General features: G+C 44.3%; 4 protein-coding genes across 13 annotated transcripts; 2 read left to right on the forward strand and 2 right to left on the reverse strand.

Annotated features, from left to right (window-relative positions):
* The first annotated feature begins 61,369 nt into the window (after positions 1–61,369).
* Positions 61,370–104,746, forward strand: CD151 (CD151 molecule (Raph blood group)). 2 transcript variants are annotated; one of them, XM_066583024.1, is made up of 8 exons: positions 61,370–61,525; positions 81,562–81,652; positions 82,808–82,999; positions 87,268–87,342; positions 98,194–98,298; positions 100,536–100,694; positions 101,659–101,745; positions 103,903–104,745. In XM_066583024.1, the coding sequence occupies exons 2-8, from the start codon at positions 81,569–81,571 to the stop codon at positions 103,960–103,962; spliced, it is 762 nt and encodes a 253-aa protein (XP_066439121.1). In that variant the 5' UTR covers positions 61,370–61,525; positions 81,562–81,568; the 3' UTR covers positions 103,963–104,745. The 2 variants fall into 2 exon arrangements, with proteins under 2 accessions (XP_066439121.1, XP_066439120.1); XM_066583023.1 differs by lacking the exon at positions 61,370–61,525 and having other exon boundaries at positions 81,551–81,652; positions 103,903–104,746.
* Positions 104,747–146,571: 41,825 nt separating this feature from the next.
* On the reverse strand, positions 146,572–157,890 carry POLR2L (RNA polymerase II, I and III subunit L). Its single transcript, XM_066583025.1, has 3 exons — positions 157,837–157,890; positions 154,363–154,467; positions 146,572–146,865 (listed from the first exon to the last, which is right to left on the reverse strand). Exons 2-3 carry the CDS (start codon positions 154,455–154,457, stop codon positions 146,757–146,759), a joined length of 204 nt encoding a protein of 67 aa, XP_066439122.1. The 5' UTR covers positions 154,458–154,467; positions 157,837–157,890; the 3' UTR covers positions 146,572–146,756.
* A 105-nt stretch (positions 157,891–157,995) lies between these two features.
* TSPAN4 (tetraspanin 4) lies at positions 157,996–687,906 on the forward strand. Of its 9 annotated transcripts, XM_066583029.1 has the most exons (11): positions 157,996–158,087; positions 180,940–181,082; positions 370,388–370,456; positions 382,748–382,811; positions 476,714–476,793; positions 619,282–619,473; positions 629,443–629,517; positions 677,281–677,382; positions 681,296–681,427; positions 684,808–684,891; positions 686,047–687,906. In XM_066583029.1, exons 5-11 carry the CDS (start codon positions 476,731–476,733, stop codon positions 686,113–686,115), a joined length of 717 nt encoding a protein of 238 aa, XP_066439126.1. In that variant the 5' UTR covers positions 157,996–158,087; positions 180,940–181,082; positions 370,388–370,456; positions 382,748–382,811; positions 476,714–476,730; the 3' UTR covers positions 686,116–687,906. The 9 variants fall into 9 exon arrangements, with proteins under 9 accessions (XP_066439126.1, XP_066439125.1, XP_066439132.1 ...); XM_066583028.1 differs by lacking the exon at positions 370,388–370,456; XM_066583035.1 differs by lacking the exons at positions 370,388–370,456; positions 382,748–382,811.
* Positions 687,907–722,572: 34,666 nt separating this feature from the next.
* On the reverse strand, positions 722,573–1,120,281 carry CHID1 (chitinase domain containing 1). Its single transcript, XM_066583038.1, has 13 exons — positions 1,120,176–1,120,281; positions 1,114,203–1,114,331; positions 1,106,873–1,107,022; positions 1,101,967–1,102,099; positions 1,092,973–1,093,017; positions 1,090,609–1,090,715; positions 1,075,577–1,075,638; positions 1,016,737–1,016,829; positions 929,306–929,407; positions 918,710–918,865; positions 727,172–727,252; positions 726,736–726,778; positions 722,573–723,713 (listed from the first exon to the last, which is right to left on the reverse strand). Exons 2-13 carry the CDS (start codon positions 1,114,311–1,114,313, stop codon positions 723,615–723,617), a joined length of 1,182 nt encoding a protein of 393 aa, XP_066439135.1. The 5' UTR covers positions 1,114,314–1,114,331; positions 1,120,176–1,120,281; the 3' UTR covers positions 722,573–723,614.
* Positions 1,120,282–1,153,433: the final 33,152 nt, after the last annotated feature.

The raw sequence follows: 1,153,433 nt of genomic DNA on the forward strand, positions 1-1,153,433 counted from the left end.
CTTCAATCCAAGCTAGAGGCAGTACAACAGGGTACTAGAGTCTCTATGCCCCCCATATCACATCTTATATCCAAGCTAGAGGCGGTACAACAGGGTATTAGAGTCTCCATGCCCGCCTATATCACAGTTTACATCCAAGCTAGAGGCAGTACAACAGCGTACTAGAGCCTCCATGCCCGCCCGTATCACAACTTGTAACCAACTTAGAGGCGGTACAACAGGGTACTAGAGCCTCTATGCCCCCCATATCATATCTTGTATCCAAGCTAGAGGCGGTACAACAGGGTACTTGAGCCTCCATGGCCACCTGTATCACATCTTCAATCCAAGCTAGAGACAGTACAACAGGGTACTAGAGTCTCTATGCCCCCCATATCACATCTTGTATCCAAGCTAGAGGCAGTACAACAGGGTATTAGAGTCTTCACGCCCGCCCGTATCACAATTTACATTCAAGCTAGAGGCAGTATAACAGGGTACTAGAGCTTCCATGTCCACCTGTATCACATCTTCAATCCAAGCTAGAGGCGGTACAACAGGGTACTAGAGCCTCTATGCCCCCCCATATCATATCTTGTATCCAAGCTAGAGGCGGTACAACAGGGTACGAGAGCTTCCATACCCCCCCCCGTATCATATCTTGTATCCAAGCTAGAGGCGGTACAACAGGGTACTAGAGCCTCCATGCCCATTCGTATCACATCTTGTATCCAAGCTAGAGGCCGTACAACAGGGTACTAGAGCTTCCATGCTTGCCCATATCACATCTTATATCCAAGCTAGAGGCGGTACAACAGGGTACTAGAGCCTCCATGCCCGCCTGTATCACATCTTGCATACAAGCTAGAGGCGGTACAACAGGGTACTAGAGCCTCCATGCCCACCCGTATCACATCTTGTATCCAACTTAGAGGCGGTATGCTTTTTTTTTCTTCTCATGCACGTATAAAACACAAGAAGGTCTGAATACGTTAATTTTTGGTCTGTGAAACCGCTGTGTATTTCATGGACCAAACCTGTATACTCCCGTGTGAATGAGCCCTAAATGTAACCATTCCCTAACTTGGCTATAGAGCTTAATGCACTATGATGAGGTTTTGCTGGATTGCATACAAAACGTGTAAATGGGCAGGAGTTACACAGGATGTATAATGCACCAAATGGCAGGGCCTCAGCAGACTTGTTATGGTTTATGTACCTTTTTGCCTGGGTAGGGCTGTCACAGTTGTGCCACCACTTGTGAGTTGCTGAACAGAGTGGTGTGGAGGTGTGTTCTAAAGCTTGGGAGCTGAGATGGCAACGGCCACCTCTGCCAAGCGCTGGCTGCATCTCCATCCTCTTGGGAAAGTGGGCTGGATTTGGCCCGCGGGCCTTGAGTTTGACACTTGGCTTAGAGTGTACCTGTTATGTGGCCAAGAAATGAAACATGAAAGTTGGCAGAATTTAAATAAAACTAACATTCCTCATTAAACGGCACACAAAAAGTAATTATCTCACCTAGGAGCCAAGTATCTGATCAGTGGGTATTCGACCCCTGAGGACTTCATCATAGGCGTAGCGTCAGGGGGTGCTGGGGTCGCCATGGCGACCCGGCCCCTGCGCTCAGGGGGCCCCAGGGCCGCCCTCTGCCATACCCACATGCACATTCAGTGCATATACCCGGCCCTTGAGCTGAGGGGGCCCAGGGGATAGGTGCTGTCGGCCGCATGATGGCTGAGAAGGGAGAGGAGAGAGACGGGAGGCAGCGCCGCAGGTCGGCAAGAGCAGAGGGGAGGGCTGTTACACTTGGAGCCGGCAGCCAGTTACAGGCTGCAGACTCCCACGGCGCGCGGCCCCCCCCACTGATAGGCTGCAGCTGTGAGTGGTCACAGCTGCAGTCTATCAGTCTCTGCCGACCAGCGATTACCAGGGGGAGGGGCTACTGCGGCTCTATTCACCTCCGGAGCGCTGGATGCACAGGACCTGGGAGAGGACCTGTTACGGCACTCTGTCCCCGAGCGCCAGGTGGGGTGCCCTGAACTTCCCGCACCCCACTGTCCCTGCCTACTTGCCTCGGCCCTGGCTAACCCACTAACTAACTGACAAGCAACTAGGGCAGACTGGAACAGACCTGACTAGAGGCTAGCAGAACCAATAACTGGCAGTGAGCTCAGGTCACTGCCAGCCTTTTAACTTAAAGCCTCCGCCCAGGGGCGGAGAGTGGGAGGAGCCGACTCTCCCACTGTTGCATATGGAAGGTGGAGGAGAGCGGGCAGCACCCTACGGGCGGACACACCCATGCCGCTGCACGCTGGCTGCTCCACGCCGTCGGGAGAGCCCCAACAGCACAGCTCCGGGACGCCGAAGCCGACCTCGGAGCGGCGCGCGCCTGCCGCGGGACCCAGCGCCGCCCTGCATGGTAACATTACCCCCCCTCTGACGGGGGACCTCCGGGCCCCCGGAAACTCGACCAGGCTTATCCGGAAAACGACGGTGGAACCGCCGTACCAACACGGGAGCGTGAACATCACGTGCGGCCACCCAGGAATGATCTTCTGGTCGAAACCCCTTCCAAGCCACCAAATATTGTAGGATTCCTCGACACTGACGAGAGTCCAGTGTCTCCTGGACCTCGTATTCAACTTCATCCCGGACCAGGGTGGGCGGAGGGGGACCGGAGGTGGGCATCACCGAAGGGACAAAAGGTTTCAGTAGCGACTTATGGAATACCCTGTGAATCCTCCATGTGGCTGGCAACCCCAGCTCGTAGGCGAGTGGGTTCACCACACGTGTGATGGCAAACGGCCCCACGTAACGTGGCGCCAACTTCAAGGACGGGACCCGCAATTTGAGATTTTTAGAAGACAGGTATACCTTCTGTCCCACCCTGTAAGGTTCAGACACAGACAGACTCTTCCCACTACGCAACTGCATACGGGCCCCCGCTGCCTCCAAGTTTCTCTGTACCTCTTTCCATACTCCCCGAAGCGTATCTGTGGCGTCATCAGCTGCCGGACAGACCGACGGAGTAGGGATTGCTGTGAGGAAGCGAGGATGCTGACCGTATACACTAAAAAATGGAGACACCCCAGTGAAAGAACAAAGGCGGTTGTTTAGTGCAAACTCTGCCAATGGCAGGAACTCTGCCCACTGATGAGCCTTTTCACTAGCAAACAACCGTAAATATTGCACCAAGTCTTGGTTCTTCCGCTCAGTCTGACCATTAGTCTGCGGGTGGAACGCCGAAGAAAAGGAAAGCGATGTTCCCAGGTTCCTGCAGAAGGCACGCCAAAACTGCGACAAACTGAACCCCGCGATCAGATACAATATTTTGGGGAACCCCATGTAGGCGAATTATTTCCTTTACAAAAATTGTGGTGAATTCTTTTGCCGAGGGTAGCTTTTTTAACGCCACAAAATGTGCCATCTTTGAGAACCGGTCGGCCACCACTAAGATAGTGGTGCACTTCTGGGATTCTGGTAGGTCCGTGATGAAATCTACTGATAAGTGCGACCATGGGCTGGAAGGAACCGGTAGCGGTCTCAGAGGACCCTCCGGAGGACGCCGCCGACTCTTATTGCGAGCACAGACCGAGCAACCCCTCACAAAGTTGCGGATCTCCTGAGACATGCCTGGCCACCAGAAGTGTCTGGAACAAAGCTCCAGGGTCCCCTGGAACCCTGGATGCCCGGCGAGAACCGACGAGTGAGACTCATCCATGACTCTAGGGCGTAGGGTCTCTGGCACAAACCATCTGCCCTCCGGCACCCCCGAAGGAGCGTCCTGCTGAGCATCCTGTAGTTGAGGGACGAAGTTAGACTCTACAGCAGCCACCACCACGCCGGGGCCCAAGATATTCTCGGGAGTCATGGTCTCACTATCCGGTACCCCGGAACTCCGTGACAGGGCGTCCGCCTTCACGTTCTTCTCTCCTGGGATATATGTCACGACGAAATTAAACCTGGCGAAGAACAATGCCCACCTGGCTTGACGGGCTGTGAGTCTTTTCGCATTGGCAAGATATACCAGATTCTTGTGATCAGTATATACGGTAATTGGGTGTCTAGCACCCTCAAGATGGTGTTGCCACTCTTCCAGAGCCCATTTGATAGCCAATAATTCCGGTTACCCACATCGTAGTTGCGCTCTGCTGAATTGAACTTTCGCGAAAAGAACGCACATGGGCTATAGCCAGACCTCCCACTGACTTCCTGCGACAATACTGCTCCTGTCCCCACTTCAGACGCGTCTACCTCAATAAAAAAGGGTAGTTGTGCGTCCGGCTGTATTAGCATCGGGGCAGTCGTGAATGCCTTTTTTAGACGGCTAAAGGCCTTAAGGGCTGCAGGCGACCACTTTACCAAGTCGGCTCTCTTCTTAGTCAGGTCGGTCAGAGGTTGAGCAATAACTGAGTAATTCCTAATGAATTTGCGGTAAAAATTTGCAAAACCTAGGAACCGCTGGAGAGCCTTGAGGTTGTCGGGTCTGACCCATTGGGAGATTGCTGCTACTTTATCAGACTCCATCTGAATCTCTGTGGGTGAGATCACATAACCAAGGAAGGATACTTGTTTAGAACCAAATGTGCATTTCTCTAACTTGACAAAAGGTTGATACTCGCGTAAACGGGTCAGGACCAACCTCAGGTGCCGCACATGTGAGTCCCAGTCAGGCGAGTATACCAGAATGTCGTCAAGATAGATGACCAGAAATACCCCCAGGAAGTCGTGGAAGACCGCGTTCATAAAACCCTGAAACACAGCGGGGGCATTACAAAGTCCAAAAGGCATGACCAGACATTCAAAATGTCCTAATGGGGTGTTGAACGCCGTCTTCCATTCATCTCCCTCTCTAATGCGAATTAAATTGTAAGCCCCCCGCAAGTCCAGTTTGGAGAACCAGTGGGCCCCTACCACCTGATTCAACAAGTCAGGAATTAGGGGCAAGGAGCACTGGTTCTTCACAGTGATTTTATTCAAGGCCCGATAATCCACACAAGGCCTTAGTGTCCCGTCCTTCTTCTCTACAAAGAAGAGACCTGCCCCGGCGGGGGACCTGGACTGCCGGATATGTCGGTTGGCCAGAGCCTCCGAGACATAGGACTTGAGGGCTTCATGCTCACGGCCTGACAAATTGAAAATGGCTCCCTTAGGGATGGGACTGTCGGGAACCAGATCAATCCCACAGTCCCACTCCCTATGAGGAGGTAGAGCCTTAGACAGTTTTTTGGAGAATACATCCTGAAAGTCTGACAAACACTCCGGAATGAGCACAGTATCTGCGGAGCACACAGCTATGGTAGACAGGTGATTATGACAGGATGATCCCCAATGAGTCAATTCCCGGGTGGACCAATCAAATTGGGGATTGTGCAGTGCCAACCAGGGCATACCAAGCACCACATCAACCGACATTTTTTCCATAACCAGGAAAGACAGTTCTTCCGAGTGGAGGATCCCCACCGTGAACTGTAATCTTGGGGTCCTCCATCGTACCAAGCCTGTAGAGAGAGGGGTAGCATCAATACTGGTAAAATGAATTGGCGTCTTCAGCGCCACAAATTCTGCCATCAGAGAACGGACAAAACACAGACTTATCAAGTTAGCGGCTGCTCCGGAATCAATAAACGCCTGCCCTGATCGGGAAAAATCCCGGAATCTAACATGACACGGTACCAAAAGTTTAGGAAGTACCTGAAGTCCTAGGCGATCCTCCCTGCAATCGCCTAGGACTCGGAGTTTTCCGCCGGTTCCGGCTGCAAGCGTTGAGACCTCAGTGGGCAGGTTTTCACCCGATGTCCAGCTTTCCCGCAGTAGAGGCAGAGACGATGCAACAAACGGATCCGGCGTCGCTCTTTGGGGTCCAGCGGATCCACCTCCATCGGCTCAGGCACAGAGACTGGTAAGGAGGAAGAGGGACCAGGGCAACCGACCTCCCTGACTCTACGGATCTGCCTGTCCTGCTTCCTAGATCTGAGCCTCCTATCTGCCTTCACCGCTAGCTCCATAGCCTCCCTTAAGGACCCGGGATGGGAAATTAACAGGTCTTTAACTGCATCCGAGAGGCCCTGCAGAAAAACGTCTTTCAGCGCGCTATCGTTCCATGTCGTATGCCCCGCATAGCGTCTGAAGTTGGAGCAATAATCCTCCACACAAGATGACCCCTGCCGCAGCGCCAACAACCGCGAAACCGCCAACCCCGCTCGGTCCGGTTCGTCGAAGATACCCCCGAGTTCCTGAAAAAAGGAGTCCGCAGACTGCAGGCAGGAGGAACCCTCGGGGATGGAAAAAGCCCCGCAGCAGGGACATTATCAGCCCGACCCTCTGAGCCTCCGACCCGGAAGAACGGGGACGCATCCGAAAAAACAGGCGACACGCCTGTCGGAAAACAAAAAAAACTTGTTCCTCTCCCCAGAAAATACCTCGGGAGAAGGGGACTTGGGATCGGGGCTGGTTGAGGCGTCCGACCCCTGCGACACCCCCCGCTGCTCCTGGGCCACCATGCGGGCAGATAAATCCTGGATCACAGGCACCAGGGCCTGCAGCTGGTTCGTGAGGGAACTGATCGCCTCCATGACAAACAGTTTTAAACGGCCAGGGCCAGTTATTATGTTACGGCACTCTGCCCCCGAGCGCCAGGTGGGGTGCCCTGAACTTCCCTCGGCCCTGGCTAACCCCAGGCGGACAACTGGGCGGCGGTCCCTGTACTAGCTAGGGACCTGGCCACTACCACGATGGAACTAACTAACGGGGGACAGAGTGCTGACAGAAGAGGCAGGTGTAACAGACCAACAAAACTTACTAGGTAAATCAAGGCTGGAGGTGGAGCTCACAGGCAAACGAAAGGATACTGACAAGCAACTAGGGCAGACTGGAACAGACCTGACTAGAGGCTAGCAGAACCAATAACTGGCAGTGAGCTCAGGTCACTGCCAGCCTTTTAACTTAAAGCCTCCGCCCAGGGGCGGAGAGTGGGAGGAGCCGACTCTCCCACTGTTGCATATGGAAGGTGGAGGAGAGCGGGCGGCACCCTACGGGCAGACACGCCCATGCCGCTGCACGCTGACTGCTCCACGCCGTCGGGAGAGCCCCGACAGCACAGCTCCGGGACGCTGAAGCCGACCTCAGAGCCGCGCGCGCCTGCCGCGGGACCCAGCACCGCCCTGCATGGTAACAGGACCTGTGGCTGCAGATCACATGACCAGGCTCTGGTCATGTGATAAACGACGGGGGACTTTCCATTACAGGCTGCCCAGAGACTGCTGCAGAGGTGAGTAGAGAAGGAATTATAATTATATATGTATAGCTGGTATAGGTTATACCAGCTGCACATATATAATTATATACAGGGAATACACAGGTTACACCAGCATGGGACATGCCACTATATACAGGGGGATACATATCCTGTATATAGCTATATGTAGCATGCTGGTGTAACCTGTGTATCTCCTGTATATAATTATATATGTGCAGCTGGTATGGGTTATACCTCTCCTGTATATAATTATATATGTACAGCTGGTATAGGTTATACCTCTCCTGTATATAATTATATATGTACAGTTGGTATAACCTGGGTATATACATGCATTATAATACAGCACGCCATGCTTTTTCCTCCGTGAGAGGAAAACCGCAATTGCTTTCCGCTCGTGTAAAGAAAAAAACGCTTTTCCATAACATGCTATGGCCGGTACATGCTGCGGAATCCGTAGGCGGACGCCCGCTCCATATTCCGCAATGCAAATCCAGCCGTGTGCAGCTGGCCTTACGCTAATTTTACACAAGTGAGTCTGATATTGGGCCGTGGAACTCTGCCCCCTATCACACTCGCCAATGTATGCCTTCCCCACGGATGTGAGGGGTTGTTGTGTTAAAACCAGCTCGCATCACATCATCAGATTCTCGTGCGATGCAGAGAAAACCAAAACATCGCTCCTGTGTATGATTGTATTCAAAAGAATTGGGTCATATTCATGTGCGATTTGTGGTTCTTGCAACGGACAAATCTCACGCAATTTTTGCGGCTGTGTGAAAGCAGCCTAAGACATTACCAACAGGTTTTTACGTAGTCAAGGAAAGGAGTCCTGATGAGAAGGCTTACGTCAAGGGGCTGCATCATGTTTGTAAATTAGCACATTTTAGGTATAGGTACGGGTACAGATGGAGGGGGGGGGGGCCCAGCTGAACTTTTGCACTCGGGCCCCTTAGGCTTTAGGTACGCCCCTGGCCTCCATCGTCATGAAAATTGGGATTCCAAGTGTGCCTGAATGAATGCAGCAGCAGTCATACTTGTGTCATTATTTCACCAGTTCTGCTGCCTGTGAAAGATACTAGAATGCAGCCAATCCTCTCAAAATCTGTGCTGCAGAATGTGATGAAAGTGGGCAGTAGCCGCCTCACACCTCACCCTCTTGGCATCACCTGTTTGACATTACATCTCTAGCCCCACTTAGACTATCATCTCATTTGTGCCATTATAGCGCATGACCTCGCTGACACCGCTTACAAAGTATCACTCACCTCATCGATGACACATGCAGCTCATTACCTTACAGCAAGAGTTCTTGCCAGTATTATACCATTGTTGCCAGGGGTAAGCTGTACTGGGGAAATGGCAGCAGCAGAGTCTCCCTGCCTCCTGGTCCACTACACAGACACACAATGTGGCAGTGACGTGCTCTATCTTGCTTTCTGACTTTAAAAAGTCCTGAATGTTCTAGAAATCTAGATAGGCAAGTGAAGAACTTGGACAATGCAAAAAATGCACATAAGGATGCAATGCCAAGTTTGGTTAGAGTCCGCTACCAAAAACAACCCTAGCGATGGTGTACCCTACATTTATGGTAGATATGCCCCCATGTGCCTTCTGTACAAGTGCCAGCGTTGTTCTAACATTACCTTGCATTATAACTGGTCATGCAGCTGTGAACTTGTATTTTCTAGGGAAATGAACAAAAAGCTTCGAGATGAGAAGGATGTGTTTGACTAAGAAAGCTGGATACCCTCCGGAAGGACCTGGCGGACCCCCTCCTGGTGCCCAGAAGTTGCTGCTGCTGTTGCCACTCCAGCTGTGCTGGCAGTGCCCATTGTGATGCTGCATTACGATACAGGGAGGGGAGCTGATGGGATTAGCAATGTGATTGTATAGCTGTAGTATATAGTAGTTGATGTGTATATGTAAATACGTTTTAGTATCTGTATATCTGCATGGAGACCCCTCTTCTCACACATGTATATGGAGAAGTGATGAAAACCTTTCTGTATTGTACATAATTAGGTCAAAGCTTTAGGCTGTAGATGGCAGCGAACGGACGTGCAAATGGCGGATAGAACAATTTACCCAAAGGGCCTGAGTTTGCAAACCGGAAAAAGACTCCATGTAATCCACCGCCCGCTGGACTATGTTTTACCTCAGAATCATATTGAACATGCTTCCATTACAACTAAGGGTTTTAAGAATTTTTTTATTATAAATAGTTTTTAATATTTTCATGTTTGCTTTTTATTCATTGAGGAGAAGTGTAAAAACGTAACCAAAAGGGCGGCATATGGCAAATACCGCTCTATACCCTTGTACACACAGAGCTGTTTGGGGGGGAGTGGGATGTTATTTACAGGGGTTCTCATGACGTAGATGGTTATAACCTATCCTTGGGATAAGTCGCCAATATCGCGTCCGTGGGGGTCCAACTCCTGACCACCTCACTGTATACCTATGTGACCTTTATACCACGCACAGTGCAGGTTATTTCGTAGTGGTGGTGCCCAGTTTTGCAGGTCGGTCCCATTCGCTTGGATGAGACTGAGCTGTGCTAAGTCTTTCTGACCAACGAGCGTGACGTCTCAGGCCAAGGAAGAGGCCGTGGTGTTCTCCTGAGTGGTGTGGCCATCTCAAATAGCTGATTGCCGAGGATGCTGGGAGTTGCATCCTTACTGATCTGATATTGATGACTTTCTGTATCTAAGTTCTGGAAAACCCTTTTCACAAAAAACAAATGGTGTCCTGTGTGATCAAGCTCTTGCACAGCATTCATGCTTGGAGCAATGGCTGGTGACAAATTATTACCTTTTCCACTTTTCTGACATTCATCTAAAGTAGTAAGTGTATCAGAAGTTGGAAGGATTTTGGACACCAGTATACAATTTAAAAAAGGAATACAATCATATAGATACAGAACTTTAGTTCTCCTGCAGAGACCTGGTTGAATGATGATATTCTGGCTGCTTGTTGCCACCACTAGGGGGAGCTTACTGTGTGTGGTTTTATTAACGAGACAGTATAGTATGCAGTAGGCTCATAAGGCTGCATGGCAATCAGAATGGCTATGGAATGGATCTAGAACAGAAAAACAGACTTCTGACTTCTATAAAGATCTACAAAATAAAATCAAAAGGGTGTTCAAAGATGGACGCTTCTCCTTTTCAAGCCTGCAGTATTTCAAGTAACAACAATAAAACCTAGTGATTGAACAATACATCTGTATTGTATTTGGGAATACTCAGCTGCGGTCAGACTGCTCATTCACATGTACACTGGACTTGGCCAAGTGTGTATATATACATGCATACGATTGTTATACATGTCAGCCCAGGCAGAATTCCTAGGAGTCTCCCGATTTCCTAAGCCTCTTTACCCAATCACCTCTCTGTTTCGCCCAGTGTCATACTACAGAGGCTGAGCATGTCCCCAGTCCTGGCATCCCCCACACACAAGCCCTCAGCGTGCCAACACTAGCTTCACTATGATGTTAGGACAGTGGTTTTTATTCAGTCTGGTGGTATTCATTCACTACTTGGTGGTCATGATGTGGAGGTATTGTTGGTTTTTATATACTGTTTTGTTCAATAGCCGTATATAGATACTGTATGATGGTAATATTTGTTCTTGGTGTAGCAGCAACAATGTTGTTCATCTTCTCTCTCATGTACTTTATTCTCCATTGTGTCTCCATGTACTACTCTTGCTGTAGGATAGCCATGCCCCTTATATAAGCCACGTCATGAAAAGGCCAATCACATTCTTGCTGTGACCAGAGACTCGTCCTGTGAAAGTCTCTCCCAGGTTGACATCTCTGGATTGTGCATATTGAAATCCGATATGCCTCATCCCTCAGTAGACATCATGGTGCTGTTTGGGTTCCCCCCACACACGGTAGATCATCCGCCGATCTTGTCCACTTCAATGTGTACAGCTGGTTTAAGTTTTAAAAACGCCTTTACCTGTTCAAAAGTGGACAACCCCTTTAACGAAGTATTGATGGCCTATTCTCAGAATAGATCAATAGTTTATCAGTAGCCGACTGTGTTCAGAGCGCTCTACTTCCAGCTCCATTCACTGACCCGTTGACTCTGCAGACATCCTGAGGATAGGACATGGTCTACTACCTGGGACTCCTACAGATCAGCTAAGTTGTCATGCCTTTGGCAGTCTCTGTTCAGTAAGATTGTCTGTACTGTATAAGGTATATGGTATTGCTTTATTTCTGGCATTACTAGATAGACTTTCTGTTAGGGCTCCATCTAGTGGGCATTTATATACTGAGCCTCAGTCTATTTTGTCCTCTGAGGGATTCTGTATCTTTACCCATGACCTCAGTGACATCATCAGCTCAGCCCACAGTAGCCATTTTCTGGCACATTCCCTCCATGTCTGGACTGCTCTAGAGACCCTCTGGAAACCTTTATTATCCAGGCTCACAGCGGCATCGTCAGTATGTCTGAACTTCTACCTGAAGTCATACTCTTAGCATCCAGTGTATATATGTTTGCAGTTCCATGATTATACCACTTTTATAGTTTCTAGTCTTATGTGTGTTATTCAGATAGCATAGCATGTGTCCTAGTGTATGCGCATGCACACTTACCATCTCTCATGGCTGTATTACATGCTTCCTGTCTTCTCACATGTATGTAATGTATTCTATGTACTGCTATGTTAGTGTACATTGCTAAGTGTATCATTTTCTTTGTTCTACAGTTTTACCTCTACCTTGCAATAAAGTTGAAAGCGGACATTGCTCCATCGTCATTGTGTTGCAGGGAAGGTTATCTGCCTGTCTACTTATGCTCCACTCATAGGGAGGACAGAACAGTAAAACGACGGCCCCTCACAGACTGGATACCAGTAAAACGACGGCCCCTCACAGACTGGATACCAGTAAAACGACGGCCCCTTCGCAGGCTGGATAGAGAAACAGGGACTTCTCACAGGCTGGACACAGGGCACCAGCAGTCTAGACAGCAGGATACTAAACCACGTTTTGTGCTATACGCAGAGATACTGCTACAGGACGCCCACTACAGCGGTAAGCACGTAAGCTCGTCCGGAGCGTCACCATGTCAACGTTAGAGACTGGACTGTATGAGACAAGGTCTCACATCTCAGCTAGCTCCAGAAGCTCAAAAGGGTCAGTGAGTAGCTCTACAGTCGCCATTGCTCGTGCAAAAGCGGAAGCCGCCAAAATGCGAGTGCATTATGCTGAGCAAGAAAGGCAATTAAAAGTAGAGAAAGCACGCATGGAAGCAGCACTGGAAAAACTATCAGTAGAGAAAGAAGCTGCAGCTGCTGTGGCCGAAGCAGAGGCTTTGGAAGAAGCAGTGATCTACGCAAGTGAGAGATTCAGCAACATGTCTAGGCACAGTTCTGGTCACCAAGACAATCTCCAGCGTACTTCAGACTATGTTCAGCTACATGCCAAGTCGGGTGACGACTCATGTTCCGATCCGGGAGAGGAGTCAAACCTCCAAAAAGAGCTCCGCCAGCAATCGGTAACACAGCAAGTGACCTCAGCACACCAAATGCCCAACATCAAATTAAATAGCAGTTTGATATTCAATCGGCCCTCAGTACAACCTAAGCTTGAACCAACAAATGTTTGGCGTACCATGGTCGCCACCAATAAGAATGAACCTTTAGACTGTGACTATTATCATAGCAGCATGTCAAAGAATCGCTGTAACTCAATAGGACCTCCACAAAGCAACTTACCTTCAGATCCACCACGCAGAGATCAAGGTATGACAGACCTCATCAAGTTCTTTGCACGACGTGAGCTAATAACTAAAGGACTCACAAAGTTTAATGACAGACCTGAAGGCTATAGAGCATGGCGTTCGTCATTCAGAAATATGATCAAAGATCTTGACCTGTCTGTAAGTGAAGAAGTTGACCTCCTAGTCAAATGGTTAGGCAACGAGTCAGCAGAACATGCAAAGCGAATTAGAGACATCAACATTAACTACCCAAGCAGAGGACTAAAAATGATATGGGAAAGACTGGAGGAGTGTTATGGCTCACCAGAAGTGGTAGAAAACGCACTCTTCAAAAGGATTGAGGATTTTCCTAAGATTCCCAATAAAGGATTTCAGAAGCTGAGAGAATTAAGTGACTTGCTGATTGAACTTGAAGTTGCTAAAGGTGAGGGAGACTTGCAAGGTCTCGCATTTTTAGACACAGCACGTGGTGTCAACCCCATTGTACAGAAATTACCTTACAGTCTACAAGAAAAGTGGATTACTCAAGGCTCCAAGTACAAACAACAGCACAATGTCTCATTCCCTCCATTCTCCTATTTTGTGGATTTCATACGCCAACAATCAAAGACTAGGAACGACCCAAGTTTTGACTTCTCAACATTTGAAACCACTTACACCAGAACTAACAAACCTGCTGCACTTCGTAACCCGAAAGCTACACCTGTTGCAGTACACAAAACCAGCGTATCTGCTGTGCATCCCTCAACAAGAGACCCTTGCAAAGACTGCCCTCTACATAAGAAGCCTCACCCATTGCAGAAATGTAGAGGATTCAGGGAAAAACCTCTTAAGGACCGGAAAGCCTTTCTCAAGGAAAACCAAATTTGCTACAAGTGTTGTGCCTCAACATCTCATCGGGCGAAAGACTGTACAGCAAACATCGAGTGTTCAGAATGTCAAAGTAAGGAGCATACCACGGCCTTACATCCCGAGCCCGCCCCATGGACTCTCACGCCTTCAGACCAGGCTACAGAGCATGGCGGGGAGGAGACAGTACTTACTGAAGTGTCACCCCAGTGTACCCAAGTCTGTGGAGAGGGCCTCAGAGGTAAATCCTGCTCTAAGATTTGTCTTGTTAAAGTTTATCCAATTGGACACAAAGAAATGGCTGTAAGGTTGTATACCATTCTTGACGATCAAAGCAACAGGTCCCTTGCCAGCTCTACTTTCTTCGACATCTTCAACATTGAAGGACATAGCTCTCCATATTCACTTAAGACTTGCACAGGCATGACTGAAGAAGCCGGGAGAAGAGCTACTGGTTTTCAAATAGAATCCATGGATGGTGAAACATCCCTGCCTCTACCTAAACTGATAGAATGTAATCAAATTCCAAACAACAGAGAGGAGATTCCAACGCCTGAAGCAGCATTACCACATAAGCACTTGAAGACCATGGCCCATCTCATCCCTGCTTTAGATCCTAAGGCTCAAATAGTGCTTCTGCTTGGAAGGGATATCATAAGAGTCCACAAGGTCAGAAAACAGGTAAATGGCCCTCACAATTCTCCATTTGCACAGAAACTAGACCTAGGATGGGTCATTGTAGGTGACGTCTGCCTAGGAAATGTCCACAAACCATCCACGGTAAATTCCTATTGCACTAATACACTGGAAAATGGACGTCCATCCTTTTTCCAGCCTTGTCCTAACAGGTTCCTTATAAGAGACACACCTAACAGTATTTCATACTCTGACTCTACGGAAATTGGGACCCATTTCTGTGACGAAGACAGAGACCACTTAGGATGCACAGTGTTCCAGAGGACAAAAGACGACCACAAAATCGCCCCCTCTATCGAAGACAAAGCCTTCTTGAACATAATGGAACAAGGCTTTTTCAAAGATGAAACAAACAATTGGGTGGCACCACTTCCTTTCAAAAATCAGAGACGCCATCTCCCCGACAACAGAGATCAAACACTGAAGCGCTTTTTCTCACTCAGACGCAACCTTCTAAGAAGACCAGATATGAGTGAACATTTCTTCACATTCATGGGGAAGATATTTCGAAACGGTCATGCGGAAGTTGCTCCACCTCTAAGAGAAAAGGAGGAACACTGGCACCTGCCAATCTTTGGTGTCTACCACCCTAGGAAGCCAGGACAGATCCGGGTAGTATTTGACTCCAGTTCACAGTGTGAAGTAGTCTCCCTCAATGATGTTCTCATGACCGGACCAGACCTCAATAACACACTATTAGGAGTGCTCATTAGGTTCCGTAAAGGATTAACTGCCATTGTTGCCGACATACAGCAGATGTTTCATTGTTTTCTAGTGAAAGAAGAACATAGTGTGAGGGTATATATATATATTGCCATATGTTCTTTATACTTTTATATCTATATGCAAGTTTTATTCAATTCCAAATGAGAAAAAACTTATATGTCGCCTTACATCAGATATTCCAAGGCTTTGCAAGGCTGAGAGATGTTCTAGAAATTCAGAGATGATACCGAACCAGACATGAAGGACGCGTGTACTTGGCCGTTTTCCCAGGAACAAGATATCAAGATGTTCAACCATGTACATAATTTTCACTGTCTTAGGCCAGAAATCCGGACTTCCCATATATGGAGAATGCATGCTTGGCCGTTTTCTTAGAATTGAGTGGGTGATTCTTTGTACTGGAGTTAATTGAATACGTGATTTTCTGTACATAAGCCAGAGGCGCCGTAGCAAGATAGCGGCTGTTTTCACTGTCTCAGGCCGGAAATCCGGACTGCCCATATATGGTTATAAGCCCATCACCCCTTGTTGGTGATGGGACAAAGGGTATAAGATCTCATGTAATCTGTAATAAAGCTCGGCAAAGCGCAGCCATGCCCCGTGTGAGGAATTATACCAGACCTCCCTGTGTGGTGTCTCTTCTTACCGCCGGCAACGGGGCAAGTGGGGTGGGCCCGATTGGTGCTGTACTTAGAATTTTATTACCCTGACAAATGGCGCAACCAACTGGGGCGGTAAAACCAGGAGCTTACAGCGCAATTCACCCGGATCCACGCCACGGGGAAGCCGTCCTGCTGCAAACCGAGCCTGATCAACTCACTTAGAACTCGTGTGGGCTCCGGGTTTGCCGTCATGGACCACTGACCATGATATGCGCACCAATCGGTCACCCAGAAATTAGTCTGTAGTCTATTTGTACTTTGAAGTTTTAACGTCTTAATAATAGTGGAGATTGTTCTATCTGCAGAAGTTTTTTTTTCTCTCTTTCTTTTCATTTAGTCTCACAAGAGAAGGGACCCTCAGTTTAGTTTAGTTAGTTGTTAATGGTTTAGCAGAGAGGGATGCATTTTGTGAGACAGGCTTCATAAGAGAAGGGACTCTCGGTCGTTTTGCCTTATATATGGGGCTAACGATTTGATTTCAGAGAGATGCATTTTATGGGGCTGGTTCCATAAGGAGAAGGGACCCTCGGTTGTTTTGCCGGTATATAAGGGGCTGACAATTTGAAAATTAAGAGGGATGCATTCAATGGAGCATGTTATTATTATTATTGTTGTTGATGTTCTAATATGCGTAAGATCTTATTAAAGAAGATAGAGCCCCTCAAGGGCTGCCGCCGTGTGGATGAATTTGTAAAATGTAAGAAAACTCTAATGAAAATGTGTGACACCGACCCGCACGGCAGATTACAAAATGGTGTCTGGGAGGGAGGTCTTTAGGACCGAGAGGTGCCTTGGAAGACCAAGGTTTGCTAGGAGAGAGAGAGACAGTCAGAGAAAGTATGTACACATTATTTGTTTAAGAAAGTATCCGTAAGTGAAATGTTGAAAAGTACAGTAAGTGATCAAGAGGGCGTCAGGAGAGTGTCTATTGAAGGTTATATTGGCAGTTAGGTAAGGGAGAGAAGTATGAGAAACAAGCAAGTCGATAAGAAAGTTACAATGCATGTGATTTGTTGGCAAAGAGAGATGAAAATGTGTATAATACAAGATAGATAATAGATATGGATATATATGTGTATATATGTATATACTGTATGTGCAAATAGTTAACTGAGCTTGCTTTTAGATGAGAAAGATTGTTGACATGTAGCTGCGAGCTTGTGTTCAGTCTGTCTAGTTTTCAAGGTCGGAAGATAACAGCGAGAGAGAAAATGCAATAACAACCTTGGTTAATATCTTTGCTTGCTTACAATGAATTGAAATGAATTTAATTAGTTATACTGTCTTAGTAGGCAGGGAAATATAGCAATTTCTAAGTTATATTCTTACTTATACAACGGTTGAAAATGAAGAACATTTTGCGCTGTAATTATGATTTCAAAATGCAGGCAATAGTTTAAGCTAAAACTTATTCAGTCTGTGTTTCATATTCGTAGAGAGATAACAGTTTGTTTTAAAAAGGTGGGGGCTTTCAGAATTCACTCCAAATTCAGGGTCACAGATTCTAAAATACTTCAGCGTTTAATACAGCATATAATAGCTTCAGTAGATAAGAAATATAGAATATCTCAGTCACTCAGCAAACTTTTTTCACATAATTTGTCAAAGATAGTGCTCATTGGGGGGGCGTGGCCAAGCCTGCAGAGCGGGAAGTCGCACGGAGCCATCAGGAGCTTATTGCGACTTTGGCGGCTTTTTGGGCTATCATTTGTGCCTAACAACTTCAGGATAAGCTTCCCTGCAGTGTGAGGAGCATTTTGAGACATCTCCCCGCAAAATCGGTGAGGCGGGAGTATCGGGACACAGCGCCTTCACGGAGCTCCGGTCTGGTCCCTGTGTGAGGAGGGTGAGCGGCAGAGCGGAGGAGCGCTCATCCGCCGTTAACTCTAATTGCCGGTTTGCTTTCTGCTGGGAACGGAGCCTGCAGAGAGGAACGGAGGTGAGCTCCGCTACAGTGACAGCTCACAGGGTGCCTCCTTCACAACCCCGCGTTCGGAAGCAGCGGCAGCCGGCTCGGTGAGGAGCATCAGTCAGCACACCGAACAGTGAGTAAAGGGGACCTCCGGGAACCCATCCACCTTGAATTAAACTGTTCCCGAGCCACAAGGAACACCATTCCCACTCTGTTCCCCTGCATCACTCCACAAGACCAGTCTTCCCGCCCGAATCTCCCGCCATTTCTCTCTCCCCCCCCTTCTCTCCCCCTACTAAGTCTGCAGCAGTGAAGGGGAGCAGAAGTACTAGCTGCAAGAAAGAACCCTCAGACAACGCTGAAACTACCACTTTGCAGTGTACAGGAATATAGAAGAGGGTGCTACCCTAATTTTTTCGGAGCTGGTTACCCAGCTCCACTATTAACACAATTTTTTCTCTCTGGGGAGTGTAGAAGCAATTTGCCTCCCATATCACCTTACAAACAATTTTTTGCCGCTACGCAGCACCATATCGTAGCCAAAGACAGCCTACTGACCCTCAGTACAGCAAAGCACTCTGCAGAGCTTCGCTCTAATTTTTTCAGAGCTGTTTCATGCAGGTCTCCCAATAATACAATTTCTAGGACGCTTTATACAAGTTGGCCGCATTATAAATTTTTTATTTATCCTGTTCGGACTCCTGAGTAGGATGGAGTGCTGAATGCAGAGCCCCATCTGAGCGGCACCCTCGGGACCTGACCTACAGCTGCTTCTAATCCAGGAATGGGGAAGATTGGCAGAGAAAGAGGGGGAGACATTCAGAGCACCCCTAGACCACACAAAAATCAGGCAGATATGCAAAGATACCTCAAAGACCGGAGCACCCGCTCTCCACGACCTCCCTCCAAGACGGCGCAGGCGCAGGAGAGCACTTCATACAACAACAGAGAGGGAGAGGATGAGGCATCCACAGATGGCGAAGAAGGAGAAAATGTCTCCAAAGGTTTTATGAGAGAGCTGTTCTCCCAAGCACTGCAACCCTTAAAAACAGATCTGGGAGAAATTAAAGAAGACCTCCGACTCATGGGCCGCAGGGTGGAGGAATTGGAGGCAACAACCACCTCTTTAACAACTCACTCGCTTGAACTGGAAAAAACGCTGAGAGAGCATCATGACCAGATCAACAAAGCCCTGTTACAACAAGAAGACATCGAAAACAGAAACAGACGCAGCAATATCCGTATCAAAGGGCTCCCAGAGTCCTGGGCGTCTGACTGCCTATTGAAAATAGCCAAAGAACTTTTCAGTCTACTACTGGGAGAGGAAAGAGCTTCCGGCATCGTTATTGAGCGCATTCAACGAGCACTCAGATCCCCTCCCCCGCCCTCGGACCCTCCCAGGGATGTCGTCTGTAAATTGCTCTCATTTCCTGACGCCGCGGCAATTTTAAAGGCAGCAAGGCAACACAAAGACCTTTGCTACGGTGACACCCCGCTTCAATTCTACCAAGATCTGGCCCCTTCCACCCTGCTCAAAAGGCGACTGATGCGCCCCCTTCTGGAGGCCCTCAAAGAAAAAGAAATAAGATACGCGTGGTTGTTCCCCTTTGGGTTGGGGATAACCCACGCGGGTCAAAAAATTAACATCCGCTCTCCTGGTGACCTCCAACAATGCTGGCAGTTGCTGGACATTTCGCCTATTGAAATTCCGAGCTGGTTGCCTCTACCCGACCTTCCTTCATTTTCCAGTCTACCTACTACTGGAGGCTGGACTCCGGTTTGCAACCAAAAATCACCCAAAGGGAGGAAAAAGAAGTCCAGAGAGGAAATGGACATGATGGACACCTGAATCCACATGAGGTTTGATAAAATTTCTCCCCCTGAGAGGAAGAGGGTTACCACCACCTGTGGACATTATCATATTCCCGACTCTATTTTACTGCTTGTTGCACCTGTTGAAGAGTCGACATTGTTGATTTGTGTGTGTTGGTGGAGCCTGACCCCTATGGCCGTTTTGAACTGTTCGGGCTACAAAGGAGGCGGTGGGCACGCTTAACTTTTCCCTGAGTATTTGAGGGGATGTCTTTCTCTAGCCCTTACAGTTCCATTCAAGACCTTTAAGGTCTCCGGCTATTTAAAACTTCTGCCATAGATATGGTATTATTCACTCCGTGATTGTGCTGCTTTTCTCTTTGGTACCTACTCATCTTCGCGGGTTGATATACCAGCCCCCTGCCTGATTCCCCACCATTAGCAAGGGTCCTTGACCGTGCTTATCGGACCAGGCCATAAATTCATTCTATTCAAGTACTTAGGTGCTGTGGGTGAGCTGCTTGTTGTAACCCATACACCTAACAACAAGAGTTTTATACAATTTTCTCTTATTATCATATACTGTATTGTATTAATTGTCTGTTTGTGTAACTATCATTTTTTCCTAGTGTCCTGCTCCCTAGTGTATAACTCCCTTTACACTTACCCTGGTTCCCACCCCCACCCCTCCATTTGTTCGCTCCTATATCTTGTCTGGTAAGAAGGTTTCAATATAAGACCGGAATCTCTACTAAGCAATCTTTCCTTTTTCCTACACCTCTTTCCAGTAAGTAGGGCGACATGAATGACCTGAAGATAACTTCTTTTAATGTGCGAGGCCTCAACACGCCAGAAAAACGACATCGAGTGTCTCTACTCCTCAAAAGATACGCCACAAAGATCCTTCTCCTCCAGGAGACCCACTACAAGGGGGACAGGTGCTTCGCGTTGCCAGGTAAGCAATTTGCTCAGAGCTTTCACAGCACTTGCACCACTTCATCCTCCAGGGGGGTCTCAGTATTTTTTCACAAAACCCTCAGTTTCATCTGCAACTCGCAGTACACTGACGGTGAGGGAAGGGTCATGTTTCTGAAAGGGACCATCAACAACAAACAAATCACAATTGCAAATTTATATGCCCCCAACACCGACCAGGTCCCCTGGTTAGTTTCCCAGTTAGAAGTACTTACACACTTCGCAGAGGGACATATTATATTGGGAGGAGATATTAACGCCACCCTCAATCCCATACTCGACTCTTCAACCGGGCGTTCTCACTTACCTAGATTGAGACTGAGAAGACTCAATAAATGCCTACATGATATGGGCTTGGTGGACGCTTGGAGACTTCTATACCCAACAACGAAGGATTATTCCTTCTTTTCCCATGTCCATCTATCCTATCAGAGACTTGATTACCTGTTCGTCTCATCTGGGCTTCTCAAGGATTTGGTGGGTGCCGAGGTGGGTTCGATAACAGTCTACGACCACGCACCGGTACACATAACCCTACACGCTCTTAGGCAAACCCCCAAGGAATGGAGATGGAGGCTTAATGCTACTCTATTCGACTCAAAGGAAGAGACTTTAAAACTAACCAGTCAAATTGAGGAATACTTCCAACTCAACGCGGGAGGAGAGGTAGAATTGCCCATGGTGTGGGAGGCCCATAAGGCTTACATTAGAGGCCTGCTCATCGCTTTGGGCTCTAGAACAAAAAAAATAAAACAAAAAGAAATAGATGATAAATTGGCGCCATTAGCTAGGATAGAACAGCTAGCAAAGCTTTCGCAAACCAATTCCCTCATAGATAAACTGTCCGAGCTAAGGAAAGATCTTCGACTGTGTTTGGATTCTAAATTTAATAAAAGGCACTTCTATAGGAAACATATTATTTACGCACAAGGCAATAAAGGCAGCAAATATACGTCTGCTTTAATTAAGAAAGCACGGGCCAAAAGTACAATCCATGCCATCAAAACTGGGGCTAATACAATAGTAGCTTCATCCAAAGCCATAGCCGATCAGTTCCAACTTTTTTATACGGATCTGTACAATCTGCAGAGACAACTCCCAGAGGACCCGACACACCAAATTAAAGAGCAAATTGACTCCTTCCTAAACCGCCTCACCTTGCCAAAACTAAAAAGAGAAGAAGCTAATGATCTACTTGAACCTGTGACACAGTCGGAGATAAAAGATCTAATAGCCTCCTGTCCACCCAATAAGAGCCCAGGACCTGACGGTTTAACCCTGACTTACTATAAGACTTTCGAGTCGGCTTTGACCCCCAGACTGACGGACCTGTTCAATGCACTTCTTTCAGGGTCCAAACTACCCAAACAGGCGCAGGAGGCACATATAGCATTAATTCCCAAAGAAGATAAGGATCCTGCGCTCTGTGGGAGTTACAGGCCCATATCTCTCATCAATCAGGACGTCAAGCTGTGGACGAAATTACTGGCTAGAAGGTTGGATAGATTCATACCTGCTCTGATCAGTGGAGAACAGGCGGGCTTTGTGGGGGGGAGAGAGGGTAAAGACAACTGCCACAGGCTCCTTTATGCGGCGAGATATGCACGGACCCAAAACATTCCGTTAGCCTTCGTAGGAACCGACGCCGAGAAGGCATTTGATAGAGTTAGCTGGAACTACATGAAAAGCACTCTACTTAACTACAATATCCCAGAGAAGTTTGTGTCCGCAATTTTGTCGCTGTATGAATCCCCTCACGCTAGACTTCGGGTTAACGAAGTTCTATCACTCCCGTTTGACATTAAAAACGGCACTCACCAGGGCTGCCCTCTCTCCCCCTCACTTTTCATACTGACACTTGAGCCGCTCCTGACACAGATCAGACAGGATCCGGATATTAAAGGCCTAAACATAGGAGAAGACGCTTTGTCCACTGCGGCTTTCGCGGATGACATAGTTTTTCTCATAACCAACCCCGAAAAAGGATTTGCCAGGCTAGTCGAGATACTAAATGCATTTGGAACTATTTCAAATTTTAAAATAAATTTCAATAAATCGACTGTTCTCAACATCTCCATCCCCGTTTCTCGTTGCGAAACACTTAGAACAACATTTCCCTTTGCATGGTCGGAGACTTCTTTGGACTACCTTGGTATAAAAATACCAAAGAAAACCAAAGACATATACGAGGTAAATTTCACTCCTCTATTGGATCAGGTAAAGAAGATACTGACCGAATACGATTTACCAATTATGTCCTGGTTCGGTAGGAGAAACATTTTGAAATCCTATGTCCTTCCTAAAATTCTCTACAAAATTAGGATGCTTCCTATACACCTTCCGAGCAGTTTTTTTAGGTCTCTACGCTCAGCCTTCGCGGCATATGTATGGAGGCATAAAAGACCAAGGCTGGCTTACAGCCTAATGATTAAGAGAAAATCGGAGGGTGGAATAGGACTCCCCAACATATTCGATTACTATAGGGCCTCGCAGCTGAGCCACTGGCTGGACCTAGTCCTTCCGGCTAAAAACAACCTGCTTCCTAAACTAGCCTTGACCAGGAATGGTGGGATGCTTCTGGAGGATCTTTGGTATCCGAGCAGAAACAACTATAGACAAAGGGACTTCTGCCCCCTTTTGAGAGGACCTTGCGAGGTGTGGGACACGGTTAAGAAGGAATTGGCCCCAAATCCATCCCCAATTTCCCCGTTAAGCACTATTCATAAACTGTTAGATTTACCATCTGACTCATGTAACGCCTCAATCTGGGAGAAATTCCGGGACCACAAAATTGGAGATCTGCAGGAGCTAGCTCACATACCCCCCTCGGAGATCCCACAAAGACTGCTTCCGAGCTGGTCCCCCTCCTTCCTTACTCTTGCCTCAGTGACCAAGACATTAGGAGACTTTCTTAAGAGCCATAGTACAGCTAGACCCTTGACCCCTTTCGAAAGTACACTTAAGCACATTATGCCAAGCAAAAGGAAAATCTCCCTGTTAAGGAAACACTTCATCACTCCCCATAATCCAACAAAACCTACATTTATCACCTCATGGGAAAAGGAACTGAACCTAACTCTCTCCCCTAATGAAATTAAAGCGGTCCTGAACACCTCACTCGGCTTATCTCCTTGCATTCTCGCTCAGGAATCCCACTATAAGCTCCTGGTCAGGTGGTACAGGACTCCGCAATGGCTCTCAGCTTACAAATTATCCTCTCAGGACTGCTGCTGGAGGTGTAAGAGGGAGGTGGGATCGTACCTTCACATATGGTGGGCGCGCGAAGGATTGAGACCCTTCTGGGAGGGAGTGGGGAAGGTCTTGGTAAAGATAAAACCGGGATTTTTACTCACGCCTGACATAGTGTTCCTCTGGAGGCCATCCTCATCATTTCACCCTAAAAGAGATAAGTTGATGGCCCTCCTGATAGACGCTGCAAAGGCTCTGATCCCTCTCCACTGGCAACGCGAGGCACCCCCCTCTCTGATACAATGGAGAGACAAAGTAGACACGATCTACAACCTGGAGGAGCTATTTAGCTGGCACAACAACACATATGATAAGTTCATTAAAACCTGGTTCTCCTGGCATGAGTTGAGACTCCTCGACATTTTTTCTACTTAGCCTAACTACGTATCTTCAAGATATAGGTACCGTCAGAGGCACCCTTACAAAATACCCAAATTCCCCCCCTGCTACCCTCTCCCCTCCACCCCTGTTTTCGTCTTGTCTCGTCATGTCTTTTCTTATTTTGATTTGTCTGTGTCTCTGTCCTGTCTGGATATGTTTGCCACAAGGTTTAGTTTTTTGGAGATACTCACTTATTGTTCTGACATGGCAGAGTTAAAACGTTTTCTCAGCCTATTAATCACCCTGTTATTTGTCAAAATGCTACACAGTCTCTTGATGTACCTAATACCCTATGAACCCAAAATTGCGTACTACGATTGTGATCAGCCCTTTGTTGTCTGAAGATGTTATACCGTATATTGTAAAATTGAAAAACTTAATAAAAATAGATTCAATAAAAAAAAAAAAAGATAGCGCTCATTCACAATCTCATCTCAATAGAATCATGTACTTTATAACTAGAGATGAGCGAACACGTTCGGCCCCGCCCCTTTTTCGCCCGAACACCGAACCTTGCGAACACTTCAGTGTTCGGGCGAAAAAGTTCGGGGGCCGCCGTGGCAGCGCGGGGGGGTGCGGCGGGGAGTGGGGGGGAGAGGGAGAGAGAGAGGGCTCCCCCCTGTTCCCCGCTACTGCCGCCCGCGCCGCCGCGCATCTCCCCGCCCCCCGGCGGCACCCGGACACTTACGCGCGAACACTGCAGTGTTCGGCAAAGCGGGTGTCCGGGTGCGGATGTGTCCGTAACGGACACGTTCGCTCATCTCTATTTATAACATTTATAACACTCACCTCAATGTTTTTCAACTGATGTATGTTTGTTTGTCAAACTTTTTTTGTCTGTGCATCTGTATGGACTGGTACACCTTCAATAGGGGGTGACGGAGCAGACTTGAGAGCATGGATGGATGAGAGTTAGTGACCCGTGTTCAAGCTGTGGTGGAATGTGTGATGCAGGTAATGACTGGGGATAAAAGTCCACCCCATGCATGGGACTTTGCTTGGTTGAGATGTGGACGTGTAGACTGTTAAGCTGAAATGAGCTGAGAAGACGGACGCACGGAGCCAATATCGAAGGGGTGGAGCTAGATGATGTAATAGTACGTAATGTTTCATCCCTCTTGCACAAGGGAGGGGTGAGGAGCTTGAGCAGCTAGTGAAAGTTTTTGTTTTGTTTTGTTTTGTTTTTTTCTCCTGTCTCAAATTTTGATAAGACATTGCATACAGGAACAGACTAATAATGAATTCACTTAAAGGGATCTCACATTTCAAATATTAGTAGATGTTTTGTAGGTTATTCTGCCCCGATGTAACTCATGTCTGCTATTGGTGCTAACATTTTACAAGCCTTATCTGCATCCATCAAATCTTTTTACAATGTTGTACTACCTTAAACCGGGTACTATTGTTCCAATTGAGTACCCTGTTTCAAAGGGTGGGAGGAGAAGGCATAGGTGATCTAGGTATTGCAAGTCAGCCATTTTTAAATTTTTTGCAAGCCATTTTTAAATTTTTTTAATTTTTTGCAACAAGATTCTGATCTATTTGAAATAGAATACCAGCCTGATTGTCTAGCAGTGATGCAACAAGAAAATTTAAGTTTTAAAAAGTTACTGAAAGCCCTTGTTAATAATGCATATTTTGAGTTGTTTTTTATAGATGGTACCAGGGTGATTGACGACTCCACACTGGATATACAGTGGTTACACAACAAGATGTCCTAAAAGCAGAATGTCTCCACTTGTCGCAGTACAAGAAGCGGAGCTAAAGGCACTCACTGAGGCGAGTAGAGTGACAGAAGGTAAGACGGCAAACATTTACACTGACTCCCGGTATGCATTTGGCATAGCTCATGATTACGGCCCAACATGGAAGGCCAGACAGTTTTTTACCACAGCAGGACAGCCAATTAAGAATGTTGCAGCGGTGCAGAGTCTCATAGAGGCCCTACTTCTACCTGACAAGGTGGAGAGCTCACACCAATTCCTACACCGGAGAAACAAGAGGCAACGCCATCACAGGCCACACAGCAAAAGCAGCGGCCCTCAATCCGTGGAAGAAAAGAAGAAAAGAAGAATTTGACAAAAACTTGGACTTTGATAAAAACTTGGACTTTGATAAAAATTTGAACTTTGATATACTAAGGACTTTTACAGTTACAAGCCAGCAAGGAAGAAAAGGAAAAATGGACTAAAAAGGGACGGCGTATGGTGAACAGTCAACAGAACTTGCTTACCATGGTCCCTGTGCCCCATGATGGCCCAGCTGACGCACGGAAAGACGCACCTCTCAAAGCAGTAATGATGTCGACGCTTGAACGAGGACGGGTGGTTTTCTGTAGCTGCTGCATCATTTGTCCAGTTTTGCATGATCTTTGCCGTAAGCAAAAGGGCAGAAGTAAAATTTGCCACATCACACTTGCCTAGACCACTCTACCCTTTTCAGGGATTGCAAATTGGCTACACTCAGCTCCCACTTGTTGGGAAGCATGAATATGTGCTTGTTGTTGATGTTTTTCAGGTTGGAGACCTACCCTGTTACTAAAGTAAATAAGCAGAAGCTCATGAATGAGGTAATCTGCAGATATGGGGCACCGGAAGTGATTGAGTCAAACAAAGGTACACACTTCACAGGTGAAATAATGCAACACATCATGTCTGTTTTGGGTATTTTCCAGGCTTTTCACACACCCTACCATCCGTGGAGTAGTGGGAAAGTAGATACAAAAGGCAATGAGAAAATGAGTAAATTTTGAATTGAGTGTCTTCTATTAGTTTTTCTTTTTCTCCAGGAGGGTACATGCCACAGTAGCAGAGTTTGGGGAATGATTTTCTTGTTAATGTTGTCATAGGTCTCCCCAAGGAATTGTCAATAATGCATTCTGCAGTCTCTGCTTTTCTCCCAGGTCCTACAGATGAGTGTCACAATCTAAAACCAGGTGACAGGGTCTATGTGAAAATGTTTGAGAGAGAGAAACCCGGTTTGAATGTCCCTACCAGATGTTGCTCACCACCCCAACTGCAGTCAAGCTTGAAAGAAAGTCCACTTGGATCCACACTTCGCACTGAAAAAACTAATGATCCTGCATATCCTTTACATGCTATAATGTGGTACAATTCCTCTAACACACACCTTTGACTACTGTACACTAGCCCCCTGTTTCAGAACAAATTAATACAAGCAAATGTGCAATAAGACTACACTGAGGGTGAGAATCCAACACCGCATTGTGCTAAGAGAGACGTTGACGCTCCAGGTGGTAACTTTGATCCACATGTATACATAGATACAATAGGAGTGCCAAGGGGGGTGCCAGATTAATTTAATACTAGAGATCATGTCTAAGCAGGTTTTGAGTCCTTATTTGCTATTGTCACTGTTAATAATAATGTAGATTGGATGAATTATATCTATTCCAATCAGCAGAGGTTTGTAAACTACACCAGGCATGCTTTGAAAGGGTTAGCTGACCAGTTAGGGCCAACTGCATCCATGGCGTTCCAAAATAGAGGGGCCCTGGATATGATTTTAGCAGAAAGAGGTGGGGTATGTAATTTCCTGTATGTGTATTATCCCTTTGATCAAAAAGAGTGTGAGTAAGGGACTGGACAATGTGACACCAACGTTTCCCTTGTTTGAAAAAGATGAAGAGCCAGTTCCGATAATGACAACCAGATACGTTACCAGAAGAATGGAGAAATGTACTAGTACTGTGTCTGCCCCGGTCTCATAAGATGGACTGTCAGTGGACTTCCCATATGCCTAGGGAAAGTGCAGAAGACCTTAGGTTCCGGCGAGGGCACACCCTGTGGGGTGTTAACTCGTACAGATAGAGGGTATGAATGCCCGGATATAAGCCCAGGGAATCCATGGCCTCCTTCTGAGGTGAGGTAGGGATCCCTCCCTTTTAGGAGTAGGGACTTACGGGCAGTGGAGAAACCCTGACGCAAGGGAGAGACGACCGAGGAAGAGTGCAAAGTCTGATGCTTGATCTCCATATTAAGTTTTTTAGGGGGGTTTGTGAGGGTATATATATATATTGCCATATATTCTTTATACTTTTATATCTATATGCAAGTTTTATTCAATTCCAAATGAGAAAAAACTTATATGTCGCCTTACATCAGATATTCCAAGGCTTTGCAAGGCTGAGAGATGTTCTAGAAATTCAGAGATGATACCGAACCAGACATGAAGGACGCGTGTACTTGGCCGTTTTCCCAGGAACAAGATATCAAGATGTTCAACCATGTACATAATTTTCACTGTCTTAGGCCAGAAATCCGGACTTCCCATATATGGAGAATGCATGCTTGGCCGTTTTCTTAGAATTGAGTGGGTGATTCTTTGTACTGGAGTTAATTGAATACGTGATTTTCTGTACATAAGCCAGAGGCGCCGTAGCAAGATAGCGGCTGTTTTCACTGTCTCAGGCCGGAAATCCGGACTGCCCATATATGGTTATAAGCCCATCACCCCTTGTTGGTGATGGGACAAAGGGTATAAGATCTCATGTAATCTGTAATAAAGCTCGGCAAAGCGCAGCCATGCCCCGCGTGAGGAATTATACCAGACCTCCCTGTGTGGTGTCTCTTCTTACCGCCGGCAACGGGGCAAGTGGGGTGGGCCCGATTGGTGCTGTACTTAGAATTTTATTACCCTGACAATAGGAACTTCTTGAGATTCTTCTGGTTTAAAGACAACGACCAAACCAAAGACATAATGGAATACCGAATGAAAGTACATGTTTTTGGCAACAGCCCATCTCCTGCAGTCGCCATCTATGGACTCAAAAGGTCTGCCCGAGAAGGTGAAGAAGAATATGGACAAGATGTCAGGCAGTTTGTAGAAAGAGACTTTTATGTGGACGATGGCCTGAAATCACTTCCATCACCAGATGCAGTCATCGACCTACTCAAAAGAACCCAAAGTATGCTTGCTTGTTCGAACCTCAAACTCCATAAGATAGCTTCAAACAGCAAGCTTGTCATGAAAGCCTTTCCCACTCAAGATCACGCCAATGACCTGAAGGATCTAGACTTGGCAACGGCCACAATACCCTTGCAGCGCAGCCTAGGACTCAACTGGGACCTCAACAACGACACCTTTACCTTTCAGGTGGATCAAAGGCCAAAACCATTCACACGATGCGGTGTCCTATCTACGATCAACAGTATCTACGACCCGCTTGGGTTTGCAGCTCCCGTGACCATTCAAGGTAAGATACTGCTCAGAGACTTAACTGCAGATACATGCGATTGGGACTCCCCCCTTTCCCCAGAGAAGGAGACATTGTGGGTAAAGTGGAGAGACTCCCTGGTAGCATTATCCGACCTACGCGTTCCTAGGCCGTATGCACACGTGCCTATTGCAGAGGTCAAGTCTAAAGAGCTGTGTGTATTTTGTGATGCCTCAGTGAAAGCAATTGCTGCAGTTGCCTACCTCAAAACGATTGACATTAAGGGCCAGACACATATTGGGTTTGTGATGGGAAAGGCAAAACTGGCACCATCTCCTGAGTCTACCATACCGAGGCTGGAGCTTTGTGCTGCCGTTCTGGCAGTAGAACTAGCTGAACTCATTGTGACAGAAATAGATATGACACTTGATGACACAGAATTTCATACAGATAGCAAAGTAGTGCTGGGCTACATTTACAATGAGTCTAGGAGATTCTATGTGTATGTGCATAACAGAGTCCACAGGATTAGAAAGTCGTCAAAACCTACTCAGTGGCACTATGTACCGACTGATCACAACCCAGCAGATCATGCTACAAGAGCTGTACCAGCACAACGCCTTAAAGACACCACATTGCTCACAGGGCCAACTTTCTTTTATAAACCAGTACTGGACGCTCACAAGAAAGGCACCTATGAACTGCTAGACCCAGATTCCGATGCAGAGGTTCGCCCTCAAGTTTCCACGCTTATTACGACACTTTCTAGCAAATGCTGGGCTGTCCTATTCACTTGTATGAGTATCAGGGCAGTGCATATAGAAGTTATTGAGTCTTTGGACACATCCAGCTTCATAAATGCATTAAGACGCTTCATTTCTATTAGAGGTCCAGTCAAGCAAATCCGTTCTGATAGAGGTACCAATTTCATTGGAGCGTCTAAAGAGTTGAATATCCCCTCAAACATTGACAGCGACCATGTAGGAAGATATCTTGCGAACCAAGGTTGCACATGGTCATTTAACCCTCCACATTCTTCTCACATGAACGGCTCATGGGAGCGTATGATCGGCATAGCACGTAGGATCCTTGATTCAATATTCCTCCACGAGGGCACTTCAAGACTCACCCATGAGACCCTCACAACTCTTATGGCTGAAGTAGTAGCTATCATAAATGCGAGACCATTAATGCCAATATCCAGAGATCCAGATGACCCTCCTTTGCTTACCCCTTCTACTCTACTCACGCAAAAGTTCGATGCAATTACAGCTCCTGTTGGTGAGTTTGATTCTAAAGACTTGTACAAGTGTCAATGGAGATGGGTACAAAGTTTGGCAAATGTGTTTTGGGGAAAGTGGAGGAAAAAATACATCTCAACTTTACAGACTAGGAATAAGTGGCATTCCAGTAAACCCAACATGGAAGTTGGCAATGTTGTTCTTGTCAAGGACTCTCAGTCAAAAAGAAACGAATGGCCTATGGGACTCATAACCAAGGCTTTTCCCAGTGAAGATGGCAAGGTCAGAAAGGTGGAAGTCAAATTGTGCAAACAAAATGAGCCTAAACTCTTCTTCAGACCTGTTACTGAACTAATTTTATTACTCACAACAAAGAGGTCCTAATGTGGTAACCTTGGGTTATCAGACGGGGAGTGTCATGCCTTTGGCAGTCTCTGTTCAGTAAGATTGTCTGTACTGTATAAGGTATATGGTATTGCTTTATTTCTGGCATTACTAGATAGACTTTCTGTTAGGGCTCCATCTAGTGGGCATTTATATACTGAGCCTCAGTCTATTTTGTCCTCTGAGGGATTCTGTATCTTTACCCATGACCTCAGTGACATCATCAGCTCAGCCCACAGTAGCCATTTTCTGGCACATTCCCTCCATGTCTGGACTGCTCTAGAGACCCTCTGGAAACCTTTATTATCCAGGCTCACAGCGGCATCGTCGGTATGTCTGAACTTCTACCTGAAGTCATACTCTTAGCATCCAGTGTATATATGTTTGCAGTTCCATGATTATACCACTTTTATAGTTTCTAGTCTTATGTGTGTTATTCAGATAGCATAGCATGTGTCCTAGTGTATGCACATGCACACTTACCATCTCTCATGGCTGTATTACATGCTTCCTGTCTTCTCACATGTATGTAATGTATTCTATGTACTGCTATGTTAGTGTACATTGCTAAGTGCATCATTTTCTTTGTTCTACAGTTTTACCTCTACCTTGCAATAAAGTTGAAAGCGGACATTGCTCCATCGTCATTGTGTTGCAGGGAAGGTTATCTGCCTGTCTACTTATGCTCCGCTCATAGGGAGGACAGAACATAAGTCGTTAATAGTTAATTGGCCATCAAAAGTTTAAAGGTAGATAATGCTTTCGCCCAGATACCAATGTGGCTCTGCCAATCATGCATTAATGTATTGTGGTCAGTAGGGATGATTTAGGTACAGATTTTGATATTGAGATTGTAGATTCACAGCAGATTTCACTCCATTCATCCCAAGGAGTGAAGTTCATCATGTATGAACATACCCTTATAATCGTAAAGCGGAAAAGTTGAGTAGTTGCTCATAGCAAACAATCAGGTTTTTCCATTTTTTGGCTATACTGTATTTATTAGGCTCTTTTACATTTACATTTTGCATAGTTTTTTTTCTGTTCTGTGTGTATCCATAGACCTCATTACCTTTTATGCATGCCAAAACACTATATTTATTCCATGTGTCAGTGCAATTCAAGTGTATTCCCTAACGAAAAGGAAATGTCACATGAGATGCAGGGGGATAAAACGAATCCCCAGCTACATATTGCATACCTAACACAGGAGGAAGTGCAGAGCCGGCTCCAAAGGATTAAAATCGATAAATCGCCGGGTCCAGATGAAACACACCCAAGGGTTCTAAGGAAACTAAGTGATTGGATGGCTAGACCACTATTTCCTATCCAAAAGAGAGCCTGGTAACTACAGGCTGGTAAGTCTCACTTCAATAACTGGAAAAATATTCAAGGGGTTTCTGAGAATCGCCATCCTAGAGAACAACGGAATAACTCCTCACCAGCACGGGTTCATGAGGGGTCGATCACATCAGACCAATTTGATCAGCTTCTACGATGAAGTAAGTTCTAGGCTGGACCTGGGAGAGTCTATTGATCTTGTATATCTGGACTTCTCTAAAGTATTTGACACCGTGCTGCAGAATAAGTTGGTATATAAAATGAGACAGCTTAGATTGGGTGAAAATGTGTCTATATGGGTAAACAATTGGCTCAGAGATAGAAAGCAGAGGGTGGTAATAAGTGGTACTCTGATTGATTGGGCCACCATCCCTAGTGGGGTGCCACAGGGCTCAGTACCAGGCCCCATTCTGTTCAACGGCCTGATAGAGGGGCTGCACAGTAAAATATCAGTATTTGCAGATGACACAAAATTATACAATATAATTAATGCAACGGAGGACAATGTGCGGCTTCAAAAGGACCTAGATAAGCTGGGGGCTTGGGCAGAAGAATGGCAAATGAAGTTCAATGTTGATAAATGTAAGGTTATGCACATGGGCAGGAGAAACATATGTCACCAATATACAATAAATGGGGTACTGCTAGGGAAAAATTAGATGGGAAAAGACCTCGGGGTACTAGTGGATTGTAGATTTAATTGGAGCAATCAATGCCAGTCAGCTGCTGCAAAAGCAAATAAAGTTTTGAGGTGCCTTAAAAAAGGTATAGGGACGAGGGACGAGAACATTATCCTCCCACTATATAAGGCACTTGTCAGGCCTCACATGGAATACTGTGTATAGTTCTGGACACCGCTGCTCAGGAAAGATGCTGGAGGGGGTTCAAAGAAGAGCAGCTAAACTAATACATGAGAGGACTGGAATACCCAGAGAGGCTATCCAAATTGGGATTATTTACCCTGGAAAAAAGATGGCTAATGGGTGATCAAATAACTATGTATAAATACATGAGGGGACAATACAAGGATCTCTCCCATGATCTATTTATACCCAGGACTGCGACGGTAACAAGAGGGCATCCTTTATGTCTAGAAGAAAGCGGGTTCTATCACCAACACATAAGGGGGTTCTTTACTGTAAGAGCAGTGAGACTGTGGAACTCTCTGCCTGAGGACGTGGTGATGGCAAAATCCATAGAGGAGTTTAAGAGGAGACTAGACATCTATCTACAGTGGAAGGATATTACAGGATATAGACATTAGGTGACCAGCAGGTTTGTAGTTCTGGGTCTTATATTTAGGTAGGAACTATGAAAGTTGATCCAGGGATTATTCTGATTGCCATTACGGAGTCTGGAAGGAATTTTTCCCCAAATGGGCTAATTGGCTTCTGCCTCTTGGGGTTCTTTGCCTTCCTCTGGATCAGTGTTTCCCAACTCCAGACCTCAAGGCACCTCAACAGGTCATGGTTTCAGGATCTCCTATAGTAAGAACACCTGTGGAAATGTCTGAGGTATTGACTATAATTACATCACCTGTGCAACACTGAGGAAATCCTGAAAACATGACCTGTTGGGGCTCCATGAGGACTGGAGTTGGGAAACACTACCCTGGATCAACTAGGGGTTGAAACAGGCTGAACTAGATGGACATTGTCTTCATTCAGCCTAACATACTATGTTACTATGTAATCCACTGCATTTCTGCATTGCTTACTAATAACCTGGTCTGAATGTTGCTTAAGGGCTCCCTCATACAGATATTTTTGTATAGCATTTAGCAGTGCCTTTTCAGCCCTGCGCTAAATGCTCTACAACTCTACCATTCATTTCAATGGGGCTGTTCACACACGCGTCAAAATGCAGCGTCTTCAACAGCAAGTTGTTCATGTTCTATCTTTGCCCATTTTCAGCCATTCATTGCCCATTGAAATGAATGGGCAGCAGTTTCAGATTGGCTGAAAATGATTTCACAGCTCTGATTGGCTGAGCCAGCGCTGAGAACCAATCACAGTAATCTATTGTTGGAGATGGGGTTCTCAAACCTCGCTCCCAACAATAGATGATCTGTCAGTGCAGAGGAAGCCCGGAGCAGCGCTGGAGACCAGCGGGAGGGACCCTGACGGCACTTCCTAGGTGAGTATTGCTTTTTTTTTTCTTTTCAGCTTCATTGGCTATGTTTTCAGCTGTGCTGAAAAGGTATCCAAAGCGCTGCCACAAGGCATGCCAGTGCTGCTGAAACCACAGTAAACAAACTGTTGAAAAAAAAAATGCGTTTCTGTATATACTTGTGTGAGGGAGGCCTCAGTCACATCATTTACATTGTATTTGTCTATAATTGTAACAAACAGTTGTTCCGTTCACGTCTTTTATTGAATGCATTGAGTAACCATCCACAGTGCAGGACTGGGGGCACCTTACCTTACTTATAGCTCGCTTACCTATAACCAAAAACATACAAACACACTTCTTGGTGAAAAAACGTGGGTTGGCCACAGCTTTATTAAATAATTCCAACATATAATTTTAACTTTACTATTTAATTTTAACTTTACTAACTTTATCTAACTCTAACCTCCCATGCCTAATTGAACTCTTGTTAATACTGTAACGGCCCAGAGGACGTTCGTAAGCCCCTATACATGGGCCTGTAAACCTTCCTTTGCGCCGTATTCCGCATGGGAAGCTCCCGGCCTTACCTCCTGCTGTGACAACTTCCTACCTACCCCTACTCCAAAAAACACCCCTCCTCCTACCCTCCACGGGGCGGGTGGGTGGGTGTTATCTTCTAACGCTCCTTCTCCCACGCTGGCTCCAACTCACACTGATTTTTTCCCGCTCCCCGCTCCCGTCTCTTCCTGCCTATAGCTCCTCCCCTTCCCCCCTAACCGCTCGCTATTCAACCTGTCTATCTCCTTCCCGCCCCGCCCCCAGTCCCACGCCGCCTCATTAATCATTTTGCGGCATACAAGGAGAGAAAGTAAGTGAACCTCTGCATTTGGTTTCTCTTAGGTTGCTCTCACACTCACCGTGGTAAAATGCATTTTCTGAACGCATGTGTGAGAATAACCTTAGGACTAATTTGATAGAATTGGTTCACGTGTGCTTTGCCCTTTCCTAAAAAAGGCACACAAAGCTTTTAAAAGTCCGGCTACCAGCAAATCTGTTCTTCCAATAAATGATTAGTTAGCATAAACTATGTTTCAATGCCAAAACACTTCCAGAAGACCAGCGGTAAAACAGCGGGGCGCAGAGCGGAGCCCGCCTCAGCTACCCACCGCCGGCGGAATAAAAGGCATCAGGGAGCCCTGCACCTCCCCCCGCGGTGGACAGCAGCCCGGTCCCCCTGGCATGGAGGAGGAAGATGGCGCCGGCAGCGTGCAGGAGCCGATACTACCGGCAAACAACACAGCCCACAGCCCCTCCCAACTGCTCGCCTCCGGAGCTGCAGATGAAGAAGAGGAGCCAGGCACCCCCTCCCACGGCAGACAGCTGTCCGGTCACAGCAGCAGTGAAGAGAAGGGAGCCGGCGGCATGCAGGTAATACAGTGCATGCTGATAAGGGACACTGAGACAGCACAGCGTACTGCAGACTGGAGCCCCCCCTCCCATCCCCCGCCGGCCACCGCACTTGTAGAGGACACTGGAGGCAGCAGGGAAGGCAGCCAGCAGACAAGAACAGCTGGAAGTGCTCCCAGCACCCCTATGCCTGACCCCACATGGCAGGCTGCAACAACAGCACAGGGGCAAGAAATGTGGAGCCACACAGCCCCCAGGCAGGAGAGACCGGGTATGAGGGTGGGGGCCGAGGAGAGAACCCCCCCGCAACCACTTGGAGGGGGACCCCACTCCAGGCACAGAACAACCCCCCATGAGCTCTTCCCAGAGACACCCACAGCATGTAGCCCAGGAGGACTACCACTCCCAACCTCCCCCACTCCACATGCTGCGCCTGAGGACAGTCTGGCTGCCCACACGCAGGCTACCCGAAGAAACCAGGAGCTCGCCTCACCCTCCCTAGAGGCAGGCACAGGCACTCCAAAACAAGAGCGAGAGATCCAGCCCCCGCGCGCAGCTGCCCCTCACCCGGGCAATTCCACACTGAGTGACCGAAGACAAGAGGCACAGCCACCAAACAGGCTGCCAGATTCGCCCCTTCCAACACCTCAGCAAGGGGATCAAGACCGCACAATGGCGGAGTTCCGCGAACTACGAGAGCAGCTACGGTCAATTCCCACTAGAGAAGACATGGAGGCATATATCTTACGTCTAGAGTCTGCATATAAATCAGAAATCTGCTCCGTTCGCCAAGACGTCCACCGCCTTGATGAGAGGACCGCGGCGACTGAGGGTGCTGTCTCGTCTCTCGCTGATAAGGTTGAACACCATGAATCCGCTCTGATCACCATGTCCCGCCAATTAAAGTATATGATGGATTCCATTGATGACGTGGAGAATCGGGGGCGCAGGAACAATATCCGTATCAGAGGCCTCGCTGAAGATATTGAACCCCCCCGCTTAGAAGAAACTGTGCGCCACATCTTCAATGACCTGCAGGGGGCTGCCCCAGATGCTCCCCTGGAATTTGACAGATGTCACAGAGCCCTCGGCCCTCGCTCCAGAGAACGGGAACACCCACGCGACGTGATCTGTAGGGTCCATCGATTCCAGCTCAAGGAAGCCATCATGAAGGGAGCACGCGAGCGGCGGGCAATACAGTACAAAGGGTCACAGCTGCAGATTTTACCTGATCTTTCCAGACTCACACTGGCCAAGAGGAGAGCTCTTCGCCCGCTGCTGGAAGAACTCCGCCGCCGGGATGTGGCCTACAGCTGGGGTTTCCCCTTCCGTTTACAAGTCCGTCATGGAGGGGCCACGAGGGAGCTGCGACACCCCGGTGAGGTCCCAGACTTTTGCAACGCGCTGGGTCTCCCTATGGTCGACATCGTTGATTGGCCCATCCTACCCACTTTACCCGCCAACGACCACCCCCAGATGCCACGCAGAGGGCCCAGAAGAAGACGTCGCCGCCGAGAGGCCAGAGAGGCTGCACGGTCCCCACCTGACTCTCCACGTGCTTGATCGGCTCAGGTTTGAGGAACTCTGCCCTTTCACTCCTCTTCAACGCTTGTAATGCTGCTGTTATTAATAATATGTTTACCATGCCTATTGGTGGTTTTTTTTGAGTAGACTGCATAAAGTTGCTGTTATTGATATGTGGCGGGCTGGGGGGCGCTCTTCGGGGGGAGACACTCTGCCTCTGGAAAGCGCGTCCCAGACCGGGGGGGGCTCGGGTTTGGCTTCTTTGTCACTCCACGGGCTGTTCTTTTTTGGTAGATTTACTACCCCCTTTTTTCTATAGGGGCGCAGGCGTCCCCCTCATTTCCGGAGGAGGGCGGGTGCGCCCAAGTTAAGTAGCGGCTTCCGCCGTTTTGGCTGTTAGTTGCTGCTTTGGTTTTTGATACAACTAAGTAATCGTTTGTTTATTGCATTAACTGTTGTGTTTAACTTTAATTTTTTTTATTTATTTATCATTATTTTTTTTTCTTTTCATTCTTTTTGCTGTTTTCTCTTTTCTCTGGTCGTTCTCTTCTTCCACTGGTCTCTTCCTTCTTTTTGTGTGTTCTTCCTACCCACCACCCCACACCCCCTTCCTCGTGTTTTGTTTTTTTTTTTCTTTTTCTTTCCTCCCCCTTTCTCCCCCCCTCTTCTATTTTTGGCTCTCCCTTCTTACTCTCCCCGAAACCTCTGGCGGCACATACTGCGCTAAGGATGTCACCCAACAAGGCTAAACTAATCTTCTGCACCCATAATGTGCGGGGTCTAAATGTGGCACAAAAGAGGAGCCAGGTTCTTTACCAAATGCACAAATTAAAAGCTCATGTTTTATTTCTCCAGGAGACACACTTCCGAGCGGGTCACGTTCCGACCATAAGGGATAGGCACTATGCGGCATGGTTTCACAGTACAAACCCGACAACTAAATCCAGAGGAGTGTCGATCGCCATTCACCGAACAGTGCCTCATGAGGTCTTGGGTACAGTGATCGACCCGGAGGGACGCTTTGTCTTCGTAAAGGTCAGAATGTGGGGCAAACTTTTTACCCTTGCGGCGTGGTACCTCCCCAATCAGAGCCCTGCACAGACGGGTGGAGTTTTGCTCGGTAAGCTGGCGGACTTCGCAGAGGGGGTGGTGGTACTAGGGGGCGATTTCAATTTCCCTTTGGACCCTGAAAAGGATAGTACGTCGAGGCGGGCGACAGTCTCAGCCACACAGCTACGTAGGTTCCACAAGGCTCTCAGACAGTTACAACTGGTGGACGTCTGGAGGGTGATTCACCCAGCAGACCGGGACTATTCTTACTTCTCCCCCGCCCACCACACACATAGCCGTATTGACCTGATCCTTACTAGCCACCATGCCCTAATGTGGGACCCGATTGCCTCCATTGGGTCAGCAATATGGTCGGACCACGCCCCTGTCCTCCTCACATTATCTGTCCCAGGGGCCCCGGAGAGGTCTGGGTCCTGGAGACTGAACGATAATCTCCTGAAGGACTCTGTGTGTTGTGATGATCTGCGCAGTACCATAGACAATTTCCTCAAAGACCATGCTGCGGACTCCACACCCAGACCAATCCAGTGGGAGGCCCTAAAGTGCGTCCTGAGAGGGGTCCTTATAAAACACGGGAGGCGCCTTAAACGCGAGAGGGCCGCCAAGGTGGTCTCCCTGCTGGCCAAGATCGAGTCCCTAGAGACGACATTCCGACGTTCGAACACAGCAGCCACTCAGAACGAGCTGTTAAATGCCAGAGAAGAGTTGAGGCACATCCTCGACCAGAAATATATGCGATTTCGCGACAGTTTGAAACGGTACTCGTACGAACACGCCAACAAATGTGGACGTTCCCTGGCGCGATATCTTCGCGGCAGGTCGAATCACACATACATCCCCCACATCCTAGACAGTACAGGCCACAAGAAACACGACCCCAAAGAGATTACAGAGGCATTCCGGGATTACTATCACGGGCTCTACAATATAAGAGGTCACTTGGCGGATATGGCCCATAACAACCGGGAAAATAAGATCGACGAATACATCGCCGAGACGGCCCTACCAAGCATATTAGAAGAGGACAGGGAAGCTTTAGAGACAGACTTTACCGCGGAGGAGATTAGTGAAGCCATATAGACCTCGCCATCGGGGAAGGCCCCTGGACCGGATGGGTTTACCTCCCTTTTTTTTAAGCAGTTTCGGGAAATCTTAACTCCTATTCTGAGAGATACATTCAACCAAATTTCTCCGTCGACCCCATTCCCTGCACAATCACTCACAGCCCATATTACCGTGCTTCCCAAACCGGGCAAAGATCCGGGGCTATGCCCCAGTTACCGCCCTATCTCGCTCATTAATCTAGACATTAAGTTGTTTTCCAAAATTCTGGCGAATAGGCTGACTCCAATCTTGCCAGCCCATATACATAACGATCAAGTGGGTTTCATAAAAGGTCGGGAAGCAAGAGACAACACCAATAAGACTCTCCTGCTGATTAGTCAGGCCAAACAACTATCACAGCCGTTTTGCCTCCTCTCGGTGGACGCGGTGAAGGCCTTCGACCGCGTTGGTTGGGACTTCTTACGTTCCTCACTGACGGGGTTGGGGTTGGGGCCTAAGTTCCTGAACAGGGTGTTCGCATTGTACCGGAACCCGTCGGCAAAGATTCGTGTGAATGGCCTCCTGTCCGATCCCGTTCCTATTAGGAACGGAACGAGACAGGGATGCCCGCTGTCCCCCCTTCTCTACGCCATCGTTATGGAGCACTTGGCTGTGGCACTGCGAGACAACCCCAACATACGCGGCTTGCAGGTTGGGACCCGGACTTGTAAGGCGGCTCTGTACGCAGATGACCTCTTATTGTTTGTCTCTCAGCCACGCGTCTCGTTCCCGGCGATCCTTCAGGAGTTTTCTAAATTTGGGCGTTTAAGTAATTTTAAAGTAAATTTCCACAAATCTGAAGCTATGAATGTATCCCTCCCGGCTACTGAGGTAGCCCATCTAGCTGACCAATTCGAATTCAAATGGCGAGCATCCTCCATCAAGTATTTAGGGGCACATATTGCGGCAGATATCTCTTCCTTATACCACCTTAACTACGTTCCCTTATTGGAGAAAGTGACACGTGAGCTGGATGGCTATGCTGCCAAGCAATTGAGTTGGTTCGGACGAGTTAACGTCTTGAAGATGGATGTGGCCCCCAAATTTTTATACCTCTTCCAGGCTCTGCCAATTAAACTCCCGGCACAGTTTTTCAAACTGGTTCAACGGGTGTTTCGCAGATTTGTGTGGGGGGGCCGGAATAGTCGTATCAGCTATCGGACCATGTCTCGCCCAAAGGCGAGGGGGTGTGTGGGCTTACCCGACCTTAAAATTTATTATTCAGCCGCAGTTCTTACTAGATTACTGGACTGGCATTATCACGCCGGTGCGAAACAATGGGTGGACCTAGAAAAAGCGATGGTATGGCCACACATACACCTGCTGCCATGGATCTCCTCAGAGGACAGGCCCGTGGCTCTTCCTCATACACCCCTGACCATGAACTGCCTTGACGTATGGGATAGACTGACGGCAAGAGGAGATGTTGTGACCCGTAGAGGAGCAATGACCCCCCTGTTCCACAATCCCGCATTCCCCCCAGGGCAGGACAAACAGAGCTTCCTTTGCTGGAGAGAGGAAGAGGATACACGGTGCTGTCAGATAATGGGACCAGCGGGCCTCCCATCATTTAATGATCTACAGGCGTCCCGACCTGACACAAAATTACAATGGTTGGAATACCTCCAGTTGTCCTCCTTCTGGAGGACTCGGATGGGGTCGTGTCGCCTCCGGGATCCCATGGAACCCATTGAAAAATTGTTTCTACAAACTACCCCCCCACCCGTGCCCTCTCAAGGATCCACGGCATTATGCTGGGGAAGCTCACCCAGGGTCTTCCCCAATACACCAAGGGGTGGGAGAGGGACCGGTCACTGGAGCTGCAGGACTCTGATTGGGAGAGAGCATTCACGTTCGCTCACAAACTACCCCTGGCCTGTGTGGCGCAAGAGAAAAACTTCAAGCTACTCTCCAGATGGTATAGATGCCCAGATCTGCTCCATCGCATATTCCCATCAGTGCCAGACACTTGCTGGAGATGCGGGTTCGCGCGTGGAACCATGCTGCACATCTGGTGGGAGTGCCCGCCCATCCAGTCCTTTTGGAGGACCGTTTTTGAACTGTTTGAGGGGGTGTCCCACAGCACGGTGGAGGTCACCCCACAACTGGCGCTGCTCTCTGTTATTCCTGGTCCCTTTGCTACGATCAAGAAGGGTCTCCTACGTCATTTCCTCACTGCAGCCAGGGCCGTTATTCCACGCCACTGGCGAAGCGGCATCACCCCCTCGATTCTGGAATTTATACAAGAGCTGAATCAGCTAATGTACATGGAGGAATTGGGAGATGAGGGCTCTGGTGTCGAGAGCACAGGCAGGCGGGCCTGGTCAATATGGAACGAATTTCGCGACTCAGCAGAGTTTCAGAATATCACAGGGTGGTGAGGAGACAAGCCTCCCCAGGGTTCCCACGAAGTCAGGCCGCAAACACGGTTCCTGGGTTGACAGCTGATTGGAGTAGAGCGGTCATACATTTATCCTGCATGCCACGTAAGGGCCACCCCCCTGCTTGTTTGGTTACCTACCCTTGGTAACTCCCCCCACCCCCCTTTTTATTTTATCATTATTTATTAATGGTTTTTTTTTCTCTTTCCTCTTTCCCCCCTATCCCCCATACTATCTCCCTTCCCATCTGCTTGTATTCTAGGTCTGTACGCTCCTGTGTTTTTTCTTTTTGGTGCTTTTTCTTCCCTTTTTTTTGTGGTCTTAACTACTCAATCTGTGGTGTTTTGTCTTAGTTTTCCTTTTTTTTTTTTTTTTCTTTTGTTTACAAGGGCTAAGCACATTGGCGGGTCCGGTTATGGAAAGACCCATGTCAAATGTATAACTACTGATGGGGCGCCAGCCAGGCACCGAGTATATGTGAGCTTCAATAGACTTTGGTATGATTGAACAGTTTTATAGCTCTTAGTTTAATGAAGCAGTCCTGCGAGACTAGCTACTTGTTATGTCTGTATTGTTTATTTTTATGTAAAGAATTTCTACAAAAGTCTTAATAAAAACATATTAAACATAATTACATGTTTAATGAACTTTGTGATTTTCATTATTTCTTGGCGCCATTATGATTGGTGTATAGGGATGACTGATACACACGGCGGCTTCTGCATCCGGTTACTGATACAATCTCCGCTGTCATACATCTAGATTGCGGATCCGTATTACATACATTTATAGACACACTTGTGTGAAAGTGGCCTAAAAGGTCATTTGTCACCTGATAGATCAGTCTTCAATAATCAGCTGATGGTGCCAGCGGCGGTCAGGATTTTATCATTTTCTCTATGTCCGTGCCGTGGGGAGCGAAGGATTTAGAGACCCAGAACGCGTGTGCACCAATTACAAGTAGAATTATTGAGGCACCTTGTAGAGAGATATCATCATTAATCACCATATCTATACAAGAGACCCGGCCTGGATATCAGCTATCATCATGTCATATGGGGAAAAATGGGGACATAATGAGAAATCTACTAAACAATGACACAACCGCAAAGTGGATGATTACAGATGTTCATCTCTATGAGCAGATTAATATGGTGGACGGATTCACGGATGATATTGTGTAGAATAATATCAAGGGCAGAAAGAAAGACAAACTGTAAGTATGTGAATGTCCCCCCCAAAATATCATCCCCCCGTAAGTCCTGGACGGCTTCAGCACACGGACATGACAAGTTCACACTTTATTAATAAAGATTGTCATTAGTTTGGGGAAAACAGTGAGAATATTCCTGTAAATGTCCTTCCTCACATCTCAGTACCTGCGGACATACGCTTTCAAACTTATCATGGTTGGCTGTGATTGGTCAGTTACTGATCACATGACTGCTGCCATGGTTACAGCCAGGGCAATTGTGTTGTCACGGCGGTTGGCAGTTAAGAGTGTTGGAGACTGGCGATGGAGAAGGAGGCGATGTCTGCTGGACCAGGGCAGAGCGATTTTATGGAGAAAATTCGTGGGAAGAAAGGAGAGAAAAGACCAAGACATGTCTTGGACGCATCGATGACTTCAAAGAAAAGCCAAAGGAGGAAGAGGAGGTGGACAACATCGAGGGCAATGAAGTCCATCGTTCCACCGACTCATTCAGTGAAGAAAGACCTCAGGGGGAAGAAACGACCCAAGAAGAGGCATCTGGATTCTTCAGAGGAAGAAAAGGATCCACCTGTAAAGATGAAGAAAGAAGACCCGGGAGGCTCAGGTACCGCCGGAGGTCTGGGAAGCGCTGCATGTGGTAGATGTTGGTGCAGATCCACACCAAACTCTGTGTCAGAGTCCGCGCCAATAGTACAGATTGTGAGGGGGGTTTTGGCATGTGATTGGACATGGATTTTGGTGTGGATTTTTGGCACCAGATCTGCTGGGTGTGAACGCTCCCTCAGGGTCCCACACACTGTACCCGCCATGTCTGATGGTTTATATGTTGTCTGCCGGGGAGAAAGAAGGGGGAAAGTGATAGAAATGTTACATTGTATTCCATTGTATTTATGTACATTGTATAATGTGAAATACCAAATGTTACTGTGATTATAGATGAGCTGCTGAAAAATACAGTTTTCTGGTTAGTTGTCTTTTTACAATTCATGTATGTTGTATTCCGGGGAGAAAGAAGGGGAAAGTGATAGAAATGTTACATTGTATTATATTGTATTTATGTACATTGTGTAATGTGAAATGTTACTGTGATTAATAGATGTGCTGCTGAAAAATACAGTTTTTGGCTTTCTTCCAGGTCGTGTTTAGATGATGTGTTTTTAGGATGCGTTCACAATTCGCTGATTTGCTGTGGATTTTGGCGCAGATCTGCTGCAGAATTCACCCATGCAATTTGAATTCAATTAAAAGGATGAAATCTGCTGCAGATCCACACAAAAATCTGTGACAAAATATGCATTAAATTAATGTGGGTTTAAGGAAATGTGTATATCCGGCCATTGCTCCTCAGCGGAGGTGATCACAGCGCCATCGCCGCCCGTCCTCTGTGTTACATGAAAGCCACAGAGATTAGTGTTTACAGACAAGCGATGAACCCGCTGTAAGTGCGGCAGGTCTGTGAATACCTCCACTGAGGAGCTACAGCAAAATACAGGCCGCTGTTTGCCAAAACAACTTCATGAACTCAAGCTGCAAAAGAGAGAAAATGTACCACAAAAATAAACACAACACACACCAGGTTTTTTGGCTTTTATTATTTACTATTCACTGACAGATAACATGTAGATGCAGCATTTTTTGCAACAAAAATGTGATTAAAAAACACCATAATTCAAAAAAGTGCAGTTTTTGAAAAAAAAAAGACTATGGGGCAGATTTACCACAGGCAACATGACGGTTCAGTGGGTAGCACTGTTGTCTTTAAAGGAGTGGTCCAGTTGCAAATTATTGATGAGCCTATCTGGAGGATAAGCCATAAATAGTAGATTGGTGGGGCTCCACCACCTAGGATCTCTGCCTATCAGCTGTTTTCTGGGCTGATGTGCTCGTGCATTTAACAGATTTCTGCAGGAAGCAAACAGCTCCATTACAACTGCAGAGGTCAGACGCGGTATTACAAGCAAAGCTACTTTAATGGCAACAAGGCCTGTAGTACCAAACCAGGCCACTGCAGTGGGAACGGAGCTGTCTGCTACCTGCAGAAATCTGTTCAGTGCAAAAGTGTACTGACAAAGAAGGCAACTGACTAACAGAGTTTTCACTAAGCAGATCCCTACTAATCTGCTGTCCTGCAGATGGATCCATCAATTGTTTGTAACTGGACAATACCTTTAAGCTCTGGGTCCAGGTATCATATCTGCCATCATGTTTTTGTGTACATCCTATAAAGACATCCTCATGTGTGCATATAGATTGTGAGCCCCTACGGGGACAAAGCCCAATGTAACTGATGAACTGTGTGCAGCGCTGTGGAGTATGTATGTGCTATATAAATGAGTGTAATAAATAAAACCATTTACTCCGGTGTGTTTTATCCAAAGTGCCCTTAACTTCTGGATGTTAGTAATGTATATTAAATAACGGCTCCTCTGACTGCTGGTGTGCCACAAAGGAAGTCTATGTCTATAAACTACATGATGGATATTGCTTCAAACACTGGAGAGACTACAAGAACCCCATTAACCCCTTGGCTCCTCCCTGTCACCCTTTACTTCTTCCTCCACCATGCCGTCCCTTTTACCTTTCACCCATTTGTTGCTTTTGGCCATGTAAACCCTCGTTAGGACAACTATCACTCCTAACCTCCCCATACAGGTACACGCTCAGCGGGGAGTGGAGGAGTTTCCATTGGGGAGAAGAACTTCGGGTCCTTTTACACAGAATGATTGTGTGTTTACTGGGAATGGGGGCGGCCGAAGCGATCTCCAGCCGCTCCACCTCCAGTCACTGACCGATCATCGCTCCTCTGGGAAAGCAAAGGAACAATTAGCGCTGGGACGACTGTGGGACGCTTCAGGACCTGGAAATCATCCCGTGTAGAAGTACCCTGAGCTACTACCAAACACCTCCGGCAGAGGCTTATCTCCGATGGGAACATACTCCAATAGAAACAAGATTACTTTATAAATACAGTAACAGAACCAAGCTGTTATAGATGTGATAACAGAAACAAGCTTAACACAGACACATTACCAGAACTGAGCTTACTACATAGATACCATAACAGAGCTAATCTTACTACATAAACTCCATACAAGAACCAAGCTTATTACCTATACGCTACCAGAACCAAACCTACTATATAGACACATTACCAGAACTGAGCTTACTACATAAATGTAATAACAGAAGTAATCTTACTGCATAAATACAAAGGAATCACAGAAATGGTGTTGCCTCAGGGATACCATCCTAAGGGCGCCTCCACACTTGCGATATTGCTGCATTTCTTTAACGCAAATGTCAATAGGACTTTCTAATGTTAAAAACGGATCGCACAAAAATCACAAAACACAAACTTACGATTTTTGTGTGATGCATTTTTAACATTAGAAAGTCCCATTGACGTTTGCGTTAAAAAAACGCATCGATATCGCGATCGCAAGTGTGAAGGCACCCAAAGGTGAAAAGGTAGAAGAGGATCTATTATGACCATTGAAGCATCAGATATTGTGTCTCCCAAAGGCCACTTTACTAGATTCCTCTAGATCAGGGTTTCCCATAGTGTGCTCCGCTGTAGCAGTGTCTGGATAGTCCGTACAGAGAAAATCAGCATGCAAGACCCGCGGTTGGCATAGCAACGTGGATCACATGAGCTGACTCTGGGACCAATGGAGGATTATAATAAGGGTGACCGCCCCAGGCCCAAGACTCCAAGTGAGCCCACGGCCATCCCAATCGCCCGTATTGTAATCCGCATTGCTAAACCCTATTACTACCGGGGCCGCTATCAATACTGAAGCTGCTATCACTACTGGGGCCACAATAGGGGTCACTATTACTACTGGGGCCACCAATATAGGGGGACACTATTACTACTGGGGTTACTAATATAAGGGGTCACTATTACTACTGGGGCTTCCAATATAGGGGTCACTATTACTACTGGGGGCCACCAATATAGGGGGACACTATTAATACTGAGACCACTGTGGGGGACACAATTACTACAGGGGCCAATATAGGGAACGCTATTACTACTAGGGCTACCAATATAGGAGGACACTATTACTACTGAGGCCACTGTTGGGGACACTATTAACCCTTTGCAATCCAATTTTGGATTCAGGGTCTCCCAGGGGGCTTTCTCTTTCTGCCATTACACAATGGCGCCATCTGCTGGCTAGAGCCATTACTGTGGTATGGGACATGCTGGAGAGGCCCCCCGACAATAGAGTGGCCAGTAATATACAGTAAGAATACCCTGCCGGACATTTTCCAACATCGGAGCTGTACAGCCTTCAATCAGAATGTCTTCAGACGTCAGACAGTGGATTGGATTGAAAAGGGTTAATACCGAGACCACTGTGGGGGACGCAATTACTACAGGGGCCAATATAGGGGACGCTATTACTACTAGGGCCACCAATATAGGGGGACACTATTACTACTAGGGCCACCAATATTGGGGAACACTATTACTACTGAGGCCACTGTTGGGGATGCAATTACTACAGGGGCCAATATAGGGGACGCTATTACTACTAGGGCCACCAATATGCGGGTCACTATTACTGCTAGGGCCACCAATATAAAGGTCACTATTACTAGTAGGGCCACCAATATAAAGGTCAGTATTACTACTAGGGCCACCAATATAGGGGGGTCACTATTACTACATGGGGTGGATTTGCTGCGGTATTTACAGTAGCTGTAGCAGCAAAGTTGATAAGATTTTGAAAATCTCTTCCACATGTTGTGGAAAAAATCTGCACAAAACCAGTGCAGATATTGACATGTGGTGCGAGATTTAATTCCGCAGCATATTAATTTAAAATATAATGTATATCAATAGCCCATCCAGTGCTCCAGCGTCCCTCTCTGTTTTTTTTAATGGCCCTGTCCTTTTTGTAAGGACAGAGGTAAAAAAATCATGTTGTGATAAGCCACGCCCCTAACCCCTCCCCTGGCCACACCCTCTGTCCCACTTTGGGGCTCCATGAGAAATTTTGCTTCAAAAAGGGCTCCATGGCGGAAAAAGTTTGGGAATCGTTGCTCTAGATTCTTGGTGGATACCTATGGTGGGTAATTTAGCTGCTAGTCAGATTAAATAATGACAAAGCATGATCCACCTTGCAAAGTACCACCATATGTCTATGGACCCTCTTATCCTGCATGGAGACCCAAAGTGAGTGTCAGCCCAACGAATACTAACTAGGCATGATGCTCACAAATGTGTTCCAATATTATGTCAAAGACTCTACCTACGGTGGGTGATCTGATTACTGGCCAGACTTAGTACTGACTTAGCATAGCCCAGGTTTTCCACTGGTGATTCAGTGTAAATCCATAGACACTAGGTATTCTATAGGTGGGCTATGCTACGCTCCCCTCACCTCCTCCAAAGGCTTCCCGTTGTCAGCGCTCCCTGGCTTCTGGTTCCCAGCGGCCTGTACTGGCCTCACCTAACCAGCGGCGTCCTGCCTGGCCAGGCCGCTGGGACCGGAAGCCGGGGGGCGCTGATGGCAGGAAGCCTACAAAGGAGGCGAGGGGGGCGCCGCATAGTACGAAATCAGCTGCGGATACACAGCTGATTTCCAGTCTGAATCTGCACCAATGGAGCAGATTTTTACTATTTTTTGGATGCGGAAATGCTATGGAATTTGGTGCAGAAATTTCCAATTCGGACATTCCGCAGCATTTCCACTATGTGTAAATATACTGTAAGTCAGGTTGAGTTTTGCTGCCACGTGCAGAGTGGCCTCAGTAGCAACAGTGTCACCTATAAGGGCCCAAGTAGTAATAGTGTCTCCTATATTAGCCCCAGTAGTAATAGTAACCTCCATAGTTGCCTCAGCAGTACGTTTCCCCTATATTAGCCCCAGTAGTAATAGTGTCCCCTATATTAGCCCCAGTAGTAATAGTGACTTCCACAGAGGCCTCATTAGTAATAGTGTCCCCTATATTAACTCTAGTTGTGATAGTGTCCCCTATATCAGGGGTCCCCAACTCCAGTCCTCAGGGACCACCAACAGGTCATATTTTCAGGATATCCTATGGTAAGAACACCGGTGGCAATGTCTGAGGCACTGACAATAATTACATCACCTGTGCAACACTGAGGAAATCCTGAAAACATGACCTGTTGGCGGTCCCTGAGGACTGGAGTTGGGGAACACTGCCCTATATTAACCCCAATAGTGATAGTGTGCCATATAATAAACTCCGTAGTTATAGTGTCCCTTGTATTAGGCCCAGTAGTAATAGTGTCCCCTATATTAGCCCCAATAGTAATAGTGTCTCCTATATTAGCCCCAGCAGTAATAGTAATCTCCATAGTGGCCTCATTAGTAATAGTGTCCCCTATATTAACCCTAGTTGTGATAGTGTCACCTATATTAACCCTAGCTGTGATAGTGTCCCCTATATTAAGCCCAGTAGTAATAGTGTGCCATATAGTAAACCCCGTAGTTATTGTGTCTCTTAGGGTGACTGCCCACTACAGTTTTTTTTCACTGCGAAACTCGCAGCGTTTTTTTTCTGCAGGGGTCTATGGGACTTGTAATATTAAAATCGCGACTTCGCGGTAAATTGCTATTTTGCACGATCGCGATTTTAACATTACAAGTCCCGTAGACCCCTGCGAAAAAATAAACGCTGCGAATTTCGCAGTGAAAAAAGACTGTAGTGGGTAGTCACCCTTATATTAGCCCCAGTAGTAATAGTGTCCCCTATATTAGCCACAGTAGTAATAGTGACTTCCACAGAGGACTCATTAGTAATAGTAACCCCTATATTAGCCCCAATAGGAATAATGTATTCTATATTAGCCACAGTAGTAATACTGACTTCCACAGAGGACTCATTAGTAATAGTGACCCCTATATTAGCCCCAATAATAATAGTGTTCCCTATATTAGCCCCAGTAGTAATAGTGACCTCAATAGTAAGTGTCCCCTATATTAGAGCCAGTTGTAACAGTAACCTCCACAGTGGCACCAGTAGCAATAGTGACCCACCCAGGGTGGCCTCAGTAGTAATAGTGTCGCCTATATTAGCCCCAGTAGTAATAGTGACCTCAGTAGTAATAGTGTCGCCTATATTAGCCCCAGTAGTAATAGTGACCTCAGTAGTAATAGTGTCGCCTATATTAGCCCCAGTAGTAATAGTGACCTCAGTAGTAATAGTGTCGCCTATATTAGCCCCAGTAGTAATAGTGATCTCAGTAGTAAAAGTGTCCCCTATATATAGCCCCAGTTGTAACAGTAACCTCCACAGTGGCACCAGTAGCAATAGCGACCCCCACAGTGGCCTCAGTAGTAATAGTGTCGCCTATATTAGCCCCAGTAGTAATAGTGTCCCCTATATTAGCCCCAGTAGTAATAGTGTCCCCTATATTAACCCCAGTAGTAATAGTGTCCCCTATTTGAAGCCTAGTAGTAATAGTGTCCCCTATATGAACCCCAGTAGTAATAGTGTCCCCTATATCAGCCCCAGTAGTAATAGTCTATATAGCCGCAGGAAAGTGCCTTGGGATATAAAGGATCAGGACTCACCTGGTGTGAAGACCTGGACCCAGTGTGGATCTCCAGGTGTCTCACCTGTGGTCCTGGTGATATGTCTAATAGGCTGTTTCCTACACCGGTTGTATCCACTGTAGAAGGGGAGAGCTATACGGATTACGGGGGAGCTCTCCAATGAGGGGACCTCCCTGACATATAGATTAGAAAAGAAACAGTCACTTATATAAACCCTGGCTGGTAGGACAGGTAATAACAATATCCAGCGGTCACTGGTGACAATATCCAGAGAAGTAATTGGCACTTTCTTTGAAGGAGGGGGATATGGTAACTACAGCAGCCCCCTCCTAGTGATGGTACATCAAGGTGATATAGAAGGTATAGATGCGATGTTCCGGACAGTATATAGATGAAGTTGGCAACACGTTTCTGTGCATAACAGTCCCTTTATTAAGCCATACATAAACAAACATAGTATAGTATTCATATTTACCCCATATGATTGTGTAGGTAGTTAGCACATGTTCCTGTATCTGCTCCAGGGGAGAGGGGCGGTTCTACTGGTACGTCACCTAGTAACGTCATTACATCCACACGTTGCTGTCATCGTTGTTAGTCTCCTGCAAGAACGCTCATTGCGCTCCATCCTGAGGTCATTCTTCCAGTGTATCCCCTGGTGACGTCATTACGTCCTCGCTGTCTCTACTGCTAATCTCCGGCTGCTACGCATATTGTGTTCCATTCGGAGGGCAGAGGACATAGTGTGCCGATGTCTGGGTATCGACGTCATTGTGGCTGCGCGTTCCTTCTCCATAGAAGTACTGGAGAGAGAACACGCTCAATGCAGCTGTGGGGTCACTACAGTGTTAAATTAACAATAACGCCTTCCATAACATGGGGGTGCGCTTCAATCAACTTTATTTATACACACATTATTCTCTTCTCATTTGGATATGAGGGTCCTTTTGGCTGGGCACTATTATACATTATTAGAGGGACCTTTGTTTATACCAATTTTCATATGTGTTAAAATCGTATATAACTACTCATATATTAACCTAGGTATGTCTAGCTAGTCCTGACTTCATAGATGGCCCACAATAAATTAAATATTATAGAAAAAAGGGGTAATTGCTAAAAATTCATATATAAATAATTCATTTTAGTACAAGAATGATAAAAATAAAAAAAATAATAAATATAAAATCCCTTAGTTTGAATGTTAAAAAGTCTGGATTAAATATCTGTATATTAGATTTTCTCTAATATCTCATTGAGTAAATGCCAGTTACTTCTCTGGATATTGTCACCAGTGACCGCTGAATATTGTTATTAGGCTGTCCTACCAGCGCAGGGTTTTTATAATTGACTTTTCTTATCCAGTAGTAATAGTGACTTCTATAGTGGCTTCAGTAGTAATAGTGACAGTAGTAATAGTGACAGTAGTAATAGTGACAGTAGTAATAGTGTCCCCTATATTAGCCCCAGTAGTAACAGTAACCTCCACAGTGGCAGCAGTAACAACAGGGACACCCACAGTGGTCTCAGTAGTAATAGTGTCGCCTATATTAGCCCCAGTAGTAATAGTGACCTCAGTAGTAATAGTGTCCCCTATATTAGCCCCAGTAGTAATAGTGACCTCAGTAGTAACAGTGTCCCCTATATTAGCCCCTGGAGTAACAGTAACCTCCACAGTGGCACCAGTAGCAATAGTGACCCCCCACAGTGGCCTCAGTAGTAATAGTGTCGCCTATATTAGCCCCAGTAGTAATAGTGACCTCAGTAGTAATAGTGTCCCCTATATTAGCCCCAGTTGTAATAGTGTCCCCTATATTAGATGTCTAAAACCAAACTTTGAGATACTATTAAAAACCAGGGCACTTGAACACACATAATCCACGTCAGACCCAGTAGATACTGGAATGAACGTGAAAGTGATTGACAGACAAAAATACAGTATTAATTTGAAACCCAAGACCTGGATACCACATATGCACAACTAGACAGGAATCCCTGAAGGCCGATTGTGGCCAAGAGGATCAGCGATCCTGAATAAGGATTTTTATGGATAGGAAAAAATATGCAACAACGTGGACTTTCAAGGGTACACCATGATATAAATGTGTTATCAGATAGCCCAAGGAAAAAGGGAGAAAAGGGATTCTGCATGAAGAACACTGGTTACAGCGTCCGCAGGGATTGATCTGCATTAAGTTTCAGTTTCTTTCCATAGTGCAGCCAGTGTAGCTGGTTTTCCACGGTATACCACATCCGTTAGGGCTCCCCACAGGTAGACATTAGGGGGGTTACATCAGGGGAACAGAGAGGGAATTCAACAGCACCTCTCCATCCTATTCAGCATCCTGGCAGACCGTCATGGAGATATGCTATCACGGCTCGGTTGGTAGTGTGGTGGTGCGCCATCTTGTTACACGCAAAAAATTAGGTCCTGCTCCATCAAGTCTAAAGTCATAGGTGCGCAAATATGCCAGGGGAATGCGTAAAACACTGTGCAAAACTGCTAAAAAACACATCTGGACTTTATTAGGATAAATACCCTTTTAATCCATGGAAGGGGGTGTCACGTGACCTGGCCCCGTGTGCACAAAAAGTACAGTACTAGGCATGACTGCAAGTCAACCTCAACAACCTTGTTATGTGCAAATACGTTGCATTGGAGAGAGCTTTTTCGTATACGCTCGTGTGAAGCGGCCCTTAAAGGGGTTGTCCCGCGGCAGCAAGTGGGTCTATACACTTCTGTATGGCCATATTAATGCACTTTGTAATATACATTGTGCATTAATTATGAGCCATACAGAAGTTATAAAAAGTTTTTTACTTACCTGCTCCGTTGCTGGCGTCCTCGTCTCCATGGTGCCGACTAATTTTCGCCCTCCGATGGCCAAATTAGCCGCGCTTGCGCAGTCCGGGTCTTCTGCTTTCTTCTATGGAGCCTTTCGTGCAGGATACCGGCTCCGTGTAGCTCCGCCCCGTCACGTGCCGATTCCAGCCAATCAGGAGGCTGGAATCGGCAATGGACCGCACAGAAGAGCTGCGGTCCACGGAGGAAGAGGATTCCGGCGGCCATCTTCACAGGTAAGTATAGAAGTCACCGGAGCGCGGGGATTAAGGTAAGCGCTCCGGTAAGCTTTCTGTACGTCCCTGCATCGGGGTTGTCTCGCGCCGAACGGGGGGGGGGTTGAAAAAAAAAAAAAACTGTTTCGGCGCGGGACAACCCCTTTAAGGTAATATTCACTGCTTCTGTATATACTGTATATTCGAAAATATCTATACCACATATACATTACAAATGTACATTATTCCCATCAGTGTGAATAATGTGCAGCAGATATAACAAACATCATCACTTCTACTATTCTGCTCCCTGTTATGAGGACCCAGCAGTGTTCGGCCAACTGGCTCAGGAAGCACCACCTCTACGACCATCCGAGAGAGACTGCAATTCCATCACGTACTCGGCCGGGGAGCCTACGGGGAAGTCGTGCTGGCAGAGGACACCGCTACCTGCCAGCAATTTGCAGTAAAGGTCATCAGGAAGAAAGCCCTGCTAGCAGAAGTGGAGATGGCGGATATGATGGTGGAGCACCGTGTTCTGCAGCTTACGATTGGGAGTCCCTTCCTCGTCCATGCAGAATTTGCATTTCAAACCAAGGTATAGTTGTTATCGCACATCTGCAAACTCCACCGCTATGTGCCCCGTAGATGTGGACTTTGTAGTATAACTCCATACTAACCAACCTCCTTATATGTCTCTTCTACATACCAGACGCACGTTCTACTCGGACTGGAGTATCTGAGCTGCGGGGACCTTGACCAACTCCTGCAGTCAAAGGGACGGCTCGATGTCAACAGCACCAGATTCTACGCTGCAGAGATGGTGTGCGGCATCCAGCACCTCCACGCCAAGGGGATCATCCACAGAGATCTGAAGCCCGAGAACATCCTGGTGGCTGAGACGGGCCATGTGAAGATCACAGATTTCGGTCTCGCCTTAGAGAACATGCACGGAGACCGAACGGCCACCGATCATGCTGGGACCGAAGGCTATATTGCTCCTGAGGTGAGAGGAATAGACTCTTTATACTATTTTTTGCCATAAGTGTATTAATGTTCTTGGGTCATGGATCCTGGAGACAGCAGTCCAGGGATGGTATAGAGGACTGCGGTCTCAGCGCTCGCCTAGTGCAGTGCCCAGATCCCATGTAATGATGTAAAACTTATGTCCCAACTTACTGTTTATGGCAGATGGACGCCGGAGAGGAATACAACGCCGCCGTCGACTGGTTTTCATTTGGAGTCATCATGAATAAAATGATTACTGGCGAGCGTGAGTATAAACCAAAACTCTTTAATGAGTCCACCTCCGGAGCGAAGAACATCATCTTACAGGTAAGAGTGTTACTTATATTTCTTTGTGTTCTAATGTTGTAAGAATAATTTGTGATGCTTTTATTGCCTTTTCTAGTCAGATTCTTGTAATTATAGTCAGTAATAACAGTGACATTTCTCATTTCAGCTCCTCAAAAAGAACCCAGCCAAGCGTCTCGGAGTCAACAGAAACATCCGAAAGCACCTGTTTTTCCAGCTGATCGACTGGGACTCTGGAATCCCTTAGAGTGCCCCCACCGCACATCCCTGAGGAAAGTAAATGAGCAGAATTGTACTAGATCCTGGATGGTGAGGGACTCCCTCCCTGATCTACTACTGATTGCCTATCTAGAGGATGGACCATCAATAGTTCAGAACTGGAAAAGCCCAAACTTTAAATATTGATGACTTATTCTTAGGATAGGTCATCAATATTAGCACAGTGGAAAGTGAGCGCTGCAGCATCTTCCTTGTATATCAGGCACAGCGCCATATATCGTTTAGTGGTTATGCCTCGTATTGCAGCTCAATCCCACTGATTCGAATGCAGTCAGCAAACAGGTCCGTAGTTTGTCTTACATGGGAAAACCCTTCTCACCATAATCAGAATAGTATTTTCTTTTCTTGCAGTCATCTAAACCTAAACATCTTCAGCCATTCCACCTGGACGCCGTGGAAGCAGCAGAGGCCAAGGACTTCCACCCGTCAGCTAAAGACCAGGCCATGTTCAGAGGGTTTTCATTCTCCAACTTGAAGACCCTCTTGGACTCCGGCTTTACAACCACCAGAGCGAGCGGTCCTCCTGAGCCCCCATGAGTACATCAGGAGAAAAGACACAGTGGGACCCCTTAGGAGTGTGCCAGCAGTACCACCCAGCTGGCGGTAAGTACCGGCGCCACAACATCTGCGCCATGTAGAATCATAGACATGTGCACTATACTAAAGACCTTAAAAATACCGTTTTTTTCTTACCAGTAGATGGATTTCCCCGAACCAATGACAGCAGCAGCTGATGGTGCTGCCACGGGTGAAGGGGAAACACATTGGTGCGCGATGGCCGGCTATTCAGGGGTGGAAGGAGGCCGGATTTTTTTTTTCTAGTTAATGACATCGTAGCACATGTCTATGATTATTTCACATTTACCGGTAATTGCATTTCCTCCCGTCCATCACAGTATTGTAATGAGCGTTGGGGAAATGAGGTGAGTGATGGCCGGCTATTAAGGGGTGGAGGAGGCCGGAATTTTTTTATTTTTTTTTTTAAACATCCTGGCAACATACACTGTACATGTTTGGCAGTTGTGTGCAGGGTTTGTATGGAGTGGGCTCGGGAGCGGAGCCTGCTCCATATATTGAGGGTGTCAGCTGTCTATAACATCTCACACCCAGCCACAACAACCCTGATTGGAGATAACTCTAATCGCTGTTAACTATTTAATTCTGACAGCGTCATTTAAATGGTCCAATCGACATTTACATTGCCTGAATGCCCCTCCCCTCCCAGTAATAAGATTGCAGCATTCCATTTGGATGTCTTATTGTTTAAGTGATCAAACGCTCACAAGTTTAAGTCTCCTTAGGAGCCTAAAAAAGGATTCAAAATCAGTTGAAAAAGTTTTTTTCAAATACTAAATATTAAAAGTAAAAAAAAAACCTTTATAATATTAATTTAAAAAAACTATTTTTAGTATTGCCACGCCTATAAAAGTCTGATCTATTAAAATAGTGTAATTTTTTTGCCTGCATGGTGAACAACACTAGAATTCCACTTTTTTGTTCACCCCATCTCCAAGAAAAAAGTGTAATAAAAAGTGATCAAAAAGTCATATGTACCCCAAACAGTAGAAATAGAAACCATCAAGTTATCTACAATAAACGAGCCTTCACCCAGCTGCATCAACGGGAAAATAAAAAACTCATGGCGGCAGAAAATAATTAGTTTAAGAAGATATTTCATTTTTTCAAAAGTCGCCCAACAAAAAGCTACTTAAATTTGGTATCACAATCATACCGACCCACAAAATAAAGTTATCTCATTTTTATGTAACGTGTGTAAAAAACATACTTGAAAAATAATATTATTGCTTTTTTTCCATTTAACGCCACTTAGAAATCTTCAGTAAGTTTTTCAGTACATCATATGGTCCACTAATTAAAAAAATAAAAATTGCCCTGCACAAAACAAGCCCTCAGACAGCTACAATGATGGGAAAAGGTCTTGCAATTCAGACCCCAAGCATCAGTCACACTACAATTTACCAAATATATCAGAATATTGTAATGGACTCCTCATAAATTCTAGCGCCCCCTGCAGGCATCCACTTGTCGCTTCTCCTAGGTTTTCCCTTGCCACAGGGAGAACTTACAGGGATTAGCCAAACAGGCCTAAAGAGAGGTTAGTGTAGTGTAGGGTCCCATCTACAAGAGGTCGCCTTGATGTGGCAGATGGGCTCACATGTTTTGATCAAAATGTGTGCTAAGAACCTCACAAGATTATGTGTCAGTAAATACAACAATAATGTCATGTAACTTCAGATATTGAGTGCTTGCAGTAGTGCTGCAGCTGCTTGTATTTGCTTGTATTGTTTCAGCCATGGTGTACATGAACCTGCGCATTCAATTTGTTTGTAGGAAGTGTGGACTACATTTGTTAATCGTTCAGTCTACAAAGATAATACTACAACTCCCAGCAATCAGCCAAGCTGTAATGACAGGACTGGAAAACGTGAATGTCATAGAAGAAGGGGACCGTTCAAATAAAGAAGCTATGCTTAAAAGGGTTGTCTGAGTTAAGGAAACCCCTGCCCCCGCGCCCCCGTTTATCATCCGGCTCTGATCTCCCTGTGACATCACTCTGCATGCTGAGCCCATCTACAAACAAGCTGCAGCAGCCAATGACAGTGCTTGGTGATCATGGCTGAGCGCTGTCATTGGCTGCTACAGCAGGTTTACGGGATATCACAGCTGCCTATAAACAGACAGCGGAGACCAGAGCTGACCACAAGGGACGAGCAGTGAAGGTGACTACTGATTTGTGGGGACCCAACACCTTGTAATCAGTGGGACCCCACCAATCAGGGGAGAAGTTTTAAACTTAGCACAGCCCCTCTACTCACTGAACAGTGACCAATTCTCTGTAAGATCTCCGCTTGCTGTCTGTGAATGGGAATCTCTCTCATGCCCTGATAGTTTGTTACAATGTATCAGTTTGGAGTTGAAGCTGTGAAGATCAGAGACTTTCTAGTAAACCCTCAGCTCTGAGAAGTATTTGCACCCCCTGAGGACATCGCAAGGTGAAACATATCAGGGTGGCTAAGGGTTAGATTTTAATAGGGTTTTTGTAGTGCTGAGTTTCTGATCTCTACATAGGTTTTTGAAAGTTGGCCATCCAGGCCTATGTTATAGGCCGAAAATCACGTAAACAAGATGTAGTCCTGACCAAATCACGTCTGTAACTCCCGTTTTAACGCCCGTTTAACCTAGGTTGCGGTGCATATACGCCGCAGCCCCGGGATACCATCAGCTGGGAGTTTAGCTCTGCTAAACTCCAACACCCTTCCCGCCCCATTTCTGCCCCCTGCTGGCTTACAACAAGGGGAGGGGGTGGGAACTTAGCAGATCTAGTCCCTCCCCCTCTCTGCTCCAGCCTATGGGAGCAGCCAGCAAAGGGATACTGCTAGACTCCCTCCCACCTCCCTTCTCCAGCAACTGTTATAGGCTCCCATAGGAGGCTATGGCAGTGGCTGCCGTTACAGAACTAACTTTTCTGGCTGGCGTAAAAACGTCTGGCAGGAATGCATACCATATGAGCTATATTTGCCGGCCAGATGTCTATATACATCGGGTATACGCCCATCTGAACTCCTACATTGGAAACCAATGCAACAGATGGGTAGCGTATATCGGGCCGCTGTGATATACGCTCGTGTGCAGGAGCCCTTAGTGTGTATATGCACAATTACACACATGATACTAATTGGTGACTGCTGGTCACATCTCATTGCTACCACCATTTGCCCCTTTATTTTAAATATCTTTCAATGTTGTCTTTGTTTTTTGAATAATAAAGTATTTAGATTATATTTCAGGGGATATGACCGATAAGTGTTCTCTGGGAAATGACCACGCTGACAATCAGAGGGTCATTTTTAAAACTTTTGTTGAACTCCTCCCCCGCGGCCGTCACTCCTCACAACTCCCATCCTCCACCTGTCATTAGTACCTTATCCTCTGCTTTCATCACTACTACTCCCATCCTCCACCTGTCATTAGTACCTTATCCTCTGCTGTCATCACTACTGCTCCCATCCTCCACCTGTCATTAGTACCTTATCCTCTGCTGTCATCACTACTGCTCCCATCCTCCACCTGTCATTAGTACCTTATCCTCTGCTGTCATCACTACTGCTCCCATCTTCCACCTGTCGTTAGTACTTCATCCTCTGCTGTCATCACTACTACTCCCATCCTCCAACTGTCATTAGTACTTCATCCTCTACTTTCATCACTACTATTCCCATCTTCCACCTGTCATTAGTACTTCATCCTCTGCTGTCATCACTACTACTCCCATCTTCCTCCTGTCATTAGTACTACATCCTCTTGCTGTCATCACTACTACTCCCATCCTCCACCTGTCATTAGTACTCCATCCTCTTGCTGTCATCACTACTACTCCCATCCTCCCCGTCATTAGATCCCAATCCTCTGCTGTCACTACTACTCCCATCCTCCACCTGTTATTAGTACTCCATCCTTTGCTGTCACCAGAGGCATAGCTAGGAGCTCTTGGGCCCCGATGCGAAATCTGTAAGAGGGCCCCCTATCTACCATGTGCCATTTATAACACTGGTCTCTTGGTATGTAACATGGGGCCTTTGGACCCCTAAGGCTCCTGGACCCGGTAGCAATTACTGCCTCTGTATCCCCTATAGTTACACCCCTGGCTGTCACTACTACTCCCAGCCTTCACCTGTCATTACTACTCCATCTTCTGCTGTCATCACTACTCCCACATCACATCTTGTACGCAAGCTAGAGGCGGTACAACAAGGTACTAAAGCCTCCATCCCCATCCGTATCACATCTTGTTTCCAAGCTAGAGGCGGTACGACAGGGTACTAGAGCCTCCATGCCTGCCTTTATCTCATCTTGTATCCAAGCTAGAGGCAGTACAACAGGGTACTAGAGCCCCCATGCCCGCCCATATCACATCTTGTATCCAAGCTACAGGCTGTACAACAGAGTACTAGAGCCTCCATGCCCCCCGTATCATATCTTGTATCCAAGCTAGAGGCGGTACAACAGGGTACTAGAGCCTCCATGCCCGCCTGTATCACATCGTGTATCCAAGCTAGAGCCAGTACAACAGGGTACTAGAGCCTCCATGCCTGCCTGTATCACATCGTGTATCCAAGCTAGAGGCGGTACAACAGGGTACTAGAGCCTCCATGCCTGCCTGTATCACATCTTGTATCCAAGCTAGAGGCGGTACAACAGAGTACTAGAGCTTCCATGCCTGCCTTTATCACATCTTGTATCCAAGTTAGAGCCAGTACAACAGGGTCCTAGAGCCCCCATGCCCGCCCATATCACATCTTGTATCCAAGCTACAGGTTGTACAACAGAGTACTAGAGCCTCCATGCCTGCCCGCATCACATCTTGTATCCAAGCTAGAGCCAGTACAACAGGGTACTAGAGCCTCTATGCCTGCCTGTATCACATCTTGTATCCAAGCTAGAGCCAGTACAACGGGGTACTAGAGCCTCTATGCCTGCCTGTATCACATCTTGTATCCAAGCTAGAGCCAGTACAACAGGGTACTAGAACTTCCCTACAAGGGGTCAGGTTCCCGCTATAATTTTTTTTTGAATTTGTAATCACTTACGTTACAATCACACAGGGAAAGTTTCACTATATTCCAAAAACTTCTAAGGGAGGGCTTGTATTTGAGGATGTGTGTGTATATATATATTAGCTCTTCTAGGTTAGGGCTTGTATTTGAGGATGTGTGTGTGTATATATATTAGTCCTTCTAGGTTAGGGTTTGTATTTGAGGATGTGTGTATATATATATTAGTTCTTCTAGGTTAGGGCTTGTATTTGGGGATGAGTGTACTCTCTCTTGTGTGTGATGTCAGTAATAGCCCCTGGGTGTATTACATTACATCACCACCCGCTCAGTCAGCACCTATAGCTGCCCATATCAGCGCAGTGCCGTCAGTGGCCTGCAGGTGTCGCCCTCTCCTTCGCTCTCCGTAAAGCAGTGCCGGGGCGGCGCGGTGGGGTTGGGTTAGTTAGTGGCCGCTGCCCTTCCTGTTCTCCGGGCCGTCCTGCTCTTCGTGTCCGGAGGATTTCCACTTCGGGGGTTTTCTAGCTGCTGTCAGACGTGATATCGGGACCGTAGAAGGAGCGGGAGACCGGGGTGAGTGCTGGGAGCGGCTGCGGTACGGATGTGCAACAGCTGAGCCTGGAGGGACCCTCTATATGTATGGCTGCTGCCTGCAGAGCGCTCCAGGAGGGTGCAGTGCGCTGCATGGTGTATACAGGTGGCACGTAGTACAGCCCTATATACTGCCACTACTGGGGTCTCCACGGACAACTACTTGTTAGTAGGGGTAGCAGACTAATCCCGGGGGTCCTCAGTAATCTGCGGCTTCCTCTCTTTGGCCGGGGTCACATCTGTGCTGAGACGTCCGGGCGGACTTTAATTGCAGAATCCGTGCCCGCTGTCCGCGCAGGAGATCCATATTAAAACGTGGGCGTTAAAAAGCGTGTATTTCAGTTTTTCGTTTACGCTCGCAGACAACAATAGCGTATTCTACAGTGCTATTGTAAGTCGCAGCAGGCTCTATTTTTGCACGCGTCCTGCGCGGACGGCCCCTGTTGGAGTAGATGGATGCGAGCGTTCTGTCGCCCGTACGCAATTGACATTGCGCAGCTCGCAACTTTAGTGGAAAATAAATAGAAAAGTTGGAAACCGGCTGGAGGGGAGAGAGAACTTTCTTCCGCGAGGATGACAAACTGTGGATGTGCGTATATCTGCGCGGAAAAACGCTCGCATTCGTGATCATTCGCAATTACTTTCTGCGAATGATTGCACATCTTCTGCTGCGGAAATTTGCATGTGTAATCCGCCATTTTTGTGCGAGCCCGGCCTAAAGGAATGGCGTTTTAGCATCACTTAGTACGCAGCCAAAATACTCCGGTGTGAGCCCCTGGGGTGCGTTCACACATTGCGCAAATGTTGTGGAATTTCGGCTGCAGAATGGGAGCCACAATTCCGTAAAAAAAAAGTACAGTACCGCGTAAACGAATGGAGTTTTAGCAAACTGCGTTAATTCACCGCTAATGAAATCTGTAGCGGAAAATGGCCGTGCCGTGGGTTTTCAAAACTGTCGTGGAAATGTGATTGAAATCCGCTGTGAAAATCTTTCATTGTCGCAGACTTTCACTGCATTGCAAAGTCCGTGTTCAGAAAATGTCCTCTCTATCTACTCATACCCTAAGCCTGCAGTGCCCCCGCAGGGGAAATACAGTATTACACGATACGCACTGAAATCCAGATAAGCCGCGTCTCTAGGATCAGTTTAGTGTTCCTGGAAGGACAAACTAAAGAAGTCTGAGGGTGCGTTTACACGGGCGATATTCCCGCGTGATTCTCATGTGTATTGTGAGAAAATCGCATCGCTCTTGCATTACTGCGCAGTTTTCACGTGCGTGAAAGTCGCCTATTATTCTCTATAAGTGCAGAAACCCATCGCATTTGCATGTTATATCACAGTTGCCCGTGTAAATGCCCCCTTACCGAGCAGACAGCCCCCTCAAGGGTTTAACTATCTGTGCTCTGCTAAAACGCCTGAAGCCCCGTTGAAATAAACGGAGGCTCAATATAGCATTTTTAGCGGGCATTACAAATGCCCGTTAAACGCTGTAAAAAAAACCGCCTGTGTGAGAGCGGCCCCATACCTGGAGCAGCCAGGAAGTTATGGCTAATCCTATAGCACTATGCCGTTACTCAGGATAGGTGACCAGTAGTTGACCGCCACCTGGGGGTCCCGCTGGGAAGCTGTCAGTGCTGTCAGTGTACGTGGCCGGCAGCAGACAGCTCTGTACATGGACACAGCAGCCTCAGAGAACAACGCTGTGAAGAGGTGCGTTTTTAGAGCACGCCTGAAGTTCTGCGAGTCCCGGATTGCTCGGGTGGCCTTTGGTAGTGCGTTCCAGAGGGACGGTGCTGCTCTGGAGAAGTCTTGGAGGAATGAGAAGTTCGGATTAAAGGGGCGCTCAATCTGGTTTCGTTAGCAGAGCGGAGAGTCTGGGCTGGGTGATGGATTGAGATGAGGGAGGCGATATAGGGGGGCGCTGCACTGTGGAGGGCTTTGTGGATGAAGGTAGTGAGTTTAAATTGAATTCTGTATTTAACGGGCAGCCAGTGCAGTGACCGGCACAGGGCAGAGGCGTCCGAGTAGCGGATGGACAGGAAGATGAGCCTGGCTGCCGCATTCAGGATGGATTGGAGAGGGTAGAGTCTGGTGCAGGGGAGGCCGATCAGCAACGCGTTGCAATAATCGAGCCGGGAGTGGATGAGGGCAACAGTAAGCGTTTTTAGCGTGTCCACAGTGAGAAAAGAGCGGATTCTTGCGATGTTCTTGAGGTGCAGCTGACATGTTCGGGCCAGAGATTGGATGTAGGGGGTAAATGATAGATCAGAGTAGAATATGACCCCAAGGCAGCGGGCATGTTGCCTAGGAGTTATGGTGGTGCCACACACTGAGATGGAGATGTCAGGAGGAGGTCGTTTAGTGGAGGGTGGAAACAGGAGAAGGTCAGTTTTAGGTAGAGAGAGGACATAGTGTTAGAGACAGCGGACAGACAGTCGGTGATGTTTTGGAGTAAAGGTGCAGAGATGTCACGGGAAGAGGTGTATAGCTGGGTGTCATCAGCATATAGGTGGTATTGGAGGCCAAATCTCCTGATGGTCTGTCCAATAGGGGCTGTGTAGATAGAGAAAAGAATGGGGCCGAGGACCGAGCCCTGGGGCACCCCAACAGCAAGGGGAAGAGGAGGAGAGGTAGAGCCAGCAAAGGAGATGCTGAGGGAGCGGTCAGATAGGTAGGAGGAGAACCAGGAGAGAGCAGTGTCCTTTAGGCCGATGGAGCGAAGCATACTGAGGATGGAGTTCATATTCGCAGCGCATAAAACTGCCGCTCATGTAAATGTAGTCTAAGATTGTGCTGTTGTATCAGTCATAAATGCTGTGAAGCGATGGATCCTCGCCGTACAGAGACCTCATTGGTCTCCCTTTACGTAATGGAAGACTACAGTTCCTTCCAGGTTTCTGCCTGGATGCCGTTTTTGGTGACCCAGATGGATCCCCGTGACGGAACTTGGGGACGGCGGCCGACTGTGATGTGAACGGGGTTGTCATACGGCTAAAGGCCAGAATGGTCTTGTTTATACAAGGGTGAGATGGCGACTGTGCTGCGTGTTCTAACTTGTGCGCCATTGCGATGGGTGATACGTTTCACTCTTCTGTGGGAATGGCACGTGACCTGCTTATATACATATAGATACAGCTGTGGAGGCATGCTAGGAATGCTGTGACTAGTGGCTGTCACTACAATGGCGGCTCCCCTCAGGGCTCCTCTGCAGCAGGTAAACATGTCGCCTCAGGAGACGCTGAAGTAGTGAGGAGCTAAATGCCTGTCCCACCCAGTCACTGGGCCGCTTATTACATGAGGTGGATATCATATAGTGACGTCACTCAGGAGGCTCGGCGTCTCCTGAGACGAGGTGTTACATGGGGTGTGGAAATGTAAAAATGGCCGCTCCATGCAATATGACCCTTGTATATACCGTAAGCTGTAGCTTATGGTCCGTGTGATATTTTGTGGAGGGGGTGGGGGTGGGGGTGGGGGTATTGCCTTACGACTTGTATTGATGAGGGTAAATGGTGGACTATCTGGATTCCGCATGCAGGAGCCCGCAGCAGAGTCCGACTCTGACTGGGATCATGCTGCGATTTTATTTTTTATTTTATTTTTTTCTTCCTTCCTTCCTCCGCTCACGGAAATCACAATTAGTTTCCGCAAGTGTGAAGGAAAACTCTATAGTACATATCTTTACATGCATGCTGTTTGCTGCGGATTTTCCAGTGACCAGGCTTGGAACTTCAGACTAAGTTCCCATTGAAGGGAATGGGAACTTCACCTGTAATACCAAGTTTGACCACTGCTCTAGGGACAGAGCTGTCTGCTTCCTACAGAAATCAGCTTAGTGCATTTATGCACTGGCCTTGCAAACAGCTGATTGGCAGGGGTCCCTGGCGACAAACTCCCTCTAACTATTGATAGCCTGCCCTAAGAATAGGCCATAAGTAGTTTACAACTGGACAACCGCTTCAATGGGAGCTTAAAGGGTAGTCAGAGACTTTTATTTCTAACCCACTTCTGAGAACAGATCTCACATACTAAAAAAAGCGTTTGCGATGTACTTAGTATTTCTGCGCCTAGCTTATTGCTGCTTCCAGTCCTGCTCTTCTTGCTGTTAAAGCAATGTGATAATGTGATATCCATGGCGGTATTACTTCGTGGAACTACAGTAGCGAATCACAGCTGGAGGTGCTGATGTGTCATCCATAGTGACAATTAGCAGATTGGTTCCTTCAAACTCATTAACCCCTTCCAGACTACTATATGGAGGAACATTTCACAAGTGCAAGGTACTGACCAACAACCACTCACACCTGCCACATTTCGGGTGGAGGGGGGAGGTTTGGCTGTATAGCAATATACTTGCAAATTGGTATAGTATACCAGTCCCATCAGCTCGTGTAGTGCACCATACAGGCTTACAACTTATTAATGACGCTACGCTATTTCAGCCTGGTGAACTGCTCTGGATCTTAACATGTAAAGCCAGACTGCGTACTGCAAAAAAAATGAGGTATTAGTTATTTTTTGGACCAAAATCCATAAGCTTGCAAGCCCACAACAAAGGTCCTCATTGTCTTGTGAGTCCCTAGACTAACATTTACAAACATATCACCGTAAAGGGTAAAGTCAACTCAAATATCACTGCCAGCGGCCATATTTACCTATACACTAACACAAAGATATCCAAGGGCAAGTACAAACACCAGCTCCCAGCAGAAGGCAGGCAGTATGTGGGCTGTAAGCCTGTATGCTATAGTGATCAATGGGACTTGGCACCCTTTGTATGCCTGCAAGTATAATACTAAGCAGCCCCCGCCCAATATGGTTTAGGTGTGAGCGGTTATTCATCAGTATCTTGCACTTGTACAATGCTCCTCAGTGTGGCAATCTGCATTCTGCTGGGAAGAGCTGTATTATACCTGCCCTTCTATATGTTTGTACCAGTATATAGGTAGATATGACCGCAGGCAGTGATCTTTCAGCTGATTTTATTCATTTATTTTTTATCAGTTCAGTGATTTTTATCTATTCAGTGATATAACATTTAATGTACTGAAACTTTAAAGTAGTGTGAAATAAAAAATACAATCCCCAGTATATACCCAACGTGTATACTTTAACTGCTTTTAAAGGGACGAGAACGTTATTCTTCCACTATATAAGGCACTAGTCAGGCCCCACATGGAATACTGCGCACAGTTCTGGACAATGGTGCTCAGGAAAGATGTTGCAGTGCTGGAGGGGGTTCAAAGAAGAGCAACTAAATTAATAAATGGGAATGAAGGGACTGGAATACCCAGAGAGGCTATCAAAATTGGGGTTATTTACCCTGGAAAAAATACGGCTAAGGGGTGACCAAATAACTATGTATAAGTACATGAGGGGACGATACAAGGATCTCTCTCATGATCTGTTTATACCCAGGACTGCGATGGTAACAAGAGGGCATATGCTACATCTAGAGGAAAGCAGGTTTCATCACCAACACAGAAAAGGGTTGTTTACTGTAAGAGCAGGGGAGCGGTGGGGAATCCGCCCTGTGTGAACCCAGCCTTATAGACGAGCGGGAGGATACTCGGCTAAGGCACTACTCGCTCGAGTAGTTGGCCTTAGTGAGTATACTCGCTCATCTCTAGATATTACAGGATATAAATCTTAGGTTAAAGGGGTTGTCCCGCGGCAGCAAGTGGGTCTATACACTTCTGTATGGCCATATTAATGCACTTTGTAATGTACATTGTGCATTAATTATGAGCCATACAGAAGTTATAAGAAGTTTTTCACTTACCTGCTCCGTTGCTAGCGTCCTCGTTTCCATGGAGCCCGCCTAATTTTCGGCGTCTAATGGCCAAATTAGACGCGCTTGCGCAGTCCGGGTCTTCTTCTTTTCTCAATGGGGCCGCTCGTGCAGGATGCCGACTCCGTGTAGCTCCGCCCCGTCACGTGCCGATTCCAGCCAATCAGGAGGCTGGAATCGGCAATGGACCGCACAGAAGCCCTGCGGTCCACCGAGGGAGAAGATCCCGGCGGCCATCTTCAGCCGGTAAGTAAGAAGTCACCGGAGCGCGGGGATTCAGGTAAGCGCTGTGCGGATTTTTCTTTAGGTCCCTGCATCGGGGTTGTCTCGCGCCGAACGGGGGGGTGGGTTGAAAAAAGAAAAAACCCGTTTCGGCGCGGGACAACCCCTTTAATTGTTAATCCGGGTATACAGGCAGGTAGGAACTATTAGGGAACAGTCTGATAGCCATTAGGGAGTCGGGAAGGAATTTTTCTCCCAAAAGGGCTAATTGGCTCCTGACTCTTGGGGTTTTTTGCCTTCCTCTGGATCAACAAGACAGGAGGATAACAGGCCAGACATTGTCTTCATTCGGCCTTACATACTATGTTACTATGTAAAAAGTAAAGAAACTTACTTTTTAAGTATCCTGAGAGACCAATAACTTTTTTTTTTTTGGTTGGGCTGTGAGAGGGTTCATTTCTATTGGGCAAGTGGAGTTTTTATTAGCACCTTTTTTTTTTTGTTGTTGTTGTACATACCGTGTTTCCCAGAAAATAAGACCCAAAAGTGGCGTTAGGTCTTATTTTAGGGTTATATCTTATACTTGCCTAGCAGGCTTGGTCCAGGTCCCTCCCACTGCTCTCCAGCGCTCCAATGCTCTTCTTGCTGTCCTTAGCCACTCACAGAAGATCACTTCCTGGTTACAGGATTCATAAATCCCGCCTCCAGGAAGCGATGGCTCTGATTGGCTGAGCAGCACTCAAATCCAATCAATGCAGTGCTTGATGAACCAATTTGATGGCTGTGATTGGTTCATCGCATGCTGCTTTGATTTGCTGAGCAGCGGTTGAAGAACCAATCCTATCCATCGGTTTGTGGAGGCAGGATTTATGAATTGGCCAATCAATGCCACGGCTCAGCCAATTCATAAATCCTGCATCCACAATGTGATCGCTGTGATTGGCTGAGCATTGGTCAAAGAACCAATGAAAGCCATCGCTTCCTGGAGGTAGGATTTATGAATCCCGTAACCAGGAAGTGATCTTCTGTGGGCGGCTGAGGACACCAAGAAGAGCGACGGAACTCCAGACAACAGCGGAAGGGACCTGGTCCGAGCCTGCTAGGTATTCTTCTTTTTTTTTTTTTTTAATGTAATGCAATTCCAGAATTCTCTACCTTATTTTCTTACCGTATTTTCCATGTGGGATAAATAGTGTGACATTTTCATACTTTGGATGTTTATGAACACAGCGATACCAAATATGTGGGGTTTTTTTCAGCAGAGGAGATCACATAATCAGCAGATGGGATGTTCTGCTGACACATTCTGGGTGAGGCGATGCTGGGGTACAACAGGGGTCTGAGTCTTGGGTCAAAAAAAGTGTAATTGGTGAGTTAATTATATAATGAGCACTAAAACATTGCTGTTTCTTTTATTGGAACAGACAACCCTTTAAAGGAAACTTAGTTGTTTCCCATCTCCTAAACAATTGCCTATGCGACCGCTCTGGCGAGGACGTATATGAGCGGCTCTCGGCTTCTGTCCTGCCCGGCGTGCTCCGGAAGTGTCTCCATACCAGACGGCAGAAGTGCTGGATTATAGGGGGCTGTAATCGCCTGGTACTGCTGTGCCCGGCCTGCCCAACGCAATGCTCTGCGCTAGTCTACAGGTGATTATGCCACTACGTCTCTGTTGTCCTGTTTGTTTGCTGCGGCACCGAGGCCGGTAGTTTGTAGGTGAGATTAATGTCCGGCGTTACTATATTCTACTTATCAGTATTTGTCTGCCTGTTAAGACAAGTTCGTTGCATGAATACTTCAGCGATATCCAAAGTCCACTCCGCTGTTATGTGGCATATGTGATGGGTGTGACGGGTAGCACTCGTGCCGATACTTGGGGTTTGATCACACATGGTGGACACCTTGTGGCTTTTCCACCGCCAATCTGCAAAAAATCTACAGCAGCAAACTCTGCATCTAACAGTACAGCGTTGGTGCAGATTTGTCACGCATTTCACCCTTAACATTACAAAAGGGGAACATTTGCAGGATAAATGGATGTTACAGATTTAAAATCCACCGGGCGGATCAAATTGTGGGGCACACAGTACTCATTGAATAAAAAGCATTGATTTCAGTGGGTTCGGTCACGTGCGTTATTTGTGCGCTTTTTGGTTGCGTAAAGAAAAGCTATTGTGTACGAAAATAGCACATATTATACTTGATTGTCCATTGAAATCAACAGGAGCGTGTGTCTTTTTGTGCGCACAAATACGCAGGCACGCACAAAACAAAGTAAAATACCCGTGTGCACAATAACGCGGTTTTTACCCCGGTTTCGTCCTGCAATCTGTGTGCGCGTCGCTCGCTGCCCTCCTCGGATTTCTTCAGCTTGAGCATTTAGTGCAGAAAGTATTTGCTGAGGTCAGAATTCCCAATTCTAATTAATTGCTGAAGACAGACAAGCTAACGGCGCTGTTTGTATAGCTGTAACCCCTTCCTAGCCAACGGGAGGGGGTGTGAAAAGAACAAGCAGGTGGCAGCTGCAGCGCTGAGGGGGCTGATGGAACACAATGGAGCTCCGTCTGTGACCGGAGCAGCTCAGCTGCTGAGTCTCTGAACTGTATGAGGTCTTGGGCATGATAATCATATGTGCAAAACCATTTCTTAATACAGCGCATTTAGTTTGACTTTACTCCTAGATTCCATGTGAATCTGGGAGGGAAAAATCCTGGCCTGCTGACTTGGATGCTGTATTACAGAGGCATCCTCCCTTGCTGGTTGAAGTACATCTCATACAACTGCATTGTACTAGAGTTTGTTGCATATTGTTAGTGTGGTGTCTACAATAAATACGCCACACATAAACTGAATCACTGAAACTCTTCTTCCTTCTGTAGCTTTATGTAGAAGACAATATATGGGGGTTAATCATAGGAAGCGGGATCCCGGTGAATCACCCGGAGAAGTGAATCATTACTGCAAGGTCATCGCTCTCGGAAAACTCTGTTTTCTTTTTGCCCTTTACTTTCTCGTAGAGACTACAGTAATGATCAAACATTTCACGGTCTCCAGGCATTTCTTGTACATTCATACAATGGGGCGTATTTACTTAGACCATTACACCATTGTAATCGTAATTAAGCAATGCGCTGGCATTCCTGTGACAAGTTCTGCCCCTTGATACATTAGTTGTATCTAGCAGCTCTCTGTGCACCAACCGGAAACGTACACCAGCTTCGAGCTATAATGTATGTAAATCTGGTGGACAGTGCATGGCCACACCCCTAAAGCTAGGCCCCTCCCACGTTTTGAAAAAGTGTCGGGGCCAGGTATAAATGCTCTAAAAAACTTGCAATTTTGTTACGCCAGAAAAGTGGCATACTAAGCTTAATAAATATGTCCCATTGTCCACACACAGAAAATACACGATTTCTCCAGGTCTGATCGGGGCCTGAAGGGGGCGCTCTTGTTTTTCTGGTTCCGGCAAATAGTTTATTTGATCAATGAAAATTTACGCAATTTTAAAATATCCTCCTTTGTAGGTCTTCCTCACAGTTCAAAATTTCACAGTTCAAAATCAGACATCCTTGTTTCAATAAGCCCCATGGTTGATTCAGATGTAACATCAGGTTGCTTTTTATTTTTTTTCACAAAAACTGCAGTACTTTGCTGCGGTTTTTGTGATGGTTGTGGTTAAAAACTGCATCCTGACATCTGAATATAGTCTTTTGGGTATGTTCGCACGACGCAATGAAATTGTGTGGTTTTGTTTGTTTGTTTGTTTGTTTTTTTGTTTGTTTTTGCTACAATTGGCACAACATTACAGCTCAGTGGTGTGGTATTGCCACAAGTTTGCAAGAATCATGGCACTTTGCTATGATTTTGCAGTAATCACAGGGATGAATCCGAATTTGACTGTATATATACTAATGAGTCGTGGACCTGTGATACACACCTCCTTCTGCGACAGACCTTCGTGTCATGTCACCTCAGCGGGTTGTTCAGTCATGTCACATTGTGAATTACTGGACCTCCTCACATGGACCCCTCGGAGGACCCAACCGCGGCAATTTAGTTTTTGGTATTTTTCTTTTGTTCTGTAATTTGCAGAAAATCTCTAAAATTCAGTGCTGGTTTTGTAGAAAAACTTTTGGTAACAGCAAAAGGTAAAGATGTTGGGCTTGTAAGTATGTCCTGATGAGCAAGCTTTGTCTACTTGTCTTACTTGTGATTCATTAACATGAGGCCCCATTAACTTCTCAGTGGCCTCAGCAGGGTTAGCAGAGGTGCTGATAGCTGTTACATTGTACATAGCGATGCTTTCCTGCCGTTCTCTTATATTCTGTATCTCTAGACATTGTTGTGCTTCTTCTCCGTCCTCCTCCCAGGATAAGAATGTGTAAGACGGTGCAGCAATGTTCTGTATTCCTGGGAAGTGGCGGATCTCCTCAGAATGCGGCAGACAGCTGTCCTGACAAGCCCGTACCTGCGCCGTATTGTCTGTCATGGGGGGTGCCAGCCTAAGAATACAAAGGCTCGTTATGTGGTTTTTCTGAATGTGCCCAGTGCTTCCTAACTTCTCTCCTTGCTGCTTTCCCCATTGAGTACCCGCCCCGCCCTGCGCTGCCAGCTCTCCAGCTGCCCTCGGATCTCCTCCTTGACTTTGCCCCTTTGCTGTCACCTCCTCCTATTTTCCAGTTTTCCTGTTTTTTCTCCACTTTCTCACCCCAGCTCTCACCATAGTAAATCTCCACACTGATCTGTGTACTCAGCACTGTGTACAACGGGGAGCAGCCAGAAAAGCAATTAGCATTCTGCCCATTATATCTAAGATGCGACTTTATCCTAAATTAGAAGCAGCATGAAAAAAGAATGTGTAAAGCGTCAGTATATGATCACCTTTCAGTCAAAATCATTGCTTTACATTTTGACTATGGCCGTCTTAGTGTCCTTCCAGATCCTTTCTCCCACCTGATGTGACAACAAGCGTGGAGAGGTGCAGGGTACATGATGGGAGTAACAGCTGAGGCTACTGGGGGAGTCTCCTCCATGGGTTCCATTCTAATCAATCTATTTAATGCATTGTTTTCAGAATACATTTCTGCTTCTTTTTCTGAACTTGAAAGAGTATTTCCAGTTGTAAACTATTAATGTCCTATCTTCAGCAAAGGTCATCAGTAGTACATTAGTCAGGGTCAACCAACAATCAGCTGTTAAATCAGTACTAGGCTGATTTCTGCAGGAAGCAGACAGCTCTGTTCCCACTGTAGTGATCAGACTTGGTATTGCAGGCCAAGTTTTCATTCATTTCAGTGCCTGCAATACCAAGCCTAACCACTGCAGTGTGAACGGAGCTGTCTGCTTCCTGCAGAAATAAGCTTGGTGCATGAATGTACAGGCTCAGCAACAGCTGTTCTCTGGGGATCCTGTTTAATGGGAGCTACTGATCTACTCCATAGCATAGGCCATCAATAGTTTACAACTAGACAACCCCTTTAATTCCTATATCTGTCCAAAAATTAAAATTTCCCAGGTTACTATATAGGGACTTGTCCTGACTGCTAATTCAGAAATAATGTTTTTCATTTTGAAAAAATCTTCAGTGCGTTACCCCAGCAAAATAATTTATCTTGTAACCTATGGAAATGATTGCTCATGATGGGTCCAACCACTGTGATTCGAGAATAGTCTCTTCCTTGAGTGAATGAAGCATCAGTATGCATGGACATCACCACCTCATTCATTTAGGGAACTACCCCCACCCCTCCCCATAATCAGTCTTTTCTACAGGATGAGTGATAAATGATTTTTGTGCGATAACTTCTGTCATGGAAGGACTGCTTGCTCCCTCATCCTCCAGAGCTGCACTCTGCTATTCCTCATCTTCTTTTTCTGCCAGTCCTCGTGTTCAGACCTCTGTTCATACTGGCATCACAGTGGGGTTTCCAGTTGCCCCTGAAAGGCAAGAATGCCGTCTCTACTGCATGGCTTTATCCAGTAAATTAGAGTCTAAAATTGAACGGACCCATTATAAGTCGGTACTGGTGTACCTTGATGCCACCGGAAGCTAGGGGTTTGTATGGTGGAACACCCCAATCTGTCCCAAAGGCTTCATATATCTTTCATGTGTCCTTTAAAAAGCCAAATTACCAGTATGACCAAAGGATGAGTGCCTTCACATGATCACAACTGCTAAGTTGTGACATTGCTGTGTGAAAGGTCCAGGCAGGGCTGTAGTGCAGCTTCTATTCTGGAGCATGTGGAAATATATTGCTCACATAAAGAAAGAGTCAGATGTCATGCAGAATTTTCACCAAGAAAACACTTCAGGGATGGAAGAATCACCTGGACATAACTTGTATATATGAAGCCAGCCTTATATTTCGTGGCGTGTTTTATGAAACCCTTCCCAAAATAAGCCTGGTGTCTACTACTGTAACATTTCTGGGCTGTGTCTTACATTCTCAAGTGTCAGAATGTCGGCAGCAGCCAGATGTAGCCGGGAGCCGAGATGTTATCTGCAGGCGGCACGACTGCTCAGGAAAAGCGGTTACATGGGTGTAGCTGCCCTGGCACAGAGATGTGGAGGATGCACAGACAGAGAATAATTTGGTACCATGTTAGGCTCTGTTCACATCTGCCTTAGGGAATTCAGTTTTTTTGCTCTGTTTTACGAATGAGGAAAACGGAATCCCCCGGCCGAGTGGATCCGTATTACAGCGCCAATTTTAAAAAAGTTGGGATGCTGTGTAAAATGTAAGGAAAAGAAGAAAGCACTGATTTTGAAAACTCCTATAACTATAAGTTCACAACCGAGCATAGAACACATATTGGAAGGTGAAAGTTGTTTGTTTTTTTTCTGTCTTAAAGCTCCTTTTACAAATTGATGGCTGCAACACACCTCAAAAAAAGTTGGGAGAGGGTTAAGCAAAGACTGGAAAATTAAGTGGTACTAATGAAAAACTCCAGCAATTGGTCTTCTCACCTCCCAGACATTTACAAATTGTTGCAAAAAGAGGGGATGCTACAAAATGGTAGACATGAAAAGAGATGAGCGAGCGTACGCACTAAGGCAAACTCCTCGAGCGAGTAGTGCCTTATGCGAGTACCTGCCCGCTCAATTTGGGTTGCGGCGGGGGAGAGCGGTGAGTTGCGGGAGGTAAGAGAGTGAGAGAGAGATCTCCCCGCCGGCCCCCGACTCTTTAGAGATGAGTGGGCAGGTACTCACATAAGGCACTGCTCGCTCGAGGAGTTTGCCTTAGTGCGTACGCTCGCTCATCTCTAGACATGACCCTTTCTCAACTTTTGTGAGATGTGTTGCTGCCATCAATTTCTAAGTGAATTCATTTTTTTTTAAATGAAATTCAAAAATGTCTTCCGTTCACTTTCGGATATGTTCTGTTGTGAATATAATGTGGTTATAGGAGATTTCAAAGTCCTTGCATTATCCTTTTCTTTGCATTTATTTTATACAGCATCCCAACTTTTTTGGAATTGGGGTTGTATGATGGAAACAAAAATGCTGAACGGATCCTGTTTGCTGAAATACATAAAATGCCTGACAAAAAAAGTTATGTATTCATTTTATGCCACATTGGCGCCGGAGGCTCTGAACAAAGCTTGCACTGCCGATATGAGCATAGCCATAGACTTCCAGCATACTGGAGTATCAGAGGCCTCGGCCTGTTCGTGTTCATTCACAGGCAGCACTCGGCCCATTATAGCCCTTATGGCTGTGCAGATGGACGGTTTTTCACAAAGACTAAACGCAATGCCCTTTTCCTGTCTATCACTGATAAGAAATAAGAATTGCGACTGCGTGTCAATGTGCAGTCTGCGTTTAAAGCGCCGAGCACACGGACAGAAGTCTGTGTGCTGCCCGTTGTGAGTTACACCCATGTGCCTCTCAGGTACCATTCGCAAACATGGGAAGTGTGCTGAAAGCTAGTAAAAAAAAGTTGTATTTGCAGATCGTCTGCGGCCATTGACTTTTCTAGAGCCAGTCCATAAGGAATCTGCACTAAAATGGAGCACGCTGCGATTTGTTTTCTGCACCAAACGGTCCGCAAATCAAATCCCTGTGCTTAAATTCACTTGTGAAAGCGAATGCTTCCCTGAGGGCGCTTTGAATTGTGGATCTTTTGTGCGGGTGACCAGTGCGGATAGAGTGTGGGATGCTATACACATAGACCATGGTCAGGCCGTATAGTGGCTGAATCGGTATGACTGCAAGGGTCAGTTGATGGCGGCTAGCAGGGATTGCAGTCAGTAGGTCAGGGAGCATGTTATCAGGCGGAGTACAGAGGGGTTTGGTTTAGGACATGTGGTATGCCTTCCTGAAGAGGTGCGTTTTTAGGTCAGGGATTGCCCAGATAGTTTGGGGTAGTGCATTCCAGAGGACTGGTGCTGCTCTGGAGAAGTCTTGGAGGCGGGAATGAGAGGTTTAGGTTAAAGGGGAGCTTAATCTGATTTTGTTAGCAGAGTGGAGGGTGCGGGCTTGGTGGTGGATTGAGATGAGGGAGGCAATATAGGGTGGCGCAATGCTATGGAGAGCTTTATGGATTAACCATTACAGCTTCATATCAGCGGGGTGTCTGTGGCGAGATAACGCCTTTAGTATTGGCAAATGTCTCTCATCCTGCATTACTGCTAATTAGATTCTCCTTTAAGCAGTCTCCCCGAGAGAGAAGAGAGGAAATGTTGTTTCTCTGCCCGGTTCCCATCCTGACTGTGCAGTTTTAATAATAACTTGGAAATCTAATTTTATAGAAATGACTAATATTGAGCTGAATTACTCCTTTTTTCCACTTGCACCATGGCTGAAATAGTTAAAGGGGTTGTCCCGAGGCAGCAAGTGGGTCTATACACTTCTGCATGGCCATAATAATGCACTTTGTAATGTACATTGTGCATTAATTATGAGCCATACAGAAGTTATAAAAAGTTTTATACTTACCTGCTCCGTTGCTGGCGTCCTCGTCTCCATGGTGCCGACTAATTTTCGCCCTCCGATGGCCAAATTAGCCGCGCTTGCGCAGTCCGGGTCTTCTTCTTTTCTGAATGGGGCTCCGTGTAGCTCCGTGTAGCTCCGCCCCGTCACGTGCCGATTCCAGCCAATCAGGAGGCTGGAATCGGCAATGGACCGCACAGAAGCCCTGCGGTCCATGAAGACAGAGGATCCCGGCGGCCATCTTCAGCAGGTGAGTATGAAGACGCCGGACCGCCGGGATTCAGGTAAGCGCTGTGCGGGTGGTTTTTTTAACCCCTGCATCGGGGTTGTCTCGCGCCGAACGGGGGGGGGGGGTTTAAAAAAAAAAAAACCCGTTTCGGCGCGGGACAACTCCTTTAAAGGGGTTGTCCCGCGGCAGCAAGTGGGTCTATACACTTCTGTATGGCCATATTAATGCACTTTGTAATGTACATTGTGCATTAATTATGAGCCATACAGAAGTTATAAGAAGTTTTTCACTTACCTGCTTCGCTGCTGGCGTCCTCGTCTCCATGGTTGCTGTCTAATTTTCGCCGTCTAAAATGGTCGAATGGCCAAATTAGCCGCGCTTGCGCAGTCCAGGTCTTCTGCTTTTCTGAATGGGGCTCCGTGTAGCTCCGCCCCGTCACGTGCCGATTCCAGCCAATCAGGAGGCTGGAATCGGCAATGGACCGCACAGAAGAGCTGCGGTCCACGGAGGAAGAAGATCCCGGCGGCCATCTTCAACGGTAAGTATAGAAGTCACCGGAGCGCGGGGATTCAGGTAAGCACTGAGCGGTTTTTTTTTAAGTCCCTGCATCGGGGTTGTCTCGCGCCGAACGGGGGAGTTGAAAAAAAAAAACCCGTTTCGGCGCGGGACAACCCCTTTAAAGGGTTATTCCGGGCAATTACTATTGATCACCTATTTTCAGACCTCAGTAGCTGATCGGCAGTGGTCTGATTAGCTGATCGGCCGCCCGCTGTCAGTGCAGCAAGGCTGGACTCCAATATTGGTGGTCAAAGCCTGAATAGATGGCTTCACTCCTGTTGAACTCAATGGAAGCACAGCCATCTATTACACTTCCCCCCCTGATTTTAATGGGGAGCTGGAAGTGTAATTGGAGGTATTAGCGGAGATCCTAATTGGGGGAACCCCACCGATCCACTACTGAAGACCCATCCTGAGAAGAGGTGGTATAATACTAATTGCCCGGAATACCCCTTTAATAGTGACCCCTGTGAGAAACGAGTCCATAGAATCGGAGAAGGAGAACTAAAACCGCTCAGAATCTGATAGTAACGTGCCGCACTACCAAACATTTGTTGGTGAGGAGGTATAAAGGTCACATGCCACAACGGGCTCCTCTCTATTTTGGCTTCTTATTGCTATTCCCATCGCGCACACGCTCCGGCGTTCCTATTTTTGCACTTCTCTTATGTCAGCGCTATTTTTTGGGGACACTATCAATCATAACAATTACACAAAGGAAAGTATTTGTGCAGAAGTAGAGAATTGCCTAATGTGGCAGGAAATATACATGCGTAGGTTGCACGCCATAGCGCCATTTATCCGTAGTAAACCAGCTGCAAGCACAGAAGTAGTCAGCATGTAGTAGCGGAAGCCTGACTTGTCATATCTCTGCCCTGCAGCACTGGTGGTACATGTCAGGGGTGTAGCTACATGTGATGGGGCACTGACACACCACTCTGCCCTGGGCAGACCTAGGGCATATCAACCAGCCAGTGACTGTTTCTCCTCTTCTGTAGCACTTACTAACTGTTTCCACACCAGCTTTACCTCCACAGAAGCACAAGTACTGTTAATTGTAATGGGCATGGAGTATTTGATCAGGCTTTTAACCCTTTCCAATCCACTGTCTGACATCTTAAGACATTATGATTTAAGGCTGTACAGCTCTGATGTTGGAAGACGTCCGTCTGGGTCCTCTTACTGTATAATGCCAGCCTCTCTGCTGTCGGAGCCTATCCAACATGTCAGCTCATGCAGTACTGGCTTTAGCCAGCAGATGGCGCCATTGTATAATTGCAGAAAAACAGTAAGCCCCCTAGGAAAACCAGGATACAAATTGGATTGGAAAGGGTTAAAGGGTGTCTGCCAGTTAAAATATGCCAACCAGATAACTCTCTGCATTTGGTACAGCACTTAGACACATGGGCACATACCATTTTGCAGTATGCAGCTAATTGATTGCAGAGCAAAGCCGTTTAATGTGATATGCAAACTATGTCACAAGCACTCCAAGCCAGCAGGGGCTGTTAAACCCCACCCAATACCCCCTTTGGCCCTTATGGACCTTGGATGACATTGCTGTCAGATAGTAGTGCAGCATGCTGCGATGTCACCATCAATCCAGGGGGGGGAGTTGGGCTGGATATCCTGAGCACCCGCTGGGCCTGGCACTGCCCTAGGGGCACTGGCGGTGCAATTTGCATACAACGTTAAACTCCTTCTTACTTCTGTAATCTATAACCTACAAACTGCCCAACTACAAAAAAAAGGGCAAGTGCCCTACCATGCATAGTGAGTTGTTTGTAATAGTTCACCCAAGAGATTCCTTTTAATGACTGATTTATATATGGAGCGCGGCACATGCACATAAGGGTCTAACCTCAGAGTGCGTGTGTGTGTGTGTGTGTGTGTATGTGTGTGTATATATATATATATATATATATAATGTGTGTGTGTATATATATATATATATATATATATATATATATATATATATATATATATATATATTATATTCTCTGCCACATAGATGGGTAAACCTGTTCGGTATTGATCCATTCCTTAAATATGCCCCTTTTGCATGTGCCAGTCCTATAGAATTGAGCCCCATCTGGCTGTGCCACTCTTCTACAACTCAGCCCATTCTTCGTGCCACTCTTCTACAACTGAGCCTTGTGCCAGTCCCTTGTACATGCTTGTCATATTATTGCCTTAGAACGTGGATATCTGTATGGGCACATCTAGGTTTAGAATGACGTATGTTTTTCTTTGTATGTCAGCATAATGCCAGGTCTGTGCCACGTTCTGAATAGGCAGCGCATTGTTATGTGATACTACATCACGGTACGCTGTACCCTCAACAATTCTCTTTCTGTATGCCCGTCTCTTGTGCCAGAGTTTCCATGTTGGCACACCAGGACCAGCACAACGGGCTTTGTTCTCTAAGAAATGTTTGTACTCGCTGGGAATGTATAGAACGTCTCTGGGGGATATTAAATGTCAGGAATGGGAAGGGGGAGGACAATGGCTTGTGTGACAATATTTACCACGCGGCGCCACATTCCCCAGTGCTACAAACCGCCTTCTGAGGATACCATGCAGCCTCTCATCAGCCGGGTGCACCATTAGTTTACTAGATCCTATACAAGTCACCCAGGACCCACAGGAGGGTCTATGAATCCTCTTGTTGCAGAGTTTAGTTGCAATGTATCTTAATGAAATGTTATACTGTATATGCACAGTGGGCGCCCGCTTTATAAGAGACGCCCATCTAGTAGCACATTGGACCCTCTTCAAAACTGTAGTAAGCCTACATGACAGCGCCCCCTGGGATACACCAAGGTCGGTGTGAAAGTGCTGCTCTAACCCCTGTGTAGCCACCGGTGCTTGTAATTGCAGGTGCAGCTCTCATTGAAATCATTAAGAACTGCGCCTGCAGTTACAAGTGCCAGCCACTACACAGAGGCCGGAGCAGTGCATTCTCTGACCCCGGTGTGGATGGTGCCTGACAAACCACTTTAGGCTGGGTTCGCATGGGGCAGGTTTGCGGCAGAATTTATGTTCCGACCATTCCCACGGAAATTCTGTGACATTTACATTAACAGCAGAGTGGATGAGATTTTGAAAATCTTGTCCACAAGCTGCTGAAAACGTTGGGAAACGCTGGTCTACATAGTAAAGGGACGGTTTAATTCCTTTTAGTCATCATTTGGTACAGAGAAGAGGTACAAGGTTGTTTTTAGCTGCCGGTGACGTGACGCAAGTATACATCCGCGAGGCTGGCTTCTGATGTTACAGTTAAATTAGATTTCTTCCCCCATGTGTTACGTTTGGATTAGATTAGGACTATAAATGCGCTATTCTGAGACAGTGGCGGCCACGTGCTGTCTCGTCTTGCATTGTGAATGTCTTATTGTAACAGATCGAGACAGCTGGAGTGACTCACAGGGGATGGAGTGACTCCAAACAGATGTTACTATATGATTAGACTTCTAAAATGTGATAATTACGCCTATCAGCAGTTTTCTATTAATCCACATAATCAAACTACAGACTGCTACTTGTCCGTCTGTTCGTAAGTGAGTTACATGCTCCGCCCCTAATCACATGATGATGACATCATCACAGATCCTTCACCCCGAGTCAGAGTTACAGACTCCGCCCTGATCACATGACAGTGATGTCATCAAAGATCCTTCATCCTGAGTCAGTGAAATACATGCTCTGCCCCTAATCACATGACGGTGATGTCATCACAGGTCCTTCATTCCGAGTCAGTTACATGCTCCGCCCTGATCACATGACGGTGATGTCATCACAGGTCCTTTTCCATAGCAACTGAATCCGCGGGGGTTTGCAGAAATTGTATTTTTTTTGGTCACCTCCCATCTCCTGCAATAAAAAGGCGATCAAAAAAATCACTTACTCTGAATGACTGCCGGATGAAGGACCTACGATTATGTCACTGTCATGTGATTAGTGACAGGGCATGTAACTCACTGGATTATCAGGGGCGGCGCAAGAATGAGGGAGTTACATGCTCCGCCCCTGATCACATGACGGGGCCTTCATCAAAAGTACTAGAATTTAATATTTTTTGACCTTCACTGGCCAAGTTGTCCTGAATTGGTTCATGTTTTGCTACCTTAGAGCCGGGCTTTGCTGCTTCTCCTTATTCTCTCTAGGGTCTGCATAGGGTACAAAGGCCTTGGAGCATCTGGAACCCCCTTGGGGTATGTAGAAGGGCACACGGCGATCGGTGAATTTGTATATTGTAACATTTCTTATCATTTATGTTTTTCAGAGTGACCATGGGCGAGTACAACGAGAAGAAAGAGACCTGCGGGACAATATGTCTGAAGTACCTGCTCTTCACTTTTAACTTCTTTTTCTGGGTAAGTGACTCTGCCTTGCTTTCCACAACATACATTCGCACGAAAAAAAAAAGTTATGGCTGTCAAAAAATGGCGGCAGAAAATAATTTTTCATTGTTTTTAAAAGATCGTACTCACCCATAAAATAAAGGTATTTTTGCTGCAGTGTATACACAGTAGAAATATGACTCCTCCCCAAAGATGGCGGAATTGCACTTTTATTTTTTTTTTCAATCACTCCTTTTTTAGAATTTTTTTACATTTTTTTTTTCTCTCAGTTTATTATATGCTACCATTTAAAAAGACAACCCTTCTCTTTAAAAAACAACACAAAAACAAAAAAAAAAAGCCCTCAGGCAGTCGCATTGACAGATAAATAAAAGATATGATTATTTTATTAGTAGGGAGGAAAAATGAGAATGGGAAGAAAACAAGGGCCCGTGTCCTTAAGGGGTTAAATTGGACTTGTGATGTTGTAAAGGCGGCTGGACTGACTTTATAGCTTGGCAGCTGCGGCCCCCTGTCTCTACTGCTGCCTGCCTTTTCTTGCTACTCTCTTTCGTACAGGCTCTTCTTATATCCGTCTCTCGGGACTGGTGAATCTGTCAACTGGGTGGTCCTCACTATCAATGGGTGACGTCGGACGTGATTGACATTCTATCATCACACACTGACAGCGACCGGACCACCCATTTGACAGATTAACAGATACAAGAGCCACATCTAAGAAGAACCTGTACGGGTGAACGGAGGAGAGTATCAAGAAAAGACGGCCAATGGTAGAGTTGGAGGCCGCAGAGCTTTACATCCAACCCCACTGCCTTGCCATATGACTGGTCCTCTTTAACCCTTTCCAATGCACTGTCTGACGTCTTCCTACATTCTGATTGAAGCTTGTACAGCTCCAATGACAGAAGACGTCTGACAGGGTATTCTTACCGTCTATTGCCAGCCACTCTGCTGTCGGAGCCTCTGTGGCGCGCACACACTGGCTTTAGCCAGCAGATGGCACCGTTGTATAACAGTAAAAAGAGAGAGTCTTTTAGGAAACCCTGAATCCAAAATTGGATTAGAAAGGGTTAATTTAAGTCTTTGGCTATATGCAAGCAGAGATTTGTTGTCATGTGTGATTATTTCTTCTGTTTCTCACTGCTTCTCCTTGTCTCTTGTATACAGCTGGCAGGCCTTGCCGTCATGGCTGTAGGAATATGGACGCTGGTCCAGAAAAGTGACTACATTAGCCTTCTACCGTCCAGCATGTATGCCGCCACTGCATACATCCTTGTCATCGCTGGCGCTGTGGTCATGGTGACTGGCTTCCTTGGATGCTGTGCAACCTTTAAGGAAAGGAAAAGTTTGCTTAAAGTGGTGAGTGTTCTTACTAGTGGAAACTGTGCAACATGTTCATTTTTATCATCCTTGAAGAATGGCTAGCTCATTACTTTAGAAGAGGGCAAAAGGGAATCAGTCAGACAGAAGAACTCCGCGCTGTTCCGTCCCAGTTGTCATTTTTTTCGTAAATGTCCAGGAGGAATAACAGAGGGACGGCACCATACAGAGCTTTAGAATTGTTCTCTTGTGTGCAATACAAGTATTTACTAAAAGTCAGAAGTCAGGTTCTCTATAAATACATTGCAAAGGTGCCAACGCTGTACCCACTCCACGCCTGGGTAGAGCTAAAGGGACGGAAAGGAAAGACATGGCCGACAAAGGGATCAAAATGCCAACTATGCTTCTGATTTGCTTTCGTCACAGTGTGACTGTGATCCATCCTGCCCGCCTTCACAGGGCACCAGTAACCGTCTTATTGAATAAAAGTTGTATTGTTTTTTATTACTACCTTACTAGTTTTACAAGAAGACAACTTGCACTGAAAACTACATGTAATGGGACCAGCTGGCCGTGTACAGTATTACTATGTAGCGGTGGTGTGGGCATGCGGTATTTGTTATAGCTAGAAGTGCGAGTGTTTACAGAGCCGGTCTGTATTGTGGGCAGGTCTGTGTAATGCCAGGAATGTGAACAGTGTGTGCCCGTCTCCCCTTCTCTCCCCCATAGACAGTCATTAGTCACTTCTTTCTTCTGGAAGCTATGTTAGCTGATTGCACTGCCACCTAGTGGTAGTAATGAGAGAAATGTGAGTCCACATTCCATTTACACTTTGTCAAAAAAAAAAAAAAAAAACAGCACCTAGGAGTTGTCATTTTGCTGTAAAACTCGGCATGCAGTTACATCTCAGGCAGATATGCAAATGATGAGAGTTGTGGTGATTAGATGAACGGTCTTGTCACCTGAGGCCCTAAAAGTCGTCCCCGCCTTGGCATATAAAAGGCTCTCAGAGGCCCCTTGTGTGTAGTGACCTCTTCTTCCGCTTGAGTGGAGCTTGTTGACCACTAGACCCTCTACGACACAGAGAAGAGATTTCACCCCGTTACCAGAGTCTGAGAGGGGCGGATTATTGGGATGGGAGAAGCTGGAGGGTCGTATCGATGATTTTCCACCACCGGGCCATTCTCACCAGACTGTTAGGAGGTGTTGGGACCAGTGGACGGCCATATTCGGGTCTGGAGACCTCAGGGTGAGCACCTCAATCCTGCCTTTGCTGTTGAGTGGCACACTGCCCCCTGCTGGTGTGATGGTCTAGGGGCCATCACATACGACAGTCACCCCTAGTAGTGGTATGAGGGACAATGACAGCTCAGCGATATGTTCAGGACATTCTGCAGCCACATGTGTTCCTCTCATAGCGGCTTCTAAGTGGCATCTTCCAGCAGGATAATGCCCGGCCGCACATACAAGGGGGTCACAGGAATGTCTCCACAACATTCTCACACTTCCATGACTGCCCGGTCACCACATTTATCTGCAATAGAACATGCATGGGACCATCTGGGAAGCCAACCCCAACAGCCTATGAGTTTGGATAATTTAGAGGCTCAGTTACAGCAAATGTGGACTGACATGCAGCAGGATACTATACGGAACCTGTATTGCTCCATACCCACCCGTATCACATCTTGTATCCAAGCTAGAGGCGGAACAACAGGGTACTAGAGCCTTCATGCCCGTCCGTATCACATCTTGTATCCAAGCTAGAGGCGGTAAAACAGGGTAATAGAGCCTCCATGCCACCTGTATCACACCTCGTTTGTTTGTTTTTTCTTACTACTCTCTGCCCTAATATTCTTCCTCTTCACCGATATCTTCCACCGTATCCCCGCTGGAGGTCATTATGTCCTCTATATATGGATGTCACACTATGCTGATGACTTTACTCATCGGTGTGAAGTCTGTGCTGCTCTTCACTATCTTTATAGGCGTGTGCATGTCGTCTGTTTCCGCCTCTTCTACATTTCCTACCAGTGTCCTGATGGTATTCGCAGTGACGCTCTCCAGCTTGATCTCACCACTCTGATCTTTTTATCCTTGTCTACAATGTGCAAAATAAATTCTGAGATGGAAATCATTATTTATAGGGGAAAGCCAAGAAAAAGTGATGTGTAATATACAATATAGACTATTCAGAGGGTTAGAATGGCGCGGGCCTGGGAGGGCACAAGGAGGAGGTTGCCCCGAAAGTGCCCAGAAACCCCAAGGATTTCCATGGCAGATTACTTATAAAGTTATGTTGGTACTTCTCATGGCACAGAATGACAGAGGGAGAAAACACCTTTCTGATGCAAATCTCTGAAGTTTCAGGCCCGTGGGCCACCCAAAAAATGATCTTAAAAGGGTTGTCCCGCGCCGAACGGGTTTTTTTTTTTTCAATAGCCCCCCTGTTCGGCGCGAGACAAACCCGATGCAGGGGTTTAAAAAAAAAAAAAAAAAAGGATAGTACTTACCCGAATCCCCGCGCTCCGGTGACTTCTTACATACCTTGCGAAGATGGCCGCCGGGATCTTCACCCTCGGTGGACCGCAGGTCTTCTGTGCAGTCCATTGCCTATTCCAGCCTCCTGATTGGCTGGAATCGGCACACGTGACGGGGCGGAGCTACGAGGAGCCGCTCTCCAGCACGAGCGGCCCCATTCAGAAGGGAGAAGACCGGACTGCGCAAGCGCGTCTAATCGGGCGATTAGACGCTGAAGATTAGACGGCACCATGGAGACGGGGACGCTAGCTACGGAACAGGTAAGTGAATAACTTCTGTTTGGCTCATAATTAATGCACAATGTACATTACAAAGTGCATTAATATGGCCATACAGAAGTGTATACCCCCACTTTGTTTCGCGGGACAACCCCTTTAACATTTTCATTATACAGACATATCAAAATCCTAGGGGTAACATGGAGCCCATGGGGGCTTTCAATGCAACATCTGTTACAAGACCCCAACTACCATGAACCTTTGTAAGAAAGAAACCTGTTTATCACACTTGTTATATACATTTATGGGGGAACTAAATAATATAAGCTACATTTATATGCAATCCTGGAGTAATTACTGGATGGAACCCCAGCAAATGGTTACCATGACGACCATAAGTACATAGAAGCAGGCCTATATTCTTGTATACAGACCCGACTGCCCTTCCAAGACATTTGAAAAGGTGACTTCAATCCATTTTCGGAAGAAATTGAAGCAAGAGTGGTTTGGTATTTTTCACGCTGCCTGCTGTATCATTAGCAACCTGTTATAGGCAAAATCACTCAAATACCAACAAAACAATTCCGGCAAACTTCACCTTTTATTTCAGTGTCCAAAAACACAGCATCGAAAATCCTGTTTTGTGGACAATTTGTTGGATTTTAGTCACGTTGGATTTGTCCTCCCATGTTTCAGCTCATCGGTTAGGTTTAGGACGGACCCAACGTGCTTTCTGTAGAGTTCTAGTACTTCCCCATCCTCTCTCGCTCGCCTTCACTGACCCTCAGAGGCTCCGGCGGCTGAACAGAACGAAGTGACTTGTGCCAACATTGCATCTAACGTCTCATGTTTTCATGCCACTTAATGAAGTTTTGTTGTTCTACATCTGCCACCTTGTGTCCTGCTTATAACTATTTGTTACCCTATTCAGGATAAACTGCTTATAAGTACATCCCCTGAAATACATGTCATTGCAATTATGTCTACACTTCTTTATTCTACTGTTAAGGAATCTGCACCCAAAACTCTGTAAAAAGCACAAATTTTGTCCAGAAATTAAAAAACTAACTTTTTTTTTGTAACAGTGAATTTTCAAGAAACTGTGACTCCTTACTACCAATAATGAAGAATAATGTTGTGATTTCACTTGGTGCACACGTTGTGTATGCCTCTGTTCACATCTGTGCAGAAGCCTGGTGCAGATCCATCACACAATACCGGATGAAGTAGCGCAGCACGCTGTGGTAGTTTGTCTTGTGAAAAAGCCAGGTGGCAGAATAGCCCAACAGACCCCATTACATCCCAGCGATGGGGTCTGTTGGGCTTCATTGTCTGTCAGTTGACAAGTGCAGCATTGCATTTTCCGGTTTCCGAAATTTTGTTCTCCTGCACAGTGATGGAAGAGGATAGCAAAATGGTGAATAAATATTTGTGAGGTGCTGACTCTAGTTATATAATAACCAAAACGATATTCAAAGACCTTTATGTGTAGAATTGTAAACAAGCCTATGATATAATATATATAATTTTATTTCTCTTTCTCCCCAGTATTTTATCCTGTTGCTCTGCATCTTCATCTTGGAGATTCTAGCAGGTATCCTGGCCTATATATACTACCAGCAGGTAAGTGCGGACTGATGATAAACCCGCATCTTAGCGGTTGTGTTATGTGATTGAGGATGTATTTTTATTAGTTTTTTTTTTTAATTTTAATTTTCTATAAAGTGGTTTTCTGCAAAGAAGAACCCCTTTCTGTATGTCCTGTTAGGACGTGTGGTAGTGGGCACTGATTGGTATCACCCAATCCCCTATTGGTTTGGGTAGAGAGCTGCTGCAAAAATAGCATTTATTTCTGAAGGTTTAGTGCCATCTGTCTATTAACCCTTTCCAATCCAATTTGTATTCTGGTTTTTCTAGGCGGCTTGCGCTTTTTCTGCTGTTATACAACAGCGCTATATGCTGGCTAAAGTCAGAACTGCATGAGGTGACACGTTGGATAGGCTCCAACAGCAAAGAGGCTGGCAATATAGAGTAAGAGAACCCCGACGGACATCTACCAACAGCGGAGCTGTACAGCCTTAAATCATAATGTCTTTAGACGTCGGACAGTGGATTGGAAAGGGTTAAAGGGTCTAATCTCGGACTTCTACAGCATATGCCATAAAAGTTCCAGATGGGAATATTCCTAGTTACAGCACTTTTTTTTAAGTTTTAAGAATTGGTTTCCTCAGTGGTAACATATTTTCACAGAAATGGAAAAGCAGTCCAAGCAACTGACTCACAGGGAACCGGTTTGCAGTCATTTACTTTAACCTGGATATTTGCTATATATTATCACGGGGTTACGCAGGAGGAGGGAAATACAGATTTTGAAATTTCCCTTAGCTCAATCACAAATTGCTGCTTCAGTTAAACTTGGTCGTCATAAGTGCTCCCGATCATCAGTTATTTTAGTGTATGTTCTTTAGTCTATATTGGTGTGTACACTGCTCATCTAAATACAAGGACGGCCCATCACTAGTAGCTGATGAGGATGTACCTCAACACTAAGGGCTCATGTCCACGGGCAAAATAAGAATTAAAATCCGCAGCAGATTTTAACTCTTCTCCTGCCCGCGGATCCGCACCCCATAGGGATGCATTGACCACCTGCGGGTAGATAAATACCCGCGGATGGCCAATAAAAGTGATTTTAAAAAAAATGGAGCATGAAAAAATCTGGACCATGCTCCATTTTCATGCGGGTCTCCCGCGGGGACGGCTCCCGCGGGCTTCTATTGAAGCCTATGGAAGCCGTCCGGATCCGCGGGAGACAAAAATCAGATTTTACTCACACGCTCCGGTTCTTCTCTTCGCCGCGGCGCCATCTTCTCTCAGTCGCGGCCGGATCATTTTGCTTCGGGCCGGCGCATGCGCGGGGCACGTCACCGACGTCATCATGCACATCCGCCGAGCCGAAGAAAGAAGATCCGGCCGCGACGAGAGAAGATGACGCGGCAGCGAAGGAAGTATCCGGAGCGGGCGGGAGGTGAGTTAATTCTGATTTATTCCTATTTTCAGCCCTCATGTCTGCGGGGCAGGAGGGACCCGCTGCAGATTCTCCATGGAGAATCCGTAGCGGGCCTGATTTTCCCCGTGGACATGAGGCCTAAGCCCTAAAGGCTCAGTGGACATGACATCCGTGAGTTCAGTGGATTTGACCGTGGGGGCACAGGACCTTAATCCGGATCAATGAAAGAGCACATTAATTCCTATGATGATTGGAATTTGAATCAGGAGACCCGTGGCAAGGCCGCAACACTCATCCATATTACAGACCCCTAAATGTGGCTACAAAATGCTTGTGTGTCTCCAGTCTAACTAAGCAGTCAGTTTCATTGATGGATCTGAAGTGAGATGCTCTCTGCAACTTGCTATACACAGTGATATGTAGAAGCTGCAGAAGCCAAGCAGTGCAAAACTGTTAAATAAACTTTCATCCACTTGTGTGCCATATTTTTTTTCTGGCCTGCAAGAGCGTCTCGTGAAGCAACTTTAGGGGTTCAAAGCATCCTAACAAGCGGAACTTAACTGCTCCTAGTATCCTTCTATATGTGTAGCGGCACTGCCAGATTAAGTGGTAAAAAACAAATGTCTCTTCTACCCGACACTATGGTGGATAGATGGGCTTGATGGAGAATGTACAGGTGTGTGGCGCGCTGAGAACACATCTGCCCGAGAAAGAGCAAATCTTTCTTGGGCACCGGCAGGATATCCTCCCACTTGTTGGAAATGTCTCTAAAAACTGCTTCCCATCTAGTCCTGCTGAAAGCTACATTTGTATTTTGACAATAGGTCAGAAGACCGTTATACATGGTAGAAATACTAGGGTCACCTTTCATTAACATGGTAGGGAGGTAAGTCGGGACACTTTAGGGGCTGAGCCTCGTATTGTGCATAAGAAGATCCTATTTCTTCTTAAGAATCTGAAAGGATTAAAATAAAGGCCTCCTTGGATTCATTGGCCATGATACTATATACTGTGCTAGAGCCGAAAGACAGGGAGATTAACCCTTTCCAATCCACTGTCTGACCTGTGAAGAAATTATGATTTAAGGCTTTACAGTTCTGATGTTGGAAGACGTCCGTCGGGGTTCTCTTACTGTATATTGTCAGCCTCTCTGCTGTCGGAGCCTATCCAATGTGTCACCTCATGCAGTACTGGCTTTAGCCAGCAGATAGTGCCATTGTATAACGGCAGAAAAAGAGTAAGCCCCCTAGGAAAACCAGGATACAAATTGGAGTGGAAAGGGTTAAGGAAATTGGGCAATGCGGTATAGAACCACAGAAGAATTTAAGCGTGAAAAGAGGGATACCTATGGTGCGTCAAAACCCGGCTCCAAACTGTAAGAGGGAGAGGAGACTCGTGCTTTTTAATGAAGATCGCATATCTAGGGTCAGAGCCTACCTCCCTATCAGTCACTAAAGCCTGAGTGCACTGGTGTGTGAAAGTTGCGCTGCAATGTAATATAGCCAGGTAACAGGGACTGCCATCACACATCAGTCCTATAGGCTCTGCGGGGTTCGCCAGGAGAGTTCAGCCCTGTTTGACTGCCATGTAACTAAATGATTGTCAGCCCAAAATACGTGCATTTAAAGAGTAACTGCGCTTTTAAATAACTTTTGACATATCTTACAGACATGTCATGTTTTGATGAGTGGGAGTCCGGCTGCCGAGAGCCCTGCTGATCACTACAACGAGGCGGCTGCAGCCTCAACCAAATGATTGGCCCTTTCAGCCATCTTTGCTGCTTTTCAGCTCCTCTGTTAGGAAGAGGGTCTGGATCGGAGTCCTCAGGTTGTGGCCCACTCAGGAGGGACAGTGTAGTCAATGCGAAGCCGGGGTCATACAAGGAGCAGCAGGTACGGCAAGGCACCAAGCAGATATGTAGTCAGTGGGAAGCTAGGGTCATACACAGAGCAGCAGGTACGGCAAGGCACCAGGCAGATATGTAGTCAGTGGGAAGCCGGGGTCATACACGGAGCAGCAGGTATGGCAAGGAGGCAGGCAGATACGTAGTCAGTGGGAAGCTAGGGTCATACAAGGAGCAGCAGGTACAGCAAGGCAACAGGCAGATATGTAGTCAGTGGGCAGCCTGGGTCATACACGGAGCAGCAGGTACGGCAAGGCAACAGGCAGATGCGTAGTCAGTAGGAAGCCGGGGGTCATACACGGAGCAGCAGGTTCAGCAAGGCAACAGGCAGATACGTAGTCAGTGGGAAGCTGGGGTCATACACGGAGCAGCAGGTACGGCAAGGCAGCAGGCAGATATGTAGTCAATGAGAAGCCAGGGTCATACACGGAGCAGCAGGTGCAGCAAGGAGGCAGGCAGATACGTAGTCAATAGGAAGTCGGGGTTATACACAGTGCAGCAGGTATGGCAAGGCAGCAGGCAGATACATAGTCAATGGGCAGCCGGGGTCATACATGGAGCAGCAGGTTCAGCTAGGCACCAGGCAGATACGTAGTCAGTGGGAAGTCGGGGTCATACACGGAGCAGCAGGTATGGTAAGGCACCAGGCAGATATGTAGTCAGTGGGAAGCTAGAGTCATACACGGAGAAGCAGGTATGCTAAGGCACCAGGCAGATATGTAGTCAGTGGGAAGCCAGGGTCATACACGGAGCAGCAGGTACAGCAAGGCGAATATGTAGTCAATGGGAAGCCGGAGTCATGCACAGAGCAGCAGGTACAGCAAGGAGGCAGGCAGATATGTAGTCAGTGGGAAGCCGGGGTCATACACAAAGCAGCAGGTACGGCAAGGAGGCAGGCAGATATGTAGTCAATGAGAAGCCAGGGTCATACACGGAGCAGCAGGTACGGCAAGGAGGCAGGCAGATACGTAGTCAGTGGGAAGCCGGGGTCATACACAAAGCAGCAGGTACAGCAAGGAGGCAGGCAGATATGTAGTCAATGAGAAGCCAGGGTCATACACGGAGCAGCAGGTATGGCAAGGCAGCAAGTAGATATGTAGTCAGTGAGAAGCCGGGGTCATACACGGAGCAGCAGGTACGGCAAGGCACCAGGCAGATATGTAGTCCGTGGGAAGCCGAGGTCATACACGGAGCAGCAGGCAGATACGTAGTCAGTGGGCAGCCGGGGTCATACACGGAGCAGCAGGTGTGGCAAGGAACCAGGCAGATACATAGTGAGTGAGCAGCCAGGGTCATACACAGAGCAGCCGATATGGCAAGGCAACAGGCAGATATGTACAGGAGCTTGACTAAAAGCTAAATGCTCAATAATCGCGCAAGGGAGGCGTGCCAGAACCAGGTTTAAATAGCCAGACTAATTAGGGAAAACTAAGTGGAGTCTCCTCAGGAACAGAAGCTGGAGCAAAGAACCAAGACAAAGTTCAGCAGGGAAGCTGTCCACAGGAGGAGTATCTCACCGGGAAGAGTCCTCGCCGGGGACACAGGAACTTGAGAGTTCCAGTCCTGGCAGTAGAAGACGGCTGCATAGATCTGTAGAAAATTATCTAGACAACTATGTGACCGCCTTTGGCTGGAAGGGCCAGGCACTTGAATGAGTGCTGCACCTCCCCCCTCGTTCCAGCAATGAGTAGGGATCTCGGCAGCAGGTCACCACTGAACAAAACTTTTGATATGTCTCTTTTTAAGGAGTTTTCGGACTTGACACACATTTGTGGCAGTGGGGGGATGTGACACATATGTATATATAAAAAAAAAAAGCACCTGCCACTGCTGTTTGAGTCTGTTGACTTCCTGCAGCATTGGTGACGTAGGTTGTTTACCCACACGACTGCTGCAGCCAATAGTGACGTCACCAGACCGTCTGAGCAGGTGACGTCATCTGTCAAATGCTGTGTTGGTGGACCGCCAAAACAGAGGTTTGGCATCATGATAAATATATCACAGCTATAAAGTTTGCGGCCCTGGGGCCCAAAACTATGACAGAAATGTCTCGGAATGCCCATTTTTCAATAATAAAAATAAAAAATGCCTCCAGAGAAGTCCGTAGCCTATAAATTCTGATCTCCTTTTTACGGTTTTGTTCTGTGCACATTTGAATGAGATTTTTTATTTTTGCAAAAAGGGAAGAATTGCGACTAGTCAGATGTTACTGTACTTGATGTGCCCATTTCGCTGAACTTTTCCTGCTTATTCTGTATGTTTTAGCACTTGAATTTAATTACCGGTTGGAGTCGTGGTTCTAGACAGCCATAGGGCAGCAGGGGGTGTAATTAAGTTTTATTTGATTAAGCAAAAGGGCACATGTGGCGGCACGCTCATGCATGGTAAATCAGTAATTACATAGCTTGAGATAGGCTTCCCTGATGGCAGACTGCACACCACCACACCTGCCGGGGATTAGGAGATGTCTGTCATGAGCAAATATGGAACTAAATTTACACATTGCTCATAAGGAGAAGCCCCATGGAGACCTTGGGATCATGCATTTCTTTCGATTAACTTGTGTGAAGGTACAAAGGGACAAAGAAAACGAAAGGAAAAAAAAAATGTGTGTGTGTGTGTGTGTATATGTATGTATGTATGTGTATATAATATTTTTTTTTTTTTCTGTTTCCCTTTTATACCTTCACACACGTTAAGGTGGATAGATGGATATAAATTTTAATATCCCACATTATAGGGAATAACTTGCTAATCGGTGAGGATATCACTGCTGAGACCCCTGCTGATCTCAAGAATGGGAGTCCCATGTCTCCCTCCACTGCTGGAGTTGCAGTAAGTCTGTAATGAGAAGAATAGGGGGAACAGGACCCCCTTTCTTGAGATCGGCAGTGGTCTCATTGTTGAGACCCCCATTATTCAGTCAGTTATTCCCTATCCTGTTGATGGGGGATCACTTATAATTTTGGTACAACCCATTTTAAGACCCCTTTGAACACTAATGAAGAGTTGGCCAAACTTGGCAATTTTGGTGGAAATGGCTAACCATTGTATGTATATAGTCGCCTCTTTATAATTAACACTTAAGGCCCATATACACACAACGATTATCGCTCAAAATTTGCGCAAAAGCCGTGTCTTGAGCGATAACCATTGCATCTAAACGCCTGCCCACTGTGCACTTTCTGTGCATTATTCGTTCATCACTCACTTCTAGTTTTCTAGAAATGAGCGATGACTCTTATTACTAGCACAGGCTGATATCTCAGCGGGCAGCACTGATAAGATTCTCTCAGCTGGTATCCCTCTGGCAGTTCTCAGCGGGGCTGTATACAGAAGACAGCGCTCCAGCTGTTTTCTGCATACCTCGCTTGGAGCGCTGTAAACCAGCTGAGTTCTCCAAGAACACAGCAGCTGTATACAGAGGACAGTGCTCTAGCTGTTTTCTGTATACCCTGCTTGGTGTTCTCAGCTGGATACCAGCTGAAAGCCCCGAGAAGAAAGGAGCTGTATACAGAAGACAGCACTCCAGCTGTCTGCTGTATACCCTGCTCAGAGCTCTCAGCTGGATACCAGCTGAAAGCCCCGAGAAGAAAGGAGCTGTATACAGAAGACAGCACTCCAGCTGTCTGCTGTATACCCTGCTCAGAGCTCTCAGCTGGATACCAGCTGAAAGCTCCAAAAAGAAAGAAGCTGTATACAGAAGACAGCGCTCCAGTTGTCTTCTGCATATCCCGCTCAGCTGGTATACAGCTAAGCGCTCTGAGAACACAGCAGCTGTATACAGAAGACAGCGCTTCCACTGTCTTGTGTATACAGCGGGAGCCTTCATTTACACACTAATAAGCTCTTATGTAGATAATTAGCTACTTAAGAGCTTAGGCAAAGTGAACGCTTAAAACTGTCACTCAAACTGTAAGCAAATGTTGAGCTTTCATCTTGCTGTGTATATGCACGCGACGATTATCGCTCAAAAGCTTGCTTTTGAACCAATTTTGAGCGATAATTGTTGTCTGAATGGGCCTGAAGCAGCGAACTGGAACTTACGGTGTGGTGTGGGGGTCTCCTGACTGGCTACAGATTTGTTCCTGAGCCTAATGAGTTGGGAGAGATGGCTGTCAGCCGAATGAGCGTTTGACCAAAAGATATCGAAGGCGTTGGACATTTTTACTGCTGTGCTGTTTTTGCACTAAACCCTGTCATGGGATACTTAAGAGTATCAAAAAAAAGATGGTAGGGGGTTCCAGCAGTCTGACCCCGCTGGTTCCATTTTTACAGTATCCCATGTTAATGATGATGAATATGGAGTCGGTGGGAGGTGCACTCATGTGGCAATGGCCCTACAGTCGGCAAAAATATTAGCGGTTTTAATCGTTCTGACGGTATTATAATTTGTAGACTCGTTGCTCAAATTATGGACGTATAATTAGTGTAATGTTTTATAATAGAATATCATTATGCTCAATTGGGTATTATTAACCCAAAATGCTCTTTCCCCGCACAGCATGCGCTTTTTAAATGGATTTTTATTAATTGGTCAAGAGAAATTAACTGAGATGGGATGAATTATGCAGGGTCACTACACTATTTGCCATTTAAAACGAGGGCTACACCGCTGACATGTCACCACATAGTGCCGTCACATCCTGACGGTAGCCTTACTATTGTGCATGGGACTACTCCGATTTAAAGGGAACCTGTCGCGTCTGCGGGAGATGTGAGACGCCCGTGCTCTACCATAGTTGTGTATAGGAGAACTCGAGTACTTGACTCGGAAAAGTCAGATTTTAAAGGGCGATGCCTCGGAAGCGCAGGAGTATAAAAAATACATCGCCCTGCTCTGTCATGTCCCATAACGGCGCTATAACTTAGTTTTATGGTGCTGAGGAGATGTGACAGATTCCCGTAACCCCAAAGGGTGCTTTCACACAGGTGTTAAAATCGTGAGACGGGGGAGAGAATAAATAAGCAGAATTAGGAAATTAGTAATTTTCAGTGGTTTCCTTCACATTTTCAATGTTTTCACTAATGCAATGTTGTGGGAGAAAAAACTCGCAGCATGCCCTATCTTTCTGCAGTATGCAATTTTTTTTTTTAGCGTGGATGGCAGTAATGTGATCAAAGATTCTCGAGAAAAGTGCATCACTGCCGCTCAAAAATTGTGCAAACAAAAACACGATTTTGCCACAAATTCCTCGCGGCAAAATTGCGATCACCCGTGTGAAACTAGCCTTAAGGACACAAACCCCCCCCCCCCCCCCCTCCTTTTTAGTTTTTCCTATACTATTTTTAAAAAATGATAACTTTTTTTTTTTTATCAATTGAGGTAGGTGTATGAGGGCTTGTTTTACACGGGTTGTATTTTTCAATGGTACTACCTAATGTACTGCAAAACTTTTAAAAAAATTATTAAAACTTTTGAAAAGTGGAGTGAAAAGAGAAAAAAAATTAAATTCTATCCTTATTTTTCTGTTGCCTTTTTTTATTTTGTTAATTTTTATTACCTCTTATTTTTTTAACCCCTTAAGGACCAGGTTGTTTTGTACCTTAAGGACCAGACACTTTTTAGGGATTTTACCCATGTGGCGGTTTTACTGCTCCATTTTTTTTCCTTTAGCTACCAAAATTATTTTTGCTGCGTTTTTTTTTCCGTGACATATTGGACTATTTTTTAATATCTTTTTCACTGACTTTTTTTTTCGTTTTTTAGTTTTATTGGGGGTAAAATGCTAAAAAAAATGATTTTTTTAACATTTATAGTTTTTTTTTAAATTTTTTTTTATATTTACACTAAAATAAAGTATGGGAATGGGTTCCTCTATTTGTTTCGGACATTTTGATATATAGTATGTATGGGTTTGGTTTACAGGGCGCATACGGCGACGGTTTTTGTTGGCGTCTGCTTTGTGTTATTCTCTTTCTTTTGTATGTATTGTTGTTTTATTCTGTTGTTTTGTTTTACTGATGTATGTAATTGTGTTTTTTACTATCTGTGTCCCCCATGACGTCATATAAGACCTCTGGGGGACACTCACTTTTTTTTTTTTTAACTTTATTTGACATTTTCTCACTGTAGCTGGGCAGTCCATAGGACCCTCAGTTACAGGGGAAAGCAACCCCTGTGGTGACATTAGTCACCTGCAGAGCTGCCAGGGTCTAAGTCTGACCCTCCAGCTCTGCAGTAGCAGGGAATCCCGGGAGGTCACGTGACCCCCCGAGGCTCCCGTAGTGAAAGAACTTCTTACTTTCACTTTGCCCCGACAGTGTTCATTGAGCACTGTATATCGGGGAAGCAGGAGGCAGGAAGGGTTAAAAACCCCTCCTGCCTTCTGCTCCAGTTTATCAGCTGTCACTAACAGCTGATAACCCGTACCTGTCTCTGACTGATTGCAGAGGCAGGAGGCTTAGAGCACCGCCGTATTTTTTACAATCGGTGGTCCTCAAAGCCCAGCACCAGCCGCCGTATATATACAGTGGCTGGTCCTTAATGGGTTAAATAGTTTAATTAATAAAACTTTTTTTTTAAACTTCTTTTTTTTTTTCCCTTTTCAAATTTTTTTCTTTTTTTTTTTTTTTTTAGCCTCCCATATGGGGCAAAAATTTGCAATGGTTTGATCGTTCCTGCAGTATGATGTAATGCCATTGCCTGTCGGATCGCTGTAGGATGTAATGCCAAGGCTGCCAACAGTCCCACTCCTGTAACCTATAAGATGTCCATTATTTGTATATAGCTCCAGAAGCCTTCTAGAAGTGTAAATCCCCACAGACCTGATGTGTCCTACTACACAAGTATATAAAGTAGTCCTGTCATGACTGATTGTAGCCATAGCATGGAAAGAAGGGGGGTGCTGAATGTGGGGAAGTTGTGGTGCCAAAAATTACATAATGAAAGCGACTGTAACTCTAGTTCCTAATTAGTACTTTGAGAATAGTTGTGTGTCCCGCCAGCCTGTAGACAAGCTTCTCCCCCCTCCGTCCCTCCGCTCGCATGCTGCTCATGTGCGTGTATACGGTATATAATTGTGTGTAACTCTTGCTCTGTCCCTGTCTCTCTCTCCATGCCGCAGTGTGCTCCATTCTGCTCACAGGTAACAAATGTCTTCTCCTCAATGGCTGCAGCCCCTGCCTTGTCTATAAAGCTGGGCCTTGTAAATGCATCGCTAACCTGTATTTGTAGTCGGGATTACCCATCTATCAAGGAAAAGGGTGTAATCGTTCCAGGTCTCATTTTTTTGTAAGCCCTTTTGAGAAAATAATGCAGTTTTCTAATTTGTTGGCATCCTATATCTATATACAGATTTCCTGGCTACAGACCATTTTTCTTTGGAAGATTGTATCATCGGAAATCTTTTCCTCTAAGAACCACAGGCGTAGCAGCTGGATTTGCTATGGGATGCTTGCATGTGATAGGAATAGATAATGCCGCCAGACCTTATAAATGTAAATGTGCTAACATCTTCTGTAGACTGAAGATTGAATGGCTTTAGCTGAGTGGGTTATGAGATTGTCATAAGCCGACATGCCGGCTATGATACTGAGCCGTGTTCTCTTGTCTCTTCAGCTGAACGATGAACTGAAGCAAAGTCTGAAGAACACCATGACCATGAAGTACAAACAGCCAGGAGAGGACAGAGTCACCAACGCAGTGGACAAGCTGCAACAGGAGGTAAGGAAAGTTCTGCGCTTTCCAGAATTGTGTGTGTGTGTGTGTGTGTGTGTGTGTGTGTATATATATATATAGCTATGAAATAACAAAACATGATGGTAGCTTTAATAGAACCAGAGCTGTAGCCATTCAGAGTATACCAAGTTTCGTTCTTCCAGAACTGTAATGTACTTTTCCTACAGAATGAACAGAGATCGTCCAAAACTGCTAGGGGTTTAATCTCTGAATGTTTAAAAGTTTCCATTAACTAAAAGCAAGCAGAAATCTTCAAAATAGCATAGAGTTGAAGTACAAAAAGTCGCATAACTAGATATGAAAAAAAAAAAAATATATATATATATATAATTTCTTTTTTTAAAGTACATTACAGAACGAAACTTGGTATACTTCAAATGGCAGAGATGATTTGTGATTCCCCTATATATTCCCTGTCATAGGTGAGGGGTGACATGAATTTTTGTTCATGTTATCACCTCCATCAATCAGAGAGTATATTTGCTCTCTGATTGTCACGTCCCCCCCCCCCCCCATAAAAGGAGTGAAATGATGAGGACTTTCTCACCTAATCATTCCTCTACACCATTTAACACCACAGAGGCTGCAGTCACTGCTGACCATGCCATCTAAATGTTTTCACAAAAATCAAATTTAAAAACTCCCCCCCCCCCCCCCCCCCCTCCTTACCCAAGGCTTTAAATATTGAAAAAGTGAAAAGAACAAAAAGTCCCCCTACACATAATTGATAATGCGACATCTAGAACTGTCCTATAAAATATTTTGTTTATGAAGCACGGAAATTTCTATGCAAAAAAATAAAAATAAAAAATTTGATTGTAAAAATAAAAAAATCATAAGCGTAATGACTCCCAGAATGTAGTTTACATAATATCTATACTACACTGTGGACGTGATAAAAAATTACAAAAAACTAGTGTAAAATAGCTTTTTCCCATTGCCCTCAGCAAAAAAAAATATAGTAATACAAGTTATTCAATATATTATATGTTTTTTTATGTTCCTATAAAAACCTAGAACTCCTGCAAAATAAAAGGTGTCCTGCAACTACATGGGGGGGGGGGGGGGGGGGGGAGAAACCTGTAGCACCTGCTAAGGCTAAAGCCGTGGTTCTCCTGATAGGTTCTCGAGCGCCGTGGCTCAGCAAATCAATGCAGCGCTCAATGAACCAATCACAACCATTGAATGCGATGGCTGTGATTGCTTAATCGAGCTCTGCATTGATTGGCTGAGCAGCGGCGCTTGAGAACAAATCGGAGCCATCGCTTCCTGTTGGTGGGGTTAAGAACTCGGTTACCAGAAAGCGATCTTCTGTTGGTGACTGTAAGCAAGCTGCCGGAACTCATCAGACCAGTGGGAGGGGATCCGAACCGTGTAAGTAGCGCACAGACTTCTTTACCGCGATTACCACGGCGTTTTGAATGCTGCAGTAATCGTGGTTTATCGCTCTCATTGATTTCAAAGGGAGTCTCCTAGTAATGCACTCGAACACAATTTGGAGCGCGGTTTGTTCTAATTTTTCGTGTAGCATACCTCCTCAATAATAGGATGTGCTAAAAAACTGCTGTCAGAGGCAGGGACGCGCCTCCTAAATCGAAAGTAAAGTCGCAGCGCTCTGCCACTGTTAGAAGACATCCCTCAAAAATAAGACCCTGTTCCTCTTTAGGGCAAAAATTAATATTACAGGTCTTATTTTTGGGGAAACGCAGAATTGGTTATGTCACAATTAAAAAAGGTTACATTTTCAGGAGGGTTTTTCCAATTTTAACGTGATTGTTGGGGGATTGAAACTGTGTCCCATCATTCGCTGCTCAGAGTGTCATGGCTCGTTTCGAGACAGATGTGACAGACTTAACAAGCCATTTCTTTTTATTTTTTCTTTTATATTAAGGGAGTCATCTGGTTTAGAAAACTCATTTCAAATACCCCATTATGGGTTTTTGATATAATACAGAGGTATTTCTCTTCTTCATAAACCTCCTCTGCCAGCCGCTATAACAATGGGCGTCTCTTACTCTGCATGCTGAAGCAGCAGGGTATAATGTGATCCGCATATTAGCAGGGGACCTCTCTATCAAAAGCTAAGGAACATCCTTCTAAGATTTAGTTGTGTAAAACTAGAAAGCCCCTTTAATGGTCTCAGACTCTTCATTTTACATTGTCCTGCCTTGTCGCCTCACATTGTTAATGACTTCCTGGCGTGTCGCTTTCTCCCATCTTAGTTTAAGTGTTGCGGCAGTAATAATTCCCAGGACTGGAGAGAAAGTGTTTGGATAAAGTCCCCAGAATCGGAGGGGCGCCTGGTGCCAGACAGCTGCTGCAAGACTGTTACTACCAGATGCGGGCTGCGGGAACATCCCTCAAACATCTACAGAGTCGAGGTGAGGAACCATTGCCAGAATGCTAATTGGCATCTGTTGGGCTTAGTCTGGTCTTTACCCCTATTGTTCTACATTATTATTAAGTATACCATGCTCAAGGAATTAACCCTCTCCAATCCACTGTCTGACGTCTAAAGACATTATGATTTAAAGGGGTTGTCCCGCGCCGAAACGGGTTTTTTTTTTTTTTAAACCCCCCCCCCCCCGTTCGGCGCGAGACAACCCCGATGCAGGGACCTAAGGAAAGCTTACCGGAGCGCTTACCTTAATCCCCGCGCTCCGGTGACTTCTATACTTACCGGTGAAGATGGCCGCCGGGATCCTCTACCTCCGTGGACCGCAGCTCTTCTGTGCGGTCCATTGCCGATTCCAGCCTCCTGATTGGCTGGAATCGGCACGTGACGGGGCGGAGCTACACGGAGCTACACGGAGCCCCATAGAGAACAGGAGAAGACCTGGACTGCGCAAGCGCGGCTAATTTGGCCATCGGAGGCCGAAAATTAGTCGGCACCATGGAGACGAGGACGCCAGCAACGGAGCAGGTAAGTATAAAACTTTTTATAACTTCTGTATGGCTCATAATTAATGCACAATGTACATTACAAAGTGCATTATTATGGCCATACAGAAGTGTATAGACCCACTTGCTGCCGCGGGACAACCCCTTTAAGGATGTACAGGCCCGATGTTGGAAGACGTCTGTCGGGGTTCTCTTACTGTATATTGCCAACCTCTCTGCTGTCAGAGCCTATCCGATGTGTCACCTCATTCAGTACTGGCTTTAGCTAGCATATAGCGCTGTTGTATAACAGCAGAAAAAGAGTAAGCCCCCTAGGAAAACCAGAATACAAATTGGATTGGAAAGGGTTAATGTGATCTTAGAATAGCTAGTAGGATGAGCTAATGACCTCCCCTCCAAGATATGTGGAAATGGATTAATGTGACTTTTGCCTCTTCTTCACAGGGTGGCTGCATCACCAAACTGGAAACCTTCATCAGGTCCCATCTTCTCATTATCGGAGCAGTGGGCTTAGGCATTGGCTTTGTACAGGTGACTTATAGCACTTAAGGGGTGGAAGGCTGATCTGTAACACTGGTTTGCGTTTCTCTTTTGCGTTCTAATAGCTAATGTGTGACTGTATATAGTGTATGTGTATTTTTTATATACACTGCTGGAATATCACGTAGTATGTTGGGCTGAAAGAAGACAATGTCCATCTAGTTCAGCCTGTTTCCACCCCCTTGTTGATCCAGAGCAAGGCAAAAAAAAACCAATGAGGCAGAAGCCAATTTAGCCCATTTGGGGGGAAAATCCCTTCTCGACTCCGTAATGGCAGTCAGAATAATCCCTTTTAAACGGTTTGAAAGTTCCTACCTGACTGTAAGAACCGGATAAACATCCCCCTGTTCACCTAATGTCTATGTCCTGTAATATCATAGCACTCTAGAAAGGCATCTAGTCACATCTTAAACTCCTCTATGGATTTTGCCATCACCACGTCCTCAGGCAGAGAGTTCCACAGTCTCACTGCTCTTACAGTAAAGAACCCCCTTCTATGTTGATGATGAAACCAGCTTTCTTCTAGATGTAGAGGATGCCCTCTTGTTACTGACGCAGTCCTGGGTATAAACAGATCATGGGAGAGATCCTTGTATTGTCCCCTAATGTATTTATAAATAGTTATTTGGTCGCCCCTTCGCCAACTTTTTTTTTTCAGGGTAAATCTTCTAAAGAAAAAGATAGAAGTAGGAAATGTGTATGGGTAGGGGACATTTTCTTGGCACTATGGTGGTCTCTGTTGGCCCTCCTGGCGGCAGCTCTCTTGGATTCAGCCCATGGAACTTTAATGGAAAGGGGGTCATGGGATACATAATGTAAGAGTAGAATTTAAGTAGGAATTGATAGGTGCAGTCACGTGACCATCAGGATGATCTCGGTTCTGTCTTGGATTGTTGACGGCATTTTCTGGAATTTGAAAAGAAAAGCAGTTAGTGGGGTGTTTTTACCACGGGGTTCAACAACTTTATTAATACTCAATATGACCTCATCCATAACTGGAACATGATTGCAGGTGTTGAAAAAAAATTACTGCACCTATCAAATTCTGATAATTCTATCCTTAACATCATGTATCCCTTGACCACTTTCCATTGAAGATTTTTGGCCAAATCCAAAATGGCGGTCACCAAGATGGCTGCCAGGCACCACCATAGTGCCAAAAAAGTTTCCCACACACATCTAAGTGTTCTGCCAAGTTTTTTTTTTCTACTTGTAACTCTCTTTATTTCGAGGATATTCCAGGTGGCTGTGACTTTTTTTGAATCGCCTTGTATAATGGTTTCCATTCTCCCGGCCGATCTGCCATTGGGTGTAGAGAGATGCAACTGCTCACTGTAGAGTACAATTACCAAGGCAATCCTATGACTCCCAAAGAGTTTGTTGCACAGATCCTATGGAATGCACCATTCTCTACATGAATCACAAAGTCGCCTTGGCCACTACACTACCCAGCAAGCAGTAACCTCTCTCTACACCCAATGTCTGATCAGGTGGGAGGAGGTACAGAATGTCCCCTACTTACGAACAGCTTTAGTTCCAGGAAGCTGTTTGTATGTCTGAACAAATGTTTGTATGGAGGGGGATCGCGTGTTAATACCCCTCTATACAATGTCAGGTGCAGGCTGATTCTTACAGCCTGCTCCTGCCTGCAACAGTTCCAGTAAGCCGTGACGCTCATCGAACCTGTTAACTCTTTAAATACCGCTGCTCACAGCAATATTTAAAAAGTTAACAGCTCCGAGGAGCGGCGTGGCTTATCGGAGCTGTTGCAGGCTGTAAGAAACAGCCTGCACTTGACGTTTTGGGGGGGGTCCCGTACAGTTGCCATGGCCCTTCTGAAAGGCCCCAGGTCTGCCTATGCAGAGTGCCTAGCAAGCTGTACTTATGGCACGACTTAATAGAATGCCTGTCCGATCGCCGTACAGTATGATGCAATGCTATAGCATTACATCCTACTTAGACAAGCTTGTTTGTAACTCGAACGTTCGAAGGAGGGGACTTACTGTATAGTATTTTTTTATGATTTTTACATTTGGTATTCTATTAACTGCATCTAATGTAACCTCGAACGTACATGCCGATCATGAGGTTATATCTAATTTTGTATTTCCTTGTAATTGGTTCTTCTCTCTTGACTTTGCTTCTTAGGTATTTGGAATGATTTTCACATGTTGCCTCTACAAGAGTCTGAAGTCTGAGCCGTACTAAAATGTCCATAGACTTCTATCGTTGCACTCTTCACATCCTGCTGACCTAATATGCTGCTGGTGCAGCAAAAACTCATGACCTAAATTGCTTACAACCTCCTATTATTCCTGGCTGCCGAGCTTTGAACTGTATATGTACAAAACATGTCGCCCACCGCTGCATCATCAGATTGCTACATTGTGCAAGGTAATCGGTGCCACATCAAAAGTTGTAGTTTCTCGTGGACATTCTCCTCGGCACCCGGTGCTTTGATCGATCCCGTGGGTCACCTTCACGTCTGAGAAACGTTCGTGCGGTGGCACTGTACTTTTGGGCAAGTTTTTAATTTGTACGCTAGTACTTCTACTAGAGATGCACTCTTCGTAGCCCCCTTGTGTTAAATCTGCCTTCTGAAAATCACCATCATTGCCTTAAAAAACCAAATTCCAAGCCAAATATGAAGCTATGCAGATGACTTTCACCATTATAGTCAGCAACCCATCAAAGCAGGAAGTATGATAAACCTATTATTCCATGACTAAGCATCACAAGTCACCGGATCTGTTTTTACAAGTACCGTATTTTCCGGACTATAAGGCGCACATAAAATGCTGAGAATTTCTCAGAAATAGAAAGTGCGCCTTATAATCCGGTGCGCCTTATATATGAACCCGACAGTCCAGGTGCTCCCCGACTTGCGAACAGGTTCCGTTCCGGGAGCCCGTTCGCAAGTCAAACAAGTAGTAGTATGGAGCGGGATCGCGGGTGGATCCTGCTCCATACAACGTCGGGTGCCGGCTGTTCTTACAGCGGGCACCCGGCGGCAGCAGTTCCGACGAGCCGCGCCGCTTGTCAGAACTGTTAACACTTTAAATACCACTCTGACAGCGGTATTTAAAGTGTTAACAGTCCTAACGAGCGGCGCGGCTCATCAGAACTGCTGCCGCCGGGTGCCCGCTGTAAGCACAGCCGGCAACCGATGTTCAGGGGGCCCGTACAGCGTCCCACGATGAGATCGTGGGACGCTGTGTGGTTGCTAGGCGGCCGGGGACCTCCTGAAAGGCCCCAGGGCTGTCTATGCAGAGTGCCCATCTAGCGCACGACTTGCTAGGCGCTCTGCATAGACAGCCCTAGGGCCTTTCAGAAGGCCCCTGGCTGCCTAGCAACCGCGATCTGACCGGACAGGCTTCTATCAGGCTTGATAGAAGCCTCTCCGGCCCCTGCACAGCACTAATGTGCTGCGCCTTATAATCCGGTGCGCCTTATATATGAAGCAAGATTGCTTATAAGGCGCTCATAGAAGGTGCGCCTTATAATCCGGTGCGCCTTATAGTCCGGAAAATACGGTAATAGGCATTTTTTAATCTGTTTTTTAATTTTGTTTTTCTTTTTGTCTAATTTTTCACCAGCTTATAAAATGTATCATGCTTTCTACTAGTTAAAGGGACATTAAACTTAATTTATGAGCTGTAAAGTAGATTATAACTGATAGCGGTTGTACGTGTTTGTTTTTAGTGCATAAGACATATACTGCAAGCTCCTCAAACAAACATTCGGAAGCTTAAAACATTGTTGCTCCTTGTCCCCTTCATCTTTGGTTGTACGGTAGAATGCTATGCATGTGCCCTTACACAGCTAATCTATGGAGTTTCACGTGAACACATGGAGGTTTCTTTTCCTCTGCGTATTGTAGACGTATATGGCGCTGTATTAGAGACGCCATACAGTAACGGAAGTAGTGTATTGGCTCTATAATGTAAAGCCATAGGGACTCTATACAGGCTTGGCTGTGTGCCTGTCTTCGGTTTTATTTTAGTTGGTCTCTACTTCACACACAGCTGTGGTAGAAGACTTTTCATACACAAAGCTTTCAGTAGAGACAAGTCTTTAACCCTTTCCAATCTACTGTCTGACCTCCTAAAGACATTATGATTTAAGGCTGTACAGCTCCGATATTTGAAGACGTCCGTCGGGGTTCTCTTACTGTATATTGCCAGCCTCTCTGCTGTCGGAGCCTATACAACGTGTCACCTCATGCAGTACTGGCTTTAGCCAGCAGATAGCGCCGTTGTATAACGGCAGAAAAAGGGTAAGCCCCCTAGGAAAACCAGGATACAAATTGGATTGGAAAGCGTTAAGGATCACCATTTTCCTTAAGGCGATTATCATCCAACGACTGACGGAACGGAAATCGTTCACTTTTTTTTTTTTTAATGTCTGCATATACTGAACAATTGTCACCTTGTTCGCTCATCGTTCCGTTCAAACAACAATCCTTCAGTCTTTTACATTCGCTTAAACAGCAAATGTGAAAAACTGTACGATTCTCGTTCAGGCAGGCAAATGCATCATTGACTCGTGCATGAGAGCGAACGAGTTAGCGGTAACGTCACACGCTCGTTCAAATGAGAATTGGCATATCTAAAAGTTTCGGGAAGGAACAATCGTTCACCCCTACGGTAGCCGTGATCTACCGCATGTAGACAGCAGTAACAAGCAGCAGTCGGCAATCATTGACAAGCAGAAAGTTTTCCTGTGTGAAACCACCCTTGCAGATTTAGGTGGTTGACTAGACCTTGGATACATGTAGATGCTTCCCCCTTTACACCCACATCTATATACATTTCAATATAAGATAGTACAGAATCAAGGAAAAGGAAAGCAAATGGCAACTAATCAAAGTGCTTTTGTATTTTCTACTAGGTGGAGTTAGTTGTTTTTTTTTTACCTTTTTACTACTGTAGCTTTAGTGTGCCTTTTAACTGATGCCTTGTCCTCGAAGCTGATCAGTCACATTGAAACTGTTGCCAACTTTATCTGCGTTTAACATTGCAGCAGGAGATGATCACATTGATATAATCTGTAGCTACGTATTCCGTATAACATTTGTGTTGATACAAATCTGCTCTCCCTGGCTCAGGAGTCCCAAAGGAGGGGTCACTGGATGATTGACAGCCTGTCATCCATACATGCTGCCACAGATATAGCTGCAGACTTGTACTCCCACAAGTTATATTGAATCTTCTCCCACAAAACTATAATATATATTATTGTATATCCGTTTGTTCGACTCCTCATGTTCAGTTAGACAGATCCGCTGTAATGTTATCTTATGACGGATTTGTGGTGTGTAGGCATCACAAATCCAGTAATTATAAAGGGAATAGCCAGAAACATGTATTTTATTTAGAACCACTAGCTAGGATACTTGTTGGAACTTCACGTTTTCTGTGTTGGGCTATAAGAGAGAAGCATGTAGAGTAATGCAGGTAATGCCTGAGCTTGGAAGCCATATCTTTCCTCGTTAATCTTTAGTATAAAGTTCTTTAAATGTCACCGAAAGGAAAACAGCGTTGCTGGCAAGATGAAATAAAAGCCTTTGCCAAGTAATTAACTTCACTTGGCCACGTACACTGTAGGCTTTCATCGGGCATTGATTCTGAGAGAAACAAAACTTTCAGCGCTGCTGTACTACAGATTATCATTAGGATTGGACCTGGCATTCTTAAACTGCTTCCTCTTCCATTATGTAACCGAATGTACTTTACTAGCAACTAAGCAGACACAATGTATATATGCACTGAGCAGCAGAGTTTACATGGACACATAGACATGGCACGCCTCCCAACTTTCAAATGGTGAGAAAGGGACAATACTTGCTCCATACATAGAATGCTATGCCAGAGTGTTGTGGGTTTTTTGTTGTTTTTTTAAAAATGTTTTTACATCAAGCCACGTCTCTAGCCCCATCAAGTACCCTTTGTGCCCTCGCACACTTTCATCATACCCTCCTTGTTTGGCCCAAAGTAATAGTGCTCCCTCACAGTACTGATGCCCCCTTAGTACCTGCCACACAGTAAGAATGCCCTCTTAGTGCCTCTCATAGTAGTAGTATCCTCCTACATAGTAAAGATGCCCCCTTAGTGCTCCCACACAGTAAAGTGCTGCTAATGGTTTATCTTTTAGTGCCCACCTCACAAAGAATGCCACCTTAGTACATCCACACACTTCGATTTCCCCCCCCCCCCCACACACACAATAAAGATTCCAACTTTAATGTCCCCATACAGAAAAACTGCTCCTAATGATGCACCTTTAGTGTCGTCTTCAACAAAGATGCTGCCATAGTGCTAAATTCCAAGTAGAGAAGTCAGTTTAGTAAAGAATATAAAACCAAAGCTCTATTACATAACTTTAAAAATAGTAAAATCGGGAAATCATGGTTAGCCTACTAGTTTCAAACCACACTGGGCTCTTACTCATGTGGTTTGAAACTAGTAGGCTAACCGGGATGTCCTGATTTTACTATTTTTAAAGTTATGTAATAAAGCTTAGTTTTATAGTTTTCACTGGACCGAATGCGTGAGTTTTTTTACTTAAAATTCAGTGCGACCACTCACTTCTGAAATGGGATCTTCTAGCATAATCCATTTTTAAAGACCTTCAAAGACTGACTGACTGGAGTAAAGTCTGGTTAGCAGTACTGCTGTCTAAATTGCTACTTGCTTCCTTACTACCTCCATACCGTTTGATGCTTCCCACTTAGTTCCCCCACACAGAAAAAGTGCCCGTAATGATGCCTCTTTAGTGCACCCACACTCTATGGTGCGACCCTTTTTAGTGCCTCGCTCTTATAACAGAACAAACACTCACTGGCCCAGCTCCCATTGAGGAAACAGTAGGCCTCTTGTCTTTCTATGGCTCAGGGCAGCAGGCTTGATATCATCACTGCATCACGCCTGCCTTCTCCGAGCCACCAATGACAGCGATGAGGGGCAACTGGTAGAGCAGGGAGTTGGGAGCTTGCCACTGCACAACTGTACCTGTTTTCTCAGGATGTAGATACAGTTGAACTTGGAGAAACATAAAAAGATGGTCAGGGAGGCGCTTCAACTGGTTATCTGGGGGGTGTGTCACTGGGTGATCCGAATAAGTGAATTTAAAAGGTATAATACTATAAAGTAAAATAAAATAAAATGGGACTTACCCGGTGTATGGTGGAAACCCCTGTGGAGAGGGGTCCCACCAACACCTCCTAGTCCAAGTTGGCTTGTCAGACCTCTAAAGGGTCTTACTCCTCTGGTGTCGTCCTGGTTCCTGAGTTGTTGGAGTCTGCTGCAGAGCCTCTGTGTCCAAATGGTGAATTGGACCCACGGAAACGTGACAGCGATGAAAAAAAGAAAAAATAGCTCTTGCGCCGTCTCAACAAACAACTGGAGTTGACAATTAGATATTGTCTAAAAGATTTAATGAAGTACACGTTGTACTTCATTAAATCTTTTAGACAATATCTAATTGTCAACTCCAGTTGTTTGTTGAGACGGCGCAAGAGCTATTTTTTCTTTTTTTCATCGCTGTTACAGTTGAACTTGGAACATTTGTCATGTCTCTTGGGTTGGCAGAACAACCTCCAAAATTTGGAACTGTTCTGCTGGACCCAGGATGTTTGGAGGCATTGACATATTATGGGAGGCTGGCACACTCTGCATTACTGAACACCACCGCTTGTCTGCATCCAAAGCCAAAGGTTTGTAGTAAGGCTGAGCTTACGTGGAGTGATTACTACATGTATAAGTGCTCTTTATGGTCAGACCCATTCCTTATTTAATTTACCCAACGACTTTTGTGGTCCTCTCTTAAATGTGTGGATATTGAAGAATTCAGATCCTTGGATTTCAGATTAATAGACTGTTAGGATGCATAATGGGAAATAGCCTTTTGTAATAAATCTGCCATGTGTGACCTTATCTAAAGACTTATTTTACATACTGTTCTTATACAGTATAGCCATAAACTAAGACTAACCTTCCAGTGCATCTTTAAGATGTATTAAACTACTGTTGCCCATACACCTTAATGTCAGCAGATCTTGACAAAATTTGCAAAAAGTATTTATTTAACAACGGTTAAGGAAAAACTAGTAACAAGGCAGTGTTCATATAGAGTAGTTACACTTATTCCGGTTGTTGGAAATCCAACAGCATTATAAGAGCCCTTTCATTCCTGAAATCGGAGATGGGCCGAGACCACAGGCTTCTTCTCACAAGTGCCTGCCAGCCATAGACTGCAGTATTTCATTACCATTGATGGAATTAACTGTGTATAGTAGAGCTGTACTACTGCTACCATTTCTTTACCGTATTGTGCCTATATGTATTTATAGTGTGGGTTTGAAGGAGTCTAAATACATGTTATATACACTCAGATGTATTTACAATGTAGCAGAGCCAAGCTTGGAATCCCATGGACTCATTTACATGAATGTGCTTAACCTTTGTCCTCCATTCTATTGTGTCTTACTTCCGGGGTGGCTGCTAGGCGGGTTTCACGAATTATGTAAAAATTACATCCGAGAAACGGACTAAAATTTCACATTGAACTCCATATGCATGCAGAAAACAGAACGTAATTGGCCCGTGTAAACAGGCAGTCATTAATCTATGAACGACTGGCTGTTTACTGCGAATGGAGGCGGGTGGGCCAGAATGATCACGGCCCTCTCTGCTTCCGTTCACTAGTGGTGATCATTACTCTGTAAGAGCCCATGAATGATCACTGCTGGGATGACCTGTTGGGCATCTGCATCCAACAGGTCATCCCATGTAAAAGAGCCCTAATGTACTTGGTGTGCCAGGCTCATACCCACTTACATGAGTGGCACTGCTACTGAGGAAATCTTGAAATTCACTTGCGTTTTACTTCAACGATCGCCTACAATCACATATAGCGGCAATGTTCTGGATTTTTCTTCCAAAGTTGCAGACACAGAATTCACATTATATTACAGTAGCTGCAAAGTAAGTGGATATTTTTTTGCTCCATTAAGATCAGATTTGTTAAAATCTCTCACGAAATTTGCCATGCGGTGCAGACTTTAAACACTCAGTATGTTCTTTGTGCAATTTCCGCTGTGGATTTTAACTTTGCAATGCATAGGTGACATCTGCAACAAACTCCAAATGTAAAATGTGGATTTTGCAAAGAATTTGCAGTGAACTCTGCAACAGATTTTATCCATCCCATGTGGACATTTTCAAGTCCTCCTGGCAGCTCAAGACTGCCCCATATAGCCGTATATAGTGCTATATAGGGCCTCCTTCAGCTGCCGGGAGCAGCCAACAGAGCAGAACCGCTCTGCAGTAAACGTGCAGGAGACAAGACCATAACGGACACCGAACCCAGCTCTGCCTCCATCACTTCACACATGAGCTGTGGGGAGAACGATAGACAATGTTATACAATATGACTTACTACTGATACAGAATCGACTACTGAAACATTTTGTATTTCAGCCATGAAGATGGAGACAATATATATCAATTCATTTAGTTTTGATTTCTCATTCTATATGGTGTACTGTATATTACAAATCGTTTGTGTTCTTTTAACTTGCACAGGTAATATTCCTCCTACAGTATTTAACCTTGAAGATATATACCACTGCTCAGTTATCCACCAAACGCTATAGTCGGTTTGGCTTTCTAGTGTATTAATATTTAAAAGAATTCATAGTTCAGATCCGGGCAGCACTTAGTATACATATGTGTATAAGTTAAGGGTTAAACAATTGGGATGGGATATGGGGTTATTAAAGTTGGCTATAGAAACCCTATATTATCTGCATTAACATGGACCGTCTGTTAATACGGGGGAGATAAATGGCTCTCGTTTGGTTGCCTGCAGGAAAAAAATAGAAGTCTATAGATAATGTCCAACCCGTCCAATTCCAGAAATGTTCACTTTCCAAATTGGGCACAACATTGGCAACATCTCTGCCCTATAGTGTAATATGAACAGGTTCACATCTGCATTGTAATTTCCAGTTTTGTGTTCTGACATAGGAGCAGAAAGCCAAAAATGATGGAGGGCCGGATCCATCACATGGCAGACAATAGATACCATTAACATATAATGGAGTCCATCATTTTACTGGAAAGAAATGGTCCATTACTTCCTTCAAATACTACAAAATCTGCAAAACGGTGCAGGTGTGAACAGACCCTGAACTATATGACCAGTCCGTAACCTATCAGTGCCCGACCTGCTGCTCACACAAAGCTGGCCATAGACAATGGACTTTTAGCAATAGATTGAAATCTGATCATAACAAGTCAGCTAAAACTACTGATTTTGCCAGAATTGCCCATTGTCCACTATCGTATGCGTATGGCCAACCCTAGGAGATAGTCCCCCAACGCCTGCTGTCAGGGGATTGAGGATTTTTAGCGGTCCGTCTTTTGTGCCATAAGAATAAGCAGTTCAAAATTCGTTACTATTTATGGCAAACTTTGAAAAAGTTTATTTCTGAAATTAGAAAAAAGTGCCCAGTTTTCTTGATTGAGGCTGAGCTGCTATCCCAGACACATCATCTGATAAAGACCCTTTTCTAATCTCCGACAATCCCTTTAACCCTTTCCAATCCACTGTCTGACCTCTGAAGACATCATTTAAGGCTGTACAGCTCCAATGTTGGAAGACGTCCGTCAGGGTTCTCTTACTGTATATTGCCAGCCTCTCTGCTGTCGGAGTCTATCCAACGTGTCACCTCATGCAGTACTGGCTTTGGCCAGCAGATAGCGCCGTTGTATAATGGCAGAAAAAGAGTAAGCCCCCTAGGAAAACCAGGATACAAATTGGATTGGAAAGGGTTAAACTTCCCATTTGTTTGCATACAAACCTAGACAAGAATCTGGAACATGTTACTATTTTATTTCGTTTTAATAAAATGATTGGTTGCGTTTTTCAAACTGCAAATGATTGTCCTTGTGGCTCTTAGCTTATGATATAGACTATGTATTCAGTGATACAGAAGGTAATATATAATGTACAGTTAGATACTGAACTATAACACCGCTGATATTCACATGAGCACTATGTGTACCTATATAGCATCACTGCCTTATATTAAAAAAAGTTATCTATTGCTTTTTATGCCAAGTTAATGTCTAGTTGTGAACCTGATATGTCTTGTTTTTAAAAATTGTTTTGTTTTTAGTGTTAATAAAATGTGTCATGGTGACCGTGCACTAAAATGGTATGTGATGTATCTGTTATTGAGGAGGGGGCATAGAGTGGGCCTAATAGGAACAGCTCTACTAGATCCTGGCACATGGAGCACCTAGACCTCCACACTGCTGAGCGGAGCCACCCCTTTTGCTGCCATCTAGTTCTCCATGCAATGCTGCAAGTGAATGAGGCTGAGCTGCAATACCAGATACAGCCTGTGGACAAGAGTGGTGCTCTTCTTAGTGCATGTTCACTCAATATCTGGAGAGTTCATATCTTGTAATGAACTCCGCACAGTGCCTTTTATGGTACGCACGACGTGTGAGCACAAGCTTCATAGTCTTGAGAATTATGGTCTGTGTCTACATCATTTAGTGATTCATCAAGCATAAGTGAGTGTGCCTGTGCAAATGTTTCCAGTGTTTTAATCACTCATTGTAATAGGTAATTAGCGATCCATCTGTAGACATGGGATTAAGAATATAGCATTGCCTGGCAGCTATGGTGTTTTACTATTACATCATGCCAGGATTGTTCATCTTTTGTATTGCAGTCTGTTTATACAGATTTCGGTGCACTTGGGATTTAAAGGGGCCAATTAATTTTTCTGTCACAGCCCAAGAGCCTAGCTTCGACTTCAAGAAAGTTGCTGGGTGAGTATATTCTATTTGCTTTATTTACAGTCCATTCTGGTGCACTACTTGTCAAAAGACCCTTTAAGTCTGTTTGCTCAAGTCTGTGTCCCGCTCCGGTTGCATATTCTATAGTAGCTAATTAGCTACTATAAAGTATGCAAAGACATGCGCTTAAAACCGTCACGCAAACTGTCCTTTGAGCGATCATCTATCAGCGTAAATGGGGCTTTACAGACCGGTTTGGCTGTGGGCTGAGGTGGCAGCACCTGGGTAACCCCCAGTTTTCACGCTTGACCCTTCCCAGCTGTGGTGTTCTCAAGCCGTTACACACATAGTCTTAGTTGTGTGGCTGCTGATGCTGCAGTGGGCCAAGGCGCGATACCTGAACAGGTGCATAGTGGAGAGACAGGTTAGAGTCGGGCTGGCAGTACAGGTGCGTAAATAAGGTCCAGGCTTTAGGTCAGGGCAGGTAGAAGACAACAGCAGAGTCCTAAATACAGAGCTGAGGTTCGGGACCATAGAAGTCAGAACTAGCACGGCTCAAAACACACAAGCTAAGGTTTTGCCAAAATGATGGTAGACCATTTGCTTAGGCATCCAACCTAGGATGTGGATGCCTAATATAAGAGATTTCGTACAAATCCATGGGAGAGCGCCTGCACGGGACTCGGAAAAGAGTCCGATTTTAGAGCACCATGAGATCTGTAGAGGGGGACAACAGGGTAGTGGGAGAGTATAAGAATGACATACCCCAGCTCCTTGGCACCTCCCCTTGCCATCACCATAACTTAGTTTATGGTGCTCTAGGGAGATGACTGGCTCCCTTTAACCCAGTCTCTGGGTAACCACCATTCCTTTTGCATGCAACTACAGTTACAGAACTGCTCCACATTGCTGGCATTACAATGTACTGCAATTCCATTAAAGTGTGCTTCTAATTATGAACTACTTTCCATAAATCGATAGTGCAAGTGAGGAGAGCAAGCTTTAATAGATCTTATTCAAGAAAAATGCCTCTCTGATGGTCTGTAGAGGCTATTGATTGTAGAGTGAAATGTGTTACCTGCACCCTCGCTGGGATATTTTACAATAAAGCCCTATAATTACATGTCTCGTTCCTGGCTGTACACCCACGGAGCTCCACTGATCATCTTCTATTTTCGCTGCCTGTCAAACATCTCTTCTGAACCGCCTCCTGTACTGTTCTCTCACTGCGCTGATAAAATCTGCACACTGGAAGCGGAAAGAAGATCGATTTGTAGCTTCCCTGAGGGATCAAATTAGAGCTGCTGCCCCTAGAAGTCTGATTCGAGAGTGCGGGAGACTAGCTACTAGGATGCCTTCCATACACAGAGTAGAGGACATCCTGCTCCCCTAGCTCTCTAGCACATCCTCAGAAGCAACAGTTTGGAAGACATTATACAGCAGTACTGAGCAGTGTAGCTGTGAATTCAGCACTGAGATGAGATAAAACACTACAAATAGCAGCTGTGTGCATCTGTCTCTCTCTGCAGCTGCTGCCTCCCCCCCTTCTACGGGGAATAGCTATAACTGGCTCCTTCAGTGAAGCTTACCCATGCATTGAGAGTGAAATACCCATGCACAAAGTATTGTAAAAGAGCAGAGGAGTTTGATGAGGGAGATTTTTCTGTCATAAGATTTATTTAAATATACTTATGATTCATGGCCTTAGCTGCCATCTTGTATCACTTATCCCTGCTGATGACGTTATACTCACCTGGTCTGCTGCGGCAAGTGTCCTCCCCGTCTGCCTGCTCAGCTTCTTTCTGGCTGCGGGGCTTTGAATACTCTGCCTCCAGCAAAGCGAGCGCTGTAATTGGCTAATCACAGCGACAGCAGCCAATCACAGACGGCGGTCGATGAGCCAATCACAGCCCTTCAGTGATGTCATCCACTGAATAGCTGTGATTGGCTCATCATGCGCCAGCTGTGATTAGCCAATCACAGGAGTTGCTCTACTGGAGGCAGGGTATTCAAAGCCCCATCACCAGCAGAAGCTAAGCAGGCTGACGGGGAGGACACTTGCCACAGCGCCGCTGGAGACCATCCGGACACTGCGGACCAGGTGAGTATTTATTTTTTTTTAATTTTTGGGGCACCTGAGCTAGGTCCTATTTTATATTTCAAGCCTCCCCCCAAAGCCCAATAGGTCTTACTATCAGGGTAGGACCTATTTTCGGACAAACACGGTATATAGCCCAGACAGCCATGAACATTTCTTAAAGCCTTGACTTGTCTCTGCACACTCTCCCCATCCTGCCGCTTCCCCTAATGCCCCTCACAGTGTCTCCTACAGTAATGGTGCCCCCTTTTGTGCCCCACAAAGTAATACTGCCCACACACAGTAACAATTGCCGCATATTTATCACTAGAAATAGTGCCCCTACCCTCTAATGATGACCTGTTATGCCCTACATAGTAGTAATTCCCCTCTGTTTCCCCCACAAAATAATAATGCCTACTTTTTGCCCCATATACACTTATATGTTCACAAAGTAATAGAGGTCTCTTTGTGCCCCTTAGAGTTGTCTAATGTGTTTTTTGATTATTTTTTTTTAACTTCTTGCTCCCCATGTATAAAAATAAAGTCGTAGACTCTTCTCTCCCAGCTCCAGCTCCGTTCTCTCCACCAGGTCTGTTTTGACAGCCAGCAGTTGGCCTATTTATGGGCTGTCATAGGCTGCTATAGCCAATCACAGACGTCAGTGCTGAGGTGCGTGATTGGCTGCAGCAGCCTGTGACGTGCAAAGGTGTGGTGAAGCAGCACAGCAATGTTAGTGGTAAGGCGGGGGTGGGCTCTGCCCCCCCCCCCCCCAGTTTAGGGGCCGGGTCACAATTGCGACCCCCTATCGCTATGACTGACCTGCAACAATGTCCTAGTACATTCCCTGAGTTTGTCAAGTTGCATAAAAAAATGTAAAACTATCATGAAAAAGATGCAAAAAGCACTTTTTATATTTTTACTATATACAAAATTCTACACCCCCCCCCCTCCCCCCATTGCACATTAGATTTATTTCTCAAATTTACAAACTTGAAGCAGTTTCCAAAAACACAATGGGACAAGAACAAATTAAATAACTAAACCAATCTAATCTAACAAGTGGTTTTTCCAAGTTAAACACAACTAATACCTAAGGCCAGTCCCGTCGCTCCCACCGTCCTGAGCAACTCCTTGGACCCTACGGATATTATATGATGTCAACTAGCCTGGCATAAAGCTGGATTGATCCCATTGCACAATATCCTGAATGGCCATGTGAATTCTATTAGCCAATAATGTATGTAATCTGTATTTAATAAGGAAATCTGTCTATATGTTCCACATTCCTCCAGACTCTTAGAAGAACCACTATTCAGGGGCGTAACTATAGAGGGTGCAGGGGATGCGGTTGCACCCGGGCCCAGGAGCCTTAGGGGGCCCATAAGGCCTATCTCCTCCATAAAGGGAGCCCAGTACTATGAATAAAGCATTATAGTTGGGGGCCCTGTTACAGATTTTGCATTGGAGCCCAGAAGCTTCAAGTTACGCCTCTGTCACTATTGTAGCATCATTTAAGGAGTCGATAAAGCACGCTGGCTAGAAGTTTTCTCCAACATCAGCAGAAGTTGAGGGGCTAAATGATCAGCATATTGCAAAAATACTTGCAAACATAAGGCATCAGGTACAGGAGCCCCACTATATACTACACTTTCTTGAATCTCCTCTAGTGTAAATGGGGCTTCCAATAGACGGATATGTTTTATCGAAAGCACCGAGAACTGGATGGTATTGAGGTATTCAACCAATTCCTCTAGAGAGTAATCAATACGAGGTCTATGTTGAACAATTCCTCAAGAGGATTTTGAAAAATCCTAAAATTTGAATGACAAATTATAACCTTCGTGCTTTTCCATTCGCCATCCTGTTTTCTCGGCAAACCTTTCATATTGTGTGCGGTTTCCTTACAGGGTATTAGTGAAGGATGCTTGACATTATTTAATAGTTTCTATAGCCATTAATCTCCAGCTTCCAGCTGTTCTCCAGGGAGTAGGCCAACCCTGATCACTTCTGTTAGTATTATATGTTTGTCCACAAGAGGGCGCCAGTGCTCCATTAATCACATTGCACCGTTGCTTTTCCTCTCCTTTCTACAAAGTTAAGAAAAACTGCAGCCAGATTCCATCTTTACCTCCATATAACCCTTGAATGATTGTGAGCATAGCCTCTACATCTGCTGCAACACAACAGCCTGTGTGCTATAACAATACATGATCATAAAATCATTTATTAGATATATATTATTTAACGGGTCACAACCATCTCCAATTGTGCTGCTGACGCACCTGTAGCAATGCTGCACCAGTCTTTCATTTTTTTTTTGCCTGAAGCAGCAGATCTCCTGGAGCTGCAGCTGTCGTGACCCAGATATCCTTAGAGTCTCCCATCACCCCTGCTGGGCACCTTAGGGGGCCTCATATAGATAAAAACTATTTGGGATTATTAAGGGACTTTGTTTGTGTTACTAGATCTGCACATTTGGGCTGAAAACGCAGGAGGGCTTGGTCTGAGGTGTAAAATAAAAAAAGCTTCTGGACCCCATGTAAAATCTGTAAACCCTGCCCCCCCCCCCCTCCCTTCCCACGCGCACACGTCATTTATAATATTGCAAGACATTGCCTTACTTATTTTAAAGCGCCATTACTTTCAGGGCATTGTACATGAGAAATAAGGTGGATTAAAACTTTGCATACAGAAAACGACAGAAACAATAAGCATAGACTAAATGGCTTACTAACTGATGCAGAGGGAGCAAGGACACAGCCCACAAGGGTTTACAATCTACAAGGGAAGTGGGTGGCAGAGGGATGTTTGGGCCCTTCAGGTACCAGGGCCCACATGTGACCGCTACCTTTGTATTTGCTATGGTCACACCTCTGTATGAGGTTATGTTTTCTTGTCGTTTTAAACCCTTAATGACCGCCGATACGCCTTTTGACTGCCTCATTGGCTGGGCCTTATTCCACATGGCCGTCAATTGACAGACTTACTGTGGAGTAAGGCCACGGGGTCTGTGTGGCTGACCGTTTCCTGCTATTGGCTACCGGAGGTAGCCGAGAGCCTGGAGCGGTCATGAGGGGCCATGGTATCCGACCCCTGATCATGCGATCGCATAAAAGTTTTTAAAAAGTGAAAAAAGTTAAACTTTCACCTCCCCTCACGGATCAGATCCATGAGGGGAGCTAAAAGTACTCACTTCTGCCCTCCATGATGTCCCAATGCATTCTGGTCCTTCCAGGACCTGACACCACCTTCTACGCATGTGCCAGATGTCAAATTTCAAGCGCATACGCAGAAGGCCTGGGAGCCCAGGGGATTAAAAATTTCTCTGCTCCCAGCTAGTATGTGTAGCCCAGAGCAGGGAGATGTCACCAGGAGCCACACGTAAAGTAAAAAAAAAAGTGCAAAATATTTTTTTTTTTAAAGTTTAATTTTCATCTCCCCGGATATAATCGTACCAAAGGCCCCCGGATCTGCGGATCATATCCTGCATTTTGTACACGTGCCTGTTGGAAAAATGGCGGACGCAAGCGCAAAATCTGCGGATTGCCAGGGTAATTTAAAATCTCCCTGCTCCTGGCTACCAAACGTATCCAAGAGCCTGGAGATTCAACGGGGAGGGGGAAGATACGTGGTCCCTGGTTACATGATCACCATTATCCAATAAATAACGACGATCATGTAAAAGTTTTAAAAAGTTGGCTTCACCCCCCCCCCCCGTTACGGTTCCGGCGATGTTCCCCCGACAGAATCTTTATCCGGAGATGTTTTCCCAACTTCTGCGCATGTGCCCGTCGGCAAAATGGTGGACGCAAGCGCAGAAGCTGCGGTGGGCCCGGTAAGTTTAACATCTCCTTGCTCCTGGTTATCAAAGGTAGCCAAGAGCCTGGAGCAGTGACCGAGGGCCACGGTGAGCGGTCCCCGGTCACATGATCGCCGTTATCCATTGGATAAAGGCGATCACAATAAAGTTTTAAAAAAGTGTAGTTCAATCTCCCCTCTTCGATGCGATCGGTGAGAGGAAATAAAACTTCTTACCAGAGACCTCCGCATTTGACATGCAGACATCCGCTCATTGTGCTCTATGATCACAGATACACCCGCAGCCCATACACATCTACATTGTGTACCGGCTGCGGGTACCTGCGTCATCGCTAAGCGAAATATAAACAAAAAAAGGTGTACTGCGCATGACCGCCTGTGTGAGTAGGCAGTTATGCGCAGTACATTACGCGGCCGTACGCAGGGTCACGGCCGGGCTCACAGCTGGGATCCGCTGCAGGCCTCCGCAAGCTGATTCCACATATGGCCGTGCGAGCCCGGCATTATTCAGATCGCCACCTGTAATCCGTAATTTACAAGAAGCCCCGGGAACGCTCGCCTTCCTGCAGTTCCAGGAGCAGCTTGTTGAGCGCCTTCTGTGTGAGACCGCCGCACTGCAGCAAGATTACAAAGCCTCACAGAGCGACAATTTTTACACCCCATTCCCACCACTGAGGTCACAAAATACCCCACAGAAAAGCATGGAAGGAGGAGGAATATCCGATTTTATTGCCCCATGTGCCCATCCCAACCAGGCCTTCTAATTACCCCTGTTTTCAGATATACCACACAGTTTATATTATTACTTTTATCTAAGATTTAGGGAATAATAAAAAGGGTGCAGGGGGATGAGGGGGATTATTTTTTAGGAGTTAATTCTTTTTTCCCGCACAAGTGAGCAATGGGGCCTGGAATGGGTATGTTTCTGAACACGGGACAAACAGTGATATTCATAGATGCAAGTCTTCATTCCTATGTATGCTGTACAAAAAAACTGGTTTTAAAATGATACAATTGCCAAAAAAATGAAAATCATAATTTTTTCCTTCTGCTTTGCTTAGATGCATTTAAAAACTGTAGAGTCAAAATATGCAGTACACCCCTAGATGAATTCATTAAGAGAAATAGTTTTGGGGTCATTTGTGGGGGGTTTTCATCATTTTGGCCGCTCAAGGGCTCTACAAGTGGGCAGTGGGGCCTAAAACACCTTCAAGCAAAATGTCTGTTCTGAAAGCCACCGGCTACTCCTTTTGGGTTGGGTCCCATTGTGCATACAGACAGAAGATTAGGGCCACAATAGGTATGTTTCTGAACACAGAACAAATAGGGGTATCCATTTTGGGCACAAATCCTCATTTTCATGTGCACTATAGAAAAAAGACTGTTTTTAAAATGACATATTTGCAAAAATATTAAATTTATTTTTTCTCCTCTAAATTGCATTAACTCCTGAAAAGAAATTTTGGGGTCAAAATACTCCTGACCCCCCTGGGTGAATACATTAAGATGTGTATTTTTTAAAATGTGGTAATTTGTGGGGATATCTATCATTCTGACACCTATGAGCCCTTGGCTTGGTGTAAGAAAACAAAATGATCCTCAAAATGTTAATAATTAGAGATGAGCGAACGTACTCGGATAAGCACTACTCGTCCGAGTAATGTGCCTTATCCGAGTACCGCTGTACGCGTGCTGAAAGATTCGGGGCGCTCCGCTGCTGACAGGTGAGTCGCAGCGGGGAGCGGGGCAGAGCGGGCGGGAGAGAAGGAGAGAAAGATCTCCCCTCCGTTCCTCCCCGCTCTCCCCTGCAGCTCCCCGCTCCGCAGCGCGTCCCGAATCTTTCAGCACGACCACAGCGGTACTCGGATAAGGCACATTACTCGGACGAATAGTGCTTATCCGAGTACGTTCGCTCATCTCTATTAATAATTAATGTTAAATCTGTACACCTCCTAAAAATAAATAAAGTTTTTCTAATGTGCTTCCAGAATAAAATAAACAGATAGAAATATATACCTCATCAAAAGTTGTCCAGTATGTTTGCACATATTTGACAAATTGCAGCTAAAAATCTAAAAAAATAATAATTTTTTTTCTAAATGTTCCCAATTTTGGCATTTTTAATAAATATACACAAATTCTATCGGTCTATTTTTACCATCTAAATGAGGTACAACATGTGGCGAAAAAAACAATGTCAGAATTACTTGGATATGCAAATACTTTACGGAGTTATTCTATGTCAGATTTCCAAAATTTGGCCTGGTCATTAAGGTGCAAACAAGCTTTGTCACTAAGGGGTTAAAAACAGAATAAGCCCTAAAACTGACAAAAATAAAAAGAATGCAAATTTAATTCAAACTGATGCAGCTTTTTTTAAATTGTGGCCTCAATGTGTATAGGAGACCCCGTATCTAGTCCAGTAAGCATGGACCATAAACAAACAATGGGACTCCAAGGAAACTTATCCCCAAACCATACATGGTCATTTGTATCAAGAATTAAAAATGAAAATCTTGTAATATATAGTATGGGGATATTTTGTTTCCTGATATTATTATGCTGCTGCATCTTCCAAATGAAACCATGTAAGGTCAGAGCTAGACAGCATCTTCTCTGTCTCTCTGCTATATGACAAGAGCAGTCAAGCAAATGACAGCCACAAAAATTGCAGTTAATGGACTTCCAGTTCTGGCAGCAGCATGTAGGCAGCAGGGGAAGAGCGCTCCCGCAACCAGAACGACTGCAAACTTCATATTTGACGTTAAGCCAGCACAGACCTGCAACTCATGGCCTTGGTTAATCCCTCAGCAGCGCAATTCTTCTGTTCACGGAAAGATACCCACTCAAGAGCGGGCAGAAAGGAAAGACCCGTGAAGCTACTGCAGCCGCAAATATGGTTCTTGCTACCTTTCCCTCACACAGCAATGAGCTCCTGACTGAAGGGAGGGCAGGTGCAATAGAAGAATCTGACTCCTGGGGGAAAACGGACCCTCTCTTGGATAACAGGAGATTGGTGATTGAAGTTGCCAAACAGATTGCTCCAGATATACAAAAACTCTGAGGCTCACATGTGAAGCATCCTAGAAGACAATAGACTGTAAGGGTGAATTCACACCTTTATCTGGCAATCAGTCTTTGTTTTCCTTTTTTTTAATTAAATTTAAAAAAACACAAGCAACTTGATTAAAAATTAAACCCATAGAAAGCAACAGTTTTTTTTTTGCTCTCAAATGATGTTCTTTTTTAATCTTTTCCACTTGTTTTTTTATGTATTTGAGTATAAAAAAGTACAGCTTGCAGCACTTTTGTTCTACTCCAAAAATGGAATAAAGAGGAAAGTACCTTCCATAGTTTTTTTTTTTGCATTGAAGTCTATTGCAGACAGAAGCAAATGGAAAGCTATCTGTTTTGGTTCCATTTGTCTTCTTTCTCTTTGGTACAGATCTGTTTTTAAGCAGACGTGCAGCCAGTGCTGGAAAGTATACATCATGTGATCGGACGGGGAGGGAGAAGCCCAACCACTGACAAGTTAAAAAAATGGATCTGTGTAAGAGCTTATTCACGTGTCTGTATATTGGCCGGGTTTCCACGCCCAGCCGATAAACAATGTCCTGCAGGGGGAGGAGGCGGGCCGGCCTGGGAGCAGTGCACTGAGCTTCCGCCCCTCTCCACTGTTTACAATGGGAGGGGTGGGGTGGAGCTAAGTTTCACCCCGCCTCCTCCACCTGCAGAAAGGGACACCATATATTAGCCGGGCGTGAAAACCCAGCCAATATACGAATGTGTGAATAAGCCCTAAAACTGACAAAAATTAAAAGAATGCAAATTTAAGTCAAACTTATGCAGCTTTTTTCAATGGATTTGTTTAAATGGAAATAGATGCATCAGTTCTACTTCAGTTTACAGTCACCCCTGATTCAGTTGAAAACGGATCTGTTTTAAAAGGACTCAAAACGCAGATGTGAATTTAGCCTAATCTAGGCCTCCTCCACACTGGCGAGTGCAATAACGGGCCATGATTCACAGTCCGATATCGCTCTCGCAGTCCATGGGAAACAGCTGGATGTGAGGCGTTTTCCTGTGAAAATAGCCTCACATCCCTGTGGGGGTTCCCTGCATCCCATTGCTTCCAATGGAGCAGCAGCAACACCGGCCCCATTGCAATTAATGGGAGAAGATCGCAACCCTCTGCCTCTGCTGTGACAGCTATGGCAGGGATTCCTTCATTCCCGCGGGGAGTCCTCTCATCGCTAAACACTGTGATGCGAGATCACGCAGAAAGATAGAACATACTGCAACATTTTCCCACATTACATTGCGGTACCATGCAGGAAAACATCGCCCATGTGTATGACCCCAATCAAAAGAATGGGGTTCATAATTGTGTGAGGTTTGTGCGTCCCGCAACACACAAATCTTGCATGACTTTCTTGGCTGTGTAAAGCTGGCCTCAGATGGAACTAGGCCATTGGGATTCCCCTTTCCTGCTCCCCAAATGGAGTAGGAAAGCATAACCCCAAATGCAGATGTGTAACCACCCATAACCCTCTCCACTCCACTGTCTGCCGTTTTCCTACATTCTGATTGAAGCTTGTACAGCTCCAATGTCAGAAGACGTCTGACAGGGTATTCTTACCGTCTATTGCCAGCCACTCCGCTGTTGGAGCCTCTCTGGCGCACACACACTGGCTTTGGCCAGCAGATGGCTTCGTTGTATAACAGCAAAAAGAGAAAGCCTTTTAGGAAACCCTGAATCCAAAATTAGATTGGAAAGGGTTAATAAACTTGACCCTTCTAAAAGATAATTAAACACTACACCTGACTATAAACTATAGCATAAGCATCTAGAAGAGCAAAGGGGAGGATTTAAGAATGCAGGAAACAACCAAGATCTCAGAGTGGCAGAACTTATATGAAAAGGAGCTACCTAGAGCCCTGGACTTAGACTGGAAGTGCTGAATAGGGAGGGCAGACCACAGCAGACCCCAATCTTCACCCCGGAGTAGATGCAACTGAAACAATCTTTAATAGCGCCCCTGACGCATCATGATGAAATGCTTAGATTTAGGTGACAAAACTGATATCTAAAGAGCATAAAGCAAAAGGGCCCAACCACTCCATTTTCATAACAAAGTCCTTCTCTTTGAGGATTTCTCAGCTGAGGGAGCCAGGAGGAAAACACTTTCAGCAAAGTCAGTTCATCATGATATAATCGCAAGACACATTTTGAACTTCAATACACAGCGTTACTAAAAGTGCTTTACAATAATGGAGCCCCAAAACCTGTAAGGTCAGCAACAGATGCAGAGGAAGCCTGGGAGAAAATGGGACCCTCTACCGATGCGAGATGAGACGACAACGCCAAACCAATGCAGTCTGGGCTATAGTGAAAGAAACTCCATCACCCCCATCAATGATGGCCTCATCTGCCCCAAAAGACAAGCGCCTGCCTAAACGCCAAGAGAGAGCTATGTCCCCAGAGGCTTGGTGATGGTACCATCCACAGGACCTACATCTGGTGTGGGAGTATGCCTTAATACACACCCTACATATTTCATTATAAGATAACCTATTTGACTACCCTGAACTGGGACACTTAAAGGGGTTTTCCAGGCACAAAATAGAAATTCTGAAAATGCTGAAATCTAGAAGGTACAGCTAAGTAGTGGCAACCGGTACCTTTTAACTGCCACTTTGGACTCTCTTCTTCATCCCGTGGGACCGCCTATCTGCAGTTGTGTTTACATGCAGTAAACACAGTAACGGACTCTTATCTACAACTCCCAGCATGCATAGAGTTTGTCTACCAGCCGCATATATTTATATTCCATAACACTTCTGCTCCATTCACCCCAAACAACCAATGACTGTGAATCAGCCAACCCAAACAACCAATGACTGTGAATCAGCCAACCCAAACAACCAATCACTGTGAATCAGCCAGCCCAAACAACCAATCAGGTTGTGAATCGAGCAGAAGTGTTGTGGATTATACATATATGCCTACCGGCCAGCACTGTAGCTCCACCCACAGCCTGCAGGTCCTGCAACTTACTAGCACCAACCTCCCTCTAAGTCACAGTGCCAGAGAAAGCCAGCTGAAGCAGACAATCAGGAGCTTCCGGCACTCCGAACTGCACATGAGCAATACAGCGCAGTACTCCTTCCCCTCTCCTCCCATCATGCACTGCTCACAGGATGTTGGAGGCTATGGACAGGGGAGGGCATATATTTATTTTCGGGAGGAAGTATCAAATTAATGCGGATAAGATTTTAGAGGAAGTGGAGGTATTTTTCAGATGGAGGGTCATGTGACATAGATAGAACATGAAGAAAGTAGTGAGATCAGCACAGTGAACTTATTACAAAGTGACTTATTGTGATGATGTACATTAGATTTTAAAATGTTAGTCCATGCCCAGAATACCCCCTCCGGTCCTGGACAAACAAAGATGGTGCACCACTTCTCTGACTACCTGATGCACACTGTGAATTAGTGTACTTTGGTAGTCTAAGGCACTACATGCTGCCCATGTGGACAGCACTGGTTAATTAAAGCAGGTGTAGTGTCTCTGACTACCTGATGCACGCTGTGTATTAGTATGTATCATTAGCCTAAGAAGCTCGTTGGCCATCTTTGTTTGTCCAGGCCCAGAGGGTCGCTTTAGCTTCGCTCACACTAAGTAGCCCTTCTATTAGCCCTAATTCTCTCTTTTTTCTTTTTCTCTCTCTATCTTTATCTCTTTCTCTCATTTTTCCTCTCTTTCTCTCTCTCTCCTTTTCTCTATTCCTTTCTCTCTCTTTTTCTCTCTCTCTCTTCCTCTCTCTTTCTCACTCTTTCTTTTTCCCCTAGCTCTCTTTCTTTCTCTTTCTTTTTCCCCCTAGCTCTTTCTTTCTCTCTTTCTTTTTCCCCCTAGCTCTCTTTCTTTCTCTCTCTCCCTCTCTTTCTATCTCTCTTGCTCTTTCTCTCCCTCTCTCTGACCTTCTCTCTTTCTCTCCCTCTGCCTCTCTTTCTCCTACTCTCTTTCGCCCTCTCTCTCTTCCTCACTCTCTCTGTCTCTCCCTCTCTCTTTTTCTCCCTCTCTCTTTCTTTCTCTCCCTCTTGCTCTCTCTTTCTTTATCTTCCTCTCTTTCTCCTACTCTCTTTCTCCCTCTCTTTCTCTCTCTCTCTCTTTCTCTTCTCCTCTCTCTTTTTCTCTTTATTTCTTTATCCCTTCCTTCCTTCCTGCCTGCCTGCCTTCCTCTCTTTCTTTCACGGAGTGGATCTCTTCTATGCTAGAAAAAGTTCTAGTTCCACTGTGATGTATAGATCTTGTCTCCATGTATTCCCAGGTGTGTTACCAGTCAAGCTTTGTGCTACACCTATTGTTACATCTTTACTTGCTTTGGTATATTTTGTTCATATTGCTAAAAGATTTTATTTTCTAGCTGAAAAGCAAAATAAAAAGAATGTTCCTTTTTAAATGAAGTTGCCTTTCTTTTACTGTTCAGAAATTTCTGAAGAGGAATGAAAAAAAAGTCACATCTGAGATTTGGCACTTTTACATGATGCAATGATACAAGAAATCTTCATTGGTGGTGAGATGACTCAATCAGTACAAGGTAAGGTCCTCAATAAGTCAGGGATTGTTTACTTTGGACTCCTTTATATGAGGATGCAGTCACACGGGCGTATTTGCACAGCATAATATATGTGGAATATGCAGTGAGGAGAACCAATTGATTTTTTCACGGAGTGTGCGATTGTGGAAAAAAATACGCTGCATGCCCATTCTTGGTGTGTATTATGCACTGTAGAAGCCCATCGCGTAAATACATACAAAATACGCAGAAAAAGTGTGTATACGCTGCATATATACCGTATGCACAAAATCAATGCAATTTTGTGTGTTCTTTTTTACGTGCATAAATACACTACGTATTCACACTAGTAAAAAGAGCCAAAAGGCAGAAAGATGCAGAGCAACAGCGTATTTCAGACTCTGAATACATTGCTTATTCATGGACCGCAATACACATATGTCCATGTAGACTGGCGTAACTATAGAGGATGCAGGGGATGCGGTTGCACCCGGGCCCAGGAGCCTTAGGGGGCCCATAAGGCCTCTCTTCTCCATATAGGGAGCCCAGTACTATGAATAAAGCATTATAGTTGGGGTCCTGTTACAGGTTTTGCATTGGGGCCCAGGAGCTTCAAGTTACGCCTCTGCCCATGTGAATGCACCCTTGTACAGATGTCCTAATAATTAGCAACGCTGTATGGAAAATAAATTCCTACATGATGCCCACGGAAATCTTGGACATGTGTATACTGCAGTGTAGGAGCTGCTCTCTATTGCTATTCTCTGGTCTGACTAGATGAGAAGTGAACCGGCCCTTTACATTTAGCAGACAATTTATTTGCATTGTTAGGGACAAATGCAGGATCCAAGACAGCTAGGTTCCCCTCTACTCACTCTGTCAACGTTCTGCATACACTACTGTACATCACACATTACTACATAGCGTGCTTCCTGTAATATCCCTGGGGGTCTACAGTGGCCTATCAGTTAATATCTAGTGTCTCTTGTGGTTTAGTGTCACAATCTAGAGTCACTGGGTGCTGAAACCATATTGGGCCCCATACTGCTAGAAGTATTTGTTCCATATATTTCCTCAGTATTTGTAAGCCAAAATTAGGAGTGGGTCCAAAACATGGAAGAGATGCAAATCTTTCCATTATATTATTCTCTGTCGGATTTATTCCTGGTTTTGGCTTACAAATACTGATGCAAAATACTTACCAAATACCGCCGTCTGAATGGGGCCTTATGCAGAGGTCAGGTGCACAGGATCCGCTGTAAAGGATTAGACATGCATGGTCAGTACTCAGCCAGAACATGGATAGTAGTAAAGGATTATCCAGGAGAATTTCAGCAGAGAGCAAAACTGAGGCCTCCGGAGTGCTAGCGTGTTGGATACAGGAGTCTCCACATTCAAATCCTGATATTTAGGGGGCGTTCACACATCACTGATTTGCTGCAGATTTCGGATCTGTAACTGATTTCACCCTTTCAATTGACTTCAAAACGAAGGTGTGATGTCAGCTGCAGATTATAGTGGATCATGAGGCAAAATGGGGCATTATTACTAGATAAGGCCATGAGGGGCATTATTACTTCATGGAGGCATTATTGCTGAAAGGAGAGCATTAAAAAGTCATTATTTCTTATCGGGGCACTTTATTTTTGTGGGGCCTATATGAAGCACAAAAAAGTGGATACTATTACTAGTATGGGGGGCACCATTGGTGGCATTATTATTATCTGGGCACTACTGATGGGGAGATTGTATAAACGTTTAAAAAACAAAGCCAGATGGCTGGGAAATTGAGGAGTTACAGATGTCTGTAACTAGGAGAAGTTGCCATTGTGGCCAGTAAGGATGGAAAAGAAAAGGGAGGGTGAATGACTGACATCAGAGAGGACGTCACCTGTAATCATTTAAGATAAAAATACTGTAATCACTTAACAGTCTGTAAAGTAGGTGCTTAGAGTTAGTATCTACTGCTATATGCTCACTGTATGGTGGGTAATATTGCTCCATGCACAGTGTTATTTCAGTATAGAAAATGAGAATGCTTGGTCTGGATGAGAATGTGTGTAAGTGGGTAAATAACTGGTCAGTGATAGAAAGCAGGGGGTACATACTCTGATTAGGTCACCATTACTAGTGGGGTATCATAGGGGTCGGTTTTGAACCCTATTCTTTTTAATATATTTAATAATGACCTGGTAGAAATCTTGTATAGTGAAATATCAATATTTGCAGATGATACAAAACTATGTAAAGATATAAACACAAGAGAGGACAGAATGCGGTAGCAAGAGGATCTGGATAAGTTGGGGACAGAAAAGTGGCAAATGAGGTTTAACACTGATATATGTAAGGTTCTGCACATGGGCAGGAAATACATGTCACCATTACACACTAAATTAGAAACCACTGGGTAAGGGTGACTACCCACTACAGTTTTTTTAACTGCGAAATTCGCAGCGTTTTTTTTTTCTGCAGGGGTCTATGGGACTTGTAATGTTAAAATCGCGATCGCGCAAAATCGCGATTTCGCTGTAAATTGCCATTTTGCGCGATCGCTATTTTAACATTACATGTCCCATAGACCCCTGCAGGAAAAAAAACGCTGCTAATTTCGCAGTGAAAAAAGAACTGTAGTGGGTAGTCACGCTAACACTGACATGGAAAAGAACTTGGGGGTTTAAACTGTAGAGCCTCGTGTGGTGCAGAGTGTAAGCTCTCGCCTTCGACCTGAAGGTTGAAACATTGAACATCCCCGCATGATTCAGGTAGCCGGCTCAAGGTTGACTCAGCCTTCCATCCTTCCGAGGTCGGTAAAATGAGAACCCAGCTTGGTGGGGGGGGGGTAATAAATAATAATTACCTGAAAGCGCTGCGGAATAAGTTGGCGCTATACAAATACCAAGATTTATTTTATTTATTTAAGCTTAACTGGAGCAACCAGTGTCAGGCAGCTGCTGCCAAGGAAAATAGGATCCTGGGGAGCATCAAAAGAGGTCTAGGCAGGGGCGTAACTAAAGGCTCAGGTTCCTGGTTGCAAAAAGTTCAGCTCGGGACCCCCCTCCACACACACACATACACCTGTACCTGCACCCATACCTAAACTGTGCTGCATACAGCTGCAAAACGAATTTACATACATTATCTAGCCCCCTGGCATAAGCTTTCCCAACATGACTTATTTCCTGGGCCTCATGAAAATTTGTTTGTAGCCCCTTAGACTAATTTCACACAGGCGAGTGCGATATCGGGCCATGAATCATGACCTGATATCACGCTTGCCAATATGTGAATTTACCACAGATGCAAGGCATTCTTGTATCAAAAACGTCTCGCATCACTCCGGGAAAGTAGCGATACTGCTTTACGGCTGATAACCGCGGCTTAGGATCGCAAAGTTTCTCCTATTGTTTTCAATGGGGAAACCTCGCATCACACCGCATGCACCTAGCACGTGGTATGATGCTGCCACCAGCCCCATTGAGATCAATAGGAGATGCGAAAGCATGCCAAACGATAGGGCTGCAGAGCTATCTTATCTCCTGTATATAATGAGATATGTACAGCTGGTATAAGTTATACATCTCCTGTATATTTTCCAGCAGGATAATAGTCATCCGCACACACAAGGGGGTCACAGCAATGTTCCCACAGCATTGTCACAGTTTCGTGGCTGCCCGGTCACCAGATTTATCAGCAATAGAACATGTATAGACCCATCTGGGAGCATACGCTGCTAGTGGCGCTGATCCCAGCACACACTGCGACGTCAGTGTGCAGCCAGGATCTTCCTCCCCCTCCCCTAATGTCTCCTCTTAGGTTCCGGAAGAGCAGAGGGAGGAGGCGTCCAGCAGCACACTGATGTCATAGTGTGCACCAGAATCAGCGCCGAGCAGCAATGTCGAGCAGAGGAGCAGCGGAGCTTCCACGAGGAGGAAGATGGGGTAAGTATGTGGGCCTCGGGGGGAGGATGGGGGCCGCTGTGGGATGTCACTATTACACTGGGGCCACTGTGGGGTGTCACTATGACACTGGGGCTGCTGTGGGGTGTCAATATTACTACTGGGGCCACTGTGGGGTGTCACTATTATACTGGGGCCTCTATGGGGTGTCATTATTACACTGGGGCTACGGTGAGGTGTCACTATTATACTGGGGGCCACTGTGGGGTGTCACTATTATACTAGGGGGCGCTGTGGGGTGTCAATATTACTACTGGGGCCGTTGTGGGATGTCACTATTATCGCTGGGGCCGCTGGGGGGGGCACTATTATCGCTGGGGCCGCTGGGGGCGTCACTATTACTGCTCGGGTATGTTTACATGTGGCGGAAATGGACAGGGCTGTTTCAAAATAGACTGGGTGCAGATTTTGACTGCTTTTTGAATGTGTTAATGGTGCAGAATTTTCTACAGAAATTTCCGCTGAGCACATTCTGCAGTATTTCCGCATCCAAAAAGCAGTCAAAATCTGCATGCTGTCTATTTTGAAACGGTCCTGTCTTTTTTAGAACACCGGGGTTGAAATCATCACCTGCTTCCGCGGCTCCGGCTGTTTAATGTGCCGGCTGCCGGGCAGTCGGCGCGTGCGCAGACCGGAGCCAGCGGCCGGGGAGTGCAGAGCCCCGCACAGAAATAGAGCATGCCACGATTTGTTTTCTGCGTGTGATTTCGCGCAGACAAATCGCAGCCGTCTGCCTAGGACTGCGTTTGCTAACGCAATCCTATGGCAGCTTCCACGGGCAGAAATTCTGCGGGAAATCCCGCCGCGGAATTTCCACCCGTGTGCAGGGGGCCTTTATCTTTTGTTTTATCTGCAGGTCTGTTGGTTGATCTCTCCAGTGACATCTCCTTGGCACTATACTATTGTTTTTTCTGGTGGCATTGCCTTTTCCCTTCCCTTCCTTTCTTTTGCTTCTATGATGGCAACTTCCATTGGATTGAGGACTACTGTTTCTAATAAAATGCATTATTAAAAACTCTTTTTTTCTCTGAAACCCAATCATTACCATCTGCAGGGTAACATATATATTGGCATATGCCAGTTTGTCTATAGATGGGATTTTTCTGTGACCGTTGTGTCTATTTGTGCACATGCACATATATGGGCATGACAATATGGAGTTTCCTTACAAAGACCGGGTGGGGATACCCCTTTAACATGTATATATGCATTTATCCTCTTTTTGGATAGCAGACATTGATCTGCTTGCATAGTTATCTTTCTTTCATTTTTTTATTAGGGATCACATCTTTTGACCCATCTGGTTAACTATACACGCATTTCCTATATATTGGGACAATGTAAAGATCATGATTCTTTTAATACACTTTTGCATTTTATGCACTGTGGTGATGATAGGGGTTTATTTCCCTACTACTACTAATTCTTTGCTAGTGTTATGACATGTTCCAACATATTAAACATGTAGGAATGACTTGTCATTATCTAAAATGGCGACCGTGAGCTCTGACTGGAATTTATGCACACTTGACCCGCGGACACGGAGCATGAACTGTTGACGCTACTCTGTGCTACTAGATGGACATCCAGTTCTAGCAACTGCGAGATATACGAAGGCTTGCGCGTGTGCACTGATTGCCACTTGATGCCAAGATCAGGCTATAGTCATCACACTCCGTGCAGGATCTCGCGCATGCACAGCCTCGTTTTCATGATGCCGCGATGTCGACACGGATTCCTTCTGATATCTGTCACCTTCTAATACTGTGCCACCATAGGAGGCGACTAGAGAGACCAAACCACACCTGATATGCGTGTATTCAACATGCATTGTATTGTGATTTGTTAGTTTGTGATTAACATTTTGTATATATATGAGGCATAAGTGTATTTGTGGTGGACTTGACAAAGATCTCGGTTGAGATCGAAATGTTGCCACCATGGACCAGGGGGAATAAAGTCGGCTTTATCTCATCTAGCGGTGTGGACGCTGACTTTCTTCTACATTGGAACAGTCTCCAAATTCATCTCACAATAAAAAAGTTTTCCATTTTGTGCATTTTAAATGAGATTTGGCCAAGAGAAAATGCTGTTCTTTCTGGATTGTGTTGGTATGTGGCCTCTTCTTTGCATGACACAGCTTTAACTTGCATTTGTGGATTGCAGGGTGAACTGTCTTCACAGACAATGATTTCTGGAAGTATTCCTGAGCCACTACAGCGATTTGCATTACAGAATCATGCCTGTTTTTAATGCAATGACGCCTGAGAGTCCGTAGATCTCAAGCATCCAATATTGATCGCCAGTCTTGTCCCTTGTGCACATGAAATTCTCCAGGTTCTCTGAATCTTTTGATGATATTATGTACTGTAGATGGTAGTCTTCGCAATTTTATATTGCAGAACATTTTTCTGAAATTGTTCCACAATTTATAGACACAGTTTTTCACAGATTAGTGAACCTCTAAGCAGCTTTGCTTCTGAGAGACTCTGCCCCTCTAACATGCTTGTTATGGTATACTACCCATGATACGCCAGCCCGGGTACCCTAGATCTCACCCACAACCCCTGTCCGCTTCCCTCCCCTCCTGGCTAACCCCAGGCGGGCAACTGGGCGGTCCATACTCTAACTAGGGACCGAAAAAGGGATGCTGGTGTACCTGGATGGAAAGGGTAGAATACAGACAGAAAAGGCAGATGTAAATAACCAACACGAACAATACTAAGCCGAACTGAGGCAGATGGAAAAACCTGGCGTATAATAGCAAGGTATAGCAGACAAGATGACAGAGGCAGGAGACGAACAGAGGCAGACTAGCTAGCACACTGAGGGAAACCAATAACTGGCAGTGATTGCAAGTCTCTGCCCAACCTTTAAACAAAAGCCTCTGCCCAGGGGCGGAGAGAGGGAGACAGCCAACTCCCAACAGAACATAATAAAAGGGAGCTCGTGCACGACAGCTGCACTCAGGGGTGCGTGTGCGCCACCAGCACACTGCTTGCCAGGCACCCGCGCACCTGGCAGCCGAACAACAAGCCGGGTGGATGCGCCCTGACTGCGGGACCCCGCACACCGCCGCCCCGGGAGGACCAGCAACCACCACATGGTAACAATGCTCTTTTTATACAGTCATGTTGCAGCGTCCGAGGAGCGGGCCCACAGCCGAGGAGATGACAGGGTAGATGAGGGCTTTGTCGCGGTGGCACTACCATCTCCTTCCCTGGGGGTAGCTCGGGACCAATCCAAGTTACTGCTGGGGGAGATTGCAGGGAAAATGTAACCGAAGGTTACCTGCAATTTTCTTGTCACTCGTGACACCACCATTCCATCCTCTGTGGGGAATCTTAATGAAGTAAATAACTTAGTCCACACACAAGGATACTTTCTGGACAAACCGGGAATGGTCAGTAATGTCCGTTTACTGTAACTTCAGCATAGTTTTAATGTACAACAGTCGTTTGGCACAAATGACACTTCTAGAAGTTGGTGTGACAGGGAGGACTTCTTGGGGTAATCCGGACAATCCACAGTCCCAGTTATCTCTCTTTCTCCCTCCAACACTCTACCAGTCAATCACTCATGCTTCTGGTGCCTTTCTCTCTCTGAAGCAGTGGTCCTTGTTTCTCTCTCTCTCAGTGCTTAGTGGTAGCACCGGCACATCCTGGGTAGAGTAGGCCCAGGCCATGCAGAAGGGCATCGCTCAGCTTTTTCCATTCTCACAAACCGATCAATGTCTGTGGGGTTCACTTGCTTGCAGACTTGCTAACTGACTCCCACTTTTTGCAAGCACTCCTTCCTACTTTTGCAAGAAGACGACTCCGACTTTCTACTTTGCACCTTGCGCACACACACACACATATATATTTCACAAGATACATTTTCCAGACAAAACCCAGACATTAACCCAGAGATGCAATACACATACCAAATGCACACTGCAATTAACACACGGACAGGACAATGGCACTAGACAGACACACAACATTATGGAGGGGCCCCACTAGTTCTGGGCCACTACAATGTGACTTGACTTAGTAAAAAATAGACCCCCAGCTGTTTTTCATTGGTACCATTTACTTTTCCAGCCTTTTGGTAATCTTGTCCCAACTTTTTTGAGATGTGTTGCTGCCATCAATTTCTAAATGAGTCAATTTTTTAAAAATGAAATGGAAAAAAAAACTTCCTGCAGAAATCATCTTAGTGTAAGAACGCATCGGTCATCAACACTTTCCAACAGGACAACCCCTTTAATTCTTTCTCACTATTTTATGCGTTCTGTGTGTAAAACAAAGCAGGTGTCCAGTCAAGGAGGCTCCAGATCTGCTTTAAGGATGCAGCCAGAACAGCGGCAGTTGTACTATAATAACATTAATAAAGTAACTGGTGTTATACAGGAACATAAATGGCTGGACACATCCTATTATTGCTCGATGTGGAATTCTAGCCTCGGCAATGAAGCGGATACTTACACGTAACCTTACGCTGACCGCGTCTCTTAAATCAATATCTTACATTCAGTTTCCTATTGAACAGTATGGAGTAGGGAGTCTAATTATTTACCAGCTGTTCTCTCTGGTGCCTTTGACAAATGAACTAAATTATGATTTCCTCGATTTTATAAGCCAATTGGTGCTTGCTTCTGCAATGTTTTGTAATTGTGTTAGCCACAGAGGAGTGATATATGGATCCGAATTGCCTTCCTATCCTTATCCTGGTCATTCACAATCTGTTACGGCTTCTATATAGGCTCATTTGCTGAATGTAATTGCTCAGCAATGAAAATATACAACAGAAAGAGAAATGATTATCTGTGAGTTATTAAATCCCTCCCTCTGTATGCATGCCATCTCTCCGGTGTCTCGCTGTAAGACGGCAATGCCATCCTAGCCTTATCCCTATACACTGATCATTTATTTCAACGTGTTGGGAGATGTAGTCCGGCTATAGTTGGTGATTCTAAATACATGAAACCTGAAAAACATCTGCAAACTCATGGGCTTCGTATGTAGAGTCAGCTGCAGACAAAAAGTGTAGCAGTGCACATACTAATGTTCCTTAGAACTGTAACCTGACTTGTTCCTATCATTGGCACCTTGTCTTCTACAAAGGAAATGTAATAAAATATATTAAAAAATGAAATAAAATAAATCTTGTTTTTTGTATAGTGACAACTTATTCTGCCGCGCTTTCAGGTAATTTATTTATTATCCTCCAGCAAGCTAGGTATTCATTTAACCGAAGGATGGAAGGCTGAGTCAACCTTGGGCCGGCTATCTGAACCATGCAGGGATTGAACTTGCAACCTTCAGGTCGTGAGTGAGAGCTTAGTTAAGGCTATACCATTTTTGCCCGCAGGATAGGATTGTTTAATTATCACTACCTTCTATAGTTCCATAAATGTTGTGTACAGGACTGTACACTCCATAATAAAATGTGGACTCTGATGTTATTTATGTATATGTCACTTTAAGGTTTCATTGTTGGTCAACTACACTTTGCTCCTGAAAGCTCAACCTAGTTTAGAGGTATGAGTCAGGTAGCCAGAAGATAGATCCTACGCACGCGTTGGTTGATAGGAGTTGGTATAAAATAGAGGGGAGGAGCTGAGTCTAAAAGAGATTACCAGAAGTCTGAGAGAGAAGGAGGACACAGGAGACAAGAGGAGTCAAAAATCAATCAGTGCGGTGGGAAGGAGATGAAAGTTGTTTAACCCATTCCAATCCACTGTCTGACCTCTGAGGACATTACGATTTAAGGCTGTACAGCTCCGATGTTGGAAGACGTCCGTCGGGGTTCTCTTACTGTATATTGCCAGCCTCTCTGCCGTCGGAGCCTATCCAACATGTCACCTCATGCAGTACTGGCTTTAGCCAGCATATAGTGCTCTTGTGTAACGGCAGAAAAAGAGTAAGCTGTACAGCTCCGATGTTGGAAGACGTCCGTCGGGGTTCTCTTACTGTATATTGCCAGCCTCTCTGCCGTCGGAGCCTATCCAACATGTCACCTCATGCAGTACTGGCTTTAGCCAGCATATAGTGCTCTTGTGTAACGGCAGAAAAAGAGTAAGCTGTACAGCTCCGATGTTGGAAGACGTCCGTCGGGGTTCTCTTACTGTATATTGCCAGCCTCTCTGCTGTCGGAGCCTATCCAACATGTCACCTCATGCAGTACTGGCTTTAGCCAGCATATAGTGCTCTTGTGTAACGGCAGAAAAAGAGTAAGCTGTACAGCTCCGATGTTGGAAGACGTCCGTCGGGGTTCTCTTACTATATATTGCCAGCCTCTCTGCTGTCGGAGCCTATCCAACATGTCACCTCATGCAGTACTGGCTTTAGCCAGCATATAGTGCTCTTGTGTAACGGCAGAAAAAGAGTAAGCCCCCCAGGGAAAACCAGGATACAAATTGGATTGGAGAGGGTTAATGACTACCCATAGGAGAAAAGGAAATAAAGTAAAGCAGGCGTTTCAGAAAGATAGAGAAAAAAAACAAAATTAGCAGAATCTAAAATGAACTAAAGTAACTGTAATGCCACAGATGTGCTTGCCGGAGCTCCGGCGCACATGAACAGTACAGAGGATACCGGCGTTGGGGCCGCTATAGCGAGGACGCGGCTCCAAAGCCCATTCTTCAATCATGATTGCACAATGGCCGCAGGATGGACGGCTTCCATTGACTTAAATGGAAGCCGGACGTGCGTAGCTCACACAAAATCGCAGCATGCTGCGAATTCTCCCCCGCGAGGGGAAAATTGCAATCAATTTCCGCTCGTGGGCAGGACATCGGGTATTCCCATAGCATGCTCTGGGCTGGATTTGCTGCAGAATCTGGAGGCGGAATCCCGCTCCAGATTTCGCAATGCAAATCTGCCCGTGTATAGGAATGCATAGTGTACCAAAAATGTTACCTGTCAGGTTGGAAAGTTTCGGGTATGGTCGGCTGAAAATAGAACTATATGGCATCATTAGCCAAATTTATTAGCTACTTTTACTAAAGTCCTGTGTGTCTATTTTACACTTTTTTTATTTTGTCCTTTGTCATCCAGTTTTTTGGGTCACAAAACACAGACACCAGACAAGTGCAAGTGCAATACGCAGTGAACAGAACCCACTGATTTCAATGCGTTTGTTCACATTGCGTGTATTTTGTGTGCTCCTTTTTGGTTGCACAAAAAAAATAGAACATGCTGTATTTTTCTGCGCATTTGTGCACCAAAGATCCCCATAGAGGTCAATGGGTAGTGCAAGAAGGTTCGTGAAAAACTGCGTAATTCCGCTGGAAAAAGAACACATCTGGGACTAATTAGCCATTTTAATCAGTGCATCTTGTTTGCTGTGCGTAAGTGAACAAGCCCTGAAGGCAGAAAAAGTACAGTGATGCGCACGCAAAAAAATCACATACATTGTGCAAAAAAGTTGCGCTAAGGCACACGCAGTTACGCTTATGCCTAAGAGAGAGTTCACAAAAAGCAGCCATTAACATGACTAGAAGGAAATACATCTCCTTTCAGCCTTAGGGCTTATTCACACGTCCGTATATCGGCTGGGTTTTCACGCCCGGCCAATATATATGGTGTCCCTCTCTGCAGGGGGAGGAGGCGGGCCGGGAGCATTGCACTGAGCTCCCGCCCCCTCTCCGACCTTCGCCGCTATTTGCAATGGGAGGGGGCGAAACATTGTAAACAGTGGAGAGGGGGTGGGAGCTCAGTGCACTGCTCCCGGCCCGGGGGCCTCCTCCTGCTGCAGAAAGGGACACCATATTTATCGGCCGGGCGTGAATATGGACGATATATGGACGTGTGAATAAGCCCTTACAGCCTATATTACTATCACATGCCGCCACACCCCGATGACGTGCAGTTTTACTATATATTGGCATGACTTTTAATTTGATTATCGATGGCCACACAGATTTGCAGGTTGACAGACATTTTACTTGTGAAATTGTGCGGCCATTAATTAAGGTGACCAGATTTTCCCAGGGTCAAAGCGGGACAGAGAGGTGTGGTCAGGGGCGGGGCTTATCACAATGTGTGATTTTACCTCTATTGTTACAAAAAGTACAGGACCGTTTCAAAAAGACGAGGCAAATTCACCAGCTTTTCTGCTTCCAAAACGCAGTCAAAATCTGTACCATTGATGCAGATTTTGACTGGAAATCAGCTGCGTATCCAGAGCTGATTTCATGCTATGTGGTGTTCCCCCTCACCTCCTCTGTAGGCTTCCTGACGTCAGCGCTCCCCGCTTCTGGTTCCCAGCAACCTGTAGTGGCCTCACCTGACCAGACCGCTGGGTACCGGAAGCCTTCGGAGGAGGTGAGGGGAGCACCATATAGTATGAAATCAGATGCGGATATGTAGCTGATTGCCAGTCAAAATCTGCACCAACAGTACAGATTTTGACTGCTTTTTGGATGTAGAAATGTACAATTCTACATCCAAAATACATTATGTAATTTGCAGTGGAAATTTCCACTGTGGACATTCCGCAGCATTTCTGCCATGTGTAAACATACCATAAGTCAGCTAGATGTATGCTGCCACGTGCAGATTGGCCTCAGTAGTAATAGTGACCCTGATATCGGCCCCAGTAGTAATAGTGTCCCTTATATTGTCCCTAGTAGTAACAGTGTCCCCTACGGTGGCCTCAGTAGTAATAGTGACCCCCCCACAGTGGCACCAGTACTTATAGTATCCTCCACAGTGGCACCAGTAGTAATAATATCCCCCACAATGGCCCCAGTAGTACTAGTGACCCCCCCCCCCCAACACACAGTGGCCTCAGTATTAATACTATTAACCCTTTGCAATCCAATTTTGGATTCAGGGTTTCCTAGGGGGCTTTCTCTTTTTGCCATTATACAATGGCGCCATCTGTTGGCTAGAGCCAGCACTGTGGTATGGGACATGCTGGAGAGGCCCCCGACAACAGAGCGGCCAGTAATCTACAGTAAGAATACCCTGCCGGACGTCTTCCGACATCGGAGCTGTACAGCCTTCAAATCAGAAGGTCTTCAGACGTCAGACAGTGGATTGGAAAGGGTTAATACTGGGGCTGATATAGAAGACACTATTACTAATAAGGTCTCCTATATCGACCCCAGTAGTAACAGTGACCCCCATATACTTACCTTCTCCTCGTCTTCAGAGCGCCGCTGTTCCTCTTCTCAGCGCTGCTGTGCGCAGAAGTGTGTGCACCTGCAGCAGTACCTCCTCCCCTCTCCTCTTGCGGAATCAAGGAGACAAGGTCAGGGTAGGAGGGGAGGAAGATACTGAATGCACGCACTGCCATCAGTGTGTGCATATGGTCATGGTGCAGTAGAGTGATTACCAGCCGGGGGAGCCACAGCACCCTGGCTGGTAATCACTTTCATGGTGACCCGATGTCCCGAAAGCGGGACAAATTGCTGTCCCGCTGGGGTCCTGGGGGACACAGCGTACCAAAGCGAGACTGTCCTGCCTAAATAGGGACATCTGGTCACCTTACATTAATAATTAATTTCAACCTGGTTTTCGTCCTCTACGTATCAGCTCGCCCACATTGGCTTAGCAGGAGTTGTAGCTTTGCTTTCAAACCCTGCCTGCCCTCATTCTTGTCATAGAAAGATTAAATACACATTGTGTAGCTCTGCGCGGCACAATCCTCCTAACACCTCATTAAATATCAGTTTGATGCATTATCTTATCTGACGTATTAAAGACCTAGGGGAATCCCTTTCAAACATATGACTGGAAAGGAATTAAACAATTAATCTCGGTGCTATAGAGAGTTTAATGCTCTAAAAGACCATTCCATTATCTGCTATAAAAAGATAGTTTCCCTATTACTCTGCTGGTTGTTTAAGCTCATCACATAAAGCCCTGCAGTGAGAGATGGCGGGCCTATATTTATCTGTCTTGTATAATAATACGTGAGAGCTCAGTCCATTGACCACTGAGACGATTCGGAAATATCCGCTTATACTTTTGATACTGAATGAACACTTTATTAGAGGCCCTCAGCTAGTAGCTCAATGGACCTCCATTGACTTTCAGAACCGGAGCAATTCCTCATGGTATAGATTCCACTTGGGCCAATATTTCTGCAGAATGAAGTCGTATGGGCACCTTTAAGGCGGCTATACACACTGGATAGTAGTAGAGTGATGGTTGAACAACCATCTGGTAAACAACGGTTTCGTAGACACAGCCATACACATTTTAGTCCATATTGGCTATCAAACGTTCCATACATATTCAATGACACTGGACGGCAGCCAAAATATCTCTCTGGGAAGTTTCTTTCAAATAAAGATCATTTGCAGACAAAAAAATCTATCATCTATTAGAGGACATTTTCAAAAATGGAAGATGGAACAATACCTCTGCAGCGCCACCTATGGGATGGCAGTATCCCTTCAAATCAATGGCTGACCCTTTAGACTGAGCAATGATTGGGAATTGGAAACCAAGCCAGAATCCATACACAGACAGCTGTTTCGGGGTGTTTGCCCCTCATCAGTGTGCTGTAGGATTCTGGCTTGGTTAGTGAGAGGCCTGTGATGTGAGTCAGGAGGGGTATTATCTCTCCTTGAGATGAGCACCCAGAAGGTGAGTGAAGAGACTTATAAGGCCATGCATGCTCCTCTGGGAGATATATGCAAATAAGGAAGATGGAACAATACCTCTGCAGTGCTACCTATTGGATGGTAGCATTCCTGCAAATCAATGTCCAACCGATTATACAGGTCTTAACAAAGATTAGGAATTGAAAACCAAGCCAGTATCTATACACATACAGCTGTTTCAGGAGGTGGGTGGGGGGTTTTCCCCTCAGCAGTATGCAGTAGGATTCTGACTTGGTTAGTCGGGAGGGGTCTTGTCTCACCTGAAATGTGAGTGAGGAGACTTGTAAGGCCACAAATGCTCCACTTGGAGATATATGCAAATAGGGGCTAATTCCCACGGACGGATTTCTGCCGCGTTTCCCGCAGCGGAATAACGCAGTTATTAGCTTCTATTGAACCTAATAGCTCAGTTCTTACATGCATGATTTTGCCGTGAGAAAAAAATTGTGGCATTTTCTAATTCAGCATGGGAGGTCTCCGTTAATATAGTATTAATGGAGACCTTGGGATTTCCGCTGTTAAATTACGCAATCGCTCGCAGGCACTCACGTTTTTATACGCGGTACTCCCACAGTGGAAATCCGCGGGTGTATCCCACTTTGTCCGTGGACATGAGCCTTAAGGAAGATGGAGCAATACCTCTGAAGCGCCACCTGTTGGATGGGAGCATTTCTGCAAATCAATGTCTGACCCTTTATACAGGTCTTTCGAACAAAGATTGGGAATTGAAAACAAAGCCAGAATTCATACACCGACAGCTGTTTCGGGGTGTCTCCCATTCATGAGTGTGCAGTAGGATTCTGGCTTAGTTAGTGAGAGGCCTGATATTTTCAAACGTGCTCTTTTTGACGGTGTGTCAGTGTTAAATTTCATCCAGCAAATGATTGTTTTGGTTGAAATTCTCTATTTTCATCAACTGGGGGCTGCATTCAGACGAACGTATATCGGCTCGGTTTTCACGCCGAGCCGATATACGTTGTCTTCGTGTGCGGGGGGGGGGGGGGGGGGGGAGGATGGAAGAGCCAGGAACAGGAACTGAGCTCCCGCCCCCTCTCCGCCCCTCTGCACTATTTGCAATGGGGAGAGGCGGGGCGGGGTTAAGTTCCCAAGAATAAGCTCCTCCCCTACCAAGCCTCTCCCCATTGCAAATAGTGCAGAGGGGCGGAGAGGAGGCAGACAGGGGGTGGGAGCTCAGTTCCTGCTCCTGGCTCTTCCATCCTCCCCCCCCCCCCCTGCAGATGAGGACGACGTATATCGGCTCGGCGTGAAAACCAAGCCGATATACGTTCGTGGGAATGCAGCCTCAATCTGAGGCCCCATTCAGAGGGCAGTATTTTGGATCAGCATTTCGAAGCCAACCGTAAGTGAGTCCAAAACAAGGAAGTGATGCAGATCTTTGTATTATAGTTTTTCTCTGTAGGTTCCAATCTTGATTGTGGCTGCCAAATACATCTGGCGCCTGATGTGTATGTTCACCTTCAGGCCTCATTCATATGGGCATATTTCAGATGTAATGCCCGGATCCCTCACAGTTTTACCAAACTTAAGGGGGCCGCCTGGTGAGGATAACCCAATTTTAAAATGAAACCCGCTGCTGTGCTGTCAGAGATCATTGACTGTAAGTGGTAGGTACCACCCACTTGACATATTGACAGCGCCAGGAGCCAAACCTAAGAGCTTGTTCAGACAAAGGAAAGCAAGTATGGAAAAACTGGGGCTAGTCTCAGCAAGGTCCTAAGCTCTGGAGCCATGCAGCCAGCACCATGTGTTTACCCAATCTATCTTCTTTGACTCTTTTGCTAGCCATGCCAATTTAGATGATAGCAGGACTCTCGGCTGTTTTGTGGCCAGAACCCAGCCATGTTTTAGCTGCTCTGTGGGACTCTTACCTTTAGGGCTCCTTCACACTGATGATTGCGAAATCGCATCAAAGTCGCAATTTCACTCATGAGATGTCTGAACGTCAGCGATGCTTTTTCTTGCAAAAATATTACTGCCGCTTGCGATTTTCTCACACGATAGACAATAAGAGTTTCTAATGTTCATCGCACGAAAATCACAAGTTCATGTGTTGCGATGCAATAAAAAGAAGGCTTCATAGGGAAACATGGTCGATAAAAAAAGCAAAATGCAGAAAGATATGACATGCGAATTACAAACCTCGCATGAGTGAAAACATCGCAGATGTGAATGAAGCCATTGAAAAGCATGAGTTTTAGAATTCTGTGCTTTCGCTCTCGTATTGCACTAAAGTCACACGATTTTCTCGCAAGTGTGAAGGCACCCTTAGGGATGCAATCATGCCACAGGAGGCAACGCAAGTTGTGATAAATCCCACATCAAAATCCACAGGCTACCTGCAGATTTTGATGCAGAATTGAAAATGGTATCCTGGTTTTCCTAGGGGGGCTTACTCTTTTTCTGCCGTTATACAATGGCGCTATCTGCTGGCTAAAGCCAGTACTGCATGAGGTGACACGTTGGATAGGCTCCGACAGCAGAGAGGCTGGCAATATACAGTAAGAGAACCCTGACGGACGTCTTCCAACATCGGAGCTGTATAGCCTTAAATCATAATGTCTTTAGACATCAGACAGTGGATTGGAAAGGGCTAAAACCTACCTGCACTTCTGCATCAAAATCCACCATTAGATCTGCAGATTTAGGTGCTGATTTGTCTGAGTCCTCCGACGCCATTCTTCCCCCGCGTTAAAGATCCCTTAGTTTACAGCTGGGCCGAATGCAAAATCTCTAAACTTCTATGGCAGCATGAAAGTTTTCTTTAGAACTAAAGCCTTACTTCATTCAAAAACGTAAAGTTCTGGTGACGCCCATCGAGGAAGAACTGCGGTAACGGCTAGATTTATTTACCTAATTAACTCTGCTGTCTGTTTTTGACACCCAACCTCAGAGAATGAATGTGTTCTCCTCTTCACTGCTGTCTGTGCGTTCAAATATTTCTTTCCCTATTTAATCTGCTGTATATAAGAACAGACCAACCCCGCATCAATAAGAAGCGGATCCGGTATCTGACATTAACAACTTGGAATGGTTACACCTCGCTGTACTCCATCACACTCACTGTATTCTCACTCAGCCACAACGGGCTGCCAGCTTGGGATTTTGACTTCTCCAGATGCAGCGAATGACAGCCCTGCAGATTGGTTGGGTAATATACCTGTTCATGTAGAGAATTCTACCCGAGCGCCTTAAATACCTGCACCCTCAGCTCTATAGGTGGTCACATCGGTGGGACGGGATAACACAAATATCAGCTCTGTAGGAGTATTAGAGATGTACAAGACAAAACTGAGGAATTTCTCCACTTAACAATGGTTTCAAATCCATATTGTTTTTGCTTTTTTAAAAAGTTTTCCAACCCCCCCCCAAAAAAGGAGATTCCAATACTGTAAGAAAAGGAAGGCCTTGAAAATACATAAAGATGGGATGAGGTTACCTTTAAACCCAAAATTAGCGTTGCAGGCGGGGTGCACTTGCCTGCAGATCGCCAACTCTCAGGCCGGAACGGGCAGCGACCATGTAGAAGTACTCTCTGGAGACGCGGATTTCCTTTAGAACCTGGCTCCTGCCAGTCTTTATTCACAGTAGAACCAACATATACAGAGTCCATATAGCGCTCAAGAACATAAAAGTCCACCGGCCAGCAGAAGCTTAGCTCTGCTGCACAGGTCCTCTCTGGCCCACTCAGCCAACATCTCCCTGGGTGTAGCAGGAATGTACCCTTATATCCAACTTCCTGACCACACCTATGGGCGGTTTCCCTTTTCTCAGGCACCAGAATGCCTGTATGTTGCCCCCTACAGGCCATTCTCTGTAGTGCACCTCTACAGTAGACAATAGGCCAAGTGCATGACTTCTATCTTCCCTATTCTTTGAATCTTTAGGGTAAGATATGTAGGGGTGAGGGCTATTTCAGACAACCGTATATCAGCCGGGTATTCACGCCGGCCAATATACGTTGTCTTTCTCTGCAGGGGGAGGAGGCTGGAAGAGTCGGGGAGGATTTGCTCTGAGCTCCCGCCCCTTCTCTCGCTCCCGCATTGTGGCATCTAGATCTTTTATCAGATGAGTTCTGGATCCTGTGAGGTCAGATGTGTTCGTTAAAACATTCCAAAAGCAGGATGACAAGGCGGCTGCCGCCTGCTACGACCTCATTCACCCGTTTAGCTGGTGCTTCACATGTCTGTAATACAGATAAGTGTGTAATATGTGGTTTCAGAGTCCTGGGAGCCGCTTGTGTTCTACATGCATAATGTCCTGCAGCGTTGTGTTACCCATCACATACAGACTATTCCAGGTACCTTGGGGAGTTATTAGGGTTGTAACTAGAGATGAGCGAGCGTAAGGCAAACTACTAAAGCGAGTAGTGCCTTATGAGAGTACCTGCCCGCTTGTCTCTAAAGATTCGGGTGCCGGAGGATCTCTCTCTCTCACCCCCCCCCCCCTGCCCCCCCACTCACTCCCGCAACTCACCACTCTCCCCCGCCGGCACCCGAATCCTTAGAGACAAGCGGGCAGGTACTCGCATAAGGCACTACTTGCTCGAGTAGTTTGCTCGCTCATCTCTAGTTATAAACACTTGTTTTTAATGACAACATCGTATTTCTGTATCCTCCTTTGCCCGCACTTTTGCCTGAAAAAAAAGAATTGAATTGCCACTTCAATATTTTCTCAGAATAGATCACCCCAAAATCATATCATTGGATACATGGAAGTAGACAGATTCTATATACATCCAGTGATATAATTTTGGGGTGACCGGTTCTGGAAAAATATTAAAATAATTCAATGTTTTTAGGCAAAAGTGCATCAAATTGGGATACAGGAATTAGAGTTTGCAAAAAAAAAAATGTTAAAACCCTGTTATACACCATAAACCCCACGGCTTCTGAGAGCCGACGAATGTAGCACAAGTCACCGCAGTAAACGGACGCCGTCAAATATAACAAAAATATCTTTATTACAATACAAAAGGAGTACATGTTGTGGATGTTCTAGGCGAATAGGAATGTCCTGGTTTACTTCATCTTTGTGACAAATCTCTGCGCCCAACTCTGGAATGAAGCACCTCCTCCCCCTCCTCTCAATGTGCACCAAGAGGAAATGTCACGCTCCCATATGTCCTCTCATTTCTCCAAGGGAGCGTAGTTTAAAAGCTTCTCTATGAGATCCACGTGAGCGAGGAGCATCCGGCGGCAGCAGTACCTCTTCAGACCCAAGGCATCCAGCGCATCACTAGAAAGAGAGGGAAGGCAGATGCCATCATTACCACCCAACAGGGCAAGGGCACTATGGGTTTTATCAATCTGAGGTGACGGCAAACTGTCATCACATCTGAGCTAACAGCTGAAGCAAACCTGGCCTGTAGATGTATTCTGCACTGTACCGCCAAACCATCCACAGGATCGGACGGCTGCGAACCTCATCGATACTTCCTACCATGTCAGGTCTACAGCTGCTTTTCAGACAAGGCCGTGTAGCCGGGTCCTGCAGTCATACTGCCACTTACCTCGAGGTACCTCCTTCACACGAGACAACTGTTGGGCACATAAGTGTCTGCCATTCTTCCCAGCGACTATTGTTCCTGCGCTTTCTTTCACACAGGAGCGATGGTCATCAGTGATTGGAGACGAAGCGCGTCAAGATCTCTTCCGCCTGACGCCATTCGCACTGAATGACTCCCGTTTAAAAAAAGCGACTAAAGAGCAATTTTTCCGCTCTGTGTAGTGGGCTGAAATGAAGCAACCAAGTAGTGATTTTTCGCTCAGCGCCCTTGGTTGTTGTGTGTTCACATGTACTACTATTGCCGAAAAGGGAGTGAATTTCTTACCGAAAATTCCTTTTTCCCGAGCCATCCTGACGGCAGACATGGAGGTTGCACCTTGACCTTGTAGGGACAGGAAGCAAGAGACTTCAAAAGGCTCCTCCTGCCTCCCATTCACCAGTGTCTTCTAAATTACTTACATGGACATGTCGTGGTTAACCAAGGAAGATTTTATTGCTCCGAGACAAAATTAACATGGTTAGTTCTTTTGAAAATAAACAATAAGAGGGTAAACTTACCCGGATTAACCAAAGAAATTATGCACAAATTTACCGCATAAACAAAACTGTCCAACATAGGAGCCTCTGGGCTACTGGTTCGTGCCCGCACAGGCGTAGGTACCACCGTGTGAATTTTCGGGAGGGAAATACGTGCCGTCAGGATGGCTCGGGAAAAAGGAATTTTCGGTAAGAAATTCACTCCCTTTTCCCAGCGCCATCCTGACGGCAGACATGGAGTATACCAAATTAACTCTCAGGGAGGGACCACTGCTTGCAGGACCTTTCTCCCGAAAGAGAGATCGGAGGAGAGGTCCGTATTCAGCCTGTAGTGTTTTGTGAAGGTATGCAGGTTGGACCATGTGGCTGCCTTACAGATTTGTTCTGGCGTGGCCATGGCCCTCTCTGCCCAGGAGCAGGAGACTGCCCTGGTTGAATGGGCCTTGAGTCCTTCAGGGATAGAACTGTTGCCGGAAGAGTAGGCCTGCTGGATGGTGGATTTTATCCAGCGGCTAATGGATCTTCTAGAAGCCGCTCTTCCTCTGCCCGGCCCCTGGAATTGGACAAAAAGACAATCAGCCTTCCTGAAAGATGAGGTCTGCTCTAGGTAGCATAAAATGGCCCTCCTTACATCCAGGCTATGGTAGTCTCTTTCCCTATCGGTTTGGGGATTTTGACAGAAGGATGGGAGAACAATTTCTTGCTGTCTATGGAATTTTGAGGCTACCTTTGGGAGAAAGAAGGGGTCTGTTTTTAGTATGACCCTATCGTCCTGGATTAATAGGTAGGGTGTCTTACAAGATAGGGCCTTAAGCTCGCTCACACGCCTTGCCGTTGTGATAGCTACTAAGAACACGGTTTTGAACGTGAGGAACCTAATTGGTATCTGCTCGATAGGCTCAAAGGGGGGTTTGCACAGGTTTTGGAGGACTAAGTTTAGATCCCATGGGGGAACCATACTGCGGATAACTGGCCTCATTCTCTCTGCTGCTTTCATAAACCTGCGGATTAGTCTATGCTCTGCTAGGGGCTGATCTAGGATGGCCGAGAGTGCTGACACCTGCACCTTCAGGGTTGCCGGCCTCAGGTTTTTGTCTAGACCCTCCTGGAGGAAATCCAAAATCTCCGCCACAGAAGTGTCGAGATTGGAGACTTCCAACCCCCTCCAGGAGGAGAATCTTTTCCAGATTTTATTATATATAGCAGAGGTGACGGGTTTACGGGACTGGCGTAACGTCGCGATGACCCTAGAGGACAGACCTTGACTTAGTAGCGTCTGTTCCTCAATATCCAGACCGCGAGGTTCAGTCTCTCTAAGTTGGGGCACCGAACTGGGCCCTGCGTTAGAAGATCCATCCTGGATGGAAGGCGGATTGGTTCCGTGATGGCGAGTTTTAGGAGTACCGGAAACCATGCCCTTTTTTCCCAGTGTGGAGCAATTAGGATCAGTGTGATGTTGCTCTGCTGGACCTTCTGGAGAACCCTCGGGATCAGGGGTATGGGGGGAAAGGCGTATGCCAGACTGAAGTCCCAACTCTGGGAAAAGGCGTCTAACCCCTCGGCCCTGTCCTTCGGATCTAGGGAAAAGAAGGCGGGGCATTTTGAGTTTTTCTGGTCGCGAACAAGTCCACCTGTGGACTGCCCCAGGTTTCTGCAATATGACGGAACTCCTCTCGATTCAGCGACCATTCTCCGGGGTCCAGGCGTCTTCGACTGAGGAAGTCGGCTGTCTGGTTCTGGGACCCCTTGAGGTGGACCGCTGTCAGGGATTGTACTGTGGCCTCGGCCCATCTGAAGATCCGGGCTGTTAGTTTCAGCAGATGCACGTTTCTGGTGCCCCCCTGGTGGCGAATAAGCGAAACGGCGGTCACATTATCAGAGAAGACTTTTATGTGCCTCTTCTTTAGAATATCCTGGGATCTGTGAAGCGCTTCCCAGATGGCCCTAAGTTCTCTGTAATTCGATGTCTGGGTACGCAGCGTCAGGCCCCACTCGCCCTGGAGCAGGCGCTGCCCTACTTGTGCTCCCCAGCCAGACTGGCTCGCATCGGTTACTATCGTGATGAAGGGTTCTGCCACCCATGGTGACTCAGCCTGTAGAGTGTGGGTTGACCGCCACCAGCGGAGGGACTTTAAGACAGATGATGACATGGGCATCCTCTTATCCAGGGAGATGGGTGTCCCATCCCAGTTACCCAGGATGGCTCTCTGTAGTGTTCTGGAGTGCGCCTGGGCCCAAGGGATAATGCCGATGCAGGAGGTCATGAGGCCCAGGAGCCTCATTGCGTCCCTAATTACCATTTGTTTTTTCCTGGCCGCCCTCCTGTGCTGCCAATCTAAGACTTTCCTGTCTGAGTGGAGGCAAGGACAAGGTCTGAGATACTGAGTCTAGCCGCACCCCCAGGAAGGTTTTCTGTGTTTCGGGGAGAAGACTAGACTTGGGGAAGTTGACTATCCACCCCAATCTTTGAAATAGAGAGATGACTCTGCTAGTGTTGTCTCTGAGGGTCTTGGATGAGGAGGCGATTACCAGGAAGTCGTCCAGGTACGGGATGATATTTATACCTGCTACATGGAGATGCGCCACCATCTCTGCCACTATTTTAGAGAATACTCGGGGTGCTGTAGAGATGCCAAAGGGTAGGCACTGAAACTGAAAATGGCGTACCCGACTCCCTATTCTGATGGCAAACCTCAGGTATTTATGGTGTTCTAGCAGGACTGGGACGTGGTAGTACGCGTCTTTTAAGTCGACGGTACTCATAAAGTCTCCTCTTTCGATCAGGGTTACCGCTGACCGAACTGTCTCCATTTTAAACCTTTTGTAGGTAATAAATTTATTCAGGCCCTTCAGATTCAGAATCATTCGAAAACTGCCGTTTGGCTTTTTTATCAGAAATAAAGGCGAGTAGAATCCCTGGCCCTGCTCTACTGTGGGGACCCGAACTACCGCCCCCATTTGCAGCAGTTTAAGGATTTCATTTTCAAAGATATCCTGCATGGCAGGGGATTGTGTGGGGGTGATTCTGAAGAAATTGGGGGGCCGGGTGAAGAATTCTATCCTGTACCCCTGGGCTATGAGCTGCAGGACCCACGGGTTATCCGTTATCTCCTGCCATTCTCGGGAAAAATTTAGTAACCTGCCCCCCACCTGGTATTTCTTCTATAGGGGTAGGGGTTGTTTTTATCTTACCCCTGCCTCCTTTGGGGTAGGACCAGCGCCCAGTTTTTCCTTTGCCCCGGTATGGCTTGAAGGATGGCTGGCGTTTGTAGGAAAATCCCGTTCTGGCTTGATCCGGGAAACTGTGAGTTTTGTCCGTGGCTCTTTTCAGGATCTCCTCTAAATCCGCGCCAAAAATGTGCTGGCCATGAAAGGGGATGGAACACAGTCTTCCTTTAGAGGCTGTATCTGCCTTCCAGGTTTTCAGCCAGACTGCCCGTCTGGCCATGTTGGATAATGCGGCGCTTCTGGCCGCCAGCCTCATGGACTCGGCAGATGCGTCTGCCAGGAAGCCTGTTGCGGACTTTAGTAAAGGCATACATTCCAGCAACGCCTCTCTGGGGGCCTTCTGTTTGATTTGGTCATCTAGTTCCCCTAACCAGAGGAACATAGACCTTGCTACGGAAGTCGCTGCGATGTTGGACTCTAGCGTGTAGGCCGTCGTTTGCCAGGCCCGTTTCATCAATGAATCAACCCTGTTGTCCATTGGGTCTCTAAGATGTGAGGAGTCCTCAAATGGCAGGGCTGTCTTCTTTGCCATTCTGGCCACCTGTGCGTCTACTTTAGGGACTTCTTCGTAGACGCTCACATCCTCCTCCGCGAAGCGGAGTCTTTGTTTGTACTCGCGGGACAGGAAGAGATGTCTGTCCGCAGTAGCCCATTCATGCATGATTACTTTTTTCAAAGTATCATTGACTGGGAACACGATGCGATTCCTTGGCCTGAGCCCGCCAAACATGTCGTCCTGTACGGACCTAGGCTCCACCGCATCTTCTAGCTTCATTGTATCCCTGACGGCTCTAATCAGGTCATCCAGGTCCCCGGATGAGAAAAAATACTTCTTATCCTCATCCTTGGTGTCAGAGGGACGGTCTGAGAGTTCGCCGTCTGACAGGTCGCCTGGGGATTGCTCAGAGTCTGAGCTCGACAGCCGTATGTGGCTTGCTCTCTTAGTGGCCTTTTTTTCCCGCTGGGCTGGGGGGAGGCTGGAGATCGATGCCCGGACCTCCTCCCTGACTAGGGATCTAATATCCTCCCTAAATGCGGCCTGTTCATCCGTGAGGATCTTTGAAGTACAGTCTTGACATAACGGTTTTTTGTACGCCTCATCTAACTTTTTGAGGCACAGGGCGCATTTCTTGCACTTTTTCCTAAGGTCTTGCTTAGACCGGGTGGATTCCCTGTCCTGCAAAAGACACATGCATGCACATAAGGGAAAAACACCTACACAATGTTAATCCCTGGGCATAACATTCCTGCAGCAAGTCACACTTACGGTTTGCAGGGCTTCCATCTCTGAATCCTTTGCAGTCATACTTGCCAAAAGTGTAGACAGGATCAGGCCGACAGATAAATCCTTCCCTGAAGGTGTACTGTCAGTGGAAGCTTGCCGGGGGGTCTCCATTTTTAAATCTCCCGCTGGGTCCGGTCAGCTGGCGGCGTCTGACGTCACCGCGTCACGCCGCGTCCTTAGCTCCGCCCCCCGACGTTGCGCGCGGCCGCGCCGGCGTCCTGGAGGAGAGAGGCTTCTGAGCCCATGGCCCGCCGCTCTCCCCGGCTGAAAGACGCTGCCGTACATGATGCAGGAGCGGACTCAAGGACCTCTGGTCCGCCGCTCCGATGCGCTGCGGTGGTGATCCCCGGGCGGTCAGACCCGTGGCCTGCCGTGCTCCCGGACCGCGCTGACTCTCCGGAGGTAAGCGGGGAAGCAGCCCCATGGACCGTCCGCCCCGCTGTCAGCAGATTCCTTCTGGAGAAGGTGAGAGGGGAAAACGGCCCGCCGATGTAATCCTGTGGCTCCCTGGAGGGAGCACCTCTTGCATGTCCCTGTAGGGACAGGAAGCACTGGTGAATGGGAGGCAGGAGGAGCCTTTTGAAGTCTCTTGCTTCCTGTCCCTACAAGGTCAAGGTGCAACCTCCATGTCTGCCGTCAGGATGGCGCTGGGAAAAGTGCCGATTCAGGCCTCTTTCACATGGGCAACAGCGATACTGCCACGAGAAAAATCGCAGAGATAACGCTGTGCTTTCCCGCGGCGATATCGCAATACTGTCGCTACAAAGTCACGCGAATCTGCAGTGCTCTTTTGACAGGGTTTGGGGGGGGGGGGGGGGGGGGCTTGAACTATAAGCCCTACCCTGAAAATTAGCCCTAGCTGCAGTAAAGTAAAAAAAATGAATCACCTAACAGTCGCTGTCAGATCCGCCGCACACCTCCTCATTGAATAGTTCATTGAGCGCTGCGATTCAGCCAATCAGAGCCAGCACTTCCTGGAGGCGGGGATTTCGAACCTTCAAGCCAGGAAGAGTTTGCTGAAAACTACAAGCAAGTCTGCTGGAGCTGAAGAGGAGACATGCGGCAGACCCGACAGCGGCGGTTAGGGGATTGTATTTTAATGCAGCTAGGGCTTATACAGTAGGACTTCCTACTGTAAAAGTTGCATCACACTACCCAAAAAACGTGATTTCCTGTGATGCAACAGAAAGGAAGGCTCCATAGGAAAACATGGGCTACAAAACATTGCAAATTGCGGCAATATTTAGCAACCTACAATTATTTATTCTCGCAATGTAGCCGGCTACAAAACATCGCTAATATGAAGGAACCCATTGAAAAGCATGGGCTTCATATACATGTGGGCTGTAGTGCTGTTGCAAAAAAACAAAAAACAAAAGACGATTTTGTTGCCGGCCTCAAGCAATTATTTGGGTGATAATCGCCCCATGTGAAAGATACCTTTACCTATATTTAGTACGTTAATAGGAAGTAGAAGAGGGAGAAGGATGACTGCAGGATCAGACTACACAGGACTCATTTGTTGTCTGTCACCATGGAGATGCATAGGTTTGCAGAGGAGCTACAGATACAAAACACTTGTCATTAAAAATGTCCTACTATTTGCATAGTTCATCCCCCCCCCCCTCCCCCTCCATAAAGTCAGACAAGGGCCGACACTGGATTGGGAAAAAAGTGTTAAGACATTGAAAAGCTATTGTCATCTTACCTAAACAGAACACAACCTATTGTAAACTAATTAGAAAGTGTAAACAAACTATGGCAAAGTTTTCATAACGTGTCATAAAAGTTTAAAGGGGTTTTCCAGGGAAATCTCTCCGGATGGGCCATCAATAGTTGATCAGCTGGGCTCCAATTTTAATAAATCATTGATTCTAATGAAAGCTACAATTCCAAGCGCCATCAACTACAAGGGCCTCGGAGCAGCAGCTTCTTCCGCTTCGTATGCATGTGTTGTGGCACTGACAGCGGCCGCCTGATCAGCCGGGACCAACGATCTAAGGATAGGTCATCGATAGCATTTCCCAGGAAGAATCCCTTTAAACTTTGCTGCGTCTTAAGTTTTTAGGACTGAAGAACTTTTATTTCTTCATTTTGCCTTTAAACAGCCTGCTGATCAGAGTAACAAGTAACTGCAGTAAAGTCCGCCGATGGAGCTATGAGGGCGGTGAACGTACCCTTCGGTGTACTCCGCCTGCAGCAGCCCGAGGTACGCCTCCCACTTGTTTCCAACGATCTTCCCGCATGTGAAGCATCTGACAGGGATAATCATTCTGGTGAATCTCTTGCGGAAAAGAGAAGACGTGAAATTAGGTCACAAGCCGTGATAAGATCCAGTTATATAACAAGAAACGCTCCGGCGGGACCTCTCCGTGCCCTCGCTGTGGGCTGAGGGGGGCGCCGGAGACATGACTGCGAGGAGATAAGCCAGTGTATCAGCCGGTAATATCATGATCTATGTACGGCGCTCGCTGCACGCCGTGTTCCATCATTCACCCGCGCCGACAGACCTGATTGGATTAAGTAGCGATTTCTCCAGAAGGAGATCCTGGCTGCAGGACGATAGGTAGCAGCAGATGCCCTTTACAAGATGGCATGTGATCCGTATCGGTCCCACGACAACTTCCGACTATCGCTAGTTGAATCATTGCAGCCGCGGAACCTCAGAGGTGACAGATTGCAGGGAAGACCTTGTTAGCCGAAGACCAGCTCATGGCGGATTGGACCAAGAGCATACTGAAGTTGACTGCACAAGCCGTGGTGATCGACAGAACCACATGCCAATACCGCCATCTGACAGGTGGCATCTGGATTTGCTATTGTATCAACGGGCACATCCAGACGCCACCCGGCCATCAGTAGCGAGTCTCATGCAGTTAGGCCTGGCTCACATGGGCGGATTCCAAATGCGGAATCCACGGCAAAATACGGGCATTGAAAAGCATGTGAATTAGCTTTTTTACTCACACCCTCGAATATGAATTGCGTAATTCGTGAGCGGAGGAGAAAAAAAAAACTATTTTGCTGCGGATTCTGTGTGAACGGCCTCCATTGATGTCTCTGGAGGCCGACCGACTAGCAGCCCATACACAATTAATATTGCGTAGGGGCCACAGGGTCGCCGGGCACACAGCTGGAATTCGCTGCGAAATTTGGTATAGTTGTGATCGTACTGACCCACCGAATAATTTAAAAAAAAAAACTATTTAGTTTTTGTCGCAGTATGTATGCTGCAAAAACAAAGATAGCAAAATTGCGGGTCCCCCCCCCATCCCCCTCCAGCTTCCCCTCTATTTCACTGCTAGAATTCTTTTTTTCTGTACGTTATAGGGTACAATAGCACCACTGAAAATTACAAGTCATCCCACAAAATAACAAGCCCTCAGACGGCGACGTCAATGGAGATAGAAGAGAGTTACGATCTTTTGGACAGTGGGGAGGAAAAAAAAAGACTAAAATCTGAAAAAAAAAAAAGAAACAAATGTAAGTGTGTCCTTAAGGGTTAATGATAGTCCCTATGCTGGACCGCCGAGGATGTTAGCACTAGGCCGGGCTCACAGGAACGGGTTGGATCCCGCAGAAGATCCTGACCCCGGCCGGTGACCCCGTGTGCGGCACTTACCTGTATTACATATGACCACGGAGGCGCGCAGGCAGCCACACACAGTACGGGTTTATTTATCCGCTTGTGTACGTCCCCCCACCATGTTAATGGCGGATGTGCTGCGGGCCGTCCGTGTAGATCCCGCAGTAACATAGAGCAAGCTGCGATTCTTCTTCCGCTCGCAGAATAAGCAAATTCATACCCGCGAGTGCGAAGGACCATTCAAAGATGCTAGCCTTTCAATGCCGCGTTTCACTGCGGATCATCTGCGTGGACGTCGATCGCGGAATCCGCAATTCTAATCCGATCGTGCGAGACCAGCCTTAACCCTTTCCAATACACTGTCTGACGTCTAAAGACATTTTGATTAAAGGCTGTACAGCTTCTGATGTCAGAAGACGTCCGGCAGGGTATTTTTACTGTAGATTACTGGCCGCTCTGTTGTCGGGGGCCTCTCCAGAATGTCCCATACCGCAGTACTGGCTCTAGCCAACAGATGGCGCTATTGTATAATGGCAGAAAGAGAAAGCCGCCTAGGAAACCCTGAACCCAAATTTGGATTGCAAAGGGTTAAAGCAAAAAAAAAAAAATGCGCCAAACTGCTTCTCTGACTATCTGATGCAAGCACCAGTATGCCGCTGGCAACCCATCTGTAACATGGGTTGTGCAGGGAACTGAGCCGCCAATACCAAACACAACCCATTGGCAAGGGTGGCGCTGTGTTTAGAATAAATTAGCCATACTTCTCTAACCTTGGACCACCCCTTTAAGGTTCTCCTGGGCGCACCGGATGGGCCCACATGTTTGGATCAAGTTGTGCTCTGAGAATCCTGCAGTTAGTATGTGCCGGTTTCCACCTCTCCGCAGATCTTGTGTGCGGGCGCTGTAGGCGTTTGTTACTGCGATCGTCGCGGCCATAACTCTTGGGCTCCTTCATAATATATTTGATGAATATTGACTTGTCTCATAGCATTACACACTGCACCAGCGTTGATTGGCCAGTGCAGGTCATGTGATCGGCGCCGGCCAGTAGGAGCAGCAGGTGTGCATACTAAGCACATTAGGTAGTGAGAAGTGGTGCCCAGCCCGGAGGGGCCTTAAAGAGTATACAAGACCGCCAGGGCCCCTGAACACGGTGTGGCACTATGGTAGATCCGGTATTGTGCTTCCATTATGGGCAGATGCGAGTGTGAACATAGCCTAATCAGAGTAGATGGAGGACCCGGCACGTCTACACGCCATCTGCGCAGCCCACTGATGCCCATAGGAGCCGTGTAATACTTCACTTATCCCTGCGCTGCAAAAACACTGCACACCGCCAATCCCCGGGGCGGCCGTCACTGCAGGGAGCGCCAATACAGCGCAACGGGCTGGGTGGGTATTGCAGGTGCAGCTCTTGTTGGAGTCAATGGGAGCTGAGCTGCAGTACCAAGCAGGGCCACTGCACTACGGTCAGCGCTACTGCTTCCTGCAGTGACAGCATAGCCCTGATTGGCAGCCGGACGATAACTCACCAGCACGGCCAAATTAAGCCCAAAGGCCGATATTTATTCTTCACCGACCATATTAATGATCAGTAAAAATAATAGTCTGCGGCCGGGCAGCAGCCCCGCGCCATCTGGGGGGCCCACAGGTGAGCGAGCGGGCCCTCCACTGTCACTAGAACACAGGTAAATATGCAGAGATAAGCCACGCCCCTAACCACACCCCCCTTTACCTTGGCTGGGGATAGAGGAGACAGCGCTAGCCGCTCATAGGACCCCATGTTAAAAACAATTGCCGTCCACCGCACAGCGCAGCCTCGAACAATGGGACCAGCTACTGAATGACAGCAAGCAGAGATCCTGAACACCGCGGGGGCTTCACGCAGGAAGCACGCGGGGAGATGGTCTTCTGCCTGTACAGTCCCCCATACAGCAATGACTTCTACAACCCCGGCCGCACGAGCTGGTAGAGATCTGCGACCTCCTGACTCCTCCGGCTCCCCGTAGTTGTGCTGATGTTACATGGCTGTCTGCTAACGCTATACAGTTACACGAGGTCTCACCTCTCCGGACCGCCGGCTGCTTCGCCACTACACACGCGCGACGTCCAAACATGTGACTCCTAAGGCCCGCCCCCTCAAGCGACGTCGGCGTCTTCTAGGTCTCTGCTACCTCCGTCGTTACGCCGGCTCACTAGGTTTAGTCGAGCGCCCTCTGGTGTACGGGAGGGGGTAGTGCGGTGCAAGCGGTGAGCGCAGCTGTGAGGGATGAGCAGAGCGTGAGGACCGGGGAGACAGACAGCTGCGGCCAGCAGGTACCGTCCAGTCTATACTGCTACATATATGTATACTGTGCTGTGTGTATACTGCCCTGTGTGCAGGGGGCAGCCGCGGGGGAGCGCAGCTACTGGCTGTCACTGAGCACAAGTCCCATCCTACAGCAAGCAACAAGTTCACACAGAGGGAGAGCAGCGGTCCGCAGCGATCAGATCCTGCCGGCGGTATCTAAGCTCCTCAGTCACTGCCTTAGATACAGTGTAGATACATGTGCTGGATGTAAGGTCTATGGGACCAGCAGTGTCATCTCTGATACCATATATATATATATATATATATATATATATATATATATATATATACTGCGAGGGAGGAAACAGCAGAAGTGTGTGTGTATGTATGTGTGTACACGTGTGTGTGTGTGTATGTGTATATATATATATATATATATGAGTAGCACCAGGCAGCTGCAGGTAAGGGGATGAGATCTGGTCAGTGGGGCGGTGGAGCCCATCTAGTTGGTGCTGATAAATGGATACAATGTATCAGTCCTGTCTTCCCTACTTCTCGCAGAGAGCCACCTTGTAGTCCTAAATTTGGAGAATCTGTTTCCGAGATGGACTCCTGAATTAGGGTCACCCCCCCCCCCCCCCTTCTCTCTCGATGTCCCATTTTTGGCAAAGGGGAGAAAAACCAGGTTTCCCCCTGTGGCCAATACACCCCAAATACGTGGCTGTAAAAACATTGAGCTTTCGACACAAAAATGGAATTCTTTTCTATTTCTTCCAGCCTTTTTGTTGCGGATGTAACCGAATGTGTCCAGAAACCTGTACCCCTCGCTTAGGGCGGCCGCACACGGGCGGGAGCGGATTCATGCACACATTTGCGCATTGCATTTTTCTCACTGATTTCAATGGAGTTTCAAAAAAATGAAATCCCAGACTTGCATAGTTTTGCGCACCTGCGTGTATTTTACCGCACTCTCGCACATGCACGCCCTGCACACTTACACAAGCCGCGCTCACTGATTTCAGAGGTCAGTTAATTAGTTTTATATGCGCTAGTTTCTTAACAATGCTTTTTCCCTTTTTTTTTCTACACCCGCGAGGCAAATAAAGAAGCGCCAATTCAATAGCTGATGTTCTTGTACGCCGTGTATCGCGCACTCTAAGGCCGCTTTCACACGACCGAGAAAATCGTGCGATATTTGTGCATTGTGAGATGCACGGATGTGAATCCCGCATGGAGGAAACAATTCCAGGAAAGTACGACCATGCTCCTTACCAAAAACTAGTAGGACACAGATAGCAAGGCGGATACACAACCTCCACAGGGTGCAGAAAGCCCAAATACTTCAAGGAGGAGCTTATAACAGGTGCAAAGTACTAATGAACAACCGATCACATGACCTACAGAGAGGGGAGGGGCCAGCCAGTGCTACACCTGCACACAGGTAAAGTGTGGGCAGGTCACTGTCACGGCCGTATGTAAATCCGCACAAAGTATGCAGAAAACCTGCGTATTTATGGAAGTACTTACACAGTGTATTTACGCACGCAAAAACCCACAGGAGCTGACTTCACCATTAGAGGTCCTACCCGCTAGCGATATGTTTTCTTGTGATGCGAGAGTGAGTGAAAACGCATGATTATTAAACCAATGATTTTTTCACTTGTTTTAATACTCACTTGCGTGATGTTTTCACTGAAGCCTCGCAGCGCTAAGAAAAATCTACACCATTGCCCATTGTTTTGAATAAAGGGCTGAGCACTGCCTGTGATTGGCTGAGTGCTGTGACCAATCACAGGCAGCGCTCAGCTGTCATTCAATGATGGCTAGGTGCTGCCTCTGATTGGTCACCGCGCTCAGCCAATCAGAGGCAGCGCTTTTTGAAGGAGGGGATTTTTCAATCCCTGGCCTCCAAAAGACTGGTGCTGGAGAGAAAAGCTGGACGGCTCTTCTAGGTGAGGACTGATTTTCAGTGAAGGGCTTATATTTCAAGCCCTTCCCCGAAAAAGCATCGCTGCGGGGGTTGCCTGCAACCTCTTGCTCTCGGTGGGGCGGCAGCAGCGCCCGGGGACACACTGGGTAGACTTTTGGATGTCGCCTAACCCCTAGACCCTTCCTAAACTACATCTTCCAAACAGCGTCCTGAGTAGAGAGGAGTGAGCGTACTCGCTAAGGCAAACTACTCGAGCGAGTATTGCCTTATGCGAGTACCTGCCCGCTCGTCTCTAAAGATTGCCGGCGGGGAGCGGCGGGGGAGAACGGGGGGAAGATCTCTCTCTCACTCTCCCCCCCCCCTCTCCTCCCTGCTCACTCCCGCAACTCATCGCTCTCCCCTGCCGGCACCTGAATCTTTTGAGACAAGTGGGCAGGTACTCACATAAGGCAGTACTCGCTCGAGTAGTTTGCCTTAGCGAGTACGCTTGCTCATCTCTAGTCCTGAGTCAAAGTCCGGTTGACATTGGAAAAGCCCTTCGCCAATTCTATAGCAATGTATATGCTAGGAAGCCCTTTTCTTACCAAACGTGTAAGAATTATTTGGACAGGCACTACCGCGGCTGAGGCCAGAACACCGTGACCTCCTGGAAAGGGAAATTATGTTAGATAAAACACAGAAAGCAATTAAATTGCTCAAACCAGCTGGGCCCCTAGACCCGATAGCTTTTCTAATATATATTCTAAGAAGTTCTTCTCCACTTTAGGGGAACCACTAATAGACTTTTTCAATTCTCTTCACCAGGAGCTGTACCTTTCCCTCATGGCTAATCGTGCTTAGATTCAAGTTATGCCCAAACCTAATAAAGCTCATACCTCCGGCAAATTCTATTGCCCCATGCCTTTAATAACGATTGGAAGATTCTCACTAAAATAATGGCCACTAGACTTCACTTCTAGAAGCCAATATGTCCGCCCTGATCAAGTAGGACTTATTCCAGGCCGCCAAATTACCAACCAGGCAGCAAACTGATGTCCCTTCAGCAATACATTCAAACTGAGATGAGGAAGGTCTTCTCCTTAGTTTAGACTTTAGGCCTTCGATTCGGTTTCCTGGCATTACTTATCTTTTGTTTTAGAGGGAATGGACTTTGGGACTACTTTTAGATCTACCATATACAATCTTTGTACTCTTCCTCATCAGCTTTTGTCAGAATTCGCAGCTTTGATTCCGACACCTGGAACAATTGAAAGTGGAACCAGGCAGAGCTCTCACCGTTGTTGTTCATGCTAGCAGTTCAACCTACACATGTTACGGGCTTCCATATTGGAGGGCAAGAACACAAACATGCTCTACCTGCTGACAATATCCTACTATTCTACTATCCTCCCTCCTCCATATTTAACATATCCTGGACAAGTTTGGCTCGGTCTCAGAGTTTATAATTCCAAATTTTTAGCTCTAAATCTAAATCTACCGCCCCTAAAGCTCAACTTGCTGTACTTGGTAATAAATCTTACTGACTCTTCATGGCTCTATACTGAGCTAATATCCCTCTCTGATCAAATGTCTGGAACAGGACCTTAGACTTGGTCCTCCTATAATATATCTTGGTTTAGCAGGATCCACTTGGTTTCCTAAAGTCTTATATATATATATTTTATGCTTTGCTTATCTCCCCATTGCAGTTTTGAAATGCCTTCAATCCAAGCGCTGGTCTTTTGTTTGGTTCAACAAGTTAGGCGCATCCACAAATCTATGTTATACGCACCCTGTAATGTGGGAAGCCTGGATGTCCCTAATCTTTAAAAATACCACCATGTGGTCCAACTGGCACAACTACTAGACTATATTTTCCCATCACTGTAGACTTATATGGGTTAATATAAAATCCCTTGCAGCCTTCCTTCACCCTCTTGAACAAATTCTTTGGTGTGGAACCAGGAACAGACCTGCAATTGTGTCCTGCCCTATGCTCTTCTATATATGTAATACAGTCTCATGTGGATTTAGAATCCTCTCCAAGGTCTACTCTAATTTCATTACACCTATAGATAAACGCGCTCATCATATGCAGAGATGGGAAGCAGACCTGGGTGAAGGTGTCCCATTGAGTAGAGCTGACTAACGGGACGAATGTTGGGCAAAGTATGCCTGACACTCGTCCCTGTGTGTCTTCACTCCCGTGCTGCTGCACAGGAGCTAGTATCGCTGGCTCGTGCACAAAGGGGCCACCAGGGGCCAGGGAGGCTGCAGGAGATTTCTCTCCTTACTCTCCCCCACCCCTCTCCATTCACTTAACACAGCAGGTGTTCAGTACTGAACAGCTGCTATTTACACTGAGCAATTAGTGATCAGCTCATCGTCCATCGTTTATGCAGCATAGACGATGAACAATGAGCTGAACACTCATCATTCAGTGTAGATAGCGGCAATTCAATACTGAACGGCTGCTATGTTATGTCAATGGAGAGGGGCGGGGGGAGAGTGAGGAGAGAAATCTCCTCCAGCCTCCCTGCTGTGAGCCAGCGATACTGGCTTCTGTGCAGCAGCTCGAGAGCGAGTATATGCGGGGAAGAGAGAGTTATAAGTTGGGAAGACACTATGGGAAAGTGTGAAGTTGGATGTGATAGTCAAAGTCAAGGAGAGAATCCTTTCTGACAAGGGTGTGCCACAGAAAACCTAGGATGGATTGCTGATGCTGGGGCCATCATTGGCGTCTGGCCTTGCACCCTATTCTTAGCAGAATGGTGCAGCGGAGTGGGTTGTGTTGAAGACTGAGGCGGGTCTGAAATGTTTGAGTGGCCAAATTGGTCCAGACTTTGTTTGGAGCCTCAGGCCACCAGTCTGTAAGGGCCCATTCACATCTCGTTATTCTTTACATCATGGCTTTCCATCAGGGGTTACAATGTCTGTTGCTGAAACGAACACCACATTTCTGTCACTTCTATAAAGAATACTTCTGTAAAGCATTACAATATGTGAATTGACCCTAACGGCGACGGAGACCACCGGCAGAGCACCGAGGGATTGGAAAGCATTGTATCGGGAATCAAGCAGAGCCATCACCCTACGAACCGCTGATCTCATCAGATTGTTGGGCCGCAGGAGCTGTGCCTATCCTACTGGAGAAAACTGTCTTCTGCTGCGTTGCGTGTGTATATGGTGTACAAAGACCGTCCCTAATGGTGTATTTACACGGGCGAGATTCACATGCGATCTCTGTGCATTGCAAGATTCACACTTGAATAGAACCCATTATTTTAACCCTTTCCAATCCACTGTCTGACGTCCAAAGACATTCTGATCGAAGGCTGCACAGCTCCGATGTCGGAAGACGTCTGGCAGGGTATTCTTACTGTATATTACTGGCCGCTCTGTTGTCGGGGGCCTCACCAGCATATCTCATATCGCATTACTGGCTCTAGCCAACAGATGGCACCATTGTATAGTGGCAGAAAGAGAAAGCCCACTAGGAAACCCTGAATCTAAAATTGGATTGCAAAGGGTTAAATGGATGCATTTACATGGGCGACTTTTCTCTTGCAGCGATGTTGCAAAATTGGAAAATTTCCCGCAAGTCATATCTTTGGGCGATTCTATGCAGGAATTGCCCAATATTTCCTATGGGAGGCAAAAAAAAGCGCATCGCACTGGAACGCACAGTGCTGTGTAAAAGTCCTTATGAACAAGCTTAAAGGGGTTGTCTCGCGAAAGCAAGTGGGGTTCAGCACTTCTGTATGGCCATATTAATGCACTTTGTAATATACATCGTGCATTAAATATGAGCCATACAGAAGTTATTCACTTACCCACTCCGTTGCTGGCGTCCTCGTCTCCATGGCTCCGTCTAACTTCAGCGTCTAATCGCCCGATTAGACGCGCTTGCGCAGAAGGGTCTTCTGCCTTCGGCTCTGTCCGGCAGCAGCGGCGTTCTGGCTCCGCCCCCGTCTAAGCGTCATCGCGTAGCTCCGCCCCGTCACGTGTGCTGATTCCAGCCTGCTGATTGGCTGGAATCGGCACACGTGACGGGGCGGAGCTACGCGTAGAAGGGGCGGAGCCAGAACGACGCTGCTGACGGACAGACCCGAAGGCAGAAGACCCTTCTGCGCAAGCGCGTCTAATCAGCCGATTAGACGCTGAAGTTAGACGGAGCCATAGAGACGGCATGCACTTTTTAATTTTCCTTCAGACTTGCGGATACAAATTGCATTTTCCGTGAGCGGTGGAAAAATTGCAGCATGCTTTTGCCATAAATTCGCGTGGACGGCCTCCATCGATGTCAGTGGAAGTGTCCGACCCACAGCCGATACGCAATTAACATTGCGTGTGGCCTGCGGGTACCCGTGTCATCGCCAAGCAATGGTGCAGGAAATACAAACAAACATAAAAAAACTGTACTGCGAATGACCGCCTGCGAGCCTCCGTGGCCATCTGCAATACAGTAGGGTGCCGTATTCAGAGTCACCTGCTAGGCTCGCTGCCGGAATCCGCTGCGGGCCTCTGACCCAGTCATGGTTTTGGTTGACGTCGGCTTTGGGTTATTTTCTTCTCTATGTGTATATTTTTATTTTATTCTGTAACTTTTTTTACTTATGTAATTATTTTTTTTTTTACTATCTATGTCCCACATGACGTCATAGAAGACCTCTAGCGGACATTAACATGTTGTGTTTTTTGTTTATGTTTTTTTATCTGATATCCATAGGAGCCCCAGTTATAGGGGAAAACATCCCCTGTAGTGACAGTAGTCACTGACAGAGCTGATCAGTTATACTTCCCCTTTTACTTCTTGGCACATAGCGCTCGTTGAACGCTGTGTACTAGGGAAAGGAGAAGACCTAAAGACTGCTTCTTCCTTCTCCTTCGGGTTCTCAGCTGTCACTAACAGCTGACAACTCGTCCTGCTTCTGCTTGATTGCAGAAGCAGAGGCTTTTTTTATTTTTTATCCCGAGCTGTATTTTTACTATCGGCCAGGATTACAGCCCTGGACCAAGTGCAGTAAATTTACAGCGCTTGGTCCTTTAATAGGTTATAAAGGAGACAAGCTACTACGTCTACTGTTATAGCTACAACTACTGATACCAGTGTGAAGGGCATTGTATTTCTTTTGTTTGCTGGATGAACCGTTTGTTCCTTTTTATTTTTGTTCGTGTGACTAAACCAACACAATTGGATGGTACCGCTTGTCTGGTGGTCAGTTCCTACAGTACCTTGAAGAACTGATGCTGTTATGAAGGCAGGGGGCGGTCACACCAAATATTGATATGATTTAGATTTCTCTTTGGTTCTTTCACTTTGTATTTTGCTAAGTGACCAAAAAACTATTAACCCTTCTATTTCTGAAAGCATTCTTACTTGGCAGCATTTTTCCCCACCTGTTGTAAACCTTCACACAGTACTGTAAATGCATTTTATTTTATTTTTTTTAGCAATGCGATTTTCCTAATTTTACTATTAAACAACATGCAATAATAGTTGCAGGAGAAATGTCAGGTTTAGGGTTCATTCACACAGTTGTGTTTGTGCAGCGTATTATATGTGCGGTGGCCGAACGCAGACCTTGCCGGGTGAGGGAGACAGCGGGGTTTAGTAGGTGGTTGTCACGGTTGGCTCTACTGCTCCACTCCATTGGTCGGCTGTGGCCTGGCTCAACCACTCGCCCGTTGCAAAATGACCATAGACAAATAGCTTGTGTCATCAATTCCCTTCTGGGTCAAGTTGACGATTACAGAAAACAGTCCAGCCAGAAATAGTTTGGTAAATAAAAGATACAAAGTTTACTCAACTCTTCAATAAAGTCCACAACAAATTTCAAACGATATTCTTACAGCGACAACGCTCAACATGAATTTAGTTGTCAGGCAGAGGTTACTACACACGGTCGCTCTTGCTATTCTGAGGGCATTCTTAATGGTGAAATAAAGGAACTTTTCATTAGTTTCTCCCGTGGCCACTATCCTTTCTGGTTGTTCAGCGGTGGCTTACTCATGGTTGTGTGCTGTCTCTTCAGGGTAAGGCCTTGGGTACTGGTGCATCTTGTCTCCACCGGAACTATGGGTGGAGACAAGGGTTTGTCCTGGCGTGGACTTAGGGAATGCCCCAAACTCCTGAGTGGCTGACGCAGTGCTGTGAACTTTCCGTGTGCAGGGCGCTCCCTTCTCCCCTGCCTGCTGCTCTGCCATTGTCAGTGGATTTCCGCTTGTGTACCATGTGAGTTACACGGGCGGCCGCTCCCATGCGAGGGTGTCAGTGCCAGCTCCGCCACGGATAACTACGCTCAGAGGCGGCGGTCCTTTCCCCAACTCTAGTGCTGTCACCCTCCAAATCTTCCGATCCGCATCCTGCAGCATCCAGGGCACTCTGTTTCGCTGTACTCGCTGATGCTGCTTCTTGGCCAGCTAGTAGCGCCACATATACTCCTTTAACCCTACCCCTAACACTAACTCTCACCCTAACCCTTCAGCCAGCACAAACCTCAGGCAATGCTACTCCTTTAACCGTACCAGTAACCCTAACTCTCCTGGCACGGCAAACCCCCCTGCTACAGCTGTCAGCGTAACCCTAACCCTACAGCCAGACAATCAGGAGCTTGGGGGCGTAAATAGGGTGGATACAGTCCATCACTATGTCTCCACCCATACTTCTGGTGGAGACAAGATACACCAGTACCGAGGCCTTGTCCCATCTGGGCATGACCATTCAAGCGGGAGTGAAATAGACTCTCTCTCTTCCCTGAGTAATTGCTACTTTCCCTTTAGGCCTCATGTCCACTTGCACAGATTCCACTTCTGAATCCCACACCGTAATCCAGCTGTGCCCGCAGACATGGACAGGAAAATACATTTTCTTACCTGTCCAGCTCCAGTACAGGTCTCCACTGTGCCGGCTAGGTCTTCTTTCTTCAGCACGGCAGATGCGTCCTGACACATCAGCAATGTGCCAGATGCATGCGCAGTGCATTTAAAAAAAAAAAAAAATCTCCTACTTTCCAGTGGATCCGCAGCACGCCCACAGTGACAGAGTGACAGCGGTGGCTGTGCCACAGATCAGACAGATTCCATTGACTTCAATAGAAGCCGTCCTGTGGGATCCCCAGAAAAATGGAGCATACTACGATTTCTTCCCGAGCGTGTGATTATGCCAGCAAAAGATCACATCCGCATGCTCTTAATTGTTTTGCAGATGCTAATGCATCCCTATTGGTGCAGGAGACTCGCATGGATTTTATAATTAAAATTATATTAGAGGGGGGACTCTCCCAAACTCATATTTATAAACTCCCCCCTGGCTAGACCCTAGGGATTCTGGGTGAACTATTTTAACCAATCCCAGGACTGCCTTTGGGTGTGACTCACAAGACACATGAGGGTAGGGTGCCTCACATCCCAACATATACAAGTTGGATATACACAACGCCAGACATTTAACCGGACAGTGAATCATCACCAGACCCCTCCATTACAGGTGACAGACAATAAAGGCCCTTTTACACACAACAATTATTGCTCAAAATTCGCTCAAAAGTCATCTTTTGAGCAATAATTGTTGTGTGTCAATGTGTCCATCTTTAACTTTTCTGCCGAACGATGATTTTATGTTCAGCATAAAATCCATCGTTCGGCAGAAGAGCTGATAGCAGGGACTTCACGCTGTGTTCTTCCCAGGCAGCGCTGATAACATTGTCTCAGCTGTCAGCCTCGCGGCAGAACAAAGGGAACATATTCAGAGAACAGACCACCCGCTGCTCTCTGAATACAGCTCCCAGCGGCTCACATGCATTAATAAGCTACTAATTGGCATTAGTACCAATTTGTAGTTTATGCAAAATGATCACTCAGAAGCCCCTCCTTGTATCTTTCCAGCTGTATCATGTCAGTGTATAACATATATCCATTACATCGCAGTGCGCATGAGGTCTATGACGATGGTGCTAAATGTCACGTATGTCAGATAATAAGAAATGTGAAAAGCTCCCGGAAGCTTCTGGTTCTGTTTGCTGTCATTTAGAATAAAGCCTTCTGATCGCGGCTCCTTCTAGTCTTTTGCATTTGCAGCTTGTATTTCTTAAACATCTTTCATGTTGATTTCAAGTGCGCGATCAGCATTTGTTTTTTGTAAATTAGCATAACCCTCTGATGGCGTAGTGCGCACCTGTGTGCCCGTCCTGACACCTGCAGCGCTCTGAGCACGTGCAGGCGGAGGCCGTTCTTACAGAGCTTACCAGCAGTCCATATACTAGCAGCAAGGACATAGTATGTACAGGGGTGGACCAAAATATGGAAACGCCATAAGAATGCATACCTGGGATTATAAATCCTTTCAATAAGACATGTAAATATGACAGACACTGCCGAAGTGAACATCTGCCCAAGCAACAGGTCCCATTGGTCAGGGGTTTGAACCACTCAGCTGCTGTTACCAGCTGGCTTCCAAAACGTACCAGAGCAGGGCAAGAGGTGAAATAAACACAAATTTGGCGGGAAAGCTATCAGCCAAGCAGGGGTCAATTCTAGTGCGGGCCTTACACGGATGGCTACTGTTAAAGTCAATGGAAGCCATCCTGCATTGCTTCTGCAGTGAGCACTGCAGAAGGGTCGCGGAATTCGTGTCCTACGTGGGTAACGCTGTACTGCGCATGTGCAACGGCTGGCACATCCGCAGCACAGAAGAAGAGAAAAAATGACCGGTACTCAGGGGTCGCCGCTGAGGCACAGGGTCAAATTCTGGTGCGGGATGCCACATCCGGAATCCAACTTGGTCGTGTGCGTGCAGCCTGAGGCTGAGTTTCCACGTCTTGACCAAGATGCATTCCAAATGGCTCCAATATGCAGACCAGAAGAGTTTTCAAACTAATTGCACTTAAAAGCAAGTTGGTTGATGACCGGGCGGTTAATGTTGCTGCAGAATTGTGCAGTCATTAAAGGAGTTTTCCAATAGTAAAATAACTTTTTCACAATGGCGTCCCCACACTCATTGCCTACCCAGATACCTGGTGACCCATCTTGATGCCCTTCTTAAGCCACCGCTGCACATAGACTGAAGCAGCTTCTAGGGCATCCTCTGTGCAAGCTCAGCTCTGCAGGCTATTCTTCTCATGCCTCATTTGTGGCCACAAGAGCTTCCAGGCCTCCTCTTCTGCACATGCTGAAGCATGCAATATCCGGTCTGGTCCCTAATTCCCCGTACTAAGATCAGTGACGGCGTCGCTGCACATGGGCAGAACCGGAAGGAAGCTCCGCAATCCAACGGACAGAATGTTGGTTTAGGAGTTGAATGCAGGCAGCACCAGATGACCGAGTAGGAGAAATGCTTATTGGGTACAGCCCTTGTACACCTTGTATGCTGTAAAGTTGCTGCGGCATGCGGCCTGGGTTTTGCACATTGAATGAGAGTACTTTATGCACATGCCCGTGTATTTGCGCAGGCAACACAAGTTCACATGGGCGAGGAAATCGCCCCTGCTCGGATTTAAGTGGCCAAAGGAGGTGTCGTTGTGCGCTGGTTTGCTCAGCGCATTATGCATACATGCGCGTGCTTTTGCGCACCTCCCGTAGACCTCTATGGGGCTCTTTGGTGTGCAGATTACACAAAATAGCGCAAGTCCTATTTTTTAGAAATAAGAATGAACAAATTGAAATCAATGGATTCCATTCTATTCTCTGCGTTTTGGTGGCGTGATTTCTCCGTGCACAAATACGGTCATTTGAAACAGAGGGATTTAGTCAAGAGTCCATAATACCCCTTAACAGTCAGACTTCTTTTAGCTGCAATCACATTGAAAACTCTTCTGATCTCTCTTGCCATCTTGGCCGCATCGTAGGCGCATTTCACAATATATGAATCCAGCCAGAAGCGGGCTATGCATTAAAACACATTACTAGTGTCACGCATTAAATAACGGTGCTGCTTCTTATATATGGGCCTGATAACGCCGCGCCGTATGTCCAGTACTTTACTCGTGTCTAAAGAGAATTTATTATGATCCCCAAGGATTATATCATAGTGGAGAATCAGATGAAGTTATCTAGAAGAAGCCACATCTAAGCATCCGTCCTGCCGCCGCCATAATGAGGCGCTTCCATCAGATCGGTATCGTTAAAGAGGAAAAGACCTTTATGAAGGGAAAAATCAATATCCTGCCCTCGTACTGCAATCCCCACGTCCCCGATCCCTGCAGGATAAAGACTGTAATATTGGAGAAGGTCAATTAGACTCTGTGGTCCTTGTTCTATGGAGATCGGAGGACCTGGTGATGGATTGAAGCCCCGCTCATTCATCTGAACATTCGCTCATTCAGTTATCACCCCACGGAAACAGGGAAGCAATGATCCGATTTTGTGCTGCTCCAAAACTCCTTCCGGCCAGCACCCCATCTCCCGATTTAAACAGGAATGCTGAACACGGTGAGATGCTAAGAGGGATGAATGATCACATGAACAATCATTCATCCACCATACTGTCTGAATCCCGATGTCGGCACCCAGATCGGAGGCTGTTAGTCATAGCTAGAACTTCCTTGAAACTGGAAGCCAGCTATGGTTAAAAAAGCAGGACCATAAATATATGGCAGCTCCGCAAACTGCAGCACTGCTGGCTGCCATATATTTACATGAGTTGGTTGGGAAGGGGTTAAACAATCACCGATTTCGTTCATCGGTGCTCATCATCTGCCTTATATTAAACTGTGTTATAGAATCCTAGGGTGCACCAAAGCAGAATTGGCAGAATTTTATTTCTTTTTTGCATCCCCCCCCCCCCCAAATTAATTTTTTTACAGTTAGGCACTAAGATATATGGAACCCAAAATGGTGCTATTGAATAATTAAAATTGTACCCCCAAAAAACAAACTCCCCTATATCTCTGAAAGCTAAAAAATCTATTCTAGCTGTCGGAAAGCAGTGAGGGAAAACTTAATAATTCTGTGCCCTCAACACCAAAATTGTCTGAATCCTAAGAGGTTCAAGACAAAGTTCTTTTGAGATTCCCCAAACCTCTTCCTCTATTTGGCGACTCATATTTGCAAATATTTCCCTGCTTTTTCTTGTAGTGTAAATTACAGGTCCACAAAATATGGTTGTAGGGGGAGGGGGTTGATCTGTGGGTGGCACCAGGCTAGTTCTTGACAACGACATTTAGTAGAAATTTTAGACTACCCTTGAATTTTATAACCTATAGTGTTCATCGCCTCCATCTAAAGTTTCCTGTAGCTGAAAATAAGGTTTGCCCAAATTGGAGGAGGATTTTTGGACCGTTCCTCTCTGAAAATGTGTCAGGCCATATTCACACAGCATAACTTCAGATACTGGGGAGAAATCTGCGCCATTTTAGCATTCTGTTGAATGCTATTGAGCTGGAGTTCGTATGACATGGACTTTTTGACACCTGGGTGTTATAATCCATGTTGTTGAAAAAAAAATAAAAAAATTTGACAATCCATTCTTTCTACTTTTTCAAATTGGAAACCACCCCTTGTAACGGAGACTAAATCCACATGTAAATCCCCGCGCAACTCTGAGGCTCCACTTCGGATTTCTGCCACTGACTAAAGTGTCAGAACTATGTTGGAAAAATCTGGCATGGATTCCAATGTGAAGAAGGCCTTACAGTTCATTAGTATTTCTGGGATGCCTTGCGTGCTTAGCCCTCTTAGCTGAATCAGCTGATAATTATCTCATGTGTATGATGTTAAAACCCTGCTGCCTACACCTGATTCTGTACAAATCCTGGCATCTCCTAACACCGCTTACAATCCAAATGTAGAAGAAACTGAAGTACAGACTCAAGTTCTGTTGCAGAATTGAATGTTCTTATATATAATAGGCTCAAACGGTACCGACCTTCAACATTGGTATGCGTATTCATATAAACACAATATCCACATTGAATGTGGGAGCATCAATGATATAGTGTGGCAAACCTTCATTTGGTTTCTTAAGCATTTTGGTCTGCAGACCCTTCATGGAGCAGCGTGTGAAGGTATCCTGTATGGTGCGTGTCCTTTTTATATATTGTATCTATCACACCAGCCGGCACTTTGGTGACTCGGACTTTTACCTTTCCAAAAAAACGTGTTCCTTTTTTTTTATGTAATCACAAACTTCTTCAAATACTCCAAATTTGGCAACCTTTCCCTGCATCCGTCCTTCTCTTCTCAGAGCCATTCATTAGCTGCCAGAAGTAAACATTTGTTTTACATAAAGCAAAGATCATTTGTATGTGAGGAGATATAATTACACATTTGTCAGAATCGCTCAGTGATGTTCTGCAGCCCACATTCTCAAAAAGCCCATTTATTCCTATTCGCTAATAACTGGCCATAAAATCTGGTAATTGAAATACATCGTTAGTCAATAGGCTGCTCCAGTGTATAAAACTAGATTTTAAAGTTAGGATTTATTTAGTGGCTTCTGAGTGTTTTATTTGCATAATATAATAGATTTGCCAATATTAAAACGGATACATTTGTAGAACGCTCCGATACATTAACCAACATTCGACGCCCTCGATGACCTTGAATACCATGGCTGATGAATATAATCAGTACGAGTCTCCTCAGTTCCATGTATGAGGCCACTTTTTTTAATCCAGTGCCGATTCCGTCTCCATCTTTCTAACTGATAACTGCATGGGGACAGAACCGGGATGGAAGCGGGGCTTAAAATGTGAAATGGAGACCTCGATGGTCTCAGGTGGTTTTCTGTCCCTGTCACTTTTTGTTTAGCTGGATAGAAAGGTGCTGACTCTTTTCTATCCAGAGATAGAGACTGACAGGGAAAGAAACCCACTGAAATGAAGACCAAAGATGTCTCCGTTTCACACATTAGGCTCTTTGTTTCCAATCTCATTTCCATCTTTATACCGTTCCCCACATAGTAACCTACAGTAGTATGTAAGGCTGAAAAAAGACACCTGTTCAGCCTACTGGTATTCCATCTCCCTCCCCCCCAACCCCCAATGTTGATCCAGAGGAAGGCAAAAAGCCCCAATGAGCTAGAAGCCAATTTTTGAAATTTTTTTTTAAGGTGGTAAATTCCTTCTGGACTCCAATCTGTCAATTGAAATAATCCCTGGATCAACAACCCTTTTAAATTGCTCACACACTTAACGGGGGCGTATGTGACCTGATGATAGGTTATCAATAGAATTTGCCCAGAAGACCGCTTTTTCCAAGTGTTGGAACATTTCTGATTGTCTAGAAAAAGTAATGGCAGAAATCTTCAAGTCTTAGTGAAAAAAGACTTCTCTTTAGACTGGTGTTTTGTTCTCAGTTTGTTGTTTTTTTTGGGGGGGGGAAGATCAAAGGCTTTTTCCAAAATCACAGCATTAGAGATGAGCGAGCATACTCGCTAAGGACAATTACTCGATCGAGCATTGTCCTTAGCGAGTATCTCCCCGCTCGGAAGAAAAGGTTCGTCGGCTGGTGCGGGTGACAGGTGGGTTGTGGCCATGAGCAGCTGGGGGGGGGGGGAGAGGGAGAGAGAGATCTCCCCTCTGTTCCTTCCCGCTCTCCCCCCGCCGCTCCCCGCCTGCCGCCGAATCTTTGCTCCCGAGTGGGCAGGTACTCGATAAGGACAATGCTCGATTGAGTAATTGTCCTTAGCGAGTATGCTCGCTCATCTCTACACAGCATACTTTGGCTTTTTTTTCTAAGACCTTTTTCCATAGACTTCTTACAACTGTGTTACCAATAAACGCCACCCCCCAAAAAAACCTTTAAAAAAAACAAAGGCATCATAAAATATAGACACCCACGCAAAAAACAATTCCCCCCACCTAAAATACTATGAATAAATGGGAGACTAATTATACTGTCCTTTTAATGACCAGCTGAAAGTTTTGTCTAACTTTTTGTGTTTTTATGTTTCTGCTCTTTATAATATTATCCTTACATGTTGTGCACTGCTTTTGTTTTCTCTTCGCCAATGACCATATGCCCCCCTCCCCCGGTCTCTCTTTACTTCTCCATCACTCGCATCAGTATACCAGAATGTTTTTATTACATATTTGGGCTTCTAGTCAATAGATTACAATGGACTTTATCTTTTGTACTCGGTTATCAGTTTTTTCATCGCAGGTTTTAATAGCTTGTTTCACTGCATAGGTGGTAATTGACTATTGGCACGTTACATGACGTGAATGCTCTTTCACTTGTAGCGATGTTCCAGTTATGTACGTGGCATTTTCCTTCTTGTAGTGAGTTGTTTGTTGGTATTCTGGCCACAGAATGGTAGCCCTTACTGTATGTGGTGCCCTGTCATTATCTGTGTGGTGGGGACCATCCCATATACCATGATAATAGGCTTTGTATTGCTATAGGGTTACTGTAGCTGGGAGGTAAGTAATAGAGCAGTATGAGTGGGTGCGTTAAATGTTCATAGATGTACAATATTTGAAGAAATGCATCCATTTATTGGTTAGACGCAAATTCCCATTTAAGAAACTTGTCATTCCTCCACAGAGGTAACCCTATATACAGTGCATGTGTCTAAGCTGGGATGCACGCTATAGAATATTGAATTCTTCTACTGTACGGATTGAGGCATGTGATATGTTTGAGTCGTGATGAATGAATTCGGGATAAGGGACCCTGATTCTTGGGATCAGTGGAGGGAGACTCTTATCGATTAGCAACTTATCCCCTATCTTTTGGACAGGGGATAGCTTGTAATTCTGGTGTAACCCCTTTAGAGGACCTGTCATCTCTCTTGAATTGTCTGCTTTAGTAAATACCTGTATTCTCCATGAAATAACAATTCTGGATCATCTTTTCCTACAAATCTGTTGTTCCGTTTCTCTATTATTCCTCTTAGAAATGTGTGAATAAATTGACAAATCGACCCATTGATGTTACCATCCTCTTTGTCAGAGAGTGAGGGTTCAGAGGTTAATAGAAGTTGGGGGGCCCAAGATAAACTTTTGTACCCCGGGCCCATGAGTGTTTAGCTACACCCCTGGGTGAAGACGTACAGTTTGGCTCTGTTAGCACTGAGTGGGCAGTACCAGACTGTCCGGGAACCCTCCATTCCAAATGGTAGCCCCCACTTCTCACTTTATGCATCCATTTCTAGGAGTAGCAACAGAGGAACAGCAAAACACAGAGATCTAATAAAAAGTGCCTAAAACGGTTATGCCATTTAGAGTACAACTCTTTACTAAATCAGCTTTCAAGAGCGCTGGCGGGCTCTTTTAAAAGGAGATTCCTTCTAAAATCAGCTTCTGACTCTTATATACACTTGTCTAAAGAGAACAGCGCGGAGGTTCTTCAGCTTTGACTCCCCATCTGTTTCCCAAGCTAGGGTACCAGGAGGCTATGTACCAAAACCAATACCCTTTAGGGCTGTTTGGAGGTTTCCATGACTACGAATCTCTTATACATCACTAACATGCAGAATATTTGTAACCAAGTTAGTTTTATCTATTCACCATAGAGATACTGGCTACTAATGTAAAATGGGAATCCTGACTCAAAGGAGAAACCAGAGATGCTACCATGGTTTAAGATAAGGCAACGTGCTCTCATATAATCCACAGCTATGCAGCGAGCTGCAGTTGGCCACCAGGGAGTAGGGAGGCACTGAAACTACACTAAACGCCACGTTTTGGTGTTGAGTCCTGGGTTCTATCTCCATCCTGGTTTTCTGAGATCCAGACAGAATCCTAGGTGATACCATAGACTTATTGCTTATTTTGAGCAGGTTTTCGGTCATTTTAGGCATTTATATTGAACAGAAGTGTGTTGTTGATTAATCTATTCTGTTTGGCACAGATGCCTGAAATAAACAGAAACCTCCACAAATGGGGGGACCTTATTGGTCGCCTGTACAAATGGGGGGACCTTATTGGTCGCCTGTACAAATGGGGGGACCTAATTGGTCGCCTGTACAAATGGGGGGACCTAATTGGTCGCCTGTACAAATCGGGGGACCTAATTGGTCGCCTGTACAAATGGGGGGACCTAATTGGTCGCCTGTACAAATGGGGGGACCTTATTGGTCGCCTGTGCAAATGGGGGGACCTTATTGGTCGCCTGTGCAAATGGGGGGACCTTATTGGTCGCCTGTGCAAATGGGGGGACCTTATTGGTCGCCTGCGCCAATGGGGGGACCTTATTGGTCGCCTGCGCCAATGGGGGGACCTTATTGGTCGCCTGCGCCAATGGGGGGACCTTATTGGTCGCCTGCGCCAATGGGGGGACCTTATTGGTCGCCTGCGCCAATGGGGGGACCTTATTGGTCGCCTGCGCCAATGGGGGGACCTTATTGGTCGCCTGCGCCAATGGGGGGACCTTATTGGTCGCCTGCGCCAATGGGGGGACCTAATTGGTCGCCTGCGCCAATGGGGGGACCTAATTGGTCGCCTGCGCAAATGGGGGGGACCTTATTGGTTGGTCGCCTGCGCAAATGGGGAGACCTTATTGGTCGCCATTCTCAGCAATGAAAGCCTATCGTTCCATCTAGGGTTCCATCTGAATCTTGTTTTCAGGGATGCAGACAAAACCAATGGATGTAGTGTTTATCATGGTGTGAAGGACTGTTTAAGGCCGGTTTCACATCTGCATTGGAACCTCCAGACGGAAATTCTGTCACAGATGTGGCTTAAAATACCGGAAGAAAAAGCCCTTTTCTTCCGCTCGAAAGCTGGATGGAAAGCAGACGGACCCCATTATATTCAAGAGATTCCCTTTTTCTGCTCCCCGAATGGAGCAGGAAAGCGGAACCTCCAGCACCAATGTGAAGGCAGCCTACCAAACTACAGTCCTCAGACCCCTGCTGCAGAATATAATTGCCCCCGGAGCACTGAGTAGCCCACTGCTGCTCTGCCGGGGTATTCTCTGTGTAGCAGGGCTCGTTGGATCTAGATGCAGATCCTGATAATCTTACAATTAGACTACATATGGGTTCTATACATTTACATTCCTATGGATCTGCTAGTTATTTGCCAGGGCTTGGAGGATCTTGGAGTTTTTGCTCCTGGTTCAAAGACTTCCAGCTATTCTTCCGGCTGCACAAATTGCTGCAGAGGCAGCAGAACAACTTGGCACACCCATGGCTGTAAATATAAAGGTATTAGATGCTGGGTGTAAAGCTCGCCCGCTAAGACAAGACTATAAATCTAGAAAGCTACAAGTTGCCTAGGCTGGAAGGAGTCTCCGTGTAACAGATGTGCCTGCGAGAAGCAACCTACAGCATATGAAGTCATTTTTATACTATTCTCCTAAAATTCCCACCTCTCTCCTGTTTTTCTCCCCGTTCAGTGCCGAGATTTCTGCAGTGCATAAAACAGCCATAAACTAGTTAATGCTTATATCATCTTCCCCAGCATCTTTACAGCTGGGGCTCGGAGCCAAACAAACCACACTGAACGCCTGTAACCGAGCCAAGCACAATCCTAATCATAGGCTGTTACTGTTAGTTATTCTGTGCGCCCGGCTCACACTACAACATTGTGCGTGCGACGCAGACCCAAGATTCGCTGGACTTGTTTACTGTCCCCTGGAGATCCTCCAGAAACACACAATTACACATGCAGCAGAGCCAATCCATAATGGGCAATCATTTAGATGGGCCCCACGGAAACGTCTGCAATTAAATCAACATGCAGTGGAGAGAAGTATGAAATATATTAATGTGTCTTTACACAATAAAAATTGGTGGTGCTCATTTCATGCCTTTCAATGAAGAATCGCGGAGCATGAATTACTACAGATCGCAGGTGGATACGTCATACGTTATTATATATGTGTATTGTCTTGATTAGATCTTGGAATGCCCTTTGTCCTTGACCGGATTTTTGCAAAAGGATCCCCCTTTTGGTTGCTTTTTCCTTGGATGTTCCCTTTTCTGGAGTTCAGTTGCCTTGGTCAACTATTAACGGGGTTCTCGAGACCATTTTGTGTTGCTCACATATCCTCAGGATAGGTCATCAGTAATTGGTTGGCTGAGGTTCGCCATTTGAGACCCTGACCAATCAGCTGTTCAGGCACCTGCTGTCAGCATTACAACACAGTTTACGGGGCGGAAGCAGATAGCTCCGACCCCTGTGTAGTGGCCGGCACTGGTAATTTCAAGTGCAGGTCCCATTAAAATCGATGAGATCTGCGCCTGCAATTACCAGCATCGGCCACTACACGTAGGTCAAAATGTCCTGCTTCTGTTCCGTACCCCTGTGTCTTGTGGCCCTGACATCGGCTACCCGATCGACTGGGCTCCGGAGCAGTGGATCCCAACTGATCGGGCAATTTCCATTGAAGACCCATTTTCAGGATTATGAATAGCTGGATAACCCATGTTAATGTGAATTTTCTCTGTCTTCACATTAGAGAACACAGTCAATCAACAAGATATATAGTTTCTGTGCTTACATTGAATGGACCTCTCTTCTACTACAAGACACTTTTTAGAAATGGCTTATAGATGTAGGTTTGTATACATTAATATAGGGGTGGTGGGAACCATAAAACCCTGTAATGTGGAAATGTATGAAATTCTCTTGGTCTGCTTCCTTTCAGAGGATACCCACAATCCTGCATGGCCTGAACCCCTGGATCCAACTAATCAACAGAACTTGAATGGGGCTGGACTGCATTATCAGGTACAGCCATAGGGATGGCAGCCAGCCCCTTCATTCTGCTGATTGGTAGGGGTCCCAGTGGTCAGCCCCCCAACGAATACATTTATTGCCTATCCTAAGGCTAGGCCATCAATTTATTTTGCTAGAAAGCCCCTGTGCCATACATGACGCCTCCATATGCTGATGCCTATTACCAGGGCTGTCGTCGGGGGCTCTGGCCAAAGTAAATATAATAAAAATGACCAACTACTGGCTCATTGGCTTCATGGGACTCCGAAGATCATAGTCCTGCCTGATGCTCATTATTTTATACAAATAGAGAATATACTTGTGTGCTCCTGTACCCCAAGGGCTCACACTCTAATTTCCTTACCTTAAGTTATGGTAAATATCACAGGATGCTAGCTGAGATATCGGTATACCTTTTTTCCAATGTTGGAGGGGACTGGAGTTCACTAGCAAAACTATTATGTGAAGAACATGTGTGACAGCACGGTGGTTAGTGATATTGCCTTGCAGCCTTGGGGTCCTGGGTTCACATTTGACCATAGGCAACATCTGCATGGGGCTTGTATGTTCTTCTTGCCCAACAAACGAGCTCTCATGTAGCTAAATCGACAAAGAAAAAAGTTATGGGTCTCCTAAAATGGCGATGGAAAGCAATTTTTGTTTAAAAAATGTACTTTACAGTAAAACATTTGAAAGCTATATGTTTGGTATCATCGTAATCATACTGACCCACAGAACCAAGTGAAAGCTATAAAAACAACCCCCCCCCCCATGGAGAAATTGCATTTTTTTAATTGCTCCCCACTTTTAAATTTTTTTGAAAAATGTCCCACAAAAAATATGGCCACATACAGCTTCATGTGAAAATAAAAAAGGGAAAAAACGTTGTGGCTCCTGGAAGGAGGGTATTTAAAAACAAAAATAGAAAAATCTCTGGTTTTAAAAGAACTAATGATGAGTTGATTATATTTCAGTTTTTAGTAGCTGATAGATATTTTTGTTAGTCCATGCTGTGTATGCCTTTTGTATGTTTTTGGTTAATCCTTTCCAATTTAACTTGCATTCTGGTTTTCCTAGGGTGCTTACTCTTTTTTTGCTGTTATACAACAGCGCTATATGCTGGCTAAAGTCAGTACTGCAGGTGACACTTTGGATAGGCTCCGACAGCAGAGAGGCTGGCAATATACAGTTAGAGAACCCCGATGGATGTCTTCCAACATCGGAGCTGTACAGCCTTAAATCATAATCTCTTTAGACATCAGACAGTGGATTGGAAAGGGTTAAACCTTGCACCTGATATCTAAGGAAGGATCACAGTTTGGACTTTCTCTCCTGTGCCTTAGGGCTCTTTCACGCGAGCGTATGCGTTTTTACGTTACCTCATCGGCGCCATAAATTCGCATGAATGAACGATTTTCTGCGATCACGGACAGAGATAATAGCGTTTTCTCTTCCATTCTCACAACTGTGAGCAACAGTTTGGGCGGAAAAAAAAATACGTCGCACCCCGGAAAACCCTCGCTGGGCATAAATCCTTAGGATGCCTTCAAAAGCCTAAATAGAGGCACCTGTAAGCTTTTCGCAATGTTGGACGTCTTTTTTTTTTTTTTTTCCCCCCAGCTCTCATAGGAGTCTATAGGAGCCACCCACCATATATTCGGCACCGTATTTCGGTCGCGTATGTTCCATTTTTTTACGCTGCTACGTTTTTACGCGCAGTATATTCGCCAATGTGAACGAATGCATTGGAAACCAATGCCTCAGATGGTCGTATATTAGTTGTATATGGTCATATATTAGTTGGCTGTAAAAGCGCGCCGTATATCCGCTCGTTTGAATGAAGCCTTACTATGAGATGAATGGCACAGTAGTGGTGTGGTGCCCCCTAGGACTCCCTGCAACTGTACGTATCTGACATTGCGCAGGATAAATGACCTTTAGGCCAATGGTCTATAACATGTGTATGGCCAAATACGGATTCCTTGTGACCGTTGATTGTCTAGTCTACCGCTATAGGCTGAATACATACTGGGCATCTCCCAAAATGCGGTATATTGTTGGGGAGATGTGTCCATGGCCAGTATAACCACAGCCTACTTACTGCTGTTCTCCATAGCACTGCATACTGTAATTGATCATTGAACACCCCCCATTGTTCTGCTCATCCTCCCCCATACTTGTATAAAGAGTCCCATTCTTGGTCTATTATAAGGAAATCTTGTAATTTGCGCGGGGAGCATCATCCTCCGAGAGACCAGTACAGCTGCTAGCATTTTGCACTACCTCGTTGGATTAACGCTGAAATCTGAGTTTTTTTGCCTTCCTTTTACATATTTTGAATTTCAGATTCCTGTTTTTTGATAGAATCTGTCAAACGTGGTGGATAAAGAAATCTAAATTTTGGTCTCTGACAACCTGAGAGAAAGCTGTAAGTGGATTTTGCATTTGATGTGAAGAGGCAGAGAGTGCCGGAGGAAAAGACATTCATCAAGGAGTAGAAGGAAAAGGTATGTAAAGTATCAATTTACTGCATGTTAATCTTTCTCTTCTTTCAAGTTTTATGCAGATTTAAGGAGTACTCTTATGATGAATAGATCTACTCCATTGTTCGTTCATTCATCGGCTCTTTAAAAACATATTTTTAGTCACTTTTCCAAGCACTTGCCTATTTCTTCTGGAGATGATAAAAAAGATGGCAGATCGAACTATCAAACTTCAATCTATGTTGGTTTCTGTTTCCTTAGAACAGGGAGAAATCTCTCAGAATTGTCTTTAGGCTTCATTCCCACGAGGGTATATCGGCCGCCGTTTTGCCGGCCGGCCAATGCACGCTACCATCTGGAGCACAAAAGCTCGTAAACGGGCGCACAAATCTAACTTTTGTGCACCCATTCACACGGCATGGGCCCCGTCGCATATACGCCATGGCTGCCTTGTCGTTGAGCCTTCCTCTTCCCTCTCTGGCTCACCACTTCTCTTCTCCTCTCTGGCTGATTCCAATGGGAGGAGGCAGGGTGATTCTGCCCCTTATCCGCAGCCAGCAATGGGAGGAGGCGGGATGAGGCAGTGCTTAGCTCCGCCCACGTCACACCCCCTTACATTGGAATCAGCCGGTGGGGAGGAGAGAAAAGGGAGTTTAGCAGTCACGCTGCTAAACTTCCACCCACTTCCCTTCTCCGGCCGCTGTAATTGACTCCCATATTCCGTCCCAAAAGATAGTTCCAGGACTATCTTTTGGACCCGACGTAAAAATGCCCAGCGTTATATTGGTCGGCCGGGCGCTTTTACTTCGGGGGAATACGGCCATGTGATCTGATGCATTTGAAACTAGTGCATCAGATTACAGCGTATATCAGCCGAATGTGAAAATGGCGGGCCGATATATGCTCATGGGAAAGAACGCTTAAAGGGGTTGTCCGGCCATAAACATTAGGTCTCATTACTTCTGTTTGCCCATTTCCATGCACTTTGTAATATACATTGTGCATGGAAAATGAAGCAAACAGAAGTTTTGGACTTACCTGAAGGGATGCCCCCCCCCTGTGTTGCTCCTCAGTCGTCCCTGGTTACCACAAGAATCTTCTCTCTTTCTTGTCGGGCCGCAGCAGCTCTTGTCGGCGCGGGAACGAGCCCCTTCTCATCCGCGCATGCGCAGTTCTTCTCTCTGCAGCCGGGACCGATATGCGATCTTCTTGTGTGCAGGGGGGGGGAGAGGATGGAAGAGCCTCAGAGCAGGAACTGAGCTCCCGCCCCCTCTCTGCCTCCTCTCCGCCCCTCTGCACTATTTGCAATGGGGAGAGCCGAGACGGGGGCGGGGCTAATTCTCGGACCTTAGCCCCGCCCCCGTCCCGCCAGGGACGACGGAGGAGCAACACAGGGGGGGAGGGGCACCCCTTCAGGTAAGTCCAAAACTTCTGTTTGCTTCATTTTCCATGCACAATGTATATTACAAAGTGCATGGAAATGGGCAAACAGAAGTAATGAGACCTAATGTTTATGGCCGGACAACCCCTTTAACACTTTCCAATCCAATTTGTATCCTATATGCTGGCTAAAGCCAGTACTGCATGAGGTGACACGTTGGATAGGCTCCGACAGCAGAGAGGCTGGCAATATACAGTAAGAGAACCCCAACGGACGTCTTCCAACATCGGAGCTTTAGATCCCTAAATCATAATGTCTTCAGACAGTGGATTGGAAAGCAATTGTCGTAGATTTTTCAAAATTGGCCAGAGGGTAGAGAAACATGTAAGAGAAAGACAGGAAACATTACTGTTAAGTGTTTTGGTGACGCCGATCTGAGCTGTGAATATCCTGCAGTGATGACATTGCAGTCATCATTCACATGACCGCTGCAGCCAATCACTTACCTCAGCAGTCATGCGCACTTGATTACGAAAGCCAGTGATTAGCTGCAATGATCAGGTGAATGATGTATGTCATGTGACTGCTGCAACAGAGCAGCGGTGCTGAAGGGACATTTAAAAAGTGGGTTGTGTTTATTTTTGTTTATCTCTGACAACCCATTTAAGGCTAGGGCTGTACAATGTCATGTGACATCAAGTGGCACGACCAAAAAAATGTATATATCTACACCTGTCTGCTACAACCAGTGATTAGCTGCACTGGTTACATTGATGATGAGTTATGTAGGGACTGGAGTGGCGGTGCTGAAGGGGCATTTTAAAGGTGGGTGATGGTTTTTTCTTTCTTTTTAATGGCTTTGAAATATCTCGAACAACCCCTTTAAGGCTAGGGCTATACAACGATATGCGCCATGTGACATCAAGCGTTAAGGCCTCTACACACAATGATTAGCATTCAAAAAATCGTTGGATGGGGCGACTTTTTACAATATTGTTCAGTGTTGACACAGCCAACAAATGAGAATTGGCAGCTAACGGGCAAATGATTTATGGTGCAAAAGTATTTTATTACAGAACCGTAAGATACAATTAGAAATGGTTTTCCATTCAATATGCTTTATAGCAGTATGATACATTTCTTTTTTCTCTAACTCAAACGGATTAATTCTTGTGGTTTAATCTATATAAACAGTCATAGGAAAACTAGGTCTGCGCTCACCAGGCGTGCTCATACCTTAACTATGTCAACGGGGAGGAGATAACTAGGAGTGAGCAAATGATTTAGCTGCCTATATAAATAGACTGCAGGAGTAAACTCTATCGTCGTTCGCTCATGGGATTGATAGATCGCTCCGTGTAGAAGAAGCCTTAAGCCTCATTCACGCGAGTGTATATCGGCCGCCGTTTTCATGGTTGGCCGATATGCGCTACCATCTGATACCATGGATTCCAATTACAGATGAGCGAGCATACTCGCTAAGGGCAATTACTCCATCGAGCATTGTCCTTAGCGAGTACCTGCCCGCTCGGAAGAAAAGATTTGGCCGCCGGCGGGGGAAAAGCGGGGAGGAACGGAGGGGAGAGCTCTCTCTCACTCTCTCTCCCCCCCGCTCATTGCCGCAACTCAACTCACCTCTCACCCGCTCCGGCAGTCGGACTTTTTCTTCCGAGCGGGCAGGTACTCGCTAAGGACAATGCTCGCTCGAGTAATTGTCCTTAGTGAGTATGCTTGCTCATCTCTAATTCCAATGCATCAGATCACACAGGTGTATTTCCACGGAGTAAAAGAGCCCAGCCAGCCAATAAAGCGCCAGGCACTTTTACACCAGCCAGGAAAGATAGTCCTGCAACTATCTTTCTGGCCGGAATACGTCGGCCGCTGCATAAACTCCTATGGGAGCCAATGACAGCTGCCGGAGAAGGGAGGTGGGAGCGATATTAGCAGCGTGACTCATGTGACTTGCAACCTGCGACTAAAAACCCAACAGGTTTACATTTCTTGCACTAGTCATGCCACCGGAGATCAATGTTGTGCGACGCATGTCACTGTGCAGTCCAAATTAGAAAAATACCAGCAGCACGGCAATAAACCCGTCCTTAGGGGAGCCGTAGAAGTGTGCGCTCACGAATAGATCCAGACTTCACCAATGTAGTAAAGAAGCAAAAATGTGGAGAAAGAGCAGCACACTGGAATCTACAATAGAGTCCTCTGCATCAGTATATTTCTACTTTTTGATTCTATTGTGGTCACTACTTACCCAGGATCTTGGGGATGGCCTATGCTGTTGTTTTGGTTCTTCAGAAAAAAAATTTCAGATCCCTGTAGATTGTAGGTGATACTACTACTGGGCCCTGTAGTCACTAGATCCCACTGCCACCTTCATAGTAACATTTGAAAGACTATTAGAGTCCAAAAAATTGTTGTAAACTTCCCTTTTCCCTGAAAATAAGACATACCCTGAAAATAAGACATAGCATGATTTTCCAGAATTTTTGAGGATGCAAAATGATTTTTCAGGCTTTTTGAGGATACTTGAAATATAAGCCCTACTCCAAAATTAAGCCCTGCTAACAGTAATTAAAAAAGTCAATTTAAATAGTGTCCAGGTAGCTATACATGTAACAAAGTTAAACCTTTTTGAACAAAAATTAATATAAGACACTGTCTTATTTTCGGGGAAACACGGTAAGACTACTTCCTATGGCTCATGCTAATTACTGATTGAGTAGAGTGCCAATGATTGATTTGCTAAGCACTTATGAGCCCCCTCACTCTCCTTAAAGTGATCCTCTGGTCTTGGGACAAAATTTGTCATGACACTGTAGGGGGGTAGTAATATTATCTGATGCCCTGAGATCCGCTGGTTCTGGGCCCCTTTTGTGTCTTACAAGATGTCTTCAGTCCATGCTATGTATTAGTAGTGCATCTGTAGTCCAAGACACTTCACTCTGCTTTTGGATTGGCCGGTTCTGCTCACGTGAGCAGCGCTAGCCAATCTGAATGAAGTGTCTCCGACTACCGATGCACCAGGTACAAAGAGGGGCACTTTGGCCATCTTTAAAAATATGAGAGGGGCCTGGGAACTAGTAGAATCATGACAGAAGTGTGCAAATGGAAGGTAACATGGCTGCCCTTAACCCTTGTCTAGCTTCAGACTTTACCAGAAGGTTTCTGCAAATTAGTAGTTGGAGAGCAAGGGGCTCATATATTGTTCTTGCAGATAGCCCTACTGTCTCAGTCTGGGGACTATTGGTGTACGGAAATTAGTGCAATCGGTTGGCTTGTATATACCGGGTGGGCCACAGAAAAGTAGCCTAGCGCCACACTCTTATGAAAGTGGTCTAAAAGAAAAGTTTTGTTGCCCATAGCAACCAATTACAGCGCATTTTTCATTTCTTACTGCGGAGGTAAAATGAGAGCTGTTCTGTGATTAGCTGCTGTGGGTAACCAAGATTTACTTTTAGACAACTTTCATAAGAGTGTGGCTAATTTTCCGTGGCCCACCCTGTATGTTTTAACTTCTCCCTCTTGAGTGTGTGTCTCACAAGAAACCATTCGTCTTTGTGTTAATATATAATCTGTGTAAAGTCGCTGTGCGGTTTGATCTGATAACGAGACATTTTAATATCCTCTTGCCGTAGCGCCCTTTATTTAGAACCATTCTGTACCGGGCTTGAGAATGACCATCTGTCACTGGTTTTCACAGAGCAATGCATCTTCTTCATACAGACCATTGCAGAGATACGCTGCCATTTTTGACTGACCTGAACCACTCAAATGAAGTGCTGCTGCCACAACTCTGACCTTATTCTGCCTTAGACAGTATCTCACCAGTTCCATAGACGCCATGCAGATTAACTGGGCAACGAACATGGAAGCGCTTGTTCTGCTCACAGCCTGCTAGGCTATAGCCTGATATATACTTAAGTATGCCACTGCATAGCCACAGAGTGATAATATGCCAGCCGTTGGCACAGGGGGGCTTGTCTGCTTACTTTTTAAAAATTTAATGGCAGGTGCAATTGTGAGAAAATAACATACACCGCAGTACTTACCCATCCTCAGCAATCCAGAGTTACAACCCTACCGTTGTCCTGGTCTCTGACAGCGGAGGTCAGGTGACCGCTGCCTGCCAGCCAGAGACCACAGCGTAACTACCTGGCATCACTGCTCACATCCTGGGCTCCATGATACCAGGAGGTCTGAACGATCATGCTATGGCCTCTAACTAGAAAGCAGTGGTCATCTGAATTTCGGTCGCATAAAAGACTGGGGCAACAGCAGAAGTGACGTACATTTATGACATATGAATGGTGCGAGTTCAGAATCTGAGCTCATGCCTTCCGCTAGCCGGAGCTGGTCATGACTGACAGCCGGTACTCCACTGCAACGGCTAGGATCAGCAACAAAATCGAAATTTTAATCCATGTTGACCGTGGTATGTACAGAGTTAACCAAGGGAGGGAGCTCCCTCTGCAACCTCACTGGCCCTCCACCATGAAATTGTTGAGGGCCATCGGGTTGCCATGGCGACCTTAGGCCTAACAGTGGCCTCCTGATATGCTGTAGCTTTCACTGTAAATGAATAGTAATAATACACTGCAGTACAGTACTACAGTGTCTTATCTGGGCGATTATAAGATCACAAGTCTGTCTTTTTGAAGGGGTTAAAAAGAACAATTTCTACCACTCGGTAGGTTTTTGGTTTTTTTGCGCATGCCGCTTTCTCCTGTAGATTAAAAAAAAAAAAAAAAAAAAGGGAGGGGGGGGGGGGAATGGACACTCTTTTGACCTCCCGTAGATATATTGGGGGATTAGGGGTGCCTGTGTATTGAGAGTTTCCATGCATATACACCAAACATGTTCCCTTAGCATAATGTGAAGATGGTCTAATGGAGGTCAGTGTGGCATTCGTGAAAACATAAGACCGCTATCCTAAGCTCGGTAGGTGGTAAATGGTACTGGGTAAGTTGTATCTAATAAGATGTGAGAGGAGTGCTTGCATCCGCAGGCCGCATTCATGGATAATTAGATTTCGTATTCTATTTCTCAAGATCGTGACAGCTGATTGTACATTAAAATTGACTTCAACATACTAATGTCTCATTTAAGATCTCCTTGAGATAATCTCTTATTTTTATGCCCGTATCCACAGCTGGCGCGCTGTTACGTCATTCGCTCTTGACATGGATCACATTGCATGACTACAGATAACACAAAGCAAGGCCAGCTTTAATGGTGTTAATTTGGCTGCGCGGTCTATTTGCACGCAAGGAAATGACAGTGTGAGTCCCTCCAGCCTTGTATAAATTGTGTTTGTTACTTTGTGTAAGTGGTTCGAAATCCATCATACAAAAGGTGTTTATATTGAAGATGCGTTTTCGTGTGCCGTGTGTTTTATTGAATGCAATGCTAAACACATAGAAGTTCATGAACTTGGATTTATATGGCTGAACTTCTCATTGTATTATCTATAGCTTTTCTGTAATATCTTCTCGTTGTGTATAACGGCTGCTCCATGTCCTTGACTGGGTTGCGCTATGATTAGATGGAGCTATTAGTGATGTATAGAGCTATTCAAACACAACTTGGGAGGTAAATATGCTCCATATTATCATGCACTATTGACGTCAATAGGATTAATGAAGACAAAGACGGTATTTAGTAAGTAGACTTAAAACTGTCAAACAACAGTTTGTATTAACAAAAAGTGTGAAATTGATACTTTTTTGCACTTTGCTTTAAAAGCGTTTAAAGAGGTTTACGGGACTTGAGAAAACATGGCCGCTCTTCGTTCAGCCTGAAAAACCAGTCATAGAAAATAACTAGAATGGGTTGAATGCATTTCTAGACTGGGGAGTGGAAAGGGGGTGCAGCCCATGGGTGGGTAAGTGGGGGGGCTGACAGAAACAGCGTGATGTTAGAGTCTAACTACGACCCCACCGCCTTCCCTCTCCAGCCTAGTAATGCATTCAGCCAATCCTAGTTACATTCTAGTATGTAAGGGTGAAAAAAGACATATGCCCATCAAGTTCAGCCTATTAACTCCCCCCAATGTTGATCCAAAGCAAGGCAAAAAAAAAAACCAATGAGGTAGAAGCCAATTTTCCCCATTTAAGGAAAAAAAATTCCTTGCCGACTTCGGCAATCAGAATAATCCCGGCTCACCGACTCTTCTGAAGTAATCGGTAACTATAACATGTAATCTTGTATCGCTCAAGAAAGGAATCTAGGGGCTACCTAAACTTTTAGCGAGTTCACCATCACAACGTCCTCCGACAGAGAGTTCCATAGTCTCACTGCTCTTACAGTAAAGAACCCCCCTCTATGTCGGTGTAGAAACCTTCTTTCCTTTAGATGTAGAAGATGTCCCTTTGTTACAGTTATGGGATGGGTTTGTCAGGTTACATAGATGATGGCCATATTTCCTCAATTCCTGTACAACCTATTTAAAGAGGTTGCCTCTTGAAAACATGCAAGAGGGTGGTTAAGTGTTAAGACACAGTCGCAGACTATATTGGCTAGAACAGAACGCTTATTTATTTATTTTTCATAAATCAGAGGCTCTAATACTGCATGCTTGATGGATACAGATCTCATACAAGGCAAATAAGTTTACTAGTTGCAATCTATTCTAGGAGGCATTATATGTGTGGCAGTTGCTATTCATCCACATTGACACCGAATACTTGAACTTTCTAGAACAGTGTTTCCCAACTCCAATTCTCATGGAGCCCCAACAGGTCATGTTTTTAGGATATCCTATAGTAAGAACACCTGTGGCAATGTGTGAGGCACGGACAATAATTACATCACCTGTGCAATACTGAGGAAATCCAGAAAACATGATCTGTTGGGGCTCCATGAAGACTGGAGTTGGGAAACACTGTTCTAGAAGATGACTTGGCAATGTTGTGGTTCTTGTATATTAGAGACTGTTCAAGTCATTATTAGCCTCACAAGGACCTCAGGTCAGTGTTGTTTAACTTTACAGCGCAAACATTTTCTACACAAATAGGAAGTGGGTCACTGCTACTTCTGGTCCTATTCCAAAGAGCTCTTCCATAACTAACTTCTCCTAACACTCCTGTCTAGTCCACCAGAGCACTGAACTGAACCAGCCAGACCACACTACGAGCCTCAGGATAGCCTACCTGCTGCTATACACTGATCACTTCCTACTAGTCTGTCATCCCACACAGCCCCTCCAAGACCCAGTTGTAGCCTTTCCCAGGATCGAGCATAGCACCACCTAACCTGTCTTGGTCCTTTCTGGGCTGACGTCTCTTACAACTCTAGGAGACTCCCCAGAACGGACCTCTCCTCAGGCTAACAATATGCTCAGCCTATGCCATTTCAGAGCATTGCAAGCTTTCCTTTTCTGCGGCTTAAACTATCTCAGCCGCACAACACTAAAGTGGCAACAGCTCGCCAGGTTGGCACATCGTCTGCTTCCAGTTACGTTCTTCAGTAATTCTTGGTGAATATCACATTGGCAACTCTCTGCATATGGGTCTCCCAAGAGCATAGCCAATATACTGCATCTCTACAGCCCCATCATTCACTCTGCTGTCCAGCCAACCTACCCCCTTGAGATAAACAAGCCCCTCTGACCTCTAGCCCACTGATGCTCCCAAGATGAAGAAGTCCATTCTGTCTTAAGGCTCAGCAACAAACCTCCAATGGACAAAATTTACAGAAGCTAACCACAAGTAGTCTTCACACTACAAGTGGACTATCCACACTCAGACCCTTAGTGCCAAAATACACCCTTTTATCAGCTTCCCTATGTCCGCTGTATCCGTGTTGAGGCACAGCACTCTAGTATCACAATACAAACATCAGCTACTGTGACTAGGTATGGTGGTGCTGCCAGGTACTGCAGCCAGCCAGTCTCAGCAACCCTGGACGCAAAGTTGCACAGTCAGTACATAATACAACTTCACATACAACCCCAATTCCAAAAAAGTTGGAATGCTGTATAAGATGTGAATACATTTCTTTGCTGGATTTTGTTTTTCATAATAGGCTAAATGTTTCCTATTGGTGGAAGATCTGAACTGCAGGCGGCCAGTTCAGCACCCAGTCTCTTCTTCTGCAAAGCCATGCTGTTGTCATGGTTTATCATTGTCTTGCTGAAATATGCAAGGCCTTCCCTGAAAGAGACGCTGTCTGGATGGGAGCATATGTTGTTCTACAACCTTTATGTACTGCTCAGCATTGATAGTGCCTTTCAAGATGTGTAAGCTGCCCATGCCATAGAGCTAATGTAACGCCTTTCCATTAGAGATGCAGGCTTTTGAACTGAGCGCTGATAACAAGCTTGATGGTCCATCTGCTCTTGAGTCTGTAGGGCATGGTGTCCGTGGTTTCCAAAGAGACGAATTTAAAATTTTGATTCATCTGACCACAGAACAGTTTTCCATTTTGCCTCAGTCCATTTTAAATGAGCTTTAGCCCAGATAATACAACAGTGTTTCTAGATTGTGTTGATATATGGCTTCTTCTTTGCATAATACAGCTGTAACTTACATTTTTGGATTTGATGACGAGCTGCCTTCAAAAACAATTATTTCTGTAGGTATTCCTGAGCCCATGCAGTGATTTGTATTACAGAATTATGCCTGTTTTTAATGCAGTGACGCCTGAGGTCCCATAGATCTCAAGCCTCCAATATGGACCGTCGGTCTTGTCAATGTACCCATGAATTTCACGACATTCGCTGAATCTTCTGATATTACTGTAAATGGTGGTATGTTCAAAGTCTTCACAATTTTTACGCTGAGGGCTTATTCAGACGACCGTATATCGGCTGGGTTTTCACGCCGGCCGATATACGGCATCCCTCTCTGCAGGGGAGGGGGCTGGAAGAGCCAGGAGCAGTGCACTGAGCTCCCGCCCCCTCTCTGCCTTCTCTCCACCCCCTCTCCGCCCCTCTGCACTATTTGCAATAAGAGGAGGCGGAGAGGCGGAAGACAGCATAGAAAAGGGCTCATCTCTATGAACCAGAAGACAGAGCAGCTTTATGTAACATTCTATAATGCTCTGTCAGAAGACTGCCTGCTGACTGTGGCTTTCCTCAGCAAAATAAGATGCAGGTCAGTTGATCGCCACTACAACTTCAAACTAAAAAGCATCATCTCTGATGAGACAATCCTTTGACACTCTTGATATGATTTTATAAAATATTAGACCTTTAATGGGGAGGGTGCAGCTGTGCTGGGGGAAAAGATGGCTAGAAGGCTGGAGGAGTGTTTAAACTAGGGACCGGGGGGTAGGGCAAAAAGTGGGGTAGTCAGTGTAGCTAGCGACCAGGGTCAAAGAAATCAGGGTCAAAGAAATGGGAATGGGGTTCGAGCGGGGGGGGGGGGGGGGAGGGGTTAGTACAGTTAGAACTGTGAGGTCAGCCATTAGTACGAATAGCAACAAAACAAATTTAAAAAACTATATAAATTGTATGACTACGAATGCAAGAAGTCTGATCGGTAAAGTGGGTGAGCTTGAAGCGAGAATGGCCGATGAAAATTATGATATAGTCGGAATAACGGAAACATGGCTTGATGATAAGTGTGATTGGGCGGCGACTTTGCAGGGGTACAATCTCTTCAGAAGAGACCGAAGGAACCAGAAAGGAGGTGGGGTATGTCTGTACATCAAATCGAACTTAAAGCCGAGACTACGGGAGGATATAGGAGTAGGAGATGAACAGTGGAATCTCCGTGGGTAGAAATAAAGGGAGAAAAAAATAACAAAATCCTGGTAGGGGTTTTCTATAGACCACCAAAAGCAACAGAAGAAACGGAAAACTTATTATTAAGGCAAATAGAAGAAGTGTCAAACCGCAATAAAGTAATTATCATGGGGGACTTTAATTATCCTGACATAACATGGGAGAACGAAACCTGCAAATCTCATAGGGGTGATAAGTTCTTGAGACTAATTAACGACAATTACCTGAACCAACTTGTGCAGGAACCAACAAGAGGGAAAGCCATTCTGGACCTAGTGCTAACTAACAAACCGGAACGTATAAAGGGGGTGCAGGTTGAGGGGCACTTGGGGAACAGCGACCACAATATAATTTACTTCCAGCTGTCATTCAATAAGAAGCCTTATCAGGGAGAGACAAAAAAAACTTTAGTAAAGCAAAATTTGATGAGCTTAGAACTACTATCGGTAACATTAATTGGTACAACATCCTCAAAAATATCAGTACGGAGGACAAATGGGAAACGTTTAAAAGGATCCTAATCACCTCATGTGAGCAGTACATTCCCTTTAAAAATAAAAGAATCTCAACTAAAAGGAAACTGATGTGGCTGGACAAGACGGTAAGAGGGGCAATAAACGAAAAAAAAGAAAGCGTTCAAGCTACTAAAGCAAGAAGGCAGCGAAGAAGCGCTAAAATCGTACAGGGAAAAAATAAAATATGCAAAGATAGGATCAAAATTGCTAAGGAGGAAGCAGAAAGACTAATCGCCAAAGAGAGCAAAAACAACCCGAAACTATTTTTCAACTATATTAACAGCAAAGGGATTTGCAGGGAGCGCACTGGCCCTTTAACAAATAATGCAGGGGAAATCATTGAAGATGATGGAGGGAAGGCAAATCTATTAAATAGTTTCTTTTCAAGTGTATTCACCAACGAAAAGGAAATGCCACACGAGATGCAGGGGAATAAAATGAACCCCTCACAAAATATGTCATCTCTCTATATAAAATTGAATGTATGCGTGTGTGTCTGTCTGTGTGTCTGTCTGTCTGTTTGTCCTTTATGCGCTACTACACCATTCATCCGATCGCCATGAAACTTTGGGAAGTTGTTGAGTACACTCCTGGGAAGATTATAGGCATAGTACATTTATGCTACAGTAAATGGCGCGCGTGCGTGCGTCGTCGACCGTTACGACCCCCCCCCCCCCACGTAGATCGTTCGATTTCCATCATTGCCACTAATTCTCTCACTTCCCGATGTTGTAGAAACATGAAATTTGGCACGAGCATTGATTATGTCATAAACAGGAAACGCTAATGGGTCCCAACTCGATTATTCAATTCTATGCGCCAAAGAATTAGCGTCCAGATTTTACGCACGGAATGTAATTTTCTCACATAGAAACTTGAAATTTGGTGCGGGCATTGAATATGTCATAAATAGGAAAAGCTTATGGGTCCCAACTCGATTATTTAATTCTATGCGCAAAAGAATTAGCGTCCAAAATTTACGGACGGAATGTAATTTTCTCACATAGAAACATGAAATTTGGCACGGGCATTGAATATGTCATAAATAGGAAAAGCTAATGGGTCCCAACTCGATTATTCAATTCTATGCGCAAAAGAATTAGCGTCCAACTTTTACGTACGGAATGTAATTTTCTCACATAGAAACTTGAAATTTGGCACGGGCATTGAATATGTCATAAATAGGAAAAGCTAATGGGTCCCAACTCGATTATTCAATTCTATGCACAAAAAAATTAGCGTCCAAATTTTACATACGTAATCTAATTCTCTCACTTCCTGATATATATAAATGAATGTATGTCTGTCTGTCTGTCTGTCCTTTTATGCATTACTACACCATTCATCCAATTGCCATGAGACTTTGGGAAGTTGCTGAGTACACTCCTGGGAAGACTATAGGCATAGTACATCTATCCTATGATAGGTGGCGCGCGTGCGAGCATTGTCGACAGTTATGCCCCCCAGACAAAGATCGTTTGATTTCCATCTCAAGCACGAAAGCAAAAGGCATTACGAGCAACGGGATGCGTGTTCAACTACAAAATGATGCATCCGCCGAACGTTTCGCAAGACAATTGCTGGATATTGAGAATGCTGAGGTAAAATGAAAGCTGTGCTGCGATTCGTTGTTATATATTATACCACTGAGGTAACATGAAAGCTGCGCTGTGATTGGTTGCTATATATAATACCGCAGAGGTAACATGAAAGCTGCACTGTGATTGGTTGCTATTTTTTATATTGCTGAGGCAGAATAAAAGTTGTGCTGTGATTGGTTGTTATTTCTCTTACTGCTGAGGTAACATGAAAGCTGCGCTGTGATTGGTTGTTATATTTTATACTGCTAAGGTAACATGAAAGCTGCGCAGTGATTGGTTGTTATCTAGATATATAAAAGCGAATGAATGTATGTCTGTCTGTCTTCGCAGCAACGCGCGACGGGTAAGCTAGTACCTAATACAAGAGGAAGTGCGGAAGCGATTAAAGAAGACTAAAATCGACAAATCACCAGGCCCAGATGGAATACACCCAAGGATACTAAGGGAACTAAGCGACGAGATAGCCAGGCCGCTATATCTAATATTTCTAGACACTATCAAGACCGGGGTTGTACCATTGGATTGGCGCATTGCCAATGTGGTTCCAATTTCCAAAAAGGGAAACAAAAGTGAGCCTGGTAACTACAGGCCAGTAAGTCTCACTTCCATAACGGGAAAACTTTTCGAGGGGATTCTGAGAGACGCCATCGATGAGTACCTCAAGGAGAACAAGGTAATAACTCCTCACCAGCATGGGTTCATGAAGGGTCGCTCATGTCAGACAAATCTAATCAATTTCTACGATGAAGTAAGCTCTAGGCTGGACCAGGGAGATTCTATTGATCTCGTATATCTGGACTTCTCTAAAGCCTTTAACACCGTGCCACATAATAGGCTAATATATAAAATGAGACAGCTCGGATTGGGTGAAAACGTGTGTAATTGGGTAAAGAATTGGCTCAATGATAGAAAGCAGAGGGTGGTAATAAATGGTTCGTACTCTGATTGGGCCACAGTCACTAGTGGGGTGCCACAGGACTCAGTATTAGGCCCCATTCTGTTCAATATATTTATCAACGACCTGATAGAGGGACTGCACAGTAAAATATCAATATTTGCAGATGACACTAAATTATACAATATAATCCATGCAACGGAGAACAATGTGCGGCTACAAACGGACCTAGATAAGCTGGGGGCTTGGGTAGAAAATGGCAAATGAAAATCAATGTTGATAAATGTAAGGTTATGCACATGGGCAGCAAAAACAGATGTGACCAATATTCACTTAATAGGGTACCGCTAGGGAAAAGTGATATGGAAAAGGACCTGGGGGTACTAGTGGATAGTAGGCTAAACTGGAGTAACCAATGCCAGTCAGCTGCTGCAAAGGCAAATAAGGTCTTGGGGTGTATTAAAAGAGGTATAGGGGCGAAGGATGAGAACATTATCCTTCCATTATATAAGGCACTAGCTGACCGGTCGCGCGTTGCTGCGAAGACAGACAGACATACATTCATTCGTTTTTATATATCTAGATAACAACCAATCACAGCGCAGCTTTCATGTTACCTCAGTGGTATAATATATAACAACCAATCACAGCGCAGCTTTCATGTTACCTTAGCATTATAAAATATAACAACCAATCACAGCGCAGCTTTCATGTTACCTGAGCAGTAAGAGAAATAACAACCAATCACAGCGCAACTTTTATTCTGCCTCAGCAATATAAAAAATAGCAACCAATCACAGCGCAGCTTTCATGTTACCTCTGCGATATCATATATAGCAACCAATCACAGCGCAGCTTTCATGTTACCTCAGTGGTATAATATATAACAACAAATCACAGCACAGCTTTCATTTTACCTCAGCATTCTCAATATCCAGCAATTGTCTTGCGAAACGTTCGGCGGATGCATCATTTTGTAGTTGAACACGCATCCCGTTACTCGTAATGCCTTTTGCTTTTGTGCTTGAGATGGAAATCAAACGATCTTTGTCTGGGGGGGCATAACTGTCGACGATGCTCGCACGCGCGCCACCTATCGTAGGATAGATGTACTATGCCTATAATCTTCCCAGGAGTGTACTCAGCAACTTCCCAAAGTTTCATGGCGATTGGATGAATGGTGTAGTAGTGCATAAAGGACAGACAGACAGACAGACATTCATTTATATATATCAGGAAGTGAGAGAATTAGATTACGTATGTAAAATTTGGACGCTAATTTTTTTGTGCATAGAATTGAATAATCGAGTTGGGACCCATTAGCTTTTCCTATTTATGACATAATCAATGCCCGTGCCAAATTTCACGTTTCTATGACACCGGAAAGTGAGAAAATTAGATTCCGTACGTAAAATTTGGACGCTAATTCTTTTGCGCTTAGAATTGAATAATCGAGTTTGGACCCATTAACTTTGCCTATTTATGACATAATCAATGCCCGTGCCAAATTTCACGTTTCTATGACATCGCGAAGTGAGAGAATTAGTGGCAATGATGGAAATCGAACGATCTACGTGGGGGGGGGGCGTAACTGTCGACGATGCTCACACGCGCGCCATTTATCGTAGGATAGTTTTACTATGCCTATAGTCTTCCCAGGAGTGTACTCAACAACTTCCCAAAGTTTCATGGCGATCGGATGAATGGTGTAGTAGTGCATAAAGGACAAACACACAGACAGACACACAGACAGACATACAGACACACACGCATACATTCAATTTTATATATATAGACTAGTCAGACCCCACATGGAATACTGTGTACAGTTCTGGTCACCGCTGCTCAGGAAAGATGTTATAGTGCTGGAGGGGGTTCAAAGAAGAGCAACTAAACTAATACATGAGAGGACTGGAATACCCAGAGAGGCTATCCAAATTGGGATTATTTACTCTAGAATAAAGAAGGTTAAGAGGCGACCAAATAACTATGTATAAATACATGAGGGGACAATACAAGGATCTCTCCCATGATCTGTTTATACCCAGGACTGCGACGGTAACAAGAGGGCATCCGCTACGTTTAGAGGAAAGCAGGTTTCATCACCAACATAGAAAGGGATTCTTTACTGTAAGAGCAGTTAGACTGTGGAACTCTCTGCCTAAGGAAGTGGTGATGGCAAAATCCATAGAGGAGTTTAAAAGGGGACTTGATGTCTTTCTGGAGAGGAAGCATATTGCAGGATATAATCTTAGGTTAATTGTTAATCCGGGTATACAGGCAGGTAGGAACTATTAGGGGTTGATCCAGGGAACAGTCTGATTGCCATTAGGGAGTCGGGAAGGAATTTTTCCCCCAAAAGGGCTAATTGGCTTCTGCTCTTGTTTTTTTTTTGCCTTCCTCTGGATCAACACAGGAGGATAGAAGGCTGGACTAGATGGACATTGTCTTCATTCGGCCTAACAAACTATGTTACTATATGTATGTGACTCCCAGAAAATGACAAATGGGGAAAATAGAATAATGCCTCTGCAGCACCACCTGTTGAAAGGCAGAATTCCTGCAAGTGAATGTTAGACCCTTTTAAGCACGTCTTGTAACAATGACTGGGAATTGTAAGCCAAAACTAGAAAACCTACACAGACAGCTATTTCAGGGTTATTGCCCCTCATCAGTGTGCAGTAGATTTCTGGCTTGGCTAGTAAGAGGCCTATAGATGTGGGTCATGAAGGGTATGGTTTCTTCTTAAGGAGAGCACCTAGAAGGTGTGTGAGGAGACTTATTATGCCATCCATGCTCCTCTGGGAAATATGCAAATAAGGAAGATAGAAATGCTGCCTTCCAATAGGTGGCGCTGTAGAGGTATTGTTCCATCTTGCTTATTTGCATATTACCCAGAGGAGAATGGATGGTCTTATAAGTCTGCTCACACACCATTCTAGGTGCTCTTTTTAAGGAGAAACCATTCCCGTCCTGCCCTAGAAAAGAAATGATACGCCTCATTTGCAATTACATGTGTAAGTAAAGCTTTGTACATTTGGTAACCTCACCATATAGTGCTAGTTGTGTCAATCACTTAGGCCTCCTCCACACCGCAGAGCCGGATTACACAGCAGAATCCGTCTATGGCAGCGACGCCGTCCGCGTGTACCTGCTCGGTCGCCGGAGAATCTGTACTGCGGATAGACTCGGCAGTTCGCCGTCCCACACGCACGGTACGGTTTCCCCACAGTCGCCACATTGACGACGCGGAATCCATGACCTGTTCATTGTGGACGCGCCGCGGATTGGACGGCTTCCATTGAATTCAGCAGTGATGGAGTTGGCCTATCTGTGGCTGCAGATGTAATCATCGTTTTCTGATCCTCGCAGTAATAACTTTCGATATCGGATTATTTCGTTGGGATGGTAATGCTTCCTCTGTCCCCGGCTGAGAATCTTCCAGTCTGCGTAAATATTAGTTTAGGTGAAAACTCATAAGTTTTTGAATCCTGCTGTCCTGCAAAGGGCTGATATTTAAAGGGCATTCGGGGCTGCAGTGAAAGTGTTAAGTTGCACAGCTAGTTGGCTTTAGCAGCGGATTACAGCGGCTCTGATGGATGTCCTGTCTCCCTCTGTACAGATGATGACTCTGTACTGTCTTTTGACTCTAAGCTTTAACGTCGGTAAGATAAATCAACAGGATCAAAGCGAGTTATGCGTTAACATGCAATGGAAATCCCTCCCGCCCCCTCCCCGCTGCGCTCACCAATACTCCACAACTCCTGGCATCGCTAGAATTGGGATATCTCCTTCCTAAATCCTTGCATTGTCCTCCACTGGAAGTACCAAGTAGCAGACATTCTTCCTGCTTATTATCTCTGACGCCCGCAAACATTTATTACCTGTGATCATTGGCTGGCAACTTCCTGGTGACCTTTTGGGTTTTATCTCTTGACTCTTCTACACGTTAGAAAATTTCTACTGAAGTGGGAAAAATTCTGCTTACTGGAATAAAGGTACCTGGTTGATGAATGAATGTGATAAAACTTGCTTTCTAAGCTGTCCTTGACACCTTTATGTGATTTAAAACTTTTTTTTCTCCTAGTTTTGCAGTTTTTATTTCATTTTGTTTCATTTATCTCATCCTCCGGCTGGCGGCACAAGAATGATGCAGTGTATGCTACCAGTTGGCATACATTTATGGGGATTGTCTCATGAAGTCAATCAGTTTACCTTATTAGGGCATATGACATCATAGAGGGTGGTAGTCTGAAATCAACCCCCTGCCTCATCCGAGGTTTAGGCTGCTACTTTTTTCACCCACCATGCTGTACACTGCACTTCTGCTTCTTCAGATCAAGTGCTGTACGAAAGTAGAAGCTCAGAAGAAAATTAGAGCTTGGAGAGATGATTTGCTTTATAGTAAAATAAACTACAAGCCACTAAACGTGGACCCATTTTACATCCGTTTTTTTTTTGTTTGGCATTTTTGTCCTTTGCCTCCAAGGATGGAACAGAAGTGCTGGATGGGCCATATGCCAGACATGAGCAGTGCCGGATGAACCCGTGGGGTCTGTCCAGTTACCGCCATTCTGTGCCTTTTCACTTGGGATTGGATGCCGGGTCTGCACCAAAGGCTCCGAAATGAGCCTCTAGCACGATGTGAACATAGCCTAATGCGTCATTGCAACACATATATTGACCTAATATAAGATAAGCGCTCATTCACGCGCACGTCTGCAATTTTGGTCTACGGAAAACGCACAGTTTCCATTATGTATGTGCTTATTGCAAGCGTTTTTGATGAGTCTGCATGTTTTTTATGTCTGTATTACATCCTTAGGGCTTATTCCGACGTGCGTATATCGGCTGGGTTTTCACGCCCGGCTGATATACGCTGTCTACTCTGCAGGGAGAGGAGGCGGGCTGGGGCAGGAGCAGTGCACTGAGCTGCCGCCCCCTCTCTGCCCCTCGCCACTGTTTGCGATCCACCTAGCACCAGGTGAGTGTCCTTCCACATCAGTAGTATACACTGACTGGTATACATAGTATTGAATATCCACTTTTCTGGAGGCGCTAATCTCATTATATAATTTCTTTGGCCGGCTTAAGAGGGTCTGTCAGGTTCTGCCATGTCCATCGCATCGTGAGGAATAATAACACTACATGTCGCGCCATTCTTCACATTTTAAAAGGGTATTCCTTGCCTTTTTTTACGGTTGCAAATGCGATCAGTAGTTCATGAGCGGGGGTCTGCTTCTTGAGACCCCTGTGCATCAGCTGACCGTCTAATCCGCTCTCACAACAGCGGGCAGAACGTGTGCCATCAGTGGTCAGAGGAATCTCTGGAAGCGCTGTGCTGCCCTTATATTTCCTACTCGGGACAGGATGTGATGTCGTGACCTTGGTCTTAAGCTGGAAGTTTAGGGGCAGCATGGCGCTCCCATTGATTTCTATGGGAGGGAAGCCAGTGCGCTGCCCCTGTTTTCCCTGACCATTGATGACGCACTTTCTGCCCACTGCAGTGACAGCAGGCCAACCGATCAACTGATGGACGGGGGGGGGGGGGGGGGGGGGGGTCAGTAGCGCATGAAGGATCTTTCCACGGAAGAACGTTCTTAGAACAATTGTTTGTCCTTTGCCTGGTATCGTGTTTGTGTGATGTATATAATCACTGTAGTCCGACGCAGTATAGTGGTGATTTTGGTATTTATGTAATGTTGTTTTGTTTTTTATTCGGCAAACAGGGGAGCAGGAGTGTTACAAGGCTGTCATATATTCCTGCCTATTAAGCCATGCCTTTGGCTTAATAGAATGCCTGCAGAAATGCAATATACTGCAAAACTGAAGTATTATAGAATATTGCATGGCTTGACAATAGTGACTTTGGATTCAGGTACTTTGGAAGAGTCACTTGCTTTTATTTACTGCTTATCTATTTTATTTTTCCATATATTACTTTTAGGTAATCTGTCTGTACAATCCCCATTTAGGATGTGCTCCATGATTGACAATGCCGTCCATTCTACATCTTGCGCCATGTATGCAGTCCTTAAAGAGCCACTGGGTGCAAACTGCTGAATGATACGTGAGTGTGTTGCACATTTGGAAGCCCAGATGCTGGATCTGAATGCACAGCTTGCAACACTGAGATGCATTGACAACATGGAAAGGAGTTTGCTGCTCACTGAGCAGGCACCCGCTGGGGCAGATGTGGGGGTGGATGGTAATATGCGAGTGCAGGATCCTCAGGCTGCTAGCTGGTTGACATTTAGAAGGCGGGCTGTGAAGAGTGCCAAGGAGGCTAGTACTAAACTGGCACACCCTAATAAGTTTGCAAAGTTGTCAGATGAGAGGGATGCCATTACAGGATTAGCGCTGCTGCAGCAGGACAAGGCCTCTGACCGCCAGGGGGGGGTGACTGCTCCAGAAAGAAGGGGAAGGGGAGCGCAGGGCAGGCTGGACAGATCCTGGTAGTTGAAGACTCAATTATAAGGGGGACAGACAGGGCAATCTGCCATAAAGACCAGGATCATCAAACAGTGTTGTCTTCCTGGTGCTCAGATTCAACACATCGCGGATTGGGTTGACAGATTGTGAGAAGCTGATGAGGTTTCAGCAGGCATGGTACACATGGGCAGTAATGACAAAGTTAGAGATTTGTGGAAGGGTCCTTGTAAAAACGATTTCAGGGAAGTAGGATGTGAGATTAGGGCAAGATCATCCAAAATGGTATTTTCTGAAATACTACCTGTACAAAGTGCCACACCAGAGAGGCATAGGAGGATTAGGGAGGTAAGCAAATGGCTCAAGACTTGGTATAGGAAGGAGTTCCTGGAGAACTGGTCTGACTATGCTGTTGGCTACAGGCTCTACCGTAGGGATGGGCTGCACCTCAATGGGGAGGGCGCAGCTGTGCTGGGGGAGAAGATGGCTAGAAGGTTGGAGGAGTGTTTAAACTAGGAACTGGGGGAAAGGGCAACCAGAGAGGTAGAGGGGAAGATGGTGTAGATCAGAGGTTTCCAAAATTTTTTGCCTCGTAGACCATTTGCCAATTTTTCTGTTTTCCGTAGACCCCCTGCCTGCCTAATATTAAATTTTCCTTAACCCCTTAATGCTATAGGACATACAGTTACGTCCTGCAGCGTCTGGGTATGTATTGAGAAGGATCATGCCGTGATTTCACTCCATATATTGCGGCTGCTGGCTGTTTCTTACAGCCGGCAGCCACCCCGCAACAGCTCCGATAAGCCACGCTGCTCATCAGAGCTGTTAGCCCTTTTAAATGACGCTGTTAATTCTGACAGCAGCATTTAAATCCCCCGACCAATGTTCAGGGTTCCCGTACGCCCCCCAGTGATGAGGTCGCAGGGAGCTGTGTAGGTGTTATGGCAGCCAGGGTCCTTCTGAAAGGCCCCAGGGCTGTTATATCTGAATGCGGCGTGGCTTGATAGAGTGCCTGTTAGATTGTAGTTTAATGTAATCTTATGGCATTACATCATACTGCAGGAGCGATCAAAGCATTGCATATTCTTGGGGACTAAAAAAAACAAAGTAAAAATAAAAAATGTACTAATTATTAAAAAAAAAAAAAAGTAATAAAAAAAAACTTTAGCCATATTTATAATACAATCTAAATAAAACAAAAAATACGTATTTGGTATCGCTGCGTCTGTAAAAGTCCAATCTATCAAAGTAACGCATAATTTTCTTTGCATTGCGAATGTCAACAGAGAAAATAAAATAAAAAATGATCAAAAAGATTTATGTATTCAAAAATGATACCAACCGAAACCACAGGCTATAGCACACACAACTATGTCGACGGAAAAATAAGTTATTGCAGTCTGAAGATGGCGACGGAAAATAATTTTTAAAGAAATTATCTTTAAAAAAATTTAATTAGTACAGCAAAAAAAAAAACCTATATAAGTTTGGTATTGGAGTAATCGTACTGACCCATTGAATAAAGTTATCATGCCATTTTTCTTGCAGTTTGTGCCCCATAGGAACAAGACGCACTCAAAGATGTCGAAATTTCATTTTTTTTTTCCATTTCACCCCACTTAGATTTTTTTAAAGTTTTTAAATTGTACCATTAAAAAATTTAAAGGCGTTGTCCCGCGAAAGCAAGTGGGTCTATACACTTCTGTATGGCCATATTAATGCACTTTGTAATGTACATTGTGCATTAATTATGAGCCATACAGAAGTTATCAAAAGTTATTCACTTACCTGTTCCGTTGCTGGCGTCCTCGTCTCCATGGTTACCGTCTAATTTTCGCCGTCTAATGGCCAAATTAGACGCGCTTGCGCAGTCCGGGTCTTCTCCTTTTCTCAATGGGGCTCCGTGTAGCTCCGTGTAGCTCCGCCCCGTCACGTGCCGATTCCAGCCAATCAGGAGGCTGAAATCGGCAATGGACCGCACAGAAGCCCTGCGGTCCACCGAGGGAGAAGATGCCGGCGGCCATCTTCACCGGGTAAGTAAGAAGTCACCGGAGCGCGGGGATTCAGGTAAGCGCTGTCCGGTGTTCTTTTTTAACCCCTGCATCGGGGTTGTCTCGCGCCGAATGGGGGGGGGGGGGGGTTTGAAAAAGAAAAAAAACACGTTTCGGCGCGGGACAACCCCTTTAACTCTTCCCGCAAAAAACAAGCCCTCAGACAGCTGCAGTGATGGATAAATAAGAGTTATCATTTTTTAAAAGGGGAGGAGGAAAAATCGAAAATGGGGGGGGGGGGGGGGGGAGGGGGAAGGCCATGTCCTTAAGGGGTTAAAAGGGGTTCTGTCATTAAAAAAAAAAGAATCAGCACTTACCTATTTCTCCCCCATCTGTCTTCCTACCGCATCTTCTTTTTGCCAATCTTCTTCTGGCTCCTGCAGTCCCCCAGGCCACCTCACCTCCAGCCGGCTGTTTTGTCTATTGCCAGAGCCAAAGAAGTTTGCGCAGCCTCTACATGAGCAATTTTAGGAAATATTAAAAAAGGTAAATAATTTCTATGTCTATTTTATGTACTATTTTATCATATACACAACCTGTGTAAGGGTGCATTCATATGAGTGTATGCATAAAACTGCGCACCCACTTACGTGCACAAACACGCATGAATGCAGGTCCATGCACATTGCCTTCAATGGAGCCGCGGATGCTAACGGCAGCCCCATTGAAAACAATTGGCTGCCAGCAACCCCTGCAGTGATTTTCAGGGAAGGCCTTGAAATATAAGCCCTTCCCTGAAAATCATCCCTGGTTTGTGTAAAAAAAAAAATAATAAAAAAAAAATATATATACACTCCCCTCTATGCTGCTGCCGTGTAATTTTTCCTCAATCACAGGCAGCACTCAGCTGTCATTTAATAAATGGCTGAGTGCTGTCTGTTATCGGGTGAGTGCTCAGCCAATCAGATACAACCCTTTCAGCAGGCAGGGATTTTAAATCCCCGCCTGCTAAAACAGATTCAGTGCAGGAAGAAGACAGGCTGGACGCATCTGAGCCCTGGCAGCTGAGGTGAGCACTTTTTTTTTTTTTTCATTTTTAACACATTCTAGCGATGATTTTCAGGTAAGGGCTTATATTTAAAGCTCTTCCCCAAAAATCCCTGCAAGGCTTGCGGCAGCCCATTGCTTTCAATGGGACTGCAGAAGCGGCGGTCCCACTGAAAACAATGGCTGTGGCAGGGGATTCTTTACTTCCCGTGGGGAGTCCCCTTGGCACTGATCACTGTGACGGTGCTGTCACAGTGTTCAGTGACAAGGGGACTCCCCGCTGGGGAATATTGACGCGCACCATGGACCTATATGGTACACGCATGTCCTATGTTTTGCAGGTAGGTGCGTTTGTACGGCTGTAAAACACGGACATGTGAACACCCCATAGGGAATGGTTCTAATAGGCGCGCTTTTTTGTGCGCTCAATTGTACTCACATAAACACGCTTGTGTGAATCCATCCTAAGGTGTATTATGGCATTTACAGAATGTTGATTATGACCTGCCTAAATGGAGTCTGTTCACATGGACCCCCATTTACATCTCGTGCAACCTCAAATTTTTTCTTGCTGACATAGACCCTCAGCAAGTCAAGGGGGTCCCCTGGGGGTCCATATAGACCACTTTGGGAGCCTCTGGTGTAGACAAAGATCTGGGCTAAGTAATGAGAATGGGGGTGGAGCGAGGGGAAGGGTTAGTACAGTTGGATCCCTTTTAGATGGCACGATTGTCGTTTGTATGGCAAAGACCCTGTGATTGTGAGGTCGAAAAGTTGCCGCTGTTGTAGTGTGCAATAAAGAATCCATCTAGCATAGATGTATTTTACACCGCACTTATGGATGCTGCCTTGCATGTTTTCATTGGAAGATTTGAGCTTGGATCGAGAGTCCTGACTCCTGATCCATTTCCTTGGCGTGCATCACAAGATACCTCCCTGTATGGGTGATGTGGGAGTGCTGCTGGACCAATTGCATTAGAGACCTGGCTAGATGAAAGCTGTGATTGGGCGGTGAACTTACAGGGTTACAGGCTGTTCAGAAGGAAAAACAATAATATCCTCATAGAGGTTTTCTATAGGCCACAAAATCTAACAAAAGCCACTGAAAATCTGTTACTGAGGCAAAGCAATGCAGCCGCAAATCCCAACGCGATTATTATGGGAGACTTTAACTATCTGGATATAAACCTCTTAAAGGTAATACGTTTCTGTCACTAACTAAAGATGATACTCTTATCCAACTTGTACAGGAACCAACTAGAGGGTCGTCCATTTTGGACTTCATATTACCCACAGGCCTGACCGAGTAACAGGGATGTTAGCTGAGGGCACCTTAGACCTATTCAATATATACATGGTTCCAGATTCTAGTACAATGTAGTGCCCCCCCCCCCCCCCCCCCCCACACCCTGTATTTCACAGGAGAGCACATAATTGTTTGCAAAAGATGGTCCACTGAACCCCAGAACTTGGCTGTGGACTAGGCAGCAATTCCTTATTGAAATGTTGTCATAAATTACATTTCTATTAACCCCTTCCAATCCACTGCCTGACGTCTTCAGACATTCTGATTGAAGGCTGTACAGCTCCGATGTCGGAAGATGTCTGGCAGGGTATTCTTACTGTATATTACTGGCCGCTCTGTTGTCGGGGACCTCTCCAGCATGTCCCATACTGCAGTACTGGCTCTAGCCAGCAAATGGTGCCATTGTATAGTGGCAGAAAGAGAGAAACCCCTAGGAAACCCTGAATCCAAAATTGGATTGCAAAGGGTTAATTGTGCCACTGATGATACTTTCTATGACCCACAGGCGAACACGATACCAGGCAAGTTTCACACATGACAGAAGATCGAAAGTGTTTCCCATTGATTTCAATGGGAAACTTCGCATCACACTCGAGAGCATGCGAGAGCCATGCAATGTATGAAAGTTCCCATTGAAATCAATGGGCGATGGGTTCCGAGGAACGCGGGAGATAGGACATGCTGTGATTTATTATTATTATTTTTTTCTTCCACCTGTTCATATTTGCACAAGTTTCTCGGCTTTGTTAAAGTGGCCTAACAGTTGCTGCTCAGTGATCGTGTGTATATATAATGTGTATATATACATCTTTTTACTGATCTTTACAATGTCAGAAACAAGCAAATCGTGAAAAGATTTGGTTAGTGTAAATGGACTTTTTTAATGAGGGCATGAATACATAGTGCCTAGGCCAGCTGGACCTGTAAATGATGCCCTGTGTAGTGTTTGTTTTATATATATATATGTGACAGTGCAGTAGCAAGAGTGGCCTGTAGAGGGTCTCTGAGCACAGTCACTGTGTTTGATTTAGTTAACCTGCACAGTGCAGCTACACAGTTTAAATTTCCCCTCCCTCACAAACTCAGGGTCCTTGAAGCTGTGGAGCTTAGGTCCATTGAGGCCTGTGGGGCCTGAGGTCTATGTAGACCTGCTGCTGGTCTGTGAGGGACCTGGAAACACGGGGGGGACAGGGGGTAGTCGGCCCCTCGCTCATCGCCTGTCTGGGGGTAGTCGGCCCCTCGCTCATCGCCTGTCGGGGCAAAGTCACCTTCCTGGAAGGTCCGCTGGAAGAAGCAGTGTGCGTTGCTGTGAGCACTGTGGTGGACAACAGTGTGCAGATGCATGTTGCATATGATATGCTGGACTGTTTGTAAACAATACCTATGCTGAAGTAAACACTGGAGGAACCAGCATTTGGACTTTACCCTGTTTCTGGACATCATTGCGGTGCTGCCACCCCTGGGCAGGGGAAAATAAGCAGGAGATCCCGGGCAAGTAACCCCAACTTGCCACTAATATATATATATATATAATATATATTGAATGACTCGTTGGTCCATGTGTGTCGCTTTTCCATTCATTTGCTAGAGTCTCAGGGGGGCACATTCAGGTGATCGTGGGGGGCTCAGTGGTTGGACTCAGCTGTTATCACCTATCTCGTGTACTGGAGATAACTTGACGTTACCAGAATACTACTTTAAGGGTTTTTTTTTTGATTAATCACAATGCCAGAATTGTACTTTTTCCATCACCTCATCTTCAAGAAAAAATGTGAAAAAAAAATAAAAGCAATCAAAAAGTTGTATGCATCCCAAATAGGAATAGAAACTATAAGTTGTCCTGCAAAAAAGCGAGTCTCCACACAAGCCCTTAGACTGAAGACGTTACGAAAGCATGGAGATGAAAACAAAAAGAGGAAAAAACACCCATAACATTATAGGGAAGGGGTTAAAACTGTGATATGAAAAATTAGCAGTCTGTGTCTACAGGATGCGTTCTACTGGTGTGACGGAAAGTAAAATCTCCCGCGGCCCTTCAGCTTATTGTCAGGACTTTCTTTTGCCCAAAGGATACATTTCTAGTCATGTTAGACAATTGTTATTTGAGCGATTTCCTTGTGTGTTTTAGACTGCTTCAAAGTAGTCTCTTCAACCAAAGGTCATTCTACACCATATACTTGGTCAGTAACCCGAACCTTCTAGTGTGGGCACTTAAATGGCCCTTTGTACTCACGCCCAGCGCAGTAACAGTTAATGTGATTACTTCAGTGCTTGGATGGTAATTACTATCCGGCGTTGGGCGTGGAACAAATGTGAAGCTGTCAGTCGGGCGAGGAAGTGAAGCAAAGTCTGCGTCTCACTTGTGTTAAGCTTTGTCAGTGAGATTATAGGGTAGCATGGCTTCATTTCCCAGCCAGCTGATCGGATTTGGTGCGGCGCGGCGCTGATGTTTATCGCGTCTCGTTGCTGGACTCTACATGCGTGTATGCCTCTGCAGCCATCTGTGTGTTTGTGTAGCTGGTTACCTCATTATGTTATGATTAGAGATGAGCGAACACCAAAATGTTCGGGTGTTCGTTATTCGTAACGAACTTCCCGTGATGCTCGAGGGTTCGTTTCGAACAACGAACCCCATTGAAGTCAATGGGCGACCAGAACATTTTTGTATTTTGCCGATGCTCGCTAAGGTTTTCATGTGTGAAAATCTGGGCAATTCAGGAAAGTGATGGGAATGACACAGTGACGGATAGGGCAGGCGAGGGGCTACATGTTGGGCTGCATCCTAAGTTCACAGGTCCCACTATTAAGCCACAATAGCGGCAAGAGTGGGCCCCCCCCCCCTCCCAACAACTTTTACTTCTGAAAAGCGCTCATTAGCATGGCATACCTTTGCTAAGCACCACACTACCTCCAACAAAGCACAATCACTGCCTGCATGACACTCCACTGCCACTTCTCCTGAGTTACATGCTGCCCAACCGCACCCCCTCCCCCCCACAGCGCACACCAAAGTGTCCCTGCGCAGCCTTCAGCTGCCCTCATGCCACACCACGCTCATGTCTATTTAGAATTGCGTCTGCCATGACGAGGGACCGCAGGCATACACTGCAGAGGTTGGCACGGCTAGGCAGCGACCCTCTTTAAAAGTGGCGGAGCGATAGCCCACAATGCTGTACAGAAGCAATGAGAAATAGAATCCTGTGCCACCGCCATCTGGAGCTGCACACGTGGGCATAGCAATGGGGAACCTATGTGCCACACACTATTCATTCTGTCAAGGTGTCTGCATGCCCCAGTCAGACCGGGCTTTTTAATTCATAGACACAGGCAGGTACAACTCCCTATTGTGAAGTCCCTGTCGACCCACAGCATGGGTGGCTCCCTGGAACCCACCGGCGGTACACAAAAATATCCCATTGCATTGCCCAACACAGCTGAGGTAGTAATGTCGTGCGTAATACAGGTGGGCTTCGGCCCACACTGCATGCCCCAGTCAGACTGGGATTCTTTACAAGTGGACACATGTAGGTTTAACTCCCTGTGGACCCACTGCCTGGGTGGGTGCCAGGAAGCCACCGGCGGTACATAGAAATATCCCATTGCATTGCCCAACACAGCTGAGGTAGTAATGTCGTGCGTAATACAGGTGTGCTTCGGCCCACACTGCATGCCCCAGTCAGACTGGGATTCTTTACAAGTGGACACATGTAGGTTTAACTCCCTGTGGACCCACTGCCTGGGTGGGTGCCAGGAAGCCACCGGCGGTACATAGAAATATCCCATTGCATTGCCCAACACAGCTGAGGTAGTAATGTCGTGCGTAATACAGGTGGGCTTCGGCCCACACTGCATGCCCCGGTCAGACGGGTTCTTTAGAAGTGTACAGATGTATTAAAAACTCAGTGTGCACCTACAGCATGGGTGGCTCCCTGGAACCCACCGGCGGTACACAAAAATATCCCATTGCATTGCCCAACACAGCTGAGGTAACGTCAGCTGTAATGCAGGTGGGCTAAAAATTAATTTGATTACACTGTAGGCGAGGGCCCACACAAATTGCTGTATCAACAGTACTAATGTACATCCCAAAAATTGGCCATGGCCAGCCAAGAGGGCAGGTGAAACCCATTAATCGCTTTGGTTAATGTGGCTTAAGTGGTAACTAGGCCTGGAGGCAGCCCAGTGTAACGAAAAATTGGTTCAAGTTAAAGTTCCAATGCTTTTAAGCGCATTGAAACTTATAAAAATTGTTCTGAAAAATTATTTGAGTGAGCCTTGTGGCCCTAAGAAAAATTGCCCGTTCAGCGTGATTACGTGAGGTTTCAGGAGGTGGAGCAGGAGGAGGAGGAGGAGGAATATTAGACACAGATTGATGAAGCAGAAATGTCCCCGTTTTGGATGGTGAGAGAGAACGTAGCTTCCATCCGCGGGTGCAGCCTACGTATTGCTTACGTATCGCTGCTGTCCGCTGGTGGAGAACAGAAGTCTGGGGAAATCCAGCCTTTGTTCATCTTGATGAGTGTTAGCCTGTCGGCACTGTCGGTTGACAAGCGGCTACGCTTATCTGTGATGATTCCCCCAGCCGCACTAAACACCCTCTCCGACAACACGCTAGCCGCAGGACAAGCAAGCACCTCAAGGGCATACAGGGCTAGTTCAGGCCACGTGTCCAGCTTCGACACCCAGTAGTTGTAGGGGGCAGAGGCGTCACCAAGGATGGTCGTGCGATCCGCTACGTACTCCCTCACCATCCTTTTGCAGTGCTCCCGCCGACTCAGCCGTGACTGGGGAGCGGTGACACAGTCTTGGTGGGGAGCCATAAAGCTGGCCAGGCCCTTAAAGACTGTTGCACTGCCTGGGATGTACATGCTGCTCGATCTACGCACATCCCCTGCAACATGGCCCTCGGAACTGCGCCTTCTGCCACTAGCGCTGTCGGCTGGGAATTTTACCATCAGCTTGTCCGCAAGGGTCCTGTGGTATAGCAACACTCTCGAACCCCTTTCCTCTTCGGGAATCAGAGTGGGCAGGTTCTCCTTATACCGTGGATCGAGCAGTGTGTACACCCAGTAATCCGTCGTGGCCAGAATGCGTGCAACGCGAGGGTCACGAGAAAGGCATCCTAACATGAAGTCAGCCATGTGTGCCAGGGTACCTGTACGCAACACATGGCTGTCTTCACTAGGAAGATCACTTTCAGGATCCTCCTCCTCCTCCTCCTCCTCCTCAGGCCATACACGCTGAAAGGATGACAGGCAATCAGCCGGTGTACCGTCAGCAGCGGGCCAAGCTGTCTCTTCCCCCTCCTCCTCATCCTCCTCATGCTCCTCCTCCTCCTCCTGTACGCGCTGAGAAATAGACAGGAGGGTGCCCTGACTATCCAGCGGCATACTGTCTTCCCCCGCCCCCGTTTCCGAGCGCAAAGCAGCTGCCTTTATGGTTTGCAGGGAATTTCTCAAGATGCATAGCAGAGGAATGGTGACGCTAATGATTGTAGCATCGCCGCTCACCACCTGGGTAGACTCCTCAAAATTACCAAGGACATGGCAGATGTCTGCCAACCAGGCCCACTCTTCTGAAAGGAATTGAGGAGGCTGACTCCCACTGCGCCGCCCATGTTGGAGTTGGTATTCGACTATAGCTCTCCGTTGTTCATAGAGCCTGGCCAACATGTGGAGCGTAGAGTTCCACCGTGTGGGCACGTCGCACAGCAGTCGGTGCACTGGCAGCTTAAAGTGATGTTGCAGGGTGCGCAGGGTGGCAGCGTCCGTGTGGGACTTGCGGAAATGTGCGCAGAGCCGGCGCGCCTTTACGAGCAGGTCTGACAAGCGTGGGTAGCTTTTCAGAAACCGCTGAACCACCAAATTAAAGACGTGGGCCAGGCATGGCACGTGCGTGAGGCTGCCAAGCTGCAGAGCCGCCACCAGGTTACGGCCGTTGTCACACACGACCATGCCCGGTTGGAGGCTCAGCGGCGCAAGCCAGCGGTCGGTCTGCTGTGTCAGACCCTGCAGCAGTTCGTGGGCCGTGTGCCTCTTATCGCCTAAGCTGAGTAGTTTCAGCACGGCCTGCTGACGCTTGCCCACCGCTGTGCTGCCACACCGCGCGACACCGACTGCTGGCGACATGCTGCTGCTAACACATCTTGATTGTGAGACAGAGGAGGAGGAGGAGGAGGAGGGTGCTTTAGTGGAGGAAGCATACACCTCCGCAGATACCAGCACCGAGCTGGGGCCCGCAATTCTGGGGGTGGGTAGGACGTGAGCGGTCCCAGGCTCTGACTCTGTCCCAGCCTCCACTAAATTCACCCAATGTGCCGTCAGGGAGATGTAGTGGCCCTGCCCGCCTGTGCTTGTCCACGTGTCCGTAGTTAAGTGGACCGTGGCAGTAACCGCGTTGGTGAGGGCGCGCACAATGTTGCGGGAGACGTGGTCGTGCAGGGCTGGGACGGCACATCGGGAAAAGTAGTGGCGACTGGGAACTGAGTAGCGCGGGGCCGCCGCCTCCATGATACTTTTGAAGGACTCCGTTTCCACAACCCTATACGGCAGCATCTCAAGGCTGATGAATTTTGCGATGCGGACGGTTAACGTTTGAGCGTGCGGGTGCGTGGCGGCGTACTTGCGCTTGCGCTCGAACACTTGCGCAAGCGACGGCTGAACGGTGCGCTGAACTACACTGCTGGATGGGGCCGAGGACAGCGGAGATGAGGGTGTGGGTGCAGGCCATGAGGCGGTAGTGCCTGTGTCCTGAGAGGGGGGTTGCATCTCAGTGGCAGGTTGGGGCACAGGGGGAGAGGCAGGGGTGCAAACCGGAGACGGTGAACGGCCTTTGTCCCACCTTGCGGGGTGCTTGGCCATCATATGTCTGCGCATGGTGGTGGTGGTGAGGCTGTTGGTGTTGGCTCCCCGGCTGAGCTTTGCGCGACAAAGGTTGCACACCACTGTTCGTCGGTCGTCAGGCGTCTCTGTGAAAAACTGCCAGACCTTAGAGCACCTCGGCCTACGCAGGGTGGCATGGCGCGAGGGGGCGCTTTGGGAAACACTTGGTGGATTATTCGGTCTGGCCCTGCCTCTACCCCTGGCCACCGCACTGCCTCTTGCAACCTGCCCTGCTGATGCCCTTGACTCCCCCTCTGAAGACCTGTCCTCCTGAGTAAGCGTTGCACACCAGGTGGGGTCAGTCACCTCATCGTCCTGCTGCTCTTCCTCCGAATCCTCTGTGCGCTGCTCCCTGGGACTTACTGCCCTTACTACTACCTCACTGCAAGACAACTGTGTCTGATCGTCATCGTCCTCCTCACCCACAGAAAGTTGTTGAGACAGTTGGCGGAAGTCCCCAGCCTCTTCCCCCGGACCCCGGGAACTTTCGAATGGTTGGGCATCAGTGACGATAAACTCCTCTGGTGGGAGAGGAACCGCTGCTGCCCAATCTAAGCAGGGGCCCGAGAACAGTTCCTGGGAGTGTTCCCGCTCCTGAGCAGGTGTCATTGTAGTGGACTGAGGAGGCTGGGAGGAAGGAGGAGCAGCAGACAGAGGATTCGGATTGGCAGCAGTGGACGGCGCAGAACTGCGGGTAGACGATAGGTTGCTCGAAGCACTTTCTGCCATCCAGGACAGGACCTGCTCACACTGCTCATTTTCTAATAACCGTCTCCCGCGTGGACCCATTAATTGGGCGATGAATGTGGGGACGCCAGAAACGTGCCTCTCTCCTAATCGCGCAGCAGACAGCTGCGACACACCTGGATCAGGAGCTTGGCCTGTGCCCACACCCTCACTTGGCCCTCCGCGTCCTCGGCCACGTCCACGTCCACGTCCTCTAGGCTTACCCCTACCCCTCAGCATGCTGTATTACCAGTGATTAGATTTCCCAGGCAGGAAATAAATTGGCGCAAGACTGCAGGCCAAATATAATTTTTGCCCTTTTTGGAAAACGAAAGGCCCCACTGCCTCTAGTGAATGAATTATCTAAGTTTAATAACTGTGCTGTGTCCCTGCTTATGTGTCACAGAACGTGAGGGTAGCAGAGTTATTATAACTCTTGGAGAGCAGGTATTTTTTTTCCCAATTAAGGAAAGCAAATGGCGAACCCAGCAGTAAAGCGTAGCTGGGTGCGTATGATTTAGCAATGTTTTTCACGCAGCTCACACGTCTACACAGGCGTAAGGACGGACACAGGCTGGACAAATAGATTTGTTTTCAGTTTTTTCCCACCAACAGGCAGCACTGCGTATATTCAATGAACCTGCGAAGTTTAATAACTGCGCTGTGTCCCTGCTTATGTGTCACAGAACGTGAGGGTAGCAGAGTTATTATAACTCTTGGAGAGCAGGTATTTTTTTTTCCCAATTAAGGAAAGCAAATGGCGAACCCAGCAGTAAAGCGTAGCTGGCTGCGTATGATTTAGCAATGTTTTTCACGCAGCTCACACGTCTACACAGGCGTAAGGACGGACACAGGCTGGACAAATAGATTTGTTTTCAGTTTTTTCCCACCAACAGGCAGCACTGCGTATATTCAATGAACCTGCGAAGTTTAATAACTGCGCTGTGTCCCTGCTTATGTGTCACAGAACGTGAGGGTAGCAGAGTTATTATAACTCTTGGAGAGCAGGTATTTTTTTTTCCCAATTAAGGAAAGCAAATGGCGAACCCAGCAGTAAAGCGTAGCTGGGTGCGTATGATTTAGCAATGTTTTTCACGCAGCTCACACGTCTACACAGGCGTAAGGACGGACACAGGCTGGACAAATAGATTTGTTTTCAGTTTTTTCCCACCAACAGGCAGCACTGCGTATATTCAATGAACCTGCGAAGTTTAATAACTGCGCTGTGTCCCTGCTTATGTGTCACAGAACGTGAGGGTAGCAGAGTTATTATAACTCTTGGAGAGCAGGTATTTTTTTTTCCCAATTAAGGAAAGCAAATGGCGAACCCAGCAGTAAAGCGTAGCTGGCTGCGTATGATTTAGCAATGTTTTTCACGCAGCTCACACGTCTACACAGGCGTAAGGACGGACACAGGCTGGACAAATAGATTTGTTTTCAGTTTTTTCCCACCAACAGGCAGCACTGCGTATATTCTATGAATAATAACTGTGTTGTGGCCCTGCCTATACAATTCTTTCCCTGCAGTATCAATGGAGGGTGCAATGCTCTGCAGAGGCGATTTTGAGAAGCCCAAAAAAAATGCAGCACAGCCAACAGCAGCCTGGACAGTACTGCACACGGATAAATATGGCCCTAGAAAGGACCGTTGAGGTTCTTGAAGGCTACACTCACTCCTAACACTCTCCCTGCCTATGCAGCACTTCTGTCCCTAATGCCAGGTGCAACGGTCTGCAGAGGCGATTTTGAGAAAAAAAAAAAAATCCCACTGCTAACAGCAGCCAACACACAGCTATCAGTGGCCCTAATAAGGACCTTTGGGGGGTCTTGAAGCCTACACTAACTACCAATTCTTTCCCTACAGCAGCTCCGGTATAAACAGCACTGTCCCTCATCTAACTCACACCGCATCTGAGGCGAGCCGCGGGAGGGGCCGACTTTTATATTAGGCGAACACCTGATCTCGCCAGCCACTCACAGCAGGGGGGTGGTATAGGGCTTAAACGTTGCAGGGGGAAGTTGTAATGCCTTCCCTGTCTTTCAATTGGCCAGAAAAGCGCGCTAACGTCTCAGGGAAGGAAGTGAAAGTAACCAGAACACCGCATGGTGTTCGTCACGAATAACGAACATCCCGAACACCCTAATATTCGCACGAATATCAAGCTCGGACGAACGCGTTCGCTCATCTCTAGTTATGATGGCTTTTACTGCATTCTGTGGCATGTTTACTTGTTATGTCTCTGCAAGTTGTGTAATACTGCAGAAAATACATTGGCTTTGTCCCAGCAATGTACTCAATAGAGATGAGCGAGCGTACTCGGTTCGGGTGTTTTTGCACTCGAGCACCACTTTTTCCGAGTAACCGACTGCTCGGACGAAAAGATTCCGGGGGCGCTGAGGGTGAGCGGGGGGTTGCAGAGGGGAGTGGGGGGGGGGGGGGGGGGGGGAGAGAGAGCTCCCCCCTGTTCTTCACTGCTACTCCCCGCTCCACCACGCCGCCCCCCCGAATCTTTTCGTCCGAGTAGTCAGTTACTCAGAAAAAGCGGTGCTCGAGTGCAAAAACACCCGAACCGAGTACGTTCGCTCATCTCTAGTACTCAACGCAAAGCATAGACTAAAAACTAATAGCGCTATTACTTCTGTAGAGGGAATGGCTACAGGGAAAGTAAGGACACCCCATGTAAAGTTTTAAAGTATGTAAACTGACTGGGAGGAAAGTTTTCCCACTCCTCTATGGAGAATTATTTTTGTTTAGCGGGGGCAATATTTGAGGGGCTTCTGGTATGCACAGTCCATATTAATGCCCTGACAGCATGGGATTTATATCCAAGCTTGGCCTTTTACGAACCCTCCCTTACTTTATTTTCTTCCATTTCATGATGGATTTAATGCCATATTTAGGGTCATTGTCATGTTCCTAGATCCACTTTCAGCTGATCTTCACTCTTTTAGCATTCTAACATCTTTTAAGCATCGTCTGGTATAACAAAGAATTTTTAGTCGGTTCTATGATGGTGAGCTGTCCTGCTTACCTTATAGTTGGCCGAACTATATAACTTCTAGAATAACCCCAAACCATAAAGTTTCCACTACTATGTTTTATTGGTAGTAAAAACAGCCAGGGCCTGATGGGACCAGTGTTGTTACATATAACCTCACACTGCAGCTTACCATGCAGAAAAGCCCCAGTCATTGATGAAAAATAGCTAAAAAGCAGCCAAAACCGAAGATCAATACATCACCCAATAGGGGGTAGCTTAAAATAGATTTTCCGTGTTAAAGGGGTTATCCCATGATAAATTTTTTTAAATTATCTATTCATAGGAAAGGAAATAAAAATGTGATTGTTCGGGGTCTCGCTGCTGAGACGGTCATTGATCCCTCACTGTGGGCTCACTGCATCCATCTACAGTGATGTGGAGGTTGAATGGAGTGGCGGTGGGGCTAATGGAAAGTACAAGCGCTCAGCTATCTCTAGCAGTACCATTGAAGATTAACGGAGCAGCACCGCACATGAACAGCCGCTTCTCCATTCGAGGTCCTACTTGCCGCAAGGATTGCGGTGAGCCCACAGTAAGGAGGAAGGGGGACATGGGACCCCCATTCTTAGGATCAGTGGGGATCTTAGCGGTAAGACAACCCCTGATCAGAGTTTTACCACCTATCCTATGGATAGGTGATGAAAGTTTATTTTGGGATAATCCCTTTCAAGCTGGTTTCACATATAGGTTGTTGTAGTAGATTTTGATGCAGCTTTTTTTTGTAAAAGTCAGAAGTGGATTCAAGAGATATGAGAAACCTTAAAGAAAAACCTAACCTTCTGACAATGAGGGTGATCAATAAGAGGAATAGGTTGCCACAGGAGGTGGTGAGTTCTCCTTCAATAGAAGTATTCAGAGGCTGGGCAGACATCTGTCTGGGGTGATTTAGTGCATGCAGCAGGAGGCCCCTTCTAACTCTATGATTTTATGATTTCTACAAATTTCTGCCAAAGGTGCATGAAAAGCTTCCCCAAAACCCTGTGTGCGAAGCACTTGAAGACCTGTTTCACACTATATATTGTAACTAGAGATGAGCGAGCACCCAAATGCTCGAGTCCGTGTTATTCGAGCCGAGCTTTTCGTAAAATTCGAGAGCTCTACTCGAGTAACGAGCCCCATTGACTACAACGGGAGACCCAAGCATTTTTGTATGTGTAACGCAGGGTCCAGAGCTTTTTTTTTTTTTCTTGTGTCCCCCTCTCCCTCTCTCTCTCTCCCTTCCCGCCAGACCAAAAATTTTCGAATGACGCGCGCTGCGTCGCAGCGGGGAGGGGCCAAGACAGGCATGTCACAGTGGGGAGGAGCCAAAAGCTGAGGGGCGGGGTCGAACACGATTTGATGCTCGTTCGAGTAACGAGCACCATCGAGTACGCTAATACTCGAATGAGCATCAAGCTTGCCAGAGTATGTTCGCTCAGCTCTAATTGTAACACATCTCTTATACAGATGTATTACAGATGAAATTGCAGCAGTACTTGATTGGTATTTTTCAAAAAGTGGGCGGCGGCTGCCATTAAGGGGTGTGGCCATGCTGTCTGTATTTACTATCATCTGCACCTGAAACTGGTGTAGAGTATATCCAGAAACCTAATCTAGATCCTAGCTGGGATAGGTTTTCATCTGGCATATGGAGTTGCCGCCAGATGAAATAAATGTATTGAGAGGCTTGCGCTTCCTAATATATTTGTTGCTTATAGCAGCGTGCAGGCTTAGACTGGTGTGTGAAATGTTAATAAACTCCATTGTGTTAAGTTCCCTAGTAGGATTACAAATTACATTTTATTCATTAAAAAAGAAGTGTTCACAGTAAAAAAAAACAAAAAATTTTTTCCCCACAAAAATGGTTTTGTTTTGCAAAAGCATTAAAAAATGAACAGATGTTCTCTTAACAAAACATATAATAAAGTTATATTTAAGTGGTATGGTAAACCTCATGTAAAAAATGCTAGAAAACAATAGTAGGATTGCCTCATTTTAAACGACGTAAAATTTAAATAATAAACCAATGGTTGCATTTTTTTCCATTCCCCTCTGAAACGGTGCTCTTGGAAAATACAACTTGTCCTGCAAGTACATGGCCACATACAGCTACAGAAAAAGGGCAAACTGTCTAAATATTAATGCTGATTGACTGTATCTGGGTAGCACATGACTGCTGTAGCCAATCAGAGGCTCTCTCTGAGGACACTCCTACCTATCACACAGACCAGTTACACCTAACAATTTACAGACTCCTTAGGTCATCGCTGTCCCCAACCTCTTCCTTATCTTGTCCCCATCTGGCTGCAGAACACTATAATAAACTCTCCTGATGTTGATAGCTCATGACTAGAGATGAGCGAGCACGCTCGGATAAGGCAGTTACTCGAGCATCGCTCTTCTCGAGTAACTGCATTCTTCTCCGATCAGGCTTAGGGGGGCGGCGGGGGGGCGGGTGGGGGGAGGTCTCTCACTCTCCCCTGCGCTACCCCCCGCCGCTCCCCCTGAGCCTGCTCGCTCATCTCTACTCGTGACTCAAACACCTACGGTTTTCTCCATCAGCATTTTGGAACAGATCGCACCCGGCACAAGTAGTAGATTTGAGACGCTAAAAAAGTTTCACTTGTTATGTATTTGCATATGTTTATGTGCATGTATATACACACATATGTTTGTGTTTTTATAAGTGTGGATCAATAGTATTTTTAGTTTCTTGATCTTTTTTTAATCCCCAAAATTTCTGAAATAAGAATGATTATATGCAAATTTAGATATATACTTTTTAGTTATGCACTTTCTAGATGAATATACACATTTTCTTGTGCTTTTTTGGGGACATATTTTGTGTTTCATTTCGCCATCATTTAACATTAAACTTGTCTAGTTTTTTATGTGTTCTATTTTTCTTTTTACCCCACAGTATTCTCTTCAGCCATAAACATTTATTTGGAATATTTATTTGTCCAAATACCTATGACTGTTGTGGTGATGTTTATTGCCTTGTATTGCTCTGTCTGATCATGCAGTATAATGTGGTTATTTATTGTTTGTTTGCTGTATATTTATATATATTTTGGGGGGGTTGTTTTCCTTTCCTCTTTTTTACACTTTCCTTCCCCCTACGCTATATACACACTGTATGTTGTATCTACCCTTCTTCTATATACTAGCTTCTCCCAGCATGAGCGATGATGGGATTGTTCAAACCGTAATGCGTATCTTTTACTGGCTTTTAATTCCCTAAATGAAAAGAGAAGTTGGATATTCCATCCTGTTGTCTCTCACAGCTTTCATTGGGAAGTCCTGCCAGGATACCAGCCTTGTTTTTCGTATCACTACAATATTTAACCTCTCTCTTTCTACTAGTATCTTTCCCTCCTCCTTTTACACATGGTCCTATCCCCATTACGAAAGAAACAGTCTGTTGACTTATCTTGTGCTGTCCTCTATCAGCCCATCTCTAATCTCCTGTTCACCTCCAAACTCCTGGAGCATCTGGTCTACTCCCGCCTAATAAGCCATCTCTCAGATGACTCTTGACCTCTTACAGTCTGGTTTTTGTCCTCCGCGTTCTACAGAAACTGCCCTTACTAAAGTGTCAAACTATCTCCTATGATGGCTAAATTAAACGGTGGTCACTCTCTACTGATCATCCTGGATCTCTCTGTGACGATCAACATGGTAGATCACCAAATTCTTCTTAGTATTCTTCGCTTAAGGTTGGCCTTACTTAGGCTGGGTTCCTACGGGGCGGAATCCTGGTGGAAATCTTGTGGTTTGGTCACAGCGAAAAAACGCGAGATTTCCGCCGGGAAAGCGCTGCTTCAAAACCCGCGGCACTTAGCCACGGGTTTTGGTGCAGCTTGGCTGCATGCTTCTCCATTGCGGCCAGCACTCCCATAGAGGAGAACGCAGCTGCAATGGAAAAAAAAAAAAGAATGGAAATGCTGCAGCCGGGGAATCCGCGTCGCGGCGATGGATTGGTCGTCCCGTGTTAATGAGATTTTTGACAAATCTCGTCCACATGGCTGGCTAATCCCGGAACTAGCTGCCGCAGGCAAATTTGCAGCGGCAAAATTCCGGACTGAATTTCCACAGCAAATCCGCCCTGTGTGAACCCAGCCTTAAAGGGGTTGTCTCACGCCGAAACGGGTTTTTTTTTTTTTATTCAATAGCCCCCCGTTCGGCGCGAGACAAACCCAAGGGATGGGTTTAAAAAAAAAAAAAAAAAAAAAGTTTATTACTTACCCGAATCCCGCGCTGCGGCGACTTCTTTCTTCCTTTACCAAGATGGCCGTCGGGATCTTCACCCACGATGCACCGTGGGTCTTCTCCCATGGTGCACCGTGGGCTCTGTGCGGTCCATTGCCGATTCCAGCCTCCTGATTGGCTGGAATCGGCACACGTGACGGGGCGGAGCTACGAGGACCAGCTCTCCGGCACGAGCGGCCCCATTCACCAGGGAGAAGACCGGACTGAGCAAGCACGTCTAAAAACGCCAGAAGACAGCGAATTTAGACGGATCCATGGCGACGGGGACGCTAGCAACGGAGCAGGTAAGTGAATAACTTCTGTATGGCTCATAATTAATGCACGATGTGCATTAATATGGCCATACAGAAGTGCTGAACCCCACTTGATTTCACGAGACAACCCCTTTAAGGATTCTGCTCTCATCTGGTTTTTCTCTTACTTCTGACTGTTTTTGACAATCCTATTTATTGGCTCAACTACTCCTCTTCCTTTTGGGTTCCTCAGGGGTTTGGTCTTAGTACTCTGTCTACAAAGACCCTATTGGGCAAACTGTTAGCAGATTTGGCTTTCGCTACCATCCCTACACTGACGACACCCAATTATATACTTCCCATGACATCACATCCTTGCTACTACAAAATTCAAGTGGTTGTCTGTCCGTTGTATCTAATAATATGTCGTCTCTCCAGCTAACACTGTTTCTCTCAGAAACTGAACAACTTTTTTTTCTGCCATCTACTACTTGACCTAATCATGTTCTCTCCATCTCAGTGTGTGGTACTACTATAACTCCTCAGCAGCACCCCCCCCCCCCCCCCCCCCCCCGGACTTGGAGTCATATTTGGCTCTGTTCTTTCCATCACCCATATATATAGTTGATCATCAAACACTCTTATTGTTGCTCTTTTCCACTCTCTGTTTGAGTACTGTAACTCGCTACTGATTGGTTTTCCTCGAACAACCTATCCTAAGGACAGCATCCATTGTTTTGTCCAGCCACATGATGCCTACCGCAGACAATCAGGTCAATTCCGAACACCCACAGTTTTAAGCACGCCTTAAAGATACATCTTTTTAGGGAGACCTGCCATATTCCCTAATCTTAACTGTTTTTCATTTACCTGTCTACTACACTTTCCCCTTGGAAACCTGAGTTCCTTCTTCCCACTGTGTTACTCACAGACCCTATTGCTCTTCTTTACCAGTTTATATGCAAATACTGCTGATGACTGGCTCATACAGCTTTTTTATGTGCATATATGTATAGCATCCTTTGTTTTTTTGGATTCTACATTTAAATGCCCCGATTTATTTTTTGGGCCCCCCGAACAACCCCCCTCGTAATGCGATCGGGGGTGGGTGAAGTTCCATTGTCATGGCAGCTTGCAGACTTCTGAATGACCCAGAACTGCCATGAATATATCAAAATACGGTATAATACAATACTGTTGTATTGTCTTTTACTGTATGAGCGAGTTCAAGGTCCCTGTGAAGACTTTAAAAAAAAAATTTTTAATTAGTCAAAAAAAACTTTTTATTAAATATTAGAAAAAATAAAAAGTGATTAACATAAAAAAAAAAATTCCCAGTCATCTTATATAAAAAAAATTAATACAAATTTGGTATCACTGCATCCACAGCCCGTACGAAATCGGAAAAATAGTTGGTATCACTGCATCCACAAAAGTCTAGATTACATTTAAAATGCATCAAAGCAAATGCAACGCAGTTGCATTTTTTTCCATTTCTCCCCACGTAGAAATTTTTTAAAGTTTTTCATCTCAGTACAAAAGGTGCCATTGGAAAATACAACCCGTATGGAACCGGAAAAATAGTTTTTTGCTTTTTTTTGTTTGTTTTTTTGTTTTAAAATGGGGAAGAAAAAAAGAAAACAAAGGGCTGCAGTGAAAAGGGGTTAAACATAATGATATCAGTATGGGCAGAGCCACAGTGCCCTGATGATAGCTAAAAAAGTGCTTTGTGGGTGTCAGTGGGAGCAGAAGCATCAGTGTGTTCTGCACAAGTGCAGCATTTACAGTTGAGTGTATTTTCGTTACCTACCAGCCTCTGTAACTTGCATTCTCTTGTCAAACAAATCGGTGTTAAACAGTTAAATGTAACTCCTGGAACCTCAGCATAAAAGAGCAACAAGTCTGCGTCTATCATAAGATGCTTCACCTATCGATCTGTGGGGAGGGAAGACGTGTGCTGAATTCCTTCATCTCCACCTGTCTGTAGTCTTGCAGAACTTCTTCCCCAGAGAGCCTGTTGCTGACAATTAGTAGCTTACCCTGCGTTATCAGTGCTGCCGGATCCATCCTGGCGTCTCCTAAATAACTCTGCTTGTACTGATGTGCATAATGGGTAATTTATCCCCAGCACCCTGCTCACCTAATCTAACCCGACTCGGAGCAGAGGCCGCTGCAGACAAGATGAAAAACCTCATGCAGGAGCTGCACAAAATTACTTTTTGTTGCTTAGACAAATACAACTTATTGTCTTCTGCTTCATCTTAGGCTTTGGGTATCCGCTGACCAGCTTGGCAATAGCCATGATTTATTTCCTTCCTTTTGTGTATTGACAACAAGGCAGATAAGCAGAAAACATGAGATTCTAGAAACTGCAATAGAAGATTAGAGTACATGTGCTTTAGAGGGAGAAGCGCTTACAAAATCCACTGCTTAGAAATGCAATGCCACAGTGTGTATACATGCTGCTTCCAGGGCTTCTTCGTGCCGCAGCTCGGGTGCTCATGATGTCTTTTCACTTTGGCTGGATTCTGAATAGTGGTTCCAATGGCTAAACAAGAAGTCTTACAAGTAATCATGGGGATCCATATTAAAATGTTGATATGGTCCCCTTCAGCGATAAATTACTTCAGGACATACAGAGCATATGAATATTTTGCTCATCTGGAGGTAATGTAATCGTAGTGCTACTGTATAATGTACGCAGTGATGTCATTGTAGGGCACGCAGTGATGTCACAGTCCCATTGTAGGACATGCAGTGATGTCACAGTCCCATTGTAGGGCACGCAGTGATGTCACAGTCCCATGGTAGGGCACGCAGTGATGTCCCAGTCCCATTGTAGGGCACGCAGTGATGTCCCAGTCCCATTGTAGGACACGCAGTGATGTCACAGTTCCATGGTAGGGCACGCAGTGATCTCACAGTTTCATGGTAGGGCACTCAAGGGTGTCAGAGTCCCATGGTAGGGCACGCAGGGTAGGTCACAAAAGAAAGATAATACACATAGTTCGTAGCATTACAGGGATTCGCATAATGCATGTTGTAACATCAAAACATAGAAATAATGCAAAAAATGATTTCACAGTTCAGGAATAATGCACAAGAGGATATTGCAGTATAGCAATAGTATCCTTTAGGCTCACAGTAATCTGCTTTTAATGGGCTATTCCATGGCTTTAAAAAATTTTTTTCAATTCATCAATGATGATCAACAAGAAACCGCCACTGGGATCCCTGTCGATCAGCTGATTCCTAGGGCTGCTGCCCAGGTTGGTATTGAAGGTGCAGCTCCCGTCAAATTCAGTGAGAGCTGCACTGCAGTACCAACTCGCACCACTGCGCTCTGGTCAGCGCTTTCTGCTTCCTGTGCTGACCACAGTGACTGCGGCCCAGGAATCCACTAACCATTGGGAATCCAAGTAGTGAGTCTCCGCCGATCATCTATTGATGACCTGATGGTTATAGAAAAGTTTTACAAGGTCCCAGAATACCCCTTTAATTTTCCATGTACCACTTCCATCATCTCTAGTAATCCTGAACCTCTGAGTGTTGGTGGGCCTCCCTATAGATGGACTGTTATGTCTGGTAGTTACTCATGAGTACAAGCACTATAAATTGTGCACTAATGAATAGGGTTGTCAACTGCATTAGCAAAAATGGGTATCCTAAGTCATGCGGTAGGCATGTCTCACTTCCCTCAGTCATTCATTGAATGCGTTTAGCATGTTGTTAATAGAGGGTGCACATTGTGAGAAATCAGTCAGCTGTATGGTAGAACCGGGGGCACTTATGGACATTTTGTCTTGACCTAATCATAAACCTTTACCCCCTATTCTGTGAGCAATGAATATTCAGTATGTTCACGTTCTGAAAGAACATATATGCAACAATGTTTTGTGACGTCTACATGTTTTGTTTTTTTCCTTGGGAGAATATTAATGGAGTTTTATGTAAATTGAAGGAGTAGTACCAAAGTGTAAAGCTGTTCCCTATCCATAGGATAGGGGAAATCTTTGGTGGAAGTCTAACTGCTGGGACCCCCACTGAACCTAAGAACAGAGGTCCCGCTGGTCCCAGCATGAGTGAAGAGGAGGTTGCTCATGTATGCTGCATTCAAGTGGGGACTGTTGGGAACCCCATTCTCTGGATCAGTAGTTGGACCCCCACCAATCAAAGAGTTATTTCCTTGTAAGCCCTGATGTATCTCAGAAACTAAAGTCTTGATCCTAGTTCCCCCTGCCGTGTTTCATCATTGTAACAGTTCTAATATTGGTTTCGCATTCTCCTCAAAAGGAGAGAAAAAAATCCTAAAACAAAGCAACAGAATTACCTGTAAGATTTCCTGTAAACGGAACCCTGTGTGGATGTTAATTGTTATGTTTTTATTGTGTAATTACATTATTGCACCCCCTGCAAGAGGAATTTTCTGGCTGATCAGCATGTAATAATTCGCTTATCTTTTTCCCAATCAAATCAGTTGAAACTAATGGCCCATTTAGACAGGATGAATATCGGGTAAACTATGCCCAACACTCATCCCCGCATACACTCACTTCCGTGCTGCTGCACAGGAGCTAGTATCGCTGGCTCACAGTGAGGAGGCTGCAGGAGATATCTCTCCTCTTGCTCCCCCGCCCCTCTCTATTGACTTAAAGGGGTTGTCCCGCGAAAGCAAGTGGGTCTATACACTTCTGTATGGCCATAATAATGCACTTTGTAATGTACATTGTGCATTAATTATGAGCCATACAGAAGTTATAAGAAGTTATTCACTTACCTGTTCCGTTGCTGGCGTCCTCGTCTCCATGGTGCCGTCTAATTTTCAGCGTCTAATCGCCCGATTAGACGCGCTTGCGCAGTCCGGGTCTTCTTCTTTTCTGAATGGGGCCGCTCGTGCCGGAGAGCGGCTCCTGGTAGCTCCGCCCCGTCACGTGCCGATTCCAGCCAATCAGGAGGCTGGAATCGGCAATGGACCGCACAGAAGCCCTGCGGTCCACCGAGGGAGAAGATCCCGGCGGCCATCTTCACCAGGTAAGTAAGAAGTCACCGGAGCGCGGGGATTCAGGTAAGCAGTGTCCGATTTTCTTCTTTAACCCCTGCATCAGGGTTGTCTCGCGCCGAACGGGGGGGCTGTTGAAAAAAAAAAAAAACAGTTTCGGCGCGGGACAACCCCTTTAACATAGCGGCAGTTCAATACTGAATGACTGCTATTTTACACTGAGCGGTCAGCTCATCGTCCATCGTTTATGCAGCATAAATGATGGATGATGAGCTGAACGATCATCGCTTGGTGTAAATAGCAGCCGTTCAGTACTGAACGGCCGCTGTGTTAAGTGAATGGAGAGCGGAGGGGAGAGTGAGGATAGAAATCTCCTCCAGCCTCCCCGCTGTGAGCCAGTGATACTAGCTCCTGTGCAGCAGCAAGGGAGCAAGTGTGTGCTGCGGTGAGTGTCTGGCATCGTTTGTCCGTCAGTCGTCCTGTCTAAATGGGCCTTAAAAAGTTATCCCCTTACCTTGTGGCCATCTCTGGATAGGCGATAACTTTAGATCTTGGCACAAACCCTTTAAGATTAACCACTATGTAAATAAATTCTAATATAAGCACTAATATACTTTGTGCTTCATTTCTTTACCTTTATGCTGCCTGTCCACGGCCGTGATGAAATATCGTCGCAGGGGAGGAGCACTGACAGGTCTCCGCGATGAGCCTATCTAATAGATAGACTCACCATGGAGAATCGCAACAAATCGTAGCATGCCGCGATTTGAATCCCACAAGCGGAGAATCGCTATGATTCTCTCCTCATGGACGTCAGGCTGCGTTTTCCATAGTTGGCCTATGGAAAGCATTCACTGCGTTACCCAGGGCCGGATTATTGCCGCAGATAACACAGTGACATATCGCTCGTGGACAGGCAGCCTTATTAAGATATGTTTGCTATCAGTGAGCAAGTACACTCCTTATATTCAGGCTATTTAGCTTACAGAGCATTGCCTAGACTGGATACATTTGTATCCACTAGAGCACTATGTATAGATTTACAAACTGAAAATCTGGGTGAGTTGAATTGTAGCAAATGTAGGGTTGGCTGTCGGAGTCCTCGCCATTGCTTGATTTCTCTTACTACTACTGCAGTGTTTCTTCCCATTACTGTAGTTGCAGAACATCTAGAAGGATGCTATTTACAGGTGATCTCTTTGGTATTCCACACTGAATGCACCTGGCACACATCATGTCCTGTTCTTGGTTCCACGTCCATCATAACCTTTTCCACCGGTGTCCTCCACTAGATGGACACATGTGACACTACTTGAATTTAAATAAACCACATGCACTTCTGGATATATATTGGAATTGCTCAAATAGCAATTTCCTAATATGAATTTAATAGAATTTGTCTTCATACCTGCAGGTACAAAATATAGGATAACTCAGAATTCCCCGCTTGTATCTGTAAATGGGGTGTAGACAGTTATTTACTGTACCCCGTTAATCCTTGATACTGTAACGGTATTCACATTGGGCATTTATCTCAAGGTCTTTATTTTGCAACATGGATCTAATTTTTAGCACTAACTGGTCAATATAACGTATATATATTCATGTTGGAAGTATAGCAATGAATAAGAGCTCTGTTCGAAACATGTAAGCGCAAAAAGAAAACACACATTTTTTGGAAATGTTTTTAACCATGATGTCAAAATAAAATACTGTTTTTAATCCTGGTATCCACGGACGTGCCAGAGGTTTTTTTTCTTCTAAACCTTTATATATGTTACAGGAGGAGAGAAGGGAGAGTTGGGCCATGATGGAAACCTTTATATATGTTACAGGAGGGAAGAAGGGAGAGGGGGGGGGGGGGGGGAGGGGCCATGATGGTAACCTTTATATATGTTTCAGGTGGAGAGAAGGGACGTGGTTGAAACATATATATATATATATATATATTACAGGAGGAGAGGGAGGGGCCGTAATGGAAGCCTTTTATATATGTTACAGGAGGAGAGAAGAGAGAAGGGGGCCATGATGGAAAATATAATATAGCAACATCAGGAAATATTCTTTTACTGAAGGAGTAGTAGATGCTTGGAAACATTTTCAGCAGATGCGGATGAAAAAGCAATAAATAGAAGTAAGCTGCAAGGGATAAGCATCTATCCTAAGGCCGCCTGGGAGCCTGCAGCGGAATCCAACCCTGTGCCCGACCGGCGGCCGCGTGTACCTGTATTTAATCTGCATGCGGATGGTCTGGGCGGCTACAGTACAATTAGCAGAGCGGTGCATTGTAAGGGCGCTTTCACAAGAGACAATATATTCTGCAGGATACTGTGCAATATTCTGCTGGCAAAATTTGCACCAAGATTTTGATGCGGAATTGCTGGCAGAATTCTGCCATTTTCAATCTTGCGTCAAAATCCAAATGTTAGATGTTCTACGCTGTGGAATATTTCTTCCTGTGTGAAGGCGCCTTAAGGCTGCCTGCCCACGGGTGTTACAAAATCCCGCAACAGAGCCGCCGCCTGGGAGCAGAAGCCAGCAGACGGATCTCGCGGTGAACCTATCTGACAGGCTCACCGCGGAGAATCACAGCAGTTCGCAGCATGCTGTAAATTGCCAGCCGCGAGCGGAGAATCGCTATGATTCTCCACTCATGGACATCGGGCTGCTCTTTCCATAGCAACACTATGGAAAGTGTTCACTGCGGTCCCAGCGGCCGGATTATCGCCACGGGGAATGCAGTGAAAATTCGCCCGTGGACAGGAACCCTAAAGAGTAGAGTGCCTCCGTGTCATCACATGGCCAGGACAGATGAAATGCTCCTTTTGAATGCCTGTTAGCAGAGATCTTGAAAACCTTGAGAAATTGATACAGAAGGTATATTAGAAAATAGAAGAACTTTTCACTATACAGTGAATAACATGAAATTGCTGAAATGAACGAATACCACTTTAAAGAAGAGTGCCGGATTTCTCGCGTCTGATCTGCATTTATGAGGTTTGCTCCAGACTCTGGTGTTATATATGACTATTCTCAGTGCTGCCGCAGCGCACCGACTTATTATATCGGCTACAGAATCAATGCTGACCTTCCTGTGTTATGCATGACTGTAAAATCCCAGATTGCAGAGAATAAAATGCTCAGAATTTTCTTTTATTCAACTTCCCATTTGAATAGAACGTCTTCCAGCAAGCTAGTTCCAGAAGATATATGTGACACTTTCATTTGCGCCGCACTAACCTTTATTGGATCATTGTCTGGTCATGATAATGTTAACCAAAAAGAAGGGAGACTTTTTTTCCCCATAAAGCAAGGCGCCTCAGCCGCTGCTCGGGTGGGGTTTATTCTGCCTGTTTTATGTTATTGCTATTAGAGGACACTAGCTCATTTGTTTAGCAGCAGAAGACAATTACTGCAGGGCCTTTTACAAGTTCCTATTTCGGATCTGCATCTGACCCCTTCCGTTCAGTGCTCTGGCATTAAACCGGGCGATGAACTCCTCTCTCTTCCGTTCTCCCCTCCTGAAAACCACACGCCTTTCACAGTCTTGTCTATTCATCTCACTGCTTCAGGACCATAAAGAGAATCTAACTTGCTGAGGGGTCAGTTGGCTTTTAGGATTATATACAGGCCCAACCAACACTTCCCAGGTGATTAGAAAGGTAAGTTCAATTAAAACAAAGGTGTTAAGATTGATTTATTAGCAAATAAGTTTCCTGAATGCATTGACTATTGTAAAAAAAAAAAAAAAAAAAGGCAAATTCTGCAGCAAAATTGGTGAATTTCTCTTGAATTTTGAAATAGTATTTCGCTAATGGTCCCAGCTAGGGTGAAGAGTATGCGGCACCCAGGGGACAAACCTCTGACATTACATCTCAACCATTGTGTAGAGTGGCTGATAATGCTTTAGGTATCGGGATATGGTGAACACTCAACCCTTTCCAACCCACTGTCTGACGTCTAATGACATTATGATTTAAGGCTGTACAGCTCTGATGTTGGCAGACGTCCGTTGGGGTTCTCTTACTGTATATTGCCAGCCTCTCTGCTGTCAGAGCCTATCCAACGTGTCACCACATGCAGTACTGGCTTTAGCCAGCATATAGCGCCATTGTATAACAGCAGAAAAAAAGTAAGCCTCCTAGGAAAACCAGGATTCAATTTGGATTGGAAAGGGTTAACAAATGATTGCCCATTTGACCACTGAAGGACTTCCAACGGTGGAGGAAATGCATTCTGAAAAGTAGAAGAGGTATTAAAAAAATGAACTTTTTAAGTTTCGAGTCCGTGACCTTGGAGTTCCTACTACCAGCAGCGAGACAACTATTTGGTCCTCTTCTACATGCAATAGCCCCCCCCCCCCCTATTTTTCCACCGTTCACTCCTGAGTCATAGGGCACTTGCTTCATTATGACATGAACATTCTGCCATTAATGTATCCTCTTTAAATCTCCATCACTTGTTTCCTATTGCAATGATATTGTTTTCTTGAGCCCAGCACAGTAATTCCAGAGTTTGTGTTCACGCTCTTGCGTTTTACTGCTCCGTTCTTTATACCACTCCAGCTGTACCTCCTTTCTTCATGAGTACTGTATTTTTTCACTTAGGTTTATTCCCTGTACCATAATTGTATATAATCATTTTAAGCATATGAAAGAGTACATTGCTATCGCAGTGCATGCAATTATAATAAGCATATAATTTCCTACCCATCTGTGATCTTTAAGTAGCGCTAAAGTTTGCTACTTTCACCAACTTTTCCTAGACTCTGCGAATGCAATTTACAAATGATTCACTTAAGTGTGCTCTATGTTGTTTGTCTGCTTTGCATTTCTCCCAAAGAATAAATGGGAAAGCCAAAAAGTTGTCACTTTTTCATAATTGCAAAGCGAAAACCTGCAGGCTGTAGCTCCTAGTGAAGCTCTGATTGACATGAGTTCTATTGTTAGTAAATGGGAAATCTGTCATCTTTGTGATACTTTGAAATACTTTTACTGTAATATAATAATCCTTAGTCATATAATACCCCGGTGCTTATAATGCAGAGCACTGTGCTGATTCCTAGGGGTACAATGCCTGCTGTACAGACTACAAGTTAGATAGAAGAAGAGTCTGCTTTGCTCACATACTGAACCTTCAGACTTTGCTGGGAGGCTTTGACTTACCAGCTTCCTTGAACACAGATTACATTAAAGTTTAAAGTGAAGCTTCAACTTTTCAGCAACTTTTTCATATAAAGTTAAAAAAATTGCTATGCGCATAGCCGATTTATATTTTACACTTAAAGGGGTGTTCCATGAAAAGAACATATCCCTTTTATACTGTGCATCTGATCGGTCAGGAGAACAGGAGTCCCCATTTGGGGTAACGTAAGTGTCGTGGCATGGTGGCCTCAACACAGGCCAAAGACCTGTTGTCTTGTTAAAGGGGTTGTCTCGCGGCTGCAAGTGGGGGTTATACACTTCTGTATGGCCATATTAATGCACTTTGTAATATACATCGTGCATTAATTATGAGCCATACAGAAGTTATTCACTTACCTGCTCCGTTGCTAGCGTCCCCGTCGCCATGGATCCGTCTAATTCTGATGTCTTCTTGCTTTTTTAGACGCGCTTGCGCTGTGCGGTCTTCTTCCTGGTGAATGGGGCCGCTCGTGCCGGAGAGCTGGTCCTCGTAGCTCCGCCCCGTCACGTGTGCCGATTCCAGCCAATCTGGAGGCTGGAATCGGCAATGGACCGCACAGAGCCCACGGTGCACCATGGGAGAAGACCCGCGGTGCATCGTGGGTGAAGATCCCGGCGGCCATCTTGGTGAAGGAAGAAGGAAGACGTCGCAGAGCGGGGATTCGGGTAAGTAATAAAAATTTTTAATTTTTTTTTAACACATCCTTTGGGGTTGTCCTGCGCCGAACGGGGGGGCCTATAGAAAAAAAAAAAAACCCTTTCGGCGTGAGACAACCCCTTTAAGCAGGTCAGGGGTTAAGAGTTCTGCTGGTGCTATCTTCCTTTGCTGCATGGATGCATGCTGGATTAGCCATGCCTGGGAGTAGGCTGGAGGTGTGGTTTTCTATTCATTCTGCCAGTTTTCAGGTGCAGGGGGGCTATATATTCCCACCCACCCCTGGTGACCAGTGCTGCTTATTCCGTTTCATGGTGGAGCTCTGCTGTGCTGGGTGTTTTTCCACGTGCGGATAAGTTGCTGTGGGTTATTTTCCAGTTGTATTGTTTGCTTTTCATTTCTCTTTTTGCTTTGTGTGTCACTTCATCCCCCGCAGATGTGAGGCATTTTTATATTAAAAGCACCTCTCATCACTTCGGGTAAGCAGCGATCAGCTGCCGCGGAGCATTGTTTTCAATGGGTATAATTCACGTCGCGTGCACAGAGCATGTAGTGCAGTTCTGCCACAAGCCCCATTGAAAACAATGGGAGATGCGTTGCCAGCGCATGCCCAAAGATAGGACGTGCTCTCGCTCATGGATTTTGATGTGAATCCACAGTGAAATCTGCAATAGATTTCATATATGTTACATGGAATTCACCTGTTCACTGAAAGACATGCTACAGACTTAAAAACCTCTGTTGTGGCATGTCGTGGGTCTTGGTTGACATCATGCCATCCGCCTCGGCCTGTGTGTCTGCTGACATGAACACTTCATCTGCCGGTGTGGGGTTTGATTGGTCAGTAAGTAGGTGGCTCCCCCAGCTGGCCAATCAACCATTACTGAAGTATATTGATTCAGCTGCCCTCTCAGAGGGCACCAGTTATTCGTCTTCATGTTGTAGTTCTGCTCCTGTCCGTTTCCTCCTGGTGTCGTCATGCCTTCAGATACGTCCCTGCTGTCTTTACATATACAGGGCCGCCCTTATCAGGGTTTCCGTATTAGTATGACCAGGCTGGCTTTCTCTTTCCCCACTTTCTAGTTTCTGTAAAAATAGTTTTAATGTGGATGTGGAGTTGGTCCAGGGTTTTGGTGTTTGTTTAAACCATAGGGCCGCTACTAAAAAGTGATTCCAGGATTAGTGAGTATTATTTAAGGTTGTCTGCCATGGCGCATAACACAATACCGAAATCTTACTGAAGTGTCTATTACTAGAGGCAAGTTAATAAAAACTTGGGGTGATCTTGGCAGTGTAAGCGTTTCCTGATTTTCTTTTGTATAGTATTTAGTTGCCAAAGAAAAGAATTAAGTGACAAATATCCAAGCCTTTCATATCTCGCCATTGCATCGGCTATGCCCTTCTTGCTGTAATGCAAAATATTAAAAAGATGCTGTCAGCAGGGCAGTGGCTTTGTTTCCTGACACTTTATTAAAATGTGAACCGTATTTCAGATTGTAATCTTCCATTGAGCAGAGAAGGAGATGAACACTTATTTTTCCCTTCTACTGCAGCTCATTTGTTATAGGAGTCTTCAGCAGAAAGAAAAGAGCTGGAGCCTCCAACACTTAATGTCATCTCTGAAGCAGATCTCCTGATGAGCAGTAACAATTTGTGATGTCAACATGACTTGAATTCAGACAATCTGCAGTTCTAATGTAATCTGTATTGCTGGGGTGGGGGGGGAGCAACGTTTACGTAATAGCCAACATTAGTCAAGTTGGGAAACCTCACTGAAGATATACATGATGTAGTCGGAATTGTGTAGGTAATATGTAGCATAGAAAGACATCGGAGACTGATTTATTTACAGCCTTATATCTTACATGTACGAGATGTGGGGGAGGACAGAATGAAAAGATGAGTATAGTCTAGTAGTATATTCTCAGTGTGCTGTAGAAACCTTTTTAATTGGACTGTTTTACAAAAAGCAATTTATAGATGGCGCTAGAGAGACCTTTTTTTTTTTTTTTTCTAATCTACCCCCCACCCCCCTTCCTTCCTCTGGGGGAGTGCTTACTTTTCCCCAGGAAACATTGTCCGCAAGACTCCCTTGTAGTTACATCTCCATAGGTAGAATCGGTAATTTTCAGCAGTACTACTAGGTTACTGTCATGGTGTGGCTATTGTAATATGTTTGTAACTCACATAATATGCCAAGTTGGCACACGGACATAGTTGTTTTGTGCTGGGAGACAAAGAGTTAACAGCTCCTTGCTATTAATTAGTTGATTGGCTGGCTGGGGTAATGGGCAAGCCAGCCAGTCAGGAACTTTGGTTATTTAAACCACCTCCTCTGAGCGGAGGATACCGGTTATACTATCCTGTACCCTGGTCTTGATTAGTAGTAGAATGGGTAGTGTGGAGTGGTGTGGTTATTCTGGGCATTTTAGATCTTCAACATTTTTCATCTCATGTCTATGCTTATTATTGCTCAATTATTGTATCTCCTCTCAGGTGTTCCTTGTGTGTTACTGGACTTATCTGACTTGGCCTGTACCTGGTTTTAATTTCTATCCCTTATGCCTTTTAGGGTCATTTCAGGAAAGACCCAGGTTCTTATTGTGGGGTCGCCCTTATCAGAGCGGGGGCACCAGTTGTTGGGCAGATGGTTCACTTTTACATAGGGAATAGGTCCCGTTCCTTGTCTTTTGTTCTGGTGTGTGTCTCATCTCTATCACTTTTCTAGTCTTTGTGGTCTCTGTCCTGGTCAGTCGTGACTGTAATAATTGTTGAGGCTTGTAATCAAGCAATCGAAATTTTTTGCTCTGTCATATCCTCTCCAATGTATAAATCCACCAAGTACATTAACTGACCATGTGAACATGAACCTATATCGCTTTTGTTCTTTCTTTTTACATGCCAGCATCCTACACATTACTTTTGGTACATTGTATGCAAGTCAACTTCTACTTTGCATTGATAATATTCCTTTGCTAAAGCAGCCTGTTACTACACTGATCTAACACTAGCTAATCAGAATGGACATGGTCAGACTGGCTTCTCATAGCGGGACTTCATTATTTTTCTCAGCATGTTGGAGCCAGAAGCAAGAAGGGTTCTGTTAAGTGAACTCTGTTGCTTCTGACTTTCCAACACTACAATGAAAGAGATGGCAAGGTACAGTATGTCAAAATAAAAAATGGTCCAGGTTCATGGGGACATTGCCAATTAAAAGTGTTTTCCCATCACATGCATTGATAGCATATCCACAAGATATGCCATAAATTTCTGATAGATGCAAATCTCACCCCTGGGATCCATGACTATGTCAAGAACCAATGTCCTGAAAGAGTACGTTGGTGTTTCCAGAAATCCCATAGAAGTGAATGGAGAGACCCCTGTGCGTGGCCACCTCTTCATTCATTCTTCACCTGGAACGTTTTGTGACCTGCATCTATCAGACCTTTATGGCATATGCTATGGATGTGGCAAACTTTAGGCTCCATACACTTTCATAACATGTAGATGCAATATAATTCTATTATTCCTCATCCCAACAAAAAAAAGGGAGGTAAACCTCATGGTGATATTCCTCAACTCTTTCTTTCTTGTTCTTGGCCTCCTTATTCTACTTCCGCTCCATGCAAAGATCTCTTTCAGATTTGCTGCTCCACCGCTCTACTCCTCTTGGTTCTATTAGGTAAGTTTTTAGTTCCTTGGTGTATCATGCAGTAGTTCTGGATGCCGTATATACTTAGTTGCGCTGTTATACTTGTTTATCCATTTCTGGTTTCTGCATTGGTTCATACCTGTCATACTTCTCACTCACTTTTGTATCTCTTATTTTGAATGGAAAGAGTGCTGAAGCCTTGTTCTTTTGATCTTTGTTTGACAATAATTCAGAAGGAAGCTAAATGATTTATTTACAGCTTAATTATTAAAGCTTCGTCAGTCTGCAATTGTTTAAAAATAAATGTCAAAGAAACTTTCTTTTACATACTCTGGAAGTTTTTATATTCTTTTTTTCAAGAAGTTAAAGCATACAGCATCAGATATAGTAAATCCGTACACCTTAGTGGACACTAAGCCCTATTTACACAGGACGATTTTCACTCAAAATCCACTCAAATGATGGCTTTTGAGCGATAATCGTTGCGTGTAAATGCTACCACCGTTTGTTTTTCGGACGAACGACGATTGTATGTTTGAGTTTAAAATCCAGCGTTCGGCTGGGCAGCTGACAGTAGGTACCACACACTGTGATTCTCCATGGGAGTGCTGATAACATTGTTTTCAGCTGCAGTCCACAGCTGTAAGCAGAGAGCAGACTACCTGCTATAATCTGCATACAGCAAAAGGAGGCTCATTTACATGCAAATGAAGGTAATAAGCTACTAATGGACATTAGCAACTTATGCAAAATTTTCACTCATACTGTCATTCTCCCGATATTTGGCCGAATTTTGAGCGATCATGTTTGTCTGTAAATGGGGCTTTAGCAATGTATTTTTTCCATAACGGTGTAGCCATTGTAAGTGTAATTTTTGGAAAAGCCATGTTCTACTGAGCCCTTGTTATATGATGGAAAGTGACTAGCAGCATTTTTAGTTTTTCTTAAAGAATAATTACCGTTGTTGCATACATTTATGATGACCCTCCAGTCCTCCTCATTTACAGTTGCCTGTTTTAAATGTTGTACCACTGGTAATTGTGTAGACCTGTTCCATCCATGTTTCCATAGGTAATGTATGGCGAATGGCATAATTCCTGGGTTAGTAATATTTGGTATCATGGAAATGACAACCCCCCGCTTAGCACAGCGCGTCTATTTTTTTTTTTTGCTTTTTTAACTAAAATATTTCTTCACCTTCATCTTTATTTGTTTCTTCTCAGTATCATACAAAAGGGAAGTTAGACTCTGAGGAAAAAAACACTGCATACAGTTGTGGCACATATTTCAATTTTTGACCTGCTCTTCCCAGGTGAGGACGGCTCCATGTTATTTTTCTGGTTGACAATGTAGTGTAGAAGCTTGTGTTATCACCGTAGAAAGTGCTTTTCATCTTCTACCAGCCCTTTCTGACATTAATGTGAGGACTTGCTTCATCTGTGTTACTTATTGTCATGGCAGCAGATTTGGATCTGCTGTATCACAAAACCAATTTGGCTTAAGGCTACACCCTTTAACCCCTCCAGTGGGGATCTGGTCTTCACTGCAGGGGACCCCAGACTGTTAGCCAAGAAATAGTCTGTTATGTAGGATGGATGTAGATAGGACATAGTCATAGGAAAGTGCTGGAGTCAGGGCAAGCACAATACCTTTAGGTCTCATTAACAATGGGTTCCTATAGAAGCGTTCACATGAAAGAATATTGGGCACGCTAAATTCGCACACCTAACAAAGTTAGGACATGCGACCTTGCGGTCGCCTCTAAGCTCCGTGGTGCACGTAAAGATAAGACCTGACCTATCTTTGGGGCGTGCTTTTCTTAACTCCTATGGAAACTGGAAAGCACGCAGCACACACCTCGAATTGTGTGAATGGGCTACTTCAAGTAGCAGGAATTAACCCATTCACGCTGTCTTTAGTGCAGTATAACCATGATCTTTGCACGCCGCTCTATTGCGCGGCTACATCGCTAGTGTGAACAAGCCCTTACAATGTAGATGGCCAGGGGTCAGAGCAGCCAGCAAAGAAGGAAAGCTTAGTGAAATAATGAGCCAAGGTCTGGAAAGCAGGGTGTTGGTGGTAAGGGACGCCACCAGCCATGACCAGCAAGTGTAAATTATTTGCATAATTTTTTAAAATCTTCCCTTTTTAATAATTCTGGTTGATATTTTGGGGGCTTTAGAGCCAATTATTAGTTGTTCATAGAATTATGGTCTCAAATTTTAAAATGCTTTTTTCAGCTATAAAGTGATTATCCCGAAACAAATTAATATTCTAATTTGAGGGACTAAATATATTTAAGACCGAGTAATTTGAAGATTATAAATGTAATAGTTGGCTGCTGTCTAAGGAAAACATTAGCTAGAGTCAGACAGCGGGAACATTCCTCACAGCAATTTAAGTGATGCTTCTGCTTGAATTGATCTGAAGAAAACGCCACAAAACTTAAAGGGGTATTCCCATTTTATGGATTTATATCCCAAAGGATATTGTTCCTTAACTCCCATAGGAGTTCACCGCTTTACTGAACTTCATAGAGGCTGCAACGGGCATGACTTGGCGGTTACTGGACACCCATTCACCAGAAGTAGGACCCTTAGCGATCAGATGTTTATGACTAGAGATGAGCGAGCATCCAAATGCTCGGGTCCGTGTTATTCAAGTCGAGCTTTTCGTTAAATTCGAGAGCTCTACTCGAGTAACAAACCCCATTGACTACAATGGGAGACTCGAGCATTTTTCTATGTGGGACGCCGGGTGCCGAGTTTTTTTCCTCTCTCGGTCCCCCCTCTCTCGGTCCCCCCTCTCTCGGTCTCCCCTCTCTCTGTCCCCCCTCTCTCTTCCCCTCCTGCCTGCCAGACAAAAAATTTGCCATTGGCGTGCTGCGGCGGGGAGGGGCCAAAACTGGCACGTCACAGCGGGGCGGGGTCGAACATGGCTTGATGCTCGTTCGAGTAACGAGCACCATCGAGAACGCTAATACTCGAACGAGCATCAAGCTCGGCAGAGTATGTTCGCTCAGCTCTATTTATGACCTATCCCATGCAGATATGATTACCCCTTTAAGGAGGTGAATAACTTCAAAATAGAACTTTGCCTTTTTCCTTTCACAGCTGAGAAGTGGATAAGGATCTCGTCTCTGTTAGGCTTGTATGCTGTTAAGAGTTACACAATCATCCTGCAACACTCACATTTTATTTCATTAGAAGATCTGCCAATGCTCTCCCGAGAAGCTAAAAGAAAAACATATATGTCCAAACATCTGGTGAGCTGTTTTTCCAAGAAGTTGGCTTTGTTTTTCCATGGTATTAAGGGCTTGGCGTCAGACAGATATAAAACAAAATCAGGTTGAGCCCAGGAAGGCACAAAAATGACCTGTGACCGGAGGCTTTCATTATTGCTTCTGCTTTTTATGAAAGAGTTTGTTAAACTTTGCTTTGTGGACAACTTAAAAGGTTGAAAGGATTGTCACAGAGTAATGAGCACCAGCCGTAGGTACCCGATTGAGGAGTAGCAGCAAGCCGAAAAGGCCTCATGCGCTGTTCTAACCATTCTTGACCTACTTTACATTTACATAAAGAACAAAAGAGAATTAAAGATTGAAGATTGGCAGTCGATACATTTGAGTGTTCATAAAAGTTTTAGTGCGACTTTTTACTCTTATCCGAAGTTTAGGGTAATGCAGTTGATGGATGAATTTACACTGTGCACTAGGAGCAATGGAGGGGTCTGGCATGAGGACTCTTCACCTTGATGCTCTTCTTTTAGAGAGGCTGACTCACAGCAGCAACTCCTTCTTTTAGATGATCTGGCCTCTCACACCCAAGGCAAATAAGATTTTTGCCAATGGAAGTTTCTGTTACCAAACAGTGCCCTCAATGGAGGAAATCTAGTATGACATGCAGCCATTATAATGTCTGACTGGCCAGGTAATATGTGAACATCTCAAGGTTGTTTATTAGCCACTCTGTGTTCTGGCTTGTAAAGGGTGATGCCACTCTGATGTCCGTTCTCCTAATACAGCATATTACAGTGGTTCTCTTTGGGGGACCAAGCCCTTTACAATATAAGTCAAATGAGGAGAGTGGTAACTTACATTATGCTGTATCTACCCTATGAGAAACTTATGTTACCGCAAATACCTATCATAAGGTTCAGTTGCAGTAATAAGTGGACCATTTGGAATGACCTGGATTTCTGCATTGTTTGTGAATTAGATAACAATCAGAGCACATTTCAATATCAATTATAGACAAATACAATGTAACTCGGCTAATAGCATATAAACACTTTGACCTATTCATGTCTTTTTTAAGCACTTTGCGTAAACATCCAGATTGCAGTCAGAAAAAGTCAGTGAACCTCTTTGTTAATGACTTCCCTGAGAGGATAAAGTGTTTCAATTGAGAAGATAAGATTGGAAGTGTGGGTATCACAGTACTCTGCCCACTAAATAAAGAAGCACAAAACCTGGTTACTGTAAAAATCTATTTGTTTTAGTAAAGATGGGCTAGTCTGAACTATACCTCAATGCAAACAAGTTTCAGAAGACATGTTAGAGAGTCACATGAAGCTGGTAAAAGCAAGGCTACAGACATCGGTGTAGATTAGTCTACGGTTAAACAAAAATTTCTATGAATGAAGAAAATTCACGATCAATGCTACTCTGTCTAGGAATGGGTGTCCTGTTAAGTTCACTTCAAGAGCACAATGGACAATTGTGAGAGGTGAGAAAGAACCCAAGTGTGACAGTGAAACAGCTACAGAGGACTCTACAAACTTCAAAAACGTCTGCTCATGTGTCCACTATTAGAAAAACACTAAACCAGAATGGTGGTCACACCATTGTGGCCCAAATTTCTCAAGTTTGCCTGAGAGCACATGGATGTTCCACAATGCTTTTTGGAAAGTACTATATGGACAGATGAAACAAAAGTGGAACTCTTTAGCACAGTGCTATGTTTGAAAAGAAAGAATACTGCACACCAACACCAAAACCTCATCCTGGTTGCAAAGCATAGTGAAGAAAGCATCATGGTTTGGGGCTGCCTTCCTGCATCAGGGACTGGACACTTTGTTATCATTGAAGGAAAATGAATTCCAATGTGAATCTAAACATTTTACAGGAGAATGTGATGCAAGACAGTTACCCAAACTACACAAATCAGTTAAGAATGGTTAAAGTCTCAATCTTATTGAGATGCTGTGGTGTGACCCGAAAAGAACCATGCATTCAGGGCATCCCAGAAATGTTGATGAACTGAAACACATTTGCAGGGAGATATGATTCAAAATTCCTCCTCACTGTTATGCAGACATGATTGACAGCTACGGTAAATGTGCGGTGGAAGTGATTGCTAAAGTGGGATATGTAGGTTATTAAATTCAAGGGTTCACTTTCTTACTTTTTCTTCTGCACTGTGTATTATTCTCAGTATTCTCAATAAAAGAGATGAATGGTACAATTGTTCGTGTATTAGACTGTCTAGAATTGTGACTTAGATAACAATCCAATTACCTTTTATTCGGGATCAATCCAGCAATATAAATACTGTAATTCCCAAAGGGATGATTTCTTTCCCTGAGTGAGTGGGGAACCCCATTCTTTAATGTCCATACAACATATTGATGCTTGTCTTTGTGGGACAAACCCTTTAATGTACAAGTCAAATGATGGCAGTGATAACCTAGTATGTGAGAACCTCACATACTACCCCAAGTCATAGGTATCCATACTATTACAAATGTGTTTAAAAGGGTTTCCTGGGACTCTGAAATTCATGACCTATCCTTAGCGTAAGTTATCGTTATCTGATCTGTGGGGTCTCTCGCTTGGAACCCCTGCTGATCTCTTGTTTGAGGAGACCGCTGTGCTCTACTCAGGCCAATAACGTCACATTCACTCGTCGCGTGACCAAAGAGCAGTTAAGTCTCGTGTAAGAGAATGGGACTGAACTGCTGTACCAGGCACCACTACTATGAAGTGTACAATGTTGTGCCTGGTATGCAGTGAAGAGGCCAGGGCACTCACCTGAGCCATGCAGCCTCTTCAAACAGCTGATCAGTGGGAATCCAGAGTGGTGGACCCACACTGATCTGATAATAATAACCTATCCTAAGGGTAGGTTGTCAAAATTTGATTCCCAGAAAACCCCTTAATATACACAAAACACAGAGGTAAATAATGCTAAAACTAACGTTATCTGTCTTAAAGGGTAGCTGCCCTGTCCTTTATGCTTCTCTTACTGTGGACAGCATAAGTAGAAGTGCAGAGATTTTTAAGAATTTACAGGTTGTTCCTGCAGCTTCCCAGCAAGAGAGGAGTCCAAATTATTCTTGCGGTTCTGCTGGCCCCACCCACCCACCTTGAATGACAATCTTCTAGCTACTGGGGTGCATGCCGACTTTCACCATACACTATTTTGGCATGTATGCGCGCCTAATATGCACCAAGATAGCGCATGCTGTGTTCTTTTTTTTTTTTTTTTTTTGTGCGTGCCTTTTTCACGGTGTCTGAGAGGCACAATTGAAAGCCAGTGTTTTGAATAGTACTGTGTATTACGCATGCAAAACCCACACGTGTAATACGCTGTAGCATACGCTCGTGTGAGAGAGCCCTTATACTTCTCCAGTCTGCTGAATTCACTTCTGGCTTTGGCTCAAAACACTGCATTAAAAACTGCAAGTGCGTTTTCCAAAAAATGTTGTGTGAAGCCGCCCCCACACTGCATACTAAAAAAGCTGTCAATTACAGAGTGTAAGCGGGGATAGCAGCTCCTCGTGAGTAAACTGGACTCTTTTCTTGCCGGGAGCTGCAGAAATAACTTGTAAGTTTTCAAAGGGAACCTGTCACCTCCGAAAAGCACCATAAAGTTATGTTGCTGTAAGGGAAGGTGGTGACAGGGAGGGTACTGGTGTATCTTGTGTACACCGGAAGTAGGGGTGAAGACGTGGGTTGGCCGGGTACAGTAGTAGGGAAGGGCCAGGCTGACAGCTGTACATGCCCCTCTGGCATGTACGCTTTTCACCGGACTGCAATCCGCGATCCTAGCGGCTGTTTTACAGTTGGCAGCTGCGGCATGCCATGTCAGCTGCTGCCAACCCTGTGAGTGTTCCCCGCCGGTCTACGACTTTTACAGCTGCCGGCTGCAGCATGTTATCTGCGCTCCTGCCGACCCTGTTGCTCTCCTGCCAGCGGGGTGCCATCTTCTCTCACCAGCTGCCTCTCAAATTTGCAGAGGTCTCCCATGCCGTTCTCCGTCCCCGCTGAAGCCGCTCACCCTTCTCACATGCTCCTATGCCGTCTTCCCGCTGCCATGCCGTTCTCTGTCCTCACTGAAGGCGCCACCCCCCATCCCCCTCACGTGTTCCCACGCCGTCGGTGCTCAGCTGCCTCCAAACTCCAGTGTTCGGGGCCCTGCTGCGCTGCCTCCTCGCCGCTGCCGCTGGCAATGCTGTCACTCTCCCCGTTCTCCCTGCGGCCGCTGCAGAGGGGGACCGCTGTCACTCTCCTCCCTCTCCCCTTCTCCCTGCGGCTGCTGCAGACGGGGGAACGCTGTCACAGGTGGCCAAGCAGCAGTAGCGGCCTTAGCTTCTCGGTTTCAGATGAGGCAGAAACGGTTCAGGAGAGCACACCTGCGGCAACCAATCAGGTGCTGGTGGTGTGTCCTTCAACTGAGGACTGCCAAACCATGTCTCCACCCATTATTCTGGTGGAGACATAATGCACCAGTACCGACAGTGAGCTGGGGAATGTTTTTCTTTACTCCCCTGCTCATCTATTTACGCGTTGGCTACCAGTGAAGTCCACGTGTGGTCCAAAAATCTAACTCTTTTCGGAACTCTCTGCTCGTGAACTCCCACAGAAATCCATAGGAGAGCGCATGCACAACAGTCTGAAAAAGAGTCAGATTTCCATGCCGTACGCGGACTTCAATGCATCCCCTGGCATCTCCCAGAACAGCACCATAGCTTAATTTATGGTGCTGTTTAGAGGTGACCGGTTCCCTTCAAAAAATCACTGCACACTACCCCAAAAAGTGGCAGAAATCAGCATGCCTGTCACTATGTCCTGCTGCCCAGTCAGAGCACTGGACAGGTTCCTTTTTAATGTATAATGCAATTTCTCCAAGAGACTGGCCGATCTAGACCATATTGTTCTGTGACAGTCGGAATATATATATTATATGTACAATATATACTTGTACAGGATACAGATTATCTGTCACTTTCTACATCTTCCTTTCCTTTAATTACCTCCTTGCAGTGTCATCCTTCTTCCCTCCCCTTCGTTTTGCCTCTTCATCTCCAACATTTCTCTTGTCATTCTCTACTTTCTTTTTCTAGAATCTTTAAGTCCTTCCTCTTTCGCAAGGAAAATCTGCCGCTAGACACCGTTAAACTCTCTGCATTCCCTTAGATTTGTGTCATTATAAAGGATGTCTCAGTGCTTTTTTTTTTTTTTTGCTTATTTCTTTTTAATTCTTCCTGGGAAGCATCCCCAAGACATCCATAAAGCGTGCTTGCAAAAGACCTTTAGTTTTACGCTCATTTGTGAGCTTGACGTCTGAAATGCAACAAAGCCTAATTAATGCTTCGTTTTCCATATGCTAAATGGGCTTTCAAATATCAATAAAATTAAAACTTCTCTCCACCCAGGACTGAAGTTCTTCCTGCATGATCAGTACCAGACAGTTTCATAACGACAGCTCTGGTCCCTCCGGGAGACGCCTGGGGGTGGGGAACTAAAGAAGTGACAAGCGCCGCTCTGATCAGAACACGCTGACAACTCGATGTTCGTTTAAATAATGTAGCACTGCTCGTGCGGGGAGTTTTAACCAGGCGATATATTGGAATGTTATATTACACATATTTTTTAATTTTCAGATAATTTCTCTTTACCCGTGTATAGACAACTAGGCTCCCCATCAAAATGACATTTGTGCTGCAGGCAGACATTTTCATATAGAAATAAGCAACATTAGATCACATTTTTTTTTTCACACGCTAAGGCAAAATATGAAACCGTCTTCAATCAAGAATGCAATAAAGTCTTGGCAGAGCACAACCTGAAATCTCAGCCTAGGTGGTTAAGTGTACCCTGATGCCTAGGTGGAAATATTTAGGAATTTGCATTATTTATCATAGACTGTGATCAGCCTAATATTTCCTGCAGCAGCAATGTGAATATAGAGCATGCCAGGGGAGTTCAGATTTCTTGTGGTCTTAAAGGGGTTTGGTCCTGAAAAAAAAAATAAAAAATCAATACTCACCTATTCCTCCCCAGGCAGTCTACTTACAGCACCTTCTCCCTGCCATTTTTCTCCTGGCTCCTGCCGTCCCCGTGTCACGTCACCTCCAGCCGTCTGGATTCTTCTTCCGGTGACGACGTGTACAATGTCGGCGTTTTCCTTCCTGCAAGGCAATGTATGCTACATCACTAGTGACGTAGCGTTCACTGCTTAGCGGGGAGTGCCGGGTGCTATTACAGGCTAATGCTGAGACTGCGCGAGACAGCGCGCACTCACAGTCTCTGCATTAGCCCAGCATAGCAATCTGCGCTCCCTGCTAGGCAGTGATTTAGCCTACACTGACCTGCAGGAAGAAGAAAGCCGCTGCATAACAGGAAGAGGAGAATCCAGCCAGCTTGCAGTGAGGTGACCCGTGGAACTGCAGGAGCCAGGAGGAGATCAGTGAGAAGATATGGTAAGTAGACTGCCTGGGGAGGAATAGGTAAGTATAGATTTTTTTCCCCCTTTTTTAATGACAAAACCCCTTTAAGTCCCTTCTGCCAATAACTGGAAGAGCATATTAATTACTATATAATGAGTGTTCTCTTTTGAGAGGTAGAAGTTGCATTTGGTGGTCTGTATATATTTAACCTCCAATTAGGGCGAAACAAGTATCAGTCAGTTTATTGCTGGATTGTGTGGAACTCAACGGTAATCAATCGGTGTTAGCCCTGCCAGCGACTGAACGAAGAAGGGTAGTTTGTTCACTTATTGTTTGTCTTAAAGTTTCTGCAGGCATAAAAATCGGCCCGTTTTAAACAGGCAGTCTTTCATCTATGAACGACTGTTTACTCTGAATGGAGGCGGGTGGGCGGAAGCCGTCTCTGGCGCTCTGCCTCCATTCACTGAAAGATTGTTCCCGTGCGAAAGCGCAGGACCGGTAATCTTTGGAATGACTGTCGGACCTGGAAATGGCTGATTGGAGGAGAGAAGAACTGCAGGTAATACTCCTCCAGCTCTATGGTTCCGGACAGAATTTTGTCATGAAACTGTAGGGTTGTTTTCATCTTACAAAATTTAGGTTATCTATATCAATGTTTCATGAAAGCCTTCAAGTTGAATTTGACTGCTGACAACTATATGGCATGTTCTTTATCCTTGAGATCTTATACATCCATCTTTTTCCTCTTTTCCCTCATCCAGTGCTGCATAATTGACTTTTCCAAACATCTTGGTTGCCTAATAACATGTCCAGAATAAAAACACATGAGTTTGTCCATCTTATTTTGTAAAAAGTTGGGCAGGATTTGGTGCGGGATTCACATTTGTATTCTTTGCTGATGAAAACTTTTCAATGGCCTCAAGTCATCGCGGAGAGTTCTAGCTTTTCTATCCTCCTTATCCTCTTTATGGTTTAACTTTTGGACATACAAAGAGTGGCTGAAAATATCATAGCCTGGACAATTATAATAATTGGTATTGACATGTCATTCTGTAAGTAGGTCTAACCTAAGTAGATTACCCCTGCTCTCCAAGGTGCATCTGTAAAGCTGTTGATTCAAGGGAACCTATCAGCAGTTTAAGCCCCATAATCTTTGTTATGGGGTTCAAAGCTGAGGGAATCGGTGGTTTAGAAGCCTCTGTTTCATATTCACTGGATCCCCCATTCCAGCACTGAAGCACCGAGTAATCGGCATGCGCACACAGCATGACTCTTGTCAGAAGACTGTGTACACGCTCTCTTCCATAGAGCTCAATGAGAGGCACACGGACAGCCTTCTGAAAAGAGTCGGTGTGCATGCGCTGATTGTCAAGGGCACAGCGCTGGAACGGGGCAGCCGGTAAGTATGAGACACAGCTCCCAGACTCCTTATTCCCACACCTTTGAGCCTCATAACCTAGTTTACGGGGTTCAAAAGTGCTGACATGTTCCATTTAAAGAAAATAGAGGTAAAAGTTTTAGCAGCGTAGCTGGCGTAGTGCCTCTGGGGTCCAAAACGTGTCTCTACCACACACACATGGCACATGGTAGGTAGGGCACCAGTTACAGATTTTGCCTAGACATTGCGGAGCTTCAAGTTAAGCCTATTAGCAAAAAACTATTTGACTTGCGCACGTCTGTTCCCCATGTGTCTCTATAGCAGCCAGTCGTAAGCCTCTTATTAGCCAAGCCAGGATCCTACTGCACACTGATGAGGGGCAAACAATCCGAAACAGCTGTCTGTGTATGGCTTGGGTTTCAATTCCCAATCATTGTTCTAAAGACCTGTATAAAGGGTCGGACATTGATTTGCAGAATCCAATAGGTGGCGCTGCAGAGGTATAGTTCCATCTTCCTTATTTGCATATATAGTGGCTAGGAAACAGCCACGTGACAAAACAGAGGTCTCTGCACAATAACAGACGGGAACAAAAAGGGACACCCGCCAGCTAAGCTGGGGTCCCATTGCAACTAACAGTAATGATATTTTGTCATACATTATATCTTATACATTCTCTGATATTCTTCCAGCGTTTATAGGCAATTTAGCCAGTGAACAATAAAGCTTCAATGTAGGGCAGCGGCATAGTAGGAATACCTCTGATTGGATGCATATAATAGAGCAATTTGCTTATTTTACTAGATGTTCTATTAGTTCTAATAGCTGCGGTCTTCCAGACTGGAGTAGGATATTCTATTACAAATTCAATATTTCATGTCACGGTTCCTTTTCATAATTCCACATGTAATTTTTACACTTTATGATTGAAAGTTTAAATAATACAATGGTTCATCTGCAGGCCGTGGTTCTTAGATTTTTACATGCATTAAATGGCTCATTAACTTGCAGGAGGGAAGCATATTTTTTGAAAAGAGAGCAAAATGTCAACTGTGCAGGTGCAGCAGAGATGTGAGCTTTTTATTCTCCGTACAGTGATCTGGATGAATTAATGCTCATGCCTCCTGCAAAAGTAGACAATCAAAAGACCGTTTTCCTAATTGGGAGCTGGCTGTATTTCTAGGAGGCTTCATACATGCTTACGTGTGGCAGACCTGTGTACTAGGCACTGGAGAGTCCTTCAGTTCTCTGGAGTAGTCTACACCACTCTATTATTACCTCTCACATGTATACTTAGAGAATTGTCTATCTTGTTAACTAGTGTAAAAGCCAATCTCCACTTTGTCATGCCTGCTTTGCCAAAAATTGTAAAAATGTTATTCTGTTTTTGGCAATTGCATCAGAAAATGATGGATGATTTAACCTCTTCCAGTCCACTGTCTGACGTCTAAAGACATTCTGATTGAAGGCTGTACAGCTCCAATGTCGGAAGACGTCCGGCAGGGTATTCTTACTGTATATTACTGGCTGCTCTGTTGTTGGGGGGCCTCTCCAGCATGTTCCATACTGCAGTACTGGCTCTAGCCAGCAGATGGCGCCATTGTATAATGGCAGAAAGAGAAAGCCCCCTAGGAAATCTTGAATCCGAAATTGGATTGCAAAGGGTTAAAGCACTTTTTAATTGTAAACCTTTTTTTTTTTAAATTTGACTATTCATATTAAAAGAACTCTTTAATAATCCAGCTTTAACATCAGCCACTGGATTAGACACGATTGGCTGATATTTCCTGTGGCTTTCTTTTTAGTTTTGCTGTTTAGGCTGGGACTTAGTCAGCAAAGTTATCTCATTATTGACAGCTGTTCACATGAGCGCCATGATTATCTTTTGAAGGAATTATGGTTGTGTCTAGAGATGAGCGAATGTACTCAATAAGGCCGATTTTCGCAATCGAGCACCACGATTTTCGAGTACTTCACTACTCAGGTGAAAAGATTCGGGGGTCGCCGGGGGGCGTGGCATGGTGGAGCTCTGCAACCCCCCGCTCACCCACGGCGCCCCCCGAATCTTTTCACCCGAGTAGTGAAGTACTCGAAAATCGCGGTGCTCGATTGCGAAATCGGCCTTACCGAGTACGTTCGCTCATCTCTAGTTGTGTCTTGAATATGATGTATTCATTATGATTTGTCTAATGGTGTTTGGTTTTTCTCTATTCACCTGTCATTTGTCAGGTTTGTCGTTTTTTTCCCATGATATAATACTGCGATATACAGAATTATTCTGACCGCCAAAAAACAGCTGAAGCACAAATGAAAAGAACGAATGCAAGTGTAACTTTGCAAAAAAACTGTAAGTTGTGGCAAGTTCACACATATCGTAAAGGTCTATGTTCACAGGTTCATGTGGAAAGACAAAAACTGAGGAATGTACCTACAAATCTTTACTTTCAAATAAAATTGGGGGGGGGGGGGGTTGTAGTAGGTGTAGAAAAAATTGGCCAATATTACGCCCATTTGAAAGTAGACAAATACTAGTTTTCTTTTTCATTCGTTTTCGTCTAGTTCCACAAAAATTATAATTTGTGGTAACAATTCTAGGTGAAAAGTGGAGATGTGTTTCCTGACTGGTGGAAATCTTTTCCATCCGTCAAAAATGTAATAATAGACATTCCTTTTTAGTGATATTCATTAGCACTATGACTGCGGAATGTAATGGGTATTGCTAGAAAAGTCGTCAGCATATTTTACGCAAGAGATCGGATGGGCAGGATGGGGACAATGTGATATGTATACATTTAATTACGTTCAGCATATGTGGTTTGACTATTTGCGCTACTTATTTGACACCACAATTCAGATGCTGGTAAATGTCTTAATTTGTGGAGTTAATAAATAGCCAAAGTTAGGTGAAGGGAGGTGATTAGATGGGCAAGTGCTCATCAACCTACTGCTTTTCTGAAGGAAAAAAAGACCTGCGTATGTGACCATCAGAGAGTAAGTATGCTCTCTCATGGAGAGGAGTGGGATGACAACATGATTAAGAGTCTATGTTACCATCTCCCCTGGGGTCATAAGGTAAAAATAAGACTGCTGTAGATCTCCTAGCTAGATCACCAAGTTTAGATTTTTTTTGTTTTAAAGCCAAGTTTCTTGAATCTAACACAATACCAAAATCAAAGCTGTAGCTGCAATATAGCCTGAGATATATCATTTGTAGCAAGGAGGTATTTTACATATCCTTGGCTACTGGTGCCCCTCTGCAGGGATGTATAAGATACGTTCTTGGCAAGTAAGAGTTAAAAGGGTTTTCTGACTTTTTTTTTTACTGTAATAATAATAATAATTCTTGGTATTTGTATAGCGCCAACTGATTCCACAGTGCTTTCAGGTCATTATTATCCCCCCACCAAGCTGGGTTCTCATTTTACCCACCTCGGAAGGATGGAAGGCTGAGTCAACCTTGAGTCGGCTACTTGAATCTTGCGGGGATTGAACTTGCAACCTTCAGGTCTTAGCTCCCATGCAGCTCACAGCAACTTTTCTGAATACTTACTCATCCAGTCATGTGTCTGTTTTTGGCTCCAGTGATGCTTCAGGTCATATAACGTCACCGCTGGCTCCTGGTCCAGTTTTGTCTCAGATACAGATCACATGGGATAGGAATATAGTCTGTCACTAGCCAGTTAGTGCAGACCGTATCAGACTGAAACTAATGCCCAGTTCTCAATTTATTCATAAGGTTCTGGGAGAAATGACAGAGGAACACCACAGATGATGCTCCAGAACTGATGTTTTGTGGGCCATTCAAATAGTCACTAAAATGGACATGTCAGCAGTGATGGTGACAGGTCCTCCTTAAAGGGGTTGTCTCGCGGCAGCAAGTGGGGTTATACACTTCTGTATGGCCATATTAATGCACTTTGTAATATACATCGTGCATTAAATATGAGCCATACAGAAGTTATTCACTTACCTGCTCCGTTGCTAGCGCCCCCGTCACCATGGATCCATCTAATTTCGCTGTCTTCTGGCGTTTTTAGACGCACTTGCGCTGTGCGGTCTTCTGCCTGGTGAATGGGGCCGCTCGTGCCGGAGAGCTGGTCACCGCGTCATCGTAGCTCCACCGCTTCATCGTAGCTTCGCCCCGTCACGTGTGCCGATTCCAGCCAATCAGGAGGCTGGAATCGGCAATGGAATGCACAGAGCCCATGGTGCACCATGGGAGAAGACCCGCGGTGCACCATGGGAGAAAACCGCAGTGCATCCCTCCATATTTCGTCGGATCAGTGAGTAGCAAGCGGTTTAAAAACCGCTTTAAATTGCTATTTTATGCCAGGGGGGTGACGGGGAATGGACTAATGTAAAATTTTGATGTTTGCTGCGAGACAACCCCTTTAAGTCTCAGATATATGTTGGGTAAGAGTACTCCCCAGCCTAAGGAGAAATAAATATTTCATCTGTTTCTTTGCAAGTCTTCTCTAGAGTGAAGAACTGTTATGTTAGAAAGCTGCCCATCTTTACTTCAGAAATATTACTTTTGCCCTAATCAGCCAAGACTTTAAGTAAACAGCATTCCAAAAAGTCGTCTTAAGCTGATCTACAAAAATATTTGCTGTTCCTATTTGGCAGGTACATAATACATTCATTTTTCATGTAATTTCCATGTTAATATTTTCTTTGCTTGTCTATAAAGCAGCAATTTATTAACATTTTAAAGTCAATTTTACAAAGAAGTTAGTATTTTTGGAACACTATATATAATATGTATAATCTAATATGTGCTTGTAGCACTGTATTGTTGATCTTATAGGGGTTGCCAATCCATGTGATTATAATATAATAGATAATTGTTCTATTTTTCTCTGTTTTGCTGCCTTTTTTTAAAACTCTCTTAGCTATAGGTTTCTTGTATCCTTATAACAGAGGCTATGTAGGGTGTTTTAACACATATATGTGGGCCAAGTGCAAGGGTTTCATGAGTGAGCATTTTGATGATTATCTTTCAATGTCTACATGGTCAATTAAACATCATAAAAAGAATTATATATACATTTAGAGGGCCAATTGTTTAGACAAATTAATAGAAAACGTTTTGTCTCCCAGATGCCGTATTTTCTGATTGCAGTCATTCATTTTACCTTCTCTTCTCCATCTGGTCGAGAATGTCATAATGATTTTTTTCGAGTCATGACTTCTGCCTACAGAGTTTGCTGCTCAGATATCTTTGGCTCCTCGCTTTTCCAGCACACTTTTCAACTATTATTCCTCGCCCTCTACACAGATTGCTACCTCCTGTTGTTGCCCCGTTTGTCCCATTATTGTACCTGCCGAGTTGTGCACCTCAATGCTTAAGAAATATTACAACAAATTCAAAAATTCGTCAAGAGAAATATTGGTGTCCACGACCATGGTTACTCCAAAATAATAGTGTCAGACAGTGTCCCCAAAGATCATACAGACGGTGCCACAAATGTTAATAGTGCCTTAGTAAAACTGCCCCCTTAACCCATTAAGGACCAGGCACAGTAAATATACGGCGCCTGGTCTTTGGCTTAAAACCAGCCGATAGTAAAATTACGGCAGCGCTTTAAAGGGGTTGTCCCGTGGCAGCAAGTGGGTCTATACACTTCTGTATGGCCATATTAATGCACTTTGTAATGTACATTGTGCATTAATTATGAGCCATACAGAAGTTATCAAAAGTTTTTCACTTACCTGCTCCGTTGCTGGCGTCCTCGTCTCCATGGTTGCCGTCTAATTTTCGCCGTCTAATGGCCAAATTAGACGCGCTTGCGCAGTCCGGGTCTTCTCCTCTTCTCAATGGGGCTCCGTGTAGCTCCGCCCCGTCACGTGCCGATTCCAGCCAATCAGGAGGCTGGAATCGGCAATGGACCGCACAGAAGCCCTGCGGTCCACCGAGGGAGAAGATGCCGGCGGCCATCTTAAGCAGGTAAGTAAGAAGTCACCGGAGCGCGGGGATTCAGGTAAGCGCTGTCCGGTGTTCTTTTTTAACCCCTGCATCGGGGTTGTCTCTCGCCGAACGGGGGGGGGGGGGGGGGGGGTTGAAAAAAAAAAAAAACCCGTTTCGGCGCGGGACAACCCCTTTTAAGCCTCCTGACTCTCCAGTCAATCAGAGACAGGACGGGTTGTCAGCTGTTAATAACAGCTTATAACCCGGAGGAGAAGGCAGGAGGAGCTTTAACCTTTTCTGCCTTTTCCTTCCCCAAGTACACAGTGCTCAATGAGTGCTGTGTAGTGAAAAGTAAAAGTGGAAGTGTAACTTACACTATGGGAGCCGGTGGGTCACGTGACTGCCAGGATTCCCTGCTTTAGCAGAGCTGCAGGGCCGTACTAGACCCTGACCAGCTCTGCTAGTGACTAATGTCACTACAGGGGATGTTTCTTACTGTAACTGCAGCTTCTATGGATGCCCAGCTGCAGTGGGAAAGTGTCAAATAAAAAAACAAACAAAAAAAAACCTGTGAATGTCCCCAGAGGTCTTATATGACATCATGGGGCACATAGATAGTAAAAAACATAATTGCATAAAGAAGTAAAACAAAATTACAGAATAAAACAACAATATATACATAAGAAAGAAAATAACACAAAACCAACGCTAACCAAAAGCATCGCTATAAGCGCCCTGTAATCCCAAACCATACATATTATATATCAGTATGTCCAAAACAAAATGAGGAACCCGTTCCCATACTTTTATTTTAGCTTAAATATACTAATTAAAAAAAATAACTAGAAATGTTAAAATCATTTTTTTTAGCTTTTTACCCCCAATAAAATTTTAAAAAATGGAAAAAAAAGTCAGTGAAAAAGATATTTAAAAAATCGCCCTATATGTCACGGAAAAAAAACACAGCAAAAATAATTTTGATAACTAAAGGGAAAAAAAAGGGCAGTAAAACCGCCACATGGGTAAAATCCCTAAGAAGTGTGTGGTCCTTAAGGTACAAAACAGCCTGGTCCTTAAGGGGTTAAAACAAGGCAAAAAGAAAAACTGAGTTGTATATATTGATCGATCACTGCATTAGTAACAGCTGGAGCGTGACATCTTGTGATCAGTAACGTGGTACCATTTGGTGACCACATCTTCATTTGCTCTCAGATAAAGTGCTGACCTCTTTGCTGTGCAGCAGAAGGCAACATTTGGCAGTCATGGGTAAACGTGGTCGCTTGAGTGATTGTTACCTGGATGTGTGGTGTTAGTATTTCACACTTGTTAGCTGTTCCTGAACCATGGTATCAAGAGCGTACCAAGACTCTTGAACCATGGATAGACATCCGACAGAAGATCACAGGGCAGCAGACAATGTGTAGTTGATCCTAGAGGCGAGCATTGGGTGGCATGTCTGGTATCTCAGCAATGATGTGCCAAAGTGGGTCAACTGCCCTAGCAGTACAACATTGGGGAAGATGGACAAATTTTCAAAATTACTGCATGGCATACCTTGCATCAACTGGCGTTCAATAATTGAAGACTAACAGGGACACCCCTGATGGCCCTGCATCATTGCCAAAACGCCTCACATGGGCCCAGGAAATACTTCAATAGACCTTGGCAAAATGTTATTTGGAGTAATGAGTCGTATGGATAGTCGGGTGAGTAGCTGGCGTAAACGGCATGAAGCCATATCTCAGTGGTAGCGTTGTCATAGTCTAGGGAACATTTTTCTGGTACGGCTTAGGATCATTGGTTATCATAGCACAACCCTTGAATGGTGAATACTACAGAGACCTGTTAGCTGACCATCTGTACCCATATTTTATTGACGTCTTCCCCGACTAAAGTGCAACAGGTTAACGCTCTGTGTCTTCGAGCTCGGATCACTAGGGAGTGGTTGGAGAAACGCAACAATGACTTCTCTATATTGCCTTGGCCCCCAATCTCACTGGACTGTAACGCCATTAAACGTTTAGGATATACTGAAAAGGGTATGAGCTCTTTTCTCACTTATCTGCGCAATGTTTCACCAACTGACAGAGCTGCTACAAGTGGCATGGGTCGTATTGAGTATTGCTGATGTTCACCACTTTCTAGATTCTGTTCCCTGACGTCTGAAAGCTGTGCTCATTTAAAAAGGTGGACGACCCTGTTATTGAGTAGGTGTTCTGAATGCAGTGATCATTCAGTGTATATTATATATGCATACTAGCTGATATACCCGGCTTCGCCCGAGCTAATTTGGTACTGGTGTTTATCTGGTGTTCACACGGAAATCTTATGAAGTCGTGGTTACTTTAGAGATACCGGAAAAACATATGTTCACCATTTTGCGTAGTTCTCTGTGTTACCCAGGAAACACCACGGGAGGTAACCATGCGACGTTTCCTTTATATAAAATGACATCAGGAAGTGAGAGAATTAGATTCCATACGTAAAATGTGGACGCTAATTCTTTTGCGCTTAGAATTGAATAATCAAGTTGGGACCCATTAACTTTTCCTATTTATGACATATTCAATGCCCGTGCCAAGTTTTAAGTTCCTATGACATTGGGAAGTGAGAGATTTAGATTATGTACGTTAAATTTTGACGCCAATTCTTTTGCGCTAGAATTGAATAATCAAGTTGGGACCCAATTACTTTTCCTATTTTGGAGATAATCTATGCTCGTGCCAAAATTCATGTTTCTACGACATCGGGAAGTTGGAGAACTTTTGGCGAGTCAGTCAGTCAGTCAGTCAGTGAGTCAGTGAGGGCTTTCAGCTTTATATATATATATATAGATGATCAACTCAGTATAATGGACCCGAAAACATGGTTTTTAAAAGTGGACTCTCCCCATAAAGAGGACCTATCTTGTGTCTACATCGGCGGGCTTGGCTTCTAAGCTCAGCTTAGCTTATGGCACTGTCATTGTGTCAAGTGGGCGGTCTCCACATCTCATTGTCAATGCATGACGTTAGTAGGCGAAGAAAACATCACCCATTGGGCACTAAGCAGAGCAAACCACCCACTTTACAGACTGACCATGCTGCAGATCAAAGAAGAGCCCTTACAGGCAAACTGAGAGGAGTATTCGGAAAACACAATAGTCAATGGGGCCGCGGCTAAAGATCTATGCAGCTAGCCTTTTCGACAGACACGTGACGGGTCTTCTTTAACCTCGCTCATGACAACCTTTCCTGTTGCTGAAAGTTAAGTTGCACTGACTAATTTTATCTAAAAATGTATTTGACTGATAGATTTATTAGATGCTAAACGATGATTTTCTCGATCCGAACAATTAGATAGAATTCCCTGGGTAATCCCCACGCTCTAAAGCGAGCAGACTAAAAGGATTCACTGCAAGCCCTTCAGACAGCTTGCTGCCTCTGTGTGTGGGGTCTCCAAGGTAGGCCAAAAAGGCTTTGAAATTCAAAATTGGTGTGTTTTTTCCCAGTGTAAATATAGGGAATGTTTGCTGATGGTTAACAGCAAAGAAATACCAGCAGCTGCAGACAGAAAGTAAAGACATGCATCTCCCCCTGCTCTTTGAAGTAAAGCAATGTTGTAATTTGTAAGTGCAGGGTTTATAATAAGGTGTTATTATGTTGTACCCACATGTACGGACACACTGGGGCCCGTTCTGTTTAGGCCCCCATCAGCGTAAACATGGAATGTAGTGTGAGTCTAGGTAATGCTGATGGTGGTGACCGTAGTCCTCTGCAGTGCTATTAGTGTAACAATGTAGCTAGATGTTCACACAGGATCTTATGAGGATTTTCCACAACATTTCTGCAGCTACTGTTGCAGATTTTGCAGCGGTTATCTGTGGATTTTCCATGTTGAAAGCTTTTCTCCAAATCTGCGGCTATTTGCTTCAGATTTTGGTGCAGATTTGGGCATTTTCATCGAAGTCTATGGCAGGAATCTGCAAGTTTTCTGTACCAAATGCCCTGCTAGGTAATATGAAAAAAGGTTTGGTACAGTGTTGGCCAGAAGAGTAAAGTGTGATCGTTCTCAGTGAGAAAACCAAGTAATCTTGTAGATATGATAGCTTTTAATGGCTAACAAAAGTACATGATGTTACAGCAAGCTTTCAGGGATATCTCACCCCCTTCGTCAGGCCAATGAATGAAACTAGTATTGGATGGCACATAATTATAACATACAGAAATTTGAGACTTGAAAAAAAACAGGACCGTCTGAGCAGAGAGACAAGCACTAAATCCGTTCACTAAGCTGAGGAATGCAACAGTTTTATGAGGTCTCTTATCACTAATGCACACATAAGAAGATAGAAATACTTCCTCAACAGCACCACCTATTGGATGAAAACATTCTTACAATCAATTTCTGAATTCTTATGAGAAAAACAAAAAAATATTGGGGAAGAGGACACCCGTCTTCACCTCCTTCAGACCTTTCATATTCCCCACTTATGCAAGAATCCCGGGCTGAGGTTCATTCCATTCTTGGCCAAGGCCAATATTTTGGCAGTTTTTGATTAAAATCAGATCGGGATGATTGATTTGATTTTAGCAAATATTAGCCCGATTTTATCGCTTGGCCAATCACGACGTGCAACACTATTTCTGACACAGCTTTTTGGAAAAAGGAATGTTTTTTGTGTTAGTTCTTCATGCATTTCTTTTCAGCCAAAGCCAGAAATAGACTCAGCAGGAGGGAGAAGTAGAAGTCGTTCCTTTATATTTCCCATATCCTTTAATCTACTTCTGACTTTTAGCTCAAAGAACTGCACGAAAAACTGAGGCAAAAATGTGGCTCTTTTCTTTTTTTTTAAAGGAAAAACCCATGTACCCATGTACGAAACTACACTAAGGCTGGCTACACACTGACGTATTTTAGCCTACGTTTTAAATGTTTACACGGAAACTCGTCCAGGCCTGACCATGGGTCTCCTACCTAAACTCTGAGCATCATAGATGCTCTGAGTTAGGCTCATGAGACTTGCGATGAGGCCAGCATGTAGTTCCATATTGCGGATGCAAATTGGAGGCTACAATATGGTAGTGTGTTACCAACTCAACAGAATCAAAATACGAACGACCTCTTGTCTGTCCGTGTGTGAATTAAATGCTCCGCCCCTGATCACATGACAGTGACATCATCGCAGGTCCTTCAACCCTGTGCAGATACAACCACGCACCTGTCTGTGAGTGAGTTACATGCTCCGTCCCTCATCACAGGTCCTTCAACCCTATGCACATTACGGGTGGACTTCATCCCTTACAAACCTCCGTGGCCTCAGTTGCTGTGGAAAACGAACAACCACCTGTGATGTCACTGTCATGTGATCAGTCACCTGAGTCGGAGGAGTCTGGCGTAACATGACCAGGGGGTTATCAGTGTGTGCAGGACCCTGCTGTGCTGCTTATAATCCCTGTTGTGTGTGATAAAAAAAATATACATAGCAGAGCTGTATGTGATGTACATGTAACAGAGCTGTTTGTGTGTGTCGTGCATGTAACAGAGCTGAGGGACGCATTGCGCCACCAGAAACACTGGTACTATAATTTCCTAATAATTACTAGTAATTTTGAAATGACTGGTCAGTAGTGGTCACAGATATGCCTTCATAACTGCCCCAGATACAAGTGCAACCACTTATGTCGCTTCATAGCCTGAGCCACAAGTGGCTTGTAAAGTGCTTGCTGCTGATGTGCCCTCCCAGTAATAGGCACAGTATATTCTAGCTTACAGGGCTTCTTAAACTGGCCGATGATCAAGTCAAACATTCATCTGAATGTACCTGATTATTGCCCCGTGTGAAGGTGGTCTCTAAACAAGGATGTGCTGCCGCCAACAATAAAACTCCAGCACATACAGTAAACACTCATTCGGGTGTATGTTGACCGCTTATTACGTATGTTATTTTCACATAATACGCAGTGCTAAAAGCCCATTGATTTCTAATGGGCCACTGTTTTAATCACGTTCATAGAGGAATAGAAGAAAAAGATGAAGTGAAGCAACCCCGGTGTGAAAAAGTCTGAAGTGAGGAACCTGGAGCTTGGTAGCAGGGATAGAGGGGAGGAGAGTTAAAAAATTTTTTTATAGGAAGGTGCAGCCCCCTTACAATACGTTCTATCCATATGGTAAATGTGTTTGATTGCAGACAAAGAAGGAAAAAACTTTTTGGAGGGGTGACTATGGCGCAACCTTTAGACACAGATGACGGTCATATATGTTTTTGCCAAGAGAAAACTTAGTTTGATAAGAACCTTCTTGTAAAGGTGTTTCGAGGTATATGACCCTCTTCCTCAGTACTTTCTGGATATACATATTACTTCCTACCCTATTATGTTTTTATACATAATCATGCAGTGTATCCCAGCAAGTACGGCGTTCATATACCTTGAAACGCGTTTACAAGAAGGTTCTTATCAATAAACTAAGATTTCTTTTGGCAAAAACATATGACAGTCATCTTTGTCTGAAGGTTATGCCATAATTGCCCCTCCAAAACTGTTTTTCCTCTTGTCTGTTAATCACGTGCTTGTCCTATTTTGATGTGTATTACGCACCAGTATAGGCTATGGGGATTTAACATGTATATTTGCTGTGTACTTCGTATTTTACACACATGAAATATGCCCATGTGCGTGAGCCCCAACACTGATTATGCCATGTTAATGGAGCCGAACGGGCACAGATAGCCCCTGTTTCCTGGCAGAAAATCCCCATTACATACTTATTATATTTCCACGTACAGAAATCTAAATATGATCTTCGACTTGTCGACTGTTTCTTTTAGCCACTACAGAAGAGAACATTTTTAATGGCTGGGTGTGGCATAAAATCTAAGAAGGCATACTCATCTGGCTTCGGCCCCCCGGGACACAGCTGGGCCCGGTACCCAGCGTGAACATATGCCAGAAGTTAGGTGACCGCGACAGCTAATCAGAGGCCACAATGTCACAATCCAAAGTTTGGCATCAGTGCTGACTTCCTGGGCGTCACGATGCCAGGAGTTTCGGACAGGGACACTGTGGCCTCTGGCTGCCGGAGTCGATCAGCTGTGACCCGAGGGGCTGAAGGCAGTTGAGTATGCTGTCTTTTTTATTTTATAACAGGCCCAGTTGTTACAAAACTATTTTTTGTTGTAGCGACATAACCCCTTTATTCCCATTATAGTCAGTAGAAAATTAGATTTCTTTCTAAATGTTCTGAGCACCAGAAGAGAATAGCGCAGTAATGACGGCCCAGTGCTACATTAGAACATAATAGAGCATTCCTTCTTGGTGAATGCAGCTTGTTAAATGTGCTTTATATCAGTGTGTCACATTACTTTTGCGCTGTAACATTTGTTGGCAGCCGTTCTACCAGTAAAGGGTAGAGAACACAGCCTGGAGGAGGGTGAAAGAGCGCACGATATAAAGCCGCGTCTATCCAAAAGTGATGAATATTCTGATGAGGAATAAGATAGACCAGATGAAAAACTTTCGCCGTCCTTAATAAAATGCATCTTGTGAATGATTCATTTCTTAATTAATATCGCTTTATCATTGTCACTGCACAGTAATATGCATGTGAATTACAATTAACCCTAGTGCTCCCATGTCTGACCATCTTATTAAAGGGAACCTGGCCCCTTCATACAGCATCATAAACTAAATTAGGCCTCCCTCACGCTTTGCCGCAACTTTACTTTTACTTTCGGACGTAGCTCCCTGCGGCCAACAGCCGAGTTTAGCCTTCCTAATCATGGATGAGGTGAGCTAAATATCAAAAGCAGAACAGACTCCGCTCCAAAATCAAGCGGCTGCCTGAGAGGCGCCATTGAAAACAATGGAAGCGTTATATTGCAATTAGCGCGGCACTGAAAACACCGCATTAATCGTGAAAAAAGCGGCTGTGTGAGGGGCGCCTTATGGTGCGGTAGGGGCCGTGACAGGGTGGCGGGTGATGTATTTTTTAAACTCCTCCACTCCCTTGTTCCTGCAGTGTCCTCCTGTGATCATGTGGCGTGCCATAATCTACAAGTCCATGAGAGAGCGTGCACACGGGACTCTGATAGTCAGGTTTTCGTGTAGCACGCCATCATTTACAATGAGGGTCACCTTGGGAATGAATAAGTATAAAAATACATCACCCAGCTCCTTGTCGCCTGCCATAACAGCACCATAAGACTCCCTTCACAGGGGTGTATTTGTGCACGTAATATACTAAGAATAGAACCCTAAGACTAGATTCACATGGGCGAGCACCATAATGGGCCAGATATTGGTGGCCAGAGCCGGAAGTGTAATAGACTACTTTGCTCATATTGGTTTCGTTGGTAGCGAAGCCATCTATTACACTTCCGGCCCTGACCAGTGGGTCCACATGTCACCAGCGGCAGTCAATGCTAGAAGTATAGTACACTGCTTTGCTTCCGTTGATTTCAGTGGGAGTGAAGCCATCTATTACAGTTACACTTCAGGTCGTGTCCATCGTTAAATACTTCTAGCCCTTCTTCACCTTAAGGCCCATTTAGACACATAATTATCGCCTTAGCGATAATTGTCTCTAAACACGCCGCCATTGTGCACTGTTCATGCACTATTCTTTCTTCATTGATTTCTAGCAAGCTAGAAATCACTGATGACTCTTATCAGCGCTGCATGCTGATAGTATTCTTTCAGCTGGTATCCCGCGGCGACTTCCCAGCGGGATACCAGCTGCAAGCTCCGAGAACAAAGGAGCTGTCAGCGCTCCTGCTGTTTCTTGGAGCTATCAACTCCACTGGACACCGCTGATAACTGTGAGAACAAAGCAGCTGTTTGCATATACAAAACAGCTGCTTTGTTCTGAGTTATCAGCGGTGTCCCGCTCCACCTGCATTTACCTCTTTAAGTAGCTAATTAGCTACGGAACAGTTATGCAAAGATGATCGCTCAAAACTGTCTCTCAAACTGCCGTTTTGAACGATTTTTGAGCAATCATTTTTCAGTCTAAATCACTCTAACAGTGAGGAGGATCATATGATCGGCAGGGATCCTGAGAAACGGACAACCCCCCCCCCCAATTTAACTATTGATGACCTGTCCTGAGGATAGATCAATAATAGTAATTGTGCGGAAGGCACATATCAATGTCCCCCAAGCACTTGCAGTCATGCAGGTATGACTATTCAATGTGTCTTGTGAATGGGTGCTACATTTTCAAAATGCAAAGGATCTTCCTTGAACCTCTTGTGAATAAATCATTAGATCTGTTCTTCATTTCAATGACTATAGAGGAGTTCAGATTGCTGTACCCTCCCTGTACCTCTCAAACTCTCTGGCCAAGTGATATTTAATCCATCTTTTCCTCTCCTCCAGGATAGCAGCGCAGATCAGGAGGCACATACCTCTTAATCATTGTTATTCTCAGCTTAGAAGTGGAAATGTGTAGCCGTTCTCTTCACAGCCAATTTACTCAATGGATGGAGTGTTACAGACTACCTAATTTAATCCATATGCATTTAACTGGAGGTCGGACTCCACTATTTTTATTTATTTTTCACAACCACAACTTCTCAAGTAATTCTATGTTAACCCTTTCATGACCAGTAGTCATCAGTGCTCCTGTATCTAGCTCAAATTCTGCAGTTCTGGTACTCCCACTTTAAAAAAAATAAATAATTTTTTTATATATATATATTATATTTAGATTTTTTTTGGGGGGGTGACATATCTCCATTAATGCTTAGTTTGTGAGACTTTTGAGGGGAGGGGTATTTTTATGGTGTTCATGGTGCAGTAAGGATGGCATCTTTTAATTTTGTGGATCAGTATAATTATAATGATACCACATTAATAGTGTTTTTTTATATAGTAATACTTTAAAAATATTTTACATAAAACAATTTGCTTTTTATCGCTGTTTTTTGACCCCTATAATTTTTCTGTTGATGGGGTTGTGTGAAGGCCCATTTCTTTGCAGGGTGACCTGTAGTTTGTATCCGTACCATTTTGGGGGAACATATGACTTTTTGATTGCTCGTTTTCAGTTTTTACTGGGAGGTCGGGTGACTAAAAAGCACATGTGTTATTTAAATACATTGGACATTGAGACGTTGCCAGGTGAATGGTGGCTTAGATCCTTGGCTCCTGGTTCCCTTCAGCTACAGAAGAGGCTTTCTGCAGCTTACCTGTGGTGATGATGGGCAAGGAGGCATCAGGAAAAAAAGCAGCAGTGGTGGGCTCCCAGGGGACCGCCTCACACACCCTGGATAGCTTTATACAAACCGGCTCCACATGTTTCTCCCTCCCAACGCGAGGACCTCTGGACTGCTCCCCTTCTTCTCTGATGACCTGTCTGGAGATGAGAGCTCCCCGTCAGACGTTGCCTCCCCGGGCTCTGTACCTAACCCAGCGCCTGTCTCTGTTCCTTGCAGCACCTGAGTTGTACCTGCCCTTCTCTGAGAAGAGAGTAGCAGGGGGCAGTCCTCTCATGGCAATGCAGTCCTGTACTGAAACTCAAGTGGACACTGGGGTAGTTTTGGCTGTCTTCTTGGCCTCTACATCACCGGGTCTCCTCAGCTACGTCTGGCATGGCTGACCCTGAGGTCTGCTGAAATGGAGTGGTTTGCAGCTCCTTATGAATTTGGCTGGTCCACCCTTCCGGCATACTGTAGGCAGATCAAAATTAAAAAGTAGCGTCTTGCTCCAGCACACCCCAACTCCCTCCTTTTTGGAGTGGTGCTTACAACCATCCACATGGTGTATTGCTAGGACCTATGACTTTGACTAGGGATATTTGGAGGACCTGTGTGCAACAAATTAGTCTATCTTCTAAGTTTCCAGTGCCCTCTTTTCTATTTCATTCTGCCTGCCCCATAGTTTCAAAACAGACTATTTTTATTTGCTGATCTTATTGACTTTCGAATTAGGTGGTTCTGCTCATTTGAGGAGTTGCAAGATAAATTTCCTCTTCCACCAAAGTTGGAAGGGTCATCTGTTCCAACCCCCTGCTCAATGCAGGATCACTGAATCATCCTAGACAGATGTCTGTCCAGTCTGTTTGAAGTAGAACTCACCACCTCCCATGGCAACCTGTTTCCCTCATTGATCACCCTCACTGTCTAATGTCCAATATGTTTCTCCTCCCTTTCAGTTTCATCCCATTGCTTCTAGTCTTTCCTTATACAAATGAGAATAGGGCTAATCCCTCTGCACTGTGACAGCCCTTCAGATATTTGTAGGCAGCTATTAAGTCATCTTTCAGCCTTCTTTTTTGCAAGCTAAACATTCCCAGATCCTTTAACCGTTCTTCATAGGACATTATTTTCAGACCACTCACCATTTTGGTAGCTCTTTTCTGAACTTGCTCCAGTTTGTCTTTTTATAAATAAGAGTGCCCAGAACTAGGCACAGTATACCAGATGAGGAAGAGTAGAGGGGGGTAATTACCTCACGTGATCTAGAGCAGGGGTCCCCAACTCCAGTCCTCAGGGACCCCCAACAGGTCATGTGTTCAGGATATCCTGCAGTAAGAACACCTGTGGCAATGTCTGAGGCACCAACAATAATTACATCACCTGTGCAATACTGAGGAAATCCTGAAAACATGACCCGTTGGCGTTTCCTGAGGACTGGAGTTGGGGAACACTGATCTAGATTCTATGCTTCTCCTAATATAGCCCGGAATTGTGTTTGCCTTTTTTGCTGCTGCATCACACTGTTGACTCATGTTCAGTCTATGATCTATTAGTATACCCAAGTCTTTTTCAGATGTACTGCTGCTTAGCCCAATTCCTCCCATTCCGTATGTGCTTCTTTCATTTTTCTTGCCCAGATGTAGGACTTTGCATTTCTCCTTGTAAAATACCATTCTGTTCAAGCTTTTCTAGATCTTTTTGAATCCTCTCTCTTTTCTCTAAAACCTGTGTCACTAATAAAGAATATCAGTACAAACTATTATGCCTTTTGGTATCATACCCAAGAGCCTCGTGCAGCGCAGAGTATTAAAGCAGAAGAAATGCAGTCCCAAGCTCATGACCTAAAGGTTGCGGATTCAATCCTCAGGTGGTTCAGGTAGCCGACTCAAGGTTGACCCAGCCTGCCATCCTTCCGAGGTCGGTAAAATGAGTACCCAGCTTGCGGGGGGTTAAAATATGACTGGGGAAGGCAATGGCAAGCCACCCCGCAAAAACAGTCTGCCAAGAAGATGTCACAATGTGATGTCACCCTAGGAGTCAGTCATGACACAGCGATTGCGAGTCTACTATGTACGTGTTCATATGCATTCACCCAAACGTAAACTGAACAATCTGTTAGCATTATTGCAGTTAACTTAAGTTACCTGGGTATAGGTACAGTGGATATGAAAAGTTTTCCCCTGTAAAATGTCATGTTCTTGTGTTTAAAAATCTGACAAAGATGAATCATTTTAGATTTATTTCCACGTTCAATATAACCCGTTATCTGTACAATTCCATTGGAAAAACAAGATCTTTTGGGGCGGGAAAATTTTAAAAAATTAATAAAAATGTAGAGACATAATTATGTACACCCTAAAACTAATGTTTTGTTGATGTATTCTTTGACTTTATAATAGACATCTACCCAAAAGACTGAATGCTATCAGCATGGCACATCTTAACTTGGCAATCTTTGCCCACTCTTCCTTGCAAAAGTGCTCTAAATCTGTCAGATTGCGAGGGCATCTCGTATGTAGCGCCCTTTTTAGTTCAACCCACAAATCTTCAATGGGATTCAGGTGTGGGCTCAGCTCTGCCATTCCAAAACTTTGATCTTTTGGAGAAGCCATTCTTTTGTTGATTTGGAGGGATGCTTTGGGTTGTTATTGTGCTGAAATGTGAAATTCCTCTTCACCTTCAGCTTTTTAGCATAAGCCTGAAGGTTTTGTGCCAAAATGGACTGATATCTTGAACTCTTCAGCAGCAAAACAGCCCCAAAGCATAATGCTGCCCCCACCCTCTTCACTGCAGGTTCGGTGTTCTTCTGGGAATGTGCAGTGTTGGCTTTGTGCCAAACATACCTTTTGGCATTATGGCCAAAAAGTCCCCCCTCGGTCTCCTCAGACCATGACATGTTCTCCCACATACGTTTGGCAGACCTGATGTAGGTTTTGACAAAACATAGCTGTGCTTGGATGCTTTTCTTTGTTAGAAAATACTTCGGTTTTGCCCCCCTACCCCTCAGCCCAGACATATGAATATGAGAGATGGTTGTCACCTGCACTATACAACCAGGACTTGCCAGAAATTGCTGTGGCTCCTGTAGTGTTGCTGTAGGACTCTTTGCAGCCTCCCAGACCAATCTTCTTCTGGTCTTTTCATCAATTTTTGAGGGATCTCCAGTTCTTGGTAATCTTACCGTTGTGCCAAATTTAAACCAATGTCAATTATTATTATTTTTTATTTTTTTGCTGCGGCCTCACTCCTCTCAATGGGGAGAGAAAGCCACAGAGGAATGCCGGCGGCCGAACCACTCCAAAACCCGTGGCGAAATGCCATGGGTTTTGAACCTGCCGTTCTCTTGCGGAAATCTTGTGTTTTTTCGGTGCGGTTAAGCTGCGAGATTTCCGTCCTGTGAGCACCCAGCCTTAGCCTTTCACTGTTTGCTCTGCTCATCTTTACTCCTATGCAATGTAGACCCTTTCAGAACACTATAAACGTGCAGAGAATTGTTTTAAAGGGGTTGTCCCACGAAAGCAAGTGGGGTTAAGCACTTCTGTATGGCCATATAAATGCACTTTGTAATATACATCGTGCATTAAAGATTGGCAATACAGAAGTTATATACTTACCCCCTCCGGTGTTTGCGTCCCCGTCTCCATGGCGCTGACCGAAGCCTTCTTCTGCCTGGATTAGACGCGCTTGCGCAGTCTGCCCTCTTCTGTCCCGCTCCGGTGTGCTCGCGCCGCAGAGGTCTTCTGCGCATGCACAGAAGACCTGTGTGGCACGAGCACGCCGGAGCGGCCCCTTCAGCAGGACAGAAGAAGCAGACTGCGCAAGCGCGTCTCATCCAGGCAGAAGAAGGCTTCGGTCGGCGCCATGGAGACGGGGACGCCAACACTGGAGGGGGTAAGTATATAACTTCTGTATGGCCAATATTTAATGCACGATGTATATTACAAAGTGCATTTATATGGCCATACAGAAGTGCTTAACCCCACTTGCTTGCGCGGAACAACCCCTTTAAGCGGTTTCTCAGGACTAAACTATGGATGACTTATCCTTGGGATAGGTCATCTTCAGTTGATCAGCAGAGATCCGCTGCTTGGGGTTCTCGCCAATTAGCTAATTGAGATGACATTAATGCGTTGGTGAGATGTCACTTCAGTCCATTGTATAGCAGCTGTCCCACTTGCTTGAATGTAATTGAGCTGCTCTCAGGCCATGTGACCAATGAACGTGACGTCATGTGCCCAAGAAGAGGCCACAGCCTCTTCAATCTGCTGATTGGTGGGGATCCCAAGTGCTGGACCCCTGACGATCAACTATTGATAACCTATGCTGAGGATAGGTTATCAATAGTTTAGTGCTGAAAAACCCCTTTAAGTCAAGTGGGACCAATATTCCTGTATAACAGGAACCTTTGCAATGGGCTATTTGAAAGGTTGTTCCCATAGACGTGTAAAGTGACCTAATAAAAGTAGATGAAATGTAATATAATCTCTCCAAAGTCACTAACTCCACATTGACAGGTTTATTTTATTACCTCCTGTATGACACATCGCGTTCAAACGCACTGCTCAGCGTGGACGTCTCTGTGACAGGTTAATATAGTCGTAGACTGGCTGAGAACATCTTGGCTTAGGAAGTTTATATCCTGCATTTTTGCTGTTGATCTCTCTCGGTCTCAGAAGCTTTTGACGTTTTTACCATGTAAGGCATCTGATTCCCCTGCCCCCCCCGCAGCCAAAGACGTAGGAGCCCCAGTTTATTGGTCCTAGAGAAAATAAACATTACCAGCCTGATTTCTGTTCTAGACAAAAAATGTTCCTTTTACGTTCAGATGAAATTTCACAACAGTGTTTTTCATTTCACATATTTTTGTAGCAATAGACATTGTAGATCGCATTAGGTGGGTTATTTTGGGACTTGGGAAAATGTTGAAAGGGGGGTTCCCAAACATAGAGATTTTTTTTATTGCATTTTTCTAGAATATGCCGCCGGCATTTCAATAGAGGGAGGACAATTATATATTTTTACTTAATGTCTCTTTTTTTAGCCCTAAAACAGAGCCACATTTGTCCATAGGTTGTGTCCGGTATTACAGCTCAGTCCTATTCATTTCAATGGAGCTGAGCTGCAATACCACACACAACCTGTAGACTGAGGTGATGCTGTTTCAGAAAGAAAGCAGCCATGTTTTTTTTTAATGCAGAATACCCTTTGAAGATGCATTGATGGCATCCAGGACAGTTGTAATATTAGGCTACTTTCACATAGTGTGCTTTTAAATCCAGCACCAGTTCAGTCTCAGATTTCCATCTTTAATGCAGGCAAGGGTATAAAAGTCGGACATCGGAACAGATCAATAAGGTTTGAAATGGAGACCTCTTTGGTCTCTGTTTCACAAAGTTGAAGGCATCCTTAGTCCTTTAGCTGGGTAGGAAAGCGGCATCCTTGGTTGAGTACTTGAACTAGGCGGTACTGGTGTATCTTGTCTCCACTGGAACTAGGGGTGGAGACATGGATTGGCCACTGTCAGCTAAAGGGGACGGCCAGGTGACGTCCACAGGTTGTGATTGGCTGCACTGCTGCTACTATGCCAAACCCGCAGCTGTCAGTGTGGCCTAGTGACGCCGGTGCTGGTAGGGCTGTGTCTCCCAAGTTTTCTGGGAGTGTGCCATCTGCGCTGCTGATCCCGGTCTCAGTGTGGCCGCAAGGTGTGACCTCAGCACCTGCTGTGCTCCTGTAAATATAGCCCTCTCCGCTCCCATCTCAGCACCTTGCCTTGATTTTACAGTCCCTGGTGTCCTCCCTTCTCTGCTGGTGGCCCCGCTCTCACAGTTAACGCCGCGCTGTCATGTGTCTCCACTGCTGGCAGTAGACAGGAAAGACAGCGGGGCTGGATACCTGGACACCAGAACTCAGGACAGATAGCTTGGCTGGATACCGTGACAGCGGCTCACGGTGATGGTGCAAGGAGAGACACACAGCGGGCCACGTCCGCTCCTGCTGCTCTCTGCCCTCACCCCTGATTGTTGGGGCATGCACTATTCTGGACGACCGATTTGGTTGCTCTCTGCCCTCACTCATGACTGATGGGTGTGGTGGGCGAGTATTTCCCACTTTCTTCTGCTGCCCCCACCGCTGCCGTGTGGCCGCTATCAGGCGCCAGCAGTGTCTTGCAGTAGCACTAATCCATGGAGTCTGGAGCTGTGGGGATGGGACAGCCGACAATGCAGCAGCCAATCGGAAGCTAGGGGCATGACAGGGGGCGAAAACTCCAACAAAGGCCGGTAGCCCCTATCTTCGGGTGTCGACAAGATACTCCAGTACCAAACTAGGCTATCTCCGGCAATTCCATTGAAATAAATGGAGCAGTAGTGCGCATGTTCGACTGCCACTGCCCGCACTTCAGGATGCACCAGAGCCTCCTGCTTCTGGATAGAGAAATACTTTCTATCATGGCACAGCTCCTTTAAACTCGGTGTTGTCTTCTGCAGAGCAAAGCATAATGCAAGAAGGGTGTGCAATGTTTTTTTGTGTTAAACTCAATAGAAGTCAATTCTCAACCAGATATAAACTAGATTCTAACTGTTGTGTAATCGGGCGGTCCACTCCAACGTTTTACTGCTGGACACATGGTGTGACTCAATACAAGCTTGTTTCAGTAACTATTCAGGAAGAATGGCTTTATATACAGTATAGACTATATATTATATGGTTTTGTTAGTGGAATGGTAAGCTTGGGGTGCAAGCTGTGATCCAGTAGAATTACTTTTGCCCACAGCAGTATAATTGCGAGAAAATGTATTTTTTTCCTGTTGCTAAATAATAAAGCCCAGAGCGCACATCAAGAATCTCTTCTAAATTACTAACTAAAGATGCAGATCATGCATAACATCTGTGAGAAACATTAACTGGACGATCTACCTTCTAGTCACAGATTGGGTCCGCAGATATTATGATCATTCCCTTGGTGATAAGAGCTGTTGTCTTACACTAATTTTGTTCATATTGTCTGCTGGACATTCTAAGCATAATCAGACATTTATCCGACTCTTGGCTGAGCGCCTGCGATATGCGAGTCATGTTCAAGAGTTACACAGGGTGCTGGTTTCATCTTATCTGCAAGAGGAGGAAGATGTCATGGAACTGCCTCTCTGTTCCTAAGTAGGTATGGGAAGTATTGCGTAGGATGTTACACTGGGAGACTCGCACGCTGATTGAAGTGTGTAACCCTTTAATTGTGAATTAATATTGAGTTTAATTTTTTTAAAGAATTTAAATATTTGGATATGGCGGTTTTTTAAGGGCAGCACATACCTTGTTGGATGCTTAGGCTTCTATTTTAAGTTGTACCACCTTTGTTATGCCACCTGTACCACATTTGTTATGCCACCTGTGCCAAATTTGTTATGCCACCTGTGCCAAATTTGTTATGCCACCTGTGCCAAATTTGGTACAGTCCTATGACAATTGATAAATCTCTCTCGAAGTTCCTTGGGAGCCACATGCGGCTCTTTAGGTCTCTTTTAGAGATGATTGAACTGTTATAAAGTTCAGCTTTGTCGGAATTAGTCAGCACTTCATCAATACCCCTAAAATTAGAGTGTATCACTGTCTGAGTCCTGCATAGTGGTCCAATGTGGTTAGGTTCAAATCTGACCAAGGGCAACCCATACATGGAGTTTGGATGTTTTCCTTGTGTTTCTTCTTCACCCGTGCCTGCGTGAATGGGCTCTAACAGAGGAACACCACAAACAGAGAAAATATGCTCCAAAGCTGGTGTTTTATAGGGAATACATGTATTTAACGAAATAGACAAGTTGGGTGAGATGAATGCAGCAGATGATTAACTGTTTTTAGGAATGACAGATTGTGAAGTGATTGTTCTAAACCCACAGGGACGTTTCCAACAAGTAAATTGAAGCTATTATTTCAGTATATAGTATGTCAAGTGTGAAGCAATCACATTCCGGATTTCTGCTTTCCTATATGTCCCTTTTCTTTTAATCAAAAGGAATGTAAGATTTTCGCACAAGGAAGAGAAGAAGTCTTTCCTAATATTTGCACATATAGGAGGATGGATGTTACAACCGTGAGGTTGAGTCTTGATCAGGCCATAGTTCTAATGAATCTGGTATTTTGTTATCAGTTCTTAGATTAACTTAGCATCCAATAAATGAATTATTTGTACTGGTTTAATTACACCTTCTGATCAACCACAACCAATAATCAATCAATGCACCCGCAGTTCGATGTCTTTCCCAGGTTCTCCAGTATCACAAATTTTTAACCATTTTGATCATTGACTCAGAGAACCAGTTTTTGTAATTAATTGTCCATTTTTAATTAATTATCCATTTATCTTGGTTCCAAAATGCAATGATAATTATCTTTATGCAAATTAATTACAGACCAAGCCACTTGGCTCTGTTTTGTATGGAGCCATAATAGGGCTTCCATAGTGGTTCTAGAGTCTTCTACTGTATCTCCGTATACGTCCAGGTTCATACAAAGGCATAGAGAGGGGGATTTCTGTCTGAATTGCTATTCGTTATGTAAAGAGGTGTTCTCCACCAGAAGCATTGCTCGTAGAAGAGGGCATTTGCATATCCACATAGTCCGATGGAACCTATATAGATGTGCACGGAGGCTGTACTAGAGGAGCCCTACATACTTGGTATTGGTGTGTACAAGTTCTTAGTCTAGTATTGCTTACCCTTTACTGTAGTATTCTGTGACGCATATAACATTGTGTGTATTCTAGAATTTAATTGTATGGGGACATACAATAAAATAGCAACATCTTGAGCCGGTAAGACGTGTGTGCATTCTCTATAGGTTGATCACGTCTCATGCAACCATTATTTATATGACCGGCAGGATCTCTCTGGGGGAAGCAAGAATCCATATAAAAGATACTGCACTTCAGACAGAGGGAACATCAGGTTCCTTCCATATTCCCCCAATGTCGCTACGTGTGGTGTTTACTTGTTCCCGTCTCGCTACATGCTCTGTGTTTTAACAGCTGTCTCTCCGCAGGCTGTAGCTTCTCAGCCAAAATGCTGACGGAAGTCTTTGACTGTCCTGTGAGAAGCAGTCTGGCCATATTACTACAACGGAGAGAAAATGAGCTCCTGCGTTACTTGTGGCAGGAGCCGCGCTGAGGTACAAAGTGAGACCTGGAACTCGCTTAACTCTTCCTGACGAGAGAGAACAGTATGTGAGCAACAGAGACGAGAGCTACCGGGGATTATACGGCAGCTATCACTCCATTGGGCTGGTTGGCAGGTCATAGGTCAGTCTTATCAAATTGGGTGCTGATGGACATGGCATATTACCAGTTTTCAATATATTTTTCTTTCTTTCTTTTTACATAAATGCTTTTATCATTTTTTTTTTTGGAACAAATAGATTGTAAATCGAAGCTGAGATGTTATGCATGCAGTGCAATCTACAGGCATCATGTTATAGAACAAGAGGCGCTGAGGAGATGGATATAATGGTTTGTAGGGAAAGATTCAGGATAACTTGTCTTTTGTTTCTTTAACCCTTTGCAATCCAATTTTGGATTCAGGGTTGTCCTAGGGGTTTTTCTCTTTCTGCCATTATACAATAGCACCATCTGCTGGCTAGAGCCAGTACTGCGGTATGGGACATGCTGGAGAGGCCCCGACAACAGAGTGGCCAGTAACATGCAGTAAGAATACCCTGCCGGACGTCTTCCGACATCGGAGCTGTACAGCCTTCAATCAGAATGCCTTTAGATGTCAGACAGTGGATTGGAAAGGGTTAAATCCTTGGTTTTTCTGTGCTTAGGAGTCCAGTGGGTGCTCCTACATGGTAAGTGACCGCCTTTGTTGTATAACTGTCCATATGTAGACATCTGTCAATCGCTAAGAGGGACCACCCACTGGACTCTAAATTCCTGCACTTTTTAGCGCTAATGCCCATGGACGGTATTCCAGCACGTTTCACTGCAGCTAATAGCGCAATGTTCACACTGCGGAATTCCACATCGTGAAATAACCCGCAGCATGTTCTATTTGCCACTAGAATGCGCACGGGCGGCTTTCATTGTGGTCAATGGAAGCTGGCCATCATGCTATACTTCCGCTGTAGCACACTGCTGGGGCGTCGTGCGGGAGCTGCAGAGCGGATCCCGAGGTTAGTATGGGGTCCTTGGGGGGGCGTCGTGACGGACTCCGCTGCGGCATTCTACTTGTGGAGCCCGTCATGGCCGTGGGCATGAGCCCTTACTCTTCAAAGGAAATAGTCATAATGAATCATTCCTACACCAATCTACTCTAAAGCTAGATGCCCACAGATAAAACCGCATATGCAATGGTGAGAGGCTCCACGTCTTACATGTTATGTTTTGATCAGTGGGGATTCTGATACTGATACCCCCCTGATCGCCAAAATGAAGCCCTCACCTGAACTCTGCATTGCTTCGGCTGTCAGTTTCTTCGCAGCTGTAGACAGACGTGTAGAAGTGTATATGCCAAGAAGAGCCAACAAGGAATGATGAAAGCCGAAGGGGCGCAACACGTTGGTGATTGCTTCGGCCCCTTCATTTCAGTGATCAGTGGGGGTCTCGGCCGCACTGATCAAAACTTTTGACATGTCTCTATAGCAATTCAAAAGTTTCTTAAAAGTTGTTATAAGGGCTATTAGATGTTATGGGGTTGTCTACGGATGGGGGGATTGGAAAGTTGGGGGAAGAAAAGGGAAAAAGAGGTTTGTTCTGAATCGCATCAGCTGATTATATGTGTGGTTTTCAAATGTTTACCTTAATTCACAGTTTCTAAGATACCCCCTGCGCGGGGAACTTGCTAAAGCTTCTCAGTTTGTTAAAAAGTGAATAATTCAATAAAACGATTTTGTAACGAGAAGTGCAGTTACTCCTTAAAGGGGTATTCTGGAGACGTTTTTCACAGTGCTGTGAACTCGTCAATCTCCGGCGCTCTCATTGGAAAGAATGGACTGGCAGTGCACCTATACAACATCTGCTCTGTTCCTTTGGAGACCAACCTGACCCCCGTTCTTGAGATCAGTGGATGTCCCAGCAGTCGGAAACTCGACTGATGTATCAGTTTTCACCTATCCAAGGGTTGGGTGAAAGCTTGAAAAAAGATGAAGTTTTCAGAATACGCCATTAAGGCTGGCTTCACACGGATGTATTTGTGTATGCAGTACACAGAGAATAGAACCCATTGATTTCAACGGGTTCACTCATAGTTCCATATTTTGCACACACGTTTTGGTCGCGCAAAAAAATAGTACATTCTATTTTTCATCGTATTTGCGCACCAAAGGTCCCCATAGAAGTCTATATGGGGTGCACAAATGTGCGCGCAATACACAAGGAGATGCGTGAAACACTGCATAATTGCGCTGGAAAAAACACATCTAATCGGCCTTTTTAATCAGTGCGTTTGCTTGTGAACATGCCAAAATGTATAGTAAAATACGCCGATGAGTACGAAAAAAAAAGCCTAGTTCATTCCGCAAAAATGCAGCCCCCAAGAATGGCAAATATGCTTACGCTTGTGTGAAGGCGACCTAAGTGTGAACTCCAAGTAAGAAGTCACATCTAGATCTGTCGGGCCTTATACGGTTAGTGCAGGTAGTTGGACTGACCATTAGATGCTTACGACCACTCTAATTAAACCAAAAATGCAGCAAAATCATGTTTGTACCGATGCACGCTTTTTATACTAAACCGACGCAACAGCAAATTCTGCTAACCGACTTTATTCCAAGTCAGTTCAATGTTCTGTATGTTTCTCTAAGCAAAACTGCTGGAAGTTGTTGAAGGGAACGTGGAATCCTGCGGCTTCCCCTGTACAGTCAGCTCCTCCATGCTGGATGCTGGGATAGGATGACACCCAGCTCTTCACACATCCGAATATCCACCATCAGCGCTGTCACAAGGTAATCTGCAATTCTCCTTATTGAAACGTGACGCCTTCCTGAGTTTCCGGATGATGAGCCGTGTACTCTTCACGATGACTGGGATTTAGTTGCTTTCAATTTTGCTGCAGTTTAATCATGAGATTTTCATATCCAAAGCAAATCAACCCTAACTAAATCTAATTTTTACCCAATTAGAAAAAGCTTATCCCGCTTGATGACTTTTGTAGGATCCTATATTCCGGAAAAGTAAATCTAGACATTAAAGGAACACTCCAGGCTAGATGGTACCGTGTTACGGCTGCTGCTTGTCAGGAGTTGCTTGCAGTATACTCTTGTGACATCCATTTCAGAAAAAAAGTCTAACAGTTTTTTTTGCATTTTTCTTTAGCATTGTTTTCTGGGATTTTGATTTGAAATCGGCTGCATACCCGCAAGTGATTTCATACAATGCGTCGCTCCCCCTCACCTCCACCAAAGGCTTTCTGCTCATTGTTCCCCGGCTTCTGGTTCCCAGCGGCCTGTAGTGGCCTCACCTAACCAGCATCCCCTGATCAGGCTGCTAGGATCCGGAAGCCGGGGAGCGCTGACGACGGGAAGCCTACAGAGGAGGTGAGGGGGAACACCACATAGTATGAAATAAGTTGCGGATACACGGTTGATTTTCAGTAAAAATATGCACCAATTGGTGCTAATTTTGACTGTTTTTCAATGCTGAAATGCTGCGGAATTTGTTGCAGACAATCTGCAGCAGTTCTGCCACATGTAAAACATACCCCAAGTCAGCTTGAGGTATGCTGTCATGTGCAGAATAGCCTCAGTAGTAATAGTGCCCTCTATATCAGCCTCAGTAGTAAGTGTCACCTATATCATCCCCAGTAGTAATAGCGACCCCACAGTGACCCTGGTAATATTAGTGTCCCCTATATTGGCCCCAGTAATATTAGTGTCCCCTATATCGGCCCCAGTAATATTAGTGTACCCTATATCGGCCCCAGTAGTATTAGGGTCCCCTATATCGGCCCCAGTAATATTAGTGTCCCCTATATCGGCCTCAGTAGTATTAGGGTCTCCTATATCTGCCCCAGTAGTATTAGTGTCCCCTATATCGACCCTAGTAGTATTAGGGTCCTTTATATCGGTCCCAGTAGTATTGGTGTCCCTTATATAGGCCCCAGTAGTATTGGGGTCCCTTATATAGGCCCCAGTAGTATTGGTGTCCCCTATATCGTCCCCAGTAGTATTGGTGTCCCCTATATCGGCCCCAGTAGTAATACTATTACTTCTGAAGCCGAAATAGTGGACACTATTACTATTGGTGTCCCCTATATTAGCTCCAGTAGTAATATTGACACTCGCAGTAGCCCCAATAGTAATAGTGCCCCCCTGAAACCAATATACTTACCTTCTTCTTGTCTTTAAAGTACCACTGCTCCTCTGCTAGGCGCTGCTGCGAGCAAAAGTGTGTCTCTTCCTCCCTTCTCTTCTCCTGTGGAACCAAGGAGGATAGCTCAGTGGAGGAAGAAACTGGGTGCACACACTGCCGTCATTTTGTGCACCCATAGCAGTGCCGCTGATTACCAGATATCGGTGCGCGTTCCCACAGAGAGGGCTCTAAATGCCCCGTCTAGCACTCGTGTCATAGAAGTATAGCATGTGGCATAATCGTGGAGTGCTATTTTTGTTACTCTCTCATTCTGTAGTCAGTTTGGTTCAGGTGCCCAACTTCAGAATAGGCACAGCACCTCATGGCTTAAATATTCAGTGTTACCTTTACTCACTGTGGCATCAAACTCTTCGTTTTGTATGAACATTTCTGGTGCTGCCGTTAATCTTGAACTTGGATGCATCAATACATTGGATTTGCTGTGAAATATGTGTTACTGTACATTATAGCCCATGCCAAGCAGTAGGTTACTTTTCCCTTGCTCGGAAATAGCTTAGCGCCTACTAGTTGTCCCTCGAGACCACAGTCTTTGTTTTACATTACTTTATGGTTATGGAGGCCCTCAATCTTTTTCCTGCACATTTTGCATCCGTGAAGAAGCTACTGTTCTTTCTTTCAGTGTGCAGCGCATTATGTTTTGGTCTTCTGATGTGGTCACCTTTTGGTCTGCCTGTTTGTGCTTTGAATGTAATTGATCCAGTCCCGTCAAAGGATTTTAGAGTGCCATGCACAGCCCCTTAGAGATGTTTCATTTTTTTCATGCTGAGAAAGTTCTTCTCCGCTTAGATAAACTTCTGACCCTTTCACTTAGTGGTGATGATGCTGTATTTTCTACTGTCACAATGCGACTTGGTGAAAAATGTTTTGTAGAACATCTAAGCCACTTGCGGCACTGGCTGCAAGTTGGATAACTTAAACGAGTTCCTGAGTACATCAAATCCACTTCAGAGGGTAATATGAACAAGTAGTAGGTCTCATGCACCTGACCAGTTGAAGTGCATGACGCTTTGAATTCACATGGTAGCATTCAGATTTTCCTTCTGTTGGGTTCCATAAGAATCTCTATGGAAAAAGTGCTACATGCTCCACTGGATGCCCTTATGTATTAATGCTGGTTCTACTTGGTTATAACCGTAAATTTACACCGTCCATGTCACTGTTATATTGGCTCCATGCCACAGTTTGAAGCCATTCCCAAATTTTCAATGCCATCCCTAGTCTAGCTCCACCACCTGCCTGCTCCTCTGAACCGAACTGCTACTACCATGTACTGACCTCTGACTTCCCCCAACTACATTACGTCCCTGCTCCTTTGTACCGCAACTTATATTACCTGTTACTGACCTCCAGCTTTCCTCTGACTGCACTCCGAACCCCCACCAGACCTGTTACAAACTCTGCATAAGGCCACTTTCATATGAGTGGCTGTGTTTTAAAAGCACAGCTCATTTTCTTTTGTCTCTGTATTTGCATTCATTGGTATTGGTATTTCTAGTAGGCAAATACAAATCTATATTTTCCCCTGTAGAAAAAAAAAGGGTCCTAATACGCCCGTATGGAACTGGCCTAACTAGAACCTTTTTATTTTTAGGAGGTATTGTACATTTCTGACTCGGCTTTAGTTAGACTTTCATCAAAAAACACATTTCTTTGCATTTGTTTTTACAAAACTACAATTTTGCATGAAGGTACTTATGACTATAAGGTGCTGGGTGGCATTTCCGCAATGCGTCAGGTGACTACTTGAAGTAAAGACGTGTAATATGATTTTTCAAAAGATTTTTTTTAATAACTCGATTTTTATATTTATTTGTCAAAAGCACAAAAATTTGTCTTGGCAGCACAAGAGTTAAACCATGGTTTAACCCTTTCCAGATAGAGCATTTGTGACCATACCTGCGGTTGTAATTGTGCAGCTTTTCATTTTAGGAAAGTAGAAACTAGAATAAGTAGTTGCTTGCCCTTGGAAAATAGGAGCAAAATGGCCAAGGGGTCATATATTACGTGTAATACTGGATAACCGCCGGGAAAACAGTAATCTGTTTGCCTCTTCAGCTATGAAACTTGTGTGGTATTAAAAAGTGAAGTCCCATAGATGGTTAAATGAAGAAAAGCCCATCTCTTATGTAACATGTTCCTTGTATAGTTCATCCTTCTCTGGCTGCTGTAACGTTGGCGCTTAGGAGTCTAAGCCGTCACATGTGGCCAGATGCATGACATAGCCGAGTCCTAAATCGCTTCATGATCCAGTAATCTGTTTTCAACCCAAGTCCGTCTGAAGATTTAATAAGTCGTGATGAATTCTGACTCTGTTACCTTAGTATTTGCTTCTTGTTTACCTAGAATAGCCAAGTCTCCTAGGAAAATCTGGTAATAAATATAAAGTACCTGCAGGCATTGGATATAACACGGCCGGTTAGACCTACAGGGATGTGGGAAAAAGACCTAAATTGGTTCAGTTGCACCTGTGAATGAAGCCTGTTACAAAGCGAGATAACTAGGACACAAACTATCGGATATAATTAAAGCAATTACAGCCCAAAGTAAGTAAATCCATAGATTATGGAGTGGGAAGTTTCAGCGCAGCCATAGAAGTTCTAAACTTTCTCCTACATTTAAGTAGTTAAGTATGATTTGCGCTGCCACCGTAATTACGCGATCAGTGTGCAGTTAGTTTCTGCTTTGCGACACGAAAACTTAAATATTTACCAGGTGTGCATTTCATTAACATATATTCATATACTACACTTTCAGTGCACCTGCCTAAAGTTGGGTAAACAGAGCTTATATTGGGGAAAACCTCTGGAAAGTGGCTCCAATTATTCCCATCAGACTTTGATTTTCAGTAGCTTTATGCCCTAAAAGCGCCAATAATTATTTTGCTTGTTGCAGATCTGTCACTAGGATAGACCTTTTACGTAAATGCATCCGTCGGGTACTTTATGGGAAATCTTGCGGTGGGCAACTCGCATTGACCCCTTAGGGTGCGATTTTAAAGCACCCGCTATGTGTTAAATAATGACATGTCCACAGCGCTCTAATACTCGAGGGACGTATGACTGTATGAGGGGCCACTTGTTGAATCGGGCAGGGAGGAATGTTAGGGACCGTTCACATGGGTGGAATTCTGCCAGGACGCACCGCAAGACTCCGTTTAAGCTGCCGCTGTGGAATTCTTCACCAAAGTCTACAGGTCTAACTGCAGATTTTGATGCATAATTGCAGACAGATTAAACAATTCCGCATCAAAATCCGCAGGTAGCCCTGTGAATTTTGGTGCAGAGTTTACTGTTTGTTGTAGTGCATCCTGCAGTCTAATTCAACCTTTGTGAAGGGTCTCTTAAATAATCTATAGGTATTTCCTGATCGGTAGGAGTCCAAGTGGTCAGACCTCTACTCGCCAGATACTTATCACCTACCCTGTGGATGAGTAACATAGTATGCTAGGCTGAAAAAAGGCAAATGTCAACCTAGTTCAGCCTGTTTCCCCCTCCTTCCTCCCGCCTTGTTGATCCAGAGGAAGGCAAAAAAAACACAATGAGGCAGAAGCTAATTTACCCCATAAAGTCAGAAGTAACATAGTCACATGGTATGTTAGGCTGAAGGGAGACCATGTCCATCTAGTTCAGCCTGTTTCCAACCCCCCTGCCTTATTGATCCAGAGAAAAAGGGGAAAAAAAAACAATGAGGCAGAAGCCAATTAGCCCTTTTGGGGGGGAAAATTTCTTCCTGACTCCATAACGGCAGTCAAAATAATCACTGGATGAACATTTAAAAAGTTCCTACCTGACTTAAAGACCGGCAGTCTGAAGATACCCGGATCAACAATCCATCTGGTTATTTAATGTCTATATCCTGAAATGTTGTAGTGCTCTGAAAAGACGTCTAGGCCCCTCCTTATTATGGAAAGAGAAGAAATTGAGCGTGGAGTAAAACCCAGTGACAGGTGCTAAACCAAAAAGGTTCTGAAATTGTAGGTGTTAGGAATGGTAGAGGTGCTGCCCGCCAGAAAACGCTCCACCTGTGTGGGCGTGAACATGATGAGGAAAAGGGGAAAAAAGGGTGGTCAAAAAGGTGCAACGCTCTAAGCTCGGTAGGAAATGAAGGTGATGGATAAGGTAGTGGGAGAACTTCTCTTTTATTGGACAACAAAGAAAAAGTAGACCTATACCAGCGCCTTGTTAAGCATCTATAGATTCACAGTGATGGTACACTCACCTGGTGCACGGTGGAATTCTTTTATGTCCCTGGAAATCCACCAGCACCCAGTGTCCAGGTCTGTGTGTCACAGTGTTCCTTGTCCCGAATCCAGGGGCATCCATATGAGCGGCTAGGAGAATTTAAATCCCCATACCAAGGTGGCTCACACAAGTATCCAATAAAGAAAAAAGATTTCTCGCGCTCGAAGGACTATAGGACATATAACCACGAGACCATTTGGTCTATATTAACCTTGCTTTATTTTGCCCTTTGCAATCCGTTTTGGCGTTTTTCAAATGCCTTTTTCAAGCATTAACCCTTTTCAATCCAATTTGTATCCTGGTTTTCCTAGGGGGCTTCCTCTTTTTCTGCCTTTATACAGCGGTGATATATGCTGGCTATATACAGTACGAGAACCCCAACTTACGTCTTTCAACATCAGAGCTGTACAGCCTTAATTAATAATGTCTTAAGATGTCAGACAGTGGATTGGAAAGGGTTAACAAGGTAACCCACACGATATACACTTATATCTATATATATAAAGACGAAAGCCCTCACTGACTCACTGACTCACTCGCCAAAAGTTCTCCAACTTCCCGATGTCGTAGAAACATGAAATTTGGCACAAGCATAGATTATCTCCAAAATAGGAAAATTAATTGGGTCCCAACTCGATTATTCAATTCTAGCGCAAAAGAATTGGCGTTGAAATTGTACATGCGGAATGTAATTTTCTCACTTTCCGGTGTCATAGAAATGGGAAATTTGGCACGAGCATTGATTATGTCATAAATAGGAAAAGCTAATTGGTCCCAACTCCATTATTCAATTCTATGCGCAAAAGAATTAGCGTCCAAATTTTACGTGCGGAATGTAATTTTATCACTTTCTGGTGTCATAGAAACGGGAAATTTGGCACGAGCATTGATTATGTCATAAATAGGAAAAGCTAATGGGTCCCAACTCGATTATTCAATTCTAAGCGCAAAAGAATTAGTGTCCAAATTTTATGTACGTAATCAAATTCTCTCTCACTTCCTGATGTCATTTTATATAAAGGAAACGTCGCATGGTTACCTCCCTGTGGTATTTCCTGGGTAACGCAGAGAACTATGCAAAATGGTGAACATATGTTTTTCCGGTATCTCTAAAGTAAGCACGACTTCATAAGATTTTCCGTGTGAACACCAGATAAATACCAGTACCAAATTAACTCGGGCGAAGCCGGGTATATCAGCTAGTCTATATATACAAACATCACTAACTTACCGTTCCGCAGTCCGTAGTAGACGCTGGTGTGGTGAGCCTGACGTGATTTGAGGGGCAGGATCCTCACCCTAGGTCGTCAGTCATCACGTGGTGCACGCCATGGAACACGAGACCCTTCGTCAGTCCAGCTGGGTAAGAGTGTACAAACATTTGGAGACCTGGGGGTAACATGGTTCCAAAACAGTGTTACCCTCAGGTCTCCAATTGTTTCTACACTTTTAGGCCTCATGTCCACTGACACGTGATCCGCACCCATAGGGATGCATTGGACACCTGCAGGTAAGTAAATACCTGTGCATGTCATTTTTCCCTGCTTCGCGGATCGCACGTTCAGGAAATCACCCGCAGCATGCTCCATTTTCTGCGGGTTTCCTGCACGGACAGCTCCTGTAGGCTTCCATTGAAGCCTATGGAAGTCGCCCGAATCCGCGGCACACCCACAGCTCAATTTCTGCTCTGCCGTGGGAGGGCAGGAGTTCAAGAAAAGAAAAAAGAGCACATCCGCCGGGCTGAAGAAAGAAGATCCGGCCACGACTGAGGGCAGATCCGTAGCATCCGGACTGGTAAGTAAAATCCTATTTTCAGGCCTCATGTTTGCGGGAAAGGAGGGACCCACTGCGGGATTCTGCATGGAGAATCCGCGCGAGCCCGAATTTCCCAGCGGACATGAGACCTTAGGGCTAATGCTGCCCACGGTCTGATTTCTGCCACGTGAAACGCGGCGGAAATTCGCAGCGTCTCACCACAGCTATTGAACCTAATAGCTCAAGGTACACGCTGCAGAATTCTGCAGTGTGAAATTATCCACGGCATGTAGTCAACGGAAGCCGCCCGTCACGCTATACTTACGCTGTAGCACAGCAGAAGTATAGTGTGCATACGCGACCTGCCCACCGCCAGCCGCGTCATGGGACACCACGAGCGTGTCATGTGCTGTACAGTATGCAGGTGAGGCACAACTAAATTAATAAAACTGCCCCATAGTGCGCAGTTTAAGTTAGCACCTAGATTGAGGATTTCGGGCACAACTGATCAGTTACCATAGCACCCTCCGATGTATTTCCTGTATGGCTTCTAATAAATGACCTTATTTACTGGTGATCTACCCTATTTGCATGTACTATTTCAATCATGGGTAGAGTTGTGTTCATAGAGTAATAAAATCGGGGACTAGTTGACATTCTTGTGTTTCTCGCCATGATTTCTGGTGGGTATGTAACATTGCAGTAGTACTTTTACTGCACATCTCTGATAGTTCATCTTACCGCATAACTTTATAAGGAATGAGGGTAGATGTTCCCGAAGTAAAATATTTTCTTGATATGCCATTAAAGAATATCTAAAAGGTATTGTTAAGGAAATAAAATGTAGGAATCACTTAAAAATAAACTTGGAAGCCAGAAAGCTGAGTGCCTGGCTAACCTCTCTAGAATCTCGAAGGAAGTTGCTAAAGCTACAGAAATTCTATGAAAAACTTTATTTCAAAAAGCTCAAAATTCTGCGTTCTATTCAAAGAAAATACATTTACAAGGCTGGAGGACCGTAAGTCTATTATCTAATATTGGGAAATGCAGTTGTTTTGTTGTTGCTGCTTATTCCAAAAACGAAACGATCTTAAAGTTTCAACTCAACTGCTTCCTAAAAGACATTGTGCCAAGTTTTAAAATACCTGATTGGTGGAGGGCCCTATCGCATGAGAATGTGAGTCCAATGTCCTTCTGTACAAATGGTGCAGCGATGAAGAATGTACACTACTGCTCTATTTATCTCAGAGACTGGTGGAGATACAGCAGTCCCACAGAGATGAAACAAGCTGCCACGTGCATACTCTACAAGTGCTCCACCTATAGGGGAGGGGGAGCTTCACAATACCCCCATAGACTGTTTCTTCCTTTCCCCCTCCCCTTCCTCCCCTCCCCTCAGTGCATGTTTGTTATAAATAGAGACCACTTGCCAATTGTTCCCTATGCTTGAAAAAGGCTTGACAGAAGCCGAAACGCGTTGCAGCGCCAATTCACCTGTTTTTTATGAAATAAACCGACCTATGAGGAATACGCCTGCTCCACTGGAGTTTTTCTGCCTTCTTGGATATTGGGGGTGCCAGGAGTCCAGGCACCCCATAACAAGTAAGATTTCTTTACACTGACACAGTCTGACGGAGCGCATGAAGTGAGTTTTTTCCTATTTTAAATATACAATACCCCCATTCTTGTGATTTACTGGAGCTTCCAGCAGTAGGACCCCTTATATCCTATCTTGTGCTCAGCCAACTCTTCTCACCATAATTTGTGCCAATTGGGAGGATTATGCGCCTGCCCCCGAGTAACAGTTTTTTAGTTTTGCTGAATGCGAAGGCTTTTAAGAAATTTTGTGGTATTTCACCTTTCAAAATGGATTTATGGGTTAAATTGACATCTACTTCTTTTCTGATATTGAATTCCTTTCCCATTCGGAGAGATACTTTCCTCTTCTGTTCACACTGATAGGAGTCTTTTGGCTATTGTATTTTAGAGTCAGCAGATAGGGTCTTTATGAGGGAATTTAATAATTCTTCTATGTATCAGGAACTCAGTGGTTACATTTAGAAGTTTCACAAAGTTAAAAATAAACTGGGACAAATCTATATTGATGGCGATCGATCATGCAGTGGTACAGTATCTCCTAGTATTCCTGGGCAACTGACTGACCGTTCATTATCTATTTAGCATCTTAGTATTAAAGTCTCAAAGAATGTAGAGGATTGTGTGACCTTGAATTGTGAAGGTGACTCAAGTTGTTGCACAAAATAAAGGGGCAAATGTTAAAATTGGGATACAATGTCCTCTATCAATGGTATATAGAACGCCTATCAATGGTAAATATGATATTAGTTTCACAAATACATATTTTAAGCAATAGCCCAATTTGGTTTCCATTCAGGTTTAACTTGTAGTTGCTGTGGTTTGAGATTTAGTATGGAGAGGCCGACAATATTGACTAAAGTTATGGAATCTGCATTCAGAATTAGATGACTTTTCTAAATTTGAAGTTTATATTTTGGGCTTCAAAAAATAGACTTTAGGCTCATTAATAGCCATTTGTGTGAACTTGATGAAAGTGAAAGTAACAAGGGGCATTCTCTACGTCTGGAGGAAAAAAGGTTTCTATACCAACATAGAAGGGGGTTCTTTAGGCTGCCTGCACACGGCCAGATTTGCATTGCAAAATCTGTAGCTGGTGCCCGGCTCCTGATTCCGCAGCAAATATTTGCCATAGCTTGCAACGTAAAAGCGGGTTTCCATGCCTATGAAGTCAATAGAAGCTGTCCGTCCCGCGGTCCTTCTGCAATCATTGTGGAAAGGCTGCGGGATGTGCATCATTGTCTAGCAATGGCCCGGTAACTTCTGTACTGCGCATCTGCAGTGCAGAAAAAAACTATCTGGACGGGTAGGCCGGGCATCGGGGCAGATTCCACTGCTGTATCCTGCATGCGGAATCCGAGCCGTTTGTGTGCATTTGGCCTTACTGTGAGAGCAGTGAGACTATGGAACTCTCTGCCTGAGGACGTGGTGATGGTGAACTCACTGAAATAGTTCAAAAACGGCATTGCCTTTCTTGAGTGCAACAATATTACGTGTTATAGTCACGGATGACTTCAGAAGGGTCGGTGATCCAAGGAGTTATTCTCACTGCCAGATTTGTAGTCATGGTGGATTTTTCTTCCTTAAAATGAGGAAAATTGGCTTCTACCTCACGGCATTTTTGGCCTTCCTCTAGATCAACATTGCAGAATCATGAGCTGAATTGGATGGATTTTTGAATTTCTTCACCCTAACTATGAAGTAGTGTTATTTCTTCATGTTATTCAGTAAGGCACTGCAGGTAATAGTGATGACTGAGGTCCCTCCTTTGGTTTGAGACTGTCATTCACAATGTACCGATAGCTGTAATTGGCTGGCAGCACAGTCTACTGAATGGAATGGGAGGGGTCTGCCCATTCTATCCGGTGACAGTGGGCTAGAAGAAAATAGCCACCAGATGAGTAAACCCAATATGTTCATGAATGTAACTGTGACCACTGATGTCTCCTGAGGGTCTGAGATGTTCCTCTATGCTGCGCTAATGCCTGGATCTAGCCGTCTGCTGAATGGCGCTGGGTCTCACCTCCACTCTGAGTCAACAGATTGACAGAGGAGCTCCGTAAAATGAAGGCCTCGATTAGTATTCTTTCTTTAAGCCCCAAAAGCATTTTACTATCCTTGTAAGTGTGAAATGTCAAACTATTATGATTTTATAGTCCATCATAAAGAGGAAATTAATTTCAAAATTGCATAATGTTGTGCTAAAATAATGGACTTTAAAGTTTTTCCTTTCAAATATCAAAATTCGTCTGTGGTGAAGAAAGATCTAGGCTCCATTCTACCCACACAATGAGAGATAATTTTTACTGCAATTCCAAAGTCATCTTTGTGTTCCATTTCTATTTTATCTCCATGTTTTTATAGTTCACAGGCTTTAGTGCGCTCTCGAAATTTTTGTATAAAGTGGGCAAACGAGAAACATCTAAGTGTCCTAAATGTTCACAGGATAACGCAGCTTTGATTCATTTCTATTGGAGATGTCCCAATCTTCACAGGCACTGGAAAATAATTGTGGGTAAATTAGGGGAGATGTGGAGATACACTTCTGTCATGATCTCTGCGTTTTAGGTGATTACAGCAGCTTAAGTGGTTCTTTAAGCAAAAAGCTTGTTATTGCTAAAGCACAATTTGTGGCTAGGAAATTGATAGCTAAGTATTGGATGTCTTCTATCCCCCCTACGGTTGAAGCTTGGCATGGACCCTTTGAACAAATTATTCAATTCCTAAATCACAGCTTAGATCCTTTTGTAGATAACAAGACATGGAGCTTCCAATTGGCGCTCTATCAAGTATTGAAGGAGAAGATTTCTGTTACTTTTGTCATTTTTCTCTTTCTTATACTCTATAGATAAGTGGTAGGTTCATCTTCAGAGGAGTTGTCTTGGGTTCGAAAAATATGGTTGCTTTCCTCCAAGCACAGCGCCACCCTTGTCTGTGGGTTGTGTCTGGTATTGCAGCTCAGCCACCGTTCACTTCAATGGAGCTGACCTGCAATATCACACAAAACCCTATAGACCAGGCTGATACTGTTTTTGAAAGAAAGCAGTGGTGTTTTTTGTAACTCTGGAGAACCCCTTCAAAGGAGTTGTACCAGAATCAACTTTTATTAGCTATCCAGAGGATAGGTGTTATGTGTGATCGGTGGGAGACTGAGATCTCTGCGATCCCAAGAACAAAGATCCTGTGTGCCCAATCTTTCTTACTGCTTGCTTACCACCGCCACAACCCACCCCTGTAGTGAGGAAGAGATTGAGAAGCAGGGCGTTTGTACATGCACAGTGCCACTCCATTCATTTTCAATGGGACTGCTGGAGACAGTTGAGTAGAAGCACTCGACTATTTCTGTCTGCCCCATTGAAATGAATGCAGTGGTGGCTACGCATGCGGGGCCACCACGTCATTCAATATGACATCACTGTGGGTGGGAGAAGTGACCCTGTAGTGATGAGAAGGAGATATGTGACCCCTGTTCTTAGGATTGGTGGGGGTTTGAGTGGTGAGACCCCCACCGATCAAACTTTTATCACCTAGCGTACCTGTCCTGCGTAAATATAGCCTTACATATTGTTACTACACCATACTGGGGGAGTAAATAATATTATGCCCCCCTTAGTGGCTAGAGCTGCACCAGTGGGCTAGTTGATGCCCGAAAATGAAGAAGTAAGTTCTGAATTGACGAAGGCCATCCTAAATAGGGGGGGTCTAAGCTGAGCTTTTTGCACCCAGACTCATGGACCTTTAGCTGCATCCCCGCTCGCATGTATATTTGATAAAGGCCGTTTAATTTATTCCTTAATTACCTGAGGTTAGGAAACATTTACAGAGTAATATTGTAAGAGTAGCATATGGGTAAGTGATAGGGAATCTCCAGTCCGATTGTCTCTACAAAGCCCTATCTGTGAATGATCTCTTGCTTTAATGTAGATACCTATTGTATTGGATACATTGATATAAAAATGCCATGCAAAGAACATGCTGGGATTTAAAAAAAAAAAGGCTATGGAATCAAAAATGCACCAGAAGTGGGGAAACATGGCACTACAAAAAAAATCAAGATTTGTAGTCCATTTCATATTTCTCTCTTGAACTACAGCTAATATCTGGACACTGACTTTTTTGCCAATAATAAAAGCAGCAAAACATACTTGCAGTAAAAATGCAGATTTTTGCAATAAAGACTGTGTGACACTAGCCTAAACAAGTATAAGCATGGGGCAGTTGTAGAAAAACAAAAGCCTTGGAAAGGTCAACAGTGGCACCCCTACAGACTCGCATGAAGGGATGGATAGGTCAGAATAGGTCATCAACTACAGATCAGTGAAGGTCTGCCGCCCAAGACTCCCAGTGATCATTTGTTCTACTGGCCTGGTGTCATTATATAAAGAGCGGTTTTGCTGCAGGAAGCAGACTGCTCCATCATAGCGCAGTGACCAGAGTTGGTACTGCAGGCCAAGTCCTCTTGAATGGGACTCAGCCTACACTAAAAACATGGCCACAGGGAATGTGCTCCTTCTGTAACCCATCGGACCCCCGTGCTGTGATCATGGGATCCTGCTGGGTTGCTGTGGCACCCGGACACTTGAATATAGGCTGCTGAGCTTCATAGGCTTTCTTATGCACTGCTATACTCGAGTATAGCAGTTTATTAGAAGATTGATAAAAGATGCTCCTATTCGAGTCCCCTAGTGGGACAAAAATAAAGATTGAGAAGTATTAAATTTAGGATGCCGCTTGTTAACTCAGAAATTTCTGCTGCATTGTTGGGCATCAAGTAACCCACTGATGCAGCTCTAAATGATAAAAGATGCTGATACTCATGTCCCCTAGTGGGACAAAAAATAAAGTTTGAAATCGTATAAAAAAAATAGTAAAAATGCCCACACTCCACCTTTTCCCCGATACTCTATCTGTCTGTCTGTCTGTCTGTCTATGAAGAAAGTTTAATTTGTGGGGGGAAAAACATGGTGAAAATAGCCAGCTTTACCTATCTCGCATTACTTTATAAAGTGCACTCCCCCACCCCCCCACACACTTTGGGGAGAAGAAAAGTGCATTTCTATAAAGCAAAAATACGTTGGTTGATTGTTAATGCGCAAACAGGTTTCGTCACTAAGGGGTTACATTTGACTACATTGGTATGTGTACGGAGCATATATCGCCAATAACCAGTGTAAAATAAATTAGAAGGAATTATACTATATGGTATATGTGTTATGTATATAATGTATAAGATGGTTTACTCCCATTATTGTAGCCCTTTAAGGGGCTGGTATATAGTTATTGGTAAGCAGCTGTATAACATTATACTGATATAGACTACATTTCAGGAAGCCATTGGAGGTTTCCTATAGTTAACATATATTAACCTTATCTCAGTAGTGATTAACTACATACAGTAGGCATTGATTCCAGCATTAGTCAGATATCTTTTAATTACCTGATCTTGAGCTGTTAGAAGGTGCTTTAACCAATTAAGGACCAAGCGCTGTAAATATACGGAGCGCGATCATGGGCTTTAATTCCAGCCAATAGTAGATATATGGCGCGGGATTAAAGCTCCTGCACTCTAGCAGGAGGAGGTCGAGATCTCGGTTGTCAGACGTTTTTAACCACTTTTGCCTTCCCCTTTATAAGCTACAAAGAGCTCAGTAAGTGCTATATAGAGAATGCAGGTAGTGGCAGCGCCGTTTCCTGCATGGGACCCGGTGATCACATGATCACCAGCGACCCCCCCCCTGCTTGTCAGAGCTACAAAAGGAAAACTACTCACTACTGACAACCACCTAAATTGTCACCGTATCTGCCCTGTTATCCACAATTAGATGGTCTCCTACTTATGAACAGGTTCCGTTCCAGGAAGCTGTTCGTAAGTTCATTTGTTCGTATGTCTGAACAAATGTTTGTATGAAGGGGGATCGCGAGTTGATCCCGCTCCATACAACACAGGTGCCGGCTGTTTCTTACAGCTGACACCCACCTGCAACGGCTCTGATAAGCCGTGCAACAGAGCTGTTAACCCTTTAAATGTCGCTGACTGCATTTAAAGGGTTAACACGCGGGTTGCCGTGTGGTTGCCATGGCAGCCGGGGGCCTTCTGAAAGGTCCCAGGGCTGCCTATGCAGAGTGCCGATCTAGCCGTTCCTATGGCTTGGCTTGATAGAATGGCTGTCCGATCGCTGTAGCAAAGTTTTCTAACTCGAACGTTCACAAGTTGGGCTCTGTCTGTATACAAATTATGTATCAAGACATCTAAAACAAAATGGCGAACCCATTCATGTCCTTTATTTTAATGTAAATATAATTTAAATAACAATTTTTTAAAAATATTTTTTTATTGTACACACTATCTCTAATAAAAAAAGGTATAAAAAAGCCCTATATGTGCTGAAAGACAAACTTAGCAAAAACTATTTTGGCAGGCCAGGAAAAAAAATGGGACCATAAAACCACCACATGGGTAAAATCACTAAAAAGAGTCTGATCCTTTAGGACCTAAACGCTCTTTGGTCCTTAAGGGGTTAAATCAGCGGTTTGGGTTGTCCCGAGGCAGCAAGTGGGTCTATACACTTCTGTATGGCCATAATAATGCACTTTGTAATGTACATTGTGCATTAATTATGAGCCATACAGAAGTTAAAAGTTTTTCACTTACCTGCTCCGTTGCTGGCGTCCTCGTCTCCATGGTTGCCGTCTAATTTTCGCCGTCTAAAATGGTCGAATGGCCAAATTAGACGCGCTTGCGCAGTCCGGGTCTTCTTATCTTCTCAATGGGGCTCCGTGTAGCTCCGCCCCGTCACGTGCCGATTCCAGCCAATCAGGAGGCTGGAATCGGCAATGGACCGCACAGAAGAGCTGCGGTCCACGGAGGTAGAAGATCCCGGCGGCCATCTTCAGCCGGTAAGTATAGAAGTCACCGGAGCGCGGGGATTCAGGTAAGCGCTGTGCTGTTCTTTTTTTCAGTCCCTGCATCGGGGTTGTCTCGCGCCGAACGGGGGGGGGGGGGGGGGGTTGGAAAAAAAAACAACCCGTTTCGACGCGGGACAACCCCTTTAAGCTCCTACTTCAATTCATGCAAGCAATGTTTGGGATGTTGTATGCAGTGATATAAAGATGTTGGAGCGCTATTTACAAAAACGGTAACGTCTCAAGTTTATCGCTTCAAAATATGTTGCTAATGGTCTCTAAACGTGGAGGCTTGGCCCAGGAGTCCCATGGAGGAAGCAGTGGCAGCTCCTCTTCCCCCTCTGGCAATCTGTTTAGATGTTACGGTCTGCATTGACCAAAACATTTAAGCAGTTAAACGGTCTCGATCGGATCTAGCTCAAACCATGACTGTTGCTGGCAGATATCAGAAAGCCACCGGATATGAAGCAAGTTCATCTCAAAGCCCACTTAATACAACCCCTTGCGACCTCTTACGGATATATCTGTGTTAGGCCATATAAGAGTTGTCCCATAAGAATATTTTTTTAGGCCCCCTGTCCATGGCAGTGATTTCACGCCAGCTACCACTTTCCATAGCATTGCTATGGAAAGCGCCGGCACCTGTCCACGAGCGGAGAATCATTGCGATTCTCCGCTCGCGGTGGGCAATTCGCAGCATGCTGCGAATTGCCCCGATTCTCCGCGGCCAGTCTATCTATCAGATAGGGCTGACCAGTGGAGATTCAGCGGCGGCTCCTGCTCCCGGGCGGCAGCTCCCGCAGCGGAGATGTGCTGCGGGACTTCGCATCACCCATGGACTCTCACCGCGGGACCCGACCCGAGCGCCTGCAGAGAGCGGCGCGTACTTACCCGTGGCTCTGGCTGTTTGATGTGCCGGCTTGGTGGGCAGCCGGTGCATGCGCAGAACGAAGCCGGCGGCCGGGCAGTGACGTTTCCGTGTGGGGCTCTGCGAGCCCTGCACAGAAATAGAGCATGCCGCGATATATTCCACAACGAATGCTAGAGTAATGTTTCTGTTGAATAGGCTTTATATGTACCCAAATTGTTCCAATTTCTCTTCCCAGATATTCCAGAAATGTTCGAATAGCGCCACCTGCTGCCTATATTCTGTGTGCACCTCAGTAGCTGCTCCACAGTGGTCACATGCTCAGTCCTGTTTCTCTTTCAGCTCCACTTCATATGTGAAGGGATCTCTGGTGTGGTGAATGTTGTTGCTGAAGCTAACTCCGTCTCACTTGTACCACTTGCTCAATATCTCGCCTGACAAGCAGAGAAGACGTGGGAGCTTCAGAAGTAGCCGCTCACCACACCAGTGATCTCTCCACGTATCCAATAGAGCAGATAGAGATGCAAGACTGAGCATGTGCGACCACCTCGGAACAATTACTGAGGTGGACGCAGAATAGGAACTAGAAGGGCTGCTATTCTAACATTAGTCCTAGAGTATCTGGGGATAGAAAGCTTCTTTTTCTATGAACACTTATTAAAAATTTTCTAATTATGGGCTGGATTATACTATAAACAATATTTTTGTGGCATATTCTTTTTAAGGCCAAAAATAAGCATTCACTAAGTGGTTTTGCTGTATCCCCCTCCCCATACCCTTAACGAATAAATAAAAAATATATGCAAAAACAATGTAGGGATGGCTTCCCCTATAGACTGTTTTAGAGATCTTCAGCAGTGAAGGAGTCACAGTGCAATATGAAATAGCGGCTGCCTGTTTTTTACTGTAAAAGTCATGACTTCGAAATGGCCACATATCATAGTGAAATCTGTAAACACATCTAAAATGAATCACATCATATTTTGGGAATTTCTGACTCATGATTCACTTTTATGATGTCCTTATAAATATTGAACCTATAAAAGTGACAGGCGCTGAATACATCGAGTACGTGACATTTACAGGGCTCAAGAATTTTTAAACAAGGTTCTAACTCACTTAAAACTATTTACACAATGGAAATCATTCCAGAATAAGTATTGTGTAATCGGGTTGATGGAGGCTCTTATGTACCGGTGAAGGAAGAAGTAAACCCTTCGGACCTACCTGCATTTCTTTCTGCATTGATTATTAATAAAATGTGGTCTGATTGTTATCGAAGTCCCAATTTTAGGCAAACAGAATCTAATAACCTACAGACAGTTGTACTGTTCATGCTTCTTATTGAGCATATTGTGTAAACATCCACAGTACAGGCAGAAAAAGTAAGTGAACCCATGAATTTAATAAAGTGTAGATTTCAGATTTGTACAGCTGCAGATAAGATTTGCGCAACATTGCGAAGAAATTTTGGACCATTCTCCCGTGCAAATGTGTTTAAGCTTATCATTATTTCTGGGATGCCTTGCATGAACAGCCCTCTTCAGGTCATGCCACAGCATGGGTTTGTGTGGGTGCATGCTGTGCTACAAAACTGGGGAGGAAGACAGCTGATTGGCTCTTAATGTAAAACCAATAAAATGCACTATGATGTAATATCCAGTCTGAGTGCCAAAAAACGTTACTTGTAGATTCAGAGATCCATTCAATTCTTGCCAGTTGGTATAGTACTTCCTATACGGCACATAAAAGTTGTGAACTTTTGCAATTCAAGGTGATGGATACATTGTAAGTAAGGTCTTGGGATGCTGGGGACTTGTCACTTGCCTAGATTGGATTTCTGGACCACGTGGCCCCCCACTATGATTAACTAGATTGACCCAATGTTTGCTATGCGAACATCAAGTGTTTCAAAAGTAGTTGTTGTAAAGTTCTAAATCTGCTTGGTTAGGTGATTATTTAGAGTGTCACTTTGTATTTGGAACAGATATCTAATATAAAAAAGTCTCCAGGTCTTGCTCTGTTCGTCTGTCTTTCGCTCTGTTCGTCTGTCTTTCGCTCTGTTCGTCTGTCTTTCGCTCTGTTCGTCTGTCTTTCGCTCTGTTCGTCTGTCTTTCGCTCTGTTCGTCTGTCTTTCGCTCTGTTCGTCTGTCTTTCGCTCTGTTCGTCTGTCTTGCGCTCTGTTTGTCTGTCTTGCGCTCTGTTTGTCTGTCTTGCGCTCTGTTTGTCTGTCTTGCGCTCTGTTTGTCTGTCTTGCGCTCTGTTTGTCTGTCTTGCGCTCTGTTTGTCTGTCTTGCGCTCTGTTTGTCTGTCTTGCGCTCTGTTTGTCTGTCTTGCGCTCTGTTTGTCTGTCTTGCGCTCTGTTTGTCTGTCTTGCGCTCTGTTTGTCTGTCTTGCGCTCTGTTTGTCTGTCTTGCGCTCTGTTAGTCTGTCTTGCGCTCTGTTAGTCTGTCTTGCGCTCTGTTAGTCTGTCTTGCGCTCTGTTAGTCTGTCTTGCGCTCTGTTAGTCTGTCTTGCGCTCTGTTAGTCTGTCTTTCGCTCTGTTAGTCTGTCTTTCGCTCTGTTAGTCTGTCTTTCGCTCTGTTAGTCTGTCTTTCGCTCTGTTAGTCTGTCTTTCGCTCTGTTAGTCTGTCTTTCGCTCTGTTAGTCTGTCTTTCGCTCTGTTAGTCTGTCTTGCGCTCTGTTAGTCTGTCTTGCGCTCTGTTAGTCTGTCTTGCGCTCTGTTAGTCTGTCTTGCGCTCTGTTAGTCTGTCTTGCGCTCTGCTCGTCTGTCTTGCGCTCTGCTCGTCTGTCTTGCGCTCTGCTCGTCTGTCTTGCGCTCTGCTCGTCTGTCTTGCGCTCTGCTCGTCTGTCTTGCGCTCTGCTCGTCTGTCTTGCGCTCTGCTCGTCTGTCTTGCGCTCTGCTCGTCTGTCTTGCGCTCTGCTCGTCTGTCTTGCGCTCTGCTCGTCTGTCTTTTGCTCTGCTCGTCTGTCTTGCGCTCTGTTTTGCTCTGTCTGTTTCTCTATTACTCTCCCTCTGTTTGTTTCTCTATCGCAACACTTCACTCATTCCAGTGCATGCCTGAAGCACAGCAGCGCCGCCCATAGACTTAACATCGTAACTGTCAACCCGCCTGACAGGTCCCTGAATGTATTAAACTCACATTTGATGATTTTACGGCATCGGTGAGCATGTGTGTCATCTAATATCACCAACATCATCCACCAAAGTTACAGCAAAGGGGTAAAAGTGCGGTGCAAGAGAAAGCATATAGACTTATTCATATTAGATGTCATGTATTATTATGTATATTCGTTCTTTATTGCTTTTTAAACATGTAATAAGGTGAAATGTAACATTACCTTCATGTACAATGTCACATATTATATGGGATATGATTGGGATAGTGTAGTTGGGAGTTTCATAAGATCCTCCTCTTAACAGAGGGTTTTTGACTTCTGCACCATTTGAGGCAACACAAGGCATTTGTATGAATGTGACCACTAGAGATGAGCGAGCATACTCGCTAAGGCAAACTACTCGAGTGAGTAGTGCCTTATGCGAGTACCTGCCCACTCGTCTCTAAAGATGCGGGTGCCGGTGGGGGAGAGCGGTGAGTCGCGGGAGTGAGCAGGGGGGAGAGAGTGAGAGAGAGATCTCCCCACCGCTGCCCGCCCCCCGCGGCACCCATCTTTTTTGAAACAAGCGGGCAGGTACTCGCATAAGGCACTACTCGCTTGAGTAATTTGCCTAAGCGAGTACGCTCACTCATCTCTAGTGACCACTTATTCCAAATGAAGATAATGCAGCTTCAAAGCACAGATCTACGAAAAATGTTCTGTTTACATTGGGATTGAAGTGGTTAACCAACATGGTCAACGTATATAAGAACTTCAATCAAGCACTGTAATATGAAGCCCTCATTCAGATTCCAATTATGTTCTCAGCTTTATAGAATGAATTAGAGCTGCGGCAGTGGCTGTTTATGACTGAAGCACCTCCTGGATAGCACTCATGTTCTTGAATTAATAGCGAACATTAGTTTATTTATTACAATTTGCTAGATGCACTTGTTAAGTAACAAATCTTTTGCCAGGTCGTTTCATTAAGGTCATAGCTGATATTTCTCTACACAAGAAAAGCCTTTGGTAAAACTTTTATTTTCAGCTGTTTTGGAAATACTGAATATCATCATTTTTTTTTTTACCCAAGTGTGGTAATGTGTGAAAAATTGTAAGGCCGGGCTCACACGAACGGGTCGGATTCCATGTATGGATATACGCAGCAGAAGTCCTGTGAAAACTAATTGCTTATGCTCGCGTATGTGTGCAGTTTTCCGCGTGAATGTACGCATATAGACAGCTTTCGTCTGCGTAGAAGAAAGATCGCAGTCGGGGATTGACATCAGAAAGTAGGCCAACATTGCTCATTGACCGTTGTGATCTCTCTCACTCTTCGGCTTTGGTTTTTGGATCTGGTCTCCTAGCTAGTTGCAAGTGAATCCGCGCCCATACCTAATGTTAACTGCGTATGCACTGCGGATCGCACACATCCATAGAGATCAATGGAGCCCATACGTGCTAATTCCGAGGTAAAATAAAGCATACTGCGATTTTTCTTCTGCTCCATTCCCAATGCAGTGGCCATTCATTTTAGTCGGAACTTTGCCTGCAATACCAAGCCTGGCCACTGCAATGAGAATGGAGCTATCTGCTTCCTTCAGAAATCTGCTTGGTGTACAAACCCAGTGCACAGCTGATTGGCTGGGACTGACAATTAACCCCCATCAATCTACTATTGATGGCGTTTCCTGCTGATAGGCCATCCATATTTTCCAACTGGAAAACCCCCTTTAAATGTATTATAAGTTATATCCGTGTTTTCTCAGCTTTCCCACGGTTGGCAGTGGCCCACTCTCTCTTCCTGCCCCTGGCAGGCACTAAACTCTGACCTTCAGGCAGTCTGTATCTGCTGCCCAAAGGGCGACCATGCATGCCTGCACTCTTAAAGGGCCAGTGTATGTCCTGTATTTCTATCCATCTCCATTCTCTGAGTATCTCTGGTTATATCAACTACCTTCTCCCTAAGGTAGGTGCCTAGGCTTTTGGTGTCCTTATCCGGGTGAAGTTGCTTCTCATTTGCTCTGATTTCCTGGTTACTGATTCTGGCTATTCTCTGACTACTTTGCCTTCTTCACACCTGATGCTGGCTTGCTGTACTGGCTAGTTTAGTTTATAAAAGGAAGCCAGTCCTTCTCTAGTGGGCATCACCAGAAGTATTCCAAGACCTTCCTTCTCCTGGGTCAGAGATTGACTTGCTTTGTATTTGAATATCTAGGCCGATGAAGATCGGCTTGTTGGGACCCCCTCAGTAATCCAGCACCTGGGATATATGCAGTACAAGGATAACCTGGGTTCTGCCACAGGTCCTACAAGCAGCAGCTTCTTTGTCACCAAATTTGGCATGTTGCTGTCTGCAAATATTTATTCTTCATGTATTTATAATCACCTTCCAGCTCTTGGCAAAATGAAATAGCCAGGTGTGATATGAGAAGCGGAGAAGTGGTGAAGGAGCAGCATATTGCTGCTGCATGATGAGTGCTATATAGTATAGGAGGTTTAAAGGGATTGTCTTTTTCCAAAGACGCCGCCAGTGAATCTGCAGGGAAGCAGCTGCCTGGCATTGAGTTTAACAAGGCACTCCAGCAAGTGCTCAATGCAAGATTAGACATCTTATCTTGTTCAGAGTTTAGTTGTGCTTCATCTCAAGGAACAGATTGCATGCTGGTCTCTGCTGAGGAATTAAATGCTTTTCCAGAAGTGGGCCACATAGAGTAATAATGGGCTTTGGAAGGATATGAACAATGTTACGATGGCCATCACGTTAATTGAAAATGACAGGATTAATACATGCTGGATCAAAAATTGATATTTAATGACTGGCTAAAAAAATAAATGGGACCCTCAGCTGCTGTTTTTTCATTATGATCCTTTGGGGTCAATGGGAGGTTAAACACATTATTGGGAATGTGTGGAGATTTCTGCATCCCCGTGGTGTAAATGATCCTAAAGTTGTTTAAAGTATATTCTAATGGTGATAATATGTGTTCATCTAGATAAACTACAAGCGTCAAAAATAGAGGAAATGAGCTGAATAGTAACTAAGATTAATTAACAGAATACCAAACTTATCCTGGGTATTCAATTTTTTGGGATTTGAATACCAATACTCCAGGAAAGTATAATTAACCCAAATTTATCATGACTCGGTCATCACTGGAGGATTCCGGGAGGCGGGTGCAGGTCCATCAGGGACATTATCATCACCAAGTCTGTGTGAATCACTTGGTGTGCCTCTCAGTGCATGCGCATTCTCATTTCACACTTTACGCTGAGGGAGTAAAGCCCCATTTACAAGCAACGATTATCTCTCAAAATTTGCTCAAACTATGTCTTTTGAGCGATAATTGTTGCGTGTAAATGCTAACTGTTTGCTTTTCGTCCAAACGATGATTTTTAGTTCAGCTTAAAATCCATTGTTTGGCTAGAGAGCTGATGGCAGTGTCCGCATGCTGTGTTTCCCCACGGGGGCACCTCTAACATTGTATTCAGCTGCAGTCCCGTGGCAGAGCAGAGTGGCTGTATGCAGAAAAAAGCCCACTTGCTGTTATCTGTATACAGCACAGGGAGGCTCATTTACATGCAAATGCAGCTAATAAGCTACTAATGATCGCTCAAACTGTTAATCTTTCTATCTTTGCATGTAAATGGGGCTTAATATTTTACAGTGGATGCCAGTTATGCTAATGTGTCTAGTTATGTATCGGGTCATTTGGCATACAAGTGCTTTGGCCCCTTAAGTACTGTCTTGGTTGTGTGTGTACAGTTAGCTTTTGGCTTCGATGACTGTGTGAGTCTTTTTCATAGTACAGTATTTACCCAGTTTCTAATTGTCCCTCTTGTGTTTCTGGATCTATACAGAATATAAGGTCCTTTCCTACCCCCCTTTTTCATGTAGGGTCTTAGTAGGGAAGCCCCAGGTTACTATTGTGGGGTTGCCCTTGTCAAGGCAGGTGCTCTGCTCATTAGGCAGATCTGTCTATCTGGTTAGATACTTCTCCTCGCCTCGTTAACCTGACATCTGTCCCATTTCCTTGTCCTCAGTGGTCATTCCGATTCTGGTTCCGTCCATAGTTGGTCCTCTGAGCCCTTTATATTTAATTCATATCTTTTTGTATTTATGTACCTCAGCGTGTCACAGATTCGTGCTCTGCACGATTTTGCCATCTCACGAACGGAAAGGTCTTAGCGGACGTGACAATATCACCCCTGCAGCTTACAGTATCTATAGCTCTGTAGGGGCATCATGTAGATGATTCTATCTAAAGCACAGTAATTGCATAAAATACTTTAAAAGAATTAATAAGCATAAAGTTAAACGTTTGTATCTTTATCACTTTGTTCGCCATGATGACCTGTGCTGAATCACCATGATGTTACAGCCCTTATTACAAAGTCTACGAGGTCCTTCTGTTTATTTCAGCTCTTTTGTTCTGATCAATAATCATTGAGCTGCAGATATAGCCTTGACTACAACGCCAATATAAAGAGCTATTTAGGAATATGGATACAGTGTATAATTATCTGATTCAGAGGTACTTTTATAATCTATTTCATTTGATATTCAAGAGCTTCAAGGGACAAGAGAATCAATGATATATGACGTTCGGCACTTTAATTAGGGTTTTCCACAAAATGACTGGGGGACAGGAGGCGTGGCTTCCTTACTAGCCTCTCCTACACCTTGTCAGAGCGCAGAAGCCTGCAGCAGAGCAGGGGCCAGAGTAGCGGCTAAACAAGCTCCGGAGGAGAACACAGCCCAAGAAAAGAGTAGCTGGAGTGATCCCACTATTCCAGCAGCACCGGCAGCCAATCCACAGCTGCGGCCGTGACCTGGCCATTCCCTGTCACTGATCCTGGCCAACCCATGTCTCGACCCATAGTTCCGGTGGAGACATATTAAACTAGTACCGCTTTATACTATTACGAAAATAACTGCACAGATCATGTCCCTACTAGAACGCGTTGTGTTTACCCATGTGGATAGATTTTATTATGATAGACGGTTGGTGGTTATTTTATGTATGCAGTACACTGAAAAGTTGTACACTTTCCACGCAAGTCTACAGATGCCCATCATGTATAAGGATGCATATAAGAAAACGTGGTTCTAATGGTGGTGCGCTTCGGACACAGACACCACGTCTTACCTTATATGGATGGTTACTGTGAAGAGTGCATACAAATGATGATGGTGCTACCGCTGACAATGCTGGTCAAGTAGAGGGAAATATACAGTGAAACCTCTCCAAAAGTTCACCTATATGAGTAGACCCCCACCTAGACCATATTCTTCCATTATGGATTTTCAATGCACCTATATTCAATGTATGTTGACCTTTTCTGTGAGATCACACAGTGTGTGTAGAATTTTGTAAACCACTTTTTTTTAACTTCAAATCCAAGTGCTTATCGCAAAGAGGTTACACTAATACATTTTAATGATGGCTGCGCAACTCATGGATGCAGGACGAGCCTCTCCAGCAGTTCCCCTTCCTATCCTTAGAGTATTTACTCTTCAAGTATTATGGCAATAACTAGGTATAGTTTTAAAGGGAACCAGTCATGTTGCAAATGCAGTTAGTGTCCTAAAGGCTCGTTTGTTTGGCTTTTTTTTCTGGAATGTTCATTGTGCAGGATAAATATTTTAATTTTATTGTATGGGTTGTTATGGATGCAGCAATACCAATTCTGTTTCATTTTTGTATTTATACAAATGATATACAAAAAAATTGGGGGGGGGGGGGGGGTATAAGCTTGACATTTTTAAAGATGCTTTTTCAAACATCCCTGTAGAGAACATAAATGTGTGATCCACTGATCGCTCATGTAATAAACATCAATACCTCTGTATTGCAGTGTATTATGTCTGTTATTATAAATCTAACAGGCATTCTAATAGGCATCTGTACATGGAAAGCCTAGAAGCCATAATAATGATCCTGGCTGCTATGGCAAGCCTTGGGTCCATTGTGATCATGTGACAGGGAGTCGATAGGGTGACAGAGGGAGCCCCTCTCTCTGATAACCACTTAGATACAAAAGTTAGTGCTGGCTGTGGCATCTAAGGGGTTAAATTGCTGGGGTCAGACTTACACTCTGTGTACAATAGTATTGGGACATGCATAGAAGGTAATGAAATTCGATTTTTTTTATTTTTTTATTTACATTTTTCAATATGGTGTTGGGCCGCCTTTAGCCTCAATGACTGCAGTAGCTCTCCTAATAGATGTGTGGAGGAATTTGCCTCTTGAGGAGAGCTTCAAGTAGTGAGGAGTGGGATGCTGGGCCTGCATAGATATTGAGATCTGGACTTTTGCCTGGCCAATAAAGCTTGCAGATGTTTTGCTCCTCAAACCAAGCCTTAAAACTCAGTGGTGTGTGACATGGTGCTCGGTCATAATGGTAGAGGCGCGGAGCTGTACCAAAGTATTGCCACAGGGTAGGTAATGCCATATTTTTCAGAATATCTCTGTACCTATTGGCATTGGGGGTGGACTTTACTATAATCAATGGCCCTAGCCCTTCCCAGCAGAAACATCCCCACACCATAACAGACCATCGTGTAGAAACCGCTCTACAAGCAACCGGCACACCCAAGTGCGGCCATCTGATCGGAAGATGGTGTACCGTGATTCAGCTGTCCACAACACTTCCACGGATTCATAGTATCAGAACTCTCCACGCACCATCACAAGCACCTTTGTGCATTCACGGCTGTGATGTTAGGCTTGTGTTCGTCCATAGTAATGCTTTACATGCAGTTCCCTATGGATGGTTCTAGTGTTAATGGATGTTCCAATGACCTGTGAGACCTCCTGAGTGAGTGTTTCGGCAGATAATTATCTTCACACCGAACCGCCTGCCAGGAATTCGTCCATCAATTTAGAACTCTTAGAATGTAACCATCATTAAAAGAAATTCAAAGGCACTTTCAGTGTTGGCATATGTAATTAAAATGTAGCATTTTCTCTTAATCCGTTACAATCACATACTTCCACCTATTGTATATGACACCAACTAGAGCTAATAAAAATCTATCTTTGTCATATTCGTTTTTCTCACCCCAAAATTAGTAAGATTTGACTCATGAAGTTAAGGAAACACAACAAAATATTTTTGTTATTGTGTCTTTTGGAAATATTCCGCTCGTATCAAAGGTTGCTAAGAATCCACACACATGTGGCAGGAAACACCTCATTTGGATGTGCAGAACAGATTTTCAGCAGCAGAAATCTGTGCAATAAATCTGCCATGTCTGAACATACCCTTATATTTGGATTTGGATCCAGAATACAATGCATGTAGAATTCAAGGGATGTGGAGCTGCCTATGAGCCGCTGTCGATGAGAGGTAATCCATTAATATACTTTGCATACTGACTTTTATTAAAATATGCATCACATGCTGACAATACACAACGATTGCAACATAAAGCCGTAATAAAAGGCGTCTTTACTCATTTAGATTTGTGTTTTGTTTTAATTTTATGATTGTTTCCCAAGCAGCTTGATCTGCGCAAACACCAAACCACATCCTGATCCCCTATTGAGAAATAACTGAGTTCCAATTTCTCAAAGTTGCCATCAGTTTGCATGTGTGCTTTCTCTGACTATTTTACACTCTTTTTGTTTAAAAAAAAAAATCTAGCATCTAAAAGAAGTTGTCACTTTGCTGCAAAACTTGGCATGCAGTTACATCTCGGGCAGATATGCCACTCATTGGAGATGTGGTGTGATTAGATGAACAGTCTTGCCATCTAAGGGCCCTAAAAGTGATTAAATCCTTGGCTTATTAAAAAAAACCTCTCGGAGGCTCCTTGTGTGTAGTTGACCTCTTTGTCCGCTCATGTAGAGCTTGTTGACCACTAGACATGCCTCAGTGATGCAATCAAAGAGATTTTGCCCAGTTAGCAGAGTTTAAGAGGGGGGGCGCATTATTGCAACGCAAGAATCTGGTTGGCCTCATTGATGAATTGCGCCTCAATCCTGCCTTGGTATGGAGCAGCACACTGCCCCCACTGCTGGTGTGATGGTTTGTGGGAGGCCATCGTGTATGATAGTCGGTAGTAGTACTCTAGTCGTGGTACGAGGGACAATGACAGCTCAGCGATATGTTCAGAATGTCCTGCAGCCACATGTGTTCCTCTCATGGCCGAGCTTCTGTGAGGCATATTCAAGCAGGATAATGCTTGGCCGCACACAATAGGGGGTCTCAGGAATGTCTCCACAACATTGTCACTTCTGTGGCTGCCCGGTCACCAGATTTATTGCCAATAGAACATGTATGGGACCAACTGGGGCACCAACTTCGACAACCTATGAGATTGAACCATCTAGAGGCTCAGTTACAGCAAATGTGGAGAGATGTGGCGCAGAATTTCATACAGAACCTGTATGCCTCCATGTTTGCCTGTATCATCTTGTATCCAAGCTGCAGGCAGTACAACAGGGTACAAGAGCCTGCATGCCTGCTCGTTTCACGCCTTGTATCTAAGCTAGAGGCGGTACAACAGGGTATTAGAGCCTCCATGTTTGTCTGTATCACATCTTGTATCCAAGCTACAGACAGTACAACAGGGTACTAGAGCCTGCATGCCCTCTGTATCACATCTTGTATCCAAGCTAGAGGCAGTACAACAGGGTACTAGAGCCTGCATGCCCTCTGTATCACAGCTTGTATCCAAGCTAGAGGCAGTACAACAGGGTACTAGAATCTGCATGCCACCCGTATCACATCTTGTATCTAAGCTAGAGGCAGCACAACAGGGTACTAGAGCCTCCATGCCCGCCTGTATTACATCTTGTATCCAAGCTAGAGGTACCATAGTACAACAGGGTACTAGAGCCTCCATGCCTGCCCGTATCACATCTTGTATCCAAGCTAGAGGCGGTACAACAGGGTACTAGAGCCTCCATGCCTGCCCGTATCACATCTTGTATCCAAGCTAGAGGCGGTACAACAGGGTACTAGAGCCTCCATGCCTGCCCGTATCACATCTTGTATCCAAGCTAGAGGCGGTACAACAGGGTACTAGAGCCTCCATGCCCGCCCTTATCACATCTTGCATACAAGGTAGATGCGCTACAACAGGATATTGGAGTATCCATGTTTGCCCGTATCACATCTTGTATCTAAGCTAGAGGTGATACAACGGGGACTAGAGCCTCCATGCCTGCCCGTATCACATCTTGTATCCAAGCTAGAGGCGGTACAACTGGGTATTGGATTCTCCCTTCACGCGGTCAGTTTTCTGCAGTAAATGATCCTTTCGCTCTGATATTGTAACCACTTGCTTCTAACAATGTTACAATCCCACAGAGAACGTCTCATTCTATCCCGACAGCTACTTTTAGGGGAGCGATTTTTTGACAATGAGTCTATTTCCTGCTGTTAAAATTGCACCAACATGTTTTGCAGCGCTGTATGGAGACTGTCAGCATTTCCATCAGTTCCTACCTCCAGTGGGGCGCATAATCTAAATTCTCTTTCTCATATACACATTGAAAGTTAATTAACCTATCAGTGAGAGGAAAGCAGAATACCTAGAAGAAACCCACACAATGGAAGAACGCACGAAATCTGTGCAGAAGTTTTCCTTGGGCTGATTCATCCCAGGACCCCCCAGTACTGCAAGGAAACGGTGCTAACCACTGAGCCATTGTATTATGGAGGCATCTAGAAGCTTAGTTTACGTCAGACTATAGACTCAGTTGCTGATTTCATCCTGATGGGTAAACTGTTTGCTAAAGAATATAGACAAGTATATCGAAAACTATTACAGACCTCCTCAGTTGTCTCCGGTGATAATACATGCACACCTCCTCCTCTGTCTGAGAACAGGCACAATAGAGTTCTCAGAGTTTGGACCCCTCAACACCCACCTAACTTCATTTTTAAACCTGTCTGATTCAGTAGCAGTTTTTAAAAATAAAAAAAGGTTTATCTTGGACCCATTTAAACCCCTTCAATACTAACATTTTTAGTTTTTCATCTTTCTACCAAGAGCCACTTTATTTTTCTATGGACATGACTGTAGGAGTTCTTGTTATTTGGGGGGGGGGACACATGAATTGCAGATGCAAAGTGCAGGGTCTTGCCCACTGAACAACACGTGGACGGATGTCTACGTGCTGTCTGATGTGAGTTGCGCCCGGGTTTCTCAGACACAACTCATATATGGCCATCTGAAAACGGCATAATAATTCTATTAAATTAGTTTACACCGAAATGTGAGAATGTTTGCAAATTCACTAAAAAGGGTAATTGGAATTCTTGGTCGTAAAGAAGAAAATAGTCTTAAAGGGGTTTCCCGCTAAAGACATTTATCAGCTGTCCTCAGGATAGAGAATAAATGCATTAACGCTGGGGATTCGACTTAAAGCTAAATGATATCATCCTGGCTGCCAGCAGCCCCTACTAGGTACACCTTCATACTGCTTTGTTAAGTTTAGTACATAGCAGGTATGCAGTAAGATGCCCCTAGTGGTGGTCGCAGGCAGCTAGGGTTTATCTAGAAGCCTATGAAGGGAACTTTGAACACATTTAAAAAGGGGTTGTTTGAGACTTTTACTATTGATGACCCATCCCCAGAATAGGTAATTAATAGTTGTTTCTTGGAGGTCTAGCGCTTAGGATCTATGCCAATCAACTGTTCGCTGGGCTGCTGTCAGTACGGACTGGAAGCAGATAGCGCTGTCAGAACTGCAGTGGCCTAGTTTGGTATGTTGAATTCAATGGAAGGTTTGCCTACAGTATCAACACCTGCAACAGGGATTAGCGCTGTCAGCTTCCAGCATTGGGTCTCAAGTGGCGGACCCCCTCTGATCAACTATTGAGGTCTTATCCTGAGGACAGGTCATCAATAGCAAAATTCCCAGACAACCCATTTAATGCAGAAAAAAATCACAATAAATTGTCTTATTTTACATACCTGAGGTTTTACATCCGCATTCAGAGTCACTTGTATCTCTGGTATTGTGTGGCACAGAAAGAGACAGGGGCTGCAGATCAGAGTTAGGGCTTATTCACACGGATGTATATTGGCTGGGTTTTCACGCCCTGGCCTGATATATGCTGCCCCTCTGATGTATTGGTCTACAATGCATCAATGCACAAGGGCATATGTCCACAGCGTAAAAGCGGGCGCCTTGACGTCTGTTGCGACAGCTGCGTTGACTGCTATGGCAGCCAGTGACAGCTACAGCAGACGGTAGGTGGAAGGGAGTTTAGCAGCGTGACTGCTAAACTCTGTCCCCTTCTTTTCCCCTCTCCGCCCCTTGCCGCTGTTTGCAATGGGAGGGGCGGTACAGGGGTGGAGCTAAGCCTTATCCCGGCCCTTTTATTGCAAACAGCGGAGAGGGGCAGGAGCTCAGCACACTAGCTCCCGCCATGTCCCACCTCCTCCCTTTGCAGAGAGTCGGGGAGGGAAGGGGAAGACAGGCCGACAGCATATACGTTGCCCTGTGCATCACACAGTAGCGTATATTGGCCGTCCATGATGCTCCTGTAAGTACTGCATCGTATCGCTTCACATGCGTGAAAATGTCATGTTGGTCCAATAGCAAAAAATAGAAAATCCTATTGCACTCGCATGACACTTGTATTTACATGCCAGTAGGATTTTCGCTCTGCCTGTGCAAGCAAAGATTTGCTCATGTAAATTAACCCATTAAAGTCAGTTGAATTAATTCACAGTGCAAGTTCCGTCCATATCACCGTGTGACAGAACTCGTTCCGGAAAATCATTCTCGTGAACGCACCCTTTTCCTGCAGAGGATCTTCAATACCATTTATCATGAAGTCACAAAAGGAGATTTAAATGGGACAAGTCTCTTTTAAATGAGCTGGAAGGTTCTCTCTTTCAAGTGCCTGTCGTATAATTGCTGTTAGTTCTTAGTGGACACATTGCGTATGGTAATGGCTGGAATATCTTGCCAATACGGGGCCGCTGTTCAACTGTATCCCTTGCTTTTGAGCTTTTATTTAATTGAAGTTGCCGTTAGTTGGCTTCGGTACGACTGACCTGCTGGGAAACTTTGTAATGTTGCTTATGCTCCCTACTGGTGACTTTGCAAATTGTTGCTTATAGATCCTGACAGCACTCAGATGGCTTTCGAGTGGAAGTAATGGGCATTCCTTATACAAGTTCTTGAATACTTTATTCGACTTCTCATAGTTATGCAGCGCAGCTCCACAACAGCTTACAGGTTAGGTGGAGACAGTTTTTGCTGTTTTTACCAGCATGTTCACCTTTTTAGAATATAGCAAAAAACAAAGCAAATATAATTTCTGTCGGGTTATAAAAATTGCAATTTTTCAAATATGGCTTCTTTTTGGAACTCTTGTCTTGTGACTCCTCTGGCAATAGTCACGCTGTTTTTGTAGTGTTCTGAAAATCTTTTTTCCAGTTCCCAATCATTATTGCAGAGACCTGTATAGAGGGTCGGACATTGATTTGCAGGAATGCTGAGATCCAATAGGTGGCGCTGTAGAGGTATTGTTCAATCTTCCTTATTTGCATATATTTCCCAGAGGAGCATGAATGGCCTTGTAATTTTCCCGACTCACCTTCTCGGTGCTCTCCTTAAAGAGTGATGAAACGCCTCTCGACTAGTCATGCAAAAATACATCTCTTGCTCCCATATTGATGCGTTGCTATGAGTCTGGCAAAACTGGTCACAACTCTTGTGGGAGCTGTAAGTATAATAGTGACCCTCCCCCCAGCGGTAATAGTGACCCTCCCCCCAGCGGTAATAGTGACCCCCCCCAGTGGTAATAGGGACCCCCTCAGCGGCCCCCAGTGTGACAGCGACACCCCACAGCGGCCCCCAGAGTAATAGTGACATCCCACAGCGGCCCCCAGAGTAATAGTGACATCCCACAGCGGCCCCCAGAGTAATAGTGACATCCCACAGCGGCCCCCAGAGTAATAGTGATACCCCACAGCGGCGCCCAGAGCAATAGTGACATCCCACAGTGGCCCTCAGAGTAATAGTGACACTCTACAGCTGCCCCCAGTAGTAATAGTGACACCCCACAGTGGCCCCCAGAGTAATAGTGACACCCCACAGCGACCCCTTAGTGTAATGGTGACACCCCCCATCCCTCCCGCCGATACCCACAAACTTACCCCCTCCCCTTGTGGTAGCCGCGACCCCTGCCGGTATTCACAAGTGAGCGGTCGATGGCGGCGCGTGCCAGTAGGAAAGGCTCCGCATGCTGCCTCTTGCACATGTGCCATAGGTTCGCCACCACTGTACTAGAACATCTGCAATGTCGCATACGTCTCTGAGCTGTTCATTTCTGCAGCTTTATATACTCATGTCATTCCATTCTACTACCAGAAGATGGCGATGTTTCCTGGTGTATTTCTTCTACCTTGCAATGAGAATTTACTGCAGGAATTTCGCCGGCTCCTCATCTGATAAATCATATTGTTGAGTGCCAGAAATGAATGAGTTTTTCGTCTGTATTACGCTACTTCCACCGAGCACAATAACAAGGATTTGATATTAATTATCAACCCTCTGCCTCTCTCAGATTCATTGCAACTGATGAGAATAAAGAATGAAAAGTAAGGGGATGTCATATGAGCTTACAATCTATCCCAGCTAGCTTGTTGGCTTTTCATTAACTCGCATTACCCGGGAATACCTTTTACTAATGCTCTGTATGTTTTGGTAATCTTACGTGCATAGTTAAACACACCACAAATTATTACGGTCTGGAAAGAGAGAACATTGCTGAGATGTAATGAATTCCCAGTTTATGGCTGTATGCTAATTTGTTGCTTCTGCTACATTTATTATTTGCACAGCTAGAAAGAATATATGCAAGAGATCTCATTTTCCATTTTAAGCATAGCTTTCTATGGCAGTGACATAGCTTATCTCTGTATCCATCCATCCATCCATCCATCCCCCCCATAAACCCCTCATTGCTGGCCTCTTACATACAACATGCTTGTATCCTCTGTACCATTAATACGGGTCCCTGTGACATTTTGGGCTAGTTTCCGATATGCAGACCAGGGAGGCACTGATGCTTTTCTGCGGCGCCGTGTACACATTGTATATCTGTGGACAGTCTGACAATAAACTGCTGGCATCCGCTATCTCGTTATCTAAATCGCAATGCTGCTCTCAGCTTTTCCGGTCCCTTGACTTCTTTGTACGCTGCTTTCTTTCTCGGCTGCGATAAAAGCTTTCACAGAGTGTTACATTTTTATCCCAGCAGCACATGAGAGGGTAGGAAATGTCGTTTTCACACAGGAATAGGACTGATTTAATGGAAAAAAATGCTTTAGTGTGTATTGGGCATGTCACCAGGCGGGCCATTTAGGGCTGACATCGTGCCGAGTTCTCCGCTACTTGTTTAGGGCCTTCATTGTGTTCATCCTGGGGGCCAATGCTTAAAAAATGAGTGCAAGTTTTTGGAATGTTATGACACATAACCTGCTCTGTACCGGGCATTGTCTGGGTCCAAACTTGAAGCCATGTCCATGCTTGGAAATCTTGCTCAGAAGCAAGTTGTGAACCGCTTGCATTTTTTTCTATGAATGTTTCAAAATAGTTTGGAAATTGTTTTCAAAATGTTTGTAAGTTGTTTGTAAACTATTTACAAACAAATGTTCAATGTTTGAGGAAAGAAACAATGTTTTCAGTTTCCAACTTCAAAAGGGTAAAGACTCATTCCCACGGGCGTATGTATGCATGCAATGCTGGCTGGAGTCACACATTCTTTACCGCCGATCACTGTGTATGGAAGCGATGGTGCACTGAGCGTAAAATATACACACGATGCTTTGAATGAAATTGTGGCCACAGTGAGACTGATAATAAGCTGAAGGATCGTTGTGTCCAATGTTGCAGAGGAAAAAAAATCGTTGACTAATCAAAAAAAGACTGATCTTCTCCGAAGGAAGTGGGGCGGTTAGGATATGATCCGTTATGACGGGTTTGGACTCAACATTTTATAAACATGCTTAGCAAGCATTACTTTTGCTAAACTATTCTCAGGGAGCGTTCACACATTGCAGAAGCCCTGTGTTTTTTCTTCAATGGAAACGTTTACTATTAACCCTTTCCAATCCAATTTGTATCCTGGTGTTCCTAGGGGGCTTACTCTTTTTGTGCTGTTACACAACGGCGCTATATGCTGGCTAAAGGCAGTACTGCATGAGGTGGCACGTTGGATAGGCTCCGACAGCAGAGAGGCTGGCAATACACAGTAAGAGAACTCCGACGGACGTCTTCCAACATCGGAGCTGTACAGCCTTAAATCATAATGTCTTCAGACGTCAGACAGTGGATTGGAAAGGGTTAAAGTGAATGGGATTTAGGCCCCCTGTCCACGGGCGTTGCGGTATCCCACGGCGGAGTTCCGCTGCAGGAGCTGTCGCCTGGGAGCAGGAGCCACAGATGAATCTCCGACGCTCAGCCTAATCTGATAGATAGGCTGACCGCGGAGAATCTGGGCAATTCGCAGTGATTCTCCACTCGTGGACACGGGGCCGGTGCTTTCAGTAGCAATGCTATGGAAAGCTTCAGCCGGCATGATTCGCCGGCAGTAAACCACTGCTGTGGACAGGGGACCTAAAGCAAATTCTGTTCACAAGGAGAGGAAACCCCTCGAATCCATGGGGATATCACATGTTGGTGAGAGCGATATCGGGCCAAGTTTCATTTATTTTTATGTCCACATGGCCATATGAGGGCTTGTTCTTTGCATGGTGACCTGCAGCTTTTATTTGTACCCTTTTGGGGACATATAATGTATTGTATAACATTTATTACATTCTTTTGGAGGGCAGAGTAAAAAAAAAAAGTGCCAATTTTTTTTCAAGCTGTCCACTATGCGGTGTAAATGGCATGATAGCTTTTTTTCTGCGGATCAGTACGGTTACAATACTAAAATTATTTTAAAATATCTATAACTTTTTTTAGGTTTTTCCACTTTTCTACAATAAAAGCCCTTCGTTTTGGAAATTTCTTTTTTTTTTCCCTTACTGGTTTCAAAGCACATAATGTTTTTTATTTTCCCATTGATGGAGCACTGTGTGGGCTTGTTTTTGCCTGACAAGCTGTAGTTGTAATAGTACCATTTTGGGAAATGTATGACTTTATCACTTTTATTGTGTTTTTTTGCAGGGGAAGATTAACAAAAAAGCACTTTGGCTCCATTTATTTGCTTTTCTCTAATAGCATTTGCCGTGAGGCTTAAAAAGTGTTTTCAATTTATTGTACTGATTCAGGTGTATACAGCAATGCCAAACACACATTTATTAATTCTCTCTTTTTTTTTTAAACAAAGGGATAACTTGCAAAAAAGTTTTTTTCCCCCCAACTTTTACTTTACATTTTCTTTTTTTGTTTACGTTTTCTATGTTCCTGTAGGGGGCTGGAACATGCAAACTCTTGATTACTCAGATAATACACTGCAGTAGTTATGTACAGTAGTGTATTACAACTTACCACTAGATCACAGGCCAGGGGAGACTTGGATGCCTTTGACTGGCTTCGGTTTGACATGGCAACCCATCAGCCATTATGTGAATGAGGGCTGATGACATCACAGAGGAAATGTCATGCTACATGTCACAATTGATTGTGGCATGTGAAGAGTTTACAGTGGTGATTGATGTTTTCACCGATTCCCACTGTTAAAGAGGAAGGCTAGCTGTCAGTCACAACCGACTCCCGCTGCGGATAGTGCAGGCTCAGCTCCATGACATCCATATACAATAAATATACAGCATTTCTCCTCAACCCCCTTCTCACCATGACATACATATGCAATATGGGGTGTGAATGAGCTCAATAGGACAGATCATGTCTACTGCCATGTCGGTTTTAGTAAATACTTGTATTCCCTTTATAATAACCGTTCTGGAGCATGTTCTAATTCTGTTGTCCTGTCCCTGTGGAATCCTTCGTAGAAATTAACCCTTTTCAAATCCACTGTCTGACATCTTCCTACATTCTGATTGAAGCTTGTACAGCTCCAGTGTCAGAAGACGTCCGACAGGGTATTCTTACCGTCTATTGCCAACCACTCCACTGTCGGAGCCTCTCTGGTGCACACACACTGGCTTTAGCCAGCAGATGGCACCATTGTGTAACAGCAAAAAGAGAAAGCCTTTGAGGAAACCCTGAATCCAAAATTGGATTGGAAGGGGTTAATGAGTAAATTCTGAACTGGATGTTACCAGTTGGGGGTGCCCCTACCATGAGGCAACCAGAGACTGCCGCCTTAGGCGGCAATCTGCAGGACCCTGTAGGAGTGGTGGGTTGCCACCTAGCCGTTATTTATTCTTTACTGGCCATATTAATGGCTGGTAAAAGAGAATTGCCAGCTGGGAGCCACTGGGTAGTAACTCCCAAAGGCATCTCACTCAGTCTACCTTTTCCATCCGGCTGCTGCTGCGTCTGTGACTCCTCCCCTCTCCTAACGACATCTGCATATGTTCTTCATCGCAGACGCCGGGGAGGATATGTCAGGGGTGACAGACTCAGCAGCAGCTGTGGCCAGAGGGGAGCTGCAGACTGGCTGAGTGAAATGACTGTCATTTTGCTGCCCGGCCGTAGGTCCAGGGACATCATTACTACTGGTGCCATTATGGGGGTCACTATTACTACTGGGGCCACTATGGAGGTCACTATTACTACTGGGGCTACTATGGGGGTCACTATTACTACTGGGGCCATTATGGGGGTCACTATTACTACTGGGGCCACTATGATGGTCACTATTACTACTCAGGGCCACTATGGAGGTCACTATTACTACTCAGGGCCACTTATGGGGGTCACTGTTACTATTGGGGCCACTATGGGAAACATTACTTCGGGGGCCACTAAGGGGGTTACTGTTAATACTGAGACCACTAAGGGGGGACTATTACTCCTGGGGCCACTGTGGAGGAGACTTTTACTCCTGGGGCCACAGTGTGGGAGACCTTTACTCCTGGGGCCACTGTGGGGGGCACTATTAATACTAGGTCCACTTTGGGGGGCACTATTACTACTCGGTGCCACTGTGGGGGTCACTGCTACTTCTAGGGCCACTATGGGCAACATTACTTCTGGAGCCACTAATAGGGACACAATTACTGCTGGGGCCACTAAGGGGTTACTGCTACTACTGGGGCCACTGTGAGGGACACTATTAAGACTGGGACCACTTAGGGGCACATTAGCACTACTATGGCCACTAACTGTGGCGATATTATTTCTGAGGCCACTGTGGGAAACAACATTACTTCTGGAGCCACTATGGGAAACATTACTTAGGGGGCCACTAAGGGGGTTACTGTTAATACGGAGACCACCTGGGGCCACTGTGTGGGAGAATTTTACTCCTGGGGTCACTGTGGGGCACACTATTAATACTGGGGCCACTGTGGGGGGCATTATTAATACTGGGGCCACTTTAGGGCGCACTATTACTACTGAGGCCACTGAGGGGGACATTATCACTACTATGGGCACTAACTCTGATGATATTACTTCTGGGGCCACTAAGGGGTATACTATTAATACTGGTGCCACTGGTGGGCACTATTAATACAAAGACCACTAAGGGGGACATAATCACTACTATGGCCACTAACTGTTGCAATATTACTACTGGGGCCACTAACTGTGGCGATATTACTACTGGGGCTACTATGGGGGACACTATTAATTTTGGCATCACTGTGGGAGTCACTATTAAAGGAGATGTCCCGCGCCGAAACGGGTTTTTTTTTTTTTAAACCCCCCCCCCGTTCGGCGCGAGACAACCCCGATGCAGGGGTTAAAAAACCCACCCGCACAGCGCTTACCTGAATCCCGGCGGTCCGGCGTCTTCATACTCACCTGCTGAAGATGGCCGCCGGGATCCTCTGCCTTCGTGGACCGCAGCTCTTCTGTGCGGTCCACTGCCGATTCCAGCCTCCTGATTGGCTGGAATCGGCACGTGACGGGGCGGAGCTACACGTAGCCGCTCTCTGGCACGATCGGCTCCATAGAAGACTACAGAAGACCCGGACTGCGCAAGCGCGGCTAATTTGGCCATCGGAGGCCGAAAATTAGTCGGCACCATGGAGACGAGGACGCTAGCAACGGAGCAGGTAAGTATAAAACTTTTTATAACTTCTGTATGGCTCATAATTAATGCACAATGTATATTACAAAGTGCATTATTATGGCCATACAGAAGTGTATAACCCCACTTGCTGCCTCGGGACATCTCCTTTAATACTAGGGCCACTGAAGAGGTTGCTATAACTGCTTGAGTCATTAAGGGGGTCATTATACTATTATACTAAGGGGAATACTTACCATTGAGGCCACTGCTGGTGGCACCATTATCCTGTCACTTCAGACTAGTCTCAATGCTTCAAATATGTGTTGGATATCTTGTGTACTGGCACTTTCAATGACTGTAGAATGACTAACTTTTTTGCAAGTGGGGTGAGGGGAGTACATGCCATTTCCCACTTCGCCTCATCCAGCATAAATCTTTGGGCACACCTCACTGTAGGGACACATTCTTTTGTCAACGTGAATAATAACACCCAATCCTCAATTTATTCATACATTTTTTTTAAGAGGAATAACCAGGAAACGGCACAAGACAGCGTTCTAAGAAAGGATGCTCCAAGATTATCAAACTACTAATGACTACTTGTCCGTTTTGTATGTATGTATGTATATGGGTTTGTGTGTGCTTCTCACGCTCCGCCCCTGGTGACATCATCGCTCCGCCCCTGATAACGGCATCGCAGGTCCTACAGTATATATAAAACACAGAGCCTGAACGACAGAAGAAATAACAAAGTTAGGGCTCTTGGAAATGGAGGACAAAAAAACACAATGAGAATACAGCTAAGCCGTTATTATGTCAGACACAACTTAGCGGTCCTGACAGGAGACCCTCACCTACCGCCACCACAGAGATCTAGCGGGCTGAAGGACCTGCCGTGACGTCACTGCTGTGAGAGGAGTCATTCTGGAGTTTGGTAGAAAATACTGGATAAGCCGACAGAAACTACCGTGGCCTGTGATGGTCACCATCATATGGTCACCTATGTGGGTGGAGTCAGTGATCACATGACCATGGGTTGATCATTGTATCCAGGAGATGTGTGTGTCATGTGTGGGAATCAGGATGGATGTAATAGAGCTGTGTGTTTAATGTGTGGAGTCAGTGGGGTCAGGATGTGTGTGTAATGTGTATAGTCAGAATGGATGTATGTAATGTAGCAGAGCTGTGTCTGTGCAACGCATGTAATGCAGCAGAGCTGCGTCTGTGACGCGCCTGTCATGCACCACCAGAAACACTGGTACTATAATTTCCTAATAATTAGTCAAGCTACTAACGACCACTTGTCCGTCAATCTATGTGTATGATGTCTAAGTTACATGCAGGGCCTGACAGCACCTGCAATGTCATTTACCGCCTCTTAGCTACACCTCCTGATCATATGATGATGACATCACAGGTGATTTATCCTCCTCCTGCACTGAATGAGGAATTATGGGCAGACTACATCCCCCACAAACCCCTGTGGCCTCAGTTGCTTAGGATACAGCAGTACTTAGTCTGAAAGTTTGAACCAGCTTGTGAGACATCTGGACACCTGTGTGGAGACTCCAATAAATGACACCTTACAAATTTACACATGTGCTGACAGGATCTGTGATGATGTCACCACCATGTGATCAGTCACATGGTCTCTGAGCTGAATGAGGGATTATGGGTAGACTACACCCCCCCCCCCCCCACAAACCCACATGGCCTCAGTTGCTATGAACATAGCAGTACTCAGTCGGCAGTTTGACTATTGTGACACAGCTGCACACCCGTGTGGAGACTCCAATAAATGACACCTCACAAATGTCCACATACATAAAGCTGGCAGTGCATATTAACCAACAACACTGAGGCATAGTCCTTCCCCACTATCTTCACATCCCCTGACAGTGATATCATGTCATCTCAAGTACAAACGCTGCCAACACCAGTCCAGCCTTCATCCAGTCGTCAACTGTTGCCCAGTGTTGAAACAAACCTTTGCTGTCGTGCAAACATGTCACCACAGAGGGTTCAACACCGCCGTGAAGCTAATGCAGCTTACATGACACAGCGATAAGCCCCGATGTCTCCTCAGCCACCCGCTGAAGTTGGGAATTACATGCAGCTCATATGTGAAAGCTACGAGCGAACATGTTTCCTCAGCGAGCTGCTGAAGTTCGTAAATCAAGTGTGTGACGTGCATGTAGCAGAGCTGTGTGTGTGACGTGCATGTAGCAGAGCTGTGTGTGTGACGTGCATGTAGCAGAGCTGTGTGTGTGACGTGCATGTAGCAGAGCTGTGTGTGTGAAGTGCATGTAGCAGAGCTGTGTGTGTGACATGCATGTAGCAGAGCTGTGTGTGTGTGACGTGCATGTAGCAGAGCTGTGTGTGTGTGACGTGCATGTAGCACAGCTGTGTGGCGCTTTGCACCACCAGAAACACTGGTACTATAATTTCCTAATAATCACTAGTTGCTTTATGAGTGGGATAAAAACAGAGACATCGTTCTAGAGGGGAGATGCACTTTCCCTTGCTTGCAGCTGTATGCAGAGCAACAGGAGGGGGTACCACCTGCTAGCTAACTAATCAGGTAAGCCAGTAGGTGGGCACGTAAGGAGCAACCAGCGGTGCAGTGCATGTTTTGGCTCTGTGGAAGTTTTACCATATGCTCGGGACTATATGTATGCTTGCTCAAAATGCCTGTGATTTTTGTGAAACGATAGAAAAGAAATCTTCATGTAATAAATAGTTCTGGACAACAAGTAGCAAGCAGATAAAACAAAAAATCCCTGCGCTCACGGACTCCAAGGATTGAACGGGACTCAATGGTCCGTATTACATTTACTTTATTCACAATGCAACGTGTTTCGTCAACATTCACTAGTCGCCCTCTTCAAGCATGAAGAGGGCGACTAGTGAATGTTTTTGTTTTATCTGCTTGCTACTTTGTACTACAGCCCAGGTGAGGGCTGCATCCCACAGACTGCTCTCTGGTGATCCGGATCAGGAACCCAGGGTGGTTAAACAGGCATTCGTGGATATTAGGTGCTAGTGGGCTCTCAGGATCGAGAGTCCCACCGGGCACCAGGTGAGTTAACCCTATATTCACCTTCTACCTAAAACATCGAATGATATGAGGCGCTGATACCAATTTTCTCTGGACAACAAGGTTTTTTTTCTCTATTTTGTTGTTCAACAGTTCTAAATAAAAGTCTTAAAGGGGTTCTGACATGAATAATGTTTTTATGCTTTAGCAGCCATTGTTCCCTGGTCTGCCTAATGGACACAAGGAACCCATGGTTTAATGGCTGCTAAAGCATAAAAAGATAATACTTACCTTGTCTTCTGTTGTTGTTGACATCGGGGGGTCATCTCCCGGCAGGCGCTGCTCCTCTTCTTCTGTCTGCATGAGCCGCGCCGCTCCAGGATCGCGCGCATGCGCAGTGGAGAGGTGCCCTCTGACAGGAGTCAGGACGGGCTGCGTCTCCACTGCGCATGCGCAGCACTCCGGAGTTCAGTCGGACGGACGGGCCGCCCACAGCGAGCACTGCTTGTGACGTGCTTGCTGTGGCGGTCCGTCCGTTGACCTCGGAAGTGCCTGACGGACGGACCAGAGCAGGAAGCGGTCAAAAAGACCGCTCCTGCTCTGCTTTAAAGGCACAGAAGAAGATGCCGGCTGGAGGGGACATGCCTGGCGATCGGGCCAGGCAAGGTGAATACAATTTTTTTTTTTTATGTCAGAACCCCTTTAAGCCTGGTTTAGACACAACGGTTATCGCTCAAAAGATGTCTTTTGAGTTATAATCGTTGTGTGCATTTACAGCACAAAGTGATCGCTCAAACGTTGAGCGATCACTGCGCTCCGAGTGGGGTATACAGAAGACAAGCGAGGCCACTTGTCTTCTGCATCCAGCTATTCTCTGCTCGGTGCGCCCGGCTGTTATACAACTGAGCGCTCCAAGCGGGGTATGCAGAACAGAGCTGGACCGCTGTGTTCTTCATACCCTGGCTGTTCACTGAGCGCTCAACTGCTTTACAGCTGTGCGCTCTGTGTGGAGTATGAAGACCGTACCTGGACCGCTCTGTTCTTCATACCCCGGCTGTGTTCAGGGAGCAGGATACAGCTGAAACAATAGTATCAGCTGTATCCTGCTGTGAATTCCTGATAACGCTGATTGTTGTCTTTCCGCACACTGAAAGACAACAATCAGTGACTGGTCAATGAAAACTGCACAGTGTCAGTGCAGTTAGACACAACGATTACTGTGCAACACAATTTTTGTAACAGATAGGCGACCTATAGTAACTTTAGTGCGCTGAATTCAAATATGTTATCTGTTTTTTTCTGACATGTAAGGTTTTCCAGTTATGGGGAATAATGTAATCCAGTTGCCATTGTATTGTGTTTTTTGGAAATCTTCCAATACAATTAATCCAGTCGGCTCGCCATTAACCTTGCTTATTAAAGAGAACAACAAAAGTGATTGTGCAACTATTTCACAATCACTGTTACACACAGCGCGCTGACTGAACACTATAAGGGTAGGTTTATGTAACATATAAGGTATGTTTCCACATGGCGGAAACACTGCGGATCACCCACCAGTAAGTTGTAATTAATGAACGTTTTTACAAGTCATTGGTTAGACTAAATAAAAGAATCAAAATCATAAAACAAAAAATACATGTTTGGTATCGCTGCATCCATGAAAGTCTGAACTATCAAAGTAATGTATTATTTACTCCGCACAGTGAACTTTGTCCAAAAAAACAATTAACCCTTTCCAATCCAATTTGTATCCTGGTTTTCCTAGGGGGCTTACTCTTTTTCTGCTGTTATACAACGGCGCTATCTGCTGGCTAAAGCCAGTACTGCATGAGGTGGCACGTTGGATAGGTTCTGACAGTAGAGAGGCTGTCAATATACAGTAAGAGAGCCCCAACGGACGTCTTCCAACATCGAAGGTGTACAGCCTTAAATCATAATGTTTTCAGATATCAGACAGTGGATTGGAAAGGGTTAAGAACACCAGAAATGCGCTTTTTGGTCATTCTGTCGCCAAGAAAAAATGCAATAAAAAGTGATCAAAAAGTCATCTGTATTCCAAGATGGTACTAACCCAAACCACAGGACGTCCCGCAAGAAATGAGCCCTTGCACAACTATGTGGGTGGGAAAAAAAAAGTTATTGCGTGCAAAAGATGGCAGCAGAAAATAAAAAAATAAATAAATGACTTAAAAAAAAAATACTACGAAAAAAAAACTACATAAGGCTGCATTCAGACGACTGTATATTGGCTGGGTTTTCACGCCCAGCCGATATACGGTGTCTCTCTCTGCAGGGGGAGGAGGCTGGAAGAGCCAGGAGCAGAGCTCTAAGGCCTCATGTCCACGGGGAAAATCAGATCCGCTGCAGATTCTACATGTAGAATCTGCAGCGGGTCCCTCCTGCCCCGCGGACATGAGCGCCGAAAATAAGAATTTAAAAGTATTTACCATCCGGCGCGGGCGGAGAAGATCAGCTGTTCCTCACGGCCGGATCTTCATTTTCGGCCGGCGGATGAATTCCTGACGCCGGCGGCACGTCGCCGGCACGTCGCCGACGTGCCGCGCGCATGCGCCGGGCACATCCGCCGAGCCGAAGCAAGGAAGATGCGGCCGTGAGGAACAGCTGACCTTCCCCGCCCGCGCCGGATGGTAAATACTTTAAATTCCTATTTTAGGTCTCCCGCGGATCCGGACGGCTTCCATAGGCTTCAATAGAAGCCCGCGGGAGCCGTCCCCGCGGGAGACCCGCACGAAAATGGAGCATGGTCCGGATTTTTCCATGCTCCATTTTTTTTTAAATCCCTTTTATTGACGATCCGCGGGTATTTATCTACCCGCGGGTGGTCAATGCATCCCTATGGGATGCGGATCCGCATGCGGGAGATCCGCTGCGGATCTTAAATCATATTTTGCCCGTGGACATGAGCCCTAATACTAAAGTCAATAGGACTTTCTAATTTTAAAAACACGTTGCAATTTTCGATGACTTTCACTTTAAACGCAGCAAAATCGCGGCAAAAAACACCAGTGTGAAGGCGCCCTTAGGCCTCAAGCACACAAGTGGATTTTTGCTGCGGAATCCGGAGCGGGCGTCCACTCCCGAATTCTGCAACAATAACCCTCCATAGCATGCTATGGAAAAATGATTCTTCATGTACACAAGCAGAAACCAATTGCGGTTTCCGCTCGTGGATGAAAAATTGCATCATGCTCCATTTTACTGCGTGTCCGTAGGGACGGCTTTGATTGAAGTCAGTGGAAGCCGTCCGACCCGTGGTCCGTCCGCAATTGACATTGCAGAGGCGCCCCGGATTCCACAGGAAAAGCAGGAGTTTAAAAAAAAATCTGTACTGTGCATGTCTGACAGCGAGACGTGCGGACCATCCGCAGTACAAATGAAGATCAAGTCAAGCAGGTACGCACAGATGCCGTCTGGACACAGAGTCAGATTCTGCTGTGGGCGCCCACGTGTGGAATCTGACCCGCCCGTGTGCATGAGGCCTTAACATGCTTTATTGTGTCACTGTAGTATGAAGCCATATGAAAGCAAATGACACATACAAGAAATACAATAAAGGTCCATGTAATAACAGCTGTCACATAGTGCACCTGTCATTTGGTGTTGGAGAAGACATTTGAGGGGATTTCCTGGAAGTGGAAGGGAAAATTGGAGCAATTACCGTAGTAAACCCATCAAGTTGCTATTTTCTCTTTTCCAAGAGTATCTGAGAAATAAGACCTATTAGGACATATTACAATAATGAGTAGCTTTAACCCTTGCCAATCCACTGTCTGACGTCTTCCTACATTCAGATTGAAGCTTGTACAGCTCCAATGTCAGAAGACGTCCGACAGGGTATTCTTACCGTCTATTGCCAGCCACTCCGCTGTCGGAGCCTCTCTATCGCACACACACTGGCTTTAGCCAGCAGATGGCACTGTTGTATAACAGCAAAAAGAGAAAGCCTTTGAGGAAACCCTGAATCCAAAATTGGATTGGAAAGAGTTAAGAACTGTGCACAGTGCGAGTCTCTCCACTGGAGGACCATACTGTGGTCAGTGGACATTGGGTGGGGGGATTAATTAAGTATTTTTTACCATTTTTGTGGCATAAACCGGTTTCAAATTTTGGCACATTGTTGGCATGGCCAACCAACACTGGTCATAAAAAGTTTCATTTGGATAGTGGAACCATTGACTTTAAAGGGGTTGTCCCGAGGCAGCAAGTGGGTCTATACACTTCTGCATGGCCATAATAATGCACTTTGTAATGTACATTGTGCATTAATTATGAGCCATGCAGAAGTTATAAAAAGTTTTATACTTACCTGCTCCGTTGCTGGCGTCCTCGTCTCCATGGTGCCGACTAATTTTCGCCCTCCGATGGCCAAATTAGCCGCGCTTGCGCAGTCCGGGTCTTCTTCTTTTCTGAATGGGGCTCCGTGTAGCTCCGCCCCGTCACGTGCCGATTCCAGCCAATCAGGAGGCTGGAATCGGCAATGGACCGCACAGAAGCCCTGCGGTCCATGAAGACAGAGGATCCCGGCGGCCATCTTCAGCAGGTGAGTATGAAGACGCCGGACCGCCGGGATTCAGGTAAGCGCTGTGCGGGTGGTTTTTTTAACCCCTGCATCGGGGTTGTCTCGCGCCGAACGGGGGGGGGGTTTAAAAAAAAAAAAAACCGTTTCGGCGCGGGACAACCCCTTTAATGAGTCAAATGGAGACCAAAAATGCTAACTACATATATTTTCTTCCTAGTCAGGCGTTATTGTTTATACTCTGCTCCAACCCGCTGTCTGTATAGATGGCAATGCAGCCTTGCTGTAGCTATAATTGACAGACTTGGAGCGATCAGCTTCCATGTCATAAAATAAGCTCTAGGTACCAATAAATTATGCAGAGCTCATGCCCGTGCCCTATAGGCATTTCTTCAGGGGGTTATGTATGTATTTAGCTTCTGTCCTAATATCCCTGCACTCAGGAGTCGGATACTTCTATTAATCTCCAATACCTGGAAGACTTATTATAAGTTACACCCTTACTTATAAGTTCCCAGCTCTAAAATGACAACTGTGAGTTCTGTACCTTCTTACCAAAAATTGGTACTGGGATTGAAGTGGGTGACAGGAGCTACGCCTTGTCTCCACAATGTCTTGGAAGATGATGAGAGACGTTCTTTGGCACTTGATGTTATTCACTTGCTATGCTCCATCGGGTTAGGTAGAATACATATTACCCAGTGAAAGAATGATCTTAGTAGACCATATTGCGGATGGGCTGTACGATCTAAACTACTTGTGCATATTCTTAAATAATATATTTTAAGCTCTATTTCTACATATTTTGTTCTTGTGTCGTTCATCTTGCTCTTCTTAATCTATAACAGGGCCCTCAACTGTAATGCTTCATTTTATAGTGCTAGTCTCCTCATATATGGAGAAAAGAGCCCTTATAGACCCATTATACAAGCTCCCGGGCCTGGGTGCTACTGTAACCACTCTAGTTCTGCCTGCCTGGATCTATGGATGTTGGGCAGGATTTACACAGGCATTACAATAGAGAAGAAGTAGAGTAGATTCTATCCTCCTGTAGCAATGCAGATATGCTGTATGTTCAGAGTTTCTGGAAAGTTGGGTGCCTACTCCTATTGGTTCTGGTCTACGGTATGTCCTTCCTGTGGTTAGTTACTGGTGTCCACTATAGAGTATTATATGAGCCAATGGTTTAACCTTAATCATGGATAATATATAATCATGGATTATATATAAGGGTTATTTCTGATGACTAGAGATGAGCAAGCGTACTCGGTAAGGACAGATACTCGAGTGAGTATCTTTGCGGGGGGGGGGGGCGGGGAGCGGTGGGGGAGAGTGGGGGGGGGGGACGGGAGGGAGAGCTCTCTCTCTCCCCTCGCTCCCTCCTGCAACACAGCGGCCATCCATGCCGGCACCCAAATCTTTGTGGGCGAGCAGGCAGGTACTCGGTAAGGACGATACTCACTCGAGTATCTGTCCTTACCCAGTACGCTCGCTCATCTCTACTGATGACCAAGAAGATGCTTACGTTTTTTCTGAGTTGTTGTATTTTTCTTCAATCTGCAGGCAATTGTGAAATATAATAAAAGAAGCTATACTCCCCGTTCTGAGCCCCAGCGCTCCAGCTCTGCTGCTCTCCCCAATAGGCTCTGCTTACAAGCTGTAGATGGTGACTTCTGTATACATAATAAGTGCCACCACCAATCACCGGCCTCAGAGGTGTACAGTGGTCATGAGTGTCTACTGAAAGTCACGGACTGCTCCTTGGTGGACAGAACGGGAGATAATGTCTAAGGCTGGATTCACAAAGGCGTCGGCATTTTTACGTTTGCCCACCAGCGGCATAAAAATACGTGAATGGCCCTGGTCCGACCCATATACGCCGAGGCCGCAATGACGTTTGGCAGGAGGAGACAGTTTAGCTCTGCTAAACTATCTTCCTCTAGTGATCAGTCTGGAGGGGACCTGGCTATTTGCTGAAATAGTCTGATGGTTTAGACCCTTCGCTGTGGTCTACAGCCAAAGGGCCCCAAAGCAAGGCTGACCCTTAGGCCTCATGTACACGTGGAAAATCAGGCCCGCTACGGATTCTCCATGGAGAATCCGTAGCGGGTCCCTCCTGCCCCGCGGACATGAGACATAAAAATAAGAATTTACTCACCTCTTGCCCGCTCCGGGTCTTCCCTTCGCCGCGGCCTCATCTTCTCCCCGTCACGGCTGGATCTTCTTTCTTCGGCTCGGCGGATGCGCAGGGCACGTCGGTTACGTGCCCCGCGCATGCGCCGTCCCGAAGAAAAAAGATCCGGCCGCGATGGAGAGAAGATGAAGCCGCGGCGAAGGGAAGATCCGGAGCAGGTGAGTGAATTCCTATTTTGGTCTCCCGCGGATCCGGGCGACTTCAATAGAAGCCCGCGGGAGCCGTCCCCACGGGAGACCCGCACGAAAATGGAGCATGGTCCAGATTTTTTCATGCTCCATTTTTTTTAAAATCACTTTTATTGACCATCCGTGGGTATTTATCTACCCGCGGGTGGTCAATGCATCCCTATGGGATGCGGATCCGCGGGCAGGAGAAGAGTTAAAAATCCGCTGCGGATTTTAATTCTTCTTTTGCCCGTGGACATGCGGCCTTAGGGCGCCCACCCACTGGCGATTTTTTTCCCTGCGAAATTCGCAGCATTTTTTTCTCTGCAGGAGTCTATGGGACTTGTAATGTTAAAATCGCGATCGCGCAAAATCGCAATTTACCGCGAAATCGCAATTTTGCGCGATCGCGATTTTAACATTACAAGTCCCATAGACCCCTGCAGAGAAAAAAATGCTGCGAATTTCGCAGGGAAAAAGATCGCCAGTGGGTGGGCGCCCTTAGGGGTTATTCTAGATATATATGGAGTCAATACTCCAAAATAGCACCTGCTTGTTTTGCAGGGAGCTATCACCGAGCAAACCTAGTTGCAGTTTACTCGAGATGGCTAACCGCTGACCTAGTTTGGCGGTTAAACTCTTCGCTGTGGTCTATAGCAGGATAGCCCGGAGCAGTAAAGCTAGACCTTAAAGGTTACCTAGGTTATGGATGGAGACAATACTCCAGAGTAGCGCCTGCCTGTTTTATAGGAAGCTCAGTTAAATATCACCGAGCAAGCCTATTTGCAGCTTAGTCCCTATAGTTCACCCAGAGGTTCCCCCTTAGTTGATAAGTAATCTGAGCAGAAGATAAATAAATGAATAAAATAAAAAAGATGGTGTCCGTAGCCCAGATGGTATTTTCTGTTTGGGTCACACTAATATCCATTTTTAAGCTTTTTTTCTAGCATTTTTGGAATGTTCAAGGTGTTTACCTTAAGAAAATCATGGGCTCCAAAACTGTCCACAATATTCCCTGTGTGATCTGACCAGTGACTTGTAAGGGTGACTACCCACCACAGTTTGTTTTTCACTGCGGAATTCGCAGCATTTTTTTTTCTGCAGGGGTCTGTGGGACTTGTAATGTTAAAATCGCAATCGCGCAAAATCGCAATTTACCGCGGAATTTCGCAGTGAAAAAAAACTGTAGTGGGTAGTCACCCTAAAGGGGAAGAACAATGTTCTTGTCTTGCGCCCCTATAGCTCTTTTAATATGCTTGATGATCCTATTTGCCTTGGCAGCAGCTGCCTGCCACTGGTTGCTTGTTAAGTTTACAGATGCAGGGCTGGAGGGCAGTGGGGGGCTGCAGCTGCAGTGGTGATTTATAGGTTATTTTATTATTTTTCATAATTACCTGCAGTTTAAAAAAAACTAAGTAAAACAACTCCAAAAAACACCAACTGCCCTAAATGGGTAGCCCCTACTTGACAACCACTTATCATGATTAAGCCACCCTAGCAGTCGTACTGTTGCTACAGATCTGACTTTTTAAACCCCCTATAAATCAGCTGGTGCTGGCAGGGGAATGGGAATACTGCAGAAAGTCCATTACACCTGCCGTCTAGCTGCTCTCCGTTCTGGCTCATGGAAAGGGGTGAGTTATACCAGGGTTTCTCATCTCCAGTCCTCAGGGACTTCCAACAGGTCATGTTTTCTGGATTTCCTTAGTATTGATGTAATTATCATCAGTGCCTCAGACATTACCACAGGTGTTCTTACTATAGGAGATCCTGAAAACATGACCTGTTGGGGGTCCCTGAGGACCGGAGTTGGGATACAATGGTCTATACTCCAGTACTCAAATCCTCCCAACAGGTTATGATTTTAGGATATCCTATAGAGTGCGAGCCTCTGGATATTTCTGAGAAAGGACGTCAAAAAATTCATCACCTGTGCAGTATTATGGAAATCTTGAAAAATGACCTGGGGAAACTTGAGGACGGGAGTGGTAGATGCTCCAATTTGTGAGATTAGAACAGTTTGCCGCAGTGATGACAAGTTTGAGTTGCTAGAGGGCAATAGTATTGGAGAAGTGTTAGTAGAAGATGATCCTCTGATATACAGCAGCCTCATTATGCTCCATGTTAAAGAGGTGGGAGGTTGAGATAAGTGCTCCTCTGAGATCTGTACCTAGAGAGACAGGCTATGCATGAAGTGAGGAGACGCCCCTGTGTTACGATTTATGATGCATGTCGGAGGTATGAAGATTCTGAGCTCCTGGCTAACACTGGCTTGTAGAGCGGCTCTGCTTGTTACTTACCGTATGGCACGACGGGATGAGACGCCCCCTGTGCTGGGAGATGACTGCTGAATTATGAAATGTGATATGAAGTTCTGAGGCACTAGGCCTGTTAGAGAACTTTGGACAATGACAAATGTAAACTACAGGACGATAGATGACTTTATTGAAGACTCAGAAAAATATGAATATTCATAAATAAAGCTTGCTTTAAGCTGAAACAAGTAAGGGGGGTGTTTTTAATAGTTGCACATCTTTTTTTTTTTTATGAGTCTTCAATACTTCAATAAAGACCTACTATTTTTATGTTGCTGCTAGTTTGCATCTCCATCTCCGTGCACCTGTTGCTCTGATACCAAGGACTGCTAGCATCTTGGGCTCAAGGGTGATGATCTGTACTAATACTTTTTTTCTTAACTACAGTTCCCAACAATGTTTAGTTAGAGGCCAGATGGCCAGGATTTGCTTTGTTCCTGTGCACTGTGGTGATGTTAAGTGCTGGGAACTTGCTATGGAATCTGGCTTTCTGCATGCTACTAGAGGTGATTTGAGCCTGCCCTGCAGTATCAGGTGGTGCATATTTGGCTTTTTCTGTGAGTTATGTCTTTCTACATTTTTTTTCTCTCACCTCTGATTTTTTTTTAGCTATTAGTCAGATGGTGTAGATTATAATGTACACATGATTGCCTTGCCACGGCCCATCAGTTTGCAATTTGTCCAAAACACGAAAGCTAACACCAGCATTTATCAGTTTTTTGGGTTTTTTTGCATCCAGTGGGCTATAGATGCTTGGTGAGCCCAGGATGCCCTACCAGTGTGGCGCACTGTGGTGATGCAGGGCAATCCACTGCTTTGCCAGTAGAGGTTGTATTCCTGTATAGTGTGACGCACTTATCTATGGCTGGCATCCTTGGTATCAGTTCATATGTGCAGACTATGTTGTCTGCAGTCACCCCTCCCCACTCTTGGGTTGAGTTGAGTGACTGCACATTAGTCGGCACATGAACATTTAGCTCCCTCATATTACCATCTGGCATTCTGCAGGGGATATGGTGATCGAGCCAGCCTTGCAGTGTATCAGCCGATGCAGTTTTGGTTTCTTTTCCTTTTAGGTTATGAACTTGCTCTGAATATTTAATATTTAAGTTCCTGGAGAAAGGGTTAATTTCCTTGGTACAGTTAATCTACTAAGTATATGTTAAAATCTATCATGTAATTAGTGCTAACGGGATCTGATGCATCCTCCGTGTATCTGGATAGCTTCCCATTTTCGGTGCAACCTGTTCCACCTGCCCAGGTTTTATGTAAGTCGTCTTCACATTTCACTTTGTCACTTTCTTTGAACTTCATCTGTCACAATTGATGCAAATAAATCCGGCACCTTCCTTTGAAGAAAACTTATATAGAGATTTTGTTTTGAAAATAAAGTTTTATTTAGTTGGTTTGTTATAATCTGTCAGATGTCTGTGCACACAGCCAGACTTATTATCAAAAGCCCTCCAAGAATGTGTTCACATGTGGTTACACTGTACATCACCATGGGGGGTGGCAGGTAGTGATGGAATTTAATGAGATCCCATCCATGCAGTTCAGCTTTGTGGATTATTTTAAAGATGTTGTCCAGCCACTTTATTAAATCTTTAAAGACTGGAGCAGAGGTAGTAAAACGACATATGCAGCCATACTTATCCGTCATCGGCCTCGGCAATCCAGCGTTGCAACCCTACTGTTCTTTTCGACGCTGTTGACAGAGGAAATAAGGTGACTGCTGCCTGCCAATCAGAGGCTGCAGTGTCACCATTCCAAACTCCTAGCACCAGCATTCACATCCTTGATGTCACGATGGGGGCGAGCGCCTCTTCTCTGTATTTTGAAGCAAGGGTAGTAATGGTTCATATCAGTGAATGGATGGGCCCATTGGTAGTACATGGTATGTTATTCACCTGGGTGCATGCAAGTTGGCCCATAGGCTATATATAGTTGACCCAGGGCCTTCTGATTTAAGTCTTTTGGTTGGGTCAAAGCTTGAGGTGTGAAGAACCTGCAGAGTTTGTGGCCTGATGGTCATCTGAAAATTGTTACGGGATGACGGCCCACTTGATTGGAGGGGAGCACTTGCACAGCATTTTCTTTACCACTATTTGGAGCACATACCTCTGTTAGCCTGCTATTCCTGGCAGATTTGGAAAAGAGGAATTATGCTTGACAACCATTAGGCCACCTGCATGTAGAATCCAGCCCTGAGCGCGGCCAACGACCCTGAGTACCTGTCAGTCATCATCGTTTTCTGTACTGAGGATGGTCCGGACGGCTCGCTGTCGGACATGTGCAGTACAGATTTTTTCACGATGACGCGGGTGACCATGACTTTTCCGCAAAGTTAATTACATAAGGGACCTGGGTCGGACCACTTCCATTAACTTCAATGGAAGCCGTTCTCGTGGAATCTGTTTAAAAACAGAGCATGCTGCAATCTTGTCCTCCGTGAGCGGTAATCGCAAATTTCCACTCATGTGCAGATAGAATCACTTTTCCCTAGCATGTTATGGAATGTATTTGCTGCGGAATCCGGAGGCGGACGTCTGCCCCGGATTCCGCAATGCGAATTCGCCCATGTCCAGGCGGTCTTAGGTTGACCAACTGAGCACATTATCTTATTTAGTTTTATGTTACTGTGTTCCCTCTTTACATTTGTGGGGCCACATGATTCTTCACGGTGGGGTGTTCCTCTTGGAGGTTTAGGGTGACATATGAGGCCATCAGGTTCCTTATCCCCTGCAACGCCTAGCTCTCCCTAAGGCCTCCTTCACACGGGCGACAGTCGCGCGATTTTGTAGCGTTGCTACAATGCTACAAATCGCATGTATGAGAAGCCCATACTTTCTTATGGGTTACTTCGCACATGAGATGTTTTGTAGCATGCTACAAAACGGCACAAAAACCTCACGGGTCCAGCGATATGCTCACGACTCGTGAGGTTTTGTAGCCCATGTTTCCCTTTGGAGCCTTCCTCTCTGCTGCATCGCATGAAAACCGCGTTTTCGTACAGTGCAATGTAACTTTGACAGTAACAAATGCTACAGTCAAACCTATAATCTAAGCGCTATCTGCAGAAAAAAAAAAATACACATACCTCTCCCGCGCTGTCAGCCCGGCCGTAACTTCTCCCCGGGTCTCCGTCACTGATCATCATCCTCTTTTCTGGTCAGGGATTCAAAAATCCCAGCCTCCTGGAAGCGCTGGCTGTGATTGGCTGATGCTTAGCCAATCACAGCCAGTGCTCGATGAATGGCTGTGATTGAACCAATCCCAGCCATTCATCGAGTGCTGGCTGTGATTGAACCAATCCCAGCCATTCATCGAGTGCTGGCTGTGATTGGCTACTTGTCAGCCAATCACAGCCAGCGCTTCCAGGAGGTGGGGATTTTTGAATCCCCGGCCAGAAGAGAAGAAGATGATCAGTGCTGGGGACCCGGGGATAAGATGCGGCCTGGTTGACCGGGAGAGGTGATGTATGTGTATTTTTCTTTTCTTCTTCAGCTACGGCTTATTTTCGGGGAAGGGCTTATATTTCAAGCCTCCCCCAAAAATCCTTGCATGCGGTGCTACAAAGTCGACTTTGTAGTGCTACAAAATTGCTGTATTGCCGCGAGAAGACGCAGCAATATCGTATGGACCAGCGATGCGATATCGCTGTGATTTTCTCGCAGTAATGCCGTGTTGCCCGTGTAAAGGAGGCCTTGGGCTACATTCACACAGCCGAACGCTTGCTGATGTGTGATTTTCACAGTAATATGTTTTTTATTAAAATTGCATCACTTCCGTGAAATTGCGATCTTCGCGCACGTATTTCAGGTGCATGAAAGGGTTTCTAATGTTTCCCGTAGACTTCAATAATACCAAATACCCAAAGCAATACGTTGGGTGGCATACATCATGACTATGCCTTGCTCCTTTAGGTGGGATTATATACTTTTGGATATCAATAAAGATGTATTTGTATGATTATTTTGTTATGGTCTGTGTTTTACAAACATGTATAGCTTTTGTGCCTCACTGAACCTATATTAGGCTATGTTCACACTGGCCTTTTTTTTGACTGATCCAATTTTATAAATGACATATCAAAAAATGGAAGTGAAATGGAAAGCATCTGTAAGCTTTCCATTTTTCAGCATGGGGGTAGCTCTTCAATGAATGTGGCTGAGTGGTTAGCACTCTTACCTTGCAAAGCCGGGGCTCTAGGTTCAAATCTCATCAAGGGCAACATCAACTTTGAAAAGCTCCATACAGCAATCATCCTTGGTCAGATTTGAACCCACAACTCCAGCACTGCAAGGCAGCAGTACTAATGACTGAGCTACCATGTTCAAGAAGAAAAAAATGCAACTTCCTCCATGCAAAAGTTGTACATAGTCAGACGTGAACCTAGTATCCCAGTGTTACAAGGTGTGGTGGCTCAGTGGTTAGCAGTAGGTTTAAATCTGATCAAGGGTGATGATGGCTGTATGGAGTTTTTCAAAGTTGATGCTGGCCCTTGATGAGATTTGAACCTCGGATTCTATCATTGAAGGACAACAGTGCTAATCACTAGAAGAAGAGCCAGCCTCACGCATTATACTCAATGACACATTGTACGTGTCACTGAGTATAATGCAATAAAAGGATCCATCTGTATCCAGTTTTTCACTGGATCAAAAGCATTCTGCGCTTTTGCTCACGTGTAAAAAACAAAAACAAAAAAAAAACAGAATGGAGACGGAAAATACAGAAACTGACTTAAACAGAAGTCCTTCAGCTTCAATACATTTCTATAGACTTGCAAAAGAAAACCTTTTCTTTCTGTTTTACTGTTCTCGTGCCATAACAGCAAAATGGAAAGCAAAACACTAGTGTGTAAAGGCCCTTAATGCTTCAAAAGTCTAAATTTTTTGGTTTTAGTTTTTATTATACTAGTATTAGTCTGTTTTGCAATTTAATTGCATATATACTCATTGTCAAAAAATCCCTCCCCTAGAAGTAGTAGTTGGAATGGAATTACACTTTCTCTGTGTGATTGTAACGTTGATATAAAGAAGTGATTACAATATCAGAGCAAAGGAACAATTAATGGAGAAAACTGAACACTTGAAGGGAGGCTCTAGTACCCTGTTGTGCCGCCTCTAGCTTAGATACAAGATGTGATATGGGTGGGCATGGAGGATCTAGTACCCTGTTGTACCGCCTCTAGCTTGGATACAAGATGTGATACAGGCAGGCATGGAGGCTCTAGTACCCTGTTGTGCGCCTCTAGCTTAGATACAAGATGTGATATGGGTGGGCATGGAGGCTCTAGTACCCTGTTGTATCGCCTCTAACTTGAATACAAGATATCATACGGGCAGGCATGGAGGCTCTAGTACCCTGTTGTACCACCTCTAGCTTGGATATAAGATGTAATACAGGTGGGCATGGAGGATCTAGTACCCTGTTGTACCACCTCTATCTTGGATACAAGATGTAATACAAGCGGCATGAAGGCTCTAGTACATTATAGCACTGCCTTTAGCTTAAATACAAGATGTGATACGGGGGGCATGGAGGCTCTAGTACTCTGTTGGGACGATTCTAGCTTGAATGCATGATATGATACAGGCAGACATAGAGGCATACAGGCTCCGTATGGTATCCTGCAGTATATCAGTCCATATTCATGCAAACTCCTTGGTCTGTTGAAGTTGGCATCCCATACATGTTCTATTGGCAATAAATCTGACAACTGGTCCGGCCATGGAAGTGTGGCAATATTGTGGAGGCATTCATGTGACTCCTTTCTGCGTGTGGCCGAGCATTATATTGCAGGAAAATGCCTCTTGGAAGCCGCCATGAGAGGCAACACTGCAAACAGAGGTGACAGTGAGTAGGTGTCATAAGCAATACACGTAATAAGCCCTATGAGACAAAATGTCCTTCAGCCAAGCACCAGAAAATGGTTCCAACAGACACCGGAGTGTAACGATGGCGACACCCGTCTCTGGATAGCGGACGACTAAACAGTTGCAGCTGCTCGTGCTTGTCGGACGATCAGATGATCCTCTCTATTAGTGATCTGTCGAGGGCATCCTAATTCCGATCAGCTTGTGTGTATTCCCTCACACATCCACTGGTTTTAAAACCTTGTAACAGTCTGATCAGAATGGGCCAGGTGGTGGGCAATCCGTTGATATGACCATCCAGCTTCTCACATCCCAGTGATGCGCCACTCTCAGACTCTAGTAACTGGTGAAATCTCTTCTCTGCGCCGTAGAGATGTCTAGCGGTTAACAAGCTCTACACAAGCGGAAGAAGAGGTCACTACACACAAGGAGCCTCCGAGACCCTTTTATAGGCCAAAGGGGGGACCACTTTTAGGGCCTCAGGTGACATTATATTTTTTTTCTTTGACCAAGAGTATAGTAAAACATCTGAATTCCTCACCATAGTGGATACTATAATCACACCAAACCTGTGCTTCCTACTGCCATGCGATACCATGTGCCTAGAGCACTGTGGTGCCATACACTCCCATATGTAATATCTTGTAATGAGACTGAAACCGACGCCTCACGTTACCTACAAAGAATGAATTTAGAAACTAATATCTGTTTACATGAAACATTCTGTACTTTTTCTCTCCCCCTTGGCTTCACTGGGTAAAGTCGCCTTGCCCCAGTGCAAGATGGAAATTTAATTCAAGTAAGTCATGAAGAAAGAAATATATAAATAAAGGTTTTAATTAGAAAAAATGGTGATGAGCTTAGAAAAAACAACTTATTCCGTGAAATCAGCAAGTCATAAAAGGGATGGAAATAATACAGTAAACTCGACCAACACGTAATCTGCTCTGCCGCGGAGTTCTATTTAAATGTAAATTAGGCGTGGAGAGGGCTGTCTCTTTTCTTAATAGAATTTTTTGGCGGAGCAGAGCAGAAGTGCGGGTGGCCTCCCCCTCTGGAAATGGAAAGTATCTTAAGACAGGCAAACAGGCATCTTGTTAGGTTCTCAGGTTCTTAACAGAAGTCTGCTGTGTACCGCCACAGTGAGCTGCAACTATATCGCTATCTAGAGTTCTTATCACTATGTAAATGCAATTTCTATAGACCATAACACCAGGATGGATGTACCACAAATGCATTAAGTTACCAGAACATCATTCATTAAGCTTATTGCTGGTATCTTTTATTTAAAGCAGTTGTCTTAATATGAAATCCCCATATTCATCTTCACTATTAGGGAAGTCCTAGAAGTGGGTGCTCACCTGCCACTGTGTAATAGCAGACCTACTCTTGCAGGCTTGACTCATCCGTGCATTATTAGGTTGCCATGTCACTGCCTTTTACATCTCATTTTTAGGCAATCGTTTGTAACAAGCATGAACACTGTTGCATGGATGGTACTTGGTTCAAACCAGACCTAAAGCGAATGTGTTATCACATTGAGCTATGTTCACATCTGTGTTGGGAACCTTCGTTCGGAGGTCCCGTTGCAGAATCGGCACAAAGTGCCGGAGGAAAGAGGCCTTGCATGAAGGACTTGTTAATTCAGTAAAATGCTGGCAGCTGAACGGAAACCATTTAAGTAAATGAGGTCCGTTTGGCTCCATTCAGTTGCATCATAAAATGGATCTTTTTGGCCATGGGATTTCCCTATCCTGCTACAATTATGGAGAAGGACAACGGAATTAGATTATGTACGTAAAATTTGGATGCAAATTTTTTTGCGCTTAGAATTAAATCGAGTTGGGACCCATTAGCTTTTCCTATTTATGACATAATCAATGCTCGTGCCAAATTTCAAGTTTCTATGACACCGGGAAGTGAGAGAATTAGATTACGTACGTAAAGTTTTGACGCTAATTCTTTTGCACTAGAATTAAATAATCGAGTTGGGACCCATAAGGTTTACTTATTTATGACATAATCAATGCTCGTACCAAATTTCATGTTTCTATGACATCGGGAAGTGAGAGAATTAGATTCCGTACGTACATTTTGGACGCTAATTCTTTTGCGCTTAGAATTGAAAAATCGAGTTAGGACCCATTAACTTTTCCTTTATATGACATAATCAATGCTTGTGCCAAATGTCATGTTTGTATGACATCGGAAAGTTAGAGAATTAGATTACGTACATAAAATTTGGACGCTAATTCTTTTGTGCTTAGAATTGAATAATCGAGTTGGGACCCATTAGCTTTTCATATTTATGACATAATCAATGCTCGTGCCAAATTTCAAGTTTCTATGACACCGGGAAGTGAGAGACTTAGATTATGTACGTAAAGTTTTGACGCTAATTCTTTTGCGCTAGAATTGAATAATCGAATTGGGACCCATAAGGTTTACTTATTTATTACATAATCAATGCTCGTACCAAATTTCATGTTTCTACGACATCGGGAAATGAGAGAATTAGATTCCGTGTATAAAATTTGGACCCCAGTTCTTTTGCGCTTAGAATTAAATAAGCGAGTAGGGACCCCTTTACTTTTCCTATTTTGGACATAATCTATGCTTATGCCAAATTTCATGTTTCTATGACATCGGGAAGTTGGAGAATTAGTGGCAAGTCAGTGAGTCAGTCAGTGAGGGCTTTCGTCTTTAAAGACGAAAGCCTATATATATATATATATATATACCTTGTCTGGGACTTTCACTATTGATGACCAAGCCTCATTGAGGGCTGTGCCTGTAGTACCAATTCGGTACTGTCAACATTGCAGCAACCTATCTGCTTCCAGTGCTGTACAAACTGACAGTGGGCCTGGAGATTAGCTGATTGGCGAGGATCCCATTGTACACTGCTACGGTATAAATGGCAGCCTGTATTCTGCTATTGCTTCTTAGTGGACGTGTGCAAAAATCCTCTGTATCCTGGCTTTATCACTTATTTGTAAACTCCTCTGCCTGAGGATAGATTATCCATAGTAGAAGTCCCAGACAACCTCTTTAAATATATTCTGAGAAGATTGGCAGAAGCGAAGTAACTTTGGACATTGCCATAACAAATGTGTGAACTCTGCATTATTCTCCATGTACTTGGAGTACTTTGAAGTGGCTCCTAACCCCATCTTCTCCAACCTACTTGGAGTCTTTTGTAATCTGTGAATTATATACCACAAAGGAATCCTAGGAGATGGATTATAATGTGGCAGCTTCACTGACCCAATAATAACTCTCCACTGTTTATCGGAGAGATTCCCACTTTTGCCTACATATTTTGCCAGTAAGCTTATAGGTGTGTTCCTATCTTACCCCGGCCCACTGCACTCTGCTGCATTCAGGCTGGCTAAGGTCTCCAGATTTTATATAAACATCTAAATAGACCATTTCATAGCTCCTGCTACAGAGAAATGGGGATTATATAAATGAGGGTGTCGTAAAACAGGTTTCCATAAATGTGGAGATGCAAAAGCGGCATACATTGCTTTGCTATACTATTTACATAACAAGACTAACCTAGCATAGACTGCCTAGCATAGATCCTTACAAACACATATATAAGACCTAATCACATGACACACAACATGATACATTTTCCAGACATAACCCAGACATTAACTCATTCAGTGCTGCAGAGGTGCAATACACATAAAACTGTTGCATTCCACAATTAAGACACTGACAGGACAATGGCACGAGACAGGCATATAACATTATGGAGGGGCCCCACTAAGTCTGGGGAAATAGTGTAGATTTGGCTATTTCCATAAAACCAGGCCACCTTAGGCAAGCTGGATGCGGTGGGACAGGGTGAGCGGCTGAGATGGGAATATCACTTCAGGCTGCCAATAGTGGTGGCTGCAATGTTATCATTCCATTCTATATCTAGGCAGCGGATGCCTCTTCAGTATCTAGAATTATTTCAGTTCTAGTTCATCTTCTCTTCCATCCCAACAGATAGGAAGATCTGGTAGAGCTGATTGATGGACGGCCCAGGTTGCTTTACGTACCACTGAATATCCCTGGCTCAGTTTTTTAATTTTTCCAGTGTGATTCCGACTTTACACACTATATATGGAGTTTTCATTTTCCTCTCTCGCTCTTACTACTTCCTTTTGTCAGTGCTCCATATCTGGATTTACGATGTGACTGTAAAGAAAAGTCTCAGGGAGCAGGTTGCTCTGAAGATATAAATCCGACTGCCTGAACTGGATATGTGCTTGACTAGTCGTAGAAGGGAAAAAAAACACTAGCTGTGATTTATTGATTTATGAGCAGGTAAGCAGGGATAGAGGTGCTGCCATAAAGCATCACTTATTCTGTACTGACAACTAGCCAGAATGACTGAACACGATTGAAGAGCTGTGCATTGTGGGCTCTACATTGGGGTAGGGGCAGCGCATTTGGTGAAGCCACGTTGCACATTGACGTTTTGTTAAAACAACGGTTTATTACTTTTCACTCTGTGTAAGTTTTCCTTTTTCAATGTTTTATTGGTACTATCTAGCCTGCAAATCTTCTATCTGCTCTTCGTGGAAATGTATATTTTAGAACATTGTCCATATGAATGCGTTAAGTAATGAGTTTTCATCTATCCTTTCCCTGTGGGGTTCAAAGTACTTACTGTACAATTTGCAAACAATTACTAGTAGAACATTGGATTCAATCAGCAGACAAATGACAGCATATACAGAGAACAAGCAGTTCCAGAATAACCATTAATCGTAGTCAAACATCTGGTAAAAAAATCGTAAAAAGGTTTGCAAATATTGTGGGAATAAAGGGTTGTTTCGGGCCTCGTGTCGGGTGAAGAATGACAATGTGGCATCCTGTCCATCTGAAATCCTTGTTTTATTGCCCAGGAGCATAACAAGTAATGGCGCCCCATAGCGAAACTTGATATGGACCCAACTCTAGAAGACTTCCTTCAGCAGTACAGGAGTTCAAAATATAGGTTTGTGGTTATTTTGGCCCCAAATCTTTGCCATATGTGATGCCACAATACCGGGATAACGCAGGTGAGGACATCGCAGTGCAGAGTATTAATGCACATAGTGATGTCATAGTTTAGAGCTATGCACACTGTGATGTCAGTGTAGTGATAATGTATACAGTGATGTAATGGTATGGAGATAATACACATGGTGAGATTACAGAACAGAGTGATGTCACAGTATAGAGCTATGCATAGAGTGATGTAGTAGTACAGAGATAATGTACATTGTGATATCACAGTACAGAGTTAGTGCACACAGTGATGTCACAGTACACTCAGCCAAGTTAGTTTGCATATTATATCAGTGATTGGTCCTGTAAGAAGATAATGTATTGTACAGGTATATATAATGTACAGAGTGATATCACGACACAGAAGTAAGGGTTATTTTAAACAGATTATCATTCAAAAAATTGTTCAAATGAGCGAAAGTGAATGATGATTGGTCTAAACGGGACCCAATGACTGAACAGCAAACGAGAATCACGCGCTTCTCGCTCATCCATTTTATGCAGGCATGAAGATCATTGTTGGCTCGTTCACCTCTCGTTCCATTTAAACACTAATCATTCAGTCTTTCACAATAGCTAATGTGAAAGACTGAATGATACTCGTGGAATGAGCCAACCATGAATCTGCCTGTCTAAACAGAGAGCGAATGAGCTAACGGTGAAACCACTCGTGCAAATGAGAAGCAGCTCGTCTAAAAGGAGCCTAAGGCTGCCCTCCCACATGCGCTAGACAAAACGGCGCAATTTCTATAGCAGCGTTTTGCTGCGATTTTACTTTAGTTTTCGTCCGTAGGTTCCTGTGGCTGGCAGCGGGTTTTAGCACATTCCATCGTTGTAATAGGTGATGAGTTGCGCTAAACGCAGAAAAATAGAGCGGACAGCGCTCGAAAATTGCGGTTACTGGAAAGTGCCGTGATTGAGCACATATCTGCGAGGCCCTGTTGAAATGAATGGGAGCGTTACACCGCGATTATTGCGGTATTCGAAACGCCGCAGTTACAAACGGATGTGTGAGTGGCCTAAGGCACATATTGTGTTAAAGCATGGTGATAATGCGCCTAGTGATGTCAGAGCCTAGAAATGATGCAAATGGGTAATAACACAGTACAGGCATAATGCACATGGTGGTCTCACAATACAAAGATAATGTCCTCCCCCTCGTCTCCCAGTGATCTGTGTTCAATCTTTTTTTTTTTCTTTTTGTTGCTAACCTTCCATCATCCATAGTCGTCATTATCTGCACCTTCACTCTAAGTGGAGGTTACTTATAGATGGGCCCTAAAGCAGTTGTTATACTGGCTTCTCTTGTTATGCCCACAGTTTAGCTAGCTCTAATAGTAAAAAGAAAAAAAAATTATATGGTGTGCATCTCTGCAAGCATTCTGTGAAGCATGTATTTTCCACTTCTAACTAACAAATGGAACAAATAACTCCGCTGTACCCAATTGAAAAGCTTCAGCATCTGGAATTTTGTCCCTTGGGACACTTGGTTTAATTGTTGCAGTGTCCATTGCATCATATCTTGGGGCCCTTTACACGGGACAACCTATCAGACGTAGATGTCTGACAAAACGTCCCAACAATAATCTTTCCTGTGCTTTTACACAGGAATTAGTGCAGTGGCCCGAAGTACATCTATCTGGCCCATGCATAACTGTCATACATGTCTTGTTTTTTATGTGGCTTTGTGCAAATTGTCTTGTCTTTAGCTATGTGTATTGCACAGTTGCAGCATGTAAGAGGTTAATGTCTATGAATGTCTTGGATATGTCTGGAAATTGTAACCAACTGTCATGTCACGTTGCAAGATATATGTAGGAGTGCAGTGTGTGCAAGGAGCAGTTCCATTTCCTCTAACAGTAGTGTGTGGAGGGAGAGTGACGGCCACATGGGGGTACCTTCAACCCTCATATGGTGAAGGTGGAAGAAGAGGAGCAGTACCCGGATGTTCCAACTCCAGGACCCCTACCTTGAGTGAGAGTGAGAGAAGGAGCCGCCGTGCAGTGTCCGAGAATCCACCTGCAAGTGAGTGTCAGTGGAGTGTTGTGTCCTCCTTTGGTGTGTGGGTCCAGGAGCGGAGTCATACAGATAACTTAGACTGCAGGCCCGAGGTCATCCTGTGTTCTCCTCCCTCACCTTGTTATACTGTTCTTCCTACACTAGTGTGTGAAGTTGTAAGGTGAAGTAAAGTTCCAGTCACTGCCCGTTCTCAGCAATTGAGGTTCCTAATTCAACTCTGTGTGTGGACTCTTTTATTTGTCCGTCGAACATCCAACAGAGTATAGGAACAGTGGCGTCACCCTTGACAACTCTTCAGGTCGACCACACCACTTATTCAGGTAACCACTCTCACGGCATTGCCTGGAAGGGGCCTAGCGGTGCCTTGGCTGAGGTTACGTGCGTCCCCCTGGGGAGGAGTTGGTAGACCCACCGTGACAAAGTGCCATTTGTACCCCACCATCTCCTCAGTGTGTGCCTCATACCTCGGTCGTTGCTCGAGTATTGCTAGTGAATGGAGGTGGAGCTGGTCGAGGATCCTTCCGGACCGCCCGCCTCCAATCACAGTAAGCAGGCAGTCACTCATAAATGAACAACTGCCTGTTTACACGGGCCGATCCTTCTTCAGTTTTTTTGCATGCAGAAACCGAATAACGAATGAGAAGCAAACAAATTCTTGTTCCTCGTTTAGTCGGGGCAGGTAGTTACATTGAATGATAATCGTTCAGATTCTCAGATTCTCGTTGAATTACGGGATTCTGAACAATTTATCAGTCTACGTAAAAGGGCCCTTGGGGGGGGGGGGGGGGGGGCAGAGGTATGCAGTCTGATATAAAGGCTTTAATGAGCTTTCTTTCAGTGCTGTTTACCAGCATCCTTGAATGAAGACCCTCTTCAAAATGTGGTCTGACATAAAGTAAGATAAACAACTCTAGCCAACTGCAGTATCCTCTGCAAGAACAATGGAGGTCCATATAGCAACCAACTAGCAACTGAGTAGAAGGTAAACACAGTTGTTTGATTGGCTTTCGTAGTCAACCACTAGAGTTTTTTATTGATGAATCGCACTGACCAGGGGCGTAACTAAAGGCTCAGGGGCCCTGATGCAAAAGGTGAGCTGGGGCCCCCCCTCTATCTGTACCAGTACCCACACCTAAACCATGCTGCACCGAGGCATAACTTGAAGCTTCTGGGCCCCAATGCAAAACCTGTAACAGGGCCCGTAACTATAATGCTTTATTCATAGTACTGGGCTCCCTATATGGAGAAGATAGGCCTTATGGGCCCCCTAAGGCTCCTCCACCCGGGTGGAACCGCATCCCCTGCACCCTCTATAGTTATGCCCCTGGCGCTGACTGTATTTATGTATAGGAGGATATAGAAACCATAGCGGAATGTCCTTTTAGTGTTCCCCTTAAGAGTATGCTCATACATAGCAGATTTGGACACGGATTCTCAGCAGATGTCCCTCTTTCAGTTGGATGGAGTTTTGGACTTGAAATTTAACATGTATTTCGGTGCAGATTTTCTGCAGTGAAAAATTTGCACCAATTCTGCTACTGTATTTGTGAAGGACCCTAAAGCGTTTGTGTTGTGATCCGGGGGTGGATTAAGGCTACCATGAACCCTGTCTGAAGATTGTGGGCTCCCCTCCAGTCTAAAGTTTTCATGATAATCTAAATTCTACTGCACAGATACAATAGCACAACCAAGCTTACTGTATATAGATTTGATACTAGAACTAAGCTTGCTACAGAGATATGGGACCAGAACTAAGCTTACAACAGAGATACAGTATCAGAACCAAGCTTACTGTACAGACAGAGAAGAGCAACAGAGAAGAAGAGGCGGAGCAATGTAAATGATAGGCCACAGCGCTCTTGCTTCACCCTCCTCTGCTGTTCTGCTGCATCACGTGCCTCCCGCTGTATTTTTTGGCTATGGCACTGCCCGACAGCCCTATTCTGAAGGTAAGCAGCACCGCAGCAGAACAGCAATGGCAGCGCAGAGGGTAGGAATCCCTTTGTGACCAAAAGGACACTGATTTGGGCTCCATTGAGTGAATTGGGGCCTATAGCTATGTAGGACATATGCATTGGGAACTTTCCCGCTGCATGCACCTAAACTTAGAGGGCAAATGCTATATAAACATGGCCTAAAGCAGGCCATATACATTAAAGTTGGCTGAACCCACCAATGAACCAGCAGATGTATAGACAGTATAACAGTAGAAAGAAGGATTAGGTCAGTTGGATTTTACCTACCAGTTTTTCATTTCTGTGGGAGAGAAGCCGATGGCAGGGGTGTCTGGTAACTGCTTATTCCCCTCTCCCCATTGAAATAAGCATACATGTTTATTGGAGTCGGAAGAGATAGATGTTAGCCAAACAAGCATTTAGCTGATGGCTATGGCCGGCTTACGCTAATAATACTGGGAAGAATAGAACAACAGCTCTATCTTATGAGACCACATCCTCAGTCCTGTGGGGGCGGCACAAGGTCAGTTTTTACACCCTGCCATTTCCAGATAGCTGAGATTTGATGAAACCCTTTGTTGTTTGCTATACATGAGTAGCTTTGTGCCAGCAGTCCTGCGTAGGATAATAAGTAGATGCCAGTCTCTGGATTGGTTTTACAGCAAGATCAGTCTCTTTTTTATGTAAATACATTTCTCTCTTGATCGCTTCAATAGAAATTATGCGCTTCTATTAAAATTCATTTCTCTGATTCTGCAACGCCGATTCAGACAATGTCAATAAAAGGCTTTTGTTAGTGTTTGCCTAGTCTCAGAGGTGTTGTCCGAAGCAAGCTGTGCCAAATATTTCGTCTGGGATGCCAGCAGCCCTCGCAGACTCATCGGTTGGAGACCGCATTGTTGGCCATGTGCTGTGGAAAATGAATTCCATGAAGAAGAATTTGTGGGTGCAAATGGTGAGACGGTGCAGCGTATTTACACAAGTCTGGAACGCATTATTCTTTCCCTGGGGAATGACTAGTTGTAAGAGTTTTGTAAATGCAACGAGACGAATTTGTAATGTAATTTGTTTTATTTGTGCAATTTGATCATGGTAATCCCTTGAATTATGCTCTGTTCATGCGAATGTCATGACTTCCATCTTTGTGGCGGGTTGCACCAATCATGCTGCTGCTCCAGGTTTAGTTGAACTGTGACCTGCTGGTGAACTTGGTTTTGCAAATCGTAGGTCAAAAAGTTTTGGTGCAATATTTTTTACTTAAACCGAAGTTCACTTGATCTGCAATAAAAAGTTGAACCTAGAAGAAATGTATTGTACACGGTGATAGGTGACTGTGGTCAGGTGAACCTTCCGGCATTGATAGCGATCTTCTCGGTATTCATAGTGATCTTTACAGTATCCATAGCAATAGTAAAAACGTGGCCGCTACCAGCAGCAAATGTGGACGTAATTTCACCACCCAGAAAAAGCCTATCAGCCCCCTTTGAAATTTTGGATTTCGGCTGCTAAACTAAGTTCAAGTAGTTTGATCCACCAAAATCGAGGGATCAAATCGAACTTAGATTTGAACTAAGATCATGAGCTTAACTGTGTTGGTGCAGAGTCAAAATGGGATAAATAGCAGGGAGGGATGACCATAGCAGTAAATAATTAGTCCAGTGACAAGGAATGTGAAAAAGGTGCAAATAAAAATACCTATATAAATTTGGTATTGATGTACCATATTTTTCACTCTATAAGACACACTTTTCTTCCCCCCCCCCCCCCCCAAAGTGGGGGGAAAAGTCAGTGCATCTTATAGAGCGAACGTACAGTTTGTTCACGCGATTGTGAGTTTAACGTACAATTGTGCGAACAGTCAGGCGAAGAAACTCATGATCAGTCAGGCCAGCAGTTCTCTCTCCTTTGCACTGCCGCACATACATACCGCTAATTAGTAGTGAGCGTCGGTGGAGCTGCTGTTACTCCCCCGTCTCCACGAATCTGCTTCTTGCCTATCTCCTGCCGTATGGAAGCGCTGCTGTGACACGGAGCTCCAGTGTTTCAGACCTCTGCTGCGCCTTCTGCTCCGACACCCGGTACTATTCCCTGCACTGTTCCTGGGTGAGTTCGAAATACTTTTTTCCCTATTTTCCATCTCTAAATCGGAGGTGCGTCTTATAGAGCGAAAAATACGGTAATTGTACAGAATTAATTTAACATCTAATTTATACTGCACACTGTTAAAAATAAAAAAACATTTGCAGTCTGAATCACAAAATGCCATCTACATAAAAAATGGGAGAGAGATCTCTAAATGTCGTTTACGGAGGAGCAAAAAAAAAATCTACACCTTCACACATAAATCCTCAATATCCAGTAGATTTCAAGAGTCAGGGTTCAAGATTGTCTCTGGTTGGTACAGGGTGCCCTCCGCCTCCACACCATGATGCCTTCTGTATCTCCACTTTGCTGGAGATGTGGGAGAGAACGAGGTACTTTGATGCACATCTTTTGGAAGTGACCTCTATTGGCCGACTTCTTGTTGGAAGTCTGGCGCATTACATCAAAATTTACAAATTGCCTATTACCTAAATCCCCGTCGTTGTTTTTGCTGCACTTATGGTAAGTGACCTTCCAATATCCACCTATAAGTGCTCTGTGGTACATCATCGGGTGAATGCGGCTCGGGCATGTATCCCGAAGCTCTGACGTGAGTCAGGGCCACCTCGGCGCTCTTTATAGTTTAATATGATACAGGAAATCCGAGAGATGGAAGACTTTACGGCGTCTCTTAAAGGAACACAAGACACATTTCTGAAAACATGGTTTTATTGGAATAAATTCTAAAACTCCCCCGAATATAGATCTTTACATTGTGCCTAATACGCATATATAACTGCTGGTCCTCTTGGCTGCCTTCTTTATTTCTCTGCCCCTGTACACCTCTAACCTTTTGCCTTTCCTTACCCACTTTCCCTCAATTCTCTTTTTCTCCCCCTCCCCTATATCCCCCCCATCCCTTCACGGTTTCTGATTTGGGTTACTGTTAAAATAATATCTATAAAGAAGCAAACACTGGCATGCCTGCAAATAGTGTTTTCGTGATGATTCATGAATATACCACTTATTTTACTCTAATGTTCTGACAGAAGTTCGAATTTCATAGTGCTAATTGTCTAGTCATGCGTGCCACTCAACTAATACCAAATTGCAAATGTTTCTGTTAAATGAAAATCACAAATAAAGAATTTTATTTTAAAAAAATAAACGTGCCAGAATTGCAGATTTTGTTAGACTTGTGTCTAGAAAAAAATGGGAAAAAAAAGCAACCAAAATGCTGCGTTCCCAAAAATTGGATAAATGAAGACTAGAGTTAATCCCACAAAAAACGAAGACCATACAGAGCTCAGTCGATGGGAAAATAAAAATCCTATTATATTATAGCTCTTGGAATGCGGTGACACAAAAAGCAAATCTTAAAAAATAAAATTTTTGTGTACAAAAATTGCAAAACACAAAAAAACTTTATAAACTCGGTGTCACCGTAATCCTGCTGACCCAAAGAAGGAGGTGATCACATTATTCATTTTGCACACTGAACTCCGTAAAAATGAAACCCAAAAAAACAAACGGCAAAACTTCTTCTTTTTCCTCAATCCCCCTTAAAAAAAAACAAAAAACTTATGAGTCCTGGAATGAGACGATGAGAAAATTTGAAAAACTAGTTGGTCGTTAAAGCGCAAACAGGCTTGGTCACTAAGGGGTTAAACCAGAACTATGTAACAGATGATATACAAATGCCAAGTCAAGAATCCTATTAATTACTCGCATACATTACACTCACCTCTCTTTACACAGACTCAGTGCTCCATACTGTGGAGGGGCTAATTGAGGAAATGTTGCACAATAAGCGGAATCTTGCTACCGGGATAGGTTGCACACACTGCAGCGCCAAATAAGCCTGTAAGCTGCGGGCTCCCCAGCCGGAGTGACGGGCTTCTGAATCACAAGCAAAACGGAAGAAAAGCACAGGAACCCGGCGCTGCTTGACGAACAGGTGGATACCAGCGGATTGTTGAGGAGCTTTATTAAAGCGGGCCTGCTCTAGTAAAGCCCTTTGACGATCCGCTGATATCCACCTGTTCATTAAGTAGCGCCGGGTTCCTGGGCTTTTCTTTCGCTTTGCTTGTCACTTCTCTTTAGGCCTCCAAAAGCATTCAGGGAAAGTGAGATCTAGCTATATACTCTAATTAAAAGGTTTGGATAGATGGGTGGAAGGTACCTGACAAATATGGAGGCAGCTACTGTTCAAGGTCTGCAAGAAAAAACTGTTTATGTTTCAAAAGTATTTTTTTAAAGAAAATTTAGACTGTTGGCAACATTCCTGCCGCATAGACCCCACGCAGGGGCGAAGAGTTTAGCAAAACAGGAATTCTTGGCATATATAGCATCAATTAGCTCTAACATAAACAGTTATAAACTGATACAAATTCAAAACTAGCATTGTTATGGGTAGAACATAGGAGGAAAGGGGAGGGAGGGGGGAGGGGCCGAAGGTCCAGGCCTAACTGCAGAATACAGTGTAATCTCTGTGCTGGCATATCACCATGAGTCGGGTGGTGCTGTATTTAACCTCTTTTCTTCCATCTCTCAAATTATTCAATTGTCTCTCTCATTGATGATATGCTTAAGGTACAAATGGTCAGTAACGTAGTTAGAGTTGTAGGTGGTATTGTAGGTTAGGAATATTAACAAAAGTGATCCACAAATCCCAGACTATCTGAAGTTGTGCAATCTTGTCTTGGCGTATGGCAGTCAGTCTCTCGTTCAGGAGTGTCCTATTAATTAGGATAAGGAGGGTGTTGAAAGGAAGAAGCAATTTACGCCAATTTTGAGCAATATTGGTATGAGCTGACATAGTTATAAATTGCATAAGCTTAAAGGGGGCATTGCATATCTTTTTGGGTTTCCCAGAAACATCTCCCTGACTGATGAAAAAAGGTGGATAACCTTTTTCCAGTAGGCCCGCACTATAGGGCAAGTCCACTAGCTGTGTAAATGGGTTCCAATGTTGTCACATCCCCTAAAACACAGGTTGGAGACCTCAGGGTAGATAGCATGTATGCGAACTGGCACCAAATAGGCTCTTTGTAGCACCATTTAAGGAAGTCTAAGTAAGGACTAACTTGCCAGCTGCAATGGCGCCATCCTGAAACGGTTAAGGATGCATTTCAATCTGATTCCCATTGAATCATGTAAGGCAATTTGTCTTGTTCTGCTTTATTCAGTGCGTTATAGAGATGTGACAACGTGCCTGGATAAATCGAACAATATTTACAGATTTCCCCCAGTGAGTTTATTTCAACTTTAGTCTCTGGAGGAACCAGGGAGGACCAAAATTGAAACACTTGGATAATGCCTACCATGAAGCAAAAATTCATTTAGGGTAGTTATTTTATAGAGCTGCCACCAGGTAATAAAGCTTGAGGTATCAAGTCCTGGGAGTAATGCTGGGTTTGACAGGAGTATGGGGTCAGAGGAGATGGGCCTGAACGAGGAGTCAACTTGAATCATGCCCTATGCCATAGCGAAATGGTGAAAAATGAAAGAGGAGCTGACATTCTGGGGCTAATTGGGATCATGGCCTTGGTCCAGAGCAGGGTTGGCCATCCTCCCAACTGGGGGACGTAATTGTATGTTTTCTATGGCGACCTATAAAGGGGAGCTAGTCCCTGCATAAATTGGTGGGATTTGGGCTAGACGGGCCACCTTATAGTAATTAAGGAGATTAGGTACAGATAGTCCACCTGATTTTTTTGTGAAGAAACATGATGTTCTTTGATATCCTAGGATGTTTATGGGACCAAATGAAGGACATGCTTCTTTTTTGTAGAGCTTGAATGGCCTGAAGCGGGACTGGGACTGTAAGTGTCCTAAACAGGTATAATATCCTTGGTAATAGCACCATTTTTGTACTGTGAATCCGGCCAATCCAAGAGAGGTAAGGGCAATCCCACTTTATTAGGTCTTGCTTAAGCTTTTGGAAAAGGGGTTCGTAATTCCACTTATAGATAGATAGAATCTATATTGTTTGTTAATCTGATTCCAAAATAGGGTAGATAATGTGGAATTGGAAATTAATATCAATGGGTTTTTGAATGTTGCGCGGAACATTACAATGAAGTGTTTCAGATTTTGATTGGTTTATTTTAAGACTGGATGCCCTTTCAAAGCTCCCCAAAACTGACAACAGATTTGGGAGAGAGGTAAAGGGTTTTGTCACTGCGAGGAGGAGATCATCGGCAAAGATACTCACTTTGAATTTTGAGAATCCACAGCGAATCCAAATATGTTAGGGTTATTACGCATGACCAGGGGTTCTATTGCCAGTACAAACAAGGCTGGAGAAAGTGGGCAACCTTGCCTAGTGCCTTCTCGTATATTAACAGGAGTAGGCTTGGTGCAGCGTCCCATATGGAGACCCTGGACACCTGACATATGTGGGGAGCTGGGAGGGTATAGTGCTGACGTGTCACGGTGGCACTTACCAGGCTCCTTCTCGGAGGGACAGACGCAGCCAGGGCCAGAGTATCACTGCAGGCCACCTGGGACAGCCCTAGGATAGGGAATGACTATTAAACAGGATAACGGGTTGTAGTCGTCATGGGTGACACCACTGTTCCTTCACACACTGGTATGACCCTCAACGGAGAATAAATTCAGTCTCAGTTTCATAGTACCACAGGTCCCTAGGAACGGTTAGAGCCCGGCAAACTTTACTTGGAAACTTGAAAGAATAATTACAAGGCAGTTCACTTATAGACTTCACAGTGCAGGTAAAAGGTTAGTCTTCAAAATGTAGTACCTCCACACGGCTCTCACAAGCCCAAAGACGCACATGTGTAAACAATGATTATTCTCTTGCAGTACCTCCACCCGGTCTGGAAGATGCATGGGTGTGACAATTAAAGGGTATACCTCTACGCGGTGATCCAGGCTCCAGACAGCCGCATAGGAAAACTACACTGGCCTTGAGAAGAAGTAGTTACTTACAATTGCTCTCTTTCTCTCTGGGGTGCACTCCACTAACATTCAATCATACACGGCACGGGAAATCTCTCCTCCACTTCCATCTTCACCACAGGGGGGCTAAAGCTGCCTCCATGTGGCTCTGCTAAAGATGGAACTCAGGTAGCAGACAAGATGGAACTCCTTTCATGCTCTCAGTCACTCCTATTTATACCTTCTCTCATAGCACATGACATGACAGACTTGATACATTTACATGCAGGCTTTGGATTTTATTGAACACTTAACCCTTCTAGCACTGCAGTTGTGCAACACACATACTGGAAATAACAAGACAAGCTTTGCACAGTGCATCCACATAAGACAAACATGTATGACATTTATGGAGGGGACTAGGATGATGTACTGGGTCACTACACTGGTAGAAGGGATTTTAAGAAAAGCTGTAGGTTTCGAGTAGAGGACTGTAATAAGTTTTAGGAAAGCCCCCCAAATACCATTCAATGGAGGACAAGTTGTAGATATGACCACAATAGTCTATCAAATGTTTTCTCGATGTCTAGGGTGAGAACTGTTAATAGTGTTTTTTTGAGATTTGCTATGTGGATTAGATTCAGTATTTTGCGAACATTATCGGGTGCCTGCCTGCCTGGGATAAACCCCACTTGGTCGTGGTGTACCAGTGAAGGGAGGAGCTTACTAAGTCTAAAAGCCATGATGGATGTTAGGAGTTTGAGGTGAATATTAAGTAGGGATATGGGCCTATAATTAGATGGGATTGTAGGGTCTTTCCTGGGTTTCGGTATAGTCGTTATAAGAGCTTGCAAGAAATCTAGGTGAATTTGGCCTTGTTGTAGAATATGGTTATATAATTCAATCTGATGTAGGATTAGTATAGGAGCAAATTTCTTGTAGTACAAGCTAGAGTAATGCGCAGATGTACATCCACCATGGTTGTGACAATACAAGTAAACACAAGTGTCTGCAGCACTGCCCCAATAACTTATGTTATTCTTATATTGAGCACATTTGAGGTTCTTAGCGATGTTTTGATCTAAATGGCTGCAGGGGGCGCTAGATTTTATGAGGAGGCACTACAATCTTCTGATATATTTGGTAAATGGTGGTTTCATTGATGCCTGGGGCTAAACCACAAGACAACCTGTGCCTAAAGGCTGCTGAGATATCAATCCGGAACTGCTAACGGATATTGTAGATCTCAGTCAGAAACTGGTTATTGTTTTGGCGGAATCGGTGCCCAGGTAACTTCTGTTTAAATGCTAAAAGCATATGCCTTTATATAAAATGAACCCTAACATTAACCATATAATTAGAGGAATAGATTAGGCAAATTTGCTGTAGATTTGTGTTATTTAGTTGCTTTTTATTTTTGTAATAACTCAGCTATACAGAAGCCATTCTTCTTAGTGCTTGATGGAGCCAACTACTCGTAAACATCTATGTGACAAACATGAGTGATCTGATTTAACATGTATGACACGAAATGACCTGAAGTTATACCAGGTCCTGAATGCACTTACTACAGAGATAAGCGGCGAGGGCTTCCACTGAGACCCAGTTAATAATGCCAGAAGAACCAGTGCCTTCCTGATGTTTCCATGGATTCCTAACAGTTTGGCTGAATCTCTTAGGAGGAGCTAAAATAAGAAATGCCTTTTTAATTTACTGACTATAATATCAAACATCTGACTAGCAAAGACAATAAAATTTTAGTCATTTTAGTTATCCTTAGAAAAGGAGAAATTCTACCTATTTCTGGCTTATATAAGAAATAAATGGATATTTAATATCTATCTAATCTATCTATCTTTCTATCTATCTATCTATCCTCTATCTATCTATCTATCTCATATCTAACTATCTCATATCTAACTATCTCATATCTAACTATCTCATATCTAACTATCTCATATCTATCTATCTCATATCTAACTATCTCATATCTATCGGTCTCATATCTATCGGTCTCATATCTATCGGTCTCATATCTATCGGTCTCATATCTATCTATCTATCTGTTATAGCCTCTACTACATTTAATCCTGCAGTGTAGACAACTAATCATGGGTATAGACTCATGGGTGTTAGCAGGGAATGTGTCCTATGTGCTGGGTGCCAGCATGAAAACATCCACAAGCCACTCTGCCTTGATGAACGTATTTAGATAAAGGGCTAAGGGAACAAATTTAAATATAGTCCTGATGGAGGAAAGCCGAGATAAGACTAGTTATCTACTATTCACATTATATCAATTACAGTGCTAATAGCTGATAACATTAAAGGCCTATTTAGACACAACGATTATCGCTCAAAATACGCTCAAATCGTTGCGTGTAAATGGGCCCATCTTTCAGTTTTCTGACAAACGATGGATTTCAGTTTTGTTTGAACAAAGAGAATTTATTTAGAGAACAGCGGGCGGTCCTCTGTATAAATTCAGCTCCCGACGGCTCACACGCCACTAATTGGTACTAATAGACATTAGTACCAATTAGTAAATTATGCAAAATGATCGTTCAAAAGCCATCTTTTGAGCTATCATCTTTGTGCCTAAGTGCACCATAACACGCTGACCTGTCTAATGATTATGTCCGTGCTGGAGGTTGATTCATCAAAGAGTATAGGATAGTATTCACCCTCACTCATAATTATTTATTAATGATGACACCACATGACTACCAGGCCATGGCAGCGTGATACTCCTCCCCAGCCGGCATCTCCCAGAAAGATACAACAGTTATTAGGTTGGGAAGGAAGTTTTACATCATTGAAAACATAAGCGTGATTTCACATCTGCACTCGAAGTTCCACTTTCTTGCTCCGTTTGGGGAGCAGGAAAGGGGAATCCCTGTGGCTGAACGGCTCTGTCTCAGGACGGAACCGAACAGAACAGCGCAGAATGGACTCCATTGACTATAATGCAATGCTTTTTCTTCCGATATTTTGAGCCTGATATGTGATGGAGGTTCCAACGCAGATGTGAAATTGTCTCTAAAAGAAAAGCCTTTCCCGGGATCTGTGCACTTCACTAGGTGAGTCCTGTCTAGACCGCAGTTCTTTATCCCATCCCTGGACTATTGTCTCCCATGATCCATAACCAAGAACATTAATTCAATTACATCAACAAATGGTAGGACGATTTCCATTCCTCACACCTCAGGAGCCACATAGCCCTCGGTCCCAGCATAATCGGTGGATGTTTGGTCTGCCTCCATGTTCCCAAGTGTGAGACTGAAATCTGTGACCTTTAACACTTTAATGACGCAGTCCCCTTTTTTTTCCATTTTCGTTTTTTCCTCCCCCCTTTTAAAAAAATCATAACTCCTTTATTTACCCATCGACGTCGCTGTATGAAGGCTTGTTTTTTGCGGGACAAGTTGTACTTTTCAATGGTGGTATTTAATGTACCATATAATGTACTGAAAAACTTTTTTAAAAATTCCAAGTGGAGTAAAATTAAAATAAAATGAGATTCTGCCATCTTTTGGTGCGTCTTTTTTCTACGGCGCACAAACTGCAACAAAAACGACATGATAACTTTATTCTATGGGTCGGTACGATTACTACGATACCAAACTTTTTGCTGTACTACTTTTATTTTTTTTCAAAGACATTTTTAAAAATGATTTTCTGCCGCCATCTGCTGCGCGCAATAACTTTATTATTTTTCCGTCCATGTAGTTGTGCAAGGGCTCATTTTCTGCGGGACGTCCTGTAGTTTACGTTAGTACCAATTCAGAATACATATGACTTTCTGATAGCCTTTTATTGCATTTTTTTCTGGGAGACAGGGTAACTGAAAAAGTGTATTTCTGGCGTTCTTTATTTTTTCTTTTGGGATGACATTCACCATGGAGGGTAAATAATGTGCTTCTTTGATAGATCAGACTTTTACGGATGCGGTGATACCAAATATGTATTTTTATTTTATGATTTAGATTTTTTTTGTAATATAGATATGGCAAAAAGGGGTGATTTTAAACTTTTATTCCTTTTTTTTTTTTTTTTACAATTAATAAAACTTTATTGATCTTATTTTTCCTTTTTTTAAAATCCCCCTGGGGGACTACAACCAGCGGTGCTTTGATCGCTCCTGAACTATGACGTAATGCTGTAGCATTACATCATACTGTGATTTGACAGGCAGTCTTTCAAGCCACCCCACGGGGACAGCTTGGTATCCAGTCTGCTAAGGCCAATATCTCTAAAAAAAAAAAAAAAAAAAAAATTTTGTTCTTTTCTGAGCGCCATAACTTTTTTTATCTGTCTGTTAACAGGTTTGTGTTAGGGCTTGTCTTCTGTGCGATGAGCTGTGGTTTGTATTTGTACCATTTTCAACTTTTTGATCACTTTTTATTACTGTCTTTTTGGACACAAAGTGACAAAAAACCCCGCAGTTCTGGCGTTTGTATGTATATATTTTTCTGCCGACGTTCACGGCGGGATAAATATTCCAATATTTTGATAAATCAGATTTTTGTGGATGTGACGGTACAAAATGTTTTTTTTTTTTTTTTTTTAATATGGGAAAAGTTTTTTGTTTTTAAACTTCGTATCCTTTATTTGTTATAATAATAAAAATAACTTCAATATTTTCCACGTATTTTTCCAGATACACTCTCCTATAAATCATGACTCTGGACTGCGTTTTTCCTCCTGCGAGGATTACCTAGTATTAGTGCTCACAGCTGGATGGCCAAACATGCAAGGATTTACTGATCTTTAATTTATCACAGTTGTCTGCTGCATCTGAGGAAAACTACTTATAAAATAAGTCTGTAAGTCCGCTGTGGTCTGTAAATCTAGCCGGGGTCAAGGATGGACAAGAGAAGTTGCACTGTGAATTTCTTCTATTCCGACGTTGGACACAAATCACTGTCTTCTATGAACTCCGGGGACTTGGAACATTGTGTGATATACTGAGATGCCGTATTGATCAGATCTAATGTAATAATCTATAGGTAGCAGTAAGTATCGGCACCGATCGTTTCATACAGATATAATTATATGTGACCTAGCAATATACTATATATACACCATAACTCTCACTGCAAAACAGTGTGATACTGTGGTAGCCAAAATATCTGTGTGATGTTAAAGGGAACCTCTTATCACTGCCGCCCCTGAGGACAGTCTGGCCCACCCACCGGACGGCTTGGCAGCAATTAGCATTTTGAATCGGAAATGTTTAAACCTTCTTTTTAAGGCTGGGTTCACACAGGTGTATATTGGCTGGGTTTTCACACCAGGCCGATATACGCTGCTCTTCTGATGCATTTGTTTACAATGCATCAGTGCACATGGACGTATTTCCGTGGCGTAAAAGCTCCCGGCCGGCCAAGATAGTGCATTTCAGCTGGATGCTTTTACGCCACCGCCGGCTGTATAGACTCCTATGAGAGCCTATGACAGCTGCCGGAGCGGGACTGCTAAACTCCCACCCCCTTCCCTACTGTGTGCAATGGAAAGGGGTGGAGCTTAGCTCCGCCCCCACCCCCTCCCTTTGCTGGCTGACAAGGAAGGGGGGGGGATGGGAAATTAGCATTCTTGCTCCTGCCCCATCCCGCCCCCTCCTCCTGCCAAACAGAGCCAAACTATCTCCTCCTGCCCAACGGCATTGCGGCATTATGGAACTTAAAGGCGATGACAGGTTCCCTTTAATAGTAAGAGAAACGATGTACAATAAAATACAGGAGGAAGAGTTTTGTTTCACATGCGATTTGTGCCCGTGTAGATATTAGCGCTCGTTCACATCGGTGCGGGAAACTTTGTTGAACGCCTCCAGCACAGATCCAGTATAAAACTGTAGATGAAATAACACACTGTGCCCCTCTATTTTGCCTGGGAAGATGCCAAATGGCATGCTGGAAGCTGGACAGGCGGTATATGCCAGATCAGGCTCATTCACTTTTGTCCCTGTTATGCTAATAGGATGGAGCCAAACAATGAAAGGACAGATCATCAATAGTTGATCGGCAGGGGTCAACCACTCTGGACCCCCAGCAATCGGCTGTTCAGCATGCCACTGTTGGTGTGCAGAGAGCTGGAAGCTGACAGCTCCATACACTTGGCAGTGGCCTGGGTTGGTATTGCAGGCAATGTTCTCTTTGAATTCAGCCTGAGTTTAGAAGTGTACAAGCGCTTTAAATAATAATTTACATAAATTGTGCGACTTAGCCTGCCTGCACATGAACGGATTTGGATTGCGGAATCTGCAATCTGCACCCGTGCGGACGATATGCTATAATATTCTCCCATTGGAAGGCATTAAGTTCTGCAGTTTCAAGCAGACGCGTGGATGCGAATTGCGTGGTTTTTTTTTCTGTTTGCTTTGAGTGGAAGAAAAAAAGCACAGCATTCTCTATATTTGCACAGATTCCACGCAGATGGGCGCCATTGAAATTTATGGGAGCATTTAAATTGCAGTGCATCCGCAATTATATTGTGGAAGGGCGCGGATTCGTAGGTGGATAGTTCGCAAGTTGCTAGGAGACCACATAACAAAATGAATAAAAGGAAGTAGGAATGCAGGGAAAAGACTGTGCAGGACAGATATTTTCAGAGGAGACCACACCATTGTCCACTGCGGTAGCCAGGGATTACATATGGGCAGCGGCATGGCCCTCCCAAGCCAAGAGAGCAGTATGCCGTTCCGAAGGCTGTTCTAAGCACAAGTGAATGTCGTCTGCGCATTAACCCTTTATATAGAAGGCTTTTTTCCAGGGGGTTGGGCAACGTTCTGATGTAATCACCTGCTGGCTATCTTTTTTTTCCCGCACAAACGTTAGGTTGCGCACCGCGTACATCCAGGTAGAAAAACGTTCGCATCCGCGATTTGTCCGCAAACGCTCCCAATTCATTTTCACGATGAATCACAAATCGTCTGCGTCGGAAATCGCTTGCAGAATTTGACCCATTTGTGCGCAGGCGACCTTACAGAGCATTATTGAGACTGCAGTGTATACATACTGTGATATGGAAGTTTAAAAAGTTGCCCCATCTCACCCCCCCAACCCCGACGTTTTCCATAACTTTTACGCTCTGTTGCGCTGACTATATATACTCTGTGCTGAATATTTAAAGGCGTGTCTGAGATTTGGAAAGTTTCCCAGGTTGCAGATATTTTCTTTTACACAGTTCCGTCCCAGCGTTCACATGACTGCTGCGTCCAATCACCACTTGCTGTTCAGGCATACATGACCGCTCCGGGAGCTTCCAGGGCCCGAGGGGCTTGAGATTTTAAAAAATTGCAGTCAATCCCTTTAAAGTATTTTTCTGAGTGCAGTTATATTTTGAATCCAGTTAGTAACATTTTAGGGAGCAAACTATGGCGTCTTATGCGGCAATCCGCACTGTAGCAGCGGTATCCTGTCCATATGCTACATATTTGTAATTGATGAGGTCCTGAGTGCTGGGCTGGGCTGAATTGTCTGTGTCTCCCATAGCATATAAGTGAGAGCGACCCTACCGGTGTGACCCCCATCTCTGCTGCAAGTGGGGGGCTTGGAATATACATATGGTGAGTGGCTTTCTACTGGAGCCTGAACTGCATCTGCTGCCCCTAGAATTGGGTATATTGATCACCGCTGCCCCAAACTATGTCATGCCGGCAAATATTCAAAGTGACATGTAGAGATAAGGTCACTGTGTCAAGTCCTGCTTATAAAGCCTGGTTTACTGCATTAACTGCTTAACGCCACAGGACGTAAGTCTACGTCCTGGCTGAAGGGTATTTAACGCAACAGGACGTAAACCCACATCATGTAGATGGTGTGGGAGTGTGCTGTTACTCATATATAACAACAACTATCCCCGCTGTTAACCCCCTACATGCCAGGATCTATGTATGTTCTCTGTGACGTCATCGGACCCCTGCAATCTAATCTTGCCATTACCTATCATCGCCATTGTAAGCGATAAGCCATTGCAGCACAGAAGTCCTGTAGTTCTTTATCAAAGCAATCAGAACTGTTGTGGTTCAAGTACCCTACAGAAATATAAAATGATTTTTTTAAAAAGTGAAAAAAATAAAAAATCCCTGGTTTTGCTCATTTTCTTCTATTTGTATTAAAAAAATGGAAAAATCCTACGCAGTTGGTATTCTATTCGTAACGATCTGTACGATATATTGAACACACTATTTTTCCTGCATGGCAAAACCGTAAAAAAAAAGCATAAAATGCTTGTTTTGTTGGTTTTGCCTCCTAAAAAAAGATGCAAGAAAAGTAAACAAAAAAGCAGTATGTACCTCTGAATGGTTGCAATAAAAACTCAGACCATGGAAAAATAAAGTTATAGGACTTGAATGCAGAGACATAAAAATAACTTCCAAAAAAAAAAAAGGTTTTATTGTGGAAAACCTAAAAAAAAAACATAATATTTTTGCCATCGTCATAATCCTACCAACACGCAGAATAAAAATGTATCATGTCATTTATGCTGCATGATTAACACTGTAAAGTTTTACCATAGAATATGCACCCGAAAATGGCAATAAAAACTACAGTCGCCAGGCAAAAAACAAGCCCTCATATAGCCATGTCGACAGAAAAATTAAGTTATCCTCAAAGAAAATCATTGCGACCTTATGATCTAAATAGACCATGTGCTTAAAGGGTTAATTTAGCTGACCTTCCTTAAAGGAACTAAGCCTGTCTGCACATTTAACCCCTTTAGTGGCACGCCTGGAAAATCTCCGGGGCTTGCTGCACTGGCCATGCAGTTAAACCCCGGAAGATTTCTGTGGACAGCTCTAGTGCTGAAATGTGCAGAGCCCTGAGCTGTCATCTGAAATCTTCCGGGGTTTTAATTGCATTGTTGACTCATTTAAAAAACCTGCCCTGTGAGGCATGACAGGGTAATAATAAACCTGCCACTGGAGGGGTTAACAGTTTTTTGGCATTATAGTATTTTAAATGAGTGCATGATAGAAAAAACGAATACGTGCAAAACCCACTTAGATTTTTACATTTTTAATTCTTTTCCTTAACTATAAAAGAAGCCATTGGGCCATGGAATTAATACTGTTCATAAAAGTTATTGTTGTCAAAAGCCCATTCAACCTAACCCATTAATAATTGCAAATCTCATATGTTGGCCCAGTTAAAGGCAAAACAAAACCCCAGTGAGCCGTCTGCCAGTTCAGCTTCACAGAGGAGGAAAATTCCATCCTAACGCCACACAAGGCTGCAATGCTGTAAATCTGGAAAGCTTTTGTTTCCTTCTTAAGAAGCCTTTCAGCCCTTATTTACTCCGCCACAGTTTTTTTCGGAATAGTTTGTTAATCTGCATGGGATTGTGTTATTGTTTGGAAGATGTCATAATTGCAGAAGAGCTCCATCAGACGGCCCCAATAACTGGAATGAGTCACTAATTCTATATGTAATTTACAATCTTCGTTTTGAGGATATGTTCACAGGATGGGGGGGGGGGGGGGGTAGATGCTGCATATATTCACAGTGGTATTGCATCTGTGTTGCGATCTCCGGCTGGCAGTTCCATCATAGATGCAGCTGAAAATAATGGAAGAAGAAGCACTGCATGCAGCACTTTATCTTCCATCCAAAAGCCGGGCAGCTGGACGAAAAGCAGATGGACCCCATTATAGTCAATGGGGTCTGCTCAGTTTAGTCCAGTCCAGAGATGCAACAGTTTGGGTATGGGTAGCTGTGAAACCACCCTATAATGCACTGGTCCGCAGCGGATTCCAGGTGTGAGCCCGGCCAGTGACCCTACGTACCTCACAAAACTGTATTGCGGTCGACCACATACGCTTGCAAGCAGTCATGCGCAGTAGTTTTCTTTTTGCTTTCTTTGTATTTCCCGAGTCGTCACTCAGTGATTACGTGGGTACCCACAGCCCAATGTGAATTGCGTATCGGCTGCTGGTTGGATCCCTTCATTAGCATCAATAGAGGTCGCCCACGCGGATTCCACAACAAAATCGACACGGCAAGTCATATCCAAAGAAAGTGTGAAGCAAAAATCGAAACTACATGCCTTTCAATGCCTGTGTTTTGCAGTGGAAAGTCTGCAGAATCCGCAATACAAATCCAGTTGCGTGAGAACCGCCTGAGACTTTTCTGATACTCGTACTCATTCATTCTGTACAGTGCTTTGCGAAAATATTCACATTCTTGACTTTTTTTCTTGTTTTATTGCATTACTATGTAGTCTGCAAGAGAGAAGGCAGAAGTGGTTAAAAACCGTTCCTGCCTTTTCCCCTGGGTCCTTGGCTGTAGATAACAGCCAAGGACCCGACCTACTCCTACTACATTGCGGGAGCTTTAATCCTGCGCCATATTTTTACTATCGGATGTATGTAAGCCCAGGACCAAGCACCGTAGATTTAAAACAAGGGGCTGTGACACTCCAACAAACTTTATTCAACTGATCAGAGGGGCTCCGGGAAGTCATAATCCCCTCCTATGAAATGTTAATGAATAGATCAATGCTTTAGTACCTCTACCTACTGGACCCGTCTCCAGCATTCTGTAATATGCTTGTCCATTTTATGTCACATACATCACAAAGAACAAACATAAGATATTGCATCCTCCTTTCTGAGAACTTATGTTTTGCACCGTGGAAGATGGAATGAATTGTCAGGCTGTAATGGTATCTTGAAGTCTCATTCTCTATAAAAATGTATTACACGACACACAACACTACTGTTCTCTTCCGGCAGACACTTTAAAGAAAAGTCCATTTATCATAATCAAGCAGCAAGTCTCGGGGGGACGATTATAATCTCCAAAATATAGCAGACCTAGAAAGGGAGAACGAAATTTTGATTTGTGCTATTTCAACAAAGCGTTTCCTGTATAATTATAAGCTTCAAACAATAGCTCATTTCTGCGAGGTTCCTTTGTTCTGAGTTTATAAATGTTCTCAAGTTCAGGTTAATATAATGTCACATGAATCTTGTATCTCTGAGAGGTAAAATATCTGGAGACACTGTGGGGCCAGAAGGAAGTGCACAGCCCTTGAAATGAGTGACTTGGGCTGGTTATTGCATCTCATGGCTAAACATAAAATCAGGCACATAGCCATGAAGTCTCAAATCGGAAAGTAGAAGTAGTAGAATCCAAGGGCTTTTTAATGTTGCAGTGAGAAGAAACCTTTGTAAAATGTTAATATACAATCCAGTTAAAAAAAATATCCACAAAAACCCTTTTTCAATGGATAAAAAAATAACATTTTTAAAAATCAGCACATAATAAGTATTAGGGCTTATTCCGACATGCGTATATCGGCCGGGTTTTCACGCCCGGCCGATATATGGTGTCCTTCTCTGCAGGGGGAGGAGGCAGGCCGGGAGCAGTGCACTGAGCTTCCACCCCTCGCCACTATTTGCAATGGGAGGGGGCAGGGGCAGAATTTTAGCCCCACCCCTCCCATTGCAAACAGTGGTGAGGGGCAGAGAGGGGGCGGAAGCTCAGTGCACTGCGCCCGGTCCCAGCCCGCTTCCTCCCTCTGCAGAGAGGGACAGCGTATATCGGCCGGGCATGAAAACCCGGCCGATACACGCACAATGGAATAAGCCCTTACCGCATTCGTAACGACCAAGACAACAAAAATATTTTATGTATTGCACATGGTGAACAATGTAAAAATAATTTTAAACTAATGCCAGAATTGCTATTTTTCTTTTGTTCGCCTCCCAACTAACACAATGAAAAGCAATCCAAAGTCACAGGTGCATCAATAGTACCAATAAAAAATACAACTCTTCCCGCAAATAACAAGACCTCACAGGGCTCCGTCGCCAGAAAAATAACAATGCTATCGATCTTAGAAAGAAGGGAAAGAAACACACAGAAACTTGGTGTCACAATAATTGTGCTAATCCAGATAAGAAAGTTATGATGTTTTCACCGAGTCATGAACGCCGTAAGAACAAATCCCAGAAACAATGGGGGAAATTCTGAAGGGGTTTTCCATCTCCATAAGGACCAGGCGCGATAAATATGCCGTGCTTGGTCCTGGGCTTGAAGCCCCGCCAATAGTAAAATTATGGCAGGGATTTAAGCCTCCTGCTCTGCAATCAATGAGAAGCAGGACAGGTTGTCAGCTGTTAGTGACCGCTGATAACCCAGGAGAGAAGGCAGGAGGGGTTTATAACCCTTTCTGCCTTTTCCTCCCCCGAGTACACAGCGCTCAATCAGTGCTGTGTACTAGAAAGTGAAAGTGGAAGTGTAACTTCCACTATGGGAGGCATATTAACTTTTTCCATAAGACTCCTGCTCGATTTGCAACCTGATTGGTTGTTTGGGTTGGCTGATTCACAATTCCAGCAACCTGATTGGTTGGTGACTCAGCCAACCCAAACAACCAATCAGGTTGCTGGAATTGTGAATCAGCCAACCCAAACAACCAATCAGGTTGTGAAATTAACATAAGTCTTGTGGAATAAGTTAATATGCCTACGGGAGTCGGGGGGGTCATGTGACCACCGGGGTTCCCTGCTACAGCAGAGCTACAGGGTCATACTAGACCATGACCAGCTCTGCGAGTGACTAATGTCATTACAGGGGTTGTTTTCCCTGTAACTGGGGCTCCTATGGATGCCCCAGCTACAGTGGGAAAGTGTCAAAAAAAACCAAAAAACGTGATTGTCCCTCAGAGGTCTTATATGACGTCATAGGGGACATAGATAGTAAAAAACATAATTATAATTACATACAAAAGTAAAAAAAAATTACAGAATAAAACATCAATATATACATAAGAGAGAAAATAACCGAAAGCCGACGCCAACCAAAACCATCGCTATAGGCGCCTTGTAATCCAAAACCATACATATTATATATCAAATCGTCCGAAACAAATAAAGGAACCCGTTCCTGTACTTTATTTTAGCATAAATATCCTAATTTAAAAAAAAATAACTATAAATGTTAAAAAAAACACTTTTTTTTTTTAGCTTTTTACCCTCAATAAAACTACAAACCGGAGAACAAAGGCAGTGAAAAAGATATTTTAAAAATTGCCCTATATGTCACGGGAAAAAAACGCAGCAAAAATAATTTTGCTAGCTAAAGGAAACAAAATAGGGCAGTAAAACCACCAGATGGGTAAAATCCCTAAAAAGTGTCTGGTCCTTTGGGTACAAAACAGCCTGGTCCTTAAAGGGTTAAAGCAAAAAAAATGTCCCATAATTAAGTGGTTATACACGGAATTTAGAGGGTTTGGACATAACTGTACCCTGTAATTCAACTGTTATGTGCTGTGGTGCAATATCATCCCAACACATTCCTCGAAAATGGAATCAAACCTTGGTTTTATCAGAGGAAGATCTGCTGGAGCAGAATCCCGCTAAGATAGCAGAGCTCGTCCCAATGTGGACATCTGGATATACGGACATCCTAATATTTCAGGTAATAACCTGCTCTTAACTCACCATGAATGTGTAATGAATGTGGTCTACCTGCCCAAATGGTTAGTCCACATCTAGCTCCAAAGTTCAGTAGTAAGTGCCCCCAGCAGTCTAGAGAGAGGCGGCTCTAGTAGCAAAGTAGATGAGATGTTCAGCAAACACATGAGGCTGTACTGTTCTGGCATATACACCCCTTTAGCTATTCAGTACTCTTACTGAATAGTGTGATACATTATTATTGCATCTGTTCTTTTCAATCTGGATTAGATTTTATCATCCTCACGTTGTAATTATATTGTATTCTGACTTTCTTCCATTGTCAGACACAGATTCTCTACCGTTTGTAGCCATCAAGCTACATGCTCAGTATGTTCCAACTTCTATGTAATTCCTGTTCGGATTATTTATATAAACTGTTGATATAGGAAGGGCACAACATCTTAGTACGGTAATGTAGTGCACTCATTAAGACCCAATTAGAATCTTGACAGTCGTCTTGTTGATTGATGACATCAGATATTGCTTTAGAGCATGGTGAGGAAGCTCTGGCTTTACACTCATTAATATTTGACTTTATTTACAGTTGGCAAAACCAGAAGAAAACAGCTTTTTCTCATATTTCAGTGCTTCACCAGCCTCTCTCAGACTACACTTACCTGGTCACCTGCTGTCTTCTTGCATGTACAGGGGTGGACAAAAATATGGAAACAGCGTACAAAATGCATGCCTTAAATTACATGGGATTATAAATCACATTTCAATAAGACCGGTAGAGACCTATTTTAAGTGGAGGTAATATGACACAGATGCCAAAAGTGACCATTTGCCAGAGCTATAAAGTTCAATTGGTCAGGGGTTTGAGCCACTCAGCTGCTGTTACCAGCTGGCTCCCAAAACCACCGAGAGCAGGGCAAGAGGTGAAGTAAACACAAATTTGGTGGGAAAGCTCTCAGCCAGCCAAGCCAGCCAATTTTGTCCACTCCTTATATATAGTATATTGAATATCGAACTTTAAAATTTAGGTCTGTGAAATGCGTTATTTGTATACATATCCACTCATCATATTGATATATTGTTTATAGATGATATGTGGATCTGCGTATACATAAATTAATAGAGGACCCATAGCAAAGATCAAAATGGGCACTCATTATAGTGCCATGTTTTGTCACCTAGAACAAAACTATAAAATGACATAAGGTCTATTGTTTGTTTTTCCTGTTCCCCTAATCCCGTGAACCTTGGGTCGACTCCACACGCATTTGCTGCTAACAACACAGTTCTTCTGGATAGGGGAGTCCTGTACTGGCTCTTAACAATGAATAACAAATGGGATAAGCTGGGGCCCCTCTTTCTAAGACCCTATAGCAGCTATATGGTCTGCCTTTATGGTATGGTGTATGTTCTTGTGTAAAACAGAACCTACGAAATCCACCTGCATCCAGAGACCCCTTTCTCCATTCATCTGCATCACTTTAAATTCTCATAAAGACAAAGTTGAACTTTTTATTACTTTTCTACCTTGGACTAGTACTCTATCCTGTTATCTGCAACTATATTCTGCCTAATACAAATGTAAACTACAGTGGTAGCTTGACTTGTGAGTGCCTCAGCTTGCGAGCTTCTTGACTTGCGAGCAGGCTCTCTCCCGAATTTTTGCTCTGAGAGCAAAAACTCGGGTTACGAGCCTGCTCGAGTGTCAAGAAGCTCACAAGCCTATGCTCTGGGCAGGGGGGTCTAATACTTACCTACCGCCAGTGTTACGATCCTCACGATGTCATTGAATGGCTGCGATTGATTAATCCAGAACCGGCTTTTATTGGCTGATGCTGTGCTGGATTAACCAATCAGAGTATTAGTTTGCTAGAGGCGGGGAATTAAAGCCCCGCTTCCAGGAAGAAATACTCTGTCAGCATGAAGGAGGACACGGCAGGCTGCAGCAGTGACTAATACCCCCCAGACAAGCACCGGAACGCCGGCGGTAGGTGAGTATTGACGTTTGGTTTTTTTTAGATGTAGTGTTAAATTTTCCCCATTGAAATGAACGGAAACGCCATTAATGCGTTCTGAACCTCCCCAAAGCCCAGGTTTTGGAGATGTCCGGAACGCATTAATGGCATTTCAGTTCATTTCAATGGGGAAAATTGTTTTGAACTATGAGTGTTTTGGGTTAAGAGCTCTGTCATGGAACAAATTAATCTCTTAACCGAAGGCATCACTATGCTTGTTCAGCGGGTAGATTACTTATATTAGGCAGAGTATAGCTGCAGATAACAGGATGAAGAATGAAGCTGCCGGACCGTGAGTCATGTGATAAACTAATGGCCAACAGAGCGCACGCGTTTTTAAACTCAAGATGCTAGCGCAGGTCCAGGAGTACGATAATACGCAGGCGCAGCCATCTCTTGTCACTGCGCCTGCATGGGAATTACTGATGGGAAGAAAATTTGCATACCTGTCCATCAAACCTGGGAGGCATCTGACTCTTCTCCAAAAATCTGACTCCCCGTCCTTCGTTGCATATTGGGTGGAAAAACGTCAAATGAAAATGATAAAGCTACCAGTGCACCTAAAAGTACACTGATTAGCGCTTTTGCATTGTCTGTATCATCACTACTACAGCATTAGCTTAGATTGCATTATGAAAACCTGATGACAGGTTCCCTTTAATGTTTCATCTTTGTGGTCTACAATTTTCTGAAGAAATGACAGAGTAATGATCGACACTCCAGGCTTAATACTCTGTTCGTGCAGCTTCGGATGATACTGCCATCCCTTGACATTCAGAGGAAATCATAGCCCTCCAATATCATAGATGCGCATAACATTTTTCGCATCATAGGGAAAGTTTATGTAAGTTTTGAACAGCATTAGGTAATACTCCCATATAAAACATGGATGTCTCAGTCCTCCCGGATGGATCTTGTCCTCCATTATCTCTCTGGTTAAGACTAGAAAATTAGAGATCAATCTTACAATGTAAAAAAGCTGAACTTTAAAAAGCTTCCATATCACAATCTGTACTGTTACAATGTACAGATAGCTGTATGATAGCTAGGCAAATGTTACGAGATGCATCTACATCAGTAATGGCTTCCAAAAATATATATTCCAAATGCAAAGCCTCAGAGATAATTATATGTAGGTACCAATTTAAGATTGCGTTGTAATATAGCTGTTAAGAGTCCAGTACCTGGTAGCATAAGGGCTATGTGTCCCACTAAACAACATTGTAGAAGCATGCACAATGGAAATGATCCCACTATATTAACATAATTCTGACCTGCCTAAATGTTAGAACAATGGTAGAGTTCATAACAGAATCAGGAAAACAAAGGACATTTGGTGGCAGGGGAATTGAATTTACCACTGTGGAGGAACGTGTAAGAACAGGTTGTCCCTATGGCAAATAGCAGTGTCCTCTCTGCAGCAAGGTGGAGGCCTGACCTGAAGTCAAACAGTAAAGAGGTCATATTGTAAAAAAAAAATCTAGCGCCTAGAAGGAGTTGTAACTGCATGCTGAGTTTTGCAGCAAAATGACATCTCGGGCAGATATGAAAATGCTACAGTTGTGGGGTCATTAGATGAACCGTCTTGACACCTGACGACCTAAATGTTGTTCCACCCATGGCCTATAAAAAGTTCTCAGAGGCTACTTGACCGTAGTGACCTATTTTTCTGATTGTGTAGAGCTTGTTGACCACTATGTCTGGACTCTGGCTAATGCCAGAACCTTGTGTAGAGGGGGAAGGCAGCCCCCAGCGTAAAAGCTCATTTAGACCCAAACTGCTGTTTGAGCGAATTTTGAGCGATCATCTTGCCGTGTAAATACACACAATGAGCGAGAATTATTATGTCTGAACCAGGCATTAGTTCCACTCCTGATGACCAACTCTGCTCTCCTCCAATGCGTCTTGACAGGTCTGCCGGATCCAGACAGCTGGTGTCCCGCAGTCCACCAGTTGAAGACCACTAATCCACAATAAAGTTAATTCGCCACATCTCCACCCAAGTGTCAGACTTCCCCTAATCCCCCTGTAATACTGGATCATCCGCTTGTGGTATTTACTCTATGAAACTTAGTATTCTCCGCAGATATTGAAAGTTTACTCATTAAAAATGTTTGGAAACGTTCAGCGCTCATCTGTTACCGCACAAACTTTCATGACCCGATCTGAGGTTGTTCCATTGTTCTAAAGCAAAGTTTCAACATCATTTATCATCATTATTTGAACTCTCTGGCAGTACCTCACACCAGGATAATTATACATAGGCTAACAGCGGACTCTATAGCTTTACTGAATAGGTTGCGTGTATTTAATGTGCTGGATCAGTTTTGATACTGCCAGTTGCAATGAACATTCTGCTGGTACAATGTAACCTAGACTCTGATTAGTGCAGGGAGAGGATACATTTTTTTGATTCATGACGTCCATTGTGATCACCACTTCTGGTTTTGTATTCCTACAGTATCTTGTTATTATGTGTTTTTCTATTTTGTTATTGTTTTAGAAATAAAGTTAGAAAGACGATCGCGGTTAATGATTCTGACAAGCGGCGGTAGTGCTACTCTGCTGCAGAAACACTTTTGTTAGTGGCATATTTTTCCTTTGCTCTCTTCAGCTTTGATGTTGATTATCTTAATGACTTGAGTACCGTTGTAGGGGAAGAAGAATGGATTTGTTAAATTGTTACAGAAGGGAGATAATTCAGAGCTTACTAATGTCTCTCTTAAACCATCGGCTAATTAAATGCCAACTAGAGTTATCATCTTGGTCATCGACAGTCAAGTACTGTAGCTGCTCTGTCTGGCTGATCAAGAGACTTCTGTTTTGAGTCTCGCCTTTATAATGCATAGTGTTATATCATGCCGTTTTGTAATGCTTAGTGTGTGGATATTACTGACAACTCTTTCAGTGTGTTTTGCTGCCTCTGTTTTATTTGAGGTTGCTGTAGTATGGTACTCCTTTGACTCCCGCTATGAATCTAGTACTACCTGTTGATGATGATCACCTGTTCTACTTATACAATAAAAATAGTTAAAGCCGCACTTAAATTTTCAAAAGCAGCCCATTGGCTATTGCTTTGCTGCTGTTTGCACCCATTTTTAGCTCTATCAATTGAGATTTCCTATCTTTCGGTTGCCTTGCTCTTTGAAATCAACTTTCAGATTTAGGGTGAGTACTAAGCTGCTGTTCTGTCAGTACTATACTGGCCAGGACTTCTCTCCCACACTTCCCATGCTGTCTTGTATAGCCCTGCTCCAGCTACAAGGCAGCATCTCAATACCCACCCTCCTGTTGTGTTTGGTGACTAGCTGTGTCCCCATGTCCCTCTTACTAGAGAAGCCAAATGCCTAATGACAGGCAGTGGATTGTAAGGGTGCTGAAAAGGAAAGCCCTAGTTGCAGGTAATTCAAACTTGATTTTCAGTGGTAAAGCAAAAGTGTTTCTAATGCAAGTATATTACAAGATTGATGATGTACACATAGGCTGTTAGATGAGTAGAAGTTCTATGAAACATTAGTGTCTATGTACACTACCAGTCGAAAATTTTAGAACACCTTAATTTTTCCAGTTTTTGACATTCACAGTTTAATATCTCAAATGTACTTTGAACTGAAAGCATAGAACAAACAAGATGAATACAAGTAATTGATTAAAGGTGCTTTCTCCGTTTGGGGAGCAGGAAAGGGAAATACCCGCAGTTGAGCGGTTCCATCTCTGGAGAGCGCTGTGGCAGACCCTGTTATAGTCAGTGGGGTCCACCGGCACTGTTCCACCCAGTTGGTCGGCTTTTGGAAGGAAGAAAAGCGCTGGTATTTTCAGCTGCATCTGTGAGGTTCCGAGTTAGATGTGAAATCACCCTAACTTTCACCAAATTAAATTTTGATTTTTGACTCTAGAGTATCTCTAGCTGATAGAACAACTTTATGCAATTGAGGTATTCTCTCTACAATTGCATTGAGAAATTCGTAAGAGATATCTTCTCAACGTTGTTGCAGAATGTTCCACAAATGTGCCGCACTTGTAGGTCGCTTTGCTTTCACCCTTCTGTCCAATTCATCCCAAACAAGCTCAGTGGGGTTTCACTGGAGTCCATGGAGTTTCAGTACATGCTTTGAAGCCTACCAGCTTCTTCTTGTCTTCTAGGTTATGTCAGAACTATTTAAGAAGTATGTTTTAGATCATTGTCTTGTAATATGAACCCCTGACCAATCTTAGCAGTGGCTTTCCTACTGATACTCTACCTGTCAAACCAGCAGATAGAAGTCTTCTCTTTACAGCTGAAATGGAAACGTGTTTATTTTTTGCTACATTAAGTTGTGCTTGAAGATTTTGTGCTTTGTGGAGTGGATCATACGCATGCTGTAGAAAAGACTTGTCATCTGATTTAGTAGTGGCCTTTCGTCTGCCAGACCTTTTCTTGTCAGTTTCTTCCAGCTTCCAAGTGTCTTTTGATGGTATTGGAAACTGTACTGACTGCCACCTCGGCTTTTTTGGCTATTTTTCTGTAGGATAGACATACCCTTCAAAGGGTTATAATTGTCTGTGTTTGGTTAATTGCCTTTTTCTTGCCATTATGATAGCAATGTGCTCTGTCCTGAAAAGCAAAACTGTTGAAATCCTGACCTAAAGGATATTATAATGCAGTCTTTTCCAATGTATAAAACAAAAGGTTTGAAAGTAATCTACAAAAGTTGAGACACCTGTAGGAATAGTTTGCATCTACTTCCAAACCATAATTTGATTTCTGTCCTGCAGAGCAGCTGTCCTTGATATGGTCCCTGAAAAAAAGTCTTTAGTTTAAAGCATAAATTCAAACTATTGTTGGGTTTCAGTTCAAAATTTCATATTTTTATGTTTTAACTTACCTTGTACCTTTTCACGTTATTTGCTGGACTGTGTTAATGTCAAAAATTAGTGGAGAAATTGAGGCTTTCTAAGACAAACTAATGTCCCAATTACATGGGCCAACAGTCGGGGAAACGACTGCATGAGTGGTGACGTCACCATTAAGGTCACTGGCACTCATGCAGAGTGCTTAGCCTGACAGACTTCACCGCTGGATCGCGGGCTTTTCGTTGGCTTCTCATTAAGTGCTTCACCTTCTATGTGAATCGTTGAGTCGGGAACATTTACACTGAGAAAGAATTTTCTTGATCCCGCAATATTTCTTCAGGCTGACTGAAAGTCAGTGATAACGCATGTGGAACGAATACACTTTTTTTGCATTTACATGGAACGATTATCACTCAATTTCGTTCATTTGAACTAATTTTGAGAGACAAGGGCTGTTTACGCAGGACAATTAAGTCATACTACATGCTCTGCATCCTTACTGCCAGTCTTTGTTTCTATTAACTGCAGCTGTAACATTTTGTATACAGGCCTCAGCAATCTGTATACTGCTGGGGCCTATGATTGGCTGCAGCATTCACATGTGTCTATACGGTCATTACCACTGCAGTTTGTAAACCAAGACCAGCAGTGATGATTAGAGATGAGCGAACGTACTCGGATAAGCACTACTCGTCCGAGTAATGTGCCTTATCCGAGTACCGCTGTACTCGTGCTGAAAGATTCGGGGCGCTCCGCTGCTGACAGGTGAGTCGCAGCGGGGAGCGGGGCAGAGCGGGCGGGAGAGAAGGAGAGAAAGATCTCCCCTCCGTTCCTCCCCGCTCTCCCCTGCAGCTCCCCGCTCCGCAGCGCGTCCCGAATCTTTCAGCACGAGTACAGCGGTACTCGGATAAGGCACATTACTCGGACGAGTAGTGCTTATCCGAGTACGTTCGCTCATCTCTACTGATGATGGAAGTGACCAGAATGACTTTATTTTTAACCATTACCTGCCCTCTGCCCAAGTTTTACTTGACTTGAAAACCCCTTTAAATTGAAACTCTGGACATTTAACAAACCAGGGGCAGCAAATTTTTTATATCTGACATCACTCATTGCCATCTCCTGCATCCACTATGTACACCATACTGCTAATACTGAACCTTTCCGGTATTACTACAACATGTATCCATGTAAGGTTTTTAATAAAGAACCGGTCAAGAAACAGTGTCAAACAACAAGAACTTTTTGTTTTTTTCTTGTTGTTTGACATTATTTCTTGACCGCTTCTTTATTAAAAACCTTACGTGGACACATGCTGTAGTAATACCAACCTTCTCTTTACTTTCTGATCCAAAAGCAGGAGGAAACAAAGTAAGGCAGCGTTATTATTAGAGATGAGCGAGCACCCAAATGCTCGGGTCCTCGTTATTCGAGTCAAGCTTTTCGTAAAATTTGAGAGCTCTACTCGAGTAACGAAGCCCATTAACTACAATGGGAGACCCGAGCATTTTTGTATGTGGGACGCCGGGTGCCGAGCTTTTTTTTCTTTCTTTGGGGTTCGTCTCTCTCTCTCTCTTTGACATGTGTGCTGCGTCGCGGCGGGGAGGGGCCAAACCGGGCACGTCACAGCAGGGAGGAGCCAAAAACTGGGGTGGGGTCGAACACGGCGTGATGCTCGTTCGAGTAACTAGCACCATCGAATATGCTAATACTCGAACGAGCATCAAGCTCGGCAGAGTTCGTTCGCTCAACTTTAGTTATTATATACAGAGTCTATGCAGGTAGCCGGTAGAACAGGAGGTCTGGGAGGTGCAATTTCAGCCAATAGCTGCAGAGCGCTGAGTGATCTCAGAAAAGGGGCATGTATTTTCAGCAAATTGTACTATGCAGTCATTTTATTATCTGCTATGTTGCTATGAACCCCTAGTATGTGGTGCATCATTCAGAATATACATCCACACCCTAGCAGCTTCCTTGTGTTGCCCATGAACATCACTTTAACATTCTCTTCTAGTTGATCCTTTGGAAACGGTCTGGTTATTCTTGATATTCCGGAACGCTCTTCATCCGCACGTGTTGCAGCACATTTTTGTTTTGCGTAGTTCGCACATTAGAAACTTTTGTTGGAAATGTGTAATCGTCACTCTCCCCACTATGGGGGAGTCTACTTCTGTCTAGATTTATCCCTTATTTTTCTGTTATGTGCTGTGTAGAATCTCAAAAAGCATTTCTTCATTTAGCTTGTGTGGGATGAATTTTCTGCACAGGCTGGTGGCCCCCTGGTGACTTGTAATTACAGATTAATGGCATCCCGTCTGTCACTGTGGCAGCTCCAATGTTTGCAGTCACCTAAAACGTATATATCTTCTCTCCAAATGCAGACTCTCACAGAATCCTCCCTATTTACTTAGTCCGCAAGTACTTGGCGAGAGGGATGCACATTTAACTATGTGAGTACAATAGTCAGTTTTATGGACACCTTATGATTACTGGACTACACTATTCTTTTTTAATTGACGACATGTGTTTCTTGGTCCCAGAAGGGACTATTTTTTCCAGCTTAACATTATTACTAGGCTCCATACATAGGTATAGAGAATATGGTGCAAATAGGCACCTACTGTACATCTGCTAGGAAGAAAGAAGCTGTTGCATTGATTCTAGCACCATGGGATATTGAATGCCATAGAACAGACCACCTTCCGGTACACAAGCCCTTTAGTGGATATTCTGGGACTTCATTAGGACCTCTCTTCTTAGAATAGGTCTTCAATATCAGGTCAGACCCCAACACATGGCCCCCCCCCCCCCCAATCAGCTGTTTGCTGGAGCCATTGACAACTAGTACAGCTGCATACATTCTGCATTGACCTGGAGTTGTATTGCAAGCATCTCCGGCAAGCAGCTGAATCAGTAGGGGAGGGGGATTGGTTGTCGGACCCCACAATATGATCAGAATGACCTATCCTAAGGATGGATCATCGATAGTAAAGTGCCAGAATGCACCCTCAGGCATGCACACTGGCTAACCATGCTCAGTAGACTTACCTGCTACTTTGATATATTGTATGTGCATTTATAATGCAAGAACGAAGGCTAAAAATTGGATAATGCTTTGAGCAAAGAAGTATGTTAACCCTTTGAAGGACTTTTTGTTTGCACGGTGCTGAAAAATAGGTTGATCTAGTCCTGTACTGTATTGTACTATTGATTTCATAAGGCAATCACAAGGTCTTATGAGGTAGAGATTAGTGCCTGCACTCCTCTCATTAATTCCTGGCGACTATATTTGATTGCTTTGAAGTTAATTGACACTGTATTTTCTAATAAAAATCTTTTCTTCTCTGCTGCACAGTGTACATAAATTGGGATTAACGGCTAACTCGTTGCACTCGCGGTTCAGTGTTTAAACACCACCTTTGTATTGATTGCTCATAATCCAATTGATCTCAGAAAGCATCGTATTTTGCGTGGGTTTTAATGCCATTTATGATGGTCATTTTTTTCCCACCTGAATCTGGATGCACAGATTGAGTAACGAGCCTATAATTGCTTAAGAAAAGACAAAAAAAACGCATTCCCCGTGATGAAGTTTAGAAACGCGCTATATGCAAAGAATGGAGCTGGAAAACTATAAATTGTATTCTAGAGTACTCTATTATTACTACTTTTCTATGTACCCACGGATGTACATAGGGGCTTTATTACAGTGTTAAAACAGAGCTTACCTCCCGATTCTGGTGTATGCCACTCCTCATGTGGGGTGGTACTGGCTATATTGTGCCGTTGGGTCTATCTGAGCAGAGTTCTTCTGTAGATGTAATGCTTCCTCTTTGGTACACGCATTTTGAGGTGTTGTATAGTTGGTCTCCTCCACTATTTTACTGTCTGTAAGTACACCCTAGCACATCCTCCCCTTTTCCATCCCGGGGTCCTGGGTACTGATCTTGGCTGAACCCTGGCTTCACAGCTTGTTTTAGTCTAATATGACCGATTTATTACTTTATTGCTGATTTCATATATATATTTTTTTAATAATGCAGTGATCATTTTCAGCCCACTTGACATTTGTTTCACTGGAAAGTTTATACGGCAGACCAGCAAATTTTAAGAGAAGTGAAGAGAAAAAAAGCCAACAACAGCAAGTCCAAAGCCAGGCATATTAACCCTTTCCAATCCAATTTGTATTCTGGTTTTCTTAGGGGGCTTACTCTTTTTATGGTGTTATACAACAGCGCTATCTGCTGGCTAAAGCCAGTACTGCATGAGGTGACTCGTTGAATAGGATCTGACAGCAGAGAGGCTGGCAATATACAGTAAGAGAACCACGACGGACGTCTTCCAACATTAGAGCTGTACAGCCTTAAATCATAATGTCTTAAGATGTCAGACAGTGGATTGGAAAGGGCTAAGCCTACTTGTATTTACAGACCAGCAATGACATGCACGTTTCGAGGCTGAGAGCCCTTTCCTCAGAGAACACTTACTGCCAGGAGGGATGCTGGGCATAATGTGTTCCCATGAAGTATAATATATACCTTCTTTTTCACAACGTTGGAACACGTTATTCCCATCATCCCTCTTGGTTTAAAGGGGTTGTCTCGCGCCGAAACAGGTTTTTTTTTTCCATAGGCGCAGTACAACACCAAAGGATGTGTTAAAAAAAAATAATTTTTTATTACTTACCCGAATCCCCGCTCTGCAACTTCTTCCTTCTTCTTCCTTCACCAAGATGGTCGCCGGGATCTTCACCCACGATGCACCGCGGGTCTTCTCCCATGGTGCACCGTGGGCTCTGTGCGGTCCATTGCCGATTCCAGCCTCCTGATTGGCTGGAATCGGCACACGTGACGGGGCGGAGCTACGATGACCAGCTCTCCGGCACAAGCGGCCCCATTTACCAGGAAGAAGACCGCACAGCGCAAGTGCGTCTAAAAAAGCAAGAAGACATCAGAATTAGACAGAGCCATGGTGACGGGGACGCTAGCAACGGAGCAGGTAAGTGAATAACTTCTGTATGGCTCATATTTAATGCACGATGTACATTACAAAGTGCATTAATATGGCCATACAGAAGTGTATACCCCCACTTGCTTTCGCGAGACAACCCCTTTAAGTATTCTCCAGCATTTCATTGTATGCCTGGAAATGTTTATCCTTACTCATCTGTCTTTGGACTCCTTTCATTGCGTCGTTGCTGTTTTTTTTCCACCTCTTTACTAGTTCACACCATGCCTACAGCCGTCCGCCACAGTGTTCAAACCAGCTGGCAGCACCTTCTCCAACTCACTGCCCGTAATATAGTTTTAAGTACTATCGTGTTTCCCCGAAAATAAGACACTGCCTTATATTAATTTTTGCCCCAAAAGAGGCACAGTGTCTTATTTTTGGGGGGAAGGGATTATACTGCTGTGATTGACTGGCGCTCGATCCAATCACAGCGCTCACTTTGCTGGAGGCGGGGTATTCAAAGCCCCGTCACCAGAATGAAGCTAAAATGTCAGAGCAGTGGACACTGCAGCTTGCCACAGTGCTGCCAAGGACCATCGCCAGGCATCGGGACAGCACGGACCAGGTGAGTAATAATTTTTTTTTTTTGTGCAGGTTAGCTAGGACTTATTTTCAAGGGTGGGCTTATATTTCAAGCCTCCCCTAAAAACTGGTGTAGGGCTTATTATCGGGGAAACACAGTAATACGTTTCAACCCTCACAGGACACTTTCCTTCTACAGAACTGAAGGTGTTTTTTCAAATTAAACAAATGATGTCCAGGGTGTCAGATTAGGAGGATCATCCAGCACCTCAGGGCCCTGGTCAGTCACTTTGCTCTGGCTGATGGTCGCTGTGTGGGGCAAGGCATTATTATGCAAAAAACACAACATTTTGAGTCAATTTTTTGCAGCTTTTAGACTTCAATGCCTCATTCACTTTATCCAGGGGTGCTGTGTAACCGACAGCTGTGATATCCCAAAAGACAGACACCATTACCTTGGATGGTGACTTCTGCACTCAATGTCTTTGGATGTGTGGGAACACTGTCTCCATTCTTATGAATACCCTTGAGTAGGATCATATTAAAAAATCAACATCGCATTCATGGTCCTCAGTCGAGACAGAAAAGCATCAGCATCCTGCTGAAAATGCTGTTTACACTGGGGCACACTTTTGATCTGCTGACATGCCTTTCGGGACCCTCTTAGCAGACACCTTCCTCGTCTTAGTAGAACTTCACTGGTCTTTCAGAATCGAGTCAGGTATGGCGTATATGGTTTCTAGAGTGGTCACCACTGGAAGCGTCCCAGAACCGTCTTCATCGTCAATGTTGAAGTGGCCGGTTTTAAATTTTGCAACCCAATTTTTCACTCTGGAGTACAACATCCCTTTCAAACACAGGAATTTTACCACTACTCTGCTCTGCAGTAAAATCTGCTCTAGACTCTGCCATGTTGTCTTCAATTCATTCCCCAAGCAGTCACGTAACAAATAGGCTTATAGTCACCTCTTCCCACTCACTCTGTGTCCTGCACCGCCACTCCGGGTCTCCCCTCCGACGTCTCCTTCAACAGGCCCCAGCCTGTTTATGGGACATTACAGTCTCTGCAGCCAATCGTGGAACTCAGTGATCCATCCTTGGGCTCTGTTATTGGCTGCAGCACCTGTGACATCCCCTAAATTCGGTGGGACTGCAAGCTGTAAACCCCAGAGTTGGGTATTGAGCATTGGCGTGGGATGGAGCTGGGAAAAGTAAATATAAGCCTAATTATATTACCTCTTGGGGATTTTACACAGCAGCAACTCTGGACAGCCCCTTTAATCAGCACCTCTTGTATACAGGACACATCCCTGGTCTTTATCACTTCATTCCCCAGACATCAAAACTGTACGCTTGTCTACAAACATGAGCAATCCTTTTCCTCATATATGTTCCTCTCGCTGACCATATTGTGCTAATTTGAATGTGGTCTCCTGTAGCTCCCGCCATGCCTCACGTCTCCTTGTCTAATGGACTCTTTGTCTTTCGTTGGCAGTATACTCAGTCTCCCTTATTGTCTCATGTGTCCTACTGTGCTTTTCTTAATAAATTCTCATTATTCCTTTAGCATACGTTTCTCTAAAGCATTTGTCAACCTCTTACTTCGACTTTTTCATCTTTCGTTTTCTTTTATCCATCTATTAAAATCTCTCCTGCAAAAGTCTTGTCCTTTTTTTTCTCTGACTACTAAGTGATTTGTCCAATTTGTCCACTGCTCACTCACTGTTCTTGCTTCTTCATGTAGAATTCTCATTGATCACATCCTTCCAATTTGTTATAGTCCACACTTTTCAATATAAAAACATACAGATTATTCAAATAGCAGCATAAACTGCATTGATGATACTCGCCTCTTCCCGATCCAGCTCCATCGGCTACAGTCACATCAACCTAGACCGTTCACCCAATGACACTGGAAGCCAATCATCATCTCTTGATCCATTGCTGGTCCCAAGCCTTCTACTGGGCGGCCACAGCTCTCCGGATACAACAGGAGTATCTCTTCTTAGAACTCTGCATTGTGCCATTCCTCTGTTATATCTCTGAATTAACATATTGCCGTTAACAGTTTGGGGGAAGGTCCCTACATACCGATTAGTGTTGAGCGTATCAGACGGAGTAGGATATGCCTATGATAAGGAGAGAGGTAATGCCCAGTTGTCAATTTATTAACAAATTACTAGGAGGAATATTAGATGACCAGCACAGAAAAGATGCCCCAGAATTGTTGTTTCATGGAAAAACCAAGTAGTTACTAAAACTGACATGTCAGGATCATCTGCTAAGCCGTTTCAGCCATTCGTTGAGTGAGCTTCAGAGTCTTTGTTCTTGCTCCTGTTCTCCTGAGATTACTGGTTCCAGGTCTTGAAGCTAGTAGGCTGGTTAGTCCTGATTCCAGTCTTGTCCATCTAATTGTCACTTCAATTTATCTGCTTTCTGGCTTCTTCTCTTTGCATTGAGTATAAGTTCTGGCAGGTCTGTGATCATTAATGATTATGATCCTAGGTACATTTCTCAGCTATGGCTCCTCTGCCCTTATCAGAATCTATCTATCTATCTAGAGAGATTTATATATATGTGTGTTATATACCATAATTTTTCTGTTATCTGGATCACTCTACTATAGTTTAATAGACTCTTCTAAATAGAGAGAGTAGAATTACGTAAGTGTTGAATCCTCTAGAAAATAATAGCGATGGACTGTGACCGCATGCTGACATATCTGCCAAATCAGACTCGCTAGACTCCCTATTTTGGGGAGGAGGAGGTAAGTGAATGTTTAACATGAAGCAAAATGCAGAGGAAAAGCAGTGAGTTGTGGAAAAATAATGGCACACAAGTGGGATAAAGTGAAATGCAAGATTTGAGTAGTTAAAAACGGAGTCTGAGGAAAACAAAGAAAAACTAGAAGCTGACAATGGAATAGAGAGAGAAATAGAAAGAGTGTACATTGTATTTTGACGTGTCTCATTTTTGGTAGGTATGCACAGTGATTTCTCAAGTTACAATGGCCTCAGGATACAGTAAAAGTAACCTGTAATTGTATTCTACACATTTTTGTACTTTAGGGTTATTTATGGTTCATTATTGTGACAAAACCAGTCAAAAACAGTAGTCAGCAGTTCAGTGGGTGAGGTTCCTGTAGAATGTGTTTCCTGTACAAGCCTTAGATTAGATATTTGCCAATTTCAGTATTTACCAATTGTATAGATGTAACTGCTAGCTTTAGCAATTGTATAGGTTCACATGTGAATTGGAGATAATGTCCTACTACTTGTGCTACAGCGTGTTTTCTATATATACTTTTTACTTAATAAGGGGCTTCAGAGAAGGAAGTGATTCTTGAAAAGTCACTTTTCTGTTTCACGCTGTATTCTTCCTCGATGCACCGTCAAATTTGGCATACCTGATTGATAAGGCTGTGGTACCCTTTGAGTGTCACCTTAATTAATTGACTACTCCAATAGTAGTAATGTCATACTTTGGACATATCATGCGAGCTAATTCTTTGGAAACAACATTGATGCTCGGCACAGTTAGTGGGTCACGAAGAAGAGGACGCCAAAGAACACACTGGCTGTACGCAATCAAGGCGGATACAAACCTGCACATGGAAGAAATGAAAGAAGATGTCAAGGATAGGAAAGCATGGAGAACGATGATTCATAAAGTGACCGAAAGACGGCCTTGACTGAACAGATCATCGTCATCAGTAAACATACTTAGAAGATGGACTCAGAGCTGAGCTCTCGAGTCAAAGGGGCAAGCCACACCGGGCTCTCCCTGCCTGCGTCATCAAGAGTAACAGCTCTTCTCTTTACTTGTGTATAAGGAGATGGCTGTTTAGTCTTGATGACTTGGGCAGGGAATGACTAGTATGGCTGCCTCTTTGACTTGGAGCTCTGTTCCAGCAAAGGTCCAAGACAAACATCTAAGGGCTCCTTCACACTGGCGAGGGCGATATCGGGCTGTGATTCACAAATCAATATCGCTCTCGCAAACCTTCTGAAAACCCCTTGATGCGGAGCTGTTTCACATGGAAACAGCTTTGCATCTGTGCTGGGGTAGCCTTCATCCCTGCCGTGGCAGGAGATCGCAATGTTTTCCCACTGTTTTCAATGGGGCTGGTGCTGCTGCCACCGGCCCCATTAAAAACATTTGAAACCCCTGGATGTGACAGCCTCACAACCCTGCGGGGCTGAAAGAATTCCCTGGCGTGGCTGTCACAGCTGCGGCAAGGGATTACAACGTTCACCCTTTGTTTTCAATGGGGCCGGCGTTGCTTCTGCCACCGGCCCCTTTGAAACCAATGGGCAATATCGCAAAAAGAAAGGAAATTCGATATTTTTTCACACAGCATCGCAGGAGTGAAAACATCGCAAATGAGAATGAAACCATTGAAAATCGTTGGTTTCACAATCCTGTGTTTTTACTCTCGCATCGCTAGAAAATCATGCAATTTTCTCGCCATTGTGAAGGAGCCCTAAGTGTGTTTTTTCTGAAATGCAGCAGCGTTTAAGAATAAAACATACATGGGCCAAATGGGCATTTCTGTTCCGTGTTCATGCTGCCTGTGGTTCAGCCAGTATGAACCTGGTGACATATTCACATTAATTTCCCTTAACCCTTTCCAATCCACTGTCTAACGTCTGAAGACATTATGATTTAAGGTTGTACAGCTCCGATGTTGGAAGACGTCCGTCGGGGTTCTCTTACTGTATATTGCCAGCCTCTCTGCTGTCAGAGCCTATCCAACGTGTCACCTCATGCAGTACTGGCTTTAGCCAGCAGATAGCGCCGTTGTATAACAGCAGAAAAAGAGTAAGCCCCCTAGGAAAACCACGATACGAATTGGATTGGAAATGGTTAATCTTCATTTTGTATTACTTTTGGCTGACATTTTGGGGCTTCTAACAATGTTCCATAGTTAGTTTCTGCATACAATATTTTCAACATGCAATGCACATCCCGGAACCAATCGATTTTGTTGATATATATGTTGTAGGACCTCTGTATGTGCAAATTCGGTATAAACAGGGCTATATTCAAAGCTCTTTCTTCCTCAGGCTGCTTTCACATGGCCGAGAAAATTGCGCGGGATTTGTCTGGTGCATGTCCTATATTTGGGCCTTCCTTTAGAACGCATTGTCCATGTTTTTTTAATGGGTCCGGAAAACGCATCGCACGGCATGCGAGTGCGATGCAAGGTTTTCCACCGGGAACACTTTGCCGCTCCTACGGCAAGGATCGCTGCTTTACCTGAAGTGATGGGAGGCGTTTTTACTGAAAGACTCCTCCCATCCGCAGGTAAATCACACGTTGACGAGTGCAATATTGGGTTTCACGGCCCGATATCACGCTCGCCCATGTGTAGGAAGCCTTAGGCTTAGGTGCTCTTGCCACCATATAATGTCAAGTAAAATGGTGCCATATAGTGCTCAAACCACCAAACGTCTATAATAGCAGGCACTCCATGGCCCGCTGTGCCGCCCTCTCTACACGACCCTGCCATATACAAGGAGCTGGTGTAGGTGTGGGGACTTATCAGTGGGATATGGGATATGCTTCTGCTGTATACTTTAGGGTGGTGTGCTGTGAAATGTTATGCAATGGCTTACATAAGAGTATAGCTTGTGTCAGAAGAAGATAGACCTTGGATGAAGCATTTGTCTCAAGGTGGCAGATAGTGACGGCGCTGTGCAGATACCTAATTAATGACTTCTAGCTAGTTATTTTATAAAATGATCGCAGTTGGCTCAATACCAGCTGTCACCGCAGGGAATGGCGTGAATACGTGAATACACAAGAAGCTTCCAAATAAACTGACCATGGGATATATCCGAATAAAACCCATTATTTGACCCTCTTCAGAAGTGGATGGCAGTGCCGGTGTAGTCCAGTATTGCCTTATTGTAGAGGTGGTGAAGCCGTCACCCAACACTGATGCATTTAATCAGTCTTTCCTCTTACTGCTACAAGTAAGGAAATAAGCAGCTGGAAGCATCTAATAATACCTGTTCTTGGAGAACAGCAGCGCTCTTTATGGATCAGGCTGCTCAGATTAAAATAGTTGCTCTGCAGCAGTGAGGCGGGATCAATGTCCCAAATCCAACGCTGGAAATAATGGAGAGCCTTGTACAGCGAATAAACTAAGAAAAATCCATTCACCCAGATCGCAGCTTTTCTTTCCTAATATAAGCTTTATGTGGCTTCGGAACGTCTTGTAGAAGAGGTTTCCGTCATTGATGCAAAAGACACATAGCAGATCAGTGGATTGTACAGAACACTTAGGGCTCGCTCACACGGGCGTACGTGTTGCAGTTATTTTCACACGCGAAAAACATGCATACTCGTTTAGGGCAGATACTCAAGCGAGTATCGTCCTTTTCGAGTACCTGCCTGCTCGTCAGAAAAGAGGGAGATCTCTCTCTCCCCCCCCCCCCCCCCGCCCCGCAACCCACCGCTCACCACCGCCGGCACCCAAATCTTTTTGACCTCCATATACCTGTACTCCTGAGCGTGTCTGTGGGGACATAGGTAGGTATGGGGAAATTGTCACAGATTTTGCATTGGGTTTGGGGGCTTAAAGTTACACCTTTGTCCATAGGCTTTGAGATTGAGGATAGGCTATGACCAGGTTGAGGAATAGTTTTGTACTTTTTTGCCATGTTGAGATACAATGTAGCAGTCTCGCCCTTCTAGTACTGGTAGAGAGCACAATAATGTTCCACATGTATGGTGCTTACAGGTCCTATAAGTGTGCCACGTTAATGTATTATTCTAGTGAGAGTTTCTCCATAAAGACCGTCTTGCAGTTGAAACGAGTCTCATTAATTGCACTCCTGTCTCAGTGTGACAAAATATCACTTGTCGTTTCTCAATCTCTAGGCTTTTCCTTCCACATTAATGCAGCATGTGATGTTCCTGACATTTCCTCCTCTCAAATCCTATTTTTACCTTTTTTCCCCTCTGAAGCTGTATAATCCTTGAGTCCCTTTCCTCTGCCAGCCTGGGAGCGGCACGTGACGCCATCCTACCCTGACTGCAGCGTTATACATTATAAATGTTCCCTGCAACTCATTCGTCCCGATTATGAAGGGAAACAGCAATGCATAGTAGCAAACTACCAGCGGCGTACAGGGAGCGATCTGTATTATGGAGGGCGGCAGAGAAAGCTGGACATGGTTGGTCTGTAGGCTCTTATGATCAGTATGCTTATAGATCTTTTATAACTATTAGTGCCTTTCATGCAGAAATATTACTTTTGTTTGTTTGCAGTACATTTTTGCACATCATACCTTGTGACAGCAGTTGTGCCAAGAACCCAAGCCCTATAATTAGCAAATAAAGAATTGTGTTTTGTTTTGCCTTCTCTCTTGAGGCCCATTTACACCAGCAGATGATCGCTCAAACGACAGTTTGAGTGACAGCTTTGAGCGATAATTTTGCATAACTTAATAAGTAGCTACTCAGCTACTTAAGTAGCAATTAAGTGTGCAAATGAAGCCTTAGCTGAAAGCAGTTACTAGCCCGAGGGCTCTTATCTGCACTCAGATCCTTTGTTCTCCAGGGGAAAACAATGCTATCAGCACTACCCGTGGAGAACTGCTGATAAGGCTGAAGGACGATTTTTAGGTTGGACTGAATCTAACGATCAGCTAGCAGTGCGCGATGGCCGTGCGTTTAGACGCAACGATTATCGCTCAAACAATCGCTCTGTGTAAATGGGGCTTTAGTTGTATTGCCACTAAATACACTATTGTATTGGGCTCTATGAGCTGGGCAGTTTAAAGTAGCACTCCAGCAATTATTCCTTTTGGACATTTATTGCTAGCCCACCGGTAATATTCTAGCTGTGTAATTTGTTTTCTCCCATCACAATTGTATCCAAACATTTTGTCCCACAATCTGACAACCAGTCCATCAGCTACCAAATCCCTCCTGATTGCTCCCAGACAACGCCTCTCCCCACCAATCCCTGCCCTCCTTGTCCTTCTGTATGTCCTCCATAGATAGAGTGCCGGTGAAGATCCCATTTCTCGCTTATCCAAGGCACCAGGAGTGCAGTGATATAGTCAATGAGTCCTTACAATGATGATTTGCAGTTCTGAAAACTCTATTCGCTTCTATGGTCTACTCTATCTGTATGTGCAAACTGTATGGTGTATTTCTATGGGATGCAGCCTCACACTGCCTCCTCTGCCTCCTGTTTGTAAGAGCGGTCAGGGAAGGGAAGAGCAGTGTGAGGCTTCACCATATAGTATGCACTGGGACAATGCAGTATGATTAGGGGACAGAAGTCCTATGTCTCAGATCTCACTTGCTGCCCTTAGATAATACTTAGGGAGAGCACCTCAAAAAGCCAGTTATGCTTCTCTGGGTAATATACAAATAAGGGAGATGGATTAATACCTCCACAGTGCCAACCAATAGGTGGCACTGTGGAGGTGGTATTCCATCTCCCTTATTTAGATAATACTTTGCGCAGGTAATGTGATGAGACTCTGACCCCTCTGTCTCTGAAGGGCTGCACATGAGATTGTCTTTGAGGAACCATATCAGAGGGAAGAGAATGAGCCAATATAGCAGACTATATAAACAAGGTTTGTACAAGTTGTACCCAAGAGCCTCTACATTACTCTTTATTAGTCGCTCATGCTGCACTGTGTAGGCAAAAAAATGTTAAAGGGCTTCTTTAAAAAAAAAATGGCTTCTTTTGTCAAGTTGCCAACCTGATTTTTTTTTTCTTTTTTTGGGCAAACTATCCCAAAATCGCAGACAGGTGACATCTTCTACACACATTGTAAAACCATGATGAATCATTAGTGATGCATGTCTGCAGCCCAGAATACTGATATGAATACATTAGCTGCATCAGCTGTCAACTGTAAAATGACAAATCATGGTAAGCGGCACAGGTTCTTCCAGCTTACAGAACACAATCCTGGACACCTCACCTATATTTTACAGACAGTGACCGGCTCTTATCTGTACTGCCTGTCCGCTACGCTGCAGAAGTTGGCAACCCTGATAGCATTGTCCGCTATTACAGCTCTATCCCATTGACCCGCCGGTTTCTCTAATCTCGGTGCGGCCACAAGAATACTTCTGTTTGCCCTAATCGGGCGCTAGCTATTTTACCAAAAAAATGAAAGTTGGGTAATTCATTAGTCTGGGAGTCAATGTGTCTTCTCTGGTTTTACTCTTAGGAAGAACAACAACTTGGCCATCACGCAGTTTTGTAGAGAGCCGCAGCGTTAACCACTAATTAATGTAAGTATTCAACAAGTTGATGTAAAAATAGCAAATTTCCAGTATACTTTCTGCATCAATTCCTTATGACTTTCAAGATCTCTGTTTGCTGTCATTCAATAGAAACCTTAATTGTTTACTCTGAGCGGATAAACATCTGTCCTGGTCATACCGTGTTTCCCCGAAAATAAGATAATGTCTTATATTCGTTTTTGCCGCAAAAAAAAGGCACAGTGTCTTATGTTTGGGGGATGTCTTATAATACTCACCTAGCAGCGGGTTCCTCACGCTGGTCTCTGGAGATGCTGCAGGCTTCTGTGTCCTCCAGCACGCTGACAGAGCAGTTCTTCCTGGTAGCGGGGCTTGAATACCCCGCCTTCAGCAAGCTAATGCTCTGATTGGTTCATTGAGGGCCATGCCAGCTAATGAGAGCCGACACTTGACTAACCAATCACAGCCATTCATTGAATGTGTGTGATTGGTTAATCAAGCGCCGTATTTCATTGGCTGACGCGGTGCTCTGATTAACTAACAACTGCTCTGTCGGGGTGCAGGAGGACACGGAAGCCTGCAACAGCGCCGCAGCCCAGTGCGAGGTAGCTGAACACCAGCTGCTAGGTGAGTATTGTTTTGGGGTTTTTTACATGTAGCATAGCCAGGGTTTATTTTCAGAAAGGGCTTATATTTCAAGCCTTCTACCTCTGCCCCCACCGAAAATCAGGGTAGGCCTTATTATCGGGGAAACACGGTATGATGGATTACTCGACACAGCTTGGATGACTGTAAGGCCAGATTCACGCGAGCGTAAGCGTATCTGCACCTTTTTGTGCATGGGTTCTATTTCCCACACATTGTGTTTGCTAAACTTTCATGCGCCCATGCATTTGTGTGAATCCAGCCTAAGGCTCTCTTTACATCAAGCCTGAGCCATATTGATATATAGCATATATAGTCGTGAGTATTCCTGGCCTACAACTGAGCCAGAAGGTTTCAATTGTAGACACGCATGATATGTCATAGGTCACCATTGGCATCTGAAGAAACGCACCGCGCAGTACACGTATTTTTGTGTGGTGCCTCTGCATAGCAGTCAACGGCAGTTTTCTATACAGTAAAGGCAAAATAAAGGACTACCAATTCATAATAGCCCAACGCAGGCCAGAAGGACTTTCTTTTGGCTTCCATTATTTGGAGTCCTATGAATACGAGAGAGCATTATCGGTTCATACACCAACAGTGCACTGCAGACGCAGTGTGAATATAGCCATACAATATAGCCATGTGTGATTATTGCATGACCTGGAGAGTTTTTGATCCCCTGAAAGTAAACAATAACTGTTTCCATTGGATGACAGCAAGCAAAGATCTTGAAATTATGAATTTATACAAAAATTGTAATGAAAAGAATGTTTAACTTTTCACTGTATGATGAATCACATTTCGGGTATATTCAGATGGCGCAGTTGAGATGCAGTCAAAAACGCACCAAAAACAGCATCACCAAAAACACTTTTTCCCTCAATTTGCCAGTTTGTGCTTTTGGTGAAAACCAAAACAACTTAAGAAACTGCGGCAAAAATGCCTGCAGTGTTTGTGGTGCAACATCTGAATACACCCTTATTTGCTTATTGGACTACCCCTTTAAGGTATTATTAGGCATGTGGCTCTACAAGTATACATAGTGAAAGTTGTTCTATAAATAATGACTAATCATTGTATAACGAGTGCCGCTTTTCATTTTGTTTCAATTCCTATTTTCGGGACTTCTACTTGCTGTCAGTGAATGAAAACCTTATGTACATTCCATTACTGAATACCTGCCTTTTGCCATCACTGCTCACACAATTTCTAGACTTGTTGCAGTATTTCGGTGTAGACAATCCTTAGGCCTCTGTCACATGAATGTTTTTGCGTATCGATTTGCACGCACACAATTTGCATGTTCAATATGCAGTGAATAGAACCCATTGATGTCCATGGTTTCGTTCACATAAGTGCATTTTGCCCGTGCAACTCATTTGCATTAAAAACACGCAGCATGCTCCATTTTCTTGCACTTTTGCGTATGAAAATAACACATATTGAACTAATTAACTTAATTGTCCGTTACAATGAATGGGAGCGCGCTTGCGTTTTTTTGCGTGTACAAATGCGCACGGTTTGCAGTAAAGCACACAGATGCAGGCATAAATGCGCTTACACCCGTGTGACACCGGCCTTAGTGAGGTCTTCACAGCCACAGCTCAGATTTCACTCCTTTCCTGGAATCCAAGGTCTTTGTTATAACCTACACTCTATAATTCTGGTAACATTTTGGTAATGGGGTCAATGAGTTCCCTCAGAGCTCATCTAGTAGTTGGGGCCCTATGATGTGGCCCACTATCGTTAAGCTACGCCTCTGCTATGTGACAAATGTTAAGCACCCCAGGATGGAAGGCTTAGGAAATGAAGAACGGGGGAGATTTACTAAGCTAAGAGCTCCAGAATTCTGGTTCAATTTGTGCAAAATGAAAAATGGTGTCCATGCTGGGCTCCACACTTCTTGTGCTTTAGGCCTTTTTTTGCAGCTAGTTTGACCAGAGGCATAGCTTGGCATAAGGGGCGTTTCATGGAGATAAAGAGGACGTGGTTTACATGGGACTATATGCCTGAATTGTGGTGCAACATATTGGCATACATTAAAACACATAATAGGTAGTATAAAATTACACACGTGTCCTACAGGTGCTCCTAATTTCTCATCCAACGTGAGGCGCTGTGATAAATTTGGCATTCTCACTCAGCCTTGTCTAAGTTGATGATTTCTAGATATTAGACCCGATTTCTTTAACCTGTCCCAGTGTTTCCAGTCCATCTCATCAACCAGAGATCTGGAAAACCTTGTGGTATTTTCTCCAAACTCAAGCTTTCCTTTAAGGTGCACTGCTTCCCCCCTGCCCTCTAGTAGTAATTATCTCCTACATGAAGGTCAATAATTATTATTATGTACTGGACATAATGTGCTATAAGCAGACAGAATGATTATTTACCTCTCAGGTGAGACAACCAAATACAATTGTATCAGTAGTTGAGCCTCACATGGGAGGAAGTTGTTCGGTTGATCAATGTCTCTACACAAAAGTTTACAAAACAACTCCTAATGTTAAAATAAATGAATACATTCATATCTTAGAACAGGGTTTCCGTGGAGCTCTTGGGGCTCTGTGAGAGCTTCATGGGGGCTCCGACGGAGGGTCTAGGTCTCCGCTCTACTCACCCCTGTAGGCATATATTGTATTTCAGCCACACTTTAGTAGCTGTGAGCAATTCCAGCAACCTCATTGGTTGTTGGATACACCCCCCCCTCCGCCCCTTTGGAGATGTGCACGAGTGCTAGTTCACGAGCCCCGCGGCCCGTGCACACATGCTACCTAACGAACCCTGCGGCCCGTGATATAACCGCTAGCAGCCCCGTAGGAGGGTTGACGACACCCTGCAGCGCCTGCCAGCGTTACAGTTTACTGTGTTGTCCGCTGTTCTCACCCCTTGCAGGCTGGTCTTCCTTCTTGTGAGATCAGCACTCCCGGTCACTTAATGTACTCAGGCCGGGTCTGACCAGTGACTGTCCGCACCGATCCAGCCTTCTATAATAAGACAGATGGGATGTAGCGGATCTGCTGATCAGGATATACTTCTTCCAGGCTTATTATTGAAGGGTGGATCGGTGCGGACAGACGGGGGTCACACCACGGCTGAGTACATTGTGACCGGGAGTTGCTGTGCTGATCTCACAACAGGGAGCAGTAGCCTGCAAGGGGTTAATAACATCAGCCAACACAGTACAAGTTGCTGATCCTCCTACAGGCCTGCTAGCGCTTATTTAATGGGCCGGGGGGCTCATGAGGTAGCACTCGTGCACATCTTCAAAGGGGGGGTGTACCCAACCACCAATGAGGTTGCTGGCATCGCTCACCGCTACTGAAGTGCAGCCGAAATACAATATATGCCCCCTGTAGTGGTGTTTGGATAGTCTGTACCAAGAAAATCAGCATGAAGGACCTGGAGTCTGCATAGCAACGTGGATCACATGAACCGGTTCTGGTCATGTGATCCACGTTGCTATGCCGACCATATGTCCTGCATGCTGATTACCTCAGTACAGGCTGTCTGGACACTGCTACAAGGGTGAATAGAGTGGGGACTAATGGCGGATTATAATAGGGGCAACCACCCCAGACTCGAGAATCCAAAGGACCCACGGTCGTCCCAATCACCCCTATTGTAATCCACACTGCTAAATCTCTCCCTGCATCTGAAGAGCATAGTGGCAATGGGGGACTCTAATACTACTGAGGTGGCAATGAAGAACTCCAATACCACTGGGGCCACAATGGGGGACACTATCACTATAGGGGTGGCAATAGGGCTCGCTTTTACTACTGGGGCCGCAATGGGGGAGTCACTATTACTACTGGGGCTGCGATGGGGAAGCCTATCCTTACTGGGGCCGCAATTGGGGTCACTATTACTACTGGGGCCGCAATTGGGGTCACTATTACTACTGGGGCTGCAATGAGGGTCACTATTACTACTGCGCCCCAATGGGGGTCACTATTACTACTGGGGCCGCAATGGGGGTCACCACTACTACTAGAGCTGCAATGAGGGTCACTATTATTACTGAGGCCGCAATGGGGGTCACTATTATTACTAGGGCCACAATGGGGGTCACTATTATTACTAGGGCTGCAATGGGGGTCACTATTACTACTGAGGTCACAATGCAGGTCACTATTACTACAAATGTTTTCCCCCAATAGGGCTAATTGGCTTCTGCCTGTTGATTTTTTTTTTGCCTTCTTCTGGATCAACGAGGAGGTTAAATAGGCTGAACTAGATGAACATTGTCTTCATTCGGCCTTACATACTATGTTACTGGGGCTGCAATGGGGGAGCCTATCACTACTGGGGTGCTATTACTACTGGGGCCAATATAAGGGAAGCTATTACTACTGGGGCACAATATAGGGGATGCTGTTACTACTGGGGCCAATATAAGGGAAGCTATTACTACTGGGGCACAATATAGGGGATGCTATTACTGCTGGGGCCAATATAGCGGATGCTGTTTCTACTGGGGCCAAAATAGGGGACGCTGTTACTACTGGGGCCAGTATAGAGGACACCATTACTACTGGGGCAAATGTAGGGGACGCTATTACTGCTGGGGCCAATATAGCGGATTCTGTTACTACTGGGGCCAAAATAGGGGATGCTGTTACTACTGGGGCCAGTATAGAGGACACCATTACTACTGGGGCCAATATAGAGGACACCATTACTACTGGGGCCAATATAGGGGACGCTATTACTGCTGGGGCCAATATAGCGGATTCTGTTATACAGGGGCCAAAATAGAGGACACCATTACTACTGGGGCCCCCAATACATGAGTCACTATTACTGTATAGGGCAGATTTCCTGCAGTATTTACTGTAGCAGCAAAGTGGATGAGATTTTGAAAATCTCAACCACCTTCTGTGGAAGAAATCTGCACAAAAGCTGTGCGGATATTGACATGTGGTGCGGGATTTAATTTTGCAGCATGTTAATTTTAAGTATAATCTACATCAATAGCCCATCCAGCGCTGCCGTGTTTCTCCCTATTTTTTTTTTAATAGCCCTGTCCTTTTTATAATAATGGAGGAGAAATAAATATCAGGGAGAGCGCCTCGCACACCATTTAAGAATCAAAGAACTCAGTGAGATATAGTAAAATACAACTCACCCGATGCTCAGCGGGATACCTAACAGATCTCCCGCCCGCACCACGGATCCAAGAGGGCCTTAAACGATATCTTTAGAGGTCTTTCCAATATCCAAAATCCTGGAGAGCTGCAGTCTGAGGATACCCCGGTTTTTGGCAAAAAAAACGGGTGAAGAGACAATACAAAAAGAAGAAAAAAAATCCTTTGGTCTGCGCTTCAGGTGGAATAACCTCAGTCATAAGTTGATACTTGGGGGGACCTTCCACTGAATCCAGCTTGCTGAATCCATGGGGTTCCATGGCCAAAAAAGTTTGGGAAACAGTGTATTTCAGATTGGAGCCAGTAATCATGAAGCTGTGTAATAGTTACGTGTGTGTGTGTATGTATATATATATATATATATATATATATATATATAATATATATATGTGTGTGTGTGTAATATATCAGTATCTCGTCCTTTTGGGATTTTACTGCCAAGTCATGTAAGGCTGTGTATGGTCTAGGATTAACGATCCCATAATTTGTTTATCATGCCTTGTTTTCTTTCTGTAGTAAGACCCAATGCTATATTCAGGTATATGGATTTTATAGACTAAGTGGTAATTAAAACTTGATCTCTTTAATCCAACTGAGGAAACTCTTAGTCAATCTATTTCAGCAGAAATGGATTATAGTTGAGTACAAAGTCTTATACTAAGCTGCTCTTTAAACATAAATCAAACTTCCCAACTGAAGACATGTCAACCTGGGAGTGCTGCTTCTAGTGTTGTAACAAAAGTGCTATCACACACAAGAACATGCCCAAATACTGCCATAGACTGCTTAAATATTACTGCCACACAGTGGCCAAATAACGGTTCCAAGGCAGAATAGCATTGCTCTACAGTTGACAGGTTATGTGATGATATAGTGCTGCAGGAAGTGTTGTGTAATACCTAGGCAATGTGACAACTGGGGGATTCATGCATAATGTCTTATTTACACGGGGCGAGAGTCGTCCATGATTCAGTTGTACTGGCATGGAAAACGTGGCAAAAACAATGTGTGAATAAAGGTCTGGAGCAACTTGTCACTCTGCTCGTAGAAGGGGTCCAGAGCACGGTATCACCCCCATCATAGCCTCATGTCCTATTAAGGTATATATATATATATAATGAGTGTCCAGACGTGACAAACGCTTTTCTCAGATCCGCACGTAGCGCTGTTAATGCGTATGAAAAAATTGTTTTTCTCTAAACGTTTTTCAGTTATTTAGATCCCATAAATCCTATTCAGTGGCTTAGAAATGTATTAAATCTTGGGTTGGATAGGGACAGGAGAGGCTATAAATGCATTTTCTAGTACATTTCTCTATATAATCCTGAATAATTTATTGGAGTTTGCATATGAATTAATTTCACACTGGCGAGAGTTTGGGAAATTATTTCCTTACAAAAACTTCAGTCTGTAGATGTACAGTTAGAAAAGTGTAAAATACTGCCAGGTGAGTGATGGGGAATGCACCCGCTCTCTAATTGTGCGTATGAGACAGCCATAAAAAACCTAATTTCTGCCATCATAGGGGTGGAAGGTTTTCTAAAAATGATCGCTGGTGTTTAAACTCTTTGTATATAGGCTGAAGATAAGCCCAATTGGGACAAAACAGGGAGTCCCCAAAAATGTATACACACCAACATGAAACATACCTGCATAAAAGCTTTATTACTAGAGTTATATAGACACAAAGGATAATGGTAAGTCTGCAATCGCATCATGGTCCCAAAGTGGTCAGCATTAACATACAGACACTTCCGATTTTGGCGAACTACTGCTTGAAGAGCAATGGTAACAGCGTCCACAAGGATTGTTCTGCACAGCGTTTCACTTGCTTCTCGCAGTGCATCCACTGTAGCTGAATTTCTATGGCTTACCACATCCTTTGGCGTATGCTTACATCTAGGGGAAATTCTGCAGGATTTCCATATCCAAACCAGAATCAAAATCCACAACATTGATGCGGCTTTTGACTCGAAATCAGCTTTGTATCCACAACTGATTTCAGAAGATACAGCGCTCTGCTCACCTCCGAAGTACCTGGAAGGGGCATCGCCGGACCAGCGTCAACGTGCTCACTATATACCGTTGGGTGCCGGTGAGCGCAGACATTGGAAAAACTTCAGAGCTGAAGGGAGCGCTGTATCTTTGAAATCCTTTGCGGGCACGTAGCTGATTTTGAGTCAAAATCTGTTCCAATGGTGTGGATTTTGACTTTGTTTTGAATGCGGAAATGCTGCGGAATGTGCCGTTGCCGAAAATCCACATTTCCAATAAGTGTAAACATATCCTTAGGGTTCCCTACAGGTACGAGTCAAGGGGTGTTAATTTAGGGGAATGAGGAGGGAATTCAGCACTACCAATTTACCACTGAGCATTTGTCAGAACGTGGACCGGATAATGTGGTGGTGTGCCATCTTGGTGGAAGTAAAATGGTTTATCCACATAAAGGGCAGGTAAAATGAACACGTGAAGCATGTTGTGGTCCATTGGGCCAATGACTATGTCTTCAAAAAAGAATGGGCCATTTAACCCCTTGGATGGCAGGTCCAATTCCACACCAGGCACTGAGCCCCAGGAAGGGCGCTTTCACACGAACCATATTATTGCAGGAATATGAAATTCAACACTTTGAGGTGAAAATATCTCAGCATGTTCTAATTTTGGGCGTTCCTTCGAACCTATCACCCATTGTTTTCAATGGCACCTTGATGGACATCATATGGCAATCGCAGGCTGTGCAATGTGCATGAGAGTGCAAAGTTTTTCTATTAAAGTCAATGGGAAACACTTGTGAGCCTTTCCAGCGCATAAAACATGCGTGTGAGGATTGCAATTTCACAAGACCAAGGTATAAGACTTGTTCAATTAGCTGCTGTAGCTTGCCACTTACTCCACCAGTATGTACTTCTCCCTTCATTCCCACTTAATTAATGACAATACACTTTTCTGTGGATAATTTTGGCCACAGCAGCCAATTTTATTACAAAAGAAAACATTTATTAACTCAATAATAACCATAATCCTTAATTAATTTCCCCTCCAATATGAGGGGAGATTCTTGGAGCCTTGATATCTATCACCTCCCCATTCCAAATATATCCACCAGATTTGCCTCCAGTCATATTCAAACCGTCTTGGAGACCCACTAGCCTTTTTCCAGGCTAGACTACACCACTATCTCCGCAGGGACTTACCCCCATGCTATACCCGGAGTTGACAGGCCCAATAATAACCAATGACAAACCGAGAGGGAAGGTGGCTATCCACCCCCTGCCTCCCCCCCAATCAATAATTTATGACCAACTCCAAGGACCACCCCACCCGCCACGACAAGCACGGTCTGACCAGCTCAGATCTACGCCAACCTCCACACAAATGGCGCCCTTTCAGATTTCCCCTTGAATCCCTAGCAACCATAAATCTATGCCGACCCCCTGGCCTTGCATGGAACGGGATTCCTCCCAGGTCTGGTCAGTACTTGGCCAGAAAGTGCTGAGAACGGGCTCCCTAAATGGCGGTGGACCCTCGGGATGCTGTCAGGACTGAAGAGTGCAGGCACACGGGCTCTCCTTTCTCTCATCTTCTGCACAGTTCGTGTCTCAGGAGCTGTCCATATTGCTGAGACCGCTGGCCGAGGTGCTGAAGCCGCTGTCCTTGGTGCTGATAGGGTTTCCCTCACCACTTGCTTCAGCTAGTCTTCTCCACAGACAGAAGCAGCAGCTCAGATCTCCTCCAGCAAGCACTCGATCTCCATCATGTGAGCTTCCCCCCCCCCAGTCTTCCTTTTTCTCTCTCCTGAACTTCCTCCTTCTCCTTCCCAATCTTTTTCTTCTCCTTCCTGACTTCCGTCTTCTTTTGATTGTTCTCTTCTGCTATCTGTGATGTCACTAAACTGCTCTTCCTGCACTTTCACTGCCCCTCCTCTTCTTCTTTTCTTAACCCCACCTGGTTTTTCTCATTAACTCACTTACGTCCCACTCCCTGTTAACACTGTCATGTCTGGCCTCCCCTTACGGCCCTTACAGAAGTGACATAATATGTTTTGTTTTCCAATTCCAAGTGCTGTACATTCCTGTGAAAACTGCACAGTGGAAAGCGTGATATCGGGCCAAGTTCTGAAAACGCGGTTGCCTGTATGACTGCAGCCTAAATTGTCTGTTTTTTCCACATGAATGTGAGGATTCTCTGGAGCCCAATAAACACAATTACGATGATTTACTGAACCATTTAGTTTAAATTGTGCTTCATCAAACCAAACAATTTTCTCCACAAACTCCTCATCCTCGCGCACCATGTGCCGAAACCACTCATAGTACGGCATTCTTTGATTACATTCATCTTCATTCACGGCGTGTAACAATCTCAGGATGTAAGCTTCCCAACGTGCTCTCTAAGAAAGCATTATATGCTTGTCTGCTAACTCCTGCCTCACATGCACATTGTTGGACGGACTTTCATGGTGAGCGTGCCAACTCTTCCAAGACCATATATGACGAAGACAGACTTGTTGCTGTGCGACACCTCCCAGATTTTTCCACACGGGTCTGCAACTTATCACGGATACACATGATTGTCAAGAGTCTTGGTGGTTCAGTTCCAAACTCACATCACCAGTCAACACATTCTCAAATTTCCAGTAATCACTTCAAAATGGTCTGCCCCCCCCCCTCCCAACAAGCCCCGCCTGCTTTTTAAAAAAGTAGCAGGGACATCACAAAAATAAGAAAAGTCCTAAAAAAATTTTCTGGCATACAAGCGTTAGTAAATTTGTATTGATTTCACCCTTTGTAATGCCAAGCAGGTAGTCAGGGCGTAATCCATGCAGATTTTTAGAAAGCCCATTTGCCTGCCCTTACACTCACTGTAGTCTGCTGTGGATTTTACCACCCCATGTGAACATGGCCTAAAAAAGAAGAGACATCATTTTTAGGAAAAGTACAGTTGTCAAATGATAGGGGACGGACCCCATCAGCGCTTGTCTGTTCCCTTACAATACTCTATTTTATGTCATCAGCGCAGCGCAGTGTGATGTGACCCATTTTCTGTGCAGAATACATTGCAATGATTAATTTACAATAGCGGATGGCATTTTACTTCTATAAATCATAGGAAACTTGTACTAAACAATGGCAGGAAACCTTTTTTTAATCCCTCGAGGCTATAGTGCTAGCTGTGCCTATCTACCTAGGACTCCATACATAAACATATTCCTGGCTTACATTGTAAACTGCGGTGATTCTTGATGACAATGTATTTGACAAGTCATGCAGTTCTTGTTGACAATAATCAAGTGCAGTAAATACATTTCCCATCTTTAAGCTATGGAACAGGGAAAAATATTGGAGGACATGTTGAATATTTGGTCAGCGCTATGCCTACATTTCTGTAATGGGGAATTGCATTATTTATTTCTGACTTTGGAACTGCCCCCTTTTAAAGATGATTTTTGGTACTTTTTAAAAAAACTGGCCAAGGACAAAGAAATTGATTAAAAAAAACAACTTAGTGCTCATTTGTTAACTATCCTGGCGCTTCAGTCCCTTAGGTCCTGTAGCGGTAACATGGCGTTCATTATTCACATGACCATTGGCCCCAACGGTAACATGGAGTGCTGGTGGGCACACTTGGCAGCCCAGAGTCTACTGAAGACTCCTGAGACTGCCATGCATACATGCATAGACTCTATGCAACATTAATAAATCACTATATACTGCAATACTGAAGTATTGCAGTATATAGTACAAGCAATTAAATGATTGCAAGTTTTTTTCCCTATGGCGACTAAATAAAATTGAAAAAAGAAAAGTTTAACAGTTAAAAAAAACTTTTATGGTCTTCACTATGTTGGATAAATATTTAGATATTTTAATAGCTCATACTTTAATGTACCCAATGATACCAAATATATGTGATTTTTAACTTTTTTTTTTAAGTATCGCGGCTCACAAAAATTTGAATAAAAGGTGAACAAAAAGGCATGTGTTTCCCAAAATAGTACTACTAAAGACTACACCACACACAAAATAAGCCCCTGCAATGGATGAAAGAATAATAGTTACTGGGCTTAAAATATGGCGATGAAAAACAATTTAAGAAAAACAATTATTTGCTTTTTTTTAAAAAGGAAAACCTTTAAAAAAAAAAACTACATAAATTTGATATCGCCGTAATTTTGTCCGCAAAAAACAGCCCTTATACAGATATGTCAATGGAAAAATGATAGTTTATGGCTCTTGGAACATGGGAACAAAAAAAGACAAAATTAAAAAAAATGAAAACTCTGGTCCTGAAGGGTTTAAAGTACATCTGAGGGCAGAAATAGAGGAGTACATAGAGGCGAGGGGGGCACTTAAAAAATTTTAGGCCCCCTTCTCACACTGATTACCATTACCACAGAGCTAACTACCTAGAAAATGAGTATTTCACCCCATCTTCACAGGGTTAATTCCTTCCACCCTTGTTCACCATTGTTGGAGGGCACATGGATAGGAGTCCAGGCACACGCTTTCACTACTTATTAAAATAAGGGATTGCGCCAACAGTGAATTCACGCTTAATACTAAGGGTGAGATTCATATGCCGCTGGTCCATAATGCTCTCTATTACATGAAGAGGTGCACATGCCTCTTCATGTATGATGCATATTTCGGCATGCACTTACAAAGAGATCTATGCCATCCAGTTGCTGGTGTAGATTTCTAGTATATCTTACATCACTTTCTGGCATAAATTATACATAAACTTGTAGGTCCGGGTGGCCATGGCCGTGCCAACAAACCCCGCCAACTTTTTGGGAAAGTGGTGCTGAACGGTGTACCACTCAGTCGCACAATTTGTTCTCAAGCTCCGCTAAAAGCATATTGTTCGATCCTGTTAGACTGTATTTACACAGGCGAGCGCAATGTCGCGCTTGTAAAATTGCGATTTTTCTGTGCGATTTGCAAGATTTGCAATTTTCATGCACATATTTCACGCAGGTGAAAATGGCATGTTTTTACAGTAGGAGAAATGGAAAAATCGCACTCCTATGAAACTTGCATGTACATGTGAGCGTAACGAAAGTGCAACGTGAGGATTTTAAACTCTCCCATAAAAAATAATGGGCGTGTTTTCTGCCAAATTCCAGAAAAATAGAACACTGCTGCAAAAGAACAATCGCACATGTAAGTAGACCTAAATTTTTAAAATAACGAGTTCTATTTCCGTACGGGAAACTATGTAACTACGCCCTTTAGGTGGAATGGTAAACTTGACAGGGACAAACAGTGTAGTTTCAGGGTCTGCCCCAGCCTCACCCCCTTTCCCCTATGGTCTAGAATGAGTTTCCACAAGCTGCACGGACGACAACCATTTTGGTAAATTCTTGGACAAACCCTTTAAGGAGCATTTACATCGGCAGTTATTTGTATTGATAATTGGCCATTGTGAATATAGGGACAGGTAAGTGACAGAACCTGTGGATCTTGAATAGTCATGCAACCCTGAAACCCCACATACACAGGAATATCTTATTTCGTTAATATCCTTTATTTGTATCAATGCCTTTTGTGCTACATTCTACTTAGTGAGCAGCCTAGCATGTTAGTGGTGGGATCATTCATATAAGCAATTCCACGGATGATTCATTGACTGCATTCTAGCTAATGGAAATCCTACATGTATTGGCAGCTTAAAGGAGTGTCCCCTCACCTGCTGTTCTGTGTCCACCTCAGTAGTTGCTCCAAGGTGGTCACACATGCTCAGTCTTGCTTCTCTCTCTGCTCCACTGGGTATATGGAGGGATCCCTGGTGTGGTGGGCAGCCGCTTCTGAAGTTGCTGCGTCTTCTTTGGAGAGGAGATGCTGAGCAACTGATAAGAATGAGGCGGTGTAACGGCAGAGAAACAAGACTGAGTAGTGTGAGCACCTTGGACATTTATAGGCTCTTCAATGGAAACAGCAGGTGGCGCTATTCTAACATTAATCTTGCAATATCTGAGGACAGAAACTTTATTTTAATAAGTGCAAATGCAAAAAACTGCCTGTAACTATACGCTGGATTTAACTAGGAACACTATTTTGGGGGGGTGAAACCCCCTATAAGAATCAATGCTGCTGGTGGCAGATCTTTACATCATTCATAAGACGTTGTCCTAACACCATAATACCAATATGCAGTACATCATTTGCAATGTTGGTGACAAATCTTTTTGTGTATATATTTCCAGTAGTACTTAGAAAGTATTGTGACTTGATTTATACATGTGTTTCATATAAGATTACCAGAAGAAAACTATCAAAAGTGCCCTCCATCTAATGCGCTGTCTTACTGTGCAGTAAATGTATGTGATTAGAATACTCAATAGCCCCTCACAGTCTAATCTGTAATACCTTTTCAGATGCCCTTCTTGTTTGCCTTACCTCCAAGAAACTGGCTTATACGGTTCTACACTGCTTAACAAACCGTGTCTTTATTAATTTATATAAAATCACATTCAGAAACAAATTAGAACATTGACTTGGAGATCAGCTGATTACCTGTATGAGCTGGGCTCATGTCCGCCAGAAAAAAACCCTGATCCTTATTGGCTTTGGGAAGTGAATTCGTATATGACAGGTGACACATTACTATATACACTCATTGTTAAAAAAAGATCAAGCCAAGTCCCTCTCCCCCAGCAATACTGAAGAAGAAGCATTGTATTGCTTCGAAATGCGTTCCGTCTTCTAAGCTGGTTCTATCAAATAAAAACTTAGATTTTTTATGACCGAGTCCTGTATAAGTACATGTCCATCTAAGGGTTGTGTCTCATTCCTAGTGTTTTCTTGACCTTAATCACTACATTTACTATACATCAACCCATGGGTTATATGGCTGCACCCAATTTTCCGTTCAGATACCTCTTTTACTACTTTACCAGGAGACCTAATTAAGATAAGTACCTTTTCATGTCTATTGCACTTTACCGCCACTGGAGAAGCTCCACTGCTTTTTCTACACCATGTCCACGGTTCCACTCTGTAACAGTCCAATTTCGTCACTCATGATTTCATTGCAAACAGAGGTGACAGTGGGTGTGTGCAAAATACCATACATGCAATAGGCCATAGAATCATAGAATGGTAGAGTTGGAAGGGACCTCCAGGGTCATCTGGTCCAGCCCCCTGCTCAGTGCAGGATCACTAAATCATCCCAGACAGATATTTGTCCAGCCTTTGTTTGAACATGTACATTGAAGGGGAACTCATCACCTCCTGTGGTAACCTGTTCCACTCATTGATCACCCCCACTGTCTAATATCTAATCTGTGTCTCCACCCTTTGTTTAAACACTTCCATTGAAGGAGAATTCACCACCTCCCGACCAAATGTCCTTCTGCCAAGAGCCTGAAAATGGTTCCGACAGACACAGGGGTGTAACGATGATGCCACCTGTCTCTGGATGGCGGACACAAAACAGAGCTGCTCATGTTTGATGGACGATCAGAAGATTCTCTCTACTGGTGGTCTGTAGGGGGCATCCTAAGCCCGGTCACCTTGTGTGCCCTCACACATCCACTGGTCCCAACACCTCCTAACAGTCTGGTCAGAACGGCCCGGTGGGGGACAATTCATTGATACGACCAACCAGCTTCTCAGATTCCAATAATTTGCCCCTCTAAGGCCTCCCTCACACAGGCGTTTACTGCAGTTTCAGCCTGGCTTCAGCAGCCCTGGCATGCGTAATTACAGCGTTTTGGCTGCATTTTCAGCACACTTGACACTCAGCCAAGGAAGATGAAAAAAAAGAAGCAATACACACCTAGCAAGTGCCGTCTCGGCCTCTGATTTCTGGCGCTGCTTTGGGCTTCCCCTGCACTGACAGATGATCTGTTGCTGTAATGGAGGTTTGAGAACCCCGCCTCCAGCAATAGATGGCTGTAATTGGTTCTCGGCACTGGCTCGATGCACCAATCACAGCCATTCATTGACTGGCTCAGCCAATCTGAGCTCACCAGCTCTGATTGACTGAGCCAGTGCCGAGAACCAATCGCAACCATCTATTGCTGGAGGCGAAGTTCGCAAACCTTGCTTACAGCAATAGATGTTATGTCAGTGCAGGGGAAGCCTTGGAGCAGCACCAGAGATCAGCATCCAGGACGATGACGGCACCTGCTAGGTGAGTATTGCTTTTTTTTTTTTCCATCTAGTGTAACTAGGGTTGATTTTCGGGGTAGGGCTTATATTTCAAGCAAGCGCCGGCGGGTACAGTGCCGGCAGGAAGAGTCAGAGGAAGAAGCCACCACCGGGGGTAAGCCGCCACCACCACCGCCAGGGACACTGCTGCAGGTGCAGCACTGCTGCATCGAGGGCTCTGCCGCCGACACTCACAGCAGGGCCAGCAGCACACACGGTATACTCACTTGGGGATGCATTGCTGAGTTCCAGGACCTGCTGTGAGGGTGAGTAATAAGAGCCTATCAGGTACAGGGGGTATCAACCCACTGTCAAGCACCTAGTATCTTGACATCACATACACTTCCGGTGGCGTTAAGATACACTAATACCCAAGGAGCCTCTGAGAGCCTTTATAGGCCAAGTGTGGAATCCCTTTTAGGGCCTCAGGTGACAAGACCGTTCATCTAATCACCACAACTCTAATCATTTGTATATCTGCCTGAGGTGTAATTGCATGCAGAGTTTTACAGCAGAACGACAACTTCTTCTAGGTGCTGGATTGTTTTTCAGAGTGTATTCTAGTGTGTAAGATTTCCAATAATTGTTCTTTCTATGGAAAAAAACCCCCTCCAGTTATTATGGGGAGCATTGATCCGATGTGTAAATACTGTAGTAGCTGTTTTCTCACTTAGACACTTGTCCTTGGGGGAAAGTCTGTTGTGCTCTATGTATTGTGAAATACAGGATTTGCCATGCTGTAGTAATATATAAATATACAAACACTAGTGGTGTCGCTGAGACATATATGTAATAGATTAGTCGGAATTTCATAAAACACCACTATAATTACAGCTGTACAGTTTGTGAGGCTGGCCATACACATAATTTAATACTGACTGTCATGCAGCTAATCGATTACTTGTCGGATCATTTGTTCGAGCAGTCCAACCATTATTATGCCATGCTGTGCTGATTGTAATTGCTTGTCTGATTGCACCATACACACATGGCTTCAACCAATCACCAGCCCCAAAATATCAAATATAAGCCATCACCTTTTCATCTGTCAACCGTTACGATCAATTATGTAACATTTTAAAACCGTGATGGGCTAAAATGGTTGAAATCTACTATTACTGGCAACTTTTATCTAATGGGTTTGACTAGCTTAAAGGGGTTGTCACACAAAAATAACTTGCCATCTATCCGCAGGATTTAGGGTGGCTTTACGGACGCCAACTATTCACAGAAAATTGCTCAAACAAGCGATCCTCAGCAATATTTGTCCTACGTAAAAGTGGGACCTGACAGAGTACTGGGTGAGAAATCGCTCAGTAGTCACTGGTTGCTTCGTGTCGGCTCACTGAAACACAAAGTAACTAGCATCGACTCTGACGTAGTTGTCTCCACGATATCTGACACTAAGCAGTTAGAGCAGAAAGTACCAAACTGAGGGTCACTCCTCTATGACAAGGGGAAGGGTGACACCCAGTTGTCAGTTTATTCATATTTTCTGGAGGAACAGAGAAATGGCACAGCACAAAGTTCTACTGGAAATGTTCTTCAGAATAGAAATACATTTATTAAAACAAACATGAGGAGTGCGGAAAGGCTGTTTTTATGGTTCAATAACTTTTTTATTGAAAGCTTTGAATACAAGTAAGAAACCAGGATATAAAATATAATAAAAATCGTCTTGCAAAGTAACAATGTCTGGATTGCATTTGTATAGTTATGAAGCTTTCACAATAAACTCTCTTATAAGGGAAAGATTGAACATGGGGAGAGCAGAGAGGGAGAGGTGGGGGAAAAGAAAGGAAATGGAGAGGAGAAATGAAACCACCCAACTAAACACGCTGAACATGTCAAGAATGGTAAGAAAGGTAACCTTCCATAGCAACGATCTAAATTGACATGGCCCAACTAAGTATTCAGGCAGAGGGGGTTCCCATAATGGCGAGATCTAGATATCCGTGACAGTGATTTGATGGTGTTGCCCCTGGCCTCATGACCGGGAAAAAAACCAACCTGCTCCCTATGGACCAGAAATGGAGCAAGAGGTCCGAGACAAAGGGCTAAGAACTTGTCATATAGTTTCACGTCCACGTTGATGAAATGAAATGGGGTGATGATTTGCACAAGCAGAAGGGTCTTTATCTGGATTGGGGAGCACAGTTATAATAGCCTAAGGAGCTGGTAGACAGAATGGACAATCTCTGGAAACAGATAATAGATTGGAATAAAGGCAGAGTAAACAAGTCACCACATAATTTATAAAATTGACGTTTAAAGCCGCCTGGACCAGGACTCTTCCCTGCTTTAAGCTCTTTAATGACTTCTGTAAAATCATGTTCTAGACCTGAAACGTCACTTGGATAAGTTTGGGGGCCAAAAGTAGATATGTAGTATGTGATATCCATTGAAATCAGAGGGTCATCTCATAATATGTTCAGAATACCTTCAGAGTACCAGAGCTAGAAGATATTCAGCCTTTGGTGGGGGAATTAATTGAAAAGATGTGGGACTGGTGATGGGGTGGAAGACTAAGATAAATAGCCCTTGGCAACCATCTGCCACATTTATTGCTATACTCCTAGTGGCCTTTGCAGAGTTTGTCCCTAAAGCATCGGCTTTTCTGGTCCAAGATACACAAGATCTGCTGATGCAAGATTGAGATCTCCGCTTTCAAGGGGGCTGAGGAAAGAGCATTATTAGAGGCTTCCACTATAGCAAACCTTACCGGAAAGTTCTTGACCTTTAGGGATTGTTCCCTTTTGAGTCTGAATCTGGGGCCATAAGAGGTATAATTCCCCTGAGGCCTCGGTCAGACGCCCGTTTTTTGCCGCGATTTGCGGATCGCATGATGGATGCGCATCCGCAAATCGCGTGACCGGGGCTGAAAAATCGCCGAAAAATCTGCAGCTAGCAGCGTTTTCGGTGAAACGGGCAGACACGAGGAATTGCATATCATGCCTATCTGCGATTCCTTGTGTTTTAATATATGCGCTCAATGGGGCCGGCGGCAGCAGCGCCGGCCCCATTGAGAACATATACTACAAAGATCATTCTCCTCTGTAACAGCTGTGGCAGAGAAGAATGATGTTCGCCCATTGAATTCAATGGAGCCGGCAATACAGCCGGCTCCATTGAAAGCAATGGGCTGCCGGCGAGCGCAGGATGAATTTTCGGGAAGGGGTTAAAAATATAAGCCCTTCCCTGAAAATCATCCTAAAATGTGTAAAAATAAAAAAAATATATATATACTCACCTTGTCCCTGCAACCGGAGTTCAGCCGCGGCCGGCCGGCAGTTCTCCTGAACTGCTCTGTGTAGTATTCAGCAGCCGGGGATTTAAAATCCCCACCTGCTGAATGGGCTGCCTCTGATTGGTCACAGCCCTCACCAATCAGAGGCAGCTCTCACTCACCCATTCATGAATTCATGAATGGGTGAGTGAGTGCTGCCTCTGATTGGCTCAGCGCAAGGACCAATCAGGGGCAGCTCTCAGCTATTGAATGACAGCCGAGAGCTGCCCCTGATTGGTCCCTGCGCTGAGCCAATCAGAGGGCTCCCACCTTATATAAATACTTCAAACTCAGCATGAAAAGCTACAGAGAGTAAATGGCTCCATAGTCCATAGAAAGGAGGAAGAAAAAAACAAACAAAAAACAACAATCAAGTAACATATCCACAAGTTTTATGAGGTTGTCTGAGGCTTAGTGGTAACCAAAGCCAGTGCTCTCTTGGGAGAGAAAGTGGAAAAGAATTGTTTGGAGGCTAATCAGGGAGCACTATCATGGGCAATTTCAAAGTGCCTAGTAACTTTGGTAGGTCTCCCAGCCTTTTGAACATTGCAGATGTATGTGGCATCTTTCTTGGCCGATAAATGAAAGGCATAGCCCCATCTGTAGGGTATGTCCTTGGTATGTAGGACTATAAGCAGAGGTTTTAGGGTTTTACACAATTGTAGAGTGTGTTTCGCCAAATCTGAGAGAATGGTAATACCATAGGTGAGCCCTGGTAGATGAGACCTAAAGGAGAGCTTCCTTTACTTTAGGTAAATTCCACAAATAGTGTCTCTCAGTTGTGCAGGGTATGTAGATTTGGGCCCAAGAGCTCTGTGTATAATTCTATAGGTTTGATATGCGAAAACACCGACATTCTCTTAGCTGAGGTACCTAGGCCTCGCACGTTCCAGGTGAAACACGTCAAGACATGAGGTGTTATCTAATGGTACTAGCTGCATAGAATTCAACTGACAGCATATAGTAGTACAGTAGCTAATCATCCAACATAGAGGCCAATATATGAAGACATTTAAAAAACATGAAAGAATTCAAAACCGCTTATACAGCCAATTATGGACATCCAGTAGATCACTTCAGTCATACAGTATCTGGGATGTCCAATAAGAGAGGAGAGGTATGTCCCCTCCTAACTTTAAAATAGGTTCAGGGGTTGGAGACGCCTTGTCAGCGTGTGGGCAAGTCAGCTCCAGTATTTACCAAAAAGGGAAGGCGGTCGCAATGCACAAAGTTCTATAGGTTGGTCGTGTAATCTCTAACAGTGAGCAGAAGAATGTTTAGGCCCAGTTCTCAAGTTGGGTGTGACCCACCATTTCACTGAGGCCTCTGATGCAAAGATTTTTCTTTCAGTGGTGATTTTCAATATCAATATGGGAGCGGATGTCAGAAATTTGATATGCTTGAGTTTGGATGGCCTGTCTGTGAGAGTCCAAGGTCACAAGCAGGGGCGTAACATGAAGCTTTTGGGCCCCAGTGCAAAATCTGTAACAGGGCCCCCAACTATAATGCTTTCTTCATAGTACTGGGCTCCCAATATAGATAAGATAGGTCTTATGGGCCCCTCTGGCTCCTGGGCCCGGGTGCAACCGCATCCCCTGCACCCTCTATAGTTACGCCCCTGGTCACAAGGGTTGTTGAGGGTACCTGAGCCTCCTCCAATTCCACTACCCTATGGCCCATGTGTTGGTCTTTTTGCAAGTTGGCTATACTGTGCTTGTGAAAGGCTTTCGAATTATGAAAAAGGGAGGTCAACTCAGATTTAGCGGGGATGGCTGCATTATGGGCCTTCCAATCAGTCATTGCAGGGAGTTAGTACCATGGGTGAGGATCCCTATCTGGATGCAGGAGCGGAGGAAGAAGGGGAGCCCCTGCCAAGGGACCCAGACTGCGATTGATATAGATTCTCTGCTAAATGTTGGGGAGAAGCGGAGGCCTGTGTAGAGTGCAACCGCCGATTAGGCTTCATAGGGACTGTTGTAAGAGGGTTGGATTGGACACCCTGCGCCATGCCTGATTCTATCTATCTATCTATCTATCTATCTATATATATATATGCCACTGGACAGTAAGATGATGAGTCTCCACTGTAAGAGGAGGGACTCTTTTTCAATAGTGAGAGCTTGTTCATACCTCCATGATCGGGGTTCCTGGTTGCTTGGTAAATTGAGCGTTACCCGGGTCTGGCCAAGAGTACGCCATGTATGAAGCGTTGGCCTATGCGATGGATCCTGTCTTGGAGCTGAGAAGCTTAGCGATCCGCAGCAGGTCCAGGAGCATCTGAGCCCTTCCTGCAGACCCTGTTAAGGACAGGGGTTGCTGGTTTTGTCAATAAGTCAATTATAGAACGGGGATTTCAGAAGTTCATGGGGCGTCTCATGCTACCGTCAGCTAGTCATGCCCACAACAGGGTCTTTTTAAGCTAATGTTGAAACAAAGAATCCTTTCCTGTCATCTGTTTGTCATTTGGCGCAGATTTTTTCATGTTATTCTGCCATGGATTTTTGGCACAGATTTTCTGTGTTTTAAAGAAACAAAAAGAAAAAAAGAGAGAAAAAAACCAAACCACTGCAAAAACGCCATATGCCAGCATGCCCTAAATGCCCTTGACTGGCAAGTTATAGGCAGCTGCCATTTTATGATTGGCTGGACTTCATGTAAAGTAACAGAGCTACACACTGGCTTAAATGGGGTAATTCTGTGCTCAATATGTTTACAGCTTCCTGGGCAGATCTGTTTTAGTTGATAATTGTATTCTACATTGTGCCTTCCCTTATTGCTTCCAGCCATTTATGACTACATTGACAACTGGGTGGTTACCATTTGGGGAGTTTGTCCCTGTACTCTGACACTGTGTGTGGGCACATACCCAGTTATTAGTTTATTCATACATTTTCAGGAGGAATAACAGAGGAACAGCAATGCATTGAAGAATTCTAAGAAAATATGCTCTAGAATTGGTATTTTTGGGGAAATTCTTGCGTTTACTAAAACTGACATATTGGTAGAGCTGACAGATTCTCTTTAATAACCCCCTTTTTGAGGTACATGGCTACATATATAGTGGGTGTCAGCCATCGTTGGCACCCGACACCTGCAAGCAACAGCTGTTTGAGAGAACATCAGTTGTGACCATTGACCCCTGAAATGCCGCTGAATTCTAATGTCCCGAATGCCATCCCCCACCATTAGGGGTGCCATCCGGGTCTCATAGCAGTCTGGTCTGAGGGCCTTCAGAATGTCCCTAGGGAAGCTATTGTCTATTAAGGTGTGCCTGATCAATGTCTCTTTGGGGACTTTGGGGTAAAAAGTAAAATAAAATAAATATTTAATTGTTGGAAAAACATAAAATATTAAAAGTTTAACCCCTCCTCTTTTCCCAGTTGTTACCACAAGAATGAAAGAAAACAAAGAGAAATTAGTATTTCTATCCGTCTAAAATCTTAAAATGTTAATTCTGCACAGTGAACGCTGTCAGAGCGAAATACACAATGTCAGAATTGCTTGTTTTTGATCACCCCATCTCCAAGAAAAAAAAAAGTGATCAAAAAGTTATATGTACTCCAAAATGTTACCAATAAAATCTACAGGTCACCAACAAAAAGTCAGCTCTCACGCAGCAAAAAAAATGGGTCAAAAGATTGTGACAAAAGGCAAATGTTCTTCAAAAGGTGTATTTGTTTGCATTACTACATTACAAAAAACTATATAAAGTTGGTATCGCCATAACCGTACTGACCCAAAGAATAAGTTAACATGTGTTTTTTACTGCAATATGTAAAAATTACCCCCTGCTCCAAAAAACACATAATTATGTTTTTTCCCCATTTTGCCTCATTTAAAAATTTGTAAAAGTTTTCTAATACATTATATGGTATGTTAAATGGTACCATTAAAAAAACCAACTTCTTCTGCAAAAAACAAGCCCTCACTCATGTAGCTATGTCGCCAGAAAAAAATAAGTTATCATTTTTTGAAAGTGGGAAAGAGAAAATGAAAAAAGGGAAAAAAAACAGCAAAAAGGACTGCAGGGGTTAAATAATGTAGAGGTCATTGTGGAGGCTGGTGCTTGTTAACTAGCTTTTAGTGTTTCAATAGTAACTCAAAGTGAAAATCCTCCTCACTGTCTATCATGTGGATGAATTGTTGGGAAAAATGGGAAAAACAAAAGTGTTCCTGTAAGACTAACGGTGCATTCAGACGACCGTATATCAGCCGGGTATTCACGCCGGCCGATATACCGTGTCTCTCTCTCTGCACGGGGAGGAGGCTGGAAGAGCCGGGAGCAGTGCACTGAGCTCCTGCCCCCTCTCTGCCTCCTCTCCACCCCCCTGCACTATTTGTAATGAGAGGAGGCGGGACGGGACGAAGTTCTGGGAATTAGCTCCGCCCCTCCCCCTGCCCAGCCTCTCCTCATTGAAAATAGTGCATGGGGGTGGAGAGGAGGCAGAGAGGGGGCGGGAGTTCAGAGCATTGCTCCCGGCTCTTTCAGCCTCCTCCCCCTGCAGAGAGAGACGCCATATATCGGCTGGGTGTGAATACCCGGCCGATATATGGTCATCTGAATGCAGCCTAAAGCAGTTCTTACGAAAAAATGGCCAAACTCCCCGAGAATGTAACCCAGTATCCAATATGCTCGGACTTAAACCCTTTTTTCTTTGACAGCTCTTTTGCTTGTTTCTGATAAAATGGTGTATAGGTTTACTAAGGGGATAGCGGGCCATATATGCCCATCCCTTTATCGAATTTGCCCTGTTTCTGTAATGGAACGGTCAGATATGAGGGCCGACGGATAGAACAATCTGTCTTTTAGTTCATTATACAGTTTTTCTGTGCTGAGTCATTGCCTAAAAAAGACTTCTGTGGAACAGACGCTGCCTTCTAAAAGTTATTGCGCACAGAAGACCAGGGCCTATGTGGGGACATTTATTCATGGGTGCACTATGGTGAAGCTGTGATACTAATAAACTGAATGGCATGAAGATGCTGTGCTTGGAGGGTAACACAGCCGGGCTGTCATCTCTCAGCATGTCAGGTTAGGCACAGCAAAGGCAGATGTCTGTCCTCTCTTCCCCTGTGCATGCCTCTGTGCACCACTGCCTAATCAGATCACTTTCCCATTAGGCTACCTTCATCTTGGCATCCGTGACGTCAGCACCCATCTATCGTGCTGGTCTTGTAGCGGTTGGCAATGTGGAGCTATCTGTCACCCCCGTACCTGCTCTTTTAATACCTGCTAATCTTGCAGTGACATACAGATATCTCTCACACGGAGCCTCTCCATGAGACATTCAAAGTTATCCATCATCCTCCTCTCCAAACAGTGACACACCGCTATCTCCATACTTTTTCCATTTCTTCCCAGCCAGTGACCTGCATTGCTATCTATCATACTAATAACCTACCTGTAGCCTATATGTCTAGTGTTTCTCCGAGACGCTCTGTCTGTGACATATATGCCTATCTGTCACTCCGGTGTCGCACGTCGCTATTTGTAACCCCAGTTTCGGGAACAGTGACACACACGTCTATCTGTTATCCTGCTTCTATTACCCAGCAAATATCTTTTAACCTCTGCAATTTATTTATCATTGTTCCTGTTATTTTTCTGAGAGGAGCATCTGTCGACTGTTTCCTGCGAAGTCTTCACTTTTAGTGGATGGCAATGAGGAGGATGCACACCATAAGCTCATCATCTGTTCTCCCTAGTTCTTCATGGTACAGACCATGGTTTCCACTCCACTAAGTGTCCGCGTGACTGTGAAGAACAGAAACCTCTCCAAAAATTGTATTGTGTATGTATTGTAATGTTTATGTATCAGTTTAATTACTGTTTGTTACATAGTACCAACCAGGGGCGTAACTAAAGGCTCTGGGGCCCTGATGCAAAACGTGAGCTGCCCCCCCCCCCCCCTCTATCTGTACCCATACCTAAACCATGCTGCACAGAGACATAACTTGAAGCTTCTGGGCCCCAATGCAAAACCTGTAATAGGGCCCCCAACTACAATGCTTTATTCATAGTACTGGGCTCCCTATATGGAGAAGAGAGGCCTTATGGGCCCCCTAAGGCTCCTGGGCCCGGGTGCAACCGCAGCCCCTGCACCCTCTATAGTTACGCCTCTGGTACCAACCTATTTTACAGCACTGTTCAAGGATTGTAATCATTCGCATCAATCTCTTTATGGGCTTTATCATATGCTAGTATTTTTGATCTGTGTTCACTCGTCATATATTTGGCACAAAAATAACAGATTTTGAAAGATCTCTTTTTGAAACATTTTTAGTTTTTCTTTTACAGAGCTCAAATCTGCTTTTAGCTAAGTAAAACTTGATGAAAATGACGACTACATGCTTTGTAAAAATGTCCTAAGTGTGTGCAGACCGCTGGAGCTGGCCATACTTGAGGCCTCCAGAATACGTTGAGATGTCCACCACTGATCTAATTGTTTGTTCCTATGATAGAATCTTTGCTTTCATCTTTTATCAACTATCTATTATGAAAAAAATGACTACTGGTGAGAAATAAAACCTTGGTCTTGTTTTTTTTTTGCCTATGGAACACCTACATTTTAGAAATCAAAAATCATAACTTCTTGACTTATCCTTAGTTTTCTAAATCTCTGCATCTTTCTAGTGGAATAAAAAAACATCTTAGCTGTGTAACCTTAAAGTCATAATTAAAGGGGTTTTCCTACAATGTAAAATTGCTTAACGACTACACTATCCTTCCTGGTTTCTTCTGATCAGGACATGTGACTGTTGTAGCCAATCATTGGTCACAGTCATGACCTTCTATAGCCAGTGATTGGCTGCAGAAGTCACATGGCCTGGTCAGAAGAAACCAAGGACAGAGTGATTTTGAAGCAATTTTAAGTTTTGGGAAGACTTCTTTAAGAACATTTCAGTCTACACTCAGCCTTGCTATTCTGCAATTCAGTTTTAATAACCTAAAAAAACAAAATTAGGTGGAACTTTGAATTGAAGCAGTGACTTTAATTAGGAAAGAAAAAGACCAAAGTTACAAATTTTGGTCTATATTTGACATGGTATCCGGTCAAATCTTTCATTTCCGGAGAACACAATAGTGTATTCAAATATGTCATTGTGTCCTCCAGCTCTCTATAAATGAGGGAAACAAACTGAAATCATGCCAAAGTTAGCGCCTTTGTTCTCCATTTGCCTATTTACAGTCACTGTAAGTTCAGTATGAATATCGCTTGCATCTACACAAAAGGAACCCCAGAACAGAGCATATAGCAAATCACTGTGTAAAACGATCTTAAAGCTCTTGGCTACCTCATTTGCTTATCAGCTAGTCAATAACTTGGTCCAGTCTTCCTTGTGTAGTGACTAGCCCAAACTTCTATTCTACCAGTTCTAGCCTATTCCACCATCATCATTGTTGTTGTTAGCCGTTTAGTTGTTCATGACCCTCGGTGACCCTAAAGGCTCCCTCCCTCCATGTTTTTCTTTCAGTTGTGTGACTACTTCTTTCAGTTGTGTAATAGCTATGCCAGTATCAGCTTTGACAGTATCAGCCATCGTGTCCTTTGGTGGCCAGGTCTTATTTTGCCACTGATCTGTCCAAGCATTATAGATTTTTCTAGCAAGCTATTGCTGCCGGTACCAGTGAAAACCATCACAGCGGTATGGGTACCCACACAGTGGCCACAGGACTGGAAAAGATCCGTCTTCATCCCTCTACCAAAGAAAGGCGACTCCCAAAATTGCTCCAACTACCGAACAATAGGCCTCATACCGCATTCAAGATCCTTCTCAAAATTATACAGGAAAGACTAAGATCAGTAGTCGAAGCGGCACTCCCTGATGCACAGGCAGGATTCCGGTGAGGACGCGGCATCCACTAACATATTGCAAACCTGCGATGGGCCATGGAAAAAGCTCGACCATGACAAGCTATGGCACGCCCTACAAGAGCTGGGAGTATCAACACATCTAGTCAAGCTGATAAAATCACTTTATACCAATCAAGAAGCCACTGTGAGAACACAGTATGGGGGCACAGATTGGTTAGGGATTGGCAAAGGCGTCCAACAGGGCTGCATCCTCTCACCCTTCTTGTTTAACCTATATGCGGAAGTGATCAGGCGTAAAATGGACTTGGAAATCGAGGTGAAAATAGTTGGAAGAAACAACAATCTCCGTTATGCGGATGACACAACTCTGCTTGCAGAAACAGAAGCCGGTCTGAAGCAGCTGATAAGGAAGATTTAACCTGAAAGTGAAATAATGGGCCTCTACCTGAATTTAAAGAAGACTAAAGTTATGACAACTGCAAAAAAAGGCCAGAATTAAATCAAAATCGACCATGAGATCATAGAATGTGTGCGAGACTTCATCTTCCTTGGTTCGAAAATTGAGCAGGCTGGAGAATCTATGCCAGAGATAAAATGTAGGATAGCATTGGGGCGAAGCGCGATGCTAAACATGGACAAAATCTGGAAAAGTAGGGATATTGGTATAGCAACTAAATGCAAGATATTGCAAACCACCATATTACCCATAGCCATGTATGGAAGTGAAGGCTGGACTGCGAAAAAAGCTAAAAGAAGGAGGATTGATGTGTTTGAGCTGTGGTGCTGGCAAAAGCTGGGGGGGTAAGATGACCGGACTCAGACCATCACTATTACAAAGCTCATTTCTGAGTGCCATCTTGATAGCTTCTCTTTCCTATCATATCCTTATACCTTTTGGCCTAGAAGAATTTGGATCTTGAAATAAATGGAAGAACTCCGTTAGGAAAGGGAGACCTAAAAAACTCAAACCTCTGATGCCCAGGAAGCTTGAGTGTTGTGCCCCACCATCAAGCATGATGTTTCTGTATTCGAGACCCATAGGTAAACCTGGTTGCATCTATGTATTTATGCAGATTGGGTGGAAATGTTCTTTAAGGTAGTTGAGTGCATATCTTATCCTTAGCGTTACAGGTCTAAGTGCTGGAAGAAAATGGATAATGTTGAAAGTCTTCCACAATGAATATATAAAATACAGTAAAATCTTATGGGACTCCAGTACATATTATAAACCACCTTCTTTAATCACATGCTGATAATAGTGCCGTACCCGTTGCCGTGCAACACTCTTATCAAGACTTGAAAATAAAGAAAATGTTAATGTATTTCTTTCCCTCAAAAGATAAAATCCTTTGGAATCCATTTTCTTCCAGAACGTTCCATATGTGCAGCCGCGTCTCTTTGTTGATAGGGTTGTTACTGACCTAGTGGCAGATAAAATGTCATAGCTTTCCATAAATACCGATATCTTCAGCGCTGCACTTTTTGCTATCAGCATTTAGTAATATTTGCTAAATTATGTTTTACCTCCAGTCTCCTGGCAATAGAAATGAGATACAACAGTGATTTATTGGGAAGGTGTAGCTGCTGCAAAAAATAAGACATAAATGAATAAGTCATGTCACCCAAAATATTAAAGCAGTTTAGCAGATTCATATATTTAGGCTGAATGCACACGGGCGGAAATTCCACATCGAGAGTTCTCACGGAATTTCCGCTGTTGCACGCTGCCAAAGGATTGCATTGGTTTATGCAGTCCTATGCAGATAGCCGTGATTTTGAAAAAAACTCGCGCAGAAACAAAATCGCAGAGGTTTGTGAGTCGGCACATGAGCAGGCAGAGAAGCCGGACAGGTAAGCCGCGGGTCACTGCAGGGCATGGGTTGCGTCCCGCTGCGAGATTCTCGCAGTCGGAATCCAACCTGGCCGTCTGCATTCACCCTAAAGGTCTGTTCTTGATGGTTATTATTAACCCTGGGCTCTTTTTTTTTTCATCTTAGCTCCTGAGTTAGGCTCCGCTCATACTTTGTGGGAGTGTACATTTGGCATACATTCATTGAGAGAGTTCCCTATTGACAATGTTACACCATGGAGGAAAATTATTACGACTGTCATTTTAAATACCGGTCTTAACCCTTTCCAATCCACTGTCTGACGTCTTAAGTCATTATGATTTAAGGCTGTACAGCACCGATGTTGGAAGACGTCCGTCGGGGCTCTCTTACTGTATATTGCCAGCCTTTCTGCTGTCAGAGCCTATCCAACGTGTCACCTCATGCAGTACTGGCTTTAGCCAGCAGATAGCGCCGTTGTATAACAGCAAAAAAAGAGTAAGCCCCCTAGGAAAAACAGCATACAAATTGGATTGGAAAGGGTTAATAGGATTTTCTCCGGGGCATAATGCACCTAATACAAGTAGGAATAGATTTATGCGCCTTCATGTTTTAGGGTGCTACATGCAGCTGCACAGAAATGTACACCAGGTCCAACCTGACATACATTTTTGCCATATAAATCTGTCAGTCCAGGATGGCCATGTCCTCTCCGGACAAGCCCCGTGCGCCTGAGACTCTAAAACATCTCGTGACAGACCTGTGGGAATACGCTGAATGAAGGCTGGTTTTCTCCCGTGAATTTAATGACAGACTCTTATTTGCGCCAGAAGATACAACACTTTAGAGTGAGGGTGCCCAAGGTTGACATCCAAGTGGCCAAAATAATTAAAAAGCATCTTCAAAGGGTAGGGAGGTCATCTCAGCTGAAAGATCCCATTAGATAAGAAGGCAGATTTTTTCCTTAAAAATTGTGGGAGACCACATCTAGTCTGGTAGAAACTTATATAGCAGCCACTTCTTTTGCACATTCTATGTATTTGCAGGTAGGGAGGACATACTCAAGTGTGTGCCATTACTCAAAATGGCCCCCGGACCGGATTCTTGGCAGACACTTCAGCAGAATCTGTGTGCTTCTCTGTCAAAAACGCGGAGCTGACCTTTGGGTGGAAGGTCCTCCAGTCCGTGCCCCCCCCCCCCCCACTCCTAATGTTACCATTATAATCTGGTATTGCCTCTATGTCTGCTGTCAGGATGGACGGAATGCTGAAACTAGGATTAATCTTACCGCTTATACCTTTTCCATGAGTCCATCATGACAGCACATACTTGCCCACCCTGGTAACCTACTGTATACTATGCATGTGACATAACAGTACGTTGTATTTTTAGCAATATTTTAAGACTGGGCAACCTCCATCAACCTCCATGTGTGCGATCATGATGAACTCAGGGAAATGGAATTAACATTAAGATTATTCTTAGTCTTACTGGTTTCCAAGAAAAAAAAAAAATAGAAATATTACAGTTCTCCCCCCCCCCCCCCCCAAATGACGTAAGACTGGTGGTATGCCTCGTTAAACTGTTATATCCCCTATCCTTTACAAGGTGGTGTCTTTGGGGAGACTTATTTAGAGGGGTACTGTGTGACCCATAGGTGTGCTGGGACTATACTCCTGCTGCACAGAGTAGGGTGATATGCATGATTGCACTGGTTGAGGACCCACAGAGTCATGGGGGAGACTTATACAAAGTAGCTGATCCAACTCTCTGAGAAACGTCAACTTGGGGCAGGGTGCAGCTTCTCAGAGACCCACGGCGCCACTGTAGGATGGCAAAAGCCTTGCCACCAGCTTCGAATGCAATCTGACTTACGGAGGACCTGTGTAATATTGCACAATCCCTGGGGCCCTCGAGAGGACCCCTCAAAAGTGAACTGAAGGGTTAAGTGCTGCAACAATCAATCATTTAGTTAGTATCCTCAAGATTGTTCTGCAACTATTAAACTTATTCTGCCCTCTTTGTAAAAGTATAACTCCACATCAGCAGATGTTTATGAGGGATTGGTCCTGTCGGTCTAGTCTGATCAGCTTCCAAAAGGAGTGAAGATATAGACTGGAGGAGAAAGTGTGGTTCGATGTCCTACCTAGATTTTGCCAGAGGATAAAACACTGGTATATAAAATGAGAATGCTTGGTCTGGGCGAGGAGGTGGGTAAGTAATTAGCTCCATGATAGGAAACGGAGACTGGTTATTAATGGTTCATTCTGAGAGTGGGTCACCGTCACTAGTGGGCACCGCAGGGGTCATTTGCGCCTTTCTCTTTCATGCATTCATCAGTAACCATGTAGAGGGATTGTACAGGGGAAGCCTTTTTGCTGATGATCCTAAATTGTGTAACATAAGAGAGGACAGTATACTGTTACAAATGGACCTAGGTCAGTTGGAGGTTTAGGAAGAGAAGTGGCCTTTCTTGAGTGTTGAGTGTTACAATATTACAGGTTGTAATCTCTAATAACTTCTGATGGGTTGGTGATCCAGGGAATATTCTGATTGTCGGATTGGAGTCGAAAGGGATTTTTTTCCTTAAAAAAATAGAGAGAATTGGCTTCTGCCTCATTGTTTTTTACCTTCCTCTGCTCTGGATCAGCAGTGTGTGTGTGTGTGTGTGTGTGTGTGTGTGTGTGTGTGTGTGTGTGTGTGTGTGTGTGTGTGTGTGTGTGTGTGTGTGTGTGTGGGGGGTGGGGGTGGGGGTAGGCTGAACTAATCATATTCAGTCTGTGGATGCTGAATACAATGTATTCAACACACAATGGTCATCTCACAACTGATTAATATTGTATGTTAACAGATCTTTGTACTGTTTGTTACCTGCTATGTTCAGCAACCATTCTTAAAGGGGAACACAGTAATCTTCCCTAAAGGTACATAGCAAGACACAGCAAGCCAAACGGTAAGGTCAATACTGGACCTTTTTGTGCTTTGTCTTCTGTGTATCTTAGCCCCACCAAAGGACATTATTCAGTGACCTCAGTAGGAAACGAATAGGTTTTTGAGAAATAACAAAACAAGTGATAGACCCCCAGCAATAAGTTAACCCTTTTGACTGTCAGAAGAGTTTTGTCTGCTGCTGGACCTTGTGGGTCCCATTGTATATCACATTTTGGCCTGATGATACACAGGTTTTACCTCTAATTGTTGGGTTGAACCTGTACTTAAGCTTATTTCCAGTTAACAGTACAGATGCAGTCCAGCAGTTATAGAAAAAGCCTATAATTGGCCGGGACGCGGCATGTATGGCCAAATACTCTGTATGTTACAAAGCGCAACATAAACCGTTACATGACATTTACTCCTGTACTACATTGTGTCACCTTGTATTTAACACCCTCCTCACACACATTTCCAGTTAGAGATTCTTCGGCTTCTCATCATCCTCCTCCTCTTCTGCGCTGACAGTTCATAAGTATACATCACATGTAGCTCAGACCTGGCAAGGATGTCACCTAATGGAGGAGATCTATTTTCTCGCTGGTGCAGAGGGCATTTCTTTGATTTTCTCTGCCTTGAGGTCTGCAGCAGTAATACCATTAGGTCAATTGCACATTATCTCGTAAAGTAATGTCTCCTAGTGGTTCCTATAAAGACACAAGCCTGCATTGTCATTCAAATAATCCTTATACCCTTCTTACTGTAATTTCTTCTGATATCAAATAGTAATAGTCTAGAGAGCTGGGAGTTGTAGTTCTCACATCTTAAACTCCCTTCCCTTTAATATAATTATGCCAAGGCAGAGTGCTAAGGCAGCAGAAATGCAGTCCTAAGCTCTGACTCATGACCTGAAGGTTGCAAGTTCAATCGCCACATGGTTCAGGCAGCCGGCTCAAGGGCGACTCATCCGACCATCCTTCCGAGCTCAGTAAAATGAGTACCCAGCTTGGTGGGGGGTAATAAATAAATTACTCGAAAGCCTTGCTGAATAAGTTGGCGCTATAAGATTATCAAGATTTATTTTATTTATACCCTCTGCCTTTGCAAATTAACAGCCTGGACATGCTGGGAGTTGTAGTTCTCTGCTTATATACAGGGACAACTGGGCGCTCTAGGATTTTTCTGCTCTAGAGTAGTGACCTCTCACTGTCTTTCTCTGATATTGACTTCCACAGTTCTGCCTAACAATCACTTCCCTGCTTTAGACCACAAAGAATGTGGTCATTAATAGAGATGAGCGAGCATACTCGATAAGGAAAACTACTCGAGCGAGTAGTGCCTTTTTCGAGTACCTGCCCGCTCGTCTCAAAAGATTCGTCTGCCAGCGCGGGGGAGAAGTGAGTTGCGGCGGTGAGCAGGGGGGGAGAGATGTCTCTTCTCCGTTCCTCCCCGCTCTCCCCCGCCCCCTGCCGGCACCCGAGTAGTTTGCCTTATCGAGTATGCTCGCTCATCTCTAGTCATTAACCCTTCCACTAACTTTTCAGTGTTGATGAAACTCATGATATGCCTCCATGTCCAGTAGTTAGAAAAATAACAGCAAAAAAGAAGGTGGAGGCGGTGTACTAAAATCATCAAGAACATACTACTTGTGTTCTAGAAATAGAATGTTGGTACTCGGTTTCTTTTTAATAGAAATTCTACATACTTTAGATCTAAAAGCCTAATAGACCTGTCTCCACTACATATACAAAATGCAAGAATACTTACCTTCAAAGGTCTACTGTCAGGACCCCCGCGGGACTGTGCATTAGTAATGTTGCATCCATTGGCAAGCAACATTGCAGACCTCAGTGGCATATGGTCCACAGAGACCTAATGTCTCATAGCATCAATTATGTCACAGGACTAATGAGGTCTAGAATGGAAAATGATCAAATGCAGAGGTGTAGGGCTAGAGCATAATTTAGACTGTTTGCTACAATTTATTTTTGTACCATTTTAATGGGTCTGGTTTCCTGGACATTTGAAACTCTTACAACTTAAGGCCTTATTTCCACAGCATGCTGTGCAGGGAATCCCGCATGGAATCTGCCCGTGCCCGCAGCTAGTGAGCCCTGCTTACCTGTTTGCCCGGCAGCGGCATCCGCACGGTTCCTTTCATGTCCACGTTCGCTGTACTGCACATGGTCTTCACGGCTTGCCACCGAACATGCGCAGTACAGGTTTTTTGTTTTTGTTTTTTTTTTAACCTCCATGGATCTGCGGCACATCTACAGTGTCAGCTGCGGGTGTGCCGTGGATCACACGGCTTCCATTGATTTCAATGGAAGCTGTCCCTGTAGAATACGCAGAAAAATGAAGCACGCTGTGGTTTTTTTTTCCGGACCAAAAAAGTCCGCAAATCCAAGCCCTTATGCTTTTATTCCATTTGCGGATGCCCATGCTTCCCTATGGGCGACTTGATTTATGGATCTCCCGCGCAGTTTCTGCAAATCAAACCGCCTGTGAATATTAGGCCTAAGTGTTGCAGTTGCTATTTTAGCTGTTGCTCTAACCCACAATGAGTACAGGTGAGAAGAACACATTTTGCCATTGCTGACTTGTGTTTTCCATTTCTGGCTGTATGAAAGGAATATGTATATTGCCCTCAGTGCAGTCCCTCACTTAAGCCAGCATTTTCCCCAAAATGTGTGTTCCCTTAAAGGCCTTTTGTGCATTAAAAATTAATACATGTATCTTATTAAATCATTGCAGAAAAAAGGATGCACTTACCTGTTTTGTTTTTTTTGTATTGAGATATTTTCTCATGCATTTAGAAAGCCTCATACTTGTTTTGCAGGCTCTCCTACATTCAAGTTTCTGGCTTGGGGGTGTTCGCAGTAATGATCAACTGGTCTCTCTCATCAGTGTGCACAGCTCCCCTCTCCTTTTTCAGGCTATTTAGCATAACCAAGTCCACTCTGTACTACACAAATATTTCTCCATCCATCTCATTGTCAGGGCTCGAACCCACAGTCTCTTGTTTTCAGGTCGGCAGCTCTCGCTGCTAGGAAATCTAGGATTTGGACAGTTCCTTACTGTTCTATGTTTCCTTGTATCTGCTAAATGTACTTCCTGTCTCACTGTTCTGGCTCCGCCCTGCTACTAATTAGGACTTTCTATATAAGCCTAGCCCTGCCATTCTTTCAGTGCGTGATTATTGTGTTCTACCACCTTGATCAAGCTCCTCTTCCTCTAGCTGGACTACAAGCCTACTGATACCTTCTGCTGCTGTCCTTTGGCTTCCATTGACTGTGCTTCCATCTCATCCCATTTGTACTGCATATTGATACCTCCTGCTGCTGACCTTTGGCTTCCATTGACTATGCTTCTGTCTCATCCATTTGTACTGCATACCGACAGCTCCTGCTGCTGACCTTTGGATTCCATTGACTAGATTTTCATTTCACCCATTTGTACCGCATACTGTGACTTCCTGATAACGACTCTTGGCTATTCTGACTACTCTTCAGTGACTAGCTTGGCTACTATACCTGTGGCTCCAATCCAACATCAGTAAGATGCAACACTCATTTTCCTTTTGAGTAGCTGCTTGTCTGGTTCCTCTCGCTGCTGATAAAAATAGAAAATTTGCTCAGTAAATTACAGCCCTCTGTAATAGTAGCTTTCTCTGCTCTGTCCTTCTGATCTCCCCCACCATCCCTTACACTGTCATACAGCCCTCTGTAATAATAGCTTTCTCTGCTCTCTGTCTTTTTGACCTCCACCACCCGCTGACACTGTCATATAGTTCTCTGTAATAGTAGCTTTCCCTTCTCTATGTCCTCCAGATCTTCTCCACCATCCCTCGGCACTATCATACAGCCCTCTGTAAAAGTAGCTTTCTCTGCTCTGTCCTCCGGATCTTCCCTACAATCCCCTGGCACTGTCATACAGTCCTTTGTAATAGTAGCATTCTCTGCTCCGTCCTCCTGATCTTCCCTACCATCCCCTGGCACTGTCATACAGCCCTCTGTAATAGTAGCTTTCTCTGCTCCGTCCTGCTTTTCTCCTCCACCATCCCCTGGCAATGTCTGTAAAAGTAGCTTTCTCTGCTCTGACCTCCTGATCTCCCCTACTATCCTCTGGCACTGTCATACAGCCCTCTGTAATAGTAGCTTTCTCTGCTCTCTGTCTTTCTGACCTCCTCCACCATCCCCTGACAGTGTCATATAGCCCTCTGTAATAGCAGCTTTCCCTTCTCTATGTCCTCCAGATCTTCTCCACCATCCCTTGGCACTATCATACAGCCCTCTGTAAAAGTAGCTTTCTCTGCTCTGTCCTCCGGATCTCCCCTACCATCCCCTGGCACTCTCATACAGCCCTCTGTAATAGTAGCTTTCTCTGCTCTGTCCTCTTGATCTCTTCCACCATCCCTCAGCACTGTCATACATCATTCTGTGATAACAGAGTGCAAAGACAGTGAATGCAGGTTCACAATTGGGAAGTCAGCTGGGGGAGACGCTGTCAGTTTACTTTGTCAGAATTTGCTTAAATTTCAGTCATACAGTCTGCAGTGCCTTAGAAAACAATACAAGCATAGAAATTAAGCAATCAGAACTCTTTAATGAATACAAATTACAAAGTCTTTATTTCTGAAAACACATTGATTAATAAAAACTTCAAAGGTGTACATAGCCTTTAAGATTTCTCTTTAAGTTGATATATTCCGAAATATAAGGCACAAGGTCAGACAAAAAAGAGTATACTACTGATGGATGCCTTTAACGGATGCCATCCGTTGCCCCAAGGCTCCCATGTTAATAAAAGCAAATACTTATAACGTGTACATTTTTTTTTACTAGATGTCTTGAGGTTGTATCAATTTTGTATCCTGAGAAATTAGAGTCATTAGTGAAATTGGCGGGTGGACGTATCTGTATATATTTCTTGGGATCCCGCTTGACATAATTTTGCCAGTACATCATAATAAAGGGACTCCTTGATTTCACACACTCCCACCCACCCAATGCTATATGCTAGAGATTCAGGTGTACTCTTAGTATCTGCATAATTTGGTGATTTTACTTTATGCCCCAGAGCCACCTCAGAATAGCAAATGCACCTGCTTTGAAAATTACTTTGAGCTCATCCATGAATAAACTGCAGGCTTGGGAGGCCGACTCTAGGCATTAACGAGAGCGAGAAATGGTAATTTATAGAGGGTTGATGAGATTTTTCTATGATATTTAACACTTTCACTATTCAGAGGGACATCTGTAAGATGAACTGTGGCCTCGCTCTGCATGTATAGTAATGTCTGAGGCACAGGTGTCAGATACGGTCTTGTTAGCCATTTAGTACTAATAATGCTTGGCAACCAAGACGTCTTTGTGCGTCTTACATGTGGTGTACCCAAAACAGCATCTTTGGAAATGTCAATGGAATCATTATAAAGCACATTTCTTATATTGCTGTAGTAAATGTCACAGGTTATACTGCAAACAGCAGCTGAATCATCTAATAGTGCGGCTCGGAGCTCAGACAGTGTTTGTGCTCAGTGGATGGATGGGGATTCTTATGTTCTCCCTGTTTTAACAGCCTGTGAATATTTAAGAAGACTTTGCCATATGTACTCACCTAATATATTAGTCATAGATGTATGGATCAATTGCATGAGATAAAACGGAGTACATGAGAACGAAAGTGTGTATACTGGAGACACGGGGGTCAGGCTTCCATTCTGTCACGTTTTTTGTTGCCTCTGATGAGCAGAAAAGTGCGATCTACAGTTCCGTAAAACAAATTGGAAACATAACAGAACAGATTTCTCATAGACCCACTGATGTAAATACACCACTGATAATGCCAACAAGAACAAATATGACGGTCTATACTTCTAAAATTCTCTGAGAGTTAACTCTTCGTAGGCTCGGTTGCCACGAGACGGAAATCTCACAGAATATCCGCAGTGGGACTACACGGAAATTCCACCATATGCCACGGGTTTTTTAGCGGCTGTATTCCGCTGCGGAAATCTCTCCCAAGAGAGTCCACAGCGGAAATGGCGCCAAAATTGACATAGTGGATTTGAATTCCACGCCACATTTCAGTTTCCGCATGGCTTGTCTGCAGTGGACTGTCCGTTGCGTGTGAACGTGATTTTTGCGAATCTCGTCCACTTTGCTGGTTAGTCTTGATTCAAAAATGCATGTGAAATTTTTGTGGAAAGTCCGCACGGAAATTCTGCGGTAATTCCGCCTTGTGTGAACCCATCCTTAAATAATTTGGAGCTCTATTTTCTGATACAGAGCTCCAGATCTCCTTAATAGACATGGAGATGAGGTTATAGCTGCCTGCTGCCACCACTAGATGGCGTTTACTGTATACTGTTTATAGATTAAACGCAATGCTAAAAAACAGCATGCACTAAGGCCGTATTTCTCAACTCCAGTCCTCGGGGATCCCCACAGGTCATGTTTTCTGGATTTCCTTAGTATTGATGTAATTATTGTCAGTGCCTCAGACATTGCCACAGGTGTTCGTACTATAGGATATCCTGAAAACATGACCTGTTGGGGGCGCTGAGGATTGGAGTTGGAAAACACTGCACTAAGGTATAGTTAAGAAGTTTATTAGCACAGCCTTAAAAATCACTTGGTGATTAGAGATATAGATTTACTTTAAGTAGAGGCTGGCTTGCAAATATTAGCCTGGGGGAGGCACAGAACACTGGCCCATGAGTAGTGGCCCACCCTTGGGGTAGGTTCACCCATGGTGAATTTGCTGCAGATTTTTGGGTAGATTTTGATGCAGATTTTGGTGTGAATTGAAGGGAAATCTGCTGCGAATCCACACTAAAATGTGTGTTACAATCTATTCAAAAAATGCAGATTTTAATAGATATTTGCTGCAAATTTTTTCATTGTGGAATTTCTGCAGTAAATCTACTACATGCACTCTTAGGGCAGAGACGCACAGTGCGGTTGTCCACACCCAGCCAAACCATGCCCACACAAATTTCTGAAGCATTTTGTGCCCATTGGCCACTGTGGGTGGGGATAGTTTGCTATGAGTAGCCAGCCCCAGCATGTCCTTTCACCCTTTATCTGTTTATAAATATGGCACAAGAACAAACCTCAGTACATAAATACAACACCAGAACCAAGCTTATAACATAAAAACACTACCAAATACAAGCTCCTTACATGCTCCTTACGTAAATACGGTACCAAAACCCGGCAAATTAAATATAGTACCAGAACCAAGCTCATAACATAGATACAGCACCTGAGATAGGGCTCATGCCCACAGTCGGGTTGGATTCTGTCTGCGAAATATAGCAACGGAATCAGACCGAGCGCCCCTCAGAGACCCTATATTCTCCTCCCCGGATCTTCCCTGGGTGTCTCGCCCAGCGAGCTGGCACGCGTGCGCAGTGCAGCGCATTACGCAACGGCGGTGATACCGATTCTCGTGGTACTTCAGAATAGAATAGAAAATGCTGCGATTCTCACCCCCAAGTGGAAAATCGCGGTTGATTTCCACTCGAGGGCATGGGAGAATCGTTTACCACAGCTTGTCTATTGATGGACATTGCTGCAGAATTTGCAGCGGGTGTTTGACCGCGAATTCAGCAGCGATAATTCATTCATGGGCATTAGCCTATAAGTGACCTATATTCTATAAGACAATCTTTCTAACATGGTGGACTTATAGTAGATACAGTGACTCAGGTCTAATGTACTTCAAAATAATAGTTCCCATATGTTGTTAAATGCCAGCTCTACTTAGTGACAGTGATTACAGTGCAGCTAGCTCCAGTGCTTACAGATGATGTCTTTTTGGAGTAGTTTGTGGGCCCAGACCGCATTGACACTTAACAGCCATGACTCGTGTCTGCATACTCTCCCCGTCCTTTTGCTGCAAACTCTCAACCTTTCAGTGCCCCCATAGTACTTGTCCCTGCTGTGGTGCACCCTCTTAGTTGCTCTACTTAGTAATAAGATCCCGTATTTGGTCCTATTTAGTAATTAGAGCCCATATATGGCCCCACTTAATAAGACCCCCTGTGTTTACCCGCTTAGTATTAAACCCTTCTTTGTGGCCTCACTAAGTAATAAGACCTGCTATGTGGCCTCACTAAGTAATAAGACCTGCTATGTGGCCCCACCAAGTAATAAGAGCCGCTATGTGGCCACACTCAGTAATAAGACCCGCTATGTGGCCACACTCAGTAATAAGACCCGCTATGTGGCCACACTCAGTAATAAGACCCGCTATGTGGCCACACTCAGTAATAAGACCCGCTATGTGGCCACACTCAGTAATAAGACCCGCTATGTGGCCCCACTCAGTAATAGAACCTCCTCTGTCACCTCTCTTAGTAAAAAGACCCCCACTTTTGTGGCCCTAAATAGTAATAGTGCTCCCCCTCAGTGTCTTAAATAGTAGATAGCCCCCTTAGCGCTGCCTGGTCCGCTTTTAAGCCTAGACAGTTGGGGGAAGGAGTGAAGAAGGTGTAGTATGTGAGATGCAATGTATTAACAGAGACGCAGAGTTTTACATGGCAGCCAGTGTGTAAATAAATAGACCAGGCGACCCCTATCATGCACTGGAGGCACCGACCCCGGGGGTTCGTGCCTCCCTGCCCTCCGGCCCAGCCCATCCATGATTTAAGCTGATTTTTATTGAATTTATTGTCTATATTTCCACTAATATGCCATTCATGGACATATCTGGTTCAGTGCTGGGGACCATGATGGACAATGAATTATCTGCTAGCAATATGAGAGTATTAAAAATGGCCAAATTAATTAAAAGACAAATCATTCTAAAATCAGAGATGACAAACCACATAATATATACACTTCATATGCTCATTATTATTTACTGGTTTTCTTTTTAAAGCACCAGTAATTCCTGGACGCAGCACGTAATAAGGTCTACAGTACATTACGAGGAAAAAATAGAGCAATAAACATGACTAAATGAGTAACAGACTAATACAGAAAGCGAGAGATGACCTTGCCTATGAAGGCTTACAGTCTACATTAGTTTATCACTTCAGAAAAAAAACAGTACTAAAAAGGTATATTTTACAGTCTCAACCCAAAGCTTAAATATTCAGGGCTCACCACACTTGAAGGGACACTAACTTTTCAGACAACTTATGTTCATATGCATGTGTCTCATGAATCTTGTAATATACTTTTGTTATTTTTTTAATTTTATTACTATAAAGTAAATTTGAAGTGCAGCCCCTCTGCAATCCACTGCCTGTAGTAAGGCATTTAGCTTCTTTAGCTGCTAGGGCATTAGGATGTTTTCTTACGTAGGGGAGGGGCTGTCTTCACAGGCTCAGTTGCCTTGCACTCACACAGTTCTCAAGCCTGCAGTCAGTGTGTACACAATCTTTGCCTCTTGTTATGTTTTATTTATTTAACCTGCTATGTGCACTTATCTTTATGCAATGTTAGGGTTACCTCACACTGGACAATTGACGGGCGCATGATGGCCCGAAAGTTGGCTCAAGACTTATAGAGTCTGTGCTTTTACACGGGAGAAATAATCGTTCAGTGAGAGGCAGTGGAGCGTGTTTGAGATAACTTTCAGCCACCTATCTACTTGCACTGTGAACAGGCAGTGGTTCAAAGATTTAAAAAAACTGCCTGTTTACACTGAGCGAGAGTTGCTCACTAGTTGCTTCATTTCCAGTGAGCTGAAACAAAGTGACTAGTTCGCTCAGTACCCTGGCAGGTCCCATGTTCACATGGGACAACTATTGTTGGAAATTGCTCTTTTGAATGATTTTTTTATGGCCTATAGGTGACCCATGTAAAGCTACTCTTATCTTTATGCAATGTTCAGCACTGTGCCTGGTGTAGAATGAAGAGACTGCAGCGCTAGCCAAGCTCTATAACCCCTTCAAACAGCTGATCGGTTTAGATGTTGAGTCAGAACCTCATCCTTTCCCCCTCCCCCCGGATGTACAGTAGTAAAATGTAACCAAATGTTGTTAACCTGTGGCAACAAGTTACAGATGTAGCCACATTTAAAATGACTTTTAGTGTGTTATGATAACTTTGTGTCACAGTATATTTTGGCCACTCCTAAGGATACATCATTAATATAAAAGTACAAGAAAACCACTTTAAAGGATTTGTCCAGTTGTAAACTATTCGTAGTCTATCCATAGAATATGCCATCAATAGTAAATCAGCGGGGTTCTGCCACCTGGGATGCCCACTGATCAGCTGTTTACTAGGCTAATGTGCTTGTGTACCGAGCTGATTTCTGCAGGAAGCAGACAGCTCCATTCTCTTTGCAGTGGCCAAGCTTGGAATTGTACAGAAAGTTCCCATTGAAGTGAATGGGAACTTTGCATGTAATAACAAGGCTGGCCACTGCGATGGAAACAGAGCTGTCTACTTGCTGTAGAAATCAGCTGGGTGCACAAAACACACAGCTGATCATTGGGGTTCTTGGGTGGCAGACCGCCGTTGGTTTGCTATTGATAGCCTAACCTGAGGATGAGCCCCTTTCCTGCACTCCACACTTTATAAATTAGGTCGATGTAGTGTATATAGTCATCAATAATTAAAAGAGGAAAGAACACAGAATGAAGGAGAGCCAACATGACTCCAGGAACCTCTTGTGGACAGTAACTTGCATTGGGATATTATGGCCTGCCTAACCTGTGATGTTCTGCCCCGCACATCTTCTAATCTAATTCAAGTGACTGGTACACAGTGAATCAAATGACATATTCAGGGTCACATCCAGATGACGGTGGAACTTTTAGAATCGGATCCACTTTAAAGGCTGAAATGATGAGTAACCACTTGCAGTAACCCCAATGTAATTTCGCCTGCCGTTTCCTGGGAGATTAACGGAGCGCAGGCCACTTACCTGAAATGGTTACATTTCATAGATCCCTTAGAAATGTATCAATCATTGTCTCTTCTGTTTGAAATGGGAAATGCCTGATACACATTCCACCATTACTTCAATTGCATCGTTCTCAGCGCAGCGTATATAGCAAAGGTGTTTCCGTCGCCTTCCATCTGTTGTCTATGACCATCAAATAGAATTACACTTCAGCGGGAACAATCCACATTACCAATATTTTTCTTTTATTTATATTGATCCATAATTTGCTTTAACTACTGAAAGAGCCGGAGCTGTTTGTAAGCAGTGCAATAAAATAGGGAAAATGATGTTTATTATAGCAATTGGCTGTAGCGGATCATCTGTGGAAGATCATTATATAAATCACTTTCCTTATAGAACGCAGAACCGAAATGAGCTTTCATATTGAAGACGTAGAGAGAATGCCCCAGTAACCGCATATAAGCGCTATCTCCAATCTGTCTCGGGGGATTGCATATGTAAAACTATGGGGAGAGAATACAGCAAGGTAATGAAGCACGATTGGGATATCTGTATAGTTCCCCTTGAAGCCATACCCAAGTCATAATCAGATTGGGGAAGAAATGCTGGTAATCTCCTTATGATGCCTCTCATGGAGTGAATGGGCCATATTCTGGAACATATTCCTCGTTTCTCAGCCGTGCCAGTTTGCATTTTATGGATTAACTCTGCCCGCCGTCAGGCCTTAGCCGGTGTAATATAGAGCCCTTCTAACAAGCATTTTTAAACGTGGTCTCAGTATCCGTGTCGAGTTTGCAGAATCCCTTTATATCAGTGAAGCTGTTAGTCTTTTACGATGATAATGAAATTCCAAGAGTGGAACCCTCTTTAATTTTCAGCCTGCCACTTTGTCGGCGCCGCTGATCAGAACACTGTAACTGTGCATTATGGTTTAATTAAACTCCACACACACACATAGGCAACGGTGGAACAGATACGAGGCGGTTAAGGAACGGGGGAGGAACACGGACAGAAACTATATTTTATACCGCACTTTGCAGCTTTATTTCCTTACAACTACTAACAAGATACAGTTGTTCATAGGATGGGGTATTTAACTAACCTGTAATGTGTCTGTAAGAATATATTAGCATAGAATATGTAGTGCTGCTAATGTAGCAGAGCCAAGGTTGTGTAGGACTTCTGCTTACTTCTTTATCTTACTATGACCGTATAAAAGTAGCAAACCCAAAAAGTTAAATGACACGTTCAGGCATGCTGCTATATCACATTTGTAGGGATCTATCTATCAGTCTATCTAGATATATATAGTCATGCTACTATATCACATTTTTAGGGATCTATCTATCTAGATATCTCTCTATCTATCTATCTAGCTATCTATCTAGCTATACATAGGCATGCTATTATATCACAATTGCAGGGATCTATCTATCTATCTAGATATAGATATAGATAGTCATGCTACTATATCACATTTGTAGGGATTAGAGATGAGCGAGCACCAAAATGCTCGGGTGCTCGTTACTCGAGACGAACTTTTCGCGATGCTCGAGGGTTCGTTTCGAATAACGAACCCCATTGAAGTCAATGGGCGACCCAAGCATTTTTGTATATCGCCGATGCTCACTAAGGTTTTCGTTTGTGAAAATCTGAGCAATTCAAGAAAGTGATGGGAACGACACAGCAACAGATAGGGCAGGCGAGGGGCTACATGTTGGGCTGCATCTCAAGTTCCCAGGTCCCACTATTAAGCCACAATAGCGGCAAGAGTGCCCCCCCCCCCCTCCCAACAACTTTTACTTCTGAAAAGCCCTCATTAGCATGGCATACCTTAGCTAAGCACCACACTACCTCCAACAAAGCACAATCACTGCCTGGATGACACTCCACTGCCACTTCTCCTGTGTTACATGCTGCCCAACCGCCCCCCCTCCCCCCCACAGCGCACACCAAAGTGTCCCTGCCCAGCCTTCAGCTGCCCTCATGCCACGCCACCCTCATGTCTATTTATAAGTGCGTCTGCCAGAGGAACCGCAGGCACACACTGCAGAGGGTTGGCACGGCTAGGCAGCGACCCTCTTTAAAAGGGGCGGGGCGATAGCCCACAATGCTGTACAGAAGCAATGAGAAATCCAATCCTGTGCCACCTCCATCTGGAGCTGCACACGTGGGCATAGCAATGGGGAACCTATGTGCCACACACTATTTATTCTGTCAAGGTATCTGCATGCCCCAGTCAGACCGCGGTTTTTTATAAATAGTCACAGGCAGGTACAACTCCGCAATGGGAATTCCGTGTGCACCCACAGCATGGGTGGCTCCCTGGAACTCACCAGCTGTACATAAATGTATCCCATTGCAGTGCCCTGGACAGCAGAGCTAACGTCAGATTAAATGCAGGTGGGCTTCGGCCCACACTGCATGCCCCAACCTGACCGGGGTTTTTAATTCATAGACACATGCAGGTACAACTCCCTATTGTGAAGTCCCTGTGGACCGACAGCATGGGTGGCTCCCCGGAACCCACCGGCGGTACATAAATATATCCCATTGCATTGCCCATCACAGCTGAGGTAATGTCATGTTTAATGCAGGTGGGCTTCGGCCCACACTGCATGCCCCAGTCTGACTGGGGTTCTTTAGAAGTGGACACATGCAGTTACAACTCCCTGTGGACCCACAGCATGGGTGGGTGCCAGGAAGCCACCGGCGGTACATAAATATATCCCATTGCATTGCCCATCACAGCTGAGGTAATAATGTCATGTTTAATGCAGGTGGGCTTCGGCCCACACTGCATGCCCCAGTCAGACTGGGGTTCTTTAGAAGTGGACACATGCAGTTACAACTCCCTGTGGACCCACAGCATGGGTGGCTCCCTGGAACCCACCGGCGGTACATAAATATATCCCATTGCAGTGCCCAACACAGCTGATGTAACGTCAACTGTAATGCAGGTGGGCTAAAAATTAATTGGATTACACTGTAGGCGAGGGCCCCCAAAAATTGGTGTACCAACAGTACTAATGTACCTGAGAAAAATTGCCCATGCCCAACCAAGAGGGCAGGTGAAACCCATTAATCGCTTTGGTTAATGTGGCTTAATTTGTAACTAGGCCTGGAGGCAGCCCAGTAAAAATAAAAATTGGTTGAGGTGAAAGTTTCAACGCTTTAATGAGCATTGAAACGTATAAAAATTGTTTAGAAAAATTATATGAGTGAGCCTTGTGGCCCTAAGAAAAATTGCCCGTTCGGCGTGATTATGTGAGGTTTCAGGAGGAGGAGGAGGAATATTATACACAGATTGATGAAGCGAAAAGGTCCCCGTTTTGGATGATGATAGAGAACGATGCTTCCATCCGCGGGTGCAGCCTACGTATTGTTTAGGTGTCGCTGCTGTCCGCTGGTGGAGAAGAGAAGTCTGGGGAAATCCAGGCTTTGTTCATCTTGATGAGTGTAAGCCTGTCGGCACTGTCGGTTGACAGGTGGGTACGCTTATCCGTGATGATTCCCCCAGCCACACTAAACACACTCTCTGACAAGACGCTAGCCGCAGGACAAGCAAGCACCTCCAGGGCATAAAGCGCGAGTTCAGGCCACGTGTCCAGCTTCGACACCCAGTAGTTGTAGGGGGCAGAGGCGTCACGGAGGACGGTCGTGCGATCGGCTACGTACTCCCTCACCATCCTTTTACAGTGCTCCCGCCAACTCAGCCTTGACTGGGGAGCGGTGACACAGTTTTGCTGGGGAGCCAGAAAGCTGGCAAAGGCCTTGGATAATGGTCCCCTGCCTGCGCTGTACATGCTGCCTGATCTCTGCGCCTCCCCTGCTACCTGGGCCGCGGAAATGCGCCTTCGGCCACTAGCGCTGTCGGATGGGAAGTTTACCATCAGTTTGTCGACCAGCGCCCTGTGGTATAGCATCATTCTCGAACCCCTTTCCTCTTCGGGAATGAGAGTGGAAAGGCTCTCCTTATACCGTGGGTCGAGCAGTGTGTACACCTAGTAATCCGTAGTGGCCAGAATGCGTGTAACGCGAGGGTCACGAGAAAGGCATCCTAACATGAAGTCAGCCATGTGTGCCAGGGTACCTGTACACAACACATGGCTGTCCTCACTCGGAAGATCACTTTCAGGATCCTCCTCCTCCTCCTCCTCCTCTGGCCATACACGCTGAAAGGATGACAGGCAAGCAGCATCTGTACCCTCAGCAGTGGGCCAAGCTGTCTCTTCCCCCTCCTCATGCTCCTCCCCCTCCTCCTCCTCCTCAACGCGCTGAGATATAGACATGAGGGTGCTCTGACTATCCAGCGACATACTGTCTTCCCCCGCCTCCGTTTCCGAGTGCAAAGCGTCTGCCTTTATGCTTTGCAGGGAACTTCTCAAGAGGCATAGCTGAGGAATGGTGACGCTAATGATTGCAGCATCCCCGCTCAGCATCTGGGTAGACTCCTCAAAGTTTCCAAGGACCTGGCAGATGGCTGCCAACCAGGCCCACTCTTCTGTAAATAATTGAGGAGGCTGACTCCCACTACACCGCCCATGTTGGAGTTGGTATTCCGCAATAGCTCTACGCTGCTCATAGAGCCTGGCCAACATGTGGAGCGTAGAGTTCCACTGTGTGGGCACGTCGCACAGCAATCGGTGCACTGGCAGATGAAACCGATGTTGCAGGGTCCGCAGGGTGGCAGCGTCCGTCTTGAAGTTGCGGAAATGTGCGCTGACCCGGCGCACCTTTCCGAGCAGGTATGACAAGTGTGGGTAGCTTTTCAGAAAGCGCTGAACCACCAAATTAAAGACGTGGGCCAGGCATGGCACGTGCGTGAGGCTGCCGAGCTGCAGAGCTGCCACCAGGTTACGGCCGTTGTCACACTCGACCATGCCCGGTTGGAGGCTCAGCGGCGCAAGCCAGCGGTCGGTCTGCTCTGTCAGACCCTGCAGCAGTTCGTGGGCCGTCTGACTCTTCTCTCCTAAGCTGAGTAGTTTCAGCACGGCCTGCTGACGCTTGCCCACCGCTGTGCTGCCACGCCGCGCGACACCAACTGCTGGCGACGTGCTGCTGCTGACACATCTTGATTGCGAGACAGAGGTTGCGTAGGAGGAGGAGGAGGGTGGTTTAGTGGAGGAAGCATACACCGCCGCAGATACCACCACCGAGCTGGGGCACGCAATTCGGGGGGTGGGTAGGACGTGAGCGGTCCCAGGCTCTGACTCTGTCCCAGCCTCCACTAAATTCACCCAATGTGCCGTCAGGGAGATATAGTGGCCCTGCCCGCCTGTGCTTGTCCACGTGTCTGTTGTTAAGTGGACCTTGGCAGTAACCACGTTGGTGAGGGCGCATACAATGTTGCGGGAGACGTGGTCGTGCAGGGCTGGGACGGCACATCGGGAAAAGTAGTGGCGACTAGGAACCGAGTAGCGCGGGGCCGCCGCCGCCATCATGCTTTTGAAAGCCTCCGTTTCCACAAGCCTATACGGCAGCATCTCCAGGCTGATCAATTTGGCAATGTGCACGTTTAACGCTTGAGCGTGCGGGTGCGTGGCGGCGTACTTGCGCTCGCGCTCAAACAGTGGCGCTAGCGACGTCTGGACGCTGCGCTGAGAGACATTGCTGGATGGGGCCGAGGACAGCGGAGGTGAGGGTGTGGTTGCAGGCCAGGAGACGGTACTGCCTGTGTCCTCAGAGGGGGGTTGGATCTCAGTGGCAGGTTGGGGCACAGGGGGAGAGGCAGCGGTGCAAACCGGAGGCGGTGAACGGCCTTCGTCCCACCTTGTGGGGTGCTTGGCCATCATATGCCTGCGCATGCTGGTGGTGGTGCCTCCCCAGCTGATCCTGGCGCGACAAAGGTTGCACACCACTGTTCGTCGGTCGTCAGGCGTCTCTGTGAAAAACTGACACACCGTAGAGCACCTTGACCTCTGCAGGGTGGCATGGCGCGAGGGGGCGCTTTGGGAAACAGTTGGTGGATTATTCGGTCTGGCCCTGCCTCTACCCCTGGCCACCGCACTGGCTCGGCCTGTGCCCACACCCTGACTTGGGCCTCCGCGTCCTCGCCCGCGTCCACGTCCTATAGGCCTACCCCTACCCCTCAGCATGCTGTATTACCAGTAGTGCAGAAACAGAATGCTGTAATTAAATGTGCCGCTTATTGGCCTGTGGTTGGAGGCTGACTTCGCTTACGGAACGCCAGGAAATAATTTTGCGCAAGCCTGCTGTAACACTTAGCTGGCTGTGTATGAATTTGGAGAACTACTACACCCAGCACAGACCCAGAACACTGAGGACAGTCACAGGCAGCCCAAATAGATTTTTTTCCCCAAATTTTTTTGCAAAGGCCCACTGCCTATATTCAATCAATATGTCTTCTGTCCCTGCCTAAGCGCTTCTGGCCCTGGGGTATGTCAAAGAACTGCAGAGTGTTGCACTGTGAACTGCAATACAGCGGTGATTTCACAGCCCAGACAGAGCCAGGAAATAATTTTGCGCAAGCCTGCTGTAACACTTAGCTGGCTGCGTATGAATTTGGAGAACTACTACACCCAGCACAGACCCAGAACACTGAGGACAGTCACAGGCAGCCCAAATAGATTTTTTTCCCAAAATTTTTTTGCAAAGGCCCACTGCCTATATTCAATAAATATGTCTTCTGTCCCTGCCTCACCACTACTGGCCCTGGAGTATGTATAATTACTGCAGGGCGCAATGCTCTGCACGGCCGATATACAAAAAAAAAAAAAAGTGCAACACTGCAAAAAGCAGCCTCCACACTACTGCACACGGTTAGATGTGGCCCTAAGAAGGACCGTTAGGGTTCTTGAAGCCTAAAATAACTCCTAACGCTCTCCCTATAGCAGCTCCGGCACCAGCAGCATTGTCCCTGATCTCTGTCAGAATGCATCTGTGGCGAGCCGCGGGAGGGGCCGATTTTTATATTCGGGTGACACCTGATCTCGCCAGCCACTCACTGCAGGGGGGTGGTATAGGGCTTGAATGTCGCAGGGGGAAGTTGTAATGCCTTCCCTGTCTTTCTATTGGCCAGAAAAGCGCGCTAACGTCTCAGAGATGAAAGTGAAAGTAACTCGAACATCGCGTGGTACTCGTCACGAGTAACGAGCATCTCGAACACGCTAATACTCGAACGAGTATCAAGCTCGGACGAGTACATTCGCTCATCTCTAGTAGGGATCTATCTATTTAGCTAGATATAGATAGTCATACTACTATATCACATTTGTAGGGATTTATCTATGTAGATCTAGATAGTCATGCTACTATATCACATTTGTAGGGATTTATCTATGTAGATCTAGATAGTCATGCTACTATATCACATTTGTAGGGATCTATCTATCTATCTAGATATAAATAGGAATGCTACTATATCACATTTGTAGGGATCTATCTATTTATTTAGATATAGATAGTCATGCTACTATATCACATTTGTAGCTATCTATCTAGATAGATAGATCTCTATATCCGTGTAGGTATGTGAAGTAGTCGCGGTTCATTCTAATGTCCAAAGCGCATGTTGCGTGCTCGCTGAACCTAGCTGTCTTTCGGTTGAATATCAAACACTCATATGGTACTTTCAAAAGACAGAAATATAATAGGTACCATTAGCAAGATTGGTAAGAAATAAATTGCCAACACCTTCCTCTTGCTGCGCGATTTGGGACTTTTTAAGCTAAAAGTAGAATTTTTTTCTCTTTTAGCTGGAAGGGTGGGGAGATTTGTTAGATCAAAGCCCAAGGATATTGCCATGTTGCAAAGTGGCAAAATCACTCTCAATTTCCACAGGGAAGTGGCTGTTGTAATGATAAGTAATGCTTTTAATATCAGGAGAGCAGGCCGCGTGTTGATAAGTGCTTTCACGGCAAATTTCCACAGCTTTCAAACACCATTAGCCCATACTAATATAAGTGTAGGTTTGGTTGCTTGCTTCCCTATATGCAGGGAAATGTTTTCTGTACATCCCTTCTGGTATGGCTGTTTATGTTCCTATGTCTGTAGTATATGTACTCACATGTACCTCTGCACCATATTCTTGGGTTTCCTTTACCTCTGTGCCTTTAGTGAGTTTATTTATTGCCGCTATCTACATAAAGAAGAAGAAAATCAAAACAATGTTGTCATGGATATCCAAGGCTCAGGGCATGTGATACAAGGGCAGACCGCAGGGTTTACATATTCCCCACTCCCTGGATACTTATTGCAAGATGGAGCTTAAGTCACACCCAGACATGGTCTTGTACACCACAAGAAACCTTGCTACAACCACTGACCATTTGACTACAAGGCAGGTCAGCCACCCAGGTTCTGCTCACTGACTGGACACAGACACTTCCAGCTCTCCAGCAACCCAAAATTGCCATATTTATTGAGTTCTACACCCTGTTTCCCTGAAAATAAGGCATGCCCTGAAAATAAGACATACCCTGAAAATAAGACACAGCATGATTTTCCAGAATTTTTGAGGATGCAAAATGATTAGAGATGAGCGAACACGTTCGGCCCCGCCCCCTTTTCGCCCGAACACCGAACTTTGCGAACACTTCAGTGTTCGGGCGAAAAAGTTCGGGGGCCGCCGTGGCAGCGCGGGGGGGGGGGCGGCGGGGAGTGGGGGGGAGAGGGAGAGAGAGAGGGCTCCCCCCTGTTCCCCGCTACTGCCGCCCGCGGCGCCGCGCATCTCCCCGCCCCCCGGCGGCACCCGGACCTTTACGCGCGAACACTGCAGTGTTCGGCAAAGCCGGTGTCCGGGTGCGGATGTGTCCGTAACGGACACGTTCGCTCATCTCTAAAAATGATTCTTCAGGCTTTTTGAGGATGCTTGAAATATAAGCCCTACTCCAAAATTAAGCCCTGCTAACAGTTAATTTAAAAAGTCAATTTAAATAGTGTACAGGCAGCTATACATGTAAAAAAGTAAATCTTTTTGAGCAAAAATTAATATAAGACACTGTCTTGTTTTCGGGGAAACAGGGTATGTGTTTATAGAGCTTTAAGGATAGACTAATAACGATTTAAGACTTTCATTCTTTCAGACCTTCATTTCATAAACACGGCTATCTTTTTGGAATAAAAAGTATATTAAAAGGGTAAATGTATAAGAGAAAGGCACATACAAAATACATGTAAGACGGTTATTGAAAATAAAAGGGATAAAAATGGAAATTCCAGTTCCTACAGAGTAGATCTGTGTGAAGCTGGTTTTCTAGAGGACACACTGGGGGGTGGACCGTTCCTTGTATTTTTGTACAGTTCTCTAGAATCGGACAATTTTAAGTTTATGCCCCTGGAAGCATATTAACTTTTTCCACCAGACTTCTTCCCTATTCTGCAATTCCAGCAACCTGATTGGTTGTTTGGGTTGGCTGATTCACTGCCCACTGGCGGCTCAGCACGTGCTTCTCTTGCACATCTCTGTAACTCTATTCTCGTGCACATCTCAAAAGGGGGCAGTGAAGGGGCGGTGAATCAGTCAAACAACCAATCAGGTTGCTGGAATTGCTGAATAGGGCAGAAGCCTGGTGGAAAAAGTTAATATGCCCCCTGGAATCTCAAAGGTTCCCGTAGCCACACCTCTTACCTTCCTTCTGTAACATCAGGGTGCGGCCGGCAGAGTATATGCACAGAACCCCTATATGGAATAAAATGCAATATTTTAGTCATAGTTCCCCAGGAGATTCGAGGAAGACAGCTGTGACTGCCATTTTTTATATTGCAATCTTACCCATCCTACCCTGTTTCCCTGAAAATAAGACATTTCCTGAAAATAAGACATAGCATGATTTTCCAGAATTTTTGAGGATGCAAAATGATTTTTCAGGCTTTTTGAGGATGCTTGAAATATAAGCCCTACTCCAAAATTAAGCCCTGCTAACAGTTAATTAAAAAAGTCAATTTAAATAGTGTCCAGGCAGCTATACATGTAAAAAAGTTAAACCTTTTTGAACAAAAATTAATAAGACACTGTCTTATTTTCGGGGAAACACGATAGATACCAAATTTCATATACAAAAGATGGTTAGTTCATAGGATATGCGCTCCCGCCTGCTTCTGTGGGTGTACGAAAGTAAAAATGAGTTGTGTTCAGCAGGGCTTCACGATTCTGAAGATATAATTATCTCCATGCTATACCTCACTGGCGGACCATAATGCCAGTTATTAATTTCTCCTCTTCATTGATGCTGATTCTGGTAGTTGTGTATCTGTGTGATTAGGGGGAGAAACAATGAGGAGGACTTCCCTCAATAGGATCTACTGTACCACTGCTAACTTGGTTAGTGAGAGACAAAAGACCATAGCAATCTTAATGCCATTTCCTGGGCAGGAACAAAAAGGAGGATTGGGTCCCTGTAAAGGTGAGCAGGAAGCCAACTGAATGTCAGTGAGTCTGGCCTGGTCAGGATGCTAGCATATCTAGAGTGAAGCAAACATAAAATTCACATTTGCGATGTTTCCCTGCATGGCACTGCTATGCTATGCTATGCTATGCAGGGGAAAAAAATCGCAATATGTCCTTTTCTTTTTTATGATATTGCCTCTTGTTTTCAATGAGGCTGGCGGTAGCAGCGCCGGCCCAATTAATAACAATGGGAGACCATCACGATCCCCTGCCGCAGCTCTGACAGCCACGCCGGGGGATTCCTTTACCCTGCTGGGATGCAAGGCTGTTTCCATGTAAAAACACCTCACATCCTCTGGTTTCCACACGAATTGTGAGGGCGATATCGGACCGTGATCAACGGCCCAATATCGCACTCGCCAGTGTGAAGGAGCCCTGACTCTCCCCAGCGGGTATGTTGGCTGAAGTACAACCGCGCTACTAGACTTAATTTAGGAACTTTGACCTTGCCTGACTGGTAACTTAATGTATCAAACTCAAATTTTATGACTTTACGGCGGTGATGAGGATGTCACAAATCTAATGACACCATTATCATCCACCAAAGGTCACTCAGAGGGGTCAAAGTGTGGCACAAGAAAAAGCCTGTAGGCTTTTTTATATTACATGGGTGAAATTTACTAAGCCCAGCATTTCTGACGTCAGGCTTAATATTTGTTTCCCTTGCCAATGGTGTGCTTAATACATGAAGAGGCACATGCTCCAAAATTTTTTTAGAAGCCCCCTTACTAGAATACCAACCGGGCCCCGCCCTCACACCCTGCTCCTCTATCCTATACGCCCTCTACCCCCTAAAAGGTTAGTTAAGGTACGGTACTCTGGGTGTTTTAGTCAAAGTGGAAAAAAATCAAACAATAGATAAAGTTATTTTATTAGGTAAGTGTTCATAGAATACACACTAAAGTAAGTGTTCCAAAAGCAGCACAATCAATTACAAAGCTTTTTGCGAGCTTTCATTTGAGCAAATTGATTTATGGTAGCTAAAAAAATCACGTTTTTACCAATTCATTTTCTATTGCCAGTAATGCTAACTTGTTCAGCCTTTCTTCTGATGCGGAGCTCCTCTGCCATGTTTCTAAGATATTTGCAAGTCTACTGAAGGACCTTTCTGCAAACGTCACTGTGATTGGTACAGTGCAGAAATTTACAAATATCCCTTGAAGGTTACAATTGTAAATAGTTTGAAGTAGACACTATGAGTTCCCGCAGACAGTCAGCCCTTCTCCGAAGCGGGCGGCATCGCGCTTTAGTACAGTAAAGTGAGAAGACTGGCTGTCTGCGGGGACCCGGTGAGTAAAATCACATTCCCAGGTCACTGTCATGTCCCCGCAGCAGCCTAACGTAGGTTGGGGTGCTTGGGGTGCTTTGGGGACCTGACAAGCTAACATATGCTGTGCTTTGCCATTGGTATCAGAAAAATTACTTTTGCCGGGCCCCCTGGCCACAATTAGGATTGGCCCCCTCATGTGGGCGCAATGCATTTCTTGTATAATTTCTATGCTAGTTTCTGGTATGGTAAATTATGCATACATATGTTGGTCCAGATAGCCATGCCTCCTCTCAACAAGCATTAAAAAATGGCAGGGCCAGCGCAGAATGTGCCTTCTTGCTCAGTAATATATGACTTTTTTACACCAGAAACTGAAGTGAAAAGACTTATAAATGTTCCCCATTGTTCAATATCAGACAGGATATTAGTGTGGGTGAATCTACAGATATCATACTTCACAACACGTCACGGGGCAGATTTGTTACACTACATGATTTGACTAACTTTTGCAAATTCTTGGGTCAGGGCTAAGTAGAGATGCGACCATTTGTCAAGTGCCAGTGAAAAGGGGGTGCCCCACAACGTCCCTTACAATGTAAGCAACTCAGACACTTGGGATCTCCAGCCAACAGCCATTTAAAAACTATGATCGGGGCACTGTCCCCAGTTCAGTAAAATCCTATTTTTATTTTATTTGTCGCACCACCACCTGCGACATCCGGACTTCCCTTTGTTCAAGGTATTGTTGAAAGTCCATGTCCTAAGGCCCCCAGCAATGTAATTTTCTGCCATAGACTAAAGTGGTTGTGCAGCATTAGATAAGCATGGCTGCATTCTTCCAAAAATAGCACCACACCTGTCCATAGGTTGTGTCTGGTACTGCAGCTCAGCCCAATGACTTTGATGTAGTTGAGCTGCAATACCGGACAAAACCGTCTGACATGCCTGGTGCTGTTTTTCTAATTCTGTACAACCCCTCATAAAGCTGTAAAAGCAGTCAGGGCCATAGTCTGTGTAGCTCGTGGTCTGTACACAAAAGAAAACTGCAGTACGCGGTTAGGGGCTATGAGAAATCCATAGGCTTCTGTGTAAGAAAGCAAGTTTTAATAACGTTGACCTGGGTGCACTTAATTATGCAGAAACATGCCATTAAAGACTTGATTAGGACTGTTACACAAGAAACTCTGCAATTAGGAAATGCAAATTGACACTGGTAAGGAATACTCAATGAAAGTAATAACGAGCATTTAACATGATTCTTGTCAAACGAATTAGATGCGGCATTCTATAAATGCTACCGGGGGCCGCACACCGTTAATGTGGCCATACACACTAGATGAATGCTACAAACCATCTAATGTGAATGGCGGTGTCCCGGATTTCCCCAGACGGCAGTTGTAAGCGAAGGAAGGGGCAGACGTGTTGAATTTCAACTTGTCCCATCTTTTTGTTCTCGGTGAATATAAAGTGCCGGCCAGAAGTGCCCGGCAGCAGTTTACCCTCCTCTTTATGAAATAAAACATGCATGCTCCACTGAGGCTTTCCTACAGACCAACAGCAGGCAAACTTGTTTTTAACTCCTTCACCCAAAAGAACGGACGTGTGGTTTGCATGGGGCACAGACCTGGCATTACATGTGTGTATGTCTATTTGACAATTAGCCCAGACCACATTTTGGTTTATTAGTGCCTGCCAGGATTTTAAGGTACAAAGGTTCGCATATGTGAGTCCCCTGTGCACTCTGAGTCAGGGGCATAACTAAAGGCTCTGGGGCCCTGATGCAAAACGTGAGCTGGGGCCCCCCTCTATCTGTTTCTGTACCTGTACCCATACCTAAACCATGCTGCACAGAGACATAACTTGAAGCTTCTGGGCCCCAATGCAAAACCTGTAACAGGGCCCCCAACTATAATGGTTTATTCATAGTACTTGGCTCCCTATATGGAGAAGAGAGGCCTTATGGGCCCCCTAAGGCTCCTGGGCCCGGGTGCAACTGCATCGCCAGCACCCTCTATAGTTACGCCCCTGCCCTGAGTATCTTCATCACATTCTAGTTTTCTGATCCTTAATTGGAGCACTACCCCATTTTTGATATTTTTGTATTATTATTATGGAGAAGGATCAGGAGACGATTCTGTTAGCCCTTTAAATGCTGCTGTCAATTCCGGTAGTGGCATTTCAGTGCCCAGGATCGGCATTTGGGTGTTTCAAGCAGCCCCTTTCTGATGAGATAGCTAGTTGCCGTTCAGTTATCATAGCAGTTCAGGGCCTACTGATGGCCCCCAGGGCTACCAAGAATGAATGCCTATCGAGGTGTGCCTGTGATATGTATTGATGGGCTGCTTGCCAGAATGCAGTATAATACAATACTGTTGTATTGCATTATACTGTATGAGCTATCAAATAAATGCAAGTTCAAGTCTCCTTAGGGGGTATAAAAAATTAAGTGAAAAGAAGTTTATTGTAAAAAATAAAGGATATTGAAAGTTTGAAAAACTCTTTTCCCATATTTAAAATTTAAAAAAAACATTAGGTATCACTGCACCCATAAAAGTCAGATCGATCAAAATAATGCATTATTAACCCTTTCCAATCCACTGTCTGACCTCTGAAGACATTATGATTTGAGGCTGTACAGCTCCGATGTTGGAAGACGTCCGTCGGGGTTCTCTTACTGTAAATAGCTAACCTCACTGCTGTCTGAACCTATCCAATGTGTCACCTCATGCAGTACTGGTTTTAGCCAGCAGATAGCTCCATTGTATAGTAGCAGAAAAAGAGTAAGCCCCCTAGAAAAACCAGGATACGAATTGGATTGGAAAGGGTTAATCCCGCACAGTGAGCGTTGTCAGAAAAAATAAAATGCACAACTCCAGAATTGCCCATTTTTGGTTAGCCTGTCTGAAGAAAAAAATGTAAAGAAAACGTACGATTTCAGAAAACTTTTGACATGTCATAGAGACATGTCAAAAGTATTGAACAGTGGAGGTTTCACTACTGAGACCCCCGCTGATCGCTAGAATGAGGGGTCCGTAGCGCTGTGCCTCCTCGGCTGTTTCCTGTTTTCAGCAGCCTTCGGCCGCTGAAGACAGCCTCTTGGTGGTGTATAGGAAGCTTCTATAGATCTTTGAGCCCATCTCCAACTGCCGTAAGCAGCCGGTAATGAGTGAACACAGCCGAGCAGGCACAGTGCGCGCGCAATTTTTTTGCATTGCGAGGCACACAAAGCTTCTACAAAAGTACAACCCATTATTCGTGTATTTGCATGGGCGATTTTTATCTCGCCGCAGCTCTATTACACAGAGAGATTGCAGCATGTTCATGAACCAGAAAAGACCATGTAGATGTGCAGTGTTCCACACATCACATGGACATCATGCCTGAGAATGTCAGGTGCGACTCACTTTTGCCCATGTGAGTGCACCTTTAGGCCGTATTCACACGTCAGTATTTACGCTAGTATTTACCAACATTGGAAAAAAAAAATCCAAAAATTGCTGCCATTGGATTCCGATGTATTTATTCCGATGAATGATTTTTGGGCGCGTAAAAAAAATGCGCCGGGAACAATTGCGCATACACGACTGTTTTTGATCACCGATTTTATACGCCATGTCAAAAGATGGGTCTTGCCCTATCTTTTGCCGAGATACACAGGAAGCTCTCATAGACGTCAATGGAATCAGAGGAAAAAAAGTAAAGGGTAGGGAGTTACATGATGTAAAACGCTGGGAAAAGAAAACAGCTGATCTGATTTTTAAGCATTATTATTCATTCCCAGGATTTTACAGCAATTAATGATTTTCCGCACTTCTGCGTATTTTTTTGCTGATATGCAGCAGCAGCCCGTGGGAATGGCAGAAAGAACGTGGCTAAAGTTCGGGAATCAATCACGGCAATTATTCATTCATTCGATCTTAACCTTTTCCAATCCAATTTGTATCCTGGTTTTCCTAGGGGGCTTACTCTTTTTCTGCTATTATACAACGGCGCTATCTGCTGGCTAAAGCCAGTACTGCATGAGGTGACACATTGGATAGACTCCGACAGCAGAGAGACTGGCAATATACAGTAAGAGAACCCTAATGGGCATCTTCTAACATCGGCGCTGTACAGCCTTAAATCATAATGTCTTTCGACGTCAGACAGTGGATTGGAAAGGGTTAAGGTGCGTACGGGCGAACGTAAAAATGCATACGATCGTGAGTTAGAGCCCTTAGAGTCATAGTTGCTGAATTTTAGAGAACGTTGTTATCCAATACGTATTTCTACAAAGTCCAAGTTTCAGTCTGGAGCCATTAAATCGCAGAACACTGAATTCAAAGGACTTTTGGTTTTAGTATGGGTTTTGCCTGGAGAAATGTCTGCTTCCCCATTCACTTTCATGGTGGAAAGGCAAAGTGCAAACTATTAATTGTGCCCAAAAAAGGGCACCTATAACATTTGTCACTGCCCAGATGCCCGTGGAGACCCCCCAGTATAATTAGTAAGCTGCGTACGGAGCGATCTTCACCTGCTCGATCATGCAGCACTGACGGCCGCTGCTCACTGTCACTTCTTACCTCTCTGCCCAGGTGCCTCCAGCAAATCCTGGAGTAAATGATAGATCTTCCTTATTATCACAGAACACGGCTTGGCAACTCTGCATCCAAATCCAGTTACTTGAGCAGACTATTTGCAGATCCCCACCCCGTGGCATCACAGTAAATGACTTTCCTTTCCGTTGTGATTAACATAAGTCCTCAGTGGCATTTCCATGTGATCAAAAGAAGAACACCGATATTAAGTGAGAGGACGGGGATATAGAAGCATTAGACTTCTGTAAGAAAATAAGCCGAAGCACAAACTATTAAAGGTTTGTTTTTCTTGGCATATTTTAAGGCTGCTGAAGTTCAATTTGCGCACATGATCTGATGTGATGAGGGGCTTTACAGCCTCCAGGTTGCTGTAATTATTTTTCTATGTATTGTACCCGTTCCACTGATTTTTCTGACAGCCCCCTCCCCACACCTAGCATGTGAAGAGTATTAGCTGTAATGTCCTTCAGCATTCCTGGATCTCACAAAGTAGCTAAAAGGCAAAACTTAGCATGGAGCCCCATTATACTATGACCGCCATTAACAGCAAGAGGGTTTCTGAAATTAAAACGTTCTGATTATTGCAAACTTAATTCCGTCCCAGTGTCTTTTTTTTCCATTTCTTGACATTTCACAGCTCAATATTCCATTATTCTCTGCCTCTTCTGTATTCTCTCTCCCTCTTGCGTCACCCAGATCCCCCCCCCCCCCCCTCTTCAACAGACTGAATTCTTCCCCTTACAGCTGAGAGTTCTTCACAGTGGTGACCAACCCTCTTACATGATGATGCTCCATAGCTCATGGTTGTAATGTACCCGGTCAACCTCTATCCCAAAAAGTCCCCTTAGTTGACATTTGACAATGAAAACCTGCGATAATACATTATACAGCAATGAAAGCCGAGAACCCGGTACAGAAAATGACTCCTATTCGAAGATTCATTCAGACCACAGAAGAAAGACTGAGGGTGCATTCACACGGGCGAACGAGATACCGGTCTGACATAGTTTAGGCGAGTTTCTAGCATAAATGACATATAAGTCTGTTGTTTCGGGGGGGGGGGGGGGGCTACACCGCCTCCCAAAAGCCCTGCCCGCTTTTTACAGAAGTTGTGAGCAAATTCCCACTTGCACAAAAGTTAGCAATTATTTTATGCCAGAAATGTCTGATTGGTGAGTCTGCAGGGCCATCCAGCAGGTGTCAGAACGGGGATCCACTGACAATTTTCACATGCAGGAATGCAGAGTGATAGAGACAGCCAAGCAAGTGTTTTCATCGCTCCTTAATAAAGGGTTGTACCAGAAACCGCTTATCAGCGAACCAGTTGGTCATCAATAACTGATCAGATGGAGTTCACTATCATTGTCAAAATTCACAGGGTACAGAGCAGAAGCAGATTGCTCCAACCACTGTGTAGTGGCCGGCGCTGGTAATTGCAGGCGCAGCTTTCATTGGTTTAGTCCTGTCTTTCATTGGTTTAGTCCTGTCTTTCAATGGAATTTAGTGACAGAGGCTCTGCAAGGAACCTTGGATGCTGATGGGAACAAGCCCTAAGCTGCCTTATGTGCAAGAGGAATGCTACTATTTTTGGTCATGATTTGTATCCTCCATTTTTTTAGCATTTTTCCCCTCTGTCTGCTCATTACCTGAGCTGGTGGATGTCTGCCATGCACTGCACGTAGAGAAGAAGATATCCTGCTCCCCTATACAGAGAATCAGCAGCAGCATGGAGGATATTCTAGAGCGGTACTAAGCAGTGTAGATGTGAGACAGTAAAACACTTACTATTAGCTGCAGCATCTTTTTGTATGTCTCTATGCTTCTCTCTCACTTGTCTCCTCTCCATAGTCTTCTATAGGCAGCTTGTAATCTTATTTGTCAGTCAACTGTTAGTCTGTGACTACGAAGACAGTGATTTTTGGGGGAAAGGCTTGAAATATAAGCCCTTCCCTGAAAATCACCCCTGGCTTGTGTAAAAAAAAATAAAAAAATATATAATATATACTCACTTCCCCACCGCTGCCATGTCAATATTCCCCAGCGGGGAGTTCCCTTGTCACTGAACACTGTCACAGTGTTCAGTGACAAGGGGACTCCAGGTGAGGAGTAAAGAATCCCCTGCTACAGCTGTCATAGCTGTGACAGAGGATTTCTTCATCCCTGCAGGGAGTAAAGAATCCCCCACCACAGCTGTCACAGCTGTGGCAGGGGATTCTCTACTCCCCACTAGGGAATATTGATGCGCACTACGGACCTATGGTGCATGCATGCCCTATGTTTTAGAGGTATATTCATTTGCTCGCCTGTAAAACACGGACATGTGAACACACCATAGGGAACCAACGGTTCTAATAGACGCACGGCTTTGTGCACACCTATGTACGCACACGCTCGTCTGAAAGCACCCTTATGGTCCCTGATTGGCATATGAATATGCAACCAAGTTCAACAAATTTTTTGAGCCACTCATAAATTTGCATGTGACGAGACCGCCATTTTTGGAATTGACGCCAGAATACATGTTGCACTTAACAATGGATCCACATTTAGCAAACTCAAGCACACAAAACTATTTCTCCTCTAATGTCGCCATTTTTCTATAAACTAAACAACAAAAAACAGCGCTGCCATGTGGCAAAAAACAGAACTTATGTCATAGAAAGCTTTGCACCTTCCTCTTCTCAGTGATGCAAGGATTCTGTTCCTGTCTTTTGTAGTTTGTTTGCAAATAAATCCCCGAATCTGCTTATTCTTTTAGAATAGCCCGGAGGACAATGTGCGGCTACAAACGGACCTGGATAAGATGGGGGCTTGGGCAGAAAAATGGCAAATGAAGTTCAATGTTGAAAAATGTAAGACTATGCACATGGGCAGGAGGAACGGATGTCACAAATATTCACTTAATGGGGTACCGCTGGGGAAAAGTGATATGGAAAAGGATCTGGGGGTATTAGTGGATAATAGACTAAACTGGAGTAACCAATGCCAGTCAGCTGCTGCAAAGGCAAATAAAGTCTTGGGGTGCATTAAAAGAGGTATAGGGGCGAAGGACGAGAACATTATCCTTCCATTATATAAGGCACTTGTCAGGCCTCACATGGAATACTGCGTACAATTCTGGACACCGGTGCTCAGGAAAGATGTCACAGTGCTTGAAGGGGTTCAAAGAAGGGCAACTAAACTAATACATGGAATGACGGGACTGGAATACCCACAGAGGCTATCCAAATTGGGACTATTTACTCTAGAAAAAAGAAGGTTAAGAGGCGACCAAATAACCATGTATAAGTACATGAGGGGACAACACATGGATCTCTCCCGCGATCTGTTTACACCCAGGACCACGACGGTAACAAGAGGACATCCGCTACGATTAGAGGAAAGTAGGTTTCATCACCAACATAGAAAGGGGTTCTTTACTGTAAGAGCAGTTAGACTGTGGAACTCTCTACCGGAGGAAGTGGTGATGGCAAAATCGATAGAGGAGTTTAAAAGGGGACTTGATGTCTTTCTGGAGAAGAAGTATATTACAGGATATAAATATTAGGTTAAGGGTCAATCCTGGTATACAGGCAGGTAGGAACTATTAGGGGTTGATCCAGGGAACAGTCTGATTGCCATTAGGGAGTCGGGAAGGAATTTTTCCCCCAAAAGGGCTAATTGGCTTCTGGCCTTGGGGTTTTTTGCCTTCCTCTGGATCAACACAGTAGGATAGACAGGCTGGACTAGATGGACAATGTCTTCATTCGGCCTTACATACTATGTTACTATGTTACTATGTTTATATAAAATGCCACTTATGACGTGCCTGTAAGACATTGCGTATTTACAACCCACAAGTAACGCTACAAAATAGTTCTGTGTGAAGAAAGCCTAAATTGGAGGAGGCTAGAATTGATCCACTCTTTAGGGAGCTGCATAATGTAGGCTAACATAGGCTGCTGTTCCGTACAGAAGCTTACAACATTATTAGCAATTAGCAGCATTAGTTTGCAGGGAGTTGTTGATGTGAGGTCAGGGGGTGTAGGATAGTTTTGTGTGAGCTCTTCAAAAGGTACTTAGCGCTAAAATGTGTAATAATGCATCTTCTGCTGAGCCCGTGTCTGAAGAGGCTTTGCTGGAACCACTTTACTCCGCAGCACAATCACAAACAAATCAATGCACAAGTAGATGCTGAAAAGGCAAAAGTGACCTGCTAGTTTCTTTGTGTACAGTAGTTATTCCCCGGCTGCTAGTTTTAACCATTGGTGCAGATGAAGTTTATTACACAGCTGTCTACCAGCTACAAAATTTGAGAACCTTTTTATTTGCTTCCGTCTAATAAATGTGAATTGGAAATCTCCAGTCATTCATTATAAATGGGATAATGTCCCCCTTACTGTACATAAGAATGTTAGAAGTCACCGCAGAGTCCTTTGACCGGATGAAAGCCGAACGTCAGAGGCCGAGGGCACAGAACTGAGGGGCTGTCTGATGTTATAATATGTGCATATAGCATTCCTTATTATACACCCCTGCTGCAGAACTTCTTTTTGTACAATAAAGGGGGGAGACTCCCATCCATCGCTATTTCATATGAAATGCCCTCTTGCTTTCATAAGGAAGGTATGCATCTTCACAGGTGTAATGATGTTCTGCAGCAGCTGGGGTGCACTGATGTGTAATATATACAGTGCTGGAGCTGTTGAAGAACCTCTTTAAAAGAGAAAAAAGAATGAGCACGATTTGTCTTTTACTCTGTCTACAATAGTTTTTATCATTTCTTTTAATGATCTTTGGTTTTTGGTCATCGCCTGTTACTGGTTGATGGTTGTATTATTGATCGCCCACGCAAGGGGGTTATGTTGAGTCTTAGCCTCTTTGGTATTGCCTAAAATTTCCAATCAAATGTTTGGGACGAAGGCAGCTTCACACGAATATGACCCTTTGTACAGCGCATAGGACCCATTGATTTCCGTATTTTGCATGTGCATCTTGGTCATGCAAAAAAAAAAAAGAAGTAAATGGGGCATAGGGGAGGCAAATGTAGGCGCATGACGCAAGGAGATGCATGAAACACTGTGTAATTGCGGTGGAGAAAGAACACATCTGGAACTAATTAGTCATTTCAATAGATGTGTTTGCCTGTGTGCAAGTGAGCGAAAAAGTACAGTAAAATACACCGATGTGCACCGCTGAGGCTTGCGCAATTGTGCTTGAGCTTGTGTGAAGCCGGCCTAAAAGAGAAAGGGGAAAGACTACACGCTTGTGTCAGAATCTGGTCATAGACTACCGTAGAGAGTGACCACTTCTCGGCCAGGCGTGTAGGGCTAGGACCCGCGGTCCAGGACTCGGTAGGAGTCAGAGTAGTTGAAAAACCACCGATGTGACATTACTGGTATGTAATTCAGTATGAATTTCACTAAAAAGACCCTTTAAATATGGCGATCATTTTATTAGTATCATCCAGCAGGACGGTCTATATGAAATATCTGGCTGTACGTTGTATGCCCATCATGCCATCACTTTGCTGCCGCAGGTTGCCATGCTGGGAGGGATGTGTTTGTCTTACTGAACATATAGGCTGCTTCAATTATGCAGCCAAAAAATTAGACCCGTACAAGCTGTTGGCGGAGGAGAGGCAGATTAGCTTCAACCTGGTCATTGTGACAACACATGCAGCCTGGGCCACTGCGGTCTTCCTTCCCCGTCTGTGCTTCACATCCGTGATAATATGGGTATTGTATTGGCATTTAAATGGGTTCTCTGGGACTTTTACTATTGATGGCCTCTCCTCAGAATAAGTCATCAATAGTTGATCGGCGGGAGTCCGCTGCTCAGGTTCACTCCTGATCATCTGATTCCCAAGCCTGCTGTCACTATGGACTGCACTGGCAGCAGACATCACTCTCCATATTGCAGATGCCCAGTTGGTACTTTGCTTTCTGTCACCGTTTTTTGACCTCCATAGCTTTTTGCAATTGTTTGATCACTCATACTGTCTAATGCAATACCGTAGTATTGCATTATACTGTATTGTGACAGTTATTTATCAAGACATGCTACAGGCCTTCAGAGAGTCCAGTGTTGACACGACAACCTTTATGGCACCTCGTGATCTTCTTACGAGTGGGCCATTCCACACTCCAGAATGCTGGAGGCATTTAAAGGGTTAACAGTCATGATGAGTGTGAATGGTTATTGCATCTGTTGCAGGCAGGTGTCAGCCGTCTTTGACAGCTGACACCTTCCTTGCATGAGCCGAGCCTGCTTTATACACTGACACCTGACGTGCGCCGCACATGTATGATGCACGTTGGCAGGAGTTCGGCTGATTTGAGGTGAAAACTGCTGGAATCTAGAGTATAAGAGGTAATGGAGAAGCTATTAGGCTATGTTCACACGTAGATGAAATGCTGCCAATTTTCCGCAGTGGCAATTTCTGCAAAAGAAATGACGCTCCCCCACCTCACAATCAGCACAGCCTTTCACCTGTCACCCGGTGGCTTCTAGTGAGTGCAGCTCTGCTGGTGAGATGATGGCAATTCTGCATCACCTGACCGGTGGTGCTGCGCTCTCACTAGAGACGGCTGGATGAAAGGCTGCTCTGATAGCATAAAAAAATGGGAGGTGAAGGGAGCACTGCACCTACCAATATCAGCTGCTGATGCACATCTGATTTTAAAGTAAAATCCACAGTGATCGTGCAGATTCGGAATTCGGAATCCTGCGGAATTTTCTGATGTGGAAATTCCGCAGCATTTCTACCCTGTGTGAACATACTGTTAGGCTGGGTTCACATATCGCAGAAAGTGAGCCAAAATTCTGCAGGAAGGTGCAGTAACATATACAGTTGGTTCAGACCATTTTCCATTTTTTACATTTTGTTATGTTGTGGAAATGGAAAAAAAAATGTAGTTTTTCCCCATCATTTTGCACTCAGTACCCCATAATGACAAAGTGAAAACACAGGGAAATCTTTGTACATTTTTTAATAATGAAATGCTGACATTTTGCATTGACATAAGTATTCAGACTCTTTCGTATGACACTTGGAATTTAGCTCTGGGGCCCTCATTTCTCTTGATCATTTTTGAGATATTTCTGAATCTTGATTGGAGTCACCTGTGGTAAATTCCGTTTATTGGCCACAATTATAAAAGACACCCTTGTCTATATAAGCTTTTACCACTCACAATGCATATCAGAGCCAAAACAAAGTCATGAGGAGGAAAGAACTACCAGTAGAGCTTGAAGACAGCATTGTGTGGACTCACAGATCTGGAGATGGCTACAACCAATTTCTGCTGCACTGAAAGTTCCCAAGAGCCCAGCAGCTTCCATAATTCTTAAATGGAAATAGTTTAGAACAACCAGGGCTCTTCCAAGAGCCGACGACCCACCAAGTAATGGAGGGAAAGGGACCTTGGTAAGAGAGGTGACCAAGAACACAACGGTCACTCTGGCTGAGCTCCAAAGATCATGTGTGTAGATGGGAGAAACTTCCGGAAGGTCAACCATCACTGCAGCACTTCACCAATCTGAGCTTTATGGCCAGAAAAAAAGCCTCTCCTCAGTAAAGACACATGAAAGCCCATCTGAAGTTTGCCAAAAAGCACCTAAAGGACTTTCAGACTGTGAGAAACAAGATTCTCTGGTCTGATGAAACAAAAATTTAACTTTTTGGCTTTAATTCTAAATGTTATGTCTGTGTAAGAGGGGTGAGCAGTGCCCTACTCCCCTCTTATGGGATGCAGTGGCTCTGCCTCATGTACTGAGCTCCAGAGTGGGTTTGTGTCCATCAGCCATTCTGTGGCATCCAGGATTGAGGTACAATAATGCAGACTGCAATATCGGCTTTGGCCATAAAAAGCTCAAAGCTCATATAAGAACTGGCTGCTACCGTGTTTTCCCCCAAAAAGGCACTGTCTTATATTAATTTTTGCCGCAATAGAGGCACAGTGTCTTATTTTCGGGGTGGTTGGGGGGGGGGCGGATGTCTTAACCCCTTAGTGACCAAGCTGTTTTGCTTTTTTTCCATTTTCGTTTTTTCCTCCCCCCTTTTAAATAATCGTAACTTCTTTATTTATCCATCGACGTCGCTGTATGAAGGCTTGTTTTTTGCGGGACGAGTTGTATTTTTCAATGGTGCTATTTAAAGTACCATATAATGTACTGAAAAACTTTAAAAAAGTTCTAAGTGGAGTAAAAAAAAAACGACATTCCACCATCTTTCGATGCGTCTTGTTTCTACGGCGCACAAACTGCAACAAAAATGGCATGATAACTTTATTCTATGGGTCAGTACGATTGCTACGATGCAAAACTTGTATAGTTTTTTTTTACTATACTACTTTTTTTTTTTTCAAAGACATTTAATTTTTTTCACTCATTTTCTGCCATCATCTTGTGCGCGCTATAGCTTTTTTATTTTTCCGTCGACGTAGTTGAACGAGGGCTCATTTTTTGCGGGATATACTGTAGTTTTTGCTTTTTATTGCATTTTTTCTGGGAGACAGGGTGACTGAAAAAGTGCATTTCTGGCGTTCTTCATTTATTTATTTATTTTTCGGACGATGTTCACCGTGCGGAGTAAATAATGTGCTACTTTGGTAGATTGGACTTTTGCGGATGCGACAATACTAAATATGTATTTTTTATTATTATTTAGACTTTTTAATTATAGATATGGCAAAAGGGGGCGTGATTAAAACTTTTATTACTCTTTTTTTTTTTTTTTTTTTACAATTGAAAAAACTTTATTGCTCTTTTTTTCACTTCATTTTTAAGTCCCCCTGAGGGACTACAATATGCGATACTTTGATCGCTCCTGCAGTATGACTTAATGTTATAGCTATAGCATTACGTCATACTGCATTCTGACAGGCAGCCTATCAAGCTACCCCACGGGGATGGCTTGATAGGCAGTCTCTCAAGGCAGCCCTGGGGCCTTTCAGAAGGTTCCTGGCAGCCATGACACCTGCACAGCTCCTTCGATCCCACCGCGGGAGGGCCGTACGGTACCCTCGAACAGTGTTCGGGGGCTTTAAATGCCGCTGTCAAAATTGACTACGGCATCTAAAAGGTTAAAAGCCGAATGGCCAATTGCGGCTATTGCCCGCGGGTGTCAGCTGTAGTAAACAGCCACGTGACCTCTCTGCATACATACTCCAGCGCTCCAGGGCGTAAATGTACGTCCTGGAGTGGGAAGGGGTTAAGGACAGTATCTGCATGGAGTTTGTATGTTCTTTCCATACTTGTGTGAGTTTTCTCTGGGTGCTCTTGGAGTGTAGGTGAAAACCAAAGTGGATTTTGATGCCGATCCGCAGCATATTTAACCCTTTCAGATGAAGAGGGTGAAGTCTGCCGTGAATCTGTGTCAAAATCCACCCCATTGGTATGGATTTTAATGCAGATTTTGGTCTGGATTTTCAGCTGCGGAAAATCTGCACCAATTCCGCTGCATGTGAACGTACCGTAACGGGTGAACTTAGACTGTGAGTCCAATGACGCCATCAAGTGGTATACAGCGCTGCGGAGTATGTATGCGCTATAAATGTGTAAAGTAAATACATCACCTTCCTCTAAGAGTAGATTCTGAAAAAGGTTATATTAGCAATACTGTTTATAGTCTGCACAACACAATGCTAGATGTATCCAATTGTCCAAGTCACCGACTCAAGGAGGGAGATGCTGTCTTATGTATTTCACCAGTGTGTATAAAGGAATATGGATTTGTTGATATGGGTGTATATACCGGCCTGATGTATAAATGTGTGCATATGCTCTGGTGTTGCCTGTGGCTAAGTACTGGAGGCAACAGATGGTGCGTGCAGCCCGTCATCTTGGCACCAACGGGAACATTACAGCATGAGCACAAAGATGGAAGGGAAGCCAGGGCTGCCACTACTCACAGATGCCAAATTAGCACCGCTCCTGAGCGCAAAGTCAGTTACTTACAATTGTAGGACACCTCAATGGCAAATAGATATTTTGTTCTGCGCAGAATTTACTGCAGTGATATTCCATATTGAGGCATGGTGCTGGATTTACAGTGTAAGCTTATAGCATAGCGGAGCTCGTGTGTATTTACAGCCATTCTTATAGCGCTTCTTGCAGATGTTCGTAGTTCTTAGTCACAAATGCCGGAAATATGAGCGTAGCATGCAGCACTATTTGTTTCAGTAAAGTGTCACATTATGACGGAAACCCAGCAAACTCCATTATAGCCAATCAGGGTCTGAAGGGCGCCATTGGTGTCCATCCTGTGACGGATCTGGTACTGCTGTTATTTCCGTTCTCCTTTTCCATTGACGATACAAATGTGACCTCGGTCTTATTTCGAACGACTATAGCTTGTAATTAATTTTTAATATTTTCAATGAGCTCTCCATCCCTGTCCAGACTTAATATATTAAAAATGTATATTAATTACTGATGCATATTTATAACTGCCTGGAAGCTGGATGAAGAAATTATCACATTATTATAAACGTATTTATTGCCTGTTTAAATGATAAAGATGCGTCCTCTAAGTCAATGGCTCCTGGCAATGTAAGTTATTGAGTTCCCCTCTTTTGTTATCAGGTTGTTAAAATTCCATTCCGTTATTTCTTAGATTTTTGTAAATAAGGAAGATGGAACAATGCCTCTGCAGTGCCACCTATTGGATGGCAGCATTCCTGCAGATCAATGTACGACTCCTTAAACAAGACTTTAAAACAATGTTTGGTTTTCTGGCTCAGTTTCCTATTCCCATACACAGACAGCTGTTTCGGTTTCGGGATAAGCTGGGAAATAACCAATGTGGGCTTCTTTAGAGTGCCCACAGAGTTTGTCGCCCAGCTATTTTACCAGGTTACATTCCCCACTTGTATGTACAGTGCTCCATTATCTCCATCTGTCCCATAAAGCAATAGTCTGCATGCGTGACCACTGCTTCATTCAAACAATGGACTGGGTACCCCAACTTAGTGATCATGGGTATCCCAGTTGTTGGAATCTCGGAAGTCATGTATATATCACCTATTCAATTATCATCCATAGATAAAGTTGTTTGTAGGCCAACCCCTTTAACTACTTATCCTATGGATAAGTCATCAGTAGTTGATGGACGGGGGTCTGCTGCTCTGTACACCTTCTCCATAAGCTGATCTTCCTGCCCGCTGTCAGCTCAGGACGTCTGTCATCCGTAATCAGAGGAAGCCGGGCCAACTTCACTCCCATTGAAATAATTGGGAGTGCCGCACAGCCCTGATGATTCCTTTTCAGGGCCATGGTCAAGACGTCACATCCTGTCCTGAACAGGAAGTATCAGAGCAGCATCACCCCCATTGATTCCAATGGGAGTGAAGCTGGAGCTGCCCCGGCTTTCGCTGATGGACAGGAGTCCCAAGCGGTGGAACCCATCCAATAACTACTAATAACATCCAGGGCATAGACCATCAGTGTAAAAAGCATGAAATACCCTAAAGGGATATTCCCATATAAAAAGGTTATGTATACTGCCATTCTGAGTGGGGAGACCCTTTGGCACTCCACCAATCTGGAGATCAAAGAGACCCTTGACATTTCTTCTACACAGCGGCGCTCACAGCCATTCATATTTTTTTTATTTACTTTGATTTCTTACACTTATTCATGCAAAATGTGTTATTACTATCATGTGTTACATAAATAAGTTTCCTTTATCCTTCAAAATAAGATGAACAATTCAACATGGTAGTCTATTAAAAAGAGAACCGAAAAACACATTTTAGACCGATTGCACAAGTAGGTAATGTGTCTGGTCACGAACTCCTTCTGGCATTAGGACGCTTATTTCCATCGTCGGCACAGGTTTATGATGCTTATTTCCATTCTTGGTACCAATGTACGCACAGGTCCTGATTATAGCTTCTATGCCCACGTGATCACTGATTGGACAAGAGCTGGTGATTAAAGGGCCTCTCCAGCATGGAGAAAAATGTCCAGGTTGTGAAGTAGTTAAACAGAACCTGCGACTGAGTTCATGCTGCCCGAACCACGGACATAATGAGCCTGGGACAGGTAAGACAATTGCCCCGTGTGCGTGGTGTTCTGAAATGCTGTGGCTTTTCAGAATGTTCAAACTTTTTAAAGTTTGACTCGGAACAGAGCTCAAAGTTGAAGAAGTGGGCCATTCTGGTCTCACCCTGCCCACAGCAGGGTGATTGACCTCTCTCTCCTTGCTTGTGTATGGGAGGAGAGCTGTTGGCCAACATGCCGCAGAGGAGAAAGACCAGCATGGCCCGCCTCTTGGACTCAAAGAGTCAAAATGTAAAGTGTGTTTCTTCTGAAACACTGCAGCCTTTCAGAATGACACATACATGGGGGCAACAGGCATACGTGACTCGGGTTCATGCTGCCTGCGGTTCGGGTAGCATGAACCCAGTGACAGGTTTCCTTTAATTAGTTATTCTTCTTGGTGTTAGGAGTCGATCATAAAGAGGTTGGGATGGCGGAGCGGGTTACTGTACACTGACAGTTTTACAGCTCCTCGTTCATGGTAGACTATTGTAAATCTTTGCCTAATATTTATGTCTTTGTTTACAGTCATGAGTGCAGAATTTGTATTGTATGGTCCAATGGAGAATGTAATGCTGAGCCTATAAACCTCTGTGTCTGCCCCTGAGAATGGTAGATTTTATTATATGATTTACTGAACCTTCCCGTCCAACATCTGCTACCCAGAAACCACGATGTAAGGTTTAAGAAGTTAAATATATGGAAAAGAAATGCAATTAAGAACCACAATCCTCGGGTGTTCACAGTAATTTACTTAGAAGTGCTAAAATCAAAAAATTATTGAACACATTATTTGACTGTGGTTATTGACATTCTAATCCCTGCTGGATGGAAGAATGCTATTAATGTGCTTACTTAAACATGGCAGAATAATATTGTAACATCAGTAAACCTTATGGGGGAGAGTTTGTTTTTTTTAAACATTTAGGGATTGGCTTTAAAAGCTCTGTTGGCACAAAAGCTGTGTGCACACCAGATCATCATACCCAGATGTGCTTGCTGAGCATCGTGCTCCAAATTGGGGCCAAATATCTATTCAAAGGGGTTGTCTGTGTTGAGAACAAATGGTCCTCTTCTTTTCCAGAAACAGCACCACTCCTGTTCATGGGCAGGTATTGCAACTCAGCCCTGTTCACTTAAAGGGGTTGTCCCGAGGCAAAAGTGACTTTTTTTTCTGCCCAGTCCCCCTTCTAAATGAAACATTACAATGTACATGTGTAAAGAAGGTTTAAAGAAGGTTTCTACTCACCATTCTAGCGTTTCATCAACTTATAAAACTTCTTCCAAAGATGGCCACCGGTCCTTTCCCAGGGATGCACTGCTGTTTTCTCCCATGGTGCACCGTGGGTCTTCTCCCATGGTGCACCGTGGGCTCTGTGCGGTCCATTGCCGATTCCAGCCTCCTGATTGGCTGGAATCGGCACACGTGATGGGGCGGAGCTACGCGGTGATGCGTAGAAGGGGCGGAGCCAGAACACCGCTCGTGCCCGGACCGACCAGAAGGGAGAAGACCCTTCTGCGCAAGCGCGTCTAATCGGGCAATTAGACGCTGAAATTAGACGGAGCCATGGAGACAGGGGCGCCAGCAACGGAGTGGGTAAGTGAATAACTTCTGTATGGCTCATATTTAATGCACGATGTATATTACAAAGTGCATTAATATGGCCATACAGAAGTGCTTAACCCCACTTGCTTTCGCGAGACAACCCCTTTAAAGTGTACCCATACTTTCAGGTGACATTTCAGAATAGGCAGCTATCTGTGTGTGCATGAGGAATAACACTTTTTCTGGCCATTATATGACTTTCATACAATATGGCATTTTTCACCAGTTTTCCCCTCTGCAGACTGTATCTCTGATTATCAGTTTTCCTGAGTTGGTGAGTATAATTAGCTGCTTAGATGTCTCTGATACACTGGACATGTTAAAAACAGAAGATGATGCCCATCTGAGCAAATACCTGAGAAATATTGAGCAATGTAAATGCCATTAAAATAGATGTGAGACAGTAAAACACTTACTATTAGCTGCAGCAGGATCTTTGTCTATGTAAGTCAAAATTATCTCTTTAACGGTATTCTTGTATCTTGTCACCACCAAAAGTGTGGGTGGTGACAAGATACAGCCTGCTTGACAGGCCGCCCACGCCCCCCTCTCAGGTCCTGGCAGTCACTAGAGCGGCTTACTTGGTGCGGGGGAGTGGCAGCGGCAGCACAGCACTGCGTGACAGTGAGTGAGGGAGGGGGACGGGGAGGATGTGCGGAAGGCTGCAAAGGAGCAAGGACACAGCATGAGCGTGGGAGCGGCGGCGGCAGCACAGCACTGGGTGAGAGTGCATGAGGGAGGGAGGAGGACAGGGAGGCTGTGTGCGGAAGGCTGCAGGGGAGCGGGGACACACCATGAGCAGGGGATCGGCGGCAGCACAGCACTGGGTGATAGTGGGTGAGGGAGGGGAACGGGGACAGTGCAAGAAAATGCTAAGACAGCACTGGGTGACAGTGTGTCTGGCATGGAGAGTTAGGATGAGGGTTCGTTCCAGTGTTGGGGTTCTATTATTAGCTGTAAATACTTCCATGTAAATGCCGGACAGCTCTGATGTGGAAGGATTAACAGCTACTAATGTAATCCCTAACACTAAAACAACTCCTAACCCTGAACCGCCATCCCAGCATGAAGTAAATCCCCATGCTGCTAGGACCTTCGAGGGCCTGGCTACACACAGCCAATCAGCAGTGTGTAGGCGTGCACTGGGCAGATACAGCCCATCACTAGTTCTGCACCCATTCTGCTGGTGGTGACAAGATACAATAATACCCAATTTCACTATGTCTATTGATCATTGAGCTTGACAAAGACCTAAATGGTCGAAACGTAGCTGTACCTTGTTATGGGAGGATAAACTAAGCTTCACTTCCTGCACCTACTTATGCTGCCAATTTGCTTTTTTGTCTTATTATCTCTCATCATTTTCTCCTTCCTCTTCCTCCATCTCCATAAAATTTTATGGAGTAAAACACTTACCATTAGCTGCAGCAGCACTTTTGTTTATGGCATTCTGCTTCTCTATCACTCAGCTTCTTCACCTTCTTCCCGCATCTCCATAGACTTCTATGAGTAGCATGTAATCTGATCTGTCAGTGAGTCTATTTTGTATACCAAGATGGATTTTAGCAGTTTTTCTGAATGATTGAAACATTTAGAAGTAGGGGAAAGAAGAAAGCCTGATAAGTGGAACCAGAAGCATTTTTCTGTGATAAGACATATTGCAACGTTTTTTATTTTTAGCTGTATTATTTTCTGTAAAAGTTTGTTGAAGGTTCATTAGTAATGTAAATGGGTAGGTTTATAATATATTTGTATGTAGAGCTTTTCTCTGGCTGAGGAGGAGCTAACCATCCATATGGATATACAGCTGCACTCAGTAGGAGCTGTATGAATTGTTGTCTTTTTGCAGCATATGCTGCAGTTTGTGTTGTTTAGTTACGTAGTATCCACTTTGCTTTCATGGGAGCGTTCACTATTCTACATGTACGGAAAAGGTCACCGGAGGTTGTTAGTTCTGTACATTACAATGTATTCTCTAAGAACAAGTGTCGTGATGAAAACCTACAACAGAATGATTGGGGAGCGCAGCAGCAGGAGAGATTGTACATTATGTCCTGTTTACTGAAATAGCGAAACCCTACGGGGGGAATTTTATAAAATAGTTTATGCCAGATTCTGATGTAAAAAAAACAGCAAAGCCCAGCTTGCACAAAAATGTTGTCACTTTTTGACAGGTGCACTGGCTTACAGGACTTTCCAGGAAAATGGACATGGCTGCCCCATTCCAACACATTTATGTATAATTTCTGCCAGAAACTGGTGTAAATCATAACCAGAAATCAACGCCAGCATGGAGTTCCCGAAATGCACCTAATATATGAATAGGCATGTGCCTTTGTATATTAGGTTCATTGTGTGTCAACGGAAATATTAATATCAGCATTTCCCACGCAGGCCTAATAAATTTCCCCCTGTCTTGCTGAAAAAACAAAAATCACTTTCGATTAGGAACAGAAAAAGCATTTTTTTCAGTGTTAATTCATTGCTCCCCCTAGTGGCCAATTAAGATGATCAAAGAATGTACAAATGAAGCAAACTCTTCAGCTTTGTGTAATTAAAATCTTGAATATCGTTTGTAGAAGTTTAATAGCACACTCTTTTGCAAAAAAAACAATCCAGCCCCTAGAAGTTGTCGTTTTGCTGTAAAACTCGGCATGCAGTTACATCTCAGGCGGATATACAAATGATAAGAGTTGTGGGGTGATTAGATGAACAGTCTTAAAAGTGGTCCCCCCCCTTGGCCTATACAAGGCTCTCGGAGGCTCCTTGTGTGTAGGGACCTCTTCTTCCGCTTGTGTAGAGTTTGTTGACGCCTCTACGACGCAGAGAAGAGATTTCACCAGTTACCAGAGTCTGAGAGGGGCATTATTGGGATGTGAGAAGCTGGATGGTTGTATCAACGTATTGCCACCACCTGGGCTGTTCGGTCCAGACTGTTGGGAGGTGTTGGGACCAGTGGATGTGTGAGGGCACACAAGGAGACCAGGCTCAGGACGCCCCCTACAGACCACCAGTAGAGAGGATCATTTGATCATCCGACAAGCACCAGCAGCTCCAACTGTTTCGTTGTCCACCACTCAGAGACAGGTGACACCATCGTTACACTCCGGTGTCTGTCAGAAATATTTCCAGGCACTTGGCTGAAGGTCTCACAGCACCCATTACGTGTACTGGCTTTGACACCCACCGTTGCCTCCATTTGCAATGGTGTCATGAACGATGGACTGGACTGTTGCGGAGTGGAAACGGGTTGTCTTCAGCAATGAATCCAGGTTTAGTTTGGGCCCTGACTATGGCCGTGTTTGTGTCTAGAAACCTAGTTAGGGGTTAGCACCTCAATCCTGCCTTTGCTATGAAGCAGCACACTGCCCCCACTGCTGCTGTGATGGTATAGGGGAGCATCACGTACAACAGTTGCCCCCCCCTAGTAGTGGTACGAGGGACAATGACAGCTCAGCGATATGTTCGGGACATCCTGCAGCCACATGTGTTCCTCTCATGGCGGCTTCCAAGAGGCATTTTCCAGCAGGATTATGCCCGGCCGAACACACAAGGGGGTCACAGGAATGTCCCCACAACATTGTCACACTTCCATGGCTGTCTGCTCACCAGATGTATCGCTAATAGAACATGAATGGGACCATCTGAGGCATCAATGACTATCTCACAGCATAAGTACATAACATTTCACAGTGTTTTATACACTACATCACGTATCAACGATACACAGCAATCTCTCTTGTAAATCAGTAGTCCATAAATATGGCATCATTGTTCCCATATAATAGTCCCTTTGGGGAGGTACTCCCCCAGTCCATATTAGTCTGTCATAGTCCCTAGTGTGTGCACACTACAGTGTCATTGGACCGGTCTTGCGTGTCCTGCAGCACGGTCATCGTCCCAGGCCCATGGTGCAGTATCTCCCTCTCCTTCCATTTGGTGTGATGTTATTTTTAGGCTCTGTTCATCAGGCTCTTTCAGCATCTCCATTCAGCCCCTAGTCATCAGGACACTTTCGTCACAGCTCCCCATGTGTTGGCTTAGAACACTCAGAGTCTTTTTTGTTCCCGTGCCACACATACTCAGCAGGCTGTCACATCCTGCAGCTCTGTGTCCTCTTGTGCAACTGTAATAACTTACATAGCCAATATGACTGCCATGACATCACCAGGGGGCGGGGCTTAGCCCACATTCACAGCCCCAGCACAGAGGCAGTCCTAGCAAGTTCCAAGACTTTTCTACAGGCGGGGCCAAATGTCCTTTTCACTCCAAGGCCACGAAATCACAGCAAATCATGCTGAAGGTCCTTGACTATATAGCAGGCAACTCATGTACAGGCAGGCACATCAAAAGGGGTTTAACCAATTACAATCCTCCCTTATACTTGCACAAGGGCCTTCTGCTGTCTGCGTCTACCCATGACGGGCTTTTGCTGCTGCTATTGTCAGCACACAATTAATTAATTGTTTCTCGGTGAATTAAGCCATTTAAGAACAAAAATAAAATAATCTTTGTTGAATTTCTAGTGAAATGTCATAATTTAAGTAGTAAAGTGTATCTGCAAATTGTGTTAGTGACAGTATTATTATGTTGACATAAATTACCTTAATGCAGACACAATAGATACAAATACAGCACTATAACTTGAACTTGTAGGTTTTTATTAAAAAACAACCTTTTATGCTACAATCTATGTCTTGATCTGCTTAAAGGTAATCTGCCACCGCCTTTATGCCGCTCTCTCTGAGGCAGGCACGCTGATTGTAACCAAATGTCTGTCTTATGTATCTGGGAAGCAGTTTGTCAGAAACTTACATTTTATAGTAGTAGCCACACATAGTAGACTACAGGAAGTAGTCCTCCATATGCTTATCTACAACGTAGCCCCGCCCACAAGCCAACCACTGATTGACAGCTGTCTGTCTTTGCACAATTATAGGCAGACGCCTGTAAACCAATGGCTGGAGAGTAGGGTGGGCGGAGTTCTCCGGCAGATCATGAACAGCAAAGAATCCTTCCTGTAGACCTCTGTGTGGCTTCTACTGATAAAGTATAGGTTTCTGGGAAATGACTTCACTTCTACATAAGACAGAAATATCACTACAATCAGAGCGCCTGTCACTACCTTATGCTGCCCTCGGAGATGGCAGCATGTAAGTGGTGAAGACTCCTTTTAAATGTCAAGAGAACTGACTCATGAGATGGGTTACAGTAATCAAAAAGGTGACAACTACTGGACTTATAATCAGAACTGAGATCAGAGCTTTTGTCATGTCCCTCCCCCCACTCTGTTGTAAGTAGGACTAGAACCTTGCAGTAGCTGGTATACAGTAAGGCAGACCAGGGAGAAGTTTGTATTCAGTACCTGCTCCAATGCTTAACTGCATTAAAATGGTTAGTTCATCAAAAGACAACCCCTCTCAGAATGTGGTCCCCTGGTTTCCTGCTCCCAACACGCCCAAAACAGCTGATTTTGTCAAGAGAAGCCGAGGTCAGCCCACTAGTAGCAAAGAAGATAGGGCCATCATGGCTGGGACCTCTCTTTCCAAGAGCCACATGATATGCCCATAGTATGTGTGTCCATGGTACAGGGAAAGACTTGGTTAAGGAGTCCATCCACTTGGGTGCTGGCAGTGTAAAGTAGGAAGGATGCATGGCACGTACAAAATGGGCACTTAAAAGTATGGCACAAGTTGTAGCACTAGCACATGGCTTGGCACTGCACCAATTTAGTCACCAAAATGGATGAGTAAGGCTGGGTTCACACGGGGCGGAAATCTCGCAGAATGTCCACAGTGGGACCGCATGGAAATTCCGCGAGACTTCCACAGCTGGAGTCCCACTGTTTTTGAAAGTGGCTTATTCCACTGTGGCCCATAGAGAGGAGAGAGCCCGCGGCGGAAACAGCGATACAATCCACCTGCCGTGACTTTGAATTCCGCTTGGCATGTCACTTTCAGCGTGAATTGGCCGCAACGTACTCTCCATGACGTGTAGACGAAAGTTTTGTGAATTTGGCCTAAAGAGGGCAGACGACTTGGAGTTTTTCTACAACAACAGTTGTGTGAGGCTCTTTGTGCAGCCAACTGCGTCCTACGGAATTTAGGATGAGACGTTGCGAGTCCCTCACCTGCCGCAGCGTTGGCGCACTGTTCCAGCGCCTCATTTCTGCACAGATTTGATTACTATTTTTAATCTGCTTAAAGGTTTCTTGATTTTCTTCAATTTTTTTCCTTTAATTCTCAGCATCTTCCAGAGCTTCTTCTTTTTTTAAGATCCTTACATCTTGGCAGGCGCTGGATACCCATAAAATCAGTGCTAATCTCCCAGCTTGGCACGCTCTGCGATTTCTTTGATTACAGAACTTGTGGCGTAGGGCTTTTTTTTCCCTTTTGACGAGCTGGAATAGATAATTACAACCATAAATTATAGTTGCATGGCAGCTTGTGTCCTCGATATGCTAATCGGTTACTGCTAACTTGTGCAGTTTGAAGCGCCAATCTATCATAAGTTACTATGTAACACACATGGAGGAGTTTGGTTCTGAGGATGGAATACTTGACCCTTTTGGTCGGCCCTCCTGCCCGCTGTGCCGTACCCCCAATGTACGCTTTGACTTTCTTTACCCTGTTTCTTGTAGCTAGTCGTCAGTATCATCCTTTTATACCATACGGGCTCTTTGACTGGGTCCGATCCTTTGTATGATCCGTCTTTCTATATACAGCTCTGATGAGGGGTTTATAAGACTTGCTGCAATGAATCTCCACCGAATGTATGTCTTAGAGCATTTCGTATAAAAAAAAGCCATCATTCTCCTTTTTATATCACCGTATTGTTTTATATGGCAGCTTGACGCACTTCATCCTATCAATTTCTAGTACTGACCTCCATGCACAAATGGAATCAATTACATTTAGACTTATTGTGAGCCTTCCCATAGGACTCTGGAGTTAATGCTTTATAGCATCCCACCATATTAGATTTCTCTCCATTTAGAATGTTACTCTTGCGGGTCCCCATTGATACAGTCCTGATTATGATCTTAGGATAAGAACCGGAACATTCAAAGTATAATAAAAAATCTAATACTAAAGGGTGTTATAGGATGCTGCAGTTCTAAAATCTAACACACAATGTATGGTGTTTGCAGAATATTTTAGATGGGAGGTGAAGATACAAGGACTGCTAACATTTGGTCACACCAGGCAGGCTCCGGACCTCCGTAAAGCCATGCTGTTGTACAGATCATAAAGCTTCTTCACTTGTGCAGTAACTGGATAATTGGACAGCATTATTCTTTATTGGTTTGGCACGTTATAGCTGCATATGTACCAAAGCTGCTTATGTTTAATACGGTATATACAGTAGACACAATTAGATTTCTTTAGTGCGCCATCTGGTGTTTAAGTGTATTGTTGCGGTTTATCAAAAAAGCACATAAAAGCATTTTTTTTTTCCAAGATATGGAATAGGTAGGTCACACATACAGCGGTGCCGTGCAGAATAAAATATACACCATCTGATGACGTTCTAATTGACCATTGGGTAATAAGGATTTAAATAACCAGGCGAGGTCTTTTCTTTATATTGGAATGCAGTTTTTCTGTGCAATAAGTGTTTTTTTCTTTTTTTTTTTTATAGTTAACTTTGATCATTTTCTGAGCTTTCATCCTTTCACTGCTCTCCATATAGTTTCTCAGTATATTGCATTCTAGTGCATCTCCAAAGTAGGGCCAGGGGCGCCATAGTGCTATTGTTAAGTGCAGTGCTCGCAAGGAAAAATGAAAAACTTGCAAGTGATAATTGATACACAAATGACAACCAACTTCATTTGCATCACAGCTATAGTATACTTGGGGAGTCAGATCACTCCTCCGCCTTAGGGTGCCTCCACGTGGGCGTTTGCGCTTTTGGCCGGGTGAAAAATGCAGCGATAGGGCAAATGTGTGCTTGCTTTTTAAAGTGCGTTGTCACTAGAGATGAGCGAGCATACTCGCTAAGAACAATTGCTTGATCAAGCATTGTCCTTAGCGAGTATCTCCCCGCTCGGCAGAGAAGGTTCGGGTGCCGGCGCAGCTGACAGGTGAGTTGCGGCAGTGAGCAGAAGGGAGCGGGGGGGAGAGAGGGAGAGAGAGATCTCCCGTCTGTTCCTCACCGCTCTCCCCTGCAGCTCCCCGCCCGCCGCCGGCAGCCGAATCTTTGCTCCCGAGCGGGCAGGCACTCGCTAAGGGCAATGCTCACTCGAGCAATTGCCCTTAGCGAGTATACTCGCTCATCTCTAGTTGTCACGCCTTTTTTTTAACCCAAATCGAACAAACCATGGCTCGATATGGATACATGGGCGGCTAAAAAAGCAAAAAGCGCTGAAAGATAGAACATGCCACAATTTTTTTGGTATCGCAACAGAGCACACATCGCAAATGTAAATGAAACCATTGAAAGACATTGGTTTCATAAATCAGCTTTTTTACTCGCTCTCGCATTCAGCAAAAAACGCAGCATTTTAGCGCCCGTATGGAGGCACCCTTAGGCTCTATTGATATCATAATGTTCATTGGATTCCATTTTCCTGTTCCGTTATGGGAGAAGGAAAGCAGAATCCCTATTAGTAACAAATCTGCCCTCTAATAGATAGAGCAATGACGGATGAACCCCATTGATTATAATAGGGTCTGTCCAGCTTTTGCCATACCTTCCAACTTTTTCCCAGACCAAATAGTACGGCATGCTGCGCTATTTCAGATGGATTTTGGGACACTTCAGTTTGGAACCTCTGATTCAGATGCGAGCAAAACCTTATCCAGATAGGTCTACCTGCGTCGCTCCCATGAAAATCAAGCACTAAAAACATCAGAAAACAGTGTAACACTATCCATGTGCCGACTAGTATTCACAGGTCCCCAACATTGCATGTCCCAGTCTTGTGAAAACAGATGAGATTGGGATTTGCTGCAATTTATTTTCCATATAAACCATTGGTCCTTGTGAAGAATCACCTGTGTGAATACCCTGTTGGCCATTAAGGGGGCATGTGCTTCTCTGGAATATGTGGAGAGCACACTGACCAAAAATACAAGCTAATTAGTATATAAACTAGTACAAACCTCAAAAAATGGACCTATCATAAAGAAGGGTCCAGGTCCCCCTGCCCCCTTGCCATGAGGGAAGGAAATCATAATACATGCAGAGAAATAATATTGCAACGAAGGACAGCATTACAGAATCTATGATGCTAATTATTTTTATTAATTGACATTAAAGAGGTTGTACCTGAATTACAAGCCATTGCCTATCCACAAGATAGGGGATAACTTGCTGATTGGTGGGGTTCCACCGCTGAGACCCCCACAGATCCTGAGAACAGGCTTTCTGCTTCACCTGTCCTCCTCCCGACAGTTAAGATGAGAATGAATGGAGTGACGTTCGCACAAACGCACTGCCTCTCCATTCATTTTCAAAGGGAATGCAGAAATAGGTGAACGGCAAGCATTTGGGTATTTCCATCAACCCCATTGAAATGAATAGAGTCCCAACAGCACATGCTCGGTCAGCGCTCCATCTAGTGTGAAGTTACTGCGTTTGGGAAAAGCACTGAGAAGAGGAGGACACAGGACCCAGGACCCTCGTTTTCAGGATCGGTGGGGGGCACCGTGGTGAGAACTCTACTGATCAGCAAGTTATCCCCTATCTTGTAAATAGGGGAAAACTTGTAATTCTGGTTCAACCCCTTTGAGGTAGAGCAGGACAAGTTCCAGGTGCACTTGCCCAGCATCCAACTCCGCAACCTGATGAAGGGCATAAAGTTGGAGACGTTGCTGCTTCTCCTCCTCTAGTGTTGTCCATCTTGGAAATACTGTTGTATGGATATGCCCTGGCAGTGGGTTCAGGAGTGGGCAGACAACACATCACATTGGGGTGTGCAAGCATTGTTGCACACGTTGTACATACAGGGAAATGGAGACCAAGTTGAGCTGTGAGAGCCTCATAGCCCGGCCACTCACCGGAGCTGCCCCTGTGCCGGAGATTCCTGAAACCTATTTGGGTATCCATATAATGCTTTCTGATTATTATTTCTATTGCTGATTAGATGGCAGAATATTATCCCAGTTCTAATGACATTTGCAACCTGCAGGAGTTTATCAGGTATCTTCTAGCTGTACAAGTTACTATTTTAATTTCTCTCTGCTTGGTACCTTGGTGGGAATAGGAATATAAAGAGGTTTGGTCATCTGGAGCGATTAGTCAGTGTCAGAAATCTGCCTGCAGCTGTCAGTGCAAGATGCTGGAAGCTCCAGTACAAAGCCCTTGTATGCAGAATATATATGAGAATATTTCAGCTACATCGTGGAGGAACATTTCAGAGTCTACAAGATAGGAACATATAATAGATGATATACAGTGTACAGTGAAATAGGCTTGTACAAAGAATCTAGCTTTGGCTTGAAGGAATGCTGCCTTCCAAATGGTGGCGCTGTGGAGGTATTATTCCATCCTCCTTATTTGCATATTACCCAGAGGAGCATGAATGGCCTTTTGAGTCTTCTCGCTCACAATCTAGGGGCTCACCCTAAGGAGAAAAGATAGCGTTTCTGATCCCCATCCCAGGCCTCTCACTAGCAAAGCCAGACTTCTACTGCACACTGATGAAGGGCAAATACCCTGAAGCAGTAGTCTGTGCATGGAGTCTGGCTTTGCTTTTAATTCCCAGTCATTGTTACAAGGCTTGTATAAAGAGTCTAACTTTGGCTTGAAGGAATGCTGCCTTCCAATAGGTGGCCCTGTGGAGGTATTATTCCATCTCCCTTATTTGCATAGATGAAATACAATGATGGTTTCTTCAGCAAGAATCCATCTTCTGTAATTATACAATCCTTTTTAATAAATGCATACATTATATTCACTATTAATAATGGAGTCAGTTCCTCATTGATACATATATGTGGTTGCAAAACCAGAATGTCCAGTAATCGCCTAACGGCCAGCGACTATTTATTTCATCTGTTCAATAATTAAAATGTTTTATTTAGTAAAGGATAGCCCTGCGTGTGGATCACGGCTCTGGAGATACCAAGCACTGACTCATTATTGAACATATGTCAGTGGTGATCATCTATGTAACGTCTGCATATACTGTAGTGTAGAGAGCTGAAGAACAATAGGATTGATAATGTAATTAGACTTGATGATCTGTCCACTCATCCCATGGTAACAATATAATTACCTATATGGAACGGAGAGTAGAGCAATTAATTTCATTAGGGGAGTCATCAATGGCTCTCAGTACAGTGCTTAGATTGCAGACACATATGTTAGAAATCAGTAAAGTTGTACTTTGGGAGGATCCATGCTGAATTTCTCAGTCAGAACATTAAATAAGAAAATTAGGACTGTTACGGATTTAGGCTAATTTCACACGAATGAGCCCAATATCCTTGTGGATGCGATGCTGTGTGATAAGGCATCGATTAGCATTGGGGCCTATGGCCATGATGAGCATGGACCCAATATAGAAGTGCAAGGATGTCTCAGTCACCGACAAATAAAGGTTAATTACAGCCATCGTCTTCCTGATTGCAACATATGGCTGTGGGACACGGACATTGGGGATAGCAGACAGAAGACAAATTGATGCTTTCGAGCCGTGGCGTTGGAGAAAACTTCTATGAATTCCCTGGACAGCTAGCGTCACCAACAAAGCTGTCCTGGACCATATCAACCCATAGGTGTTCTTGGAAGTCAAGATTACCAGACAGAGACTGACTGACTTTGGACACACGATGAGCGAACTCGCTGGAAAAAAGATGCTACTCGGAATGGAAAAAGGGAAGACAAGACACGTTGGCTGGATACCATCAAGAAAGACAAGGGAATGGACATCAGACAATTGAAAGCAGCCATAGATAATAGAGAAGCATGAAGAGGACTGGCCTACAGAGTATCCAAGAGTCGGACATGACTGAACCAATATAATTGGAATTGTAAACTGGTAATCGGTGTCTTTCAATGGCTAGCCAACAACTTTGCGGGCAGGTGTGTTCGGCGTGCGCCTCCTACCAGACACTGATTGCCTCCCGTCTTTTTATTTTTTAACATTTTGCCCCCCAACTTAATACTCATTGGTTTTTGAAAACACCTAAATATGTGCGAGTGATCCTCGACTGAACAGTCCCTGCTGAACACTTGACTGAGCACTCGCCATTATGGCTGGTTTTAGTTCTCTGCCCATGTAAAAGGGGTATAAGCTAAGGGCCATAATCAAAGACTCCATCAGTTTTCAGTCTTTTCTCTTGTATGGTCTTGATATGGTCTTTGATGGACAAAATCGGTAGCAAGAATCTGTCCAGAGCCACCTAGAGATCCCACCAAGATATTTGGTCTTCTACTACCAGACTATGTGTAAGGAGGAGTCTGAGGGCTATAACAGAGCTCCAGGCCTCCTAAACCTGTTAAACCTAAACTCTGCCTTCGCTGCAAACATCTCTGAATAGGTTCCAGACATAAAAATATGTAAATAATACAGAAAGCATATTTAGTAGCCGGAAAAGAGTTTAACTACCCGAATTTATGAAGAAATAATCCAGGTTGTAAAGATGGTGCAGGAGTAACATTTGAATGCCACCATCTTTTATTATGCCGCCACGCATATTACAAGCATTAAATGTCTTCGCTGTTTTGAACTTTGTGAATCCTGGTCATTTGTCTGCTCTAATACCTTGAAGAGAATTATTTCCTCTCCCCTTATACATTTTTTAATCAACTTTAACCACTTAGGCTAAATTAATATTTGTGCTAGGGATTCCATTTTCCTGCTCCATAATGGGAGCGGGAAAATGGAATCTCCTGGATGAGCGGGTCCGTCTGATAAAGGGACTAGAGATGAGCGAACGTACTCGGTAAGGGCGATTTCGCAATCGAGCACCGCGATTTTCGAGTACTTCACTACTCGGGTGAAAAGTACTCGGGTGCGCCGGGGGGCGGGGAGAGGCGTAGCGGCGCGGGGGGTAGCAGGAGGGAACAGGGGGGAGCCCTCTCTCCCTCTCCCCCCCACTCCCCGCTGCAACCCCCCGCGCCGCCACGGCGACCCCCGAATTTTTTCGCCCGAGTACGGAAGTACTCGAAAATCGCGGTATTCGGGCGAAAAAGGGGCGTGGCCGAGCACGTTCGCTCATCTCTAAAAGGGACCAAACTGCGCCGAACGGAACACATTGATGTAATTGGGTCTGTGCGGTTCCTGCACCTCTCCGGCATTATCAATGGATGAAAAAGTCCTGCATGCATGAGTTTCATGGCGGATCTACATTACAGGCTCCGGCCAGATGTGTGTAGCGCCTGGTATAAATTACATTCCGAGGGCCGTTGAGTTTATATGGATATGAATGATATATATTAGATTTTTTTTTCTACTTTTGCACAATAAAAACACTTCATTTAAAAAAACTAAATCTTTTTGGCCTTGTTTAATTCTCAGACCCATAACATTTTTGCTTATCCATCCATGGAGCTGTGCGAGTGGTTGCTTTTTAGAGGACAACATGTAGTTTCCAATGGTGTCCTTTTCAAATCTGTGCGACTTTTTGATCACATTTTATTATGTTCTTTGGGAGGCAGAATAAACGCACTTCGACTTGTTGAGAAAAAAAAAAAACAAGTATTCCCTGTGCGGGATAATTTTTTAATTTTAATTTATGGGTTATTACAGATGTGGCCATACCAAACACATTTGTTTTTACATTTTTAATGTGCTCTACAACTTATTTTTTTAATTTCTTAGATATTTTTTATCTTTTCCTTACTATGTCCCAATGGGGAGCTTGCATATATGATTCTATGTTCACTCATATATTACACTGCAATACTGCTGTTTTGCAGTGTGCAGTATTATCTCTGTTCTTTTGCAGTGACAGGCATGGCAGTCCTGAAGCCATTGTTAGGGACTAACCACACTGTCTTATGTTGCCTCCCTTTTATGTATGGACTTCTGAAGTGTATCCCGGCCTGACCATGAGTCTCCTGACCCGAACTCTAAGCATCATATGCAGGAGACTCGCAGTCAGGCCGGGACACGCTTCCGAATTGTGTTGGTAACAACATAAGATCGTGTGGTTAGCCCCTTAGGCCTCCAGCTGCCATGCAAACCTCTTGGCTGTCTATGGTTGCATTGCGGTGGGCCAATGCATTGACGGAGGGAACCCCCTTTTGTTAAGCACTGACATGCTGTGCAGCATCCAGGTGGTTAAGCGGACACTAAGTGCCATGTGTCAGCTGTATAATGTGATGAGCACCCACAAGTGATGGATACAGGGATACAGGGATTCTCACTTTCACTTCCGTGTTGCTTGAACCCCCCAGGTTCTGCAATTTTGCTTGGAATCATTTTTGCCCAAGAGAGATTTAATAGCAGGTTTTTTGCTTCTTCATTAGGGTTTAGTCAGCTATATGAAGTATAGAGTCCCAGAATGAGCCGCTAGGTTGGAGTAATCTGTGCTTAAAAGCTATATAGATCACTGAGGAAAACTCGGTATGTAATATCTTCATTTATTTTGATACAAACAATCATGCAAAGAAATAAGGTTCTCTGTTTAGAGCAACATCTGTTCAGTGTCAAGAACCGTTCTGAGAATGGGAAGTGACTGTGAACCACCCTGCTTATGTATGGATGTATGCAGGATCGTCTGTAGCGCTCTCCATGGTGCTGAACATTAGTCTTCCCACTTCAAGGGGATATCCCACCAAAGTCATTTATCACACCAGGATAGCTGATCAATGATTGATCACTGGAGTCCGACAACTGTGACCACCAGATTCCCAGGAACGGTGCACCCAGAGTCTACCATGTAAATAGAGCCGTGGGGCGCATGTGTGACCACCGCACCATTCACTTCTACGGGACTTAACTCCTTGAGTCTCCTCTTTACTAAAAGTCACAACCTTACAGTTGATTATAATTCATATGGGGTTGTCAAGGAGCTTTCTAAGGCTCCTGAAAGGCAAATATACCTAGTTATGCAGTGATGCATTGTCTGTCCCTATATTGTGGCATATACTGGATGGGAGGACAGCTCTGACAATAATATGAAGAAAATCTAAAAAAAAGGAGAAAGCGGGTGCTACGATCCTGTGGGCAAACTAAGCACAGGGCGCACACGATCGCGACCAAAGGGAGGACTAGGGTACGCACACGGGTTTCTGGCAAACTGGCCCTGTGCTACAGGGGGAGGAATAACAGGACCCTACCTAAGCAGGGGCATTGCCCCATTAAGGGCAGCCCAGCGGTCTTCGGATCTGGGCCCTAGCTGATCCTAGGAGCCACGCACCAAAACAGGATGCATTCACATGCCACATGACAGGGACTGAACAACAGGATACACAGAGCCAGAATACACAGCATACAGAAGCCACAATGCAAACACTAATAGCAGATGATAAGCTGAATATAAATGCGAGAAGTTAGTTCATACATTGGCCAATGAACTTAAGCTGCAAGCCCCGGCAAGGCCCCTCGTGTCTTGCAGTCCCTACACTAGCAAGACACATCTATTAGAGGGCCCTAGGAGCCAACCTAGCGCAAACATAGCAAACAAACTCAGCAGACCAAACTGACTCAAAATAAATGTACAAACAGACATGAACTGCAAGGCACAGATCACACAGCAGACTTCAACAAAAACACAGATAGCAGGTCACACAGCAAACTTCAACAGACAAGGATTCATGACTGCTCACCCTCAACACCAGACAGAGACTGACCAGGAGCTGGGTTTATATATGAGCAGAGACCCAGGAGATTGGCCAGCAGGATGTACCACACCCAGTCAGCTCACTCAATTAACCCTGTGAGGGCTGTGCTGCTAGGAAGCTTAGAACTACAGATCCCAGCAGCACATGTAACAGAGGGACTCACCTGGTGTGACAGAGCCATCAACAAAGGGGCAGACCATCACACCTCTAGTCCCAGAATGCCTTAATCACTCACTGAATAATTCACACTGGTAACTCTGTACGAACCGGACATCACACATGGGGGTGCTAGGATTCATCCCAAGAGTCCCAATGGTCTTGGTCACAAAGTTACATGATGGTCACTATCCTCCCAGGGAAATAAGGGGAACTTTACCCTTTCTTCTTCCACCTTTTTTGTCCATTTTAATGCATGTAACCGTAGGCGCTGGTCTGCATGGGTTTTTTCCTCCTTAATGCTGGATTTGAACCATATTTCTACATCTTACAGGACGAGTATTCTATAACATTAGTTGCGAGATCAGAAAACCCATTTTTAATACTATATTATTTACACTCCCTCAATCTTGCCTTTTTAGGTCCCCTCCGACACACATACCATGCACACACAGAGGAAGGATGCTGAAATAATTCAAGAAGCTCTCTGGACACAACTGATAGGCTGTGTTATGCCTAGTACAGGGCCTAAGGGGGTGACACATGATGGAAGAATTCAAGGTACTTCAAAGAAAGGATCCCTGTACCATGGACTGTCCCCTCAGGCCCTGAACTAGGAATGTTACAGTGTACCAGTGTATATCCTTGTAATTACTACATGATGCCAGTTAGCTGTACATGGTGACAGGCAGATATGAGTAAGAACTCCGAGTAATAGAACCTTAGATGGCTGCAAGCAGTACATTAGATACAGCACTGCTATTCCTGAAGATGTAATGCTAGGTTCTGTAATTAATGGGACAAGAGCAGAAGAGCGACATAGGCCGAGCTCTGTATCCAAATTCTTGTAATGGACCTGTGTGATATCTCAGCCCATATAAAGCTTTTCTCAGCTGCATGAAATGTTAGATAGGTGCATTAAAGGATCTTGGCTATAGAGCGCTGCCTGGGTCTCTCCTCTTCTATCATATGAGGGCTGTGGATCAGGTCTAATTGGGCGTGCTCCCGTATAGGCATTTATATTTCTCCAGTACTGCTGACTCTTTCATGAACATATGGTTGGGTCCTATAAAAAATAAAGCAGTTTTGGTCAATTTTTGCTCTAAACTGAACCACTGAAACATTGCTGTTAATGATGTGCGACTGTTTAGTGGCAAAGTTTGTGGCAAAATTTGTGAAAGTGATTAGAACAGTAGGTGTAGTCTCTAAATTAGCCTTATGGCCCTTTCACACGGGGGGATCATTCGGAATTGTTCAAATTCCCACGGGAATTTGAACGATAATCGTCCCGTTTAAACGCACACAACAACTGAATGAAAATTCTTCAGTCATTCAGTTGCTGCATTCAGAAAACTGAATGATGTGCTGTTGAGTGTAAGCAGCAGCCGGTCACTTCTGAACGACTGCCTGCTTAGAGTGATTGGAGGCGGTTGGGGAGAACGCTTACCTGGGTGCTCCACCTCCATGCAGGCAGCACTGTAAGCAATACCAGTGATACTCGCTCCTGTGTAACAGCACAGGAACCAGCAGCATGGGATGCACTGTCGGGCATTGTTTTCCCAACAGCTCATCCCATGTAAATGGACATTTAGTTAAAAGGGCATTCCCATAATAAGTGATGGCATATCATTTTCATGATTATGGGGCACTGAATGTAGCTTTGTGTTCCCATCGCAGCTGTGTTTTGATGGAGATGGGAATAGCCCCTTAAGGCCAGATTCATTATGTAGCATTAGGGGAAATGGGGCAAATCGTAGACATGGGTTTCATTTTTCTGTCATGCACTTAAAAGTTCATCCAATTAAGTGGTGTGTGCCTTTTAATACATTTGGTGGACACCATGCCAACTACCGGTCTTAGTAAATGTGATTTTTGCTGATATCACATGTGATGAGTAATGAATGAAAACTTGCAGTACATAATACAAATGCTAAAATGCAGGTGTAGCAGCACCAACATGGAAGTTGGGTGCACTTTTATTGATTTGTCACATGACGCACAGGTACACTATTTACTTTGAATGGTTGGGTGCGCTATGCAAACAGCGTAGTAGTGCCTATATAACTCAGTGGCGCGATAACACCATATACATTAACTCTATATTAATTTCTAAAATGAGGAAACTAGTGGGGTTAAGATAACTGAATGTATCACGTACTTGTAATGCAATGGTGGTATGTGGCTTGGATGGACTATCGGGCCACATCATATTTGAACCTGGTTGCTGTTACTAGCTCTGCTTTCAGTGTATGTCCCATTTCTCATAGAGAAGCTGCTATATGCAGACTCCTGGGTTGGACAGTATAGTCTCGAGGGGTGGGATGGGGAAGGTGTGGTGTTTTGCCTGCCATGCTGTTCCTTGTATGCTCACTGTCCTACCCTAATATATCATCCAACGGGGGCCGCACAGTTGCTGCAGTATGGGGGTCCGGCTTCAAATCCGACTAAGGAAGACATTTCCATGGAGTTTGCATGTTCTCCTCATATTTGTGTGCGATGCCTCTGGTTACTCTAGCTTCCTTCCACACTCCAAAAACATACTAATTGGTCAACTTAGATTATGAGCCCCAGTGGTGTAGACCTCTATATCAAGTGATGTACATTGTTGCGGAATAGGTGCTATATACACCAATAAAATAAATAAACCTGGATGAAATGCCTTCCTAGAGATCTAGTTCATGATCGTTACTATGTGGATACATATAAGTGAACCCTGAAGTCACCTTTCCCTTGATCCATACTTGGGGGTACAGCAGTTTGTCACTTATTGTATATGGAGTATTTAGAGCAGGTTTAGAATCTGTTTCTGATTTATATGTATGAAAAAGTGGAAAATCTAAAGTGTAACATATTTGCAGAAGCCTCTAATTGTTACAATGTAACAAGGCATACATACATGGCTGGGAACTCTTTGTAAATACTTGTCAGCGTCAATTGTATGTGTAAACAATGATGTTTTCACACTGGATTCATCCTAATGTACTAATGCTACCAAAGATCTAAAAAGTATCATTAATAATTATCCTCCAAATGAGAGAATATTTTATTGGCGAAATGAACTTTTTTAGATAATAAGTAACTTTTATAGTCAAAATTTGAAAACCTGATGTGTTAAAGGGTTAATTCAAGTTCTAATCTACTGTATAGCAAAATGTGCCCATAGGACGGAGCAGGCGCCTCGTGTGTGATAGTTGCTTTCCTCCGATTAAAGGGGTTGTCCCGCGCCAAAAGGTTTTTTTTTTTTTTTTTCTCAATAGGCCCCCCATTCGGCGCGAGACAAACCCAATGCATGTGTTAAAAAAAAAAACGTTTAGTACTTACCCGAATCCCCGCGCTGTGGCGACTTCTTCCTTACCTTAGCAAGATGGCCGCCGGGATCTTCACCCACGATGCACCGCGGGTCTTCTCCCATGGTGCACCGTGGGCTCTGTGCGGTCCATTGCCGATTCCAGCCTCCTGATTGGCTGGAATCGGCACACGTGATGGGGCGGAGCTACGAGGACCAGCTCTCCGGCACGAGCGGCCCCATTCACCAGGGAGAAGACCGGACTGCGCAAGCGCGTCTAATCGGGCGATTAGACGCTGAAATTAGACGGCACCATGGAAACGAGGACGCTAGCAACGGAGCAGGTAAGTGAATAACTTCTGTATGGCTCATATTTAATGCACGATGTATATTACAAAGTGCATTAATATGGCCATACAGAAGTGTATAACCCCACTTGCTTTCGCGGGACAACCCCTTTAATTTGCAGAGTGACTGTCACACTATGGATTTGGTTAATGTCGGCTGCAAGTTGTGGCGACTGATGCTTTACAGGCGCATTGATTTGAACATACTGGGCAACTCAATGCATTCCTATGGGACAGAACTGTCACTGAAAAGATCCTACAGCAAAAGTTGCTCAAATTAAGTCTATCTGGTTCTAAAATGCTACTAATTGATGGAAAATTGTCTGTTTTCAACCATATTATGTAACTGTGCAAACAACATTTTCACTATGTACTCTTACGAGGCCGGGCACAGCGATGCTTTCCCCATACACAGGGAATTAATCTGTAAGGTGACAGCACAGTGTTCTTCATAGCATTACTTAGATCATATGTGCTTCTTATCGATGGACACAATGTATTCTGATGTGTAGTGTGATTGCAGTATTCTTGGCTACATCCCTCTTGTATATAACCCCCTCTCTCTATTATAGCACCGTGTAATAATGATGCCAGCAGTGATAATTAGAGCTGTTAATTTCAGCAGAGTCTCATTCCCCCGAATCTCCATCTTCATCCAGAAATGTAAGGTTATGGCCGTAGATAAATCTTGCTAGATGACTATATTAAACAAGCAGCGAGTAAGGATGGTCCAAGTTCTATCTGCTCAGTGTTTCTTATTGATTTGTTAACCAGTTAATTGCTAGGGAAGGCGACAATGGCGTTGGTGGGGTCAGCTGCAAAGCTTTGGCAATTTTCTTTTGCCCCTTGCTGGAAACTGTGATGATGGACTGAGATAAATTTGTGATTGGTTGAGAAGGGGGAAGCATCCTTGAGAGAGTGAGAGTGCTGAGCATGCATAAATAAGCCTGTAGGAGAAATCTCTTTCCTTCTCTCTCTCCTCCTCTCTCCCTCTTCTGAGTGGACCACAAAGAAATTGCTTCTGTGCATGCAAAACGGAGAGAGAGACAGGAAAATGTCAAAAGGGAGGGGGAGATATAAGGAGAGAGTGAAGCATTATCACGGAGAGATGAGAGCGGTGTGAATGAAGCTCACTCAGTGTGTGCGCAGGCGAGAGGATCAGACAGGACTGTGCAAGAGAAGAGCAGATTAGTCCTGCCTGCTGCAGCAGGGCACGGGGGACATGCCACCTGCACCCGTCAGGCACCCAACAGCACAGCTGCTCTGCATTCAGACATGAGGTGGAGGCCAGAGGGGATGCTCCTAAGTCACTGGTTTAGGGATTTTCTGTGTTTGGGGCAGCTGCTGGCATGGCCGCTTTTGCTGAAGACTGGTGGGTAGAGTGGCACTCTGAATCCTAACTCTTGTCTTAAAAAGTGCTTCTGCTCTCTTCACCTTCCTAATTGTGAGAATGGGACACATTTACCATTGGATGGATTGATACTGCCATTTAAGTTTTAGGGGTAAACCCTTCTACCTGCCAGTTGTATCCCTCCCCTACCCTGCCCCCTAAAACTTGTGCACCCACCTGCGCCATGAGACGGTCGAGTACGGATGAATCTACTTACCATCGCAGTCCATCCCTGGACAGCAAAGACTACTCTCTTCCCAAGGGTGGTGCCTTCCGACGCTATAGCAGCCTCTACGGGGGGCAATTTGGGGCATCTGCAGGTGGCTCATTTTTTGGGTTTCATACTAACCCTGGTCCAAAAGCCACAAAATCGAAGTACACATCCCCTAAGGGCAACAAGTACGTAGTGTTTTACCTGGATCTCTCCTTCATTTTCCTCCTAGAGCTGAAGAGGTGCAGGATGGCACAGAACTGCCTGCAGTGCATGAAATATCTCATGTTCGTCTTCAACCTCCTCTTTTGGGTAAGTTCCTGGGGAAAAATGGGAGGGGGAGGTTCTGAAATATCTTAAATGTCCATGTGAGCGATGTTGTAATTTGTTAATTACTTGTAAATCACTTGTATATTGCTTGAAATGTCTATTTCTTGTCAGTAGCAAACAATGTGAATTAAGTTACTTGGTTGCAGGTTAAGTAGTCAAAGTAGCCAGATTTGCTACTTTTCAGAGGAAACTGCAGATATCTAAAGTTTACCAAAGGCTACAAGCTTTGAGTCACAGGAATATACTGGTCTTGTATTGGTTTTTCGGAATCACTTACCATTTGCACTTTAAAAGGGATTTCTCTGGCCCTTTAGCTATCCTTAAGTTTACTGATCTGTCCTAAATAAGTCAATGAGAGGGATATGGGAATGAAATGCAGCAAACCCATACAGATATGGGTGCATGATGTATTCTATCTTTTAACTAAGTATCAGAACTGTCATTAACCTTCTCTGTTCCATGAAAATGACATCAATGTCCACAAACTCATTAAAAAGTGATAAGACGACTGGGAACGCTTCATTAGCTCTTAAATGCTGGATCTGAGCACATGCTTCATGGCAATAAGCCGTAAATAGTCATTGCCTGAGAAGAACAGAACAGGCTAGTGATTGTGATTGTGATATGCACATATTGTACTGGAATAGAACAAAACCGAAAAGTACATTATTTTGGTAAATGCATATAAATCTATATCCCCCAGAGACTGAGGTGTCCGATTGGTGCATACAATGTTCTCAATACTATAATTATGGTCTGTATACTGCAAACTTTTGTCATTGCTTTCATTCCCAGTAACCCGGTGTGCCTTGTGATCAGCTAATATTATTCTCGCAGCCCTGTTACTCGGTTTTGTCATTGTATTCCTATGTGTGTCAGATAAACCTGCCCCGGCAGAAACTCCCCGTGTGTATAATAACCGCTGCATTCACCGCTGTGCCGTAGCCTTGAGTCTTCTGGTACATTTAGGTGTAAATGAGTTTACTGCCCTTCAATTCCGAAGCTGTTTGTGTTGCAATAGCAGGCTAGTAATATGTCTTCTCTAGGCTGTGATACATATACTAGATGGATTGGCACAAGCGCGATAAGAGCTGTCAGGGTTTTAATGCTGGGGGTTTAGAGCTGAAGAATGTGGAATTCAACCTATCAGAAATGGAACATGTCTCTTTCCTTCTAGAACCTGTCATTGCTATTTATGACTATCCTGCTTTGTGGATCATTTAGCCCATAAACATACCGTGATTGAAACCATGAGATAACGTCTTATCATATGTATCACAGGGAAAATACCGAGCTGCTATCTGTATAATGCAGTCAATGCTTCTGATAATAATCCCCGTTGTACCTAATGTGCCCAATAAGTCATCCCAGATATGTAGACTGCAGCTCAGATCTGTCCGTCTCTTGTTTAACGGCTTGCCAGTATTGGGGTTCGTTCACACTTATGCTGTGCGTAATACACAGCAAGTATGCATGTAGCGCGCGTCATATAAACACTCATAGCATATAATGGGCGCGTTATATGCAGCAAAATAGGACAAATTGGTTTTCTTCACACACGCAGGAAAAATCGCAGGTCTGAACAGCCCAATGTATATCAATGGGGTTTTGGCACTGAGTATTACGTGTGTAAAAAATATGCAGCTAAAATGTGCTTGTGTGAGGGATCCCTTAGGACGGTTGTGCGGCGGATTACCTGCAGTAACTACATTAAGGCCGCATGCACACGGGCGGGTCGGATTGTGAATGCAGGAGCCCGCAGTGGAATCCGATCATGCCCAACCGCCATCTGCGCATACCTGTAGTTTCTTCTTTTTCTCTGTACTGCGCAGTACAGATTTTTTTTTCAAAACTCCTGCTTTTCCCGCGGAATCTGCAATGTCAATTACCGACGGGCTGCGGGTTGGCTGGCTTCCATAGACGGCAATGGAAGCTGTGAGCGGAAACCTCAATTGGTTTCCACTCGTGTGCATGAAGAATCATTTTCCCATAGCATGCTATGGAGGGTTATTGCTGGGGATGCCCGCTATGGATTCTGCAGCAAAAATCCGCCCGTGTGCATGAGGCCATATAAATGTTGGTTTTTTTTTATGTATAGCTATATACATTACTGTGTAAAAGTTATAGGCAGGTGTGCAAAAATGCTGCAAAGTAAGAATGTTTTCAAAAACACGTGTTAATAGATTTTTTTTGTCAATTAATAAAATACAAAGTGAATGAACAAAAGAGAAATCTGAATCTAATCAGTATTTGGTGTGACCGCCCTCTGCCCTACGCTGCTCACTGTGTCTACAGGATTCACAAATATACCTCCTGGTAGATATGATGATGTAATAAAGCACATGGGTGTAAGCGCATAAATATGTTACGTATTTACATGACCGTAAATCGCTTGCGCCGGCGTATTTCACCAGCTACTGCGGGTTTTTGTGTACATGAATACGGTGCATATTTGCACGAGCAAAAAAAATATTCAGAAGGGCCCATGTGTTTGCTGTGCAAAAACGCAGCTTTCCCGCATATTCACTCAGTATTTGAGTCAGCCCAATCTCTTCAATGGCGTACCGCGGGGCATAATACGCACCATAATAGGCCGTGCCATGTGGTTTTTTCCAAGCGATTAAACATTGCATGAAAACTACAATATGTGAACAAACCTGTTGAACTCGATCAGTTCTATTCACTGCATATTACACATGCAAAAATTACACATGCGCAGATATTTTACGCCCACAAAAATGCATGTAGAATCATTGGAAGCTGTCCTTAAGCAATAATACTATTGGTGTCCTCGTATATGTCCACAGTTTGCGCCCTGTACGCACTTTTTAAACCTTCCTTGGTGCATACTGTATATGCATGCACCCTAAGGGTTGGCTGGGGATGTTACAAAGAACTGTCCTACATATAAGGACCTCCCCTTTCTTTTACATTTTTTTAGAGGATATAGTCCTACATTCTTTCATCAGGTTGTTCCACCTTCCTTTTTTCCATATTCTACATTTCCCCCATGCATTACAATGCATCCTTTGTGTATAGAGAATGAATCACACCGGAGCCATATTAACTCCTTTAGTGGCACGCCCTGAAAATCTTCGCGGCTTGCTGCACTGACCATGCAGTTAAACCCCGGAAGATTTCCGTGGACAGCTCTAGTGCTGAAATGTGCAGAGCACTGAGCTGTCATCTGAAATCTTCCTTTATTGCATTGTTGACTCGTTTTAAAAAAACCTGCCCTGTGAGGCATGACATCATAATAATAAACCTGCCACTGAAGGGGTTAAATGATGAATCCTTTTCTGAAGATATGTGTCAAATCAGCCATTTAAAATGTATATTAAGAGCAGCAGCGACTACATCCACAAGCTGCCCATACTGTTGCATTTGCTATGCATTGAGCCTATGAGCCGAGCAGCAGCGCCTATCAGAAAGTAGCAGTGCTGACTTTGTAAACTTCCGGGGTCAGTCATGACTCCCAGCGTTTTTTTTTTGTTTTTTTTACAGCATCCCGATATCAGCTGATATGAAGTTTGAATAACTGATATACATTTCACATGACAGTAATATTGATTTCAGATTATATAGCGGCTTTGTGTTCTCTGCTGGGAGAATCTTGTGATCTGATTGTTAAGAACAGTGTATACTTGTTATCTTGTGTATTGTACGGAACCTATTATTGCTGTTAATTAACTTCTGACTCTCCTCTGATCCAGGGCGAGATTAAATGTCCCAGGCATTAGCTTTATAGCGTTATTCTGTTGAATTGTATTTTGATCCTTTTTCGACGTGAATTATTTAATTTGATACAATTAACCTTTTTTTTTTTCTCGAGCAGAACCTGACGCTTTAAATGCTGTTTGCACAATACGCTGAATATAATGCAAGTGCTGCAAGTCTGAGCTAATGGGGATCTCTTTTGTCTTCAGTTACAGTATGTTACACTTGTGGCAGGAATTGTCTTATCGCCTGGGGAAGCTGTGCATACATTGCAGAGAGAATAACCCACCGTTCTTCATTAGAGGCTCTCTGGTGGGGCTTATAGAGGGTGACATTCCCCCATGGGGTCCATATGCATAATGAATGGAGATGCTTTACCAGTTTTTTAATCTTACCCATATTATTAGTTTAGGCAGAGCAGCTACTTCTAATAACGAGCAGCTATAACCAAGTAGCAGCTTGCAGGACTTTATACTGAGGTGGGCAATTAGACAGACTCCACAGAATGCAGTCATGGCTGCAAAGTTTCTGAGCAAATTTGCAATAATTGCATATTTGCATGCTTGATGTGGTACAAACAAGGATCTTCAATTAACCAAAGTGTCAGATATCTGTTGGAATGGTTTCTAAACATGTTCTAAAATCATTTCCTTAGATATAGCAATGTCATCAGTGCAAAAATATTCATCTAAGTGGAAAAGATTGCAGTGATTATAAAGCCAACATTATATTACATCGATCAGCCATGACATTAGAAACTCTGACAGGTGAAGTGAATAACATTGATTATGTAATTATAATGGCACCTGTCAAGAAGTGGGATTTATGAGGTAGCAAGTGAACAGTCAGTACTTGCAGTTGATGTAGTGGAAGCAAGTAGAAGGTTCTCAGCGACTTTGACAAGGACCAAATTGTGATGACTAGACTAAGGTCAAAGCATCTCCCAAATGGCAGGTCTTGTGGGGTGTATTTGGTATCTGATGGTTAGCACCTACCAAGAGTGGTCAAGGGAAGGACAACTGGTGAACCAAAGACTGGGTCATGGGTGTGGTCTGGACCCACATAAATTAACACTGGGTATGATAGAAAGGTGTCAGTATACATACAGCTTGCATTATATGGGACTGTTTAGCTACAGGCCGGTTCGAGTGCCCAGGCTGATCACTCATATGCCGTGCCTGCAATGGATATATGAGTTTCAGAACTGGACCATGGGGCATCGGTAGAGGGTGGTCTGGAATGGTGAATGATGTCTACTTTGACATTATGTAGATTGCTGGGTGCATGTATTTCACTTATCTGAGGAAGAGATGGCACTAGTTGCACAGTTGGAAGAAAGCAAACCAGTGAAGGCAGAGTGATGCTCTGGACAATGTTCTGCTGTGATACCTAGGGCCCTGGCATTCATATGGATGTTCCTTGGATATTTACCAGCTATCTAAACCTTGTTGCAAACTTATATACTCCTCCACAGCAGCGATGTTCTCATGTAGCAGTGGCCCATATCAGTAGGATAATGCACTGATTGTTCAAGAAAGGTGTGAAGAACATGACAAAGAGTTGAAGGTGATGATGTGGCCTCCAAATTCCCCAGATCTTAGTCCTCTAGAGCATCTGTGGGATGTGTGGGAAAAACCGCTCCGATCCATGCAGGTCACACCTCACAGTTTATAGGCCTTAAAGGATCTGCTGCTAATGTCTTGTTGTCAGATACCACAGGACATCTTTAAGGGTCTTGTGGAGTCCATGCATTGTTGTTGGACCTGCATAATTTTAGGCAGGATATATAAATGTTACGACTGATTGTTGTATATTAACCCCTAAGTGACTGCCGATACGCCTTTTGATGGCCTGTATCGACAGTCTATACATGAAGAAAGCTCTCTCGCGGGTTAAGATCGCGCGGCAATCTCTATTTATGCATCGCGGGCAACGGCTGTCGAAACCCAGTGGCAACAGCTCCGATAAGCCGCGCGGCTCATCGGAGCTATTAACCTTTTAAATGCTGCTGTCAATTCTGCTGTCATGGTACAATGCCTATCCATCCATCCTAAGATTATTTGTTAATCCGGGTATACAGGCAGGTAGGAACTATTAGGGTTGATCCAGGGAACAGTCTGATTGCCATTAGTGAGTCGGGAAGGATTGGCTTCTGCTCTTGGGGTTTTTTGCCTTCCTCAGGATCAACAAAACAGGAGGCTAGACAGGCTGGACTAGATGGACATTGTCTTCATTCAGCCTTACAAACTATGTTACTATGTATCCCTGTGGGGTGGCTTGATAAACTGACATGCCCAATCATAGTATGATGTAATGCTATGACATTACATTATACTGCAGGAGCAAGTTGTTGCCCCTGTGGTGACTAAAAAAAAAGGAAAGATGAGATCAATAAACTGTTAAAAATAAGATAAAAATGTAATGAAGGTTTAAAAAAACAAAACAAACTGAAAATAATATTTATTTTTTAAAAAAAACCTAAATAATAAAACAAAAATACATATTTTGAATCGCTGCATCTGTAAGGCCTCATGTCCACGGGGAAAATAAGAATTAAAATCCGCAGCGTTTTTCCCGCAGCGGATCCGCGCCTCATAGGAATGCATTGACCACCCGCGGGTAGATAAATACTCGCGGATGGTATTTAAAAGTGAATTAAAAAATTTCTGCAGCATGAAAAAAAATGGACATGCTCTATTTTAGTGATCACTCGTGCGGGAGCTCATAGAGCACATAGAGCTCAATTGATCTCCTGCATGAAAAATAAAAGACAATTAAAGTGCATCCGCACTGCATCCGCAGCCCAAATCCGCGTTACAAATCCGCAGCGGATCTGATTTTCCCCGTGGACATGAGGCCTAAAAATCCGATCTATCTAAGTAACGCATTATTTACCCTGCACGGTGAAGGTCATCCAAAAAATAAAGGATGCCAGAAATGCACTTTTTTGGTCAATGGAAACTACAGGACATCCCGCAAAAAATGAGTTAACTATGTCGAGGGAAAAATAAAAGTTATTGTGCGCAGAAGATGGCAGCAGAAAATAATTTTTAAAAATTAAATATCTTTGAAAAAAAATAAAAGTAGTACAGCATAAAAAAAAAAACTATACAAATTTTGTATCGCAGTAATTGTACTGACACATAGAATAAAGTTATCATGCCATTTTTGTTGCACTTTCTGTGCCATAGACACAAGACGCACCCGAAACATGGCGGAATGGCGTTTTTTGTTTTTCTTCATTTTACTCCACTTACAATTTTTTATGTTTTTCAGTACATTATATAGTACTTTAAATAGTACCATTGAAAACTACAACACGTCCCGTAAAAAACGAGCCCTCATACTGCTAGGTCGATGGATAAATAAAGGAGGTACCATTTTTTAAAAGGGGGGAGGAAAAAGCAAAAATGGAAAAATGAAAAAAAGCTCATCACTAAGGGGTTAATTTATAATGTAGATAATGATTAAGCACAAAAAGTGCACAGAGAATGGGAAATTCTGGAATGGAGTACCTCTACCAATGTGACAAGCTAGAAGGTACTGCACTTTGATGGTGGATTCCCCTCTCCCTTTCTTTTAGAGACACTCTTTTCATATATGCTGGAGGAGCTTCATTCCATAAAGGCTCTTTCCCTTCATTCTGATACATATTCTTTTTCATTGTAAGTAGCGTAGTAAAGTTTTTCACCTTAGTTTTTCAGTACAATGTTTTGAAGTGACAACCACTTTTCTGAGCAAGAAATGTGCTCCAACTGGTTGTCACTCCTTGTCTGCACTTGGCAGCTCATACCTAGTGCATATACCAGCAAGTAGGGCCTATCAACACACAAGAAAGCATATGCTAGGGTAAAGAGAATGCTTAATATGCGTGCTCCATCCTAAAGCATGATGGGAGTGACATTCAGCAGAAAACAAAATGTATCTAGCCAAACGTTTAAGTATAATTTTATGTTTTAGAAGAAAGTTAGGAATATTTACACTCTTGGTGAATCATAGAATGGTAGAGTTGGAAGGGACCTCCAGGGTCATTGGTTCCAACTCCCTGCTCAGTGCAGGATCACTAAATCATCCCAGACAGATATTTGTTTGAAGACTTCCATTGAAGGAGAACTCACCACCTCCTGTGGCAACCTGTTCCACTCATTGAACACCCTCACTGTCTAATATCTAATCTGTGTTCCTCCCTTTCAGTTTCATCCCATTGATTCTAGTCTTTCCTTGTGCTAATGAGAATAGGGCTGATCCCTCTGCACTGTGACAGCCCTTCAGATATTTGTAGACAGCTATTAAGTCTCCTCTTAGCCTTCTTTTTTGCAAGCTAAACATTCCCAGATCCTCTAACCGTTCCTCATAGGACATGATTTGCAGCACGCTCACCATCTTGGTAACTTTTGATGTAATAATGGTGACTGGAATACCTCTTTAAAATGAAATGTACCTAACATTAGAGTGATAAGTATGGAGAGCTTGGGCTGCTGTATGTAGATGCCACTATTTAAAGTTCACCTTTCTTTACGTTCAAAAAGTTAATCCTGGCTGAACTAGTGCAGCAGCCAGATGTGCTTTTGTATTGAATGAGATCTTTTTCAATGCAAGCCATCCATGCTTTACACTTTTTGTCAAAAAATGCAGCACCTAGGAGGAGTTATTTTGCTAGAGAATTCAGCATGCAGTTCCATCTCAGGCAGATATACAAGTGATGAGAGTTGTGGTGATTAGATGAACGGTCTTGTCACCTGAGGTCCTAAAAGTGGTTCCACCCTTGGCCTATAAAAGGCTCTCAGAGGCTCCTTGTGTGTAATGAACCTCTTTTTAAGCTTGTGTAGAGCTTATTGACCACTAGACACCTCTACGATGCAATAATAGAGATTTCACCCAGTTAAGAGTTTAAGAGGGGGCAGATTGGGATATGAGAAGCTAGATGGTTGTATCGACAAATTGTCCCCCACCGGGCCGTTCTGACCAAACTGTTAGGATCATGATCAGTGGATGCATGAGGGCACACACAAGGTGGCCGGGCTCAGGATTCCATCAACAAACCACCAGGAGAAAGGATCATCTAGTCGTCCGACAAGCACAAGCAGCTTTATTTGTTTCATTGTCCATCATCCAGAGACAGGTGGCACCATGGTGACAGGCCCCTGTGTCTGTCCGAATCATTTCCAGGCACTTGGCTGAAGGACATTTGGTCTCACAGTGTGCATTACATGTACTGCTTTTGACACTCGGCCATCATCACCTCCGTCTGCAGTGGTGTCGTGAACATTAAAAGGGTACTAGAGCCTCCATGTCTGCCTGTATCACATCTTGTATCCAAGCTAGAGGTGGTACAACAGGGTACTAGAGCCTCCATGCCCACCTGCATCACAGCTTGTATCCAAGCTAGAGGCAGTACAACAGGGTACTAGAGCCCCCATGCCCACCCATATCACATCTTGTATCCAAGCTAGAGGCGGTACAACAGGGTACTAGAGCCTCCATGCCCACCCATATCACATCTTACATCCAAGCTAGAGGCGGTATCACAGGGTACTAGAACATCCATGCCCACCTGTATCACATCTTGTTTCCAAGCTAGAGGTGGTACAACAGAGTACTAGAGCCTTCATGCCCCCCGTATCACATCTTACATCCAAGCTAGACGCGGTACAACAGGGTACTAGAGCCTCCATGCTCACCCGTATCACATCTTGTATCCATGCTAGAGGTGGTACAACAGAGTACTAGAGCCTCCATGCCTGCCTGTATCACATCTTGTATCCAAGCTAGACGCGAAACAACAGGGTACTAGAGCCTCCATGCCCACCCATATCACATCTTGTATCCAAGCTAGAGGTGGTACAACAGGGTACTAGAGCCTCCATGCAGACCCGTATCACATCTTACATCCAAGCTAGACGTGCAACAACAGGATACTAGAGCCCCCATGCCCACCCATATCACATCTTGTATCCAAGCTAGAGGTGGTACAACAGAGTACTAGAGCCTCCATGCCCACCCATATCACATCTTATATCCAAGCTAGAGGCGGTACAACAGGGTCCTAGAGCCTCCATGCCCAACTGTATCACATCTTGTATCCAAGCTAGAGGCGGTACAACAGGGTACTAGAGCCTCCATGCCCACCCATATCACATCTTACATCCAAGCTAGAGGCGGTATCACAGGGTACTAGAACCTCCATGCCCACCTGTATCACATCTTGTATCCAAGCTAGAGGTGGTACAACAGAGTACTAGAGCCTTCATGCCCACCCATATCACATCTTATATCCAAGCTAGAGGCGGTACAACAGGGTCCTAGAGCCTCCATGCCCACCTGTATCACATCTTGTATCCAAGCTAGAGGTGGTACAACAGAGTACTAGAGCCTTCATGCCCCCCGTATCACATCTTACATCCAAGCTAGACGCGGTACAACAGGGTATTAGAGCCTCCATGCCTGCCTGTTTCACATCTTGTATCCAAGCTACAGGCGGTACAACAGAGTACTAGAGCCTCCATGCCACCCATATCACATCTTGTATCCAAGCTAGAGGCGGTACAACAGGGTACTAGAGCCTCCATGCCTGCCTGTATCACATCTTGATCCAAGCTAGAGGCGGTACAACAGGATACTAGAGCCTCCATGCCCACCCATATCACATCTTGTATCCAAGCTAGAGGTGGTACAACAGAGTACTAAAGCCTTCATGCCCACCCATATCACATCTTATATCCAAGCTAGAGGCAGTACAACAGGGTCCTAGAGCCTCCATGCCCACCCATATCACATCTTGTATCCAAGCTAGAGGTGCTACAACAGAGTACTAGAGCCTTTATGCCCCCCGTATCACATCTTACATCCAAGCTAGACGCGGTACAACAGGGTGCTAGAGCCTCCATGCCCACCCATATCACATCTTACATCCAAGCTAGAGGCGGTATCACAGGGTACTAGAACCTCCCTTCAAGAGGTCCGTTTTCTGCAATAAATGATCCTTTTGTTCTGATATGGTAACCACTTACTTATATCAACATTGCATTCACACAGAGAAACTCTCGTTCGATTCCGATAGCTCCTTCTAAGTGCTTGATTTTCTTTTTGCTATTAGTGTTTATGCAGTTCTAGACGTTCCAAAAAAGTCTGAGGGATATGTCATAAATACCTACAATGACAATTCTACTTTACCGCTACTCCAGCAATCACTAGGATAAACATCAAGCTATAATCTGATCCGTCAACAACAATAATTTACCTGATTGGTTAACAGCAGTTTACCTTATTGTTGACCGTTTCCCGCTAGAAACATATTTAATTCTCTGCTTTGAGCTGAGAACCGCAAAAAAAAAAAAAAGTCAATGAAGAGACAGTGTGTTACAAAGATGGAAGCTTTTACATTGGCTGACTTCATAGCCAATGTTAATCTAAAGTCGAGCTTCACTTAAAGCTGTTTCACATTTCCAGACTGTTTCCTTCACAGAGATCCATAATGTGAGAAGAAACTCAACGAATGATATTATTTGACAGTCGTGTTGAGACTTCTTTCTTCATCTCTTGCCTTTAATGTTTCGATTAACCTCAATCACCCTCAAGTGACATCTCCAACTGATCCCACTGAAAGAGACAGCAGAAGCCGGGAGACTGCCAGAACTGCTGGATGACATCAAAATGCGGATACAATTTGTTATGGTGTTTGTTAAAAAGTTAATTTTTGCACATTTGCATATAAGGACTCCATTGATGGCTATCGAGAGACCCAAAGTCATCAGTATATGGCGACCAAGCGAGGAGCAAAGAATGGAAACTCATAAAAGTGACTAAAGTTTTCCTACATATTACCCAATGCCCGTGTTGAACATTGACTGGGTACGGTAATCCGGTATTCCTTTCTCCATATCATGTTGCTTATTTCTTCAGATAGTTTTTCCGTGAAAAGAGTTCGTGGAAATGCAGTAAGACGCCTTGCTGAGAGGAAGAAATAGCAGGCTTTGAATCCGAATAGATGCTGAGATTTAGAGGAGAAATGTTAAGAATTGCGCTGACAGAATTTATTAGCAGAACGGGGCTGTCCGTGCTCTTGTGCCTTTGGAGTAATAGGCTAGAGGTCTACAAGCCAAGCATGGTATGGCGGCACATAAAAGCTTAATTAACACATTACTTAGAAGGCCTGATGCGATGAAGACTTTAAGTATAGTAATTGTGCGGCGTGGAATAATCCGCGCTGCAATTATTTATTTCTCATTCTATGAAGTAAACGGCTTTATGGTCTCTGTATGTTTTTTTTTTCTGGATGTTTTATGGCAATGACATTCATTAGAACAATGTCTTACACAGCTCAGCCTCCCTTCCCATCAACTGTACAATGCTTACAAGACCTTCAACGATTCCATTGCACAGTAGCTCATATCAGTTATTATATAGGCACTCAAATCTCCCCAAAAGCCTGCCTTTCTGAGAGCCTCCTCGCCATAAACAGCAGATTGTTCAGCCCTATTAAAGTTTTTCTATAATACCACCAACTCTTATTATTTGTGAACCGCGACCGTCCTGTTTGAATTTTTTTTCTGCCATCCCTTTGCAAAGACCACATTCGTCACTTATTCAAAAGGAGTTGTCCCTATTCATAGGATAGGGAATGACCGACCGACCGGTGGGGGACTGACCACAGGAACAGGGGTGCTGAAGATACCCGAATGAATGGAGCAGTGGTCACACAATCCCATTAAAATGAATGGTGCAGCAGCGTACTTGATCGACCGCCATTCCATTTATTTAGGGACCTTCTTGGTACTTGTTATGCTTGACTAGGGTCCCAACAGTTGGACCCCCACCGATCAGCTAGTTATTCCCTGTCCTGTGGATTGGGGATAACTTATTTTGGTAGGATAGCCCCCTTACTCTCTGTTCTGCTGTATACCATGAAGTATAATACAGCAAGGACATGAGAGAGCCGGAGAAGAGGTGAGGCAGCTGCCAAGACTTGAATCTTTTCTTGCTTCTTCCTTTCCAGTGCTGATGCATTTCTTGATTAAATACATCACAGGGGAGCAAAGCACTGCTTACTGGAGCTCAGAAGAGAGGAGGGAGCTGCCAAGACTGTGCAGCAGACGTCATGCCGCATGTGAACAGTGCTCAGCCTGCACGATTAGTAGCACCGTCGTCTGCCGGTAGCTGCTGAGGAAGGAGCCGTGGTTTGGAGGAAAACAAGTTAGTCATGCTGGGTGGAATCAGAGGAGAGGATATGGTGGGGACTGAGGAGAGGGAATCCAATCTGGCTATTGAGATAAATAGGAGAGTCGGACTATAGAACATGGAGAAGGCAGTTATACTTGGACTGAAGAGGAGAGCAATGCTGGGACTGATACGGACTGTGGAACTATATTGGGACTGCGAAGAATTCGGATCAGTACTCTGCTGTACTGTAGTCATCTTTAACTTGATGCTCCCCCAGCTAAAACTCCCCTTATGTACTACCTCAAGGTAATACTAACAGTCTGCAGAGACAGACTGTGGGGCCAGTTCCTATTCTACCCATGCCTGGAAAAGCCATCAGGAAAAAGGATAGTTTGATTTTTAAAGGGGGTCAGCTCACTTTCCAGGGTTGGCCTTCTCCCACCACCCCCAATGGTCTCTAGAATGTGTCCTGAATCTTCTGTTCCACCTTACCCGCACAACTTTAGTAACGAGGCTTAAAGAGTTAGTCCAGGACTTTATTACTTCATCTATGCACCATCGGGGTGCTTGTCTATTGACTTGTAGAAAACGCTGTTTAGGGACATCCAACGATGTCTTGTCCATTCTTCCTCCCCAAGCACTTTTCTGACCCTGCCCATGTCCTCTGACATCCAGGCTGAATTACATGGGCCGGTGGACAAATTCCAACGAATCATGAGCATGCGCGGTCACATCCGCCACGCTGTAAACTGTGTGTTCTTGCCTACTTGGGAAAATCTTGTTGTGGGAAAGCCGGAACAGAACTGATGTGGGGGTGGTGGGGTGGGAGTTAGGTAATAATAAGAGTATGTGGTGGGAGCACTTAGGAGCTGGTCTAACAGGCAAGCGAGGTAACTGGCATATTTATTACACTAGGTAGTGTTGATTTGAGCACTATTTTTAAAATGTGGTCACTTCCTCAGAAAACCCCTTTAATGGAGTGGTCATTACTTGAACATTCTTGTTGCATGCATTGTATTGCAGTGGTGGAGCTCCTAGGAATCCACTACCCCATGAATGTAGGTGATAAATGTAGGAAAACTCCTTTAATTTTTCTAAAACTTCATCAGGCTCAGTGGGGCATCGGTTGTGGATTTTTTTTTTCAAAAATAGCAAGTGTGACCCGAGCCTAACACAGTGGTGTCACATAAGCCTCCCCACGTTTTGTGGAGCTTATTGAGTTCTGGTCACTCTCCTTTCTGCTTGACCATTCTCCGTTTTTTCTTCCAAAGCGATTTTGGCCACCGGACCTTGGCTCTCTTGCCACCATTGCAGACCATTTTCTGTACATTACTGCTATTGCAAGCTAATTATGTGGCTGTCAGACTCAAAAAGTTTTACTGTATGCAAAAAAAAAAAGCTTTTATGTGTAGATAACACAACCCACTCAGAAAATATACCCGTATTAACACTTAGAGAATGAGTTTTGCTATATAGCACCTAGGATTTGCATAGCACTTCTGTTTCTTTGGAGATACTGCAGAGAAATCGTTGTGCTGGGAATTTGATCCTTCACATATAAACAAAGCAATGTAATTTTATACTTTTTTTTCCTTTTTCTTTTTAATGAATCCAACTTTTAGAGACTCAACCCCCCCATCACAGATATTGTTCTATACGTGATGAAAAGAAAAAATAGCATATGTTTTATGTCCTAAAGACTCATTCACATAACCTGTATGACCGCCTTATGGAACCCTATGGCAACCCGCCAGTGGGCCATATGGACTCTGTGCATTGCTATACATACTCCATTATGTGCTGCGTGTATGGAAATAGTGTTACATGCAGCATCCATTACAGTATCCATTGGAGAATGCAACTTTTTTCCCATCAGATATTTATACTAATTTTAATGGAAACGGACCACTTTTTGCCTCTTTTATGAGACTTAGGCCTCGGTCAAACGGGCGTTTTTTGCCGCGATTTGCGGATCGCATGACGGATGCGCATCCGCAAATCGTGTGACCAGGGCCGAAAAATCGCCGGAAAAATCTGCTCCTAGCCGCGTTTCCTTTGAAACGGGCCTGATCGCAGGAGCGCTGTCAAGCCCATTGAATTCAATGGAGCCGGCAATACAGCCGGCTCCATTGAAAGCAATGGGCTGCCGGCGAGCACAGGATGAATTTTCGGGAAGGGCTTAAAAATATAAGCCCTTCCCTGAAAAGCATCCAAAAATGTGTAAAAATAAAAAAATATATATACTCACATTGTCCGTGCAGTCGGAGTTCAGCCGCGGCCGGCAGTTCTCCTGAACTGCTCTGTGTAGTATTCAGCAGCCAGGGATTTAAAATCCCCGCCTGCTGAATGGGCTGCCTCTGATTGGTCACAGCCCTCACCAATCAAAGGCAGCTCTCACTCACACCCATTCATGAATGGGTGAGTGAGTGCTGCCTCTGATTGGCTCAGCGCAGGGACCAATCAGGGGCAGCTCTCAGCTATTGAATGACTGAGCCCTTAGAGGTACAGAAGGGGCCAATACCTTGGAGTTTGTACATGACCATGTACTTGAGCCCTAAATTCTGATGTGCCTTTTTTACATTTGGGCCCTGCTTCCATAATCAGAGCATCACTTTATGGCACATTATTATCCACTAGTACGGCTGTCATTGGATAATTATATCCTGTTCTCTAATGTGAAAACATGAGTTTAAGAAAGCCAGTTGCTTTATCTATATTACCCTATGGTTCATAAGACATCATGACAACCACAAATTAGTTACCTCTCAGCCAGTCTTTACTCGCTGCCAGCTGCTGTCCAACTTTCAGATGAGCAACATTTTTGTGTATTAAGTACCTAAATACTGTACCAATGTGAATCTATATACTGATTTATCCTCCATTTAACCAAGTGATTTCCTTGGGATCCTATTATCCTGGGTCGGTTTGGTAGAATGCTCTCATGTTACTGCTGGGATATTTGCTCATTTTGCAAACTTTCTTATTTGATAAAGTTCTCTGAAAAAAACGCCACTATAGATTTTGATGTGTTTTTTTGATCAAAAGCCAGAAGTGAATCCAACAGGAAAGAGAATTATAAGTAATTCCTTTATATTCCCTATTCCTTTTGAATCCACTTTTGGCTTTGGCTCAAAGAAGCGCATCACAAAGCTGCCACAAAGCTGCAACGTTTTCCAAAAAATGATGTCTGTTAAATTATCCTTCCGACTTCCCATTTGACTCTGTCTTATATAAGATTCACATAAACCTGCCTAATATAAAAGACATGGACCGTCTACTACACAGTCATTCATGGCTCACAATGCATAGATAAATGGAATATAAGTGCTGGAGTCGAAAATGAGAAAGTGTAAAGTATACAACAATTTAAGTCTCCTTTGCTTTAAAAGCATATTATTTTATCTGTATCTTTTATTATTGATTTACACTTTAATGTCAAATTGTTTAACCCTTTGCAATCCAATTTTGGATTCAAGGTTTCCTAGAGGGCTTTCTCTTTCTGCCATTATACAATGGCGCCATCTGCTGGCTAGAGCCAGTACTGCGGTATGTGACATGCTGGAGAGGCCCCTGACAACATGGGCCAGTAATATACAGTAAGAATACCCTGCCAGACGTCGTCGTCTTTTTTTTTTTTCCTTTATTTATATATTTTCAAAGATAAATACAGTTTCACATTGTCATAAACACCATGTGGATCCTGTTACAATTTTCTTAACTCTTATCAACTGGCATGGCTGTAGCGGATTTTTCGCTTAATCAATATGGAAATTAACCAAATTAGAACACTTAAATTGAAATTACTTGTTTAATCTAACTGTCCAAATCACTTGGAAATTGTTCACTGGCTCCCATAAACCTCAAAGAAAGGTGGGATAGGGTGCAAATCGGGGGAAGATGGGAGGGGGGGGGGACAAGGGTGGAACTGGAGACACATAGGGATCAACACAGCCAAAACAGGAAACACCCCCCCCCCCCCCCCAAAAAAAAACACATTCCCTGACAGATGGGCTAAGAAAGACCTTAGAATGGTGGGATTAGAGCTCAGAGTTGTGCATCAGGTGCAGGGTCCAACAAGCTCATAAGGCACATAGGTTCTTGTACTCCTCTGAATTTTGAAACTCAATCCAGTAATACCATGTTTTGGAGAACTTGTTCTGTGTGTGTTTGATGGCAGCTTTAAGGTCCTCCATCTCCATGATCTCACGAACCTTACAAAACCAATATTGGAATAGAGGGAGGTGACGATTGTCGCCACAGATTTGGAATACATGTCCTTTCTGCGTCAACCAGATGTCTCACCACAGAGCGCTTATAGGAGTATGAGGGAATCTCACTAAGATGTAGGAGAAAAAATGCAGGTGAATTTGGGAGTGCGTACTCCGTAAATTTGGAGGAGATACGCTACACCTCAGACCAGAAACCTGTTAGCACCGGGCATTCCCAAAATATGTGTAATATAGTCCCAAGGACTGTGCCACACCTCCAACAGAGGGGGGAAACGGCGGGTATCATTTTATGCAGTCGGGAGGGCACCCTGTACCAACACGAGAGGATCTTGAAACCTGTTTCCTGGATGTTGCTTGAATGTGTGAAGGTGTAGATTTTATTTAGTTGCTCTGGTGTAAATGATGTTGCCAAGTCCCTTTCCCAAGTGAGAACATATGATGGTGGTGAAATCTCAGTGTCCAAAAGTAGAATCTTATATAGGTGAGAGAGGGTGTGTCGAGAGGGGCCCGTGCCACAACAGAGTTGTTCAAATTGAGTTTTTGCTCCAGAGAATCCCAGGGCAGGGGGTAGAGAGAGGAGAAAGTGTCTGATTTGGAAGATTTGCCAGTATGTCAGTGGTGTGGGTTCTGTGATATTTGCTAGTGCATCTACCGATAGCCAATGTCCCTCTGATCTAAAATGGGTTGCTCTACATCTCCCACTCTGAATCCAGAGGTGTAGCCCACCACCCTCCTAGCTAGTCGGAAAAGCTGGATTCCCCAAAATGGGAAATAGTGGTGAAGGACTGGGCGAGATCCCCTGGTTTGGAAAGACTCGTGTGAGGACCTTAAGCGTAGGACCAATTGTAAGGTGGGGAGTGGCTTTTGGAGTGATTCTCCCCTGTATCCAGGGTAGGACCATCAGGGGTACAGGGGAGAATGTCTGCTCCAACGAAACCCACTGCTTAAACTCTGTGTGTCTTTGCCAGTCAACTACACACAGTAAATGGGAGGCTTGATGATAAGCTACTATGTCTGGCAGGCCTAGGCCCCCCCTCTCCTTGGGTCTCGACAGGGCAGAACGGGCTATACGGGGAGGCTTGTCTGCCCAGACAAATCTTGAGAGTAGTGAGTGTAAATGTCGGAAAAATAGCCTGGTGATGTGAATCGGCAAGGCTTGGAGAATGTACAAAATTCTGGGCAAGATATTCATCTTGATTATTGCGCATCTACCAAACCCGGAGAAAAGGTCTTTACTCCAAGATGTCAGATCCTTTTTGATGTTCTTTAATAGGCTTGGGTAGTTGGCTGTGTAGAGATTGGAGATGTCTGCAGTAAGGTAGATCCCCAAATATTTGATGTTGTCACTGGCCCACCGAAAAGAGAAAGAGCAGACTTTTGGTAGTTAATCTTGAAATTTGATAGCGTGCTATATATGCTGAGTTCGTTTAAAAGGTTTGGTAGGGAAATGCGAGGAGTTGAAAGGAAGAACAGTAGGTCGTCTGCATATGTGGCTACCTTTTGCGTAGACCCCTGTCTTGCAAAACCTACGATGTGTGGACCCGGGCAAACTACTGACCCCTTTTGAATTGTCTATAGATGGGTTGAGAGAAATGTTGAAGTCACCCCCTAGTATCTGGATGCCCTCCTGGAATTCCTCCAGGTCCTCCAGGGCCCCCTCAAGGAAGGAGACCTGTGCGGAGCTGGGGAGATGGAGTGAAGCCAGGGTAACTGAGGTCTCACCCAACCTTAACAAAGAGGTATCTGCCCGCTCCGTCCGCCCGCGTGTCTAGGTGCTCCCAAGGGATAGAACCTGCGATGAGAATGGACACTCCTTTGGTCTTGGAGACCGGGCAAGCGCTGTGGTAGACATCTGGGAAACGAGCATCCTTAAGCTTCGGGAGGGAATCCCCTCTGAAGTGTGTTTCTTGCATGAAGGCGACATGAGCTCTTTTTTGCCACAGAAGCCGGAGCAGGGAGGATCTTTTCTTCGGAATGTGGGCCTTGCTCCCAAGCACAGCGTATGATGCAGCGGCAGATAACGTCCCTTGGGTAGTTAGCAATGCGCCTCCTAGGTCCCGTCAGATGGTGTACTCTGTCTAATTCTATCATTCTGTCTTCTGGTCTGTTCAGGAGCTTATTGAAGACGGAGGTCACGTAATCATGGAGAGCATCTGGCGGGATTTCCTCCGGCACACCTGAGTTTTAGGTTGTTACGGCGCCCCCTATTTTCAGCATCATCCAGGTGTAGTGCGAAATCTCTCATCTGAGACGTTTGATTGTCCAGGGACTGTGCTAAGTGCTGTAAGTCCATTGAAGTGTCAGTAGATGCTTGCCTCAAAGTCAGGACCTGTGCTGTTAAAGCTTGTACCAATTTAATCACGGCTTGAATAGCTGTAGCATGTTTTTCTTCAATACGCTGTATCTGGAGTTCCAGATCTGTCTTAGTTGGTAAAGCACTGACCATCCTCCACAACTCTTGTAAAGTATGGGTTAAACCTGTAGGAGTGGTGGCGAGGTGAGTGTCCAGATTCTGCTGTACCAGCTGGGAAGAGGAGGTTCTGGCGGATAGGACCGGAGTGCTCTCTGCAGACTGTGGGAGATGCCTGGGCGAGTCATAAGCGACCCTGTCTCTCCAGAATGCGTTGGGCGGTGGGTCACATAGTAGGGATACTGAGGAGACTTGATGTCCGCTCCCACCTGTTATCTCCTGTTTGGAGGGTGGGCTCCTTTGTGCCGGGAGAGCTGTTGCTGGGACTGGTAGAGCCATTATGTCTCCTGCCCTGGAGGTCCCCTTGTGTGGTGGTGTGGTGTTGGTGTAGCTCTTGGCAGGAGCCCCATGACAAACATGGAATGTTGTCCCCTTCCGTTGCAATAGACGATGGATGTGGTGTGGGGTTTTCCCGGTCCTCCAGCAGGGAAGGTGGTGAGGCAAGGGGCTGCTTGGGCTGTTCATGGGGACATCTGTCCTGCCTGTTGGGGGGACTCCTACGATTGGAGGGTGAAGTTGCTGGTACCTGTTGTGCATCAGCCTCTATAGCACACTGTTCCATGTTATGCAGTGTAGGGGGTTTGCTCCTGTTCTGCTGAGGTGGTGATGTAGCTTCCGGTGTACCCCCTGTGAGAGTGAGCATGTAGTCACCAGGCACCATTTTGAGGAGGCTGCCATGTATGGGGGTTTCCCCGTTAGCGGGCTTATCTGGAGACTGTTGTCCTGCTCTGTGTGTGTCTCTCTGCCTGAGCGCCTCCAGTGTGCTTTTCATTGTGATTGACAAGGACCCAGCGGCACTGCCTTGTCCTGTTTGTGCAGGAGTTTTACTCCGGTCTTGAGCGGGGGAGAGCGCCGCGCTCTGCAGCTGCTCGTGTGCCTGCTCCTGGAGGGGATTCCCTGCGCCCGCTTTAAGTCCCAATCTCTCCCCTTGGTGGTGAGCGGTATGTGCTTCTCCCCGCTGAGAGCCTTGAAGGGGAGGTTGTAGAACCCTCTCTGTAGTTGTTGCCGCATGGTTCACTGGCGCCATGTTTGAGGTGCGGTGGGGAAAAGGAGCAGCTGTGTTATATAGATAATGACTCATTGGGGCCCCATGCCTGCCGGAACGCTCCCTTTCTTTCTGCCCCCTCTTGGCATACCTCTCTGAGCTGAGATTTTGCTGATAGTCTGGGTGTCCAGCCGGTTTTAATATCGTATGGGCCCGGAGCTCTCCTTCCTTGCTTCCTCCCTCTGTCATACCGAAGCCACGCCCCCTGGACGTCTTCTAACATCGGAGCTGTACAGCCCTTAATCAGAATGTCTTCAGGCGTCAGACAGTGGATTGGAAAGGGTTAAAAATCAACTTTCCATAACCAGATTTTTATTGGTTTCTCTGAATTCATACAGTAAACTTTTAGCATTTTGAATTCCCTGCCTTTGCTTGCTAGTTATTATCAGGTTGCTCCTTCATTGACCCATGAGTTCTGCTGTAAAGCATATCTGTAAAGGCTGTTCACGATAGCCAAATCCAAGATGGCCGCCTACATACCGGTAGACATGTACGGACAATGGAAGAAAACAAAATCAGAAAATTAACATAGATTAGAAAAATTGTAAATGTTTTGATATCTGGTTTTAATTAGTGAAAAACAAATGGAGATGGTGTGTTCCCTTTTATATCATCCTCTCTATTGTTCCTGACTGGTCTTTTTTTGCAATTAAATCTGTGAGAAATGCCGTAGTGTGCAAAAGGAGGCAGGAGGGGAAAGATGCTGCTAAGTAAGAATGCTCTGAAAAATAGAAATGTTATGGGGTTTTTGTCAATTAAGAAAATGCAAAGTGAATGAGCAAAAGAGAAATCCTCAATATTTGGTGTGACCGCCCTTTGACCTCGAAGCAGCATCAGTTCTTTTAGGTGAATTGCATGCAGTTTTTAAAGGAACTCGGTGGGGAGGTTGTTCCAGACATCTTGGAGAACTAAGCACAGAACTTCTGTGGCTGTAGGTACTCAAATCCCTCTGTCTCTTCATGTAATCCCAGACAGACTGGATGATGTTGAGATCAGGGCTTTGTGGGGGTCTTATCATCACTTCCAGGACTCCTTGTTCTTCTTTACACTGAAGTTCGTTTTTAATGTCATGGGCTGGATGTTTCGCGCAGAACTGTATATAATACTAGTAGAAAGCCAACACCAGTATAGCAACTGTGTGTGTATATGTATATATGTGCGTGTATGTATGTGGGCTAACCAAATTGGAGGTCCCGTTGTGTGTTGCCCCACTGGCCTAGTTTTGTAGACACTGGTTGAATCCTTCAGAAGCCTTTGCAGACTTTTCTTTTATTCTTAGTGCATCTAATTTAAGATATTTCCCGGGAGCAGCATTCCAATGAGGTTTGTTGCACAGGGTCGGCCACAGAAAATTATGCTGGCACCACACTCTAAAAGAAAATCTTTGTTTCTCATAGCAACCAATCACAGCTGCTGAAGTGAGCCTTCAAGTGGGTAGATGCTATGGTGATGATGAGTGCGTGCATACACAAGAGGGCAGGGTTGTTTTGATAACAAACCACAGCACATCGGGGTAAGATGTATAACTATTAGATTCTCCTATATGCATCACACCAGACTTATACATTTGCAAGAAAAAGTAAGTGAACCCTTTAGAATTATCTGGATTTCTGCATGATTTAATAACATATGGTCTGATTGCTATGTAATTCACAATTATAGACAAACACAATCTATTTAATAATGCATAGACTCATTGAGTAATCATCTACAGTGCCGGGAGAAAAAGTAAGTGCCTTAAGGCCCTTAACACACAATGATTATCGCTCAAAATTCGCTCAAAAGCCATCTTTTGAGCGATAATCGTTGTGTGTAAATGTGCACCCATCGTGCACTTACTGCGCACTTTTCGTCCATTGCTGACTTCAGGGCAGCATGAAATCCATTGTCCCTGATAATAGGGACCGCATGGTGAGTTCTCCGTGGGCAGCGCTGATAACATTCTTTCAGCTTCTGTCCAGCTGGAGAACAATAGAGATGTATTTAGAGAACAGATCACCCGCTGTTCTCAAAATACAAGCAAATGAAGCTAGTTAGATACTAAAGGACTGATTAACCCATTAGTAGCTAATGCAATGATCGCTCAAAACTGTCAGTTTCTGACGAATTTTGAGCAATCATCTGTGAGTGTAAATGGACCTTTAGTGACTTCCCCAACAGCTAATTGGGAAAAGATGTTTCAGTGAGGCTGTATTCACACAAGTGATTGTTCCGTGTGATTTTACTGAAATGGCATGGAAGTAGAACGCATTGTTTTGAATGGAATACGAAAAATGCAATACGTCCTATTTTTGCCTGATTTTCTTCCCAAAATCGCCCATTCAATTCAACCATAAAAAATGAAGAGAACCAGGAAATGCCAAGCCTGTATGTTTTTGCATTTTTTTTTATGCATGTGAAAAATGGATATCACAAGAATGGAAATCTTGCATGAAAATGTTCAAAAATGCATGAAAAAAAGCAAGAAAATCACGCAAAAAATTGGCTTATTGTTTACAGACCAAAATCACGATTGCAAATGACGATTTCACTGGTGCTTTGTCTATTAAATAAAAGCCCATAGAGCCTGGTTACTGACAGCTTTCATGAGACCTATGAAGACATTTTTGAACTACATGTGAAGCTGGAAAAAGCTATAAAAGCAGTGCTAAAAAGCTGGGTATTTAATACAGAAACCCAGATTTACTTTTTCTTGCAACTGTATCTGACCATGTGAGACACCTGAAAGGAGCAGGAGCCCTCCCCTCCACTATAGAAGAGCAGATACATTAAGCCCTGCTCTTTCTGCCATCTGCCAGTTGAAAATGGAAGGGATTAGGAGGATATTAACACCTGCGTTCGCTGTAAGATTTTTACAAGGAGCGTGCTGAAAATCTTGCAGACTGAGTACTCTGTGAGCAGATTTTTCTTCTTTTTACTCCATCATTTATTTCTAGGTTCATTGTTCTTTTAAGAATCTTCACACTCCATTGATATATGCCGTTGTCATCGCAGTGAATGCCTCTCTTTCCCTGTTAACAACAACGATTTACATAATTGTTCTTAAAAGCAACACCTGCATACAAGAGGGAAAATGAGCTGTCAGGTGCAAAGTGTGGAGGAGGAAGAAGACACCTATGTACCTTAGGCAGAATACTCTCAGCCGACAGAGGAAAGGTCAGTCATAGTGAACAAGGGTCTAGTGCCGCTTGCGTATCATTAATAGCCACAGAGGTCAAAAGACATATTTATTCTAGAAGGAAAAGCGGAAAATAGTCATTGTTGGGTCAGAAAGGAAATCCAATGAAGGGCAATTGGCTGTTAAGATAATAGACCTTGGCATCCTGGTTCCTGCCCTCCTGTAGGAGAGATGATTTATAGTTGTACTCATATCTATGAGCACAAATCAATGTGGCTGCAGAACCAAGGTGCATGTGGGGTGCTGGAAGCTGTCTCCAGCAATCCCTCCTATAATGGTCATGTACAGATCAGGAAACACAAACAATAACTCTTTATGACTCATTGCAATCAGTAACTTGGATTAATGAGCAGATAATGTTTACTGCATGACTCATAGAGAATTGCACAGCAGCACATCTACCTTTTAATTGTTCCAAGTGTCACTTTGTTCTTTCTGGAAAGCCCTATTGAGCAATGACTATGGATCACCTGCCACAGCCAAAAAGTTAAAGCTCCATTGTTCGCAATCCATGAATATTAGCAAAAACAAATCTCTCTAATCACCAGCCACCACTGATCCCTATTGCAGACCATCTAATACCCTACAACAGCCACACGTCCAAGTGCACAGAATTAGGAGTCAAGGTGTAGCAGTTAATTGACTGCGATGTGCTGCTGGCACCTCCGACAGTAAGGGTTATACAACTGTCAATCCCGTCTGAGTCGGTGACATTGGTAGACTTTAAGTAGATTAGCCCCAAAACCTCAATTAGCATGGCTGTTAATCTTCTCTCTGGGACATTAACAGAAAGCCTTGCGTGAGAAGATTGAGATAATCATATTTGTTCTGATAAGATACTTTGAACGTCTTGTGCAGGCAGCCTGGTGATGTAAACCACACGGGAGTGATCTGGATGAGTTTCACAATGATACGACATATGGGCCCATCTCTATATATAGGAATTTTCATGATCACAATACTGACATTTACAGAGCAAGTCATTACATTAATGAGTGTATTACTGAGGAAAAATAATAGAAAATAACGTCAAAGGTTTTTTTAATGGCAGAATTCAGACATGCCAGAAGGTTATCTTAGTGGGGTCTCACAGCTTCGGTCCTGACCCATTGTAATAAAGCAGCATTGGTACTCGGAAAAGCAATGGACCGTTTTGGCTCCCATGAGTGTTACCCTGTAGATTCTCCAAATGGTTATACATGAAAACACTTTGTATTGATGTAAATTGCAAATAATTATGGATGCTTACCATACTCCATTCAAGGCCATGGGAAATAATACTTTTGACCATTTTTTAAAAATCTCCTTGAAGGGGAGGTCCAAGATTAGAAAAACATGGCTGCTTTCTTCCAGAAACATCACCACCCTTGTCTGTGAAATGTGTGTCGGATAGATAAAAATGTGGTTCCGCTTGCAATTCCCAAACTTCCCCTTCTCCTTCCCTGCACTGGCAGTGTTCTATTATATCGGCAAATTGACACAATTATATATTCTGTGCAAAGCCAATTGTTTTTTATCCCAGCATAACTGAAGAAGAGGCTATGGTTCGAAACATGTTTCCCCACTGGTTGTAATTTTAATAAAGAATACCATTCACTGAATGGCTGTGATTGGTGCATTGAGCGCAGGATCTGATTGGCTGAGCCGCAGCGCTTGAGAACCAATCAGACCAATCTCTTGCTGGAGGCGGGGTTTTCAAACCCCTTTACCAGCAAGAGAAGTTCTGTCAGTGCTGACAACTGTATTGCTTTCCTTTTTTTTCATGTAGTGTAGCTAGGGCTTATTTTTGTGGCAATGCTTATATTTTAAGCACCCCCCCCCCCCCCCCGAAAATCAGGATAGGGCTGATATGTCTTCAATATGACTTAAAAAACTTTCATAAGAATACTAAGTATCTTGAACCTTAAACTTTTTGCCAGCAGCACCTGGGTTCTTGTGAATTTTTTTCTGCATCATTGTACCATAGCCGTCTGCTTGTGACATCAAAGAGGGCCTGTCCTCTCTCTCTTGATATGTCTGTTTTACTAAAAACTTAAAGCTATTGTCCACTTGTAAACTATTGATGACCTATCCTCAGGTTAGCTCTTCAATAGTAAATTGGTGAGGGTCTGTTACCCACGACCCCCGGCAATCAAATGGAAACTTGACTTGCAATACCAAGCCGGGCCACTGCAATGGATACGGAGCTGTCAGTTTACTGTAAAAATCAGCTCAGTGTACGAGTGCAGCAGCCCAAAGAATAGTTGATCTGTGGAGGGTCCCTGGTGATATTCCTGTTGATCTACTACAAGCTATCCTGAGGATTGTCCTTCAGTAGTTTACAGCTGGACAACCCATTTACATTTCCTGTGAAATAACAGTAACAATCTGTTTTCAGAACTGTGTTTCATGTCCATCTGCTATTAGTCATAGAGATGAATGAATCAAATTAACAACTGGTTGTCACTGTTCTTCAATGAGAAGCGCTCCCACACTGCCTGATGCGTTCAATCAGTAGTAGCATTGTCAGACCATGTAGGGACACACGCCATTGATAAGAGCAATGGTAAAACCCAGTTTTCAATTTCTTTATGCATGTCACACTGTGTTAATGGCTTCTGTTAAATGTTTCATCAGTTAAAGCTCTTTATCTGCTGTATATGTTTACCAGGGGTCGTGATAGGTGTCTAACAACCGTAGGTCAAGATGGCATCCTGAGAGAAAAAAAGTATCTATTCAACAGATGGCATTATAGCTTATGGTTGATAGATGCCACTGTTAGGCTGGGTTCACACGGGGCGTAATTATGGAAATTCCGCCTGCGACTTTTTACCCCGGGATTAGCCAGCAAAGTAGACGAGATTTGCAAAGAGTTGTACTAAATAGTTCTTAGGCATGTCCCATGCCGAAACGGGTTTGGTTTTTTTTTCAACCCCCCCCCCCCCCCGTTCGGCGTGAGACAACCCCGATGCAGGGGTTAAAAAAGAAAACCGGAGAGTGCTTACCTGAATCCCCGCGCTCCGGTGACTTCTTACTTACCTGCTGAAGATGGCCGCCGGGATCTTCTCTCTCGATGGACCGCAGGGCTTCTGTGCGGTCCATTGCCGATTCCAGCCTCCTGATTGGCTGGAATCGGCACGTGACGGGGCGGAGCTACAAGGAGCCGCTCTCCGGCACGAGCGGCCCCATTCAGAAAAGAAGACCCGGACTGCGCAAGCGCGTCTAATCTGGCGATTAGACGCTGAAAATTAGACGGCTCCATGGAAACGAGGACGCTAGCAACGGAACAGGTAAGTGAATAACTTCTGTATGGCTCATAATTAATGCACAATGTACATTACAAAGTGCATTAATATGGCCATACAGAAGTGTATAGACCCACTTGCTTTCGCGGGACAACCCCTTTAATGCATTTCTCATCCTCAGGCTCCAAGGCTATGCATTTAAAGGGGTTGTCCACATTAACACTTTTATGTTAAAATAGCTTCCCCATGACAGAAACTTAAAAAAGAGCTGATACTCCTCCCCATTCATCCCTTGCCACCGGCTCCGGGTCTCCCTGCTGACAGACTGCCGTTACCCTGTGCCGTCCTGCAAACAATTGCTGCTGCAATGACCGAACTCAGCGATCATCGAAAGTCATAGGGTTGTCCTCCTAAAAAAAAAACAAAAAACATCAGTTTACTCTCTTCCAGATGCAAATACAGACTATTCTTGTATAACGGCAGTGGCTGAAACATATCACTGGATGGTGTTTCCTTATGGCGGTATTCTTTATACAAGCATGCGAATGGATGTAGGCTCAGTTCCTCTAATTACCCAAACATCTGTATTTAGCCAACAGTGATTATAGAGAAAAAGCCAAATCATGAAGAAATGCTCGGAACGAGATGCAACTCAACACACAGAATTACATTTTGAATAATCAGTTTTTAATTTCAAACAATTAGACATCTCCTGTTGCCCAGTAAACAGGATGATCAGTAAGCAGTGCGGCCGCCATGTTGAATGATACAGTCGTTAACTCAACGTCGCATTGATTGATTGAGTGCTCGAATACTGTCCTGGAATAATGTTGACCATGTGATATTGACCATAATCCAAGGTTCATCTTCATTACAAGGCTGTAGGAGAGCATTCAATCCACGTCTACTCGTGTCCCACAGATCCCGATTGAAGATCATTCCAGCCCCGAAATCACCTGGAAACCTCACAAATCATGTCTGGTAATGTCCGTTGTGTGGGGCTGCGCATTAGCTTGCTCGAAAATGATACCGGGTATACCGTGAAGATTTGGTAGTGTGACGTGCTGCAGCACATCAACAACATAAGGGCTGGTTATCAATTTGCTTCTGAGGTGATTGGCTATTGATGTTGATGGCACCATAGACTATGACTCTACATTAACTACCTGTATGGTGCTCCAAAGTAGTGGAAGGACAAGTCTGATGGCCACGTTACCTCCAAATCCTCACTTGCTGATCATAATTGTGAAGACTGAATTTGCACAGTTTAATGAAGACTACACGGTGTCATCTATCATACCAGGTAGCGCAAGAGGAACCCCACTCAGCATTCACAACGATCTGAGGGCAGTTTTTGCAACGGATGACTTGACCGTAAAGTTGCTTCAACCAATCTAAACAAAACTATCATCCTTACTATCGGAGCATCCAAGTCTGTCTGTAAATGCTAATGCACCATGCCGGACAGGTTGATCTGTGCATTGTGACATTTTTCTCAGCACTCCAGTCCCACTACGACAAGGCACATTTCTTCTGCTGACCACAATCTCGAAATTCAACCCAACATTGTGGCAACCCTTAGAGGTTCTACTGCAATACTATGCAACGGGCTGTAGGTAGCCCTACGATGAAGCCTTTAGTAAACTCTTCTGTTTGTTGCTTTCAACTCCATCACAGAGGCATCTTCACGCCTTAACCTTCATCCAAACACAAAGAAGGCACTAAGCAGTTTCCGTGGGTGTGACGTCTCTGAAGTTAGCCTTGTAGACTATTTTTTGGCTTTGTCACATCATTAGCCCAAAGTGCCTCGGTTTGCATAACTGGTTTTCTGCACATACTTTGAAAATTGCGTAATGTTGCAAAAAAAAAAGAAAAAAGTGGCATTTTCTCCATGAGACAAAGAATTTTTGATGCTCTTTTTTTCACTGCCTCCAATTATAAGAGAGGTGGCGATAAGCATGCTCGTATCTCTATCCCTCTACTCCACAGCAAATCCCCAAACAGTCCCTCGCTCAAAGCACTCATCGATTCTTCCTAGCTGCACTTGGTTCATCCTCCTTAGCTTGCCTTGGAGCCCCTGCATATTAAAACAAGCAGATCCGACTCTTCTATCTGTGGAGAGGCAGTTTAATCACTGACAACTGTTCAAAAGCAATTACACGCCCCCTCCCCTATCACTTCAACTTGCCTGCAAACCCAAGTGCATTGAATTAGGGGTCAAGATGTGGCATTTAATTAGCAAATTCATTTTCCTCTGAGCCCCAAAGAAACTGCATTTCCAAACGCTTCTTTCTCTTCTCTATCTCTCCGTCGCGTTTCTCGCCTAAGGCATCCAGTTAAACATACACAAATAAATAAAAATCTCCTTGCAGTCCCATTACACTGATCTATTGCCACTGTCACTTTCCTATTGTTTTTTCCCTTCTTTATCTGGTGCGTGAAAAATGTATATATGTATTTTTTTTTCCAAACCTGGGACAGATAGGTCTTTTTATTCTCCTATCCTCTTGTAATTTTCGCTGTCAGACGTTTGGGAAATGATTTGTATTTGGGAAGGAAGAAATCGAAATAAAGCCAAATGTGCAGAGAGCAGATGTCTCGCTGTCCGTAATGTGTATGTAATAAGATGGGAGACTGAGGCACGGAGCCCAGAGGATTGGTAAACTGATGGTCTCGCTCTCTGCCACCCCTCCAATTTTTCACAAACTCTCCAACTTCAGAGTGCAATTTCCAGTCATGTATTCCGGCCCTGGGGGAAATGTACGAAGACCTGTATTCATTCAAAGGTGTTGCATTTAGTTCATCATGTTCTCGCTACTCGAATTTCTGCAGTGCCTACTAAGTTGGAGGATGCCTGAAACTCTGAGGTGGCGGGAGTGTGTGTCCCTAAAAATGTTCTGGATCTAGTTTATTTTTTAGATTTTCGGCATTACAGAAGAGGAGATTCAGGATTGTATAACATGACGACCACCAAACTATTTGCTACAAAGACTATGCCAATTCGGCTTTTAGCTTAACAGTTGAGTCATTCGAGACATTATGAGATACTGGTCTTGATACATTTTCCCCACAGTGCCTATTCATACTTTGTGGTCACATTGTGATTTTGCTGTAATTTTGGCTAATTTGTTGCAGAATTTTGTCATTTAACCAGTGTTGTAGTAATAATAATATAAATGTGTTTCTTAAAGCAGCCTATACAAATGTATGTGTGTGTGTGTGTGTATATATATATATATGGTTAACCGGTTCATTTTTAAGCTGGTATCCTGAAATACACCCCTAAACAAGTTCTCAAGACAACAAGGTCCTGGGATGTGTTTCTCATGAGAAAGACCTGCGATGCCCACCGCTCATAAGAGGGGGGCTGCTCCTTATCTCCCCCCTTGGATTCCTTAGTCCAGGCAGAGATATTGATAGTCTATTCAAATTGCGTTTCCTAGAAATTACGTGTTCACATAGCGACATACACCTGGGGCATAAACATATGTTAATCATCAGTGTCGTTGCATACTGGGCCAATCATGAGTTGTTATGATGTTGGGAGGGGTATGCATGTAATTGGTACGTCATATTCAGTATAACTGTATTGTACTTCCTTACAATAAACCAGAAGGCTATGGGGGCTCACGGGGAGTACCCCTGAGTTCAAATAAATGTATTCATGCAGGAAGCTTCTCATTTTAACCAATCTGGAGGAAACCAGTGAAATCTTCTGGAATATGATTTATTCCCATAACACCAGCAACCACTACATATCGGGTTTTTCAGGCATTCTGCTCAAACCAAGACAAGGTGCTTTGGCACTGGAAAAAAAAGTAAGTGAACCCTTTGGAATTATATGGATTTCTGCATTGATTACTAATAAAACATGGTCTGATTTGTTGCTGGTATCTTCACTAAGTCACAATTATAGAAAGATGCAATCTACATAATAACACATTAACAGTTGTTGCGGTTATGTCTTTTATTGAGCACAATGGGTAAAGATTCACAGTGCAAGAAGAAAGTTAGTGAACCCTTGAATTTAATAACCTGCAGATCCTCCTTTAGCAGTAATCTCCTGCGCCAAACATTTCCTGTAGCTGCAAGTAAGATTTATACAACCTTCAGGATGAATTTTGGACTTTCCCCCTCTGCAAATACATTTCAGTTTATCAGTATTTCTGGGATGCCTCTTCCAGGTGCTTTCCTTAAAGAGAGATGATACCCTTCCTAGCCCTCTTTAGGTCATGCCACAGCATCTTGGTAAGGTTAAAGACAGGATTATGACTTTGCCATTCCAAATCACAAATATTTTTATTTTAACTGTTTAGGCCTCCTGCACACGGGTGGATATTTGCTGTGGAATCCGTGGTTGGCATCTGCACCGCGAATACACAGCAAATGCTGCCCAATACATCCTATGGAGATGCGCTGCTTCCTACATACGAGCAGAGGAAAAAATCACAGCATGCTCCATTTTCATGCGAAGTCAATGGAAGCTGTCCAACGCGTGGCTTGTCCGCTAGGCAACAACGCGGGGGGGGGGGGGGGGGGATTGTAATCCGCATGTGTGACGGTGAGCCACCAGGTCCATTCGCAGTGCAGAAAAAACTGCGATAGAGGAGGTAAGTGCAGATGCCGCTACTGCCAGAGCTGGCTCTGCCATGTTCAGGGGGCCTTAACTACTAATTCTCAGGTTTTTGTTTTCATTTTTCTATCCTCTCCTTTCAAGAGTCATAATTTTTTAATTCTTTGTAGGTATTAGTTATGTCTTTTCATTTTACAACTTTTTGTTAAGTTTTTTTAGGTGACTGATTGCAGAAAAGAAATACACAATGCCAGAATTGTGGGTTTGTTAGCCTCTGTGTGGGAATAAATAATCTGATGGATAAATAGTTTGGGTTTTTACGGATGTGGCAATACCAATTCTGTTTATTTTTTTTGCATTCTTAAACATTTCATTTAATTTATTTTTACATTCTTTTTAACCCCCCCCCCCCCCCCCTCGAAGAATTGAACTTGCCATTACTTAATCGCTTCTTCAGGTGTACTGCAGTACTTTAGTAATGGGCAGGGCTTAATAGACTTGAATACATGGCAACTTAGCGAGCCCTCACTAGGCACAGAGCTGCTAAGGCAACCATAGCTGATGGCTTATATATCACTGTCGGCATTAACCATGCATGTAAGCTGTCCGAACCGCTGCAATTGAAGTTAGTGTAGATCACTGCCCTTTGTGGCAAATGTCAGCTTTTTCAAACAGCCGGTGCCTGTATGGCTATGCAGTAGGCTCAGCTCTCAAGCCTGCTTTATACCCGTGCAAACTTGAGATGGGCTGCAGTGTTTTTTGGGCAGAGGTTTCCTTCGTAGTGTTCTTCCATGAATACTATTCTTGTTCAGTGTTTTTCTAATAGTGGACATGCAAGCAAAGGTTTTTCTGTTTGTAGAGCCTTTTACAGGTCTTTTGCAGTTATCCTTGGGTTCTTTCTCACTTCTTGTACGATTGCCTATTGTGCTTTTGGAGTGATGTTAATATGGCACCACTCCTATTGAGAGCAGCAGCAGTCCTGTATTTTTTCCATTTTTAGATGATTTGTCTTGGATTGATATACACCCAGGTCTTTCGCAATGTTTTTTTTTTAGCCTTTTTCAGCTCCTTGCATATAACATGTCTTTCGAACCATGTTTCCATTGAAGCATTGTTCACACTAACCAATCTTTTTTGAGAAAGGCAGATTTGTCACAAACCAGTCTTTATGTGTCTTTATTTAATGAATAAAGCATCTATGAAACCCACACTTTCAATTTCACCAATTAGCTCTCGAAGAAGTTAACTCCCTGCACTGTGGATGTTTCCTTAATATGACAAATAATATAAAAAGAATGTTGCAACTGTTTGTTATTAGTTAAAATGTGTTTGCCTCTAATTGTGAGTTAGAAACAATCAGACCAAGTTTTGTTAGTATTTAAAGGGGTATTCCCATCTTGGCTTTTCATGGCCAAAATGGGAAAACACTGCCCTCTCTTTCCGACCAACTGACGGAAACCGCCAAGCGCCTCAGCCCACTGTTGTTCCCGTACCTCTTATTGAAATGATTGAGAGCTACAGAAACGGCATAGCACAGTGCGCTACATTGTTTCCATAACTTCCCGAGGAACAGTGTAGTGCACTGTGCTATGCTGTTTCCAAAGCAACCATTCACTTCAATGGGAGCTACAGAAACAGCACTACGCTGAAGTGCTTGGCTGTTTTCATAGTCCTCATCCAGGTGGCCGGTAACTATAGCAGTGGTTTCGTGTTTTAGCGAATCACAGCCAGCACTTGGTTCAATCACAGTCATTCATCAAGTGCTGGCTGTGATTGGCTAAGCGTCAGCCAATCACAGCCAGCGCTTCCAGAAGGCGGGAATGTTTCAATCCCCGGCCTGAACAGAAGAAGAAGATCAGTACTGGGACCCAGGGAGAAGATGCGGCCGGGCTAACAGCGCTTCTAAGGTGATGTATGTATACTTTTTTTTTCTCTTCTTCAGCTACAGCTTATTTTCCAGGTAGGGCTTATATTTCAAGCCTCCCCCGAAAATCCTTGCATGTGATGCTAGAAATCGCGCGACTTTGTAGCGTCACATGCGACTTTGTAGTGCTACAAGATTACAGTATTGCAGCAAGAAGACACGGCGAAACTGCACAGACCAGCGATGCAATATCGCTGCGATTTTCTTGCGGCGATGCCGTGTCGCCCGTGTGAACGAGGCCTCAAAATTAGGAATGTGATACCTGGAATGGAATGAATTTTAAAAGTAATTTGGTGTATATTTCTTAGTATTATATTTAAGAACATATGAGGATGTTTACACCTAGTAATCATGCCATGTCCATCTATACATAGAATCCTAGAATGGTAGAGTTGTTAAGGACCTCTAGGGTCATCGGGTCCAACCCCCTGCTCAGTGCAGGATCACTAAATTATCCCAGACAGATGTCTGTCCAGCCTTTGTTTGAAGACTTCCATTGAAGGAGAACTCACCACCTCCCGTGGTAACCTGTTCCACTCATTGATCACCCTCACTGTCAGAAAGTTTTTTCTAATATCCAATCTGTGTCTCCTCCCTTTCAGTTTCATCTTATTGCTTTTAGCCTTTCCTTGTATGTATATATTATTGATTGGTATATGCAGACATCTACATAACAATGATGTCGGTAATTGGACCATATGTGTTTTTAAAGAGTAGTATCGTCATGTCCGGAAAGCTGGGATCAAGAAGCAGTATGCTTCGAAACGCGTCATGTAAGTGTGGGCATTGTTTAGTACCCTTCACCACTTGTAATTTTTATATGAATTTTATGCAACCGGCATCTCTTTGTTTGTATTACTACTTTTTGCTGCTTGACTCACCAATGCATCGTAGGATCCTCAGTAGCAGGTGCTTTACAATTACATCTATACTGGTCTGGGAGAGCGGAGAAGCTTGTACATTCCCCATCAGGGCCGTTAGTTCTTGCTGGTAGAATGATATAGCTGATATTCTTCTTAGGTCGGGCTTACATGACCGTATGCTCATTGCGTATTACCTGTGCAGTTTGTGCATGTGTAATACACAGTAACAATTTCCCATACACATTCGTTGTGCAACTAACACGAGCCATTGCGGCTTGGAGTATATTATGCACGCATACAGGCCAAGATACTGTATGGGGATTGGCATCACATAGCAAGTATGCATTGCCATTGCGTATTTGCTCATGCGCGGCACACCTGAAACACGGCTGTGTGAGCCCGGCCTTATTATACTCATCCGTGTAATGAATAAGTGAATATGGCTTTTTGAAACAATGTATACTGTATAAGATTGCAATATTCTGGAGTTCAAATATTTGCAATTTACTCTGAGGAGTTTTGGATCTGCAACTCTCCTAGTATAATAGGCCATGCTCCATTGACCTCAATCAGATTGTATTTTTTATTTCATTCACTTTATATGTGGTCTGCTTAGATATCAGCCATAGCAATAATACTGTATAATTTACAGACACCTAGATGGATGAAAAGAATCTGTTTCATCTCTGCATCACATTCTGCATGTATGTGCTATCATGGCATTTAAAGGGCATGCTGATAAGGCGGCAAAGTGGGAGGCCTGTGTGTATATATATATATATATATATATATATAATATATACATACATACACACACTCGTGTATAAGCATGTGCATTCTAGTCTTTAAACTGTTTCCTTCAGGTGTCATAAAACCTCTCCTCCGGCACAGCAGATGAAAAGACATCTATCTCTCTGGAGCCTGCCAGTGACATTATGAATCAAGGAATGTTTGCTTAGGAACAGGCTTTATTCCTAGCAGATAAAAGACGACACTTGGAGGATAGTATAGCAAAAGGTTTCTTTTAACACATTGACTAGAACAGTGCATTCTTGGGCTGGAGCTGGGATTGGCAGCAGAAGTGTCAGAGAAAGGACACTTCATCATCCTACTTTATTTAGATAAAAGAAGGCCAATTGCTCTGATTATCTGTTTCCATTACATATTTGGGTCGCATATCTTTGGCGGACTCTATTCCCCAGACTGGATACGGTTGTTTCTACTTCCCAGCTCGTTATGTATTGCATCATGTCCCTATTCGTGGACAGCAAATTAATATATTGAAATTGGCGAAGAACTGAAGAAAAAAAGGATATTAGGAAGTTGTGGAACTTTTCATTTACACAAGGATTTAAGCTTAATTACATATCAACTGAAAAAAGCCTTTACCCTTTAACTGGAGTCTCACAGACCCCCCCCCCCCCCCCCCATTCCAGATTTACTCCCCCCACGAGCGAACACTCAGTATCTTTTGTTTTAGTTACGAAAAGACAGGGAAGAGAGGAGATTGCGTCGTCAATTAAGATGAACAGTTCCTAGAGTTCTTTATTATGTAACATGCCCAAATATATAAATAAAAGTTGGTTGCTTCTACTTGTTTAATTATTTAGAACTGGAAAATTAACAAAAACAAGTTATTGTAAACATCCAGTTCATTATTGTGAAAAAAGTCAGCCATGCTATATAGGAGACTGTGAGACCCCACGTCCAAATACATCCCGTCCAGGGTTGAAGGTTAGGGGACTTGTGTACTTCATTGCTGACGGGCGATTCATCATCTTGATTTTATTTGGTTCTCCTGCAAAAGGAAGCCTAGATTTCTTTGCATCTGTACTTTTTGGTAAACTACATGTCAAACCCGTAGTTTTGTGGTGTTGGTGATGCGGGCTTTTCCCTCTTGCCTTTAGGCAGGAATCAGGCAAACGGTAAATGTATCCTCTGTTTTTAAAAATGACCCAAAGATCCTCAGTTTGGTGGAGTGTTTTTACACCGGGCATAAGAGATGTGCAAGGATTCATGTCAAGAGGGCAAGTCTTGTGAGCATGAGTATACGATAATGTGTTACTTGGGCCGGAATCATTAGAAGTCAACAAAAAGGGTAAACATGACAAAGATCTCACTGCTGCACTGTCAATGTAACCTTGGGAGATACTGCAGGAATAAGCTGTATGACAAGAATTTACACTTTTAACCCTTTGCAATCCAATTTTGGATTCAGGGTTTCCTAAGGGGTTTTTCTCTTTCTGCCATTATACAATGGCACCATCTGCTGGCTAGAGCCAGTACTGTAGTATGGGACATGCTGAAGAAGCCCCCGACAACAGAGCGGCCAGTAATATACAGTAAGAATACCCTGCCGGGCGTCTTCCGACATCGGAGCTGTACAGCCTTCAATCAGAATGTCTTTAGATGTCAGACAGTGGATTGGAAAGGGTTAAATATCGGACCAGGAAGGGTATCTGTTATGTAATAGTCATGGCGCTGTTACTATTATGGTAAATGACAATGATTCTTATGTTCATACTGGATGTCTAAGACTTTCACTCCTAATGTAGGAATCATAATGTTTATTTATTACTTAATTTCATCTCAATTGGTGTGTAGGAGCTAAATTCACCCAAAAATCTTTCACAAGCAAACCAGGGTGTAGCAGCCCCGGATTAACACTTAGAATACCTCAGTCTTAGGAAGAAAACTATTTCATAGACAAATGACTATTGAGCCATTAAAACATAAACTTTATTTAACCCCTTAGTGACAGAGCCAAATTTTGGAAATCTGACGTGTCACTCTAACATGGAATAACTCCGTAAAAGTTTTGCGTATCGAAGTTATTCTGACATTGTTTTTTTCGTCACAGATTGCACTTCATTTAGGTGGTGAAAATAGTCCGGTAAAATTTATGCATATTTATTAAAAGTGCCAACATTATGAAAATTTAAAAAAATAGTTATCATTTTTTCACACTTGCAATTGCAATATCTCAAATATGTGCAAACATACTGTACACATTTTTGATAAGATATATATTTCCATCTGGTTACTTTATTCTGGATGCACATTTGAAAACTTTTCTTCTTTTTTTTTTTAACCATTTAGGAGACGTACGAATTTAGCATTGAATTATCAACATTTTGAGCAACACTTTGTTTTCCTTCACCAAGCCAAGAGTGTAAAGCCTCATAGGTGTCAGAATGATAGATACCCCCACAAATAACCCAATTTCAAAAACTACACCCCTTAATGTATTCACGGAGGGGGGTCAGGAGTATTTTTACCCCACAGTTTTCTTTCAGGAATTAATGCAATTTAAAGGAGAAAAAAATGTAATTTCATATTTTTGCAAACACGTCTTTTTATAGCCAGTTTTTTTTCTATAGTGCACATGAAAATGAGGTTTTACACCCCAAAATGGATACCCCTGTTTGTCCAGTGTTCAGAAACAGACCCATTGTGGCCCTAATATTATGTGTGTATGCACTACAGGGCCCAAACCAAAAGGAGCAGCCATTGGCTTTCAGAACAGAAATTTAGCTGATGGTATTTTAGGCCCCATAGCACACTGGTAAAGCCCTTGAGTGGCCAAAACAATAGAGAACCCCCACAAATGACCCCATTTTGAAAACTAGACACCTTGACGAGTGAGGATCATTTCGGGGTTCAAACACAGAAGCCTCCGGTAAAATGTTTTACTTTTACGTGGTCACCATTATTATAATGGCAATCGTGTGACCAACAACTGCTCCCCGCAGCCCCCCGTTATATCTCCACGTTCTCGGCTACCTTTGCTAGCCAGGAGCAGGGAGATTATTTCAATTTCCTGGGCAATCCTTGACTTTTGTGCATGCGTCTGCCACTTTGCTGACTGGCACATGCGCAGAAGTCGGGGGAGGTCCACAGATAAAGATCCCATCTGGGGACCTTAATTATGTAGTTTCATCTCCTTTTACGGAATCCGTAAGGGGAGATGAAACTTTAACTTTTTAAACTTTTTATTCTAACTTTTTTTTACTTTACATGATCACTGTAATCTGATGAATAATATGGATCACATGTATGGATCATCTCCCTCCGCTCGGCTATCTTTGACAGCTGGATGCAGGCAGATTTTAAATTTGCCGGGCTTCCCAGCCTTGTGTGCATGCACGCCACATCAGCGCATGTGCAGAAGTCCACGGCAGGTCCCGATCAATGTGGGACATCACAGAGGATCGGGGTGAGTATTTTCAGCTGCCCCCATGGATCGGATCCATGAGGGCAGCTAAAACGTTAAACTTTTTTTGACTTTTCCATGATCGTCATTCTCCATTGGATAACGGTGATCACAGGCCCAGGGGCCGCTCATCACGGTCCCCGGTGACATCTCCTGCCTCCCGGCTACCTTCAGGAGCCAGCAGATTTCAAATTTTCTGGGGGTCTGGGCCTTCTGATGTAATGACGCCTGGCGTGCATGCGCAGAAGACCGGCGTCAGATACTGGAGGACCAGATCACCATGGGACATCATGGAGGATCGGGAGGAGTACTCTCCGCTGCCCCCATGGATCCAATCCATCAGAGCAACTGAATCTTTACCTTTATTTAACTTTTTATTGACTTTAATGCAATCAGCGCTATCATTGCCAGGGGGGCCTCCCTGCGGCCCCTGTTGACAGCTCCATGGTGTCAGCTACCTCCAGTAACCAACAGCATGGAGCTGTCACGTCCACAGCCCACGAGGCTTTAATCCTCAGAGGATGCATGTTTTTACGTCCTCTATGATTAAAGCCCACTTTACTAAGATGTAAAAACACTCTGGGGCCATCACTAAGGGGTTAATGTATTAAAACCAGTAACACTATTAAACCGTTATGGACTCTATACATTAACTTCAGATGCTTTACAGAGCACCCGCCCAAAGAAGCACGACCCTCTCCAGAACCTAATATTAACTTTCCCTATTACGCCCTATATAAGAGGAGGGCAAGGTTAAATACATGATTTGGTTAGCAGCAATTGAATATAATACCTATTCAAGAGAAATGTTCATTATTTGGATCAAGGCTATAACACTAATGTACTAAATTAACTCAACATGGTTTTATGATCTCCTGTAGTGTATATTCATTCCCAGTATTTGATGTGGTTGAATCTTATAGGCACTTTTAGTTTATAATATTATATACAGATAATAGTGCACCCAAGTGACCCACATAATAATGCCTTTCAAATAATGCCACCCATGCAAGGTCAACAAACACTGTGCTAAGCAGTTCTTAAATAATACCACTATAAAGTATATAAAACTGCTTTAAACCACTTAAATAACAGTGCCAAATGGCACACTACCCCTTGTAATATCGCCAAAAGGCTTTCAAATATTGTTGCCAAACAGGGTACTGGTGTATCTGGTCTCCACCACAGGTATGGGTGAAGACCTTTGTTGGCCAGCCAGAGATGGAGGGAACGCCCCCAGCTCCTGATTGGCTGCCGGAGACACACCAGCAGTGAGTAGGGAACACAGACAGCGGTGCTGGCTTCAGATCTGGTGGACGGCAATAAAGTTAGCAGCAGTGATGGGTGGTCAGACAGCGCGTGACAGCCGGCGGTCCAACGGTGGACAGAGCGGTGCACGGGACTGACAAAGGGACGCCTGTACCAGCAGCAAGTAGGGGACAGCAGACAGCAGTGCCAGCTTCAGGTCTGATGGATGAGACTAAAGTTAGCAGCGGTGATGGGTAGCCAGACAGTGTGTGACAGCCTTGGACGGGACCAAACATAGCAGCGGTGATGGGACAGAGGGACGCATGCGGCACGCTGAGGGACGCTTGTACCAGGACCGAAGAGCCTTTGCTTGTAGCGAGGAATCTGTGTTCAGCGGCGCTCACTTGGTGTTGCACGCCTTGCTGCTGTTGGTCTTCTTGGACAGCAGCACAGCCTGGATGTTGGGCAGAGCGCCTCCCTGGCCAATGGATGATGTCATCCTCATCCTCCGCATTGCCCCTTCTGTGCTAGACGCTCCAGGTGAGGGGGGTACCCTGTCAGGGAGCCAGGAGCGCTGCAGCCAATCCACAGGTGGGGGCGGCCACCTGGCGCTGAGCCAGCCCAACCCATGTCTCTACTCAGAGTTCTGGTGGAGACAAGATACACCTGTACCGCCAAACAGTGCTAAAATAACACTGCCATGTAGTTCAAGTATTACAGCTATACAGTAAGCTCCATAAGGAGACCAAGCCAAACAGTTTACTGCCTGACCATTACTGATTTACAGTTTCGAAATAATACTTCCAAACAGCGCTTCATTAATTCTTATATATAATTAGTGAGATTCGGGGATTAGTCACTTACTTAGAGTTACCATCTTCCACCATAACACAGTTGTCACATGGAATAAATCGACTAATCAACTTCCACACTGAATTCCCTTTTAAGTCTGGCTCCTGCTGGCCTTATTGTTTTATCACGGCAAGTATTTCAGAAATTTACAGTGCACCAAAATAAGTCAACAGCTGGCCATCTGGCCTCTTGCTAAACATATACAGTGCCTTTTCTAACAGTAAGGTTTAGCATCCAAAGCTTCAAATATCTACCGGAAGAGGGTGCATCTTTTACTTTCATGCTTTGCGGTCAGTACCATACAGAGTGTGCCCCTCTCTCTCTTCCAGAATGGGAGCCACTCTGAGAGGCACACACTCTTGTAAAAGGTCTCTTAGTAGAGCATATACTGTATTAGGCATATGATATGCACCCAGGATAATTCAGGATAACTTGCATAGCTCCTCATAAATGGCACTTCTAATAGATTAGTTGCTTTAACCCTTTGCAATCCAATTTTGGATTCAGGGTTTCCTAGGGGCTTTTCCCTTTCTGCCATTATACAATGGCACCACCTGCTGGCTAGAGCTAGTACTGCAGTACTGGACATGCTGGAGAGGCCTCAGACAACAGAGTGGCCAGTAATATACAGTAAGAATACCCTGCTGGACATTTTCCGACATCGGAAGCTGTATAGCCTTCTATCAGAATGTCTTCAGACGTCAGACAGTAGATTGGAAAGAGTTAAGTGAATCAAACCATTTTATGCTCAGGATTTTTAGTATTCAGAAGCTAGCTCTTCTAGAAAGTATTGTGCATGATAGGTTTGCACACACGGTGTCCGCTGCTATGTCCCTTGAAATTAAGATCTTGGCAATTTGTAATTGTGACATTACAGATTGCTTGCATTGAGAGGGGTAGCTCTACGCACTAATGTGTGAATATCAGAAAAGCACCGGTGTCCTAATGTATGGCCTGGTTCACAAGCCCATTCACATGCACAAATTCCACAAGGATTTTTAGGCATAGTGGCAAAAACATAAATGTCGCAGCTTGCTCTGTCCATTGCAGAGATTACAGCATTACATTGCATTGAAATGGGTGACGTCTGTGGTAAAATATACATGTACAGTACTGTGCAAAAGTTCTAGGCAGGTGTGGAAAATGCTGCAAAATAAGAATGCTTTCAGAAATAGAAGCGCTAATAGTTTATTTTTTATCAATTAACAAAATGCAAAGTGAATGAACAAAAGAGAAATCTCAAATCAATATTTGGTGTGACCGCCCTTCTCCTTCAAAACAGCATCAGTTCTTTTAGATCAGTGATGGGCAACCTTTTGAGCTCGGTGTGTCAAAATTTGCCAAAAAACCGAGCATAACTCGGGTGGGGTGTCACTTCGAGAAAAAAATCCATAAGTTTGCGATATTTATAGTTTAAATAACAAAAATGTGTAATTGTAATGTATAACTATTTAATAAACCCAAAACGCCCATAGCACAGACCCTTCGCCTCTCCCAGCCTCCCCCTCACTTATGTCAGTAATGATGAGCCCCCAGTGGCGACAGCGCACCCCACAGCGGCCCCCAGCAGTGACAGCGCACCCCACAGCGGCCCCCCAACAGCGACAGCGCACCTCACAGCGGCCCCCAGCAGCGACAGCGCACCCCACAGCGGCCCCCCAACAGCGACAGCGCCACCCACAGTGGCCCCCAGCATTACCTGCCCCCCACACAGAGGCCCTCCAGTGGTGACTGCCCCCCACACAGAGGCCCCCCAGCGGTGACTGCCCCCCACACAGAGGCCCCCAGCGGTGGCTGCCCCCCACACAGAGGCCCCCCAGCGGTGGCTGCCCCCCACACAGTGGCCCCCCAGCGGTGGCTGCCCCCCACACAGTGGCCCCTCAGCGGTGGCTGCCCCCCACACAGAGGCCCCCCAGCGCTGACTTTCCCCCACACAGAGGCCCCCCAGCGCTGACTTTCCCCCACACAGAGGCCCCCCGGCGCTGACTTTCCCCCACACAGCGGACCCCCAGCGCTGACTGCCCCCCACACAGCGCCCCCCCTGGTGACTGCCCCCTCACAGCGGACCCCCCCGCGCGAGACCCATGTACTTAACTTGTGGAAGCTCCGCTCCTCCTATTCCCGGCGCCCTCCAGCGGCGATGGTCTCCGGCGCACACTGTGACGTCAGTGTGTTGCAGGATGCCTCTTCCCCCGGACGCTCCCGCGGAACCAACAGGTAAGAGACGTCGGGGGACGGGGGGAGGAGGAGTCTGGCTACACACTGACATCACAGTGTGCGCCGGGATCAGCGCTGGTTAATGAATACCAGCAGGGGAGTCACGGCCCCTGCCGGTAATTTATTAACTGGGTGAGCGGCCGCGTGTCAGCGACTATGGCTACGCGTGTCAGTGCTGACACGTGTGTCATAGGTTCGCCATCATGGTTTTAGATACAGTTGCAAACAGTTTTTGCATGAACTTGCATGGAGGTTGTTCCAAACACCTTGAAGAAGAACTAAGCACAGATCTTCTCTGGATGTCGGCTTGCTCAAATCCTTCTGTCTCTTCATGTAATCCCAGACAGACTGGATGATGTTGAGATCAGGGCTCTATATGGGCCATATAATCACTTCCAGGACTCCTTGTTCTTCTTTAATCTGAAGATAGTTCTTTATGATATTGTTGTCCTGTTGCATAATTAATTAGCAGCTAGTCAGACACCTCCCCGATAGTATTACATGATGGATAAGTATCTGCCTGTGTTTCTCAGCATTGAGGACACCATTAATCCTGACCAATTCCCCAACTCCATTTGCTGAAATGCAGACCAAAACTTGTAAGGACCCTGCACCACGCTGCACCATTGCCTCAGACCTCATTATTGTACCACTCCTTCTGTTACAGACAAATATTTCACATTTTGACTCATCAGTCCAGAGCCCCTGCTGCCATTTATCTGCACCGCAGTTCCTATGTTTTTGCTTGGCCTTGTTTCCATGTTGAATGAATGGCTTTTTGGCTGCAATTTGTCCTTGAAGACCACTTCTGGCCAGACTTCCCCGAACAGTAGATGTGGAACAGGATGCAAGAAATCAATAACTCCTGTGCCGCTTCGTGTGTTTGTAAAACTGATATCCAAAAGTAAAATTAAATTACTTACTCCAAAGAGGAGGCATGCAAAACCAACTGGTCTCCTCTATGTCCATGGACTCCGATAGGGAATCGCCCATTGCTAAAGATGTAGCTTCTTAGAAGTACGTAAATACATAAAAATACAAAACAAAAAAAGTTGCTACAAGTTGCCTCCTTTCTTAAGCACCTCACTGTATGGTGTCAGACAGATTTATCAAATCAATACAACCAGGAAGTGAGTTACTAATTACATTATAATTGGCTTACTAATGAGGTAGAGCTGCCAGAGTGGGCGGTCACATCGCCGCACCCCCAGGGGGAATATTGTGTAACCACAGTAGAGTGAGGAGTATTGTGTAACCACAGTAGAGTGGCAATCCAGAGAGTAATGGCTGCCACCAATACCATATTGTGGGCGAGGAAAATCATGGCCGCCATCAGGGAATCACATGACAGCTGGCCCGAAGAAGATGGCTGCTGCCCACGAGTCACATGTCGGAAGGCTGGAAGGAGATGTCCGCCGTCATCCCCTCACACGATTGGCAGCCATCACAGGATGAGTGCAGGTGCCATTACACCGCTGCATGAGAGGGCACGAGACTGCCGTAGCCACCCGCTCGCCAGCCACGCATGCGCACTGACACATCACCCAAAACCTGATAGTGTTTAAAGAAAACCTTTTTGTCAGGGGTGGGAGCGCCATAATGGCAGCACAGCTGTTCATTGTAAAATCATTCGACTACTCTGAACAGTAGATGGGTATACCTGCGCCCCACTTGTCTCTGCCAGTTCTGGCCGGATAGCAGTGCTGGACATCTTTCTATTTCAAAGGGGAGTAAGCATGATGTGCCTTTCATCTGTTGCCCTGTTTCCTTGGCCGACCACTATGTCTGAGGTCCTCAACATTGCCCGTTTATTTGTGCTTCTTCAAAAGACCTTGAACAGCACATCTTGAAACCCAAGTGTGCTTTGAAATCTTTGCTTGGGAGACACCTTGATGATACAGTATAACCTCCTTGTGTCTTGCCGTGGTCTCTGATCTCAAACATGAAACTGTATTCCACAACCTCGCCTTTGTAGCAGAGTTTGGCTGTTCCTCACTCAGTTTTAGGCTTCCTACACAGCTGTTTCTGTCTCGGTTAATGACCGTGTTTCAACCTACTTATTATGGAAATGATGATCATTATCACCTGTTCGGTATAACTGGCTAATCATACACCTGACTACAATCCTAAAATTAACCCTTCTGTTTGTTAAAGCATTCTTACCTTAGCATTGTTTCCCACACCTGCCTAAAACTTTTGCTCAGTATTGTAAGTCTACATGTTAATACATAAATATTACTGTGGATTGACTTTATATATGGAAATAATGTACATAAAACACTTGGCAAATCCATTGCATTGATTTACTTATCTTGCACCACTTGCTTCACAGCTGTATTATAGCCCAGAGCTGCATTCACAGTTCTGCTTGTTGCTTTTACAACCAGTCAGCAAGCTAGTTAGTATTCCTCTCACCTGATGAAGCTGTGCTGCGAACACAAAAGACCAAACACAGGAGAGGACCAGCCGTTCCTGCGATTCATTTTGTCAGCTTACAAATGCTGTGTACAAGGTACAATGATTAAGGTGGCACGGTGAGTAGGGGGGTGAAGAATGCTAAGCAAGAGTATGTACTTAAATGGGCATTATTGTATCACACAACACTTTTGGTTACTGATGAAGACACCAGTCCAAAGTAGTAATGTGCTGCAACATAAAACAAAGCGGAGACCAATAAACAGATAAATAGTAGAGATGAGCGAGCGTACTCGCTAAGGCAAACTACTCGAGCGATTCGGCTGCTGGCGGGGAGCGCGGGGAGGAACGGAGGGGAGATCTCTCTCTCTCCCTCTCCCCCCCCCTGCTTCCCCCTGCTCACTCCCGCAACTCAGCTCTCACCCGCGCCGGCACCTGAATCTTTAGAGACGAGCGGGCAGGTACTCCCATAAGGCACTACTCACTCGAGTAGTTTGCCTTAGCGAGTATGCTTGCTCATCTCTAATAACCATGTGCAAGCTTCAGGTCAGGATTCTTCTGCTCCTCACTCACTGCGGCGGTTCTAACTTGTGCAGTCCCTCTCCCCTGCGACGGCCACAACTGATGGTTTTACACATTTGCACCCATTATTTTTATTGCTCCAATGTATATAAAAGCAAAATAAACGGCAAATACCCTTATCTGCAGTGCTTTTTATTCCATCGCAGAGCCGGACAGCTGCGCAGAAACCGAATGGAGCCCATTATAGTCAATGAGGTCTGGCCGGCACTATTCGGTGCCGTCCATAGACGGAGCCGTTCAGCTGTGGGGAATCGCCTTTCCTGCTCCCCGAACAGAGCAGGAAAGTGGAACCACAAGCGCAGATGTGCAACCAACCATACACTACTCCATGAGCCCTGTTTTCTTTCTGACCTAACTAGACAGAAGGTGTGAAGTAACACAACTGCAGGATCAGACTACGCACTGGTTTTATTATTAGTCGTACCAATCTACACGGGAACTGCATACGTGATACAATGGATGTTTTCAGTCAAGGCTGTTTGCTAAATGTCTTCATTTCTTTTCTTATTTGTGACTCTTTGGAGCAAAAATAAACAGTTACATGGTTAGATCTTGTGATTTTCTTTGATTCTTCCGTAGTGATGAGCAAAATATTTGGTACTGCAAGTTCATCAAACTTTTGCAAAAAGTTGGGTTCGGTCCAAATGAATTCAAACTAAACTTAAAAGTTTACCAAAACTATGTCTGAGAGCCATAGAAGCTCTGTATAACTCTCTGAGGACTAGTGTTGAGCAAACTGATCCGGTAGAACACTGTTTCAGGTAGAACTCTGTTTGGGTTCGTGCTGAACGGAACTTTTTGTAAAATTTGACACTACTCTTTAGCTTAGTTGTATTCTTACAGTCCTTTTCATTGAGGAATATTTATGCCTTCAGCCATGCAACATGTAAACAAAATGGTATTTAGGATGGAGGATGTGTTAAAAAGGAATATAAATGCGAGAAAAGTAGTCTTGCGCTGTGAGTGCAGTAGGTCATCGCCATGTAGTTTGTCCCTATTCCATGTAGACTCAGCATTTAGCCCAGTTTGTCTTCGATTCACGCCTGAAGTGCTCAGATCTGTTTGCAGAGCCACGAGTCGGAGTACAGCAGAATGCACTATTCCTGACATGCATTGTTACTTGTCCTAGTTTCTCTAATCACAGCACAATTATCCTTGATGGTTCACCTCACAAGGTCTGGGAAAATCTCGATATTGTGTCTCTGACAAACAACCACTACTTGCCTGTTTCATGGTCAGGTTTTATATTATTTTCATGTGGTTAATTGCTTAGTTACAACTACATTGTTTGATTTCTCTATAACTGATGCATTGTGTATTGTGTTGCCGGTAGGATGTTGGATGTGAGGCGACAGGGACTGAGGAGTTATTAAATCTTCCCCACATTCTAACTATTAAAGGGCTGGAAAAACTGAGTACAGAAATAGTGATGCATTAAGCTTTAGGATTTCCTCTTGAACCTTATTTGTGTTTTGACTTCAGATTAGCATCGTTGTTGGTATACCTGAATATACTCTTGAATGGGAGTGGATTGCACCTTGCTAGAGTTGGCTTGTCATGTATGTCTTTGTATGTTCTTCTAGTATACTTTTGTCTTCCTGGATTAGCTATGGTTGCTCTCTTAGATTAAAGATGGTTTGATGGAGAAATAGTTTGAAGATCAAAAACGAAGACAAAAAAAAATTAATAATATAGAATAGCTAGAAGGCGCAATTTTTTTTCACCACTCAATATAATGGAGGTTCATGTCACATATTGGATGACTTGTTTTTACATATGTCATATTATAGTTTGTGATCATGGAAAAGGGGGGCAGAAAAAAAATGCAATATGTGTTATCTGTTTCAGTAGAATTGCATCAATAGCCTGTAAGGGAGGCAAATGCAATTGTGAAAGTTTATGCACTAGTGCAAACAACTATTCCAACAAAAAGAAACTCACACCTATAATGGGTGGGAACTTTGTGAGAACGGTGGAAGAGAGGGGAAACCATGCCAGAGAGAGGAGGTGGCAGAGGACTCTGTGTAAGGACTTGATGTGACTGCCTGGGTGGTAAGGCAGCTGAGTGATTGAGCGGGCTGTATACTGCTGCCTGCACTAACCCTATGTCAGGGACGACGACTGAGGAAGAGTTCTGCTGCAAAAGTTCATGTTGCAGATTCCCAAAGCTGACAACCAGAGAGATCACATTTGAGACCACCATGGCGGAGACTGCTGCCTGCACTAACCCTATGTCAGGGACGACGACTGAGGAAGAGTTCTGCTGCAAAAGTTCATGTTGCAGATTCCCAAAGCTGACAACCAGAGAGATCACATTTGAGACCACCATGGCGGAGTACATATCACCAAACAATTACCTGGATCAGAGACCATTGAGAGACTTCAGAGGTCTCATCTCTCCGACATCGCAACAGAGGACACCAGAGGTTGTAAGTGAGGACGGACCTCTATAAAAACCGAGGGTGCGAACACTAACAACTGGTGTTAGGTAGCAAGCAAGCTTGTTAATTAAGGATAGGGACATACTGTATTATTCAAACGTACTTTCACTGACCTAGAGACAAGACATCTGTTCATCATATTTGTACAAGTTCTTCGATCAGCCTCTTGTGTGTGCGGCATTGCGCAATAGTTCAGTTCATACCATCTTTAGAGACTTTACTTGTCTGGTTCACAGAATACATCATTATACTAGTGTGAACCAATAGTAGAGCGTGAAATCTGTTTCTGTGTGTCGTGATTTCGTTAGCATAGCCAGGGTGGAAACTCTTCGTGTTTAAGTCATATAATATCTTCTACTATTCTTCGTTCCGTAGCTGCATAACCAATTTTCCTTTACAGTTCTTTGTTATAATAAAAGTATATATATATTTTTGCAAGCCTAGTGTTTGCATTATACTCCGATTCTTGTGTCGCCTGCCCTGACTACGACAAGCCCATCCATTGTGCTTACCTAATCTTATACTTTGAGACCCAACACTGGTCAAGGCATATTTGTCATTGCTGCAGACCGCTGTTGCCATCCCAGTAAATACACAATCTTCCATCAGGAAGCCGGAGTTCCCTTACACTAGTGGTTTGAAACGTTGCTGGGACCTGATGGTACTGACTTGATGACCATCCAAAGCAGGACAATGGTGGCAATTTAACACACACTTTACTTTATTTGGCACACAGCATATACTACAAATACTTTTCAACTGTAGCTGGCTACGCGTTTCACACCCATCTTGGGCACTTCCTCAGGCTCATGTCAGAAATCTAGTTTAAACACAGCTTACCGCCAGTAATCACAGCCAGGGAATCTTGTCACATAGTAATGTGTTGTGAGCTGCGATATACCAACTAGTTTCTCTGGCATAGAAGTGCAATGACAGAACTCTTCGTGGAATCTACTAACCACCAAGTATGAACACCGATAGGGGATCACTGTCAAGAATCTGCCTATTTAATCTGGATTTCTGGCAGATTAGCCCAAGTAAGTGCCTGTTATGGGCATGTAACACCCAATTTAGTGCCCTTGAAAAATGCTTGCAGTATATGTTGTGTGCTCAATAAAGGAAAGTGTGTGTTAAATTGCCACCACTGTCTTGCTTTGGATGTTCATCCACCCAGCACCATTTGGTCCCAGCATAGTTTTAAATCACTGGTTGTATATTATGGCTAGAAACTAGAGATGAGCGAACGTACTCGTTTAGGGCTATTTCGCAATCAAGCATCGCTTTTTTCGAGTAACTGCCTACTCGGGTGAAAAGATGCGGGGGGTCGCAGAGGGGAGTGGGGGGTGGGAGAGAGAAAGAACTCCCCCCTGTTCCCCACTGCTACCCCCCGCTCCACCACGCCGCCCCCCCCCCCCAGCGCCCCCCGAATCTTTTCACCCGAGTAGGCAGTTACTTGAAAAAAGCGATGCTTGATTGCGAAATAGCCCTAAACGAGTACGTTCCCTCATCTCTTCTAGAAACCCATAATGGAAGCCACTTATATACTGTATACATTAATGGTTGCTACCTTTTGAAGAGGCAGATATTCACTATCTTTGGATATTGTACTGAGTGAGCATCAGTTATCCCAAAGTAGGGTTAGCGTATCTTGAGCCATCTTAATCTTAACAATACTTAAGAGTACTAAGAAATACAGCTTAGTGAATTGATCCGCAATATCTTGCATGGTCGGAGAAATCAATTTGGGTTAATCTACTGTGTATCACCTATCATGTTAGGTCCTAAAGGTGCTGAGAAATGTACTGAATACAAACTTGAGATTATATTGGGGGAAGTTTTATTTCTTGGTTGATAATCACCCTGAAATAGACTTAATTGCAGCATTATGGTCAACAATCAATGGATGGGGAAGCAGTGGTGGCTTTTTCCCTTATGGGGCAATGGCTGACTGTTAAACTGTTGACTCTATTCTGTGGTTTATAGTACTCTGTTATTTCTAAATTAACATTACATCAGTGGTACATATGGTTTTATGACTTAAAGGGGTTGTCTCGCGGCAGCAAGTGGGGTTATACACTTCTGTATGGCCATATTAATGCACTTTGTAATATACATCGTGCATTAATTATGAGCCATACAGAAGTTATTCACTTACCTGCTCCGTTGCTGGCGTCCCCATCGCCATGGTGCCGTCTAATTTCAGCGTCTAATCGCCCGATTAGACGCGCTTGCGCAGATGGGTCTTTTCCCTTCGGCTCGGCTCGGCAGCAGCGGCGTTCTGGCTCCGCCCCCTTCTATGCGTCATCACATAGCTCCGCCCCGTCACATATGCCGATTCCAGCCAATCAGGAGGCTGGCATCGGCACACGTCATGGGGCGGAGCTACGTGATGACGCGTAGAAGGGGCGGAGCCAGAACGCCACTGCTGCCGAGCTGAAGGGAAAAGACCCATCTGCGCAAGCGCGTCTAATTGGGCGATTAGACGCTGAAATTAGACGGCACCATGGCGACGGGGACGCCAGCAATGGAGCAGGTAAGTGAATAACTTCTGTATGGCTCATATTTAATGCACGATGTATATTACAAAGTGCATTAATATGGCCATACAGAAGTGCATAACCCCACTTGCTGCCGCGAGACAACCCCTTTAAGCTGCCTATTAACAGCTGCTGGACTATTGGTACCTACCGAACCATGTTAAGTTTGCACTATGTAGTGCACACCAGTGGAAAAACTGCTTAAAAATTATTCCTTAAGTAGCAATACAGTCAGTCTGCTTTATTCCATATACATGTCACACAACACATGCTGATTACCACAGTACAGAATTCAGATGCAAGCCAACTAGAGATGAGCGAGCACCCAAATGCTGGAGTCCGCGTTATTCAAGTCGAGCTTTTTGTAAAATTCGAGAGCTCTACTCGAGTAACGAACCCCATTGACTACAATGGGAGACTCGAGCATTTTTGTATGTGAGACGCCGGGTGCCGAGCTTTTTTTTTTTTCTTGTCTCTCTCTCCTCCAGACAAAAAATTTGCCATTGACGAGCACTGCATCGTGGCAGGGAGTGTCCAAAACAGACACGTCACAGTGGGGAGGAGCCAAAAACAAGGGCGGGGTCGAACACAACTTGATGCTTCTTGGAGTAATGAGCACTATCGAGTACGCTAATACTCGAACGAGCATCAAGCTCGGCAGAGTATCTTCGCTCAACTCTAAAGCCAACCCATGGAGCCAACAGGCATCCCTGTCCCAGGTTGATGCTCAACCAAATGACGGAATCCTTTTAAAATAAGAACCGGCAGCATTTAAAAAAAAAATTTCTTTATTAGTGATTTTCATTTAACCAAAAACATTTGCAATTTGGTATTAGTTGAGCGGCATGCAGGTCTAGACAATTAGCAGTATGAAATTCGAACTTATGTCACAACATTCGAGTAAAATAAGCCATATATCCATGAATCAACATGAAAACAATGTTTGCTTCTTTAGAGATAGTTTAAAGGTAGAACAGGGCAACATTTTAAATAACATCTCAAAAATCAATTCTGGGACATTCCCTGTCATAATAGTATACAGGTTCTTTCACAGGTTCTTGCACATTTGGGGTAGGGAAAGTATATAAGAATGTGTGATTAGGTGATTTTATTAGAAAAGTTTTCATACTGAATCCAGGAAGATTTTTAATTTGGACACTCTGGCCCCAGAGGGATTGAATTAAGGGATTGAAATGTTTGCTTTAATTAAAAATTAAGCAGATTATGTTTATACTGGCAGATTATAGATGTCATAAAACTTGAGTCATGGCAAGTACCAGCATGGGAAACTGTCTGAGAGTGTCAGGTTAGAAATAAATAAAATAGGCAAAATGAGCAAAATACTGTTTTTGGCATGCTTCAAATAAAGATATAAAAATACTTTTCTGGAAAATAATTTTTAGGAGGGATGTATACACTCATTGACAAAAAATAATGAACCCAGATAGAAAGTTCGGATTGCTGCAAAGCATATCCTGCAGCTCAGGCAGATATGGAATTGTTTCCAGTTGTGGTCTGATTACACACAGGGTCTTCTCACCAGAGGCCGTAATTGTGCTCCCCCAGTTGTCCTATAAAAGGGCTCCCGGAGGCCACTTTTTGCGTAGTGTACCTTCTTTTGAGAGATCGCTGACTGGTACACATGCCTCGAAGACATTTTGTTCAAGTTAATAGACTTTGAGAGGGGCGCATCATAAAAGTGAGAGAATAAGCTGTTAGGAGGTGCTAGGAGCAGTGGTCACATGAGGACAGGCACACCAATCACACAGTCTCGTAGAGAGGATCGTTTGATCCGCCGACAAGCAGGACAAATTCATCAGTTTCATTGTCCACCATCGAAACACAAGTGATACTTTTATTACTGAATTATTATTATTGCCCAGACCAGTTCTAGGTGGCTAGCAGAAGGACCTTGGGTGACTTGGGCCCCATTACGTCTCCTGCCATTAACACTGCAACACAGTCACCTTTGTTTGCAGTGGTGCCTTGAATGCGAAATCTGGACTGCCATGGACTGGAACCGTATAGTCTTTAGCTACGAAACCAGATTCTTTCTTGGAGTTGACAATTTTTGGGGGTTATTTCAGCCCCCGTAGACTGTCAGGTGACATAAGCAAAGACTCACAAGTGAAGGTCCTCTTAGACAAGCCGATTATTGTTTGAGCGAGCGAGTGACGTCATGACTAGCTCGTTCGCTCTCATGCAACCTATTTAGAAAGCCAGATACATCGTTGGCTCGTTCAAATGAGAAATCGTTCAGTCTTTCACATTCGCTGTATAAGTGAATGAGAGAGGGACTGAACCATTGCGGTTTAACCTGAACGATAAGTGATTGAGCCAATGATGGTTTTTATACTTACAAAAAATCGTTGATTTTCTCTCATTTGAACAGCAATATAATCGTTCCATCTGCAGATTGCACAGAGTAGGTTTGAACAACACCTTTTGAATTAATCATATTTCCTGATCTGTTATTTTTAACCCTTTCCAAGCCACTGTCTGACATCTTCCTACACTCTGAATGAAGCTTGTATAGCTCCGATGTCAGAAGACGTCCGACAGGGTATTCTTACCGTCTATTGCCAGCCACTCCGCTGTTGGAGCCTCTCTGATGCACACACACTGGCTTTATCCAGCAGATGGCACTGTTGTATAACAGCAAAAAGAGAAAGCCTTTTAGGAAACCCTGAATCCAACATTGGATTGGAAATTCATATGGGATTGTGACTTGACCATTTAGTAGACAGTAGATCAGTGTTTTCTCACACATTTTGGGACCCTTAGTTTATAGGTCTGGGACATGTTAGGGATTGCTTAAGAATTGTTTAAGATTGTAAAACTGAGTAGTGCTTGGACTTCTTTATTGACTCCGTTATTCCTGCAGGAAATGTATGGACAAACTATGCTATTGATCCAAGCAACATTGGCCATAAGGCTTAAAATGGACCAGTTCCAGGGTCACAAACTTATTCAATAAGGAAACTTATATCCTATAATTTGGTAGTTCCACCTTCACTTGTGCACATAAGCCAAACCACAAAGCAACAAGCTCTGGAAATTTTTGGCTGCCTTCACATTGAGCAGGGTTGAACATGTAGTCAATGCAAAAGGTCCTTTGGGGCTGGTGTATGATCCTCATCATTAAAGAAGTATTTGTGCTTGTACATTCTATTTTTGAGCCAGATTCCATTTTAGTTATTATTTATCTATTTTTTAAGAAACTGCTCCATGTTTGCCTGTGTTGTACTTGGCATTACAGTAGCAATTACCTTGTGATAGCACCCATCCCCTAATGACCATTCTTGCTGTATGCATCATTTTCAGTTTCATACTGTCATTGCTTTATAGTTCTTTTCCTCTAGATATTGTTATATTGAGCCAGAAACCTAGTTATTGCTCTTTGTCCGATATTGCACAAACAGTAACCAGTCCCTGGTGGTTACTAACAGACAGTACAAAATATATTTGCTTTTACTTACCTGGAGAAAGTCACTAGAGAATTATGTTACTTCACTTCCTGAGAGCCATCCAGCTTCTCCATCCAAGAATCATTCAGATATGTTTTCCATTCTGCGTTACTTGCCTTCTCGTTCCTTTATTAGCAGTATACTAGGCTTTCTGCTGAATGGATGTTTATTAGTCCATTATTCTCTTTTGGATTTTAGGTGTTTCCAAAGAGGTTAGGCCGGTTTCAGATCTGAGTTGGGTTTTCCAATTGGAGGTTCCATCGTAGATCTGGCTCAAAATACCGGAAGAATAAGTGCTACATTCAGTGCGTTTTCTTCCATCTAAAAGCTGGGCAGCTTGGCGGAACCAAATTGCCCCTATTATAGTCAATGTTTGGTTCCATCATATGGCAGATCTGTTCAGCCATGGGGATTTCCTTTTTCTACTTCATGAATGGAGTAGGAACCCCAGGTGCAGGTGTGAAGCCACCCTTAGGCAAGACTTGAGTTTTCTTACCACCACTCATTGTGATGTAAGAATCAGTGAGTTCATTTACATATATTTAATAAGGCTAGGATCACAGCACACACATACTATACTGTACAAATAAATCTTATTTGTAAAGCGCTAAGGTATTCCTCAATGCTTTCAGGTAATTTATTTATTATCCCCCCAACTCACTTTGGGGAGGATGGATGGCTGAGTCAACCTTGAGCTGGCTACCTGAACCGAGCAAGGATTGATCTCGCAACCTTCAGGTTGTGAGCAAGAGCTTAGGGCTGCATTTCTGCTGCCCTAATACTCTGTGCCACACAAGGCTAATGCCATGTATGTTTAGCATGCCCATAGAAATTCATTAGCCAGACATTTGCCGAAAGAGTGTTCTTTTGGCATACATTTCACTAGTTTATGTTATGTTGTAGTTGACTCAGCTTTATTGAAAATTGTAGTCAACTATTTTCTGTATAAAAAAAGCATACTGCACATACTTAGCTTTTTCTCTATAGATGCAAAAGGGAGATATAAACCAATCAGCCTTAACAATAAAACCATTTGCCTAATATTATGTAGGCCCCCTCTAAAACACCTCTGACCTATGAATATTTGGTCTCCATGGGACCTCTGAAGGTGTGCTGTGGTATCTGGCATTGAGATGTTTGCAGTAGATATTCTATGTCCTTGTGAGATGCAGCCTCCAACAAGTAGACTTGTTTTTCCAGCACATGCAACAGATGCTCGAACATATTGAAATCTGGGGAGTTTGGAGGCCACATCATCACTTTGCATTCTCCATCATGTTCCTCACACCATTCCTGAGCATTGTTTTGCCGTATGGCAGAGTGTATTATCCTACTGAAAGAGACTGCTTTTATTAAAAAACGCCATGGCCATGAAAGGGTGCGCTTGGCTTGTCAAATATTTAGGTTGGTGGTGAATGTCAAAGTGACATCCATATGAGTGCCAGGGCCCAGGGTTTCCCAACATCACACTGCCTCCACTGACTTGCCTTCTTCCCATAATACATCATGGTGCCATCTCTTCACCAGGTAAGCGACACACATGCACCCGGCTGTCCTCATGATGTAAAATAAAATGTGACTTATCAGACCAGGCGACCTTCTTCCATTGCTCCACAGTCCAGCTTTAACATTCTGCTCATGTGCCTATTATAATAGGCAGGGGTCAGCGTAGGCACTATGACCGCCTCTGCAGCCTTGCGGTGTGCTGTGGTTTCTGACACCTTCAGAAGATAGTCAGCATTAACTTTTTAAGCTGTTTATGCTACAGTAGCTCTTCTATGGGAGCGGACTGGTAAAGCTAGCTTTCACTCCCCATATGCAGCATTGAGCCTTGGCTGCCATGACCTTGTCACCGACTCACTGCAATTTTAGACAACTATTGGTAGGTACGAACCACTGCATGCTGGGAAGAACCACCATGACCTGCCGTTTTGGAGATACACAGTCTTCTACCCATGACAATCCAAGTTGTCCAAGTTGCTCAATTCTTAAAGGGGTTGTCTCGCGGCACACCTCAAAATTTTACATTCCCCCATTCCCCCTGTCACCCCCCCCCCCCCCGGCATAAAATAGCAAATTAAAGCGGTTTTTAAACCGCTTGCTACTCACTGATCCGATGAAATAAGGACTTTAAAAAATCTTCTCCCAAAGATGGCCGCCGCTCCTTTCCCAGGGATGCACTGCGGTTTTCTCCCATGGTGCACCGCGGGTCTTCTCCCATGGTGCACCATGGGCTCTGTGCGTTCCATTGCCGATTCCAGCCTCCTGATTGGCTGGAATCGGCACACGTGACGGGGCGGAGCTACGATGACGACGCGGTGACCAGCTCTCCGGCACGAGCGGCCCCTTTCACCAGGCAGAAGACCGCACAGCGCAAGCGTGTCTAAAAAAGCAAGAAGACATCAGAATTAGACGGCACCATGGCGACGGGGACGCCAGCAACGGAGCAGGTAAGTGAATAACTTCTGTATGGCTCATAATTAATGCACGATGTATAATACAAAGTGCATTAATATGGCCATACAGAAGTGTATAACCCCACTTGCTGCCGCGAGACAATCCCTTTAAGCCAATTTCACAAGTGCGATTCAGGCACATTTGTGCGCCTCTATTACAGCAACACATTTTGGCCCAACCGCTGGTCTAATACTTGGGATTCAGGGCATCATAGGGACCTATCTATCACAGCTGCTGTTACTAGGAATACCCCCTTAATTCTGTGAGCTTTCAAATAAAGGCAGTTTGGTTCGGAGTCAGCACTGCTGTATATGTGCCGCCGCATTCATGCAATTAATGTTCCATCCTCCCCTCCGTTTTATTCATTTTCAATATAAGAAAGAGACATTTGTGATATGGAGAGTGAAGTGATTACCTAGCAGACAGACTTTATGGGTATCTAGCACAGAATTCGTAACGAGAACTCGGGAGAATAAATACTCCGAGTCTATAATTTACATAAAACAGAATATCTGCTGTATGTACCCACCGAAATGACACAGGCAGCGGTTTATGTCAGCCAACGTGTTGGAGAATACTTAGGGGTCACTTAAAGTGAAGCTCTTGCTTATATCGAAGATTCACTCTGGAGCATTTTCCTCTTCTATTCCATTAATTCTACTCAGTGAGGGGGTCACATAATTTAGAGAAGTACAAGAGGCAATAACTTACGTTTGGTTTTTGCTAATTGGGCTTACAGTATCTGGAAGTGTTACAGGCAGCATTGTTAAAGGGAATGTATTATCAAGACATTACATGTTATTTAACTCATGTTCTTATTATAAAGACTATTTTTGTATTTTTTTGTGATTTTATTTTATTTTTTTTTGATTTATTTTTTTTTGATTTTTTACTACTATTTATAATCCTTAAATGTTTTAGTCTCTGATTTTCGTATGCCTAATAGGGCTTGATAGGACAGCACTGCTGGAGACAATGCAGGATAACAACCCGTTACGCACAGACAAGGTTCGTAAATCTTATTTTTAATTACAAAAATAAGAAACATAATAATACGTAACATAACGAACATAAGTCACTCCACAAACAAAGCAGAACCACAGCAAACCTTATGAGGCCGGCTTCACATCTGCGTTGGATGCAGCCATTCTGCCACTATGCTGTCTCTGGCGGGAGAGCTGAAATAGTAAGCGCAGATGCTTCCTGCAATTACCTGAACTTTACATGTATACTAGTAAGGTGTTATAGGCACTAGCATTATTAAGAAATGCCTTTGATAAATAATGTGCATTATGCACTACTACTAGGATGATTGCTGTGGAGATGGTTATTACATAGCTGTGGTAGGTATAGTTTATCATAAATGTATATCAGGCAACTGATAGTGTTTCCCTGAAAATAACACCCTGTCTTATATTACTTTTTTTTGCCCCCAAAAAGACACTAGGTCTTATTTTCAGGGGACTGTCTTATTTTAGTTACCAAGCAGGCTCGGCCCACGTCCCTCATGCCACTCTCCGGAGGTCCGTACTGCTCTTCAGCCCTAGCCGCTCGTAGAACATCACTTCCTGGTTACGAGATTCATAAATCCTGCCTCCAGGAAGCGATGGCCGTGATTGGTTCATCGAGTGCTGCATTGATCGGCTGAGCAGCACTCAAGAACCAATCACAGCCATCGCATTGGTTCATCCAGCGTTGCATTGATTGGCTGAGCTCCAGCGCTCAAAGAACCAATCATCAGCCATTGCATTGTAGAGGTGGGATTTATGAATTGGCGTCGCAATAGAGAAAGGACTTATTTTCGGGGAAACACTGTAATTAAAGTGCTTAGCATGGTAGTTGGGTGTTTGTAACTGTCAGTCATGTGGCCTGTGTGGATGCATATGTGGTCTTGAACCCAGACTAGAAGATGTAAAGCACCAGGTCACCGTGCTGGATGGGATTTGTGTATTAGTGGATGAATAAGAGAACAGGTTGTGCCTGTGTACCCGCTAAGGCAAACTACTCGAGCGAGTAGTGCCTTATGCGAGTACCTGCCCGCTCGTCTCTAAAGATTCGGGTGCTGGTGGAGGAGAGTGGTGAGTTGCAGGGGGGAGCGGGGGGGGGGGAGTGCCCCTCGTTCCTCCTCGCTCTCCCCCGCCACTCCCCGCCCCCCGCCGGCACCCAAACCTTTTGAGACGAGCGGGCAGGTACTCGCATAAGGCACTACTCGCTCGAGTAGTTTGCCTTAGCGAGTACGCTCGCTCATCTCTACTGCACACGCTACTGCGTGTACAGATAATGCAGGAAGGATATTTGTGCTTCCATAATGGACGCACCAGAGAAAATTTTAATAAAAACAAAAAGCTGCATAATTCTGATGAAGGACAACAGAACAATATCATTATTTATCTTCCACAGACTTAAATCTATGATACTAAAATTAACTATTATGAGACATTCATTTTAATGTTTCCTCTTATTATAATGGATTTTTTTGTTATATTGGGGGGGGGGACAAAACTTTCTTGAAAAAAACTTCCCTCTAATTTTCTTTGCTTACTTTTCTTTTACATTTTCTACTTGTTCCATTTCTGTCTTTACTAATTCTTTAAATGTTTTATATTGTCTAGATTGTTTTGACACAAATACCATTATACAGAGATGCATTTTGTGAACTTTTAATTACACGACTCTTGGGATTTGGTTACTATAGGCAATATTGCTGTACCACTTGAGGTAGATTGTGGAGTGTGACCCAGTCTGAGGAGCTGTGAGGGAATAATATATCATTATGGTTGAGTTCTAGGTCTGATGCATCCTACCTTCTAAAGTTGTTCTTACTGATGCTTGTAACCATCCCGAAGTGGAAGTAGTTGTGATGGTGACGGGTCAGTGGGTCTTCTTCATATTATCTGTCTAACGTAATATGTCTTCCTATAACATAAGACAGTCTGCATCTTCTCTGCTCCGCTCGAGGAATGCATCTCAATAGTTCTATCCATAAATCAATGATCTGTTGTAGAACAGATGTGTTGAGTCATTGGTTCTAATGACATCTGTCCATCAACGTCTGCGTAAGAACTTATGCCTACTCATTGGAACATGTGGTATACGTAAAGCACTCTGATTCATATACAGACGTGTGAGGAACATATGTACAAACTAAATTCCTGCAAGTCAACCTTAAAGGGGCCTTGTCAGCTCTCCTAAGATATCTGCTTAGGTAGAAGTGTGTACTTGCCATGAAATGCAGTAACAATTCTGCAATCTTTTTCCTAATAAAGACTGTTTTGTCATTATTCTATTCTTGCTCTTGAAAATGCATTGACACATGGGTGTTAGCATTTCCCTTGTCTACAGAGTCTGACGCTGTCCCATCAGTGCCTGACTCTGCCCCATCAGTACCTGACTGTGTGCCCTATTGACAAGGTCATGATGTCCTTGCTGTTAGCATATCCATTATGCCTTGATTGGCATCTTGCTCACCAAAACTTCAAATGCTGCGTGGTACAAGAAAGGCAGAATGGACATGCTAACAGCAAGGGCTCCGTGACTAGTCAGCACAGCAGCACCGCCCAGATGACTATTGGCGAATTGGGTGTGCTGCTTTGATCCTTTCTTCTTGCATAGTAAAACAGAGAATTTAAGCAGAGGCATGATGAGAATGGCATTAACAAGCGGTAAAGCTGGTGGTTAAATCACATGAATTCTAGGCTGAGGTTGCCTCTTAGGCTGCCTGTCCACAGGCGATGATCACGCTGTGTGAAGCTTTCCCTAGTGTTGCTATGGAAAGCGCAGCATCGGCGTCCACAAGCGGAGAATCATAGCGATTCTCTGCTCGCGAGATTTAAATCGCGGCATGCCGCAATTTTCCACGGTTGACCTATCAGACACCTGACAGCACTCCCCCCTCTACCCCCGTGGCGGAATATTGCTAGCGATATTCCGCCTCGGCCGTGGACAGGGGGCCTTTAAGAGGTTTATCTAATATTGATAAACAAAACCTGCTTTGTTCCAAAAACAGTGCCACAGCTGTCCATTGGTTGTATTGTTTGTAGTTTAGCCCTCTTTACTTTTATGGGGTTATCCCATAAAAAAATATTGTTTATAGTTATATCCAGCCCATAATTAAACATTTTTAGTATTTACACTTATTGAAAAAGCGATTCTGTCCCCAGATATTCCAGGACTAATGTTAGAATAGCTCCATCTGCTGTTTCCATTCTGTACACGCCTAAATAATTGTTCCACCCGCTCAGTTTTGCTCCTGCTCCACTGGGTATGTGGAGGGATCCCTGGTCTGGTGGCCGGCTGCTTCTGACGTTGCTGTGACTTCTCTGATGTTAGAAGAGATGCTGAACAAGTAATGAGAATGAGACAGCGTTACTACAAAACAGAGTGTGACCACCTTGGAACAGTTACGGAGGTGGATTGGACACAGAAGGGCTTTTCAAGCAAGACAGCAGGTGGCGCTATTCTACCATTTCTCCTGGAATATCTGGAGATAGAAACTTTCTTGAATAGGTCTAAATAGAAAAATGTTTAGAATTATGGGCTGGATTTAGCTAGTAACAATATTTTTGTGTGCGAAAACCCCTTAAATGGCTCTGAAGAGCAATACCTGGACACAAGCATGTAGCCATGTCTTTCTAACCCTATACAATCTATAAGGAGATTCTTATTAGAATGTGGTGACTTATCTGTAATGTATTGTAATCCTAGATATGGACTCAATGTCTATGTGTAGCCTTCTCTGGAGATTGGCACTCTAGGAAGTCTAGCACTAGACATTGATTAGTGAAAAAGCTCTGCCTCACAGCATTGTGGGGGTTCGGCTAGGCAATAAGTTTTAGGACCTTGACAAGTCGGACTATTTATAGTAGAAACCCTTAGTAACGTGAACTCGGTTGTTCACCCTACCTGCAGTGAGTGGGAGGCTGCACGCTGCCTGGGACATGCATGCTGCTGCGCTGGGCACAGGCTGACGCCTCTCCTGACACTTTCCTGTTCCTTCTTATACATTTCAATAGATGTGATCTGATTGCATCTGATTTTATGATACCTTGGAAGGCATCATGAGACTTGTAGACACCAGAACTACTGCGGCAGAAAATGTTTCTGTAGTCAAGACAGAGGACAGATGATGGATTATTGCCTTAAAAAAGTGAGATTAAAAGTGTCTTGGAGGCAGATGGAAGAACACTGATCCAAAGTGGAAATGATTTCAGGTGTCTGCTGAGATTTCTCTTTAAGAAATTAGTTTTGAGAAATTAAAAAGATGGAATTTGTTCATGCAGTAGAATTCCTCCCGATACAGAGAAGTTCAGCCTGACAATCCATTACAAGAACCATGAAGGATAACTGTGCAGCACAAAGGCAGGGAATACTGGATGACGGCTGCTTGTACCCTCTGAGAAGAGAACGGAGAACAAGAGGCAGGTGAGGATAATGGCTTCCAATTGTATTGACTTTAAGTCATGGGGTCAGGACCTGCCATAAAGATGTGTGAATGTCTCTGCGGCATATAAAGCAGGCTGGTGATAATGATTCATTACTTGTACTACATTCTGATGGTTTGGGGTTTTGCAAATCTTACAGACTCTGGAATGAATTGTTAAGTCTTGACACTTGCTGAACTTCGTTTCTGTCATCTTCTTTGTGTTCCTTAACTTTTTTTTCTGTCCCCCACTTCGTCAACCTTCAGGGCATATTATCAGCAGCCAGTAAGAGCACCTTTACACGAAATGACTGTCAGGCATCCCAACAATTAGTTGGCTGTCCCAATGATTTACTGTTTAACACAATTTTTGGGACACATGAGCAGATAGCGGCTTACAGTAACTTTAGTGTGCAGAATTCAAATATGATATCAGTTTTTTTCTGTAAGGTTTTCCAGTTATGAGGAATAATGTAATCCAGTTTCTGTTGTATTGTGTTTTTTGGAAATCTGCCTATGCATTTAATCCATTAACCTTGCTTAATATAAAGAATAACAAAAGTGATTGTGCAACTATTTTGCAATCGCTGTTACACACCGCATGCTGACTGAACACTATAAGGGTAGGTTTATGTAACATATAGGGTATGTTTCCACATGGCGGAAACACTGAGGATCACCCACCAGTAAGTTCTAATTAATGAACTGTGTTTTTGCTGGTTTTTGGTTAGACTGGGACGATTTTTCAAAATGTAATAACAATATGGCTGAGCGGCACGGATGTCTGAACAATTCAGACAATTTCTGATATGTCTGCGGACAGTTCACAACAAAGACACAGTGGAGGAAAACAACATCCTTGGTATAGTGGGCCTATAACAAGTATTTAGGAATAAAGTGTCATGTAACACTCATTTCACACAGCAGCTGAAAGGCAAAAGTAGAACACCATTCACCGTGTTGCTACTGTCGTGTCCCGTGTTTGCACAGGGTAGTAGAAATAGTTGTGATGCCAGCAGCACTACCCTGAGCACTAATGCACTGGGGCAATCTGATGCATCGGGAACCGGAATCCCAGGATCCAATCTTAGTATGGCGAGAGCAATGAGACCCCATGCTATTATTTTTGCATGACAAATACCAAAGGTTTCTGCAGTAAACAGATAAAATTCTGTATCCAGATATACGTCCTGCAATAAAACTTGTGCCTCATGATGCCAGATTACCTATTCCAGATCCAATGAGAGGGTTGCTATTGGCCTCTGGCTGAGCAGCATCCCTGAGACTACTATGGGGTCAGTATTACTACTCGGGCTGAAATAGGGGACACTGTTACTACTGGAGCCACTATAGGGGCCACTATTTTACTCGGGGCCACTATGGGTGGCACTGTTACTACTGAGGACACTGTTGGGGACACAGTTACTACTGGGGCTACTATAGGGGATACTTTTTCTACTGGGGCTACTATGGGGGATTCTGTTGCCACTGGGGCCACTATGGGGGACACTCCTGCTACTGGGGCCACTATGGGGGAACGCTGCTGCTACTGGGGCCACTATGGGGGGCACTGTTACTAATGGGACAACTGTGTGAGCCACTGTTACTACTGGGGCCACTGTTGGGGGCACTGTTACTACACAATAAGTGTTCGTTTGATTGATGATTCGATGAATCATTAACACGCCTTACAGTCACTAGCAGATCAGAAAATGATCATTTGATCGGACGGTCTGGCGACATTATTCATTAGTGAACACCCACAAGAGAAAGAATATATATAAGTGCAACTAAAAAGGACACAATTAATAACCATCAAAAAATAGAATCTCTTTAGGAGAGTGTGGGGCACTCACATATGTACACATATATGTTCAACACATGCATTGTTTTCCTACAAACGTAGAAGGAATCATACTGGACTCATATGTATCATCATAAATGCATATTCAAAATTCTCAAATGGAATCAAACAGCTGTTAATCCTGGAAATATAGCAGCCAAGTGGGTATGCACGTGGATCTTGGGTCCCGCACATCATGATAACCAGAGAAAAAACATAAAAGACAAAAGTAAAACCATGTATAAAACACATAGTGAAAAATAACAAGATAAGCAGAATCTCATATGTATGGGTATACATTGTATTGGAAATTTAACCCCTTAGTGAATATAATATCCAAAAGAAAGATCCACTTAAGCTCTTTTTTAGGAGCAGCTTCACGGTCACCGCCTCTAATGGAATAGGGTACGTGATTAATCACCCGGAAATGCAACTGGTTTACCGAATGCCCCTGGTCAATGAAATGCCTAGGGACGGGCAAATCAGTAACTGCAGTGCGTATAGTGCTTTTGTGCTTCGCTATCCTGGAGCCAGTGGTGTAGCAAGGTCAGGTGGTGCCTGGAGGAACTTGTTTCATTGTGCCCACCATATTGTGTGTGGAACACGAAACTCTAACTTTTAAATTAGAACCACGTCTATCTGACGTCATAGAAGGAAAATGTGATTGTTCTCAGTAAGAGGAACCAAGTAATCTTGGAGATATGATACCTTTTAATGGCTAACAAAAATACATGATGTCATAGTGAGCTTTCGAATCTACTCCGGGTCCTTCCTCAGGCTAATGAAATACATCCGAAGAGGTACATAATATGAAAAGGGCACAGACATGGTGTGATTAATTTGCACTTGAAAAAAGATACCAGAACAGGATGAGGTGGAAGTCCACTGATATGGGATGTGAAAGTTTTATGGTTTCTAAATTGGTGTTAGGGGGTCATTAGGCCAGTGTGTTAGCTCTGCTCCAGATTTCTCATATTCTCCACTGATGTAAAAAGCTCCCTCTGAGGGTTTCAAGGATGGTTACAAACTTGTACTCCCAAATTTTTCTATGACATTGAGATTTAAAATGGCTTTAAATATAATAACTTTTATATACTCAGGAGTACATTTGTAGCTGCCCCACACTCTCCTAAAGAAATTCTATTTTTTTAATGGTTATTAATTGTGTCTTTTTTTGTTACACTTATGTATATTCTTTCTATTGTGGGTGTTCGTTTGATCGAATGGTCTGGCAACATTATTCATTAGCGATCATTTTCTGGTCTGCTGGTGACTGAAGGGCGCGTTAATGATTCATCGAATCATTGTTCAAATGAACACTTATCGAATGAATATTTAACCCTTTCCAATCCACTGTCTTAAGACATTATGATTTAAGGCTGTACAGCTCCAATGTTGGAAGACGTCCGTTGGGGTTCTCTTACTGTATATTGCCAGCCTCTCTGCTGTCGGAGCCTATCCAACGTGTCACCTCATGCAGTACTGGCTTTAGCCAGCAGATAGAACCGTTGTATAACAGCAGAAAAAGAGTAAGCCCCCTAGGAAAACCAGGATACAAATTGGATTGGAAAGGGTTAAAACCTCATATATTTTGCGCTTTGATGAATTTCCTGGTTTGTGTGATACCTTTTGGCTTGTGATCTCTATTGGTTCGCTTCTGTGACGTGTGATCACAATCTCGCGGGATCTTGTGATTTTTTTTTTTCCCCACGCTTTCTCACTAGAGAGTCTGGGACGTTATTGATTCTGAACCACGCCATGATGGGTGTGCACGATGAGATGGAGGGGGTTTTCGCCATGATGTAAGTCCATAGGCTCATCACTCTGTAGGGTGAGCTTACTTGGGTGTTGCTCATTACCATTATTACTATATATATGTGACATTTTACCATCTTTGTATGCTTGATAAAGACCGCTTGGTCGAAACGTTGCCGTCATTTGGTTTATGGAGAAATAAAGACTTTTTCTATTTTTGCACCGAATATACTGTCACGTCTTCTCTCTACTGTATTTACACAGGGTGACAGCCTTCCATAATCACTCAGGCGGCTATCAACCCTTGTAAAAGTACCTTAAGGACCCATTCAGACGAGCGTAAATTCTGTCAGGATCCATTATAGCCAATTAGGCTATTCACATGGGTGCTTTTTTATGTGGACCAATGGTCTATAGTACATGAAAAAAACCGCTGAGTGTCCTATTTTAGTCTGCATTGTGGATGAGAGTAGGACATGCAATGTGCACTGTCCCTTCTCCTCGGACAGCACACGGATGTACGTCTGTGTGTTGTCTGATATGAAGTGCGACAAGAATCTCGGACGTTACTAACGTACGCCCATCTGAATGAAGCTTAAAAGAATTGCAGTCCTGTTATATTTATATTTAAAAGCGTTTTCTGGGACTAAACTACTGATGACCTATGCTTAAGATGGGTCATCACTAGTTGATCAGCAGGAGTTTGCCACTCTTCATCCTCGTCGATCAGCTGTCTGAAGAGGCCTCGTCCTCTTTTCAAGCATCTGACATGATCATTGATTGGGCCTAAGCCACTCTCAGGCCATGTATTCCAGTGGATTATATATCAGACACAACCGCTATACAATATATGGCACTGTGCCTTATGTGGAATACAGTGGCCATGGCGCTCACCTGAGCACCACTGTTACTTCCATCAACTGAGCAGTGGGGAGCCCAAGTGGTGAACTCCTGGCGATCAACTTGATGACCTATCGTGAGTAAAACCCCTTTAACCATCTTAATAACACATGATGATAGTATATCTGTGTACAGTATATATCATTTTTAATCTTGTCCTAAACTTTCACAACATTTGGTTTGCAATTTACCATGTTTTTAAACAAGCCTTATAACAATGACTGGGAATTGTGAGCCAAAACCATTTTAACCATGTCTATGGGCAGAAGAGTAGGATGAAGCTACTGAGCATCAATGCAAAATCTGTAACAGACCCCACCTATCATCATATACTATTTCTAATACTAGAGTCTTTATATGTGGCAGAGGGGCCTTTGGACCCATCTAGGGTCCAAAGGCCCCATGCACACCAGAATGTCAGTGTGATTGCTATTTCTGCACCCCCACTAGCTGTCTATGGGGGTTATAGGAACAGCCAATGATGCTGAACAGAAAGGTCTATAATCAAACCAGCTACTCTATATAATACTTGGCACAGTAGTACATATAAATATTACCGGTATATCCCAGTGTCTTCAGCACTGTTAATGAATTAGCCTGAGATGGATGCTCAGTACAGGCTGGTTTTTAATGTGATGTTACTTTTATTGTGCCTAATTCTTTTCTGCATGTTTTATAGACTTAATGTGCGCTCATACAGTACTAATATTCTACACAAATATGCCTCTTGCTGAAAAAAAACCCTAATATGAGTATATTAAAAGTAGAGGTAATATAATAGTCAACATAATAAATGTCACTAAGTGTATTAATATTTATCAGGGTGTTCAGGATGATTTTCTCTGTGTTCCAACACAGAACTACTTAAATAATATGAAATAGCAAAAAAAAAATATAGTGTAGTAAAAGAAAAGGAATGCAGGGGTGAAATCCACAGCAAACTCTGCCTCCTTTCTGCAGCTCAGGACATCATAGAGGGGAGGGGGCTTGTTAGTTGTATAGCGCCAACTTATTCCGCAGCGCTTTCAGGTAATTTATTTGTTTATTACCCCCCGCCAAGTGGGGTACTCATTTTACCGACCTTGGAAGGATGAAAGGCTGAGTCAACCTTGAGCCGGCTACCTGAACCAGCGGGGATTGAACTCACAACCTTCATGCTCACAATTTAAAAAGTCTAAATTGCAATTGCTCCATTTGGAGGAAGGGGGTTATTATAGCTTTAAAAATAAAAATTCTTTCTGATGCCATCTTTTGACCTACATAACTTTATTTTTTTGTCGATAGGGCTGTGTGAGGGCTCATTTTTTGTAAGATAAACTGTAGGCTTTATTCCCACAAGCGTATGTCGGCAGCCTTTTTCATTGGATTCCAATACATCAAATCATACTGGCGTATTCCAGCAGCATAAAAGCGCCCGGCCGGCCAATGTGGTGCCAGGTGCCTTTACGCCGGGCAAGAAAGATAGTCCTGGGGCTATCTTTCCGGCTGGAATACGTCGGCCGCTGCATGGGCATCTATGGGAGCCAATGACAGCGGCCGGCAAAGGAAGGTGGGAGGGAGTTTAGCAGAGTGACTGCTAGACTCCCTCCTCTTCTTTCCTCCTCTCTCCTCCCTTCAGTCTGTTTGCAATAGGAGGAGGCAGGATGGGGACAGAGCTAACTAAGTTCAGCCCCGCTTTGCCACCTCCCATTGCTGGCTGCGGGGAGGGGGCGTGTGCTTAGCTCCGCCGCCATCCCACCCACTCCCATTGCAAATAGACGGACGGAAGGAGTGAGGAGGTGAACCGGGGAGGGAAGGGGAGGCAATGGCATTGTGGCCTTGGCGTATATGCACCGGGGCCCATGCCGTCTAAATAGGTGCACATAAAAATGCCTACGCTCATGGGAAAAAGCCCATGGTTTGTTTTAGTACAATTTTAGGGAACATAACATTTTTAGATGACTTTTTATTATTTTTTTTTTCTTGGAGAAAACCAAGAAAGTGCAATTCTGCCATTGTGTTTTTTTAATGACATAGTTAACAATGTGGAATTAATAATATATTTTAATAAATTTGACCTCTAGTGATGTAGCAATACCAGTTTTTAGATTCTTAAAAATCTTTTTAGCTTTTTGATGCGACGACTGGGTTTTCTTTAGGTTTTCTTTTTATAATAATTAAAAATCTTTATTTTACTCATGCTTTTGCCTTTCTTATTCATCCTCATGGGGTGCTTGTATTTGCAATCCTTTGATTATACAGTATAATGCAATACTATGATATTGCATTATACCCTGTTTTAACAGGCTGCCTATTAAAAATGTGATACAGTCACATCTTAAGGCCTCATGTCCACAGGCAGGTCGGATTTCACGGGTAGGAGCCTGCAGCGGAATCCCACCCTGCCGGCAGCAAGAGGGCACCACTTACTTATCCGGATCCATTGCATGGCTGTGTGGGTCCCTGCATCTTCTCCAATGTGGATGTGGGCGGGCACGCCAGCATGTGGGCGACGCAGTTTTTTTAAAAAAATCCCCTGCTTCCCTGCAGGATACGCGGCATGTCTGCAGTGTCAGCTGTGGGTGTGTCGCAGATTGGATGGCTTCCATTGACCTCAATGGAAGCCATCCATGCGGGACCCGCAGAAAAATGGAGCATGCTGCAAATTTTTTTTCCGTTGCGACCCGCAAATTAGGAAAATTTACATCTGCAGGTATTTAATTACCTGCAGATGCCCAGTGATTGTCTATGGGGGTGACTGAACTGCGGCTTCCGCAATGTAATTATGACTGTGGACATGAGGCCTAATAGACAGAAATATATGCCAGCCCTGGGGGCCTTCAGAAGGCCCCAGGCTGCATGACACCTAAACAGCACCTGTATGATCTTAATGGTGGCTGCTGGTGGAGGGGTTAATGGCGGCGGCTGCTGCTGGGTGGGGGAGGTTAATGGCAGCTGCTACTGGGTGAGAGGGGGTTGATGGAGGCTGCTGTTGGGGGGGGCTTAATGGTGGTTGCTGCTGGGTGGGATGGGGTTAATAGCAGCTGCTGTTGGGGGGGGGGCTTAATGGCGGCTGCTGCTGCTGGGGGGGGGCTAGTGGTGGCTGCTGGGGCGGAGTTAATATTGCTGCTGCTGGAGGGGTTAATATTACTGACTGGGATAATATTATTGCTGAGGGGGATAATATTGGTGTTGGGTTATTACTACTGAGGGGGTTAATATTACTGTGGGGGTCGCTATTACTACTGGGCCCTCTGTGAGATTCACTATTACTACTGCAACCATTATAGAGGACACTATGACTACTGCGACCACTATAGAGGACACTATGACTACTGCGACCACTATAGAGGACACTATGACTACTGCGACCACTATAGAGGACACTATGACTACTGCGACCACTATAGGGGTCACTGTTGGGGCTCGTTCACACGGGCATAGTCTTATTTCGATCACACAAATACGTTGCTTATTTGCGCAATCGAAAATCGCTTATGCCTGTATATTTGCGTATGCAAAAAAGAAAGCAGATGGGCCCAATGAAATGGTGCGCAAATATGCAGTGAATACATAGGTTTCCTGCCCATTCACCACGTATTTGCACGGCCCATTCACTTCAATGGCCTATCTAGGTGCGCAGTATGTAACAAAATAGGTCATGCTGTGTGAATGACTTGAAATCAATGGCTTCTATTCACTGCATATTTTGTGCGCAAATACGCTTGTGTGAACAGGCCCTTACTGTACTGTCTTACAATCGGCCCTGATGTGGCCCTCGGTGAAAATCCGTTTGACATCCCTTCCCTAAAGGAATCTAGGCCAGGCTGCAGGGTGAGGTGCTGAAGATGCTATAACTTATAGTTGGCAGCAGAATTCTCCATGTAGTTTTCCGTGACATGAAAAAAAAGTTAAAATGGCTTAAAATGGACTAAAATTGAGCCGCTATCCCAGCGGCTCCCCGTCCAGTGCTGCCACCATGGTGACTGCTGCGCAGAACCTGGAAGAGGCGGCAGGCGTTCACATGGTGTACATGGTGCACAAGACTGCTCAGCCACTGTGAGTGGCTGAGGAGTCACGAGCACAATGATCGACCCGCCGCTTGTTCGGATCTGTGCCGCAGGCTCGGGGCCGGACAGGGAGTGGCCAGGATAGGCGAGTATTCAATTTTAGTTCATTTTAAGCCCTTTTAACTTTCTCACAACGCGATCTTCTCGGCTGTGTGAAAGTGGCCTAAGCGGTATACATTGTAGATGTAACCTTTTATTCACCGTACAACACCTCCGGCGGCAGTAAGCACGCTCCGACAGAAAGCACATCAACGTCTCATGTATCCACCATGGACCCGGGATATTGTGCATCCTTTCATAACGACAGAAAACTGCTGTGTCTGAATGTCTTCTGTAGAACACTAATATATTCCATATTGTAAAGATGCGTCATCCTGCAGTTCATTAGTCCATATTGCTGTGGGACAGACAGCGACTCACCGCTCAGCAGGACACAACATACACCGAATATACTGATCACTCTGTAAGCACTTTCCAGCCTCCGTGTCCTTGTCTTGGCATCTGACACTTTCCCCCGAGGCTGGAATAAGCACTCTGCTTATCCTTCTTAAATATTTTTAATGTTTTTGACAGCCCCCATAAAAGAGTCACACGGAGTCTCCTGCTGCCCTTTTGCACAAGCAATTTACCTGCTAAAATGTTTTAACACCTGCTGGCGCTGCACAGATACACGCGTTTCCAGTATGTCCGGCCTCTCAGGAGATCGCAGGAAACTTCAACACCGGTGGCATGGCCACTTGTCATAGACTCATACTTCCCAGAGACTTCTTGCTGTCATACACAGCGGCTTGTGCGATGCAATTATATTATATCTTACAGACTGAATACATTCACAGCAGGCGTTCTGCATAACCGAACGCCAATATATTCCAATTTCTAGGTCATTTACAAATGAACTGTACATTACTATTACCCAGGAAGGTATGATTGCTGTTACTGCATGTTTTAACATGCTTCCTTATCAGCAGATGGGGAGATGGAACAATACCTCTGCAGCACCACCTATTGGAAGGCAGCATTCCTGCAAGCCAATGTCAGACTTTTTAGACAAGCCTTGTAACAATGACTGAGAAAAATACCATTCACAGACAGCTGTTTCGCGCGCGCGCGCGGGGGGGGGGGGTATTGTTTCTCCTCAAGGAGAGCAACTAGCTTCTCTGAGAAATGTGCAAATGGAAGGATGGAACAATACCTCTGCAGCGCCACTTATTGGAATGATTCCCCAAAACAGTTGTCTGTGTATAGTATTCTGGCTTGATTTACAATTCCAGATCATTGTTATAAGGCTTGTCTAAAAAGTCTGACATTGACTTGCAGGAATGCTGCCTCCCAATAGGTGGCGGTGCAGAGGCATTGTTCCAGCTTCCCTGTTTGTATATTTCCAGAGGAGCATGGCTGACCTTATAAGTCTCCTCACACACAGGTGGCAAGGAGATAGCGTGATTGTTGGTCTTGCTGAGAAGTCACTTTTGATTACCGGCTCTGGCAAGTTACAAAGTGCTACCAGATTCCTGACTGTGTACTGTATGTTATTTTAATTAGGATAAGGTCTGTTGGAATGAATGACATAGTGATCTAGTTATTGATCTGTTGGGTGGAATCCCACTCAGCTTCTGCTCTACAGCTGTACGGCGTGCCTGAGATGCAGCCACAAGTCCAGCTCTGTGTGTCTCAAAAATGCTTTAAGTGGTTAGTAGCTGTTCATTGTTAACGGATGCACAGTTTTAGGGCTTATTCACACGAGCATATATCAGCCGCTGTTTTCACGGCCGGCTGATATATGCTACCATCTGATGCATTGGATTCCAATGCATCAGATCACAGAGGCGTATTCCAGCGGCATAAAAGTGCCCGGCTGGCAAATATAGCGCTGGGTGCTTTTATACCGGGCAGCAAAGATAGTCCTGGAACTATCTTTGTGCCTGGAATACGTCAGCCGCTGCATAAACTCCTATGGGAGTCAATGAAAGCGGCCGAAGAAGGGAAAAGGGAGGAAGTATAGCGGCGTTACTGCTAAACTCCCTCCCCCTTCTTTCCCCCTCTCTCCTCCCCTCTGGCTGTTTGCAATGGGAGAGGGCACAGGTAAGCTCCGCCCCTCCCATTGCTGGCTTCAGACAAGGGGCGGAGGTGCTTAGGTCTTTACACATGCAGGAGCTTCTGCAGGTCTTCTTCACACATAGGCATATCTGCTGCAAATTTTCTGCATAGAGATCAATGGGAAACATAAAATCCACACCAAAAGCCACAAAGACTTTTTTTTTAAAGCATATCTGCTGCGGAAACGCACTGCTTGAAAATCTGCGTTGATGATTGAAAATAAAGTTCGCCCGTGTGAGCTCGGTGCAGGAATTAGAACTGCCATGTCACAAACACACAACCTATTCCAGAGCAGAAAATTTGCACATAAATACATATACAAAATCTGCAACAAATACGGCAGCCAATACCGCAATGGTTATTAACTCTGGCCATTTGCAGAAAAGCAACATAAATTCTGCAGCAGCTCAGGCGTCATGTGTGCAGATGGCCTACGGCTGGCCATACCCGTCAGAAAGAACAGATTCAGCTGACAGCGGTTTCACCCGACATGCTTACTCCGCTCAGGATAATAAATATAGTGATGTCACAGTACAGTAAATATAGTGATGTAAATACAGGGAGAATACAGAGATGTCACAGTACAGCAATAATAGTTGTCACAGAATTGGGAAAATATAGTGATGTCACAGTACAGCCATAATAAATAGTGATGTCACAGCACATTAGTAATAGTGATGCCACAGTGCAGAGATAAAACAGTGATATCACAGTAGAACAATAAATACAATGATGTCACAGTACACAGATAATACAGTGATGTCACTCACAGTACAGAGTGTTGCAATGCATGTGGTAGAGATGGGTTCAGGAAGGACACAGTCACTTAAACAATCCAGATAAAGTCTATCCAGCTTTATTTATTCCAGCAACAGAAGATTAGTGGAGATACAGCCACTTGTGGCACAAAGACTGTGTACAATAACCAAAATAAGACACCTGCCCGGCTGGGCACTAACTAGACATTGCTTTGCTCACTTAGCAATAACATGGGGTAGACATCAGCAAACAGGACTCATCACAGTGAACTGGTGTCTCTCCTTGGCTCTGACCCAGACTGCCTTGGTTTGCAGTCTTTTATGTCCCAGTAACCAGCTCAGTGGAGACAGTTGAGTTAGACCGCTTGCAGACAGCGGGGTCGGATCTGGCTGCGAGAATTCTCGCAGCGGGACCCAGCTCGAGCGTCTGCAGAGAGCAGCGTGGCACTCACCCGCTCCCGCAGCTCTGGCTCTTTCATGTGCCGGCTGCCGGGCAGGCGGCGATGCGCAGAGCCCCACACAGAAATAGAGCACGCCGCGATTTGTTTGCCGCGCGAGATGTCGCGCGGCTAAATCGCGGCCGTCTGCCTAGGATTGCGTTTGTTAACGCAATCCTATGGCAGCTTCCACGGGCGGAAATTCCGTGGGAATTTCCGCCCGTTTGCAGGCGGCCTTAATTGGGAACCAAGAAGTCGTTCTGTACTGGATTGAGAGAGGAAGTGATGTACACTTCCTCCAGTACCTTTTGTTGTCACATGCTCACAGGCGATAATACACTGAGGTCACAATTCATAATAAATACAGTGATGTCACAATAAAGGAATGCATGGATGTCACTTTACATGAATAATTATTATACTGATGTTATAAGACAGGGATAATAACCAGTGATATGTCATACATAATAAAGATAGTGATGGGTTAGCACAGAGATAATGACCAGAGTGAAGTAAGGGCACTGGAATATTAATCACTAATGATCTACTGCAAAGAAGTCCTGTAGGAGGAGGGCAGATGGAGTTGAGTAACCAAATGACTACAGAATCAGCCTTTTCATAGGGTTGGTTTATAGTCTACAAGCATGGAGATGCATAAGACCTACGGTATACCAGTATACACAGACTGGTAAATTGGAACAATATATGGTTGTGTTAGAGCAATCAACAGCTTTTAAGTGATTCTCAAGGGGTATCGAAGCATCATCAGCCAAGTATGCCCAATTCAGCGGTGCCCCGGAGAAGAATACACATGAAACAGCCAAGTGATGTTTCCAAGCTCTTCTGAGGCGTTTTATTATTGCATAGCTTATAAAGCAAGATTTCAAGCACTTGTCAGGAGGTGATCACAAACTGCTTCACCCCCCCAACAACCAATCAAAATATAATAAGCATTTCATAGTAAGTTTCCAACCCCTTTCATGTATCTTATAGCTTGCAAAAACAGGAAATTCTTCTACAAATGATTCTATGGCAAACATAACCTATCCTTGAAAAACACGTCTAGAACACAAACTAGAAAGGATATCAAAGTATCTAGAAGCACAAGGACAAGGACATTTGCTCGTAGAATCAATTGTATTTTTCTACTGCTGAGCTGCTGCTTTATGAATGGCGATGGCACAAAAGAATGATGTTTTTAACACTATATTTAAGTTACTTTCACAGTTGCAAAAATGTACATATTTAATTTTTTAGTCTCTCAATGTATTTTCTACTATCACTGCCAATCCTGAAAAACTTGGAGGACTTGCTGTGCTCCCAGATCTGCGGTAAATCAGTGCAGGTCGTATTTCAACCAGAAGCAAAACTGGCTTTGTAGTGTTACAACCATTTAACGAGGCCTCCAATGTACCACAATGGGTAGCAGTACAGCTCTGGACTACTTTAAATTGATAGAACTTAGATAATTCTTTATGGCCTCTGACAGTAATAATTTATACAGGACCTTAATGGACTGTCGGATGATCGATACTGGGTAAAATATTTGGTTGCACTGCATTTACATGGAGCCGAAGAGGTTTGGCTCATTCAGGCGTCGTCTCTCTCTGCCCTAGAGTATTAGGAATCTATTTGTGCTCAGATTGGCAATGCTGTGAATGGGATTATCCGCCCATTAGTGTCTGTCTGGCCTTCTCACCTCAACGTAAAGCGAAAATAAAGGGCTCCAGGGTAAAGCTTAGAAAATCACTGTGTCTAAAACCGTATCAGAAAACTCCTCCAGTTTGGGAAGAGCAAGTCAAGGCATTTGTCCTTCACTTACATAGAAGAAAAACACTGCAAAATACTGCTGAAATAGGAGGCTATATATGTAAGACTAATGCAGTCATGACAAGACCGGCAATAATTGTAGAATTCCCCATGCAGAAGTGAAAATCAAAGCAACGCCAATCTTTCATCAGGAAGATTTTGGCCTCTGTGGAATCAAGGCTGTCAATCAGGAATCCCAGGCTTATGACTCATGGTTCCCTGCATAATCTTCTGCATGATATACTACTATAAAGCTGTGTTTTAAGCAGGCATGTCATTTCATTGTCTGAGTCAACATGTATTTAGCATACAAAAGGGTGACTAGTGTAGGGGAGGAAAAATGTATGACAAGTTGTGAGGATCAGGTGCAGGTTCTGAGTCCTTATTGTGACCCATGTGAGCTGGTTGCAGTACAAAGGAGCAGGCAGGTAGCGGAGTTGGAAGCCAGAGGTCGGTAGACAGAAGCAGCTATTTGTAGAAGGAGGAGCAGGAAGAAGAGGAACTTGGTTACATGCTGAGAGCTCAATAATCATGCAAGGATTGGAGGTGCTAGGCCAGGTTATAGAGGGTATCTAATCAGTAAGCAGGGTGGAGCCAATCACAAAGACAGGAACGATGAACAGGGACAAGGTTTGGCAGGGGAGCTGTCCAACAGGCTGGATAGCTCACTGGCGAGAGCCATCGCTTGTAGCACAGCAGATCTCTGGTTTGAGTTTTATAGATAATCTTTAACATGGCCATCATCCTTGTAGTTATCATTAGATGGGTTTTCTGGGATTTTTATATTGATGACCTCTTAGGATAAGTTATCAATATCGGATTGTTGTGGGTTCAACTCCTGGCGTCCCCATAGTCAGTTGTTTGAAGGGTCCATGATGCTCAGTGAATGTTGCAGCCTCTTCATTGTATATAGGCACATCACGGTACAATATCCTACCAAAAGTAATTGGAAATCTGAGCAAGAATCAAAAGTAGTATTTATTTCCATATGGTAATACTTCGTGGGCCTTCTATGGCCCTAATAACATCGGATACTCTGCATGGCATACTTTCTACTAACATCTGATACACTTCAGCTGGTATTTTCCTACACTCATCCTGGAAATGTCCTACAAATTCTCTCAAAAAAGATGGATGTTGTTCACATTTCCTGACTTGATGTTTCAGTTCGTCCCAAAGATCTTCAAGAGGCTTCAGGTCAGGACTCTGTAGGCCAGGCCAATCATGGAGTATCCAGATCCTCAAACCATATAAACACATCTTGGATTTGTGATAACACACATTGTCTTACTAGACTTATTGCTGACCATTTCCAGAGTATTGCCACATTGTTGGCAGCGCATCATTGTCTAGAATGTTAAAGTACCCCTCCATGTTCGTGGTTCTTGTCACTACACCCAATGGACTGAGACCATGGCACGTAAAACATTCCCAGACCACAACGGAACCTTTGTCTTAATTAACTGTTAGCACAACACACTCTGCATTCCATAGGCATCCTCTACACCCAGGTATGTCCATATGATTTCAAGATGGAATAACGGGATTCATCACTCCATAGAATGTTCTTTCATTGCTCAACTGTCCAATAACGATGCTCCATGCACCATTATAGATGGGCCAATGCATTTTCTTAGAGAGATCTCACCAGACATTTGCAGGATGAATAGAGGGAAATACCAGCTGAAGTGTATCAGACGTTAGTAGAAATTATGCCACAGAGAGTATCCAATATCGTTAGGTCCAAAGGAGCTCAGTCACATTTTCTTACATGGGATTGAGCTTCAGAACGGCCAAGTGACTGAGAACTGAGCATCATGGCCATTTCAAATAGTTGATCCTTTGGGGGGGACGAGAGTCTGATCCCCACCGATCTGATATTGATGTCCTAGCCAAGTCATCAATCTCAGATTTGAAAAACCCCTTTGCAATAAGAGATACTTTCTGAGCCTATGCTGCTTTGTAGAGAAGAATTTGTAGACCAGGCACGAAAAGTTAAGTAACTTTACTGATATTTTGCCTTAGAGATCTTGTATTGATTTTGTTTCATTTCAGCAGTTAACACTGTTGCCTTCAACACTTAGGTCCTCAAGGGAAACCTCTGCATGGAGTTTATATTCTTCCTTTATTTATGTGGGTATCTTCTGGTACTCTGGTTTCCTTTCACTGTTTCACTGATGGGTCAAAAGGGCTGTAGAGTAAAAGAAAAACATGGCTGGTTTCTTCCAAAAACAGTGCCACCACCTGTACATAGGTTTTGTTTGGTATTGCAGCTCAGCTCCATTTACTATAATGGAACTGAGCTGCAGTACCAGATATAACCCATGCACAAGTGTGGCGCTGTTTCTAGAAGGAAGTAGACTGACTTTTTAGAATCCTGTACAACCTCTTGAATTGGCTACATGTGAAATTGACCTTAGGCTTTGTTATACACCCCATTGAGGACAAGGACTGATGTGATCACAATACCTGTACTGTGGATTTAAAGAAGGTTGATATGGAAATGGTGAGTTTCAATCAAGAACACCCAGGAAGAGTGCAGGAAACTCCTTGAGAAGTTCAGGAAAACTGGTAATATCCAGGACAAACCAAGAACTAGTGGTCGGCGTAGTGTTTCTAGTTCGAGTAACGAGCACCATCGAGTACGCTAATACTCGAGCTCGGCAGACTATGTTTGCTCAACTCTAGATACTACTTGTCCTGGACACTACCAGTTCCCCTGAACTTCTGAATCAGTTTAGTGACAGTTCATGCACTTACCGCACTCTTCCTGAGTGTTCTTTATTGAAAGCCTCGGTCACCTTACATGAACTTATGTTACCGACCACCATCATGATCACAATTCTGTCCTGGATTGTTAATGGCATCTTCTGGTACCTAAAAAGACATGAGTTTTTAGTGTTTTCCAAACCACATAATTCAGCATAACTTTATTGACACTCAACATGACATCATTCATAACTTAAAAATTAGTTCTAGGTATTGAAAAAAACGACTGCACCTATCTTTTTCTGATGATGTTCTACCTACCATGACCCCCTTTCCATTGAAGTTTCTTGGGCTGAATCCAAGATTGCTGCCACCAGAATAGCCGGCAGACACCACCATAGTGCCAAAAAAGTTTTCTCCCACCCATGTAAGGGCAGCTTCACACGGGACATATTTGCGCGCACAATAAGCAGACAATAGAACCTATTGATAACAATGGATTCATTCTCATTTTCCATTTTTTTTAAACTGCTCTATTTTGTTTGCATTTGTGCACCAAAAGGCCTCATAGAGGTTCATGGGGGGTGCGCAAATTCTTATGCAATGGATGCTTGGAATACAATGCAAAACCACAGGGGAAAAACACATCTAGACCTCATTAAGCTAAATAGCTTTTTAAATCATGGCAGAGGCACCTACTGCACCCATGTGAACATGCCCTGTGTGCACAAAAAAGTACAGCAAAATACGCCAATACGCAAAACAGCGTAGTTCATGCCGCAAAAACGCAGCGTGTGAAGGAGCCCTAAATGCACTGTTTGGTGTAAACGGTTTCCCCTTTAACAGTAATACTATGTATATAGTGCACATTGCTTGCTGTGTTTTATTGCCGCTAACCTTCAGCTCTAGTTTTGTTGATAAACTACATTTCCCATGATTCCTATCTACTCCAGAGACTTTCTATCGATTGCACTGTGTACTGTGCATGAAAGACTGTAACTCAGTAAAATAGCAATAAAATGTCTTAATCATGTTATTGATAGTACAACGGAGTAAAATGGTAAATATAACTGCAAGAATCTAAACAAGTCTCTTCAGGCTATATATATTTTATATATCACGCCCCCCAATTGGGAAGCATCAAGCTCCATTACCCCTCGTGTCTTTCTGTCATTGGGAGCAATCAATATCCATTAAGTTCCAATTGTGAGCTCAAGCCAACTTGCAAACCTGCAATAATTCTGCCCAAATGCCTGAATGTGCTCTGCAGCACTCATCCTTCCATCGCTCATATAAAGAGCACTCTATGCCGGTGCTGGAGCCAAACTCCCATCATGAGGACTTGTAATCAAGCATGCTTAATGGGAAAAAAGCCTGCTAGGGTGGCGCTATTATAGTACAAGGACTCGCACGTCGAGAACATGTCTTCCTTAATTAAAAATAATATTACTTAAACTGCTCTTTGCAAAAATGGTCAATACGGCTTTGGGCATTAATATTGCAAATTGATTGCCGAGCCAAACCCTCCGGCAGTAAACAGTGCCAACGGTTTATAGATGAAATGTCTTGAAAAAAGGAGTTTGTATATAGCCATGGTAATGGGTTGCAGCATCTAATATCCACAAGACTGACCGTTCTTATGTACTACCGTGTTTCCCCGAAAATAAGACAGTGTCTTATATGAATTTTTGTTCAAAAAGGTTTAACTTTTTTACATGTATAGCTGCCTGGACACTATTTAAATTTACATTTTTAATTAACTGTTAGCAGGGCTTAATTTTGAAGTAGGGCTTATATTTCAAGCATTCTCAAAAAGCCTGAAAAATCATTTTGCATCCTCAAAAATTCTGGAAAATCATGCTATGTCTTATTTTCAGGGTATGTCTTATTTTCAGGGTAAAAGTACTCAGTCCTGTTTTAAAAGACAAGATGGCCCCATATAATTGTTGGCATGATGTGCCAAGTCTGGAGTGATCAGAGGTGCAGCGTAACATAATCACTTTTTACTGTAACTAGTAGGATGTATACTATATATTATTGTTCCTAGTGTGGTCAGATGCTCCTTGTTAAGGAATGAAGTCATCGCTAGATATTAACTTATCAAGTAAGTGTTTAATCATTGGTGGTATGCCCGCCCAGACCCCTTGCAATCGTGAGAATGGAGGTCCCGTGTCCTCTGCATGCAGGGCCAGATTAATACTGCCCAGAATAGGGAGCAGCTCAGTTAATACTTAGTGGGCCTTCTATGGTCCTAATAACATCGGATACTCTCCATGGCATACTTTCTATTAACATCTGATACACTTCAGCTGGTATTTACCTACATTCATCCTGGAAATGTCTCACAAATTCTCTCAAAAAAGATGGATGCTGTTCACATTTCCTGATTTGATGTTTCAGTTCATCCCAAAGATGTTCAATAGGGACTCTGTAGGCCAGGCCAATTATAGAGCATCCAGATCCTCAAACCATATAAACACATCTTGGATTTGTGATGACACACATTGTCTTACTAGACTTATTGCTGACCATTTCCAGAGTATTGCCACATTGTTGGCAGCACATCATTGTCTAGAATGTTAAGGTACCATGTTCATGGTTCTTATCACTACACCCAATGGACTGAGACCATGCCGCGTAAAACATTCCCAGACCACAGTGGAACCTCTGTCTAATTTAAAGGGGTTGTCCCGCGGCAGCAAGTGGGGGTATACACTTCTGTATGGCCATATTAATGCACTTTGTAATATACATTGTGCATTAATTATGAGCCATACAGAAGTTATCAAAAGTTTTATACTTACCTGCTCCGTTGCTGGCGTCCTCGTTCCCATGGAGCCGACTAATTTTCGGCCTCTAATGGCCAAATTAGCCGCGCTTGCGCAGTCCGGGTCTTCTGCTGTCTTCAATGGGGCCGCTCGTGCAGAATGCCGGCTCCGTGTAGCTCCGCCCCGTCACGTGCCGATTCCAGCCAATCAGGAAGCTGGAATCGGCAATGGACCGCACAGAAGCCCTGCGGTCCACAGAGAGACAGGATCCCGGCGGCCATCTTCAGCAGGTGAGTATGAAGACGCCGGACCGCCGGGATTCGGGTAAGTACTACCCGGTGTGTTTTTTTAACCCCTGCATCGGGGTTGTCTCGCGCCGAACGGGGGGGGGGGGGGGGGGGGTTAAAAAAAAAAAAAACCGTTTCGGCGCGGGACAACCCCTTTAACTGTTAGCACAACACACTCATTCCCCAGGCATCCTCCACACCCAGGTATGTCCATATGATTTCATGATTGAGTAACATGATTCATCACTCCATAGAATGTTCTTTCATTGCTCAAATGTCCAATAACGATGCTCCATGCACCATTATAGATGGGCCAATGCATTTTCTAAGAGAGATCTCACCACACATTTGCGGGATGAATAGAGGGAAATACCAGCTGAAGTGTATCAGACGTTAGTGGAAATTATGCTACAGAGAGTATCCGATATCATTAGGTCCAAAGGAGCTCAGTCACATTTACTTGAATGGGATTGAGCTGCAGAACGGCCAAGTGACTGAGAACTGAGCATCATGGCCACTTCAAATAGTTGATCCTTTGGGGGGGACAAGAGTTTGATCCCCACCGATCTGATATTGTTGACCTAGCCAAGTCATCAATCTGAGATTTGAAAAACCCCTTTGCAATAAGGGATTCTTTCTGAGCCTATGCTGCTTTGTAGAGAGGAATTTGTAGACCAGGCACGAAAAGTTAAAGGGGTTGTCCCGCGCCGAAACGTTTTTTTTTTTTTTTTTAACCCCCCCCCCCGTTCGGCGCGAGACAACCCCGATGCAGGGGTTAAAAAAACAACCCGCACAGCGCTTACCTGAATCCCGGCGGTCCGGCGTCTTCATACTCACCTGCTGAAGATGGCCGCCGGGATCCTCTGTCTCCATGGACCGCAGGGCTTCTGTGCGGTCCATTGCCGATTCCAGCCTCCTGATTGGCTGGAATCGGCACGTGACGGGGCAGAGCTACACGGAGCTACACGGAGCCCCATTCAGAAAAGAAGAAGACCCGGACTGCGCAAGCGCGGCTAATTTGGCCATCGGAGGGCGAAAATTAGTCGGCACCATGGGAACGAGGACGCCAGCAACGGAGCAGGTAAGTAAAAAACTTTTTATAACTTCTGTATGGCTCATAATTAATGCACAATGTACATTACAAAGTGCATTAATATGGCCATACAGAAGTGTATAGACCCACTTGCTGCCGCGGGACAACCCCTTTAAGTAACTTTACTGATATTATGCAGTTAATGATAGGGCCCATGCCCCCAGCCACCCCCCAATTGGGACAATTATTTTGCCATGACTTTTTTCGGCAAAAACTGTAAAAAAAAATTAATAAAATAATAGAAATGAAAATAAGGAAGATTGGGGCGCGCGAAGCGGGCCATGGCAAAACTTTAGGCCACACCCCTTTTTACTCTCACAGTAATAGTGCCCATTAGGGATTACCTCACAATATTCATGCCCATCAGTGACCCTCCCCCCTCACATGACTATTATACAGTACTTCTAAATAAGTCAGATAGTTGCTCTACACAGTAATAGTATTTACACTGTAGTTACCTTGACTGATCACAAGGTGGCGTAGTTTTTGATTAGTGTCATTCCCTTGGCCACAACTTTTCGCTGCAGAAGTAAAGCTTTGGCTCCTTGCTTTTCCATCAGCCTCGCCTACACAATACATGGTATCCCAGGATAGCAATTAGGTCCCACATAGTAAGAGCTGCTTTTAGTGCCCTTCAACGCAGTAAAAGTTTATAATATGAAAGCCGTGTGAGCGTGTACATAACATAACGCTGTAAGATCCTAGTGGGAAGTGTCCTGGTTTATGCCTCATCAGTAATAATTCCCTCTCTTCTGCCCACATATTACATAATGATACCTTTTCTGACCCCAGGAGTAATAATGACACCTTTTTTGCCCCTTGCATATAATAATGCTCCCTTTCTGTCCCTAGAATTAATATTGCCCCCTTATGTAGTAAAAATGCCCTTTCATATAGTAATAGTGACCCTCAGCACTCCCTCATACTTTAAAGGGGTTTTCCAGGCAGCGCTGGCTGTCAGTGTCAGGCTACATCGGGGTCAAAGTGGAAGCCACTGCTCAGACCCTTGTGTAGTGGCTGGCGCTCGTAATTGCAGGCGCAGATCTCATTGAAATCAGCACATGGGTCGGAGCAGTGGCTACCACTCCAACCCCAGTATAGCCTGACACTGGCAGCAGGCGCTACCTGGAAAACCCCTTTTATTAGCATCCCTGGTGTAAAAAAAAGGGGAAAAAAGACATGCTCACCTCCTCATTCCATGAAGCTGCTCTGAATGGCTCTTTGCAACCATCAATAGCTGTAGTGTACTGCATTATAGTATATTTCAAATGAGACTATGAGTTTTCCAAAACTTTGAAATCTTCTGTATCCTGCACTGCTGGGAGTTGTGACACACGATGCTCACTTTGCAACCGACTGATTAGATTGTGGAAACTTAATTTACTCTTCAAGCTTTTAAGTACTTAATGGAGAGCTTATTCAATAAGGGGGAGTTGATCCCTGCATAATGCAAAGGAGAAGTAAATAAACTGCTACAACCATATCCATGCACTGACTTCAATATTACATAATTCACTCAGTGGCTTCACTAGAGCCCCCCCGTCAGGCGGTGCATTGGATCTCCTTTGACTTTCGTGACTGCAGCAATTAATCCACTAGGTGGTGAGATGGTTTTGCAGGAATATTGACCCATGCAGATAGATTCTTGCAGCTGCCACAAATTGGATGGAGATGCTGGCATACTCTGTAAGCTAACAGGAAGGGTTCATCGGATTGTGGTGCACCGTGTAGTAGAAATCTGGATTAATCTGACCGGGTGATGTTTCTGCACTGCTCTGTGATACAGTTTTTGTGAGGCTTTTCCCTCTAGAGTCTCACCTTTCTGTTCCTCTTAGATATCAGTGGTATTGGAATTGATCATCTGCTGTCATGGGCCATCCGTGCTAAGGAACCACGAGGTGTGTGCTCAGATACATAAGTATCAGTGTTGCACTCTGTTGCAATTTTCTTGACGGTGCACTAATTACTTGTTCGTTTTTTGTTGTTTTTTTTTTAGAAATTCTTTATTTGTAATTTTTATTTAACGGAAACATTTGCAATTTGCTAACAGTTGAGTGGCACGCGTGTCTAGAGTACATTAGAGTAATATAAGTGGTATATTCATGAATCAACTTGAAAGCACTATTTGCAGGCATGCCAGGGTTTGCTTCTTTATAGATATTATTATAACAGTAACCCAAATCAGGGACCATGAGGAGAAGGGGAGGGGGGGGGGGAGAATTGAAGTACAGTGGGTTAGGAAAGGCAAAAGGCTAGGGGTGTACAGGGGCAGAGAAATAAAGAAGGCAGCCAAGAGGACCAGCAGTTATATATGCGTATTAGGCACAATGTAAAGATCTATATTCGGGGGAGTTTTGCAATTCGTTCCAATAAAACCATGTTTTCAGAAATGTGTCTTGGGTTCCTTTAAGAGACAACGTAAAGTCTTCCATCTATCTGATGTCCTGTATCATATTAAACAAAGAGCGCCGAGGTGGCCCTGACTCACGTCAGAGCTTTGGGATACATACCCGAGCCGCATTCACCAGATGACGTACCACAGAGCACTTGCAGTGCACTGCAGGGCCCCGGATCAGGTCACCTCTAGCCGGCCGGCTTGTTATGAAGCCGGCATTCCTCACATTCTTCTTCTGGGCAGGTTAGTGAAGGTCAAGTCCCTGCGACTGCTTGGAAGACATGCTGATCTTTTGCAGAGATAGCGGGCATGAGCAGTCTCTACAATGGCTCAGCACTCCCCCTGCTTGGCTGTGAGCTGTGATGTAATGTACATTGGCTGGCAGGAAGGAGACGGCCTGTGAATGTACCTAATCTCACATGTAGCAGAGGAATCAGCCAGCTGGAGGTTGAGGTGTTTGTCTCATGCTAATTGTATTGTTAGTGTCTCCTATGTGGTAAGCATTTGATGCATATTGCACTTCTGCAGCACTGAATGGTTTAATGTCTGGGTTATGTCTGAGAAATGTATCTTGTTGTATGTCATGTGACTGTGATTTTATATATATATGTTAGTAAGGATGTGGAGAGAGAAGTGGGAAGTCTGCAAGTGAGTGAGCCACACAGAAGCTGTCTGGTCTGTGTGGTAAAGAATGGAAGAGGCCAAGAGACACCCATCAACCTGGCCTAGGATTGCTTCACCCAGGATGTGACGGTGTCATTATTAAAACACAGAGAGAGAGACAGAGAGAAAGCAGGAAAGCACCTGAAGTGTGAGTGGTAACCAGTAGAGAGTAAGAGAAGTAGAGAGTTGCCGGGAGCAGGATCACATATATAACTGGGACTGTGGATTGCCTGGATTTCCCTGAGAGATCCTCCCTGTCAAGGTAGTGTAATTTACATTTTTGTACTCTTACTTTGTTGGAAGTTGAAGTAAACGGACATTACCGACCATTTCCAGTTATATTCAGAAAGTTATGCCTGTGTGCAGACTACAGAGGATGGAACGGCGGCGTCATGAGTGACAATGAACTTTAAGCTAACCACTAGTTACCCTTTCCATGTGACCTCCTCCAGCAATAGCTTGGATGGGTTCCGAGCCACCCTCAGAGGAGAAGATGGTAGAGCCACCCATGACAGAAGTCCTTATCTACCCCGCCATCTACTCGGCTGTGGGCCCGCTCCTTGGACGCTGCACTCACCACTGAGACCCCTGCCGATCTTGAGAACAAGGGCCCCATGTCCCCCGTTCTCCTAACTGCAGGGTTGCTACACCCCCGCAGTGAGGAGGAGACTGAATGGAGTGCTGGTCATCCAAATGCACTAGTGCTCCATTCACTTTCAATGAGACTGTGGAAATACCCGAACAGCACCCACTTCGATATTTCTGTCACCCCTTTGTAGCACTAGCCCTTCACTAACGCCACAGTGACAGGCACAACGGGACACGGGACCCCCATTCTCAAAACGAGTGGTAAAAGCCCCACGATCAGCAAGTTATTCCCTATCCTGTAAATAGGGTATATATAACTTGCAGTTTTGGTACAACCCCTTTAATGTAGTGCAAGATTAAAAGCTCTGGAGGTTACCTTACTGCAGCACACGAGGAAAACTCTTGAGCTAATTTTTCAACTATTATACATCAGGAGCCATTAGCAGCATCTCACATATAGTTAAAGCATGAAGTAACTACAAGTTAAGAGCTTCTGTACAAAGACACTGTGTACCTAGAGCACTCAGCTTATTACAGAGCATTACATAATGCATGGAGACCAAAACATCTCAGCGCTAATGAAAGCAAAGCCAAGTTGTTGTGACCGACCCTACCATACAAATCAAAAATATGTAGTCCGTAGCCATAAGTGTTTGGGCATACATAAGTTATAGAGTTGTGGTAATCATCCGGTGCTAAAATTGACATGCCGCAACTTTGATTTCCATGCGGCATGTCAGTTTCAGTGCGGCTCGGCCACAAAGGTTTCTCTGCAGAAGAGATTTTGCAAATCTCATCCACTTTGCTGCTTAATCCCGAGATTAAAATTGTAGGCGGAATTTCCGTGCAGAAAGTCCGCACGGAAATTCTGCAGCAATTCCACCCAGTGGGAACCCAGCCTTAGGGTGGCTTTACACGGGACGACTGCCAAGTACATGCTCGAAAGAGCGAATGTAAGCAATAGCTGTTCCGAGTAAACACGTCTGCCAATGGGGTGACAAGCGATAATTCATTCACTTATCTGTTTCAGTTTACCGTAAAAATAGTCATCAGTTGATTAATTATCATCTGGTATAAACAGGCAATCACTTATCTCCCAGTGACTAACCAGTAACCTTCAGGGAGATGTTCACTTCAATGACTGCAAAGTCGAACAAGTCAACGACAATCACTGAGTGTAAAGCAACAATTATCCGTGAACTAACAACTCGCTGTAGCGACTATTTCCAGGGACTATTGAAACCTTCGTTCCCTTGTGTAAAGCCACCATTACTCCTCTCGGTGAATCAAGGGGTTAAGCTGTCAATGGTGAATGGATTGCTAATACTATTGGAACGCCGGTTGTTAAGTAGTCCTATATGACACAATATCTGGAAACAGTAGGAGTGATTGCTAATTTGGAAAGTTGTTCCCACTGTTTTAGCACCGCTTTTGTGTAATACTGAAATGTGTTTCCTTATCTGGTAGCGAAATAAACACAACAGTTAGCACATTCACCAGTAACGGCTGAGAAGTCAGTTATGGGTTCGCTTAATTTCCATAGTTTACTAGTAATTGTTTTAAGCTGCCCGTTCACATTAGATAGCTGTCAGCCAAGTTTCTTCTGCCAAGTCCAAGCTGAGTGGGCATGTTTTTTCATTGGGCCAAATGTTAATGCCAAACCGGTCTGGCAGAGACTTATCTCCTGTGGGAATACAGGATTGGGCATGTTGAAATTCGACATGCCTGATCCATCTTTCCCCTCACATCTGCATTCAGGTGGAAAAAATCAGAACACCCCACCCCTCCATACATATTAGATCAGTGTTTCACAAGTCCAATCCTCACGACCCCCCAACAGGTCATGTTTTCAGGATCTCCTCAGTGTTGTACAGGTGATGTAATTGTCGGCGCCTCAGACATTGCCACAGGTGTTCTTACTATAGGAGATCCTGAAAACATGACCTGTTGGGCTGCCTTGAGGACTTGTAGTTGGGAAACACTGCATTGGATAGTAGTATGCTCCCACTGATGTTCATCTAATATGTATGGCTACTCTAATCTCATCAGTATGAGGGTAATCATCAGCAATTTGTCTTTTACCTCTCAACTATTTTATTAGTTACACCAATTTAAGTTGATATTGATCTGATTAATGGATAAAATTTGTCTGTGTCAGCACATGCTATGGCTGGCTGTAGATAATTGTATTCCGAAAGTGACAATCTTAACAGATTCTGACAATTCGCAGCCCGGCGGTCCCCAATGGCAGAACTCGGGGCGAAAATAAGCTAGTGTTGGATTTCAACTTGCCTTTGTTCCACCAGGAGGTAAGTGCTGCCAGCTGTTGGCAGCGGCTTTTCTCCTTCTGTCTGTTCAAATAAGCATACGTCTACCCAATGTAGGCATCCGTGTCTACAGGGGAGTCGCAGAGGAAGCTGCGGGCTGAATGAGCTTTTAGCTGACCCTATCATGTGTATAAGAATGCCAGTCTTTAACCGGCCATGTTCATCATTAGAATGAGTGATTAGCATCAATTGAACAACTTGCCACACAACCATGCAGTGATTATCACTAGATGCAGAACTGATTGGGAAAAACATAGACTCACATTTTTAAAGACTGAAGTTTTACGCCACTGTGAAAAAAAAACATTGTTGGAGTGGTTTTCACCAAACTTCTTAAAAGTAGCACACCTCTTAAAAGATTTTGTGCATGTTTGACTGCCTGAGCTTGAGTATCTCACAATACTGTGAGAGAAAGAACGAGCAAGTGGACTGTTTTTTTTTTCATGTTTTATTGATTTACAACACTGCTGGGTAGTGGTCCCCCTTCACTTCTATGTACCTGTGGGCACATTGCAACATACTGGCTGATACTGCCTGCAACTCTACAACCGTGATGCTGTAGATAGTGTTCATGATGTTTTCTTGAGTTCATCCAGGGTATGCGGACTATTGACATACACTTTCTGCTTTACATTTCCCTATATATAAAAATTGCATATGGACAAATTCGGGAATTGTGGTGGTCTTAACCCTTTGCTTACAGTTCACTCTTCATGAACCCGGGCCAGTGAATCACGGGAGGTATAGAATGTCTTGTTATCTTGTTAGTTGTATATTCTTTCTCCCGATTTCAGTTAGTCATAAATCTGATCAAACATGTCTAAATTAAAGGGGTTGTCCCGAGGCAGCAAGTGGGTCTGTACACTTCTGCATGGCCATAATAATGCACTTTGTAATGTACATTGTGCATTAATTATGAGCCATACAGAAGTTATAAAAAGTTTTATACTTACCTGTTCCGTTGCTGGCGTCCTCGTCTCCATGGTGCCGACTAATTTTCGCCCTCCGATGGCCAAATTAGCCGCGCTTGCGCAGTCCGGGTCTTCTGCAGTCTTCTATGGGGCTCCGTGTAGCTCCGTGTAGCTCCGCCCCGTCACGTGCCGATTCCAGCCAATCAGGAGGCTGGAATCGGCAATGGACCGCACAGAAGAGCTGCGGTCCACGGAGGAAGAGGCCATCTTCAGCGGTGAGTAGAGAAGTCACCGGAGCGCGGGGATTCAGGTAAGCGCTCCGGTGAGCTTTCTTTACCTCCCTGCATCGGGGTTGTCTCGCGCCGAACGGGGGGGGGGTTGAAAAAAAAAAAACCCGTTTCGGCGCGGGACAACCCCTTTAACTGCGGTATTCACAGCTGATTCAAAGAAAATTGGGCCTACTAGTCGTGCTCCTGACACAGCACACCCTTTTCTGGTTGTCCGATGGTGTATCGGTTTTATGAGACAGGTGGGGATTTTCACTAGGCCAGTATCTCATATACTGTGAGTTCACATGGCCTGATAAATGAAATTCCATCATAAAGTACAGCAATGGGTCCCAAAATTCTCTAGCAATCATAGCCAGCTCTTTCAGTTTTTGCACACAGTATTTGGTATGGTTTCAGGTTCAGAGATTTCAGCACTCGCCGACACATCGTTCTGGAAACACCAACTTGCTGGGATAGTCTCTGAGTTGAATTTCTGGAGTTATTTGCAATTCGCTGCTGAATGTCATGGATGGTTTTGGACATCCGGACTGACAAACATCTCGATTTCTTTCTATTTGTAACAGACCCGGTTTGGCGCCATTTCTGAACCAGGCTCTGAATTCAGCATTAAGCAGGTTATCTAGGTACTTGTTGGCGAAGGCCTCTTGCATTTCCTTAGTTGATGAACTTCACGCATAGCCTTCCACAATAACTACTTGCTATTGCAGGTAGAACGCCATCTTTCTGATGTGACATGCAGAGAAGGACTAAATAGCGGGGTACAATAAAGGCGGACACTGCACACGGGGGAAGCACAACTTTGCTAGACCTGGTGTATGGGGATATGACCTCCTCCAAAGAGTGTGTTGGCAGGATCGGAGGCATGCCACTTTTTCGGTGGCCAACGCCATATCTTATTCTCTGCTAGATGGTCTCAGAAAGAACATCATCATGGTAAAATGAGACAATGATAGTATTGTTTGAAGCTCTCATATGTTTTTGACCGTGATATGTGATTCAGTGTAGAATACAAAGGAAGTGGTGCAACCCCATCATGGCATCCATAAGGCTTACCAGTTTGGTGGAACCACGTAGGCAGAAAAAAGGAAGATGTTGGTGAAATAAGGAGGTGCAGCCCAACCAGATCAATACCTTACTGGAAGTGAATGCAGACAAGTCAATATTATGACTGGGAAAACAGATTGGTAAATGGCAAGACTTTCCAGAATAAAAAGCACAGAGACGCGGATAAATCCCCGGCTTCTCTTTTATTGTAAAGTCTGCCAGCATTAAGACACGTTTTAGGGTGCAAGGCTTCTTCCTCAGTAATGTTGGGGTAGATACTATAACAATAGGTATAGATACAGATAGTATCTACCCCAGCAGTACTGAGGAAGAACATGTCTTATTGCTGGTAGACTTTACAATAAAAGGGAAATTGGGTTTTTATCTGTGTCTTCATGCGTCTTTTCTGGAACATTTTGCTATTTACCAGTGTGTTTCCTCAGTCAGGATTCAGTGTGTCCTTTGTAGACCATATATACTACGTCACCAAATGGTAGATTTAGGCTGGGTTCCCACTGGTTTCTGCACTGAAATTCTGCCCACGGCTCCTTATCCTGGGATTAGCCAGAAAAGGGGACGAGATTTGCACTGAAATTGACATACCACGTGAAATTCAAAGACGCGGCATGTCAATTAGTTTTCCGTTTCTTCGGTGACCTCTCTCCTTTTTATGGTGAGAGATGGCCGCAGCGGAATGCAGGCAGCGAAGCTGCTCCAAAGTCCGTGCGAAAGGCTGCAGATTTTGAAGCTGCATTTTTCCCGCGGAAATCTTGCGGTATTTCCGTGTGGTCATTCCGCAAGATTTCGTTCCCATGTGACCCCAGCCTAAAAATAGAAACCCCCCTATATACTAACATATGTAAATTGCATAGAAGTACAAGAGCTGTGTATTCATTTATGAAATACCCACCATGAAATTACATGTGTAGAAATTCATTTTAATATTCTCATTCATTCCACCCCCGGATCAGGTCTCCTATAGTACGTGTGTTTGTCTTCTATCTATCATTTGGTTACTGTATTAGAAGCACCAGACTTCTCACTTTTGAGAAGTCTAAGATACAAAGTTGCATTTACTTGCTTAATTAATTTATGTGAACACATCATCACTTTCTCTGTTGAGGCAGATTACTCCTACAGATGGCTTTACACAGAAAACTGTCATTGCCCAATTGAACAAATGTAAGCGGCAGTTGTTCTGTGTAAACACGGCCACAAACAAGGTGATCGGCTCATCTAAAAATAGTCTCCGATTGATTAATTATCGTCTGGTATAAGCAGGCAATTGGTAGCCTCTCAATGTCTAGCCGCAAGGATGTACATATCATATAGAGGCAGACCCGGCGACTGCTATAGGACCCGGCTCTGATAGCACTAACCTGTTTGCTCATGGGTAGTAAGAACCTATATAAGACCTGGCCCTTACTCCAAAGAGGACGTGTATTGGAGGTAGAGAGTTTGCCCAAGGGTCATTTTAAAGGGCATGCAATGGGAAATAAACACCAGGCTGTCTTGTCCTTGATGGGGTTCAAAACTGGGCATCATAATGGGGCATCCATTTAAGATTTTAACATGGGGCCCCATCTCTTCTATGTACGCTATTGACTAGCTGATAAAGTTTGCAGGGAGCTGTGCACTTCAGTGACCATGATTGCTCTGTATGAAAGCAACTATAGCAACTTTTTGGGACAACTATTCAAATTGTAGTTGTCCTGTGTAAACACACCCTAAATCCTTTTAGGTGTACTGCTGGAGTAATATCACATATTTTCCTACGTGGTTCTTTTTGTTGTCGATTGCCTGGATCTCACCAATAATACTTTTGAGGAAAGTGCTATCTTGACTGACACGGTTATAGCCATCTACTAGTAACACATGCACAGGAATAAGCTGGGGAACCTTCTTCTGGTAAATATGGAGTATCCTGATACATATTTAGTAGTAACGTGTATTTATAGGGGGTTTCCGGGATTTTACATTGCTCCTTCGGATAGGTCATCAATTGTTTAATTAGTTGGGGCCTCACCCCTGTGACCCTGAGAGTAAGCATACGTTGCTTACCCCTCATTTTGCGTAAGTGCTTCATTACCCAAACAGCCACATTTACAGCATGTCCATTTCACTATATGTGGTACTACGGCTCAGCTCCCTTCACTAGAAAGGGCTTTGCTGCAGTACTAGATTGTCAGACGCCATCAAGATTGCTATGTCAAGTGCTGCGGTGAAGGGTCTACAGAGAGCGCTGCTGATGCTCTTTATTCTTGGACCAAGATGGCAGGATGAGACCTGGATACATTGATGGTCCAATGATAGGTTATCAATGTATAATTCTAGAAAATGTTAATACGGTTTGCTGATAGCTTTGGCTACTAAGTGGAACTTTTTTGAAGTTGTGTTTAAAGTATGGCTTCTCTCTAGTATGAACCAAAACATTATTTCAATTCCTAAACTTTTTAAGCAAATCTTTCTAGCAAGGTGATTTCCAGCAGCTTCCTGAGCCGATGGAGCCTCTGTGGGACCCTCTACTGACAACGACCTCTCAGTCGGACAATTTTCCTTCTTTATTGACAATATGATGATGGCCTTGCTTTACTCTGCAACATACAAATTGCCTTGCTGATATTAGCCCTTCCTGTGCCCGTTCCAGCTCAGTCTCCATCAAGCGTGACTGCACAGGTCCATCCTCTTAAGTTAGGTTTTATTTCATGAAGAAGAATCTAGCAAAATATATGGATTTTCACTTCCTCCGGGCAGCTCCGTTTTTGTATGCATAATATATTGCCTGTGTGTTATATTTTATGTTCCGAGATGGAATTCTGGTTGTCTTACTTATTTGTTCTTCTTGAAAGCATCTTTCCTGACAGCTTTCTTGCGGTTGAAGATGACTTTGAGATATCGGACCTTTCAATCCCTAGCTGAGTTTTGCTCACATATTCAAACCAAATTCAATGCATTGTTGAAATATTACAAATATGACTTGGTGTCAAAATATGACCTCTGTCTTTAAGCAAGGACTTATTTTTAGAATGACTTATTATATTTCCATTTTGTTAAAGAATATTCTTAATAAAATGTTATCATTTAAGCAACTTCAACTTAAAAAAAAGTGTGATAACTGCTCTAGAACAGCCCGACATGTAGGAGATTCTTTATTTTTCACATCTCCTCCAGTTGAGATGAAATCCAACTTTACGTCTTTGGAGAAACAAATTGATCTTAAATTGTCAGCCTTGTATTATGGCTCTTTAAATAGCAGTCATCCATTTAAACCGAAGAACATGTCCTATAGTAGGACCGGTGTGTCTCTTGTATGAAAGTAGGTCAATGCATTGTAATATCAGTATGAACTCACATTCAGCTTTCTCTAGTGGCATTGTTAGATCCACTCAAGTATCCGCTTCCCTTTAAGCCAAACGAGAAGGTAAGAGTAGTTTATAAATTATAGGTTATCTCTAAGTTGGACCTTCTGGTCAAGAAGGAGATGCTGGCTGTTTTATCCGCCATTTTGGAAAAAAATATAAATTTGTAGGATCCAAACTTTGACACAAAGGAGGAGGGAAGAAAGGAAGGGAAGGGAGATGGACGTGTAAGAATAATAATAAATTGATAGTTAATAATAATCTTTATTTATATAACTCCAACATATTTTGCAGCAATTTACAAGTCTTTTTCTCTGTTCAGTAGTTCTACCAGTCAATAGAAAACAACATTCTACATATATAGGTGTATTATCACCTCCAGTGGTTGTGCAACCTATAGACAACAACCTGACGAAGGCACCCAAATCGGTCTATTTTTGACATTGTGCTCCATCAGGCGTTGCAGCATATGTAGATAGAATTTGCAGGCACAGCTAACCCCACATTCTTGAGACAGACAAAAAGTCCAAGTTGTGGGAGCTTGCTTAATGAGGCCAGAACAGTGGTTGCTGGTGCTTCATCAGTAACCTTTTTTGGTCATCCAGATTTTGGTTTATCAGCAACAGCACCTGTTGCTCGGAATTTGGAAAGAAGTTTGGCAACTCTACTGTGAGTAATGGGAGGCCTGGTCGGGTGGCGTTGATTGAAATCTGCTGTGATGACACGTGTGCTGAAATAAGAAAGATATCAACATGTTCTACTTGAGATAACACCATCAGTCACATTGCTTGTAATGAAGAAAAATCATAGCGGACAAATAATTATATTAAAATGAAGCACACCATTGCTTTGCTGGTAAAATTCTGTGCCAATCTGATATATCACACACCTACCTTAGCATTGGAAAAATTAGATTTGAATACAAGATGACAGCGTTCAAAATGGCCATTATTTTGGTGACAGGTTTTCCCCTTCCCTCACAGCCTGTATGCAAAATTGGATTACCATCTGCCAAACTGTTTTCATTCTATATGGGTGTTTGCACACTTTTAAGACATCCTGTAGATGTAAGGGTTAAAAAAATGGTTCTCCCTTTAAATTCCCTTTTAGTCTTTGGCCTGATAAAACTATGAATGCTTTTTCACTACAATCAGGATATTTAGCTTTTTTACATCAGAAAATAAGACTTATCGCATAACTATAAGGGCTGCAAAAGTTGAAGTCATCTCCTGCTCAGGTGCCAGAGATATCTAAATGATACAAAAGACACATGGCATCTGGTAGGCAAGGGGTCATGCATCAGGTTTTGCACTGGGGCTAAGAAATTTCAACTTACTATGATGGGAACAGAACAGAGTTCGAAGGAGTCGGGAAATGTTCCCAGGATTTAATTAGAAACTCAAAATAACAGGACTGGGAGCTGTTCCTCAGGCCTGAGGAAGACCCCAACCCTGGGATGAAACACGTAACCTATCTGTTTTTAAATTGCTTCTTAGTTTGAAGTGGCTTGTGGCAATGTATGTTTGGGAGCAGCGCCTACTCTTATTTTGACTTTCCATTGTTGCTCCAGTCTGGAGCCTGAGGGAAGGTTCACATGGTGTTTTAGGACATAGGCTTGCTGCACTCTATATGGATAATATGGACCCGCTCTATGATATATATATATATATATATTACTGAAGTACATTTATGTAGTTGTGCTCTGGACTAGCACAACTCCTCCAGGTGAGCAGATGAACAGTTGTTTCTTCATTTTCAGTCATTTAATTTTACTACACTCGATAGCACCTCTCTTCTATCTCCATCCCTTGTGCTTCTTTTCCCTGAGGTTTGTCGAGATTTAATTAGGAAGTGTATCTCTTTTCCATTACTCTTGCCTATTTAGTTTTTGGCAAGTTCGGATTTATGGACCAGGCTGTTTCTGACATGACATGAACACTGGAGTTTGTGAACTTTCCACATATGGAAATATATTCATGCAGACAAGTTGGTTCAGGTAAGTAGGAGGCTACAAGCTGAGGAACTAGGAGAAATGCAGTTTCTGCAGAAGATCTTCAATATAAGCCAATCATTCTGCATATAACAAGCCACTATTTTGCATAGGATGTCTATCCTTTCCCTTACATGAATAATAATGTTACTGTGATATCTCCTTTAAACAATCTCACCGCTTTTTAGTCACATCCAGGACTTGTTATTTTTTGTTATGTTCACCTTCTGTTTTGTGTCCTGATGTCCTGTAGTCATTTTATGCTAATCACATGCGTCTTCAGTCACTTCCTCACCTGTATAGAGCTTAACCTCTGCTGACTTCTCTCTCTTTTCATCCAGTCTACTCTCTCCCCTCCTGTTATATGCCCAGATCGGTGTAATTGCAGGGATTCTAAGGTTTTCTATTCTTCATCCCCTCCCATCTGTGCTCCTGATATTCTCCATTTGTTCTCTCCATAATTGCTTTGACCTTGCCCTTTTACTTACTGCTGTAGCCATCCCTTCAATATATACTTCATACTGATATTGGGTTTTTTTTCTATCTTTGCTTGGTCTGGATTTCTCGCCAATCCATCATCTCTCAAAAGTAATAAATTGTTATCAAAAATAATTTTTGAGATTCATACAGCTTTCAGGTTCTACATTGTTTCATTAGCCTTAGCTTGTGACCCAATAATACAAATGACCTTGCATCCTGACTGTATGACTGTGTCTAGGGTCTGTACTGCCCAAAGTAAAAAGTATTAAATATTGCCCTCTTCGACAAATTGTTGAGAAGAAAGTCTACTGATGGACTGTATGTGGCCAAACTTCTTACTTTTTCTGCTTGGAAGTTTCACCCCTGTTCTCAGACAGTGGAAGGATGATCAGCAGGGTCGGTGAGGGGTAAATAGAATGCCCTACCATTTATTGCAGCAACTACTCCTTTCATGAATATATACCTCCTAACTTTCAAACAATGGGCAGAGGGTAAATCTTTTTCTGTTAAGTCATGCCATTATCATTATCCATACTCGCTTAGAGCCCTTTGTTCTTCTACACAGTAATAATTCCCTCCATTGTGTAACACAGACTAATGGTGCCCCTTAGTGCTCCAACACATTAGTAGTGCCCCTCTGTGACCCAAACACTTTTTTAGTTTCCACTTTGTGCCCCACAGTAATAGTTTTCCCCCACAAAGATGATGTCTCTTACCCTCTCTAGACCCTCACGCACCATTTTGGCCGATTGAGCATGACTTTGACCTTTATCATCACACTATGACGGCTTAAATTTGTTCTGTGCTGTACTATGCTGTGCTAATGGTGTCTAAGGGCCAGCAGCTGAGACGTGGGGTGTACTGAGCTGAAGGCCACCTCTGACAGATCCCTGCTCCTCTGTTGCTATCAGCTGTATCCTGAAAATACAGATACAGTTGAAATTTGGACATAAGGCATGACTTCTGCAACAATGCTCAAAATCTGGGACTGTCCTGGTAGATCCAGGACTGTTGGGAGGCAGTGTAACATAAAGGCCCAGAAACTCGCCTATGGATGCATAGTATACCTGCTCCTGACTCCCACCAGATAACTCTGCAGCTTTCCACTAGACCCCATGGGCAACATGGGAAGAAAATTGCACCCAAAGAAACCTGGTATCCAGCAGCTTCCAACCTGCATGTCTCAGATGTTGGATGCTTTCCTACAACATGTGGATCCACTGCTGACTCTCCCATTCTGGTATCGCTATCTTCTCCACATGTGGTGGTCCCTCTGAGACACTCCTCAGAGAGTGGCAAGTGCCCTGTAGTCTCCTACCACTACTCTCCAGCGGTCACCCTCTTATAAGCCTGTATCATAGCTGGGACCTGTCACACTAACTTCAGTCTCTCGCTGAGTTACTTTCTTACAACCATAGCCTCCCACTTTCCAATGGCATTGGGGTTTACTCTCCTCCTCACGTGCTGTGCAATGTGCTTGCGAGTGCGATGCGACGTTTCCCATTGAAATCAATGAGAAACCCTTGCGGTCTTCTACCGCACGTGAAGCTCGGAATTCACAGAAGCAAGGAATTTTTGTTTGGAAACTGCCTCACATCCGTGGGTAAAACACACTCTCCTGTGTGAATGGAGTCTTACAAGGGTTATTTTCAGCACTTGCCTACTAAGGAGGACTTCAAGACTCTCATTACTGAAGTTAAAATGGCTTGTCATTCTAAAATTGCAGCCTTGCAGCATGACAGTAAGCAAATTGTAGAAAGGGTAGACTCCCTGGAGGAAGCTTATGATGACACTCGTCAACATATTACACAACTTAAGGCAACAGTCGTTTATCACATTACTGCCCTTAAAAATGCTAATCGACACCTTGATGATTTAGATAATAGGGGTTGCCATCACAATATACATATTTGGGGGTGTTCAAAATCAACTGGAGGTGAAGATTTGAAATTCTTTTTGGAGGCCATCTTTAACTTGATTTTGGGTGAAACATCCACCCACAAAATACAGCTGGAGATAGCACACCGTACACTTAAACCAAAGGGGTCGGCTGCGTGCTTGCATGATATAATTTGCTGTTTTAATGGTTTGCAGCTCAAAGAGTCCTTCATGGCTAAAACCTGCATGTTGTGCAATTTTGAATTTGATGGAGCTCCTATCCATCTTTTCCCAGAACATTTGCCACCTTTCCTGATCTTCCCGACGGCCCGATAGATACCCTACCGCTAGAGTAATTAATTGAATATCTTGCCTTGCCGTAAGTGAGAAAGAGAATCCCTTCTCACTTAAGGCAAGGGAAGATAGTGACTCAATTACCTTGTGGTTATTTCTTGACCTTTCCACCTTCTGCTCTTCGTTCGAGATCCCAACACCTTCTCTGGAGGATTGGAAAATGGTTTTGCCTCCCCTTCTCCTCTTTTGTTATGGCAACCTATACAACACAAGAGGAGTGGCCCTCTTCTTCTAGCTCCACTACTCCATCTCCAAGAAGTAGCCTCCCATGCTGACAATATTGTTGATTTTTCTGCTATACATTATCATTCTACTACATTGCCTGTGGACCATAAGCACTAGAGATGAGCGAGCATACTCGCTAAGGGCAATTGCTCGAGCAAGCATTGCCCTTAGTGAGTACCTGCCCGCTCAAGAAAAAAGGTTTGGCTGCCGGCGCGGGTGACAGGTGAGATGTGGCAGTAAGCAGGTGGAGCAGGGGGGGGAGAGAGGGAGAGAGAGATCTCCCCTCCGTTCCTCCTCGCTCTCCCCCCGCCGCCGGCAGCCGAACCTTTTTTCTCGAGCGGGCAGGTACTCGCTAAGGGCAATGCGCGCTCGAGCAATTGCCCTTAGTGAGTATGCCCACTCATCACTAATAAGCACCTTTTTTTGCCAGAATGCAGAATGCCAGGAATTTGGAATTTCATTCCACCCTCAATCAGAATAAAATTGTCCAATTTTCAGCTGTTTGGGACTTGTGGGATGCTTTCTGGATAACCCAGCAACTTTTAGATATGTGTTCCTTTTGTGTCTTGTTCTGTTATGTCTTACCCCCATTCTTTTAGTCATCTGGTTGGTTACTATACTGCATTTGTAGTATTCTCTTATTTGGTGTGACCACATTTTCTCTAATTAGCACTTTTATTGCACAGATTGCTTATGATGCATGTATAGGTTTAACTTTTATTATTTTTACATTTTCAACCTTTGTGTTTTAAAAATCTTGAAAACTTTTTCAATCAAAACAGATGAAGCAGAAAAATATTACATAACAGCATATTTACTCCACATTAAGTACATAAGACGCTTACTACATTGTTTGCAATTACTTAGAGGCCTGAGGTCTGGGGTGCTCCTTTCCAACATCCCTATAACGATGAGTGGAACAGGGTGAGGGTGATTAATGAGTGGAACAGGTTACCACAGGAGGTGGTGAGTTCTCCTTCAATGGAGGTGTTCAAACAAAGGCTGGACAGACATCTGTCTGGGATGATTTAGTGATCCTACATTAAGCAGGGTGTTGGACCAGACGACCCTGGAGGTCCCTTCCAACTCTTCCATTCTATGATTCCTATTCTCGTTCTTCAGCATTATTATGTAGACATTTTTGCACCAAAACCCCAACCTGTATCAGCACCCTAGGTCCACACCAGAAGTACAGCCAGTCAGTACATGAATTATTGTATCCACACAGCATCTGAATGAAAAGAATGACCAGCCTAAATAAAGTTTAGGAAATGTCATGCGGGAAAAAGGATGACGAAGCAACATATGGTTTGTCTTTAATTTTGGTTGTACGGTCCCTTTGCATTGTCAGTTGTTACTACCCAGGCTCATCTATAGTGAATTGTATCAGTATGTCATTTGCCTCAGGCGGCTGCCATAAATTTTTTCCTTCTATGTTTTTTTTAGTCAGTGACAGGAAAGCTGAATATATTTGCTGTCTTTCCTTAGTTTGCCAATCCATTAGGTGTAATCTATGTATGTTTGTGCCTTGTTTGTTTTACTTTCTGTGTACAGAATAGTTAAAAAGCAATTTCAGCTGTCTTTCAAAGTCTAAGTGCCATTTTATGGCCGTCAGAGCAGTTGTCGCATCCTTTCCATCACACAGCGGAGAGACGCTCGAACGCACCATCTCTGAATACTACATATTAAACATATCAGAAGACAAGCACTCTGCCAGTGGTTCTTTTTAAGTTGGCCAAACCCATGTTTTAGGAAGCTCTAAAGGCAGCCCATAATTGTCATCACCTATAGTAGGGACATGAAGGGAAAAAAAACCGGAAGATCGCTAGAGGATCCACCTGGAAGGTTGTAAAAATTCCATACGATATATGTAATGTGGTAAGTACTTGGAGGAAGGAGAACCAATTCTTACACCCTTAACAACCGCCAAAGAATCCAAAAGGACCTTAGAAGTTATGAGATGTTTATTGGTGCAGGAAACCAGTCAACAGGTTTCACCACTTGAGTGCTGGTCTGTTATTTGCTGCAGCAGCCTATGATATCCCGTACACACGCTGCTGCAGCCTGTAAGCATTATGTCATGGGGCAGAACCTGGAGCTCTTGGCGCAGGAGATGCAGGCATTCTGGAGAGGTGATGTCACAGCGTGCCTAGCCCTGGAGGTTGCATGTGGGGTGTGGGTTCGGCGAGAACGCTGTGTCCTCATGGCAGCCATGGCTTTCAGTGTTATTGTCAGGTTATTTTAACTAAGTCCATTTTGAAATGAATGCTTGTTATACTATTTTTGCAGCAGTGTATCAGGTCCCTGGTGGATCGTGTCGTAGCTGCCTTTTTCTGTGCATTCTGCGGTACTTGTGTAATCATTAGTAGTTTTGTATCCTGCGCAATCACTAGTTTTTCATCCATCTGTGCTTCAGTTTCTATATTTGGATTTTCCATAAGTCTCTCCCTGTTTCCCACTTATCCTCCATATATTTCTGGGTGTGTCTCATCTGGTCCATGCCTGGTACTTTGCAGGGAAGACCCGATTTATTGTTGCAGGGTTACTCTTGTCGGTGTGAGTGCTTTGCTAGGCAGGTCCAACCATTCTTTGATCAAGGATAACCCACACTCCCTTTTGTGCCACTACATTCAAAGATGATAGCATTTTTGTTACAGAGCTTCATGGTAGTTTTTTTTTTTTTTGCTGGTCACTCTGTAGTTTTTATTGGTACCATCTTAAGATATATATATATATACTACTTTTTGATTACTTTTTATTCCGGAGGACAGAGATGTGTCATGGGAGATGCAGAGTGCTGGGAGTGGCGAGTACAAACTTTTTTTATGAGGTATATCTTTTCAAGTAAAACTTTTTATCTCAGACGATGCCTTTAACATAATATTTATACCACATCATGAATATAAAAAAAAAAACAAATCCCAAAAAACGATGATGAAATTGCTTTTCTGTTGCCCCTTGCAAAAAATTAATATGTCATTCAATACATTATATGCCACCGAAATTGCTCCCTATAAAAACTAAAACTCATCCTGTGAAATACAAGGTCTCGTAGATACACTGATGAAAAAATAAAGTTATGGCCACTGGAACACACAAGGAGAAACGATTTCCTGGTTCCTAAGGCTAAAATTAATTATGTCACTCACGGGGTTAAAAATGGCTTTAAAGGGGCTGAGTTATACGGCAAATATATTTACATGAGGCATGAATTCAAAATCTACCACTAAAAAAAGTAACATTTCCAGGAGGGTTTTTTTCAAATTTAACGTGAAAGTTAGGGAGTTAAATAAGACACATTTCAAGAGATTTTCCCAGCATCCTCTATCGAGTGAGCTCTAATTTCTTGAGGAAGTTTCCTTTAATTAATCCTGCCACAGATATTCCCCTGCAGTTATATTATATACTGACTCTCTTTTTTTTTTAATGTATTTTACACTGAGTTTAATTGGCGCAGAAATGCCACAGAAGGCCCAGAATAACTCCAGTACGCCAGTCTGAGCTCTACCTAACACAACTAAGAGCAACATCGCCATATCATTAGAATATACACAAGAAGCAGAGTCTTAATTTTGGTCATTTGTCAAAGCGTTTATGGTTCCCATCGTCTCATACTCGCATATGTTTGTTTAATGATCCTTTTATTGAGTTTTCATATTTTTATATTAGCATTGCTGTTTTAGAAGCATAAAACACAACCAGAAAGTAGTTCAATACTAAAAAAATCTCATCCAGCATTGCCAAGAGGGAAACATGCACCATCCTAATGCTGTCTAAGAGACAATCTGATTATAGGTAGCAGCAGCTTCTCAGGGGGATTGAAGAAATTTCGGCTTATTCTAAGAGCTGCCAAATCTGTGTAAACTAATCAACTTTACTATTCATATCCGGAGAAAGGTTTTGCATACTTTTAATATAAGGCAGGTATTATTTCACCAGCCACTGTTGTGAAGGGGGTCCATGGATGTATTTTCTTCTGCACTTAACTGTACATTCTCTTCTGCTTCTCCAGTAGGACATTTTCAACAATGTATTATAAAAATGCACTTAGATCAATTATAGAATCCACACCAGGGTTATTCAAGCAGCCAAATGATACTAAAACCTATTCCACATTGCAACTGTTGAAGTTGGTGTCCAAGATGGTTCAATACATGTTCTACTGGTGATAAATCTGGCGACCCTGCAGACTACGGAAGTGTGACAATTTTGTGGAGACATTCCTGTGACCCCCTTGTGTGTGGCCGAGCATTACCCTGCTGGAAGATGCCTCCTGGAGGCTATACCGTGAGAGGAACACATGTGGCTGCAGGATGTCCTGAACATATCGCTGAGCTGTCATTGTCCCTCGTACCACTACTAGGGGTGACCGACTGTTGCATGTGATGCACACTACCACCCCCAAGACCTTCACATCAGCAGTGGGGTAGTGTACTGTTCTACAACAAAGGCAAGATGAAGGCGCTTATCCCTAGGTCTCCAGACATGAATACGGGTGTTGTCAGCGCCCAAACTTAACCTGGATTTTCACTGAAAACAACCCGGTTCTACTCCATAGCAGTCCAGTTTTGTTGCTCACAACACCACTGCAAACTGGGTGGGTGTCAAAGGCAGCTTATGTAATGGGTGCCCTGAGACCAAATGTCCTCAAGCTAAGATCTTGGAAATGGTTCTAACAGACACAGGGGTGTAATGATGGTGTCAGCTGACTCTGGATGGTGGACAATGATACAGTTGAAGCTGCTTATGCTTGTCGGATGATCAAACAATCTTCTCTACTAATGGTCCCTCGGGGGTCCTGGCCCGGTCGCCTTGTGTGCCTTAATGCATCCACTGGTCCAAATACCTCCTAACAGTCTAGTCAGAACGGCCCAGATGTGGGCAATTCATTGATACAACCATCCAGCTTCTCACATTCCAATAATGCCCCCCTCTCAAATTCTCTTAACTGGGTGAAATCTCTTTGTTTGCCTTATAGGTCATGGGTAGAACCACTTTTAGGACCTCAGGTGATAGGACCATTTATCTAATCACACCACAACTCTTATCATTTGCATATTTGACTGACATGTAACTGCATGCCGGGTTTTGCAGCAAAACAACGCCTCCTTCTAGGTGCTTGATTTTTTTTTTTACAAGGAGTGTATATAGTTTTGGGCAAGGGGGGGGGGGGGCAATGCTATGTAAAAAAAAAAGGTCTGACAACAACCCCTTTAAAATCAATAACTTTGGGTAAGCGTGAGCACTGATCAATAATTCCATGTTTCAGTAGTGATGTTCCTCCATCTCAGATTAGTTTTTTCAATAGGTAATATTTCACAACTGATTCTGCCGTATCACGTGGATATTCGAGGTGATACGGTGTAACCATTATGACATGAAATTGCAACAGAATGTAATGATTTAATATTGGACCAGATCCCAAGCAATGTCTCTAATGCTTCTTATTAAAATAAGCAGCGACTGATACTAGTAAACTTTAAAAGATTTCTAATGAATTCCGTGGAGTACTAGAATATAATGGGGAGTATGGTATTTTATATCTCATTGCAGGTTTGAGAGGGACCCTTCTCCAATTAATGCCTTTTTTTTAATAAAGTGCCTGTGCGCTGTTGATAAGATGGGGTCGTCTGCTCTCCAACATTTCATTAACAATCATACAAGCCTTATTTACTCAGGAGGAAAGAGAATGCAGATTTATCTCCCACAGAACAGACATGGCAACAGGTGAATTATGAGGTGGAGGGGGCGCACAGAAGACAATGCTGCTAGGAAATTGTCAACATTGTCACCGTTGATTTTCCAGCCATAAAGTAGACAATATCTGAATGTAGCGGAAATTATGCTGATTTTCCTTCTGATTTTTTTAGGAGGTAAATCAACAGCGGATTACAGCAGCCAAGGGGGTGAAATTTAAGCAAAATATGACCCACATGCTGCGGAAAAATATCAGCATAGAAATGGACTTGCAGTGTGAATTCAAAATCTGCCATGTAGTATGCCAGTAGCTTCTGTGGATTTTCACTGCAGATTTCACCTTGTGCAAAGGGTTTAACCCTTTGCAATCCAATTTTGCATTCAGGGTTTCCTAGAGGGCTTTCTTTTTCTGCCATTATACAATGGTGCCATCTGCTGGCTAGAGCCAGTACTGCGGTATGTGACATGCTGGAGAGGCCCCTGACAACAGAGCGGCCAGTAATATACAGTAAGAATACCCTGATGGACATCTTCTGAGATTGTAGCTGTACAGCCTTAAAGGAGATGTCCCGAGGCAGCAAGTGGGGTTATACACTTCTGTATGGCCATAATAATGCACTTTGTAATATACATTGTGCATTAATTATGAGCCATACAGAAGTTATAAAAAGTTTTTTACTTACCTGCTCCGTTGCTAGCGTCCTCGTCTCCATGGTGCCGACTAATTTTTGGCCTCCGATGGCCAAATTAGCCGCGCTTGCGCAGTCCGGGTCTTCTGCTGTTCTCTATGGGGCTCCGTGTAGCTCCGTGTAGCTCCGCCCCGTCACGTGCCGATTCCAGCCAATCAGGAGGCTGGAATCGGCAGTGGACCGCACAGAAGAGCTGCGGTCCACGAAGATAGAGGATCCCGGCGGCCATCTTCAGCGGTAAGTATTGAAGTCACCGGACCGCCGGGATTCAGGTAAGCGCTGTGCGGGTGGTTTTTTTAACCCCTGCATCGGGGTTGTCTCGCGCCGAACGGGGGGGGGGTTTAAAAAAAAAAAAACCCGTTTCGGCGCGGGACATCTCCTTTAAGTCAGAATGTCTGAAGACATCAGACAGTGGATTGGAAAGGGTTAATGCACTGCAAATCCACATGTAAAACATGCAGACTTCGCTATGGATTTGGCACAACATGAAGATAGGGGCTTTGGTTGCATTGTCACTAGAGATGAGCGAGTATGCTCGCTAAGGCACATTATTCGAGCGAGTAGTGCCTTAGCCGAGTTTCTCCCCGCTCGTCCCTAAAGATTCGGGGAGCGACGGGGTAGAGCGGGCAGAAATGGAGGGGAGATCTCCCTCTCCCTCAACCCCCCCCCCCCCGCAACTCACCTGTCACCCGTGCCGGACCCCGCTTGAGTAATGTGCCTTAGCGAGTATACTTGCTCATCTCTAATTGTCACATCTAACGATTGTTAATGGGCTTACATTGCAATCTGCAACCATGATCAGACTGTCTCAAAAAATCCAATATTTGGTCACGCTTCGCATATGACTTTGCTGTCATAGACTGCATGTCCAACTGCGACTTGCCTACGACCTGTCTGTGATGATGTAGTATTTTTAAGCTCTAACAAAAAGTCACTAACAACATTCACAAAGTTTCTTGTCGCAGCACTTGCCTGAGACTTGATGTTGCATGACCAGTTTGCTATAGAGCCCATCGGTAACTCAGTTGACTTGTTCTTCATCCTCCCACGTCTGAAGGAGCAACTGATCCTTCTGAGTGCGGAGGCTGAGTTTACCCTTGCATAGAGATACATGGAGCGTTACGTGTTTCAGTATAAATTGAATTGTTTACTGAACGTGCATTGTACATTGACCTCTTACACACAGGAGACTTGTTGTGCGTCTCTTCCATTTAGATATTCAACAATTTCATTTCTTTCATTTAGAATGTTTTAGAATAGTTTATGACAGGTACCGGGAGTAGAGAGCAGTTGTGGCCGTGTTAATACAGTTCATTGGCTTTTACTGTTTATCCCTTGCAGTGAGCATGGATGGGGATTGCATATGCTCTGTGCATATACAGTATATAGTATATCGCTGGAAATAAGCCTCCAGTAACCTCCTCTTCTCACTAAAAGAAAATCTATTTTAGACTTCAGCGAATAAGTCTTGGTGAAGAATTACTCATCTATGTTATCTTCTACCCAAACAGAGATGGTTGGGAGTGAAGAATAAAATTGTATCACAAAGGCTTTATCTATTGTGACCCTTACCTGATTTGGGGGGTTTCACACATAGCACTTTGCATTAAAATGTAAGGTTTGTTGCAGTATTTTTTCATATGTCGTCTTATGGAAAAATCACCGCGGTGTGAGGTTATCTGGAAGTAGATAGAGGCATTGTTAAGTGTATTACAGTGGGGTTGTTCTATGGAACTTTTCTTCACCTGAGTTCATGCTTTTTCTTCCCATAGGCATCTGTATATTATTTTTTTGTCTGATGGATAAACACGTTAAAGTGTTTTGCATTTCTTTGCACCGTCTTTTTTTTGGTGTGTTTTTCATATTTATAATCCTGCCATTCAAAGTTGATTATATAAATCACATGATCTCTCAGTTCCCAATTTTCAATTCCCAGTCATTGCTCTATAGACTTGTATAAAGGGTTAATCATTGATTTGCAGAAATGCTGCCATCCAATAGGTGGCGCTGCAGAGGTATTGTTTATTTGCATATTACCCAGAAGAGCATGGATGACCTTATAAATCTTCTCACTCACCATCTGGGTGCTCTCCCTAAGGAGAGATGGGTGCTGGTGTATCTTGAGGCCACCGGAAGCTTAGTGGCTGACCTGGTATTGCTAGGTTTTCCCCCCTTTGTCAAGCCCCTAGCTTTCGATTGGCTTGTACAACAGCGGCAGGGAGGACACTGAAAGCCGAGGTGGCAACAGCAGGGAACACTGACAGCGGGGCTAGGTCAGAGCCGCGGCATAGCGCTCACCGTTCCGGCCCTGCAGTTGTTGCGTTGGGTGAACTCCCCCCGCCTCCAGTGCCTGGTCCGCTGCTGTACTTAACACAGCTCATTTTCCAGCCGCCTCCGCTCCCTGGTCCAGCGCTGTGTTTCTTGCAGTGCCTCGGCTCCCCCTCTGGCGCTGTGTTGTGGTGACTCAGCTTTCCCCACCTCCACTCTCTGGTCTGGCGATGTAGTTTAAGCGGTGCCTCAGCTCACCCTGCTTCCACTCTGTGTTCCATCGCTGTACTTATTGTGCTGCCTCAGCTCCCTGGTCTGGAGCTGTATTGCGGTAAGAGTGACAGTGAGGAACATGGCAGGGAGCCTTTTCCCGCTCCAACCCCGAGAGTGACTGCAGGGACAATTACAGGCAGGCCGCACAGTAGTCAGTCACTAACAGCGAATCGAAAGCTATGGGCTTGACAGGAGTGTAAACCCCAGCAAAGCCAGGTCAGCCCCTAGCTTCCAGTGGCGACAAGATATACCAATGCCGGAGAGATGATAGCCCTCCTGACCCATAATCTCTCAATCACATGACTTTTAATTTGAAAAACACCAGTTAAAAAAAATGCAACAAAGTTGGGTGGCAAAATATGCTATTTTGTAAAAAAAAGCCAGGAAAAGGACATGTACTATTTAAAAAAAAAATGCTGGTATTTTTTTTCTCTCTAAACCGAAAAAAAAATAACCAACCTTTAGCATGTTCACACGGTGGATTTTGCCATTTAACTTGTGTGGATTCCGCATCAAGTCGAGTCAATTAAGCGTCCCTTTTTGACTTGGAGTCCACAATATAGTTTGTGCAGCCTGGATTTTTCTGTGCACTGACTTTAAATCCACGTTGCAGAAAAAAAAAAGATTGTCACTTCTTGACACGGAATCTGCTGTGGGATATTTGTTTGTACATTATCTACATTAAATGGGTCTAATCTGCATGGGGGGGGGGGTCTGTGCAACTTTAATGCCAATCTGTATCAGAAATCCTCGTTAAAGAACATTCTGTAATATTGTACATTTGTTGAGTACTTTCCCTGCCCCTATGTTAAGCATCTGTGAGCACGGTGAAATTACTTTGCCATCCCTACTGTAAAGAGAAAACTACTGTTGTATTCTGGGGAGCCCCATGCAAATGTTGTCAGATTTGAACCTAGGACCCCAGCGTTGCAAGGCAATAGTGCTAACCACTAAGACCGGTTTCACAACTGCATGCAGCGCTTTTTCTTCTGTCCAAAAGCCAGGCAGCTAGGTGAAAAATGGTAGGAGCCCATTACAGTCAATGTGGTCCGAATAGCGCTGTTTGGTTCTATCTGGAGACAGAACTGTTCGACTGCGGGGATTCCCCCTTCCTGCTCCCCAAACGGAAAAGGAAAGTGGAATCCCTGCCGCAGATGTGAAACCACTCTAAGCTACAGGACAAGAACCACCACTACCATCACCATTTACCTGGGATCGTTATTACTGGGGAAGGTGCAGTTCGAACTAATTCGAACTGAACCAAACTTTTTCTGAAAATCGTCAAACCAGCTGAACCAAACTTTTCAAAAGTTCACTTATCTCTACAAAGTACCACTTCCAGCAAGTGATACACTGAGGGCTGTGATTTCATAATCGCAGTACAGCTCCAGGCTATGGACAACTTTGCTGAATTCTTTTTGTAAATCGATATATTTTTGCAATTGCTTGATATTAAAAATACTAGTAATTATTAGGACATTATAGTAGCAGTGTTTCTGGTGGCACACATACTCACAGTAGCTTGATTACCACAAAAGACCAACACAGCTTGGCTCCTCCCACAGCAGTGACAGGTTCTTCAGCCCACTGGATCTCTGTGGTGGAGGTAGGTCAGTGTGTTCTGTCAGAACTGCTGAGTTGTATAGGAAATTATAGTACCAGTGTTTCTGGTGGCGCAACAAGCCACACAGCTCTGCTACATGCACATACACACACCTCTACTACACCCCACACATCACACACACAGCTAGGCTCCTCCCACAGCAGTGACATCACCACAGGTCCTTCAGCCCACCCGATCTCTGTGGTGGAGGTAGGTCAGTGTGTTCTCTCAGGACTACTGAATTGAGATAATAACGGCTTAATTGTATTCTCATTTTGTTATTTTTGTCTTCCCCTTCCAAGAGCCCTAACTGTGGTGTTCTTCTGTCGGTCAGACTCTGTGTTTTATATATGTTGTAGGACCTTTGATGGGGCCATGGGGCGGAGCGATGGTGTTACCAGGGGCGAAGCATCAGAAGCACTCACTCACATACTATAGACAAGTGGTTGTTAGTAGTTTGATTTATCTGTTAACATTCTGTGTCAATGTGCTCCAATACACTTCACTGTTGGAGGACTGAGGTTTTTGCTGAATCCATGAGTCAGTCTGAGGGGAAACTGAGACTAATGACATGGGGGGAGTTGTCTAACATAATGTTTATAGCAGGTTGAGATGTGTTAAATCCTACTTATAGCTGGGGGAAGAAAGGAAGCTGTAGTGACTCACAATATTTAGCTAATTAATCACAATTTACCAAACTACAAAGTTCTGGTCGCTAGCTAACTGCCTGTGGTAACAAGTACTGATGCTGGCTCGTTAATGTGCTGGATGATCAGGCTCTATTCTCTGTTAATCAGTGCCTTTACTATATTTTGTACCCTTTTTCCTGCTTTTTGTGTGAGGCAACAATCTCTTAAAGGGTTCGGCCAGTTGTAAACTATTGATAGTCTATCCTCAGAATAGATCATTAATAGTAGATTGACAGGGGGGCTATCACCTGAGGCCCTCAATAATCAGCTGTTCTCTGCACAAGTGCGCTTATACACTGAGTTGATTTCTGCAGGACGCAAACAGCTCTGTTACCTCTTCAGTAGCCCAGCTTGGTAGTGCACACCAAATTCCCATTGAAATAAAAAAGAACTTTGCCTGTAATGCGAAGCTTGGCCACTGCAGTGGGAACAGAGCTGTCTACTTCCTGCAGAAATCAGCTTGGTGCACAAGTGCACTGGCCCAGAGAACAATTCATCGGCTGTTGTCCTTAGCTACAGATTATCATTGATCTATTATCTATGATCTATCCTTAGGATAGGCCTACAAAAGTTTACAACTGGACAACCCATTTAACCTTTTGGACCACACTCTTGACTTTCTAACATGCAATCAAATGACATGGGCCACAAAACCCTAGCCAGTCTAGTTCGTCAATATGCTTTATCTCAAACACACCTGATGCAACTAATGAAACTGTTTATTAATTGCATCAGGTGTGCTTGAGACAACACCTGATTTGCAACTGTGTGCTCTTAGGATTATAGCCTGAATAATCACTACAAACAGTGATTTTGGGTGATAGCTGGTCCATGTTACACACAGTCGCCAACAGGGCACTGAGTGAGAAATTACTAATTTGTCCGAGTCGCTTGGTTTTTAGCTCCCTTAAAAACCATGTGACTATTGTCCCGTGGTAACAGGCAGTCATTCATCTGTGAATGACTGCCAGTTTATGGTGAATAGAGGCGGGTGGCCAGAAGAGGTCTCCAGTCTGTTCTGCTTCCATTCGTTGAAGAACTATCGCTCCTGTGTGAAAGCACAGGCGTGATGGTCACTTGGACAACTGTTGGGCACTTATGCATCCGACAGTCATCCCATGTAAGGTCCCATGCCCACGGCTGGGTCAGATTCTGACTGTGAGATATCGCAGTGGAATCAGACCTGGTGCCCCCAGGGACTCTATACTCACTGGTCTGGATCCGCCGCAAGCCTTTCAGCCAGCACCTTGTGCAGTGCAGCGCCGGAGCCGGGTTATGACGCAGATTCCGGGGATACTTCCGTAGTGTTTACTGCAGAGGTCTCACGGGTCGGACCGCTTCCATTGACTGCGATTTTTCGCACAAAATAGAACATGCTGAGATTCTCCCCCGCGAGCGGAAAATCGCAGTTGATTTCCGCTCATAGGCAGGTGATAATCTTTTAACATAGCAAGTCTATGGACGGACATTGCTGCCGAATTTGTGGTGGGCATCTGGCCGCGAATTCCGCAGCGACAATCTGTCCGTGGGCATTGGGCCTGAAGGTACCTTTATATGAGTTGTGTTCGGCTATTTAAATTATTTGATTGCTTTCTATTGCAAATAACTGAAAGCTTGTACACTTGGCAAGCAAACTTTGCCAATTTGCCATGGAGGCTAAATAATTTTGATTGCAACTATATATCCTTTACATAGTTTCTTACACGTATAGTCAGTATAGCCATCATATAAATCTAACATTTAATGGGAAATCCAGTCTGCCTGTCTGTACTCAATTACAATGCAGTGATCCATGGACTTGACTGTGTATTCTCTGTGAGATCTCCGCTTCGGTGAGAACATTTAGGTTTTTTTTGTGCCCACCAACATTTGGCAAGTAATGCCTGCAGATATTTTGCCATCAATAGTAATGAAGTCTGGGTCACACTTATGCACACATCAATATCACAAATGTCTTGACAGACTCCAACTTGGCTTTATTACAGATATACGGTATTATAATGATTCCTTATGACAGACTGCCCAGCAGGTGGATGTCATCCAGAGGAAGCCCTATTGAGAGAGCAGTTGGGGGCTTTAGTTTCGTGTAAGACAATAGAGATAGGGAAATAATACCTAACTGCTTGAAACATGTTTGAAGTTATATGTTTGTTGCCTGCGTTTAAAGAGCTTTTCTGGGACTTTTAAAACCTGACTAAGGGCAGAGGATGGGGTAAAATAATAAACTGTCCAGTACGCACCCATTAAAGTGGTTGTAAACTGTTGATGGCCTCCCCTTAGGATAGGTCATAAATAGGAGATCAACGGGATTCCCTTGTCGAGGGCCCCGGCCAATCAGCTGTTTGCTGAGCTGATGCACCTTAACACTGAGCTGATTTCTGCAGGAAGCAGACAGCTCCGTTCCCACTGTAGTGACCTGACTTGGTACTGCAGGTCAAGTTCCTATTGAAATGAATGGGAACTTGACCAGCAATATCAAACTGGGCCACTACAGTGGGAATAAAGCTGTCTACTGTCTGCTTCCTGCAAAAATCAGCTCAGTGTACAAGCACATCAACCCACAGAACAGCTGATTGGTGGAGGCAACAGAATACAAAACACTGTATCCCCTTATCTTGAGTATAGGCAATCAATAGTTTATAACTATTATGTACTCTATATCATTCACATGACCACTGCAGCCAATCACTGACCTCAGTGGTCATATGCCATACATGACTGTTTCACTGTTGAAGCCAGTGATTGACTATAATGGGCATCTAACTGCTGCAGAATCCTCGGGGACCAGAACTGCTAACTTTACCAGGCAAATACAGGATAGTTTACTTTTCCCCATTCCCTGTACTTAGGGTTTATTCAGACTAATGATTTTTCTGTCCGATTTGCGAACTGAAAAAAATTGTTACGAAATTGGATGGAAAGAAAGCATATTAACCCTTTCCAGTCCACTATCTGACATCGGAAGACATTATGATTTAAGGCTGTGCAGCTCCAATGTTGGAAGACGTCCATCGGGGTTCTCTTACTGTATATTGCCAGCCTCTCTGCTGTTGGAGCCTATACAACGTGTCACCTCATGCAGTACTGGCTTTAGCCAGCAGATAGCGCTGTTGTATAACGGCAGAAAAAGAGTAAGCCCCCTAGGAAAACCAGGATACAAATTGGATTGGAAAGGGTTAATTTAAATGGTGATATTGACACTTGCAATTATTTTAATTGCAAGAAGATTCAGAGGGAAATAAATTGCAGCATATCCTATTCTTGTCTGACTTGTGACTATAATAGTACATGTAAATGTGCCGTGTCCCACACATCAGACAGCACACGGACTGGCTGGGCTGTGCGATGTGAGTTACGCCCGAGAATCTATGGCGCAACTTTTAAATCATTCATGTGAATAAACCCTTAAGCCGCTTTCACATGGCCAGGAACATCGAATATTATTTTCTTTTGAATGGAGTCCTATACATTAGTGATTTTTTTCTCACACCGCGATGCGGCATGCTCTATATTTTTGTATTCCTCGGAATGTATCACCCATTGTTTTTTTACTTGGACAGGAAAACACAACACACGGCGTGCGATGCAAGGTTTAACATTGAAAACAATGGGAAACGCTTGCTGATCTTCTGGCGCGGCTGAAAGTTTCACAGCCCGGTATGGCGCTCGCCCGTGTGTAGTAACCCCAGGTAGTTTAACAGTCTCAGAAAACCCCATCTAAGGTTGGTTTTACTTAGTGTTTTTAGGAAAAAATGCTGCATCTTTTGTAGTATATTTCTTGTGGCCAGAAAGGGGATTGGCTGAAAGGGGGATATTAAATATACTACAACCAGTGTTTTTTGTTTGTTTGTTTTTCCTCACTTGTGGTGTTTCTTTTTGTAAGGTAAGTGGCATTTAAAAAAACAAAAAATCCCCCCAAAAACATATAAGGGGTACAAGCACACAGCTACTAAAAGAAATCTGTGCTTGAAATTCTCGAACACAACTCTCAGCAGACAACACTCGGATATGCCGTCTGCGTGCCGTCCGGTGCTGAGACAACACATTGACATGTAGTATTCTCTTCCAAGAATCGGACATGCTGTGATTTTTTGTTTACTCAGTCTTAGTCCATGTTAAACGTCCGTGTGCAGCATACACCCAGCCTAATGAATGGGGGTACTATTGCTGTCCGATTTTTGGGCTAATTTTTCGGATGTGAATATCAGACAGAATATCACCCGTGTGCTAAATGTGTCATCTTTTTCAGCTATTTTCCCATAGTATATGCTTCTCTAGACGGCAAAAAAAGGCTAAAAAAACACATGGTTGTAATGAAAATGGTTGCAAGAACCACATAACAATCATGGACTGTGTGCTACTGAAAAAAACTGTTACCCCATTACCTATATAAGCAGTACCAGTTTCTGTAGCCTTAACCCCTTGGTTTCCTACCACCCTGTCGTGCCCACCAGGGCAGGTTTTTTAAAATGGTCTAATCATTGAATTTCAACTAATTTTGCAGTTGCGTCTCAAGAGCCATAACTTTTTCATTTTTCCATTGACATGGCCATATGAGGGCTTGTTTTTTGCAGGACAAGTTGTGATTTTTTTAAACGGGGGAGGAAAAAAAGAAATGGGGAAAAAAGAAAAAAAGGGGCCATGTCATTAAGGTGTTAAATAATGTATTAACTTCCTTCTCTGGGTCATTACGACACACACGGATACCACATGTGTGATTGTATTTTTGATTTTTTTACAAAGTAAAGGGAGACAAGTGTTTTTATTATTTTTTTTATAATTTTTTACCTTTTTTTTTTTTTAAATCTTTTTTTTTTGTCCCTTTAGGGGACTTCCACAGGGACCCATCAGGACCCCCTGATCACATTTCGGGGTCCGATGGTGACAGCCCTTTACATGCTGCAGTGACAGCCCTTTACATGCTGCAGTCACATAGACTGCAGCATGTAAAGGGTTAACACAGCAGAGATCGGAGGTTTTCTCTGATCTCTGCTGTAAGAGCAGGTACCTAGCTGTCCTCTGACAGCCAAGCACCAGCTCTCCCTGCCACAGAGACCGGCTTGCTTCTGACAAGCCGATGGTCTCTATGGCAACCTGTAAACAAAGCAGGAGGTTGCCGACATATCGGCAATATCTTCTACTGGTTTTTCAAAGCCCTTGCTTTGTTCTCTGTGGGTCTGTGCAGGCAGAGCACACTGTCACAGCTTGTGGCATTGTGCTCTGCAGCTCTCATAGTGATACATAGCCCGGAAATCTTCCGGGGTATATCACTATGGGCAGTGGAGCTCGTCCCGGAAATTTTCCGGGCGTGCCACTCAAGGGGTTAATTGTGTAACAATATCACTATAATAAAGCTCAGTTAGAGAAACCAAGTAATCTTGTAGATATGATACCTTTTAATGGCTAACAAGAATACATGATGTTACAGCAAGCTTTCCAACCTACTTGGGGTTCTTCCTCAGGTTTCTCTTACTGAGAACAGTTACATTTTGCTCTACTGGCTAACACGGTATTTATTATAAAGCTTTAACACTTTTAGTGATGTGTTAATAAATACCATTTTATATCACGGGAAACCACTTTAAGTTGTACCTGACTTTTCAGATAAACTGCTGTGTGTGTACATGAGGCGTAACACTATTTTTGGCCATTATATGTCCTACATCCTGGATTTATTCCTACTTTTCCCCTCTGCAGGGTGCTAGATCTAATTTCAGTTGTCCTAGAGCTGGTGAGTGGAGACTGCTGCTACAATGTTTTCTATACACTGCAAACAGAAGCAATCCAGATATCTTTATCTCTGTGTAGCACACCCTCATAGTAAAAAACACCACGCAGGACACTAGACATCATTACTGATCAGTGTACGGTAAATGTGATTTCAGTGGGTGTAAAAGATAGTAAACACTTACCAGTTAGCTTCTGCAGCATCGTTGTGAGTCACTCTTCTCCCTCTTTCCTCTCCATAGACTTCTATAGGCATGAGAGATCACCACCCTCAGATTCTTGTTCTCTGTCTTGTTTTCTCTGGTACTTAGAGACAGGCATCACTTGAAAGCACGTAGTGTGTAGTAAATTAGAGGGAAAGTTGACCTTTAGTAACCGGTACTTTAGCAAAATTTTTCAACACAAAGAATTGTGTGCAATTTGTGATTCAGGAGTCAGACAGACACCCTATTACTGTTGTTGGTTGGTTTTAACTGTGTCAGGGATTGTTCGCTTTTGATTATGCCCATTTGTCCGATGAACTCCCCAAAAATAAGTGAACACAGGGTGTCCTGTGCCTGGGACGCCCCAGCAATCAGCTGCAATTTGTGAGGGAACTTGAAAATAAGTGTGTAATTTCTCCATAGTTCCACTGTAGGGAAAATTAAGCACTAAATGTGACCTATTGAACTCATTGGGTGTTACATACATTCCGGGTCCTCCAAAGGGAGATCCTTTGTGGCTGCTCTTAGCAAAGCTTGTGGTCATTAATAGAGGTGTACTGTATTTGGCAATGGGTTTTCTAAGTCAACCTACCTCTTCAACCCAGTGCGCCAATGCTTCCTTCCAGCTGATATCTCCGCTAATGCTCAGATCCTGGGTTGTGTTTAAATCCCATCATTATTATACATTGTGAGCCGTGTTTATAGTTAGAAATGTGTGGTGCAATTATACCATGATAAGAAGCAACTGGGCATTTGCTGGAAAGGCCGGTCAGGTAATGCAGCAAATTACAATGCAATTGTTTAATGAACATAAATTGAATAAAACTGCAAATATCACAAAGATTATTATAAAATGATCTGTTTTGGAAATTGATGTTATTACCACCTGTGTTCATCCTCCCAGGATGTACTCAATATTCCCATCGCTATATTGGGTGGTTAATTCCTCATAGGGTTCTTATCGTCCATTTAAGAAATCAGATGAGCTATATAGTAGTGATCTCCTGGTACACAAAAGTCTGTACTACAGCTACAGAGCAACTCCAAAATGGTAGGTCTTCATGTGTGGTGCTTAGTACCTATCAAAAGTAGTTCCATGAAGAATAACTGGCGACAGGGTTATGGGTGCTTAGGTTCATTGATGTATATGGGGAGTAAAGGCTAGCATCGGATCCTACAGAAGAGTTGCTGGATCACAAGTTGCTGGAAAAGTTAATACTGGATATGATGGAAAGGTGTCATATCCAGTATCGCATCACAACTTACTCTATATGGGCCCGTGTAGCTTCCTCATTTAAACACTCCATTGTATCTCCTCTGCTAAAGAAGCCGACCCTTGACCCGACCGACGCTGCCAACTACTGACCGATCTCCAACTTCCCCTTCATCTCCCAACTACTTGAATGCCTGGTCTATTCCTGCCTCACATGCTTTCTCTTTGATAACCCTCTCTTCGAACCCCTTCAGTCCGGCTTTCGCCTCCTACATTGAACTGAAACCGTCCTCATAAAAGTGTCAAACAACCTGACGATGGCCAAGTCGAGGGGTGAAAATTCCCTACTAATCCTCCTTGACCTCTGCAATGGATTTGACATTATCAACCATGACCGCCTCCTTGCTATGCTTCGCTCCATCGGCCTAAAGGACATTGGTCTCTCCTGGTTCTCCTCCTACTTCTCTGACCGCTCTTTCAGTGTCTCCTTCAATAGCTCTATCTCCCTTCCGCTCCCCCTCATCCCTCTAATATGAACCTCACATGGTCGCCTTGGGAACTTCTCTAGAGCAGCACTGATCTTCTGGAATGCTCTAACCCAAAACATCCAGACAATCCCCGACGCGCTGAACTTCAGACGCACCTTAAAAATGCACCTCTTCATAGAAGCATACCAAACTTCTTGATCTAGTCCCCCATCCCCACAATATGCCCTCTGACCCTCCTTATGGCTTTTCACTTTAGCCTATCATGTACACTTCCAGCCACACACCTCCTGTACTACCCCCACCCCGTTTGTATCCCAAAAACTGTATATCACGTTATCGTCGCATTGCTATGTTCCTCCTTGCTCCACCGCCTGACCCTGTACCTCCTACATCACCCCACCACCTGTTTCCAAATAATTGTATACCACATGTAACTTTTCGTATTGTTTGTGTTTCCCATGTGCCTCAAAACCGCTGCAGAATAAGTTTGCGCTATACACATAACTATTATTTTTATTATTGCAGTATTGTTCCTTTTAAGCAGATGTTAATGTGTCAGTTTTGTAGTTTGCTCAATATACACTGTGAAAAAAAATTAAGCACCTAGAAGGAGTTGTTTTGCTGAAAAAACTCTGCATACAGTTACATCTTAAGCAGATATGTAAATGATGAGAGTCGGGGTGTGATTAGATGAACGCTCTTGCCATCTGAGGCCATAAAAGTGGTTCCAACCTTGACCTATAAAAAGGCTCTCAGAGGCTACTTGTGTGTAGTGACCTCATTGTTCATTAGCTGAATGGTCATATCGATGAATTGCCCACCACCTGGGCCAATCTGAACAGACTGTTAGGAGGTGTTGGGAGGACCAGTGGATGTGTGAGGGCTCACAAGGGGACTGTGATCAGGACAGCAGTAGAGAGGAGCGACCAACAAGCATCTCCAACTATTTCGTTGTCCACCATCCAGAGACAGGCGGCACCATTGTTACAGGACATTTGGTCTCACGGCGGCAATTACATGTTCTCCCTTTGAAGCCTTTTACTGTCACCTTTGCACTAGCCTCTTGAATGAGAAAACTGGACTGCTATGGAGTGGATTCGGGTTGTCTTCAGCAATTAATCCAGGTTGTTTTGCCACTTGTGATGGCCATGTTCGTGTCTGGAGACCGCAGGGTGAGTGCCTCCATCTTGCCTTTATTGTGGAGCAGCACAATGCCCCCACTGCTGGTGTGATGGTCTGGGGGCATCACATATGACAGTCGGTCACCCCTAATAGTGGTACACGGGACAATGACAGCTCAGCGATATGTTCAGGACATCCTGTAGCCACATGTGTTCCTCTCATGGCGTCTTCCAAGAGTTATTTTCCAGCAGGGTAATGCTCGGCCGCGCACACAAGGGGGTCACAGGAATGTCCCCACAACATTGTCACACTTCCGTGGCTGCCCGGTCACCAGATGTATCACCAATAGAACATGTATGGGATCATCTGGGATGCCAACTTTAAGAGCATACAAGTTTGCATGCTCAAGAGGCTCAGTTACAACAAATATGGACCGATATGCCACAGGATGCCATACTGAAGCTTTATGCCTCCATGCCCACCCGTATCACATCTTGCATCCAAGCAAGAGGTGGTACAACATGGTACTAAAGCTTCTATGCCCGCCTGGATCACATTTTGTATCTAAGCTAAAGGCAGCTCAACAGAGTACTAGAGCCTCCATGCCCAAAATTTTATTAATTACACATTTGCAGCCGCCATATCTTACTGGAAGTAATTGTATTGCTATTTGGCATATGTGACATGTTGTAAATGGGTAATGGGGCATAAAACTTGTTTTCGTTCTTCTGCTGCCCAATTGGCGACATAATTAATTCTTGCGAAGCCCTTTTTTGTGCGAGTTCAGGCAAATCACAAAGTGGGTGGATTTGATGCAAATTTATTAAAATTGGTGTTTCTTAAACCTTTCATGCTGAGAGGGACATGGCTGCCCTACAAACTGGGATTCAAATCTTTGTAATGTTTGCTCTGTCTGTAATTAGTCACTGACCTTTGCTAATCTCTGGACGACGATACCTATGGGGTATCCTGATGAGAGACATAGCAGCCAGACCTTTAACTTCGGATGTGCAGATGCGGAATAGCAAGAATAATGGATTCTTTTAAATAGCGTGCTAATGAAAAGCGTGCCACCCCGTGCCCAGACCTCGCAGGAGCTCGACTACAACAATGCACAGGGCTACTTTTAAAATCGCATGGCTATAAGCTGCCTCCTCTGTGCGCTGGGATTGATGCTACTACTGGGTACTGCAGATGGATCACTGCTGCTTTTTTGCCTTCTCCTGCAAACAAAGGAAGCTAGCTTAATTTTTCCCAGTTTACTCTCAGCTGTTTCTCCAGGAAACTCCTTCATACTTTGTCTGCATGCAGCTAGTGTAATGAATGGCATGTCAGAGCCCACTGCTGCACCAAATGTACTTTAATGAAAACACAAGCTGTGTAGCCGTGAGATTATCCTATTAGTTCAACAGTTTCATAGTTAAATTACTCAGGCAAAGATAATTGCGCAATAAGCAGCGCTGAAGAATTTTACACACCGAGTTGAGCAAACTGCGAGAAGTAAAAATTGCATCGCTTGCTTTATACATCACCGCTGCCGATTGTAAGCGCAGGACAGAGGGGATCGTTAGGTCCTGTTTAATAATGGATGTGGCAGGGCATGCAGCCGCTTCTGGGTCCAGACTGTGTGAGATGGCGTCTCTGCCTGAGCTGTACCGTACATGTGGATATAGTCTATCGCATGAAGAGAATGCAGCTGATAGCATCAGCATTGAGTGTTGGGGGATTGGCCACTTGTGACAAATGTCACCGGTACCAATCGCGTGACCATCTCTGTTGAGCGGAGGATAGGATGGGTGGCAAGACCGCAGCCACAAAGGGTGGAGTGATATACTTAGTGCCACTGCTGATAGGTAGACAACATAAGTTTAGACAAGGTAGTCAGAAGATGCTCCAGGGGAATATGCTATTTGATACATTTGGTGAATTATTATTTTTATACCGCCTCTTTTGTTGTATATTGGTTTACCAAAAATCTGGCGCACACCATTAATAAATCTGGAACAGTTTCGGACTCAACAATGGGTCGTATGGATCATGTTCTTCACTTTTCTATACACTTTTGAAAACTCTAGCAAAAAGTGGTTGTAGGCGCAATCCCCTTTCCTAAAGGGGCACAAGACATATTTCCAAGCTCAACTCCCCTGTTTTTATTAAGTATTAATCCAGCATACAATAGAAGCATTTTGAGCCATTGCGGTCCTTCCTCAGTATTTTAGCTGGGGACACACATTTAACGCCAGCATTCTGACCTATGAACATTAGTAAATCTGCCCCAGTGTTGGCAGTTTGGCCAGTAAATCCAGTTGCAGTTTGTGACACTGATAATTAACTTTGTTATGATGAAATGTTTGGATTCAACCAATGGATGTCAGTTGTATGGACTGAAGATTTAGGCCTCATGTCCACGGGTGGACTGGAGTCCGCCTGCGGGAGCGTGCAGTGGAATCTGACCCTGCCTACAGCTGAGGACCTTGCGTATCTATCTGGGTCTTCTGTTTACCCGCCCTGGCCTTCTATTTTCTTCACTACGGATGTATGCGGAAGCACAGCGCGCTGCTGCACATGCGCAGTGGAGGTTTTCTTTTAAACTTCTGCTTTCCCGTGGAATCCGTGGCCCGTCCGCAATTCAATTACAGACGGGCCGCAGATCGGACAGCTTCCATTGACTTCAATGGAAGCCGTCCGTGCTGGATCCACACTGAAATGCAGCATGCTGTGATTTGTTTTCCGGACCAAAAGGTCTGCAAAACCAATCCACATGCTTTAATTCATGAGCAGATGCCCAAGCTTCCCTCTAGGCGGCTTGATTTGCGGATCTTTCGCAAATCAGATCCACACGTGGACATTGGGCTTTAAAGGAGTTTCTCCAGAAATACACACTAATAGCTTAACCTCCATTGGGTGATTGGTGGGGTATCACTCAGCAGGCGACCCATAATCAATGGACCAAATTGAGCTTGTGGTATATTAGCTGGATTGCGATGGAACCTTCAGTGTTTTTCCAGCAATAGCGGCCTGTGTGATACTGCAGCTCAGTGCCAATGAATGGTCGGTCCACCAGCAATCACACATTGATGGCCAGTGCACAGAAAAGATCATTAGTGTGTATCCCTTAACTGAACAAGCTCACATTAAAACTCTAAAACTTAAAGGGAACCTAGTCAGCTTGAACATGGCGTCCAAACTATAGGCTGCCTGTTATAGAGAAGTAAGAGCCGATGGATATATAGTTTTGTGAAAAAAGATTCAATACAACCTGTATTTTTTTCATTTAAAGGGATATTCCGGAGACTGGGCAAAGTGTTCAAAATTATTTAACATTTCCGCTGACTGTTATTTTCCAAACACCCATCTAAGTCGTCAATCTGAACTTCAGTACCTTTTTTGCCGACCTTCACTGCCACTGCTTTCCAGACAGCTTTAGAGTTCCACAATATTATTTAAAAGGGAGCGCAAAAACTACATTATATTGCAAAGTTCTATATTATTGCCTTATGATTCATAGAACTTTCACTTTGAATAACTGGAATACCCCTTTAAACCTCTACATGATGTAGTGGAGCTATTAAGTGAAGAAGTAGATGGCCTGTACGGTGCCTTTAGGGTCCGAAATTACAATACGGAGGTGCTGACTAGCCAAGTGTCTGCTCCACTGGAAGCTGTCGATTTAAGTGGCAGTGAAGCAAAAGAGTGGCTGGAGACACACACAACTATCCAATTAAACTGTGATATCAGAAGTCTCAAGGGATTAGTTCACACTTTTCTGCTTATTAATAATTTCCAAGAATCAGCAACAAACACGGTTTGAGGGTCAGGCCCTCTTCATCAGTATTGCAACTGGTGGTAGCAGAGACCATGTAATAAAAGCAGCTGACGTGAGGGAGTACAACTTAGGTGCAAATACTTTCTTTGTGGTATGACCGTTTGTGCTGAGAATACACCTCCTCAGCGCTGGAGTAGCTCTGCAACTTTGTATGGGACTTTAATAAAAGGTTGCCTGTTGTAAATCAAGTCTAAACTGCGGCACCACCTTGTGCGTGGTAACTAGACTAGGACAAAATCCAGGCTCAACAGTGCTGATGCATCTTCCCTATAGTCCTTGGGTTTCATTGTTTGCAGGCTACTAAGTGAAAGGGGTTGTAGCAACATCTAAGGTTATCCCTTATCCACTCTGTTATCTCCTACCAATTCCATGAATGGAGTGGAGTTTGTGCATGCGTGCCACCATTCCATTCATTTCATCTCAGCATAGGAAATTGCTGAGTCTGAGCATATGGCAAGCAGCGGCATTGTCATTGAAATGAATGGAGTGGCCACACGCACGTATGACCTTGACCACTTTTGTGTGGGGACCATCGAGACAGCCATTCCCAACTGTTAGACCCCCACCCATAATAAGCTTATTCCCTATGCATTGATAGAAAAAATATTGTGAGAACAGCGCTCAGGTGGACCTTTCATTATATTACAGTGATAAATACAAGGTATTAAAAAAGAAGAGGGACTCACCTGGTGCAGGCGGTCAAACCCAAGGGATTTGGGCTGATTGCTACACCCAGATGATGCCCTCAAATGCCAATAATCAGAGTTCTTTGCAACCTTTCAAATCCATGCGCTGGAGAGCTACAGATCCAATCACCAGATGCGAAAGGTGGTTCCTGGGATTAACGATGAAGAATAACAATAAAAAGGAGGTCCGGCACTCCTTAAAAGGGCAATTGTAGATAACTTCATAGGAGTAAATTCAAATCACTTACTGGTGTGAGGGGTCCCCTCCATTGAGCCCCCCCCCCCCACCCCCAAAAAGGCGAAACAGACCTTTTTCTCTATTTCTCCTTTCAGGGGGGTCACCATGGAGGCGACCCCTTATACAAGGAAGTGCTTTGAATTTACTCCTTTAAAGTTATCTACATTTGCCATTTTAAGGAGCGCAGGACCTCCTTTTATTGTTGTTCATCATTATCCAATGTTAGGGGATACTATTTAGATCTTGGTACAACCCCTTTTTAAGGGACTATCCGGGGATTTAAATTTCTTAGCGGCATCTTTGAGTTGGACCAGCCACTTCAGGCTGCATCCCAACAAGGAGTCACATTTTATTGCGAAGCTCCGGTGTTAGTGACGTCATAGTCAAGGGACAGGCTGTTGGCTCATTGTACTAATTAAGCAAGCCCTACTTTTTATCACTGCTGATGCTGACAGCCCGTCTTCACCTATGAAGTCACCGACACCAGAAATGTCTTTCTTAAGATGTATTAATTTAGGGCCTAATTAGGACATTTGCAATTTAGGATAACGACTTCTCCAGGGACATCATTTTCAGTTACTATATACCACATGGTGGGGGTTATCACTACCGCACAATGATAGCAGCAACACGACCTATGATAAGGGTATGTTCACATGTAGCAAGTCTCTGCACCTGAAACATCCTCTTCATGTATCTGAATGGGTTGTTTCTGCAGCGGTGTATGGATCTCAGATGAATGGGACAGTCACAGAACGTGCTGCAATAAATCTGCCATGTATAGAAGGTTTCTCCATTCACCCATGGCATCTATTTCTCTGACTAGTTGTAGATGATGAGAATCGCTCATCATAACCCAGTCCAATATGTCACCGAGCCACAATATATAGAAATCCCCAGGAAACAATCTTTCAGAGCGGCTCCTCTATAGACGGTGATGTCTTAACAATAGGATGCTGTCGTTCCGTCCAGAGAAATGATTAAACATCTTATGCAGTAAGTGATCCTTCCAAGCAAACCGTTTTAATTGATTTTTACACAGTACAAGTTTCTGACACCCGGACAGGTGCTGCAATGTGAAATACAAGCCAAGTGCACAGTGCAGGAATGATATATAATGGACCTGCATCCACTGCCAGTCATAGCAGCTGATTCCAGCTCTGGAGAGGCAGGTCTGTTTATGGAAGATGCTCTACTCTATGGCCCTAGTTTTACTATAAGGCCACTCTCATACATGTCCTTTGTACCGCAGTGTTTTGAACGCCACGGTAATCATAGTACAACGCTTCCAATGGGTCTGTCTAATCTGTCTGTCTACCTATCTGTCTGTCTGCCTGTCTATCTGATGGTCTATATCTGGCTGGCTGTGTATCTGTCTGTCTGTCTAGGTATCTGTTTGTCTATATCTATCTAGCTAGCTGTCTGTTTGTCTATACCTATCTATCTATCTATCTATCTATCTAGCTGTCTATTTGTTTATATCTATCTGGCTGTCTATATCTGGCTGGCTGTGTATCTATCTGTCTATATCTGGCTGTGTATATCTGGCTAGCTATCTGTCTGTCTGTCTATATTTATCTGGCTGTCGATATCTCTCTGTCTTTTTGTCTATATCTGTCTGTTTGTCATATATCTATCTGTAGCTGTCTGCTTATATCTGTCTATCTATATCTGACTGTTTATATCTATCTATTGGTCTGTCTGTCTATATATATCTGGTTGTCTGTCTATATCTGGTTGTTTGTCTATATCTGGCTGGCTGTGTATCTATCGGTCTATATCTAGCTGTCTATAGTTGGCTAGCTATCTGTCTGTCTATGTTTGTCTTTCCGTCTATATCTGTCTGTCTATATCTGACTTTATATCTAACTATTGGTCTGTCTATATATGTTTGTTTATATCTGTCTGTCGTATATCGATCTATCTATATCTGACTGTTTATATCTATCTATTGGTCTGTCTATATATGTCTGTCTGTTTGTCTATATCTGGCTGGCTGTGTATCTGTCGGTCTATATCTAGCTAGCTATCTGTCTGTCTATGTCTGTCTTTTTGTCTGTCTGTATCTGGCTGTTTGTCGTATATCGATCTATCTATATCTGTCTGTCTATATCTGACTGTATATATATCTATTGGTCTATCTATATATGTCTGTTTATATCTGTCTGTTTGTCTATATCTGCTTGTCTGTCTATATCAGTCTGTCTGTCTGAGCATTGAAATTCTGTGACGCCATACGCACAACCAGGACTTACACAAGCACATCCGCCATGGCTCCTCTGTGAAATCTGCGGCTGAATCTCAGGACTTCCAAGGATTTCCAGACCAGAGTCCACAGGAATATTGGACATTTCGGGAATTATAAAATCCTTGGCTCGTTCTTCTTCTTTGATTCTGTTTGCTGATCATACCGAATAAAAACACTATTTACATGCAATGTCATCAGAATTCCAGCAGATTCCACCGCTAGCCCCCCGCAGTGCCGGAGCCGGCAGCACAGCTCTGCATTCATGTCCTATGTGAAACCAAAAGTATCACATTATCTATTTGCAAATGACAAATTTAACTGCTGTACATACAGAAGGAGAGGAACGGAGTTCATTTTCTTTTATAATGATGTTAGCTGTGTTTTCTCATACACCTGCAGAGAAGCCTACTTTATAATCAGAGGTATCACAGCGCTCAGAAGTTAAAGGACATATTTCAATATATGAGCTTAGTATACTGTATGTTTATTCGCAGTCACCTTCTATTCTCTTTGATGAGATGGAGTTTTCTTGTTGTTACCTTCAGGATATTGGCAGGTTTTTTTTTGTTCTACTTTGAGAATTCTTCTTCCTCCTGAGTGCTCATTCCTTTTATGTATGCCTGACACAGTTCACTCCTGCCCTGCAGAGCTCACAATCTAATAGACCTCGAGGCACCATGCCATTAATATGTATGTGTCGGCAGCTGTGTAAGTACTCTGTTCTTTCTCAGCTGTATCTGGAGCCATTCCATACAGCAGGCTGTGGAGAAAGTCTACCTCATATAAATAAATATTATTCCCGAAGCTTCCCAGGCACTGCAGGCAGCAGAAAGTTTAATCATGCTAAGGGACGACTACTACTGCGAAGGAGCAAGAAAGTAAGGAGGAGGGAAGAAGGGAGGGAGAGGAGCTGGATTGAAGGAACTTGGAGAGCTGGCAAAAAGGGAATGTAGAGGAGAGAGAATGAGACTGCCAGGAAGGGTAAGAGACTGCAGGGATGAGGTGCTGTGAAGTTGGGCAAACAAAGCAGTGAGGTGTGCGAGACAGATTGAGAAAGCAAGGATCCTACATCTCCCCCGAGACTCCGCTGGGAACATAGATTTTGCATACAGATGTTATCCAAAATCCTGTCATTGCCTGGACTTAGATGTAAGCATTAGATAAATGATACGGTTTTAATTAATGTGCGGCTCTGATAGATGGTAAATTAACATTCTATTATTATGGATGATTATGCATCACACGTTGTTGTATAACACTGGTATAATTGTATTCTGCTAAACTATCTCATATCAATCTCCTGCCTGTCTGTTCTGTCTGTCTGTCTGTCTGTCTGTCTGTCTGTCTGTCTGTCTGTCTGTCTGTCTGTCTGTCTATCTATCTATCTATCTATCTAACCATATAATTGGCTAAAAATAGTGAAGCGATTGGTCGATCTCCTACCCTTTCTCTGTACTTACAGAAGGGGACAAAAAGTGCTGGAAAACTTGGTGTAGCAAACTCTGCTGGATGTTTATATACCCATGTGATAGAAGTAGGACTGTGAAGACATGTGTAGCAGCTGAGCACAGGCCTATGCGGGGAGACAATGGGAATTAAGATCTTTTGTCAATGCCAGCTCTCCTGGCCCTTCCCGGAGCACTTAAGGCACGGCCCGGCGGTACACAGTGGTAAACTAGTATAGGTGATAACCGTTATAACTAGAATGTTCTCGTGACGCCAGTACCTTTTCGATAAAGCATTCTGGTGGAGATGGAATAAAGAGTCTGAACCAGGTTTTGCAAAGTAAACCAAATGTACACAGTTTACTTAACGCTTGTTAACAGCAGTTTACACTTGACAGTTTTCCAATGAGCATTAACTTTGACAGTCTTACGGTGAACAGTAGATAAACGTTTTAAGTTCCTTTCCTTTTCCTCTGTTTGATAAGATAATCCTACCAGTCTAAGTTATCAAGGATTTTTCCTCTAAGCAATTATTTGTAAAAGAATGGAGGGCACCGACAGGGATGACCGCACATTTACTGATTCTCGGCTATGTAGGGGCAAGTTCCACTCACTGTTTTGAGAAGTCCTCTTTTGGCGGACTCCAGCTGCTAACTAGGACTTATTCTGCACCCTTTTCTCTAACTCCCGGTCTCTGGCGACTTTCTCCTTGCAGCAGCGCCTTACACTGGCATCTGCTCTTTTCCACCTCCGAGGACCAACCACACCGAATCCTCCTTCACTTCCACCTGTTTTCCTGCACTTACCTCTCTAAACACACCTCCTTCTCCACCCTGCTCACTGTCCCGGGCTTCACACAACTCTTCCCACTCCACCAATCAGGGAATTCAGAAGCAAGCGATTGCCAGGCAGAATAGCTTTAGTCCAACTTCAGAGAAAGACAATGGCTTCCTTCTGTACGTTACCCTCTATGTCTCCGTAGAAGCTCATAGGCCGGTATTACAGGACTTTACTGCCTATTAGCCTGTCCTGTAGTACCCTCCAGGTCACTACACATGAGAATGGATTGCTTTGGCCAAGAAGGTGCGAAGGCGCTGCCCAATCAGACCAATGCCTTGCTGAAGGCAGGCATAATGTGACACAGAGTGAGTTAATAAAAACAGCTGGTAGAATGGCACAATTTTCCAAGAGATAAATTAAAAGTGGTAAATCTGAAGATTAGTGACTGACTTCTAATTTATTACAATAAAACCAGCAAATAAATGTGTTTCGAGGTACAAGACCTCTTCATCAGAACTGCTGTAGCAGCCACATATTTTGGGCTATGATAAGATGTAGAGAATACCGTATAGGAAAAGAGGAAGTTCGGGTACAGCCAAGTAGAAAAGCAGGTCCCACTACAGCTGTTCTTTACTGATGAAGAGGTCTTGCACCTCAAAATGCATTTATTTGCTGGTTTTAATACAATAAATGAGAGGCTGGTTAGGAATCTTCAGATCTGCCGCTTCTACATTATCTCTTGGAAGGTTGAACCATGCTACCAGTTGTTTTTGTTAATTCAATCCATACCTATAGATGGGTCCATCCTTAACATGTCTCTAAACCCACCATAACCTGAGATATATGCTGCGAGACATTAAACAGGAATATATACAGTACACCCGTGACATCCATCAACCATCTGTTACCCATAGGGTTCTGCACAACGTTGTACTGAATTGGTATCATGAGAAATTGTATGTCTTAATGTGTTTGAGGAAAAGTTAAAGAGCTTATCCAGTTGTAAACTATTGATCGTCTATCCCTAGGATAGGTCTTCAATAGTAGATTGACGAAGGTCTGCCACTTGGTACCCCACCAATCGGCTCTTCACTGCACCAGTTTGGTTGTAAACTAAGCTAATTTCTGCAAGAACCAGGTAGCTCCTTTTTTACTGCAGTTGACAGACTTGGTATTGCAGCCCTCTCCCATTCATTTTAATGGAAACTTTGCCTGTAATGCCAAACGTGGCCACTGCAGTGAGAATGGAGCTGTCTGCTTCCTGCAGAAACCATCTTATTTCACAAGAAAACTGATGCAGTGAACAGCTGATCAATAGGGGGTCCCAAACAGCAGATTTCTGTCGATCTACTATTGATGGCCTATCCTAAGGATAGGTTATCAATAGTTTACAAATGGACAACCCCTTTCAATGGGTTGTACAAGTTAAGGAAAAGCCACGTCAATGGGTCCCCGATGCAAATTAAAATAAAAAATCATCAGTTACTCACCTCTCACTGCTCATCCGCCGCCAGCTTTGATCTCCCTGTGACATCAGTTTGCATTCTGAGCTCATCTACAAGCAAGCTGCAGCAGCCAATGACAGCCCTCAGTGATGATGGCTGAGCGCTGTCACTGGCTACTATAGCAGGTTCACGAGACATCACAGTGGCCTGTAAACAGACAGTGGAGACCAGAGCCAGTAACGGGGGACCAATGGGGGAACAGGGAGAGGGGAATAACTTCTTTTTTATTTTAATGGCCGGGGGACCGCTTGACAGGGGTTTTCCTTACTGAACCTTGATTCTGCGATTGCATCTTCGCACTTCTTGCTTATCCTTTGCATAAATAAATTTGACATTTGGATTTGGCATGCTATAACACCACTTAACATAAGCAATAAGAGGGTTCTGTTCCGAGGGGAATAGGAAGTAGGCCAGTAGTCTGCAACACCTCAAGCCAAAGACTGAATTTTCCATTTCTCTTTACTGGTTTGATTTACTGTAAGATGTGAAGTAGTTGCACTAATATACCGTGACGCTTTCACTTATCTGTGCCGATTGATTTGATGAACCGCAGCATTGATCGTTATCTTTGTTTTCTAATATTTAGTTGTTAATTGGGTATTTTAACTAAATATCCAAGGGATGTTAGGAAAAGTTAATTAAAACTGACATTTTTCTTTGACATGTCTGTAAATAATAATTGTATAATTAATACATTCTGGTGTCAGAGCCTGACAGTGATACAGGGGCGAGTGCTAAACACTGATACATAAATGCTGCTCCACCACATTTGCTCACCACGCTGTTTTTATGTTGCAGTTTTCAATGTATTTTTAAGCCAAAACCAAAAGGGGGTCCAGCAGGATGGAGAAGTAGAAGTCTTTCCTTTAGATTTCCCATATCCTCGGAATCCACTTCCGGCTTTGGCTCAAAAAATTGCCACAAAAACCCCTGTGTGTCGAACAACCCTAATAAGGCAGATGGATAAAACCTCCACAGTGCCACCTATTGGAAGGCAGCATTCCTTCAAGCCAAAGTCAGACTCTTTATACAAGCCTTGTTACAATGACTGGGAATTAAAAACAAAGCCAGACTCCTACTGTACACTGATGAAGGGCAAATATCCTGAAACAGCTGTCTGTACATGGAGTCTGGCTTTGCTTTTAATTCCTAGTCATCGTTACAAGGCTTGTATAAAGAGTCTGACTTTTCCTTGTAGGCATGCTGACTTCCAATAGGTGACACTGTGAAGGTTTTATTCCATCTCCTTTATTTGCATATTACCCAGAGGAGCATGCATGGCTATTTGAGTCTCCTCACTCACCGTCTAGTTTCTCTCCCTAAGGAGAAAAGATAGAGTTTCTGACCCCCATCCTAGGCCTCTCACTAGCAAAGCCAAACTCCTACTTTACACTGATGATGAGCAAATACCCTGAAACAGCTGTCTGTACATGGAGTCTGGCTTTGCTTTTAATTCCCAGGGACAAGAAAAGGACATGTAGCAATTTTTTTTCAGATTAACTATCGGTCGGTGTGAAAACCCTAATAGTATCACTTTTTCCTATCACTTTGATTAATCTTCCCCCGGTGTGTTATGTTAGAGCATACGTAGTACTTCATCTATAAAGCTGCTTAGAACTATATTTACTTCGCTGGAAGTTCATGAGTCAAGTTATTTCTCACTGTCTGAAAAAGTATTCCTAAGAAATGGGATGTTTATTTTAATGTTTTGTGTCCTTGTTGTTATAATCCAGATGCACAATAATAGTAATCCTAATTTATATGGCACCAACATATCCACAGTACATCACAACATCATAATACACACCTTGGATGCTGCAGATCTTCTCTTTGAAAAGCATGTGTGATTTTCATATCAAATGTTCCATGGTGGACATAGTTCTTCAAAGAAAAAAAAAAAAGCTTGCCAGCAGCTGAAGCACTTTAAGGAATAACAAGTATAAATTATTGTAGAGAATTGGTCACCATACAAAATGAACTTGAGCTATGTGTAGATAGCGGAAGAGACACAGATTTCAAGCAAATAATTATTATCTCTGAACCAGGGACATAGCTAAAGGCTCATGGGCCCAGGTGCAAAAAATTATCTTGGGGTTCCCCAACTTCTCTTAACTCCTTAAAGGGGTTGTCCCGCGGCAGCAAGTGGGGTTAAGCACTTCTGTATGGCCATATTAATGCACTTTGTAATGTACATTGTGCATTAATTATGTGCCATACAGAAGTTATAAAAAGTTTTTCACTTACCTGCTCCGTTGCTAGCGTCCTCGTTCCCATGGAGCCGACTAATTTTCGCCGTCTAATGGCCAAATTAGCCGCGCTTGCGCAGTCCGGGTCTTCTGCTTTCTTCAATGGGGCTCCGTGTAGCTCCGCCCCGTCACGTGCCGATTCCAGCCAATCAGGAGGCTGGAATCGGCAATGGACTGCACAGAAGCCCTGCGGTCCACCGAGGGAGAAGATACCGGCGGCCATCTTCATCAGGTAAGTAAGAAGTCACCGGAGCGCGGGGATTCAGGTAAGCGCTCTCCGGTGTTCTTTTTTAACCCCTGCATCGGGGTTGTCTCGCGCCGAATGGGGGGGGGGGGTTGAAAAAAAACAAAAACCCGTTTCGGCGCGGGACAACCCCTTTAATACAGATTCATAACTTGAAGATCCTGGGCCCCAATGCAAAACCTGTAACAGGGCCCCCAACTATAATGCGTTATTCATAGTACTGGGCTCCCTATATGGAGAAGAGAGGCCTTATGGTCCCCCTAAGGCTCTTGGACCCAGGTGTAACCACATCCCCTGCATCCCCTATAGTTACGCCAGTGCTCTGAACTATTTTTCACTCCCCTGCAATAAGGTGGCAACCAGTCTGTGCTCTGCATTGTAACGTATCCCCTGGACTCCTAAATTCGGATAAACAGTACCACAGCACGCCTAGATGCCTCATTATCATATAGAGCATGGGCTGCTTTCCAGCTTACTGCGGGGGAGAGAAAGTGAGTTCAGAGATAGTAATTATATAGTTACAATTGGTCTCTTTTCCGCTGTCCATGCATTATTGTAAGTCAGGGTGGGTTTTTATGGTGGAGGATTTCCTTTAAGAATACTTGAACTCATCTGTGACCTTGTCGTTTTATGTTAGAAGTACTCTATGGTGACTACTAAAGTAATATGCGGATAATTTACTCTAGGGGCACATTATCCCATATATTATTCATCATCTAGTTCCATGACTAAGCAGCTCAACCTGCTCCAGAAGATCGTATAATACTAGGACACAAGTGTACGAAAGAATATCATGGAGAGGTAGTAAAACATCTGCTCAAGTTCAGCACCAAGCACAGCAGCCACATTCAGCCGGTTATATCCCAACACGGGGCTGCTGTGCTAATGTCAAGATTCAGTACTCTTGTTTCTTAGTGGTGTCTGAGTGCTCTATGTTCTTTTTAATATGTACATTGAATGGCCACTTTATTAGAGATGCCAGCCCTTTCTTGATTGGAGCTTCTCCATATTGAAATTAGACCCATAATCCCTGAGAGTATCGGGGTTCTGGATTTCAAAAGCTGACAATGTTGTGAGGTTTTCTTGTAGAATGGTATGGAGAGTATGCAGGGATTATTCTGACTGACAAAGGATTTTTTTCTCCCAAATGGGGTAAATTGGCTTCTGCCTCGTTTTTTTTTTTTCCTTCCTCTGGATCAACAAGGGGGGTGGAAACAGGCTGAACTGGATGGACATTGTCTTTTTTCAGCCTCACATACTATGTTACTATACTGAGAATGGAGTGATCGAATTAAAACATCCAGCAAAAGGTGATACTGTGGATGTAGACAGCTAAGGGTTAGAGAAGAATGGGAGGAATGGTTCTGACTAGAGATGAGCAAGCATACTCGCTAAGGGCAATTGCTCGAGCGAGCATTGCCCTTAGCAAGTACCTGCCCGCTCGAGAAAAAGGTTTGGGTGCCGGCGCGGGGGAGCGGTGAGTTGCGGCTGTCAGCAGGGTGGAGCGGGGGGGAGAGAGGGAGATAGAGATCTCCCCTCCGTTTCTCCCCACTCTCCCCTGCAGCTCCCTGCCCGCCGCCGGCACCCGAACCTTTTCTCTCGAGCGGCAGGTACTCGCTAAAGGCAATGCTTGCTCGAGAAATTGCCCTTCGTGAGTATACTCGCTCATCACTAGTTCTGACGAACAGGCAGTGCTCAGTCAAGCAAGTTGCAGCTGAATACAACAGTGGGGCTCTGAACATAGAACCTATCATTCCTCAGCAGTAGATAACCAGTTCAATCGCCATTACTATGAAAGAGAAGGAGAAAGGTGAGACTCCAGTGGGCAAAGAGCACAAATATTGGAAGTGTTTTCTTGGCACAACCTGAGTTATCGGATACCTGAGGATGGACACCATGACAAATTGCTGAGGTCCCAGAGGCCAAGGAGGTCCAACACACTACTAAATGGGCATCCCTAATAAAGTGGTCATTCAGTGGGTATATATATATGTATCTATATACGCATACACACCTGCCTTGATAATGTATTGCTTCCCATGTGCTCAGCAGGCTACAATGTTCCCTAAAGTCTTGATGCAATTCCTATAATGGCAGCTCAGGTTTGTGTTTCCATGCAGTTCTTCCATATTTTGATGCTTTGCTGAGTTCATAGTCTTGGTGGGTTTATTGTTTTGTCCTTGTATTGTGCAGAGAAGCTCAGACATTGTTTTCACCTGTCTGCCAATGATCTGATGTTGATGCATTACACCCAGTTTGGGTTCATGCTATCAGAATGGCTTGTGTGGAGCTTCCTGTTGTGTCTAATGTCAGGTGTTTTATTAGGGCAATAAAGCCGATATTGACCTATTCAGAGTGTTATATTGAATGTTATCTCTTTCCCTCTGTAACTTCTAGACATTAAGAACTGCTACCGAGTTTTTCAGACATGCAGTTTTGTCCCTTGACTAGACATCTTGAAAGAGTAATCTTACTAAAGGGACAAATAGCATATTGCTATGCCCTGAATGTCCCCTCAGTTTGGGGCTGATGACTATGCTCCTCAGGTATCACTAAAATGAAGTGGCAGCAATGCTAGGAAAGTATCAAGCTCCTTCAACTCTTGTTGGTCAACCATTTAAGTCCAATTATATTGTATATCCCAAAACATACTAGTCATTTACAATGCATCTGGGAAGTCTGCAGACACTTTCACTGATTCAGTATTTTGTTATGTTGTGGACTTGTGCAAATAAAAAAAAACAAAAAGGTTTTTCCTCACCATTCTGCACCCAGTACTCTATAATGACAGTGAAAACAGAATGTTAGAAATCTTTGAAATAAAAAAAAAAAGGAAGAACGAACATTTTGCATTGACATAAGTATTCACATCCTTTGCTATGACGCTTGAAATTTAGCAATGGGGGGCTCTGATTCATCTTGCTCATCTTTGAGATGCTTCTATACCTGGATTGGAGTCACCTGTGGTAAATTCAGTTGGTTGGGCAGAATTTTAAAAGACACCCCTGTCTATATAAGTGCTCACCGCTCACAATGCATATCAGAGCCAAACCAAGCCATGAGGAGGAAAGAACTACTTGTAGAGCTCATAGACCTTTATTTCCATCCTTTTCATTCACCTCCCCTTTCTATTGTGGATTTTATCAGATTAATGGTTTCTAATTATTATCACTGTTGATGCTGGCCCTATGAACTGACCTTTATTTTCTCTGTACATGTTCTCCTCCCTCCATTCTGTTTAATTACTTTGGGTAATTGATAACTGATATTAACTACCATCGTGATTATCATTGTTACTGCCGTTTTGAACTCCTCTCTGCAACTTTGTTCCACAGTTCTTCTTGCATTCCTTTCCTTATGTTTTATCCCACTAATTTTTGTGGATTAATTTTTAATTGCTGTGTAATTCTGTATGTATTTAACGGACCGCTCCTTTGATTGCAGCAGGGTAATTGTTACTGTTTTACTGATCCGTGTTTTATCATTACCACATTGTTCTTTTATATAAGCTATTTATTATTTCATTATTTTTTAACTAATTATTTCACTTACTATAATTAAGCATTATAAGGAAAATAGTTTTTAGATGTTGTGGGATTTCTAGCAGGTCTTCCAGTTGGGAGTGAGGGATTACCTGAATTAATTATGAACGTACTCCGATAATATATGACATGTCAGATTCCCCTTTGTATGTCCGGATAAGATTTCTTTAGAATATACTGAGTTTGTACATATAAACCGTAGTCAATCTCTGTACACAGATGTAGTGTAAAGTATGGTGGATGAGCCAAGCAACAGCCCGAGCCTCTAATAAGGCAGGAGGTACCTTTTCAGAATAGGCTGCTATATTATGTATGTATGTGAGGAATAATACTATTCCTCACATACATACACAATAATTATATGGCTAGTATCTTGTACTTTCCCCATTCCCCCCTCTGCAATCTGTATCTGCGAATCTCAGTTCTCCCTGGACTGATGGGAGGAGCCTGGCTGCTGTGCTGTTTTCGATAAGCAATGCAGATCCTGGTTTCTGGCTGTCTATAACACACACAGAGAAGTAACATCATGCAGCACATTGCAGAACAGTACTGAGCAGTGTACATGTGAATAAATAGCAGCAGATAACTCACCATTACCTCCTGCACCATGTATATGTGAGTCTCTTCCTCCCCCTCCTCCTGTCTGCTCTCATAGAGTTCAGTGAGCATACGGACTTATCTCCTTCCTCTGCAACCTCTTCTCTCATCAGCTGTCTCCAGTCATACACTTGACAGCAAGTTAGAAGAAAGAGAGACCGATAGTGGCCTGCACTTTAGGCTTTATTCCTAGGAGGGCATATCGGCTGCTGTTTTCACGGCCAGACGATATATGCTACGTTGGGAGAGAAAAATCTGGTGAACGGGTGCACAAATCAAACGTTTGTGCTCCCGTTCAGATGGCCTGGGGCGTGGCGCATATGCGCTGAGCCCACCAGGCCGTCGCCCACTTCCCCACCCTCCCCATCGCAGGCTCACCTTTCATCTCCTCCCCGCTCATGCTTTGCAATAGGAGGGGGCGGAGCTAAGCACTGGTCCACCCCGCCTCCTCCCATTGATGGCTATGGACAAGGGGCGGGGAGAGGGTGTGAGCTTAGCTCTGCACACATCCTGCCCCCTGTCCCTAGCCATCAATGGGAGGAGGCAGGGCGGACCAGCATTTAACTCTGCCCCCTCCCATTGTACAGAACGAGTGGGGAGGAGACGAGAAGTGAGCCTGCACTGGGGGGGGGGGGGGGAGAACAAAGAGAGGGAGTTTAGCAGCCACGCTACTAAACTTCCTTCCACCTCCGGCCGCTGCCATGGGCTCCCATAGGAACCCATGCAGTGGCCGATGTATTCTGCCCAAAAGATAGTTCCAGGATTATCTTTTGGGCCCGACGTAAAAATGCCCCCCGCGCTATATTGGCCTGGACGGGCGCTTTTACGTCTCAGGAATACGCCCATATGATCTGATGCATTGGAATCTAATGCAGCAGATCACAGCACATATGCGCTCGCGGGGAAAGAGCCCTTCTAATGATTTTTTTCAGCAGAAAATCACAATTTTAGGTATCAAACCCACTTGGGTTTTTTTAACGCTGCGATATCACTGCGTTTTGTTTTATGCAATTGTCAATGGGACTTTCTAATGTTAAAAACTGCAAGTTGGTGCTTTGCAATTTTTGTGTGATGTGTTTTTAATAGAGATGAGCGAGCGTACTCGGAAAAGCACTACTCGCTCGAGTAATGTGCTTTATCCGAGTATCGCTGTGCTCGGGTCTGAAGATTCGGGTGCCGCTGCGGCTGACAGGTGAGTCGCAGCGGGGAGCAGGGGACAGCGGGCGGGAGAGAGGGAGAGAAAAATCTTACCTCCGTTCCTCCCCGCTCTCCCCTGCAGCTCCCCGCTCCGTGCCGGCACCCGAATCTTCAGGGACGAGCACAGCGATACTCGGATAAAGCAAATTACTTGAGCGAGTAGTGCTTTTCCGAGTACGCTCGCTCATCTCTAGTTTTTAACATTAGAAAGTCCCATTGAAAATCGCGTTAAAGAAACGCAGCGATATTGTGTGAAAAAAACGTGCAAGAAAAACAGAAGTATACAAGAGCCCTTGGGTAAATGAAGTGCATGGCAGTTTTAGTAGTTATCATATTGGCTATCATTAGAGATGAGCGAGCATACTTGCTAAGGGCAATTACTTGAGCGAGCATTGCCCTTAACGAGTACCTGTCCGCTCGGATGAAAAGGTTCGACTGCCAGCGCGGGGGAGCGGTGAGTTGCGGGAGGGAGCAGAAGGGAGCGGCGGGGGGAGAGAGGGAGAGAGAGATCTCCCCCCCGATCCCCGCCCCCCGCCGGCACCTGAATCTTTTCTTCCGAGCGGGCAGGTACTCACTAAGGGCAATGCTCACTCAAGTAATTGCCCTTAGCGAGTATGCTCGCTCATCTCTAGCTATCATACAAGCACAAGTTTTTTGAAAATTTATTGAGCATTTAAGTCATGGTCACTGATCATAGTTTATCGATTAGTGATGCAGTCAACATATAGGAAATACATTTAAAGTAAGCGGTCGCTGTAGTAACTCAAAGATGCGTCCAAGGTGCTGATCTACAACAGGTGTCCAGTCGTGGGCTGAGAGTCATATGTACCTGATAGGAAACCATGAAGTCATCCTGGAAAAACCATTCAAGTGTCCAACCAATGTTTCCCCAATGACTTTGTCTGCAGGCATTCAGCCCCATACACATTAGGACATTGACTGAATCCAACAAAGTATATGGGATCTTCCACCAAATATGTAATGCAGAAATCTCAAAGCAAAGAATTAGGGTATTTAGTGTCTTATTGTTTTGCCCATCAAACATTTTATTATTCGCTGCAATTCACTAATTGAGTTAATTTTAATTTTCATCTACTTATGTGCCATGTGTTCAATATTTGGATCATGGAGCTGTCTTTTTCATTTAATGATTTGTATTTTTTGCACATTTGATTATCTGCTTGCCTGGTTACGGGACTAATAATATGACAATGTGATGATGCTTCTCTGTTGTCAAGTGGTTTACAATCTGGGGAAAAACAGAAAGGCAGAACAGAAGTTTAAAGGCGAAATCTTCAGAATAAGAAAATTATCTTATATACTAGATATATATCGATGAAGTCCCTGATCCCAGAGCACCACATGCTGTAGTGTAATGGAAAGCCCAAAACAACACAGGCAATGCTTAGATTTCCATCTAATATTAAGATTTATTTCTTTAAACCCCCAGCAGTTTACAGTGAGCTCTGTTCCTTGCACAGGAAAAGGACAGAACCGTTTTAGACAAACAGAACTACTTCAAATGGCTGTAGCTCTAGGTTTGTAAGTGACTACTGACATGATTTTCTTGTGTCTTTGTATAGACACAAACCTTGGCTTAAAAAAAACACCAAAATGATGTTCATAGCACCAATAGAACTGGAGCCACAGCCATTTGAAGTAGGGTTGGGAATACTGAATTTACAGCTGTTACTTCAGTCTGTCAGCATTAGTGTTGCTTGTCATGATAGCAGAGGATGCAGAAGAGGTGGTTTGTGTTTTAAAAGGTTTTTCCCCTTATGCAATGATTTAAATATAGAAAAAAATAAGTTTAACATGCTTCACATAATTGATATTATCACACCCATAACAACACCAAAAAAGATCGCGTTAGTTATCCAGCACTGTAAATTCCAAAAAGAAGAAAAAGAAAGAAGAAAAGTCCAAAATGCTTCCGCAAAACAGGAACAAAAAGTAATCAAAAAGTCATATATATACTTTTATAGTTACATATTTATACATCCCATAACAGTGGATATCTTGGTAGATCTGCCATTCAGTAATCAAGTACAGCTGTGTGATGCCCTCTAACAGAACTGGTAGCCGTGTTGTTCCTAGCAGTAGACTGAATGGTAATTTGGATAGGCTGAACAAAGAGGATTTTTTTTAGATCTCGAGGTGAAATGATCTTTCAGTCCAGCTCTTTCCGTGGCTGAAGATGTATTACTTTTTAGCACCCTGAGTTCAAGGGTCCTCTTATACTGATCCTCTTGTGTCCTGTCCCAGGTGCCTTTTGTCTCTAGTAGTGGGGTGCAGCTTTTCCTCCCCTTTGTCTCCATCGCTCTCCCTTACTGCAGTCGCTTATATGTCGGATTTATCGATAATCCTTCTCATGAAAGTCTCGCTGAAGAAGAAATCCTGGCATTAGATGCAGACAGTAGCCGTGTCCTCTTCTGAGAAAACTCGGGGGATTAGCCGGTAATGCGCTGGGTGTTAGCGCTTGCAATTAGCTGTTCTTCTTGCCGTCAGCTATATCTGTATCTCCGCTGTCTTTATTTGAAGGGGATAAATGGTTTGTGGAAAGACATAATTTGTTTTTCTGTTGTTTATAGATACATAATATATCAGGATCTGAGCTCAAAGCAGAGTTTACTATGTGCGGTGTGATGTACACAGCTACAGCGACAGTCAGACAGGGTAGACCTGAGTAGTAAGTGATCTGCTCCAAAGTCAGCTTAAAGTGGAAGTAACGTCAGAACATGACCTATTATCTAAATCCACTTTTATGTTAAAAACATTTTTTTGAAGAATTCTTGGCGATTTTTTTTCCCCCGATTAATTATTGATGTCACAATCAATACTTTAACCCTTTCCAATCCAATTTGTATCCTGGTTCTCCTAGGGGGATTACTCTTTTTCTGCTGTTATACAACAGCGCTATACGCTGGCTAAAGCCAGTACTGCATGAGGTGACATGTTGGATAGGCTCTTACAGCAGAGAGGCAATATACAGTGAGAGAACCCCGATGGATGTCTTCCAGCATCGGAGCTGTACAGCCTTAAATCATAATGTCTTCAGAGGTCTGACAGTGGATTGGAAAGGGTTAAAAAAATCCTAAAATCTTGCAGTTTTCACACTGACCACAAAGGCCTCATGTCCATTGGCAGGTCAGATTCTGTTTTAATTGATGAGTTATCCTCTGAATAGGTTGTCAGTAGTTGATGGAAGGTGGTCCACCACTCAGGACCTTGGACCATCAGCTGATCGACCAGCCTGATGTCCAGTGCATCAGGCCGGATGTTGTCATCAGTGGAGAGGGGAGGAAATGCAAGCGTCAACTTTACTCCCAATGAGATCAATGGGAGACTGGGCTGCACTTCCTGCCCAGGGCTGGATGTCCATAACAAGAGCAGGAAGTGCAGTAGCAGTGCATCTCTCCCATTGATTTTAATGGAAGTCAAACAGTCGCCTGCATTTTCTCCCCTATGTGCTGATAACAACATCTGCCCAATGCACTGGACAGCGAGCCGGACAATCAGCTGATGGATGGGGGACCCGAGCGGCGGACCCCGTCAATCAACTGTTGATGACCTATCTAGAGGACAGGTCATCGGTGAAAAAGAAAAAAAACACCTTTAAGGTGGAGTTATCTTCTGTTTAGCCTATTATAACTGAAACCAGGTATCATGTCAGATCTGGTGTCCTCCCTGTGGTCTGGTCTTAAATACTACTTTTAGATGACCTATCCTGCTGCTCCAACCCCTGTGTAGTGGCTGCCTCTTGTAATTGCAGGCGCAGCTCTCATTGAAATCAATTGGAGTAGCGGCTTCTGTTCTGCCCCTAGTGTATACCATTGCTGTCAGCGGGTGTGTGATCAGTTGATCAGCTGAGGTCCTGCACAGCGGGCCCCGCCTGATCAACTATTGATGATGACCTATTCTTAAGATAGGTCATTAATGGTATTTTCATGGAAAACGCCATTTAAATCTGAGCTTTCCAGCAGAGCATTACATTTGAATGCCCAAAAATACTTTTCATACTGTATTTTGGATCTTTTCACTTTAATGAAGTCCTATGTATGGCGCATTGTCATAGTAAATCTCTCCCAATATGACATTACTTGTAGTCCGATTAAAAAAAACTGTGTTAAATAACAATCTCCGCTCTGCTACATCTGTACAGGTAATTTGTTTCCTGACCTACTGTGTGTATGTATAAATAAGTTTCTTCTTCAGTGACTTTAAATCCCTATTAGCCATTATGACGGCTTCACTGTTATTGTACTGCACTTTATTTCTTGCTGAACACTTTGAAGTTTTGTCTTCATATAGTCATCATCCTCCCCTTCCATGTCAGGAATCCCCCCAGCATTTACCTGGACAGCACAATATCGATCCCCTTGGCTTTTAGTAGACAGCTGTAAACATCTCAGAAGGTGGATGTCTATTACTGCCGGGTCCCTGTTGCATCACTTTGTACTGTAGCAAGTACTTTTACAAATATCCTGGGACTAACGAGTTTGTTTTGCAGCCATGTACTCGGCTCAGAAGATAACGTTTCACTTTTTTCTTTCCTCTAAACCTAAAAAAGCTGTATTGATGAAATGACTCGGCCTTTATAAATGATTAAACAGAGGCCTATTGTGCAATGACTGTGAGTCTGTTTCTGGCTGTGCTTGCATACAGGACTTGCTCATCATCATGCTCCTCTCTTGTGTCTTGGCAGCTGGGAGGATGTGGGATCCTTGGAGTCGGTATCTGGTTGGCGGTCACACAGGGGAGCTTTGCCACGCTCTCCTCCTCTTTCCCTTCACTGTCTGCTGCCAACTTGTTGATAGCTACAGGAACTATCGTGATGATCGTGGGTTTCCTGGGCTGCATCGGTGCTATTAAGGAGAACAAATACCTACTGCTGAGTGTAAGTATGTCTCGTTGTGGGAGTTATATAGTACTGGACATCCTCGTAATAGAGGAAAACAAGGCGCTGTCAACAATACTGATTGCGAGTTATATGACAAGCTTCACATTAAGGGGACACAACGCTGTGCAATAGAAATATCAGATATTATAGAACTGATGTCCTACACTTGCCCATTGACTTAGGAGGAAAGGGATGTAGCTGAATATTTGGAGGAATCCTCTAGATTATAGAGACGGTTTACAGATACATTGACGACAGTTTTTTTAGGCTCCTATATAAAGGACATAACTTTTTTAGGAGTTCAATCTTACAGCAAAGATCACAAAACTTTTTACCTTTTCAGGCCACATTCATTTTCTAAAATGAGGGAAGACCTATTACATATGGAGAAACAAGAAAACATGACATTCTAACACTTGCAGACAAATATTTTAATTACATTTGGCCAAGGTAAAGAGAACAGAAGGCTGAGAAAGCTATATGGGTTATATCACCCATGCTGGCTTTATTCAGGGGATTGGATAAAGACCACATCATTGTCAATGCGGAGGTCTTCTGGTAGCCAGTGCGTGTGGTCTCATATGTGGGCCACACAGTTGGGGTGCACGAGTTCGTGACCACTGTTATTCGGGATCTGCAATGGTGGACATATAGTTTGCCGCCTATTGTAGTTTTCCTTAAAAAGAAGGTGAAGGGGCTGAATTAAATTTCTGGCATTAAGTCAAAGTTACCAATCTATCCTTTTCAGTCATGGACATGCCATAACAAGGCTGTGGATGGCGACCAACATGGTCTATAATGTGCCCTTGAGTTTGCAAATGGGAGCAACAATTTAGAGTCTTGTGGCCAGTCCTGATATTTTCCCCAGATGAGGCAGCCCACTAGGAACAGAAATTAAGTAACCCATGTGAGGGAATGGATATTGAGGAGGTAGATAACGAGCTGCTCATGATACCAGTGGATCTTGGTTAGGAAGTGTCCTCCATAATAACGATAGCTGGCCAGATAATGAGTTTCCAATTCACTTATTATTTGACAGCAGTTGCATAAAAATTAGTTCTGAAGTGTCCTGCTTACAGCTGGGACTTGTGGTCCACAACCATGACAGTCATTAGCCGTCATGAAGTCATAAAAGCATGGACCACCTACAGTGTACTTGTCAGAGGGGATATTTAGCAGTAATGTTGTAGAATCAAGCTGTGTGTGAGAGTAAGTATCAGTGATGTATTTATGCTGTACATCTCACAGCTCATGGTAAGTCACTCAGGTAGGTCTGAAGCCGTTGCGGTGGGTTGACATTATAAATAAGTGCTTCTTTGTTATTTGTACAGTTAGTTAGATTTCATCCTCAGAATAAGTGAAAAGTAATTGAAAGTAGCATGTACCATGTGTACATATGGCTAGTACATATGTATAATACAGTATGGACACACTTCTGCACCTTATTGTGGCCAGAAGTCCCGGCTCAACCATAGATCTAATGATCCAAACTAACTGCATCTGTGGTGCCGTTAGTTCAGGTCATTGGACTCACAGTCCTTGTTTAATGATGTGATGTGCACACAAACCGCACATTGGGAAGCATAGACACTCCAAGTTAGTGCAAGGAACAGATCAAGGTTGGTCAATGTTTCTGGGCAAAGAAATTTTTGGGATCCCCATTTTGGGGGATTTAAGAAGTGCTTGTTTGGGGATAGCAGGAAAAAAAAATCCATTATACTTACCTAACCGAGTTCTCTCCCTTCCTCCTCTGTTCCTTGTTTACAATGATGAATGACCACGTTTTGCATAAGATTAGTTATATGTACTTACATCTGGCCACTTGGCAATTTATTTGGCACTTACATTTTTTAGAGTTGGAGTGAAAGGCATATGGGTCATTTTTTTAGTCTACATAACAATTAGGTCATTAGGGGGCCTGTCCTTGATGTCCTTGTCTAATGATCAGTTTACAGGGATACCAGTCTCTAATGACCTTGTTTTTCATGGACTGGCGGGGATCACTGGACAGGTTGGCAATCCTGCATTTCAGAATAGAAGAGGGGCAAACAGATGCTTTTTTCATTTTTTTTTAATATTCCCTTTCATCCCCATGGTTTATAGTGGTGGTCCCTAATGACAAAGATCTCTATCAGTGGGGATGATGTTGAATAATAATACAACTTTGTGGCTGATTTTCTACAAGACGTATAAGAACTTGCACTGAAACACCGTTACACCCCTCTCTTCAGTTGTGTCAATGGCTGGATGTTATGCCCAACTCCATGGATTTGCATTAGCTTTGGAACTGATCTAACCCAGAAGATTCTGAAAAGTAAAGTTTTATAGATGAATGTGTAGTGGGGTAATGTTTCTATTGTGAAGAGCACCAAAGCACTACAAGGGTGTAGGGAGTTCTATGGGCCATGCAGTGCACCCTGGGAAAAGGGTATGCAAATCGAGAGATAGAATAATGCCTGCACAGTGCCATTTATTGAAAGGGAGCTACCCTTTGAAGGTGGATTCAGATGAGCGTGTTTATGTGTGTACAATTGTGAGCACAAAACCACGCGTCTATTAGAACTATTGGTTTCCTATGGTGTGTTCACATGTCCGTGTTTTACAGGTGTGTAAACGCGCGCACCTGTAAGAGATAGGACATGCATGTACCATAGGTACGTGGTGCGTGTTAATATTCCCCGCAGGGAGTCCCCTTGTGACTGAACACTGTGACAGCACTGTCACAGTGATCAGTGCCAAGAGGACTGTGACAGCTGTGGCAGTGGATTGCTATGTATCCCCATTGCTTTCAATGGGACCATCGCTTCTGCAGTTCCATTGAAAGCAATGAGCTGCCAGCAAGAAGCCCTGCAGGGATTTTCAGGGAAGGGCTTTAAATATAAGCCCTTCCTTGAAAAATCATCCCTAGAATGTGTTTTAAAAAATACTATATATATATACACATACACACTCTGTTTCCCCGAAAATAAGACAGTGTCCTATACTAATTTTTGTTCAAAAATGTTTAACTTTTTTTCCATATATAGCTGCCTGGACACTATTTAAATTGACTTTTTAAATTAACTGTTAGCAGGGCCTAATTTTGGAGTAGGGCTTATATTTCAAGCATCCTCAAAAAGCCTGAAAAATCATTTTGCATCCTCAAAAATTCCGGAAAATCATGCTATATCTCATTTTCAGGGTATGTCTTATTTTCAGGGAAACTATATATATATATATATATATATATATATATATATATATATATATATATATATATATATATATATATATATATATATATATATATATATATATATATATATATATATATATATTACACACACACACATATATATATATATATACACACACACACACACACACAAATTTCCGCCTGCTGAAAGAGCTGTATCTGATTGGCAGCGGGGAGCAGGGGAGAGCGGGCGGGAGAGAGGGAGATCTTACCTCCGTTCCTCCCCGCTCTCCCCTGCAGCTCCCCGCTCCGTGCCGGCACCCGAATCTTCAGGGACGAGCACAGCGATACTCGGATAAAGCAAATTACTCGAGCGAGTAGTGCTTTTCCGAGTACGCTCGCTCATCTCTAGTAGTAACGCTTCTGAAACTCTGAGCCACAGTTCTTAATCAGTCATGGCTTGTTAAGAGTTGGCACAACAAGCGCCCTTAGGATAGGATGTCCCAGCAGATGCAGTCTATCATAGATTGCTAAATAGGTTTGATCATGAAGACAATGCCTGTTCAATGTGGGCAATGTAGACTTCATAGAGCGGGTCCACCACTCAGGGCAAATGGGCAGAGCGAAGAGTTTCTCTGGTAGACTCCATGTATTCTAAATGGCCACCAAGTTATCTTCTCTATGGTACATCAGCCACTACAGAGAAATGTCTAGCTAGCTTTCCTTGGCAAAATCAGCTGTAGGAAGTAGTCGCTAGTCGGGTTCCATAGGGCTCAGTATTGGGCCCCATTCTGTTCAATATATATTTATCAACGACCTGATAGAGGGGCTGCACAGTAAAATACCGATATTTGCAGATGATACAAAATTATACAATATAATCAATGCAACGGAGGACAAGGTACGGCTACAAACGGACCTGGATAAGCTGGGGGCTTGGGCAGAAAAATGGCAAATTAAGTTCAATATTGATAAATGTAAGGTTATGCACATGGGCAGGAGAAACGGATGTCACCAATATACACTAAATGGGGTACTACTAGGGAAAAGTGACATGGAAAAGGACCTGGGGATACTAGTGGACTGTAGACTTAACTGAAGCAATCAATGCCAGTCAGCTGCTGCAAAAGCAAATAAAGTCTTGGGGTGCATTAAAAAAAGGGAAAGGGGTGAGGGACGAGAACATTATCCTCCCACTATATAAGGCACTTGTCAGGCCTCACATGGAATACTGCGTACAGTTCTGGACAGCGGTGCTCAGGAAAGATGTTACAGGGCTTGAGGGGGTCCAAAGAGGGGCAACTAAATTAATAAACTGAATGGGAGGACTAGAATACCCAGAGAGGCTATCAAAACTGCGATTATTTACCCTGGAAAAAAGTTGCCTAAGGGACGACCAAATATCTATGTATAAATACATGAGGGGACAATACAAGGATCTCTCTCATGATCTGTTTATACCCAGGACTGCAACGGTAACAAGAGGGCATCCGCTACGTCTAGAAGAAAGCAGGTTTCATCTCCAACACAGAAGGGGGTTCTTTACTGTAAGAGCAGTGAGACTGTGGAACTCTCTGCCTGAGGATGTGGTGATTGGCTAAGTGCTCAGCCAATCAGATACAGCTCTTTCAGCAGGCGGAAATTTGTGTGTGTGTGTGTGTGTATATATATATATATATGTGTGTGTGTGTAATATATATATATATATATATATATATATATATATATTACACACACACACATATATATATATATATACACACACACACACACACAAATTTCCGCCTGCTGAAAGAGCTGTATCTGATTGGCTGAGCACTTAGCCAATCACAGGCAGCACTTAGCCATTCATTGAATGCCAGCTGAGTGCTGCCTGTGATTGGTCACAGCACTCAGCCAATCACAAGCAGCACTCAGCCATTCATTGAATTCTTTGTGCACCAATGTATGCATACACACACACTCGTGTGAATGCACCCTTTGTCAATTTGGAACATGACTAGGGATGTAAACCAAACTAGAATATCCTCTCACTGAGCCAATCAGAACTCTACAGTAAACTGATGAGGTACAAAACCCCCAAAACAACTGTCTGTACAAAGAGATATTCTGGTTTGGCTTTCATCCCTAGTCTTGTTGCAAGGCTTGTTAAAAGGTTGGTTATGGACTCATGGGATAGCTACCTTTCAATAGGTTGCGTTGTGTAGATTATTCCATCACTCATTTGCATAGATGAAGGAGAAAGGTTACATTACTAAAATCACAACTTCATCAATTTCTGTCACATTTAGGTAAAATTTCCTTTAGCGTGCCTACATTTTGTATTTCTTCTGACCATCTGGCAGAGTGAAATGCTCCTGTTTATGGCAGTCACACCACGTCTGGAGAATGCACAGATCCAGTTCTAATTAACTGGACTGATACACAATACTTTCTGGATATGAGCCACAGCGAGAGTATCATCACGCCAAATGGTCAGGTTGTGTGAGAGATCAAAAAAACCAAAGAAGTGAAAATGCTCATATTAGTCGCTTATCTTAGACTAAGCAATGTTCAAAAAGTTACCTTTAGACTGAGCAACCATCGTTCAGATAAGTTACCTTTGCTTTTACACAGGAGTGATAGTTCAGAGAATGGAGGCAGCGCACCAGGGATCTTCTCTGGTCACCCACCTCCATTTATTGCAAACAGGCAGTTGTTCAAAAGGGCCAGCACTTTTGTAACACTATGCAGGACAGCGCTCCTATGTGTGAGTATGTTCTGCATATGTATGTTACAGTATACAGGAAAGCGCTCTGATTTCAAAGGCTGTTCTATACATGGCTCTAACAGTATGCAGGATAGCGCTCCGATGTCGGATTCTATTCTGCGTAAGTATGCTACAGTATACAGGACAGAGCTCCAACATCAGAACCCAATCCTGTATTCTGTAACATACATATGCAGAACAGACTCCGTCATGGGAGCACTGTCCTGCATACTGTTAGAAACATGTGCCTTGTCCTACAGCAGACCTATGCAGGGAAATCTTAATATTGGATGAGGGCCAACACTGGGTTGGAGAGGGATAATTTTCCAAAAAAGTGCTGATAAAAATGACATGTCATGATGATTTAATGGGTTTCTGTTGAGTAATTCCACAATGCGCTTTCCCACCCTAAATAAATGAAGAGTTTGGAAGTGTGCGGGTGGCAGGGAAATTGGGCTGGAAAGGGTTAAACCATAGAGTAGCACCTTCACAGCATGTCGGACCGCTCAACTCAAGTTTTGCTCAGTTTGAGCTTCTTCCAGGACATGGTAGATAAATGTGTCACAGGCAAGGATAGTGATATGACATGGCTCTGCAGTAGCTCACATTGGACTGCTGCTTGCTTACTTACTGAACTTCTGCAGTATCGATTGGCTTCGAAAAAAAGCGACAATTGTCCTCCGTTACCCAAAGTTTGCCACTTTTAGCTGTAGTTTGTCAGCACGGAAAGGAGAAAGGTTAACAGTGATCTTACAGAGGATGCCAGCTGTGTGACATTCAATCCTCTCAGCTCAAACGCTGAGCAACTGCAGCATGAAATATTACAGAAGAGAAGTCAGGAGCCGAGGGAAGAGCAGGAAATAAAAACACACTTTACAGCTCGCCCAGGAGGGTTCGAGCGGGAACTCAAATTGATTTTACTATCTCTGTACGCACCGCAGAGATGGCAGCGGCACAAGTGTGGTTATTTTGTGATGCATCCAAGGAAGAGGTGGGGATTACGGATGCACATTTCTATTATAACTTGTGACACATCTTTCAATAACAGCCGTGCAGCTTCCACCTTATTCTCCATGAAACATTTCATTTTCTAGTTCGAAAACCAACAGCGGTTAGAGAGTACATAGAGCGATGTTGTTTCTCATCTAAAGTTCTGTCCTCTGTGGTTCACAACACAGGAGTCATAAAGGGTCACCAGCAGAATGGTGTGTAGTAACTAGAGATGAGCGAGCGTACTCGGAAAAGCACTACTCGCTCGAGTAATGTGCTTTATCCGAGTATCGCTGTGCTCGGGTCTGAAGATTCGGGTGCCGCTGCGGCTGACAGGTGAGTCGCAGCGGGGAGCAGGGGAGAGCGGGCGGGAGAGAGGGAGATCTTACCTCCGTTCCTCCCCGCTCTCCCCTGCAGCTCCCCGCTCCGTGCCGGCACCCGAATCTTCAGGGACGAGCACAGCGATACTCGGATAAAGCAAATTACTCGAGCGAGTAGTGCTTTTCCGAGTACGCTCGCTCATCTCTAGTAGTAACGCTTCTGAAACTCTGAGCCACAGTTCTTAATCAGTCATGGCTTGTTAAGAGTTGGCACAACAAGCGCCCTTAGGATAGGATGTCCCAGCAGATGCAGTCTATCATAGATTGCTAAATAGGTTTGATCATGAAGACAATGCCTGTTCAATGTGGGCAATGTAGACTTCATAGAGCGGGTCCACCACTCAGGGCAAATGGGCAGAGCGAAGAGTTTCTCTGGTAGACTCCATGTATTCTAAATGGCCACCAAGTTATCTTCTCTATGGTACATCAGCCACTACAGAGAAATGTCTAGCTAGCTTTCCTTGGCAAAATCAGCTGTAGGAAGTAGTCGCTAGTCGGGTTCCATAGGGCTCAGTATTGGGCCCCATTCTGTTCAATATATATTTATCAACGACCTGATAGAGGGGCTGCACAGTAAAATACCGATATTTGCAGATGATACAAAATTATACAATATAATCAATGCAACGGAGGACAAGGTACGGCTACAAACGGACCTGGATAAGCTGGGGGCTTGGGCAGAAAAATGGCAAATTAAGTTCAATATTGATAAATGTAAGGTTATGCACATGGGCAGGAGAAACGGATGTCACCAATATACACTAAATGGGGTACTACTAGGGAAAAGTGACATGGAAAAGGACCTGGGGATACTAGTGGACTGTAGACTTAACTGAAGCAATCAATGCCAGTCAGCTGCTGCAAAAGCAAATAAAGTCTTGGGGTGCATTAAAAAAAGGGAAAGGGGTGAGGGACGAGAACATTATCCTCCCACTATATAAGGCACTTGTCAGGCCTCACATGGAATACTGCGTACAGTTCTGGACAGCGGTGCTCAGGAAAGATGTTACAGGGCTTGAGGGGGTCCAAAGAGGGGCAACTAAATTAATAAACTGAATGGGAGGACTAGAATACCCAGAGAGGCTATCAAAACTGCGATTATTTACCCTGGAAAAAAGTTGCCTAAGGGACGACCAAATATCTATGTATAAATACATGAGGGGACAATACAAGGATCTCTCTCATGATCTGTTTATACCCAGGACTGCAACGGTAACAAGAGGGCATCCGCTACGTCTAGAAGAAAGCAGGTTTCATCTCCAACACAGAAGGGGGTTCTTTACTGTAAGAGCAGTGAGACTGTGGAACTCTCTGCCTGAGGATGTGGTGATGGCAAAATCCATAGAGGAGTTTAAGGGGGGACTAGATGTCTTTCTAGAACGGAATGATATTACAGGATATAGACATTAGGTGACCAGTGGGGTTGTTGATATGGGTCTTACATTCAGATAGGAACTATCAAAGGTTGATCCAGGGATTATTCTGTCTGCCATTGTGGCACTGTGGAGGTACTATTCCATCTCCCGTATTTGCATATTACCCAGAGGAGCATGAATGGCCTTTTGAGTCTCCTCACTCACCGTCTAGGTGCTCTCCCTAAAGAAAAAAGATAGCATTTCTGACCCCCATCCTAGGCCTCTCACTAGCAAAGCCAAACTCCTACTTTACACTGATGATGAGCAAATACCCTGAAACAGCTGTCTGTACATGGAGTCTGGCTTTGCTTTTAATTCCCAGGGACAAGAAAAGGACATGTAGCAATTTTTTTTCAGATTAACTATCGGTCGGTGTGAAAACCCTAATAGTATCACTTTTTCCTATCACTTTGATTAATCTTCCCCCGGTGTGTTATGTTAGAGCATACGTAGTACTTCATCTATAAAGCTGCTTAGAACTATATTTACTGAAGAGTTAGGAAGTGCAGGGATGACAGTAAAGTCTGAGCAGTACCCACCAAAGTCCTTCTTTATTGTCGATGAAGTTGGACGGCATAAACACTGGGACATGTATTGTATAGCGCAGCGTGTCTTTCTCAGTTACCCTGCTGTTTGAAATAGGGAATTTCTCGGTCATTTAATGGCCTCTATCTTTCATCCTAGCAAGCAGTTCATAAAGCGTTGTCCCTTCTCACCAGTAGGATATTCAGCATGTGCTTCCAGCCATCTAATCACCTCCAAGTGCTTATTGGAACTAAGGAAGCACATTGCTGATTTCTTTCCTCCTTTAATGAAAGTCCTTGGATCGTGTAAATGTAATTTCTAGAGGGAAGAAGTAAGAGAACAAGCGAATTGAGAGAACATATTATGTCTTTATTGCTTTTTTACCTAATATAATCATGTAGAAAATCCCCTGCCTGCTTTCCAGGAACAGATTGCGCAGAGTTGTCAGACCCCCCCCCCCCCCCCTCTCCTCCTGGTCCTTGTAAAGGGTCTATTTTCTTGGAAGAAATGATATTTAACATCATTTGTGGTTCTTAGTATTATGTCAATAAGCAAAAAACATAGAAACATAACATAATGAGCTTGTAGCCCTAAGACGCACGCAGTCCCGCCAGATGTCTTTTTCAGATCGTTATACTGTAAACACAGGCTCATATATATATAATCTATAATGTCTTTAATAAGATCATAATAGGGAAAAAAATCTAACATTTATGTGTTTTTTTTCCTTAGTTCTTTATCCTGCTGTTGATTATCTTCCTACTGGAGCTCATTGTGGTTACGCTGTTCTTCATCTACACAGATAAGGTAAGAGGTTTTCTTAACTTCCTAGAACTTTATTAAACTTTTCCTTCTAAGATAATGATATTATCTAAAGACGATCTATTAGCTAAAGACGGTCTTGAGATTATTACATTACATTTCACGATCACTGTGTAATTTAGTCACACGCCAACCTGAACATAATGGCTGAAGTGAAGCATATTTTATATTTTGACCATGTATTTGGATCAGTTTTGGTGTGGTAATGACTGCATTATGGATATACATGCAAGTCCTAAAGGGGCTCTCTAAGACTTTGATACTGATAGCCTATACTTAGACCTCAATATTTGATCGGTGTGGATCTAACCTCTGGGCAGGATTACTATGGCCCCTTTAGTGTGCTGATCGGTGGGTGTCTGAAGAATAGACCATCAATATTAACATCCCAGAGAACGTCTTTAATAAATGTAGTCCTTATCAGTAAGAATGAATCTTATTCTTTGTATTTGGCCACAGTGAGTCGTATATATGATTCCATAAAGGCCCATAATACCATTACGCTAGCTATGGTACAGTGGTGTAAATACAATTCATAAGGGCCTATAGTAGAGCCAGGAATGGGACCCTCATGCCAGTATATAGCTATACAGTGGCATACCTTAGAGTCCTCCGATGAAGAATAACAACATAGTTGTACCTGAGTAGGCTTCCTCAGCATCTATACTTCATTGCCCGTGCTCATTGTCCCAGAGGAGCCTGCATGGCCTTAGAAGTCCCCTCACCTTACACCTTCTAGGTGCTCTCCCTAAGGATAACGTTCACCTCTTCCAAACCACGACACAGGCCTCTCGCCCAGCCAGCAACACACTGATGAGGGGCAAAAAACACTAAATAGTCTGTCTATTCATGGTTATCATTTCCTTCTGGAGAAGACTCTGGTTTTGGCTTCTCTTACCAGTCAATGTTAGAAGGCTTGTCAAAAGGTCTGACATTGACTTGCAGGAATGCTGCATTTAGATGGAACGATTGTCAGTCAAGAAAAATCGCTGGATCATTCCAATTTGAACGATTGTAATCATTAGGAGTAAACACAGCCAATGATCGAATGATGGATAATAATTCATTCACCTACATTTAATTTCATGCAAGCACAAAAATTGACTTTGGATGCTAATTGTTTGGTTTAAATACCAATAGTTCAGTCATTCTTACCAGTGAATGTTAGCGACTGGACGATTTAGCCAGCAAACAAGCAAACGACTTATCTACCTGTATAAACAGGCTGCAGGAGCGATTGGGCAACTCTGACATTGATCACTCGCGCAAATGATAAATTGTGAGGTGTAAAAGCACTGAGTCCATCATTGTATCAATCATACCAACTGTTTGAAGTAGTACTACCTACAGCTCCAATCCATAGGGAGCTGCCATGTGTTACCATCCTAGGAAGGGTCACTACTCTTTGTCACCCTTATGGGAGCTCTTTCAGCAAACATCCGTTATTGTCTCTGCTTGCTGCGTCTTACTACCCCTGTGATAAATCTGGTACAACAGCTTTATAGTCCATCGTTGTCTGTAATTAGTTTTGGGTCTAGATATGTTGTTAGTGTTTGAGGCCTCTTTCATCTGGGCTACAAAATCATCGCTGCAAAACGCATGTAATAATAATAATAATAATCTTTATTTGTATAGTGCCAACTTATTCCGCAGCGCTTTCAGGCATGGATAAATGCAAAACAAAACAATTACAATATGAGATACATTGGGTTAAACACAAATGGGTTGGGGGTGGAACAGGAGGTGCAGGGGGGGTGGGGAACATAGGCAATAGGAAATTTCATGTACAGATCATTTATTAGAAAGCAAACAGGGAGGGGCGAGGGACTAGGTCAGGAGATTTGGTATGCTTCCCTGAAGAGGTGCGTTTTTAAGGCACGTCTGAAATTTCGTGCATCGGGAATTGTCCGGATGCCTTGGGGTAGTGCATTCCAGAGGATGGGTGCTGCTCTGGTGAAGTCCTGTAGGCGAGCATGTGAGGTTCGTATTACAGGGGTGTGTAGTCTGAGTGTGTTAGCCGATCGGAGTGAGCGGGCTGGGTGGTGTACTGACAGTAGGGAGGCGATGTATGGTGGGGCAGCGCCATGCAGAGCTTTGTGAGTGAGGTAGAGGAGTTTAAATTTAGTTCTGCAGTGGATGGGCAGCCAATGCAGCGACTGGCATAATGTAGAGGAGTCTGAATAACGACTGGATAGAAAAATGAGCCTAGCTGCTGCATTTAGTATGGATTGGAGTGGAGCGAGTCTAGTGCGGGGGAGGCCAATGAGTAGCGAGTTGCAGTAGTCAAGCCGGGAGTGGATGAGCGCAACCACGAGTGTCTTTAGCCTGTCCGTGGTTAGGAACGGACGTATTTTAGCAATATTTCTGAGGTGCATGTGGCATGTTTGGGCCAGAGATTGGATATGGGGGGTAAAGGAGAGGTCAGAGTCCAGAGTGACCCCAAGGCATCGGGCATGCCGTCTGGGGTTTATGATGGTGCCAGACACTGGAATGGAGATGTTGAGGGGAGGTCGGTTAGAAGGTGGAAAGACAAGGAGGTCAGTTTTAGAGAGGTTTAGTTTGAGAGAAAGGGAGGACATAGTGTTAGAGACAGCGGACAGACAGTCGGTGATATTTTGGAGGAATGGTGCAGAGATCTCACGAGAGGAGGTGTATAGTTGGGTGTCATCAGCGTAGAGATGGTATTGGAGGCCAAATTTGTGGATGGTTTGTCCAATTGGGGCAGTATAGATAGAGAAGAGAAGGGGACCAAGGACCGAGCCCTGGGGTACCCCAACAGCGAGAGGAAGTGGGGCAGAGATAGAACCAGCAAAGGAAACACTGAAAAAGCGGTCAGAGAGGTAGGAAGAGAACCAGGACAGAGCAGTGTCCTTTAGACCAATAGAGTGGAGCATAGTGAGAAGGAGATTATGGTCGACAGTGTCAAATGCAGCAGACAGGTCAAGAAGGATTAGTAGGGAGTAATCACCTCTCGACTTTGCAGTCATCAGGTCATTTGTTACTTTTGTAAGGGCAGTTTCGGTCGAGTGTAGAGAGCGGAAACCAGACTGGAGGGGGTCGAAAAGTGAGTTGTCAGAGAGAAAGCGAGTAAGGTCTACACCAGGCGTTCCAGTAATTTGGAGATGAAGGAGAGGTTTGAGACAGGTCGGTAGTTGGCAGCATAAGTCGGGTCCAGGGTTGGTTTTTTAAGCAGAGGGGATATAATGGAGTGTTTAAATGAGGAGGGAAAAATGCCAGAGGTTAGGGAGAGGTTGCAGATTGTAGTGAGGTGAGTAATGAGAGCCGGGGAAAGGGAGCGGAGGAGGTGAGAGGGGAGGGGGTCGCTAGCGCAGGTGGTGGGGCGGGCAGTGGAAAGGAGCCTGGAGACTTCTTCCTCTGTAGTTGGTTCTAACGTAGATAGTGAGTAGGTGCTGGGTGCAGTGCTGATGAAACTGGAATCGGGGCTAACCATGCAGCTTTCAGAGATTTCTTTTCGAATGTTGTCGATTTTTTCTTGTATGTATGTGAAGCTCATTGTTCCCAATGGGTTCTTTCACATGAGCGATGTTGTGTAGCCTGAAAGAACCCATTGGAAGCCATGGGCTTCAGGCTGCATCCACACGGGGGATTTTATTGTGCTACAGATCGCATGGATGTAGAGCCCATGCTTTACTATGGAGCCTTCCTCTCTGTTGCATCGCATCGCACGAAAATACGGCTTTGTGCGGTTGCAATGCAACTTTGACAGTAGGAAATCCTACTGTCTAAGCCCTAAACTAAGCTCTAGCCGCAGGAAAAAATGTAAAAAAAAAAAAATACATCACCTTAGAAGCATTGTCCAGGTCCCCTGCATCTTCTCCTCGGTCCCCGGAACTGTTCTTCATCATCTCTTCTAGCTGAGGATTGAAAAATCCTCGCCCTCTGGAGACTATGTCTCTGATTGGCTGAGCACTGTGATGCTTAGCCAATTAGAGCCAACGCTCAATGAATGGCTCTGATTGGCTATGTGTAGCAGCGCTCAGCCAATCAGTGGCAGCGCTTACTGGAAACGAGGAGTTTCCAATCCCCGGCTATAAGAGATGCTGAAGATAACTACCGGGAAGAAGACAGGGAAGGAGATGGACAGCGCTTCCAAGGTGATTTTTTTTTGTTTTTTTTTTACTCATATGTCAAGCCTCCCCCACGAAAATCCTTGCAAGTGGTACTACAAAGTCGCACAGCTTTGTAGCACCACTTGCGACTTTGTAGCACCACAAAATTTGGTGGGACATAAGGTCACCTGCAGTGTCCTATATTGGCATTTCATCTGCAGCATTGTACATAATGTCGCTAGCAGATGACCGGGTCTCATGACTCCGGTGTACGGTACTTCAGCTGCCTATGCATGTGCTGTACTGGTGGATAAATCTGCGCTTGCCCTTTTATGGTCCAATGACTTTGGCACGTAGCAGACTCCATGACCATCTGTGTAGTAGTACAGTAAGTGCCTTGCATAACCAGTCATCAGCAGCCATGCGTTCCAATGACATCCCATCAATGTGCTGCCTTGACATCATAAAGTAGGTGTTAAGTTCCTGTGTTTGCACTGTGGCATCGGACATATGTCATCACAACGGGAATAGCTTTACCTGTCACATGCCATTATAGCAGTGCGGATCTTGCCTTTCCGCAGGTGACCATAAGCGAATGCATTACACGGCAGCGAGGTCCGTCTCCATCTCTTTTATGCTAACATCCTCAGGTAAATTGATGTTGTTGGTTTTTGCTTTTGTTTTTTTGATGCTGTTCATTGTTTGCAAAGCAATTATGAAGCCGACATTAGTCAAACAGAGAGACATAAGTGGCTGATCTGCATAAATTCAGCAAACCTCAGTAAAATGGAAATAAGCTCGCCTTTTGCTGGATACAAATAAGGAAAATTGTCAGTTTAAGGCTAATTGAGCCTTACATAAAATGTATTGAAATCTATGTGCAGAGTCAGCAAGCCTGCGAAGACTCTCAGGATAGTGTATAATGTTACAGCTTCGTGCCGCTGCTTATTCCTAGAAGAGGCGGATATTATTTTACAGGAAGATTAGGCGCTGTTACCATGTTTGCAGAGATTCCTGACCCGCGGGGCATGTTCACACGGGCGGATGTGCTGCGGAATGTCCGGAGCTGAAGATTCTGCAACATAAACGGCAATGAAATTGACATGCTGCGGATTTAAATCCCGAACCGCATGTCAATTTCCGCATGGGTTTTGGGTGGATTTTTTCTGCAGCATGGACGGGAGTTTGAAAATCTCATACAGGGTAATATACAGGTCATCTAAGGGCGGCCTTTTTTTAAAGAGGCCGACCCATGAAGATAAATAACTTCATCTAGTCACAGGATAGGGGATAAGTGCCTGATTGCTGGTGAACCCCAACCGATCACAAGAATGTGAGCCCTGAGTCTCCCCAAATGAGACTAAATGATGTTATTTTTGAGGGACAACCCTTTTACTTTATTACACACCTCAACATTGAAATTGCTTGAAGTAGAAGATAACGCTAAGATATGCAAATTTTCAAGCAACTAGCTCCAATCTGTGGCATGTTGGAAGGGCTTAAATGATATTAAAGGCAGATCGAAAGCAAGGGTTTTTTTTCAGCCACATGAAACCTCAAAAATCATATAAAGTCTAGACGTCACATCCAAAGCCCAGGGTGTCAAACAGTGCTACACAAGCCATTAGATGGTGCTTGCACGTCATTGGGCTACGAGCTAGATGGCCAGCAGCAGGTTCTCCATTGACCTCACTTTACCGCTGTCAAAGGCTATCATTATGCAGAACGAGACAGCAATGGAGGTTGGAATGGATGTCTGTCCTTTCAGCAATGAGTCCCACTTTTTTCATGGATGCAATAGCTGAATATTGCTCTGGAAACCATGTGGCCAATGGCATGAAAAGGCCTTCACCAGGAAACATCACACTGGTCGTATTCCGGGAATATGGAATGGAGTGGCATAATGTACAATAGCTAGACTCCTCTAGTCTCCATTCAGGTAGACTAAGGCCTAATGTCAACGGGCAAAATCGAATTAGTGAATCTGCGCGGGTGTCCCGCATGCGTGATCCACGCCCATAGGGAATCACTGGACACCTGCAGGTAATTAAATACCTGTGGATGTCATTTTTCCCTGCCGCGTGGATCGCATGTGCGGGAAGCCACCCGCAACATGCTCCATTTTCAGTGGGTTTCCCACACGGACAGCTCCAGCGGCTTACATTGAAGCCTATGGAAGCTGTCCGGTCCCGCTGCACACCCGCAGTTCTCACTGCGTCCGTGCTGTGGGACCGTGGGAAAGCAGAAATTCAAAAAAAGTGTGCACGCTGCATGCGCGCGGCACGCTGCCGGCTTGCCGAGCACATTCGACAGGCAGAAAAAAGAAGATCCGGCCACGAAGGACGGGAACCCGCAGCATCCGTACAGGTGAGTATAATCTATTGTTTGGCCTTATGTCTGCGGGAAAGGAGGGACTCACTGCGGGATTTTGCATGGGGAATCCGTGCGGGCTCGAATTTCCCCGTGGACATGAGGTCTAAAGCTCAACGTTATGTTGATTTGGTTGTGGAACCAGCAGTACGTTCATTTCTGCAAAGTGTCCCGGGAGCCATTTTTCAGCACGGCAATGCCAGACTGCATGCTTCTCATGTAACTGTAGCTTCCTGCAGCGTCTCCAGACTCCTCTTCTATCAAGCACATCTGGGACTTCATTGGTTGGCAATTGCAAGAGGAGCTGCCAGCAGTGCATCTTGATGGTGTGTGTGCCGAAGTGCATTCAATGTGGCAGAACATTCCTCAGACAACCATTAATAGTATGCCAATGCGTGTAAGTGCAGGTATTTCTGTGTGCTGCGTTCATACTCAATACTGAACAAATTGCCAACAAAATGAATATTTTGTTTCCATTTTTATCATTTGCATATCATTAACATGTCCATCAATCCTGCCATTTCCAAAATCCCACATAGTTCCCTTCTTGGTGTTGCAGTTTCAATGTTGCATTTACAACTTGTGAAGTTCCTTACATTCTTCAATTCTCCCAGGAAGCCATGGCCCAGTGGTGTTGTCATTTGGGGGACCCGATGTATAGCGCCCTTGTACTTTCATGAAACCATTTACTGGCCACATCAGGCCCTAGCTGATTTACATTAAATAAGCATAGGCCCATGATAGCAGCCTAGAGCCACACCATGGCGCAATCGTTAGCATTGTTGCCTTAGGCCTCATTCAGATACCATATGCAAGTTGCACCTGAGAATCTCAAGAGTAGCTCGCATCGGACAACACATGAACACACATACGTGTGATTTGCAGGGACAGTGGACATTGCACGTCCAATTCTCATCCGTGATACGGACAAGAAAAGGTGGTCAGAAACCCTATCTTTTGTCCTTAGGGAGAGCACCTAGACGGTGAGTGGGGAGACTCAAAAGGCCATTCATGCTCCTCTGGGAAATATGCAAATAATGGAGATAGAATAATAACTTCACAGTAGCACCTATTGGAAGGCAGCATTCCTTCAAGCCAAAGTTAAACTCTAGTCTTTATACAAGCCTTGTTACAATGACTGGGAATTAAAAGCAAAGCCAGACTGCATGTACAGACAGCTGTTTCAGGGTATTTGCCCTTCATCAGTGTACAGGTATGCTGCCTTTCAATAGGTGGCACTGTGGAGGTACTATTCCATCTCCCGTATTTGCATATTACCCAGAGGAGCATGAATGGCCTTTTGAGTCTCCTCACTCACCCACTGTCTAGGTGCTCTCCCTAAAGAAAAAAGATAGCATTTCTGACCCCCATCCCAGGCCTCTCACTAGCAAAGCCAAACTCCTACTTAACATTGATGATGAGCAAATACCCTGAAACAGCTGTCTGTGCATGGAGTCTGGCTTTGCTTTTAATTCCCAGGGACAAGAAAAAGACATATAGCAATTTTTTTTCAGACGAACCATCGGTCGGTGTGAAAACTCATCTATGTGACAAGCCTTATAGGCTATAATAGATCCGTGTGCGGTCCATGAAATACCCAGACATAAAATACGTCTGTCTAAGGCCGCCTGCAGACGAGCGGAAATCCCGCCGCGGGATTTCCCGCGGGATTTCCGCCGCTGAAAGTCTTCATAGGAGTGCATTACAATACGCACTCCTATGCAGACGGCCGCGGTTTGGCCGCGCGAAATCTCGCGCGGCAAACAAACCGCGGCATGTTCTAATTTTCTGCGGGCACATCAAAGAGCCGGGGCCGCCAGGCGCGGGTGAGTACGCGCTCGTCCCTGCAGGCTCTCTTGGTCGGATCGCGCGGCGAGATTTCTCGCTGCCGGATCCGACCCGCTCGTCTGCAGGCGGCCTTAATAAGACCTTGCTGTGCTGGGCTTGAACCTGAACAAGGGCAACATCTGCACAGAGTTTGTAATTCTTCTGTGCCTGCGTAGCTTTCCTTTGGGTACTTTGGTTTCCTTCAACACTCCAAAAATATACTAGTAGATTAATTAGCTTCTCATGAAATTCACCCTAGCAGGTGTTAGTGGATGAGCGCCTATATGGCAGCCACGAACTTCCCTACTCCAGAACTCCCCATATGACGACAATTGGAATTTCCCTCGTGTGAGAAAGCCACATTACAAATGGTTATCAGTTTTGTCGTTATATGTGCAGAGTTAATTATGGAACCCCATGGAGGAGCTTGGCCTACTACTGGGGGGGTTTGCTTTGATAATGAAGTGAAGCTGCCAGGGCCCCTCCATATTCCAGATCAAGTACAAAAAGCAGGCACAAAATAATGTGGAGTCCTAGATAGAATAAACCCACGCAAGCACCTTTTTATATACCTTATTACTCAACATAAAAAAAGAAAAGTCTTTTATCCATCCTAGTCTACAGGGGAAAATTGATTGCATTGATGGCAACGGCTCTGCCAGCTCAACAAGGAAGAATGAGCACCATTAAGTATTGTGAACACTAGTCAAAACCTATTTTTATGGAAAGTCCACAAATTTACTGACTGTTCGCAACCCTGCACTTAAGAAGGAAGCTCTGATATCTTCCTTCCCATCCTAGAACTAACATTGGAGTTGAGGTGTCCGTCTTGGGTGTCCTGAGGATACGAAGAGTTAAGCACCTCATATTCACTTATTGATATGGATTTTTAATTTCTAATGCCGAATTTTTTTAAAAGTTTTAAAATGGCAATCACATCCTGCGGAGATGCCGGCGAGGAGAATAATTCTGTATGTTGTGTTAGTATCTCCGCTATCTGTAGATGCAAATCTTATCCGCCTCCCATATAGCACGCCGTAACCTCGCTGACAGATGCCGTGTTTTTCCTGCCTATTTCCATCCTGTAGATATTCCTCACCCCCCCTCATCCAACATGAAAACAAAAAGCCCACAGAATTGGATTACAGATGAAAGTACCTTCACTGGTATAAAAAGAACATAAAGGAGTAAATTGAATCAAGCCCGGAATATATAAAACACAATAAAGCATATTTTATTGAACAGCAAGCCAAGTTCAGATGGATTAAAATAGTTTTACTCCACAAAGAAAAAAATCTTAAAAGACAAGAAAGGAAACCGCGCCGTACATTTCTCTTATAATGAGCGCAATTCTGCGTCTACAGCTAATAGTAACAGGGAATTACAGCCATTTGGACAAAGTCGTTTCTAACTGTTACAAGTACAGATCTGCATTAAAAGTCTTTGCCGTCACTGTTGGCATCTTCGTATTATAGGGGTACAGTAGGGTAATGGGAATTGGGTTACAGCGAAGAAACGGTTGTGTATCAATGCATATATACATGTCTAGTGTGTATGTGTAATGTGTATACATGTATTTATAGAGGCACACTGTATGACGTTTTAAGGGGGGAGGGTCCGAGTTATTTTTTTTTTTAGTAAAAGTCTGTTTTGCATGCAGTAAAATAACAAGCTGGCATATACTCCCTCTCCCTGATCCTGATATGTCCTGTGATGCTGCTCCGGGTCTGACGTCACATTTACTGGTTTCCCAAGCCTGTTTACAGGCCACAATACAGCCAATAGCAGAGCTTAGAAATCGATCGCTGAGCTCTGTTATTGGCTGCAGTGCCTGTGATGTCCTGTAAACCAGGCGGGCCTGAAGTCTGTAAACAAACAATGGAGGACCGAGCAGTGGTGCGGGCACAGCAGGAGCAGGAAGAGGTGAGTATATGCCAATTTGTTGTTTTACTGCATTCAGAACACACTTTTACTAAAAAAAAAGAAAACAAACAATGTAACCTGGCACACCCCTTTAATTTTTGCAGTATATGGCCTTATCATATATTATCTTTAGCAGGTCACTATTCTCTTTCTGCACTACTCATATTTCAGAACAGGCATCAGACAGTTCCTATATGAGTTATAACCAGTGTATATAATTTTCTCATCAACATCTGCTCTCTTAGTAATTTGGGGAGGTTTACTGATTTATGAAAAATCTGAGCAACATTGAAGGAAAACGGCTCTACAGGGAGCGCAGAGAACTCGGTTAAGACATGGATAGTTCAAAATTGAATATGCATTCATTTCTGAATGAATTCCTCTGGTGGGCCCTGTGTACCCCAGTGTAACACTTACTGCTGTGCAGCCAATTTACGTAAACCAGGCTGATCAAGGCTCGGGTGCAGTACCAGGTACAGCCACAATCTCCTCTATGTCATTGTGCTTAGATTAACAATGGAGGGGCCACACCACTTTTGCTTTACAGATCAGAGTGTCAGAGAATCACTAATTATACATTGATGGCCTATCCTAATAGAGAACCCCGGAGAACCCCTCCACAGAGACACAGATTTGCCTTTACAAATCAGTTGTTCGTGCAACCATCAATTACTTAAATACATTACTGATTATGGACTGAGATTTCTAGTATTATGGGCTTACTGACTGTGGGTTGATGTTTGATCTATGTATGGAAATTATCGTAAACCAGCAACTGACAACTGGGCGTTGCAATGTATCTTGTCAAAAGGGTGTGGCCATATATTGCCCATTTTTATGGGCAGTTCAAAAATTAGCTCAACTAGACCAGTCAGGAGAGCTGAAGAATATTCTATTAAAGAATGTAATTAGAAACTGCTTAAGTACCAATTCCCTTATCTAAAGGGAGCTATTCAATAATAACGTGCAGGATACTTCACACATCTTCCCTGCAAGACTCTTGGTAGAGCCGAGCTATTGTATGACTGCTGGAGTGCATAGTACATTCCGGGTCTCATTGCTTAGTGTTATGGATCCTTCTGAGTTGTCTTCAGGTCAAGCAGTTAAAGGCTGGAGCTTTACTGTATGCAATGTTTAAAGGAGTTTTCCAGGTGGGAAATTTTTTTCACACATACCCAGCATGGTGGTGAAAAAAAAATAACCCCCCTCCTCTGTTGCTCCCATTCTACCGATTCCCTGCTGGTCTCAACTTCCTGCTGCCGATCCGTGATGCCCCAGTCCCTCACTGGTCATCATTTCTTGTTTCAGCGAGACAGCGATGATGTCACCTACTACAGGAACATGTGACCACCTGCAGCCAATCACCAGTTTAATTGAGCTGGTGATTGGCTGCAGGTGCTCACATGTCCCCGTAGTGGGTGACATCATCACTGTCTCACTGAAACAAGAAATGATGACCAGCGAGGGACCTGGGCATTGGTGGAACTGAAGTGACTAGGGAGCTATGACTTATTTTGTGTTTTCCAACCACTCTGAGACTGCTTAAAAAGGTTTTTCCTCCCTGGATAAATTCTTTAATCCAAACAGTAACCTTGATTCCTTAAAGAGATTGACTCATCAAGCCAGACCCTTCTCTGGTAATAGCCTTCTCTCTGTTTGGTTCAGCTTCTTGCATCCCGGATTTAGCTGTTACTGCTAGAAAAAGTCATGAATTTTCCCTGCAGCAGTCGCTTTTTTAAGGAAATGTAATATTACATGCCAGCCATTCACTTGATAAATGTAATAGCATGGATGGGCCATGGCTAGTAGAGGGGGGTCCCGAGCTATATTCATGAGATATGTCCAATATCATACAACCCTTGATGTGATATAACAAGAGCCTGCTGCCTATCATATCGTGTAGGTGTTTGTGTTTTCGGCTCTGTTGCATTTTGAAATAGTGAAGATAATTTGGAGCGCGGAGCCCTTCAAACTTGTTCCAATTATTTGTAGTGTAACTAAGATAAATGGCGACAGGACAGCCACTCCGAGACAGTGGCCATATTTTTGTTGGCAATTAAACTCGGGGGAGACGAAGTCCTCTAGTGTCATATAGACCTCGGTCCCTCCGCTGAAACATCCATCAGATTTATCTGCCGCCATGCAACGTAAAGGATTCAGGAGTGAATTATGGACCGACAAAGCAGACAACATTAATTTTCCTCTCTGGCTACAAATGCATAAGCCCTTTCTGTGACATTACCCCTGACAGGCTATCTCTCACCATGGCCGGCATCGTACCGTGTCGAGCCCCACATTACCAGCTCATTTTCATATGCAGTAATACGTTATTATTGTTATTAACTACATTAAGCTGCCATGGATTTAGAATTTGCGAAAATGGTTAATGTAATTGACTTATAACATGAACGCTGCATTCCGACCGCTGGATCCCCTTGAGGATTTTTCAGCCCCAGTTACAATTGTATCATGATTAACTAGATTACTTATTGTGGATTAGGGGAAAGACTACATCTGATTTGGAGGCATTGCACATAGAATATTCGATAATTGGATGAGCAGCAATTACTATTCACATTATTGATATGGCGCCATCTTACATAGCGGTGCTTGTACAATGTGGAAGACAACAGGACTGAGATGATATTATTATATGAAAACAGATGGAACGGTAACAACATACAGTAGAGAAAAGTTTGACCTAATGTAAAGAGATTCTGAGATGAGCTAACGTACATTCAGGATCATTGGCAGCAGGGGCGTAACTATAGGGGATGCAGTTGCACCCAGGACCAGGAGACTTAGGGGACACATAAAGCCTCTCTTCTCCATATAGGGAGCCCAGTACTACAGTGTTTCCCCGAAAAGAAGACCCTGTCTTATATTAATTTTTGCCCCAAAAGAGGCACAGTGTCTTATTTTCCGGAGGGTGGGGGGGTTATACTCACCTGGTCCGCAGCGTCTGGGTCACTTGCGCTGCTGATCTCCGGCGGCGATGTGGCAGGCTGCAGTGTCCTCAGCGTTCACACAGAACTCTCCTTCTGGTGACGCAGCGTTGAATACCCTGCTTTTAGCAAGCGAGTGCTGTGATTGGCTCACAAGCGCCATGGCTTAGCCAATCAGAGCTGGCACCCGATGAGCCAATCACAGCCATACGGTGAATATCATTCACTGATCGGGCACCATTTCTGATTGCCTGGCGCTCGATCCAGTCACAGCACTCACTTGCTGGAGGCGGGGTATTCAAAGCCCCACCACCAGAAGGAGAGTTCTGTGTCAGTGCAGAGGATATGGCCGCCGACCGCAGCCGGCTAGATGAGTATTGATGATTTTTATTTTTTTCAATTTGCTAGGGCTTGTTTTCAGGGGAGTACTTTTTAAAAAAAATATAAGGGCAGGGCTTATTTTCAGGGAAAACTATGAATAAAGCATTATATTTGGGGGTCCTATTACAGCTTTTGTATTGGGGCCTAGAAGCTGCAAGTTATGCCTCTGAGTAGGACCCTCGTGGAGGTTGTACTGTCATAAAATGGTAGAGTTGGAAGGGACCTCCGGGGTCATCGGGTCCAGCCCCCTGCTCAGTGCAGGATCACTAAATCATCCCAGACAGATATTTGTCCAGACTTTGTTTGAACACTTCCATTAAAGGAGAACTCCCCACCTCCCGCGGCAACCTGTTCCATATGAAGGTCATGACAAATGATATACTTATCACCAAGAATTTCTGTTGATTAAACCTTCCAGAGGATTGGCCAGCTTACCCCCTTGTACCTTACGTGTTACATGTCTAGTTATACTCCCTATTGTGAACTACCCCTGCATGAAAGCTTACAATTCAGAGTGACCATATGCATTATGGCAGCTATCTTGCCTTATGCCCCTATACATATACACACTCAGCTGAGTGTGCATGTGTTCTGGTTGTGAAGAGGGGAGTAAGCCACCGCCTGACGTTTGGCAGTGGTTTGTCTACGTGAGAATAGAATAGAATAGACATAGAAAATTGACGGCAGAAAAAAAAAAACATGAACCCTATAGGCTGCCTAAATATTATTTCCTTTCTATCCCTTTCTTTCGCCGGATTCACACAAGCATATGCATATTTGCTCACGCATTTTTGCACATTGGGTTTTGCTTATTTATGTGCACAATAGTATTTTTACTGTAATTTCTGCATGCGCAAAAAAAAACACATTGATGCTCTCAGCTATTGAAATAGCCAATTGGTTTAATGAATCCCAGATGTGTTCTTTCCTTGCGCAAATATGCAGGACAATAGAGCATATTTTTTTGCGCGACCAAATTGTGCAACCAAAATACATGCATGCGAACGAACCCAATAGAACTAATGGGTTCTATTTTCTGTGTATTGCGCATGCATGTTTTTTGTGCATAAATACGTCTGTGTTAATCCGGTCTTAGGATAGATCTCTGCGTATGTCGTGGGTGGAGTTAGAGCCATACAGGATTCGGGATTCGATGCAGCAGATGGAGTAAGGCCGGCTGCACACGAACGGATTGGAATTGTGGAATCTGCGGTCGGCGTCCGCACCACATACCGTTCATTACATGCTATGGAAAACAGCTGCTTCCTGCACATTCGCGAAAATTGATTGCAGTTTCCACGGCGGAGGAAAAATCACAGCATGTTCCATTCTTGTGCGGGCTCCGACGCGGACAGCTTCTATTGAAGTCAATAGAAGCCGTCCAACCCACGGCCCATCTTCATTTGATATTGCATACAGGTCACGGGTACCCGCGTTATCTCCTAGCAACGGCGCAGGAAAAAAATATTTATTTGAAAATAAATCTGTAGTACGCTTGACCAATGGCGAGCATGCTGCGTTTGGGGCCGGATTCGACTGTGGACTTTCACATGCAAAATCCGTCTCTGCCGTGTGCAGGCAGCCTTTCCAAAATGTACAATGTTTATTCGTGAACACAGGAATAATAATGGTTAGACAATGGAACTTTTACCTTTAACCCTTTCCAATCCAATTTGTATCCTGGTTTTCCTAGGGGGCTTACTCTTTTTCTTCTGTAATACAACGGTGCTATCTGCTGGCTAAAGCCAGTACTGCATGAGGTGACACGTTGGATAGGCATCAACAGCAGAGAGGCTGGCAATATACAGTAAGAGAACCCCGACGGACGTCTTCCAACATCGGAGCTGTACAGCCCTAAATCATAATGTCTTTAGATGTCAGACAGTGGATTGGAAAGGGTTAAATACCTAGGTGCCATCTACCGTTAACTAAAATGTAGAATTGGTAATACATGTAAGCAATCTGCAGTCACAGTAATACCTCGTGACCAGTTTCAATAAGTCTTCACTAACCCAGGTACGATGTCACACAAATACAGTTCATGGTAAATAATGCTTCATTCCTCTCTAGGGGTTAACACTCCATTGCTATCAATACAGTCTATTAGAAATGCAGCTCACAGAATGCATTTGCAATGTCTCTTTGTTTAAAGTTCGTTTGATACTCCAGGCGACGTGTTACTCTTTTCTTTCCAACAAATATCTCCGTCCGTGACTAGGTGCTCAAGCACCAGAAATTTGTCAATAGTCCAGTATGCTTAGTATATACTGTATTCCCCTGCAGCAGGCCATAACTTTTTCTGGTATACACACCTGGTGGCCCCTTATGAGGCCGGCCTCACTTATGGTTCTATTGTGTGAGAATTACCACTACTACCAGCCCAGATGTTCCATTAGCATGGGCTGGGGTCAGGAGCGCTACTCTCTGTAGTACTCTCTGCTAACGACCGGCTATCCTGCACCTCCACGAACTTGGGCAATGCCATTTACAGCTATCCTGAGCTCAGTCCCGTGTCCCCTTAGTGCTGATTCCTACTAAGTACACTTTGTTCTTGAACCTTATTTATACCTGTAACATATATAAAAGTTTCAATTGTGCCTCCTCCTCTCCATACAGACTAACCTTTACGTTATTCTTATAAGTTATGTTCTTGAGACCTTCCACCATTTTTGTAGTCCATCTTTGGACACTATTTTAGCAATATATTTCTGTAGATGAGGTCTGCAGAACTGAACACAGTATTCCAGATGTGATCTCACCAGGGCTTTATACATCGGGATCACAATCCCCCTCTTTCTACTGGTTATACCTCTATATACCTCTAGCTAAGCTACTTGCTTTCACAGCCGCCTGACTGCACTGTGGACTAAGTTTGAGGCTGTCAGAAATCGTAACCCCATAAATCCTTCTTTACTAAGGATCGGGTAACTGAAATCCAACTGTCCAACCCTTACATCCCCTTGACATGTGCCATAGGGGGAGAATCAGAAGGTCCTCATACACATTAGATTATCATTGGTTTCAGCTAATATTGACACCCTCATTTTAAGGTCTTGATCTAGGTGACAGCATGCAACCAATAACGCAGCAATAGCTGTCAATATGCTACTCATGTTACTTTAATATTTGCAACATAATGTATATACTTGTGACTATGACACAACTAGTAATACTTATGCCCTGTAGTTAGCTGCTGGTTGGCAATCAATCATTAGTATTATGGGAGGCCTTGGCCAGCCATTGGTGGTCCTTTTTTACAGAGTTGGCGGTGTTCTGTTTTGGCTCCTAGTTGGGTCTCCAGCAGGGTAGCCCCTCGCTATGATGTCCCTATGTCCGAATAGGGGTTGTTTTCACAAAAGTACCCTTTTAAAGGATTTTCCTGGTATTAAACCCTTGTCGAATACCGTATTACGGAATTTTGAGTTAGTTAGGGGGTCCCCCAGCATCTCTTCGACTACAGCAGAGATGGCAAATACTGTTTCATGTTCTGAGGGACGTGGCCTGCCCAAACGTAGATTATGATGATGGTGCAGAAAAATGAACAGTTGTACTGCCAAGTTTCGCTATAGAGAACATTATATAACTGGAGATCCCACTTGTGGTTGGATTATCATAGGGAACCTTTCTAGCAAAAGGGGAAAACATGGCAGTTTTTTTCAAAAAAGTGCCCCAGTTCTCTACAGGTTCTATGTGGTATTGCAGCTTGGCCACTTTTACCTTAGTGGAGCTGAGCTACAATAGTAAACCTAATCCATGGACAGATGTGGAGCGGATTCAGAGAGAAAGCAGCCATGTTTCTCTAATCCTAGACAGCCCCTTTAATGTCTACTGGCGTGCTGGGTATATATGTATGCGGCCTGTTCTCTAAAGCTCAGTTGTGTTCTTCATTGCCTGATGTCAAAAAAGCAGAAGGTAGATTATATTACTGTCAGTACTTGCTTCACATCACTGCCGTGAGATTTTGCTAATCATATCAGAAACTGTTGTTTATAAGCAGCGCGCCTGCCTGTTATATATGTATATTCATTACTGTGCACTCATTGTGGTTCCCTCCTCTCCGTGCCCTACTGAGCACAGATGATTGTTCTTTCTCCAGTAGTATTTATACATGTGGTTAGTCTAACAGATGTTAATTATCACATTTTTAATGAAGAATTTCATTTTTCTAGACAAGTGAGTCACTCCCATTTGGCTGAATATTTTTGCTGGTTAATGAAATCCATTACAGTTGTGTCTTTTGCATTTTCTGTCTAGAATATATTACATAGAAAAGCTAGTAAATATCCGCTGTGTGCTCAAATTTACAGAGTTGTAAAAACCAAATCAACTTCTAATCACCAGAAGTCTGTGATTAGCGGAGTTAGGATGACTTTTTTCTAGTTGTTTTTCCCGTATTCTGTTTTTTTCATGGCTTACAACTGTAGCCAAATTCAGAGAAATCGTACAGGACCTGGAAGCTCACTTATCAAACATATATGGCATATCCTAAAGATACCCCTATACGTTCCAGCTAGACATGCGGATCTGGCTAATGACTATTAAAGGATTTTTCCCTTTACCAAAAGCCCTGTCCACTTTGCCTATTTGAGACTTTTCCCACAAGCAGAATTATTTTGCCAGGACGCACTGCAAGGCGTGGAATTATTTCGCCCAGAATGCATTGCCAGGTGTGGAATTGTTCCACCAGGACTCACTGCAAGGTGTGGAATTATTCCTCCAGGACGCAGTCAGGTGTGAAATTGTTCCGCCAGGACACACTGTCAGGTGTGGAATTATTCTGCCAGGATGCACTACAAACCGTGGAATTATTCCGCTAGGACGCACTGCAAGGCTTGGAATTATTCCGCCAGGACGCACTGTCAGGTGTGGAATTATTCTGCCAGGACGCACTGCAAGTGTGGAATTCTTCCGCCAGGATGCACTGTCAGGTGTGAAATTATTCCGCCAGGACGCACTGCAAGTGTAGAATTATTCCACCAGGACGCACTGCAAGTGTAGAATTATTCCACCAGGACGCACTGTCAGGTGTGAAATTATTTAGCCAGGACGCACTACAAGGGTGAAATTATTCTGCCAGGACGCACTGCAAGGGTGAAATTAATCCGCCAGGACGCACTGTCAGGTGTGGAATTATTCCGCCTGGACGCAATTTCAGGTGTGGAATTATTCCGCCAGGACGCACTACAAGCCGTGGAATTATTCCACTAGGACGCACTGCAAGGCTTGAAATTATTCCACTAGGACGCACTGCAAGGCTTGAAATTATTCCGCCAGGACACACTGTCAGGCGTGGAATTATTCCGCCAGGACTCACTGCAAGTGTGGAATTCTTCCGCCAGGATGCACTGTCAGGTGTGAAATAAATCTGCCAGGACACACTGTCAGGCATGAAATTCTTCCGCCAGGACGCACTGTCAGGTGTGGAATTATTCCGCCAGGACGCACTGTCAGGTGTGGAATTATTCTGCCTGGATGCAATGTCAGGTGTGGAATTATTCCGCCTGGATGCAATGTCAGGTGTGGAATTATTCCGCCTGGGCGCACTGTCAGGTGTGGAATTATTCCGCCTGGATGCAATGTCAGGTGTGGAATTATTCTGCCTGGATGCAATGTCAGGTGTGGAATTATTCTGCCTGGATGCAATGTCAGGTGTGGAATTATTCCGCCTGGATGCAATGTCAGGTGTGGAATTATTCCGCCTGGGCGCACTGTCAGGTGTGGAATTATTCCGCCAGGACGCACTGTCAGGTGTGGAATTATTCCGCCAGGACGCACTGTCAGGTGTGGAATTATTCCGCCAGGACGCACTGTCAGATGTGGAATTATTCCGCCTGGACGCAATGTCAGGTGTGGAATTATTCCGCCAGGACGCACTGTCAGGTGTGGAATTATTCCGCCAGGACGCACTGTCAGGTGTGGAATTATTCCGCCTGGATGCAATGTCAGGTGTGGAATTATTCCGCCTGGATGCAATGTCAGGTGTGGAATTATTCCGCCTGGGCGCACTGTCAGGTGTGGAATTATTCCGCCTGGATGCAATGTCAGGTGTGGAATTATTCCGCCTGGATGCAATGTCAGGTGTGGAATTATTCCGCCAGGACGCACTGTAAGGTGTGGAAATTTTCCGCCAGGACGCACTGTAAGGTGTGGAAATTTGCCGCCAGGACGCACTGTCAGGTGTGGAATTATTCCGCCAGGACGCACTGTCAGATGTGGAATTATTCCGCCAGGACGCACTGTCAGGTGTGGAATTATTCCGCCAGGACGCAGTGCAAGGTGCGAAATTATTCAGCCAGGAGGCACTGCAAGGCGTAGAATTATTTTGCCAGGAAGCACTGCAAGGCATAGAATTATTCTGCTGTAGTACGCCATGCAGACCAGCAACCTATTAATGATGCCATGTGAGCTCATGTATTTTGGCCAAAATCCAACTAATACCTTGCATTTATTATATATTATTCACATGCAGTGCGGCTTTCAAACACCTGGGGAGCCCAGGGTGGCAGTACCAATGTGGTTCACTTATTGAAGTGCAGGACAACCCACCAAACTATTATGGCGTCATTAATAGGTTGCTAGTCTGCATGGTGAACTACATGTATCAGAATGGTCTGGCACTTTGTATATACTCTGTGTGGGAGTATACACCAAGTAGCTTCCCCCCTTTATATTAAAAGGCAGTGTGAGTGGCTGTTTCATCGGTGTCCCTCACAGGTGTAATTAGCTCCCTCATTTGGCAGTTTGCTACCTGCATGCTGAGGTGGTGCACATGTTTGCCCTTTGAATTTACGTCAGTGCTCTGTCCATAGAAGTATGACTAAACACTGAACGCAGTTCATGCTATTTATTCAAAGTACATGCTTAACAGGGATTTACCTTTGGATCAGTGGAAATCCCAGCTGTCTGGTCATCACCAATTTTAGCAATACAACATCACTTTGAGATGAGTCCACAGCTTTATGAGATGGGTAGCTAGCTGCCAATAGGTGTCCCTGTAGAGCTGTGTTTCCCAAACTCCAGTCCTCATGGAGCCCCAACAGGTCATGTTTTCAAGATTTCCTCAGTGTTACACAGGTGATGTAATTATTGTCGGTGCCTCAGACATTGCCACAGGTGTTCTTACTATAGGATATCCTGAAAACATGACCTGTTGGGGGTCCCTGAGAACTGAAGTTTGGGAAACACTACTGTAGAGGCATTATCCAATTTGCATAAATTTCCCAAAGGAGCATGCATGGTCTTATAACTTTCCTCACACCTTTTAGTTGCCCTCCCTAAGGCAAAACCATACCCTTCCTGACCTTTATGAGATGTGAACACTCCTTTAACCATAACTAGGGAGATATTACAATACCAGTTTATAATAAAGAAGATAAATGTAGACTTTATTAGCCTCTACCTGGTGAATTTCCATTTTTAAAGGCAATTGCTTTTCAGCACTTCAGCCTTACACGGTACGAGCTGATTCTCCCGGCTTCTACTGTTTTCCTAGGAGATATAATCGTGCATGGCGATTTCTCATCAGTCCTATGTCCATAGTTCACAGGAACTAACCATTATGGCTACCCTATAATTGCCTATGCATATATGAGATCTGAGTCCATATGAGAACCCTAACAAATCATCCTTGATGTCTTGTCACAACGGGGTACTTGATAGACCCATTTTTAAGTACATAGTTATAATGGAAAGTGTTAATTTAACATTTACCAATATTGTGGACAGATATACACATTTGTAAGTATCGGAAGCTCGTTGCTTGTTTATAATGTACTTTATTTCCACTGTGAAAATTTAATAAAATATTTGTAAAAGAAAGATATACCCGGCTTCGCCCGAGTTAATTTGGTACAGGTGTTTATCTGTTGTTCGGACAGAAAATTTTATAAAGTTGTGGTTACTGTAGAGGAACCGATGAATAAAATATGTATACATATAGAGGAACGTTAGATTCTCCTCAGACTGCATGTACTAATGTCCCTCTGCAGAATGTGCCACCCCTCCTAATCTCTCTTTTTAGCCTTAAAAGCCTTAAAGACATGCTCCATCCGTGCAGTCCATGGCCGCTTCCTTATGTACTTTACAATTTTTCAGTATATACACACAGAGGTCAGTTAGATCCTCCTCAGTATATACACATAGAGGTCAGTTAGATCCTCCTCAGTATATACACATAGAGGTGAGGTAGATTCTCCTCAGTATATACACTCAGAGATCAGTTAGATCCTCCTCAGTATATACACATAGAGGTCAGTTAGATTCCTCTCAGTATATGCACATAGAGGTAGGTTAGATTCTCCTCAGTATATACACAGAGGTAGGTTAGATTCTCCTCAGTATATACACAGAGGTAGGTTAGATTCTCCTCAATATATACACACAGAGGTCAGTTAGATTCTCCTCAGTATATACACATAGAGGAGAGGTAGATTCTCCTCAGTATATGCACACAGAGGTCAGTTAGATTCTCCTCAGTACATACACATAGAGGTGAGGTAGATTGTCCTCAGTATACAAATCCTTTCCCTGGGCTTTATGGTTTCCGAGAAAAGAACTTTGTCATGTGTTGCAGATTTTTGCACAGTTTTTCACAACCCCTTTACATTTCCTATTTAGCAGCTAAAGAATGGTTGTGCCAAATTTAAAGTTTGTGCCGTACAGATGTGTGTCATTAGTTACATTACATAGTGGGGGGTCACTTACTTTTGCACTTAGAATTGAATAATCGAGTTGTGACCCCTTTCCTTTTCCTATTTAGGACCTAATGAATGGTTTTGCCAAATTTCAAGTTTGTACGACATCGGTATGTTAGAGAATTAGCGCCTAGTCAGTAAGTTAGGGCTTTCGCATTTATATTTTATATATATAGCAGAAATTTCTATGGCTGAAGATCAGTTCCTTTCATCTGAATGAGGTTATTTTGGCGAAAGGCACATTTCAAGCTCCACTTGGATAAATAGATAGTTGCATGAAATTTCTGCAACGAAGTTGCTACATAGGAATCCTCCTTTCTGCAGTTTTGTAGGACGTTCTACGGGGTGACTGACACTTTCAGTAAAAAATAGGAACTTGGTGGCCAGTCATCTGGCTCTAGCTGCAGTGACCCGTCACTTTCTCAAAATTTGCAGAGCACGTCAGTAGCTGCCACTCAATGCTTACATCTAACGAGCTTGGAAGACTATAAATTGATGTGGCTGGGGAATTTAATGACAAGCAGACATATTTCCAGGCCGAAAGAGACATTTTATTTTAATCCGATGTGTGATTATGGCTGATTTACTGCGGTACCGTGTGTGAATGCTGATGCAGACATTAATGCCATTGTTTTCTTGATCGATCGCGGTGATAATAAACTACTACTAATACACTGAACGATCACTGCATTAGGAGCACCTCCTCAATAATAGGTTGAGCCACCTTTTTAGGCAATCATGGCTTTCAGATGTCGGGGAATAGATTCCACAAAGGGAGAGAATCAGTTGGCGTGCCTTTTGATAAGTGGGAGCAGATTTCACAATCCTTTCCAGCATATCCCACACATGTTCAATGGGGTTATATTCATCGTTGTGCTCCTCTAACCACTCCCTAGTAATCCGAGCTAAATGACATGGAGTACTGTCCTGTTGAAAGATGGCACTGTAGTTGTGGGTAGACTCCCTGATGATAAGGGTGCAGATGGTCAACTAACGAGTCCCTGTAACGTTCACCATCAAGGATTGTGGTATGATGAACAAAGGTCCTACTCCATGCCAAGAAAACACTCCCCAAACCATAACACTGCCACCCTTGGCTTGTTGTACCACAACTGTACAATCATGGGATACGGCCTCCTGCTGTTTATACCATATGCCGACCCGGCCATCCGTATAGTTCAGTAGGAAACAGGACTCCTCACTCCACACGGCCTTTTGCCATGTCCAAGAAGCACAAAGATAGCCAGCAGCACACCGTATAGTACCCTTTCAGTGGGAAACTACAACACAAATCTGGTGCCAGCTAACAAACGACTATCGACTCCCCAGTCTCCAAGGTATAATGCAACAAGCATAAGAAGGAGCGCCACTCAGGAACTCAGATCCTCTTCTGATATTTTTAGAAAAAGTCCATCAGGTTTATTTGTTACTCCATACAAGTATGCAATGTTTCGACCTAAACGTCGACAAATGCTTGACAAAGACCGTTAAGTCGAAACATCGCATACTTGTATGGAGTTACAGATAAACCTGATGGACTTTTTCTAAAAATATCAGAAGTGGATCTGAGTTCCTGAGTGCCGCTCCTTCTTATGGTGGTTGGATTAGGCCTTTTGCCATGTGTCTAAGGCCCACTAACGTCTGTCCTGGGCCCATGTTAGGTAGTGTTGTCAATGACACAGGGTCATCAGGGGAATCCTTGTCGATCTTCAGCTATTGAAGCCTAGTGGGAGCAAGGTATATCACATGGTCATTATAGATTTTTGTCTAACTTCTCTGCTCTTTTACTGCTGGGTAAATTGGTCCGCTGTGACATATCGCTGCTGAGATACCAGATGTACCATCCGATGCTCGCCTCCAGCTTTAACCACCTATGGCCTGTTGCTGTGTGATCTTCTGTTGGATATCTTTCTATCGTTCAACCAGTCTTGGTACACTCCTGATTCTATAGATCAGGAACAGCCAACAAGTGTGACAAAGTTACTGAAGGCACCACATTTACCCATGACTGCCAAATGTTGCCTTCTGCTGCATTAACGAGAGGTCAGCACATTGAGTGCAAATACTCATGCAGCCGTCATGTGTCACTGATCATAAGATGTCAAGTGCCCAGCTGTTCCTTATGCAGTGATCATTCAGTCCCTAGAATGTACAATTATATATGCATGGGAAAAAATGTAATTATTTAATGTAGGTGCCAAATATACATGCAATAGTAGAGCCCAACCAGAGATATAACAAGCAACCTAGGGCCCCGACTACCAAAGTATTATGAGACACCCCCCCCCCCCTCCTCCATTAGTACCTGAAAGTGGTTATTTTGTGTAAAAGCAATCACTTGATGGTCTGGCAATAAAACCAACCATCTAGATTTTGGAACCCACCTCTGTACCATGTGACTAAGATTACGGTGTAAGTGTAATATTGAGAAATTACCACCTATAAAGGCATCTATAGGCCTCTTACAAGCCAAAGCCAGAAACCTGCTGTACACTGATGAGGGGCAACCACACCAAAACAGCTATCTGCGTATGGCTATTCTGGCTTTGGCTCACAATTCCCAGTCATTGTTACAAGGCTTGTTTAAAACGTCTAACATTGACTTGCAGGAATGCTGTCTTCCCAAAGGTGGCGCTGCAGAGGTTTTGTTCCATCTTCCTTACCACCTATAAAACACATGTGGTTTATTTCCAAGACCAGATGTAAAGAGTCATGCAAGTGTGTTAATTAACTATGTAAGAGTGCATTCACATATTACATAATTTTATGCCACATACAAATCCGTCATTAATCAGCATTTGTTGTGGATTTCACTCTCTGCAATGGTGAAGTCTGCATCTAAAAATCACACCAAAATCTGCATGTAAAATTACATCATGTGTGAATCCACCCTTAAAGAGGTATTCCAGCCTCGAGATCACCACCCATCAGCTGATTGGTCCCATTGCACAGACAATACTTTACTTCCAATAAAATTAATAGGAGCACCGCACTTCTGTTATACTTCCTGTCCCTCTGAGGGTGAAGTCACACGAACGTATATCGGCTTGGTTTTCACGCCGAGCCGATATACGTTGTCCTCGTGTGCAGGGGGGGGGGGGGATGGAAGAGCCAGGAGCAGGAACTGAGCTCCCACCCCCCTCTCTGCCCCCTCTCCGCCCCTCTGCACTATTTGCAATGGGGAGAGGTGGGATGGGGGCGGGGCTAATTCTCGGAACCTAGCCCCACCCCCGCCCTGCCTCTTCCCATTGCAAATAGTGCAGAGGGGCGGAGAGGAGGGGCAGGAGCTCAGTTCCTTCTCCTTGCTCTTCCTTCCTCCCCCCCCCTGCACACGAGGACAACGTATATCGGCTCGGCGTAAAAACCGAGCCGATATACGTTCGTGTGACTTCACCCTTATGGTCAGGATCGGACGTCCAGTCTTGTGGATAGGGTATAAATGTCTTCATTGGGAAAATCCCTTTAGGGTGCGTTAATATATGCAGTTATTAAAGCCAAAACCAGGAGTGGATCCAGAAAATAGAAGTTGTACCCATCCTTTATTCCTTCTCCCTTTCTATGAGCTTCGCCTGGTTTTGGCTTCAAAAACCACGTCAAAAAAATTACAGATTTTCTGCAGTAGAAATTCTGCAATTATTCCGCTAAAGAAAAATCCACACCAAAAGCAGATTTTAGTGACCGCCTAGTTATCAGGCAGGACTTCTCTCAGGCTGAGTGGAACTATTTCTCATGAGATTTCTGTAAAATCGCCTTCTCCTGGAGAGCAGGTGCTGATCGCATCCAAGGTTGGATAGTCTGGTCCTTTTGTCTTAAAGTACTGGTCTGAACGGGATCTTCTGATCAAGCAAGATGGTACCAGATGTAATATCTGCAAGTTCTGATAAAGGAAAATGTCAGCAATATAATATGACAGGCTGAAGCATACAAGATTGGAGATGGACACAAAATGGATACATACCGTATATACTCGAGTATAATCCGGGACAATAAGTTTCACCACTAAAAACTGGGAAAACTTATTGGCTCGAGTATAAGCCGACCTATACTCGAATATATACTAGCTTAAAAAAAAAAACCTCCATACTCACCTCCCAGCAGGCGTCTGTGTGACAAGATGCTTTAATTCTCCCCGCTGTCATCCCCCGCCCTTCTCTCTGCTTGACTCTGTCAGTGCTGTGTAAGTAAGCGCTGTAATTGGATTGAGCGCCAGCCAATCACAGCTAGCGCTCAATCCAAACACAGCGCTTATTTACACAGCACCGACGGCAGGGGATTTGAAAGCCGAGCAGGGAGATGACAATGGGGAGAATTCTAAAGCAGCTTGATCGAGCTCTGTCTGTGATTGGCTGACGCTCGATCCAATCACAGCTCTTACTTACACAGCGCTAACGGCGGGGGGGGGGGTGACAGAGTTGAGCAAAAAGGACGGCGGGGTTTAACAGCAGAGAGAATTCAAGCAGACTGCCGCAATGCCACCAGAGACACAGACGCCGGCTGGGAGGGGAGTATGGAGGGGTTTTTTTAAGCCTTCCCTGACTCGAGTATAAGCCAAGCGGGGCTTTTTCAGCACAAAAATGTGTGTTGAAAAACTAGGCCTATACTCAAGTATATACAGTATTTATTACTCTATCAAGGTTTTGTTTTTTATGTCATTTAATTGATTTAGGTAGAATTACCCTTAAATAGCAGCATTATTGAAAATCAGAGGCATAGCTATGAAGGGTAGCAGTTGCACCCAGGATCAGGGCACAAAGGCAGCTATGCCGCAGAAGAAACCAGTATTATAAATGGTAACTTCTGCTATACTTCCTGCTCCTCTTATGGTCAGGATCGGCCGATGGTAGGTGGGGGCCCTATTACAGATTTGGGGCCCCAGAGCTACAAGTTACACTTTTTTGCTTTCCAGTACTCATCTGCATCAAAGAATATTGACTAAATGTGTCACTTGTCCACAGGTATGTGCGACAATGCTAACCCTCTCCGCTCGGGACGCATCCCGGTTTGGATGGGTATTTTCTATACACTTTATTCCAACTAACAGTTTTTTTCTGTATCTGATTGTTGATAAAAGCAGAAGTAATTGCAGTGAGAATTCCTGTCTGTGTGAACGCTCGGCTCAGTAAAAGCAGCTTGTTCCCTCTGTAGAGGATATCATAAAGAAAGCAGATTAACCACATGGAGAACAATGGGAGATATGCTGATAGGCATACTGCAGGGGAAATGTGTGAAGACACAGAGGCCCATGGAAGGCTTTGGGGCTGATACGGGTGTTGAATGTGTCCCATAGACCTCTTATGTGCAGAACTCCTCTCCGCAGTGTGAAGCAGGCTCATGGCGGATCGGCTGTTTGTTGCCAGAGAAGAACATTTCAAGGTTGCCCCCTCTTCAGGGACAAGAATAAAAACAGGAGCATTGATTTGTTTCTATTCCGAGACTGGGAAAGGAGGAAGGGAGGGGGTGCAGTAAGGTGTTGGCGATAATGACCGAGGGTTTTATAGTACTGATTTACCGCTGGCAGCCCACGTCCTTCCTATAGAAATCCTAAAGTGCGTCCTTTATTCGCAGCCATTGCACAATGAGAGCCGGCTCTTCTCGGGATGTTGTACGCACAATAGATGCCAATTGCGGCCTCTGTGCAGACGGGATCATCCCATTATCCACACCAATTATCTATTATTTTCAATAGGATCAACCCGGTCGATAAAGCAAATCCCCAGACGTGGAGTTAATCGCCTTACGTTCAACTATTGTGTAGCAGGGGGTGGTTGAGCTCACAAGTGAACCACCTGATGCGGGAGCCGCGATCACAAGGTTATCATAAGGCTGGCTTAACACGGCCGTATTTACATAAACAATACATAGTGAATAGAACTCATTGATTTGAATGGGTTCGTTCACCTGCGTGTATTTTTCTGCACAGTCACGCAAAAAAAGCAGCATCTTCTATTTATCTAAACCTTTGCGCTCCAAATGTCTCTATAGAAGTCAATGGGGATGCATAACTGTGTGCAGAATATGTTGGAGATGCGTGAAACACTACGGAATTCCACAGGAAAAAGAACAGATCTTGAACTCATTAGGCTAATTAGCCATTTCAATGGCCGGGAGCGTCGGTGCTTTTGTGTTTGGCGAGCACAAAAAGCAGCGTTCATTCCGCAAATACACATACGATCGTGTGACACCGGCTTAAAGGGGTATGCCGAACATTACAATCAGGCCTCATTGAACTAGTTATGAAAAATAATTAATCCTAGCAAATAGTAAAATGAATGTGTGCCCAACGATCTGAGCACCCCCTCTCAGGTGACCCCATCCGATTTCTTTGTGTTCACCAGGTTAGCACTGGTTAGGTCCCCCAGTAGTTTTCTCGGACAGGTATGCACACTTCACCCCCTGCAGCGACATGGCTCAGGCGCAGTTTTACTAGCACTTGCCTTGTTTGTGCTACTTGAGTACATAGAAAAGGGAAGAGGGGGCAACTGAGAAGTGTTTTTAATGGAAAAGGAGGGGGGGGGGGGGTCGCAAAGTATAAAGGGCCGGACCGCCTATTCTGACACTGATTGTCGGCAAGTCTTACAGAGCCATAGTGTGCAAATGTGGGAACAGAGAGTCCATAGGATGTGGGTGACTGCATAGATCGTGAGATCCCAATATAAAATTTAATTAAAGGGGTATTCTCATAGTGTCAAGCTATTCCCTATCCATAAGATAAGGGGTAATTACCTGATTGGTGGAAGTCTGACTGCTAGAACAGGGATCATGTATGACTGGCAATGAATGGAAAATGCATTCTCTTCCACTGCTGCATTCAGTGGGATTGTCGGAGATAACTCGGCCCATTGAAATTAATATAGCAGTCGCTGAGCATTTGCGCTGCTGCTCCATTTATTACCAGTCCCACAGAGGAACATGGGACCCCCATCCTGGTGATCAGTTGGGGTTTCAGCAGTCAGACCACTACCACTCAGGTAATTATTCATGATAACCGGACATTACCAGAATAGCCTTAGCTTATCAGTAAACTGCCTCTGTAAGGACAAAGATGCTTCTATGTAAAGTTATCAGGACACTTAGAACTGTGGAAACCGAATTCTGTGTTGATAAGGATATGATCGCACCCAACAGACCAACAATCCGTTCCATTCATCTAATTAGCATTGTTCCGTGACAAGCACATGGACTTTCTGCAAGTCTCATCCAGATGAAGTGGACAGTCGGAGACATTTTACAAATCTGCTGCATGTGAATATATACCCCCCCCCCCCCCATCCCGTAGTCAGAGCACAGACGCAACAACGTTCATAATTAATGAATAATCCGGTATGGTGTGGATTGTTTACCAATAACCAACTTTTTCATAAATTTTGAACCTGCCTGATTGCCTGACCATTAGGCTTTATTCATATCCGACGGATATGCCGCGAATTGTCTGCTGCGGAACTTCCGCTGGACAAGTGATGGACCGCTCTGAAATCCATAAGACATAAAGTTGCTGTTTGTTGCGGATTTCATGGCGTTTTTCTCAGCTACTTGTGCATTTTTTTTTGGTGAGGTTTATACTGCGACTTTGATTTCCGTTTATTCACTTTACTCAACTGTGTCATTGGGGGAACGATGCGAATTTACATGCGAACCTACAGTAAAACCCGCAATGCAACCAACCTTTCGCATAAACACCATGTTAAAATTTTGCTGCGAAAACTTGTAGAAAAAGCCGCTTTTCCGCTGCATTAAAATCCACTCTGCAAGCACAATTATACAGTGGATGTTTTCCGGTCAGTATGGATGAAAAATCTTGGATTTCAAATGCTGCAGATTGTATGGATCATGTCTAATTGACACCGGTACATGGCATGTTACAGTATCAGAGCTCTCTCATGAAACCAGTCTTACACCAACCAGTGCAGGAAGCAAATCACACTGATCACAGCACAGTGGCCAGGCTTGGTATTGCAGGCGCAGCTTCTGTTGAATTCAGTGGATTCGCTCCTGCAATACCAACCCGGACCGCTGTGCTATGGTCAGCCAGGTCTGGTTCCTCAATCGAAAAATTCCAGAAAGTCCCGGACAACCCCTTTTAAACTTAAATTTCCAGAAAGCCTCCAAAAGCAATACGGGTTTTTCATTATATTATATATATATATATATATATATATATATATATATATATATATATATATATATATATATATATATATATACACACACACACACACACACACACACGGAAGGCTGGCAGCAGCAGCAGCTTTACACGCAGTATGACATTCATAGGTTTCTTGGGTTGTGTTATATAAAATGGGTCTTCTAAGTCACCACACTGACTGCGGTCGTGTTCAGAGTGATTATTCCCCTCCTATCTGATGATACAGATTTTGTGATGAGATGTGAGGGGTCTTCGCTCCTCGCTGCTCTGACCTCTATACAGTAGGGCAAGAGTTCTGTAAAGTACCTGCTGAGGTCTAAGTGTTGTGGTGGTACCAGGCTGCGCTGCCGAGAAATGTTATTACATGATGTGACTGAGACTGTCTGCCACCCATCTACTTCATGTTCACACAACTCCGAAACATCCAATTAGCCTCTCAGGGATGCATGCACAATTTAATGCGGCCACATAACCATTAATAAACTGGATCACAAAGCTTCTCTTCATTAGGTAATTACCAGTTGACTTCTTTAAAGGCAAAACATTTAAGCAAAACTCATTCTGTAGTGTTCTCTGCAAATTCCCCATAAATGCTGCACAATGTAGTCTGGAGATAAGCTGTATGAGCAGGGAGGCAGCTTCGCCTCAGTTCACACCCTTTAGTAATGGGGTAAACTGTGTGGATGGGATGTGTAGAGGGTGAGAAGTCACCACTGGGCATTTTCAAAAAATTTGTGTATATGCCCAAGATTAACAATTTCAGATCTAGAACCTAATGTGATCTTGGAATACCCCTTTAAGGCAAGACTGATAATGCTACTTTTTAGGTTTTTTTGCATGCACTGCTCATATTGGCTAAAAATTAAATCTTCAGAATCTACTGAATCAGGCATTGCAGTGCTAAACATAGGAATCGTCACACGCTGCGGTAATACTCAACAGGGAGCCACATTATTCCCGTGATTCTGATCTAAGGCTAAACAGTATGTAAATAAAGTACTGATTACTTTGATTGTGGTCAAAGATGCAATTTGAGTAAAACAATTTCTAAATCATTTTATTTTCTAATAAGCCGGAGTTGGTACATTTTTATAATGACTCCGACTCCTGCAAAATGGGACTCTGACTCCACAGCCCTGGCTGACAGGTCGCAGGGCACCGATTCCTGCTTGTATGTAAACACTATATTACATAGTAGCTAGAGATGAGCGAACGTACTCGTATTAGCGTGTTCGAGATGCTCGTTACTCGTAACGAGCACCACGCGATGTTCGGGTTACTTTCACTTTCATCTCTGAGACGTTAGCGCGCTTTTCTGGCCAATTGAAAGACAGGGAAGGCATTACAACTTCCCCCTGTGACGTTCAAGACCTATACCACCCCCCTGCTGTGAGTGGCTGGCGAGATCAGGTGTCACCCGAGTATAAAAATCGGCCCCTCCCGCGGCTCGCCACAGATGCGTTCTGACATAGCTCAGGGAAAGTGCTGTTGTGTTGGAGCTGCTATAGGGAGAGCGTTAGGAGTTATTGTAGGCTTCAAGAACCCCAACGGTCCTTCTTAGGGCCACATCTAACAGTATGCAGTACTGTGGAGGCTGCTTTTTGCAGTGTTGCACATTTTTTGGGGGGGTATATCGGCCGTGCAGAGCATTGCGCCCTGCAGTAATACTCCAGGGCCAGAAGTGCTTAGGCAGGGACAGAAGACATTATTGATTGAATATAGGCAGTGGGCCTTTGCTAAAAAATTTGGGCAAAAAATCTATTTGGCCTGCCTGTCACTGTGCTCAGTGTTCTGGGTCTGTCTGTGCTGGGTGTAGTAGTTCTACAAAATCATACGCAGCCAGCTGTTACAGCAGGCTTGCGCCAAATTATTTCCTGGCGTTCCGTAAGCGAAGTCAGCCTCCAACCACAGGCCAATAAGCGGCACATTTAATTACAGCGTTCTGTTTCTGCATTACTGGTAACACAGCATGCTGAGGGGTAGGGGTAGGCCTAGAGGACGTGGGCGCGGCCGAGGACGCGGAGGCCCAAGTCCGGGTGTGGGCACAGGCCGAGCTCCTGATCCAGGTGTATCGCAGCCGACTGCTGCGGGATTAGGAGAGAGGCACGTTTCTGGCGTCCCCACATTCATCGCACATTTAATGGGTCCACGCGGTAGACCTTTATTAGAAAATGAGCAGTGTGAGCAGGTCCTGTCCTGGATGGCAGAAAGTGCATTCAGCAATCTATCGTCCAACCACAGTTCTGCGCCGTCCACTGCTGCAACTCAGAATCCTCTGGCTGCTGCTCCTCCTTCCTCCCAGCCTCCTCACTCCATGAAAATGACACATTCTGAGGAGCGGGCAGACTCCCAGGAACTGTTCTCTGGCCCCTGCTCAGATTGGGCAGCAGTGGTTCCTCTCCCACCAGAGGAGTTTATCGTGACTGATGCCCAACCATTGGAAAGTTCCCGGGGTCTGGGGGATGAGGCTGGGGACTTCCGGCAACTGTCTCAAGACCTTTCAGTGGGTGAGGAGGCCGATGACGCTGAGACACAGTTGTCTATCAGTGAGGTAGTAGTAAGGGCAGTAAGTCCGAGGGAGGAGCGCACAGAGGATTCAGAGGAAGAGCAGCAGGACAATGAGGTGACTGACCCCACCTGGTTTGCTACGCCTGCTGAGGACAGGTCTTCAGAGGGGGAGGCAAGGGCAGCAGCAGGGCAGCTTGCAAGAGGCAGTGCGGTGTCCAGGGGTAGAGGCAGGGCCAGACCGAATAATCCACCGTTTCCCAAAGCGCCCCCTCGCGCCATGCCACCCTGCAGAGGCCGAGGTGCTCAAAGGTCTGGCAGTTTTTCACTGAGAGTGCAGACGACCGACGAACAGTGGTGTGCAACCTTTGTTGCGCCAAGATCAGCCGGAGAGCCACCACCACCAGCCTCACCACCACCAGCATGCGCAGACATATGATGGCCAAGCACCCCACAAGGTGGGACGAAGGCCGTTCACCACCTCCGGTTTGCACTGCTGCCTCTCCCCCTGTGCCCCAACCTGCCACTGAGATCCAACCCCGCTCTGAGGACACAGGCACTACCGTCTCCTGGCCTGCACCCACACCCTCACCTCCGCTGTCCTCGGCCCCATCCAGCAATGTCTGTCAGCGCAGCGTCCAGCCGTCGCTAGCGCAAGCGCAAGTACGCCGCCACGCACCCGCACGCTCAAGCGTTAAACGTGCACGTAGCCAAATTTCTCAGCCTGGAGATGCTGCCGTATAGGGTTGTGGAAACGGAGTCCTTCAAAAGTATGATGGCGGCGGCAGCCCCGCACTACTCCGTTCCCAGTCGCCACTACTTTTCCCAATGTGCTGTCCCAGCCCTGCACGACCACGTCTCCCGCAACATTGTACGCGCCCTCACCAACGCGGTTACTGCCAAGGTCCACTTAACAACGGACACGTGGACAAGCACAGGCGGGCAGGGCCACTATATCTCCCTGACGGCACATTGGGTGAATTTAGTGGAGGCTGGGACAGAGTCAGAGCCTGGGACCGCTCACGTCCTACCCACCCCCAGAATTGCGGGCCCCAGCTCGGTGGTGGTATCTGCGGCGGTGTATGCTTCCTCCACTAAACCACCCTCCTCCTCCTCCAACGCAATCTCTGTCTCGCAATCAAGATGTGTCAGCAGCAGCACGTCGCCAGCAGTCGGTGTCGCGCGGCGGGCAAGCGGCAGCAGGCCGTGCTGAAACTACTCAGCTTAGGAGATAAGAGGCACACGGCCCACGAACTGCTGCAGGGTCTGACAGAGCAGATCGACCGCTGGCTTGCGCCACTGAGCCTCCAACCGGGCATGGTCATGTGTGACCACGGCCGTAACCTGGTGGCGGCTCTGCAGCTCGGCAGCCTCACGCACGTGCCATGCCTGGCCCACGTCTTTAATTTGGTGGTTCAGCGCTTTCTGAAAAGCTACCCGCGCTTGTCAGACCTGCTCGGAAAGGTGCGCCGGCTCTGCGCACATTTCCGCAAGTCCCACACGGACGCTGCCACCCTGCGCACCCTGCAACATCGGTTTAATCTGCCAGTGCACCGACTGCTGTGCGACGTGCCCACACGGTGGTACTCTACGCTCCACATGTTGGCCAGGCTCTATGAGCAGCGTAGAGCTATAGTGGAATACCAACTCCAACATGGGCGGCGCAGTGGGAGTCAGCCTCCTCAATTCTTTTCAGAAGAGTGGGCCTGGTTGGCAGACATCTGCCAGGTCCTTGGAAAGTTTGAGGAGTCTACCCAGGTGGTGAGCGGCAATGCTGCAATCATTAGCGTCACCATTCCTCTGCTATGCCTCTTGAGAAGTTCCCTGCAAAGCATAAAGGCAGACGCTATGCGCTCGGAAACAGAGCCGGCGGAAGACAGTATGTCGCTGGATAGTCAGAGCACCCTCCTGTCTATATCTCAGCGCGGTGAGGAGGAGGAGGAAGATGAGGAGGAGGGAAAGAGACAGCTTGGCCCACTGCTGACGGTACACATGCTGCTTGCCTGTCATCCTTTCAGCGTGTATGGCCGGAGGAGGAGGAGGATCCTGAAAGTGATCTTCCTAGTGAGGACAGCCATGTGTTGTGTACAGGTACCCTGGCACACATGGCTGACTTCATGTTAGGATGCCTTTCTCGTGACCCTGGCCACTACGGATTACTGGGTGTACACACTGCTTGACCCACGGTATAAGGAGAACCTTTCCACTCTCCTACCCGAAGAGGAAAGGGGTTCGAGAGTGTTGCTATACCACAGGACCCTGGCGGACAAACTGATGGTAAAATTCCCATACGACAGCGCTAGTGGCCGAAGGCGCAGTTCCGAGGGCCAGGTAGCAGGGGAGGCGCGGAGATCAGGCAGCATGTACAGCACAGGCAGGGCAACACTCTCTAAGGCCCTTGACAGCTTTATGGCTCCCCAGCAAGACTGTCACCGCTCCCCAGTCACGGCTGAGTCGGCGGGAGCACTGTAAAAGGATGGTGAGGGAGTACGTAGCCGATCGCACGACCGTCCTCCGTGACGCCTCTGCCCCCTACAACTACTGGGTGTCGAAGCTGGACACGTGGCCTGAACTCGCGCTGTATGCCCTGGAGGTGCTTGCTTGTCCTGCGGCTAGCGTCTTGTCAAAGAGGGTGTTTAGTGCGGCTGGGGGAATCATCACAGATAAGCGTACCCGCCTGTCAACCGACAGTGCCGACAGGCTAACACTCATCAAGATGAACAAAGCCTGGATTTCCCCAGACTTCTCTTCTCCACCAGCGGACAGCAGCGATACCTAAACAATACGTAGGCTGCACCCGCGGATGGAAGCATCGTTCTCTCTCACCATCCAAAACGGGGACATTTCTGCTTCATCAATCTGTGTATAATATTCCTCCTCCTCCTCCTCCTCCTCCTGAAACCTCACATAATCACGCCGATCGGGCAATTTTTCTTAGGCCCACAAGGCTCAGTCATATAATTTTTATAAACAATTTTTAGACATTTCAATGCTCATTAAAGCGTTGAAACTTTCACCTGAACCAATTTTTATTTTAACTGGGCTGCCTCCTTGCCTAGTTACCAATTAAGCCACATTAACCAAAGCGATTAATGGGTTTCACTTGCCCTCTTGGTTGGGCATGGGCAATTTTTCTGAGGTACATTAGTACTGTTGGTACACCAATTTTTGGGGGCCCTCGCCTACAGTGTAATCAAATTAATTTTTAGCCCACCTGCATTACAGCTGACGTTACATCAGCTGTGTTGGGCAATGCAATGGGATATTTTTATGTACCGCCAGTGGCTTCCTGGCACCCACCCATGCTGTGGGTCCACACGGAGTTGTAACTACATGTGTCCACTTCTAAGGAACCCCAGTCAGACTGGGGCATGCAGTGTGGGCCGAAGCCCACCTGCATTAAACATGAATTTATTACCTCAGCTGTGATGGGCAATGCAATGGGATATATTTATGTACCGCCGGTGGCTTCCTGGCACCCACCCATGCTGTCGGTCCACAGGGACTTCACAATAGGGAGTTGTACCTGCCTGTGTCTATGAATTAAAAACCCTGCTCCGGTTGGGGCATGCAGTGTGGGCCGAAGCCCACCTGCATTTAATCTGACGTTAGGTCTGCTGTCCAGGGCACTGCAATGGGATACATTTATGTACAGCCGGTGGGTTCCAGGGAGCCACCCATGCTGTGGGTGCACACGGAATTCCCATTGCGGAGTTGTACCTGCCTGTGACTATTTATAAAAAAACGCGGTCTGACTGGGGCATGCAGACACCTTGACAGAATGAATAGTGTGTGGCACATAGGTTCCCCATTGCTATGCCCATGTGTGCAGCTCCAGATGGAGGTGGCACAGGATTGGATTTCTCATTGCTTCTGTACAGCATTGTGGACTATCGCCCCGCCCCTTTTAAAGAGGGTCGCTGCCTAGCCGTGCCAACCCTCTGCAGTGTGTGCCTGCTTTTCCTCTGGCAGACGCACTTATAAATAGACATGCCGGTGGCATGGCATGAGGGCAGCTGAAGGCTGGGCAGGGACAGTTTGGTGTGCGCTGTGGACACTGGGTCGTGGGGGGGGGGGGGTTTGGGCAGCATGTAACCCAGGAGAAGTGGCGGAGAAGTGCCAGCGGAGTGTCATGCAGGCAGTGATTGTGCTTTGTTGGAGGTAGTGTGGTGCTTAGCTAAGGTATGCTTTATTGGCTATTACCTGGTTTTGCACTGAGCCCTGAATACGTTTCTCTCTTACGTTTTATGTAGATGTTGGTTTAGCTTCCACCAGTCTGGTATCACTTTTTTCATTATTGTGATTGCCTCCTTTTGAGTCAGCTTGCTCCGATTGGGCATCTCATTACCCACTTTTTGGCTTTGCACTCCGTTATTTGGCCTGGTTGTAATCATTAGAATTTATTTGGGTTTAAAGACAGCTCCAAACCATTGAGCATGTGCATTTTTTGTTTTTGCTCTTGTTCTGAGGCAATCCCAGAGGATATCTGACTCGGGGAGGATATATATTACCTTAGGCTGGTATTTTCAGCTGGGGGTTTATTCAATCTTTTCCAGACCCTGGGCTATTGATTAACTCTACTGGGTGTCCTCAGTTTTATATGTGTGTCTTTGCCGTGCAGCCCTTTTTTAAATATATCAATAAATTTAGTTTTAGGGAGTTGTTCAATTTTTGATTTACTATTTAACCCTTTCCACTCCACTGTCTGACGTCTAAAGACATGAAGGCTGTACAGCTCTGATGTCGGAAGACGTCCGGCAGGGTATTCTTACTGTAGATTACTGGCCGCTCTGTTGTCCGGGGGCCTCTCCAGCATGTCCCATACTGCAGTACTGGCTCTAGCCAGCAGATGGCGCCATAGTATAATGGCAGAAAGAGAAAGCCCCCTAGGAAACCCTAAATCCAAAATTTGATTGCAATGGGTTAAACTCTAGAGATGAGTGAACATACTCGGTAAGGGCGATTTCGCAATAGAGCACCGCGATTTTCGAGTAATTCACTACTCGGGTGAAAAGTACTCGGGTGCGCTGTGGGGAGGGGGGTTGCAGAGGGGAGTGGGCGGTAGCAGCGGGGAACAGGGGGGAGCCCCCTCTCTCTCCCTCTCCCCCCCACTCCCCGCTGCAACCCCCCGCTCACCCACAGCGCACCCGAGTACTTTTCACCCGAGTAGTGAAGTACTCGAAAATCGCGGTGCTCGATTGCGAAATCGGCCTTACCGAGTACGTTCGCTCATCTCTATTAAACTCCTCTGCCTCAGTGATTTGTCTATATTACATATTAAATAGGGCTCTATGAGCCAAGCAGGATGGGGACTATTTTGTATAGACCACTAAGGGGAATGGCTGGAGAGATCAATCCTGAGGGCATGACTTTTCTCTAGGATTACTCAGGATGAATCCTCAAGGAGTACGGGTCCTGAACATTTTTTTTTTGGGGGGGGGGGGGGTGCACAAACATTTCTAATGACCGTTTTCCCTACAAATATAAGGAGATTTGTTTTCTAACACTTCTGAAGAAATAATACGATGCGAAGCCCTGTAAAAATTCAAGGCTGGTAGAACATATATTAGTGTCTGTATATTATGCTTTGTGATGTTATATATGGGTTGAACCTTGTCTGTATGTTGCACCCTCCTGCATGATATTCTAGCAATATGCATTTGCCTGTCAGAGCTGCCTTAGAAATGACCTCCATGAATAATTGACTGCACTTCAGTCTGGATCATCATCATCGCGCACTAAAAGTGTTTCCTACATGGGCCTCGTCTCAGTAAACCGCTTCCAGTGCAGTTGTGTTCATACAAGTCACACGTGCAAGGTGCCCTCTGCAGAGCCGCCCTAATAGAAGACTTGTCTCAGGAAAAAGTAGTATTCCCAGAGGTAGTCCTAGGCCTTCCCCGAGAACCTGTGTTCGATATACCCTTTACATTCATACATTTTTGAGCACTGTGACAATGTGGGCCAACTTTGGTAAAGTAGAACAACAGGGGCTGTATCTAGAGATTCTGCTGCCCTCATGCCCTTGCCTGTCTTTATGTAGGATCGGTCCTTTGGGATAGGTTAAAAAAAAAAAAAAAAAAAAAAAAAGCTATATGTCCATCATGTTCAACCCTTATAAGACAAAACGGTGACCAAAAAGAAGGTGAATCAACACCCCCCCCCCCTCGGGCATTTGTTTCCAAGTCTACCTTACATGGACATAAGTTTCCTCAAATGACCTCACAAGTACATTCTGGTAATCTTGTTGTATCCATTTGACATCATCCATTAATTAGTCATAAATTTAATGATTGGAAATGTGTTTTATGCTATCATTGTATTTGTCATGAGCACTAAATTTGGTTGAGTATTTGCTCGCCCTATGCATCAGAGTAATGTTGGCCGAACATGCCGATTTGGGTGGGACTGGTCAACCATATAATGTGTATGATTGTCCTGACTTTCCACAAGAACAGATGATGTGGGTAAGAATGAATTGGCTGTTGCATTTCAACATGCTCACTCCTTTTGTTCCCAGGGAGAGAAGCTGCCACCAGAGGTGTCTTAACAGCAGCTTACTTCCCACTGCCTATTCAGAACACATGTACATTTGGATGAGCCAAGTATGCATGTGTATAGGTGGGCGTGGGAGAGAACAGCTATCAGTTGAATGAACAATTGGCCGACAACTTTCTAAATTGTATGGCCAACTTAAAGTGGTTGTCTGGTTATAAACTCACCTTTCAAAAAAAGACAAATGTGCTAAAACAATAAAACAAAGTGTACTTACCCATCCTCAGCCCTGGTAACTCTGTTCTACAGCCCTGTAATCATCCTGGTCTGTGTTGGCAGCAGACAACAAGTGACTGCTGCCTGCCAATCCGGGACCACAGTGTCACCATCCCAAACTCCTGGCATCATGGCGCCCAAGATGTGAACACTGATGCCAGAAAAACAGGCTATAACACTGCGGACTCTGATTGGCAGGCAGCAGTCACTTGAATTCCACTGTCAACACAGACCGGCAGGTTCACGAGGCTGCAGTGCTGGATTGGCAGGGCTGAGGATGGGTAAGCACCCTGTGCTTTGTTTTAATTAATTTGACTCTAATTTTAAAAAGTGATTTTAGAACTGGGCAAGCCCTTTAACTGTAAATAATCCTTTCCTGTATTCTTGATGATGTACCCCTACTTCACCCAGCCATTTCTCAGTTCTTGGAATGCGTGGTGCACTTTACAATTCTTTACTTTGAAGGAAACAAAGAAATTAACATTAAAAAGAAAATGCAACCAATTTTGTATACTGCCAGACATACAAAAGTAGATCTGACAGTGCACTAACTTATGGCTGCTCATGCAGATTCTATCTAGTTTTTCGGCCAACCATTATGGTTTAATCTCTCTATTCTCAGTGTTTAGCTCTGGAGTGTTGGTTGTGTGTGCTGGAATCCTCCAATTACAGATGTCTTTACTTTTAGGGTACTCTTATATGCCCACCAGCCATCCCAACGATTATCGCTCTTGTGCTTTCACACAGGATCGAGAGTCGTTTAGTGAAGGAAGGTGGAGCACATCGAAGATCTCTTCCGTCCGCCCACCTCCATTCACTGCAAACAGTCAGTTTATACGGAGCAAGAAATTGTGGGAACGTTAGCGGAAAGGAAAAATACTATGTAGGATCATCCCTGCTCACCATGGATCCCATAATGGTCTCTGGGCCTGATTCATACCATTTAGCACTCCGCTAACATTATGTGCATAATATAAGTCTATGAAAGTGAACTGCGTGTTGGAGTGCAAGAGTGCCGGCCTATTAAACCCGCGGTTTTCCCACGCTGTGCATGAAGTGTTCTCCTTATGTCTCTATATAATCATAAGGGTCGATGCCGCGGGGTCTTGGATGTGTGTTTAGTGCTTAGTCAGATTTGAAGTGCGTGTTGTTTATGACAGCGATCCTTGCCTCCAGGTTCACCGGCCCGTTGAGCTGCTCTTAGTCTATTCCGTGTAATGCTCAGCAGCTGTTTGTTTTTGACGGGCCCTCCAGCTTACCGTGACAGCCTGGGGCATGTTCACCTATGCATACAATTGATAGGACTAAATAGCCGAGCTGAATGCCAAGCAAAAAGCCAATGTGTGGGAAATGGAAGGTGAAGTTGTGCTCTGAATTACAGCCTTTTCAACACCATAGCAGACGGGGACTTAAGCCCTTACCAATTATCCAGGGTCAGCCAGGTAAGCTGGAGGCACGTGCTATGGGTGATGTATTAGTTCAGGTTCACTTTACATTTACCCCTATAAACTAAAAACTAATTTGTACTGCAGAAAGGTATTGTGTGCAAACTTTTTTTCCCATTGATCTATACCAAAAACAGTTGACGGGAAAGAGAATTTTTGTAAGAATATCATAATTCAAAACTGGTCACAGAATTGTAGTGAAGCAACAATATTTTAATTTCTTGTCAATACAAAGATGGTGAGCGGTCTGCAAATCATGTCCTATGAAGAACGATTAAAGGATCTGGGAATGTTTAGCTTGCAAAGAAGAAGGCTGAGAGGAGACTTAATAGCTGTCTACAAATATCTGAAGGGCTGTCACAGTGCAGAGGGATCAGCCCTATTCTCATTTGTACAAGACTAGAAGCAATGGGATGAAACTGAAAGGGAGGAGACACAGATTAGATATTAGAAAAAAACTTTCTGACAGTGAGGGTGATCATTGAGGGAAACAGGTTGCCATGGGAGGTGCTGAGTTCATAGTATCATAGTATGTTAGCCTGAAAAAATACATATTGTCCATCCAGTTTAGCCTATTAACCCCCAATATTGATCCAGGAGGGAAAAAACAAACAAACAATGAGGTAGAAGCCAATTTTCCTCATTTAAGGGAGAAACATTCCTTCCTGACTCTAATCTGACAAACAGAATAATCCCCGTATCACCAACGCTTTTGAAGTTATTAGCATGTAATATTGTATCGTTGATGAAAGGCATTCAGGCCCCTCTTGATCTCTTATCTAATTAGCCATCACTGCATCCTCAGGCAGAGAGTTCCATAGTCTCACTGCTCTTACAGTAAAGAACCCCTTCTATGTTGGTGTAGAAATCTTCTTTCCTCTAGACGTAGACATTGCCCCTAGTCACAGTCCTGCGTATAAACAGATGATGGGAGAGATCTCTGTATTGTCCCGATATTTATTTATTAGTTATTAGGTCGCCCTTTACCGTCTGTTTTCTAAACTAAATAATCCCGATTTTCATAACCTCTCTGGGTATTGTAGTCCGCCTATTCTGTTTATTGCTTCAGTTGCCCGCCTTTGTACCCGCTCAAGCTCTGCTATGTCCTTCTTGAGTACCGATGCCGAAAATGGTACACAGTATTCCATGACACAGAGCTGTCAGTCTTCATGCAGCAGACGGGAAGAAGCCGGCGTGGCCTGTCCCCGTGACTTGGAGCTCAGCTCTGAGTCAAAATTCAAAATTATTCTGAAATGTTGAAGCATATCAGAATAAAACAATCAGAGAGGCAATAGGCAGCTCTGCCCCACGTTCATGCTGCCCGTGGTTTGGGCAGCATGAACCTGATGACAGAATCCCTTTAACAAATAACAGGGGGTGTGTAATGGGCAAGGAGCCCTTGGACCGGGGCAGAGCTCCTCAACCCTTTATATCTTGCATTCAATTCTGAGTGATGGTTGGGCGCCACATCCAAGTCAATTGAAATTACAATTTGCAGATGAATATTTGAACTTTAAATATGGCATATTAGTATTATGCCACCCAAACTGGCACCGGTAATCACAGTAGCTTACCCAGGGTCAAACATAAACATCAAAGTACATGATTAGTACATAGGCTCCTTGATTTCCAAATCACTTATTACCTTATTCATGGCTTCCATAAAATCCTTTACCTGGATCCCTCTAAATTGGGCTTGCAGAAATCCATGGGACTGACTGTCAACTGCAGAAGTTTCTGCAACAAACGTGCCCTGTGAGAATAGACCCGTACAGGTCGGACTGCTTTGTGTATTTAGATAGAACTTGTGTGTCCTATTAGGTTTCTTGTCTCCTTGGGATACGATAAGTCGTGTATACTACTATCTATGTACAATATCTTGGAATAAGGAGTATTGATTATCTGTCACTGATATTCCAAGCACACAATACCGCTTGGTGATAAAATCTCTGTGTAGTAGAGGAATGGCTACTAAATGAGTATGCTGCTGCAGCATCCTCTATACAGGACACTGACAATGTAAGAAAGGATTTACTTCCAAAAAGAAGAAAAAAAATCAGTTTTCGTTTTGCTGTAAAACTCGGCATGTAGTTACATCTCAGGCAGATATGCAAAAGATGAGAGTTGTGGTGCGATTAGATGAACGGTCTTGTCACCGGAGACCCTAAAATGCTTCTACCTTTGGCCTATAAAAAAGGCTACTTGTGTGTACTGAACTTCTCTTTCCACTTGTGTGGAGTTTGTTGACCACTAGACGTTTCTACGACGCAACTGAAGAGCCTTCCCCTGGTTTACAGAGTTTGAGAGGGGAGCATTACTGGAATGCAAGAAGCTGGTTGGTCATATCGACAAACTGCCCACCACCTGGGCCGTTCTGACCTGACTGGTACCAGTGGATGCATGAGGGCATGCACAAAAGGCAACCGAGCTCAGGATGCTTTCGACAGAAGTAGAGAGGATCTCCTCACTGCCCGGCAAGAATGAGCAGCTTCGACTGTTTCATTGTCCGCCATCTAGAGACAGGTTGCACCGCCCTTGCAGGCCCCTGTGTCTTTTGGAACCATTTCCAGGGGCTTGGCTAAAGGACATTTGGTCTCACTGTGCCCATTACATGTACAGCCTTTGACAGCCACCCATTGTCACCTCCATTTGCAGTGCTGTCATGAACAATGAAACTGGACGCTATAGAGAGGAACTGAGTTGGCTTCAGCGATGAATCCAGGTTTAGTTTGAGCACGGATGACAGCAGTGTTCATGTCTGAAGATCAAGAAGTAAGCGCCTCAATCCTGCCTTTGCTGTGGAGCGGCACAGTGCCCCCTGCTGGTGTGATGGTCTGGGGGGTGATTGCATACAACACTTGGTCACCCCTAGTAGTGGTGGTACAATCGCCAATAGAATATATATGGGACCATCTGAGACTCCAACTTTGACAGCCTATGATTTTGCATGATCTAGAGCAGGGATGCACAACTATAGTCCTCAAGGGCCTCAACGGATAATGTTATCAGAATATCCTATAGTAAGAACACCTGTGGCAATGTTTTATTTCATATTTGCATTGGAGGTTCCATTTTCCTGCTCCATTATGGGAGCAGGATAGGGGGATTCTCTGGCCGAATGGATCCATTTTGACAGAACTGAATAGCACCGAACGGACCCAATTGACTATAATGGGGTTCATTCAGTTTAGTTCAGCTGTCCCACATTTTATCATGCAAGACTTTTTCTTGCAGTATTATGTGCTAGATCTGCCATGGAATCTCTGAACTGAGGTTCCAGCACAGATGTGAAAGCAGCCTTACTGACAATAATGAATTCAACTGTGCAATACTGAGGAAATCCAGAAAACATGTCTGGTTGGACTCCTTAGAGCATTGCTCCCCAACTCCAGTCCTCAGGGACCCCCACACATCATGTTTTCAGGATTTCCTCAGTATTGCACAGGTGATGTAATTATTGTCGGTGCCTCAGACATTGCCACAGGTGTTCTTACTATGGGATATCCTAAAAACATGAGCTGTTGGTGGTCCCTGAGGACTGGAGTTGGAGAACACTGCCATAGAGGGCTGGAATTGTGCACCCCTGATCTAGAGGTTTAGTTACAGCAAATCTGGATCGATATGTTGCAGAATACCATACAAAACGGTATGCCTCCATGCCCACCCGTATCACATCTTACATCCAAGCTAGAGGCAGTACAGCACGGTACTAGAGCCTCCATTCCCACCTGTATCACATCTTGTATCCAAACTAGGGGCAGTACAACAGGGTACTAGAGCCTCCATGCCCGCCAGTATCACATCTTGTATCCAAGCTAGAGGCGGTACAATAGGGTACTAGAGCCTCCATGCCTGCCTGTATCACATCTTACATCCAAGCTAGGGGCAGTACAGCAGGGTATTAGAGCCTCCATGCCGACCTGTATCACATCTTGTATCCAAACTAGGGGCAGTACAACAGGGTACTAGAGCCTCCATGCCCGCCAGTATCACATCTTGTATCCAAGCTAAAGGTGGTACAACAGGATACTAGAGCCTCCATGCCTGCCTATATCACATCTTGTATCCATGCTAGAGGCAGTACAACAGGATACTAGAACCTCCATGCCCCCCGTATCCCATCTTGTATCCAAGCTAGAGGCGGTACAATAGGGTACTAGAGCCTCCATGCCTGCCTGTATCACATCTTACATCCAAGCTAGGGGCAGTACAACAAGGTACTAAAGCCTCCATGCCTACCTGTATCACATGTTGTATCCAAGCTAAAGGCGGTACAACTGGGTACTAGAAAGTTTTGTTTGATTCTGACAATTCCTTCTAGGGAAAGGATTGTTTTTCACAATGAGTGTACTGTACCCAAAAGCACACCTAGCATAGCATTAGGTATTCAGGCCATATACATCGTCCCCATTACATTTCTAAGAGTATCTGCCTGTAGATAAGACACAGATCTCCTGGCAGGTGCGACACTTCTAGTATCATGCTGGAAAATCACCCATCCATACACAGTGCCAGCAATCATGACCAGCTAAACGGGGCAATGAAGAACAGGAAACAAGTTGTAGGACATATAGATTATAAAGATATATGCAACTTGCCATGTTATAGCTGCACACAAACTCTGAGTTGTGTGGTGTGGCCCATACTGAACATCTCTATGCCTCAGATTGCATACATGGGCATAGGGAGTTTTTTTTCTTGATTCATAACAAAGTTGACAGCTGGTTCTCTTGGAAGCATTGATCCGAGGGCAGAGGCGAATTACCATGACACAACAAAGTAGTTGTAGTTCAGGAACCATAGACACAGTGAAGGCTCCACGTACATGGCTGTGTGTGCTTGCCTGGTGTACTGTATGTGCCAGAAAACACTCATGCGGATATGCCAAACTCATACAAAGCTGGTACCAGGATGGCGACTGCGCATATATACGTACATATACTATCTATTATATGATTGAGATATATATATATATTACACATATACATATATATACACACACATACACACATATACACACACACGCTCAGGAAAATTATGAATACTAGTTATAATGTAAAAGTCAGCTATTTTGAATACACCACCAAATGCTCAGGATAAACCAATGTGGAGGTCCCTTTGCATATTGCCCCACTGGCCTAGTTTCATAGGCAATGGCTGAATTTTTCAGAAACCTCCAAAGCCTTTTTTTAAAATTCTTAGTGCATCTAATTAAAATATTTTCCAGTATACAACATTCCAATGACATTTGTCGTACAGGGTCGGCCACAGAAAACTAGCCCGGCACCACATCATATGAAGGCTGTCTAAAAGAAATTCTCTGTTGGCCATAGCAACCAAAATTGCAGCTTTTATTTTACCTCATCAGTATAAGACATAAAAGCTGCACTGGTTGCTGATTGGTTGCTATGGGAAATAAAGATTTTCTTTGACAGCTTTCAGAAGTGTGTGATGCAAGGATACTTTTCTATGGTCCACCCAATAGATGCTATGGTGATGATGAGTGAGTGTGAGGCATAGCGGGTAGTTACATAATACATACACATGGGGGCAGGGTTGTTTTGATAATGAACCGCACCACATCAGCGCTAAGATGTATATATATTAGACAAGTTCATAGACCAGATGGGCCACACAGATGCCCAAATGGTTTTCTTCTTGAATGCCCTCAGCAAGTATACATCAATTTAGCAAACTATAGTCCGTGTCACTTTCCCATACGGTTGGCCACCATAATGACTAAAGTGGTAGTTTATGCTATATGGCATAGGTGCTTGTTTGCTACACACTTTTTGCCGTGTGGGATTTTCACAATCAAGTCTGGTGATATATATAGTGATTCATATTTAGTTGAAGGCCAAGTTCATCATTGGAACTGCTGATAATAGGGGACTGTTGAGTGTCAGATGTGCTGGGAGATTAGGGCTGAGTGGTTAAATGGTTGTTCTCGGTTTGTTTCCACACAAAGGGTATTGATTCCCCATCTCCATCAGATCCGCTTCCCTTCATGTTGCCATGTGCAGCCTTTGTCTTTTGTACAGCCTTTGTGCTGATATTGCTCTCATCAGACCTGTTCATCGTACCTGATGATAAGAGCGCGTGCTATCTGGCCAGGCTGATTCATTACGCTGCCTGCACTGCGGAGCATATGTCGTCCATTTAGGCTTATTCCAGAACCTTTTTCTTAAAGTATCTCAATAAACGGTTGTGAATCATGAGACAGAAAGGGATGAGTGGGAAAAATATGGAAAACGTTCACCTAGCTTGGGGAGGAAAGTAAATTATGAATGATTCTCAATATTATACACACAGCCTTGCAGGTCGAGAAAAATTGAAATCTCCATCAAGAACTCTAAAATTCCCTTCTCCTTCCACGCATATATCTTACGAAATAATGGGAGTTTTTCCTTCGTCTCTTATCGCCCATTCGCTGCAAAAACCCTATGCATTTCTCTAAGAAAACAGCATGATAGACGATTAATGTGAAACCGGCACAATTATCCCTCCGGACTCACGGTAACCCATCCTCTTAGATGTAGTACCGGCAGCTCGGAACGTTCCGTCACTCCGGGAGATTCGTCACAGAAGGATACCTTCAGATCACAGTCTCAGAAAGGTTTAGCTTTGGTTTCAGATTCCATTGCATGTGTTCATGGAGATGTTGTTTCTTTTCAGATTGATAGGTACGCGCAGCAAGATCTGAAGAAGGGTCTTCATCTGTATGGAACTGAAGGTAACATAGGCCTCACCAATGCATGGAGCATCATTCAAACCGATGTAAGTAACCAATATCCTGTGGTTCACATATCTGCCTTCCTGACAGCCCCGGAGATGACAACAGGATTGTAGACAAAAGAGATTATGTCACTTACACAACACATAAAAATGTTTGGATAGTGCTGACTGACCTGCTTGCAGTTAAAAGGGTTCTTCAACTGGGCAAATCTTTACTTGTTAGCAGGATCCCTTGACAATAAACTGATCACAAAATGATCTCCTTACTGGGACCCCCAGCAATCAGCTCTCTTCAGTGGCAGTAAGTGATCAAGTTTCCCTACAGCGTCCCCACAGGGTAAATTAGGCATTACACAATGTCCATTCGAATCAATAGATTGCAATGCAGGACAGGTCCTCCAGAGTGAGACATTCTTTGCAACCACTCATCAATCTGGCCAAGAGGTGAGGATGCTTTAAAGGATTGTCTAGTTTACAAAGGTTTTTATATATACCCTATTAGAGAATTCCATTTAGGATCCTCATCTCTTGTTGAGTGGTCTGTGTGATGCAGGACCTCCAGAGCAGTTACAAAGAGCATGTCATGCTCTGGAGGTCCTGCATCACACAGATAACTCTTTTGAATGAGCACTGTGTACTATTTACTTTCCCCTGTGGTGGCGCTGTACAGATATTTAACAGTAAGGGTACTTTTAGACGAGCCAATTTACAATTTGAACAAGCTTGTGACGTCATCGCTAGCTCTTTCACTCGTGCAGCCTGTTTAGACAGGCAGATCTATCGTTGGCTTGTTCAAGAGAAATCATTTAGAATCGTTCAGTGAATTAGAACGTCTGACCGGTCGCTGTTAAAACAGAACGATAAGAGAACGAGCCAATGTTGGGTTTTATGGCGGCATAAATGAATGATGAACAAAATGCAAACGATTAGCGTTTGCCGCTCGGTTGTCGGCTGCGTTTAGACTTAACGATTATCGCTCCCTTTCACCTGTTTGAATGATCCCAAAAGCACCTTTACTGCCAGGTTTACCCACAGATTACAGCTGGTCACTAGAGGTCCACATTTTGGGATCAGGTTTTCGTCAAAGGGACTTTTCGAACAAGTAGATCACATTAAAGAACATAGCAAGTTTAAAATAAGGATATAAGGTGACGCCTGTTCCATTTGGGTTGGATCCTGCTGGCTTGTCTAGAGATCTAGTCCTTATGTCATGATTCATATATCAAAATAGGTTGTTGTCAAATGAGCGACACGACTGTTTACTTCAATCATTCTGTTTATTTCTACTGCAAAATATAAATAAAGCCTTTAAAGAAAAAAAAAAAAAAAATCACCTAAGGCGGCCATACTTACTGATATACTGGTACAAAATACAAGAACAGGTGTAGGACCACATCCCTCAGCATGCAGACAGACAAACTTCTATATGGAGTGTGTGTGTGACACGCATGTAGCAGAGCTGTGTGTGTGACGCGCATGTAGCACAGCTGTATTTGTATGTGACGTGCACATAGCAGAGCTGTGTGGTGTGTGACACATGCATGTAGCAGAGCTTGGTGTGGTGTGTGTGACGTGCATGTAGCAGAGCTGTCAATTATCTATCAAACACCCTAGAGACACAATGATGATGACATTATTACAGGTCCTAAAACAGCAGCTGTGTGCTTACAACTCCAATCCCTTTCACTAGATTATATCAGTAAGTGGCGCATTGCGCCACCAGAAACACTGGTACTATACTTTCCTAATAGTTACTAGTATGATACTAAGCAGTTGCTCCCCCCAATATGTGGTAGGTGTGTGAGGGATTGTTCAGCACCTTTGCAATGCTCCTCTGTACAGCAATCTGCCTTTCACATATTGAGGGATGTGGTGTCTATACCAGCCCTTGTACTTTGCTTCTAACAAGTAGGGATTACTCAAAGCAAAGAACCGCTTTAATGGAGAATTCCCTCATAGGATGTATGAAAATGGATATGATAAACCAGATAACCTCTGTAGTGAACTGTAGCCCTTATATGCCATACAGAAGACTCCTATACATAGTGGCTCATTCACACTTTTCTACATAATGGGGGGGGGGGGGGGGGAATCTGAGCACTTGGTCTAAGCCAATGTGTACTAAGTAACTACCATACATGAACTGACAGCTAAGTGGTGTCATATTCATGTATTTTATGAGTCCCTTTGTTTTCAGGATTAGTTATACAGGGGACTCGAGTGTCTCTGCCATTTACTGCCTCATTGTTTCATCAACATTAACAAAAAGAAGAAAAGGTCCCCGAAATGCCAGGTCTTTATGAGAAAGAAATAATGATGTCATGACATGACTGTGACAGAGTTCCACCAGGGCAGGGAGCAGGACTGGAGAAGACAGATGATGTGACATCACATACCTGCTGTGGCTTTGCTGCATATGAACAAATGGAGTCCTGCAAGAAGTAGTCATTACATTTGTTCATGGAAGCCAAACCATAAGAGTAGAAAAGTCCAGTCTGGTATCCTCTACATCTATAAAGTGTTCAGTCATAACCCTGCAGATGCCAGTCTCATGGGCGAGATGAATTTACCGTTTAACCCTTTCCTACCCCAGTGCGTATATGTACACCCGAGGTGAGGAGGGTTTTCCACGAGTGGGTGTACAGTCACATCCTAAAAATGGCGCAGATAAAACCAGCTGTGACTGACAGCTGCCCTCCGTCTGCAACAGCGATCCTCACGGTTAACGTCTTGCATGCTGTGATCAAGCTTGATCGCTGCATGTAAAAGGTTCACAGTGGGAGAGCACTTCCTCTGTGATTTCATCAACCATGTAATTATGGTTGGCCGTGGCAACAGGATGCCAGTCAATGACGTCCAGGTCTACCATGGCCTCTGATCACTATGATAAGCAATAATGCATTGCAGTACAGAAGTATTGCAGTGTATTATCAGAGCAATTATAGCATCATAGGTTCAAGTCCCCTACAGGGACATAAAAATGTAAAAAATTAAAATTGAAAAACTTTTTTGCACCCCCCCCCTTGTTTAAAAAAAGAATGAAAAACCTACGTTTGGTATTGTCGCATCCGTAACGACCCATACAATAAAAAAATAATGGAAGCAAAATGCTTTCTTTGTTCATTTTACCTCTCAAAAAAAAATGCAATAAATGCCAAGCCCTGATAGAGCTCTGTCAATGGAAAAATAAAAACGTTGAGATTTTGAATGCAGCGAAGCAAAAAACATAAAAATTTCCAAAGAAAAGGGTTTTTATAGTGTACTGGTGAAATATGGGAGGGCATCTTCCTGCAGTTTGTTGTCCTCTCTCCCACTCTATGCAAATGTTCAGAAGGCCAAAAAAATGCTCTTTATTGTGAAGACTATGGAAGGGGGGGGGGGGGGGGGGGAAATGCAGCTGCAGATTCTCATTCTTGATAGGGGAGCCCTCTGATTGGATACAAGTACTCCCCATAGCTCTTATGTCACTCCAAGAATGCCCGCTCACTAAACAAACATGGAGATAGAAAATTTGCATTAGAGAAACCATCGGGTGATAGGAAAAAAGACTCCAAATATGCAGATAATACCCAACATTTTTGGCTGCACTATCTGTAATTGGCTGCCTAAAGAGGGACTGAGCTAGTTCTTAATAATGATATATAGTCTCTCTAGTGAATAGTTATAATGAAGAATCCGTTATGACTATATGTAAATTATAGTAATATTGTAACTAAAGAGGCACGGATCCAGAAAAGATTGCTAAGGGTGACCATCACTGGCACACAGCCAGATGAGACTAATGCAAGGTTAATTGTAATGAGAGTATGGTGTACTTTGTGAGCGGCGTACAGAGATCGTGGACCTGGAACTATAGCAGCAGAAGCCATATGAGGACGTGTCCTTTAGCGTTATGTGTTGGAGCCGATTGTGGAATTATAAGAACCCGTTATAGCATATGACCTTCTCTCTGCAGTTTCGGTGTTGCGGGGTGGCCAACTACACAGACTGGTTTGAGGTGTATAACACAAGTCGAGTCCCGGATTCCTGTTGCTTGGAGTTCAGTGAAAACTGTGGCTTGCACTCTCCCGGGACATGGTGGAAAGCGGTATGTGCTCTGTTATTCACTGACGGTAGTTTTAAAGTTTGAATGAAAGTTCCCATTGAATAACTGCAGGAACTGTTAGAAACTTATACAGGAGGTATGTTAAAAAATTGTAGTTCGAATGAATAAGTTGAAAACGAAATATCTCAAACTTTTTTCGGCCCCGTTCATACCAACCATGTTCATTTTTGAACCCCTTATTACTTCAATAGCCAAAATACAGCTTGTGTCCCAGTGTACATTTGTTCTTTAAGTGATTGTCCACTTTTGAACTAAAACATTCATTTCATAAATATATATTGACAGGGATTAAAACTCGGACACAGAGCTCCCAATCTCTATAGACCTATAATGAAAGGATACCCTTCTGTGGATGTGTATAGCCACCACGACAAACATTTGGGCTGAGAATGGAAAAAGAAAGTTAAATCACCTGCTGCCTTCCATTAGCTGCGTTTTGCTGTGGATCTGCTGTTTTTTCCAGGCCCCTCTTTGATTTTCTTTTTTGGCTGCCGCACACCTCTACTCAGGCTCATTATGCATTGGTTGACACTTCACACTGCATTGAGATTGGCCAGCCCTGCTCATGTGAGCAGCAGGTAGTGTCCTAGAATACCAATGCACTATGCACAGTGAGCATCAGGCAGTCTGATGAGTGCTTGGAAGACTGAAGAGGGGCCAGGAACCAGTGGATATGCAGTAGATTCCCCCGTTTCCCCAAAATAAGACATACCCTGAAAATAAGCCCTACCTTGGCTTTGGGGGATTTTTGGGGAGGCTTCAAATATAAGCCCTACCCTGAAAATAAGCCCTAGCTGCATTACATAAAAAAGGAATACATTACCTAGCTTGTATGATCCAAGTCCCTCCTGCAGCTCTCTGGATCTCCGATGCCCTTCTTGCAGTCCTCGGCCGCCCACAGAAGATCACTTCCTGGTTATGGGATTCATAAATACCACCTCCAGGAAGCGATGGCTCTGATTGGCTGAGCAGTGCTTGAGAACCAATCAATGCAGCGCTCGATGAACCAATGCGATGGCTGTGATTGGTTCATCGAGCACTGCATTGATTGGTCCTTTGACCTCTGCTCAGCCAATCACAGTCATCGCTTTGTGGAGGCAGGATTTATGAATTTACCAATTATTGCAGCGGCTGTGCGCATTGGAGCTCTGGAGAGCAGCTCGAGGGACCTAGACCATGCCTGCTAGCTAAGTGTAAGACATCCCCCGAAAAGAAGACCTAGCACCTCTTTTAGGGCAAAAAAATTATATAAGACAGGGTCTTATTTTCAGGGAAATACTGTATTGCCAGTTGATATTACTCCTCTCCAGTCCCAGGATAAATATTGTCTCAGGAGCAGAGAGTTGTTTTAAGGGGAGTCACTCACAGTAGGCTCTACCACTGATGCTGGTTACATCTCACTAGAATGTTATCATTAAAAGAAAAAAGAAAATCACTATTTTGGAAAGGGACTGTGGATTTTGGAGCTTGTATCAGAAAAAGAGAGCCCTGTGCATTTGTAAAGATATGTTATCAAGTTAAAGGGAAGCTGTCAGCTGGAACAAGCTATCCAAACTGCAGGCATCATGTTATAGAGCAGGAGGAACTGAGCGGACTGATATATAGTTTTATGGGAAAAGATTCAGTAGAACTTGTATTTTATTCATTTATATCTCTGCACTTTGAGCTGAACAGTCCGATGGGTGGAGCTATCAGTGATTGACAGCTCCCCCTGTATGTACAGTCATACACAGATAGCTGTCAATCACTAATAGCTCCACCCATTGGACTGTTCAGCTCAGAATGAGCAGAGATATAAATGAATAAAATACAAGTTCTACTGAATCTTTTCCCATAAAACTATATAATCAGTCCGCTCCGCTCCTCCTGCTCTGTAACAGGATGCCTGCAGATCGGACAGCGTGCTCCAGCTGACAGATTGCCTTTAATCAGCATTTATTTTGGGACATATTTGAATTAAAAATAAAGTATCATTAAAAAGCATTAAATCAAAATGCTGAACACACAGGTCACTGGATGCTTGTGCATGCTGATGCCTCTGGTTAGCTGGCCTCACCTTCAGCCGCTCTGTACTGCTCATCCTACACAGAGATATCAGACTGTAATCACAACCACCATGTATAAATTATCTGACCTGAGAAAAAATCCAATTTAATCTCCACTGTCACTATCATCAGCCCTAAACGTGATGATGAGAGCTGAAAACCTCACGGATTAGTTGTACCCTGATGAAAGAATTAAAATTAGTTTTCTTCTAGCAAACTATCTCGACTCTTACTTTATATGATAGCTAACCCAATAATGAATTATAGGGATGCATCGGCTTGTAAAGGCATCTACAAAGGGGGGAAATCTATTAAGCCCAACATTTGCAACGCCATGCCAAGTATAATTCCCCTGTTGTACGATGCACCTAATATAGGAGGAGGCGTACAACTTTTCTTGTATTGGTGCATCTTGGTATCTCTGTGCATCTAAACAGAAATGTATGCCAGGTCCGACCTGATGAACATTCCTGGCATAATATATAGTGTAAATTATGCATAAATCTGTTGGTATGGGGAAGCCACACCCCTCATGGCAAGTCCCACCCACTTTCCCCAAAAGTGATGAGTTTTGAGCAAAAAGCCTAGAAGTCGCACATTTTGTACAAAATCCTAACTTTTGTATACCAGAAACTGGTGTAAAAGGCTTTGTATATGACTCCCATAGTCCAGACACTGAAATGTAAGAGGTTTACTGTACCTTTCTGATTCTCTAACTACCTCTGCATATTGAATGCTGTCAGAAGATGCAGTACGTTTACTATAAGGCAGCCGGTGGTTCCCACAGTTGTAAAACTACAACACCCAGCATACCATGAGAGCTGCAGGCTATAGTAGGGGTGATACTGTACCATATTAAGGCTAAATTCTTTGCTGTAAGTATTAAAGGATTTTTCCCAAAATTGGCGTTTATCACCTATCCACGGGATGTCTGATTGGTTGATTCCCAACCAACCCTGAAAATTGGGGTCTTGTGCTCCACTCACTGCACCCCCCTTGCATGAGGCGGAGCTTGGATGTAGTTTCGGCTTAGTATGCCTGCTGCTGCTCCAGTTATTTCAATGGGTCTGCTGGAGATAGCCCGGAACAGGTGCTCCATTATCTCCGGCCATCCCATAGAATAGAATGGAATAGCAGTATGCATGCTTGGCCATCGCGCCACCTAACTGCAGGGGTGCAGTGAAGAGGAGAGGAGACATCCTCATTCGCATAATCTTCCCGACACGACTAATAAGAGATAAGATGAAGGTATATATTTCTAATTTTCTATATGTAAGCCTACCCTGCCGCTCATAGACGAGCTCTGCTTTATTTCAGCCCTGCTATGAAACCGTGAAGATCTGGCTGCATGAGAACCTTCTGGCGGTCGGGATCTTTGGACTTTGCACTGCTCTTGTACAGGTCAGTAGCCAAGAAAGGGACAATGTCTTGGCACTTAGAGACTTTATTAGATGGTTGACGTCCATTCCAGCAATGACATCTTTCTGATGGTCCTAAATGCTCTATAGACCATGATAACTGCAGTATCACGTTATGAAGACCGTAAACTACACTAAATACAGGAAGTGAATATGGAGGCATAATGGAGTATTATTTATGAAGCAGGCGGCTTTTCATAGAAGCTGAAATTCAAGAGTGTAGTTTGATGGCATGTGGCAACTATTGCCTACAAGTGGCCTCTTAGTGGCCATTTTAGTCGGTTCACATAAGCTCATTATGCAGTAAACTGGCAATCTTTACTTAAAGGGGTTGTACCTAAAATTTGAAGGGATTGAGACCTCCACTGATCCAAAGAACAGGGTTCCCATGTCTCCCTCTTTACGTCACTCTGGATTCACTTCCCCCCACTCACAGTGATGTCAGATGGAATGGAGCAGCAGTCACTTGTGCCCGGTGCCACTCCATTCATTTCAGTGGGGCTCACGGAAAAAGTCAAGTGCAATCGGCTAGATCTGGTAATTCATGGAGCATCGCTGCACATGTGTGACTGCTATTTCGTTCAGTCTTTTCCTCAGGGTGCAAAAAGCCCACAGTAACGAGGATGGGGGGACAATCTCAGGATCAATGAGGATCTCAACTGTCAGACTTTTATCACCTATTCTGTGCATAGGCGATAAGTCTTTTTTTTTGTACAGCCCCTTTAAATAGACAAAGCAGCCAACACCATAGTACACCCCAATCAATCAGTAACGTCTCTTACTAATGGTCGGTCTCACAGCACAGAAATGTAATGTTTGCATTTAGGTAACATGTATAGTGACGAACAACATAACAAGGGTCTGGTGCCACCATGTGCTATATGGTGTGAGTTGCTCCTGAGAAACTCAGCCATGTAAATATAGCCTTTAAGTTGGTGTCACTACTATGTCAGCATAGTATACGGTACAAAGTAAGTTAATCCTATATGTTTCAGGGTCTAATAAAATCTACCTTATAGATCCCTTATAATAAACTCTAATTTTGGCTACAACCTGCAAATAAATGATGTACCGCGAACTCAGTATCAGAACGTCTTGCGCCTCTTCCAATACTGAAGTTCTCTTTGCTCCTCTACAGATCCTTGGACTTACGTTTGCCATGACGATGTACTGCCAGATGGCAAAAACCGACACATACTACGCCTGAGACATTCACTCCGCCAACTCCCTGCTCTCATGTCTGAGATGTACCTGGGAGGAACCTATGTGGTTTTCAAAGCAGATCTTCCTTAGTTCTGTTCTTCCTCCTTTTTTGAAGCCACCACGGACAGCCTCAAAAAGCACAAGAGCCCTCTGATACATCGCAACTTCCTCCAGGTATGGAGGACAGACAACGGGTGGGAAGAGGTCAACTCTACAACACAGACCCCGATGATGGAGGCAGAACAGTGCCACAGCCTCTGGAAGCCAAGACTTGGGGGAAGAGTCCTCTGTGCTTTTTTGGGGGGGTGCAGTGGGTTTTATACCGTCACCACATGATCAATGGAAGCACATAGTTATCCGTTTTTTTCCAACCGATACTGTATTACACAAGAACTGTACTGCCTTTAGTGCTTACTGTCTGGTTGAGTTATATGAGCATTCTGTACATCACTAAAGCCAAATCTTCCAACTGTGATATTACTGGAATATACAGTAATATTGACTATGGGTCTATATGTCACCTTATACAGACAATGCAGCCTTCGTATAGTAAGATGGATTGGGGAATAAGGCCTTTTCTATGTAAATGTGTTCCTAAAAGCCAACCACCTCATAATATGCTGTTAATGTGACCATCATCTGGTAACTTACAAGCTGCCAATTACTTAGCCCAAATTCATTGCCACATAGTTATCAATGCATTGAACTTTAATGGAAACATTTTAGGTTGCAAATCCCAAAATGCTTCTCTGGACTCAGAACTGTTGTATATGTGTAGGTTACCATTGCTTTTAGTTTTTTTTTTAACTTTTAGGATTTTTCTTTAGAGCCATATGTGGTTGAGCATGATGCTTACAGGCCGGGTGGACAATATACAGCAGTATTGTTCCTTTGTGTGAATGTAGCGTTCTTGAACGTTGTCTTAGGTTTGTCTTTACATGCAGCTCGTCAACAAGTAGCTGTACTATGCAGTAATACGAACATTGAGGATACGTAAGACCTCACATCGGTGACCAAAACATATAGTTTGGTAAGGATCAGTAGAGGAACCAGTTGCTGGACCATACCATCTTCTGCTAAACTCCTCTACATCCTTAATGTCTAATTTCACACTGTATTCTAATTTTTTTAGCTTTTTTTACCCCACTTCTTAAACTCTCCATCTATATTATAGGCAATGAAGAGCAATGACATATTTTAGACCTAGAAAAGGCATTTCTGGCATGTTTAGTGGAAGTCGATAAGATTTCAGCACCCTTGGAGGCTACCAGATTTACATGTTACATGTGTATATAGAAACCATGCCTAGCATACAAAGACCTTTGTATAAAGATTGTTACAGAAATCGGTGCAAAGACTATGCATTTAAATGCTGAACTTCCTCCGAAGCGTCTGTTGAGCATCGCTCTCTCTGTACCTTTAGCAGTCTCTTCACACCTCATGTCACTTGTCCCAATAGGACACCAGACAGCACTATCCCAACACGCTAAGGCAGCTAATGAGATTTTTCCCTTCCTTCTTAATGTTTCCATTTCTACTAAAGCCGTTATGGTTCAGTTGGTATACAGGCACGACCCTGCCTCACCCCGCAAGCAAGACAGTAGATCAGCGCTCTAAGGCCTTCATTGGACATCATTCCCTTAACCCCCATTGTGAGTTCAATGACGACTGCTTCCTGGTAAGATCCCTGCAGAGTTTCTCACTATGTTTCCCTATTTTCAGTGTATATACTTATATACATAATTTATGCAAGAAGTATAGTGAAAATTTGTTCTAATAAAAATGTTTATCAGATGCTCTGTGTGTATGGCGTACATGGACGGACCGCGGCCGCAGCCACTGCCGAGCGAAGGAAGCCAAGAGGTGATTTAGATCTACAAGGAAATGACTCTTAGTAGTTAGTAATCGGTCTCTCATATTCAATAGACGCTCTGTAAGTGTGCTCGGCCCTTTATCTATTAGTCACCATGAACCAGGATTGTAAAGGCCCTTTTACACAGAACGATTATCGTTCAAACAAGTGAAAGTGAATTATAATTGTTCAGTATAAACAGCCAATGTAGAACAATAATCGTTCACTTGTCATTCGTTGTTCATTTTATGCCGGCATAAAAATCATGGTTGGCTCATCAAAGTATCGTTCGGCTTAAATAGCGGTAATTCAGTCATTCTCACTTATACAGAAAATGTGAAGGACTGAACGAGTTCTCGAGTCAACAATGCTGTATATACAGGCTGCACGAGTGAACTCTGACATCGTTCACTTAGTCATATGATATTCGCTTGGTGTAAACGTCCTTAAGTCCTCATGACCCCATCATAGCTCCTTTTCTAAATGGAGTCATAAAAGGGCTTCCATATTGGTGTGTGAGTCTCTACTGTACCTCCGTATGCCTCTGATTTTTAGGATAGGATAGAGGCTTTGACCTGCTTTATGGTTATGGCTCCGCCATATGTACAAGCCCTAAAGCTTGATTAAAATCTATTTTCTGTGAATGATTGCTACCCCATGTGTACTAGTATGGGATAAAGCATTGCCACACTGTAACAGGACAATATGCTTTTGATTCACTTGAATGATGTACAGAGAAGTCATGGGGCCCCATAGTAAAGCTTAGAATTTTAACCCCCATAAAAAAATATATATTAGAGGCAGCATATGTATAAGCATTGGGGCTTACACACAACGGCTCTAGGATGTCTCTGTATAATGCAGTCCCAATACAATAGTCAGATACCATTGCCATTACAGGGTTAGCATTGCTGCAGCACGACATGCCGTCTGACTGTCACAGGGATGTCTACTCCAGTAAAAAGGGAAATAGGATTGCAGGGCAGGCTATTCAGGCCCTGTTAGTGGGAGGCTCAATTATTAGAGGGTCATATAGGTCAATCTGCTATAAAGACCAAGATTGTTGAACAGTGTGTTGTCTTCCTGGCACTCGAGTTTGACACATCGCGGATCGGGTTGACAGATTACTGGGAGGGGCTGGTGAGGATCCAGTGGACATGGTACACATTGGCACCAATGATGAAGTTAGAGGGAGGTGGAGGCTTCTTAAAAATGATATTCAGGAAATGGGATGTAAGTTTAGGGCGAGTACCTCATAGTAGTATTTTCTGAAATACTACCTGTACCTCATACCACGTCAGAAAGGCAGCAGGAGATTAGGGAGGTAAATGAGTGGCTCCAGAGTTGGTGTAGGAAGAAGGGGTTTAGGTTCCTGGAAAACTGGTCTGACTTTGCTGTTGGCTACAGGCTCTACCGTAGGGACGGGCTGCATCTAAATGGGGAGGGCGCAGCTGTGCTGGAAGAGAAGATGGCTAGAAGGCTGGAGGAGTGTTTAAACTAGGAACTGGGGAAAGGAAAATCAGAGAGATAGAGGGGAAGATGGTGTAGACAGTGAACTGGTCACTGGGACAAAGTAATGGAAATAGGGGCCGAGCGGTGGAAAGGGTTAGTACGGTTGGAACTCGCAGAAAAGTTAGTAGAGATACACTTTAATATTAAAAATAACCAAAAACCTCTGAACTGTATGGTGACTGCTAGAAGTCTGACCAATAAAGTAGACGTACTGGAGGTTATAAGGTCTGAAGAAAGCTATGACATAATGGTAATAATTGAAACATGGTTAAATAAAATCTGTGACTGGGTAGTGAACGTATAGGGTTAAAGTCTGTTTGGAAGGGATCGTAGAAATCAGAAAGGGCGAGGAGTTTGTCTTTATGTAAAGTCCTATTTAAAGCCCACATAAATATATGTGAGGGAGATGAACATGTGGAGTGTTTATGGGTGGAACTACATTGAGGAAAAAACAATAATAAAATCTTCATAGGGGTTTTCTATAAGCCACCAAATGTAAAAGAAGCTACTAAAAATCTATTATTGAGGCAAACAGATGAAGCAGCTAATCCAATGCGGTAATTATTATGGCGACTAACGAGCCGGATATAAACTGGAAAGCCGAAAACTGTGGGTCTTATAAAGGTAATAACTTCCTGTCAATTACTAAAGATAATTACCTTACCCAACTAGAGGGGCGGCCATGTCGGACCTAATATTAACCAACAGACCTGGCAGAATAACAGGGGTGCAGGTTGGGGGGGGGGGGCACCTGGGAAATAGTGACCGTAATATAATTAATTTACACTTGTCTTTCAATAGGGAGTTTTATTGGGAAGCTACGAAAACACTAAACTTTAGGAGAGCAAAGTTCACATGGCTTAGAGATGCCCTTAACCTCATCAACTGGAACCATGTCCTCAGAAATAACAGTACAGACAATAAATAGGAGATTTTTAAAATCATCTTAAATACTCATTGTGCGCAGTTCATACCTTACAGGAATAAAAGGGATAGGAGAAAACCAATGTGGTTCAATAAAGATGTAAAGCGGGCAATAAACAACACAAAGAAAGCATTTAAGTTACTAAAACAAGAAGGAAGTGAAGAAGCACTAAAAACCTATAAGGAAAAACATAAATTATTTAAAAAGCTAATAAAAGCAGCAAAGTTGGAGAGACTCATTGCCAGAGTAAAACTAACCCTAAACTGTCCTTCAGCTATAGAAGTAGTAAAAAATTTATATAAACGTGTTGGCCGTTTAAAACATAATGTAGGAAAAACTGTGTATTCACTCAGGAAAATGTAATTAAAAAGTGAACTCTCCATTAAATGTCACCAGTCCAACCCAAGAGGAAGTGTTTTTTTGTTTTTTTTAAAAAGATGGCTGATGGGGGCGACCTAATAACTATGTATAAATATATCAGGGGACAATGCAGATATCTCTCCCATCATCTATTTATACCCAGGACTGTGACTGTAACAAGGGCGCGCCCCCTACATCTATAGAAAAGAAGGTTCCTACACCAACATAGTGTAGACTATGGCACGCTCTGCCCGAGGACGTGGTGATGGCAAATTCAATAAGACTTTAAGAGGGGCCTGGACACCTTTCTTGAGCCATACAATATTACATGTTATAGTCACTAATTACTTAAGAAGGGTCGGTGATCCAGGAATTATTCTGATTGCCAGATTTGCAGTTGGGAAGGAATTTTTTTTTCCTAAAATGAGGAAAATTGGTTTCTTTATCCTTGGGCTTTTTTGCCTTCCTTCAGGAAATTGGCTGAACTGGATGGGCACAAGTCTTTTCTTAGCCTAAAATACTATGTTACCAGCTCTAACACAGTGATGGTGGTTACAGTGCCGTAACCTCCAATGATGACGTGGTGTCTTCTTCAATTGGTGATTCCCATTTTTGTTCTTTACCTGGGCCTAGATGACCATTTTCTCTAGCCATGACTCGTGTCTGCACAATCTTACTATCTTACCACTACCCCCGATGAACCTCTCAGTAAAACACTCTAGCACTAGTGTCCTCCTAAAGCACTAGTGCCGTCTTTCTGTAGACTCACAGGACAATGGGGTTCCCTCTATTGTTCTTCCTTTCCTTGAATGTCCAGTAAGTACAAGTGTCACTTACATTCTAGCGGCTCGGGCTGCTACTTTCTCACAGTCAATACAGGCTGCTAACAGTGAGAGCCGGAAGGAGGGAGAGGAACAATGTCTCCTGCAGCTAGAATGCAAAACTCCAGGGGAAGGGTGAGGTTAGTCAGTGATGGGACAGGCATTTGGGGCTCCCTATCCCGTGTGTGGGGCTCCCTATCCCATAGCAGTTGTGTGGGCTGCCAATAATGGTGACATGCCGCTGAATGGAGCTATGCTGCAGACTTCTGAATAGTGGGTGGCCAATGCATGGCTGTGCAAGCAAAAAACAGTGAAGAGGACACAATGTTACACCAGAGCTGTCTTCATCATCCTCAGGATCTGTGGCGGTTCTATAATTCAGACCGATGATGCAATAATGGCATATCCCAATGAATACGTCTTTTAATTCTTTGATGATTCGCGAAAACTTTGCCTGCAGTCATGTAACAAGGACCATCGTTCTTTACTACCATGGAATAAATATATATCTGTCCTGCTCATTGTGTTCCAGTACAATTAGCAGAGCTCTATCTGATAACGAACTGTACGCTGTGTGATCCGGTACTGCAAGGAATTGATACAGAAAGCGTATTGAAAAATTGGTAACGTTTCATTATTCAATGAATACGATTTATTTCCTAAAACGGTAATCTACTTTATTAGCCATTTTGCAACACTTTATACTTTTATTTTCGGGTGGTTGCCTTGTGTTCTAACAGTATGATGCCCACTGTCTGCAAATGGAAAACCAGTGTGAACTCACAGTTATCTCAACCATATACCAATATCCTCTATGGTTGGGATATCAGTCTGTACTTTCTGGTGTCACTATGGGTTGTAAGCCAACACTTAACGGGCTTACAAGCAGATCAGACAGCCGCTGCTGGAGACTTCGCTGTGCTGTCAAAAGGAAAAGCTGGAGCTGGTGAGCGAGGATACAGTACAAGGATGGAGACAGCAGTGTAAATGCTACTGACAGGTAATAAGTGCAAAGCAGACACACAGGTGTAATGTAGCGCAGATAGAAGATCAATGCCTATCTGACATCTGCTCCTCTACATCCTCCGATCTGTGCAGTGATTGCTAGCTATGCTCCAGAGTACAGTCTGTCACGGTCCTGTGTGAGGTCATGAGGCGCAGGGTATGAATATTCTCATTACCGCTTTATACTGCTGTACCAATTACCTAATGCACTCTGCACTTAACTGTTTTGTCTGCAGCCTGAAAACAGGCAATGATAATGACCCGGGTGCCGATGTGCGCAGAATTAATGCAAACATTTTCCAGGCCGTCCAATATTCTGCTGCTTGTTAGTGACCGGGAAGAAATACCCAACTTCAGGCATGGGATACTCATCGGCGAACGCTTCAAACACATCAAACAGAAAGAGATTTATATTTCACATTAAAACGGAGCGGATATATTCAAAACATGCAAGCCTGGCAGCTAAAAAGGATTAGAGGAGATGTAAATGCAGGATATGATATGCCAAGATAGCTATCTGCAGCCGCGGACTTTATTGCTCCTGTTGGGCTGACTCCAGAGAGGTGGATCCAGGGGAATGCGGCTGAATTGGCGTATTATACACAGCTCAGGTTTATCTGCCCGTATGACTGAATAAATACAGTTCTGCCACGTTCGACTCTCGAAAACCTTTTTGCGCCTACTTTTTATTAATTCTTCTACTTTGCTGTTCGGCAATCGTACAATTCTGCCGTCCTTGGACCAGGTCAATTGTGTTATTGTATTCAACTCCTATTACGACCTTTCAGTTATTTGTGCTCTTACCTACCGGAGAGATTCAGAGTTATCTCCGGCGAACAGATGCTGGATTTCTAAAAGCGATAAGCACGTGTTGCAGCCATTGCAGGCCCATAAAGGTTGTGTCAAAGATTTTCCACGGACATGTACAACTCTGTTGTTGCAGAGATATGCATCTAAAAACTCTTGCCAAGGGAGGAAGCTGGCAGGTCATTTGCCCTGGGGTCACGGGGGAAGCATGCCAGCCACATAGCATTGGCAAGGGGTAACAGTCTTAAAAGTGGTTTATCTCACCAAGAGTATTCTATTTATTAAAATAAAGCACCAAATCATATACTAATTTTGTATTGAACCCCTTAAGGGCCGGGGGGGGGGGGGGGGGGGGGTGGTGGTACTAAAGGACCAGACACTTTGCCAGGATGTTACTCATGTGGAGGTTTCACTGCCCTATCTTTTTAATCAAAATTAAATTTTGTTGCGTTTTTTTCCCCCGGAATATATAGGGCTATTTTTTTCACTTTCTTTTCTTTTTTAAGGGTTTTTTAGCATTTTACCACCAGTATATGATTTTTAAAAAGGTTATAGGTTATTATTAATATTAGTATAATGACATTCAAATAAAATACAGGAATGGTTTCCTCATTTTGTTTTGGACATATATAATTTGTATAGTCTCGGATTACAGGGCGCATACGGCAACTGTTTTGGTTGGCATCAGCAGTGGGTCATTATCTTTTGAGATATATATATATGTTTTTATTTTATTTTTTTTACTTATCTTTGTAACTATTTTTTTTTAAATCTGTGTCCCCATGACATCAGGTAAGACCTCTGAGGGTCATTCACCTTGTCTTTATCTCTTTTTAATTTCACACTTTTCCACTGTAGTTGGGGCATCCATAGAAGCCCCAGTTACAGAGGGAAACATCCTCCTGTAGTGACAGTAGTCACTAAAGGCCCATTTACATACAACGATTATTGCTCAAAATTCATTAAAATGATGGCTTTTGAGCAATAACCATTATGTGCAAAGGCTACCATCGTGCACTTTTTGTCTGAACCATGATTTTTAGGCGAGCTTAAAATCCATCAATCATTCTCCATGGGAGCAGGAGATTACATTGCATTCTCTTAGCAGCCCTTGGCTGAACAACAGAGCTAAGTGCAGAGCTCAGACTACCCGCTGAGTTCTGCAACAGCTCCTGGAGGCTCATTTGCACACAAATGAAGCTGATAAAGTACTAATGTTCATTAGTGCCCATTAGTGCTTTATGCAAAACGATCACAAATTTTTCAATCATTTGAAAGATTATCTTTGCGTATAAATGCGCCTTAACGGAGCTGATCAAGGTCTACTCGGACCCTGCAGCACTGCTATAGCAGAGGGCAGCTGGTGGTCACATGATTGCCGGGTCGAATAGCAGTCTCTCTGTCTTACATAGCACTCAATAGCCCTGTAATGGAGAAGCCAGATATGATTAAAACGGCTTCTGCCTTCGCCTCCAGGTCCAAGTCCCTATATGCTCGTCCTAGATTTCAGCAGCTTTAGTCCTATGCTGTACTTTTGCTATCTGCCGGAATTAAAGCCCAGGACGAAGTGCTGTAAATTTACCACGCTTGGTCCTTAGAGAATTAAACATTAAAAAATAAATAGTTATGATATTTTGCTTGGATAGTAAGGCACCACGTGGTCAACTGTATGCAATGTGCATGTTCACCTAAAGAGCGGAGTGCTGATGGATACACCTTCCCCACAGCCAGTTTCCTGCATAGGGAATGATCCTATGCTTACTGCAGAGCAGGCAATAAAAATAATTTTCTACCCTACTTGTCAGGGAAGGAGCAGAACCTCCGCAGAAGCATGGCCATAGATCTAGAGGACTCCTTTTTCTCAGCTTGTTGGGTCAGAAAAGCTGATCTGGAAAGTAAAAATGCCTGAATGGAGAGGAAACCAATTCTGTCCAGAACTAATCCCAGCTGCACAGATTAGCAGCAGCAGCAGCAGCAAGGTGGGACCCATGAGAGCAAAAGATGCTAAAAAGGTATTTATGTTATATAAACATTGTAAATTACTACCGCTAATAACGGCATTCCAGGATTTTTGTATGAAAATAATTCATGGAATAACCCTCAATAAGCTAAACAGTCATGGTTCATTCACAACTCACTGCTGCATCGCTGGGTCTTTTAAGTGGCTCAACAATGCAAGAGCTTGGAGTGTTACTGTATTTCAAATGATCAGGGGCACAAGGCTCAATAGATATGTCCCCCCCCCCCCCCCCTCCAGAAAATATTTATTTATTCATTCATTTTCTCTCTCAGCATAACAGTAGAACTACTTTTACAATGTGACAGGCCTACATCTAGTATACATCTAAATCATTCCAGTCACTAAACAATAGATTTCAACTCTACACCATAATAGCACTTACAGTGCAGTTACCTCCAGTGATAGCAATTACAGTGCAGTTACCTCCAGTGACAGCAATTACAGTGCAGTTACCTCCAGTGACAGCAATTACAGTGCCGTTTAGTCCAGTGACATTTCCTCTGATTACAGTTGTCCACGTTTCCCTTTATTCTCTAACCTAGATCATGATTTCATCGAGCTATGACTCTTCTCTCTGGACACTCTCCATCATGCCGCTGTCTACAATATCCCCATTGTAGTAGTGACATTTCTTGTGCCCTACACAGTAATAATTCTATCTTAGTGTTCACAAGAAATAATACACTACCTGTGCTACACCCCCTGTGTCTGAGCATTCTCATAGTGCCTGCTCTGTACTTTGGCAATTTCATAGTACCTACCCTGTGCTCCCCTCCCAATCTTAAAAGTACCCTAGCCGTCAAAAGTTTGTAAAAAGTGCAGTTATACTTTAAATGTCTTGGTAGTCCTATGAATCTGTCTCTGAAATAGTTAGATCAGAATGAAAACTGCTATAGGCTTCTTCTAGAAAGAGGAATATTAACCCCTTAGGGACAGCCCTATCGTAAAACTACGTCCTGCTGTTGCAGGACGTGTATGGAGGGAGGTAGCGGCGCTATCTCCCTCCATACAGCGCGGGCATCAGCTGTTTATTACAGCTGACACCCACGGGCAATAGCTGCGCTCGGCCGTTCGCGGCTATTAACTCTTTAAATGCCCCAAACGCTGTTCGGGGGTCCCGCACGGCCCCCCCGCGGTGAGATCGGGGGAGCCGTGCAGGTGTCATGGCAGCCGGGGGCCTAATGAATGGCCCCAGGGCTGCTTTAGCAGACTGCCTATCAAGCTATCCACACAGGGTGGCTTGATAGACTGCCTGTAAAAAAGCAGTATGACGTAATGCTGTAGCATTACGTCATACTGCAGGAGCGATCAAAGCATCGCATGTTAAAGTCCCCCAGGGGGACTTCAAAGTAATGTAAAAAAAATAATCAGTAAAGTTTTTTTAATGGTTAAAAAAAAAAAAAGTTATAAAAGTTTAAATCCCCCCCCTTTTGCCATATCCATTATTAAAAAATCTAAATCATAAAATAAAAATATGTATTTGATATCGCTGCGTCCGTAAAAGTCCGATCTATCAAAGTAGTGCATTATTTTTCCCGCACGGTGAACGTCGTCTGAAAAAAAAAATAAAGAACGCCAGAAACACACTTTTTTAGTTACCCTGTCTCCCAGAAAAAACGCAATAAAAAGCGATCAAAAAGTCGTATGTATTCCAAATTGATACTATGGGAAACTTCAGGACATCCTGCAAAAAATGAGCCCTTGCTCAACTACGTCGACGGAAAAATAAAAAAGGTATTGCGCGAACAAAATGACCGCAGAAAATAATTGAAAAAAATTAAATATCTTAAAAAAATAAATAAATAAAAGTACTACAGCAAAAAAAATACTATATAAGTTTGGTATCGTAGTAATCGTACTGACCCATAGAATAAAAATACCAGGTCGTTTTTGTTGCCATTTGTGTGCTGTAGAAACAGGACGCACCGAAAGATGGCGGAATGTCGTTTTTTTCCCATTTCTCTCCGCTAAGAATTTTTTAAAAGTTTTTCAGTAAATTATATGGTACAATAAATAGTGCCATTGAAAAATTCAACTCATCCCGCAAAAAACAAGCCCTCATACAGCGACGTCGATGGATAAATTAAGGAGCTACGATTTTTTAAAAGGGAGTAGGAAAAAACAAAAATGGAAAAAAAGCAAAAAAGCTCCGTCACTAAGGGGTTAAAGGGGCATTCAAGTCTTTTCTAAGCGATGACCTATTCCATGAAAAGGTGATCAGTAGTTGACCATTCGCAAACCCCATCCATCAGCTGACCGTCTGGCCCACTGTGATTGCAGTGGTCAGAGGAGGAAATCTGAGCGCTAGCCTAACTCCCAGTGAAATCAATGGGAATGCCTTGCTGCTCTTACACTTACTGCTCAGGACCATGGCCAGGGCATTACTAGATGGATCTCCATCCATCAACTATTTATGACCTATCCAGGGGATTAAAAAAAAAGCCTGGAATACCCCTTTAAAGTGTGTTATACTTGGGAGCAGATGAAAAATGAAGGCAATGGCAAACCACCCAACAAAAATAGTCTACCTAGAAAATGTCACAATGTGTGGAGTCAGTCATGACTTGGTGCTTGCACCAGGGGAGTTTAACTTTTACCTTCATTTCTAAGACTTTACTGGAAATATTTGTCTTTGCCAAAGTCAGTGTCATAGAAACCTTGCCGCCACTACCAGATCCGCCAGGTACTTGTAACAGGCGCAGCTTTGAAGCGCATACTGCATCAAGAAGAAGACATCCGGAAGGCGTACCTTGAAGAGTCCAGGTGCCATGGGGGATTCTCATCTAAATACAGAAACCGGAGCGGAGATGAGAAGTGAAAGATCTCCTGGCATCATAATTATAGAGTTTGTCTGTTTCCTAGAAATCAGTGGCTGCGGGGTCCGTGTGATACTGGAGGTCACGCCAAGAGAGGGTCTGTGATCAGAACATCTGAGTGGGATCTGACCTACTAATCCCTGAATCACACGAGTATTTTCTCTTCACTCAGGACAAACACGTCTGCCTGAAACATTATAGATACTGCGGGGGAAACAATCCTTGTTCTGAAACATTTTGATTGGAGTGGGAGAATAATGGAACCTGCTGGCGCCTTTATTCTGTATGCCACAAATAGGGCACAAGCTGTCATAGACAAAGCTTTGTGGTATTTAGTCTTCAGAAAATAGAGGATGTTCAGCCATCTGGACAGCATATTTGTTGAGCACGAACCAAATCCATTATTCTACCTGCACGTTAACCCTTCATTTGCCGCTTTTAAATAAAACCTCACCCGAGCAAATTGCCTGCAAAAGCAGCGCAGTGTGTGGTGGCACCAAATTCTGGTAGAGAAGGAGTTACTTGTATCATGCAGACGGTACGAATTCCTCTGGGTTGGAAGAGACGTGTTTATTCAGTGGGCTGACAGGCGTATTAAACGTTTGTGAGGTGTGTTTGAGATGCATTTCATCTGGCAAACTCCTCACACTGCTCTGTGATCAATGCTTTCAGGCCTCATTATTCCTGCTAACCTTCAGTTTGTACACAGAGCAGAGTCAGCTCTTCAAACTCTTCTGTATACGCTTGGAATGTGAGATGAGGCGCCTGCCTGTGCACCTATGTGGAGCGGAAGGTACAAGAACACCTGGACCTGCCAAATCTTCCCCAGCAAGTACTGAGGAAGGGGTCTGCTGCCCTCAAAACACGTAGATGTATATATGCTGGTTTTATAAATAAACAGAGAATTTTGGCAAATCTCCATCTCATACGATTATATACGTCTATAGTTTGCCCCTCATAGCCCATTTTCTTAAACATTTTGGCATATTGTTTTCTAAATATTTTACCCAGTTGGGTATGATGGTACTCGGGGTCAGCTGCATCTACTCTATATTGGGATCTTTCCCTTTATTCAAAAATTTCAGCCTATCACTTTTGAAAAGAAGGACCTTGTCAGCAGCTCCTTTTCAATTTTTTTTTTTTGCTTGGGTTGCTCTACCATTCTTCTACTATCCTGCTCACCTGGACAGGCTCTGGCATATGGTTACATATACTGTAAGTGACCATAATGCATTCTCTACAATAAAGAGTTGGAAGTTCAGTTTTAACGAAGGCAATGCAATATAACACATCCTGGGAGCAAATGACTATGCAGAGTTGTTGTACAATTTAGGGCCCTTTTACACAGGATGATTTGTCGTGTGCAACAAGTTGTGCCGGTGATGAGTGTTACTGTGCTTTTACATAGGAGCAAGCATTGCTAATGGAGGTAATACTCAGCCTGGCCACCTCCATTCACAGTAAGCAGGCAGTCATGCAGAAGTGAACAATTGCTTGTTTACACGAGTCAACATGTTGTTAATGTCACATCTGACCAGGCTGTATTGAAAGCGGTCTGCGAACAGATCTCGGGCTATGTTTACACAGTGGAACAAAGAACATAAATCACCAAGTGTGGAATAGCAGATGGAGAGGGGAACGTTCCCTATATGAGACCATATCTGCCTAGAGCGGATGTCCCATCCTAGGCCACAAACCCTCCCTACCTGGGACAGAAGTAAACAACAAAAGCTGCCTGTCCACGGGCGTTTTTGCACTGCGTTCGCCACGGTGATAATCCGGCCACGGGGAACACAGTGCATGCTTCCCATAGCTTTGATATGGAAAGCGCTGTCCCCCTGTCCACGAGCGGAGAATCATAGCGATTCCCCGCTCGCGGCCGGCAAATTGCAGCATGCTGCGAATTGCTGCGATTCTCCGCTGTGAGCCTATCTGTCAGATAGGCTCACAGCAGAGATCCATTCTCTGGCTTCTGCTCTCCGGCGGTGGCTCCCGCGGCTGAGATCCACCGCGGGATACTGCAACGCCATGGACAGGCAGCCTTAGTAAGAATACAATTACCACCAATAACCGCAGTATGAGATGAGTAGGGAAAACAGGAGACCAAGAACCAACTCTGACTCGAACAACCATTAGATGAAGACTGAGAATAATCAGCACAGGTCCACAGCCAAGACAGGAATAAAAATCCTCCTTAATTGCTAGGCAGGTAAAACAGTTAGAGGAACACTCCCGCCAGTGTTGGAGAAAGTTAAGAGGAAAATCCAAAACAGCACTAGCATAAACCAGACCTCCGTGAATAAAAAACAAAAGCTGTCTCACAAGTTCAGCTTTCTGCATGCAAAAACAGAATGCCACACAAGAAGCAACCAAACTCTCATTCAGTCGGGGCATGCATTTACACTGAACGATAATCATTCAGATTCCCGCTGGATACAGGAATGTGAACGATTTATTGGCTCGTGTAAAAGGGCCCCACAGTATAAGCTAAAGATAAATAAAGCACAGAAGTGAGTGGAGAAAAGACAAAGAAATACCATTGAACAGCAAAGTCTTGTCAAACTGTTCGATGGTGAACAAAGAACTATTTTAAACAGCAGGTCACCAGTTACAGCATTATATATGAGTAGCTTAGGACTGGTAATATAGTATACGTAAGAGAAAATGTGCAGATTAATTGCATTTTTATATCGACCATGTAGCCTCGAGACTGAAAGGTCTGTTTTCAAAATACTGTGGCTAGGGTCATAGGTAACGGGCTAGAGGGGGATCTCCAGCTAACTGTGATGGTCCATTTAGCAGCTGATAGTATATCTGGCAAAGCTTTTTTTTGAAGCCCTATTATATCTGTTTTGAGAACTGCAGACCAGGGGGAAAGCTGAACCCAGTTTCCAAGTTGAAAGTTTAACCCCTTAGTGACAGAGCTTTTTTCCCATTTTCGTTCCATTTTGTTTTTTGCGGGATGAGTTGTATTTTTGAATGGCGCTATTTAAAGTACCATATAATGTACTGAAAAACTTTTAAAAAATTCTAACTGGAGAGAAATTGAAAAAAAAATAAAAAAATGACATTCCGCCATCTTTCAGTGCGTCCTGTTTCTACGGTACACGAACTGCAACAAAAATGACATGATAACTTTATTCTGTGGGTCAATATGATTGCTGCGATACCAAACTTGTATAGCTTTTTTTGCTGTACTACTTGTATTTATTTTTAAAGATCTTAAATTTTTTTTAAATTTTTTCTGTCTCTATTTTCTGCGCACAATAACTTTTTAATTTGTTGGCGACATAGTTGAGTGAGGGCTCATTTAGTGCGGTATGTCCTGACGTTTCAATCATTGGTACCATTTTTGTAGACAAATGACTTTTTGATCGCTTTTTATTACATTTTTTCTTGGAGACAGGGTGACCAAAAAAGCGCATTTGTGGCGGTTTTTTTTCCGGATGATGTTCACCGTGTGGGGTAAATAATGCATTAATTTGCTAGATCGGACTTTTACGAACGCAGCAATGCCAAATACATGTTTTTGCTTTATTATTTAGATTCTTCTATTGCAAATATAGCAAAAGGGTTTTTTTTTTTTTAAACTATTACAGGAATAGCTTGATTGGCTAATGCCTTAGGAGACTGCCTATCACTTCTAAACTCATGTTATATAATAGTCAGTACTCCACTGCCATCATTTACAGGTATTCTGATGTCCCCCATATAAAGTTCCGCTCTTCTAGTAGGACTTTCCTGACATCGTATTAGTTGCATTTTTCAGCAAAAGCCGTAAAGAGCTTACACCACATCAAAGGGATTATTTAGGAAAAGGGTACCAGCAAATTTCGAAGGCATTATGTACATATACCATGGAACACAGTGAAGACAATCATCAAGAAGTGGATTAAATGTGGCACAACAGTTGGCCGCATCCTGGATAACCCCTTTAATGCACAGATTAATACGGGCTCCAGAAAGAAAGAGAGCACTATCATTCCCCCATAGACCAGAGCAAAGCGGGGAGCTGCTTACAGAGCTTTACCTATTATTTCTGCAGAATTACAGTAGATCTGTCATCTACTATCCCCTACCCTGTAATGGTAATGAGGTGATTCTGCTGAGTCTGTCCTAGTTTACACAGTAAAGCTGACCAGTGAGCTACATAAAATAGAATGTGAGCCCATTGTGTGTGCTCCAGTGGCCATTGTGAAAACTAGAATTTTCCTATGTGGGAGTCAAATAAACCTAGAAGAATGCCAACAGTAGTATTAACAGTTAATAATATGATTTACATATGTCATTAGCTGATAATACAAAAAACATGGTCAGCTCAGTGTTAATGTAACGCGGATAACGCTGCACCCCTGTTGGGACCTACTGTACAGGCTTTGGGTTCTTGGTACATAAGCATTAACTACTGGCATAGGCTGAAGGGCTTTTTCCATTGTCAGATAATCAGGCAAGAACGTTTGTTTGGCCGAATGTTTATTTGCCAATCATTGGGGCGTGTAAATAAGTCAACAAGAAGCCAACAAATGAACAGCTCTTAATGCAAGCACAGAAATACTCGCTAGTTGGTTGCACATCTGTGTAAACGGGGAGATGTGCGGCCGTCCGGTGCTAGCTGTATGGGGACACGTGTAGTAATGAGCGTTCATACTGAAGATAACATGCCCATGTAGACAAACGGAACATCTTCATTGTCGGTCAGCACAGGCAGTTGTCTGCCATCTAAAACCACCCTTATATATGGCTTTTATGAACTCAAGCAGATCTAGCCTCACAGATGTTCAGCGCTTTTCATCTAAAATGGGCTTTATCATTAGCGCACACTAGGATGTATTTTGTAAAATAATTCCAAGCAAGATCATGGCAACGTACCTTGATGTGTGCATCTCTCCAACTTTCTTGGAAGTCATAGCTACCGTATGCATCTCTTGCTTTGTTCTTCGCTGGAACAAGCTTAACCCACAGTTTGTACTCGACTTTCCTCATTGTCAAACATCTCCATATCTTAAAAGTCCTTCTGCCTCTCAGCCGGCCTCCTGCTGTGTTCTACTTTTATACTGGATGTCTTACATCATCCACTTTACATCCAATATAAGTCTTAGCCAAAGTCACAGCCTATACCCAACTTAAAGAAGAGAAAGCTATAATGACAAGACAGCAAAACTGTCCTTTATTCTTTCTCTCTTCCGTAGATACAGAATAGTGACAAATACCTTCCCAAAAATTACCATCATGGTGGCTTTCCAGTCGATTTATGTAAATGTTGTCTGAAAACGAATCATTTTTCACGCACGTTAACCAAATAGACAAACAAGACACAACCGGGAGCAGAACAGCAGCATGGATCACTGCCCCTTCCAGAAGCTCTACTGGGGTCTAAAAAGGGGTGCAAGCCCCAAGGCATGCATTTATATACATTGTTGTTAAATGCTACTATTATACGGGGATTGAATATTCCCACCATAGAGTGATTAAATATTACCTTCTGGCCACCCTCACACAGGCGCTGTACAACGCTGCCATTCATTGCCATGGGGCTTCTCAGACAAGCGTTAAAATGCAGCGTTTTTGTCCGTTTCAGCGTTTTTAGACTCTGTGCATCGCCCATTGAACGTGGCACGTTTTTGACAGCGTTAAACGCAGGTTAAAGACCTTCCCTGATAATAAGCCCTAGCTACACTACGTAAAAAAAACAAAAAACACCCCAATATTCACCTAGCAGGTGCCATCCGGGTCCTTCCTGCTGTTCTCCGGCATTCCTGAAGACCTCCGTGCAGTTGGAGCGGAAAGGCTGTTCCAACTACTATGTAGCAACTGGCAGTCATAATCGCAAGCACATCTCTCATTGAAATCAATGAAAGCTACTTTTGCAATTACGACCCCGGGCAGCCACACGAGGGTTGTAGTAGTGCCTCCACGCCGACCTCAGTATATACCAGCAGCCGCTTCCTATATAAGGCCGGGCTCACACGAACGGGTTGGATTCTGCATGCAGATTTTTGCAGTGGAAGACCTGCAATCCTTCACGGAAAATAGTTGCAAGTGATCGTGGATGTGTGCGGTTTTCCATGCAGATGTATGTGTATGCACAGCATATAGTCAGTACGGAAGAAAGATCTCTCTCCCCTCCAGCCGGCTTTTCTATTTATTTTCCTACCATGATGCGAGCGTTTCCGAGCTCATACGCAATGTTGTTTGCATATGGACAGCGGATCGCTCACATCCATAGACCTCTATTGAGGCCGCCCATGCAGAGTTCGGATTTAAATAGAGCATGCTGAGATTTTTCCGCTTGCAGAATACGCAATTCATACTTGAAAATGTCAGGGAAAATTCAAATGCAGCCTTCCAATGCCGCGTTTTATCGTGGATGGCGATTGCGAAATCTGCAATTCAAATTTGGTCAGATGAGGCCGGTCAAACCCAGAGATTGCAGCTGCTATATGACACGCACACGGCTGCAATCTCACGTGGGCAGATGTGATTTGTGCATTCCGTGATCGGCACCCAAGTGGACAATGTGTGGTATTACACATGGCTTTTGAAAGGTATAAACTTTTGCAGCTTCGCTCAAACGTGCGGATAGGAAGTAAGGTTTCCGCGGAGTGTAATCAAAAATAATAAATAAATAAAAAACCGCAGAGTGCTCTGTTTTGTTTCCGCATGGACGGCCCCTATTGAAGTCACTGGATGCAAGTATTCCTTCGCCCATACGCATTTAAAATTGCGTATGAGCGGCGGAAACACTCACAACTTCAAAGGAAATGCTGTCTGGAGGGGAGAGAGATCTTCTACGCGGACGATATTCTGTGCATAGCGTACATCTGCACGGAAAATCGCTCTCATCCCTTCTGTGATCATTCGCAATTACTTTCCGCTAATAAGTGCAGGTCTTCCGCTGCAGAAATCCATATGTGGAATCTGACCAGCTTAACACTTATAATACTAATTTACATGCGATTTCTCATCTAGAGACTTACATATGGCTCATAAATCTGAAATGACATACATGAAACATTCCCTATCAAGTCAATGCCAAGACTATTTCATTCTACACACCAAAGGAGATCCCCGCCTCCAGAATCTGATGATTGGGACCCCCGTGTCCGATCACATAGGAGTATATTTTTACTAAATTTCTGAAAAAGTGTTAGCCAAACCAGAAACAAACAACTGTACAACTTTTATGACCGTCACAACTCTACGATCAGGCCTGTATCACGCGGACATATTTGCGTGTGCAATACGCAGCGAATAGAACCCATTGATTTCAATGGGTTGACATTTTGCGCAAAAAATAGAAAAGCGCTGCACGCTCTATTTTCCTGCATACTTACACACGGAGATGTAGCACATATTGAACTGATTAACTTAATTGCCCATTTCAACGAGCCGGAGCAGTAGAACACACACGTACACGCAACGCCCATTGTGCAAATGCACACGCAATTACGCTTGCATCTGTATGACACCGGCCTCAATGTCTTCATCATCCCAGGAATCCCCTGGAAATTAACATGTTACTCAGACATTGGATTATAGACGTATCCGCTTAGTGTCCCTCGTATATCATATTTGTCACTTCCTTGGCCGCACCGTTCTCCATAAGTACTGGTGCTACAGTCTACAAAGGATTATAATCATTTTGTATTGCACCATCTAATTGCTATTAGAAGACCATTGTGGCATTCAAGGGGTTAAATTCCTTAAGCATTAATGCTGGAGAAAACGATTGCTCAGCAGCAGGGGAGGAAAAAAAAAAAACAGCAGTGTAGCAAGGACACTGGCAGGGAGAATTACGATCCAAGTGGACCATCAATCCTCACAGGACCCGCCTGTACAAATTACACTACGTGCAGCGAATGTCTGAGCCTGCAGTGGGGAGAACCGACTCAAATGTCTTACCAGTCAGTGACTACCGAGACATATCTCTGCTGTGTGGTTGGGCACAAACAATAGTTAAATGAGACTGTCTTCACTCCGTGCCTAGGAGATCCCAGATGTCTCTTTCCATTAAAAAAAAAAGGAAACAGAATGTGGTAGAAAAGAGAAGGCAGCCATTCCCAAAGATTTCCTTATAACAGAGCAGAGCCGAATATAGCTTATTTTTACAATTTTTGAGCTGATCTTGAGACTATCTACTTCGGAGGCCGGCAGTATACAGTATTCTGCCATGGTCATTATCAATCATTGCCTGGGATAGTCCTTACTGATGCAGTCTAACTACCCTTTGTCTTGTTGCCATGCTCAATCTTGCTATGGTATATGAGCTGTGACATGAAACTGTCTTCCACGACCTCACCTTTTGTAGCAAAGTTTGGCTGAGAGAGAGTTGAGAGAGATGCATTAAAAGCAACTTGCAACTCACGCAGACATGCCGTTTGTGTGCTGTGCGGTGTGAGGGAGATGGCACGTTTCAAGTCTTATTTTTGTGCGACACTCGTACGAAAATAGGGCATGCTGCGATTTTTGGTTGAAATATTGAAAATAATAGATTGTACTTACGTGCAAGTTTTGAGCATCTCACAATGCCCAAAACGTGCATTAGAATATCAACATGTAAATACGGCCTTTGCCTGTTCCTCGCCTAGTTTTAAGCCTCCCACACAGCCATTTCTGTTTCAGTTAGGGTCTGTTTAGACCTGCCGATTTCTCATTTGAACGAGTGAATGTTGTCAGAATTCGCTCGTGCAGCCTGTTTATACAGACAGATATATTATTGGTTCACGCAAATGAGAAATTAGTTCAGTTGTTTACATTCACTGTATAATGCTGGGTTTACACTGGACGAATGTCAGGCAAACGATGCCCAACACTCGTCCTTGTGTGTCCGCAGTCTCATGCTGTTACACGGGAGCTAATATCACTGGCTCGCTCACAGAGTGGCCAGCAAGGGGTTGGGGCAGTGCAGGAGATTTCTCTCCTCGCTCTTCCCCGCCCCTCTCCATTGACATAACACAGCAGCTGTTTAGTACTGAAGGCTGCTTTTTACACGGAGTGATCAGCTCATCGTCCGTCATTAATGCAGCAAAAACGATGGACGATCAGCTGATCGCTCCTCGTTCAGTGTAAATAGCGGCTGTTCAGTAGTGAACAGCCACTGTGTTATGTCAAAGTAGAGGGGCGGGGCAGCGAGGGGATAGAAATCTCCTGCAGCTTCCCCCGCTGAGTGCTAACGATACTAGCTCTCGTACAGCTGCACAGGGGCCAGTATGTGCGGGGACGAGTGTCGGCATCATTTGACTGGCATTCGTCCTGTGTAAACCCAGCATAAGTGAGAACGATTGAATGATCAGTATTTAAACCAAAAGATTAGGGAACGAGCCAAATGAACAAAAAGTGAACAATTTATCGGCCGTCGTTGGCTATGATTACACATAGCAATCATCATTCATTTTTGCTTGTTTGAACAATAATCGTTTTGTGTAAAAGGGCCACAAGGGCTGGTGCTGCTACCACTCTGATCTTTTTTATTTTAAAGGGGAATCTCTGGGGGAATATTGAATCCTTCTCAGTGATAGCATCATCTATCTCTCCTACCTCTATCCTTTGCTATAGTTTAGCTAGCGCTACTGTCTAGCAAGTGAGGATATTTCTACTATTCTATTAGACGCTGTGCTAAGAAATAGGTTCCTGATGACGCCGCATTGATTGCGGCAGAAACGCGTTGAACCGCGTAAATTACTGGAAAAAGCTACGCCTTCATCCTCTATTTACAGCCCCAGGCTGTTTTTTTGCTAGTATTGGTCCGCCGATACCATCCTTTTTTGAAAGGAATCCACCCTAATTCTTTGTTATCAAAGGTGGATCTTTGTGCGCAATACGGGGATTTATCTACATCCCGGGCACGTTCTCCTGCTAGGGTGCGATTCCTTTCAGGAGAAATTTCCGTCTGGTCTCTAAAAAATGTGCTAGCGAGGTGAAACCTATGACTTCCCAAGGACACTCGTGATCAAAATTTTCACTAGTAGACCAAGGAAACCTCAGACTAAACTTTAAAGGGGTTGTCCCGCGCCAAAACGGGTTTTTTTTTTTTTTTAACACCCCCCCCCCCCCCCCCCCCCCGTTCGGCACGAGACAACCCCGATGCAGGGGGTTAAAAAAACAAACCGGAGAGTGCTTACCTGAATCCCGGCGGTCCGGCGTCTTCATACTCACCTGCTGAAGATGGCCGCCGGGGTCTGCTCCCTCCGTGGACCGCAGCTCTTCTGTGCGGTCCATTGCCGATTCCAGCCTCCTGATTGGCTGGAATCGGCACGTGACGGGGCGGAGCTACACAGAGTCGGCATCCTGCACGAGTGATCCCATTCATAAAAGAAGAAGACCCGGACTGCGCAAGCGCGGCTAATTTGGCCATCGGAGGCCGAAAATTAGTCGGCACCATGGAGACGAGGACGCCAGCAACGGAGCAGGTAAGTGAATAACTTCTGTATGGCTCATAATTAATGCACAATGTATATTACAAAGTGCATTAATATGGCCATACAGAAGTGTATAGACCCACTTGCTGCCGCGGGACAACCCCTTTAAGTATATTAGTGGGGTTGACTCTTTCAGTAAACGGCAGTGGTTACACCTATCCATTATAGGGTAGCCTCTGACTACCGTCCAAGCCGCTTAATGGCCTTTTACTTGATATGAGCCCTCTTTTTTGCTCTTCAGGTGATACGGTATCCCTCATTATACTAGCCTTGTGGGGATTACCTACTGAAGAAGCAACTGGTTTATGTTTTTTTTTGTGTGTCCCTCAGAAACTTGAGATTCAAGTTCCTTTTTAATATATTTATTAAAAGTTATATTTTAGTTTTCTTCTCGAACCCTACAGTGAATAGTTTGAACTTATCATCAGGTGTTCGTCCTGCTTCAGTGATTTTTTTGTGTAAAAGGGCCTTTATTGACTGCATTTTAACAAACATACGAAAATAATTATCACCTGTTTGGTATCATTGGTAATCCATGACTTTGTGTAAGTGTGCCTAGAAGGACTGATGCCATTTTGAAGGTAAAGGGCGGTCACACCAAATATTCGTTACTTACATTCCTCTTTTGTTCATTCACTTTGCAGTTTGTTAATTGACAAAAATGAGCACTTACTTTGCAGCATTTTTTCCACACCCACCCTAAACTTTTGCACAGTACTGTAGATTGATATGTTTATATCCACAGGACTTAGTATTATGGACCCAGTTTCAATAAAATAATAAGATAAGTCATAAGCATGGATACATCAACTTGTGCTGGAATTAAAACGTACCCTGTATAGTTATATCGGACATGATATACTTATGATAGGAGATTCAGCTGGCTTTTTGTGCTATGAGAAGCATGCCCAGGACCTTTGGGGTCTTCAACATCACTTGGTTCATTTTTGAAAAGCTCATCCTACTGACTAATTAGAGACTTCCTGGCCACTTACAGGAGTAATGACTGACTGAACTAGCTCCTGGCAACTCAACTGATTCAAGAGGCTGGAACACCCTGTTGACCTTCTCTACAGACAAGACTTGCCGATGTCAAAGTAGACAAATGATTTCCCACTAAGGCTACAGTGGGTAATCATCTCTCCAGGATCATTTTACATACAGCTAAGAACCATATGGGATATGCTTAATAATTTCACACGTAGAGACATGGTGAAGTCAAAAGCACTCCAGATTTATTGTGACAAAGCTTTTTTATAGCCTTCACTATTAGTAAACAACCTACTGAATTCGCGCACAGAATGTGGCAACTTTACATAACATTGGAATTTCCCATATTATGTGATTCATATTTACAATTTTTAATTAGCTTGCTCCAGTCTGTCAATGATTGTTTTGTTGTTTTTTGTTTTTTTTTAATTGGGGTGCGCAGAACTGGAGACAGTATTCCAGATGAGGTCTGACTAAGGGAGAGTAGAGGGGGATAATGACCTCACCTGATCTAGACTCTATGCTTCTCTTTTTTTTTTAAATTCTTTATTTATAAGTTTTCCATTTCTTCAAAACAAGTTTAATCACTGTTAAGTAATGCGAAGAAATTGACAACGTCCAACCCAAACAGTGGTACAAATTCCCCAACTGAGTAAGACAAAGTGCTAAACCTTGAAGCACATACAATAAACCCCTGGAGGTGGGGCCATTCAGGTACCACCTATGGTATTGCAAGTGTAAACTGTAATTATTCTTGGTCCAGAATTTCCAACCCCTGTGAAGAGAGAGGAAGACCCTTATTAAAGGTCAATCCCCGACCCCTTCCTCCCCAAACCTCTGCCCATAGTTATTCCCACCGACCCCAAGTACCCTCTCTATTCGACTCTGCTTCTCTTAATACATCCCAGAATTGCATTTGCCTTTTTTCTGCTACATTACACTCGTGTTGATTCGTGTTCAGTCATGTACTGCTGCATAGCTCAGTTCGGCCCATTCTGTATGTACTTTTTTCATATTTCTTGCCCAGATGTAGGGCTTTGCATTTTTCTCTGTAACGTACCATTCTGTTAGTTGCCGGCCACTGATCAAGCTTTTCTAGATCTTTTTGAACACTCTCTCTCTCTGTTCCTTACTGTTCGCTATCCCTCCTAGCTTTGGGTTGTTGGCAAATTTGATTAGTTTCTCCTCAATTCTCTCATCTAAATAATTTATAAATATTTTGACCAACACTGGGCCTAGGATAGAGGCTTGTGGTACCCCACTTGATACATTCTTCCACTTGGATGTCCAGCCATTTATGACCACTCTAAGTACGATCACTCAGCCAGTTGTGAATCCACCTAACTGTTGCCTTGTCAATCACATATTTGGTCATTTTTTTCAATAAGTATGGTAAGAGATACTTTGTCAAATGTTTTACATAAGTCAGGCTCACAGGCCTGTCATTTCCTGCGTCCACCTTCTTCCCTTTTTAAAAAATAGGAACAACATTTACACTTCTCTAATCATCTTGCTATTCAAAATTCAATGAAAACATGATTGCTGCCTCCTAGGGTCCCAGCCACCCATACATCCGCTCTGTTGGTATGAATTAGCCTACATTCTAATACAAGCCTTGCATTCCAATCTTGTGCATCATCCCCCCAAGTTTCAGTGATATCTATGACATCATATTTCTCTTCCTATGTTAGGAGCTCCGATTCTCCTTGTTTGTTTCCCATGCGCTGGGCATTTATGTAGAAACACACAGGCATTTTGTAAGGTGTTTAGCGGACCTTTTAAATGCCTGCTAAAAACGCTGCATTAAGTCTCCGTTCATTTCAATGGGGCTTCTCAGTAAAGCGTTTAAGCACAGTGTTTATGACATGTGCTAAGACGAACACTGTATGTTCTATTTTTGCCGTTGCAGTCCATTTTTACACCTTGCATTGCCCATTGAAATGAATGCTATAATGAAAAAAGTTTGGTCCCGTGTTAGCCAGTATAGCAAAATGTGATTGTTCCCAGCAAGATAAACGAAGTAATCTTGTAGATATGATATATTACGGTGGCTAACCAAAATACATAATTGTTAATGGTAAATGGTGGTGTTGGTCCAGATGATTATGATGTCATCAATGTAGTGGAAGTAGGCCAGTGATTTGCATGCGCAGACGACCTGTGCGGCGCGAACACGCCGGAGCGGCCCTTTCAATGGGACAGAAGAGGCAGACTGCACAAGCGCGTCTAATCGAGGCAGAAGGCTTCAGTCGGCGCCATGGAGACGGGGACGCCAACACCGGAGGGTAAGTATATAACTTCTGTATGGCCAATATTTAATGCATGATATATATTACAAAGTGCATGTATATGGCCATACAGAAGTGTTTACCTTTACTTCATTTTGCAGGACAACCCCTTTAAAAACGCATTGCTCAAAATTGCAAGTTTGTGCGTTGTAATGTGATAAGTAGGAGGCCCCATAGGGAAACATGAGCTAGGGGGAAAAAATGCAAAAACAGAAAGATAGGACATGCTGCGATTTCTTTTTTTTTTTTTAAAACACCACATCGAATGAAAACATTGCAAATGGGAATGAAGCCACTAAAAATCCTTGGTTTCACAATTCTGCATTTTTACTCACTCTTGTATTGTTTAAAAAGGTGAAGGCACCTTAAATAGCAGGGCTCTCAATTGTATACATTAGCTGCATCTCCTAATTCCAACTCATTTATCTCAAGGAATCACTACTGGGTAATTAAACAAAACATTTCTAGTTCCTTTTCCTTTGCCTGACTCAATAAGATAAAACTTACTCCGTGGTCAGGATTCACCCTCTGCAGCTCCGAAGGATTTCATTGACCCACTGGGAGACATCTGGTCAGCTGGTTGGGTGCCGGGGCCGGTGCAGAGACACTTTTTAAAAATTTAACCTGGGAAGTAAATACAACAAAAACAGATACCTGTGTTGCTGCTCCTGTTCCCAGCCTCTGCAATCCATACTGTTCACCTAACTTCTTGATAGAGCAAGCACCTGATCACTCTACTGGGCTGCAGAGGCCAGGAGTGGGAGGAGAGACACAGCTGAGGTGAGTATCTCTGGCCTTTGTTTTAATGTAGAAGACCATTAACCCTTTGCAATCCAATTTTGGATTCAGGGTTTCATAGGGGGCTTTCTCTTTCTGCGATTATACAATGGCAAAATCTGCTGGCTAGAGCCAGTACTGTAGTATGGGACATGCTGCAGGACGTCTTCCGACATCAGAGCTGTACAGTCTTTAATCAGAATGTCTTCAGACGTCAGATAGTGGATAGGAAAAAGTTAAAACAGAGTAAGGCTGGAGTCACATGAACGTATATCGGCTCGGTTTTCACGCCGAGCCGATATACGTCGTCCTCGTGTGCAGGGAGGGGGATGGAAGAGCCAGGAGCAGGAACTGAGCTCCCACCCCCTCTCCGCCCCTCTGCACTATTTGCAATGAAAGGAGGCAGGGTGGGGGCGGGGCTAATTCTAAAAACTTTGCCCCGCCCCCTTTAGTTGCAAATAGTGCAGAGAGGCGGAGAGGGGGTGGAGAGCAGGCAAAGAGGGGGCAGGAGCTCAGTTCCTGCTCTTGGCTCTTCCATCTTTCCCCCCCTGCAGATGAGGACGACTAGAGATGAGCGAGTATACTCGCTATGGCACTACTCGCTCGAGTAATGTGCCTTAGCCGAGTATCACCCCGCTTGTCTCTAAAGATTCGGGGGCCGGCGCGGGGTGGGGAGCTGCGGGGGAGAGCTGGGAGGAACGGAGGGGAGATCTCTCTCTCCCTCTCTCCCGCCCGCTCTCCCCTGCTCCCCGCCGCAACTCACCTGTCAGCTGCGGCGGCCCCCGAATCTTTATGGACGAGCAGGGAGATACTCGGCTAAGGCACATTACTCGAGCGAGTAGTGCCTTAGCGAGTATACTCGCTCATCCCTAAGGACAACGTTCGTGTAAATCCAGCCTAAGCATGAGGGACATTATTCATATAGGAATGAAGGGGATTATTAGTTAATATAAGTGTGAGGTGGGACTGAGGGGCATTATAATTATAGGCATGATGGCATGAGGGACATACAGTGGATATAAAAAGTCTACACACCCGTTAAAATGCCATGTTCTTGTAATGTTAACAAATCTGATAAAGATTAATCATTTCAGATTTATTTCCACCTTTAGGGCTTATTCACACGAGTGTATATCGGCTGGTGTTTTCACAGCTGGATGATATACACTACCATCTGATGTATTGGATTCCAATGCATCAGATTACAGAGGCGTATACCCGTGGTGTAAAAGCGCCTGGCTAGGCATTTTTACGCTAGGCAGGAAAGATAGTCCTAGAACGATCTTCCTGGCCTGACTACGGCCGCTACCATAGACTCCTATGGGAGCCAATGACAGCTGTCGGAGAAATGAGGTAGGAGGGAGTTTAGCAGTGTGACTGCTAAACTCCCTCACCCTTCTCCCCTCCCCTCCGGCTGTTTGCAATGGGAGGGGGTGGGACTAAGCTCTCCCCATCCCTCCCATTGCAAACAGCCAAAGGGGAGGAGAGAGAAGGTGAGTCGGTGAGGGTAGACAGCTAAGCTGTCTCCCCTCGCACGATGGCATATACATCGTGCCCGTGCATCAGATGGTAGCGTATATCGGCCAGCCGTGAAAATGCTGGTTGATAAACACTCATGTGACTAAGCCCTTACTGTGACCCATTAGGGTGGAAAAAACTACAAAAATGTGGTTGCATAAATATGCACACCCTAAGATTAATACTTTGTTGATGTACCCTTTGACTTTGACAATATTCAGCCTTCTTGGGTAGTTGTCTATCAGCATGTTACATCTTGACTTGGCAATCTTTGCCCACTGTTCCTTCCAAATCTGTCAAACTTTGAGGGCATCGTATGTAGCGCCCTCTTCAAGTCAACTCACAAATATTCAATGGGATTCAGGTCTTGGCTTTGGCTGGGGCATTCCAAAACGTTGATCTTTCGGAGAAGCCATTCTTTTGTTGATTTGGAGGGATGCTTTGGGTTGTTATTGTGCTGGAAGGTGAAATTCCTCTTCATCTTCAGCTTTTTAGCATAAGTCTGAAGGTTTTGTGCCAAAATGGACTGATATCTGGAACTCTTCATAATTCCCTATACTTTGACTAAAACCTCAGTTCCAGCTGCAGAAAAACAGCCCAAAGCATAATGCTGCCTCCACCATCTTCACTGCAGGTTCGGTGGTCTTCTGGTGATGCGCAGCATTGGCTTTGAGTCAAACATACCTCTTGGAAATATAACCAAAAAGTTCAACCTTGGTTTACCACGTACTTTTGGAAGACATATAGGTTTTGACTAAACATAGCTAGGTGTGGATGTTTTTCTGTGTTAGAAAAGGTCTTGCCCCGATACCCCATCAGCCCAGACACATGAATACGGAAGATGGTTGTTACATGCACTACACAACTAGTACTCGCCAGAAATTCCTGCAGCTCCTTTAACCCCTTATTGACAGCCCTATAGTGTTTTTACGTCCTGCGGCTACAGGACATGTATGAAGGGAGGTCGTGGGGTGATCTCCCTTCAGAAATCGCAGGTGTCGGCTGTTTCTTACAGCTGACACCCATCAGTAACAGCCCCGATGAGGTTAATCCTGTTAACCCTTTAAATGCCGCTGTCACTTCTGACAGCGGCATTTAAATCCCCCGAATGATGTTCAGGGGTCCCGTACGACTCCTGGTGATGGGATCGCAGGATGCGAGTGTCATGACAGCCAGGGGTCTTGTGAAAGGCCCCAGGGCTGTCATTGCAGAATGCCTATCAAGCCATACCCGAGGGATGGCTTGATATACTTCCTGTCAGAATGCAGTATTATGTAATGCTATGGCATTACATCATACTGTGGGGGCGATTAAAGCATTGCTATTTTTTGTCCCCTCTGGGGACTAAAAAAAGAGTAAAAATAAGCTCAATAAAATTTTGCTAATTATTAAAAAAAAAAAGTTATAAAAGTTAAAAATAAAAAAAATGACTTTTGCCCTATTTATAATAAAATAATCTAAATAATAAATGAAAAATACATATTTGGTGTCGCTGCATCTGTAAAAGTCTGATCTATCAAAGTAACGCATGCACGATGAACTTCGTCAGAAAAAAACAAAAGGGACAGAAATGTGCTTTTTTTTGGTCACCCTGTTTTCAAGAAAAAGTGCAATAAAAAGCGATCAAAAAGTCGTATGTATTCCAAAATGGTACCAATGCAAACTACAGGACGTCCCACAAAAAAATTAAATACAAGCAGTACAGCAAATAAAAAAAACTATACAAGTTTGGTATCGTAGTAATCGTACTGACCCATAGAATAAAGTTATCATGTCATTTTTATAGCAGTTTGTGCGCCGTAGAATCAAGATGCACCGAAAGATGGCGGAATGTCATTTTTTTTCCAATGTACTCCACTTAGAATTCTTTTAAAGTTTTTCAGTACGTTATATAGTACATTAAATAGCACCACTGAAAAATTCAACCCCTCCCGCAAATAACAAGCCCTCATACAGCGACGTCAATGGATAAATAAAGGAATTATGATTTTTTTTAAAAGGAGGGAGGAAAAGCGAAAAAAGAGAAAAACAAAAAATCTCCATCACTAAGGGGTTAATCTTGCTGTAGGCCTCTTAGCAGCCTCCCGGACCAATTTCCTTCTGGTCTTCTCATCAATTTACGAGGGATGTCCGGTTCTTGGATGTCGCCATAATGTCACCATTGTGCTAAATTTAATCCACATCTTGATGACAGTTTTCCTTGTGTCCCATGGTATATGTAATACTTTGGAAATTTTTGGCCCCCTTCTCCTGACTGATACCTTCTAACAATCAGATCCCTTTGATTTTCTTTGAGAAAAAAATTGATTTAACAAAACCAGAAATAGACAATTTTCCTGACAAAGGATATTTCTAATATCCAGCATTTAACATATCGCCCATTACGTTATAACCCAGTCTATTGATTGGATACCAGAGGTGATGAATTCCTCATTAGACTGCTAAATCTCAATCAATTTTAACCTCCATTGAATGAATTGAGAATTGTACTTCTTTGTGCTTTCCTATGTCCTAGCTCCCAACCGACTAGCCAAATGAAAATATCCTAATAGGGAGCAGGGGGGGGGGGGGGGGACAAACAAAAAATAATCATCCACACACCTTGCACACGTCTGTGGCATAGGGGGGATACTTAATATAAGGATAGCAAAGGGGGAGATATTAGTCCACGACCATGCAGGATCTAGAAGAGTTTTAAGCTCAAGTCTAGTAGCAATGAGATTGTTAAGCTTATTGGATGTTTGCTAGGCTTTGTGAGCGCCCTCTAAGTTTCATATTTTCGGAAGCGCTGCTTCGATCCCTGTGTAGCGGCCGATGCTCATAATTGCAAGAGCAGCTCTCATTGAAATCAATGGGACTCCAGTCTGTAATTATAAGTGCAACTCCCATTGATTTCAATGAGATCTGCGCTTGCAATTACAGGCTCCGGCTGTTGTACGTGGATTGGAGCAGTGCTTCCATTCCAACCCTGGTGTATCCCGTTGGCTGCTGCGTGGATAACCCTTTAAGACAAGCCAGTCTATGATGTTCATTTACGTCATGGAGGTTTAACATGTAAAACATAGGTAACACAATCTATACTTCCAGTTCTAACATGTTCTGTGCTTTATAGAAAATTTGCTACGGCAAGCTATGTACACCGCGTTGGCTTCTTCCCTCCTATTGCCAATATGGCTGCAGTAGGTGGTTTTCTCACCCCTGCCTACTTTTATTTGCCCCACTTGCTGTCGGTTTTGGCCAACTTATACCATGGTGCCACTTTTTTTTTCAGGGCAACTTTGGGTCCCCGATCCACCCTTGGCAGCTCGCCTAAAACAAAGCATTTCAAGGCTTTGCAGATAAGGCAAATCCTCATATTACTCCAGCAGATTATCCTTATGCATCGTCCTATAGTGTTCGTAACTTATTATTGTGTCACTTCTTTTTAACTACCGCACCAAGACTCAAACCTAAACATTATAATTTGTATCAGTACTCAAAATGTATCACCATTCCTTTTAGTGATGTGATGTATGGATCCTATGGCTCTTCCCATGCACTTTCACAGGAGTAGATGTAGTAAGTTGGATCTGGTATAATCCATCAAAGCAAGGCGTTGGCTCTTTTCTGATGCCCCTTTCAAGTACTTCCCAGTTACCAGTCTGGAAGTTAAATCCTTCTGAGTTTGGAATAGAACATAGTTTGTGGTAAATCTAAATCAGTGTCTATTACAATGCATTCTGATATCCAGTCATATCTGCAGCTATTAAGAAAAAAATATCTCCCTCTATTACGTCAAGGACTTCATATTCTGCCTCAGACAATGGCTTCTTAGCTGTATTCTTTTCTGTACGTGTGGTCAGTGACTAAAGAGAGATCAATACAAACAGAGCCATGTTCATATTGGCCCACACAAACATCGTTACTGCATTGTTGAATCCCAGGGCCGCCCACTGTAAGACTTCTACACTATACATGGCCTCACATACTGAGTATGTACAAGACTGTGCACTAAATGGATTATCATAGGGTACAAAGCTCTTGGCACACAGTTTCCTACCAACTCTTTAGATGCCATTCTCACCCTATACTGCCTTCCCCTCTTTCCATTTGTCTCATTCAACTCTGGGAGCTTGTTTCTGCAAAAGGCATAGAACAAATATACCCACATCTTCCTTTACTTACCATGTTACTTACATAGGCAAGACCGGAGGAGCAGAAAAGTCATGTTATGGCAGTTTCATTCACAAGGCTATTGGCTCTGGCCTCCGGGATTATTTCCTTGTTTGGGTCTGAACTTCTACAATAGCCACCTTCCTTGGTAGCTCTAGGACTTTAAACAGTCGGGTTACAGCTACTGCATTCTATTGATTTGCCCAAGGACTTAACAAAGCCTTGACTTCCATCCAATAGGCCCATAATACTTGGGCGATGCTTAAAGTGTACCTGATACCTGTATACACATTCGCAGGCTTACCTTCAGTCATCTTACAAGTTTCAGTGAGTGCCTTCTTCTCCGATTACCTAGGCGGACATCCTAGATAGGAGTGGTTGTCATAGTAGTACTTCAGTCTGCTCTGACCTCTCTTTTCCAATATTCATGATTCTATTTTCATAATTTCGAAGCAATCATGAGAAAAAAATTGTTGTGTAAGGCTCCTTATTTCGCTCTTCACCCGATTCTTCATACACCCCTCCATATTCTTATTCTCTTCTTTGGAACGTAGTAACAACAGCAGAGCTGGATTCATAGCTGAACATTTCTTGGTGCTGAAATAAGATGAGGTTAAACGAGAATCTTTGCAAGCCTTACCAAAAAAACATCCTGTTTGTGTTTAATTGAGAACTTCCTGAATAGTACCAATAGAGGTATATCATAGCTTAAGCCAATGCTGCAGCTTTGTACAACAGCGGCTTATAACACTATGATAAGACTCAAATGTGTTAAACAGTAAGCTACCAGTCTATGTCTTGAGCTACGATATGAAAATTTAAGGGGTTTTCCAGGCAGCATCGGCTGTCAGTGCTGGGATACACTGGGGGTCAGAGCAGAAGCTGCTGTTCCGACCCATGTGTAGAGGCCTTAGGCTTGTTTCACATGGGCAAGGATGATATCGGGCTGTGATATTGCGCTTTCCACCATGTGAAAGCCCCGTGGATGCGAGGCGTTTTAATGTGAAAACAACCTCGCATCACTTTGGGAAATCCCTTCATCCCGGTTGGGATGAAGGGATTCCCCCACCAGGCATGAAGGGATTCCCCCTGCCACAGCTGAAAGGATTTCCCCTGCCGCGGCTGAATGGATGCCCCCTGTCAGGGCTGAAGGGACTTCCCCGCCGGGCATGAAAGGGATTCCCCCTGCCGCGGCTGTCACAGAGGATCGCGGAGTTCTCCCATTGCTTTCAATAGGGCCAGCTTTACTGCCACTGGACCCATTGAAAACAATGGGCAATATCGCAGGAAGGTAGAACATGCTGTGATGTGTTTCCCACATAGCATCGCATTGTGGTGCCATGCAGGAAAACATCGCTCATGTGTATGAACCGATTTGCATACATGGGGTTCATATTTCTGTGAGATTTGTGTATCATCAGTGACAAAGCCTGTTTGTGCCTTAAAGGGGTTCTGACATGAATAATTTTTTTATGCTTTAGCAGCCATTGTTCCCTGGTCTGCCTAATGGACCCAGGGAACCCATGGGTTAATGGCTGCTAAAGCATAAAAATCTTATACTTACCTGTTCTCCTGTTGTTGTTGACATCGGGGGGTCATCTCCCGGCAGCATATTAGCACTTTCTGCTTAGGTTAAGCAGCCTGACTAGAGCCACCTGATTGGTGCACGCTGTGCAGTCACGTGGTGCCGAAGAGCCAATCAGGTGGCTCTAATCAGCAGCGCTGCTTAACCTAAGCAGAAAGTGCTAGTATGCCTCCCGGCAGGCAGTCTTCTTCCTCCAGCAGCCGCGCCGCTCCGGGATCGCGCGCATGCGCAGTGGAGAGGTGCCCTCTGACAGGAGTCAGGACGGGCTGCGTCTCCACTGCGCATGCGCAGCACTCCGGAGTTCAGCCGGACGGACGGGCCGCCCACAGCAAGCACTGCTTGTGACGTGCTTGCTGTGGCGGTCCGTCCGTTGACCTCGGAAGTGCCTGACGGACGGACCAGAGCAGGAAGCGGTCTTTTTGACCGCTCCTGCTCTGCTTTAAAGGCACAGAAGAAGATGCCGGCTGGAGGGGACATGCCTGGCGATCGGGCCAGGCCAGGCAAGGTGAGTACAATTTTTTTTTTTTCATGTCAGAACCCCTTTAAGGCCCATTTAGACACAATGATTATCGCTCAAAATGCAAGCCGTCTTTTTAGCGATAATCGTTGTGTGTAACTGCACTGACATTGTGCAGTTTTCGTTATCCTGTCGCTCATCGCCGTCTTTCAGCGTGCTGAAAGACTGTGATGAGCCTTATCAGGGATTCACAGCGGGATACAGCTGATACTATTGTTTCAGCTGTAGCCTGCTCCCTGATCAAAGGCTGAGTATGAAGAATAGAGCAGTCCAGCTGTGTTCTCCATACCCGGTACAGAGCACTTGGCTGTATAACAGCCGGGCGCTCTGTGCAGAAAACATCTGGATGCAGAAGACAAGCGGGGACACTCCACTTGTCTTCTGCATCCTCTGCACGAACGCCCGGCTGTTATACAGCCGAGCGCTCCGTGCAGAAAACAGCTGGATGCAGAAGATAAGCGGGGACATCTTGAGCGATCATCTTGTGCTATAAATAACACAACGATTATATAGGGTTTTTTTGCAACTTTTTCACACTTTTTAAAAAAATTATTTTTTGCATTCAAAGACCACTAAAAAAATTTTTTTATTCTCAACTGTACTGTGTAAGGTTTTTTTTTTCAGGATCAGTTGTCATTTTTAATGGTACAATTTGTTGATCCATGCAACGTTTTGATCACATTCCATTCCATTTTTTGCATGATAGGCAAAATTAACTTTTTTTCACCATGCGTTTTGTATTTGTTTTTCGTGACGTGCACCGTGTGAGTTAAATAATGTACTTTTTTTATCTGGGTCAATTGAATGCATCAATACCACATGTGTGATATATATTTACTTTTTTGTATAAGGGGAAAGGTGGGGTTTTAGCGTTTTTATGTTTATTATTTTTTCTTCTTACTGTTTGTTAATACTTTTTTAAACTTTTTATTTTTGTCCCACTAGGAGACTTGAATATCACCATATTTTATTATTCTTCTAATACACTACTATACTTAAGTATAGCAGTGCATTAGAAAGCTTATAAAGCTCAGCCAGAGGCTGAACCTCATACGCCATCGTAGCTGGCAGACCCAGAGACCATATTCAAGCCTTTGGGTGCAATAACAACCCATCAGTATTCCGATGGGTGAGAGAGGGAGCCACATCCCTCTGTCAGCGTTTTACATGCTGCGGTCACACAGACTAAAGCATGTAAAGGGTGAAACAGTAGGGAACGAAGGTTTTTTCCCCGCTGTTGGAGCTGGTTAGAGCTGGTGCCAAGCTATCATCCAAAAGCGCGACAGTTGAGCACCAACTCTCCATGGGACGGGAGACCTGTGCCAGACTTTTGATGCAACCGCTATTAAAAGGCGGTGCATCAGAATAAAGCCCTTTAACAGCCACCGTCAAAAGGCGTGTGAGAAGTCATTAAGGGGTTAAAATGAGGTGGCATTAGAGATGTGTAAAACCAGATTTCTGATGAGGGTATGACTGTACACTAAACCAATTTATACTGTTTGGAGCCCAGGTGAGGAGGTTTCTGTGATTAAAGGCCCATTTACATGTAAAGATAATCATTCAAAAGCTTATCACCTTCATTTGCATGTAAATGAGCCTCAGGAAGCTGTATGCAGAGAACAGCAGGTGGTCTGTTCTCTGCATTCAGCTCCTTTGTTCTGCCATGCAGCTACAAGCTGAATGCAATGTAATCAGTGTTCCAATGGAGAATAAAGCACTGTGGACAGCAAACAACATGTGGTCTGTTTTATCTTCTCTCTTGCTGAATGATTTAGCCAAAGGGAAAACAGAAAGGAGTAACACAGCGTAAAGTCCCTGCTATCAGCTCTTCTGCTGAACGATGGATTTTATGCTCACCTAAAAATCATAGTTCAGCCGAAAAGTGAAAGATGGGAGCACTTGCACACGACGATTATTGCTCAAACAATGGCTTTGAGCTAATTTTGAGCAATGCTCGTTGTGTGTAAATGGCCCTTAAGACCTCGTGACAAGGCAGCACAAGACATATAAAACAAGCTTTCTCCTTTATGCTGAGTGGTTTATGTTAATTGTGCAAATTATGTTCCAGAGTTTAAAAAAAAAACAAAAAAAAAACAAGTACACTTGCAGCACAGGTCCGTACTGTTCCCCTGTGTGTTTATTACAAACTTTTAACCCAAAAGTTGCAGCATTTAATAATTTTTTTACAACAAAATCTGTTCTTTTTGAATGTAGTTACATTGCTGGTTTGCGTCATATTAGCAGTTTATTTCCTTAGAGCTATTACTGTCCACCGTGCATCTATTCATGTTTGAAAGCAAGAGAGGCGGAGGTGAGAATAAGGCAAAAGTGAGAGTAAGTATAGCTTGTACAGCATAGTAATTCTAGAATAATAGATGCCGAGGGGCTCAGAGCTTCAACTTACTAGTCCAGTCTGTAGCCAGAGTTGTGCTGGAGTTTAATGCTCAATATGTTACCAGGAACCTTTGATTAAAACCTACAGTTCGGCATTCATAGTAAGATCACTAGTCTACATATTAAGAGCAGCCTGTTTTACAGTATAGCGTTACAGGACTGGACATGAAGTCAACAAGAACTGCTTTCAGTAGAAAGAAAGAAGAAAATATATATTTTTTTTCATTATTTTGAGGTTTTTGAGCTATTTGAAGTTCCACCAAATAGAAGAAAGTACATTCAAGTTAACAAAAAAGCGAAGAAATAAAGGTTTTGGAACCTATGTAGGGCACCTGGGGTATCAGAACCATATTATTATGTGTAGAGATGAGCGAGCATACTCCGTAAGGACAAACACTCGAACGAGTATCGTCCTTACCGAGTACCTGCCTGCTCGCCCGCAAAGATTTGGGTGCTGGCGTGGGTGGGGAGCAGCGGGGAATGGGAGGGAGATCTCTCTCTCTCTCTCCCCCCCTGCTCCCTCCCGCAACACAGCGCTCACCCACACCGACACCTGAATCTTTGCGGGCGACCAGGCAGGTACTTGGTAAGGATGATACTCGCTCGAGTATCTGTCCTTACCGAGTACGCTCGCTCATCTCTAATTATGTGAATAGCACAAGATCTGAACTTCCACATTCTGTTTCGTCGGTTTCAATTAACGCATCAGTTCCTAGTAGAATGATTGTTATCCAATGCTTCCAAAATCATAAAAGGTCATAGAAATAGTCCAAGCCTTGTCCCAGTTCCCAGATAGATATCCCTGTTCCCAGCTCCTTGGCAAGGTCCAGTCGTACCTGTATGGACTGATGGATTAAAGCAGAAGATAGAATTCAAGGCATTAGAAGGATATTTCTTGCCATACTCATTCTACTAAGGAGAAATACTATTCTGAAGACTATATGTCACCAGTGCTATACCAATTTCTGTGAAGAATCTAGAGCGATTCCCTACACAAGTGAATGCTGACCGTCAATGAAACCTGCATTTAAGGTGAAGCTAGGTTAATAAGCAAGGAACAACCCCTTAGAATATACAAGCATGCAGGGGTGCTGATAAGTCCTTGGTTTTGTGATCTACATTTTTTTTTCACATCAATGGAAGCTATATCATTTGAATGCTCAATCTCTGCAATACTTCTTGAGCAAATTTTGGCATGATCCCATGTATGATTCTTGTTATGCAGGTATGAAGACAACATGGCGGAGTCTGCAGCAGATTTCACTGCAAAGGAGAACAGTGCAGTGACGAAGTCCCTGTTTTTGAAAGGGGTGTCGGCCAAAGACATTCATGGTGACATGCGTAAACATTAGGTGACAAGTGCTCTTCATACTTCACAGTCAAAAATTGGGTTGCCAAATAAAAAAAAAATGTCTACTTCAACACTGACTATGAAGAGCAATCCAGGAGACCTCTGTTGGTGACCATTCTAAGAGCCATAGACGCCATTCATGACACGATACTGGAAGACAGGCGAATTTCTGCTAAAATGATAGCTGAGGTTCTGATCATTTCTAGAGAAAGTGGTCGGTCCATAATTCATGATCATTTGGACGTGAAAAAGAAGTCTGCTAAGTGGGTCCCGAAATGTTGGTCAACAGAATGCTTTCCTGTCTCGACTGGTGACAAAGGGTCATATTTAAAAATCAATGTCTCATCCAAAGTCGGAAGAGAGGCCAAAAGAATAGAGACACAGGGGTTACCCGCGCCCAAAGTTGTTAAGGATGTGGAAGCTGTCATCCAAGGTGATGGCGTTTGTTCTCTGGGATAAAGATGGAATACTGCTTGAGGAATGCCTACAAAAGGGGTCTACTATCAAGGCTGTGTATTACACAACACTTCTGGTTAAATTGAAGTCCAAAAGGCGCAGGAAGTTGTTCTTTCATGACAATGCCTTGTCCCATACAGCAGCCACCATGCAGCACAAACTGGCTGACCTTCACTTTGAGGTGCTGGATCATCCAATTTATCCACCTAATCTGGCACCCTCGTGCTATCACCTGTGTTCTAATTTGAAGACACACCTTAAGGCCGCCTGCATGCGGGTGGGTCTGATTTTGACCCTGCGCCGAGGCAGTGACCCCCGCGTACCTGTCCGGCGTCTTCTATTCTGCTCTGTGGATGTGCCGGCCAGCACGTATGTGCAGTACAGAATAGGCCGGCACGCAGGATGGATGGCTTGCATTGACTTCAATGGAAGCCATCCGTGCGGAGCCCACACAAAATCACAGTATGCTGCGATTTCTCCTCTGCGAGCGGAAGAATGAAATTGATTTCCACTCATGGACATAAACTCGCGTATTGCCATCGCATGCTATGGGCGGTATTTGCAGGCGGCCAAAGGGAATGGAAATGACCTCCATTTCTGGCACAATTGCAGCGGTTAAGGCCTGTTTTGCTGCCCAATTCTATCTGGATCAGTTGAAGTTGTTGCAACACCACAGTTAGAAATGCATTGATACCCTAGGGAACTATGTATAACAACAGTGAAATTTCATTGTTTTATGTAAATCAAAGTCAAGGACTTACCAACACCTCCTCATATATGTAGCAACGGCACTGGTGTACATAGAAGAATTTACTAATAAAAAACACAAAACTAACTAGAATGTCTATAAGGTTAGGCTGTATGTATAAGTAAGGCTGCCTGCACACAGCAGAGCCGGAATCTGCATGCGGGTTCCCACAGCGGATTCCGGCTCTAACAATGGCCCGCTATCCTGCGTACCTGTGTTCTTGCATTTTCAGCTATATCACAGATGGTCCGGCCGGCTTGCTCGCCGTCGGACATGCACCGTGCAGATATTTTTTTCAAATGCTTATTTTCCCATGGTGTTGCTAGGCGATGACGCGGATACCCACAACCATTCCGCAATGTCATTGTGAAAGGGCTGCGGGTCGGACGCCTTCCATTGATTTCAATGTAAGCCGTCCGTGCGGAACCTGCACAAAAATGGAGCATACTGCAATTATTCCTACGTGCAGTTGATTTCCGCTTGCATGCAGGAAGAATCGATTTCCCATTGCATGCTATGGACGGTATTTGCTGCTGATCCATGGTGCGGACGCCCGCCGCAGATCCTGCAGCAAAAATCTGCCCATGTGCAGGCGGCCATATGGTATAGACCTGTACCGATTCTCATAGGGATGCTATATGTGTGTTATGTTGCACTATGTTGGAGTTTTTATTTTATATAGTATATGCAGTCCTTTTTCTGCCATATGAAGAACCAATTCTGGCATGCTCGGCCAATGCTTCTCAGACTGTAAAGGTGGTCTGACACATACGGTTAACCGATTTTATATTTTGTACCATACCCAATAGGAAACAAATGAGAAGCATTGCCCTACAGGATACCACCTAAACGTTCTCGTGTCCCTCCCCTAGAACTGAATAGAGACTGAAAATTTTCATCCGCGTATGCAGATCAGTGAGAAACATGGATGCTGATTATGGTTTGCAATGTACAGTTGCCTCAATGGGAAAACAGCTTGAAAAATGAGTTCTTTTTAGTTTCATCTCATATCATAGGCCTTACAAATAATGTTTCCTTTTCATGCGATTCATGGCTCTTTCATAAAGTTTGCACAAGTCTCTTCTGTAAACTACTGCACTAAACCATTAACATGCTTATCCCCAAGCCAAGAATAGCAGCATCCTGAGGCTTTCTCCTTCAGGCAGAGACCTGGCATTGATTATACGGAAAGACATAATCTAGACGGACTGGTAAATCCATATAGAGTATTACATGAGGAGATAATATCTGCACTATTCCTATCCCCTATCAGGCGGGTAATAGGTGGACAATGTACTCGGCTGCACCTCACCTTCAGAGTTGGATAGAACACGGCATGTTTTCCTCCTTTATACCTGCAAAATATAAACCGTCCTATGAAAGGGAGTAATTCAGAGATGGCTGTCAGTAAACAGAAAGACATCGGCACAAGCTGGGATTGGTTAAACCTTACCAGGGGGCCCGGACCCCAGTTCTCTCTAACAATAAGCTTGGACAATCTCATGATGGATAAGAGCCATTTGTTCTACTTTGCTGTCAATTTTCCCGACATGAAATACAATCAGCTTCTAAGCAGAGAAAATAACTAGAAATTACTGTTGAGTGCTGCATCGTTCAGCATGATTTTGTTGGCGACAGCTCTTTACAGATTCTATATCTTGGCTCTATCCATTGTCCTTTCCTTGTATGTCTTGATCTGACAGGGAGACATAACCATCGCCTATAGGACAGCCTCGTGGATTGCTCACTTTTTATATTCCAGGTAATGTTCCGCAATGTGCTGGTCCCACAAAATCTTCGGCTTATGTTCCTTAAGTATCTCGATGTACCTGCAGATCAAACAAGAGTTGGTGTTAATGCGAAGTCAGCTTAAAAGGAGGCAGGCGGGATTTTTTTTCCCTCGTATATTCTGCATAAAATAGAAATAATGGTCTCTGCAGCTCAGCGCTCGCTATCAGTTGTACGTTTCAAGAGAAATTAGCCGAGCATTGAAAGGACGGCATTAAACTCTACCTCAAAAACCACCCAATAATTAGCCGCTGCTATGCTTGATTAATGGATGTTTCCTTTCCTAATAGATGAAAGCTCTCGGGCTCATTGAGATGAGCGAGGTACCTGTTCAGATTCAGTGAACAGCAAGGCATGGCATTCAATTAGCCCTGTGACTTGATTATCAGACATGCCTGATAATCGGGCCTCGCAGTTCTATTCTATGAACTCTGTTCACCTGATGAGAAGAAGCATCAGTCACGGAGCTCGTTGCCATATCCATCCTCCGAAAGGTGGAATCACGGTAAAGCTGCCTTCACATAGGGTTCAGGTCTACTTCGCCAGGTCCCATCCCAAGGTTCCTTTTAAATCTCCAAAAATGGAATGGAACCATAGACTATTATTATTGGTTTCCACTTGAGCAGGCGTATGTCACAATTTGTCCGCATTTCTGCTGGACAGAAGAAGTGTGATCAACTGCGCTATTCTGTCGGGCACAAATGCCGGACTGTGTACAAACCCATTCAACTGGGAACCTTGCTGTCTCCATTTGATCAATGACAGTCTATGGTTCTGTTTTAGGGTTTCAACTGAATTCCCAAAAATGGGAATTCAGGGAAATAGCGTGAGGGCCCTTATACATGGAATGATTATCACTCACTTCATCACTGGATCGTCTGCCAGCGACTGAATGACAAATAACAATTCTTTTACTTTGCTTAGGCAAATCAATAAAAGTCAAACAACGATTCGCCCGTGTAAACAGGCAGTCATTCATCTATAAAGGACCGCCTGTTTACTCTGAATGCAAGCGGGTGGGCCGGAAGTAATCAGAGTGCTCCGCTATCATTCAGTGGACAATTAGTGCTCGTGTGTGACAGCACAGAGACGACGATCATTAGGACGACTGTCAGACGCTTCAGCACCCGACTGTCATCCTATGTAAAATGGTCCTAAGGCTCTGTTTAGATTTCCGTGTAAAATTTCTGTTTTGTCTGCTCCATCATGGAATAGAAACACAAATATACAGGCGTGTTAAATTTGTCAAATGATGGGACACAGGCGGCACTTGACAAAGCCCATTGACTATAATGAGTTCTGTCAGGGCCGGTTTTAAACAAAGTTTGACTCCGGGCAAAATTAAAAGTGGGGCCCCAAATTCGGAAATATTTTTCTGACATGATCACATTCAGTCAACGTACTGAGTTAATCAAATGTGATGAAGGATCAGTGTGGAATCCAGGTCGATCAAATCCACAGCATCATAATGTGTCCCATTCCACAATATTAATGTCCTCACCTGCAGATTTTAAATCCGTATCATGTAAAAAAAAATCACGCAACATCACGCCGTGGATTCTCCATCAGATTTACTGCACACGGATTAGCCTTGTTGTACGAAGCTAAAATCTGCATTAAAGTCTTTGGCAAGTGTCCAAATTTCCATCGAAATTTGCTTAGAAAGATGTGATATGGATGCCCACATGAATATACCCTTAGGCCAGTGACACACAAGTGTATTACGTATACATTTATGTGACTGTAACACAGATGAGAGTCCCGGCCTGTCTGCGGGTATTCTTATCTGAAATTTGTGCATCAAGCTATTTTGCTCGGAGGTCAGGAAACCCAAAGTCAGGTGAGGATACTCGCTGTATTGCGTACATGTGGCTCATATCTTACTGGCCTTTGGGGCAGCATACACCAGTTCTCAGGCCCAGACCATAGTAACGTAGTTAGTAAGGCTTTGTTCCCACAAGCATATATCTGCCGTCGTTTTCACCAACGGCTGATATACGCTATGATCTGAGGAGTAAAAACTCATGAATGGGCACACAAATCTAACATTTGTGTGCCTGTTCAGACGGCATGGGCCCGAAACATATACGCTGAGGCCACCATGCCGTTGCTCCTTCCCTCCCGGCTCACCTCCTCTCTCCTCCCCTCTGGCTGTTTGCAATGGAAAGGGGGGGCAGAGCTCCCCCCACTCCCCGCCCTTTGTCCGCAGCAAACAATGGGAGAAGGCGGGACGGGGCGGCACTTAGCTCCGCCCCCACCCCTTCCATTACAATCAGCCGGAGGAGAGGAGAGAAGAGGGAGGGAGTTTAGCAGTCATGCTGCTAAACTCCCTCCTACCTCCCTTCTCCGGCCGCTGTCATTGGCTCCCATAGCGGGAATACGGCCATGTGATCTGATGCATTGGAGTCTGATCACAACATATATCGGCCGGCCTTGAAAATAGTGGGTCAATATACGCTCGTGGGAACAAAACCTAAGGCTTAAAAAACACATATGTCCACCTAGCTCCGCCTATTATCCCCAATGGTGATGCAGAGGAAGGGGGGAAAAAACAATGAGGAAAGAGACAATTTTCCTCATTTTAGAAAAAAAAATTCCTCCCCGTATTCTAATCTGGCAACCTGAATAAATCTCTGGATCAACAACCCCTCTGAAGTAATCAGTGACTAAAGTGACTAAAAGATATAATATTATTACACTCAAGAAAGACATCCAGGCCCCTCAAACTCTTTTACAGAGTTCACCATCCCCACATCCTCAGGCAGAGAGCTCCATAGTCTCACTGCTCTTACAGTAAAGAACTTTCTTTCATCTAGATGTAGAGGGAGCACCCTTTTTACAGTCACAGTCCTGGGTATAAATAGATTGTGGGAGAGATCTCTGTATTGTCCTCTGATATACACTCTTAGGCTACCTACACAAGAGCGAGCAAAACTCAAAAATACAGCACCTGGGAGTTGTTGTTTTGCTGCAAATCTCAACATGCAGTTACAGCTCAGGCAGATGTGCAAATGAGTTGTGGCGTGATTATATGAAGAGTCTTGCCACCTGAGGACCTAAAAGTTGTTTCACCCTTAGCCTATAAAAAAGTATCTCCAAGGCTCCTTGTGTGCAGTGACCTCTTTTTCCACTTGTGTAGAGCTTGTTGACCACTAGACGCCTCTATGATGCAATAGAAGAGGTTTGGCCCACTTAACATGGTTTGAGAGGGGGCGCATTATTGGAATACGAGAAGCTGGATGTTGATATTGACGAATTGCCTGCCACCTGAGTTGTTCTAACCAGACTGTTAGGAGGTGTCTGCACTTCTTCCTGGATTACACTAGTGACATTTAGGCAACAAGCAACAAAGTCACATTGCTACAAATCGCATGTATAAGAAGCCCATGCTTTCCTATTGGTTACTTCACACATGCGATGTTTTGTAGCATGTGACATCCCGACACAAAAACCTTGCGGGTCCAGCGATACACAAGCGACTCATGAGGTTTTGTAGCCCATATTTCCCTATGGAGCCTTCCTCTCTGTTGCATCGCATCGCATGAAAACACGATTTTCGTGCGGTGCGATGCAACTTTGACAGTGGTAAATCCTATTCTCAAAGCCCTAACTGCAGAAAAAAAAAATTACACATACGTCACCTAAGAAGCGCTGTCAGCCCGGTCGCATCTTCTTCCCGATCCCCAACACTTGTCTTCTTCTTCTTTTGTGGCCAGGGATTGAAAAAATTATTGAAAAATCCCCGCCTCCTGGAAGCGCTAGCTGTGATTGTCTGATGCTTAGCCAATCACAGCCAGCGCTCAATGAACTAATCACAGCCATTTATCGAGCACTGACTCTGATTGGCTAAGCATCAGCCAATCACAGCTAGCGCTTCCAGGGGCAGGGATTTTTCAATCACTAGCCGGAAGAAAAGAAGATCAGTGCCGGGGAGAAACTGCAGCGTCTAGGTGATGGTCAAGGCCTTAAGGCTACCTGAATACGGCAGGGCCAGATTCCGCATGCAGAGTCCCAAGGCGGAATCCGGTCCTGGGAGCAGCGGTGTTCGCGTGTATCTGTACTTTTCGTTTTCTATCTGTACTGCAGATGTTCTGCACTGTGAACTGTCGAACATGCGCAGTACAGATTTTTTTTTTTCAAACTCCTGCTTTTGTGATTGCCGAAGGGTCATGGATCGGAAGGCTTCCATCGACTTCCATGGAAGCCGTACATGTGGCATCCGCGAAAAAATGGAGCATGCTGTGATTTTCCCTCTGCTTGTGGAAACTGCAATTGGTTTCTGCAAGTGTGCAGGAAGAATCGATTTCCCATAGTGTGCTATGGGTGCTATTTACTTCGGATCCGCGGTGCGTTGAGTTTACTTTATCACTTTGCATTTTACTTAACATTTCATTATCCTGACTGACTATACTGGCGAAAAAAATATTTAAAAGATTTGCTTTCTCTTCCATCCCGCTCTACAATATTACCCTCATTACTTTTTAAAGGGTAACACTTTCCATTTAAATCCTTTTACTATTTGTATACTTGAAGAACAGTTTAGGGTTAGTTTTACTGTCTTCAGCAATAAATATTTTTGTTTCCACCTTTGCTACTTTTAAATGCTTTTTTAAATATATATATTTTCTTTATAGCTTTTTAATGATTTTTCATTTATTTTAAATGTATTCGTTGTGTTGTTTATTGCCCCCTTTCCATCTTTATTGAGCCATATTGGTTTTCTCCTATTCCTGACCTCTTTATTCTTGTGAAGTATAAACTGCTCACAAAGAGTATTTAAGATGGTTTTAAAAATTTCACATTTTTTGTCTGCACTCTTATTGTTGGGGACATTGTCTCAGTCAATAAGAAAAAGAGCATTTCTAAGCTGATTGAATTCTGCCTTCATAACGTTTAGTATTGTGGTAGCTCCCTGATAAAACTCCATATTGAAGGATTATTCCTATTGAGCTTCCTACCACTGCCAATATAATAAAACAAAAATATTAGATCAGCCTACTGCCTGCCAAGTGCCTGGCACCTATCTGTGGGTCTGTTTGAATCTATGATGAACATCTGATGGCCGACAGTCTGTATACTGTAACAATTCCCTGGACCCTGGCTTACTTGGTGGCAGAGCACCACTGAACTGGTTTCTATCCTTTACCAGTCACTCTCCGGCGGCAGGTGGCTCCTTCTCTCTGACTCACGCACCCAACTTGTGTGCGCCACACTCCTGACGCTGGTCTAGTTGGGTGAAGATGTGGCGCACAACGGGCTGGGTAGACAGAGCCAAAGATGGTGTCAGCTAGGATGGCTTGGCATGGAGGAGGGATGTCTGCCCCTAGTAGCACACAGAGTCTAATAATGAGTGACTGACTAAATTATGTCCCTCTTCTCCAGGGGCATAACTGGAAAAAACTGGGCCCCATTGCAAACTTTTGAATGGGGCCTTATCTTGAGCATTCACATTTACTAGCTTCATGTGGAAGTTAAGGCATAGAAACATCTTTTGTGCTTAGTCACATAGAAAAAAAATACAACTACATCATCAAGTGTGCCCTTGCCCTTACAGGTTTAGGAATAACGTAATAAACACTTAAGTGCTGGTACTGATGTAGCAGATGTTAAACTAACAGTCATGGTGCACTATAGAGTTATCATAATATGCCTAGACCTTATATATTGTGCACTTTACATCAGAATGACTATGCTGCATAAATAGTATCACAGTGGCCTACCCTGTTAACATAGAGTTTATAGTGATTCTTTTAACTCGTTAAGGACCAAGCGCCATAAATATACAGCGGTCCTGGGCTTAAATCCCGTGCCATAGTAAAAATATGGTGTGGGATTAAAGCTCCTGCTTCAGCAACCTAGCAGGAGCAGGTCGGATGCTCATCTTTTAGAGACAGCCGAGGACCCGGAGGAGAAGACAGAGGCAGTTTTTAACGGCTTCTAAGTTGTTTTTTTTTTTACAGGCTATATAGCACTCAATGAACGCTATATAAAAAATAGAGAAAATGGCAGTGACTGCCAGTGACCCCCAGTATGTCTGACCTCAGTCCAGCTCTTACAGTGACTAATATCCTGTGGATGCTGCAATTAAAGTTGAAAAGTGTTAAAAAAAAAATGGCAGTGTGAATGTCTCAGAGAGTTGTAAAATGATGTCATGGGGACATAATGTTAAAAAAAATAGTTGCAATAAAAATTACATAAAATACAAATATATCTTATAAAAAAGGGAAGCCACCGCCCACGCCAGCCTAAACCACTGCCATATCCGTCCTATAATCCAAGACTATACAAATTACATCACAAAATAACGCCCTGAATAAAATGCTGAACACATTCCTGTGCTTTACTTTAGTGTAAATATAATCTTTTTAAAAATATAGAACTATAAATTTAAATATATTTTCTGTACTTTTTGTACACATTAAAAAAGAAGCCCTAAATGTCACGAAAAAATGCAGCACAAAAAATTTGGCAGGCCACATTTTGTAGCAAAAAGAAAAATTGGGCCATAAAACTACCATATAGGTAAAATTGCTATAAAAATTAGTTTCTGGTCATTTAAGACAAACACATTCTGGCCTTTAAGGGGTTAATGGCTGCTACATTACTTTATTGTGTTACCCTAGCAAATGGTGTACAGACTCTATAAACTTTGTATACAGCCCATACAGTATTCTGAGCAGGAACATAAAACAGCCGAATAGGTACAGCACTCATGAGTGATTCTGCTCATTTAGCGATCAGAGGGAGTCTCAGCACTCCTAACACGTCAATAGAACATGTTAGAACTTTTTTTAGTTACCCTTTAAAGGGGCTGGCTCAGAAGGAAGAGGAGTAGTAGTAATACATGGCAGCCATTCAGATGGATGGCCATCCATGTGACAGTAGGATGGCTTAAGTCACCAAAATGGACTAGCTCTCTATTGTGGTGATTCACAGAAATGGGTTCCAAGAGGAAAAACGTTCTATGACTACCACATGCCCTTTTGGTAAACCCTAAAAGGGTTCAGACACTCCTCTGGGCCTTAAATCTGCCCAGCAAAGTGTTTACATCTTGGTTACCTTACTACCACTCTCAGTTTCTGTCTGATTCCTTCACTACCAACTACTGTGCTGTATAGCACTGGCGTCACGACAATTACTATCACAAGTTATCATTAGTAGAGATGAGCGAGCATACTCGCTAAGGACAATTGCTCAATCGAGCATTGTCCCTAGCGTGTATTGTCCTTAGCGAGTATCTCCCCGCTCGGGAGAAAAGGTTCGGCTGCCGGCGCGGGTGACAGGTGAGTTGCGGCAGTCAGCAGGGGGGAGCGGGGGGGAGAGAGGGAGAGAGAGATCTCCCCTCCGTTCCTCCCCACTCTCCCCCGCAGCTCCCTGCCCGCCGCCAGCACCCGAATCTTTGCTCCCGAGCGGGCAGGTACTCGCTAAGGGCAATGCTCGATCGAGCAATTGCCCTTAGCGAGTATACTCGCTCATCTCTAATCATTAGCCATTTACTCTACTGCAGATGCTGCTATTTGGGAAACACTGGTGATAGCCGCCGTGACACCAGTTTAGCTAACTCGCGATCGCACTATTCACATGACGTCCCATCTGGTGATTTGCATAAACTTACACTACCGGCCAAATGTTTTAGAATACCTCAATTTTTAATTGATATTTATACATTTTAATGTTTCAAGTGTACTTTGAAATGTAAGCACAGAACAATAAACAAGTAAAGATGAATGAAAATCATGGATTAACTTTGTTTTACCAAATTCAATCTAGAATTTTGACTCTTCAAAGTAGCCCTCTATCTCATATAACGGCTTTACACAATCTAGTCATTCTTTTACAACTGCATTAAAATACTTTTCTGAAATTTCTACCCAACATTGTTGCAGAAGTTCTCATAAAAGTGCTGCACTTGTAGGTTGCTTTGCTTTCACCCTTATGTCCAGTTCATCCCAAATAAGCCCAACGAGGTCTAAGTCTGGAGCAGTGTTTCCCAACTCTTGTCCTCAAGGCACCCCAACGGGTCATATTTTCAGGATATCCTATAGTAAGATCACCTGTGGTAATGTCTGAGGCATTCACAAGAATGACATCACCTGCGCAATACTGAGGAAATCCTGAAAACATGACCTGTTGGGGTGCCCTGAGGACCGGAATTGGGAAACACTGGTCTGGAGACTGGACAGGCCATTCCATACTTTGAAGCCTACCAGTTTCTTCTTGTCTTCTTAAGTAGTTCTGACATAACCTAGAAGCATGTTTTGGATCATTGTCTTGCTATAATATGAGCCCTTAGCCAATTAGGCGTACACCAGAAGGTACTGCACAGCTTATCAAAATACTGTGGCAACCCTTTTTGTTCAGTGTGCTACACACTCTGTGCAAGTTGCCAACTCTGGATCCAGCAAAATAGCCCCAGAGCATCACGCTTCCTCCTCCATGTTTGACAGTTGGTGCCACACAGTCAGGAACCATCCTTCCTCCTACTCACGGGTGTACAAAACCCCTGTGAGATGTACCAAAGATGTCAAATTTTGTTTCATCAGTGAGTAAGAGCTTCTTTCACTCATCAGTACTCCACTGGAGCTGCTGCTTGGCCCAGCCAAATCTTTTTTTATATGTTGCAATCTTAGCAGTGGCTTTCCTACTGATACTCTATCTGTCAGACCTACAGACTGAAGTCCTCTCTTTGTAGCTGAAATGGAAATTTGTTTATATTTTGCTGCATTAAGCTATGCTTGCAGATTTTGTGCAGTGAGGTGCCGATCACGCAAACTGTTGATTCTCAAAAACTTGTCATCTGATTTAGTAGTGGTTTTGGGTCTGCCAGACCTCTTCCTGTCAGTTTCCAAGTATCTTTGCTTTCTTGGCAATTCCTCTGTAGGACAGGCCTACACTTCTAAGGGTTATAATTGTCTGCCTGTCTTCTTTAGTTAATTGCTATCATAATGGCAAGAAAAAGGCAATGTGCTATGTCCTGAAGAGCAAAACTGTCCAACTCCTGCCCTAGAGGACACTGTAATGCATTCTGTTCCAACACGGTTATATAGAATCAAAGGGTTTTGAAAGTAATCTACAAAAGTTGAGACACCGGTAGGAACAGTTTGCAGACAATTTCAAACCGCAATTTGCTTTCTGTGCTGCAGAGTAGCTGTCCTTGATGTGTTCCCTAAAAAAAAGCCTTTGGATAAAATCATAAATTCAGATATTGTTGCATTTCAGGTTAAAATGTTATAATATTTTTATGTTTTTAACTTACTTTTGAACTATTTCCCTTTATTTGCTGGACTTGAATTGCATTAATGCCAAAATAACTAGAAAAATTGAGGTGTTCTTAAATCTTTGAGCAGTAGTGTATATATTACTATAAACTGAGTATAAGTACAAACATTTCACATATGCATGTCCAGTGTACAAATACATACATTATGCACATACGTATACAAACACACGCATATACAGTACACACGTATATACATATACATTTACATACACATTACACCCCTGTCACCCACCTTTCTTTAGGCACCAGGTTCTAGCCTTCTTGCTACAGCCTGGAGCTGCTCTGTGTTGTCAGTAGCTGCACTTATGACTTGGATTATAATCCACACAAACCTCCAACTCTTCCAAGATAAAGCACTTTTAACCCCTTAGTGACCATCCCATTGCCTTTCTACATCCTGCTTTGCAGGGGTTTAATCCCCAGAGACGTAAAAACATGCTTCCCCTGGGGATTGAAGCCACATGGGCTGAGGACGTGACAGCTCCATGCTGTCAGTTACCGGAGGTAGCCCACAATGTGGAACTGTCATAGGGGGCAAGTTACCTCCCGATCGTGTGATCAGCGCTATCCAATGGCCAATCGCATAAAACTGCAAAAAAGTTTTTAAAAAGTTAAAGATTCAGCTGCTCTCACAGATCAGATGCATGAGGGCAGCTGAGCGTACTCACCCCCATCCTTCACTATGTTCCACAGTGATCTGGTCATCCAGGACCTGACGCTGGTCTTCTTCGCATGCGCGTCAGGTGTCATTACATCAGTAATGCAATCGGTGAGATGAATTAAAACTTCTTACTGGAGGCCTACACATTTGAACCCCGATGCAATACTCCTTTACGAACCTTCTCTGGCTACTGCGCATGCGCCCGCGGGCAAAATGCCGGACACATGCGCAGGAGCCGAGGAAATTTTAAATCTCCTTGTTCCCAGCTACCAACGGTAAAAGAGCCTGGAGGAGTGACCGCTGGCTCTGTTATGCGGTCCCAGGTGACGTGATAAAAAGGTAGCGCTCAACCTTAGACTGGTCTCACATGACCAGATAGAAATTGTGGATTCCGCATGCGTTTGATCCGCGATAATACATGGAACATTCAAATGCATTGGATTACACAATTCCGCTTACATTAGCGGGTCAGAATTACGTAATCAACTCGCAGAAAACAGAACGCAGCATGTTCTATTTTACTGCGAATATCCGTGACATATAGCCTATTGTACTCTATGGTCGTGGATATACCGGCAGCCCATACGTAACTACATTGTGTACGGGCTGCGGGTACCCGAGTCATCGCTAAGCAGCGGTGTGGGAAATATAAACAAAAAAAGGTGTACTGCGCATTACCGCCTGTGTGAGTACGCAGTTATGCGCAGTACAGTACTGGGCATCCGTAAATACCCCCATCTTCGGACATACCACACAGTTTACATTATTACTTTTATCTAAGGTTTAGGGAACGCCAGGGGGGATTATTTTTAGGGAGTCCATTTTTTTTCTGCAGAAGTGAGCAAAGGGGCCTGGCATTTATTCAGTTGTGCCCTGAAATCCAACGGGTGTTCCCTCCATTATAGGCCTAACTATGTGTCCTGTAAGTAGATTAGGACCACTATGGGTATGTTTCTGAACACGAGACAAACAGGGAGATCCATTTTGCGGTGAAAATCTTCATTCATATGTGCGCTGTACAAAAAAAACTTTTTTTAAAATGACACCATTGCCAAATGAATGAAAATCATAATTTTTTTGTTCTGCTTTGCTAAGATTTATTCAAAAACTGTGGGGTCAAAATACGCAGTACACCTCCAGATGATTTCATTAACGGATCTAGTTTTCAAAATGGGGTCATTTGTGGGGGTTCTCTGTCGTTTTGGCAGCTTGATGGCTCTACAAGTGGGCAATGGGGCCTGGAAATTATTCCGTTGTGTCCTGAAATCCAATAGGTGTTCCCTCCATTATAAGCCTAGCCATGTGTCCTATAAGTAAATTAGGGCCACAATGGGTATGTTTCTGAGCATGGGACAACAGTGTCACATTGAGGGGCTTCACCTTGTTGTCATTGGGTCCTGCAGCAGCAGCAGCACCGGCCCCATTGAAAACATAGGGAGAAGATGTGTTCCTATGTGACAGCTATGGCAGGGGATTTCTTGATCCCTGCGCGGATGAAGGCAACCCCTACAGCGATGATTTTCCACTTCTAGGGGAGTTTTTTTTTCTACAGCTAGGGAGAGGTTGCCTTTATCTCATTGCTTTTAATGGGGCGGCAGCAGCGCCGGCCCCATTGAAAGCAATGGGATGGCATTGCACTCCTCTGCCACAGCTGTGACAGCTATGGCAGGGGATTCTTTTGTCCCGCTGCAGTCCCCTCATCACTGAACACTGTCACAAAAAACATGCTCGTCTGAAGGAGGCCTGAAAATATTAAAAAATGACAATTTTTATTTATTTTTTCCAATTTTGGTGCTATTAATAAATATACACATATTTTATTTGACTATTTTTACCACCTAAATGAAGTACAACATGTAGCGAAAAAACAATGTCAGAATCACTTGGATATGCAAAACCTTTACAGAGTTATTCTATGTCAATGTGTCAGATGACCAAACTTTGGCTTGATCATTAAAGGGGTTGTCTCGCGGCAGCAAGTGGGGTTATACACTTCTGTATGGCCATATTAATGCACTTTGTAATATACATCGTGCATTAAATATGAGCCATACAGAAGTTATTCACTTACCTGCTCCGTTGCTGGCGTCCTCATCTCCATGGATCCGCCTAATTCTGATGTCTTCTTGCTTTTTTAGACGCGCTTGCGCTGTGCAGTCTTCTCCCCTTCTGCTCGGTCCAGGCACGAGCGGTGTTCTGGCTCCGCCCCCTTCTACGTGTCATCGCGTAGCTCCGCCCCATCACGTGTGCCGATTCCAGCCAATCAGGAGGCTGGAATCGGCAATGGACCGCACAGAGCCCACGGTGCACCATGGGAAAGGACCCGCGGTGCATCGTGGGTGAAGATCCCGGCGGCCATCTTGGTGAAGGAAGAAGAAGGAAGAAGGAGCACGTCGCAGAGCGGGGATTCGGGTAAGTAATATGTTTTTGTTTTTTTTAACACATCCCTTGTGGTTGTCCTGCGCCGAACGGGGGGCCTATGGGGAAAAAAAAAACCCGTTTCGGCGCGAGACAACCCCTTTAAATCGCAAATAGGCCTGGTTGGTAAGGGGTTAAAAGTTGTATCCCTGTCCACTGATACCACTCAATATCATGGTATCTCTTCACCGGCTTATTATGGTCTAAAGGTTTTTTTTATACATTTTTTGTTTTTCCCTATATATTTGTGATAACATTTGTTATATCAGAGGTCTGGAGAGCCAGTTCTAATTTATTTTCTGTACTTTGAGTTTGCGGATATCATACTTATCGCGTACTCGACTCCTGAGCTATAATTGGAGGTTTTGGTGAACTGTCTATCATTTACCTTTGTCCAACTGAAAGAAGCTTGATGAAATGATAGCTACACTTTAACCCCTCAACTACCAGTCTTTTTTGAGTTTTTGTCATCCTGGTTGTCAAATGTATTTTTAAGGATACCATTAAATATACCATATAATGTAATGGAAATTTTTTTTAAAACATGTGAAATGGAAAAATAAAAACAAACGTGCCCTTTTTCGGAGGCTTTTGCTTTTGCAGAGTTTATGGTGCCGTGCAAATTACATGATATCTTTATTCTATGGATCAGTACCAATACAACAATGCTACATTTATATATACCAGGGTGTAAGGGGATGATATAATAAGGCTATATACTAGAGGGGAGGTCTAAGGAATGATGATGATGCTATATCGTAGAGGGGGAAGGGTGATAATGATGCTACATACTACAGGAGGAGCCGGTGGCATCATGATGCTTTATACTAGAGTGGAGGGGATGGTATAATGACACTATATACCAGGGTGGGGGGGATGGTAGAATGACACTATATACTAGAGAAGCAGTCGATGGTATAATGATGCTATATACTAGAGGGGGAGGGGATGGTCTAATGACACTATATACCAGGGGGGGGGGGGGGGGGGGATGGTATAATGACACTATATACTAGAGAAGCAGTCGATGGTATAATGATGCTATATACTAGAGGGGAAGGGGATGGTGTAATGACACTATATACCAGGGGGGGGGGGGGGGGGGATGGTATAATGACACTATATACTAGAGAAGCAGTCGATGGTATAATGATGCTATATACTAGAGGGGAAGGGGATGGTGTAATGACACTATATACCAGGGTGGGAGGGAAAGGTATATTGACACTATATACTAGATAAGTAGTTGATGGTATAATGACACCATATACTAGAGGGGACCGTATATTGGCACTATATACTAGAGAGAGAGTCGATGGTATAATGACACTACATACTAGAGAGGACGTTGATGGTATACTGACACTATATACCAGGGTGGGAAGGGACAGTATAATGACACCATATACTAGAGGGGGCAGGGACAGTATAATGATGCTTTATGGGCAATATAAGGATAATATGTAATTATAATGTTGCTGGTTATATATGTGTCTCACCCTTACCTCCACATAACTCTAGTCTGCGGTATCAGCAACCACACAGAAAGCAGCGGCATGGCGGAGAATCATAGTGCACTATAAAAGGAGAAGGCAGGAAATACACAGATCACACTCACTCCCAATAACCAACGGCAGTGCAATGTACCACCAGAATAATATGCCCATTGGCAGTTGTGGGCAGGCATAATCTGGCCACAGGCACCGGACTATGTAGGGGCCATCCCGGTAGGACCTGGGAGGGGGGCATGGTTTTGAAGCAGTCAGGCTGCAGGTTGGAGTTTCCTCCTGCACCGACGACAAGAGTGTTGTTACTGGAGGATCCTGTGCGCAGGTAATCCGTGCTACGTCTCCTTCCCACACCCTCACCCCTCCATGATTTTAGCCCTGTTTATAAGGCAGGGCTAACATCGATTTTATGATTCATGTAAAAATATGAATTGTGGGGCACTGAAATGGCGAATTAATTTGATGAATCACCCAGCCCTACTTCAGTATTGCAGTATATTGGATTTTTAACATTCACATATTAAGCCTTGCCCCGGGCTTAATATGGTTAAATACATGGCAATTCTGCAAGCCTTCACTAGGCCCAGGGCCTATAGCTTTAATCAGCACCCAGCAATCTCATCACTGGAGGAACAGGCGGGTGTGACGGTGGATCGGAGTGGGGACGCCCCCTCTGGCTGCCATGGTCAGTACTGCGGTGCAAGCTGCAATCAGAGCTACTTCCAATCGCAGCAATTTGCAGTGGATATTAGCCTTTGAAATAGCCGGCTCCAGCATTTTCGGAGGCCTTGGCTCCAGAACCTGCTTCATAACCACATGGACGTCAAAGATTCCCCATCTTTGGTACTTACGGCATATCCACAGGACATCTTAGGCTTTGTTCACATCTGCATTGGGACATTCTTTTTAGGAACGGAAAAATGGAATATCAGCAGGGGAACAGATCCGACGTACGACGGACGCAAATGAATAGTAGCAGATGTCCATGACTTGGTGTCTAATACTGCTGCAGACAAATAACAGAGGTGGAGACGCTGCAAATGAGGACTTGACTTATACATGTAATAAAAAAGCCATTTCTCAGATTTTGTCTGCAGATTTTTTATCTAACCTTTCCCTCGGGACATATTTGATTTCTTTTTCACTTTGAAACAGCCTCTCAAATTGTCTTTGCAAAAGTAATTGAACATTCCCAAATGTCATTGTAAATCTCAAGTTTTCTAATGCAATCTCTCACAATACAAATTTTGTGTTGCATCTGAGATCCGCTCGGGCCGTGGGACTCACCTAGAGATACATTCCCTTTACCAGATAAATCTAAATAATTGCCTCTGCTCACTTTTCCATTAAAGCTTCATCGGTTCTAGAAATGTCAGTGCAGTCTAACCTTAAAAGGCCGCTCCACCAAACCCCAAGATAAATGATCACTATAAGCCCGAGTTATCTAGGTCTAACAGATGCCAACTAATATCCCAGAGTCCATAGGTGGCGTCTGCCAAGTTCCCTGAATAAAGGTAAAGTATAAATCTGATTTATCCCCACTGATTGGACTGCACAACCGGGATGGTAGGAAACTCCTAGCAGACTTTAACCCTTTCCAATCCACTGTCTGACGTCCAAAGACATTCTGATTGAAGGCTGTACAGCTCCGATGTCGGAAGACGTCCGGCAGGGTATTCTTACTGTAGATTACTGGCCGCTCTGTTGTCGGGGGACTCTTCAGCATGTCCTCTACCGCAGTACTGGCTCTAGCCAGCAGATGGCACCATTGTATAATGGCAGAAAGAGAAAGCCCCCTAGGAAACCTTGAATCCAAAATTGGATTACAAAGGGTTAATTCTGTTGAAGGGGTTTTCGAGGACTGGAACATCGATGAGATATCATCAGGGTAGTCCATCACTATTAGGCCTCTTCCACACAGGCAACAGCGATATCGCAGCTTTGTCCCCGCGATTTTTTAGCAATAGCGATGCGTTTTCCTGTAGAAAATCACACATCGCATCACTGTGATTTTATCGTGAAAAGGTTAAGCCCTACCCCGAAACTAAGCCCCAGCTGCACTCAAAAAAAAAAAGGGGGAATGCAATGGCTGTGATTAGTTCATCCAGCGCTGCATTGATTGGCTGAGCAGCACTGGATGAACCAATCAGAGCCATTGGAGGCGGGATTTAGGAATCCAGCAACCAAGAAGTGATCTTCTCTGGGTGAATGAGGGTTGCAGGAGAGCAGCTGGAGGACCCGGACCGAACCTACTAGGTCAGTATTGTCTTTTTTTTTTGGAGTGCAGCTAGGGCTTAGTTTCAGGGTAGGGCTTAAGTCGCATTGCATAGCACAAAAAACGCTATTTTGTGCGTTGTCATGCGACAAAAACGATGGCTCCATAGGGAAACAAAACATTGCAAATTATGGCAATATTGAGCATGCCACAATTTTTTTCTAGCAACATAACATCAGACAAAACATTGCTAATGTGAAGGAACCCATTGGAAACTTTGGGTTTCACATACATGCGTTTTGTAGCGCTGTTATAGTGTTACAAAATCGCACTATTTTGTAGCCCATGTGAAAGCAGCCTTGGATCGATGGGAGAATCACACCAGGCATGCTACTCCGCGCTTTTGGCAGTAACTGTACCTCGTAATGCAGCTCATAGAAGCTCAGTCTGATTTAAGAATAGGACTGGGCTGTAATACCAGAAACAGCCACAACAAAAGTACAGAGCTGTGCCTAATAAACAACGAAGAGACCACAGCCTGCTCAATCACATTTTTTAATTGCCTTTATATCAAATTATCTTGGCAAATAATTGCAGAGCTCATAGTATCCAGAAAAACCCAGCTTTACTTATAGCACATGGCCCAAATATACTCAGGTCACCGTAAACAGAAAGACTGATGTTGGTTCCTCTCTTGCAATCTAATTTCAGTATATCACATAGATACCTCCTTAAGCCAAAGGATTAAAAGGGTTTTATCCAGATATTTTCTTTAAATCAACTCCCACATGTGTAAAAATAATACACTAGCTCATACTTACCTCTCCCCACTTATCCCCGCTGGCAACTCTAGGTCTCCACTGTGAAGTGTTATCTACAAGCTGCAGCAGCCTGTGAGGTTCCATAAACAGGCTGCTGCAGCCTGTAAACAAACCCTGAGCCGCTGGCAGGGAACAAACAGGGAGAGGTGAATACAAGCTGATTTATTATTTTTTTATATATGGAAACCAGGCTTTAACCCTTTCCAATCCACTGTCTGAAGACATTTTGATCGAAGGTTGAACAGCTCCGATGTTGGAAGACGTCCGTCAGGGTATTCTTACTGTATATTGCTGGCCGCTCTGTTGTCAGGGGCCTCTCCAGCATGTCCCATACCGCAGTACTGGCTCTAGCCAGCAGATGGTGCCATTGTATAATGGCAGAAAGAGAAAGCCCCCTAGGAAACCCTGAATCCAAAATTGGATTGCAAAGGGTTAAAGTAAAACAAATATGTTGGAAAACCCCTTTAACAAAAGGCCAATCAAACACAGGAACAGAATATATGACTCTATAGCCACGTTTAATCCATGGTCCCAGTCTTTATAGTGAGTAGTTACCGTTCCCATCTATTTATCCTTCCCAGCATAATTATATGTAGAAATGTTGACTCTTGCATTTGCATATGAATGTACTCAATATAGTAATAGTAGTACAATGGATGTTTGCCTTACAGAATTTACACAAAGTGGAAAGCCTCAGGAGTCTATTAGAAGCCTATTAGGTCAAGGTTGTGACATGTTGCAAGTCACAATACAACCACATTCACTTACACTACATGCAAACACCGCAAACTTTGACTATATGATGTGGCCAAAGTCGCTTTGTAGCCCTAGACTATTTATTGTCACTAATATTTGTTTTATTTCTTTAATGAAAAAAATATACAGTATATAGACTTATACGTATACATATATATTTTTTTACATTTTCATTTAAGAAATAGTACACTGTGTATATTATATATATAATATTACTAATATTCTAAATGCGAATGTAACTGTCTGTCTGTTCCTTATCTCTTTGGAATTGTCAGGAGTGCCTTTCCAAAACTTGAGGTTAAAAGTTGATATTCCGGTCCTATTAATGCATAATCTCAATGCGCTACAAGTGTGTAATGGTACACGATTACTATTACCCACCTGGGGCGAAATATTTGAAGAGACATTATTATGACTGGAATAGCAAAAGAAGAAAGTGTTTTAATCTCATGCATTCTGATAATACAGAAAGATTTGCCTTTTCGATTTAAAAGGCTGCAATTCCCTCTAAAAATAACATTTGCGATGACGATCAATAAGGCTAAAGGGCAAACACTTAAGGTAGCAGGTGTACACTTAGACAAAACAATGTTTTTCTCATGGGCAACTGTATGTGGTGTGCTCGCATGTATACAGCCTACAGAGCCTTTATATGCTAACAAAAAGATGACAAGACCAAAAGCTTAGCGTACAGAGCTGTGCTGACAGCATATTGCAGTTACATTCCTTTCACTACTTCAACTTTTTACGTTTTTTAAACACAGATTAGATAAAAAGAATACAAATTCCATGTGTACAAAGTTGTGAGTAACAAGCTAGTGCTTTAATAAAAACCTATGTCTGAGAGGTGGCCTCTGCACCCCATGTAAGGCCAAAACGTTCAATCTTGGTTTCATCAGACTAGAGAATCTTGTTTCTCAATCTGAGAGTCCTTTAGGTGATTTTTTGGCAAACTCCAGGTGGTCTTTCATATGTCTTTTACGGAGGAGAGGCTTCTTTCTGGCCACTACGCTATAAAGCCCAGATTGGTGGAGTGCTGCAGTCATGGTTGACTTTCTGGAAGCTTCTCCCATCTGCACAGAGGACCTTTGGAGATCAGCCAGAGTGACCATTGGGTTTTTAGTCACCTCTCTTACCGAGGCCTTCCTCTCCAAATTACTTAGTTTGGTGGGTCGGCCAGCTTCCAGGAAGAATCCCAGTTATTCTAAACTTCTTCCATTTACGAATTAGGTAGGTCGCTGTGCTCTCAGGAACCTTCAATAGAGAAGGAATTTTTTTAGCCTTCTCCAGATCTGTGCCTCCACACAATCTGGTCTCTGGGCTTTACAGGCAGTTCTTTCCTTCTCGTGGCTTGGTTTTAGCTCTGATAAGCATTGTGAGCTGTGAGACCTTATATAAACAGGGGTGTGTCTTTTAACCCATTAAGAACCAAGTGCGGTAAATATAGGACGCTTGGTTCCAGGCTTAAAGCCCAGCCGATAGTAAAATTATGGCGGGGATTTAAGCTTCCTCCCTCTGCAAACAATCAGAGCAGGACAGGTTATCAGCTGTTAGTGACAGCTGATAACCGGGAGGAAAAGGCAGGATGGGTTTTAACCATTTCTACCTTTTCCTTCCCTGAGTACACAACGCTCAATGAGCGCTGTGTACTGAAAAGTGAAAGCGGAAGTGTAACTTCCACTACGGGAGCCCAGGGGGTCATGTGACTGTCGAGATTCCCTGCTACAGCAGAGCTGGAGGGTCATACTAGACCCTGACCAGCTCTGCCAGTGACTAATGTTACTACAGGGGATGTTTTTCCCTGTAACTGAGGCTCATATGGATGCCCCAGCTGCAGTGGGAAAGTGTCAAAAAAAAACAAAAACATGTGAATGTCCCCCAGAGGTCTTATATGACGTCATGGGGGACATAGATAGTAAAAAACCTAATTCCATACATAACTAAATAAAAATTACAGAATAAAACAATATATACATAAGAAAGAAAATACCGTATATACCGGCGTATAAGACGACTTTTGAACCCCGAAAAATCTGCTCTGCAGTCGGGGGTCGTCTTATGCGCCGGTAATACAAAAAAAAAAAAGTGTAAAAAAAAAAATTCATTACTCACCTCCCACGGCGTTCTGTCGCGCTCCGGCGGGATGTCGCTCGCTCCGGCAGGCTGTCGCTCGCTCCTCGTCCCCGGCGCAGCATAGCTTGAAATCCCCGCTTCCAGAAAGCTAATACACACGCCGGCAGCCATGACAGCATTGAATGGCTGTGATTGGCTGAAGGCGCACGTGTTAGCAATCACACCCATTCAATGATGTCATTGAATAGTGTGATTGGCTGAAGCCACGTGTGCTTTAGCCAATCACAGCCATTCAATGATGTCATTGAATAGTGTGATTGGCTGAAGCCACGTGTGCTTTAGCCAATCACAGCCATTCAATGATGTCATGGCTGCCGGCGTGTGTATTAGCTTTCTGGAAGCGGGGATTTCAAGCCCCGCATTCAGAAAGCTATGCTGCGCCGGGGACGAGGAGCGAGCGACAGCCTGCCGGAGCGAGCGACATCCCGCCGGAGCGCGACAGAACGCCGGGGGAGGTGAGTAATGAATCTTTTTTTTTTCTCCACTGTATACCGGCGTATAAGGTGACAGTTGGGGGGTCGTCTTATACGCCCCGTCGCCTTATACGCCGGTATATACGGTAACCCAAAACCGACACCAACCAAAACAGTCACCGTATGCGCTCTGTAAACCAAAACCATACATATTATATATCAAAATGTACGAAACAAAATAAGGAACCCGTTCCCATACTTTATTTTAGCATAAATATACTAATTTAAAAAGCAACTATAAATGTTAAAAAAAAAATGTTTTTGTAAGCTTTTTACCCCCACTAAAACTAAAACCGAGAAAAAAGTCAGTGAAAAAATATTTTAAAAATTGCCCTATATGTCATGGAAAAAAAACATAGCAAAAATAATTTTCGTAGCTGAAGGAAAAAAATTGGGGCAGTAAAACCGCCACATGGGTAAAATCCCTAAAAAGTGTCTGGTCCTTAAGGTACAAAACAGCTTGGCCCTTAAGCGGTTACAATTATGTACAATTAACTAAATTTACCCCAGGTGACTCCAATCAAGGTGTAGAAACATCTCAAGGATGATCAGATAAGTTGAACGCCCCCACAGCTACATTCGAAGTGTCATAACAAAGGGTCTGAATACTTATGTCAATGAAAAATGTTAGCTTTTCTTTATTTTTTAATTGGCAAAGATTTCTAACATTCTGTTCTTACTTTTTCATTATGAGGTACTGAGTGCAGAATGATGGAGGGGGTAGGGGGGGCACAACATAACGAAATGTAAAAAAAAGTGAGTCTGGAGACTTTCCACACCAACTCTATATACAGTGTATAAAGTAGCTTAGCACACTAGCTCCCGCCCTGTCCCGCCTCCTCCCCTTGCTGGGAGCTGGCGAGGGGGAGTAAAGGGGGAAGGCAGTTTAGCAGAGGTAAACTGTCTTCCCCCGCAAGATGGCGGGCTCGGTATATATGCATCGGGCTTGGGTCGTCTGTTCACGTGTTTTTATGGCACCAGCATGTAAGAATGCCTACACTCATGTGAAAGAGCTCTAAGATAGGAAAGTTGGATTGTGAGCCCAATTGCTAACAGGTAATGCTGCTGGATATGTTGCTGTAAATAAAGGGTACTCCAGATGAAGTCTGGTGAGAGGTGAATAGATGGACTAAAAGCAGAAAAGCAGGAAAAATGTCAGTCCACATACAATTATCATCCCATGGTTGTCAAATATGGCTAAAAGGGTTGTTTGTGATTTTTAAAATGTTTTTTTTTATTGATGGCCTGTCCAGATTATCGGCAGGGTTCCACTACTCAGCTGATTACCGGGGCTGCTGTTACTATAGAAAGCACTTCCCACACTTTCCATAGTGGCAGTGGCCACGGCAATCAGCTCATTGGTGGGGATCCAAGTCGGGGAACTCTATTGATGACCTATCCTGAGGACGGGCCATCAATAGAAAAAAGTCCAAAATCCCAGACAACTTTGTTAACCATATTTGACAACTATGGGATGATAATTGTATGTAGAGCCGAATAACAGAAATGACTACCACAAGTGTGAACAGAGCCTTAGACGCGTGGGATGAACTCAGAGCATGATACTGGTGCGGGCCTTCCAGCAGTAGGACATTTCTTTAGCTGAGTGTTTATGAATTAGCAGTAAATCTGGCGTACCTTTAGACTGTCTAGTCTAACTTTATACCACGTATTACTTAGCTTAGTTTACGGAAAAAACTGCACCAAAATTTTGGTGCACAATGTCACATTTAGGCTTCACCTCCTTTTCACAAAGCCACACCCCTTTGTCAGACTAGTCAATAAAACATATCAAATAAAAAATACATGATAAATGTGGTGTAAACCATGGAACACAGTTTTCTGGTGCAATCTGTTGACTTTTCAATAGTAAATTTTCCCCAGTACATGTGAAAGCTCCTGAAGTATACGATGTATCGTCATGCCATACGCAACTGTATCCATGCCCCCCACTGACATCACTAAATATATAAATAAAAATATAACAGAGTGCATGTTTTTTGTTGGATTCCCCTGTATTGAAAACTTGGCACATTATACGAAAATGACATGTGACGTCCGTGCGGCACACGAGCACCACGCTCAGCACAGACACATGGTGACGTTCACAACCACTGCAGTTGAATACTACTATGCACTGTAGAACAATGCGCACCACAACAGGAGTACGAAAACCAGTATGTGAAGCCCGTGCGACACAAGAGTACTTCACTCAGCACGGCGACAGAGAATGTACACACTGCTGGAAAGAGACGCCCACCACGTTATGCTGAACAGTAGCATCACTCCAGGGAGAAGGAAGACTGGCCCTAACCTAGCAGGGGGGTGGATGGTCCCTGCTTAGAATCGGAGTAATCGCTTCGATAGAGGTGGCCCCACAGTCCTCTCCCTGAGCCCTGATTGTCCTTATAGAGGCCCCTGGAGCGATGAACTGAACAGCAAAACAATACAGAAGTGAAAAAAGAAAATACAACTGAAAAGTAAACTGCAACTTATCTGAAAGTAGCAATACACCCAGCACAGAGGAGCTCCACTCTCCACTACTCCTCTATGGAGCTGAATAAGCAGTACTGAGCACAAGGAGGGGTGAGAATATAAAGCTACTCCACACCTGAGGACTAGCACATCAAATAGAGAAGCACACCCCAACGTTCTCCTAGGTATGACTAATCCAGCATGCATCATGCAGCAAAGAGAGACAGCACCAGCAGTCTCTGCACATGAAGCATTAACCCTTGTACTACATAACAAGGTGACAGGTCTTGGCCTGCGTTGAGGCCACCATGCCACGACGCTGCTGCGACCGACAAGCCGCAACATAACATGTTTAAAGGGATTATCCAGTTGTAATCTACTTATCCTCAGAATAGGTCATCACTAGTAGATCGACGACGGTCTGCAGCTCCAGACACTTGCTGAACAGCTGTTTGCAAAGCTGATGTGCCCATGCACTAGGCTGATTTATGCAGGTACCAGACAGTTCCGTTCCCACTGCAGTGACCACATTTGGTATTGCAGGCATTAATTTCAATGGTAGCTCGGCCTGTAATACCAAGCATGTCCACGGCAGTGGGGATGGAATCTACATTTCTGCTGTTATATTTATAGTTACTCTCATTTTAGCGTCAGAGCATATGCAACGAGACAACAGAACCATTTCCCAATCCTAATACTCAAATATAGCTGCAGTAGGAAGCACTAATCAGGAATACGCATCTCGGGGCTTTGATGACAGCAGAATGGAGAACAATCTGATAACTCCTGGCAATATATAGTATACCGACATTAGGGTGCAGCTATAAATGAGTCAATGGAGCTGCCACATGACGCCGCTCGGCAATTGTGAACATATTTAAAAATTGCTTTACAGTTTCTGTGCTTTTTTTGTGATGTCTGCAGACTAAAAAAAAAACAGCAAATTTCCACTCTTCCCGCTGTTTTGTAGGTTTTTAGAAGGCGGCCTTTTGAATTTGTGATGAGATTGCGAGCGCTACAATGTTATTAACGGTTGCGGCGAGAGAGGTCTAAATCTTGTAATGGAGTGGGATTTTGCAGCCACAATGAAAACAGGCTTCTTTTGCGGAAGAAAGATTCCCCCCCCCCCCCATATTAAATTGAGACATACATAAAAGCTGCAAATGAAAGTAAAATTGGCTTTGCAGGGATCTAGCAGGAACGGAGGGGAAGGGTTTCATTCCATTTCAATTCTATTCTATCTTTTACAAAACCGCCAGCAAATAATACGTTCCTGTGCCAAGAGATTTTAAGCCTTGCCACACAGCCCCATCCAGACCACATGCTATGGCGAAGCACACATGGACATCCTTGTCATCGCTTCTATAGATTATCCTGGCACCATCGATGCCCTCTAATTTGGCGCCTGCTGATAGTTCCATAATTGTACTCATAGCTTCTATACAATGATGGTGATGACATACAAAGCCATCAAAGTGATAGAAGTAGTCGCTATGAATATACAACAGATCTGTCATCGGATAAGTAATAGCAGTGATATGCAGAATGCAATCATGGTGGCCACCAGAAGTACATAAAGAGCCCGCAGGCCTGTACAGATGAAATCCTAAACGCTCTGGCACACGGACATGATTGACAGCACATATCACCAGATCAGACTTTCTGACTTAATGACCTTATGGAAGCTGGCAGGACATTAGTCAGCAGCCACAGAAGCCTTTAGAAATATATTTATTAAATGCTATCTCCAACCCTCACACGGCGTAGTAATAAGGACAAGAGCAGGCTAATGTAGTTGAAATAATGAGCAGAAGTTCTTGTAACAACTCCCAGATCGCCCCTGCTGTCAGCCCCTACGTGCTCGCTTCAGGGTTGGCACTCGCACAGGCGAGAGCGTCCAGGAATCTCCCACTGCTGCATGGACGATGAATGTTTACAAGGAGAATAAAACATTTTTTGGACACCAAATATAAAAGCCGGATCCCCCAGCTACCGGCACAAGAATCCAGACATAGCTGTTATTAGGATCCGCTGCATTATGTAAATGGGCTTAATATTGTGGAACTAGGTCTATCTCATCACCGGAGACGCGCCGCGACTATCCAACATGTAATCCAATTCCTAGCATCTGCCGCAGGACTACACGTCAAAGTATCACCACTTAGGACTTAGTAACTGAATGACTATCTTTTGTAACAAAAGTCCAAAATGCTAAACAAATCACAGAACGTGATTAATAATAGCTGTTTAAAACGGGCAAATGGGCAAGTGGAAAAAGGAAGAGGGACATCCAAAGCCCATGATAGGATGCGTTTGGCTCATTTCCATGGTGGCAATATGACATTAAGGCCTCCTTCACACGGGCCACAAAGTTGCGCGATTTTGTCACGTTACTACAAAGCTACAAAAAGCATGTATGTGAAGCCCACGCTTTCCCACGGGTCAATTCACACGATGTTTTGTAGCATGCACCAACGCGACACAAAAACCTCACGGGTCCGACGATATGCCCGCGAGGTTTTATAGCCCATGTTTTCCTATGGAGCCTTCCTTTCTGTTGCATCGCATTACACGGAAACACAAATTTCGTGCGATGCGATGCAACTTTGACAGTAGGAAATCCTACTGCCAAAGCCCTAATCTAAGACCTGGCTGCAAGAAAAAATTAAAAGAACAGTATACATCACCTTAGAAGCGCTGTCCGATGCTGCTGCAGCTTCCTCTCGGGCCACAGCACTATTCTCCTTTATCTGTTCTGGCCGGGGATTGAAAAATCCCCGCCTTCTGGAAGCACTGACTGTGATTGGCTAAGCGTCAGCCAATGATAGCCAGTGCTCGATGAATGAATCACAGCTATTCATAGAGCTCTGGCTGTGATTGCCCCCCCATCCCTCCTCTGAAAATCCTCGCATGTGGTGCTAAAAAATTGCGGTATTGCCGTGAGAAGACACAGCGATATTGCACGGACCAGCGAGGCGATTTTCTCGTGGTGATGCCGTGTTGCCTGTGTGAAGGAGGCCTAAAGCGTTTGCTACAAATTGGATGATTTCCCCTTATTGGCTGACTAGTTGGATCCCATTTAATTGGGTCACATATGCATATGATCAAATCAGAGATTTACTGTATGTTTCCAATTTGTGTATGTGTCTGTCTAGGAATGGAGGTAAAACAGAATCTCTCAGTCGCATACATTAGACTGAGGATAGAACTACAAGTAAGGCCCACTTTGGATCAATCATAACTTTACGAATTAATATTCTATCAACCTGGGCGCGTCTTTACTCCCGATATAGTTGGGTGTTAACATTGTCACTTAATCCTCGTCAATGAGATAATGGTCCTCAGGACTTGTTTCATTTTCTCTTTACATGGGTCGTGAATTGATTTAGGAGGACAGAAGATCACCGATACCATCTTTCAATCCCATAGACCAGTTGTACATCTCCCTGTTCACACCAGGGCAGTGGAGTCTGAGTCGTGCTGTCATAGTCCCATTTTGGTAAAGTCGGAGTCATTAGAAATGTACTCACTCTGGCTCTTACAAATATATATTATATATATTATAAATAAGGTATAATTGATTCAATGTAGAATTTATTGCATTTTTCCTTTCTAAGGTATTTAGTTAAGTTTTGAAATGTCCTGTAAATATATGTTCTTTTCATCTAAGCCCCCATGTATCAAAAACATTGATAACTGGGATGTGGAAAATCAGTTATTGCCTTTCCTCTCCATTAGACTAAGTATCTTTATGCTGGTTCTTCAAGGCTTTTAGTTGACTGAAAACATGAGTCATATACGAAGGAGTCGGGGTCTGGGAAAATTGAGGAGCAGGAGGTTTGGCTTACCAACTCCACAGCCCTGGTTCACACGGGTCCATGTACCGCCAGTCAGGGAGCATTTTATGTTAGCACAAACAAGCTGGTCAGATGAGTGTTTACTGTTTGTTGGCTGGATTGTCAGACGAACGAGAGTACAAGGGAACAGTCAGTGTTAATTATTACATCCGCATTACATCATTGGTGCAGAGTATAACTCAGATTTTGTTGTGCATCCACAACAAACTTTACCGCTCGTTTGAAAGAGTGAAATCAGCTATGGATCTGCGTCATATACGGCATCAAAACCCGCACAAATGGCGCGGATTTTAAAGCAGATTTTGGTGCGGAACTGCAACAAAATCCACAGAGAAAAATACGTATGCTGTGGATTTTGGTGTGGACTTCAACCAAAAGCTGCTACTTGTGATGGTACCCTTATGAATTTATTTTAATTTTATTTATGGATAAATTATTAAAAATTAACTTTACACTATGAAATCACCTATACTAACTAAATATGATTTGATCTTATACTGACAGGTGAGATATGCTGATGCAGTGTTAAAAAGCCAGGAAAGTTTGTTACTAAAACAAACTTTTCTGACCAGATCTGTGATTGGCTGGCACTCCTGACATCATCGGGACCTGAATTAATCAGGTCCTGATGACGGTATCCGCATCACAGACTGTTAGTAACAGCCTGTTTTGGCTGTTTTATATCGTTTGGGGGCTGCAATCGCCTGCTGACTGCAGAACATAAATTTATGTTGCTGCTGCAGAGTCCAGGCAGCAGCAACGTAAATTTACAGTGGGCGGTCTCAAAGGGGTTAAGGTAATTATTTGAGATTGTTTGAGCTGGTTGATTGAAGGGAATGTATGCCATACTTTTTTTTACTAATTAAAACCAGATAGTGAAACTTTTTGTATTTTTCTAATCTGTTTTTATATTCTGATTGTAGATTTTTTAAATTCAACTATCTGTACATGACTTTGGAAGCTACCTTCTTGCTTTTGCTGCAGATATATGCTTTACAGCAGCTTTTGGAGGTCTGCTTCACAGTAGTCTTATAGCTGATTCACACAATGGACAAAAGGGGACCACTGATGTCTAAGAGGGAGTGTTGTGGGCATGCTCTGCAACCTGTGTAAGACCTCATGTCCATGGGGAAATTAAGAATTAAAATCCGGAGCGTTTTTCCTGCACGCGGATCCGCGGCCCATAGGGATGCATTAGACACCCGCAGGTAGTTAAATACCTGCGGATGTCATTTTTCCCCGAGCGGGAAAAAAATCGGGACATGCTCTATTTTAGTGTGGGTCTCCCGCGGGGACAGCTCCCGCAGACTTCTATTGAAGCCTATGGAAGCCGTCCGGAATCCGCCGGAGACCCGCACCTGAATTAAACCCACCTGCTCCGGACGGTACGGGTCTTCCCTTCTTCGCGACCGGATGTGCCTGGCGCATTCACGTGGCACGCAGCTAGCGTGCCAAGCACATCCGCTGGCCCGAAGAAAGTAGATCCAGCCGCGAAAAAGGGAAGACACGCATCGCCCGGAGCAGGTGAGTTTATTTTTATTTTTAGGCATCATGTCATGTCCGCGGGGCAGGAGGGACCTGCTTCGGATTCTACATATAGAATCCGCGGCGGGCCTGATTTTCCCCGTGGACATGAGGCCTAAAGGTATCTGTGTAGGGAGAGGAGGAGGTGAGCTGTGATTATCATCTATTGTGAATGGTGGATCCTGTGTTATCTATATATATAGGTGGCACCGCTGACTGTAATTTTGACTGTGATGATAACAAGTTGACTGTTGTAAAGTTTTCTCTATAGAACAGGAAGTGTCAAGACTATTATTAGGCTTAGTGGTCAGTGTGAGAACTTTTGTAAAATATAAATTGTGATGTCTAAAATAAAAAAAGACGGGGGGGGGGGGGGGAGGTTGTACAACTTCCACAAACTACCATATGGACTCTGTGCAGAAGGCTCAGCCACATACATAAGCCCTTATTTCTATACAGCACTTCGTGATCCATAAAGACATCAGTAATGCAGAAAGCAAATCCTCAGCCTGCTCAATAACCAACTGCAAGTAACTATCCAGTTTTATAATACTCCATTACAGAAAACCAATTATTAAGTGACATACATCTGTGCCAATCCTATAATGGACATATTCAGCTCTCTCTTTATGCCTACGCAATACTGCGAAGAGACAGGAAAAGCAGCCCACAGAATATAGGACAACAGAGATGACAGGTCTTATTAAGAGGCAGCAGGCACAATAATTCCACCTCAGCACCTTGTGAACTCCACTAATTGGCTGCCGCAGTTGTGCTGCCATCGAAAATGTATTTTATTGTAATTATGTAATCCGCGGATGTAACAGGAACTAATAACTTCCATGACTTATGAATCCAAAGTTATTAAAGCAAGTAATGAACCTTTAAGGTCTGATTTATCACTGTGGTGAGCAAAACTGGACGAACGAGGGGGCTGCAAGTCCCGTGCCGGCACCAAGACGCTGCCATCACTGCTCAACCCCATCTACGGTGCAGTTACTGAAGCAACTAAAGAGAGAATTAAATAGAGGACCCGACAGCTTATTTTATGATGTCTGTTTTAGTAAATACTTTTACTGCCCATTAAATAACAATTCTGGATTTTTTTAACCCTCTCCAATCCACTGTTTGACGTCTGAAGACATTATGATTTAAGGCTGTACAGCTCCGATGTTGTAAGATGTCCGTCGGGGTTCTCTTACTGTATATTGCCAGCCTCTCTGCTGTCGGAGCCTATCCAACGTGTCACCTGTACTATATGCAGTACTGGCTTTAGCCAGCGTATAACGGCAGAAAAAGAGTAAGCCCCCTAGGAAAACCAGGATACAAATTGGATTGGAAAGGGTTAATTCTCTTTTGGGCTGTTGTCTTCCTGGAAATGTATAAATTGCTACCCTTCCCATTGTCAATGGAGCCTGTGCGTTGGAATTTTCCTTGCCAATGGGGTCTGTCCCTACATTCTGTAAAAGTGTCCAATCAGTGCAGTCAGCATCAGACTACATAGCGGCATATGCTTTTCACAAAGCTGGTAGTAACACCCAGTTGTCAATGTGTTCATACATTTCCAACAGTCTTCTGCTGTTCCAAAAAGAAGGCAATTTCCAGAGCGCATTACTGCAGAATATAACATTTAGATATCAAATGAGCCAAGTTAATTTATTCCAGCAAGCAGATTAAGACTTCACAATGCCGGCTCAGACTATGACTGCACAATCAAGCTAGCTTATTGACCCTCTGATAGACGCACTGGAAAAACTGTCCCAGGTGTCAATTGTATTTTTTTTCGTGGCCAGTGAATTTAGTAGACATGAACATCGTAATTATGTAGCTGATCTTGGCCTTAAAGAGGTATTCCCCCCACAGCAAGTTATCCCTTACCCACAAGACAGGGAATATCTTGCTGGTTGCTGAGGGTCCGCCCGCTGGAATCCACACCAATCCCAAGAATGCAACACCAAGCTCAAAGAAAACCCCAAAAACGACAAACTAGTGCCACACTCCAGGTGGTCAACGCTGCCAATGTGTAACTATATATTAGACGGAACAATAACTCCTTCCAATACGTAGCAGACCAAATACAAACCTGAATCACACAAGACGCGGAGAAACAAGCAACACGTTTTGGGTACAGAAACCCCCTTTCTCGAGTAGTAAGTTGCTTGTTTCTGTTGGTTTATATTCTGGATGCTTAAATAAAAGCCTACATCTGTGAGGTGGCCTCTACACTCCATGTCATTCAGGTTTGTATCTGGTCTACTATAAATCAGAACACAACAAAGTGTGGGCAGTGAAGGACGAACATGCGTACCTCTACTCTATTCATTTTAATGGGACCGCCAAAAATAGCTGAGCGATGGAACTTGGCTATCTCCAGGAGCACCATTGAAGTGAATGGGGCAGAGATGGGCAAGCGCATCTTCCGTTATTCACACTTCAGGACCCACGGCGCTGCATTCTTTAGATCTGGGGGATTCCATTAGTTGGACCTCCACCAATTAACAAGCATCCCTTATTCACAAGATAGGAGATAACTTCCTGTAGTGTGACAACTTCTTCAAAGAGGATCTGTCATTCGAAAAAGTCAGCAGGCCAGCCGGCATGACAGGTCCTCTTTAAAGTGGTATTCCAAAGACTGGATATTGTTTCAAGCTTTCACTCATCCACTGGATGGGTGAAAACTGATAGATCATTGGGGTTCCAATCTCTGGAAGACCCTTTGATCCTGAAAACAGGGGTCCCATTTGCAGTGAGGAAATTGAATAGAGTGGCAGCCGCCTATGTGCAATGACGCTCCATTAATTTCCAATGGGATTGCTGGATGTAGCCGAGTACAAAGCAAGAGATTATGCTGGAAGATACAAACTGATGTGGTTCCACAGTCATGGTATTAGGACATATGTAACAAAGACCACACAATAACTTTCCTTCTAGTCTCCCAGCAGTATATTACAGCATTTTAAGGCAACCTAGATTTACCTACAGGAATGAAGAGTCCCGCTCTGTATCAGGCAATGCCGGGAGCTGCGGGCTGTGGCCGAGGCTGATTCAATTTGAAAAGCTGAGAACATTGATCTCCACTTCATTAAGTCGTCTCTTCAAACATTTCAGGCCATGGTAATAAATCTCAGCTCAGATTAAAATCAATGTTTATTGAAAGTGCTTCTTATCACTCCTAGGAGCTAAGATGATTTTAGGACTCATTCGCTGCCAGATAGATAGAATGCATTGACTTCAAATTCTCCAGTGACCCCTCTGCTTATCATGTGTTCTTGGTGTTCTCATCACAACATAGATTACTACAGTAGTACATCCTATAACACCAACAGTATATGCCCTACATCTGAAATACTGGGAAGTATATGTCACGGGTGGGTGGTGCCGACACACAACTTCAGGATACGATGCAACAGGAGTTACAAAAGTCTGCAATGTTTTTTATGAAGAAAGGAATGAAAATGAGTAATGTTGTAATAACAAGCAACCCGTTATCTTTTACCGTAGATTTATAGGACGCTAACTACGATCAATAATACTCTATGCACAATATGAAATAACAGTAATGTGGAAGACAATATCAATAGTGTTGTAAAGAGATTAGTCTTGTTAAACAGAAATATAAATCATACAGTCCATACTTTAAGTGGTTGAGACTTTGCTACCAGCAACACAGTCCACCTGAGACATAGCGTTAAAATCCTGCTGAAGTCTATATCCAGTTGCTTTGTGACCCTGTGACACTCTCAGTTTGTACGTGTGGGCACTGGTATAATTCAAGTCCTACACACAGGCCTGTTTAATGGTTTGTGTCTCTAGTGGCTTTTACTGAGGCTGGCCTCACTTACGACTCCTTGACAACAAACTTCTCTGTGTCCTCTTTGGTCTTCCTTCATTGCCCTGCCATGCAGTCCTGTGCTCTCTCTGTTCTCCAGATGGCTCTTCTCCCTTGATCCCGACATTCACTCAGGCTGTATAGCAGCAATTCCAACAGCCCCTCTCACATCCAGGGGCTCAGGCTCCTGCTGTTTTTTGTCTTTGGCAGCAGCAGCTCCTCTGCAGGCTGCTGCACCTCTCCAGCAGCACCTCCTCTCCCTAACAATTGATACACATGGTGAAGGTGCCATAAATCCATGATGATTGTTTCTGATTAAAGAGGTTAAAGACCACTGCTTTCCAAATTAAGCTAGGGTGCTGATCAGCTCCTCCATCTCCCAATAACCTGCTTATTTAGAAGTCTAATCTGGCCAAACAATTTACTTTTAGCACCGTGATAAATAGATGGGCAGTGTTTGTCAGAGCAGCTCTTCGTTCTGGCTCATATTGGTAGGTGTCCAGAGTTGGGAGACCCACCTTTATGATGTCCATTTGCCCTAATAGAGCAGTTAGACAGAGGATGTCTTTACAAGATAACCCCTTAAACTGTACCTTTTGCTTAATTTTTAAAATCTTAATTAAAGTAATTATGTGTATTTGTATTATTGAGTTCAACAGGTGCTATGTAAATCCATTTTCAGTAAATCTATTAGTAGCTGCGGGCAGCCAGAATTTTCATTTGCGAGAAGCAATGGATTTGGAGCTCTCCAACCTCACTAAAGCTACGTTTTAACCCAGGTGATTTAAATAATAAGTACCAGAAGAGTTCAAAGAAACCAGCTGAAACAAAAGTATCTAAAGCTGGTTTCACATCTGCGTCGGAACATTTGGTTGGTGGTTCCGTCACAGATCCGGCTGCCAATACTGGAAGTAAAAGTGCTGCATGCATTACCTTTTCTTCTATCCCAAAGCCGGGCAACAGGCGCACCCCATTATAGTCAATGGGGTCCGCCCGGCATTGTTCGGTTCCGTCTACAGACAGAACTGTTCGGCAGCAGGAATTCCCCTTTCCTGCTCCATGACCGGGCAGGAATGCAGAATTCCCGGGTGCAGGTATGAAAGCACCCTAATTCTATTGGTATAAATGTAGGACATTTACCAGATTGTTCCATTTCTTATAAGACCTACTTTACTGTAGATGTGTAAATGCAATATACCGATACCATGGGACCCTCCTGCCATAACAGACATTTCTGGAGATGCTGTGTAATTAGTATTACCCACAAATGAATGGATGCCATGAACTAAAGTATTTCTAATTACTTCTACACTTTAGGCTTTGATACTAATAATATGTTTTTGATCCCTGTCTGACATATGACCGTGATTTATACGAAAATAAAACCCTGTCTTATATTAATTTTTGCCCCAAAAGAGGCACTAGGTCTTATTTTACTTACCTAGCAGGCTCGGTCAGGTCCTCCCGCTGCTCTCCGGAGCTCCACTGGGTGTCCTGCAGCCCTCGGCCGCTGACGGAAGATTACTTCCTGGTTACGGGATTCATAAATTCTGCCTCTAAGAAGCGATGGATCTCATTGGTTCTTGAAGAACCAATCACACCCATTGCGTTGTGGAGGCAGGATTTATTAATTGGCTAATCAATGCCATGGCTCAGCCAATTCATTAATCTGCCCTTCATAATGCGATGATGGCTTGAGAAAAGTGCCTTGTTTTGCACCGAAACGCGTTGCCTTATTAAAAGTTTCGTTTGACTACAACTTCTGGATTAATACTATGCACCTTGGAGCATAGCTCTATACTTTGTGGAGGACACTCTGAGGAGGGGGCATCTGTACATCATACCCCCCTCCTTTCAAGTAAGTGTTATACCAAAGCATTACCTACATGTGAACCTGTCCTCAGTTTACTCCGTTTTGAGCGCGGATTTTTTTCTGACGTTCTATTTTCCTTCATAATGCGATGGCTGTGATTTGTTCATTGTGCGCTGCTCAGCCAATCAATGCAGCGCTGTATGAACCAATCACAGCAATTACATTGATTGGCTGTATTGATTGGCTGAGCAGCACTTGAGAACCGATCAGAGCCATTGCTTACTGGAGGTGGAATTATATTTCAAGCCTTCTCAAAAATCCTGAAAAATCAACTAGTTTCCATGTTTTAAAACAAAACATACTTACTGCACAGTCTGCTATACTGTGGATGAGAATGGAGTAATTAACCAGAGCCAGCATGGGTTTGTAAGAAACAAGTCATGCCAGACAAATTTAATTTCCTTCTATGACGGAATCACCGACTGGGTTGATCAGGGAAATGCAGTAGATATAGTATATCTTGACTTTAGTAAATCATTTGACAAAGTATCTCATACCATCCTTATTGAAAACATGACTAAATATGGGATTTACAAGGCAACGGTTAGGTGGATCCACACCTGGCTAAGGGGTCGTACTCAAAGACTGGTGATTAATGGGTGCACATCCAAGTGAAAACATGTCTCTGGGTGTGTTAAGCTTGCAAAAAAGAAGGCTGAGAGGAGACTTAATAGTAGTCTACAAATATCTGAAGGGCTGTCACAGCGCAGAGGGATCAGCCGTATTCTCATCTGTACAAGGAAAGACTAGAAGCAATGGGATGAAACTGAAAGGGAGGAGACACAGATTAGATATTAGAAAAAACTTTCTGACAGTGAAGATGATCAATGAGTGGAACGGGTTACCACGGGAGGTGGTGAGTTCTCCTTCAATGGAAGTCTTGAAACAAAGGCCAGACAAATCTCTGTCTGGGATGATTTAGTGATCCTGCACTGAGCAGGGGGTTGGACCCGATGACCCTGGAGGTCCCTTCCAACTCTACCATTCTATGATTCTACACTCATTAATACCTACTCTTGTAGTATAGTAACATGTACTGGCCAGACACAGGTCCAAAGGATACTTGGCCTCTGTCAGGATAAGAATGGTGTCTTATAGATATACTTAACAAATACAGATGCAGTAAACTTTAACTTGACATTTAGCACAACATGGTAACTGAACTACAATGTACTACAACGCTGGTAATCAAGTTATCACGATGCGTCAATCCTGTTAATGATAGCTACATCTGTATGTTAGAAGCTTTCCCCAGCTAAATAGACATCAGAAATGTCATGTGAACAAAGCCTTAGCAGTAGTATTTAAAGAGGTTGTCCCACCAAGAAAACTTAACACCTATTCATAGGATAGTTGATAAGTGCCTGATTGTTGGAATCAAACCACTCTGATCACAAGAACAGGGCTCCTGAGTCTCCCAGAATGAATAGAAAGTTGGCCGCATGTATGCATTGACGCTCTATTCATCATTATATGACTGCCAGAGATTACTAAGCACTTATGATCGGTGGAGTCCAAGAAGTGGGACCTCCACTGATCACAAGAACGAGGGTCCTTGTACAAATGGAGTGGCAGTCATGCATGCATACAACTGCTACACTTATCTCCATGGACTGCCAGAGTTTACTAAGAGCTTGTGACCGGTAGGGGTCCCAGTGGTTGGGCTCTCACCAATTAGACATTTATCACTTATCCTGTGGATAGGTCATTAGTGGTTTGGGTGTGACAACTACTTTAAGGGATACATCCAAGTCCCTTGGAATTCAGCAGAGATTCAGAGACTTGGACAACTCTTTCCGTTCGTGGATGTACGGTAACGTGTTCTCTCAACTAGTGGTAAGAGCACCAGTACATATTGTCTACTCTTGATATTAGAAGGATGATTTTCGTTTAGTCCCCTTTTTTTGTTATTTGCCATAATCGTTGCCCATTGTAAAAAAAAAATCCCACTTGCCAGTAGTTATAAGACAATGTAGTTGAAGACTAATCACATAAATTAAGTCTGCCACAACTGATCTCCGAGCACCCCTGCCCTTGGCGATTATGACTATGACACATCTTGATATCCGCCAGACAAAGCACTCTCTGCTATAACTCACCTGACCCCTAAATAAAATGAATTTGTCACGAGTTGGCATTGGCTTCTTTCAGATTATTGCTTAATTAATCCTTCCTTATCTGCCCTGCACATTTTAATTACCTACACCTTGACTTAACTCTATGGGCCTCTTGCTATTATATGCAAGATGACTCATCATGCTACTGAGATATATAGAGAGCCTTATAACAAAAAGGATGAGATCACCACAGCCCATTCATCATAAACCTGTCCAGATAAATGACCCTCGCTTTAGTTTTAAATGTATTTTCATAAAATCTGTCTCAAAACTTTTTCTCACCTATTCACCTGCAAAGATTCATAAATGACATTTATTAGTTACCATGCTAATCCTGAGTGTGAAAGAAAGGTTACATGCAGCATAATGATCTCTCACAAGAAATTGTTCTTCTTGCTTAAACAATACATTGCCATTTTCTGTTCATTTTTGGCAATAGATGCTACATGAAGACCTAAGAGCATGTTCACATGGGGTGGATTTGCTGCGGATTTTCCATGCAGACCTTCCGCACAGAAAATCTGCAGCATTTATATGTAGCAGTAAAATGTATAAGATTACATGGCAGAAAAAATCTGCTCAAAACCAAGAGTAGAAATTGACACGCAGTGCAGAATTTAAATCCGCTGCATGTTAATTTTATTGCTTGATGAAGAAAATGTTTTTGTTCTTGACTTTTAAAGGGGTTGTCCCGCGGTTTTTTTTTTTCAACCCCCCCCCCCCCCCGTTCGGCGCGAGACAACCCCGATGCAGGGGTTAAAAAAGAACACCGGACAGCAGCGCTTACCTTAATCCCCGCGCTCCGGTGACTTCTTACTTACCTGGTGAAGATGGCCACCGGCATCTTCTCCCTCGGTGGACCGCAGGGCTTCTGTGCGGTCCATTGCCGATTCCAGCCTCCTGATTGGCTGGAATCGGCACGTGACGGGGCGGAGCTACACGGAGCCCCATTGAGAAAAGCAGAAGACCCGGACTGCGCAAGCGCGTCTAATTTGGCCATTAGACGGCGAAAATTAGACGGCAACCATGGAGACGAGGACGCCAGCAACGGAACAGGTAAGTGAAAAACTTTTGATAACTTCTGTATGGCTCATAATTAATGCACAATGTACATTACAAAGTGCATTAATATGGCCATACAGAAGTGTATAGACCCACTTGCTGCCGCGGGACAACCCCTTTAATGCTTTGGATCGAAGTGTGGCAGAGCTGCGATGCGTGTTCTTGCGAGAATAACGGGAAGAGTTAAAAAGGGAAAGTCTTGTGCATCTGGCGTGCAAACAGAGACCGGGAGAAGTGTGCGGATATTCTACTCTGTTGGCTGCTCTGTGGCAGTGGCGTAGGGAGAGGGGTTTGGCAGGTGCAGGTCGCCCCAGGTGCTATCATTGAGGGAGGTGACAGGTACTGCCGGCCGTGTGATTGATGCGCTGCGGCCGAAAGTGCGAGCTGGAGAGGAAGCCAAGCAGAGAGGAAAAGGAGGAGGGAGACAGACGCATGGCACAGCACAGAGTGGAGCAGGATGATGATGTCATCATGCTGCTGCTCCTGCTGACACAATGTAAAGCAGCCATGTCTGTGTGCCCTGCTGCTCTCTTCAAACAGAGAAGTTGTCTGGGGTATGTATCAAACATATCTATCTACCCATCTCATATCTGTCTCTCTCATATCTATCTATCTAACCATCTCATATCTGTCTCTCTCATATCTATCTATCTACCCATCTCATATCTGTCTCTCTCATATCTATCTACCTATCTCATATCTGTCTCTCCCATATTTGTCTCTCTCATATCCATCTATCACCATATCTATCCCATATCTATATCAATCTATCTATCTATTGCATATCTATATCAGTCTATCTATTACATATCTATCTATCTATCTATCTATCTATCTATCTATCCCATATCTATCTATCTCATATATGTTTATTTATCCGTCTATCCATCTATGGCTGCAATATGTTGAATATACCGTATATAATTGCACACTTTACACACAATAAAAAACGCATCAAAAACACATGTGGTTTTTAATAGTGTATGTAGTTTCTTAAAAACTTAAGTGGTCTTTGAATACTGCAAGTAGTTTTTGATGTGTTTTTCTTAATTGTAGTTCAAAATTACAACAAAAAACATGAATGGACCCTAAGGCCGCTCTCACACATGCGTTTAGAAAACGCAGCTTGAAATCATGGCACTTTTATAGCAATTTCAAGCGGAGTTTTGGAAAGCATGATACAGTGTTTAACAGCGCTTTTTAATGCACCACATCATTGTAATGGGTGAGGAGGTACAATAAAAAACGCAAAAACAGAACAGACAGCTCTCAAAAATCACAGCGTTAGACACATTATGTTCGAGCGCAAGTCTGAGTAACCCCCTTAAAATAAATGGGAGCGTTGTACCATGGTTAGCACAGGCTCAGGATGCCGCGCTAATAGCGGTGTGTTTAAGAGTGGCCTGCGGTGCTACAAACAGATTTTCATGTAGTGCAGGAAACAAATTATGTTTGGAAAGAGTACGTCAAGGGGCTAGATCATGTATGTAAATTTGTTTTGCAGATGTATGTAGCACGATTTTAAGTAAATAAACCAGAAAATTGCACTTGCAACTATAAGTATTTTGTTTTTCCTTGTTGTAATAATTTCAAATTTGGTGTGGGCGGAAGGCCGGCTGCACACGGCCGTGACGGGCTCCTCCGCGGAATTCCGTCACGGCGCCCCCCAGAGACCCCAATACTTACCTGCGGATCCGGCGTCTTCCGTCCTGCATGATGCTTCGGCGCGCATGCGCAATAGAGTACGTGACGCGCCAGCCGCGTCATATGCCATGCCCACAGCATCACATGACGCACCAGCTGCGTCATATGACGCAGCTGGTGGTGGGCGGGGAAGTGGTTTCACACTATCTTCCGCTGTGCTACAGCGGAAGATAGCGTGACGGACGGCTTCCATTGACTGCAATGGAAGCCGTCCGCGAGTGACGTCGGGTGATTTCACGGTGCGGAATTCCGCACCGTGAGCATTGAGCTATTAGGTTCAATAGAACCTAATAGCTGCGGGCAACGCGGCGGAAATCCGTCCGTGGGAAGGAGCCCGAAGGGAGGAGACAAAAAAAATTTCGCACCGGGTAACACCTGACCTTGCTACGCCACTGATTTGAGGAGAAATGGGCTCGTATTGAACCTGCAGATTATACAGCCTTGTTTGAGTAGAGGACCTAACCACCTCCGTTCCTCAGTTACGCTGACCAGGAGGATACTCCTCCATCTTTGTGTGAGAGAATGCACTCTATCATGCTCTGCAATGCTACTATTGGATGCTAATCAGGAGCTGATGTACCTTGTTTATGTTGAGTTCAGAACAAAAATTGCCAAGTTATGTGATCATGGACGATAACCTCTTTCCTACATGTTCCACACGTGAAATCCCTGTAAACAGGACTTTCTCTGGAGGTATCCACTAGCCCATTCTGGAATAGGGGTAAGGCCTCTAGAAGTACCCTGTCTCAGCCCATGCCCTTCTGATATTGGCCTATTCTTGGACTTTAATAAAGGGGTAACAGAAAGCAGCATCAGTATTGCATGGCTAAAACTAATCACATTAATAGTTTTTTCAGCATTGATATTTTTGGCATTTTGCTAAGATAAGCCGCCAATGTCTGATTGGCTAGAATTTCAACACCAGGACCCCTGGCAATGACTATAACAATGTGGTAGTACTGTAGCAAAGCATCATACCACTTCTTCTCTTGTTAGCTCTACTTTTCTGTTTACGGATAGCTGCTTGGATGGTTATTGACTATATGTCCTAATATCCTACTGCAAGCGGTAAAACTACATGGATATCACCACCCATAACTAACAGTCTTGGCGGATGTTGACAAATGTATCAACCTATTCTTATAGTCTGTGAAGAGAACATCAGATAATTCTTCTGACATCAAGTGCATGGCGAGTGGTATGTTTGTTAAGAGTACCTGTGGAACAGATCCCCGGTATGGAGGAAACTTATAGGGGCTACTACTTGCACTTAGAGAGTTTTTATTGTGTAACTCAAGGTGAACCATTTGTTTCTTGCATAATTGATTTCTGGGACTTAAAAAAACATTAAACAGGCTTAAAATAAAATAAAATTGAATACTCCCCTATCCCCGGCAGCTCCCCATTCAGTGCTGTAGCCCCGATGTGAGAGAGATAGATTGATGTGAGAGACACTAGTTTCTGCATGTAACAAAGAATTCCCTGTAACCGCTTTTCTGTATAACGTGGTTGAACTGTTTGAATAGTGCCGTAAGTAAAAAATGAAGAAAAGTGATATCTTGTGCAGACCTGCGTACAATGGAGAGTCATATCATTGTTGTTCATATTGAAGATGGAGTCCGGCACGGCAGACAGACGGTCTGCTTACCATGTTGGTAAAAACAGAATTTCTGCAATATTGCAACACCTTCTATCTGTACATTCGGGTAATCTTGTATCATTTCAAGTTCCGGGTCTTGAGAGAATTTAAAAGCCTCAGAGGTGGTGACTGGAGGGAATATTGAGAACTAGAGAAGCCTTCTGGATAATGGTACTGGAAAGTCACCATCCTGGAGGCATGAATTATCGTTCGGATTTACTTAACATTTATTGATGTTTTGTGTTAACATGTGAGATATAGCCAATGGAAAGGGGGTCCTGGGAGTAAAGAGAGCTGAGCAGGCTGTCAGAGAGTAACTTGGACACTTTCCAAACTCTCTGATAGCCTGTAGCCTGCAGACAACTGTGGAGTGTGCAGCCGCTAATCACCACGGTGGAGAGGAGGTTGCACCAAGCTGGCCCCGTCTCCATACCCCATATCAACCCAGCCTTATAAATGTCAGCTCCGCTCCCTAGCTCAGCCAGCAGCTGCCTAGATGAAGTGGGGCAGTCTGTCACCAGGAAGGGATCTCCCGTCCCACCCTTCCCATTGCAAACAGTGGTGAGCGTGGAGAGGGGTCTGGAGCTCAGCACACTAGCTCCTGCCCCCTCCCCTTGCAGAGAGGGGCAACGTATATCTGCTGGGCGTGAAAACCCGGCCGATATACGTCCATGTGAATAATCCCTTACACTGATAGCTGTTGGCTAAACTTGTTGCCTTAACGTGCATATTTATGTTAATGGTGAGAAGGTAATAAGTCACTGCCAGATACCTCTGGCAGCAGCTTGTTTTCAACAGGAACAAACAATAAAGTCCAAAAAAACTAATTTTCTCTTATGTAAACTGCCAGGAGACTGTTAGGAGGCCCCAAACATATTAGACTCAATCCCACCACAAATGTCGGGTTCGCACGGCTCTTGAGTATGATAACCTTTAGAAAATATTTTTCATGCGAAGAACGAATGTTCTTCTTGACTTAAAAATTAGTAAACTAGTACAATACAGGAAAGAAAACCTGACATCGCTCAAAAACTACCACAATAATTAACTTGTTGCAGAAATTGCAGCTTACTTAAAAAAGTTATTTATTTCCTGGCTGCAGCAGTAAGTCGATGAGAGACAGACTGAGGGAGAGCGTTTCCAGCAATTAATTAAAGGAAAAATGTACACACTCTTGCCCAATAGACTTCCTATGTCGGTGTGAAATCCGGCACCTCTCCCATGTGATGCCTTTTATTAATTTCCAACCAGACATAATTAGAGAGAGCTGATAAGTGCTGCTTCAGACAATTTATCAAAATTCTGTATTCAATTCACAACACTTGTAAACATATTCTGACAAAGTCTACATAGACAAACTTATTCTCCACAAACTGCACAGTAACAAACCAGTATATTATGTTCCCAGGCAGAGGCGTAACTTGAAGCTCCCGGGCCCCAATGCAAAACTTGTAACAGGGCCCCCAACTATAATTCTTTACTTATAGTACTGGGTTCCCTATATGGAGAAGAGAGGCCTTATGGGCCCCCTAAGGCTCCTGGGCCCGGGTGCAACCGCATCCCCTGCATCCTCTATAGTTACGCCCCTGTTCCCAGGACCGCATCTACCTACAAGAACAGTAGACTTGTGCCTATAGGTGGCCCTGCGGGAAGGATGCATGTGAAGGGGAAATTTTAAATCTAAGTATACTCAACTGTGTGCATGAATATGTAGATGATGGGCATTTATATGTTAATAAAGCCGTCCTGAGTTACCTACTGGGATCACATGTCCCTGATGGAGAAACATTACTGCAAATGGAAGAAGGGTGCTAATTGGACTGGGCATCATAGGGACAGGAGCTGCAGCAGATTGAGGTGAGGGGGGTAAGGGTGATTCCACATCTGCGCTGGGGGTTCCGCTTTCCTACTCCGTTCAGGGAACAGAAAAGGGGAATCCCTGTGGCCAAACGACTCCGTCTCTGGATGGCACCGAACAGCGCCGGACGGACTCCATTGACTATAATGGGGTCCGTTCTCTATCCACCCAGCTGCCCAGCTGTGGGACGGAAGATATTTAATTGATATGTCTTTTTTCAGTAATTTCTATGTGACATATGTTGCCGTGCAGCCCAAGCGTAAACTAAACATCTCATCAGATGCTTTCTTTGGGTTGGGTCCACATGGGGCTGATTTCTAGTGGATTGTCCGCAGCAGGCATTCCACTGTGGATCAACCATGGAAAGCCTGCCTCCAAACTCACACCATTGGGTACGGGTTTTATCGCAAATTCCTGAGTGGAATTCACCCCCTAATTGAGGTGAATTCCGAAGCAGAGATGGCGATAAAATTGACATGCTGCGGAACTGAATTCTGAACTGCAAGTCAATTTCCGCAAAGATTTTCAAAATCTTGTCCACTCTGCTGCTACTCTAAATGCTGCGGAAATTCCGCCCCGTGTGAACCGACATTATAGTGGGTAAGGTTAGTTACACATTCGTTCGGGGAGCAGAAAAGGGGAATCCCCACCGCCAAATGGTCCCGCCTCTGGATGGAACCGAACAGCGCTGCATGGACTCCATTGACTACAAAGGGGTCTGCCCCTTTCCCATTCAGCTGGACGGCTTTTGAATGAAAGAAAGAGGGTTTCCTGGTATTTTCAGCCATATCTGTGATGAACCGGCAGCCGGAGGTTCTGACGCAAATGTGAAACTGCCCTCATCAAGTTTAGAAACACCACTATCAAAATATCATAATAGAAAATTCTTAGTTTTCTAGAAGGAATCCCTCCATTTAGGACTTCCATCAACTGGCCAAAGCAGGAAGTGGATACAAAAAGTGCCTCTCGCTGTTGGCGACCCAGGTATTCCTTACTTTACACGGACAGCACATTGATTTCAATGACAACAATGTAACACTTTATTTCCCCTGTGATACTGTTGAAGGGAAATAAACACTTGCAGCTGGGTACCCCCATATGTCACAGATGATATTTCACAGGGGGAGAACAAAAAGGACTTCAAAAAAGAAGACTGCCAACCTGCAGAGGAACTACATCGGTCCCGATATTCATGGCCCATGGCACTACAGTCATTTCTCATCACAGCTCACTTCAATGTTTAAATAAAGCTGCTTTTACCAAGTCCACGGATCAGTGGTTGCCCTTCAATTTAATTTAGAAGTATGCGGCACTTTAGAGTTTATTCATTCATTCTTTCATTATTATGTAGTTAATGAGGGTGAAAAGTCCACCCAGAGGCACCTTTTATAACATCTCTTGAAGTGTTGATGCAGAGAGAAGAAAAAAAAATTCCATAGTGCTACATTTCCCAATTAATTATCTCAAGTGAAACACTTCCTAATCCTACTTGCTTAATCAAAACTATTCCCTGAATCAATCAACCAAGATTTCCTTATAAATCTTACCTCCAGTCCTACTTACCAGATACTCCCAACTGCAGTAATAATAACAATAGTAATAATCTCTATATAGCGCCAACATACTCTGCAGAGCTTTACAAATTGGGAAAATATACAAAAACATAGGTCATAACATCCAGCAATAAACCAATGCACATCTTGAACAATATGGGTGAGGGCCTGCTCGCAAGAGGTCACAGACCAGAAAGGAGTATATACATGGGATAACATACATAAAGCCGTGTGAGTGGATCGCCAGGCGTGTTTTGTCAAGCTTGACAAAGACCTCTGTATGTAAGTCGTAACATTGCCAGTTGTTCTTTTTTACTATGGAGGAATATATTTTGGATTTTAAATTCATCTGATGCTGCCTGGAACTCTCATCACACTCATTGTGTGTTCTTGGTTATACAATATTTCTATTAGCAGAGCAGAGAGCATAGATAGGGTGGTAACATAGTATGTTAGGCTGAATGAAGACAATGTCTATCTAGTTTAGTTTGTTTCAACCAGCTCCCCCCTCTTGTTGGTCGAGTGGAAGGCAAAAAAAAAACAACGAGCTAATTTAGCTTATTTGGAGGAAAAAAAATTCCTTCCTGACTCCAAATTGGCAGCCAAAGTAATCCCTGGATCAACATTCGAGATGGTTATCTCACTGGTCACCTAATGTCTATGTCCTGTAATATCATAGCGCTCTAGAAAGACATCTAGTCCCCTCTTAAACTCCTCTATGGCTTTTGCCATCACCCCCTCTTCAGGCAGAGAGTTCCACAGTTTCACTGCTCTTACAGTAAAGAACCCCCTTCTGTGTTGGTGATGAAACCTGCTTTCTTCTAAACGTAGAGGGCGTCCCCTTGTTACCGTCACATTCCTAGGTATAAACAGATCATGGGAGAGATCCTTGCATTGTCCGCTAATGTATTTATACATGGTTATTTGATCGCCTCTTAACTGTCTTTTTTCCAGGGTAAATAATCCCAATTTGGATAGCCTCTCTGGGTATTCCAGTCCTCTCATGTATTAGTTTAGTTGCTCTTCTTTGAACCCCCTCCAGCACTGTAACATCTTTCCAGAGCACCGGTGTCTAGAACTGTACACAGAATGCCATGTGAGGCCTGACTAGTGCCTTATATAATGGAAGGATAATGTTCTCGTCCTTCGCCCCTATATCTCTTTTAATACACCCCAAGACTTTATTTGCTTTTGCAGCAGCTGACTGGCATTGATTGCTCCAATTAAATCTACAATCCACTAGTACCCCGAGGTCTTTTCCCATCTCACTTTTCCCTAGCAGTACCCCATTTATTGTATATTGGTGACATCTGTTTCTCCTGCCCATGTGCATAACCTTATATTTATCAACATTGAACCTCATTTGCCATTTTTCTGCCCAAGCCCCCAGCTTATCCAGGTCCGTTTGTAGCCGCACATTGTCCTCCGTTGTATTATTTGTCTTGTATAATTTTGTATCATCTGCAAATATTGATATTTTGCTGTGCAGCCCCTCTATCAGGCCGTTGATAATTACATTAAACAGAATGGGGCCTTATACTGAACCCTGTGGCACCCCGCTAGCAATGGTGGCCCAATCAGAGAATGAACCATTTATTACCACCCTCTGCTTTCTATCTCTGAGACAGTTCCTTACCCAGATACACACGTTTTCACCCAAACTGAGCTGTCTCATTTTATATATCAACCTGTTATGCGACCAAGATGAGGGAGGAGATATAAAGTGGCGCAGCACTGTGGAGAGCCTTATGGATTAGAGTGATGAGTTCAAATTGTATTCTATATTTGATCGGTAACCAGTGCAATGACTGATACAGGATAGTAGCATCAGTGTAGTGACTGTTACAGGGTGGAGGCATCAGTGCAGTGATTGGCATAGGGTGAAGGCATCAGTGTAGTGACTGTTACAGGGTGGAGGCATCAGTGCAGTGATTGGCATAGGGTGAAGGCATCAGTGTAGTGACTGTTACAGGGTGGAGGCATCAGTGCAGTGATTGGCATAGGGTGAAGGCATCAGTGTAGTGACTGTTACAGGGTGGAGGCATCAGTGTAGTGACTGCTACAGGATGGAGGCATCAGTGCAGTGATTGGCATAGGGTGGAGACATCAGTGTAGTGACTGGTATGGGGTGGAGGCATCAGTGTAGTGATTGGCGCAGGATGGAGGCATCAGTGTAGTGACTGGAACAGGATGGAGATCTCAGTGTAGTGACTGGCACAGGATGGAGATCTCAGTGTAGTGACTGGTACAGGGTGGAGACATCAGTGTAGTGACTGGTATGGGGTGGAGGCATCAGTGTAGTGATTGGCACAGAATGGAGGCATCAGTGTAGTGACCGGCACAGGATGGAGATCTCAGTGTAGTGACTGGTACAGGGTGGAGGCATCAGTGTACAGACTTGACAAAAAGAAGAGCCTGGCTGCTGCATTCAGGATGGATTGGAGAGGGGAGAGTTTAGTGAGGGGAAGACCGATCAGTAGAGAGTTGCAGTAATCAAGCCAAGAGTGGATAAGGGCAACAATAAGATTTTTGAGGTGTAGATGACATGAGCAAACCAGTGACTGAATATGGGGAGTGAAGGAAAGTTCAAAAACAAATATGATGCCAAAACAGCGGGCGCACTGCCAAGGAGTTATGGTGGTATCACAGACTTGCCCCCTCGTGAGACTGGCTTTATCGGTGTAGACATGGTCATATCATCTACACACCTGCACTTACAATGGTCATATAGCAATATACTGCTGTATCTGGTATAAAGTAGTTTCCATCCTTGCTCATTTTTCAATTTCGGTACATTGTGGAGGGGCTGTAGATTGTACCGTTACTAGTCTGTTCCCCTTGTATAGCGTAAAGTGTTGTGCTTAGGTTTGGTAATTCAGGCGGGTATGTATCATGCTGAGTCTGTGCCCCCTGCTTATTGTTTTCATCTGCTGTACTGGCACTGGCGTGGGACATTTAGTAACTGGGCCCGACTCCACTGTAGATTATACAAACCCCAAAAAGGCTCAACACATTGTGAACCTAGCTTACTGTCTGGGCATCGCTCTTCATGACATTGAACCTGCCTCAATGACTTGGCACAGCCCTTTATCATATAACAAATGGTCCTCATTGTCTGGGTATAGCACAAACAGAATAAAACCTGTGTGTCAAAATTGTAAATTATGTTTTGCAACAACGTAAAATGAGTCCAAAGAGTCAGGCCAAACTAAAAGTTGCAAAATGATGATACAATCCAACATATTCCGACACAATAGATTAGATACATGAGCCGTGGGCACACATTGTGCCTTTGTGAGGCCTCCCCATGCATTGTTTCTAGGGGATAATACATCTGAACATACGCCATGTGATGGGACAAGCCACGTTTTTTTTTTAATCACAGAATTTGTGAGAAACACTTTTGTCTCTTAGTGTGAAATCAGAGGCAAACAGACATTACAGTGCGGGCTGATGGATTTCTATGGATGCCATATCCATACGTGATGCAGTGATTTCCATGAGGGATAACAAAGTACTTAAAAAAATGAATAAAAAAACTAGGTAAGGAAGGTGAAAATACACTTTTTATTGGGGTCCTATTATAGGGCCTAGTGCAGGGGCGGGCTTGGTCAAGGGGCAGGAAGGCAGATGCCCCATTTGGGCCAGGCATCCAGGAGGTATTTGGGGTCATCTGCTTGGCCAGAAAGCCTCACTTGCACAGCAGCTGTTGTATAAATACAGACGCAGGCAGAGAAAAGTGGCTGCTGTGCTTTCCTCCGCTGCAGTCCAGACTTGTGCTTGCACGGCAGCTCAAGTCAGAGAGTGAGACGGTCCTGCCCGCTACGGATAATTGTGCTGCTACAATCTATGCACTTGTTTTGCTGATTGCTACAATACATTCCCATGCTAAGCCTATCAGCACTAAACTTACTTTCTGTACAGTGCAGAGAGTAAGGAGACTTTTACATATAGCAATAATTGTTCATCACCTAACCAGCGGCGAGGCGCTCACTAGAGGCTGCCAGGTGACAGGGTGTGCTGACAGCGTCAAGTATTGTGAGGTGAGGAGGAAGCGCTATGGCTACTCCTAGGCAAGATCTACAGCAGGGTTTTGATGTGGAAAATTCACAGAATTTCCATTCCTTGTGAACAATGGCCTATTTTAGATGGATGTATTTACAGTTCAGGTTCCATCTGTTTATTTAAGAACATGGATTCATTATAGCCAATGAAGCTATTCACATGGCTGTTTTTTTTTTTTAACAGATCGAAGTAGTAGTAATTATTAGGAAATTATAGTACCAATGTTTCTGGTGGCACAAAGTGCCACAGAGCTGTGCTACATCCATTATGATCCCCACACATAGCTCTACTACATCCATCCTGATTCCCACACATTACACACATAGCTCTACTACATGCCACACACAGGTCTACTACATCTATTATGATTCCCAGACATCACACACACACAGCTCTACTACACACAATACACACACAGCACATTACACACACAGCCGTACTACATCCATCCTGATTCCCACACATTACACACAGCTCTACTGCATCAATGCTGATTCCCACAGATTACACACACAGCTCTACTACATCTGTCATGTGGCAGGGCAAGGGGAATAAGGCCTTAGATTTTGGAGTGACTGGTACCCAACTTTCCGATACTCTGCATGTCAACCGGACAAGCAACCTTCACCTACAGCCACAACTCTATAGCAATCCGCCTTACCCTTTACTATAAACCAGCTTGTCCCACACTGGACAAGAGAAGAGAGGGGAAGGGACGATACCAATCGATCCCGCCTCTGTCCTCAAATACACTGCAGTATTGCAAGCTGGCAGTCATTAGAATACAGGCTGATTTGTACCCAGCTTTTCTGGGCTCCTGCATGCTTGCAAAGCGAAAGCTCAAATCACCCAATTGATCTGTTCCAATGTACTCCCAAACTATACAATGTGCATACAAAAACGCTGCCACCACCAATTTCTTAACAGTAAATTGGAACCCGATTTATGAATACAATCTTCGGAGAATATGGTTTCTTGTTAACATGGATTAGGTTCACTAATTAATTTAAAGCTTAATTCTCAAAAAAAAAAGCAGTGCTTATTTACAGAAAAATACAAAAACGATGTTACAAGATAAATGGCAAGAGACTTACATGTGATATCACAGACCGTAAAATAACAAGGATTAAAATAAGAGTGTTATAATTCTTTGGCGTGCAGTCTCACCCAGGTAATCGGAACAGTTCTCACGTAAGTGACCTCCAGGTGGCTGACCGTTTGGAGTCCGTGTGCCCTCAGTACACACCTTCTCCCATCCCCTCTGAGGTCACACAGAGAAGTGAGGGTTGGATTTGTAGGTACTCTAAAAAATCATAATTCCCTATTTTCAGTCATATCTTCACATGTGGTTGGCTGGGAAAGAAGACATGTAGGTACCTTTAAGTAGATGGTTTTCTTCCTTCTGGAAGAGAACTATTCTGCATATTATTTGGGAAGATAGAGGTTTTTAACTCCTTAAGGACACAGCCTATTTTGGGCATAAGGATGCAACAATTTTTGGGGGATTTTAATCAACACTTTTCGAAAGCCATAACTTTTGGCTGCATGAGGTCTTGTTTTTTTTGTGTGCCAAACTGTAGTTTTTATTGGTGGCATTTTTGGATACATAGACTATATTGTAAAACTTTTATTAACTTTTTTTAAAATTTTTAACACATTCTAGAGATGATTTTTCAGGGAAGAGCTTATTTTTAAAGCCCTTCTTTGAAAATCCCTGCAGGGCTTGCCAGCAGCCCATTGCTTTCAATAGGACTGCAGAAGTGGCAGTCCAATTGAGAGCAATGGGAGAACATCGCGATCCTCTGCCACAGCTGTCACAGCGGATTCTTTACTCCGCACAGGGCTGAAGATATTGTAATAGGTCGGTACGATCACGATGATAAACATTTTTTAAAATTTTTTTTTTAGCTTTTTCCACCTTTCCACAATAAAAACCCTTTTTTTGGAAATTATTATTTTTTCTACATCGCTGCATTCAAAGTCCTATACGTTTTTTATTTTTCCATGGACGGAGCTCTGTGAAGGCTTGTTTTTTGCATGATGAGCTCTAGTTTTTACTCATATCTTTTTGGGGTGCATACTGCTTTTTTGATCACTTTTATTGTGTTTTTTAGGAGGCAAAAAAAAAACAAAACAATTTTTGCCATTCAGGATAAACTGTGTGATCAATGTATTGTACGACTCGTTATGAACATGTGGTGTTTTAACTTTTTAAAATATTTTTTTTCATGCTAAGAGGGGAAAGAGCGCAAAGAAATGTTTTTTGTCATTTATTTTTACACTATTTTTATACACTTTTTAGATCCCTGTAGGGTACTTGTACAATAGCAGCTATGATAAAGCATTGCAGGACTTCTGCACCACAATGCCTTATCGCTTGTAATGGCAAGATTGGACGCCTGTATCTGTCATCCTGTTGCTATGGCACCCCAACGGCCCTTTGCGATTGCATCGTGGGGGTCCAATGACATCACAGAGGAAGCGCCTCTGTGATATCATTGGAGGCTGGTGATCGGTAACAGACGGCTCCCGCTGCAGGCTTAGTTTCTGATCCCGCGCCACTCACATGACATAAGGTCACATTCTGTTGCGTTAAGGGGTTAAAGTCTAAAACGCCAGGATATTCACAGTATATGTCGAAATGACATCATTGACTTGACTGGTTGACAACATAACTATATTTATAATGTAGCTAGGTAGATACATTGTCAGAACACCTCCAATATCTGCACTTAATTGGTTTGATGATTTACAGTGATCAGATTTACTAAAAAAACATGTCTGGTGTGTTAAAAAAGACAACATAAGAGAAACCTAGAGAATGAGATAAAGCGTGTGCATGATTGTGCGTCGGTGTATAAGTGGCGGTGGGGGGTCATGTACGGCATCTTCACTCATTATTGCTATTTTCATGAACTGTTTGCAGAGATAAATGCACCTTCTAGTCTGCTGTAAATTAAACGCTGGATATGCAGAGCAACGCTCAGATGTGGCCCAGGAGAAATTCATCACACTGTAAATACCAAAGCTCATTCTGATCTTTTAGGAGATGCTAAATACATCAGAGTAAGTGCAGGCGGCTGACGTTAATGTGCGCACCTGTCTCCGAGCCCGAACACGGGGGGTAGACACTGAATAATGGTGCAATTGTCAACACAGTTCATGTGCAGCGATTGAAGGTTTGCCGAGTCAAACACTGTGTGGGTTTCCTCCCGGCACGCCATTTTCTTTAAACACTCGAAAAATATAATCACAGGTTAATTGGATCTCTAGATATTGGACCTTCGGCAGGTGCGTATGCTGTTCTCAATTTAGGATGATAAAACAGGAGATGAAAAAGCCAGTATGTCAGAAATTAAAAAAAATAATAAAAAACAAGGCAATGTGCTTCTCCAAGTGGCCATTTTCCTTTTCCAATTAAGATGTGTGGCTAGGCAGCTCTCAAAGAGTTAATCAACAAATTCAGATTAGCTCCATCTATAGCTTAACCCCTTTAGTGGCACGCCGGGAAAATCTCCGGGGCTTGCTGCACTGACCATGCAGTTAAACCCCGGAAGATTTCCGTGGACAGCTCTAGTGCTGAAATGCGGGCCAGGACACATAGTTATTGTGCCACTGTATACGTTTGCCACTTCGTATTACCTCTGGAAAATCTCTGGGGCTTGAAAGGGGTTAAAGGGGTATACCAAGATTTCAAATAACTTGCTGATTGGTGAGGGTCTCACCGCTGAGACCCCTGCTGATGTCCAGAATGGGGGTGCTATGTACCCCTCTGCCTGTCTCTTCGGGGGAGTTGCTATTCCCCTAGCAGGGACTCAGAATGAATAGAGCATTGGTTGAGCATTCATTTCAATAGAGCCGACGGAAATACCCGAGTGTTTGCTGTTTGGGTATCTTGGTAGTCCCATTGAAAGTGCTTGAGCAACTAGTGCTTCATTCAGTTTCCTCCTCACTGTGGGTGGTGCGGTAAGCCCCCCCTCCCCCAATGAAGAGGGCAGGGGACACTATCTTGTGGATAGGGGATGATATCATGGTATAACCGCTTAAACAAGGCATATACTACTGTATATATATTATGCACTAAAGATATTACTTGTATACTTTTCCTCCAGAATGCCTTTTCTCCTTCATGCTGCTGACCCAGTTGTTCTAGCAAAGCCAATTATGAGTGCAAGCGGTTACAAAAATGTATTCGCCTGCTACAATGACAGAACCATACAGAGAGTGAAAGATAAAACAGCATTGCCTTATTTAACTCAACATTTGCCATTTTCTCTCATGTGGTTCTCTAACAACACTTTATGAGAAATGGACTTAGACGTTTGAAGAACAGCGCGGACAATCAATGCACTTGGCATGTGGCTCGCCTGTTTGTTCGTAGCATATCAAAGTGTTGAGAATGCAATCATAACATGCATTGGTCAACCTAAGCTTTTAGAGAGGAAATGTACATTGAAGGCCATAGACACCTCTGCAATAATAATGCACAGTTAAAGGGGTTTTCCTCGGGGCTATAATATTGATGACCTATCCTCAGGATAAGTCATCAATATCAAATTAGTGAGGGGTCCGAAGCTTGGAATTCCTGCAAATCTGTACAATGTAGAGTGGCCCAGAATGGTACTGCAAGCTTGGTCCTATTCAAGTGAATTGAACTGTACTTGAAATTCCATTCTGGGTTAATGCACAATGCTGAGGTAATTCCTGAGTGACTCTGCCAATCAGCTGATACCAATTTTCTTCATACAAATTTGTGTTCTGCTGCAGAAGCGGCGTTACTCCTTCATCTAGCTGACTGTCCTGCTGCTTCTGACATATGTCCAACAGTGCACTGCACCTGACTGTGTGAGCTCTCTCTTCTCTGTCCCTTCTTTCTCTCAGTGTTAGGCCTCGTTCACATGGACGACATGGCTTCGCCGAGAGAAAATCGTGCCGGTGTCGCATTGCTGGTCCGTATGATAATCGCTGTGGTTTCTCACGGTGATACTGCGATTTTGTAGTGCTGCAAAGTCACGTTTTTCTAGGAGCAGGGGGAAGGGCTTGAAATATAAGCCCTACCCCAAAAATAAAAAAGTATACATCACCTTAGGCCTCCTGTCTACGGGCGATAATCCGATCATGGGTAACACAGTAAACGCTTTCCATAGACTTAACTATGGAAAGCGTAGCCCGACGTCCACAAGTGGAGAATCATTGCGATTCTCTGGTTGCAGGATTCAAATCGCTGCATGCTGCAATTTGACGTGATTTTCCGCAGTGAGCTTATTTATCAGATAGGCTCACTGCGGAAACCTGTCAGTTCTCCCCCCCTACTCCCCCACGGCGGAATATCGCTAGCGATATTCCATCACGGCTGTGGACTGGCAGCCTTAGAAGTGCTGTACAGGGCTCCGTTGCAGCTTTTTCCTGGTCCCCGGCCCTGTTCTTCATCTCTTTTGGCCGGGATTGAAAAATCCCCGCCTCCTGAAAGCACTGGCTGTGATTGGCTGATGCTTAGCTAATCAGAGCCAGTGCTCGATAAATGGCTGTGATTGATTCATCGAGCGCTGGTTGTGATTGGCTAAGTGTCAGCTAATCACTGGCAGCACTTCAAGGAGGCGGGGATTTTTCAATCCCCGTCCAAAAGAAATGAAGAAGAATAGTGCCGCGAGACCCGGGGAGAAGATGCGCCTGGGCTGACAGCGCTTCTGAGGTGATGTATACTTTTTTAAAATTTCTCCCAGCAGCCAGGGCTTAGGTTAGGACTTTGACAGTAGGATTTCACGTTTTCGTGTGATGCAATGCAACAGAGAGGAAGGCTCCATAGGAATACATGGGCTACTCACGAGTCGCATGCATATCGCAGGACCCGTGAGGTTTTTGTGTCGGGATGTCGCACACTTCAAAACACCGCACGTGAGAATTAAAGGGGTTGTCCCGCGCCGAAACGGGTTTTTTTTTTTTTTTAAACCCCCCCCCGTTCGGCGCGAGACAACCCCGATGCAGGGGTTAAAAAAACAAACCGGAGAGTGCTTACCTGAATCCCGGCGGTCCGGCGTCTTCATACTCACCTGCTGAAGATGGCCGCTGGGGTCTGCTCCCTCCGTGGACCGCAGCTCTTCTGTGCGGTCCATTGCCGATTCCAGCCTCCTGATTGGCTGGAATCGGCACGTGACGGGGCGGAGCTACACGGAGCCAGCATTCTGCACGAGCGGCCCCATTGAAGACAGGAGAAGACCCGGACTGCGCAAGCGCGGCTAATTTAGCCATCAGAGGGCGAAAATTAGTCGGCTCCATGGGAACGAGGACGCTAGCAACGGAGCAGGTAAGTATAAAACTTTTGATAACTTCTGTATGGCTCATAATTAATGCACAATGTACATTACAAAGTGCATTAATATGGCCATACAGAAGTGTATAGACCCACTTGCTGCCGCGGGACAACCCCTTTAATGCACAATGTACATTACAAAGTGCATTAATATGGCCATACAGAAGTGTATAGACCCACTTGCTGCCGCGAGACAACCCCTTTAACCCATTGGTAAGCATGGGCTGAATGAACACGAACGTTGTCTCACTTTCGCAACGCGACAAAATTGCGCGACTTAGTCGCCTGTGCGAACGAAGCCTTACAGACAGCAGTAAAGAGGAGACGTAGCATGAACAGGGTGGATCATCAATAGTTTATCAGCTGGGTTCCACAACTCGGGACCTCGGCCGATTGGGTGCCCGCTGCCAGTGCCGCAATACACTGTGGAAGCATTTTTAATTGCAGGCACAGTGCTCATTAAAATCAGTGACAGCTGCGGACAGCTGATCGGTTAGTTTTGTAGGACAACTTCTTCAATGAAGGGCAAAGTTGGGGCGTTTAGGATGATTCACTAGCCCGTACTATGCCTTCTGTTCCAGATAGCAAAATGATTAAATTGACAATGCGCCACAGTTAAAATCTATGCTTCTGTGCAGATGCAGAAGATCAACGATAAAACTAACATTCATCGATCGCACTACTTTAAAAAAATCATTACCGGTGGCATTATCAGTAACTGTAGTGTTACACACAGTGACATTTACACAGGGCATTGCTGCCGGGGAACAATTCTCAAGTGTACCGCTACGAGCCAACAATGACACTCTCTACCCATTCACTGCAAGGAATGCTATGCTAAAAATGTCCATTGTTGGCTGATGGCTTGAAATACTGTGGTATGTAAAGAGGCCTATGAAAACATACATATTTTTCTTAGGTGTTTAAATATCACTTTTGACTTAGTAATTTGTATAAAACAGATGTTTCTACATCATTTATGAAAATAGATGGGTTGTCCATAAGATGAGAACTACAAACTGCCTGTATATCAACTTCATGAAGTTGCCAAACTCACATCCTAATGGGCACAATCTCTAGTTTTAGTGGAGTGTAAATATTAGATTACCCCGTCTAAGATCTGGCATCTGTTGGGTAATTGTTTCTGAAATATGTTTCATCTTCCCTTTAAACAAGATTAAAACGCTTCCATAAAAGAGAACAGATACGTTCCTACTAACAGGGAATCGGCACAATAACTAATGAACTCGCTTTCAGTAACCCAAGGGACAGACACATTAAAGGACCGCTAAACCTACACAACGTGGATCTGCAAACGTGAGCCATGAAGGTAAGCTACTGGAATCGCTTTGTGGAGCTTTGTCATTCCCCAGCTTTGTTATGAAGTGAACTTGTCATCATACATGTTTGCTATGAATATGCGCATACTTTACATTTTTTAGGTTCTATTAAAACCCTTTAGTGCCTGCCGATACGCCTTTTGACGGTCTGTATCGGCAGGCTATGTACGGAAAGAGATCGCGTAGCTGCTGGCTGTTTCTTACAGCTGACACCCCACGGCAACAGCTCCGATAAGCCGCGAGGCTCATCAGAGCTGTTAACCCTTTAAATGCTGCTGTAAATTCTGACAGCGCCATTTAAATCCCCTAGAACGATGTTCTGGGGTCCCGTACAGCCCCCTGCGACGAGATCTTCTGAAAGGCCCCAGGACTGTCATGGTAGAATGCCTATCAAGCCATGTCCATGCGGTGGCTTGAGATACTGCAATGCTATGGCATTATATCAAACTGCAGGAGCAATCAAAGCATCACACATTGTTGTCCCTTGGGGGACTAAAAAAAAAAGGGAAAATAAGAGCAATAAAGTTTTACTAGTTATTTTAAAAAGTAATAAAAGTTTTTAAAAAAACCTTTTGCCAATAAAAGAATCTAAATAATAAAACAAAAACACATATTTAGTACCGCTGTGTCCGTAAAAGTCCGATCTAGCAAAGTAATGTGTTATTCACCCCACACAATGAACCTCGTCAGAAAAAAAAAAAAAAAGAACGCCAGAAATTAGCTTTTTTGGTCCACCTGCCTTCAAGAAAAAATGCAATAAAAAGCAATCAAAAAGTCGTATGTGTTCCAAAATGGTACCAACGCAAACTACAGGATGTCCTGCAAAAAAAGAGGCCTTCGCACAACTATGTCGATAGAAAAATAAAGACGCTATTGCGCGCAGAAAATGGCGGCAGAAAATAATGTTAAAAAATTCAATATCTTTGAAAAAAAAATACAAGTAGCAAAAAAAAAACAAACAACAAACTATGTTTGGTATCGTAGTAATCGTACTGACCCATAGAACAAAGTTATCATGTCATTTGTGTTGCAGCTTGTGCACTTAGAAACAAGACGCATCGAAGGATGATGGATTTTCATTTTTTTTTCCATTTCTCTAAACTTAACATTTTTAAAAAGTTTTTCAGTACATTATACCAATAAAAAACACAATTCGTCCCGCAAAAAACAAGCCCTCTTACAGCTACGTCGATGGATAAATAAAGAAGTTACGATTTTTTAAAAGGGAGCAGGAAAAAACAAAAAGGGAAAAATGAAAAAAAAAGATTGGTCACTAAAGGGTTAAATAAGTTCTCATCCGAAATTTGTTTTTGGAGACTTCAGATTATAATGATGGCAGAATGTGCTGTGAAAACAAGTGTAGAAAGAAAATCTAGCCGAACTATTAAATCGGTGAAAATCAAGACAGACCAGTGCCCTGCCACTTGGAGATGTTCATAGCCTGTTCTCATCAAGCTTAGCCCTTTCAAGGCCAGGGATTTTTTTTAACGGTATTTATTTTTTTTTTAGATTTCCACCAACATAACCAAAGAGGGCTTGTTTTTTTAGACAACAAGATTTTTTTTCTATATCACCATTTAAAGCACCCTGTAACAAACTGAAAAACTGTTAACTTTTAAGAGGAGTGAAATAAAAAAAACAAAACGTGCCATTCTTTGGGGGTGTCATTTATGGTGCGGTAAAGATGTCACTTTATTCTGTGGGTCAATATTATTATGGCAATACAAAATCTAGATAGTTTTTTATGTTTTACTATCAAAAAAACTCTTAATGAAAGAAAAAATAGTAGTCCACCACCAATTTCTGAGACCCACAACCTTTTTTTCTAACAGGGCTCAGTCAGACGAGCGCAAAAAAGATGCGCTCCACGCATTATCAAAATGTGCGTGACCGTAGCTCTGTGCCCACTGCTTTTAAGGGGGCCAGAGCTGCTGCCACCGGCGCCATTGAAAGCAATGGGATGCAGGCAACCCCCGCAGTGATTTTCGGGGAGGAGCTTGAAATATAAGCCCTTCCCTGAAAATCATCCCTAGGTGTAGAAAAAAAAAAACACTACTCACCTAGCAGTGCTGTCCGGGCTCCGGCACATTTTCTCTCTTGCATGCCAGAACTGATGTAAAGCACTTACTTCTGGCCGGGAAATTCAAAATCCCCACCTCTTGAAAGTGCTGGTGTGATTGGCTGAGCGCTTAGCCAATCACAGTCAGTGCTCAGCTATTTATTGAAGGACAGCTTAGCGCTGCCTGTGATTGGTCACAGTGCTCAGCCAATCAGAGGCAGCACTCAGCCAATTATCTTATCCATCCCTATTTTTACTTTGGGAAAGATAGGGAGAGGCAGTTCAGCTTCCAGTGTGGGGTTGCTTTTTTCAGGGCGCTTACTCCGCTTGTTCATCTAAATATTATAGTTTGGGACATTATAGGGTGCAGTCAGATTTTTTAATATTATTTTACTACTAATAAAATGGTAATTTTAATTAAAGGATATAGTACACTTTTCTGTGAATTTCTAAGCCAGGAGTGGATCATATAGGTGGAAAGGTTCACGAAAAGGACATCTCTTCTATTTGAATGCTATTCCAGATTTCGCTTGAAACAAAAATCCAATGGTTCCAACAGAGGTGCCAACATTGCAATATGACTGATGATCATACAGCTCTAAAAGAGTCACGGTATGCCTTTTTGGAAATAGTTTCTTTGTAATGTGATGAGTTACTATAGAAGATTGACAAGATCATCTCAGTACCTCCACTGTGAACTAAAGAGGTCTCATTAGCTTCAGATTTGTGCTGCTGTTGAGAGTGGGTGTTAATCTTTTTCCCCGATATAGAGCCTGTTTTATTGCTGGTAATTAGTGGATGCGATTGTGAAAGCTGTTATGTCTGATTTTTTTAATTATCTAGCGGCTGTGGGATCTCTAAGTTAATAACAGGAACATGGAAAGAGAGTTGTAAAATGTGCAAAGAGTATGCACTCCATTTGATAAACTTCCTCTACATGCATACAGGGTTCTCATACACAGTGTATATAAGGTTATCGCTACAGTACATAACTCAGCGATTTCATAGGGAAAAAGCTCTGGAAACAGTCATTAAATCAAGAGATGACTGCAATATGTATAAAATACACTTACATGCTATATATACTGTATATGATACGTGCTATAAAGAGAACAGGTAATGAAAACTGTTTCTAATCAATGGGGGGAGATTTCTCAAAGTTGTTACACCAGGATTTGGTCCTAAAATGCAACTTTTTCTGGTTCAGTTACTTCATTTCAGTCTACATTTGTAGACATGATTTAGGTGTTGCAGCAGTTTAGACGTAATTAATAATGTGCAACGTCTTTAGCTACTCCAGTGCTGAGGAGGTATACTGTCAGCACTAACTTTCACACCACAGATAAAAAAGGCATTTGCACCTAATTTAACCTGCTGTGTCTGACATTTTGAAGAATAGGTGCATCTTAGGCATAAACATAACCAAAAAGTCGCAACAACACTGCACATATGATAAAACTCCCCCAATATCTACCTTTGCTATCATATTTTTAAAAATGTGTTGGGTTAAAAAATAAATTATATTTTTGGCTGCGAAATGGTGAAAAAAAAAGGGGAAAAAAAGCATACTATCCTCCTTCAGTGCCCCCTTCCCTCCCCCATCCAGCACTGGAGCCCCAATCCTCACTGCTCCAAAACTGGAAGAAGTCGGTTGCAGTCACATGCCCACTCAGCCAATCACAGGCTTCAGCAATGATTCTGCCATGAACGGCACATGGCCGCTGGAGCTTGTGATTGGCTGAGCAGTCAGATACACAATGAACATCATGTGACCGCTCAGCCCTGCTACTTGTGGTATTTAGGGTCCATTCACACATGTGCACTGCCCCTGAATGGTGACACAGGTTCACATTACAGTATTGTTCTCTCTTGTATCAAGTATCAAGTCATTAACTATGTATGAAGGATATACAGTATTAGTCCATAATAGTCTATGGCTGTTGTCCTGTATGTGCAGCATGAGTTCATAACATGTATATGGGCAAGTAATGCTGGAGCAATAAACTGAAATCATGCCCACAGTGACACAGATCCTGTTCTTCCTCAAAGTAATTCTAATGGTTTCCTATGCCGGTTTTCGAGTATTTCCTACAGTGGTGTCCAGATGTTACAGGTTGTTGAGAAAAAAAATATCCATACATGATTATCTCCTTAATATTCTCACTGAAAAAAAATAATACATCAAGAAGGAGTGGTTGGAATTGGATGAAACGTTGTACGTGTGAATGTAATGATGGTATATGGGATTACAATATTAGAGTGAAAGGATATGTTAATACGGGAAAACTGTATAATACAAAGGAAGCTCCAGTACCCAGTTGGGCCTCCCCTGGATGCATAATGGGATACGGGTGAGCACATAGACATACAGGCTCCGTATGTTATACTGCGGCACATTTGCCCATAGAGCCTCTAGATCCTGCAGACTCATACGCTGCCAAAACTGGCCTCTCGGCTGGGCGCATGACTGCTCAATCGGCGATAAATCTGCCGAACGGGCAACCTGGTGGAGGCATTCCTGGTAGACACTGTGTGCGGCCGAGCATTATCCTGCAAAAAAAATGCCTGTTGAAAGCAACGCATGTGGCTGTAGGATTTGCGGCACAATTCCCTCAGCTGTTAGTGCTCTTGATCATTACTGGGGGGTCACCGACTGTCATATGTGATGGCTCCCCAGATCACCACACCAGCAGTTGGGGCAGTGTATTAATTCACAGCAAAGGAAGGATTACCACAAGGTCTCCAAACTCAAACATGACCGTCATCGGCTCCCAAACAGAACCTGGAATCGTCACTGAAGACAATATGGTCGATTCCATAGCAGTCCAGGTTTCTTGTTCATGACCCTGCTGTAAACGATGGCAACATGACACCACATTTCCTTCTGCTAAGTGCCTAGAAATCTGGGTCTTGGTAGAGACAGGGGTCTGTAATGAAGGTGCTACCTGTGGCTGGATGGTGCGCAACAAAACTGTTGGATCTGCATGGGCATGTCGGCGGATCAAAAGATCTTTCCATCATCAACGGGTGTACCTTTAATAATGCAGCACATGCCTGTATATTTAATTCTCTAACCTCTTCATGTCCACTATCTATCTATCTATCTATCTATCTATATATGTGTGTGTGTCCTAATTGTTGATGCATTGTGTAGCTAGGACATATATGTAAGCCCTCCGCTTTAGCGGCACATCTCAGTGTATAGCTCTCTGCCAGTAAAGAGATTGGGCCGACACTTTGTAAGTTCAACCCTAATGAAGTGACGAGGAATTCTAATGATCGGCTTTCAGAAATAAAATATGCTAAACATTGAAGTCAAAGTCAGCCGAGTTACCGACTAATGACAGGAAATACACAAAATTAACTCTAGGGACCATTATTCTCAGGCATTCCAGTGGCGATTGGTGAATCAGAGTACAAATATTTGGTATTGTTAGACACTGGAGAGTGAGAAGATACTTGTTTTATAGATGTGTTCTTTTCAAATTTATTATACTGAATTAGAAATGGAAAAAGTTAAGAAAATTTGAATTTTATACTAATTTCTGCTCATTTTTCCCTATATAAAATGGAAAATTAAAATGTTACTGGCCTTGTCCTGGTACCTACCATAAGAAAGCTCAATCTATGCCACATTTTAAATTTTTTTTTTAATTGGCCTTCAAATAAAAAATAATAACCCGTAGGGCTTATTCAGACGCCCGTATATTGACGGTGTATTCACGCCGGCCGATATACGGCGTCTCTCTTTGCAGGGGGAGGAGGCTGGAAGAGCCGGGAGCAGTGCTCTCCCCACTTAGCCCCGCCCCCGCCCCACCTCCCCTCATTGCAAATAGGGCAGAGGGGCAGAGAGGGGGTGGAGAGGGGACAGAGCGGGGGCGGGAGCTCAGAGCACTGTTCCTGGCTCTTCAACCTGCAGAGAGAGACGCCGTATATCAGCTGGCGTGAAAACCCAGCTGACATACGGTCGTCTGAATAAGCCCTAAGAATGTATTATTGGGAAAATAAATGAAATGTTGATGCAGACATTTAGGCATCCAAGGCCTTGGTCACGAAAGGGTTAAACATTACTAATATTTTCCCTTTACTGTATTGCCTTGTTCAGGTTTCAGCTAAATGGGTGAGATAGAAAAAACCAGATACAGTACAAAAAACCCAGATTCTTCTCTGTCCTCAACGCTGCACCCTTGACCTTACCTGATTGTACTCTACGTTGATAAGCATCAGCTTGCAGTAACACTGCTCCTTTCCCCCACCCGGACCTTTAATTCTTTCTGCAAAGTAATGAGATGAAGATGACCAACAGAGATGTCAATCATTACATAATACACTTCTGTGCCTGGCTTATTAAAAGCATGCCATTAAGTGTGCTCCGCTTCAACCCATTAGCACTGCGAAGGTCGGCTACTTGCAGGCTGGTGCTGCAGTGTTCTTTATAGGAGATATACGGTGGATCTAAGAAGTCTGCACACTGTTAAAATGCCATACTTTTGTCATGTTAAAAATGAGTCTTTTCAGATTCATTTCCACCTTCCATGTGACCCGTTATCTGTACAATTCCATTGAAAAACAAACTGAAATCTTTTAGGGTGGAACAATAAAGATAACAAAACACCCTGTTATATTTGGGGATTTGATTGTGTTCAGAATTAGCCAATCACATTTAAACGTATGATAAATAGTCGTCTGAACTCCGCTGCTGTTATTTACAGGGATTCTGATTTCCCTTATATAAAGTTCGGATCTTCTAGGAGGATTTTCCTGACATTTTATTAGTCAGTCCATAAAGAGCTTACAGCACATCAAAGGGGATCGGATTGCTGGAAGGTATCAGTCAGGAGAAGGGAACCAAAGCATCTTCAAGGCATTACATATACCACGGAACATGGTGAAGATGGTCATCAAGAAGTAGATTAAACTTGGTACAACGGTGATATTACCAAGAACTGAACATCCCTCACAAATTGATGAAAAGACTAGAAGAAGATTGGTCTGGAAGGCTGCCAAGCGTCCGACAGCAACATTAAAGGAGCTGCTGGAAGTGTTGTGTAGTGCATGTGACAACCATCCCCCGTATTCTTCATATGTCTGGGTTGTGGAGGAGGGTGGGGAGATGGAAGCCTTTTCTAACAAAGAAGAACGTCCAGAAAGCCCCCGTACCAGACAGGCTCACATTACCATATTACAAGAAATTTGCGGCGATGCTTTCCCCACACTTCATTTGGGCCTTTAACTTTTTGACATCTGGGAAGGCGATACCGCAAGACACCCTAAGGGCTCACATAACAGTTATTCCGAAGGAAGGCAAAGACCCTTCGCAATGTCAGAGTTACCGACCCATCTCCCTGCTAAATGTAGATTTAAATGTTCTCCAAAATATTAGCAAACCGGATTTCCCCCTATTTAACACACCTGATCCACAAAGATCAAGTGGGGTTCATCCCACTAAGAGAGGCAAGAGATAATACAACAAAAGCCATTAATCTGATTCAACATGCTCAAAAACTCTCTATCCTGGTTTGTCTGCTGTCCACAGATGCAGACAAAGCATTCGACAGAGTGGACTGGGACTTCCTCTTTACTACTTTGTCGTATCTGGGAGTGGGCCCAGACATGATGCAGTGGTTATCTAGCCTCTACTCAAGCCCAACGGCCTCGGTCAGCGTAAATGGTCAGCTCTCGGCCCCCTTCTACATTACAAACGGGACGAGACAAGGCTGCCCATTATCGCCCCTGATTTTTGCCTTATGCCCGGAGCCCCTCTTGGACCATATCTGTTCTAATCTAAACATAAAGGTAATAGAATTCGCAGGAACGGAGCAAAAGATAGCAGCATATGCGGATGATTTGCTATTTTTTGTCACTAAACCACAAACCACTCTGCCAAATCTTCTGTCCGAAATTATCCGGTACTCGCTACTGTCCAATTTTAAGATCAATTACCACAAATCGGAGGCATTAAACAGTTCGCTACCCCAAACTTTAGTGAATGAATTTAAAGACTCATTCTCGTTCCCTTGGAAGAGAGACCAGATATTATACCTGGGGATAAATCTCACACCTGCAGTAACAGAGCTATACTCGGCAAATTACCCCAAACTTATAAACAAGATCCGGTAAGATCTAGCTTCCTGGACGAAGGGCCTTTTCTCATGGTTCGGGAGATGCGCTATCTTTAAAATGAATATCATACAGAGAGTACTGTATCTATTCCAGGTCCTACCGATTCATGTACCTAGACAAGTGAAAAAGAAAGAATTTGCCAGAATCTACATTAAGATTGCCAAAATTATGTGATAGAATGTGTCATGGTCTGATGAGGCCAAAGTTAAACTTTATGGCCATAATTCCAAAAGGTATGTTTGGTGTAGAGCCAACACTGAGCCTCACCAAAGGAACACCAAAGCCGCAGTGCAAATGGTGGAGGCAGCATTATGCTGTGGGGCTGTTTTTCTACTGCTGGAACTGAGGTTTTAGTCAAGCTGGAAAGAATTATAAACAGTTCCATATCAATTGGTATTGGCACAAAACCTTCAGGCCTCTGCTGAAAAGATGAAGAGGAATTTCATCTTTCAATACAACGACCCAAAGCATACCCCAAAAACAACAAAAGAAAGGCTTCGCCAGAAGAAGAACATAGTTTTGGAATGGCCCAGCCAGAGACCAGAGCTGAGTCTCATTGAGGATCTGTTGGTTGACTTGAAGAAGGCGCTACACAGGAGATGCCTTCACAATTTGACAGACTTGGAGCGCTTTTGCAAGGAAGAGTGGGCAAAGAATGCCAAGTCAAGATGTGCCATGCTGATAGACATCTACCCAAAAGACTGAATGTTGTCATATAGTCAAAGGGTACCTCAACAAAGTAATAGTTTTAGGTTCGTGTATATTTATGTAACCACATTATTTTAGTTGTTTTTTTAAATGTCCACCCCAAAAGATATCAGTTAGTTTTTCAATGGAATTATACAGATAATGGGTCAGATTGAAGGTGGAAATAAATCTGAAATGATTGATATTCGGCAGATTTTTTAATATGACAAAAACATGGCATTTTAACAGGGGTGTGTAGACTTTTTATATCCACTGTATAAGTCCAAATTCAGAAATGTGTGAACCCAGTCCAGCGTGACCAATTTAGTTAGCTTTTATGTTTATCATTGTAGTTGTAACCATGAGAGTTTACCAAGGGCGATGCTGAGGCCAGAAGGAGCAATGTTGTATACAAAGCCAAATACAACATTGGGTGATTATTCAGGCAACTGTTGGCTGGTGTAAAGGTACCTAGCGATATTGAGAAAGTTTCTGAGTACTCTGATTTATCTTAGGCTATGTGTTCAAAATCCTGTCCGTCAGCACTCACAACCCGCTTGATGAGAACTTTGGCAGAAGTATTATTTGTCAATGTGGTCCATAGGGGACAAGTGGTATTCACCATTTTACTAGTCTGTCAGAGTGCTGTGGCTTTCATTATAATCAAATGCTAAAGTCAACATAGACTTAAATTAATCTTGAAGCTCATCATGCCTATAAACTAGTCATATTGAGACACTGAATAGAAATTAGCAGAGAATACCCTATATATAGAGTCAGACTAGCCCAAGAGAGTATCAAAGGACCCTCCCGTAACACTCTCAAACATAATAATGGGTCCGAAAAGCCTAGCAGAAGACAACCCAATAGAGTATGAAAGTATCCTCCACTAACACGCTCAAACACTATAATGGGCCCCAAAAGCGTAGCAGAAGACGACCCCATTTGAACTACTTGCCAGTATGATCTATAGTATTTTATATTGGCTAATTCAGAAGTGACCTATTAGACTTAATTAATGATGATCTGTGTGCGCTATAAGAGGTGGATCACACAGGTTCTGTACAGATGGAGGATGACCCTTCAGAACCTCTGCATGACAATCCTTGTACAGAGACTGATCTAGCAGGTAGTGCTGTAAGATATGAGCACAGAGCTAAAGACCCATATATATTTTCAATGACAGATGAATCATTTATACAACAGTTGTTTCCACTGACTCCCCCAACATTCAGCTTGGCTTAACATTCATGTATTTAGGGAGTAGAGCCACAGACAGCTCTGACTTATCTGTTCGGTAACAGAAGGATCGGGAGCTGAAATTCAACGTCCCCAATCCTCCTTTTCCCCAACATAATCTATCTGGAAAAAGTTGAGCCGTCTTCATACACATCAGAGAGTTGTTTGGTCTTGCTGCTATTGTTGAGTTTGAATGACTAAACTTTATAATGTGTTAAGGGGAAGCCCGCCAACTTGTGAATGCAGGTCCTTATTCAAGTAATATCTTCCCATACTCAGCTCTACCATAATTAGACTGCAACAAGCGGAGAAGCATTACAAGTAGTTTCCGTTAATGCTGCTTCATATAGGGCAGTGCTAGGCTCGCAGACTATTAGCATTTATGGAAGCTCATTACTCTCGTAGCGCTACATCGCCGCAAAATAGAACTCTGCTGGCAACAGGGAGGTTAAAATCATTAAACAGAGAGATTTCTCACACTTGCTCCTTACTGCTGATGAACACATTAAGCCAGACACTGTCGGTTTCTGATTAAGCCTATTGACCTAACATAGGAAAACATTATTGCCGAGGTCTCTGCTTTCCAGGCTTCGCTCTGCAGCTCCGAGACATCCCAATACACAGCTTCATTTCAGAAGATGACTGCAGTGAATAACAATCTCTCACTCCTCGAGTCGAGACCCCTCCCTGCCTGTTTACAGTTGGGTTTGGTTATGGTCTTACAATAACATATTGCCCTTTCCTCGTATGTGATCCCATCCGTTTGTCCTCTAGCTAGCAAAGTCCCTCTAGGGAGATCAGAAATGGAACGCGGAAACATAGATGCCCTCATTAGACTTAACTGTAATGAAAGAAGAACATAAATAAAGTGATCTTCCTACGTCTATGGTGTTGTCGGACACTTTTGGATGTCCCTTAGGCCTCATTCACACGGGCGACAAAGTCGCATGATTTTGTCGCGATGCTACAAATCGCATGTATGTGAAGCCTACGCTTTCCTATGGGTTCATTCAGACCTACGATGTTTTGTAGCATGCGACATCTCGACACAAAAACCTCACAGGTCCTGCCATATGCGTGCCATTCATGAGGTTTTGTAGCCAATGTTTCCCTATGGAACCTTCCTCACTGCTGCATCGCATTGCAGGAAAACGTGATTTTCGTGCAGTGCGATGCAACTTTTACAGTAGAAAATCCTACTGTCAAAGCCCTAATCTAAGCCCTGGCTGCAGGAAGGAAAAAAAAAAGCATACACCACCTTAGAAGCGCTCTCAGTCCGGCCGCATCTTCTCCTCGGTACCTGGCACTATTCTCCTTCATCTCTTCTGGCCGAGGATTGAAAAACCCCGCCTTCTGGAAGCACTGCCTCTGATTGGCTGATGCTTAGCTAGCCAATCACAGCCATTCATTGAGCGCTGGCTCTGATTAGCTAAGCGTCAGCCAATCACAGTCAGCGCTTCCAGGAGGCGGGGATTTTTCAATCCTCGGCCAGAAGAGAGGAAAAACAGTGCCAGGAACCGAGGAGAAGATGCAGCGGAGCCCTGAACAGCGCTTCTAAGGTGATGCATACTTTTTTTAATACTGCAGCTGGGGCTTATTTCCAGCCCCCGCCCCCCAACAAAAAAAATCCTTGCATGTGGTGCTACAAAGTCGCGCTACAAAAGCGTGGTATCACCGCCAGAAACTGCAGCGATATTGCACAGACCAGTGATGCGGGTCTGAGATGTTGATACTGCTGTAGCCAATGGGGATATCCTGGAAAAGCTATTAATTTTCAAAAAGTTTCCACGTCTTTCCCGTATATGAATATGTATATAGTCCTGTGCCTGACAGGTGAATAGGCGATGTATATTCCACCAAGTGAACTGTACTTTGCTCAGCGCCGCAGCGAACTATGACTGGAGAATGCCCCACGGTCCACAATACTTCTGTACGGCGGCTGAGTGAGAGACACAGCTTGTTAGTAAGGCATTTATTGACTGGTAGCTGGAAACAAGTAGCGTTCAATATGTTGCTTGGAGGATAGAAAAAGCCGTAGCTGTCTTGATTTCAGTTACTACACGGTTGTTCTGAAATGACCTTAGAGAAAAACAGAGCCGGGCTGTAGCTTTAAACCTCCAAATGACTTTGGCTTTTCACGTTAAGTGCGCGAACAAAATGGCTGAAGAGAAATCATCAGAAAAAAAAGCGCACGGTATCAAACCAGGAAAAAATACACTCTGATTATAAAGACCATGTCCGCCGAAAATCTCCCCAGTAAGTACAAATCATTCTGTTCTCCTCTTCAGTCAAGTCGTAAGAAGTTCTATTCAGCTTTTCATTCTTGTTTCACTCTCTTTTGTCTAAAACGGACAACCATTAGCGGTCGCCATTACAGCCTCCGTAAATGTAGTCATCCATATCTCCCAAACGCCAGAGTCACAGGATTCAGATTTATTGCAGCAATTTCTGTGACTTGCCCATTCATCTGAATGGGGCTTGCAGAAAACCATACACTATGCTGCTGAAACACCTTCAATCCATGTGTGCCTATAACCTATATTTACGGGTAGGTATGCCCTCCCTCATGCTTTACACTGCTGAACCAAATAGCCCACAAACTGAGACAATCTATTTTCAATCCAATTACTTTTTATACATTGTCACCTTGTATCCTACAAGTAGTCATTACAGAGGATTCCTGGCTTCCAGTACCTAATCACTGATTAATTGATCTGAATGTAAATTTCCATGAGAGATGGCACTTCTGTATGTGCTTAGATATATTTAACCCTTACCAATCCAATTTTGGATTCAGGGTTTCCTAGAAAGGCTTTCTCTTTTTGCTGTTATACAACAGTGCCATCTGCTGGCTAAAGCCAATGTGTGTGCGCCAGAGAGGCTCCGACAGCGGAGTGGCTGGCAATAGACAGTAAGAATACCCTGTCGGACGTCTTCTGAAATTAAAGCTGTACAAGCTTCAATCAGAATGTAGGAAGATGTCAGACAGTGGATTGGAAAGGGTTAAAGAAGGCTTTTCACAAATGTATTTTCATAGTATGTCAATCACAAAAGTTATAAATGTGTAATTATGAGTCTCTTCTCTTTTTGTAAGTTGGATAACTCCTTTACAGTGGCTCTCTCACTTTTTACTATTGATGACCTAGACTCAGGATAGGTCTGCCGCTTGGGATTCCTGGCGATCAGCTGATCTGCCGGCTTCGTGTCAGTGCAGCGGGGGCTGGACATCCCCATCAGTGGTTAGCATTGCAAGTGCAATAGACAGCTTTGCTCCCATTGATTTCAATGGAAGTGAAGCCGCCTATTACACTTTCGGCTCTGACCAGTGAGGACAACGTCCAGTCCTGCTGCACTGACAGTGGATGAGCTGATCGTCGAATCCCCGCCAATCTTCTATTGATGACCTGACCGGAGGATAGTTCATCAATAGTAAAAAATGAGAAAAGCCCTTTAAGGCTTTAAGAAAAAGATGAAGACAACCGCCTACAGGCACTATAATGGCTTCCACCCAGCAATGGTATTGGTTGTCACCCATCATCAAAATAAACTTGCACCGTGCAGTAAAATAAAGTTCCATGAAGACTTTAGATAACTGGTGACAAGATGGTGCTCTAAAAAAAATTACCATTTAGAGTTTAAATCTTATAGTTTATAAGAAAATAACAGTTTGCTCTCCTCCAGAAACCCCGCAAACTTAGTAAATATACGGTATAATTTGCATCTTCACCTTTCCATATCTGGGGACTTTTGTGAAAACAGAACGGGCACCCAGCAATCTATAATTTGTGTGTGCAGGATTCGCTTTGCGGTTTTCAGTTTAAGTGATCAATTATATGAAGTAGGCTATAAACACTTAATAACCAGTCATTTTCATAGAAATGAGAGTTCCTACAAAGTGTGTATTTATGACGCTGAGCAAACCTCAAAGACTGACCTTTATAATCAAGATCACTTTACATTGAAACCTATAATAAAACTGTGGCAAACTAAAGTAAAAGGCCAATTAGTGAGACATCTGACAGGGCATAAATGATACCTCCCCCCCCCCCCCCCTCTCACTGGCATCGTTAAAGCCCTCTTAATAAGACTGGCATGGAAGCCTTTGTAGTATGTCTCTCTGCAGCCGGTCTGCAATGTTCGAGTGACCAGATAAGGGATACCAGCTGTGTCTCCAGAGACCGAGAACACAAGCTGAGCAAGACATAAAAATAGTCACTTTCATACAAGGATTTTCATACCAGTCTGAGCAGCAGCCACTATATTTTGGGGAAAGGTGGGGGCATAGGGTGTAGCAATCCAATGTATAATTTATAAGTCTTGCAGAATAAAGTGGTGGAGGCGGGCATGCGCCTGTAGCTAGCTCTTAATGACTTACCCTAGAGATATTTCACCTGCATTAGAGCTTTCTTAAAATCTTGTTCTTTGAAAGTAATAACATCCTCTAACGACGGGCAACAACCTGTGCTCTGCCGCATAGGAGAGGATGCCTAGCCATATATAAATATAGATACTTCTTGATCCAACAATGAAAGAACTACACGAGTATGCCCTGACTGTGCTACAATACAGGGGCACCGTACCTGCTCTTCCTATTGCCACTGGCCCATTTCTTCGGCTTCAGGCTGAACTGATCACGGAAATGCATGAAATACATATAGGACAATGATGAATAAAATAAAAAAAGGGTTTGGTGACACATAGGCCAGCTATGAAATTACCCATATACATTCCGTGATCAGACTCCAAAAGTTGTGGTACTTTGATATAGAATAGAGATATGGGGAACGTCATAATTGTTAATACACTCAACAATCACGGTATGAAGGACAGCTGGAGCGTGACATCTTGTGGCAAATAACACGGTACCACATGATGGCCAGGTTACCATCTGCTCTCAGATAATGTGGGGACCTCTTATCTATGCGATAGAAGGCAACATTTGGCAGCCATGGCTAAACGTGGTGATTGAATGACTTTGATTGTAGGCAGATTGTTGATACTTGGAGGTTTGGTGCCAGTGGATCCGAAACACTTGCACTTGTTGGCTGTTCCTGAACCATGGTATCAAGAGTGTACTGGTTAAACCATGGACAAACATCCGACAGAAGATCACACAGAGGCAGGCCACGTGTGGTTGCGCCTAGAGGTGAGAGTTAGGTGGTACATCTGGTATCTCAGCAACGACATGCCACGGTGGACCAATTGACCCACATATTTCCATAACGACCACCTGGTGTATCTCATGTTGACTGGGGTTCAATAGCTGAAGACCAACAAGAGTGCCTTTGTATGGAAGAAGTATTTTTTGACTCTGTACTCTTAAATTAGTAAATAGAAACTTAGAGTTATTCAACATATACTCATAGCTAGGAAAGCCCATATCTTACACCTACCCCCCCCCCCCCCCCCCCCCGGTTGACACTTACAGAACATTCTTCAATCATGATATTCTGACATGCTCAGTGCCTCTCTCACAGTTCAGAGGAAAGTTTTGCCTTATAACAATTGACAGAATAGGTGTAAAATATCTTATTAGATAACTTTGTAGAAATATCATGTAGCATCATCCATGGTTTATAAGTTGACTGCAGATAAAGGCAGGGTGAATCCACCATGAAATGGTGCTGGTGAAATCTACTCTCGACCTCTGGGGTTGATGAACATCGACTCCACCACAGATAGATTTGCCATGTACCATGGATGCCAAGTATAATACTGTTTTGCTTTTCCATATATTGATGATATCCTGTTTGTATTTTTTGATCTTACATTTCTCTTTTGATGAGGCCTTTCTTGATATCTTGGATGTCTTTTAAAATCTTGCATATATGTTACATCCGTGCAGACCATGGGAACAACAATCTACACGGATGCAACCAAAACAAGGGCTGGAGGCAAAGGAAGGAGAGAGGAATGGGACTTACATATACACAGGACACCAACAACAATATAAAATGAATGTGCCTGCAAACAACCAACAACAACAGAACTGTAATGCTACAAAAGATAAACGAACGTGCGAGAAGACATCCAACAATGACTGACAAATACCAGAACACTTACCAAGAACACCAACACACATCAGCAGAAGGAATAACAAAAAAAAATATGAGGTACTAGTTAATGCTTTGGACAAAGTACAGAAGCTCACAAGCCCACGTCAAGGGTCCTCATTGTCTTGTGAGTCCCTACTCTAACAAGACAACTAAAACCCAAAGGTAGTCCTACCTGCAAGTGACGTGACTGTCCCAATAAGGACGACCCCCCGTTGGAACCTAGGGGCCTGGCTTGCTCTAGATGGAAACTGGCAGAAACACAAAACAATGGAATTACAACATACAAACTGAACAGGATAATTCACACCTAATGTCTGAATACCTACAACAAACACTGAACATGTCACTGTTCACACCAACAAACAGAAAAGGGAATCCCACCCACAATCTCAAATGTATGCAAGCAACACCAAAGCAAAACATGCATGACTCCAAGCACCAGAGTTCTGACAGGGAATGAGATAATGAATAAATGACCAGCACCCTCCAGCACAAGGGGCTGGCATTTATATGCGGCAGACAGGTGGCAATTGGCTGGCTGGAGAACTCAAACCATCAGCCAGCGAAATCAACTACATTTGCAGCAGTGTGCTCCTAGAAACCTTCAGAGCCACAGGTTCCAGTCTATCTACACCTTTTATCACTTGAAGTAAACTTGGCCTGTGTGTATGTCAACCCATTTATTCTCTTCATGGACCTCAGCATAGGACAATGCCCTTGATGACCTTGCGTTATCACCAACAACGTCTTGCATATGCCCAGGAAAGACGTCAGTGAACCTCGGACACATAGCTGAAGGTCCCATTTCCTGCTAAGCTATACAGATGACTAGATCTGCATCTGGGGTAAAAATAGCATGAAGACGTATCTCATGGGTGCACCATTTGCAGTTAACAGCCCAGTGGTGGCGACTTAGCATCTTCCTGGCATGGCCTAGGACTTTTGGTCATCATATCACAATTCTGGATGTGACGTTCGTGCTGCACACGAGCACTAAGCTCAGCACAGATGCAGGGTGATGATAACCACGACTGTAGAAAATCGACTATTGCACTGAAGAACAGTGCGCACCACAACCGAAGTGCGTAACCCAGAAATAGGCCCGTGCAACACCAGAATACAACACTCCGCACGGAGACAGGGAACGTACATATGGTAGCAGACAGCCGCACACCACACTATGTGGGTGGGTCGGTAGCACCACTCCAGGGAGAGGGAAGGAAGCCTGGCCCTAACATAGCGGGGAGGGTGATAGGTCCCTGCCTAAAGCGGGGACATCGCCTCTATAAAGGCGGCCCAGCAGTCTTCTTTCTGAGCCCTGATTGTCCCTATTGGAATCCAAGGAGAGATGCACCTACACGCAAAGCAAAACAGAAATGAAAAGCAACAAAGGAAACTGAAAAGGAACCAGCAGCTACTTATCTGCAGGTTGTGAAACACCCAGCACAGCAGAGCTCCAAACACCAAGTTCTCCACTGTGGAACAGAATAAGCAGCACTGGTCACCAGGAGGGGTGAGAATATATAGCCCCTCTACATCTGAACACTGGCAGAATGAATAGAAAACCTCACCCCCAGCCTACTCCCAGGCATAGCTAATCCAGCATGCATCCATGCAGCAAAGGCAGACAGCACTAGCATTAACCCTTAACCTGCTTAACAAGACAACCATCCCCCGACGCTGTCACGACCGACAGGCCGCGACACTTGAATTGTGAATGTTACAAGGACCTATTAGCTGACCATCTGCACCCATATCTTCAGGAACACTTCCTCAATCATAGTGCCATCTTGGCCCACTAAACTCACTAGACTGTAACCCCGTTAAACATGTTTGGAATGTGTAATGCTGTGAAATCTGCTCCAAATTACCTGCAAAATGTGCACCAATAGATGGAGCTGCTGTAGTTTGAGTTGAGTATGGAGGATGTTCACCACTTTATGAAATCTGTTCCCTGATATCTGAAAGCTTTGATCACCCAAAAAGGTGGACCAAACCATTATTAAGTAGGTGTTCCTAATGCAGTCGTCGTTCAGTTATTTTTTTTTATGAAACTGTACATTTTAGATAAAGAAATGTTCTGAAATGCTTTAATAATTTTCCCAAAATTGTGAATACAAAAGATAATGAAGAATCACCATTCAACAGCTACTCCCTGTAAACAGTACAATGTAATGCCAAACCTGATGTATCTACTATGCTCCCAGTTGCACTGAAGGCTTTGGAAGAGTAGATCTTCTTCATCTCCTTCCCTTTCGTATTCTACTCCTCCTCTGCAGGAGGAGGAAGGAGGGGAAAGAGGAAGAAATAAAAAGTGTGGCGGCTTAGTTATTACAACTGTTGCCTTGCAGTGCTGGGTTCTTAGGTTCAAATTTATCCAAAGACAACAACTACATGGACTTTGTATGTTCGCTTTGTGTTTCTTGTTCTTCTCCTCCTCCAGAGAAGAAAGTGGGAATAAGAAGCATGGCGGCTCAGTTGTTAACACTACTGCTCTGCAGTGCTGGAGTTGTTGGTTCAAATTTGCCCAAGGATGATTGCTGTATGGAGGTTTTTATAGTTTATGTTACCCTTGATGAGATTTGAACCTAGAGCCCCAGCACTGCAAGGCAACAGTGCCAACCACTGAATCACATTCATAGAAGAGCTATGACCATGTTGAAAACTAACAAAACTGGAAGTGAAAAATGGATTGTCTTCTATTTCCGCTTCCCATTGCGTGTAATGCAATAAAAAAGGATCCATCTGTATTCCATTTCCACAACTGGAAACAAAAGTACAGCAGATTGCACTTTTGAACCAGTGTAAAAAACGGAATGGAGATGGAAAATACAAAAACAGTTTGAAAGTGAAGACCTTCTGCTTCAATACATTTCTATGGGCTTGAAAACGGAAATGTTTTCTTTCAATTGTGCTGTTCCCACACCAGAACAGCGAAATAGAAATGAAAAGGCTACTGTGAACAAGCCATAAAACTAATTAAAATAATAAAACATCCATTAGGCAACATTTTTACGCATTCACATTTTTCCTTAAGAATAACGTGACCACTACCGTAGCAATGTTTACTTAGCAAAACTAATGCTTTCGGCACATTTTACTGTACTTTAATATGACTAATTACATTTAATGTTTAGACTCTTTTCAAAAAATAGATAGATCATGTATTACACAACCCTAAATTTCCACACGCCGTGGTTTGTAGCATTAAAACTAACCCTTCAGCAGAAGACAATTGAAAATGAAAATTCAGTTTTTCTTGGGTGAGCGCCAATCTCCCATTCTTCACAACCTTACTTGCCTGGAGTTCTTCCAAACTGTTTTTTGTATCATGAACCTCAGTGTCATTAACTTCTGGATCACCTTACTTGCAATATGTAGTAGGGGAAATACTTATTTAGGGCTGCCCAAGACTAACACTAGAAGAGCAGGGTGACTTGAGGGGGAGGAAGAGGACAGAAATAATGATTTACACATTATGAGATGCCAGTTAAAGGGGTTGTATCAGGACAGACAATGATTGCATATTTCTAGGATATGCCAGTGGTATTCTTGTATTATGTTGCCACCGGAAGTTGGGGGTGGCGACATAATACAGGAGTTTGACATTCAGTAATGCCCCCAGCTTGCGATTGGGCTGAGGCGAGCCAGAGTCGGTGGCGGAGCCATCGGCGGCATCAGAAGAGGCTGGGTCCGCAGCAAAAAGACATGCAGTGCCGACACTAGCACACGGAGCGCCGGCGGCAACAGGACACGGAGCGCAGCCACTGGCAGTTGCCGCTGGAGGGAGCACCAGAGGCACTATGACAGGCAGCAGTGGCAGCGCCGGCGTCAAGACAGGGAGAGAGCGGCAGTGCCACTAGGACAGGCAGCTGCGGCAGGACAGGGAGGGAGCTGGAGTAAGCGGCAGCGCCAGCACGAGAGCCGCAGCTGGAGTGGTATTAGAAGCAGTATGTAATGTTGCATTTCATTTTGCCAGGCCTGGAAGGTTAGGGTGAGGGATTATTTTCCTATTAGGCTTACATAAAATGTAAGCCTAACAGGACAAGTAACCTTCACGCTAAACCTTCAGGCCAGGCAGACATTCATGCCGACTCTGCTGCTAGCACCTTTGAGAATTCCACCAATCGGGAGCTGGGGGTGTGAAAGGGGCGTTACTCCTGTCAAACCCCTAACTTCTGGTGGCATCAAGATACAATAATACCTATGCCAGCATACTTAGGCTTATGTGTGGCTAGACTCCCAAAGAGCACAAGAATGAAGTGGCCCTTCATATCCTTGTCCCAGTATAGTCCATAGTTGAAAATGCCGTCATTAAAAAACACAGAGTGGAACAATCAGTAGGCTTCCTAGCACCTATGTGACTGCGTCACAGAGATCAGCATTTGTATCCCTACTAATCAGACATTGACGACATATGCTAATAATCTCTGTACTGACACAATTTGCTGGGCATTTTGCTGGTTTGGGGCATTTAGGTGTGTATTAACACAATGTCAAGGAGGAAAGACATCAGCAATGATCTTATAGAAGCAATTGTTCTTCTGAAAAGGATTATAAGGCCATTTCCAAACAATTTGCAGTCTATAATCTATAGTTAGAAAAATTATGCACAAGCGGAAAACATTAAGACAGTTGACAATCTTACCAGCAGTGAACATCCCAGCAAATTCACTCCAAAGTCATAAAGAACAGTGCTCAGAGAAATAGAAAAGAACCCAAGAGCTATATCTCAGGCTCTAAAGGCCCCACTAAGTGTGTTAAATGTTCAAATTTATGACAGTACAATTAGAAAAAGACTGAACAAGTATGGCGTGTTTGTAAAGGTTGCCAGGAGAAAGTCTCTTCTTGGCAGAATGGTTTACGTTTAAAGTTGCATCTGGACAAACTACACGACCTCTGGAAAAATGTCCTCTGGGCAGATGAGACCAAGGTGAAAACATTTGACCATAATGCCCAGCGCCACATTTGGTGAAAACTAAACATGGCATATCAGCACAAACACCTCAACTGTCAAACATGGTGGTGAAGGGGTGATGATTTGGGCTTGTTTTACAGCCACAGGACTTGGACAGCTTGCAGTCATGGGGCCGATCATGAGTAGAGTCAAATATGAGGCCATCTATCCAAAAGCTAAAGCATGACTGAAACTGGGTCATGCAACAGAAAAACGATCCCAAACACACCATCAAATCTACATCAGAATGGCTGAAAAGGAAAACAATCAAGGTGTTGCAATGGCCCAGTCAAACTCCAGACCTCAACCCAATAGAAATGCTGTGGCAGGACTTTAAGAGAGCTGTGCATAAACAAATGTCTACAAACCTCAACAAAATGAAACAACATTGTAAAGAAGAACGGGCGAAAATACTTCCAGAAAGATGTGAGAGACTGATAGTCATACTCAAAACAATTACTTTAAGTTCTTACTGCAAAAGGTGGTTCTACAACCTATTGATTCATTGGGCGTACTTAATTTTTCACACACTGCTTCTGCATTTTGGCATAGTATTTTTGTAAATAAATAATGACACGGTATAATTTGTCATCTGTTATTCATTTGAGGTTGCATTTACTCAATTTTAAGACCTTCTAAGGAAGAGACTATTTTATTAGTCCCGATAGGTAAAACCATGGAATTCAAAAGAAGGTGCACTTAGTTTTTCTCATTACTGTACTTTAACTTTAATAGGGCTGAGCTGATGCAAAAAAGCATTAGTTAAATGAGTGATAAACAGCTTGATAAATACTACCTTTTAGTCATAGGCTCATTTGTACATGTAAATACATGTGCCGCAATTGATAATAGCTACAGAGAACTAATACAGACAACATTCCGTGTGACATTCTGTAAAGTGCATAGCTAGGGCAACCAGAATGAGAACATCCGTTGCTAGCTGCATTCAGAGATCTGAATTACAATGCAAAACAGAAAATGTTCCTTTTGTGAAGGGTCTGTATTCGCCGATCTTGTATTCTCCAAACTGAATTGGATATTTTTAGCTGACACGTTTTATTCCCAACATTCTACAATTTTAAGATGATCTTTTACTCGTCTATGTTCTTCCCACGAGGACTTTCTTCTATTGTGTTTGAAATCTGCCTTTCTGCATGACTTCACATACTGCTGCTCAAATGGAGCAACAAACAAAAGATCCGAACCACAGCATATAACAGTACTCAAAGGTCCGAAAGTCAGATTGTGAAAAGTGGAGACTCCTCTGTAAAGTAGACCTATCAATTTGTATGCTGCCCTTTTTGATGTTAAGGCGGCACTGAGGATATTGCAGTGTTGTTGCTTCTTCCAAACTGTTCGGCTTATTAAAATCCTGGGTAGAGAACACCGTTCTCAATACTAGCGAGTCCGAGGGCAGTCTCCTTTGGCCAAACACAGATTGATGGCTACGCCTGTATGATCATGTACTGTATACAGGCAGGCAGCATGAACGCTGTGACGGGTCCACTTTCATACTGGCTGAACACGATAAAGTTTGTGGATGGATATTGATTGAATGATAGCATTTGTATACATAGGTACTAGCATCCAAATATACTGCCACACTTCAGTCTGTGAGTTCCACTTTCCATGAATAGGCTGTTATTCAATGAGTGTGAAACACAATCCCTATGCACACATCCCTAATCTCTTCTGCAGCCTGTCCTTTAAAGGGGTCTTCTGGTTTTCCAAACTCATTTTCATAACCCTATTAGGGAATTTAAAGTTAAAGTGACCTTCCGGGCCTGGACAAACAAAGATGTCTGAACGGCTTCTCTGACTACCTGATGCACACTGTGTATTAGTAATCAACATGAGTCTAAGAAACTACACCGACTTTGATTGAGTAGTGCTGCCCATGTGAGCAACACTGGCCAGTAGGAGCAGCATGTAATGTCTTAGATTACCAATGCATACTATGCACAGTGTGCATCATATAGTCAGAGAAGTGGTTCAGCCATCCAAGTCTTTCCGGTCCCGGAGGGTTGCTTTAATAGAGGGGGTCATCTATACAGCATCCTAAACTCTAGGTTAAAGTCTAGAGTGGCTACAAAGAGGGTTTCTTGCTCTGGAGGACCCTCCTGCCCTGCAGACAATCCACTGATCTGAGTACTCATAATGCAATGGCAAATTTCCCCTGTGGTAGTGCTGCAAATCATCTTCTAGATATTATTAAAGGGGTGCACCCACCTGAGATCTGCATGGCATATCCATAATACATGACTTAAAAGGTCTGACAGATGCAGATTTAATCTCTGTGATCTGTACCTATCTCTAGTGCTAAGTATGGTAGTCATGACTTATGGATAAGGTCGAGCAAGTATTACTCTACTGTTTCTGTAACTCCCAGGTCCAGCCCAACCTTTTGTACAGGGGTAGTAGAGTGTTATGAGCATTTTGTGGTTATTTGCGCATTATTAACTCCACAGGAATCATCATGCAGTAATAAGGCCGAACTGACCAATATAATGAATGCATGGTTGATAAGAATGTGATCTTTTAGTGTCACTTAGTGGTCAGTATCGAAAATTACAGCAAAATACTCTTTTGCATGATTAATTCGCTAATTGGCAGGGCAGGCTATGTGCCCCAGATAGAGGAAACAGGAATTGAAGAGTGAACCCGGGTTCTGAGTGTGCTGCATCACAGAGAATGCGCCAGCATGGAGCACTGTGAGACTGAGGCCTGGGCGAAGCCACTGCCGGGAGAACTGTTGCTGAGTACCGTCAGAGGGCCCAGATGAGCAGTAGAGTACATTGTGCAGCTGCATGATACTGTGGGTGCTGTTTGTGACTGCCAGAGCTGTCCTTACATCCAAGAAACTATCTCTGATGCACTTAGTGTGGACCCCAGAGTTCTGGAGCAGTGTCATGTCTGTAGTATGGAGGGAATGCTGCAGTGTGCTGGGAGAGTGTTGAACTAGAAAAGCTCCTTTGCCTCAGAGACAAAAACAATGGTGGTCCTTAATAGAAACTAAGTGTGGGCATATGACTAAACAGTGTGAGATAGTAAGTAGGCCTGCTAGCTAGAGACAGAGACATATCACGCGATACAGTCGGACACGAGCACATTTATTGGCTATTATACCATGCTGCAGAGAAGAAAGAGATTTGCTTGAACTTTGTACCAAAAACATAGCTGTTGCTTTGCACTATGTGCTGGTTCCTGATTGCCTAGCAGATAAGTAGAGGATGGTTCCCGCTCTTCAGGAAATGAGATAAATGTACTACAGGAAGCATGTGTGTGCTGAAGTGAGGCTCTGCCTGTATGCTGTTGAACATTTGGTTTACTCCTTAAGGAGTCTACCCTTACCTCTACCAAGGGAATTTGACAGGCTGCGCAGCCAACTAATTTCCGAGAGAACCAGAAAATGTACCTTTCTTCAAATAAAGTTTCATGTATTGCAAGCATCAAGATGAGCCATGATTTCTTTGAAGGGTCACACCAGGAACTTACTCACCGGTCCCTTCGCAACACACCAGTGCTACCAGTTGTACACCAGTCTGAGAGCGACCAGTAGAGTCCCCAAGACAAGCAGACATACAAGGTAGACCCCTTTCACTGAACCGCTACGCTGCTCCACTAAACTTACCACCCACCAATTATGAACCATCAGAGCCGCAGGCGCTACCTCTCTTGCTCTGTCTTGCTCTGTCCCTGCCTCTTACCCCTGTCTAATCCAGCTAGGATTGACACTGTAGGGGTTCTGTCTTTCCTGGTCTCTATGAAAGAACTTAGGGGCATTATCCCCCAGGTCTAGCCGAAACAACCCTCTATTCTCTGAAGCTAACTCTACCTGAGACTTATATTGCTACTTACCTGAGCTTCACCTGTGTAGGCATTGCCCTCATCACACACCCGGGATAACTACCAGCTGTGTGAGAAGGGTCAGCCATAGATCCTGGAGAAGCATTTGCTTTAACAAACACTGAGAGACAGAACAATTTCCATCTGGGTATTGCATTAATCCACACTGGTCACAGAAATCTACAGACCAATGCAAGTACCCTAATGGATATTGCAGGAATTCTCTAGGAGGGTATCACCTGGCCCTGCCGTAGTAGCCGGTGACTAAGCCTTATTAAAGGGCGCCATCTGCTACACGGAAGTGCTATCTGAGGCATTCAAATACTGGCACATACCATCTTATATGCCAGATGGGATGAATGACCCTCTCCCTCTCTGAATATTCAAATAGAGAGCCCGATAGCGGTACCAACACAGATACCGCACGGGAAGTGACAAGCAAGAAGAGGTGACTATCGAACAGGTGGCATCACCTTAGCAGTATCAAACTGCAGCAGGACTATGTCCTGACGCACTAATCCTGTTGCTCTATTATTTTTACGTACTTTTCGGGCAATAATTACCCGCGCTCCTGAGGAACTGCCCCCTACATGGGTAGGGAAACGCGTCGAGCGAGCTTTCCGAAACGTTCTGGTCAGCATCACTGACACACAATAAGCCCATGTGTTTAACACCTGTATACACAATAACTGTGCTACCAATGGGAAGTTATTAAATAAACTGTTCTAGCAACAAGAGTACACATAAGAATACTGTGCCCTAGTACAGGTACCAATTCCTGTACCATATCAACATCTAAGTACAAATAATCCTTAGACGTGGATATCACTCTTTTACCTTCTGGAGTTCTATCCTCTCTCATTTGTATGAGCGGCAGCTATCTCTAAAAATCTATCCGAGAGATACGTTGTCTTACATATATCCATAAGGGTCTATTCTTTGCTTATATGTTACCTGTCCTTTTTACGTATTGTCTATAAGTGTTATATGTGAGCCCACAATTTTAGAAATTTTCAATAAATGTCATTATATTTTAATCTATATCTGTGAAGGGCCACCAATTATGAACCAATTATAACAAGACAGATATACAAGGTAGACCCCTTTCACTGAACCGCTACGCTGCTCCACTAAACTTACCACCCACCAATTATGAACCTGTTTACATCAGCCCTGGCACCTTGGCTTTACACCAAGCCACCCTATTAAGATGGGCAAGGGGGCCCATAACTAGAGATAAATGTAGATCCTGAAGCTATGAGACTTTAGACTGTGGATATGCCATGAAAGTCTCAGATGGGAATAGCTGTTTAATCAGATTACTGGTGTGTAGGATGGGGCTTAGTGATAAGAGAAAAGTCTACAATTCAACAGAACATGTTTGACAGAATATTTCCTCTTATCTGTCCAAAGTCACTGAAGGCAACGTTAGCCTTTCTGTTCTATTTTTCCCATGATTGCTGCTTAACAAAATAACAAATCTCACAGCTACAGCCAATAAACATAACCTTACCTCCACCTTGGCTCCGTGTCGGTGGGCTGGAAGACAACTGGAGCAGGGAAACCACAATGAATGTATCATTAATTTTACTATTTTTCATTCCATCATTCTTCCATGTGTCTAACTGTATGCAACATAAAGAGTCATTCTCCTCAGTAACAATGTGGGTGAATGACAGTCACAGATTATCTCCTCTTGCAAACAATGGAACGTTGCCAGACTGTTCTACATGAGTGTCTGCAGCACTCCACACAGGGAACTACATCTTATTCTTTTGCCAAATTTCAGTATTGATCCTTGCGTACATGAAGAGAACAGTGTGTTGTTTCTATATTGTTGACAGCTAACGGACCTTTTGCAGTATAATCAAAGACATGGTACAATAGAGTAGGACACTTCTGTGTAATTATGACCCGAAAGAAAGACTCTGTGTACTTGTTTACAAAAAATATTGCTTTTATGCCAAATTTGGAGCAGCTTTCAAAATGTAATTAAAATGAAATGCATACATACATAACTATAGACATATCCACCATCTACAGAGGTACGTACACAAACAATGCCCCCCTCAGCATTGTGGTCCTTGAAATCAGCACTATCTCCACCGGTAGTGACCTGACAACAACCGCTATTAAAAGAGTCGATGGCCCGTGATCAGCCATGGATCTGGCTTCTCTAATGCCAAGTTGATCAGCTGTTATAGTCAGGGACAGCCACATCTGACTAGACTTGAAAACGTAGTATTGTATAGCAGCCAATAAAATTAATGGCCAAACTTTTGACTGTCTGGGTCCACCAGAGTGGGAGTCATTGTCTATGGACCCTCTCTATATTAAGGCATTGAAACTCTTTGAATGGGTTTACATTGCACTATAATGATATAGAGGCTCTATACTATTCTAGTTTAAGTGACCCTCCAGGCCTGGCCAAGCAAAGATGGCTGAACAGCTTTATTGGCTACAGTTCATAGTATGCATCGGTGGTCTAAGACACGGGTCACTGACCACCGGTTCGCGGACTGGGACTGGGTCGTTGGGTGTTGTTTGCTGGTCCACGGTGCCGCCATTGGCTGCTCACCACGTTAGTAGTGAATACCGGTGCTACCAGTGGCGCTGATCCCGGCCACACTGTGACATCAGTGTGCAGCTGGGACCCCCCTCCCCTGAGGTCGCCTACTACTCGGTTCCACGAGAGCAGGGGGAGGAGGCGTTCGGCAGCACACTGACGTCACAGTGTACACCAGGATCAGCGCTGCTAGTGGTGCTTCCACAAGGAAGAGGGGGTAAGTATATGGGCCTGAGGGGGGGGGCGCTATTACTACTGGGGCTGATATAGGGGATACTATTGGTAATACTGTCCCCTATATCGGCCCGAGTAGCAATAGCATTACTACTGAAGCCACTGTGGAATGTCACTATTACTACTGGGGGCCATTGTGGGATGTCACTATTACTACTGGGGGCCACTGTGGGATGTCACTATTACTACTGGGGGCCACTGTGGGATGTCACTATTGGGGGCCACTGTGGGATGTCACTATTACTACTGGGGCCATTGTGGGATGTCACTATTACTACTGGGATCACTGTAGGATGTCACTATTATTACTGGGAGCCATTGTGGGATGTCACTATTACTACTGGGGACCACTGTGCACATCACACACACAGCTCTACTACATGTACATCAAATACAGCTCTGCTACATACATTCTTCATACTACAGGGATCAAAAGCAGCACAGCAGAGTCCTCCACACACTGATCCCGCTGGTTATGTGATCCCAGACTCCTCCCACACAAGTGACTGATCATATGACAGTGACCCCCTACAGCAATAGTTGATATAGAATACAAACGAACACTTAGCTGGACAGAAGCCATGTGCTTACAGGACCTGTGATGACATCACTGTCATGTGATCAGGGGCGGAGCATGTAACTTACTCACTGGGGATGAAGGACATTTGATGACATCACCGTCATGTGATCGAGGGCGGAGCATGTAACTCACTCACTGGGGATGAAGGACCTTTGATGACGTCACTGTCATATGATCAGCATGTAACTCACTCATGGACGGACAGGTCATCATTAGTATTTTGATGATTGCGTCTACCTAGGATAAGTACACAGCCACAGAAGAAATAGAGCAGCATCTCTGAATCACTCTCCATTTTCAAGACGGATACATTATAGACATAGTTGTAACTTAGCGGCCTAAGCAAAAAAGCTATCCCTGGCCTTTCTGCCTAAGAAATTCATTTGCCACCATGTCTAATGAAGATGTTACACGGACTCTATAAGCATCACAAATATAGTTACTAGTGAGATGGTTCCCACAGTCATGAATAAATTATTGTGTAATTAGAATAATCCAGCTTTCTTACATGGCTGAGTAAACTATGAATCCGCTAATGTGTTGGGCACAGAGTCAGCTGATAACTATGGCTACACCCCTGAATGGATCCTAATGCATTTGAATTGTAAGCTCTTATACTTTTGTTTCATTGTTCATTTGCTTTAATTACGTAAATGGGAAGGTGGCGCTGCAGAGGTATTGTTCTATCTTACCATTTGCATATTTCCCAGAGGAGCATGGATGGCCTTATAAGTCTCCTCCCACCTTCTAGGTTCTCTCCCTAAGGAGAAACAATACCTCTCTCGACCCTTTTAATTATGTGTCATTTCACTTTTGTGTTATCCAATTGTTACGTGCGGCTAAACATGTTGGCGCTACTCTATACAGACTAATAATATTTTGCATCTAATAGCCAAAATTGTAAAAAAAAACACCTAAACTAAGAAACAGTAAAGATGTGAATTCACAGTGTAAAGATTTTCTTATTACCTGTAATATTCCATTCTGTATAATACAGATATTGAGCTATCAGCAATGTGTAGAACTACAAGTCTCAACAAGCTATGGCATCCACATACTGGCAGAACTTTATGGGATGCTGGAAATCCACAGCTTGTTTAGGTTCGTTCTGCATCATTGATACGTAGCACCAAGAAACAACAAAGCAATCTATCTTGTGCGCTCCATCAGGTTTTCAGAATAACGGGTTTTAATGCTAAATCCCCTCAATGTCTGAGGAATAAGCAGCATAATGCAGTGCAATGAGCTGCGGCCGATTCCACTGTCAGCAGATGAGAGTCTCCACGAGGCACGGAGGTCAGGATTCATAAAGTAGGGATCTCTCTAAATTGTGTTATGGCAGAGTTTTGAAAGCACCGATCCAAATCTGCTTTCTACAGCCGGGCTCTAGAGACTGTTCTACCCACATCTAAAATGCAACCTGACAGCAATGGTAACAATGGAGATTTTCTGAAGATGTCAACCTGGTGTCTCCAGGAAAGAGTAAATACTAATCCTGCACTTCGCTTTACATCATGTTTTGTCTAGAAATGCAGGACCTGCTCAATGGAGAAAAATGACAGCTAAAAAGCACAACCAGGCCGTCTACTGTATCTTAAAATTGGGGCAATTAGGACAACCCTATCTACGGCAATGGTGATGGCCCTCCCTCCATTTCTTCAGGTTCCCTTTATCTTTGCAATATCAGAGGTGTCACATTTTCATCCAGTGAATTCATCATTTCTGCTCCCAGTGTGTACGACTAATGTGGTGTGTAGAGAAGAGACGGTGCTTTTGCAATGAACATAGAGCTCAATGAAACGTTCAAGCTGAATCAAGGAAATACACATCTTCCTTGCCTCAAAAGGCCTTGGCTGCCTTTCAGAATGTTTACGGCTTCACACGAGCATAAGTGCAATTGTGCACGCCTTAAGGTCCATTTAGACGGGACGAATGTCGGCTAACGATGCCCGACACTTGTCCCTGTGTGTCTTCGCTCCCATGCTGCTGCACAGGAGCTAGTATGGCTGGCTCACTCACAGAGCGACCAGCAGAGGGGCTGTAGGAGATTTATCTCCTCTCGCTACCCTGCCCCTCTCCATTGACTTAACATAGCGACTGTTCAGTACTGAACATCCGCTATTTACACAGATCATTGATCACTCAGTGTAAATAGCGGCTGTTCAGAACTGAACGGCCGCTATGTTATGTCAATGGAGAGGGGCGGGGGAGAGCAAGGAGTGAAATGAAGTGAATGAGTGAATGAAGATGCTAGCTCCTGTGCAGCAGCACAAAAGTGAGTATGTGCGGGGCGAGTGTTGGGCATTGTTTGCCTGATATTCATCCCGTCTAAAAGGGCCTTTAGCGCAACTTTATTGCACTATGAATGAAGCTTCTTTGAATGCATATCGTAGTATCTCACTGCACTTTTTCTGCCCAAAGGGCATGTTCATTTGCATGTGGCAAGCAAACGCACGGATGGCTAACGAGTTCCAGATGTGTTCTTTTTTCCAGCGAAATTACGCGGTGTTTCATGCATCCCCTTGTGTATTGCATGCACATTAACTCCTATGGGGACCTTTGGTGCGCAAATATGGAGAAAGATAGAGCATGTTCTATCTTTTTTTGTGGCCAAAAATGTGCATGCAAAATCCGCACACATGAACGAATCCATCGAAATCAATGTGTTCTATTTACTGCACATTCTGCCCAAATATGTCTGTGGGAAGGAGCCCACAGACAAGAATCCGAGCAAAAGCCATACATCTTCCAACACTTTTCCCTTGCATGAACACCCCACAAAAGCTGCCGTTTTGGAGGTGCACTGACCCAGTCGTCTACCTATCACAATTCGACCCATGTCAAAATCGCTCAGATCCTTACAGTTGCCCTATTTTCCTGCTTCCAACGCATCAATAACTAACTCTTGACTTGATGCCTAATGTACTCCACCCACTTAACTTCACCTATTAGTGGGTTTTAAAGTTCCCGCTAATCAATCTATTGATGCAGGAGACTTGGGACCTCCATTCACATGATCATTGAGGGTCTCCCCCACCAGACACTTTTGACCTATCCTGTGGATGGGTGATGATAACCCACAGTGGTAACACCACTATTACAGGCCTCTTCGTCTCCCTTTCGCTCCGATCGTGGATGTGCCATTTATCAGCACGCATAGTTTTAATTCTATACCGCCAACCGTCCCGGATATTGATAGATATCCCAATATTGTAATTTTGCAGCCCTGTTTATCTCTTTTTCTGCAGTTGTTAATTTGCAAAAAAAAAAAAAAACGAATGCCAAAGCTGATTAAACCAGAGAGATGCTATAAAAAATGATGCAGATTTCAATGAGTGTGTAGGATATGATACAGCCGCCATGATTTGTATAAGGGATTTAATACGTTGTACACAAACATGTAGGCACATTAGTTACCGGAATTAAAGGGCCATATATCTTCTGTACGACTTGTCTGCGACTCCGACGGGCTATAAGGTCAGAGCGGGGCTGGCGAGCAGTAAGTTAAGCCTCACACGTCCCCGGTCTGGCTGTGATATCTGTGCTCGGCAAGTTTATTAAAGGATATAAAGTCAGCTCTTGTGCTGAGTGATGTATAGGCAGCTCAGTAAAGCTCCATCTGATGGGGAGCCGGGGACATTAACATTCTGCTCATGCTTCCCACCAATAACTCCACATCACAGTAAAGGGCTGTAATCCTTGTAGAATATATTAGATGTTCGCGGCTAAACCTGGGTTTTCTTTATCATCGTTAGTTTTCCGAGGGTAGAGGCAATCACGCTCATTTGATGTGTTTATATCTATTGATTAACAGCAGCCACTGTCACATACATAATACAGGAATAAGTGAAATCCTGGCCAAATTCTTGGCGTGCAAGAACTGAAAACCCATATCACATAGTAAGAATAGGATTACTTGTCATAAAACTCAGACAAGGAGAGGATCCCTTACGCATCTCTTTGATACGGCTTATGTTCCTATACAAAAGCTGATACATAAAACCTGTCTGCTTTCTCTCTACATATGTATTATGTCTGTAAGCCCCCTCCTAACACCAATATAGATTTAATTTATAGATTTTTAGGCAGACGTATTACCAGGACCACGGGGATACATTGCTATATATTGCTTATAAATAGGCTACTGGCATTCAATACGCTGGGCAGGAATTAGGGACGCTCACCCCCCCATATACTAGGAGCTCTTGGGGATGGGAATGCTAGGAGAAAACTAAGAATGGAGACAAAAAAAAATATTCCCGCCGCAAATCCGTAGACAGGTTTTTGCCATGATTCTGCAATTCTTCCTCGCAGAGCTGTTCGGACTTTGTTAGGTTGCAGAGGGACCGGAATGAATAACTATTTTCAAGTTAAGCCAAATATTCTCAGTGAGGGCTCAGTCACACGGGCGCATCCGGGCGTCGATGTGCCCGTCTTCCTGCACGAAGAAGACGGCCGCACCTGCAGTGCGGAGGACTCTCCGCAGCGCGGGAAGAAAGAACACATGACTGGCAATGGAGCTGGCCATGTGTTCTTTCTGCCGGCGGTGTGGAGGAGCCTCGTGTGGCGCAGAGTGTAAGCTCTCGCCTACGACCTGAAGGTTGTAAGTTCGATCAGGTAGCTGGCTCAAGGTTGACTCAGCCTTCCATCCTTCCGAGGTCGGTATAATGAGAACTTAGCTTAGTGAGGGGTAATAAGTAATAATTACCTGAAAGCGCTGCGGAATAAGTTGGCGCTATACAAATACCAAGATTTATTTTATTTTTTTATTTATCATTCGTACCTGCAGTGCGCCCGGATGCGCCCGTGTGACTGAGCCCTTAGATTGAAGGCAGAACTTTGGTTTGAGCTCTTTAGGAAGCTAACATTATTATTTTGTCATTTTTTCGCATTGTTTTGAGCTTTTGTCTTTAACCCCTTAATGACACGGCCTATTTTGGCGTTGAGGACCAAGCGATTTTTTGGTATTTTTCCATCTCCATTTTTCAAAAGCCATAACTTTTTTATTTTTCTGTGGACGTGGCCGTATAAGGACTGGTTTTTAGCGTGGCGAACTGTAGTTTTTATCGGTGCCACTTTTGGGTACATAGACTATATCCTAAAATTTTTTATTTTTGTTTTTTTGATAACAGGGAGAGAAAACGCATCAATTCTGCCATAGATTTCTTTTTCTTTTTTTTACAGCGTTAATCATGCAGCATAAATGACACACTAAATTTTTTCTGCGGGTCGGTACGGTTACAACGATACCAAAATTCTTATATTTTTTTTAAGATTTTTACATTTTTTTGCAATAAAAACCCCTTTTTTTTGGAAATCTTTTTTTTTCTCTATAGCTGCATTCACAGTCCTGTAACTTTTTTATTTTTCTATGTGCGGAGCTCTATGAGGGCTTATTTTTTGCGAGACGAGCTGTAGTTTTTATTGGTACCATTTTGGGGAATCTGCGGCTTTTTTGATCACTTTTATTGCATTTTTTGGGAGGCAAAATGCTAAAAATTAGCATTTAGCCTCTGTTTTTTAGCGTCTTTTTTTACGCTTTTTGTCGTACAAAATAAAAAGCATGTTCAACTTTTTGTACACGTCGTTATGGACGTGTGAATACCCAATATGTGGGGTTTTAATTTTTTTTCCCATTTTTTTATGCTAATATTATAAAAAGCATAAAAAAGGGGGTTTTTAACATTTTTTTTTACATTTTTCTTTTTTTTACGTTTTTCTTTTCTTTTTTTAATACTATTTGAGTCCTTCTGAGGGACTTACATCACTGTACCGATGATCGCTGTTATAATGCCTTATCGCTTGTACAGCGATTATAGGCACAGGCAATACAGGACGCCAGTGTCTGGCGTCCTGTTGCCATGGTGACAGGCCGGGCTCTCGCGATGACATCGCGAGAGCCGGCCGGAGACACAGAGGGAGACAAAGAGGGTACTACATAAGAGATGCCCTCGCAATCTGACTGATTTGGAGCGCTTCTTCAAGGAAGAGTGGGCAAAGATTGCCAAGTCAACTTGTGCCATGTTGATAAGAGAACTACCCAAAAAGACAGAATGCTGTCATAAAGCCAAGGGGTACATCAACAAAATATTAATTTTAGGGTGTGCATATTTATGGAACGACACTATTATAATTGTCTTTTTACATGTTTCCACCCTAAAAGATTTCAATTTATTTTTCAATATAATTGTACAGATAACGGGTCACATCTGAAATGATCCATCTTTGTCCGATTTTTGTCATTTTAACAGGTGTGTGTAGACTTTTTACATCCACTGTAGGTGCAATATAAAAATTGTCAACACCTCATATACATATTTATGGCACTTTGTAAAAGGGATATAAACTGTAATCTCTGTAGCTGCCTCTGGCTATATTACATGAAGATATAAAACAAAATTTCTATCGTGAACCAACAAAGTTTAGAGCTTTATGAAATTACCTTCATTACATGGACTATATATACTCCTCACTTCCTTCTAATGCACATATATTATAATTATGTTCACCTCCATCTAAGCTTCCCCTACTCCATATGAAGCAGGAGCCCACTGCTAACCTATATTCGGAATCTACTAAAAATTAAGGTAACCAAAAGCAGTGACATTGATGGCTGCTGAAATTATACCAAAGAGAAAAAATAGCATTGTTCAAACATGACAAAAGTCAGAAAGTAAGTCAGAAGGAAAAGAGATCGGGAGCTCACAAGGTAAAGGTGCTATATAGGGGTTTGGTGGAAGAGTACTTACTCGTATGGGATGTCCCATCCCTGGAGAGCTGCCAAGGATATAATTCTCCAGAGGCAGGTTTCTTTTAGTAAAAAATATTTTTTTTCCAAATAATGAGTACAAAGAAGAAGATGGAATCCAAAAAGTCTGGTGTGCAACGTGTTTCGGAGCTTCAAACATATAAATCTGGATGTGTTCTTTTTCTAGTACCTCACAAACTCTTTAGGGGAAAGTATAGCACAAATAAGGGTGCGTTCACATCAGCATCTTAGGTTCCATGTAAAGCCTCTGGTGCAGATCCAGCATGACAACCCAGATGAAATAGTGCAGCATGCAGTACTAATTTGTCTAGCAAAATGCAAGTTGGAATGCCAAAATCTGGACAGACTCCATAATGGCCCAGAGGGTCTGTTCGAGATGGCTCTGGCATGTGCTGGATCTGGCAACTGCGACATTTTTCTTGTTTGGCTCAAAGGACAGAGCCGATCAATGAAAATAAGCTGAACCACAGAGCACAAATGTGAACGAGGCTTAGGGTGGATTCACACGAGCGTGTTTATGTGTGTACATATGTGCACACAAAAACATGCGCCTATTAGAGCCATTGGTTCCCTAACATGTGTTCACATGTCCATGCTTTACAGACGTGTAAAAGCACGTACCTGCAAAACATAGGACATGCGTGCACCATAGGTACGTGGTGCGTGTCATTATTCCCCGCGGGGAGTCTCCTTGTCAATGAACAATGTGACAGCACTGTAACAGTGATCAGTGCCAAGGGGACTCCCTGCGGGGAGTATAGAATCCCCTGTTAAAGCTGTCACAACTGTGGCAGAGGATTTCTTCATCTCTGCGGGGAGTAAGAATCCTCTACCACAGCTGTCATAGCTGTGACAGCTGTGGCAGAGGATCGTGATGTTCTCCCATTGCTTTCAATGGGACAGGCACTTCTGCATTCTCATTGAAAGCAAAGGGCTGCTGGCAAGCCCTGCAGGGATTTTCGAGAAAGAGCTTTAAATATAAGCCCTTCCCTGAAAAATCATCCCTAGAATGTGGTAAAAATAAAAAGAAATTATACTCACCTCTCCTCAGGTGCCGGGGCTTAGGCGCGTCTAGGCTGTCTTCTCCCTGCACTGCTCTGAAGCTCTTTTATCAGGCGGGGATTTAAAATCCCCGCCTGTTAAAAGTGCTGTATTTGATTGGCTGATCGCTCAGCCAATCACAGGCAGCTCTTAGCCATTCATTGAATGACAGCTGAGTGCAGCCTGTGATTAGTCACAGCACTCAGCCAATCATAGGCAGCACCTGGCCATTCATAGAATTCAATAAATAGCAAAGCACTGCCGATGATTGGCTGAGCGCTGTGACCAATCACAGGCAGCACTCACCTGTCATTCAATGATTTTAAATCCCCGCCTGCTGAAAGAGCTTTAGTGCAGTGCAGGGAGAAGACAGGCTAGACACGCCTGAGCCCCGGCAGCTGAGGAGAGGTGAGTATAATTTATTATATTATATTTAAAGCCCTTCACCGAAAATCCCTGCAGGGCTTGCCAGCAGCCCATTTCTTTTAATGGAACTGCAGAAGTGCCAGTCAGATTGAAAGCAATGGGAGAACATTGCGAACCTCTGCCTCAGCTGTGACAGCTGTGGCAGGGGATCTTTTACTTTCGGCAGGAAGTCCCCTTGGCACTGATCCCTGTGACAGTGCTGTCACGGTGTTCAACAACAAGCAGACTCCCTGTGTGGAATATTTATACAGCAGCAGTAGAGTGGTGAGTATATATATATTTATTTACACAAACAGGGTTGATTTTCAGGGAAGGGTTTATATTTCAAGCCCTTCCCTGAAAATCACAGCAGGGGTTTCCAGCATCCTATGGTGTTCAATGGGGTCGCTGGCAGCAGCCGAGGCCCCATTAAAAGCAATGCTGCACGGACTTGCATTCACGCGTGTTTGTGCACATACGTGGGTGCTCGGTTTTGTGCCCACCTATTTACTGCACACGCACACACTCGTGTAAATGCACCGTTAGGCCGCTTGCAGACGGCCGGATCATATCTCCTGCGAGAATTCTAGCAGCGGGATGCAGTCCTGTGCCCCTGCAGGGACCAGTGCGGCTCTCACCTGCACCCCGCGGCTCCGTCTCTGTGACGTCCGTGGAGCACGGCCCGGCACTACTGACATTTCTCTGCGGGCCTCTGCGCGACCCGCACAGAAATAGAACTTGCCGCGGTTTGTTTTCCGCCTGTATTTTCACGCGGACAAATCGCGGCTGTCTGCATAGGATTGCATTTTGTAATACAATCCTATGCAGGCGTGTACCGGCGGAAATTCTGCTGCAGAATTTCCGCCCATGTGCAGGGGGCCTTAACTGTATAATTTGAACATTAGATATTTAGTTGCTAGTTTGCACTTACTCTTTTTTAAACAATCTATAGAAATACAATAAAAGCACACATACAATATGCATAAAGGAGATTTTTTTCCCTTTTCTGTTCATTGCCTGAATTTACACTAAATGTAGGCTGTCGGTTAAATCATGCCATTACTAAAACAGAAGATGAATTTGCTCTCCATAGCTGGAAATGTGTGAGCTAATTGTTGGCCTACAGCCATCTCTATCAGCTTTTAAAAAATAAAATATCTTTAAAAAAATGATTCTATTAAGACAGGCCCTGAGGCTGAAAAGAGAGGCCCTGAGCTGCCTTTAACCCTTTAAGGACCAGGCTGTTTTGTACCTTAAGGACCAGACACTTTTTAGGGATTTTACCCATGTGGTATTTTACTGCTCTATTTTTTTCCCTTTAGGGCTTATTCAGACGACCGTATATCGGCCGCGAATTAACGCCGGCCGATATACCGCATCCCTCTCTACAGGGGGAGGAGGCTGGCAGAGTCGAAAGCAGGGCACTGAGCTCCCTCCCCCTCTCTGCACTATTTGCAATGAGAGGAGGTGGGACAGGGGCAGGGCTAAGTTCTGTGAATTAGCTCCGCCCCACTCCCCCTCCCCTCATTGCAAATAGTGCAGAGGGGCGGAGAGGGGGTAGAGAGGAGGCAGAGAGGGGGCGGGAGCTCAGTGCACTGCTCCCAACTCTTCCAGCCTCCTCCCCCTGCAAAGAGAGACGCCGTATATTGGCCGGCGTGAATACCCGGCCGATATATGGTCGTCTGAAATAGCCCTCAGCTATGAAAATTGGTTTTTTTGTGACATATAGGGCGATTTTTGAATATCTTTTTTAATGACTTTTTTTCAATTTTTAAGTTTTATTGGGGGTAAAATGTTTTAAAAAATGATTTTTTAAAAACATTTCTAGTTACCGTATATACCGGCGTATAAGACGACTTTTGAACCCCAAAAAATCTGCTCTGAAGTCGGGGGTCGTCTTATACGCCGGTAATACAAAAAAAAGAAAGTGTCAAAAAAAAAAATCATTACTCACCTCCCCCGGCGTTCTGCGGCGCTGCTGCAGGCTGTTGCTCCCTCCTGGTCCCCGGCAGAGCATTGCTTTCTGAATGCGGGGCTTGAAATCCCCGCCTCCAGAAAGCTAATACTGTGATTGGCTAACACACGCCGTCAGTCAATCATTGAATGGCTGTGATTGGCTGAAGGCGCACGAGTGTTAGTCAATCACAGCCATTCAATGATGTCATTGAATGGCTGTGATTGGCTGAAGGCACGTGTGTTTTAGCCAATCACAGCTATTCAATGATGTCATTGAATGGCTGTGATTGGCTGACGGCGTGTGTTAGCTAATCACAGTATTAACTTTCTGGAGGCGGGGATTTCAAGCCCCGCGTCCAGAAAGCAATGCTCTGCCGGGAACCAGGAGGGAGCGACATCCTGCAGCAGCGCCGCAGAACGCCGGGGGAGGTGAGTAATGATTTGGGGGTTTTTTTGCTCTGCTGTATTCCCGGCGTATAAGGTGACAGTTGGGGGGTCGTCTTATACGCCCCGTCGCCTTATACGCCGGAACATACGGTTTTCTTTTTAATTAGTACTTTTACACTAAAATAAAGTATTGGAATGGATTCCTCATTTTGTTTTGGACATTTTGATATATAATATTTATGGTTTTAGATTACAGGGTGCTTACAGCGATGTTTTAGGTTGGCGTTGGTTTTGGGTTATTTTCTTTTTTATGTATATGTTGTTGTATTCTGGAATTTTGTCTTACTGATGTATGTAATTATGTTTTTTACTATCTATGTCTCCCATGACATCATATATGACCTCTGGGGACATTCACGTGTTTTTTTTTTTATTTGACACTTTCCCACTGTAGCTGGGGCATCCATAGGAGCCCCAGTTACAGGAGAAAACATCCCCTGTTGTGACATTAGTCACTGGCAGAGGTGATCAGGGTCTAGTATGACCCTGTAGCTCTGCTGTAGCAGGGAACCCCGGCAATCATATGACCCCTGACTCCCGGGGTGAAAGTTACACTTTACTTTCACTTTCTAGTACACAGTGCTCATTGAGCACTGTGTACTTGGGTAAGCAGAAGGCAGAAAGGGTTAGATACCCTTCCTGCCTTCTCCTCTGGGTTATCAGCTATCACTGACAGCTGATAACCGGTTCCCGTCTCTGATTGATTGCAGAGGCAAGAGGCTTAAAGCGCTGCCGTAATTTTACATATGGCTAAGCTTTAAGCCCAGGACCAGGCGCCGTAAATTTACAGTGCCTGGTCCTAAATGGGTTAAAATTGAACAGCACTTTGTGATCTCAGTGCAGGAGGACTGTTCAAGACCCCTGAACTATGATCAGGCATTTAAATTTCACTGTCAGAATTGACAGCAGCATTTAAAGGGTTAACAGCTGTGACCAGTGTGTACACTGACTGCGGCTCTTGCGGGAGGGCGTCAGCCTTCATAGACAGCTTACACCAGCCGTGTATGGGCCAGGATCGGCTCCCGAGCCCGCTCCATACCAACTCCTCTGCTAGAGGGCATCCATGTAGTGTTAAAGGTTAATAGAGTGTCTCATAAAAATAAAAAATTCTACATGCTATTCAGTAGAGCAAAGAGCTGTAGTGGACCCGGTCTGTCTTTGTATTACATGGTTAGCCATTCATACGAATAGCAGCATGTAACACTACATCAGCAGCTGCTGCAATGGACATGTATGGATCGATGCAGCCTACCCTGGTGGTATCAGGTGATTGCCAGGAGTTTGGGAAGCCACCACATTTCCTGAAAATAAGACCCTGTCATATCAATTTTTGCCCCAAAAGAGCCACTAGGTTTTATTTTCAGGGGAGGTCTTATTTTACTTACCTAGCATGCACGATCCGCATCCTCATGCTGCTTTCCGGAGCTTCGCTGTGCTTCCAGCAGTACTCGTTCACCCACAGAAGATCACTTCCTGGTTACGGGATTCATAAATCCTCCAGGAAGCGATAGCTCTAATTGGTTATCGAGTGCTGCTCAGCCAATCAATGCAGCATTCGATGAACCAATGCTATGCCTATGATTGGTTCATCCAGCCAGGGGCGTAACTATAGAGAATGCAGGGGATGCGGCTGCAACCTGGCCCAGGAGCCTAAGGGCGCCCATAAGGCCTCTCTTCTCCATATAGGGAACCCAGTACTATGAGTAAAGCATTATAGTTGGGGGCCCTGTTACAAGATTTGCATCGGGGCCCGGGAGCTTCAAGTTACGCCTCTGCATCCAGCACTGCATTGATTGGCTGAGCAGCGCTCGAGAACCAATCACAACCATTGCGTTGTGAAGGTGGGATTTATGAACTGGCTGAGCCACGACATTTATTGGCCAATTCATAAATCCCGCCTCCACAATGCTACAGACGTGATTTGTTCTTCGACTGCTGCATAGCTAAGTAATGCAGTGCTGGATGAACCAATAATAGCCATCACATTGGTTCATCGAGTGCTGCATTGATTGGTTATCGATCACTGCTCAGCCAATCAGAGCTATCGCTTACTGGAGGATTTATGAATCCCATAACCAGGAAGTGATCTTCTGTGGGCGAACGAGTACTGCAGGACGTGTGTCGAAGCTTCGGAAACTATAAAGAGGACGTGGACCGAGCCTGCTAGGTAATGTATTCCCTTTTTTATGTAATGCAGCCAGGGTTTATTTTTGGGGAAGGGCTTATATTTCAAGCCTCTCTGAAAATCTTGAAAAATCAGGGTAGGTCTTATTTTCGGGGAAACAGGGTAGATCTGAAGTGTTCAGCCAATAGCCAGGTCTGCTTCAATCGCAAAATGGGTTCTTTTGATGAGTTGATACATAAAACTATATGATGTACAGCTGTATACATTGAGGCTATACATGGAGCATATATGCAAGCGATTTCCCCTAAAGTATATGCCAGATGGCAATACAAACTTTAACTTAGTCGAAATTTCCTCTGGATTGTCCGCTTTCCTCTCATACTCCAAAATCCTGCCTATTGATTGACACGTGTTTTGTCATATATGTATCACATAGGGGGTTTAGACAGACCTATGTGAGTAAACACATACATAATAAGCTAATTATATATATGCTGTCTACACCTAGTTGAGTATATACAACTATACTGTAACAATGTCAGCACAATGCCAATATCTAGCTGCAACAAGTTATCTTAAAGGGGTTCTGTCAGCAAAATAAAAAAATTTATACTCACCTGCATCCTGCACTGCATCCCTGTACAGTCTAAGCTGTGGAAGGAAAAGAGTTAAAAAAACAAATTAAACTTACCTAATCCCGTTGTATTTCTTCCCTCCATTGTTTAACTGCTGCGTGAGGGGTCATCTCTAGAGATGAGCAAGCATACTCGCTAAGGCAAATTACTCGAGCGAGTATTGCCACTTTCGAGTACATGCCCGCTCGTCCCATAAGATTCGGGGGGCGGGGGGGGAGCGTGGGAGAGCGGGGAGATACGGGGGGGGGGGGGGGAGATCTCTCACCCCCCCCCGATCCCTTATGCTCACTCCCGCAACTCAGCGCTCACCCCCGCCGGCACCCGAATCTTTTCGCCTGAGCGGGCATATACTCGAAAATGGCAATACTCGCTCGAGTAATTTGCCTTAGCGAGTACACTCGCTCATCTCTAGTCATCTCCCATCGGCACCTGCGTGCTGACGCAGACCTGGCCACGTCTAACCTCTGACGTTCTCGGAGAGACAACGGTGAGAGGGCAAGAGCGCCAGAGAAGGACGGATGCGTACTTGCTATCAACTCTCTGCGGACTTCGGAGGTTAGACACGGCCAGGCTGGCTAAGGTAAAATATTATTTTTTTCAAAAGGGTTCTTACTAGCACAACATATAAAAGGAGCTGATACTCGCCGCTCTGCTCTCGTCCCCCGCCAGCGGTTCTGGGTCTCCATGTGCTGCTTTGTTTACAGGCAGCAATAAGTCTGTGCCGTCCCGTAACCTTCTGCTGTGGCCAATGACAGTTCCCAGCGATAACAGGCTAACTGCAGCCTGCAAGGTTGATTAAGCTGGCTGGGTGTGGATTTCTCCAGCCAGCCAATTTTACAGGTCTGCTGCTCATATATAACAGCTCCTCTGCTAGAGGCTGCTGGGCTTTCTTCTGTTCCTTCAGTGTGAACAGTGTGATGCTCCTACATGTCTGTGCATGTTCCGGACGTGTGGTGTGAACTGACATGTTCAGTGTGTTTAGGTGTGAACAGTGTCCTGTTCCCGCATACCGATGCATGTGCCGGATGTGTGGTGTGAACACTCCTGTTCAGGGTTTATGGTGTTCTATATTGTATGCAAATCCCTGTTGTGTTGGTATGAGCTGCATTCAGTTCTGCTGTGTTTCGTTTGTCATCTAGGTCTAGGTAAGGTCCCTAGGTTCCAGTGCGGGGCTGTCCCTGTCAGGACGATCGCACTGCATGTAAGCAGGTTTCATGTGAAAGTTGTCTCGCTAGAGTAAAGTCCCGCAAGACAAGGACCTTAGAAGGTGGGCTTGTGGGCTTAATTTTCTTGGCCAAAATACAAAGTAATACCTTGTACATTCCATAGATATTTAGTCTGGCTATGTGTGCAGGTATGTAAGTGAGTAATTTGAGCAATTGTTAGTCTTCATTTATACCTGTTCCTGGCCTGAGTTTTGCCAGTTTGTGAGTGTGAAAGATATAACACACAAGTAGCCTCTAAGAGGCTTTTCAAAGTCTAAGGCCTTATGCCCACGGCTGTGAGAGGCTCTGGAAGCGGAATACCGCAGCGGAGTCCGTCACGGCGCCCCCCCCAAAGACTCCATACTCACCTCTGGATCCGCTGCATAGCTCCCACATGAAACTGCCGTCGCGCATGCGGGAGGCAGTGGCCGGGGCGGAAATCCGGCCCTGGGAATTAGGCCTAAGGGGGGAACCATTTTTAGGGCATCAGGTGTCAAGATCGCTCATCTAATTAAGCCACAACTCTAATCGTTTTCATATCTGCCTGACATGTAACTGCATGCCGTGTTCTGCAGCAAAACAATTCCTTGTAGGTGATTGGGTTTTTTTCTACAATAGGTACAAATTACATATATATATATATATATATATATATATATATATATATATATATATATATATATATATTATATACATACATACACACACACACACTATACAGCTCTGAATAGTAAATCTGAATCAAGGCAGATGCTCTCCTATTTCTCCCTGTAGGTATTAAATATGCATTTTCACTTGTTTTTAATATAGAGTAATAACCACAAACTGCTGCCAGTGTCATCAAGGTCCAGGGAAACAATCAAGATTTATACAGGTGCATAAAATATTAAAACTGCAAAACCATAAAAAACCCTTCACAGTAACAGCCCAAGAAGAACACAGATTATTGCGCTGGAATAAACGTATCGAGCTGCGAGATTAAGTTGTAGTTGCCATTGCAGACATTATATTACCGTGTTCAATATTCTCTTCTCGGGGTTCAGAGAATCCTGCTGAGCTCTTGTGAAAATCAATAGCTGCTTATTACAGGCATACAAAGCTGTATTACTAGCTAAGTAATCTGTCTGCAGTGCACTATGCACATGAACCTCCGCGCTAGCCACTCTCTAAACTCCCCACATGATGGGAGGAGAACACAACAGTCTAGTAAACCGCCGGCAACACTAGACTTTGTTTAATTGTGTGCAAGCTAGATTTGCTTCTATACGGTATCTCCAAAGTCTCCCTTTATCTGCCGGCAGTGGGACTCCTTGGTTCTGTGAATTAATGGCAGGAAATGTAATACAATATTCCAATATATATGACACTCTCATTTTTTTTACTAGCGCTGCTCAATTTCTGTTCAATATTTATTTGCCTTCGCTTCTTCTTCATTTATTAAGTTATATTTTTTAGTACTTCAAGCACTAAATTTACTTACATCTTTATATATCAGCCCCTTAAAGCCTTAAGAATGCAGCAGGTTGTTTTTCTTTATGTCTGACCATAAGCTGTGGTGTGAGAGGCTTTTTGAGGGAGCAGTTGTAGGTCTTCTAGGGCAGTGTTCCCCAACTCCAGTCCTCATGGAGCCCCAACAGGTCATGTTTTCAGGATTTCCTCAGTGTTGCACAGGTGATGTAATTATCCATCAGTGCCTCAGACATTGCCACAGGTGTTCTTACCATAGAATATCCTGAAACCATGACCTGTTGGTGGTCCCTGAGGACTGGAGTTGGGGACCCCTGTTCTAGGGGTATCACAGGTTGAATGCAACCCTTATTCTGACCAAGGGTCATTGATGCTCCTGTGCACAGGTCACATTCTATATTTCTGGCTTTCCCACTTTCGAAGAATCATAACTTTTTTATTTTTCGGGTGACATAAGGGCTTGTCTCTGGCAGAATGAGTTGAATTTATCATATAATGTATTGGAAAAAATTTCTAAGCAGGGCAAAAATAGGACAAAAAGCAATTAGAGCATTTTGGGGGTGGGTATGCTTTTACAGCGTTCACGGTGCAGTAAAAATGATATGTTATCTTTATTCTGTGGGTGATAGCGTTTAGGCCGCATGTACATGGGCAGGTCGGATGCCGCATGCAGGAGCCCGCAGCGGAATCTGACTTGAACCATGGCCGGTGACCCTGCGTACCGGTCTTCTTCTTTCTTTTTCTGTACTGCAGATGGTCCGGCCATCGCGCCTGCGTAGTACAGAATTTCCTGCGCCGTCGCTAGGCGATGATGCGAGTACCCATGCAGAAATGGAGCATGCTGCGATTTTTCATCCACGAGCAGAAGCCACAATTGGTTTCCACTCGTGTGCATGAAGAATCACTTTTCCATAAGATGCTATGGGCGGTATTTGCTGCTGAGTCTAGAGGTGGATGCCTGCTCCAGATTCTGCAATGAAAATCCGCCCGTGTGCATGAAGCCTTACAGTGATACCAAATTTATGTAGTATTTTTATGTAGTATTTTTATGTAGTACTTAAAAAATAAAATAGCTTGTTTTTTGGGGGTCACCTGCAGTTCTTATTGGTAGCATTTTGGGGTACACATATAACTTTTTGATTGCTTTTTATTCAAAAAAAGAGCAATTTTGGCATTGCATTTTTTTCCAACGGCATTCACCATGCAGGATTAAAGAGACTATACCACAATTGCAAGTAGTCCCCCATCCACGGGATAAGGAATAACTTGCAGATCGTGGGGGTCTCACCCCCAAGACCCCTCTTGATCTCGAAAATGGGAGTCCTGTGTCCCCTGTCCTCTTCACTTCGGGGTTAGTTCACCCCCTGTAGTGAGGAGGAGACTGAATGGAGCACTGGTTGCACAAGCACACAGGTGCTCCATTCCCTTTTAATAAGACTGCAGAGATACTCAAGTGGCACTAGCTTGGGTATTTCTGTCAGCCCCATTGAAATTCATGAAGTTCATGCTCGTTTGCTGCTCCCTTCCTTCATGCTGACGTCACTACGAGGGAAGAAGTGACCCTCCACCCCCAAGTAACAGGCAGATCTTATTTTGGCAGGGCAGTTCAGGACATTAACCCTTTGCAATCCAATTTTGGATTCAGGGTTTCCTAGGGGGCTTTCTCTTTCTGCCATTATACAACGGCGCCATCTGCTGGCTAGAGTCAGTACTGCGGTATGGGACATGCTGGAGAGGCCCTCTGACAACAGAGCGGCCAGTAATCGACAGTAAGAATATTCTGCCGGACGTCTTCCAACATCGGAGCTGTACAGTCTTCAATCAGAATGTCTTTAGACGTCAGACAGTGGATTGGAAAGGGTTAAAAAAGAGCAGAATTGACAGGGGCATATATATAAAACCTAACTACAAAGATGATAAGTTTGAAAAAGAAAAGACACAAAGTGTATCAAGACCAACACCTACAATTCTATTATTGATCCAGAGGAAGGCAAAATTGCCTATGAGGAAGAAAGTCAATTGCCCCACATTGGGAGACAAATTTCTTATGGGCTCCAAAAATGGCAAACAGAATAAATCCCAAGATCAATGTCCCAGTCCCAGCCATCTAGCATCTATAACATATTACTCCAAGACACACATCCAGGCAAGCAAAAGGAAAAAATATCAGTTGTGTCTGTGTTTCTTTATGGCACGATTACCAGTCTACAGTATATATGGAGTCCGAGAAATGTGTGCTTGTTATACATTTTATTTTGGGGTAAAATAGCTTTTTACTTTTTTTTCTATTTCTAAAGCTTTTTCATTTTATCGTTTCCCATTTTGTATAATGCTTTTAGTTTTCACCGCTGGGGCTCAGGGTGACACAATCTGTGTGCTCTCTGCATGTCCCAGTATACAGATCACTTATAACAGTGTCATATGTATGACCATTAGATCACACAGCATTAGAGATGAGCGAGCGTACTCGCTAAGGCAAACTACTGGAACGAGTAGTGCCTTATGCGAGTACCTGCCCACTCGTCTCTAAAGATTCGGGTGCCGATGGGGGGCGGGGGAGAGAGCGGGGAGGAATGGGGGGGGGGATCTCTCTCTCACTCCCCCCCCCCCCCTTCGCTCCTCCCTGCTCACTCCCGCAACTCACCACTCTCCCCCACCGGCACCCGAATCTTTAGAGACGAGTGGGCAGGTACTCGCATAAGGCACTACTCGCTCGAGTCGTTTGCCTTAGCGAGTACGCTCACTCATCTCTACACAGCATCTTTTCAGCCTTTATCCTCAGTGGTCTTACAGCACACTTCTACTTCAGGAGAATAACCCTTATTCGTAACGATCCTTCTAGCTTTAGCTTACTGTAAGAATTCTGCAGCATTGCTTAATGTATGTCTTGAAAGGACAATAGTAAAAGAAAAAGATAAAATAAAATAAAAAAAACTTTCTAAGCCCCGCCTCTATAGCGGTTTCCCAGCTAAAATAAAGTGAATTGAGAGAAGAAGGGACTCTGTTTAGTCAGCCAGGATTCTGCTAACCAATTCCTGTGTTAGGCTTTCATAAAGTCTTCCATGTTTGCGTTCTCTCACTTACCACATGTATGTCTAGGTAGGGGTGCCCCTTTACAAAACTCTTAATTCACTACTGTGACACTATTCAAGAAGTAGTCCAATTAGAACTCTGCATATATCTTATGGATGGCGTCAAGTTGCAGAAACAAACCAGAATTCCAAAAATACACCTGGTCTTCAAATAAACACATAATTGCACATTTCGGACCAACTTGAATCCTTTTCAAATGTATTTCAATCTATAATTCATCTTTAGTAAAAGTGGCCATGCCATTATTCCGAATCCCCTGCATACCCCTAGAGCTACGTTATATCATTTTTGGCTCCTGCAGCCAATACTAGAGGGAGCTTGTGGCTTTTATGCATACTGTTTATATACAGAACTAATAATGTGGTATACAGTAAACCGCCTCCAAGTATAGAAAAGGGAGTAATAAAAGGGTTATTCCCACCACAGCAAGTTATCCACTATGAGGATAAAGGATAACGAGCTGATCAGCGATCCGACTGATGAGACCCCCACCGATTCCAAGAATGCAGCCCTGGTGTGTCCCAATGTGCAGAAGCAGAGAATGTACATAAACACCTCCATTCGCTTTAACGGGGTCTCCAGAGATAGTCGAGCACCTGAACTCTGCTATCTCCAGCAATCCCATTGAAGTGAATGGATTGTAGCGGTGCATATGCATTCTCTGCTACATACACTTCGGAATGTGCCAGGGCTACATTCTAGGTATTGTGGGGGTTTCAGAGGTCAGACCCCATTGATCAGCTAGTCTTCAAATACGTGGGACAAGCAGCGGTAGCAAACACAGCCTCCTGTATAGATAAGCTACTGTATGTCTATGTAGACAATGAAGAGGATTGGTGCTTGTAAGAAGGTCTCAGCCTCTTCGTTATTGTGATCAGCTGAGTCTCAGCGTCCCACCAAACACTGATGGCATATTCTAAAAAGAGACCATCTATGTAGAAGTCCCATTAAACCCCTTTTAAAGCGACCAGTTATATTACTTGGAACCCATCTCTATGGCAGTAGTGCTGCGGATCCTCTTGTTCCTGTGGCCCCTCCAGTGTTTAACCCTTTCCAATCCACTGTCTGGCGTATTCCTACACTCTGATTGAAGCTTGTACAGCTCCAATGTCAGCAGATATCCGGCAGGGTATTCTTACTGCCTATTGCCAGCCACTCTGCTGTCGGAGCCTCCCTGGTGCACACACACAGGCTTTAGCCAGCAGATGTCACCGTTGTATAACAGCAAAAAGAGAAAGCCTTTTAGGAAACCCTGAATCTAAAATTGGATTGGAAAGGGTTAAGGATAGCTGTGATACTCTCGTCACTATTTGATGCACACTGTCCATCAAGTCAGATATTGCATGCTGCTTTCGGATTCGCCAGCGCTGCTCATATGAGCAGCATGCTGTGTCTACTGCTGCACCACCAGTGTTGGGTGTGCGTCAGGTGCTCTCCTTAAGGAGAGAGGATACCCCCCCAACCCACATCACTGGGCCTCTCAATAGCCGAGCAAGAGTCCTACTGCACACTGATGAGCGGCAAAAACCTCGAAACAGCTGTCTGTGTATGGATTCTGGCTTGGTTTTCAATTCCCAATCACTGTTATAAGGCTTGTATAAAGGAGTCTGACATTGACTTGCAGGAATGCTGCCTTCCAATTGGTTAAATGGAGAAAATCATAGACCGCCATTCCTTCCTTCCTGAGAGTACAGGACATGAATATCCAGTAGCTTCCCTGTATTCTTTACGATCATTTCTGAAGAAGGGGTGTGTCTCCGACATGCGTTATTTGTGCTGGCTATCATTTAAATAACAAAGAAGAAATTGGGTTAATCCCTGTGCTTTTATGCGCCTTACATTACAAGGGTTGCGTCCATGGTCCATCATTATCTCGTTTTTACAATTAACCATGTCTATGCTCCATTACCTATGGTGACGGTAATTGGACTGGCACCACCCAACTAACTATTCTGAATATTAGGATAACATCCTTAAAAGGAGTTGCTCCACCCTTCTCTTCTCTTGCTTTCCAATAGGTGGCGCTGCAGAGGTATTGCTCTATCTTCCATAATAGTGGTTTAAAAAGTACCACCACAAAGGGGTCCCAGGAACAGGAAGATGCAAAGCACTATTGTGATAAAAGAGGACGCCAGGTAATATACCCCCCCCCCCCCCTCTGTTCCCTTTAAGGGTTAGTGCTACTTCATTTATTCATCCAGCATATGAAACCAGTGAATCCTATCTGGAAATAATGTGCTTTTTTTTTTTAAATTCAAGTATATAATGTAGACACATTTCTATCTGCAAGACGGAAACTAGAACCTGTTTATTGGCATGAAATTTGCATTCTTGTAATGATGTTTTTCTCACCTCCATCGAGAACACCCACTAGTTGCTGGGTCAGGATAGCGCTCTCATTAGAAGAAGCAGCTGTGCAACGAAAAGACACTATATCTTTATTTAATATTCACAAATTGTGCTGGGCTTACTGAAGGGCTCCTGTGGAAACATTCTGAACCGTCACATGAAAGAAGGGATAGTAGAAATAATCCGGATACAGAGAAAGCTGAAGACAGGCTGCTAATGTAACATATTCGAAAAGTACTCGGAGTATAAACTGTCTATGTTGGCAAATATTATAAAGACACCACAAGCCCCTGACACATTCTCCTCTAGTGCTGCTCATTGTTTCAGACATGGTTAGTAGATTCTGTGTTCAATTATTTACTGTTATTGCCGCAATTATTATAACACATAGGGTGCCATACAGATGTGCACGTTCTTCCATATAGCAGTTATAAAGGATCTGTCTTGGTGTAAAGTCAGTGAGGCTGGTGACACAGCTCTGCAGCCGCGGCTGGCTATCTTTATCCGTTTCCCTTATTTTATACTCACCTCCATTCTCCCAGACGGCCCTTATTTAGGTCAACTTCCAAGGCTGTCAATGTGTAAGTGGGTGGTCCCTGTTGCTCACTCTCAGTGGTTGAAGTCCGACTTGATTGATGGTTCATCATCACCCACTTGACAGGTTTACGAAGCAGGGAACTGGAGCTAAGAAGTGGCCGTCCAGACGAATGGAGGCGAGTACAGAAAAAAAATATAAGGGGATTCAGTGATACAACGGCTTCAGAGCTACTGTATACAGCCAGCCCATGCTAAATTTGCACCATGACAGGTCCTCTTTAAAAGGGTTGTCCCAGAAAATAATATAAGAGAATTAATATGTACAGTTAACACAAGATAGGGGATAACTATCTGATTGGTGGCGGTTTTAGCTGCTGTAACGCCCACCTGTCATGGGAACAGGAGGCCAGATTAAGGGAGCGATGGTCGAGTATGCGTGCTACAGTTCCATTAATTTCGATAGGACTGCTGCAGGTAGCTGAGTACTTAAACTATCTACAGTAGTTTCACTGAAATGAATGGTGTACAGTGCTCATACTAGACCATGGCTTAATAGGGACCTTCAAGACTTTCATTCTTGTAATTGGTGGAGGTCCCAGCGTTCAGACCCCAACTTATCAGCTAGTTATCCACTATCTTATAAATAGGGCTTAACTTAATTACTTAATTTCATGGGACAACCCCTTTATGCTAAGTAACAACAAGTACAGTATAGCTGCAACTACAAGGGTTGCCACAAAGCTTTCATGGAGTCCTGAATGAGATACACTGACGTGCCAAAAGTCATGGGATATCAGTGTGTAAATTGATTATGAAGAGATCAGGCATCAGGTGATGCCTTGGAAACGCCCATGCCTGTATAAGTTGTGTGGTGTTATCTTGTGACTGAGGTTAAATGCTGGCCAGTGTGCCCATGGCAAGGTAACATTAATTATTGGAATTCAAATGAATGTCCAGCCAGAGGGGACATTCCATTTTTGAAGTTGTGTGGGCATTTAGCATTCCTTGATCCACAGTGTTAGGTATGTGCCAAGAGTACCTCATTGAAGGCATTGAAGGCTGCCCACAGGTGTGCCTAATGATCTTGACTGCTGGCGTCTGGCTAGAATTGTTCATGGGAACAGACAACTGACTCTAGTAGAAATCACATCCACATTCAATGAAGGAGGTCTCACTCAAGTAGCCCGCAGGTTGGTGCAGCACTCTTTAGCTTCCAAGGGGTATCAAGAAGACCCACCAGAGTGCCTCTGTAAACGTAATTACATTGGACACTGCGCCGCTGCTGGGCTCGTGAGATTGTTAATTGGACCCTAGAGGACTGGCAACACTTGATATGGTCCAATGAGTTATGGTATCAATTGCTTCGGACCGATGGTAGGGTTCATGTGTGGCACAGACTCCATGAAGCCAAGAACCCCAAGTGTCGACAAGGCATTGTGTAGTCTGGGGGTGGTTCTATACTGGTGCAGGGTACGTTCTCTTGGCATGGATTGGTTCCACTAGTCCGCCTAAACATGTCATTGATGGGTACTTGCTATGTTTCACTGCTTGGTGACCATGTGCAGCCCTTCATAGATGTCATGTACCCCTACAATGATGGCACATTCCAGCAGGATGATGCAGTCGTCCAGAATTGATTCTAGGAGCTACCAAACACTTCTGGTTCCAAATATCTTGAGTAAAACAATTGGGATAACACATCCTGTGTGACCATTTTACACCATGAGAGCACACATCAAATGATGTCTAACTGTGCCCATAGACGAAGTGCCCACCAAATATAAGCTGATAGACATGGCACAGTCTGCCAACATAAGGTACAATTTATCTGCCCATTATTTGATTATTTTTACAATTAGTAATACTGGATGGTATGGTGTTAATCAGTGGTCACTAATCAATTTCTTGACACCACGGGTGTCTTGCGACCCCTAGTTGTCTGGCTTGTCATATAAGCCGGAAGTTGTGCCTTTACATATAGCTACAATACAACATCCATATTTACGATATTCCAGAAGTACGTTAACTACAGAACATTGCCAAAGTGGATGGTTTAGTTGAATGGGGCTCAGAATTGTAAAAAGGTCAGGGTTTTCTGGTGTGAGAAATTAAGCACACATCTCTCTGAGGCTTTTTCCTCATCATACACCGTGTGGCGCTAACATCCTTTAGCCATAAAGCCAGGCAGGTTCCAACCAAAACTAATAATAATGTTAGACTGATTTTACACTGATGACACATCTGTTAACAAAACATGGAAATGGTTTAAAACATAATTTATTTCAATATTAAAAATGACCAATTCTTTGTCCAAAAATATGATTAACAAAGAGTTATCGCCCTGAAAAGAGCGGCCCCAAACTTGAAACTCCTATAAGGCACTCTACTGCACCATAAACTTAATCAGCACAAAAAGTAAAATGTCAGGGTGCTGCTAAAATCTGAAGACCCTTTTACACACAACAACTGTTGGGCGCTGAAGCACAGTGTCAGCCGTCCCAGTGATGATCGCTCCTGTGCTTTCACACAAGAGCGACCATGAATAGAGGCAGAACCCGCCTCCATTCACAGTAAACGGCAGTCATTTAAAGATGAACAACTGCCTGTTCACACGGACGATGTAGTGGCAGACCAACAATGATTTCATGGTCTGCATGAAAGATCCGATCAGTGATTTATGCTGATCGGTCATTCCTTGCATGCGTTCATACCGCACAATTATCATGCAAACCGCTTGATCTAACAAGTGGTTTGCTGTGTAAAAGGGTCTTAATTAGAGATTAGCGAGCACTCAAATGCGTTTTTCAAGTCGAGCTTTTCGTAAAATTCGAGAGCTCTACTCGAGTAACGAACCCCATTGACTACAATGGGAGACTCGAGCATTTTTGTATGTGGGACGCCAGGTGCCGAGCTTTTTTTTTTTCCCCCTATGTTCGTCTCTCTCTCTCCCCTACGCTGGGTCGTGGCGGAGAGGGGCCAAAATAGGCACGTCACAGCGGGGAGGAGCCAAAAACTGGGGTGGGGCCGAACACAGCTTGATGCTCATTCGAGTAACGAGCACCATCGAGTATGCTAATACTCGAACGAGCATCAAGCTCGGCAGAGTATGTTCGCTCAACTCTAGTCTTAATGTCTCTGATCAGCACTCTAGGTAATACAGTACCAAAGTACTGAAGTGCAAGAGCTAAAATGATCAAGCTGTTGAGGAGGCAAGGAATGAACAATGATAGTATGATAAAGTGTCTAGTACAAGATACAGAATAACAACCACACTTACAGATATAATAACATTCCAGACATTAATTCATTATAACAATCAGTTAATACTGTCGTGTCCCAAAGGGTTTTGCTGAGAACGCCAGCTCATCAGCAAACAAATAAATAATTATACTGTGCATAAACGAAGGGACTAAAATACAGTCAAAATAAATATACTTATTTTTATCAATGAAAAGGCACCAGACCAATATAAATAATTCATCAAAAAATACCAATCTCCGTCCAATCATTTACCCCCTTTTACGAGGAAGCATGAAGGTAATCAGAAAAAGAGCAGACTAAATGTTATCAGGAGTGACGACTCTTTAAGGACCATAAAACATTAACCCATATTGACTTATTCCCATCAGCCAGGGGACAAAACGTAATATTAGAAATAACAGCCAAAAGACATGGCTTCATTTAGGCCATGCGGAGAAAATGAATGGAACCGATGAATCCACTGCAGTTCTTTTTGCAAAATTCTTCTGTCAAAATTACTACCGCGAAGTGACGGATCAATAATCTCAATAACTGAAACCAACAGAACCCAAGATCTCTGCCATGTACAGCCATGACATGTCTCAAAACTAGGTTGTTCCTGGCATTCTCCACATCACCTACATGATCCAAAATACGTCTTCTGAGCTCTGGGCAGGTCCATTGACAAAGATACACCAGGCCCGTACTCCGACAGTTGCAAAAATCCCTGATAAAGAAGGTCTGACCTGCGACAGAATTGCAGACGGACTTAGAGGTTTTCATGAACATGCAAGCCTTTTAATGACTGCATTTTAAAATTACCCAATGGAGGTTGTTACCCTCGAACCTCAGCCTAAGGTAATGACTAAATGATCATGTAAGCTACTTCCCCTCCTAAATGTAACGAAGGGTTTTTCAGTTAGTTTCCCAACAATATCCTTATCAGCACCCAAGATGTTCCACTAACGACCAAGGATATGGTATATTCAGGGGCTATATTGTCATACTGTGCCAATCAATCTAATTGTGGGGTCACAAACACTCCCAATTCTAGGAGAAAGTAAAGTATAAAGTAAGAAGCTGTAACAAAATCCCTCAGGACCTTATCAATATAGATACTCATGATCTAAGTGATACATTTGACCCCTGATACTATTGGCCTTCCCCTTAAGTGGGGAAATCCCATTATGGATCTTGGGCGACCCATAAAATATTGCAACCTGGGGCTTAAAGGGGTTGTCCCGAGAAAGCAAGTGGGGTTAAGCACTTCCATATGGCCATATTAATGCACTTTGTAATATACATCGTGCATTAAATATGAGCCATACAGAAGTTATTCACTCACTTGTCTCTGTCCTCGCGCTGTCTCTGCGTCCCCGTCGCCATGGAGCAGTCTAATTTCTTCCTCAGCAGTCTGTTTTAGACGTGCTTGCGCAGTCTGTACTCTCCCCGCTGTGAACGAGCCGCTCCAGCGTGCCTGCGTGATACAGCTCATCTGCGCATGCGCAGACGAGCTATCACTACACGGGAGTGGCGTTTCATTCAGTACAAGTGCACGCCTCCACCGATGACGTCAGTCACCTGCTCACGTGACCGGCATCTCGGGAGCGCGCATGAAAGCCTCCTGGAATCGCGGTGCACCGTGCGACGCACCCCGGGACATCACAGGCGCCATCTTGGAAGAAGAACTTTATAAGTTATTATTTCTTCAAAACGGTAAGTAGGAAGCGGTTTATAACCGCTTTAAAGGGCTGCTTTATGCCGGGGGGTGACAGGGGGAATGGGCTAATTGAAAATTTTGAGGTTTTGGCTCGGGACAACCCCTTTAACAGCAAGAAGGAATAAACATTGATTCCTACTGATTATCTTATCCTCCAAGCCTTGCTTAAGGATATCATCTAATTGTTTAAGAAAAAATAGGCATGGGCTTAGAGTCACAGACTCTATAACATTCGGGATCTCCCAGAAGCCTTAGAGAGCACCCACAATTTATTTAATGTACAGAATAGGCAATTCTATGCATTTTTGCAATAGGTTTTAGCAGCCTATTCTGTGCATTTTTCTTAAAAATACCCTTTTATGCTATGTGGGTAGGTGAAGACGGGGCTGAGAAATCCATCTCTACCGAGCTGTATGACGGTAGAAGGCACTGTATCTCTACAGATCAGATGCAGACACCTCCGTGCTGTATAACAGTGTATGAAGGGTCTCTATTAGCTCATGTCAGCCGCCGATCCTATTCACTGCGGTTTTGTGCATTTAATAAATGGGCCTTCTTGCATTTTTTTGTACATGGAAATACGCAGTGATTACGTGTGCAAAAAACTGCAAGAATGTTTAAATATGCTGGGAATATACAATAGCTTGGGTCCATGATACGCTGTGCATTCACAGACCGAACCGAAATATGCCCGTGCGAATAAAGGCCCATTTAGACGGGACGAATATCGAGCAAGTATGGTTGTTTTACAGCGGGGCGGCTGGAGATTTCTCACCTCACTCTATCCCACCCCTCTCCATTGGCTTAACGCTTTCCAATCCACTGTATGACGTCTGAAAACATTCTGATTGAAGGCTGTACAGCTCTGGTATTGGAAAACGTCCGGCAGGGTATTCTAACTGTATATTACTGTCCGCTCTGTTGTTGGGGTGCCTCTCCAGCATGTCCCATACCGAAATACTGGCTCTAGCCAGCAGATGGCGCCATTGTATAACAGCATAAAAAGAAAGCCTCCTAGAAAACCCTGAATCCAAAATTGGATTGCAAAGGGTTAATATTTATGCAGCATAAACGATGGACGACGAGCAGATCGCTGATCGCTCAGTGTAAATAGCGGCTGTTCAGTACTGAACGGCCACTATGTTAAGTCAATGGAGAGGGGAGGGGGAGCGAGAGGAAAGAAATCTCCTGCAGCCGCCCCGCCCCCCGCTGGGAACACTTGCCTTCTGATAAATTATTAAAGGACTGCCATGGCTGCCTTCACACTGATGTGAAAATTGAGTGAGATTTGTGCTTTGTGAGACGCACAAATATGAACCCCATTCTTTTGAATGAGATCATACACGTGAGCGATGTGATACAGGAAACAAATTGGAGCACAGTCTATCTAGCTACGAGATCTCGCATTGCAGCCGCAATATTTTCAATGGGGCCTTCGGCAGCAGCACCAGTCCCACTAAGAGCAACGGGAGAACTCTGCGATCCTCTGCTGCGGCTGTGACAGCCACAGCGGGGGATTCCCTTCATCCCTGCAGTGATGCCAGGCTATTTTTACATGAAAATGCCTCACATCCACGGGGCTTCCACATGGATGGCCGTGATTAAATGTGTGAAGGCAGCCTTCGATTGTGGGCTGCAAGACACACAAAACTTGCATGAAAATAGAATCCACTATTTGCAATAGGTGTATTTACATTTGCGATTTTTTGCTTTTGCAGCGAAGCTGTGTGATGGGAAAATTGTTGCATGTCCTATTTTTGGTTTGACATCGCCCATTACTTCCTATGGGAGGCAAAAGTTGCATCGGGCTCACATGCCATGCGCGAGTGCAATGTGAATTTTACCGATATAAGTACTGGATCACCGTGACACGGTACTTATAAAGGGGGTCTACTCCTAATGCAATGGCCCATCGGGAGATTCACAGGCGCCCCAGTAGGCCTGTCCGAGCCTGCTTTTATTGCAATATTAAAAATGACCAATCCTTTGTCCACAAATACGAGCAACGAAGAGGTCCAAAAGTAGAGAGAAAAAATTGTACCAAGGGCACTCTTATAAGAGTGTATTTGGCTGGTATTAGAGATGAGCGAGCATACTCGTTAAGGCGTTGCGGGGGGCGACGCAGGGCGGCGAAGGGGAGCGGGTGGAGAGTGAGATAGATCTCTCTCTCTCTTTCCCTCCCAATCCCCTTCGCAACCCCCCGCTCACCCCCATGCCCCCCCCCCCCCGGATCTTCAGGGGCGAGCCAGCAGGTACTCGAAAAAGGGGATGCTCTCTCTCGAGTAAATCGCCTTAACGAGTATGCTCGCTCATCTCTGGATGGTATGCATTTTTGTCATCTCTTCTTTTGGATCTCTTTGTTGGTCATATGTTTAGACAAAGGATTGGTCATTTTTAATATTGCTATAAAAGTTGTGCTTTAAACCATTTCCGTGTTCAGTGATAGCATGGAGGTTACCTTATTTATTTCTATGGCATAGGCATGTTTTAGGCAATGCAGAGATGGCAGTCACACCCGGGCCCTGGTGCTTAAGAGGGCACAAAAGCCCCTGTGCCACATTAAGAGCACACCAGTAATATAAATGGCAGGTAGGGCCTGTTAGAGAATTAGTGGGAGCTTCAACTTGAATCCTCTGTACTACAGAACCTGAAAGGCTGCCAGAGGGCATCATGGCCATCATGATCAGGATTGTGTTATCTACGGGTAGCAGATCAACAGAATAGATACAGTTTTTTATTCCAATCACTTTCGGGCACAGACTAGTGTGAGCCCGCCTTAGATTTAATATTAATGAGATGCTAAAACAGCAAACAAAAAGGTTTGTGTTTCTTTGCGGCGCACAATGGTGTTACAGTGTTTCCTATGATAAGGCTGCAGCAGATGGCACAGCTTGGCACTGGGTATATTACACAGGTGTGACAGCATTCTCTTCAGGAGTAATCATTGGAGGCGCTCATAGCCAATTCTGAAATACAGACAAACGTTGCTATATCACAGCAATCCCATCCGCTTCTGCATCACTGAAGGGAATGATATTATGAGGCGGCGCGCAGACCGGCCAGGACCAGACGTTGAGGTCCTGAACCACCTGTATGTGAGCATGGTATTAAATGATATTTCAGCACAACCTTGTTGAAGTGGTTTACACAATATATTTCTACGGATTACAGAAGAAACAGGATTAGTAAACCACGTAGAAAGTCACCGCACCGCTTACCGCGATAAAACAGACATAAGGAGTCGTCTGCCGTGACACAGGGAGCCGAATGTACTGGGAATAGAGAGGCTTACAAACATATTAAAGCATATGAAGGTAGTAGCGCTGACCTTGTTGTGTAGCTCATCGGGGCGGCATTGTGTGTACATGATATTACAGTCGGCTAACCTGTAGTCCCATGTAAAAGCACATATAACATAGTGGAAGATCATAGTTAGTCAATGTCAAATGACAAATGCAGCTCTGTACTCCATTTTAAAAAAATTTTAAAAAATGTATATATATGTATATATATATATATATATATATATATAAAACACGAGTGTAATAGCCCCTGCTCCGGGTCTGGAGGCATAAATGATCTTCTAATGAAAGATTCAAAGTACAGAAGCACAGTATATACTTGTAATATCATACTATGTTAGGCTGAAAAAAGACATATGTCCATCCAGTTTAATCTATTAACCCCCAATATTGATCTAGAGGAAGGCAAAAAAACCAGAGGTAGAAGCGAATTTTCCCCATTTAACCCCTTTAGTGGCACGCCCGGAAAATCTCCACTAATAATAAACCTGCCACTGAAGGGGTTAAGGGAAAAAATTCCTTCCTGACTGGTAGTCTGGTAATCAGAATAATCCCCGGATATACAACGCTTCTGAGGTCATCAGTGACTATAACATGTAATATTATATCGCTCAAGAAAGGCGTCCAGGCCCCTCTTACATTCTTTTACAGTGTTTACCATCACCACGTCCTCAGGCAGAGAGTTCCATAGTCTCACTGCTCTTACAGTAAAGAACCCCCTTCTATGTAGGTGTAGAAACCCTTTTTCCTCTAGATGTAGCGGTCGCCCCCTTGTTACAGTCACAGTCCTGGGTAGGAACAGATGATGGAAGAGATCTCTGTATTGTCCCCCGATATATTTATATATATAGTTATTAGGTCGTCCCTCAAGCTTCTTTTTTCTAAACTAAATAACCCCAATTTTAATAACCTCTCTGGGTATTGTAGTCCGCCCATTCTATTGATTACTTTAGTTGCCCACCTTTGTACCCGCTCAAGCTCTGATATGTCCTTCTTGAGTACCGGTGCCCAAAACTGTACACAATATTCCATGTGTGGTCTGACCAGTGATTGTAAAGAGGAAGAACAATGTTCTCATCATGTGCCGCTAGACCTCTTTTGATGCACCCCAAGATCCTGTTTGCTTTGGCAGCAACTGCCTGACACTGGTTGATCCAGTTAAGCTACAGTTAACTAAAATACCCTTCTGGACAACGGTTAACGATTAAATGAAGGCTGGACTGGTGTTGGTGGCATTAGCACTTAAGATGACACGATATCACGGTCAGGAGACTGTAAAGATAGTCGTGAAGTACAATGCTTTAATGCTGTTGGTCAATATGCACCGCCAGATATGTATGTGGACATTTGTGAGGTGCCATTTATTGGAGTCTCCACACAGGTGTGCAGCTGTCTCACAACCAGCTACAAACTGCCAGACTGAGTACTGCTGTATCCATAGCAACTGAGGCCATGGGGTTTGTGGGTGATGTAGTCCGCCCATAATCCCTCATTCAGCTCAGAGACCATGTGACTGATCACATGATGGTGACATCATCACAGGTCCTGTCAGCTATGTATGTGTACATTTGTGAGGCGTCATTTATTGGAGTCTCTACACAGGTGTTCATCTGTCTCACAGCCAGCTACAAATTGCCAGACTGAGTACTGCTGTATTCATAGCTACTGAGATTGCAGGGGTTTGTGAGGGATGTAGTCCGCCTATAATCCCTCATTCAGTGAGGAAGGAGGATAAATCACCTGTGAGTATGTGACTGTCATGTGATCAGGAGGTGGAGCTAAGAGCCAGTAACTGACCTCACAGTGCTGTCAGGCTCTACATGTAACTCACACGTCAAACACACACACAAATTGATGGATAAGTGGTCGTTTGAAGTTTGATAAGTGTCCTATATTTAAATAACACTAGCATTCTTGAATAGGAAGGCATGGGTGCGCTTTACGACAGTACAGCATACAGGCCCTGGGGGCCCCGGAACATGCATTTCAATTTTGTGTTGTGTCCCCTGTAAGAGATAGAGTGTAAAACCCAACTGCAAAGTTAAAGAGTAGCGTGTGAGAAGCAGAAATCTACTTTTTGTGTCTAAGTCTCGTGGCACTGCTGCTATGATTGAAGTAATGAAAGGGTATTTGAAGTGGCCTCCTTCTGCTTCTGTCCCTGTGTTCATTCCAGGGACTCTCATTGGGGTAGGTATCGGAGTCTCCTGCAGATGACGGTGGATGACTTTCTGGATGATCTGCCCTTATTGTAGAAGAAGGAGGCCACTTCAGATAAGCTTTCTCTACTTCAATCATAGAAGCGGTCCTACAGGACTTAAGAGATACATGGAAAGTACAGCGAATTCTGCTGCGGAAAATCCTTGGCATTTCCATGAACTATGAACATACTCTTAAAGAGGTCGCCCAAGATAAAAAAATTCAAAATGGTTCCCCGTGTGTAACCGTAAAAAAGAGCTCATACTCACCACTGCCCAGCTTGTCCTCCACCTTGGCTCCAGGTTTCTGTTGTGTTGTTTGTGATGTCTCAAAAACCTGTTGCTGCGGCCAATGACAGGGCAATGATTGTTGAGGTCTGTTAATGCAGGGGGAACCAGAGTTGTCGGTGGGGGATGAGTAGGGAGCAGTATGAGCTCTTTACTATTTTATTTACACACTGGGGGACCCCTTTGGGAAAAAAACTTTTTAAAATCTTTTTTAATAGTGGTCTACAAATATCTGAAGGGCCGTCACAGTGCAGAGGGATCAGCCCTATTCTCATACATAGGAAAGACTAGAAGCAATGGGATGAAACCGAAAGGGAGGAGACACAGATTAGATATTAGACAGTGAGGGTGATCAATGAGTGGAACAGGTTACCACGGGACGTGGTGAGTTCTCCTTCAATGGAAGTGTTCAAACAAAGGCTGAACACATATCTGTCTGGGATGATTTAGTGATCCTGCACTGAGCAGGGGATTGGACCCGATGACCTGGGAGGTCCCTTCCAACTCTACTGATTCTATGATCTTGGCCAACCCCTTTAAGCCATCCTTGAATGCAATGCTGACTGAATATTGTAACATTGTTGCTACAGAGTAGATACAATCATAATGTTACCATACTGACACAATGAATATATAATGTTACATGTGACAAATGGATTATGGCTCTAACATTTTAAAGAAAAGCCCGGTACATATTGGTTCAGTGTGGTATAGTATAATATAATGTCCACAGTAGAAAATTGAATGCTACTTAATGTTAATGAACTGCAAATGAATTATCAGTCAGGATGGAAATAAAAAATGTGGATAACAATTTTCAAAATATGTATGCAGCAATATTAATGAGTAGAAGACATTAATTTCCTCAGTAGCAAAACAGCTCATGCAAGTCACCGTACAATTCTGCTTTCTCACCAAAATTCAGCTTTCATGGGCCATTTCCCAGCAAATTGACAGAAGGAAAACAAGTAGGAAAACATTGTCTTTAATTAATATGCTCCATTGGATATATATCTGCGAGCATCTCCATAATGAAGATCGCACAGAAGCTCCCGTGCCCACACCAACGCCATGCTCCGAATAATTCACGGAAAGCAACGTTAATAAAGCAGCTGCTAAACTGTATGTGAGACCTTCAGCTGATAGGATGATGGCTGCAGCCACACTGGAGTGCAATGAAGGCAATAAAGAGAAAGCAGCAGCAGTGTGCATGCGCCCATTCAAATCAATTGCTTTGTAAATGCTCTTGTTTTCTATTAGTTCATTGAAGACTATAAAATTAAGTTAATTTACAGTTCTGGGACCTTAATGGGAAGCACAAATGATGCTGCTACACTTTTCTTCTTAAAGGGCATCTGCTTCGAAGTTGCATCTACAGAAAGTTACTAAAGAATACACTTAAGTAGGATTTATGACAGGTAATGTGCTGTTCTTCTCATGTGCAGGGCATAGATTTAATATGCATATGGGTAACCAGAGGTGTGTGACTATAGGTTTATATAAGTGCGTATATCTGCCAATGGCCCCCACTAGAACATAAAAAAATAAATACAGATTACTATAATTTGTTGCAAGAGCCCCTTGTACTGAAGAACAAAGGGAACAATGTTTCGTGTAACATTGTACATTCACTGTAAAAGAGTTTTCATGCGGGCACCATTATGATTTGTCTTACTTTTTAGTACTGATATTGCACTATTAAGTGAGGCGGAAGGCAATTCTAGAACTTCCCAGCAACTATTGTGTTCCCCCAAAAATAGGACATCCCCTAAAAATAAGACTTAGTAGAGGTTTTGCTGAAGTGCTAAATATAAGGCCTCCCCCAAAAGTAAGACCTAGCTCTGTTCCTGCTGTGTGCGTCTGCTGTGATAAGCTCCCCCTGGTGGCCAGAAGCTGCAATACCTTCCCTACTGTACAAGTGGTCCAGGAAGTGCTGTGCGTGATCGTTACAGTCTCCAGACAGTGTTTAGGAGCCAGGTACTCTACAGCCCTTATTTTATGTGGCCCTGTGTGTGAGTCAGGCAACCAGTGTGTCACTTTGATTCTTTAGGGGGTGATTGTTACAGTCTCCAGACAGTGTGTACATGGAAAGAATGGTAGTAGTAACAAGGAATTCTTGATAGGATTCACAGTTTGTCTTGTTATGCTGGTTTGTGGTGACAGCTACTGTACAGTATATAATAAATGTTCATTTTTTTTGTTCAACAATACACGTGAATTTTTCTTTGTAGAAAAATAAGACATCCCCTGAAAATAAGACCTAGCGCATCTTTGGGAGAAAAACTTAATATAAGACACTGTCTTATTTTGGGGGGAAACAGGGTAGCAGGCAACCAAATGTCTCCGTGTGGCCCTAGTCTTAAAAAAAGACCCTACAGCAAATATATGACATGGGTAGGTACGAAATGCACAGGAGCTCCATATATTGTACAGACAGTAAGAAGGGGGGCATGTATGGACCTGAGTGTTGCTGGAATATTTACAGTGCATTCAGTAGGCACTGTAGGGAGGCATATTTTTAAACATATAGCAGGAAAGCCTGGAAAAGACATGGCAAACCGCTGTTTGAAGGGGGCAGAGTTAATAGGGTAGGGGTAAATATTAGCTCAAATGCTCTTATTCTGCAAATAAAGCATTGGGGGAGATCAAATTCTGCTAAAATGCGTAAGCTGTACTGACTTTGCTCTGAAACTGGATTTTATTACACTGGACCCAATAAAACATCTGATTGTTGGAAGGTATCAGTCAGGAGAAACCATTTCCAAGGCATTACATACACCAGGGAACACGGTGAAGACAGTCATCAAGAAGTGGATTAAATTTGGCAAAACAGTGACATTACCAATAACTGGACGTCCGTCACTCAAAAATTCATGAAAAGCCCAGAAGAAATTTGGTCAAGGAGGCTGCCAAGAGACGTTCAGCAATATTAAAGAAGCTGCAGGAATTTCCGGCAAGTACTGGTTGGGTAGTGCAAGTGACAACCATCTCCCGTATTCTTCATATGTCTGCATTGTGGGGGAGGGGGGCAAGATGGAACCCTTTTTTAACAAAGAAAAACAGCTAATTCGGGGGGTGGCGGGGGGGAGAGTGAGAGACATCTCAAACCCCCCCGTCCCCACAACCCCCAGTTTACCCCCTGAATTTTCTCGGACAAGTATGCAGTTACTCAAAAAGACCAAGGCTCACTTGAGTAATTGCCTTAACCGAGCGTGCTCACTCATCTCTACTGGCTACGTTTTGCAAAATCTACGTCAAGTCTGCCAAAAGTATGTGGGAGACACACAAATGCTTACGCATTTTTAGCAGAATTTGATCACAACAACCTTTGGCTGGGAGCAGCTTACTGGAACAGGAACTTCCTCCAATGCTTTATTTGCTTTATTGAGGGACACTTGGGAAATAGTGACCACAATATAATTAATTTCAAGCTGTCATTCAATAAGAAGCCCCAACAGGGAGCAACAAAAAAACTGAACTTTAGTAAAGCAAAATTTGATGAGCTCAGAACTTCTATCAGTAACATTAATTGGGACAACATCCTCATAAATAACAGTATGGACGGCAAATGGGAGAAGTATAAAAACATCCTAATGACCTCATGTGAGCACTTCATACCCTTTACTAATAAAAGAACTACAAGTAGAAGGAAACCAATGTGGCTCAACAAGACTGTAAGGGGGGCAATAAGCGGAAAAAAAAGAGCGTTTAAACTACTAAAACAAGAAGGCAGCAAAGAAGTGCTAAAATCATGCAGGGAAAAACACAAATCATGTAAAGAAAAGATCAAAATTGCTAAGGAGGAGGCAGAAAGACTGATCGCCAAAGAGAGCAAAAATAATCATAAACTATTGTTCAATTATATAAACAGTAAAAGGATTTGTACAGAGAGCACTGGCCCTTTAACAAATAATAATGCAGGAGAAACCATAGAAAATGATGGGGGGAAGGCAAACCTATTAAATAGTTTATTTTCTAATGTATTCACGAACGAAAAGGAAATGCCACACGAGATGCAGGGGAATAAAGCAAACCCCCCACTAAATATTGCATACGTAACACAGCAGGAAGTGCAGAACCAGTTAAAGAGGATCAAAAATCAATAAATTGCTGGACCCAGATGAAATACACCCAAGGGTTCTAAGGGAACTAAGTGACGTGATAGCTAGACCACTATTTCTTATATTTAGGGACACTATCGAGACCAGGGTTGTACCACTGGATTGACGCATTGCCAATGTGGTTCCATTATACAAAAAGAGGGTTTAAAAGAGAGCCTGGTAACTACAGGCCGGTAAGTCTCACTTCAATAATTGGAAAAATACTTGAGGGGTTTATGAGAGATGCCATCCTAGAATACCTCAAGGAAAACAACGGTATAACTCCTCATCAGCATGGGTTCATGAGGGGTCGATCATGTCAGACCAATTTGATCAGCTTTTACGATGAAGTTCTAGGCTGGACTTGGGTGAGTCTATTGATCTCGTATATCTGGACTTCTCTAAAGCATTTGACACCGTGCCACATAACAGGTTGATATATAAAATGAAACAGCTCGTTCTGTGTGAAAAAGTGTGTAGCTGGGTAAAGAACTGGCTTAGAGATAGAAAGCAGAGGGTGGTAATAAATGGTTCGTACTCGGATTGGGCCACTGTTGCTAGTGGGGTGCCACAGGGTTCAGTATTAGGCCCCATTTTGTTCATTATATTTATCAACGACCTGATAGAGGGGCTGCACAGCAAAATATCAATATTTGCGGATGATACAAAATTATACAATATAATCAATGCAACGGAGGACAATGTGCGGCTACAAACGGACCTGGATAAGCTGGGGGCTTGGGCAGAAAAATGGCAAATGAAGTTCAATGTTGATAAATGTAAGGTTATGCACATGGGCAGGAGAAACGGATGTCACCAATATACACTAAATGGGGTATTGCTAGGGAAAAGTGACATGGAAAAAGACCTGGGGGTACAAGTGGACTGTAGACTTAACTGCAGCAATCAATGCCAGTCAGCTGCTGCAAAAGCAAATAAAGTCTTAGGGTGCATTAAAAAAAAATAGGGGCGAAGGACAAGAACATTATCCTCCCACTATATAAGGCACTTGTCAGGCCCCACATGGAATACTGTGTACAGTTCTGGTCACCGTTGCTCAGGAAAGATGTTATAGTACTGGAGGGGGTCCAAAGAAGGGCAAATAAACTAATACATGGAATGAAGGGACTGGAATACCCAGAGAGGCTATCCAAATTGAGATTTACCCTGGAAAATAGACGGCTAAGAGGTGATCAAATAACTATGTATAAATACATGAGGGGACAATACAAGGATCTCTCCCATGATCTGTTTATACCCAGGACTACGTCGGTAACAAGAGGGCATCCTCTACGTCTAGAGGAAAGCAGGTTTCATCACCAACATAGAAGGGGGTTCTTTACTGTAAGAGCAGTGAGACTGTGGAACTCTCTGCCTGAGGACATGGTGATGGCAAAATCCATAGAGGAGTTTAAGAGAGGACTATATGTCTTACTAGAGAGCTACGATACTACAGAATATAGACATTAGGTGACCAGCGTGGTTGTTTATCTCAAATGTTGATCCAAAGAATTAATTGGCTCGCTGTTTTTTTTTTACATAACATACATATGTTATGTAAAAAAAAACAGCGAGCCAATTAATTCCTATGGAGGAAAAAATTAATTCCTTACTCCATACTGGCAGCCAGAGTAATCTTTGGATCAACATTTGAGATAAACAACCCCGCTGGTCACCTAATGTCTATATTCTGTAGATCTCAAATGTTGATCCAAAGATTACTCTGGCTGCCAGTATGGAGTAAGGAGGGAATTTTTTTTCCTCCATAGGAGCTAATTGGCTCGCAGTTTGTTTTTTTGCCTTCCTCTGGACCAACAAGGGGGAGGTTAAAACAGGCTGAACTAGATGGACATTGTCTTCATTCAGCCTAACATACTATGTTACTATGTGTTACAAATAAAACCTTTTTTTTTGTTTTACTTATTTTTACATTTTTTATTAAGTCCCCATAGGGAACTTGAATTTGTGATTCTTTGATCACTCAAACAGTATAATGTAATACCACAGCATTACATTATACTGCATTCTTGACAGGCAGTCTATTAAGCCGTGCTACAGGCACCCCTAGATAGGCAATAATTCAAGGCAGGCCTTGGGGCCTTCAGAAGGCCCCCGGCTGCCACTGCAACTGAACGGAACCCCGTGATCTCATTACAGGTGGGCTGTTCTGATCCACAAACAACAATCAGGCCATTTAGAGGGTTAAAAGCCATGATCAGCGTCAGCACTGATTGTGGCTATTGCAGGTAGATGTTTGCTACGACAGCTGGCACCCACCTTGCATGGAGCAGGACATCACTGTATATCCTGTGGTGTTAAAGGGATAAAAGGGGTTATTCCAAAATCTAAAGTTAAAGGGAAGCTGTCAACCCATTTTTAGAAAAGTAAACCAGTAGCAACGGTACCATGATGTAGGGACTGATTTCCTTTTTTTTCTTTAAATGTAGCTAAAAACAAACCTGTGTATTTGTACACATGTAATTAAAGCAGAGCAGTCCGGAGGACGGGCCGGACCGTCTCTGCTAGCTGCATGTTAAGACAGACAGTCCGCCCCTCTCGCATCCCCTGGTACGTCATCCACACACCGCTCTGATGTCTCGCGCCTGCACTGCGATGACGGGTAGCAGCACATGCGTAAATAATTCCTATAAGGGTAAGTTTACCTTTATCTACATGAAAGGGAATAGCATTATAATCAATGGGTGTTCTCACTGCTGAGATCCCCACAATCTCGAGAACAGGAGTCCGGTTTCTCCCATCCTCTTTACTGCTAGTTTACTGCACCCTCTGCAGTGAGAAAGAGATTGAATGGAGTGGCGGTCACTCATGCGCAATGCCACTCCATCCACTTTCAATGGGACTGCTGGAGATAGCCAAGTACAAAGCATTCAGCCCCATTGAAGGGAATGTAGTGGCGGCCATGCGTTTGCGTGGCCAGTGCCCTGTTCTGTCTGACATCACTCCAGGTGGAAGAAGCATCCCTGCAGTAATAAGAAGAGGGAGGCACGGGACCACTGTTCTCGGGATTACCGTGGTCTCAGTGCTGAGACCCCCACCAATCATAAAGTTATCCCCTATCCCAAGAATAGGGGATAACTAGATTGTGGGATAACCCCATTAAGACTGCAAACAAAAGTCACAAGCACCCAAAATGGTCACAATTAACTAGCAAAGTTTGCATGGCTTTTGGAGTGGGGGTGCTCTGGTTCGTGGTGGCTACATATTGCATTCTATGGTATCCTTTGTTATCATATGTTATTCTGCAGTCTTCACTTAAAGTATATCAGAACTGACTACTTCTTGGTCTCCTTCCTACACTAATCTCAGTGGTGACCTATTCCCTAATCCATACTCCCTATCCCTTCCACTTCATTCTCTCCCTCCCTTCCCCTATCTACCGTATGAGCTGTGTTCTCCCTGTTGAGGTGCACAAACTACTGTTATACTCCTAATCATACCACGTATGTATACTCAACTTTTATTGTACTACCGCTACAGAAAAAAATCAATAAAAACTTAAAGGAGATGTCTCGAGGAAGCAGTGATTTTTTTTTTTTGCCCAGTCCCCCTAATTAAACATACATTACTAATTACCCCTGTAAATGACTTTCCTAGCTGGTTCGTACTTACCGTTCCAGCGTTTCAGCAACTTATAAAAGTTTCCCCAAGATGGCCGCCGGCTCTTTCCCCGTCGCTCGCTGCAGCCCGACGTGCGCGCTCCCGAGACGCTGCCAGCTGTGTCTCCATGGCAACCGGACGCCCCGCAGCCGCCGACCAGACGCCCCGCAGCCACCGACCAGACGCCCCGCAGCCGCCGACCAGTCACCCACCGCCAGGCAGCAGGTAACCGGCGCTAGCCCCCGACTCCCCAGCGCTACGCTCCCGGCTCCCCAGCGCTAGACCCTCAGCCCAGGTGAAGGCCCCGGAGCCCAGCGCTAGGTTCCGGAGCCCAGCGCTAGGTTCCGGAGCCCAGGTGAAGGCCCCGGAGCCCAGCGCTGGGCTCCGGGGCCTTCACCTGTCAGTGAACATCACCCCCGACCCATCACTTACCCCCCTGGCCCAGCGCTAGTTCCCCCGGCCTAGCGACAGCCCCCCCCCCGGCCTAGCGACAGCCTCCCCCCGGCGCAGCGACAGCCCCCCCCGGCGCAGCGACAGCCCCCCCCATCGCAGCGACAGCCCCCCCCGGCGCAGCGACAGCGACGACAGCCCCCCCGGCGCAGCGACAGCGACGACAGCCCCCCCGGCGCAGCGGCAGCCCCCCCCGGCCCATCACTTACCTGGACGGCAGGACAGCTGGACGGCAGGACAGCTGGGCAGCTTCTCCGGACAGCTGGGCGGCTCTGCACCTTCCTCTAACAGAGGAAGGTACAGAATGGCCGCTCCAGCGCGCTCCCGAGCAGTGACAGCTCGTCTGCGCATGCGCAGAAGAGCTGTAGCGGGGAGCACACTGAAGCGGCTCGTGCTGAAAGGAGAAGACCGGACTGCGCAAGCGCGTCTAAAAAAGCAAGCTGCCGGCGAATTTAGACGGAACCATGGAGACGAGGACGCTAGCAACGGAGCAGGTAAGTGAATAACTTCTGTATGGCTCATATTTAATGCACGATGTACATTACAAAGTGCATTAATATGGCCATACGGAAGTGTATAACCCCACTTGGTTTCGCGAGACCACCCCTTTAATGTTAAAAAAAAGTCATAGGCAATCCAACAGTTTGAAATTGGCCCCATCTGATACTCATTTTACAACTCTCTACAAAAAAATCAATGGGAGAAATTGAGAAATTTACTAAATCCAATCTGACACCAGGCTTAGTATGATTTTCCCCGTCACACAATGTGCTGAATAGGTGCACCCCAGCAGTAACGTGCGCTTTCTCAAAAAAAGCACACCGGGCCTGCCCTGGTGTATATTTCTGGTATAATTTATGCCAGTTTCTGACGTATATTATACATAAATCTGTCAGTTAGGGGTGGTCACGCACCCCCCCAACAACATTATGAAAAAGCGGTGGGGCCAGCACCGGAAAAGTCGCAACTTTTTGTGGAAATACCTGCTTACTCAAACATTTGCAGCTTTTTGATGTCAGAAAGTGGCATAAAAAGTGTCTTAAACGTGCCCCAATGTGATTAAATACAAGCCTGCCTTCTATCAGAAATAACAGCGTGGACACTTCCCAATCACAGTTTGTGACGCTGCTCTCCAGCGTCTGAGATTTGTCTGTAAGTGGAGCCGGTCTTGATGCAGTAAGAGGGTCGGACTCCTTTTTAATCAGCTGGATGATTACAATAAGTGATTCATGATTCTGAGTGTTCCGTCAGAGGGCGTTCTACACAAATATCATAGAACACATCAATCAGCACAGACTCAAAATAACAATTACAGTAATAGCCATCCCCAGCATTGTGTTCTGTGGATGCCAGGGCTTTGTTGGACCTCAGTTTATCAGAAAGCAGAGTGGACTTGAACTCTCTTCTCTCCCTCATCATGTCTGGCCCATTGTGAGATCTTCACTGTAGCAGCGGTGATTATTAGCCGCCGATATTCTTCACTCAGCACATAGCAGCAGACCCACCAGCTTGGAGGCAGGAGGACGTCGAGACCGGGTGCCAAGTCTGATCGGGCTTTGGATCGCCGCCACGATTGGATATTCGTATATACTTACCAGGTGATTTGTATGATAGTGGGGTGATATGATTGGTTATACACTAATGATGCAGGTTTATCTGTGTTATACATATTCATTTGTGCCCTTGCTGATTGGGTGAAAAAGGCTCAGTGTTGAGTCCGAATGTCGCTGGTGTACCTTCTGCTCAACTAATAAAGCGTCGCATAGAGAGCTGAAGCCCCCTCATTTTTTTTAACGCGAATGTTTCTCGTTTGACCTGTATGGCTTTAAGTTAACACCATTTGTACCAGTATTTAGCAACAAAATGGGTATATGTGGGCACACTATGTATATAGGATTATGTGGGCAAAGTAATGTACTATGGGAAATGACTGTTAATAAGTGGGCACCATATGGTGGTACGTTAATATAGTGTGATACTATAGGATAACTGTATGGCTTTATGTGAGCACTATACAACACGGTGTTGAAAAATACGGAACTCTGGGCAATGATAAGTCTTAAATCAACCCCCCCCCAGCCCCGTCCATTATTACCATAATGATCCCAAGGTTAAAGGAAATGAAAACTACATATAAGAAGACTGCTAATTATTTCATTTTCCAATATATACATTAAAATGTCCTTAAGGTGAAACCACTACATATTTTAAGTGACCGCGGACACGTTCTTACTCACGATGACTGTACATGAGCAGATGTCTAATAGTGAGACATCTGCCTGTTCTTTGGACCCCGAATGTGACACTTTTAGCAAAGAGGGGGTTTTCCATTGACAAAAATAAGTAACCGAGCTGCTGAATTGATATTTTGCTGAATACTTCACATGCTATACCAAATTGTTTTATACAAAACTAATCTCAAAGGGGTTGTATTGCAATTGCAAGCTATCCCCTATCCACAGGGACAACTTACTGATCGGTGAGAGCCTTATCGCTGAGACCCACGCCGATCTCAAGAATGGGACTCCTGTATCCCTCTCTCCTATCACTGCGGGGGTCGCTTCTCCCCCTGCAGTGACGTCACTGTCAATCGTTCGCTGGCTGAGCATGTGCGATCAACGCTCCATTCATTTCAATGGGGCTGACAGAAATAGCCGAATAGCTCAAGTGCCTTAACAGTTCCATCGAAAGTGAATGGAGCGTTGGTGCACTTCATCAAATCTCCTCCTCACTGCAGGGGGTGCAGTAACCCCACAAGGAGGAGAAAGGAGAAGAGGGAAGCCATGTTCTTGAGCTCAGCTGGAGTTTCAGTGGTGAGACTTCCACCAATCAGCAAGTTATCCCCTATCCAACACAACAAAATGTAAAAAAGTGAAAGAATCTGAAGACTTTCTAGACCCTCTTTAGCTCCTCTCCCAGCCAGCGCTCATAATCTCTTCCTTCTCTCTCACTTTTATATTGTGCCACAACGCTACAAAAACCTTTGTTTATATATCTTAGGGGCCTTTCACCCCCCCTCTAGATCCCAAGCTCTATTGTGCACCACAACATCCACCATGACCAGCATCATGGGCAACCTTTTAACCCTTTCCAACCCACTGTCTGACGTCTTCCTACATTCTGATTGAAGCTTGTACAGCTTCAATGTTAAAAGACGTCCGACAGGGTATTCTCACCGTCTATTGCCAGCCACTCCGCTGTTGGAGCCTCTCTGGCACACACACACACAGTGGCCTTAGCCAGCAGATGGCACCGTTGTATAACAGCGAAAAGAGAAAGCCTTTTAGGAAACCCTGAATCCAAAATTCCATTGGAAAGGGTTAAAGCAATATGAACAACATAAAAGGAAACTATAACACAAATTTAATACATTATGGCTATTCAGTTGGAATTACACTTGGGGTTACCTTCTTACAATTTATTACTAGCATTAAGTGGTGCTAACTTGTTTACAGCCATTATTGTATTATATTCTAAGCCAGGGCTTGACTAATCTCAAAGCCCTGATACCCCATGTGCTTACACATTAACTACTGCCCCTTACCATTTTTCTCTAGGAAGTTTTAGACTACTAAAATAAAACTACCCAACTGGCCTCTAGGTGGTGAAGCTAGCCTCTAAAGGCTGCAGTAATTTGGCTACACTTCTTGCAATCCCAAAACATAGTTTGTAACTTAAGGGGTTGTATAGGATTCACTTCACTGCAGTTGAACAGCCATTCCAGACACAACCCATGGATAGGTGGGATGCTGTTTGTGGAGGAACATAGCAATGTTTTTTTAATACTATACAAAGAAGGAGCTTTTCCACTCAAACACAAGCACTGAACGGCGCGGAGCTTGCAGTACTATCCCGGGCTACCAGACAATATATTGAACTGTGCTAGCTTTGGTTCACCATGGCTCCTAAAAACAGCTAATCACCTTGGGTGCAAGAAGTTGGATCCCCATGATCTGATATTGATGACCTATCCTAAAGATACAAAAGTCCCAGAATACCCCTTTAATACGTTAGACTTGTACAATGACGTTTGATAGTGCTTTATACACTCATTGTAAAAAAAAATAAGAACCTAGAAGAAACTGTTGAAATCGAATGAAACTTAATATGTGTGATTGTAACTTGTTCATGGTACCACTACAAACGGAGACAATAGTGGCTGGGTGTCAAAGCCAGTACACATAATGAGCATTGTGAGACCAAATGTCCTTCAGCCAAGCCACTGGAAATGATTCTGACAGACACAGGGGTGTAACGATGATGCCACCTGTCTCTGGGTGGCAGATAACAAAACAGTTGGAGTTGCTAGTGCTTCTTCGACGTTCAGACGCTCTTCTCTACTGGGGGTCTGTTGGGGGCGTCCTGAGCCGGGTCCCCTTATGTGTCCTCATGCATCTACTGGTCCCAACACCTCCTAACAGTCTGATCAGAACGGCCCGGTGGGGGACAATTCATTGATACGACCATTCAGTTCCTCGCCTTCCCATAATGCCCCCCTCTCACGTTCTGTTAACTGGGTGAAATCTCTCTGATTGCAACGTAAAGGCGTCTAGTGGTCAACAAGCTCTACACAAGCGGAGGAAGAGGTCACTACACACAAGGAGCCTCCGAGAGCCTTTATAGCCAAGGAACCATTTTTAGGGCCTCAGGTAGTAAGACTGTTCATCTAATCACACAACTCATCATTTGTATATCCACCTGAGATGTAACTGCATGCTGAGTTTTGCAGCAAAATGACAACTTCTTCTTATTGACAAAAGATGTATTTTCTGTAAACCGGCTGGATATTATAGATGAAAAGAATAGACACTAAATCTAAGTATCTTATTGCCCATTCACATTATGTCACTTGACCTTCAGCATTGTATTATTTATAAAGCTCAAGCTACAGTTCATTCAACTTAATAAGCAAGAAGTGTTCTGTCAGGCGAACGGTTGTAGGAATGCAAATAGGTTAAAACCAAACGGCTGCACTTCAGCATGGAAACATTTTCACTTGACATTTCTTAAATCTCTTGCCATTAATGTCTGCTACAAATAAGCTGGTCACACAATTGTATTATTACTATCTTTCAACTCTTTAGCTTATTCTGTACTTCAATAAAAACGTTCTAGAAAACAGGATAAATAGAAACTTGCATACTATACAGAGAAATACATACTAATACAAGCAATATACGTACCGTCACGTGGAGTCTATAAATGAACCGGGGTAGCAGCTATCATATACTAATCTGACAGTGGACATAGCATAGTAGCCAAAAAAAAGGAAAATGGATAGAAAATAGGTTGCAAACAAAAATAAATCTCGAAAATAGTCATAGAAACCACAGCCCTCCGGGGGTGTCAGATAAGGAACCTGAGTTCATCATTGTCAGGCTTGGAGAATTTAGGGCCATGTAACTTATGACAGCCTATCATTGATTGACAGGCATAGTTGGTAGACTGCTCGGATAATAACTGGCATGGAATGAGTTTTGGGTGATTTCTAAAGTTGTGCTACACGGTTCATAGCCACAGAAAATGGAAACCGTGTAGATGAGATTAAATGTCTTAGACTCTGTTCACATCTGTATTGGAACTCTGGTGCAGATCTGGCAGCGTGTTGCGTTACCATATCTTGCCTGGTAAAATGGCAGGCAGCGAGATGGATGAGGGATCTCATTATAATCAATGAGTTTGTCAGGCGCCATCTAAGTTATGGTTGATGTTTTTTTATACTCACCCGCTCCCTGGTTCCAGCGTTGTCGCCCTTTGAATTTTGGCATGAAAATCTGACTCATTTCAGATTCCCGTGCGCACGCTCTGTCATAGAACGGTATAGGAGAGTGCGCGTGCGCGTACTTCAGAGAGGGACGCCGCTGGATCACCGATGAGTATAAAATGTACATCACCCAGCTCCCTATCACGTCCCCTAGCAGCACCCTTACATAGTATTTGGTGCTGTGGGGACATGACAGGTTCTCTTTAAGTGCTTCTGCTAGTACAGAGATAACCGCATAGGCGTCAACCTCGACTAGGATGCCTAAATGTATTAACCCTTTGCAATCCAATTTTGGATTAAGGGTTTCCTAGGGGGCTCTCTCTTTCTGCCATTATACAATAGCGCCATCTGCTGGTTAGAGCCAGTACTGTGATATGGGACATGCTGGAGAGGCCCCCGACAACAGAACGGCCTGCAATTTACAGTAAGAATACCCTGCCGGATGTCTTCCGACATCGGAGCTGTACAGCCTTCAATCACAATGTCTTTAGATGTCAGACAGTGGATTGAAAAGGGTTAACGGCCATAGCTACTGGCACAAATGGGGAGGCAGAATTTTGAAATATCTTAGACTATTGATAGGGTGTAAAATACCAACTCAATAGCATCCTTAGGACATGGTTGAGAAAGAACAGCTATTGTATGGATGGAACAGATATCCTAGCTGAAGATGGGGATAACTGGAAATTATCTGCAGGTACGGTATTTATGGTGTGCCAGGAAATGCATCCTCCTTGTATCTATATCCTTCCTAAAAGAAAGCTAAAAAATAAGAGGTGGGTATAAAGAGATGCTGAAATGTCTGCACAGAGCCAGTCTCGTTATACTGCATACAATACATCTAACTTGACATTCATTAACTATTGATGCCTAAATCATACATGCACAATGTGCGGCCTGAAATGCCATACTATAAGAGATATAGCAGGTGTCATTGTCCTAATCATCAATATGCATGTATTTAGTAGTCTTTTAGTATCGGGCTTGCTTAAATGGTGAGAAGTAAACTCTTATATGAGTACACTAGTTACTTATCTTGCAACAGTCTAATCTTGAAAGAAAGAGTTGAACCAATGATTTGTTAAGTTCTGGCATCCTTCTCCATTATTCAAATACCAATACTAGTCTAATGGGGGTGCAATTAAAAAACAAAACACCAGGACCAGTTATAAGTGACTTGAGTGCTTTTTGCTTAAACACCAGATATCAGATTTGCCGTGGATTTTCTGTTGCAGGACATCTAGAGCAGACCCGCTTTATTTGGACGTACCCTTAGTATCTCCTCTGTGCCTTTACCACCAGCTGCCTATTTTCCAACGCTTCACCTAAGCCTTTTTAAAGGAAATCTTTCAGAAGCTAAGCTTGTGGTCTTAAAGGGGTTGTCCCGCGAAAGCAAGTGGGGTTAAGCACTTCTGTATGGCCATATTAATGCACTTTGTAATATACATCGTGCATTAAATATGAGCCATACAGAAGTTATATACTTACCCCCTCCGGTGTTGGCGTCCCCGTCTCCATGGCGCCGACTGAAGCCTTCTTCTGCCTGGATTAGACGCGCTTGCGCAGTCTGCTTCTTCTGTCCTGCTGAAGGGGCCACTCCGGCGTGCTCGCGCCGCACAGGTCTTCTGCGCATAAGACCTCTGCGGCGCGAGCACGCCGGAGCAAGACAGAAGAGGGCAGACTGCGCAAGCGCGTCTAATCCAGGCAGAAGAAGGCTTCGGTCGGCGCCATGGAGACAGGGACGCCAACACCGGAGGGGGTAAGTATATAACTTCTGTATGGCCAATATTTAATACACGATGTATATTACAAAGTACATTTATATGGCCATACAGAAGTGCTTAACCCCACTTGCTTTCGCGGGACAACCCCTTTAAATTAGCTGACCTGACGAGTCTGGGGATGTAAATTTTATACTTACCTTCCCTACCATTCCCTGGGCTTAGCGCTCAAACCACCAGCTGTGCTGCATTGAACAGTATGAGAGGGAAGACTACTTAGCATCCCGCACAATGCACTACAGTGACCAGTTTGATCGCTGACACCGGGGGAACGGTGGGGAAGGTAAGTATAAAGTTTACATCCTTGGATTCAGGGAGACTGCTACTTTTAACCCATAAGGTTAGCTTATAGGACTCAAAAGTAGCTGACTGTTAGGTGTGTGCTTCTGGGACCTGTGGTTCTCCAGGTTTCCATGAGCACACCTTCATAGGTGAGGGTTAATTGAGCTGGCTGGGTGTGGAGTTCCCCCCGCCAGCCAATCCCCACGGATCTGGTGCATATATATATATATATATAAGCAGCTGGTATGCCTTCACTCTAGGTTTTGGTTGTCCTACACACCTGTTATATGTATTATGTGTGTGAACAGTGTTTTAGGTGTGGATAGTCCTGTTCTGTGTGTGTTCTGTCTTGCATGCTAGCCCTAGGGTGTTAATGTGAACTGTGTCCTGTCCTGCTGGATCATTTATCATCTCTGGGCTAGTTAGGCCTCTAGGTTGCAGTGCGATCGCCCTGCTTGCAGGCAGGGTTCTGGTGGATGTTGACTCGCTAGAGTAAAGACCCTTGAGACAACGAGGAGCCTTGAAGTGGCTTGTGGGCTTAAGTGACCTGGCCAATCCATGAACTAATACCTTATACTTTCATAGCAATTTCATCTGTTATGTGTGCAGGTATGCAAGGTGAGTGTTTTGGTCTTTGTCAGTCCTTGTGATATGTCTGTCCGTGCAGCCAACCCCACTCACTTTACCACATGACAGGTCCTCTTTAAGGGACTTCTGCTCTTCCAATAATAGTGGGTAGGAATACGCCTTTATGCACACCCCAATCCAATTTTATGATGGAACTGCTAATGAATGACAACCTAAGAAATCATTATTAGCGATACCACACTACTGCAAATCTTGCTTGGTAATTAAATATATTAACCAGCATAAAACAAATTAAGCTTTAAGCATGCATCTTCAATAAAAAAAAAAATCATGCATAGGGTGATGATAAAAAACCCTTCTGTGAAATTAATAGCTAAATGCCAATATATCTGGAAGGAGAAAACAGGTAAAAAAATTAAGCAAATTATTAAAATTCAAATAAAAACACGTTCTACGTGGCGAGCTGTAATATAGCAGGGGAGGCGAGCTCTGCCGAATATTCTACTTGATAAAATTAATGTACCCTTTGGGCCCAGTGCTCTAACCACTTCCTTTATTATGGATATGAATAAAGCTATACGATTGCTACTCATTCTCACTGATTTTTGACAATTCTGTGAAAATCATAAGGATTTTTGTTTCCCGATGCATGTGAACGTGGCTACAAAATATCCATTCAAATGCCCTGAATGTGGATTGTCATTGGATGTGATATGGATTTTACTGAAGAATTTGCTTTGAAAACTGTGTCAAATCATGACCCTATGAACGAACTCTAATAGTTACTACAGAAGAGAAAGATACTTTAAAAGAGTTACCAGTGTCACGTCCGTGCAGCACACAAGCACCACGCTCGGCACGGACGCAGGGTGTAAAGCCCGTGCGACACAAGAGTATTATGCTCAGCACGGTGTCAGAGAACGTATAGACTGCTGGAAATAGATGCACACCACGCTATTGTTGAACAGTAGCACAACTCCAGGGAGAAGGAAGACTAGCCCTAACCTAGCAGGGGGGTGAAGGGACTCATTCTAGAAGCAGAGTCCTTGCCTTGATAAAGGCGGCCCCACGGTCTTCTTCCCAGGCCCTGGTTGTCCCTATAGGAGCCCCTGGAGAGATGAACCAACACAGCAAACCAATACAGAAATGAAAACAGGAAAACAACTGAAAAGGAAACCGTAGCACTTATCTTAAAGTAGCAATACAGCAAGCACAGAGGAGCTCCACTATCTAACTCCTCCTCCATGGAACTGAAATAAGCAGCGTTGAGCGAAGGGAGGGCAGAGAATATAAAGCTCTCCACACCTGAGTACTGGAAGAGCAATCAGAGAACCACAACCCCAACCTTCTCCCAGGAATGACTAATAGTCAGCATGCACCATGCAGCATCGTGAGACAGCAACAGCAGTCTCTGCATATAGTGCATTAACCCTTTACCTGCCTAACCAGGCAATAGGTCTTGGTCTGCGTCGAGGCCACCACATCACGAGGCTGTCGTGACCGACTTGCCGTGACAACCAGGACTTAAATATTGATGACGTATCCTTAGAATAGGCCATCAATACTAGACCAGCAGGGGCCCAACTCCCCTCACTTCCGAGGATCAGCACTTGAGCAATTGCTATGGCCTATTCTTCGGCCTGTGATGTCACGTTAATCAGTCACATCCCCTTTCTGCAGTTCAGTCCTATTCATGTGAAATGTACAATGCTGTGCCTGGTATACAATAAAGAGGCCACAGTACTTGCCTGAATGCCATGTTCCATCAAAGAAATGATCAGCAGGGATACTGGCAGTACAACCCTCAAAAATCTGATATCGATGAACTATTGTGAGGATAAGCCCTTAGTACATACATCCTGGTTAAGTCCTTTGATGTTCCAGATGCCTGGTGTAAGTGTTACTATGCATAGGCCCTTCTGATCAACTATGGATTAAAATGTACCATATATGTGATGTACAGCATATAGTAACATAGTATGTAAGGCTGAAAAAAGACATATGTCCATCCAGTTCAGCCCATTAATCCCCCAATATTGATCCAGAGAAAGACAAGCCCCTCCCTCCTAAACTCCCCGCATCCTCGTCTTTTTTCTAAAATAAATAACCCAATTTTGATAACCTTTCTGGGTATTGTGCAGTGGCCTGAAGCTGTGGTGTGGATGTATGTGAATAACTGTTGTGAGCGAGTCCTGTGTGTGTGCCCCTTTAACTGCATGAGTGATGTGGTTGAAAGACGCAGATAGTAGAGAGGTGGAGTATAGTGAGAGGGAGTTGCGAAAATGTAGTCGGAGGTGGTGGACGTTCCTGCACTGAGCTAGCCGTAGAGTAATGGGTCTCCTGCCATGGCAAAAAGAAGGGAAGCAACTTAAGAAGCCTGAGAATCAAATAGAAAACTGAGTGAATGCTGTTACTGAGTCAGGAGTGCATACCCCACAGACGGTCTATTAGATAACTGAGACTGTAGACGTATAGAGTTCGGAGGGAAGAATGTCTCCTAGTAAGCGTGTAATATTGAAAATGTGGAAGAGAAGTGAAAATCTGTAAAGAAGATTGCTATTTCTGCACAATTTACTACTTGTTATAGAATCAAAGCTGAAAAGATTGTGAATAAAGTACAACCATGCATCTCCGGTTATTGTTCTGGAAAACTCATTATTGGACTGTGGACTCTATATTTCGCGCCGTGTGAATAGCGGCCTAGAAGAGGTGCTGGCGTCACGTGACATTCATATTCTTTAATGTTACGTTTCTGTACACTGCGAGCGACTGAGATCGCAGAGCCACCCGTGACATCCATTTTGTTTCCCCGTGGTCTCCTCCATCACGGCGGGCCTCCTGCTCGGGTCACCGCAATTGCAGTCCACTCATTCCATTTATTACTTAAGTTGCCCACCTTTGTACCCGCTCAAGCTCTGATATGGCCTTCTTGAGTGCCAATGCCCCAAACTGTACACTATATTCCATTTGTGGCCTGATTAGTGGCTTGTAAAAAGGAAGAACGATGTTCTCTTCATGTGCCCCTAGACCTCTTTTGATGCCCCCCATGATCCTATTTGCCTTGGCTTCAGCTGTCTGACATTGGTTGCTCCAGTTAAGTTTACAGTTAACTAAAATCCCCAACTCTTTTTCCATGTCAGTTTTATCCAGTGGTTTCCCATTTAGTGTGTAATGGTGATATGTATTTCCCTGCCCAAGTGCATAACTTTACATTATCAGTGTTAAATCTAATTTGATACATGGTAACAAAAGCTCAGCTGCCTAGGCATTAGGCACAGAATCTGCTATGGGGCCCAGCAGCTAAGCAGAGCCACCTGAAGATAGGCCATCGATTTTTAACGGCTAAATAATCCCTTTAAATATCACAGTGCACATTTCTGGTTTAACAACATTGTTGTCTCACTTAGTTTGCCCAGATCTTTTTGAATCCTCTCTCTCTTCCCTAGTGTTAGATATCTCTCCTAGCTTTGTGTCGTCGGCAAGCTTGATCAGTTTCCCCTAAATTCCCTCTTCTAGATCATTTATAAAAATGTTGAACAACACTGGGCCTAGGACAGAGCCTTGTGGTACCCCACTTGACACATTCTTCCACTTGGATGTGCAGCCATTTATGATTACTCTGAGTACGATCACTCAGCCAGTTGTGAATCCACCTAACAGTTACCTGGCTGATCCCATATTTGGTCATTTTTTCAATGAGGATGGTATGGGATACTTTGTCAAATGCTTTACTGAAGGCAAGATATACTATATCTACTACATTTTCCTGATCAACACAGTCCGTGATTCTGCCATAGAAGGAAATTAAATTTGTCAGGCGTGTCTTGTTTGTTACAAACCCATGCTGGCTCTGGTTAATTATTCCATTTTTATCCAAGTATTTGCATACATGCTGTTTAATAATTTGCTCAAAGATCTTTCCCGGTATAGAAGTCAGGCTCACAGGTCTGTAGTTTCCTGGGTCCACCTTCTTCCCTTTTTTGAAGATAACGACAACATTTGACCAATCTTCTGGGATGTCTCCTGCTCTCCAGGAATTTGAAAGATTATGGCGAGTGGTTCAGCAATTACCTCTACTGCATTCTTCAGTATCCTAGGCTGTAATTCATCTGGGTCGGGAGACTTGAATTCATTTAAGGTAGCTAAGTGTTCTCTCACCATCTCTTTGCTTATAGATAGTTTGCATTCTTTTATTCCCCCAATAGCACAGGGAAGATCAGTTGATGTTACATCTGCTTTCTTAGAGAAAACAGATACAAGATAGGAATTTAAAAGTTCGACCTTCTCATCATCATTTTTAACCAATTCACCATTTTCATCCTGTAAGCATCCAATAGCATATTTAACTTTTCTTTTGCTTTTGACATAACCCCAAAATTCTTTTTTATTTCTTTTGGCCTCTCTTGCAAATCTCAATTAATTATTAGCTGTTCTGACACTTGGCCTACAGTTTCTGCAGACTGTATTATATTCTTTTTTAGATATGTCCCCACTTTCCATTTGATAAACATCTTTTTCTTCCTTTTTAGCATGTATATAAGTTCTGTGTTCATCCATCCTGGTCTTTTTAAATGCTTCCCATTCTTCCTTCTTTTAGAAATTGTTAATGTTTATGCTTTGAGAATCTTATTTCGCAAAGTTTCCCATCCTTCGTGAACATTTCTGTCCTTAATAACATCCAACCGTTGGATCCTTCCTACCCTCTTTCGGAGTTCATTAAAATCTGCCTTTCTGAAATTCAACCTTGACGTTTTAGTCATCTTAGGTCTTCCTCACCTTATTATTCAAGATTCAATGATAACATGATCACTGCTTCCTAAGGTCACAGCCTCCCTTACTTCCTAAACCATTTCCTCCCTGCTGGTAAGAACTACGGTAGCCTACAAGCTAATACAAGCCTGGTATTCCAATCATGTGCATCATCCCACCAAGTTTCTGTGATGCCTATGTCATAATATTTCTCTTCCTGTGTTCGGAGTTCTAAATCCCGCTGTTTGTTTTCCATGCTCTGTGCATTTGTGTAGAAACATTTTAGTTTGTGATCGGTGTCTCTTGCTCCGCTACTTTCCTCCTGAAATTTATTTGTCTTTGTTCTTTCTTTCCACGTCTCAATTGTATACATTAGCTGTATATTTTTGCCTTATACTTCTCTTCCCATATTGTTTTAATTTAAAGCTCTCCTGATGAGTGTAGCAAGGCGCCTGCCAAATAGATGCTTACCTGTGTTTGTAAGGTGCAACCCCGTCTTTAGCATGGAGTCCATCATATAATTCACTCCATGACCTAGAAATCCAAATCTTTGCTGACAGCACCATCGATGTTGACCAGTTGTTCATCTCTAGACTCCTGTTCCATCTTCTTATTCCATGGCCATCCACTGGTAGGATGGATGAGAAGACCACCTGTGCTCCTAGTTCCTTCCCCTTCTTTCTAAGGTCTTCAAAGTCTCTGCAGATAGTTGCAAGGTTCTACAGACCATCAGACACATCTTTGATTTGTGCACCTGGAAGACAGCACACCTCTCCTGAGGTTATGTCAGGTGTACAGACAGCGGCCTCTGTTCCTCTCAATAGGGAATCCCCTACAATCAGCACTCTACTTGTCTTCTTCACAACAACACTTCTTTTTCTCCATCCAAGAGGATTCTGAGTGCGTACTACACTGTTCTATGTGGGCAAAGTCATTTTTTGATATACCTGCGTGACAGCCTGGTACCAGTTCCTCAACAGTATGGCTACTGACCGACTCCTGATCCGCCGGGTCCCATGCTCCCATTCTTCTGCTTCCTGGAACTGTTCAAATTTTAATCAGTGTTCACTAGACATGACAGCGCCATTGACAGACTCTATGCGCACCACTGATTTTACTTCATATTGAATGTTCTGTATGCTGAGAAAATAAGTAAGATAAAGAAATGAACCCTTTCTTTAACATTAAATGAAAACAGTCAGAATTTGTTTCAGCACATTGTGTAATACTATAAAGGCTCCAAACATTTTACGTATCTGTCACTTCCAAGTATAAATGTGACTGATAGTGTAGAAGTCTCAATTTCTATCTTGTAAAAAACTATTAAGAACTTCATAGCCAAGCCTCTGCCACAACCATGTAATCATACTGCCACAATACTGCGATTGAATGGTACAATATGAGAGCCTACAACATACCCGCCCCCAGCAATCACAAAACAATTGAAAAATAAATTATTTTCTATAAAATCTATTCCAACAATGACAAAAAAAAACAGCAACTGTGTAATTTTATTTTTGAAAAGTTCCAACATCGATCGGACAATGACGCGTATGAAGAGCTGATGAGATAAGCTGAATATTCACAGCAGCCTATTGATTTGAATTAAAAGATAAATGATATGTGAGAGCAAGGCCTCCTGCACACGACAGGGTTGGATCCAGCGTGAGGGATCCCGCAGCAGATCCCGTGCCTGTGCCTGGCCGCTGACCTATTCCGATCGGTACTGTGGAAGCGCCGCACGGCACACCAGTGCGCATGCGCAGTACAGATTATGCCACGCCATCGCTAGTCGCTAATGCGGATCTCGCGACCCTTCTGCAGTGCATATGCGGAAATCCACACAGAATGGAGCATGCTGAGATTTTTCTGCCACAACGTGCAGGAAGCAGCGGGTCTCCATAGAGGGCTATAGGCAGTGTTTGCTGCAGAATCCGGGGGCAGCTGCCGGTCCAATTTTCACAAATCAAATGTGCTTGTGTGAAGGAGCCCTTCTTCCTCTAGTGGAGGAGGCAGGTAAACAGTATGATGTATTTTACATATGTGTCTATTAACTCTCTGCAATCCAAATTTGGATTCAGGGTTTCCTAGTGGGTTTTCTCCTTCTGCCATTATACAATGGCGCCATCTGCTGGCTAGAGACAGTACTGCGGTATGGGACATGCTGGAGAGGCCCCCGACAACAGAACGGCCAGTAATATAAAGTAAAAATACCTTACCAGACGGCTTCTGACATCTGAGCTGTACAGCCTTCAATCAGAATGTCTTCACACATCAGACAGTGGATTAGAAAGGGTCAATGGTGACAGGCTATCCTGCCAGGATGAACAAATAGTATTTTGGAACTTTATTTTGGAAGAACAGAACTCTAATGCTATTAAGATACATTAAAGACTATGATTACCTCTATGGAACATTTTTTTCTACTTTAATGCATGTATTTTACAATGACAATCATTTTTGGAATAAGGTTTCATTAAGAATTTTGCAAAGTATATAGACATTGCAGTCTAAGTCTCAATAGGAGATCAGTCAGGGTGTCAGGACTTGAACGCGGGACCTCTTGCGCTCCAGTCAGCAGCTCTCTCCACTGGGCTACCCAGAATTTGGACAGTTCCTTGCTTAAACCCAGCCATATTGTATGTTTCTTTGCTTCTGCTAAATCCACTTCCTCTCTCCCTAGTGCCGGTAAGAAATAACACAGTGTGCTGGACCGCTATATCTAATATTTTTGGATACTATCAAGACCAGGGTTGCACCATTGGATTGGAGCATTGCCAACGTGGTTGCAATTTACAAAAAGGGGTCCAAAAGTGAGCCTGGTAACTACAGGCCGGTAAGTCTCACTTCAGTAACTGGAAAAATATTCAAGGGGTTTCTGAGAGACGCCATCGAAGAATACCTCAAGGAGAACAATGGAATAACTCCTCACCAGCATGGATTCATGAAGGGTCGATCATGTCAGACCAATCTGATCAGCTTCTACGATGAAGTAAGCTCTAGGCTGAACCTGGGAGAGTCTATTGATCTCGTATATCTGGACTTCTCTAAAGCATTTGACACTGTGCCGCATAATAGGCTGATATATAAAATGAGGCAGCTCGGTCTGGGCAAAAACGTGTGTATCTGGGTAAGGAACTGGATCAGAGATAGAAAGCAGAGGGTGGTAATAAATGGTTTGTACTCTGATTGGACCACCGTTGCTAGTGGGGTGCCACAGGGTTCTGTATTGGGCCCATTCTGTTCAATATATTTAACAACCACCTGATAAAGGGACTGCATAGCAAAATATCAATATTTGCAGATGACACTAAATTATACAAGACAATTAAAACAACGGAGAACAATGTGCGGCTACAAAAGGACCTGGATAAGCTGGGGGATTGGGCAGAAAAATGGCAAATGAAGTTCAATGTTGATAAATGTAAGGCTATGCACATGGGCAGGAGAAACGGATGTCCCCAATATACAATAAATGGGGTACTGCTAGGGAAAAGTGAGATGGAAAAAGACCAGGGGGTACTAGTGGACTGTAAATTAAACTGGAGTAACAAATGCCAGTCAGCTACTGCAAAAGCTAATAAAGTCTTGGGGTGCATTAAAAGAGGTATAGGGGCAAGGGACGAGAACATTATCCTCCCACTATATAAGGCACTTGTCAGGCCTCACATGGAATACTGTGTACAGTTCTGGACACCGCTGCTCAGGAAAGATGTTACAGTGCTGGAGGGGGTTCAAAGAAGAGCAACTAAATTAATAAATGGAATGGGAGGACTGGAATACCCAGAGAGGCTATCAAAATTGGGATTATTTACTCTGGAAAAAAGACAGATAAAGGGTGATCAAATAACTATGTATAAATACATGAGGGGACAATACAAGGATCTCTCCCAGGATCTGTTTATACCCAGGACTGTGACTGTAACAAGACGGCATCCGCTACATCTAGAAGAAAGCAAGTTACATCGCCAACACAGAAAAGGGTTCTTTACTGTAAGAGCAGTGAGACTGTGGAACTCTTTGTCTGAGGATGTGGTGATGGCAAAATCCATAGAGGAGTTTAAAAGGGGACTTGATGTCTTTCTAGAGCAGAAGGATATTACAGGATATAAATCTTAGGTTAATTGTTAATCCAGGTATACAGGCAGGTAGGAGCTATTAGAGCAGGGGTGTCAAACTTATTTTCACCGAGGGCCACATCAGCCTTATGGTTGCCTTCAAAGGGCCGGTTCTAATTGTAAGGGCGCCCACCCACTGGCGATTTTTTTTCCCTGCGAAATTCGCAGCATTTTTTTCTCTGCAGGGGTCTATGGGACTTGTAATGTTAAAATCGCGATCGCGCAAAATCGCGATTTCGCGGTAAATTGCGATTTTGCGCGATCGCGATTTTAACATTACAAGTCCCATAGACCCCTGCAGAGAAAAAAATGCTGCGAATTTCGCAGGGAAAAAAATCGCCAGTGGGTGGGCGCCCTAAGACTGTATAGTAAAACTGAACCCCACAGCGGCCCAATTGGTAATAAGGTCCCCCATAGTAGCCAGTGGCACACACTATTATACATATATTTATACATGTATATATATATATATATATATATATATATATATATATATATATATATATATATATATATACACACACACACACATACACTATTATTTTTATATATATATATACACATATACACACACAGACGCGCACTATTACACACACATATAACACAGATGCACACTATTACACACACATATAACACAGATGCACACTATTACACACACATATAACACAGATGCACACTATTACACACACAACACAGACGCACACTATTACGCACATATAACACAGACGCACACTCTTACACACACATAACACAGACGCACACTATTACGCATATATAACGCAGACGCACACTATTACACACAAATATAACACAGACGCACACAATTAAGCACATATGTGCACAGATGTACACACATATACGCACAGACACACACACATTATATATATATATATATATATATATATATATATATATATATACATATACATACACACACACACACACGGACACTTCTGCATTTTTATACACATTTTTATACTTACCTGCATCCAATGTGGTCCCACTGGCAGGTATACCGTCTGCTCTCAGTCCTTCTTGGGCCTCTGATCTCTCCCGGGCCTGCAGCCATGAACAGGGGAAGGGCCGGTGAGCGGAGGTCAGCGCTGACCAGGCTCTCACCCTGCAGCTGCTCCTCCTCAGCGTCGCTCTCATGTTCTTTGCAGTTTTCTTCCCTCCTCCGCGGCCGTCAGTCTGCTACCAGCGCTCCTCTATTACTGTCTGCACTAGACAGAACAAGCCGAGAAAAGATCGCCTACTGACTGCAGCACGGATGTGAGGGAACTTTGTGCACAGCCGGCGGGCCACAGAAATTGAGGTGGCAGGCCGGATTCGGCCCGCGGGCCTTCTGTTTGACACCTGTGTATTAGAGGTTGATCCTGGGATTAGTCTGATTGCCATTAGAGAGTCGGGAAGGAATTTTCCTCCAAAAGGGCTAATTGGCTCCTGACTCTTGGGGGTTTTCGCCTTCCTCTGGATCAACAACATAGGAGGATAAACAGGCTGAACTAGATGGACATTGTCTTCATTCGGCCTTACATACTATGTTAACAACTGCCGATATGCCTTTTGACGGCCTCAGCGGTCTATGTATGAAGAGAGATCGTGCTGTGATCTCTCTTCATACATCCCGGTACCGCCTGTTTCATACAAGCCGACACCCGGAGGCAACAGTGCGGCTCATAGGGGCTGTTAACCTTTTAAATTCCGCTGTCAATCCTGACAAAGGCATTTAAATCCCCCAAATGATGTTTAGGGGTCTCATATGGCCCCAGGGCTGTCATGGCAGAATGATTATCAAGCTATGCTCATGGGTGGCTTAATAGACTGCCTGCATTACATCATACTGCAGGAGCAATCAAAGCATCACAAATTTATATCCCCTGTGGGAACTTAAAAAAAAAGTAAATATAAGAACAATAAAGTTTTACTAATTATTGAAAAAAAAGTAATAAAAGTTAGCAAAAAACCTTCTGCCATATTTGTAATAAAATAATCTAAATAATAAAACAAAGATATATATTTGGTATCGCTGCGTCTGTAAAAGTCCGATCTATCGAGGTAATGCATTATTTACCCCGCATCATGAACATTGTCCGAAAAAAAAATAACGAACGCCAGAAATGCGCTTTTTTTGGTCACCCTGTTTCCAAGAAAAAATGCAATACAAAGCAATCAAAAAGTTGTATGTATTCCAAAATGGTACCCTCGCAAACTACAGGACACCCCACAAAGATGAGCCCTCGCACAACTAGGTCAATGGAAAAATAAAAAAAGCTATTGCGTGCAGAAGATGGTGGCAGAAAATAACTTAAATTTTAAAAAATTAAATATCTTTAAAAAAAAAAAAGTAGTACAGCAAAAAAAACTATAAGTTTGGAATCATAGTAATCGTACTGACCCATAGAGTAAAGTTATGAGGTCATTTTCATTGCAGTTTGTGGGACATAGAAACAAGACGCACCGAAAGTTGGCGGAATGCCATTATTTTTCCACTTCTCTCCACTTATAATTATTTAAACGTTTTTCAGTACATTATATGGTACATTAAAAAGCACCATTGAAAAATACAACTTGTCCCGCAAAAAACAAGCCCTCATACAGCGACGTCGATGGATAAGTAGAGGAGTTACGATTTTTTTTAAAGGGGGGAGGGTGGGAATGAAAATGGAAAAAAGCTTGGTCACTTAGGGGGTAAACCTATTGCAAAAATGATTGTCAGCTCAAAATACTCGCAGTTAAGGGAACAAACTTTTACCCCCCCCCCCCCCCACACACACAAAGGTGTTCATAATCTTTAAGAAATTAGCATAGAATTATGAACATATTTAGATGAAGAATGAAAAACAAAAAGTTCTATTCAAGGATGGACATTCACGTTAGAAGGAGTTGTCTCATCCAGGTCGTCCTACTCTACAGAGACGGTCAGCTGCTATCACCTGGGAAGATGTAGCCATACAGCTAACTTAGTCTTGGCAGGACAGCTATAGCTGTATGGAGCCCATTCTAACAATGCCAGTGCCCGTAGTACATGGTCACGCCAAGTCCTGCAGAGCAGAGCCACTTTCTGTGACCTTCATGAAGGAGCTATTCCCGTAAAGACGATTCCCCATTACATTTGACCTAATCATGCAATTTGGCCTAGTGTGCGGAGAGCAATATAGCAATATGTGGGCACTGAAGGCACTATGTGTGGTAGGTATTGCATGATTATGTTACCACGTGATCCCAAAAAATGAAAAAAATGTTCTTTTTTAGCCCTTTTAGCCCTTTGAAATCTGTACTGCGCATGACAGACGGCTAGCATCCGCGGTCATATGCAATACAGAATTCAACAGGTACGCAGGATCAGAGCAGGATTCTGTTGCGGGCTCCCGCATGCGGAATCTGACTAGTTCGAGTGCCGCCGGCTGTAAGTGCGGTTCACATAGTGCTTCAACCCTCTGCTGAGCTTTCAAGTAGGGTTTTTATTTGAATACCAGAATATGGTATTCAATCATATCCCACAGCAGATCCATTCACTTGAATGAGACCAAAATTCCAAACTTTGTTTCTGTTCCACCCGATTTCTGTTTATGTACTTTTTGGGGGACATAATAGTATAGCTTAAGGCCGCCTGCACACGGGCGGAAATCCCGCCGCTCAAAGCCTGCATAGGAGTGCATTACAATACGCACTCCTATGCAGACAGCCGCGGTTTGGCCGCGCGAAATATCGCGCGGCAAACAAACCGCGGCATGTCCTATTTTTGTGCGGGGCTCGCAGAGCCTCGCACAGATAAGTCACTCACCCGGCCGCCGGCTCCGGTCTGCGCATGCGCCGGCTGCCCGGCAGCCGGCACATGAAAGAGCCGGGGCCGACGGGCGTGGGTGAGTACGCGCTCGTCTCTGCAGGCGCTCGGGTCGGGTCCCGCGGCAATAATTCTCGCCGCAGGATCCGACCCGCTCGTCTGCAGGCGGCCTATCACATAATTGTGTCCTCCACAAAAAGAATGAAAAACAGGTGACATGGAAACAAACTTTGAACCCTTGCACTCAACTTGCCGCATTAAAGTCAGTCAATCTGCTGTAGGATACATCTGAACGCGTTTTTGGGGTATACAAATATAGCGCCCTGCTGCAGAGCTCCACAGTGTGCTAAAGCCCTGTGTGAACCCAGCCTAAGGGCTCTTTCACATGAGCGTATATCGGCCGCCGTTTTTACGGTCGGCCGATATACGCTACGATCAGAGGCACTGGATTACAATGTACCAGATCACATGGCCATATTGCTGTGACATAAAAGCGCCCAGCAGGCCAATATAACGCTGGGCGCTTTTACGTTGGGCCCAAATGATAGTCCTGGGACTATCTTTTGGGTCGAAATATGTCGGCCTCTGAATGGCTTCTATGGAAGCCAATGACAGCGGCCGGAGAAGGGAGGTGGGAGGGAGTTTAGCACCATGACTGCTAAACTTCCTTCCTCTTCTCTCCAACCTCCCGGCTTATTGCAATGGGAGGGGGCAAGATGGGGGGCAGAGCTAGGCGTTGCCTCCTCCTATTGCTAGCTGCGGACAAGGGGCGGGGAAGGGGCGAACAGCCAGCGGGGAGAAGAGCGGAGGTGAGCTGGCGAGGGAGAGAGAAGGGGCATATGCCCCGGGGCCAATGCCGTCTGAACGGGTGCACAAACGTTAAGTTTGTGTCTTCGTTCACAAGTTTTTACGTCTCAGATCGTAGCGTATAATGGTCGGCTATGAAAACGGCGGCCGATGTACGCTCATGTGAAACAGGCCTAACAGAGGGGAATCTAGAGCTGAAGAATAAGGTATTTATGCCTAAAATACATTGCTGAAACATCTCCTTTTAGTCACGCATGAACATCTTCAGTCTAGAAGCACCAGATCTCGGGCTTCTGTGACTTCCTACCCTTTCATCTACAATGCTTATTATCCTATAATAATTATCTATGTCCCCATCGTTTGTGGACAGGCCTAGTACAGGTGACGCCTGTTGTTTATCCTCTGTGCATTGTGAAGCCCTAACATTGCAGGGTGCGTCTGCCGTCCTCTGTAATTGCATTTCTAGAGTTTGAAAGATAATTATGTCTTCCCTAACCCAACAGATAAAGACAATAAGTGTTTTGCAGATGACAAAGTGACAGCGTTATTACAGCAAATAAAAAACATTCATTTTTCATAAAACACAGAGGGACAATTTTTCATACAAAAAAAGCCAATAATCCCTTTATAGAAGATAATTACACTACAAGGCAGCTTGAAATGTTCTTTTAAATGCAGAAGAGGAGGGTTGAAGTCAAGAGCATGGGCATTTATGACCACTGTACTCTAGCCTACGTATGCTGGATGATCTATGGCCGGAGATCGAAGGCAATTACTCACTACGACTACATGGCTGACACGCGTTACGCAATATATCATTCCTCCTCTAACTGAAAAACAAACAATAATAAAATGGTGCCCAATGCGTATGCTTGTTTTCCTCTTACTTCTCAGACAGGATGGCCTTTTCATTCTTTTTCAGCTCACTGTATACTGATGCATTATAACTCAAGGTGCCTAACTGAGCTAATAAATCAAGTAGTGTAAGTTATTGCAGTGTATGTTTCAATGCCGCGGAGATGGATCAGCAGGCAGGCCTTGTGCTGCCATTTTGCCAGAGGTAGACGTATAAGTCTATGTATGTCATATTTTAGCAGAACTCGCCCAACATTTGTATTCTGACTACACTGTAAACACACAGAGACATACGGTGTTTATTGTCCACAGTTCGGAAGCTTAAACAGGTAGTATGAGATTTAAAAAAAAAAAAAGAAACTGCACCTGCTGTGTCCATGGGTGGTTCAAATATTTAACCTGCAATACCATACATAGCCCATAGATGACAGTGGCGCTGTTTCTGGAGAAAACTAGAGTTGGTATTGGTTTGGTGTGGAGTGGCACATCTGTCGCAACTACCAAAAATAAGACCCTGTTTTATATTAATTTTTGCCCCAAAAGAGGTACTAGGTCTTATTTTCGTTCAAAAATATTTTTGTTACCATGCGGCGGTTGCTGGTCCTCCCGGGGCGGCGGTGTGCAGGGTCCCACAGTCGGGGCGTGTCCCCTCGGCTTGTTGTTCGTCTGCCGGGGGTGCGGGTGGCCAGTGTGGTGCTGGTGGCGCGCACCTGTGAGTGCAGCTGCCATCCACGAGCTCCTTTACATTATGATTAGAGATGAGCGAACGTACTCGGTAAGGGCGATTTCGCAATCGAGCACCGCGATTTTCGAGTACTTCACTACTCGGGTGAAAAGTACTCGGGTGCGCTGTGGGGCCGGGGGTTGCAGGGGGGGGGGGTAGCAGCGGGGAACAGGGGGTAGCCCTCTCTCTCTCTCCCTCTCCCCCCCATTCCCCGCTGCAACCCCCCGCTCACCCACAGCGCACCCGAGTGCTTTTCACCCGAGTAGTGAAGTACTCGAAAATCGTGGTGCTCGATTGCGAAATCGCCCTTACCGAGTATGTTCGCTCATCTCTAATTATGATCTGTTGGGAGTGGGCTGTCTCCCTCTCTCCGCTCCTGGGCGGAGGCTTTTGATTAAAGGTCTGGCAGGGACTTGCAGTCACTGCCAGTTATTGCTTTCCCTCAGTGTGCTAACTAGTCTGCCTCTGTAGGTCTACTGCCTCTATCAGCTTGTCTGCTATAGTTGCTACCATCTGCCAGGTTTTTCTATCTGCCTCGGTTCTGATTACTTTGTTTGTGTTGGTTGCTTTTCATCTGCCTTTTCTGTCAGTATTCTACCCTTCCATCAGGTACGCCAGCGTCCCTTCTCGGTCCCTAGTGGGAGTAGGGACTGCCGCCCAGTTGCCCGCCTGGGGTTAGCCAGGAGTGGAGGCAAGCAGGCAGGGACAGGGGTTGTGGTTGAGATCCAGGGCAACCCGTGCTGGCGTATCAAGGGTAGTATACCGTAACAATTTTATTATGACATAGGTGACAAAACATAATTAACAACAATAATATATAGCTGTATAACTTTGACAGGTTAAGCTCTATAAAAGGAAATTTAATAGCATATCTCTACTGCCAGTGGATCTCGAAAAACATCCAAAGAGTACACCCATTTTCAGATAAATCAAACAATATAATAGAACGCAAAGTAAAATAGATGAACACAGGGTAGGAAAGGGAAATCTAGGGGAGGGAAAGGTGGGAAGGGACATCTGGGCCTCAAAAGAGGTTGGAAAAGAGAAATAAACCCTGCCGAGTAGAAATGTTGGCAACCCAGGCTATCTTTGACATTCTCTCATGTGAGGCCGAGGGAACCAGGGTCAAGCCCAAAGATAGCTTTTACTGTGCCATGCCCGAACCTAAAGACAACCATTCTTCCATTCTGGGAGAGGACCTAAATTCCAGCCATGGCTGCCATACCGCATAAAATGCATTAAGATCTTGGTCCTCCTCAGCTCTCATCTCCTCAAACGCACCAGTGTGTTGGTTGCCTCCACCCACTGAACTCTGGTTGGGGAAATGTTGGTTCTCCACAATCTTGGGATGATCTGCCTAACGGCCTGGACAAAGAATCATAACAAATCTCGCTTTACCTTTGCTATGGATCCTGGAAACATAGACAACAAAGCCATCTTGCAGGTGAGAACAATGGAAGCGTCACATATCCTGTTATACAGGGCCAAGACATCCGACCACAAAGACGCCAACGGGGGACAATCCCACCATATGTGTCTCATACTACCCCTACTCCCAGAGCACCTCCAGCATATGGGGGAAGCTTTGGAAAACATTCTATGTAGGCGCTCCAGTGTCCTGTACCATTGTGACAATATCTTAAAGTTAAGTTCCTGGAGTCTAGAATACACCGTTCCCTTGTGTGTTAGAGTGCTCGCTTTTTGCCACTGGTCCCAGGGAAGGTGCCGACCCAGCTCCCTTTCCCAAGCCCCAACATACTCCGGGGATTTGTCCCGCACGTCTCGAGACAGCAGCATCCTATATAGGTACAATATTGGGTGTTTAGGAGTATCTATGGAGGTGCAAATTACCTCGAAGGGCGGAAGGTGTTTAACTAAACCTGCATCGGGTGTCAGGGAATTCAAGGCCCCCCGCAGCTGAAAATATCTTAGCCATTCTCCTGTAGGAATCTAAGTTCCCTCAAAAAACTCCACCACAGGCCTCAGCCCACCAGGTCCGAGAACATCCCTCAAACGTGGAATGGGGTCCGAGTGCATAGACAGGAGATGTGTACTGTCTTCAAAGGCCTTAAATTGTGGATTAGCTAGAAGCGGGGTGGGAGGTCTGGGGATAGAGACCAATGAGCTTTGTGTGGCAAAGCATATCCAAGCGGACCTTAGTTGTGAGAGTAAAGGAAACAAATTAAGAGACTCGTCAATGCGCCCCCCCCCCCCCTCCCGGAAGCCAAAAAAAACCTTGAGCTAACCTGGGATAAGTGGTATATTCTATTTCAACCGAAAGCTTGGTCGCTCGATGTTTGAGCAAGCTCCATATACAATTTGCAATGTTAGTGTTACGTGTGCTACTGAGACATGTTGTACTACTGTGCTTCCAGCAGCACAGCACTCTCGGGGTTAATGATTGAGCTGGCTGGGTGTGGTTCTTCCTGCTAGCCAATCTCCTGGGTCTGTATTCACATATAAACCCAGCTCCCGATCACTTTCTGTCTGGTGTTGAAGGTGAGCAATCATGAATCCTTGTCTGTGGCAAGATTGTGTGATCTGTGTCTTGCTAGTTCATGTCCGTTTGTTCGTTTATATTCTGTCAGTTTTGTGTCAACTTGCTGAGTGACCTGTGATCTGTGTCCTGTTGCAGCGTGCTGTGTGAACTGTGTCCGGTTCTGCTGGACTCCTGCTTAGTGTAGGGACTAGCAGTATAACCAGGAGCTGTGAAGTGGCCTGCTAGCTTTCATGTTTTGTACAAAATGTCAACTAATACCCGGTATTTATATTCAGCTTATCATCTGTTACTAGTGGTTGCATTTTGTATGCTGTGTATTCTGCCTCTGTGTGTCCTGTTGTTCAGTCCCTGTCATGTGGCATTTGAATGCGTCCTAAGATCAGCTAGGACCCAGATCCGAAGACCGCTGGGCTGCCCTTATTGGGGCAATGTCCCCGCTTAGGTAGGGCCATGCCACCCTCTCGTGTAGAACAGGGCCAGTTTGCCAGAGACCCGTGTGCGTACCTAGTCCACTTTGGTCACGATCGTATGGGCCCCGTGCTTAGTTTGCCCACACAATTGTAACAGTTAGCTTTGTAGTATAGGGAGAAATCAGGAGGACTAAGTCTGCCCGATTCCTTCGTCCAGATGAGGATATTATATTTGAATCTAGGCCTGGGGCCCTTCCAAACAAACTTGGTTATTAGGGCACGAATGCGGAGCCAGTATATTCTGGGCAATCTAATTGGTAAAGCTTGGCATAAAAAAAGAAATTTGGGGAGGGAGTCCATTTTGACAGAGTTAACTCTTCCGCACCAAGACAAGAAGAGAGGATTCCATTTGTTCAGGTCCTTTTCGAGACTGAACAAAAAAGGTTTGAAGTTGAGTGAAAATGTTTGGGCAGGGCCAGCTAGTAGTTGTATCCCTAGGTATGTAATGGAGGTACTTTGCCACCAAAATGGGAATTGCTTCTGAAGGAGTGACCTCTCGGCCTGCCACAGGGAAATATTGAGAATTTCTGTTTTGTAGATTTATTTTAAAATTGCTTACCTCACTAAATTTATTAAACTCCTGTAGCAGAACTGGGATACCTACCTGCAGGACAAATATAAGAGTAGATAGTCAGCGAAAAGGGACAATTTATGATCCATTTCGCCCACTGTAAATCTCCTGATGGAATTGTTTTGTCTGATAGCATTAGCCAGAGATTCCATAGTTAGGACATATGAGTGGGGACAACAAGCAACCCGGCCTAGTTCCGTTGTGTATATTAATAGAATCAGACAAAGACCCGTTTACTCGCACCCTGGCAGATGGATCAGCGTATAAGGCCATTATCCAGGTTCACATGCGTGGGCCGAGGCCCACCTTCTGCAGAGTGATCTCCAAGAACTTCCACCTCACCCTATCAAAAGCCTTTTCGACATGAGACATTGTTGACCCCATACGCCGAGCCATCGACACCAGCGACATGGCGGTCGAAGACTGCAGGAAGCCTGACGGAGCTACAGATATGTGTAGTGGCCTTGAGGGTCCTCCAGAATAGTCATACTAACATTTCACCTGTCTTACCTTTCTATGTGCTTCCCATAGGCATAGAAGGTGCCGTGTGTTGGAAAAACCGTGTTTCTCCCCCTTCCTAAGATGAGAGCTTAGTGCTGGCAATAGCTGGTTGCCTATTGGCTATATGTCACACCTTCGCTGATTGGTGGTAGAGTCCAGAGCAGAAAAAACTAGCATGAGTCTCTATGCAGAGGGGGAGGAGTTTGGAGAAAGAGGGAAGAGAGAGGAAGTGAGGGAGGAGTTAGAAAGGAGTCGGCAGCAAGTCGTGGTTGGAGAAGGAGGTCTGTTAGCAGTTCAGCCCTGTGTGCAGCGATTCAGCAGTCCAGCAAGGGTAGTGAGGTCCCTTTCCGATCCCTTGTCTTTCCAGCAGCAAGGAGAAGAAAATTGGAGGTCACGTTCCACCTAACAGTGAGTTAAACTACCTGGTGAATTCAAAGCCAGGATTAGTTCAGCTGCCATTACAACTCTTACTTCACTCCTGCATACTACACTTCCAGTAAACCCTTCAGCTAGTAACAACTGGGGGAAGATTATTACTGAGTAACCTCTAGAACTAGAGAGAGAGAGCACTGAAGATAAGTATGAATCAAATTGTAAATCTACTGTTTTCATCATGTCAATTAACTGCATCATTGTTGTCTCTGCTACACCTGTGTAACGCTGCAAGTTCAACTGCTATCACAAAAAGCTTCAGTAAAACTGCATGCTCCCCGTTTACTAATACAAGCTACTGGACTTGTCTCGAAGTTATTCCGCCATCATTACACTTGAGAGGTCAGGTTGGAGTACTGGTGTTACGCATGACAAAACTACTATTTATTTTTTTTAGACGTATCCTTATGTGTTATTTGTGCCACTGTGCTCTTCGCCGCCCCTCTCCATTCACTTAACACAGCGGCCGTTCAGTACTGAACAGCTGCTGTTTACACTGAATGATCATCGTTCAGGATTTTAAGCTGCATAAAATCTTGAACGATGATCGTTTAGTGAAAAACAGCAGCAGTTTAGTACTGAATGGCTGCTGTGTTAAGTGAATGGAGAGGGGCGGGGGGGAGCGAGAAGTGAAATCTCCTCCAGCCGCCGTGGCCCCCTGCTGGCCGCTCTGTGAACGAACCAGAGATACTCGCTCCTGTGTAACAGAACGGGAATGAGTATGTGCGGGGACGAGTGTCGAGCATCGTTTGCCTGACATTCGTCCAGTGTAAATGGGCATTTATGTCACAGTAAACTCACAGCTCCTCCCCCACCCTGACCTGTGTTCACTGCCTTTCCATTGAACTACTGTAATCCAGAGGGTTTTATAACAGTACTACGGGAATGGGGGAGGATATCAGGAAAACAGAGAAAGCTACTATTACAGAGGGCTGTAATTCACTCTGGCTAAATGTTCTGCTCTGGTCAGCAGTGAAAGGAGATGGACCAGCAGCTACTCAGAGAGAAGATGATAGATTGATGTGTAATATTGAATGAGCATGGTTATGCTACAGTCTCTATAAGAGGAGAGGGGAAGGGGAGCTGAGCTTTGTTCATGACAGAACAGCTGATCAGTGCAGAGAATGACCTGCAAGCCAGAAACTTGAGTCTTGCAGATCCTGTAAAGTTAGTATGGGGCTTTCTAAATGCACGAGAAGGAAAACTCAATGCAAAACCAGATAAGTGCATATATTTTTCTGCAGGGATTTAGCATGATATGTTGTATTAATTTTTCATGGTCAAAGGTTTTCACTGCCTTTAATGCAGTATGTTGCTTTGCTTCATAATTATGGCTCAGTCCTGGTCTAACTCTCTACATACAGGCTTAGAATTCAAGTCAAATCTTCAAAGTTTAAAAATCAAAAAAGTAAAAGAAAAACCCTGAACCTGCACACTAGGAGATCCACATAATCAGTAACTAATATCACTTTGGAGTTTCTTCAGTATTTTTTTGGCATCCAACCAGCTTGTTGAAACTGAGCACAGTCAAGTAAATCTGCCTGCTGAGCTGTGTCTGGTGTCATATCGGCCTCCATTTCCCTGCTTGTGACTGAAATCCATATCTCCCTTTTAATATAATCATGGTTCAATTTGATTGTGAGATTTACTCCCACTGCTTCCTTCCAGAACACATGCATACACGCTCTCATTACCTGGCTGCTCCCCCCAGGAGAAGTGAATAGTATTATGGGACACAGAAACAGCTATGTATTAGCACCACAGCTGTTACTAAAGTGAGCTTGGACAGACTGTGGAAAGCCCAGGAGACTGTGCTAACATTAGAAACGACCAACAAAACGATATGCAAGTTTATAGAGTAATAAAGAAGCAACATGTCCCCTTTATAAAGACAACATGATCAAAATGTTGCGAGACGTACAAAGACATTTTTGAGGAGCATTTAAGGGCATCTCTGATTAAGGGCACCTTACTGTACATTAATATAGGTACACCATGTGAGAGAGGGAAGGAGGGAGAGAGAGGGTGAAGGAGGAAGGGAGAGAGAGAAGGAGAGAAAGAAGGAAGAAGAGATAGATGGGGAAGAGAGGGAGGGAAGGAGAGAAAGAGAGGTAAGGAGAGAAAGAAAGGGAAGGAGGGAGAGGGGGGGGAGAAAGAAGGAGGAAGAGAGCGAGGGTGGAAAAGAGGAAAAAAGAGAGGAAGGTAGAGAGAGAGAAGGGAAGAAGAAGACAGGAAGGTAAAGAGGGAGGGGTAGAGACAGAGGGAAGAAGAGAGACGGAGAGACAGGGAGGAGAGAGAGGGAGGAGGGGGGAGAAAAGGGAAAGAGATGGGGAAAGAGATAGAGGGGAGCAAAAAAGGAAAGGGGAGAAAGAGAGGGAGAGGGAGAGAGAAAGTAAGAGATAGAGAGGGAAGGAGAGAGTGACAGGGAAAGAGAGAAAGGGGGGGAGAGAGAAAAGAAGTGCAGGAATGGAAGGGAGGGAGAGAGAAAAGAAGTGCAGGAAGGGAAGGGAGGGAGAAAGGGGAGGGAAGGACAGAGGGGCTTAGAAAGGGAGAGAGCAAGAGAGTGCAGGAGGGAAGAAGAGAGAGAGGGTGGAAGGAAGAGAGAGGAAGAGAGAGGGAGGTAATCATACTGACGTACAGAATAAAGTTATCATGTACGCCATAAAAACAATAATCCCCGAAGATGGCCAAATTGTGTTTTTGATCTATTTCACTCCAATTAGAATTTTTAAAAAGATTTTCAGTACATTATAAAGTACTTTTGAAAAATACAACTCGTCCCGCAAAAAAGAAGCTCCAAAGACAGCTATGTGGGCAGAAAAGTAAAAGTGCTATAATGTTTTTAGTTTTAAATAAAAATAAAAAAGCACTGCATCCTTAATGGGTTAATAATGGGGCCAAGATTGCGTAACAAATTTTACCACAGAATTCCCACAAAAACGGCTAAATATGCTCAAATAATAGAAAGAGGAAGGGAGAGAGGGGATCGGAGAGAGAAAGTGAGAGAGATGGAGGGAGGGAGAGAGAGAGGGAGCGATAGAGGAAGAGAGAGGGAGGGAGAGAGGGGATCGGAGAGAGAAAGTGAGAGAGATGGAGGGAGGGAGAGAGAGATGGAGGGAGGGAACAAGAGAGGAAGGGAGAGAGCGAGAGAGGGAGCGATGGAGGAAGAGAGAGAGGGAGGGAGGTAATCATACTGAGCCACAGAATAAAGTTATCATTTTTGCCACAGTGTATACGCCAGAAAAACAATAACCCCAAAACATGGTGAAATTGCATGTTTTTCCTCCACTTAGAAATGTTTAAAAGATTTTCAGCACATTATAAAGTACCTTTGAAAAATACAACTCGTACTACAAAAAAGAAGCCCTCAAGACAGCTATGTCAGCAGAAAAATAAAAGTGCTATGATTAATTAAAAAAACACTGCATCCATGAATGGCTTACTAATGTGTCCAAGATTGTGTACATAATTTTAGCAAGGAATTCCCACAAAAAATGCCATATACGCTCAAATAATAGGCCTTTATACTTCTAGTGAACTAATAATAATATAGTGCCCATCTGAATATTTAGGATCCAAATAAACAGTGACTTGGTATCCAAGTAGATAATGCATCCAGTATTAAGATAAATCGTGTATACAGCACCCTGTCCTATTCATGGCACCCATACCAATGTTACAGGTCTGGGTTATATGGGAAAGAGAAGAGAGATGTGGGGAGGGAAGGAAGACAAACTAGAAGTGTCTTAGAAAATCTGAATTGTTGGCAACTATATAAAATTTTACTTCTGTGATATAGAAAAAGTATGAAATAGGGAAAGTTAGATATGCACTCCAACATGCACAAAATGACTAAGGCCTCGGTCACACGGGCGTTTTTTCCCACGATTTGCGGATCGCATGACGGATGCGCATCCGCAAATCGCGTGACTGGGGCCGAAAAATCGCCTGAAAAATCTGCTCCTAGCCGCGTTTCATTAGAAACGGGCCGGAGCAGTGCAGCGCTGTCCAGCGCATTGAATTCAATGGAGCCGGCAATACAGCCGGCTCCATTGAAAGCAATGGGCTGCGGGCGATCTCACGATGAATTTTTGAGTAGGGCTTAAAAACATAAGCCCTTCCCTGAAATTCATCCAGAAATGTGTAAAAAGTTAAAAAAAAATATACTCACCTTGTCCCTGCAGACGGAGTTCAGCCGCGGCCGGCCGGCATTTCTCCTGAACTGCTGTGAGTAGTATTCAGCAGCCGGGGATTTAAAATCCCCGCCTGCTGAATGAGCTGCCTCTGATTGGTCACAGCCTCACCAAGCAGAGGCAGCTCTCACTCACCCATTCATGAATTCACGAATGGGTGAGTGAGTGCTGCCTCTGATTGGCTCAGCGCAGGGACCAATCAGGGGCAGCTCTCAGTTGTCATTCAGCTTGTTTAGAGAAACCAGAATAGGCAGAAACTTGTTGTTGGCTTAAAGGGAAACTGTAACAAACTATAAGCAATATAAACAAAGTTCTGGTGCTTATAGTTTAGGTGACATGGAGTCTAGGGAACCTCTTTTCATACTCACCTGATTCCCATATCGTGCGATGTCCCCTAGTGACGTCAGTGCTTACACAGCAAGCGTGACTCTTTTCAGAAAGCTGACAGCAGATCACTTAAAAAAAAAAATTGTCCAACAATCGCACAACCCCTTTAAGGGGTTAATCATGTGCTCTTTATGGAAATAGCTGGTGGACATCATACAGTATGTATCTTAATTTCATATTTACAGGGCATACCTATGTAAATTTTGGTTTATTTACTGCTTGCATGGCATACCTAGGCATGTAGCGCACCCTTTAATATGTTTCCTGTTTTCTTGAAATATTAACATGTGGTTAGCAATTAATCACTCAGTCTTTGTGGCCTGAAGTCTTCAAGATCCTTCCTTATATGCAGGTGCAGATGTATCCATGCAGTAATGCTCCACTCTAGTGGTCCTAAACGCATTATCCCATTAACAAAGAAAAAAAAAAGATTTAAAAAGTGCTGTAAGTTTTTAAAAAAACAACATATCCAATTACTCTCTGCCCCGGTGATCCGGCACTGGACTCCCACAGTGTGTTCAGTGTTTACTTGCGGCCAGCAGTGACGTTTCATACTGTCTTTGACTGATGTAGTCAATCAGTGGCCACAACGGTCATCTGTCATACGCCTAGCATCGTGGCTGCCATCACTACGTTGTAATGCTAATAGCACGTGCGAGTCACCGTGGCAGCCACTAGTTGGCTGCAGAGTTTAAATGGTGTTTGCATGTAAACAAAGACTTGGAGGACCGCGGTAGCTGCAGTTGTGGATTGGCGGGGCAGAGAGAAGGTAAGTACCGGTTTTTATGTTTTAGCACATTTACAGCCTTTTTAATTAATTTTTTTAAACAGATAAGACCTTTAAGGACAATGCCCTTTTTTGGTTTTCCTCTTACCTGTCCGATTGCTCATTCAGTATATTATTTGCCATTTCTACTTTTTCCCCTCTTCCTTGCGTTTAGGGTTCCTCAGAGTTTGGTCATAGGTTCTCTCTCCTCTTCTCAGTCTGCACAGTGCCTATTGTACAAACTATCAACAGATTTGGCTTTTAGTATCATCATTACATTGATGAGACCCAATTATTCACTTCTTCCTTTGGCATCACCCCCGCACTACTAAAAAACACAAGTGATTGTCTGTCCGCTGTCTCTAACACCATACCACTTTAAGGCTAGTTCCACAGGAGCAAGAGCAATATCGCGCCATGATTCGTGGCCCGATACCGCACTTGCTACCATGTGAAAGCCCCGTGGATGTGAGGCGTTTTCATGTGAAAAGTGCCTTGCGTCACTACAGGAAATCTCTTCATCCCCATGGGGAATCCCTTCATCCCCATAGGGATGAAGGGATTCCCCTGCTGGAGATAAAGGGATTCCTCTGCCACGGCTGTCATAGCTGTGGCAGAGGATTGTGGAGTTCTGCCATTGCTTTCCATTGAAACATGCTGCAATATTTTCTCCACGCAACATCGCAAATGAGAATGAAACCATTGAAAATCATTGGTTTCAGAATTCTGCGTTTTTATTCCCTCTCACATCGCGAGAAAATCGTGTGATTTTCCCACCCATGTGAAACCGGACTAACTCCTGCACAGCATGTTTTGGGAATATGTTTGATCTTTCCTTCACTGCTTACATTCAATCACTTGCACCTAAAAAACATCTTTAAAATCCACTATTTTCTTACTGTGAAAACAGCCAAAACTCCTATTGCTGCTCTAAATGTCTTGACTACCGTAACTCATTACTAATCAACTTTCTCCTCTCCAATCTATCCTGAACATAGCAGCCAGGTTCATGCAATCGCTACACAGATGCCACCACCCTGCACCAGTCACTGCATTGGCTGCCCGTCCATTGCAGAATACAATTTAAACTCCTCAATCTCATCCATAAAGATCTCCACAGTGCGGCACCACACTACATCTCCCTAATCTCTGACTACCACTCTACCCATACACTTTGTTCTGCCAACAATCTATGGCTGCATGAACATCTGCGTCTGAGGCTGCGGCAGAACATCTCAGCACGTCAGAAGCCAGATGGACCTCATTATAGTCTACTGGGTCTGTCTGGTACCGCTTAGATCCAACATATGCTAGATCTGGCGGTTCTGGTATTTTTGTTGTTCAGCTACAGACCTGAATAATGGACATGAAATGAGGGCATGGATGCAGCCTAAGGGTAGTGACACACAAGCATATTCTGTCCACATTTATGAGTCCACAATACATACGAGAGTCCCAGCCTGACCGTGGGTATACTGACCTGAACTATAAGCATCACAGATGACTATGATGCTTGGGGTTCGGGTCAGGATAGGATACCCACGATCAAGCTGGGACACTCATTTGTATTATAGACGCATAAATGCCGGAGTGAACTTCTGTGTCACTTGCCTAAGACTACTGTTACGTCTTTCATAATCTGAACCTCCCAATCCAGGCTTCAAGACTTTTCTCACGTTGCACCATTTCTCTGGAATTTGCTACCCCCAGACCTTGAGGTTAGTTAACAATATCCAATGTTTTAAGTGTACCCTAAAACACATCTCTTTAGGCAGATGTATCCCATTATCTAATCTAATTGTACATACACAGAAACTGGCAGCTGACTAGCTTCTGCTCCGTCGCAGATCTGGCTCAAAGTACCGGAAGAAAAAGCGCAGCATGCAGTATTTTTTCTTCTGTCCAAAAGCCGGGCAGCTTGGTGGAAAGCAGACAGACTCCATTATAGTCAATGGGGTCTATCTGGCGCTGTTCGATTCCCTCCAGAGATGGAATCTTTCAGCCGTGAGAATTCCCATCTCCTGCTGTCCGAATAGAGGAGGAAAGTGGGATCCCCAGCACAGGTGTGAAACCACTCTTACCTGAGTATCTGCTGTATATAATTATATAAGTTCAGCTACTATAAGTTATACATCCCCTATATATAGTGATATGGAATCTGTTCGCCGCTGCTTCACAGCAGGGATTCCCATTTCTTGCTCCCCGAATGAAGCAAGAAATCCAAACCCCAAGCCCAGCACCATCCATATTATTAGCTCTTGCAAGCAGGAACCTCACGACTCTTTGAATTCTTAATTAGTGTGTTACCGAGTAATTTCTAATTTTGTTTGCACATTCACCTCCTGAATGGTAAAGTGCACATGGAATACGCTGGCCCTATATAAATGATTTTAAGGATTTTTATTGATTTTTTTTTTTTTTTTGCGAAAGGGTAAAATTTATGGAAGTTTCTAATCTTGAAGACCGAACATTATTGAAAAACTATTATGCCCTGATGGGGTATGTCGCTCTGGAGGGTTATTGATCTGGGTTCAGAGCAATCTCTACATTTCCTAGCACAGGAGAAGCTGCTTCACTGCCGGTGGGGATGTACGGTGACAGCTTGACACTGCTTGGAGTTTGGACAGGCAGGGAGAAACGATTTTCCTTCCCTCTGCTTAAACTGCTCTCAGAGACAATAGACGCATCAGGCCCCCACAGACTCAGCACCAGACAAATTAAAAGAGATTACCGATTTCAGCACAATCCCCTTCACTCTATTCATATTTAAATGGCTTTTCCAGCAGATAAGACGTTTTACACAAAGCAGGACAAGGTTTTGTCCCAAATCAAATTATATGTTAACCCATTTTGCCGCTTGAGTGGCTGTTCTTTTCATGATTATCCAAGAATAGGTACACTTATATCTATATAGACACAGAGAGGTTTATAGAAGAGCAATGTTAATTGGAAGGGGAAGGAATGGCTTAATGCTCATTATATTTTTTCTTCTTTTGTAGTGTTTTTTTCTTTTTCCATCTACGGAAAAATTGCTGAAAAAATGTGTTATAAATGACTCAGTAGTAGAATTACTTTGGGCATGTACTGGCATGCAACGTTATCATGTTGTGACGTCGCATGCCATCTGTGCTGCGGATCGTGCATGCAGAACAACCAGAAATAATGCCGCGCTTTGCTACCACTTTTCCATTTCAATCCCAAGGCTTGATCCAATACAAAATGAACCTAAACGTGAAGGAGTATTCTGGTGGAAGAATAGATGATTACCTGTATATTCTCAGTTTAAATGGATTGCCCCTTCTTTGCGGAAGATCCATAATTCAAAGCACCCGCAGGAAAGTATTGGCGTTCGCAACTGAATTTACGCATGCAAATTTGTGGATTTGCGGACCGTTTGGTGCGGAAGACAAATAGCAGCATGCTCCATTTCAGTGTGGATTTAGTGCAGACGGGCTCAATAGAAGTCAATGGGTGCGGACAATTCGCAGTGCATCTGCAAATACAATTGTGGATGCACTGTGGATTTGAAGGTTAAAATCCATTAGGGAGATGGGGTTGTGGATTTTTTTCCCACACAGATGATCCGCAGTGCATCCGTGCACATTTGCGTGGGAAAAACCATTACATCCTATAAATGGTTTCCGCAGGTCTCCCAATGCAGAAATCCGCATGCAGAATCCAATCCACCCGTGGACAGGAGGCCTAAGGGATTACTTTTGTGCCACGTCTTTTCCCTAAAAATACAGTTTCAAGCTTGCCATAAAAACACACTTTGGGGAGGCCTACCACATTTCCTTAAAGGGGTTATCCCAAAATCTAAAGCTATCCTTTATCCACAGGATAGAGGATGACTTTATGATTGGTAGGTGTCTTACCACTGAGACATCCACTAATGCTGTGTACATGAGTCCCGTGTCTCGCCTCCTTCTCACTGTGGGCTTACTGCACCCCTGCAGGATACTGAGTGAAGCGTTGGTCATGCATACGCAGTGCTGCTCCATTTACTGCCAGAGATAGCCGAAGATCAAGTGCTTGGCAATTTCTGCCAACTCATTCAATGTGAAGTCACTGTGGGTGGGAGAAGTATCTTCGCAGTGTCAAGAAGTGCGGGACCCCCATTCTCAGGATTGATGGGGATCTCAGCAGTAAACCACCACTGATCTCTTGTGGATAGGGGATAACTTTAGATTTTTGGAGAACCCCTTTAACCCGCTTCTATATTCCCCCTCAGAGCCCGAGATCTTTCATCCCCCTGTATCCCCCACACCTGATACAGACTAAGGCACTTCATACCTGTACATACACATATACCATCTGGTGGCCGACTCATGCAGCTTCATATATACCCCCCTTTTTATTTTAAAGATGGACGGATCATTTTACAGAACAAGCTCTTGCACTTCTTGCATCACCCACCTCGTAGATTGTAAGCTCTTGTGAGCAGGACCCTCACTCCTACTGTTAACGTTGTCTATTGGTTTAGCACTATGTGTAATGTCCTATTTCATCTCTGCATGTTCCCTCTGATTTGGAAAGTGCTGCAGAATATGTTGGCGCTGTCTAAAGATTATTATTTCCTATCATGGAGGTTGTCCTCAACTACCCCAGACGGCTGCAACTAATTGGAGGACCTCGGTCAATCAGCTGATTGCCAAGGGGTCCTTATTTATAAAAGGGGCTCTTAAAGTAGAAGGATTTGATTGGGCACCATGTAATAACACAGTTCTCGTACAGAGGAATATGTGGTTGCCTGCAGCTGCCTCTGCTACAGCAGCTGCCTGCTTGGGGTTTCAGATGCTGCACTAGCTGTTTGCTGGCAAGTTTGTATTTGGTAAAGGGTTTGTTATATTAGTACAACCTCTTTCCATATGCCACTTGGGAAAAAACACGATTTGACTGCAACTTGTGAATAAACCTAGCTATTACCTGTGCAGAATGCCAACATAAGACTGACACAAGGCAAAAGTAAAGAGAACATACCCACCACAACTCGGGAACTTCTGAGTATTTCAAATTCTCCAAAAGGCTTTGTTCCACTGTATGCAAGCCATGATTCCAACATGAAGCCATGAAACTGGATCGGTTGTAGAACTGATCCAACTGGTGCTTGTCTAATCCCACTGACTTATACAATGACATGCCAAAAGTCATGGGATAGCAGTACGTAAATCGATTATGAAGTGGCATTACCTCAGGTAACGGCTAGGGAAGGCCCTCACCTACATAAGTTGTAAGGGGTTATCTTGTGAATTAGGTTCAACACTGAAAAGGCGGCGTGAAGTATCAAAGTTTGAACGGGTCATGATAGTGGGTGCCAGACGGATGGGACAGTCCATTTCTAAAGTTGTGCAGGCATTTAACATTCCTGGATCCAAAGTGTCAAGGGTGTACTGGGAATTCATCATAAAAGGCATTATCACCCGCAGTGGATAGCACAGTGGCCACTGTTCCATATGAACAGACAAGAAATCCCACTCCATGCTGGAGACCCCACACACATATCTTACAGGTCAGTGCAACAGTCTTTAGCTTCCATGGAAGGAGCAGAAGACCCGCCAGAGTGCCTCTGTTAACACCACGGCACTGGATACAGTGCCTCACCTGGGCTCATGAGGTCACTAACTGGACCCTATAGGATTGGCAACATGTAGCATGGTTTGATGAGTGAAAGTACCAATTGTTTCAGGCTGGTAGTAGGGTTTGTGTGTGATGCAGATCTCATGAAGTCATGGACCCTACTTGTCACAAGTCATTGTGCAGGCTGGTGGTGGTTCCATAATGATGTGAGGCGTGTTCTAATGGCATGGGTTGGATCCACTGGTTCGTCCAGAAATGTCATTGACAGGTGCCTGCTACATTTTGCTATTTGGGGACCATCTGCAAAAACGTCATGGACTTCAGGTACAGCCACAATGATAGATATTCCAGCAGAATAATTTGCCATGCCATTGGGCCCAAGTTGCCCAAGAGCATTCTGAAAAGTTCCTATGAATGGTGTAGCCTGCACGTTCGCCCAACATAAGCTCAATCAATAATTTTCTGGATGTGGTGGAGAGGTCCAGTTGCACTTGGGATACTGTACCTACAAATACCACAGAGCTGTGAGTGACTATCCAGGCAGAATGGCACAACAGTCGTCCAGACATCTTCTGTTCACTTGTGGAATTGATGCCACATCGAGTTGCTGCATTTCGCTGCACTAGAGGGGTTCTTACGGGGGTGGACAAAAATACGGAAACACCGTACGAAATGCATGCCTTAATTCAACATGGGATTATAAATCATATTTCACAATACTACTAGCTAACCAAGCAAGGGTCAAACGAGCAGCTCAGTGCTAATGATCAAAATCCCATGTGGTTTCCTCCTAATGGTCCGGGATCCATCCGTGTGTACTACAGGAGAGTTAGCAGGTGGTTCTGTAGTTGTTGCGTGATACAGTGATCTATATAACAGTGGCAACATGTGGTAAGCATCATTTGTCTTCGAGACAGTGTTCTAGGCAGTTGTGAGGGAACCATGGCAGAACTGACGAAATTCCAATGGTGGGCGCCTCTGTAACAAAGGTAGCAGAAGTTTTAGCTGTATCACGAGACGCAGTATCCAAGATTATGACCGCATACAGTAAAACTGGAAAAACCGCATCCGACAAACACCAGCAGACAAAAATGTGTGTCAAGCGACAGAGACAGACGATCATTGCGTAGGGTTGTGATGAAAAACAAGCAGACTACAGCTTTGGTGTTTCCATATTTTTGTCTACAACCTTTTCATGATCCTATCCCATGACTTTTGGCATGTCAGTGTAATGGAGTCCGTCGGAGAGCTGTTGAGATTATATCATCGTTATGACCATAAGAATATTGATGTATGCTCTGCTATTCTTGCAGTACAAAGTGAGTGAACGGCAAAGAAAGGCTCCAGATGGCAGAGTGAACAGAGCCTAATTGGTTAAAAAACAAACAATTATGGAATCTATAAAAAGATAGAATGATGAATACAGGGGGATGGAGGAGAACAGGATCACTGGCGTCAGAAACTCGCACAAAATAATGAACAATGTCCTTCCCTGTGCAAGAAGTGATGCTAAAAATCACTGCTAAAACACCTGACAAATACACAAAGTATATCTCTTCCTGATATAATGCCATTGTGTACATACAGAAACGTTAACCCCTTGTTTCCCCCTCCTACCCTACTGAAGGTCCTATGTTGTTCTGAGTGGGCACATCAATCCATCTATAATAAGGGCCACCTTGGAAGGTCATGGCATTATTACAGAACATGAAGGCAGGCATGCAAGGGAAAAGGTCACCCGCCATCAAAACAATATCTTTTCAAGCCTAGCTTATTATCAGAGATGAGAGAGGGAGAAAAGGAATGAGGAGAGCGGCCCAATCCCATCAGCATTCCATAGCAGTCATGGCCAGGAGTGGGTGCTGGTAATTACTTGGAGAGGATACGGCTCCAGCCTGTTAGGCTCATCAGCTGACACATAACACGGAAGCAGGAGATAATTTGCTGTATTTTCTCTCATCTCTCTACAGGAATCCCTCCCAAATCGTGTAAATCTGCCCACTACTGGAGAATATTCAATACTTCATTACACAAAACACAGCAAAATTACAGGGAAGAACATTTCCTCCATTCAGCTTGTTAAGCGCTTTTGTTTTAAGTTCAGCAGACTATAGAAGAAGAGAGGAGTACCGGGGGCATCTCATTCCACGGGCTGCTCTTATATCAAGGAGCCTGCACTCTTGTTTTAACCATTTCAAGGCTGTTCTGTTTTTGTTTCCAGCACCTGAACAGAAAATCATGGAAATAAAAATAAATGTTTTATTTATAAAATTGACTGAACACTGATTTGTCTCAACCCCGAGCAAAGTTTATGGGGGTCCTAAGTATAGTAACAAAACTGGAGTATTGTTCAGGAGTAAATATAAATATACCTATATGCACTCCTAGAAAAATGTTAACAAAGTCTGGACGTCAGCTTTCAAAGTAAAAAGTCAACTTTGATATGCTGTAGGGTTGGGTCCACATGATCCCAGTGAAGAGAAGTTGATTTATACAGTATTCTCACCAGTCACATCTACCTCCGAGTTGTCATAGCAGCCCCCATTTCCCTAATAGTTACAATAGCCCCATTCCATACCCCCCAGTAATCACAACAGGATCCCTTTCTGTCCATAACTCCTCACAGCAGTCACAGCAGGACTCCTCCAGCCAACACCTGCTCCTAGTAGTCACAGCAGGACTCCCCGAGGCAACACTAGCTCCTACTAGTCACAGCAGGACTTCTCCATCCAACACATGCTCCTAATAGTCACATCAAGACTCCTGCAGCCAACACCTGCTCCTAGTAGTCACAGCAGGACTCCCCCAGCCAACACTTGCTCCTACTTGTAACAGCAGGATTTCTCCAGCCAACAGATGCTCCTAGTAATCACAGCAGGACTCCCCCAGCCAACACTTGCTCCTACCAGTCAAAGCAGGACTTCTCCATCTAACACATGCTCCTAGTAGACACATCAAGGCTCCTACAGCCAACACCTGCTCCTAGATGTCACAGCAAGACTCCTCCAGGCAACACCTGCTCCTAGTAGTCACAGCAAGACTCCTCCAACCAACACCTGCTTATGGAAGTTACAGTTGGACTCCTCCAGCCAACACCTGCCGCTAGTAGTCACAGCAGGACTCCCCCAGCCAATACCTGCTCCTAGTAGTCACAGCAGGACTCCACCAGCCAACACTTTCTCCTATTACTCACAGCAATACTCCTTCAACCAACACCTGCTCATAGTAATCGCAGCAGGACTCCCCCAGCTAACACATGATCCTAGTAGACACAGCAGGGCTCCTACAGCCAACACCTGCTCCTAGAAGTCACAGCAGGAAATCCCTTAGACCACTCCTCCACCTTCTAGGATTTTTCTTGCAGAGAATGATCTGTCACAGTGCGGTCAGTGAAGACGTCCAACCAGAAAAAAATCAAAGGCAGATCTGGTGGTTACTCACATAAAACTGTTCTGTTAGCCACTAATACTTTGTATCTCAGCTGCCTAGAAGAAGAATATGGTGGCCGAAAATCTAGCAATTGATCATAGACTTCTGGGTAACTGATTTTGCTTCACCCTGTGGTGGTGATGGAGGAGCAGCATGGAAACTTTTGGTATCCCTGCAGTGTTTTTTTCCCCCAGTTACAATTGTTGCGTCCAGATGTTAGCTGTAGGTCAATAAAAAATTCTGAAATGCACTACAAATGGTGCATTTTTTGCAGTTTTTCTATTTTTTGGTGGGCAATGGTGTTTTTTGCTTTACAAAATGCAGCATGCAGGTATGATGTTTTTTTCAGGGGTTTTCCTGTAGACTTCCCTATGGTAAAAAAGCCACTTTATAAGTTTATAAAATACATGATGTTTACCAGCTATAAAAAATGGCCAAAATTCTGTGTGTGAAGGAAGCCTAATAAAGGCAAAAATGAGCTATACCGACTCAAAAGGTTTATGTCCTTTGCTTGGTGTGAGATTTATGTAATTAATACAGTATCTAAAATTTTTGACTGGTGACTTCACAAAGACGAAAGAACGTGTTGGTTTATATAGTGCAGTAATGTGGAATCACAGAGATTACAGCACACTAATGACAACATAAATCTTGACAAACCAACAGGGAATTCCCAAGGTTCTTGGATACAACGTTAAACTAACATTCTGGACCATTATTACACTATCATTTAATTCACCAAACACAACCCTGACATTAAGTCAATTGTGTTTGTACTTCGGGATTACAAATCAAGGATTAATCATTCCAGAGCAAAAATATAAAAATAATCACACTTCAAAGTGATAATAAGCAGTAATTCCTGAGAAAAACTCCCAACCTCCGTCAGATCTATCTCCCGCCAGTGCCGCATATAATAGCATCATTTCAATCAGCCAAGCAGAGAAAAAGAGCATCTAAAGAAATCAGATAAAATAGTTTTTTTTGAGTATAATTTCAGTTTCCTGAACTCAGAGTGACCTCACAACCGCTCAAATCACCTCTAAAGTGCCAGTACCACAGGGAAATAAAGTGTAATGCAGGTCAATTCTATAGCCAATGTACATATGACACAGAAGGCACTGGAGACCTATTTATTTCAAAAAGCATTTTATAGTTTTACTTAAAGCATACGAGACAACTTCTGCTCATCTAATAGCCTGCATATCTCATCAATCTTGTTATATACTTTCAGTAATTTGTTTTTCAATTCACAACTGTAAATTATGGCTGCAGTGCAGCCCATCTGCAATCCACTGCTTGTGGTTAGGCATTTAACTTCTCTAGTAACTGGGATATTAGGACATTTTTTAAATCTATTTTGATTTTTAATAGCTGCTTTACTAGGTCTTGTGTGTTTGCATGGTCACAGCATGTATAGAGATTTCAAAAGATCTCTATATAGGTGTGCTCTCTCTATATAATATACATATATGCAATACTGGTGCATCTTGTCTCCACCAGAAGCTAGGGGTGGAGACACCGGTGAGGTGGGTTGAGCTGCAGGTGAAGCCCACAGCTGCTGATTGGCTGTCACTGCTGCCCTGCCATCTTCGGGTCTTGGCTCCCATCTGACCCTCCAGGCAGCCAATCAGGACCTTGGGGAAGTAAACAGGGTGGATACAGTGCCTCAGCATGTCTTCACCCAGACTTCTGGTGGAGACAAGATCCATATATGCTGTGACCACACAAGACCTAGTATAGCAGCTAAAATAAGATCAATCCAATAGGAATTAAATTATAGTAAACTGGAGACATGTATAATGCCTACAACATGGTGATAAATGCACATAGCAGATTAGGTTAATATAACAGAAGAGTCAGAAATTGTGTACACACTGACTGCAGGTCTGAGAGCAGTAGGAGTGCAGGGAATCTGAGCCTGTGAAGATTTATAGTGGTAAAACTAAAACATTTGTTAATTAAAGTATATTACAAGATTGATGAGACACACACAGGCTATTAGATGAGCATAAGTTTATTGAAAAGTTTGGTACACTTTAAAGTGAATGCACACTTCTGAACACCATCTCTTCTTTTCATCTAAGGCCTCATGTCCACAGGGAAATTAAGAATTAAAATCCAGAGCGTTTTTCCCACACGCGGATCCGTGCCCCATAGGGATGCATTAGACACCCACAGGTAGTTAAATACCTGCGGATGTCATTTTTCCCTGCAGGCGCGGGTCCCACGTGCAGAAAAAAATCCGGACATGCTCCATTTTAGTGCGGGTCTCCTGCGGGGACGGCTCCCGCAGGCTTCTATTGAAGCCTATGGAAGCTGTCCGGGTCCGCGGGAGACCCGCGCCTGAATTAAAACTCACCTGCTCCGGACGGTACGGGTCTTCCCTTCTTCGCGGCCTGATCTTCCTTCTTCGCGGCCGGATCTTCTTTCTTCGGCCCGGCGGATGTGCTCAGCGCATACGCGCGGCACGCAGACGGCGTGCCGAGCACATTCGCCGGGCCGAAGAAAGAAGATCCGGCCGCGAAGAAGGGAAGATCCGCATCGTCCGCAGCAGGTGAGTTTATTCTTATTTTAATGCCTCATGTCCGCGGGACAGGAGGGACCCGCTACGGATTCTCCATGGAGAATCCGTAGCAGGCCTGATTTTCCCCCGTGGACATGAGGTCTAAATATGTTCAAAATTATGTAATACTTTCTTAAGGGAGTTATCCAGGCAGCAGCTGCTGGGATACACCGGGGTCGGAGCAAAAGCACTGCTGCGACCCCTGTGTAGCGGTCGGCGCTCGTAATTGCAAGCGCAGGTCTCATTGAAATCTTTTAGAAGGTTCTGTAACACCTTTAAATGGAAAGGGTCATCAACAAGTTATGCTGCTCATAGGTAAGGTGATGGGAAGCCCAGGGAGCTGTAGTGTGACTCTATTCAGAAAGCTGTGCATGCACACCTCCCATAGAGATGAATGGGAATGCATGAGCAAAGCATTCTGAAACGAGTCGCGCTGGTAGTGCACACCCTGATTTTTGGGTGTACACTGCAGGAACGGGGGGTGGGGAGAGTTTGAGACACCTCCCCAGACTCCTCCTTACCTAAACTATAAGCACCACAATGGAGTTTATTGTGCTTATAGTTTATGACATGAAATTTGTTTCACCAAATATGTTGAACTGGAAAACTGTATCTTGAGAATTAGTATAACTATTCGATACACAAAGAATAACATTAATTGACCCTGGGAAAAAGACAATTATGAGGCGACCAAATAACTACGTGTAAATACATTAGGGGACAATACAAGGATCTCTCCCATGATCTGTTTATACTCAGGACTGCGACTGTAACAAGAGGGCATCCTCTACGTCTAGAGGAAAGCAGGTTTCATCACCAACATTGAAGGGGATTCTTTACTGTAAGAGCAGTGAGACTGTGGAACTCTCTGCCTAAGGACGTGGTGATGGCAAAATCCATACAGGAGTTTAAGAAGGGACTAGATGTCTTTCTAGAGCATTATATTACAGGATATAGACAATAAATAACCAGCGGGCTTACTGATCCGGGGCTTGGAATCAGGTAGAAACTTTCAAAACGTTGATCTAGGAATTATTCTGACTCTTATTATGGAGTCGGGAAGGAATTTTTTCACCCAAATTGGCTTCTGCCTCGTCGTTTTTTTTTTTGCCTTTCTCTGGACCAACAAGAGGGGGGTGGGGGGTGGAAACAGGCTGAACTAGATGGACATTGTCTTCATTCAGCCTAACATACTATGTTACTGTCATTTGCTAAATCCAGGATACCCCTTTAAGTTGAAGAACACAACTACTAATAGACTGAACTGCATGCTTATCAGTTGTACTTGGGGAAACTGCAGACACTGCCTACAACTTAAATCTGACAGTTGGCATTAAAAATCACTACTAAAGAAGCGTGTCTAATGTACTTGAACATAGCTGCCTTCTCAGCAATTACTCGTACATACAGTAATACAGCGTTTGATTTGTCTATGACAGTGTAATAGGTACACATTCTTGTTAAAGGCTATGTACACCTTTGAACTCCTTTTTTTCTTCTTTAATCAATGTGTCTATGGAAGTGAAGACTTCTTGTAATTGGTTTTATTTAAAAATTTCAGGTGGTTTGGTTCCTATGCTTATAACCTTTTCCGAGGTGCTGCAGACTGGAGGACTGATAGATTTGCAAAAACCATCAGTGAGAGTAAACTGAAGGCTGGTTCTCATCCCCTCCCCAAGCCTGCTCTCCTGTCTGTGAAAGAGCAGGTGTGTGTGTTTGTGTGTGTGTGGTGGTGGTGGTGGTGGTGGGGGGGAATATTACACAGCAAGTGATTTGTGAGACATGACCACTCAGGGGCTTTCTACAGTGCCAGGAGGAAATCAGCGTATTTGTAAGTTCATGTGATGATCCTTTTATATGGGCCAGCAGTCATTTAAACAACTGCATGAACACTGATGTCACCGCTAATGCCAGCAGCACTCGTAATGCCCAGTCATCTCCCACCACCTTGTTATTTGATCTGGAGATAATAGTGTCCATGAACAAATCAGTAAAACACTGTGGGTCTCTCCGCAGTGTTTTATTGCTTTTGTAAACAGCGGGTCTGCAGGCAGAGAGCACACAGACATGCACAGTGTGACACTTTTTTTTGTGTGTTGTGTATGGACAGCGTTTCATACGCTGTCTATATCAATGTATAGGGTTCATGCTGCGTGGTACGCAGAGAAATAGAGCATGCTGTGATCTATTTTTTGTGCGTATCTAAATGCAGTGTCTACACTCACATGTGCATGGATCAATGAAAGTGCATTGACTTTCATTGATTCCATTCACCATGTATCACGCGTCCATGCAACGCACGCATAATACACGGTAAAAACATGGTTGTGGACATGAGCCCTAAGACAGAGGAGAGGTGGGGGGAAGCTAAACTTGTGCTGATTAGTTTTGGGAACACCCCCCCCCCCCCAGCCACAAATCTCAGTGGCAGACTTGAGCCATAGCATGTATAAGGCATTTTAAGTGCATGAGAACGAAAATGCAAAGCAAAAAACAGATAAGTACATCTTTTTCTTTCTGCAAGGACTTAGTAAGATATGTGTGAATTGACTTTTCATACACAAAGGCTTCCATTGCCTTTAAATATAAGCTATCATGCGTTATTACAAGTATCACCAAAAGGAGCCAGCGAACAGCTGACTGCACCACTCTAGTGAAAAGAGGCATTGTCCAATTGTAAAGGTTGAGAAATACGGAAAAATCAGACCTATCTAACAAAACTATCCATAGTCAAAAAATCAATCACCCTGAACTACAAAAATGTGAATGACCAAACGAGAATAGCTTCTAGTGCAATAAGAAAAGATTAGCGGGAGAGATTTGCTGTATGCCTCTATTAAGTAGAAGAGAACAAATGGACAAGCTTTGATCAATAGTATGGCAGCACAATATGTCTGGTAAATACCTGCTGGAAAAAGTGTGGAAATAAAGCCTGTCCACTCGAGAAATGAATGCGCTTTTTGATTCTATTGATCAGTAATAGAGGAAGTACAATGGGGGCTTCTTGAGTGACAATGGTGCATGACTCCACCAGCCCTCACATTAGAAAGTCACTGCAGGGCAGTTGTAGTTGCCAGCGGTTTGCCACAGCAATAATGTGGGAGGGAGTATAGAGGGGGGAGTAAGGGTCCTTTTACACGGGACGACTGTCAGGCACTTAAGCGCCTGACATTAGTCCAGGCGGTAATTGCTGGTAATTCAGTCGCGATCCAACGAGAATTGTTCAGTGTAAAAGGGCCCTACCGGTGATGATTAGCTGATCACCGCACTAGGTTTTCTTTAAATAGTGGTTGTCTTCATGAGACAACCCCTGGAAGTGGAAATACATGCTGACGCTACATATATTTGTTTGCAAATGTCAGAGAAGCATGGCTGAGGTCATTTGGAAAACCTGAGAAACATCACATATTGTACTGATAAGCTCTAGGTAGACTGAGAATATCTCAATAACTGAATACTTTATTTTCCCCTAATTATAATGTACTTAGCTCCAGGATGTTCTGCTCATCTGCTTATTCCCTTAGGAGGTAAAAAGGAAGGAGTCAACAATCATTTTTTATCTGTACAAATAAATATTCCAGCTGATATCTAAAGTATTTACATATCCGAGAAAGGGCGGGGACAAAGAGTAGGTAAACATAGGCACTCGCCTAAGGCGTCATCAAACTTGCAAAATGAGAGGGCACAATTTATTAAAGAAAAAAAGGTCTCCCTGAAACTTGTTTCCAACAGCTCCACAATACAGTTGAGCAGCTGGTAATACAGGGCAGATGCCAAGTGTATGATGAGCACTCTGCACTGAAGGGGAAGTGCCCATTGGTTATATAGCAGAGCCTATCACAGCCTGAAATTTGTGATCGGCAACTGCGTGAACCAATCAAGTATTTTCCTCTACAGCAGAGCGAAGATGTTACATCCGTGTAGGACACAAGTACGACGGCCTTCATAGATGTCACCGACATGTCAGACCAAGACATAATCAATCTTTAAAATTGATCAATATAGACATATATTATATCACCAGAACATGGGAAGCACAAAATAGGGCAAATAAAGGTAACATAAAAATACTGGGAGTGCAATTCCTAACCAATGTTGATGTGACAGAGCTTGCCTAGAAGCAGGGTGATTGCCTCGATACTGGCAGACCCAAATCAGGAACCTAGGGGGCCTGGTCTGTCCCTAGATGGAGGATAGAGAAGATGATCAATGCAGAAGGAAAGAGCAATGCATATATCACAGTATTTGGTAGAAGTGAATAAACCCCACACAGAATAAATAGCCATAGGTACTTAGCTGACAGGAGACCACCGCCTCACCAGGCACCCCAGGCAGGACAATAACCTGCAACCATGTAGAAGTAGAAGTGGAATAAATTCTATTTAATTATGGCTGATTGGTTAGCTAGGAGAAACACCTCCCTGTTGTTCAATTAGCCCATTGTAGCAGGATTGTGAAGAAGGGCACATTATACACTAAGCCCACTACTGAGGGATTCCCGACAGATGACACCTCAGGGGCCTACTGTAGTGACTAGAAGAAGGCACTCATCAGTGCTCAGTGCCGAATGACATGGAGTATGTTATGAAGGTGCAGTCATGTGGGTGGGGTCACTGTTGTGACATCACTTCAGCTCCACTTCCTGATTGTGGCCGACATTCCGCGACAAAACAGTCTAGAATGCTACTGTAGTAGCACAGTAGAAATGATGGAGATAAGTAAGTTCACCCATACACATTGTATTACACTGGTGTTATTCTAGTAGCCAACTGAAGGACCTCTTGATAAGACCATCAAGACCTTTGAGTCACCCATGTGTGGAGTTCTGACTAGTGTGAAGGAAACTATATGTTGTACTAGCTGATATACCCAGCTTCACCCGAATTAATTTGATACAGGTGTTTACGTGTTGTTTGCACAGAAAAATTTTATGAAATCAAGGTTACTTTAGATGAGCCGAGGAAAAAAATATGTATATACATAGAAGAGCGTTAAGATTCTCCTCAGGCTGCATGTACTGATGTCCCTCTGAAAAATGTGCCATCTGTCCCATTCTCCTTATTTTGGACCTAAAGAAAGATTGTGCCAAATTTCACTCTTGTACGACATCGGGAAGTTGCATTACATAAGGGTGTATTTTCTTTTATAATTAGCATTGAATAATTGAGTTGTGACCCGTTTACTTTTCCTATTTAGGACCTAAAGAATGTTCGTGCCAAATTTCTCGCTTGTACGACGCTGGGAAGCTACATTACATAGGGATGCACTTACTTTTGCAATTAGCATTGAATAATCAAATTGGTGCCCCATTACTTTTCTTATGAAGGACCTAAACAATGCTTGTGCCAAATTTCACGCTTGTAAAACACCGGAAAGTTACATTACATTAAATTGCACTTACTTTTGCAATTAGCATTGAATAATCGAGTTACGACCCCTTTACTTTTCGTATTCGGGACCAAAGAATGCTTGTGCCAAAATTCACGTTTGGGAAGTTACATTGCATAGGGGTGCACTTACTTTTGCAATTAGCATTGAATATTCGAGTTGTGACTCCTTTACTTTTCCTATTTAGGACCTAAACAATGGTTGTGCCAAATTTCATGTTTGTACGACACAGAGAAGTTAGAGAATTAGTGGCGAGTCAGTCAGTGAGGGCTTTTACCTTTATACATATAGATATATGCTTTGTAGAAACACGTTCATGTTAGACATGCTGAGACGCAAGCAGGATATTCTAAATCTCTCCCACATACAAAGATGATATGGAATAGAGATGAGCGAGCATACTTGCTAAGGCAAACTACTCGAGCGAGTAGTGCCTTACGCGAGTACCTGCCCGCTCATCTCTAAAGATTCGAGTGCCGGCAGGGGGCGGAGAGCGGTGGGGAAGAGCGGGGAGGAACGGAAGGGAGATCTCTCTCTCACTCTCTTCCTCCCGCTCCCCCATGCTCACTCCCGCAACTCACCGCTCTCCCCCGCCGGCACCCGAATCTTTAGAGACGAGCGGGCAGGTACTCGCATAAGGCACTACTCGCTCGAGTAGTTTGCCTTAGCGAGTATGCTCACTCATCTCTAATATGGAACATTGTAATATGCATTTCTATTAAACCCTTAGCATACAGCTGTTAGGGTAAAGAGGCCCTCTTGTATGCACAGTGGTCCTTTTGTGTTCTTAGTCAGTGTGGTAGTCAAGATGATTTGCAAAGTACCGTTATATGATTCTCAGAGTAAACTACTAAGATGCTAACATTTGTTGTATTTGCAGTATGTGCAAAGATAAGTGTTGGTAAACATTTTTTCTCCCAGTAATATTTAGATTAACCTTAACACTGTTGCCATAAACAAATACCAGATAACATGAGAGCCTTGAGCTGAAATATTTGCTGAAAACAGACAAACAGCATGTGTATGGATTAATGTTAACATCTGCTATGACTGGTTATACGCTAATAAACTAATATTAGCTAATTGATTAATACGAATACAAATTACAATTGGTTGTATGTTATCACAAAACTTGATATTCTTGTGATTGGCTCCTTCAAGTCCAATATTATATTAACTGCTGAACAATAAACGTGTGGGATCATCTTGTGAAGACATCTCATGTGTTATGATACTCTGCATTGATTCTCTGTGCTCGTACCAACCACACCCAATTAGGCCCCCATATTTCATCCATCAGCACAGTTGCGCTAACACTAGCTCCATTAGGGAAGACGGAGACTACTAGGAGCTTCACTGTCTTATTGAGGAGAAGCTGCAGGAAAGTCAAACTACTAACGACGACCTGTCCGTCCATGTGTGAGTGAGTTTGTGAGTGACTTACATGCTCCGCCCCTGACCACATGACGGTTACGACATCAAAGGTCCTTCATCCCCAGTGAGGGAGTTACATGTCCCACGCCTGGTCACATGACCGTGAAATCATCACAGGTCCTGTACATGCATGGCTGCTGTCCGGCTAGGTGTTCATTAGTATTCCATAGCAATTGAGGCCTCCGGGGGTTTGTAGTCCACCCGCAAACTCCACCTTTGATGACGTCATTGTCATGTGATAAGGGGCAAAGCATGACGGTGACGTCATCACAGGTCTTTCATCTTCAGTGCTGTGCTGCTTCTGATCCCTGTTGTAAGGCATAAACAGTGTATGTAGCAGTGCTGTGTGTGTGTGATGTGAATGTAACACAGCTGTGTGGCGCATTGTGCCACCAGAAACACTGGTACTATAATTTCCTAATAATTACTAGTACTTCCACAAGGGCTACCCACTATAGTCACTCTGATAATCCATCAGTTACTAAGTAGTGGGGGTCTGACTGCCAGGACACCCATGATCCTCAGGATAAGGATGCCATGGAGATACTTAAGTGCTCTGGCACCTTCACTGATTTTCATTGCACAGTGATGCTCATTGCTACCCACTATGTAAGGAACTACAACACAGTCCCATTCAGTGCCACCATGCAGGGGAAATACTATAGGTACTTACACCTTTTCATTCTGTTGGAGACCCAGAGGTCAGAGCCCCATCAATTACATTATTACGGCCTATCCTATTGACATGCCAAGACAAAAATACCCCTTTTAGTGGACCACATAAAATAAAAGTCAAAAATACCCTGTGAGATTGGAAACGGCTAAACCAACATTACCAAAGATTTAGTGCAATGTCCCAAGAATTATTTAGCCTAATAATCTCCCATCACCCTTTTAATTACAACATGTTTTTCCATAGCCTGAAATAAATTGTAGACATTAACCAATAAGTCAGACAGAAAAGCCTTGAAATAACTGGATTAACACTGGAGAATGTTCGCGGCTCTCAGTGTGCAAATTGGCAGGTAATGCCTCCAACTTCCCATTAATAACGTTGCTGCGCTATCCACTGCATGGCTTCAGTTTAATGAATAAATAATCAGCTATTTTATTTATCAGAGCCCAGATATTCGCTGTGAACAATCCTACCTAACCTTTATACACACCACATAAATACAATTCCAGAGGTCTCAGCAGAGGGATGGGGTATTCTCAATAAATGATTCAGCACCTTGTGCACAAGATGAGGGGGGTAAATCTCTACTTCACTTAACTCTTTTGTTACCATTCAGTGGACATGTTTTACAAAAAGTTAATAAAAAAACTTTCACAGGTCGCTTAAGTAACAATGTGTTGGTATTGTGAAAATGTAATAGGAAGCATGGGCCACCATAGTGAAGCAGCACATAGGGTTAATAGGTCATGTAGATAATAATGCCATCCGATGCAGATGACGGAGGCTCCCTGGATGGTGCTATGCTATAGACACAACACTATGGCAGTCCATGGGAACAACATTTTTTCAGGAAACTCTGCCATTGTGAAAAGTACCAAGAACATGGATGTCAACCCCATGCAGGTCACAACATTTTTGGAACCTGCAGCATGTCATATGGGGGAAAATACATGATGGGAAATTCGCCAAAGAGTGACACAACTGCCAAGTGGATTTTTACAGATGCTCATCCCTGCATTAAAGGCGTTTTAAAGGGAGAATACTACTGATGACCTATCTTTAGGATAGGTCATCAATAGTTGATCGGCTCAGCTCCCGAGGGACGGACCTTGACCGATCACCCGAGCGGGCGCATGCTGTCAGCGCTACAAATGCATAGAGGTTGGATTAGAAGCAGCGGAGGTCTCAGCGTCAACCTCTGTGTAGTGGCCAGCGCTTGTAATTGTAGGCACTGTTCGCATTGATTTCAATTAAAACCGTGCCTGCAGTTACAAATGCCGGCCCCTATAGGGAGGTCGGCATGGAGACTTCCGATGCTTGCGCTCCGACCTCAGTGTATTTGTGGCGCTGACAACATGCGCCCGCTCAGCGAATCAGTCGGGGTCCAAAATGACAGACCCCAGCCGATCAACTATTGATGACCTATCTTGAGGGTAGGTGATTGTAGTATTTTCCATGGAAACCCCTTTAATATGGTTGATGGATAAAAGCTGAGATACAGTTCACTGATATTACTGAAAATAATAGCACATGGTCCCCGCCCCAAATATCAAACTGTATCAATGCTTAGACAGCCTGGGGAAACTGGCATGACAAACTCCCATTGAATACTAAAGACTGTCATTATATTAGCAGATGAGAAGGAGACTTCAATCAAGATCCAGAAGTCTATTCCAGTGACTCATTTGGTGAAGGAAGAAGACCTGAGAGGGAAGAAATGAGTCAAGAAGAGGCACTTGCAGTGGACGAAAAGGAACACCAGTCGAGATCCAGAAGGGCAGTCAAGGAGGATGTGTATATCTGTGAAGACTATGACCCCATGGGGTGGATCTGGGGTGTAATGTCCACAGCATACATTCTGCAGCAGATCCACAGCACACTATTCGCATAAAAAACGCATCCTTTGGTGTGAATATTCGCATGTGTTTTTGGCATGGAATTCGGTGTGGAATTCACAATCTCATTTGAGGAGGTGGAATTGCAGCAAAAATCTGGTGCTCTAACTGACATTAAATTCCGCACCGCATGTCTATTTCCGCAGCGGATTATTCTGCAGCGTAAGAATGAGGTTTTTTTAAATCTCATTCACTTTGCTGCTACTGTAAGAGTGTCCGCATAGAAAATGTGCAGCAAATCCACTAAATGTGGACATACCCTAAGGCCGGCTGCACACGGGTGGGTCGGTTTCCACATGTGGGAGCCCGCAGCAGAATCTGATCCTGTGCTCAGACGGCATCCTTGCGTACCTGTACCTTCTTTTTTCTGTACAGCGGATGGCCCACACAGCCCGCCGCCACAAATGCGCAGTAGAGATTTTTTCTTAAACTCCAGCTTTTCCTGCATAATCCGTGGCCCATCCGCAATTGACACTTCAATAGAAGCTGTCCGTGTAGGAACCGCAGTAAAATGGTTTTTCATCCGCGAGCAGAAACCACAATTGGTTTTGTGTGGTCTTTTCTAACGCATATCACAGGGTTTTTCAAGCGCTGGTCTGTGAAGCCCCATTAAAATCAATAGGAGCACTGTAGTATTGTAACGCGATTAGTGCGGAGTTTGAAAAAGCGGGCTTGTGTGAGAGCAGCCTTAATGTCACACACTGTACCTGCTATATCCCATAATTCCAGTGTGTTGCCTTCAGAAAGAACGAGGGAGGAAAATATTTACATTGGATAATGTGAAACACCAAAGTCAACTTCCAATGTTACTGTGATTTATAGATGAGCTCATTGTCTTCATGTTCAGATTGCATGTTCTTAATGTGGGTTTAAGGAAACGTGGCGTTCCTGTAATTGCTCCTTAGAGGTGATCACAGCGCCATCGCCGCCCGTCCAATGTGTTATTGAAATGAACAAGAAAGCCAGAGAGATTAGTGGAGATTACAGACAAGTGATAAAGCCCGTGTAAATGTGGCGGAGGCTCTGAGTATAAGGTCACCTGCACGCGGGCAGATTTGCATTGTGGAATCCGAGCAGGCGGCCACCTCTAGATTCTGGCCTAAGGACTCATTCACATGAGGGAATCTGCGCAGCTAACTTACATGCACAAAAAAATGTGACTATTAATACCAATGGTTTCCTATGGAAACATTCAGACAAAAAAAATGTTAGCCGCACCAATAAAAAAAAATCAGACTTAAAAAGATAGGAAATCAGCCATTGAAATTCAGCAACTTAAATTCCCTGCTGCACAAAAATAAAGGTCCTGACCTATCTTTTGTGCGTAAAGCGAAGACGCCTCCATAGACTCCTATTGGAGAATATGTGAGCCGGACGGCAAAGGGAGATGAAGGGATTCCCTAGCAGTGCGGATGGAAGGGTTTCCCTGGAGGGGTGATGGAGGGATTCCCCAGTAGCAAGAGAATTAATCCATCTCCCCTGCAGGGGAACTCCTCCATCCATGCTGCTGGGGAATCCCTTTATTTTCCCTGCAGGGAAACCCCTCCATCTGCGCTGAGATGAAGGGAGTCCCTGTGGTTTGTGTAATGCTAATGCACAGTGTGCACTGAGTAGGGACAGGAGAGCCCCAGCTTGTTAGAAGAATGTAAGTTGCTTCACTCCCTTAAGGACCAGAGTGTTTTGGTCCAAAAAGGATGAGACATTTTTTAGGGATTTTACCCATGTGGTGGTTTTATGATTTTATTTTTAAACTTCAGCAACCAAAATTATTTTTGCAGTTTTTTCCGATAACATGTAGGGCTATATTTTTAATATATTTTTTCACAGAGTTTTTTTCCACGTTTTTTTTTAGCTTTATTTGGGGTAAAAAGCTAAAAAAACAAAACATTTTTTTTTTACATTTATAATTCATTTATTTAATTATATGGTGGGAATGCTCACTTATATATCCTCTCTTGCAATATATTGCTAAATTATATAACAAATTAAATAAATCTTTGATAAACATCGCCCCAGAGATGGCACTCCTGTGTATGGTCTAGGGCAGAGGTCCCCAACTCCAGTCCTCAGGGACCACCAACAGGTCATGTTTTCAGGATATCCTATAGTAAGAACACCTGTGGCAATGTCTGAGGCACTGACAATAATTACATCACTTGTGTAACACTGAGGAAATCCTGAAAACATGACCTGTTGGAGGTCCCTGAGGACTGGAGTTGGGAAACCCTGTTCTAGGGGGGTCTATCTGCAGATTCAAAATTGGGACTTTTACGCCACTTCGTAATGGCCATGAGACAGGTTATCCCCAGATTCTGGAAAAAGAGTATAACTATACCGAGAATCACGTGGGTAGAGACAATGGACCACCTAAGGTACATGGAGGAGCTTAAATGCTCGGATCCCAATTAGGTCCTGGGGGAGTTTATCTCTACGTGGTCAATCTGCATAAACTTTCTCTGATTGTTTATTAAATGGTTCTAATACATAGAAGGGTTGTACTGGGCGGGGTGCGTGGTCTGCTTCCGATGGGTACACCATATCTACTTATCTCATCCTTTACCCTTATTTTCCTACTTCCTTCTCTAATTTCCTAGTAACTCTCTCTCCTCCCCTCTTCTTTTTCGTCCCCCTTGTCTTACCAGTTCTTTCCCTGTTCCAACTTACGGAAAGAACTACCAGGTGTGGTGCTTTATACTCGAAACCAATATGAAACCTTATGCCTTACTTAAATACCTTCTCTCACTGGTACCATCTAGCCCGTCCGGAATACGCCAGACGGAGATGATTTTCAAAAGAGACAACAGAGGTTTTGTTTTGTTTAATGGTTTTGTTAAAATTGTGAAAAAGTAAGAGAAGCTGTTATTGTATTCCAACAGAAGAGACAATGTGGAAAGTGTTATGACAGAAAGCTATTGTATCTCACTACAAAACTGTTGAACTCGGCTTCAATAAAAACCTTTTAAACATGAAGTTCGTTTTTATTTTTAGTATAATTACACTAAAATAAAATGCAAAAATGGGTTCCTCATTTTGCTTCAGATGTTTTGATATATAATTTGTATCTGGCAACGGTTTAGTTATTTTTTTTAAATTCTGTAAATTTTCTTTTATTTACTGTATTTTTGTAACTATTTTAACATCCCTGTCCCCTACGACATCATATAGGACCTCTGGGGGTCATTCACATTATTTACATTTCAAACTTTTCCACTGTAGTTGGGGCATCCATAGGAACCCCTGTTACAGGGGAAAACATCCCCCTGTAGTGACAGTTGTAATGACAGTTGATCTGGGTCTGCTAAGCTGCTGCAGCTATGCCGTTGTCGGCATTGGACCTCCAGAATAGGTCGAATAGCGGAAGTGACACTCCTGCTTTCTTTCTTCACTACATAGCACTCATTGACCGCTATGTAGTCTGCAAGAGAGATGCAGAAGCGGTTAAAAAAAACGCTTCTCCCTTCTCCCCTGGGTCCTCAGCTGTCACTAACAGCCAAGGACAGATCCTGTTCCTGCTAAATTGCAGGATCAAAAGCTTTAATCCCACACTGTAATTTTACTATCGGCTGTGATGAAAGCCCAGGACCAAGCGCTGTAAATTTACGGTGCTCAGTCCTTAATGCGTTAAGCTAAAAATAACAAACTGACCAAACTATCCAACATGCTAAAACAATCCAAAAAGTTGCACTCTCGTTGTGATATAGCCATCTTTAGCAGCATCACCTAGATAGCTCATGTGTTTTACACCCAACACTGAAGCACAAAATAAATGATTACAACGAGAAGCTTGACTTTAATGCAGTTTCCCTTTAATGGTGTAAAAAGCCATTAGTAAGAAATGGCTATATAAGAAGCTGCAGTATGTGTGATCTTGCTCATTATTACTGTAGTCTGAACTGACAGTGTAAGTTCTCAGTGCCAGGTTATGTCAGCAGCAAGCTGAGTACTTGCTGTCTCTGACATATGGATTGCTTGCTGGAGACAGACCAGACTGCAAAGAAATATTCATTGGGATTAGTATGACCTTGGGCAATGTCACTGTCACTTTCTGTGTGTCAAATTGTGCAATCTCAAGCTACTAGAGACTGTATGCGATGTGATGTTTGTTGTACCATGAGCCCATCCGACAGTAGGACTCAAACAACCATGCATGATTGCTGCCTTACCCTTTTATGACAAAGTGCCAGTGATGCACCCGAGTCCAGGTCACATTCTGCAGTCCTGGTATCCCCACTTTCAAAAACTTTTTTTTTTCCCGGTGGCATCTTCATGAGGGCTTGTTTTTTGCAGAATGAGTTATATTTTTCAATGCTACCTTTTAACCTACCATATAAAACTTTCTAAGTAAGGCAAAATAGAAATAAAATGCAATTGAACCATTGGAAGGGGAAGGTATGGTGCAGTAAAAGTGACAGGTTGCTTTTATTCTGTGGATCGGTACGATTACACAGAGAGAAAATTTATATAGTATTTTTTACATAGTAATGCCTTTTATTAAATACCTTTTTATTAAAAAAAATAGCTTTCTGTTGCCATCTTTTGATCACCATAACTTTTTTTTTCCATTGATGGGGCTGTGTAAGGACTTTTTTGGCGGGATGACTTTTGTCTTGTATTGGTAACATTTTGGGGACAATATAATTTTTAGTTTTTTATTTTTATTTTTTTAATTTATTTTTTCTTGGCGACAGAGTGACCAAAAAGTGCAATTCTGGCATTGTTCTTTTTCTCTGACGGAGTTGACCATGTGGGATTAATAATGTAATATTTTAATAAATTGGACCTTTACGGATGCAGCGATACCAAGTTTTAGATTTCTCAGAAATGTTTTTATTCTTTGATGCGACAACAGGGAAAAGTTTTGTGTTTTTTTTTCACTTTTAACATTTTTATTTTATAAATTAAAAAAGTCTCTATTTCACTTTTTTCCTTTTTACCTTTTTTATTATTCCAAACAGGGGAGCAATCTTTTGATCGCTTATACAGTATAATGCAATGTTATAGAGTCGCATTATACTGTGTTTTAACAGGCTTCCTATTAAGGCATGGCAGCCGTGGGGAACTGATTTAAAATAGTTTCTCCTTTTCACTGAATATTAGGAAATGACTTTATAATAATTTCCCCAAGTGCTTCTACTAGCGGATATGTTTCAATTTAGTAAAGGAATGAGTTGAGCAGTATTATGTACCTGTTACATTCAAGATAGCTTGTCTCCACCATTGAACACTTGCTCTACTTGCAGACTGCAAGCTGCCATAAACGTCTGCTGGCAGTCTGTAGTCTGTATGGGATGAGCAGCTGTAGGAACATGGAGATACGGTAGCTGCTTGCTTGTAGCTCTGCTACTGCTGAAATATCAATTTTGCAAGGGGATGTCTAATCACAGACAGCTCCATTTAATCTGGCAGTCACGGCAGTGGTCAGCAGTTGGCACACAATAGCCCCGGGCAAAGAGATGATTTTTCCAGTGAATGGTGGAGCAGGATGGATGACAAACCATGGATGGTAGAGTAGAAGCCAATGCTTGTCTCAGTAAGGAACCCTCTTTACTAGGGTGCATAAAAGGGGGCTGGCCCAATGGGCTAATTCCTTTATCATGGGTATATAAGGAAACTGCTATAAAAGCCACTACTATTATTTAGCAAAAAATGTGCCTATAAGGTTGAACTCCATTGTACAGAAATCCTTGTGCAATAGACCAGTATACTAATGAAAGCAGAAAGCAGCCCACCGTGCCACAAGGCGATGGCACTGCTCCATGCATCACACAGGTAGGCCTTCTGTCTCCATTACCGTGTAATCAAAGGGACACGCTAACAGTGTTCCTAAACAAGGAGTGACAGAATTACTGAGCACATGGACTCCGTCTCCTGACTGCCACCGTGTCACCTTGTAGGCAATGCTGTGCAGCAGTTCTCTGTTGCCAAAATATACCACCTCCCCGAGAAAACCTAATCCATTAAAGCCACTGAACTGGAAACGTCCCGTGGATCTCCTAACATTAAATGAGAATTTATGTTCAGAGCGTAAGGTAAACTAATTACCTCGCCACTGCAGTGGTTCTAATATTAATTCTTAACTGGGGAGAAGAAGATAGTATCAGGAATTTTGCTATTTTAAGATGTCGGCAAGTTGAATGATCTTTGCAAATGAAAGATCAGAAGATGTGAACTCCTCTGAAAGCTCATTAAAATTACAGTTTGAGTTAACTGAATTTCTCTAGATTAAATAGAGTTAAATTTGGACCCGACAGGTGCTGAAAGATGAACATTTTGAGATTAATGGATGTTTACATTTTTTCAGTAAATTTATGTAAAAAGGAGTATTGTAAAGCTCCTTCAAAGGGAATTTTCGACTAAATACATTTATCACCTATCCAGGATGATAGGTGGTGAATCTGCAATCACTGGGGGGTCTGACAGCTAGCACCCACCCCACCCCACTACCTCCTGTGATCACGACGGCTGTCCTGAGTTCCACTGATGAAACGGTGGTGCACATGAGTGACCACCATTCTTTTTACTGTCTATGGAGATAGCCATACTGTTCAGCTATGTCCATCAGTCCCATAGAAGTAAATGGATTAGTCATGACACATGCACCCCACTGTTCCATTGACTAGGGGACTGCTGTACTCATGATCACAGGGGTTCCTAGTGGTCGGACTACCAGTGATCATACAATACCACCTAACTTGTAAACAGGCAATGAATGTATTTAGTAGGAAAGTCCCTTTAATTAGTGTCAGTTGCATTTAATAGCTACTGGATTATCATACTGTATATCCTGGATTATCATATGGCCAAGGAAGAAAACCCAAAATACTTACGTAACACACAATATACTAATATAAAGGTTTGCTTCATACAAGTCTAACAAGTCCTGTGCTGTTTAAAGGGATTGTCCTACTACCTAAAATTTCTTTACAGCCACGTTGTACTTCCTGGTTGCTGCTGACCGTGACTGCTGCAGCCAATCATTGCCTAGAGAAGGTCACTGCTGTGGCCAGTGATTGGCTGCAGCAGTCGCATGTCCCGGTCAGCAGCAACCAGGAGGTACAAAGTGTCTGTGAAGCGATTTTAAGTTATGGGAAAACCTCGCTAAAACTCTTACCATCTAGAAACTGTCAACAAGCTGCTGTTCATAGATCCCCTAGTATGTATACTAAGTATATTTGTGCATAAAGATATACCGTGTGCAATGAGCTATGGGTTTCTTTAGCTTTCTATGCCCCAAGATTAATAAATAAATGCAAGTATTAGGAATTTGATTGTTATTAAGGCTATTAGGATGTTCACATGTTATTGAGCATTGGGTATTCATATAGCACTGATCCGGCTTGGGTACTCAAGGAGCGTATAAAGTAAGCAGTATGGGAAAACTGAAGAGAAATACCATCAATGCATATCGTACAGATGCTAGATTTTACATTTGCTAGCCATACCACCAATATTAATTAGCAAGGATTCTTCTTTCAATACACTGATGGCATTTCACTATAGCCTGTCTCACATACAGAATGCAGACAATAGTGGTGGCATTGAATGCATAACGCAACCGTTTATTGAAGTGAGTGGATAGCCAACGTGGAAATGGTCACATGATCGGCACGACTGGTATTGGTCATGGGTGGCCAATCCTCAACCACAAATGGCGGAGTGACACACTCAATGCCGCCGCTATCAGATAGACTTTAGGATATGTCATCAATGTTCGATTAAATGGAAAAACAATACTGGTAGTCCGGCACCGCTCTCCAATGAATTTCAGCAGGCATTGAGATAAGAACTTGAGACCACTTCTACTGGTGTTCCCTGGTAGGGAACATATCCTAAAGTGTTCACCAGTATTGTTTCTCCATTTGCTCCACCGGCTGTTGGCTCTATCTGGTTGGCAGCGCCTCCTAGTAAAATTAATCTTCACACAAATCCATACTGTTTTCTTTAGCTCCTTGAGGCTTCTGGTCCCCGGACATCCTACCGGGCTCCGGACCCTCATACGCTCCGGGTTTGCTCCACCCCTTTTCTATCTATTTATCGATGTTCGATTGTAAGTGTCTAAATACTATGACCCCCATGGATTGTTAAAAGAAAAGGGCAACGGCCATTCAGCTCATGTTGGTTTCACCATTTTTCAGAGCCCTTAATTATTATGGGCCGACCACGTGCAAGACGTTGAACCACCATCAATCTGAAATTGATGACAATATCCTAGAGATATGCCAACAATGTCTCAATTAACTCAGAATAGTCCTTTAAGGAAGAACCTTTCTTATAGGAAAATTTTTCTGTGAGGACTTCAATTACTGTTCTTTCTTATTGTGTTCTTAAGGTTCCGGGATTCTTTATAATGAAGCATTCTGGGAGTTTAATAGCAATATATGATTATTTTTCATTTCATTAGCTTAATATCCCCCACAAACTGTGGTTTCGGCTAGAGACAGTCTTTTAATGAGTTGTCATCAGAAAACCCTTTAATTAACATCCCTAATTATCCTTTCCCCTTTCCACAATCTGACAAGAGATCCTTAATTTCTGGTTGCAGCACTTGCTGTGTCATACATGAGTGCATGGAAAAACCGCAGGAGGAATGTTTACAATTAAAGTGAATGGGATGAAAGCAAATCATGTTCACATGCAGAGGAAGAAAAACTAGAGCGCTAACCTGTGGTTTCGCTGCGTTTCTGCAATATGCAAATGCACTAATAGATATGAACTAATCATGAGAACGGGAGTCCAGAAAGTCCCCAAATGAATGGACTGGTTGAGTATGTGTGCTGCTTCTCCATTAATTTCAACAGGACTGTCGGAGATAGCCAACTTCAAGTACCCGGCAGTACCAATGGAGAAGAAAGGTGCATGCGCACATGCTGCACAGTTCACACAGGACCCCCAATTTCATGATCAATGGGGGTCCCAGCAGTTGTACACCCACTGAAATGATAGTTATCCCCTATCCTATAAATATTTTAAATATTTGCACAACCCCCTTAAGATCAACAGTAGAGATGAGCGAGTATACTCGCTAAAGGCAATTGCTCAAGCGAGCATTGCCTTTAGCGAGTATCTCCCCCCGCTCCAGACTGCAGGTTCGGGTGCCGGCACGGGGGAGCGGTGAGTAGCGTCTGTCAGCAGGAGGGAGCGGGGGGGGGGGGAGAGAGGAAGAGAGAGATCTCCCCTCCATTCTGCCCCGCTCTCCCCCGCAGCTCCGTGCCCGCTGCCGGCACCTGAACCTGCAGTCTCGAGCGGGGGAGATACTCGCTAAAGGCAATGCTCGCTCGAGCAATTGCCTTTAGCGAGTATACTCGCTCATCTATAATTAACAGGATTCTGTCACCAGGTTCATGAAGTTTGGCTTGGAGCTGACCTCCAGGTCACAGAGGTAAGCCGCACCAGTCCTTCCGCGCCCGCAGCATGCAGAGTGACAGCTCTTTCCCTATACACAAGACGCTGTCAGTCTGCATGATGCGGGCGGGGGAAACCCTGCACAGCCCACCTCCTTGACTTGGAGTTCAACTCCGAGCCGAACTTCATGAATCTGGTGACAGAATCCCATTATAATAATAATAATCTTTATTTGTATAGCGCCAACTTATTCCGCAGCGCTTTAATCGACTTCCAATGTAATCGGTGGAGGAACACAAGAGCAAGCATTTAATTTCTCTGCATTGCCACCAGAAGGCAAATAAAGCAGTTAGGCCGCCCACACACGGGCATGCGGAATCCGGCCCTGGCAGCATCGGCATCTGCGCGTACCTGCTTTCTTTTTCTCCAATCAGTACCACGGATGGACATGCGTAATACACATTTTTTTTTAAACATCTGCTTTTCCTGCCTCATTGCCTAGCGATGACATGGAATCGGTGATCTTTACACAATGTCAATTGCAGAAGGGCTGCATATCGGACAGCTTCTATTGACTTCAATGGAAGCCATCTGCACAGAATCTGTGCAAAAATGGAACCAGCTGCGAATTTTCCTCCGCAAGCAAAAAACCGCAGTTGGTTTCTGTTTGTGTGCAGGAAAAAAAATCACTTTTCCATAGCATGCTATGGGAGGTATTTGCTGCGCAACCTGAAGGTGTACGCCCGCCGCAATGCAAATCCGTGTGCAGGCGGCCCAAGGTATGGATATGCTGAGAAACTTTCTTTGCAGCTACTCTCTACAGCGGCTAATAGATACGCTCTCATCAGCAGACCCTATCAATTAAGTCAGACTTATTAACTAGACAACCCTTTAACCCTTTGAGGAGCAAGGCACATACTTGTCCTATATATTCCAAACTGCCCGCACATTTGATTAAATCATTTCCACCGTCCTGAAACGGTTAATTCGAAGTCTTTAAACAATGCTATGCATACAAATAGACAATCATGCAATATGGCATTGGGTGCCAATGTATATTTGTGTCCTTGGTAATGTATGTCTCATGTCAAATGACAAGTTCTAGCAGATGCAGGGGTGCACTTTTGGGAAAAGCTGGAAACTCTCTCTGACTGTATTAGTGGAAAAGAAGTGTCATTTATGCAGGCTAAATATAACAATATTATAGAGCAGACGTTCGGGGAAAACCTGTCATAACCAGAGGCTTGTTAGCAGCCTCAGGCCAACATATACAATCTGTGATACGGGGTAGCAGGGGGTCACCTGCATTTATAACCACTGGATTAAAACTTCACAAGAAGGAACAGCTAACACATTTCAGCCTATTCGCTGGCACGGACTATAGACACTGGATAAACAATATAGAGCGTTACATTCTAAATATATGCTAGGTTACAGCTTGTATCATTGTGCAAGGCAGCATTCAGCATTCTACAGAAGGCAGAGCGGAAATCTTCCATCATTCTTGGCTGATTTAATAGTTCTCAAAAAAAAAGTCATTCTGGAAAGTGTCACCTTTATATAGTATTTGGGCATTGGACAAATTAATTGTTACACGGCTTTGCTAAGATTTCATGGACTTCTCTATCGAAATGTTTGTTTACACTTACAACCCGGCAAAAATGTGAAAGGAGCTATAGGCTGTATAGGGCCAAGAAGGCTTGCCTGTACGTACATGTGTTTGATCTTTAAACAACCAATGAACAAGCAAATGCTCATTTGTCGGCTAATCATATATTTTATGCAATGCTCGTTGGTTGGCTGCATATCTCCCTATGTAAATTGAAAACTATATGTAGCCAACCAAAGTCAGCTCTATCATGATGAGTTATTGTATGAATGATCATCCCCTGATCGAGTCTGGACTTGTGTAAAGGTTAGGTAGACAAGTAACGATCTTGTTGGTCAGACAATGCCCCCTTGAAAAAAGTATGCAAATGGAGGACAGAAAAGTGTATCTGTGGCGCCACCTAGTGGAAGCTAGTTTCCTAGTAAGTCAATATCCAAACTTTTAACAGAACTTTCAACAGAGGATAGAAGCCAAACCCAGCCAACCAGAAGGCTGCTCTGCACTGATGCGAGGTAAGAACCCCAAAACAGTAGATGGGTACCTTTGCCTTATAGAGAAGATTTTGGTTTGGCTTATATATTTAGTTGCGAGGCCTGTTAAGAGGTCAGACATTGACTTAAAGTGAAGCTACAATCCAATAGATTGCACCACAGAGAGATTTTTCCGTCACCCATCTGAATAAGTAATGATAATCCCCATCAATCTCCAGCTGTTGGCCCCTACGCTGAGTGCATATGGGGTAAGAGACACTGTGACGGTGTAACATTTACTCATAGCGGTGCAGTCAACATACGATATGGTCTATTAAAATGATTGCTGCCACAAAAGCAAAATTTGAAAAGTGAAGTGCTGACTATACCATTCATATCTAATATACAGAACATGCAACAATGGGAAAAGAAACCTAGAAAGAGCCCTAGGCAATTCCAGCAAACTTGCTTATGAACTCTTAAATGGTTAACAGGCATTTGTACATATTGCATACGGTTATTTCTGTATCCATCACCTCCAATGTTGATTCGAAAACTACTATTCATGGTGGCGGTTATATACATGACATGTTTATAGTGAGCGCTGAGGGAGCAGTTACCATTTGTGTATAGAATATGTATTGTGGATTTTCCCATTATGCTACAATTCATATCAGCAGCACTGACACATAGTAAGGTCCGCTGTACTCGCCGGCATCGAAAATATACAAAGTAGCAGTAAAAGCTTTCCACAGAACAGTCATTCGGAAAGTGCTATTTTTCAAGCAGATAACAGAGAGGTTGATCTGCCCGAATCTTCGGTTTTGTGCCGGGAGCTATGCTGATTTCTTCGGAGATACAAATAAGTAAAACAATTATACTAAGAGCATCGGAGTCTTCCTAGAGGAGCCGGCTGAGATGATCATTTTGTTTAACTTCAGAGATAGCGAAAAACAACGAGCGGCAAAACATCCCTATATCTTTCTCAGTGCATGAAACCCGAAGTATCAACACTGCTAAATAAAATGCAGTAAAGAAGGGGAACGTTTTCACCCCAAACACAATTTGTATCCTTACCTGCTCCCTAGAATTGGCTCACCAGATGCGCCAAGAGCAGAATAATCCATCCCATAGAAGTGCAACCCAAGAAGGATCTTCTTTCTCCATTTTGACTCCGGATCTAGAATCTGCACACATGCCTGGACCCATGAAATTGGGGAATTGGGACCTGGCCTAGAAGAGAGATAAAGGGTTGATCAGGGAAATGCAGTAGATATAGTATATCTTGACCTTAGTAAAGCATTTGACAAAGTATCTCATAACATACTTATTGCAAAAATGACCAAATATGGGATTGACAAGGCAACTGTTAGGTGGATTCAGAACTGGCTGAGTGATCGTACTCAGAGTGGTCATAAATGGCTGCACATCCAAGTGGAAGAATGTATCAAGTGGGGTACCACAAGGCTCTGTCCTGGGCCCAGTGTTGTTCAACATTTTTATAAATGATCTGGAGGAGGGAATTGATGGGAAACTGATCAAATTTGCCAAGGACACAAAGCTAGGAGGCAGAACTAACACTAGGGAAGAGAGAGAGTATGCAAAAAGATCTGGAAAACACTGGGCGGCGACTAACAGAATTGTATTTAACAAGAAGAAATGCAAAGTCCTACATCTGGGCAAGAAAAATGAACAAAGCACATACAGAATGGGAGGAATTGGGCTAAGCAGCAGCACATATAAAAAAGACTTGGGTATACTAATAGATCATAGACTAAACATGAGTCAATTATGTGATGCAGCAGCCAAAAAGGCAAACACAATTCTGGGATGTATTAAGAGAAGCATAGAGTCTACATCCCGTGAGGTCATTATCCCCCTCTACTCTTTCTTAGTCAGACCTCATCTGGAATACTGTGTCCAGTTCTGGGCACCCCACTTTAAAAAAGACATAGGCAAACTGGAACAAGTTCAGAGAAGAGTTACCAAGATGGTGAGCGGTCTACAAATCATGTCCTATGAAGAACGATAAAGGATCTGGGAATGCTTAGCTTGCAAAAAAGAAGGCTGAGAGGAGACTTAAAGGGGTTGTCCCGCGATAGCAAGTGGGGTTAAGCACTTCTGTATGGCCATATTAATGCACTTTGTAATATACATTGTGCATTAAATACTGGCCATACAGAAGTTATACACTTACCCCCTCCGGTGCTGGTGTCCCCGTCTCCATGGCACCAACCAAAGCTGCCTTCTCCCTGGATTAGACGCGCTTGTGCTGTCTGCCCTCTTCTGTTCGGCTCCGGCGTGCTCGCGCTGCAGAGGTCTTCTGCGCATGCGCAGAAGACCTGTGCGGCGCAAGCACGCCAGAGCTGCCCCTTCAGCGCAAGTGCGTCTAATCCAGGGAGAAGGCAGCTTTGGTCGGCGCCATGGAGACGGGGACGCCAGCACCGGAGGGGGTAAGTGAATAACTTCTGCATGGCCAATATTTAATGTACGATGTATATTACAAAGTGCATTAATATGGCCATACAGAAGTGCTTAACCCCACTTGCTATCGCGGGACAACCCCTTTAATAGCGGTCTACAAATATATGAAGGGCTGTCAAAGTGCAGAGGGATCAGCCCTATTCTCAATTGTACAAGGAAACAATAGAAGCAATGGGATGAAACTGAAGGGAGGAGACACAGATTAGATATTAGACAGTGAGGGTGATCAGTGAGTGGAACAGGTTACCACGGGAGGTGGTGAGTTCTCCTTCAATGGAAGTGTTCAAACAAAGGCTGGACAAATATCTGTCTGGGATGATTTAGTGATCCTGCACTGAGCAGGGGGGTTGGACCAGATGACCCTGGAGGTCCCTTCTAAATCTACCAATCTATGATTCAATGATACATTGTGAGAACCTGCTGGAAATATCAAGAATGTACTGCATACTGTTGTCTTGATAATGGTTTGCCTCTCTTAAGTGGTTTTCTCAGTTTTACTGAAGGGTAGAAAGTCTTTCCAACATTTATACCCTAACAGCTTTTCCTACAACTCAGCAGAACAAAGAAATGACTTGAATGTGTGATGAAACACCTTGAAGGTTTCTAAAACAAGTCCAGTTGCTTTTCACATAAGGGTTTGTCAAGGATTATAAAATACATGGCTGCTGTCTTCCAAAGATAAAATGACTTGGCCTCCAGGACGCCGTATTTTCCCTTTTTTGTTTCACTGCATTCAGATAGTCGTAACGTTTTACTACTTTTACTGACATTCCTTTCTTCTGCCTAACGCTGGCCAAAACTAAACTACCTGCTCAAAATGATATAGTAAAAGTAATGATTAATTTGTTTGCAGACTGCGCTGATCTTCCTGTCCAACGCACTGAAGAGTCAGGGCTGTCTCATATGAGCGTATGGTCACTGCGTATTACACGCATAGTTTTTGCACGTGTAATAGCCACTCAGAATATGCGCACGTAAAAAAAATAAAATCGCAGCATATTTTATTTTGGGGCTTATTGCACACTCATACATAGTGTATGTGGATTGGCGGCAGGTAGAAAATACGCATGTGTGAGCCCGGCCTCAGACAGGAGCTCTGATGGAAGCCAAAACCGCAACTATGTCAGAATCTAAGGTCTAGTGTATTAGAGAGGGGTATTCCCAACTCTGACATGTATGGCACAAGATGGACATTAATCACAGCTGTGCTGTTCCTTAAACTTGGGAGTTAGGTTGCCTGTCCACGCGCGATGATCTGCTTGCAATAAATCGCCCGCGGGTCACGTTCTGTAAAGTTTTCCATAGGATTACTATGGAAAGCGAAGCCCCGGCATCCTCCGCTCATGGGATTTAAATTGTGGCATGCTGCAATAGCCGTGATTCTCCGCGGTGAGCCTATCTATTAAATAGGCTCATCTCGGAGACCTGTCAGTGCTCCTCCCCTGCGGCGGAATATCGCTAGCGATATTCCGCCTCGGCCGTGGATAGGGGCCTTATAGAAACAATGTAGCTCCCTCTGCTCTATTGCTCCTATAATTCAAGTTTACGTCTCTTTTACAGAAAGAGGATAGAACAGCCAGTTTAGCTATTTCTCTAATCCTGGCCACCTCTGCCACGGAAAACAGGCTGTTATCCCCATTTCAGCCATATTTGAGTGAGAAAGGAATAGCTCTTTAAGGTTTCAGCAAATAAAGCTTATTCTTTGTACAATCCACCTCCTGACGTTAGTCACTGCCAGCACCGTGTCCCCCGTGTTCTCCTCGACAGCCGCTACACTAGCTGTCACTTTTATATTACCCATAGGGTACACGCATAAAGAAGGCCCGCCTCTTAAAAGGCACGTACTCAGCTTTTCCACAGCGCTGTGACCAATCGCAGGCAGCCCACAGCTGTCATTCAATTAATGGCTGAGCGCTCCTTGTGATTGGCTGAGCGCTCAGCCAATTAGTTGCAGCCCTTTCAGCAGGCGGTGATTTTAAATGCCCGTCTGCTGAAAGAACTTCATTACAGTGTCGGAGACCAAGCGGCTAGACGCACCTGAGCCCTGGCAGCAGTATATATTTTTGAGTATATATATTTTTTATTTTTTTCTACAGCTAGGATTGATTTACAGTGAAAGGCTTATATTTAAAACCCTTCCCTGAAAATCCCTGCGCGGGTTGCCGGCAGGCCATTGCTTTCAATGGGGCTGCCGGTAGCAGCAGCAGCCCATTGAGAGCAATGCTGCATGTAGCTTCGTTCACGTGTGTTCTGGCACGTGCAATGATGCGCGGATTTGTTCGCAACTACGCACGTGCAAATGCACGCTTGTGTGAACGGGGCCTTAAGCTGTTGTTCTGATAACTATACTTCTTGTATCAATCTGTCATGATTTTCAAGATCTCTGTTTATTGCCTTCAACAGGAATCGTCATTATTTACTGTCCCAGGCGCTGTTAGCTAGCATACAGTGATGACCTGTGTGTCCATCACATGACCAGGACACATTTTTATCAACTAGATGATGACATTTCTTACAGCAAGCGAAAATCTAGAAAACTATAAATACAGAAAAAATATGTGAAAATTGTACAACTCATAGGCCGCCTGCACACGAGCGGAAATCCCGCGGGATTTCCGCCGCTGAAAGTTTGCATAGGAGTGCATTAAAATACGCACTCCTATGCAGACGGCCGCGGTTTGGCCGCGCGAAATCTCGCGCGGCAAACAAACCGCGGCATGTCCTAATTTTCTGCGGGGCACGCACTCACCCATGATAGAGCCGGGGCCGGCAGGCGCGGGTGAGTATGCGCTCGTCCCTGCAGGCGCTCGGGTCGGATCGCGCGGCGAGAATTCTCGCTGCCGGATCCGACCCGCTCGTCTGCAGGCGGCCTTAAATGTACAAAAAAATGACCTTTCGGTGTTAAAAATCTAATATTCCTTAGGCCTCATGTCCACGGGGAAAATCAGGCCCGCTACGGATTCTACATGTAGAATCCGTAGCGGGTCCCTCCTGACCCGTGGACATGAGGGCTGAAAATAAGAATTTAAAAGAATTTACCTATCCGTAGCGGGCGGGGAAGGTCTGCTGTTCCTCACGGCTGGATCTTCTTTTTCGGCTGGCGGATGAATTTGTCACGCCGGCGGCACGTCGTCGACGTGCCGCGCGCATGCGCCGGGCACATCCGCCGAGCCGAAGCAAGAAAGATCCGGCCGTGAGGAAGAGAAGACCTTCCCGGTCCGCTCCGGATGGGTAAATACTTTTAAATTCCTATTTTAGGTCTCCCGCGGATCCGGACGGCTTCCATAGGCTTCAATAGAAGCCCGCGGGAGCCGTCCCCGCGGGAGACCCGCACGAAAATGGAGCATGGTCCAGATTTTTTCATGCTCCATTTTTTTTAAAATCCCTTTTATTGACCATCCGCGGGTATTTATCTACCCGCGGGTGGTCAATGCATCCCTATGGGATGCGGATCCGCATGCGGGAGATCCGCTGCGGATCTTAAATCATATTTTGCCCGTGGACATGAGGCCTTAAAGTGAAAGAAAGACGTTGACCATCTGAGCAATTCTTTTTAGAATTCTTTATTTTGTAGCGAAAATGACACAATGTAATAATTATAGACGTTAGTTGTAACAAATGTATCGTCTATAGAAAGTGACACTGTCTTTTTTTTTTAGGAGCCTTTCAAGCCTTTATTTTTTACTTTTCAGCTTACACACTAATGCATATTTCATTTGCAAACTGTTCAAGCATTGACCTCAATCTAAAAAGGGAAAGGCATTGATCGCGTCTTCACATCTGAGCGACTGGCACAGCAGACATGATAGGGAAAAGGGCGAAGGTGCAATAAGGGCTTTTACTTGTCATTCACATCACTGAAGACAGAGCAAAGTACCAAGACAGGTGACCGCATACATAGAGCGGCGGGTGCAGTGTGACTGCGGTGTAATGGAACATTTTGCCAGAACAGCTGCAGCCCGTGGACAGAGTCAGAGTGATGAGGACATTTGAGAGTCATTTTTGCAGAGGCAAGATCATCAATAAAAAAAGACTATGACCATCTGTGCATTGCCAGGTTCGTTCCTAGGGGCTTATCTAACCTGTCCAACACACACTAGATGTTCGAGCTGTCTGCACAACCTGCTGTGATTTGGAATAATGAGAAGAATGTCATGTCTGAAAGCCTTGAATCTGTGCAGGTTCAAGACCATCAGCCCACTACTGAATTAATAAGCAACATAAATCACAATATTTTCAATTCACACTCATATCCTTGAAACTGGCATATCAAAGTCTTGCCATGAAGGCAGACCTCGCTAAATGTAGTTTTTTTTTTAAAATTCTGATATTTATTGATCATTTTTAGAAATTTAACAAAACACTCTGAAAATATCGGCGTGCCGGCGTACTATGTATCCTGTATGCAAACTGAGAAGGGAAGAAACACAAAATACCACTAGCTGAACACAATATTCCTGAACCACTCCAACCCCCCCCCCCCCCACACACACACACAAAAAAAAGGGTGTGGAGTGGGAGAAAGAAGGAAAAAGATAAGGAGGCAAGACAAGGAAGACCAAGGTGAAGAAGTAGGGTGCAATGCATAAGCCAACTGATATGCCATCAGAAACCTTCACTAGGTAAGTATGCCTCTATATTTGGGGCAGTGCTGAAAGTCAATCCAATACTACTAAGATTTTTAAAACAAGAGTGCCCTTAACCGAGGCCGTCAATTCCTCCATCGTCCTGTATTTTGTTAAACCTAGGGAGGAGAGATCTGTCTTCATAGTACAGCCCTTGTCGTGTGGAACTCTCTGCCTGAGGACGTGGTGATGGCAAAATCAATTTTAGAGCGGACTAGACATCTTTTTAGAGCGCTATGATATTACAGGATATATACATTAAATACCCAGCAGGGTTGTTGATCCAGATCTTGGAGTCAGGTAGGAACTTTCAAATGTTGATCCAGGGATTATACTGACTTCCACTATGGAGTCGGAAAGGATATTTTTCCCCCCGAATGGGCTAAATTGGCTTCTGCCTAATTGGTTTTTTTTTCCTTCCTCTGGATCAACAAACAGGCTGAACTAGACGGACATTGTCTTCTCTCAGCCTGACATACTATGTTACTATGTATGTGCTATCCAGATGGTGGACTACTGAGCGTCTCTATACTGAAAGGGGTATGTCACTGAGACGCAGCAGGAAAAGCGCAGGTGACTTAGGCAACGAATAATCAGAAAACATGGAAGATATATGTCAGAAATCAGACCAAAAGCCTGCCAGTGTCGGACAGTCCCAGAAAACGTTTAATAACAGTTCCATGTTCACATCTGCATCTTCAACATGTCGGGGAAACTGCACCGTGTACCAACGGGAAAGAATCTTAAAGCTTTTCTCCTGTATTCTGCTTGGAATGAGGATTTATGCACATGTGTAAATTCTAGTTACCTGCTCTGTAGAAGAAGCATACTCAAGTCACTCTCATATTTCGATAAGTACGATGGATTTGCCAAGGAAGAGTGATCAGTATATTGTAAATATGTTGCAGAGGTATGGCGAACGGGACCTCTGGAGGCACAGAGGAGCTCAAATGGTGATAGGGCACGTAAAAAGTCTAACAGGAAGTGTCATATTTGAAAGATCTGCCATGTTGAGAGCGAGGCATCTGATGAGACAGCCAGGTGGTGCCCTGGATGAAACGGCAGCTGGAAATTTGCTACAATGGAGCCATTGCCGAAAAGGTCCTCCTCTCATAGCTGGAGGGAATTTTGGATGAGGGAAAGGAGGGAAGAAGAAATACCAGCCCTAGATAGGAATCAGTGACACAACCCCAAAGGTCCATTTACATGCAAAGACAATTTTTCAAATGATTGAAAGATTGACAGTTGTAGCGATCATTTTGCATAAGCTGCTAATAGACACTAATGTCCGTTAGCAGTATATTACCTTCATTTGCATGTAAATGAGCCTCCAGCAGCTGTTTGTAAATCCCAGCATGCGGTCTGGACTTTGCACTCAGCTACATTGTCTTCCCATAGGCTGCCATAGACTGTCAGCTGAATACAATGTAATCATCTGCTCCCATGGAGAACGCAGCATGCGGTCCCTGCTATCTCTCTCCAGCTGAGTGACGGATTTTAAACTCACCTAAAAATCATCGTTCAGCCGAAAAGTGAAAGGTGTAAGCGTTTACATGCAACGAAAGCCATCGTTTGAACAAATTTTGAACGATGATCGTTGCGTGTAAATGGGGCTTAAAAGTCAGTCCAACAGCGGAATGAGTGCTTAAATCATGAGGAAGCTCCTTATAGATTCATGTCAGTGTAGAGAGAGATATGGTAGAGACAGCTGTTCTACCAAAACCCACAATTTTCAGTCTCTGTGCCCGAACCAGTCAATAAGCCACTGAAAATTGGAAGCATAGTGATAAGGGACAAGATCTGGAAGACCAAGTTACCCTTCTAGCCTCGTCCTAAGGAGTGTGGTGTGAGCGATGTGTACTGATTTGCCCGCCCTAATGAACTTAGTCAATATGGAGAGCAACGACTTGAAAATGTGCGAGGAATGCTGACCGCCAGGACTCGAAAAAATACAGGATTCTAGTAAGATATTCATTTTTATGACTGAGCATCTACTAAACCAGGAAAATGCTCCTTTTGTCCTACTTTCCAAGTCTTGTTTGCAGGAGAGCATGATAGTTTACCGTATAAAGTCTTGATATATCGCCTGTAAATGCACCCCTGATGAGGTTTCCCACCCACCTCTCACACTAGATGGCAGATACCCAATACAAACAGATACAGGTTATGGATGTGCATATAAGCTAGAGCATCTCAATTAAACGGAGTTCCTTTCCTTTCACATTTCCACCATCCAGAGAGCAGACCTTGTAGCAGAGTGTAAATGGTAATATGATATTATAATATTGGGTTCGTTTCGCAGCTGTAACAGACAGCACTGCCATTTCTGCAAATTGCAAGAGTTCCTCAATTTCCTCAATCATAGTCTGGCTAAATTAAATATCACAGTGCAGTTAAACGATAAAATGAACCGCCAGCAAGTCTTAGTAACCCTTCACAGTCTACTGAAGACATGGGGAGGAAGCTGTGAGAAAGTTAGCTTCTCTGGCTCAGCACTATAATAAGTATCTGGGAAGCAAGTCATATGATCTGTAGGCGAACAATGAGCATTAAGAGAAGATGAAGACGTCTTTATATTCTTCCATGCCTGCAAATGGACCTTCTTTTCGTAAATCCTTGGAAAGCCAGAAACTGGATGATTACTCAGCTCCCTCCGCTTCTCCTTTGGGCTACTCAACTTTACTCATTTCCAATATCAGCAAAGTGATTGCTACAAATAAACCTCCCATTGTACTTGTAGGAATGTTCTTTTCTACATTATTTATACTATTATTTGCTACTGAACTTCTAAACTGATAGTTTGATACTTTCCTTTATGACGCCTGAAGTTGAAATATATTGTTTTGGAAAGATAAATCCTTATCTGACACCAGATACCAAGAAATTCAGCTTTCAAAGGGGTAAAAGGATAAATGCTTCCTGCATTATCATTTCCTTCTAAAGCACCATTCATTTCAAGGCCATGTACAAGTGAAAACAGCTTACAGTACATAACAAAGAAAAAAGAAGAACAAAAGACACAACTAAATGAGTGACAGAGTAGTACAGAGGGAGAGAAGACCCTGCCGGCAAGGGCTTACAGCCCGAAAGGGAAGGAGACAATGGGTGGGGGAAGAGGTAGGTTCTCAGGGGGCTGGAAGGTTTTAAAGGTGGGGTAGAGTCTGACTGTTTGGGGTAGGGCAGGGGTGGTAAACTTATTTTCACTGAGAACCATATCAGTCTTATGGCTGCCTTCAAAGGTCCGATTGTAATAGTATAGTAAGGGCTCGATCACATGAGCGTATAGGTGCAGCGTCTTACACGCGCAATTTTTACGGGCATAATAGTGAATAGGACCCATGGATTCTTCCACTTGAGTGTATTTTTTCACACAATGCGAAGTGAATCGCCGGGCACAAATATGCAGTGAATACGCGGGAAACTTGCATATTTATGCACCATTTCAATGAGCCTTCCTGCGCGCAAATACAGAAAAACGCAGGTGCAAGCGACTTTTTGTCACACAAATACGCAGCATATTTTTACAACCGAAATGCGCTTACACTTGTGTGAATTAGTCCTAATAGTGACTGTCATAGTGGCCTCAGTAATAACAGTGACCCTCATAGTGGCCTAAGTAGTAACAGTGTCCTCAATATTGGCCCCAGTAGTAATAGTGACCCCTGTAGTAGGTCCAGGGATATTGGACGTCCAGCGGCCAAAAGCAACCCCCTTATTGGCCTGAGGCTAGGCAGCATCCCTAGAGGCTTTACACTCACCCCACACGCAGCCCAGTTGCGGCAGCAGCAGCCACTGCCGAGTCTGTGACCGCTGACCTCTCACTTTGGCACATACGTGTGGAGCTGCAGGCAGGATGAGCAAAACTCCTCTAAAGGGGATTTCCAGGCAGCGCCCGCTGTTTTTCACTGGGGTCAGAGTGAAAGCGCAGCTCCGACCCTGTGTAGTGGCCAGCTTTCGTAATTGCAAGCAGAAATCTCATTGAATTAATGGAAACTGTGCTTGTAATTGCAGGCTGAGGTCCCACTGATTTCTATTAGAGCTGCACTGGCAAATATAAGTGCCGGCCACTACACAGAGGTCAAAGCAGTGACTTCCGCTCCGACCCTAGCGAACACTGCCTGGGTAACCCTTTTAAAGTTTTATGCATGGCCAGCGGGACTTGAACTTGCGATTATTGATTATTTGATTATTATATACTGCAATACCCAAGTCTACTCCTGGCCCCTACTAATACAGACACTTGAATTATTTGGACTTTTCTTTTCAAACTTAGTAACTATCACTGGAGAAGACTTTCCCAGACTACGCAAGAACACTCGGTCACCCCACTGTATAAACGCCAGATGGCTTCTGCAGTTAAGTGCCACACACAAGGAATTTATAGTGCTTCCCTGAAGCCGGCGCAGGTCTATATGAGCAGTTGCACTTGGTTTGAAGGAAATGTTAACTCCATTTTGACTTTCTTCAGTCCTTTGTTTAATACATTTCCAGGTTCTAGATGTTATATACTTACATTATACAAAATGGTATATATCCATTATATATTATCCATTTTCATACTCACCGATGTGGGTTTGAATAGTCGTAGGTCATTAGGCTAAAGCTGTCAACAAATGGAGCCAAAAGGTCAAACTCCTTTTTCCCAAACATTCCCAACTGGTCCGTTCTAAGAGAGAAAACAGGAACAATACGCATTATTAAGTTATTTAATCCATATAAGAAGTGTTAACCCTTTCCAATCCAATTTGTATCCTGGTTTTCCTAGGGGGCTTACTCTTTTTCTGCTGTTATACAACAGCGCTATATGCTGGCTAAAGCCAGTACTGCATGAGGTGACACGTTGGATAGGCTCCGACAGCAGAGAGGCTGGCAATATACAGTAAGAGAACCCCAACAGACGTCTTCCAAGATCGGTGCTGTACAGCCTTAAATCATAATGTCTTCAGACGTCAGACAGTGGATTGGAAAGGGTTAATGTACAACGTACAAGAATTAACGGCCATTTGTTGTTGAAGTTCATATTAGTTAACATATTTGTTATACATGACTAAGCTAAAATTGGGGAAGACAATATTGCGGACATTTGGGGGAAATTGATCTCTGCATTTGCAAATTCTGATAGCAAAAAAAATAAAAAATCCCAAATTTGGAGGCAAACAACATTTCAGAAAAAAAATGAGCGACTAATTCTTATACCGGCACTTGACATTTTTGTAGAAAGTGTGCAGAGCTTAGCTAAAAAGCCTCCCTGTGCTCTGCACGCACCTCTTAAAGGGGTTGTCCAAGACAAATGTTTTTTCCAAAGGGATCCCTCAGTGTGTAAACATAAAAAAGAGCTTTTAGAGCTGATACTCACGAATCCCCACTTGTTTCACACCGGCGTCTCCGGTCCCCACTGTGTTGTTTGTTTGCAAGCTGCAGTGAGCTTGTTGTGTCCTGTAAACCTGCTGCTGCAGCCAATCACAGAGCTCTATCATTGGCTGCAGCAGCTTGTTTGGAGATAGATCAGGCTGACTGTAGTCTGCAAAGCTGATGTCAGCAGGGAGGCCACAGCCGCTGGCGGGGGACGAGCAGGAAGACGTGGGTATGAGCTCTAAGGGCTCTTTATTATGTTTACACACTGGGGGATTTCTTTGGAAAAAACGTTCTTATCTCAGACAACCCCTTTAATAAATTTGCAGCATCTTGTTCCAGTGCATTGCTGCTAAAGACTGGTGTAACACCCCTAGTTTTTAGCAAATTGGACACATTTTAACACCTCTCCCTCTAAGTAAAGTACATGTATGTCACAAAGCTGCAGGATGGGTACAAATCGGGCTTGAACCAATTGACTGACACCCTCAGCAACTGACAGAAATCAGAGTTAGCTCCAATAACGGCCATCTGATAGCTTACATGTACAGGCAATGCTAACTATGGCATGTACATTGTAAATCACAGGGGGGCACTCCAGCGCACCAATGCCCTATGCAATGCAATAGTGGGGTACTGAAGGTTGCCACGCACCCTAAGACCTAGGGAGGGTTCTCAGGGCTGCCATAGATTTAAGTATATTGAGCCCTACAAGACGTTGAGGCTGCCTGTCCACGGGCATTGCGGTATCCTGCCGCCAGGGAGCAGGAGCCTGCAGACGGATCTTTGCGGACAGCCCATCTGTCAGATAGGCTGACTGTGGAGAAACACGGCAGTTCACAACATGCTGCAAATTGCCGTGCGCAAGCGGAGAATCGCTATGATTCTCCGCTCGAGGACAGGGGGGCTGCGCTTTCCATAGCAACACTATGGAAAGCGTGCATTACGTTCCCCATGGTCGGATTATTGCCGCGGGGGAAGCAATGTAAAAACGCCTGTGGACAGGCAGCCTAAAACTACGATATAACGCAATACTAAAGTATTACAGTATACTGTAGTAGTGTTCAAATGATCACAAGTTCAAGTCCCCTATGTGGACTAGACAAAAAAGAGGAAAATTTAGTTCAATAAAGTTTAGAAAAATCTAAAATATGAAGTTTTCATTTTTCACACAACAAATCATACATAATAAACATAACTGGTATTGCCACGTCCATTAAAGCCCAAGTCCAGTTGCAATCTTTGGATGGGCTATCTATAAGCTGCGTTTACATAGAATATTTATTGTTAAAAAATGTAAACCCTGGATCATTCTAATTTGAAGATCTGATTATTTGTTCTCTGATTGTTCATTTGGGTACTTTTAGGCAGAACAATTTATTATTCGCACGAGTGAACAATGTCAGAGTTCGTTCTGAGTAAACGCACCTTTTCGTGCAAGCGTCAAAATCCTTGTTGGCTCGTTCGCTAATCGTTCAGTTTAAATACTGATTTTCAGTCATTCTTTGGTACATTGAATGCGAACGGCTGAACGATTTGCAAGCGATTTATTTGCCTGTATAAACAGACTGTACAAGCAAACTCTCACATACTGTGCTTGTGCAAACAATAAGTTGCTCCATCTAAAAGTGTTAGTAGGGTAGGCCATCAATGGACCGAGCTGATTTCTGCAGGAAACCAACAACTCCAGTCTCCCTAACATGGCCAGGCTTGGTACACCTATTCGCCTCAAAGAAAACTTGACTTGCAACCCCAAGCCAAGCCACTGCAATGAGAACACAACTGTATGCTTCTTGGAGAAATCAGCTCAGTGCGCGAGCGCACCAGCCTAGACAATAACTGATCTGTAGGTGTCCTGGTTAGCAGCCCCCACTGATCTACTATTGCTGGTCTATCCCAAAGATAGACTTTCAATGGTTTTTGTGGTTTTGTGTTTTTTTTTTTACCCTGTCTTCCCCCCAGAAAGCTGAACAAAAAATCATTAAAAAAGTCGTATGTATTACTTCTTGCTTTTGTGGAAATGGCTTTGCATATATGTGTGATAACATGTAAATGGGTCAAAATGCACATGGTCCTTTATCTGCTCAGATGAGCTGCTGTTAGGCTGGGTTCACACGGGGCAGAATTCCGCATGCATTCTTCTTAAGCCTGAGACTAAGCAGCAAAGTGGACGAGATTTGCATTGTTGCTTTATTTGTATATTCTACCCCATTTAAAAATTGTAAAAAGTTTTTAAGCACATTGTAACATCCATTAAATAGTAGAATTAAAAATCATACATTTCATCCCGCAAAAAAGTTCCAAAAGTTCCAACAAAAAAATAAATAAGTTGTGGCACATTAAGGTGAGGATAAAAAAAAAGACAACAGCAAAATGGTCTTGGAGTTAAGGGGGCTAAGGACCATAATGGATTCATCTGTTAATATAAATCTTCTCGAAATCTTTACAATGATTTTGATCAACATTTCAGGCTGTTTTGGAGAACATCTTCACCAATAGTTTATGATAGATATCAATGTTGAGACCCATCAAACTGTAACACCCTCCATCACCAGGAAGGGGGAATGACGGACACTACTGTGACTACCAAGGGTGAACACTATTCTGCCGAAGGCTAATTTCACACAGGCGAGTGTGATATCGGGCCATGAAACTCGGCCTGATATTGCACTCGCCAATGTGCGATGTCCCCGCGGATGTGAAGCGTTTTGTGTTAGAACCGCCTTGCATCACTTCAGGAAAGTAGCGATCCTTTACCATCGCTAAAAGTGGAGGATCGCAGAGAGTTTCCCATTGTTTACAATGAGTGAACCTCGCATCCCACTCACTTGCACCTTGTACGCCGTGCCGGCCCACTGAAAGCAATAGGCGATGTGATGCGAGGTGTTCTAAGGGAATGCGCAAAAATAGGACATGTTGCGATTTTTTCCCCTGTACTGTAAAAGAAAAAAAATCGCTTATGTGTAAGACCCCATTCAAAAGCAATGCACAAATCTCATATGATTTTCCCAGCCACGTGAAAGTGGTCTAATGGAGATTTGCAAGGTTAACCCTTTCGAATCCACTGTCTGACATCTTCCTACATTCTGATGGAAGCTTGTACAGCTCCAATGTCAGAAGCTGTCCGACAGGGTATTCTTACTGTCTATTGCCAGCCACTCAGCTGTTGGAGCTTTCTGGCACACACTGGTTTTAGCCAGCAGATGGCACCGTTGAATAACAGCAAAAAGAGAAAGCCCTTTTAGGAAATCCCGAATCCAAAATTGGATTGGAAAGAGTTAATATCTCACCTTCCCAGTTACAATGCACGTCATTGCTGACACTCAACTTTTGGAGTTGGCTCCTATGCTTGAACTGCTCCAGAAATCATAGGGAAATATATGTATTTACTGAAACAGACAGATCAGATTCATGTTGTTGTCCATTGAGTTAATTCACTAGTAGAGATGAGCGAGCGTACTCGCTAAGGCAAACTACTCGAGTGAGTTGTGCCTCATGCGAGTATTCTCCCGCTCATCTCTAAAGATTGGGGTGCCAGCGGCGGCAGGGAGCTGCGGGGGAGAGCAGGGAGGAACGGGGGGGGGGAGATCTCTCTCTCACTCCCCCCCCCCCCCCGCAACTCACTGCTCTCCCCGCCGGCACCCGAATCTTTAGAGACGAGCGGGCAGGTACTCGCATAAGGCACAACTCACTCGAGTAGTTTGCCTTAGCCAGTACGCTCGCTCATCTCTATTCACTAGCAATGTGGCCCTTTAACCCCTAAAAAGTTAATTTACGGTACCTCTGCACAAAGAATAACAGGTCATGGCTGCAGACAGAATCATGGTTCAAAAGCAAAAAAAAAACAAAACAGAAAGATGTTGCTCTGATCGTTACTTTGTTCAATTTACTTTGGGCAGCGTCAGTTCTAATTTGTCGAATGGAGACAAGTACATTGTAGATGAGTTCTAATATTACCAATGCAAGTTATTGGAAGGGACATAAAATGTCATAGGTTCTCATAAACACTGGTCTCAAACAGAAAATAATTGGCTGTGTCTTTAGTTCACAAGTTGCAAACCACAAGCCAGGACACTGTGGGAAAGAACCGGCCTCCAGAAACACATAGTTTCCTAGAAATTGATTTTAATTACTCACAAGGGCACACAAATAAAGGCTAATTAACGTGAACATTAGGTTTTATGGCAGGCTGTATTATTTAGTGGATTGAGAGATCATGGATGTGAGTGATGTCGGGAGTCTATTACTGGGCCTAAGGGAGAATGCAGGAATTTCGGGTTTAATAAAAGACTAGTATATAAGACGGTGATCGGCCTCCCAGCAGAGACCACTGAGCAGCCCGGTACAGTACAAGGGCTCACGGTGTGCTGCCCCGTTGGGGTAATCTACCACGCAGAGAGCAATACATCTGTAATCAGCATACATAAAGAAGTCGTGACACCAACATATAGAAGGGTAGATTCATAAACGGAAACGGCGATTTCTCAAAGTACAAGTCTGACAACTTTATGAATGTATTGTAGGATTACAGATGGCAAAGAATAAAAGATAAAAAGATTGGATTTTACATTTTTATCTCTGCAAGTAAAATCTGCTCACTATTTACTGGAAGCAAATAGTTCTACACAAAGTGCATTATTTAAAGCGAAATGATGGCACGTATGGTGAAGGGGCCAAGCAGGGCACCATTTGGGGAAAGCGCCATAGAACAATTACTTTCTTAATTCAATTAAAGGGGTTATTCCAAAAAAAGTAACCCCCTGCTCATATGTCCTATTATTGGACATGTATGGAGGGAGGGCCTTGTTATTTGTAGAGCGCCAACTTATTCTGCAGGACTTTCAAGTAATTTTTGTTTATCACTCCCCCCCCCCCCAGCAAGCTGGGTACTCATTTTACCAACCTTGGAAAGATGGAAAGCTGAGTCAACTTTGAGCCGGCTACCTGAACCACGCGGGGATTGAACCTACAACCTTAAGGTTCTGAATAAGAGCTTAGGACTGCATTCTGCTGCCTTAACACTCTGCACTACACAGGGCTACGGGCCAGTGCGATATCGGGCCCGCCAACATGCACATGTATGTTTATGGCTAATTTCACATGGGTGTGCACAATATCCGGCTGTGAAATTTGCGCTCGCCAACATGCACATGTATGGCTGTAGATAATTTTACATGGGCAAGCGTGATATTGGGCTGTGAAACTCAGCCCGATATTGCGCTCGCCAACATGCACATGTATGGCTATGGCTAATTTCTCATAGACGCGCAGCATATCGGGCCGCGATGTGAGGCACTGGGGCCACTGTGGGGGTCACTATTACTACTGGGGGCCACTGTAGGGGTCACTACTACTACTGGGGCCAATGTGGGGGTAACTATTACTACTGGGGCTGATATTAGGGACCCTGTTACTACTAAGGCCACTCTGCACGTTGCGGCGAACCTCAAATTGAGGAGGTGAGGTGGAGCGCCACATGGTGTGAAATCAGATGCAGGTATGCGGCTGATATCCAGTCAAAATCTACACCAATGGTACTCCAGGGCTCTGTCTAGGGAACAAGCACAGGGCTTTCCTCCCTGTCTATTTTGAAGCAGCCCTGTTCTTTTTCATAACGATTGAGCTAAAATCATACGCCGTGATACGCCCCGCCCCCTGACATGTTGGCACTTTGCGATAAAAAAAGTGGGTCTTGGGTTGCAGTTTGGGCGCTCGGTCTCTAAAAGGTTCACCATCACAGTTATAAAACATCTGCTGATATTTGGGGGTTAGAATTTTAAGCAAGGTTTCTAAGCCAAGTGTTCTGCACTCTCAAAAATGACATTAAACCAGGCCTAAAGCTATGATAATACATTGCACTGACCTGTTAAAACTGCAGTGTGACCAAAATATGATTATCCTCTAGAGACATGTTTCCCCGCAGGACACGTGTACCACGGATTTCAGAGCCCCGGTTCTAGGTACCTGTAATATATTCTGCCTCCTGACATCCCGATACATCGCTGACTATTACTACTTGACTTGAAAAAAAAATTAATCTAACTTACCACAAAAAAAAATAAATCGCTTTATACCAAGCATCCACGTCGAAAAGCCTGTTCATGTAACGAACACTGAGCAATAATGCTAAAACCGGCAGATGACCACATTTACAGCAAGCGTTTTGTATTTCTACAAGGGTTTTGTCCAAATCAGCCAGAATATACTGTGAAGAAAAGAGCAGCCTGTCTCTTTCATACAATAAAACTTTTTTAAGTCTCATAATTGCCAAATTAACTTTTCTTCTTTATCTCCAGAGTCAGAGAAGCTGTGAACGACCTCGGGGTAGTTGTCTGCCTCTGATTAAGTCAGTAATGTCCTTTTTGATACTGAAGGCAACACAAATCTGCAAAGCTGACAAGGCAGGGAGAACCTGCCAGCATCTCTATGGAGAACAGAGAGAAGTGTTACCTTATTACTGCTTCCAAGTCAATATCCTATAAAGAAGGCTCTCGCCGAATTAAAATCTCAGAGGTTTAATGAACAGCGTAGTCGCACTGCTTGGTTGAAGACAAAAATCCACTTAGACATAGGAGCAAATACACAAATCGATGGCTAGTTGTAATTAAACTGTGGAATCCAGAATGCAAATGTACAGTGAGCTGGAGGTTCTCCACATGTCAATAAGAATTCAGAGTTTATAATCTTTACTGCAGTAGGAAATAATACATTAACCCTTTCCAATCCAATTTTGGATTCAGGGTTTCCTAAAAAGATTTCTCTTTTTGCTATTATACAATGGTGCCATCTGCTGGCTAAAGCACAGTATGTGTGCACCAGAGAGGCTCCGAAAGCGGAGTGGCTGGTAATAGACGGTAAGAATACCCTGTCGGACGTCTTCTGACATTGGAGCTGTACAAGTTTCAATTAGAATGTAGGAAGAAGTCGGACACTGGATTGGAAAGGGTTAACTCCTTAGTGACGGCCAATACAACTTTTTACCGACCTTACTAATGGACTTTAAACCTGCATACACATATTTTTACATAGTATGTAAGGCTGAATGAAGTTCAGCCTGTTTATCCTCCTATGTATGGCAGTCAGACTAATCCCTGGATCAACCCCTAATAGATCCTACCTGCCCGTATACCCGGATTAACAATTAACCTAAGATTTATAACCTATAATATCCTTCCTCTCCAGAAAGGCATCAAGTCCCCTTTTAAACTCCTCTGTAGATTTTGCCATCACCACCTCCTCAGGCAGAGAGTTCCACAGTCTCACCACTCTTACAGTTAAAAACCCTTTTCTGTGTTGGCGATGAAACCTGTTTTCTTCTAAATTTAATTGAAAGAAAGAAATCCCAGTTTAAGAAAAAATACATTTTTCCGCACAAAAAACTTTTTAAAAATGGATAAAATACGTCATAAATAATAATAAAACATATAAAAGGTATTACCGTAATAATACAGACAATGAAAATATTTGAAAGGGAGGAGACAGATTAAGAGATTAGATAGTGAGGGTGATCAATGAGTGGAACAGGTTACCACGGGAGGTGGTGAGTTCTTCTTCAATGGAAGTGTTCAAACAAAGGCTGGACAGATATCTGTCTGGGATGATTTAGTGAATCCTGCATTTAGCAGGGGGTTGGACCAGATAACCCCGGAGGTCCCTTCCAACTCTACTAGTCTAGGATTTATTGCGCATGGTGAAAGCTGTAAAAATGAAATTTAAGAAGTAATGCCGGAATTGTTATTTTTCTTGTGTTTGCCTCAAAAAACGAAATAAATATAGTAAAAGTTATACAACACATTTGATGTACTTCAGAGTGGTTCCATTAGAAATAACAAAACTCCTGTACAGCTATGTCAATGAGTTATGGACCTTGTAATGTAACAATGAAAATCGCTTGGTCCTTAAGGCAAAAAATTTTTTTCACAGGGGCAGAGAGATCAAAAATATATAAAAATTTTTTTTCACAGAACAGATCCCTAAAATCTAACATTTATTTCACTTGAAAACGGCTCAAAAGAATGTCAAACTCATACATATATCAGTGTCAGCACCACCTCAAATGCAGTGTGAGCGGCACATACTGGTGTACAGGTGCTATAAGGACTTGTTCAATTAAAAGTAACCCGAGGTGTAAACGCTCACTCTGGATAGATACTGGTAATAAGCTCCCAACAGATATTAACTGGGAGCACCAGCCTATATCAGTCAAGTCAAGTCAAGCCCACTCCAGAAAGGAGTTAACTCACTCAGTGACGGACGAAGAGTGCACGACGGGGACACATTTACACGCAATGGCTATCGCTCAAAATACGCAGTTTGGACGAATTTTGAGCATTAATCATTGCGTGTAAATCAACCTTAACAGTCCCATACTGCTACTGAATAAACAGCACTACAGAAAGATCAATATTCTAACTAAATAAGGCCAAAATAATACCACCACAACATGCCCACTACATAATGACTGAATATTACTGCCATACTGTTACTGAATAAAAACCACTGTACAAAGACTAATTTTACCACCATAAAGTGGCCATATAGCAGATATCAGCTCTACACAGGGGCTCTGCAGACTGTATAAGTGATTACAGTACAGTTACATCCTGTGATAACATGTGACGTCCATTCTGACTGGAGCTGTTCACTTTTCCTGTCTTTTCTTTTCAGCCCAGAGCACCATGGTGACTTCTTCTAGCAATGACTTGTTTCTGCAAGTGCAGAACGCAGACATCTTTGGTTCCTTGCATTTCAAACACCCAAAAAACCTTTATCAAACCTACACAAACTCTTCATCTTGCTGCTACCTCCAATTCTGCGCCCGTTACTGCACTATCTGTTCCCTAAACATTAATAATGCCCAGGGGCGTAAGTAAAGGCTCAGGAGCTCGGGTACAAAAGTTCAGCTTGGGGAACTTCCACCACCAGTACCGGTACCCATACCGAAACCATGCTGCCTACAGCTGCAAAAATAATTTACATACATGATCTAGCCCCTTGGCATAAGCTTTCCAAACATGAGTCATTTCCTGGACTACATCAAAATTTGTTTGTAGCCCCTTAGGCTAATTTCACATGGATAAGTTTGATATGGGGCCATGAATCACAGCCCAACATCGAGCTCTCTAGCCTGAGATTTTGCCGTGGATGCGAGGCATTTTTGTATGAAAAACATCTTGCATCACACTGGGGAAGTAGCAATCCTCCGCCGTGGCTGACTATGGGAAACCTTGCATCACATTGTGTGCACCTAGCACGCTATTACTGGCCCCTATATTGGCCCCAGTACTAATAGTTACCCCTATATTGGCTGCAGTAGTAATAGTGTCCAATATATTGGCTCCAGTAGTAATAGTGACCCCTATATTGTTACAGTAGTAATAGTGACCCCTACTGTGGCCCCAGTAGTAATAGCATCCCCCATTGCCACCCAATATTGATAGGGTCCCCCACTGAAGCTGGAATTTTAGCAGTGCAGATTAAAATAGGGGAGTTTGGCACGGCTATGGGCCCCCTTGGAGTCTTGGGCCTGGGACAATTGTTCCCTGCTCTACTCACCTCTGGAGCGCTGTCCAGAGAGCCTGTAAATAAAAGTCCAGAACCTGTGGTCAGCATAGCAGCGTGGCTCATGTGATCCGTGTTGCTATGCTGACCACAAGCCCTAGACTTTTATTTACAGGCTGTCTGAATACCACTACAGGGGTGAGTAGAGATGGGATCCAGACCCTCTGGAGTCCCTGGTAAATCGCTCACCTCTGGGCCCCCTCAGCGCATGAGCCCAGTCGCAATTGCGACCCCAAGCGGTACATTACTAATAATGCCCCTTTTGTAATGTAATAACCCCCCTTTGAGTGCCCCCTTATAAAGCAATAACGACCCTTAAGAAAGTCCCCTTATATATTAATAGTATCATTGCCCTTGAGCGCCCCTTATATTATAATGCCCCATTGGAGACCCCCCTAAAATAATAGTGTCCTCCACATAGAATAATGCCATCCTATATTACCCCACTTATATAATAGTGCATTCCTATACAATAATGCCCACCTGAAGCCCTGCTTTATCGTTGTTACCAACTACAGTTAGGGCCAGAAATATTTGGACAGTGACACAAGTTTTGTTATTTTAGCTGTTTACAAAAACATGTTCAGAAATACAATTATATATATAATATGGGCTGAAAGTGCACACTCCCAGCTGCAATATGAGAGTTTCCACATCCAAATCGGAGAAAGGGTTTAGGAATCATAGCTCTGTAATGCATAGCCTCCTCTTTTTCAAGGGACCAAAAGTAATTGGACAATGGACTCTAAGGGCTGCAATTAACTCAGAAGGCGTCTCCCTCGTTAACCTGTAATCAATTAAGTAGTTAAAAGGTCTGGGGTTGATTCCAGGTGTGTGGTTTTGGATTTGGAAGCTGTTGCTGTGACCAGACAACATTCGGTCAAAGGAACTCTCAATTGAGGTGAAGCAGAACATCCTGAGGCTGAAAAAAAAGAAAAAATCCATCAGAGAGATAGCAGACATGCTTGGAGTAGCAAAATCAACAGTCGGGTACATTCTGAGAAAAAAGGAATTCACTGGTGAGCTTGGGAACTCAAAAAGGCCTGGGCGTCCACGGAAGACAACGGTGGTGGATGACCGCCGCATACTTTCTTTGGTGAATGTTAAGAAAATTGTAGATCAATGTATCAGTTAATTATTCTATATTGCATTGTAGACTAGAAATATATAGCCTGCTGCTAGTATAAGTAGTGAAAGCGTTAAATGAAACCCTTCTATAGGCTTGCATGTCTTCTGAGGTAGACAGACAGACGAGATTAGACAGTCTGCTAGACCACCCATGTATGTATGTTTATAGACAATGTATACAGGAAACGCAGTAGACTATAAGCCTCCCATGCATTGCTTTTTCCTCAACTCATAACGGTTTTATTGTATGTAATAGATACACCTTAGGAGGTGTAACTTATGGTAATCATTTTTTGTTTTAGCCTATTATGTATTCTTATTAATCTTGGAGGTATATACTTTTGCTGTGATGTCATTTATGGTATATAATCTTTGACCACCGTAGAATAAATTAGAAATCATCTGATACCGCACAGGCTGGTGTGATGTGTATTTCTCCTGGGCCCAGACTTCTGCACGGGATCTGGGATCGTCTTCTCTTTGATAAACACATAAATTCTCCTTACATTTTTGGTCCTTCGAGCCGGAAAGACTCACTGCAGAGGGAAAGGACAGCCTGGCTGTGAAAAGGTGGGTCTGAAGTACTCTCCGATCACTAAAAGACCTCTTGCTTAGACGTAATTAGAGGCCAGTCGGGCAACCTGTCTGAAACAGTGACGTTTTTCCGAACTAGCCGGAGAATTTAGAAGCCTCCCAGATAACGTGTAGTAAGTATAACAATGGTTAAACTTCTCTTCTCTCTTCTTCTTCTGTATACTTTAGTGTTAGTAGAATTTACAATGTGTATTGTAAATGAGAGGCAAGTATAGACGAATGGGTTGTCAAGGGACAATAGCAGTAGTCTATGTGAGACCATAGCCATTGTGAGAAGGCTACAGGAAAGAATTAACTCCGTGCGACACGTAAAAAGTGGTTAGATGACGTCATGGGACACAGGGGTGTCCAGGAACTTTACTTCTTATCTTTCTATTACTTTCTCTTTGATATTATGTTATAGAGTAACTAAGAATATAAAGAGGGCGGCCGCCTACTAACATAATGTACTATTTGTATTGTTGTCTTATATTGCATGAAGCGAATGTGTGAGTGATTGAGATGAGTGGATCCGATACGTGGGCACTGACCTCTAGGACACATTAAGGACCAACCTCGCTGTGCAGGTTGTTTTTGGACAAGCCCCTTGTTGTGTTCGATGTTCACAGGCCCTACTCGGTGAAATTATAAGGGGTCTTCGTGTATATAGCGAAGCAGCGATTCTGGTAAGGGACCTTTGCGTTTTCACTAAACATTTTAGTGGCCAGAGGCTTGTTTTGTGTCGTTTGTCTTGTAAATCGGCGCCAAGAACATAATTACTAACAATGGGAAATACAAACTGTAAGGCATTTTCCTGTGCATGTCTAGGTTGTTGTTGTCAACGACAGGAAGTCCTTCAAGGGGATAAGAAGTACATACACAAGTTAGATCCTGACTATGTCAAATATTGTGACATAAGTGGGAAAAATATGGATTTTAAATAAATAAATTAATTAATTAATTAATTAATTAATTAAAAGTTCCTAGTTGTAAAGAATTATGTGATAAAATACGGACAAAATCAGCTAAAAGATCAGCAGAAATACGGATTATCCGCTGCTGAAGTCTGGTTAAAAGAAGCCCCAAACTGTCACGCCCATATAAAAATAGACCCCCGACAGTTTGATGAACAATTCAAAGGGTTAATGAGGAGTTCCAATTGAATGAAAAATAGAGAGAGCAGATAGAATAATTCTATGGCCAGATTGGAGTTCTGTAGAAGGAAATTAGAATGGGAGGGGAGGAGATGGTGGACCCCTTCCATAGTATAATCAGAAGGGAATAGGAGGTTATATAATGAGATACATGGTTACCCTGAGGATGGGATCCTTGCAGGATGTTTTGCAATATGCAAAACATGCAGAAAAGTGTTACAAAGAAAAGGGTGAGAAAGTGAGTTTTTTTTATATGGGGAGAAGAATGTGATACGATGGTTCAAGAAAGTCAGAGAGGTCATTGGACAGCGAGAGGATGTGAAAGCAGAGACAGAGGAAGAAGCAGAGGTGGGATGCAGCTCGGGGATTTAAATGTGTGTTGGAATTATGGGAAGTCTAGTGATTTTGCCCGAGAGTGCCCTGAGAAACAATGTTCTCAGCCACCTTGGGGAAAAATGACTAGGAGGGGTCGATGTACAACACTTGGAGGATCTCATGGCAATTTCTACTGCCTGAGATAGATCTCCAGGTGAATGGGCGGATGATTACTGTCCTGGTGGGCTCAGGAGCCACCAGGATATTAATACATCCCAATATGTAGCCAATGTTAAATGTAGTAATAGTCATATCCTGGTAAGAGGGGTTAATGGCCGGACCCACAGGGAATCCCTCTCTGAACCAGTTATAACAGACCTAGAGACAAATAAGCCTGTGAAATGTCAAATTATGTAGTCTCGAATATGTCCAGTAAATGTGTTGTAATGAGATATTATGATAGAATTAGGTATACCTTCACCAGAGTACCTCAGGGCTGCTGTGAACCTCCAACAATTTTCTCCCAGGCTATGTCAGCACACTTAGCCCAGTTCCAGCCTCTTAGAGGTAGTCAGCGACTACTGCATGTTGGTAGCCAGCAGCAGACAGTGGAGAGAATTGTGGGGGGACACAGTCGCACCCTTGAGGTTTATTTGTGAGCAAGGCCATAAAGTAAACAGGTAGAAACTCCAATACGGTCAGCAAACTGTTAAATATTTGGGGTATAACCTGTCCGATGAAGGTAGGCAAGCAATTCTGGAGGTCCCAAAACTATGAGCAAATGATGTCCTCTTTGGGAATGATAATGTTAAGTGTGCTGCTGAGATCTGTTCTATTGTGTTTCCAGCAGCACAGCACTCTCAGGGTTAATGATTGAGCTGGCTGGGTGTGGTGCTGTCTGCTAGCCAATCCCCTGGTCAGTCTGTATGGCCCCTCAGGTGAGCAGTCATGAATACTTGTCTGGTGAGGTTTGCAGTGTGACTTGGTTCATGTCCGTTTGTACGTTTAAATTCTGTCAGTTTTGTGTTAGTTTGCTGTGTGTCCAGCAATCTGTGTCCTGTCCTGTTGCAGCGTGCGGTGTGAACTCTGTCCGGTTCTGCTGGACTCCTGGTTAGTGTAGGGACTAGCAGTATAACTAGGAGCCGTGAAGTGGCCTGCTAGCTTCCACTTATTGTACAATATGTCAACTAATACCTGGTATTTATATTCAGCTTCCAATCTGGTACTAGTGGTTGCATGTTGTATGCGGTGTATTCTGGGTCTGTCATGTGGCATGTGAATGCATCCTGTTCTGGTGTGTGGCTCCTAGGATCAGCTAGGGCCCAGATCCGAAGACCGCTGGGCTGCCCTTATAAGGGCAATGTCCCCGCTTAGGTAGGGCTACTGTCATCCTCCCTTGTAGCACAGGGTCAGTTGCCTGAAACCGGTGTGAGTCCCGTGTGACCCTGGTAGTACCAGTATGTGTCCCCTTTGGTCATGATCATGTGGGTTCCGTGCTTTGCCTGCCCACACGATCGTAACAGACAAACTTCTACAGCTCCTGGATCTCAAATTCTGCATCTCTGACAGCGCTTCTTACCAGACTCATCTGTGATGAACTTCTGGCTGCAGTTGACCGGATCCAGTGAGATGGGCCTCTGAGGAAGCCTTTGTTAGGTTAAAACAGACTCTGGTGGGCACATCAGTCTGGGGGGCTGCTGAACTACAGCAAGCCCTCAGTGCTAACTGTTGACTCAGGGGAAGGATATATCACCTCTGTGTTAACTTTGGAACACGGTGGGAAGCAGACCGCTGGCATACTACTCTGCAGACTAGATCCAGTGGCCGAGCGCTCCCAGCCTGTGTACAAGCGGTAGTCAGACCTTCTGCCACTATAGTGCTGTCCCCCCACACACTGAGTACCGCATGCAGTTAGTTATACTCATATCTTAGTCCTTCTAGATATCCCTCCTGCATGACACTACTGCTCTCACAGCCACACCTGACAACCTAGGGATGTACTACGCTCCATCCATCTACCTTACTGCCTATTTCTTCAGACGGTCCTCCATACAACTGTCGAGGAGAGATGGCACATAAGGTGTTACCCTGACCAGATCTGCAGGAGGTATCTCTTGTAGATGCTGAATACACTCTTTGTAGATGGGCTGTACATCTCTGTAGAGAAAAAAAAAACTATCTTACCTAAATCGTTCTTCAGATGTGCGGCAGTTTTGAGCCATGGCCTGTGTCATGTCTCAACAGGGGGGATGGTGGCACTCATATGGACAGTGTTCACAGCCTAGGGGTTTACAAACTACTCTAAAAAAAATTTTTTGTCTTGTATTATTTGTGCTAAACAATGCAGAAGGGAGTATAAGACCAGGAGGGGGCGCCGTCCTACACATGGGGGATGCTGGGAGAGCGCGGAGTGTAACTTCTATAGAAGGAGTGATGAGCGCCATACTGGTAGATCTGCTCCCTGACCTACTGACTGCAATCCCTGCTAGCCATCATGAACCGCTCCTGCAGTCACACAGTTTCTGCCGTCACACAGCTAAATGTCTGACCATTGTCTATGTGTATAGAATCCCTCACTCTCCACCCCGCCATACCGTGCCCATCTCCACCCTCCCATACTGTGCACATCTCCAGCCCCTTTTAACTTCTGTATCACCCCATTACTTGTAGTATGTAAGCTCGTTGGAGCAGGACCCTCACCCCTACTGTCTCCATCAGCTGATTACTATGTAACCGTGGTTCTGTAATGTTTGTCCTTCTGTCTTTCTGTATCCCCCCCGTCTATGGCCGCCTGCAGACGAGCGGGTCGGATCCGGCAGCGAGAAATCTCGCCGCGCGATCCGACCCCAGAGCCTGCAGGGACGAGCGCGTACTCACCCGCGCCTGGCGGCCCCGGCTCTTTAATGTGCCGGCTGCCGCGCAGCCGGCGCATGCACAGACCGGAGCCGGCGGCCAGGTGAGTGCGTGCCCCGCAGAAAATCAGAACATGCCGCGGTTTGTTTGCCGCGCGAGATTTCGCGCGGCCAAACCGCGGCCGTCTGCATAGGAGTGCGTATTGTAATGCACTCCTATGCAGACTTTCAGCGGCGGAAATCCCACGGGAAATCCCGCGGCGGGATTTCCGCTCGTCTGCAGGCGGCCTATGTAAGCGCTGCGGAATATGTTGGCGCTATACACAAAGATTATTATAGATGTGTGTCAGATGAGAGACTTGTTGGCATTGCACACGAAGGAGTAAGGCGTGGCTAGATGCTTGCCTGGCTTGATCGTACTCCTAGTCAGGCCACGTCCCTGGCGGCCATCTTAGTGCTAGTCATGGCCTGCGGCCATTTTAGTACTTGCTGTAATACCTTCAGCCACCGCCCAGGTGCCATGTTGGCCCCTTACATCCCATAGCTGTACCTTCTACCTGGCATCCCAATGCTTGCACTTGTAGTATACAACACCAGTGATTAGTGCCTTCTCTGAACTGCATAGGAATAGTCAGAACCCTCCATCACTGTCCTCTGTGTGTTGATGATATGTTGTCTATCTTATTAAGTGTGTGCTATAAGATAGGCTCAGGGTGATACTGCGGGATAGCGAGGAATATGTACGGTCTCCTTCAGATAAGTGTCAGGTAGTGAGGGGACAGGTTGCTATGGGTGACGGTAGTGAGGCGACAGGTTGCTATGGGTAACGGTAGTACTGACAAGGATCAGGGATAGTAGGCAGCCGGACAGAAGGGATGATTACATGATGCAGACAGTCCTGGGATCACACAGTGAAGGAATGAAAGTTTACAGTAGTATTAGATGAAGATGACAACGGCCTGAGTGCTGCTCTGTGTGCTGGGGTCAGCTCACAAATGGTTACTTCCTCTGTTACATGGGAATGCTTGTTTCACCCTCACCCCCACCTTTCAGCTTTAGAGTTCAGTGAGAAAAAGGGAGGGGGGAGTGTGACTGACTCTAGCCATGCTCTGCTTGCTTGAAATGAATAGACTTGTAATGAAGAGTTTAAACCTGTGTGAATAGGGAACGTCCATTCTTGCTGTTATTTGTGTACATGTCAGTTCTGTGATTGGTTTGCAGTGATTTTGATTGTTAAATGGTGTTTTCAATGTGATAATGTCATGTAAGATATAATAATAATGAAGTTGTTGATAATGTGAGAGCTGAGTGTCCCTATTACGGGGAACTATGCCAAGTATACTGCAGTTAGCTGTAGGAGGCAGACACAGCTAAAGCTCTGTTTATCTTACTCCATCACCTCTCCTTGATAAGAGAAATTCCTGAGGGGGGGTTGTTAAGGTTGGAGGATAAAGCGACTGCAGATGATTGGAGTAGTAGTAGTTGTGTGAATCTTAATGTTATGCAGTAAATATTGTGTATAGAGAATTGTATGTTAATAATTATATGAGATAGAAAGACTTGACCCCACGATAGATAAAAGTTAATGACAAGTCCTCACGCTGTGATGAACGTAAAATGTGTGATTAAGCTTCTTAACTGTACCTACCCCCCACAGATAAGTGATCCATGCTATACATTGAGTTTGCTGTTTCCACCTGTGAGCAGGGACCAAATACCTGCTGTTGCCTCTGATCCTGGGGTCATGCTTGCTTCGCGCTACCTGGTAATGGGACCAAAGCAGACTACGGGAGACTGCCTGAGGGATGCTGTGCGGAGAGGAGAACCGTAAGGGCACGCTGTCTCTGGGATATGGCCTGAGCTACAGAGAGCACGCACAGACGTGTGATGGTTGTGTGGTGACCGGGCCTAGAACAGGTGCCAGGTACAGCCCCTAATGGGATTGTGCTTGGTACAACTGATAATGCCTGTGCACCTCATGACCTCCGAGGGCAACAGCAAGGGCCGTGTCTGGAGAACTAGGAACACCTCTCCCAAAGGTTCCTCTGACCCATCGGGGTCCCAAGGGGGGTACCGGACGAGTATGGGACGAGAAATCAGATGGCTGCAGGGGGTTTGAGTCTCTTCTCGTATGGTGGGTAACAGTGAATAAAGATGCAGACTGGATTATATATATATTATAACCAACAGAGATTTGTTAATTATACAAGAGATGCAATCAGGGGCCTAGAGGAACAACTAGGACACACCTCACTCATTGCATGGCAAAATAGAATGGCTCTTGTTATATGTTACTAGCAGAGTTTGTAAAATGATTGGAGGATATTGTTGTACTATCATTCCTAATAACACTGCACCAGATGATACCTGAGCACTGGAAGGGTTAAATGTATAATAAAATGAACTAGCTGATAACTCTGGCATAGACAATCCATTCAGGGACTGGTTGAAAGCTTGTCCGGACACTGGTCACAAGTCATATACTCCACATTAGTCTCTATGTCAGTATCTGCCTCCATTCTAGTACTCTGCGGTTGCTGCTGTATTCCGTGTATCTGAGGACTGTTACAAAACCTTATTGACACTTCCATCACCAAAACTATGTTCCAAAATATACAAGATGACGAAGAACAAGATGGCTTACTGGGTCAGGTGACCGCCTCTGTCTGACAAGTGATGGGTAAAAGTTGTATGAAGGAAGCGCCATTTTACTTTGATGATTTTGAAGTGTGACATTTTGATTCCAGTGTGTCCTGATTGTACCGGAGGATCGCTCTAAATAACTGATGGACACTTCGATAAGTAAGATTTTATATCAGGATGGACAATCATTTATATATGAAGAAAGGAACATCAATCTCATAATAAATCAAGGCCAAGCTTCTCTTGGAGGCGGGCCTAATTGTGGGTACAATTGGTGGAAGAACTTTATAAAGATATATTTGCATCAATGAAATATTTTTATATGAAATAATTACATACTTAGTTTTGAAGTGTGAACCCAGGCGTCCTGGTAATAAAGCTTCGGGCCTGAATAAGCCAGGGGGTCTGTGGTAGAGTCATTATATATGTGTATTTACTATTATAATGGGTTGATGTATTGATCTAAAGTGGGGAATGTTAAGAAAATTGTAGATCAATGTATCAGTTAATTATTCTATATTGCATTGTAGACTAGAAATATATAGCCTGCTGCTAGTATAAGTAGTGAAAGGGTTAAATGAAACCCTTCTATAGGCTTGCATGTCTTCTGAGGTAGACAGACAGACGAGATTAGACAGTCTGCTAGACCACCCGTGTATGTATGTTTATAGACAATGTATACAGGAAACGCAGTAGACTATAAGCCTCCCATGCATTCCTTTTTCCTCAACTCATAAAGGTTTTATTGTATGTAATAGATACACCTTAGGCGGTGTAACTTATGGTAATCATTTTTTGTTTTAGCCTATTATGTATTCTTATTAATCTTGGAGGTATATACTTTTGCTGTGATGTCATTTATGGTATATAATCTTTGACCACCGTAGAATAAATTAGAAATCATCTGATACCGCACAGGCTGGTGTGATGTGTATTTCTCCTGGGCCCAGACTTCTGCACGGGATCTGGGATCGTCTTCTCTTTGATAAACACATAAATTCTCCTTACAGTGAAGAAGAACCCGTTCACAACATCAACTGAAGTCCAGAACACTCTCAGGGAAGTAGGTGTATCTGTCTCTAAGTCAACAGTAAAGAGAAGACTCCATGAAAGTAAATACAAAGGGTTCACATCTAGATGCAAACCATTCATCAATTCCAAAAATAGACAGGCCAGAGTTAAATTTGCCGAAAAACACCTCAAGAAGCCAGCCCAGTTCTGGAAAAGTATTCTATGGACAGATGAGACAAAGATCAACCTGTACCAGAATGATGGGAAGAAAAAAGTTTGGAGAAGAAAGGGAACGGCACATGATCCAAGGCACACCACATCCTCTGTAAAACATGGTGGAGGCAACGTGATGGCATGGGCATGCATGGCTTTCAATGGCACTGGGTCACTTGTGTTTATTGATGACATAACAGCAGACAAGAGTAGCCGGATGAATTCTGAAGTGTACCGGGATATACTTTCAGCCCAGATTCAGCCAAATGCTGCAAAGTTGATCGGACGGCGCTTCACAGTACAGATGGACAATGACCCCAAGCATACAGCCAAAGCTACCCAGGAGTTCATGAGTGCAAAAAAGTGGAACATTCTGCAATGGTCAAGTCAATCACCAGATCTTAACCCAATTGAGCATGCATTTCACTTGCTCAAATCCAGACTTCAGACGGAAAGACCCACAAACAAGCAAGACCTGAAGGCTGCGGCTGTAAAGGCCTGGCAAAGCATTAAGAAGGAGGAAACCCAGCGTTTGGTGATGTCCATGGGTTCCAGACTTAAGGCAGTGATTGCCTCCAAAGGATTCGCAACAAAATATTGAAAAAAAAATATTTTGTTTGGGTGATGTTTATTTGTCCAATTACTTTTGAGCTCCTTAAATGTGGAGTGTTTGTAAAGAAATGTGTACAATTCCTACATTTTCTATCAGATATTTTTGTTCAACCCTTTAAATTAAACGTTACAATCTGCACTTGAATTCTGTTGTAGAGGCTTCATTTCAAATCCAATGCGGTGGCATGCAGAGCCCAACTCGCGAAAATTGTGTTACTGTCCAAATATTTCTGGCCCTAACTGTATATCGGCGTATTGCGGTTGTTGATACGGTTGAGAGCATTGCTTATCCAGAGGTTTGGCGTACTGAGCTACAGGTCTTGGGCATATACCTCCGATTTTCAATACTATCAACGCTCCTGCCTAAAATACTAAATACAAGAACTACAACCAGCAGAACAAATAAGAGACATACATCCAAAAACTACAAGATATTATTATAACACCACAAAAATAAAAACAGATCATACAAACTGAGACTGACATGGTTAAAATATGTCGGAGTTATCACGGCTCACGCTTGATGATAAATCTTTAAACAGTTCCGCTAACTTTATACTATTAGTTGGTCCACTTTCCTACAGTTTTTGTGCCAAATTTTGATGCAATTTTTGGTGCTCTGTTTTACAGATGTGCAGATGAATGTACCTGCAAAACATAGGACATATGTGCACCATACGGCCGTGCTGCGCATCAGTACGGCACTGTCACGGTGTTCAGTGACAAGGGGACTCCCCGCGGGGAGTAAGGAATCCCCTGCCATAGCTGTCACAGCTGTGGCAGAGGATCGCAAAGCTGTCCCATTGATTTCAATGGGGATGCCTCAGCCAGCGGCCCCATTGAAAGCAATAGGATGCTGGCACCCTCGCAGTGATTTTCAAGGAAGGGCTTTAAATATAAGCCCTTCCCTGAAAATCATCTCTAGCTGTAGTAAAAAATAAAAAAAATATATACTCACCTGTCCACCGCTGATGGGGCTCAGGTGCGTTTAGCCACGTCTTCTCCCTGCACTGCTGTAAAGCTCTTTCAGTAGACTGGGATTTAAAATCCCTGGCTGCTGAAAAGGCTGTGTCTAATTGGCTGAGCGCTCAGCCAATCACATGCAGCGCTCAGCCAATCACAGGCAACAGAGGAGGCCCCATTGAGAGCAAAGCTGCATGGAGCTTCGTTAACGCGTGTTTTGGCACGTATGTGGATGCGCGGATTTGTGCGCACCTACGTATGTGCAAATGCATGCTTGTGTGAGGCCTAAGGCAGTTATCCAGAAAAGTGGCACATTTTTTTTGTATTTTTCCTACCATATACACAAAAAATATGAAATATAGTGATCTATAATAACATCCACTATAAAGGTGGGGGCTTTACCACCTCCATGGTTGGACTTATTATGGTTCACTATAGTTATTTTTGTGTACAGTGTTTTTACTTTTGTGGTGTTTGTAATAAAATAAGTGACTGCTTGGTCACTTTTGGATGAGCATTTTTTTTTGTCCCGCAGATTTTAGTTTCTGTTCTTCCCTAGCAAAACACTGACTTCCTGAAAAGGGCCACACCGGTGAAATTGTGATTACGTAGCTAGCGTTCCAGTATATATAAGTGAGCTAGTATTATCTTTTTATGTTATTCCTTTCTATCTGAAACTCCAGGCCTATTTCTTCTCAGATGGTCATGTGATCTCAATTCTGACCAGATCAGATCTACTTGGTGCTATGTGTTCAGTTAATAGTTAATTTCTCAGTCTGTGTGATACTATGGACCCTACCACAAAAACTGCCTACAGAAAGGCATAGACTCTCTTATCACTGATGATAATCACACAGCTCCTGTCACACGGTTATAATACAGGAGATCACGGCTCATCCCCCTGACTGTATACTTAAAGTCTGTTGCTTATTTACAAGAATATAGTAGATAATGATAATTAAACTGTCCATCCAGTAGGCAGAAATGGTACAACCCATAGCTAATGCTGTGCTGATGCATCATGAGATTGAAGTGAAAGCAAAATTTTCGCCATCGAGATGGTGCCTGATAAGCATCAGACATTGGGCTGCAGTGCATGTAAGTGGCTACAATAGACAGAAAAACCTCTAGAGCGTGACAGGCAATTAGTTGACGGGGCAGTGATGGAAAAATGTGTTGTTTTCACCAGAGTGACCCATTAAAAACAATTAAAGGGGTTGTCCCGCGCCGAAACGTTTTTTTTTTTTTTTTTTTTAACCCCCCCTTCCCGTTCGGCGCGAGACAACCCCGATGCAGGGGTTAAAAAAACAAACCGGAGAGTGCTTACCTAAATCCCGGCGGTCCGGCGTCTTCATACTCACCTGATGAAGATGGCCGCCGGGGTCTGCTCCCTCAGTGGACCGCAGCTCTTCTGTGCGGTCCATTGCCGATTCCAGCCTCCTGATTGGCTGGAATCGGCACGTGACGGGGCGGAGCTACACGGAGACGGCATTCTGCACGAGCGGCCCCATTGAAGACAGCAGAAGACCCGGACTGCGCAAGCGCGGCTAATTTGGCCATTAGAGGCCGAAAATTAGTCGGCACCATGGAGAGGAGGACGCCAGCAACGGAGCAGGTAAGTATAAAACTTTTGATAACTTCTGTATGGCTCATAATTAATGCACAATGTACATTACAAAGTGCATTAATATGGCCATACAGAAGTGTATAGACCCACTTGCTGCCGCGGGACAACCCCTTTAAGTCATCAGGATTCAACAGTATCTGTTCAAAAATAGTTCTGGCACCTCTTTCAAACACTAGTGTGAACAGACTCTGTGAACACTCTGCAAAAAATAAGGACAGTCAGTCAGAAAGGGAATCTTACACCAGGTATAAGAACTGTAAACTAAGTTACGGTGCACAGTTCATATGGCAGGTTCGCTGGGGGCCAAGGAGGTATTTCTTATACTTACCCAGCTCCCCAATTCAGGGCTTTCATCCCTCTCAGTCAGTTTGGACCATGTAGCTAGACTGCTGCAATCAATGGGAGTGTGTGCTCACAGCATGCAGACAGTGGACCGGCTGCATGGTCCGCACTGACTTTTTGGGGAGTCAGCACTGGATCGGGGAGCTGGGTCAGCATACATAATACCTGAGCGGACCCAAGGGAACCTACCATATGAGCACCATAGCTTAGTTTATGCTGCTCATATCTAGTGACAGGTTACTTTTAGGAAGTAGAACTTCTCTGATTGAGGGGTGGACACATAAAATAGGAGAGACCACAGTCAACCAATAATACAGAAGGTAGATGGTGCTAGTGACATCACAAGTGACATCACATCATGGCAACACCTTCATAGCAAAGATTTCCAGGGGGAACAGTAACATTTTAATGATAAATGTACTGTAAAGTAATTTACTTTGTATGTGGAACCACAATATAGAAAAACACTTTTACATCCCCCCACCTCCCTCCATCTCCCCCACTCTCCCTCCCTCTATATATATATCCCATCCAAATCAGTTTCATTAAGCCCGAGGAGGGTCCATAGAAGATGTGAAACCTCATTATAAGATCATGTATTTTTGCTAGCCATTAAAAGGTATCACATCTACAAGATCACCTGGTTTCTCTCACTGAGAACAATCAGATGAGTGACACATAAATGGATGACATAACTGGTATGCTCAATGTACAGAGGAATTAGCTGATATTCCAAACAGTAAATACAGTAAAAGAAATCCTGTAACTATGCAACAATCACATATGTAATACTAGTAATCTTAAAATTGCTCCGAATTGCTCATTCTGCATGTCCTTAGCTCCCCAATGCACACTACAGTAACAACAGATGAGTTGAGCTATTTGTCTGCTGCCTTGGTTGTATAATTAGACTTTTAGCTGGGCCTCTCTGACAACCAACATAATTAAAATGACCGAAGCCGAACATTTACTGAGAGTGTGAATTAAAAGGACTGCCTGACACATTCAATAACACTGCAAGGGAGGGACAATTACTGCGGGGTGTAGGGATGGGAAGATCTCATGCAAGGGCTGGAGAAACATGGTAACTAGAGATGAGCGAGCGTACTCGGAAAAGCACTACTCGCTCGAGTAATTTGCTTTATCCAAGTATCGCTGTGCTCGTCCCTAAAGATTCGGGTGCCGCTGCGGCTGACAGGTGAGTCGCAGCGGGGAGCAGGGGAGAGCGGGCGGGAGAGAGAGAGATCTTACCTCCGTTCCTCCCCGCTCTCCCCTGCAGCTCCCCGCTCCGTGCCGGCACCCGAATCTTCAGCGACGAGCACAGCGATACTCGGATAAAGCAAATTACTCGAGCGAGTAGTGCTTTTCCGAGTACGCTCGCTCATCTCTAATGGTAACCAACAGATAAATGATGCCGCCATATATCTTATCCTAGAGGAAGTGCTAGGTTAACCCTTTGCTTGAGAGAAGAGAGCAACATTACACCATAAGGGTTTATTCACACATAGCGGATATGCCAGATAGTCTCTCAACATGTGTGAAATATATGCAGCATATTACAGTAGCAAAAAATGAAAGGGCTTTACAGAAATCTCATCCACATGCTACGTAAAATGTCAGCAGCGCAAATTGACCGGAGGTGCGTATTTTAAAGCCACGACATCTTAATTAATGCAGTGGATTAGTTGCATATTTTCCCTGAGAAGTCAAAGTCTGCAAGAAATCAAAGTGGTTGCAGTTACTTGTGGATTTCCATTCTGATTGCAGTGCTCTGACCATAGTATAAGAAATGATGGTATCTGAAATACTTCTTTAGTAGGTTGACATTTTCCAATCTTCTCAATTCACCTACTAGAATAAAGGGGTTGTCCTATGAAATTCCCTTATGTCTGATCCACAGGATTGGGGGTAAATATTCCAGCAGTCGAGCCCCAGGAGTCCTGGAGTATATGGAGTGGTGGTCATGCTTGTACGTTACTGCTCCATTCATTTCTGTAGGACTGCTGGAGGTAGCCGAGCGCTTGTACTCAGCTATCTCTGGCAGAACCACTGAATTGAATGGAGCAGCGATGTGCCTGCTGAAAGTTAGGCCTTCAGGGACCCCCACTAGTATGATCTGACCAGTGGTTTTCCTCTATCCAGTGGGGATAACTTCATTCCAACCCCTTTAACCCAGGGGCGTAAGTATAGAGGATGAAAGGGATGCGGTTGCACCCGGGCCTGTAAGGCCTCTCTTCTCCATATAGGAAGCCCAGTACTATGAGTAAAGCATTATAGTTGGGGGCCCTGTTACAGGTTTTTCATCGGGGCCCGGGAGCTTCAAGTTACGCCTGTGCTTTAACCTTTTACAATCCAGCTCAAGGTAGACGCACAGTATATCTACTAGTAATTATCCTGTGACCTCGGGTATCACCAGTTTGTAAAGATCTATCAGGCTCCAAATGTACAAGCAGAAATTGCCATTTCTGTTGAACAGAACATCTCAAATTGGTCCAAAAAATAAAGCCGACGGAAAGCATTTTTCCAGTGCCTAAAACACTGCAGGGCACGCTGTACAATATCTAACACCCCTGCAGCCTTCCCCATTTGTCTCCCCGGGTGTCCTTCTCCTCCTCTCGTAGGAATGGAATCAACCAAGTACCATATGACATCCATCATTTACATATTAATATACACTATTAGGCTTGTTTCATATTTCATTTTTATTTACACTGTGTGTAAATGCTAGAAAAGACCCCCATCCACCTGACAGAGATAGAATTAACCCATTCCCACTCCACAGCATAACAGTACTACATAGGGCCCATGAGCTGCCATGCTTCTACAGTGCAATCATAGCATAGACTCCGGAGTTTTGCCTGTATCATCACTTGTGGGTGCCAGTTATATCACACAGCTGACACCCCATTGTAATGGCCAAGATTAGACATAACTACGATCACAGATGTTTAGCCCATTAGATGCCACAGTGAATGCTGACCGCAGCATCTAAGTGGTTAGGCAGAGGGAGTGGGCTCCCTATGTCACTCTATCAGGGCCCCTGTGATGTAACCATGGAACACCAATGGTTAGCCATGTAATAAAAGTTCCCAGGTCTGCCGTACATGCATGCCAAAAGCAGGGCCTAATAAGTTACCTGTCAGATTTACAATAACTGACATTATGCATTGCAATACAAAGGCATTGTACTGTATCATAAGAGAAATAAGGATTGCATGGTGAAGTATCCTACTGGTACATACATAAATGTTATTGCCACATCTATAACAGCCCATAGAATAAAAGGAGTGTATCTTGCACAGCAAACATTGTAAAAAATATTTTAAATTGCTATTTTTATTCAACCGTCTTCCGAGAAAAGCAACTAAAAATTGTATGCATTCCAAAACTGCACCAATGAAACGTACAAGTTGTCCTGAAAATATCAAGCCTTCACACAGACTCCAAGATGGAAAGTTAAAAATGTTACACGGCTTTAAATATAAGCGATCCCAAATCTAAATTATTTTTAAAAAGGAAGATTTATTTATTGTGCATAAGTCAGAAAAACCTAAAAAAGAAGGCAAAAAGATAAATAATATAATTTTGGTATCTTTATAATCTTAACAAATGCCCACATTATTTTCCTGGCTGCGTCCGTTAAGTGACCCTCCAATCAGGAGATCAACATGGATGTGTGAGTACAGTCTGCCTCACTAAGAGAATGCAGCCAATAAAGACGTCATGGAGTGTATCACTCCGCCGTTTGTGGTTATTTACTGGAGTGAGTGGCTAGCCAACACCTCTTCCCTGGTGAACAGACACGATCACGTGATCTGCACCACTGGTGTTCGTCCCAGGTGGCCAATCCCCCAACCACAAACGGCAGAGTGATACACTCAACGCTGCCGCTATTGGCTACGTTCTCCTTGTGAGACAGACTTTAGTTATTTTTGCTCCTTGGCTGCTTTTTGGCTCAGCTCCATTAGGAGAGAGCTGTGATCTGTGGCAATAGTTTAACTACAGTGCCTAGCCTGAAGTAGGCTCTTCTGCAGCCTGAACCAATGATAAGACAGGGGGTGTGTCTCAGACTACTTCAGATTAGGCACTGTAACTAAACAACAGTCACATATCAGAGCTCAGTTTTAATAGAGAGGAGTTAAAAAGCAGTCAAGGAGAAAGCTCTGTGGAAAAATAAATAGCAGGTAGTCATCTCCCATAGCTACTGACTTACATATCATTTTTGAGCTTTTGACTGGAGGGTCGCTTTTTAAAAGAGTGTTCTTCTTGTCTTCATGGGGCTGCTATGCATTGAAATATGTGCCTTTTTTCTGCAAAGAGAAGCCTACCATGCTTTCCTATATAGTGGGCGCTAAGCTCTCACTAATACCTTAAGGTTGTTAGCAGGTAATCATCTCCCATAGGTACTGACTTGAAGGTTACGACCTGAAGGTTGTGAGTTCAATCCCTGCATGGTTCAGGTAGCCGGCTCAAAGTCAACTCATCCTTCCGAGGTTGGTAAAATGGGTACCCAGCTTAGTGGGGGGTAATAAATAAATTATTTGAAAGTGCTGCAGAATAAGTTGGTGCTATACAAATAACAAGATTTATTATATTTTTTTTATTAGTACTATTCAGCTACTGTGAATCCACAAGTCCCAGCATGCCACAGAAGCTTCCGTGTACAATCATGTCTTCATTTTTCTTGCTCATGCTATTATACAGAGTATATCACTGGTAACAGGACCTGGCAGGTAGAACCATTAGTGACCCCAGTAGCTAAAACCACAAGTATTGCATAAATATTAATGCTGGAAAGATATCCTGAGAATTGTAGTTCAGCATCTGCTCTCCGCAGGCCGGCTCCGTTTTTTGTCTTTATATCTTGCCCGTCTCGGTTTCCTAAGCTGTAACTATTTATTACTTATAGCCCATTAAGCCTTTCATCTAATCTCGCTATCTGACACAGCAAAAAAACAGCGAAGAGAAAAAAAAAATAGCTTGACATTTCCAAAGTGTAGAGCCCATTTGTCAGCCGAATGGTGATTTGTATAACATGCCGCGGATTCTGCTGTCAAACTCATATCTTATTTTGCTAATGAGTTTTCTTTATACACACAGAGGCGTTTCATGTGTACACAGATATTATCCTTTGCCGGAGCAAGCGTTTACTACCTCCAAACATCGGCTATTAGGAATACTTAAGGAGATCTATCCCCTTGACATTAAAGAGCTAAATTCAGGCGCTGGATATCATAAAGCAGTCATCTGCCTTCAGTCGGATTATTCGTTATCTTTATTATTTTTAAAGACCAAACGAAATTGATATGTGATGCGAAGACATGAATAAGTAATGTCACATGTAATGTGTCTGCAGAATAGATCAAATGGTTCTCTTATACTAAGCCAAACAGAACTCTTATGAAGGCAGACCTGGCGGAAAATGCTTTATTAAAGGGGTTGTTCTAGGACAATCCATCTATTCTGCAAACAGTGTAGTGTTGGCTCGTCCATCGACAGCCTTTCATTTGAATGGACATGATGTGATACTATAGAAACATGTGGGCAACTGGAGCTTTGCCCAGTAGAGATGAGCGAGCACGCTCGGTAAAGGCAGTAACTGCGTACTCGTCCTAGCAAATGCGGGGGGGGGGGGGGGGGGGTGAGCAGGAGAGAGATCTGTCTCACCCCCCCCCCCGCTCCCCTCCGCTCTCTCCCACCACCCCCCGCCGCATTTGCTAGGACGAGTATGCAGTTACTGCCTTTACCGAGCGTGCTCGCTCATCTCTATTCCCCAGCGATGACAGCTTATCATACCCATGGCGATCAGTTGATCTCCGGGCTGGTCTATAGAAAGGGGTTGTCATGTTGAAACAAGCATTTTAGGGCTTATTCACACAAGCGATTTTTACATCCGTGTGCTGTTTAGATTTACAACTGACCGCATACGGATAGCACACTGATCAATTACAGTCAATGGGGCTATACAGGCGTATTTACATGGACCATGAAGCATGTCCTATTCTGGTCCAACTTCATGATAGTCACCCATTCAAGTCAATGGGTGCAAGAAAAAAAAAACAGAGAGCAAGACTGCACACGTGGGACATCCAAGTGCGCTCTGTTGTTTACTGATCATTGTAAAGCAATTCCAGAAAAAAAATGTGAGTCTCCTTCAGTTTTTCTTACAAGTAAATAAACAGATGACCCATGGATCACCAGTGAGTTGGAAAGCAGACACATGTAATATACAATATATGATGTCACATGGACATACACATGCATTAAAATTAGTTTTTTTCACACAACAAAATCGTGCATGCTCATGTGAATAAGGCCTTAAAACAAGAAGCTTCATCTACAGATGTATGTTAGCGTGACATTTAACCCCTTGAGTGGCACGCCCGGAAATTTTCCGGGACCAGCTCCACTGCTCATAGCGATATAGCCCGGAAGGTTTCCGGGCTATGTATTGCTATGGGAGCTGCAGAGCACAATGCCACAAGCTGTGACAGTGTGCTCTGCCTGCACAGACCCACAGAGAACAAAGCAAGGGCTTTGACAGAAGCAGAAGATATTGCCGATATGCCGGCAATCTCCGCTTCTAATGTCCTGCTTTGTTTACAGGTTGCTATAGAGACCATCGGCTTGTCAGAAGCCAGCCGATTGTCTCTGTGGCAGGGAGAGCTGGTGCTTGGCTGTGAGAGGACAGCTAGGCACCAGCTCTTACAGCAGAGATCAGAGAAAACCTCCGATCTCTGCTGTGTTAACCCTTTACATGCTGCAGTCTATGTGACTGCAGCATGTAAAGGGCTGTCACTGCAGCATGTAAAGGGCTGTCACCATCGGACCCCCCCCTTTCCCCCAGAATGTGATCAGGGAGTCCTGATGGGTCTCTGTGGAAGTCCACTAAAGGGACAAAAAGAAAAAAAAAAGAAGTTAAAAATTATTTAAAAAATAAAATAAATAAAATTAAAAACACTTGTCTCCCTTTACTTTGTGAAAAATTAAAAATAAAATTACACATGTGGTATCCATGCGTCGTAATGACCCAGAGAAGGAAGTTAGTACATTATTTAAACCCTTAATGAAACGGTCCCTTTTTTTCTTCTTTCCCCATTTCTTTTTTTCCTCCCCCCCGTTTAAAAAATCATAACTCCTTTATTTTTCCATCGACGTACTTGAGCAAGGGCTCATTTTTTGCGGGATGTCCTGTAGTTAACGTTGGTACCATTTTGGAATATATACGACTTTATGATCGCTTTTTATTGCATTTTTTCTGGGAGACAGGGTGATTGAAAGTGCATTTCTGGCGTTCTTTTTTTTTTTTTTTTGGATTACGTTCAGCGTGGGGATTAAATAATGCACTATTTTGATAGATCAGACATTTACGGACGCGGCGATACCAAATATGTATTTTTCTTTTATGATTTAGATTTTTTTATTATAGATATGGCAAAAGGAGGGTGATTTAACTTGTATTACTTTTTTTCCCTAATCTCCCTACAAAGTTTTTCACAAAAGTTATGCAATACATTATATATACCCAAAAATGATGCCATCAAAAAGTACAACTTCTCCAGCAAAAAACAAGCCCTCACATGGCCGTGTCAATGGAAAAATGAAAAAGTTATGGCTCTTGGAACGCGACTGCAAAATTAGTTGAAATTAAATGAATAGCCCATTTAAAAAACCTGCCCTGATGGGCACAACAGGGGGGTAGGAAACCCGCCACTCAAGGGGTTAATGCATTATAATAACTCCAAGGGGCTGTCCAGTTGAAAACCATTGATGGCCTATCCTCAGTCTAAAGCTTCATTCCCATGAACGTGCATCGTTTTCACGGCCGGCCGATATACGCTACCATCTGGGGCATAAAAGCTCATGAATGGGCACACAAATCTAACGTTTGTGCGCCCGTTACACGGCATGGGCGCCGGTGCATATATGCCAAGGCTGCCGTGCCGTTGAGCCTTCCCTGCCCCTCACCGGCTCACCTCTTCTCTCCTCCCCCTCTAGCTGATTCAAATAGGAGGGGGTGGGAGCTTAGCACCGCCCTCCGTCCCTTTTCCACAGCCAACAATAGGAGGAGGCAGGACGGGGCGGTGCTTAGCTTCACCCCTGCCCTCTCCTATTGGAATCAGCTGGAGAGAAGAGGGAGGGAGTTTAGCAGTCACACTGCTAAACTTCCTCCCACCTCCCTTCTCCGGCCGCTGTCATTGGCTACCATATGAGCCCATGCAGCGGCCGACATATTCCAGCCCATAAGATAGTTCCAGGACTATCCTTTGGGCTTCATGTAAAAACAGCGCTATATTGGCCAGCCAAGCGCTTTTACGTCGCAGGATTACGGCCATGTGATCTAATGCATTGGAATCCAATGTATCAGATCACAGTGTATATTGGCCAACTGTGAAAACAGCGGGCCAATATACGCTCGTGGGAAAGAGCCCTAAGTAATCAAAAGCAAATCAGTAGGGTCCGTAGCCAGGGATCTCCACTGATCAGGTGTTATCCGGCCAGTGCACAACTGATTTCTGTGAGAAATTGACAGTTCCATTCTCCACTACAATGGCCAGGCTTGGCATTACAAGCAAAGCTCCCACTGAAGTGAATGGAACTTTGCTTGCAATATCAAGCCAGGCCACTAAGACTGGGAACTGAGCTGTCTGCTTCCCACACATCATCAGCTGAGTGCACCAGCCAAGCAAACAGCTAATTGGCAGGAGACAGGTAGGATGGACCCCCTCCAATCCACTATTCGTAACATATCCTAAGAATAGGCCATCAATAGTATACACAACCTTTTTTTAACTATAATGTTGTACAGACTACCAAGTTATCATGATATGCCTGGCATGTTATAGAGTCATATGTCGAAACCACTGATCTAAACCCTTTCCTTGTTCCCTACTAAATGATGGGCAGCACCTTCCTGTTTTATGTCATTACCACCCAATCCCACACCTGCACTGGAGGATGGCAGTACAATGCTAAATACTGAATATAGCATGCGTTAATTTTATGATCTTGTCACAAAAAGGAGTAGATGTCATTTATTCAAATGCGGGTAGGTAAGTACATAATGCATTAATAGTTAATTTGTGTACGGAGGTTAAAAAAAATCACCATTTATCTACACATTTAACATGAGATTTTAAGTGACACTCAGTGAAAAAGAAACATATAACATGTATTGCTGCAAACCAATTACTATCTGCAGTAATCACTTTGCTTTTATGCATGATTTCTCTACTTGTTATATTAGGTCTTGCTGTAAGTGCAAGGTGCTGTGGCTTATCTTTTAGGATAGGCACCGGGGCTGAAACATGATCAGCTGACTGTAGGGCATCCCAAGTGGAGGGACCCTGGTGATCAGCTATTGGTAACCTATCCTGCGGATGGGTTTGTCTGGGATGATTTAGTGAATCCTGCACTGAGCAGGGGGTTGGACCAGATGACCCCGGAGGTCCCTTCCAACTCTACCATTCTGTGGTTCTATGCTGAAAAGTATTGTTATAACCAGAGATGCATATTAATAATTTCTCTTTGGAGTAATTTAGAACCTTTCTAGTAAAACCATAATTCAGTGGTGCTAAAAAGCACAGGAAACTTCAGAGAAGCGGTTGCTGATACATATTTATAATACTGGATATACATTATTTAGTTTTTACTTGAAATCTAATTCAGAGCCGTTGAAGAGGTTTTCTGGGTAAATCCTGTTGATGACCTATGCTCAGGTTAAGGTCATCAGTAGTTGATTGCTAAGAACCCACCATTTCTGAACCCCAGTGCTCAACTGATCATCTGGCCCATTGTCAGTGCATCGGACTGGACACTGTCATTGGCGTTTGAGTCAGAAGCGTCATAGAGGACTTCCCATTGACATCATTGGGAGAATTGTGTCCTATCGCAGTGTCGGAGCTGGAAATACTGTAAAGAGAAATGCAAGATCCTACATCTGGGGGAAAAAAAATGGAAAAAAGCACATACAGAATGGGAGAAGTTGGGCTAAGCAGCAGCACATTTGAAAAAGATTTGGGTTTACTAATAGATCACAGACTGAACATGAGTCAACAATGTGATGCAGCAGCCAAAAAGGCAAACACAATTCTGGGATGTATTAAGAGACGCATAGAGTCTAGACCATGTGAAGTAATTATCCCCCGCCTTTACTCTTCCTTAGTTGGACCTCATCTGGGCAGACTGTACCAAATTCTGCGCTCCACAATTTAAAAACGACATTGAAAAACTAGAGCAAGTTCAGAGAGGAGCTACCAGGATTGTCTTCAAATCATGTCCTATGAGGAACGGTTAAAGGATCTGGGAATGTTTAGCTTGGAAAAAAAAAGTCTGAGAGGAGACTTAATAGCTGTCTACAAATATCTGAAGGGCTGTCACAGTGCAGAGGGATCAGCCCTATTCTCATGTGTACAAGGAAAGACTGGAATCAATGGGATGAAACTGAAAGGGAGGAGACACAAATTAGATATTAGACAGTGAGGGTGATCAGTGAGTGGAACAGGTTGCCACCGGCGGTGGCGAGTTCTCCTTCAATGGAAGTCTTCAAAGAGAGGCTGGACAAACATCTGAGCGGTGATATTGTAGTGAATCCTGCATTGAGCAGCAGGTTGGACCCGATGGCCCTAGAGGTTCCTTCCAACTCTACGATATTATAATTTTAAGTGTAATAGGAGGCTTCAGCTCCTATTGATTTCAAATCAGTGAAACCATCTATGACACTTCCGTCTCTGACCCCTATGATGACGATTTGCCCTGCTGCAATGACAATGGGCTAGATGATCAGCTGACTGTAGGGCATCCCAAGTGGAGGCTCCCTGGCGATCAGCTATTGATGACCTATCTTGCGGATAGGTCATCAATACTATTTGCCTGGAAAACCCCTATAACTTTTACTGGTCAGCAATCACAAAAGGATGAAGATAAAAAAAAGTTTAAGTGCAGGCTTTGTTGAGTGAACTTTCCCAGTCATTGACTTAGCAGAGACAGATCTATTATGGACAGGGATCCCGTACTCAAACGAAAAGTGGTGACATTTTAATCTTGAAAAGCTTTGCGCACTTTCCTACATTCTTTTTTGTGGCCAATATGAAAAATGAAGCAATGCTTTAAATAGTCTTGATTAAAAATATCCTACTGTGTATCCAGCTCTGATACCGACTTGTGTGACTTCATGGTTAAAGCAAACCCTACGTGTTCTCTAATTCTATAGTCAGGTACAATCCACTTACCTCTGCCCCATCTAACCTACAGAGAGCATTACATGGGCAGATGGAAAAGAGTGGTACATGACTGCAGAGATAAGTTCTGTAAAGTTTGCAGAGTGGCTTGTTTAGTTCAATATTGGAAATACAGTCACTAACATTATATGAAGACAGTCTTCATTTACAGTAAAAACTAATGAAATTGTCTCCTTTTATCAACCCCTTTCCAAATGGATTAGGACATATGGTGATCATAGAGGGGGGTCGAAACTCACTCTTTCAGGTATTACATGAATCTCTCATTACCATGGCAGCTCTCATATTAAAGAGATTGCCTTAACATATGGTGGAACTTATACTGAAGATGTTCTACATAAGACACATTAGGTCTTGCTGTGATGCTAAAATGTGAAATATACATCAGCCCCGGCGCCTATCCTAAAGGGTAAGCCGCAGCACCTTGCACTTACAGCAAGGCCTAATATAACAAGTAGAGAAATCATGCATAAAAGCCAAGTGATTACCGCAAATAGTAATTGGTTAGCAGCGATACATGTTATATGTTTCTTTTTCACTTTTTAATTATATTCTGTATTTTAATAAGGGATCACATATAAGGAGGAAGCTGGCGATCAGCTTGTAACCACTTATGCCAGCTGCTATTAATTTCCTCAGTCAGACCCAATTTCGAAATGTTGGAAATGTGTTTAATTAACAGACTACATTGTACCCCATCTTATTTTGTGCAAAATTGCCCATTTTGGGTTTTTTAACTGAATTTTTCCTTTCTACCTACTACTTGTATGCCATGCACAATACTAGATCTCATAGGAATCAGACAATGTGTGAAAAGCAGGCATTGTATAGAATGGCCAGGCAATCTATAGAATCTGTGGGACTTGTAGGCGAAAGATGAAATGTGTGTTTTATATAATTATGCTATATGCTTTCCCGAGGCTTTGTATAGATTTCCTAGAGATTACACAGGACAATAAGTACTATTTAGAAAAAGTATTAAAAGTGAGTCATGAAAAGGCCTTTATGGGAGAAAAAAGACGTATATGAAAAGGCAACAAGGAATACAAAACTAAAGTACGGGACTTTCTTACTAAAAGAAAGGATTGACTTTGTGCGTGCGTTCGGGGTCCCGCAGCGGTGAAAGAGCCCTCCTTTGTCACTCTCTCTTTTTCTGACTTAGTAAGCGGCGGAGGCCAGGGGAGATAAGGAGCTGGATGGGATGCCGGATGAAAAGTTAGTTCATGTGTATGGAAAGTTATAAAACTGATTTAAAAACAGTCCAATGCCTTCACATGCATCAAAGACATCAGTAGAGGCAATAATGCTACCTCCGAGTCACTACACTGTACCCATGAAATGGAGAGACTCTAAACTGACTAATATATGTTAACTGACATTTGCACATCACATTCTATCCTACATCAACATCTTCTACACATTGTGGGAGTGCAGTGAACAGAATGGCCTGTAGAGGGCTACAGTAAGGCATTCTGGACTGCAGAAAGAGTTAACACCCAGGTGTGGCAGGAAGCAATATAAGTTTCAGTTCCTGGCACACTCAGGAGGGGAAGATATAGCTCAGGGGAGCTAGAAGGGCTGGTAGCCTGAGGTCAAGTTTGGACTAATAAGGTCCCGAGCGGAACAATTCTGAGACCATCACGTGTCTGATGGAGGAAGACGCCCTTCAGATACCCCAGGCAGGGTAGTACCGGTGGACCTGTGGGTGATGAGCCCAAAAATTATGGACTTTGTGTTGTATGCTGTGCACATATGTTTTGCTGTGCTTTACCAATACATGCTGGTCAGCATTTAAAGTAAAAGCCTCCTGGAGCCTTAATTCACGTGTGGTGCCCATTCTTCTCCGAGAGGTCGGCGATCCAATAGGTGAGTGAACCCCAGCTTGCCACAACATATATATATGCTTTTTGTAATATAAAATTTTGGATAGTATCAATAGTTGTTGTTATATATCATGTGTAGGGGTGCGCTACAGATAATGGTCTGTAGGGGGCAACAGACAGTCAGTCTGCTGCCTGAGACAAGTGGAAAAACACCCACAGGTAGGGTATGGAGTGGAAGATGTATGTCACAGGGGTTGTTAGCTTCTGTGATGTAGATCGGTCCAATAATACTCCAGGCCAGTTCTTCCACCTGAACCAGCAAGCTATGTAAAGGGACAGGTGGAAGTAAGGAGGAGGTGTGTGTGTCTGGGAGAACCAGACTTGTGTTGTGACCAGACTGCTGGTTAAACTAACTCCTGTTGTAAGCAGAGAGAGACGCTGTCCTGGCAGGATGTTGGAGAAATCTGGCCCTGGGATTAAGGTCTGGAGATGCTATGGAGGCGATGACTACTACAGGTCTGTGAAGGTGAACTGACTTGTTACCGTTTGGCAGCTGTGGACTTAATTGCCCGCTCTGTGGACTGTGGAGGATTAAATTGAAAGGACTTTTGCAAATGTTATCATGTTTCTAGAGACCCAGTCATTTCTGTTCTGCTAAAACGTATGTTGAATAAATTAACAGAGGAGTGAAAGTGACCATTTGGCGTTCTCTTTAACCCCCGTGCTGCTACACATGAGACTGTTTAAATTTAGGCTCCTATGTAATTATTTGTTGTATCTGTCAATATACAGTTCTGTCCCTTCCCAAATTGTATGCCTCTGCCGAATATGTTGGCACCATATAAATAATGATCATTATGAGATATAACGTAGAAACGCTTTTAAGATCTATATTTGATGAAGAAATGGAAACTTTCAAAAGGAATGGACCAGAATCATCCATGTACCCTCTATAAACACAGTCTCTGATCAATGCATCGCAAGATCAAAAAAAAAAGAAACTTGACAGTGCCACCCTTACGACTTTGAAAAAGAGATAAGAATAATCGTAGAAACAGGTTATTCTTCCCAGGACTGTATGTGGGATAATTGGCTTCTTGCCATTCAACCTTTTGTCAAGCAGGAAATGTTAAAGTCGGCAAGTTGTGAAAAACATATTTTGAATTGAGTGCCGCATATAATACTGAACTTCAGATGGAGCTTTAATGTAATGATGAAGGAGCAAGAATATATAAAGCATCCGAAGTATGGTGGGTGTGAAAAGAAATCACAAACTCTTTGCAAGTGATGGCTGTGATTCCAGAAGCTTTTTCTAACACTTGTTACATGCACCATAGGATAGTGAGGTACAAATAGCCAAAAATGGTATAAATCTCCTGTGCCAGAATCAGCTATATTTTGGTGAATATTAGTCACTGGTGAAATAAGGGAAAACACAGGAGGTTCATCAGGAAGTAAAGCACATATTGATAGTGATTCCTGATTACTAGTTTGCGTGAAAGTAGATCCCACTAATAGGGATGGTATCGGAGGTGTTGATGGGAACATCATTTTCACCATGTTTCCTAGAAGGTACTGCATACTTTTAGCAACCATGTAGAGTGAAATTGTTAGCTGTAATATAGATATATCTGTCCAAACCTCATCAATTCTTGTGCACTCATTGAGGACTGAGGATCATACCAACTGTGTGAAACCGTCCATGCAGAGCCATCTGTTTTTGATTTTAAGGTATTGAGTAAGCTCAACTTCAGAAATAGATAGACGTGAAGCGGTCCGCGCCACCACACATGGACAACGATATAGATCAATAGAATGTAGGCAAATGGACTCACCTGGTGCAAAGCAGGGCCCCTCAAGGGTATCCCGCCTGCACCGGAGATCCTGGCAAGCTTTAACCCTTTGCAATCCAATTTTGGATTCAGGGTTTCCTGGGTTGTTTTCTTTTTCTGCCATTATACAATATCGCCACTTGCTGGCTAGAGCCAGTACTGTGGTACTGGACATGCCGGAGAGGCTCCCAACAACAGAGCGGCCAGTAATATACAGTAAGAATACCATGCTGGACGTCTTCTGACATCAGAAACTGTACAGCCTAAGAGAGGATATCCTGTAACACCTCAAAGAAAACTGATTTAACTCCATATCGTGAAAGTATTGAAATGATCTATGTTACACTTGTTATTCAGTGATTAATACAGTTTAGTCCAAAGTTCATAAAAGACCTGCAGTCCATCAAATCAGCAGTGGGGGCAGTGTGCCACTCCATAGCAAAGGTAGGATTTAGACGATGACCCCTAGGTCTCTAGACACGAACATGGCCTTCATCAGCGCTCAAACTAAACCTGGATTAGTCACTGAAGACAACCCAGTTCCACTCCGTAGTGTTCAGTTTCATCATTCTCGTCATCACTGCAAATAAAAGCAATGGTGGGTGTCCAAGGCAGCCCACATATTTAGTGCGTGAGACCAAATGTCCTTCAGCCAAGCAACTGGAAATGGTTCAGACGGACACAGGCATTTGTCACAATGGTGCCACCTGTCTCGGGATGGCGGACAATAAAACAGTTGAAGCTACTCATGCTTGTTGGACGATCAGACGATCCTCTCTACTGGTGGTCTGCGGAGGGCATTCTGAGCCCAGTTGCCTTGTGTGTGTTCCCTCTCACATCCACTGGTCCCAACACGTCCTAAAAGTCTGTTCAGAACTGCCTGGGTGGCAGGTGGTTCATTCATACGACCATCCAGCATCTCGCCTTCCAATAATGTACCTCCTCACAAACTCTGTTAACTGGGTGAAATCTATTGTACTGCGTCATAGAGGAGTCTAGTAGTCAAAAACTCTAAGACAAACGGAAAAAGAGGTCACTACACACAAACAGCCTCTGATAGCCTTTTTATAAGCCAAGGGTGGAACCACTTTTAGGGCCTCAGGTGGCAAGACCGTTCATCTAATCACCACAACTCTAATCATTTACATATCTGCCAGAGATGTAACTGCATGCCGAGTTTTGCAACAAAATGACAACTCCTTCTAGGTGCTGGATTTTTTTTTACTAAGGCTGGGTTCACACGGGACGGAATCCTGCCGGAAATCTCGCGGTTTGGCCGCAGCAAAAATCGTGCGATTTCTGCCGGGAGAACTGCCGCGGCTTTGAAGCGGCCCGGCCGCTCGCTCTTTCGCTGCGGCCGGCGCTCCCATAGAGGAGAGCGCAGGCGCAGGAGAATGAAAAGAAGAATGGACATGCTGCATATTCTGAAACCGCGTCTACGGCAGCCGCCGTTTCAGCCGGACTTACCGCAGCGGATTGGCCGTCCCGTGTGGACGAGATTTCTGAGAAATCTCGTCCACATGGCTGGCTAATCCCGAGATTAGCGACCGCGGGCGGATTTGCCGCGGCAAAATTCTGCGTGGCAAATTCGCCCTGTGTGAACCCAGCCTAAGTGCGTAACATAGTATGTGCGGCTGAAAAACGACATATGTCCATCTAGTTCATCCTAATATCTCTCTATTACAAATTCAATCACATTAATAACAAGGGTTTACTTCAAGTGTATTACAGTTTAAATCTGGGTAACAAACATGAGTATTCAAAAAGATTATATTGAATATACCGGTATGCATATAAGGTTATTTCTATGTACTGCACAGGGGCATAACTATAGAGGATGCAGTCGCACCCGGGCCCTGGAGCCTTAGGGGGCCCATAAGGCCTCTCTTCTCCATATAGGGAGCCCAGTACTATGAATAAAGCATTATAGTTGGGGGCCCTGTTACAGGTTTTGCATTGGGGCCCGGGAGCTTCATGTTACGCTTTGGTACTGCACATCACATTAGGTGAGTAACTAACACTACTTGCTTGGATTGAATATCTGACAACAAATAAAAGAAAAAGACAGAGTGGAGCACCTTTTATAGACACTGAACAGAGGAATTAGTCTTCTGTGTGGAAACAGGATAAGATGCTGCCTGTCCAGTAATCTATGTGGAATGGGGCCTGGTAATTAGACTGAAGGAATATATTGAAAATTGTGGACATTACAGGCGTAACTCTTATAATCAATAGAGGATGTTCCAATGAATAATTCTTCTTTATTAAATAATTAATTAAAAGCAGCCCATTATAATGTTAGTTTATATTGCATTATATTACTTACTCACTCATTCACGTTCTTCGCTGTATTATATTACTTGTGTTTTTATATGAATGATATTCTTCATCATAAAAAATGTTTATTCTATATATGCTTTATGTTAGACAATTCCTAATTGTTTTATTCTGATCCCAATATAAAGCACTTTTTATAAGCCACCCATTAATTATTTTAACCTCTTCCAATCCACTGTCTGACGTCTAAAGACATTTTGATTGAAGGCTGTACAGCTCCGATGTCGGAAGACATCCGGCAGGGTATTCTTACTGTATATTACTGGCCGCTTTGTTGTCGGAGGCCTCTCCAGCATGTCTCATACCGCAGTACTGGCTCTAGCCAGCAGATGGTGCTATTGAATAATGGCAGAAAGAGAAAGCCCCCTAGAAAACCCTGAATCCAAAATTGGATTGCAAAGGGTTCATAAGCCTCTGATTAACCGTCTGTATTTTTTGCCTAGATCATTAGTTAATGTCTTTCATAAGCATATTTTATTACTTTACTTTTACTTTTTCAACTACTGCTTTAAGTAATATTTCTGAACGTAATGCAGATTCACTATACACATCAGGGTCAAGCACAATATTTTCTATATTTTGCATTGAAAAGTCCCCTCAAAAATATACGTTTTTCTCCCCTTACTATTTTATCAACCCTACCTATTTTCCACTTGTAGTATTATACATAGCATTTTTCACAGCCGTTTCTAACAAAAGGTTGCATCCCAGAAGCCCATTAATATTGGCTGTTTTTAACTAATTATTTAATAAAGGAGAACAGGGTTAGTTATTCATTGTAACATCCTCTATTGATTATAAGCGTTGTGCCTTTAATCTCCACGATTTTCAACATTTTCCTTCAGTCTGACAACAAATAAAGACCTATGTCATACTTTTCAAGTATAATGTATACACTCAATTATCAAAGTAATGTGTCCTAATGTAAGAGATCGTTATTTTGAAGGTGTCATTACTCAAGCCATAGATAGATAGGTAGTTTATTGCATCTAGATGCTGGCCCCTTTCATGTATTAGTGCCATAGCTGCATCTCTCACAGAAGAAGCCACAGACATAATTCTGGAAAATGATTTAATTCTACTGGTCATTAAAAGAAGATCAGGAACTTCTTCATCAGACATGAACTACCACAGGTAACTAAGTGCCAGGCTTAGGGTGACTACCCACTAGCGTTTTTTTACTGCGAAATTCGCAGCGGTTTTTTTTTTCTGCAGGGGTCTATGAGCTATGGGACTTGTAAAGCTAAAATCGCGATCGCGATTTTAACATTACAATCCCACAGACCCCTGCAGGAAAAAAAACGCTGCGAATTTCGCAGTGAAAAAAAACACTAGTGGGTAGTCACCCTTACTAAATACAAGAGTGCTCTCCAGACCCCATCTAATCTCACCATTGGGAGATACTCTGTGTTAAACCCAGCTATATGGATCCAAAAAGGGAGGAAGAGAAGACTAAAGCCAGCAGAAAGACGATAAAGACCACAACTGCCCTTAACCTTTTCCAATCCAATTTGTATTCTGGTTTTCCTAGGGGGCTTACTCTTTTTCTGTTATACAATGGCGCTATATGCTGGCTAAAGCCAGTACTGCATGAAGTGACACCTTGGATAGGCTCCGACAGCAGAGAGGCTGGCAATATACAGTAAGAGAACCCTGATGGGCATCTTCCAACATCGGAGATGTACAGCCTTAAATCATAATGTCTTTAGATGTCAGAAAGTGGACTGGAAAGGGTTAACTTATGAAATTAGAAATGCAGAAACTTAAGAAATGTTACAGAAAATACCATTTCTAATGTTAGGTTAACCCCTTAACCGCCGATATGCCTTTTGACGGCCTGTATCAGCAGTCTATTTATGGTACTGGTTTAGGGTGCATTCAGACGACCGTATATCGGCTGGGTTTTCATGCCCAGCTGATATACGACGTCTCTCTCTGCAGGGGGAGGAGGATGGAAGAGCCGGGAGCAGTGCTCTGAGTTCCCGCCCCCTCTCTGCCTCCTCTCCACCCCCCCTGCACTATTTTTAATGAGAAGTGGGGTGGGGGCGGAGCTAATTCACAGAACTTAACCCCGCCCCCGTCCCACCTCCTCTCATTGCAAATAGTCCAGAGAGGTGGAGAGGGGGTGGAGAGGAGGCGGGAGCTCAGAGCACTGCTCTCGGCTCTTCCAGCCTCCTCCCCCTGCAGAGAGAGACGCCGTATATCGGCTGGGCGTGAAAACCCAGCCGATATACGGTCGTCTGAATGCACCCTTAGGATGTGTTTCTACGTCTACTGGCTCAGTGAGTGAAGTATTAGGTGTGACGAGCTGGGTCGCACCTGTGGGTAATTCTAGGACTATTTAACCTGAAATGTGCTTTTTTGATCACCCGGTCTCCAAAAAAAATAAAAAGTGATCAAAAAGTCATATGTATTCCAAAGTGGTACCTCACACAACTATGTTGATGGAAAAATAAAAAAGTCATTGCGCACAGAAGATGGTGGCAGAAAATAATTTTTTAAAATTAAATATGTTTGAAAAAAATTACTAGTACAGCAAAAAAAAAGTTTGGTATCGAAGTAATTGTACTGAGCGATAGAATAAAGTTATCATGTCATTTTTGTTGCAATTTGTGCGCCATAGAAACAAGAATTTCATTTTTTTTCCATTTCTCTCCCCTTAGAATTTTTAAAAAGTTTTTCAGTACATTATATGGTACATTAAATAGCATTATTGAAAAATACAACTCGTCCCACAAAAAACAAGCCCACATACAGCGACGTCGATGGATAAATAAATGAGTTACGAAGAGGGGAGGAAAAACCAAAAATGGAATAACGAAAAAAAAGCCTGGTCACTAAGGAGTTGAAGAGGCCCTCTTGTATGCAGAAGTTCTTAGTGTTTGTAATTGCTGGCGCAGTTCCCATTGATTTCAGTGAGAGCTGCGTGTGCAATTATGAGCGCTGGCCACTACACAGGGATCGGAACCTGCGCTCCGACCCCAATGTATTCTGGTAGGCGCTGCCTGGAAAACACATTTAATGTCGACTGAGTGATTCTTAGTCTGCATCCTTGGTAGATTCCAGGTTGGGAATCAATGTCTTAATGGTTTATATTCCTTGCTTGCTTACAATGTGTAAAAAAAAAAAACACCCCAAACGCATTAGCAAGCTTGTATACCCTAGGGAATGCCCATGTGAAGATGCTCACCCCGTCACAAGTATAATCTGCGTCATCCAGTGCTTAGGCTTTCTCTAACCCTGGGGAGTTCTCAAATTGAGGAACAGATTGAAGACAAATCACTGCCTCTTTCAGCTTCCAGCCATCTCAGTAATCGGCTGTTCCTCTGGCTTCCAGCATTCTTTAATGGAACAGAGTTATGATCTACGATTTCTTTATTATTGGCCAACTGTCCGATGAAGAGGTCTGTGTACCTCGAAACGCATTACAATGCTACTATTTTTAAATGAAGTACTATCCTGATTTTTAGACGCAATTGGCTTTATTGATACTTCAAATCTACAAATCTTTTTTTCATGTGTACACACTAATCTGACCCCTGGTCAATCAGCCCGCTAGGCCAGCAGCACCTATAGGTCTCCACACACGTCTCTCAGATCCCTAGCCCACATGTGCACCATTTCCCTCCAGCACTGCTACAACTGGGTCGCCCTGCCCAAATTTTCTCTTTTACGTCCAATCTTTACAAATCACTGGTCCAACCACACATTGAATATAGTGTACAGTTTTGGGGACCAGTACTCAAGAAGGACATATCAGAGCTTGAGCGGGTACGAACGTGGGCAACTAATTAAATTAAATGGGTGGATTAAAATACCCAAAGAGGTTATCAAAATGGGGTTTATTTATTTAGTTTAGACGAAAGATGGCTGAGGGGCTACCTAATAACGATGTATAAATATATCAGGTGTCAGTACAGAGATCTCTCTCATCATATATTTATAGCAGGTACTGTGATTAACAAGGGGCTGTTTAAGTCTATAGCAGTGTTTTCTAACTTTTTTGGCTAGTGGCACACCTCGTCCAAAAATGTTTACTGCTTGATCAATACTGCAGGATAATACCCCCACATGCTAAGTTACTACCGTGTTTCTCTGATAATAAGTCCTACCCCAGTAAGAAGCCCTATTCTGTTTTTTTTTTGGGGGGGGGGGAGGGTGGTGGGAGTGGTAGTTGAAATATAAGCCTTCCCCCCAAAAAAAACCCTAGATATACTACATGTGAAAAGAAAAAACAATACTCACCAAGCAGCCGGCGTTCACGTCCCTCTCGCTGGGCTACGGCGCTGCTGCAGTTTTTCATGTCCTCCTGCACACCGACAGAGCAGTTCTTCCCGATAGCGTAGCTTGAATACCCCACCACTAGCAAGCTAATGCTCTGATTGGTTAATCGAGCGCTGCATTAGCCAATGAAAGCCGGCGCTCGATTAACCTATCACAGCCATTCAATTATCCCATTCAACGAATAGCTGTGATGGGTTAATTGAGCGCCGGCTATCATTGGCTGACGCGGCGCTCGATTAACCAATCAGAGCATTACCTTGCTGGAGGCGGGGTATTCAAACTCTGCTACCAGGAAGAACTCCTCTGTCGGCGTGCAGGAGTACATGGAAGCCTACAGCAGCAACTGAGACCAGCACAAGGGACCTGAACGCTGGCTGCTAAGTATTATAAGACACCCCCCTGAAAAATAAGACACTGTGCCTCTTTTGAAGCAAAAATTAACATAAGAGTGTTTTATTTTTGGGGAAACATGGTATACATACAGTTCTAAATCAATGGTATAAATTACTGACATTGTACACAGGTCTGCAGACCATCAGAACATTTAGGAGGACTTGATAAAAATGGCTGAAGACCAATTCCCAGCATAAGTGGTATTTAGCCTGCAGAATCTCAGTCTAGTAACCTTTATTTCAGCAAGGAGCTGCCATTAAACTCTTTTGCACAGTCTCACGCACGAAGGAGTGAAATATTTGTATGCATATTTCATAGGACAAAATACAAAGCCGTGTAGGTCTAAGGCAGTTCTTTACCCTTTTAGCAATAAAAGAAGTTCAATTAATAATGACATTCATGGAAAGTCAATATACTCCAGTATACTCCAGGTAAAGCGGACTCTGTTTTGTAAAGGTCACAGGACACTATGCGGGCTCTGAATCCATCTGTAGATATCCCTCACTACCATAAAATACGAAGACCTAAAACACCATGTTCTAAAATGTCCTATTTGAAACATATAATGAGGATTTTTATTTAGCGTTTTATTGGTGTTCATAAACTAGGAGGCGATTTAAAGCAGATTAAACAGACGTTAAACACGTAGAAATAAGGAGATGAAACTAAAAGACATTTTGTCAACACAACGAAGCAAAAAAATCCATGTTGTAAACATGGCTGGCGGCCGGCATATCGCAGCATGCTGCAAATTGCCGCAATTCTCTGCGGTGAGTCCATCTGTCAGATAGGCTCCCAGTGGAGATCCGTCCTCCGGGGTGGCGGCTCCTGCGCTGGAGATCCGCCGCGAGATACCACAACACCCGTGGACAGGCAGCCTTAGGCAAAAACCTTGGAGAGGTATCAGTAGACATGAACTTGTTAACCTTTGGACTGTGATCTTTGAGTAGTAATCACAGTGGGGTTACAGCATACCTAACTTTTCTAACAACTTATGCTTGTCTAATAGCCTGTGTGTTTCTCATCAATTTTGTAATATACTTTTATTGAAAAAATTTTTGGTGTTACCACTGTAAATTAAAGCTGAAGTGCCGCCCCTTTGCAATCCATTGCTTGTCATTAGGCATTCAGATTCTGCAGAAACTCAGACTTTAGGATGTCTTCTTAGCTAGCGGAAGAGTTGTCTTCAGAGGATCAGCTTTCCTGAACTCACACTGCTCTCAGATCTGCAGTCAGTGTGTGCACAATCTCTGCTCTGTGCACTTCTCTTTATGTTGTAGGCAAATAAGCATAATTCTTCTTGGATTGATCTTTATAAGATATTTAAAGGTACCTTTATCTGGGACAATTATCACCCAGATTAAAGTTAGAAATCGTGAATTTGGGCATTAATTGTCCTGTGCATACATGACCGCTGACAGTGCATTGAATGAGAAATTGCCCACTTGTCAGAGTTGCTTAGTTTTTAGCAGGACTAAAAACCAAGCAACTGTCAGCCCGTGTAAACAGGCAGTCACTCAACTATGAATGACTGCTTGTTTATTGTGAATGGAGGCAGGCTGGAATGATTTCCAGGTTATTGGAGGTGACTGGTTCTTCCATCGTGACAACGCACCAGCCCACACAGTGCTGAGTGTTAAGCAATTTTTGACGAAAACTGACATGACACCCCTTCCTCACTCTCCATATTCACCGGATCTCGCTCTGAGAGCTTAGAGCAGTGAAAAAGAAAACAAAATTTTACAGTCGCATGTTGTTCGTATGAATCAGCCTGCAGAAAATAGGAGAAAAACTAAATAACTTGTTGAAATAAAAATTACTGGAGCCGAACCTAACCTTCCCCAACAACATCGGCTGGCTGGCATACCACCTCAGTAGGGTGTCACAGACATTCACCTACTGGTAGCAAAAGCAGCCTGTACTAATAATGCCCTGCCAATCGGAAGACTATTCCTATTACTTTTGGGTACCCCATTGCATTTATTTATATATTGTGACCATGCAAACACACAAAAACTAGCAAAGAACATGGATCAATCCAATAAGAATTATGCTCCTTTGCAAAGCACGTTAGGACAGGCAGAGATTATACACACTGGCTGCAGATCTGAGAGCTGTGTGAGTGTTGGGAAGCTGAGTCTCTGAAGAGAGCCCAGCTCCTGTGAAGAGAGACCCTCCTCCTGTGAAGAGCCCCTCCCCCTGTGAAGAGAGACCCTCCCCCTGTGAAGAGAGCCTCTTTCTCACAGTTAAGATGATATTCTAACATCCTATTTGCCAGAGAAGCTGAATGCTTAATGACAAGCCATGGGTTGCAGAGGGGCTGCGCTTCAGCCTTGATTTACAGTGGTAAAAAAATATATATAAAGTATATTACAAGATTGATGAGACACGCGGGCTATTAGATGAGCATAAGTTGCCAGAAAAGTTAGGCACACTTTAAAGTCCAAGCCTGTTGGCTGTGTTTTCAATGACAGAATTGAAATAAATTGCAGCCAGACTTCTTTGGGAGTACCTCATGCACAAGATATGCCATAAATGTCTGATAGAGGCAGGTCCTAATAACGGGACTTGCACCTATCTCTAGAAAACATTTGTCTCAGCTCACCTCTGCAGCGACCTTGGGCGGCATTACAGAAACAAACGATCTGTTCTAATCCATTTCCATAACTTCCACAGAAGTGGATGTGAGATACAGAAACAGCCCAAAACAGTGAAATACACTATTTCCACAACGCAGGAGATCAGAATACCTTGAAGGCCTCATGCCCATGGCCGTACTGGTATAAAGTGTGGGTCTCCCCACAGCATTTTACCAGTGTTTCTAAATACCAGGTCTGCCGGCAGAGACCACGTATGGCTACGAGTGTACTGCGCATGGCCACGTATCTCACACACACGTGGTCTTGTGCAGTCTGGCTCTTTTTTTTAATTCCCCACTCTGTATCATAGCAGGGTTGAGTATGAAATCACGCCCATATGCAATAGATTGCATATGGTCAAATTTGCATACTCTGTCCATAGAAAAGTATACGGCTCATGCTGCATGGTATGCAAAGAAATGGAGCGTGCTGCGATCTGTTTCTTGTGTGTTTGCAGTGTCTACATGCTGGTGTGCATAGATCAAAGTAAGTCCATTGACTTTCATTGACTCCATTTACAGCGTATCATGGCGCCATGCAATGCACTCCCTTAAGTATAACAGAATAAGCAGATAAATGGGGGCGGCTTAGATTAAGGGCAGCGTATATGGTGGAAAACATGGACTAAGTAGATTTAGAAGGTGAGTAGAGTGAGTTTTTTGGGGTTTCTGGACAGATTTCTGAGAAAGATGTAAGCTTTGGGTAACATAACCCTGAGTATGGCATAACGCAGAGAAAATTTGTGAACCCCAGTGAGGTGCTTTCTGAGTTGCTATTATTTGAAGATGGGATTATAGGACTTCATGGACAAAAGGAAACCATTTCCCTCTGTGTCTACATTATATGCCTGGTAGTAGTATATCTTCAACCTTTCAATAATAATTCGCGAAACCCTGGAAGAGGCATGATCTAACATGGGGTACATTCTAAATGAATCACTAGAACATTGGCTCGGCTCTATGGGGTTGCACTAGTATGACATATGCTATTAGCACACTGTTCTGGTGACTATGTGCAGTCTAAGAAATCTATAACCCATATAATGGGGCTGACCCCTAAGAACAGGTAATGGTTCGCCTTACTATAAATATGTCTAACGGTTTTTTCTCCTTGTGAAAGCAAATACATCAGAACGGTAACGAAGTAGATCAGCGCTTCTAGCCCCTTATTATTATACGGTCTGTCTATTGACCCAGATCTGTGAAACTGTTTTATTAGCCAGCAGCCTGACAAGTCCCACATCATAGTAATACAGACGTGTGAAATTATCGATTGAAACAGAGTAAGAGGTTAGACACAGGCAAGAGAAGCTCTGAGAAAACACAGCCACCAGAATAAACCCTCTACTAGATCAGAGCCTGGGAACGCTAAGATATAAGATGGGTATTATTTAAGATTCAGTGCTCAAAAGTAACTTACTGACAGTACAGCTATTTTACCTTACTTCACCTTAGGCAGGGGTATCTGCCCCCCCTTTGGATGGTAGGGTTACGGCTTGGACATGAAGGAGGTTCCATTTAGTTTTCTATATGGTTCCTTTATTAAAAGTGTTCTCGGATTGGGAAACTAAAATAAAACTCATTTGCAATATACTTACCTTATCAACTCCACTCTGGTCCCTTGGTGTTGTGCACTGCCTGCCACCCCTGTTGTCTTTTCATGGACTCTGATATAATGAAAACATGGGAGATTGAACATGGTGTTGATGTCCCCACGTACACTGTACAATAGGTTTTATGTGCTTGGGAAAAAGTGAGATCAGAGCATGTTTCCCTGAAAATAAGACACTGTCTTATATTAATTTTTGCCCCAAAAGAGGCACTGTCTTATTTTCAGGGGGGGCTTATACTCACCTGGTCTGCGGCGCCCCAGTGCCTTGCGCTGCTGGTCTCTGGCGGCCATGAAGCAGTCTGCTGTGTCCTCCGCGCTAAGTTATCTTCTTCTTTCTGGTGACGGGGCTTTAAATACCCCGCGTCCAGCATGCGAGCGCTGTGACAGAATCGAGTGCCAGCCAATCACAGCCATTCAGTGATGTCATTCACTGAATGGCTGTGAATGATCGAGCGCCGGCTCTGATTGACTGGCGCTTGATCCAATCACAGTGTTCGCTTTGCTGGAGGCGGGATATTCAAAGTCCCGTTACCAGAAAGAAGGGGATTTCTCAGAGCAAAGGACACGGCAGCCTGCCGCAGTGCCGGGACTCAGATGCCGTGGGCCAGGTAAGTATTGATATATTTTTTAAGCTAGGGCTTTTTTTCAGGGGAGGGCTTATATTTCAAGCCCCCCCAAAAGCAGGGTTAGGCCTTACTTTTGGGGTAGATCTTAATTTCCGGGAAACACGTTACTAGGAAAATTAATTCTGGAAGCAGTAGGGCAATGCTCAGAATGACTTAAAAACTGAGAAAGTGAGCCTCTTTGGAAGCGATGCTTGTGGAGCAAGCTTCCCAAATATCTGACATATTGTCGCGCAGATGATATTGATATTTGTATTTGGGGCACTAGTAATTGTGGCATTTTTATAAGAAAAAAAAAACATTTTGTCCACAAGGTGGGAGCTTTCCTTCAACAAATCTCCTATACACATACTTCCAGATCTGGTGAGGTGCCCCCTACAGTTACACAAGGCTCTGAAACCACTTCTTATGGCTCTACAGGAGAAAGACAATTCATACCATTAGGGATACCCTTTTCGACTCTCAGTCATGTAAAATGGCAAGTCAGCTATGTTGTAACACCTTGGAGAGCTCCCGAAAATCATGGGAACATTTGGTCTGCCCATGATTGCGATCACGGACTGGCCTTCTTTCAGTTCTCTTCCCATTTCACCCATCCAGAGAGCAGTGGCAGCTGACTAGTGCCAAGCCGCAGCGGCAGCCTCGTCAACATCAAGCAAATGCTACTTTATGAACGACTTCTTCATCTGAGCACCTCACAAGATGTTATGGGATTTAGCAGTACTCATGCTCTACACAAGGTACTTATCAGTCCTAATTTCATGTTAACCTCTTTTCCTTAGCCATTTCTAATGCTGGGGGCACAACAGTGTCCAGATAAGTGCATCATTTAAGTCATGTTACCGTTTGTTATTCTTCTGCTGACCCTTAGGGTTTTATATAATTGTTTCAGGGGTTATTAGGGAAGCACGCCCTTTCATTGGCTTCCTCCACCCTACTTAGTGTTAATAACATGCAGTATTGTAATAGACGTAGTTCTGCATTAGTTGGCAATTTAGCTAGTATGGGCAGTAAGCTCTTGTTTGATATTTTTCCCCTCCACTCTTTGGGATTCAAGAACAGGGTTAGGACAGTGCCATCACGACGCATGAGCCTGATGGACACTAGCCCGGGAGCCACACAAGCATAGGATCCCCATACTAATCTATGCATGTTAACATTTCAATGCACCTTGTATCATATATGATAATGTTGTGTGGCGGGATATGAACTTGGCTCTAATCTGTCTATGCCATGAGTAAAGACTTTAATTTTGTCACTTTCTGTTTCACTTTCAAATTACCCATAATTCCTTTTGGAAATTACCCATAATTCCTATTCTAAATTATCCATAATTTCTATAATAAAAAAAAAGATTTCCTGCCGAATGGATGTGTGGATCATCTTGTGAAGCGTAGTACATCGTCTCGTTACTTTCTAGTGTAAAGTAGCCTGGCACTGTGAACAATGAGACGTCTACATTGCAAGAGGAAATCGACCCTAGAGACGTAGACTTCCGCTATTCTGGTCTAGGTCACCGGTTACTAACTCGCTCGTCCTGAGTTTACTTCACATCGTCCTGTGCTTGCCACATCCCCATATAATATATATTTCCAGGTGAATAACCCTTTAATCATGTTGATCAGGTGTTGCCGCACAGGATGTTTTAATATTTCAACACCGATTTTGTTGGAAGTGCCAATAAAAAAAAAAAAAATATGTACTGTTATCGACTATTTACATTTTTATTCCAGTGAGTAGTTGTCGTATGGGCCCCAGAACACTGCTTTGCCCAGGGGCCCATAATGCTGTTAAGACAGCACTGTGTTTGAAGAGGATTTTTTGAGTATGGAGACAGGCGTAGACCATTGCTGGCTAGGGCAATACATCCATGCTTACCTACATTGCAGATTTTCATGATTCAGGCTCACTCCACTGGCCTGGTGCATTCCACTTCGGAGATCCTCGATGAATTCCAAGAATATTATAGCAGGCTGTATGACGTAAATAATAATGAAGAGGGTCCTTTCGCACTATACAGAATCATATTGAGGAGCATCTGGAAGGATATACACCAGGACCATTGGCTGGAAAGGATGCCTCGGCCATGGATCAAGATCTCTCTTTGTTGGAGTTGGCGAAACATGATTAAAATTCAGAAAATTGTAAAGGTTGAGACGGCTTTACACCTCGATTCTATAAATTGTGTGGGGATGTTTTAGCACCTTTACTCCTTCGACACTTAATGCAGTGTCAAGCAGTTGGCCGTTCTCCCCACAGGCCTTCCAGGCCCACATCATAGTTCTGTCAAAACCAGGGAAGGAAGATACAGTATTCAACAATTTCAGCTCTCTCTCATTAATTAATACTGATGCAAAACTTTTTTCCAAAATGATTGCCCTGTGGCTTTAGCCTCATATTCAATGCTTGATTTATTGAGAACACGTAGGACTTGCCCCTAGGCATGAGGCCATTGACAATATCATTAAAACCATGTCCTTGTTCGAGGGCGCTATTGTGGGAATCCCCTTTGCCTCCTAGCTATAGATGCTGAAAAAACTTTGAAAGGGTACACTGGGGGCTCCTGGAAGTGACCCTCCGGAGGGTTAAGGTTAGCCCTTGTCTACGCAATTGAATTCTAGCCCTTTATCATAGACCTTCAGCACAAATTCGAGTATATGGCTCTTTATCCTGTTTCAGATTTGCAACGAGACGAGAAAGGGGTTTCCTCTGTCACGTCTCTTTATGTTCTTGCTATGCAGTCCCTTGCTAATGCTATTAGGGAGAATGATTTCTTAGCAGGTGTTCAGTTAGGCCTCACGGACCATAAAATGTCACTTTTTGCAGATGACTTATTGGTATACATGTCTTTTTCTTCGGGTAGGACTGCCAGTAATTCTTCAGGAATCTGAGCGCTTTGGCAGGGCTAGTAATTTGAAGGTCATTCTCCAGAAGACAGAAATTCTTAATATATCTCTTCCGAAAGAAGAGGTGTCTCATCTTGAAAATGAGTTTCCATTTCAGTGGAGATTCCCCTCTATTAGATATTTGTTCATACCTATGCTGGCTGATCCTTCTCAAGTTTATACATTAAATTATAAGCCATTAGTTTCTGCTCTGGAAGCTGACCTAGATAAGTGTACTCATCTTAATCTCTTTTAGTTTGGGAGAATCGATATCCTAAAAATGGATTCTCTCCCCAAATTTCTTTATATATTTCAAACCCTGCCTTTGAAATTACACAGATAATATAAATTAATTACATTTGTGTGGAAGGGCAATAAATCCTGTTTATTCTATCGTCTGCTGACTGGCTCTAAGTGGGGTAAAGGGGTGGGTCTGCCAAATTTCGACCTCTATTGCAAAGCCATTATCTGTAACTGTGTTATTGACTTACTATGTCATTGGAACTTGAGGTGGTTTGGCTCCCATGTAAGTGAAATAGAGAACCTTTGGAGCATTTCTACGTCTGCTGCTGGATGTTTGGGTGAGCTTTGCCATGAGAAAAGGGCTGATATCCTCCCCAGGCCCACTTATGCCTCTAGCTGCCAATCCTAAATTCAAAGTCACTCTTGATAAGCAAGCTCTTTTTAGATTGCCTCCTAACTCCATGCTGCAAGTCAATGATGTGACGAACTTGTCTGGTGTGAAGCCTATGAAGGAGATAATGGGTTATTCTGAGAGTAGAGTGGGACTCTGGTTACAATATTTTCAACTGTGTAGTCATCTGAAGGCCCTGGCTCCTGTATTGGTCCTAAATTATCCTCACCCCTTTTGAACAGCTATGTCTTTCTGATTCTTCCCTAGTCATGCAGTCTCTCCGGTGTATAAGATGCTGCTGGAAGGTGAGATGGAGGGCCATAATCCTGCTTATATCAAGATGTGGAAGAACTAACTGGGCCAGGAGATTTTTGGACAGCTTTGGAACAAGGCATTTTTTCTTAATCATAAAATTACAACAACCTGCAGACTTCAAGAATTACAATCAAATTACTGTCTCAGTAGTATAGAATGCCAGAGAAATTAATGTAATCTCTTTATACAATTCTATTTGTAGACAGTCTTTCATTTCGTCCTCTGAGCTGGGTCCTATTGCTTCCTGGTTCCATCTCAGCATTCAAGAAAGGTCCACCATGTCACTTTATTTTCGCAGGACAGCAAATTATACTACAACTGTGGTAGTCGCAGATGTTCCCCTCTAGAGTAATGTGGGTGGAATCTATAAACAATTTGATGAGGTACGATGAGATGAAGGTGAGTGAGGGCAATACTAACGTCTTACATTGTCGACTTGGCTTCCATGGTCCTTGACTCAGTCCACTTCTGACTTTACTGCCTGGATTATGCAAGGTACTGTAGCTTCTTAATTCGTTAACACATTCGGTTACCACTATCAGCAGGCTATACTCTGACGCTCCCCTCAACCCTTGCTTTTTTTCCCACAGTACGTTGTGCTTTCTTTTGCTTTAGTTTGAATTAGTGCCTGAAAATTGCATGTAATGCATCATAATTTTGTTTTTGGATGTTTTTGAATGCTACTGTCTGTTATATAAATCTTTTTTTTACGATACTCCATGCACTATCTTGTTGCACAGCTCTCCAATAAATATTTGTTGAACCTAAGGCGACCCTCCAGTCCTGGAGAAAGAAAGATGGCCAAACCGCTGCTCTTACTACCTGATGCACACTGTGTGCTAGTATGAATCAATAGTCTAAGAAACTACATGCTTATGTGTCTGACAAATGCTTCTCACATGAGCAGCACTGATCAATAGAAGCAGGTGTAGTTTCTTAAGCCCCATTTACACGCAACAATTATCGCTCCAAATTCATTCAAACTATAGCATATGAGTGATAATCGCTGCGTGTAAATGCTACCACTGTTTCCTTATCGGCTGAACGGTGATTTTAAAGTGCACTTAAAATCCATCATTCAACCAGAGAGTAGATAACACAGACCGCATGCTGTGTTCTGCACAGGAGTCAAAGATTACATTGTATTCAGCTGACAGACCATGTCAGAACAATGGAGGTGTGTGCAGAGCTCAGACCAGCTGCTGAGTTCTGCAAACATTACCCGTAGGCTCATTTTCACGCAAATGAACATTATAAAGTGCTAATGGACATTAATGTCCATTATCACTTTATGCAAAACGATCGCTAAAACTGTCAATCTTTCGAAAGATTGTCTTTGAGTGTAAATGGGCCTTTAGCCTAATGATGCATACTATTGCAGAGAGTGTATCAGGTGGTAACAGAAGCTTGTGTGGCCATCTTTGTTTCTGGACTGGAGGGTCGCTTTAAAAACAGACTGTACTGGAGTCCATCAAGGCTTTTCCATGATTTTAATGATAATAGTAGTGCTACTCTTGTATTCAAAAGTTATGGAAAGTTTAACAAAATACCAAATGCAAATGCAAACATAGCCCTAAACCTTCAGTGCCCAATAAAATACAATATCATCAAAAGCCAATTACCTAGTGATCATTATTTGTCATATCCTATCTTTCATGCTGCCAACATATAAACAGCCTCAGAAGATTACTGAGTACTAACTTACTGCATCTTTACTCTATTTGTGGCTGTGTGGCAATACCATTTTCTACTCCAGCAATCACATGATTATACTCATTCCTCCGAAATTTAGTATTTTAGTTTCTAGTCAGAATTTTCTATTCAATGCACATTGCACAGTGGCCAGGAGACTCCATCAGTAGACTTCGGTCAGGGACAACCATAAAGTGGTTCATTGTGCATATGACCACTCAGTCAATCACTGCCACCACAGATCATGTGCCGTTCATGCACAAGTGTCCGCTGAGGCCAGTGAGCACTGAATAGCATGTGACCACAGAAGTCACTTCTAGGACCGAACTGGCAGCGCTGTACCATGGGCACCACTTAGAAGGTGATTATGGTATACAGAAAAAAGGAACATATACCAGCGCTCAGGGGTAAACTGAATCAGGCAGTCCATGAAAGAACAATAGGTATAAGATGTGGGCTTACTTCACAGAGGGAAGGGGGTGAATACTTAACCCCCCTGATCCAGGATGACTTATCAAAAGGTAATCCTACAGTTCCAGGTATCGCATATAATAAGAAACACCTAAGATAATATCAAAAACCTTATTGTCGAAACACCATAATTAGCAACACGTTTCAGAGGGCCGTACTGGATCTAAGGCTACATGTACTAATGATAAGGATACATTGTATTCCTGGTTCCTGTCTCCATAATCAGCCTTTACCTCCGCATCCTAGTTGTCAATATGTGGAGAATGTGTAAAAGCAAGAAAGCTTTAATAAAACCCTCTGAAACGCGTCGCTATGTATGGTGTTTCTACATTGTTTCAAGGGCTTCTCCTTGTCTGTGACACCTGAAACTGGAGCATTACCATTTAATAAGTCATCCTGGATGTGGTGAGGGGTTGAATATTCACCACTACCCGCTGTTAATTAGGTGCACAACTTATTATCACATTTACTGCCTGACCGCTGGTATATTTTTCTTTTCTTTATATTTTAATGTGTGGCCAAGACCATATGGATACTTGGGCAAGGGATATCAGCTCTTTAATTGGTGGATGTCTCCTGCTGAACAGGGCATTGTGCATTGAAACCAACTGATTGAATGACTCAAGACCTTCAAGAACTGTGGGAGTAACAGGATGTCCTACCGGACATCACGGTCGCACCAGGTAAGTCCAGAATATTTTATTGATTAGCTAACTTTGGAGCGCTGTGCTCTATTTAAAAACCCGCTAGTATAGGTTTTTATTTCTGAAAAGCCCTCAAATTAGTTTTCAGACACTTAAAGTGCATCACAGCATATAAACATGTGCAACAATCAGAACAGTTTTCCAAGGGTAAAGCCAATTTCATCATTGCAGACATCACATAATGCCCCTTTTACGACTAATGTTCCAATAATGAACAGAAACGAAAAGAAAAACAAAGCAACAAAGCTGTAGAAAAAAATTAGCAGTGGGCTGCATAAGGGTGATTTGCCTAGTTGAATCTCTAGGTTCATATGGACAGGTAAGCTCTACAGGCCTGTTCACATGATGCAACGCTGCATGGCAGGCACAGTTATTGTGGTGCGGGGTCCGTGGGGGTTGTGACTCAGAGCCATGGGGGCTGAGCTTCTATAGTGTTGTTGGGCAGCTAGGTTGCTCCTCCTGTGGGTGCTATGCTGTGGTGGCTGCAGTCCTGCACCCAATACTGTAGGGACCCACTAAAAGAGGTGGCCGTGACATAGTTGTTTGGCTTATACAATTTGATCAAAATGTAACTAAGAACCTCATGTTTATAATAATACTGAGGAGCAATAGATCAACGTATAAATATGTGGATGTTAGGTCTACGTTTTTCTTCATTTGGCTCCACTTGAAAAAAAAATTCTAAAAAACAGCAACAAACAAAAACTAATTCTTACTTATGAATGCAGTAAGACTGCACTATCTCTACCCATAGTACAAGACGTAGGACATGCCGCTTGTTTCATACTCTACCATTCTTTTTGTAGGAATTATAATTGTAATTCAGATGAAACTTCACAGATGTCATGACCATCATTGTGGCCGACAGCTAATTCTGTGCTGGACAGGAGACTGTCTGACTCCTGCCCCTCGTGTTCTGGACGTCAGATGCTTCTCCACACTCACATCTCATTTGCATCAATTCAACCTGGACCAACGTACTCCATACCCCTCCTCTTTGGACAAATACAGGTTACTTCATTCCTACCCATTTTTTTCTGTACCAGGTCTGATAAAATGTCAACATTTTACTATAGCCATTCATGAAGAAAAACAAATGAACAACCTCTTTGGTTAAAGAAACTAAGTGAACGAGAAAAACATCTCCGGTGCGCCGAACCTCTATTTGTGTCGAGATCATTGTGTATATAAATTGGTTTTGAAAAATGTGGATATTATGCAAAATTATGAAACGTATAAAAAAAAAGTGGCAAATCTTTACCCTGTGGCGGGGGACACTGAAAATGGAAACCTGTGTACAATAAATGCCAGCGCAGGAGCGTTCTATCTCAGTACATCAAGGAGACAAGGTGGTGTGTTAAATATGATTAGAGGCGCCGGAAGGAAGGAAACTTAAGTAACCTTTAATTACATACTTAGCGGCATACTACACAGGGTGATCACTTGCAATCAAAAATAGCTGAAGCTTTTTTAGCAAAAAATTGCAATTATAACATGAATAATGATATGGGTTTTAATTATTTGCACCCAACATGAGAAGAAGGGAAAAAAGGACTATTTTAACAAACTTTTTTCCTAGTGAAAAATTAACCATTTTATGTCCACAAGCTAGAAATAGTTCACACTGCAAAAACAGATTAGCTATATAGCCCAAACGGTATGATATCTTTATGCCAAACTTCAAGAAATTAAAGAGTTATTCCAACCATTAATAGTGCTCACCAAAACCACTTGCCTATTTCCACACCTCCCATAGAGCTGTATGGAGTAGCAGCGTGCATTCTTGGCTACAGCTCCATGCAACCATCATGGTGAGGAAGGAGAGGATGTGCGTCTAGCGGTTAGTGGAGGTTTTAGTGGTCAGATGCTGACAGATCTAACACTTATCACATATACAGTGAATACAAGAAAAAACTATGGGCCTGCGCTACTTAGCATATAGATGACCAATAATGGATGTCTCAATAACCAATCTTTGGATAGAGACAAAAAGATTTTTTTATTTTAAACAAATGAAGAATAGAGGTCACAGCCTCATAAAATAGCAAAATACTTGCGGGATCCTGTGTGACGCGTTTCGGCGTAATAAACGCCTTTCTCAAGCATATAGAAACATAGACAAACTCAGATTCATTCCTGAGAGACGTGACCTTCTAATCTGAGTCACGTAGTCATGGCTTGTGACGTTAGTTATACATGAGGTCTTACGTTCAGTGGAACGCATCGCCGCGCTCTGGGGGGGCATGGCCTTGAATCACAAGGTACGTGTTATGGCTTCTGACGTTGGCCATACACGCCGTATTCAGGGCGCCGTATGGCGCGTCATAATGAGGGACACGTCATCTTTCATCGCCAAAATGTCACCGCGCACCGAAACACATTCATTATCAATGATGCATCATAATGGGTATGTAATTTATTTTTGCTCTATTTATACCACAGTTTGTCTATGTTTCTATATGCTTGAGAAAGGCGTTTATTACGCCGAAACGCGTCGCACAGGATCCCGCAAGTATTTTGCTATTTTATGAGGCTGTGACCTCTATTCTTCATTTGTTTAAAATAAAAAATCTTTTTGTCTCTATCCAAAGATTGGTTATTGAGACATCCATTATTGGTCATCTATATGCTAAGTAGCGCAGGTCCATAGTTTTTTCTTGTAGTTTCTCTCTGACTTTATCCGACCTCTAATAAGGAACTGAGTTTTGTTGTGACCTGCAGCTCTCCAGTGAGCTGGATTCCCTTGTCATTTATTTCGGTGTTTTCTGGATAAAGAAATCGCTATGAGCATACCAGGATGTTGGGTGCGGGCATGATCACCTTAGGGTGACATGTCATGCACCAGGTGAGTTATCACATTAATATTATTGTGATCACCGCTTAAGGTGTTTGGCGCTCTCCGTGACCTCTATACAGTGAATACGTGATACATATTAAATAGGCCAAATATGGTCACAATGGGAATGCCATTCTATACAAGATGGTTGGGAACAGAAACAGTTGAGCTGGATTACGCTGTTTCCATATCTCCCAAAAAAAAGTCAATACAGTTGAGCCAAGGAAAGTGTGGGTTACAATTAGATACAAGTGCGGGTCCCACCTCTATAGATATGACATAAAAGTCTAAGATGGGAATATCCTTTTAAAGGGGTTGTGTGGTTACCAAACAACATGTCCCCTTTAGCTCCCCCTGTGCTAAAATAATAAGATGAGCCGTACTTACCTGTTCTCTGCTGCCACGATCCAGCAATGAAGCCCAGCTGTGGTCCCGATGTTTGTTGCTGCTGTCATTGGGAGTTAGGTGAATCAAGTTCCTAAATTTCTGGCATCATGGCTCTCAGGATGTGAGCGCTGGTGCCACAAGAATGAACAGTGACACTGCAGACTCTGATTGCTACAGCGGTCATCTGATTTACGGTATCATCTGTCACAACAAACACTGGGACCACAGCGGGGCTGCAGCACTGAACCGCGGTGGAAGGAAACAGGGAATTACTGCTCATCTTACTTTAGCACAGAGGGCATGTTGTCCAGTAAGTGGACAACCCCTTTAGTGGTTGGAATACTTCTGCCACCCTATCTCCGCACATTGGATCCATGTCTCTTTCAATCTATGCTGTGTTTACAGTTGCTCTGGAGTCAGAAATTCCATCAAATAGAACAAAACGCAAGGTGCTGCCTGGATAGATGTCGGATATCAGGATAACTCAACCCAAAAGAAAAAGCAAGGGCAGAGATGACAATAAATGAATATCCAACCCCTGCATTCCAAATTTGTGGGAAATAAAAGGTATAGGCTATACGTTTTTAAGAATTTAATAAGAGTGAGTAAAGTAGTGGTTTGCAGGACAGATACGTGGCCTAGATGGAAAAAAATAATGGTGTGGGATACAATGCAGATTGGGAGTGCAGACATGTTTCTACCTCTCCAGTCTTTTAAGGCTACTCAGCAATACTCCTCCTCTTCACGGTATGTGCAGTATATGACATCACTGCAGCTAGTCTACATCTTCAGCTCAAGGAAGACTTGAGAATTAGAGATACAGCCTGCAGAGGGAAAACTGGTGAAGAATTCCATATACAACTCACATAGTGGTCAGAAATACTGCTATGCCTCATGTACACAACATCTTATTCTGAAAAGTCACCTGGAAAGTGGTGTGCTTTAAAAAGGTACAGAATTGTGTGGCGATTCATTTATTGATATATTGTTCAGGCATTCAAAGCTCAGTTTTCTCTGATAGAGAACTCTAAAAGGCCTATATAGATATGTAGCGCGTATGACGATAGTGAGCCTAAAGGGGTTAGGCAAGATATAAAGTTCTCCTATACTATGGAAAACAGAGAACTATCTGATCGCTGCATTCCAAATCCTTGGGAGCCACCAATCTGAAGAACGGGCTTTACAAAGGTCCCTGCATCAATGGAGCAGCAGCTGCATACGCACACTGCCTGTCAGGGCTTGAACCCACAACCTCCTGTGCTCTAGTCGGTGGCTCTCCCTATTGAGCCATCCAGCCTTAGACAGATACCCTGCATACCTTGACCTTGTTCCCAGATGCTACTATCCAGCCTGTTCCTGATTAGGACTTCCTATAAAAGCCTAGCCTGACATGCCTTCCTTGTGTGACTATTCTGCTCCACAGCATTGGTCAAGCTCCACTTCTGCCTACTCCTCTGCTATTGCTACAAGACCTACTGATACCGACTTCTGGCTTCTCTTCTGACTACGTTACCCTCCTCATACATCTGTATTGCAAACCTAGACCCCCCGTTACTGATCCCTGGCTTCCCTTCTGACTACACAATTCGCCTCATCCATCTGTACTGCAAAGCGAGACATCACATTGCTGACTCCTGGCTCTTCCCTGACTACTCTCCAGACCTGAGGCTGCTACACCTGAGGCTCCACCCTAGTGCCTGAAACCACTACAATGCTACTCCATTCATTTTAATAGAAGTGCCACGGTTAGCTGAGTTCAAGTGTTTACCAATATCCGGCGCTCCCATTGAAATGATCAAATCAGTGGTTGCACAAGTGTGACCACAGCTTCATTCATATGGGCACCTACAGAGCCCCTATTCTTGGGATCAATGGGTGTGTCAGTGGTCATACCCCCACGATCATAAAGTTATCCCCTATACTGTGATTAGTAACTGTATTGACCTTCACATTACAAGAGACATAAAGGAGTATATAATACACATGAAATTCATTAAAACAATTAATGAAGCAGTTGCCGGAGAGGGCAAGGCAATATATTACTCAGAAGCTGGCCTTTCTTGCTCCTAACTAATAATCAAGTCTGAAAATGATGCTAAATATTCAAGGGAAATAAAAGAACTTCAGAAAGAAAATGAGCAGCAAATTTACTTAGCGGGTGTCAGAGAAAATTAAAGGAGTTTCACACCAGAAAGTGCGACTGGTAAAAAATATTTGTGCGGCAGGTCTGGTTCTTTAATGCTGTTGTGAAGCGATCAGCGGGGAATCAGCCTGCGGCTTTTAGCCATCAACAGGAACTCAATACATTTTAAAAGGTTTTGTGAGGAGGGGGATACCGAGTGTTTGCAGTTAAATGGCTTTTAAAATGAAGCCTGCCATTAGAATGATCAGAAGTTCTGTCACTTTGTCCGACCTTCAGGGTCACTATGTACGGGACAAGTCAAAGGATGGGGTCATGAGTTCCTCTGTACGCAGCGTGGCCTCCGAGTCTATAAAGCTATTTGTATCCTATCAGTTGTTTCTGCAAATGATAGAACAACAAAAACAAGCAGGAAAGTTAGTGAATGTGACAGCCGAATACCAATATACATAAGAGCAGACAATCATCTATCATGTGCTAAAGACAATCTGCCTGAATTATGTATCTATCACCGGCTGCCCACCGATTCATTTATTCGGTCACCCTTTGTCCTTCAAATATGTCATTCTTATTGCTTTACTCATATAGGATTGTTATATCACAACCGCCTACCAGTTCAACACTGCAGCCAATTAGTGCGACAGCATATTTGCCATACAGAGAAATCTATGGTCTGTTATGTGGGAGACTGTATATAGGCATGTAGGATTCGGATGAGAATAGAGCAAGCTATAAGAGAAAAATCGCCTAGATTTAAATTCACTTATTGCAAAAAATAGGTTGTATTTTTGTGTCAGTTTTGTGCATCTTGCAACGCACAAAACTTGTAAAATTTTCTTGCCCATGTAAATGCACCCTAATGCACGGTCAGTGGTGCAGCAGAAAGTTACAGATGGAATACTGACAGTAGCCATGAAAAGAAGTAGCCCAAACTGAACTTTTTCAATAGGGTCCGTGTGCCTTTAGCTGCACCCCTGGGCTTAGAGCAGCATGGTCACAGTACAGCCGAGAAAAGTGCAGAGATTCTGTATGGCGCAGTTCCCAATTGTTATATGGCTGTACAATTTTGCAGGTACACAGCCTCACGTTGGTTCAGCGAGCGCTGCATTGATTTGCTGAAAGCAGCCCTCACAGACCAATCAGAGCCATCGCTTCCTGGAGACGGGATTTATGAATGCTGCAACCAGGAAGTGATGTCCTGTCTGCGGCTGAAGAATGCAGGAAGCCCAGCAGAGCTAAGGGACTTCACAGACCCGGACCGCACCTGCTAGGTAATGTATTCATTTTTTCATGTAGGCTACCTAGGACTTATTTTCAGGGTAGGGCTTATATTTCAAGCCTCCCCAAAAATCGCCAAAAATCAGGGTAGGGCTTAGTTTTGGAATATGTTGTTACGGTTGCTGCATCACAGCTGCCCAGAAGCCAGACTGTGGGGGTCTTACCCTAATGTTATTGTTAGATGTTCAGATTCTGATTCCACAATGTAAGCAAAAAAAAAAAAAGACAATTAACAAAAAAGTTGCATTGAATTAATTTATGAATTGGTTTTTGGGGTGGAAGGGGTTGGGGTACGACTACTATATCTTTTCCCCAGGTGCAGGAAAACCTAATTACACGTCTGTGTCAGAGCCCAGATCCCCCAGAGCATCCTTTGCACCAAACATATGCAGCAAAGTACAGAAGTATAGAAGGAAAAAAAATCTGTATTTTATTGTGTACTGCAGATTGTTATAGGATGGCAAGGGTGAAATTCTTTGCAAATCCACATGTGATATGCTAACTCAGCATGTAACTTATTCTAAGGCCGGGCTCACACAGCCATAAGCGGAAACTGCTGTCCGGCTCTCGCAGCGGTTTACAGCTGTGAGCCCGGTCGTGAGCCTGCGTACGGCCGTGTATGGCGGCAAAATTGTACTACGCATGACCATGTACTCATGCAGGCAGTTATGCGCAGTACACCTAGGGTTTTTTGTTTATATTTCCTGCGGCGTTGCTTAGCGAAAAAGCATATACCCGATATGACGCGTATAGCCTATATGCAATATAAATACATATGGGCTGCGGGTATATGTGCAACCAAAAAGAACAATTGTCTCTTTGTTGCGTATATCCATGGTAAAATAGAGCATGCTGCGTTTTATTTTCCACTCGTGGATTATGCAATTCTGACATGCTAGTGTGATCGGACCTACAGCGTATCACCTGGGTGGACAGAGCCTGACGAATCCATAATTAAAATCCAGTTGTGTGAGACCGGCCATTATTGTGCCATCATTCAAGTATATCAAATGGTATAGAACAATCTCCATCAGGTACCTGCATCAGGTTTGCAGCTAACTACACTCTGCCAAATAATATCTAGTGCCAACTACCATGAAACCTCTTTGACATGACCACCCAAAATTGCACTGAAAAGAGGTCTTCTAGGGGCGGTCTTCTCAAAGAAGATGGTCATTGTGCATAATATATGCTGATGTTACAGTTTGCAGACACCAGCTTACCTCTTCTTCCCCGCTGGCGGACGCAGCACACGTCCTTCCCCTTGCTTCACCAGACGTCCAGCTTCGGTGCCTGCCCGCTCTCTCTAGGTTGACCAGGAGGGCACTCAAATGCCTGCGCCCTTAAAGGCCAGTGTGTATCATGGTAAATCTTCCCCTGCTAAATATGAGCTATCCCCAGCTATATCAGGCACCCTCACCCTTATGAAGGGTGCCTGAGATTCTGGTCCTTTGGTCCAGCCTAAGGTGCTATCTCATGCCTCCTAACTCTTCAGTTGTTGACTTCGAATTTTCCTGACTGCACTGCATTCTGCACCCCTGATTCCGGCATTTTGCACTGACCACTCTCCTGTCTGCAGCTGACCCCAACATCTAGTCTTTTGTACTATGAACCCGTTCTGTGTATCCTGACCTCCAGTTTGTTCTTTACACTGATTTTACACTGTCTGACCAGAATTGATCTGACTATGCCTCCATGTCAGCTGCCACATTACTGGGACTACTTCTAGTGTAACGGCCTAGGGATCCCAAAGAGAAGCCCAGATCCCTACTGGTGCAGTTAAAGGGTTAACATAGTAACATAGTTCGTAAGGCTGAATGAAGACAATGTCCATCTAGTCCAGCCTGTTTATCCTCCTGTGTTGTTGATCCAGAGGAAGGCAAAAAACCCCAAGAGGCAGGAGCCAATTAGCCCTTTTGGGGAAAAAAATTCCTTCCCGACTCCCTAATGGCAATCAGACTGTTCCCTGGATCAACTCCTAATAGTTCCTACCTGCCTGTATACCCGGATTAACATATAATCATAGATTTATAGCCTATAATATCCTTCCTCTCCAGAAAGACCTCAAGTTCCCTTTTAACTCCTCTAAGGATTTTGCCATCACCACATCCTCAGGCAGAGAGTTCCACAGTCTAACTGCTCTTACAGTAAAGAACCCCTTTCTATGTTGGTGATGAAACCTGCTTTCCTCTAAACGTAGCGGATGCCCTCTTGTTACCGTTGCAGTCCTGGGTATAAACAGATCCTGGGAGAGATCCTTGTATTGTCCCCTCATGTACTTATAGATGGTTATTTGGTCGCCTCTTAACCTTCTTTATTCTAGAGTAAATAGTCCCAATTTTGATAGCCTCTCTGGGTATTCCAGTCCCGTCATTCCATGTATTAGTTTAGTTGCCCTTCTTTGAACCCCCTCCAGTACTGTAACATCTTTCCTGAGCACCGGTGACCAGAACTGTACACAGTATTCCATGTGAGGCCTGACAAGTGCCTTATATAGTGGGAGGATAATGTTCTCGTCCTTCGCCCCTATACCTCTTTTAAGACCAGGGTTCCTCACATGTGGTCTCTAGATATGGCCCAGAACTAAAACTAATTTTCAAACATGCTATCATTTAGGTCCCTTAACTAATAACCAGAGCAGGCAACAGCTACGAGGACCATTTCTCATGCTGCAGCCCCTGTTACGATCGTGTGGGCAAAACTAAGCATGGGGCCCACGCGATTGTGACCAAGAGACGGATACACACGGGTTTCAAACAGCTGGCCCTGTGCTACAAGGAAGGATGACAGGAGTCCAGTGGAACCGGACACAGATCACACAGCAAGCTGCACCAGGACAGAACATCACACAGCAAGCTGCACCAGGACAGAACAGAACACAGATCACACAGCAAGCTGCAAAGACAGATGACATGTTACATTGCACAGAAATAACATGACTGCTCACCCTGGAACCCAGTGAGACACTGCCAGGAGCTGGGTTTATGGGTGAGATCAGACCCAGGGGATTGGCTAGCAGGAGATCACCACACCCAGCCAGCTCAATCAATTACCACCTGTGGGGCTGTGCTGCTAGAAGCACATATTACAACAGATTCCAGCAGCACATCCTGACAGCACCCAGTACAAACCAGAACAGCTCAAAGACTTCCATGAGTACTAAGTAATGTTTTAATTCCAGGGGTGTTGCAGAAAAATGTATAATTTGTTGCTGGGTTACCTTACCATAGAGCAGTACTTCTCAAACTACAATCAACAACCCCCCTCCCAAAACAAAAAAATGGTCATGATTTGAGGATATCCTACGGAGAGCAGACCCGCGCAATACTCTGAAAATCCCGAAAACCTGACCTGTTGGGGAAAGGGAGAGGGAGGTTGTGATGACTTGAGTTTGAGAAACATTACCATAGAGGGACTCTTCCAGCAAGAAGGAATTCTCCAAAGAGGTCAACCACTGTTCAAAAAGTCAGAAATACATCTGCTGCATAGTAATGACAATATTAAAACATTTTCCTTTACAAAGAAGACCCTTTAAGTAGGTCAGTGGGTTTTCTTCCCATTTTCAGTCATTCCTTAAGTTCCGTTTAGACTTGCTGACTTCTCGTTTGAATGAATGAATGATGTCAAGAGTTCACTCGGGCAGCTTGTTTATATGGGCAGATATATTGTTGGATCGTTCAAACAAGAAGTCATTCAGTCGTTCACATTCACTGAATAAGTGATTAACCCTTTCAAATCCACTGTCTGATGTCTAAAGACATTCTGATTGAAGCCTTTACAGCTCTGATGTAGGAAGACGCCTGGCAGGGTATTCTTACTGTATATTACTAGCCGCTCTGTTGTCAGGGGCCTTCTCCAGCATGTCCCATACTGCAGTACTGGCTCTAGCCAACAGATGGCGCTATTGTATAATGGCAGAAAGAGAAAGCCCCCTAGACAACCCTAAATCCAAAATTGGATTGCAAAGGGTTAAGAACGACTAAACAATCGGTATTAAAACCGATCAATTAGTGAACGAGCCAGTGATTTTTATGCATAAAATGAACGAAAAGTGAACAATTCATTGTTCGATCGTTGACTGCATTTACACTGAAAGCTTATTGTTCAGTTTTGTACATTTGAACGACTTTTTGAGAAAAAAACAGGCATGAATCAATAAGACCATTGCAGCCCCCATCAGGGTTGTCAACAAAGCTATCCTGGACTTGTAAATGGTAAACTGGCTTGGTTCTCCTCCGTATCCGAGAATGGATATATCATGGTCCAAACAAAATTGTGAATAAAGACTCAAGGAAAGTTGTCTAGCAACCCCTAGAGTGTATGCAATGGAAGCCATATTAGTTGCCAACCAGTTATCCCAGAGGGAGAAATAATGATGCCATTTAACTGGAAATGCTTCTTAAGATGATATGGTCCCGATAAAGACAATAGTTCCTTAAATCAAAGACACCCTTCATGACTGTTTGTGTCAATCCAAAGCATCAACCGCTATCTATCTGCTTAATGTGTCTCCCTGGGAGAGTGCACAGCATTCTGGTTGAGACAATGGATTCATTTTTGTCAGACTAATGATGTGATTAGAGCGGCCAGAAACAGGAGAGTAGAAAGGGGCTGATCAGTGCATGATACAGGAGAAAGTCAGTCGACAATTTATGATAGGACACAAAGGGCCTGTAATAGAAAATGAAGAAAGTATAGGAAGAAGAAAAAAAAAAGAATTGAGAGCAGCAGGGTCACTCGTCAACCAGCATGGAGAGAAGAGAAAGAAATCAATTTCCAAAGCCCTGAACTGGAATACTTTCTAATCTGTTTGAAGAAAAGAAGATGATCAAACACTAGGGCTGGCGTTTTATCTCCCTGGACTCAGCAGAGGTGAGGGGAGGGCTGCCGCACTGCTAAAGGTTATCCGCAGAGTCTGTGGACGGCTTAATGGACTTCCCTCTGAGCAGTGCATATCACCAAGGAGAGCGGTGGATGGACCGAAGCAGTCCGGACTCCAATCAACATCTCCAGAGGTTATTGACGCTTTCAACCCTTAGACGCTGCTGGAGGCATCAGACAGACACTTTTCTCACCTTGTCTACGACCTTCTGTGCTGTGTGTATTAGAAGTAATTGACATTTTGGAAATAAATAACGGAGTGTTTCACGTATGCCAAAGGGAATTACAGAGAATTACTCCGCCGGCAATGAAGGGGCAGAAGTGATTGTTACATTTGGAGGAAATACAACTACTACTTGGAAGGGAGGTGTATGTTCCCCATGGGTATAATTTTTGATGTGTACAGAATACAGTATATCTTCTATAGAATATGTTACAATAAGTATCAGTTCTTTAGTATCTTCGAAAGAGCAACAAGAAAGGTGATAAGATGTATTATATGCATGAACGTTTAGAGACCCTACGCTTTTTTATTGTGGAAATGCATATAAAACAATTCAGATTCTAATATACATACATACATACATTATACGTATATCTAAAGTTAGTGAGCAGATGTGGGTCCACTACACCACGCACTGGTGGTTTGGCCTTTGGGTAGATCTAGAGCCCTAGAGGTATCACCTGAGGAACTCCGATATTCATCCATTCACTCAACCGATGGATTTGGCCTTCGCAGGGAGGTTTCCAGACCACTACAAGAGAAGTGTTCCCAGTTATGTGGCTGCTGACGCTACAATAGGCCAGGGTGCAGTACCTTAGTGTGTGAACAGAAGCGCAGTCAGCAGGAGTCTGGAATCAAGACAGACAGCGTATACTTTAAAATGCGGGACAGTTCCGAGATCAGGGCACACAGAGAAGATTCAGCAAGATATGGTATAAACAGGCCAGGAGTCGGGGCAGGCAGAATGGACAGTAAAGCAAGTTGCGGTCAAGAGTGGAAAGTGCAGAATAGTCAGGATATAGCCTGAATCAGAACCAGGAAGTCAGACCACACAACTAACACCTATAGCTGGATCTAGAGGAGCAAAAACGTAGGCACCTTCCATAAAGGTAAGGTGATTGATAAAGACAGAGGTGGTCAGGGATTGGAGGGGGACATGTACCAGCCCTTTTAGGAGACTTTGTTAGCTACTTTGAGCCTATAAGCTAAGCTTATGTGCTTAACGTAGCTGACCCACTGAGTCTGTGAATGTAAGTTGTATGCTAAACTTCCCTGCCATTCCCTAGGTGTCAGCGCTGTGAGCGACACACTAAGTAGTCCTCTCATTCTAAACCTAGGACAGAGGACTACTTAGAGTGTTAATCAATGCACTCACATCCCTGGACTCGGTGGGTCAGCTACTTTGAACCCATAAGCCTAACTTATACGGCTTAAACTGGCAGACAGATTCCCTTTAAGACTCTGGGCATGTGCGCGCATGCCGTTTGGGCAGCAGTGAGGGATTGACTTGAGGCCAGAGCACAGCACCAGCCACGGACAGGTAAGGCAAGATACTGGTCACAAATTCTGGCATATATATACACTCATTGTAAAAAAAGAAACAATCCCTCCCCCAGAAGGAGATGTCAGAATTAAATGAAATTTTCTCTGTGTGATTGTAACGTTGATATAAGAAAGTGATTACAATATCAGAGAAAGAGGAGAATTTACTGTGGAAAACTGAACACTCGAAGGGAGGCTCTAGTAACCTATTTTACTGTCTCTAGCTTAGATACAAGATGTGATACGTGCGGGCATGGAGGCTCTGGTATTCTGCTGTACCATCTCTAGCTTGGATACAAAATGTGATATGAGTGGGCATGGAGGCTCTAGTACCCTCTGGTACTGCCTCTAGCTTGCATATAAGATATGATACAGGCGGGCATGGAGACTCTAGTACCCTGTTGTACCGCCTCTAGCTTGGATACAAGATGTGATACGGGCAGGCATGGAGACTCCAGTACCCTGTTGTACTATCTCTAGCTTGGATACAAGATGGGATACGAGCAGGCATGGAGGCTCTAGTACCCTGTTGTACCGCCTCTAGCTTGGATGTAAGATGTGATACAGGTGGGCATGGAGGCTCTAGTACCCTGTTGTACCGCCTCTAGCTTGGATACAAAATGTGATACAGGCAGGCATGCAGACTCCAGTACCCTGTTGTACTATCTCTAGCTTGGATACAAGATATGATATGGTGGGCATGGAGGCTCTAGTACCCTGTGGTACTGCCTCTACCTTGGATACAAGATGTGAAATGGGCGAGCATGGAGGTTCTAATACCCTATTTGGCTGCCTCTAGCTTGGTTGCAAGATATGATATGGGTGAGCATGGAGGAAAACAGGTTCCATTTGGTATCCTGCGGCATATCGGTCCACATTCACTGTAACTGAGCCTCTAGATTGTCCAAACTCGAAGACTCTTGAAGCTGGCATTATAAATGATCCCAGACATGTTCTATGGGCGAAAGATTTGGTGACCGGGCAGGCCAAGGAAGTGTGAAAATGTTGTGGAGACATTCCTGTGAAACCCTTGACGAGTATGGCAGAGCATTATCTTGCTGGAAAATGCCTCACAGAAGCTCGGCCGTGAGAGGAACACATGTGGCTGCAGGATGTCCTGAACATATCGCTGAGCTGTCATTGTCCCTCGTACCACTACTAGGGATGACCGACTGTTGTATGTGATGCCCCCCAGACCATCACAGCAGTGAAAATAGTGTTCCGCTCCACAGGTCTCTGGACATGAACAAATCTGTTATCAGTGCCTAAAGTAAACCTCGATTCATTGCTGAAAATAACCTGGCTCCACTTCTTTCACGACACCAATGCCAATGTAGATGACGTGGGTGGGTGTCAAGGGCAGTACACATAATGGGCCCCTGTGAGACCAAATGTCCTTCAGCCAAGTGCCTGGAAATAGTTCTGACAGACACAAGGGCGGGTTGAGCTGCTGTTGTCGGATAATCAGATGATCTTCTCTACTGGTGGTCTGTCAAGGGTGTCCTGAGCCTGGCTACCTTGTGTGCTCTCACGCATCCACTGGTGTCAACACCTTTTAAGTCTCGTAAGAAAGGCCTAGGGGAAGGGTGTTTCATCGATAAGACCATCCAGGTTTTCACATTCTTATAATGCGCCCCCTCTGTTAACCGGGTGAAATCTCTTCCCTGTCTCGTAGAGGCGTCTAGTGGTCAACAAGCTCTACACAAGTGGAAGAAGAGGTCACTACACACAAGTAGCCTCCGAGAGGGGCCTTAGGTGACAAGACCAGAGATGTAACTGCATGCCGAATTTTGCAGCAAAACGACAACTCCTTCAAGGTGCTTGATTCATTTCTTTACTAAGTGTGTATAATATATATATTTTCATTTACACAGACTGAATGACCACTTTAATAAATGGCCCCAATAAATAAATACACCTGCCCTTTCGTAAGTGGATCTGACTTCTGTGGAGATTAGACATGTGACCCTGGGGGCAGCCTAAAATCAGAACTGCTATATTTGTAAGCAAGTATAATCCCATAACAGCCTGCCACAAATACTGGTGTGTTACCAGGTGAACGATTTCAAGGGAAATGGCAGGAAATTAGATTGCTCAGGAATTTACCCTTTCTCCTACACATTATCTCCTCATAAAGAGAACAATTGTAAAACCGAAATGGAATAATGGAAGTATATTAGGGAATTGGTGAATATGGCGCGGGTGGCCTGCTGCAGTAACTGCATTTTTAACTAATAGCCTCAGCTGGTTTATTAACCACAATCGGAGGTATGCCGGGTACTATACTAGAAGTCCCATTCCAATACATGCAAAAAAGAACTCTGCTCTTCTATATGCAGTTAATGATGCCAAATTTGTATTCAATGGGCAATCTAAGTCATCTGAAGTTTCAGTTCCGATACATAAGGACTAGAGATGAGCGAGCATCTCTAGCTCGGAAGAAAAGATTCGGGTGCTGGCGGGGGACGGGGAGAGCAGGGGGGGGGAGGGGGGGTAATTGGCGGGGAGATCTCCCTCCCCCTAGCTCCCTCCTGCTCCCTGCCGCAACTCACCGCTCCCCCATGCCGGCAGCCGAATCTTTTCTTCCGAGCAGGCTGGTACTCGCTAAGGGCAATGCTCGCTCGAGTAATTGCCCTTAGCGAGTATGCTCGCTCATCTCTAATAAGGACCTTTATCAAAAACCTTTATTGCTGGAGAATAAGCAAAAGAAACAGTTCAATGGAACTAAAAAAGAAAGCCCAAGTCTAACGGAAGGCGGAAAATCAGCAGCAACAGAGTTTTAGAAACGAGAAGCTTATTTTGGCTCCCCATCACGTTTACAGAAATAAGTAACAAGTCACAAACACACCCTGACTATTTCCTTCCATGGGCTGTGTTTTGTATTGCTGCTTAGCCTCGCTCAATATTGAGCCAAATTACAATACCGGACAGACATAGCTGATGGACAAGAATGGCGCTGATTCTGGAAGAAAGAAGCCATGTTTTTTTTTAACCAGAGACAACCCCTGTAAGTGATACTATGCCTGCCACTCTGAAAGTTATAACTCTGGGCCGGCACAAACGATTACTCACTGAAATCAACGAGTACTGCGGTGTAAATCAATCTGAGCTATTCAAACAACTTAGAATAGAAGTGATGCAGTGTGAGGCGATTGCTCGTACCTTCAGATACACACCAGTGCATCCAGGTGATCATACATCAATTTGCAGACAGAAGAGACATTATTGAACGGAAATGGGATGTACTGAAGGAATGGAGAGAATTACAAAGTATTAGAACAATTCAGCAGTAAATCGTTGTGCCATAGACCAATGAACAAACCCTAATAAATCCTGGCCCAAAAGGAGAGAGGAGAGAAACACAAATCACGCTAATGTCCGTCCACAATACCAGTGATTACTCTATATTACTGTTGGAGAGGTACCTTTACACAGGACAATTATCACCCAAATAATTGCTGGAAACAGATGATGGGGCACTGAGTGACAAACTGCTTACTTGTCGGAGTTGGGCCGAATGCACGCAGGCGGATTTAAATTGCAGAATCCGGAAGGGCAATTGCTTCCGGATTCCACAAAAAGTACCGCCCATAGCATGCAATGCAAAAATGATTCTTCCTGCACACAAACGGAAACCCATTGCGGTTTTCGCTTGCGGAAGAAAAATCGCAGCATGCTCCATTTTCCTGTGGATTCCGCATAGGTGGCTTCCATTGAAGTCAATGGAATCCATCCGACCGGCGGCCCATCCGCAATTGAGATTGTGGACGAGCTGTGGATTCCACGGGAAAGGTATGAGTTGAAGATAAAAATCCATACTGCGCATGTCCAATGGCGAGATGTGCAGACCATCCGCAGTACAGAAAAGAAGATGATGATAGAGGTATGCGTGAATGCCGGCTCGGCACAGGGCTGGATTTTGCTGTGGGGTCCTACATTCAGAATCCGACCCGTCTGTGTGCATGTGGCTTTGCTTGGCTTTCAGCCCACCTAAAAACCAAGCAACTATGACCCATGTAAACAGGCACTTGTTCATGTATGAGCGACTGCCTGTTTGCAGTGAATGGAGGCGGGCGACTGGAAGAGATCTCTGGCCCACTCCGCTCTATTATCTGAACAATCCTCATTGATTTCTCATTGAAATCAACGTGAGCTGTGCCTGCAGTTACAAGCGCTGGCCACTACATGGGAGGTCAGCGTGGAGGCTTCCACTCTGCGCTCTGTTATTGTGCCGCTGACAACATGCGCCCGCTCAGCTGATCGTTCAGGGTCCCAAGTGGCGGACCCCAGCCGAACAACTATTGAAGACTTATCCTGATACTTTTTTAATATCTTTTTCACTGACGTTTTTCCGTTTTTTAGTTTAATTGGGGGTAAAAGGCAAAAAAAATTATTTCTTAAACATTTATAGTTTTTTTTTTAACTTTATGCTAAAATAAAGTATGTGAACAGGTTCCTCATTTTGTCTCTGACATTTTTCTATATAATATATAAGGTTTTGGATTACAGGGTGCATGCGGCGACTGCTTTGGTCGGTGGCAGTTTGGGGTCATTTTCTTTTTTATACATATATTTTTATTTTATTCTGTAATTTTTTTTTACTTATGTAACTTTTTTTTTACCATCTATGACCCCCATGATATCATTCACATGGTCTTTTTTTATTATTACACACTTTTCCACTGTAGCTGGGGCATACATAGAAGCAGCATCCACAGGATCCCTTCTGTAGTTACTGGCAGAGCAGATCAGGGTCTGCTAGAACCCTGCAGCTCTACTGTGTCAGGGAGCTCCAGGCAGTCACGTGATCGCCAAGTCACGTAGTGGAAGAAACTGCTTCTCCCTTCTCCTCCGGGTTCTCAGCTGTTACTAACTCAGCTGTTGCAAGAACGGAGGCTTTAATCCCACGCTGTATTTTTTGCTAACAGCCAGGATTAAAGCCCAGGACCAGGCACCGTAAATTTATAGCACCTGGTCCTTAAAAGGTCAAAGGGGTTGTACAGATAGAAACTATTGATGGTCTATCCTTTGGATAGGTAAATGAACTGATTTAGAAGACAGATTCGTTCTTACTGCAGTAGCCAGGCTTGGTATTGCAGACCAAGTTCCCATTAAAATGAACAGAATTATGGATTTTTTTTTCACTAATTATAAAACTTATTTTTAAATTTGTTTAGTGCCCATAAGGATCATTTTATGACTCATACAGTAAAATGTAATACCACAGTATTGCATTATACTGCTTTTTGACAAGCAGACGTGCCGCAGGCATAGTCATATATTGATGGCAGCCTTGGGGGACCATTTGGAACCCCTGAACAACAATTGGGGCATTTAAATACCACTGACAGAACTGACAGCAGCATTTAGAAGGTTAATATCATTAGCGCTTATCACGGCTCTTGCTATTACAGAGAGCTGGCACGTGCCTTGTTTGGAGCAGGATCAGCTTGTGATCCCGCTCTATATAAACCCCGAACTCTCAGGAATTAAAATGTACATCCTGTGGTGTTAAGAGGTTAAGCTCTTCCCAAAAATTCCAAACTGCTACTCCTTAATTGCGCTTTCCAAAAAGCAAAACAACCTAATGGTGCTTCCTAGCAGACAACCGGAGTCCTGCTGTAATGGATGGGTTAGAGAAACCGATCCAATCCTGGATGTGTGAGCGCTCAGATGCTGCAAACTAATACTGATTGTGGCACATAAGAAGCGTGAACAAAGGGAGGGTTCTGCATTTACAACAATTCCCAAAGAGAGCAAAAGCAAAAACGGATACGAAAAAAAACATATTTACTTGGAGACTGCTTATCTCTTTTCTCTTCTTTCTTTCCCCCCTCCCCAGGACTGAGGTTTCTTCCCTATAACCATAGTAAGGTGGGGAATAGGTCCTGCTCAAAGCTCAATGAATCACTAAATTCCAAAGTGCTTGTAGGAACCTAAGTCATATAGAACGCTCACCACGATTAGTGAACACTAAAAATCTGGTTGCTCCTGGGAGTAAGCCTATTCGCAATCAAACTTGGAGAAGTATCATCTGTCGTTGCCCCATAGGAGAGATCATAGCGCACGTTCTGATCCTCCGAAATTGCCCTCATTAGTTTCTAACTAGTGCAGTAGATTTTGGAGTTTTAAAAAAAGAATGCTTTGCACCCAGCGCCCCTACACATAACTTTGCAGGGTAAAGCATGGAGTATGGTACCTGTAGGGACCTCAGGTGGTGTTTAATGTCCAAGACTTTAGACCTCCTCTTCTGGATCTCCATGGAGTAATCTGAGAATATCGCACATTTATTGCCATCCATGTTGAGGTCTGACAAGTCTCTAGCTTTTTGCAGGATGATATCACATTCTTTATAATGCAATAACCTGATGAAGATGGTACACGGTGGCGCCCCCGGAGGGAGAGCGCCCATGGGGACTGTGCATGCATTCTACAGCGTAGAACAGGGTCAATGTTTCCTTCCCGAATTTGGACTCTGAAATGGCTTGAATGAATCTAACATTAACTTGCAGGAATGCTGCCTACCAATAGGTGGCACTGCAGAGATATTGTTCCATATCCCTTATTTGCATATTATCCAGTAGCGCATGAATGGCATTATAAGTCTTCTCACTCACTCACAGCCTTTTTATAAACCTTAGATATTTCCAAACAGATGCCTATGAATTCTACATGCGTAGACAGAATATCTATAATTTGCAAAATATTATAATACTTAGGCGCAATGTCCATGGGCGGATCTGATTTGTGGAAGAGCCGCGTTTATCCCGCGGAAATCTTACGTTTTTTCACCGCAGCAAAACCAAAAGATTTCCGCTGTGAAAGCCTCCTGTGGGAACCCAGCATTACAGTTAAAATGTTAAACAAAAATAAACCCCGCGCAAATAAGAAATAAAGTCAAATATATGAAGCTATTTTTTAATAAACAGTTTTTATCAAGCAGCTATCACAAATAACACAACAGAACATACACATATCTGGTAATAGTAATAACCTGCACTATACAGCTAACATAAAACACACTGATGTACCTTGTACGGCTCCTTTTACACTGAGCGATCAATCATTTACAGGAGCGAGTGGGCTAATAACGATGTCAGAATACGCTCACGCAGCCAGTTTATACAGGCAGGAAAATAGTCCGCAGGTGCGTTCACATATCCTTCAGCCAATTCACATGCAGTATGTATCAGGAAATGTGATCGACAAAATGATCGCTGCTCACATGCAATGACATGCGAACGAGAGAACGATTACTTTAATGCCTGCATAACATGAACGACGAACGAGGAGCAAACAGATTTCTGTTCATCCTTCAAACGTTGGTTGTGTTTATACTGAATGATTACCGTTCAAATTCGCACAATTGAACGATTTCTTTAACAATAATTATAAGCGTTCTATGTTAAAGTGCCCTAAGGGCTCTTTCTGACAAGCGTATTGGATTCCAATGCATCAAATCACATGGCCGTATTCCTGAGACGTAAGAGCGCCCAGCCAGGCCATTTTTACGTCGGGCCCAAAAGATAGTCCTGGAACTATCTTTTGGGACAGAATACGTCGGCCGCTGCATGGGCTCTTATGGGAGCCCATGGCAGCGGCCGGAGGTGGGAGGGAGTTAAGCAGCGTTGCTGCTAAACTCTCTCCCTCTGCTCCTTCCGTGCAAGCTCACCTCTGCTCTCCTCCCTGCTCATTCTTTGCAATGGGAGGGGCGGAGCTAAGCAACGACCCGTCCCACCTCCTCCCATTGCTGGCTGCGGACAAGGGGAGGGGCATGGGCAGAGCTAAGTTTCCACCCTCTCCCCGCCCCTTGTCCAAAGCAATGAATGGGAGGAGGCGATACTGGCCGTTGCTTAGCTTGGCCCCCTCCCATTGCAAAGAACGAGTGGGGAGGAGAGCAGAGGTGAGCCTGCGAGGGGGAGGGAGGGAAAAGGGGCGACGGCATGGAAGTCTCGGCGTATACATGTCGGGACCCACGGCATCTGAACGGGTGCACAAAAGTTAGATTTGTGCGCCCATTCACCAGTTTTATGTCTCCCAACGTAGCATATATCGTCTATAAACAAAACAGTGCAGCAGAGACCCGGAGCCGCCGGTGGGGGACAAGCATGGAGAGGTGGGCGTCAGCTCATTTGTTGTGTTGTGCCATGTAGGACCTATTTGTTAAGAAAAAAAAATTATCCCCGACAAACCCTTTCATGATTTCATTGATTAGTGAATATTAATCGCTAAAGGGGGTTGTCCAGTTGGCATATGATTTTATAAGTATCACTGCAAATATATTAAAATACCAAAAGCAGCTGTATTTAGTTGTCCCTAACAGATTTGGGATGCTCAAGAAGAGGGAAATGTTCTGGACATACAAACTAAGCACCTTGAGTCTGCTGGGTCTAAATCAGGGGTGTCAAACTCATTTTCACTGAGGGTCACATCAGCCTTATGGTTGCCTTCAAAAGGTCCAATTGTAATTGTAAGACTGTATATTAAAACTTACCCCCATAGTGGCCCCAGTAGTAATAGTTACCCCAATAATGGCCCCAGTAATAATAGTGACCCCCATAGTGGTCCCAGTCAGGGGCGTAACTATAGGGGATACGGTTGCACCCTGGCCCAGGAGCCTTAGGGGGCCCATAAGGCCTCTCTTCTCTGTATAGGGAACCCAGTACTATAAGTAAAGCATTATAGTTGGGGGCCCTGTTACAGGTTTTGCATCAGGTCCCGGGGAACTTCAAGTTACGTCTCTGGTCCCAGTAGTAGTAGTGATCCCCATAGTGACTCCAATAATAATAGTATGCCCTATATTGGCTCCAGTAGTAATTGATCCACCACAGTGGTCCAAGTAGTAATAGTGACCTCCACAGTTGCCACAGTAGTAATAGTGTCTCCTATATTGGTCCCAGTAGTAATAGTGGCCCCCATAGTGGCTCCATTAGTAAAAGGTCCTTTACCTATGTTTGCCAAATATTTGAATTCAGTCATTTTATAATTTTTAACCTTTTTTATGCCTTGCATCTTGTTCTACTATTTGCGTCATTATCCACTATATCTGTATAGAGTGTTCCCAGAACTACTTAAGAAGAAGCATTATGTTGCCTCAAAATGTGCTTTTCTTAACTGGTATTATGAATAGAAATTGAGACATTAATCTGATAATATTTGCGTATGTGCATATTTATCAAAGGGTTGCACTTATTCACAGTTTTGGTCCATACCATTGCAAAACAGTTTGAAACCAGTTAAATAATTTGAGAGCCGCACCTAGCAGGAGTTCTTGGCCGAATCTCAAGCCCATTTCAGATATGCAGTACCCATCCTAAAAGGGCCTTTACACTAGTGGTGATAATGAGTAGTTCCTGCCACTGACAGCTATTTGTAAGCAGCTAATGAGGTGAGTCACCCTGTAAAGCGGGCGTAATAATTTAGCGTTTAGCGGCTGAGTATATGAAATTATACTCTGTAGGTACAATCCACCTGAATTATATCAATTAAGCTCACAAACTCACATTATTAGCCATATGAGACGTTTATTCAATACCTATAGTTATTACACACTGATAGGAGTCAAAAGGAATAGCAAATGCAAAGGTTCTCCAGTACAGAAAGCCAGGGATCTTAAAGATCAGAAACAGATTTAATGTGCGATATACAATATTATTTATCTCCTCAGACATCATCAGGCTTCTCCAACTATCACATCAAAGGTTTTTTTTATTTGTAATGGTTTAATGTTGATTGTCAAATTAACCTTTCCTCTTTAACTTTCCAACTTCTTCTATTTAAATCCACTTCAGATCATCATCTTGACATTTGCATACATTATTGATTAGCCTTACTTTACCTACATCATACTGACCTTGAGATACACCACGTCCTCTTCTCTATTTACTTCCAAAGATGCACTCAAAATTCTGATGATCAACACTAACAATATGTACACCTAGTTTAGCATGGGTGCTTCACTTAGAACTGCAGAATACAACCCCCCCAAAAAAGCACCTCAGAAAAGATCAAATCTAAAAACGCATGGCCCTACAGCCTAATAAACGTTTATGGCTTTGCCTTATAGCCTTTATGGCTTGGCCTCATAGCCTATTATACGCTAAGCCTTATGGCCTTTATGGCCTGACCTCATAGACTTTATGGCTTATTGCCTTTATGGTTTAGGGCTTCATAGGCTTTGCAGCTCATGGCTTTATGGCCTAGTAGCCAATTATAGCTAGGTCTCATAGCTTAGTAGCCTTTATGGCTCAGCCTCATAGCCTTTACAGCTTATAGACTTGATGGCTCAGGGCTTTATAGCCTATGGTCCAGTAGCCTATTATAGCTTGGCCTCATAGCCAAGTAACCCTATGGTTTGGCCTTAGCCTAATCTTCTTTTTAAGGTTCTGCCCCATAGCCTATTATACCATATAGTCTTATGGCTGGGTCTCATAGCCTTTATGCCTTGCCCTTATAGTCTAGTAACCTTTTATGGCTTTGCCTCATAGCCTATTATACCATATAGCCTAATGGCCTTTATGGCTTGTGGCCTTATGGTTTGATCTTATAACCTTTATGGCTTTGCCTTATGGCCTTCATGAGTTAGCCTTACTGCCTAATAGCCTTTTTGAAGAAAGAGAGCATATCATAGAATGTACTCCTCTCCCAATAATGGCTGTGCGGTTTCTTGGAGAATGCCTGCCCAAAGTTGGTCTGATTTAGAGTATGAAGTACTGTCTTAGTAATTCTGCTGGGACAGCACTCTGGAGAAAATCCTAGTTAGGGGATACAGCATCCAAGAATAAGTTGTGTTCATTCACCTTCCAGGGAAAGTATGGTTTTGGTCCAGAACCCGTCAAAAAATGTTTTAAACAGATTTCCTCCCTTGGGAAGCCTAGATTTTAACCATTGCCATAGAAACTACAGACTGGACATTTAGCCAGTAAAAATATGACCTTTGGACGCGAGGTCCAACAGTCTGTGGCCCTCCCTGAAGCTATAATCTGGTATTGCTCCAGTAATGCTGTCAGGATTGGATGAAGTGGAAAACAGGTATTATGGCCTATCATTAATTCAGTTTATGTTTAATTCAGTCTACTTGAGGGCTCTATAGAGGGCTTAAACCACCTTGGTACCTCTCAGAGATTTTTGTAATTTGTTAGAAAGTTATTTCAGAATTCCAAATAATTATTAAAAGCAATGTCATTTGAGCATATGCAGAAAACATTATGTAATGGTCTCAAAGTCTAATAAGTTAAACGCAAAATTCCAGACAGAGAAATGAAATGACATCGGAGTCATTAGCTCCTAAACTGAAAAATATGAGAACGAAATAACATTTTTAGTCACCACATTTAAATATATATACACTGGAATGCCAAAAGTCATGTGATAGCGGTATGTAAATTGAACATTACCACAGGTAACAGCTTGTCAACGCTCACACCTGTATGAGTGAGGCTGAACACTGGCCAGTGTGCTCATGACAAGGCAGCATAAATTATCGGAGTTTCAATAAGGTAACATAGTGCATGCCAGTTGTGTGGCATTTAACATTCCTTGGCCCACAGTGTAACATATGTACCAGGAATATGTCATTTAAGGCGTTACCACCGGCAATGCACAGAGCAGTGCCACCCGTGGCTGCTTAACAATCTTGACCAGTGGCATTTCGCTAAAATTGTCAGTGCCAACGAGCAAGCAATACTGGCAGAAATCATATCCACATTCAATGAAGGACGCCCGACATGCATATCCCGCAGATCAGTGGAGCATTCTGTAGTTTCCATGGGATATGGGGGCAGAAGACCCAGCAGAGGGCCTCTGTTAACACAACATCAGACATAGCACCTCACCTGGGCTTGTGAGGTTGCTAACTGGACACTAGAGGGCTGGCAACACATGGCGTGGTCAGGGTATCAATTGTTTCAGGCTGTTGGTAGGGTTCGTACTTGGTGCAGATACAATAAAGCAATAGACCCCAGTTGTCAACAAGGCATTGTGCAGGCTGGTGGAAGTTCCTTACTGGCGTGGGGTGTGTTCTCATGGCATGGATTTGGTCCACTGGTCTGCCTAAATATGTTATTGACTGATGCCTGCTGTATTTCCCTGTTTAGTGACTATTTGCATTGATTCCGCCGCGGGGGAGCCGTGGGGAGAACTTATAGGTCTCCGCGATGAGCCTATCTGATAGATAGACTCACCGCGGAGAATCATGGCAAATCACAGCATGCAGCGATTTGAATACCGCAAGCAGAGAATCGCTATGATTCTCCACTCATGGACGTTGGGCTACGCTTTCCATAGTTAAAGGGGTTGTCCCGCGGCAGCAAGTGGGTCTATACACTTCTGTATGGCCATATTAATGCACTTTGTAATGTACATTGTGCATTAATTATGAGCCATACAGAAGTTATAAAAAGTTTTTTACTTACCTGCTCCGTTGCTGGCGTCCTCGTCTCCATGGTGCCGACTAATTTTCGCCCTCCGATGGCCAAATTAGCCGCGCTTGCGCAGTCCGGGTCTTCTGCAATCTTCTATGGAGCCGCTCGTGCAGGATGCCGGCTCCGTGTAGCTCCGCCCCGTCACGTGCCGATTCCAGCCAATCAGGAGGCTGGAATCGGCAATGGACCGCACAGAAGAGCTGCGGTCCACGAAGACAGAGGATCCCGGCGGCCATCTTCAGCGGTAAGTATTGAAGTCACCGGAGCGCGGGGATTAAGGTAAGCGCTCCGGTAAGCTTCCTTTACCTCCCTGCATCGGGGTTGTCTCGCGCCGACCGGGGGGGGGGTTGAAAAAAAAAAAAACCCGTTTCGGCGCGGGACAACCCCTTTAAGTCTATGGAAAGCATTCACAGCGTTACCTGTGGCCGGATTATGACCGCGGATAATGCAGTGACATATCGCCCGTGGACAGGAGGCCTTACTCTACTGTAAAATTACATACGCACATCCAGAGTGTTCTAAGTATAATCTAAATAGATCATCCAAAGCTTTCTCCTAGTAATCATCTACACATACAGAGCGAGGCACCCTCACTCAGTATAATATATGTAATACACTGCCCTAGAGACATGGCATGTGTTAGATCTGCTACCCATGTCTGCTGCCCTCTTGCTGTTCCGGGCGTCACTCTGCCCCTTCTGTATAAATGTATTTGTTTCTTCTAAGTTTTATCAGCACTGCAGTAGTAAACCCCGCTCAGTGCTCACAGTACAGCTGCAGCTTAAATGGCAATCACTTTCTTATTTAAGGGAGCTGGAAATCCTTCCTGTTTGCCTCAGTATTGATGTGTGTTTGTGTCAGACACTTAGCATATCTAGGTCGCCTGTCTCAGGACTGTTTTGTCTGTTTGATCCTATACCTGTATTCGTTTATTCTGTATGTTCTTTGCCTTGTGCTTTTGCCTGTGTGTGTTTATTTCCTTCCAGTCTGTGCATTGTTCCTGATTCTGTGGTAAGTCAGTCCTGTTTTGTGTGCCCTATGCTCACTACTTCATGCCTGTATCCTGTCAAGGATAGTTGGCCTGAAGGTTTCAGCGTGGGGACGTTCTTATCAGGATGCCTACCCTGCTTTTAGGCAGGGGTCTTCTCATCTTTCTAATTAGCTAAGAGCAAAATTCCCAGTCTGAGTTTGCCTTGCAACTGGGGTCAGCTGACAGGCATATCAGGTCTGGTCCAAAAGCCAGGCTGATTGGTTAGCACAGTGGGTTCACACTCAGAGTTCCTAACAGCGTGCAATATGGGGTACAACTATCATAAGTTGAGTACTTGGCGCGTAGATGGTATACAAACCCTTAACAACTATAGCATGCCTAATCAATTTTGAATAGAGAATGGGGTCTTAAAGAAAGAGTAAGGGCTCATTCACATCAGTGTTTCATGCTACGTTATTTCATCCCATAGAATGACAAAAGCTTGGTCAGAAACTGAACAAACCCCACTGCAGTAAACAGAGTCAATTTGGCAAGTCTGTTTTCGTCTTAAGACTGTTCCGTTCAGCCACTGAATATACTTTTCCTGATCCCATAACGGAGCAGGAAAACGGGACCCAAAAGTGTCAATGCAAAGAAGCTCTAAACCTTTAAGAAAGGAGTGGTCTCAGTTCACACTTGTGTTGGGCTCCTGGGGTTCCTTTTTGAAGACAATGCCTACTTTTCTGCACACTGCTTAAACAAAGCGACAGATTGTGTTTATTGAAATCTAGCAATGATCAGGAGGCATACAGTAAATAACAGATTTAGTAATACACAAAGAAATAAAACCAGCTAGCAGCAATGTATATTTAGAAGGACACAGTGGAATTGAAGGAGTTAGGGGGTAAATCAGCAATGCCTTAGGGAAATATGGTGTGCCGCTATTAAATGGAAAATAAGCAGAGTAATGGATTTTCCGGACCGTTACCAAGAGCCTAAAGGGAATTGTAGGATAACGTAATTAGGAGGCACCCGCAGAAAGCAGTTATGGGTCACAGGTTTTTATCGGGTTATTACTGATTAGAAGCCCACACAGCGACTGCAATCCTCAGACAGAAAGGCAGGTCATGAAGAACATGCATACTTTTACATCAGACACAAACACCTTCAAAAGGAATGTCACTTTATTTGGGAGTACAAAAAGACAGTCGTGTCTAAAAGACATAATAGCAAGACACAACTATCTACAAATGACTTAAAAATAAAAAGTCCAAAAAATAAGGTAAAAGTAAAACACGTTAGTCACTAGTTTATTGCCATAGTAGTTAATATTAGCCAGGATTTGGATTAAGTTGTGCAGTATGGTCAGCTAGAATGGGACCTTATGGGAATATTCAGTGCTGCTCTATCCTTTTGTTGACCCGCTGAAGATTCTTGGGGTCTGATACCCAAGACTCAAGAATCCGCACAAAGCAACTTCACTCATTAATTCATGTGGCTGTTCCGTTTTACTGTAGCACAAATCTATATATATAAAATTGAATGTATGTCTGCGTGTCTGTCTGTCTGTTTGTCCTTTATGCGCTACTACACCATTCATCCGATCGCCATGAAACTTTGGGAAGTTGTTGAGTACACTCCTGGGAAGATTATAGGCATAGTACAATTATGCTACGATAAATGGCGCACGTGCGAGCGTCGTCGACAGTTACGCCCCCCCCCCCCCACGTAGATCGTTCGATTTCCATCACTGCCACTAATCCTCCCACTTCACGATGTCGTAGAAACATGAAATTTGGCAGGAGCATTGATTATGTCATAAATAGGAAAAGGTAATGGGTCCCAACTCGATTATTCAATTCTAAGCACCAAAGAGTTAGGGTCCAAATTTTACGTACGGAATCTAATTTTCTCGCTTCCCAATGTCATAGAAACTTGAAATTTGGCACGAGCATTGATTATGTCATAAATAGGAAAAGTTAATAGGTCCCAACTCAATTATTTAATTCTAAGCGCAAAAGAATTAGCGTCCAAATTTTACGTACGGAATCTAATTCTCTCACTTCCCAATGTCATAGAAACTTGAAATTTGGCACAAGCCATGATTATGTCATAAATAGGAAAATGTAATGAGTCCAAACCTGATTATTCAATTCTAAGCGCCAAAGAATTAGCGTCCAAATTTTACGTATGGAATCTAATTCTCTCACTTCCCAATGTCATAGAAACTTGAAATTTAGAACGAGCATTGATTATGTCATAAATAGGAAAAGGTAATAGGTCCCAACTCGATTATTCAATTCTAAGCGCAAAAGAATTAGCGTCCAAATTTTACGTACGGAATCTAATTTTCTCGCTTCCCAATGTCATAGAAACTTGAAATTTGGCACGAGCATTGATTATGTCATAAATAGGAAAAGTTAATGGGTCCCAACTCGATTATGCAATTCTAAGCGCAAAAGAATTAGCGTCCAAATTTTACGTACGGAATCTAATTCTCTCACTTCCTGATGTCATCTATTTATATAAAAAGGAATGTATGTCTGTCTGTCCTTTTTGCGCTAATACACCATTCATCTAATCGCCATGAAACTTTGGGAAGTTGTTGAGTACACTCCTGGGAAGATTACTGGCATAGTACAACTATCCTGCGAGCATCGTCGACAGTTATGCCCCCCAGACAAAGATCGTTTGATTTCCATCTCAAGCACAAAAGCAAAAGGCATTACGAGCAACGGGATGCGTGTTCAACTACAAAATGATGCATCCGCCGAACGTTTCGCAAGACAATTGCTGGATATTGAGAATGCTGAGGTAAAATGAAAGCTGTGCTGTGATTGGTTGCAATTTCTTATACTGCTGAGGTAAAATGAAAGCTGTGCTCTGATTGGTTGCTATTTCTTATACTGCTGAGGTAACATGAAAGCTGTGCTGTGATTGGTTGTTATATATTATCCCACTGAGGTAACATGAAAGCTGTGCTGTGATTGGTTGCTATATATTATACTGCTGAGGTAACATGAAAGCTGCTGTGCTGTGATTGGTTGTTATATATTATACCGCTGAGGTAACTTGAAAGCTGCGTTGTGATTGGTTGTTATCTAGATATATAAAAACGAATGTATGTATGTATGTATGGGAATATTCAGTGCTGCTCTATCCTTTTGTTGACCCGCTGAAGATTCTTGGGGTCTGATACCCAAGACTCAAGAATCCGCACAAAGCAACTTCACTCATTAATTCATGTGGCTGTTCCGTTTTACTGTAGCACAAATCACTTAATGAATATCCTTTCAGGGCATTTTCTTTTAAAGGCAGACGTCTCATGTAAAGGAAGTCATGGAAAAGTTGCCCTCCTCCTTCTCTGCGTTCTTTGTTTTGTGTAATATGAAGTGTCATTGAGATTGAAAATGTTGCCAACTTTCTAGTCTCTTAGTTAATATTTTTCGGTGAGTGCGGAGTTTCTAAATAGTTACAGACAGTGTAATAAGCAGTTATAAGAAGAAAAAGGCATTTTCCAATTTCCTCCCACAAAACATACTACAGAGTTTATTACCTTTGCATACACTCTTGATTTTTATAGAAAACATTTAAAAGCTAGGTATTCTTTAAGACAAGTGTATATTTCATCTTGTGGTTTTCTCAGCTTTTGCTAAACGCATAGCACTCGGCTGTCAGCAAAATGAAAAAGAATGGGTTTGCTTACCCTGGTGCTACTGCCGGAGGAATCACCAGGATGAACTGTAGCTTGTCCTGGTGAAGAGCTTGCCCGATGTGTGTCAACATGTGAACCAGCTCCCTGCGACAAGAAGAAAATGGCTATATCAGGGGTTAGATTTATACAATAAAACGAAAGGAAATAGAAGAACATTCAACTGCTAGTAATAATGGATAGAATTTGGGCACAGACAATAGGGTGCTGTGCAACAGATGCATGTATTTTTACCAAAACTGTCCAAGAAAGGAGGTAAAATGGACTGCGATGGACACACACTAGCTTTAGCCACTACACATTTATGAAACAATAGTAGATTGGACCAAATACCTTTTTGTAATTTTCAATTTCACACTCATAGAGGCTAACTCTTCATTCTAGAAAGAGATCTCTACTGTGCTCATTGTACTCCTTGGCTACGTAACTTCCACGGTTAGGCCTGCCTAAGAGCAAAGCACAGGGGCGACTGCTCTAAACATATTTCAGAATTGCAAAAGAAAGTGGTCACCATTAAAACAATTTAGCTGTTGAGTAGATTTATTGGCACCACCTTTCTTATGAATATGGATCTGAACAGGTATGAAGCTCGCAAACCCTACTAATATCATCTTCTGGCTTTTTGTTTCCGAAATGACATGACTCCCAAGCATCGTTGGCAATACTCAGAGATTCCCAAAAGTTGAAGAGTGTCAGACACAAAATTTGCACTACAGACAACTCCTTTCATACGGAACCCACTGGATCCCGCTCCAGACAACTCCTGCAAACAGGTGGGGGAAGCTATGGCTAGCCAATCAATTTCCTGCAGAAGACGAATGGTCGTTAATTTAATACATGGACAGCTGAAGTTTTCACGAGCGAGAGCCGCTGCTTGTAAGTCGTGTGAGAGAAGTCATAATATTCTCTATTCCCCGTCCTGTCTTGTATCCTGCCCTGTTCTCGGTCTTTCCTTACACGTATTCATATTATGATAGAAACAACTGCACCTGCTGAGTTTTTAATAACCAAAGATAATAAATGAATTATAATAAATAATGCGTATTTACAAGTGAGGCGTCTTCCAGCCTCGTTTCAAATGTCTTTGTCTAAAAACTATAAATATTTCTGCTTACAAAGGAGACAACTTCTAATCACATTTGATGCTGTGTGTGATTTGTAAACTTCTTCGAGCTCGAACATTAAAGGGGTTGTCCCGCGATAGCAAGTGGGTCTATACACTTCTGTATGGCCATATTAATGCACTTTGTAATGTACATCGTGCATTAATTATGAGCCATACAGAAGTTATTCACTTACCTGTTCCGTTGCTAGCGTCCCCGTCGCCATGGTGCCGTCTAATTTCAGCGTCTAATCGCCCGATTAGACGCGCTTGCGCAGTCCGGTCTTCTCCCTGGTGAATGGGGCCGCTCGTGCCGGAGAGCTAGTCCTCGTAGCTCCGCCCCGTCACGTGTGCCGATTCCAGCCAATCAAGAGGCTGGAATCGGCAATGGACCGCACAGAGCCCACGGTGCACCATGGGAGAAGACCCGCGGTGCATCGTGGGTGAAGATCCCGGCGGCCATCTTGGTAAGGTAAGTAAGAAGTCGCCGCAGCGCGGGGATTCGGGTAAGTACTAAACCTTTCTTTTTTTTAACCCATCCCTTGGGTTTGTCTCGGGTTTTTTTTTTATTCAATAGGCCTCCCGTTCGGCGCGGGACAACCCCTTTAACTCTTTGAATTTGGCCAACTGAAAACACACCAACTAGCAAAAATTGCACTAACAGTTGCTTTCCGCTACAGCTTACAGAGAAGGCCATGAGCAGAGGACCTCCCTCTTCATGAGACAATCCCTTTAAAATCATTAGTGCTTTAGTCACAAGTCCTAGCATGTAGAGACAACCTATCAGTCAGGGCACGCTGGAAATGTCTAAAGTGGGCAGTTTTTCGCAGCTGAGCTTCTTGCGGGTTATTTAAGAAGGAGTTCAAAGCCTACCTAGTATTCATCAAGTGGATGTGTGTTCTGTTGATGCAGAAGTCATATGCTGCGCTGGAAGAAAGGCTGGCACATCATTTAAACGGTGCACCAGTATTAAGAAATCTCTTCCATTAAAGGGGTTGTGCTACTATGAAAAAATGAACATCTGGGCATGGCATAAAGCAATAAAAAAGACAGTACTAACTTCTTTTGAGCCCTCCAGAACACCGCTAAGGGGCTCCATTAACCGGTATGTACATCTGGCAGAAGTTAGGTGACCGCTGTAGCCAATCGGAGACGGCAGCATTACTGTCCCAAACTCCTTACATTACAGCTCACATCCTGGGTGCCACGGTGTCAGGAGTTCAGACGGCAACGCTGAAGCTTTGGATTGGCTGCAGTGCTCATCTGATTTCTGCTGGACGTACATATCGGGTGCCTGAGCCACTCCTCTATACCTAAGGGGCTGGGGTACAATCCCACTAACCTTAGAAGCTTATAAGCCATACTACAGTGTGCTACAGTCCCACTGGCAAAACACATAGGTTATAGAGCAGAAGCACATAGCTCTGACCCTGTGTAGTGGACAGCACTGGTCATTCAGGGACGGCTTCCATTAAAATCAATGAGAGCATTACCTGCTATTACCTGCACCGGCCACTACACAGGGGTTGGAGAGATGTACTTTCACTACATACCGTGTGTTTTGCCAGTGACAGTGGACGGCAAGAACTGCTGATCAGCGGACCCCAACCGATCACATATTGATTGCCTATCCTGAGGATAGGCAATCAATAAAAATCGTCTGTAAAACCTCTTTAAAAAGCATTTCAGTGTTTTTTTTCATTCATTATATCAACTAGTCTAACTATACATATAAGTTCGGATCGTACTACCTTGCTCAGTTATTGCCTTCTATCTGAAGCTTCCTGGAGTCCTCATCAGGTGGGTCATGTGATCTCATTCTAACCACCTTAGAATTACTTGGCCTCACTAGGCATTTGGATCTGCCCAACCCTTCACCACATGTAAGGAGAAACAAATTAAATTTTCCAAAAGCAATACATCTAGTGATGAAAACTATCATCTTCTTTACGGAAGGGATTAAAAAAAAAATAAATCAGTGTGCCTAATGCCCCCTACCAGCGAAGAAAATGAACCGCTCTGCTCGCTCCAAGCATTCTGGAAACAAGGGCCTGCGCGTCTCTTTAGGAGTGCAAATCAGACTGCTGCCGGATAAACTGTCCTTGCCTCCATAATCCATATAAAATCATTTGCCTGAAATGTCAATTACCTAGCAGAATAAAACATGTTCTATTTATTTACCAGCGAACACCTTCTGCCTCCATAACTTCAGATTCAATTGTGGCTATGGTGACAATTACTTTCATTATTCTTTTAACTACAAGTGCTGCTTGCTCTCTATTGTTGCTTTACATATAAAATGCGACATAGAATAAATTATGAACAGGAAAAGAAAAATGTGCATTTCCAACACAATACAATGTTGATGTGTAGTCACATATCTTGACGAATACACTTCTCAATTGGTATATTGAGTATATATCCTACAAAATGGAATGTTTGGCACCTAATACACAGAAATCAAGAATACATAAGGGTTTTCGCCTATGGATTGACAATAGGATCAAACATTATTGAAGTTTGATATGTGGGGTCCAACTAATGTGGATCACTAAAAGAAAGAAAGAAAGCAAGTCAAAAGGAATTCCTAAAGATCTCAACCCTTGTCCTTCTGGGGTGGGATTAATTGACCCTGAAACTTGGAAATTCATTATTTTTTATTATTTTAACCAAAATTTCAGGCAATAATATATTTATTTGAGACTATGGCAAAGTCCTTTTGGAGGAACGTCTAAATGATTTACTCAGCAAAACTCTATGCAGTATGTTCCTTGCTATAACAGGCCTTGGGATTAGTTCTGCGGTAGGGCTCTTAGTTGAATTCCCCAATATAACCCTCAAGGAATAAAAAAAAAAAAAAAGACGAGTGACCCAAAATGATGCATTTAGAGGAGTCTGTGCAATAACCGTGAAACCAGGATAGAATATATATTTAAATCCACTCAGTGCAAGAAGAGAAGGGGATCAAACAGGATCGGCGGTTTAACAGGAGACGACAAGAAGAACCAAGCTGCCTCCGACTTCACATTCTATCTGCGTTTCCAATGTCCCATGGGATTTTTCTTCAAGAGAGAGGCTTCTGTGCTTTTTAAAAGTCTGTGTAGATTTTGCTTTCATCAGTGGAAGTGGCTCCATATGCATTTCAAGAGAAACAACAGACTTGTGATATAAATAGGCTTTGTCGTACGTTTTACCGTGTGAGCTCTCTAACTTATGTTGGAAAATGACAGTAGAACAAGTGGAGAATTCTGCCACTATTACCCATGAGCGCTAAAAGCTTACACGTAAGGGCAACGGCTGCTTCTTTAATAAGCCTGCTAATGCTGGTGGCTGTAATTGAAGTCATCTCAGCACGGCAGTGACTAATGAACGATAATTGGAAAAGGTCTGTGAATATACTGTATACTTTATATGTGCTCCTATGATTTACCAGTCGGAAAGTGTAGCGTGCAGGAAAACCCATTTTGTAACCTCTGTACTCTTAATGTAGACTTTCTGCATAAAATTACCAGCTGCAAATGCAACATAAAACAAGATACATTTTCAATGCGTTCTCCGCAGATTTACTTAAAAAATTAAAATGTGAAAAGACTATAACATTAACACTTAAAGCCTCCCATCAGGGTTACTGCAGCTGTTTAACAAATGCATGGATCTGAGTCATTGATACCAGGAAATATAGATGGCCCGAGAGCTACATTATGACTCAGCTAATACATAAATTAACACAAATGCCCAGAATACTCTGATCTACAGTGAGACTTTATTGACCAAAATCATGAGTATCAAGAACTAGTGCAAGAATTGCCGATTTCTTGCAGGCAACATAATATATCATTTCAGATTTTTTTTTTTACTTTTTTGGGGGGTGATGAGGCTAATTTAGAAACCGCCTGCATCCCACCCACACAGCACTAACATATTCTGCAGAGATTTATACATATCTGTATGCCATAATTATCTGATCAATGAGGGTCTGACCACTGGTATCCACACCAAATAGGAGATAGGAGTCCTGTATTACTTCTTACTACTCTTAGTCTGGTGACACATCACCGTATTTCGGCTGCACTCCCCAGCTTGACCGCAGGTCTCCTGATTCAAACTCCAAGCATCCTAGGAATCTGTGCAGGAATCTAAAACAGTGTTTCTCAACTCCAGTCCTTGAGTATTGCCAACCTGAAAGGTTGTCAGGATGTAATGTCTTACCGGCGCTGAATAGGAGCTGTGGGTGAAGTAGCCATGTGGGACTGGAGAGTAGTCAGGAGGAAGTCGGAGTCGTTATTGGGTAGTCATGTTTGCAGGAGAGGCGCAGGTTTAGGAGGTGCTGCTTAATCAAGGCAAAAAGCACAATAATCACAAAGTGCAGGAGTGTCAGGCCCAGGCTTTTATAGGAAGTCCTAATCTGGAATAGGCAAAGCTAGAACAAGGGCTGGATAGTAGGATCTGGAAAATAAGGTCAAAATATGCAGAGAATTACTCCAAAGGCCTGGATAGCTCAACAAGAAGGGCTACTGCTTGGAGTGCAGGAGGTTCCCGGTTCGAGTCTAAAGGATATCCTCAAATCATGTTGGACTTGCAGACTGGAGTTAAGAAACACCACACTAAAGAAAAAGGGGAGGATACTACCATGTAGAGATGCTACCATGTCCATTGTATTAAAAATGTTATGATTTGTGGCTGCCATTTTACCCCATATGTCCCTGCTGATGATCACGGCATGCACTCTCTTCCAGACAGACACCGTCTACTGGTGAGTCTCTCTCTGCTGCTTGAAGGGCACACACTGTGTAATTCTGTCTCCCGCCAATCCCAGAGCACTTCTGTTTCTATCAGGCACCTTCTCCCTAATGTAGGTGCCTTATCTTTTGGTCTCAGTGTTGTGGCATGGTGGCCTCCTTGTCCAGTTGAAGGTGCTCCTCATTTGTTCTGATTTCCTGGCTAGTGATTCTAGCTGTACCCTGACTACTCTGCATTCTCCACTCCTGAACTATGCTGACAATTCTCATCTGCCCCAACCCCTAGCCTTGTTGTACCATGCTAAACCTACTGTGTGTGCCTTTACCCCTGGATTGTCTCTCATGTTGAAGTCTACACTGCCTGCCTCAATCCCAAACTCTTCCAACCACTCCTCTGTTCCCACACTCTGGTACAGCACCTTGGTGGTCTGTAGTTGCGTCAGCTGCAACATAATTGGGACCACTTCCAATGTAATGGCCTGGAGACGCCGCAGTGAAGGCCCGATCCTGACTGGTGGGATGAAAGAATGAAGACCATGGTTCTTCAGGTATTGCCTCTTGATCCAGCTCAATGTCAAACCAGCATGTGGCTCAGCGGATTTACATGTGCCGATTTTGACAGAAAATACTGTATGTTGCAATGTTTTCCTAAACTTCCATAGTCTTTAATAAAGACCTTGCCTCTTCTTTTTCATGGGGTTCACAGGCCCTTGCTGTTCCACTCAGTGGGGAAGTGGTGAATGCCCAAATGATCACACCCTAACAGAATATCCTATGGATATGCTATACATGCTACCACCCACATTTTTGCTCAGACATCATTTTACACATAGCAAAAATGGCTCTGCGCTATTTGTAATGAACTCTGTATAGCGGAAAAAGATATGTAATGTAAGGGTACGTCCATATGGGACATAATTTTCGAAGAAAATCCGCTACAGGTTTTGGTTTTGAATCCACATCAAAACCCACATCTTTTACATGTTCATTTTCTTAAGTATTTGCTGCAGATTACACCCTCACAACTGTAAGATTTCACACAGGCAATTCCAATTCCGAACATCCGCAATGTTCATACTACCTGTGGACGTACCCATACCTTCTGTGTAAAAGGACATTACTAAACCCAGATGAAACTGTTCAGTCCTATGCTCATTAAGAACAGGTTCTCCCCACATAGTACTATTCGTATTCTCTAAACTTCTTCCAAATGATGCAGACTAGATGTAGTATCTACCTGCACAGGCACTACATGTTGTGCTACTGCTGCGAAGTTACCTAATGGGCACAGGAATGCTACAGCAATTCTCCAGCTGCCTCCCTTTGGTTGAGTTATGTGCTGTTCCTTAAGAAATCCATCTGTAATAAGCCCAGCGACCCCGAAATTAATGAGTAAAGGTAGAAGGCTTTCCAATAAGTAATAGCCCCCTCCGTGTCCTCCCCACCGTATTTCACAAGAGGCAGGCGCCGTTATTCCCATTAACCTTTATAAAGCTTAAGACAAACTGTGTGTTTGAAATGAAAATGTAAGCTGGGCTCCCCCGGGAATCTGTGGATGTAGGGAGCATTTCAAGCAGCTGGTTGGATAAGTGAGTGGGTGACAGGCTCAGCGGAGATCTGACAGCTCTCCCGGTGCTTGATGCATGAGAGGTATACAGAAGGCACCTGCTCTGGCACAGCAATGAAATGTAACCCCAGGGCCAGCCCTCATCTGTAATCCTTTCATTTCTTTATTTCAAGGGACAGAGAATTTAAAGGGAAATTTCATAAAAAGTACAAGTAATGTTAAAACTTGAAGGCACCCGGTACTAGTTAATATTTTATAAACATATTTTACTACTATTTTAGGCATCTGTTACACAAATATGCTACTGATGTACAGGATGGTGTAAATCACATGTATATTTTATGGATTTCTTTGTTTAATGGCATTTTTCTTTTGCTTTCCTAAATCAAGTTACAATGAATCAGTTTTGTTGAAAAAAGTTTTACAATACAATCATAAAGGTAACAAGAGAAACACTTGTATCAACTCTAAATGTGTCAAAATATCCCGGGCTGTCCTCCTCTAGGCTGCAAAAAAGAACGGAACATTGTATTCCTTACAGTACAAGAGATTCCTATTAGTCTGGAAGGCAAATCCACCCTTCCAGGTCCAAGACATATCATCAAGCAACGAGCCCCTTTGTAGAGGAGGAGTGTAAGGTGGAAGCAGGAAAGAAGAAAAGATATAATCAAAGAAGGGAGTGATAAGTAGAATGGAAAGGGATAAATAAGGAAGGGGAGAAGTAAAGGAAGAAGTGAATAAGGAGGGTGTTGTGGCTTGTCGGTTGTGACAGTGTCATGGCATGGTGGCCTCGACGTAGGCCAAGACTTGTCGCCTTGTTATGCAGGACAAGGGTTAATGCACCATGTGCAGAGACTGCTGGGTGCTGTAACTCTTGGCTGCATGGATGCATGCTGGATTAGTTATGCCTGGGAGAAGGTTGGAGGTGTGGTTCTCTAATTGCTCTGCCAGTCGTCAGGTGTAGAGTAGCTTTATATTCTCACCCCTCCTTTTGCCCGATGCTGCTTATTCAGCTCCGTAGAGGAGTATTGGAGTTTGGAGTTCTTCTGTGCTGGGTGTACTGCTACATCCAGATAAGTTTCTGAAGTTTACTTTTTTGGTTTGTATTTCTGTTTTCATTTCTGTTTTGCTTTGCTGTTCGGGTTGTCTCTCCTGGGGTCTCTCTAGGGAGAATCATGGCGAGGAAGAAGACTGTGGGGCCGCCTCTATTGAGGCGATTACTCCGCATCTGGGCAGGGACCCTTCATCCCATACTAGGTTAGGGCCAGGCTTCCTTTTCCCTGGAGTGGTGCTACTGTTAAGCATAGTGTGGTAAGCAACGTTCTACAGTGTATGGTATTGTCAACTGCAGTGGTTGTGTACGTCATCCTGCGTCCATGCTGAGTGTGGTGCGTGTGTGCCGAACGGACGTGACAGAGGGAAAGAGAAAGGGGCTGAAAAAAAGGAGCGAAAGGGAGGTGGTAAATCCTAAATCACACTAACTGAAGAACAATACAGGCATCAGGTAAAGAAAAGTTGAAACTCAGTTGAATCTTGCAAAAAGATCCAAGACTGCAAAACTAGCGAAAACTTTTCTGAGTTTACCTGAGTACTCAGCGGTCAATTCTCGTATTCAAAAGAGGCGGGGCATTTCCTGTTGCTATTCAGATAACATAGATGCCTGAGTAAAGTGCCAAGGTCAGGGGATCACTGACCTAGCGACTGTCAAACAATGTCTCAGCCCCAACTGTGTCTCCCACACCCCAACAAATCCTGCTCCACTAATGTCCCTGTCTAAGGCCTCATGTCCACAGGGAAAATCAGGCCCGCTACGGATTCTCCATAGAGAATCCGTAGCGGGTCCCTCCTGCCCCGCGGACATGAGCGCTAAAAGGAAGAATAAACTTACCTCTCGCCCGCTCTGGATCTTCCCTTCGCCGCAGCGTCATGTTCTCTGCGTCGCGGCCGGATCTTCTTTCTTCGGCCCGGCGGATGCGCAGGGCACGTCGGTGACGTGCCCCGCGCATGCGCCGTCCCGAGGAAAAAAGATCCGGCCGCGACGGAGAGAAGATGGAGCCGCGGCGAAGGGAAGAACCGGAGCGGATGAGTAAATTCCGAATTTTGTCTCCCGCGGATCCGGACGGCTTCCATAGGCTTCAATAGAAGCCCGCGGGAGCCGTCCCCACGGGAGACCCGCACGAAAATGGAGCATGGTCCAGATTTTTTCATGCTCCATTTTTTTAAAAATCACTTTTATTGACCATCCGCGGGTATTTATCTACCCGCGGGTGGTCAATGCATCCCTATGGGATCTGAGTGCAGGAGAAGAGTTAAAATCCGCTGCGGATTTTAATTCTTCTTTTGCCCGTGGACATGAGGCCTCAGGGGATGATATGAGGGACACAGCATGCGCTGGCGGTGATTCCAACAGAAATAGATCCTCAAACATGTAGGAGTGAAGAATAGAGTCTGTCAGAAGAAAGGAGAAGGAATCTGTGCATGTAGAGAAGATAGTAATGGGTAATTCTACCGCGAGGTAATTGAATCGAGGTTCATCTGATGCACTTCAACATGGAAAGCGGTCCCTTGACATACCGGGAAGGAAAGCTAGGAGGGAGAATAGGGGAGTCAATGGACCACAGTCTTGTGACAGAAAACCCATTTTAAATATTTTATACACACTGTTTTTTGTGGCGCTTTATACCAGTGTGAACCCACAGGCCAAACCACCCTCCTCCTCAGAGGAATCTTCCTCAAGGGTTTCTTTTCAATATACTCAAATCTGCAGGCTTTTTCTTGCACCGCGCTTTGACCCCTTTGTGTGACCTTTGGTGGATGATTTTGGTGTCATTACAAGAAATACAACTTTATTAGCGCACACATTTGTGAAGGGAGGCTCCTGAGAAAGCCAGTTATCCTTGCCGCTGTGCCCACAGTCACCACAGAGGGCGCTTACTGCCAGCTCCACACAAACTTTTGTTCTTTTGTACATTCTAGACAGCTCCCCACACTTAACAGGCGCCCGCTATGCCCGCACTACACCACACTGGGCCCGCACCAGAATGGGCACAAAGCCTTAGCTGAGCCCGTACACTACACACCAGCCACAGGACTAACACGGCAGTAATGGAGACCATCAGACAGGATGCCAAGATGCGCCGCAGCAGCTACTTCGGAGGTCACATGACAGCATTTAACACAAGTCGAAGAGAAGAAAAAGAAAGTCACATAACCAACGTCATCCACCGATAACCACAGTATACAAAAGGGACAGATGTAGCAGAGCCGAGGTGGTCACTGCTGTGTGCACCAACTACATATTACAGGCTGAACTATGACAAGCCAGAGATCATGCACAAAACACCCTCAGCTCTGCTATACTTGGTGAAGCAGAGCTAAAGTGGTCATTGTGTTAAAGAAATTGTTTACAGTCAGGGTTGTTTACATGCAGTCCTATGTGTGACTACAGAAAAGACATCCCACTCAGCTCTACTACACGCAGGTATATACATTCAGCTCTGCTACATGCAAGTATATACACTTAGCTCTATTATACTCAGGTATTTATACTCAGCTCTGCTACACGCAGGTATATACACTCAGCTCTGCTACACGCAGGTATATACACTCAGCTATGCTACACGCAGGTATACAGACTCAGCGCTGCGACATGCAGGTATATACACTCAACTCTGCTGCACGCAGGTATATAGTGGTCTAAAGCTTAGTGACTGTGTTCTCTCTGTAGTAGATGCAATCTGTAGATTATACCAGGGATACAAGATACCACCCCTCGCCCCCCCCCACGGTGAGATCGCAGGGAGTCATGCGGGTGTCATGGCAGCTGGGGTCCTCCTGAAAAGCCCCAGGGCTGTCTCAGCAAACTGCCTATCAAACCATCCCTGTGGGGTGGCCTGACAGACTGCCTGTCAGGTTGCAGTATGAGAATTGCTTCGGAATTACATCATACTGTAGGAGTGATCAAAGCATCACTAGTTGTGGTACCCTGGGGGGCTAAAAAAAATTAATAATCAGAACAATAAAGTTTTACTAATTGTAAAAAAAAAAGTAAGAAAAGTTTAGATCACCCCACTTTTGCCATATCTATAATAAAAAAAATTGAAATCATAAAAGAAAAATACATATTTGGTATCGCCGCGTCCGTAAAAGTCCAATCTATCAAAGTAGCACATTATTTACCCTGCAGGGTGAATGTCGTCCGAAAAAAAAAATGAAGAACACCAGAAATGCACTTTCAGTCACCCTGTCTCCCAGAAAAAATGCAATAGGAAGAGATCAAAAAGTCGTATGTATTCCAAAATAGCACCAACGTAAACTACAGAAAGTTTCACAAAAAATGACCCCTCGCACAACTACGCCAACAGAAAAATAAAAGAGTTATGGTGCACAGAAGATGGCGGCAGAAAATAATTTTAATAAAATGAAGTGTCTTCGAATAAAAATATAAGTAGTACAGCAAAAAAAAAAAACCTATACAATTTTGGTATCGTAGTAATCGTACTGACGCATAGAATAAAGTTATGTCATTTTTGTTGCAGTTTGTGCGTCGTAGAAACAAGGCGCATTGAAAGATGGCAGAATGTCAGGGCTTTTTTTTTTTCATTTTACTCCACTTAGTTTTTCAGTACATTATATGGTATATTATATAGTACCATTGAAAAATACAACTTGTCCAGCAAAAACAAGCCCTCATACAGCGACATCAATGGATAAAGAAGTTACGATTTTTTTTTATAAAGGAGGGAGGAAAAAACGAAAATAGGAGAAAAAGAATGGGCTGCGTTATTAAGGGGTTAAGGCTGCATGCGCATGGGCTACAAAATTTTTCTACACAATCACTGCTACAATATGAAGCCCACGGTTTCCAATGGGTTCTTTCACATGACGGATGTTTTGTAGCCCGTGCCGATGCAGCCTAAAGGCTACATTGCCCTGCATAGTATGAATGGAATATCTCGGTATCTGCTATGGCCGTGATTGACTGTCCCATCAGCCCCTTTAATCAGGGGAATGAACCTAATATCCAATTGGGAAGCAGTAGCCAAGTCAAGGATCTACATTATTGACCCACACATCTAAAAAGAAATTGGCATTATCTGTCCCTCTGATGGAGATATTTCTGGCTGAGCAGAATCCAAATGTTCTCTCACATCCAAACTAGCTTATCGAGAGCGGATGAAGATAAGAAGTTCTTATGGGATGTCTCTAAGAGGTGGATTTTCTGAAGGATAGAAGTTATTTTAGGAGCTTTCTTATTTTTCAGCCCAGACCAATGTTTAATCAGGATGGCACATATCATGCATTTAAGGGCTTCACATTGAGATGGGAAGGGAATACAGTCCTTAGAATGAATCTCCAGGAATAGCCCAATAGCACTTTGGATCTCGAAAGTGCAAACAAGTACATTCTAGAGCTTATCATTAAGTCACCATGTCCAGGAAAGATTGGGGTTGTTAGGAGGCAACAATTGCAGAACCTTTTGGGCATGGTTCGATTATTCAATATAATCAATGGATGATTGAGGCAGATAGGGCATGGTGACATAGGAGAAATAAGTCTCAATTCGGGTCTTAAGGAAGCTTGCAGGTGGATCTACAACATCTGCTCCAGATTGGAGAAAAATGTCCTTCCTTAAAATGTGTCTCATGGAGGAGTACAGTGTGAACATGTTGTTTGTCCATACAATTAAGGATTTGAGAGAGTTTTGTGGTACATTCAGCCAACAAGCATTATGAAAGCATACTGTAAATGAAGCATATTGTGTGAGGCATATATTGAGGGATAGCTCAACCAATAGGAGGATCAGAGAAGAGTCTGCAGGGTTAAATGGTTAGGAACTGGCAATCTGAACAAAACATCCAGTACCTTAGTCCAAAAAAAAAAAAAAGAAAAATCAGTTGCATGTGATTTGTGCGCATGGCCTAGCGGAGCGCTCCAAAAAACTGGTCTGTATTTCACAGTCATCATTCTCTTGGTTGACTAAAAGGCAGGATTATGGCTTCAGAGCTTGCTCTAGTTCTATGAGGTGGGCTCTGTTGTGGAGGAGGTAGTAGATCCCTATGTGGGCCCATTGGTAAGGATGGCCAATCTGGAATTGTGATGGCAGGATGTGTCTAGGAGGACGTGAAACTAGGGAGTTCCTCTTGTGATCGAAGGACGTGGAGCGTCCCTACATGATGAACCTGTAAGCAAAAAGGGAAGCCCCAAGTGTAGTTAAGGTTACGTTGTCTGAGAGTATGCAAGAGAGGTCCCAATGCCCTTTGCGTCTGCAATGTGCGACAAGATAGCTTTGGGAATGTCTGTAGGTTGGTCCCTCTAAAGATCACAGCAGTCCCTTTTTGTGAAATGGTCTCTTTTTGGACACAATGGTGTGCCCTTTATATAACATCATGAGGGCTGTTTGGATCTGTTGACCAGGGGGCTCAGTCGAGCTCCATAGAAGCCCCCAGAACTTTGCGGTATATATGCTGTAAGGTGACAACAGTCCCATTAAAATTTTTTGGCTTGGAGTGGAGTCAGGCTTTAACCCCTTGAGTGGCACGCCCGGAAATTTTCCGGGACGAGCTCCAGTGCCATAGTGATATAGCCCGGAAGATTTCCGGGCTATGTATCACTATGGGAGCTGCAGAGCACAATGCCACAAGCTGTAGCATTGTGCTCTGCCTGCACAGACCCACAGAGAACACAGCAGGACATTGAGAAGCAGGAAGATATTGCCGATATGCCGGCAATCTCCTGCTTCTAATGTCCTGCTTTGTTTACAGGTTGCTATAGAGACCATCGGCTTGTCAGAAGCAAGCCGATGGTCTCTGTGGCAGGGAGAGCTGATGCTTAGCTGTCAGAGGACAAGCAGGCACCAGCTCTTACAGCAGAGATCAGAGAAAACCACCGATCTCTGCTGTGTTAACCCTTTACATGCTGCAGTCTACAGTCATACTGCAGCATGTAAAGGGCTGTCACCATGGGACCTCCAGAAAGTGATCAGGGGGTCCTGATGGGTCCCTGTGGAAGTCCCCTAAAGGGACAAAAATTAAAAAAAAGTTAAAAAATAAAACAAAAGTAAAAAACTATAAAAAAATAAAAATAAAAACACTTGTCTCCCTTTACTTTGTAAAAAATGTAAAATAAAATCACACGTGTGGTATCCGTGCGTCGTAATGACACAGAGAAGAAAGTTGGTACATTATTTTACCCCTTAATGACATGGCCCCTTTTTTTCTTTTTTCCCAGTTTCTTTTTTTCCTCCCCGAAACATAAAAACTGTATAAACTTGGTATCACCGGAATCGTGCTGACTCAGAGAATAATGATATCACACTATTTATTCTGCATGTTGAATGCCATAAAAAGGAAATCCAAAAAACAAATGGCAGAATTTCTTTTTTCCCCCCCAATCTCCCTACAAATGTTTTTACAAAAGTTATGCAATACAGTATATATACCCAAAACTTATGCCATCAAAAAGTACAACTGGTCCCGCAAAAAACAAGCTCTGATATGGCCTGGTCAATGGAAAAATGAAAAAGTTATGGCTCTTGGAACGCAACTGCAAAATTAGTTGAAATTCAATGATTAGACCATTTAAAAAACCTGCCCTGGTGGGCACGACAGGGTGGTAGGAAACCCGCCACTCAAGGGGTTAAAGTGGATTTTGTAGAGAACAAGATAAGACAAATGGGTGTTCCAAGTCAATATTTCAGGTCTTAAAAGACATTCTAAGATCTGAGAGCTTCAGTACTTTTATGTGCTTTATGAGTTTTACTAAGAGCAAAAAATTCACTTAACATTCGACCTTGCATATGTCAATGTGTCAAGACCGGAAAAGATATTCAATTAATTAAGTTAGATTGCATAACTCAAAACTTAAGTTAAAATATTATTTGAATGATGATCTGGATTTGCCGAACATCTGATGTAATATGGAACAAGATAAAAGGGGTAATACATTTGCTATATATAGTGAGAGATGCTCTAAACTTACATGTTCTATAATGATAAAGTCTTGGAAAGGGCAATACAAAGTTTATTTACAGGTGATTGCCAATAGCCACAAGATACAAAGTGGTCTTTATATATATCATTTCCATGTCCACTGATATTATTTAAGGCCTGGGAACAATAGAATATATTATAGCTTAGCTTCTGAACCATGTGTTAATGGATTTTCTGGTGGTAAGAAAATATTCAAAGCTGCAAGTGAATTGATTCATATACAATATTTTACCTATGGACTTACTGCAAAGTGCAAGGTACAAAGTCCCACAATCAACTCTTGCATGCTAGTTTACAAGCTGCAGTGGGTGGCATTTCATGTAGATGGTTTTACCAGTGCATCGTCTTTCACTGGCATTTCGTGCACCCTCTCTGGCACAGTTAGTGCCATGTGCCCTCAGTTACTATGCACTCCAAGACCACGTTAGCAGTTTTAGCCAATTGTCCTCTAATGTGAATGGCAAATTCAAGTGCAAAAAGTGGAAATTCTAGATGGCACTACTATATAAAATCCATTGCACTGCTATACAATATCTAAATGATGGAGTAGAAAAATGTGTCCTTTTATTAGGTGCTTAAAATACAGCTTATTTCAGGACCAAATTGGTTTCTTCACCAGGTTTACAAACTGTGCAAATAAAAACACCATTAAAAAAAGTCAAAGGGCCAACAATCTGTAGTGATCTACCACTGCTAACCCCATTTTTTCAAAAGTGAACATGAAGCTGTTAAAACACGGTTTGATTACAAGCTCTAAGTCCACTTGATGGCGACCTCTTTAGAGTGTACTCTAAGGCCAACTCTACTTGAGCGCAACAAGGGCTTACCCCTCCAAGCCTTGGCCTTACAAACTGAACTGACAACACCATAGATCCCTATTATGCTGCCTACCTTAGCAACCAGACTAACTGCTGGACTGGGATGCATATATGCAACACGGGTGCAGAGAGTACAACTGCACCTCACCCACGTGAAATTGGCCTAGAGCTTTGTGCAGGAGTGCAACACACGCAACACAGACCCAGCAGGATGAGAAGCCCATCAGTCCATCAGAACCCCAGCTGCCATGCTAAGCCTCTTGTGCCCTGTGCCCCAACTCCAACAAACACTGTAATACAACAACAATGCATGCTGCACAGCCCTGCACAAGTGTAAGGCCGCCTGCACACGAGTGGAAATTCCGCGGCGGGATTTCCCGCGGAATCTCTGCCGCTGGAAGCCTGCATAGGATTGCGTTAACAAACGCAATCCTATGCAGACAGCCGCGATTTGGCCGCACGAAATCTCCCTCACTCACCGCCGGCTCCGGTCTGCGCATGCGCCGGCTGCCCGGCACATCAAACAGCCGGAGCCAGCGGGCGCGAATGAGTACGCGCTGGTCCCTGCAGGTGCTCGGGTCGGGTCCCGCGGCGAGAATCCTCGCCGCCGGATCCGGCCTGCCCCTCTGCAGGCGGCCTATAGATGAAAAAAAACTCAACTCTTAACCCCTTAGGCCTCATGTCCACGGGGAAAATAAGAATTAAAATCCGCAGCGGATTTTAACTCTTCTCCCGCGCGCGGATCCGCACCCCATAGGGATGCATTGACCACCCGCGGGTAGATAAATACCCGCGGATCGTCAATAAAAGTGATTTTAAAAAAAATGGAGCATGAAAAAATCTGGACCATGCTCCATTTTCATGCGGGTCTCCCGCGGGGACGGCTCCTGCAGGCTTCTATTGAAGCCTATGGAAGCCGTCCGGATCCGCGGGAGACCTAAAATAGGAATTTAAAAGCATTTACTCACCCGCAGCGGGCCGGGAAGGTCTTCTCTTCCTTACGGCCGCATCTCCCTTGCTTCGGCTCGGCGGATGTGCCCGGCGCATGCGCGCGGCACGTCGACGACTTCATCCGCCGGCCGAAGAAAGAAGATCCGGCCGCGACGCAGAGAAGAAACAGAGCGGATGGGAGGTGAGTTTATTCTCATTTATTGTTATTTTCAGCGCTCATGTCCGCGGGGCAGGAGGGACCCGCTACGGATTCTACATGTAGAATCCGTAGCGGGCCCGATTTTCCCCGTGGACATGAGGCCTTAAGGACCAAGCTATTTTGTTCCTAAAGGACCAGACAATTTTTAAGGATTTTACCCACGTGGTGGCTTTACTGCCCTATTATTCTTTTTCTTGAGCTACCAAAATTATTTTTGCTGCATTTTCTCGTGACATACAGGGCTAAAAAATGATTTTTTAAAACGTACAGTTGTTTATTTCTAAAACTGGTATATTTACACTACAATAAAGTACAGGAATGGGTTCCTCATTTTGTTTTAGACGTTTTGATATACAGATAGTCCCCGACTTGCGAACATTCGACTTACGAATTTCGCTAGATACGAACTATCTGTCCTGCACAGTATGATGTAATGCTATGGCATTACATTATACTGTGCAGGGACCGGACAGGCTTCACATCGCGGTTGCTGGGCAGCCGGGGGCCTTCTGAAAGGCCCTAGGGCTGTCTATGCAGAGCGCCTATCAAGCCGTGCGCTGGGCACTGTGCATAGGCAGCCCTGGGGCCTTTCAGGAGGTCCCCGGCTGCCTAGCAACCGCACAGCGTCCCGCGATCTCATCGTGGGATGCTGTACGGGCCCCCTGAACGTCAGGTGCCGGCTGTTTCTTACAGCGGCCACCCGGCGGCAGCAGTTCCGACGAGCCGCGCCGCTTGTCAGAACTGTTAACACTTTAAATACCGCTGTCAGAGCGGTATTTAAAGTGTTAACAGTTCTGACGAGCAGCACGGCTCGCCGGAACTGCTGCCGCCGGGTGCCCGCTGTAAGAACAGCCGGCACCCGACGTTGTATGGAGTGGGATCCACCCGCGATCCCCTCCATGCAACCATTTGTTCGACTTGCGAACAAAACGGACTTGCGAACGGGCTCCCGGAACGGAACCTGTTCGCAAGTCGGGGACTAACTGTATAATTTGTATAGTCTCGGATTACAGGGATATGGTTTTGTTTGGCGTCGGAGGGAGGGGGGGGGGGGGGTCATTTTCCTTTTTAGGTATATTATTTTTATTTTATTCTGTAATAATTTTAAACTTATTTTTGTAATTACCTTTTATTAACATCCAAGTTGACCATGACATCATATAAGACCTCTGGGGGTCATTCACATTGTCTGTTTTTTTATTTTATTTCAATTTTACACTTAGATGGGGCATCCATAGGAGCCCCAGTTACAGAAGGAAACATCTCCCTGTAGTGACAGTAGTCCCTAACGGAGCTGATCAGGGTCTGCTAGGACCCTGCAGCTCTGCTGTAACAGGGGGCTGCCAGCAGTCATGTGATCACCAGGTAGTGTAGTAGAAGAAAACTTCCAATTTCATTTTTTAGTACATAGTGCTCATTGAGCGCTATGTATCCAGGAAAGGAGATGGCAGAAGCGGTTAAAAACCTTTTTCCTCTTCTCCTCCAGGTCCTCAGCTCTGTCTGACAGCTGAAGACCCAACTTGATCCTGCTTGATTGCAGGAGCAGAGGCTTTAATCTCGCGCCGTATTTCTGTTATTGGCTAGGATTAAAGCCCAGGACTAAGCGCTGTATATTTACCACGTTTGGTCCTTAAGGGGTTAAAACAGCCTCAATACACTGTGTTACGAATGAAAGAGAGTCTATTAATTTTCAGCTTCAAATGACCACAAACTGCGGGTCACCAAGGTCACAAAAGAGAGTTATGGGTAGATTTGTATGACTTGACAATTCATGTATATTTATTGCCCCGCGGTCAAACTGGAGATTCGCAAATGCAATTTATATACAGAGTGAGCGAAGCATTGTTGCTTTCATACATCACTCGCTCTAATGACATACACTGTAATCTCAAGATAATTAAACATAAATAATTAAGCGCTAAATAGCTAATTGCATGCATCGCAATAACTGTATGCACTATGGAGACCGATATGCCTAATTCATACATATTCATTATTATTACGTGGTTGAGATTGCATAGATATAATATGTATTATAGACATCATTTGCAACATAATTGTAGACAAAACAGACAGGAAAAAACATGTTTTTTAAACTCCATATCATTAGTTAAAAACCGTGTGAGTATAAACTGATCATAGGACTCAGCAGATACACGGATAGAAAGTAAAGCAGATAAACAAATATGCAGATAAGAACAATCTAAAGAAAAGGAATTAAATGGTTGAATTCATGAACTGGCGGTGTGCATCCTAATAAGATGCAGAGACACATCCCAGTATAAGAAGGACTGCTAGTGGGGTGTATAAAGCACAGGTAAAACAATAAAAGGCACTAGGTGACATCTATACCCCGAAGTCACAAAGGAATACCTTACACTCTAACAATGAATATTGACATGTCTATAGGAGGAAACGTGAGCCACATGAGAGATATTGTTGTGTCTATGGCAACTGTTACAGTATAGCAAGTTGTCCTTGGAATAGATTTGTTGAATTGCTATATGGTTTTCCTGACCAGTACCTGGAGCTGTTAAAAGGCTTATGTTGGGGATTTTTTTTCATTAAACTATCTATCCCTCCAGTATATACACTCACTGTAAAAAAAAAAAACCCAGCATTTAGAAAAACTTGTCGTTTTGCTGTGCAAGCCTGTATAAGGAGACCTAGGGGTGAACGCCTCAATTCTACCTTTAACCCTGTCCAATCCACTGTCTGACCTCTAAAGACATTATGATTTAAGGCTGTACATCTCCGATGTTTGAAGACATCCGACGGGGTTCTCTTACTATATATTGCCAGCCTCTCTGCTGTCGGAGCCTATCCAACGTGTCACTTCATGCAGTACTGGCTTTAGCCAGCATATAGTGCCATTGTATAACGGCAGAAAAAGAGTAAGCCCCCTAGGAAAACCAGGATACAAATTGGATTGGAAAGGGTTAATGTGTGGGGATCATATTGGATGTACCATATAGCAGAGCCACATTGGAAAGGCAGCAGAATCTTAGGGAGGTAAACAAGTGGCTCCGGAGTTGGTGTAAGGAGGAGGGGTTTGGGTTCCTGGAGAACTGGGCTGACTTTGCTGTAGGCTACAGGCTCTACTATAGGGAAGGCTGCATTTCAATGGGGAGGGTGCAGCTGTGCTGGGAGAGAAGATGGCTAGAAGGCTGGAGGAGTGTTTAAACTAGGGACTAGGGGTGAGCACCTCAATCTTGCCTTTAATGTGTGGGGATCATATTGGATGTACCATATAGCAGAGCTGTGTATGTATGAATCAGGATGTAGCAGAGCTGTGTGCGTGATTTGTGGGGTCAGGATAGATGTAAGTAGAGCTGTGTGTGATATGTGGGGATCATTATGGATGTACCATGTAGCATAGTTGTGTGTGTAAAGTGCTGTGTGTGTAATGTTTGGGAATCAAGATGGATGTAATAAAGCTGTGTGTGTAATGTGTTGGGATCATAACGGAGATACCATGTAGAAGAGGTGTGTGTGTGAATCAGGATGTAGCAAAGTTGTGTGTGATGTGTAGGGTCAGGATGGGTGTAGCAGCGCTGTGTGTGTAATGTGTGGGAATCAGGATGGATGTAGTAGAGCTGTGTGTAATGTGTGGAGATCATAATGTATATAGTAGAGCTGTGTGATGTGTAGGGATCAGGATGGATGTCATAGAGCTGTGTGTGATGTGTGGGCATCATAATGGATGTACCATGTAGCAGAGCTGTATGTGTGAATCAGGATGTAGCAGAGCTGTGTGTATCATGAGCTGAGTGTGTGATGTGTGGGGTCAGGGTGGATGTAGCAGAGCTGTGTATGTAATGTGCATGGTCAAAATAAATGTATTATAGCTGTGTGTGTGATGTGTGTGTAATGAGTGGGAATCAAGATGTAGTAAAGCCATGTGTGTAATGTGTGTGAATCAGGATGGATGTAGCAGAGCTGTGTGTGTAATGTGTGGGGTCAGTATGCATATAGTAGAGCTGTGTGTAATGTGCTGTGTGTGTAATGTGTGGAGTCAACATGCATGTAGTAAAGCTGTGTGTGTAATGTGCTGTGTGTGTAACATGTGGGAATCAAGATGGATGTAGTAGAACTGTGTGTGGCATGTAGTAGAGCTGTGCGTAATGTGTTGTGTGTGTAATATGTGGTGTCAGGACAGACGTAGTAGAGCTGTGTGTGTAAGGTGTTCTGTGTGCAGTGTGCGGGAATCAGGATGGATGTAGTAGAGCTGTGCGTCTAATGTGCTGTGTGTATAATGTGTGGGAATCAAGATGGATGTAGTAGAACTGTGTGTGGCATGTAGTAAAGCTGTGTGTGGCATGTAGTAGAGCTGTGCATAATGTGTTGTGTGTGTAATATGTGGGGGTCAAGGCAGATGTACCAGAGCTATGTGTAATGTGTTGTGCGTGGGAATCAGAATGGATGTAGTAAAGCTGTGTGTGTGATGTGTGGGAATCAGGATGGATGTAATGAAGCTGCGTAATGTGTGGGGTCAGGATGGATGAAGTAGAGCTGTGTGTAATGTATGGGGATCATAATGGATGTACCATGTAGCACAGCTGTGTGTGAAATTCCGCCCAAGTTTTTTTAACCCCGGTTTAGCCAGCAAAGTGGACGAGTTTTGCAAAAATCTCGTCCACACGCTGCGGTTGATTCGTTGCGAGCAAACTGCTCTGAAATTGACATGCCACGAGGAATTCAAAAGGTACAGCATGTCAAATCTTTCCCTGTTTTCGCGGCAGCCTCTCTTTTCTTTATGGAGAGACAGGGCCACAGCGGAATTCAAGTGGCGAAGCCGCGGCTTTTGAAGCTGCATTTCTCTCACGGAAATCTCGCAACATCTCTGTGTGGTCATTCTGCGAGATTTCCGCTGGAGTTCGGTACCATGTGAACAGAGCCTTATGGGTCTCTCTAGTGAATTCTAGTTTAGGATTTATAGTTTTTTTGGGGGGGGGGTTTGCGGATGACTGTGTATTGTGATTAAACTGATCAGGCTGGACATAAACATAAGGATGTTGTGGCAGTTGGTTGTAATTTTTTAGACTAAGGCCACCTGTAGACGGGCGGAAATTCTGTGGATTTCCCGCGGAATTTCCGCCCTTGGAAGCTGCCATAGTATTGTGTTAGCAAACGCAATTCTAGGCAGACGGCTGCGGTTTGTCCGAGCGAAATATCGCGCGGCAAACAGAGCCCCGCACAGAAACGTCACTGCCCGGCCGCCGGCTCCGGTCTGCACATGCGCCGGCTGCCCGGCAGCCGACACATGAAAGATCCGGGGGTGCGGGTGAGTACGCGCTGCTCTCTGCAGGGTCGGGTCCCGCGGCAAGAATTCTCGCTGCCGAATCCGACCCGGCCGTCTGCAGGCGGCCTTAAATAAACAAATTTGGTGTTATTTCTTGGTTGCTAGTAGGGAATGGAGCGTTTTCACATTCCTTTGGAAGCCTGTGTGGGATACAAAAGATAAGTAATGTAGGGGAACAGACAGGTGTTATATTACTACAGCTGCCTGTGTGGACCTTTGAGGGGAAGCAAAGCATCAGGGAACAGTGTAGCTTCAAGTAAGCTGCAAACCTGCTGTCACTTGGAATGATGTGCTAATCAGAGTCTATTGTTCCGGGGTATTCATTAGTTATTGTATTTTCTCCAGTAAAAATAGGTCCATCAAAATGGGGAAATTGGTATAAAATTGGTGCTTCAATGCTTTGCTTTTTCTCTGATTGATGTACTTGTGCCTCTACATTTCATCTAATGATCTAAGCCTGGTTTGACAGGTGAAATTGACCCCAACACTGCAAATGATTTATTGTAGTGTTACAGGATCATCTCGCTTATTTCATTTAAGGCTTCCAGCACAAAGATATTTTGTGAATCCACTTTGTCTCTTTCCCCGAGGGCTTAAAAACTATTGAACAGGCCGAGGGGTGGCATTAATAGGAGTTAAAGTGACAAAGATGGCCACAGCACTTCTGCATCATTAGTCTGCATCATTAGTCTAAGGGTCTTTTTAGACGAGCCGATTATCATTTGAACGAGCGAGTGACGTCATCACTAGCTCGTTTGCTCTCGGTCAGCCTGTTTAGACAGGCAGATACATCACTAGCTCGTTTGCTCTCGGTCAGCCTGTTTAGACAGGCAGATACATCACTGGCTCGTTCAAACGACAATTGTTCAGTCTTTCACATTCACTGCAAAACAAAAAAAAACTATGATTTTTATGATTGCATAAAATGAACAATGAACGAAAAGTGAACGTTTATGGTTCGTCATTGGCTTTAGACTGAACGATCATCGTTCACTTTTGCTGGTTTAAACAATTTTTGTTGAACCATAATCATTCCATCTAAAAGCCCCTTGAGGCTTTATTCACATGTAGAGGATTTGTTACAGATTTTCCACAGAGGAAAGATCCACTCCAAAATCTATGTCAAATTATACATCAAAATCCACTCCAGTATGGATTTGCCGTAGACTTTACACCTTCCATTGAAAGGTTTCAATCCGCTGCACATCTTGGACAGGCCTAACATGTTCCGAAAGTGCCGACAGATGCGATTTGGGAGCAGAGCAGAGGGGGACGTAGCATTCGGTGTCGGAGCTGCAGCCGCCACGAGACTACGATGGGGCTGCTGGAGGATCCATCCAGCGGAGAGGAAGAAGAAGGAGAAGCAGGTCCCGAGGCAGCAGGAGGCCGGGGGGTGAAATCGCTGAGGAAGTGGTCCCGACACTGCTGACGTCATCCACTGCTGAAAGGAGACTGCGACTACTGCTGAAAAGGGCTGTTAAGTATATTCTGTGTGTGGGTAAGTGTCAGTAAGTGTCTATGGGTAAGTGCCTGTGTGTGAGCGTCTGAGTGTAACTGTCTGTGACAGTAAATGCCTGAATGTACGTGTGAGCGAGGTGCAAGTGAAGCAGGATTGAGTGAGTGAGTGAGAGCAAGCAGTAAGCGTATGAATGCAAAAAAAAAGAAATTAAAAAACGTGCGCGTTTGCGAACGGGCGGGTGCCTGTGAGCAGTTGTGAATGGGCGGAGGCCTGTGAGCGGTTGTGAATGGGCGGAGGCCTGTGAACAGTTGTGAACAGGCGGGGGCACATGAGCAGTTGCGAACAAGAGGGGGCGTGTTTGGAGTAGGATCTAGTCAATTTTCACGAATTCCATAAGTAAATTGTAGATCCCCACTACGATGAGCTCCATGCCCGACAATGCTGTCCAGTGTGCTACTTGTGCAATCTATGTGGTCCTTGATCAGCCGATCAAGGGTGCATACTGTTGCGCAAGATGCTTGCTCGTCGCACATTTGGAAGCCCAAATCCTGGATCTAAATGAGTGATTGGCAACACTGAGAGCCATTGACAACATGGAAAGTAGTTTGCTGTTCACTGAGCAGGCACTCGCTGGGGTAGAGGTGGGGTGCATGGTAGTACGGAAGAGCAGGGGGAGCAGGCAGCTAGGTGGGTGACAGACAGAAGGAGGGGTAGAGCGAAGAGAAACAGGGAGGCTGGTCCTGAACTGGCACAACCCAACAAGTTTGCAAAGTTGGCAGACGAGGGGGATGTCATTACAGAGCCAGCACCGCTGCAACACGATATGCCCTCTGAACGCAAGGGAGATAACTGCTCCAGTGAGAAGGAAACGGGGAGCGCAGGGCAGGTTGGACAGGTTCTAGTGGTGGGGGACTTAATTATAAGGGGGGACAGATAGGGCAATCTGCCACAAAGACCGGGATCATCGAACGGTGTATTGTCTTCCTGGCGCTCGAGTTCGACACATCGCGGAGCGGATTGACAGATAACTGGGAAGGGCTGGTGAGGATCCAGCGGTCATGGTGCACATTGGCACCAATGAAAAAAATTAGAGGTCAATGGAGGGCCCTCAAAAAAACGATTTCAGGGACCCAGAATCCAACCCTCCAAGGTAATTTTCTCGGAAATACTAGCTGCACCACCAGCCACATTAAAAAGGCACCCAGCAGGATCTTAGGGAGGTAAACAAGTGGCTCCGCCAGGAGTTGGTGTAAGAAGGAAGGGTTTGAGTTCCTGGAAAACTGGTCTGACTTTGCTGTCGGTTACAGACTCTACTGTAGGGACGGGCTGCGTCTGAATGGGGCGGGTGCAGCTGTGCTGGGAACGAAGATGGCTAGAAGGCTGGAGGAGTGTTTAAACTAGGGACTGGGGGGAGGGCAAAAAGAGAAACAGGGGGGTAGACAGTATAGATAGCAACCTGGGACCAAGAAATAGAAACAGGGGTCGAGCAGGGAGTAGGGTTAGTACAGTTAGAACTGACAGAATAGCTAATAGTACCATTAGTTGCACAACGAATATAAAGAACAAAAACCACCGTATAAATTGTATGGCAATGAATGCAAGAAGTCTGATCTGTAAAGTGGGTGAGCTTGAAACAAGAATGTCTGATTAAAATTACAATATAGTAGGAATAACCGGAAACATGGCTTGATGATAAGCGTGATTGGGCAGTGAATTTACAGGGTTACAATCTCTTCAGAAGAGACCGTGGAAACCAGAAAGGGGGAGGGGTATGTCAGTATGTTAAATCGTACTTAATGCCGAAGCTACGAGAAGATATAGGTGCAGGAGATGAACAGTGGAATCTCTGTGGGTAGAAATACAGGGAGAAAAAAAATAACAAAATACTGATAGGGGTTTTCTATAGACCACCAAAAGCAACAGAAGAAACTGAAATCTTACCATTAAGGCAGATAGAAGAGGTGTCAAACTGCAATGAAGTAATTATTATGGGAGACTTTAATTATCCAGATATAATATGGGAAAACGAAAGCTGCAAATCTCACAGGGGTGATAAGTTTTTGAGAACAATTAAAGATAACTACCTTACCCAACTTGTGCGGGAGCCAACTAGAGCGAGGGCCACTCTGCACTTACTATTAACTATCAAGCTGGATAGAATCATGGGGGTGCAGGTGCAGGGACACTTGGGAAATAGTGACCACAATATAATTAATTTCAAGCTGCCATTTAACAAGAAGCCTTATCATGGACTAAACTAAAAAACTAAACTTTAGTAAAGCAAAATTTGATCAGCTCAGAACCTCTCTTGGGAACATTAATTAGGAAAACTTCCTCATAAAGAACAGTACAGACAACAAATGGGAAAAGTTTAAAAACATCCTAATGACCTCATGTGAGCACTTCATACCCTTTAAAAAAAAAGAACTACAAGTAGAAGGATACCAATGTGGCTCAACAAGACTGTAAGGGGGACAATAAGCGAAAAAAAGAAAGCGTTTAAACTGCTAAAACAAGAAAGTAGCGAAGAAGTGCTAAAATCATACAGGGGAAAAAAAAAACAAATCATGTAAAGAAAAGATCACAATTGCTAAGGAGGAGGCAGAAAGTCTGATCGCCGAAGAGAGCAAAAATAATCCTAAACTATTCTTTAATCATATAAACTGTAAAAGGATTTGCCCTGAGAGCACTGGCCCGCTAACAAATAATGCAGAAGAAATCATAGAAGACGATGGGGGGGGGGGGGGGGGGGGGGCAAATCTATTAAATAGTTTTTTTTTCCCCCTAGTGTATTCACAAATGAAAATGAAATGTCACAGGAGATGCAGGAGAATAAAATGAGCCCCCCCCCCCACACACACACACACACACTAAATATTGCATGCCTAACACAGGAGGAAGTGTAGAGCCGGTTAATGAGGATCAAAATCACCATGGCCAGATGAAATACACCCAAGGGTTCTAAGGGAACTAAGTGAAGTGATAGCTGGACCGTTGTTCAATATATTTATCAATGACGTGATAGAGGGACTGCACAGTAAAATATTGATATTTGCAGATGATACAACATTTTTTAAGACAATTAATACAACGGAGTACAATGAACAGCTGCAAAAAGAACCTAGATAAGCTGGGGGCGTGGGTAGAGAAATTGTAAATGAAGTTCAATATTAATAAATGTAAGGTTATGCACATGGGCAGGAGAAACGGATGTCATCAATATACACTAAATGGGGTACTGCTAGGGAAAAGTGATACAGAAAAAGTGGACTCTAGACTTAACTGGAGCAATCAATGCCAGACAGCTGCTGCAAAAGCAAATACAGTCTTGGGGTGCATTAAAAGAGATATAGGGGCGAGGGACGAGAACATTATCCTCCCACTATATAAAGCACTTGTCAGGCCCCACATGGAATACTGCGCACAGTTCAGGTCACCGGGGCTCAGGAAAGAGGTTACAGTGCTGGAGGGGGTTCAAAGAAGGGCGACTAAACTAATACATGAGAGGACTGGAATACCCAGAGAGGCTATCCAAATTGGGATTATTTACTCTAGAAAAAAGGTGTTGAAGGGGCGATCAAATATCTATGCATAAATACATTAGAAGACAATACAAGGATCTCTCCCATGATCTGTTTGTACCCAGGACTGCGATGATTAGAAGAAAGCATCAGCTGCGTTTAGAAGAAAGTAGGTTTCATCACCAACACAGAAGGGGGTTCTTTACTGTAAGAGCAGTGAGACTGTGGAACTCTCTGCCTGAGGATGAGGTGATGGCAAAATCCATAGAGGAGTTTAAAAGGGGACTAGATGTCTTTCTAGAACGCTACGATATCACAGGATAGAGACATTAGGTGACCAGCGGGTTGTTGATCTCCAGGGATTAATCTGGCTGCCATTATTGAGTCAGGAAGGAATTTTTTTCCTCCATAGAAACCAATTGGCTCGCTGTTTTTTTATTGCCTTCCTCTGGACCAACAAGGACTTCATTCAGCCTATCATACTATGTTACTATGTATATCTACATGGAATGGTGCAGATTTTGATGTGGATTTTGTTACAGATCCGCCCCAAAAACAGCCACATGTAGACGAACCGTAAGACACTATATACTGCTTTGAATGGGCAGTGCTACCCACTGATGGCCAGTCAGAGCAGCATGTAGTGTTTTAGGTTACCGATACATACTAATGTATAGTGTTCAATAAATAGTCATAAAAGCGGTGTAGCCATCATTGTTTGTCTAGGACTGGAGCCTCGCTTTAAGGTCTTATGCCCACGTCCGTGTCGGACTCTGCCAGCGGAGTCCATTACGGCTCCCCTCCAAAGACCCAATACTGACCTGTCAGATCTGCTGTGCGAGTCCAGCATGCCGCGCCAGCGCAGTACAGCGCATGCTGTGCCGGCAGTGTCATATTACGCGGTCAGCGGTGGGCGGGGAAGCGTATTTATGCTATACTTCCCCTGTGCTACAGCGGAAGTATTGCAAGACGGCCGGCTTCCAGTGACTACAATGTAAGACAGCCGCGTGCATTTAGAACATACCGTGGTTTATTTCACGCTGCAGAATACCGCTGTGAGCGTGACCATTGCACTATTAGGTTCAATAGAACCTAATGGCAGCGGGACAACGCTGCGGATTTCCGCCACGTAAAATGCGGCAGAAATCCGGCCGTGGGCATTAGCCCTAAAGCTATTTTGTGGACAGATGCAATGCTAGGACAAGCCATCTTTCAGGAACCCTCTGTTGATGTTGGTCCTACATATATTGAGTCCATTGTGTATAGATTGAATTGTCCCTCCTACATATTGTCATTTACAGCGAGGGCAGCACTCCAGAGATATGGGGTGTTAAAAAAAAAGGAAAATTGTCTGGTTTTGCTTTGATACTCAAGTTTTGAACTACTGCCAAAGTTCCCCCATCCTTGCTGGATATCCATGAAGTGGAGAGCGCCTACAGAATCTTCGCAGGTGAAATACACCCCAGATTAGCAGAGCGATAAGTCAATCAGAAGACAAAAAGTTCCTGTGTTCTAGGGATACAGTATAAGGCAATCAATTTACATAGAAGATTACCAAAAGAATGGTCTTCTGATCAACTGACCCCCCTACAAAATGACATTAGCACTCTATAAATGTAGACCACATGATCTAACTGGCAGCTAAAAAAGCATTTGATGTTGACGTCGTCACTAGAGATGAGCGAGCACCCAAATGCTCGGGTCCGCTTTATTCGAGTCGAGCTTTTCGTAAAATTCGAGAGCTCTACTCGAGTAACTCTGTCTCTCTCTCCCCCCCCCCCCCGCCAGACTAAAAAAAATTGCCAATGACGCGCGCTGCGTCGCGGTAGGGAGGGGCCAAAACAGGCACGTCACAGCGGGGAGGAGCCAAAAGCTGGGGCGGGGTCAAACAAGATTTGATGCTCGTTCGAGTAACGAGCACTATCGAGTACGGTAATACTCGAACGAGCATTACCCATAAAGTTAGATTTGAAAGGGGTTTTCGTATTGATATAAATGAGAGCCGTGCCTGCAGTTACCAGCGCCGGCCACTACACTGAGGTCACAGCAGAGACTTTTGCTGCTTCCGCTCTAACCTCTGTGTAATTGCGGCGCTGCCAGAGTGCGCAAAATCAGCTGATCGGTCGGCGACCCCAGCCGATCACCTATTCATGTACTATCCTGAGGATAGGTCATCAATAGTATTCTCCCTGGAAAACCCCTTTTACCTTTGTTCTGTTGTGGGTTATGGTTTTATAGCACAAGCATTGCTGCTTGTGATATTTATCGTTGACTTTCTTTTTTCTTGTACTGACGGTATATTATATATATCTTGCATTCCTTTTTCTTGTAATGATTCCTTCAATAATCCAGGTAGCTAATCATATCTAATTTATAAGGAACCTTAATTGCCATATACAATGATGTTGAGAAATGCCCCATTTACTTGCAGAGTGTTACGGAATGCCATGGCTAAATCTTCAGTACCTTTCCATATAACAAACAAATAGCTGATATATTGACGATACAATTTGATATTTTTAATCCAAGAGTAGTTTTTATATATAGGCATTCCAAAAGCATCCTATAAAGAGATTCATACAGCTGGGAACTACCCTAGTGCCCACTGCTGTGCCCGTCTGCTAGTGATATATGTGGTCTTCAAAGTGAAGTAATAAAGGGCTAAAATTAAAGTGGTATTTCAGTTACGTAAAATTGCTGTAAAATGTATGTTAATCAAATATTATTAAAAGTTTGCAATGTGGTTCTGCTTTGGATTTTATGTCCGTAGCCCTAAAAGCTATCACCTTCTGGCACTTTAGAAGTGTTTCTTCACAGGGTGCCCTGAATAGGACCTATAGGCAATCCACAGCTACAAGTTGCGCTTGCTCAATGGGAATGCCCAGGTACGGCTTTTTTCTCTTCAGCCCTTAGGACTGGATTACTGATCAGTAATAGGGCAGCACTTAGTGGGGACAAGCACAGGAAGGGAGTACAGAGTGGGGAATGGAGTAGTTTCAAACTGCATATTGGCAGAGATGTGGTGGCCATTTTGGAAAATAGTGATGCCAGGAGACCTCAGAAACGGAATACAGGATAGAAGATAATGGCTTCTCAATTTACACACATAACCAATTGTACATAAACATGGTGGAGACACCTTTCATGTCCGGAATTTTTGAAATTTGCGTCCCAACTTGAAGTTAAAGCCTTCTACCAGAAAGTCCCTCTGTTGGGCTGGAATTTTGTTGTTTTGGGTAAAATAGTGTTGAACGCACCATAATTCAATGTCCTAGTTAATGATAATAATAATAAAAATAAACTTTATTTGTATAGCGCCAACATATTCCGCAGCGCTTACATAGACAGGGGATACAGAAAGACAAAAGTACAAACATTACAGAACCACGGTTACATAGTAATCAATTGATGGAAACAATAGGGGTGAGGGTCCTGCTCCAACGAGCTTACATACTACAAGTAATGGGGTGATACAGAAGGTAAAGGGCTGGAGATGTGCACAGTATGGCGGGGTGGAGAGTGAGGGGTGATATACACATAGACAATGGTCAGACATTGAGCCGTGTGACGGCAGAAACAGTATGACTGCAGGAGCGGTTTATGATGGCTAGCAGGGATTGCAGTCAGTAGGTCAGGGAGCATGTTATCAGGCGGAGTACAGAGGGGTTTGTTTAGGGAATTCGGTATGCCTCCCTGAAGAGGTGCGTTTTTAGATCACGCCTGAAGTTCTGCGAGTCCTGGATTGCTCGGGTAGCCTTTGGTAGTGCGTTCCAGAGGACCGGTGCTGCTCTGGAGAAGTCTTGGAGGCGGGAATGAGAAGTTCGAATTAAAGGGGTGCTCAATCTGGTTTCGTTAGCAGAGGGGAGAGCCCGGGCTGGTTGATGGATTGAGATGAGGGAGGCGATATAGGGGGGCACTGCGCTGTGGAGGGCTTTGTGGATGAAGGTAGTGAGTTTAAATTGAATTCTGTATTTAACGGGCAGCCAGTGCAGTGACCGGCACAGGGCAGAGGCGTCCGAGTAGCGGCTGGACAGGAAGATGAGCCTGGCTGCCGCATTCAGGATGGACTGGAGAGGGTAGAGTCTGGTGCAGGGGAGGCCGATCAGCAACGAGTTGCAATAATCGAGGCGGGAGTGGATGAGGGCAACAGTAAGCGTTTTTAGCGTGTCCACAGTGAGAAAAGAGCGGATTCTTGCGATGTTCTTAATGATGCTGTACAAAGATGCTACATCTAGAGATAAAAATATGTAGTTATCTTCCAATGTTCCTTTTTCTAGCTTCACGATAAGCTGGCCGAAGTACCTTATAAGATTATGTAGTGAAATTGCATTTTTTTGCAGGAAAATATCAATATAGTGAAAGATGTAGCTGGTTATTGGATTTATGTCTGAGATAACTGGACGTCTAGGGGAGTGGGTTAGTGCTATGGGTGCGTTTACAGGTAACGTTTTAGCGTTCGCACAGGTTAACGATGTCAGAGTTCACTTGTGCAGCTTATTTATACTGGTACAGTTGTTTAGTCGTTCACATTCCCTGTACAAGTGAATGAGAGCGACTGAACGATCAGTATGTAAACCGAATAATTAGTGGACAAGTGAACAATGATTTTCAAGCTTGCATGACATGAATGATAAGCAAACAAACCCTTGCTCATCGTTCGATCATTGGCTGTGTTTAATGCTCACAATTTGAACAATCCAGCAATTTTCTGTATAATCGTTGTGTCTAAATGCACATTTAAAGTTTCGAAAAGCTGGTTAAAAAAATCTGGTAGGTCAGATTGCGGATAGGGATACATTTTTAATTGTGGTTAAGATGAACCTTGAGAAAGGCAAATTGGTGAGTTCTATAAAGAATTTCTGTATCTTAGGGTACAGGTCTGTTTTTAGCAGGTGGTAATATTTTTGGTCCCACGGAATGTTCATGGTCTCCACAATATACGGTCCTGATTACAGTGTCTCTGCCTTTGTCTACTCACCTGCCGACCATCTTCTGCAGTCCTGCGTGAAGACTTTTTCTAGCTCTTGATGACTACTTTCTCACCTTAATTGAGGTTTTCTCATGTTTTTATATTCTGTGCAGCATTTATTTTGTTGAATATCAAACATTTTTTAACCCCTTCATGACGTGGACGACACAGATCGGGCTATGTCTATGGCAGTGTTTCCCATCTCCAGTCCTCTAGGCACCCCGACAGCTCATGTTTTCTGGATCTCCTCAGTATTGCACAGGTGATGTAATTATTGTCAGTGACTTGGACATTACCAGAGGTACTATAGCGTAATTCCATGTCAAGTGGCTTAATGGTCCCTGATTGACCACCTTAAATTTTGATGACATTTTTACAGAATGTTCATACACCACCTGTATGAAGTTCTGCAAAATTTCAGCTTGGTCTATAGCTTGGTTGAGGCACTAGAGCCATTTGCATAAAAGAGTAGAGATGAGCGAGCATACTCGCTAAGGCAAACTACTCGGGCGAGTAGTGCCTTATGCGAGTACCTGCCCGCTTGTCTCTAAAGATTCGGCAGGGGGCGGGGAGCAGCAGGGAGGAACGGAGGGGAAATCTCTCTCTCACTCTCTCCTCCCCGCTCTTCCCTGCTTACTCCCGCAAATCACCTGTCTCCCGCGCCGGCAGCCAAATCTTTAGAGACGAGCTGGCAGGTACTCGAATAAGGCACTACTCGCTGGAGTAGTTTGCCTTGGCGAGTACGCTCGCTCATCTCTACATAAGAGTCATTCTTCCCTTGCAGAGGTTGTTTCGAAAAAGTATCCAAGTTTGTGTTGCCACTGTTCTTGATCTAAGCAAACTAACTCACTGAAACTTGGTGCATTTGGTCAACTTTTTGGGTAGAATTCAAAACTTTTACAGGCAGGGCTCCGTATTCATTCGTTCGGTAGCTAATAAGGCTCAAACATGACTGGTAAATGTTGTCACGACAAAATTGTCCATAAATTTAGGAACCCATAACTTATTCACAAATAGCTTAAATATGCTGGAATTTGGCCAGTGAGTAGTACAAGCACCGACCAAAGCACTGTTAAACTGGCTTCTTTTTTGCTTGCATAATTACCCTTTTATCCCTTACTGAAATTGAGGAAAAAATTATTTTATTGCAAATTTTACCATTTTTAAACGCCTGTAACTCAAAGGACACTTCCAATCGTATTTTGCTTTGTGTTATTATATAGAACAGGTTTTAACCTATCTGTTGCCTGCAGTATCATGTTGGTGTCTTTCCACAGCTGGTGTATGAAAATTTTGTAAACTTTTCAGCAAAATTGAAGGTGGTCAAGCAGGGACCCTCTCCCAAATTTTGCCAGTTGACATGGAATGACCCTATAGTATATCCTGAAAACATGACCTGTTGGGGTGGAGGACTGGAGTTGGGAAACACTAGTATATGGAGTGGGCTCAGGAGCCAAGCTCACTCCATACATGGTGGTTATCAGCCACCTTCGACAGCCGGTTGGCAACAACCACAATTAGAGATAATACTGCTGTCAATTCTAACAGCAGCATGTAAATTCCTCGACCGGCATTCAAGGGCTCTTTACTGCATCGTTAAGGTGATAAAATATCTGCAAAATAGTGCAATTGCTTGTTTTTTCCATTTCTCCTCACTTAGAAATTTTAAAGTTTTCCAAAGCTTTTCATTATACCATTAAAAAAACTGTTCATTCTGCAAAAAGCAAGCCCTCATGTAGCTAGGTTTCAGAAAAAAACTATGATTTTTTGAAAGAGGGGAGGAAAAAATGAAAATGAGAAAACAAAAAGGGGCTGCAGTGGGATGGGGTTAAAATGAGAAATGTGAAACGCGCTTCTCTTGACTTCCTGTGAGATAAAACGTGGAGAGCTGGAAGGTTGTCGAATAATGTATTGTTGTCAGGACTTTTTTCTAGTTCACTAGTTTTTTGTTTTTTTCTTTGGGGGGGGGGGTGATTATATTGAGGATTACAGCAGGTTTAATCCAAGTTTGCGTGCAACAAAACAGCGATCCATTAGTTGGAACTTTTCTACCTTATCAGTTGTGTGTGGAGGGGTTTCCATGCCGGATTGTCCACTCCTGGCACATGAGCCATGTACATGACATCAGCACTGGCTGCAATACTCAGCAGACATCCCACTGCAACGGCCAAAATTGGGGGCCACCCTAAGGAATTTGACCCGAAGAGGAGACTCCCTTTGTCTGCCTTTTTGGGGTCCCTGCCAAAGACATGACCTAATAGTTCGCCTATTAGCTTTATACTGGCAGGTAACAATGTCGTAAACTATTATGTATTCCAAAGCATTAAGTAAGCGATCACAGGATCACAGCTTCTAGTCCCCGAGAAAGGTGGGTGGGAAAATAAATTAAGTGTCCATAGAAAAATGTTTAGACACACCTGCTGGATTTAACTATAGACAATACTGTTCATGGAACATCCCTTTAGGGCCGCATGCAAATTTGCATTGGGCATCATATGGACACACGGCCGTGTTCTGTCTGATCTCCGGACAGTGGACAATGCATGTCCTATTCTTGCCTGTTATATGGACCAGAACAAGTATAATGCTGTGATTTTCTTATTATCGGTCCGTGTAAAAACTCACACATAAATAGTCACACAGGCTATAATTGGTCCATGTGCTGCCTGTGAAATACAGACACATTGTACAAATGGAAAATCCATTAGTAAAACTAATAATGACCAATCTTAATGACCTATGGAAAATATATTATATTATTTAGGCTGCAATGCATATGATATGCTGAAACCCCCCGCAAAAAACAATGTTAGAATAACAGTTTTTCTTCTCATTCCCCATGAAAAAAAGTAACAATAAATGTACCCCAACAATACGTACTGCAAAAAACAAGATCCCTATATAGCTATGTCGTAAGAACATCAAGAATGCTTTAGGCCCTTGAATGTGGAGACATATAAATTATTTTTTCCCATAAGACATGCTTATATATTCAGCAAACATAAAATAAAGAATAAAAAAGACAGACATTTTTTAGTATCATTGTCCATCACAGCGCCCCACCCCCCCCCAAAGACCCCATACTCACCTCTGGATCTGCTGCCCGATGTCCCGCATCCCGTGCCGGCGCGCATGCGCAGTACAGCACATGACGTGTAGGCTGTGTCATGTGACGCGCCGGCAGAGTCATATGACATGCCCACAGCGTCACATGACATGTCGGCCTTGTCATATGACACTGGCGTCGGTGGGCAGGGAAGCATTTTCCCGCTACAGTGGAAGATAGCGTGAAGGACGGCTTCTATTGACAGCAATGGAAGCCGTTCACGCGTATGTCCGTGGCAAATAGAAAATGTCGCGGGTGATTAGGGGTGATTTCACGGGGTGGAATTCCACATTGGAATTCCGCACCGTGAGCATTGCGCTATTAGGTTCAATAGAATCTAATAGCTGACGGGGCAACGCCACGGATTTCCGCTGCGGAAATCCGCCTTAACCACACAGTGTTAAAAGTTTGCAAAAGCAAAGTTGCAATGGCAATTTTTTTAACCCCCCCCCCCCAGAGAAAAATAACATAAAATGTTAATTAACAATTTTAAAGTACCTCAATATGCTGAGAAAAAAAATATAACTTGTCCTGCATTAAAAAAAAAGGCTCGTACCACTTTGTTGACATAAAAATAATTTCATTTTAAAAAGTTGCAACTTTTGGAATGTGTGGAAAAGGAAAAAGAAAATGCTCATTACTGAAGGCCCACAACAGTTAGAGCCAATAGGGAACATCCAATACAAATCAAAGAAATCCCTCCCTACTACCGTATTAGTTTATTTCGGCCATGCCTAAATTATGTACTCAGTGCTACAGTATAATAGCTGACGACGTATCTGGTAGCTGCCTCTGACTACATGAATTTCTACAACAAAGCCGCTTGTGGACATCGCACAAAGGAAGGAATATGAATTCATTATAAATAAGCTTCTTAGTCACTTCCTATGATTTTAGGTTTTTAATCAGCAGATTTACAACCTTCAACTAGATTTCTACAAGGTTTTCTTGGATTCGGCTTTTGATGAAGCTGCCCACATGTAGATACCAACTGGGCACCGATCAATGAAAATAAATAATTTAGAAGAAGTGAGCCGCAGACGGAGCTGCTCTCGCCTTGTACTGGCAGCAGGTGAATCATTTACAAAAACAAGACAGCAACGCTTGCTCTTTTTTTTTGTGGTCTGGTTTCGACATTTTACAAACAAACGGGTGTTTGTAAAGGATCAACAGATCTGTAACAGGCATGGAGGAATATTACTGATCTTGAACGTGAAGCTCCATCCACTAGTAATAATCTCGCAATCATTATATAAATCGTGAGTCACTGTTTTCGTTTTACGAGCGCTATATAAACACACATGTCGTAAGCAGCTGCGATGTTCACTCTCCTAATAAATTTCCCTCTAATCTGGCTCAGCCCCTATAATCAGTCCTAATTTAAATATCATTACAAAGGGAGGAATTAATAAAACACGGCCACGTGGCCCTTAAGGTGCTATTAGATGAGCGTTGGCAGCCGCCACGAACGCTCGCAATTTACCTATAACTACCAGGCTAAAGTTATAGGTCCAGGTGCAGAATGGCGATTAACATTAAAATTGTGAGCACTAGCGGCGCCCACATAACAGCACCCTTAGTGTAGTAATCACATCATAAAATAGAGGGTGCACAAATATACCAATTGAGGTTAACACGGTTGAAAAAGAATTTGAAATCATCTCGCTGTGCTGGAAAAACAAAAAAGCATCACGCTATCCATTGCCGCTCTTGCTCCGCCGGTGCTTAGCTCTTTGATCCACTATACTGCCAACTACAGCAAATCAGTGATGACGTCACCAACACCAGTGACATGTGACTACTGCAGCCAATCATCGTCTCAATTTGGCCAGTGAGTTGCTGCTGCAGTCACATGTTCTGCTGTTGAGACGTCATTGCTGCTGCAGCCAGAAGTGCAGACCAGCTGGGGACCGGTCAACAGTGGAACAGAAGCAGTGGAGCATCCGGCATTTTGAATATGGCTAATTTTTTTTCATTTTTCCAGCATTGTGAGCAGATTTCAATTTCTTTTTCAGACCAGATAACCTCTTCCCTGAACTTTGATATTGAAAGCCTATTCTTGGGTTACATCCAACTTTCAGCATCCCCACTGATTAGCTGACTAAAGGTACTACAATGCTGTATCATAGTTTACCAGATACAGCTCTGTACATTTTTTAGTGGCTGTGCTTGGTATTACAGCTCAGTCCCATTCTAGTGAATGGAACAGACCAGCAATAACAAACACAGCCACTACAAAATGTAGGGAGCTTTGCCTGGTAAATAATGCAATCATCAGATTACTGGAAGTGCCAGGAGTTCATTTCGCACCAATCTGATGATAAAAGACTACCCTAAGGTTAGGTTACCAATAGCAAAGTCTAGGAAAACCCCTTTAAGGGTACAAGCCTATGGAAGAGCATATGCACGGCAATCTGAAAAGAATCATATTTCTGTGTGCTGCGTTGACCTCAGCAGCAGGCATGAGGGGCGAGTATATAAATAAATTACCTGTCTCCCTATGACCTCCCTTAACAGCGCCATGACTTAATTTATGGTGCTGTAGGGAGGTGACGGGTTCTCTTTAAAAGGAAGCTATTATGACTGTCTGTCTTTCTACAATCATAATGAAAATGCAGCTCAATAACCGTGTCTAGAAGCCTGCTAGTTTATATTACACTTGCCCCTCCTACACATTGCATCAATCAGTGTTGAGGCTGCTGTAATCACAAGACTTTACTAACTTGAAAAATTCTTTATAGACACATAGACAAACTGAAATCCCTGTTTGGTAAAATATTCAAGTTCTGGGATCTATATCTGGGATCCTACACCAGATATCAGTAGGGAGGAAGTAAACTGCTGCAATATTAAAGTATCCGTCTATGTAAAGTGAAATGAATGGAGTGTGCTGCTTACAAGTGAAAGAAACTAATAAAGAGCACAGAGCACTAATCTTTCAATTCTAAGAATATTGATTTAAAGGGATATCCAAAGATTTACATTTTTTACCGACCCCTCCAAGTTGGACCAGCCACTTTCAAATGCATCCCAACAAGGCGACACATGGTATTGCGAGAGACGGGTTTCAGTGATGTCAAGGATGAGGGATGGGCTCTCTGCTGATTATAATAATTAAGCAAGCCTTGCTTTCTGTCACTGCATTGGCAGTGAAATAAAGAGAGGTTTGCTTAAAAATTATTATAATAAGGGTGGCAGCCTGTCGCCTTATCTATTATGTCACCGGGCACCTGCAATACTACATGATGCCTTGTCGGGAAGCAGCAGGAAGTGGCTGGTCTGAATCTGAAGTGCCAGTAAGAAATTCAAATCCCCGGAAACCCCCTTTAATACACTGAGTTGCATATCCTAGGAGCTTCTTAAGTAGGTGACTGAAGGTCTACTGCTTATTTCCTTTGATCTCCAAATGTCCATTTTATTTTAGCTTTCATGCTTTATAAAGAAATGCAGAAATCTGGAGGGAAGGAAATTCTTTTACCACTACATATTCTCCATCTTTTGGCTGGTGTGTTTCGGAAATGTTGGGTATCAATCACATTCAGCTCAGTAGCAAATGGCGTCTCCCACTGTATCCACCAGTGTTTGACTGGTGTTCCTTTCTCTTGCTACCAGCAATTCTCAGGCAGCAGCAGACCTCAAACAGCAGCAAAAAGTTGCAATATGATTTATGTGGGGGACCCCCGGTGGAAGGACAATTTTGGCCAGGCAGTCATTGCCTAGCCAAAATATGGACATGTAACCTAGCTGAGATGCTGTACCCTGCTTATCTATATGTAGTACAACGAGTGTAACGTGTTGTGTGCTGCTTGTATGGGAAGTTGGAAGGCTTGGGGCATACTTCTGGCTCCCCAGGGGATTTATCTGCTGCCCTGTGGCTCATTCCAAGCCTGCCTCTCAACAGAAGGCAAAGCAGCTTATGTTTCAACTCTTCTATGGTCTTCAAGTCTTCTTGTTGGACCTGGATCCACAAGCAGTCCTTGTGGTCCCCGACTCCCCTCTTATTTCCGTATGTGTATTACGCAACTTCATGTAGCCCATCTGCTGCCATATTTGATGCTCTGCTGTTCCGTAAAAATACCCTGCTCCTTTGACGCATACAGTATGCTCCCAGGAGAATACAGCATACAGTAGGGTAGTAGCATGCCTGCATGATGCTGTATGCTATCTATGTAGTAAAATATATCTTCCTATCCCAACCGATCCTGGTAACAAATGTCCCACGTCCCGAATTTTCAGAAAGGGACCTCAAATATGCTTTCCAGTGCAGTAAATGGTAGATTCTCACACAGAATATAATGTAGAGTTGACTTCAGATGTGCGGCCTCCTCTTATCTATAAGTGGGAGACATGAAACAGTATGTGTTATGTGTGGCCCTTGGCGGAAGTAGAAGACTGTATCAGAGGCCCCTATACCATAGTAGGTAGACCACACTGTGCTATCAATTATGCTCTACAGTCAATAAGCCTTGAGCTATGTAAGGTTGACAAATACTGGACTGTGGGTTAAAAATCTGATGTCTGTTTCCTAAGAAATGTACAGGTCTTGTGTAAATGATTCCTTGAAGCAAAGAGATCAGACAATTTCAGAATCAAAGGCGCTGTGCAGCTATTGTGCTAAACCCGAGTGGTGTTAACGCGAGTTGCTATCCCAACCTCACGCTTCAGAGAACTTGCTTAATGCAAAGGAGAGTTATGGCAACACTGACACTTAGTGCTATCACTGGGAAGCACAGGGGAAATTACAAGCACTTGTCTCCCTTATATACTGCTAAGCACTAGTAAGTGCAGATTAACTGCAAATTGCTTTAGCTTGTAAAATGGGAAAGTGTTCTGAAATGCGTAAAAAAAATATCGGGAATATTGCTAGATCATTGATTCTTATGTTTCATAGAGTCACTGCTGGCACGAATTTGGCTCTCCTATTATGGGTTACGTAGCTTAGCTTTCAACATTAAAAAGTTTGTTTTATATACGTTAATTGTAAGATGAGCTTCTGGGAATTACTCCTTCATGTACAAGAATCCATTCATAGCTTATGAAAACACTCTAAGGGCTACCAATCTTCACCTTCATGACGAGGAGATGGACGCTAACAGTTCTTCCACAGAGGACTCGCTAGAGAGGTTGACCCTTCTTATTTTGAGGACACTTGGGAATCAGCTGATTGATGTGGGTCTGGTTTCTACAAGGTTATTCAGGGCAGCTGCACGTTCCCTGTGATAAGTGGCGTTCATTGGGATTACCAGTAATTAAAGATGAGCGAGCACCCAAATGCTCGGGTCCTCGTTATTCGAGTCAAGCTTTTCGTAAAATTCAGGAGCTCTACTCGAGTAACGAACCCCATTGACTACAATGGGAGACTCAAGCATTTTTGTATGTGGGCCACCAGGTGACAGCCAGCCAGCCAGCCAAAAAAATTGCCGTTGACGTGTGCAGCGCCGCAGCGGGGAGGGGCCAAAACTGACACGTCACAGCGGGGAGGGGCAAAAAACTGGGGCGGGGGTCAAACAAGGCGTGATGCTCGCTCGAGTAGCGAGCACCATCGAGTATGCTAATACCCGAACGAGCATCAAGCTCGGAAGAGTACGTCCGCTCAACTCTACAAGTAAACCATGTAATACATGGTCGCGATGAGTCCTCTAGTCCAGGAGATGGTACCTGCAGTGGCTTTTCTCTCTAGTTAATAGGTAGGGACTTCCTCCCTACAGGACGTCCATCTGTCCCAATAGGGTATATGGACAGGGGTTGTCCCATCCTACCACTATACAACAATATGGCTTAGCCATCTCTAGAGCAGATTCTCATCTACATACGTGTTACATTCTCCTCTGACAGCAGAGCCACGACTGTATGGTGGGTGATTTAATTTATATTAGAATTGCTCAACATTTCTCAGCAGCACCTAAAGTATTTATAAAACTCACAAACTTTTTAATGTTTTATTGTGTAATATTGCCTCACAAAGAATTTACTGTGGCTTTTTGGATCAGCAGAAATACTCTTTAGAGGTTCTGTGCACTTTTGTGTCCATTTTTACCCCAATACACCTTAAATAATTAAAAGGTAGTCAATCAAATATATCCTACTGTATTATGTATGCAACTCCTATGCAGACTCATGTGTCTCCATGCTGAAACGGGTAGGGCAACATACTGCTGTCTTCCAAAAACAGAGCCCCGCCTATCCACGGCTTGTGTTTGGTAATGTAGCTCCGTTTCATTATAGTGATTGGAGTTGAGCCACGATAGTACAAATAACCCGAGGACAGGAGGAGCACTGATTATGGAGGCAGGCAGGTGGTAAAGGCACTTTAAAGACTGAGGGTGCCTCCATACGAGCACTAAAATGCTGCGGTTTTTTGCTCAAATGCGAGAGCGAGTAAAAAAGCAGATTTATGAAACCAATGTCTTTAAATGGTTTCATTTACATCTGTGATGTGTTCTCTGTTGCAATACCAAAAAATCGCGGCATGTTCTATTTTTCGGTGTTTTTTGCTTTTTTAGCCGCCCATGTATCTAATATCAAGCTATCGATTTGGGTGAAAAAAGGCGTGATAACGTACTTTACAAAGAAGGCACACATGTGCCCTATCGCCGCATTTTTCGCTCGCCCAAAAACGCAAACGCCCGTGTAGAGGGCCGGGCTCACACAGGCGGAATACAATTGCGGAATTTGCTATCGTTGTCCGCGCAGAGGATCATCAGCCATTTAAAGGCATGTACTTTTGCTTTTTCGCTCACATTCGTGGATATTAATTGCGCGGAGGAAAAAAAATCGCAGCATGCTCTATTTTGCTGCAGACTCTGGGTGGACGGCCTTCATTAAAGCCAGGGGGTGGCAATTAACATTGCGTATGGGCTGCGGGTACCCGTGTTATCGCCTAGCGACGGTGCAGGAAGTACAAAATGATCAGAAGTGCATTAAAGAGAATAGAGCTTCTTGTGAGAATGACAAAAAAAAAAATCACTAGGGCATGGTGAAGTGAGTTTCATGCTACTGGAGCCCCAGTCGAGTACATCTAGGGCCCCTGTGGTGAGGCCGGAGTTGGAGAAGGCTTTGGAACGCATAGATGTGGATGCTAATTCCCCTGGTGATGATGAAGAGGCTCCGCTGCAGTTAACACGGACATACAAGAGAAGCACCGATTAGAGCAGGATTTGGCGATCGGCGACTACACATTGTAACGCAGTGTTCTACAATAATGAATTTGGATATCCCTGCTTCACTATCCAACAGATAATATGTCAAGAGCAAGGTGATCATCACAGATCTTCCCTCTCTTGGCTGGTATATATTGCAATCCAGTAATTGTGAGCCTCGCAAGTAATTATCATAATCCCTTAAAGGGAACTTGTCAGCACTTTTGAGCCCCATAAACTATGTTGTGGGGTTCAGAGATGAGAGCTGTGTCGCATACTTACCAAGTCCTTCACTCCAGCGCTGTGTCCCCAAGAAAGGAGCGTGCACACACCGTGACTTTATTCAGACGACTCTTTGCTGTGCTCTCCCATTCATCTCTATGGTGCAGAGCGCTGGAATTTGGGACCCAGTAATGTAGTTTATGGGGCTCAAAGATGCTGAAAATTTCCCTTTAAATGAGTTGTCCCACAAAAACAATAAATCAGTGGAGAAACGAATGCTGTGAGCCCCTTTATCACCAGAAAGAGGGTCCTAGGTATCTCTGAATAAATAGAGGAGTATTCAGGAATGCACACCATCACTCCATTCATCCTTATGGGGCTGCTGGAGATAGCTGAGTATAAGTACTTGGCAATCTCCAGCAACCCCACTGAAACAAAGAACATGAAAAAGCAGTAGTGAGCACAAGTGACCATGGCACGTTCTTGTGATCGGAGGGGGTCCTGGTGCTCAAACATGCACTGATAAGATATGTATGCCCTTCCTGTGGATAGGGGAACAGGTTCTTTTTGCGGAACAGCCCCTTTAAAAATTCCTACTATAGCAACTTATCCCTATCTACAGCACAGGTAATAATCTCTGATCACTGGAGGTTCCATTCCTGAAACCCTCACCATTCCTGAGGATGAGCGTTTTAAGTCCACCGTTAAAATGGAGATGTGGTCATGCGTCCACTCTACCACTCCACTCACTGCCTATGGGACTGATGGAGAAAGCCAAATACAGCGCTCAGCTATCTGTGCCAGTCCCATGGAGCAGACAAGAGCAGTGACTGCTCTTCCATTCCAACAAGGGAATCGGGACCCCCATTCTCATGATCACTGGGTGTCCCAAAGGTAGGGCCCCCTATGATTAGACATTTATCTATCCTATGGATAGGTGATAAGATTCTATGTCAGAAAACAGCCATGTTTGTTCTAACCCTTTAATAAAAATAATGGCAAACCTCATATTTTTTATCAATGCATTTGCTTAGCTTTTTATCCTCATGACAGAGCAAATAGATGTAGTCAGAGTTTAATTACAATATAAATAGCCTTCACAATCCTCTAGTCAGGCACATACTGAGATGTTTTTGTAGAAGAGATGAATTGATGCATTCTGCATATGGAACTGCAGTGACCTGAAGTATGGCACTACAGGTAGACACTTAACTTCCAGTCAGGAACAACTGTACTAACTACTTCTAGTATTGCTGATTTTCGTTTAATGAGAGATGTGAACAGAATAGGAATGCAAGTAGTTAATTTAACGTAGCTATTTCACTTGAGGGCCTGGGAGAACACCTAGTATTCAGCAATAGGATCTTCAGCTGCCCTCGGATCACCTGACCCAGCAGAAGAAAGAAGCTCCTGAGCTGTGTCTCAATTAAGAAACACAAATAGTGATGAGGCAGTGATGGGGAGACTGGAGCAGGAGGTCAGCAGCTGGAGCAAGGCAAGAGAAGATATCCTTCCTGCTGACATCCTCCCTGCAGTGATACTAGAGAAGACCACTGACCTCTTCAGGGATCCCCTAATTCAGCTATCCATCAACCCACTAAGCTGAGAGAAGCCTGCGTTTGCCTTCAGAGCCGGAAGTCCTGCTGAGCTGTGCCTTCCACCAAAGCTTCCACCAAGTAACTGGAAAGATATAGAGCAACACGCTGCCAAGTCCAGAGAACCCTGCTATCGTCCTACTGACTGGATCCACGACCTGATGGCTATGATTGGTTCTTCAATCATCACGGCTCAGCCAATCAATGCAGCACTCGCAGAACCAATCACGGCCATCGCTTTGTGCAGGTGAGATTTATGAATCCCATAACCAGGATGTGATCCTGTATGGGCAGCCAAGGACTGCAGGAACCATGCAGAAGCTCTGGAGAGCAGCGGGAGGGACCTGGACCGAGCGCTTCATTTGGGTCAAAAATAATATATGACAGTGTCTTATTTTTGGGGAAACACGGTAGGTCTGTGAAATGTCTCTTTAAAATGCTGACAAAGGAGAACGCTAAAGCAAATCTGTCAGTCATGTCAGCCTCACTGTACTGAACTACTCTGCAGCGTAAACAAAGTGGGTGACACAGCGGTGGCTGGTCCAGAGAATAATTATTAAATGTCCAGGTGCCCTTTTATTATAGTATGCCATAACAAAGCCCGTTTTTAACTTCACATTATACATCTGCTATATAGTTCATATATGGTGGAAAATGAACAGCAATGAAGAAGAACTCCTCTAAAATATTCTAATTTCCACATAACACAAATGCTTGTATTTGACACTGTAATGCCCACCCCACCTTAGATTTAGATCACGTTTCACAGTTTCCCTCCTGTTATTGGTCAGTGAAAAATGTCTGCATATGAGGCAGTAATTTAGGCCGGCAGTATTTCTCTAATGCACAGTCCCATCTCCTGTGCCATAAACTAAGCTCTGGTTCAGTGACAAGTGACAGTATCTATCACAGTACCGAAGATTTACTAGGCTCCTCATACTTAAAGTACCGGCCACCTGTGTCGCACATTGCGGCCACGAAGATTTTACCATATGGATATGTAAATGAGCATATGACACGTTCTATTCTTGATCCAGATCCCCGAACAACCATTTGTCCTAATTTAAGCCTGCCTTATTCATTACAGCAGGGCTGAAGGCTGAAGAAAGAAGGAGTTCGTAGTTCCTAAGACCATTTTCCCAGTAATATGTCATTATCCATGCTTACTGGCCATTGTATTGTGACCTCATAACAGGCAAATTTTTTCAATTTCTGGCTTTAACCCCTTAACCCCTTCAGTGGCAGGTTTATTATTACCATATTATGGCAGGTAAATCTCCGGGGCTTGCTGCGCTGAGTATGCAGTAAAAACCCTGGAAGATTTCAGATGACAGCTCAGTGCACATTTCAGTACTAGAGCTGTCCACGGAAATCTCCCGGGGTTTAACTGTATGGTCATTAATTTTTCCGGGCATGCCACTAAAGGGGTTAACCCCTTCATGACGCGGCCCTTTTTTTTCCAGTTTCGTTTTTTCTTCCCCCCTTTAAAAAAAATCATAACTCCTTTATTTATCCATCGACGTCATTGTATGAAGGCTTGTTTTTTGTGGGACGAGTTGTATTTTTCAATGGTGCTATTTAATGTACCATAACATGTACTGAAAAACTTTTAAAAAATTATAAGTGGAGTAAAATGAAAAAAGACGACATTCCACCATCTTTCAGTGCGTCTTGTTTTTACGGCGCACAAACTGCAACAAAAGCGGCATGATCACTTTATCCTATGGGTCAGTACGATTGCTACGATACCAAACTTGTATAGTTTTTTTTTTTTACTATACTACACTTTTTTTTTTCAAAGACATTTAATTTTTTTTTCAATTATTTTCTGCCGTCATCTTGTGCGCGCAATAACTTTATTTTTCCGTCAATGTAGTTGTGCAAGGGCTCATTTTTTGCGGGATGTCCTGTAGTTTACGTTAGTACTAATTCAGAATACATTCGACTTTTTAAATTACTTTTTTAGTGCGTTTTTTCTGGGAGACAGGGTAACTGAAAAAGTGCATTTCTGGCATTTATTTTTTATTTCGGACAACGTTCACCGTGCGGGAAAAATAATACGCTACTTTGATAGATCGGACTTTTACGGAAGTGGCGATACGAAATATGTATTTTTATTTTATGATTTAGATTTTTTAATAATCGATATGGCAAAAAGGGGGCGATACAAACTTTTATAACTTTTTTAAATTTTTTTACAATTAATAAAACTTTATTGATTTTTTTTAAACTTTACTTTAAAGTCCCCCTGGGGGACTACAACCAACGATACTTTGATCCCTCCTGCAGTATGACGTAAAGGGTTAATAGCCGAACGGCCAATTGTGACTATTGCCCGCGGGTGTCAGCTGTAGTAAACAGCTGATGCCCGCGCTGTATAAAGAGAGAGGTCGCCCCGCGACCTCTCTGCATACATACCCCGACGTAAATGTACGTCCTGAAAGGGGTTAAAGGGGTTCTGTCAAAAAAAAATCTATACTTACCTATTCCTCCCCAGATCTTCACCTCACATATCTTTTCCTGGCTCCTCCAGTCCCCCAGGTCACCTCACCACAAGCCGGACAGATTCTTCTTCCGGTGACGTTACATACATTGCCGGCATTCTGCTTCCTGCAGAGCAATGTGCGCTACATCACTAGTGACGTAGTGCTCACTGCATAGCAGGGAATGCTGAAAACTAGCCAGCCTGCTATATAAAACCCTAGCGGCGAGATATCGCGCATGCGCACTAAAGTAGGCAGACAATGTTTCGGCATTCTCTGCTAGGCAGTGAACGGTACATCACTCGTAACATTCACTGGCCTGCAGGAAGTGAAATGCAGCTAACAAACACTTCAAAACAGGAAGAAGAAGATCCGGACAGCTAGAGGTGATGTGACCCGGGGGACTGAAAGAGCCAGGAGAAGATAAGAGTGGAAGATGTGGTAAGCAGGCTGCCTGGGGAGGAATAGGTAAGTATTGATTTTTTTTTTGTCTAATGACAAAACCCCTTTAAGGACCAAGCACGGTACACATACGGCACTTGGTCCTGGGCTTTAATCAAAAATATGGAGTAGAATTAAACGTTCTATTCCTGCAATCAAGCAAGAGCAGGTTGGGTCCTCGGCTTTCTGACACAGCTAAGGACCCGTAGGAGTAGGTAGAAGCGGTTTTTAACGGCTTCTGCCTTCTCCTTCCCAGGCTACACAGAGCTGTGTACTGAAGAGGGAAAGTGGAAGTATTATTTTCGCTATGCAACACAGAGATCACTTGGTTACAATAATAAGTTAAAAAAACTTGCAGAATAAAATAAAAATATATACATAAAAAAGAAAATGACACATCGCCAACCAAAACCATTGCAACATGCGTCCTGTAATCCAAAACTATACATATTATATATCCAAACGTCTGAAACAAAATGAGAAACCCATTCTATACTTTATTTTAGCGTAAATATACTAATTTTAAAAACAAACAACTATAAATAAAAAGAATTTTACGCTGAATCACCAGTGGAAAACCCAACTGAGCGCCCGCCAATATGGATACTGACTGTGTAACACCCACAAATGGGTTCCAATATTATGTCAAAGACTCTACCTATGGTGGGTGATCTGATTACTGGCCAGACTTAGTACTGACTTAGCATAGCCCACCTATAGAATACCTTGTGTGTATGGATTTACACTAAATCACCAGCGGAAAACCAAACTGAGTGTCTGCCAAAGATGGATGCTGACTGTGCGTAACACCCACAAATGGGTTCCAATGTGTTATAAAAGATTCAGAATATCACCATGTATCTACGAGCTTTATCTAAATCCTCAGTGGAAAACCAAAGTGGGTGTCAGCCAAAATAGATACTGACTGTGCGTAACACCCACAAATGGATACCAGCGCATTATATAAGACCCAACGCCTTTCTAAGATGCGGATAAATACTCTTATCAGGAGTCTAAAGCTAGGTAGAGAAGATAATGCTATCTGTTCTATTAGCTGGCAGGGCACACTAAAGCTTAGTAAGTCATTCTTCATGCCTTGACATCTGGCTGAATAGACTGGAGTTTGGTAGATAATGCTAACTGCCCCGATAACTAGCAGCAGGATGCACCAAACCCTAATAAGTCATTCTTCATGGCATGATATCTCGCTGAGTGAACAAAAGCTTAGGAGATCATTCTGGCTGACCTGATAGCTAGCAGCATAGAGAGTCAAAATGTCCTGTCTATTATGCTTCATGTCCATGGCATGCACGGATTCCATGCAGGGAATCCCACATGGAATCCAGCGCTGCTCGCGGCCAGTGAGCCCTGCCTACCTGCATACCCCAGCAGCGGCGTCCATGTGGATCACACCACTTACAGGTTTGCTGTAGTGCGCATGGCCCTCACGGCTCGCCATCAGACATGCACAGTACAATTTTTTTTTTAGCTCCTATCTTACCGCAGCATGTCCGCAGTGTCAGCTGCGGGTGTGCTGTGGATCGGACCGCTTCCATTGACTTCAATGGAAGCTGTCAGTGGGGGATCCGCACAAAAATGGAGCATGCTGCAATCTGTTTTCCGGACCAAATGGTCTTCCATTTGTGGATGCCAATGCATCTCTATGGGCGGCTTGATTTGCAGGTATCCCACAAGTCAAATTTGCCCATGGAAATTGGGCCTTAGTAGCAGGTAAGTCTGATAATGAGCTTGCTGCAAAGAATCCCTGCTCTTATATGCTCCAATGCCCGCCCCCAAGTGCTGGGGTCTGGTCACCTACCAACCAATCTGGTAACAGTATCCTCCTACTGTAAGGCCCGCCCACCTCACACATCACAGCCCAATCAAACCACTCACAGCTGCGAAGAGAAAAAAACGCCCCTCCCAGGTCAGCCGGCAGCCTCCCAAAACAGACGTCACAGCACTCATACAACATAAGCGCCGGGCATCAGCAGGACATGCCCCAGTGCCATGGCAGTGGGACGCTCCCCACATACAACCCAGTAGAGAGAGAGACGCGTATGCGCAGAATGTACAACCAACTCTACAGTATGATGGGTCGTGCTAGTGGTAGCGATCGCGCCAAGTCACTTTCCACACAGTCCGACATCACTCATGGTACAATAAAGAACAGAAGACAGATCCATGGAAATTACCACAGGAAGCCGCAGGGATTGATTACTACACAAAGATGGAGGGCACTAGCTATTGCATCATGGGCATGTATATATAGGTGACCCTCAGTCACTCTCAACTGAATGCATGCTTCTGGAATACCCCAAATTGGTGCCTAACCCCTTGCTCGAACCATGGGATTCTTGCTGAGCCTCAAATTTCTCCTGTAGATCTGAACACACATTTAGTCTCATTCAATAGTCCAATCTACATGCAGCCACCGGAAATTAAATTCAGTCTAGAATTAAAAAGTCCATTCACACAGCACGGATTCCCGTTGAACACCATGGCCAAGCCAACATGGCCTCCAATAAGGATTTCAACATGGAATACGTGTAAAAAAAAAAGCAAAGTGCAAATGAGGATTCAGACAGTAAAGAAACAAGATACATATTAGGACTAGCATTAGGTTTGACAATGCCCTTGAATACAAACTCCTCACTCCACAAACTTGTATCGTTACATCACAAATAAATGGCTAAAAGCAAGGCTGAAACCTACAAGAATCAATTTTAAGTTGCTTTTGCTCCCCCGATGAATACATGCTCGATAGAGCTGGTGAAGAAAAGAGGATATTATCACCAAAGCAGGTCAATCACAAGTCTAATTGCCAACGGCAAAACATACCCGTAGGTAATATCCCCTAAAAAATAATCAAAATACTTTATTATTCAAAAAGACAGGTCAATACCAGTGAAAACACACAGATAATAGTAGGTGAGAACATAAGACATAATACAAGCCAAGCCAAAAAGAGATCTGCAATCAACTAGAATTATACAAAAGAGACAACGAGACAGAAGCCGGAGCTCAAGCTACAACGATGGTCTCAGATATTACCAATTCCTCAAATCATCGCTCTATAAATCATTAACCAGACTTCTGTATTGAAAAGAGATGAAAACAAGAAATCGCAGCACAGAGAATGTTGGTTTGGTGTGAAGCAATCCTGACATTATTACTATCATTTCCAGACATATGAAGAATACGTAAAACTGATAGACTGCAAAACTTTCCCAGAGTTACTTGAAAGGTCACGGCAAATCACTGGAGGCTTGCTTTATGGGCCGATCAATTATGAAATACCAGCTCATATGCCAAGATATCAGTGTCTTCGGAAACAACGAATGATATACAGTATCATATCGCTGTACAAATCAGCAATGACACACACTGCTAAATTAAACCATAATAGAGTAGTAAAAAGAGGCAGGATTGTTTTCCAGAAACAGCGCCACTTTGGTCCATGGGTTGTGTCTGGTATTATGGTTTCTGGTACTAATCCTGGACGACTTTCCAGAGCGATGACGTATTGTTAGAAGAGGTCATCAATATAGTAGCTGATCGGCTGAGCTGCTATCTCAGTGTACGGAGTGGGAAGCAGTGGCAGAGCATGCTATTTCCGTGGGAACTGTGCCTGCAATACCATGACAAGCCACTGCAAAGTATAGAGCTGTTTGCTTCCTGTCTGTGCATCAAAATAGCAGCCTAGCAAACAGCTGAGTGGCCACACTCCCAGACACTAAGATAAAGTATCGCTGACCTAAACTGATGGTAGGTCATCAATCTTTTAGAGATGGAAAACCACTTAATTGTTTTGACTGCTTCTCCAGTAAAAAGTGTTTAAAGACGGTTTCCCATCACAGGGGTCCAGGGAGTTCACAAAATGACCGAGAGGAACTTATCAAACCAGGTAGCTATATATGTATGAGCATCTTTTCTTTTCCTAAATCAGATATTTCTTTATTGAACTTTTTCATTTATAAAAAGTTACAAATAGACAGAAACACAACCCCTAACCCAACATACATCCTATGGTATAATTTGGTACAGCCCAGTGAGAAAAGAAAAAAAACCTCTTATAATGACCAAAAAAGTTTGACGATCATCTTGTGTCAATAAAAATAAACTTGTAGAAATACTGAGATTATTATAAAGATACAAATATGTGTAAAATAATAGCCTAAGTGTCAGGTCTGGCGGCTCTGGGGGTCTCCGTGCCTGCACTACCGGTCCTATTACCCGGGCTGCGGGGGTGCGGTGCAGAGGAGCCCTGGTCTTGGTGACCTACCCAGGCTGCCGTGATCCGTTAAGCCAGCTCCGGGAGCGCGCTCCCATGCACAGGGAGGGTGCGCCTAGTTAGCCCATTGCTGGGGACGCGGCGGGTTACCGCCCCGCGTCCCCGTTGACATGACACCTGGCCGCGTCCCTTGTGTCGCTGCCTGTCTTAAGCAGCTGCCAGGGGCTGTTCACTCCCGGCATCCTGTGATTGGGTCCTGCTGCTGTCAGGCTCCCTGCCCCAATCAGCTGCTGGGGCGGGAGTTCTGTCAGCATTTAAACTGCTCAGTTTTCTCCCACCTTGCCAGTGTATGTTTGGTCTCCACCTACTTGCATTACTTGTATTGGATTCCCTGTTTTGACTTGCTTACGTAACAACCGCCCACCATAAAGACACGGTGAATTGTCGCGGGTGCCGTATGGAGCAGGCTCAGGAGCTGCAAAACCCTAGCAAAGGTTCCCAGGGCTGCCATTTTTTGTAGTCTGTTAAGATCTGCCTGAGGCAATGCTTAATGGACCAACTTTAAAAATGTGTAATATACTGCAATATTGAAGTATTGCAGTTTATTGCACAATCAACTGATCGCAAATTCAAGTCTTCTATGGGGACTAAAAACAAATACATGTAAAAGTAGGTTTAATAAAATTTGTAAAAATATTTAAAAAAAAGCTAAAAACATTCCCTTTTCCAATTTTTCATATTAAAAATGAATAAGAAAAAAACAAACATTATTGGTTTTCCTGTATGAATAAGGGCTCAAGCAGACAGCCGTGTCGGATCTCGCTGCGAGAATTCTCGCAGCTGGATGCGACCCGCACCCCAGCAGTGATCCGCGGCTCACCTCCTCCGCCCTGCTATGTGCCGACTGCCGCCCAGCCAGCAAATGTGCAGAGCAGAGCCGGCGCGTTAGTGGTGACGTTTCTGTGTGGGCCTCTGCGAGGCTCGTACAGAAATAGGACATGCCGTGATTTGTTTGCCGCGCGAGTTTTCACGCAGTCAAATTACGTCCGTTTGCATAGGATTGCATAAACTAATGTAATCCTATGGCAGCAGGCACGGGTTGAGATTCTGTGGGAATTTCCACCCGTATGCATTCACCCTAAATTTCCAAACTATTAAAATATAGCATTATTTATCCCACACAGTGAACATTCTAAGGAAAAAACAAAGAAAGAAAGAACTGCATATGTTGGTAGGGCGCAGTCCCTAAAATTGATCAACTTTAGAAAGTGAGCAAAATAGTATTTACTCCAACATGTTACCAATTAAAACTACTGGTCACCCCACAAAAACAAGTCCTTACATAGCTCCATCAAAGGGAAAAAAAATGAGGGGTCTCAAATATGGCAACAAAAATACATTTTTTTAAGTAATAAACTATAAAAAAAACTGTATAAATTTAGTATTGCTGCCTTTGTACTGATCCGCAGAATAACCTTGACTTGCCATTTTTGCTGCTCTGTGAAAACTGTAAAAAGCAAATCCCCCAAAACAATGGCACAATAGGGTTTTTTCTTTCTATGTTTCCCTACTTAAAAAGTTTTAAAAGCTTTTCAATACATTATATGGTACATTCAATAATACTTCCAAAATAATACAGCTTGTCCCGCAAAGAACAAGCCCTCATACGGCTATGCTGACTAAAAAAAGGAGTAATGGCTCTTGAGAAGCAGGAATGAGAAATCGGAAAGGAACATTTGAAAAGAATTGCAAATCATTAAAATAGAACTGATTGCCCTTTCAGTCACTGGTCCTTGGTAACAGCTAGAAGACTTGCACAGGCGGGCAGCATAGAGCCATCTGAATTGCCTACAAGGAGATTGAATACTTCTTAAAGTATAGCTGACACGTTTGCCTGACTCCACAGAATCCTCTTTTGAATGAACAACCTCTTAAACAGGGCAGATAGGGCAGCATAACCCTGCTGACACATTCCCTTTAAATGGAATATGGCAGCTCCTTTGATCCCCTTAAAGGCATTTTCCAGGAAAATACTATTGACGACCTATCCCCTCAGGATGGGTCATCAATAGTTATTTGGTTGGAGTCCACTGCTTGGGAGCCCAGTCGATCAGCTGATTGGGCATCTGATGCCAGCACTGGAATACACATGGGACAAAGTGTAAGCTCTGATTGATTTTAATGAGACCCCAGCTGGCAGTTACAAGTGCCAGCCACTATAATGGGATCAGAGCAGCTGCAGTATGTATTATGATGCTGACCTCAACCAATCAACTATTGATGATCTATACTGAGGATAAAGTGATCAATAGTAAGTTCCTGGTGGTAAACTTATGGGCTCATTGGAGCTGAGTCCACGGAGGTGACTATTATATTTACTTTGCCCGCTGTTCCCTCAATGTGTGTTGTAAAACTGCCATTCGATGCAACTGGTAAACTACTTGTGCGCATAAAGTAATAAGACTAGTCCACAGACAGGGCTTAATAGGAAGAAATTCATGGCAGGTCCGGTGGCCTTCACAAGGTCCCAAGATGCCATGGTAAGGAAAGGGTACTCGACAATCTCATCAAGGAGGGGTAGTCTGAGAAATAAACGGAGTACCCTCGCTCTGCCATTTAAATGCCACTGTCCTTACCAACAATGACATCCAAATGGTTAAATGGACTGAATCAGAGATATCTACTATCAGCTGACACATGCGGCTCCATACACTGATACCCAACATCTGCTGTACATGATCGGTGGACGTAGGGAAGGGGTTAAAACAATTTTTCAGTGTACAATATGTATTTCTTTCCTTAAATTCTCTGCTTAATGCTTTTTAATGGGAACTTTCATTGTTTACTCCCAGCAGATAACAAATATGTGACTTATGATGGACACACAGGCGCTCGGCTCATTAGAGGAAAGAGCTCTAGACTGAGATGTATTCCCGCTTGACCAAAGAACTGTAAATTTACATACATTAATTGCAATTAGGTTAAAAACTGCTATGTTTTAGAAAAGTCCATATCCGCCTCCATTATTAGAAATAATTAGTGCAGTTAATGAAAACAAAGTATATTGGAAAATGGTATAAGGGTGACCATACACATTGGATACTGTAGCTGGCAATCAAATGTTAGTTCAACCCACAGCTTACCCATCCAACACCCCATAATCCAAGCACACTCCGCTGAGCATGCAAGAGTTCTGAATGTACGGAGGAGAGGAAGCAGACGCCCGGCAGACGTTTATCGCCCCAAGAACAACAGGATCAGGCAGTTAATAATAATAATAATAATAATCTTTATTTGTATAGCGCCAACTTATTCTGCAGCGCTTGTTGAAATCCAAATGCCCAATCCTTATCTTCTCCAACATCTGCTGTCAGAGACAGTGGCGAGCCTGCGATACACATTGGGGCAGATAAACTAATACGGTCTTGTAATCAGACAGTACAAACTTGAGGCCCATTTACACACAACGATAATCGCTCAAAATTCGCTTAAAAGCCATCTTTTAAGCGATAACCGTTACGTGTAAATGTGCCGCTCTTTTAGTTTTCTGCCAAACAATGGATTTCAGTTCTGCATGAAATTCATAGTTCAGCAGAACAGCTGGTAAGACAGACCGCATGCTGTGCTCTGTCTGGGTAGCGCTGATTACGTTGTCTCAGCTATCTGCCCTGCGGTAGAACAAAGGGAATGTATTCAGAAAACAGCAGGTGGTCTGTTCCCTGAATACAGCTCCTGGTGACTCACATGCTACTAATTGGTACTAATAGGCATTAGTACCAAGTAGAAGTTTTATGCAAAATGATCGCTCAAAAGCCATCTTTTGAGCAATCATCTTTATGTCTAAATACACCTTTAAATAGTTTTAAAATCCACCTCATCCCCACTTACCCCTCTACTCTACAACCCAGCTTTTTTCCCCGACTTGGATGCAGCACAATTCATATGGTGGCAAACAAACAGATTGACTTCTCTTTACAATTTTCTCATACATGGCAAAATGATTTCAATATCCCCTTTTTATAGCCAATATAAACCACCTCCAGAAGAATGGCGGAGAAGAATGCAGGTTTTCCATTATTGGTCCTCCATCATACCACCGTCAACCAAGGTAGAGATGAGTCGCATGGAAGCCATATGTAAATTCTGCTCCACACATCCAGGCACCCTATCCCATTTCTATAATATTCTGAACGGAATGTTAAAAGATGCCAAGCTTCCCTTTATGTTACAATGGGAGTCAGATTTGCATTCCCCCTTGTCATTAGACCGTTGGCACCACTGCTGTGTGAGACTTTACTCAAAAATAGCTGGCAAGTCTTTTTGACAGAGACATCCTTAAATGTGGTACAGAGAGCTTATCTGGTACTTGAGAGGCTAAATGCTATCTACCCAGAGATCTCCAATTTATGTTTCCGAGGCTGTGACGACATAGGCTCACATCACCACATTTGGTGGACATGTTCAATAGCACAGGCTTTTTGGAGAAAAGTCTTCCATCTCATAGCTTCTGTGACTGGGATGAGTCCTGAACTCAATCAATATGTCTTACTGCTGGGAAAAAAACCTGCGGGTATACGCATTGCCCCCTTTAAATTGCTGCAATATATTAATATCGCAGCACGTATTTCGATAGCCCAGCAATGGCAGAAACCAAACACTCCCATTTGAACCTCTTATATCCCGCATAAATAAAATTCTTTTGAATGATTTCTCTCCTCTCGCTCCCCCGCTCCCTTCCATTGCCATAACACAGCAGCTGTTCAGTACTGAACAGCCGCTGTTTAAACTGAACGATGAGCTTCATCGCTGATCCTTTATGCTACATTAATAATCAGTGATGAAGCTCATCGTTCAACTTAAACAGCCGCCATTCAGTAGCAAATGGCCGCTGTGTTATGTCAATGGAGGGGGCGGGGGAGCAAAAGGAGAGAAATCTCCTGCACTGCCCCACCCCCCTGCTGGCCACTTTGTGACCCAGCCAGCTCCGCTAGCTCCCGTGCAGGAGCACGGGAGCGCGGAGACACAGGGACGAGTGTCAGGCATCGTTTGCCCGATACTCGTCCTGTGTAAATGGGGCTTTACTGTTTTGTATACACAGCTCCTATGTAAACTTCTATGCGTGCCTCCAGGGTAATAGACATGAAACAAATCAAATACTGTAGTCATATTCAAACTTGTCTACTTTTAAGAAAGAAAAATCGGAGAAATTTTGAAGTGGGAAGCACAAAGCGGTGCACATATCACAAAATGCTCACCCATTTAAATAATAGGACCCCCCCCAACCTACAACTTTTAAATCACAAATACTACATTTGAGCCCCCCCATTCAGCAGACCCCAAAATGAATACAAACCACACCAGACATAAATCCTACCACCCTTTATACAGCCCCTACACCTGTGTACAGACCCCAGACCAGACCCCCCTGAACTAACAGAGACCTATATATAAATACAAATTCCCCTAGACCACAAAGCAGAATCCAGACCAGGTATCATTTTGATATTGAATGGCGATATTAGGTTGACCACATATGCAGGCTGAGAAAAATGGCAACTTGAGGGTTTACATCATGGCTTCTGCCTATGTTGCTATTCTTTCTTATTACAAATCTGTCCTATTGCAGTTTATTTTTTAAGTGACCAAATGAGTACAAGTTCGACTCCCCTATGTGAAAGAAAATTAAATTCTTTAACAAGATAAATATTAAAAGTTTTTTTAAAAAGTTCCCCCTTTTAATATAAAACATCAAAACAGAAAAAAACCCAAACATATTTGTTAGAACATCTGTAAAGGTTCAGTCTATTAAAATAACGCATTAATTCTTCCATTTGGTGAATTCGGTCAGAAACAAAAATGCACAACACCAGAAATGCTCTTTTTTTGGTCAATCCATCTGCACGAAAAAAAAAAAAGTTGCATGTACCCCAAAATGTTACCAACAGAAACTACAGGCCATCCCACAAAAAGAAAAACAAAAAACAAGCTTTCAGACAACTTCACCAAAGGAAAAATAAAGTTATGGTAGTCAGAACATGGCAAAAAAAAGTAACTTCTTTCTTTTTTAAAGATATTTTATTTTTAAGGGGTGTACAGCAACGACAACAGAAACTGCATATTGCCGTAATCATATTGACCCACAGACAAAAATTTAATATCTAATTTTCATCACACGGTGTATGTCAGAAAAACGAAAACCCCCAAAATAGAATGCTATTGCTTTTTTTCTGCTTTACACCACTTAAAAAAAATGTTTTAACCCTTTCCAATCCACTGTCTGACGTCTGAAGACATTCTGATTGAAGGCTGTACAGCTTCGATGTTGGAAGACATCCGGCAGGGTATTCTTACTGTATATTACTGGCCGCTGTGTAGTTGGGGGGGCCTCTCCAGCATGTCCCATACTGCAGTACTGGCTCCAGCCAGCAGATAGCGCCATTGTATAATGGCAAAAAGAGAAAGCCCCCTAGGAAACTCTGAGTCCAAAATTGGATTGCAAAAGGTTAAGGTTTTCAGTGCATTACATGCTACATTAAAAGTGGTAGCTTCAAAAGATACAACACGTCCTGCAAAAAACAAGCCTTCATACGGCTATGCTGACAGGAAAATAAAGTTATGATTATTTTGAAAGCAGGCAGGAAAAAAAAAAGGAGTTACGGTAATTACAATCTGAAAACACAAACCATAATAAAAGATTTGTATCTGATATGTATTCTCCTATGTAAGTGTGAATGAGTCCTTAACCATGGAAAGACCTGCATAGAGCAATGCACACAAAGTAGGGGGTCCCTTTTTATGAAGACTATTTGCACAGTTTCAACATTTTTTTTCATTGTGAAAGCATCAGAGACGTAAAAAATGATTGCAAAAAGTGGACAATCGTAGCCTTCAAGTTTTAGGTGGTTTCCCGTATTTTTGATGCTCTAGTTTGGAATGCAAAGAATTAAAAGAATCCAATCAGTGAATATGATGTGCAGAGAACAAGAAAACACTTACTGTCTCTTCTGTCCACCCAACTGACTCCAGACTTCTATCACAAAGCCGTCCAACTGTTCATCCTGGTGATACAAGGAGGGATCATACACAGATTACACGGGTACAGGCACGCCACATACAGTCAGCTGAGGTTACTACAGACATCTCTTATCTTAACATGTCACAATATAGAAACTCTGTTAAGAGGAGCTATAACCAAAAAGAACAGGTACCGTACATCTCCTGGTACCTTAACCCCCTGAGGACATGGCTGCTTTTTGTTTTTTCATTTTTGGTTTTACCCCCCAGCTTTAAAAAAAAAAAAAAAAAAAATTAAAAAAATCGTACCTTTTTTATTTTTTCTGTTGACCTAGCCATATGAGGGCGACTTTGTTGCGACACGAGTTGTATTTTTCAATAGTTCAATATTAAGTACCATAAAGTGTACTGAAAAACCTTTTTAACCCATTAAGGACCAAGCACGGTAAATATACTGCACCTGGTCCTGGGCTTAAAGCCCTGTTGATAGCAAAATTATGGCAGGGATTTAAGCCTCCTGTCTCTGCAATAAATCAGAAGCAGGACGGGTTGTCAGCTGTTAGTAACAGCTGATAACCCGAAGGAGAAGGCAGGGGGGATTTTTAACCCTTTCTGCCTTTTCCTTCCCCGAGTACACAGCGCTCAATGAGCACTGTGTACTAGAAAGTAACTTTCACTACGGGAGCCCGGGGGGTGGGAGAAGGGGGGGGTCATGAGACCACCGGGGTTCTCTGCTACAGCAGAGCTGCAGGGTTATACTAGTCCCTGGCAGCTCTGCGAGTGACTAATGTCACTCCAGGGGTTGTTTCTCCCTGCAACTGAGGCTCCTAGGGATGCCCCAGCTACAGTGGGAAAGTGTAAAATAAAAAAAAAAACCAAAACATGTGAATATCCCCCAAAGGTCTTGCATGACGTCATGGGGGACATAGATGGTAAAAAACATAATTACAATTACATACACAAAGAAAACAAAATTACAGAATAAAACAACAATATTTACATAGGAAAGAAAATTAATTTTGAATAGCTGTGTGCTGTAAAATTACCAGGAAAAAAGCCGCAAAAGTAGAAGAATTAAAAAAGTCTCACAGTAAAGTTTTACTTTGCACATGCAACTTTGTAATTGTCTCTGACATGCAAGATTAATGGTCAAGGCTGGAGTACAAGGGCTGGAGGTTTACAGAATAGAGTTAACTGATCGGGGCATACAGACAGCGGAAACACTCTGTACTATTATACTATATGGTTTGCACAAAAACATATTTTCAGGCTAATTCAGTATTTTCAAGAAATGTTGAAGAAAATATCTATCTCCTACTGGGTAATAGTGCCAAGGAGGTGGTTGTGACAAACTGCTCCGCTGCGCTCAGCCCTACCAAATTACGCTTTATTTTTTATAAAAAGCCACTGTACAGTGAATATTTTACAAAACGAAACAAAAGTTATTTATGAAAAGCCATAAAAGTTGTGCGGAGCCTCTCCTGCTGAATAAAACATCAGTGCATCCATGCAGGAGACATGCTCTGTTTCACACTTTCTGGCTAACCAACCTGAGAAGTCTTAGGCTGTTTTGCATAAAAAGTCCGCCTGTTGTTTCATCGGAGTCTGTGGCTGCTATATAAATGGTCTGTTGTGATCCCCCTGTATAAAATGGTCTATAACGTTAGGGACAATGAAGGTATGAAGATTCGCCTCGGCTAGTGTAGTTCTTTATATACACAGTTCATTCCGTAATATCTGTGGAATGTTGGACCCACAGAATGAGCAGGTTCAAGATGATATACTGGGCACATTAACACTTTGGAGTGTAAGGACGTGCGCCAGGTGTCCACCATCAGGTCTTACTGCACGGTCGGCAGGGCTCTAAGAGCTTATCCTATGGCTGCCACATCCGGAGACCTTATAGTACAGCTAAATCACAGCCTCATGGGTTACTATTACTAGAGCACCAAAGTAAGAGCTGCTTTTAACCTGATGAAGGTCAAACCACCAGTCACATGGGCTTTAAAAAGAAAGTGAAGATAAAGATAAAGATTTCTTTTAACAGTAGAAAAATAAGAAATAGTAAGTCGTTGCATTAAAAAAATGATCACTGCATCCATAAAAGTCCAATTTATGAAAATAGCACTTTATTGATTCTATATAGTGAATGGTATCAGAAAATGAGAAAGCAGTGCCAGAATTCTGTGTTTTCGGTCACCCCGTCTTCAAGAAAAAAATGGAACTAAAAGCTGTTGAATTTTAGTTCGAAATAGTACCCATAAAAACTACATGCTCCCTTGCAAAAACATGAGCCCTCTCACAACCCCATTGACAAAAAATAAAAAAGTTATGGGGGTCAAAAGAAAGCAAGCTATTTTTTTTTTTTTTAAGCAACACAACATAAAAACTCTAATTTGTATCGCCATAATCATACTGACCCACAGAATAAAGAGAACACGCCATTTTTACTGCACCATGAACGACGTAAAAACAAAACTCACTATAAAACGGCGTCATTGCGGTTTTTTTCTTCCCATTTCACTGCACTTAGAAATGTTTAAAAGTTTTCCAATACATTATTTCGCACCAGAAAAATAAAAAAGCTTTATGATTTTTTTAAATATGGGAAAGAAAAGATGAGAAAAAAAAAGAAGACTGTAGTGGAAAGTAATAAATGTATACACAGTATGTAGTAACATCAAAACTCTAAGCTCCCTCCAGCGGGGGCGCTGTGTAGACAGAATCTGTCTATGAAGAAGGTTTACGACTCTGTATCAGAAACACAGAGCTCAAACTACTAGGAAGATATATTAACCACTTAAGAACCAGGGTGTTTCAGTCACAACTCTGTCTCTCCCTGCTATGGATTAATCCCCCATAGCTCTGCTCTCTCTGCTATGGGGGATTAGTCCATAGCCCGGCTATTATGGGATAGCCTTATAGTGCAAAGAGAGTGGGAGGGCTAGAGAGAGGGGCAGGACTATAGGGCTTTGCACATATCTCTCATAGCAAAGAGGGGACAGGGCTAGAGGGTCGATCCCTCTAGCCACAACCCTCCTCCTCCGCTCTCGAGGGAAGCCCTGTAACCAGCTCCCCCTCTTTAGGGAAATCCCTTTGGGAGAGAGTTGGAGCGAGTCCCCTACTGCCTCCCACCCCCCTCCTCCTCTGCTGCTGGGGAACTGCCCTGCAGGGAGGCAGGAGGAATACCCCACTGCTTACAGCAGGGCATTTTTAAAGGTGGTGCCCAGAAGTACATTTTAAATGTCTCGTTGTAAATTCCTGTTAGTTCCCGTGGGAATTAAGGGATCCCTCAGGGAGTCCTCTCATCCCCGCGGGGACTAGCAGGAGTTTACAGCGGGACATTTAAAATGTGCTTCTAGGCAGCAAGTTTTAAATGCCGTGCTGTAAGCAGCGGGGAATCTATTCCCTGCGCAGGAATTTCCATAAATTCCTGCTACCATAGGAGTCAATGGAAACTTCTGCACATTGCGCACCAAAGATAGGGTAGTACGGACCTGCGATGTGGGCATTGTAGCCACGCATGTATTATCTTTGTTAGATGTGCTCATTTATGTGAGCGCATCCATAGGAACTTATTGGTTCCTATAGAAGCGTGTTTGTAGCAAGAGAGAAAGCAGAAGTGGTTTAAAACTGCCTTCTCTTCCAGGTCCTTGGCTGTGTCTGACAGCTGAGGACCCAACTTGCTTCTGCTAGATTTCAGGAGCAGGCGCACTAATCCCGCGACGTATTTTTAGCCCAGGACCAAGCTCTGTAAATTTACATCCCTTGGTCCTTTAGGGGTTAAATAATCAGCACAGAAATTTGAACCTATTTAGCGAATAGGAAAAGCAAAACAGTGTTCAAGGGTGGACATTTCTTTAGTTGCAAAGTACGCTCAATACAGGTTGCGCAGATTTCCGTAGCGCAAGAATAAGAAGCATTCGCTTTAACTGCCGTGTCCTAAAAAAACTAAGTTCTTCTTTTTTACAAAAGTTGCCTCTCCTCTTTAAGTTTTGCACATCTGCAATAGAGCTCAGGTCTTTTGAGCAGAACTACAGGACTTCAAATAAAGTAACATGAAAGGCCCAGCAGATGGAACTCCGAGCGGTGTGGAGAGATAACTGGAGGGTTAGGAGCACTACCTAAAATAAGAACACAATGAAGGAAAGCCGGCTAAGGTATGAAGGGTCCCGGCTACGGCACACAAGGCCAGGCTTTGATATCGATAGGTACACAGTAAACTATAGTGAAATCTTTGACAATTAACCAGATCAAGGCTTACAAGGTACAGCACGGTTGAACAGTCCTTTTTTGGGAGCCTGGATATAGAAGTAGCTTTTCCGAAGTAGAGCTTAAAATGTCACGGCAAACATAGACGAAGGTGCTGCTCAGTACCGAGAGTCCTCAGAAGACTTCAGATGTGAAGGAGACTTTTATTTATTGAAAACATCAACATTTTTCAGGACTGTACTAGTCTGTTCTTCAGGAGATACAGGTGTGTTGTCCCGAGGAAAAAAAAGGTAGAGAGTTGAAAGACGTTCGTGTTCTCACATTTTCAAATACAAGCCTCTGTTGGCTCACATCTGACGTCTTCTGAGGAATCTTGGTGCCGAGTAGCTCCGTCGGCTACAAGCCTTTACTTTCTTCACTGCCCGCTTAATCTACACAATATGGTCCGCCAGATCCGGAGGCAGCAGATAGCTGCAGCTCTTCATATGTCAGTATAAGTGTTGTGTTCTTAGTGCGACACCTAAAGGGGAGCAGATCCATGAAGGGGGGATCCCCAGGGAACTAGCAGCTCTTGAGCCAGCATGTTGTAGATATCAGGGTTGCCCTGTGAAGTGCGGTCCTCTTTTCCCCAGATATATTTAATGCAAATACTTCAAACTTTTACTCATCGATTAGCCACACTCACTGCAGCGTGAACATAAGAATTCACCGACAATCCAATTAACTATCAAGCCACCAAAGCACAGCCATCAGCTCTTATGCAGCGAGGGTATATGTGCAATTAATGTCTCCCCTTTATTGTCCCTCTCACTTTAAGATGGGTTCAATAGCGTTTGCTGTATAGTAGTGATAATGCAGTTGGCAGCGACTCCTTGTGGTTGCATATTGTTATGTGTCTTCTTTTGCAGGACCTGATCATGTGAAGGTTCTGGGTGGTAATTGGCTGACATTAGCACCAGTATTTAAGGTAGTATGGCGCCAATATTGTCAGGGAGAGGGATTGTCCACAACGTGCTGTACTGTAGAATCGTTTATCAGAGTCTACCAGGCCACCGGGTACCGTTCTTACACCGTTATGCGGCCCGGGATGGTACCCAGAAAGGGCTGTTCTGATAACCAGAGGCAATAAGAAGCCTCAGATTAAAGTCAGTCATATGGTTTAAGCAAAGCTGCACGCCCGGCCTGACCCTCGCCATGCTATGATTGCTGCTTGACTGCGGATTTCATCAAGTGCTTGATTCGAGCTTAGTATTACGGACGGCTGACCACAGTTGTTTAGTGACTGTTTATACCAAGAGAAATAAAAAAGCAGGCTTCGCATAGAGCGGATCAAAAAGGGTTGCTAGTCATTGTAAGGCTGGGTTCCCACGGCGCAGATTTGCTGCAAAATGTCAGCATTACAATTACGCCCACGGCTCCCAATCCCGGGATTAGCCAGCAAAGTGCATGAGATTTTGCAAATATCTCCTTCACACACTGCGGCCAATCTGTTGCTGTGCGGAAACAGACATGCGGCGCGGAAAACAAAGACGCAGCGTCTCAATTCTTTTTTCATTTTCGCAGTGGCCTCTTTCCTCTTTATGGGGAGAGAATGCCGACGGCAAAACTGCTCCAAAACCCACGGCTAAAGGCACATGATGGCATTCCAGTCGGGTGACTGCAGGAAACCTATTTGCTCCCATCTACAGCCTTGTCATCGGGCACAATACCTGATGGACTTATGTCCTATGGTAAAGGGGTCTCTTGCAGAGCTGCCTACTGTTTCAGTATCCCTAGGGCAAAGATCCCAAGAATAAGTCCCTCGCCAGTAAGACCTGCATACTCGAAACTCATGGAGGCCCCAAATACCAACCAGGATCCCCTTGTTTCACCTGCACCATCATCTACCGCTGTTGAGTCTAAAAAGGGACATAAAAAAACATCTGCCATGGGCCGACCCTATTCGAGGGCATAACTGCCACTGTCCAGCCACAGTAGGCCCCAACACTCAATTTATCGGGCAGGTACTTCTTGTGATGTCACTGACTGCCACGTTCTCATATTAGATATCAACACCTTTTTTAGAACCTTAAAACCTTAAATGTATGTAAAAATGTGGTGGATTTTATTGCGCATCCACACTAAGGGCTCTTTCACATGGGCGCTAATAAGCTGTGTTTTCACGCCAGTCCGTATATATGCTACCGATGTGAAGCATTAGTTTCCATTGCATCCGTTCACATAGGGCGAATATACGGCACATGAAAATGTGGAACCATGAAAAATGGAACATACGCGACCAAATTACGCTCTGACGCATATACATTTGGCAAAAAGATAGTTGTGGAACTATCTTTTGGCCAATATACGCTGGCAGGTCCTATAGACTCCTATGGGAGCTGGGGAAAAAAAGGAAAGGGGAGGCATTTTTGAAGTGGCACACACTGCAAAAAGCTTAGAGGTGTCTCTATGTAGGCATTAGAAGTCAATTTAAAGGATTTAGGCTGAGCGAGAGTTTTCTGGGGTGCAGAGTATTTTTTCACTAAAAACCACGCTCACGGTCGTGTGAATGGGCAAGAAAACGCTACTTACCCTGGCGGGAAAAAGTCATTTCACTCGATTTTACGGCACCGACGAGAAATCGTAAAAATGCCTCTGCCCGTTGTTAAGAAAATTGTAGATCAATGTATCAGTTAATTGTTTTTCTATTAGATTGTAGACTAGAAAGATATAGCATGCTGCTAGTATAAGCAGTGAAGGGGTTAAACGAAACCTTTTCTATACCAGTGAATGGTATGGATAAAGAAGATAAGATAGCCCTCCAGACCCCTTTTTCACTGAATTTGTTACATTTTTTTGTATGTTATAGCTACACCTTAAAAGGTGTAACTTATGGTAAACATTTTAGTTGTAACCTATAATGTATTCTTATTAATCTTGGAGGTATGTACTTTTCCTGTGATGTCATTTATGGTATATAAACCACATGCACCTTTGAATACATTAGAAATCATTTGATACCGCAACAAGGCTGGTGTGATTTGTATTTCTCCTGGGCCCAGACTTCTACACGAGATCTGGGATTGTCTTCTCCTTGGTAAACACATAAAGTCTCCTTACACCCGTGTAAAAGAGCCCTAAAACCCACACTATTTGGTACATTTCACCATTTCAATTGAAGAGGCGTATGTAGAGTGTTGTAGACACAGTCCAAACTCTACATCAATGGTGCACACTTTAGTGTGAATTATCCACAATAGTAAATCCACACCAAATTTCCAATGTGTGAACACACCCTAAGGGCATGCACACATGAGGCAGTTCATCCACAGTGGAAAATCCACAACGGCAACATCCACAAGAAATGGTGCAGCTTCTGCCATGTATTTGGTATGCAATTCCTGCAGAATTACTGCTGATTTCACCCCCTCTTTTGAAGGGGTAAAGTCCATGGTGAAATTGAGCAGCATAAATTAACCCCTTAAGGACCAAGTGTGGTAAATATGTGCGACAAGTGCAGAAATCAAGCAGGAGCAGGTCGGATTCTTAACTGTTAGTAACAGCTGAGGACCCAGAGAAGACGGGAGAAGCAGTTTTTAACCACTTCTGCCTTCCCCTTTCCATGCTACAAAGTGCTCAACGAGTGCTATGTACTAAAGAGTGAAAGTGGAAGTATTATTTCTTCCACTATGCAACCCAGTAATCAAAAGACTGCCGGGTCCCCCTGTTACAGCAGAGATGTAGAGTCCTTGCAGACCCAGATCAGCTCTGCCAGTGACTACTATCACAACAGGGGGATGACTTTCCCTGTAACTGGGGCTTCTGTGGATACTACAACTACAGTGGAAAAGTGTGAACTAAAAAAAAAAAAAAAAAAGACCATGTGAATAACTCTTATATGATGTCTCGTGGGTCATAGATGATAAAAAAAAATATAGTTCCAAAAATAAGTAAAAAAGAGAAAAAAAAATTACAGTATAAAATAAAACTATATACATAAAAAAATGACCCACCAACAACACAAACCGTTGCCGTATGTGCTCTCTAATTCGAAAACATACATATATATCAAAACATCCAAAACAAAATGAGGAATCCATTCATATACTTTATTTTAGTATAAATATATTAGTTTAAAAAACTCTAAATTAAAAAAACATCTTTTGTTAAGCTTTTTACCCCCCCCCCCCCCCCCCAAAAAAAAATAGGGAAAAAAAGTCAATGAAAAAAGATATCATAAAATAATAGCCCTATATGTCATGGAGAAAAAAGCGCAGCAAAAATAATTTCTTGCTCGTGTCATTGGGGGACACAGCAAAGACAGTGGATATAGCTACTAGGACACTAAGCAAAAAAGTGTTAGCTCCGCCCACTGGCTATATCTCCTCCTGCCCATATCAGGCTAATCAGTTTTTTGCTTAGTGTCATACAAGGAGGACGGTCTCACCCATAAGGGCTGAATGTTTGCTTCGGATAGGCCAGGGTTAATGGGGAGGCAGGCTCTCCCCATTAATCCAACCGAGGAGGGCGAACACTTCAGTTCAGGAGTTGTCCGGCTGTTGTCTGCCCGGCCCCCTTAGAAGAAAAGGAGGCACATCCGGAGTTTCTGCATGCAGCCCGCCAGCAAGAGCCCCCCGCATTTTTTCCAGTGGTCTGCATCTGCTGGAGCTGGGGAGCCGCCATCTTTAGGAGTCTGATTGAGGGACAGAAAGGTGAGTATGTTCCCTTCCCCCTTCCTTTTTTCTGGCCGGGGGACAGCTGGGTGTTCATCTGTGCTGGGAGTGAGACAGGACTACTTTTCTGCTGAGCCCTTCCACCTGGTGGAGAGTTCTGTAAGGGGGAGATGGGGGGGGGCAGCTACCCTCCCTTTCTCTCTCCCTGTCTCTCCCAATTTCCCCCAGGTCCTAGGGCATTCCTCCCCTTCCCTACCCACCGCCCCTGGTACTGGGACGGCGGCAGGCTCTGAAAGGAGTACCTGGGGTGGGTTACAGCGGTCTCCATTGGGTTTCCTGCTGGTGAGGGGCAGCTGTAGCTCAAGGTGCGGTGGAGCCCTTCCTGGGATATGCATACCCAAGGCTCTAGTGGATAGGCCCTACAGCTCACAAGTGTCCTCCCGGTCCCCGTCGTCCCCGTCGCTGGTGCGCCCTTTGGGTTCGAGGTCGCAATAGTCCCTTGGGGGGGATAGCAGTTCCGTATGGGGGATTGTCAGAGTCCTCCGTGGACTCTGAAGTGGTAAAGGAGCAAGCTCCTAAACTCTCCACTATGGTGGAGGGCGTGATAGTGGCGGTTCATGAAACTTTCCATTTCACTGAGCAGGAGCCAGCTGCTCTGGAGATGTCCTTTTTCAGGTAACCCAGGCGCCCCCCGAAGACTTTTCCGCCCCATGAGGACTTTGACAAGGTTCTGTCAAAGGAATGGAAAGATTCTAACAAATGCTTTTCCAAATTGGGTTATTTGGACGTGATGTACCTTTTTCTGCTGGATCTGGTGGAGAAACGGTCATCTTCGCTGGCGGTTAATCTGCCTGTCTCCCGCTGGGTGAAGCACACAGTTCTGCCCACGGCGGATGCTTCTTCTCTCAAAGACTCCCGAGATGGGAAACTTTCGCGAAGTCTGTGTTTGAGGCAGCAGGGTCAGCCCTCAGGCCCATATTCGCCTCGTCCTGGGTCAGTAAAGCCATCACGTATTGGGCGAAGCAGTTACGTGGGGGAATCCTTGTGGGTGCTTCCCCGGGGGAACTGGCGGATAGGGTGCAGCAGATGGAACAGGCGGGCAAGTTTCTCTGTGAAGCTTCCTTGGATGCGGCCAAGCTTGTGGCGCGAGCGTCTGCAGCTTCGATGGCAACTCGCCGGATTCTGTGGTTAAAGTCGTGGGATACGGATGCTTCCTCCAAGGGGGTCGCTGACCAGCATTCCCTTAGGATGTTCTCGGCTTTTCAGCACCAGGCTGGATGAGCTCATCTCGGAAGCCACAGGGGGAAGGAGTTCTCTTTTACTGCAGAGTCAATCCAAGCAATCGACGGCCTCACAGCATAGGCGTTTTCGTTTTCATTCCTTTCGCTGGCCGAGCCCTCACAGGTTGGAGGTCAGGAAGACCCCTCAGAAACACGAGCAAAAGGAAGGGCCATCATTCAAGCCAAGGCCATCCTGGCGGTCAGGTCCCGGTCAGCTAAGGCCCCCAGGACTACGTCATCTGCATGAGGGGCAGCTCCCACCCATCTTGGACAGAGTGGGGGGACGGCTTTCCCAGTTCAGCGAAATCTGCTTAGATCCTGCTTGGGAAGAATAAAGATCTTTTGAACTGCACCCTGGATGCTGCCACTCTTGTATCTATATATAGTTCAGCAAAGTCTGGGGGGGCTCAGGTCTCGGACGCTTGACTGTGGGAGGTCGTATCAAGGGGTTATGCCATCAAGCTCTATTACAGAGGGATTGCTGTGATTCCATATCAGGACAGCATCATGTTAAACACCCCAAACGAAGCAGGAATAGGTGCGCTCTCTGCTGTCCCGACGCCCGGGGTCGATTCGACACCGGACGAGATGTCTAGGGCTGGTGGTCTCTTTCTTCGGGGCGATTCCTTTCGCCCAGTTTCACGCCTGTCCCCGGCAGTGGACCCTACTGTCGATGCGTCCACCGAGGAAGCAGCGCTCCCTCCAATGGTGGTTAGTCCCTCAGCATTCTGAGGGGCAAGTCGTTCCTGCCCCTACGATGGCAAGTTCTTACCGTGAGGAGAATCAGGATCGAACGGCTTCCAGTGAGGCTCATAGCTCTGCATTGGCCTCGGTGGGCCTGGTACGTGGAACCCATCGATCTACTAGCAGATGCTCCCTGGTGCTTTTCTCGGTGAGAAGATCTTCTCTCTTAAGAACCCCTCTACCCCCCGAGTTTGTCCATGCTACGTTTGACAGCATAGCGGTTGAGGCCGTGGTTTTAAAAGCACATGGTTTTTCGGACTCGGTCATCCTAATGATGATTAAGGATAGGAAGCTGTCTTGGTTAAAGGTGTATCATCGCATGTGGAGAAGGTTCATCCTTTGGTGCGAGTGGAGAGGTTTTCACCCTATGTGTTTTTCTTTGGACCGCCTCCTGTCCTTCCTCCAGGATGGGTTGGTAATAGGGCTCAGCCTCAGTTCTCTTAAGGGACAAATTTTCACCTTGCCTGTCCTTTTTTAGCGCCCCTTGGCATCCAGGTCGGCTGTGTCCTGCAAGGGGTCGCTCAAGCTGCACCCCTCTTTCGCTCCCCGGTACCACCTTGGGATTTGAAGCTGGTTTTGGGAAGCCCTACGGGTTTATCCGTTCGAACCATTAACAGACGTACCATGGCGGTTATTGTCCTGGAAGGTAGCCTTACTTCCCTCCGAAGGGTCTCCGAGATTGTGGCACTGCCGGCAAAGCCACCCTTTACGGTGTTCCACCAGGATAAGGTTGTATTGCGTCCAGTTCCTTCTTTTCCCCCAAAGGTGGTGTCGGCTTTCCATATTAATGAGGACATTGTGTTGCCGTTGTTTTGTCTGGCGGCAGTCCACCCAAGGGGACGGGCTCTGCAGACTTTAGACCTAGTGCAAGCTCTGAAAATGTATTTGGAACAGACTTCGTCATTCCAACGCTCTGATTCTTTATTCGTGATACCGGAAGGTCTGAGATGCCTCCAAAGCTACCATCACACGCTGGATTTGCTCGGCCGTGGTTGGGGGTTACCGGGCAGAGGATAAGACACTGCCCTTTTCGGGTGACAGCACACTCTGCCAGGGCGGTGGGGGCCTCATGGGTGGTCCGCCATGGTGCCTCCGCTTCGCAAGTGTGTAGGGCAGCTACTTGGTTGTCCCTACACACTTTCTCTAAGCTCTACCAAATTCATACTTTTGCGTCAGCTGACGCTTCGCTAGGTCGGAAGGTTTTACAGACGGCTGTAAACTGACCGCATGAGTTTATGACTTTCCTTTTCCCTCCCTCGAGGACTGCTTTGGAAGGTCCCACGGTCCTTGCTGTGTCCCCCAATGACACGAGCGAGAAAAGAGGATTTCTTACTCACGGTAAAATTTCTTTCTCGTCTCATCATTGGGGGACACAGCACCCTCCCCTTATTTATAAGACACCTTTTTTTTTTGTCCTGGCCAGCACCCCGATTCTGTAAGTCACACATGGTGCTGTGTTTTCATTACAGTTATAACCTTTGTGTCATATTGCAAACTTTTGTTGCCTTTTTGTTCCTGCGTCGCTACTCCTACTGCTGGCATATAAACTGATTAGCCGGGTGTCGGCAGGAGGGATATAGCCAGTGGGCGGAGCTAACACTTTTTTGCTTAGTGTCGCCTCCTAGTGGCAGTAGCTATATCCACGGTCTTTGCTGTGTCCCCCAATGACAAGACGAGAAAGAGATTTTCTGGTGAGTAAAAAAATCCTCTTTTTGGTAGCAGAAGAAAAAAAAACAGGGCAGTAAGTTAAACCTCTCAACATCACAGGAATGAAAACATCGCAGATGGGAAGGAAACCATTGTAAATCATTGGTTTTATAAAATGCTTTGTTACTGACTAACACAAAAGGAGAAAAATCGCACGAAAAATGCATGAAAGTCTCCTTTTTGCCCTTCCTCAGCAGCACATAATCCTGACTTCTACCTCCTACTGCACGACAGGAGTCAATTCCATCAGCAGCCAATCACAGTGATCCTTATTTTTGCAATTCCCCCTTGGCTAGTTTAGAGGGATTGCCCCATGATTTATTATTGCATTTCCCTGTGTGATCAAGCAAAAAAAATGCTAATTTTTCAATTGGATTAAAAAAAATGCTTGTATGCTCCTGTGTGAGGCATTACTGTCCCATACTTGTCTTTGCGCCCCCTGGTGGTATTCTGGTTCTTTCTCAGAACATCTGCCTAACTTGTGATCTCATGCCCAGTAGCTCTGTTCCACCGCCTGGATACCCTTGTGCCCATCCGTGAGTGCGTCCTACCACTGTGCACACCCGGCACTACAAGCGGCTGCTTCTCACCAGTATATAGAAGACATGGAATCTAAAGTGTTCCGATATAATTCCCATGTAATTATGACCCTTTCCTTGTTTTGGCTTCAAAATATTGATGCAAAATACTGACCAAATCTGCAATTTGTGAATGAGGCTAAGTACTTAGAATGGGTATTTCATGTATTAATGAGCCGGGCTGCAGGGTGTAATTAGTAGCTAATGAGCTAAACAGATCAAAGCCCGTTCACACTACTGTGCACTCAATAATATAAGGAAAATACATTAAAGGATTCATCAATTGCAACTTATTGAAGCTTTCCAGGCGGCAACCAGAGGTTTATTTTATTCTATACTACTACACGGGCCCAAAGCCTACGGCTCCGTGTGCTGACTTTACACGTAGCTTTTGCTCATGGATGCTTCAGCGAATTTTGACTTACAGAGAGAATGCTCTTTTCGAAGCACTGCTGTATGGGATGACTGTAATCTATATAATTCCATACTTTAACGCCGTATCTCCTGGTATAACTTGTATGTTTAGAATGCAGGAAATATTTGTTTCTTTCTTTACTTCAGTTCCCATTATTTTTATTTTGCATTTGACTTAAAGGGGTTGTCTCGCGAAATCAAGTGGGGTTAAGTACTTCTGTATGGCCATTTTAATGCACTTTGTAATGTACATCGTGCATTAAATATGAGCCATACAGAAGTTATTCACTTACCTGCTCCGTTGCTAGCGTCCCCGTCGCCATGGTTCCGTCTAATTTCGGTGTCTTCTTGCTTTTTTAGACGCGCTTGCGCAGATGGATCTTCTCCCTTCGGCTGGTCTTGGAAGCATCAGCGTTTTGGCTCCGCCCCCTTGTACGCGTCATCGCGTGGCTCCGCCCCCGTCACGTGCCGATTCCAGCCAATCAGGAGGCTGGAACCGGCACACGTCATGGGGCGGAGCTACGCGATGACGCGTACAAGGGGGCGGAGCCAAAACGCCGATGCTGCCGAGCGGAGCCGAAGGGAGAAGATCCATCTGCGCAAGCGCGTCTAAAAAAAGCAAGAAGACACCGAAATTAGACGGAACCATGGCGACGGGGACGCTAGCAACGGAGCAGGTAAGTGAATAACTTCTGTATGGCTCATATTTAATGCACGATGTACATTACAAAGTGCATTAATATGGCCATACAGAAGTGTATAACCCCACTTGCTGCCGGGAACAACCCCTTTAATTGTAATTATATGTATCTATCTACTTAGTATCTCTCTCTCGTATCTCTCTCTCTCGTATCTCTTTCTCTCGTATCTCTCTCTCTCTCGTATGTCTCTCTCGTATCTCTCTGTCTATCTATCTCGTAACTCATATCTATCTAGTATCTCATATCTGTCTATCTAGTATCTCATATCTGTCTATCTAGTATCTCATATCTGTCTATCCAGTATCTCATATCTGTCTATCCAGTATCTCATATCTGTCTATCCAGTATCTGTCTATAATATCTTTATCTCTCATCTCCCTATCTATGAGTATGTCCCATCCATCTAAAATCTATCTATTATATCTATCTAGTTCATATCTATCTATCTCATATCTGTCTATATATCGTTATCTCTTTATCTCTTATCTCCCTGTCTATGAGTATGTCATATCTATCTATCTATCTATCTATCTATCTATCTATCTATAAGTATCTCATATCCATCTATCTAAAATCTTTCTATCTATTATATCTATCTATCTATCTCATATCACATATCTGTCTATATATCATTAACTCTTATCTCCCTATCTACGAGTAGGTCATCTATCTATCTATCTATCTATCTATCTATCAAAAATTGAGTTTTGAATATACATTTCTTACCCTCGCAGTCTGAACTAAAGCATCTGACAGATCTTCTATTTCATCTTCACTGCTGAAAACGCTCTCAAAGTCCTGGTATGTCCAGCTATCAAACAGGACCCGTGGTACTGCAATATAACGAGATATACATCACTGGCTGAAATAGGATGGGATTTCAAAGAAAAAAAACAACAAATTTACTTCCAAACAACATTTCGCAGTTAAAATCTACCAAAAACATGTGAAATGTTCCCATTACTGAGCCTCCGTGGGGAAGGGGGGGAGGAGGGGGGGGTACTGTTGGGATTTCTATAACCTGACAGAAAGAGAAGTGTAGCATGCAGTGCTATTTTTTTCCCAAATGACGGGAACCTTGACGGACAACATTATAATTCAATATAGTCCACCGGTCTCATTGGCTTCATCACAGCTTCCATTATAAACCATGACTCTCATGTGATCGGCGTATGTTTGCTTGTGCATTTCAGCCATGGCAGCACGCTCCTGCACATTTGTTAGGATTTGCTGGCCTACTTTGTTTTCTTGCACTGTGTGAACACAGCATGGTAGAACTATATGCCTTCCATATCTCAGCCCCAAAGTAAAGGTAAAAATTCTGTTGAGTCCTTTTTGAAATTTGTATGCGGAGTATTGGTACATCGCAGCCAAGTGCCTTAACTGAGGGTCCTTTTACACGGACAGATGTCATGCCTATCAACTAGTACTATGCAACAATATAGCAGGTTGATGGGTGGTTTTTAGTGCTGCTTACATATGGAAGATCACTGCTAGCATGGAGATTAATTCTTTCCAATCTAATTTGTATCCTGGTTTTCCTAGGGGGCTTACTCTTTTTCTGCTGTTATACAATGGCGCTATCTGCTGGCTAAAGCCAGTACTGCATGAGGTGAACGTTAGATAGGCTCAGACAGCAGAGAGGCTGGCAATATACAGTAAGAGAACCCCAACGGACGTCTTCCAACATTGGAGCTGTACAGCCTTAAATCATAATATTTTCAGATGTCAGACAGTGGATTGGAAAGGGTTAATAGTCATTAATCCCTGATCATTTGTCCCCATCCAGATGATATTTGCTGGTGGAACATCACACAAAGAAAGGTCCCTGCAACAAGCAAGCACTTTTTTACCTGGATAAGGCCTTATTCACGCGACCGTATATACGCTGCTAATTTAGCCACGATAAAAAAATTGTGCCCGTTTGAAGCATTGGTTACCAATGTATTCATTCAGATGAGCGAGATTTGGTCGTGTAAAAACATCTCGTCAGGAATAATAGGACATCGGCGACCGATTCTAGATGCAGATGGAAAATATAGGTCTTGCTCTATCTTTTGCTGAAATACGCTAAAGGCTTCCCTAGGAGCTTTAAAAAAAGAGAGTGGGAGGGAGTTCAGCTGCGCCCAACGCTGCGAAATGATTACAGCTGGCTCTAGTTAATTAGAAATCATTCCGAGGATTTTTCTGACCACCGGATTTCTGCGCTGCAGCGTATATTTTTGCTAATACGCCACAACCGCCTGTGTGAATAGATGAGAAAGCGCAGCTGAAGCTTGGGACTTGATCACGACTATTCTTCATCCCTGCGATTTTCGGCCGTGATGCTGCCAGCGTGAAAATACAACGCTTGTGTGAAAAAGGCCTAAAGATGAGATCAGGCAACAATAGAGTGCTTGCTAATTTGTTGACTTATCTATGACGTTTACGCGGGCCGATAATCACGAACAAACGTTGATACAAAAGGGCTTTCAGCTCTACTTGTGTAATGGTCCCTTTACACGGGCCGATTATCAGGCATTCCTGCAAATGGTCGTCCACCTGACAATTGGGCAGTGTAAAGGGACCAACGATTAGCCGACTAATGAGCTCAATCGTCAGCAGATCGAATCTTTTATGCAAGCATAAAAATGCAAGAACGGTGGTACAAGGAGATGTGAAGCAGGCCCGCGGGGCCGAACAATCTGATTAGTGATCGTTTGTTCCCATAAGTGGACTCCCAAAAAAGAGAAAAAATGAAATAAATGCAGAACAACATGTGTGTCAATCAGAGCTCATTACAATGGGCTGACAACTCGACCAATGTAAAAGTACCAATACTGTCTTCAGAGCACCCACAATATATAAGACCACTGAATGTGTACTAAAACTGGACGACTTTTTATGGCATACGGTACTTGTAAAACAACGAGCCCGAGTTAAATAATGGAGTGTAAAGTATTCAGCCGCTTTATAAATGTTCATAAACTTCCTCAGACTCCAAAAAATGAAAAACCACCAATTGAGAATAAAGGGATAAGGGGTAGGAGGGGGATGCAGCTGCAGTAAACTTGCCGCAGCATCTCAGTGCCGTACGTACCCAGTACTTACCAATCTGCGTGCTCTTAGAATGCTTTTTAATATCTTTAATCCATCCTAAAAGAAAAATAACATTATGAAATTCCACTTGCTGTCCTGTAAGTATACAAAGTGCTCATTATGTTCTACATCTCATTTTCCATACAGACCCAATTCAACATAATGTAATACCCCACAATATATCCCCGCTCCTACTTTTCTAAGAGGCAGAGATAGAGGCGTAGCAAAGTGCCAAGCAGAAGGAGAAAATATACATTATTTAACTGGGTGCAGCATTCAGGGGGCTTTTTACCTTGCACGGGCTATTTCTTGGGTTCTGTCCCAAAATGCTACTTGTGTGGCAAATGTAAGACATGAGCTGAGTTCTCAGCCCGATCTAACCAGCGCCCAGCAACACATATGGAGATCGGAGCTCACTTCATTTTCTTTTACAGGAGCCAAGAATCAGCTTATGGGGATGGACGATGGCTACTATGATTGTTCGTCCCCATAGGCCGGCTGTACATCTCCCTGTCCATGCAACATGTACCCCCAATCAGCGAGCATTTTTATGCCGGCTGAAACCGAATGATCAGCCGACGAACGAGCCTACGCTCATTCACCGTGTCAGAACCGGCAACTCTCGGGGCCGCCGTGCCCGCACCACCGGTCCGGCCACCCGGGGTACAGGAGCACGGCGCAGAGGTACCCCGGTTCTTGTGATCTCCCCGGGCCGCTGTAAGACTGGTCGCCGCCGGGTTGCTAGGGAGGCAGCTGGTGCTTCTAGTCGCTTGACTACCAGGCTGGCTTCCCTGGTAACTGTCTGTGCAGTGAGACTGGGGGCGTGCCCCCAGCACCGCCCTGATTAGCCCTGCTGCTGTCAGGCTCCCCGCCCCAATCAGCTTCTGGGGCGGGAGCGCTGACAGCATTTAAATAGGTGTGTTTTCCTCTCAGGCCTTGCCAGTGTTAGTTTGGTCTTCCAGCTGCACCCGCGTATTCTTTTGACTCCTGTTTGTGACCCCGGCTTTCTTGACCTCTGCTTTTGGACCTTGACTACGTTTTTGCCTGACCCCCCTGTACTGCGTACCCTCCTGTTGCCGACCCGGATTGTCTGACCGTTCTACCGTTGTTTGTCTTCAGTGTCTGTTTGTCTTCCCGTGTCCCGCTTCCCTAGTGAGGGTAGGGACCGCCGCCCAGTTGTCGCCCTGGGGGTTAGCCCAGGGGGGCAAGTAGGCAGGGACAGGGGTTGCGGGATATATCAGGGACCCCCATATCCCGGACACTGTCCTGACAGTAACACTGGCCGAAGGTAGGTCAGACTCGTGCATCCGCCCGGCTACTTTGAATCCCTCGATGGAGGCCGTGGCTGCGTTAGCGAACCAGGTCCAGGTCCTTACTAACCTGGTCCAGGACCTAACCGCCCGCATGCAGCTACAGGAACAAGTGGCGGCTGCAGGTCCCATGCAGCCCCCTTCCGCTCCCGGGACTATGTCAGAACCCCGAGCCACGCTGCCGGACTGCTTCTCTGGAGAGAGAGGTCAGTTCTTTGCATTTAGAGAGAGCTGCAAGCTCTACTTTGATCTCCGACCCCACTCCTCTGGTACTGAATATCAGAAAGTGGGAATTGTAATTACCCGCCTGAGGGGGGACCCCCAAAATTGGGCTTTCTCGCTACCAGCAGGCTCTCCAGCCCGACTATCCCTTGACGCTTTTTTTTCCGCCCTGGGTCAAATTTATGACGAACCCGACCGGGCGGGCTACGCAGTCTCCAAACTTCTGGCCCTGCGCCAGGGTTGTAAAATGGCGGAGGACTACTGTTCCCAATTCCGTCAACATTGTACGGAATCCGGGTGGAACGATGCCGCCCTAAAAGACTTATTTTTGACCGGTCTGTCTGAGGGTCTCAAGGACCTACTTGTGGCCCACCCAGAGCCTAGAACCCTGGAGCAAGCCATGACGCTTGCTATTCGGGCCGACCGACGTTTGAGGGGCCGACACGCCGCTCGGGCCACTCCACTCCCCACGCCCACTTCTTCTACTGACCTGACTCTCTCACTTCCCACCACCGAGCCCATGGAACTGGGAGCCATGAACCCCAAGCAGCGACGGGAATATCGCCTGAAGAAGAATCTTTGCTTCTACTGTGGGGAGCCGGGTCACCGCATTGCCACCTGCACTAAGAAGCCACGGCAGGAAAACTCCCGCTCCTAGGCAGTTGTCGGGAGGACTGTCTAGGAGCTAAGGTACTCCCTGTGTTATCCAAAATGTTATTGCCTTGCACCCTAGAATTTCATGCTTTCCACCGTACTGGGCAAGCCTTTGTTGATTCTGGGGCTGCGGCGAATTTCGTTAACTTTAATTTCGTTGCTCAACTGTCCGGGGTTTTTTTACGTTTAGAGACCCCGATTCTGGTTTCAGGAGTGGACTCCACCCCATTGCAAGCAGGGGTGGTTCATCTGGTTACCCCTGAAGTAAGGTTTACGATAGGAGCCTTACACGTGGAAACCTGCACCTTTCTAGTGATGAGAGATTTGTCTGTGGACGTCGTCCTAGGCCTCCCCTGGCTCCGGGAGCACAACCCGGTAGTAAATTGGGACACGTTGGAACTGGTAAAGTGGGGTCCCCGCTGTGCCAACCACCTTTGTGCGGTGAAGGTGGGAATCTCCACCTGCGAGGGGACCCCCCTACCAGATTACCTCTCCGAGTTTTCTGACGTGTTCTCCAAACAATTATCTGAAGCTCTGCCCCCTCATAGGGAATGGGACTGTAAAATAGACTTGATTCCTGGGGCCAAACTTCCTAAGGGCCGCATTTATAACGTTACGGTTCCTGAGAGAGAATCCATGAGGGACTATATCCAGGACAGCCTGGCCAAGGGGCACATCCGGCCCTCAGAATCCCCGGTGGGTGCCGGGTTTTTCTTCGTTGAGAAGAAGGATGGGGGCCTCCGGCCCTGTATTGACTATAGAGAGCTAAACAAAATCACAGTACGAAACCAGTATGCCCTTCCACTCATTCCTGACCTCCTCAACCAGGTCGCTGGTGCCCGATGGTTTTCTAAACTTGATCTCAGGGGAGCATACAACCTCATCCGCATTCGGGAGGGGGATGAGTGGAAAACCGCCTTCAATACGCCCCTCGGGCATTTTGAATACCTAGTTATGCCTTTTGGATTGTGTAACGCCCCCGCCATTTTTCAGGGGTACATGAACTCAGTGTTTCAGGATATCATGGGGGTGTTCGTGGTTGTATATCTAGACGACATTTTGATTTTTTCCTCCGACTTGCCAAGTCACCATACTCACGTTCAGACTGTACTAGCTCGACTCAGACATAACAAGCTGTTTGCTAAACTCGAGAAATGTGTGTTCGGGGTACAAAAGATATCATTTTTGGGGTATATCATCACGCCATGCGACTTCCAGATGGATCCTGAAAAGGTGAAAGCCATCACGGAGTGGGCCCAGCCAGGGTCGTTGAAAGCCCTTCAACGCTTCCTCGGCTTCGCCAACTACTATCGCAAATTCATCAAAGACTTCTCCGTGGTGGCTAAACCTCTAACGGACCTCACCAGAAAGGGGGCAGATGTGAGGACCTGGTCTTCTGAGGCTCTGAGGGCCTTCGATACCCTAAAGGCGGCGTTCTCTTCTGCACCTGTCCTAGTACAACCAGATCTGTCCAGCCCTTTTTTGGTGGAAGTAGATGCCTCTGAGTTTGGTGTGGGAGCGGTACTGTCCCAAGGTCCCTCCACTCTCACCAACCTTAGACCGTGTGCCTATTTTTCTAGGAAGTTTTCTTCCACCGAACGGAACTATGATATAGGCAACCGGGAATTGCTGGCGATTAAGTGGGCTTTCGAAGAGTGGAGGCATTTTTTGGAAGGAGCCCATCACCAGATCACGGTACTCACAGACCATAAAAACCTCACCTATCTAGATTCCGCTAAGAGGTTAAATGCTCGGCAAGCCCGCTGGGCCTTGTTCTTCTCTCGGTTCAATTTTGTGGTTACCTATAGACCCGGTTCTAAGAATGTCAAGGCTGATGCCCTGTCTAGGAGCTTTGGTTCTCCGGAACCTGCCGAGCCGGAGCCTGAGAGCATTCTCTCCCCTGGGGTGGTCCTCGCTGCTGTCTCCTCCGACCTTTCACCTCTCATTCACGCCGCTCAACAATCTGCTCCTGAAGCCCTTCCGGAAGGCAAATTATTTGTCCCATCGTCACTGAGATTGAAAGTGTTAGAGGAGACACACGCTTCTGTCCTAGCTGGACACCCCGGCATCAGGGGTACGCTGGAGTTAGTATCCAGACTCTATTGGTGGCCGCACATGGCCAAGGAGGTACGGGTATTTGTGTCCGCGTGCCCGGTTTGCGCAAGGGGGAAGAATCTCAGGAGACGTCCTGAGGGTCCTCTTCTTCCCTTGCCCATTCCGTCCAGGCCATGGTCCCATTTGTCCATGGATTTTATTACTGATCTGCCATCCTCGCTGGGGAATACGGTCATCTGGGTAATAGTAGACCGTTTCTCTAAAATGTCACATTTTGTTCCGCTTTGCAAGTTGCCTAACGCCAAACTTCTGTCTGAAATGTTCATCAAGGAGATTGTTCGGTTACATGGGATCCCCGAGGACATTGTGTCAGATAGAGGGGTTCAGTTCGTCGCTCGCTTCTGGCGAGCCTTCTGTAAAAATCTAAACGTAAATTTGTCCTTCTCCTCCGCTCTCCATCCCGAGAGTAACGGACAAACGGAACGAATGAACCAAGAACTTATCCAGTATCTGCGACTGTTTGTCTCTGATAACCAGTATCAGTGGGCCAACTACTTACCTCTCGCCGAATTTGCTATCAACAACCATGTTAACTCGTCGACCCAATTGTCACCTTTTTTTTGTAACTATGGGTTTCATCCCCGGTTCTCGCTTTCCACTCCTGTGGTCTCGAACAATCCGGCCGCCGACATATCCTCTGAGGAACTGTGCACAGTTTGGGCCCAGGTTCGTAAGAACCTTCAGGGTTCCCAAGAGAAACTGCGTAAATACGCAAATAAAAGATGTACCATCTCTGCACCTTTTGTAGTCGGGGAGCAAGTTTTGTTGTCCTCCAAGAATCTGAGACTCAAGGTTCCCTCCCTGAAACTTGCTCCTCGGTTCATTGGCCCATTTACTGTTTCTCAGGTCATCAACCCGGTGTCATATAAGTTGGCACTTCCTGACCCCTGGAAGGTCCACAAGGTGTTTCACAAAAGCTTACTTAAGAAGTATGTGACTCCAGTTCTACCCACCCAGAACCCGCCTCCTCCTTCTCTGGTACAGGGGGAACTGGAGTATGAAGTAGAAAGGCTGGTGGATGCCCGACGGGTTAGAGGTGTGCTGCAGTACCTGGTCCACTGGAGAGGATTTGGCCCTGAGGATAGGACGTGGGTCCCTGCCAGGGACGTTCATGCGCCACGCCTAGTCCAGGCATTCCACAGGGCTTTCCCGCTTAAGCCCGCACCTGGCCATGGGGGTCCGGTGTCCCCCCGTAGAAGGGGGGGTACTGTCAGAACCGGCAACTCTCGGGGCCGCCGTGCCCGCACCACCGGTCCGGCCACCCGGGGTACAGGAGCACGGCGCAGAGGTACCCCGGTTCTTGTGATCTCCCCGGGCCGCTGTAAGACTGGTCGCCGCCGGGTTGCTAGGGAGGCAGCTGGTGCTTCTAGTCGCTTGACTACCAGGCTGGCTTCCCTGGTAACTGTCTGTGCAGTGAGACTGGGGGCGTGCCCCCAGCACCGCCCTGATTAGCCCTGCTGCTGTCAGGCTCCCCGCCCCAATCAGCTTCTGGGGCGGGAGCGCTGACAGCATTTAAATAGGTGTGTTTTCCTCTCAGGCCTTGCCAGTGTTAGTTTGGTCTTCCAGCTGCACCCGCGTATTCTTTTGACTCCTGTTTGTGACCCCGGCTTTCTTGACCTCTGCTTTTGGACCTTGACTACGTTTTTGCCTGACCCCCCTGTACTGCGTACCCTCCTGTTGCCGACCCGGATTGTCTGACCGTTCTACCGTTGTTTGTCTTCAGTGTCTGTTTGTCTTCCCGTGTCCCGCTTCCCTAGTGAGGGTAGGGACCGCCGCCCAGTTGTCGCCCTGGGGGTTAGCCCAGGGGGGCAAGTAGGCAGGGACAGGGGTTGCGGGATATATCAGGGACCCCCATATCCCGGACACTGTCCTGACACACCGGCTGATCTTTTGCACGCCCGATTGTCAAGTGTGTGGAGGAACGTTCGAGCCCGTGTGAAAGGACCTTAAGAAATTACTGTATTGTAACTGATACTAGCGTGACAATAGACAGGAGAAAGGAGGTGGATTAGATGAACTGGAGCCAAGAGGAGACCCAGAATTCCTCACACATGCATTACTTTAGAATTATTCCATTATGCCCGAGGAAGGCCCCTGAGAGGTTCGAAGGCTCTTGTTATTGCTCTACTGGCTAACACCGTACTCAACTCTTTTCGTTTTATTTTAGTCAAATACTGAAGTGGATACAACAGAGCGGGAAATGATCAGTCTTTATACTTTTTATGTCTTTTAGATCCACTCACAGTGCTGGCTAGAAGAAGAAAAAGGCATCAACATATGCAACAAAAACTACATGTGAATCCAGCCCAGCAGAGCAGTGTATGGACTTACAAACCTCCTATAGAGCCGAAACAATGCTTTGAAAATAGCCAAAAAGAGCAGATTGGACACCGAGTCCTGTTGAGCACTTCTGCCCCTTTGTTTTAGCGATTGGCAGGGGTGTCTGCACCCAGACCCCCAGAGACCAAAACTTCTGGCATATCACTGTGACACGTCAGAAGTTTTCTGAAAGTTTAGTTACACTTTAAAAGACAATAACATCCTTAAACTAAAATGGTGGTCAGTGTGTGATCATATAGGATATTGTATGTTAGAAAGGTGATGATTATTATACGGGAAATCTACTTGTTTGCAGTGTGACTGCTCACTCCCTATATAACAGCACAACGTTCTCTGTACTGGCTAACCAGCTTACAACAGCCAGTCTCCCAACATGTCCATGTATGTGTATGTACCATTCGGGAACCCCGTGGAGCGCAGCGCTGCGTTCCATGGACCACGTCGGGCCATGACGTCATCAGAAAGGGCCCAAACAGCGTTCCCGGAACGGACGGCTAATGGAGCCATTGAACCAATAGGACGTATGTGTTAGCCATAAATACTGTACTTGTTTATGCTTATTATGCTTGAGAAAGGCCTGTAATCAGGCCGAAATGGGTCACATTTTAATAAATGATCTTTGCCTTACTGCACCTACGATATTGCCTGCATTCTGGGTTCCGGGGGGCCACCTTCAAGGCACCCCTGTGGAGTAAGTGGATCTTTTTCCCTTTAAAAATCTGCCCCATCTTGTTTTCCTACACATTTGCACTGGAGCGCTGGTAATTTTTCTTTGTACTTTGCAACATGTCCATGTACGCGTGTCCAACCCAACATCCGGTCAGATATGCATGTTCTCCAGCACCGGAGTGGCTGACAGACAGGAGACACTGCTGCCTGCCTCCATCTCTGCTCCCAATCTCCTACAGCATGTCTGTGGCTCCTTCCGTGCGGCCACCATGTTGGAGACTAGCGGAGGACGATCTGTGACAGAGGAGGGTGTTGGGCACCAGGACAATTAGAAACAGGCTTCTAACGTTATTAAAACCGCACATACGTACAGCAAGTGATTTCACAGTGAATAGAATCCATTGACTTCAATCACTTCAGCATATTTTTTCACGCAATTTGCGATCATGTAAAAAAGTAGGCAGCGTGTTACACACAGTACAAGCCCATGAAGACTAATGGCCGTTCGTAAATATGTACAAAATATGCAGGAAACCTGCACATTTGCTGCATACTTATGGACAAAATCAATACAATTATGTGTTCTTTTTTACGGGTGTAAATACGCTGCATTTTCACGCGAATAAAAAGGCTGCCGATGGGCAGGAAAACCCAAGACGACTGCGTATTTCAGCCCGTGAATATGCTACATATTCACAGACCAAAATACGCATACGCCCATGTGAATGCACCCTAACTCTGTCGGTGAGGCTGGACGGACGGCTTAGCTTTCAGCCCTGAGCTCTTCTCTTCTGCACTAAATATCAGCTAATATTTGACCACAACAAAGAAACTTTACTGTGATCACAAAACAGCTTAGGCCGGGCTCACAGGAGGGTGTGGTAAAACGCTGCATGTATAACGGAGTGTCTTACCACAGTATGAACCGGCGGTATCTTTTATTTTATGCTTTGTGGCTTAGCGATGTGGCATATAAGCCCCGCACATACACAATGTAATTGCGTATGTACCGCGTTTACTATGCGCTCATGAAGAACGATAGCGCTCTATCGCGAGTAATACGAGGTAAAATAGAACATGCATTCTTTTTATATACATGCATATTATACGTAATGAAACGCAGCTACTGTGGCTAAGTATTTGAATTGCCGCAATGTATCGAGTATTGTACAAGCATACATGGTGTGCGTAAAATGCAATTCAAATACGTTCGTGTGAGCCTGGCCTAATAAGAACATGCAGGAGAGGAGAAAGCTGAGGGAAAGTAAAGGTACCTTTAGATGGGACGACTGTCTGGTACATAAGAGCCTGACTGCGGTCCCACCGGCCATCGCTCCTGTGCCTTCACAGAGGAACAATAGTCATTCAGAGAATGGAGGAGGAGTGCGCCGGAGATCTCTTCTGGTCACCCGCCTCCAGCAAACAGGTGAGCTAAAAACCAAGTGACTCCGACAAGTGAGTGATTTCTCTCTCCATACCTTGTCGGTAGCCACTTGTATACAGGATGATACAAGCAAGATCCTTCTCAAAATTATACAGGAAAGACTGAGATCAGTAGTCAAAGCGGCACTCCCTGATGCGCAGGCAAGATTCCAGCGAGGGCATGGCACACGCAACCATATTGCAAACCTGCGATGGACCATAGAAAAAGCTTGAGAATACCAAAAGAATATATACATGTGCTTCATCAACTCACCTTGGTCAATGTCATGCAGTCCGGTCACCTGGTAAGACTGTCTACCTTTTCTTCTGATCTGCAACCAGACTGGAGAAACGAGGGTGAACTTAGGTGCAAACATTTTTGCAACATCATATCCATGGCTATTCCACTGTAGGTAGAAGAAATCATAATTGTACATTAATTGAAAGCAGAAGAGCTGGTATCTCACTGCACATCAACATCGGGCATAAACTTTTGAAGTGGCCCTTCACGCTATCCAAGAAGCTGTATGTCAATAAATGTGGGCGGTAATGCGAAAAAGCATGTTTCAATAAATGTTGAGAAAGCCTTGTGTGTAGCGTGAACAAAGCCGTAACCTAGTCAGGCTTATTTAGATGGAAGACTCCCATATCCGGCATTGGATGCTGGAGTAATAAGGTAGATGGTTCGGTCTGGTCTGTACAGGTAAGCAAGCAGTCCTAATGCTAGGGCTGCCTAAACTGTTAGTACAACTAAGCCTCCTGCATCTCTCATGTAATACTCAGGTTTCAGCAAATTCAGAACAGAACACAAGTATCTGAAGGACTTTCAGGACCTGGCATTACTTTCTAACTTTACTAAGACCCCTTGTTCCAGAGTAATTGCAGTAATGCAGGAATAATCCAAGCACGTGTATGAGATGAAGAGCCTATCATTTACTGTACACTCGGGTTATAGCCAAGAGAATATTTTGATCCTATGAAATCCACAGTTCTTATGGAGAACAAGATGTGTCTTCCTCTTAGGAAAGTGCCTTAGTCACCAATCAATAGCCAAAGCCTCTATTCACCATTGTCTGTATTTTTCATATTATTCTTAACTCCTAATACTTTTAATCTTCCCAGTGTGATAGTTATATGTTATTCTTCACTTGTATTTCCCACCACTTCTTGCTGCTGCACAATACTGTAACTATAATTAGTGTTTGCGGAACAAGAGTGACATCTTGTGGATATTCCCAGAAATGCATCATGGAAGACCAGTAAAGCTAACAAATACTCTACTTGTTAAAGTTGTGTTCATATATACACTGGTGGAAATTCAAAGTGTTACACCCAGACAAAGTTGCAGAAAACTTATAAAACTTGGATCAAAGTATCTTCATATGAAGGGAACTGAATAATTTAGAAACTGGACAATTGCTTGAAGCTGGGTTGCGTTCTCGGACCCCCATGCAGTGTGTTCTGTTAACCTAATTTCCCTGCCAGCAACGACTAACCTTGAATACTGCTAGACGTTACTGGAAACATAAATGAGGAACAGGTGTGTTTACTCCTGATTATGCCTGGAGCGTAGTGATAATCTTCCACATAGCGGTCTGTGTTTAGGAGAAAGAGCCCACCCTGCTGTGATTTCAGAAAACCACACAGGTCCGACTCCAGGAGTCATTGTTTGGGGGAAATGGGGGTGGGCATCAGTTGTGACAGCAGAACTGAGTTAGGCACAATGACTGGCTGCCAGTAGGTGGGCACAGTGGTACACCCTGTTATCGTAACCTTCATGCCCACCATCCAGATTGGTATCTTCCAACAAGATAAGGCCCCTCTACATACTGCTGCCTTGCATGGATTGGCCCCGTGGTCTGTAGATTTATCCCCAATAGAGCATTTATGGGAAGTCATAGTCACAATATGCCATATAGCCATCCACCACAAACTGTACTGCACTGCACTAGTCATGAAAGCATGGAGGGACCCCAACAAGATATCTGAACACTTACTGCTTCAGTGCCTGCAAGGATCCAAGACTGTATAGGTGGTTATGGTGGGCACATCTTACTGAAACCGGACAGCAATACACTTTGTCTGATTCATTCTAGTTTGCTATCATTTATTCTGGACATGACTGTACATGTGTTCTAGATTTTAGGAAGTTCCACCAATTCCTTCTGGATGTAGTACTTTCAGTTTCCAGCAGCGTATGATATTGATTATCCTTTCATGATTAACAATGGGCCAAATGACTCTTAGCAGTTTTTACAGAGCTGCAGGCTGCAGATGAGTGAAATGCACAACATTAGGGAGAAATGAATCTTTCTATCTATATTCACAATAGCTTATAGTCTAAACAGTGTACAGCAACAAAGACAAACAACACAGAAGAAAGCATGAAAACAGTATTATGAACAAAGGTAAAGAGACAAGATTTAAAGTGAACCCATCACCGGGATCATACGGCCCGAACCGCGGTCAGCATGAACCCGGGATGTATATGCACAGTGCCCCATGTATGTGGTGTTCTGATACACTGCTGCGTTTCACAATAAGCACACTTTGTCGTTTGAGTCGGAACGCAGCTCTGAGTCGAGGAGGCGAGCCACACAGGCCTCTCCCACCCGCAGCATGTAGACTAACAGCTCTCCCTGCTATTCTACATAGAAAGAGAATGGACAGTCTACATGCTGCGGGCGGGGGGTCCGGCACGGCCCACCTCTTCAGGCTCCATTCCCTATCAAACTTTAAAGTGGATTTATTCTGAAACGCCACAGTGTTCAGGATAACACATACATGCGGGCAATGGGCATACCTGTCTCGAGTTCGTGTTGCCCGCAGTTCAGGCAGCATAAACCTGGTGATAGGTTCCTTATAATTGACGTTCACAGGGAAAAGAAAAGGGATTTTCGCTGTAAACTTCAATGCTACAAGCCCACCGAATTAGGTGGCTGCTTGCGGATAGTTTTGCAGCTCTCCTCGGATGTGGAACAAAGTACTTGCTACACGTCATCTTGGATCATAGGTGCCAGTGAGGTCATTTTGGCAGATTTACCTCACTAGGCACCAGGTGAGTTAAACTTGATTTCTCACCAACTATCTGATACTTTATCTCTGGCGCATCCCTGATTCATATCTTATGGTTCAAAATGTATTTATTTGTTTTGTAATTTTTTGATAAAGCCAATATCAACAAGGCCTACAATCCAGGCCAACTTACAGCGTTATATCGGTCTTTTACTTGCAAACAAATAAGTAAATAAAACTTCTCTGCAGTTAGTTCTTGTCTTCTGTTCTTTGTTATTGATTAACTTAACATTTACTAACCGATTTCAATATGCAACTTAAACTTAGTAAATTAATGGAATGTTCCAATACACCTCCAAAAAAGACTCAAGGTGTATTAGCTCAAGAAGGAAGAGAGTCCACGATAGGAAGTAGTAGAGTAGGGTTTGGGAAGCAAGATGGGGGGGGGGGGAATGATGATGGTAAAGAAGGAGGGGGGGGGGGGGGGGGGAACACTGAACTGCCTATCCCCACTAATCTAATTCGCGTCAGTTGGTTCCAACTATACTTAAAGGGGTTGTCCCGCGAAAGCAAGTTGGGGTATACACTTCTGTATGGCCATATTAATGCACTTTGTAATGTACATTGTGCATTAATTATGAGCCATACAGAAGTTATTCACTTACCTGCTCCGTTGCTAGCGTCCTCGTCTCCATGGTGCCGTCTAATTTTCAGCGTCTAATCGCCCGATTAGACGCGCTTGCGCAGTCCGGTCTTCTCCGTGTTGAATGGGGCCGCTCGTGCTGGAGAGCGGCTCCTCGTTGCTCCGCCCCGTCACGTGTGCCGATTCGAGCCAATCAGGAGGCTGGAATCGGCAATGGAACGCACAGAAGACCTGCGGTCCACCGAGGGTGAAGATCCCGGCGGCCATCTTCACAAGGTAAGTAAGAAGTCACCGGAGCGCGGGAATTCGGGTAAGTACTACCCATTTTTTTTTTTTTATCCCTGCATCGGGTTTGTCTCGCGCCGAACGGGGGGGCTATTGAAAAAAAAAAACCCCGTTTCGGCGCGGGACAACCCCTTTAAGTGGTATGGCCTCTTGTGTGAGGGATTGATCCTGTTTGTGTCCAAGTGGATATCTCCGCTGCCTCTCTCCGCTGATTCATATCTTAGGTTCCTTATAATGATTAGAGAGGCTGTCACTGACTTCTTGCACCATAAAGTATAATAATCATCTTATAGGAGTCCTGACACTGAGCTACCCTCTAGTGGTAAAAATGGGGAGTGCAATGTGGGGCCGTGATCCATGACCCTATATCACGCTCGCCAATGTGAAGTTAGCCTTAGGGCACCTTCACACTGGAGAGAAAATTGCGTAATTTTCGTGCAATGCGAGAGTGAGTAAAAACGCAGAATTATGAAACCAAAGCTTTTCAATGGTCTACTTCACGTTTGCAATGTTTTTACTCATGCGATGTTGCAAGAAAAAAAATTGCGGCATGCCCTACCTTTCTGTGTTTTGCATTTTTTTAATCTCCTGTTTTCCTGTGGAGCCTCCTTTTTATCACATCGCAAAGTACGAACTTGCGATTTTCGTGCGATTTTTAACATTAGAAAGTCCTATTGACTTTCGTGGAAAACCATTGCAGCAAAATTGTGCCAAAAAAAAAAAACATGCGAGAAAATTACAAGTGGCAGCAATGCTTTAGCGATTTTCTCGTGGCGATATTGCAATCACCAGCGTGAAGGAGCCCTTAGGCTGTTTTTACACGGCAGATTCCATGATGGAAACTGATGAATCCCATTTTTGTCCAAGAGGTTCCTTGGTCCCCATTGGCGTCTGTCATGTTCCACCGTTATCCCACAGTGTAGACTTTCTTACCTCTCCTCTTGGCTGGATATGTTCCGATCGGAGTCGCTATATAACCAGTTTTCCAAAGCAACATGATTTTGTGACATTGTGATCTCTATCCTAGGTGTGACTATTACGGCCGGTGCTTGTGATGTGAGCTGCAGGACTCAACCGTTCTAATAGAATTGCGACATTGTATTTAATTGGTTAAGTAAGAAATTGCATTCCTTTAGAACTGAGGTACGGTTGGACGGTTGATGTAGCTTTTCTGTTATTATGTCTGTGGACATAGTAACAGAAAATGTGAATGTGTCATTTAGGAGTCCCAACTTACCGGAGTGACATAACCCAGCACATCCCCGGACACATGGCGCTCCTTCACGTGTTTGCTGCAATAACTTTGGTGATCGAGCACAATGTCTTTGGCCTTGACATCAGTGGTAACCAACCCTCGGGACTGCACAGGAACATCAGACAGGCGGGTCTAGAACACAGGAACAGAAGGTATATATGAGCACACACATTACAGGACAGTTTTCACACAAGCTCAACTTTGTCATTGATCCGTTATGGGTCACTGCATCGCTTTGTAATCCTCTAAAGACTCCAGGCCCCCGAGCAGCTGCTGTGCCCGGTACCACCCGCGATGCCCAGACGCTTCCATGCCTTCTACATTGTCAGGTTAGACGTATAGTCGGGTCTTGTGTAAACTTGGAATACTAATCTGAAGTGTATAGGGGAAAACTGATAATAATATGGCAAGACATGCATGTTAAATACAGGACTACATGGCCTGAGGACATCTTCAGAGAGTGTTTATTACCTCCATTTAACTTATATACCAGAAAACGTTCCTGCGGTGTACATTAAACGGAGGCTGTGACGGATACCATACTGTGATATCCATCACCCGTATGCAATCAGATGAGAACAAGGCATAGAACAGTGGATACTCTGTCTAGCGGTGGCATTGAGTGCATCACTCCGCCGTTTGTGGTTGGGGGATTGGCCAGCTGTGCTCTCCTCCAATCAACAGAGACATTTGTCAAAGGTGGCCAATCACCCCAACCACAAACAGCGGAGCGATTCACTCAATGCCACCGCTTTGTGAGACAGACTATAGTCTATTATGCTATTCCATACTCTTTTGTTTGCAGTATGGTGATCAGAGGGTGAAAGGACATTCTTTGGGACTATAAATTACTAATGGATCCCTCTAGGAATAGAAAAATAGTCCGCAACACAATACATATAACCCCTAATCAGGGGCCAATGGTTGATACGAAATTCACCATTCTCCAGGAATCCACTGGGGTAGCATCCACAATCCAAAGGTCTGACAGCTTCCGTCAGGATGTCAGATATAAACCCTCTTTATTCCTGCATTACAAAAGTGCAACATTTCAACTCTGGCTGGGTCTTTGTTAGGCATAGTTGTTCTTGTATGCTGAACAAAGACCAAGCCATGGTCGGAATGATTCATCTTGTAATGAAGTAATAAAATACATTTATAACTGAAACTCTAATCTACCCCTAAGGACACGTTTAATGTATATGTCTTGGGCCTTTCCTCCACGCTAAATGTAAACAAAAAATGCAATGTGAATGCTGTCTTCACAGATGTGTTCTTTTTCCAGAGAAATTATGCACCCCCCATGTATTTGCGCGTCCTCCATTGACTTCTATGGGGACCTTTTTTTCTCCACATGACCAAAATGTGTGCGCAAACTATGGAAATGTGAATGAACCCAATGAAATCAATGTGTTCTATTCCCTGTATATTGCACGCACAAATTTTGCGCACGTATATACGCCCGTGTAAAGCTGCCATAATGGTGCAGTCTGACTAAAGAACTGAAAATACTTCCATACATCGTGTCTGCTTCTATTTTAATATTGTGAAATATTTAGTCCAAGAAAGGAAATGCCGCTGAGGCTCTGTGCAAAGTAGCATTACGGATTCCGTTGATAATCCATGTTTCCCAGCAGATTGCATTGACTTCCGTGGTCTATGGGGGTTCCAGTATCTTCGGTAGCCCAAATAACACTGCAATCTGAGCTAGTCTGGCTATGAATAATACCAGACTCCCTGCTGGAGCCCGGCGGAGCCCATTAACCCAAGTGTGAACAGAAGCAGCGTTCAGTACGTGATATCAGTGCATACCTACTTTAAGGGGTAATCAGAAACTATGAGCTCTTGTAAAGCTTAACCGAGTCACAAAGGGCCAGCTATATAAATACAGAATAAAAGACTTTGCTACAGATGCACAAAGCTTTAGGACTTGCCACACAGGTATATTATAAGTGATGTATATAGTGTACACTAGAATATATTGCATCAATAGAGCGGCTTTATAGGAGAGCCCGGCCAGAACAGCTTCCACAGGAAAGGCTTTTACTATTCTTAGGATTTATTGATCCTCTTAACTTTTCCTCAGTGGATGGTAACACAAAACTACTGCATACAAATCAACCAAACCAACACCTGACCCGCTGACTCCCACCTCACCGGGTCATAATTCTAGGAGAGCTATCAATTATGGAATCAGAAGTGTAATTCGGCATTGTATACTTAATTTAGACTTAAAGGGCTTGTATGGACTTAGAAAAACAGGTCTGCTTTATTGTCCAGCCATGGTGTCATGTCTGTCCATGAGCTAAAAGAGCCTTATTTGCATATTACCCAGAGGAGCATGCATGGCCTTATACATCGCCTCACTCACTTACCTGCTAGGTGCTCTCCCTGAGGAGAAAAAATAGTGTTCCTGTCCATGAGCCGTGACTGATAATGCAGCTCCGTCCCTAAGCGGCACAACACACAGGGGAACGCAGAACGCTCAATGAGAGCAGCGCCTGCGATTACGAGCAGCAGCCACTGCACCGGGGTCGGAGGTAACGGCTTCCGTTTCGTACCCCTGTGTGTTGAGGCGCTGACAGTTGGCACCCGATCAGCTGATCGGCCGAGGTTCCAAAAGGTGGACCCTTGGACTCCAAATGGAATCTCCCTTGTGACATTACATTTAGAGTAGAGATGAGCGAACATACTCGGATAAGCACTACTCGTCCGAGTAATGTGCTTTATCCGAGTATCTCCCCGCTCGTCCTGAAAGATTCGGGGAGCGCCGCGGAGCGGGGAGCTGCAGGGGAGAGCGGGGAGGAACGGAGGGGAGATCTCTCTCTCCTTCTCTCCCGCCCGCTCTCCCCTGCTCCCCGCCGCAACTCACCTGTCAGCAGCGGCGCTCCCCGAATCTTTCAGGACGAGTAGTGCTTTACCGAGTACGTTCGCTCATCTCTAATTTAGAGGTTTCCCAGGCTGTTTACGGGGCGTCAGGGGCCCTGCAACCACTAACAGAGCTGAGCCGTTGGCTGCAGTGCCTGTGAAGTTCCGTAAACCGGGTGGCCTGTAGGCACAGAGGACTGGGCACCGGCGTGGGACACAGCGGGAACGGGGAGAGCTGAGTTTAAGCCTATTTGTTATTTTACTGCATGCAGAAGGGCTTTAAACTATAATCTATAACTCGAACAACCCCTTTTGACATGAAAACAGATGAGCTGCAATACCAGACACAACCTAAGAACAGGTATAGCGCTGTTCTTGCCAAAGCAAAAAAAAAAACCACAAAAAGATTTGATTCCTCACCTCCAGATACAGCGTCACTTTAGCTTATAGGTTGTGTCTGATATTGCAGCTCAGTTCCATTCACCTAAAGGGGTCATTCAGTAGAAATATTGATGAGCTGTCGTCAGGTTAAATCATCAATATCAGATCAGTGGGGTTCGAATTTCTGGTACGCCCATCGATCAGTTGTTAGAAGGGTCTGCAACGCTCCCCCGAGCTCCGCTGCCTCTTTTTTTGCCTGTGATATCATGTTAATTGTGACATGAAAATAGAGGGAAAGTCCTTCATGTGCAGGATTACACGGTGCGGTATATAATATGTAATGGTGCGGCAGATACCTGTATATACACAATCCTTATCAGGTTTTGTGGCAATGATATTCGGGATGCAGCTACAGCGCGTCTCTCAGACGTTCTCTCAAGTATAGAACCTTGAAATCGGACCTCCGGATGGATCGGGGCTCCTTACGGCAAGCAACCAAGGAAAGCATAAACTTACCTTTCTCTATCGGATTCAGTGGGAAACACCGTTAGAGCACAGATCCATCTGGAAGTCCCACTTCTTAGTTCTGCCGCATTTGCTGGTCCCTGCGAATGGGACTGCGCTGCAATATCAGGTAAGCTGACCTGCAGTGTACAGCGCTGTTCTGGGCATACAATGAAGAGGCCACAGTGCCCACCTGAGCCCTTTAAATGGAGAGGTTATCAATAAATAAGCCACAGAAAAACAGAAAATGAGGATGAGCTGCAATACCGGAAACAATCTATGTACAAGAGTGGCACTGTTTAGTCTACTTTATCCTTCTCTTCTACTGTCATGCATGAAGAAAGGACTAAGACAAACATGCATGGCAGCGACATGGAGGGCATCAGACATGCTTCATGTATGGCGACATTTTTATGATGAACCAGAGGGTCTCTTTAAGGTAAAACGATGCAATACAGATATATATGCGCTTGTCGTATCACTTTACTCTGCTTGCTCCCTGTAAAAGCCTGCCAAGCCAAAAATGGATTACTAAATTTATTAGCAGTCGTATTTTCATGTGACAAAAAGCATATTATAAATTTACCATTCTAATAAAATATGTCAGCCCGGCCGCCGCCACTTTATCATTATGTATGCTGGAGAAAACCCGGACAAGTGACAGAAGACTAAGAATGGCTGTAAATTGTGCAGGTTGACAACAGTCTAGAGTCATCTGCAGACTACACAATCATCGGCTGTAAACTATTTATGAAGAGACCATTATGAAATTCTTAGTGTACCTAACTTTTCAGCATAAGCTGCCGTGTATGTACAGGAGGATTACCACTATATCGGGCATTTTCCCCCTCTGCAGGCTGTATATCTAATTCTCGGTTTTCTCAGAACTGGTGGCATGAGTCTTAGCTGTTTTGCTGTGTTGTATATACTGAGCAGAGAACTACTGATCCTGCTGTCTGTCTGTAAAACACATAACAGTATGGAGGACAATGTACAGCAGTACTGAGCAGTGGAGATGTGAATAAATAGCAGTGAATAACTTACCATTACCTTTAACAACATTTCTGTGTCTCTTTGTGAAATACACAGAGAATAGAACACATTGATTTCAATAGATTCGTTCATGTGTGAAAATTTTTCCTTTGCATTTCGGTCGTGCAAAAGAAAAAAAAAAGTTGCTTGCTCTATTTTGCAGCGCATTGGCACACCCAAAGTCTCCATAGATGTCAATGGGATGCGCAAATGTGCGGCCAATACACTAGGAGATACGTGAGATACTGCATAATTGTACATGAAAAAGAGCACATCTAGAACTCATTAGACTAATTAGCCATTTCAAAACGGTGCGTCTTTGTTTGTCGCAAATGAACATGCCCTGCAGGTGCAAACAGTACAGTAAGCTATGTCGGTGCGCATGCAAAAAAGCAAAGTTCATTCTGTAAATACACAGCATTCAGGCGCGCAAAAAGGTGCTTATATTCATGTAAAGGGGGCCTTAAGGCCTCATGTCCACGGGGAAAAGAAGAATTAAAATCTGCAGCGGATTTTAACTCTTCACCCGCACGCGGATCCGCACCCCATTGACCCCATTGGATGCATTGACCACCCGCGGGTAGATAGATATCTGCGGATGGTCAATAAAAGTGAATTAAAAAAATTATGGAGCATGAAAAAAAAATGCTCCATTTTAGTGCGGGTCTCCCGCGGGGACGGCTCCTGCAGGCTTCTATTGAAGCCTATGTAAGCCGTCCGGGTCCGCAGGAGACCCGCGCCTGAATTATACTCACCTGCTCCGGGCAATGCAGATTTTCCTTCCTTTACGGCCTGATCTTCCTTCTTCGTGGCCGGATCTTCTTTCTTCGGCCGGGCGGATGTTCCCGGCGCATGCGCATGGCACTCAGCCGGCGTGCCGAGCACATCCGCCGGGCCGAAGAAAGACGATCCGGCCGCGACGGAGAGAAGATCAAGCCGCGAAGAAGGGAAGATCCGAAGCGTGAAGAGAGGTGAGTAATTCTTATTTTCAGCCCTCATGCCCGCGGGGCAGGAGGAACCCGCTACGGATTCTCCATGGAGAATCCGTAGCGGGCCTGATTTTCCCCGTGGACATGAGGCCTAAGGGTTTTCTGTGAGTGCAGAGATTCTGGACAGTAGCAGACAACTGATAAGTGGAAAAAGAAGCATTTTTTTTCCATAAGGTATATTACAAAGCTGCCGTTTTTATTTTTGCATGCACTATTGATTTATGGAAAAAAGTGAACGATGTGTACGCTACAAATCTCAGCTTGATTGTAAACTGCCATACAGAAACTTCAGAGTTGCCAGGAATTTCAACTTCAGGTACTGTGCGGCACGTCCGCCAGCAGAATGCAGGCTGCCATAATGAATTCATGGACTGTAGACTGCTGCAAACCAGCTCAAATCTGCTGATGGTTTTCTAGGTAAGGCCAGGGGGTGGAGGGGGGGGGGGGGCACATTATTGTTAAAAAGCACCTTCACCAAAAGGAAGCAAGAATAATATATTAAGAAACAGATATTTACACAAGACTCCAAAAAAAAAGCGCTCTACTTTAAGGTGCGTCCGCAGCACAAAGTGTGACGTATATCATAACACACTATATGGCACAGAGGACTCCAAAATCTGAGGCTCTACAGGTGTTGCAAAATTTTAACTTTTCATGTCCTGACATTCTGCACCAGGTTCAAGCTGCTCAAACCATGGGCAGCATGAACCCGGGACATGAATGTCCGTTGCTGCCATCTATGTTATTCTGAAACGATATGGCATTTCAGAATAAACACACATTAAATTTTGACTTGGAATGGAGGTCCGAGTCACTGGGGTGGGCCACGTCGGCCTCTCCCTGCCCACATCATATAGGCTGACAGCTCTCAGCCCTTATATGTATAGAAATAGAACTGGCAGTCAATATGCTGCCGGGGGGAGAGGCCGGTGTGGGCCACCTTTTTGACGGAGCTATGTTCCAAGTCAAACTTCAAGGTGCGGTTATTCTAAAATGCCGCAGCGTTTCCGAATAACACATAGAGTCACTGTGCATGTCTGTCCTGGGTTCATGCTACCTGTGATTCGGGCAGCATGAACCAGGTGACAGGTTCCATTTGCAAGGTTCACCTTATGATGTGCCACCCAGCATTTATTAGTTTATTGGGTGTCTGTATCTTTAATACAGCACAAAAAAATAATTGTTGCCGGCAGCACACTCCCCCATGTTAATGGTGGAGGTGCTGCCAACAACGACGGCGCTCTATCGTACAAACAGAGTGTGAATTGACCTACGTGAAGGCCAGGCAGATCAGCACCAATCTCGCGGTTCAGCGCTCATCATTGAGAGCGCATTGTTCCACCTAAAAGGACCCGTATAGCATGCAGCAATACTGAAATGTGTATTTTTATGCCCGTTTAGGTACTGTACGCCGTCTGCAGCCCCATTCCATAAACTTCAGCATCCCATCATTACAATAACTTCAGCTTATTTTAGGCGTTATCTTTGCAGTCTCGGTTTTGTCATGTTGTAAAGATCTATAGTACTTCGAATCTTACCTTTGTCTCCAGCGACTTGGAAGAAGCTTTCTTGGAATCCGTCTTTGACAAAGTGGCAGCGGCCAAGTGGTAAGCAATTGTCACCATGAGCAGAGGATTCAGCAGCTTCATTGTTTCAGACCTGACTCACTGCAACAGAAATATGAGGACAGTGACACAGCAGATACAAAGCAGAGCCCTGATTTTCGCTACTGAAGTGTGGGAGGGAGCCTGGCACAGTGCTGGAGGCAATGTCTGGCCATCGAGGCCCTTCATCGCTACAAGCAGCAATAGGACGGATAACAGGGGCACGGATCTCATCTGCAATGAACGGACAGCAAGAATTGTGTCCCTGAACAAACTCTGAACTCATCTGCGGGCCTGGAGGAAACAATGTATATGCAGACACAAACAGCAAGGGAACGCTACAGATCAATACGTCGCCTTTAACAGCTATTATATAACATAACTTTATTATAGCACAGGTAATTCACTATTACATACTGCAGGGGATTTATTAAGAGCAGTGTAGGGGAAAGTGCAGTAGATGGCCATAGCTGGTAATCACTGCATTAAAGGGAGACTGTCAGCTCATACCTGTTGTCCGAACTGCAGGCAGCATGTAATACAGCAGGATATCTCGTTTTATGGGGAAAGGTTCAGTATAACTAGATTTTTAAATTCTTTTATGCAACCCTCCAGGCCTGGAGAAAACAAAGATGGGCGAACTGCTTCTCTTACTACACCATGCATAATATGCATCGGACACTACATGCTGCTCATGTGGGCAGCACTGCTCGTGCGGGCAGCATTGGTTAATGAAAGCAGGTGTAGTGTCTTGGACTATTAAGTTGCCATGTGTACATGAGGCACAACAGTATTTCTGACTATTATACAACTTGTATCGTGTTTTTTTCCCTATTTCTCCCCTGCAGGGTGTATATCTGATTCTTAGCCCTCTCAGGACTGATGGGAGAAGCCTAGCTGCTGTGCTATGTTCTGTAGACTGTGCACAGAGAACTGCAGAGATTCTGGCCTTTAACACACACACAGACATAACTTCCTCATGCAGAACAATGTGTAGTACAGGTAACCAAAAACTGCCCAGCAAAAAGTTTAAAGAATGGACAACAATGTAACACACATGGTGGTGCTGAATCTACCATGGTAGGAGCTGCTCTTCCTAGGGCATTTGTGCTATGACTCATATCAAGGGTTTCCAAGCAGTGGACCCACATTGACATCTACTTGGAACAAGTTTTCATCGATCACTTTGCATAACCTCTTAAGTAGCTAATTAGCTACTTAAGAGTTTATTAGCCTGTAAATGAAGGCTCCTGCTGTATGCAGATGACAGCAGGAGCGCTGTTATCTGCGAACAGCTGCTTTGTTCTCAGAGCTGTCAGCGGTAACCCGTTGAGAGCTCCGAGCAGGATACCGGCTGAAAAAATACCATAGGCGGTATCCCGCTGAGAACTCATGCATGTGGCGCCATATTATCCATGACTTTCATATGACCCATCAACTCTTTAAATAGCATTCGTTATAAAGAAGGAACTCCCCCCATAAACTGACCTCTATGGGGGAGATTATTAAGGGCTCATTGATGAATAGCTAAGCGCTGCTTGTAATTGGCTGAGCGCTCAGCCAATCAGCACAGCCCTTACAGGAGGCGGGGATTTTTAAATCCCCGCCTGCTGAAAGTGGTGGACAGCAGTGCAGGGGAGCCAGATGGAGAACGCGTCTGGGCAGCGGAGAGGTGAGTAAAGTTTTTAGTTTTTTTTTAGCCAGCTAGGGATGATTTTCAGGGAAGGGCTTATATTTCAAGCCCTTTCCCGAAAATCATGCTCCGGGGGTTGCCACAAAACCACTGCTTTCAATGGGGCCGGCAGCAGCAGTGCCGACCCCATTGAAAGCAATGGCATAGCATTCTGGACTTATGCCACAGCTATCACAGCTGTGGCAGAAGTCTGCGATATTCTCCCTGTTTTCAATGGGGCTAGCACTGCTGCCGCTGGCCCCATTGAATACACTGGCGATATCGTAGCACTTTTCTTGCGCTGCGAGGTGAGTGTTTTCACTCGCTCTCGCAGCGCAAGAAATAATAACGCTAGTTGGTGTGAGCCCTAAGGCAGACGTTTTATACGCGGGTCATCCTTGTCAATGTATGAAGCGCAGCACGTGGATCCGTGAACCACACAGGGATCTGTGCCACCTGGGAGCCGGAGTATGCCAGTTTCTGGAGTAAATTATACATACAGTAAATATGTCGTTCCGGGGCAAACATACCCCCTTTTCAAAAAAGGGGCATGCCTCTGAAAGAATCTAAAATACTATGCGCAAGCGGGTCTTGAGCGAAATATTGCAACTTTTTTCCGACATAACAGGATGATAAAACGCCCCCTACGTTCGGATGACCCCAGATAGCAGAAGTCATTTAGGGAATTGATCATGATGGTGTTTTCCGCGGCTTGTCTCATGGCAGACCAAAGGACTGGGCATCTAAGTACCCACCTCCTGGCATCTAGGGCACATTTACTAAAGTGAAGCAGAGCAAACTAAGGTCGAGCTCGCACGAGTGTATTGGAATTGCATATTACGTGCGTGATGTATGCGTGTATAATATGCAGTAAATTGCGGCAATTCAAATACATTAATTTTTGATGCTCCATTCACACTTGTGTATATACACTGCGTATAATGCACGCGCGAAAAAAAAAAGAGCGCAGCACGTTCTATTTTATTGCGTATTACGCACAAGAGAGCCCTATTCTCCATGGGTGCGCACAAAAACACTGTACGCACGCAACTACATTCTGTATACACAGCGGTTTTTTGCAACGTCGCTAAGTGACAATACAAGTAAAAAAAAAAAGAAACCAGGACACCGATGTGTGACAGCGTGCGCGAGATACACGGCCATCCACAGACCAAAACGCGATTAATATGCGGTGATACATCATTCCACACCCCTGTAAAACACTGCGTTTCCCCATAAGGTCCTGTGAGCCCAATCTATCTATGAGGGACTGTGTTAGGCCTCACTCACACGGACGGTTTTTACCGCAATCAGCACGTTGTTTTTTGAGCACTGCGCTAATTGTGGTATTACGCTACCATTGTTTTCAATCGGATCAGTTAGACAGCTGCTCAATCGCAGCACTTTTCAGCGCCACAATTTTCGAGCGGTGTCTGTCCTATTTTTGGGTGTTTAGCGCTTCTTATTAATGATGAGGACTGCCAAAAGTCGGCATCAACCACTGCGCTTACCGCAACGCCTGTGTGTGGGAGGCCTTAAGATGCGCAAGAACACCCCAGTGACTATTAAGACCGTTTAGTTCATACCGCCCGTTAGCTGGCTTATTACATGCCAACAATTTTGCGAAAGTTTTGGTGCAATTTGCCACAATTTTGATGTCATTTAGGCCACACACCCTTTTCAGGCCTTTTTCAGATGATTTGAAAAAGGTTCCAAAAGAGACACCTAGCGAATGAGGGGCAATACATGGAAGACCGTTTTATGGCGCAAATTCTGCCAAAAAACGGTCGTATTTTGAATAGTAAATTAGTCGCAGGTTTCATCTAAAGTGCGTGAGAATGAGAAGACGCTGGCCGTTCTATTTCCAAGGTCCCTGCATCATGGCGGCATCACCGTACCTCTAACACTATAGTTAGACCATAAGCAGATGGGCGTATGCGTGACTACGCTCGCCGTTACGGACTGTACTTGCACATGAACTGGGGATTTTTTTTACATTTTCGGACCATTTAAACTTTGCTCAAGTTTTGAAAAAAAAAGGGGAGATTTAGGTCCCTCCCAATCTATTCTCACGGTAGTATTAACGCTCGACAATATCGCTAGAGGAACCAAACCATTGACATCAATGGTTTCGCCTCGCCCGGTTCTGCGGCCGTGAGAATTACGCTCATCTGTTTAAGCCCTAAAGTCAAAAACTCTCCCGCCTGATCCCACATCGGGTGCGGGGAGACGCGGGTGACAGTCATGAGCATGTCTGGACGCCTCACCACTGCAGCATGTGTACAGTGCCAGCGCTCAACCACTAGGCGGCAGCACAGGCGAATACAACTTATTTTTTTTTTTTTTTAAAACATTTTAAAAAAATGTTTTAAAAAAACATTTACCAACTTTTTCATAAGGCCGCCTTCAGACGAGCGGATGTTTACTTGTGATTGGGTCCGGCTTGGCGGACTGTAATACGGATCTAACAGGAGGAAATATCTGCATCTACTTATATTGCGCAAGATTTATGCGTCTTCCAAGACACGAAAGTCACGCATGAATATGAACTGCATTCTTTTGAACGGAGTCATATACATGAGTGGGGAAAAAATCGTGGAGCGCCTTATATTTTCGCGTTCCTCGGTACCCATCGCCCATTGTGTGATGCAAGGTTTCTCATTGAAAAATACACATTGGCGAGCGCAATATTGGGCGGAGTTTGTTGGCCCGACATCCCGCTTTCCCATATAGGTAGCCGAAGGGCGAGTTCACATGTGGAGGAGTTGTTGGGGCTTTACTGGGGCTGAATGAATCTGCAGCACATCTGCTGCATCTAATGGTTTTGCGGACATTTAAAAAGTTGCGCCCGAGACTCTCAGGCTCGACTCTGATTGGACAGCACACGGTTATGCCATCCAGACACGTAAATACGCTTGCGCCGTTGTGAAGCCAGCCTAAGGCTACATTCCCTATGGAGCCCGCTTCTTACGGCATCACAGCGCACAAACTTGCGCTTTTCACGTGATGTGTTTTTAACAATGGAAAGCCCTATTGACTTTCGCCATTAAAAAATTGCGCAATTTTATGGTGAGCGGCAGCGATGCAATATCATTTTCAAAAAACAGCATCGCTGACACACAAATCGCGGGAACGAAAAGTGATTATGCCGCAATTTTCTAATGTGAATCTCGCCTAGAGGTATGCGCGCACGTCACGGTCAGACTTCGGCGCGGATGTTGACTGTGGAGTTCGATTACTGCATTGGCATGAATAAAGTCCATGGTGAATCTACGGCACATCCGCAGCAACTAAAGCGTGCTGCTTTTTTGTGCGCATCGGCGTATTTTACTATACTTTTTGCGCCGGCGTGTTCTTTAGCGTGCGCCAAACAAAGACGCACCGACTGAAATGGCTAAATAGTCCTAATGAGTTGCAGGCGTGTTCTTCTGCCGCACTATTACAGCGTTTCACGCGGCTCCTGGCGTGTTGCGCACACATTCGCGCCTCCCCGCTGATGTCTATGGGGACCTCTGTTGCACAAATGCGCAGGACGATACAGCGTGCTCAATTTTTTTTTGTGCGACTGAAATAAACGCACAAAATCCGCGCACAAGAACGAACCCAGTGATGTCAATGGGGTCTATATCTGCGAGTGCATCTACTCCCGCCTTATAATTTGGCCGGGTTCACGCGGACGCTTTGGCGCACGTGGTACGCAGTGAATAGAGCCCATTGGTTTCAATGGGTTCGTTCACGTGCGCGGATTTCCCTGCCTGGACAAGCCCTTTAACGACTGTGCAGCTATTGTCAGCGCCCAGAGAGATTCGTGGTAGGCGACGTTACTCCCAGAATCAGTAGCCGCAAAACTAAACGCCATCTTGCACCCCCCCCCCCCCCCCCCCCCGGCACATATATTTTTCGGCCATGACTTTTGCGCTGCGCTTGAATGTCGGCTGTATAAAGTCGCAGCGTGTTTCACAGAGCCGCCATCTACTGCAGGTTTAATGGCTGTTAATATTATAAAATACTAATATTCTATTAATATTGAGTCTTCACTGACGGTTCCCATTAATGGTCACTGAGCCTGCAGTAAGAAATGCCCACAACACACATGGCAGCTGCCCCCACTACACTACAGGATGAGGGCACGTCTTCCACCGGAGCCGGGGGGCCGTCAGTGAGAGCCGCAGCAGCACCGGCACATAAACCACAACTTTCCATGTGACAAGTATAGCAGCTTCCGCGGTACTGACCTGACACCGGGGGACGTCACTGTCCGCTTTTAATAAAGTTTGAAGAAAAAAAAACAAAAAATAAGAAATTTCACTTCCGCCCTGAACTTTGCAAACATAGAACTACGGGCAGCGAAGGGGCAGACCCAGCGTGTGACTGGACTCTGATTGGTTATACTGTGCGTCAATCAGGTCACATGACCCCAGTTGTGTAAATAGAGTTGGTAGATCCTCCCTTTAGCCACTCCACTCTAGTCACTTCATTAATGAGCTGGACCTACTTGGAGCAACTCCATTCTAGCCAGTGTAGTAATTAAATGTCTAGAATAGAGTGGCTAAAGGGAGGATTTGCCAGGAGCAACCAACTGGGACGATTTTAGTGTGCGCTGCCTGTATACATGAGGGCATAGCAAGGACTTCCACACAAATACCATTCTGTACTGTTTTATTTTACTGCAATGACTGAAGTTGCTAAAGGGTCTGCTCACAGAAATCCCATGCTAGTCAGGCCAGGGCGAATGTGATATCCATCCGAGAAACTCATACCGATATTGAACTTGCAAACCTACGATTTTGTCAAGAAAACCACAATATATAGCGCTGCGCGCTCACAAATTAGGCTGAGTTCACACAGGGCGGATTTGCCACGGAAATTCCGTCCGGAATTGCGCCGCGGCAAACAGCCTGCAGACGATAATCCTCAGAAATCTTGTCCACACAGGACGGCGAATCTATTGCGGCGAAGATTCACCGGCCGCACCATGTCCATTCCTTTTTTTTCCGTTGCCGCTGCGCTCTCCATCATGGGAGCACCGGCCGCAACGGAAAATCATGCGGCCAAGCTAAGTGCCGCGGGCTCTGACTCAGCGCTTTCCCAGCTTAAATTTTGCGGTTTTTCACTGTGGCCAAAACGCGAGATTTCTGCCAGGAATACTCCGTGTGGGAACTCATCCTAAGGGCTTATTCAGACGAAGTTATATCGGCCGCGTATTCACGCAGGCCAATATACGGCGTCCCTCTCTGCAGGGGGAGGAGACTGGAAGAGCCAGGAGCCGTGCTCTGAGCTCCCGCCCCTCACCACTATTTGCAATGAGAGGAGGTGGGGCGGAGTTAAGTTATGAGACTTAGCTCTGCCCCTGTCCTGCCCCCTCCTATTGCAAATAGTGCTGAGGTGGCAGGAGCTCAGTGCACTTCTCCCAGCTCTTCCAGCCTCCTCCCCCTGCAGAGAAGGACTCCGTATATCGGCCGGCGTGAATACCCGGCCGATTTGCGGTCGTCTGAATAAGCCCTCACTGTGCTGGGTGTTTGCAGTGTTGCTCAGCTGCAATACTTCCATTGCCAAAAATAAGGGCCCCTTCACACGGTTGTATTTGCGCACGCGATACACAGAGAATAGAACACGCTAATGTCAATGGGTTGTATCACGCATATTTTTCCTGCGCAAAAAAAAAAAAAAGCATGTTTTAGTCTGCTGCAGATTTGTGCACAAAAGTCTCCATAGAAGTCAATGCGCAAATGTGTGCAAAATATGCAAGGAGTCGCGTGCAACACTGTGTAATTGCTTAGGTAAAAAACATCTACCATCTCCTCCCCTAGGGGTAGCTCGGGACCCAACCACGTTACCACTGGGGGAGATCACAGGAGTTGTAACCAGAGGTTACCTTAAGGGCTCCCACACACTAGCGTTTTTGTAACTTTCTAATGTTAAAAATGCAACGCACCAAAAACGCAAGTTGCGTTGCGCTTTTAACATTAGAAAGTCTCATTGACAATCACGTTAACAAAAAACGCTAGTGTGTGGGAGCCCTTAGTCTGTTTGTCACTTGTGACGCCACCATTCCTCTGTGGCGGATACTTCAGATGAAATAAAGTAGTCCACACACAGAGTAACTTTCTGAACAAAGACCGGGAACAGTCGGCTCTGTCCGTTTACTGCAAACTCTTGAACAAAAACTCCAGCAAACAGTCCTGGTACAGATACAACAAGCCAAAGTAGTGCAACAGGGAGGACTCTGGGGGTATTCGGACAATCCACAGTCCCAGTTATCTGTGTGAGTTCCACTCCCGGCGACTCTCTCTTTCTCTCTACACTCACTCACTTTCTCCTCTTCTTGCTAGGCAGGGGGTTGCTCAGTAGCGGCACCGAGGTCTCCTGGGTAGACTTTACCCTTTCTATTGAAAGACCATGGACCAAAAGCTGCTAGGTGTGAACATACCCTTCGCCTACCTACACACAGGCGAGTGCGATATCATGGCAGAAAATCAGCCCAATATTGCGTTCGCCAACATTTTCATGCCATTGCAATGCATTTTTCTAGCAAAAACACCTCCCATCACTTTTGGCATTAGAGGATCAGCAAAAATACCTCTGGCGTTAGAGGATCGGCAAGTGTGGTGCGAAAAACATCGCTCATGTATATGACGCCATTCAAAGAATGTGGTTCCTATCCTTGCGAGTGAGCCTCACAACACACCAAGCTCGCTCAAGATTCTGGGTAGTGTGAAACCTTTCTCTTTGAGTGCAGCGCTTTGCGGTGCTTGAACATAGCATTGCAAAGCGTTGGTCTCTTACTTACACATTGATGTAGTTTGCATGCAGTGCTGCTCCTTCTTACCGGAACTCTTATGCTCTGAGAAAGATCACAACCCACCCGCCTTGCCTTGCTGCTCGTGCAGCATCTTTCGGGGTTGTTACAGTGAGTGGCAGCTGGGACTTGGCAGAAATTTCACAAAAAACAGAGCAATGGAGTAGAAGCTGATGGAGTGGCCAAGTTGGAGCTATCAACTTCCGCTCCGTTGTTGCATTAGCAGCAGGCGCCCGATCAGCTGGGGTACCAAGCGACGGCCCCCAGCCGATCAACTCTTAATGACCTATATTGAGGATAGATCATCAATAATATTTTGCATGAAGGAGTCCTCTAACTAAGAGTCATTAAGGTTCTGGGTCACACATATATTTTTTTGTTTTTGTTTTTGTTTTTTTACAGCAGTCTATAAACCTCTGCAAAGCGAGAAAACCGATTGCTGGAGATTTGGGAGAGCGGTGTTGTCCCATTCTCTGAGTGAGGAGCATGTGGCCGACATTGAGGGTCTGCGACTGGCCCCTGAGGTAAGACCCTCATCTCCTGCAGTGGTGGAACCCCCCTTTCCTCTGGGGGACCTCCCTTACAGAAACTCTGGACTGCAGGCGGCCAGTTCAGCACCCGGTCTCTTCTCCTGAGAAGCCATGCTGTTGGGATGGTTTAGCATTGTCTTGTTGAAATATACAAGGCCTTCCCTGAGAGACACGCTGTCTGGATGGAGCATATGTAGTTCTACAACCTCTATATACTGCTCAGCATTCATAGTGCCTTTCAAGATGTAAAATGAAATGGAAGAATGTCCCCTTCCCCTCCTGATGGGTTCTGTGTTCTGCTGTGAATAAAATATAGGAGATTTCACACTGGTTTCATTGCATTCTTTTTTTATTAACATTTTCTTACATTTTACACACCGCCCAACTTTATGGAATTGGGGCTGTATATTCTCTGCAGGATATTTGTCACTCAGAATAGACCATGTTTAGTATCGGCATATAAATGAGATGCAGCTTCTGTGGGAGCTGCTGCCAAAGGGAGGGGGAGGGAGCTCAGCAGCGCTAGCCTTCCCCTTGCTGACAGCTCCCATAGGCCTCTATGGGAGCTGCCGGCTGATCGCAGCAAAAATAAAAGGCAAGACCTATCTATTCCAGCAGAATGTCAAAGCAGCCAGCTGGAACCGGCAATGTATGTGCTATATTTTCAAGCCGGGCCGATTTTATGTGCCAGAAAATCACCCATCTGAATGAATGCACTAGAATTAGAGATGAGCGAGTATACTCGCTAAGGCACATTACTCGAGGGATTAGTGCGTTAGCCGAGTATCTCCCCGCTCGTCTCTAAAGATTCGGGGGCCGGCGGCGGGTGGGTGAGAGCGCGGAGAAACGGAGGGGAGATCTCTCTCTCCCTCTATCCCCCTGCTCCCCGCCGCAACTCACCTGTCACCCGCGCCGGCAGCCGAATCTTTAGAGACGAGCGGGGAGATACTCGTCTAAGGCACTACTCGCTCGAGTAATGTGCCTTAGCGAGTATACTCGCTCATCTCTAATCAGAATCCAATGCTTCAGATGGCCGCGATTTTCGGCCAAGCTTTTATCGCGACAAAATAGCCGCAATAAAACGTTAGCGTGAATGAGGGTGACTACCCACTACAGTTCTTTTTCACTGCGAAATTCGCAGCGTTTTTTTTCCTGCAGGGGTCTATGGGACGTGTAATGTTAAAATCGCTATCGCGCAAAATCGCAATTTACCGCGAAATCGTGATTTTAACATTACAAGTCCCATAGACCCCTGCAGGAAAAAAAACGCTGCGAATTTCGCAGTGAAAAAAAGCTGTAGTGGGTAGTCACCCTAAAGCTTAAAGAGGATCTGTCATGTCCTTTGATCGGGACTAGCTCTTTATCTTTGCAGCTGTGCAGACCATCCGCAGTATAGGAAAAGAAGACAGGTACGCGCAAATGATGACTGGGCACAGGGTCTGATTCCACATGTGGAATCCGACCTGTTTGTGTGCAGCAGGCCTAACTGTTGTAAGCAATAATTGCTTCCAGTTACAATGCCTACAAAAACATACAAAAATGTCTAGGGCATATGGAGAGTGGTTGACATCCTTCATTCTGCACTGTACTCTTTGTCACCTCTCCCCGGCTGCTCGATGCCACTTGACCAGAGGCACAACTATGGGAGCACAGAGAGTGCATTTGCACTCGGGCCCTAGAGCCTTAGGGGGCCATAAGGTCTCTCTTCTCAATGCTATAAATGAAGTATTAGAGTTAGGGAGCCCTGAGGCAGGTTTTCCATTGGGGTCCAGCAGCTACAAGTTACGTCTCTGGAGCATGGATACCAGTGAGCGCTGCAGCTGAAGTTTGCCAAATTATTACCGCAGTCCTGAAAACCCCAACTATTAACCTGGCTATATCTTGTACACAAACGCTCATCCCCCGACTTCAGATTGGACATGGTTACATTTGTTTGATAAAGTATTTATGGGGCTCAGTGTAATAAATAAAGTCTTAGTGCTTCTCAGGCCTTATAATGGCGTATATACATTACTGCACCAATTTACAGCCCCCAACAGTAAGGGTGCCTGTCCATAGCATTGCTATGGAAAGCGCAGGCCCCTGTCCACGAGCGGAGAATCATTGAGATTCTCCGCTCGCGGCGGGCTATTTGCTGTGAATTGCCCCAATTCTCCCCGGCAAGCCTATTTATTAGATAGGGCTGACCGGCGGAGATTCGGCCACAGCTCCTGCTCCTCGGTGGCGGCTCCCACAGCGGAGATCTGCTGCGGGACTTCGCAACGCCTGTGGACAGCCTGTCCTACTCACACCAGGACCGCTTATTTATAATGACCCCTTTTTAGTATTTTTTACATCTCAGAATAATCCATCATTGTGGATGAATCCCTCGATGACCTCCATAGAAGCATCTCCGCCCGGTACACCCAGATCTGCACTGGCGAGGGCACTGCCCATTGTAACCTATGGAAATACACATCATGTATCTGGATGGACACTTATCGAATGGAGCAGATAATGACCCTCACAAGGCTTTATTATTCCTGCCAATAGTACAATTTATGGTTTATTCCTCCATCGTGTTCATTTCAATTACCACACAATTTCTGATGAACTATGGGCACTGCTGCCAACCCAGACATGAAGTGCCATTCCTTTCCCATCTACTGATAATGTGGCACTAGAAGAACCAGCCATGAATTTCTCCATGTCTCTGGGCATTAGACCATCATTCATGGTGCCCACATCACTGTGTATATGGTAGAGCAAGGTACTGGCAAGCACTTGCCAGCAGCAGCTTCAATGACCTTTGAACTCCACTCGGCCAACTGCCATTTACTTTCAACTGTCAACCACAGCGATGGGATTGATCAGTACAAGCTTGCGAAAAATGGCGTCCATTGGACATAGAGGAGGTTGTGATAAGAGGAAGAGAGAAAAGGAGAGCGAAAGCGAACGCAGGGAGATAAAGAAGAAGAGGAGTGGAGAGAATGCCATTATAACAGAGGATGAGGAGCCAACACCGGGCACCAGCCAGGACCCCGGACCATCAGACTCCGGATTTCACATCAGTCTCTTCACCTGCCTTCAGACCTTGGGTAAAGGAAGCTTCGGAGAGGTACGTTTTATAACTTCCCATTTTCTGGTAAAGGCGCAGTGACCCTAATTATATTGTATTTCCATTTGCTGTGTAACTGAATGCAAACTAGTGTCTTCTGTTATCAGCCATTTAGTTTCATCAATATACAGTATGATGATAGTCTTTGGGTGTAATAATGGTATTATTTAAAAAATGTGTTATTATATGGGGACATTGTGGTGGTATAATCTGTGTATTTAATTATTGCATGTATTGCATTTAGTGGAAATAAATGTGCGGCTGATGCAGCTGCCAAGTACAGCGGATACTTGGTTTGTCTTTTATATAACGGCTATGGAGCTCATTCAGTTTAACAATGATTTTATATGTCGCATCCTTTTCATGAAATACCTTATTGGTTCATTTACTTCTGTTTTCCCACTGGCTTTTAAATATATGCAGATTCTATGGATTCTATGTGTTTTATCTTTCCCTTATTTATGTGCCTTGCCTTTTTTTAATCACATATTATATCAGGCCAATGATTATTATATGTTACATTTTCCCATGTACATTTCTTTATTAATTTTTTAATTGCTACATTTAAAAAAAAAACCCTCACAATCCTGTGGACTGACTATACCTAATTATATATTTTCTCTCTTTTTTATTTTTCTATTTTCCCCTGTTTTTCTGTCTGACATTTGTCACCTGTTCGCACCATATATAATTTTTAGCACAAATTTTAGCTCTTCAAATGAGGGTTTTCTGTGTTTGCTGCAGATGTTGATGCAGATTTGCTGTGTGTGGACCCGGCCATAGGCAGCAGAATAGCCTAAAACTCCTACTGATAAATCCCTCATGTAATAAGTGTAGATGGCCACTGTCAGTGATGATTTCCTTATTGTTTTCTTAAGGTGGTCCTGGCCTCATTACCTGACAGAAACACCTTCATGGCCATCAAGATTATGGACAGAGGAAGTGAAGCACATATGTTATTGAGAGAGCGACGGATCCTCCTGAAGGCCCAAGACTGCCCCTTCATATGCCATCTCTACGCCGCACAGCAGTCTGCCAACAAAGTCTACTTCATCATGGAGTATCTGTCTGGAGGAAGCCTGAGGGCAATAATAAGGATGTGCGGCTGCCTGGACATCAGCATTGTGAGGTGAGTAAATGACTAATCAGGAGATGTACGGGCGGACGGACAGACATGGGGAGGGATACATGACTGGTCAGATGTACAAGAATGGAGGGCGTGCAGGCTGCCATAAACAGCGCCTCCTCTCTTCTGGTGGTGACAGACACGGTGATGATGACATGATGTTAAGGGACTGATTTCATGTCATTGATACTACACTCTTCTCTCAGATTCTACACAGCGGAGATTGTATGCGGTCTCCAGTTCCTGCACCAACGCAACATCGTCCACCGGTGAGCAAAATTTCCCACACTTCTCTGCTTCCTTGCAATCGTGTCCCAGCTTTCCCAGAGTCCTGAATTAGGCCCGGTTCTGCTGCCCTACATCTCTAAGTCTTCTGTATCTGCACTGAGTTACATTTCTCTTTTCTTTTTTCATTGCAGAGACATAAAGCTAGACAACATCATGGTGGACGGAGATGGACACATCCGCCTGATCGACCTGGGGCTGGCCCAAGACGGTGTTACCTCATCTAATAAGACTAGAGGAAGGGTGGGCACAGTTGAATATATGGCCCCAGAAGCGCTTCTTCACAAGGAGTATGACACAGCAGTCGACTGGTGGAGCCTGGGGATTGTTGTATCCAAAATGGCGGCAGGAAAGTCCCCTTTCTACCAAGGCTCCAACAGGAAAAAGGTCATCCAATCCATCACCAGAGAACAGCCACAATTTCCATCTTGGCTGGATGCTGACATAAAACATCTTCTGGAGAGACTGCTGTGCAAGAATCCTGAGAAGAGGCTAGGTGTCTACGAAAACATCAGAGCTCACCCGTTCTTTACCACCATAGATTGGGAGGAACTGGAAATGAAAAGAGCGCAGCCGCCATTCAAACCAATCAGGAGTGTATTGGAGAATGAAAACCTGCAGTGGCAGGAGGATGGGACACCCCTTCACCCCGTGGACGGATTCGATTTCACTTCACCAAGCTGGACCCAGTAAGATCTTCCTTCTCTAGGGATGATGTTCTTCAGTCTTACCTCTGTATTCATCATCATTGTTCCTCTGGTATCAGACAGAACAGAAGGTCATATAGTAATCCTGCTTTATGTCTTCATGTCCGGTCCACAGTCTCCTCCCTCTTTGGTTTCATTATTGTTGCTCCTGTAATTACTATGTCTCTGCTTCTTCTTAGGATGACGAGAAGAATCCAATAGTGAAGAAAGCCACAACCATCTGGTAAGTACCCTCTATACACACCTGCACATACATATCTGTACACCTATATACACCTATACACACAGGACCCCTACCATTAATTCCATACATTGTACCAAAACTTCACATATCTTAAAAAGCTTAATCTAAACACACTTCCTCTCTTATGTCTTGTAGGCTCAACCCGTGCCGACTGTCTCCTGAACCTGCTGTAGAAGACCTCGGCTTCCCTAAAGCATCCCATCTCCATCAACTGTATGCTGCATATTTCCACCACGCTTCCCTCAACCTTGGCATCATCTTCCGTAATAATTGGCTGACATCAGGCATCATCCTCTGCTGAAGACCCTCTTCACCCCCAGGAGCGCCTGTGCTCGACTGGCGAGTTCAGGAGCAATAGCCCGAGTGACTATTATCCCTGAACTCCTGGTTACCAGTAAGACCTCAGCACAGGCCAGGTAAGTTGCACGCACATCCTACATTAAGATAGACACAAGTATAGACATTAACACATACATAGACACAAGTACACACACTGATAGGTGTAGATTTCGGCTTTGATCCTGGGACTTGTTCCGACCGCCATATTTGGGGTCAGGAAGGAATTTTTCCAACTTGAGGACAATTGGCTCGTACCTCAAGGAGGTTTTTGCCTTCCTCTAGATCAACTCACAGCCTTAAATAGGGTTAGGTTTTATTTATAGGGAAGTAGCCACATAAATAATACAATATAAATACATATATATAAATCTTTAGCTTTGTAGGGTTTCTAGCTGACATCACATACACCAGGGAGGTGAGCTGCTGGCGTTTGATCCTGAGATTTATTCTGGCTGCCATATTTGGGGTCAGGAAGGAATTTTTCCCCCTTAAAACAGGATAATTGGCTCTTTCCTCAAGGGGGTTTTCGCCTTCCTCTGGATCAACACAGTCTATAAACAGGTTTAGTTTGATACACTTTATATTTCACACATGCAGTAAATAGTAATAACTGATTATATATCCAGATTTATGAATACAAAACAATATGCTTTATAAAGTCAGATAGGTTAAATCTCGGCTTTGATCCTGGAACTTGCTCTGATTGCCATATTTGGCATCAGAAAGGTATTTTTTATCCCCCTTGGGTACATTGACAGGTAGTGGAAATACTATGGTTATTACAAAGTGGAAAAATCTGCAGCATTTCTGCATCAAAATCCCCTTTATTGGTCGGTTTCAGCTCCAGATCCGCAGCGGATTTCAGTCTGCAACACCGGCCCTCTCACCTCGGAATACTGCTCCATCCCTGCAGCGCACATCCTTCACCAGGCCACCGCTACTGAGCCCGTGGCCACCGCTGCCGCTGGTCAGGTGATGCACCCTCTTCCACATCACCTGACCAGTGGCAGCGGTGCTCAGTAGCGGTTTCCGGGTGAGGAATGTGCGCTGCGCTGAGGGCTCAGTATTCCGAGGTGGAACGGTCGGCGTTGCAGACTGAACCAATGGGGCAGATTTAGATGTGGATTTCTGATGCAGAAATGCTGCACATTTTCCATGGATTCTTCTGCCAATCTGCCATATTTCCGCTATGTGTGAACAGACCTTTGGCTCGTACCTCAAGGGTTTTCTTTGCATTTCTCTAGATCAACTCAGCCTAAAATTCCCCAACCTAAAATTCACCATTGCCTATATCTAAAAATAAAATGTTCTTTCTCCCCTTATATCTTTGTGTCCGTGTCTTTATTTCCACTGGTCGTCACTGTAGTTTTCCTGTTAATGGGTCACGCACAATATGCTGTATTCTCGCACACCTAAGGTCCCCACAGAAGTCTATGGGAGGGACGCAAATGCTCACAAATGGGGCAATATGCTGCTCAATTCTGCTGGAAAAAGAACAAATCTGGAAATCATTAGGCTAAATATCCTTTAAGATCACAGTGGGGGTTGTGCCCCTCGCCCCTGTGAACTGGACCCGTGAGCGCAAAAGTACAGTAATGCACACAAAAACACATTCTTCATGGAGCAAATGCGTTGCCCTTATGTAAGCACTTTTGCGGATACACTTGTGTGAAGGGGCCCTTCTATGTAAGCTGTTGGGTGTACTGGGAGCCCCACAACAGATATACGGCCACAGCGTGCTCACCGCTGCTATTATAGTTACACACAACTGAAGTGGAGTCCTCACCTGTATGAGGTGGACAGCTATAGGCACAACTTTATAATAAAGTGTAAGCTGTGTGTCCAGGCTGAGCTCTACAAGGAAACACATTGATGTGAATGGATGTGGCCATATTGGTATAAGCAGGCGATCAAAAGCCGGTGAAATGAAGTAGAAACCAAACTATTTAAGGTTGCCTGCACACGGCGGGTCAGACCCCGCATGCAGGATTCCTACAATGGAGTCCGACCTGGTGCCCGGACGGTGACCCCAGCGTACCTCGCCACTGGTCTTCTCCTCTGCTGCAAATGTGCCGGCTGAAGTGCCACAGCACAGTACAGAGGATGTGGTACCGCTGCCATGGGGATGACGCTACTCCCGCGACTATTCTGCAATAATGATTGCAGAATGGCTGCAGGACGGACAACTTCCATTGACTTTAATGGAAGATGTCTATGCGTAGTCCACACAAAATCGCAGCATGCTGCAATTCTTCCCCCATTCACAATCGATTTCCGCTCGTGGGCAAGAAGTTGCGTATTCCCATAGCATGCTCTGGGCTGGATTTGCTGCAGAATCTGAAGGCAGAATCCCGCTCCGGATTTCGCAATGCAAACGCTTCCGTGTGCAGGAGGCCTTACTGTTTCATGTCCTTTCTGAAAGGAGCACAACAGGTAAATTTTAAATTAAAAAAGCAGGGCCGCGTCCGGGCAGCTCGAAGGTGTAAACTGCAGCAGATTGCAGGAGCTGAGCAGCTTGACATATTGTTTTATGAGGATGCAGTGCATGACTGTACATACAGGGGGAGCTGTCAATCACTAATAGCTCCACCCATTGGAATGTTCAGCTCAGAATGCGCAGAGATAAAAATGAATAAAATACAAGTTCTACTGAATCTTTCCCCATAAAACTATATATCAATCTGCTCAGTCCTCCTGCTCTATAACATGATGCTTGCAGTTTGGACCACAAGTTCAAGCTAACAGATTTTCTTTAAACCTGTAAGGGTGAGGGGTAGCGCTCCAAAACGATGGATAGAATGTTGAATGACTCCAAATGCACCCAAAATCCACAATGTGTGTGGAGAGCAGTCAGCCAGAGACACCAGACGGCCCAGAGTGCGTTCCAGGAAGTTATGCAACAAAGAACAGAAAATAGCAGGAGGCGCTCAGTAGGTGCAATAGGAATGAACATATAATAAACACAGCATGCTGTCAAGGTGCAGTGTAAGATGTCAAAACACATGGACAAGACACTGATTTGGGGGGATTCCTCCATGGACCCCCCTGCAGCGTACCACAGCGATAAGAAATAGTACTTGATCAGCCACAGATCCAAAGTTCCAGTTTTTTCAGTTGAATTGCAGTCAATCAGTATACAGCAACGCGTTTCGGCCTCAGAACGTCTTTTTTCAAGCATAAAATCATTGACATACAAAATATATATATAGACACTTACTAAATCAAATGGTCCGGTGGTAGCGGGCTAGTGCACGGTCGTGACGTGAACGCGTCACAATGTGATGACGTTACAACGTTCATGAGGCGTCGCCGGGGGATGGGTCATAGTGTGATGACGAAACAACGTCAATGCGACGCGGCCGAGTGATGCGGCTCATTAGGTATGGAGCACATAAAGGGGTATGCGTCCAAATGATGATAGGAGCTACATCTTGACGTAATGGCGTCATGATGTGTCAATGCCATCTCTCTGTGTGGTGACGCTCCCTGAGATGGAAATACTAGGGGGCAGAGAGAAAAGGGGGCGGAGGTCTATGGAGGACTATTATCAATTAATGAAAAAGGCCTGCAAGGGGCCAAAACGTTGCTTTTATAATGGACACAATAAAGGCACATCGGATGATGTACTTTTTTGACTAAGGAAGATTCCCGTGTTCTGCTTGTTATACATTTACAAAGAAACCTGGTTATCATGTCAAACAGATTATTATGATACAACATAGCATACCTCTTAAAGGGGTTTTCCAGTGAAATACTATTGATGACCTATCATTAGGTCAGGTCATCAATAATTGATCAGCCAGGGTCTGCTGCTCAGGACCCCGACCGATCAGCTAAGTGGGTGCATGCTCTCAGCGCCACAAATACACAGAGGTCGGAGGGGAAGCAGCAGAAGTCTCCGCACCGACTTCTGTGTAGTGGCCAGCGCTTGTAACTGCAGACACAGCTCTCTTTGAAATCAATGGGAGCCGTTCCTGCAGTTACAAGCGCCGGCCACTAAACAGAGGTTGGCATGGAGACTTCTGCTGCCTATGCTCTGATCTCCCACATAGTGGCCGATGCTTGTAACTGCAGACACGGCCCTCATTGATTTCAATGGGAGCCGTGCTTGCAGTTGCAAGCGCCGTCCACTACACAGAGGTCGGTGCAGAGGCTTCCGTTTTGACTTCTAAATTTGCAGCGCTGACAGCATGCACCCGCTCAGTTGGGGTCCTGAACAACAGACCCCGGCTGATCAACTATTGATGACCTATCCTGATCATAGGTCATCAATAGTATTTCATTGGAAAACCCTTTTAAGCCCACAGACTGGAGCAGATAAGACCAGTCCATCTGCAAGTATGATAAAGCAGTGTAGCCTATCCGCTCTCACAGACATTAGTGAAAAACTAATCTTTACTCTGGAAGACACTCTTCAGTTTCCCACCATGTAGTCGGCATAGAACGCTGCAGCTGTTGCTTCAATGAAGTTTGGCTGGATTCTGTGGTTTCACCCTCAATGAAATCTGCCTACCAAGATCACCTTGCAAGACAGTTACCTTAAAGGGGTTTTTGCCAAGTTATAAAGTTATTCTCTATCCACCAGATAGGGAATAACTTTATGATTGGGGCGTCTAACCACAGGGACGCCCACCGATTCTGAGAATGCAGGTTTGGTCAATTGCCAAGTGAATGGTGCGGAGGTTTCTCAAGCACATCACTGCTCCATTCACTTCCATGACAGCTCCAGAGGTTGCTGAAGCATGTGAACTCAGTAACCTCCACCGCTGTCACTGAAGGGAACGGAGTAGTGGCGCACCTGTACGACCTCCATTCCATTCACCGGGGACGGACCGGATCCCTGTTCTCAGCATCAGTGGGGGTTCCAACTGTCAGACCCCACCAATCATAAAGTTATCCCCTATCCTGTGGATAAGTTTAAAGAATGATCATTGAGTAGCACTGCAGAGATAATATTTCAGTAAAAACACTTTAACCCCTTAAGGACCATCCCCCTTTTTTTTCAATTTTTGTTTTTTCCTCCCCCCTTTTAAAAAAAATCATAGCTCCTTTATTTATTCATCGGCATAGCTGTATGGGGCTTGGTTTTTGCAGGACTATTTATTGTACTACGTAATGTACTGAAAAACTTTTACTGTTCAAAAACTGTTTTATTCATTTAGCTGCATTTTTCATTACAATACAAACAGAATGGTCATAGAATTGCAATAAAATATGATCTTACTTGATAATTACCCATCGTTTTATGCAGTGATTTTGGCAATTTCCCGGTGCATATGTACTCTCATACAGCTATCAATCTAAGGGTGCATTCAGACAACCGTATATCAGCCGGGTATTCACGCGGGCCGATATACGACGTCTCTCTCTGCAGGGGGAGGAGGCTGGAAGATCCGGGAGCAGTGCTCTGAGCTCCCGCCAAGTCTCTGCCTCCTCTCCCCTGCCTCTCCGCCCCTCTGCACTATTTGCAATGAGAGGAGGCGGGACAGGGGTGGGGCTAAATTCCGTGATAAATTCCGGTCGATACACGGTCATCTGAATGCACCCTAAGGGAAATAAAGAAAAGGAATAGAATGAAAGGTTTGAGACAAAAGATTACAAGTAAGAATGAGAGGAAGAATTCACAGAGGTGTGTATGTGGGGGGGAATAGGGAGAATCGGAACGAAGAGTAACCTATCCAATTTGGTAGAAGTTCTGTTTTACGCACGATGTCCAGTCACAGTCTGCACACAGTTGGTGAGAGCAGTCTAAACCTGTTTATGGCGTGACAGCACCATTATCTAGCCAGGCATTCAGTCCTGGCAAAGAACAAAATTGTATCCATACCGCCCATGTTGTGTAGAATTTGGAAAATCTCAAATCGTCTTTGGCACATAGCTGCTCCATGTATTTTAGGTTGTCTAATGACTCGAGCCATATCAGCCTTCTACGGTGTACATACTGCAACAAAAATGACCTGATGGCGTTATTCTATGGGTCAGTATGAATACTGCAATTTCAAATTTATATATATTTTTTGCTCTACTAGTTTGATTTTTTTTTAAAGATATTTAATTTTATGTAATTATTTTTGCTGCCATCTTCTCACAGCTATAACTTTTACTTTTTTTTGTCGAAAAAGTAGTTAGGGGCATGGCATGTGGCTAAGACAGCCCTGGAGCCTTTCAGAATGCCCCCAGTTGCCGTGGCACACACACAGCTACCTGCAACCTCCGAACATCGGTTGGGAGATTTAAAGGCCGCTATCAGAATTGATTAGTGGCATGGACTAAGGGCTCAGTCAGACGAGCGGAGATCCGTACGTTTCTCCGAGCGGAAAAAACGCACTGCCTGTGAGGGCAAATATCCGCACCTACTAAAGATAGAACATATAGGTGGCAATGGACGTGGTCATGTGGATTTTTCTCCGCACGCGGTGCTTTTTTTTTTTCGCGCGGATCTCCGCTCATCTGACCGAGCCCTTAGAGATCAAGGACCTGCATAGATGAATCCATGACCTGATTGAAATTTCCCATGCATATAACCTCAGCCAGAGTGTATTGGTGTGCATATAGGTATTATTGTATCTTGATGCCACCAGAACTGATGGGTAGAGACAAGGCTTAGGCTGTTTGACGCCAGGTCACGCCACCAGTAGATGATTAGCTGCAGGATCTTCTGATGATGTTGCATTGAGTAGTGGATGCCGGACATGTAAGATCGAGAGTGGCTCCCTTGTTCCCCTGCTCTCCTTTCCCTGCGCTTGCCACCCCCTTTCCCTGGGCTTCCATGTCGGCGCTCCATTATGGCATGCCTGCTCTGACGCTGTATGTGTTGCCTGCGGCGATGCATACTGCCAGCATTGCAGTTTTGTCCGGCGCTGTGAGTGCCCCCTCCGCCATCGACAGCAGTTCCAATAAGAGGGGGTATTTTGGAAGGTGCCGCCCGGAGCTGTTACAGGCCCCTCAGCCGTCCACCTAATTTTCATTTTCCAGTGGGGAATTTGGAAGTGTCGGGCCGCTGTACAAGGACTAAATCACGGCCGGCATTACACACAATGATTATCGCTCAAAAGACGACTTTTGAGCGAATTTTGAGTGATAATTGTTGGGTCTAAATGGGCCTTAAGTGTGTCTCTTGCAATCTGACTGTAGGGGCTGGATCGTCTATTACAGGAGAATACCGCTGCTCTATTTGCTGGGGTGCCTAGAACGACATTAGTACAGATAATAAAGCCTATCAAGAGGTAACAAATATAGACCACAATGGGCCTTGGAGGGTGCAGTGGAGACAGTCTTATAATTTCCAAAAATGCACATGTGCCAACGTGTATGAACTGTCAGCATGATAGAGAATAAATAAAAACAGCCTGTATAGCTATTTCATGACATCCCAAATTTCTCTCTGTCCCTTCCCCCGGGGGAAGGAAGAAAGTATAACAGAGGCCACATGGAAAAGAAATGTATAACCTTTTTTAAAAGTTACAGTTGTAATACCAGGCTACACCCTATAGGCTGGAGAATATATTGGGGCCCACAATCTGTATGGAGATAAGGATATTGTAGTTACTTAGAGCATTCTCATTATGTAAGTGAATGCGTGAATACCAATGTAGTGTGCACTGATATACAAGGCCAATGTGTCATTAGTAGAGCGAACGTACTCGGTAAGTCCGATTTCGCAATCGAGCACCGCGATTTTCGAGAACATTAGAAAGTCTCATTGACAATTGCATTAACAAAAAACGCAGCGTTACAAAAACGCAACTGTGTGGGAGCCCTTAGTCTGTTTGTCACTTATGACGCCACCATTCCTCTGCGGCGGATCCTGCAGATGAAATAAAGTAGTAACTTTCTGAACAAAGACCGGGAACAGTCGGCTCTGTCTGTTTACTGCAAACTCTTGAACATAAACTCCAGCAAACAGTCCTGGTACAGATACAACAAGCCAAAGTAGTGCAACAGGGAGGACTCTGGGGGTATTCGGACAATCCACAGTCCCAGTTATCTGTGTGAGTTCCACTCCCCGCGACTCTCTCTTTCTCTCTAGACTCACTCACTTTCTCCTCTTCTTGCTAGGCAGCGGGTTGTTCCGCTCTCAGCGCTCAGTAGCGGCACCGAGGTCTCCTGGGTAGATTGGGCCTCGGCCGAGCACAAGGACGTCGCTTGGCCTCCTCCATGCTGGCCCACACAGACCGATATATCCAGTGTCTGCGAGGCTCACACCCTGACTCACTCCTGACAACTCTCATATAACATTATCAGGTGACTACAAACGATACATTTCCAGACAGGACAGAACATGCCAGACATTAACCTATTCAGTCCTGCAACCATTCAATCCACATAATCTGACGCACTTCACAAACAAGACACTGACAAGACAATGACACGAGGCAGACATATAACATTATGGAGGAGCCCCACTAACTCTGGGCCACCACACTGTTATTCACAAAGTACCTTTAGTCCTGTTTCACATGGGCTACAAAATCAGTATACTTTACCCTTTCTATTGAAAGACCATGGACCAAAAGCTGCTAAGTGTGAACATACCCTTAGCCTACCTACACACGGGCGAGTGCGATATCATGCCAGAAAATCAGCCCAATATTGCGTTCGCCAACATTTTCACACCATTGCAATGCATTTTTCTAGCAAAAACACCTCCCATCACTTTTGGCATTAGAGAATCAGCAAAAACACCTCTGGCGTTAGAGGATCGGCAAGTGTGGTGCGAAAAAACATCGCTCATGTATATGATGCCATTCAAAGAATGTGGTTCATATTCTTGTGAGTGAGCCTCACAACACACCAAGCTCACTCAAGATTCTGGGTAGTGTGAAACCTTTCTCTTTGAGTGCAGCGCTTTGCGGTGCTTGAATATAGCATTGCAAAGCGTTGGTCTCTTACTTACACATTGATGTAGTTTTCATGTAGTGCTGCTCCTTCTTACCAGAACTCTGAGAAAGATCACAACCCACCCGCCTTGCCTTGCTGCTCGTGCAGCATCTTTCGGGGTTGTTACTGTGAGTGGCAGCTGGGACTTGGCAGAAATTTCACAAAAAACAGAGCTATGGAGTGGAAGCGGATGGAGTGGCCAAGTTGGAGCTATCTACTTCCGCTCCGTTGTTGCATTAGCAGCAGGCGCCCGATCAGCTGGGGTACCAAGCGACGGCTCCCAGCCGATCAACTCTTAATGACCTATATTGAGGATAGACCATCAATAATATTTTGCATGAAGGAGTTCTCTAACTAAGAGTCATTAAGGTTCTGGGTCACACATATATTTTTTTTGTTTTTGTTTTTTTGTTTTTTTACAGCAGTCTATAAACCTCTGGAAAGTGAGAAAACCAATTGCTGGAGATTTGGGAGAGCGGTGTTTTCCCATTCTCTAGGTGAGGAGCATGTGGCCGACATTGATGGTCTGCGACTGGCCCCTGAGGTAAAACCCTCATCTCCTGCAGTGGTGGAACCCCCCTTTCCACTGGGGGACCTCCCTTACAGAAACTCTGGACTGCAGGCGGCCAGTTCAGCACCCGGTCTCTTCTTCTGTGAAGCCATGCTGTTGGGATGGCTTATTATTAGAGATGAGCGAACGTACTCGTCCGAGCTTGATACTCGTTCGAGTATTAGCGTGTTCGAGATGCTCGTTACTCGTGACGAGTACCACGCGATGTTCGAGTTACTTTCACTTTCATCTCTGAGACGTTAGCGCGCTTTTCTGGCCAATAGAAAGACAGGGAAGGCATTACAACTTCCCCCTGCGACGTTCAAGCCCTATACCACCCCCCTGCAGTGAGTGGCTGGCGAGATCAGGTGTCACCCGAGTATATAAATCGGCCCCTCCCGCGGCTCGCCACAGATGCATTCTGACATAGCTCTGGGAAAGTGCTGCTGATGGTGGAGCTGCTATAGGGAGAGTGTTAGGAGTGATTTTAGGCTTCAAGAACCCCAACGGTCCTTCTTAGGGCCACATCTGACTGTGTGCAGTACTGTTGAGGCTGCTTTTTGCAGTGTTGCACTTTTTTTTTTTTTTGTATATCGGCCGTGCAGAGCATTGCGTCCTCAGTCTGCAGTAATTTTACACAGTCCAGGGCCAGTAGTGGTGAGGCAGGGACAGTGAAAGAGATATACTGTGTATATAGGCAGTGTGCTTTTCCCAAAAAATTTGTGAAAAAACATTCTATTTGGGCTGCCTGTGACCGTCCTGAGTGTACTGCGTCTCTGCTGGGGGTAGTAGTCCTAATTAATACGCAGCCAGCTAAGTGTTACAGCAGGCTTGCGCAAAATTCTTTCCTGGCTCTGCTGTGCGTTACACATCACCGCTGTCATCCTGTCCAGAGGGAAACAGTCTGCAGTAATTTTACATAGTCCAGGGCCAGTAGTGGTGAGCCAGGGACAGTGAAAGAGATATACTGTGTATATAGGCAGTGGGCTTTTCCAAAAAAATTTGGGAAAAAACATTCTATTTGGGCTGTCTGTGACCGTCCTGAGTGTACTGCGTCTCTGCTGGGGGTAGTAGTTCTAATTAATACGCAGCCAGCTAAGTGTTACAGCAGGCTTGCGCAAAATTCTTTCCTGGTCTGCTGTGCGTTCCGTAAGCGAAGTCAGCCTCCAACCACAGGCCAATAAGCGGCACTTTTAATTACAGCGTTCTGTTTCTGCACTACTGGTAATACACCATGCTGAGGGGTAGGGGTAGGCCTAGAGGACGTGGACGTGGACGCGGGCGAGGACGCGGAGGCCCAAGTCAGGGTGTGGGCACAGGCCGAGCTCCTGATCCAGGTGTATCGCAGCCGACTGCTGCGGGATTAGGAGAGAGGCACGTTTCTGGCGTCCCCACATTCATCTCACAATTAATGGGTCCACGCGGTAGACCTTTATTAGAAAATGAGCAGTGTGAGCAGGTCCTGTCGTGGATGGCAGAAAGTGCATCCAGCAATCTATCGACCACCCAGAATTCTGCGCCATCCACTGCTGCAACTCTGAATCCTCTAGCTGCTGCTCCTCCTTCCTCCCAGCCTCCTCACTCCATTACAATGACACATTCTGAGGAGCAGGCAGACTCCCAGGAACTGTTCTCTGGCCCCTGCCCAGAATGGGCAGCAATGGTTCCGAATACTCTCCCACTGGAGGAGTTTGTCTTGACCGATGCCCAACCTTTGGAAAGTTCCCGGGGTCCGGGGGATGAGGCTGGGGACTTCCGGCAACTGTCTCCAGAGCTTTCAGTGGGTGAGGAGGACGATGACGATGAGACACAGTTGTCTATCACTCAGGAAGTAGTAATTGGAGTAAGTCCGAGGGAGGAGCGCACAGAGGATTCGGAGGAAGAGCAGCAGGACGATGAGGTGACTGACCCCACCTGGTTTGCTACACCTACTGAGGACAGGTCTTCAGAGGGGGAGGCAAGTGCAGCAGCAGGGCAGGTTGGAAAAGGCAGTGCGGTGGCCAGGGGTAGAGGCAGGGCCAGACCGAATAATCCACCAATTGTTTCCCAAAGCGCCCCTCGTGCCATGCCACCCTGCAGAGGCCGAGGTGCTCAAAGGTCTGGCAGTTTTTCACTGAGAGTGCAGACGACCGACGAACAGTGGTGTGCAACCTTTGTCGCGCCAAGATCAGCCGGGGAGCCACCACCACCAGCATGCGCAGACATATGATGGCCAAGCACCCCACAAGGTGGGACGAAGGTCGTTCACCGCCTCCGGTTTGCACCGCTGCCTCTTCCCCTGTGCCCCAACCTGCCACTGAGATCCAACCCCCCTCTCAGGACACAGGCACTACCGTCTCCTGGCCTGCACCCACACCCTCACCTCCGCTGTCCTCGGCCCCATCCACCAATGTCTTTCAGCGCACCGTCCAGCCGTCGCTAGCGCAAGTGTTGGAGCGCAAGCGCAAGTACGCCGCCACTCACCCGCACGCTCAAGCGCTAAACGTGCAGATAGCCAAATGTATCAGCCTAGAGAGGCTGCCGTATAGGGTTGTGGAAACGGAGGCTTTCAAAGGTATGATGGCGGCGGCGGCCCCGCGCTACTCAGTTCCCAGTCGCCACTACTTTTCCCGATGTGCCGTCCCAGCCCTGCACGACCACGTCTCCCACAACATTGTACGCGCCCTCACCAACGCGGTTACTGCCAAGGTCCACTTAACAACGGACACGTGGACAAGCACAGGCGGGCAGGGCCACTATATCTCCCTGACGGCACATTGGGTGAATTTAGTGGAGGCTGGGACAGAGTCAGAGCCTGGGACCGCTCACGTCCTACCCACCCCCAGAATTGCGGGCCCCAGCTCGGTGGTGGTATCTGTGGCGGTGTATGCTTCCTCCACTAAACCACCCTCCTCCTCCTCCTCCTACGCAACCTCTGTCTCGCAATCAAGATGTGTCAGCAGCAGCACGTTGCCAGCAGTCGGTGTCGCGCGGCGTGGCAGCACAGCGGTGGGCAAGCGTCAGCAGGCCGTGCTGAAACTACTCAGCTTACGAGAGAAGAGGCACACGGCCCACGAACTGCTGCAGGGTCTGACAGAGCAGACCGACCGCTGGCTTGCGCCGCTGAGCCTCTAACCGGGCATGGTCGTGTGTGACAACGGCCGTAACCTGGTGGCGGCTCGGCAGCTCGGCAGCCTCACGCACGTGCCATGCCTGGCCCACGTCTTTAATTTGGTGGTTCAGCGCTTTCTGAAAAGCTACCCACGCTTGTCAGACCTGCTCGGAAAGGTGCGCTGGCTCTGCGCACATTTCCGTAAGTCCCACACGGATGCTGCCACCCTGCGCAACCTGCAACATCGGTTTAATCTGCCAGTGCACCGACTGCTGTGCGACGTGCCCACATGGTGGAACTCTACGCTCCACATGTTGGCCAGGCTCTATGAGCAGCGTAGAGCTATAGTGGAATACCAACTCCAACATGGGCGGCGCAGTGGGAGTCAGCCTCCTCAATTCTTTACAGAAGAGTGGGCCTGGTTGGCAGACATCTGCCAGGTCCTTGGAAACTTTGAGGAGTCTACCCAGATGGTGAGCGGGGATGCTGCAATCATTAGTGTCACTATTCCTCTGCTATGCCTCTTGAGAAGTTCCCTGCAAAGCAGAAAGGCAGACGCTTTGCGCTCGGAAACGGAGGCGGGGGAAGACAGTATGTCGCTGGATAGTCAGAGCACCCTTCTGTCTATATCTCAGCACATTGAGGAGGAGGAGGTGGAGGAGCATGAGGAGGAGGGGGAAGAGACAGCTTGGCCCACTGCTGAGGGTACCCATGCTGCTTGCCTGTCATGCTTTTAGCGTGTATGGCCTGAGGAGGAGGAGGAGGATCCTGAAAGTGATCTTCCTAGTGAGGACAGCCATGTGTTGCGTACAGGTACCCTGGCACACATGGCTGACTTCATGTTAGGATGCCTTTCTCATGACTCTCGCGTTACACGCATTCTGGCCACTACGGATTACTGGGTGTACACACTGCTCGACCCACGGTATAAGGAGAACCTTTCCACTCTCATACCCGAAGAGGAAAGGGGTTCGAGAGTGATGTTATACCACAGGACCCTGGCAGACAAGCTGATGGTAAAATTCCCATCCGACAGCGCTAGTGGCAGAAGGCGCAGTTCCGAGGGCCAGGTAGCAGGGGAGGCGCGGAGATCAGGCAGCATGTACAGCACAGGCAGGGGAACACTCTCTAAGGCCTTTGACAGCTTTCTGGCTCCCCAGCAAGACTGTGTCACCGCTCCCCAGTCAAGGCTGAGTCGGCGGGAGCACTGTAAAAGGATGGTGAGGGAGTACGTAGCCTATCGCACGACGTTCCTCCTTGACGCCTCTGCCCCCTACAACTACTGGGTGTCGAAGCTGGACACGTGGCCTGAACTTGCGCTGTATGCCCTGGAGGTGCTTGCTTGTCCTGCGGCTAGCGTCTTGTCAGAGAGGGTGTTTAGTGGGGCTGGGGGAATCATCACGGATAAGCGTACCCGCCTGTCAACCGACAGTGCCGACAGGCTTACACTCATCAAGATGAACAAAGCCTGGATTTCCCCAGACTTCTGTTCTCCACCAGCGGACAGCAGCGATACCTAAGCAATACGTAGGCTGCACCCGCGGATGGAAGCATCGTTCTCTATCACCATCAAAAATGGGGACCTCTTAGCTTCATCAATCTATGTATTCTATTCATCTTCCTCCTCCTGAAACCTGACGTAATCACGTCGAACGGGCAATTTTTCTTAGGCCCACAAGGCTCAGTCATATAATTTTTGTAAACAATTTTTATACGTTTCAATGCTCATTAAAGAGTTGAAACTTGCACCTGAACCAATTTTTATTTTAACTGGGCTGCCTCCAGGCCTAGTTACAAATTAAGCCACATTAACCAAAGCGATTAATGGGTTTCACCTGCCCTCTTGGTTGGGCATAGGCAATTTTTCTGACGTACATTAGTACTGTTGGTACACCAATTTTTTTGGGCCCTCGCCTACAGTGTAATCCAATTAATTTTTTGCCCACCTGCATTAAAGCTGACGTTACATCAGCTGTGATGGGCAATGCAATGGGATATATTTACGTACCGCCGGTGGCTTCCTGGGACCCACCCATGCTGTCGGTCCACACGGAGTTGTAACTGCATGTGTCCACTTCTAAAGAACCCCAGTCTGACTGGGGCATGCAGTGTGGGCCGAAGACCACCTGCATTAAACATGACATTACCTCAGCTGTGCTGGGCACTGCAATGGGATATATTTATGTACCGCCGGTGGCTTCCTGGCACCCACCCATGCTGTCGGTCCACACGGAGTTGTTACTGCATGTGTCCACTTCTAAAGAACCCCAGTCTGACTGGGGCATGCAGTGTGGGCCGAAGACCACCTGCATTAAACATGACATTACCTCAGCTGTGCTGGGCACTGCAATGGGATATATTTATGTACCGCCAGTGGCTTCCTAGCACCCACCCATGCTGTCGGTCCACACGGAGTGGTAATTGCATGTGTCCACTTCTAAAGAACCCCAGTCTGACTGGGGCATGCAGTGTGGGCCCAAGCCCACCTGCATTAAACATGACATTACCTCAGCTGTGATGGGCAATGCAATGGGATATATTTATGTACCGCCGGTGGGTTCCAGGGAGCCACCCATGCTGTTCGTCCACATGGACTTCACAATAGGGAGTTGTACCTGCCTGTGTCTACTTATAAAAAACCCCAGTCTGACTGGGGCATGCAGTGTGGGTCGAAACCCACCTGCATTTAATCTGACGTTAGCTCTGCTGTCCAGGGCACTGCAATGGGATACATTTATGTACAGCCAGTGGGTTCCAGGGAGCCACCCATGCTGTGGGTGCACACGGAATTCCCATTGTGGAGTTGTACCTGCCTGTGACTATTTATAAAAAACCCCGGTCTGACTGGGGCATGCAGACACCTTGACAGAATGAATAGTGTGTGGCACATAGGTTCCCCATTGCTATGCCCACGTGTGCAGTTCCTGATGGCGGTGGCACAGGATTATATTTCTCATTGCTTCTGTACAGCATTGGGGGCTATCGTCCTGCCCCTTTTAAAGAGGGTCGCTGCCTAGCCGTGCCAACCCTCTGCAGTGTGTGCCTGCGGTTCCTCCTCATGGCAGACGCACTTATAAATAGACATGAGGGTGGCGTGGCATGAGGGCAGCTGAAGGCTGCGCAGGGACACTTTGGTGTGCGCTGTGGACACTGGGTCGTGAAGGGGGGGGGGGTTGCCCAGCATGTAACCCAGGAGCAGTGGCAGCGGAGTGTCATGCAGGCAGGGATTGTGCTTTGTTGGAGGTAGTGTGGTGCTTAGCTAAGGTATGCATTGCTAATGAGGGCTTTTCAGAAGTAAAAGTTGTTGGAAGGGGGGGGGGCCCACTCTTGCCGCTATTGTGGCTTAATAGTGGGACCTGGGAACTTGAGATGCAGCCCAACATGTAGCCCCTCGCCTGCCCTATTTGTATCTGTGTCGTTCCCATCACTTTCTTGAATTGCCCAGATTTTCACAAATGGAAACCTTAGCGAGCATCGGCGATATACAAAAATGCTCGGGTCGCCCATTGACTTCAATGGGGTTCGTTATTTGAAACGAACCCTCGAGCAGGGAGATACTCGGCTAAGGCACTACTCGCTCGAGTAATGTGCCTTAGCGAGTATACTCGCTCATCTCCAATCAGAATCCAATGCTTCAGATGGTCGCGATTTTCGGCCAAGGTTTTATCTCGACAAAATAGCCGCAATAAAACGTTAGAGTGAATGAGGGTGACTACCCACTACAGTTCTTTTTCACTGCGAAATGCGCAGCGTTTTTTTTCCTGCAGGGGTCTTTGAAATGTGTAATGTTAAAATCGCTATCGCGCAAAATCGCAATTTACCGCGAAATCGTGATTTTAACATTACAAGTCCCATAGACCCCTGCAGGAAAAAAAACGCTGCGAATTTTGCAGTGAAAAAAAGCTGTAGTGGGTAGTCACCCTAAAGCTTAAAGAGGATCTGTCATGTCCTTTGATCGGGACTAGCTCTTTATCTTTGCAGCTGTGCAGACCATCCGCAGTATAGGAAAAGAAGACAGGTACGCGCAAATGATGACTGGGCACAGGGTCTGATTCCACATGTGGAATCCGACCTGTTCGTGTGCAGCAGGCCTAACTGTTGTAAGCAATAATTGCTTCCAGTTACAATGCCTACAAAAACATACAAAAATGTCTAGGGCATATGGAGAGTGGTTGACATCCTTCGTTCTGCACTGTACTCTTTGTCACCTCTCCCCGGCTGCTCGATGCCACTTGACCAGAGGCACAACTATGGGAGCACAGAGAGTGCATTTGCACTCGGGCCCTAGAGCCTTAGGGGGCCATAAGGTCTCTCTTCTCAATACTATAAATGAAGTATTAGAGTTAGGGAGCCCTGTGGCAGGTTTTGCATTGGGGTCCAGCAGCTACAAGGTACGTCTCTGGAGCATGGATACCAGTGAGCGCTGCAGCTGAAGTTTGCCAAATGATTAACGCAGTCCTGAAAACCCCAACTATTAACCTGGCTATATCTTGTACACAAACGCTCATCCCCCGACTTCAGATTGGACATGGTTACATTTGTTTGATAAAGTATTTATGGGGCTCAGTGTAATAAATAAAGTCTTAGTGCTTCTCAGGCCTTATAATGGCATATATACATTACTCCCCCAACCGTAAGGGTGCCTGTCCATAGCATTGCTATGGAAAGCGCAGGCCCCTGTCCACGAGCGGAGAATCATTGAGATTCTCCGCTCGCGGCGGGCTATTCGCTGTGAATTGCCCCAATTCTCCCCAGCAAGCCTATTTATTAGATAGGACTGACCGGCGGAGATTCGGACGCGGCTCCTGCTCCTCGGTGGCGGCTCCCACAGCGGAGATCTGCTGTGGGACTTCGCAACGCCTGTGGACAGCCTGCCCTACTCACACCAGGACCGCTTATTTATAATGACCCCTTTTTAGTATTTTTTACATCTCAGAATAATCCATCATTGTGGATGAATCCCTCGATGACCTCCATAGAAGCATCTCCGCCCGCTACACCCAGGTCTGCACTGGCGAGGGCACTGCCCATTGTAACCTATGGAAATACACATCATGTATCTGGATGGACACTTATCGAATGGAGCAGATAATGACCCCTCACAAGGCTTTATTATTCCTGCTATTAGTACAATTTTTTTTTTTTTCCTCCATCGTGTTCATTTCAATTAACACACAATTTCTGATGAACTATGGGCACCGCTGCCAACCCAGACATGAAGTGTCATTCCTTTCCCATCTACTGATAATGTGGCACTAGAAGAACCAGCCATGAATTTCTCCATGTCTCTGGGCATTAGACCATCATTCATGGTGCCCACATCACTGTGTATATGGTAGAGCAAGGTACTGGCAAGCACTTGCCAGCAGCAGCTTCAATGACCTTTGAACTCCACTCGGCCAACTGCCATTTACTTTCAACTGTCAACCACAGCGATGGGATTGATCAGTACAAGCTTGCGAAAAATGGCGTCCATTGGACGTAGAGGAGGTTGTGATAAGAGAAAGAGAGAAGAGGAGAGTGAGAGCGAACGCAGGGAGATAAAGAAGAAGAGGAGTGGAGAGAATGCCATTATAACAGAGGATGAGGAGCCAACACCGGGCACCAGCCAGGACCCCGGACCATCAGACTCCGGATTTCACATCAGTCGCTTCACCCGCCTTCGGACATTGGGTAAAGGAAGCTTCGGAGAGGTACGTTTTATAACTTCCCATTTTCTGGTAAAGGCGCAGTGACCCTAATTATATTGTATTTCCATTTGCTGTGTAACTGAATGCAAACTAGTGTCTTCTGTTATCAGCCATTTAGTTTCATCAATATACAGTATGATGATAGTCTTTGGGTGTAATAATGGTATTATTTAAAAAATGTGTTATTATATGGGGACATTGTGGTGGTATAATCTGTGTATTTAATTATTGCATGTATTGCATTTAGTGGAAATAAATGTGCGGCTGATGCAGCTGCCAAGTACAGCGGATACTTGGCTTGTCTTTTATATAACGGCTATGGAGCTCATTCAGTTTAACAATGATTTTATATGTCGCATCCTTTTCATGAAATACCTTATTGGTTCATTTATTTATGTTTTCCCACTGGCTTTTAAATATATGCAGATTCTATGGATTCTATGTGTTTTATCTTTCCCTTATTTATGTGCCTTGCCTTTTTTTAATCACATATTATATCAGGCCAATGATTATTATATGTTACATTTTCCCATGTACATTTCTTTATTAAAGGGGTTGTCCCGCGCCGAAACGGGTTTTTTTGTTTTTCAACCCCCCCCCGTTCGGCGCGAGACAACCCCGATGCAGGGACGTACAGAAAGCTTACCGGAGCGCTTACCTTAATCCCCGCGCTCCGGTGACTTCTATACTTACCTGTGAAGATGGCCGCCGGAATCCTCTTCTTCCGTGGACCGCAGCTCTTCTGTGCGGTCCATTGCCGATTCCAGCCTCCTGATTGGCTGGAATCGGCACGTGACGGGGCGGAGCTACACGGAGTCGGCATCCTGCACGAAAGGCTTCATAGAAGAAAGCAGAAGACCCGGACTGCGCAAGCGCGGCTAATTTGGCCATCGGAGGGCGAAAATTAGTCGGCACCATGGAGACGAGGACGCCAGCAACGGAGCAGGTAAGTATAAAACTTTTTATAACGTCTGTATGGCTCATAATTAATGCACAATGTATATTACAAAGTGCATTATTATGGCCATACAGAAGTGTATAGACCCACTTGCTGCCGCGGGACAACCCCTTTAATTTTTTAATTGCTACATTTAAAAAAAAAAAAAAACCCTCACAATCCTGTGGACTGACTATACCTAATTATATATTTTCTCTCTTTTTTATTTTTCTATTTTGTCCTGTTTTTCTGTCTGACATTTGTCACCTGTTCGCACCATATATAATTTTTTGCACAAATTTTAGCTCTTCAAATGAGGGTTTTCTGTGTTTGCTGCAGATGTTGATGTAGATTTGCTGTGTGTGGACCCGGCCATAGGCAGCAGAATAGCCTAAAACTCCTACTGATAAATCCCTCATGTAATAAGTGTAGATGGCCACTGTCAGTGATGATTTCCTTATTGTTTTCTTAAGGTGGTCCTGGCCTCATTACCTGACAGAAACACCTTCATGGCCATCAAGATTGTGGACAGAGGAAGTGAAGCACATATGTTATTGAGAGAGCGACGGATCCTCCTGAAGGCCCAAGACTGCCCCTTCATATGCCATCTCTACGCCGCACAGCAGTCTGCCAACAAAGTCTACTTCATCATGGAGTATCTGTCCGGAGGAAGCCTGAGGGCAATGATCAGGATGTGCGGCTGCCTGGACATCAGCATTGTGAGGTGAGTAAATGACTAATCAGGCGATGTACGGGCGGACGGACAGACATGGGGAGGGATACATGACTGGTCAGATGTACAAGAATGGAGGGCGTACAGGCTGCCATAAACAGCGCCTCCTCTCTTCTGGTGGTGACAGACACGGTGATGATGACATGATGTTAAGGGACTGATTTCATGTCATTGATACTACACTCTTCTCTCAGATTCTACACAGCGGAGATTGTATGCGGTCTCCAGTTCCTGCACCAACGCAACATCGTCCACCGGTGAGCAGAATTTCCCACACTTCTCTGCTTCCTTGTAATAGTGTCCCAGCTTTCCCAGAGTCCTGAATTAGGCCTGGTTCTGCTGCCCTACATCTCTAAGTCTTCTGTATCTGCACTGAGTTACATTTCTCTTTTCTTTTTTCATTGCAGAGACATAAAGCTAGACAACATCATGGTGGACGGAGATGGACACATCCGCCTGATCGACCTGGGGCTGGCCCAAGACGGTGTTACCTCATCTAATAAGACTAGAGGAAGGGCGGGCACAGTTGAATATATGGCCCCAGAAGCGCTTCTTCACAAGGAGTATGACACAGCAGTCGACTGGTGGAGCCTGGGGATTGTTGTATCCAAAATGGCGGCAGGAAAGTCCCCTTTCTACCATGGCTCCAACAGGAAAAAGGTCATCCAATCCATCACCAGAGAGCAGCCACAATTTCCATCTTGGCTGGATGCTGACATAAAACATCTTCTGGAGAGACTGCTGTGCAAGAATCCTGAGAAGAGGCTAGGTGTCTACGAAAACATCAGAGCTCACCCGTTCTTTACCACCATAGATTGGGAGGAACTGGAAATGAAAAGAGCGCAGCCACCATTCAAACCAATCAGGAGTGTATTGGAGAATGAAAACCTGCAGTGGCAGGAGGATGGGACACCCCTTCACCCCGTGGACGAATTCGATTTCACTTCACCAAGCTGGACACAGTAAGATCTTCCTTCTCTAGGGATGATGTTCTTCAGTCTTACCTCTGTATTCATCATCATTGTTCCTCTGGTATCAGACAGAACAGAAGGTCATATAGTAATCCTGCTTTATGTCTTCATGTCCGGTCCACAGTCTCCTCCCTCTTTGGTTTCATTATTGTTGCTCCTGTAATTACTATGTCTCTGCTTCTTCTTAGGATGACGAGAAGAATCCAATAGTGAAGGAAGCCACAACCATCTGGTAAGTACCCTCTATACACACCTGCACATACATATCTGTACACCTATATACACCTATACACACAGGACCCCTACCATTAATTCCATACATTGTACCAAAACTTCACATATCTTAAAAAGCTTAATCTAAACACACTTCCTCTCTTATGTCTTGTAAGCTCAACCCGTGCCGACTGTCTCCTGAACCTGCTGTAGAAGACCTCGGCTTCCCTAAAGCATCCCATCTCCATCAACTGTATGCTGCATATTTCCACCACGCTTCCCTCAACCTTGGCATCATCTTCCGTAATAATTGGCTGACATCAGGCATCATCCTCTGCTGAAGACCCTCTTCACCCCCAGGAGCGTCTGTGCTCGACTGGCGAGTTCAGGAGCAATAGCCCGAGTGACTATTATCCCTGAACTCCTGGTTACCAGTAAGACCTCGGCACAGGCCAGGTAAGAAGCACTCACCACAAACATTAAGATAGACACAAGTGTAGACACTAACACATACATAGACACAAGTACACACACTGATAGGTGTAGATTTCGGCTTTGATCCTGGGACTTGTTCCGACCGCCATATTTGGGGTCAGGAAGGAATTTTTCCAACTTGAGGACAATTGGCTCGTATCTCAAGGAGGTTTTTGCCTTCCTCTAGATCAACTCACAGCCTTAAATAGGGTTAGGTTTTATTTATAGGGAAGTAGCCACATAAATAATACAATATAAATACATATATATAAATCTTTAGCTTTGTAGGGTTTCTAGCTGACATCACATACACCAGGGAGGTGAGCTGCTGGCGTTTGATCCTGAGATTTATTCTGGCTGCCATATTTGGGGTCAGGAAGGAATTTTTCCCCCTTAAAACAGGATAATTGGCTCTTTCCTCAAGGGGGTTTTCGCCTTCCTCTGGACCAACACAGTCTATAAACAGGTTTAGTTTGATACACTTTATATTTCACACATGCAGTAAATAGTAATAACTGATTATATATCCAGATTTATGAATAGAAAACAATATACTTTATAAAGTCAGATAGGTTAAATATCGGCTTTGATCCTGGGACTTGCTCTTATTGCCATATTTGGCATCAGAAAGGTATTTTTTATCCCCCTTGGGTACATTGACAGGTAGCGGAAATACTGTGGTTATTACGAAGTGGAAAAATCTGCAGCCTTTCTGCATCAAAATCCCCTTTATTGGTCGGTTTCAGCTCCAGATCCGCAGCGGATTTCAGTCTGCAACACCGGCCCTCTCACCTCGGAATACTGCTCCATCCCTGCAGCGCACATCCTTCACCCGGCCACCGCTACTGAGCCCGTGGCCACCGCTGCCGCTGGTCAGGTGATGCACCCACTTCCACATCACCTGACCAGTGGCAGCGGTGCTCAGTAGCGGTTTCCGGGTGAGGAATGTGCGCTGCGCTGAGGGCTCAGTATTCCGAGGTGAGACGGTCGGCGTTGCAGACTGAACCAATGGTGCAGATTTAGATGTGGATTTCTGATGCAGAAATGCTGCACATTTTCCATGGATTCTTCTGCCAATCTGCCATATTTCCGCTATGTGTGAACAGACCTTTGGCTCGTACCTCAAGGGTTTTCTTTGCATTTCTCTAGATCAACTCAGCCTAAAATTCCCCAACCTAAAATTCACCATTGCCTATATCTAAAAATAAAATGTTCTTTCTCCCCTTATATCTTTGTGTCCGTGTCTTTATTTCCACTGGTTGTCGCTGTAGTTTTCCTGTTAATGGGTCACGCACAATATGCTGTATTCTCGCACACCTAAGGTCCCCACAGAAGTCTATGGGAGGGACGCAAATGCTCACAAATGGGGCAATATGCTGCTCAATTCTGCTGGAAAAAGAACAAATCTGGAAATCATTAGGCTAAATATCCTTTAAGATCACAGTGGGGGTTGTGCCCCTCGCCCATGTGAACTGGACCCGTGAGCGCAAAAGTACAGTAAAGCACACAAAAACACATTGTTCAAGGAGCAAATGCGTTGCACTTATGTAAGCACTTTTGCGGATACACTTGTGTGAAGGGGCCCTTCTATGTAAGCTGTTGGGTGTACTGGGAGCCCCACAACAGATATACGGCCACAGCGTGCTCACCGCTGCTATTATAGTTACACACAACTGAAGTGGAGTCCTCACCTGTATGAGGCGGCCAGCTATAGGCACGACTTTATAATAAAGTGTAAGCTGTGTGTCCAGGCTGAGCTCTACAAGGAAACACATTGATGTGAATGGATGTTTCCATATTGGTATAAGCAGGCGATCAAAAGCCGGTGAAATGAAGTAGAAACCAAACTATTTAAGGTTGCCTGTACACGACGGGTCAGACCCCGCATGCAGGATTCCTACAATGGAGTCCGACCTGGTGCCCGGACGGTGACCCCAGCGTACCTCGCCACTGGTCTTCTCCTCTGCTACAAATGTGCCGGCTGAAGTGCTACAGCACAGTACAGGGGATGTGGTACCGCTGCCATGGGGATGACGCTACTCTCGCGACCATTCTGCAATAATTATTGCAGAATGTCTGCAGGACGGACAACTTCCATTGACTTTAATGAAAGATGTCTATGTGTAATCCACACAAAATCACAGCATGCTGCAATTCTTCCCCCATTCACAATCGATTTCCGCTCGTGGGCAAGAAGTTGCGTATTCCCATAGCATGCTCTGGGCTGGATTTGCTGCAGAATCTGAAGGCGGAATCCCGCTCCGGATTTCTCAATGCAAACCCTTTCGTGTACAGGAGGCCTTACTGTTTCATGTCCTTTCTGAAAGGAGCACAACAGGTAAATTTTGAATTAAAAAAGCAGGGCCGCGTTCGGGCAGCTCGAAGGTGTAAACTGCAGCAGATTGCAGGAGCTGAGCAGCTTGAAATATTGTTTTATGAGATTGCAGTGCATGACTGTACATACAGGGGGAGCTGTCAATCACTAATAGCTCCACCCATTGGACTGTTCAGCTCAGAATGTGCAGAGATAAAAATGAATAAAATACAAGTTCTACTAAATCTTTCCCCATAAAACTATATATCAATCTGCTCAGCTCCTCCCGCTCTATAACATGATGCCTGCAGTGTGGACCACAAGTTCAAGCTAACAGATTTTCTTTAAACCTGTAAGGGTGAGGGGTAGCGCTCCAAAACGATGGATAGAATGTTGAATGACTCCAAATGCACCCAAAATCCGCAATGTGTGTGGAGAGCAGTCAGCCAGAGACACCAGACAGCCCAGACGGCGTTCCAGGAAGTTATGCAACAAAGAACAGAAAAGGGCAGG

This window comes from Eleutherodactylus coqui, chromosome 11 (genome assembly GCF_035609145.1).
Source record: "Eleutherodactylus coqui strain aEleCoq1 chromosome 11, aEleCoq1.hap1, whole genome shotgun sequence".
NCBI lineage: Eukaryota > Metazoa > Chordata > Amphibia > Anura > Eleutherodactylidae > Eleutherodactylus > Eleutherodactylus coqui.

Excerpts from the sequence above, each read along its gene's own strand:
- CD151 (XM_066583023.1), top strand. The coding sequence starts at position 81,551 with ATGTTTTTCAGAGTGACCATGGGCGAGTACAACGAGAAGAAAGAGACC. Across the intron at positions 81,653-82,807 it reads CTTTTAACTTCTTTTTCTGG|CTGGCAGGCCTTGCCGTCAT; the intron begins GTAAGTGACTCT and ends TCTTGTATACAG. Across the intron at positions 87,343-98,193 it reads CCTATATATACTACCAGCAG|CTGAACGATGAACTGAAGCA; the intron begins GTAAGTGCGGAC and ends TTGTCTCTTCAG.
- POLR2L (XM_066583025.1), bottom strand. The coding sequence starts at position 154,457 with ATGATTATCCCTGTCAGATGCTTCACATGCGGGAAGATCGTTGGAAAC. Across the intron at positions 146,866-154,362 it reads CAGGCGGAGTACACCGAAGG|TGATGCGCTGGATGCCTTGG; the intron begins GTACGTTCACCG and ends CTCTCTTTCTAG.
- TSPAN4 (XM_066583027.1), top strand. The coding sequence starts at position 476,455 with ATGAGACGGTCGAGTACGGATGAATCTACTTACCATCGCAGTCCATCC. Across the intron at positions 476,794-619,281 it reads TCTTCAACCTCCTCTTTTGG|CTGGGAGGATGTGGGATCCT; the intron begins GTAAGTTCCTGG and ends GTGTCTTGGCAG. Across the intron at positions 619,474-629,442 it reads ACAAATACCTACTGCTGAGT|TTCTTTATCCTGCTGTTGAT; the intron begins GTAAGTATGTCT and ends TTTTTTCCTTAG.
- CHID1 (XM_066583038.1), bottom strand. The coding sequence starts at position 1,114,313 with ATGAAGCTGCTGAATCCTCTGCTCATGGTGACAATTGCTTACCACTTG. Across the intron at positions 918,866-929,305 it reads GACTATTCAAACCCACATCG|GCCAGGTCCCAATTCCCCAA; the intron begins GTGAGTATGAAA and ends TCTCTCTTCTAG. Across the intron at positions 726,779-727,171 it reads CATTACCTGGAATATAAAAA|GTATAAAGGAGGAAAACATG; the intron begins GTGAGCAATCCA and ends TATATTTTGCAG.